This window comes from Rhinolophus sinicus, linkage group LG11 (assembly GCF_036562045.2).
Source record: "Rhinolophus sinicus isolate RSC01 linkage group LG11, ASM3656204v1, whole genome shotgun sequence".
Lineage (NCBI taxonomy): Eukaryota > Metazoa > Chordata > Mammalia > Chiroptera > Rhinolophidae > Rhinolophus > Rhinolophus sinicus.
In genome coordinates this window covers 28,259,493-29,325,467 of record NC_133760.1, presented here as the reverse complement: position 1 = coordinate 29,325,467, position 1,065,975 = coordinate 28,259,493, and the positions used below count along the sequence as shown (strand labels likewise).

Genomic DNA, 1,065,975 nt, shown 5'->3' with positions numbered 1-1,065,975 from the left:
CCAGCAGCATATGACTTTTGCTGGTTTTATTTTAGTTCTGGGGGAGGGGGGGGGGGTCAATGTCGCTGCAGATACACTCTCATACCCCTTCATGTCCGAGAGGTATTCGTAGATGGAAGATTGCGACTAGACGCCACTCTGAGCTGTGAAACAAATTTTCCTGTGTTAAACCAATAATCCTGTTTAGTCCTCTTGGTAGCAAGCCTTGAGCACTTTCTCCCTTACTCCATCTCCTGCCACCCTCTGTCTTCACTCCAGCCCACTTGCCTGGCGAAGCCCTGAACGTGCCAAGTACAGTCCCACCCCGAGGCCTTTGATTTGCTGTCCCTTCTGCCTGGAATGCTCCTTCTTCCAGTCACCACAGGTCTCATCCTCTCCCTTCTTTCCCATCTCCCGTTAAATGTCACTGTCTGGGGGGCCATTCCAGTGATACGCAAAATGCCACCCCTTCTAATCCTCACCTTGCTTTATTTTTCTTTATGGCATTGATGCCTCCTAACAAATGTTTCTTCGTTCATCGCTTTTCTTCCTCATAGGAACGTCAGTTCCATGAAGGTAGAGGTTTGGTTTGTTTCCTTCACTGCCGTATCTCCAGCACTTGGAACACAGCCTGGCTCATACATCTCTGTTCACTGAGTTCATTAATGAAACTTGGGTGCAGAACTCTTGCTGTGGGAGAACGTTAAGTGACAAGTCTCCCGGTTTGACTTGATTCAAACCTGAATCCTACTCTCTTGTCTCATTCCTTTTCATTCTCTCTCCCCTAGTTCTCCCACGGAGAGAGGTATGTACTCCTTGGCCCTCTTCTCAAACACTAGAGGCCCCATTGCGTTTCATCATTGTTTTGCCCACGGCTTTCAGAGAACTTGGTTCCCAGACTTGGGTAATTCACCGTGGTTTGGCCCCCATCAGTGGTCTTTTTCCTTCCATAGATCCCAGCACTGAATCTGGATAAAGTTTGCTGAGTTGCATCACCCCTGGCACTTATTTCCAGGCAGAATATTGAAGAGGGTGGCCTTGAGGCCTCATTGGGGAATGGCGGCTGCAAACCCTTAACCTTTGGAACATTCGATGTTTCTTGGCTGAGAGAATTCTTTAGAACTGCAAACCCATGGAAATCTATCCAGGATTTTCTGCAGCACAGAAGCCATGCTCAGCACCTGCCTTGTTGGAAGGAAGACCCTGTGTCACCCACTGAGGCACAAGGCAGGGGATGCTTACATTTGTGCTATGCCACCCGGAGATGCTCTCCTTCATGGAAAGTCCTGTCTTGTGGCTCAGAGCTCTCACTGCAGAGGGAAAATATAGGCCTGAGTAAAAAGCTAAAGGATGGGTCTCCTAAGTTCTGGGGTCCCAAAAATTCAGCTAGAGAGAGAGAGAGAGAGAGTTTGTGTAATTCATGTTAGTTCTATGATTAAATTATCCCTTTAGTTGGCCGCTCAGAGATCAGGCTTGATGGGCAGAGAATCCCTCTCTCTCTCTCTCTCTTTTTCTTTTTATATATATATTATATCTATACCTATATATCCTTCTCTTACTTACAGAACTAGTTAGACCTTTAGAAGAGACTCTGAGCTCCATTTTGGGCACCACCACTTGTGACCTCTTTCCAAGAAAGACAAGGAATAAAATGTAAGGGTTGACCAATTATGGGGCCTTGGAGGAAGCTATAAAAACCCAATTTGTTTGGCCTGGAAAAGAAAAAAATCGATGCTTTCTTGATAATCTGAATAATTCACATTCAGAAGAATGACCTGTTCTGCTACATCTGTTCTTGAAAGCGACGTGAAAAGTCCTATGTTTAAAATAGGACAGATAGAGACCCCTTTATGCAGGATGACTTCAAGCGGATGGCTTTCCAGGATTGTTACAATCCCCATCATGCAAAGGATTGTGTGATCCAGGTTAGAAGTTAGAGTGGGGTTTTTATTGCCAGACACGTTTGGTTTTGGTTAACAGGTCCCACAAGAAACAGATTGTGCATACAAACTAGGCAATTTGATGAGAGTTTAGCAAAGGAACCATATGCAAAGGTGTCCTGGCACAAAATAATTAATTTTGGATCTCTTGTAGTTGTGAGGATTGACGGGGAATAGCTGGGTGGATCTTGCTTGGGATTTCTCATGCAGTCATAGTTATTTTGGTCTGGTATGATCTGAAGGCTCAGATGGGCTGGGCATCCACGAAGGCTTCCTTACCTACCTGCCTGGCACCTCCGTACTTCCCTAGGTGTCTTCTCTCTCTAGCAGAGTAAATTGGATTTCTTCATGGAGGCTCAGGGTCCCAAGAGCAAGAAGCAGAAGCTAGTAGACCAGTTAAGGACTATGCCCAGAAATGGCACAGTGCATTTCCCCCAACTTCCATTGGTCAAAGCAATCACAGGATATGTCCAGATTCAAAAGGGTGGAGAAATAGAATCCACCTCTCCATGGAAAAATGGCAAAGCCACATTGTTGAAAAGCATGTGGAATGGGAGTATTGTTACAGTCATTTGGGGGGACTAACTTCTGCCATAAAAGGTGTGAGCAGGGATTAGAGAAACCAACAGGGGAGCTGTCCCCACTGAGGCCTGAAAGAGCAAAGGGAAAAAGTGATGACAAGAACCTAGAGAATAGCTGTGTGAAGATGGCCTCCTGATAGTAGCTATGATCTTCAGAAATGCCACCCAACCCGAGGAAGCCAGAGGATTAATTACTCAACCTTGTACGCCTTCCCCCCTGCCTCCCCAACTTCAAATTTCCTGCTAGTGACCCACAATGGCCAAAGGATCTCACTGATGGGTTCCATGCAGGTAAACCTCCTGGGGCACAGAGAAGAATGGGGAAGGGCAAAGAGTGGATCTGAAGATGCAAAGGAAAGCTATCCAGCATACCAGTGGATGAGAAAATACCTAGGATGTGTTACCTGTGGGCAAGAACAGGTTCAGGAGCAGAATTGCTCCTCATAGGACTGAAAAAAAATTGCCTAATTTTGAGCAGCTTGAAGGATTTCTAAATGCCCTGGTGCTTTGGAAACAGTTTAAGCCATCTACTGATCACCTTATCCGTAAGCACAAGCTGGCCAGACCCCTCTGTCCTTCTCTACCCTCATTGTTTCCTACCTCCCCTCTTATTCGTAGTGTCCCATTACTTTCTCTCAAGCCCCTAGCCCATCAAGGATTTTAGCATGCTCTTTTCACAGTTTGGAATCTCTCTCCCTTCCAAATCCTTATCTTTCCAACTCAACTGAAATGCAACATCTTCAGGGAAGGCTCCTTCAACCTCTATCCTCACTCGGACTATTCTTCCTGCACTTCTCTGTGGCCCTTATTCTATAGTAATTTCAATATCGATTTGTATAATGATTAGCTTTAGGTCTGTCTTTGTCACTAGACTTAAGTTCCCTGAGAGCAGGGTCTGTATCTGTCTTCTTGAACCTTATATCTGTAGAATTTCGAGGCTTATTTGTTTGGTGGCTCCCTGTGTAAGTACAAATGACACTCTTGATGAATGCTAAGAATTGGAGTTGGATTGAGGTTTTAGCCATCTACAAATGAGGGAACACTAAGTTCTGACTAAAGAATGACTGCGTTTAATAGGGCGTGGTTTCAATGGTTATGCAAAGCACAAAACAAACAGGATGGTATTATTTGCCACAGTCCGTGCAAGAAGAGGCCAGCAGGCATTTCAATCAGCAAACAGATGAAAGTTTTGTTTCTGTTTTAACCTTTAGAGCCTTGATGTGAAGCAAATGACTGTTACATTAAATAACTCAACTGGTCTTACCTTCTAACCATGAGAAAAACATCAGACGGAACACAAAGTGAGGAACGCTCTATGTCAAAACTGCCAAGGTCATGAAAAATCAGGAAAGTCTGAGAAACTGTCATAGGTCAGAGGAAACTACCTCAGATCAGATTAGCTTCAGGAGACATGACCGCTAAATGTAATGTATCCTGGAACAGAAAAAGGGTTAGTGGAAACACTGGGGACATCCAAATAAAATGTGGAATTTAGTTAATATTAATGGACCAATGTTTATTTCTTAGTCATGACTGAAAATGAACCATGGTAACATAGATGTTAAAAACAGGGGAAAACTGGGGTAGGGGTATGTGGGAACTAGCTGTACTATTTTTGCAACTTTTCTATAAATCTAAAACTATTCTAAAATAAAAAGCTTAAAAAGTTAAAATTTTAAAAGCTCAATCAGGTTCATCCCTCTGTTCTGACAGCTTTCTCTGTGTCTATCTCCTAGGTTTGTGGGGTTTTGTTTATTTGTGTAAAAATTATTTGAGATAATGAATGTGGGAACAAACCACCAAGCTCTCTCTATGAATTAAGATGGCATTATAAGTGATCAAAGTCCAATCTAGCCTCCTAATCCCTCCTAAATTCCTTACCCCACCTTCTCTACCTACTCAAAGGCTTTGGTTTTCCCTCACCTACCATGTCTTCTGCCCTTTCACTTAGGTACTATCTATTGCTAACTGGTGAGTAAGTATTAAACGTAGCTTGTATAAGGCACCGTGCCAGAGGACATGGAGAAGTACAGTACCATGTTTGCCCGAAAATAAGACCTAGCTGGACCATCAACTCTAATACGTCTTTTGGAGCAAAAATATAAGACCCAGTCTTATTTTAATATAAGACCGGGTATAATATAATATTATAATATAATATAATATAATATAATATAATATAATATAATATAATATAATATACTATAATATTGGGTCTTATATTAATTTTTGCTCCAAAAGATGCATTAGAGCTGATGGTCCGGCTAGGTCTTATTTTCGGGGAAACACAGTGTAAGGGATGCGCTCCCCCCCTTGTACATTCTCAGGGAGCTTAGAGTTCACTAGGGGAATTAAAACATCTGAACCCCATTGATGAGAGATCCTTGATAATGGTTCAGGATGAGCAGTCACAAAGTAACTAATAAGGAAATAAGCGGTAAAGGCAGGTGAATAGTCCATGCTTAATCCACATAGTTAATTCCTTATTTCCTTAAAGTTATCCCCAGCTGGCTCTCTCTTCATGTTTTTCTTTCCTCTCCTTCCTTCCTTCCTTCCTTCCTTCCTTCCTTCCTTCCTTCCTTCCTTCCTTCCTTCCTTCCTTCCTTCCTCCCTTCCTCCCTTCCTCCCTTCCTCCCTTCCTCCCTTCCTCCCTTCCTCCCTTCCTCCCTTCCTCCCTTCCCATTGAAGAAAGGACTATAGTTTTCAACTCACTTTGTCCTCTAAAGAGAGGCAGAGTTATGTAGTGGGATCTGGGACCAGATGGCGAGACCAGAACTCCAACTCACCACTCATTCCCTGTGTGACTTGTTTGCACCTGTGAGGTGGGCATGAAGGAAACAGGCCCTACTCCTAGGATGGATGTGAGGATTATGAACTGATTCAGGCAGAGTGTGTCAAACAGTGGTTGGTAGGGGATAGTGGCCCAGTGAGTGTGAGCTGTTATGCCACTTTGCGTGTGTAGAGAAAGAAAAGGTGTGGGAAACAGGTGTATAAAAATGAAGGGCCCAGGGTTTTAGGCAATTAAAAAGCGAGGCTGCAAAAGTTTTATAGTCATAGGAAAATGTTCAGAATATCATGTAAAATGAGACAGAATAGGAAATTTTGATATATAGAGCCTATGGATGTACACCTAGAAAAAAATATATTTCAGAATGTTAATTGCTGGGAAAATGATTAACAGCGGTTATCTCTGGGTGGTGGGACTATTTAAAAAATAGTTTTCTATCAGAAAGTGGAAAGGTGGTTACCAAGAGCTGGGGGAAGGGAGAGGGAGAATTAGTGTGTAACAGCTATAGAGTTTCAGTTCTTCAAGATGAAAAAGTTCTCGAGATCTGTTGCACAGCAATGTGAGTGTATTTAATACTCCTGAACTGTACACTTAAACATAGTAAATTTAATGTTATGTATTTTTTTTGCCACGATAAGAAGATACTTTTCTATGGCAACCACAATAGTTTTTTATGTAAGAAAAAATTCAATGAAAGATGTTCTTTGACTTTTAAACGAAAGTCTTAGCTTTGGCTGGTTGGTGTTGCTTTTTGTGACTATTTCTACAGTTCTTTGAGCACTGACTGCCCTGATGAGTTTAACTGGTGGCTGTAAGGCTTCTTAAGTAGAGCAGGGTCCTCTCATTTGTTCCCCATTCCACCCATCCTCAGCTCTCTGTTGAGAGAAAACACGAGCTATGGAAGAGGGGTATTACCAAACCTGTGAGCTGCGTCTATTTTTCCTTCTGACCTAGGTTCAGTTGTCGGCTGCCGAATGAGGGTGGACACAGCAGCCCCTGCCCCCTTCACACTCCCTGGGCTCTCCACATTCTGCGTCAGCTGCTCTATTTGCAGACGACCCCCCACAGTCCTGTGCTACTGGCTGTTCTTTGATCTGTAAACCTAAGTCTGAGCCAGCTGGGTTGAGACAGAGGAGGCTGGGCCGCTGATCTCAGAGCAACTGTTTTGGTGCCTGCCCTGTGGTCACTTCGTAGGCCCAGGTCTCACTTAAAAAAAAAAATAAAAAAAAAAAAAGAGTCCCCTTCAAGACAGGTGAGGGATGTGAACAAGTAATTCACAAATCATGAAGAACGAATAAATAGATGAAAAGTGAGCAGCCTCACTAAAATAAAAGGAACAGAAATAACAGCAATACTTGAATACCATTTTCTTTCCTGTCAATCAACTTGGCAAATATTTTTTTTGTTTGTTTTTTTGTTTTTTCAGAAAATCATTCCCAGCATTTGCAAACAATTACTGATAGGAGGGTAATTGGCCTTTCTGAAAGCAAACTGGCAATGCGGATCAAGATCTGTAAAAATCTTCATTCTTGAATAGAATGTTCCATAAAAGGTTCAGGAAAATTCAGGAATTTAGTCTAAGGTAATGGTGACATTTCATTTCAAGTAAACAAGGAGAGAGACTTTCATTTCTGACAATGTTGAGGTCAGGATGACCTGGAAAATCTTCAGTTGCCAAAATATTTAGAAATACTGGAGAAAACATAACAAAATGCCTCCGCTCCAAATATACAAAAGGAATGTCCCGGGATCCAAACAATAAGGAGCCAAAAACCAGAGACAAAGGTGGGCTGACCCCACTGCTGCCCTGGATTATTTGAATAAGCTGTGACGCCTGTTTTAATGTCCAGGTGGGGACAGGACTCCAAGCCTGTGTGGGTGTGTGGGAGGATTGAACTTGAGTCTCATGTGTAGCTGGGATCTTTGAAAGTCTCAACCTTGAGTGGCAGAAATCAATCACAATAGCTTCTATAAGAAAATTCCATTTTGCTTCACTAAACTCTTGCTAAGTCCAATATCAAGAAGGATCTTAACCTCTGAGATTCTGTCCGCCTAGAGAACCGCTGCGTAACACTCAGCTGATTCCTGTGTTACCCCTCAAGCTGGATATGTTATCTTGACAGGTAGTCTGAACTCCCAGAGGTTGTCAAAATCAGACATATTTGTATGTTTCTTCTTCCTTATAGCCTATACGTTGATCAATTTGGCAGGTCTGTCAGTATTTGAAATATGATTCTACTTCTAGGAAATTATCCCACAAATTACAGGATACTTATAAAAATGTCCAATCATAAATAACAATTGTGTTCAATATGCTTTATTTGTAATAGAAAAAAAAAAATTGGAAGCTGCCCATGTCCAAAGGAGAAGCATGGTTAACCAAACACTGTAGCCATGAAAAGGAATGAAGTTGAGCTTAGTGTGTAAAAATGGAAAGAATGTCCACAGAACATATTTTTAAGATTTTTTTAAAAATAAGCTATAGAACAGCATTGTCCAATAGAAACAGAATACAAACCAGAGTAATTTTAAATTTTCTAGTACAGATATTTTAAGTTCACCTATTCCATATTTCAATAGAAATAGGTGAACTTAAGTTTAATAATATACTTTATTTCACCCAATATATCCAGAATTTTATTTAAATATGTAATCAATATAAAATAATTGATAAAATGTTTTACATTATTTTTATATGTCTTCAAAACCTAATGCGTATTTTGCACCAACATATATCTCGATTGAGACAAACTACAAATTGAGACAAACAACATTTTAAGGATTCAGTAGCCACTTATGACTGTGGCTATAATAAGGGACAGTGCAGCTATAGAACAAGTGTGTGTGTGTGTGTGTGTGTGTGTGTGTGTGTGTGTGCATGCATGTGTGTTTTAAACTATATAAGACATATATATATTTGTATAGACATAGAAAAATACTTGGAAAGATACACAAGAAATGGCTAAAGTGGCTATCTCTATGGAGTGGGATTGTGAGAGAAGAAGGTATTCAGGGTTTAGTTTATAAACACCTATATTTGAATTTATTATATGAGGCTATATTATACTTTAATTACTAAAAGCCTAAAGGAAAAGAAAAATGTTTATTCTCTTCAATGCAGTAAATCAGTGTATAGAAAAAACTTAAGGAAATATTCATGGTCTAATTTTAAAATTCACAAAGCAAAACTATCCAAGTGACTTGAAATATATATTCACACAAAAACTTGTATACAAAGGTCAATAACAGCATCATTTGTAATAGCCAAAAAGTATACACCACCCAGCTGGTGAATGGGTAAGCAAATGCAGCGTCTCTCTACAGTAGAATATTAATCAGCTATAAAAAGGAATGAAGTACTGATACAAGCACAACTTGGATGAACCTTGAAAACATTTGCTAGGTGACAGAAGTCAGGTACACACGGCCATGTAGTGTATGAATCTGTTTATATGAAATGTCAGGAATAGGTAAATCCATAGAGATAGAAAGTAGATTAGTGGTGCCGGAGGCTGAGCGGGAGTGGGGAGAGCTAGTTAATGAAAATGTTTTGGAATTCGATAGTGGTGATAGCCACACAACATTGTGAGTGTACTAAAAACCACTGAATCTTCCATTTCGAAAATGGTGAATTTTTCGTTATGTGAATTTTATCTCACTTTAAAAAATACGTGTAAAGAACAAGATCCCAACTTTATGGGGGGAAAATAAGACTAACGTGTTAAGAGTGGTGGTGGGGTTATAAAAGCTTTTAATTTTTTTCTGATTTTCTCCGCACACATGTGTTATATTTAAAATGGAGGGTGGTGGAATAAAAGCATTTCGAAAAGGATGGTCCTCTCTCTTGACAAAATCTACGTGCTTTGGAAGCAATACCATGTTCTCACTCCGTTGGCTACTACACACCCTGTCCAGCCTGTAGAATATACTCCTACCTATAGAATGCTTAACTGCATTTACTAAAACAAACAAGCCACTTGCCTCCTGCCATAGGGTGCCAAATGGCAGAGTTGACTTAAGACTTTCCTTTTCTGTGTCTTTGGATGTTGTAGAGACAGGGCTGTGTATTCGCCTTTTGAAACAGAGCTGCCCTGATTATCTAGCTTAGGGCTCAGGGCTCCAGCTCAGGACTAAATTCCCTTTGCCCTGGCTGGCCTCTTGCCCTTGCCTAGTGCCTCTGCTGCTCCACTGGTAAGATGAGGTAGTAAATGCTTGACAGGAATTGGGAAGAGAACACATTATATAAATTCTTCAAAGCCCTAAGAGATGAAAGGTCCAGAAAAACAAAAGGTTATTCAATCCCATTGGAGACTCAAATCACAAAAAGTAGATGGAGAAGAAAGAATTTATGTAACAACTCTTCCTCTCCCAATAAATAAACAGATAGGATCTGTGCCACGGGTCACCAAGGTTTCTCTTAACCCTTGAATGGGTGGCATTTTTTTATAGGCTCATGGGAATGCTGAGATCTCTGCTATGCTTACTTAGCGACGTTGTTTGTTTAGATCTCACCTGATAGCTTACCAGTAACTCCATAACAGGTAAATGAAGGAAAATTAACAGTGTAAGGATAAAATTGCACAGGTTTTCGTTGCCTACAAGACCCTGTACTTTTAAGATATTTGTTGAGTGGGCCTTAATTTACTTTAGCTGCCCAGTTTGTTCTGACTGGACTAGAAATTTGTGGACTGACAGGGGAAGGAGTCCAAGATGTAGGAAGTAAATAAACATGTTGTGGAACAAGTTGTAGAGTATGATTCCATCTGTGTTTTGAAAATTTATATGTATCTATGTATGTATCTATGTAGCTATCTCCTATCTATTTATCAATCATCTATGTATCATCTATCTAGCTAACTATCTATCATATATATCAATGTACCTACCTACCTACCTACCTACCTACCTACCTACCTATCGTCTGTCTTGGTGAGTGGATGGAAAGCCCAAATTATTACCACTGCTTACCCCTGAGAGTGAGAATGGAGTATACAGACAGCAAAGTGCAAGGAAGGACTCCCACTTTTTACTTCGCACATTTCTGCACTGTTAAAATTTTAATAGGTTGTTTTGTGCCGAAAAAAATAATAAAAATTACCAACTGTAATTCTAATTACTCCTCTGACAGCCCTCTCCAACATCTCACAAAGTGCCCAGAAAGAGTTAACACAGAGAATTCCAGATGTTTGAGGTGAGGACAAATTCCTGATTTGGGCCAATGAGGGTGGGGTTAGGAGTGAGAAGAAGCAAAAAGTGAGAGGGGAGGAAAGAAGAGGGTTGGCTGCCCAATTCTAATTCCAACCAATAGCACAAAAGTTTTAGGCCCAACGCCCATTTGTGCAGACTATTTCAGGAGTCAGGAATTGCATCTGAGTTCATTGTCACTTGTCAAAGAAGAACTAAGACAGCTTTCTTGTTTGGCTACTTGGAGGTTCCTTCTCCTTTACTTGGAAGGTAAAATCTGAAGCCTCAGCTAATCTGGGGTAGGGGTTGGGATGTATGCTTTTATTCTTTGTGGTGTATTGACTTTTCTTCCCATAGGGCAGAAAGATGCTTATGGAGTAGGGCTTTATTTTTTACAAACGATAATATTAACACTAAATTTCTAACAATGTGGAATGATTTTTCCTGGTTGTTTGCAGAAGGCAATTTACAGTCTGTTGAAGTGTTAGGGACAGTCTTTCTTGGATAGGCACTGCTTGGGAAAGAGAAAACACATATGCTTTGATTGTTTAATAATTTTCATGTCATTTCCCCTCGGTTTCACTGAGAGCACGGTTAAACTTTTATGTGATTTTAGGGTTGAACATGGCCAATATCATAGTAAATAAGTATTCAACAGAATGCTTCCTACTAACATTATGGAAAGGGTTCTTGCTTCATTTTCCATCTCAGCAAAAAGTCTTAAAACTCCCCTCATTCTTAACAAAACTACTTTAAATGCGAAAGCAGCAAAACAAAGAAAAAAGTTTGGAAAGAGGCGTCCATGAAATCACTCCGATGTTTAGGTCCAAGTATAGCTATTGGGGATGGTGCTCTGTTCTTTGTGTCACAGGAACTTCCTTCTTTTCCCCACAGACTTTGCTAGTGATGGACCCGTACATGATCCAGATGAACGGCAACGGCAACCTCCCCTCCGTTCTGGATGTTCATGTTAACATTGGTGGGAAAAACTCCAAGCAGGAAAAAGTGAAAGGCAGGAAGGCCAGGTGGTCTGTGAGGCCCTCGGACATGTCCAACAAAACTTTCAATCCCATCCGGACCATCGTGGACAACATGAAGGTGAAGCCAAACCCAGACAAAACCATGATTTCTCTGTCAATTGGTGAGTTGGGGACACTGGACTGGGGGCGGTCATTGTTCCCCTCACCCACATCCTCACAGGCTGGTTGGAGAAGATGGGAGTAGAGGGTGAATCTGAGCACTGGATGTGGAAGACTAACCTCTGGATGGCTCTTTTTTTGTTTTTCTTTCCTAATTTCTCCCATGAAAAGGGGACCCTACTGTGTTTGGAAACCTGCCTACAGACCCGGAAGTTACCCAAGCAATGAAAGATGCTCTGGACTCCGGAAAGTATAATGGCTATGCTCCTTCCATTGGTAAGTGCCTCCTGAGACTGTCTGGTGGCTTCTAAATCTTGAGTGCTCTTCCAAGGGGAGTAAATTTCTAGCAATTCTCCTTGCTTTCCGGATGCGTAGTTCCTAAGGAGAGGCTAGGATAAAATGGCCATTTGGATTTGAGGAAAGGGGTCTTAGGATGCTTAAACAGAAGATTTAAGGTCCAACTTCTTTGGCATAACTGCATCTGCCCTCTAAGCTCCTATCACCTACTTATTTCTAAATTAATGCTCCTATCCTATCGTTACTAATTATCAAATGAAGGCCTTGCATTGGGCTGCCACTGCTTGTTTACTGAGCCCTCTAGGTCCTAAATTAATTTACATATTACCCTATGTGAATAGCTCTTTGTCTTTATTTATCCTTCTCTGTGTATTCAAGGGCTTATCTTAATTATGGTCCTGATCACGCTCACAGTGAAACTGTAATTGTTCCAAATTAAAGAGGTGAAAAAAACACCACCATCACCAACAAAGAATAGGCTCTTTAATTGAAGGATAGAAGGCTGTTTCTGACAGAAATTATTCTTACTTAGGTTTAACTTTCTCCATCTAGTAAACATTTCTACCCTCAACGTTTTGGTAAAATAAGTGATTCCTTGATTTTGTTTTAGTGTTGCACATTTTTCTCTTGGGCATATGTGTACATGAAAACATATTCTTAATGCAGAATAAAAATTCGGTTTCATGCTAAAATACAATTTTAAAAACACTTCAAAGAGGTTATCAGGGACATGATTTTTAGGTTGATTATTTACATTTTATAAAGTCTCATACAACAAAAATAAAAGCAGTAGGACTAAAAGTTAGGTTATAAAAAAGTTTGTGATGGCTTTTACAACCAAAGTATTAGAGAATTGATTTAACCTGAAAAACCAAAGTCAAGTCTCTTAAATATTAAAAAAATAAATAACACTCATGCCAAAACAAACACAGATAATCCACGTATATTTCGGGAAATACTCTTTCTTATTAGTAATTAAGGAAGAGCTGATTCACATAACTTCAGGAGACCCCTCTACCTATTAACAGACATTATAAAATATTGCCTCTGGCCTTGCTAACTAAAGACAATGTTTTTGAAGAGCAGTTTTGCAAACATGATCATTTGCATGAAACTATGTATCCTTCAAGTTTGTAAACCAACATTTGACTTTAAAAAGAAAAATTTGTACCAAAACACTAATAGGTATCTAATATGAAAAACTTAAAATGGACCCAATGTACTAAATTCATTGATTACAACTTTTCAAAAATATGGTTCCTGGAAGGGATTTGGGAATAATCTAAATTCTGTATTTTATGGAGAATAAACACAGAATCCCAGTAACCAAGGTGGTGCAGTGTTTTATAGTTTGGGGAGCTCTTCTTTTGTTACTATTTATACATTTGTGCTTATTATAAAATTATCAAATATAAAGTTAATCTCCTTTATTGACAGCAGCTGAGAGCTAAACTGAATAATATGTGCTCTGAGCAGGGACTAAAGGAAGCCGGAAGCCCTGTGACTCTATAGCCTAGCTGTCAGTTGTGGGATGAAAACTTCCAGCTTCCTCCTTCTGCTCCTTTCTTTCAGGTTACCTATCCAGTCGGGAAGAGATTGCTTCTTATTACCACTGTCCTGAGGCACCCCTGGAGGCTAAGGTGAGCCTTAGACAAGGTACCAGCTCAAAAGCAATATTGGGTAAACAATACCCTTTTCCTTGTTTCTGTTCTATAAGGAATAAGGGTTTCACGAAGAACAAAAGCTGAGGATAACTTCCCTTTAGCAATTTGAGGACTTCCTGTATAGTGAGGCTACTTACTCACCAGTGATTATATTTCATGTCATTATAGTAAGATAATGATGTGGGCATTCAGCTTATACGGTGTCTGTCTTAAGGAGGCTCAAAGAACTCAGAGGTCACCCTATATTTGATTCTCTGCAAAAGATCATTGGAAAACAATAATTCGTAAACACCGAATAATTAATTGTTTTTATTTTATCAATAGGGTCTTTCAAAAATTTATAGCTTCCCTCATTCACCTTGAGGTCACTCAGAGAGGAAGATAGAGGTACCGTGACATAGTGAATTGATGGCAGTGCCAAATTTAAATGCTACCTTTGCCTCTCTTGTCTGCTGTGTGGGGTCGATATTTCTTAACGTAAGAGGTGCCCTTCGTCCGTATTTCAGAGAAGAGTCAGGCTTCAAATCTCTGGGTCAAAAGTAAATAAATAACCAGGCAAAAAACCCAAGATGATAATGATCCCTCATGGAAGTTGGCTGATCACAGCTGACTTATCCTTTTTTTAAGCGATTGTTTATTTCTCTTAAGTGGCTAATATTTTCAACAACTTTTAGATATCGATATATATAAATATATTAATTTATTTTTGGCTTAGTATAGTCCCTACTACTTTAGTTAGAATCCATAAAAGTAAGTTTATTTTTGCTCCCTCTCACTCATCTGATAATCTCTTTTCTCCTATTGTTGTTGGAACTCCTAATAAAATGAACCTTTTTTTTTCCTTCACAGGATGTTATTCTGACAAGTGGCTGCAGTCAGGCTATTGAACTTTGTTTAGCTGTGTTGGCCAACCCAGGGCAAAACATCCTAGTTCCAAGACCCGGCTTTTCTCTATACAGGACTTTGGCTGAATCTATGGGGATTGAGGTCAAACTCTACAATTTATTGGTAAATGACTTTTTAATTTTAGATACAAGTGCTCAATTACTACTTCATAAAAATACCTGAGCATTATCTTAGCAGAGAAGGATTTGGAATGGGTGGGCAAGACCACAAACACATTTTATTATTTATATTACACTGTTGAATTAAGGAAGTAGTCTATCTAAATTTTTCAGAATCATCTTAGTTTCACCTTTTCTTCCTCCCCAGCCAGAGAAGTCTTGGGAAATTGACCTGAAACAATTAGAATCTCTGATTGATGAAAAGACAGCTTGTCTCATTGTCAACAATCCATCAAACCCCTGTGGATCAGTGTTTAGTAAAAATCATCTCCAGAAGATTCTGGCCGGTAAGTCCAGCAGACTTCACTTGACAGGGGAGGAGATGGGGATGGAACCCCTTAGCCGTTTTCTGGAATGAGAAGAGTCTGTCACTAAGTTCCAAACTTAGGATGGAGGTGGGGAATCTCCGCTGGGGTCTCTAGTGAATAGTGTGCCACTAGAATGGTAAGACTTGCTTCAAAGAATAAGACAAAGAGGAAACACTTCCCTCTTCACCACTCCCATCAGGCAGAAGAGAGGGTTTGAAATATCTAGTTCATTAAGGCCTTATACCCTGGAAGAGTATAATTAGAATTTAGAGGTCTTAAAGAGGAAGACAAACCCCAAAAACATGAAATGCAAAGTACAGTAAGCCCAGGTGAATGTTAAGTGCGAAGGCAATTCACGTTAAAAATGATTTCAGCATGTTTCTCTTGTTTTCAGTGGCTGCAAGGCAGTGTGTCCCCATCTTAGCTGATGAGATCTATGGAGACATGGTGAGTCTTGGGCAGGACCTCTCACTGCAATAATCTCAATTCCAAATTATTTAATGGTACCTTTAGAGGTGGCATCTAAATAATCAGAAGCAACTCCTGCTCATCTCAGGACAGCAAATCAATATCCCTGCATTCTTCACAAATGTATGGCTCTACAGTTACTCAGTAAGTGTCTGAAATCCAAAAAGCTATGAAAATCTGAAGATTTTTGGAATTGATTCAGTGGCACTACCTGACTTGGCCTGATACAAAGATCTATGTAGATTTCTATTTTTCTCACTTACGGATCTGTATGAGAGTGTAGGGGAAGGGGCAGAAACAGCAATCTGCTTGATTAGGAGTGCTGTCCCAGAGTGCTTTGGGGGTGTTATATAATATATGGTACATGTGCCACGTAACCTTTCTAAAATCCAAATAATTCTGCAACATATTCGGGCCCAGGGATTTCAGATAAGTGATTGTGGACCCATATTTTATTTTTAAATTTATAATTCCAACAGTTGTACATTCTCCATGGAAATCTTTAGTAAAAGGCAAAAGATTGATATGATTTGAAAAGAAACCAGAGTATAGTCGTACATTCTCTAGAGCTGGCTAGGGTCAGTTTCCTCATTTTAGGCTCCCTTTAATCCAGGCCAGACACCAGGTTAAATGTCTTTGGATAGTCCCCCTTGAAGCCTCTTGGGATCCCACTTATGCTTCAGTGTAGGGATGGGCCCCTAACTCTGAGGCCCTGTCCCTAGTGATAGGAGGAAAAGGGTAGGAGGCCTGGGATTTGGAAGACAGTAAGCCAGAAGACAACTACAGCAAGCTCCTCTTCTCCTCAGGTGTTTTCAGATTCCAAATTTGAGCCTCTGGCCACCCTCAGCAGCAACGTCCCCATCCTTTCCTGTGGAGGGCTGGCCAAGCGCTGGCTGGTTCCCGGCTGGAGATTGGGCTGGATCCTCATCCATGACCGAAAAGATATTTTTGGCAACGAGGTGAGAACAATGTGGTAGGTCTGCTTTGGGATAGCTATTCATTTCATGTGCACCGTGGTTAGGAGGTGTTTTCTTTTCCCATCTTTCGTCTTGGCCCTGTCATTCTGCGTGCCTAGAACGATGCTAGATAAAGATGGTGCTACTTCCTCTGAAAACTCCGTTTTCCTCCACCTGGCTCTGTGAAGAACTTCCAATTTTAGGACCATAAGAAAGGGAAACAATACCAGTAATACACATAATAGTATTTGCAGGCATACAATGTGCCAGTGCTTTATATACATTATTTCAATTTAATCCTCCCAACAACCACCTGGGGCCAGTATCATTATTATCTCCATTTTATAGCTGAGAAAACTGAGGCACAGAGAAAGCTGTATAATTTGCCGAGAGTCACACAGCAGGTGCGGAGCAGAGCTAGCCTATATGCACAGGGTCTAAGAATGCCACTAGGCACTGTCACTTTTCCAGAGATTTAAAAACTGATAGAAAGAATGGTCAGAACAACAGTTCCCAAAGCCGGGATGCTTAATGGAGGCTAAGTAATGTGTTTGCTGGGGGGCTTTTAGATCCGAGATGGACTGGTGAAGCTGAGTCAGCGGATCCTGGGACCCTGCACCATTGTCCAGGGAGCTCTGAAAAGCATCCTGCATCGCACCCCTCAAGAGTTCTACCACAACACTCTAAGCTTCCTCAAGGTAAGCGCAGCCTGCGGCCTTCCACTTGGGGATTCAGGGAATGCCACCAGTGGAATTAAGAATAATGGCTCCTCACTTCTGGAACAATGTTCCATGATGGTGCTTCCAAATCAGGAGGTGGCATTAGTGCAGTATCCACCCATACATTTCTCTAACTTCTGGCAGTTCACTTTACTCCTGGCCAAAAGCTTTATGTGGCAGGTTCATTCCTTATGCCAGTAGTGAAAACTTAGGTTCCCCACCTTTGATGTGGGCTCTCCTTTTAATAACTTTTTTTCTTTTAGTTAACTTTTAATCCTTGATGTCTCTGCCTCCTCTTGTAGTCCAATGCGGATCTGTGCTATGGGGCATTGGCTGCCATCCCTGGACTCCGGCCAGTCCGCCCGTCTGGGGCCATGTACCTCATGGTAAGAATGTGGGTGGCAGGCACTAATGATAAGGCAAAAGAAAGCCAGTCTGCAGGGCTCACAAAGAGCTAGGCTCCTGAGCCAGTCAGTTAAAGAATTACCTTGACCTTGTTCTGAATTGTTCCGCTGACATGATCTAAGCTCAGTGTTAACAAACAAACACTCTTAAAATGTATTAATTCCTTAATACAGGGACTCATTTTATATGTACACACAGGGAAGAATTAGGACACAAATAAGAGGCTTTCACCATTGTAGTTCTCAAGTGGGAATGATACTGGTTCCCTTGGGGTGTTTGTAAATGTATGGGAATTTTGTTTATTTTCAGAATAACTGGGGGGTAAAGTAGAGGGTGGGGGGGAGTGCTGTTGGCATTTTATGGGCCACGCATGCTAAGTATCTTGCAATGGGTGGGATACTTCTATGCAATCAAGGCCCAAATGCTACCATGTTACCCTGAAAATAAGACCTAGCCGGAAAATCAGCTCCAATGCGTCTTTTGGAGCAAAAATTAATATAAGACCCGGTATTATATTATATTATATTATATTATATTATATTATATTATATTATACTATATTATATTATATTATATTAAAGACCCGGTCTTATATTACAGTAAAATAAGACCAGGTCTTATATTAATTTTTGCTCCAAAAGACTCATTAGAGCTGATTGTCCGGGTAGGTCTTATTTTCGGGGAAACATGGTAATAGTGCCTTTTTTGGAAACACTGGCATTCTATTTCCAACTTTTATTTATCAGAATCCAGAAAGGAAACTTTCAATAAACTAAAATATTAATATAAATATATTCTATTTTCCCTACGAAAAATTCCGTAAGCGCTAGTACTTATTTATCAAATTAATTTTTAGTTGTAGAGTTCCAAGATAGTTTTTATAGCAGTCCTTACTTCAGTTTCTGGCATAGGGAGTTGACCTGTTTTTCTTTCTTCTGATAAGTTTGCCTCTCCCTGTTACTGGTATAGGTTGAAGTTGAGATGGAACATTTCCCAGAATTTGAGAATGATGTGGAGTTCACGGAGCGGTTAGTTGCCGAGCAATCTGTCCACTGCCTCCCGGCAACGGTGAGTTCTTACGTCCCTCTCAGGACATTCTCAACAGTTTCAAGAGTCTCAGAAGCTCTCCCAGAGCTGGTCTTTCTTTAGCCTTTTTCTCCCCCCAAAAAGTGTATTCTTATTTGATAGGATTCAAACTGACGTGTCTCATGGCCTTTAATTAAAATTTGTTTCTCATCATCATTATGCCATTCTATACCAGGCAGAAAAAGTGTGGCCGGACCTTCTAGGTGTGGGGAAATCAAGCTTGTCCCACGAGTCCCTTTTAAAATGAATTAACTCAGTTATTGCCTTAGCACCCCAGTACTGGAACTAAGAGAATTGATAGCCCTGAGTAAATGGTGTCCCTGCTTCCTGCTGAGGAGGGCCCTGGCCATTTTCGGGTGGTCCAGTACCAGATACAGTTGCTCTGAGAATAACAGGCACTTATTTTTGCAGTGCTTCGAGTACCCGAATTTCTTCCGAGTGGTCATCACAGTCCCCGAAGTGATGATGCTGGAGGCCTGTAGCCGGATCCAGGAGTTCTGTGAGAAGCACTACCACTGTGCTGAGGGGAGCCAGGAGGAGTGTGACAAGTAGGCCTGAGTCCATGTGCCAGGAGGGCTGGACTGCGCCCTGCTGCTCCTCAGGGCTTCAGGGGCCCCTCCTGGGAGAGCGGCCTCAAAAACATAGCGAGGGTTCACAATTGTCCCTGCTTTTCCCCAGCCATGTCCATAATGCTGAGCTTAGATCATGTCAGTGGAACAATTGAGAACAAGGTCAAGGTAATTCTTTGACACACTCTGAATCCTGGATTTTCCTCTCACTCTGCTCTGCGGGAGTGACTTACTAATTCATTAATTTGTACCCCTCCCATATGACTTCCTCCTTTCTGTTTTCCTGAGAGTACCAGGTGAACAAAGTTTACCAGAAAAAGAGACAGTTGAGACAAGAATATTAAGAGCTCAGGATGAGAGAAACAAAAAAATTGAGAGAACTTGTGCTCCCAACCATGTCCTCATACTGTAAGGACACACACTCTCTAGCCAGATCTGAAACCCGACTCTGCTACTGCCTCACTTCAGGTATACCTCACTGTATGCAACAAAGCTATAATGAAAGAAGTTGGGGACACATGTATTAATTATATTCTAAATGCATAGGAAAATTTGTTAATTTGAAGGATCCCTTATAGAAACCCTGTAGTTGATTTTTATTTTTTGGTGAAGAATTATTTTGTGATGCAAATAAATATCCTTTAATTGATTGTCTTTCTAAGTTTAGATATGGTGTATCAAGCTTTCTTAAAATGTAACTTAAAAAAGGAGAATTTAATTTATAGGACCTTCCAGAAACACTGCTCTGTAAGGGCCGCAAATATTCTCACTTGTCATTGTTATAGAATCATTATTACTTTTGCTGTAATGTTAATATTGATATGTATATTTTATATTATCTTTTCATATGTTTTCTAAGAAACATTTATATTGATAAGATCCTTTATTTTGCCCAAGGCATAAATTATTGTTTTTCTTTTTTAAAAAAAATAAATTTTACTAAGTATGCTCTTCTGTGATGTGTTTTTTCTCAGCTTTGGGGAATGTCTATCCCCAGGTGCTGCTCATTGCTCAATCTGATTGATTCCTTACCCCATAGGTTTCATTTACTTCTTTGTAGATGTACTGATGTTTGGAATTACTTAAGAAACACTATTCTTAAAATGTCTTATTTGGGAGCTCAACTTCTAGCTTCCTACTTACAAACAAAGCAAACTAAGAAGTAACACTATAAATGTCTGGCCTATACACTGAAAAATTTTTGGATCCCCAACTCTGGTCCCAAATTCTTACATTTGTCTAAATCTACTAACCACTCACTGTGGAACAAAGGAGAACTGGTTCAGTTGACCCAGGGAATAAGCCTAACTCTGGTCCCAAATTCTTACATTTGTCTAAATCTACTAATCACTCACTGTGGAACGAAGGTGAACTGGTTCAGTTGACCCAGGGAATAAGAGGTGTACAGGGTCTTCTTTCAGTACAAGCTTTTTATCTACAAATCGTCTTACACAGTTGCCTAGTATGTATTTTCCTTACTGCTTCCCTTAAAGGAGGGAATCTGAAGTTATCTTGCATGGCAGAAATATACCATAATCAGTCTGGAGATGCCTCACTAAGGGGAGTTTTCCTTATCTGGAAGAGGAACTTCAGGTCTCAACCCTGCCATTCACACCCCATTAATTTCCTTTACAAAAATAAACATCAAATGTCCCCTTTCAGTGAACTCACACTAAATTTACCTTTCAGCAAATCCAAAAGGGATATACAATGACTAAAAATTTGCTTTCCTGTATAGTATCACTGCTAATTTTCAAAAAATGCCTGGCTCCTCTTTTCCTGTACCATGAAAACCTTCCAACCCCAATCCCCAAAGAGCTCTGTCCAGAAGTAAACAGGAAGACTTGGTTTACACAAGACCTTTTATCTTCAAACGTACATACGAGATCAGACAATTAAGTTCGTGAACTCATCCTAGAAAAAGTGCTACATGCCTCATTGCTGAATATCACCACGGTCACCTTCGATGTACTCCCCTTGGGAAGCTATGCACTGATGCCAGTGCATAGTCCACCCTTCTAAGCAATTTTGGAACTCCTTTTCTGGAATGGCCATCACAGCTGTCATCGTATTACCCTTGAAGTCCTGAATGTCATCAAAATGTCTTCCTTTCAATATTGCCTTTATTTTTGGGTAAAGAAAGAAGTCATTGGGGGCCATATCAGGTGAGTAGGGAGGGTGTTCCAATACAGTTATTTGTTTACTGGCTAAAAACTCCCTCACAGACAGCGCCGTGTGAGCTGGTGCATTGTCATGATGCAAGAGCCGTGAATTGTTGGCAAAAAGTTCAGGGCGTCTAACTTTTTCATGCAGCCTTTTCAGCACTTCCAAATAGTAAACTTGGTTAACTGTCCAGTTGGTACAAATTCATAATGAATAATCCCTTTGATATCAAGAAAGGTTAGCAACATCCTTGCAACAAGTTTGTGAACTTAATGGTCAGACCTCATATAACTCTATCAAGCATTAATGAATTCTACGCAGAGTTCTTAAAATTCCGAATTTCCTTGGTGTCTTCACTTTGATAAAGGAGTCAAACATTCAGACACTTAAAAAATAATACACGCTAACTGGACAAATTTCAAATGATGCAACTCTCCCCCTTTGCCCCGCCCCCAAACCCACTCTTCATGGCCCATCCTTCAGGCAGCCACTCATGCTCTTCTTCCCTGAGGTAATCACAGTTAGTTACAGATTCTTCCCTTATTCTGTGAATATGTAAACGTGTGTGTGTGTGTGTGTGTGTGTGTGAATTTTCCCCCTTTTTTTTCCCTTTCTTCAAAGTATCTGTTATTCAGCTTTATAATTCAGCTTCCTATGGAAGTCGAAGGAGAAATGACATTTCTGAGATGTCCATTACATCCTGGCTGCTTCCAAACAAGCTTAAAATTCCCTGAGGGTCAACTTCCAGCTGCTTCGTGGATAACAGAGAAGACAGGACAAAGAATGGCATATGTGGGTCCCAGGATAAAAAAAAAACGCGTGAAAAGGTCGGAGACCCGTGAATTCACCTTTCTTTCTACGCTGGAGTACCGCCTACTGATTTCTGACCAATACCACACACGTGGTGCAACAAAGGGGCCCACCCTGGTCTCCAGCAGCCGTCAATTCCAAGCCCGGGGAAGAAACACGACTACGCAGACGCGAAGCCCGAGCCGGCACCGCGCTGCTCAGGGCGCAGGCGTTGTCCCAAGGCAACGAGGCGCCGCTCAGGACGCAGGCGCAGAACCTGAGGGCTGGCGAGGGTGGTTACCCTGAACCGGCTCTGGCTTTTCCCAGTGATGGGCGTAGCGTTTGTTCCCTCCTCCAGCGTCACTCGGCGACCCGCGCCCTGTTGAGAGAGTCTCTTCCTCCTTTGTGCCTCACATCCAGCGAGAGGCTCCCAGGAAGTCAACAGAAAATCCCTAGGTATTGTAAACACCTTTACCCTTTGCCCAGCTTTGGGGCCAGTCTCATTAAGTCCGATGATGTGTGAAACAAGCAGAAATTCCCAGTAGCTGTTGTCAGTTTCCAAAAAGTATGGTCCCTGGAACTTCTCCCCAAAGAATCGTATCCTTCACGGTCTCAGGTGTCTGGCATATATGTTTGGATCTCTCTCAGCCAGAAGAATCCATCGCTATGCTCCACACACTCGGCACATTACTACACAGAAGGGGCTATATTTTAAGTACCTTAACGGTTGAATTATTGAATCTGTTGGAGAAGAACTGAATTCCTGGTACAGCTTACTCATAGTCTTATTATTTATTTATTTTAAACAACTTGGGTGTATTTACAAGCAAATTTCATATGATATAATTGCACCCACAAATCTGGATGCTCCGTATGAGTCAAATTGTTGCACAGCCCCTTCCAAAGAAGCAGCCACTCTCTGACAGTCAACTGAGGAATGTTATACAGGAGGTGATGCCAACTCTGCAAAGAAAACAATCAGAAGTAGCAAATGTGTCTTAATTTTGTATTAATGTTTCAAGCATGGAAAATAATGCTTGCTCCTTGAGACATTTACTCATTGATAACAAATTCAAAGTGTATTATGAAATTCAAAATATATTGTGCCCCATTAAAAAATAAAGCCACTGGGAATTTTTGCTTTGGCAGCATATATACTAAATTTGGAACAATACACAGAAGTTGAGCATGGTACTAGCAATCCAAATTCAAGAGCATATTAAAAGGATTATACACCATGATTTTAAGTGGGATTTATTTCTGGAATGCCAGAATGGTTCAACTTATGAAACATCAATCAATGTGATACACCACAATAACAAAATGAATAACAAGAACAACATGATAAGCTCAAGGAAAAAAAGCCTTTTTTTTTGTATTTGTATGAGATGATGGATGTTAACTAAACTTATTGGGGTAATCATTTCACAATATATGTAAGTCAAGTTCTTATGCTGTACATCTTAAACTTATACAGTGCTGTATGTCAATTATATCTCAGTAAAACTGGAAAAATATTTTAAGCCATGAAAATGTAAGCTTTATGAGGGCAAGTAATTTTTCGTCTGTTTTATTTTCTTCTACATGCTCAGTGCCCAGAACAGCTTCTGGCACATAATAGGCACTCAGTCCATATTTGATGAATTAATGAATGAATGAGAAAATGCAAAGACCAATGTATTGCCATATCTTTTTACCTTCTTGGTAAGTGACCTCTAAGAGGTACTAAGATTAGCTGAAGATATTACTTGTGTAGAAGGAAGACTCAGAGACAAAGGCATTCAGAAAGTTTACTTTCAAAGAGGTGCAAGGAAGTGGTCAATAAGCACTTGAAAAGTTGTTCAACACCATTAGCCCGTTAAGAAAATGCAAATTAAAATCACAGTGGGATCACACCCATTACAATGGCTATAAAAAACAACAACAACAACAAAACCCAAAACAATAACAAGCGTTGGCCACGATGTGTAGAATCGGAATGCTCATACACTGCAGGTAGGAATGCCAAATGGGTCAGCCACCATGGAAGACAATTTGGCAGTTTCTCAAAAGGTTAAAAATATAGTTGCCATGTGACCTATCAATTCTACAACAGAAAAGGAAACAAGAAATGGAGACTTATGTCCACTTAAAATTTTTACAAGAATGTCCATAGCAACATTATTCATAATAACCAAAAGATGGAAATAACCTAAATGTCCATCAGCTGCTGAATGGATAAATAAAACATGACATAGCCTTACCATGGAATATTATTTGGCAGCAAAAAGGAATGAAGTACTGATGCATGCTACAACATGGGTGAATGTTGAAAACATTGTGCTAAGTGAAAGGAGCCAATCAAAAAGATTGTATTTTGTGTGCTTCCATGTATATTAAATGTCCAGAATAGGTAAATTCATAAAGACAGAAATAGATTAGTGCATGTGGGGTGGGAGACAGAGAATGACTGCTTACAGGTACAAGGTTTCTTTTTGGGCTGCTGAAAGTATTCTAAAAGTGATTGTGTTGATGGTTACACAACTGTGAATATATTAAAAACCATTGAATGGTACATTTAAATGGGTGAATCGTATGGTATGTGAATTCTATATTAATAATGCTGTTTTTCTTTATTTAAAGGTGCAAAAGAGTCAGACTTCAGAAAGACCAATTCAAATATTTGTTTGGCATTTAAAGGAATTTCAAATTTTTAAAAGAAAGGTAAGAAACCCATAAAATTACCAGTTTCATTCATCTGTTCATGGTGGAAAACAGTAACGTTTTCTCATATTAACCATATCCACAAAGATTGTGACATTATGTCAATATTGGCATTCTAAAAGTCAGTGATAACACCATTTTTTATTAGGAGTCCACACTTGTAGGAATTAGTTTTTAAATTTTTCTTGGGGATTAGAACTAGATAAGGTGACCTCATCATTGTTGGTTCATCGCAGGGTACAAAGTTCTTATTTTTCCTGATTCTGATATTTTATAGTGGAAGCAGGGCAAAGTATCAGTTGGGCTTCCGCACTGGGAAGAATAAGAAATTCCTATAAAAACACCTGTGCTGTTTTTATAAATAGCAGAATTAGGTTATATGCTACATTAGTGTTCTTTGAATTTTTATTTATAAAAATTATAAAATAATTTTGAATTCTGACTGAAAAATTTAAATATGTAAGAGTATAGACAGTAGTGTAATTGACACCCATATACCCATAACCGATTATCAAGATTTTGCCGTATTTCTTCTTTCCTCCTTTTCTTGTTTTCTTTGTAGAAGGATTATAAAGCAAATCCTAGGCATTCGTCATTTCCCCTCATACATCTCAGTATGCATCTTTAAAAACATAATTTCTTAATCATAATGCCACATCCATCAAATAATCAGAGCTCTTCACTTGTCTCCAAGATGTCTTTTTACAGTTGGTTCATTTGGATTAGGATTCAAGCAAGGTTCAAATATTACATTTAGTTTTATGTCTCTTAAATCTCTCTTAATCTTTTCATGCCATTGATTTGTTGCAGAAACATTTGTTATGAAATGTCCCATATTCTCGATGTGTTTGTTTGCTTCCTTGTGGTGTCATTTAATTTGTTCCTCTATATTCCAGACATCCATTAAATGGAATTTAGCTCTAGCGCATGTGTTTTCAACAGGGGAGATATTGGAAATTTCACATTATGCCTTTTCCCTCTTCATCTTGTATTTCTATTCCATTGTTATCCCCCAATTTTATGTTAATATACTCTTTTTTTATCCTTGAATGTATTTTATTGATCATATTTCTCTATTCCCCAATACCCATTCTCCCCTTCTCGTCCAGCATTAAAACTGGGCTAGGGCCTCTTTTCATGTGAATTTCTCCATGTGGGGTCCCAGACCATTTAGGTAGAATACATTTGAACACCAAACCCATGTGAAGGAATGCTTATGGTTACAAATTCTCATGGGAGAGTTTTTTTCTTCCCAGAGACCAGACCGAGGAAGATTTCTTTTTAATTCATTCTCTCATTCACCCTTTCATTTGGAGGGTTCTGATTCCATGCAGTCTTAATTTGAACTTCTTGTGTTACATGGGCCAAAGGCCTCCTCTCTTAGTAAAATCCAAACGTCTTGGTTACTGAGACAGCACCAACATAAGTACACCCTTATTATCCTAGTTTTCAGTCCCCTCTTTATTTGTGTTCCTTGGGAGATTCCCTTGCTCTCTTGCAAGTTTATCTTGAATCTGCAAATATATTTGCTAGATTTGAACCAGCATGTTTAGGTGTTTTGAAGTCCAAACAGGTTCGCGTTATCTAGTTTGTGCTATTGCTATAGAAATTCCCATGCTTTGTATAGCTTCCATACTTTCCCTCTGGAATCCTTGTTGCATGGCAGAGATAATTCCTTGCCATTCCCAAATTCTTTAGAATAGTTCCTTTAGTTCTTTGCCTTAACTGTGACTTGGCTATTCCACCAAAGACACTGCCACCCTTACAGCCAATTCAGATTGCTTTTTTCATATAGTGTAGACTCGAACTTATTGTCCTTTCAGGATTGTTACTCTCTCAGTCATGCAATAACTATCTTCCTTTAAAATATAGGCTATATTACTTCATATCCTTTCTTGTGCACTCTCCTTTGTTTACTTAAGGCCTTTACATGTGGGAAATGTCAATATTTCTGACCTGCCCAGCACCTAATGACCAATATCAAGGCCTCTTGCCTACCTCAAACGTGAAGGAAATATAAATCCTACCCTATTATGGCCACCCACTCCCACAGCCACACCTCCGTTCTTTATCATCATCCCAAATTAGACTATTTTAGGATCTTAAACCCTGTGAATTATTTACTCACCACAACCTGCTGGCCTTCAACTCTGACAAATTTACACCTTGATCCTCGACATTTATTTCGCCTACTGCTCTCTCCACACTTTCCCTCTAAATTCATTAACTCCCTTGCATTGTTGCTCATCTATTTCTTTCCAGTGTATACCCATGGTGCAATATTCACCCACGTGCTTACCAGCCACTTCAACTTCTTAGCATCCTTATCTTTCTGTAGCATCTACTATGCAAAGTCTGTGTGTAAGGTTAATCTAACCCTGAACCTTCTCCATCTCTATACTTAAAATAAAAATAAGGTAAATTGGTGCTCTGAATACACAGTCTCCAGCCTCACTGGGCCCTCAGCATTGTTTTGATAATCCTTTCACAAATGCTGGACCAGCACCTCTTTAGAAGCCTTGAGTTGAAAATGGCGGAGCCACATCAGGGAATGAGCCTGAGCACCTGCATTAGTTTGGAAAAGAGTTATTTACTGAACATGTTGGGTTTTATTTGAGCAAGAAAGGAATTTCAACTGTGTGTGAGCCATCAAACATGGAATTTGTTGTAGCAGCTACCACTACCTTAACTAATATAATGAGATACTATTTTGAAAATTTTAATTTTCTTCAATAATAAGATAAAGTTTTATTCAAAAATAGTAATATAAAACTTAATCGCTTTGTTCTAAAATACATCATCAGTGACAATTAAAAATTGCACATGCTCGAATAGACATTTCTCCAAAAAAGATATGCAATGGCCAACAAACTCATAAAAAGATGTTTGACATTGTGGGTCATTAAAGAAATGCAAATCAAAACTACAATGAGATAACACTACACATTCGTTAAGATGGCTATAATAAAAAACTAAACAAACTATAAAATACTAAGTGGCAGCAATGATATGGAGAAATAGGAACCCTCCTATATTGGTGGTGGTTGTGTAAATGGTACAGCTGCTGTGGAAAACAGTTTGTTGATCTCTTTAAGCAAAAAGATAAACATAGAATTACTAACAATTGTACTTCTAGGTTTATATCCAAAATAATTGAAAACAGTAGTCCAAACAAAAACTTGTACATGGAATTTTCTTGGAAGCACTATTTATAATAGCCAAAAGATGGAAACAACTCAAATGTCCATCAATGGATGAAATGCAATTTTTTGAATAGGTGATATATTCACAAGGTTCAGAAAATTTTAAGTATAGTCATATAGTAAAAGTCCTCCTTCCATCCTATAATTCATCTCCTCAATTCCACCTGCCTTATCACCTGTGGGGTCACTGTGTTTAGTTTGATGTATCCGTCTATGGTTTCTCGTGTAGGCATATACAAGCAAATTTAAATATAGAGTTATAGTGCCCCCTCAATACAAAAGATAGCATGAAATTACAGTTTTGTACTTTGCTTTTTCCTTTAAATATACATATATTAGGGAATTGGGGGGCTTTCCATATGTGCACACAGAGAAATTTCTCTCTGTCTCTCTCTCTCTCTCCCCCTTCTGCTACATAGTATCCCATGGTATGGTTATACCATAATTTTGCCCTTTGCTAAGGGATTGCTTAATAACAAAGTTAACTGCTTAATAAATCAATTAAAGTACAGTTTTGGGGAACACCAGGAGAGAAGCCCAGGGGTAGAGCAACTTTCCCATGAAGCAGTGGCAGCAGACGTGCAGGCTGCCAGAAGAGGCTTGCCTGGCGGGTGAGTGCTAGAGGCTGCCAGGTGGAGAAGCGCAGGAGCCATTCTCTAACCCCGGTGAGGAGGACGCCACTTCTGGCAGGAATGCAATGCAGTGCTTCTAGACTAACACTAAGGCTCTCCCCTAGCCCACCACTCGTCTCTCAGGATCCTCACTCAGTCCATCCACTGTTCCCTTCCAGTAGTCACTTCCCCTCTTGCCTTCTTTTTAAGAACCATTGAATCCCAGAGGTTTCCATTGGCTGAATCCTCCCTTTCTGAGACCATCTTATTCAAGCTCCAGTAACCATAGGTTGCTGAGTCCCATATGTACTTCTCTAGTCTAGACTTCTCTTCTGAACTTCAGACTTGCACATTCAGCTGCTTTCTCCTACCTCCACTTGGAGGTCTCAAAAGCACCACAAGTTCTTCATTTCCAAGAGCTCACTCATCTGTCTTTCCAGATCTGGCCTTCTTCCAGTGTTCCCTCTCTCAGGGAATGGCATCTCCATCCTAAAAGTCATCTTCAACATCTCCTTTTCCTCATTTCCCCATAGCCACTCCTCCAAGATACCTCTTAGGTCTGCCCTTTGCATCTCCACTGCTCACTCTAAACCAAGTTACCTTTGGCTGCCACCATCTCTTAACTGGTCTAACCACATTTATTCTGCTCAGCCATCCTCTCAGCATTGCAGCTGAACTGGTTTTTAACTTGAAACCTGATTTTGTCACCTGCTTAAACCCGTTCATAACTTTCCCTTGCTTTGAACAACGAACAAACTCTCTAGCATGGCTTTCAAGGTCCTGCATGGTCTGGTGCTACCTGCTTTCCTCCATTCTCACTGCGCCATGCGCCTGCTCGCTCCGGGGCTTCCCTACGCTAAGGTTACGCTTCCTCTTGCCATAGGCTTTTTGCTCACATTCTTTCTTTGTCTGTATCATTCACTTCTATTCATTCTCCAAAGTACAGCTTACGGAAGTCTTCTTCTGACCCTCTGCTTTGGTCACTTTCCTTTTCGTCATTGCTCATATCTCCTTTTGTTTTCATACATTACTTTGGAGTGGTTCCAACATTGATTAACATCTGTCTCCTTTACTAGGCTATGAACAACTTGAGTCCAGGGACTGTCGGTTTGGGCTTATCACTGTCACCCAGCAATTCATTTTGAATAAATGATGGACTGCTGGTGCCATGGCAACAGTGAATGGTGCCTCTTTAGCCACTACCATCCCTTGGACTCACTGTAGACCATAGTCCTATGTCTTATTTCCTGGGGCTGCTGCAGAGCAAGAAGCATCCACCAGACAAAAGTTTGTGCTCTGGAGGCAGGGAGATATGGGCCGTTTTGGCTCTGCCATTTACCAGCTGTGTGTTCTTGGGCAAGACCTTCTATGTCTCTGAACCCCAGTTTCCCATTCTCTAAAATAGGGTTACCACTTACTGCATACTGTGTTTTTTTTAAAGTCACACCCAATACATTTAATATTTTTCAAAAATATCTAGTACACTGTCCATTTTCAAAGTTTCTAATTGTCCCCACAATGTCTTTTTTCAGCCTTTCTTTTTTTTTTAAACTTGTTTCCTTTTTCTTTTCTTTTTTCAAAAAAGAGTTTTTTTGTGTGTTGGAGAACAATATGTTTCTCCAGGACCCATCAGCTCTAAGTGGTTGTCCTTCAGTCTAGTTGTGGAGGGCGCAGCTCAGCTCCAAGTCCAGTTGCTGTTTTCAATCTTTAGGTGCAGGGGGCTCAGCCCACCATCCCATGTGGGGATCGAACCGGCAACCTTGTTGTTAAGAGCACCACGCTCTAACTAACTGAGCTAACCAGCTGCCCCAGGAAATACATAAATCTTAAGTGTACAGTCACTGAGTTCTGACAAATTCATGCACTTATGCAACTCATACTCCTATCAGGATAGGAAACATTTCCATCACCCCACAAAGTTCCCTCATGTTTCCTCCAGTCCATCACCACCATACCCGTCCCCCCAGAGGCAACCGCTGTTAGGACTTTTCCCCACCATATTAGTCTTTCCTGTTGTAGAGCTGTACATAAAAGAAGCCATACCGTATAGACTCTTTCATGTACAGCTTCTTCCACTTATCCTAATGCTTTTGAGAGGCATCCATGTTGCAGGCATCAGTGTTCATTCCTTTTTATTGCTAAATAGTATTGGATGGTATGAATTTACCAGTTTGTTTATCCATTCTCTGGGCTACGTACTGGAGGAATTTAGGCAGAGAACTGACATCTAATTTACCCTTTAGATAGATCATTGTAGTTAGTAAATGGAAGACGAAGTATGAGGACAGGGCACAAAGAGACAAGAGGCCAGTTAGGAGCTCTGGCAGCAGTTCAGGGGATGTATGGGGCTGGTTTGGATGGACACTGTAGCAGCAGAGATGGTGAGAGGTGGTCTGATTTGGTATATTTTGGAAGTCAAGCAGGATTTGCTGATCAATAGGATGTGGAAGGTGAAAGAAAAGAATCAAAGATGACTCTAGTCCCCCAAGCCGTTCCTTCAACCATGCTTTGCCAATATGTTGGTGGAGAGGCAATAAAAAACAAGCCAGAAACTTTCTGCTTGGAAATTTGGCTAAAAACCAATTGGAGGGCAATCAGTGAGCAAGTATTTGCCAAATGTTTCCAGGTGGCAATCCATTAATTCCTAGGTGGTCCCCTATGAACACGTGCAACTTCTCAGAAAACCAGCATAATTTGCAGCTTCTCTTGCCACAGTAATATCACTACTAGAAATACAAGCCAATTTAATTTTGGAATCTGATTTATCCCCTACAACCTACCACCCACTTGACCCAGCACTTCTGAGCTATTGGCTTTTAAGATTCAACTTCCCTTCTTTCTCTCAAACAGGAAACTTTTAAATGTCAGTTCTTTCTTATCTGAATCTTTAAACATGTCACTGTGTTTCTCAGAATAGAAGGTTTTATGATTAGCCTTTCATTTAAGTATTACATAAAGAATGAGCCCTTTATAAATAATGCAGGTGCGGTCAAGTTTTATTCATTAAACAAATATCTGTTGAGTGCCTACTATGTGCTAGGAACTGTGCTAGGCATTGGTTAGACAGTGTCTGCCCTCAGAGAGTTCGAAGGACACATAAATTGGAGGGTGATAAATGTTATGATAGTAGAAACCCTGTACAAGTGGCACTCAGCAGAGGCTTAAGGGTAAAACCAGGAACAACTTCCAGATGAGATGTTTTAGTTGAGAACTGAGGAATTGAAAACAGAAGCCGGAGAATTTGGGGTGGGACAAAATAAGGTATTCTAGGTGGGAGGAATAGCATGACCTAAGATCCAGATGTGTACGTAGTACACTGATAAAACTATAAATTTGAGATGATGGAGGGGAAGTAGAGACTAAGAGGGAGTTCTAAGAGACGGATACAAGGGCCAGATCATGAAAGTCTTTCTAAACTATATGAAGAAATTTGGATATTCTAAATTTTTAATACAGTATTGATACTGGATTGAAGTGGGTAGCGTGGAGGCAGGAAGACCAGTCACTGGTTCAGGAAAAAGGTGATGGTGACATGGACAAATTTGGGTGGTGGTGGTGTAACTTGGAGAAAAAAGAGAAGTAGATGAACTTATTGATAAGGTTGAAATATTGATAAGGTAGAATCAACAGTTGTTGGTGATTGATTGGTAAAATAAGTCAAGGGCAAAGTCCAGGTTTTTGACTTGGCAACTGGTTGGAAAGGTGAGAAAGAGACCCAGGAAGGATGAAGATGTTGAGCATGGTCTAGAGAAGAGGAGGGGAAATCGTGAATGTGGTGTTTGAACGTGTTGAGTCTGAGGTATTTTTTGAGATGTTCAAGCTACGTCAAATCAGTGATTGGATTTATAGACCTGGAGCTCAGAGAAGTTATATATCAGAGATATATGAGATCTGACCATTAAGTTCACGAACTTGTTGCAACAATGTTGCTAACCTTTTTTGATATCAGAGGGATTATTCATTATGAATTTGTACCAACTGGACAAACAGTTAACCAAGTTTACTATTTGGAAGTGCTGAAAAGGTTGCATGAAAAAGTTAAATGACCTGAGCTTTTCGCCAACAGTTCATGGCTCTTGCAGCACGACGATGTCTGTGAGCGAGTTTTTAGCCAGTAAACAAGTGCATTGGAACACCCTCCCTACTCACCTGATCTGGTCCCCAATGACTTGTTTCTTTACCTGAAGATAAAGGAAAGATTGACAGGAAGATATTTTGATGACATTCAGGACATCAAGGGTAATACAATGACAGTTATGATGGCCATTCCAGCAAAAGGGTTCCAAAATTGCTTTGAGGGGTGGACTAGGTGCTGGCGTCGGTGTATAGCTTCCCAAGGGGAGTACTTCGAAGGTGACTGTAGTGATATTCAGCAATGAGGTATATGCAGCACTTTTTCTAGGATGAGTTTGCAAACTTAATTATCAGATCCCATACATTTGTGTACCATCTACATATAGTTAGTTTTTAAAATCATAGACATGGATGAGACAATCTAGAAAGAAAATGTACCATGGAAAAAGAGGAGGATCTGTGCCGTGCCTTAACTCCAATATTTAACAGCTGGATAGAAGAGAGTAATTTTACAAAAAACTGAGAAGCGGCCAAAGAGGTAGGAGCAAAACCAGGAAGGTTTTCAAGTATGAAGTGCTCGATAAAGTCAATTGTTGCTGAGAGTTCAGGTGAAACGATAATTGGCAAATGCCCATTGAGTGAGCAACATGAAATTTAATTTTCATTGTTAAAGCTGTTTAAAGAAGTGGGTGAAATCCAGATTGGAGTCGGTTGAGGAGGGAGTAGAAGGTGAGAAAATAAATCCAATGAATATAGGCAAATTAGAGTATTTTGGTTGTGAAGGTGAAGAGAGAGAGGCTAATAGTCAAATAAAGATATGAGAATGAGGGAGTTTTTTTCAAGAAGGAAGAGAATTAAGTTAAAAAGCTAAAGAGGAGTCCATTGAACAGAAGTTGAGTTCTGAAGAGGGAGTGAATAACAAAAATGTATAGTTTTTGAAAAAGTGAGAGGGGATGAAATCTGAAACTCTGACGGAGGAAGGACTGACCTTTAGCAGAAGCTAGAACAACGTGTATTATATATTGTAACACAGTCTAAGAAGGAAGTCAGAAAGCTAAGGGAGGTTTAGGTGCTTGCCTCGAAGAGGTGAGAAGTCTGTATCTGATGGCTTTTCTTTTGTCTGGGAAGGAAGAGAAGGCATGTGGTCAGAAGATGGGTGGGGAAAGTTCTTGTGGAGAGGGGCAAAGGGTTGCAGGTGAGTGTTGAAGCGATCGTAAATGGATGTCGGTAATCATGAATTCCTTGTGAGCGAAGCTGCCCTCGTGTGAGTTTCTCCATTCAGCATTTGCCTGCTTGGGTTTGGGAGAAGGCAAGGAGAAACCAGAGTGTTGGGGCCACCAGGGTTGTGATTGCTGAAGACAGTTCTGCATTTCTCAAAACATTCTCCTGACAGATGTTAACAGGTATATTGAGCGGGAAAAAACATCATCAACAACAAAAACTTCCTTGGTCAAAGAAGTTTGGGAGAACCACTATATACTCTCTTCTATTCTTCATATGCACGTGAACATATTTGAAATTCTGAGGGTTTTACATTTGAAAACCCAGTTAAATTTACTGTAGTCAACTTTTTCAAGCATATTTGCATCCAGAGTGTTCTGTGTATGTTTCATGTGTTGTCTCTGTTAAGTTCTCACAGTTTGGTTTATGATGGATTAGATCATTAGGAGTTCCCTCCATTCACCTTACGCCTACATAAAAGGACAGGAGCCTTTATTCATTTCATTCAACACCTCTACGTTATCTGTAGTTAGCCATTTAAATCCACATCGATTTAGGGTAGAGCAATAGCTAACCCTTTCTGCAATGTACCTCATTCTTTATGAATAGCAGCTCCAGGTGCTATCCACTTGTTATCAATTCTTGCTGTAAACTTTAAAAAACGAACAATAAACTGGCTTCCTTATTGTTCTCCTAGGACCATAAGAAGCCACCTTGAAAACTGGCAAGGAAAACAGGGCCAATGACCATGCCAGATGGTTAGGATCAGGGCTGGCGGGGAGGGTGGCAACCGGAGTTACTTGTATTTTATTTTACTACTATAGTAACCAATGTTTTCATAGGTCTTTACAGTCTACAGATTGCTCTCATGTGTGTTGTTTTACAGAATTACATTGAATTATTGTTGAGCAAGTTACAACTGTTACCGGTGAGAGGAAGGAACATAGCTTGGGAGGGGGGTGGGTAACAAATGAGTAGATACATTGAGGAAAAAAGAGAGGAGCTGGGAAGGGAGCTGAAATAATATTAGGGACAGTGGTCTAAATAATGCATTCTCAGTGGAGGTGGTAGTGCTTCCAAGGGAGTAAAAAGTCTTTCTGGGGGACAAAAAAAATCTTAGATATTACAGTGGTTTGGTGACCCTCCAAAGGGCCACAGCACAAAAACAGATATACAGTATATTTGTGGTTAAGATTTCATGGTGGGGGACAATTAGGAAAAACATGTCTGCAAAGGCTTGTTGAGGGTGAGGAGTGATAATGAAAAAGAGGTAGAGGAACACTGGTCTAAACCCTGCGGTGCCTGTAGAACTTTGTGACATCCATGAATGGTTCTTCTGTCCCCAGATGAGTCAGACAATGAATTTTTCTATCACAGCATCTGCCTGTGGCTTCATTTGTCCTGCCCATCTTCTCCAAGGCCCTCAAATGACCATGTTTTACCACGTAAATTCTTTTCTTTCCTGACACAGCTGACTGAATTAGGTAGACGTAAGCCAAGACCAGTTAAGGTGCAGACTGGCCAGTGAGTGATTGGTCCTGGGAAGCCTGGCTGCACTCACTTCCTCTCCTCAAACTCCTGTGGTTCTGCTCTGTGTTTTTATAACATCTATTCTACCAGCCCTTTGAAGTGACTTGAGTGGGGACCAAAAGAGCCCAGGTATCTCCCCAGACAGGACACTTGGCCTGGTCGTGTGCCATTTGAGTGAGGTTGAATGTGATTGAGTGAGGATGGAAGAGAAATCTATTTGAATCATCAGCTCTTCATCTTTATTTATCTTATTTATCCGACTAACATAGAATAGGGTTTCTCCCCAGCTGCAGCACTGACATTTTGGACCAGGAAATTCTTTGTGGGACAGAGAGCTTTCCTGTGCATTGTAGTAGGTTTAGCAGCATCCCAGGCCTCTCCCCCACTAAATGCCAGTCCCCACCCCAAGTTGTGACAACTGAAAATGTCCCCAGACATTGCCACATGTCCCTTGGGGGAGGGGCAAAATCGCCTCCAGTTGAGAACTACTGATGGGGAGAAACTAGATCAGAAAGTGATCCGTCTCCTAATTGTATCGGTGCAACGCCAGAAAGGGCTCGTAATCTGCTGTGAAACATCACCTTAAGGAGGCTGTTGCTAGAAATGATGGAAGACCCTCCTTGAGAGCCAAGACCTGTTGTTACCATGACCTTCACAGCTAACACTTAGTGAGTGCTCGCTTATGTGCTGGAAGCTTGCTAAGCACGGTCCGTATTGCTACTATTCTCCCCACCCTACAGCTGAGGGAACTGAGTCATGGAGATGTTACGGGACTTGCCTCAAGTCACCCAACTCCGTAGTAATAGCAGAGTCTCCTAGGCCGTGTGGTTCCGGAGCCCATGAGCACATGACCTCTTTGTCATACTGTTCTTCCTGTAACATCTGTGCTTGTTTATCTTCCAAAACACTCAGCACAGTACCAAGCACATAACAGGTTCTCACTAGACCCTATAGATTCTGTCCATATTGACACTGACGTGTCCTGGGGCACTTTGTCCCAGATCTCTGCTTCACGAGGCTGTCTGCTCAAATAGCGCTTTCTCAGTGAAGACGTCCCTTATCACCGTCTTTAGAACAGCACCCTCCTTCACTCTCTAGCTCCTTACCCTGCTTTATTCTTCCTCATAGTACTTACCATCATCTGACATGTGTATTTATAGTTTGTTCCTCCACCCCCAACAGACTACAATATGAGCTGCACATAAGGAGGGGCTTTGCCTGCTGTTTACTGCTGTATCCCCAGCACCTAGCACATTCCTTGGCGTGTAGTAGATGTCCATTAAACGTATGGAATGAATGAAGAAACCCTTTAACTGAAATGCTATATTCAAATCTCTTCACTCTGGTTATTCATAATTACTTTTTCCTCAATACTGCATTTAAAAACTAATCTTTCTTCGAATGACCAGGAACATTTATTCAGAAGAGGGGCGTAGCTCTCGACAGAAATGCCAGGGTCCTGGGATCTCCAACAAATGCCTGCCACAGATTTATTGTTACCTGGCCTTTGTCACGCACATATATTCATTTTTAATTTGGCTTTGCTAGTCTGTGAAAGTAATTTAATAGAGGTCATGATAATATGCAGTCAGTGATATTAATTTATATTTAGCTTGGGTTTAAATCACATAGTAAATTATAAACTGTTTTTGAGAAACATTTTACAGACAACACAATGGCAGACTTTTGCACAAAAGTAATCAGAAGTTGATTCTACCTTCCCATGTCTCTCTGTAACAATTATTCATAAGTTGAAAAGAATAGTTTTAATTAAAATTTATTAAAAATGTAACACTTGTTCTCATTATGTAGAAAATGAAGCCACATAGTAACACAGTTAAATTACAGTCAAAGCCCCTTTGTTTCAAAACTATCCCTTTCTCACCCTCCAAAAAATTACTTAAAATTTTGACTCATTTCTCTCCCCAAAGTGGAGGCTTAAGCCAGTTGCCCAGTATTATTATTTTTTTTGTAAAAACATCAGTTGCTGTCGTGCAATGAGGCATTTCAGGCAATTATGTTAGCTCTAGATTTGAGAGAGCTCATTCCCCAAACCTGAATACTAGCCCTGAGAAATTTAGGTCAAATTCATCCTTCATTTGTGTTTAAACATCGTCAGACCCCTTGCAGCAAAATAGGCTGAGAGGAGGCAAACAGATGCCTTTCTGTTGCTGCGGTTTGGAGATGGAACAGATGTCTCCAAATTAGAAAGGACGTTTAGCAGAACACCATCTTCCACATTCGTCGCAGGTTCCCAGCTCCCCAAACGCCCCATATCCCATAGTTGGTGTACTGCCACTCATCATTGAATTCCAGTGCCAGCGGCCTGAACGCATCAACCGGAGACTGTTCCATAGGGAGACTAACTCTCACTCAACACCAGGTCAGGTTTTTTAGAGATGTTGTATAGCATGATTTTATGCTTATGTCTTATGTTTGTAGAAGCAAGAAGCATTTGCCTGGGAGGGCGTAGGCTCTTGAGGAGTGGCTTGGGTTTGGATGTTAGAATAAATTCACTCTGTTAAAGCCACGTATAAATGAACCACAAAGATGCAGCTGGCAAAGGTAGCTACTCAAGCATCTAAGGTGGTGGCACAGCCCAAGAACTACTTGGCAGAGTCCAGTGGGAGAATTCCCATCTGACTTTGAGGGAGCTTTATGATGTGAGGGCCATGTCAGAAATGGGCGTAGGAACAAAGGGAAGATGAAATAATGGTATTTCTTAGGTTTGGACAAAGTGAAAGATTTGGAAAGTTAGGACTCAGAGGTCTGTGGGGTTCCAGACAGATATAGATCTCCTTCCTATTCCTTCCAGCCTGAGGACAGCACCAATCAATGTCAGGAGTAAGGGGTGTAGATAGTCGGCAGGCCCTGAAAAGTCACCTGTTTGGAGTAAGAAGGCCAAGAGTGTTGCTGCCCAGTGCAGGGTGTACTTACTGCCAGGCTGGCCACGGAACAGTCACCACGGTCGCTGCTGTATGTACAGAATCCCATCCCCCGTCCTGGGAGTTTCCAATTCCAGCAACTCTGAAGTAGGTCCTAGCAAAATGCATTTTTAACTAATGGTTCTGCTGTACAACATTTCTTGTTAGGAGAGGGGACCAGGAAGAGGTAAACAGCACCCGTCATACTGAAGTCCTCTGGCTGAGGGATCAGATGAAAAGAACAGTGCCCAGACCCTGGAGTAATGCATATAGTATTATTACAACTCAGGCCTCACACAAGAGACAAAGGGCCTAGTTGCTGGTTGTCTACTTTCTACAAATTCTTAAGAGGGCAAAGTTTGTCATCTGACACCAAACACATTGTCTTGGCATGTTTTCTATGTGTGGGTGATAGGTAATAGCAAAAGTGTAAAAAAAAAAAAGCATAAAAGGGGACACTTCAAACAGATTCTTATTTTGGAATTTTAATGTTAACAGATGGCAGCTTCACAGGTCAAAATCCTCTGTGTGTGAGGAAAACACTGAGGGGAAATGACATCCAAATTGGGCCCAGCCATTCCATGAACTTCAGAACGTGCTCTGTTGTACAGAGATTTGGTTTTGTATTTGTGATAATGGATAGCTGTAATGGTCAAACTCATGGGCAAACATCCAACCCTGTTCCCCATTCCCTTTTTGAATCCACTGGGAGCTCTGAGGGCTTAGAGTTTACGTCCCCGTGGAATATACTGGTGGGCTCTTTGCTGGAAGACCCATTTCCCTGGTTTTTCCTGTCTCTCCCCTTTCCCACTGGGCAAGGTGTAGAAAGAGAAGTTCATGGATTTATTCCACTGATACTGCGTGGTGCCAAACAGGGCCCCTGGCCACAGAGCCTCCATGGTGCACATAGATAAGAAGGCCGAGAAGAGAAGAGACACCATGCTCCATCTTCAGTGGTGGAATGTGCCGCTCACATAAGATTACTGAGTCTCTTTTCTAGACATGAGTGGAGACGCAAAGCGTTCTCCATTTGAGCCTGTGTGGGCACAACTTGCGCTCACGTGTATACTGACAGAGACATAATTAAGGCTCAGACGGGGCCTTCAGTTAACGTGGTGCCCTGTGGAGACAGAGCCTCCTCAACCCTCTCTGTAGAATTGCTGGAAGAGGGCCCTGGTAGACAGAAGATCCAGCGACAAGTTTCTCTGCTCTGACTCAGATGTGACGAGGCGGTAGCCCAGCAAATTCATGGTCTGGTGGCAGATTCTCTGCAGGTGAGAAACATTTTCGTAAGGCAAGGACCAGCGCCAGGCTTGAGAGACGTTGAGGGCATTCCTGGAATTTGTATGGAAGGCATGAGTACCCATGCCCTTGCCTCGAGTGATGTTGTGCACCCAGGTCTGGAGCTGGGGCAAGAATTCCAACCCTGCGTATTCATACATTCGGGCGGTCTGGGCCAGGGGGTCTCGGACCAGGTCCTCATAGCGCATGAGCAGGTAGCGCCGCCTCAGAGCTTTAGGCAAGGACTGCACAGCCTTGTAGATCTCCAGCTGGCTGCGGCAGATGACCTGCATCACGTAGTAGGCTTGCTCCTCCTTCGTGAGTTTCTGCCCCTCCGGCCCCATCACAATTCGACTGTCAATCATGAGTTCTTTCTTGGTGCGTTCTCGGGAACGGAACACCGCCCGGGGGTCCCGGACCAGGTGCACGATGTGCAGATTAAGGGAGGGGTCTGTGAGCAGCGGGTAGAGCACCTGCAGGTTGAAGAAGCGCACCTCCTTGAGCACCACGTGGCTGTAGTTGCGGCAGGCCCTTCCCACCACCTCAAAGGGCTGCCTACTGCACAGGAGATGGCAGTGAGCCTGGGATGTGATGGTACCCCGCGGGAAGACGTAGCAGGCAGGCGGGGAGCACAGGGCCCTGCTGCTGTCCCACTGGAAGAGGCTGGACAGTGTTCGGAGACCAGGTTTCATGTAGGCATCAAAGACACTCATGTCACACAGAAAGATGGCCCGGATCAGATCCCGCACTGCCATGTGCAGCCTCCAGGGGGTGCTTTGAGTGAAGGTCATCCAGACGTGCCAGGCGGGCTCCATCAGGTAGAAGACGTCTGGGTGCTGCCCGAAAAGCTGCCCCACAAAAGAAGAGCCAGAGCGCCAGGAAGACAGGACCAGCACGTGCATGGGCTTGGGCTCCTCCCTCCTACACAGGGAGTTGAGGTTGTGGCTGTACAGATGGATGACGAGAGCTAAGAGGGCCATCTGGGAAACCAGGAACAACAGCAGTGGCCTCACTTTTTTGGGCAGTGTCATCGTGCTGAAGTGTCCTTTAAGGAACAAGCACAAGGGCTGTGTTAGGCTGTTGTTTTGGTGTCTGCCTTCCATCCGCTTTCTAGCCAAAGCCACCACGTCCCTCACCCCACACCGAGGAGCAATGTCAAGTGCTGGAGCCTTCTTGTGACCAAGTGCACAAATCCCTCTTGGCAGTTCCTGTCCCTCGTAGCTGCTGTGTCAATAAGTTCTATTGATTTTAGGCTCTTGACCTCCTCCCTCCTGGTCTTTCTTGTCCATTGAACTACCAAAAAATATCTGAGGAAATATGGTACTTTATCAATGCAGGGGAACAGCTCCACCCTGGCCCCCTGGTGACATGCATGTGTTCACACAGGCAACTAGGCAAAGCTTCGCTGCCGTGTGACCCAAGTTTCAGCTGAAAGCCCTGTGGTTCCTTCTCAAACTAAGGAAGATATAAGCTGGCTTGTGAGGAACTGCCATAAGGCCATCACCCACCCACCCCCATCTTGAGATTGCTACAAGGTCGTTTCTCATTATCTTCCTTCATCTCTTTTAAGCCCTGGACTTTTAATCCCCTGAAGGTCATGGCTACAGTCAATAAAGCTGCTTGGCTTTAGTTTGGAGTTGTCTCCTCAGTATCATCTAGTCCCTTCTGATTTGGTCTCGTTGTGTGGCACTAGGAACATGAGGAGCTGCCCCAATGCTGACTTCACATATGTGCAGATAATGAATTATCTGAAACTATTTCGGTTGAATTGTTGTCTCCGTAGCAGCCAACTCTATAAAGTATGGCAAGCCCGCCTAAGACCTGCAGTAGTGGTGCTTGTGGCCTATTAGCCACTATGCCGCTGCTTGGGGTAATACTTGATACTTGACACAACCTACGCAGGACTGCCCAGTATGGTTGTGCAGGTTGTGCACTGCATAACCCTAGGGAATGCCATCTCATCAAGAATTTAAGATATTTACTATAAAAATATATTCTGGTAGGTGACAGTAAAATACGTTGTTCTAACAGAATAAGTATATTAGGATGATTTGCCAGTTGTTAATGTTAAATATCTAGAGAAATGAATTGCACTTTTTAATTCACACTAAAGCTCATATAGACTGGTGGCAACCCTGACTTACTCCCATCACAATCAGGGCACTTTGTGCAAAAAGACCATGGTTCCCAGTGCCATGCTAGGGTATTATTCCAACAGAGATGTGAACCCTCTTTAAGGGCTAAGATGACTCTGGGTCTTTTTGGGTGACCTCCTGGCATAAATAACTATTAAGAGAGAGAATAGCTAGTTCACAAAGTGTAAAATATTAATAGTAGCTAATTTGTATATCACTATATACCCCAGAAATTCTTCCTTCAAACTTTAATAAAGAAGAGAAAATATATTTCTAGGCAGTAACTGGAGCTGGATATAGGGTTTGCTGTTTTCCTGGTGATAGGTCTTATTGCCAATTTTTCAATAGGTAACAGTTACATGGTTCAAATTGTTTTTAAGAATATCATTATTATGGACATTGAATCCACAGACTCAGAATTTAAAGGAAGGTTCTGCATATAGAAAGGAAATAAGAGGAGTACTTGCCAGCCTGCAGCCTAGCCTGGCGCACTCCAGCTCTGCAACAGATGGAATGACAAGCAGTGGGGAATCCTGTGACAGTCAGTGGGGTCTGCAGAGGAGCATTGTAGTCATAAATTAGAAAACTTCTAGAGCTATTTGTAAACAGGGGCAGTGACATACTTTTTAAAGGGGTCTACATTATTGTGCTGGGGGAAAGAACACTTAAAAATTTTATCAGCTGCTGAATCAGTAACCTCTTCTCTATTTACTAACAGCTAGTATTTACTTATTAGCTGGTGTTTTTTCATCACTATCAGTGAAAAGTCTACTTCCACTACCTGTTTTCCACCCGCCCATTTCTCAGCTTGCCCCCAGATAGCAACGGGCTTCATCGTTCCTGTGTCCTGTCAGTTGCTTTACGCACACACAAGGAAATTCAAATGTACAGATAGTCTTCACTTTTTCCCCGCTTTATAATACAAACAGTAGCTATTTCTTCACACTGTGCCGCACCTTGTTTCTTTTAGCTTAGCAATATATCTTGGAGAGATTTCCGTGGCCGTACATAAAGTATTTCCTCATTCCTTTTTAGCTCTACATACATAGAATTCTATTGTGTGGATGTAGCACAGTTTGTTTAACCAGTTTTGTCATTGATGGGTTCTTGGGTTATTTTCAGTCTTTTGCCATTTCAAAAACTTTGAATAATGACCTTTACGTTCACACATCATTAAACATGTAAGATGTAAGCTAAATCCCCAGAAGTGGAATGGCTGAGTCCAAGAGTACGCATATATGTACCTTTGATAACTCTTGCTCAGAGAGCCTTCATACTGGTCCTCCAGAGAGTCTAGGGAGTGGATTTTAGAGGAGGAATTGGGCAGCCACAGAAGTGGCTTTTGGAGTTTATAGCTTGCTTCCTGAAGAGGTAGAGCATTCTGTGGGTTCATGTGCTTCCCTTGGAAGTCCCCTGAACCTTCTGGGAAGCATGTAATGACCCAAGCCAAACCTTGTGTGGCAATGGCACCGAAACCTCTCTCTCCCATTCATTACAACAATGCATTTCCTCCGTATGTGCCACAAGGATCCAGTGTGGATCATCTGTCCTTGGTGGCCAACAAATGCTTTGCTATGTGCCAGGGAAATGTCAATGAACATTAATTCCTGTCTTGGCCCTGAAGATAAGAGCAGGAACAGCTAAGTGATGCTCCTAGTTATTTTAAGCTTGAGCCCAAAAGGAAATGATGAGAAACTAGGGCATTATTGATGATGGCCCAAGAATGCCCCCACCCCAAAGACTGAAGAGGGACTTTAGCAAGAGATCTTCTCCCAAGGCAATATGAGTATGCGGAAAAGTTTGGAACAAAGATAGGAAACGATGGAGCAAAAGAGAGAGGAAACTAAAGAGAACTTGACCTGTGCACAATTATGAGGAAACTGGGATAGAATTTTATAAGTGGGCCTATGAACAACTCAAGGAAAAGCTAACATTTCTTAGGGATTAGGAAAGTAGACCTTTCAGGGTTACTGACTCCCTCCCCTATCCAGGCTTTGAGCCAACTCAGTGTCCTGAGCCCTCCTGGACTGCCAGTAGCTCCTAGCCTCATGCCTGTTCTCTCCCAGAGCTGGAATCAGGCCTTCTAATTCTGTCCCCACTTGTCCTTAGTTTTCCACGGTTCTCAGGAATTCCCATGGAAACCCTCTGACTTCTTCCTCTGCTTTTTCTTTCCATGGGCACTTCCCCTGGCTAGAAAGAAAGTATGCTTTTGTAAAGTGAGTCCCATCTCTTGTCACTGGAATCCAGACATATCCTGGATCTAGACAAGCCATGGCAGGGCTGACCAGACAGCTAAGGAACACTTTAAGGTGTGTCTTGGGCAAAGCTCATCTCTGCAGAGACTATAATCAGTGGTAGAGGAGGACACTCTTAAGACCCTGGGAGAAGCGAGGTCATGTGGCTCCCTGAAGAAAAGGAAACTGAAGCTTTTTATGGCAATCTCCTCTAATCTAATCACCACTTCTCTCCAGCTGGCCTACACTGACCTCCTCTGTAGTTCTTAGAGTTGATAAGCATTTGTGAGAAGTCTGTGACATGATCCCATCTCGGAGTCCCTCATCTACCTTCCTGAGTGTTCTTTTGTGGCTTTAGTTGCATGCTTGAATCCTACCCTCCCTGTTGCCAGAACCCCAAATCTGCTCCTCTCTAGCCTGGTTTTGATAGTACGTAGCCTCTCTTCTGTCTCTCAGCTCTTTCCATCATCCACTGCTGCCAAAAACTATCTTTTTAAAGCACAAGTCTATCATCCCCCGCCCCCTAAAATCCTCCAATAACTTTTGAGGGGAAGCAGAGTTTGCCACCCCAAAATATGCATTTGGGGATATTGATTATTTTAAGCTGGTTATTTTTAAGAAACAGAAGACTCAGAAAGAACCTTTCGCCTGTCCCCCTAACCGATTTAAAGAATTTAATAGAGGACCTGCTCCATAAAGGGAGCCTGTTGTCACTGATAACTATAGTTGATGTAAACTAAGTATAGACAAGATCCTCTCTGTGTCCCATTGTTAAAGATGGCCCAGCAAACATTTAGTTACCAAACATTTGCCTTTCATCTCCATTTGAGTTGCCTTCATGCCCTCCGAAGTCTCAGATCATAACCCCCTTCCCATTCCCATCTCCTTAGCTCAAGATGACATATGAGTCTTAACCGCCCCCATAAGTAGATATGTAATAAATTTGGTCGTTTTCTCCTGTTAATCTGTCTCATGTTAATTTGATTATTAGTCCAGCCAGAAGAATTTAAAAAGTTAGGAGGAAATATTATTTTTCCTCCCCCACACTTTCCAACACATACAAGATTAAGTTGAAATCCCCAAGTCTTGTTTTTTTCCGAAACATTTATGAAGTTTTATTGAAAACATAAAATACAGAAACACCAGATTTTAAAGTAAAACTGACAGCATTTCCCAGAACTTTCCTAATACTGCCCTATTCTTATCACTATTAAAAAACAAAACCAAATTCCCCAGATCCCCAAGTCTTATACCGAGGGTCCTTTGGGATCTAATCTTTGGTCTCCTGTCAGTCCTCTCCTTTCTGGTACCTTAGGCTCCAGGCTTTACTTTCAGTTCTTCCCAACTTGCCCTGTTATTCAGAAGCCCTGAGACGTTTGCAAGACCTCTCCTCCCTCAAGACTCTGCCCACCCGTCAGCTTTCTCCCTGAACATTATTTCCTGTCCTCCAGCATTTAGTTGTTCCCCAAACTTTCTATTATGTAGCATCCTGCTCTCTATAGTAAACAGCTGTAGGTGAATGTCTCGTCCACCGGCCACTGTAACTTAAGGGTAAAGGCTATATGTCTTGTTTATAGGTACATAAAACTTATAAGCAATTAAGGCTCATTAAATACTTGTTGACTAAATAGATAAATACTTGAATGTGCGAAGAGGCACAGCCATTGTTAGAAAGCAGGTAACTTACTGAGATCCATCAGAAACTGAAACTTGTCCTTTTCTAAAATTCATGTGGATGTCACTCTAGTACCAGTTACTAAAATTTAGGTGATTCCATTGAGTATTGAGCACAGAATCAATACTGTCTCAATTGCGAGATACTAATAAAGTCAGAGACATAGTTTTGATGCAACACGGCACACTTAACCTCACTCCAAAAAAACAAAAATAGTTTCTACACTGAGCATGTGTTAATTAAAACCAGGGGAAAAATGAACATTATTTTAAGAAACATTTATTAATAAGAAATAAAAGCCCCATTGCAGGGCAACAGACTACTTAGATGATTGCCCTTGCTCTCACCAGTTCAGTTAGAAAAAGAAAAAAAAGAAGGAAAAAGCCCTCGGAACATCCCATCATCACCACCCCCCAAAATAATTTAAAAACCTGTTGCCCCAGTGACGGGCAGGTGGTATCATCTTGGCACACAAAGGACAGTCCAGTGTTGAAGATTCATGAGAACTTTAGGATCTTGAAAAACATCACCAAAGGGGTGGCATCTGTGTCAGGCATGGGGACCGTGAGGCACCAGATGGGCAACCTCATCCAGCAGCCTGATGACAGAGGGCTGAATTATAGATGACCCCCCAATTGGAGCCTTTCAGAAACAAAATGAAGAATTCTGAGGATAAAGCCCACACAGACATCAGTTTAAGAGCCCTGGATTGCAGCCACCGATGCATTCCTAACTTAGATTCCCCAGTGTGTGCCTCCCCAACCAGGAATTATAGGTGGCAGAAGATATTTGCACAGAGAACAGAGCTGGGTTGAGAAAACCAACACACACATATAGCTGTAGGCTCCAGAAATTTGTGGAGATAAGCAGCTGGGCAAGGTGTGTGTATACGCTCATGAAAAACTAGACTGAAAGCACCAGGAGATCTGGACCTGGGTCCTTGCCATTACTGTGTCTCTAGTACCAGTGATAGCGCCTGGCACATAATAGGTGCTCATGAAACATTTGTTGAATGAATGACTGAATGAACAAATATTTGTAGGGTGTTTTTTACTCTTTGTAGTTCCCTCATTGACCTGGGTTAAGAGGTGGGACAAGATATTTTTATTTTGCACATATAAAAGTATTTCTTCCCCGCTCTTTTTCTGCCTCCCCCCTCCCCACTCCAGTTCAAGCCGTTGTTTCTCAGTCTAGTTGTGTAGGACACAGCTCCCTGGCCCAGGCTGGTATTATGAGCCTTGCGCTCCCCACAGCTGAGGCCGTCAGTCGGCTGCTCACAGCAGCTCACGCTGGCTGCCAGCCACTCACGCTGGCCACGGGCCACTCATGGCAGTGCACGTTAGCCCACGGCAGCACACAGCAGCCCATGGTAACTCACGCCGACCTCCAGGCGACCTCAGCATTAGGAGCATGTTGCTCCAACCACCTGAGCCATCTGGCCAGCCCAGAAGTATTTCAATTCCAGTTAGAAGTTCCAGACTTGTCCAAAGCTGTACAAGATAGAGGTCTCTTCTACTCTGGCCCATGTACTGGCCTTATCACTTAATCTTTACATCTGAAAGGCACTCTACAACTTTGAAAGCCCTTTTAATCATAGTCATGACAACAATCCAATTAGATATACAGGCGTACCTCATTTTATTGCACTTGGTGCTGCGTTTCTTACAAATTGAAGGCAAGACCTCCCCCAGCAAAAAGATTACAACTCACTTTATTGTGAGACTCGCCTGAGTGCTGTGATCTAGATCCGAGCCTGCAGTATCTAATACGTGACTGTATTAGGACAGTGACGATCCACACCCCCCACTTGTTTCAGAATAAGTAAACTGAACTTTAATTAATTGGCTCAGTGGTGAAAACAGCCCTGCCTGAATCAGAACCCAGGTCTTTTGGGTCCCAGGCCCCAGAGTGTTCAATGATCGCATTACGCTTATCCGGAGCTAGAGACAACGTGCAGCTCCCTGCATCTCTGGCCTGCCACGCCCAGCACCTGAGCAGAGAAGCTGCAGGACCTACAGAGATGTGAGCTCGGATGCCAGGATTTATACTTGATCTTCGCCAAAAGGCCGAGAAGCGATTCGAAGCCAGGGTTTGAACAAGTTAGATGCATCAGAGGACTGTCTACAAACTATCAGAACAGCCCCCTACTGGCATTCTAAGCTCCTTCGGATCCTTTTAGAGAAGGAGCACTGTGGGGATGGGGGACCTACTGTGAGGCAGCTCATGCTTTTTCAGGAAGATTCTCCAGGTATTCTGATTGAGCCCCCCCCTTCCCGCCCCCCCCCCCCCCCTTGCCATGGCTATTGCCATTGTCATTGAAATCCCCAACTTAGCTTCCTGAGGTTACCTGATACTCCGCTCCAGTAGCCCTGGGATAATGGCCCTGCTTTGGAGAGGTACACAGAGAAAGCCCTTCTTACCTTGTGAATGGCTTAGGCTTCCCACTGCTTGAGAGAGGTTCACTGCTGGCTGAGCGGTGCAGCTTTCTCCTCTGACTCACCAACTGCCCTCTTGGCTTCCTCCTCCTCCTCCTCACATTTTGCATAACCGCCCCTTCTCAGAGAAAATTCCACTGCCCTCTACCTTCTGCCAAAAAAAATGACCCACCTTCCAAGATGAGGTTGAGAAAGCATTCACTCCCAGGAAGCCTTGATATTAGCAGCTTCACAGAGAACACACCATTTCTTTAAGGCAGTAAGAAGAAAGAGGGACTACTATAATTCAATAATAACAACAATAATGAGTTAAAAAGTGGTAGTTATTATTGAATTATAATAATGCCTCTTTCTTCTTACTCAGCTGCTGGCGTATTTTTCAGGCCTTGAAAGAGAGAGCAGGCTGAGTTCTAGGATAATCTAGGGCGTGTCTTTGCTGGTTTCCTTCAATTGAGCCCCCGAAAGGCCTTACCAGTATCATAAATGACCAGACCTGTGGTGGTGCCTATTGATTTCAGTTGTCTGGCCCTCCCTCCTCATTTCTCCTGGACGGGGGAAGAGATATTTCTCTTTCTCAAAATGACTCCATGCAGAGATGTAAATTGAAGAGCCAGAGCTAGGCAGTTGGTGTTTCTGCTTTTATTCTTATTACAGAAGTAATACTTGTTGATTATAAAAAACTTGAGAAATACAAAATGCATAAGGAAGACAATATAAATCCCTTTGCATTTTGCTGCCCAGAGAAAACCACTGTTCATCTTTTTTCCCTCCTCATGCAGAAATCTATATAATTGCGATCACACGGAAAAATATAGGTTTGTACCTGCTTTCCCTTGGTGTTTATTTCATTTTAAAACATTTTAAATTATGAAATTAAAATTAGGGCATAGAGATACAATTTATCTAGTAATATGAAAGCACTACCACTTAAAAATAAAAAAACAGAACATTGTCAAAGCTGCTTCAGTATCCCTTCCCTCCTACAACCTCTCCCCACTGTCGTTACTCAGAGGTGACCACTTCCATGGTAAGTAGTTCCTTGCTTTTCCTTCCAGTTTATCACTTCAAGCAATACAATTATAATTTCCCCAGTTTGACCTTTATGTACGTAGAATCATACCACATGCATTCTTTAGAGCTTTGCTTTTTTTACTTCCTGTGATCCTTGTAAGATTCATCACGTTGTTGCACATTATCATAGGGTTGTTTGTTTTGTTTTTTATTACTGTGTAATATTCCACGTGTGAATATACCATGACTTGCCCATGATGTTGTTAATGGACATTTATTTGAGTTGTTGATGGACTGAACCTTCTTGATGGACTTGTCTCCTGGCACACATTTACACATTTATTTGAGTTGTTGATGGACTGAACCTTCTTGACTTGTCTCCTGGCACACATTTACCCAAGTGTCTCTAGGGATGCTGGGACATGGGGGTGTTTGGATCTGATTTTTTTCACTTTATACTGTGTCATAAGCATTTACCCATGTCAACAAATATTTTGAAAGGATTTACCATATGCCAAAATTCTAGTGCTCTATCGTCAGACATTTAGATTGTTTCCAGTTTTTCCCTATTACATATGACACTGTGATCTGAATGACTAACAAAGCACCTAACACAATTCTCGGTACAATTAGCTGCCCCACCGCCTTGCTTACATGTAATACCATAGATCTTAGCTCCTTTAGTTTGTGACTGATAAATCAGGTAGGATGAACTTTTGGAAAGGCCAGGCTGGAAGCAGCCTTTAAGAAATAGGTATTCATAGTAATCAAAACCCCAGTGTATCCAAAACAGAGGGCATTCCCAGTAAGAATTATGGAGTGGGAAGACTATGAAAGAAGACAATTATAGCTACTTTTTGTTCAGGGCTTGCTACAAGCCAGGTACTGCACTTCACACCTAGTTTGGTTATCGTATTCAGTCTTTGCCATGGCCTTCAGAGGTGAATTCCATATCATCCAGATGATAGAATAGAGGCTTGGAGAATGTATCCACAGTTACACGGCTTGTAGTGCAAAGTCTGGACTCAGCCCCATGTTTGAGATCAAGGCCCAGGCTTACTTATTAGACAATGCTACCTAGGGAGGTCTGTTCCCTTTCTCTGTGCTCCTGAGAATAGTCAACATGCAGGGCAGAAGTCTTTCAACAGTTATAGGAATAGAAATTTAACACTCATACGAGCAAATTCCCTGCCTCACCATGTAATCTCCAGCCCTTGCAGCCCTGCAGATGAAGGAGTCTAGTAACCTCATGTGAAAAGAAAAAGAGAGAAATGACATCTTTATCAGTCGCTGATGAACACTGGGCTTTAACCCAGCCCTTTCCAATGTGCTCTTCGTGCTCTTTTGAAGTCTTCCCAAATATGAGGTCACTCCAATACACCACAGATCCTAAATAATTCACATCACCTGCCATCTGCTCTGGTCACTAGCATCTGGTGATAGTTGGCAGGTTCAGAGATTGGGCTGCTCAGGTCTACAGTATTCCACAGTACTGGGAAGAAATTGGAATGCTGGTGTCCGATACCAAAGCCTTCTCGTGGAAACTTCTCAGAGAAAACATCATTTCTTTAAGGCAGCATTGGCCAAGAGAACTTTCTGTGATGAGGACCTCTTAGGTGTCACACTGTCTAATTCAGTAGCCACTATCACATGTGTCCATTGAACCCTTGAAATGTGGCTGATGCTACCGTAGTGGAAAGTGCAGATCCAGTCTCTTTCTGAGTCTCAGAAAATCTGATGAAAGATAAAGACCTTCTCTCTAGAAAAATGCATATTTGCTCATCATGCTAACACAAAATCATACCCAGTTTCAAGGGATCCCAAGATAAGAATCCCAACAAAAGTCTGCATGTACTTGAGGTGCTCCTCAAAACGTGATGTAAAGACAATTGTCTCTGATAGGCAGCTGCACCTAACTGCAGGTTGGCTTTCTCTTCTATAGGAAAGGGGGAGTCGATCAGGCAGGTTTGAGGGCTGCTATCCTTCCTGGGGTCTGGCCTGTTTAAAGACTACGTTGTCTCTGGATTTTGGACTCGGACTCGGCCATAGCAGCCTGGGACTTTTAATGCGTCACCAGTAAATACTGCATGGGAGTTGTAAATAGAATTTCCATGTCCCGACGCCTGAGGGTTAAGAAATTGCTCTTTTCAGGTTAGTATGTTGTTAATTAACAAGGGTAGCCTTGAGAAAGGGAACAAACAGTGCTTCAGTTAATCAGTGAGGGGAGAAACAAAGAGAAAACAGATGAATATCAGGATGGATCAAACTGCAAACAAAGTCTAATTACAGGTGGCTAGAAAGCAAGCTATGCAGTGAGTCAAACTGCAAACCAGCTAAGTCTTAACTGCATTATTGATTCCCTGAATTCCACCCTTACAGAAGCTGCTTCCTTGAGCTGCACCTTTAGGGATAGATACTTAGGTAGAGATCCTGGCAATAACGATGGCCGTTAACTCCACATTAGAAGCATTTGTTTCAACAGTGGGAGAATAAATTCAATTAGGATGAGGGAAAAGGTGAACATGGTTTTAAGTTTCTCCTTGATTCTTGCTTTCTTGAGGCCCCTTTACAGGGCACAGAGGGTGAGAAAAATGGGGAGTAAAGAGCCAGGACTTCCTTATAAAGCCCAATCTTGTGTGTGTTTGGTGGTTCAGGAACTTGACATTGCCTTGTCTGGATTTGGGCCAAGATGTGATCTGAGAATTCTACATCTAGGTTTTCAGAACTCTCCAGAGACTGGAGGTGACCCACGATGCAATCTGGGGAGGATAAAAGGGTGTCCTCTGATGGGCTGTAACTCCATGTGTTGCACTGATCACCAAAGTGTGTCTATTCTACCTCTACGTGCCAAATTTGCTCCCCTTCTCTTGATGTCCACACCCACTGTGTTTGTTGAGGCTCTCAATATTTCTTGCTTGAATTTCTGCCAACAACTCAACTCTGTTTTAGCTTCAATCCTACCCCCTCTAGTCTTTGCTGCACGCTGTAGCTAGAGTGATCTGCATTGTATGGCTCTGATCCCTGATACTTCTCTGATGGAAACACTGCAGTGGAGCTCATTTTAGACAAGATGAAAACTCCTTGGCATGCCAGGAAGCACCTTTTAAGAGTTGGTGTCTCTGTACCCTATCCTAATCTCCGTGCAGTAAATTCCAAAAATATTTGTTGAGTGCCTGTTACATACCAGGCTCTGCTCTGGGTGCTGACAACATCAGTTAACAAAACAAACAAAATTCTCTGCTTTTGGGGAGTTTGTGTTTCTATTGGATGGGGGACAAACATCAATAAAATGTGTGGCATATCAGATTGTGGTAAATGCAACGAAGAAAAATAAGGAAAAGGAAAAATAGAGATTGTGATTGAGGGTGGGAAAAAGGTTACTTCCCCTGAACCCTCTATTTAAAATTGTTCATAGAAGGGTCAGGGAAAATAACATTTTGGGGAGGACCTGAAGGAAGTGTGGGGGACAGAAACCAAAAAAATAGCTGAGGAAAGACCACTCCAGGCAAGGGAACAGTAGGTGCAGAGGGGATAAGCCAGGAATCACAAGGAAAGCAATGTGATTGGTCAGAGTGAGTGGAGGGGTGGGGGAATAGTAAAAAAGGAAGCTGAGAGGTAACAATAGGCAAGTTGGGACAAATTGTGTAGGAATGCGATAGTCCTTACTGGTGGGAATTTGACTCCTACTTTGGGTGAAATGGAAGCTACTAGAGGGTGTGAGTTTAGGAATGACTGGTATTCTAAAAGGATTATTTAGGATACAGTGAGGAGAATAAACCATAAGAGGGTCAAGGACAGAAGCTGGGAGATCTCACTGTGGAGGCGAGACAGGAGACCAGTGGCTTGGATCACAATAGTGGAAGTGGACGTAGTGGACTCTGAAATACTTATTAAAACATATATTTTAAAGGTAGAGTCAAATAATTCACTGATGGATCAGATGTGGGGAGGAGAGTAAGAGAGGAGTCAAGGCTGACTCAAGGGTATTGTTGTCATTTTCAAAAATATGGAAAAATTAGGTTTGGCTGAGAACACTCAAGGAATCACCAGAAAATTAGGTCTGGGAGTGGAAATCCCAAATTTGAATTTGGATGTATTAAGTTCAAGATGCCTACTGGGCCTCCAAATGGGAATGTTGAGCAGGTAGTTGGATATATAAGTCTAGAGTTCAGAGGAAAGGTCCAGGCTGGAGATACACATTTGAGAGTCATCAACATACTCGTAGAGTGGTATGTAGACATGAGGCTGGATAGAGAAGAAGACAGAGGAAACCAAGAATGAGTTACCAGCGAGTTAGGAAAATAAGGTGAATGTTGTGTCCTGGAAACCAACAGAAGAAAATGTTTCAAGGAGAATGTAATCGGTTGTGTTAAAAGTTTCAGAAAGATTACGGATAGGGATTATATATTCACCATTTGATAAAACAACATCGATGTCATTAATGACCTTGACAAGAAGACATTCTGTAGAGTTATAAGCATCTGATGGGAGGAAAGGAATTGGAGATCAGGAAGATAGCCAACTCTCACTGTTTAAAGGAGAGGAAAAATGAGATTATGTTGGAAGGAGAAGTAAGGTGAAGTGACAGGTTTTTGTTTTTTGTTTTTTAGATGGGAGAAACAACAGCTTGTTTATTTGCTGATGGAAATGATCCAGCAGATAGAGGGAATGGTTGGAGTGATGGAATCAGGTGTACACAGTGAAGGAGTTGGCCCAAATTGGGAGGACATACAATTCATTCTTATTAGGAGGAGAGAAGGCAGAGTATATGAGCACAGATGCAGGTAGGTGGGGAGATGATATTCTGGGACTTTGTAGACATTCTCTTATTGTTCTTATTCTCTGAGTGAACTAGGAGATAATGTTGTTCTCTGAGTCTGAGGATGGCGAAGGAGTTATGGAAGAGAGAGGAATTATTGAAGAGAGAGGAGAAGGTATGGAATGGCCCACTATGAGGGTGGGTTAGTGACTGCAGTGTAATGTAAGTAGGACTGATGAGTGACATGACAGCCTTTTCAAGGTGAGTGGTCATAAACCTGAAGTGAGATCAGTTAGTATAGATGTGTGAGTTCTCCAGCCACCTCTGGAGGCTGACTTGTGCTGGCATAGGTGGGGAGTTAGATTCCATTAAGGCTTGTGTTCTGTCAGAAAAGTACATTGAAGTAAGAGAGGGGAAAGGGAATGATGGGTATATTCAAAAAAGTGACTGAAATCACAGAATCACAGGCCATGGAATCTAAGTTGGCTAAGAGGTGAAACAAGGACATGAGGGGAATCACTGAGCTAAGGAGGAAGACAGGCGTTTAGGTCAAGGATTTGAGAAATCAGCGTTTTGGAAGGATCCTCAGTAGTAATATCACGTAGGAGCAGGGTTGGAGAGTGATAATGATACGACTTTAATGAGCGTAGCATAGTCTGGTTAACGTCAGAATCAAAGCTGGGCAGTTTTAGGAAGAAGGGAGGCAGAATGGTCTGGAAAGAACAGTGAGGCACCAGTGGGCTGTGGGAAACAAACAACCACCTCTTGAGAGGGCTGCCGAGGAAGCGGTGTCCTCAAAGGAGGCCCAGGTTTCCTTTAGAGCAAGAAGGTGAAAAAAGAAAATTCAGCCTTTGAAGAAAATGAGTTTTTGCCGATGCCAACAATGAGTTCCTGGGGGTTTCAGGAGGTGGGGAGGGTGGGAAATGGGGTCAGAAAATGGGATGTACAGAGCCATTGGGGATGAAATGCAAAGGATAAGGCACGACCTCGGATCCTGGGCTTCTTGTATGACTGGCATAAACCCGGATAAAGGGATTCATGATAACCGATAACAATGGTCTCAAGGCAGATAGTGGCGGCCAAACTGTGAATACTAGAGGAAGGGGATTTGTGGAGGACTTGCCGGGAGAATCCGAGGTGCCCCCTCTTTCCTCTTAGCGATGATGATGTGGAGGCCAAGGCAGAGGGTGGTCCTACCCAGATCCCTGGACACTCTAGAGATTGAGAAACTTCATCCTAGAGATAAACAGTAGCACCACCTCTGCTAATGATGGAAAGCTTTTGGAGTCAGCTTGACCGAGGGAACAAAAGTTTCGACTGAAGGAGGAAAAGGGAGGTAATGGTGAAGCCTGAACCACTGCAGGGCAGGGGATTTTACAGGCATTCCTGGGCGCTGACTCATGACAAAAAGGCTAGAGGTAGTCAGTTGGAGCTGTTGCAGTGACTCAATGGTGCTGTTAGGTGCCATCTTTCTGTAGAACCTCAATCTGTTGCCTCATGGTCATACAAAGGCTGCTGCATCTCTAGGACTCACATCGAAATTCCAGAGAGGAAAAGGGGAAAAGGTGTAGGTGAAGGGCATCTACATCCTGTGAGGCAAAGAGGCAGAAGTACTTACAATCTCCCACGTTCTTCCTAGCTCATGTGGGTTGATCTGATACAAGCACCTTCCCTCCTATATCATCTAGCTAACTATTATCCTCTCTTTCAAAGTTCAGCTCAAGTCAGCATGAGTTAGGCTGAGTTAGGTGCCCCAGGTCTGTGATAAATTGCAGTGAGTACCCGAGTTCTCTCGTGTCTGTGTCCATGCCCTGTGCCATACGTCTGATTCTGGTCTCAGCCATGGAACTTGCTTTGACCAATTGGATGTTTTTAAGCAGAGGCACAAAAATCACTTGTGCAGGTAAGCGTGCTCTTTTTCTTGTGTCTAGGCCACTGCCATGCGGATGAGAGACGCAAGAAACAGTTGAATCATCACAGTGACGCTGTCCTAGATCAGCCAACAGCAGCTAACCCCAGACACGCAGGGTATCCAACCCAAGTCAGCAACCATCCTAGATGCACAAGAAATTAACAGTTATTGTTGTTTCACATTGAAGTTACATGGTTGGTTGTTACTCAGCGTTACTGTGGCATTAGATCATTGGTACAGAGTCCCTTGGGCATGGCTCTGTCACAAGCCTTAGCCCTGTCTTTCCAACTAATGTTGGGGAGTTCCTTTATGTTGGGGAGCCACCTTTTATCTGTGTATGTCTAGCACCAAGCACAGTGCCTGGCACATAGAAGGTGCTCAGTGACAGCTTGTGAAAGGAATGAATGAACCTTTGTTCAATCTTTAAAAGGAACTTAACTGCTTTGAGCACAACAGGTGTAAAATTCCTCAAAACTAAACACTGTAATCAAATGAACACACCCACAGAAAACCTGGTTCAACAAGATATGTAAAGCTATAGTATAAAGAGTAAATTCTCATCAGAGATTAAAGAGCTTTCTATTTCAAGTACAGTGGTCATTTCTTAAACATTGGGCACTCGATTTCATATTTTACTATATCGTATAGCTCAGTTTGAAGATAATCTAAATCCTATAAGAACACTTTGAAGGGTAGAATGTAAATAAGTGGGTATGACTCAGTCTAGATATTCTTACTATTATCTTCAGTATGCAATACCAAACCATTGTTATTACCGAAATTTCCTACACAATGCCAAGAAACTTGCATTGCTTTTAAAAAATAACATTATTTGTATTAACATTAAAAAAGAGAATTTCCGCTAGGTGTCTGCAAAGGAAAATATACCCTGTAGCCTAGTCAGGTATGGGGGTGGGAACGTAAGAATATCCTTAGAAAAGGTCAGCGATCACGTGGTATGGCATGTTTTGGGGATACTGAGCAAACTGGTTTTGCCGAAGAAGAGGGTTTCTGCAGAGACATAGTAAAAAAAGGCTGGGAGTAACTAATATGTTATATGTTAATTATATCTAAAAGAAAACAAAACACAAAAAAGGCTGGGCATGGGGAGGCAGGATGGAGCCTGGTTATAGAAATCTTTGAATATAAGGTTAGGAGCATTTTTAACATTAACTTTTACTCAGTGGGAATGTTACAACTTTTGAGCAAGGGAACGACATAAGGAAATGTTAGGTCAACCTTAGCTGCTAGATTCTAGCAGTATGGTGTGGGATGGTTTTTGCAGAAACATGTTTAATAGTCGTATCAAATAATTTAATACCAAAATACTATTATGCAGATGATGTTCCCGTTTATTTTCATTTTTACATTTTTTTTAAAATGTGTTTTTCCAGGACCCATCAGCTCCAAGTCAAGTAGTTGTTTCAATCTAGTTGTGGAAGGCGCAGCTCACAATGGCCCATGTGGGGATCGAACTGGCAATCTTGGTGTTATGAGCACCGCGCTCTAACCAACTGAGTTAACCAGCCATCCCACCCCGCCATTTATTTTTAAATCATGTCTTATTAAATTCTATATTTATGCTGAATGCAAATGACCAAGGAATTATTTTGAGATTATAAGGTTTGCTATTCTCTTTCTGACAGTCATTTAACCTGTTTTCCACTGAGAGTCCATGAATTATTCCCCCTCACTCCCCACCTCCTGCTGGTACAGTTCTGTGAAGAACTAATTATAGTCAGGGGTAGAGGTCAGAAAGAAGAATGAATGAGACTCCATGTAGCCAAAACCAGAATCAACATTGGGATAAACTGTTCTAAGTGCCTTTTCTAAGAGTACGTCTCACCTGAGTTGTTGTAGCATTTACCTTCCGGATATGAGGGTATCATTTTATCCTTGAAAGGTGTTTCATAATCCACTAATTGTATTTGCTATGTGGATGTCACTATTTGTTTTTATTCAAGTGGAACTTGCAGTCAGGAAGGATAAATATCTTATCAAAATTGTATGTCATGTTAGTTATAGAAGCCAGTCTTTTCATACTCCATTTCTCTGTACCTGTTTTCTCTAGAATGTTCTCTTCACCTTATTCCCATTCCACTTTACAAACTACTATTCAACGTGCTAAACCCTGTTCAGACATGCCTTGTCTGTGCAACTTTCGTCACCCCCATGCTCAATTCTCTCTCCTACTCCCCATACCCCATAGCAAAGAGCATTCTCTGGGTTGTACAAACTTCTGTAATTGTGCACATTCCTTTACTTACCTTCTCTATTGAACTATAGGGGTCTTGAGGGTCTTCCCTTTTGTGTCCCCAGCATCAAGCATAGCGTCTAGTACAGAGCAGGTGCTCAATTAATGTTATCGAATCCAAGGGGAGAGAATTTAAAGACAAAAAGAAAAATTCTAAACTCTTCTAACAAACAGTCCAAGCAACAGATTAAGGGGCAACACCTGAGACTATCCCCACAGATTCATTTCTTTTTTCTTCTTTAAAATGGTTGGGAGAGGAGGTTTCACAGCCCCCTGTAGCCATCAAGGAAATGTGAGAGCAGCCCCTTTAATGGTGTGCACTTCAGGGGCTCCTATGTGGACTTCTGCAGTACGTGCTGAGCCGGTGACCTGAGAGCGTGGTGGCTTTTTCCTCCTTGTTGCATTTCCAGCGTAGACACTCACTCTTCTTGGTTTTGTCTTTATTTTCTCACATTTCCTCCATCCAGGAATTTTGTTTTCTTCCACCGAGGAGATCTGCCATCACTGTCACAACTCCTGCACCCTCGGTCTCCAGGTCCCCAGGAAGCAGCAGAGTGATGGTGGGGTGGGGGAGCGAAGGGGCTTTTTCCTCTGGGTCCTGGGGTTTGTTTCCTTTTACCCGTGAATGTTCCTTCCAACTTTTCAAATATGTAGTCACTCAGGTGGTGAGCACAATTTATTTAGGGGCGAGGAGGACGTCTACACTGCCAGGCTGGCTCTTCCAGTTTCTTTTAGCTCCCTGTGGACAAAACCACTGGTTCCACTGGCTTAGGGTTGAACCCAGCAGGTAGGTCTTGGGGAAACTGAGTCCTGAAGCTTCACCCACAACCGTCCTCAGAACCAGGGAGGGAGCAGGCATGATTCAGGGAGTGGGTGGGGGGGCAGTTAGGGGAGGTTGAGGGTAGACCATGGGGCACGGGTGTGCCATAGCCCCCTTGAATTCCTCAAATCAGTAACAAAGAGGGGCCCAGGTGGCCCAGCTGCTCCAGCTTTAGGCTCTCCTTCCAGACGCTTTCCCAGGTGACACAGGAAATGCCTGGTCCTGCCCTCCATCCAAAGTCCCCCCTGCATTTCATTGAGGGACCATCTCAGTTAAGTCACCCCAGGCCTCAGGCCCTAGCCTAGAAATTGGTGGAAGAGAGAGTTTTACTTGGGAGAAGAGAGTGAAACGGGTAACCAGTTGCCTGGAGCAGAGGAAGGAGCAAAAAGAGAAAAAGCATAAATGGGTTTTGCTCGTATTTTTCTCTAGCCTATCTCCACAGATAGGATTTTTTAAGCTAGGATAGGGACAGTTTTCCTAAACACGTAATATAATCACATACAACACATAATACTGGCATCTTTATGGAGCTTTGAAATTAACCACCATTTCTTTTTAAAAAAAATGCAAACTTAGACCCAAAATGTTGACAGTGGTTGTAATAATCAAGCTTCCCATAAGAAACGGAAGGCACCCTAAATTGGAATTTAGAGGGGAATTCATTTGAAAGGGACAATTTATGGGCAGTATTAAGGGACTCAACAAGAAAATGTGAGGTACCCAGGGTCTGGCAATAGCACCCCTAGGCCTGAAGGGGGAGGGGAGCTCTGTGAAAGCTGAAAGGTGTGGGACAGGGGCCTCTGGACAGGAGCTGTATTTGTGGAAGAAGCAGCCACTGCCAGAACTTAGGTGATGAGAAGAGAGGGAGTGGAGAAAGAAATACCCCAACCTCTCTCCTCCCACCCTCTGGTTTCCAATAGGTGCCTCCTGTTGGCTGAACCCGCCTGGAAGCCAGAAGGCAAAGAAGCCCATTGGTAGTGTCCTCAAGGATCAGCCTCCCAGGGCCCAGAGTAGGACAGAGAATTGATCTGGTAGGAAGGGGGGGGGTCATATAGGGAATAGCCAATCATAGTCAGGGCCAGGATTAGGGTGAGGTAAGTGAGGCTGAGTGGGGCAAGGGCAGGGTTAGATCCTGCCTTTTTAAAAATTTAGGTATTGTGTCATTCTGGGTTTTTTGCAATAGTTTTGTTTTGTTTTGTTTTGTTTTAATTTTATTAGGTAACTGTGTTTTTTCCAGGACCCATCAGCTCCAAGTCAAGTTGTGTCCTTCAGTCTAGTTGTGGAGGGCACAGCTCAGCTCCAAGTACAGTTGCTGTTTTCAATCTTTAGTTGCTGGGTGGGAGGGGAGAGCACAGCCCACCATCCCTTGTGGGAATTGAACCGGCAACTTTGTTGAGAGCTCATGCTCTAACCAACTGAGCTAACCAGCCTTCCCCCCCGCCTCTTTTTTTTTTTAATATTACATTAAAATATTACTTACCTGAGGCAAATGGCCTCACTTACCCTAATCCTGGCCTTGAATTGGTGCTCTCTGGGTAGGTGATTATGGATGGTTCCTATTTTCTCATTTTTGCTCACCTGTAGGTTCTAGTTATTTTTTTTAAGTGAGCATGCATTTCTTATGTAATAAAAACCATTAAATGCAAAAATATCTTCTTTGAAAGTAGGGATTCTTAGTTCATGCAACATGGAGCACAGTTGGCAGAAATATCAAATGTTTGTTGAGGGAGTGAATAAAAGAATGTTTGCATCAACTCTACTCCCAAATCCTACCTCTTCTCAAGTTCTAACTCACATGCCACTTTCTAATAAAACGTTTCCTTCTATCCCCAATCACATTGACCTACAAAGGTCTAGACGGTGTGTCCATGGGCCACCCAATCTCTTTGTACCGCCCCACCTTCAGCCACCCTCCCTCTCACTCACTTGGCTCCACTCCATAGGCCCTCTCCTGGCTGTTGCTCCTGGAACACAGAAGGCAATTGATTAATATTTTTTGACAGAATGAATGAATGTGACCTTTCCCTCTTTTGTATCATTCTTGACATAATCTATTTTGTTCTTTTGGTATGTATTGATCTTATCTCCCCTACTGTTAAGGAACTCAGTCTTACTCATTTTGATATGACCCTCAGGCCATCTTTCTCACTTTCATATGCCTGGCATAATGCTTGGTATGTAGTTAACAAATATTAACAACAAGAGTAGGAACAGCCATCATTTGAGGGGGCCAAGAACTGGTATTAACTATTCATAGCGATCACCTCACTATATGAGTACAAGTACTTAAATGACTGTGAGGATACATCATTTGTAGGAATCCACATAGTCATAAAAGGGACCTTCTATTATTGGTCCTATTTTACAGCTAAGGAAACTGAAGGCTAGAGAGGTTAAGTAACTTGCCAAAGGCCACATTACTAGGAAGTGGCATTACAGGAAAGTACAATCCCAGATTACAATAGCTCAATAGTTTTCAAACTATTGGTCCAGAAACCACTGGAGTCCCCAAGATCCTTCAGGAGGTCTAGATGCTCAAAACTACTCGTGTGTGTGTGTGTGTGTGTGTGTGTGTGTGTATACAGTTGTGTTCTCAAGGCTACATGCTATGTGATATCAAACACCTTGAATGCAGAAGCAGAGATGAGAATCCAACTGTCTCCTATTAAGCCAAACACCAAAGAGATTTTCAAAAATGTAAAACAACGCCAATCTCTTCATTTAATTTTTTTTGTTTTGGGAAACATATTTTTCATAAAAACATGTTATTTAAGTTAACATGTAATGTGCTTATTGCTATTTTTAAATAAGTTAATAAACATTTTTAAAATGTATCAATGTTAATTTTTAATATGGTAAATATCAACAGACAAAGCCCATATAAACAAAAACTCTTTGGGGTCCTCAATATCTTTAAGAATATTACAGGACCCTGAGACTAAATTGTTTGAGAATAGACATATTAGATAATATTTAAGTTTCTTCCCAACTCTAAAATGTAAGGGTTCTCTGCTCATAAAGCAGTTTTGTTTTTTTTTAAAAAAAGATTTTTTATTGGGGAAGGGGAACATGACTTTATTGGGGAACAGGTGTGTGCTTCCAGGACTTTTTTCCAAGTCAAGTTGTTGTCCTTTCAATCTTAGTTGTGGAGGGCGCAGCTCAGCTCCAGGTCCAGTTGCCGTTGCTAGTTGCAGGGGCACAGCCCACCATCCCTTGGGGCAGTCGAACCGGCAACCTTGTGGTTGAGAGCCCATGTGGGATTCGAACCAGCAGCCTTCAGAGTTAGGAGCATGGAGCTCCAACCGCCTGAGCCACCGGGCCGGCCAAGTAGTTTTGATCATATATAACTTGGGAGCGCAGGGGCTTAAGATCATTATTCAGTCTCTAGGTTAGTTCATAAAAGAGGTGCAGTCTCGGGGCCCAACTCTGTGCCTCAGTTCTATATTGTAGAATAGGTCTTGGTTACCTGGATGTATTCTTATATGAACTGCTCTGTGGACTTCTGGAAAATCCCATTCCTGTCTTGGACTCACACATAACTCCTAGACTCATTATTTTCATGCCTTTGTCCTTCATCATCGTTTATGCTTATGTGATGTATCATATTTTACCTTGACCCTTGAGTAGACCTTGCTTCCAACTTTCTATACTCTTTTATAACAAAGGTCTTACAATACCCAAACACTTCCTGGACTACAGATTATCCCAAAGTGTTTATTTAGTGTTGCCCCAGCAATAGGATTACAACAGATTTCATGTTTTAAATTCTTTCTCATTGATTCCCTCTGGGGAAAGGAATAGGGTGGCAGGAGAATAAGGCTGGAAGGGAACCTTAATCTGTTGTAATACCTTTTGTGTTACTCGTCAAAAAATAAACAAAAATTTTGGTTCAAATGAAGCAAAAAAAAAAAAAAAAAATCTTTCCTGAAGTGTAATTATTTTTAAGAACTTCCTTGTTTGGCTGTTCAGCTCTGTGTAGTGGGAGATGACCTTGCTGGATGGTTACAGAAGTAGGAAATATGTCACATGTCACTGGACAGTGAAGAACAAGTGAATTTTAGGATGAAAATGCCTTTGGGAGCTTCAGATTCCCCACTCCCCCTTCAGTTAATTGAGTCATAGTTTGGTGGGATAGACTATTAATTGGCCTCTTGTACTTTAATAAAATGATATTTTAAAAATCTTGTATTATAAACTTAGATATACTGTATACTGGATATATTATATATACTAGATAAACATGCTTTCTGTTCATTTGTTGGTGTTTAATTTAATTGTTGATTTCTTCATGCTCTGCTTTCACTGTTTTCTCGGTATTTTCCCATGCTGATGCATTTGGGGAAAGGTGCTATTCCCAGGTCACTTACTTGCTGTGAGATCTTTTGCAAGTCTTTCCCTTGGTCTCTGTGACTCATATTTGTCACACAAGGGTAAGACTGGATTTTGAGGGACAGTTAGGAGGGAAACACAGGACCCAGACAACAAAGTCTTTTGGAAAGTTAAAAGTCCTCTTCAAAACCTAAGTAGTATTAACTGTCCCTCATGCTTAATTCTAAAAATACCATGGGAAGGAAACAGAAAACTAAGATATCGGTTCCCCTTTCCAGATTGGAACAATAAGGCTAAAGAATGTGCCCTATGTTCCAAAGCAAGTCAGTGGTCGAGCCTTCCGTATCTCTCTTTTCCCAGTCTAAGGAAATATCCTCAAAGCCAGAGGTCAGCGGTCAGTGGTCTTTAGGTAGGAACAGTGGCATGGATAGTTCTAAAGGAATCCATTTCTAGCTCCTCAGCTTCATGTTTGGTCTCTGACAGCAGGCCTGCTTGCTCAGGTTGGTTCTCCTTCCTGAAGCCCCTTTCATAACCTCCTTTTCTCTTTCTTTACAAAGGAATGCACACTCTTCACCTGCCCTGAACTGCTCCAGGAAAGCCACTGGAGCACCAAACAAAGGGACACTTTGAATTATGGATTTCTAGAAAGCTGCTTTAATAATTAATCAAAGGGCGGGGGGGAAGAACTGCCTAGCATTTGTCTTCCATTGTTTCGTACATTTTATTATTATTATTATTATTATTATTATTATTATTATTATTATTATTAGGAGGAGGAGGAGGAATTGGCCTGCATTGGGATATTCTGAATCCAGAGATTGTGTCAGGGATAGTGAGGTAGAAATGACTTCACCTCTTCCATCTCTAGTTTATTGTTGAAGAAAGCTTTGCTCCTGGCAACAACCCCATGGAAGCAAAGCAAACATCAAATCCTCAAAATGCCTTCCACCCTCCATATTTAAGGTAAACCATTCCATTCATTATGTTCTATTCAATACTTACCCAGGACGTGTCTTTTGTGGAAAGAAAAGTAGCACCTACAAAGGGGTGCAAGTTAATTATGCTGATTCGTTTTAAGGAAACTTGAATGTGTTCTGGAACTGACAAGTTATTCAAGATATATTGCATAAACTTGCAAACAAAGTTTTATAGAATTTCTTTCAGATTTTCTGTTCATTGATCAACATGGTAATTAATTAATGTAGTTTTATCAAAACATACCATGAAATATTTATTCCAACAGCAGTCAATCTTCATCTTATTTTCTCTCATAAAATGTTTAATATTGCAAGAGCTGGACCAAATAGTGTAATACATACCTTTCTCTTTCATGGGAAAAGTTCAATCATGATGTCAAGTAAAGTTAGTAAATTCTGATTTTTATACAACATTGTATTTAATTATTTTCAAAAGCTAAACACATGATATTGATATATGCGCAAACCTAGCTGGTGTAGCCTAACTCCACACCTACGTGGTACAGCCCATGGCTCCTAGGCTACAAACCCATACAGCATGTTACTGTACCGAATACTGTAGGCAATTGTAACACAATCGTAAGTATTTATGCGTCTAAACATATCTAAACATAGAAAAGTTATAGTAAAAATATGGTATAAAGGATAAAAAATAGTACACCTGTGTAGGATACTTAACATGAATGGCGCTTGCAGGACCGGAAGTTGCTCTGGGTGAGGCAGTGAGTGAGAGTGAGTGACTGTGAAGGCCTGGGACGTGACTGCACACGGCTGTAGACGTTACAAACACTGTCCCACAAGCCCTCCCCCTGCTTCCTTCCAACAGGGTCGGAAATAGAACATCGAAGCTGCCAGTGCTGCTCCACGAACAAGGATGTGGGCTGGACTGATTGGAAATATCGAGGAGAAACTGGCTGGATCAGGCCTAGCTCGCCATAATGGTGACTGTCAGGAGGGGGCTAGAAGGGGCCTGAGGATCAGTAGGAAAGAGGGATCGAGATGGAGAGATAAAGGAACATGGGACTGTCATGGCAATGTGGTTTGGGCTGTTGTATTTGCAGCAACGGTCAGATTAAGAAACTGTGGTATTCATTTAAAAAGAGGGTGTTTAACACGCAGAGGGTGTAGAACTGAGGGCTCAGTATTTTGACTTTGGAAATTCGTTTTGGTTCCATTGACCCCGTCTGATGGTAAAGGCTTTCTCTAGCATTGAATTGATAAAAGAAATAAAACTTACCTATGCTTTACATCATTACAACCTGGAAATGTTTCCAATGTACAGAGACAGGCTGGCTCCACACTAGCACAGAAAGCTTTCACTACAGTGGCCGTGGCCCTTAATACTTGCTAAGGTCACTCCTGTGGACCTGTGTCCTTGTACAGGATCTTGGGTCCTCAACAAAGAATTTACAGCAGTGCACTCTGCAGACCATCAGGCTAGATGTGGGAGGGCCGGATCGCCCTAAGTATGCGCTGCTGGGGGGCAGGCTCCCCTGTGCTGGGACAGGCCAGTGGCTGACTGACTGGGATGTAAATAAATACCAGAATAAACAGAGAGCTAGTTGGATGTTATCATCTGGCAAGAATATTTAAGTATCTGATTTAAAAGGAGGCAATCTGGTGAATGTAGAAATTCCCTTTTGGAGCCATGGAGCCAGGGAACACCATTCACAGTCTGTTCCGTGTGAGTAGTGCCCCATGCAGCTGTGCAGCAGCAGCAGCCCTTCCTGGAGGTCCCTCAAAAGAAGAAGCTGTCACCCTCCAGAGCAGCCGCAGGGGTTCACTTGCAAAGGAGTTACTTCTCCATGTATAACTCCTAGTGGGCTGTTCCCTGGGATGTGATTGCTTAGCTGTAGTTAGTGATCCTCCTGAACTATACCAGGGAGGCCAATTCATAAGTAAGGTGCACACTAAGCAACAAAACTTAGATTTGTGGAGATGTCCATTCCAGCATGTTGTGGAAAACCGAGCGTTCCTCAAGAAGCAACTAACTCGTCCTCCTTCCAACCACCTTCAGCCTCCAAGCCAACTCACCGTCAAATGAGAAGATATGGAAAGTTTCCGGGTCAAACTCAATGGACCAGGGTTGAAAGGAATTGAGCCACACATTGAAATATTCTCCAGCAACAGGTCTCTAGCTTTCCCTCCCTCAAATGCTGCTGCATATTAGAACCACCTGGGAAGGTTTTAAAACTCCCATGCCCAGGTTGAACCTGTACCTACCATTAGAGAGTTGAATCTTGAACAGTGTTTCTCAACCTTGGTCCTATTGACATTTGGGACTAGATAATTCTTTGTTGGGGGTGGGGCGGAAGGGCTTTCCTGTGCATTGTGGGATGTTTAGCACCATCCCTGGGCTCTACCCAGTAAATGCCAGTTGCAATAACCAAAAGACATTGCCAAGTGTTTCCTGGTGGGAGGAGCAAATTACCCAACTGAGAATCACTGCTCTAGGGGGCAGAATCCAGGCATCATATTTTTAAAAAATCTTCCCAGGTGATTCCAATGTGCAGCCAAGTTTGAGAACCAGTGCTCTGATGGAGTTTCCTTTGGGAAGTGTATCCTGGCGGAAAGTCCCGGGAATTTTGGAGTGGGTTTTTTAAAACTGTGATTTACTATTGATTCAGTAAGAATGGATCTATTCGGGGCCAGATGAGCAAGCAGTTCCACTCATTCTATCTAGTAAGCATCTGTTTCTTTCTATCAAGTGGACTTTGGAAAACAAAGAGGCTGTGAACATCTTGAGAGGCTAGGCAAAGCCAGCTGAGCCTGTAACTTAGACGCTTTCCAGCAAGCTAATGAAAGGGACCTGAACTAATGAAAGGTCTAAGTAACACTCAAGGACCCACCGGGTGTATCTTACTGGTGCCAAGATAATACCTACCATGGACTGGAGGCTCCCTGTGGGCCAGGGTCTTGTGCTGGGGGATCTATTTACATGTCATCAAATAAGACGGCTAAGTTAATAATAATACTAACAATAATAAATAGGTCTGGCTTAAGAAATAGGTATATCAATACTTCTGAAACAGATTTTAAACCTAACTGGTGTACATAAGAATTTACACATTTTGAGTATGCCCCTCAGTCCCATTGTGGCAGGAACTCTAGTTTGGCTCACAGCACACCCTTTCCATCCTCTTTCTACTATGGAAGCCAGAAGGCTAAATTCTTGCCTTCCAGATTCATCTGCTGTTGGGAGTAGCCATATGATGTAATTTTGGCCACTAAGAATGCAAGCTCTAAGAGGACAGAGATTTTTATCTGTTTTGTTCTCTGCTGGTCAAAACTCACCAAATTGTACACTCAGAAAATGTCCAGTTTGGGTGGGTGGATAGGGCAGATGTTGTTTAAGGGTACAAACTTGTGTCCAGTAATAAATAAATCCTAGAGACCTATGTACAGTATAGTGAACATAGACAACAATTTTGTATTACAATCATCAAATTTGCTAAGAGACTAGAGTTTAATTATTTCAACTACTAAAAAGAAATGATAATTATGTAACATGATATAAGTGCTAATTATTTTCACAATGTCAGTCATATTACAATATATAAATGTATGAAATTAATGTGTTATATACCTTAAATTTACACAATGTTATATACTGCTATATTTCAGTTTAAAAAGTCCAGTTTATTGAACATCAATTTTATTTCAATAATGAACAATTGTTAAGAAATGTTTAAAAGACAAATTAGAAATTGGAAAAACAAAAAATTTCTTGGCCCTTCAGGAAGCTGAGGTGAGAATCCGGAGAGGAGGGGAAACACCAAGTCCCTGTTTCTCTGAATTTCAAGTCAATTGCAGAGCTAGTTGAGATTTATCCTGCTAACACTAGATGTCACCATTGTGTTGTGCAAAAGTAGCTGACGCTCAGGCGTGCTTATTTAATATTCAGGACAAAGTCTGGCTCCTCAAGTATTTGAAGATTGTTCATTCCCACCTTCCCTCCCCCCCATTCTAGAATATGATTGCTGTGGCCTTATTGAAATTCCCTAAATCTTGATTTTCTCTTGTTTATGATTCATTCTACATCCTGTGCGCCCAGTACTGCTTGGGGTCAAGCTGGAGGGAGGGCGCCGGCATCAGCTTGTCATTGGTTAGCTGAGGTGATTGGATCAATGATATTTAATAGTCCTATGATTTTATGATCCTGTTGCCTTTTCAGGAGCAATTCTTTTTTTTTTTTTTTTTAATTTATTGGGGTGACAATTGTTAGTAAAATTACATAGATTTCAGGTGTACAATTCTGTATTACATCATCTATAAATCCCATTGTGTGTTCACCACTCAGAGCTGGTTCTCCTTCCATCACCATATATTTGATCCCCCTTACCCTCATCTCCCACCCCCCACCCCCTTTACCCTCTGGTAACCACTAAACTATTGTCTGTGTCTATGAGTTTCTGTTTTTCATTTATTGTCTTGTTCTTTTGTTGTTTTTGGTTTATATACCACATATCAGTGAAATCACATGGTTCTCTGCTTTTTCTGTCTGACTTATTTCGCTCAGCATTACACTCTCAAGATCCATCCATGTTGTCACAAATGGTCCTATTTCATCTTTTCTTACCGCTGAATAGTATTCCATTGTGTATATATACCACAACTTCTTTATCCATTCATCTATCGAAGGACATTTTGGTTGTTTCCATGTCTTGGCCACCATAAACAAAGCTGCAATGAACACTGGAGCACAGGGAGCAATTCTTAAGTGCAATTTTGCTTTCCATTTCTTACTATAGATGATGTAACCAAGACTGCAAATAAATTCATAACATCAAAAGACATATCAAAGGAAGAGATTATGTATCTGGTAAACTCCAAAGAGACATTTTCCAAAGAATTACCTTTCTTTCCCCCCCCCAGTCTAGTTGTGGGGGGCACAGCTCAGCTCCAAGTCAAGTTGCCGTCTCCAATCTAGCTGTGGAGGGCACAACTCACTGGCCCATGTGCGACTCGAACTGGCAACCTTGGTGTTATGAGCACTGCACTCTAACCACTGGGCCAACTGGCCGCACAGAATTACCTTTCTAGAAGAGACAATAGGAAATATCCATGGTGGGGAGTATGAGGGGAATAAAAGTTTTTTTCCAATAGGTGTGGGGAGGATGAGACAGTCTCCATGGGAGAGATTATTTTAATCAATGTGCGAGTATCAATTTTAGAGCATTTCCACTCAAGGAAGGTCTTATGAATATAATATCTGTGGGAAAGGCCTCAGTGTTAACTCAAAACTGATTCAACATCAAAGAATACACACTGGGGTGAGACCCTTCAAATATGTAGTGTGTGAGAAAACCTTTGGATATAATTCCAACGTAAGACCAAAAAGTCCACATTAGAGATTTGAAGGTATCTCAATGTAAGGAATGTAGGAAAGCCTTTAATGTGAGTGCAAAACTAATCTGGCATTAAAGTCACACTAGCGAGAAACCCTTCAAATATAGTGTGGAAAAGATTTCAAGTATGGTTCTTACAATATTGGGCATCAAAGAATCCATAAATGTAATGAATGTGGGAAGCTTTCAATGTCAATGAAAACCTAGTCAGGTGTCAAAGAAACCATAATGGGGATAAACCTTATTTGTATGTGGAATGTGGGGGTGGTTTGGGCTGTAATTCTGACCATCTTCAGTATAAGAGCATTCACACTGGGAAGATACCCTATGAGTATAACCAGTGTGGAAGAGCCTTCTTTCTACATTGGGAGCCTGTACCATCAAAGGAGCTATGGTTTCTGCAGTAGTCATGAAGAAACTGCCTTCCAGATTACAGCTGGGGGCTTCCGAACCAGGCTGCCTCTGTGTTGAGCTTTCAAGGTTTTACAGTTTCTCATTAACTACCGTTTTACTTGTGACTTATGGTATTAACAAGTTTTAACTATAACTGAATCAAAGTTTTGGGGCTTACAATTCTTTATTTATACAAACTGACTGTGCACATGTACAAGAGTTTATTAGGTTATAGGAATATAACCTACAGGATGATAGGATAGTGCATTTTCAGTTTTATGTGATATTGCCCAGTTGCTTTTCAAAGTGTTTGTATATTCACACTCTCACAAGCAATGTATTGTTATCACTTGTTCTCATACTTCCTCTTCTCTTCCTTTGGATCGCTATTAGCCGTATATTGTATATTCTCATTTCACTCTTCATGTTTCATAGCCTCTCTTTTATATTTTCCACCTCTGTCCAACTGTGCTATAGTCTGTGTCTGTTTTATTTTACCAACTTTCTCATCAACTGGTCTTCTGAGCCTCCAAGAACATGAGGAGGTTAGGTTACCTGCCCTTCCTGTAAGCTAGAGTGCTACAATCCCTCCATGGAAGCTCTGTCCAGCCAGAAGCCCCCCAGAAGAGACCTTCTGGCTGTACCCAGAGCAATAAAGCCACGCAGAAGAAAATTCTGCCTAGAGTCTAAATCCCCTTTGTATTTCTCCTACCTACTTGAATTTGGACTGAATTACATAACAGGGCCTGTTATTTAACTGTCAATAGAAAAGCGGGACTGGAAGTGTTTGCAGAGCCCCCAGATGTGTTAAGGACCTCGGGGACTCAGATGAGGTAATGAGAACAGAGATAGAAGTCAGGGTCATAGTGCAAAGGTGGCCAACAAGTCGCCTACGTCACTGATATCTGGAGCATGTCTCAGTTTTCTAGGATTTAGTTTCCTCGTTGGAATAATGGAGTGACCTTGAAAAGAAGGCATATCTCCAAACATTTTGTTCTTTGTCAAGCTAAGAACATTGAGACAATTAACACTGGCAATTTGAGAGGCAGTTTGGATGCTAATTATTTGTAATGGGAAATTAAGACTATCTAAAGATAAATTTCTAGAGGTACCGTCCAGAAGGCTGACTATGTATATGCAGTTCGCGTAAGATGTACTTATCTATAGTTGCAGCTGTTTCTCCTTATAGAGCAGCTTGTGGCACAGTTATAGCAGTACCGCCTTGATGCAGCTCTTCATGATTGTGACTGGACCTTTTAATAGCCTCCTAATTGCTCTCTCGCCCAACTTAAATTCATTCTTCACACTGCAGTTGCAAGTGGATTGATTGATCTACAACGAAATCTGACCCGAGCCAATGAGCAGAGCCAGCCTGAGTGCAGTCAAATAGAGAATTCCCCAAATCTAGCGCTCATCCGGGTTGGCCTTTGGCTTCCTCCGCCCCCTGAGAAGTTTGAACGGCAGTGCCACCGTAGGCTCCTCGGAGAGAAAGCATCCTCCTCCTCCCAGGGGCCGGCCCAGGGGGAAGGGAAAGAGACCCGGACAAGCACCGGCGTCCCGGAGAGCGGAAGCACGGGTCCCCGCAAGCGGCGCCGGGGGTGACGCTTATCCGGAGCGCCGCCCGCCCGCCGCCCCAGGTGTGTGCGGGGTGGAGAAGCTGCGGTTCCGCGTCCCAGGCGGGCGGTGTCGTGGATTGCCAGGGCCTGTGGGAGGCCGACCTGAGAGGGAGTCGGGCGGCGGCGCGGGGCCCGGGAGAGCGAGGTGGTCTTTGGGGCAATCCCGCCCTTCTCCGGACTTTACTCTGCCGCGGCGGCCGCTTTGGGAAATTGGGGACTGAGGTTGTGGGCCGCCGGTAGAAGATGTGTCCCCGGGTGACCGACAGGCCACAGTGTATTCCGTTATCCTATCGAGCGCCTGCTAAGAGTGTCATTCCAGGTTCGGGGGATGCGACTGTGAATGAGACACAGGGAACTTGCCATAATGGGAAAGTCGATATTAGTCAAGCCGGAGCATACCTCTGCCCCTGCTCAGAACAACCCCGTTGTTTGGGGGCAGAAGACCCGCGGTTCTGAACGTTCGCAGGCCCCGCGTGGCCCGGCGTCCTGCAGCTTCTTCACCCTGGGTTTTGCAGCACACTCCCGTTGTGTGTGCGACAGGCTCCTTGGCCTTGTACTCCTAAAACTTGCTTCCTTCGGCCCCCTTTGGCCTCCTTAATGCCATTTCTTGTTTCCCGGCTAGGGCACTCCCCCTGGTTTCTGTAGCACAATTTACCTCTTCATAGATTTTCAGAGCACCACATACCTCTTTCGGAGTACTTAACACAGTTGTAACTTCACACGTATTTTAGTGCAAGTTACAGGAAAAAAAAAAAATTTCCCGTCAGTGTTTGAATCGTTAGTGCCAACCATGTGGATATATTTATATCCATTGAGTGGTTTTGTAGATATTGTCCTACACAGAGTATACGGTATCTCAATAAATATTGACTGAAAAGGCAAATATTTTTGTGATTACAGTGTGAGATACCTGTTACAAGAAAAGAATATATACAAGGCAGATCTGACTTAATTTAGACTTTCAAATTGAGATCTGAAGGGTGAAAAGGAGTTAACCAGTTAGAGAAGGGGCAAGTTGAGAAAGGCTGCCGGTATTAGAGAGGCAGGGGAATAGCAAGTGCTAGGATTCAGCCAATTAATAAATGCACTGTGACATTTATTCTAATTTGAAAAGTAGTAATATAGTATTTCTAGTGAGGAAATTAGGTAAACGATCAAAATGGCACAAAGGAAAACTAAAAATCATCAATAAGACCACCATGCAGAGATAAATACCATGTTTTTGTTTTTTTTTATAAATTTTATTGTGGAATATTGGGGAACAGTGTGTTTCTCCAGGGCCCATCAGCTCTATTGTTGTCCTTTGATCTAGTTGTGGAGGGCAAAGCTCACAATCAAGTTGTGGAGGGCCCATGCGGGAGAATTGAACTGGCAACCCTGTTGTTCAGGGCTCCCGCTGTAACCAACTGAGACATCTAGCCACTCCAATACCATGTTTTTAATTTATATCCATTGAGTGGTTTTGTAGATATAAGTACACACATAAGATTTTTTTTGTACAATCAAAAGATGAAATATAAGTAGTTTTAGAATAATTTTTCACTTGCTGCATTTAAATATTTTCCCATGTTGTGAAATATTCCATGTGATTTTTAATGGCTGCCTTATTTTTTCTTATTGTACCAAATTGTTGGCTATTTAAGTTTGTGTCTTTTTCATATTGGAAGTACAGTTGACTCTTGAACAACATGGGTTTGAACTGCATGAGTCCACTTATACATGGGTTTTTTTCAATAAATAATACCTGTACTGTCAGCCTGAGGCTTCAGAGGGCCAACGGTATATGTTTATCTATGTTTATATAGGGGACTTGAGCATCTGTGAATTTTGGTATTCGCAGGGGTCCTGGTACCAATCCTCAGTGGATACTGAACTACAACTTAAGTTTTGGGGGAAGTCAAAAGTCATACATGGATTTTTGACTGCATGCGAGTTGGTGTCCCTAACCCCCGAGTTGTTCAGTGCTCAGCTGTAATTGCAATGAATGGTAGTAAGCCGAAATCTTTGGGCACATCTCAGATGCCTCAAGTTGGAATTTTTAAAAATCTGTTTTAAAATTTAACTACTTAAACAAATTTAAACAGTACTACATGTATATGGTAAGAAAAAGAATCACCTAAGATTGTATGGTAAAAAAATAAATCTCCCTTTCCCTGTGGATCCTCAGGTTCATTCTCCAGAGGTAACCACTAGTAAGTTTTCTAAATGAGAGCAAATCATACATGACTGAACTTGGCATTTTAAACTTAACAGGATAGCTAGGAATATTTTAAAGTAGGTATTTGTCCTTAGGAAAAGATGTAACAATGTACACTCCTACCAGCAGATACTGGGAGTGTATGCTTCCCTACACTTTCTCCAGTATCAAGAATTATCCATTTTTTAAAAAACGTTCCCAATTTGATAGAAAAATTACAATTTATTGTGTTTACTGGCCATTTATTGGTGAATTACCTATTAATAACGTTTTCTCCTAGGGTGTACAGCTTTTTTCTTACTGATTTTGTAAGGATTTAGGATATTAACTATTTTTTGCACATGTTATATAGATTTAGTTTCCCGGTTTGCCTTTGAAGTTTTCCTTAATCATGTTTAAAAGTAGTTTATCATTCTAAGAGTGTTCTCCTTGCTTCTTTGTCGTCTGGCTTGTGGTCTCACCACTGTGCTGGCACTGCTCTTGCTAGATGTCTCTGGACCCTGGGATGGAGACTTATTCACCTTCATTTTCTTTAGTTTTGTTTTTCACCCTCGGAATTTCAGTGTATATGTAATTTATTTCAGTGTATGGAGACAAAGAATCTAATTATATATTTTGTCCTCAAAAAGTTAACTGAGTCATTCAATGACACAAAAATTCCCAGTGTCATTCATTGAATAATTTGTGCCTTTTCCCCCACTGATTTGGAATGCCATCTTTATCATGTACTTGATACTTGAGTCTTTCTTGAGTTTTAGATTCTGTTGTATCATTATAGTGGTCTGTTCTTGTACCAGTCTGCTTTGTTACACATTTAGCATCTGATATTACAAGTTTTTTCTTTCTTATTTTCCCTTTTTATTTAACTTTTCATGGTTATTTTGACTATTCTTCCATATCAATTTTGGAATCACTTTATCAGATTTCTAAATAAATTATTTTCGTAATTTTCCTTGAAAGTAATATTGGTTAACTGTTAATGAGTATGTTTTTGAAATCTGGCAAACTTGGCTTGAAATCCAAGTTTGACCATCTGTTCTTTATGTGAATTTGATAGTCTCTTAATCTTAGCTTCTGATTACTCATGCATATGGGAGGGGGGACCGGAAACTTAGATCTCATTTAAAGGAATGTTGTGAGGACTAAATGAGAAGATATATACAAAGCATTTAGCATAGTGCTGAGCATGTGCAAGCTCTTAATAAAATGAAGTTATTATCAAATTTGTAGGTTCATTTGGAGAAAAGTCAACATTTACAAAAAAATTAAGACTGTATTGATTATTTCCATCCAGGAACAAGTTTTGCCTTTTCATTTATCTTTCTCAGTAATATTTTATAATTTTCTTTATATAGATTTGACTTGTTTTTTATTAAGCTTATTCCTGGATGTGTTTTTTCATGTGCTTTTGTTTATATATATTATTGCCCTACTGTATTTTGCCCAGGAGACAAAGCACTACCTTGTGGTTGTGAATACAGATCTTGTGGCCTAAGATAATTAAACTTTCTAAGTCTCACATTTCCTTGTTTTGGTAAAATGAGGACAGTAATATTACGTATCTCCTAGTATTATAATGAACGTAAAGTGCTGGACTCTGAAGCTGGCACATTGCAAGCGTTCAGTGAATGTCAGCTGTTATTAGCAGCGAATACAGGTTTGTAGGTTTAAATAAAAGTCATTGACTGGGCTGGGCTCACTCTTGGTTCTGTTTGCTTCTTCCTTCAGCCCTGCTCTTCGCTGAGAGGGAGTCCAGGTGATGACAGCCATGACCCCGAAAGCCTGGTACCAGGTGAGCCATGAATCCCTCGGGTCAGCCTTCGAAAGATCTGATTTGAAGGAAATGGGGGATGAGAAGGGGTGATTCTGGCAAAAGTGTTAAAGCCAAAGCAGCAGGAAGGCCCCTGTTAATCCCACCTCACCTCCACCCCACTCCACCCCATTCCCACCCCCCACTGGTACTGGATGCTGAGGAGAGAGAGCTGATGGTGACGACTGAGCAGCCGGAGACTCCAGGGCCCAGGAAGCGATGGCTGGAGAGAGTGTCCTGGGAAGCAGGACAGCCTCCTGCGCTGTGAGCATTTCTGCTGAGCTAGTGGGTCCCCACTTTCAGTAGCTCCCTCCACAGAGGGATCTGTGAGAATGAGGGGCTTGGGCTGGTGATGTGGGCATCCAGTATTCAGTAGGGTGATCAAGATCAGCAAAGTCACAAGGTTCTTAGGCAGAGGGGGCAGAGGGACGGCAGGAGGAAGACAGGAAGAAAGGGGGCCTGTACCACTTATCCTTCAAAAAGAGTGGAATTTGGGGGCTCAGGATCAATGAGGGAAAGAGCTTGTCCTGGAAGGCACAGAAATGTCTTTCTCAAGAGTCAGTTCTTACAGTTAAGGGAGGCAGCATGTTGCAATATGAAATTTGGTACTAGATGACAGGAAATTTAATTTTAATTAGATTTTCCATCAGCCCTCAGTGGCATTGTGGCATTGAGCGAGTCACTTGTGCCTCAGTTGACTTCATCGGTCAGATGGCAGCAATACAATTCATGCCCAGGTGAGGGAGAATTTCCCTCTTATTACTGCTTTTGCAGCATCCCAATAATTTTGATAGGATGTACTTTCATTCTCATTTGTTTCTATGTATCTTTGGATCTCTCCTCTTATTTCTTCTTTGACCTAGTCGCCCTTTAAAAACATGTTTAATTTTGACCTAGTCGTACTTTAAAAACATGTTGTTTAATCTCCACTTATTTGTGGTTTTTCCTGCTTTCTTTTTGCAGTTGATATTCAATTTAAAGTCTTGTGATCAGAGAATAACATGCTTGGTATGATTTCAATCTTCTTAAATTTGCTGAGGCTAGTTTTATGTCCCAATAGATGCATCTCTTGGAGGCAGCATTTGGTTGGGTTTTATTTTTTGATCCAATCTGCTACTCTGTGCCTTTTTATTGGTGAGTTCAGTCCATTTACATTTAGGGTGATTTTGATATATGAGGATTTCCTGTCATTCTATCTTTTTTTTATTTTTTTTTATTTGATGGTATATATTAAATATTATAATATCATACATTAATGAAATACCATTCTATTTATTTTTCATTATCAAGTCTTAAATATGTCACATATACCCTCTCCAACCCAGTTAGCAAAAGAGGTGGATAATAAATTCTGACAGTCAAGTGTTTTTGTGAAATACAGTAAATAAGTGAAAAGAGACATTCGTATTTATATACAATTGTATAAATCATCTTTCCTTTGGTACCACTGTTATATATCCTCGTTTTATGAAATAAACCTGTAGGAGAGGTAAGGCTCAGAAATAACATATTTAGACATAAAACATAAAATGTTAATAAAGGAAACTAAAGCTTGCTTCTTCCCTCTGTTGGAAATGGCACACAACTCTTAAATATTTGCACTAGTTTCATTCAGAAAAACCCACCACTCCATACAGGCCACATTGGAGGAGAGCATGGTGCCTTATCCACAAGTGCTAAGTGACTTTTGACTGACAGTATAGTGCAATTTCATCTTCAGTACTAAAATGTAACAACTCAAAATGTAATTCTTGTTAGCAATGTGTCAACAATACCATTACAAATACAAAAAGTAGTATATTAGTTTTAAGTTTCTGTCATTCAAGACAAAAATTCAATAGCAAATCAGATGTTATAGTATTATGTATTTCAAAAAAGATAAGAAAGCCATGAACTTGGTCATTTAGTACAATACAGATTTTTTTCTTTCTTTTAAGAGCATTAAGACAAGTATAGATAAATTTCATTTAAATGTAATACTAATATCTTTTCTTCTTCTTACACTTTTGGAACTTTTGACTATATTCACTTCCTCTTTTGTTTTCTGTACTACTATCACTATCACTGGTTTGTTTTTGCCTCTTTCGTTTATTCATCTGATAAAGGTCAGGGTCACGTGGTTGTTGGTGAGTCCATTCATAGGAGCTGGGTCCAGCCTCTAGATTTGGAACACGATTTAGTGAAGGAGACACAGATGTGCTATTAGGAAGTGGTGCTGTCATCTCACAGTAAGGAAGCTGCAGTGCTGGGTTATACGCATGCCACATCCTTTGAAAGCAAAAGTATTCTTGAGGTAAAGCTGCATTATTAGTTGGAAAGAACTGCATGGGAAAGGAAGATCTGCCCACGACTTCTTCATTTCTGTAGCTGTGTGAATTTATCTTAACACAGCTCTCAAAACTTTGGTTAGCTGGTTCAGAAGAGCGAGAACTCCCAAATCGATACTGCACATTAATTGGTCTTCCATATAAACGAATTCCATTCAGCAAAGCTATGGCATAAGACACCGATTCTGGATGTTTAAAGCAGACAAATCCAAAAGACTTCGGCTTTCCGTCTTTGTCTTTGCATATAGTCACTTTGGTTAATGGCCCAGCCTATAAGAAACTGAAGGAACAGCTCGTAAAGGATCTCTTCGAGTACACGGGCCTCTAAATTCCCCACAAACACCGTTCTGTCGGCCTCCTCCTGAGCAAGGAACATTCCTCTAGTCTCGGCCAGAGGACGAAGATGTCGAGACCCCGCCCTCCTCCGCTTTACTGCGAGTCATTCTATCTTTTGTTTTCTGGTGGCTCAGTGTCTCCATTGTTTTTTTGCCTTTTTGTTGCTGTATTATTTTGGTGTGGTGGTATTCTATGATTTTTCCTTCTGTTTCTTCTTTTTTTATGTTATATATCTCAGTTCTGGATTTTTTTATTTTTATTTTTTTCGAGTGGTTACCATTAAGTTTATGTAAAAGAAAGTTTCATATATGCAATAGTCCTTTTTCTTCAGCAAGCTTCTTATCTCTATTCCCCTTTGCAGGTTCAGACTTTTACTCTCTCCCCTTTTATGTTTTTGTTGTCACAAGTTGTCCCTACTTATGCTGTGAGTTGATTTCTGAGTTGCAGTAGCAAGTTGTCTTTTTCTTCTTTTAAAATGTTTTTTCCTTCTTTACCCTTTATGTTACGTTTAAGTGTATACTGCCCTATTTTGTGTAGGGATTGCCATTTCCTGCTTCTATCTATCTGTTTATAATACTGCTCATGGTTTTGTATTCTTTTGATTTTTTTGTTTCAGGTCAAATAGCCTCCTTCAGTATTTCTTATAATGCAGGTCATGTGTTAGAAAATTCCCTCAGCTTCTGTATGTCTGGAAAGGTCTTTATTCCTCCTTCATATCTAAGGACATCTTTGCTGAACATATTATGCTTGGCTCATAATTTCTCTCTTTCAATAGTTTGAATATTTGATTCCACTCCCTCCTTGCTTATAGAGTTTCTGCTGAAAGATCTGATGGGCTTTCCTTTGTAGGTTACTGTCTTCTTTTCCCTGGCTGCCTTGAGAATTCTTTCTTTGTCATTAATTTTTGAAAGCTTCAGTACAATGTGCCTTGGAGAAGACCTGTTGGGATTGAGGTAATTAAGTGTTCTTTTTGCTTCTTGGATTTGAGGATCCAGTTCTTTCCACAAGTTTGGGAAGTTCTTGTCAAGTATTTGAATATACTCTCTGTTCCCTTCTCCCTTTCTTCTCCTTCTGGTATACTCCTTATTTTTATGTTGCTCTTTCTGATGGGATCAGAAAGTTTTTGTAGAGTTCTTTCATTTGTTTTAACTCTCAAGTCTCTCTCTTCCATCTGTGTCATTACTAGATTTCTATCTTCGATGTCACTAATTTTTGGCTCCATCTCGTCAGCTCTATTACCTAAGCTGGCTGTTTCATTCATTCTTCATTTCTTTTATTGAGTTTTTCATCTCCAGGGTATCTATTTGGTTCTTTTTATTAAATTTAAATCTCTTCGCTAAAATGTTCATTCTGTTCTTTGGTTGTGTTTCTGAGTTCAGTAAACTGCCTAGCTGTGTTTTCTTGCATCATGTTGAGTTTTTTCAGAACTGCACTCTTGAATTCTCTGTCATTTAATTCACATATTTCCATGTCTTTAAGTTTTTTGACATTTTCTGGAGAGTTTTCATTTTCTCTCTGAGCTGCCTTGTTACCTTGGTTATTCATGGCAATTAGTGAATTATTATTTCTCTTCCTGGGCATCTGCAGGAGTGGGTTCTGCAGCAGGTTGATATAAAGAGGTCTTTCTTTGGCTTTCCAGTAGGTGTTGCTGGAATGTTTTATTTTCTGTCCCGCTGCAGCCTTTTATTTTCTCTCACACTGTAGCGTTTTATTTTCTCTTGTACTGTTCCGGCTTCTCACGCAATGGGGGGTTCCTGGAAGGTGGGCTTCCCCTCTTTGAGCAGGTTGCCTGGGTCTCAGGGCACTCCCGCCGTGGGAGGATGTGGAAAGTGATAGAGTTCTGAGCTTCTGAAATCCCAATGCTGCCCCTGTAGCCTGATGCAGAGCCTATATGTCTCAGTGGCTCTGCTTTCCCCTGCAGGGATCCTTCCAGAAAGGGGTGGGCTGTGAGAGGTGGCTGGTGTGTTTGTGGCTCTGAGCAGTGGCGACTACCAGCCCATGGCTGTCTTGCCCATAAAGTTCCTTCCCTTCACCGGAATTAGTTTCTCCTTGTACTGAGCAGTTCATATGAGTTAGAAGGAGCCAATTTAGGGAGGGAGATGAGTTCAGAATTGGACTGGAGCTCAGACACATCAGGTACATAACTGGCATGAGTCTGTGGCTGCGGGACCGTCCCTGCAGTTCTCACAGCTGTTGGTATTCTGTTCTTTAATCTGACACTGCTATTGTTTCTTCTGGAGCCCTCTTCTAACACTGGGAGCGTGGGAGTAGGGGGAGCTCTGGGAGGGTGGGGGGAAGGCGGCCAGGCTCCGTGTCTTTGTTTTCGGCCTGGCAGTGAGAGTTTAAACCACCATTCTCACCCTTCTGTATCCAGTCTTTGCTCTGAGGTCTCTGCTTTGAGTACTGGGTTCAGCCATATTATATGCTGATCCCTCGGGCAGGACTGCGGGCCACAGAGGGTTCACCTGCAGCCTGAATTCTTCCCTTTCCCAGGACTGCAGTGAGCTCCATCCACATCCTGCGGCCTGCATCCCAGGTCTCTGCACTTCCCCTTCCCTCCTCCCCTGCTCGCCTGATTTGCCCACCTTCGGGCCATTCTAGGCACAGATCTCTGAGATGTGCTTGTGGGTTGCTCAGGGAACCTTTTGTTGAATTATAGCTGTTCAATTTGTTTTAACTTCCAGGGGAGATTTCAAGAAGCCCTCCATTTCTGTGACCTGTTTTTAGATTTCTGAGTCATTATTGAGTCTTTATTCTCCCTTGTCACCTTGTCCATTCAATCCAAGTCCTGTTGTCCCCGCGCAGTGCCCACTTGGCCCTCCTTTGATGGCTCTCCTGATTTCGTCTTCCCCCTCCTGAGACACGGTCAGTGGAGCCTCCCAGCTATTTCTGTTGTCTCCTGTCGTGGGCCTTCCTGTCATCTGACACTTGTTGCCTGTAGACCTGAGGCTCAGGATCTTGCATTTAAGTTTGTTGATGGTGAGACATCCAAGTGCGTTAACCCACAGAGTTGAAGTCACGTTGACATTTTACGCAGCTCATTCTATGTGCTGGATAGAAGATGGATTTTGATTGGATTGCCTTGAATATATAGATCAATTTGGGGAGAATTGACATCTTAACAATATTGAGTTTTTCAGTCAACCAACACAGTATCTCTTTCCATTTATTAGGTATTTTTTCATTTCTTTTGTCATTATTTTGTTGTTTTTAGCATGCATATCTTGGACATATTTTGTTAGAGTTAGACCTAAGTATTTCATGCTTTTGTAAATGGCACTATTTTTTAAATTGTGTCATAGGAAATTTTATTGTTGGAACAATAAATCCAAAAATTGATTTGTTTTTGTACCTTGACTTTAATTCTGTGACATTGCTAAACTCACTTGTTAGTTCTAAATTTTGTAGATTCTTTGGGATGTTCTATGTAGACATTCATGTCCTCTGCAAATAGTAGCAGCTTTATTCCTTCCTTTCCAACCTGTATGCCTTTTATTTCTTTTGCTGGCCTTCTTGTACTTGCTAGGACTCCCAGTATGATGTTGAGTAGTACCTGCCTTTTTCCCAATCTTGGAGGGAAGGCATTCTGTTACTATTAAGTATGTTTTCAGCTGAAGGAAATAATCCCATCAAATCCTATATCAATATAGCTACTGCAACAAAACATTTAGTTTAACTGTAAATTTTTTAGCAGCCAAGGCAAAAATGAGTTTGGGTATGAAACTTAAGTGCCATTATAACGTCAATCCATTCGTGGTAGGCTTTTCAGAGAGCTGGGAGAGAAGTGGATATTTCCCCCACCATTTTCAAGTCAGGAATAGCAGCAAATATGCTAAGATCATATGATTTTACATTACTCATAGATCATGCAAGGGTTAGAGGGTGAGCTGGATACTCAGGCCGTGAGGTAAATAGGAGAGAAGGTGGCTTCCAATGGAATCTAAGGAGTGGCCAAGGCTTTAAAATAATTATGTTTGATGGTAGAGATCATAATGGACGTGAATCTGGGTATACATTTTCTTAGACGTGGTACAATAGACCAGCACCAATTAGCTATTATTTATTAATGCTGAAGACTCACAGGGAGACTGTCTAGGCAAGTGGGTGTGGAAATTACTCACTAGCCATTGAAGCAAAAAGAGGCTATCAGGATGCCTAGGCTTTTCCCCATTCACAATGTCCTAAGGACATTGGATGATATTCTTGGTCAGGGAAACCCAGATTGCAAAATCCTAAGATGAATTTATTTCTAAATATAAAAAAAACAGAGCAATCTGTACTCCTGATTCATAAAAAATGTGACTATGCAGGACATAGGCGTTGTTATTTAGCTCCTAATGCTCCCCATGAATCACATACTACAATAATGTCCACCTGCTACAGTAATCTAGATATAATTTCTAAGTGATTTGAAGAAAAAAACATTTTCAGAAAAATCAATAAAATATGGAGAAACAGGCACTTAAATTCAACCCTTGCCAGGAGGCATCTGCTAATGCTGACTATGGCCAGGGTTGAAGGGCAGTGCAGTATGTAGTTTCTTTCACGTGCTTTAAAATACAACTCAAATCACACTGCTTCTCTGCTTGAAGTGGTATTCACCAGGGATAATTGAAACATTTCTCCTCACTGGGATAATCTGTGTTTTTTGTTGAGCGCTTGTGCAGATTAAAAGTATAGCATCACCTTCCCTCAGCAAAATACAAAAACATCAAGCTCTGCCCAAGTCTTGCTGCTAAATAAACAGATAGGTTTCCATCATTCTAAAGACTAATAAAATCACCAACAGTAAAAACTCATTTTTTTTGTTTTATATTCAGATTTAATGGACATTTATATGATGTAAACATCCAGACTAAGCAAGTCTATAGCTTCAGAAAATAAATTAGTGGTTGTCTAGGATTGGGGGAGGGCCTGAATTGGGGGAGTGAACGCATTAATTTTTTTTGTTGCTGCTGTAATAAATTGCCACAAAGAGTAGCTTAAAACAACACAAACTTATTATCTTCCAGTTCTAGAGGTTATAAGTCCAAAATGTGTTTCACTCAGCCAAATTCAAAGTGTTGGCTAAGGACAGAATCTGTTTCCTTGCCTTTTCCAGCTTCTAGAGGCCACCCACTTGCTTGGTACATGGGCTCCTTCTTCTAGCTTCAAAACCAACAATATTGGGACAAGTTTATCTCATGCTGTCATCTCTGTCGTTCTCTTCCAATTAACCTCCTCCACTTTTAAGGACGCTTCTGATTACATTGGGCCCACGTGCATAATCCAGGAAAATCTGCTATTTTAATTTCAGCTGATTAGCAACCTTAATTCTATCTGCAGCCTCAATTCCTCTTTGACATGTAACCTAAGGTACTCACAGGTTCCAGAGATTAGGACATAAACATCTTGGAGGGGAACATTATTTTGTATATCACAAGGATAATGGGGAGAGAGTGTTGATGGTTATGGGGCTTCTTTCTGGATTGATGAAAATGTTCTAAAATTGATTGTGGTGATGGTTGCACAATTCTTTGAATATACCCATAACTACTAAATTGTGCACTTTAAATAAATGTTTACATTGTATGGGATGTGAATTATATTTTAATAAAGCGTGTGTGTGTGTGTGTGTGTGTGTGTTAGTCAGTGTTTCTACAACTGAATTCTGTAATCTTCCTGCCTGAAACTGGCTCCTCTTCCTGAATTTCTCATCTTAGTTAATGACTTTCATCTATCAGGGCATCCAAGCTACTCCTATACAGCTATCATAGGTTGCTTCTTCTCATAACTCATTCATTTTTTTAATGTCCACTGTTTTCACTTCCTAAATAGTTCTTTAATGCATCCCTTCTCAGTCCTGATCTTTCTTAATGTAAATGAAACTTTACCTCCAAGGAAGACAACTGTTTTTGTCCAACGACCTCTTTTGCAGTGTAAGGATACCTGTGCACCCCTCCAAAACCAATTATATTAAAATACAAATAAATAGTTTAAAAAATAAATTTGTAGTGCATTAATATATGAGGTGTGATAAAAAAATATGGTGCATGTTTTAAATTTAAAAAATTATTATACTAAAAGACACATTGCCGTTAATCCCCCTCAAAATACTACCCCTCGCTTTGAACATACTTATTCCATCATTCTTGCCACTTTCCGAAGCAGTTCTGGAAGTCCTCTTTCGTGAGTGTCATTACTTCATCCTCTATCATGACAGTGTTTCATGTCACACATCGCTTCTGGTACGGTAACTTCTGTCAAATAAAAACATTACAGTGTGTTCTCATCCACCTTATTCACCGGATCTGGCACCGTTTGACTTCTGGCTCTTCCCCAAAGTCAAAATGATCACGAAAGGTAAATGTTGTGAATCGATTCAGGACACGGAGGCAGTCACAACAACACAACTAAACACACTCACAAAAGAGGACTTCCAGAACTGCTTCAGAAAGTGGCAAAGACAATGGGATAAGTGTGTTTGAAGCGAGGGGGAGTAGTTTGAAGGGGAATTAATGGCAATGTGTCTTTTACTGTAATTTTTTTTTTTAAAGATTTTATTGGGGAAGGGGAACAGGACTTTTTATTGGGGAACAGTGTGTACTTCCAGGACTTTTTCCAAGTCAAGTTGTTGTCCTTTCAATCTTAGCAGTGGAGGGTGCTATTCAGCTTCAAGTTGTTGTCCTTTTAGTCTTAGTTGTGGAGGGCGCAGCTCAGCTCCTGGTGCAGTTGCTGTTGCTAGTTGCCGGGGGCGGAGCCCACCATCCATTGTGGGACTCCAGGAGTCCAACCCGCAACCTTGAGAGCCCACTGGCCCATGTGGGAATCGAACTGACAGCCTTTGGAGTTAGGAGCACGGAGCTCTAACCGCCTGAGCCACCGGGCCAGCCCTGTAATATTTTTTTAATTTAAATATTTGCCATATTTTTTAATCACGTCTAATATGTGCATCTTTACCAATGTGATGAAGTGAAAATAGCTACAGGTGAGCCTAATAACGATTATAATTTTGAATTAGTGAGAATAGCCCATATTTTGAGATTATCTGCATCAACTGTATGTAATGTGACATGAAAATATCTGATTCCTGTTGGTGACAAAATTACTGCTGATACTACTGTAGTTTGTCGCCAACACATAACTAAAGGAAATGCTCAATTTCGGTTAGAGATTAGCGAAAACAATGATAAACTTTCTCTCCTATTCAAGATCTCTGAGGATCCCAGGTTAAAAAGCACCGCACTGGGGGCAAAGACTACAACCACTGAGCGGTGCGCTCCGGGGTCCTAGAGAGGAAGCACGTGAGGCTTGGGCGACGCGGCCTCTGTGACGCCCGTCCGGTCACGCCGCATTTTGCTCTTTTCGTGAGGTGAGTGTTGAGGTTTGTCGCCTCAGGGTCCTTGCTAGGAGCGTATTCTTTGTCCGTTGTCCCTGCTGCCGGGGTGGAGGGAGTTGGAGGCCATCTGCGGGCCAATCCAGCCCTCCCTCGGGTGCCTTCGTTGGCCCCATCCCGGGCGGCTTCTTTGGGGGGAAATGGAGGCGGTGGATGGAAAGGAGACGACACAGCCAAAAAGCCCTTCTGCTCGTTGGGCCAACAACTACTTATCGAGCAGCTAAATGCGGGTTCGCTGTTCTCGGCTCCCCGATGCAGCAATGAATGAGGCAGGGCGTGGGTCCCGACTTCTGAGAGCTTTCGGTTTAATGGGAAAGTTAATTAATGGGAAAGTTAATTAATCAAATCTGATCATTTCACCCCTCCTGCTCGTAACCGGGTAGCTGTGGCCTGTTGCTTTTAGGTCTAAGACCGAGGCACCATGGGCAAGGCCCTGCACGCATTGGTCTCTTGCAACTTCGGCCTCGTTTTGCACTCCCCTTGGTTCTACAGTTTTCTTGGCCTATCACTTCTAGAACATGCTCTTGCACTTGCTGTCACTTTTTTAAAGATTTTCCTTTTAATCTAGTTAATTCCTATTGATTCTTATCATTTAGAATAGATTCTCACTGGCACTAGTCACAATTGTGATCTTAAAGTTATTTATGAGAATATTGGATTAATGTGTGTCTTTAGTCTAGGCCAAGCTCAATGACAAGATGGATCACACCTTTTTTTCTCTCTCTCCTGTATTTCACACTTGGCCTGAAATAAGTATATGATAAATGTTTGTTGAATGATAAAAGCACAAATCAATATATAATCTCAAACTGGGTGACATATACAGGAAAGGGAATACTGTGCTAGTGGAAAGTGTAACATGGGGACCTGACCTGGTCTGTAGAGCATGATCTGAAGAATGAGTTGGCATTACCTAGGTGAAGAGCGTCAGGCTGCTGGAGAGTGTTTCAGGCAGAGAGTATCAATTACAAAGTTTCTAAGGTTGGGGAAGAGTGGTTCATACAGAGGCAGTAACAGGTACAAAGGTCCTGAATTAGCATAGTAAAGAAAACTGAAAAAAATGCCAGAGTGGCTAAATTAAGGAGAAGGGTGAGGGTGCTACAAGATAAGGCTAGCAGGAAATTACAGCATGCAATGAGTTGCTGTGGGGAAGATGCTGGCCTTTGGTAGCATGTGACTGCTTAAGAATACAAAGTGTCTGTAGAGGATGATATAATTAAAGTAATAACCCAGACGTTTTGGCATTTTGAGGTGGCCTTTCAGGGTCCTTTGTGGTTATCACTGGGTCCTAGAATGGAATGATTAGCAAAAAAGATGCCTGCCCCAAGGTCCAGGAAAAGGAAGACTTACTGAGATTCTTTCGGAATTTTCTTGGCTACTCTTATCTATTCTTCCATATTAACCTTAGAATCACTTTATCAGGTTCTAAGAGAAATCCTATTGAATTGTGATTGCAAGCAATTTAATGTAGTTATTGAAAGCATGGCCTTTGCAGTTGTGCAGCTGGGGGGATATAAAGTACAGCACTGGGAATATATGCTGTAAGTAAGTATTGTAATAACTATGTATGGTGTCAGAAGGGTACTAGACTTATGGGGTGATCACTTCGTAAGTTATACAGAGGTTGCCAAAAAAATGTACACACATTTTAAGAAAGGATAAAACTGTATTAAAATCATGCTGATGGTAACCACTTTGAGTACTTGTAATTGCAGAAGTCAAACGTGACATACTCATCTTTTGTTATTGGTATTATTGAGTATTACAGTTTTAATAGTTTTTTCCTTTCTTAAAATATGTATACATTTTTTTGGCCCCCTCTGCATAAATGTCTAATCACTATGTTGTACATCTAAAACTAATATATTGTATGTCGACTGTAATTTAAAAATAAAAAAAAGCATAGCCTTTGGAATCTGGCAGATTTGGCTTGGGATCCAAGTTCATCCATACACAAACTGAGTGACCTTGTTAGAGAAAATGATTCTCTTAGCCTTGTTTTTTCATTTGGGGAAAAGAAAAGGTTTACAGGCTTATTGTGGGGACTGGATGAGAGGATTTGTATTTTTCATTCAAAAACATGTTATTTCTTTCTCCTTTTTTTTAACCTTATATGTTTCCCAGTAAAATTTTATTTTTAAAAATGAATGGGTTTCCTCTTGTTAGATTTTGCTTCTAATTTGTTGGTGTCTTTTGCTTGTTTTGCTCTTTACTCATGTTCCCCCAGTACTCATGTCCTACCAAGGACAGTGGGGATTATAGGCTCTGCTGCCCGAGGGCAAGTTTCTTACTTACCCTTTCAGAATCTGTGTCCTTAGAATTCAAACTTCATGTTATGGTGTGGATTAAAAGGAAATACTCATATACCACTCACTCAGTGGGCATTTAGTAAATGATTGTTGCTATTATTATTGGCAGGTATGTTGGTTTAAAGGAGAGCCTTTGACTGAGCCAGGATTAGTCACTCTTTGCTTCTTCCCTCAGCCACTGCCCTTCACTGAGAGGAATCCCAGGTGATGGCAGCCATGGCCCTGAAAGCCTGGCACCAGGTAAGGTTTGAGGTAGAGTGAACACACATTGGGGACTGACTGAGCACTGGGGCAGTGAAGGGAGAATAAGTAGGTCCTGAGATGCCTCCTGTGAGTGCGTGTCTGGACATATTGAAGCTAATTGTCCACTTGTAGGTGTAACAGTAAAAGACAGAGTATTGACAGAAACAAAGAAATTTTGCTCTAGGAAGGTTAATTAATGAGAGACTCTCCAGGGTTTTCGATAATGTTTTTATCATGTTTTATAACAGTAAATTTTATGTTCAAATGGAAGTTCTTCTGGTAGTGAGAGAAGTTCCAGATTTTGGGTTGTAGAAATAGTCATTTAATGGTCTAACACCCAGTTCTTTCACCTTTTCTCATTAGCCATTCCTAATTGGACCCCTCCCTCATGCTGTCCCCTGTGTCCCACACTGTGGCCCCGAGTCAGAGAATTGGCTCTGGGGCAACAGGAACCTCTTGTTTTAGGAGATGGTGACCTTCGAAGATGTGGCTGTGTATTTAACCCAGGCAGAATGGGCTATCCTTTCTTCCACACAGAGGGCCCTTTACAGAAGTGTGATGCTGGAGAATTATGGGAACTTGACATCACTGGGTAAGGTCACTTTCCTCCTCGGACTCAGATCTACGCTTTCCCACTTCCTTCCTTCTTTTTTCCTTACAGGCCAGGGGTGCAGTGTGGAGAGGGAGGTGTTGTGTGTGGTATCCTTTACTGCATGGCCCCAGGGCTGAGGTCAAATGACCCACTCAGAGGTTGTTAGGTAGGGAGAGGCTTTGGGTCATTCATTTGTTCCTAATGTAGGGAATTGCTGTCCCCTAATAAGAATATATCCCATTCTCAGAGGGGCTCTGCACAGTAAGGATTAAGTAGTTTCTGTTGCCAGAGCCAAGTTCTCAGCTTGTTGCTATCCTCGCATTGTCTAGGGAAAGGTGTGACCCCTTTCCTACGTTTGTACATGTCTTGCAGGGTCTCACTAACTTACTACTCTTAAGTAGGAAGAGGTCACAAATGCTCAGATCCCCCTCCTCCTCTTCCTTTTCTTCCTCCTCCTCCTCCTTTTTTTATATTAAATATTATTTTATATTAATTTCGGGTGTGCAGCATAGTGACTAGACATTTATATAATTTACAAAGTGATCCTCCTGAGTAGTACCCACTTGGCACTATACATCTTTATTACTATGTTATTGATTATATTCCATATGCTTTACTTTATATCCCCATGACTTTTTATAACTAACAATTTGTATTTCTTAATCCTTTCACATTTGTCACCCTGCATCCAACCCCCTTTCCATCTATTACCCATCTGACACCATACATAGTTGTTATAATGTTATTGATTATATTCCTTATGCTATTTCCCTATGACTATTGTGTAACAACCAATTTGTACTTCTTAATCCCTTCCCCTTTTTTGCCCATTCCCTACCCTCCTCCCATCTGGCAACCATAAAAATGTTCTCCATAACTATGAGTTTGTTTCTGTTTCATTTGTTTATTTTGTTCTTTAGAATCCACTTATGAATACAATCATAATGACATTTGTTTTTCACTGTCTGACTTACTGCACTCAACACTATACCCCCTAGGTCCATTCATGCTGCCGCAGATGGCAAGATTTCATTCTTTTTTACGGCTGAGTAATAGTCCATTGTATGTACCATGTTTCCCCAAAAATAAGACCTAGCCAGACAATTAGCTCTAATGCATCTTTTGGAGCAAAAATTAATATAAGACCCGGTATTATATAGTATATTATAGCATATTATTATATTGTATTATACCCAGTCTTATAGTAAAATAAGACCAGTCTTATATTAATTTTTACTCCAAAAGACACATTAGAGCTGATGGTCCTGCTAGGTCTTATTTTCGGGGAAACACGGTATGTACCACCTCTTCTTTATTCATATTCAGGGACACCCAGGTTGCCTTCATAGCTTGACTTGTAAATAATGCTGCAGTGAACATATGGCTGGCTACACATATCCCCTCAAAGTAGCATTTTTAGTTTCTTTGGATAAATACTCAGAAATGAGATTACTAGGTCCTTCTTTGTTTCTTGGTATAGCCTTTGTTTTAAAGTCTGTTTTGCCTGGTATAAGTATTGCTACCCCAGCTATTTGTTTGTTTCCTTTTTCATGAAATATTAATATATTTTCCATCCCTTTACTTTCAGTCTGTGTGTGTCTTTCGGTCTGAAGTGAGTCTCTTGTAGACAGCATATGTAAGGGTCTTGTTTTCTTATCCGTTCAGCCCCCTGTCTTTTGATTGGAGCATTGAATTCATTTACATTGAAAGTAATTGTTGATAGGTATGTAGTTATTGCCATTTTATTATTCATATTTTTGATTTTTTTTTTTTTTTCAGTCCCTCTAAGATTCCTTGTAATACTGGTTTGGTGGTGATGAACTCCTTTAGCTTTTTCTTATCTGGGAAACTCTTTATCTGTCCTTTGATTCTAAATGATAGCTTTGTTGGGTAGTGTAATCTTGGTTGTAGGTCCTTGCTTTTCATCACTTTGAATATGTTCTGTCAGTCCCTTCTGGCCTGCAGAGTTCCTTTTGAGCAACCAGTTGATTGTCTTATGGGAAATACCCTGTAAGTAGCTAACTTCTTTTCTTTTGTTGCTTTTAAGATTCTCTCTTTGTCTTTAACCTTTGGTATTTTAGTTATGATGTATCTTGGTGTTGGCCTCTTTGGGTTCATCTTGTTTGTCACTCTGCATTTCCTAGGCTTTTATATCTGTTTCCTTCACCAGGTTAAGGAAGTTTTCTGTCATTATTTCTTCACATATGTTTTCAATTCCTTGCTGTCTCTCTTCTCCTTGTAGTACCCTTATGATGTGAATGTTAGTACACTTGAAGTTGTCCCATAGGCCCCTTAAACTATCCTCATTTTTTTGGATTCTTTTATCTTTTTGCTATTCTGCTTGGGTGTTTTCTGCTACCTTATCTTCTAAATTGCTGATTTAATCGTCTGCTTCATCTAATCTGTCGATTCCCTGTAATGTACTTTTCATTTCTGTTATTATATTCTTTATTTCTGACTGGTTCTTTTTTATATTTTTTATCTCCATTTTTATGTCTCCTATCTCTTTGTTGAAGTTCTCCCTGAGATCATTGAGCATCCTTATAACTATTGTTTGGAACTCTGCATCTGGCAAATTGCTTGTCTCCATTTTGTTTAGTTCTTATTCTGGAGCTTTGTTCTGTTCTTTTATTTGGGACATGATTTTTTGTCTCCCTATTTTGGCTGCTTCCCTGTATTTATTTCTATGTATTAGATAGAGCTGCTGTGTCTCCTGGTCTTAGTAGAGTGGCCTTATGTACTAGGTGTGCTGTGGGGCTCAGTGGTGCAGTCTTCCTAGACACTTGAGCCACACACTCCAGATGTGTCCCTTGTGTGGGTTGTGTGTGCCCTCCGTTTGCAGTTGAGCCTTAGTTGCTGTTTGCCCATCAATGAGAGGGATTGACCCTTGGGCTCATTGGTTATGAGGACTGGCCATGACTACAGTGGAGGAGTTGTGTAGGGGCTGACCCTACAGAGCAGGATCTGTCTCAGCAGTGTTCTGGTGCCTGCTCAATCTGCTCTTTGGGTGTGTCATCCTTGGAGGCGGCTGGGTGATGCTCTAGCTTGTTTTGAAACTGGTCACTGGGCACGCCCACCCCAAGACCACCTGGGAAGGGACTCACTGCAAGTCAAGTTAAACCACAGCCCATGCCTTACCCAGGTCCATCTGGCAGGAGCCACAAAGCCATCCGCAGATGTCTGCCACCTGCACCATACTTGGAAGTGCCTCGAGAGGCTAAGCCATGAACCAAGACTGGCTGCCGCTAGTACCGGACTTAGGGCTGCTCAGCCAGAGTTACAGGATGTGCTCAAGCCAGATGCTGCTTGTCTGGGTTCCCTGAACCTTTGAGCGACCCTAGAAAAGTCTGCGGCATGAGCCAAGGCAGGTAGTTTGTACAAAAAAACACTGGAAGTGGTTTGGGTATGCCCAAAAGTTGGATGGGGCAGGGGTATCAGAATCATCAGGGTGTGGCAAAAGAATTGTGTTAGCCAACGTGATGGAGACTCAGATATGATGGCCTCCTGTGTCTGCACAAGGGTTCAACAAAGAAACAATGGCTTCCGCCAGCTCCTCCATCAGGGAGAAAGCTGCCCTCCAGCCCTTGTCCTGAAGCCAGATAACTCACTTCCCCCATATGTCCCTGTCACTTCTCCAGCTCCTTCCCCAGTGCTGCAGCTCAGATCCAGTGATTCTGTCGGTAAGTCCTTGTGCCATTCCTTTAAGAGAAGCACCTGTGACTCCAGCCGCTCTCTGTCTCACTCCGCCACAATCTGCTGGTTTTCAGAATCAGAAATTGTGGGAACTTATCTCCCTAGTACTGGAACCCTGGGCTAGGGAACCTGGTGTGGTGCTGAGATCCCTTGCTCCTTTGGGGGCACCTCCATAGCCAAGATAACCTTCCTGATTTTTAATGGTCACATATGGATGTGAACCAGCCCTTTCCACATCTCTGCCCCTCCTACCAGTCTCGAGGTGGCTTCTTCTGTATTTCCTTAGTTGTAGGGTGTCAGTTCAGCAAGATTTCAGGCAATTCTCGATGGTTGTTTTGTAGTTTAGTGGTAATTTTGATGTGATCGTGAGAGAAGGCAAGCACAGCATTTACCTACTTTACCATCGTTGCCAGAATTCCCTCAGTTTCTTCTTGATCAAAATCTACTTGGCTTTCCAAAGTCCTGAGCCCTCTTCTGAGGATCTTATTCTTACTGAGATCTTGGGGTTTTCCTTCTTTTGACACAGCAAACACAGGGCTGAAAGGTGCCATTTTCTCACCTGCTTTCAGGATACCCAGTTCCCAGACCTGCCCTGATCTCACTTCTGGAGAGAGGGGATTTGCCTTGGGGCCTGGAGGCACAGGATGACCCACCTGCAGAGAGGACCACACTCATCTATAAAGGTTAGTGAAGCAGGTAACTGGCAACTGTAGGGCTTTACAGAGCAGTGTATTTTAAAATGAACCATGTTGGAAAGAATTTAAATAAAATAGATGATTTCTCCTAATAGGTAAAATATGAAACCTTTCCCACCAGTTTTAATTCTTACCAAGATAACATATTTCCACTTCATACATCTCATATGCAGTTCTTGAATCCATTGCTCCTTTTTGAGTTTAAGCATTACATACCTTAGTGACTATCTGTCCTTGGATAGGATCGATTTATTCAGTCAGGAGCAGTTTTCCGCACTTACTGTGTGCGAAGTTTTGTTGAAGATGCTCTGCAGGATACAAGTTATAGAGACGGATGTAAAGAGCTAAAAAAATTTTACTAAGTGCTGCTATTTGTATACAGGCACTGGGCTGTAGGTGCACAGCAGAAGCAGAGGTTAGAAGAATCCCCATTTAGAAGTCTAGGTAACAGTAATTCAGTAGTGGGTCATCTGTCCCAAATTTGACAGATTACAATGGATATCATGTGGAGAAAAAGAAGGTAGACTATCTGGCCAAAGGAAATAAATAGAGGATCCAGTAAATCATTGTGAAGAACTTTGCAGTTTAATGTGCAAGAGAATTACCTGAGGAGAATATTTAAAAATGGATGTTTCTTCTGGAGCCCACCTGCAGGTATTCTGTCTTTTCTAGTAAGCAATGCAAGAATATGAGGCTTAGGACTCAAAGCCGAAGCAAGACTTCCTAGAATCTGGAGCTGGCAGAGTCTGCGGTGTATCCTAATCCCCTTAACTAGCCAGTGGTGTAGATGAATGTAGTTGGTGTGTCTTAACCCACTGTGCATTGTGTGCGATATCTAGAATGCCAACTTTGTGGTGGACCTGAGGGCTCTATCCTGTAGAACTTACATCATGGGAACAGGAAATGAGAGAGCAGGCAAAACATAATGAGGAGCAGGAGCAGTGACCACTGCCACAGTGACCTTGCCAGTAGAGATAAAGGCCCGTAATTGCTATTTTATTTGTGATTTTATATGTGATTTGATTGGCATGAAGGAAATTGAAGACCTGAAATCCTGTTAAACTATTACTACATATCAGGCATTAACTTTTGAGTGAATGAATTGAGTAGGGGATAGTGGTAATGCAGAAATGGAAGAGGGAAAGAGTGTGTGGAGCTAGAATTGATCAAATCTTATAAAACTTGGCTATAAAAGGGGAGAATTGAGTCAGATAACATTGGGAAGTCATGACATAAGAAGAGCTTTTTTAATTCATATGAATTCAGATCTGAGCACAGAGTCTGAGGTATCTTTAGAATATGTAAGTGGATGGCTAGATCAGGCCATTGAGAAGGCAAGTATAGAGTCTGAGATAAATGTCGGACTATAGGTAGAGATGAAGTGTAGTCTACAGGGTTTTAGTTGAAATGACCCCCAGAGAGTAAAAAGGAGGGCTGAATCTTACATATTAAGGGATATTTAATTTTAGTAAGAGAGGGAAGAGAAAGTAGACGGATAGAACAGGGTCACCAGGAGGGAACAGTGAAACTGAAGCCAAGGGTAGGAGTTTCAGGGTAGATGGTTTGCAGAGAGGGAGTAAATGAGAGATCATAAAATTGAGGCAGCACGTTAGCCCCTTATTTTGATGAGTTCAGAAATGTAAGAAAATATAGTAAATAATGCAGATGTTTTTCAAACTCTTTTTTGATTATGAGCCTCAGTAGTTAATTACATTTTGCATCAAAACCCTGCATACTCATATGTACTCTGAAATTAGACTATCAGGAAACAAAATTTACCCTTAGTACTACAACGTGTGTGAATTCTCTCCTACTCTACCCTACCCTATCCTAATACAGACTAGTGTATTTCAGTTTAAAAATTACTTCACAACTAATGAATAGCCAGTTTTATAAAACATAGTATAAGAAATATTGGATGTAAAGGGATGCTCGTTAAGCCCAAGTGGATTTCAGGATCTAAAGGAGGTTGAATAAGAAGAAAAGGGACAATACAAGATGTGGTATATATACACAATAGAATACTACTCTACCATAACAAAAGATGAAATACTGCCATTTGTGACAACATGGATGGATCTTGAAATTATTATTGAAAAAAGTCAGACAGAAAAAGTTGAGAACCATATGACTTTACTCATGTGGAATATAAAACTGAAAGCAACAAAGGAACAAGACAAACAAATAAAGAAACAAGAACTCATAGACACAGACAACAGTTTAGTGGTTACCAGAGGGTAAGGGGGTTGGGGTTGTAGAAGAGGGTAAAGGGGGTCAAATACATGGTGATAGAAGGAGAACTGACTCTGGGTGGTGAGCACACAATATGATATATAGATGTGTTATAGAATTTGTACACTTGAAACCTATGTAATTTTATTAACCATTGTTACCCCAATAAATTTTAATTTAAAAAAAGAAAAGTGATGATACAGTTGACAGAGCAGTATATTGATAAGGGATACAATGGCATCAAGGATGATTTAGAAATGTGAGGGTGGCTTGGGATAAGAGGATATAGAAGAGGAAGGGAAGGAAGTTGAAGGCATTGCATCTGGGCAGCTTTGTTCTTTCAGCAGGAAGGAGGTGATCACTGGAGAACTGGGAAGGTGGAGGTTGCTTGGAAGAACTGTGGAGATCCTGATCAAGATGAATGGCATAGTATGGGGCAGCAGGGAAAATAAGAATGTTTTGGTCATTGATTGCCCAGTCCTGATTTTATAACACTGAACACCATACTAGCAAGGAAGAGGCAGGGTGTGAGAACAGTTCACCAGGTTCTAAATTGTCTTGCTCATTCTTTTTCAGACTTTTGATTACCCTGTTTACTCTAGTTTCAGATCTCCTCCTGAAGGCCCTTACTTGTGTAATTCACAATCAAAGGATGAAATCGATTAACCAGCAGATGAATCCCAGAAAACCCAAGTTAATGTTAAAGCAAAATTAGTCCAACATTTTACAAAATAGATTAACTTTAAAACTTAGGTAGGGCCACCAGTTGGCTCAGTTGGTTAGAGTGCAGTGCTCATGACACCAAGGTCTCTGCTTCAATTCCCACATGGGCCAGTGAGCTGCACCCTCCACAACTAGATTGAAAACAACGACTTGACTTGGAGCTGATGGGTCCTGGAAAAACACACTTTTCCCCAATAAAAAATTGAAAAACAAACAAACAAACAAACAAAAAAACACACAGGTAAAATGTCATCCATTCTTCAGGAACACAAATGCCATTTTACAAGTGGCTGTTTGTCTCCTTTTTGCTAATATGAAAAGGAATACTCTGTAGTCTTGGTATAGCTAAGTAAACTGGGTTCTACCCTTTCCAAATAGGCAGAGTCTAGGACAGTAGTTTCTGCATGTTTGAGATTCAGACTTTTTTGAGAGGCAGCTGATGAGACAGCAGTTGCCAACAGTTTTAGGGTGTTCACTCCATCTGTTGACCTGCAGTTAAGAAACTCTGGGGATGATGTCCTCTAAGTGCATCTGTGATTTTCTTTTCTTTCTGTCTTGTCACAGTTTAGTGCCCTCAATGCTCAGTGTCTCCAGTCTTTTAGGACATCTACAGGGTATGAATTTTTAAAAACAATTCATTCGTTGCCTTTGCAATCTGACACTTCAGGTTTACTTTCAGACTTTTAGTCTTGCCAGCCCGTGTCATCACTTGCTTTCAGAGCCTGTATTTCCTTTGGTATTTTGTAAGCCTATAAGTACCATAAGGTTCAAAAATATAGAATCTGGAAAAGCTTAGGAAGCAAGCTGATGTATGTTGTATACAGATACCCTGTTTCACCTCAACTATTCTCTGCCTGTGTGATATTTGGCACTTTCTTTTCAATAGCTTTGTCTTGCTAGTAGGCCCATGTGGTGGTTGAAGTAGAAATCTCTAAAAGCCCTATAATATTTGATGCTCCTTATTTTCTAGTATAATTCTCAGGTGGAACTTCTGTTTTCTGTTTGTTATATCAGATACTGAGGCCAACACTGACAATGGGTCCATATCAACACAGGGAGTTTCTGAAAACAGAGATGTGATGTCACATGGTCTGCAGAAGAGTGTTCTTCAGAGAACCAGCTTCCTAGAAACATATAAACTGAAGAAGCACCAGGAAATTTCCACAGTGAAAAATGTTAGAGGAAATGTTCCAGGAATCCTCTGTGATAGGAAACCCTTCAGATGTGAAGAGTGTGGGAAATGCTTCAGCTATTTTTCTTGCTATGTTATACATGAGAGAATTCACACTGGGGACAAACCCTTTGAGTGTAATGAGTGTGGAAAAGCTTTTACTGGTAATTCCTCATTAATTTGGCATCAGAGGATCCACAATGGAGAGAAACCTTATCAGTGTGTGGAGTGTGGAAGAGCCTTCAGTGATAATACAAACCTGATCAGGCATCAGAGAATCCACAGTGGGGACAGATCCTATCACTGCAAGGACTGTGGAAATGATTTCACCAGTAGTTCTGAGTTTGTTATGCATCAGAGAATACACACAGCGGAGAAGCCTTACAAGTGTAATGAGTGTGGAAAAGCTTTTGCTGTTAAGTCAACATTACGTCAGCATCAGAGGATCCACAGTGGAGAGAAATCCTATTCATGTGCAGAGTGTGGGAAATCCTTTACTGCCAATTTCTCATTAATTCGACATCAGAGGATCCACAATGGAGAGAAACCCCATCAGTGCGAGGAGTGTGGGAGAGCCTTCAGTGATAATGCACATCTAATCAGGCATCAGAGGATCCACAGTGGGGACAGACCCTATCACTGCGAGGAGTGTGGAAATGGCTTCACCAGCAATTCTGATTTGGTTAAACATCAGAGAATCCACACTGGGGAGAGACCTTACAAGTGTAATGAGTGTGGAAAAGCTTTTGCTATTAAATCAACATTACGTCAGCATCAGAGGGTCCACAATGGAGAGAAACCCTATCAGTGTGAGGTGTGTGGGAGAGCCTTCAGTGATAATGCAAATCTGATCAGGCATCAGAGGATCCACAAGGGAGAGAAACCCCATCAGTGTGAGGTGTGTGGGAGAGCCTTCAGGGATAATGCATATCTGATCAGGCATCAGAGGATCCACAATGGAGAGAAACCCCATCAGTGTGAGGAATGTGGGAGAGCCTTCAGTGATAATGCATATCTGATCAGGCATCAGAGGATCCACAATGGAGAGAAACCCCATCAGTGTGAGGTGTGTGGGAGAGCCTTCAGTGATCATGCAAATCTAATCAGGCATCAGAGGATCCACAGTGGGGACAGACCATATCACTGCGAGGAGTGTGGGAATGGCTTCACCAGTAGTTCTGATTTGGTTAAACATCAGAGAATCCACACAGGGGAGAAACCTTACAAATGTAATGAGTGTGGAAAAGCTTTTGCTGTTAAGTCAACATTACGTCAGCATCAGAGGATCCACAATGGAGAGAAACCCTATCAGTGTGTGGAGTGTGGAAGAGCCTTCAGTGATCATGCAAATCTGATCAGGCATCAGAGGATCCACAGTGGGGACAGACCCTATCACTGCAAGGAGTGTGGAAATGGCTTCACCAGTAGTTCTGATTTGGTTAAACATCAGAGAACCCACACTGGGGAGAGACCTTACAAGTGTAATGAGTGTGGAAAAGCTTTTGCTGTTAAGTCAAAATTACATCAGCATCAGAGGATCCACAATGGAGAGAAACCCTATCAGTGTGAGGTGTGTGGGAGAGCCTTCAGTGATAATGCACATCTGATGAGACATCAGAGAATCCACAATGGGGACAGACCCTATCACTGTAAGGAGTGTGGGAATGGCTTCACCAGTAGTTCTGATTTGGTTAAACATCAGAGAATCCACACAGGGGAGAAACCTTACAAGTGTAATGAGTGTGGAAAAGCTTTTGCTGTTAAGTCAACATTACATCAGCATCAGAGGATCCACAATGGAGAGAAACCCTGTCAGTGTGAGGTGTGTGGAAGAGCCTTCAGTGATTATGCAAATCTGATCAGGCATCAGATGATCCACAGTGGGGACAGACCCTATCACTGCGAGGAGTGTGGAAATGGCTTCACCAGTAGTTCTGATTTGGTTAAACATCAGAGAACCCACACTGGGGAGAGACCTTACAAGTGTAGTGAGTGTGGAAAAGATTTTGCTGTTAAGTCAAAATTACATCAGCATCAGAGACTCCACACTAGGGAGTAATCTTACAAATGTAGTGAGTGTGGAAAAACTTTTTGCTGTTAAGTCAGCATTACATCAGCATCAGAGGATCACAGTGGAGAGAAACCCTATTAGTGTGAGGTATGTGGGAGAGCCTTCAATTATAATGCATATCTGATCAGGCATCAGAGAATCCATAGTGGGGACAGACCTTATCACTGCAATGAGTGTGGAAACGGCTTCATCAGTAGTTATGAGTTGGATACATCAGAGAATCCATCTTCGGGAGAAACAAGTGTAATAAGTGTGGAAAAGCTGTTGCTGTTAAGTCAACATTACATCAGCATCAGAGGATCCACAATGGAGAAAAACACTACGAATGTAATGAATATAGCAAAAGCTTCAGTAGGACTTGCCATCTTAGCCAACACCAGTGTATTCACACTGGGGAAAAGCCTTATTCTTGTAATATATATGGACAAGCCTTCAATTTTCATACAAAACTAACTCAGCACTAGAGAGTCCACAACAAGAAGAAACACTTTGTGTAGATTGTGGGAAACCTGTTAGTGCTCAGGAACAATTAAAAAAGCATGTAAGGATCCATATTCAGGAGTCTTTCTGTGTATGTGATGAGTGTGGAAAATTCTTCACTAGCAAAAGAAATCTTCATCACCAAAGAATCCATACTGGAGAGAAATCCTGTGAGTGTGTCAACTATGAAAAAACCTTTTGGACTTCTTCCAAGCTAGGTGATCATGAGCATGTCTGCCCTGGAGAAAACTGCTGGACATTTGTTGTTTTGGCCTCTCAGAATTTTTCACCCCCTTTTCCTGGTAATACGAGGTCTGACAATTACATTTGCGAACTTGGCACCATGCGCTTACATTGGCAGCACTGTACAAACAGCTCGGTAAGGTTTCACAACCTTGGTATATCAGTGTCTCACAGCTGTATTTGTGTCGATGTATGGTGATGTCTTGCTGAGTGGCGTTCATTGTTGCATGTTTTTGTGTGCTGTCACGAGAATGTCTGAGCTTGAATTAGAGCAACGAACAAACATTAAATTTCTTGTTAAACTTGGCAAGAGTGGGACATCTTAGTCTAAGTTTGTGGGGATAATGCCATGAAGAAAATGGCAGTGTACAAATGGATTAAACGTTTTTCTGAGGGGAGAGAACACGTCACTGATGAAGAGAGGTCAAGGGGGCCAGCAACGAGCAGAACTGACGAAAACATTGCAAAAATTGAGTTGTATATCAATATTGTTGGCTGACTGTGAGAAGCATAGCAGACCAGGTAAACATCAATAGAGAAACAGTTAGGAAAATCTTAACTAAAAATCTTGACATGAGAAAAGTGCATGCAAAAATGGTCCTGAAGGAGCTCACCAATGAACAAAAGCAAAGGAGAGTCAAAGTTTGCCACGACCTTTTGGAGAGGCAAGATGATTTTTTGGGCCATGTTATCACTGGTGATGAAACATGGGTGTACCAATACCACCCTGAAATGAAGCATCAAAGTGCACAATCGAAGTCAGCCAGTTCGCCACGACCAAAAAAGTTCCATCAATCCAAATCAAATTGGAAGTACTGAAAAGGCTGCATGAAAAAGTTAGACAAAACGACCTGAACTTTTCACCAACAATTCATGGCTCTTGCATCACGACAATGCACCAGCTTACATGGTACTGTCTATGAGGGAGTTTTTAGCCAGTGAACAAATGGCTGTATTGGAACACCCTCCCTACTGACCTGATCTGGCCCCCAATGACTTCTTTCTTTACCCGAAGAGAAAGGAAATACTGAAAGGAAGACATTTTGATGACATGCAGCACATCAAGGGTAATACGATGACAGCTGTGATGGCCATTCCAGAAGAAGAGCTCCAAAATCGCTTTGAAGGGTAGACTAGGCACTGACGTCAGTCCATAGCTTCCCAAGGCGAGTACTTCAAAGGTGACCATAGTGATATTCAGCAATGAGGTATGTAGCACTTCTAGGATGAAGTCATGAACTTAATTGTCATTACACTAAATTTCCCTTTGGATTCCATCTTCTCAGGAGTGGAATATGTGACACAGGCCTGACTCCACTGCAGATTCCTTACCCCAAGCCATAGCTGTCAGATGTCAGTAGATGACCCAAGATGGTTCAGATGTCAGTAGATGACCCAGGATGGTCCAGTTAGAGTACCAGGATGTAGCCAGAGTTAACAGGCAGAAATACTCTTTTTTTTGTTCCTTAGTTTTAAAGCTCAGAGGAACTCCTGAATTCTTGTGGACGCTGAGAGTAAAGTCAACATAGCAGGAGAGAAATCAAAGTTGGAGAACAATCAACCTTGATGATTCTGTTTGAACAACTACATTAAACCATATTTGAAGCTAGAAATACATCTGAGTTTTTGAATCTCAGTAACCAATAAATTCCACTTTTTGTTTTTCTTTTTTGCTCAAGCAAGTTAGAGTTAGCTTTTCTTTCCTTGGAACAGAGCTTTATCAGTGTGACAATTATTTGAATAGTCTTCAGGGATGATAAACCTTATGAAGGAGAAATGTTTTTTGTGTTTGAAGTGTGGGAATTGTAAGGCTTGCGGCGAGATAATGAGACTGAGAGAGTCAAACGGGTTGAGCAAAGTGAGTGCTTTATTCTGCGCCCCCGGACGAGGTTCACCGGTCTGCAGACGGGGGCCAGTGAAGTCGCGCCCAGGGTAGAGGGAGGGAGGCATATATGCGATTTTTGGGGTGGGGGGTTGGCTGAGTGAAGTGGCAGATGAGCAGGCACCCCCAGCGCAGATCGGGCGTGAGCGGCTGCATCCGGAGCTGTTAATCGCACCAGGGTCTGCTGCCTTTTCTGGGAAACGCCAGGGGCCCCAGTTTTTATCATGTGAGGAGGGGTCTGACTTGGCAGAGGTATTTTTGGTTCCTGGCTGCTGTGACCATGCCCGCAGCTGACCTAACAGGAATGTCTTCATCTATAGTCCCAGCAGCCCCTGTGATTGTAGCAAGAATGGGAAACCCATTGGAACACTTGAGAGTCCAGGCTACTTCAGGACTACACCAGTGGATAGAAATTCTAACAACTTAAGCTCTGTGACAAACATTTTAATGTTCCTACAGAACTGTATGAGCAAATCCATTCTTAACAAAAGTCTGAACTGTGAAACCAAAAGCCATCACTAAATCTCAGTTTTTATTTGGAATGGATGCTATTCTAGGCATTAAACTGGTAAATACCAGGCTATTGTAGCTTTTCCAGCGCAGTGTTTACCAGTTTGTCTAGAACAACATGCCCACCCTGCCCTTTGATCTGATTAGTGGGCCAAGGAAATGTTCTAGTTCTCAGTCATAAAGAGAGTGCTGAGATGTCTCAGTAGGAAAACAAAGAGCTGGCCCTTTTCTTTGTATAATGAATTTAACATGCACCCTGTTCTCCCATGTGCTTTTCTGCTGCCAACAAATATGGCAGTTACCCTACCTAATTTCAGACTTTACCTGTGTAACGGTGACACTGTAGTTTCTACTTTCAGGGGTTAACAATTTAGTTTAATTCTATTTAACACTGTGATTTAGCTTACAACTTTTAAAAAAATGTTTTTCTCTTTTCCTTTATTCTCCCTCCCCCTCCTACCAGGTTTAATGACTGTTTACTCAAGGCTGAGTGCGTACCTTGCCATTTGCAGAACAACTGGCCTTAATGCTTCTGTTTTTCTCAAGACTGAAGGCATACCTCATAAATCTGTTTATCGCCCAGGACATTGCCTTGAAAGAAGTTATAGCTCTGGAACATCTGCTTCGTTTAGCAGGGACTGAGATAACCTTATCTCTGAAAGAAACCAGATGCTGGAAAGCTCTTTTTCTCTTCCTCAGACCCCATCACCCAGGAATTTGCCTCATCAACTCACCTTTTCCTTTGTTTTTCTCCTTGTGCCTATAAAACCTGACTGTCTTTACAACGGGGAAGGTAGGTTTTCAGACAGAAGTCCACTGCCTTCCCTGAATGCTGGCTTTTTGAATAAACCTGCTTTTCTTTCCACCACCCTTTTCTGTCAATAATTAGCTCATGAGCGACAAGCAGCCGAACCTTGGACTGCTTCCAGAAGTCTAGCATCTGGGTGGCTTCACCACCTCTCCCTTACTTGCCAGCAGTTGGCTGAACCAGCAGTTGTATTATGTACTTTGACCAATGAATAATAGGGTGGGGGATCACTTTTTAAGTAAACTTTTAAAAAAATGATGTATAATAGACAAAAACACACAAGTCATAGTTGTACAGCTTGAATTTTACAAAGAGCATAGCCTTATAATCATGAAGATCAGGAAATAGAACGTAACAGCACCCCAGAGGTCTCCCTGTACCCTATTCCAGTCATTACTTCTCTTTCATGGTAACCTCTATTCTGACTTCTGTTACCACCACGAATTTTTACATAAAGGGAATCATCGACATGGGTTCATTCTCATTGCTGTGTGGTATTCCATTACATGAATATACCGTAATTTATTGTCTACTGTTGTTAGGCATTTCTAGGGGGATCATTTTGAGGCCAGAAAATCTGAGTCACTCAAAAAAAAAAAAAAATAGAGTAAACCAGGTTCAGGGATTTAGTTTCACATGTTGTTGCATCAGTTATAACTGCCCTTTAGTAAGTAATCATCACAGCAACAGTGTTAGTGCTTGGCATCTGCCAGACACTTTCCTAACTAATCACTGCACACACTTAATACAACTTTATGAAGTAGATACTGTAATGAGCTCATTGTCACAATTGAGGAAATGGATTAATTAGGTCACCCAAAGACAGTGAGTAGCAAAGCAGGGATTGAAACACATGCAGTCTGGTTTCAGAACCCATATTCTAGCCATCATCAGTATTGCCCTCTAGAGATTGGTGGTAAGGTCTGTGACAACTGTCTCAGTAGCAAGAGTGGGATTGTTTGAAGAGACTGATTAACTCCTTAGGGGTAGCAGAGAATATCGGGGTCTCGTCATGATCAGGAGGCTGTGCCTGACTTCACTGAAGGTGAGGTAGACGGGGAATAGGCAACAGTGAGGAAAAACAGGTTGAAAGAACAGTCTCCAAATTCTGTAGTGACTTTCAGAAGTTTACCAGGATCACTCTTTAATTTCCTAGATTATGAGTTACTGGTCTAAGTAGGTAGTATTAATTTTAAACTATTCGGTGATATAGACTATAATTGTAAATTAGGGAGACATCCCACTACTACTGTAAAACCTATGCAAGGGCCATTTTTTTGTTATCTTCCTTTGGCAGTGGGAAGATTTTCTAATTTATCCTTTCATGGGTCCAAGCATTTGGGTGGATGTGTGTGTGAGAAGCCCCAGTTTCTACTTGCTTCATACAGGCTTCTTTAATATTCCTCCTCACACATCAGGTCTTCAAATTTCCAGCATCCTCATGTTGGACAAAGCATCACCTCAGCTAACCTCTGGTTTTAGTTTTTTGTTCATTTTTGTTAACTGGGTATACTTTTCTGTGAGCTAAGTATATAGAAGGATGTAAATTATATCCTAAATTTCTAGATACAAGTTTATATCAATCACTAACTACATTGCCTGAAATGGGATCCTGCCTAATATTTTTTGTCTTAAAATCATTGCTATAATATATATAGCTATGCCATTTTTCCTTTCACTTAATACTTGTATATCTTTCCATTCTTTAACTTTTAATCATTTTGCATTCTTATGTATTAGTAGTAACTTATATAACATTTTTTTCCTAGCTAAACTTTAGAATTGTTTTCACCAGTAGACCAATTCCTCCCACTTTATTCTCCTTTTAAAAAATTGTTTGAAATTCGGGGCGGCTGGTTGGCTCTGGGTTACAGTGCAGTGCCCATAACTCCAAGGTCGCTAGTTCGATTCCCATATGGGCCAGTGAGCTGTGCCCTCCACAACTAGAATGAAAACAACGACTTGACTTGGAGCTGATGGGCCCTGGAAAAACACACTGTTCCCCAATATTCCCCAATAATTTTTTTTTAATTTAAAAATAAAATTTTTGAAATTGGACTTACAGTTTAAATCAAGATGAATACTCTTCCTATTGAACAATTATCTGTGCCTTTCCATTTATAGAAGTTTTTGTTGTTGATTTTTCTTCATCTAAATGTCTTAAACATTTATTATTCATCTTATTCCTAAATATTTTTGGTTCCTTTGTTGCTTTTGTGAATAAGATCTCCCTGCCCAAGTATATATCTCCACATAAGTAGGTTGAGTGGTCTGATAATTTAATTCACAATATCAATAAGGAAGATTTTATAATATTGAAACAGTCTTTAAATTCTGGCATGAACCCCAACCAGACTTACTGTTTTCCCACAATTTTCAAGAGGAGAAGCAGGACAATTTTTACTCTTACCATCTTAAAACTGGAAACACCAGAAAAGATTTTTTAACGTGAGATCTGTCAGTTTTCCCTGGAGGACACGGAGGGAGGGTTTAAGGGAGGCCCTGGAATTGTGGGTACAGAATGTGCAGGAGAAGAAGCCTTAGAGCTGAGTGAGAGGAAATGTTGTAGACCCAGCATAGAGATGAACTTCCAAAACACTGAAGTATGAGAACTAGCCTAAATTTTTAAGTATGTTGTGTGATTTTTCTATCATCTCATTCCTAGGGGTATTAGGATATGGTTTTGGGTATTGATTTGAAGAGCCCAAATCAATATGGTTTAATTATAATGCAAGCTTATTTCTCACTCATGTATCATCTGAATGTAAGCAGTCTAGGGTTAATAGTAGCTCCGTGACTACTACTAGCTGCTCTGTCATCCCCAGGGGCCACATCATGTGGTCCAAGATGCTCACCCCCTTGTCAGCATTCCACATAGTTGATGTGGGTACTGGGTCAAGTAGGGCGTGTCCCTTCTCTTTAAGGACATGGCATCACTTTTTCCTATAGCCTATTTGCCAGAAGTTGGTCACATAGCCACACTTTGCTCTAAAGGCCGAGAAGCGTGTTACTTTTTTCTGGACTGGCTTGCTAGAGATTCTGATACTCCATAAGAAGGGAAGAACAGAGGTTGACAGATGAGTTGTCTGGGCTGCATGCCTTCCTTAGAGCTTTTGAAACTTGGTGTGTGCCTGTCCTAGCACTCATAGGAGTAGGAGCTTTGTGGTTATTTAGGAGGCCTTATTTTCTTACCTGTAAAATTAGGCAACTGGTTTATGACCCAACATTTGGGGCCAGCATTTCTGTGACACATCTCCTAACTTCCTATTTCTTTAGACTAAGTCTTCATTCATTTCTTGCGAAAGGTCTGCTTTCTGAGCCTAGGGAGAAGTGGAAACAGCACTTATTGCCAAGAGCAATGTAATCCCCAGCTATCACTCTGCCCAATCATGGGACCATTTTCCTGTCTGAATGAGAGAGGCCATATAAAGTTTTCATTTTGGGAAACAGTGATGATCAGGGTAAGGGCAAAGCAGAGAAGGGCGCCTGGCAATGGTCAGTGATCCCAGCCATAGGACATATCCTACCTCCAGTGGCACAGAAATAAAGAAGGGTTCTACTCTGGAGTTGGGGCTTGAGCCTTTGGACTATATCAATAACAAATGTTTACTGTGCTTCCTTTGTGTCAGGTCTTGTGCTTTAGCTGAGAATAATGATGTTGAACAAGATAGATACAGTTCTTGCTCCATGGGGTGACCAGAGAAGATATATTTAAACTGTCACCATTAAATAAGCACAAATGTGCCAAGTACTAAGAAGTACAGATGCTGTGGTGGCACGTAAGTGGGAGGCCTGCCTTATTCTGGGTGGTCAGGGAAGGCTTGATTTCCAAGGGAAATAGGATTTGAACTGAGACCAAGTAACAGTCAAGACACAATGGGAATGGGAAGGGAAGGGCATTTTAGGTTTAGAGAATAGCATATTCAGCAAGTGGGGCTGAAGTTGAGTGGGGTGGGAATGGGAATGCTAAGAGGCTGGAGAGGTGAGTGGGGTCCCTCCAACCACCTTCCAGTGCAGCAGCATGGGAAGAGGCAGAGCTGGAAGAGAGGCCAACACTGTTAGGGTTGAGAGGGACCCTAAGGGTGGTCCAATCCAGGGGTTTTAGTGCTGTTCACCTTCCCGCAAGGGCTCATTTTGGCATTTTATGGGAGTATTTTTGTTATAGTGTTTGGTGATGGTGGATGGGAGCCAGCAGTGCCACAAATCGTGCAATGCACAGGATGGTTCACCTATTGAAAAAGTTTTCAGACTTTCATGTCTTCCTGGACATTCAAATACACTTTATAAATTACCTGAATCTAGAACGTGTTTTCAGAAAAACACAATATATTTTTGCAGTTTTAACATGCTGAGTCTCCAGGAATATAACTACTGTATGATCAACAGAAGATTGTACTGTTTCATCTAAACTTTTACCAAAAAGGGTTCACCATTTTGGATTCCACCTTGTGATTTTTGAAACACCAATATAAGACACAGCATCGTGGCTGTGGCGTTCAGGCACATTCTATGTGAAAAAGCAAATATATGACCACTTCATTAGGTCTCTTAGAGCAGTCATGACCAAACATTTCCGTACAGAAATGTTCTTAATTACAAATTATTTTCCTTTTATTTCTTCATTACAGTTAAGGCATAGCATTAGTTTTTTAAATGTAGGCTGTTTATCTTATTTATGACCTTCTAAGTATTATCTATGAGTTTCATGACAGGAGAACAAAGTGATCACTAGGTAATGTTATAAAATAATGTGGCCTTCGGTTGGATAGCGTGCAATCCAGTCCGGAGACTCCCAAACCTGGTTGCACCTGCAGCTTTACTAAAATACAGATCCCCAGCACCAACCCTGGGTTGAATCCAGCGCTCGCCTCTGATCCTTGCTTTCCCCAGCCGATCCCGAATAACAAACGTCACCAGGATGAAGAGAGAGGCAAAGGGCGCCAAGCTCGCAGGCATTGAGGTTTGGGGCGCAGGGGGCGGGGCCAGAGCAGCACCGAGAGGGAGCGACGCTACTTGTAGAGGCTCGGCCGCGGCCTAGTGACGCACTTCCGGCTGCGCCGCGGGGCCCCGCGCTCTGAGGTGAGTGCGGGGCTGTGGGAGGCGGGGCGGTGCTCTGGCCCCGAGGCTCTGGGTCCGCTAGGGATGCTCCTCCACCCGGGCCGTAGCTCGGTCTCCCGCACTTGGTGGAGGGAGCGGGGCGGCGGCTCCCCCTCGACTCCCGCTGTGGACTTGGTGGCCCAGTACGTTCTGTCCCGTGCAAAGCGAAGCCTGTGTTAATGTCACAGCCACGAAGCCCCAAACACTTTGTTCGGGTAAGATGCCACTGGCCTTTTGGGAAGATGAGTCGGAGCAGCCAAAGGGAATGTTTGCACAGGTGAAGCGGCCTGAGGTGGCATCATTAGTCTTTTCACATGTTGAGGTCGTGCAGGGGCTTTTAACCAGGAATGCATTGTGTGCTCCTCGGCTTCTGACACAGGGTGGTGAGTCGGCCCAGTGGGAGAGCAGAAAAGGCAGAGCCCCTCCGGTTCACCCGATAGCAGAAAAGGCAGAGCCCTTCCCGTTCACCCGATAGCAGAAGCCCAGCTTTTGGAGGGCATTGTCTACTGGAGCCGTGTCAATTCCAAAAGGTAATCGGACCCTACTTCTCTCGGGCTATGGGATGACAATGACCTGGGAATTATTTCTCCAATGGAATGACTGATTTGTTCAGTCCTAGAATACACATACAATAATTCCAGAATTGCTAATTCATACCGTCATGAAAAGCAATTTTACTAATGTAAAGATCTGAGGCTGTAAAACAAGTTTATTTGGGGCCTTAAAGGATTCAGATCCAAGAGCTGCATATTCAGGTAACCCAAACTGAGCTCTGGAGAGAGCAAAGAAAGGCAGGGTTTATAAAGGCAAACACCACAACATGTACTTATTTCGTGCAATTGAGGGATTGCTGGCCTGGTTAACATGAATTTGTTAGTTCTGAAATGCAAACGAGGGAGGTGAAAACCACTGAGGAAGGACGTAGTCGGTATATATCCATATAGCAGCAGTTCTAGGATGTTTGGGTTCCAGGATGTTTATGGCTTGATCTTGAGCTGTGTTTAGCAACAGGTTTAGCAACCTAATAGCAGCTCAGAACTGAGGCACAAGATGTGCAGAGGCCCTTCTTTAATAGCCTCCTGACTCGAAGTGGCTCTCTTAACAATGTTTATTCCATTTTTTTTCTTCTAACTAAAGGACAGAATTTGGGTACAGGTCTTTATAGCCTTATAGTACTTAGTTAAAATACTGTTTTCCAAAGTTACTTAGTTCTGTCTTTCCCACCACTTCAGTGTGGTTGTGTTATTCAATTGTAGAACCGTTAGGCTCATTTGCTGTTGTTTGTATGTATTCCTTTTTGGGTCATCACCCCCATCCCATCCTGGTTGGTTGATTTTATTTATACACACGCACACACATTTGGATATGTGAAACATTACTGTGGTTATTAAAATCAGAACAAAAGGCACATTCAGAGAGGTGTCACTCCCCTCTCATCCCTTCTACCCAGTTTCCTTCCATCCTGTTTTCATTCCCGGATTCCTTTCACCCACTTCCCACCCTCACCTGAGGCAACCATTCTCCTTAGTTTCTGGTTTATCCTATTTCTTTTTGCAGAAATGACCAGATCCTCATAGATTTTCTTATATTCCCTTTTTGCTTATATTCCCCAATACAAGGATGCTTGTTAGTCTGGCCCTTCTGCATCTGACTGGTACTCTGCCTTGAAGGACGTTGGAGGAGCTCTGAAATCTCATCTGAAGGACTAAAGGGGAAAACATTTATTCATTGACTTCTGTCCCTTTTTGGTCAAGGGTGGCACCACAGGCATTAACTCTCCTGCACTTCGGGGTCCAGCAGGTGTCCACAGGTGTCTGCAGGTGTCCTATACAGGACATTAAGGAAGCCCCAGGGCAGGAGCCAGGTGTCAGGTGTCTGTGGTGTAGATCTTTGCAGAGGCATTGGTAGGTTGCCCCTGCACAGAGCTGATCAAAGCTTCTGGAGCTGGACTACGAGTGAGACAAGAGAATTGGAGTGGTGCGTAAGATGTCTTCCAGAGCTGAAGAGACAAACTAAGCTTTCAGAACTTAGTGAATTAAAAACAAATAGGAAAAAGAGCAGTGTTCTAAATAAATGAAAAAGCCAGTTCCTTGAAAATAAAACATTAAAATAGATAAACCACTGCTCAGCCTTTCTTTATTATAATAGTCTATTTGGGATGCCATAACAAAAATACCAGACTGTGGCTTCAACAACAGAAACTTATTTCTCACAGTCCTGGAGAATGGAGAGCAAGATCAAGTCCAAATTCAAGGTGCTGGCCAATTTGGTTTTTGGTGAAGGCTCCCTCCTTGGGTTGCAGATGGCTGACTTATGGTAGAGATGGAGAGCTCTGGAGCCTCTTCTTTTAGAAGTGCATTGGCCCTATGGATTAGGCCCCCACCCTTAAGACTTCATTTAACCTTATTATCTCCTCACCGGTCTTATCTCCAAATACAGTCACATTGGGGGAGCTTTAGCATATGAATTTGGGAGGAACACATCAGTCCATAACACTAACCAAGAGGAAAAGGTCTAGATAGCACATATATTCAAAAGGAGAAGTAGGACGAGCAGTGTAGCTCCAGATGTAGAGGGAACAGAGTGTTTGCCACAACTCGGTTGAAATCCTGGAAGATGTCGGTGAAATTGTAGGGAAGTATAAATTTTCAAGACTGGCTTTAGGAGCAATGAAAATCAGAAAATATCCAGTCCATGTGTTTTTGAATAGAAGGAACAAGGGGGACTGGGTAATGGGGCCCTAGAGGCCAGAGTGGTCCTTTCTCAGGTAGTTGAGGCCGTGGCTTCTTTGCTCTCAGAAGGCTGGGAAGTATGAGGAAGCAGCCTGGTACCTCACTTCCAGCCCAGCTTCTTCAGGGTAAGTCTGGTTCATGGGGAAAGCTGACCCCCCAAGATCTATAGAGAGACATTAGAACTCTTGAGGACACTCAGCTGTGTGAGAGAACAGGCAGGATGTGTGGGAGCAGCCGTCCCCGTCTCCAGATGCTGCTGCCGCTCTGGGACTGACTGAGGCCTCTGTGCTGGGGCGGCAGCCCCTCCAGCCTGTCTTCTCTTCCAATGTAATGGAGGAGGGTGCTTGCTTAGAGGAAGAGAAATCAGAGATCTTGGTAATGTTCTGTCTCGAGCTGAATCACTGAGTCTTTGTTTTACTATTATTTAGGCTGTGCATACATTTTATGGATACTCTTGTGTGTGTATATCACGTGTCAGAATGGTAAAATCCTAGGGTTTCTGGCAGTGAACATCAATGTCATGACTGGGAGGCGTCCTGGGCACTGAGCCAGTGAGCAGATCACCCCCTTCTGTGGCAGCTTCTGCTTGCACTCCTATCTGTCACAGGCTACATGCCTCTTAGATCTTCTGTGAGGGGCAGCATTGTTCCTGGGAGGGGTGGCTTGCCTCACACTTGTCTCTCTCTTTTTTTTCCCCTTTTCCCCAGCTCCTGCCCTTTTCTGGGAGGGACACCAGGCGATGGCAGCCATGCTCCTGACAGCCTGGCCCCAGGTGAGCTGTGGGTCCTTCAAGGTCTTCCTCTGAGCAGTTTCAAATCAAAGAAACTGAGAAAGGAAGCTGATGAGCCTTGCAGTGAAAGCTGGAGAGGGCCTCCATGCTTCTGCCTTCAGCCTGGAACTTGTGGGAAGAACGGTGATGTGAAGGCATGGAAGCAGCAGGAGAGCGAGTCCGAAGGCAGGAGTGTAGTCTCCGGCACACGGAGGTTCTCTGCTCCGGTGGTGCAGGAGCTTCCCCAGCAGAGGGCTCTGGGGGGTAGGAGACATGGAAACTGCCCATGTGGGATGGAGGAGGGTAGCAGACAACGAGGATTCCCAGGGACCTGGGTGTAGGTGAAGAGGAACCAGGTCAACATAAAGAATGGCTGTGGCTTTAATTCGGGAGGAGGGGAGAGGAAGATGAGGGGAATGGCATCAAGCGAGGGAAGAAGACTGGAAGTCCTGTGGGACAGGATGTCTCGTGTCCTCGAGAGGCTTTCGGGGCTTGCGGTGCAGTGGCTCAAACTTGAAGTCTCTGATAAGAGCTCTGGACCCTCTCTCCCAGAAAAACTTGCAAACCAAATTTTCCATACAGTTTCAGGGACTTCACGGACCCCCTGAAGTTCATCCTCCATGGACTATAAGTTGGGAATAATCACAGTTACAGTAACTCCAGGAAAGTCGCTTGAGGCTTCCTACGTGCAGGCACCAGCCTAAGCACCTTGCATGGATTGCTCAGTCCTGACAGCCGCCCTCTGAGATAGGTGCTGTGTTGTGCTCATTCCACAGCAAAAAACACGAAGGGAAAGGGGAATAGAGTGACTTGCCCAAGGTCACACAGAATCACATTGTGTGATTCTTGTCTAGCCTTAAGACACATGTGGAACCAGTGAAATTAACATGGTCATGTTTGTGACAGCTGTATAGGGAATAATTTTCAGGGGTGATTCAAAAGCAAGGAGACCACTTCAGAAAGAATTCCGCTGGCCCAGGTGATGTGGGTGTCGTCAAGGAAAGTAGTTGTTAAAGAGGGGCATCCAATTCAAGTAATGTTTAACATAAAAATCTTTAGGACCTAGAGTCGTAAGGAGGTAAGAGTAAGGGAGGGGGGAGTTAAGAAGGAATCCCCAGGGTTCAAGCTGAGGTTTCCTGCACAGATGGCGATGGGTGACAGCAGCTGAGGAATTCAGTGGTGGCAGCGGGCAGGGAAGGCATTTAATTTTGTGTAGAGAAGTTTACTTGACCTGTCCACGGTCACACGGCAAGTGATTTACACAAACACCTAGAGGATGGACTAGAATTGTTCCTGGGTGGCGGTCAGTAGTCAGGCAAGACAGGTCGTGGCAGAGAGGAGTTAAGGGCAGATCCCTGCTGGTGCATCCCCGAGGTTGTTAGAGAAGGCTGAGGCGGGCCGGGAAAGCAGCCAGAGGCTGCATCTGTCCACGAGGGAGGAGTTGGGCCTGAGAGCAGCATGCAGCATCAGCCCTGAGTGGCACAGCCTGTGCTGACCACATAGCATAGTGATGCAAAGGGAAGCGTCCGAAAGGGGGGCCGAGTAGCTGGCTTACAGGAAAGCTGAGCTCCCTGCTTGTCCAAACCTTCTTGGAGAAACAGTGAATTCTTGGGTGAAGCTGGAAAGAATGAGGCTTGAATAGAAAAGAATAACAGAAAATGTTGGACTTTCAGTGAGACCCATCTGGAAGCAGAATAAGCTGCTACCCCTACCCCCTGATCTCCAGTCCCAAAGCCGATCTGGGCAGCACTGAGCTTCCTTTGCCGGTGGTGCTGGAGCAGAGGCTGCACTGCCCCTTACCAGGGAGTCGGTGACAGGAATCAGGCTGCAATGGGGCTGGATGAGATGGAAGCCATAGCTGTTCTTTGGTTTGAGACTGTGGTCAAGGTTGGGAGAGGAGCACAGAGCTGAGGTTAGGCACGGGGAGCAGGGTGGAGAAGCCAAGACCTCGAGGGGTACGGTGGGAATGCTGGTCGGTTGGTCCTGAGCTGTGTGCTGAGCTGTGTCTGCCAGTGAGGGAGTGGCTTCACTGAAAGCATAGAGTTGCTTTAGGAGAAATTGGTTATGGGAATTTTTTTTTCTTTCATCTCAACTTATGTTGTCTTTTGTTAAGTGTGAAAAAATGGCATGAGGTTTCTCTGCCATGAGAGAAGTCAGATATTCCCTGCCTTACTTTCCAGATGTTTTTCTCAATCCTTTCCCCTTGTTATTAATTTCGTGGTCTTCACAAGCTCCCTCCCCAAGCCCTTATACTGCCCTCTGCCCCTCACTTAGGGCCCGAGCCATGGAATTGGCCCTAGGGCAGCAGGAACCTGTTGTTTCAGAAGTCGGTGACCTTCGAGGATGTGGCTGTGTACTTCACCCCGACGGAGTGGGATGGCCTGTCCCCTGCACAAAGGGCCCTGTACAGGGAGGTGATGCTGGAGAATTATGGGAATGTGACCTCCCTGGGTAAGGCCTCTCCCCCTGCGACCCAGACTCTGCTGATTGGGGTTTTCTGGCTTCCTTTTTCCTTGCATGGTGCAGGTGGAGTCTCTAGTTCTTTACTGAGTGGGAACCCCAGGGACTGAGATTTCTAATCCCCTAGACCGATGGGTCTGGGAAGGGCAAACCCCAAGCCCTTTTGGGGCCTGTATAGGACTCTGTTGAGACTAGTGTACACTCTTGATCCAACCTATAGAGGCTGGCTGTGTTTTGGACACAATGTGGAAAAAAGTAACTTTCTGTCCTCCCTCACCCTACCTGCATCTCAGATCTTTCCAGGATGTCAGTGTTCTCTGAATATCTCAGGCCAAGGTCAAAAAATGGCATCCCTTTGTGCAGAATGTACCTTTTGCTCGGCATGAGGTCTCCTGGGCCCACAGTCTGGGCCCTTCCCAGCTTCTCTCTCACCTTCTCAAGCCTACCCGCCATGTACCTTGGAAGCCCCACCCCCCAAAACACACATACACCTTCCAAGCGCCTACCCCCAGTCCTTATGCATGGTTATGGTGGGGCTTTTATCTTCCTTCTTCATTGCTGAGACAATCTGAGAAGAGGCTTAGGAACTCATCTGTGGGAGATTATTCACCCTTCTCTCGTATTTCCTTTCCCCCAAAACAGGATTTTCACTTCTCAAACCTGCTGTGATCTCACAACTAGAGGGAGGAGGTGAGCTGGGGTGTCCATCTCTACTGGCTGCTGGAACAGGCACAGGGCCCCCGGGCCTCTGGACTGGTAAGGGAGGCACATGTTGCCCATTTGGGTGGAAAGTTTAACTTTAGGAAGAAAGTCAACTTCAGCAACATAAGCATGCCATGTCTATTGGCCAGCTATACAGAGTAAAATAAATTTTGATTATTTGTAGAGATAGGTACAATTGAGAACTTTATGTCTATTTTCACAGTTGGCTCTTTCTAATTCCAAGGACAGATTATTTTTCAAATGCTTCATTCTGAGTCTTTTCAATCCTAATTTTGGAATTCTATCTTTCTCAGAAGAGAATGAATGGATTCAGTAATTTTGTGGTGGTTCTTGCTGTTTTTCTAAGCATCGTCCATTTAATGCAGATGATACAGAATTTACAGTCTTTTTACACAGAAAGGCAAAATAGCCTGGTGGTTAAAAGTATGGTTTTGGAGCAGACTTTCTGAGGTCCAGTCCCAGCTGTGTTACTTCCTAGCTGTGTGACTTTGGGCAGGTCAATTATTTAGTCCTCTAAGAGTCAATATTCTCACCCCTGAAAATGGAATAATAATAAAACTAGGTAACAGTGCTCATCTTATGGGTTGAAGATTAAATGAGATAACAGGTATCATGTGCTTGGCTTAATAGTGTATGTTCAGTGATATATTAGTTTTTATTATTTGGGGTTTTTCTTTTTCTTTTTTTCTTTTTTGGAGGAGACAACTTCATATAGTAAGCTGTAGGAAATAAAGCAGAAGGGCGGAAGTGCTCTCAGTTCAATGCTTCTCAAACCATGTGCAAGTGAATTAGCCAGGACTCTTGCAGATACACAGATTGTTATCCAGTAAGTCTGGTGTGGGGCCTACATTCTGCATTGCTGTTAAGTTTTCAGGTGATGACAACGCTTCTAGTTCCCTGACCACACTTGAAGTAGTGAGGTGCTGTCATTGGCTCAAGCAGAGTAGCTGCCAGATGACTTTCCACTTCCCATGAGGCCCAGCTTTACTTTCTGCATTTGGAGTCCATAAGATTCTCTTGCATTCTTTCAATGAATCCTTTTTTAAAAGATGGTGTCAGTGGGTTTTTGTTCTTTGTGATCTTTCGGCCAGATGATCCCTGACCAAGAAAGACATGTTTTGGAAGTGGAGAGTTTAAAGTGCTTGGCATACGGGGAAGGGGTGGGTAGTAATATTGTGGAGATCCTTAATCAAAGGAGTCTAGATTTCATTCTGTAGGCAACAGATAGTCCTGAAGTGTCTGAAGTTTTTGAACAACCCATCATGGTCTTAGCTGAAGATAGAAACATTAATCTAGTCAGTGTGTGTAGGTTGATTGGGTGAGGAATCAAATGGGTTTTAGGCAGGTAGAAGGGTAAGGTATAGAGTACCAGGCCCACGGCAGCAGAGTTGACTTTTCTTTAAAAAAAAACTTTCTCAGAAGCCCCACCCAATGATTTCTGTTTAAATCTCATTTGTTGGGACTATATCAAATGGCCATCTCCACTGCAAGAGAGGGTGGAAAATACAGTTTTTAGTTACAGTTTTTATTGCTACCTCATAAAAAATGGAGGATGTGCTAGTAAGGAAAAAAGGAAGAATGGATATTGGTTAAGTAACCAGTAACATCTGCCATATCATAGGGTTTGATAAATAGGTCAATAGTGTAGAAAAATTGGCAAAGAATGTAAGTGGTTGATTTACATAAGAAGTACATATATGTATTTTAATCAGTGTGAAAAATGTTCACTCTTGGTAGAAACCAATGCAATACAAATTAACACAATGAGATGTTTCACCTATCATATTGAAAACAAATAATAGGAATTGATGGCGAGAGTACAGCAAAACAGGAATAGGCTTCTAGAGGTGAATGGGAATTATAAGTTTTCTTAGAAAGTACTTTAGCAGTACATATCAAGAGCCTTTTAAAAGTTTGTACTGGATAGGGCTATATCCTAATAAAGTAATCAGAGATATAAACAAAGATGCATGTGCATAAAAGTTCATCATAATTTTTTAAAAAAATAATAATAAAATACTGAAAATAACCTGAATTTTCAGTATAGAAAGAATGGTTAAATTAAGGTACCTCTCAAAAGGTACAAACTTCCAGTTATAAGGTAAATGAGTATTAGGGATATAAAGTACAACATGATGACTATACCTGACACTGCTGTATAATATATAGTAAAGTTGTTAAAAGAGTAAATCCTGAGACTTTTCATCACAAGAAGAATTTTTTTTCCTTTTTCTCTTTTTTTAATTGTGTCTATGTGAGAAGGTGGATGTTATCTGAAACTATTGTGATAGTTATTTCACAATATGTATGTAAATCAAACCATCCTGCTGTACACCTTAAACTTACACAGTGATGTATGTCAGTTATTTGTCAATAAAACTGGGGGGAAAATTAAGGTACCTCTGCAGAATGGAGTACTATTTAGCAATTAAAAAATATTTTTATAGAATATCTAAAGACATTGGAAAACTATCATTATTAATGTGAAGAAAAAAATTCAATAATGTGAAGAAAAAATATATTTTGATAATGATTTGAAGGAAAATGATTGGGGAAGAGTTAAATCAGATCAGTAGTAGTTATTGTTGGGTGGTTGTATTTCAGGTCATTTGAATTTTCTTCTTTGTAAGTTTCTGATACTACAAATGGATATTATTTTTATAATTGGGAAAAGATCAGTAGTATTTGGTAATGCTTGCTAGGGAGATCCAGGTCATTTGAGTCCTTGAGGAAAATTATAATGATATACTACATGTGATTGGGGAGAGATGAGAGATGAAAAAATAGAGGCAACATTTTTTGCCCAATTTTGAGAAATTTAGGAACAAATGCAGAGATCAGTAGCTCTGTGGGGACTATAGAGATTATAGAAAGACTAATGAGTTTATAGAAAGAATTTTAGGGAATGACCAGTTTTAGAATTTAGGGAATAGGTAAAAGGAAAGGCAAGGAGAATACAGCAGTGTTCTGGAGGGGGTGGGAAGAGATGGGATCAAATGGATCTAATGGGCCTAAACAGACCCTCTCTGAAGTGGAGAAAAAAGAAGTTGGAAAACCTAGAGTTTAAATTCTAAAGAAAGAAATAAAATTCTTTTTGCTTCCTGGTGATACTAACACTTGCCATCCCCCCCTGTTGCCACATGTTGGATCCTGTGTCTTTTCCTTCTTAAGCAATTTCCATTTTTATTAACAAGGGATTCAGTGACATAAGGATAACAGAAGAAACTGAAGAGTGTAGTAAAGTATGGTGTGATGGAAAGAATGTTTATTTGGAAAGAATGCTTATTTGGTGGATAAGATCTAGAATTTTGTTCCACAGCTGTCTCTTTTAACCTTTATGTTATTGGTTATTGGTTTAGAGACTGGCAGTCTTTTAAAATCATTACTTTAAAATTTATAACACTGGCACATACTCAAAACAGTACAGAAGATACATATAGTGGGGGGGAAATTTACCAAACTTCCTATGCCAGTTTGTGTATTCTTCCAGAAGTTTTCTAGGCATATACAAATATATATGTATATGTCAGCCCTTTTTTAAATTTTTCTTTACACAAATGGAATCTCTGCATACCATTTCTCAACTTGTTTTTTCACTTAACATTGTATTTTGGACATCTTTTCCTGTCAGCATATATGGATTTATTTCATTTTCTTACCAGCTACATATTATTATGGATGAACCTTAGATTTTTTTTTACCTAATCTGGTGATTTTAAAGAGCCCCTTGATTACTATGATCCTTTATTTTTTTCAGCACAGTTCTTTTTTTCTAACATGGCTCTTAGATGACATTCTGTTTTTTGGTTTTTATAGTAGATATTGACATCCAGACTGACAATAATATGACAAAGTTAACTTACGAAGAAAAACATAATACATCATTTGTACTTCAGGGGGACTTTCCCCAGGAAACAGACTTTTCAGAAGCCTGTAGTCTAGAAAAACAACAGCAAGAAGTCCACTCAGTAGGACGTGTGAAGAAAGAAAACAGCAGTGTCATTGACAGAACAGTGAAAGACGACACAAGCCTCATGGAGGAGGAGTGTTTCTTTAGTCAGAGTCCAAACTTGAATCACTGTCATACCATCATCTCCACCGGAGAACAGCCCCCTGAGTGTACAGGATTGGAGAAAGCCTTTAGCTTTGACACAAAACTTATTCAACACAAAATAAGTAATTCTAGGGAAAGATCTTTTGAATGTGAAGAATTAGTGGAAACCTTTAGGTATAACGCTCAACTTAATCAGCATCAAGATAGCTACACTATGGTGAAGGCTTACCAATGTAAAGAGTGTGGCAAAGCCTTTAGCGCTAATGCAAAATTAATTTGGCATCAAAGACTTCATAGTGGGGAGAAACCCTTCAAATGTGTGGAGTGTGGGAAAAGCTTCAGTTACAGTTCCCATTACATCACACATCAGACAATACACAGTGGGGAGAAGCCCTATCAGTGTAAGGTGTGTGGGAAAGCCTTCAGTGTTAACGGGAGTCTAAGCAGGCATCAGAGAATCCATACAGGAGAGAAGCCGTATCAGTGCAAAGAATGTGGAAATGGCTTCAGCTGCAGTTCTGCATATATCACACATCAGAGAGTCCACACTGGGGAGAAACCTTATGAGTGTAATGACTGTGGGAAAGCTTTCAATGTTAATGCAAAATTAATTCAACACCAGAGAATCCACACTGGAGAGAAACCTTATGAATGTAATGAATGTGGGAAAGGCTTCAGGTGCAGCTCCCAGCTTAGGCAACATCAGAGCATCCACACTGGAGAGAAGCCCTATCAGTGTAAGGAGTGTGGAAAGGCCTTCAGTAATAATGCAAAACTTGTTCAGCATCAGAGAATCCACACAGGTGAGAAACCCTATGAATGTACTGAATGTGGAAAAGCCTTTAGTGTCAAAGGGAAGTTAATCCAGCACCAGAGAATCCACACAGGTGAGAAGCCCTATGAGTGTAACGAATGTGGGAAAGCCTTCAGGTGTAATTCCCAGCTTCGGCAGCATCTGAGAATCCACACTGGGGAGAAACCCTATGAGTGTAATGAGTGTGGAAAGGCCTTCAACGTCAATGCAAAACTAATGCAGCATCAGAGGATTCACACTGGGGAGAAACCTTTTGAATGTAATGAGTGTGGGAAATGCTTTACTTCTAAAAGAAACCTACTTGATCATCATCGAATCCACACAGGAGAAAAACCTTATCAATGTAAAGAATGTGGGAAAGCCTTCAGTATCAATGCCAAACTAACTAGACATCAGAGAATACACACCGGGGAGAAACCTTTCAAATGTATGGAATGTGAGAAAGCATTTAGCTGTAGTTCTGACTATATTGTACATCAGAGAATCCATACTGGAGAGAAACCCTTTCAGTGTAAGGAGTGTGGAAAAGCCTTCCATGTTAATGCCCACTTAATTCGGCATCAGAGAAGCCACACCGGGGAGAAACCCTTCAGATGTGTGGAGTGTGGCAAAGGCTTCAGCTATAGTTCTGACTGTATTATACACCAGACTGTCCATACTTGGAAGAAACCCTATGTGTGTACTGTGTGTGGGAAAGCCTTCAGGTTTAGCTTCCAACTCAGTCAGCATCAGAGTGTCCATAGTGAAGGAAAATCCTAACAAGAAAGATGTAGAAAACTCAAGGCTAATGCTGAACTGAATCAGGTGTCAGATTCACCCTGGAAGAAATGAATATGGCAGAGTCTTCACATGGAAACAAATCATTTTCATTTTATTCAACTATAAATCAGGAATGATGACCAATTAAAAAGTAACATTCAAAAACTAGTTTGTTTTATACCAACAACCAGTTAGAAAATATAATGAAAGAAAATATCCCATTCCCAACACCATCAAGAGAAGTAGATTTTCTAGGAATAAACTTAATTTTTATGCAGGCCCTGTATGGAGAAATTATAAATGTCCACTTGATGGCTTCAAAATGAAACTTACATAAATGGAGAGAGAGAAGAAACCTTGTTCTTGAATAGAAAACTTACAAAGATACTCCCTCTACCTAAATTTATTTCCCTTTCATTTCTGACAACCAGCATGCATCACTTTTGTAAAGAGGAAAAACAATAAAGATTTCCTTTAAAAAGGAAAAATACGAGTAATTTTTTTATTTTCATTGAATAGAGAAAACCTTCCTAAGTATCAGATGAAAGCTAGAAACCAACCATAAGGGAAAATATTGATACATTGACTTTTCAAAATTAAATATTTATGTTTTAAATAATCCCAAGTAAGGCTAAAAGATAAAGCACAAAACATGGAAATATCTTTGTAAAATTTGTGATATAAAAGTGTAACATCTAGTATGCATAGATGTCTTACTATTAATATAAAGATAAAAACTATAATAAAACCCAGCAAATGACACTAGCAGGTAGCTTTTAAAAAGATATAAAAATGACTAATAGAGGTGTTCAGTCTCGGTAGTACTGCACAGAGTGAAAATTAAAGCATGCACACAATCACACACAGGAAGTCCCCAAAACTCTCTCCCACAGACATAACACGTACACATAGACCCTCCCATACACACACACAGACCCATGTACACAGACACACAGACATAGGCCACCTCATATCTGCCCCAGACATATCTGTTCCTGTGTTCTCTGTGGGAGTGCGGTCTTGAGTCATTCAAAGGAACCCTTGCCATAGTATGGGACAAATGACATAGTATGGGACTTAAGCAGAGTGTCCGGGAGACACCATTGTATAAGTCCCTCCCCTGTCCCTAGGCTCCTGGGAGCTAAGGATGTATGGAGGCAGACCCCGGAGCCCTAGGACAGATGAGAGAGCAGGGCCCTTCTTCCCCCTGCCCCTCTGGCCCTGCTTCCCTGGGAAGTTCCAGACCACACACTGAAACCCAAAAGTGCCCCAGGCCGTGGGGTCCAAGTTCATTTACTTACAGAGAAACAGGCCCAGAAATGGATGGCACTCTCCCTGGTCACACAGCAAATCAGTGGCTGATATGGTCACTTACCCAAGCCAGAGGAGAAGTCAGAAGACCACTCCCACCCTCCGGTTTCATGAACAGCCTCTGGATGTGGAAGTCAGGGGATGTGGGGACAGGAAGTCCTGCAGTTCTGGTGCCCAGCAGGGTCCGGCAGTTTCTGCTTTGGCAAGACCTAGGCAGGGACTGTAGGAAGGTCAACAGTCACTGAGGACAGAACCTGATTTCCCAGGTCTGCCACCAATGGTCTGTGACCTTGGCCTCTCTGGATCTCAGGCTTCTGGTCAGCTGGGGGTGGAGGGGGGGATGTTGGTCCTAGGTCTCAAGGCCATTCCCATCTGGATGGTTCCTAAGGGTTTTCTCCCTCTCTATAGGTTTGTTATTGTCCAGGGCAGGTCCTTTTGTTCAGATCCCAGGGACACCAGAAGAAGGCAGACCTACCTGCAAAGCTTCATGAGGTCCCGTGGCCCCATCACCTAGAGCTTCCTGGGTCCCGTAGAGTCCTTAAAAGGACAAAAATGAGTCACAGTACTGGAGACCCCTGTCCCCTCACAAAAGTACTTCTTTTGTGAACTGGAGCCATGGGCCTGGAAGAGCCAGGATTAAATAAAGTCTTTCTCCCTAAATTTGCGTCACCGTGTTCTGTCCCTACAGCACAGAGCACCCTCCCACCCCAGCCTGTCACATTGGAGGGGCCCTCAGAGAACATCTGGACTGGCCCTGTTCACGTCAAGAGGGGAAGTTGAGGTTCATAGGAAAACATGGCTGCCGCAGGGTACCCAGCAGGAGAAGGGAGAGCCTGGTAAGACGAACCCAAGGCTCCATGGGTAGGTGGAGGGCGGGGGAGGACGAGGTGCAGCACAGCTCCGCCTGGGCTGGTGGCCCTCTCCTTCTTGCGGTGGGGCTTGGGGTTCTGAGAAGAGGCTCTGGACTCTCTTGCCCCTGAAGTCCTCGTTTTCCCCAGTCCACAATCCCACTTGGTCAGCGATCCTCTCCTGACAAGGAACTGAGAAAACCTTTCCCCGTATATACAGTCCATTCAATTCAATCGAACGTTTGTGGAAGGCAGGCCCCCTCCACAGGCCAGGACTTGCTGGGGAACCCAAGATAAGCGAGGCTTGGCCTTCGCCTCAGCGAGCTCCCCGCAGCCCCTTCCCCCAGCGCTCCCCGCCATATGCACCACAGACCACGTGGTCTCAGCAAATCCGACAGCTCCCAGGCCTCCCCGGGCTCCCGCCACAGGTCTGAGTCTGCTCTGCAGAGCTTTGGGTCCTTCGCCTGCTCTCGGGCTGCCGAGCTTTGCTTCTGCTCCAGCTTTCCCTCCCGCTGCTCGCCAGCTGCGCCCCGCGCCGGTTGTCCCTCCTTCACCCGTTACTCCGGTAATCCTGAAGTGTGGCCCCCACCCCCTCAGGGCCACTGAAATCCCACCCACGCTCAGCCCAAGCCCATCCTCCAGGAAGCCCTCGCTGGCTGCACTGCCGCGCGGCGCCTCGCCCGGCTGGTTTCCTCCAGCCCGCCACGGTAAGGGGTAGCTCCGTGTGTCTGCCGTCTGTCTTTGGCCTTAGAGCCCAGAGCCCACGTGCTCCCAGCCTGTGGACGCGAGGTTCCGGATCCCACCTGGCCTAGGCTGCGGGCGCCCGGCGAGGGGAGCGGAGGGCGGCCTTTCGCAGCCACCCTTCACTCCCCGGCGGGCCTTGGGCGCGCGCCTTCTCGCTCTGGGACTACTTTGGCCTCTGTGAGAGAAAGAGCAGGGACGTCGGGCCTGCGCGTCTGGGGCCCAGAGACCTGCAGTTGGGCTGGCGGAAGCCATTGGGAGTCACTGGCAGCCAGCGTTGGCCTCCTGCTGCCCCTGGTGGCCAGTTCGCTTACTGCAGGGTAGGAGCCTCCCCAGCCTGCTCTTCCACAGGGGCAGGAAGAAAACAACTCTAGGGCTGCCCGGAGTCCCCTCGGCCACGGGGTGAGGGGCGGCGGGGTGCCCCTGCTCTCTTCTGGAAGAGTACCTTTTGAGCAGAGTCCTAGGGCAGTCAGGTCGGAGCTCTTGGTGGAAAATCTCTCGTGGGTCCGCCGGGGGTGAGGGTGGAGGTGGATATGGTCTTAGAGACCCGGGAGGCCCGCAGGGGCCGCTGACCACGTAGAGCTGGGCTGGGGCGGGAAAGACTCTCAGAAAGGTTAGACCAGCGCATTACAAACGTTTCTGAAAAGAAGCATCTTTTTCCGCCCTAATAAAATTTTACTCAGAGGCCCATATTGTAAACTCACAGAAGTAGGGCCGCTGTGTGGAGGACTGAGGAGGGACCAGTTTCCAGCCGGGCCCTGAGAGTGAAGAGCAGGGGCCTTTGCCTGAAAGGTCCCTTGGGAGGCAAGAGGTGAGTGCAGGACAGAAGTCGGAATGCAGGATTCAGAATCCAAACATTCCATAAAGGGCGGCGGGTGTGAGGTGGATAAGAACGACAATACAAGATGGGGGAGATGGGACCTGCCACCGCGCTCTCCTGGGAAGGGCTCATGGTAAGGAATGGGGTTGGAGGCTCCCATGACAAGGAGAAGGGAAAAGAGGAAGTACAAGATGAACTGGGAGGAGGGGCCCACCCATACCACCTACGCCCATACCACCTATGGTCCCTTCTACCCGGAGGGCTCCCTCCTCCCTCTTCACACTGAGCTCAGCCTAATGCCGCCTCCCCCTTGTTGGCCTTCCGGGTCTCGATCAGTCTTGCCTGCTCTGTGTCCTCCCCCAGCTCTCTGCTCTCACCTCAATCTAATCTTCCCCACTCTCTGCCCACTCTCACTTGGAGCGGCTGGTTTGCGGGTTCTCCCCATGGACCACAAGCTCACTGCGGGGGTGGGGGGAGGCAGCTCATTGGGCCAGGCAGGACCTTGCCGGTGAATAATTTCGGTTGAATGGATGATGTCAGTGAATAGGTAAGGGAAGAAGTGTTTTGTGCCTGTGTTTATGTGGTTTTTACATTTTCATCAACAACAGGCATCCAGGTGAATTCCCAGGGGGCTCTAGTGCTGGATGGGATGGGGTGGGGGAGCAGTACCTTGGGTACAACCGTCACGTGCACCGGGCTAAGAGCACAACGCTCCTACAGGTGGTAAGAATTGGGTTCCTCTCCAATTGCCCATCAGAGAGCGCTCCATCCCCACATAAATATCTGGAGGCTGATGTTTGAGGTCCCGCCCTGATGATCCACATTCTGGCCTCCGCGTTTGCCCATCAAGTGCTGGGGTTCCTCCCCACACCAACCTTTGGCTATGGCTAGCCAGGGTCTCTGGGCAGGGGCACCTCCAGATTGCTGGCTCATCTCCTAGGGAAGCAAGGTTAAGAAAACCACCAGCTGAACTGCCTGAGGCCAATGAATGTAAAAGAAACTAGAACAGAAGAGTGCTTTCGGTGGGAGGGGTAACAGGGCAGGAGAGGATCCAGCTTCACTGCCTCTTCCCCTCCTGCCAGAGAGGGCCCACCAGATAGAGGAAGTAGTCTGTGCTTCTCAAATGGGGTCCTCAGGCCCGCTGTAGCAGCATCACCGTCACCCGGGAACTTGTTAGAAATGCAAAGTCTCAGGCCCCACCCCAGATCTACAGAATCAGAATCTCTGGAGGTGGGCCCAGGACTCTGCTTTCGCAAGCCCTCCAGGGGGTTCTGATGAGTTGAGTGCTCAAATTTAAGAACCACTGGAAGAGACAGCCGCAGAAAAGCCTCCTTGATCTTCACTTTCAGAGACATTGGTCAAAGATCACAGAGCCAGGCTTGTTCAAGCCAGACAGGGGAAAGAAAAGGAAAAGTGGCCCCTCCTTCCTCCGATATTCATCCATATTGGTGTCAGCCCAAAGCCAGCCTTCCCAAGCAAAGGGGATTCACTTGGAGACAAAAATTTGAAATGGTTCTTGTGTACACCCCAACCTAACCCGCCGTCGTTGTGTGAGCACTGCCTCTTGTGGGGCCATCCGAACCCACTCCAGACTTGTCCTTCTAAACTTTCTTATTCCATCTTGTCTCTTGCCCTGAATTTACTTGGCAGATCCCCATCTTACCCATTGTCTAAGCTCACAAGGCTTAACTGGAAATGGCAGCCCAGTGGTGGCTCTTTGGTTGGCTGTGGTCACACTTGGTAGATGAGCCACTTTTGGCCCAGACACCTGACCCAGGGCTTGATTATCAATTAGACTAAAGTTTAAAAACAGCAGCACTGCAGGGGTTGGGATGGTGCCTGGGTGTGGAAGGGAGGGTCCAGAGCTAGGGGAGGGCTGTTCCCAGCATTAACTTGGTGGGTCTCAGCTCTACAGACTTCCCATTTCCAGGGTTTGAGCTTCTGCCTTCAGAGGTGAGTTTCATGCCTGGGGGGTTGGTGAGTTTCTTACCTTGCCCCAGCTTTAGCATTTTGTGTTGAAGCCTGGGAAAGAGAGTTGTCTGTTAAGGGGAAGGGGTTTCTGTATCCTCAGCTCAGGATAGAACAGAAGCGGGATCGGTGCTATTGACTTTTCCTTTTGCTTTTTCTAGAAAGCCTTGTCTTATTCTTAGGGTGAAACCCTGGTTAAAAGACCTCGCTCCCTTTAAGCTTCATCCAACCCCCAATCGGGGACCTGGGCAGCTGGCCTGCCCTCCTCACACTGGGCTGGATATCCGTATGCTCTGTGCTTTCACCCTCATCAGGGTGCAGCCAGCTTTGGTGTCCCCATTAAAGAAGTGGGATGCACGTCCATGCAAATTTGTTACATTACTTAAACAAGTAACTAAGAATCACGAGGACCCCAAATTATCATTTGGGAGAAGATGAGAAAGAAAGAACTTGGTTGAGAAAAAAGATCCAAGTTCCAACAATTTTTAATTTAGATTCAAAAAAGCTATCCCAAGTTATACAGTTACAAATATTTCTCCCATTCTTCTTTCCTGTTTGCCAGTTTCCATCCCCAAGGCAACTACTCTTCCCAATGTCTTATGTGCATACAAACATATGCAAAGAAAGAGTCTCATTTCCACCCTTCTTTTAACCCAAAAGCTGTATATTATGCAGCTTTTTTGTTCTGAATCCACCCCTCACCCATTAACACCTTGGAATTTTTCCTGTCTATACATTAGTGTCCTTGTTATTTTTAACACTTGTGTAGTATTCCACTTAATGCATGTAACTTACTTCACCAGTTCCCCCTGTGGCCATTGGGTTTGTCCAGTCATTGGCTATCATAAACGATGCTGTAATGCCTCAGCTTGTACATATATTTTCTCACATACATTCAAGTGCGTTATTAGGGTAAACTTCTTAAAGTGGAAGTGCTAGGTCTGAGGGTAACTGCATTTGTAATTATGGGGGGTATTGCCTTCTTCCTCTGATGGGGAGATAGGAAAGGAGACTGTTTAGAACCAGCCAGGTCAGTGTTTGAACCTCTTCTGTGTGATTTCTAGCTATTTGCTCACCCGCTCTGACCTTCAGTTTTTAAAATCTGTTAAAATGTGGCCCACACAGTTGTGAGGATAAAATGGGGTCAGTTGTGTAAAGCATTTGGCTGAAAAGCAAACACATAGCAAGAGCTCCAAATGTGTCGAGAATAATGCAGGCTGGATTGCAACTTCCGCCTGCATCTTCCCAAGGAGACGCAGCTGGGGTTCTTGGGTGTCTGCTTGAGCATTCAGGGAGAGGGGGTGTCTGAGAGCTAACAACTGAGCCTGGGCAACAAGGCATTGGTTGCATCAAAGCATTTGTCCCTGAGGCTTCTGATATGCCCTGTTAATGAAATGCTGGGTCTCCCCAGGGCCTGCTGGGGCTAGCTGTTGGACAGTCTGAACAAAGGCGCCTGGTCTGCCTTAAATCCTCCAAGCTCTGGTGCCTGGCACAGCCCACAAATAAATGCTGTCTCTGCCATTTTCTGCATGTTTGCCACTAGCCTTACATCATTCTGAGTGTTCTACACGCGTGAGTCCATGCAGTTCTCAGAATTCTCCCATAGGGTAGGAAAGATGGTCACCACCAACCGGCCTCTAAATCACTGTAACCTTGCCCCATCCAAATGGAACCTCATGTCTGCATGACCTCTCCTGAGTTCTTCCATGCTGTCCTTGCTAGGCGGCGAGAAGCTCTGTGATGTGAGTGGAGCTTCCTGTTGCCTGATGTTTTATTTACACTGGGAATGAGCCTTTGACAAATATACAGCCAGAGTAAAGGGTGAGTTTGACTTATAGGACAGGAAATGCAGTCCGCATGTTCAAAAGAAAAAACATAATGCCTGGTGTTCACATCTCAAAATGTCTGTGTGAAAATTTCACCATTGCTGCCAACATTTAGTATAAAAAGTTAGTCAGCAACCGGTCTTTTGAATGCTCTCACCATGAGAGGTGTTGTAAATAGACCCCAAACAGCGCTTCTGCATATCTATTACAGATCTGTTCTCTGTCTTGCTACAGGGGGTCAGGACAAATTGGGAACCTAGGGTCTGTTTGATGGGCCCATTTATCAAACCCTAGAACCAGGTGGCTCAGGCACTTCATCGATCTAAGAACATGAGTGGAGATAAGGAAGAGGCCTCCTCATTCGGTATACTCAGAATTTATGATGACCCAGAGGAGAGGAGGAACAAGCCAGAAAGCTCTGACATTTTCTCCCAGCATGAGCCTCAAGCACAGTCCCAACGGGGCGGCGTGTATGGGACACCCCAGTGGGCCCTCCAGGGCCTAGACAGATCTGAGCGGCAGACCAGCTGGCTCTCCGAGGCTGAACCTGGAGAAGCAGCCGAGTTCAGCCCCAGGTAAGTACTGCTTGAACAGACTGGTGGGGGGCCGGGACTGACCTGGGGAGAGGGGATCCTGGCATGGAGCTCTCCATTTCATGTTCCATGTCTTTCCTTTTTCTCCATTTGTCACAGCAGCCTGCCAGGATCCAAGTTTGGTGAGTCCCAGTCAGGGAGTGTGGCAGGGAAGGTGGTAGCCCGAGGCTGGGCCTCAGATGGGAACGAGGAACAAAGCCCTGGTGTTGAGAGAGCGGCCTTGTCCCCGAATCCTGTGATTCTGTTGCTGCCAGATGCCCTCTCCTGTGAGTAGGTGGACATTGGCTATTTCCCTGCAGGCCGGCGCGGTCCTTCTCCTCCTCCCAGTGAAGAAGTCTGGTCATTCCTCAGAGCAGTTGTGAGTGTCTTGTTTTAAAATGTGGGATCTTTCCCTTCCCCGTTACCCGCCAGATAAGAAGCTCGTAGGAAGAAGGTGAGGGAGTGCAATGTGTCCACATCATTCTCTCTCCCGTACTAGGTGGTGGGTGTCCTGCGGCTCCCTGTGTCTTTTGAACTAGGCTGCCCTCCATCTCCCACCACCACTACGCAGAGCCTACAGCTCACAGAGTTACTAGAGCTGCATCCTGAAGTGCTCGGAGCCAGGCTCCGCTGTCATTACTGGTGCTCAGAATTGTCCCAAAACGCGGCCCTGTTTATCAAGGAGGAAACCTGGGCAAGTGCAGAAGGATGTGTCATGGTCTGGGGACCCCAAATGACGACACAGTTCTGCCTGAGGGTCCGAGAGGGGCTGTTGGATGAATGGTTAGGAATGTAGTCAAGGACCAGGGCAGACTGTCCCCCCTGGATGATGGCAGGCCAGGGCTATGACCCGTTCGTGGCCACCCACCTTCTCTCCCCAGCCTCCTGTTGCAGATGAAGTGGTTAGGCAGAGGACCCCACGTGCGTCCTGGAAGGTTGGCAAACTCTGCCACGGCAAGAAAGTCTATGCCACTGCCATCAGCAGCTCAACTCACCATGTGTACACGTGTGGTCACGGCTACATCAAGGTGTGGGATGAGAGTGCGCTGCATGCGTGGAACAAGGCCCCTCAGGCCCAGCTGAACTTTCAGGTGAGGGGTATTCTGGAAGGCCTTGGGGAACCCAGACATAACTGTCAGAAGACAGCGCCTGTGCTTCGACGAGGTGGTAGGAGAATGTAAACCTTTCCTACAGGACCATCAGAGCTGTGTCCTCACCTGCAAGCTGTTTCCGGACGAGCAGAGCCTGATCACTGCGGGTCTGTCCCGGACCCTGACTCTTTGGGATCTGGCACCCACGCCCCGCATCAGGGCACAGCTGGCCTCCACAGGCCCCATGTGCTACTCCCTGGCCATCTCCTCCAATGCCCAGATCTGCTTGGCTTGTTTCAAAGGATTCGTTGAGATTTGGGATTTGCGGAACCAAATCTTGATCAGGTATGACTTGGCAGAGGGGAGCTGATGGGAAGGACTTCAGGAAAGCATGTGTCTCTTTCTAGACCTCTTTCTTCCCTGTGCAGTAGGACTAGGTGAGTCAATGTGGAGAATATATCCGGGGGCTGCCTAGGGGCTTCCTGGGCCAGAAACTTCAAGGGTCCAACCAGTGCATGAACCTCTGAGTTGTTTTCCCACCAGGAAGCATGAAGTCCCAGAATATGGGTCCCGATGTGTAGACATCGCAGGCAATAAGTTCTGGACTGGAGGTGAAGACACCAACCTGTATTCCTGGGACCTGAGAAGCTACCAGAAACTGCAGCAACACAGTCTACACCATGAGGTGCCTGGCGGCCGCCACTGAGCTAACTGCAGTCTCCGTGACCAGGAGCTGTGGGTGCCCACGGGAGCGAGGTCGAAGGATGGGGTTGGCAGCTTCTTAAGCGCTGACTCCAAACTTTCCTTCCAACAGATCCTCAGCATTACCCACGACCCCAGTGAGGAATGGATCTTAGTGGGCTTGAGAACAAGTGATGTCATAATCCTACACACGCACCGGAAGGAGAAGTTTAAGGCCGTCATACAAAAATACATCCATCACCACAACCTCAAGTTTGCCTCCTGTGGTGAGTGAGAAGCCAGGTGACACCTCAGGGTGTCCTGTCACACTATAGGGGGTCGACTCACCCAAAGAGTCAGGGTCCAGCCTTATTTCAGACTCACCAGCCCCAACACCGGCCAGATGGAGATCCCGGTGTCCGCTTCACCCCTGATCTTCCCTCTGCTTCAGCCTTCCCCTGCCCCACCGGTATCTCTTCTTCTGATGGCCTGGCTACTTTTCCTCTCTTTTCTCTCCACTCACCCCCTGTCCTTTTCTGGCTCTCTGAAATGGTAGCGTCCTCCACAGAACGACAGCCTGAAGACACAGGCAGACAGCAGAGGCATGAAGTCACAGCTGACTGTCCTGTTTTTCAGTGATACTATGATCCTGTGTGTGGCTGGTGGGCTGGGGCAGATGAGTGAATGGTCCGTGTCGTGTCTCGTGATTTTTATAGATGGGGAGACTGAGGCAGAGAAAACTTTTCCCTGGTCCAATTGAGAGCAAAGCTGGGACTGCAATATCTGGCCCCTCCATCTGTCTTTCCTTCACAGGGAGCTATTTTGTGACCACAATGGATGAGTCGATCCACTGCTTAGCTGCACCTTCTCTACAAAGGTTGTTTCAGGTACTGGAAGGACGTTATGTGAAAACACAGGCATTCGGAGCTATAACCCCAGATACCAGTCAGTCAGGTCCCAGAGATAGTGCTGGAAAGTACCTCTGAGATGACGTCCAGGGCCGTTTAATAGATTGGAGGGAATGAGGACTCAAGGTCCTGTAAACTCAGGGGCTCTACTTTGAGCCCTGAACTGAGCCCTAAGTGAAGCCATCATCTCTGGCCTAAGCTTGGCCCCTGCATGTAGTCCCTTTTTTGGCTTTTCTTTCCCTCTAGGTAGAAGAGTCTACAGAAATTCTGTGTTGTGATGTGTCCTCTGACAACCAGTATCTGGTCACGGGCTCCAAAAACAGTGCCACAGTCTACCAGCTCTTGTATTGAAGGTTGTGTGCCGTGGTCCTGCTGGTGAAGACCCAAAGAAGGCCAGCAAGCTGAAAGGATGACCTCGGGCGCTGGACAGCTTCCAGTGCCTCCCACATCTTCTACCTTATCCTCAATGGCAGGTCATCTTATCCATTCCCCTCCCACCCAACACACACACCTAGCCTGTACGCCCAGGTTTTTATTGTACGGCTTAGGGATTTTTCTTTTGTTATTTTTCTACCACTGACTGCTGGATTTTGGTGGGGAAACTTGCCTTTATAATTAATAAAATAGAAAAGCAAAAATTAAAATGGCTTGGATATATGGTCAGTTCTTTCCAAGAATAAACTCATTGTGGTGGAGTGCTTATGCCACCATTCAACAAATTCTAGGGTGGGGAAGGAGTTTTAGACCAGACTTAGTTTTGTTTGTAACTTTTCTTTGGGGGAGGCGTGGTCTGGGAATTCTTGGAATCTTAAGAAGGTTCAAGAAGAAATGTATGTACATGTACAAACTTTCAGATTGTATCAGAGTTGATACAGACCAGCAATGCTTAAGTCTAGACCCAGGTTAAGACTCCATGAGCTGGTCTAACCATATCCCAAGGAATATGGTTCTCTCTCTCCTTTTAGCTCCTATTTCATCATACCTTACTTTATCTGAGTCTTTGGAGGTTCTAATCCTAATTCTGGCGTTTGGTGCCAGACAAAAGCTGCCTATCTCTGTTTCAGGGCAGCATCCTCACGTTTGAGGATGTGACGATGTAATATTTTGTCTGGCCTTCTCCAGGCTGAAGAAGCACCAGCTCCTGAAATCAAGCCACATAGGCCTGCTTTCTAGTCCTCTTCTATCCTGCCTCCTTTTTGCTTGGTGTTGGCATGGCCGAGACAGCTAGCTGCCCACTGAAGCTTGCAGCTTAAAGTTGTCACTGGGAAGAGGCTGCAAAGCCGGGGACCAACTGTGCCATCCTTTGCTTTGAGATGTTGTCGGGTACCTAGTTCTTGCTAATGGATCATGAGTGAAGGACATGTTTCATTTCTGAGCCAAGGCGAAAGGAGTAGGGGTGTCCACTCCAGGCTCTCTGTCCTCTTCTACCAGCTGAAGGCGAATGATATGGAAGCCCTAGAGGATTGCAGAACCATTAGCTGGAAACACCCTCTGTCCATGGATCAAGCATGGAGAAAAGCTGCCCACTTTGGACGGTTACATCAAAGAAAAATAAACTTACATTTGAGCTGTTAAAATTTTGGAGTCTGTTAGTATATACTATAGCCTTGGAAATAGCAAACTTTTACTTAGAGGGCCAGGTAGTAAATATTTTAGACTTTGACACATGTTTCTTTGCCCCAGTTACTCAATTCTGCTGATCACAGCACGAAAGCAGCCAGATTTGGTCTGCTGGCTGTAGTTTGCCCACCCTGCTGTAGCCAGTGTGCTTCTAAATAATATAAAGAATTAGCATCCATGTGAAAATATGACACAGAGGGTAGAGGCCAACAGTGGATCTATCCTGGGCTATAGGAACAAATAGACTTCAAAATTTATAATGTGCCCATTGGTAGATGAATGGGTAAGCAAAATGTGGTTTTATGTACATACATCCACATAACATTTCGTTCGGTGATGGAATACATATACAACAGTGGTCCATAAGATTATAATGGAGCTGAAAAATTCCTATCACCTAGTGGCAGCCATTGTGACGTCATAGCACAAAGCCTTCCATGTCCATGGTGATGCTGATATAAATGAACCTGGGCTGCCAGTGGGATAACAGTATAGCGCACAGTTATTTCCCATATAATATTGGAATCATAAGTGGTTATGTTATTGGTTTATGTATTTACTATGCTTTTTATCATTATTCTACTTACTAAAAAAGAGTTTGCCGTAAAACAGTATGCTGTGTTATGCTGGCAGCAGCCTCATATCGTATTTACCTCATCTCTTGATTGCATCATTTTCTCTTGTGCTTGACTTACTGTTGTTTTGTAGAGTAACATGCTGCACAAGCTTGTGGCCTCGGAGCAGTAGACGACCATAGAGCCTTGGTGTGTAGTCGACTAGACCATCTAGGTTTGTGTAAGTGCACCCTGTGATGTTTGCACAATGACAAAATCCCCTGACGACGACACAGTTCTCAACACATGTTCCTCTTAAGCGGCGCATGACTGTATATACAATGGAATATTCTGCCATTAAAAGGAAGGAAATTCTGACACATGCTACAATATGGATGACCTTGAAGATATGCTAAGTGATGTAAAAAGAACAAAAGAACAAATACTGTGATTCCACTTATATGAAGTACTTACAGTGGTCAAATTAATAGAGACAGACAGTAGAATGGTGGCTGCAAGAGCTGAGGGGAGAGGGAAGTGGAAGGTTATTGCTTAATGGGTAGAGTTTCAGTTTTGCAAAAGGAAAGCAGTTCTGGAGATGGATGGTGGTGATGATTGCACAACAATATGGGTGTACTTAATGCCATGGAACTGTATATTTAAAGTGGTTATGATGGTAAGTTTTATGTGTATTTTACACAATTTAAAAGAGAAAAAAGCGAGGGAATATAAAGATCAATTCAAAATAGTGGTAATCTCTGGGGATGGAGGTAGAGAAATAGGGCCATAAAGGGATGAAAAGGGAACTTCAGCTCTAACTGCAATGTTTAGTTCTTCAAAAATAAAGTTCATTGAAATTAAAAATGCATAAAGCATTCCTATAGGGATGTCCCCCACATTTGGTTCATCTGGAGATGTACAAGCAAGGGCTGGTTTTCTCTAGTTTGTTCAGATTCTACGATCTCAAAGTTAACATGGGAAATAGTGCCTCCTGGCTGACAAGCCCCATGACGGTCAGCCTCCATTTATACTAAAATGGCCGAGATGGGGATCCTTTGATATTTCTAAATAAATCTTTGCATGCACAATTAGAAAAAGTTGGCTATGAAGTTAGGCAGAACGAATGAAAAGATTATTAGAGACAGTCTCAGAACTTAAAAAGGCTTTCTCCCCTAAGCTAAAATGAAACTATATAAACAGATTTACAAAAAATAAAAAGATAAAGTATTTAGATAAATGGATCAATCTATTATATAAACCCAATTCTTTGAGGTATTAAAAATGGTTGTCCTTGTTTTAAAAGGGGATGTTCATTCGGAACTTAACTTGTCAAGGACAGATATAAATTGTAAATGCCTCCAAAACAAAATTTGGATCCAAGTGGTCTGTTTGTGTTTGTCTGAGTATTTCTATATATGTATATGTATGTTGTAAATGTGAGATAATTTTCGACCTTTGGATGGTATATTGTTAAAATTAATTTAAAGGTAAGTGCTTATAAGGATTGGGTATTCTAAATTCTCAGAAACACAGAAACTAATTTAAATGCTTTTCAAGTGCATGTTATCTAAGATTAATCTTATAAAAACTAGCTTAAAATTGTCCGTTTAAGTAAAACAGACATGTCTTTATTTTGCCTGGGTTTTACAAATATAAGTCTATGTTAATAGTTGACTTTGATGCCTATGAAATACGTTTTTAGAGTTTCTAAAATGTCTTCATACATTTGCCAAGCTAAAGAATGATAATTGCTTACTTCTTAGTGTTCATTAGAAATTGAATTTTAAGGGTTAAAATCTCAACGTATGTAGGTATAACTGCAGTGTTCCAGACGGGCCCCTGAAATACCTCAAAAGACTTGTATGTTAAATTGTGTGGGAAAATAAGGGGTAAAAAACAAAAACAAAAAACAAATAGTTGGAGATATGGGAAGCCCAAGAGGGCCTCTTGGTTCTTCCCTGCTCCCTGGCAAACCCCATTTTTTTGGTTTTTGCATTCCTTCATGCATCACCGTGCATTTAAGCTGGACTTAGCTGAAGGAATTTATGAGCTGACATTGAAAGGAGACGTCTTACACTATTGCCACGGTTTGATAGAGTCACTTCAAGAAAATGCCAGGTTGGTAACCACTTCCTTTCACAAGGAGCTCCTAGGAGACAAAGACTTTAGATATTGTTTTTTGGAAAGGACATCACATAAAAGACACTGTCTTTGGAAGGGGACTTATCAGGTGCCTAACCGTGATTAAACGTCTATCCTTGTCTCTGACACTTGACTCTGCCTACAGTGGACATCAAAGACTCCTCGAGGACAGAAGCTGCTGACGTCAGAGGTAGACAGCTATCCCAAGACATCGACAAGGCCTGTACACCTAAGGATTGGTACTGAACTCAGAATCCATTGTGTTTTGTTGTTCTTACCTGTCTGCTATGATATTAGTCATAATAATAGTTATACTTGTTCTTTGGGTTTCTCTATATAGTCCAATTGTTTAGGATTACTGAATATGTGTAAGATAACTGTTAATAATCTTTTCATGGCTTATTTAATGTTATACTAGATGTCAAATACAGAGAAATGAGACAGAAGGCAAAACTCGGATCATGGTGGCTCACAGGATAGAAATGATCCAGTGTTTTTTCTCAATGAAGGCCATAAGACCTGACCACCTTCTAGGTACCTGCCCTTCCCTTTTTTAGAAAATTCAGCCTCAATTCAGATCCAGTGGTTACGGTATTGCCTCATCCCCAGGCGTCAACAACACCATGTCGATACTAAGGCTTGAATGAGCTTTCCTGGCCTGTGAGACCACACTATCCGACCAAAAGGTTGGTCATCAGTGCATCCGTGGGATTGATTTATGACCAAAAGAGGGAACTGGGGATGAAAAGAGGGGTTCTATGGAAAGTAACCTCACAGGGTGATCTGATCATAAATTCCTAACTGGGCAGATCGTGGTGGATAGTCATACCCCAGATATATTACTTCTTTCGTAAAAGGCTTATCTTTGCCTTGAGCAAGTCCTGTCCATTGTTTCTGTGCATCTAAGTTGACACACTTTGAAATAAGGTAACCACCTTCAAGGGGGCAAATAATCTCAGCTCTCCTATAATCCAATCTCCACCTTGCTTTCTCTCACCTCATGTAATCATCCTTACTTTCCCTCCTAAGTCTCAAATGCATAAAAGAAATTGTAAAACTTACTTACCTGAACATTTGAAATCTTACTCTCCAGCAGGGATAATCTGAAATGGAATATAAAAGTAAACTGTGAACTTCACTGTATGCCACATAAATAATATAACCTCACTGAAGGGGGTGGGGAAGAAAGTCACTCAGCCATGTAATTTGGGAAAACAGTATTTCCCTCAGATAATGTAAGGCTGAAAACAAAAAGATCTGTACAAAGATGTTGCACTTTAGTTAGTAAATTTGTTTTTCACAGAGGAATGTTTTAGCATTTCTGAAAGTCTTTTATATACTATATTCTAGGACCAAGCATGTAAGTAAGTACATTGTGGAAGAGGCAAGTTTCTCGAGGAACTTGCCTCTTGAAGAAAGGAAGAAGGCCAGAATGAGAGTGTTGGAATCAAGGGAATTAGGATGAAATCGTGGTTGTTGCAATGCCAGGAAGTTGGAAGTGCTCACAAATGATGGGGCATGTCAGAAGGACACAGGAGCTAACCTGGAAGTGCTCTCAATGGCCAAATCTGGGATCCTTTGGCAACAAAATAAATATCTCTAGTAATGGATTATAACTCATAAAACAAATAACCACGATTCCATTCTGAGGGAAATAAATAACTGGCTATGTATACATATATATGTATGTAGATATTATGTATATAGTATATCTATATAAATTGAGAGAGAACAGCCATTTGGCAAACAGCACAGTAATAATTATGACCGGTAAGAATCCTTAAGGAAAAGATTTATAATTCTACAGTGTAGAAACCTGGCATATATCACCTTTCCCAAGTCAACAAAGTTATAATCAGGAATTGTTGATATACATATTGATATACAAAATACATGTTGATAAGATGTACTGAGAGTACAATATAATTTCTGTGTTATTCTTGTCCCCAGTGCATAATCTGGATTTATTCATGAGGAAATAGTAGATAAACTTACATTGAGAGACATTCTACAAAATTACTGGCAAATACTCTTCCTAAGTGTCAAGGTCAAGTGAAAGGTCATGGTAAAGACCATGGACTGTCCTAGATCGGAGCAATCTAAGAAGACCTGGCAACTAGGGACCACAGTATGAGATCCTGGGTTGGCTCCTGGAACATGGAAAATATATTAATGGGTAACTGGCTAAATCTGAATAAAGTTTGATGAGTTAATGTATCCAGGTTAATTTTCTGGTTTTGATCATTACATTACAGTTAAGTAACATTAGAGGAAGTTGGTGAAGGGTATATGGGAACTTCATGTTTTCAAACTGTTTTATAAGTCTGAAAATTAAAAGGAAAAGTTAAAAATTAAAAACAAATAAAAGTGGTGGCACTCAGGCTTTCTCCAGAGATTCTGATTCAGTAAGTCTTAGAAATGGGCTTGGGGATTGTACTTTTTAAACAAACTTCCTAGGTGTTTCCAGTTTTCCAGTGTAAATTCCCCCTGGATCATGTGATGTTTAACATCTCTTTCATTCATTCACTCAAGAAATGTTTGAATGAAAAGTCAATACACGTCAGTGGGTGGAAACAGAATAAACGAATGAATCAATAAAAGCACAGCAGGTGTGATGTCTGCAGGGCAAACGGATGGAGTGACCTGAACGGTGGGTGTGGGCAATTTTATAAGTTTCTATGTCAGGAAATACTTATCACTTCCATGTTGTTAATTTTTTTTTAATCAAATGCTCCCTGATAATCATAAACTTTTTACTTTAAATGCTTAAATTCATTTACTCAAAATATGTTTGTGATTAGTGTCATAGGGATGAAAATTCAGAAGATGGTTTCTGCCCCTGAGAATTTATGATTCATTGGACAAGATGCACATTGGGAACCTGTAACGGGGCAAAGTGTGGTCAGGACTCAAGGGGGCTTGGACTTGACCTGAGCTTGCTGGAGGGTGGGGATGAGTGGTTGGTCTGTTGGAATGTGGGGGAAGAGAACAATCTAAGAGGCAGTTGGGAGGTGGCTCTGAGCAGAGGACCGTTGAGGAAATGAGAAGGCTGTCAGAGACGCATGGTCAAGGGGAAAGTTTCAGATCTTAGAGGAGCCGAACCGTAGTGCTAGGAGCCTAAAAGCGTTGCTGGGAGGGGACATTGCTTTGTGAGCTAGGTAAGTCCTGTATTCACCATGCTCAGGTCTGTGAGAAGCATGTGAGGACAGATTCCTGCTTTCCAGAATCCCGCAGTTGGGGACAAGAGACCAGCTCAGCCATGCTGAACTACATTTCTGGATAGAATGAACTTAGTGCTATAATGGAGGTACAAGGAAGGAGCTGCCCAAGGTTCAGGCTAGAGGAAGGGGCCTAGAACTTGGGTTTCAGGGGAAGACAGATAGACATATGGATATATCCCACTGGCCTTTGGAAATGTGGGTCTTTAGAACAGAGGAGAAAAATGAAGACTCAAAACAAAGAATTGAAATTGGCCCCCACAACTGTCAGAGGGGCAGTTACAGAGGGAGAAAGTGTGGCTTGAGGGTCATGGAGGAGCCAAGGGGGGTCTTGGGTAGCCTCACCTTGGAGGCCATATGAAAGGGTAGTTAGGAGAGGGGTGCTTGATCCAATAACCCGATTTAACCCCGATTGTGTGCATGTGGGAGCTCTGTCCTTGAGTTTTCTCACCTTTAAATTGGGAAATGGATAAAATGGACTAAATGAGCTCATACAAAGTGCTTTAATATATACACAGTACTCAACAAATTCTACCATTACTTAGGGGGTAAGAAGAGATTGAAAGAGCAACTCAAGGGGCACAGAGAATACCAAGATGGACAAAGCCACTGCAGCCCTGGAAAGAGCAGGTTTTAAGAAGCAGAATGGAATCGTCATGACATGGAGCACCAGCCAGATGCCAAGTATGGAATGTGTGGTCACAGACAGTTCTCACTGTAACCTTAGGAGGGAGTTTCTATTATCATCCCCACTCTGTGATGTGACAAGCTCAAGGTCAACAGAGCATGACTTACATTTTCTGTTCTCATCTGGACCTTGAGTATTAAATGGCCCTTGGATTAAAGGCTGGCCTCCCATGGAGATGGACACCCTTCAAGGGCCAAATGCTGGTGACAGATGCATGCGCCTTGAGCCACATCCTCGTGAGCTCCCAGCATGAAGGTTCCTATAGACCCTTCCTTCATTGAACCACATTCAACATACCCCAGAAGGTCTTTGCAAGGCCAATTCTCCTCCCCTGGCTCCAGCACCTTCCATGGCTCCCTGTGGCCTCCAGCCCAGGGACTGAATCAGTTCTAGCCAGCAGTCCTCTGCTTTCAGGGCCTTTCTGTGCTGAGCTGCCATCCCAGCTTTCTCTCTCACCGCTGCCCAACCTTTACCAGGTGCCTGGTCACTCTGACCCCTTTCCTGCCCCCTTAATATCCTTTATTCATCTTCATCTTTTGGCCTGAATTGCTGCCCCTCCCTCCACCAGCACTGAAATCTAACCCTTCCACCTCACAAGCCCAGCCTGCAGGAAGTCTCTCCTGGCTACAAATCTGCACTGATCTTTCTCTTTTCTCTGTTTTCCTAGATTGAGAGATGTCCCAAGGTGAGAGGTTGTACTTGGCTGGTATTACGTATATGTCCTGAGTTGCGTATGAGGATGGAAGCACCTTGAGCCAGGGATGGTATCTTACTCATTTGTGGGGTCTGTCCACATGCTGAGAGCTATGGGGAAGTTCCCAAACCCACCAAACTCCTGCCACCATTTATTGCCATCTGGTACTCAGGCCCGTCTCTGGGCTAGAGGAGCCGGGTGCGGTGGGAGAAAGAGCACAGGACTGGGAGTCTTGAGGTCTGTGCTGTACCACCCAGTGCACGGCTAATGACCTTGAGCAAATGGATTCATCCCTCTGGGCTTCAATCTCTGCATTCTATAAACTGTAGATATGGGTTTGAACTAGAAACCCCCCAAGGGCCCTCCTGGTTACTAGGACCAGCGTTCCTCCAACTTTACTCTGCATGTGAATGCCCTGGAGAGCTTGGGAAAATGCAGATTCTGATTCCACGGGTTTGGGTGGGGCCCTGTGATTTGTAATTCTGAGGCGCTCCAGGTGACCTGGCCTGTGAACTGCTCTGAGTTACAGGGGTCTAGCCCAGTGATTCTGCACCCTAGCTGGGAAGTAGAATGGTCTGAGAAGTTGTTCCTCCTCCTTCTCCTCTACCTCTTTCAAGTTCCTCTGGGGAGACTAAAAAGCTTGGGGGTAGGATTGCTCCCCAGGCCAATTAAATCGGAATTTATGGAGTTGGGAACCTGGCATCAGTGTTATTTAAAGCTCCGCAGGTGAACCCAACGTGCAGCCAAGGCTGGGAACCACTGCTCTACCTGGTGGGCATAGAATTTAGACAAACTAGGTCTTTTCAGTTAAAGCTTTCATCTACTGCTGTCCCCTGGTGGCCGTCTTGTTCCCTCACATTCAGATTTCAAACTCAAGCTGATGGCCCAGACAGGAATATCAGGAAAAAAATAATGCTGCTCCTCAGGGTGAACAGGCTTCCCTGCGCCCCGGGTCCCACGCTGCTATGAGTGGGCTCCCCCACTGCCCTTACGGTGAAGAGAATTCCTTAAACAGAGGCCTCAGGACCAGCCGTGGGGGCAGCCTGAGAGAGGTGGAAGACGCCAGGTTGGGCTGGGAGTGGGCGGACCCAGGAGAGCAGCGAGGCTGGGACGAGCAGATGAGACAGCCACGCCTGAGGCAGGCTCCTGGGTCCCAGCGTCAGCGCCAGCTGGAGCTGGATGGGTGCTGAGGGCATGACCGGGGCCTGCCTGTGTTTCAGTTCCCAGTGATGGCTTACACGGAAGCCCACAGTGAACCACAGGGTCTCGGTGAGTTTGAGGAGCTGGGGTAGCCGTCGGAAGGCCTTTGCGGCTAAGGAGAAAGGGGCTTTCACAAGGGGGCTTAGTGGTTGAGAGGCAGATTCCGGGTGAAGACCGAGCCACCTGGGCCCACCTTGGGCTCCCTCCCAGCTCAGCTGGAGCCACGAGTTTGTCATCACTCACTTGGACAGGAGGAATTCTGCCCAGAAGAACTGAGCGCAAGGGAGGCAATGCCCCTAGCAGGGAGGGGTCCTGGGGCTGAACCCGGGGCTCACAGAGGATTGGTGGTTCCAGAGCTGCCCCCACCCTCCCCGGCTGGCATGCAGGTTGGGTTCAGCTGCTGTAGGGAGATTGGGGCAACCTTTGATAAACACACACTTTATGATGTTCGTTTCCTGCTTCCAACCTTAAGTGGCTCCTAAGTGCCTACTGAGACCTATTCCTCCATGCTGTGTCCCACAGACTTGTCCTGAGCCACCCTGTTCCAAGCCTTTGCTCTTAACTCCTGTCCATCCCACACACGCAAATCCTGCCACCGTTGCCCATGGGTTTACCTTTGTACCTTTTCCCCTTCCCTGGGATGATTTCTCGTTCTTAGGAGCAAACGATGGCTTAGACTTTGCTGAATCCCCTGCATAAGAAATAATTACCACGTATTGAATTCTCAAGTGTCCAGATTATGGACAGGTTTGTGCAGGATTCAGGAAACCAAGTGTTCATTGGCAGGGTCAAGTATGAGGGTGGGAAGAGTCACAGGAACCCCATGAGACATGAACCTGGCCAGAGAGGGGAGCTGCAGCGAGGAGAGGTGGGTAGATTCTTGGGGTGGACAGCCACTGTGACCCATGGTGAGTTAGGAGGGAGGGAGGAAGAGAGGAAGCAGCTGGGATAAAGGACAAGTGAGGAGGGATGTTGGCTATCTCTTCCCTCCCCCAGAAATGCCTTCTCTCCATGTCTGTGTCCCTCTATTTCCTCCTCAAAGCTCACCATGTCTGCCATTAGAGCCCCTCTGACACATTCCCTTGATACTTGGTTTTCTAACCTGCTGCACTCACTCAGTCAAATCTTTGCCTCACTAGGCTTCCTTGGTTGTCTCCTCGTTTAAGAAGCTCCATGGGGCCTGGAACAGTGTCTTGTCATTTCTGGTCCTCATCAATCAATGATGCCGAGTGGACACCTTTAGGGATGCAGCAAGAGAGAAAAAGTGCCTTGTACATGGTGGGCATGATTTTTCCATCCTCAGGGATCCTGGGGTTTCCCCAGGGGCGTCTAGAGCGAAAGGAGAAACTCTCCAGGGGTGGTATGCCCTGAAGCCAACCCTCAGCTTTCCTGGTCAGGGACCACAAGAAATCCAACAAGTGGACCTAAGGTTTGGCTCCTTAGCAATTAGACAGCAGGGGTTGCTCTAGCCCCACCTAGATTCCTGCCTCTCATGCTCTAGTCCTGTCTTGACCAGAAAGGCTGACCCCAGTGACAGGATGCCCATAAGTGGAATTACAGCAGCTCAGGACCTAGGGCAGCTGGCTGGCTCCTCTCTGGGCAAGCTGTGAGGGTGGGGTGAAGAGAGGGGGAGGGATGGGGAGGTTGGTAGGGAGGAGACCCCCATCTTCACAGCCTGCTTGCTGTGGGCTAAGGAGTCAGAAAGTTTTGACAATGCCACCGCCTCAAATTTATCGTGTCCCTGGACCAAGAGCACAGGTCTAGCCCCCACCTCACCAGGGACTCTGTGATCTTAAGACATTCACTTTCCCTCTCTGGACCTGTGTCTCCTCCAACCAAATGGTGGGGTTCATCCCTTCCAGCCTGTTCTAGGATGCGGAGCGTGCCCCCAATCATCCTGAGCTGTGGTGCTGTGTACAGACCCTCCATGCTTTGTGTCTCGGATGTTGCCCTCAGGGGGCTAGAGTCATGCAAATCAACCTTCTCCCGCTGAGGGAACTGCTGCTAACCTGGGCATTTCCCATCCCCTTCCCAAAAGCCACCCATGCACAACTTGGGGGATGAAACAGTCAGTTAAGGAAAGGAGATGGGCCCAAAAGGGGGCAGTATGATGCTTTTTCTGTAAGTTGTGAAAACACACCAGACAGTATGACACGTTGATTCTGGCTCCACGAGTGTCCTGTGTCAGTAAGAAATATCCAGAGAAGGGGTGTTTTGATGATGACTTAGTGCTTGTCCCAGAGAGGGGTCGGTGACAGCAAGGAATAGCAGGGTTGTGGGGCAGGAAATGAGCTTTAAAATCATGTTTCCTCACTTTTAAAAAAGAACCGGTCTGGTGCACATATGGCAAATGGGTAACATCTTAAATCTGGTTGGCTGTTTTCTGAAACAGAACTTTTAGATTTGAATTTGTGTATTTGCAAAGTATAAGAAAAATAAAGCAGCCTCCGAGACTCGCCATTCCTCATTCATTTCCAGATATTGGCTGGCGGCTGGCCTCCAAGGAGCACAGAAGGGGGCCTGGCAGGCCGGCTCAGTCGGCAGGTGGGATGCACAGGTGATGGGCCTTGGAGCTGACGTGCTCGCTCCATGAAACAGCTACTGGTGCAGCTGGTCATGTTCACAGGTGAGCGTGGCTGGAGATGAAAAGGAGCTGACGGAGGCTGTGAAGTTTCCTGCCTGGAGCCTGCCAGAGCTGGAGGGTCAGGGCAGGGTCCCTCTCCCTGCAAATGTGGGGCCCGAAGAGGCAGCGGCCTCTGCTCCATGTTAGGGGTCCACATCCACGTCCACACATCTGCCCAGAGGGCCGCTGTCGCTGGTGAGGGCACCTGATGGAGCTGGCTGGGCACGTCTGCTGACTTCATCGTCATCGCCCAGAGAGGGGAGGGCGGCCGAGGAGGAGAATGTGACCCTAATGGGAAGCCAGACGAATCAGAGCAGCCGCCAGCTGTCTCCCAACCTGGAGTGCCCCAGGTCGTGCTGCAGCTCTGCCACTCGCTGACTGTGGCATCTCGGAAAAGTTATCTGTACCCAAGTCTTCTCTGTCACATCGTGATCCTAACAGTCCCAAACTGACTGGATGGCTGTGAGGTTTCAATAAGGTAACATGTGCCAGAGGTTCTTTTGAGAGGTGTGTCTTTTATTTAGAAGGCTTAAAAAAATGGGAATATTCCCTAAAAAGAGTAACTGAACTCTATATCCTTGGGTGCCTGGGATTGGGGGGTGTTCCTGAGTGGCATCAGGATCAATGACCGTGCCCACCTCCTTGCCCCACCTGCAGAGTTGTGTGTCTGTGCATGCGTGTGTACATACTTTTTTCCCCTATGGAAGAGTCTGCAGACTAACTTAGATGCTCAGAAGGGTCGTGACTCAAGAGTGGATGCCTGGGGGTTTCAAGTGCTCTTATTGTAGATGGAGTTTCTCAGCCTCACACTGTTGACATTTGGGGCTGCATAGTCCTTTGTGGTGGGGGCTGTCCTGTGCATTGTAGGGTGATTAGCAGTGTCCCTGGCCTCTCCCCATGAGATGCCAGTAGCATCCCCTCCAAGTTGTGACAATCAAAAATGCCAAATATCCAGACAATGCCAAATGTCCTCAGGGAGGGGGACAAAATTCCCACTGCTTTGCAATGTTCCCTGATGGATTGAGCCCTCGGTATGTGGCTATTATTTGCCACACTGAAGTTTAGCAAGATTACTTTCTGAAGCATGGTGGTCTCCTCCGACTTCCGTGCATTGTTTCGGGGGCAGGGGGGGGGGTTCAAAGACATCATGGCAAAGGGTTTTTCTAAGTCGATGGACCACAGATTTTCCAAACCCCAACTCTGTTTGACTTCCATTATTGGTTCCTAACCTTTTGGGCAGCTGGATCAACGGGAACTCAGTTTTTATTGTATTTCTTTTTACTCAAAGTGAAAGGATTTTTGTGGAGCATGATGTGCACTACAGATCGCTCAGTCCTTTATTGTTAATTAAAACCTGAACTACGATTAAAATTAAACAGTGGAGAATAAGGCCAGGCCTTGAGGTAATCTTTTGTGGTGAATACATTTTTTTGTTTGTTTTAACCACGAACCTCAGAATTGGTAGTTCCTCATTCAGGGGAAAGACCAGAGGAGGGCTTTCAGGAGAAGGCCCAGCAGAAAGTACATGTAGAGAAAGAATTGGAAGCATGTGAGGTCCCCACTATTTAGGAGGTGCTCTAAAACACCGTACTTTTCATGCCCGCATACTGGATAGCATGAGGGTCTTTCATTCTGTTTTTTAAAATTATTTATTGTTTTCCATAGCTGAATTAGGATCCGGTTTGGCTCTTCTCTTGCTTAACTCCCTATACACCTGCTCTCACATCTTCCCAGTGATTGCACATGACTCCAGGATGTGTCCTTGCTCAGGAGTGAAGAAGGTTCCTCCAGACTCTGAATGCCCACAGAGTTTGCTTCTGGGCACTCTGTCTGCTGTGGGCATGCCAGCACGTTAGCCCCTCATTGTGGGACTGTGGTGCCTCGTACCAGGCAGCGGAAGCAAGCTTTGGAAATGCTGTGGGTGCAGCCAGGAGCACCCCTGGGGGCGGACTGCCTTAGCCCCAGGGAACCAGTGCCAGTTTTCGCCTTGAGCCGGTCCTGTGCTCTGTGGGATTTGGGGATATCGTCACTGACCCCGGGATAAGAATCAGTGTGGAGTCAAATTCTGGGGGATGCGTGTCAATAGCATTGAGTGTGGTCCCTTGAGGCCCCCTTGCAGTGGTGTAGACCTGGACAGTCGTCTGCAGTTCTGGTCCTTGGAGCTGGGTGACTAGGATTCCAACTAGCACCTTGTGACAGCACAGCTGTGCCACGACAAATGTAACATGTGCTGAGACTTCTAGAGGCGGGGAGGGCGTATGCAGCGTGGCAGTGTTGCTGGCTGCTTTAAAGCACCATGGTGGCTCTCTGCAGAGCAAATGTGGCTGTTATCAAGGGAATTTCTAAACAGTGCCGCTAACATGTTGAAGGCTGCATCTTACAGACCGAGTCAGTGGTGCAGGTTGGAGAGGCTGGTTTTCCACATGAGAGTGATAGCCATGGAGCTGGCAGATGAGGTCTGGAGTGAATGGCAAACGGCACCTCTGAGAATGTGTCTCTTCAAGCTGGTCAACTTGCACCAAGGATTGTGGTGCAAACTGTCATAGCTGTGGAGTCCTCTCATTTGCTGTTGTAGACAGCACAGCCGATGAGGTAGGGTGGCCAGTCTCCACAGCTGGGGCCACAGTCTGGTAATTCTCACTTGGAAGAGCCAGGGAGGGCTGCTGAGCAAGATGACACTGGAGCTGGCCCTGGATTGGTCATCTTTGTGGGAACCGAGTTGGTTCTTCTTTGACACTAGGACACAGTAGCCCTTCTGTACCTACCTGCAGAAGTGAGGGGTTTCAGCAAAGTACAGGAGAGACCGCAGATGGGCCTGGGGCCAGGGATGGGGTGTTGTTCAGCAGGCACAGACCCCAGTCTGGGCAGAGCTCGTCCAGTGAGGGACAAGGAGGACCCTACAGATTGGCTCATCACTGATGGTGGGAAGAAACAGGTTAGGCAGCGTCTTTATAGTGGTTGGATGGCTTTTTTAAACCCCAATCCTCAGATTGTTGTCTGCACATACCCTCTTGGGCAAAAGGAAATTCTTTCTTGGGGAAAGCACAGATTGTATTTTTTCGGTAGTTCTAAGGGGAACCGTAGGTAGACGGACAGGGTGGCGGACATAGGAGGCCCTCCCCGGTTGGGTGGTGGTCTCCTTGGTCGGCTGGGCATCTTCATCTGGGTGTGATCATGGAAATCATGGAAACGACAGATGGCCTGTGATGCCCAGCTCTTTACAAGAGAAAGGTTTCTTGCATCTATTTGGGGGACCTCTGCTGCACTAGCTAGGAAGCAGACACTGCACTTGAGGTTCAGATGACCCCTAGGCACTGGTGTTGGGGCTTCCTGTCCAGGCCAGGCTCCTTCAGCAAGAAGAGAAAGACCCCACGGGTTGGCTTCCTATAGGTGCTGGGAGCAAGAGTTCACTTGTTTCGGTGGTTGGGCCAGAGGACCTCTCTGGTCACTGAAGACATCCTTCAGGAAGTTTCTTGTGTCTGTTTACCTCTTGGAGCTGTTTTGAGGCACACGGTTTGTTGACAGTCTCTCCCTTTCTTGGTGTGTTTATCCTAAAACATGTCTGAAGCTGGCAGTTTGCACCATCTCCCGTGCGTGAACACGAGTTCACGGCTTTCCTGTTTAGAATGGCCACGTAAATTTTATAGGGCCCTTCTTGCTTTCTTCTAACATTCTCTCTATGTCTTGGATTTTCTGTGTGCTCGTTTTCACTTCCTCAAGCAGCTTCTGCTCTTTCTCCTTCCTCGTCGGCTGTCTGTGCATCCAGACGTGAAGGCCTGCGTGGCTTTGCCTTCATCCTGCAGGTGAGCACTGACCAGGCAGATGCGGGGAGCACGGCCTCCCTCGCTGCTTTCCTTACTCTTCCGACACTTGCCCCCTGGACGCAGCATCTCACGCAGAATTGGAAGGCTGTCTCCTTTTCAAACCACTCCTTTTCTTTCTGACGGTGTTTGCATTGCAGAACCATGATTTGCTGTTGGTGGCCTGCTGAAGGCTCGTGTGACGTCCCTCTTGAGTTTTCGATAGAGCATGGGCTGTATGCTGCCATTGTTGTCCCTACAATGGCACAGTGATAGTTCCTCTCTCTGTTTGGAAGAGGAGGAAGCTGCTTCTTTCAAACCATTGCGGGCAATATTTTGTCCTGGGCTCGTCATGATCTGACTCGTCTATTTTTTTTTCTTTCTTTCTCATCCTGGGATTCAACTGCTTTCTGACTTGTGGTTCATTGGATGCTAAAGTGAGATGGGAGCTACAGTATGTGGCACCAGGAACTTGGGGTATTTACCCACTGGCTGCGGTCTCTCCTTAGTTACGGGATGCTCTGTAGCTGTTAACTCTCCAGAACTGTGGCCTCCCTGCCTTTGGGGGCCCATTTCTTTTCCCCTTTATACTTTTGCCTATGGCTTTTCAGCTCCTCACTGATCACCCCAGCTGTGTCAGCTGCCTAGTCCTTGATGAAATACCCTGTCTCCTAAAGAGTGTCTCCTGCTCCAGTGATTTTCATGAAATTGGAGGCCAAGAAAAGTGACGCTGGCAAGTCCTGAGCAGCAGCTTCCCCTCCTTCAGGACTTAGGCTACCATTGGGGTGAGATGAGGAATCTCTCCTCTAGGCTGTGCCTCTGGGGACAGCTGACGCTTTCCCCCACTCCCCGCCACACACACCCTTGGGCCTCTCCTTTCTGCATGCTGACAATATTCCCCAGGGGACACGCTGCCCTGTGCGTACCTGCCTTGAAGCCAGGGCCTGCTGCGTCAGTTTGTGATTTCGAATGTGGTTTTATGGTCTTCAAAACTTTACTTTGGTTTTTAAAATTAACATTCAGAAATGTTGCTTTTCCTTAACCTTTAAGTTACATTTGCAGTTTTTGCTCTAACAAATTTTCGTGATCCCTCTTAAGGGGAGTTGGTGAGTTTCTGGGTCTTGTTAGGAGCAGTTAGTGATGAGAGCCCATCTCCTGTTCACAACAAGCTAACGGGTCAGAGGCTGGGTGGCGCAGACCTTGGCAGGTCTTGGCAGGGGTGGGGCTGGCTTCAAGAGTGACCTGTGCAGTCACACAGGGCCCTGTACTTTGTTTAATGCTTTGCTGTCATTGTCTTATTCTTAATAATTTTTTTGAAGAAGGAGGCCTTGCATTTTCTTTTTTTTTTTAATTTTATTGGTGAAGGGGAACAGGACTTTATTGGGGAACAGTGTGTACTTCCAGGCCTTTTTTCCAAGTCAAGTTGTTGTCCTTCCAATGTTAGTTGTGGAGGGTGCCATTCAGCTTCAAGTTGTTGTCCTTTCAGTCTTAGTTGTGGAGGGCGCAGCTCAGCTCCAGTTCCAGTTGCCGTTTTCTAGTTGCAGGGGGCACAGCCCACCATCCCTTGCAGGAGTCGAACCGGCAACCTTGTGGTTGAGAGGACGTGCTCCAACCAACTGAGCCATTCCGGAGGCAGCTCAGCTCAAGGAGCCGTGTCCAATCTTACTTGCAGGGGGCGCTCCCCACCATCCCTTGCGGGACTCGAGGAATTGAGCTGGCAACCTTGTGGTTGAGAGCCTACTGACCCATGTGGGAATCGAACCGGCAGCCTTCAGAGTTAGGAGCATGGAGCTCTAACCGCCTGAGCCACTGGGCCGCCCCCTTGCATTTTCTTTTAGCGCTGGGCCCTACAAATCATTTAGTCCTCGTTAGTCCTGATGAGGGGCTGTTACAGACTAGAGAGCATCCCTGAAATATTACTGAGGGCAGTGAGGGAAGAAGGGACAGCTCACTGGAGAAAAAGCTGTGAAAAAAGGCTGGGGTTCAGGAGAGACAGAGTGGAGGGTGGGTACAGAGGGGAAGGGAAGGGGGACGTCTTAATGAGATGAATAGGATGAGCGATGAGGCATTTTGTGTGGGACTGAGGAAGGCCAGATAATTTGTGATAATGAATGATGATTTGCCCCCTGGAATGATGTGTCGCCTCATCAGACTGGGAGCCTCATATGGGCAGGGGTGGGTATGCTTTGGTTTTTCACTATCTCACCCCCAGTGTGAGTGTAGCAAAACTTAGAGCCTGGAGTTCATGCTCCAAACAATAGTTGCCAACCAATGACGAAAAGGAAAAGCAAGGTCTGCACCACCGCTGCCACTGGGTGGAGTGACATTGGAATGCACTTTCTTTGACAACTTGCAAGCTCCCAAACAAGATACTGGTGAAGCAGTGCTGTTGATCGCGGATATTTCTATTGCTGGTTTAGCGAGATGGAGCACATGCCCGCTAGTACCTATCCCTGGGATTTGAGCCCATAGTCCTGACCAGTGGATTGCTCTGTGCCTTTTGAATAACTTTCTTTTCTCAGTTTCTGGCCCTCCAGTCTGGACTATTAGTGTCTCTGCTGGGTTCCTTCCCTCCCCACGTCACCCCGACCCCCACCCCACCACCATCATGGTGCTCCAACTCATGCACTTACCAGTATGACAGATGGCGTGGCTGGTCCTTCCAACCACTTCTGTCACTTTCTGCCTATTTCTGAATAAGGTGCGATGCTTCCCACCCGGCCAGAACTCTAACCCTTATCTCCGCAACTGAACAAACAAACCCCTTGGTCAATGTGGGTGGTCTGTACATCGTAAATATGCTTGCATTGCCTCTGTGATATCTACGCAGCCCCACCTGCCTCCCCTGTCCTGGGAGCTGCTCCCTCTAAGGCTGACTCTCCCCGGCTCCTCACCATACATGGATTTGCTGGAGAAAGTCCTTAGGATGATACATCTCCAGGAAGACGATGCTGGGAGCCCAGGAGAGGGTCTCTGTAGGGTGTAGCTCTGTCCTAGGCAGCTGTAGCTGGGCTGGGGCGCCAAGGAGTATTTTTCTTTGATGGGGAGCGGGATCCTCTGGTACAGAGGGTGAATTTAAACACACTCCTCGGTTCATTGCAGGTCATTATCAATGGTCTAGGCAAGGTCCCTCTCTTGTTTTAAGTCCCTTTGAATAAGATTGCCCACTCTCACCTTAGGCAACCATTCTGAAATGCTCAATGGGGGTCTCTTCGGTTTTTCAGTGCTCTAACAAGGTATTGTTGCTGTCTGGGTATACGCACTTTTAATTCACAGAGATGGTGTTGTTACGCCATTTCTTATTCTGTTCCTTTCTCACTCAACGCCATGTTTTAAGGTGTGATTTTCCCCCTCTACATTCTTAAAACTTATTGAGGTCACCCAAAGGGCTTTTGTTTATGTGGGTTAAAACTATCGATATTTATTTTACCACATTAGAAATCTGAATGAAGACATTTAAAGAGTACTTATTGATTCATTTGAAAATAGCAACGATGAAACAGTGCATGTTACCATAAATAACGTTAGCAATATTATGAAAATAATTTTGACCCCGCAGACTCTGTGTCCCTCAGTAAAGTGTCAGTTGATTCCAGAATGTGAAAGAGCACTATGAAGGACAAATTTTGGAAGGCGAATTTTATTTTATTATTTTATAATATCTGTGCCTGGAAAGAAACTATGAAATGTGTTATGTTTTAGGAAAGTTGGCTGAGGTTTGATGGGCTTGCCGTCTTGGTTCACTGAGTACCATTGCCTACGATATGAGAGGTTATCCTACCTGGCAGAGATTCTGTGTCTTACCAGAAAACTTTTTGGTGCTTTATGTTGAATTTGTCATGTCCTAGAATAGATTTTTTTTTTTTTTTTTTTTTTTTTTTTTTTTTATTTTCCCCAAGTCAAGTTGTTGTCCTTTCAATCTTAGTTGTGGAGGGTTCTGTTCAGCTTCAAGTTGTTGTTCTTTCAGTCTTAGTTGTGGAGGGCGCAGCTCAGCTCCAGGTCCAGTTGCCGTTGCTAGTTGCAGGGGGCACAGCCCACCATCCGTTGCGGGAGTCGAACCGGCAACCTTGTGGTTGAGAGGGTGCACTCCAACCAACTGAGCCATCCTGGAGCTCAGCGGCAGCTCAGCTCAAGGTGCCGTGTTCAATTTTTAGTTGCAGGGGGCGCTGCCCACCATCCCTTGCGGGAGTCGAGGAATTGAACTGGCAACCTTGTGGTTGAGAGCCCGTGCTCCAATCAACTGAGCCATCCGGGAGGCAGCTCAGCTCAAGGTGCCGTGTTCAATTTTTAGTTGCAGGGGGCGCTGCCCACCATCCCTTGCGGGAGTCGAGGAATTGAACTGGCAACCTTGTGGTTGAGAGCCCGTGCTCCAATCAACTGAGCCATCCGGGAGGCAGCTCAGCTCAAGGTGCCGTGTTCAATCTTAGTTGCAGGGGGCAGAGCCCACCATCCCTTGCGGGACTCGAGGGATTGAACTGGCAACCTTGTGGTTGAGAGCCCACTGGCCCATGTGGGAATCGAACCAGCAGCCTTCGGAGTTAGGAGCACGGAGCTCTAACCGCCTGAGCCACCGGGCCGGCCTCCAGAATAGATTATTTTAAAACACGAAAACAAAAATTCCTCACTTAGGTACAAGCTATGTGTATACTTCTCTGTTTACTGTACTTATTTATTTCACAATCCAAGCCCATATAGGCTTTTTAAGAGAAAATTAAGATATTATTTACCTTTCTAGAGAGTATAGGTCAATGGGTTTGAGCATGTTATTTGGTCGTGCAACCACCACCACTATCTAATTCTACCTAATTCCAGAACTTTTTCAAAATGAAACCCTGTACCCATTGAGTCACCCCCCAACCCCCAGCCCCTGGCAGCCATTAAGCTACTTTCGGTTTCAATGGTTTTGTCTATTCTGGACATTTTATGTAAACAGAATTGCATAATATGTGTTGTTTTTTTGTCTGGCTTCTTTTACTTAACATATTTCTGGGGTTCATTTGTGTTGTAGCCTGTGTCAATTTCATTTTATGAGTGATTAATATGCCATTGCAGAGATATACTGCATTTTATTTATGCATTCATCAATTGATGAACATTTGAATTATTTCTACTTTTTGGCTGTTATGAATAATGCTGCTATGAACATTTGTGTGCAAGTTTTCATGTGGACACACGTCTTCAATACTCGGGTCCTTTTACTTTTAAATATTCTCTCTTAATTAACTGGATAACCATGGATTGTTTTTGTCAGGCACCCATGAGCATGTATTAATCAAGTGTCCAAATCTCTTCTGACAGCCCTTTAGATTTTTGCTTTCCCAAATAATTTAATAAATATAGAAAAAAATAAAAGAGAACGTTTGGGATATCCTTTACACCTACAGTGATCTTTGGAATTTCCCAGAGGAGCCCTGGAAAATCACAGAGATTTGTTTTTGCACCTTTTAAAAGAGAGATGCTAGAAATAATTAGGTTTGTTTGATGTGTTGCTGTTGTAAGATTTGCATGGGAAGAGTCGTCCGATCAGAAGACATGTTCAGCCTTCCTGAGGTTAAGCTTATATGGATGAAATGTTAATGTAAGTATGTTAGAAATTGTATGTTTTATGACAAGTCCCTTAAGATTTGTCAGTCCCCCACTGTCCATATGTTTTTACCCTCAGGGAAACACTCATCTAAAGTGTTTTGAAATAGTTCTGTACTGCATCCTGCTAGAGAAGTTTACTGTCCTCCATTCTGATATTGTTGGTTAAAGTAATACACTAACCACAGCTATGAAGCCTCTGTCCTCTCATGGATATTTTTGTTTACTCTGATGCTTGCCTGAGGTCTCTGCTCTGAGATGCAGGTGGCAGTGTGTGTCTTTGGTGAAAAAGGACAGTCTTAGAGCCTCAAGGTAAATGACTGTATCAGGTATTTCAAACCATCCATACTTTAAAGAATAGACTCTTGGGTGCAGGCTTCTGAGCTGATGCCACTTCAGCAACTCTCAGACTATATCCTGGACCGAGTCACGTTTTCCAGGGCTCTTCTTAGTCCAGAAACAGATGGCTTCATGCAAGCAGACTGCTAATCCAAGATCCAGAGGAACCAGAACGCATCAAGGGAAGTAGGAATTTCCTGTGGTTATTTGTTTAAATTATTGGTACTGTCATTTTAATGCTCTGTTTTCTGGCTCTGTGAGGAAGCCCTTTCTCTTCTTCAGCTCCCTGTAACCTACAACAATTTAGTAGACGCTGCTTTTGTAAACGGAAATAAAACTTTTCAAAATTATGTTTGGTTTTCATGGGTTATAATTTGCTTTTCCATAACAGCGAATGATGTCGGTCATCTTTTATGTGTTTGCCATTCATGTACACTCTTCAGTGAAATGTCAGGAGGTAGGATTTTGAAGGACACCTGCACTCCATCTGTTCCAAGCTTCCCATTCTACAGCTGGGAAACTTGAGACCCAAAAAGGGGATGTCTGGTCAAGTTCTCCCAGTAGACTCTGAATGGAAGCAGAGGACAGGTGAAAGGAGGACAGAACACCCTCAGGATTCTGGGCAGTTTCCAGGACCCGCATCTCTCCTGCATCATCTGTGCCCTTGCTGTGGGATCCATGTGTGCAGGTCAACTCCTGGGCCACGGCAGACAGAATTGTCACCCAGGGCTATCTGCCAGGTTTGGAGGACTCACGCCCCCGAAGCAGGAGACCGTGTACCGGTGGGCGCCTTCTCTGAGGTGTGGCTGGGGTGAGTAGGCTTTCCCAGATTTGGAATAACCGAGTCCCGGTGAGTCCTGGGGCAGCTCCAGAATGCCCAGCGGGGAGTACAGGGAACACCTTGCGCTCCGGCTCTAGTAGCCACCGTAGACGTTATCCCCACAGCTGCCATTTAGTGACACTATGTGCCAAGGGCTGTGCCAAGAGTGTGTGCAGCTAGGCTTCTCTCAGGCCTCGCAAAAACGCTGAGGAAGACACGTTCTTACCCACATTTCATAACGTGACAGGAACACACATGTTAACAGGCAGGACTATGTGTTTGCCTGTGTATTCACTTCCTGTTGCTGCTGTAACCAATGACCATGAACTTGGAGGCTTAAAAAAACCCACATGTATTATCTTACAGTTCTGGAGGTGAGACGTCCAAAATGGGCTGAGATCAAGGTATCCGCAGACTCTAAGGGAGAATCTGTTTTCCTGCCTTCCCCAGTTTCTAGATGCTTCCCACTTCCATCTGGAAAAGCTGGTGGAGTCTTTCTTACATTGCATCACTCTGACTCTGACTTCTGCCTTTCTCTTTCACATCTAAGGACGCTTGTGATTATTTTGGGCCCAGCCAGATAATCCAGAATAAAGTCAGCTGATGCACAAGCTTAATTCTGCTTTGCCAGGTAAGATAATGTATTCCCTACATCCAGAGACTAGGGCTCAGACATCTTTGGGGGCCATTATTCTGGGGGGTTGCGGGGTACTAAGTGAGGAGGAGGCTGGGAGGAACAGGCACCCCAGGGGTGTGGGTTGAGCAGGTGTGGGCAGAACTGTAGGGTGGGAGCACAGCGCCCTCGGGGACGTCATTCTAGCTGGGACAGGGGCAACCTGAACACATTATAGCACCATGGAGAGAGATATGCCTGGGAAGGGCTGTGTCGTTCTGGGAGTGAGGGAAAGGGTGGTGGTGGCAGTGGGCTGCAGTTTAATCAGGGTGGCCTCACTAAGAAGGTGACACGTAAGCCAAGACTGGAAGGAGAAGAGGAAGGGAGGAGACAGAAGCAGCCTTGGAAGAGAGTGAAGTCCTAACCCCTCAGGGGGCCCCGGGCCCTCATGAGCCGGTCCTGTCCCATCCTTGTGCTTTATTTCTCACGTCTTCCTCTGAGCTTCAGTTCTCTGGAGTGATTTCCCCCATATGAGCCTGGCTACCTCTGGTTCCGGTGCCACTGTTTATGCTAATATTTTTTTCTTGCCAGGAATTCTCATCCAGGAATCCTTCCCCCGCTACCCCCTGCCCCTGCAATCTAGGTTAGGGGCCCCTTCCTATGCTTTCTTTCCTGACTCACTCCTTACCAGCTGAGTAGCGTGTTTTCTCATGTCTCAGGCTCAGGAGTCTTTAAGCTCTCAGCAGCCAGGGACTGTCATATTCCCTACAGTGTCCCCAGTGACTGGCATTCGCTTATCTCACAGATGTTTGTTGAACACCGACAAAGGGAATGATGTGCCATCTGTTTTCTGTTGGTGTCCCAACAGAGACACCAAATACCAGGCAGCGTGTTCACAATCCTAATGCCTCCCACCCGTCCTCAAACCTGCTTCTCTCCCAGGCTTCCCATCTTAGTGACTGGCACCCACTATGCAGCCAGTTGCTCAAGCTAATGGCCTTGGAGTCATCTTTGGCTCCTGCCTTTCTCCCAGATCACTTATCCAGTCCTTGGCGAGCCCTTTCAACTCAATCTTAGCAACAGGCTTTGCATTGGATACTTACTATCACCTCCCCGCCACTTCCTAGTTCCATGTCAGCAGCATTTCTCAACTGCACTAGAGCATCAGCCTCCTAACTGGTCTCTCTGCTTTCTCTCTTGCCTCCTGCCCACACCAGAGCCAGAGTGACCTTTAAAAGAAATTAAGTTGTGTCACTTCTTTGATGTTGACCCCTCCGTGGCTTCCCTTGACACAATAAGATCTGAAGTCCTTTTTTATCTTGGCCTCTAAGTCACCCCATGACCTGGCCTCACCTATTTCCCCAACCTCATTTACTGCTCACCTCCTTCCTTCTTTCTGCTCCAGCCTTCTTTCTGAGCATGCTGGGAACTTGTCCACCGCAGGGCCTTTGCACTTGCTGTTTCCTCTGTCTGAACTCTTTTTCCCAAGATGGCAGCAAGGCTTACTCCCTCACTTCATTTGTGGCTCTGCTTGAATATCATCTTTTCAGAGAACCTAAGGTAACACTTCCCCCTTTCTGTCCCTTTCTCTTGTCAAACTTTTCTTTAGAGCACATATCACTCTTTTATAAATATTTTTATCCATGTTTCTGGTCTGTTTTTTGCCTTAGAGTGTAATCTTCATGAAACTACTCAATAAGCAGTTGTTACTGAATGAAGACAATGAAGCAAAAACAAAGTGCCCGTGGGAGTGGCACCCACGCTAAATACTAAGGGAGGGATTCCTAGAAGAAGACACAGTCCCTTTGATATTGCTGCCGAGGGGGTCTGTGGACCACACATTCAAGGGTGCCAGAGGGCACCCCTCATGGCATCCTGTGTTCCCTCAGTGGTCAGGGCCAGGCCCTCTCAGTGCCACCAGACCTACCCCTCACGTCTGCCTTCTTGCTGTCTCCCATGCAACATGCGGTAGAAAGTAGTTGTCAGGAAAAGATCTTTATTATTAGCACTCTCCTTGGAAAAGGAACTACGAATGGCCCAAACCCTTTGAAGTTCTTCTCCGTGACCTTGCATCTTGTGGATTTGACCAGCCTCTTCCAGGAACATCTCATCTTGGCCTCGAGAGCAACTAGCCCAGCTTGAGTTTAGCTGGATGTCCCTGGGCATTTTCCTTTCTCTTACTAGACTGTTTCTGCTGACCTTTCTGTTAGAAACTGGGGCAGTTGATGGAGAAACTAGAGCCAAGGGAAAGGTGCTGGAGAACCTCTGTGTCCCTCACTGGGGCAGGGCCATTCTTGGGGTGGGGGGTGGGGAGAAAGACCTGGGAGACCAGGGCAGAACGCAGGTGCCCCCTCCAGATTATAGAGTCAAATGGGTTTGGTCCTGGCTTTCGGTAATCTTCCCAGAGGGGATTGTGCAAATACAGAATGTACCTGGAGGCAGTCACCTGTAAGGTTGAAATCTCTGTATCTGAATGGGGACTGCTCTATCTTTGACTGTGGTCTCAGGTCCCAAGCCTTTATTTGGAATGTGAAATTCCACTCAGGGGCATGGAGTTAGGCTGGGATCTTCCTCCTAAGAGTTGTGTTTGGAGTTCACCAGCTCCTAATGCATCTGTGAGTCAGGCCGCTACAAAGTTTGGTGTTCACGGGAAAGAAAGAAGTGGTTAAAATGAATCCCAGGTGCAACCCATGTTCCCTGTCATCTTGGCCCCGTCCACCTGGCATGGCCTCCAAACACAGGAGAGAGTTGACATCACTAATGATGGGACCATGATGGACGTGACATCTCTCTTCTGTGTTCAGGATGAACTAAACGGGCTCATTAAAGACGAATTTGAGAGCATGCGTTTCCCCTTCCACTGAGCAGAAGGCATGCCCGGGATAATGGCAAACCCAGGTCCAGGAGCTGGAACCAGGTAGAAAAGGACCCAGCTTTGCTCCCACGTGGATCCCAAACTGTGGTTTCTGCTCCACCCCTTCTTGCCTCAGACACTTTGAAGGGAAGCACAGATAGAGCACTATGTGTCTGGTAGGGCAGGTGTGAAACCACAGACTGGGTGACAGCGCCTCACGGGGCGACACTAGCCTCAGACCAGGGATGATGGGGGAGTGCATTTAGGGGAGTGCAGGGAGATCCTGGGAAATCAATACTAGGAAGTGCAGCAGGGCCTCATGGGAGCTGTTAGGTGGTTCCCCTCCCCCCTCATTCTCTCTGTTTCTGTCTCTCATTCTGTTTCTCTCTCTTCTTCTGTCTCTGTCTCCATTCTTTCTCCCTCTCTTCTTCCCTCTGTTTTTCTCTGCAGACTTCCCCGACTACTCTCTGACTGGCTCCCTCTCTCAGGATCTTGGTTTCTATTCTTCTTGATTGCCTTGGTGCCACCTCCGACCCCCTCCCCCCAAAGCTGTATTACCATTTAGCTTCAATGCCACACACTCTGCCTAACAGCTCTGGGTCTCAACCTAAGATCATAGGGACCTTTACTGGCCCAAATGGAGCCGACGTCCCCTCCTGGCCTAGTCGGCTATCGGGCAGGTTGATAGAGGTGGGAAAATGGCTCCCTGGGCTGCACCATCCAGGCTGTGAACAGGATAGCTTCTCTCAGGAAGGGGTGTGGCTGGGAAAGAAATGAGGTCATGTCTGATCCAGGTATATCTTACCCCTTGGTTGTCTATTGCCCCGGATGGGTTCCTGGTTATCAAATAGGGGGACATCATCCAAGGTGACTGGAATCAGACCAACCTGTATTTAAGTCCTAATTCTGCCCCTTAGGACGTGTATCACCTTGAACTAGTTACTTAATGTCTTTGACCTTTCATTTCTTCATCTGAAATAGTATTCATTTCATAGGGTGGTTGTGGGATTAAATGAGGAAATGTCAAAATGCGTCTTGTGGGCAGTCAATAAATAACAGCATTTAAAAAAAATCAGTTATCTCTCTATTCTAGTATCTCAAAGAGCTCTGTGGGCCCAAAGGCCAAGCTTGTCCTACACCAAGGGGCATCTGATGAGTTGTTGTGGGGTAAAGCGCACACTGAGAAGCTAAGTGCATGGTGGTCTAGAGCTCCTGGTTGGAGATCCCACCCGCTTGGGGGAGATCACTTAGTCCCACTGTTGCCACAGCCCGTTGGTATCCCTAAGGTAAAGAATGTGGATCCAGTCTGCGGGATTTATACCTTGGCTCTGGCCCCAACTGGCCATGAGACGTGGGGCTCGTTATCCTCATTTTCCTTGACTGTGCCGCACAAGACCTGGTCTTCAGTAAGCTTTCAATGAACTCAGAGATGTAGAAATAAACATGGAGTAAAGAAGCGACAGGTTGATGATGAGATAGGCAGTGAATCTGAAGCGAAAGCCCAGAGTCCTGGGGTCCTGTGCCCCTGCTTCTAGTGGTTACGCCTCAGTTGGGGGGGGCCCCAACGCCCTTCCCCACCCACCTGAGAACAGGCTCTCTCTTTGTCAAGAAGAGCTGCTACCTGCAGACAGAAGGTGACCACTCGACCAGAACGAGGTGAGCTTCCACAGCAGAACGTCTCCACTTTATTGTCTGTAAACGGTTCTTTGGTAAACAAGAAGACAAGAAACCCAAAGAGAAAAGGAGCACGCTGAGTCAAGAGGACAAGGAAAGGGCAAGCGCCCTCCACAGACAGGAGCTCTGAGAAGACAGCTATACCATTAGCAAGGTGGCACATGGAACTTGGAAGTTTGGGGTGGGGGGTGGCATGGAGGAGAGGCCGAGGGGAGCGAGAGGGCCACTCTGTTGGACATAGAAGCCTAAATCATACAGCAAATGAGCTCATGCATCACAGCGAAGAGAATCAGGGAAACTCCACCCGTGCCCTGCCCATCTTCCATGTGGTCGGTCGGTGCCCCACTGCAGGCAGAGTGGTATGCCCAGTCAGGTCAGGGTTGGGTGGGGGGGTGCCCAGGAGGCCGGTCAGCAGCCCATCCTCCATCTCTCCTTTCCTGGTCTGCAGGCGGGGGTGTGCAGTTTGCAGGGGTGGGGGGAGGAGAGCTCATAATCTCCAGGTCTGGGGAGAAGTGTCAGGGCAGCAGGGGCAGGGCTGGGGGGAAGTGGAGAAGCTGCCCCCCTTTACATGGGGGGCTCGCTGCAGAGGACAATCTCCAGGTCCTTGCGGTAGAGCTTCCCCGCCTCAGCCAAGGACATGACACTCTTTTTGTAGTTGGTGAGCTCTTGGATATTCATTTCCTAGGAGACACAGGGAGAGGGTAAGAGCAGACTCAGTGGATGACCCCAACCGAACCGGCCCACCTACTCATTCACAAACCCATGGCTGGAACCTTTCTCTTACCCCATACAAGTGCAAGTGGCTCAGAGGGATACAAGCATGCACTTTGGAGCCAGAAAGCCCTAGGTTAAAACTCTCTTTCACATCCTGGCTGTATGGCTTTGGGGAAAGTATTCGACCTCTCTGAGTCTCAGCTGACTCATCTGTAAAATGGGTACACTAATAGTGCCTGCCTCACCGAGGTGTTATGATGATTAGATGAAGGAATGAATGCAAATAACACTTAGCTGACACACAGTCCCTGACCCAGAGCCTGTTCTCCCCAAATGGGAGCTATTGTGATGACAGCCATTATCTATGCAGAATTTCTAGAAGTTTCTATACCTCATTAGGCTTCCATTTACTCAATTTGGGTTCCTGCAGGTAGAGGAAAAGAAGGCCAAGGATGCTCCCTGGTCTTGTCTCTAGGCCCCTGGACCACTCTACACTCTTCAGCCATTTAAACAAGGAATTCTAACTCCTGTCTCCTCCAGCAGCAAAGCTCACCAGCCGACTTCACTGGTTTCTTGAGGCCTTCAGTGGCCATTAAGACAGGTGACCCATGAACATATACATGCCCATAGTCTCATAATAAATGCCGGCCAACATTACACAGAACACCAGCCCTTGACATGCCTTATGTTGAATACAGGCACACCTTGTTTTCCTGCGCTTCACTTTGTTTTGTTTCACACGTGTTGAGGTTTTTACAAATTGAAGGTAAGACCCTCCACCAGCAAAAAGATTCTGACTCGCTTTATTGAGATAACACTTTATTTCAGTGGTCTGCAACCGAAACTGCAATACCTCTGAGGTATGCCTGTATATGCTTTACAATAACTGCTTCGGGTGCAAGTAGCCACTGGTTCTGAAATATAGAAACGTCATGACCAACATTGGAAAATCACTTAAAACAACTATCTTTTATTTGTTTCCTCTCTTCCTCCCTTCCTTCCTCTCTTCTCCCCCTCCTTCGTTTCTACTCTTTCCTTTGTATTGAAAATGTCAGCCGATCTGTTTGTTTGTTTGTTTGTTTGTTTGTTTGTTTTTCTAAATACTTCTTCTTCCAGGCTGATGGGTCATTGTCCCCATTCTGCTAATGAGAAAACTGACATATAAAGACTAAGTTATTCGCTAAAGGATTGGACCGACTCCCAGCCATAAATGTGCTTAGTCCCCTGAGTCCTGAAATCTCTACCTGGCTCACCTGTCCTCAGTCACCTTTTTTGCAGTGCTCAAAGGTCAGTCTTTTTATTTTTTTTGGTCTTTTTCTTTGCATTGTTTCGGGACATCCCCTCACATTACTGACTCCTGGTTTTGTGCCACCACTGGGTCCAAAGGCCCTTTGCAAGCATCTCTAGTTTTGAGAGATCTCTTCCCTAAAGTTGTGAAGTCCCTGGAAATGTCACCTAATTCATAATATTGGGGTGTGCCAGATTAGGGGCCAAGGAATGGACCTCATATATCTACCCCAAGCTTAAGAAGACACCCCTCTCCCCGGTTCATCAAGAGTCTTTAGCAGCATGGAGCGAGGGGGCTGCTTACTATCTATGTCTAGAAGTTTCGCTGGAAGATGGGGAAGATTTTAGTGAGTTGCAATTGCCTTAGGAGTGCTAACAAATATTGAAGTTTGATCCCATCAGCCTATCCCTCGGGAACCTCCAACGTTATTCTGCTCAGAAATCAGATCACAGTCCATGTACCATCCAAATGGAACGTGCATCTGCCATGTTGGGTCACCGAAAATAAACTTTCCCTTCCCAACTCAGGTGCTCATGCAGCTCTCTGTTTCCACAGATTCATTCTCTCAATCCCCAGGTGCCGGATCAAAGCTGGCTACAGGTGGAAGGCTCCCAGGTAAACAATTATTAATATCCTTGTTTTCTATCCTTCAGCACCTGATTTTTTGGTGTGTTTGTTTCCACATCTGGAGTGAACCTGTGCAGCTGTATGAGTTTTCTTTGGTGGTAATCAAAGAAAATCAAAGAGACTAGTCAGGTGATGACCAGGAAATTCTGGTCACTCCAGAGAATTAATGCATACCTTCAGGGTCGATCAACCATGGTCATAAGGCAAAGCCATATGGAGAATAATTATGCCTCATTAATACAATAGTTAAAGGTATTTTCCATTATGATGCCCAACTTTCCTTGGGCACATAAGGGTGCATAAATAATTTTCTCCTAGAATTTGGAGCCAGGAAAAATTTTGCCATGTTCAAACACTTAGTGAGTACTTTCTTCTTCCTAGGAAGTAGTTGCTTATAATTTATTTTCTGCCTCTTTCAAAAAGCAATTGTAGGCAATAAAGAAAAATAAATAAAGTTAGGATGAAAGAAATGAAAAATGATATTTCAGGATAAAGATAAAGACGTTGGAAAGCAATCCAGAAAGACAGACAGACTCAGAGGCTGCAATGATTTTTCCCCCCTGAAATTGAGTAGTAAATTTAGCTCTTGCCTGGCAGCCAAGGCAGTTAGACAATGCAAGATATTAGAACGTTCATTAAAACAGCAAAACCATTTGCTCAGAGGAAGACGTTTTCCAGGAGGTGAAGAGGGACGCTGCAAAGGCTCGCCTCCTGGTTCCTGCGTCACCTGACCCCTTCCCATCCAGGGCACAGAGCTGAGCCCACAGAGGGCCTCCTGGGGTCTGTCCAAGAGGAAACAAACCAGGCAAAGTAAAGGAGTTCAGTTCTTTGCCTTTTCTTCTAGGGGAACAAATGCTTCCGTGGCTCTTTTTAGCCCCTGGCCCAGCTCCAGAGTCTTCAGTTAATCGATTCAGAATACTCTCACCTCCCACTGGGCCCTGCTCTCCAAAAATCTTTCCTTGTGTAAAAAAGTCTTTTTTATTGGCAATATGGCTGACACTTCCATGAGCTGGGCCTGTCAAAACCGCCCTTGCCTTGTCATAGCATCATTCACAACAGCCAACAGGTGGAAACAACCCAGATGTCCATCGATGGGTGGATGGATAAACAAAATGTGTATGAGTGTTGACATAGAGTGGAAAATCATTCAGCCTTAAAAAGGAAGGAAATTCTGACACATGCTACATCATGGATGAGCCTTGAGGGTGTTTTGCTAAATGAAATAAACCAGTCACAGAAAGACAACTACTGTACGATCGCACTTAGATGAGGTAGCTACAGTTGTCAAGTTTATAGAGATGAAAAGTAGAATAGTGGCGGCCAGGGACTGGGGGGGAAGAGAGCAATGGGGAGTTGTTGTTTAATGGGTACCGAGCTTCAGTTCTGCAAACTGAAAGTTCTGGAGACGGATGGCGGTGATGGTTGCACAACACTCTAAATGTGTTTAGTAGTGTACACTTAAATATGATTAAGATGGTAAACTGTGTTGTTTGTATTTTACCACAATTAAATAAAAAAGGAACATAAACCAATCCATCAACCAGAAACAAAGAACAAAACAACGACCTATCAACTGTTATTGTCTTGTTATAGCTGATCAGAGGGGAGCAAAGTGTACTCCGTGGCGTTCCTTTGCACCCCTCCCTCAGAAGCCCCCACTCATTGCCCTGGGCCTCTGGGCTCAGTTGCTCACCTTCTTGTTTTTCTCATACAGATCCTTCAGAAGGGCATCCAGCTCATTCTCATCAATGTAGCCACTTCCATCCTAGTGGGGTACAGAGAGTCAGCACAGAGCTCTAGAGTGCACCCCATGACCCCTGACTTTGCTTCTTGCTTACCCTCACCCATTCCAGGGAGGCCTCAGAGTCTAACCTTCCCTTTGCTCTGTGCGAGAGGAGGTGTTCAGACCGTGTGGTGCCAAAATAACACGTCGCTTCTGACTTTACCAGTCAGCGCAGGAATGGGACCGTTTAGGGCAAACTTTTGGTAGCTTTCCATTCTGGTGTTTTTCATTTGCATTGAAAATGTAAGTGAGGTCCAGGAACCATTTAGCTAACTCCCTGAGTGTCCTGTCCCATAATAAAATGTCAGGATGAACACAGCGGCTATCTGAAGTTTACCCCCAACCCTTTGGTTATAAGGAAGACCACTGGAGTCACATGGGCAGGGGGCAGCTAAGGGAAGGGTGATGGGTGGTACCGTCTCACTCCCAACTTCCTAGAAAAAGAACCGGCTCTAGTGCCGAGTCATGACCTGGCACCAGGGGCGCAGAACTGAGCATCTCCTCCCTCTGGCCCCCAACAACCTAATCACACCCTCGCTTTGAGCATAACCCTCTTCCATGAACTTTTCTCTCTTGTGCTTTGAAGGAACCAAAACCACGGATTGCAATGGCACTTGTCTTCTCACACAGCAGAAGATGCTGCAGGGAATCAAAAGGGCAGGAAGAAACCACATGGCCCAGGCCGCCCTGACAGCTCGTCTCTTCCTAACGACAAGGTGCAGCTTTTCTGGCCAGGGCCTCCTCTGATGGGGCCTCCTGCGTTTCCATTCCACACTGTCCTCCCTCTTACCTTGTCATAAAATGTGAAGATGGCGTTGAACTCCTCTGAGGTCAGCTTCATGCCCTGGAAGGACCAAGATATTACAAGGTATTAAAGAGAAAAGCAAAAGCTGTGTGTGCATGTGTGTGTGCACGTGAGCATGCATGTGTTTGCGTACGTGTGTGGGCGTGTGTGTGCATGTGTGTGCACGTATGTGTGTGTGCATGCACACGTGCTCACGCTGGATTAGGGAACAAGAGGATGGAAGTGTGAAGATCACAGGGATGTAGAGGAAGGAGGAAGCCAAGAAAAGCATAGTAGCTCTTTTACCTGAAATTTAAGCAGGAAGTTTTCCTGTACAGGCAAGAGTCTGGAAAGAAAATGTTAGAGCAGAGATTAGGAGAGCAGAAGAAAGAACAACTCGCTTGGGGCGGGGGCAGGGAGGCAGGGCAGGGTGGGGGTGGAGATGTAGAAACAGAGTCTGTAGTTATGGAAACAATCTCTGAGCACTTAATAATCTGGTCTTAGTGGAAAGTTCTACAAAGGGAGACCAACACATTGAGGTGCTGACCTTCATGGTTCTGTCTAGCTTTGTTTTGAGCTTTGTGTCCCCTTTTCCGCTGATGGATCTTAGAGACACGGATGGTAGCACAGGGATGATCTGTAGGGGTCTTGTTAAAAGGGACACTGGGGGTGAGGGTAGACACGTACCGAGACATCTCCGACAGACCCAATTTGCCATCCCCGTTCAAGTCAAACATCCGTAGCTGTTGGGAACAGAAAGAGGTGCTTGGGTTATTTGCTTTGATCTTGTCTCATGTGGGACCTTGCCTGCCATCCCCTTCTACTGGAGAGGCAGGGAGATGGGTGGAGCATGCTGGTGCCTCCTCTGAGGTCACCTGGAGGCCAGGGACCAGCATAGTCTAAACTGGTCACTGGGGAGGGACTCAGCTGCGGCTCCTCTCTCCTCTCCCCAGAGAGAAGGCCACAGAGGACAGCAGGCCCGCAGCAAAGGTCCTCCATCTCTGAGTTTATCCTCTCCCAGTACTGCCAGAGGTTGTCATGGAAACAGATGCTCCTGGTCTCAGTGAGTACCTCAGAGAGAGGGTGTTGGGGGGGCCGTGACCTAGTATCCCTCTTGCCAGCTGCCGCTAGAAGTCATTTCACCTGGGCCCGAAGATTCAGCCAACAAAAGACCCTGCACACCAGAATCCCACTGGCTTGGGGCCCAAGTCCCATGCCCCTGAAGAGGGAGGGACACGTCTGCCCACTCACTATGGTTTGGGTATACTCTTGGAGCTTGGGTTCATCATACGGCCGGTTCGCCTTCTTCAGCAGGTCAGACAGGAATCCCTAGAATACAAAAGTCCTCTTCAGAGCTCCTAACTCAGTCAGTCAGGACCTCACTCACTCAGTTGTTCATGCCATTTAGATAGTTTACATCCCTCATCATTCCCTAACCCCTTCACGCTTGTGGAGTGACCTTGGAGCCCTGGAGGTGGCACCTGGTTCTATCCCACCCAATAGGAAAGGCGGTAGAAACTGGCTCTGGCTCCTCAGAGAGCCCAGGACACAGGGCTAAGCAGTGCCTTGGGGATCACTGGTTCCAGAGAAACATGGGGTACAAGCCAGATGGCCAATCTGCTGGGATTGCCTCAGGATGCATGTCCTGGGCACTGTGGGTCGAGGAGTGTGGTTTGGTTGAATTCTGTGGCCCCACAGTTCCATCTTACTAATTTCACACAGCTGCCCTGAGCCAGGCCTGTCTTGAGTCTTCCTAAACTGACCCAAAACCATGATCCTCACCCAATGTCTCCTCCCTCCCCAGGTTCCTCAAATCCACCACCACTCTGACCCCAGTCCCATTCTCCACGCCCTCTCCAAGGTCCATCCTACCTTGAGCTCATTGGCTTCAATGTAGCCACTTCTGTCTGTGTCGTACTTCCGCCAAGCCTGCAATGGGAATGCCAACCTATTTGCAAAGACCTACTGACATCTGTAAGCCTCCTCCCTCCTTTTCCCTTTAATGGACCAGACAGGTCTTGCTATTCAAGAATATTACAATGGGATGGGGACGTGGAGATGGTCCAGGGCCTTCCACATCTCAGATGAAGAAATGAAGGCAAGTATCTTGGCCAAGGTCACATAGAGAAGGAAGGAAACTGCTGGGACGAAATCTCCCGCTCTACGTGGCTGCATGTCTGGGTCTCTTTTTGGATCATCCTGTAACCACGGTTGCAGTTTCTAAGGTTAGCAGCTCCTACCAGGGCTGCCACGAGGATGTGGCAGAACTGATTTTTGCTGTGAGTTTATAGAGTGTCCTTTTACTGCTTTGGAAGCTTCTCATTCTCTGGGTGGGGGCTGGGGGCAAGGGTAAGAAGCTTCTAGAAGGGGCAGAAACAGGGTTTGGTTACTCTTTGCTGTTCTCCCTCCTCTATCTCTCTATCATGATGTATATGGCAGCCATGTCTGAAGGTGGAACAGAATTAGTAGTATAATCAGTTCGTTTTGACTATCCCAAGGTCACTCCTTCACCTTGATGATAAAAAGTGTCTCCTTTTCTTTTTTTTTTTCTCTTTCCTTCTTTCCTCATTTATTTATTTATTTTTAAGGAAATCATCCTTCTCTCATGCTCAGTCCATATGGTTCAAGGATTGACCCCACCTTCAGAGGTAGGCATGTGAACTAGGTCTGGATGTTTGGTCTATCCCTGAACCCTGTCTCATACTGGTTCTGGGCTCTGATCTGAGTCCCATTATTTGGTGCACTGCACACACGTTGGGTCCCTGTGAGGAACCAGGACACTTCCTGCTGACCATAACATCTGGGGGATCAAAGAGAAATTGAGCTCCCTCAGGTGACATGGGTGTGAACACCTTCGTCCTCTCTGTTCTGGCCATCTGAGCAGGAGCAGACTCACACCAGAGAAACAAGGAAATATAGTTGCAGTGGTTTTAAAATGTCCACACATTCTTCACTTTCCTTCTAAAGGTAGAGGCTAACTCCCCTCTCCTTGAATGTGGGCTGGACTTAGTGACCCAGTTCTAATGAATAGAATATGGTAGATATGACAGTGTATGTCTTCCAAGACTAAGCAATAAAGGCATGAGGCTTCCTTCTTGTTCTCTTTCTTGGATCACTTTGAGGGAAGCCAGCTGCCATGTTGTAAGTACACTCAAGCAGCCGTATAGAAAATCCCATGTAGTGAGGAACTGAGGGCTCTTGCCAAAAGCCACGTGAGTACACCATCTTGGTAGTGTATCCTCCAGCTCCAGTCAAGCCTTCAGATAACCATAGCCTAGCTCACATCTTGATCTCAATCTCATGAAAGACTCTGAGCCAGAACCACTTGGCTAAGCTGTTCCAAAATTCTCAACCACAGAAACAGAAAGTGAATGTCTGTTGCCTTAAGCTGCTAAATTCTGGGGGTTATTTGTTACATAGCAATAGATAACTAACACATGGTCCTGAGAAAATATGGTCCTGTATACAACTGCCCTGAAACCCTAGTCTTTTACGCAAGCCATCTAGTGGAGAAGAGGGAATACCATTCTGGGGAGGGGCTGCCTGTATCTGTGACAGAAAGGCCCAGAGAACCCTGTTTTGCAAATCTTTGGTCTATTTTTGTGCCTTATCATATTTCTGAGATTTTCTTTCCTTGATTTTTCTTCCCTTCTCCCTCAGTTCCAAACTACACACCTGGACGCCAGCAACACTTCATTTTCTGAGAGTCAGCAAGCACTAATTCTTTTTCCAAATTTGATCTCCTGCCTCCCCCTCTTCTGCAAATCATGCCCCCCATTTATTGTCAATAGTGTGAGAGTTTATAGATATTTTAGGATCTTCCTTCCATACCAGGAAACAAGGCTGTGTAATTCTCATGGTACAGTCATGGCTCAAGAAATTTGATCCTAATTTTTTAAAAAGTTACGAGACATGAGCAAGTGCCAACAAAAGGGTGGGCTTATACTACAGACAACTTGGGTAGATGGTATTTGATTAGGGGAGCATATTTTCTCCGGGGAAAAACTTCCATCAAAATATTCCTTCTCATGCCCAGAAAGCCTGCCCTTGAGAACGTACTAAGAAATATGTGCAGGTTTTCAAATATGACTTCCCCCGCCACCTGCATGCTTTTAGTGCACTAGAATTTAGTTCCTCTAGGTTGAGTGTTGACTGGGAAAAAAGGCAGACACCCCTGAAATTGCCTAAAAGAAGGATAGCCTGAAGAGACCCCAGTCCTCACACAGAGCAAAGCATCCGGCCACTTTTGGGAGCAAGCTCATCCCAGCAGGTTTTCCCTCCCTCCCTCTTCCGCCTCCCCCTCCCTCTTTGGACTGCCCCCACCCCCACGCTCCCATGCTCATTTCTCTTCCCTTCCAGCATGTTGTGCTCATTCATCAGGGGGTCATTATTCTCTTCCTGTTCGAGGAAAAGAGTTCAAGAGACCTGGGCTTTGTGAAATCTCAAAGAAATCCTGAGGTGTCACTAAAATTAGAAATTAAAATGTTGTGCTGAGCAGTGGGATGGGAGCGCTCTGATAGCACAAGCCTTTCAGGGCTACCGAGGGAACATTTCATGTTTCCAGCTGACAAAAATGGAACAAATGGACAACCCCGGGAGGGGATGGTACTGTAGGATGGTGGGGTCCCAGAAAACTTGGGCGGGGGGTTGTTGGCTCAGCAGTTAGACTGGTGATTAAAGGATAAAGGCAGGTAAGAATATGGAATCATGTCAACTACACAGAAACTGCCAATTTTTGGGGGGTAGAAAGGGGGGAGAGAGAGATAAGTGATTTTTTTTCCTCCTTTTTAAGCATCTCTGCCCCCTGCAAGCTATCATCATCCCCATTTTCCAGATCAGAGGTGGAATAGAGGGCATCTTTGGCTGTCTCCCTAGGAAAGGAGAACTTAGTCCTAACGCTCCCTTTTCTACAGTCAGAAAAATGGACTCTCACAAAAGCACTGTACTGACAATTTTTAAGCATATGCAGAATTTTCATCCTAGACAGGTAAGAGGAAGACTAAGAACAGAATCCACAATGTCAATTACCAGTTTATAGAATTTTGCCATCTTGAAAAAACTGGAGAAAATCCTTTAAAGAGCACCATAAAATTAAATCCTTATCTGATGCTCAGGCAAGCTGCCACTTAAAAAATGACTCTTCTGCCCTTAGAATAGGTTATTTCTAATCAACTTTCTATCCCTATGTGGCGAACTCACTGTCACGTGGGTTTCAGGCTAGCTCTTCACTTGTTTTAGGCAGTAACTCACGGAGAGGAGCTTACTGGTGGCTGGAAAGGGATTTAACATGATGAATGGCAAGTTGAGTCAAATTACAGGCCGGTCATTATTTATCAGAGCAGGCAGTGCGTGTAGGGTATGGGTTGAATTTCACTCTGATGGACACACACATTGAATCACTAAGGTGCAGTAGAGAGCAAGAAATAATTGGTGGTTTGCTGGCCATCAGGATTAGTAATACATTTGGTTGAACCATATGGAATTTCCAATTTTTGTAAATCAAAAGTGGTTAAATATCAGCAATTTCACATGGTTCAATCTATTGGTTGAATATTACTGAAAAGATACTTGAGTTTGGATGTCCTCTTTCACATGATTTCAAAGAATTTCTATTGCAAATATGGCAATGCCCATTTAAAAGGGGGACACCGAAGCCCCAACCACAAAGATCAAACCTGGAAGATACTGGAAACTGGAATTTTCACTGGGCTTTTCCAGCTTTAGGACAGTACATAATCTCTTTCCCAGGCATGCTCCTTGGAACTCTGAGCTTGAGAGACACGAATGGTATTGAACGAGAAGAAACTCTGGAGCCAAATCGAGTAAAACAGGTCTCCTTACTGCAGAATTTCTTGGAGTCAGTAATATGCAAATGTCTATGAAAAATCCACAAAGGGGAGCTAGTGTATACACAGCATTTCCCAAACGTACTTGACCCAGGCTAGCTTCTCACCCTATTCCCCACACTTTAATGTACACACACATCACCTGGGGATCTCGTTAAAACGTAGATTCTGATTCAGCGGGTTGGGGACTCTGCATTTCTAACCAGCACCCACGTGACGGTGATGGTGACGCTGCTGGGCCATGGACCACGGTTTGAGTCGCTGAGCTCTAAGGGGGTTAGTGTCTCCCAGGGACCATTCCAGGCTTTTGGGTGGGCCTGGCTCTGAACACGAGAGAAAGGCAGCACCTTGGCCTCACCTCCATGAACTCAGCACTGGAACCCACGTGCTGCCTAAAGCACAGAAGGAAGTTCTCCTCGGTCGGCAGGATCTGCGCCAGCTGTGGGGATCAGAGAGCAACAGTAACGTTACGCAGGGCCCTGCCAGGAAGCAGAGCGGGCTTTCCTGTAGGCTGGTGGGCCATCCCCCAGAGGCTGTGAAGGATCACCACTAATGGCTCATAGCTGCCCCTGCAGGAGAACTGCCCTCCTCCAAACGAGAGCTGCCCCAGCCACCATCCCCACCCGACCACCGCTTGGAGGGGGCAGCCTCATCCAATGACTAATTGATCACCCCACCCCTGCCTCAAAGTGGGACCAACTCTGTAGCACAATCCACACTCCAAAGCGCCTCATGAGATCAGGTCAAGACTAGGCTCCAGCTGAGACCATGCCTTTGCTTAGCTCCTTCCTCTGCCTTTTCGTGCTGCCCTCTCTTCCCTTCTCTTGAGAGTCCTCTCTCAATAAGTCCCATCCGCTCAAATCTTTGTCTCAGTCTGTGCTTCTAGGCCACTGACCTAAGGCAGCATCCCAACCAATCGCCCCGGGGAGGAGCTATGCCCTCACTCATGTGCCACCGTCATCATCCTGGACTCCTTGACCACAGGTTGCAAACAGATTGCCAGAAGTGTTTGGTTGGGCCTGAATACACAAGCATATGTACAGTGTGTGCATGAGTGTATGTGTGTGTATATAAATTGTTAAATTAAACAAGAAAGCCATTAGACTGAGGCGGCCTTAATGCCTTAGTAACCCATGTAAGCAAACCAGAACCTAAACAAACGGCCAACTAGACTTTCCCAAATAATGCAACCACTTCAGCTATAGCCAATCAGATAACTCCCTTGCTTTGTTTCTGCTTTTTCTGTATAACTCTTTCCTTTAGCTCCTGTTGGTGGAGTATTCCTAACCATTTCCTGGTTGGCACTGCCTAATTCCAATAAATATTTGCTCAGTCTTAAAATTTTTAATATGCCTCAATTAATCTTTTAATGATATATATCTACTCATATATGAATGTGTATATATAGTATATATAATATGTATCTAAATTATACATGCTATATATAATATATATTATATAAATTTTGCCTTTTTAAAAATTTTGCCTTTGGATGCCTTTTAGGTGGAGCATGAACTCTCCTGTCCCCCAGTTTTCACCCTCCCTTCTATCTTGAGCTGGGCTCACCACACATTCACAATACCTGTTGGACCCTGAGAACATTTAAGGTCTTTATCCCTGTCTTAGCCCAATGTTTGTTGCTTCCTCTTTCCTGTGGGACACAGAAAAAGGCCCCTCTGTTCTCCTTGGTCATCCTAAGTGCTGGGGATGGGATGGGGGTGCTTTAAGACCACCATCTCATTTATATCCCTTGATAGATGCTTGTGCATGGAAGAGGCCCAGGTGACGATGGCCTTTCCCATGTAGCTCTTAGCCGGGAAAATGGGACTCACCTCTGCCATCTCGATTTTCCCATCCGAGTTCTTGTCATACTTCTGCATGAACTCCTTCATCTTCTCCCCAAAGTTGTCACTCTTTGACACCTGTGGGAAGACCAAGGGGACTGATTTTGCTGCTGGGTCCCACACGAACCATGGATCTCTCACCTTTTTGGTGCAACAATGGTGGGAATCATTTTGTGCCCGAAATCTGCAGGCATGGAACCAGGTTGATCCAATGCCCTTAGTATTGGATGAACCCTTTTCCTTTACAGGATCCTTCCAGATCCAGTGGTCTCTTCTTTGAGGCTCAGCCACATCATTTTCAAGGGGGAACAGCACACGTGGGCATGTTCTGTGCCATGTAATTAAGCATGCCCCTCTGCCTCTGAGATGGAGTAAACCACAACCCTTATCAGAAGGGCGAGGACTTACTCCCACCACTCAGATGTGAGAACTGAGGCCCCAACATTTTACTGAGGCAGTTTCTAATAAAACCCAACTTAATCCAGTGGCCCCCAATAGGTTCTAAGCACTCCATCAGAGCAAGGTGCTTTGCTCAGTTTCTTTTTCAAAGATTAACTAGCAATGCCACAATATTTTTCCCTCTGATGTTATGCTAGGAGGAATGTGAGGAGAAAGTCTTCATATAGCTGAGGGGTAATTTAAATAATTCCTTAGATTACTACAACTACTAGAAAGGCAAAGAACTTCACAAATTCCTTTAGCCCATGGTTGCCTACCTAATGTAAAGCACTCTTGAAGTTCTCAAACCTTCTCTTGGTTTGGGGTGTTGCTGACTAATTATTTGCATTAATGAGCTCTTCCTCATTCCTAATCAATAATGAATCTACTTGGGGTGCCTCTTCTCCACTTATCTGAGGACTTTGGGGAGGGTTGTGGGCTTCATAGGATTGGGCCATGGAGAATTCTACCAGTTCTTAGAGTCTTGCCTGGATTCCTTCTATTGCTTTTCACCTTTGGAACTGGTTTCAATTTGCCAATATTTATTTGTTTATCAATATTTATTGCTTTACATTTACATGTGCGTAGGATGATCCTACGCCCTTATCACAAATGTGGTCATCCGATTTAATTTTTACAACAGTTCCCGTGAAGTGAGTAGCCTGTCCATTCCACACACAAATGGAGGCTGAGATGAAGTGACTTCTCCCGAGGTCGCCAGTTAGTATTGCCTGAATTTGAACTCATGGCTCCTGCTCCCAAGGCCAATATTCTTTCTATCATATAACAGCTGCTCTGAGACCCAGTCTGGGATGATATTAGATGGGATTGTACTTGACATATTTGAAAATCACCCCAGATGCCGTTTGAGGACGGCGATGACTGAGAAGGATTTCAGATTTGAAGCACTTCCTGAAAACACATTCCTCCACCTACCCCACTACCCCAGAATCAGTTGTGAAGCCTGTGTTTTCTGTGATCCTAGTAATGAGAGTGATGGGGGAACTGCTGATAAACCTATGAGTCACCTCCGTCACTTAAGCCCATTGCTTGGATCTCCTCACTGGGCTCTCTGCCAAGCTTTGAACCAGGAGCTCAATGGTGTGTTTGTGACTCATCTCCCAAACTGCTCCATGAAGACTTGTTAATAAGCAGTGAATTGGCCAACAGACACACAGCAGGGAAGGGTACAAAGACCCCTAAAGGACCCTTGAGAGCTTGGGGAGCAAGTGGGTCTGACTCCATATATTTGAGAATCAGGCATGGAAATCACAACAGACTAGCTTCGATGACCTTATCTTTTCAGTATTTCAGACGCTCATCTAAAAGGCTTTAGAAAGGATGCATCACCTGGGACAGACAATACTCCATAGTGCCAGGTTGGCACCAGGGGAAACAACATCCCTCTTATTAAGGGGCCACGACATGATTTAGAGTCACTTCAGGCAAGCTAAGAAGGGTGGTCTGACACCTCCACACATGAAGCCAGCCAGCACCACTGGTGCAGAGGCTGGTTTGGAGTAATCCTCCATTCTCCTCTAGGTCCTTGCTGAGGATGCCAGCCTTTGTTGGTCTAGGACAGGTTCTCTCGTGGGAATGATTCTGCACCCCCCACTAGGGCATTTGGCAATGTCTGGAGACAATTTTGATTGTCACAACTTGGAGGGGACGCTATTGGCATCTCATTGGGAGAGGCCAGGGACGCTGCTAATCATCCTACAATGCACAGGACAGCCCCACCACAAAGGATTATGCAGCCCCAAATGTCAACAGTGTGAGGCTTAGAAACTCTGTCTAGAATAAAAGCACTTGAAACCCTCTAGGCATCCACTCTTGAGTCATGACCCCTCTGAGTATCTTAGATAACCTGTGGACTCTTCCCTAGGAGAAAAATACTTTTAGACACACATACACAGACACAAAGCTTTACAGGTTTTGGGGGGGGTTCATTGACCCCTGGTGTCCATTCATGAACCACCCCTCAATCCCAGTCACCAAATGATATTGAGGTCAGGTACTCTTTTTAGGGAGTATTCCAATTTTTTAAAAACCTTACAAATAAAAAGTCTAAGGGTCAAGACCAGAGCTGTCAGGCCTGCTGACGGGATGCATAATCTGGGACAGACAATGCTCAAAGCCATGGTCAGGTTGACAGAAAATCCCCCACAATGGGAGAGAGGGCTGAGCTTACCATGCCAGAACCTTTTCTTGCCTTCTCCAGCTCTTGGAAAAAGTTTTCTAGTTCTTTACCTTCAATATAACCATTTCCTGCAAAGATAGCAAAGAAAGGGAAAAAAAGCAAAAGCAATGAACGTCAGAGCTAAGTAGTAAGACTGACGGGGGGGGGGTGCGATGGGAAAGTTGGGGGCTTCAGAGAACATATCCTCACTGACCAACAAACAGGTGTCTAGGCCAGCCCTGGACTGTTAGGGATGTGGGTCCTGCCCTCAGGGCATTTGCCACCTGTAGAGATGGAAGGTTAATTACCACGTGTCTTTAGGGGATACATTCAGGAGTCAGAGAACACTGGGAGGGAGCAGCACCTGGGCCAGGCCGGCAGCAGTGAGTAGGAGCTGGGAGCTGTCTGTAACCAGCTAGGCAAGCAGCGGGTGCCTGAGATCTGACAGGGACCACAGGTCATCAGCTTCCAGGTTCGTCATCAGTGTGAATGAGGTCAGAGGCAGAACTTGGGTCTCTGGAATTGGAGGGTACACTGAGTTGAAGAGTGAACCCCTCAAATCCATGTACACCTGGAACCTCAGAATGTGATTTTCTTTGGAAATAGGGTCCTTGCAGATATAGTTAAGATGAGGTTATACTAGATTGGGGAAGGGGCCTAAATCCAATGACGGGTGTCCTTATAAGAAGGCCATGTGAAGACACAGAGAGACACACAGGGAGGAAGACCACGTGTAGACAGGTAGAAATTGGAGTGAGGCGTCTGCACGCTAAGGAGTGCCGTGAATTGCTTGCAGCCACTAGAAGCTAGGAGAAAGACATGGAACACATTGCTACTCAGAGCCTGAAACCAATCCTGCCAACACCTTGATTTTGGACTTTAGGCTCCAGAACTGAGAGAATTTCTGTTGTTTTAAGCCAACCAGTTCATGGTACTTTGTTACAACAGTTCCAGGAAACTTATACAGAAGGAAAGAGTAGAAAGAGAAAAGCAGGGCATTTGCACTATGAAATGGGGACACCAGAGAGAGTAGGTCACAGGGACAAAGCATAGGGGAGACCACCTACGGCACAGCAATGAAGAGAGGGGCTCTGAGGTCTTAGGACACAGATTCAAACTCTGTTCTGCTGCACTTACCAGCTGCATGACTTTGGGAAAGTTATTTAACCTCTCTGGGTTATTTTAATTAAATGGAATTTTGGATGTAAATCCCATCACTTAACCCATTATGAGTGAACCGTAAATGTTGCTATTGTTTGAGTTCAATGACCAGAACCTGCGTATAAGTTAAGAATGAATCTGGGTGGAAAGCCGTTTTCAGGACCACGTCCCAAGGTCAACGCCTGACTTACAAGATCACATAAGTAGTGAGAAGTCCTTTAGGTTCTCAACTCTTGAACCCAGATGACTTAGAGAGCAGGGTGGCTGAGTCACGGCCAAGGTCATCGGTCTCTGCTGTGATGGGGAGGAAGCATTTGTGGGTGGGAAATCAGACAGGCCTAAAGCGGTGCTCTCCAGACTACTTTCTGCAAATGGATTCTCCTGGGATCTTTCAAAACTATAGATATCTGGCTCCTACCCCCAGACATTCTGATGTAATTGGTTTGCGGTGTGAACTAAGTAGCATGATTTTTTTTTAAAGCTCCCCAGGTGATTTTCATGTACAGCAAGGTTTGGAAACCACTGGCCTAAAGTCAAGTTCCAAATCTGATCTAAAAAATTGAGCAAGGTTCACATATATGAAATTCAACTTGAAGAAGAAAGGGGAATGGCAGCTAGCTTGCTTCAGGGACAAACGGAATTACAAACTAAACAAAAAATAAATAAAAAAGGAGTATTGCCCTGGCCTTGGTGGGGACTGGGAGGGGCGGGGTGGGGGGGTAAGGGTGGAGGGGGGCGTATGTGTTCTTTCCCGTCTTTCCCCCATCGCCCCTGAGAATACATTTCCTTAGAGGGCCCTCTAGTGGAGAAGACGCCACGATAACTGCTGCACGGTAAGAATCACGTGAGATCAATTAAGTATTTTTGTCTGCAGGGAAAAGATGTGATTGTACTTGGGGCTGAGACTTGAGTTCCCTTTCCCTCACCCCAGCATAGTGTGGTCATCTTTCGTCTACGATGTTCTGCAAAGCTTCTTGGGAGAGTTGGAATTTCATTGAGTGTGTGCCTAACAGTGAGGCCAGCAGGCGTTGGGGCGGGGAGGGAGGGGGTGGCGGAGGGGCTTTCTAGGCAAGAAGGAAGTCGTGTAGTTGATGGTAACTCTTGAGTTGGAGGAAGGACTACTTTTTCTCTGCCTGGTCACTCCCTGCAGTGATCAGGCTATTCTCCCATTTCTTAGGCAGAAAGCTGAGGTAAACGCTGGGTCCAGGTGCAGCTTCTGGAAGCCTGAGGCTGGGATTGGAGAGGCAGCCTGGGGCCTGCACTGTGAGCATGCGCTGGGGTTCCATGAAGCAGAGGTGGCGAGTCAGTGCTGGGCCGACAGGTGAGTGCTTGAGTGTGTGTCTGTTTCTTGAGTATTAGGAGGCAGATGAAATGACTGCCAGGGCTACTTGGACAGGGTGGGCTGGGAAGTTCTCGCTGAGAAGCCCCAGCTACTGGGCAGAGGGAGGAGAAACGGAGGAGTGAAATCGGAGGCAAGGAGAGGGGCCAGGAGCTGGAATAGTGCCACTGGAGAAGGAGCTGCCTCCCTGAATCCCCCCCCCCCCCGCAGGAGGTTCCCGGAAGCTGGAGGAGCCCCTCTTGCCAAGCTAGAAATTCCCCCATCATCTCTCTCTCTGTGTACCCCAACAAAGGGGCAGAAATGTGGTTCAGTTCAACAAGCCTTTGTTTTTTGAACTGAACAACAGTGCCACGTTATGTCTGGAGCTCAGGGGGCTTTAGCCAAATTTTAGACATGGGCCTATTTTCCAAGAGCATTTAATGGTCCATTGGGGTGAGGCAGCCAGACGAGAACCAGGTGAATCTACCAGCTGAAGGCAGAGGAGCAGAGATTAGATTGGCAGGCAGGAGCTGCAGGGCCCAGAGAGGGGGACAAAAGGCCTTCGCTACTTCGGCCTCCCTCGGAGCAGTCCCATCCGTCATCCAGGAGGCACCTATTATCTGAGGCTGGGCTGGAGAAGGGCTTCAACCCCGGGCAAGTGGTTTGCTTTCTCTATGACCCTCTTATGGAGGGGTGGGGTGACTGACCACCAAGCAAATCCCATGTGGATGGGTATGGATATGGATGTGGTTATCATGGCAACCATCACTCCTAACCCCCATATCAGATCTATTCTGTGAACCTTAGGGAGAGGGGGCTGAGTGGGAGCCAGGGACCCTGTCTCCTTCCTTATTCTACTCTTGCTACCATTCTTCACCACCACTGTGCCTCAGTTCCTCCAAATTTAAAGTGAGACAACACTTCTTTGCAATTAATCTGACCATGGACACTTGGAAAGCTTTGACCAAAGGACGCTCTGCCCCACGGTGCAAAGAGGCCTACTGTTTCTCACTGAGACTTGTGTGTACAGATTTTCTAAGAATTGAACAGGACAGAGGAACCTGAGTAAGAGGTGTAATTCTACCACCAGCTCCGTGACTGTCCATGTGACATTGAGCAAGTCAATCTCTTTGAGCCTCGATTTCTTGATCTCTAAAATGGGTATAACTATTTATGCTCTTTTCACTTTACAGAGCTATTATGAGAGCCATATAAGGTAATGTTGAGGAAGCATTCTGGAAAATGTAAAATCTCACTAAATGGAAAGCATCATTTTTATACTCTGCTCCTAAGGTCTTTTGAACCAATCCATGGCTATAAACCCTTTGGCCCAAAGAATTCCAGCATGACTGCTATCTTTAGAGTACTGGTTCTCAGCCCTGGCTGTGTATTAGAACCACCTGCCTGGGCCCCGTCCCCAGAGCTTAATTGAGGGGATGGGGACTTCTCGTGGGCATGCTTTCAAGCTCTCCAGTTGATTCTAATGAGCAGTCAGTTAAGAACTGTTTTAGAGCAGCATGTCTCAGATTTTAAGGTGTGCAAGCGTTACCTGGGGAATTGTATTAAAATGGAGATTCTGATTTAGTAGGTCTAGAGTGTAAGGGCTTGCTGCTCAAAGTGTGGTCACTGTTCAAAGTGTGGTCTGTGGAACAGTAGCATTGGAATTACCTGGGAGCTTGTTAGAAATGAGAATTCTAGACTCCACACCGGCCCCGCTGAACCAGAATCTGTATTTTAACAATGCAGGAATGTAAACTTTTACATTTGAGAACCACTGCTTTTTTTTGTTTTTAATTTTTATTGGGGAACAGTGTTTTTTCAGGACCCATCAGGTTCAAGTCAAGTCGTTTTCAATCTAGTTGTAGAGGGCGCAGCTCACTGGCCCGTGAGGGAATCCAACCGGCGACCTTGGTGTTATGAGCCCTGCGTTCTAACCAACTTAGCCAACCCGCCGCCCCAAGAACCACTGCTTTTAAATGTTAATGTCTTCTTAGAAAGATGGTGCCTTTGGCTTTACATTTGAAGTTGAGGTGGGGGGACTGACCTGAGCCCCGAGATGGTAGACCTGGGTCTCATATTGACAAGTGCCTCACCTTGATTGTCTTGAGGGCCCTAGACCAGTGCTACCCAAAATGTGGTCTGGGGCCTGAGAGTGTCAGCATCACCTGGGAGCTTGTTAAAAATGCAAATTCTCAGGTCCCATCCCCAGACCTACTGAATCAGAATCTTTGGGAGTGAGGACCAGAAATCTGTGTTTTAACAAGCCTTCCTGCAGGCTCAGGTTTGAGAGTCACTGGCCTAGATGCTGCATTGGTGTTCACCCGTCTCTGTTACTCTATGATGCAGAGTTAAGAGAAAATCAAGGTGGGGAGTTAGGCAGTTTCAGACTTCCTCGCTAAGTTCCACAAGAGGCCAGGCCACTTGGCTATCTGTCTGGAGTTCCAGTTTATGGAAAGGCAAATAGCCCTCTCCTCCAGCCTGAGCATCCTCTGGAGCACTCAGATCCCATCCTTGAAGGCAGGAGATTGGCTTTCTCAGGCTCTGCCCCCACATTCATATTACTTTGCATGGTGTGTATCATTTACAAAGAGCTTTCCACTCCCCGCCCCGTCTGGTCTGCAGAACTCTGCCAGGTAAGCAGATGGCATTATCGACCCCATTGTTAGAGGGGAGGAGTTGAGGGGAAAGGAGATCTCTAGTCACAGCTAAAAGCCTTGTTTCCTTCTATTCATCCCAGGGATGACCTCTGTCCATTGCTGTATTTGTCTTGGTTTTTCTCTTTGTCAGACACACACACACTTCTCCCAGGGGCTCCTGGGAGATGAGTGCGAACAGCTACTGGATGGATGTTTAGACACTTGACTTTTAATCTGTGTTTCTGGGCTGTGCTGCTTCTGGAACAGTAGCTCTGGAGCTGGGCTGAGTCCCCTGAACCTGTGGACAGCTGGCAGCCTAATGCTGGGTTGATTCCCAGGCGTGGGCGAGGCCAGAAGGATGGGGCAGATTGGGCAAGAGAGGAGGGGAGACAGCAGAGAGCCAGAGAGGAGGGGAGAGCTGAAGCCAGAGGTCCCAGATGGGATGGGCTGGGCCAAGGCGGGCACATGACGCAATGGGCCAGGAGAGGCGCCAGGCTGCACCGGAGAAGCACTGACTGCACTGCTCTTGAAGAGCCTCACGCCTGCTCTATTCTGGCCCCTGGGAACTGGACGAGGTTTCCCCAAGAGGTCTCCTTGGCCCTAGAAATCTCCCCCAAGGGCTCAGCTAGTGAAACCACTGAAGCCCAGAGGAGAATGACCAAGGTGAGCCGGCAGGGATTGGATCGCTGGGTTTGTGGCTGCCCTGTCCAGGCGTGCTGAAGCATCTTGTTTGTGAAAATGCATCCCCATGGCTGCCTCCTTGGGGAGCCCCAGCTCTTCTCAGACACAGCTGCTTCCCACAGGCTGGCGCAATCACCCTCCACCACAAAGAGGCAGGGCGCTGGGGCGTGGGATGGGAACAGAGGGCATCCCGCTCCAGGCTGACACGCTGTGGATGCCCCCCACCAAAGGGCGCTGTTAGTGAAACAAGTGGGAGTCGTGGGGTGGAAGCAGAGGCGGGGTTAGGGTGTTTATTCCTAGGGCCTACCCCGGAGGGCCCCAAATCCTGACACCATGCCTCAATGAGACACAGGCCCCACAGAGACACCTTAACGGGGGTAAAAGAAAGCCTTCCTCACATAACTTTGACCTACCTTAGCTTCCTGAACCAGAACCCTCTGACTTTAATGTGCCAAGAAGCAATCATTTTTATAAATCCTAGAATTTTCTTACGAATAGCACAGTTATATTGCATTGTAAACATCTGTAGTATTTGTGTAAATACTTAATATGTACCAGATATTTTGTAACCCTGTTTGGGCATGTTTTCCTTTTTAGTGTTCCAAGAGCCTTCGTTGAATATTCCAATATAAGTTGCCTAGGCCTCGCCCCGCCTCTGAGAGGCGCTGTTGTTTAGCTTCCCTCCTCTTCACGTTGACTGGTGCTGGGGGAGAAGCTTGCCTGGGCACTCTGGGTCTAGAAGTGTCCTCCATGGTGAGTGGGTTTGGAGGATGGTTCTGTTCTTACCACTGGGTATAGGAGGAGAGAGGAAGGAAGACAGGGCCAGGCTTTCCTAAGCCCCTTGTGGTCCTACCTGTCACTAATTTTCAAAGCTGTTGGGGCCCACACAAATAAAGAACAAGGCTTAGTCCCTGTGAAAGGTTTGGAGAGCCCCCTGTGTCACCATGGCCATCTGGAGGCAGACAACTGCCTAACAGAGTCTGGGCAGATTCTGGGCAAACCTGAAGATAGGCACATATAACATATTTCTTTTGGGGTGACAGGGAGATATCCATAAAATTATTTTCTTGTACATCTTGTTTGTTTTGCTGATTACACAAGAAACACATGCTCTTGTAAAATTTTCAAGCACTATAGAAATTAACTTAAAAACTTAGAAAATAAAAGAAAACGCCTTTTAATTTTACTTCATCCGTGCTGCAGAGAGAACCACTATTGTTATTTTATATTCTTTCAAATGTTTTCTAGCATACGTGTTTCATTAAGAATGAAACATGGTCTCATACTACAATGGTGTTCTACAATTTTTTAAACCTTCATAATACATCTTGGACATTTTTCCATGTCAGTACCAAAGCTCCACCTCATTCTCATTGGTTGGGTAACATTCCATAGTGAGGATTAGCATGGTTTATTTTTCTGTGCCCTAGTGAAGCACATTTTCTCCCAAATTTTCGGTATTCCAAAGAACTTGGTAAGAGAGCCCCTGGTTCATACAACTTTTTGCACGTGTGGGAGTGTATCTGCGTAGGATAGATTCTTAGAATGAGTGGGATTTCTACTTGGTCCTAGGAATGTCTTCTGGCCTTTGGGAGAGAACCCATCTTACCCATATGCTTTCTATTGCTTCTAAAGGGCAAAGCCAAGGCCACCACTTAGCTCCTCACAGACCTCCTACTGGTCGTCAGCAGAATAGGAGCCTGCTGACCTGTGTGGTTAGAACCACACAGAGGGCCGGTGTGAACTCTGAGCTGGGCACCCCTAAGCCGCCTGGATCTTGCTGAGTGAGAAAGTTCCTGATGAAGTAATCAGGAAACAACAATACAGTGGACGCAGACATGTAAGGCCACCTAAGTGTCACTCTTGCAGGTCACAGTGCCTGCTTGGCTGCTGTCTTCCCTACCTTTGCCTCCCAAATGCGTGATCTTGGCTGACTGCTGAGGAAGAGTCTGGGGTAACACAGGGGACTAGGAGACAGGACCCCAAGTCCCCTTATACTCTCTTTGCTGTGAGATCTTGTGAAAGAACTCTGCCTCTTTAAACCCCAGTTTTCCCCTCTCCAAACACCTGTTCCTTCCTTTCTCTACCAAAAGGCTAATGATAATTTTGAATCTCTGGGCAAAGTCACCAGGGTAATGACCCTTCCTCCTAGTTAGGAATGGACTGAGTGACGGTCAGAACCCTTGCCCCACTCCTCAGCATCCAGCATCTCCTGGTCTCTGTTTACTGTGGGGTCCAGGGGGTGGGGCAGTGGCTGTCTCTCCTGGGGCTGTGACTAATTGGGCTCCAGCAAGCTCACTGCAGGGAGGGACCTGGCGAGCTGCAAAGGGGAGTCCTCCCAGGGGGGACTCAGAGAAGAAACCCCGAGACAAAAACAGAAGCCAGTTAGTGAGAGGGAGGCCAAACGAAGGCAGGGAGTGCCTCGGGGGTGCGGTGATGAGCTCCCCAGCAGGCTTTGGTGTTTGAGAGAAGACAGGTAGGGAAGGTACAGAGCAGGTGGCCCTCAGCCTAATTCTGGGTCCTTTACTGGAATTCCAATTTGGCTGTATCCTTGTTTTCCTAAGTCACCTCTGTACCATCTCTGGCGCTTTGATTCTTTTTGCCTTCCTGCTCTGTGGGGTCCATGAGCCCTCCTTGGGACTGTCCTGAGGCGGTGATCATAGAAGGCAATGGGATGCCTGGTGCACAAGAAGCAAGCGTTTAGCTCCCCGTTTACCTTGGAGCAGGAGGGAACCACAGGTACAATGGCTTTGGGGGTCATTAAAGACCCTTGAGTCTAGTTCTAGTTTAGCTATCCTCCAGCCGGGCCAAGGACCACTTTCTGGGATTAAAGGAGCTGCCCATCACTTTTGAGGCGGAGTCAGGAGCTGTTCTCTGGGCAGTTGGGAGCGAAAGCAGGTATCCACAAAGCAGAATGGGGGGGACAGGTGCTGGCCAGGCACCAGCCCCTCCAGTACCTCGCAGTACACAACCTCACAGAAGTCACAAGGAGAATCACAAACTGCCCAGCAGGCTCACTGTGCGGAACTCGAGAAGGTGCAAGATTGGGTTTTGAAAAGTACAAAGTCTCAGATAAATGTAAGGATTTGCATGATTATTGAAAGCACTATTGGTCGTCCCCATGAGGATAGGGGGAAAGGAGAACTGTGGAGTCCTCTGTTTATAGCTGACTCATCTGGCAGGAGGCCGGAGGTATAACCTTGGCCACTTGGTAACTTTCCTTGAATCATGCAAGTCTCTGGTGCAGATAAACTGGCAGGAGCATCCTTAGGGAATGTGCTTGTCATCTGGAATACTAAGAGGCTGCAAGCTTGTTAGAGCCCTTTTCACCAAGGGAGTTTTATGGCACCAGTCAGGGATTGGAAATACAACCCCTCCTTAGCCCCATTTTACAGATTTCACCATCTACCCACCTCCTTCAATAATTCATAGGCAGATCACGGTCCTAACCCACGTATCACATGCCCAGTCCTCTGCACTCCCACCCCCCACCCCCAGTTTCCTCAGTTGGCTCCAAGGGAACAAAACTTCACTCATTCATGGCCCCAGATATTAACTCCTGCCTCTCCACAGCACTCTGGGCAGAGGACCTCTGTTTAGCCACCTTCACAGCCGCCCCGCTGAGGTGAGGAGGGAAAGGGGATGAACTGAGCGAGCCACCACCTGGTCCTCCCTTTGGTTCCCATACCCGCCCATCTCAATCCCAGGATAAACACCCTGAGCCACCACCCTGCCAGGAGTCGGAGATGCTGGAACATTTTGGATGCCCACCCTAGCCAGGACCTCAGAGAAGGAAATCAGATCACTTATTATTTATTTTTTTTGAGTGGTGGAGAAAGTCTCTAGCAAGATCATAAGCCTCTAAGGGGAGGTGGGGGGTCTCCCTTATTGCCTGAGTCAGACCATCATAGACCCTTGGAATCTCAGTACTGGAAGTCACCTCCAAAGGTCGTTTAGTTCAGGTCTCACTTTTTGGGTGAGTCAATGCCAAGACCACACAGAGCAGAAGGTTTGGTCACTGAGGCATTTAAAGTTGTGCCTCTTCCCCCACCCAGATATGGAGTCACCAAAAGCACCCAGGATTATCACCATGAGGGAACATGTCAGGCTAGACCCCAGCTCTGCCCCAGTCCTACCCACTGTTGCTGTGGGTGGGACCACATGCATGTGGGGGGTGGAAAAATGGGCAGAAGAAGCCCAGGGGATGTTCAGGGCCCCAATGCCAGTCTCTGCTCCTGTTCCTTGCTAACAGGGCTGGGGAGGCCAAAGGTTTCCCTTCAGGATCCCCCAGCTTGCCCCACCAGCCCCCAGGACGGTGACAGGGCTAACCTGGTATTCAACAAAAGGGGAACTTGAGGAAAGAAGTGAGTGGGCTTCTGAGACCTGTGGCTGCAGCAGCTGAAGGCAGGACGTTACCTTGAAGAGAAAGGCGGGAAGATAAGATGGCAGGGCACACTCATGGGGAGCTTTGCCAGCCCAGGCCTTCTCTCTGGGAAAACTGCAACTTGCCCAGAATGAGGCTGCAAAAACCGGTGGGCTCTCTGTCATTTATGTCAGGGAAGAAAAGTTACTGACAGTTGTCACCAAAGCAGCCGGATGTCTCCCAAATTCACAACCCGATATCAGCTAGCTCTGCAGCCAGAACACCCACCCCCATGGGGCAAATGTATACTTGCCAGCATCAGCAATGCCCTCATCCCCTCCACCGCAGGTCCCCTAGGGTCAAATGGGCACAGAAGTTGGGAGCTTTACTGACCGTCTGCGTCAAAGTGCTTCCAGATCTCCAGGAACTGGGACGCCGTCAGCTCGGCCAGGTGCAGGTAAGGGGGCTGCTGCTGCGGGCCAGCCATGGTGAGCGGTTCGGAGACCTCAGGCAGCAAGAGCTCTGCCTGCGCACTCCACACTCCGCCAGGTCTTGCGCGCCACGCGGCCTTTATATACAGTCCGGAGGCTGCTCCGGTGCCCGACCGCCAGCAGGGGGCGCGCGCGCTCAGAGAATCGACCTGGGTCGCAGAGGGGCGGCGGCCGCTCAGGGGCTCTGCCCGGGTTCGCGGTGGGGTGGGCGCAAGTGTGAGCTGAGAGCACTCAGCGCTGGGCTAGGGAAACAGAGGTTCTTAGGTGCAAATGGGAAAGAAGCTCCTCTTGCCTTCCTGACCATCTGGAGTGGAGCTATCACATATTATTGGTAGCAGCAGCAATAATGACAACAGTAGTAACAGCAACACCATTAATGGTAATAATGTTTGACAAGTATTTAGCACCTGGACCACGGAGTTCACTAGGTCTCTCTCGTGCCTCTCTCGTCTGATCCTTCCACAGCAGGAAGACCAGGGACCACTTTTTCATGTGGGGACTTGAGACTTCAAATGACTAAATGACTTGTCCAGCAAATAAGTGGCCAAGCTAGAATTTGAACCGTGCTTTTTCCATGCTCTCATGGCCCCTTAATGGGGCCCAGTCTTGGGGAGAAGGCAAGTGTTCTCAAGGCTTTACTTGGGGCGGGGCGGGGGGGGGAGAATGTGGGGTGGCTGGAATCGGCGCCCCCTAGGGAGCGTCCTGATTGGGAGTGGAAGAGGGGCTCCCACTGTCCCCCGGGTCTCGTATTTTCCCCTCCCTGGGGTGCCTCCCTCTACTCCATGGTACCTGCCGCACCCTGGAGAGCTCCCGGAGGCTTTTACACATTTGTCCAGGGAGTGGCAGAACTAGATTCTACCCTACCGGGTCTTAGCCACGCCCACCGAGGGATATCGTGAACAGAGAAGAGCCATCGCCGATCTAGGAATGTTTGGCACTGGTTTCAGAGAACGCAGTCCTGAGGACGGCAGACCTCCCGAGTTGGGAATTGGGACCCCCTCCCCATTCTCTCTGGTGACCTAAACTCTGGGGGCCTGTCCTGGGCTTGTGCACCCATTCCTCCCAGAGTGGCAGCTTTATGCTTTCTCCCCTCTCCTGCTGAGTGACTGAGGAATGAATTGGTGCTCATTAACATGTGCTAATGAGTGTTAGCTGAACTGCCTTCCAAAGGGAGAGCGAAAGGGAAGGTGAGAACAAAAAGGAGGTCGCTAGGGCTTAGAGGACCTGGACGCCAGGAAGAGACAGAGGGGTCAAGGTTGTCCCTCAGGAGGAGGGGTTCACCCAGGGTGAGCCCAGAAAGGCATTACAGAATGAGGTCTCCAAATCCACTTGTTTTTTGCCCAAAGCAAATGTATTACTTACAAGAACAGATTAGGAGAGAGGAGTCATAAAAAGCCAATTTGTGAGGCCTGTATACATCCCTTCCCCTTGCTGGACTGAGGAATTCACCAAAGCCACTGAATCTCTTGCTCTGCCTCTAGGGAGACAGGCTGGCCCAGTGGTTAAGATCAGGTGCTCTAGAATCAGGCCGCTTGGGTTTGAATCCCAGAATAAGCTGTGTGACCTTGCTCAAATTACATAACCTGTGCCTCAGTTTTTCTCTTCTGCAAAATCTCTTAAAATTGTTTCGAGGACTAAAAGAGTTGGTGCTCCCACTATCCTTCATGGAGCCAGGGATCAATGGTGGTTGGCTTGACAAGAAATTCTGTGGCCAGCATCCTCCTGAGGTAGTGAATGGCTCCTGGAAGGGCCAACCCCAGAGTGAGGCCAAGAGGAAAGGCTAAACACAAGCTCTTAACCTCTGTGCTACACAGCCACTCAGGGGCCAGGCTCAGCCCCTCCAGCTCTGACGCTGTCATTTGGGCTCCTCTACCTCACCTCCTGCCCCCTCCCCTGGCCCAGACCTCTGGGGCCAGAGAGCTCATCCCTAGCAATCCAAAGACCAAAGCCAGCACCCCCTTTCTGCTTTGGTTTTCCTGGTGAGAAAGGGAGACTGGAATTTCTACTTCCAACTTTCCAGAGCTGTGGAAATGGGGGAAGATGTTGGCTTGACTGCAGGGTAGCCGCTGTGACCTCCAAACTCCTTATTGACACAGCCCTGCATTGTTCATTTTCGATGCATGGTTGGAGTCTCAGGGATAGGAAGGCCTGTCCCTGACTCTCCCAGACATGGGCCCAGGGAGGGCCACAGAGCTTAAGCAAGTCCCTTGGTCCCCAAGCTGAGCCTGCAGAAGCAGTCACATTTAGGAGTTACAAGCCCTGCTCTGAGGTCAGACAGATGAGGACTGGGCAAAGTAGTTAACCTCTGAACCTTAGTAAAAATGGAGATAGTCATAACCCTGGACGTATAAAGTCCGTGAAAGGACCAAAAATAACGTGGTCATGAAGTTAGCTGGCAAGAATCCTGGCAGTGGTGAGGGCTGCATTAAAAGGTAGTTATTATTTTTAACATAAGATGTTAAGAGGACTTTTTCGTGTTGTTCTGAAATAGTAACACAAAAGGGGCTAAGTACCCCACTAGTAAAGCTTCTCCCCAGGGGCCAGGCAACTCCTGTCTGCTGCCCTCTACTTCCAACCAAGGTCATGGGCTATGAAAGGAGAAGCCTGTGTGAGGGAGACAGAGGAGACAGTCTTTGGGGAGTACAGTATTTGGGCCTTCACTGAAGCCATGTTTTGTTGGAGGTACCCTCAGAAGACGGGGAAATGCCTGCAGTAAGGGGACACTGGCAAGCCCAACTGCTCCTGGAGCAGAATTTGGGGGTCTGGGCCCCACGTGAGGACACTATTGGTGCTGTTTCTGACTTTGAGCTGCGTGAAGGCCCAAGCTGTCCTGTCCTGTGCTTAGAAGCGAGATGGGGGGTGATTGCATCCCTTTCCAGTTCTCTGTAGCCCTTGGAGGTCTCTGTGGCTCCTGGGAAAGGTGCATGACAGAGTTTAAAGGAGGAGCAGAACGCACATACCTGCTGTTCGGTCCAGGTGTTGAAGGAGGCTAGGGTAGAGCTAAAAATGGCTCCAAGAAAACCTTCATTGCGCTGTGCAGAGGCCCTCCGACTCTCCAGGCTCTAGCTCCTACACCCCACGGTGACCAACTAGGTAAGAAGATCTCCTCCCTCTCCTCCCAATGCTGTTCCCACCCAACCTACAGAGGAGATGTCTCAGGACCAGCTCACCCCTTCTCTCCAAACTTAGCCCTGGAGCCGAGGCCCTCATACAATTTGCAATGAGAGAAGAGGAGACTGAACCAGTGAAGAAACGAATTTTAAGTCGGACTGGATCAAGTTTAGATGCCTGAATATGAGAAGAAAAACATGGACTCAGATCAAGAAATCGCTGAGGAATAGGAAAGAGAGATTCAATGAGCATATTTAAAAGCAGTGACAATAAAAATGAAACTCTTTTATGTTTATATCTCAATCAACTGAGACTCTTGTAATTTTTTTTAGATGCCTGAGGTTTTGTTGCTCACCGTGATCTCTCCTCATGTTTTATGACAGTAGCGATAATGACCATGAGGACACCTTTAGATGCCTTTATAGAGGCTTTGATGTGTCCTGTTCAGTTAGGTCCTCACAACTAGCCTATCAGGTGTGCAACGCAAGGATCAGGCCCATTTTAAAGATGAGGAAACCAAAGCTCAGAGAGGCAGGGAGGGGATATTGAGAATATTCTGGCTCCTCTCATTTCTAGTCTCCAGGTTAAATCGAGTCCTTGTGGACCAGGTGCCAAGTGCCTGGATACTGTATACAAAGTTCTTCCCAGATCCTGGCCACCAGAGCCATATGGTGCCTCCCAGTGGCGAGGAGTGATGCCATGTCCATTGTTTCCATGTTGCCCATAAACTCAGGTGATAGCTTGTTCCTCCCTGCTCCAGAAGGGGCAGATTGGGTGCCTCCTCCCTTTTGCACCCTCTGCCTAGGGGTACTGGATACTGCAACCCAGTACCCCTAGGTATTGGCAAGAAGACATGCCTGACTTACCCTCTGCCTCAGACCCCAGAATTGCTCCCTCAGAGGGAAAGAGGCCTGCTGACTATGAGATGGCAAGATGCAAAGCAGATGACAGCTTTCCAGCTAGTATCCACTGGGCCCAGGTAATTGGCAGAGCTCCTCAGAGCACCTGGTGTTATTTTGGAGAACATCAAAGAAAAAATCAGAAGCCCAACCTGGTTCCTCACTCTGCCTGGAAATATTTCTTCCAGATATTGTTTCTTTGGTCTTTATAATGGCCAGGCCTGACTACTGGGGTGCCAGAGAGCTGGCCTTGCTTCCCAGAAAGGATGAAAGGGATGCAGGAGCCCAGCAGTTTCCATGGAAACAGATCAGGTGGAGGGAGAATAGAATCCAGAGGAACCCAGAGGTGGGAGCAGGACTTTTGAGTAAACCTCAATCTGAAGCCTGAGAATCTGTGGACAAAATATTTCCCTGCAAAGGATTTGGGTCATCAGAATAGCAACAGGAGGTGGAATAACAGTAGCTGGGAGCCGTCAAGTAGCACCCTCCCCCAACAGGCAAGGGCACAGGGGCTCAGAGCTCAGGTCCCTTTCAGCTTTTGGTTCTGCAATTAATCAGCAGTTCTGTCATGTGATGCCATATATGATCCTGGGCAAGGTGTGCACCCTCTCTGCGCTTTCATTTTCTCATTGGCAAAATGAGGATGATTCTAGTAACTTACTTACATGTGTTTTATGAGCATTAAGAGTAATAACCCATGAAAAATACCTGGAACATGACAAGCACTCAAATGTTATTATAAATGAGAAAACTGAAGGCAATTGATACATCTAATTCAATCAATGCAGCCCATCCATCCCCCTGGCCGAAGTGATTGGTTCAGGGACAGACAATGCGAGAGCATCAGATGGTGCAGGAGCTACTGGAAGGGATTCCCTCTTTACTTGTAGATAGTCTGGTACGAAGCTGTGAGGTCTGGCATTGCTGCAGCCATTTTGACACCATGAGTGAAGAGTCTCGAGTGGCCTGAGATGGGGAACGGCACAGAGTGGAGACAGAGGATGAAGCCCACTGTGCAAGAGACAGGGCACACAGACTATAAGTTGGATCCCATGTGACACCATTTGAACCTCTGGATCAAGCTGAGCCTGAAGTACCTTTGGACTTTTCAGTTATATGAGTTGATATATACCCATTAGTGTTTAAATCCATTTATGTAGGATTTTCTTTCATTTGTAACAAAAAAGGCCTAACTGATAATCCAAGAAGAAGACAATTCTTCTCATGGGAGCTGGACTTGGGAAACCTTTAGGAACTGAGGCTTCTCTCTCTTTACCTTAGGGTGGCAGAGCCTCTCTTTCACAGATTCTATCTCCATCTGCATGGCTCTTCCATTTTTTCCTTTCCCACCAGCAAGTGTCCTTACAACTTTGCTTTTCCTCGACTATCATTGCCACCTAGCCCAACTTGTCCTCAAGAGTCATAGCTTCTGTTTCCTCTAATGGCCTTGGCCTCTCTCGCTATTCCAAATGCCCAAGAGAAGAATCTGATTGGTCTAGTTTATCTTTTTATGTCAGGCCATTCAAAACATAGGTTGCTGCCCAGCTGTGCATGGCACCTACCCGTTGATCCAGTTGGCTGTGACAGGGGGGCAAGGGATGAGGGAAGTGGTGGGCCATGCAGAGAGGGGCTGTTTCCCTTAGAGAGTGGGCCACCGTGGTCTTGACACTTCTCATACTGGGTGCTCAATGTGGAAAACTCAAACAGGCAGAGGGAAATATTTGCTGTAAACCTGGGTCAAAAACATTCCGACCAATGAGTCCAAATGTAAAAGGGAGAGCGGAGGGGAGGGAGTGACTTCTAGAACAGCGGTTGGCAAGCTTGTTTGGTAAAGGACCATATAGTAAAATGTTTTGGCTTTGTGGGCCATAGGGTCTCTGCGTCAACTACTCAACTCTACGGTTGTAGTGCAAAAGCAGTGACAGACGATATAAAAACACACGAACATAGCTGTTTCAATTAAACTTTATTTACAAAAGCATACGGTGGGCCAGATTGGGCCTGTGGGACATACGTTGCTGACCCCTGATCTAGTACAATGGATTCTAGGCTTTCTCTAACTTCTCTAAGCCTCAGTCTCTTTTTTCATGAAAGAGGGACACTAATAAAACCTATGTAGAAGGATTGTTGTAACAATTCAGTAAAATGATGTATATAAATTACTTAGCACAATGTCACAGATTAGATAGGTATTGGCTGCTTTTATTCCTTTATCATGTAGTGGGATCTCAGAATAACTGGATTCTAGATCTTTCAATTTGCTTTATGAATCTAGAAGAATCCCTTCATCTTCTCTGAGCTGAGCTGGGAGCTGATAATCCCTCTTTCCAGAAGGTGAGATGGGATCACTAAAGAAAGGGGTTGGATGGGGGTAGAGAAAGACAAGGCCCAGGCAAGGAGGGCAAAGGGAAATATGGCTGCAAATGACTCTGAACCTGTCGGACCTTGGTGTGAGGCTGACTTGGCCTCTGCGTGGGGACCTGGCCGGGAGCCCTGGGCTCCATTTGGAAACAAACCCACTCCATTTCCTGCCAGAAGGGGACTTCCTGGTGGCTGGGAACTTGGCTCCTTTCACCAAGGGTAGGAAAAGTGTCCCCAGAGGAGCAGTGTGTCATTTCCAGGCTTCTCCAGGAGAGAGCAGGGATGTTGGAGTGAGGTGCTAAAAGATAAGGGCTGCATTCCATTCATTCATGAATTCATTTAAAATTTAATTCATTTGTGCTGTCAGAAAAAAAAATTATTAACCATCTGCTTTGTGCCAGGTACTATACTAGGCCCTGGGGATTCAACGGTTAGCAAAACAGAAGTGGCCCCTCCCCTCAGGAGTTTAAAGTCAAGTGTGGTGAAGACAGATATGGATTAAACCACACAGTTGAATGTAGACGTGCAAAGTGAGTGCGTAATGGCAGTCCTGTAAATATCTAGCATTTATGAAAAGTCATCCTGAGAGTGAATTAACCAGGAGAAGGGAAGCGAGGTGTATTCCGGAGCTTTAGACCCCAGGCCCAAAGGCTCTGCGGTGGGGGAACTAGGAAGGCCAGTGGGACCAGAGCTTCAGGTGGGTGGGGAAGTGTGGTGGGGGTGACCCTGCAGAGGCAGACGTTGGCCAGGGCCCATCTCCAGGGGTGGTGGGAACCTCCTTTGCACCAAGGACAAAACTCTGGAGAAGGGTGCAGGTGTGACAGCTTAGCAGCCAACATCAGCAGCAGTTGTGAGGTTGGGGGGAGCCCTGTCCAGTGAAAGGGATTGGGCCAGGGCCCAATAGCGGCTGCTATACCCTGGGGAGGACCAGCTGCATCGAGCAGTGCAGGTAGAGAGACAACTCCAGCCACTCTGGAGTGGTGGCCAGTGAGGAGGACCCAGTGTTCCAGCAAGTGACCTCCAGCCCCCACTACTAGCTACCTGGTTATCACTGCCCTTCCTCACACTCTGACACCATCCTGGAGATGGAGGCCGGGAGAAGATGGAAAAGCCTGAGCATTTATCCAGAAGAAACCAACGCCTCTAAAGTGTCCTTCTAAGTAAACAGCATGGTGGTACCATAAACTGGAGAGTTTAAAGTGTGTCCTCCCATTCCTGCCCCCTCCCCAGCAGGGTGGGGCACTTGAGGAAGAGTAGACCAATTATGGGAAACAAAGAAATTGTATTTTCCTTGCACATCTACCTGAGTGATTTGTGACCCTGCAACACTCAGCAATTTGTCATCCCCCCTGGAGGTAGAATGGAGGTAGGGATCCTGTCTATTTTGTTCATTCCTTTTTCCCAGCTCTCAGCACAATTTGCAGCCCATATACACTCAGTGAATAATTGTTGAATAAATGAATGACTAAATGAAGGACAGCAGATTAGATGAGAATGTTTCTGCTTAAAGAACCAGGACCCTCTGGAAGCGCTAGAAATGAGCCCTTGCTCTGACCTGGCCAGCTCAACCCCTGGCAATCAAGTGCCAGGCAGCAGGCCCACTTGGGTTGCCCTCAGGAGGGCAGCTGCTCACCTGGCTGGGGGTGCAGCACCATCTGGTGAAGAGGAGCTGCCTGGCTGTCATCCTGTCCTCTCATTCATTAATCCCCAGGCCTAGCTCATGGCTGCTTCCCTGCCCCGCCTTCCTGATCTCGTCAGGGAATCCCCTCACAGGCAGGCTACAGGATGGGGCTCAGGGTGAGCAGGCCTAAGCTGGAAGAGGCCCAACAGGGCGCTTCTTAGAATCTTCAGCTCCTGCTGTGATTGCCAGTGGTCTGATATAGGAGCCAGACGCCCAGGCCGAGCCCAGCCTAGGCCAGCTGTGTTGGAGGATGGCAGAGGAAGAGGTCCAGGAAGAAGAGAGAAGCAGAGGGAGAAGGGTAGGGGAGGAAACAGGTTGTGGTTTTCCAGGAGTATCATAGCCAGTTAATGAGGTCTGGGCCTCCAGGGTCACCTGCCCATTGTAGGTGCCAACTGTGTCCTGCCAAGATCCCCTCTAACAATGGGACATTCCGCAGTTACTGTGAGTGTTGAGGGCTCAAAGTTGCACCACTCTCTGGAGAATTGCCACCTTGCCCTGAGATGCCCCCACTGTGGGACGACCCATAGCCAGTGACTGACAGATACAGAACATCATGGCCTGGCTCCTTGCCTCAAGGTGAGAGAACAATGCGGCACCATTTATACCCCAGTGTTTCCCGTGGAATCTGGCTGTGGCCAGACGTCCACTGAACCCGCCTCTTTGCTTGGCTTCTTCCCCTGCCTCTGCCTTTCCCCTGGCTCCTCCAGCTTCCCCCTGAGTGCCCTCCCTCAATAACTCATTTGTATGAGAGTCCCATCTCCAGCTCTGCATTTAGGTCTGACCTAAGACAGGCTCTCAGACTAAAACTTTTCTCTTGCCACTCACTGGGAAGCCCACTGCTTCAGTTTCTGGGAGCATCTAGAAATGTGTGTGTTTTCACGTGAAGGCAGGGTGGCATCTAGCATCTCAGCATGCCAGGGGTGTGCCCACAAAGCGTTCTAGCATCACCATTTATCAGCTGTATGAACTTGGACCGAGACTTCAACTTCGCAGAGTTTCTATTTCTGCCTCTGAGGAATTGGGATCGTTAAACAGTCTTGCAGGGTGGCTGTGAGATAGGAAGAGCCAGGGAGCCAGCGACAAAGAAGTTTGGCTTTTGAGTCAGACAGACCACCCAGCTGAGTGACCTTGGGTGTGTGGTTAACTTCTCTAGCCTCTGTTTTCTCATCTAAAAGTTGAAGATAATAATAGTCTGGAAGCTGTAGGTTCCTGAGAACACTAAATGTGTGTGAAACATTCAACACAGAGCCTGGCCCATTTACTGAAGTAGCCATAGAAAGTTTATATGGCACCTGGCACAGACTAAGTGAGTATTGTTATTTTATTATTGTTTTTTAAATGTATAATCTGGGTTGGGAGGCCTTTATTTATTTATTTATTTATTTATTTATTTATTTATTTATTTATTTATTTGAGGAGGGCGCAGCTCACAGTGGCCCATGTGGGGTTGCTAATAGCAACCTTGGTGTTATTAGCACCATGCTCTAACCAACTGAGCTAACTGGCCACCCCAGTATTGTTATTTTTATTAATGGAGATGCTATGTCTAAAATCAGATGGTAATAATAACAAAGACCATTGGTAATCTGGGAGAGGTGCCCCAGAAGTGTGGCAGATGGAACCCTCAGGGCCTGATATGTCATGGGCTGAGGAGGGGTAGGCAGATGGAACCCACCCGGGCTTGTGCTTGCGTCTCAGTCAACTGGCATGAACCCCAAGGCCACTGTCCTGTAGCAGCCGGCCGCCAGTGGCTTGCCTGTGTGCCAGCCCATTTGTCACCCTGTCATCTCCTCCACACTTGAAAGCAGATCCCCAGGGATTGTGGACAGAGCCGGCAGAACAAGGAGTTGCTTTTATTCTCTAGGACTGGAGAAAGGGAGGCAAGGCTGGTGAATAGCAAAGAATGCCCAAGGGCTTGTCCTTGTGGGGAAGACGTTTTGATACAATGTGAAAGGTGCAAATTCTGTCTTTCAAGAAGAGCAGGGGTCAGCGAACTCTGGCTCTCAGGCAAATCCAGCCACCTCCTGTGTTTGCACAGCAGGCAAGCTGAGAATGGTTTTTCCATTTGTGAGGGGGTGAAAAGGAAAAGAGTATTTTATGAAAATTCTATGCAATTCAAATGTTAGTGCCCATAAGTAAAATTTTACCAAAACACAGCCACACCCATTCATTTACTTATTGTCTGCGGCTGCTGAGCTGAGGGCTGCAAAGGAGGCTCTGTGGCCCACAAAGCTGAAAATGTTTATTGTCTGGCCATTTTCAGAAAAGGTTGCTGACCCCTGACTTAGGGCATCAGATTGGGTAGAGAAGAAAGTTGCTTCTTCCTTGCTTATATTTGTTTTTCCTCTGCTATTCTACCCTTTTTGGGAACCTTTCCTTTCAAAATGCTTGGTACTTTTAAAATACCTGGCTCATGCAGAGGAAGAATCTGATTAATAAAATCACACCGAGGTGTTGGTGACTTAATGTATTACACCCTCCTTCTCCCAGGAGATTGGACTGAAAGAATAAATCTTTGAGTGGTGGTATTTTAGGAACTGCATAGTGTGTGTGTGTGTGTGTGAGAGAGAGAGAGAGAGAGAGAGAGAGAGAGAGAGAGAGAGAAGGACGGAGGGAGGGTGGGAGGGAGGGGGAAGGAAGGAAGGAAGGAAGGAAGGAAGGAAGGAAGGAAGGAAGGAAGAAAAGAAAGAAAGAAAGAAAGAGAAACAAAAAAAGAGAAACGAGTAGTCACAAAGGATGAAAGCTGCAGAGCCCGGCCCAAAGGAAGTAGACAAATAGATTCTTTGAGTATGAGAGTATGAGGCCACCTGAGTGGCTCCTGGGACCTCTGAGGACAGGTTAGATAAGGTGCCGCCCTTTCTGACGTGACCTCTAACCCCATATGGAACAAGGCTCCTTTGATCATTGCACAGCACTGGGAGGACATGGAATCTGTGAACAAGTCAGGACAGTGGGGGCACCACCTCAACTCCAAGGCACCGTCCGGGAGGTCAAACCCCTGTGGCTTAGTCAGAGGACAGGTGACAGCTGGCTTTATGCCTTTGTTGGCCTTGACACTTGCTCTGTGGGCCTTCGGGGCTCTGGGTATCAGCTGCTTGCCTTTATGCAGCTGCATACTTTGTCCTCTCTGCTGCCTGGATCTGAAGGGCAGTCACAGCTGGAGGGCAGGGCCAGTTCAGCTTGGCCACTGCTGCTCGGCTGTCCCACAGACTATGGCCCAGCCATCTGACTTCAGGCTCTCATTGGCGGACAACCGCAGTGGGGTTTCACCCAGCCTGCCACCTGTGGTTTCTGTTCTCCAAGTAGGGAGGGTTCCCTACTAGAACCAGGGTGAGCTTTCTGAAATGAAGCTGTTCTGGGCTGAACTGTGTCCCCCCAAATTCATATGTTGAAGTCCTAACCCCCAACACCTCGGACTGTGACTGTATTTGGGGATAGAAGCTTGAAAGAGGTAATTAAGTTAAAAGAAGGCCATTCGGGTGGGTCCTAATCCAATCTGACTGGTGTCCTCTTAAGAAGGAAATATTTGGACACAGAGACACCACGCACACCAAACTCCTTGCAGTTGCCAGTGTGACTTGTAGTTCCCCATTGCTAAGCCTTTGCATAGGCTGTATCCTGTGCAAAGCTCTTTCCCCAACCTGGCAACTCCCATCCCTTCTTCAAGACTTCTTCCCAGCACCTCCTCCACCGTCTTCCCGGGTAGGAACATCAGCTTGGGCTCTGGTGGAAGTTACATGCTGGATTTCCCAGTGTCCAGTTCAGTCGCTCCTGGAGGACAAAAGCTGTGCTTCATTTATCTGTGTGGGCCCAGAACTCAGCACACAGCCAGACCCGTGATATGTACAGCTTCCCTTTGTGAGTGTTTTCTCTGAGGTCAGTGGTGGGTGCTCAGTTCAGCGGCATGATCGCTGTTAACTCTCAGCTGTCAAGTGGGCATCATACATATCCTGCCTCCTAAGGCTGCAGCAAGGAGTAAACATTGTGATGTAGCTAAAGTGCTTGGCATGTAACAGCGTCTGTGGGCTTTGCTTCCACCAGCTTCCACCTGCTGCCTTCTTCAGGGACCACCTGAGCCACTTCACCTGCAAGGGAACCAGACGTGCTCATGTGGGGATCAGCCTGAGGCTGAGACTTTACCTGACATCATGCCCTGGCTTGGTCTCCTTCCCCTCCCGTCCTGCTCCCTCTACCCCTAACTGCTTCCTCCAGGCAGCATTTCCTTGATCAACCACTTGCCCCCAAATCCTTGTCTCAAGTTCCTCTTCTGGGAGAGTCTGACCGAATAGGAAATTGGCAACCTTTTTTCTGCAAAGGGCCAGATAATAAATATTTAATAAATATTTTAGTCTTTGCAGGCCACGTAGTCTCTGTCATAGCTACACAGCTCTGCCATCGTAGCAGGAAAGCAGCCATAGACAATACATCAATGAATGTGCTAGGCTGTGTTCCAGTAAAACTTTATTTGTAGAAACAGGAGGTGAGTTGGATTTAATCTGGGGGAGGGGGGGCATGGTTTGCTGAACTTTGACCAAAAACAACAGCCGGGAAGCTTGGTGCTCTGTCACATCCCCATTCGTTTTTAGATGAGGTTCAGAGAAGTTATGTAACCCTCCCAAAGTCACAGGCTGACGAGCACCATGTGTAGCAGGGCCTGGCTCTGAAGCCTCTCTGCGCCTCCTGCCGGGCTGCCTCCTACTGTAGGGGGTCTCGTAAGTGAATGGCTTCAGGTGTCTTCCAGGGTGAAAGAGAAAGGGGGTACAGGTGAGAAAGTTCTGGTTGGCTTAACTTCCCTCCATTTCCAGAAGGAAGAGTAGAAAATGTGTGCCTGGGGTGGGGGAGGGGGAGGCATTGCCCCTCAAGTTCTGGGTGATTTCCACCAAATTATTAATTGGTTTGTTTGCTTTCCTGAAGCACTGGGTAGACGGAGAAAGACTCCTAGAATCCTTTGTGAAACCTACATGCTGGAAAGATTTTAAAAATAGCACCAGGCCCTTTGACAAGTCGAGTGCTAATTACCCGGATGCTCTGGCATCCCAGCAGATGAGAGCCCTGCAGAGGGTTGGAGCCCTCCCCCAGCAGCCCTCCCCCAGCAGCCCTCCCCCAGCAGCCCTCCCCCAGCAGCCCACCCCCAGCAGCCCTCCCCCAGCAGCCCTCCCCCAGCAGCCCTCCCCCAGCTCTGAATCACGAAGTCTTTGTTGAGCAGTGAGGTGAGGCTGCCAATATGCCCGAGTTTCCCAGCTCAGGCCTGGTAGCTGTTTCATTCTAAGGGTCTCCAACCTGCACACGAGTGTCATGGGCACATGGCAGATCCTCGCTTCCTGCACACATCAGAGAGTGGGGTGGGGGCGAGAGGAGCCGAGGTCTGGCCCACGTGGTGGCTGGCGAACTCAGGAAGCTTTCCGGCTAATTTTGTGTGTGTGCCTGTAAACATTTTCTTAGCAAAAATAATTTATATTCATTGTAGTAAATGCTGCTCAACAAAAAGAAGAAAAACCACCCACAATCCCCCCGTCTCCCCTCTCCCTGGGTTAGCAATTTATTAACATTTTGGTTTACTTCCAGTCTTTTGCCTTTGAATATATTTACACATTATTTATTTGTTAGAAAAATGGGATCCTTCTGTGCATATGGCTTCATTTCCTGACATATTTTGATCATCTTTCCATGTCATTGCTTACTTTTCTACAGTGTCTTTTTAAATGGCCGTGCATGATACACGCTTTGCATGTGAGTATGATAACTTCTTTTTTTTACCAATTCCCTATTGTTAGGGAAAAGGTATTGCTTTCCATCATTTTGCCATTATAAACCAAGTAACTAAATCTTTGTTCAAGTCCTTGATGCTCCCTTTACATTTGTTTGGTGTGGAATTGCCGGGGCTTGGCGTAGGTTGCCTTTGGTGAGACTGAAGGCTTACGGATCTGTTCTAAGTTATCTGCAGCTTCTTGATGAGACATTCTAAAGGAGCAATGAAGTGCACATGTTCTAAAGGCTGAAAGTCTGGGTTTGAGTGCCAGCTCTGTCTAGAAAAGGTTTGGGACCCTGGGCACATTACTTAACCTCAGTTGCTATATCTATAACATTGGAACAATAGTACCTAACTTTTTTGTATTACTGGGATAATAATTCGTCTCTCTGCCACTGATCTGGCTTGGTCCCCTCCTGCTCTTGTACTTGCTCCTGCTCCCCCTGCCTTACTGAGGGAACACATCATGTCCATGACATGTCCACCACAGGACCTTTGCACTTGCTATCCCTCAGGATGATACATTCTTCCTCCAGATTTCCACATGGTTTACTTCCTTACTTTTCTCAAGTCTTGGCTCAGATTACCCCCTTTCTGACGATCTCCTCTCCACCTTTCTCCGTCCCTTTACTGGGTTGTATTTTTCTTATACTACTGTGACCTCCTGACATACGACATATCTATTTGCTTTTGTCTATTTCCCTTCCACCCCAAGAATATAAGTTCCTTAAGGGCAAGGAGTTTGTTCACATTATTTTGTTCATGCCCACGTCCCTTAGTATCTGAGTTATATTGCCTGTTACATAGAAGGTGCTCAAACATAAGTTTTAGGACAGATGAATTTTGCATGGGAAGTACTGAGCACGGTGCCAAGCCCAGGTTAGGGTGCAATAAATTGTTATTCAGAAGCTACTCAAAAAGCTGACTGCAATGATTGAGAAGTTGGCATGTTCCGGGGAATCTGAGCAGTAGTGACACTCTGAAGAGACAGAAAGTGAGAGGTAGGAGGGAGGTCCTATTCCCCTGCTTCTTCAGCTCTTGTACAGGGGTTGGGGTTGACTGGGCTGCTGGGCATTGGGGAGGTGTGGCCACGGTGTCCCTTCTGCTCCCTTTCATGTCCTTTCTCCTTGCGGGTGCTGCCCCTCCTTCCCCAAATACAGTTGCCTCCTAACTATTTGCTTCCTGGGCTATTTGATTTTAAAGGGGAGACAGGCAGCTGGAAGCCTGTGAAAACCAAGGACCTTCCCTCTCCTGCATCTCCTTTCTCCTTGAGCTGCATTTCTCCTCTGTTTCACCCGCATTCTCCATGCTGCAGGTGCATTGAATTGCTTGCTGCACCCTGAATGCTCCCTGCCATCTCTGCGCTTTTGCATATGCTGTTCTCTCTGCCTGGAGCACCTTTCCTCCGTTCTCTCCACTCCTCCACCCATCCCAGCCAACTCTTGCTCAGTCTTCAATACTCAGCTTAGGTTTCACCTGGAAAATACCTGTAACTCCCCCTCCCTAGTCTGGTACCTCCGCTGCCTCCACACTTTTTGTGCTCATTGTTTTTCTCACACTGTGTTATAATTCTCTGTTTTCTTATTGGCCTCTCCCACTACACTGCCAAGGGGAACACAGGGACTCTGCAGTGCTCGCCACTTCCTCAGTGCCTTGCCCGACAGAAAAGCTGCTCTACATTGTTGAGCGAATGCATTAATGATGATGAAATAGGTGCCGAAAATGTCTTCTGGATGGGACATCTGCTCAGGATCCCACAGTGAATTGGTGCCAGGGCCTGGATTCTCGGGGTCTGTCTCGTAGGCCAGGCACTTCCATGGTTTCTGGGTAAAGCATCCTATGTGTCTAGAGGAGCGACATTCTCTGCTCGGTGTCCCAGCCCTGTCAGATTCAATGCTTCAGCCAGTTTCTATAAATGTGAGCATTTTAATTGGGCAGCAGCTGCTATGGTAACTGGCTGACTCTTAGAGCTTGGGGACTGGGAACCGACCAGAGATCAGATAACTTTTAAGATGCTCTTTCTGAATTGTGCTGGTGTTTGGAAGCTCACCAATGAGAACTGACTTTGCTCAAGTACCCCACGATGTCAGCACTCAGTGCTTCCCTCTCTTGGGGATGGGAGCCCCAAGGCCTTTGCCTGGTCATATTTGTGGTGTTTCCAGCTTATCCTCTGGATCTCACATTGTTTGGGGCTCAGAGATTTTCCTTGGTGATAAGACTGGAGGGGCGGGGGTATGGTAGAGCAGGGAGAGGAAGGTCACACTCACCTTCAGTATTCTGTTCCAGTCAAACTTCCAAGTATCCATCCAGGCTCATGGGCACCTTCTCCTTCTGGAGCTTTCTTAAGTGGCAAGACGATGTTTTTGAAATATTCACTGATGGTATTGCCCCCTTGGCTTTTTCTCTCCCCATTGAGACTGTACGGCGATGTGGTCAACATGTGTGCAGCACACACAGCTGTGCACATGCGTACAGCTGTTCAGGTTGTGCACTGCATTAAGTCCACCCAGGCTGGCGGTGTGTGTGATAGCCCTGGGAAGGGATGTGACAGCAAAGGTGAAAGAAGTTGCTTCCAGGATTTTCCATTCAAAAGTCTTGGCACTAGAACAAGAGGAATTTGAAGTATGGACCGAAGGATGAGAGAATGCTGGGTAACTAAGAATAAGGCTTCTTCATTCCCAGCCTCAATAAAGAATTCCTTGGGGGTATCAGAAGGAGATAGGACAAGTGCATAGCAGTTAGTGGCTTAGTGGGAAGAGGACCCTGTACTGTGTTTTCTGGGCTAAGTCTGGGTTGGGCAAAAACTGGTTTGCAGAACCCAAGAGTCTGAGCAACTTGTGCCCAATTTTCCAAGTGGAGCTCCAGGAAAGAAGGCAGTGCATGGGAAATCTAGGCAGACAGGGCCTCCAAGGGCGAGGGGCAGCAGGATTCCAGTGCTGTGGATGTGGCTTTGGAGCTGGCCAGGGAGTTGCTGCAACTGAGCGATCCTGTGGCCAGGATGGGCCATGACTGAGCAGCTGTGTGGACCAGCTATGAGGATGAATGGAGTGATGGCTGAATCCTAAAAGGCCTGAGTGGATTAAGATAGCAAGAATCAGATCTCCTTCCACCTCCACCCCTCTATGCTCTTGGGAACTTAAATGCAAGGGTGTGGGGAAGTGGGGTTGGGGGTTCCTCTATTTGGCTAAGATTTAGTGTCCGTTCTGTGGTGGGATGAGAGATCAGAATAGAAATTAAGCTGCATTAAATAAAAATAAGGTAATGTTTCTTGGCTTTCAGTCCTGAGTCTTGCATACAAGTTTTATTCCCACAATAGCACGTTGCTCAGAGATTCTCAAAAAGAAGCCTGACTGGCCATCGCTGCTTATACTAGTGTTTATCCATCAGGGCTCTAAGTAGACTCACCTGCGGAGCTTGTATAAACACATGTGCTTTTAGACTCAGAGAATCATAATAACTTGGATGGGGCTGGTCTGTGTATTCCACTGGTGAGATTAGTGTGTAAAGAGTAGCCAGTAAGGATCTTTCTTAGCTGAATTTGCTGTGTGCGTTTGGGAGAATCTGTTGCTCTTTTTCCTGTTTCTTTATCCATAAAAGTGGGTAAATCTCCTCTCTTCTTGTGAGTGACTCTGAACACTCAGACATTCTCAGAGGAAAGATCTTAAATATACGGCAGGGCGGTTCATTAAAATAATTATTGTTTAAAAAGGGAGTCTTTGCCACTTAGAAATTCATCCCTTAATGTTAACAGATGAAATAATAATGATGAAGGTAAGAATGATAAAATTAGCTCCCTATAGGCGGAAGGAAGGAACAGGTAGAGGGTACAGGGTCCAACGCTGAACTTCTTAGAATGTACCTTTTCTGTAGATTTGACTTGGAACCGTGGAAATCTTTTACTGATTACAAAGTAAAATTAACTCAAAAATGGAAATAATCCCAGAACACTGAAAGAAACATGAGACTTGTGAACCTAATTGTGTATCAAGTTGGAGGCACACAAAGAGAAATTATTTCAAACGACTTTTAAAACACAGTAATTTCACTTCACATACCTAATGGAATATATACTAAGAAAAATAGATCCTAAATTGTTTTCAGTAAAACTGTCAGTAGAAATAATATTGGTATTATTCAAAACTATTTCACACAAACATATATATATAGTAAAATAAAGCAAATACGTAATGATGTCATTACAAACCAAGATTTTCAGCATCAGAGAGAAGAGATGCAAATATAAAACTAGAGACTTCACATAAAAATTCTGTAATTTAAAATTTGAATTGGAAATAGTTTAAATCTATGATGTAGTTTTCTCTTTTAAAATACACACACACACACACACACACACATACTATATACATACATGTACGCACATACCATTTGTATTTCCTACATCTGTAAACTCCAAAAGCCTAGAACACTGACCAACTCCATAGCAATGGAAGCCCAGGACGCAGTTCATAGTCTTCAAAACCATGCCGAATAAAAGTGGAACATTTCAACAAAATGTACAACCTGACTTGTTTAGATCCTGACTTGAGCAGAATAACTTTAAAGAAACATTTATGAAATGATCAGGACAATTTGAAGACTAATTTGATATTTGACGAAATTAAGGGATTATGGTCATTGTGTTTTGGCTATGTTTTTAGACAGAGATCTTTTCTTTTTAAGATATATATTGAAGTATTCAGAGATGACAACTCATAGATTTACTTCAAAATAATCCAGTAAGAATGCGGGGAAAAGTAGGTGGAGGGAGAGAAGAAAAATGATTGGACACGTACTTATCATTGGTTACTTGGGGGTTCATTGTACTATTCTTTCTACTACTGCATATGTTTGAAAATTTCCATCAAAACATTTTTTTTTAGTAGCAAGCAAAGGAGGAGGAGGAAGGAGAAAGAAGGGTAGCATTCCGTAGATCTCTCAAGTTGAAGGAATTTTAAATTGTCCTTAAAGAGAGAAATCCAGGCACCTCCTAGCAGCACCCCACTTCCTTCTGCCCCCAAAGTCATGTGCCTACAGGGCCGAGAAGCACACGATCAGTGGGTGACCTAAGCAGTGATTTGGAAATCATGGCAGTGAATTGGATAATCCGCTTAGAGGCAGCTGGCTGAACTGGCTGGTGGAAGGGCAGCCATAAACCTGGCACAAGCAGAGAGAACTGGGGAATGGGACCAGCTCTGGGCTCTGATCACTCTTTTCTGTGATCATGGCTTTGAAAGGGGACAAGTCCTAGTTTTTAAGGTGGCATAGTCCTACTTAGAAGGTATCACTGGGGAGGTATCAACTGAGGCCGGCTCTGGAGACATTTGTGTGATTCCAGGTTTAAAGGATTTTATAAAACGAATGCTTCTTTTTCAGATTATGAAAAGAATGTAATCTTAATCACACGTTATTAAGTAACATCATGAAAAAACAATGTTGCATGAAAGGAGCCAGATATAACAGAATCAGACTATATTATTTCATTTGCAAAGAATTCAAAAACAGAATTAAACTGCATTGTTAGAAACACATAATTAGGTGATGCTTTAGGAAAAACAAGGATGTGAACAACAAGACAGTGAGGAGAATGGTTATCTTTAGTGAGGAAGGTGGAGACTATGCTCAGAAAGGACGCAGGCAGGGCTTCTGGCGTCCCCGTATGGGGGGTGGTTACGTAGGTGTTTATTCTCTAATTTACTAAGTTGCACATTTATTTTATGCATGTCTTTCTGGATGTGTCATATTTCACAATATAAATATAAAACAATATACTTTGCCTGTAGAAAATTAGGAAAAGTACAAAATAGAAAAAGAAATGTCATCTATGATCACGCCACTTGCCGAGATGGTGGGCCCTTGAACAGACTTTTTAATTCAGGCTAAAGTGAGTCCTTCCTATCATCTAAAAGCTGAAAAACAAAAAGGAAGATTTAAACATGTAAGTGACTTTTTCTCACATAGAAAACGTCCAGAGGTGGGTAATTCTGCCTGTCATGGAGGCCCCACAGTGCCGTCAGACTGATCCCCACATCTCTGCGTTGTCACCTTTAGTGCACGGCCATCTATAAGTCACCTCATGGTCTAACATAGCTGCCAGTGTGCCAGCCATTAGCTCTCCACGCCAGGTTATAGAGGGGGAAAAAAGGAGGTGGGTGGATGCCTTCTTTTTTGAAGCGTATTTCCAGAAGTCCCACACAATACTTCTATTTACATTTTGTTGGCCACAACCTAGTCACTTGGCTATACCTAGATTCAAGGGAGTCTGGGAAATATTGCTGCCCAAATACAACTGGCTTCCTGTGATAAAGGAGGAAGGGGAGAATGGTTGTTGGGATAAGCATCAAACAGTCCCTACCTCAGCTGAAAGGTTCTGCCAGCGGCAGTGTTACCTACATACTCTCACCTCTAAGGGTAGCTGGCGCAGAACAGGCATTTCTGGATGTGACAGTGGGCTGAGGTAGGGAGCATCCATGCCATAACCACATAGAAATCACCCTGGGATCCTGGAAAGTCGCCTGTCCTGCATTGCAGTGGTTTCCTTGCGCCTCCTACCTCTTCTTGCTCTAATGTGTCCTTCTTTTGATCCCTCTTCCAAACCTCCAACTCTAAAATGCGGTAGAGTGATTTCCAGAAATCTTTAAAGGGTTTTATTTTGCTTTATTTTTTTTCAGCGCGCTGTGCTTTCCAAAGTGCTTTTGCACACATGGTTCTTACAAAGCCCTGTTCATAGTCATAGGAGGACCTTGCCGTTTGCCATGCGGATGCCGAGCACTTGTACGGGCCTCGTGTCACTTCATCCTCACAATGGCCTGAGCAGCTGGAACTGCTGGAAGCCCATTTTCCAGACGAAGAAAAGGCATCTCAGAGAGGTGAACTGACTTGCCTGAGGTCACAGAGGATGTAGTTAGGATTTGAACCCAGTTCTGTTTGATTCTGAAGCCCCTGCTCAATCATAAGGCAAGAGGGACTCTTGTTCCCATTTGATCGCTGAGGAAAAGAAACCCTAGAAGAGTTCAAGTGACTTGTAAAAAAGATAATAAATCAAGCGGGTGGGGATGCCAACCTCAGGATCTGGGCTCCCTGCCCTCTCACCACTGAGGTGCCCGGCCTCACTGCCCAGGACCTCAAAGCGACACCCACACCAAGCTGACTGATGTGGCTCAGATTACCCTCAGATCCCTGCCCCTCCACACTATTTCCAACCTAGAGGCATCCAGGCTAATCAAGGTCAAAGGAGAATTTGTGAGTTGTCTGGGAGAGGCTGCACACTTAGCAGGAGGGAGCAGGAAGCATCTTTTGATTTGTGAGCTAAGCCTTTTTGATCTGAAAATCAATAGGAGTAAATTGGTTAGACCCACGGAAGCTTTTCCCTGCCATGCCCTGTGTGCAGTAGCTCTTGAACTTGCCGTTGTCCTCCAGCACTGTGACTCCCTCCAGGACGGCCCCTGCGGTGCCCCTGAGGAAAAGCAGGCAGCAGATGGAGTTATCAATCTGCCGGCACCAAACAGGCGGTGTTTTTGCTGGTTTCAGCCCATGGAGTGACTTCAACATCTCTTCCCCACTGTTTGGCAGGGCAGCTGCCCCAGAGTCTTAGCTGGAGAAAGGCCTGGATTGAAGAGATCTTTATAGAAAATGCCAACAGGATTTTATTTAGCAAAGCCTCCTGGAGACCCCACAGGGAGGACCATGGGGCTCTTTTAAGACTCCCCAGCCTCATTCAAGGGGTGAGTACTGCAGCCAGCCAGGCATTTGGGAGGCATAGGCTGCTGAGCTGCAGCCCTGTGGAGCTTGTCATGTCCTGTCAATTACTTGGAAGCTTTCACTGGCCGCGTGAATAGTTTCAGCCGACCCAAAGCTGGAGGAAGGGAATGCTACGGTCATCTTGTTCACTCCGGGCTGAATCCTGGCAAACCAGACCTGCAGGGAATATCTTCCAGTTGTAAATAATTTGGCAGAGGACCTTGTACCCTACTTCAGTGCCTGGCACATCCTAGGCACTCAATGACTAAATGCTGAAAGAATGAATACATGAACAAATTGCCTCCACAACTAATGACTTTTGAACTAGGAAGTTCTGTGCAATCTCCGAGAATTCACATTTAATCATCATCAACGGTACAGGAGCGAGACAAGTGTGAGCCCAAGAAACTAGCACATGGATGTTCCTAGAACTCTCCTCACTGAGCACTGGCTGCTACTCCACCCCTTATCCCATCGCAGGCAGAGTTCCTGGACTCTGGTAGCTACCGCATGATGGCCGAGACCGTGAGTTTCAGCGTCTGACAGATCTGAGTTCAAATGCAACCTGTGATCTGTTAGCTGTATGACCTTAGGCACATCACTTCATCCCGTTCAGACTCCCTTTCTCACCAGTAGAATGAGGTAATAGTTGTACCTAACTCTGGGGCTATTTGCAGAATTACCTGAGACAATGCATGTGAAAGAATGACCAGAGAGTTCAACCAACCTAGCCAAGGTCAAACAGCTAGTTCCCGGTAGATCCCAGATTAACATCTAGGTGATTCTGACACCAACATCTGTGGTCTTAGCCAATGTATTTTTTAAAAAAGGGGGACTTTGCTCTTTTTTCCCCCTTTATTTGCTTCTTTCCTCTTTAGGAGAAATAGTCTTTAGAACAATGGGTATAATGTGGGCTGATAACCCTTTCTGTGGCTGGGCCACCATACTTCTTCTGAGCCACCTTAACAAGGCAATAGTCTCTGATGACTTTGAGGTGCTCCACCTGTTCTTCTCCAATGAGGAACACAAGATCTTTCCATCGATCGATCCACCCATCCGTCCGTCCATCCATCCCAGAAATATACTGAGCACCTGATGTATGTTAGATGTTAGGGATACAATAGAAAATAAAATGGACACAGTAAATGCCTGCCCTCATGAAACTTACTGTCTCCTTCCTGAGCACCTTTGGACAGAGGAGGCCAAGTGACCTGTTACTGTCCTCTGGTCTCAAACAGGTAATATAAGGCAGGCAGAGGGGTTGAGTGTAGTGTAACAGGGATAAGTGGGGAGCCTGGTTAACTGGAAAGTGCATGACCCCCTAAAGGGGTGGTCACTCCTCAGCTCCAGCTGGATGTGGCCCTGAGGTCCAGTGTTGTCAGATGTTTGTATTTTGTCAAAAGAAGGTGGAAATTAACATTTTTTTATGTGAGAGCTCCCAATTTTAAGATTTGGGCAATTGTCCTAATCCACCCCTGCCTGCCCCCCACCATTCCCTGTCCCCCTCTATGGGTCTGATCCAATCTATGGGCTATTGGTTTAAAAGTTTTGCTTTCTAGCAACCCAGTGGATTAGATAAGGGTGGCAGTCCCCATTTAATAGATATTATTTTATCCTTGCTACCCTTTGATCTTTTTAAAAATTCGAGATTGGGACTTTAGTCCTGTAACTATCACATGTTAAGAAGCATTTCTCTAAAATGTGCCTCTGGCTAGTAAGATTACTGAAGTATACCTAGGGAGTGCGTGCATACACATGCGTTTAGCTATGCGGGGATTGCTTTAATTTTTAAAGCGGTCTTGTTTAAGAAAAATGTCAGAAAGAAATGCATTGTAGGGAACCTTTGGTCTTCTTAGAGCCCACTGTGATGTGAACAATAAGAGCACAGGGACAGGAGAACACAACTCAAACTTAGAACTGGGGCACAGACAGTCTTTCATGTTTAGGTCACTGAACTGAATCCAGCTCAAGGCAAAACTGTCTAAACCATAAGCATCAACAGCTGCTCAGTGGACCGTGTGCAAGGGACCCAGGATATCATTTGGGTTTTCTATTCCACTTTGTGGCTGCGCTTAGGGGCCACCGTTCTTGACAGATACGTGAATACCACCAGCATTGTCGTTCCCCAGTCAGTGGATGTAGAGACTGAGGTGGAGAGAGGATGGGGCTGCTGTGTCTGGAGAACCCACCAAGAAGCCAAGAGTCAATCTTGAATGTAGGTGCTTTTCCTCCCATGTATATAATAGAGTGTGTCCTAAGCATCAGGTGTTCGTTTTATGTTGTCACGATGATTTTCACCACATCTTTGTACCACCTGTGCTCTTATTTACACAATTTAAAACAACTGACCCATACTTTTGCATAGATCATTTATTTTACAAGGAAAATTTATCTCGCTACCATTAATCCAAAACCATTATTACTTGCCATAAAGAGAAGGTAACAATAAGGTATGATAAGTTATGTAAGCAGGGCAATTTTATTCATGTTTACCCGTGTATTAATGACATTTATTGTGCATGACATTAGTGGAATGCATTGAGCCTGAATCCTTCCATGAGGAAAGGAGAATGTACCTAGGCAACAGGTCAGCTTCACCATTCTCTTATATGTTTTTCTGTTAGTCCATTACCTCATTCACTGACTTGACATTCGTTAGCTCTCTACTCTAACCCAGGAAGAAGTTCCCATCCCTGTGATCCCTCTTAAGTGAGATTATTTCTGTGGGTCATGAATACGGGGTGTTCTGCCCTGGGTTTTGTTGTGCTTCTTTGGCTGCACACGGGGCGGATCTGCAGCCCAGGACACACAACAGTCAGACTCGTTTGATGGCTCAGTGCTTCTGGTTCGGATGGGTTGGTTGTTAAATATTTTGAATATTGTTTTTAGTGTCAAGTAACAGAAACTGATTCAAAGCAATTTCAGCATAAGGGGAATTCATTGGAAGGAAGTGAGATCTCAGAGAATTTTTTGGAGCCTGGAGAACCTGGCTGAGGATTGAGTAACATCAAGGTCGATCTGGAGGGCATTGAGGCAGATGGCAGCAGCACGATTAGGACCTGGTGATGGTCAGGAATAGACCCCACAAGGGTCTGTCTCCTTGGCTCTTTGATCATGATTAAAATCCAGAGAGGGGGTATCTGACTGCTGTACACTTTGGTCAACTGGACACAACTTGAGTGGCAAAAGGCAAGGTCCAGATTAAAGAGAAGAGGGAAGTTCTTAAAAGGAAGAAGAAGTGCTTTGGGGAAAGGGAAGTAGATGCTTGGTGGTCAAAGGCAACATGTATCCAAACATATTACCTTTTCAGATTTTGGGGGAGAAAAACTTACGTAGTGGAATAACTGTGGGGTGGGAAGAAGATGAGTTTTACCATAAACAATAAAGTTGGAAAATAATCGTAATATTTCTCCTCTAGCCATTTATGAGAAAGAAGTGCCTTTTTCTCTCTCAACAATTTTATATCTTCTTATTACTTGTTTGTACTAACTAAACTTGTGCATTTAATGGGAAGGATCGTTGTACCCGGAGGGAAAGTTTCTCATTTTGCTGCTATGTTCAACTCTGAGCTTAACAAACAAACAAACAAACAAACAAACAAACAAAAATCCCCAACAGATATGGGATTTAATGAATAGGTTATTTGTCTTTGAGTCCCAGCTCTACCACTGAGTAACTTGTGAGAAGACATTTTTGGCAAGATGCTTTCTAGGAAACTTTTCTGTGGTCTGAGACCGAGACAAATTTCTCAGTATCTCTCCTGGGTTGATGGTTACCCATGTTGGTATTTTAAAGCAGATGAATCTGTAGAGGACTCCCCAATTCATAGGCACCCCTACTGATACCTAAAAACTTTTACGTAGTTGTCCCCAGTTTATCAGCCTTAGTGTAAAATAGTTCAGTTGATTATTTAGAATCAAGTATATCAAAGTCGAGATGTCTGACTAAATTTTGACTCAATATTTTTAATATTTGGAGTGCTAGCTTAAGTTTCCCAGAGGTGTAGCTGGCTGGACCATTGGGGATGCTTTATTCATTGTGGCTAGACCAGGGGAACTGGCATGTGTAACTTTAACAAAAGAGAGACACCAATAGTCAGTCAAGGCAGGAATAATTCAAGAATGGATTTTTCTATAGAAAAGTGATTTAATGGATCAGTGGTCTTCCAACTTTACACACACACACACACACACACACACACACAATCACATGGTTCAAGAAACAATACTTATCCAGACTATGTGCAAATACACTATGCATTTTTCATTCAATTTTTTCTTTTCTTTTTAAAATGCTGATCACAACCCTCTAGTGTTCATTTTGCATAGACCCACAGTTTAAAAAACAGTTATTGATGGTCCAAGTTCAAAGCCAGCACCTTCTGCCCTATTTGCTGTTGGTAGAGCTGTCCACAGTGCTGATTTCTGCACACTAAATTGACTTGATGTGTAAGAAAAAGCATCCTAAAACTTCTTGAGTTAGCCACCAGAAGACGCACTTTCAATGCTCACTTTCTCTTTTTCCTATCTTGAAAAATATTCTCGGGCTACAGGGCTGGATGTATCAATGCAGAATTGTGTGCAACAAAAACAGCCCTTGCTAGCAGTCAGCCACTGTCCTGAGCATTTTGCATATATTATCTCTTTGAATCCTTATAACAACCCATTCGTAAGAGGTAGACAACATTCTTATCTCCATTTCCAGAAAAAAAAAAAAAGTGGACTCTCAAGGATATTTTATAACTTGCTCAAGGTCACACAGTTACATAGAGGTGGAGTTGGGATTTAAATCCAGAACTTACTGACTTCAAACATTTAAAATAAAAGTTTTCCTTAAGATATGTAAGTATGGGAGCTGAGTAATTTAGACCAATTCCACAGCATAGTATTTACTTTTTCACAGAAGGTCCAAATGAGAGTACTCTCCTTGGGGCCCAGAGGTGTGGTGGATTGTCACAGTACATGTGAAGCTCAGTGTGGGTGACTGGCCAACACTGACACCTAAGCCTTGCTGATGGCCAAAACCACATTCTTCTCTGAACCCCAAGCATCCTGCCATCTGGAGAAATACTTCTCTTATGTTTTGAGGGATTTCTAAACACAGCAGGCCCTCCTGCAGCAAAACATACCTTCCACAGGCCTCTGTGTTGGCTTAGAGCAAATCCAGCCAAAGAGAACACAGCCAACTCAAGAGAGCAAGAGACCACACATGTTCTAAGAGCACCTCTATTTGCAACCCACATAAATACACTCTCTAGCTTAAATCAGAGAGTTTAATATATCTACATAAATGGCGTAAATGGCAAGCTTCCCCAAGGTCACCTGGACATTGCAGTATTTTGTAGTCCAGACATTTGACATGAACCAGATGGCTCCCTTCTTTTTTCATAATAATGTGTTTACTTCTTCTCATACTCTGTCTGACATTTATGGAGTACCTGGTCAGATGAGCAAATAAAAATAAGACAAGGCTCATCTGCTATTGAAGCTGATGCAATCGCCTCCCTTCCACAGCGCCCTGTTACAGGGCTTTGTGCATTGCCCGAGGCCTCACTTGTCTCTTTCTGTTCTTTTCTGTTTTGCAAACTCCCCTACTTTCCCCAGAGATGAGCACAAATTAATGTGTGTATTGGAGACCAGCACCTGGCGACATCAGGATTTTAAGAAAGCTAGTTTTCCCTATGTAGAAATGATAGGTTCAGCTCCCCCATGGTTTCTCCAGTTCTAAACATGTTAATTAGAAGCCTATAAACAAGCAACGACTCAGAAGAGGGTGGTTGCAGTGAGGTTAAGTGTGGATAGCTATTCTGAACTCTACTTACGTTTTGGGTTAATATTTCTTACCCTTTGTTCTTCATCAATAAGTAGTATTCTGCTTTCAGCGTGCATTCTCTTACTTACTAAACAGGATTCCTGAGAAGATTTTGCCATCATCTTTATCATAATTGACAAGTAGCACTTACATAATTTTGGTGTTTGATTGATAAGAGTAGATATTGGCATCTCTTTTGATCTCCCGTTGACTGTACATGGTAGGTGCTGAATGTTTGTTTGTTAAATCAGTTAATTAGATATCGAAAAAGCCCAGGTCCATCTATAAAGGGTTTTCATTGTTCTTGGGTGGTATAAGATAAAACATTCTCATGAAAAAAATACTTAAAAATGAGAACTCTGAGAGTCAACAAACCTCTTTGGATTAGAGGCAAAGGTCACATCAGCCAGTGTCAACCACCATCTTTTATGATAGTGCCCTTTGCTTGTTTTGGGATGTGATTATGGGGATATAGAAGATGAGAACGCTAAAACTAAGAGAAGGTCGTGAAATATTACAATGAGCGAAGTTGGGGGGGATATTGGGACAATATGTATCTTTCTGAGTTATGTGGAAGATGATTAAAGCCTTGTTTACATGATTGGGCAAACATCAATTATCAATAACAGCTTCTAGAATTTCATAATCTAGACAGACTGCTCTCTCTTTTCTGTAGTGGCTCAGTACCTGAAGCTGCCTGAAGGTTCTCAGAATTTTAGAGCTGGAAAGAACTTTTGATATCACTGCATCCAAATGACCTTGTTTCATAAATTAGTTTTGGTCTAATTGAATTCCTTCATTTATTCATTAATTCAACCTCCATGTCTTTATATGTGTGTGTGTGTGTATTTTATTTCTATCTTTTTTTTTCAACCTCTATGTCTTAAACATCTACTAGATGCCAGGCACTGAGCTTGTGTTACTACAGGGCCACAGTAGTAAACAAAACAGAAAAAATCCTCCTAACTGCACTCTTTGTTCTTAGGTAGTTTACATTTTGATGGACTGACACAGAGAGAAAACCAGTCAAATAAATACATGAGCAAGATAGTTTCAGATAATGGTGACTGCTGGGAAGAAGATGAACCAAGATGAGGAGACAATGATGACACTGGGGAGGGACAGACATGAGAATGAGGGAACATGCCTCTATAATGAGTATTTGAGTTGGGATCTGAATGACAAGAAGGAGTGAGCCTTGCAAAGTTCAAAGGGAAGAGATTTCTGGCTGCTTCTCTAGTAAATACCACAAGGTGGGAAGAAGTTGTTCTATAGAAAGAAAGCTAGTGTGACTGGATCACAGTGAGGGAATGGAAGGCTTGACATAAGGTGGGAGAGATGGGCAGAGGTCATATCATGTACAGCTTTGCGAGTTATGGCAAGTGTTTTGGATTTCATTCTTTGTGCAATGGGAAACCACTGGGAAGCTTTAAGGAGGGAAGCAAAGTGATTTGATATTATTTTTAAGGGCTACTCTACCTGTCTCAGGAAAATAGTGGCAACAGGAGCATGGAGTGTAGGAAAGCTTCTGCTGTGATCCAAATGAATGATGACTCCTCGATCATATAGTGAGTTAATGACAGAGGCAAAGAAAAATTAGCTTTCTTCTAACAACAAATGGATTCAGGACAGTTGAAAAAATATAAAAATGAAAGAATTGTTATCATTTATTACCATGCTTAGTGTTGCCGGGCTCTGTGTGATGTGTCTTATATGCATCATTTATTTAATAGTTGTCATAATTATCTCAGGTAGATTCTATTCTTTCTATTTTTCAGATGAGGAAATTAAAGCTTCGAGAATGTTAGTGTCCAACTTCACACAGACAGCAAATGACAGAGAGGCAGAGTGGGGATTAAAACCCAAGCGAACTCCCAGAACCTATAAGCCGCAAAGATCACTCTCACTATTTGTAGTGAGGAGCAGTATAGCCTAGTGGTTAAGCAGATGGGTGCTGGAGCCAGAAAGCCTGTGTTCAGATCCCAGCTCTCTTGCTTACTCACTCTGTGACCTTGGGCAAGTCACTTCATTTTTTGGTAATGTGGTTGAAATTTTTGCTATATTGCTTCCCTCTCCACCCCCAACTCGCCCCTACCCCCTCTGACCCCCCCCCCCCAATTTCCCCATGGTGACTAGTAATAAAATTCCAGAAAGAAATATGACTCTTGGGCTTTGTCTTTGCAAAGACGAGAGAAACTGGGAAGATTGGGTCCCTGTTCCAGCCATAGCTTAGACAGTGGATGGCCTGAGGGAAAGGAACAGAGCCGATTCTCTGAATCCCTGGGAAAAATGAGAAGTGGACGGGACGGCGGCAGATTCTGAATTAGGACTAATAAGCAGGCTTGAGGCTGGGTAAACAGGAAGTCCTCATAGATTTCTTGACAAGGTCTGGTGGTCTTTGAAACGCATATTCATTGTTTTCACAGGCGGCTCAGTGTCTGTGTGCTTGCACATCACAGTCAGCAGGGGGCAGTGTAGCCAACGTATTACTTGTGAGTGAGGGGGCTGCCTGCTTTTCACACAGGGGTCTGGAAAAATTTAGGCAGCCTAAAGCTGTACCTATCTGGGCAGATCTGAGTAGAGAACTCCACCTTTTCTCTTCTCTGGGACCCCATTCGTCCCTCTTTCCTCTTTTCTCCTGTTCTATTCTGCTTCTTTGCATCCTCTGCTCTGCCTCATATACCAGGTCTCACCTTTTATCTTGGTAAAGCATGCTCATACGCACTGCCTCATATTCTATGAGAGATACAGGGCCAGGTTAAATATTTGTCATATGCAAATGAAGGAACAGAGACCCAGAGAGGTGCCTAGCCCCTTGTTTTCTCCAATAGACTTATAGGACGGAAGCCAATAGCAGAGGCTTTTCTTGTTTATCCCACCAGGGTGCCACACACACTTGGGATTTAGAGGAAAAGCTGCCAAAGCAATAAACTAAGAAGGTGCTTGTTCAGAGTCTTGGACTCTGGAGTACTATAAATTTCACGAGGCCCTCCATTGGAAGGTTGAAAATCAAAGGGCTAAACCCTTGGAATATATACTTGGGACCAGGTAGGTATAGATTGCTCTTTGTGCTTTTCAAGAAAAGAAGCTACCTGAGCCTCTGGCTCAGGGCCCAGTTTGTTGGACTGAGACAGTGAAAGCTAAGACTGTGTTCTTTGTGCAGAAGAGTTGGGCCGTGAGCATGTTTCTTCATCTTTTTGCTCGTAAGTTTCAGTTTCCTCTCATATAAGAGGGAATTGTAAATAGAGCCATTGTGACAGAATACTCCGCATTCAACCAATATTACTATTGGTGTCAAAATAGGAGATTTCTTGTTTTCATAACTACTCATTGTAGAAAGTTGATTACATCGATGGCCCCATTAAGAACTCAGGTACCCATGCCCTTTGCAATGAGAACTTCCTGTCCTTTCTAACTCCAGGCTGGCCTTGGGTCTTGCTTTGGTCAATAGAATGTGGCATCTGTTAGTTTCAAGCCTGGGCCTTCAGGGACCTTGCACTCTTCTGCTGTCTCCTGCTTGCTTTTGAAACCCTGCCACTACCATCTGAAAAAGCCCCGGCTAGCCTGCTGGAGGATGGAAACCACAACGACCGCAGGTACATGAGTAAGACCAGTAAAGACCAGACGATCTGTTCAGCTGACCCAGATAGACTCACGAGGAATAAAAAGTGCTTATTGTTTAATGTCGCTTAGTTTTGAGCGCGTTTACTATGCAACAATAACTAACTGATACACTACTTCAAGTGTGACTTAGACTAACTGAAAGAGAGGGGAAATGTTGGGTGAGACTATTTGGAAGGTGATATATAACTGTATCACTGAATACTTAAGGCAGCGTGATATTTTTAGAGTCTCAACTTCAGGCACAGTCATGGTAGTTCAGAGTAAATACTGGAATAAAACAGACCTGGTTCTAACTCTCTGCTCTGCCACTTTCTGAATGTGCACCTTTGGTCAAATTTCTGAACCTCTCTATGACTCAATTTCTTCTTCTGCAAAATGAGGATGATAATAGTTATTGGGAGGGTTGTTGTATGGGTGAAATGGGACAATGTATGTGTGTTTAGGATGATGCCTGGCACACAGTGAGTGCTTAATAAATGGTAAGCATTCTTACTGAGAATGATGAATTTAATGTCCACGGGACACCTCTACATACAACCATGCGGTTGCTGCAGGTCCAACTGGTAACCCAGGAGAGGATTTTGCAATTAATTCATCTAAAGTTTGAAAAACAAAGAATTACAATTATATATATATATACTTTTTTCCCTCCTCTCTTTAATTATAAAAGTAACATATACTGTATACCTTAATCCAAAATCTCTTCTAGGGCAAAAATTCCTGATTCAAAGAAAATTTATACGGTGAGTTATGACTTATGATTATGGGTATTGAACTCAGCTCAGTGCATCGAGGTAAATGTTATTTTCTTAGCAAGGAAATATGCACAGTGTGCTCAATTGTGAGACAGGGGCATAAATCTCTCCTTGTTGCAAGTTGTAACAACTTACTTCATATTTCATTGAACAAGGAAGCAGAACGATTATCCACAATGTCTAAGGTAGACAAAAATCATCTTTTGACTATATAGCGCTCATGCAAGGGTTTAACTCCACAGGAGATCTTGAAAGGAAACCAAGTTTAGGTTTAACATTCGGGAGGAGACTTCCTTCGGTCATCAGTTTCCCACTGGCTTTCAGGTAGCACTCATTGGCATTTATTCCTAATGGAGAAGGAAAATTGTGGGGGAGACAGGGAGTCAAGAGTGGAAATTTTCCCCAGACGAGAGAGGAATGCTGTGTCAACTCCTTGTTCCTGAGTAGAATTAGGCTGTGTGAGCACTCACTGATTTTTGTGGACTCGCAATTTATTTAATTTAAAAAATAATTTTTTAAAAAAGTGACTCTTCCCCTAAACACCAGCTCTTGGCCTTTTCTGTTTTGTTTTGTCTTGGTCATGTCATTGGCGTATCTGACATCCCTGCACACCTGTGAATACCCATAACACTCTACACATACGGTGAAGGGGTTCACAGTCCCTTGAAGCATCGAGGAGTTCCATCATCCTGTGTTAGAGGAAGCGGGTAGTTCCCCAAATCCCATTACCCAGTTTTGGATCTTTCCAGCCCCTTCTCATACAGATCAGATGGAAGCTTTTCATCCCTGTATAGGTCACTTGTGTGTGTTCTTCCAGGGATCATAGAGAAAGGTACTTGACATTATCACAGAAACTCATCTGTGACTTGTCTGGCAGAGATACTGACTCCCAGTGGGTGCCAGAGGGAATCTGTGATCACTCTGATGTCTCTGTGCTAGGCTGCCGCCGGGACTCCTACTCGGTGACCCCGAGGTTCGTGAGGCAGACCTTCCCCCGCCTAACTAACTCCCTGAGGGTAGCAGTGTGGTCAAGGTGAGAGGGCATTGTGCTTTGCTTCAGAGTGGCAAACAGTTGGTGGGCACCGAGTGCCTAGCAGTGGGGCTGTACCAGATGTTTATGGTGAGTTCTCTCTGGATTTATTTAGGGAGTGGACCTTATAGGTTGTTAAATATTAATATTATGATTATCATCCCAAGTTGCAAGTAACAGAAACCTAAAGTTCTTATTTTTTTTTTTAATTGGGGAATATTGGGTAACAGTGTGTTTCTCCAGGGCCCATCAGCTCCAAGTTGTTGTCCTTCAATCTAGTGGTGGAGGGCGCAGCTCAGCTCCAAGTCCACTTTTCAATCTTTAGCTGCCGGGGGCGCAGCCCACCATCCCATGCGGGAATCGAACTGGCAATCTTGTTGTTGAGAGCTCCCGCTCTAACCAACTGAGCCATCCAGCCCCCCCCAAAGTTTTTATTGTACCTCTTCAAATCCAGGGGAGGAAGCATAGTCTCTCTCTCTCTCTCTCTCTCTCCCTCTCCTTCTCTCTCCCTCCCTTCCTCTCTCCCGCTCTTTTCCTCTCTCTCTTCTTCTCCCTCCCTCTCTCTCTCTCTCCCCCACCTGGCTCTCCCTACTTACCTTTGAGCATAGCAGAGATGGCTGCCCCATAGTTCCTGACTAATATCATTTCATTTCAAGCCTCTAGCAGAAACCAACAAGGGTCTCTGGACTGCAATTCAGAATTCCTGGGGGGAGAGAATCTAATTGGTCAGGTTTGGGCCAGGTGTCCATCTCCAGTCAGATGTGGCTACGAGATCCCAGTCATTTAGCCTGCCCCTCCAAGTGATGGGGAGGTGGGTGATTCCTGAGAAGGGCTCTGCGGTAGGCGGCTTCTGAAATGGCTCCCAGGGATCACCACTTTCTGGTATCCATACCTCTGTGTGATCCCCTTGATTGTGGATTGGATCTACTGATCTTCCCTTCTAATGAATGGACTATGCCAAAAGAAGGTTACAAAAGACTGGGACTTCCATCTTGCTCAAACTCTTTCTCTTTGGTTCTTCTTGTTTATTTCATTCCGATAAAGCAAGCTGCCATGTCGCGCCCTGTGGAAAGGTCCGTGCGTCTAGGAACAGAGGGCGGTGTCTCGTCAAGTGCCAGCAAGGAACTGAACCCTGCCAACAACCACGGGAGGGAGCTTGGAAGCATATCCTTTCCCAGTCAAGACTTGAGATGACTGCGGCCCCGGCAGTCTTGTGAGGGACCCAGGGCCAGAGGCTCAGATTCCTGACCCGCAGAAACTACAAGATAACAAGATGTTTTAAGTTGCGAAGTTTTAGTCCCACCCTTAAGCTACCACATGTGGGAGGGTAGTTCATTATGTAGTAATAGAGAACTAATAGAGGCGCATCGTGATCAGAGGGAGTCTGAGGTCCGATAACCTGTGTCTTGTCCTAACTTCACCATAGAGCAGACTGTGTGATTTTATGTAAGTTATTGAACCTGTTCAAGTCACATTCTCTTCTGTAAAATAGAGACAATAGTAATAATATGGCTGTTGTGAGGACTAAATGAGTAATCCAGTGCCAGGACTTAGTTTAGCTGTATTAATATTAATTCATGAACTAATATTAGCAATATCAATAAAGTTTAGTTACTGTTACTCAGCTTTCACAACTCAGCTAACCCTACACACTGGGTTGTCAGTGCCTCAGTTTCTTTTTCAAAGAAGTCTAGAGAATTCTGTGCCCCTTATCTGTGTTCATGATATAGAGATGAACATAAAATATACCAAAATATCTTTGAAGCAAATGGTTATTTAACTACTAAATACAGAGAACTATTTCCATGTTATTCATTTTGGTTTTATAGCAAAGAGCAATTTCATATCATGGAGAAGTCAAATAAAAACAGAGTTTGTGCTCTCAGATTCAAAATATCAAAAAAATATGAGTTGATAGACTGGAATGTGTTTTTTTGCAGTTTCCTTCACACAAAGGCATCCAACAACTTTCTGCAGCCAATTATTTTGTGCGTGGAAATGCCAGGGCACTATGCAGGTGGCAATCCATCACAAAGACGCAGCCTGAAGATGAAGAGCATGGGATAATCATTGGTGCTTGAAAGGCTTCTGCCTTCTGACGCCAAAGCCCACAGTGTCAAAAGTTTGATGGGATTTGCTCATTAATTCCAAGCTTAAATGTTCAGTTCCTCTGTTTCCATTTCTTCTGGGGGGGATGCTGTTTTTTTTCCCCACTGGGAGCTGTGGACCTTGTGCGGTGGTGGGAAATGTCGGATTTACATATCTCCCACCCACGTCACCTCCATCTTTTCACCGCTCCATCACAAGGCCATTGTCCAAGCCTGGCTTTCTTACCTGTGTCCTCTGGCAGGCTGGGTCTTTATTATGGCATCAGGGGCCAAGCCTGCCCACCTTTGTCTGCATTTACTCACACTGCTCAGCTTCCTTCCTGAGCCTGGCTGCTAAGGGGCAGCTTCCTGAGTTTCCCTTACTTTTGCTGTTCTGAAGTCAAGCACAACAAAAACCCTTTCAGCGTGAAGGGTCACACTACTCCTTGCTGAGAAAGCAAAGGGCAGCAGAAAGAGTAAATGAGAAATGTGGTCATCAGATCCCCCTCACAAGAAATACCAGGCTCCCTGAGTGGGGCCTGCCACTGCCACAAGGCTGGGATCCACTAGGGTCTGTTGGAGTCACCATATTTCATCTCCCGCACCCCCATCCCTAAAGATGCTAGAGTAAAATTGCTGGTCTCCTCGTCATTAAAAAACAACAGTACTTTTTTGATTCCAGCATCATCAGCACTCAATGACATAAACCAGTTAAAAATAATTACCAGGAACAACCAAACAAGGAAAGAGTTTATCCTCGTGCTATAAACTAGAGAGTGTCTGACAAGAAAAATGGAAGGTTTTGGTGTGACTTAGTGCAGCCCCTACATCACTCTTTTCCCCCAGAAGTGATATAAGGGAGGGAAGTGACTTGAACCTTGACAGTTCTCACCAACACCCCTGATTCTGGTAGAAGCTGATAAAACTGTCAGTGGAGAGCTTAGAGAAAAGTCAAGGAAATCTTTTCAACAGCAGTTTCCCACCTAGGATCTCAGCATCACAGCTGAGCCAGAAAAAGTCCCCATATGTCCTCATCTGCCAGGATTCCATGCTGAGTTGGGGGATTGAGTTGAAGCCTGAGGAGAGCCACCCCCATTGGAAGACGGGGTAGCCCAACCTGGACATCAACAAAATCTCAGAAGAAAGGGTTAGCCCAGTCCTATACTAAAGACTGTAGGAAGTTTGCCAGACTCTTTCCACGTTCCTGCCTTCAGGCTATAGGAGAGTGGGTGGAATGCAACCCATAGGCATCAAAGTAGAGCTGGAAGGGCAAAAAGGTCCTAGATAAGGTTAAGAAGTTGTCCATGAGAATTCATTCTCTTTCTAGCACAGCAAAAGAGAATTTATTAGAGCTGCAAATGGGGCAAAGAAAAGGAGTGGTGGTTGACTGGGATGGTGGGGGTCCAGATAATATTTTTAAATATGGGACTGGATGTGGTGAATAATGGAAAACAGGGATACATTCTAATTCTATTAAGCAATTGGCCAGCTGGCTGTAGCCTCAGTAGTGAGCTCTGGGTTGGAGAAGTAAATTTGGGAATCATCAACATATTTGATTGCCTGGGGATTAGATGAGATATTCTAGGGGTGCCTGTACTCAGAAGAGTAGAGGGTTTAGTAGAGAACTTTGATGACACCAATATTTAATAAATATGCAGAGGTCTTGGAGCCTATAAAGAAGACTGAAGAAGACATAAGAGATCATATTGTCACCAAAGTCACAGGAAGAGAATGTTTCAAGAATGAACATCACAGGGTTGAATAATGCCAGGAAATCGGTAAAAATAGAGCAAAGAATTCTGGGTTAGATATAGCAATGAAGGAGGTTATTTGAGGTCTCCAATGAGAGAGTTTCAAGGATGTAATAGAGGAGAATAAACTTTTTAATGTGTTGAAGAATTCCTTGGAGATGAATAAGTGAAAACCGTGATCACATAACTCCTTCAAAAACTTTGGCTGAGAAACAGGTGGGGGAGAGATGGGGCAATGATTGGAGGAAGACACAGGTTTGAGAGACTTATTTCAAGATGGCAGAGACATGCATATCTAAATGTTGATGGGAAGTTATAAGGAGAGAGGGGGGCAGGTGGGGAGAGGCTCCTTTGTGCCTTTGGGATGAAGAGAGAGAGAGAGAGAGAGAGAGAGAGAGAGAGAGAGAGAGAGAGAATAAATATGAGAGCAATAGATTAGATACAGGACAGAAAATTGATTGGTAGAATCAAGATCCCTGAAGGTAGAAAGACCTGGGACACAGAGAACAGAAGGAGGGATTAGTCTTAGATACCTATTCCATCATGATAGAAAGAAGAGAGTGGGTATAGATGTAGATACATTAGTGATGAGTGGCAGAATTCTGAAAGAGTTCTCTTTTGATGGCTTCTATTTCCTTTGTGAAGAAGGAGGTGAGGTTTGAAATAGTCCCTGGGAAAGAGAAAGAAACTAGTCATTTGGAAACATAGAAAGGGAGTGAGGGAATGAAAGGGAGTTATTTGCTCCATTTTTTTTGGGTCCACTGTACCCAAGAAATGGCCCTCTTTTCTTTTTAAAATCTCAAGAGTGTTCAAAATGAATGATCCAGGTGGATGTGGATAAGCTGGGCTTGAATTCCTCTTAAAAGCCATGTCAACAAATTCCTCTGGTCCCTCCTGGTTTCAGCTCTGAAACCAGTTCTTTCATGAGCCTTCCTCAACTCCGTGGCTTGGATTTATGAGAGACCACAGGGACTGTAGACCTATCGGAATTGGGATCCTGGGATTTGGGTTCAGGCAGAGAAGATGTTAAACAAAGAAACTAGACGTGTAGAAGTGTCTTTACCATCTTCTACAGCAAAGTCCACAAGTCCCAGAGGCCAAATCCAACCCACTGCTAGTTTCTGTAATAAAGTTTTATTGCAATATAGCCATATCTTTCCAGCAACAACATCAGAGTGGAGAGGTTGTGACAGAGGCCTTACGGCCCCCAAAGCTGAAAATATTTACTATCTGGCCCTTTTACAGAACATGTTTGTCAATCCAGTTCTAGAGGAAAAATGGGAAGGTTTTGGAGGAAGGATACCCTTGAGAAAAATCCCAACTTCTGAGTCTGTTTCCTTTTCTGCAAAATAAGGACACCATTCATTAAATCATTCTTTCATTTAAAAAACACTTATTGATTACTTACTGTGTGCCAAAAGTTGGGAGTGCAGAGATCAATAAGATCCAAACTTGTCCTTTCAAAGCCCACAGCAGAGATAGATGGGTAAACAAATAGTTGGAATACTTAGAGATAAATGCTCTGTGTGCGCCAAGGGGAGAAAGGGGAAGTGTCTCATCTGGGCCACATGGGGCTGGGAAGGCTTCACAGAAAAACAGAGGAGGAGGGACTCATCTGCATATAAGGAAGCGGTGGATGAGAATGAAATCAGTCGGGATTATTGCAGCATGAGTAAAGGTCAACGGTAATCAGGGAGGGGAAATTCTTGGAAACACCATGACAGAAGGGGTAAATGAAGAGAGATGGAGAAGGAGCAGTGAGAGGCAGAGGAGAATCAGGAAAGAGTCAGGAATATCAGAGGGACACACAGGGCACCATTTTACCACCCTGCCCTTGACACACCTTCCTAGCTGGTCACTGCCCTCCCTGTGGAGCTCAGAAGTGCTTTCACAACTATTTTAACTGAGCAGCCACCATCAATCCGGGCAGCTACCATCAATCAGTTGGAATTTGCCCGAGATGAAACCTATTGGTGACCTTAAGGTATCTACAAACAATCTTAAGGTATACACAAGCAATTTGTTAACTACAAAGCACACCCAAAATGTGATGTGTTATTGCTACCAGTCGTTAATAAAATGAAATAAAAACCTAATAATACGGTAATATGTGTAATTTAACACAGATATCAGAATTTGACATCTATTTTGGTAATGTAAACATAGCACAAAACATAAGCTATTTTTAATAGATTTATTATACTTTTTTCAAATTGTATCTGAGAAGCATGCTCATTCCTGAAAATCGTACATGGGATTTAACCGAACAACAGGATTTCTAAAGTATACGGGAGTTTGCAGAGATTTAAGAACGAGGCAGGCAGTCCTCCTTTCTATGTTTAAAGTTTCAAGGAAAGATTTCAAATATTCAGAAAAGAGAATAATATCATACCCGTGTGTCCATTACCTAGATTTTAAAAGTGCTAATATTTTGCCATTGCTTCAGAGCATAATAAAAATAAAAACATTCCAGATACAGTTGATGTCCCTTTTGTGCCTCGTTCCCATCCCCTCTCCCCTCCCAAAGCTTACCACTCTCCAGAAGTTAGTGGGTATCTTCCTCATTAGTATTTTTATATTTTTACCACGTTTATACCAATAAACATTACGCAGAATAGTTTTGTGTGTTTTGAAACATTTCATACATGGTAAGGCAACGTAAAACTGTTCTGCAACTTGCCTTTATCATTCCACATTATGTTTTTGAAATGCATCCATGTTGATCCATGTGTTCATTCATTTTGCAGCTGGTCTTCTTTCTGCTCTTTGGAGCCTGCCCAAATTGTAGAAGACAGAAGGCAGATACATCTGACACCTCAGTGGCAGATAGGAAATAATTTGGTCTCAACTGTCTTCTCTTTTTTCTGTTTCTTCTCCTTAGTCTCCCTCCCTCTTTCCTTCTTCTATTAAGGATTTTGAATATAAAAAGAAATAGCAAAAGAAGGACATCTCTGAAAGGAGGGTTTGAATTTAGCATGCTATCTTCCAGAAAAAAGCAGATATTTTTCAGGAGCAGCTAACATTTATCAGATACTGGCTAAGCACTTTATAATCATTCTGTAATTCTCAGCGCTACCCTTGGAGGTCTTCCTTGCCCAAGGGCACGTAGCTAGCAGGTGGAGATTTTAACCCAGGTATCCAGATGCCAGAGCTGATGTACTTAGCTATTCAAAAGAGAAGCCACATTGATCTTAAGGGGACACTATTAGGTGAGCTATTAACAGGAAGAACCCCCAGGGCCAGACTATTAGCAACTTTTGGTATTGATATCACTTCTAAATTAAGTATCATAATGACTGTTAATAATAAATAATAATCAAGTACTTACAAATTCACAGGGTTGAGTGTTACTTGTTTTTTTCACCTGAACTTCAGCCACCTATTGATTTCTAACTCCCTTCTGGATATTTCCACTTGACTATTTCACTATCATCCCTAACTCTATAATTATAAAGAACCAAAGTTGATCATTTCCTTCCCTCTTAACCACTTCCTATTGCAGCAGATTCTGGTACCTCAGTTTGGCTTCCACGTTCCTCTATACTCTGGCTCTTCACTACCTACGATGGACTGATTTGTGTCCCCACAAAATTCATATGTTGAAACCCTAAACCCCAATGCAATGCTATTTGGAGACAGAGCCTTTGGAGAGAGTTAGGTTTATAGGAGGTCAAAAGGGTGGGGTCCCCATGAAGGGATTAGTGCCCTTATGAGAAGAGACCAAAGAGCTTGCTTTCTCTCTCTCTGCCTTGTGAGAACACAGTGAGAAGGTGGCTAGCTGCAAGCCAGGAAGAGAGCTGTCTCCAGGAATCAAATCAGCCAGCACCTTGATCTTGGACTTGGCAGCCTCCAGAACAGTGAGAAATAAGTTTTTGTCATTTAAGTCACCCAGTCTATGGTAGTTTGTTATAGCAGACTAAACCAAGACACTAACTATATAGCATTTCAGTCTTATTAACTTTCTATCCCTTTTCTACAATTACCATTCCTTTTGTCTGTTTTTTTTCACCCATGTTATTTTCCTGAGCTAGGCTGCTACTCGCCCTTCCCAAATAATTTTTAAAATTAAAGTCTCTTTTCCCTACTATTTTCCCCTTTTTAGATTCCTACAACACTTAATCTATATCAAAAAACAGAGCACTTAGTTGTATAGTCTTATTTAAACATTTTGTGTCTGCAGTGAATGATGAATGCTTCATGGCTGGGACATGTCTTGTATTCTGTTCCATGTGTCTGTGTTTCCCAACCTTTTTTTTGTTTTTGTTAAACTCATGAGCCCATCTCACAGTAATACTCATTCTCTCTTAAACCCTTAAACATTTTTTAAAAAGTCATTTTGCTCATTTTTACATGGGAGAAAATAAAGAAGTGATTTAAAGTAAAAAACGTATTTTAGGTCAGCATACTACTAATGCTTATATTACCAATCTGGTTTTAAAGTTCATTTTAAATATAATCTTTAATAACATTCATAACATTTAAAAACACATTTTGACTTTTCCCCATTTAATAAGTGACTTACTCTGTTTAGTTAACTTTATGTAAGAAAAAACATGAATTGCTGGAAAATAAATTTTAAGAAAAAAATTTCATATTTTTAGTCCTGCATGTATGTTATAGGACCAAAAATAGACAAACGCTGCCTTTATGACCTGATGTTTAGAATTCTTGTATTTATACTTAAAAATTAAATGATTTGGGCTAATAATTTTTGTTTAGTTTCTAAGCAGAAAGAAAGAAGAGATTTCAGGGAACATAGTGATTGTGTTTAAAGAGATCATATATCCTTACTTACTATTTAGTCCCACAAAAGTAAAGTATCCACAGATTTTCATTTTCAGTTAATATTTATTAAGAATCAGATGTAAAAAGCCCCCAACTCCCACCAATAACTAAAATGAAAGACTCACAATACCAAAAGTTGGTGAGGATGTGAAGCAACCAGAATTCTTACGTACTGTTTCTCCATATTCTCACCAGCAGTGGCCATTATCAATCTTTTAAAATCTTTGCTAAATCTGGTGAAAAGAAAACTTATTGTTTTCATTTCCAATTCCTTTTTCATACCATTTTTCTCCTGAGATTGCCTTTTTCTTATTGGTTTATAAACATACATATGGTATAACAGAGTGTTATCTCGCAGTTTCCCCAGTTTGGCTTTTAACCTCATAACTGTGTTTTGAGCATCAGTTTTAGCTCAACCTGCACTAAGAACTAACTTTTACCGAATAGCTTTAGAAAGCCTTTGGGGTCCAGGAGCTAGGAGGGAGGAGCCAGCGTGCCCCGGACAGGTTTGCCCCGCCCCGGTTTGCCCCGCCCCGGTTTGCCCCGCCCCGGTTTGCCCCGCCCCGGTTTGCCCCGCCCCGGTTTGCCCCGCCCCGGTTTGCCCCGCCCCGGTTTGCCCCGCCCCGCCCCCTCAGGGAAGCTCCGCCTGTGCGCCCGGCTTTCGTTTCCATAGAGCTGCTTCCTACCTCCAGTACCCCGCGGAGAGGCAAAACCTGGAGAGCGGAGGACTCAGCACTGCTGGAGTCGCCGGCGTGCGTGACGTTGGCGCGTGACGTCAGCCCGGCTTCAAGGCGCGTGCGCCGTGTGTCTGTCAGCGCCCGGGGGCCGCCGTCTGCCGGCGTTCGGTGGCGGCGCGGCTTGGAGGTGGGTTTTCGCTCCCGGTGTCGGGAGGGCGGGTCCGGGCCTCCTTCCCGGTCTCCCGGCGCTCCACTGCCCCCCCTGCAGTGTAGACCCCCAGTAGCGGAAGTGGAGAATGACCCCCTCAAGTGAGGAGAGCGAGTGAAGCGGTGCCTCTTTAGACTCGGGGCCGAGGTGGGCGTGAGCGAAGGTAATCCAGGCCCGGCTTCCGAGCCAGGGTCGTCCTTCAACCTTGCAGTGGGTGAGGCAGAGGGTGGGACTGAGGTTGCTCCCGGTCAGGGACCGGGCCTCTTGAAGGGAGCTTGGGACTCATTTCCACCAGTTGAAAGGAGATCTTGGGTGCCCCGGCCCAAAGTAAAGCGCTGGATCCACTTAGCTATTATTTTCACAGTTGCCGGGAGGAGAAGTTGGCAGAAACACTTCTGAAACTCCTTTATAAGTATTAATCGGAGAGGTAACAACTGTTGATGCGGTTTTGTGGGTTTTGTGTTAGGCCCGTGAATTTTGCAGGTATTCCCTCTGTGGCTTTCGGCAGGGGCTCCTTGACTTCCTACTCGACTCTGCAAAATAACGATGGTAATACTGACCCTTGTCTCAGAATTGTGATGCCACAAAGCTCCATGGACTGCTCAGTGAAAGGGATAGAGGAACACTTACTGGGAACGTTTTCCTTATGTTCTTTAAAACACATGCCTTTTTTTTTTTTTTTTTTTGCTTTGAAGTGCTGGAATGAAGTTGAAATGCTTTATTTTGACTCATATTCAGAACCTAATAGGAGTACCTTTTATGCTAAAATGATACCCATTTTTGGCAAAATACTTGTTGAACTGCTGAAAGAACAGTACAAAGTAAATGCTAATAGAGTACAATCTGGATATTATTGTAGTTATGCTAGCTTACCTTTATTTTCCATTTTAATAATCAAATATTGGCTTTTGTGGGATGGTGGTTTAGTTGTCAATTTTTAGATTCTTTTTGAAAACTGGTGTAGAATTCACTGACTATACTAAATAAACGCAGAACTCATGAACTGAAGTATCTGTTGATTAACATTGTGCTAATAAGTACATTTGACTCTTGAACAAGCAGGGGTTAAGGGCACCGACCCTCATGCATAACTTTCAACTCCCCAAAAACTTAACTACTAATATAATAGCCTGTTGACTGGAAGCCTTACCGATAACATAAACAGTTGATTAACACATATTTTATATGTTACATATACTATATACTATATTCTTACAATAAAGTAAGCTAAAGAAATTGTTAATAAGAAAACCATAGGGGTGGCTGGTTATTTCAGTTTGTTAGAGTGTGGTGCTAATAACACCAGGGTTGCCGGTTCGATCCCCGCATGGGTCACTGTGAGCTGCGCCCTCCTTAAAAAAAAAACAAAAAGAGAAAGAAAACCATAAGAAAGAGAAAATACATTTATGGTATTTACAGAAAAAAATACGTGTGTAAGTGGACCCACGCAGTTCAAACCCATGTTGTTTAAGGGTCACCTGTACCATTGTAATACTCATTGCACTATCTGCTGGAATAACTTTTCCAGCACTATGCCATGAAACTATGCTTTTTTCTCTTATATCCCTTTCCCTCTCCAGCGGACAGATGTTTTCGATTTCTTAGGCACACAGAATGTAGGGTGACTGTAATTTGTATATTCAGTAAGGATATTTCTTCAGTTTAAAATTCTATCAAGTGTGTTAAGTTTTAGTGGCAAGAAGAAATAATAGAGTGTAAGCATGGAGCCATCTGACTGATCAGATGAGGCAGGAACCTGTAATTTAGAGACATGCAAGGGTAAACCATAGGTCAATTTAAGCATTGAGCAGAAGGAGACAAACCAGTCAAGTATACCACAGTTAACAAGCAAGCAGGATGGTAATGAGTGTTAGTTGGTAGCTTATAAAGGTGATTTGGTATTACCTTTATGTCTTAGCAAGAGAGTGAGATCTGGACAGAGGACATAGTTGGCAATTCTGGTTGGTGAATAAGTGGATAGTGGTAGAGAGGCCTGGTAGCAGGACCAGTATTGGGTTCAGGTGCAGGATCCTCTCTTGGAAGCAGGTGAGATGCTGAGGGACCTTTAAAAAAAAGCTAAAAGTCGCTTGTTAGAGCTTGACCTAATGATCAAAGGTGGTGTTCAGGGATAAATCTTAGTCTAAGAGTGTGTTTGGAGCTCTGTGGGTGGTATCTCAGCCATGGGTGGAGATCTTGGGGGAGCAACTAGAGGGGTTACTATGGTAATAAGAGCTGCCATTCACTGATGGGTAGTCTGGGCTATATACTTTTGACTCCCCAAAAACTTAACTGCTAATATAATAACCTGTTGACTGGAAGCCTTTCTGATAACATAAACACATATTTTATATGTGACTAACACATATTTTACATGTTATATATATTATATGCTAGCATGTTTTATCCTTATCTAAAGAAATGATACCTCAATTTTTTAAATAAGAAACTGAGACTCAGAGATGTAAAGTAATTTGCCCAAGGCCACTTACTAAGCTGTAAGTTGCAGAGCAGAAGTTTGAGCCCAGGCCTGTTGTATATCAAAGCCTTTACTCTTTCTTTATTCCAGATTGCCTCATTATGTAATGGAGTCTGCTGACATTAACCTTCCCATTTTATGCACTTTGTCATGAGTGTGATTTGATTTGCTGTGGATGAGATTTCACTCACTAATAAATTTGATTCATTTAATTATGTGTTTTCTTTTTCTAGATTTTAATTTAATTTGAAAATGAGTAAGTGCAGAAAGCCACCACTGGGTTCAAGTCTTGAGACATTCAGTCCAGATGTTGTTGCTGACATTTTTGAGCTCTTTGCCAAGAACTTTTCTTATGGCAAGCCACTTAATGATGAGTGGCAGTTACCAGATCCCAGTGAGATTTTCACCTGTGACCACACGGAATTTAATACGTTTCTTGATTTGAAGAACTCCCTAAATGAAGTAAAAAACCTACTGAGTGATAAGAAACTGGATGAGTGGCATGAGCACACTTCTTTCACTAATAGAGCTGGAAAAATAATTTCTCATGTGAGAAAATCCGTGAACGCTGAACTTTGTACTCAAGCATGGTGTAAGTTTCATGAAATTTTGTGCAGCTTTCCAATTATTCCTCAGGAAGCTTTTCAGAATGGAAATCTGAATACTCTCCACCTTTGTGAAGCTCCTGGAGCTTTTATAGCTAGTCTCAATCACTACCTAAAATCCCATCAATTCCCTTGTGATTGGAGTTGGGTAGCTAATACTCTGAATCCATACCATGAAGCAAATGACAATCTTATGATGATTACGGATGACCGACTTATTGCAAATACCTTGCATTGGTGGTACTTTGGTCCAGATAACACCGGTGATATCATGACCTTGAAATACCTGACTGGACTTCAGAATTTCATAAGCAGCATGACTACTGTTCACTTGATTACTGCAGATGGGAGTTTTGATTGCCAAGGGAACCCAGGTGAACAAGAAGCTTTAGTCTCCTCTTTGCATTACTGTGAAGTTGTCACTGCTCTGATGACTCTTGGAAACGGTGGCTCTTTTGTTCTGAAGATGTTTACTTTGTTTGAACATTGTTCTATAAACCTCATGTACCTGCTAAACTGTTCCTTTGACCAAGTCCATGTGTTCAAACCTGCTACTAGCAAGGCAGGAAACTCAGAAGTCTATGTGGTATGTCTCCACTATAAGGGGAGAGAGGTAATCCAGCCTCTGTTATCTAAGATGGTGCTGAATTTTGGGACTGAAATGACCAGGAAAGCTCTCTTTCCCCATCATGTGATTCCTGAATCTTTTCTTAAAAGACATGAAGAATGTTGTGTGTTCTTTCATAAGTACCAGCTAGAGACTATTTCTGAGAACATTCGTCTGTTTGAGTGCATGGAAAAAGGGGAACAAGCAAAGCTGAATAATTTAAGGGACTGTGCTGTTCAGTATTTCATGCAAAAGTTTCAATTGAAGCCTCTTTCCAGAAATAATTGGCTAGTAAAAAAATCTAATATTGGTTGTAGTACAAATACAAAATGGTTTGGGCAGAGGAACAGATATTTTAAAACCTATAATGAGAGGAAAATGCTGGAAACCCTTTCATGGAAAGATAAGGTGGCCAAAGGCTACTTTAATAGTTGGGCCGAGGAGCATGCTGCATATCATCCTGGGCAAAGTTCTCTCTTAGAAGGGACAGCTTCCACTCTTGAGTGTCACTTATGGCATATTTTAGAGGGAAAGAAACTGCCAAAAGTAAAGTGTTCTCCTTTCTGTGATGGTGAAATTTTAAAGGCTCTTAATGAAGCAATTGAAAAGTCTTTAGGAGGAGCCTTGAATTTAGATTCCAAGTTTAGGCCAAAACAGCAGTACCATTGTTCTTGTCATGTTTTTTCTGAAGAGCTGATACTTTCTGAGTTGTTTAGCCTTACCAAGTGCATTCAGGATGAACAGGTTATAGAACCCAGCAACCAAATAAAGTGCCTGCTTGTAGGTTTTCCAACTCTCTGTGATACCAAAATGCATATACCGTTGGAAGTTCAACTCTTGGAATCAACTGAACTCATGACTTTTAGCTGTTCATTGCTTCATGATGGAGACCCAACTTACCAGCAGTTATTTTTGGACTGCCTTCTCCATTCATTACAGCAGCTTCATGCAGGCGATGTTATGATTTTGCCTGTACTTTCTTGTTTTACAAGGTTTATGGCTGGTCTGATCTTTGTGCTTCACAGCTGTTTTAGATTCATCACATTTTCTTGTCCCACATCCTCTGAGCCCCTGAAAACCTGTGCAGTCCTACTATGTGTTGGTTACCAGGAACTTCCAAATCCAGTTTTCCAGTATCTGCAGAATGTGAATGAATTGTTGAGTGCTTTGCTTAACTCTGATGCACCCCAGCAAATTTTACAGTTTGTGCCGATGGAAGTACTCCTTAAGGGGGCACTACTCGATTTTTTGTGGGATTTGAATGCTGCCATTGCTAAAAGACATTTGCATTTGATTATCCGAAGAGAGAGAGAAGAAATCATCAGCAGCCTTCAGTAATGAAGTTGAACTTGTCCTTTCTGAGATTTAACATTATGACTTACAGTTTCCATTGTTATTGTGTCCCTTTGCTATTAATTTAAAACCTTTCATTTTGGGGAGAGGCCAACTTTCACATCATTTAAAGTCTCATTATTTCTGGAAAGGCATCAGCTAGTTCCCAGGATATATACATCCATAGGCATAGAATTTTCCATGTGGTGGAATCTATACAGTGATGATATTCAACCTCAAACATGACATGTATGTATGTGCCTGGGGGTAGACGCCCATGCTTACATATGCAGTTTAGTTGGTCTTAATTTATCTGCTTAAGGTTTGTACCTGTGTGCCTTCATTCAGATTTGATTTTTTTTTCCAGCTAATTTCCTCAATGGCTAATGCTGTTAATTACTAGAAGTCTCTGATGAAAGGAGTTGAGGCAATCCTGAGCAACACTGATTTCCATTAACACTGACCATGTCAGAAATGGATTTAAGGAACTCATCTTGCCAGATTTCTTGATACTATGTACCATTCATTGCCTTTAAGCCATTGACCCAATTTACTTTTATGGTTCCAGTGCAGCTCATGTGCTGTTTTATGAATATTTTACTAACCACAGCCATCCAAGTAGAAAGGATATCAGGACAGCTTCAAACCAAAGATCATGTTTAAAACAATGAACAATTATTATGTATAATATACTCCTGTATCATGAAAAGCTTAATGTAGCAATTTCTAACTTCCAGGAAATAATCTGTAAACAAAGATTTTTTTTAAATTGCAAATTAGTGTTTATAGTTTCATGTTAGGGACACGTGAATGTGATGTAGTAAATACTGAAGAAAAATTTTAACACTTCCAGAATGATGGTTCAGCATTTAACATTTTTTAATCTTTACTGATTTCTTTTTTCCGTATGGAAGTAGCACTTTACCGAAAGTTTAACCATGAGATGGTTATTTTATCAGTTATGTTTGTTTTCTTTTTAATTATATATATTTGACAGTGTAACTGAGCTTTTCTGGCAAACTATTAAGCAAGTCTTCATTACTTTGAAATTCCACAAAATGGAGATTATTATTACATTCTTACATGTGCATTTTAGACATTTTTGTTAGTTATATGAAAAATAGATGTGTTCGCTGATGTATTTGGTTGATAAATATTAATCTGAATTTTTTTCATGTTCTTTGCTATTTTGAGTTCCATTATAGATTCATGAATAAAGTCATTAGCAGAGAGATTTTGTGTTCGTCTTTTTTAAAGAGAATCATGGGGGAAGTTAAAAATATAACTTGGAAACAGATTTTTTTAAAGGAAGGTTGAATGGGAGTTAATGTTCCTTCATTTCCTCTGATTTGTATTCATTAAAATTTAGTTCTTAATATTGTAATATTTATGGAAGCTCTACTTTGGGAAAGAAATTGAAAACTTAAGGGAGGGAGTCGGATGGGGTAGATTTAGTTCTTTTCAGGGAGGGTGTGGAGGCCTGGAGGTAGATTCTGAAAGAAATGGGATTTCTTACTGGTGACTATGGAAGCAGTTCCAGTTGTATGATAAAAGTCTGATAGAAAAGTGGTTACTAAGACAGAACTATAACCACTCTTGGAAAACCAGTTTGCACTTAGTAGTCTTTATGCATTGGTTGGTTTGGTTTAATGTAATAATGCAGTTTATTTTTACTTATTTTAATGGAATGAAGTTGAAAGCCTAGGTCCAGGTTCTGGTATTAAAACTTTCTTGTAAGCCCCTCAAACAAGTATTGAATGCTTAGTTTTGTAATAATTATCTTTATTGGAATATATAATATACTGATGAATATTAGAATATACTTTTGTTATTTTTATTAAATTTATTGAGGTGACATTTGTTAGTAAAATTATATCAGTGTCAAGTGTACGTTTTTATAATACATCATCTATATACTGCACTCTGTTCCCCACCCAGAGTCAGTTATAATTCTGTCTTCCATCACCATACATTTGATCTCCTTTTTCCTCTTCTACCACCTTCCCTCCCTGCTTACCCTCTGGTAACCACTAAAGAGTTTTTGTTGTCTGTGTCTTATGTGTTTTTGTTTCTTTCTTTGTCTTTTTCCTTTGTTGCTTTCGGTTTCATATTCCTCCATATGAGTGAAGTCATATGGTTCTTGACTTTCTGTCTGACTGGTTTTGCTTGTTGCAGATGGCACTATTTCATCTTATGGCTGAGTAGTATTCCATTGTGTATATGTACCACATCTTCTTTAGCCAATTATCTATCAAAGGACACTGGTTGTTTCTGTGTCTTGGCCACCATAAATAATGATAGTGAACATGGGGGTACATACGAGTATGTCTTTATGGATAAATGTTTTCAGATTTTTGGGGTAGATACCCAGTGTAGTCTTTAATTAGTTCATATAAAATAGCAATTTTTCAAAAAGGAGTTCTTCCTCTCCCCTCCCCCGTTCTGTTATTTGTCTTCTCTTAGTTTTGACCTATACTGAAAATGAAAGTAACTTAGTTTTGGATAAGTACAACTTTATAGTGGAATATTTTGGGAAGAAATGAAGCTGCTTTAAGACCACAGATACCTGAAGATGCCAGCTGATCTTTATCAGTGAAAATACTTAGAAATTATCTGTAACTGAACATTTAATTTCACTCAACTGAAAATTTAAAAGTCTAATCTGCTGTGTTCATATACTATAGGTTACGTACTCATTTACAAATTGTACCCATAATAGGGTTTCTCTAATTTTCTTGAGATCTTGATCTTTGTGTCTTTCGAGGGTCTTAATAGATGAACTAGGTGTAATCATTTTGTTTCGTATAGCAGCATCGGTTTAGCCTGTTAGCGGACATTTAATATTATTTCATTTTGCAGCCACATTGTTGATTTGTGGCTTAAATCTGTTGGGATATAATTAAGGAAAACATTTGTAGAGATTGTTCTTTTTCTCTAAAATAGTTGTGTACATTATGCTGAAAAGATAATTGTATAAAAAGATAATTGTATAAAAAGATATTTGTGGGTAAACCTATTTTATTTACATGTGTATCTGCATCTTTTTGCTATTTAAGATTTGTGCTTCAGCACCAAATTGTTTTACTGGGCAAGACAGATGTACTTTTACTGTCTAGACTTTTGAGAGTTTCTGTTTTGTTTCCAGAGCACGCCAGGATTGACAAATTAGTCTACATACTAGATTAGCTGAAAAATTCAAAACAAGCACAAATACATCTTGGTGAATTTCTTTTTTTTTTATTAAACATCATTCCTGCAACTGTCCAATAATTCCAGTAATATTAATCTCTTGCTGGAGCTATTGCATTTACTGTCTGAGTCAATTTGACCATTAAATTAGGCAATCTTAAATTGTTTCTTTTCTTTCATTTTCTTGCCAGAATTATAAACTCAAGACCAGGGCACTAGTACAAGAATACTTATTTTGTATCCCATATTGTCAATATAGGTATCTACAGAATACTATTTGATTTTGTTTTTATTATAGAAAACTTTCAAACATACACCAAATTAAAATCATATAACAACCCACACACCATGTACCCTCACCCAGTTCCATAATTATCAACATTTTGCTGAACTTATTTTATCTTACACTTTTCTTGGAGTATTTTAAAGCAAATTCATGAAATATCTCTAATAGATAAAGACTTTATCACATCTAACAAAATTAACATCACTCAAGTCCATGTTCAAATTTCCCAGGTTGTCTCAAAAATGCCGTTTTTACAATTTATTCAAATAAGGATCCAAATAAGGTTCACACATTGCATATTCTTAACATATCTCTGAAGTCAGTCTTTTAAGAACCCCTCTCTCTACTCCCAGTTCCAACATTTTCTTTTCCATGCCGTTTTAACTGTCCTGTAGTTTTCCACATTCTGGATCTGGCTGATTATTTTATCTTTTAATTTGTATCTCTGTACCACATATTTTCTATAAATTGGTAGTTAGATCTAGAGGATTGATTACTTTTGGCAAGATTAAATGGTGGTGTGTATTTATTTCCTTTTTTATCACATCAATGAAGCACAAGATGGCTACTTGTCTCCTTTCAGTGACATTAGGTTTCATCAGAGGTTCAGATATTAATCTTGTTTATACACTCCCAAGTTTCCTATCGATCTTTCACTTCAGAGTTGCAGTGTCTACTGAATATTGATACTTGGCTCTATTAGGGGTTTCAAATTAGTGATTTTCTACCCATATTTCTTCTGTATTAGTTGGACCTTATAATATGTGCTTGAAATCATCAGTATTTTTTTTCTGAAATAGTTTGTTCAGGAAAAGCTGGAGAAATGTTTAATTTTTTGAAGCACTTTATCAATTTTCAGAAAAAAAGTTGTCTTAGCAACCTCCAAGGGTGACCAATGAGGTTTTTTTAGTGATAGTTGTTTTTATGTTTAGGAACTCATGAGTGGTTATATATTTGATGTATTTTAATCAGTTATAACTGTTATTCTCACTTGATGCTCAAATTATCCTAGTTTGGTTTGGATGGGTGGGGGAGAGCCTCTTTCAAGTTGATACCGATGTCATTGTTTTTACATAATTCCATCTTTGATAGCTTCCATACTTTCTGGCACAACATGTGCCAATTTTTTCTTGTATGTATTCTACTCAGCCCTGACATCATCCCGACTTTAGTAGGAGTGTGTGTTGTAGTGCAGTTGTTCTGACTCTTTGGTTTCAAGACCCCTTTACCCTCTTAAAAATTATTGAGGAATCCAAAGAGCTTTTGTTTATGGGAGTTATATCTGTTGATATTTTTCACATCAGAAATTAAAACAGAAAAATTTTAAGCTTTATAAATTAATTAAAAATTACAGTTATACAACCATTATGTGTTGACATAAATTTTTTTATGAAAATTAACTTTCAGAACAAGTTAGAAGCATGGCATTGTTTACATTTTTGCAATTTTTTTTTGTCTTTATAAGAGAAAACAGCTAGGTTCTCATCTGTTTTTACATTCAATCTGTTGGAATATATTGTTTTGGTTGAAGTAAAGATAATCTGGCTTCACATAGATAATGTAGTTGGAAAAGGGAGGAGTGTTTTAATAACCTTTTTAGGTGATTATGGATATACTTGGATGCTACTCTAAAACTTGACAGATTGCAATGAAAAAGCTTAAACTATGTTAATGAACTTTTTGTACTCTGTTACACTAAAATCCATTGGTCTGTCCTACACTTTGAATGGATCACTTACTCAGATGTAGTTTCGCAACACCATGAATTTGTCATTTGGAAAATATCAGTTCACTGAATTATGTAGATCTTGTAAATGATTACATGGTATAAAAAAAAGTCACTATTTTAAAACATCACCATTGATCTCATCAGAAAAATCTAAATATTGAGAAGTTGTTAGGCTTAGGGTGGTGGACAAAAATTTTCTAAAATTTTAATTTTCACTTGAATGCATGAATTTTATCATGGCAACAAATATTGAAGGTTGTTTTCCGTGAAGTGACAGCTCACTTTATTTATTTTTAAATGTATTTTTTTAAAAAAATCTTTTATTGGGGAACAGTGTGTTTTTCCAGGGTCCATCAGCTCCAAGTCGTTGTCCAGTCTAGTTGTGGAGGGCGCAGCTCAACTCCAAGTCCAGTTGCCCGTTTTCAATCTTAGTTGCAGGGGGCACAGCCCACCATCCCATGTGGGAATTTGACTGGCAACCCTGTTGTTAAGAGCTCGCGCTCTAACCAACTGAGCCATCCAGCTGCCCGATAGCTCACTTTATTAATTTTTGAAAAAGAAGTCTGTCAAATATTCATGTCTGAATAACTATAGTTTGTCTGCCAGTTGTTCTTTAAAGTAAAAATGGTATTCCATGAAAAATGCACAACTTGTTTACCACTCAGTCGCATAAATGCTTTTCCTGGAGATAGCCATCCTACGTGGGATGCAGCAGAAGTGCATTATGTGTACTTCCCATTTCTTCACTTTGGATATTAAAGACGTACCAAGTGTCAAGACTTAATAAAATTAATCATTTTATTACTTCATCAAGGATATGTTTTAATTAAAAAAATTTATTTTTCAATTTCAGTTGACATACAATATTAGTTTCAGGTGTGCAACATTGCCATCAGACATTTGTATAGCTTACAAAGTAATCACCCCATAAGTCTAGTACCCATTTAACACCATACATAGTTGTTACAATATTATTGACTATAGTCCTTATCTGTAGTTTACATCCCCATAACTGTTGTAACTGGCAATTCGTACTTCTTAATCCCTCGCTGCTTTTTCACCATCAAGGATATCCTTAAGTAGAAATGGCATCACACTATGAATACATGTGATGAAGAGTGTAACTACTAGTTCAGTTTAGTGCCACTACCTGGATTTGTGCTCAGTTTTGCCCACCACTGCTTTTTCATCATCAATGTGCCTATTAACATAGTAAAAAGGGGAAATAAACAATGTCTTGGTTTGGCCCCACACACCACATTTTGAGAACTGCTGCTCTAGTGTTTCCCCATTATATCAGCTGCTTATTTTTTATTATTTAATTGATATTAATGAGGTATTAATTCCTATTTTTGAGGATTTTAAAAAACGAATGTTTAGTTTTTCCATTTTTTAAATCTGTGGAAATGAGCATATTTTTCTCTTTAGCTCTATTAATATGATTAATTGTATTAATGAATTTCCTAATATTGAGCCCCTCTTACATTTCAGGAACAAGCACTGCTTGATCATGATGGATTATTGGATTCTGTTTGTCAGTCATTTAAAATTTTTGTATTAATAAGTGACATTGGTATAGTTTTGTTTTATTGAGCAATATTTGTCTGGTTTTAGAATCAATGTTAAATTTGCTTTATAAAAATGATTTGGACATTTTCTTTTTTTCTATGCTTTGAAATAGTTTAAGTAGCATTTGCATCATCTAATCTTTAAAGATCAGACTTCTTTTTGAAACCAGCTAAACCTGGTGTCTTCTTGGCAGGGGAGCTCTTTAATGACTTCCAGTATTTATTTTTTTCTCCCCCTTTCCCCCCTTCCCCCCAATACCGGTTCAAGCCGTTGTTTCTCAGTCTAGTTGTGTAGGGCACAGCTCCCTGGCCCAGGCTGGTATCAGGAGCCTTGCGCTGCCCCCACTGAAGCAGTTGGTCTCCAGTCGTTAGTCAGCTGCTCACAGCAGCTCATGGCCGCTCACAATGGCTGCCGGCCACTCATGCTGGCCACCGGCTTCTCACAGCAACACACGGTAGCCCACAGCAGCTCACAGCAGCCCATGGCCTATATTTCTTTTTACAAAATTTCATTTGTTCAGAGTTTTTATCTCTATTAGTATCAGTTTTGGTATATTTACCTAGGATGCTATGTATTTCATCTAGATTTTTTAAAAAAATGTTTTTCTCATAGAGTTGTACAAAGTATTATCATGATTAAAAAGACATTTCCTGTTTTGAGCTTGTTTCTTTTGTGTATTTGTGCTTTCTCCCCATCCCTTACTAATCAGATTAACTATTTCTACTTTGTTGATTAATTTTCAAAGAACAATTTTGGTTTGCTTATTTTCTGTTTGTTTTCATTTGTTTGTTTGTTTTAGATTTTATTGGGGAAGGGGAACAGGACTTTATTGGGGAACAGTGTGTACTTCCAGGACTTTTTCCAAGTCAAGTTGTCCCTTTAATCGTAGTTGTGGAGGCCGCTGTCCAGCTCTGGGTCCAGTTGCCATTGTTAGTTGCAGGGGGCGCAGCCCACCATCCCTTGCAGGAGTCCAACTGGTGGTTGAGAGCCTGTGCTCCAACCAACTGAGCCATCTGGGAGCTCAGCGGCAGGTCAGCTCAAGGTGCTGTGTTCAATCTTAGTTACAGGGGGTGGAGTCCACCATCCCTTGTGGGACTTGAGGAATCAAACCGGCAGCCTTGTGGTTGAGAACCCACTGGCCCATGTGGGAATCAAACCTGCAGCCTTCGGCATTAGGAGCATGGCGCTCCAACCTCCTGAGCCACCAGGCCAGCCCTTATTTTCTGGTTTTTAACTCAGCAATTTCTGCTTTATTAAAAAAAAAATTGAGATATAATTGACATATAACATATTAGTTTCAGGTGTACCACATGACTTGATATATGTATACAGAGGGTGCCAAAAAATGTATACACATTTTAAGAAAGGAAAAAGCTATTAAAATTGTAATATATACCAATAACAAAAAAAGAATACAAGTCATGTGTATACATTTTTTTGCCATATATATAGACATATATATCTATATATATCACATTTTCTTTATCCATTCATCCATCAATGGATACTTACATTGTTTCCATGTCTTAGCTATTGTGAATAGTGCTGCAATGAACCTGAGGGTACAGATATCTTTTTGAGTTAATGTTTTCACTTCTTCAGGACAAATACCCAGAAGTGGGATTGCCATAATATGGTAGTTCTGTTTTTAATTATTTGAGGAATGGCCATACTCTTTTGGTGGAGTAAAATGTAGTGGCTGCACCAATTTACATTCCCATTAATAGAGCAGGAGGGTTCTCTTTTCTCCACATCCTCACTAATACTTGTTATTTTTTGTCTTTTTGATAATAGCTATTCTAACAGGAGTGAAGTGATATCACCTTGTGGTTTTGATTTTCATTTCCCTGATGATTAGTGATATTGAGCACTTTTTCTGTACTTCTTCGCTCCCTGTATGCCTTTTTTGGAAAAATGTCTATTTAGATCCTCTGCTCATTTTAAATCAGATTTTTTTTTTTTTGCTGTTGAGTTGTATGACTTCCTTATATATTTTGACTATTAACCTCTTATCAGATATGATTTGCAAATACTTTGTCCCATTGAGTACATTGCCTTTTCATTTTGTTGATGGTTTCCTTTGCTGTACAGAAGCCTTTTAGTTTGATGTAGTCCTACTTGTTTATTTTTGCTTTTCTCTTTTTACTTTTGGTGTCAAATCCAAAAAATTATCACCAAGACAGATGTCAAAGAGCTTTTGGCCTATGTTTTCTTCTAGGAGTTTTATGGTTTCAGGTCTTATGTTCAAATCTTTGATCCATCCATTTTGAGTTGATTTTTTTGTATGGTGTAAGACAGTGGGCCAGTTTCAATTTGTAGATTGCTTTGGGTAGTATAGATATTTTACCAGTACTAATTCTTTCAGTCTATGAGCATGGACTATCTACATTTATTTGCATCTTCTTCAATTCTTTCATCAATGTCATATAGTTTCAGTGTACAAGTCTTTCACCTCATTGTTAAATTTATTCTCAGGTGTTTTATTCTTTTAGATGCAATTTAAAATGGGATTATTTTCTTAATTTCTCTTTCTGATAGTTGTTATCAGTGTATAGAATAACAGATTTTTGTATATTGATTTTGTATCTTGCAATTTTACTGAATTCGTTTAATAGATTTTTGGTGAAGTCTTTAGGGTTTTCTATATATAATATCATGTCATTGGCAAGCAGTGGCAGTTTTACTTCTTCCTTCCAATTTGGATGATTTTTATTTCTTTTTCTTATCTAATTACTCTGGCTAGGACTTCCAATACTGTGTTGAATAAAAGTGGTGAGAATGAGCATCTTTGTTTTGTTCCTGGTCTAAGAGAAAAGGCTTTTCACCATTAAGTAGGAGGTTAGCTGTGGGCTTGTCATATATAACGTTTATTATATTGAGGTACATTCTCTTTATACCCAGCTTGTTGAGAGTTGTTTTTTTTTAATCATAAGTGGTTGTTGAATTTTGTCAAATGCTTTTTCTGTATCTGTTGAGATGGTCATATGATTTTTATCCTTTACTTTGTTAATGTGTATCACATTGATTGATTTGCAGATGTTGAACCATCCTGCACCCCTGGAATAAATCCCACTTAGTCCTTTTAATGTATTGTTGAATTTGGTTTGCTAATATTTTATTGGCATCTGTGAGTGTGAAAACCTGTGGAGTGAAAATATCAGTGGCAAAATCTGCAGGCAGTCTGCGGTGGCTGTGCTGGCCATTGGTTTCCTCAACCGCAAAAACTTGTAGAGTCCTCTGAGCAGTCTGCTGGGGTCTGCAATGGGATTCTCAGTGATGAAAGCTGGGGATGGGGTCTACAGCATCTGCAAGGACTGTTGAGGGCCTCAGCAATGAGGTCCTCTGCTGAGCAGGGCATTGGGAACTGCAGTTGCTCATCTTGTGTGGCTGATACTAGTAGCCCCCTGCCCTTCTTCTCTGTTCCTGGCCACCTCTAGACATCTGAGCTTTGCTGGTCTCTGGGTGGGAAACTGAAGTGGGTTCTTCATGCAGTTCTCTGAAAAACTAGAGAAGCTGGTTGCTCACCCTGCTTTCCTTTTATTGGTGAGGGGAACTCTTTGGGGCTGGGGAATTCCCTCTTGGGGGATGGGATGATCCCCCAAGGCAGGCAAAGGCAAGGCAAGGCAGGCAAAATGAAACTGTTCTTTCTACACTTTTTATATGGTTACTCTCAGTTATTTTGCTCTACTGTGTTGTTAAAGCTTCTTAAGCGGATACCTGAGCAATCCCAGAGCTATTTTCATTCATGGATAGGTGTCTAATTGTTCTTTGTGGGAGGATGGGAACTGGAGTCTATTTTGCCATCTTGATGATGTCACTGTGTCATTCAGCCCTTTAAAAATTTCACTCTATTGTCTTCTAGCTGGCATGGTTTCTAACAAGATGGCTGTTATAATTCTTATGTTTATTTCTCTCTAGTAATGCCCCATTTCCACCCCCTCCCTTCTCCCACTTTGGCTGCCTTGAAGATTTTCTCTTTGTTTAGTGTTTTCAGAAGTTGAATATGATATGCCTGTCTCTGGCTTGAGCATTTATCTTGATTGGTGATTTGGATCTGTAGTTTGATGTATGCCATTAATTCTGGAAATTCTTAGCCGTTATCCCTTCAAATATTTATTCTACGCCTGTCTCTGTATTTTTTCCTTCTGGAATTTTTTGTTTTTGTTTTTAAAGATTTTATTGGGGAAGGGGAACAGGACTTTATTGGGGGAATAGTGTACTTCCAGGACTTTTCTCCAAGTCAAGTTGTCCTTGCAATCTTAGTTGTGGAGGGTGCCGTTCAGCTTCAAGTTGTTGTCCTTTCAGTCTTAGTTGTGGAGGGCGCAGCTCAGCTCCAGGTCCAGTTGCTATTGCTAGTTGCAGGGGGCACAGCCCACAATCCCTTGCAGGAGTCGAACCAGCAACCTTGTGGTTGAGAGGACGCGCTGTAACCAACTGAGCCATCCGGGAGCTCAGCGGCAGCTCAGCTCAAGGTGCCGTGTTCAATCTTAGTTGCAGGGGGCGGGGCCCACTATCCCTTGCGGGATTCAAGGAATTGAACTGGCAACTTTGTGGTTGAGAGCCCACTGGGCCATGTGGGAATCGAACTGGCAGCCTTCGGAGTCAGGAGCGTGGAGCTCTAACTGCCTGAGCCACTCGGCCGGCCCCTCCTTCTGGAATTTTAATTGTATATCTGTTAGATCATTTGGTTTTGTCCTGCAGTTCCTGGATGCTATGTTCTGACTTTGTTTTTTTACTCTTGTTGTTTTCTTTTTCTTTCAGTTTGGCTATTTCCAAGTTCACTGATTATTTCCTTAGCTCTGTTAAGTCTGCTGATGAGGCTATCAATGACAATCTTGACTTCTATTGCTATGTTTTTCATTTCTATCATTGTCATTTGATTTTTTTCTTACAGTTTCCATCTCTCTGTTGAAATTACTCATCTGACAATGAATGATGTCCAATTTTTCCATTGGAGTCTTTGACGTATTTTTTCATAGTTATTTTAAATTCCCTACCTGATAGCTCCAACATTTGTGTTATATATGAGTCTGGTTCTGTTGATTGTTTTGTCTCTTGGCATTGTGGAGAATTTTTTTTTTTTCCCTTGCTTTTTTTGTACACCACATTCCCAGTGATATTTTTTTCTTTTATAGGGAAGATAGAGAAGAAGCCTGTACCATGGGGATGCTGTCTCAGGACTCTTGCCATCATTTTTGGTGAGTACCCATTAAGATCCATAGAGAACAATGCCTGTGAATGTTGTGAACTCTTCTCATATCTGAAACCTTTAGGGTTCCATACTGTCAACAGCCAATATTCAGCTTCTACCAATTTGTTAACAATTCTAGTTGAATTCTTCTTACTGGTGTTCAAATGCCCCAGGTAAACAAATGCTTTTATTCCATGTCTCCCCATAGGCACTTGTTTCTCCTTACATTTTGGTTTAGTTGGCATTTTCTCAACTTCAACTCTTTGATGGATCCAGGAAAAGTTGTTAACTTGCAGTTTGTTCAAGTTTTTTTTTTTTTTTTTTTTAACTATAAGGGTGGGAGTGACATTCTTTCTAGCTCTTTTCCAGCTCTGTGTACCCAATTAGAAACAGGAACCCAATCTTCCTTTTTTATCTCTAATATCTCTATTGGTAGGGTGACTATTTGTTCTGGTTTACAGCAGTATTATTTTTAATAGCATCCCGTTTTCACTCAAGAGTTTCTTTGTTTGAATGATAAATTGTATGATCACCCTGTACTTGAAAATATTACATAATGAGGTATCACCAGGAACATATGTTAGGTTTAGATGGATTTGTTTATTCTAGGTAAAAATCAAATATTGAAGATCATTTTAGTGGTATTCAAAAGGACATGGGGAGAAAAGGTGTAAATGAAAGACACAACAACAAAATCCAATGTGTAGACTTTGTTTGGATCCTGTTTCAATGCAAAAGGAGTTTTTTTAGACAACCAAGGACATTTGAACATGGGCTCAGTACTAGAAGATATTATTATTGTTAAATAATTATTGTTATTTTGTTAACTATTATAATGGTATCACAGTGTTTTTTTTTAAAAATCTTATTTGTCAGGTAAATTCTGATGTTTTTGGAGGATAAATGGTTTTTGGAGTGGGAATTTATTTAAAAATGTTCAAAAAAAGATGAAGGGAGAGAGAAATGTAATAAAACAAGAATGACAAAATGTTGATACTTACTGAAGCTAGATGGTAGGTACATGGGGTTCATTATTTTATTATCTCATCTTTTTTTATAGTTTTTTTCAATTTCCATAATAAAAGCTTTTAAAGAGGGAGACAAGATATAATCAGGAACCTATTTCTTTTTTTAAAAATAAGGTAATTATCGTATAATTTAGACTAGTAGAGGTGAATTTTTCTATTGGCCGCTCTGAGGCAATGCAGCCATGTCTAAAAGTTCATTTGAAAACATGCTGTGCTTCAGTGATTATTCAGCAAACCAGATAATCTGTGATATGATAGGTACAGGAGGAAAAAACAGGTGAAATGCCATGGTTTCATTGTAGTTCAGTCCTGAAGACTCACACTGGACCAGGAGGAGGGAATGAAGCTTGCAGATGCCTTATTAATCCTGACTCAATTCAGTGTCTATTTTGTGCAGACTTAGAAGGGAGACACTCTGCTTTTCTTCGCTTTTATCCAGGTTGTCACTGTCCCTCCATTTCCCTCTCTTCGTAAAATGGAGAGACAGATGGCTTGGGAAGGCGGGTAACATGGCTGTAAACATCATGGAGGCAAGGACTGTTCACTGTTTGTGCCTAGTGGCACATAAAACACATTCAATAAATATTGGATGAAGAAATGAACAAATAAATTCATATTTGCTGCTTGTCAGATAGAAGGAATCTACTATATATTGTATTTGTTGAATTGAATTGTGAATGACAGAATTGAAAAGAGAATTTTAGAGTTTATGTCCATTTAGTGCCGGACCTCTTCAAAGTCTTTGAAAGACGTCCAGATCAGCAGAATCAGCCAGAGTGATGTCTGTGAACAGTCAAGGGAAGCCAACAGGAAGGAAGTGCAGCTTCATTTAAGCCTGAAAGAACAATGTGCAGTTACATACATGCCATCTTTCTTTCAAATATATTCACAGACATGATTAGGAGAGGACAGTAATTCTCTCTTCCCCTGTCAAACCCCTCGTGCTATAGTTCTGTAAAGAAATCAGGAGACCGTAATATCCTGTCCTCAAAAAGTTGGCGTGATAGGTACCCTTAAATAAACAGGTGTGATTAATCGCGGTGCTGCTTGTTTTGATGAGCATGCAAGAATGACAAGTTAATAATCAATCTCTAGCTCAGGAGGTACTGTGGGTTAATTTACATCTTTGGATGGCGCCGAAGATTCAATAATCTCCCTGCCTCATACATCAAACTAATACCCCTGAGGCACAAAAGCAAACCATTTTTAACTATTAATCTGAGAAGCAATAAAATCTTGTCTCAGGTCACAAATAAATTGAGTTGCTGGTGGTCTTGATGGATCCCTAGTGTATGTGGTTTATTCAGTTTCCAAAGCCACTCAGGATCCCTGGACACATTGGCTGCAAAACCAGGCAAGCTGGGAATGCCATGGGAATTGCCAATCTAATTAGAAGGTCTAGACTGAGGGCAGTGACTCATTTTACATGAGATCTACTCAGTGATTTATTTCACCTTCCATGTTGGCTACAAATAGATTATGGAATGAAAACATATATGAATTTGAGATTCAGTTCTAGATGATTCCTTTTAGTTGGGATTATAACCATCCTTTTGCTTTTTTAGTACTTGTTCTTAGAAGATCAAAAGGTGTTTTGAAGTTTTTTTACTTTCTAACTGTAGGATGTTAACCTGATTAGAGAAACTGGGATACAGGAAAGGGAACTAACCCTTCATGGCATGACGAGCCATCTGTGAAACCTAAACAATTTAGGTTTTCAGCTCTTCATTTCTTAAGCGGCTAAACTACGGGGTGTATTGAGTTTATTAATTTGGAAAACTAACCCCTTATTGATACTAATATAGAAAATATCATCTTTCTGACGTAAAGAACGGGCCATGATAGTCTTCGAGAAAGAAGAATACAGACTTATATGCATTAGCAATATATATATGTGCATTCATTGTTCTAGTTTATCATGCCATAGTTTTTATAAAGGAAATGGATTGTAAAATATGATTTCTGCTCATCTTTTTACTAATGCTGCTTATAATTTCAACTGAATCATTTGTGATGTTTAATGCACTGTTATAGGAGATGGAAAAAAGAGCCTAAGTTAGTGACATAAAAATAGCCAATTCCTGTCCTCCTCCTCTCTCTCTCCAGCCCCTGGGGGCTCTAAATCACAGCTGTAAATCAGGGTCACTTTTTGTCATGTCTTTCAAGGGCACTCTGACTGGCATAGAATGACCTTCAATCTTTGACTAGCACATTCATTCAACTTAGCAATTAGGAAAACAAATACCACCCCAGATATACCTGTGCTGCTTCCGTCCGCCTCTCTCTGAGGAAGGCTAGATTCTCCCGGTCAGCAGTTCAGGTTGGGCCAGGTGGGAGAAGCCTCAGAGGAAAATCTCTTCCTCATGCAGTAATTTACTTAGCAAATATGCATTGGCTGCCTTAGGGCCTGGGATGGAAAGGCCAGATGAGGACAGGGGCAAAGAGCACTGTATTGCTACTGTAACTAATTACCACAAACTTAGTGGTTTAAATTTATTATCTTCCTGTTCTGAAGGTCAGAAGTCTAAAGTCATGATATTGGCAGGTGTGTGTTCCTTCTGGCGGTTCTAGAGGAGAATCTGTTTCCTTGCCGTTTCCAGCTTCGAAGAGGCCTCCTGCATTCCTTGGTTCATGACGTCTTCCTCAATCACTTCAACTGTTGCTTCTGTTGTCACATCTACTACTCAATACGATCGATCTCCTGCCTCCCTCTTACAGGGATTCTTGTGGTTAATCAAACCCATCTGGATAACCCAGGATAACCTCCCTTCCTAAAAACCTTTAATTTAATAGCATCTATAAAGTGATTTGCTATATAAGGTAACATTCACAAGTTCCAAGAATTAGGATGTGGACCTCTTTGAATAGGTCATTATTCAGGACAGAATTGGCATTGGACAGCTCAGCCACTCTCTACCTTAATGTGATTATTAAGTAAGTTTCTTAATCTTTCTTAATCTCAATCTTCTTATCTGGGAAATTGAGTAAATAATAGCCATCTCATAGGTTTGTGTGAAGGTTAAATGCCTGAAAACAATTAGTACCACGTCTGACACATATTACTAGTTCAATGAATGGCAAGTTCATGAATTATTGTTCTCAGTATTCAATGACAAAAGGGCACAGTCTCACCTCTGAGGACTTCTACATCTAGGGGAGAAGATAAACAGGTAAACAAATAATTATGTCAGTGTGAGGCAGTGTGACAGTGCTGTTTGTCTCAGGCCTCGAGGATCCTTCATGCATAACTTCAATCAAACTTTTGTAGATAATTACCTAACACTTGAATTTTGAGGTGAAGGAAGGCAAAACATAAAAGATTGTCTGAAGCTATAGCTGACATGAAATGTCAGTTCCTGGAAGGTTGTATATTTTTATTTTGATGAGGTCATGTTTTTTTCTAAGAAAAACTATTTCCTGGTCTTGAAATATTTTGTTAACTTTCTTGGGCCTAGGGTATATAGCATTTAACAAGTTAGGGCCTTGGAGGGCTAAGACTGCATTGTGTGGTAAAAGGAAAGATAATAGTAGGTCTGTAAGAGAAAGGTGAAAGACTTCCTGTTCCTTCTCCTCCTCTGGCTGTTGACTTTCACACCTTCCCTTCTCCAAGGGTTGGGAATGCTGATCTGATTGGAAACATGCCAGGATTCTAGGTGGGCCAAGTTTGCTGGTGACTAGCGTCCCTGTGTGTGAAAAAGTCAGCGCTCTGGATGGGGATCTTTCATGTGTCTCACCTGTCTACGTGGCTTGAGTGGTGAAGACCAAAGTCCACTCTTCCAGAAGGAAAATGTATCAGCTGGCCTGGGCATACATGCTGTCCCTATTCTGTCTGTCTTGTTTCCTAATTCTGTCCTCATCTCACTTGACCCTTCAGCAGCATGTGACACAGACTCTTCATTTGGCTTCTAGAATACCACTTTCTTCTATTTTTTTGCTATCGCATGTCCTCTCTTACTCAGTTATCTGTCAGGTCTTTCTCATTTCCTAATACTCAAATTTGCCAGAGCTCAGTTCCAAGATCTCTTCTATTTTTTGTCTCTAATAATCCTATTCTTATGGATTTAAATGCCATCTATATATTTGATGATGCTAGCCTTAGTTTTTCATTGTTCTGTAACAAATTACCACAAACTTAATACGACACTAATTTATTATCTTACATTTCTTTAGGTTAGAAGTTTGACATGGTCTCACTCGGCTGAAATAATCTGTCAACAGGGCTGCATTCCTTTCTGGAGACTCTAAGGGAGAATCCATTTTTTTGCCTTTTCCAGCTTCTAGAGGCCTCCTACATTTCTTAGCTTATGATTCCCTTCCTCTAGCTTCAAAGCCATTAATGTCTTCTCTCTCTCACCCTTCCTCCTTCCTCATCTCTCTTTCACCACAACTAAGAAGAGCTCTCTGCTTTCAGATTAGATTAGATTCACTCATAATCCAGGATCACCGCCCCAGGATCATCTCAAAGTCCATACCCTTAATCACATCTGCAGTCTTTTTTTTTTTTTTTTGCCATGTAAGGTAACATATTCACAGGTTCTGAGGATTAGATCATGGACATGTTTGGGGGGACGTTGTTCTGTCTACCACAATGCCCAAATACACGTCTCCAGCCTAGACCATTCTTTCAAACTCCAGAACCATATATTCAGCCATTTATTTGATATCTATATTTGGATGTGTAATAGACGTCTCAAACCTAATTTTTCCAAAACTGAGCTCCTGAGCAGCTTCCCCAAAACTCATTTCTCTCACAGTCTTCATCATGTCTTGATGGAACCACCCTTTAAGTTGCTCAGGCCAGAACCCTAAGGATTATCCTTGACTCCTCCCTCTCCTTTTCACCTGCCTCCAGTCCTTCATCAAATCAAATCCTGGTGGCTCTACTTTTAAAGATATCCATACTGTGACCCCTTTCCACCTCCTTCACTGCTACCACCCTTGTCTTAATCTAGTTTCCTAACTATTAGGAAACATCTCCTCCTACATAGATTATTACAATAGCTTCCGAACTGGCTCCCCTTCATTCTGTACTCAACACAGTAGCCAGAGCGATCCCATTAAAACATGAGTTGGATAAAGTCCTTCCTCTTTCTGGAAATCACAGATGACTTCCCATATCATTCAGAGTAAAAGCCCAAGTCCTTAATTAAAATGGCCTGCAAGGTCCTAGGTGCTCTGTCCCCTCTGACCTTCACATTACTTCCTCAACCTTCTCTGGTCTCTCCACCTTGCTCATTCCTTTCCAGCCACAGTAGCCTCCTTACTATTTTACAAATATTCAAAGCACATTCGTACCTCAAGATCTTCATACAAGCCTTTTCTTCTGGAAGTCTCATCTCCCAGAAAACCACATGGCTTATTATCTCACTTCCTTCAAATGTTTGCTCAAATGTCACCTTCTCAGTGGGGCCCACCCTGAAAACCTTTATTTAAAATTGCACCTCCCTCTGCATTGCCCTTTCCTGCTTTGTTTTTCTTGTACTTTATAATTTACTTATTTATCTTATTATGGTCTATTTTTCCCCCCACTTAAAAGTAAACTCCACAGAGGCAGGAGTTTATTCCTGTATGTTCACTCTTGTACCCTCAGTACCAAGAAAAGTATTTGGCCCATTGTAGGTACTCAATAAAATTTGTTGAATGAATGTGTGAATTCCCTTTAGCATTGGTGAGTGGTTTTTGAGTTAGCCTTCTTACGTCAGAAAAGTGAACATCAAACTTGAGTGTTGAGAGACTAGAATGAAGAATAATACAACATTGGCCAGCTCTAGCTTTAGGTTGAGATACTTCTGGATGTTGACCTGCTTACTACTTATAAATGTTTCTGTTAGAGAAATAAACAAGTAGACTCATAGATCTGTGTCTCATTGCCTGGGATGAGGAGAGTTGCAATAAATTTAATCATTTGATATTGTGACTAAATTAGAAATATATATTTGATCTTCTCCCAGGTTCCTGGCACAGAACTCCTAAAACCTTTGGAATTTCCTAACTGATAGGGAGCGTCTTTTGTTATTTATAATAAGCCCCTTTCAACCATACCTGCGTTTATGATAATAAGGTGACTCTTGACGGGTGAAGTCTGGTTGCCTGAGGAACTAGCCAAATGATTGATTAGAGCATTGTAACTTTTAGTTCTGATATCGTGGGAGGGAGGAAAGGCTGAAATTGATTGAGTTCCATCACCAATGTCCAATGATTTAATCAATGGTGCCCATGTAATGAAGCCTCTGTAAAAACTCTAACTGATGGGGTTCAGAGAGCTTCTGGGTTGGTGAACACATCTACATACCTGGAGGGTGGCACACCCCAACTCCAGGGGACAGAAGCTCCAGCACTTAGGACATTCCCTATGTACCAGCTCTTCATCAGGCTGTTCATCTGTATCCTTTATTACATGTCCGTTATAATACTGGAAGTTATATGATTTCAGGCCTTGTAAGTTTTGTTATATGTGATAAAGACGTTGTGATTATGTTAAAAAAAAAAAGTTCATGTAAGTATATCTCTGAGTTCTGTAAGCTATTATAGAAAATTATCAAACCTGAGGAGGGATTTTTGATGTAAGGGAGTTAATAAAAGGATTAGAATACCTCTCGCCAACCACCTTCTTCCCACACCACCTAAGAAACTGGTACTTGTAATGCCCAGAGCGTTTGACTTCCGGTGTCCTCTTGTTGGTTTGCCATTCCTCTTGGAAGGAGTCCAAAGCTGGTCAGATATTTGAGGGACAAAAAAATGACAAACTGTAACGGGGTTGGGAAAACAAGGTGTTCTGAAAATTTTTCTAATTTTTAAAAAGAATTAAGTATGAGGGAAGGGCTTCTCTGAGGTTTTCAAGGTCCAAAAATTGATTCCAGATTTGGGGCAGGAACTGTAAATGATGAACCTGGAATGTCTTGTACAGAAAAAAAGAAAACTATTGACTACTGCAATTGTGGCAGAAGGACAGAGGGAAAACTGGAGAATCAAAAAGAATCACTACAATTGATTGAAGTACCTAAAATGTAAAAGTATCTTCGTTCATACTGATTCTTTAAAAATTGCCTTTGGAAATTGTTATGACACCAACTTATTACTCTGAAAATTAATAAAGGTACAGAACCAAGCAGTTATTCTGTCCTGTATGAACTGCGAGTATATTCAGGGAAAGATAGCTGATGAAGAAACTTATTCTTTATTGTATAATTTTTTTCTTATTTTGAGTCAATCTCAAGCTTACTGAAAATATCAAATATAGTACAGCAAACTACATTATTTCCTCAGGCCATTTGAAAGTAAGTTACCAGCCTGATGCCCTATCGCCCCTGAATACTGAATACCTGAAATAGTTTATATTTCCAATAAATGAGGACACTTTCTTAGATAATGACAATATAGTTATCCAAATTAGGAAATTAACATTGATGTCCAGTTGTCCTAATAACATTCTTTGGGTCCTAGTCAGAATCCAATGTTGCATTTAATTGTCTTTTTTTTTTAGTCCCCTTCATTCTGGAACAGTTCCTCAATATCTGACTGTTATGACCTTGACATTTTTGAAGATTACAGGGTCAGTTATTTTGTAGAGTGGCCTTCCAGTGGATTTGTTTGGTGTTTCCTTGTGATTATATTCCAGTCATGTATTGTTGTTGTTTTTTTGGAAGGAATAGCACCTAATGAAGCTGTGCTCTTTCTTTTGCATCTTTTGTCAAGTGGTATATAATTTTGATTTGTCTCTTTGCTGAGGATGTTCACTTTGATCACTTGATTAAGTTGGGGTCTATCAGGCTTCTTCACTGTGAAGTTACTCTTTTCCCTTTGTAATTAATAAGTATTTTATGAGGAGGTGCTTTGAAATATTTAAATATCCTATTCTTTATCAAATATTTTTATATCACCATACTCATGGATTCTCATTTTATTCAATGGGTTATAATCTGTTACTATAATTATTTATTTTGCTGCTCAGATTTCTCAGATTGAAAATACAGGAGACACATCAGTCTGGCCTTTGTGTCTGTTGGCATGTCCCATCATTGTTTGAGCACTTCCTTACTTTCTGGCACAAGGTGTCCCAAGCACATGTCATACTTTTCTTTCTCTAACCCTTGGGTCGGCCATTTCTCCCTGATTCCTTTTGCTGGAAAATAGTGTTTAGAGACCATGATTGGGTGTTATTACTGTTGGGTATTACTGCTCCCAGCCTCTCTCATCCTCCCAGTGAATAGAGCTGGGGTATATATATTTATATGTGTGTGTGTGTGTGTGTGTGTGTGTGTGTAATGCAACATGTGGACCTTGTTTGTATTTGGATTCAAATGAACCAATTGTAAAAAGACGTTTTGAGACAACTTGGGAAATTTTATAGGAATTAGATGCTATCAAGGACTTAGAAATTTTGGTATGTGTGATAAAGACATTGTGGTGATGTTTAAAAAAATCCTTTTCTGAAAGAGGCAACTGACATGCTTGCAAGTGAACTCTACCTTCAAGGGAGTTAAATGACATAGTAATATAAGTGGAAAGGGTTATCTAAATAATTTACTATTCCATCTATATGTATATGTATATATATACACACATATACATACACTATACATATACACATATACACATACATAGAGATATATACATACACACATACGTATATATATAACAATTTGATATTAAACTTGAGCTTGGTATATAAGTATCTGGAATCTCAGTCCTCTATATCCAATGTCTAGGGCTTATGTAATCCAAAAGCCCTCTGTTAAAATAAACTTGTATCACAAGCCTCACTTTATAAGACCATGTCCAGAGCAGAAGACTTGTCTCCTGACCTTCAGTTTGTGCATGGTATACACTTTATCCCAAAAATAGAACTGATAATTTGAGACGTTATAATATATTCTTGGCTTTGATTCAGTTTTTGTGACATTAAAAGGTTATTTAGGACCAAACGTAAAACCCATCCTTAGTAATGCTGTGTGTGAACTGTTGCTGGTGTGACAGGAGGGGTTGATACAGACCTAAGGACTCCCATCCCTCACTAGATAGGGGAGCTGGCCTCTAGCCCCCACAGCTGTTTCCTGTTGGAACCGTCACAGTTCCTGGGTGCTCTTTGACATGCTGAGCAGCTGCAACACCAAGCAGTTTAGTGCAAAATAATTCATCAATTAATCTCTTTGTTATTGGACATTTCAGACGCTGTGCCTTGATATATAAATGAGGTGGGAAGTGGCATGACTCTTGATTGTTGCAGGAATCTCCTGACATTATGGTCGTCCTGCGCACCTCACCTGTAACCCCTGGGGAGCTCCAGAGCCCAGAAAGAAGAGCGACAGTATTAGGAGGTGGTGAGACCAATAGTCTGCAGGTTATACATAACTCCCTCAACTCTGACAGGGTCTCCACCCTTTGTCTTTCACCCCGGAAGCATATCAGAATGCCAGTGAGCAAGATACTAACTTCGGGTCCTCTTTCAATATGTAAATAATGTATAAATTATTTGAAAACTTCAATACCTGGAACATTGGTAACAAACTAGTGTCAGGATATCATGGTTCGAAGCTACTGCTCTAGTGGAATACTTTTAATAAACGAAATGTAAAATGATGTCCACCTGCTTCGGCAGCAGAATTGTCCAGAAGCCCAATGCGTACTAAAACTGAAAAACCCCTTGATATCTTCAGCTTCGCCCTTCATTTACCACCTCCCTTGGCTGTTTCTCTTTTACTTCTGTTCTCTCCTCCCCCAGTGATTTTCCCTTCTTGTTGCTGAACACACTTTCTCTTCAAGATGCCATCTGTTTCAAAGTACGTTTGCATTTCCTTTTTCCTTTCCAAAGTGGCTCTTCTTTGGGGCCTGTGTTTCCCTTCAGTGAACTGCTTCAGATGTGTTACTACATGGACTGGTGGAAAGTAAAGCTATCGCTTGCCGGATTGAAATGTAACCAGAAGCCCAACAGAGACATTTTTTCTGGACTTAGAAGTGTTAAAAAACAAAATTCAACCGATTAAATTTGAAGATGTAATTGGCTTTATTAATTAAGTGATTCATGAATCAGGCAGCATCCCATCTAACAACTAGTGGGGTACTCCAAGGGCCTCTACAAAATGGAAGGTTTTTATAGGAAGAACAGTGGGACAAGGGATCTAGTAACAAAAGAAAAGAAAGGATTATTTTTAGGCCACAATATCTCCTTTTGGGGAGAAGGAAATGGCAAGGGTTTTTATCATGCAGATTGTCTCTTCTTTCTGTGGGGGACGAAGAGGGCCCATGTGACAGATTACCTTCCTGGTGTTTGACCAGACAGTTCCAGACTGGTTGATTAAGATTACATTTCTGGGAGAGGTTGAAACTGCAATTAGATCAGATATTAAATCTAGGTTTGGTATCATGGGCTTTTAGCACGAGTGATGCCATTTTAGGCCTGTGGTTTTCTCTTTAATAGAAATATGCATTATGTTCCTGGTGTACCCACCCTCTTAAGGACCTCGGGGTACAAAGATTGGTTTGTGATATGTCTTTAAAATATCTTCTGTTTACTATAAAATTTCAAAGAATTCCAAAGCATCAAAAGGAGAAAGCGAAAAGTCATTCCTCCAACACTAGTCATATTCCGCAGAGGAACGTGACCTCCTCAGCTACATACGTGACCCTAGAGACCGCTATCAACAGTGCAGTCCGAATCCTCCTCGTCTTTTTGCTATGAATGTATCAAGATGTGAAATATAAATATATAGACATATAAAACAAATTGGATCCTACTCTAGATATCGTCTGCAACTTGCCTATTATTATTTCACATAAATATCATGGGCATCTGTTCATGTCAGTACACATATGTTTTCTCATTACATTTAACAACTGGCATTCCACAGTATGAATGTACCATGGTTTATTTATCCAACCCATTGCTGATACATATTGGTTCCAGTATCATTATTATTACCAGTGCCTAACACATTTATCTTCATGCTTGTACACTATTTCTGTAGGATAGTTGGAATTGTTGCATCAAAGGGTATGTGCGTTTTAAATGTTGATAAGAGTAAAGGGTATGTTTCAGAGGGATATGCTTTTTAAATGTTGGTAGGTGCTGTCCTAAACTTTATATGGGATCACTAACAAAAGCACAGCGTTTTCTCCCTTTAATTATCAGAGATTATGAGGTAAATGATAATGATTTGTAACCAGTAAAGTGTTTTACAAAGTATTTTTATTCAACTTACTTAGCACAGATATTCTAAAGGGAGATAATGTTATCTCCAATTTACAGGCGAAGAAACAGAGACTTATCAAAAATCAAGTGATTTGTCCAAGATAATATGCTTGGAAGTGGCAGAGCTGGGTCTGAGTCCCTCTTTATCTCCAAGCTGAAATTCTTTGTTCTATGCTGCTGCTGGCCCCTCACGGAAGTACACCCCACTTTCTACTGTGATGGACTGACTGGCATAGGTGCGGGGGAGAAGGGGTGTGGAAGGAGTATTGGCCAGACAGCTTCATCCTCGTGTGGCACATCCGTGGACGTAGAGACATTTCTCTCTCTGCCATTACTCCCTTGGTGATGTCATTTGGTCACAGCTATATGTCAGTGACTCCCAAACTTACATTTGCAGTCTAGAACTCTCTCCTTAACATATCCCGTACTGAACCCTTGATCTTTCTCCCTAAATCTGCTCTACCTACAGCCATCTCTGTTGGTTACTACCTTGTCCTTTTAGTTCTTCAGGCCCAAATCCCTGATTCCTCTCTCTCTCATAACCCTCATTCACAGGGAGTATGACCAAGGCCATGTTGTGACTTCCTTCGAGGTTTGGAACTGGAATCCAGGCACGTCTTGCTCTAAAGCATACCTAGATTATACTGCTTTATTCTAATCTCATTAGCCTGAAATGTAATTCTGATCTGACTCTTGGAATTTGTACTGTAATTTAGGAGTCCATGGACTGAATTAAATGTTTAGAAATGAGGTCACATTGTTAATGTATTTCTGCTGGTTTCTGAGACTATAAAAATTGAAAGTCTGAGTTTTATGTATTGAAAACATACTAATTCAGTGGCCTCAGACTTTTGAAAACACACAAATCCTCCCTAGATCATTTCTTCCATATTGTGTGCATGCGGGTGAGGGGAAGAAAAAGGGGGATGAGAGGAGTCCCAGAAGGGAACCTCTTGCTCTGCTGCTTATTCTCTCCCTCTCAAAAGTACAGGATCGGAATGAATGTCTTCCAATGAAAAGCTTCTGATTTTGAGTGCTTAAACAGGAGCTGAGGCTAAGCTGTGGATCTTGCTCAATGCACAGAGGAATGCAACCTCTTACGTAAACCATGGTGAAAAACTTAAATTATTGATCAGAAGAGGGATTTGTCAGGAAGCATTTATTTTAATTTATCATATACTTTTGGTATTTGTGTGTCTGTGTATAAGGTTTTGTGTCGGAAGTTGTCATTATCAGAAACCAAAAGTTAAACAGTATAAATGCTATTTTAATTATAATTCAGTTGTCAACTGGGACCTTCCTGGCCCTAGGAAATTTAAATAAACTTAAATTCTCAATTTTATAGCCTGGCTAGAATTTGCCTGGGATGGAGGGTGTTCCTGGAATGCGAGCTCTCCAGTGCTAACATTGGAAAAGTCCTGCACAAACCACAAGTTGGTTACTCTAAGCTTGAATGAGTCCAGAGCCCTTGCCACAATGTTTGAAAATATCAAACTGCTTAATTTTTTTCTGCCCGCTCATTGTGACTCTTGTATTCAGGCTGTCTCAGTTCCACCCCAGGCTGACCTACAGGTAGATCTCCGTCCCTTCACGAATTTCCACAAAAGGTTCACTTAGCACTATGCATTTAATAAAGTAAGCAGCATTCCTGCAGACTTACGGGGTCACATTCTACTGAACAGCCTTTAACCATCTCTTTGACTTCTTGGCATCCCGCTCTCTTCCTCTTGCCTTCAATCTCTGTTGCAGTCAGCAAGTTTGTTCTCTAGTATTTCTGCCTCTCAAGGTCCTTGGTGGCAGGGGTTCCCACATTTTATTCCACGGGGGTATACCAAGAAATTTTTTCAGCAAAGGTGGGTCTCATGTAAGAGGAATTGTTAACTCAGCTACTTAGAGAATGAAAGAGTGTCTATTATAATATATAATGAAGAATATTTTATAGAAAAGTGGATGAAAACTTCTGACCTGGTTTGGGAATTATTAAGCTACCTTCCTTTTCTTTCTTTCCCAAGATCTTATTCGATACAGCTTTACGCCCAATTGCACAATGCCATTTTTTCCCCTTTTCTCCAGAGCTTACAAATAAGGGCTAAACTGAGAGTAGAGCTTAACTATCTTCTTGTTTTAGGGACATCATGGAATTTTCTTCAGAGATATGTGGCTTGATGTATTAACAAACCCCTCAGAATACTGGCTTTGAAAGGGGAATTTTGTGTGCATCTTAAAAACCAAGTGATGCATCTTTCCTAACGGAAAGCATTAAAGATTCAAGTCTGACTTGGACCAGAGGCTGTAATAATGAGAAAGTTGTCAAAACCATTCATCAGGAAAGAGCTAGAGAGAGGTCAGGTCAGGTGGATGAGACTGGGTGATCTACCGCCTGCTCAAGGATCCTTTCGGCTCCTCTTGCAGCTGACACATCTGAGCAAGGGTGGGATCCTGTCTGGGGTGGAGGTCAGAAGTCTCACCTGGCATTCAGTTCCTCCTCTTCAGTATGGCTGGACTCTGGGAGAGTCAAGGAATGTTATTTATAGCCAGGAGAAGAGGGAACGCATAGGAGACAGAAGGTGGGCCAAGGGAGGATGAAATGCTCAGAAGCTTCCAGAAGTCTCTGTCCATGTTTCCACTTGAAAAGATGTGCTTTTGTGACCAAAGAAGAAGAAGAATGCTAATGGCAAACATTTATTGCATGCTTACTATATGCGTGTTTAATGCACACATGACAGGGTGTTTAACGTTAGTGACCAGGGAAAGGCAAATAGCTACTGCAGTGTGATCGTGCCCCACAACCACTAGAATGGCTAAAATGAAAATGTCAGAACACACCAAGTGTCGGTGAGGATGAGAAGCAACTGACCTCTCGTACACTGCTAGTAGGGATTTAAATGGGAACAGCCACTTTGGAAAACTGGTTGGCAGTATCTGCTAAAGTTGGTACCCTCTGACCCAGAAATTCCACTTGACCCAGAAATTGTACACATATTTTCATCCAAAGATATGTACAAAAATTTTCACAGCAGCACTACTTGTAATGGCCCCCAAATGGAAACAACTGAAATCTCTATCAAGAGTAGAATGGGTAAATAAATCATAGACTATTCACAAAATGGGCCATTTATACAGCAACGAGAATGAATGAACTCCAACTACATGTAACACTATGGGTGAATCTCATTTACTCCTCACAGTAACTCTGTGAGGTAGTTCTTATCATTACTCCCATTTTGCAGATGAGGAAACTGAGCACAGAGAGGAAAAGTTATTGTCTAAGACCACAAAACTAGGAAGTGGAGAAGTTAGGATGCAAACCCTGGCAGTTGAGTTCCAACACTTAGCGACTAAGCACCACTACCCCTAGCCTCTAGCCATGTAAGTTACAGGTGTTTAGTGTGTGTGCTGCTTTGGTGTAACACACCAGACACGTAGGGGTGGCCTGCTGCAGGATGGCCCTGCAAAAGGCATCTACCCGCTAACTTTGATTACCACGTGCCAGGCTGTGTGCAAGTGTTTCACCTAGACTATAGTGTTTAATCTTCACAGGAACCCTTTGTAGTGGGTGTTATTACCGTGCCCATTTTTGCAGAGGGGGAAACAGATATGGAAAAGTAAAGTAACTGACAGTCATATCTCTAGGATGTGATGGAGCCAGGATTCAAAGCCAGGTCTGTGTGCTAGAGTCTGTGCCCTTCACCATCCCACCACGTGTCTGTCTGCAGCACCAACCAGGGCAGCAAAGCTGCGGGGCCAAATCCTAATGGGAACCACTGCTTGCCATCACAGAGCTTGAGTTCTTTCAGCCCCAACAGTTGACAAAAACAATGATAATTTGAGACCAAGCCCCTGAGGTTTCCTGAGGCCACTGGTTTCTGAGCAAAGTATCTGCCGTAGATTGTCTTCACTCACTTTCAAGGGAAGAAGCCTGCATTTCCATGACCTTGATCATGTCTTCCTGATAAAAACAGCAACTGTAATTACTGGTGGTTTTGCACTCTGTGGGAATCCCATTTATCCCTGGTATAGAATGCTTCAATCTTACACGACTCTTGATGATTCTGTGTTGCCAGCAGCAGAAATAAAGCCCATTTATTAAGGGTTTAGATGGCAAGGTATAGACATTAACAGACCGTGACAATTGGTCAGAAACAGGCAGAACACATGGACAGAACACATCGTATAATCCCACTATATCCATGTGGCCTTAGACTTTATGTCCTCATATTCTTCTTGGCTCCAAGAAATTACACACACACGCACTCACACACATACACTCACACTGTCTGCCTATGTATATGGCAGCCATGTTTCTCCACTAAGCTCACAATTTTGCCCTCCTTAATGGAATAGCTAAGAACATTTTGAAATACTGGTTTTTTTGTTCTTTTTTTTCGTGTGGTATCCATGCTATAACTACCTTATATTACTCCAGGTAGGCAATATTTGATTTAATAAACAGTTTGCAATGTTGTTACTACCCTATTTTAATTTTTATTTCTCCTTTTTCCCTCTATTCCTATAGGGGGAATCAGTTTTCTTAAATCTTTGCATAATTTTAGATTTTACCATGTGGTTCATTCCCACGAAAAGTCATTGCCCTCAGTTTTCAAAGTAATAACCATCTCCAGAGGGTCAGAAGCTGGGATCAAATCATATCAGGGTCATCCCTGCTGCCATTAACCCCTCTGATGTGTCCATCTGCTTTTTCTAATGAGGCCAGGGACCTGAAGACTCTCTGAAGCCTCAGGGTTGGTCTACTGGGGAGACGAGGGCAATGGGTTGCTTTCAAATTTGATTTTCTTGTTTCCTTGTAATATTCAGACGAGTCAGTTTATGAAAGAGTGCTAGCTCAGTGCCTGCCTACCTTCTGACCCCCTTCCCATGTCATTATTACAGAAGCTGTACCCCTTTATATTTAGTCTAGCTGGAAAATAAACAACTGAGCATTGTTTTCTGTTTGTCCCTAGTGTCTGACTCAGTTGATACAGTCTTGAATATCTAGGTGTCTGAGAAATGTGCTTAAACGAATGAATGAATGAATGAGTTCTTATGTATTCCTCTGCATTTCTCTAACAGTATATTATAATTATTGGAGCCCAATTTTTATATGGACTCAAATCAAACATTTCTTTCTTCTCTCCTAGGCATTTCACAAATCCTTCTTCATTTTGCCAGAAAGAGAAAAGAGTATCTGAAATTCATCGCACCTCCTGCCCTCTAGAGTCGAAGGCCTATCCCATCTCTATTTTCTCCTTTATGTAGTTCCTGGCTCTGTCACTCTTTAATCTTTTATTCCCAAGTATCTACGATTCAAATTTACCTCAGCTATTGTCATCTTCCCCATCTTAAGACCTGATGAGCTGTTTACAGGGATGGCGTAGCCCCCGGACATTATTGGATGTTTTTGTAGATGATTGCAGTGCTATTGATTTTGTGATGGATTGCACATTAGTATTTGCATGTCTGTGTACCTCTCCTCCCCTTGATTGCACGCTGCATCCCGGGCTACTTTTTGTGGGTTTTGAAGCTTATACAATTTTGAAAGCCCTTTATTACAAATACAAATTAGATACAAAAGTGAATTTTTAAGGGTGAATTGTAACAAATTATAACTTTTAAAAAGCTGATGAATACCACACATACCACAAAATAAAAAAATAAGATTTTTTAATTCATCACTTCCTGCCACTGTTCTATAATAATTTTCTTTTTTTAAATTTTATTTCGTTAAATTTATTGGGGTGACAATTGTTAGTAAAGTTACATAGCTTTCAGGTGTACAATTCTGTATTACATCATCTATAAATCCCATTGTGTGTTCATCACCCAGAGTCAGTTCTCCTTCCATCACCATATATTCGATCCCCCTTACATTTTCTCCTACACTTTTGCCTCCATAATACTTGATCGCCCTTTCATATAACAATGGTTTTGTAGTGTCATTTCTCTAGAGAGAATAAAAAGATAGTTCAGTTTTTTTCTTTAGCATGGTTGACATAACTTGGTATTTTTGTTATTGAAAATTGCACGTGTACCACTGTGCACTACCTCACACAGAGACGTGTTCGTTCCCTGTAGTACTGCTACACTTTGGGTCCTACAAACATAGCAGTTCTATTTTGTGAGATTTTCATCGAAGGAGAAGGAGAAAGAGAAGGAGAAGGAGAAGAAAGCACAGTGCATTTATAATTGTATATACTGCGTTATCAAGTATTTTCCTAACAGGAGACAGTTTTGGTTTTGCCTGGGTATTGACAAGAACGAAATCCTCTGCTTACAATTTTGCATGCCTGATCACTGGAAGAATTTTTCAGACGAGCTCTGATTGCACTCCTTTTAAACCATAGGTCTCTGCCCGATGCTTTTGCTTCCTGAGCCATATGACACTTTTGTATCACGAATCAGTCCTTGATCCTGGGTGTTCGTACCTACTACTATTTAAATGATGTCTCACAGCCAACAGACACAGCAAGTGTCTGGTGTCTCCTCTTGATGAGTGTTTCTCTCTGTGTCTCCTCTTGGCACTTAATCACTGGCCTTGTAGTCCTGTTGGCAGTTCTTGGATCTGTATTTTAGGAAGTCTAAATAAAATCTGGTTTTAAATTCACTTCCAACCCAGACATAGTCCATATTGACTAATCCTCTGGATGAGATAAGATATATTTCCCTGCTGCAAACAAGACAGAGGGTAATTAAACACGGTGCTGACATCTTTTGTTCCTAGGCCCTGTAAGAGACTATAATTAGTCTCTTAATTGTGGAGCTGAGCCTGACGTCCTAGCGGGAGAAGTCCAGTTCTACAAATGGAGTCAATATAAGTTAATGACAGTAGACAGGCAGGTGTAGAAGGAGTGCTGCTGAGAACGAGACGGGGACACTGGGGTTGTATCATCCTGGTTAAGGCCTTAGACTCAAGTCAGACAGACCTAAGCCCTGCCACTTACTGCCTGTGTCGTTCTGGGCAAGTCACGTAAGCGTCCTGAGCTTCAGTTCCTCAGTCGTGAAGTGGAGAGAATTCCACATGTGGTTGTGAGGATTCATGAGTGTAAAACATTCTGCGGGGAAGCATATAGTAAGTATTTCAGAGCTGTTAGGTATCATGTCTTTACATCTACCATTTCTGTTTCTTCTCGGTCTATCTAGATAGCTGATATTTTTGGTCGTTTAAACCTTTTCCCAGAATCCAATTTCTTTAGCTGTTTTTCAAAAACAGCTCTTTTTGACAGTGGTGGCCAGAGCTTAGTCATTTTCATTTTCTGCCCGTAGTGCCTAAAAGCAGCATTTGGCACATAAATATCCCTCTCATTCATTTAGCAATCTACTATTGACAGAGTGTTTCTCTGTGCTGTATTACCCAGTCTTTAAAATGACCATCCAATGGCAGTGTCACCAGAGTTCACTGCATTCCTTCGCCCATCCTTTGCCTCTTGCCAGGCTTGTGCCCAGCAAGGCCACTAAACTGCCTGGCGATTTCCCCCACCCCTCGCCAGTAGATGCCCAGCTGTCCCGGCTTGTCATTCAGATCTCACCATGGGGGGCACCTCTTCAGAGAGGCCTCTGGCTCATCCCCTGAGTCATTCTCCTTCATGGCAGCTGTTTTCCTAGTCCATAGCAATTTTCACATCTGATAGTTTACTTATTTATTTATTTGTTTATCCAATTTCTAATATTAGAATGTAGGCTTTGTGAGAGCAGAAACGTCCTTTGTTTCCTTAGGGTGTGTGGTTTCAATGGGGGTGATATCATCCCCAAGGGGCAAAATTGGTTCTTGAGGGGGAAAATCACTCTTTTTATGTATAAAGCACAGACTTATATACAGTACATAAGCAGATATACAATATATACATAGCATTAAAGTTTGGGAGGCATGGACAAACACATCTAAAAAGTCTTTTTAGGGGATCAATAATGAAAAAAAAGTTTGAGAACACTGCTTTATGGTATAGAACAGTGCTGAGCACAGAGTAGCCTCATAAATAACATTTGTTGAATGGCTGAATCATCCCCATTAATACCTGGAGAAACTAAGGTTCAGAGAGGTGAAGGAGCTAGTAGCCTCGGACATAAAGGTGATAGTAGAACTGAGTCTCCCACCTATTTCCTGGGTCTTGTGCTTTTTATTGTAAGCCACCCAGTAAATTCTCAATATATGCTTTGTGAGTTGACTTGAACATTTTAGACATTCCCACGAGAGGAAGCAAAGCGTACTTACATTTTCTAAGTGACACAACAAATAATGTCAGAAAGTCATTCTATTCAGAAGATTCCAGTGAATCTTCTCTGAGGGCATTAATGATTTGTTACACATGGCTCATCTTTGAGATGGGAATTAGTTTCATCTCCTACTCTTGGTATAAAATAAGAGTGAAAAGGTAAGCAATATTTTTAGTATCATAGTAATTGTTTCACAGCATCCCTGGGCCAAAATAAATAACTGACAATTCCATTTATTAAGTAAGTAGTTCTAAATAGCTTCATAAGTATTTATATCCCAACAATTCAGTGCCTGTTGACCACAGCACACCTTCTCAAGCCTTGGAATTGTATTAGACACCCTCACCCTCATTTCCAGTTCCACATTTATTTTCAAGTATTTACTTTCATCACAGCAATTACTGAAAACCCAACTTAGAAAAGATTGGGTCACTGGAAGTAGTATAATAATGTAGTGTTGAAACTGTGAACTATCTCAAGCTAGTCGTTTCTGACAGAATTGCTGTGATTTCCATGAAAACTTAAAACATCCTGAGACATCCTTGTGATTTCACTGGTACCCAGCACACAGTTTAGGAACTATGGCAAAAGACCAAGGCAAAATATGATGCTGGCTTGAGGTAGGGTGGTAGCAGAGGAGTTGGAAAGAAGTGGGAAAATGTGAAGATACTTAGAAGTGAAAAATTGGAGGCAAATAGAACTCATTGAAATATGTTGAACGAACAGAATGTGGAGATGGAGGAAAGAGGTTTGGAAAACGAAGTTTGGGACCTGGATGATTGGAAAACTCCCATGTAGTAGATGGTTCTTGGTGTCCCTGATCTACCCACCTTCACTTTCTTGAGAGTGACAGCCATCCTCCCTCCAGGAGTGTCCCTGGCAGCCATATTCATTCTGTGTGACTCATCTCACTGGTGATTGGACCTGGGGGATATGTTGCACTTGAGCCACCAGCCTAATCCATTCAGATTTTCTCTCCCAAGAATTTAAAATTAAGACAGAGTATTTGTTTCCCATAACTGCTGCAACAAATTAGCACTAATTGGCTGGCTTCAAACAACAGAAATCTATTCTTTGACAGTTCTTGAGGCCAGAAGTCTAGAATCAAGGCATAGGTGGGGCTGCAATCACTGTGGAGGCTTTTGGGGGAGTGCTTCCTTGCTTCTTCTAACTTTTGATGGCTCTTGATGGTCCTTGGCTTTCTTGGCCATATATATATCACTCCAATCTCTGTCTCTGTGGTCCCATTGCTGCCTCCTCCTTATGTGTCTGTATCTTCTCTTGTTCTGTCTCTTATGAGGTCAGTGGATTTAGTGTACACCTGGGTTACTCAGGATAATCTCATCTCAAGATCCTTAATTACATCTGCAAACAGCCCCCCCCTTCCCCCCTCCCCAATAAAGTAGCATTCACAGAGTCTGGGTATTAGGCTGTGAAAATATCTTTTTCAGACCCATCCTTTAACCCACTACCCTTAGAGACGTAGAGATGTGTGTGCACTGAGAGGATGTGGGGGCACAGGGATGACTGTTGTAAGACTTGGGTGGAGAAGTAGAGAAAGACAAGTCCAAGGTGAAGGAGAAAAATGACACAGATGTAGAGAAGCAGAGACAGAGGGACACTTGGGCTCAGAGAGAGATGGGCACACAGAGGGACCCGTGATGCTTTGGTTTTATCCAATGTCCCACGTCTTGGTTCCTGGCTCAGGAAGTGCAGCCGCCTTCAGGTCCTATGACTTAGTCGAATTCTTCAACAAATTCTCCCATTTGCATAAGCAGGTTTGAGTGGGTTTCTCTAATTTGTAACCAAAAGCCTTGACTACGGCAAAAAAGAAGAAGTGTGGGAAAGGGAGTCTCAATTTTGACAAACTTTCAGTCTTCTGAAGGCTTGTGGTTTATGCCACCCAGACATCAAGAGAAAATTCTGACGGTGGCTACTCACCAAATGAGGCTGATTAAAATTTATTTGCTATCTCAGAATGTGAAGAATTAATTTTTTTTTCTTCCAATAATCCCACTGTACACACTACTCAGAGCACTTGAGAGAACTGTGTTTCATTTTGAGCAATGATGAAGGGAGGGTTTTGGCCCAGTGGCATTTTTCTTGTGAAGCATGACTAGGATATAATGGGACTAGAAATCATGCCACATGAGAAATTTGAGACTTGGGTACGTTAGTTTGAAAATAGAGGACTTGAAAGGCCATGATGGATGGTTTCTAAACTGGAAGGACTGTCATGTAAAAAAGAAACTAGATATATTATTGGGAGTCACATTTTGGGTTAACTCAGGAAGAAGTTTCAAAAAATTTTAGCTGTTCAAAATTGGAGTGGCATGATGCTTGATCTTAAGTTTGAGAAGGTATGGAAAATATGCATCCTAAAAATAAAGGACTCTGAGCCCCTTGACGGCAGGGACTATATCTTATTCATCTGGATATACTCACTACTTAATGAAAGGTTTAGTGCTTAGTGGGTTCTCAGTCAAAACTTGATAAATGGAAGAATGACGAATGGGAGTTTAAACAGAGGCTGGGTATCTGGGTTCGTTTGGACTGTTATAACAAAAATACCGTAGACTGGGTGGCTTAAATGATAGATATTTCTTTCTCACAGTTCTCGAGGATGGTAAATGCAAGATCAAGATGCTAGTAGATTCAGTATCTGATGAGAGCCCACTTCCTGGTTCATAGATGCTGTGTTTTCACTGTGTCCTCACTGTGAGGGAGTTTTTTTGGGTCTCTTCTATAAGGGCACTAATCCCATTTATGGGTGCTCCACCCTTGTGACTTAATCACCTCTCAACCCCCCCCCCCTTCAATTATCATCACATTGGGGCTTAATGAATTTTGGATAATGACACAAACATTCAGTCTCTTGCACTTTGGAGGTGAGGTCAAAGAGAAGACTGAACTGAACGATGGTGATGATATTAACAAAAATTTTATTTATTAAGCCCTGGGTTTATGGTATCATCTTATTTAATCTCAGCAATCCTATGCAGTAGTTGTCCCTATTTTATAGATGTGGGAATTGCATGAAGCACAGAGAGGTTAAGTAGCAAACTCCACACAAGGAGTAAGTTTAGAACTGGAGTCATCTCATACTAGTAAGAAAAATCATTGCTTGTGTATTGAACAACTACTGTGTTCTCTACAGTGGTGAGTCTGTGATTTCTGGGTATCTGCTTCCCAATTTTGTGCCCAAGGCCCACCCTTCCATGGGTTCCATGGACCAGGATTTTCAGAGGTAGGTGGGAGCCATCAGGGTAACTGTCCTACTTACCACTCTGAAGTCTGAAGAAGGCTCCGTCTTCACAGTCGTCACTGCCCCCTGACCCAAAGATTTACTTATTCCTCGGAAGGAACAAGGCTGTGGTCTCATCTTTCTTGTCTGACCCAAGTGTGAGGTTCCTTAGGGGTCAGGCAGCTTACGAATGGAGAAGCCTTCACCCTTCCCATTAGCCTTTTTGCTTAAAGGGAAATGTAAGCTAACAAAAATGATTCCTACATTTGATCTACTTTTTAATACCATAATTAGCCGTCAGAGGTATATCCATTTCAGGAAGCTTGGCTTTTTGTTTTTGTGTTTGTTTTTCCCTGTGTTAGCCTGCCTGCCCATCTGTCTGGCACTGAGAGCAAACGAGGCTTCCATCATTGTGCAGCAGCGGCAGATGGGCCCTGAGGGAGTAGTGGCCATGGTCCCTGGCTGCAGCTCTCAGCAGCCCCAGCAAGGTCCCTGGGGATTAGACGCTAGTCTTAGGTCTGAGGTCGAGGTGCTATGTGACTTTAGATCATCTATTTTTCTCCCTGTAATAATATGCACTTTAATCTTTAGCTTTATACATCTTCTATTGTTCTGTATACTTCAAGAATAGCACATGTTTCTGCCTGTATTTATAGCCTGTCTCATATTTCTTAAGTGACCTTTAAGTCAAACAAGCATGACTCGTGGGCTGCAGTCATAAAGCAACTTAATTTTTGTCTTCCGATCTCTCTTAAAATGTCTCTGTGGGGCAAATTGGGTGAACTTAGTCAGGTGCTAAGACTTTTATAGACCCTCTTGGGTGTCTAAACACAGTTTAATATAGTTGTTAGAATGTTCTGTCCAAGGTGATAATCAAAACTTTTAACTTAAAAGTTATGGCTTCTCTCCTTTTTCAGTTTGGGCCTGCTGCAAGCAGGAAACCTGCAGTTGGAGAAGGAAAGAAAGCACAATCACCCTTTTCTTTCTTTCCTCTTGTCTTCTGCTTGGGTTCATTGCCAACCTCTACACCTGTGCCCCCAGATGGGTAACTATTTTCTGTTGCCTCTGGGATTAGACCATGAGGAGGGAAGAGAGGAAAAAATGATAAGAAAGTTGTTACATGTCTGATACTGCTGTGATTAAGCTGACACTTCCACTTGTGGGGCAATTTCAAGAGTCTTTCAGGAAGCGCAGCCTCATCACGGGGCCTCTGTACCCTGCAGTTCTCTGAATGGGGTCAGATGCATCTCTCTTTTGGCTGGTTCTTTGCTTTTCCTTGGGCCCTAGGAACCTAGCAATACCCTCAGGTTCTCTTTGCTACTGGATTTCCCTCTTAGAAAGGACCCAAAATGACCCTAAACATTTCTCTTGAGTGGCCCACATCTGCTCCATAGAAAACAGTCTTGCATTTTTTACCTGAATAAATCCTGGGGGAAGGGGGCAGGATATTCCCAACCAAGTAATTTTTCCTTTGCTTTTCTGTCTGCTGACTAGTCCTCCCATTTCTTGCCCCTTAGAACTTCTGGGTGGGTTCAGACACAAGCGCAAGGTGCCCCCAATGGCAGGGGCCATATGTTACACTGATCTCCTCTGGTGGGCTTCTCAAAGCCCCTTTCTTTTGACTGGAAGTTAGGTGGTGGGCCTTACACCTCAGCTCTCTTTGAAGAAATTCTCCCTAATCGCCTACTTCTGATCCTTTTGTACAGTCAATGTGCGAAAGGCTTAAGACGTGTCTAACACGTCTTCTTTGTAAATTCTTGGTCTGGTTTCTCTATTTGAAATTTGCTACCTATCGTGCCTCAGCTAAAAAGTCTATTTTAGCATCGTTATAAGGTTTATTGGTTTATTCACTTAGTATTAAGTTCCAACTAGACCAGTGCTGTCCAATAGAAATGTAATGCAAGCCACATATGTAAGTTAACATTTTCTAGCAATCAGGTTAAAAAAAGAAACAAGTGAAATTAAGTTTAATAATAGATCTTGTATGACTCAAAATATATTCAAAATGTTATTTCAATATGAAATCAATTATTAATAAGTATTTTACATTCTTGTTTTGCATTAAGTCTTTGAAATCCGTAGTTGACACCTGTCCCACATTCCAATTTAGACCATCCAAGTGCTCAGTGGTCACAAGTATCTATTGTCTACTGTAGGACAGCATGACAGTAGACTGAAAGCTCTACAGGCAAGATTGGCGTTCTTCTTGGTCATTATATACCTCAGTGCTTGGCATACAGTAGGTATTTGACGTTTGTGAAATTGGACTGAAATATAATAGAATGAAAAAATTATCCAGGAAATTGTTCAATGGCTTCCCACAGCACTTACAGTCTAAATCAGTCAATTCTGCGCACATTTAGTTTGTCTACATTGTTTGTAATTCACTTATCCCATGAGCATTTAAGTTCTAAGGAGACTGAGGTGTCTTTGTCTTGTTCCCACGATCTACCATCATTCCCAGTATTGTGATATGGAGATTCATGCAGTCGACAGATTTTTATTTCGTGTCCATGCCGGGTTGATTATTTGGGGTGCTGGGGATACTGTGTTGAACAACTCTGACCTGTGGAGCTCACGGACCATAAAAATAACAAGGGCTATGAAGGAAAAAATGGGGGTGACAAGATAGGATGTGATTGGGGATGAAGGAGCAAGGGAGTAGGGAGAAGTAACCAGTTCTTTGAAGAGTTAGGGGACTGTTTCTTACCACAGCCCTACAGGCTCTCTCCTTCTCAGCCACATTGGCTTTTCATTTACTGTAACACCCCAAATTCATTTCTTTTAACTTTCTGTTTCCTTTGCTTGTGTTGCTTCTTCCTTGCTCTTCTCACGTTTCAGTGCAAATGCCATCTCCTCAATGTGGACTTCTGTGACTACCCTACTACTGGGCTTATCACCTTACACACTCTTCATCATATCACCACCTTTTGTTTATTATCACAATCTGAAATGATCTTGTTTACTCATCAGTGGTCTCCTACACCATAGGGAAAACTAAGAAATTAGGGACTCTGTCTTGACAATTGCTACCTTCCAGTGGCTAGAAAAGTGCCTCTATGACAAATGTATGACCCATAATTAGTGATCAATAGATGTTTATTGAATGAATGAATGGATGAAAGCAAGACTTACTAAAAGTCTGGAAAATGTCTTAAGGCAGAATTTGAGTGAAGCCAGAATCAAAATGAAGTCTGGGAAGAACGGCATTGTTTTTATCTGTGTTCTCTGAGAAGGAAGATGGGGTTAATACATGTAGAAGTTCTCTTGGACTGTCCTGGGCGTTCCTCAATCTGGGTTCTGGTTCTGTCTCCTGTGAGAATCTACAGTTATGGACGATCCTACTGGGTAAATGGACAAACTTTTGCATATAACATAAGGGGGTTCATGGAGCTTCTGTGGAGGTAAAAGGACCCCAAGTTAAAAATTCTTGTAGAAATGAGAGCCCTCACAGCAACACGGGGAGACAAGTGTTAAATAAGATTATGCATGAAGCACCTTTAAAGAAGTAGGATAGGTGCCTTTGGGAAGAGACAGTGCCCCAGGAATTCTTGAAAACCAAATTCTTTCTCATCAAGCATCGTTGCCGGGGCGTTTCTATGGACGCTTGCCTTCTCCAATCATCGCACGGCTTGCTAGACTATGCAGGACTCTGTGGTTGCTGTGGCAACAGATGGCAACAGTTCCTGACCCTGCAGCGCGGGAAGAGAGCCAGCGGCTTGGAGCCGGGTGGGGATCCCCTTGAACTGCGGCGTCTGTGAGTTGGACGCGGGATCTTGGCGGGGAATGGGGCGTGGAATTGACTGGGGTGGGGGGGGGATGCACCGGGGTCGGAAGTCCTAGCATTGATTATGGGGTCACAGTGTGAGAAGCATGAGGACTGGCCGGGCGTCCCCTCCTTATCTCCCTGCCCTTCGTCTCGGGGGCTTTCCAGACTCCACTCCTCCCCTGGTCCCTTCTCCTCACCCCCATTAAAATAGTGGAACCTGCGATTTCGGTTCTTGGGATTCCCCAGCCAGACAGGTAGCAAGCGCCAGGTGTAGGAGGACGGCAGACCTGGGTGTTTGCCTTGCTTCTCACCTCTTACGGTATTAGCCACGAGGCCTTGGACAAATCATTTCCCGTATTTCCTCACAAAGAAAATGGGGTGCCACACCCTCTCCCTCTCTCCCTCCCCTCTTCCTTCTCAGAATGACTGTTCTCACACCCTCAGATGTAACTTCACCTGGATGGTTTCATTTCACAGCCACAGCGGTTCTGTGACGTGACTATGATGATTAACCGCCTTTACAGTTGAGCCGCCTGGGCTCAGCAAGTGCCCCATGGTCAGGGCTACTGAGTGGCTGTTGCTATGACTGTTAACCACCATCTGTGCTACAACCCGGTCCTCTATGTGCTCACCTGTTTACCTTGCTCCCTGCCTCTACTGGGTCTTGTCCTTTTCATTTAAGAATACTTCAGCAAGTATCTATTTCATCACATGCTTCTTTCCCACTCTCCTTTTCTTTACTCCTTAAAGTAATCGAGGTCCTACGTTATGTCCAGTACTAACCTAGGTGTTTAGCAGGAAAGAAACATTATTAAGACAGGATCTGTGCCCTTGATGAGCTTATGCAGTGGAGTCACGTTTTACTATATTAGGTTCAGAAGTCAGTGCTAAGGTCAGAGTTGAACACAGTCAAAAATATCCCTGGAAAATCCCTTAAGTCACCTGGGAGCAACCTAATTCAGAAATCGCACCATTGAAAACCTTTAATTCTGGGAATATTTAGACACATTTCATAAAGTTATAATTTATAAACTTTTCCTATTTGTCACCATAAATTAGTAGAAAGAAATGTATCAGTTCCATGATATCTTTGTTCTTCTAAATATTGCTGTGGCCCTCATTTCATACTTCAGTTTCTTCGAGAATGTTGAGGGAGGCTGTCATTATTTAAGTGGCTGTCTGGACATCACTGTTTGCTTGGTGGGGTGGTAAATCCTTAGAATCCTTCTTGCATACCTTCTGTGGTCTCCACAGTCCGAACTGGACTGTTTGTGCCAGCACTGATGAAAACAACACTAGCATTTTCGGGACTACCATCTCACCTCATTCTACAGCCCACTGATTGGACCGGCAAAGACAATCACCCAACTATTTCAAAGGGTTTTTTCCCCCCATCTTTTGATTTAGCTAAGTGTGAATATAGTTGAAATGCCATCATCCCAACTGATAACAACTCTTTTGGGGTCTTATTATAGAGATAATACTTGCCCTGCATAGGCATCAAACACTTGGTATTGTCGTCTTTTAAAACTTTGTCTTTCTGATGGGAAAGTAATGGTTATCACTTTGTTATAATTTACATCTGCCAGATTACTAGTGAAATCTAGCTGTTAATTAATTATTTGCTTCTGTGGATTGCCTGTCTGTATCTCTGTCCAGTTTAAATTGGACTCTTGTTTTTGTATTGATTTGTAGGGAGTACTGCACATACCCTGGATATTGCTACTTTTATGCTATATTGAGATATTATTTAAATTAATATTTTCTCTCTATGTTCTTAGCTATTTTTTTAAAGTCAGGTTTATGATGTGTAATTTAAATACTATCAAATTCATTAATTTCAGGTGTATGGTTCTGTCAGTTTTGAAAAATAATAGTCATATAACCACATAAATGTATAGAATGATTCCATTAGCTCAAAAAGTTCCCTTGTACCCATTTGGAGCTAATCCCCTGTCCCCACGTCCAGCCCCCGGCAACCAATGGTCTAATTTCTGTCTCTCTGTTTTCCAGAATACCATATAAATGGAATCTTAAAATACATAGCACTTTTTGTCTGGCTTGCTTTATTTAACCGTTACATTTGAGATTTGTTCATTGTTGCATGTAACAATATTTCATTCCTTGTTATTGCTGAGTACTATTCAATTGAGTGGCTATACCACCAATTGATGGACATTTGGGTTACTTCCAGTATTGGGTGATTATGAATAAATAAGTGCTATAAACATTCACACACAAGTCTTTGTGTTGACATATGTTTGTTTTGTTTTGTTTTCTGGATAAATACCTGGAAGTGAGATTGCTAGGTTCTGTGGTAAGTATACCATAGTATATACTTACTATGTTTAAGTGTATAAGAAAACTCCCAAACTGCTTTCCAAAGTGACTGTACCATTTTGCATTTTCACCAGCATGGTATGAGAGTTTCACTTGTTCTATAGCAAGTGACAATTTTGTTAATTTTAGTTATTCTTGTAGATGTGTAGTGGTATCTCATTCTGTTTTAAATTTGCGTTTCCCCTGATGACTAGTGATATTGAAGAGCATGTACTTAATTTGTTATCCTATCTATTCTTTGGTGAAGTTTGTGTTCATATTTTGTCCATGTCTTATTCACTTGTCTTCTTATTGAATTGTCTTTTAAAGTTAAAAGTTTTTGAATTTTGATGAAGTCAAATTTATCATTTTTTTCTTTTGTGGATTGTGCTATCTACAACTCCATTCTAGCAGCAAAAACATTTAGAACATGAAAACGCTCATCAAGTTTGAAAGAAACCTACATAGCCTGTGAGTATTGAAACCGCATTTTAACTGGTATGCTTTGGGATCTGTGTAAAGTAGCGGTTCGTGACCCTGGGTGTGTGGACCTTTAGAGTTTATGATTATGTTCATCTTTTGGGGGCCAGTGTTCATAGCTTTTATTCAATTCCCAGTGGGCCTTGGACCTCAAAGGTGAAAGATCAGTGGTTTAGGATGAGCACATTCAGAACGCAGGGGATGGTAAGATACGTGATCATTAAAAGTGAAGAAGCAGCTGGTTCCTGAGAGTAGGCTCTTCCTCTCAAGTGATTTCTTTCAAGTTCTGTTTCCTCATCAACGCTGCAGAGGCACTTAGCGTCTGGCTGCTCTTTCTATAAAACGTCTTGCGAGGGGGATGAGGGCTTGAAACAAGGCAAAAAACAATTGTAGGATCATGGCTAGAAGGACTGCGCTTGGGCGGAGAAGGATAAGTGAGGGATTGACATATCACAAAATGTCTGTATTACAATTTAATTTGAAAAACTGTGCAGTCAGCCTTTTCTTTCTTTGAGGATTTAAAGTGCTTTCATTCTCTGATTTTTTTTTTAAGGGTCGTTTTTATCCTTTGTGTAGGAGAGTGGTTTCTTAGAAAATGTTCTGTGCTCTATTGACAGGCTTGTCGGAGCGTATGGTATTGTTAAAGTGGTGTTCTTCATCTTAAAATGAACACCAAAAAAAGTCAACATGGTTGACTTTAACAAAAACTGTATGAAATGACCAAGAAGGAAATTGCTTGTAATTTCACTGGCATTTCATACGTTTCTTGCATTTTATTTTGAAATGGCATCTCCTTGCTTTCATAGGCTACCTAAAATGTCCTGAATGTAAGGTTGCTCTAATAATGTTATGATCTGACTGCACTGTGTGTGTTTTTAGTTCTTTAAACTACTATTGAGCCCAAGTTAGATAACTGAGTCTAATTCTATGTTCTCTACCACTATGTTGTTGATGCTTGCCTTTTTTTTTTTTTTTTTTTTTACTACAAACAATCCACCCACATTTGCAGCAGTGGCTTTGAAAAGTCCGTAATTAAAATAAATTTCAAGGTTAAGCTATTTTTATTCATGCCTGAAAACAATTAACAATACTTGTGTCTTTTAAAATAATAACAGTGTGGTAAACATATTTCAAAACCAGGAAGGCAGAAATTTGTGTTTATGAGAGCCAAAAAATTAGTCTTGCAATACTTTGGAATGTCCCTGGTAATTAATTATAGGTGATATGTATTATATGAAACCTCAAAGGTTTTAGCAGGAGGTGGAGAAAAAGGGACCTTTTGTATTTCATTTCTGATATAATCCCTGTCATGTCAGAGGGAATTAAAGTTTAATAAAAAGGAATAACAGAGGGAAGTAATCTAAAAATACTAATTAATAACTTTAGCTTTACCAGAGTGAGATTCTGTAATAAATGTTAGGCTGTCAGTTGCTAAATAATGAAATATTGCAGAGAGGGAAATGGTAACATACTCTTGCACAGTGTGGCTTGTTGTGTTAAAACTGTTACTGGCAGGGAAGCTTTGTACTTGTTAATCATTTGTGTTTTTACATCGCTGTTTGTAATTACAATTAAACAGATGGTTCCTAAAAAGATAGTGTGTTCTTAGCAATTAAAATCATGGCAAGCTGCTTTTCCTCTTTCCCAACATACAATTAAACTGAATAGAATCACATCCTATGGGTTCTTCAGAGGAAAGGTTCTGTGCAGATTCGAGTAGATTAGTGTTCTGTTCCCCATCCCTGTCATTTTGACCCCTGCAAACTGAGAGCTTTGCAGCTGGCAGAGGACTTCCAAGCTTGGGGTTTAGGAAGTAGTTACCCCTTTTCTGCTTTTCCCCTGAATCCTATTATTGCCATGCAATAGAATACTTTTTAAAATGTGATCTTTGGAACAGCCTCTAGCAACCATTGGATGTGTTGTGTCTAATAGGGCTTTCTAAATTCTGGGAGTACAGCTAGCCCATGAAATTCCTCAAAAGGACGGATAAATGAGTCTTTTGTTTTTCTTCCTAAGACAACTAATGTTGACATGTTTGTGAAAAAAAATTCTTTCATTTCAGAGTTTTTAATCTAAAAAATATAGAATTTATTTTGGGTTCTAGGGAAGCCAAATTTTCACCTTATTTATAATTCCTATTACAGCAAATTAACTTTAGGAGATTTTCTGACAAGGGTTTAGCACCCTATGAAATATTTCAGTGGTTGTAATATGGCTTTGTGGCCAGTGGGGCCCTGGAACCAGACCCCAGCAGAGTTAATGAGTGTCCCCTAGAGCAGTGGAGTTGGAGCCTGTGGTGATCTTCTCACAGATGAAACCTTGGACATAAGTGTTTTGTTTGCATGAGCACAAATAGGTCCAAGTACACTTTCAGTGATTTTTAGGTACAGGGTTTTTGTGCCCACAAGTAAGCAGTTATTTGCTGGTGTAATTAACCATCTGCACCTTATTATGAGGATGCAGCTGGTTAATTATGCCCAGCACCAGAGGGCAGGTTAAACTTCTCATATGCATGAGAAGTGGATTTGCAGCAAAGGACACTGACCTTTACAAATGAGTCCCTAAATTTAACCAGTTTTGTGTGAAGTCACCACTCATGGATTTTTGTTTTGTTTTGTTTAGAAGTGCGATTTATATATGGATAATGGTATTTCTATTTGTAAAGTAATTAATACAGAACCATAGGATAGACTTATATTACTATGAGTCAGGGACAAATGAGATCCCTGCTGAGTTTGATTATTTGAGTTCCTCATTTTGGGAAAGTGGTATAGCAGTATGGAGGTACATATATTCGTGAACATATACAAATGACAGCTTGGAGCATCATTGAGACTTCAAATGGGGTAAATTTGTGTATTAACCATTTCAAAATCATTTTCAGCCATAGTTGTACATTATTCTGATGACTTATTGGATGGCTTGTTTGAGAGAATAATAGTATACTGGAAAACAGAATCTTATATTTCAGTGTAGGTTAAATTCACAGTCAATGCTAATTGGTTAAGTGTGAAGAAGGTCTACTAGGGTGAATCTTCCCATATTTGTTTGTCTAAAATTGCCTTTAATTTGCCCTTACTCTTGGAAGATACATTTGCTGGTTATAGAATTAAAAGATGGCAGTTTTTTCTTCTAACACATTTGAATGCATCATTCTACCATCTTCTGGCTTCCATTATATTGAGAAATTAGTTCTCAATTTAACCATGGCTCCTTTTAAGATAATCTGTCTTTTTAATTGGCTCCTTTAGTGATTTTTCTCTTTATTTTTGGTTTTCTTCACTCTAGGATGAGTCTAGGAGTGGATCCTCCCACCATCCCATCTATCTAGCTTGGGATTTGTTGGGCTTGAATCTATATATGGTCTTTTTCAACATTTCAGTAAGATTCTCAACTATTATATTTTAGATATTGCCTCTCACTCATCTCTCTTCTGTCATTAAAGGCTCCAATGATATCACATCTATGTCCTCCATGTCTCTTAGCTTTACTTGCTGGATTTTCTTTTCTTTTTTATTTTGTCACCCCATGTTGCTGACCTGCATATTTCTTCTGATCTATTTTCTAGTTTAGTTATATTGTCTTCAGTTATTTAAAATATGCTTTTAACTTTTCCAAGAAATATCTAAATTTAGTTACTGTATCTTTCTTTGCTATATGTTCTATTTAAAATTTTAAAACATCTGCTATATAGGTATTTAGTACCTAAATACCCTTTACTTAGAATCATCAGTTGTTAACATTCTGCCACACATTTGCTTTATTTCTCTCTCTCTCTTTTTTTGTTGAACCATTTGAAAGTAAGTTTATGACTTACAGATGGGAGATATCATGACTATTTCTTTATATGCATTAGCAGGTATTTCCTAAGACTAAGAACATTCTTTTACAGAACCACAGTACTGTTATCACAATCCGTAAACTTAAAATTGATACAGTATATTCACATTTTCTCAAATTTTCAATAATGTCCCATATAATGGTTTCCAAATTTTTAATTAAACCCAGGATCTAGTTGAGGTTCATATGCTGCATTGATTTTTTTAAGCTTTTTAGTTTCCTTTAGTATTACAAGAGTTCTCTTAAGATTTGGGGGGTTTTGTTGGATTTTGTTTTTTAGGACATTGAGGTTTTTGAAGAGTCCAGTTGTTTTACAGAATTGCTGTATTATTTCCAAAAAAAAAATAGATTCCTGTGCTCTGAAGATATCTTCAAGCGTCTGTTAGTACTTCGAACACAGTAAACATAGTTGTTTTATAGTCTGTATCTAATAAGTCCCCAATATGAAGCCTTTGATGGTCTTTCTGCCATCTTTAGTTTCTGCTAATATTGCTCATTGTGTCTTGTTTCCTTGTGTGTTTGCTTATTTCTGTTCCTCTTTGTCCTTGAAATGTTATTTGTAGGCATTTTTCTTTTTTGAGGGCAGGTATGATGGTGCCTTCCTCCATAGGAGATTTATATTTGCTTCTGCCAAGCACCTCAGGATCTGTTAGTCTGGGACTACCCTAGCTCATGGTTTGACATTCTGTAGACAATTTAAGTGGTATGGACCTGGGGTACAAATTTGAGTAGAAGTGACCCCAACTTTTGGGGTATTTTTTTCCCTTCTTTTTCCTTTTTATTCTCTTCTCTGCTTTGCACTATATCAAGTTTTACTATGGCTTTCTGGGGATAGTGATGCAGTGTCCAGTTTTGATTTTGAATCCCAACCTAAAGGGAAGAAGACTCTCTCATTATACTTCCCATTTTGAGCAGACTTTAATCATTGACTTATATCTTGTTGCCCAGCAAGATCACCAAAACCATTTTTTTTAATTAGCAAATGCCCTTAAGGCAAAAGTACCTATGGATTTCTAGTGCTTTACTTACTTCTCTGGTGTTTGATTCCCTTTAGATTTTGGTAATTGCTTATTATCTTCATAGCTTGTTAATACTTTTAAGGATATTAAATTTTTTTTTCACTTAGAGCTTTTAGTTGTGCTCACAATGAATGGTTGGTTCAATTAACCTGTTACCTGCCAATATTGGAAATGGAAATCCTCTTTAATTATAGAAGAATATTTTATTGTTGTCCCTATTAGGGATGTAGGCCTGACACAGATATGTTTCATACTTTTAATGGGAATCAATCTGGTCAACCCCTGTGAAAGCAATGCACTAAGAATTCCTACTCACTATTTACCAGTGTGATAACTGAGAGAAGAAAAATGGTTCTGTTATATGCCAGACAACTCAAGTACAATGGTATAGTATGTAACCAATCTCTGTCATTGGTTTTCATTACTGAATTCTGTTATGATAGCCATCTAGTAAAAATTATAGGAATTACATTTGGCATTTTAATAATAGGTAGACATGCAGCATTTAACAAGTATCTGCCAGTGGGAACGTATGAGACAGTGATCAGTATTGAAAGCCCTCGATTGAGCCAGGGTCAAGCTAGTTTGCTGTTCACTTGCCTTTGGGAATTGCCACATCCCTAATGGCTGGAGGAGATTGATGAAAGCACTAGTTCCTTTCTTCATTGATGTCAGTTGGGGCCATGGAAGGGTCAATGAGTAAATCCAAGTTTGCTCTTATGTGTATAGATGGCTTTACTAAAGGGAGTCCAAACATTTTCTGTGAAAGGAAACCTGATTCCCAGGCATTATTTTTGTCAGAAGAATTTGGTTAACAAATAAGATCACGTTTAAATAATGTTTGTAAATAACTCTTAAGTTGTTAGTACCTGGAGAAAATACCTGTAAAATGTATGAGTTTTCTGTAAAGGATTTTCTCTGTAACCCTCTATAGACTTTCATCTTTAAAATCTGAAAAAAAATATTTCCAGTTATCTCTTCTGGACTCACACATTCCAGATGACCTGGAATTTTTGGATCCATGTGAGATTTTGCAGAGAACTTGCTATATGCGAGTTATATTTAAATGTGGGATTGGTAAGAGCAGAATAATTTGTGTATGGAATTACCTGTCCTGTGTTACCTAATCCAAAAATCCAATGAGTTTTCATGATTTCCAGATTTCTGGGCATCCTTAATGTTACATTTGATGGTACAGATGAATTAATCTATGCATTATATGTAAGTGCAAAATATATATGCTTATTCTCTCCTGTTTTAATAGAAATGGGGCATTTTCAACTTGCTTTGGAAATAGCAACTCACACCATTGCATAGTAGTTATTTGCAGATCTTCCTAATAAACTCCAGGAATAAATTTCAGGTAAATGTATGATTTCTAAAAATATAAAACAATTATCACTAGAGAGTTCTAGATTTCAAGTGACAGAAAGTTACCTCAAACTTCAATACAGCTTAATCAAAATAAGGAATTTCTTCGTCCATTTAGTTAGGACACTAGGATAGCTCATAGAATCAAAAGAAGAGCCACAGATAACAGGACCTCAAAATTTAGAATTGCTTTCAATACCACTCTAATTCACTTATATTCATCTTTCTCCTCTCCTGTCATCTATCCATCCTGCTCACATTTCTGCTTTTATCTCCTTGGCTTTGTTCTGCAGAAAGCCTTCTTCATCTGACGAGGAAGATGGCTGCTAATAAATAGCTTTAAATTTATTTTCAGCCCAGCAAGTCCAAAGGAAAAAACTTTTCTTTCTCAGTGTCCAGCTATCATTCATGGAAAGCATTCTGATTGGCATTATTAGGGTCACAGATTCCCAGAGCATAGGAGAATAAGATACTATGATTGGCCAGATCTGCCCACCCCTTCTGGACAGGGCAGCGGGTTCTTACAGGAAGGAGAATAGGAGGAGGAAATTATACTGGACAGTCAAAAGAAGTCCTTTAAAGAGTAGATTGTTAAGAAGAGTTAAAAGCTGTTAAAGAGTATTCTTAATTGAGTACACATTCTTGAATTCAAGTAAGATAAATAGATTTAAGAAAACTAATCCCATTATAGGCATATAAGAAGATCTTTTCTCATGTTAGAAAATTCTATAGATTAGAAGAATTGATACAGCATCCTGGAGGAAAGTTTGACTGAATTAAGGATTGTTGTTAAATGTTACAAAAGGATATTAATACACCCAAGATTTTTTTATTAGTTTCAGGTGTACAAAACAATGCAATAGTTAGACATTTCACTCCTCACAAAGTGATAACCCCCCATGCCCAATCTATTGCCACAAAGGAGTCACTAAGAAATGGTAGACTGCGGCTTAATTTTTTTTTTTTTTTTACATTTTAATTTTTGCTAAATTAACATTTAGCAGGAGGGGACCATTACATCTATTGTTGATATTAAATATGAATAAGCCCTCATTGATTTGATGGTTGGATCCCAATTTAGGAAGTTTAGTTATCAATGAGTAGTAATTTAAATATCTCTTCTTCCTTGTGATAATATGAATTGCCTTTCTTTCATTCATACAAAGCTTATAAAATAGATTATCTTAAGTAATGTGTGTGTGTGAATTAAAACAAATCCTCCAAATGAACATTCATCATTTGTAATAGCTGTAGTGTGTGTGTATGTATATGTGTGTATTGAAACAAATTCTCCAAATGAACATTCATCATTTGTAATAGCTGTAGAAACCAAAGGCAATTTCACAAGCCTACCAGTCTTTAGACTCTGGTGGTGATAGAATCAGTGGCATATAAATTGAAAGTTATTATATTTTAGTAAGGCAAACATGGATTTAAAATAGCTTGTCTGTCATGTTTAAATGAGCATATTTGACAAAATGAACAAGACCAAAAAGTGCTTTTGCAAGTTATGGTCTGAATGGCTCTCAAGTTATTCATGCTATCGTAATACATTACAAATAATAGATGGACTGCAATTATTTATAAGGAATTCACTTTGTCAAGAGACTGTGGCCAGCTCATATGACACTTGTGTCAAAGAACATTTATTGGCTCAGATAACTCAAGTTCCTGCCTGGATCTAAGGATTCAAATGATGTCATCGGAATTGTCTCTTGGCACTGCTTTCTTTTGTGTGTCTTCATTCGTAGACAGCCTCTCCCTTCATAAGGGCAAGAAGGATGCCATCAACTTCAAGCTCGTATCCCCCTTCTCAGAAACCTCAATGGAAAGAAAGCATGTCTTTTTTTCAGTAGTTTCAATAAAGTCAGAATTAAGCCTCATTGGCTCTGATTGCTTTGACTTGGGTCATTTGCCTTGTCACTATGCCTGGGGAGTTGTGATATTAGGGTAAACCACTCCAGGATTAGAATAAGGAGTGGGGTATTTTTCTGAGAAAAAAAGGATATTGATCCCAGAAGAAGAGTTAATGGATGTAGAGTAGTAAAAACCAATAAATATCTGACAAATGATTCTTTATTAAAATGAAGATAACTTTCAGAAGGAAAACATAATTAATGGTTTAGTGATTGAGCTGCCCATCCAATTATTCAACAAATATTTATTGACTCTGTATCAGGCACTATGTTAGGCATATATACAAAGTGTGATAAAAAAATGTGAAAGTTTAAATTTAAAAAAAATTATTACAGTAAAAGACACATTGCTGATAATCTCCCTTAAAATATTCCCCCTCACTTTGAACACAATTATCCCATCGTTATTGCCACTTTCTGAAGCAGTTCTGGAAGTCCTCTTTTGTGAGTGTCTTTAGTTGCGCTGTCATGGCTGCCTTGATGTCCTGAATCATTCTGACTTTGGGGAAGAGCCAGAAGTTGCACTGTGCCAGAGCTAGTGAATAAGGTGAATGGGATCACACCATAATGTTTTTATTTGACAAAAATTGCCATATACCAGAAGTGATGTGTGACACGGATCCTTTCCATTGTGATCACAAAATACGATGAATGCTGCTGCCGAGTGCCATCCAATGGAAAGGCAGGGAGCTTCAATATAGGAAGCGGCGCATCGAACCTTAGTAACAGTGTGTGACAAGTTTCAACTTGTTCAGTGCTGTCAGTTGGGTGTGAGCTATGGTTGAGAGAAGGTGTGTTTTAAAGTGTGTGGTAAATCATCCTCCATCACAATGCTCCATGTCACACACTGCTTCTGGTACATGACAATTTCTGGTATACGGCAAGTATGTCTACCCTATTTTGTCAGTAGTAGAAGTCTTGCCACTTTTAAACATTGATTTAGTGTATTAATGTTTTTAATTATGAAAATTTAAAAGCATGCACAAAAGTGGAGAGAATAGTATAATCCAGCTTCAATAGTTACCAACGTTCTCCCATTTTTGTTTCATCTATCCTTCCCCCTCACACACCCACACCCACACTCACCACCACTCTCCCGCATTTTTTCCTGGAGTATTTTGAAGAAATTCTCAGACATAATTTCTCTTTACCTATAAATGCTCAGTATGTATCTCTAACAGATAAGAATTTTCTTTAAAAAAAATAATCATATCCACAGTATCATCCCACAAAAAAAAGAACAATAATTATTTTATGTTATCTATTACTCATTTATTGGAATCATGATCCAAACAAAGTCCACCCTTTACACTTGATTGGTATAAGACTCTTTTAATTCATCTCTCTCTCTCCCTCTCTCTCTCCCTTCCTCCCTCCCTCCTTACTTCCCCCCCTCCTTCTCTCCCTCCCTCCTTCTTGTGCTATTTATTAGTTGAATAAACTAGGTCATTTGCTTATAACATTTCTGACCTTCAGGATTTGCCTTAATTATATTCTTACAGAATATGTATGTTCCTCCATTCCCTATATCTCCTGCAACCTGGCTGGTAGGTCTAGAGGCTTAATTAGATTTCATTTTAGATTTTTGTTAATAGTTCTGCATAGGTGGGGCTGTGCAGTGTACCGTGTCAGGCAGCACATAATATGTCTGGTTTTCATTCATTTAGTGTTAAGATTGATTTAGAGGGCTCAGGTGTTGTTAGCCTTATTGAGCTGTTATCAAGTTCTTCAGCAACACCTTTTTAATGCTTTTAGCATTTATGATCCTTCATTTCATTAGGATCTATAAAATGGTTATTATTTTCCCGTCATTTCTTCTGCATTTATAACCTGGAATTCTTATATGAAGAATAATTTTCCCTCATCAACTATTTGGTTAACTTGCAATGCAATTTGTACAGAAAAAGTACAGGATAAATGGTTGATTCTTCCCTTTTATTATTTCCAGACTAATTAGTTTGGACCCTAGCACCTTCCAAAGGTGACTAATGATTTTCTTAGTATCATTTGAACTCAGATTTTTTAGAGACTAATTTATTGCAGACTTGTTTTTTTATGCTCAACGTGTTTTATATTTGGTGAATGGGAACTCCTTCAACTTGCTCTGGGTCCTTTAGACACAACCCCAGTAGCCTTTGATAACATCCTTATTTTATAGTGTAATAGAATGTTCCAAGTTTGTCTTATACATTTTGTGCCCCGGACCTCGAGTTACCCATTTCTCCAAGGAGCTGTGGTTCCTTTTAGTGGGAAATGCTATTTTGAGACCACACTATGTCCCTGGACTGCCATTACTTACTGGGCTTTTATTGCTTCCAGGCTTTTTCGGTAGAGAGGTTATTTAAAAGGAGAAAATAATCATGAGCTCACACATATTTTCAATTTAAATTTAAGATTATAGGGTTTCTTAATTTAAGAACTTACTTGGTTTTATACTTTTTTAAATGCTGAAATACTTGGTTCCTAACAATATTGGTATAACTACTTGTTTTTAAAGTATTATTACTAATGTTATAACTAACAGACTACTATCTATTGACAATATACAGTCAAAATACTTTGTTGTAAGGTCAGTTGGAATAATTGTTTTCTCTTTGTGTTTATGACTCCAACTTGATATACAGCAAGGTTCATTTGTTTCATTTGTTACAATTTTTAAGAATTGATTGTTTAAATGTTTTAAAATGTATTTTTAACAACTTTATTGAGATATAACTCACATACACAATTCATGCATTTAAATTGTACATACAATTCAACAGTTTTTAGTATATTCACAAATACATGCAATCATCAACACAGTCAATTGTAGACTATTTTCATCACCTCAAAACGAAGTCCCATACTTTTTGGTATCGCCACATGCCATGCCTTCATCCCTCCCAGTCCTAAGCAACCACAAATTTAAATTTACTTTCTCTCTAGAGACTTCCCTGTTCTGAACACTTCAGGTGAATGGACTCATGTAATATGTGGTCTTTTGTGATTGACGTATTTTACTAAGTATAATGTTTCTGAGGTTTATCCATGTCTGTGACCCAAGGGGGTGCTTCAGATATCTTCACAAAAGTGTCCTGTCTGTGGATAGTTTCTAGTTAGTCTTTTTGTGAGGGAGACCGACGTTGTTAACTACCTATTCCACCATGTTGATGCTGTCTCTTGCCGTATTATTTTATATTGTAATAATTTTGTGTATTACATTTGCTTTGTTTTTGCTTAGTATGTCTTCTTTACTTTTTCTAAAATTTCTTTTGGCATTGAGGAAGGTTTATATTTATGTTCAGTAGTTTTCTTTGTATATAAACCTTCTACAGGGCCTATATTAGTTATCTATTGCTGTATGACAAATTACCCAAATATCAGTAGCTTAAAGCAATGAGTATTTGTTTTCTCACAGTTTCTATGGGTCAGAAATGTAGGTGTGGCTTAGCCTCCTACTCAGAATCTCTCATGCATTTCTACTCAAGCTGTTGGCCAAGACACAAACCATTTCAAGGCTCAACTGGGGCTGGCAAATCTGCCTTCAGGTTCATTCACATGGTTGTTGGCAGGCCTTAGAAGATCCACTTCCAAGCTCACTCATGTCATTGCTGGCAGGGCTTGGTTCCTCACCACATGTGCCTCTCTATAGGCGTCCCAAGTGTCCTCACAGTGTGGCAGCTGGTGATTGGAGAGAGCCAGACAGTGCCCAAGACAGAACGAAGTGTCTATAACTAATCTCAGAAGTGACATCCATCACTTGTGCTGTGTTATATTTTTAAGAAACCTAAGTACAGCCCACACTAAAGGGGAGGAGATTACACAAATACTTGAATGCTTGGGAACAAGAATCATCATAGGAACTGTCTACCATAATTCCCTAAATCCTCCTTTATTCAAATATCTGGTTAAATGGTTTGACTCCTTCCTATTTCTTATACAACTGTCAATGACCTTATTCTACTTTTGGATTTCTTTCTCTTTTTTCCTTTTATTTTAAAATTGCATTCTTTCTATTTTGTCAGAAAATACAATGTTTAAATTCTATTCTTCTCCTCATGTCCTCAATTTCACTTTAATCTTAGCCCTACAATTAAATACATGAAATGCTCATTATCAGTCCTTTTGCCGATGTTCTCCAGTCACCTTTTGGTTGGATGAAGACCATCCTCTAGTAGATTCCACAGGAAGGGAACATCTTTACAATAGTTCTTGAATTTTTGCATGTTCAAAACTCCTTTTCTGTAGTAGCCATGATAATTGAAGGATAGCTTTGCTGTGTATAAAATCCTTGGCTCACTCTTTTTAAAGTTTTTAGAAAATGTTGCTCCTCTGTTTTCCCATTTCATAGGTTGCTTTTTCAAACTCCAGTGACATCTCATTCTCTTGCCCCTGTAACTTATTTTACTTTTTTGCTTGGAGGCTATGAGGAGTTTTAAAAATTCTTTGAAGTCTAATAGTTTTTCTAAGATAATGACTCAGAGTTGATCATTCTGGGTCAATTTTCCTGGGTACATACTGGTCCCTTTTAATTATATTTCCTTTTATTTCTGAAATTTTTTCTTGAGTTATATAGTTTTTTGGGGTCCCCCCCCGTTTCTTCCACCATCCCCCCCACTCTGGTTCAAGCTGTTGTTTCTCAGTCTAGTTGTGTAGGACACAGCTCCCTGGCCCATGCTGGTATTAGGAGCCTTGCGCTCCATCTCGTCTGAGGCAGTCGGTCATCAGTCGGTTGCTCACAGCAGCTCACTGCAGCTCTTGCCAGCTGCTGGCCACTCACGCTGGCCACCGGCCGCTCATGGTGGCAGCCGCTGTGGCAGCACACAGCAGCTCACGGCAGCACTCAGCAGCCCACGGCAGCTCACGCCAACCTCTGGCTGCTCACGACAGCCCAGCTCCAGGGAGAGCTGTTGTGCACAATCTTAGCTGTAGATGGCGCAGCTCACTGGCCCATGTGGGAATCAAACTGGTGACCTTGGCGTTAGGAGCATGGTATTCCAACCATCTGAGGCACCAGGCCGGCCCCCTTGGGTTATAATTTTAAATATTAGTTCCATCCCAGTACTTTGTTTTTCTTCTTCATGGGCTCCAATTATAGCATGTTGGATCTCCTTTGTCTTCTAGTTCAATCATTTGTTCTCTGATCTTTTTTCCTTTTTTAAAATTTCATATTAATTTATTTGTTTTACTGCTTTACTTCAGTGTACTTTATTACATTTTCATTCAAATCTATTTTCCTTATGCACCTCTTTCCCCTCCATTTTGGTCTGGTAATGCCTTACTGTCTTTTGAACTTTTTAAGAACTTTAGGGTTTTTTTATTTGCCATTGTATCGAGCATTTTTTTTTTTTTTAATTATTATTTTTTTTAATTTTATTTATTTAAGTCAAGTTGTTGTCCTTTCAATCTTAGTTGTGGAGGGTGCTGTTCAGCTTCAAGTTGTTGTCCTTTCAGTCTTAGTTGTGGAGGGCGCAGCTCAGCTCCAGGTCCAGTTGCCGTCGCCAGTTGCAGGGGGCACAGCCCACCATCCCTTGCGGGAGTCGAACCAGCAACCTTGTGGTTCAGAGGACACGCTCCAACCAACTGAGCCATCCGGGAGCTCAGTGGTAGCTCAGTTCAAGGTGCCATGTTCAATTTTAGTTGCAGGGGGCGCTGCCCACCATCCCTTGCGGGACTCGAGGAATTGAACTGGCAACCCTGTGGTTGAGAGCCCGTGCTCCAACCAACAACTGAGCCATCCGGGAGGCAGCTCAGCTCAAGGTGCCGTGTTCAATCTTAGTTGCAGGGGGCAGAGCCCACCATCCCTTGCGGGACTCGAGGAATTGAACTGGCAACCTTGTGGTTGAGAGCCCACTGGCCCATGTGGGAATCGAACCGGCAGCCTTCGGAGCCAGGAGCTCCAACCGCCTGAGCCACCGGGCCGGCCCTGTATCGAGCATTTTTTAGTTAGTTTTTCTTTGGAGGGTGGGCACAGGGTTGGATAACCTAGCCTGCTATTACTGAAAACGGAAATTACTTACTTAGTCATAAATGTCCCCCCACCCCCGCCCCAGTTGCAAGTGTCCTGCTAAAAGTATAAAGAAGGATATGCAAAGAGAGATGTTATAGTTCTTTGATTTGGAGATATACAGGGTACCTGTGTAATACCTTATTAAGACGATAAACTTCAAAACTTCTTCAAAAACTTCCTGTTCCCCATCTCATCTCATGCTACCTTTTTTGATTCTCTGCCCAGCTATGAAGGCCTAAGGCCTTGTTTGTTTTTCTGTTTGAAGGATGTCATGAGAGACAATTGTCAAATAAGCAGATAAAGTAGCAAATTATGAAGTATATTTATTGAGCACTGTTTATTTGTTTATCTGGGTAAGGTAAAAGTGCCAAAATATAAGAACTGTGTGTATTTCCATGTCTTCCCTGAGCTTCATCCCCAATCACTTGGTTAGTATAAAAGGGATCCTAAATTTTGGGAGGAGGCTAAATCTAGACTAGTTACATGGAGTAGACACCTTTGGTTAAGGCATTTGTTCCAAGCATTTGATGTATTTTTGAAGATCAGTATTTTCTAAACCTCCCCATATTTGAAAAAGCTTTAAAAAAAATTGTGGCCTGGCCTGTATTCAGGAATTAACTGTATTTGTTCTAAAACTTTTTTTCACTCTTAGGTGAGCAAAGGAAATAACTAAAAATGACAAGTAGAAGACTTGAGGAATCCATGGGGGCTGTTCAGATGGGATTAGTCAAAATGCTTAAAGGATTCCAAAACAAAGTTTTGCCACCCCTGATTCCAAAGGTAGTTACAGAAGAAGAAGTAAACCGAATGGTAATGTATCAGAGAATTTCAGTGTAAAATACTTAATACAGTCTCCTCAGGAGAATGACAGCTGCTCCTTGGCATTCTCAGAATATCAAAGAGAATTACTGACTGATAATATAAATTTAGTGAGCAGGGTAGCCTGTTGCAGAGCATAGGCACCTTTTAAAGCCTGAGAAGTTTTTGAAATTATATACATCAAAGTAGAGGCTTAAGGTAGTCAGTTGGAGTAAGACTATGGAAGCAAATTATTAAGATTTTCTAAATATTTGGTTGAAACCTGTAAGACTCATTTGTGTAGTTCAAATGCAATCAAATATCAGAATTTCATAGGTTTTAACCTAAATAATCTATTATCTGTTGATTGGCAAGAGTTATTTTTGTTTGTATATTTGTAGAACATAGAATATTAAAATAGTGACTATTGTAGATAGGAAAAATACATTATTTTTTTCTTTCTTTTAAAATAAAAATACTTATATTTTTAATGAATTATAATGATTTGGTGAGAATTGAATTATAAACTACATGCTATAGAAAATATCAATAGCAATTTACAGTGTTAGATATAGTATTTACTGCAGTCTCAAGTTACATTCCAATTAGTAAAATAAAATCTATCATCATTTTCTTTTGTGGTGATTATTGTTTCTTATTTAAGGTAACTCCTGACTTTTTGCCTTTAAGAGTTTATTTTTATTTTAATTACAACACAGCTGATAGCCTCTTAACATTTTAGTATTCTAACCTGGGTTCCAATTTTTAAAAAACCCAAAAACACAAGTTAGAAGCTATATTCGTAATATGCCTTCATTTAAATGGATTCAATCACAGAAAATAATTCTGTAGTGAATTTGAAAAGCATTGATTTTTAACCCAAGATGAAATAAATCAGCTAAATTGGATGCCTCTGATTGTTTTGCAAAGTCTTGTCACATCTGAAGCATTACATTGCTGCCAATGATCGTAATCTTGTATCTAGATTAGGCCCTGGGTGCTGGTCTTGACTGTATCACTGTCCGTATCCAGCTTGTGATACTGTGCTATAGTTTTGCAAGACACTAGTATTGGGGAAACTGGGCAAATGATATGTGGTTTCTCTCTGTAGTATGTAAATTACAAGTTTAATTAAAAAAAATCCTTTCCTGATATTAAATAAATAAATAAATAAATAAACAAGTCAGCAAATAAATAAATAAATAAATAAATAAATAAATAAATAAAGTAGGCCCTGGAATAATGAGAACATTCCAGAACAATAATAATAATAGTGATTAGCCCTGGGTAACTAAGCCCTTGTTGGGTTATTCAAATGATAAATGATAGGTTACATTTTTTTTTTCCTCATAACATTAGGAAGTGTTAAAACATTTTGTGTTCTTCTTTGGGTATGTGAATATGACTAGCAGCCAGATCTGATGATTGGCTTAGAGCTCCTTTAAAACAAGGTCTAAATGTGCTCTTACGGTTTCTAAAGAGTTCCGATTAATTTCTAAGTAGTGTCATCACACTTCCCAGTTCCTTTACATTTTGTAAGATTGCTCTTTAACCTAATATAATAGTTAAACACCCCAAACTTTGCTTGCAGGTTGTAACTTCAGTTGAAAAATAGAAGTATTTCAGTCTCCGTAGCTCCAAAGCCTGAAAGTGGTTTGAGAGAGTTTTATGCTCAGATGCCTCTTCTGAGCATAAATGTTAAGCTCTTTGGACATGTTCCTGTGCAATTTCTTGATTCCCCTTTCCCCGAGGTTCCTTTGTGTGATTCCTTCCAAATCATAAGGAAATAGCAACCACATGCCATTTCAAATTACTGAGCAAAGAGCTCACAAGTGCATGGGTACTTCTCTTATATTTTTAGTTATTTTAAATATTTTATAAGGGAACTTAGTGGCATTCCAGAATTATCCTGAAAGTTGCAAACAGAAATTATTCATTACTGGTGCTTATGAAAACACTGTTTCAGTATAACCATTTATGAATCTTTGGCTCGTTGTTTTAAATTCTAGCTAACACCCTCAGAGTTCCTGAAGGAAATGTCCCTCACCACGGAGCAGATACTGGCTAATACACGGTTTATGTGCCGACCACAGATCATCGAGCTTTTAGATATGGGGGAAACAACACATCAAAAGGTAGCTACTTTCTGTCATACCTGCATATAAAGTTAGGCCCTGTAATAATGTGACCATTCTAGAACAACAGTAAGTAATAGTTATTGTTTCTGTGCTAATGAACCAATTACTGAGTTTGTTTTATACATTCTTTTTCTACCTTTGTTGACCTTGATATCTGTGATTTGATGTGGAGAGAATTACAATTAATAAGTACAAATAACTTTTGACTAGTTACATTTCTTTCTTAGGTACTTCTGGACACTATTGTTTACAGATTAGGAGTAATTCCAATAATTAAATTAGCCAAACCTAATTAAGTTATATATTTAGCACAAGAAATCCCTCTTTACCTGAGCTGTCATCAGTAGATAGGAAGAGGGCAGAATTGTTTATTAAAGTAGGCATTTGTTTTGTTTTCTGGCTCATTTCCAGCAACAAATGTATCCGTTTAGTCTCTAAAGAAGATATTTTAACATGTTTCTATGTTCTAATGTAAAGCATATATTCTAGGCTTTAGGAACACATGGTTATAAAATAAGGTCTTATTTTCTGCTTTTTAATTGCTTGAATTATATGTTTTAATTTTTATGTAGAAATTATGCTATGAGCCTCCATCAGTTGACTGCTGAAGATTCGCTCCTTAGAGGGTTCCTCAAACTATTCCTGAGCATTTTTCAGTTATTTCCCGTATGACAAATGAGACCCTGACACTCTTTTGCTTTCGCTGCAACACCATTGCCTGTCCTATCTAGGATTTGCATAAAAATTTACTTTCCTCTGAGCACTGCTAGCTTTAGTTATTATTTATCCTTTTCCCCATAACCACTCTGTAACTTTGAGGCAAGGAACATGGCTTTTCTAGTGCTAATTCATCCTAAGTAAGGGCTATTTGCTCCTTTCCCACAGCATAACTAATACCAGACTAGGCGTATTTTTCTGTGCATATTGCTTGCATGTGCGTGTGCATGTGTGTGTGAGTGGATTTAACGTATTTTGACTACTGCTATGAAGGATGAGGAAATTAGTACATTTTGCTATATCTCATCTTCTCTTTCTTCTTTCAACTCAGTTGTTTTTATTTTATTTTACTTTATTTTATTTTATTTTCAGGAGTTTCATTTGTCTTTTAGTTGGGTGACAGTCATCCTCTACTAATTTCTTCAAGAAGAGCTTATGGAAACTATATTTCCTTGATTGTATATGTTTTACAATGTTTGCCTGTTGCCTTTATACTGAAGTGCAGATTTGTTAGGTATAAAATTCCTGGGTCACACATCTTTCCAATAAGAGCTTTGCAGGCCTTTTTCTCACTACCTTCTGGCTTTAAATAATGGTATGTAAAAGTATGAAGCCAGCTTGTTTTCCCCACTACAGATACTTTAATCTTTTATCTTGTATGTCCAAAGATTGTTTATTCTAATTTAATGTCCAACAATTTCATTAGGATGTGATTAAATTTTTCCTGAGACATTGTGTACCTTGATTTTATTCCTACAAAGTTTTTCTTGAATTACCAAGTATTTGTTCATGCCATTTTTGGTTCTTTTCTTTAGGAATATCAATTATGAACGTGTTGGACCTTCTTTGTCTGCCCTTCTACATCTTGTATGTTCTCTCTAATCCATTTTTAACTTTCTGTTCATTTTCATTTTACTGTAATTACATACACCAGGCTATCTTCTGTGTCTCTTACTTTAAGTTTTGTGTGTGTGTGTGTTTCTCTTAAAATTCATTCTTAAGCTTGACCAGTTCAGCATACTTGGGTTGTCTCACAGCATTGGACACAGTTAGTGTTTCTTTTTGTATCTTTTTATTCACTTATATCTCAAATATCACATTCCTTTGGTTTTCTTCATGGTCTACTTCATGGGTTGCTTTTTTATTTTATTTATTGGATCTTTTTCCTCTTCCTGATCACTAAATGCTGGAGCTCCCTGTTCTTGGTCCTTGAACCTCTTCTTTTCCTTCTGAACTCACTCCTTAGGTGACCCCTTCTGGGAACAATGCTTTAAATCCCACTTTTTAAATTATTAATTTCATAATTATATCTCTTGCTACAGCCTATAACCTGAACTATATAGATCATACATTCAGCTCATATATTCAGTTAATTTCTGGCTAACTTCACTCAATTTTATGTTTTTGAGACTTATGTTGTGTTTAGCAGTAGTTTATTCATTTTTATTGATGTATAGTATTCCATTGTATGACTATACCACATTTATTTTTCCTTTTTATTGTTGATAAGCATTTGTTTTTTCCCCACATTTTCACTATTATTAATGATGCTATTATAAACACTCTTGTACATATCTTTTAATGAACATGTACACATTTCTATTGGGCATATACATACAAGTAGAATATTTAGGTGATAGGCTATGCATATGTTTTGCTTTGGTAGATAATTGCCAGTTTTCTAAAATGACTGTACCAGTTTATGTTTTCACTAGCTGTGTGTGAGAATTCCAGTTGCACTACATCCATGCTAATTTTTAATATTGTCAATCTCTTTAAATCATTTTATTGGTTGTGTAGAGCTGTCATGCTGTGGTTTAATTTACAATTTCTAGATTTGGGCACCTTTTCCTATTTTATTAGCCATTTGGATATTGATAACATCTTTTGTCAATTACATGTTTATTTTTTGTGTGCATTTATTACTGATTTTGTGGAAGTTCTTCAGATGTTCTGGAGACTAGTCCTCTATCAATTACACATATTGCAAATAATCTTCTATTGTTTGGCTTTCTTTTTTTATTCCCTAATGGGTATCTTTTGATGAACGTAAGTTTTAAATTTCAATATGACTTAATTTACCAATATTTTCATTTATGTTTTGTATTTTCTGTGTCCCATTAAAGAAAGTTTTGCATTCTTTAACATCATGAAGATATTCTTTTCAGTTTTCTTCTGAAAACTTTGTTGTTTTACCTTTCACATTGAGAGCTTTGATATACTTGGAATGGTGTGTGATAGGGATTAAATTAATATTTTTCGTGTGGAATATCCATTTAATAAAACACCATTTATTGAAGGAAAACTATCCCTTCCCCAGTGCTTTTTAGTGTTACCTTTGTCATAAATCAAGCATCTATATATTTAAGGATTTGTTTCTGGGCTTTCTCATCTGTTATATTTGTATTTATGATAAATACTGTGCTAGTATCTCACTGTTTTAATTACTATGATAAGTAACAGTATACGATGTTAAATAATGTAGGGAACAATTGAGATCTTGCTCCTTGGAATATGTCATCAGTTTGGCTCAAATAAACTCTTATAAAAATTTTAAAAAATATATGATTATGATAAATCCTGCTACCTGATAAAACAAGTCCTCCTATCTTGTTCTTCAAATGGATCTTGTCTATTCTTGGTCCTTTTCCTTTTCCATATAAATTTTATAATCAGCTTTTCAATTTCCCAAAAAAATTCTGGGATTTTTTTTTTCATTGGGTTTCATGAATTTTTGTATCAATCTGAGGAGTACTTGACATCTTTAAAATACTGAGTCTTTTAATTCATGAACATGGTATTATACTCCTGTATGTATGTAGGTTTTAAAAAATTCCTCGCAGTAATATATACTCTTAAAATTTTATTAAATTTATTGGGGTCATAGCTAGAACATAGAAATATAATTGATTTTTGTATGTCGATCTTGTACTTAGTGACTTTGATGAATCACTTACTAATTCTACCAGTTTATTGGGTTAGTTATTTTGAATTTTGTAAATAAACAATTTTTTCTTCTGGAGTAAAGACAACTTTGTTTCTTCTTAATCAATTTCAAATGTCAAAATAATCTTCAATTTCTAATATAAACCCAACTTGGTCATGATATGTTATCCTTCTTAGATATTGTGGATTTTCAATTTGCTAATGTTGTATTGCTTTTTGTTTTTTGAATCTACGGTTCTTGAGTAAGACTGGCCTATAATTTTCCTTTTTCCTACTGTCTTTCTTAGGTATATGAAAGTTATGCTGATATTATCAATTGAGTTAGGAGATTTAATTTTTTATTTTTCTTTCCTTTGGCAGAGTTTCCGTATTTAGAGTTTGGAAGAGTTTCCAGAATATTTGAGTTGTAGCTTCTTTAAATGTGTATTAGAATTTGCTTGTAAAGTTATTTGGGTCAGAGTTTTTGCTATGAAGGATTTTTACTTACAAGTTCAATTTCTTTAAAAGTAATAGAACTATTTGTATTTTCTATTTCTTCTTGTGCTAGTTTTGATAAATTGCATTTTTGTAGGAATTTGTACCTTTTATCTAAATTTTCACATTTATTGACATCATATACATTTATTGTCTTTTTACTTGGTTCAGATTCTGTAGTAATGTCCCTATTTTCATTCTTTTATTGGTTCTTTGTACCTTCTGTTTTATTTTCTTGATTAGACTTACTAGTTATTTTATCAATTTTATTAGTCTTTTTGAAGACTCAACTTTTGGCTTTATTATTTCTATAGTCTAGTTACTTTCTATTTCATGAATTTCTGCTATTGTTTTTGTTATGTCATTTTTTTTCATTTGTTTTGGTTTTAATCTATGTTTTCTGTTTTATCAATTTCTCTTATTGTTTTTGTTATGTCATTTTTTTTCATTTGTTTGGGTTTTAATTTGTCTTTTGTGTTTGCTCTTGTATTTCTAAATTATTGAGATGAACGCTTATATCTTCAATTTCCATACTGGGTGCCAGGGTGTCCCAGGCTGCAGCCAGGGACCTAGAGGACATCGTGGGATAGGATAAATTTTTAAGGAAAAATGGCAATACTCAAAACGTTTTGGGTAGTACACAAGCTATTAGCTTGAGATAATTTACAGTTTCAACATTAATCGTACTATCTTGTTGGCTCTTTAGTGCCTCCACGCAGGTGTTTGTTGATACTGCTTTTCTTGTTATTCTCATAGGGGAATTGGTTCAAGTTACCTTATTTACCATTACTAGAAATAAAAGGTTTGAGGTTTGGATTGGTGTTCTCATTAGACTCCGTTGTTGTTGTTTTTAAACTGAGGACCACTACAGGTTGTATTTTTTTTTTTTTTTTTTGTATTAAAGAAACTGATGACAATCACCTTACTAATTAGAACAATTATTGTTTGTAGTAGTTACTCCTTTTTGTTTCCTATGTTCTTAGTGTTAATATCCATAGGCCTATGTTACATTTTCTTATCTTCCCCAGTCATTTTGCCACTGTGTGACTATATGTTTAATTTATTCTTTCAACTGCAGTTTTCAGGAATTGACATGGATCAGGCATTATTCCAGCCTTTTCCATCAGAAATTGTATTTCAGAACTACACTCCCTGTGAAGTCTATGAAGTTCCACTGGTTCTGAGGAACAATGACAAAGTGAGTATGTTCACTGGTATGACTGTATTTTTCACGGATATGTAAGAAGGGATTAAATAAAATGGCATCATGTAGGATCTTAGATAAGTTCTTTAATTTGATAGACCTAGGAAAATAGATGAAAACATGCCCTTTGACTGTAAGCTTAATGAAGACAAGACTATGTTGGTTGGTTTGCTATATGTTCAGTCCCTGTGCAGTGCCCAAGAAACAGTACACTCCCAACTTGTGAACTAACATTTTGTTGAATAAAGGATTGGCTAGATGAATGTCATGAAGTTCTCATGTGTGACCAGTTGAGCTAGCCTTTCATTTAAGACAGGGCAATTACTATTCATGTTTACATACTTTGCATTAGAGCCTCCAATCCCTAATGGAAGATACAAACTCTACTCATATGAATTGCTGTTGTTCAGTCAATACATTTATATTCTACAAATTGTATTTAAAAAAACAACAACAAACTTCTAAAAAATGGAGATCCCTTTCCCCCCTCTTTTATCTCCTTCTTTCTATCTCAGATAGCCTTCAGATTTCCCTATGGATAGTTTTGGATGGCTTCTCCCACTGTTTATACCTTGTCTCTGTAGTTGCAACTGAGGATGTCTGCTCTATCGTTCTGCCTTTTTCTTCAGAGGTAAATTAAGATTTATTTCAAGAAAAGGTTTTAAATGCCTGAAGATTTCCTTGACATCTAACAATAATGAAAGAAAGAATAAGGTTGGAGGTCAGCATGAAGCACAGTTAAGTGTGAAAAGTAATCACAGGGAGGAAAGCAGCTGAGAGTTGCTAAACTTCAGGTGTAAAGACAAGTAGGAATAGTTACAGAAGTCTAAGAATGTGGAGACAAAGTCTCACTATAAGAACAAAGGGAAAAATAATTAAAGATTATGTAAGAATCCAAGGCAATGGGAAGACTTGCAGTTACATTTAGTACAGCTCATTAAAGGAATCAGTGATGCCTTTCGGAGATCAGTGGGGTGATTTGTGACAGCAAAGGCAGACTCTGGAGAAAAGGGTATATTTAGTTTTTTTGCTGCAGAACTGTTAGCAAGAGAAGCTCATGGGATGGATAGAAGCTAAAGGGTAGGCATAGAGAAGAAAAAGAACCCCGGTGTTCAGGGTTATGCTCCTAGCCCTCAAGAAGAGATATCCCAAAGACATTAGGACTCTCTCTTAATGTAGAGCTGCCAACCAATTCAGTTTCTTTCTTCTAGTTCTCTCTTTCCCTTTCTACATTACTTTGTGACTCTTGCTCAAGGGTTTCTTGTCTGTTTGTTTTCTGTTTTTAAGGCTTTTAAAAGCAGAGAGGAGCTAGTCTAAAGGGTACTTTGACGACTCCTCCCTGGTGCTAGACAAGAAAGGGTTGTCAGTGAGTGTATATGGGCAAGTCAAGGAGAAGGGGCGTGCGTAAGTTTTGTTTGTGAAAGGGCACTCAGTTCCAGTGGATAATCCAACACCTCTTGGTAAGCTGCTGCTGGAATGTTGAACCCCAGGAAAGGGTGGTTCTCATCTAGGGAAATCTAGTAGCAACGAGAAGACAGATTTCTCTTTGTTCTTGCTTCACAGTAGTGTTTACTTAAGACAATCCCATAGAGAGGGAAGGTGGAGTTAGATCAGGACTTGCCTCCAAACACCTTTACTTGGGGAAGCCATAGCACTTAGGGCAAGTGTCTGTTTTTTCATCTGTAGAATGGGAGTCGTAATGAAACTCAAAGTTGATTGCAAGGATTAAGTGGCACGTCATGGACAGTGATGGTCCATCGCAGGAGTGCAGTGAGGGTGATTTCTTCTCCCAGAGCACTTCTCAAATGTTGGGGAATCCAGCTTAACTCCGCTGTGTGGGTGGGGTTTTAGCAGTTAGTCTTTGAAGATAGTCACATTTAAATAATAAAAAGAACAAGGACTTGTAATAACAATAAAAATGAGTGATAATAATGTTAATAAAAATTAAAGCTAAAATGCATTGAGTGCTTACTTTGTGTAGGGCACTTGGATAAAGGTAGGTACTGTCATATCCTTTCACAGTTGATGAAACTGAAGTTTTTACCTGACTGAGGTCGCGTGGCTGGTAAATAGTAGATGGAGATTTCATGTTTAACTACAAAGCCTGTGTGTTTTCTTCTGCATTTTCACATGCACAGTGTCATCACTGTATGTTTTTCTTGCAGATTCCAAGGTTGGTGAAAATTGTTGAGGAAAGTTCACCTTACTTTAAAGTAATCAGCCCCAAAAATATTGGCCACAAAGTAGCTCCAGGAGTGCCATCCATATTCCGAATCGTCTTTATTCCAGAGGAGAACAAGGTAACAGCAGTGCTGGCAAGAAATTGGTTGAATGCTTGTCACTAGCGGTTTACAATTCTGAACGTTCATGGAGATAGTGGTGTGGGTCTATTATTGTTAGTGGTGGTGCTGGTGGTGGTAGTAGCATTGGTATTGTTGATGGTATTGGTGGTGGCAGTGTTGATGGTGTTATTGTTGGTGCTGGTGGTGATGGTGAGAGGAGTGGTGAGGGTGGGTGAGAGGAGCGGGTGCCATACCACTGGGAATGAAGAAAGAATTGTCAGAGTGCCGAAGGCTTATATGAGCGCTACGTAGCCAGGATGTAAAGAAGGGTAATCCTGGATGTTCCCCGCCCTGTTTCCTGTGGCACCTACCTCAGCATATTCATATTTGACTATATGGCTAGAAGGACACCAACAAGGAAAAGGTGTGGTTCAGATGCAATGAGCTGAGACAAAGAATAGGGACTATGCCTTTTTGGAAGTTTGGGGTCCTAGTGAGTTACATCCCTCCTCCCTACATTCTAACTAGTTTAGGAAAGATATCCAAGATCCAAATATCGATCGCATTATCAGTCTCATTAATGGCAAAGAATGTGGCCAGGACCTGAGGCCTAGACTGGGCTTCCTCCTGCTCTCCAGTGACTAGTAGATAACCAGTCCTTAGTGATGGTCTGACCTAACTGATAGGTCCACCCAAGCACAAGTGAAGATGCTAGAGCTGAGAGCAGAGACCTGCCTGCTCTGCTTACCGTGTCTGTGCACAGGCAGGCTAGAAAGAGCCTGAGTTCAGAGGCCATTTCCCTTTAGTACCACTACAGCTGTGGGGCATCTAGCCCATTGTTTAGCTTTCCTTGGTTGTAGAGATTCCAGTTCTTCACGGGAGGCAGGACCATCTAAAGGGCACTGAGGAAGGAGGCTTCCTCTCCAGCCCTTCCCCAAGAGAACGGAATTGTGGGTTTTCCTCTCTATGAGCCAAAGTGACTGGGACTTGTGAGGAGGGGGAAAGGGGTTTTACCAGCGTGATTGAAGGAGCGAGGACAGAAGACAAAGCTTAAAAAGGCATAACAAAATGTCAGGTTATCCATAACACTGATGGTGTATGTGATGTCCTGTATCGTGCCATTATGGTTGGAATCAAAACAGTGTAATGGAAACGGAGACAACTAGCCTTGAATCCCTGCTTCTCCTTCACTAATACTTATTAGCAGTTGTCAATGTCATTACCAGTATTCTTGCTACTATTGTTAATGTTCCAACTTTTTTGGACAGCAAGAATAAGGAACTTAGTGTGGTCTGCCAAGCATGTATCACTGTAGTGAGTGGTTATAAATTCCATTATAATAACAACACTGCTGTGATTATTTTTGCCACTTTGTAATATTACTATTTGTTTCTTGGGTTGTGTGTATGGACCTGTCATTTTGTTTGGGGTAATATTGAAATACATGAAAAAATCAATAGCTCCAGAAGCAGTCCTTTTTGTTATATGTTATTGAAGTCCTGGTGTTTTCTTGAGGCTCAATACCCTAATGTTAAGTGTGAGGAGAACGCTACCTGGATTTAGTTTGGGTGTCAAATTCCTACACTGACGTTTCTTCAGGAAGCTGATTATGAACCTTCATGCAGCTTGAAATATAAAGCTTGCTGGATTTGAGGAGTTGGCTTTCCTTAATTTTTTTCTGTACTGAGGAAAACATGTCTTCTGTTGGATAATTGTTGTCCTATTATTGCAAGTAGTCTGACTGGAAAGAGGATACATGGACCTTTTTGAGGAGGCAGAATGTTCTATGTTGTGATAGGTGTGTGGGTTATATGGATGAATTCATGTGTCACCATTGTACGTTTAATATTTATGCATTCCAATATATCTAAATTCCACCTTAAAAACTATAGAAATATAATATAATAATAATAGAAGTGGGCATGGATGGAAGTATAGACAAAGCCAGAATAACAGATTATTAATAATTGTTGAATCTGGGGGTGGGTACATGGGATTTGTTCTGTTTTCTTTATATGTGATTTAAATTTCCCCTAATGAAAAGCTAAAAGAACAGAGATTTTATTACTGCTTATCTATCCAGCAAGTGAATAATTGAAATGTATTTTAGGTATGTTTTTATTTACTTTGTAAATGTGAAATGCTAACATTTCCATTGAGGACTATTACTTGGTTCTATTTTGTGGCTGCTTATTTTACTCCTAGCTTTTAAATTCCCTCTTACTATTCCATTTCACCAACATTGCATGTCTGTTGGGAAACCCCTAATTAAAATGTAAATGTTGTTTTACTGTTTCTTCTGCTAAATGTTTGAAATTTATCAAAGGCTACATGCCTGTATGAGGAGTCATAGAGTGAGAATAATGGTTACCTAGGAGAAATTTAACTATCTAATTTTGGATACATTAAGACATCTTATTGGATTTGGACTCTAAACTATAATATAGTTTACAGAATTTGTTTTTCTAAGGACATAGTAATTTCTCCTTTTGCTAACTGTCTAAGACCGATGGTGTGTATTTGGGAAGCTCGTGCTGCTAATTTGACTCCTCCTTTTCTTCAAAGACCCTGTTACACTTGCACCATGAGTAGGGCCCCACTCCCAGGAGGTTTTCCAGTCTCTGGGCATCTACATTGAGTCTTCCGGTGGGACAGCCATGCACAGAACGACCAGCTAGTGTTAGCTGTGCTGTCTTTAGTGCTGTTTCAGAATGTAGCAGAGGACTGACTAGAGCCACATTTATTTTAGGAAAAATAAAAGCCCATCTTCTCACTGTGTCACTTCTTCAGTTGGCCAAATTGATAGCCAATGTACATACTTATTTTTCCTCCTTAGCCCCTGCTGATCTGAGCACTCCCCATTCTCATTTACCCTCCTCACATCTGGAGGGTGAGATATGTAAATTGCAGCATGTCACAGCTTAATAAGACAGTCTCCTTTCAATCGGATTTTCAGCACCGATTCAGCACCATTTTTTTCCTGTTATCTATTAATCTGGCTTCCTGGGGACTTAACTTGTTAAGAATGCCAAATACCCAGAAAACAGGTGCAGCAAATTGGCTTTGGCTTTTCTTCTCTCTTCATCTCACACACTTTTAAAAAAGAAGATGGGATATGTTATTAATCTAATAATCCTAGCATACATTTCATGTATGGTAAAAAATATAATAGTCAGTGTTGCCATATAACATTATAAAAGTCTGGAGCTTGGCATTTTTTTTGACCTCAAATTTGTATCTTTACCATTAAAAGGAGTATGAAAAATGTTAGGCTTTTGGAGGAAAGCAAAAGTGGGTACTTCCCTGAGCTTAAGGAAACATCTATTTATTGTAGTAGCACCAGAGGGAAATGGCTTCAGTGGATAAAATAGGAAGTGATGTAATTTTATTGCTCCATTATGTTTTAAGAAAATATCTAATGTGTTGTCCGAATAGTTTTCTCAGTTTGTTACTATGAAATTGAAAAATCGTGGCTCAAGAATAGAAAAATGTCAACATATTTTATGTTATCCAGATATACAACAATAACGAACTGTATGGTATGTATTGCCAGTATTTTTAATTAAACTGTAGATATCATAAAATTTCCCTCATGTAGAAACAATTTTTGTTGGCAAAAATGATGACAGTGATTTTGTTTTCTTCCTGCAATCAGCCATCTCTAGTTCTGTCTGGGTCACCCCTCTAAACCTGGTGCTTAGTGCAGTGCCTGACACCTGGGAAGTAGGCAGTAAATATTTGTCAAATGAGATAAGTAAAAGTTAATCTCAAGAAAATATAAAGAAGTTTACTTGAGAATGGCCTACAGATAATAAAAGCAAAAGCTTATAAAAAGGGCTCAGAGATCTTTTTGTGTCACGAGTGTATTAGACGTTAACTTTCTTGTCATTTTGACCAGGAGAAAGGTGTCTAAGAGTCTTCTCTAAGAAAAGAGTTTCTCTCCATTTTGTTTCATATTGTTAGGGAAGTCATATCACTAATTTTTAGCTTTCTGGACTTGACCAATATCATTGTATAATAAGGCTAATGATGATGTTGAGAATTCTGTTTATGAAGAGCTCTTGATAGTTTAGTACCCAAATAAAGATATGAAAAATGAATAATATTCTTTCACTTACTCTGCCAGGCCCAGTCCTATGAGCTGGGATTCTTTGGAAAACAGAACAAACTTTGGCCTTCATGGAGCTTATGTTCCACAATGAATAAACCAACAAATATATGATTTAATGTCAGATACTGATACTGACATGATAGAAAATAGAGAGTGATGGGGTTCCTGTTTCCTTCCAATAGGAGGATCAGGGAAGACTTCTTTGATGAGATAACATTTGAGCAGAGAACTCAATTAAGCCATGCAAATATCCGAGGGAAGATACTTGTCTGGGAGCGGGACCAGCAAGTACAAAGGTCCTATGACTGAACATGCTTGGCAACAGGGTCGGGGAAGGGCTACATTGAGGATGAGAGTTCTGGTTTTATATCTAATGAGATGACATAAAGAGTGACTTAATTCAGTATTTCTTTTGCATTTAGACTCAGTACTGGGGAAGATATGTGCTCAGGGCCTCGGCATTTTTATTTGGGATGGTCAGTAATAGTTTTGCACGAGAGGTAAAATTTAAACTGGATTATTATATTATCAGTTAGCTATTGTTGTACAATTACAGACCACCCCAAAATTCAATGGCTTAAAGTAGTAAACATTTATTATTGCTCACAACACTGTGGTTCAGCTGGTCTTGACGAGGCCTGCTCATGCGTTGGGTAGGCAAGTCTGCTGATCTTGGCATGGCTCTCTCACGTATTTGGGGCCAAAGGTTGGTCTGGCATGGCCCTGGCTGGGACACCTGGGCTCCATCCTGCAATAGGCTAGATCAGGCTTGTTTACCTGGCAGTGGCAGGGTTCCACGAGCAAGACCGGAAATGCCCAAAGCTTCCTGAGGCTTCAGCTTGGAACTGGCATTGCGTAACCTCTGCCACATTCCGCTGGGCAAAGCAAGGGCTGGAGAAATAGACTCCACTCTTGATGGAGGAGTGCAAAGTCATATTGTAAAGAGTGTGGGTGTAGAGAGACCCTTATTTGGAGCCATCAGTTTAATGCGTGGGCTTGAAGGGTAAATAGGGTTTAGAAAGAGGATGTGTAAACCTCCTCTGATCTAAAGAAAAATGTGCCTTCACTATCCCCCACTTCAGGATAGTGAAGTTTCTAATACCTGAGAAACACATGAAGTATAAGCTTTCCAATGGCTTGTCAGTTTTAACTCTTGAACTGTTCTTTCTCGCTCAGAACAGAGTATCTCCTTGAAAGTACATCTGCAATTGTCTTGAGAAGGTTTCACAGAATATATTGTGTTGGTAGATTCCTGGCATATGGCCATATTTCTTGTCCAGTTATCTTGATCATGTTGGTGTTTCCACAGACGATGATTTTACCCTTCTCTTGTAGGATTATGCCCATATGCTGACCTGTGTTACGGAGAGAGAAAAGTTTATCGTACCCATCAAAGCCAGAGGTGCACGAGCCATCCTAGATTTTCCTGACGAGCTGAATTTTTCCACTTGCCCTGTCAAATACAGCACTCAGAAAATTCTGCTGGTACGAAACATTGGCAATAAAGATGCTGTGTTTCACATCACAACTTGCAAGTATGTGTTCCTTTGGCTCTTGGTTTTGATTGATTATAGCTAAGTCTAGACAGCTCAAATAATTTGCTAGAATAGCAGTTGGGGTGGAACTGCTACTGCTTGTTACACCCTTTAGTTGCAAGGCTGGGAGATGTAGGGCAGACTTCCTCTTCATCCCAAGAGGAAACCAGATTTCAGGGTTACCTGTTTGGGTACGGCTGGTTTTCTGAAATGCCGGGTAAGAGTCTTTCTATTTAGCATAGAGAATGGCCCGTGGGAATCTATTAATAAACATATTTGTTTTGACTCTGAATTTTATAATTGGCTATATTAGTTTTCTACTGCTATGGTAACAAATTACCACAAACGTAGTAGCTGACGTTGCAGTAGGTCAGAAGCCCCACTGGGCTAAAATTAAAGTGTCAGCAGGGTTGTGTTCTCTTCTGGGGGATTAAGGGGAGCCTTTTCCAACTTCCAGGGGCCGCCCATATTCCTTGGCTCCTGGTACTCAGTTTTCTCACCTGAAAAACGGGGGAAAGTATAGTAGCCACTTAATAGGGATGTTGTGAGGAATAAATGAATTAATAAATGGAAACTGCTGGTACACAGCAAGTGCTATATAATAAGTGTTTGTTCTTTTATTGTTTCTTCAAATGCTCTACTGCCAGTGTGGGGGGCAGAATAATGGCTCCTCAAACACGTCCACGTCCTAATCCTCTGTCAATGTGTAATATCACATGACAGAGAGGGATTAGAGTTGCAGACGTAATTAAGTTTGCTAATCAGCTGACCTTAAAATGGGGAAGTTATACTGGATTATCTGGGTGGGTACAGTGTAATCACAAGGGCCTTTCAAAAAGAAGAGGGAGGCAGAGGAAGGGTTCAGAGTGATGAGAAGGGAGAAGAATTCAGCCTGCTATCCCTGGCTTTGAAGAGGAGAAAACTGAGCAATAGACAAGTTGTATAACTTGTTAAAGAGCACATAGCTAATAAGTGAAGGAGTTAGAGTTTCATCTGATTACTGTGTTTCCCCGGAAATAAGACCTAGCCGGACAATCAGCTCTATTCCGTCTTTTGGAGGAAAAATTAATATAGTCTTATTTTACTATAATATAAGACCAGGTCTTATATATATTAATATAATATAATATAATATAATATAATATAATATAATATAATATAAATAATATAATATAATAAATACCGGGTCTTATATTAATTTTTGCTCCAAAAGACGCATTAGAGCTGATGGTCCGGCCAGGTGTTATTTTTGGAGAAACAGGGTATTTATGGAATAGCTATAGGACAGTAGACACCAGGGGACAATAGAAATGATGATGAGACAATCCTTGCCCTCAAGAGGAAGAACGATTGTTACGGGACATGAGAATGGTGGCTAATCAGCAGGACCATCACAAGAACGATCAGCTTGGGAAGGTAGGAAACAGGGTCCCGTTCTTTTCTGTGACTAAAAAGAATAGTGTGTATATTGATCTGGATTGTGAGCTCATTTTCAGAAGGGCTTTATCTGTGGAATCATTTGCTGGTTTAAGGACACATCTCTCTAGAAAGGATTAGCATTTTCTTCTGCCTGGTTCACAAAGGTTAGACTAAGCAGATCTACTCTTTTGGTCACTTTTTGGCTGGAGGGGACTGACAGTGCGTATTCAAACCCCAAACCTACATAAGACACCTGTCCAGAGTTATGAATCCCTAGAAGACCTTTGTTTTTCCTCTCTCAAAACCAAGACAGACATTTTTCCTTGTGCTGATGGGAGAATGGTTTTGTAGCCCCTCAAGTTTCCCAGGTTTATGTGGGGATTTTGTTTCCAGTCCCCCGACTTAACCACCCCAAATGCAGAGATGTTAAAACCCAGGCTTCAAGGCTATGGGAACCCAGGGCAGACTCAGCTAATAGATTCCTCTTTATTTTTGAATCTTGTGGATTTGCCTTATTTGTTTGCATGCTCAGACACACTTTTATGTAAGTTATATTTTATCTAGTCTTTCTAGGTATTTTCTGGAAGAAGAGTTTTTGGGTTCCTCAGTCTGCCATGTTGTAGGCAGCAGGCTGCCATAATGTTGTTGAAAGCACATCCCTTGGGAGGGAATTTGTGTTTATTCTTCCATTTGCCCCAGAAGCATCACTATCACTGAAGCATTTCATGGAGATCCAAGTTTCTGTCTGGTATTTCTCCTGGTTGAAAAACTATTTTTAATATTTCTTATAGCACAGGTCTATTGGAAATTCTCTCAGTTTTTATCCAATTTTTTTTATGCAAGCATTTTGCCTTCATTTTTGAAAGATACGTTCTCTACAGTGTAGAATTCTGAGTTGACAGTAATACACACACGTGGTTTTTAGTACTTTAAAGCTATCACTTTCTGATCTTTGGCTTACGTTTTTCTCATGGGAAGTCTGTTATAACTCTTACCTTTGTTCCTCTGTATGTCTTTTTCTTGTGCTTCCTTCAAGATTTGGTCTTTATATTTGGTTTTTAGCAGTTTGAATATGATGTGTCTAGGTGTGGGTTTTGTTTTTTGTTTTAAGGAATTTATTTTGCTTTTGTTTAGTTTTGGTTTCAATCCTGCATGAAGTTCTCTGAATTTCCTGGATCTTCTTTATTTTTGGAAAATCTCAGCCATTAGTTCTTCAGATATTTCCCCTACTCCATCCTCTCTGTTTCCTCTGCTTGTAGGGAAGCTCTGTTTGCCACAGGTAAAACAATCTGCGCATGTCCAGTCTCCCGTGTGTGGTGGTGGCAATTGTCCATTTTTAGATTTCAGGCCACTTGTTATGCCTGCAACCTCAGCTCGCTGGTTGGTTGAAGAAAAGTTCTGATTTTGTTGTTTATCTGGATTTTTATTTTCATTGTTAGAGTAGAAGAGACACTTGCCAGCTTTCTTCATCCTAGGTGGAAGCAGGACTCTGAACCACTTTAGATAAATGAACCATCAAAAGCAGTGGAAAAGTTCTTTTGAAAATCAGTGTCTCCTGGTGTTGTCCCTAAGTGCTTAAGCAGCCTTTGTTTGTCATCTTATGGTGAGGCTCATGTATTTGGATTGAAGAAGAAGGAAGCAGATTGTTCAACTGGTTCACCATCATTTAGAAAAAACCCCAAAAAACACCACAATCTTTTTTGATTTAAAATAAGGCCTTGTGCTTATAAACCACCATCTTTATAATACACATTAAAAATTTCCTGTTACATTGGTATTTTTCCAATGAAAAATAGAATCTACCTAAAGTGGAAAACCAATTGCAGGCAGCATATCTTCCTGGACTGTTTGGCTAAAAGTTAAAAACTACACATAAATGGCAATGTCTTTCCATATTACCTTCCTGTAAGGTGAAACAGGAAGGTAATAGTGTGAAGTTGCAGGAAAAGATCTTAAACTTTTTTGTCCATATAACTATGAATGTGAATTATTTCCTCCTCACACAGAAACATTTCTAAGGTAAAATGGTGAGCCAATTCAAGGACTAGCCAGGAATCATAAAGACATTAAAAAAGTTAGTCCAACATTCCCATTTTACAGATGAAGGAAAGCAGCTCTGAGAAGGGAAATGATTTATCTAAATTCCCCATAAGTTAATAGCAAAACCTGGATTAAAACAAACATGGGCCAGTTCTGGGCTTGTTTACTCTCAGATCTAATCCTCGCTTTTCTCCTGCTCTGCTCAGTATCCTTATGGGGCTGTATTAGCCCCCTTGGCCTCCTGGGTCAGCTGGATTCTAACTGTATTCTACCAGTGGGTGGCACTAGAAGGAGATTGGAAGGTAGGAAGAAACCAGGGTATTTCTTCTCCCTTTCTGATTTAGGCAGAGTACCTAGCCAGTGGCTGCATTTTCTCTATGGCTCTAGCTCCTGTTAGACAGGCCTGCCATGGTTCCAACTTCTGCCAGGTACCCAGGATCTGGTGACACTTTCTCCTTTCCTTTTGTCTCCAGCGCAGGGTGGATATGGCTTACTGCTGTTACTAATCCCTGAGCTATCTCACTGTCACTGTCTTAAATTGGGCTTCTCAACTCCCATCTTCTGTGTGTCCAAGTCTGTCAATTAAATTCCCTGTTTGCAAATATTTTCGTTTTCCTGTTTAGGCTCTGCATGAAATAGTCGTTTTATGTTCTTTCCACAAAATGCTTGTTTTTCCAACCATGCTGTCAATTCTGTGAGCTACCTCAAATCCTTCCAGTAAATCCCTTTTCTGTTGAAGTTAGCCAGAGTTGGTTTGTGTTGGTACAACTGAGAACCCTGATGGCTACCAGGAGAAAGGATGCAGTTGAATTTGTGGTCACATTGTGTTGAGTCAGAATCTCTAGGGAGATCCATTGACAAGTATCCATTCTCAAAAATACAGAGGTGATTGTCTTGCCCAGACAGGGTTGGAGATCACACTTTTAGTTAATATGATTGTGACTAGACATGACAGAGCAGTGGACATAGTTTGAGAATTTGGAGTCCAAAGCCCAGCGACTACTCTTGGTCTTGGTGCTTTTAGAGTCAGTATACAGTGAGAAACAATATCTCACAAGAAATTGTTTAGAAAACAGATAATATTCTTTTCATTGAAATAATGATGTAATTAATGGTTACGTTTATAAATGGTTAGGTTCATATACATTATAAAAAAAATAAAACTTTCTTTACATGTCTATTGCTGCCATTATTAGGTTGGTGCAAAAGTAATTGCGGGTTAAAAGGTTGAAAGTAATTGTGGCTTAAAAGGTTGAAAATAATTGCAAAAACCACAATTACTTTTGCATCAACCTAATAGAATGTGAGCTTTTCAAGTGCAAGGATTGTATCTAACTCTTTTTATTTGTATGTCCCCAGAACCTAGCAAAGTGTCTAGAATAAATAAGTGCTCAATAAATGTTTATAGGATACCTAACCAATAATATATTACAAAGGCAAAGCTACAACTATAAACCTCTACAATAATTTAAAATAAACATGCTCCAAGTACTATAAAATAAGCATAGTGTTTTTTTTACACTAATAAAAGGAGCTGCAATGTCTATAAAATACACAGGGAACATAAATGATTACTCTTCAACTTTATTACAGATTTGACCTAAAATTCTGGTGGATACCAGAATAACTTTGACTATTAAAGTAGGATTAATTTCAGAAGGTGAAATAGAAGGATTAAGAAGCAATTTCAAAATCTCAAGTTAGGAATCAGTTAATAAGAAAGCCTATCTGAAGAAAAAATACTATTCAATATTTAACATAATAAAAACAATATTTAGTCTTCTGCTAAAATACTGAATCACTTTTGGATAGAATAATTTTAGTTCTTAAGAGCAGTTCATAGGGGATTGAACAAAAGCCTTTCAAAATCTTTCTCGTGGATCATGATTTTTCACAAACCCAAGTTCCCTCCCTAATCAAGTATTCGGTATTATGAGGATGTGATATCAAAACCAAACACTTTGGTAGGCAGAGCCAGCCTTATACCCTTGAGGAAGAACACCTTTTATCTCTTTGTAAGAGCATTTTCCGATACTTGATATTTTCTAGCCGGTTCAGCCTATCTGCCTTTAGTAAAATGAAGTATAAAATCAAATTGCAATATTTAAGCACAAGAACTTAACATACTTTACCCAATTAACATCTGATTTATTGAGAGAGCGTAGGCAGCTCTAAATAGCAATGGCTATTCCAGGTGATTTTCTACTTCCTGAAGAAATTTAGTGCAACATAAACCCAACCATTAGCACAACAGGAAAGTATCTGTTACCTCTGTATGGAATTCTAGAGGTCCTAGAGAAGGGTCATTTTTTCCCATAGAAAATTAGCTTAGGTTCAGCAATGTAATGCTATCTAATTCACTTCAAAATTGTTCTTTTGCTACCAAGTAATATTTGAAAAGAAAATGAAAGCAATTTCATTTCAGTGTAGGAAGAAAAATATTAGGAACTAGGGAGGCAAAGAAGAAAAAAAGAATAGATTATGTTGTTCCCAAAGCCAGGAAACTGGGCCAGTTCTCAACTCTTCAGGTTCTTACTGAGGTCATCAGGAAGGAAAGGACTTTTGAGACCATGAGACTCCACTTCATCTCCCATGAAGCAGAGATTCTTGAGACACTGAAAGTCCTTCTCTTCTGTTCCACCCAGATGTTATAAAGATTAATTAATGGTTACAGGTACTTTTATTTCCTTCTAAAAGTTTATTGTAATTCAGTTTGCCAACTTCTTCTGAGAGGCCTCTGTGAGTAAAGAACTATGCATGGTGTAGTGAGAGACAGAACAGTGAGTGTAACGGTGGCTCCCACCTTCAGGGATAGACAGAAAGAACTTGAACTTGAAGGCAGGTTTCCATCCCAGCTCCACCATGACCTGGTTGAGTAACTTTGGGACAGTCACCTGCACTTTTGGGACATCTGTTTTGTCATGTCTAAAATGCAAATAACCTTCCTCAAGTTTTTCTTTTTTCTTTTTTAAGGACTAAAGGAATTGACGTATGTATAGTGCCCAGTGTAGCACCCAGCATAGAGTATGTGCTCCTGAAATTTTGTTTGCTTTCCCTTTCCTTTCACCTCAAGAATCTCTAGCTATTGAGAGAGGCAGGCATGAAAACTAACTATAGTACAAGGTGAACTGTGAAGTAAGTGAAAAAGAAAGTGATAGCCTCTGAGAGGAAGGAGACATTATTAATGAGGGAAAATCAGGGAAGGTTGTATTTAAGGGTTGATTTTGAGTCGGGGTTGTGATAAGTGACTTTGGAAGGAGTGTGACATGTGGAAAATGGTGAATATTCCTCTGTGACCCCAGCAGTTCTGGAATGTCTATGTGGGGGGGACACAGTCTGGTTGGAAGGGAGAGGAGGTACGGTGCCCGGGGAGGTTATGGGTGAAGAGACTAAAGCCATGACATCCCATCCCATCAACCCTGACTTGGAATGTGACAGGTGTATAGGATATTTGGACAGATGTATGTGTTTACTGAGAGTGCAAAAAGTGTTCCGGAGCAGATTATGTGGGACCTCGAATGCCTTGGACTTTGACCTTTATTACATAGATTATGAAGACCGCTGCAGGTGTTTGAACAGGAGATGGCTGTGTTATGACCTGTGTGTGTGTTTTACAAAATCTCTAGAGCAGTGTGAAGGATTGAGAGGAGAATTATAAAAACTTAAACTCCTCTAAACACCCAAGATCATCCCCTGGAGCACCTTCCATCTAGGGGCTGCCAGTGAGGGGGAGGTAACAATAGCAACAGCAGAAATAATAACGAACACTTGTTTAGTACTTTCTATGTGCCAGGCGGTGTTCTAAGCACTTAACCTACTCGTATATCAGCTTCATTAGTCCTCATGACAACCTATGAGGTAGGTGCTGTCATTACCTTCATTTTACAGATAAGGAGACTGAAGTTTCAATGATTTGCCCAAGTTCATGGCTGAGCTGGGTTTTAAACTCATTCAGTTGACTCCAGACTAGTAACCACTACCCCATAATGCCTCTACAGCAATTCCTAGGGTTCATTGGAGGTTTGGTGCTGTAAGTGTTAGAAAAGAACAAAGGATAGGAAAAATAGAAGTGAAAGGAGAGGGAAATCCAAACAGAGAGCACCAGAGTAAGTAAACAATCGCCTGTGATGGGAAGCACTAGGGGTCCTGCAATAATAATCTCAGGTACCACCAAGTGCTACCTTTGCCATAAGCTCTGTACCCTCATAGAAGAAAGCTTAGGTTTCCTGAAATTAAATTCATTATCTAGGAGAAGATTTAAGGAGTGAACACTCTAAAAATGGTTGTGATATAATGAAATAATCAGAAACAGCTTAGTCTGCCAGATACGTTGTCTTTGAAAAATTAGCAATTTGAAGAAATGACGTGGACCATGAAAATAATTAAATGGGCTGGGGTTCCTATTTCAAAGGAAAACTCTGTAAATTATTTAAGACACATTCATGATCAGATTTAGCTTCTCTCTGACTACCTCCTTCCAGAGCAATTAAAGGAAACTATTTCCTGTTTCCAAATCCACCCGACCTTCCCATAGTGTCTAGATGCCCCAATTCTATTTTCAAGACACAGAACTTGTCCCCAGTTTGCTTTTCCAAATGCTTTCCACCCATCTCCATCTTACCCTCATTCAGGAGGCTGACCTGTACGGCACAGGTCCTGTGCCTTTGGCTTCCCTCTGGGTCCATTGAGTTAAGCCAATGGGAGTCCCAGCAGGCAATCAGACAGGAGAATGTGAGGTCAGGACATTTTTCTCCCTAGTGTCTTTCCTGTGAGGCCACTTGGGCTGGCTGTCTCTCTTGACTGAAGTGCCCGGCTCCTCATAAGTTAGCATTCTCTTAGAACTCTCGTGGGTTTCAAAACCACTCCTCCCTTGGCTCTAGAGGTGGTAACAGCTCTACTGTTAATACATACGCTTGAGTGTTTGAGTCTTCTCTTGTAGTTCCCCTATGCCCTCCCCCCCTCCTTTTAAACAGATACTTTGTAAAACTGCCCTCCAATTATCCTTATGTGATTGTGTGATCACTTTACTTTTGGGACTCTGATACATTTTTCCATCATGAAGCCCTCTCTTCTCTGCATGCTCACAAAACTTGATTTTCATCCCTTTGAAGGCACTGTTCTTTTGTAGATTACAGTATTTGCCTAGATATTGTAAGTCTGCCCCTTACTGGAATCAATGAATGTTAAAAGAATGGCTGATTGGCATGGACACAAACAAGAATATTATTACATCATTTAAATTTCTCTTCAACTTGCTGATATATTAATGTTATTTTAACATGACAACTGAAGTTCTTTCACATTAGGGCAAAAAGTCTGCTTTACTATTGTATCACTGAATTATAGTGTCGGGTCTGAGCTGTCTGCAGATCTAGAACTCATGCATCCTCTCCTCCACCCCTCGCACTAGTCAAGAATGTGTTCTGATGGTGTGTCTCATGTGTGTTGCAGGCCTTTCTCTGTAGAGCCGTCTGTTGGAACTCTTAGTGTGGGAGAGTCCATGCAACTGGAAGTGGATTTTGAGCCACAGACTGTGGGAAATCACAGCAAAAGGCTTATTGTGTGTTACGACACAGGTATGCATTATTCTTTGTTAAAAGTTCTACATGTTAAGAAAGGTCAGATGGAAAATATGATGAAATAAAATAGGAAGTGGTAATTTTGGCTGCCTTAGAGTAAGCTAATATCCACAAGGTAAAGAACAAAAGAATGAATGCCTCCAACAGAAGTAATGTTAAGGCAAATATAAATCCCACCTGACTGGTTTCTCCAATGCTTGAAAGCCTGAGAAATACACAGCTCAGGGAGGAACATATACCCAGATGTCACACTAGTAGATTGAGGTTATTTATAAATAAATGGAACTTGAAGGTAACTTAACACCCCATGTGTTTTCCATTTGATTTGTTGCTGCATTTGTCTAACATTTTGAAAATGTAAACCCCAGTTCACAATAGTCTTGTGTGTGCCCACTAGTCTATGAGTATGTATCATCCAGTTACTTGAATTGTTAGAATGTGCCAATATCTTACTTAACATTTTACTTAAATATAGGACTGTGACTTGCCACTAGCATTTTCTTGAAAATTATACATTTTCATGATTGCATAATCATGAAAATTATACATTGTTTTTGCAAGTATTTAATTGATGGTCATGTATACTCCATGTACATCATACAAGTCTCCAAAGTTGGTTTTCAAATTAATATTTTACCACTGTCATATTTCGTAATTTTTCTCATTTCCTTCTCACTTTTTTTTACCCATTTCATGTTGATCTACCCTGATTCTCTGCCTCAGAAGGGCATTGGAGGGAGAAAACAGAAGTGCACAGCCAGGGAAATAGCAACAAATGACAGCTCAGAGTTGCTGGTTTTGTGAATGTGTATCTGAACAGGATAATTCAAGCCTTTGCCTAAGGACACGTGGTTAAGTGATCATGGCTCCACACTGCGCTCACAGAATGACAACACATAACCAGTGGCACAATCTATATTTCTTTTCTGTTAGTGTTAGCCATATTTCACTGGCTGCAAGCAAGAGAAACTGAACCTGAACTAGCTTAAGCAAGGGGGGGAAGTTTTGACCCACGTAACCCAACAGTGGAAGGTTAAAAGCACAGCTTATAATACATCAGGGATGTCGATTTTTCCAAAGTAGTGGTGCCATTTTACACTCCCACCAACAAAGCGTGAGAGTTCCAGTTGCTGCACGTCCTCACCAACGCATAGTGTCTTTGTTTACTTTAGACATACTCATGCTATAAAGTGATGTCTTCTAGTGGTTTTAATTTTCATTTCTCTAATGATTAATGATGTTGAGCACCTTTTCGTGTGCTTACTAGCCATTCATATATCTTTTTAAATGAAGTGTCTGTTCAAGACTTGTTCATTTTTTCAGTTGTTTTTCCTTTTGTTATTAATTTGTAAGAGTACTTTATAACTCGATGTTCTCAATACTAATCATTTGTCAGATATATGTATTGTAAATATTTTCTTTCAGTCTTTAGCTTGCCTTTTCGTTTCCTTAGTGATACATTTTGACGAGCAGAAATTTTTAAATTTGATGAAAGTCACATTATCAATTTTTTTCTTATGATTAATGATTTTTGCCTTCTTGTTAAGAAATATTTGCTTTCTTCAAGATCATGAACTTATTCTCCTATATTTACTTTTAGAAGTGTAATAGTTTTAGCTTCTAGGTTAATTAACAATTGATCTTTGATTTCACTTTTGAGTATGTGTGAAGTAGGGATCCTGTTTCTTTTTTTTCCTCATATGGATTATTGGCTCTTCATTTTATTGTTGTGTTTGGAATTCCAATTACTCTATTACTCAATCTATTACTACTCTATTATTTGTTCCTTTTAACCTTTATTTTATGTATTCCATTCTTTGTCTCTATAGACTTCTCTTGATACTTTCTTCTCATTCATTCAATAATTTCCTCTTCAGTGAAGTCTCATCTGAGTTTTAATTTTTCAATTATAATTATTTTCATTTCAGAAATTTTATTTGATTCTTATTAAATCAAATTGCTCTCTACTCTTTTATTTTTCAAGTTTTCCTTTTATTTCTTAAATATATTAAACATAGTTATTTATATCTTGTCTCTGATAATTCAAATATATTAAGTCTGCTTATTTATTTAGTTTCCTGTTTATTGTTTCTGACAGTTTTCAACCATGGTATCTGTAGAGGAGGAAAAATATCTTTTTCCTATACCCTTCTAAGTTTTTGGCTGGGCCCTTGTAACAAAAGACAGACTAATAAGAGAAAAACATACACATTTATTTAATGTAACTTTTATGTGACATGGAGCCTTCATAAGGAAATGATGGCCTGAAGAAGTCATTTGGAAATTTTCTTGTTTTATTTATTTTTTTATTGATTTCTAGCTGAGTTCCACCAGTGATTGAAAACAAATTCTATATGAATTCTGTTCTTGAAATTAGTTGAGACTTACATTATGGCCCAGAATGTGTTCCATTTTGGTAAATGAGCCCTGTGCATTTGAAAAGTGAACAAGTTCCATAAAGATCAATTAAGTCAAGTCTGTTAATCATGTTGTACAGTCTACATCTCTACTGATTTTTTCCTCCTTTTATTAGTTATTGGAAGATATTATTAAAATCTACAACTATGAGTACAGATTTGTTATTTCTCTTTTGTGCTATCAATTTTCATTTTACATATTTTGAGACTACAATACTTGGTGTGTACACATTTAGAATTATTATAACTTCCTGTTGAGTTAATCATCTTATCATTATGAAATGTCTTTTAATTGTTAGTAAGATTTCTGACATTAAAATCTACTTGATCTGGTATTTGTATAGTACAGCAGCTTTCTTTTGATTGGTGTGTGGATAATATATTCTGTTCATCCTTTTCCTTTGGACTTTTCTGTGTCCTCATATGTCAAGTGTGACATTTGGAAGCATCACCAGGTTGTTGTTTTTTAATCCAGTCTGAGAACCTTCGTCTTTTAATTGTACTATTCAGTCCTTTCATGTTGAATGCAATTATTGATATATTTGGGTTTGAACCTTCTGTTAGACTGTGAAGTAATTGTTACCATTATGGGGAAATTGTTAGCTGAATTTCAACAAAATCCTTTATGGTATTTGTGCTAATAGTGGATGAAAGCAGAAAAAAAAAACGAGTGCTAATAAACTCAGTCAGTTTCTTACATTTCTTCCATCTGGTTCTCCATGTCTTTGGTATCATTTTTGTTTGTAATGTGTTGTGTTTGTTTATGTTTTATGTCAGCCCCTAAAAATAAGTATTGGAAAAAATGTGGCCTTAGAGTTACCTTTGAGTCACTGTATCACAAGGTTTTGAACCAAGAGTTTAAAAAAGAATGAAGCATGATCATTCTTTTTGCTCTCCCTAAAATAATTAATTGTTGAAAAATATATTAAATTATCTTTCAAATATTGTTTATCTTTATCTCATCCTTTTAAATATTTTAGGTTGTATTTTTAATACATTTGACATATGAGTACTCTAGTATATGTGTATAATTTACAAACAAACACATCTACATATATTGGAGGTATATTGTCAAAAATTTTTATTTGGTTGAATTTCATTAGTGGAAAACAGTAATGACTGCCTAAACACACTTAATCATGCAGCCTTTTCAAGCAGCCATGATCATTAGCTTCTCATCTCCCTAAATAAGCATCTGATTGAACTTTCTGCAGCTGTTTGAAGTATTAATTGATTTAAGGAGGGAAATTGATTTAAGTATGGGTTTTTCTTCATACTTCCTCAAACAGTGTTCTAGAAGGAGGAGCATTGCTACTCCTCTGCGGGAAATACTCAATCACATTTCTAACAGTTGTTTTTATTCCCTTCAGTTGCTAGTCCTCCCCTGGATATATTCTTGGTTACATGCAACCAGGAGATTTTGCTTTTTTCTACAGAACCAGTGTTCTACCAATTAAGGATACTGAGTGTAAATTTCACCAATATCTAATATTTTACTTGTTAACATTTTTCTGAACCAGATCTCTTCCCGTGTGTCCTTCTGTAGTGAAATCAAGTTTGTTTAGGCAATTGATTTGACCCTAGAAATGATTTAGTTACCTTTTCAGTTAATCTGAAACTGTGAAAGAACCACAGTGATTTTATACCTTTGACAAGCAAATCCCTCCAGAAGAGATTAAAAAATACAATTGCTCAAGACTACATTGGTAACAACCAAGCCAAACAAAAATCAAAATAAAACAGATAATGAATAAACTAGTTTTATCATCTCAATAAAACTGAGAAGTAAAAATATTTGACTATTAAGGCTCAAACAGATGGTTTAATTGCTTAAGTTTTGGACTTTTCAACTGGGTATTGAGAAACGTTACATAATCTAAGGGTTCAGAGAGATATTAGTATTCAGAACAGGCTTTAAAAAGATAGACTGAATTGCCCCCCACAATTCATGTGTTGAAAGTTCTAACCTTCAATATGACTGCATTTGAAGATAGTGTCTCTAAGGAGGTAATTAAAGTTAAATGAGGTCATAAGGTTGGGATCCTAATCCAATAGGACCCGTGTCTTTTTAAGAAGAGGTAGATCAGAAGTAGGCCTGCACAGAGAAAGGCCATCTGAGGTCACAGCAGGAAGGCAGCTGTCTGCAAGCCAAGCATGGAGGTCTCAGCAAAAATCAACACTGCTGGCACCTCGATCTTGGATTTCCAGCCTCCAGAACTGTGAGAAAATAAATTTCTGTTGTTTAAGCTAAAAATAAAAAAGAACAAATGAGAGAGGCATGGTTGTTGAACCGTTGGTTACTTGAATGAGCACTAGAAGTAAGAGCATAGCAGTTTTTTTCTTCAGTGCCTGGTGAGGTTGCTGTCATCTTAGAGGTGACATTAGCCACTGGCATAATCAGGCTATAGAGCTAATGCTCTTATTCAGCATTTTTAAAAGTATTGTGTCTCTAACTGAAGAGGAGATATTTCAATTCAGGAGTCAGAAGTTGGCAAGTAGTCTTTTTCCCTAAAGGTGTGGTGATGTATTATTATTAAATATACAAGCAATCATAATTTAGCACTTCAAAGGGCAGCTTCATGGTCATTTATCTATTTTGCTCTGATTAACCATAAACAAATTCTTTTCCTCCCAAAAGCCAAACAAGGAATACCAAAATATAATATAGTAAGTAATTGAGTGTGATATGATAGCTTGAAGCTGCTAAATAATACATATCTGAGTACACCTACACACACTTACCTGCATTACCTTTGTTTGAATTATGTGATTATTATTAATGTGTGTTGTTATAATTAGAAAATCTAACAAAACATAGTTATTATAAAAGAAGCAGACATTTTAACATGGCTTAGAGGCAATGTAAATATTCCTTGATCTAGTCTTCTTTTCCGTTTTTTATTCCATAGCTTAGGATAGGGAATAGCAGGAGTTAGGACACCTGAACGGTCAGGGATTGTTTAGGGAAGTGGAATGAGGTTTCCGTAAATTACACAGGAAGTAAAGACTCTCAAGTCCTTAGGTGTTAGAATTTAAAGGGACATTAGAGGACATCTCTTTAATTACCTTTATGGTAGAGATTAGTGAACTGAGGCCTAAAGACATTAAATACTAACTGTACACCTGAGTAAAGCTGGAACTTGAACCCAGGTCTTCAGCACCCTTTCTGAGGCCAGCACCCTTTTTATAATCCCACAATGCTTTTCATGCAAATTATAATACCAATTTTGGCATTGCCACTGATGTGCTGGGTGAGCTAAGTCAAGTCCCATAATTTGTTTCCTGGATCTTTCTGAAGAAGTTTGATTCACCAGTTCACTTGACTGGTGAATTTGACCCTGCTGTGACCCAGAGATGAGAAGCACTCACTCTATTCATCAACTTATTAGTTCCCCAGGGAATCTAGGGCTCCACTCATATATTTTATTTACTGTCCTCTGCTGTCTGAAAGTACTGAAACCACAGTATGAAATGTATTGTGTATATAGCTGGCTTCATATTTTTGGTAAAATTAGTTTTGTTCATATTTGTTTTTGCTAGATTGATAGTAGCAAAACTGGCAAGAGGTAATGAGACCTTCCACAAAATACATCTTTACTAGGACATAATAAATGACGGTGGCTAACCTCATCTACAGTGATTGCATCATTCAATCCCAGAAACCCCAAAGGAACTAGTGTGGGAACAGGTGCTTCAAGGACGCAGAAATGCTGAGGCCCAGCATTTTGTAGGCATAACACACCTTCCATCCTACCAGTCTTCTAAGTAGCTAGGGGCTGGAGACCCTTTTAAGGTTTTCTTCAGGAAAGTGGGTGTAAAACGCAAGTACTTCAACAACTGTAGGGACAAGACAAGAGTTATTGTTCCCTTGACTTTGCGGATATGATGACTTTTGGAAGATGGAGGAAAAAAACCAAATATTAAATAGTTCTTGAAAAGAATATAGTGGCTCTTGCTGTATTTCTGGGAAGTAACAGTTTTGCTGTAAGTAACTCAAGTTGATGATATTAATCTCTCTGATCCCTAGATTTGTGTGAAATAAGTAAGCCCTTGGATATTTTTCTCGATGAGTTTTTCAACAATGAAATGTTTCAACTAACCACAAAAGCACAGACATAATATAATCAACAACTATTATATTGAACACATCTCAACATTTTGCTATATACACTTCTTTTAGATGTTTTATTTTATGGATAACTGAACTGATTATAGATTTGAAGTCACCTTGTTACTCTTTCTTGATCTAATTCCCATGTCTTAGTCCTCAGAAGAGCAGTAATTGGGTGCATTTTTATGCTATTTGAACATATTTACTTATCCATAAGCATTGTATGCTATTGTCTCAAGTAGTTTTAAACTTCACATAAATGGTATTGTACTGTAGGTACCATTTTTCAACTTGACTTATTCGTTTAACATTATGTTTTAAAGATTTGAACATATAGATACATATAGCTCTGATTTATTTTAACTTATGCAAATATTCCAGTCTGTAAAAATACTATAATTTATCTATTCTCCTATTGAATATTAGGATATTCCTAGTTTTTTGCTATTAAAATCAATGCTATAATGAGTAGCTTTATATATGTCTTCCTGTGCAGCTGTGTGAGATATTCCCTAAGGCTAAATATCTAGAAGTACAATTGCTAAGTTATAGGGCAAATGAATCTTGAGTGTTACTGATACTAAATTGATTAGTCAAGTAGTTGTACCAATTTGTATTTCCATCAGTAGTATGTCAAATTCTTATTTTTCCACATTCTTGCCAATATACTGCTGAAGCAGTATTGTCAAACTGTTTGATTTTTGTTAATCTGATTGTTATGGAAAGGTATTTTATTTTAATTTCTCTCATTATTAGTACTATTACAAGTTTCCTGAGGCCCTATAATCCTTTTTTACATTTAAAGTATTAGATAAGTAATATATTCGTATGTTCAAAAATTAAAGCAGTATTTGAAAGTATTGAAAGGTGTTATTTCCACCCTACCTCATTCTCTTCAACTTGCTCTCATTTTACTGGTTTCTTGTATATCCTTCCAAAGTTTTTATGCAAATAGATGCAAACAGGAACACTCGTACATGTTCTTATATTCCCCCTATATACTCAAATACCATACTCTGTAATTGTTATAAACCTTGCTTTTTCTACTTAATCATATATCCTGGAGATCTTTCCATATCTCTGTATACTTTTTCATACCTGCATAGTATTCCACTTTAAGGTGTAGCACAAATTGTTTAACTGGCCTTCTGTTTGGTACATCAGCTGTTTCTACTCTATTATTATTAAGACAATATTGTAATGAATACCTTTGATCTTGTTCTGACTCATCTATAGAATGAATTCCTAGAAGTGGGCCAGATGATAATAGTTTTATAATTTTGATAGGTATTTTGATCTGTATCACCAAATTCACTCCATGGAGTGGGGAAGAATGGTACCATTTTGCATTTCCACAGTAGTGTATGAGAGTGCCTTCTCCCCAGTCTTGACAACAGATTATGTTCTCAAACTTCTATTTTGTTTTGCCCATCTAATGGGGGAAAATGGTATATAAATGTATCTTCAGTTGTATTTTTTTTATTATGAGTGAAGTTGAGCATCCATTAATGCATTGTATTATATTTCTTTTTTTGCAACTCTATCCCATGCTTCTATTGGATTGTCTTATTGATTTCCAAGAGCTATTTATATATTTGGGTATTTAATTCCTTTGCTCAGGTACAAGTTGCAAATATCTTACCCAGTTTTTCTTTATGAATTTTTGTGCCATGTGGAATTTCTTTTTTCATTTTTATGTAATCACTTTTCTTAATTTTTTTAGAGGGATCTGGATTTTGAGTCACAGAGAATTTTCCCTTTAAAGTTATGTAAAAGTTTTCCTGTCTATTGTTCTAGTTTTATGGTTTCATATTGAACATATAAATATTTAATTCATTTGGCTTTTATTCTGATGTTGTTTTTCCATATGGCTACCAAGTTGTCCCAATAGTACTTTGTTTTTTTTTAAACAAAGTTCATCATTACACCAGTGATTTGAGATGCTGCCTTGATAATATAATAAATTCTAATATGTGTTTGAGTCTGTTTTGATTTTTTATTCCATTCCACTCATTGATCTGTCTCTTTATGCTGTTTTAATTATGAGACTTTATACTATGTTTTAATTCTGTCAGTTCTTATTTTATTGTTTTTTAATAAAAAACATGTTTTGGATTTTGTTAGATTCTTTTTCAGCATCAGTGGAGAAGATCATATAATTTGTCTCCTTATATTTATACTGTATTAATAAATATTCTAATAGTGAACCAGCTTTCATTTCTGAAATAAGTTCTACTTGGTTGCAAAATATCATTCTTTTAATGTGCTGGTGAATTATGATTGCTAATATTTTATTTAGGATTTTACATTGATATTCATAAGTGTAATAAGCCTACATATTGGCCTATATGTTTTCTTTGTTAGGGTATAATAACAATGTTATACTGAAAATTCAATGTTGGAAATGAAGAACTAATTGTGTTAGTTTAACAATAGAATGGGTACTGCAGAAGACAGGATTAGTGAACCTGAAGACAGGTCAATAGAAAATACCAAACTGAAGCACAGAGAGAAGTAAAGAAGAATGGGAGGAAAAAAGAACCAAGAGCAAAAGCCATGTGAATTGTGAGACACAGTCAAAATGTCAACATATATGTAATTGGAGTCTTAGAAATAGAGGAAAGAATGGGGTAAAAAAAATATTTTAAGAGATAGTGTCTGAGAATTTTCCAAAAGTGATGAGTGATATTAATCCAGGGTTCACAAAGCTCAGCAAATCCTTGGTGGTAGAAATACTGAAAACCAAAGCAAAGAGAATATTATGAAACTGGTCAGAGAAAAAAGACACATTACCTTAAAAGGCACACTAATAATCCTGATGGCAAACTTTTCAGCTGAAATTATGGAAGCCAGAAGACATTACAATGACATTATTCAAGTGTTGGGGGAGGGGGGAGCTAATTTAGAATCTTTCACCCATTGAAAATATCCTTAAAAAGTGAGGACAAAATAAAGATATTTTTAGATTTAAAAAAAAGCTGAAACATTATAGAATTCTTTGTTGGCATTGTTTTCCCTTATAGTGAAGAAGATATTTCATTGTTTTTTAGTTTCCATTGTTTCAGTTGAAAAGTTAGCTGTAATTCTAACCATGGGTTCTTTGAAGATAATGTCTTTTTCCTTCTGGCTACTTTTAGGATTTTTTTCTTTGTCTTTGATTTTCTGCAGTTTCACTGTAATATATTTATGTATGAATTTATTTTAATTTATCTTACTTGGTATTCTTTGGGCTTTTAGAAATGTGAACTGATGCCTTTAATGAACCCTAGAAAACTCTTAATCATCATTTCTTGAAATACTGTCTTTGCTTCATTATCTGTTTCCTTTCTGAGCTTTACACTATCTCACTCCATCTGCCTAATCTTTTACCCATTCATTGTGCATTTCCCATGTATTTTTTATTTCTCCATACTGCCTTTTGTATTTTCTGAGCCATCTTTAAAATTAATAAAATTCTCTTATTAAGTATATTCTTAGAGTTTTAAAAATTTAGGTTATTTTATTTCTACAAGAGCCTCGAGTGTGGTTTTTCAAATTTTCTAGTTTTTTTTTTTTAAAGGGACAATTTTTTAATTCTATTTTATTGGGGAACAGTGTGTTTCTCCAGGGCCCATCAGCTCCAAGTTGTTGTCCTTCAATCTAGTTGTGGAGGGCACAGCTCAGCTCCAAGTCCAGTTGCCATTTTCAATCTTTAGTTGCAGGGTGCGCAGCCCACTATCCCATGTGGGAATTGAACTGGCAACCTTGTTGAGAGCTTGCGCTCTAACCAACTGAGCCATCCGGTCATCCCTCCAGGGGCTCAGCGGTAGCTCGTTGTCTTCAATCTAGTTATGAAGGGTGCAGCTCACTGACCCGTGTGGAAATCGAACCAGCAACCCTATTGTTCAGAGCTCATGCTCTAATCAATTTAGCCATCCGGCCACCCCTAGATTTTTTTTTTTTTTAATTTCCTATTCTTGAATATAGTCAAGCTCATCTTTTGTGTCTTTAAATTACATACATAGTTATTTTATAGTCTATATGTAATCTTTCTAGTATCTGATTCTTTGTGGATCTGTTTCTGTTTTTCTTGTATGTGTAGGTTCTCACTTACAGAGTTTTGTTTCCTTGCATGCCTGTTTCTGTTTGGCTATGTGCTTTTTTTGTGTTTTTTTTTTGAAAAATTTGAAACTTTGGATGCAGGTACCTTTCTCCAAAGAGAAGTGAGTTGCTTCTTCCAGACTTCTGAGGGTAAAGCTGGTCCATGATCACTAAATTCAAGGCTTGAAGTTCTCTGCAAGAGAGAGACAAATCCAGTATAATACTTAATTCTGAACTGGGGCTAGTCTACTTCTGGTTCACCCTCATCTTGAGGGTACAGTCCTTTGAGGATCAGTTTATTGTGGGGAGAGCCTCCTCCTCTTCTTCCTCCTTCTTTTTACTTAGGCTCCCCCTTATATAGGCTTGGGGCTTTGATTCCTGTCACTCCTGACCTCATAAGAATGATAGCTGAGAATGTCTAAGAGTAGCATGTCCTCAGGTCACACTTTCTTCCATGTTCATTTATCTCTTTGGGTCCTGTTCTTTCTTTAATTTTGGCCTGATAGTTTCTTACCATCATGATGGCTCTGAAGTGCCTTTAAGAAGATGTTTATTCATATTTATTTCAGATTTTTAGTTATGTTCAGCAGGAAAGTCATTTAACTTAACCTAGCTTATCATTGCTGAAAAAGGAAAATCACCCATCTTTCTTTTTAAGTAGTGCATTGAACCAGACCTACTTATGGTTGCTTTAGTTTCATTAAGGAAAAAAATCACTTTTGAAGGGAAGGTGGAAGTTGAAATGAAATGTAATTTAAAAAAAATCTAAACTTATTTTTTAAAGCTATAAAGAAAATAATTACAAGTAGACTACATAAAGACTTAAGAACATTTATTCAGAAAGAAGTCATAAATAAATTAAAAATTCTACAGAGAATAAAATTGCAACATATATGACAAAGAGTTAACTTTTTATTATTAAAAAGGTCTACAAATCAATAAGCAAAAGATGAACTCCTCAAAAGAAAAATGACCAAGACTATATAATAGGCATCTCACAGAAAAAAAAAAGTATATATATCAATTAATACATGAAAAGATGTTCAATATCATCCATAATTAAGAATGTGTAAATTATAGTAACAATGAGTTTTTACTCATCATATTGTTCAATTTAGCTCATCAGAAAATTTAAAAGTTGACAAGAGTGCATACCTTTATTTGGGATGGAAGTACATGAAAATATTAACAGCTCTTACCTCTAAAAAACAGGCCTACAATTGAGTGAGGGGGAGGAAGACATTTTATTTTCATGGTATACACTTTTATAGTACTTGAAAATTTTACTTTATGTGTACACATTTTTAAATAAAAATTTTAAATTTTAGAGTCAAATGTTATTTTTTCTTTAAATTATGGGGAAAGTTTTGCTGTTTTCAAAATTATAGCACCTAAAGAACATTTACAATGTATACTGTTGTCAATTTACTAACTAGCTGCTTGGTGCATGCAACAGGAAATGGAGCAGAAATGTTTGTTAAAAAAATAAGGTGCAAGTGATTATGCTTCGTGCTAATTAAAACTTTAGCAGCACAGATCAACAGAACATTGATGGTATTTAACTGTTTTCTTTTTCTGTGCACTTCCTGTGACATTGCAGAGATCAGATATAGTTTGTAGGTTTGTGTCTTCTTGGAAGCAGGACCCTCATTTATACACTTAGAATTAAGGCAATTGGTGCATCTTGAATGAAGTCCAGTAGTTAAATTACTATGCTAAATAAAATTATTCTTAACATTAAAAATTTTTAAATTATAAACATCACTTTTGCCTTTCTATTTTTGTAGTGTGTGTGTGTGTGTGTGTGTGTGTGTGTGTGTGTGTGCCATTTTTGTTTTGTTTTAATTACTGTTGTTTAGGAATGTGGTTTCTTTTAAATAGTCTGTTTTCTATTCATGAAGTTATTAAAGCTTTTTTCCTGATCCCCTTTGATTGGACATAGATCCTCTCATGCTGAGCAGCTCTTCCCAGTTATACTTCGTACAGCTAATTTAAGAATCAGAAATCCAGCTCTTGCTTGAAATAGAGATGAAGCATATGGTTATAATTCTAGAATTCAGGTGCCCTCATGGTCAGGCTGTAGGATTTAAAACTATTACAAAGAAGAAAAAGTCTTGGAATAGACAATTTATATATATTTTATATATATAAAAAAATATATAACTACAACAATTTATATATTTTTTACAATGACCAAGCAAGATAGTTGGATTCCCTATAATTGCACCAAACATAATATTTAAGTTTTCTGATCATGTCTGACTTCTGGATTGATAGGGGGAAAGAATTAAATGTGTAACACTTGTACAATATTCCCTAACTTAACCTTATGGAAAAAAATAGCTTAGTAGCATCATTCTACAATAAATCTCAAAGTGTGTTCCCATTGTACTTTTTAAATTTCTAGGTGAAAAAGTGTTTGTGTCGCTGTATGGAGCTGCCATAGATATGAATATAAGGCTAGACAAGAATTCTCTGATTATCGAGAAAACCTACATATCTCTCTCCAATCAGCGAACTGTAACCATTTACAACCGCAGTGACATCATTGCCCATTTCCAGTGGAAGATATTTGCTGCCCAGGGAGAAGAAGACAAAGAAAAGCACAGGTTTGTAAGACAAATCACCTATGTGCTGTCATTTGAGGGAACATAAAGCTCAGTTATTATGAAAAATCAATGACTTTTGTGGTTTTTAACCAACTCAACAATGTGAAATTTTTATAACTTGGTTCCAGTGTATGGTGTTCCTTTTTTCATTTAGAGAACTTGATTTGAGCTACATGGAGCATGATGTTGTCCATTCTCAGTTAATTCCAACCTGGTTATAATTAATTGGTAGCTAAACTACTGGATTTTAAACACCAAACATCATTCTTCACTATTCTCCCCAAAACTAATCTACTTGTCTGTAATTTATTTCATAACCCTAACCACATTGATCAGATTTCATAGGGTTTCTAAAAATAATCTTTTTTTGGTTGAGATCAGTGTGGATTTCTTTTTTTTCAGTGAAAAGCTATTTCCAGAAAATACGAAGAATGAGGAAAAAGAAGGGCTTACATATAATTGCTTTTATAGTCTCAGTTTTAGTAGCATTGCTGAATCCCTGCTAACCTTATAATTTAATAATGATTTCTTGTTGGTATCTTTAATCTTATGCTTTTTAAAGGGATACTTCAGGCAGTGGAGAAAATTAATAAAATGGAAAACCAAACTCTTTTAACTAAAATCTTTTCACTGTTACATTTTGAATATTTCTTTTTACTGAATCTACCCTTGCATCTTTTAACCTCCTTCCAACCTCCCTAAATTAGCACTTTGGCTGCTTTCATTGGAATTTCTTTTAGCCTTTTTTATTTGCCTCCCCAATTTCATTAAAGATTAGCCCTGGGAAGCTTCAAAGCTTTGTTTAAAACTAAGTTAGTATGTGATGAAAATAAAAGTCTTAGGTCCATAGAAACCAGGCAGAAATCTCCCACTGTGCTGCCCCTAATTGAATCAGAAGGAGCTGTGACAATGACAGGACACAGTGGACCAGAAGCTTCATCATTCAGACAATGAGCTTTAATCACTGGATTGCCACTGTGCCGTCTTTAAAGAGTGAGAAAAGAAAAGCCGGTCCTGCCTAAAAACTTTAGTTTGCCTCCTAGTGTAGAAATACCAGTAGTTTAAAAAGGCAAGAGGAAACGGCTCGCCCACTGCTTCATTTGTCCTCATTCTCCAGCTGACGTGTGTACCAACAATCAGAATGGTCCAAGCAGGTTTAAAGATAAAATCGGAGGTCAGGTACGAACAAAGGAGCAGCAGTAAACGTAACATTTAAATATCCTGCTTGTCCTGTAGGCGTAATATTCTGAGGAGAATGAATACACTATCGGAGGGAAAGACAGTTGTAATTTCAACTATATGTGCGTTTGTATGGATAGGATACGATCGATAACATGCCTATGTCCCAAGAGTATTTCAGGAAGTTAATTTCAACAGTGAAACTCAAGAAAAATTCAAACCAATTGCTATCAGAGATGCTAAGTTATGGAGAACATAATCTCAACCACATGTAGATGGATATTTCTTTTCTTTCCCCCCCACTCTATCTCCCCCAACCCTCACACCCTTATCCCTTTAATACTATTCTTGAATCGTATTCCGTTTCTCTTGTATTGTCTTTCTTTCACCATATCCCTTACTCTTTCTGTTAGTTCCTCTAGCAACATTTTTGTAGCAAGGGAATAATATGGGATAGCATTTTCATAACTATGATTGGAAGCCTAATTTTATTATCTAGGATCATGTCTCTCCCTTAAACAATGAACTTGAAAAGTGGTTTCAGATGGCTAAATAAGAATACCTGCATTTTCACGTTGGGTGACACATAGCAACATAACTCATGTTTCTGCAAACTGGATTGGTTCATCTAAGTGAAGAGTTTGTTGATTGTGCTACCCTTCTCCCTCTCCTCTCTCCTCTCTCCCTCTCCTTTCTCTCTCTTCTCCTTATCCTTCTCTCTCTCCCACATAGTAGTCAGCATTGGATTTATTCGCAACATTCAGGTGTAGGAAATGACATGTGTCTCTAGATAGGTCAGTTTTATTGGGCTTTGAGCCTGCCACCCAGGTAGTAATAAATTTAATCTTAGTTGTGTTTGGGGAGACCTTTCCCTTCCCTAGGGTAATCCTAGAATCTGAAGACTTGAGTGGTACTTGGTAAATGGGAGGAGAATCTCTAGGCCTCAGTGTATAGCAGTCATCACAGACTTGCTCAGTGTCCAGGGTCACATGGCCCATTTGAAGGTGGATGGCTCTGTCCTTTCCATGCCAAGGGTGGACATCTGGGTATTTTTCCCAGCTGTGAAGTCCATGGCTTTTAGATTTTACTCTCCTCGGCATCCAGTTACCGCCACTTGGGGGTGCTGCAGAGGAGCAGGGTCTCTAGTACCTGAAGATGAGGGACATCATTACTGGTTCATTGCTACCGTACCTGAGACACAAGTCTTCCCCGTGGACTGTAGTCCATAGGCTGAACTGTACTTGATGCCTGAAAGTGATGGGCGTTGGTGGCTGCCAGACCATTTGGAAAATAGGCTAAATTCCTGGTTTTACTTAGAGAGATGGCTGGTGTGTTGGTACACTCTCTGATGAGAGGTGTCCTCATCTGTAGAACAGGACTACCTCTGAAGCAGGAGACCATGATTATCAGCAGGACAAATGGCCCAACAATAGACTGAGGTAGCTAGAATCCCTTGTTGGGGTGAGCCCAGCTCAAGGTGCTGTTGCACGTTCCCTTCTTAGACTCTGAGCCACAGCTCTAGGTCTCCATCCGGTACCTGCCTCCCCACCCGCCCCTGCCCCCGTTTGCATTATACAGCTGTTACTGGTCCAAGAGTCTCAACAGTGTGGGAGAAGAGCAGCATTTGGGAATTTGTGTTTTGTTGTCTTTTGTTTCCTGGTGCAAGGATTGAGTTCATCATATTCCTCAATTCATGGAGCATTGACATCCTTGGTCCATACAAGGCATTTTATCCCGAAACCCCACTCCCGTTAACCTCCGAGATAAATGTAATGTTTATGATTCCCATCATTTGTTTAATGAATCCTTCAATCTCTTATATCAAATTTACCCACATTTTTTTTTGGTATCATTGCTAGCACTTTGATGAACATCTTTGTAGCTGTGCTTTAATTTACTTCCATGGTTGTTTCTTTAGGATTTATTCCTAAAGATAGGTATCACAAATTCCACTCATAGGAATTAATGGTTTCCTTTCTTTCTATGGACTGAGCTCTCGTTAATTTGTGCTGCTCTGCCCGGCAGTATAAAGGGATTGCTGCTCTCGTTACCTTGGACACTGCTTCCCAAATAGCAATAAAAAGGAAGCACAGAATGCTTTCTTCCTTGGAACCAGAACACACTGAATCTATTTCTTTGGCATCTTTATGCTATGTGGCCAAAGGAACCTGAATGCTGAAGTTATTAAAAAGAGTTATAAAACATTGATGAACATATGGTTTGTATGAAGTCATTTAGAAAATGTTGGGCCAGGGACAGGAATTCGGTGAGCCTAGGCTCTCACTGAGAGAGCTAAATAATTTGTCTCTCATCATTGGTAATACCGTAAAATGCTGGGTAAATGGTCATATGCCCTGGGAGGAGATAAAATTCAGTCTTCAAAATTCAGATGAAGTAACTGGTACCAGGAGTAATGTGAACACACCTTCGGTGAGGGCAGTGAGTAGAGGGGCTGGGGAAGGCTGCTTTCCTTGCTTATCACAAGGGATCTGAAGAGCTAGAAAGAGTAAAAAGGTATCATCTTTGGTTTAGTTTGAGCATTGTGTAAGCTTGACAGCTCGGTAATTGCCTATGGTTGACACAGGGAGAAAACTGGTATTTATTGAGCACCTGCTTTGTCCCAGGAATGGCACCAGGTCCTTGATCACATTTAATCCTCAATACATCTTTATGACGGAGGAGCTCCTGTTATTTCTATTTTACAGGTGAAGACACTGAGGCTTAGAGGAAACGAGTAACTCCGCAAGTCAAAGAGCTAGTAAATAGATAGTAGAATCACTATCCAAACCTAGTCCTTGCTGGTTCTAGATTCTGTTCTCCAGGTACTTTAATAGCTAAGAAAGAATTAAAGCTAAGCAAGTTTAAAGGAAATAAAATTGTCCTTGAAGTGTGAGAGGCAGGATAGATGTTAAGTATTTAAAAAGCAATCTGGAAACACAATTACCTAAAATGAAATATTGTCCAAATATCCATGAGAGCTCAGGAGCAAGCAAGGACATTGAGAAGGACAGGAAGCCCAGGAGGACTTCTTGAAGGAAGTGACCAAAGAGGAAATTGAGGCTCTTGAGATGTTAAAGTACAAGATCATTCAGCTAGTATGTTACAGACTCAGGGCAAGGAGGGACGAGCACAGGGTGATGGGGAAAGACTATTCCCAGAATGGTGGACTGCAGGGGGGCCCTTTATAATGTTTTTCAGGGGAGTACCAAATGAATCTCACATTTCCTGTTTTTCTTTAGGGTCTGTGATCATCTACTCAAAGAGGAAAAGAACGAGACTGATGAGTTTCTTGAAGAGTGTGTTACTGATCCTTCCCTCCGAGAACAGCTTTCCATTCTCTCCCGCACCTTTGAGAATCAGAGGAGGCTCATTCAGGCAAACGGCGTGCTCTTCCTGAATAACGTTTTCACAATTGAGCCCCTGGTGAGCACATATGTACAGTCTGACATACAATAAACGTAAGTGGGAGTGCAGGGTTTACTGTGATGGGAGTATTTACTCTGGGATGGACACAGTGAGTTCTGAGACCATACAGATTCCATCTGAAGAGCCTCGTCCTCATTATATGAGACAGTGAATGAGGGTTAAAGGTAAGCCTGCTCATAGGTTATGTTTATAGTCACACTTGCTATGCACCAGTCACTGTTGAACACTTTGTATGCATTCCCCAATTTATCTTATCCGTGTATATATTATCAGTTATAATCGGTCCCCCATTCTATAGATGAGGAAATTGAGATTTAGAGAAATTTGCTAACTATTCAAGGCTAAATGGTCAGTGTCAGTAGTTAGAAATTTATCCTTGATGAGCCTGTCTCTAGAGCAGGGTTTCTCAAGCTCCGCATTATTGACATTTGGGGCTGGGTAATTCTTTGTCCCGTGCCCTGTAGGATGTTTAATAGCATCCTGACCTTAGTCCAGCAGATGCTAGTTGTGACCATCAAAACTGGCTCTGCACATTGCCACATTTCCCCTGGTGGGCAAAATTGCTTGCTTGAGAACTACTTTGTCCTTAATTTACTCAGTAAATACTTATTGACTGCATGTTCTATACCAGGCACTCTGTGTGTACCAGGCCTCGGGGAACAACGCAGACATAGTCCTCGACCTCATGGGCTATCTAGTGAAAGTGGAACCAGAGTTAGAACAGGGCCTGTCTGATTCCACAGAGCAAACTCTGACCACTCTGCCCCACTGTCTCAAATGAAAGTAGCCAGCATCTTCTGTATTTACTGTGTGCGAGGCACTATGCATTAGCTCACTGAGCAAGTGTAGAGTGATGTGAGGATAAGGAAAGCAATAGGAGTTGAGAAAGCCCAGCAGCTACGAATAGTTAGAGCTGCTGGGTTGTTACCATTCAAACCAGTTGGCGAGAAGACATGGGGACAAGGACACATTGGAATACGAGGTCACTTGTGGGAAATGCCACTGACTTGTGGAGATCTGTTTTCCTTAGGTCTGCACCTCCAAATTGTTATTGAAGGATAGATAGAACATAGAAAAGGGATTCCGTGGATAAATACATTTCAGAAACACTGGGTTCAGTATTGTCTGAAATTCTCTGTAAGGCTTCTAAAAGTCTTTAGTATGATCCTGTGCCTTGCAAATCTCAGAGGGAGGCTTCGCTTGGAGATCTTCGGGACTGTTCTGTGGGAATCACTGGTGAAGACAGTCAGTACAGTGGTTCAAAGACTGAGGTGATGGTCATAGACGAAGAAGTTAGAGAAGGCTTCTTGAGAGCAGAGCCTTAACTGGGTCTGGCAGTATGGGACTTTTGGAAAACCAAGTTGGGGATGTGCACGGCATGGCCCACTCAAGGCTCCATGAGTGGATCAGTTTGTTTGAAGTAAAGGGTTCATGTAGGGAAGTTGCAGAAGTCAGCTGAGAATGAATCTTCTGTCACATCAGAAGACCGTCCAGGTCTCAGTTGAGTAAAGGGATCTTCAGATATGATGGCTTAGACCAGCAAGAGGCTAAGGCTAAAAGATGAACATGTAGTCTTAGAAGGACAGCAAAGATACCAGTTAAGCCCGAAGATGTTGAAAAGATCAGGAAGGCATTACAAGTGCAAGCAAGCAAGCAGCCGAGCGGGCGGCGGCTGGGAGGAGTAATCAGTCATGGCAGTCTTAGACGTGCCGGCGAGGTCCAGGGTGTAGACAGCAAGATGCCTCCCAGCCGGTACTGGAGATCCAGGCTGGTGACTACTGTCTTGTTTCTCATATCCTCTAGGAGTGGATGACTTAGAGATGGCAAACATTGGGGGTCAGGAGGAGGTGGGAACCCATGGCAAGTCTTGTCCATATCCAGCCCAGAAGTAGAAAGACTAGGGCATTCTCAGATATTCTTCTCCTCATGCTCTCTTCCGTAACCTGAAGCTTCTTGATAGAGATATATGTGTATTAAAGGAAAGCATTTAATATGATTGATTTTGCCTTCTAGACAGGAACTGAATTAGGCATTCTTATAAGGCATCTTTACACCATTAGGAAGAAAAGCATATTTTAAAACAGTGATACACAGAAATTGTATCTTTTACATAAATGAGACTAATTTTGTTTATATAGCGTGAAAAAAATCACAGCCATAGGAAGGGGATAGTATTCGCTTCGAGTATAAGTGATGTTTATAGTATCTGTGATGATTTTGTCTTTTCTGTACACTGTTCAGGTTTTCTTCTCATGATAGTATTCATTAGCTGGTTCTTGACAATTTTTGCAAAATGCAAATGAAGGCATGAAACTCTCCTGGTGTCTTCCTAAAGTTATTCTGGTCAAAACAGCAGAACTCAAGTGTCAATTGTAGTGAATTATTTATTGATGTTAAATCTCCTTTTTTCCCCCTACTTAAAGATCCTGATAGTTTTATAGAAATACAGTTCTTGTGAGTATAATATAATCTTACCTTGTAAATTACTTTTGAAGGTATTTTATGGGAAAAATTCTGCCATTTCATTAGTTTCTTGACCCAAATGTGAACGATGGGTGTTTTCCATTGTTGAGATTTTTGTTTTCTGGTACAGGTAAATAAATGCTCTAGTAGTTTTAAATGAGAGTTGGGAAAGGATTTATGGAAGAGATGAGAACTGAACTGTATATTAGAGGACGGGTAAGATTTAATTAAGTGGAAAGGAAGGAAAATGTTTCCACTTGGAGAAACCATGAAAATAAACAAAAAAGGGAAACTGTTAGTTTCATGGAATATTCCATAACAATAAAATTACTGGTTTTTCTGAAAGAGGCAGTCATGGAGACTGTAACAAATAAGACTGGGAAGGAGAGTAGAGGCAATCTGGGCTGCCTGGTCAACCTGTTGTGCTGTAACCTACAGGCTATTGTCTCCCACAGTGTATTTCTACAAACACTAGATCTGAGGGGAGGTAACGTGTGTTCCTTGGCAAAAGGAAGTTCTATGGTCAAATAAGTTTGGGAAATACTGGTTCAAGGGAAGATAATTCTCCAAGTGGTAGAATGCAAGCAGTATTTCTCCATGGCCAAGGGTATGCCAAGGGTATCTGAGACTCTTGACAGGCTCTAGACAGGCTCAGAGCAATAGCAGGAGCAGGAGCATGATGTGTTTAGAAATATTATCCTAGTAGCCACGTGTGGATCAAGTCAGAGGAGGGTGGATAGAAAGTGGGAAGGTGGGTTCAGGTCAGGTGGGGAAATGTGCGTGTGCAGGGAGCCTCAGGGAGACTGAACATCTCTGCAGGCAAGTTCAGGGTGATGTGTAAGGGTGACGCTGACCTGGATGGTCGGCCTGGTGATGGTTGGAAAGCAAAGGAAATGGCAGATGTGAGAGATGTTCATAAGAAAGGCAATAAAGTGCTTTTTATTGACTGGTCATTTTATTGACTAGACATGGAAAGGAATCATGTGTCTCCTCAGAATCTGAGCTAGAGTGGCTGGGAGAATTATGATGTCTTTGATAGAAATTAATGAGTCAGGAGTTCCTAGCTTTGCCAATAACAAATGTGACCTTAAACAAGCCATTTGATCTCTCTTGGCTTTGGTTGCCTTGTACACAAAATAAGGATATTTTTTTTTTTGAAGGTAGGACACTTGGATCCTTTTTGATTCATAAATTATGATTCTCCAGTTTGGGAACGGACTCCAAGCTCCTTAAGGTTAAGGAGTGCGATGACCTCATCTCTGCCCCAGGCCTACCGCAGTGCCAATTAATGGAGGAGGGGAGAAGGGAGGGAGGGAGGAAGGGAGCAAAGGAGGGAGATCAGTTCATGATGATGAATTCAGTTCTGAACATGTTGAATTTGAGATGATAATAGTTGTCCAAAAAGTTCTGGAAATGTAGTAATAAACTTGTGGGAGGGCAATTACCGTAGGACTGGAGGTAAGATATGTGAGAATCTGAATAGAGGACTTCACTGAAGGCATGAAAAGCAGATGGAAGTTCTAAGAGCAAAGCAAAGAAGGAAAATTGCAGAGCCCAAGACAGCCCCCAGGTGCTCACCGTTAGAGACCCTGAGACGCTGGGGTGAATTCCAGAGAAGGACAGCTACGCGGAGAACCAGCCAGCGCAGAGCTCATCTCCCTTTCTTCCATATCTTCCTATCCTTTATGGTGGGTTCATCACCATTTTCTACTGAAAGTCTCTTCTGAATCTTGCTCACGTATCATATCAGTTATGCCAAAGCCACTATTTAATTTCTGACAGTTGAGCTGTGCATCAGCAGTTAGGTTTTTTTTTTTTAGTGTGATTCCTTTTAATTAGCTTCTTGATATGAATTGAGTTCACAGTAGAAGCAGAGAGGATTAAAACCACACAGTGTCACCTACTGATCTAACAATCAGTTCCTAATTGATATCCTGTTCAAAAGATAAAAATAAAACGAAAGGTTGATTGAAGGCTTAGAGATCACTTTGTTTTCTGATAAGCTCTTCAGCCTCTGTGTCCACTGAGGAAGGTCATTGTCTTCAAATGAGGTAAACTTAAAAAGGAAAAAAACCCAACCTTTACCTTAGTGTCTGAAAAGAAAGAAGAAATGATGTGCTTATTTTCTCAGGCCTATGTCAAAATACCTTGGTTCTTCAAATGAGTCAGCTGAAACGAATGTTTAGCCCTTATTGTGTTCTCTGCATTTCGTGCGTTTTATGGCAATGTTATTCGTATTTCAGAGGTCCTTTCAATTTAAAGCAAGTAGATTCAAGATCAAGAGTTCAGTCACTGTCCCTAAAATGCCCAGAGGTGGTGATGGGTTTGAATTTAATCACATTTTATTTATATAATCATGTGAGAAGTAATGTGACTCAATGCTAGAAGAATGACTGACCAAAACTCTAGAACTGAAAGTTCTTACTCTGTTCTACAACCTGTTCACCACTTGGCCTCTGGTTCGTCCCATCTTCTTGGCTCACTTTTTCTCATCATGCTCATTGCATACTGTTGCCATGGGGTCTGTTTTTCAAACCTTGCAGAGTTATGCTGGGTGTCTTGACTGCCGATGTGGTTGCAGAGTGCAAAGGTGGGAGCTTGTCTTTTGAGAGATCCAAGAGGTGTTCATTCTCCATGAAAGGTGTTACACAAGGACCCAGCGTGACCACAGGGAGAAGGCAGCCCTGGGTAGATATAGGACAGTGGTCTGGAAGGATTTTTTTTTAGCTTTAATAATTTATTGATATTCTAGTAGTAACCATAACTGTTGTTCTGGTCATTAAAACGTGTGGTGTATTCCTACTATTTATGTCAAGTTCCTTGTGTCGATTCTTTTGATAACATCTTGGAGCATTAATGTAACTAGCCAAAAATTTTCCATTTATTCCTTACCTAGGGAAGGTACTGCGTTCTGTAGAATGTTGATCATTTCTCAAGCCACCTGTTTCTGTATAGTTTTTTCCCCCTTTGAAGAAGAATTGTAAAATCGAGTCTATTATGCATGTTTTGTGCCTTCCAGAAAAGCAAGTGGAATTGACTACTTTCAGAAATATAATATTCTATTTTACTAGATGGACTCTGACTATACAGAATTTTGACAGTCTCATTTTGTTATATCCTCTCCTTAGGTCTCTTGGGTACCCTGAGTGAGAGAGAGTCAAAGACAGAAAACACGGTTCTGAGAATTGAGAAGCTGAAGAATATCCCAGGGCAAAAAGAGAGAATTAAACTTTTGATTTCCATGGGCGTGTAAGAGCCCTCTGAGAAATCACAGCACAGATGTGCTGGCCTTGTTTCTGAACTCTGCTACTGCCGGCTCAGGTCACACTTTTAAGATGCAGCAATTTTCTGAATATTGAACAGTTGATATTTTCTTAAAAAGAAAGGTCTGAGAATTTAAAGATATTTGCCCGAACTAGGCCTAGCTGATTGACTGACATCGGCAAGCAGGGAAAGCATTTCTGCTTCTGTTAGCAAGTGTCTTTTCCATAAAAGAAAAATTGATCTAGGAAAGCCTCAGCTTAATTTAACTAAGCCTTAGAAAGGGAGAGAAACTTGATAATTTCTTTATTACCATGTAAGTAATAGTAAACCATGCTTTGTTGTCACCTAAGCCTGCAGAAAACATGTGGTTCAGCAATTCCGACTTTGAAAGCACAGCTCAAATTTAGTTTACTTTATTTTTCCCAAATCTGCATAGCATGTGAGCTCAGCAGAACCAGGTTGGGTGGAAGCCCAGATGGCTACCAAAGAGGAAAGATCTAGCTTTGTACTGCAAACCCCTTCCACTTCTTGCACCATTAGCCGTGAGTCACATTGCAAACATGTGGGAGCTGACTCCTTGGAAATGGACACCAGAAAGGAGAAAGGAGGACAGGGACAGGGATCTGCTGAGAGCAACTGTCCTTGACAAGTCACAGCTCTTCCATCAGTACGGTTTTCCCATTCTTCAGCCTCCCTGTATTATTGTTTGTCCTCTCAGATCTTTGTGCTCCGCCAAACCTTTTCCAATTGTACTGGCACATTCACTATTGTATTAGAGAACCAGTGTAGGTGGAGGAAGACCTAAGGAAGTCTTAGAAACAGCAAGGTTCCTCATGGCTCATTAAATGAGTTAACACCCTTCCTTGCTGGAAGAGACACAAATCTCTTCTCGCCAGAGAAAGGCATGAACCTCGCACACAACTACCTCAGCTCTGTAAAACCCCGCTGGAATTTTCACTGTATTCACCTTATATGGGTTAGAGTGCTGCACCCAAGATAGAGCACACCTTTTGTGAAACTTCCTCTGACAGGTGACCAAATCTTAGACCCCTCTCTGAGAAAATTTGCTGGTCATTATTTTGAGAATCAATGCTTTACTAAATTTAGTTTCTTGTCCGAGGAGATATAATGGAGTAGAAAAGTCTCCTTGCATGCCTGTGCCAATTGGATCTTTTCTCTCAATGATAATTAGGATAGTTTATCTTCAATTTTTTAGCTTCCACTTTTTTTTCTATTTCTCTTTGAGCTAACTTGTATTTGCTTGAGTGATGATAAAGAGAGCTATAATTTGGGTGGCCGGTTGGCTCAGTTAGTTGGAGCACGGTGTTCTTGGCAAGAGTTGCTGGTTCGATCCCTGCATGGGCCACTGTGAGCTGCGTCCTCACAACTAGATTGAAACAACTACTTGACTTGGAGCTGATGGGTCCTGGAAAGACACACTTAAAATAAAAATTAAAAACAAAGTTTAAAAAAAAAGAGCTATAATTTTTCTCATTTATCTGGAAGGTTCTAGAAGAACAGTTGTGTGAGTATTGAAACAGATTATAACTTCTAACCAGTGCTTCTTTTTTTTCTGACTGAGTGATAAAAATTTGACTTTAAGATGTTTTTATTTCCCAAGAGAAATTCTTTAAATTTTCCTTAAATATGATGATAGCTGAAAATATTTATTTATGTAGTCAAAACTATTTCCACTTTGGTAGAACACGATGGAATTCATACACATGATAGCTGCTCTTGAAGTCATTATTCACTGATCTTGTTCGGAGCTAACTGGACCTGGCCCAACCAGGATAACTTGAAAAAGATCTACGAATGCATTTCTCAAGAGCGCAAAATACTAATGTCTGTGTCATCCAAAAGAACTTCCTGTGAGTCACCTTCCAAGATACCTGAACATATGAGCATGCAAAGTGTCCTATTATGTTCGCCAGACAGGAATACCAGGTCATGCTGTCTTCATCGAAATCTGTTTATCAGTTGTAGTGTTTTTAAATTTCTTCTGGCATTTTTTTATAATTTGAGAGAGTTGAGGTCTGACCTTTTATTATAATTGCAGTGGCATTCGAGATGTTAAAGAAAAAAATATTATCAAGACCCAGCTCTGCCACTTACTATTGGTGTGGTATTGGGTGAGATATTTAACTTCTCTTTGCCTTGGTTTTCTCATCTTGAAAATGGGGATAATACTTCACCAGTTTGTAAAGATTGAACTAGATAATGTTAATGTATACCAGCCCTTAACACAGTGCTGGGAACATGAGCTCTCAGTTAATGGTTGCAAATATTATGATTTGGATTTAGATATGATTCAGACTTTTATCAGATTAGAGATATGATTGGAAAGTATAACATTTGAGTAGGCAAATGTTTGGATCACTTTCCTAGATGTAAATTGGGAGTTAAAATAACTATTTTATATGATAAACATAGGTATTGAGTCATATTGTAAACCATTTTCCAGATAAACCAAGTAGCTTAAACGTATATATAATTATGTTCTTACAGTTTGGGTTTTGATTTTGTAAAATTTGTGAGAAATAACATTTCATTGGAGGGAAGGAAAAAAGGGAAGAAGGAAGGAAGGAAAGAGAGTAGGAAGGAAAGAAAAAAGGAAGGAAGGAAGGAAGGAAGGAAGGAAGGAAGGAAGGAAGGAAGGAAGGAAGGAAGGAGATGGGTAATAGAGAAGGGGGAAGAAAGGTGATTTTTAAATTATATTTTTTCACTTAAGGATTTTTAGGGGAGATTTTTCAAAGAGCCCCTTTAATCATTGCCAATATAATTTTTTAAGGAGAACATGTTTAAAGGACACCTTTCTCATGATTGTATTAATCACCTATCATGACCAGTGGCAGTATGTTCATAGACAGCTTTCAGAAAGTCTTGGAACTCTCTATCAAGTCACTTGTTTGTTCTTGGTCTGGAGGAAACATGAAGTTCCATTTATAAAGATATTTAATATTGGGACAAAAACTGCAATATGGGAAATAGCTTTATACCTGAAAATTCAAAGTTGATTCCTTCTAGCAGGTCACTTGACTAATAAGTAAAATGCAATTATGAATCTGAGGGAAAAACAAAACATTAAGACCAAGAAGATAATTACAATATAACTGAAGGTCATTTTGACAATTATTTTCAACCAACAAGATAATAGTCACTATGGATTATATATCCTGTATACTTAATCTCTCATTTGGAGCTGGAAAAGGGACAGTGATGGGAGAGGGGCCATATATATAAAGAAAGTAGAGTAGCAGGGGGTTCTGCGTGATGAGCAGGCTGGTTTCATAGAACTGGGAGGAAAAGATATTGATATCAGAGCCAGTAGGGAAAATTCGGAATGTTTTGGTTTTCAGACTCTTTAGAACTAAGCAATAAAAAGAAAAAATTCTTTTCAGAGACATAAATGACATGGAAGTTAATTTCAGAAGTGTTAGAGAAGTAATATGAAATGTCTCAAAGATATAGAAGTGAAAGTGAGGTCATTTTAGGCTGATTGTTTCTGGGGTTTGCTCTCTCAGATTTGCTAGAAAATGCTATATTGAGTTCTTGCTATAAAGAAATAGAGGTTATTTAATATTTACTTTAATCACAACTGAAAAATAAGTGTCCTTGTACATGTTCCTAACTCCTTCAAATGATCTACTGTTGAAAGCATCCCTCTGCGAGAGGAAACTGAGTGACCACACTTCTGTTTTCACAGATCACACAGCCCTCTTATTGCACATTACCTGATACAAACCCAGGAGAGTGTTTTGGAATAGGATTGTCCTTGAATTATCTCCCAGGACTCAATAAAGGTGCAAGTGACTAGTAAATGTCACAGGCGCAATGAAACAGCTACAGCCCAGGATAAGACAGCTCTGAGCCTACAGTCCCATTTGCTCAGTTTGAACTTGTGAATTCAGATTGCCTTGCACTGTCTTCCCTTGCCAAGCAGAAGGGCTTCCAGCTGCCAGGGAGCCTCCATATCAGACAATACTCTCACGGATCACATCCAGACCTCAGCACACCCTCCTCTGGGGACATTCTGGTGCCTCTCTGGAGCGTGTCTATCCCACCATTTTCCAGCCCACCAGTTCTGATCATCAGACTTCTTTGATTGTGGGGTGTCCCAGAGTGCTTCTGGGAGAGAGCTCAAGTGGCTTAGGTGTGTTGCCTCCTTGTCTGCACGCGGACCCTGGATTCTCTGGCTGGGATAATGCTTTTGAAAGTGATCTGGCCCACCCCAAACCATAAAGCCCTTGAATTTACCTACATGTCCTGAGCTTACCTGACTTCCAGTGAATCATTTTGGGGGCCATTTCCTACCATTCTGGTGCGACTTTCCTAGCAGAGTTTTTCTAGGGATCCAAGAGGGTCCTTTTGGTCAGTCAGTTCGGATAGGAACAGGTTACCTGTATCCAGTCTATACTCCCAGAGAGAGCAGAGTCTAAACCCACCAGGAGGATACATTTGTCTCAGGAGTTAGGAGGTAGCCCAGGTCTTCAGTCCTGAGATGGATACGCTTGATACAGTGAATGGAGTGAATGGAGGAGCCACCTCTTCTGCCTGGCCTCTCTGCCCATTCTAGGCACGAGTGTTCCTAACACTTAATATCACTAAGACCCCCACTAATCAAAAGGGCCAGGTATTTGCCATTTATCAGAAGGGAACAGATACTTACTTCAAAGTTTGGAAAAGTGCCACAGTGAAATGCCTAAATAAGTGGAAGTGCTTAGGAATTCCCTGTTTCTTGCATGACCTCAAACGTCCCTGCCAGCTCCAAAACTGATTTTGTGGCTCTAGCTGAGGAGAAAATGGTGGAAATAGGCTACAAAGATGAATAGCCATCTGCTAATAACTACACATATGCAGAGTGAATGGATGTGACTGATTTGATAAATACTCTTGAGCACTTACTATGAGCCACTCTGGCTTAGGTCCTGGGGATAGAACAGTGCCTGCCCTCATGGAGCCTTCATTCTAGTGGGCGGAGCTAGGAGGTGAGCGCTCCCAGGGCCCACAGGACTGACAGCCCTCACTGCTGCTTCTTGGAGGTTCTGTACCCTTCATTTCATCATTCTGAAGTCAGGGGGTGCTGCCTGAGAACGACACTGATCAGTCTGTCACCTTCATAAGTAAATCTAAATCAGCTCTAGTTTTCTATCTGCCCCACACCCTTGTTGGATGTCAGCATTTTTTTTAAATTGGGGAATGTTGGGGAACAGTGTGTTTCTCCAGGGCCCATCAGCTCCAAGTCATTGTCCTTCAATCTAGTTGTGGAGGGTGCAGCTCACTAGCCCATGTGGGAATTGAACCAACAACCCTGCTGTTCAGAGCCAGTGCTCTAATCAAATGAGCCATCCAGCTGCCCCCTGGATGTCTGCATTTTAAACCATTTTGTTCTCCGCTTGATCTTTATTCCAGCACTATGTTTATTTCTACTCAGCCTGGAAATAGAATATGCATTGGGGACCGTCTGAAACTGGAGCCTAATTATTTATCACATTTTCTTTCCTTAGTTTTCTATTTAGCTGGTGGAATTGTTTATAGATTTTGGATGTGTTTAATCACATATGCCCTATTTGGCCCTATTTACAAAACACATAGAGAAAAAACATGCTTTTCCCGCCTAATTTTTCCCATACTTATTCTTTCTTATTCTTTCCAAGTGGCATAAATATAACATCAATCATAATAAACAGCTATTTACTAAGCTCTTACTGTATACTGAGCGTGGGGCAAAGCATTTGGCCTGCATGACCTCGTCTGACCTTAGGAAACCCTTTGAGGCAGGTGATATCAGCATCTTCTTTTACAGTCCTGAGAAGTTAATGAAGAGGCCCCAGGTTACATCGTTAGTAGAAAATATTTTTCAAAGAATACCTCAAGGGCATTTTGATATATGGCATGTGCATTACAATGTCAAAATTTAGTTTCTTATTATGACTTTTGAGTGGTTTGAATTAAATTGAGAAATATCACACTAGGTGAGAACTAGGGTTTGATCTGGCCACCGTTCTGCTTTGGGCGGTGTTTTTATAGAATAAGAGTATTTCCTCATGCTGTCACCACAAAAGCTGGGAATGTGGTCCTTCCATCAAATAAGTTAGGTACTTCTTTCTCTGTGGCCCATCTGGACCTTATTTATATAGGCACAGCATTTATCATATATATTATAAAATATTTATATACATATTTATCACCCGTCTAACATGGGAGATTTGTACACACACCCTTCTTCATCTCTGAAGTTCAGTGCTGGGCACACACTGGCATACAATGAATGTTCATTGAATATACACAGTTTTTAAATGTACTAAGCATCCTAGTTATAAAGTAACATCATAATTAGTTATGTGAACTCACTGAAATTATTTTTGAAGCTCATTTCCAACTTGTACCACCTCTTAACAAGTAGCATAAGTTAACTATCTGTTGGGTAAAATAGTGCTTTCTTTTATTTGTTGTAAACGTATTTCTTTCAAATGTTATAATAATGACATTTAAAAGCAGTACCTTCCTTTCATCGTATTGCATAAAAACATAAGACGGGAGAGAATAAAGGTCTGAACCAGCAGAGGGGAATGGAGAAAGGAAGCATGCTGAAGAAAATGGGATACTGTAAATATGAAACTTTCTTTTACATAAACTTAATGGTAAGCATCATATTGTTTTTCAAGGATTCTTTCATGTTTTTCAGGAAGGTGATGTCTGGCCCAACTCATCAGCTGAAATCACTGTGTACTTTAACCCTCCGGAAGCCAAAGTCTACCAACACACTGTTTACTGTGACATTTCAGGTAAAGACTTCCTGTATGTGGTAAACCCAGGTTACCAAGTGCCCAGAGAGTAAAGTGGGGTGCCTGAGACTATGTGTGTCTGTACATGCGTGCCCACATGTGTTCAGGCTATGGGCAGTGCACAATATCAGGAGGGGAATAATGGAGTCAAGCTATACACGACTCACTTCTTTCTAAAACAGATCAAACTTTGAAGCACGTGACAGTTGTGGTGTGGTGGGTGGGGGAGGATAGAAAAACATGGATCTGAGTTTCTCCTTGAATTCTAGAGCAGTAAGAACATTCCTTGAGACAGGTCCTCACAATTTATTTTTTGTCCTTTTTGTAGTATTTGGCTACTTATTTTTTTTTCTTTTTAAGTTTTTATCAAAGCAGTGCATGCCAAGTGGGGTGGGAAGGCAGCCTGGCAGTGGCCAGAGCCACAAGGAGGGTGTGCAAGTATGGGTGGCAACATGATGGCTTCAGAAGATTATACATAGAAGAATTAAGCAAAAAAGTAAATCTAGTGGGGATAACAAGAGCCAGTGGTTTTCACTCTTCGAGGAGGGAGATACAAATACGGAAAGGAGGAAGACCAAGATGAGCCCTTTGATAGGGAATAGAATTGGCATTATCAGTATGAACCACGGTTGTTTATATGCAGAGATATAGACATATATGTAAGTGTGTGTATATGTTTATGTACATATACATGCATGGTTCCTAGCTATGTCCATTGAGAGGTCCTGGAAGCTTTGAGACCCAAATAGCAATGAGCACACCTGGAACCCAAAGCGTGGTTTCTAAATCCCACCCTCCACTAAAAGAAACCTTAGAGAATTGACTGATTGCAGGACTGAAGCAGAGAAAGAACAAGATGAGCCTGGAACATTCTCTTGTGTTGGAAAGTAAGAGAATGCTCAAAAAATGACAGAAACATGTCAAAATGACCAGCAAAGGGATGCCCACTGACCAAGTTTAGAACAACTTGAGAATCAAAATAATGACATTAATAGTTTAGAATCCATTGAGTTAATAAGAGTCTATTCAATAAAATTTACCATTTGGCAATCATAGTAATAACCAATTCAAGGATAAAGCATCAATGGATCTTAAAACTAATGGGTGAAAGCGGGGTGTGGAATAGGATTTTATGTAGTCTCAAAATATCCTTTTTCAGAATACTTATTAATTATAAAGAGGAGAAAATGTACACTGAATAAAGGTAGTAGATATTATCTTAGTTAATACCAGCAGTAATGAGCAAATCAGCCTCTTGGACCACCTGCTAGGATGCAATGAGAATACAGCCTCTCTTCAATGATATTAGAGCCAAAAATAGCTAACTTGGGTCTAATCATGAGAAAACATCAGACTAACCCCAACAGAAGAACAAAACAAAATGACCAGCCTATAATCTTCAAGAATATCCAGGTCTTGAAAGTCAAGAAAGACTGAAGAACTGTTCCAGATTGGAGGGGACTAGTAAAACATGACATCTGGGGCAACGTGAGCCTGGATTAGATATTTTGCTATAATTCTATGCTTGCTAATTCCCTTGCTAATCCCTTGCTAATCCCTTGCTAGTTCTATGCTTATACTGCTATTTGTTATCATTTGCTCTGAGTTATCAACTTCACACATTACTTTTGAGTCCCCAATATGAAAGATGAGGATTTAGTTCACTTACATTTCCTCTACCTCTTCCTGGGCTTATTGAGTTAGAATTTACGTGCAGTGAAATCCACCCTTTTGGGGAGTGTAGTTCTGTGAACTTGGACAAAACGAAACAGTCATGTAACCACCACCAAAATCAGGTATTGAATCTCTCCATCACCACATAAAGTTCCCTCATGCCCCTTTGCAGGGAGCTCCATCCCCCACCTCAGCCCCTAGCAACCAATTACTTTAACATATTTCATTTTATGAATTTTGTTTATAGCCAAAATTAATATACATACTTAAAGCTATATTTTTATTCCATCAACTCTATAATCTCTCTTGATGTGTAAGGATTGGGACCCCCTAACTTGCTCACCACCATTCCACACTTTCTCCCTCTTCTGGGAGTTGTTCTGCTTATATTATCATGATTGATAACCATATTTAAATCTTCTATTTTGTCTACATAAATTGTATACACTAAAGTGTATTCTGGGATTGCATTTTATCCTCTGTTGGTCAAGTTCTGACTTTTAGTCACTCAAAGAATGTCCCTAAGGTCTATATCAAGTAGGTTTTTTTTTTAAATGTTCATCCGTTTCTCACAATTATGCTTTGTTTTAGCTTACTTCATACTTGACTTAACTCTTTTGTGCAGCTTTTGGGTTCCCCCCCACTGTGGTTTCTAATTCCGCATTTCTTTACTCCTATCTAATTTTAGAATTTATTCTCCTCGAAGACATTTTTCTCAGAGACTACCAGCTTCTTATTCTAATTTAGATCAGTCACCTCCTACACAGTTGTTATCCAGGAATTATGTTTTAAATTTCCATGTGTGTTCCATTACATCTTTTCACTTTCACTTTGCTTAAGTAACCTCCTCAAAAAGGGTATATAAAACAGAAACTGACCCTTGAACGTCCCATTCTGTCTCCATATTCACTTGATAGTTTAGCTGACAATAGAATTCTAGGTTTAAAATAATTTCTCCTCAGAACTTTGAAGACATTGTCCAAATTTTATTGTAAAAATCCAGATGTCTCAAGGTCACCTAATTCTCATTTCTTTATAGGTGGCCTGTTATTTCTCTCTCAATATTTTCTAGGGTTTTCTTTTTGTATTTGGGGTCTGAATTGTAATGAAGCTATGTCCAAGAGTGAGTTTTTTCTAATTCATCCTCCTCAGTTGTCTGTGGGCCATTTGAATCTGATTACTCATGTGTCACTTCAGCTCTGGGAAATTTTTATTTTTAAACTTTTATTTATTTTAAGTGGGTTTTTCCAGGACTCATCAGCTCCAAGTCAAGTAATTGTTTCAATCTAGTCGTGGAGGGCACAGCTCACAGTGGCCCATGTGGGGACCAAACTGGCAATCCTGTTGTTACGAGCACCACGTTCTAACCAACTGAGTCAACCAGCCGCCACTGGGAAATTTTATTTTATTAGTATTTTTGCATACTCTTCTCTACTTTTTAATTTTATTCTTCTGGAAATGTTAGCAGTCCAATGTTAGACCTATAGGATTTTCATCTGTTGTCAAAGAACAAACTTTTAATCATCAAACATGAGTAATAAATGACACAAAATGCCATTCAAGGCTATTAAATAAGAACACCCAGAGAAATGCTGATATTTATAAGTCAGAAAATTCCAGGGTAGTTGGTATCATGCATTCATCGCGTTTCTTCCGATGTCTTCTGGTCTATGGTTGTCCATTTGTACGTAAAAATGAAAAAAATACTACCTGCCTCTGCTGTTTCATGTGTAGGTCTCCAAGGACTATGGCTGTGATGATTATTTTAAACTTGAGGGGCGAGTAATAAGAGCGCACAATCATTAGTTTTTTCGAATGCAAAAATTCTACTGTTCTGCTGTACTCAGAATATTTCTAGTCAAATATCTACGCAGTCCCTTTTCTCTGTGTATAAAGTGGTCAGGCAGTCGAAGAACAGTGCAGAAGGATGGGCTGCCTGACCCATAACTGTGCCACCCTTCACCTCCTCCAGGTGTGTGTTCCTTTCTGATGATGCTTACTTCACCTTCCATGGTTCACCATCACGGTGATTTTTATGATAGTTGTTTTATTATTTTACTATATAATTGTATCCCCTATGTATGCATCCCTAAACAAAATAGTACAGTTTTGCCTGTTTTAAAATTTATATATTAAAATCTATTCCACGTCTTACACTGTTAGCATCAGGAAGCCTAAAGCCACTCAATAAATATTGATTAAATGAATGAGCAAATAGATGGAATAAAAACATGAATATGTGAGTGAATGAATCCTAATTTGATCTGGTCTTTCCTTGCCCATGAATGCAGGATTCTCAGGATGGCTCCAGGATGAATGCAGAACTGACTAGGACTTTCTGCATAGACATTAGTTTGTTTCTGCCCTTTCGACCAGCAGCATCTATCCCAGACTTCTTAATGGGTCTAAAGGAAATGGTACATCAGTGTTCAGATACAGCCTGGAAGTGCTCCAGGGGCCCCCATGCCACAGGTGGAAGGACCGCCCCCCTCTTTGTGGCTCCCCTCGGCCTGTGTGCTTGGCCAAATTCCAAGGGGTTGGCTGCTCTCTGGGAGGTTCCCAAACATTACATAACTAGTTGTATTTATCTATTGTTTCATTTGCAATTCTGAATTCTGTCACAGAATTCACATTCTGAGTAAACTGAATAGTATAATTTTCCATCTGCATGACATTGTTCTTTGTTTTGTGAGTGGTATTTTAAAATATACAATTGCTAGGGAAAGGCTTTGTTTACATAGTAATTCCATATTACCTTCCTTGTAAATTCCATGTAATTCTATGTGTCTTTTCAAAGGCTCGTGATGATTCCTTACTATTACCTTGGTTGTAGATCACTGAGAAATACTTCTTGGGCAGATAGAAAAACTTCTACCCTTGCTTTATTTTATTTTGCTTTGCTTTTGTTTTCTTACGTGCTTGGAGCACATAGAATCAAATACATACAGACATGCTGCTGCTTCTCACACCTTTTTACATAAATGATAGCATACTTTACACAATGGTTCTGACACAGCTTTTTAAATATTTCTTGGAGATTATTCCATAATACTAAATTTAAACGTTTTATTTTCTTTTTATGGTTGTATATGAATCCTTTTTATTTATATGCCACAGTTTAACCTTTAACCTTTGGTCACTAAGAAATAGAACATAGATTCAGAAATGAACATTATACATGCTGTGGTAATGGCCTCCCGAAGATGTCCATGTCCCTGAACCTGGGAATATGTTACTGAGGATATGTTATTAATACATTATATGGCAAAGGGGAATTAAGGCAGAAAATAGAATTTAGGTTACTAATGAGCTGACCTTAAGGTATGGAGGTTATCCTGGGTTATGTGGGTGGCTCAATATAATCACAAAGGTCCTTAAAGGGTCGAAGAGGGAAGCAGAGATTACCAGTCTCAGTGTCAGAGTGACACAATATGAGAAAGACTTGAACAGCCATTTCTGGCTTTGAAGGTGGAAGAGGCAAGGAATTCAGGCAGCCTGTAGAAACTGGAAAAGGCAAGTAAATGGGTTTTCTGCGAGAGCCTCCATGAAGGAGCCCTGTCAACACCTGATTTTAGCCTAATGAGACCCATCTTGGACTTTTGATCGCCAAAACTTACAAACATTTATTTTTTCTAATTTTTCAATTATAGTTGACATACAATGTTATATTATTAGTTTCAGGTGTACAACACCCTGAATAGACATGACCTCTAGAACTTTTAAGATAAGTTTGTATGATAAGCTACAAAGTGTGTGGTAATTTGTTGTAGCAGCAATAGGGAATTAATACACATACATACATATAAATCATAACATAATTATAAGGCAAACATATGTAATTGTCACCAAGATCAATAATAAAATATTGCCAGTCCCTGGAAGCCCCCTGGGTGTGTCCCTTCCCAATCACACTCTACTCACCCCAACCTTCCCCTGAGAAAATCACCATTCTGTCCCTTATGATCATTATTTCTTTGATTTTGTTTAGTTTTTAACCCCTATGTATGTGTTCCTAAACAATACAATCTAGTATTGCCTGTTTTTGGAATGTACGTCATTGGAATCAATCTGCATGTCTCACCCATGTGTTGCCTGTAGCTCTAATTGTATTTCATTTTCATCGTTGTATAGAGCCCTGTTACGTGAATGTGTGTTCAGAGACAGGCAGTAGCAGGGAAGGCAACTATCACTGGTCTTAAGGGAGGCCTGTCAGGATTCATGAGATTTAACTCATATCCCCACCTGCGACTTTATCTTTCAAAGTTTTATATCTAGGCTCATTGAGTACAAAGATATACAAAAGCATAGTTTCTGTGCTCAGAAAACATAGAAATGAACAGGAGAAACGGACACAGAAACCAACAGGTACATTGCAGTGCTCGACACAGGGAATCAATGAAGACTACAAGAGGATACAGGGCATGTAGCTCAGTCTTGGGGTGTTTAAGGAAGGCTCCCCAGAGAAAGCGACTCTTGATTAGTCTAGTTCAAAAAAAAAAAGGTGGGGTGTGGCTAGGCAGGTCAGACAGGGAAACACTGTGAAAATACATAGAAAAACACTACATGAGAATGTAGAGCATGAAATGGCAAAGAATCACGAGTTCTTAGGGTGTGGCTCCCAGAGAGACAGAGACGGAGACAGAGAAAGACAGAGAAATAGTGAGACTGGAGAGGGAAGTGGTAGAGGCCGGAATTGAAGCTGGAGGCTGAAGTAGTAGATGGGATGAAGTTCATAGAAGGCGGCCCTTGAATGCCAGACTGAGAGCCTTGGACTTCGTCCTGAGTGCAGTGGGGAAATGACTGAGGGACACTAACGCAGGGGAATGACCTGCTTAGATCTGATTATGGCAAATACAACGTCATGAAAATCTTTCAGTTCATCTGAAATGGAAATTTTTTTTTCATTTAAAGATTGCAGATTTTCTTGGAAGCAGTTAAAGCTGAATGTTAGATATTTATAAAGACTTGCTGATGGTTTCAACTAGGTCTTGAAACTGATCTTTTATCTATCTTGACTTTCCAATAGAATGTGGAAATTCTGAGTTTAATCATGAATGTTACCTTTAAAAAAAAACTCAAAGAGAAACTGCATATATTTGGTTTGGATCACCATATGGGAACTTCAAAGGAAGCAACACTTTCTGATTTAAACTGTGAAATGTATTGCTAGATAACATCGTTAATGGGTGCTTCAGAGTCAAATGCAGAAAAGCAGCGTGGTGGAAATGATTCCAGATGCACCTGCTTCCTTTAAAGACCCAATTAAGAGGAAACCTCAATGTCCATTTTTATTCCGTACATCGTAAGTGAGAAATATCTATGGTTTTAGCAAGTTTAGGGCTTTTTATCCTAATTAAACTAAAGAGTGCAGATTTAATTAGATTTAGGAAACAGAAGCTAAATCATTTAAAACATTTTTGGGTTTTCACAGTAATAAGTGAGTAATACTCACATATATGTAGTTTTGCTTCAGGTTGCAACCTTATAATATAAGGTTTCTTAGTCCCATGAGCAAGAAATTATTTTCTTGATCAACCACTATGTTTACTTTAAATTGTTTTCAGTTATCAAATATTTCAAACATAAAGAAAAATCCAGGCAATAACACAAATATCTAGGTATGTAGGCTCCAGATTTAAGAACACTTGAACAAATAGAAAAGTATGCCCATGTTTTTGGTCAGGAAGATCAACATGGTAACTAGGTCAGTTCTCCCTAGATAATGTAAATGTAAATGTAATGTGATTCCTACATAATGTAAATGTAATAGGATTCCAGTGATAATATCAATAAGGTGTTTTGTTTGTGTGTTTGTTTAAATTAGGTTGGTTCCAAAGTTTCAGAAGAAATAGACTAGGATTGTCTAGAACATTCTGAAAAACAAGAATAATGTGGGAGGCCTAGCCTCCCCATGTGTTAAAATTTAAACTAAAAAGCTGTAGCAAATACAAGTGTATGGTTCTGGAACATGAAAAGAAAGTAGCTATTGCATCAATATTCATTTTTTTCATCCTTACGAACAACAAAAATCAACATGCTCTAATCCCCTAACCTCTACACTCCCCTAAATCTACATTTCCCAGTGTCCTTGATATGTGAGGAAAATAAAAACCCTAATTTGTTTAAACTACTTTGTTCCATTTATCTTTTGCAGCATAATGAGCTACTCTAAATTTAGTTTGTTAAAACAGCTAGTAATCGTTTCTTTCGCTCATAGATTAGCGATTTGGTCAGGATTCAGCAAGGACAGTGCCCCTTTGCTCCACATGGAGACAGCTGGAGAAGCTTGAACGACTGATAGCATTTTAGTAGCTCATCCACCTACATGTCTGGCAGGCTGATCCTGGCTGCAAGCTGGGACCTCACTAGGTTCTGTTTGCTAGAACTCCTATCCACGTCCCCTCCACGTGGCTGCTTGTTTCCTCGTAGCATGTACAATGGACCAAGTTGTTTATATAAGAAATCTCCTGCAGTCTAATTGTCATTTTTTTAGGTGATCTATCTTTTCTACAGGTTGATATTAAGAATTACTTTATGTTTGGTGCCCTACAGTTTCATTGTGGTGGATTTGCCTTTATTTATCCTACTTGGTACTTGATATGCTTCTTCAAACCAAGAACCTTTCATCGATTCTGGAACATTCTCAGCATTTATCTCTTTTTCATTTATTCTCTCATATAGCTCAATGTTTTCATTTCATTATCTCAGTTTTCTCCTTCTGGGAATTCTTTTAAATATATGTCTTCCTATGGAATTGCCATATCTTTTAACCTATCCTTTATATTTCTGATTGTCTCTCTATGATACATTCTGGGTATTATTCTAAGATCTTTCTTCCAGTTGACTAACTATTTTCTGTAGCTATGTCTACTTTTTGGTGTATTTACCTCTTCAGTTTTTAATTTCATCAACTTGATTTTTCAGTTTTAGAAGTTCTGTATAATTTTAACATTTTCATTTTTTCTCCTTTATTATGGTTTCTAATTCTGTATTTATGTTTTTAAAGTTTTTAAGAATGCTCTATTGAGTTTCTTTAAGAGCTTTCTATTATCTCAAATTCTTGGGGTACTAATTTACATATTTATGGTAACCACTGACTTTCCTCATACTGGCTTATTTCTTCAGATGGTTTGAAATGTTTGTGTTGTGAGCTCATTTTTATTATGTGCTATGGACTAAATGTCCATTTTACCCCAAAATTCATATGTTGAAACCTAATCCTCACTGTGATGGTATTTGGAGGTGGGGCCTTTGGAGGTGATTAGATCATGAGAGTGGAGACCTCATGAATTGGGTTAGTGTCCATGTAAAAGCTCCCTCACCCTCTTCGTGAGGACGCAGTGAGAAGACAGTATCTATGAACCAGGAAGTGAGCTTTCTCCAGACACTGAATATGCCAGTGCCTTGATCTTGGACTTTCCAGCCTCGAGAACTGTGAGAAATAAATATTTAAGCCACCCAGTCTGTGGTATTTTTGTTACAGCAGCCAAAACAGACTAAGACAGCATGGGTAACTGGATCGTGGAAGTATTCCTTCAGATCAGTTTTTTGTTTCTTCTGCCAAGGACCCTACAACTTTTATTTTCTCAGCTTCTGACTCTTTCACTTATAATATAGTGTAAATTTGAATCCCATGCCTGTACATGGAACTTTGATTTCTTATAGGAGCCTTTTTCCTCTATTCAGAGTGCCAGGTAGAGGACAAGCTTCATCACTGCTTCCCTAGACCAATAGGTAGAATTTTTCTAGTTTCCCTTTTGGAAAGAATTATCCTTTCCAAGGTCCTGGATCTAAGTTCAGTTCCTCCTTTTCAAATAGGAACAAAGCCGTATGTCCTGTTTCTGCGAGGGTGTTAAAACTTGAGCTCACACTAGATCATAGGCCTGTATGTACTTTATAAATCTTCGAGTTTTCTTTTTATTTCCAGCACCTGGTATTTTCCTTTTTTTCTTTCATTTGAGTTTGGGTAAGTATTAAAAAAAATGTTTGTCGTATTTTTAGTAAGGTGTTTTTTTTTTTCATATTTAAAGTTGAAGGATGGACTGAGTCAGCTAACTCTGCCATGTTGTCAGAACTTAACATAGTTAATAAAGTCCATGTTTCTCAAGGTAGTGTCCTTAGAGAGTCTGCTTATTAAAAATTACTCTGCATATTAAAAATGCCGATTTTGGGGTTTCATCTATGTTTTATTGAATTAAAATCTGGAGATGGTGCTAGAGAATATCTGTTCTAAATGAGGACTAAAAAGTAAGTGTGTAGCAAGTTTGCTGGATACCAAATCTATATATAGAGAAATCTATTTTATTTCTATACAATAAACAATGGGAAATTGAAATTTTAAAAAGCACTATCACTTAAATAGCATTAAGAAATAGGAAATACTTAGAGATAAATTTGACAAAAGACTTGTAAGACCTACACACTGAAAACTACAAAACATTGTTGAGAGAAATTAAAGACCTAAATTATACCTTGTTAATAAGTAGGTAAATTCAATGTCATTAAGATGTAATTTCTCCCCCAAATTTATCTATAGATTCAGAGCAATCCAAATCAAAATCCCAGTTGCGTTTTTTGTTGAAATTGACAAGCTGACACTAAAATTCATATGGAAAGGCAAAGAACCTAGAAGAATGAAATTGGAAGGCCTACTACAATCTGATTTCAAGAAAAATTTTAAAGTACAGTTATCACAATAATCCAGGATAATCTCCCCATCTCAAAATTCTTAATCATCTGAGATAATGTTCTCCCTTTTTCCATATGCCATATTAATATTTACAGGTTCTAGGAATTAGGATATAGATATCTTTGGGTGCCATTATTGAGCCTACCGCAGACCCCATGTGGATGCCCAGTTGTTTTAACTCTTTATACTATGTAGTCCATCTTTCTTTATTGATAGTCAACACATGCTCTGTCATTAATCAGAGTTTCATAGATCAGAGTTTTCATGTGTGCATTTATTCAGATTCTGTATTCTGTTTCCTTAGGCATTTTTGCATTTTCTACTCCAATACCATATTATCTTAATTGCAATCGCTTGATAATAGATTTTAATATATGAAAGGCCAAGACCCCTTAATTTTTTCCTCTTTAGGAATATCTTGGTTATCACTGGCCCTTTGATTTTACATTTAAGTTTTATAATCAACCCATCAAATTTTACCAAATGCTACCTGCTGGCATTTTGTTTAGTAAAGTATTAAAATGATAGATGTAAATCAACTGGAAGAAAATAGATAACTTTATGTTATTGAGTCTTCCTTTTCAAGAACATAGTTCTAGTTCTCTATTTATTTAGATCTTTGTCAATATCTTTCAATAAAGTTTTACAATTTATTCCTTGAAGGTCGTAAGTATATTTTGTGATATTTATTTCTAGGTACTTTATATTTTTGTTGCAGTTGTAAATATTATCTGAAAAATTAATTTTTCTGACTGTTGCTGTGTATAAAAATGCAGTTGGTGTTTGTATATTGATTTGGTGACATAAATCTTTATCTTATTAATTTTAAAAGATCATTTCTAGATTCTTTAGGACTTTCGGGCAGACAGTCCTAAAATATGTGAGTAATGGCAGTTTGTTCTTCCTATTTGTACTTTCCCCTCTGTTTTCTTGTCTTACTACACAGGAATGGAGCTCAAGTATAATACTGGACATCTAAGATATCTTAGATGACAAGTTTTGAGAGCCCATGGTTACATTTTCTGGTATTTAATGCAATGTAATCTATTGCATTCAGGGGCTGTTAAAAGGGTTCTGTAGTGCATCTCTCTGCTTTTCATGTGCGAAAGCAGGATACTGTAATCATAGAAGAAAAATTGTCCTTTTTTTGTAGAAAACATTTTAATATTTTGCTCTTCTAATAAGTAATTTGTCCTTAGAGTTTACAAGTTTCTTCAGACTTTTCCCTCTTGCTGCTTTTTGCCAAGACAAGAAAAATCCCTGCTTCAAAAATCTTGTGGAAAAGTAGCATTTGTATTGTAATGCTAAAATTTAGACTAACTTATAAATGCAAAGCTGGGTGTTACTTGTACTCCCATTCTATCCTGGGTGAGGGAAAGTGCTAGCTACAAAGAAGGTAAATTCCTTAAAAGTAATTAATAACTTCCAAAGAAACATTTGGCTCACTGCTTTATTACAACACATCTCCTTTTTATTATTTTTATTATTTATTAAGGAAGGCAGTCAAGGTAACAGATGGGGAAAGCTTTAAGTCTGACAGTTATAAATAGTCTTGCAGTTTATTCTACAATATATTTGCAATTCCCTTTCTTTGCCATTCTGAAAATTGGATCTCTGTCAAAATACTTTTCTCTTGACCATAGTTTTAAACACTAAAATAATGGAGTAGAGTGGTGAGGTTTGGGCTTTCTGAAAGTTTTGCTTATGTGGTAGAATGTTGTCAACTCACATACCTGGTCCTTAGAGAAACTTCTTTTCCAGGGTCAGATGGTTTGGGGTGGGGAGGAACGCTTTGAATAAATCAGTTGTTCCAATTATTACTAGGGTTGCTTTTGTTTCTTATAATCAAATTAATATTTGCCCAATGACCACCGTGTTGCCAAGCACTACAGGAACACAGAGGAAAGTATTCCTGTCTTTAAAAGGACAGTCATGGAGAGAAGGCATTAAATATACAGAAACTAAATAGCAACAGAAGGCGGTGGAACAGAAAATGTCACAAGGCATTATAATGATGATAATAAATTAGAAATATCACTTGGTTATTCAAAGTGCATTTGCTTTAATGCTAAACATTACATCTAACAGAGAATCCAAAGTGTTTTGAATGCTCAGAATGTTACACACAGAGCCAATATATAACTTTTTCTTAAGTAACTGAAATTTAAGTGGTGCAAATTTAAGGAAAACCTGTCAAACTATCAAAAGATTTTTAAAAGTGGTGGTATCCCCCTCTCCTCCCCCTCCCCCCCCCAACAGGAGGATATGGAGAGACAGGAGCCATTAAATACTGTTGCTGTTTGTATGTAAATTGGTAGAACCTTCCTGGAGGGCAGTATGCCGGTAGCTGTCAGAATGTCAAATGTGCATCTCTTTGTTCTGGCAATTCTATTTCCAGCAATGGTGGGTTTGGTAATTTGGATCAACTCTCTCTAAGAACAGATAGAAGAGCAAGGCAAAGTATTTTTTAAAACTTGTTTTGAAGTAAAACAGAACTACTAGGACAGTGAAGAATTATGGAGCCAAGATCCAGGAGAAGAAAAAACCGACAATTAGACTTTTAGGGGGACCTCTTTATTCTTAGTGATACTGACTTTTTAAATAGATACAGCAGAGAGGCTGAAAAGTGAAGTAGAGTTAATGAAGAAAACATAGGAGCTAACGGGATACCCAAGGAGAAAGGGCCCTGGTAATCCCACAGGCTTGAGGGTGGGACCCTGTGAAGCGGCAACTGGAAGTGGACCAGCTCTCACAAGGACTGATGCTCAGCTTTGAATCAGTTTTCAAGTATTTATTTGATTAAGACCATTCTCCAAAGGGTTCTAAGAGGTAATTAATCCCTAATGTTCTAAGGCATCTATTGTATATGAGGAATTAACTTCTTTTCTTTATATCTAGGATGGTACTAGCTACATACCCTTCTTGGGAGAAGTGAGAAAATAGTCACTCAAATGATTTGCTGCAGGGCTGAATTCTCTCACAGAATCTAAGCTGTAATGGTTGGATTAGGTCATCTGGGATTGCTAATGCCCCCTAGTCACCAGCCAGAAGCTGGAGGAAGATAACATTTTAGGGCTTCAAGTTATCTCTATAGTTTATTATATACAGAGATAAGACTCAATCGAAATAACCAAGCATATAAGGAGGTAACACAAGCTGATAGAACGTCATGATAAACAATTGAAACAAACCCATGGGGGGCCAGATAATAGAATTATCAGACACAGATTTTTAAAATGTTCTTATTAAAGACAAAATTAATTGAGCAGAGGCCTGGAAACTACAAAAAAATCTAATGGAAAGTCTAGAACTGAAAAATTATAATGACAAATTAAAAATTTAGTAGATGAATTTAATAGCCTATTAGGTATAGCCAGAGATAAATTCTGTAAACTGGAAATTAAATAAATCAAAAGGAAATATCCACACTAAAGCATGGAGAGACAAAATACAGATTAGAGCATAAAAACCAAGTGGAATGTGGCAAAAAAGAGATATATAGGTTTTTTATAAAGGAAAGTAATTTCCTTAATATGTATTATGTATATTCTATTATACATATTAATAATGTAGAATATATATTATCTGTGTATATATTATAAATATATACATTATATAATATATTATAAATGTGTTTCTCGTGTTATCTATGTATAGAAGGAAAGAAGTAAGAAAATGGAGCATAAGCAATATTTGAAGAGATAATGACTAAAAAATTTCCAAACACTGATGAAAGGCATACATCCACAGACTCAAGAAGTGCCACAAACCACAAGAAGGATAAATGCAAACCATACCTGGGAACGTTATAGTAAAACTGCTGAAAACCAAAGACAAGAAGGAAATCTTAAAGGCAGAGGAAAAGACATACTACCTCAAATGAGCAGTAAGACTATAAGCTGAGTTCTCAACAGAAACGGTGGGAGATAAGAAGCAATAGAATGATATCTTCAAAGTGCTTAAAGAGAATATAGGAAAATTGTTCATAAATGTGTTCAAGGGTATTAGTTAGTTACATTATAATTTGTTATAGTGAAAAGTTGAAAACCACTTAAATATCCAATAAGAGGGACTGGTTAAAGATACTTACCTCTTCATTAGGTGATGATATGTAAAAATGTTCCCAATTGTTAAGTTAAAAAAAGCAGGTTATAAAATAATACAGCATATGCTCTCATTTTACATTAACAGTATTTAAATATGATTAAGCATGGAAACATCAGCACCAAAATGCTAGCAATAGTTATCTTTGGGTGGAGGAATTATGAGAGAATTTCCACTTTCTTTATAATATTTTTATAATGATCATGGTTACCCATTTTTAAAAAGGAAACAAGACCAGTTAGTACTTTAAAGGTTTGTGCCCTGTGTCGACCCTGGGTCCATTGTGGATGTGTAATAAAGGATATTGTTTAGTGGATTCCATTACCTGTGTGTGAAAGGAACTGCAAAGTAAGGATCAGGTAAGACTCCCAGACTCAGATCCCTTAAAACCATGCCTTTTCCTAAATCTAGGGAAGATCAATGTGAGCAACGTCCCTTGGAGCCCCACGGTGACTCATTTTACGAGGAACATCAATCAGTGGTCAGTTTTCTCTGATGTGGAGAAATTACTTTCCTTTATAAGAAACCTGAAGATACAGATAAGATTGGGTTAAAAATTTTTTTTAAATGTTTTTTTCTTCTGCTAAAATGTCAGTCTAAGTTGCAACATACTCATAAGCTATTTTCTAAGTAAGAAACAAATAGCATACCTGTATCTTAAAAATAAGCTAAATCTTCAGCATTGGTTAAATTGCAGTTCCCTCAGTTCCACGTACGGAATTGGTGCAATAATCTTGAGTGCACTGGTAACAAGTTGTGGATAATTTGGGATAATAAAGCATCACTTGGGTAGTAAAATTTGAATTGTTTTTATAGGCCGAGAAATCCGTCTTCCCCTCCGAATCAAAGGGGAAGGAATGGGACCAAAGATTCACTTCAACTTTGAATTGCTGGATATTGGAAAAGTTTTTGTTGGATCTGTACATTGTTATGAGGTAAGCACTAGAATTGTTCGCTGAGACTCAAACAGTACTTGGCTTTTTTTGGTTTTCTTTTGTGTGTGTTTTTATTGATAGAAAATTTGTGCAATTGTATCCATTGCCATTGCTCAGACTTATTCATGCACCACAGTGATCTGACTGTTTCTCTTCGCTCCTACTCTTATTGAGTGGAGCAACTTTATCCATCGTTTTCAGCCCCCTCTAACTTGACTAAAAGCACCACAGCCATAATTTAATTGGTTCTATCTTCATCTTTTTGTAGATTGTAAAGGGGAACTCCATAAATACATCTCCCCATCTGTTTAATGCTTTTTCTCTGACAACATAAACCCTATATCAGAGGATAGAGAACCTTTTACATTTTCCAGAATGTGCTAATGGGGGTAGCTGTTTTCACACCTAAGAATTTTCTCTAAATGTACTAGTCTAAAACCAATTATTTGAAAACCAGTCATTGTGCTTTCTGGAAGTGACCTCCCTGCTTTGTCTTTCCAATTAAAGAGAAAATGATCCTTTTACAAGATGTACTCATGGGTTCGTAAGGATCACAGTTACTTCAGTACCACCTCATCACTAAATTGATATCTAGGACACTTTTTCACACTTTCAAACTATAATCATTGAAACTTTATATTAGAAAGATTCCTAAATTGTAAATGGTTATGTTTTTATAGAGGTAATAATAAAAGCAGTTATTTAATGAGGGACAAATAGGTGTCAGGTTCCATGCTTTGTTATGTGTGCCCATCTATGTATATGTGTATAGTTTCTAATCCTTGCAAAACCGTGAAAGGTAGGTTTTATTGTACCTACTTTACAGAGAAGAAATATGAGGCAGGTAGGGGTTAATTCAGCCTACATCACCCATCATGCATGTTGAGCACACGTGCATTCGTTCATTTAGTCCTTACAAAACCCCTATGGAGTAGGTGCAATGACTACACCCATTTTATAGCTGAGGAAGTTGAGGCTTCAGAAGTTTTACTAGGTAAGGTAATTAATGCTCGATTGTGTAACAAACAAATAAAAATATATATTCTCTCAAACATGATAAGAGGTGATATTTTGTTGCTAATCAGCAGATGGCTCTCCTCCAGCAGAGAATGAGGAACTCTGGCTCCTTCCATCTCACGTCTCTGCCACCCCTATCACGTGACCTGCAAGATTGCAGTCTTATATGTATCACACTGGCAGAAGGAGAAAGAGCATGGAGGGTTGCACATGAGAGATTTTTATAGGAGGTAGCACTAGAAGTGGCTTGTATCACTTTCCTTTGCATCCCATTAGCTGTCCATAACTGCAAGGGTAGCTGGGAAATGTAGTTCAGCTGTAAGCACAGGAAGAAGAGGATATGGGCTCAGTTGAACAGCAAACCTGACTATGCCACATTTGTTAAGTAACGTGGCAAGGTCACACAGCTTGTAAATGTTAGGGAGCACTGGGTTAGCAGGGCTCTATGTCTTGTGGGAAGAGAAGACCCTTTGCTGGCTTTTCAGTACCTTAGGCTGTCACCATCGGCAAATCTAGCCTACCACCAACTCAGCCCTTGGCCCAGCCTAACCTGGCATGTGCAGTAAATGCCTGATTGCTGTTGAGAGCTTTCTGCAGTGTCATTTGTGCCCATCCTCACTAGAGTAACTGTAGCCGAAATGGGATGATGTGAAAGGTAAACAGAGATGTTAACGTCATGATGAGATGGCATATACATAAGAGCACAATTTAAATAGAGAAATCAGTAACATGACTGTCACAAAAAGAAAAGTGGCACAGCTATTCTGTTGCAATGTCCTGTACTGCATTTTGGGGGGAAAAATGGGCACTTAGGGAGGAAAAGCCAAAGGTACAATAGTTCTTAGCAAATTGATATTCTGTCTAATGTATCCAGTGTGAATTTCCCTTGCATCTTACAGACTGTGTCTGAAGGATGCCACATCACAAAAGGACCTTTAGTTCTGAGGCAAAATGGATAGAGTTTCCCTGAATGTAATAATTTCTTACAGATGTAATAGAAGTGTACTTTAGGTCACCACTTCTCACCCTCCCAGATTTGAACAGTAAAGCAAAGCACAGCCAGCTAAATAAGTGTTAGATGAGGTGCTGCATCAGACTGGACAGTTTTGGGAGCTGTGCCGTGGCAGAGAAGGACATGGTAAGGTGCTTCTTATGGGGATGTTTTGCACTCTCTGCATATTTAATGCTGATGCCTCATTGCATCTCTCTTTCAATTTATTACGTTACCTCTTTGAGACAAATTTGAATAACTACCTACTGCCCTTAGTCATTGCTGAGCTTAGCAGATCCATAAGGAATAAATCAGAACCCCAAGAGTATACACTGTCCCCCAATGTAATTAGAAGGAAAACAAATGACAGGGGCAAATTCTCATAAAGTTTCTTCTCTCCGAGGAGTTGGACTGCAAGGGTAAGGGTATCACCGGTAATCAAAAGGTCTCAGAATTCTGTCCCAAACAATTTAGTGGATTCTGTATACATAAGGAGGTGCTGCTTTGTCAGGGGAGAATGACATGCCCATGGAGGGGCTGGTACCTTACAGAACATCTGGGTAAAAAACACTGGTGTTAACCAAAAAATAAAAAGAATCCATCCATCTTCTCAGAGAGAAGAACAAGCATCCTTCAGGTCACCACTAACACTTTGAGTTGCCTTTGAGTTACCACTAGTGCATGTCAGTTGCTTCTTAAGCACAGGTAAATTTTAAACCCAGTCGCTTAGCATCAGGGCTATAAATAGCAATCACTGTCATTTAAGCACTCTTTGCCAGGCACTATGCTAAAAGATACATAAGTTAATAAATATCATCTTCACAACAATCTGAGAAGTTAGTAGTACGTTACTTACATTTTACAGATGGGGAAATGGGCACAGAGAAGCTAAGCAGGTTTCCCAAGGCCACACAGCTAGTAAGTTGGTGGCAAAGCTGGGATTTGAATCCATACCTTTGGCTTCTGAGTCCCCGGTCATAATCACTTTCTACATGGTCTCTTTCAAAGGAATGAAGGGTGAAGCCTGATTCCTATGATCAGGGAACTTAAAACAGAGAGAGGGAGATGGGAAATAAATGTAAAAAGATGAATAAAATATCAAGTAGCAATTAGTTATGTATCTATTTTGGTGCATTGTCCATCTTCTCTTGGCAGAAGTGGTTGTCTTTCTCTGCAAGAGCCCCTGATTCTGTTCTACATATGCTCCTGATTCCTTCTCTGCTTCTCCAGAGACAACCTGAGCTGGTGGGCCCCCCTGTATCCACCCAGCCCCATTCTCCTGGGTACCTATCCTGCTTCTTTTATTACAACAACATAAACATCTAGGCTAGGCACTGAGTATGCATTATCTCATTTAATGTAAATATATTAGGTCTCCTACCATACCTTCCCACAGCTCTGCCACCCCCATTCTCACTTTTCACTACTAATCTTCTCAAAACAGAATCTAGAATAGTCAACCACTATTTCCTCTGCACGCACTCATTTGTACTCTGGATTCTGCAATCACATTCCATCGGAATTACATTCTTCTTCAAGGGCAGGATAACCTTTAGTTAAAAATAAAAAACCGTAACATTTTCTCATTCAACCACGTTCGACCCTTTCTGGAAATTTTCCTCCCTTGGCTTCTAGGTTCTTAACATGCCCCACGTACCTTTCTGGACGTTTCTTCATGATCTCCTGGGCTCTTTCCTCCAATGCCTTGAGTGTAGGTTGAGGTCAGTTCCTACATAAAAAGAGAGGATGAGTTGTTCACCTGTTCAGGTGTAAGCATTGTCAAGGGAGAGAGATTGTGTCTCAGAAGTGCAGGAATAGAACTGTGTGGCTAGTACAGGTTCACAGAGAGGAACTGTGGGAGGTGGGAGCATGAATGGGAGCCTGAGCCAGCAGGAGAGAACGCTGAGTGCCTGGCACGAGCTTTTGACACGTACATACCTACCCAGTGTGCAGTCAAACGTGGGCAGTGGCATGGCTGCAGATCGCTAGTTTATAGGAATAAAACTTTTCTATAGTAAAACAACTGCCTGCATAGCATCCCCAAATAGTTATCTAGCCAATAGAGTTTGAGTTGAAAATATTCCAATAGGGTGAAATCTAATACCACAACTAAGAATCTGGCATCTACAATGATGTCACATTTATAGTCTTCAAGCTGCAATATAAACATAGGCTTAGGTAGTTCTTGCCCCTCTATTCTGACTTGCTTTCTATTTTTCAGTATGCCACCTAATCTCAGCCTTCTCACGCATGCGAGAGCAATACCTGCCTCCCTTGGTTACTTTGTAGAATGTGTCAAAACACCGTCTTTTAAGGCTCTTCTTCAGCAGCCGTGATTATGATTGTCAGTGTTTATAGCGTGAGTATAATATACGTGACTAACTCCATTTTAAAGAGGAGACAGAAATACAAAATGACTTTCTGGCTTGGGACTCCTGTCTTCAAACGTTCAAGAGAGAAGACTCTTCATTTCTGCCCTGGAGTTTTTCTTTGGTTCTAATTCCTGTCGCTGTGTCTGTGTTGCTATTAAACAATACAGCCACATGCTTATCTGAAAGTCAATCAGAGGCCCATTGTCTGCTTTTGATTGATACAGGCAATACTATTCAACAAAGGCAGCATTGATGCCCTCTTCAACGTGATCCCTCCAACTTCGGCTTTGGGGGCCTGCTTTGTTTTCAGTCCCAAGGAAGGCATCATTGAACCAAGCGGAGTCCAGGCTGTCCAGATTTCCTTCAGTTCCGCCATCCTGGGGCACTTCGAAGAAGAGTTCCTGGTCAGTGTCAATGGGTCACCTGAGCCTGTGAAACTGACCATTAGGTAAGATACATCTCTAACTTATGTGAGCACTAACTGAAGTTTTTACCTCCTGCTTTCTTAAACTTCATAACTAGAGCATATCTTTGGATAGTCATAACTATCTTTGTTGATATGAACACGTCAACATAACGGGGTGTTCTAAATTTCTACCAGTGTTTCCCTACTAAACATGTTTAACTCAGTGTAGCGTGGGTACAGATGCTATTTTGGGATCTAGTTTTTCTGTAAGCTATAACCTTATAAAACAAGCGCTTACTCATGAAATTACTTTCTAGGTGCTCTCTCTGTTTTAAGATGTTTAGGGAAAATAAGTTATTAATACCTGTGTAAAATCGTCTCCTTAACTATTCTCACAGTTTTGTTAAGACTTCATCTTTCATTTTTATTTTAAGGAAAATTTGTAAATGCTCTTACCTATGATGCCTGCAGGTCTTGTAAAAGAGTCTACTTAGACTGTCAGTCAGCAAAGGCTAGACACTTGCAGCTTTTGTGCTAAAAGTCTTTTGATGTCTTCTCCAGCTGCTTGTGATAATTGAATGTTATTAATAACAGAGCTTGTCCTCGGTTTTAAAAAGTTCTCTGTGACCAATCCATTGGAAAGATCTATAACTTTGGTTCCTGGTGCTTATAAAAACCACATCTTCAGAACGTACTGCAGATTCCATTTGGATTCCCACAGCAATAGGTTGTTAATTACCATGGCAGACCCTCTCATGATGGTTACTGCAAGCAGGACCTCCCTCCATCTACAACTGAGGTCTCCTTCAGAGTCTGGAGATAACATAGAAAAGAGACAGACACATATGGCCTGAAGGATTATAGGAAAACTTACTGATCTTATGATATCTACTGCAAATTTAAAATCTCAAGACCAGCTCAAGTGTCATAACTATTTCTTCTGAATTCTTTTTTTTTTTTTTCCTTCTGAATTCTTCCACCTAAGTATCCCTATTATGGGGTGAATTTCATCCTCCCAATTCATATGTTGAAGTCCTAATACCCAGTACCTAAGAATGTGACTGCATTGGAGATAGGACTTTCAAAGAAGCAATTAAGGTAAAATGAGGTCTTATGGATGGGTCCTAATCCAATATGACTTTATAACAAGAGGACATTAGGACAAACGCACAAATAGGAAAAGACCATGTGAAGACTTAGAAGGAAGATGGCCATTTACAAGCCAGGGAGGTTCTCAGAAGAAACCAATCCTGTCAACACATTGATCTTGGACTATTAGCCTGCAGAACTGGGCGGCAATGAATTTCTGTTATTGAAGCCACTTTGTCTCTGGCACTTTGTTGTGGCAGTCCTAGAAAACGAATACAACCCCTAACAAGTAAGGAGAATGAACAGGCATACGCCTCAGGGGTTCTGTGGCATGGCCACGACAGCCTGCTACAGTCATAAGCTTTAAGTCTGAAGACTTATCTGAAACATTCACAAGCCATTTATGTTCTCTTCCATAATACATCTGTGTTCGTGATAATAGAAAAAAATCAACGTTGCTTTCCAGATGTTTGAGTAACATTGACTCTTCAAGTAGATGCACCGTGGTTAACTGGCCCATCACTGACATCCTTCAGGTATGTCCTTACTATGAGAAAGACAGGAATACTTTTTCATGTTATGAATGTCAACTCACCTCTCACCTCTACAACAATTCTTATCTCATGACAAGCAGTGGAAATGGTTATCTGGATAAGCGGGAAGAACAAACCTGCAAATGCAACCTTTATCTCCCATTCAGAGATTATCTGGTCCCTCAAGGGCCCTCGATAATCTCCATCACATTAGCTATTAAAAGCCCCCAGCTGAGTCAAGGCTTTCTGACTTCTTGGCATCAGTAAGTATTGTTCAGAATCACAAGTACCCTCCACAACATCGAGCATCGTACACAGGCCTCCATACAGAAGTGGGGAAGATGAAACCTTCAAGCTCTGCTCTTGTAAACATTTAAGATAAGAAGAACAGCGGCCCTATCTGTAGGTAAGAAAGTATAGGATGTTAAAGAACCACAATTTTACTTTTCATGTGGACAAAGACAAAGCAAAATGCTGGCCAAGACAGGCTAACTGTCCTTCAAGCTGAATTAGAAAGTTCATCCCAATTAATCTGGCCATACCCCTTTTTAAATTCAGCCTAATAATTAACACTGTATCTAACTATCAATACACACACATTGCTACTCTATTTAGGAAGAAATGTGTATTTGTTTCATAAACTCTCCCAGGAACCTACTCACAAGTGAACGTGGACTAGTTACTACTCCAGGTGCTCTGTGGAGGTTGTCTCTTGCTTTATCTTCTGGACATTACCATTCACCCAAAATCCCATGCCACTTTCTTATTTTGGATGTTTATTCTTTCGAAGGGAAGGAAAACCTGACTGTGGAAAGAATGTTTATGTTCATCCCAAATCTAATCACAAATTGCTAAGAGAAATATTCTTGTCTAAATTGCATGTGTCCAAAAGTGTTCTAGCTCTTCAAACCATGAACAGTAATTTTGAAAACTTGGTAACTATCTGGTGTTATGAATAAATGCCTAATGATAAAGGGTGAAATACATGTTTAATATATTATGTATTCCCAGCTCCACACATTAATGTTGACATATGATTTCTCCAGGAACACCTTCTTGGGCCTTGTGGTCCAAGAAATCTCTGTAAAGGTGGTATTGTAGATTCTGGAGTTTTGCTTCTTATTCTTTTATTGTCAGGTACTCCTCTTTCCTCAATACTACATAATTTTGGCTAAGATGCCTTGAAAGATCAGAACAATTATCATACTTTTGCTGTTTTTATTACTCCTCCAACTACATGACACAGTCTTTTAAGTGGTTGGATAAACAACACTGTAAAATGAATGTGGTTTTAAAATTAAGCATGAGCAGTTTTCTTCCCTCCTATTTTTACATAATTTTATAAAGTTTTCACCATATAGTTTATATTTGAAATGCTTCACTTAACATATCGTAATAATTCAATCAGTCTAACTCTTAGTCTTCAAAATTATCATTTTAACAGCCCACTGCCTTGATGGAGGGTACAGAAACTGTCCTAATATTCAGAATCCCTGTTGGAATGAATGTGACTGTATCAAAGATGGTATTCAGCTGTCATTCCCTTAGTTGTATGTGCCTGTGAACAAATGTGGTTTAACTCTGGTTCTTTCCATTTCTGTACTGGTTAAGTGACTGCTTTGTGCAAATCTGTGAGCTTCTTTCTTACTTTCCTTTGCCTTTTGTACATTTCAGACACTTTTGATCTGTTTGTTACTTTGCCCCAACCCAAACTTCTTTTACCAGTTCAAGTATCTAACCTGTAGGCTTGTTTGACTTCACTCTCAGCGGGATCCTAATTCCTTGCTGAGTACCAAACACCCCTTTTGAAACCACGTTGGGTTATTAGCATGAAATAGAATAGGTGGTCCAGAGAAAGACTTTTTGAGCTGAAACTGCTGCATTGAGTCTCTGCAGTCATCGCTCCTCCCAGGCTTGCAGCAGCCTCTCACGACATCATGGTCAGATCTGTAGCGGCCAGAAGTAAAAGTGAGCAATGCGTTCAGCCTGGTGTGACACGCCTACATCACCAATATCTGGAGCTGGGTGAATAAGATGTATGCTTAGTGTGCTTTCTGGTATCAGTGGTGTCTACGACATTTAAACACTTGGCACAGCTAGAAGCTGTCAGATCTCTGTATTACAGGCATCCCTCATTTTATTCAGCTTCACTTTATTGTGCTTCACGGATGTGTGGTGGTGGTTGTTGTTTTTACAAACTGAAGGCAAGACCGTCCACCAACAAAAAGATTATGATTTGGCCGGCCCTGAGTCTCAGGTGGTTAGAGCTCCATGCTCCTAACTCCGAAGGCTGCCAGTTCGATTCCCACATGGGCCAGTGGGCTCTCAACCACAAGGTTGCCAGTTCAATTCCTCGAGTCCTGCAAAGGATGGTGGGCAGCGTCCCCTGCAATTAAGATTGAACACAGCACCTTGAGCTGAGCTGCCTCCCGGATGGCTCAGTTGGTTGGAGTGCATCTTCTCAACCACAAGGTTGCCAGTTCGACTCCCGCAAGGGATGGTGGGCTGCGCCCCCTGTAACTAGCAATGGCAACTGGACCTGGAGCTGAGCTGCACCCTCCACAACTAAGATTGAAAGGACAACTTGACTTGGAAAAAAGTCCTGGAAGTACACACTGTTCCCCAATAAAGTCCTGTTCCCCTTTCCCAATAAAAAAAATAAAATTAAAAAAAAAAAAGGTGGAGAAGAAAGAGGTCCGCTGGGGCTGTGCCAGCTGGCTCCTGGCCTGAGAGTCATCTATGCCCCACCTCGCGCTAAAAAAAAAAAAAAAAAAAAAATTACGATTTGCTTTATGGTGATACTTGCTTCATCGCCATGGTCTGGAGCCAAATCTGCAATATCTCTGAAGTTTGCCTGTATTTATTTTAAACTAGAGCATCCCTCTAAGGGATGCACTGAGAGAGAAATAGACCAACATTTAGAGTAGAGTGTTCTTAAAGGTCACCTATTCCAGTCCTCCCTTTGATACCCGAGGCCAAGAAACTAAAACCTATAGAGGTAACTTAACTGGCCAGGGTCACAGCCAGTAGGTGGTAGGAACTGGCTCACAACAGTTTTATGAGCGTGTGGGACAAGGAATGCTGGTATCATTGATGGTCTTTGATGTTTATTATATGCTTAGACGCATGTTTCTTTGTTGCCTGAGTTAACAACTTTTCGTGGTATGTGTCTCATCCACACTAACATTTTGTGCTGTTAGTTTGGTGATGGGTCTGCTGTGCCTCATCGTTGGTAAGAATGTGGTGATACGTTAACCACAGTATCATTTGCTGAAACCCAATGGTTTGAGAGCTGGAAAAGAATTTTAAGAACCACGGCGGTAGACCATCATCTCTTGCTGTTTTTCCAAGACCCAGATCTTATAATTGATTTAATGCCAAGTTACGGTTTTCAGTACTTACCCTCTCCCCAGTTCCTGATTGTTAGCCTGCGCTCACTGGATTCTCTCCCCATCTCCCTGCTTGTACTCCTATTTCCAGAGGCTGCGTCATTGGACCCACCTTCCATTTTAATGTTCCTGCTCTGCACTTTGGTGACGTTTCCTTTGGTGAGTACTTTTCCATTTTAAACTAGAAACTGAGAAGAATTATGTTTCTCTCCACATGGGAGAAGGAAAGTTTACAAAGAATATTTCTTACCATTTTTTATGGGTAATAGCTAAGAGGGTCTAGAATTTTTCTTCTTCTGCAGCAGTGGCATTTCCGTGCCATTTCCTAGTTTCCGTGTGAAAGTTGTTATTGTGTCCTGGGCACTAATAGCTGTCAGGCCCTGGCTGTCCCCCTCTCCCGGCAGGGAGACAACAGAGAGCCTTATGCTTCATTCCACTGTCTGGATATTATGAACATCCTATTTATATGCAGATTCTGGTTTACCGGTCTGGCTGCACAGCAGCCTTTCCACAGAGATGCTCTCGAATTTCAAGCGAACTCAGCGGTGGTTTGATTCAGGTGTCTTATCCCTCCAAGCGGAAGACTCTTCTGTTATAGTTTTGTGTTGTCTTCTCACTTAGTTACTTCTCTGAGTCATTTTCTCCCATCTAAGCTTCCCCAATAATAAAAATTATAACAACAGTAGCAGCAAAAGTTCCCATTTTATGCTTCTTTCTATATATTCCAATCACTGCTAGGTGAATTACATGCAGCACTACATTTAAACCTTTGAGCAATCCTATGGGGAGGCACTATTTTGGATCCCCATCTTACACTTGATCTTAGCCAAAAGGCCGAGAAGCGATTGGATCCCCATCTTAGAGATGGAAGAACTGAGCTCTGAACAGTTAAATAACTTCCTGAAGTCACACAGCGATGACAGAATTAGTATTTCAATTGCGATCTATTTAAATCATGTACTGTCAACACGAGTGATATTGCCCCTGAAGAGTTGAAAATTGGTTCTTGGAGGTTGGGGAAAAAAACACACTTAGATATGACAGTGGCTTGTGAGCCTCTGAAATTCAGTTCTACCCAACTGAATTTCATTCCTTAGTATTTAATTTTTCTCATTAGGGAGAAATCAAATCAAATTTAAATCATAATTAAATATAATTGATTTGATTGGACTGAAAATTAATTTACACAATGGTTCTTTTTAGGAGATAATAATAATAATAATAATAGTTGAAAACCACTAGTCTAAGGCCATGTTCCACAATCCTTTCTGTTTTGCACTAGTGCCTCCCATTTTGACTTTCAGTTCTTTTGCTTCAAGTAGGCCTATCTTCTTGGGGAGAAATCGTTCTTTAGGAAAAGCTGATTAATAATGCCTTTATCAGTTGCTTTAACATTTGGGGGTTATGACAGTTTTATTTATTCAGAACGTGTTTGTTTATACAATGTACCCCCATCTACGTTATATTGGGTAAGGTACATACTATAGGAAAAATCTATGTAAATGAAGTTGAACGTTTGTTACCATAGAATATAAAAATGGCTGGAGAGATTTTTGTAATTTTGTAGGGCATGTTTGAGTGATAGACTCTTGAAGGAAAATAAAAGTGACCTACAATTTGAAAATCGTCTGGTGGCCAACTAAGAGGCATACTCTTTCAAGGGTAATTGTGCCAGATGCACAATAAGAAGCAAATTAGTATACCCAGACCTACGCGGTCATCCTCCAAACAGTTCAAACTGAGTCCACAGAGAGCTCTGGGCAATTGATGCATCCCAGCAGCGCATCCTTCCACAGGCATTTAAATACAAAGTCCAGCACAAGGACACTTGGAAGATGTCCCCTATATCATATTGCCCTGCAGGGAGAAAACAGAGTACAAATAAGCACCTCTAATCAGTTCCTCCAAGAAATCTCACACTGGTTCATTGTCCAGAATCTGCTCTATTTCTCAGCTCTGCAATGTTAATGTAAATGCTATACTGATGGTAAGCCAACAGCTACCGTGTTTCCCCGAAAATAAGACCTAGCTGCACCATCAGCTCTAATGCGTCTTTTGGAGCAAAAATTAATATCAGACCTGGTATTATATTATGTTATGTTATATTATATTATATTATATTATATTATATTATATTATATTATATTATATTATATTATATTATAAATCCGGTCTTATATGATAGTAAAATAAGACCGGGTCTTATATTAAGTTTTGCTCCAAAAGACGCATTAGAGCTGGTGGTGCAGCTAGATCTTATTTTCGGGGAAACACGGTATTTCTAATAGTTGGTCCCGCTAGAAGTTTTGGTAACTAGCTTAGGTGAAAATTAGAAACAGCTTCTTTTTCCTCTCTTGGATAATATCTAATTGAACCATTTGATGACACAGCAGCTAGACAAGAGGCTGGAACACACTACAGAGCCATAACCCAAGGTTCCCCAAATCTGAGATATGAAAACTGACCTCTCCTAAGTCCATCTTCAAAACCCAAGTTGCCTTCTGTTTTAATTTGGATATGGATTCCTCAATCTTCTCTAGTGCAGCAGGAAATGTTAACAAAAACATACCTTTTTTGCTTGCCAATAGGAAGTCTAGGGCATTTTGGTTTTCAAAACCACTTGAGTCAGTTAATTCAAGCTATTTTGCTGTGCTTCTGGACTTTGCACTGTATCAGCCAAAGTTAGGGATACTTTTGTGATACTATTTCAAAATTATTTTATGATAATACTTTCAAATCTCAAAGTTGGAACTAGAGTCCACATGACTCCAACACAAAATGTCATTATTTTTCCAGGTAGATTGACCTCCCATCACAAAGAAACATGGTCCCTTGGACAGTGACTGGTTGGAAACTTCCTAATTATTACCCTACATGTGCAAGTAGGCCTTTAATGAGGCAGGTTAAAGTAAACATGTTTTTGGTTCAGGAATGAAAGACCAATAGGGGTACATGTAGTTCCAAATGCAAAAGAGAAACTAACTGTTCCAGGAGCAAGTCAGGAATTGAACGAATTTTTTTAGTCATTTTAGGATGACAGGCATATTGTGTAGAGTTAAACAAGGTTTGCAGAGACTGTTATAGAGCTTGGGAGTACATTAAGCTAACTAAAGTTGGTAATGTTGTTCCCATATTGGCATGAAGGCCCATTCCTGAAGAGGTATCTGTTACAGGTTAGTGTTGGAGACATGGCATTTATTTGCTTGGAGATGAAGATCTAGATGTGGCATCAGGGTCTGCTGGGATTGATGATGTTAGGATATTATAAATACCATAAAGTACACCTGCAACTAATATAATAAAAAAAAGATTAAAAAAATAAATAAATGAATACCATAAAGTAGGTGAGAGGTAATAGTATTCTTGGTTGGTATCTAAGATGTTTAAAGTGCGGCGATAAAGATTTTGATGGTAGGATTGGGTGTAGGATGATGTGTCTAATAATTAGGGTGACTGAAGCTACAGTAGCATGAGGGAGTCAGAGGGTAGAATCTGAGAGGCAGTTGTGTTGTCCCTGGAGGAACACTGAGGCTTTGATAAATCCTCGGATTGATAAAGAATAAAATGGGCCAAATAAAACTGATAGTCCAGGTGACAGACCAAAAGGGGCAGGGTAAGTGTCTGTAAACTCACTATTTTTCAGGAGGCAGAAAAATGTGTTGAATGAGAATAAGGAGTCTGGAAGTCTCCATGCACTCAATGGACTTGACCATTGGATAATTTGGACAAAGAAGTTAGTGTTTGTGGGTACAGATGTTGGGATTAACATAAGTGTCAAAAAATAAACACCACACAAATAAAACAAAACAAAACAAAAACTTCTGTGGCCCAGGTATGAACTGGCAGTATTTTACTCAAGGAGAGGTATTTAAATTGACTTTAGGAGGGTGTACAGTTGGGAGTCAAGGGCAAGGATTACATGTCATGTCATAAAAAGATCTTAGAAAGGTTGGCAGAAATACCATAGCAGGCATGAGCAAAGCCTACACCCAAGCAAATGATCACTAACAGTAAGGGACACGTATCAGCAGATTTCAGAATGATATAACCTTAAGGGAGTAAACAGAGAAGAATGTGGCAAAATGATAAAGAATGGGAGTAAGCAAAGGAAAGTATGAGAACCAGTAATGTCAGGCATCTAGCAAAATCTCATCCCATCAGTCTTGGGCAGATCTTTCTACTTTATGTAAAGAAGGCTTGTTCTTAGCTTAGAATAGCAATTGATTTCTGAAGGTCATCCATTTCTGGAAATTTTATTAGCAAAGTTTCATTTAAGTTCTACAGTAAGAGTGGTTTTCTACATGTCTTCAGCCAATAATTTATTTCTTTGGGCACGTTTGTACCCAAAGGTCCATTTCATAGTTAACTGCAGGGTCAGTGAAGCCTGGAAAGGAGACTGTTGGTATATTTTTTCCGAGTACTCATTTTTGAGGTTGAAAGACGGGAGAGCTTCTGAGGGTGAGTTTTTAGGGAAGGCTTCTGGGACTTGTAGATGAGTTTGTTCTTGACAATATGTGAGAATCGAACCGTCAGCCTTTGGAGTTAGGAGCACGGAGCTCCAACCACCTGAGCCACTGGACGGCCCCAGGATTTTTATTTTACCAGAAAAATTAGGAATCCATTGTCTAAAATATCCCATGTATCCCCAAGAATCTGTGAAATGTAATTTAATTTTTGGTCTTGGGTATTGCTGAAACAATTTAATACTCTCCTTAAGTAGGGTCCATTCTTTAGTAGAGAGATCATGCTCTAAATAATGTACCACCTTTTGTTAGAATTGACATTTTTCCCTTGCAGCCTAATCTTTTACTCCTAGTTTCTGTAAGTCTTCTTAGGGGCTTTCTAGGTCCTTTCAATAAATATGAAAATATATATATTGAATGAGAATCAAATATCTTGAGAATATTGTCTTTTAAATCATTATTTAAGTACTGGGAGATGTATGAAAGTGCCTTTGTAAAACTCTGAAGCATTCTGGACAAGCAGATTGTTAATTATTCCAAAAGAAAAGGTACAAAGTTGTTAGGTTTTTATACACTAGATGCTAAAGAGGGGAGAATAGAGTACTCTGCACTGTAAAGTACTTGCATTCAGAGGAAACTCTACATTGAATAGTATTAGGATTTGATGCAACCAGAAACCTAGGAGTAACATTCGTATTAATGACCCTTTAGTCTTTCACAGTATCCTTTTCCTTTAGACTTCTTGATAAGCAATATGGGATACTACAAGTAGTTGTACAAGAAGCTGTTCTATCTAGGTGGTTATAATTGGCTTTATTCCCAGAAAAACTAATAGCGTCATGGAAGTAGTCTGAGCCATGGTTTGAAAGAACCCGTCTGAATCTTTATAGGCTCTTCTTCCATTCTATGCGCACCTTACGTTAGAAGAGTGTTTATTCCATAAATGGTCTGAAAATAAGGGTAAGGAATCAATAGTTTCAAGAGTCAATATTGGGTTAGTTCAGAAAAGTCAAATGTAACAATTACATGATTATGAAACTGACTTTCTAGCAGTTCCTCTGGAATGTCCAAGAATAATCCTTCAAGTGCACTTAGTCAGACAATTCTTCTTCCATTAACAATCTCGTCCAAGTAGATTGGCAAGTGCAGTTATCACAAAGGAGACATGAACGTGTTTCCTCTACTGTCCTAATGTGTAGACAAAGGCTTCGACATGGGGAGAGAAGTAGATTGGCTCAAAATACCCCCTGCAGTACTGCAGTCGTTACTCCCAGACCAGTTGTATAATATTGCATAGGGTTCAAAGTAGAAAGAGTAGTGTTTGCATCCAGCAGAAATATGCATATTTGTTCTCCTATCGTTATAGATAATTCTTGTTCTGAAAGTGGTAGCAGATACACTGGCCACCTAGGGATTCCAAAATCAGAGCTCAGTTTGTTGCTTACCAGGCAAGGAGGATCCACATCTCTTAGGAAAGGAACGTGAGTCTCACTGAGCTGAATGTAGGAGGGCTAGATATAACATGAAAGCGCAGCTTTGTCTAAGGGAGGTAAAAAGCCAATGTGTTAGTCTCTGGCTGGCTCAGAAGCAGATCGCAGTCTCTTGGGAGAGGCTATTATTCGGTTTTATGTCATTGACCCTGAGGGCATGAGCCTCAGACAGGTCCAGGATGAGTTATTTAACCTCTTAGCAGGCTCTGGGTCACACAACGGGCAAAACTGCACAGGCTTCTCCTGTCATACATTGGCAAATAGAAAGAACAAACATGACTCTATTTGGGGGGGGAAATCTGTATTTCTGTGCAAAAATTAAATGTGAAATATACTTCTGGAAGACTACTCAGCAAACTGATAATAGAGTCTGCCTCTTGAGAGGGACCTGGATGATGATTTTATGTCTATTGTTGCTGCATAGTAAATGCATAATAAGTATTCATTGAATGAATGAATGAGTGAATGAATGAAATGTTTATTTTTTTATTGTTATTTTTAAAAATAATATGTTGTATCTTTTTTTTTTTTTTTTTTTAGTTTTTATTGGGGAATATTGGGGAACAGTGTGTTTTTCCAGGAACCATCAGCTCGAGCTCAAGTCATTGTTTTCAATCTAGTTGTGGAGGGCACAGCTCACTGGCCCATGTGGAAATTGAACCAGCAATCTTGGTGTTATGAGCACTGTGCTCTAACCAACTGAGCCAACCAGCCACCCTGAAATGTGTCTATTGATTTACAATTGAAAATAATATCAGGGAGAGTTTTTGTTAAGCAAGGAGTGCTGAATTGCATAGACAGTTAATTTAAGAGTTTTGGCAGTGTTGGGGGAGCTTGAAGTTAAAGGGAGACTATTGTGGGCCTTTTATTTCTCACCTCATATTTTGTTTTCCAGGGTTTCCTCATACCTTGATATGTTCCCTCAATAATACCTCCTTGGTTCCCATGACCTTCAAACTGCGTGTCCCTGGGGATGGCATTGGCCGTAAAAGCATTTCAAATAGTGAGCAGTATTCAGACAACAAAAGACCACCTTGGAGCAAGGATGAAGTACCCATAACAAAACCAAAGGAATTCACCATCACTCCCGACTGTGGCACCATTCGCTCCCAAGGATTTGCTGCTATCAGGGTACAGTGTACAGCCTCCCAGCACACACAGCCAAGTAGCTGACCTCTCACGTAGCTCCTGGGACCACACCGAGGGTTTGCTCTGTATGCCCAGTGTCAGTGGCAAGGAGTGCCTCTCATTCACGTGGGAAGGGGGGCCTATAAGGAAATAAACCACTGTGGCCAAAGAAACCAGATACAGATAGATTGGGCAAAAGACGTGACCCTGCTCCCGTGGATGTCCATCACTCTAGACATGTTGCCTTCTCCAGAACAGTGGAATGTAGTGATGTCTAGTGAAACCACTGCTCTGTACAGATAATACACCCATCAGTGCTAATGCAAAAGGATGTAAGGACTCAGTGATAATTAGGTCCCCCTTTCCTTCAGACTCAAATCGTTTATACAGTAAAGGTCCAGCCTTGTGCCATGGATGATACTCAGTTTATTCAGATTTTTAATCTGAATCTGGGCTTCATGGTGAATGTGGATGTGATGTTCCTAATAGCACTTATTATTTAGGTTCACAGCGTGATGCTTTGCTTATAGCTTTGCAGTGCTTCCAGAAGAATTATTTCATGGCTAACTGAGAAAGGTTTCACTATCCTCTCTCACTTTTTCTTCTCCAAACAGATCCAGCAATATTGAAGCCTGCTAAATTGACATGATTTTATCTTTTGGGGGAAAGAAAAAAGATAAGACTTAATGGATAAAGACTTTGACTTTCTCTTTAGTCATTATCTGTGAATATTTAAGTTAGTTAGAGTTTTATCCTCCAAATTGGTTTTAAACACTTCATAGTGTCTCACCATGAATGCCCTCATCCTAAGGGGTATTTATGGAGGTTTTCAGCTCTTCCAAGGGCTTCTCCACAGGTCCAGTGAGGTTTAACATCATAGATCGTTATCCTTTCTCAGGGTTGCTGTCTCTGTCCATTTGGGCTGCTCTTACATAATACCAGAGACTGGGTGGCATATAAACCACAGAAGAAATTTATTTCTTACAACCTGGCGGCAGAAAGTCCAAGGTCAGGGCGCCAGCTTGGTTGGGTTCTGGTGAAGGCCCTCTTCCAGGTTGCACACTGCTGACTTCTCCGTGTGTCCTCACATGGTAGAGGGGGTGAGGAGGCTCCTGTGGGCCCTCTTTTATAAGGGCACTAATCCTGTTCATGAGGGCTCCACCATCATGACCCCATCACCTCCCATTGGCTATGCCTCTGGATACCATCACAGTGGGTGGTAGGATTTCAACACATGAATTTGGAGGGGGGCACAACCATTCAAATCATAGCAGTTGCTTACTGAGACTTTCCCAGGGAGAAGTGCTGCTGCAATGAATTTATTTATTTTTCACTTAGTAATGCTCAGCCTACATGTTATCTACCTTTCTTTTTCTTTTTTGGGGGGGCCTCTCCTACATAGTACAGGAAGATTTTAGAAGACATAGCATCTATCTAGCAGCCATCTTCCATAACCACTTTTTCTTCTGCCTTCTAACCATAGCTCAGGACATAAACCAGGGTTAGAGTTGCTTTCAGTATCTCTGCACACTGGGGTAGCTGCTTCTCTCCAAATCTGACATGTTTTCTTTCCAAATCAATGACTTCTTCACTTTGTTTTCTCTTTATATTTGGAAAAGATTTCTCCAAGCTTGAGTTTTCCCTCATGATCTGCACTCCAACCACGTCGGTGTGGACTCAAATTTGCATCCAATAATTCCCTTTGCAACCCGAAAAAATTTTAATTAGTGCCCGATACATAATTTATAGATAGAAAAGCCTTAACCTGTGCCAGAAACTGTTTTCTAGATGTACAAGTATCTCTTCCAGTACAGATCATTTGAAAGCAATTAAAAATTGTAACAAGGCTTCAAAAGCCTAAATATAATGTTTCACAACAGTAAATAAAAACATAGCGTGAAATATACTGGCCAGATATTACCCGTGGGTAGGACTTTCTTTGGAGCTTCCTATTTTTTTGCTCTAATAATGAATATTGGTGAGTGGGGATGGGGGACAAGATTTTGGTTAAAAAAAAAAAATAGTTGGTTTCTTATGCCATTCTCTGGAATTGACATGATTATTTCATTTATTTTGCCTCAAGAGAAATTTAGCTGTAGCGTTTTATCAGTGTATTGAATTTTCATAATTTATATAGCCCAGAGGTATAGGAAACAATTTAAATTGCAATAATTAATAGTTGTTTGATATTGCTCATTCTTCAGGGTCATGTTTTCCCCGTATGCAGGTATATGGCTTCTTTGATACAACCTCCTCAGAAATGAACAGACCTATTGTACTAAACGCCATTTCGTTTTTCACCTGGTCTTTGAAAAAACTCAGCTTGCCCTGGCCCCAAAATGTGACTTGTTCAACTAAAAATGTAAACTGCCATACATCCCACAGTGACGTGCTTAGAAGCTGCAGTCATAATGTGGGGGTCCCCCTGGCTCCTTTCTCCCCTGAGCAGAGGGAGAGCTGGCCTTTCAGAAGGGCAGCCTTGCTCCTTTTTCTTTCCAGGTGACCTTATGCTCCAACACTGTGCAGAAGTACGAGCTGGCTCTGGTAGTGGACGTGGAGGGCATCGGGGAAGAAGTGCTGGCGCTCCTGATTACAGCCAGGTATGGCACTCACCTGCTTCCCTCTCCCCCAGTCTCCCCTGAGCCTCCAGGAACTGCCTCTCTAGAAGGCAGCCCGCTGCTGCAACCTGTTCACACTTTGTTCTGGTTTGTTCTGGTTTCCTAGGGAAGGAGGCTGAATCTGATAGTCAGATGACAAAGCTTTAAAACAGCAAAGCACCTTTGATGGAGATAAGAGAAGGGATGTGTTTTGCAGTGTTAAGAATAAGAATGCTCTCTATTTCTGACTTCCTGACTTTCCACATATATAACTAAAAAGATTTTAGCAGGAAGAGGCATTGCTGTTTTTTTATTTTTTACCTTTAAATACAGTCTTCCAGAGTTACGCAGCAGAAAGAGTGGTGCTCGCAGTCCTGTGAGGCGAGATCCACTTAGCAGGACACTTACTATAACTGGAATGCGGCCTGAGATGGGTTCTTTTCCAACAATATAAACTCTTCAGAACCATCACCAGCTTCTCCCTTTTTAAACAAAGGCAGCACAGGGCCCTGGGGTCAGGTTAAGATCCTGGATTTTTTTGTTGATTTGCCTCCTTGACCAAATTACAGTCTTTCCATGGATGGTGTGTCACCTCCCAATGATGACAGGGATCCTCAATAAAATCATGGGCCACACTCTTCCCAAAGCAAACAAGTGTCCCGATCTGGGACTCTGGAGTAGGTATATGGACATGCCATTGAAAGGAAATAGAGAAAATCTGATGATGTATCAATTCCTAGAATTTAGGTCTGTCATGAATCTTAGGAAGGTGCACCTTCAAAAAGGTGCAGACATGCTGCTCGATGGGGCCCTTGTAATGGCACCATTTCGTGTGTCCTGGGCTTGGAGGAAGCCGAAGAGCAGCCCTGAAAGAACTTGAAGGTCAAGGCCTTGCCATGATCTACTTAGTATTCCTTCTAAAGACCTACTGATTTTGTTTGTTTGTTTGTTTGTGTGTTTGTTTGTTTAAAAACAGCACAAAGTCTTTCATCTGGTCCTCTCTGTACCCAAGGTAGCCTTTTTGTCTAGTCTTGCATTTCTTTTCTCTGTGGGTTTATTCTGGTGCTTTCCAGCCTGTGTTCCATGCAGCTATCAATAGGAAAATCTGAATTAAAAAAATTTAAAAAAGGAAGGTCCTGAAAGGCTATGAGTTTTCTACCATGTGTGCTCTGGGTCCCCAGTCAAATACTACAAACCCTCTGAGCCACAGTGTTTCAGGTAGTAACAGATTAGCTTTATGAAAGTCACTGGGTCAACTGGCAACTTCTTTTCTCACTAAAAATGAATACTCATCCCAGGTGAAATCCCAAGCTTTGGGGTTAACAAGACTCATGTCATTACTTTGGTGTAATCTATCTGTAGAAACCACTCAAAGACTCTCAACAGAAGAGTTGCTTTTAGCACTTGCTCCCTAGAGTAATTTTCCCAGAGAGCCAGCAGTCACGGCTTGCCTTGCCGTGCCCCCTGCCACACGTCAGTTGTCTCCTACTGAGCCCTTCCCTGGCACTGTGCTATGCCCTTCATTCAGACTATCTCCTGTATTTTCCATACCACCCTAAGAAGAGTTAGCGATGCTAATGGCGCTTCCTAGAATGACCTTCATTTTACCCACAAGCAAAATGGGACTCTGGGAGGGAAAGCAGCTTGCGCAGGGTTGTACTCGGAAAGGTCCGTATTTGAACCCGGCTCTGACTGATTCAAACGCCAGTGCTGCTCGCCATTGCACTGTATAGTGACTGCAGTGCCGCAGGGCAGACGTTGAGATGCACGGATACAAAACAAGACCCAAGTCACCCAATAATAGACCAACTCTCTCACAGGGCTTCAATTCCTCCCTCTCTGGCACACAACTCTCCCCCCCACACACACACACACACCACCCCCTCCACACTGAGCACCCTTGTCACAATGCCAGTTCTGGCTCCCGCAGCTGCCTAAGCCTACTGATCCAAGACAGCTGTTCTGCATAGGAATTAGAATTATTACCATTATTTAGATGGGGTGAGCTGTTGCTAGTCCTCGGGGGACTCTGGTCCAAAGTGTCACAGTTAGTTAGGACCCCATGCTGGTGGCATTTGCCCTGTTTGCCATGGAAACAGACCCCCTCAGGAACTTGTGCTGTGCGGGTCTCTTGCCAAAGGAAAGCCAAATGTGAAAAGCAATGGAAATGTTAGTTATTACCCACCCAAAACAGCTGTTTAATGAGTCCTGCTTCTGGCCCTTTTTTTGATTAAAAAGTGGTGGCTGGGGGCTAACGGAGAGGGATGACAGCAGGAAGATCTGAAAATGATTAATGTAGTTATTAGAGAAAACTATGTGACAGTGACAAATGTGTTTAACTTGGGACTCTGTGTTCTTCATATGTAAACATACTCTCTATTCTTTTAAATGCTTTAATTGAGTTCCTTCCTTTGAGCAGGTGTGTTGTACCTGCCCTCCACGTGGTTAATACAAAGATGGACTTCGGACACTGCTTCCTGAAGTACCAATATGAGAAAATGGTCCAGCTTGTCAACGATGATGACCTCCCTGGATGCTATGAGGTCCTGCCTCAGGTGAGTTACTTTATCCTTTTTCAGTGTTGATTTTTCCGTCAGTTGGATTTCCTCATTGAAAAAGAGAAATCCTTAAGAGTCTATTCCTGAACACATGACTTTTTGTAATTCTGATTTTTAACACTGGGATAATCTGGGGATGGAGTTGTAAAGCCACAGCTGGATTGCCACCTGCATGAACGAGCAGCTGCAGGTGTAAACAGTTGTTAATTTCCCAGGAAAATTGCCTTTGATAAAGAAATAAAGAGTCAATTAAGCCAACATGCATAAGTTGCACCTGCAAATAATTGACTGAATTCACCACGCGCAGGAAATGAGGCAGAGCTAGGAGTCTTCATTTATGCCTGTCTATGGCTGTGACTTGGACAGCTTCGCTAAGATATAGTAATGCAATATTTATAAATGGAATTTTTGGACTAGAAGGCTAGAGATAATATAGGAATGAGAAAGAAGGAGTTGCCTCTCAATGTGGTATGAAACAGATCTGTCCACATGCCACCATACTTAGCTAGGTGAGGATAAGCAGTCAAATGCATGTGGATAAAAGATTTTAAAAGATATGTACAGCCTAGAGTCATGGAAGGTGCCTAATGAGATGCAATTTACCAAGAATGCATGTGGGTTTAAAACTCAGTTCTGTAAGTACAGGAATACTAATTCGTGCAAACAATCAAATGGGGGTTTTATTTGACTACAATTTCAAAAGGAGTTAAAAGACCAACTAGGGGCCACAGAACCAAGGCAGAATTAGGCTACATCCGCTAAAGAAAGGAGATGGCCACTGGTCAAAGCAGTGCCAGAATTTTGTCTTCAAATCTTGACATTGTATTTTCGTAATAGAAACTTGAAAAGAAATGAATCATGTTCAGAGTAACCAGACTGGCAATCTATGTCACCTGGAAATCCAAGTCAGATGAGGGAAAAACACAGTGTTTAATCTGGAACAGACAAGACTCATCCAGGACAAAATAGCTACCATTCACTAGTCACAGGGCTGTTATAGAAAAGAGGGAATTAGAGTTATTCTGTGTGCTTCTCTGAGACAAAACCAAAAGCCACGGGTGGGGGTGACAGGTGACGACTTTTCTGACTCTCATATGCTTAACGGCAGAACAAGCTAGCCCTGGCAGCACAGCCATCTGCAGAGCCCAGAGCAGAGCCTGCATTTGGGGTGATGGTGAAGCTATTTCTGCACAGCTGGGCTGGAGAAAGGGTGAAGCACTTGCCTCAAGCACAAAATCTAAGGGGGAGCCAAAAAACTCAGTACTCAAGATAAATAGTATTTTCATGCCACATTTTAAGAAATCAAAACTAGTGCAAAAATTCCATGATAAACAGAATATCAAAACTTTACATAAAGACAGAATCAGTATTACTGATTTTCCTTTTGCCTCAAGCTCCAGTAAGGCTGAACAGTGGGCTTATGCAGAGGGATGTCGAGTTGTATTGGGCCACGTTAGACCAGAAGGACACTGAGTTACATTAGGGCCACGTTAGACCAGACCAGGCATGGAAAGACCATGGGGTGCTCAAGCAGGTGAAACCTGTACGCTCTATCCTCTCAAGCTGCTGTGGCTCTGAGAAGTGTTTCCCAGAATAACCTAAATTTATTTGGCCATGGGGTTTTTGTTTTATTTTATTATTTATTTTTTAAAGAATTTTTGGGGTCAATTTTATTGGGGCTTCTCACAGTGGTTAGAGCCACTCTGTCTTCAGAACAATCACAGCACAGGAACTGCGTCACCGAGACTGCCCAGAAAAGTCTGACCAGCTGAATCTTATTGCTTAAAATACACACATTCCCAATAACTGACATGGTAATGTACCTCATATGAATGTGTTAGCATTTGCAAATATTCCGACTGTAGCACCCAACCATCCACCAATCCCTTCTCATTCACCTGGAAAACAAGACGCATCAAATCCCCCTGGCCCCCTAAGCACTCCTTCAACTTCCCATTTCCATCTCTCTCCATGCACGGTGGCCTCCTATAGCAAGGGCCAGACTGTGACCGCTGCAATCAAGGCCATTCCTCCGGTTCCATTTTCTCCTTCTCATATCTGTAGGGTAGGATGCTGCCCTGAACCCAACAGTTAACGCTCAGACCACTTCTCCAGTCTAATTGGGGAAGGAAACTTGAGAGGGCCAGAATTCATCCATTTGATCAATTAACTAAAGAAGGGTTTATTTTGGCAAGACTTGATCTCCTTAGAGACGCTTCAGTGAGTTGTTTGGGATTTTTTTTTTTTTTTTTTTTAAATGGTGGAAGGAAAGGCATCTGTGGTTAATGCGAGCAGAATGGCTGCCATTCAAAGTATATTCACGGGAGAACAGGGCTGGGGGCTCACACACAAAGGGCAGATACACACAGGTTATCTAAAAAATCATTTGTTCAACTTGGATTTTGGTTTTGTAGACTCCAAACACAGATACCCGTTCACCTCACAGCCTTGGATTTGTCTGCTTTCGTATACATACATATTTTTTTCCTTTCTTACCATGACCTCAATGCTTACTCTGAATATCATTGTCCAGAGTGAGGGAAGAAGCAGACTCTTCCTATGAACAGGGCTGGGCCAGGAATGTTAGTTTCAGTTGTTGGCTGGCCCCACTCCGGTGATTCCTACCAAAGCTCACCTGGTTATCTGAAGCCAGACTACAGTAAGAAGAAGCCTGTGGTCCTGGACGGCTGCCTGCACCCCCCACCCTGGACAACCTAGACTCGTTACATGGGCTACAACAACGAGTTACCCACTTACAAAGTGGGGCAGTGGGACAGGGAGAGGGCATGAAACCTCAGATAACCAGCGCGGTTTTTCCAAGTGGTCAGTTTAAAAAAACAAGAAAGAAAACTTCTTCAGAATCAAGAGCAAACCCTGTGGGCGAGCCAGGCTGTGGGGCTGCCCTCCCTCAGGACCCACCGCCTCCTCATTTGTTCAAGGAGAACAGACACAAAGGCCCGCAGACTGTGTGCTTGGGGTGGGGGAGCCCTGCTCACCTGTGGGCACAAGCCAAAGTGCAGAGATGCAGACAGCTGCACCTCTGCCCACCACCATGGCTCAGGGCCTCCTGTGCACCCACAGAAGTGCCAGAGGTAGCCCCCACCCACGCCGGTGCACAAGACACCTCCTTCTGCTTCCACTGCAGCCAGGCTTTGTAAAGGCCAACTTGGCAAAGAGCCACAAACTTCCCTTTTCCAGAACAGAATTCTTGCCTGCCCACTGGTAAAGTTCTTGTTTTTAGCTCACTTTTTTTTTTTTTTAAACAAAAACCAAAGAGAAGGCAGTATAATCTTCTGCATCTGAACCAGTCTGCAGCCAGCCAGAACCCACTGGGCAGGGCCGCTCAAGGATGCACAGGGATACATTGAGCTCGTCACCTGGAATTGGAGAGCAGCAAGCCCCTGCCAAGCTCCCACACAACTACCTGTCAGTTCTCATCCTCCCACAGGATGAGCCCGGTTCCGGCTGTGCAAATACTTGCAGCAAGAGTGACAGTCTCTGGGCCTCGGTGGCTTCCTTCTTTGGCCGTGGGAGTGTTAACGTTTTATGTGTGATTGTTGTCATTGCATAAAAGCCAGTGATGCGCTGTAGAGCAGGGTTCTGGGCCGCATACGTTGGTAGACACAGGACGACATTCATTCAACTGCCTATTTCTCCATTTAAAAAACATGTACTGAGCATCTGTTTGGGGCCAGAAAGTGGGCATGTATTGAGATGAGGCCCAGGTGGTGTCCTCAGAAGTTTACAGCCTTTATGCGGTGAAGATGAACACACAGATAGCGTGTGCTATGGAAAAGGACTGCAGGACACTCCCTGGGGACAGATGAAAAGCTCTGACTCTGGAGCACTGGGGATTCCTGAGGGGTATTCTGGATGACTGTGCAGTCAGGTCCAAGGGAGTAAACATTCCAGCGAAAGAAAACACAAGTGCAAAGAGTTGGAGGTGGGAAGCAGTAGCGTGTGTCCGGGAAATCCTGGTGGCCTCTATTGATGTGGCACAAAGGGACAAGGGGGGGGTGGGTTATGCCTGAAGGCGCGGAGGGCCAGGTTATGGAAGGTGGCCATGGGAAGCTGCTGTCCTGCACTAGTTCTCACTGTGGGTAATATCTGCATCTTGCTGGCTTGTACACTTTGGAGTTGGGGCCTTATGCACACCCCACTTAACTAAACTTCCTTTTGGCAGAATGGGGGTTGCTTATCCCCACATCCTTGCTTGAATGGTGATGCATTTCTAAAGCTCCTCCACGGACACAGGACACTTGTTTCAAAATAATCGAATGTGTTGTTAATTTTGTACTATGCGGGGGGCTTGCTTACCCCTCTGGCCTGTCTCTCCCACCAGGTAAATGAGGCCTCACCAGCTGTGTTGCTCTCTAGTCCCAGCCCCTGTGGAATCATCTCGCCCCACAGCACCGTTGACATACCTTTGACCTTGGAGACCCAGGTAACTGGGGAGCACAGGTCCACAGTTTACATCTCGATCTTCGGGAGCCAGGACCCTCCTCTGGTAAGAGCCAATTTTCAGAATTGCAGAATTGTACTTCTTACCAAGCATTTCAAGTCTCTGCATTTAAGGTGCACACTATGTTTGCGTTTCCTTCAGTTGTTTGTAGTTCTAGAGTTCTACATTTTCACTCTGCAATGGTACAAAACTAGCAGTGTGTTACTTCGGGGATATACTTGAGCATACATCCTAAAGTAGTGGTGTTTTGTAGCACTTGTTCTTAAACTCCTATCAGGAATTTCTCACACACAGCGATGTCTCTGACCCTTCTCTAGTCCTACCAATCAGCATCTCTGAGGGGAGAGCAATCTGTTTTTTTAACAACGAGCTTAGCCGTTCCTGGTGCACAGCTGGGTTTGGGCATCACTCACTTGCTGCCTGTGGGCTCTGAGATCAGTGCACTCACAGCTCACTGGATCTTTTCCTGTGTATTGACTGGTCTCATTGTCCAAATTAACCTACTGAAGCTGGTAAGAGAAGTAGTCTCTCTCCAAGTGTGGGAAGAGAGAGACATGGAAATCTTTCTGCTGCTTGAGCTGAATCGGAAAATGAATCTTGAATCTTGACAGAAGCTGCCCGACAGGCTATGAATTCCTAGACATTTGGTTTATTTGGGAGCTGGATGACCAGCATACATTTGTTTGAAGTGATTCTGATTACTTAGTGAGTAGAATAAACTAGGATTTTGCTTTTATCTCTTCTATAGAAGATGCCATAGATAAGCCACCTGACTTATAAAGCAGCATCACAAAGGCAGGTCAACCCAAAAGGTGCCACTGGTCCAGGTTCCCTGCCAGCCTACGCTGTGCCCACCTTGCAGAAATGCAGCTCCTGGGAGCGTCATTTGCTGAGTGCAGCACTTTATGAAAGAAAAAGGGCCCTTTCCTCAGGCAGACATGGTGCCTGGCTGAGGGCACAGGGCGAGGGGAGCAGAGCAGGTGGATTTCAGTCCCCAGCCTACACGGCTGTGTGCAGTGGACGGCCCTGTGTGCGACTAGTAAAGCCACAGAACAGGGCTCAATGCAGCCACTTCTGGCTCTGAAGTGCAGGTCCTTAGCCCCGTGCTAAGTATTCTGCAGGCTGGCGTGCGGGCTGCCATGTAGACGACCATTACTCTGGTTTCCCTCAGTGCACAGCTCGGACCTGACCCAGGGAAGCAAGTCATCTTTCCTGGGGAGAAATTCCAAACTGGATTCACAAGTCTGACCAGCCCGGCCAGCCCTGTCCCTCTGACCACAGAGTCCGAGGGAGAAGGGATGTCCGTTCTAATCAGCACCCTTTTGTGCCACTGCTTTTTTATTAAAGGGGTGACGAGAAGCTTGTTTCAAGGCCAGCCGTTTTCAGCCATTCTTGTATACTTTCTCTCTCTGGGAACACAGGTATGTCACATAAGGAGCATCGGAGAAGGCCCCGTTATCTACGTACATCCCATTCAAGTTGATTTTGGCACTATCTATGTCCTACAGGACTCCTCCAGGATGCTCAACCTATCTAACCAGTCCTTCATCCCCGCGTTATTTCAGGCACACATGGTGAGTAGACTGTGGGACTGTCATGGGATGAAAATACAGCTTCGCCTAAGTCTCAGAGGCAGTGGCCCTAGTTTTGCAACGTGCCTTTGAAAATGATCACCAGAAGCAGAGATTTACATGATTCAATTGCATTAAGCTATGCCATTCTCATCCCCACTTCTTCTTTATTAGAATATTTTTGTTGACTAAGAAACACAATGTGCATGTAGTTTGGTAGACAAGCATATATAGTTACTATAATCTCAGATCAGGAATATGCTAAAGACGCTCACTGAACTGTCCCTCAGCCCAGCCCCACACCTGCAGAAAATACCTTTTAAATGTCTCGGTAACTGAAAATGCTTCCATATATTTAATTTGAACCCTTTGGCCACAAATTTGTTGATATTCTCGTTCTGTTTTTATATTCTCTCTTCCTTCTAGCAATATTTTAATGTAGTTTATAAGGATGTATGAAATACAAGATAGTATTTGCCAAAAGTAGAAATTAAAGAAAATAGTGAAACAAAGATAGATACAAAGATAGATATAAAATGGTTATAGAAATGAGTCATTTGTCTTATTTCTGGATATTCTATAATGACATTTAGATTTGCTAGTCTTCTACAAGCTATTTTTTTTAACAGAGATAGTTTTTGTGTGTGCAGAATTTAGGAATTTCTAACCCAGTTATTGAAGTATTCTTGAATTTAGAAAAAGCTTTCTAAATTTAAGTATAAAATTTAAAATAGCATAGCCCTTCTCCTGTCCCCAAATTATTCACATTTGAATAAATGCTAACATTTGGTTTCAACATTTGTCAGGTATTTTTGAAAAAATCAAATATTGTTAACTATAAAAGTCACTATCAGAATGAATAGGATCATAGTTTTCTGCTGACTTGTGACAGCTCCTCAGTCATTGGTCCCAATTAGCAGCCATTTACCATGATCATTATTCCTATTTATTATCATTTGTCGTTACTCCTGGGAAAGGCAGCCATTTCCTGTACAGTCACTGCTCTCTTTAACTTTTTGGACACAATCCCACTCTTGTTCCAGTGTCTTGTGGACCTTGTGTAAAAAATAATGTGCAATAATGTTTAAAGGAAAACCCTACAAAAAAGATGCCTTTGCTAGTCTTTATCCAATTAATTGGTGGAAAGCATGGGATTTGATGGGTTTGGTGGAATCGTTTAGGAAGTGTTGCTTCCAGTCCAGTTTTGTACATACAGAGTTCACAGTGGGGGGTTGGGGGGGAAGAGTCAGCCAACCTGTCCAGGGTGATGAGAGGTGGGCACTGGAGGGTGTGAGTGGATTACAGAGGAAGGAGCTGGGCAGACACCACAACAATGCTTACTTACAAGTACAGCAACTATTCCCTTTCTCACTGCCTCCCCTTTCGTTCTTCTCAGATATCTCCAGATTTCACTTTTTATGGCAACTTTTGGTGCATTTCAAGAAACAAAAAGTACATGAAGGATCTATTGTTTTTTACTAATATAATTTATAGATTGAATAACCCAACTAGTTGTTAAAATGGAACTTTTCTTTTCCACAAAGGTTTCATGGTTCCATCTTATGATTCTTTAATATCCTCTTAAGTCAGCAAGCTCTAGTTCCAAGGAGCGAAACGTGTGCTATAAGTGATCTGCTGTAAATGTGTTTGTCTCTCAATTCTCTCTTGGAAAACTGGTGTTTATTGAGTTGGTTGCCTTTACAGTATCAAAGTTGTTCCAACTGTAATTCTCATAGGTGAAAATTAAACTCTTTTCATATTTCGACTAGGGTTTGTGATGGATTTCCTGGTAAATACTCTGTGTGTTAATATTATAGAAATTGAATTATACTTAGAAATTAACTGCAGTGGGAAGAAATAGAAATATCATTTATTAATTTCAACTTCATGTGCAGTACTGAACCTGCAAATTCTTTCTTACAGAAATTACTATGCATTAGAAGTTTCAATTAATAGTTGTTTGTTCCCTAAGCCTACAGCTCTGTACCCAGGTGAGTGAGTGGTGGTCACATATTTATTGCATTTAATTTCTAGATCACTGAGAAATAAGCAGGGTCAAGGGCACATTGTTCATTTCTTCAGTTATTGCTATGAATTCAGGTCTGGAAGTTCTTCTCTTTTCCCGTGGATGCCCTGACAGGAGGGGTCTTTCTTTCTCCTCTTTTGGCTGCCAGCCCGCCCCAGATGCGGCACCCACTGTCAGCCGACTGTCATACTCAGTCTTGTGCATGGCACACACGTCAGGGCCAGCGCTGTGGTTAGATGCTCCCTCAGCAAGAGACATCTGTTTGTTAGCAGCTGAAGGGGTGGGGAGATGGGAAGATGGAAGCCCACCTGCACCGTGATGTTGGGAAGATAAATGACACTTAGAGCAATTTTGAATTTCTTAGAAATAGATGCTATACAAAAAAAAAAAAATGATTTTTTTTAAAAAACTGAAACCTCAGTATCATATGGAGTGAAGAAACACTGAAGATTATAATTTTTTCTTTCCATTAAAGCTTATCTTATCCTGAAAGTTAAAAAAAAAAAAAAAAAAGGACTAGTAAAAGATGAGTGTTCTGTGACCCGTAAGTTCTTTGTGTTGGAATGCCTGAAATACCAGCCTCCCTAAAGGTTTCCTGAGGCTGACTTATTTGGATTAAGCTGAAGGACTTGAAACAATAGAGTGAGTCACCTCCAGTTTGGAGGGGTAAAATATATCAGAACGTGAAAGGAGAGCACAAAAGGCCCTTTTGGCAAGAATCTGTGGGCTCTGCTTGTACACACAATGCTCCTTCAGCAAGATAGATGCCCCCTTTCTGGGTGACAGCAGAAATGAGGGCAAGAATATGATAGCTTCTTCCCTGGCCCTGGGACCTCAGCCCTGGGCTGGAAGATAGAGGCCTCGTCTGCATGGGTGCCCCTTGCTGGGCAGAGCAAGCGCAGTGCACAGCACTTGTCTGGAAGCATTTGGAATCCTTTCCCTTTTACTCTTGGCTCTAATTCAGTCTCGGGTACTGTTAACTTGAGAACTTGTGTACAAATGTCAGTGACACCTTGGGATGCAGCTGGCACTAAAACATCTTCACAGCGGCCTTCTGCCTCTGATCTGCAGGACAGGCCATTGTAGTTAGATCTTTAGTTTTCAGGATGCAGGATCCAGGAATTCTGATGCCTCATTCAAGCGTGGTTCATTTTCAACATTTATCTTCTTGGTCACTTGTCACAGCCATTCTAAGTGGTGTGTCAGCAAGAGAATCACTGGGCTTTCCCATCTCCTTCAGACCCTAAGCCACTGGGTTATTTCCCTGTTTAAATGGAGACCCCCTTCCTACATTTACTTGTTTATATGTCTGTCTCCTTCAAATGGCTAGGATCTCTGCTTTGATTTCCCAGCCCGCAGCAGCAGGCTTGGCAATTATGATGGTGATATACAATGATGTTAATTATGACTAAGGTTTATTTAGTTCTGTTCGCTGCTTTATATGCAGTATTTCATTTACTACGACTCTGTGAGAGAAATACTATCATAATGCCCATTTTAATGAGGTAGAGACAGAGGTGCAGACAGGTTAAGTAAATGGCCATAACCACGAAGTGGCAGAGCCTGGTTCTGACCCCTGGTGGTCCAATTTCAGACACATGCTCTCTTCCTAACTTTGCCTCATCAGTGGTTATTAAAATGGACCTGGAAAAGGTGAAAGGATTTTGGTTTCATGTTCAGAAAAGACCCTTGAAGTTAGACACCTAGAAGAGCAGGTTTTGCTAAAAGGGCACGAGAAGAAATTAAGGAGCATTTCTGAAATAGACAAAAGGACCAGATATTCTTCATTTTATTCAGATATGTGGTGAAATGTATATATGCAAATAACCTTCATGATATCATTTTTCAACCATAATTCCTTCAATTGTATATCTGAACTAGACGAAATCTACTTCCCCCCCCTTTTTTTTATCCTTTGTAATGTAGTATGACAAAACGTTCAGCTCGCATATGTAAATGTATGCAAAAATTCTTCACTGCTATAACTCTTAAAAGAGGTTTAAATACAAAGTTATGACACATTTTAACAAAATAAATAGACAAACCCAGAAGGAGACTGGCAGACATTTTATATTCAGACTTTCGGTGCTGGACCCAGTCCATTTTAGGAGATAGTGAAATTGTAGGCATTCTGGAAAGCTTGGATTTAATTTGTAGCAGCTGGTTTGTTGAAATCTGTATCTATACTTCATACACTGCACCATTCCTACACACCTGAAGCTCACAGTATAGATCTAGAACCTAGTCCTGCCTACGGAGCACTTACTGTTCTGGGGAGTTGGTGCTAGAAAGATTTCTCACGGACGAACAATCATTCTGCAAGGCTTTTTGATCGATGATGTTATTAAGATATTACACCCCATAATGTGTGTGACGAGAAGGTAGAATGAGCTGTTTCTCATCCTTCAGTGGGTAGGTTAGCTCTGCCCTCAGAATGAACCATTATTTCAAGGGAAGGAAACAGGTAAGAAAAAAAAAAAGAAGAAGAAAAAGGAAAGAAATGGGCATAAATCAGAAACCAACTGCGGTTGTTTCACCTCTTTATGTCCTTTTTTTATTTCTGAGGGTTTTGCAAAATAGTAGCTTTGTTTACTAAAACATTTGCAATCTAATCTTTGGTTTTTAGCTCGTAGTTAAATTCACGTTGAATATGATTTATGCCATAGCACTTGCTTGTGTCCTCCATATTTCCCCACTCCATTTAGGTTTACAGTGTCCACACTTAACAGATCAGATAACTGAGGTTCTCTGGGCTGCGAGAAGTGCCCAAGGTTACACGCTAAAAGAATGGCAGCCCCTCTGCTATAACTCACATTTTCTGAATTTTAGTCAGTCCTTTCTTGTTTCATCACAGAAATATTTGATTCTAGAAGTCGGTGTATATTTAACATATTTTTTAATACAGAAAAACTCAAGAGATACACTTGACACCCAAATCTAATACATGTTAACCTTTCCTACATTTACTTCAGATCCTTTATTTTGAAAAAATCAAATATTAAAGTTCGAAGTCCTTGCAAGTCCCGTTTCGTTCTTTCCCCAGAGGCAACCTTATCATGAATTTGATGTGTTTCCAAGCCATGTTTTTTATCTTATTACAGGTATATATGTATTCATAAATGCTAGATAGTGGCATTTTGTTGCTTCAAAATGTATAGAAGTTGTATTACTGCATGTGACATCGTGCAACTTGTTTTTTAGACTCAAGATTATGTTTCCAGTATCTATTCATGTTAATACATATCAGTCTATTTAGTTCATTTTAGCTGCTGTGTGTATTCCATTTACCAGTAGTATGTGTATTTCTTTGCCTACTAGTTGACAGTTGGGTTATTGTAACAATGCTGTAGTGAACAAAATATATGTCTCCTTGTTTACATATGCAAGATACATATATATATATATATATATATATATATATTTTTTTTTTTTTTTTTTTTTTTTTTTTCTACCATTGGAATAGTTGGATCTTAAGATAGGTATATTTTCAACTTCATTAGATATTGCCAAATTACTCTGCAAAGTGATTATATCAACGTGCCCTTCCAGGAGTGTTTGCGATATCTATTTCTCTAGTGGCTAAAACTTAGTATAGTCAGACTCAAGTTCTTGCTACTCTGAAAATGAAATACAGTTTAATTTGTATTTACCTTATTACTATTGAGGTAGAGAATTTTTTTCATTAGGGTTTCCTCTTCTGTCAATTATCTACTATCAATAATCTATTTGTAGATGTTCTATATGCATTGTGGATACTAACCCTTTGTTTATAATGGGGTTTTGGATTTTTAAAAGATGTTTTCAATTTTGATGTCAACTTTATGAATCTTTTACTTTCTTGTGTCTGTTATTTTTACTTGTGGTTTAAGAAACATATCCTTGCTCTTCTATGTATGTGAGTGAAGTTTATTTTTTCCATAAAGAAAGCCAGTTGTCCTATTACCAGTTACTTAATAGTCCTTTCATTTTCCACTGATTTATAATGCTTTCTCTGTTATACTCCAGATCTAATTTGTGCCTCAGTATATTTCTGAGCTTTTTGTTATATTCCATTTATTTACCCCATTGTCAATACCCTCACTGTCGTAAATACTACAGCTTAATAACAACACTGATAGCCAACGCCAAGTACGTACCAACCTCTGTTCTAAGTCCTTTCTATTATTTTATATAATTCTCAACAACTTGATTAGGTGAGTTTTATTATTATCTCTATTTTATTGATGAGGAAAATGAGGCACAGGGATGATGAACAAGTAGTCCAAATTGACACATCTAGAAAACGGGTAGTAGAGATGCACTGCTATAATTAGTCTGAATATCTATTAGGATTCATTTTATGTCCTTTAATAACGTCTCACACATCCTTTGTCATCTCTTCTAAGTTACTTCTCATGAATGTTACCTTATTTTCATTGCATTTTCTAATTAGGTATTAATCATGTATGGGAACACTATTGAATTTTGTATAATCCATCTGTATCAGCTTTCAATCTTGCCACACTTCTCTTATTTAATTAGTTCTAATTGTTGGTAAACTCTCATCTGCAGACTTCCTTTCCAGTCTTTAAACCTTGCTGCTTATTCTTGACCCATCGTATTGGGTAGGATCTGTAATGTAGCATTGAACAGAGAGTAAGTTAGAGTGGGCATCTCTGTCTTATTTCTGACTTCAATGAATGAGCTTCAAATGTTACACTTTAAGCATAATATTGTCTACAGATTTTTGGTAAATCCTGTGTCACATTAAGTAAGTTCTCATCAAAGTAGGAACTTACTTATTTGTATGTGCTGAAACTTAATGCATTTCCCATATCTAGTCAGATGATATGATTTTTCTGCTTTAATCTGTTAATATGGTGAATGAAATTAACAGATTTATTTAGTTGTGAATCACCTTTACATTCTTGGGATAAATCCAACCAGTTACTTATTTTTATTTTTTATAAGAGAATACAAATTTATTCATTTTCTCATTTGAAACCATGAAAGCCAGAAAAAAGTGACATAATATTTCTTAAGTACTTAAAGAAAAAAAACAAAACACAACTATCGACTGAAAAGTATATATCAAGTGAAAATACCCGTTAGTAGCACAGGTGAAATAAAGGCTTTGGCATATAAAGGAAAAGTAAGAATTAGCTTCTAGCAAACCTATCATTGAAAAATGGTTAAAGTGAAGAAGTCAACAAAAATAGTGGAATAGGAAACTCCAACCAGTTATTTATTATTTGAGTACACTGCTGATAGAATTGCTATCATATTATTTAGATTTTGCATCTGTTGGTTTAAAAATTTTTTTACATTGCCCTTTTCTGGGTTTGTATCAAGAATATTTTATTCTTATACTAGGAGTTAGCTTTACCTCTTTTTCTATCATTGAAAAGATCTTTATATAATCTATATAAAGTAGGATACATTCCTTGATGATAAAGCCGTTTAAGATCTTGGTGTGTTTATTGAGAGTGGGAGGTGTACAGGAAGTGGTAAGGAAATTTTATGTAATGATTTTTTTCTATAATGATTATTCAGATTTAAATTTTTCTGGAAAATTTTTATTCTATCTAAGTTTTCAGATGTATTGGCCTAAAATTATTCCAGATATTTTTTATGATTTAAAAATGTTCATACACTAATTTCTGCTCTGAGTTTTACCTTTTATTCTCTGTCTGCTTTCTTTACAATTGCTTTGTTCTTTCTGAAACACTTTAATTTGAATGTTTCACTTACATATTTTTAAATTTTAGCTTAATAGTACATTCAAAGTTTATAAATATTCTCTTTATGCAATGCTTTAGCTGCATAGCACATATTTTTATTTGCAATACTTTTTTATTGCTATAAATATAATCTCTACTGTGATTTTTCTCTTAATATGTGAATTGTAATAGGTATGTATTTTCTTAACATTTTCCCTTTTTATAGAATTTGAGTAGATAACTTTTAACAATAATGAAGCTGGAACGCATGGGTTGTATGACGTATTGTCTTTGAATTTGTGTTTGGGGGAATGTAGCTATGGTTGGTTTTTAGAAATATTTAACATGACCTTAAAAAAGAATACAGATTCTCTAGTCTTTGAGTACCATAAACTTACCATCTGTCTGTTTGTCTGTATATTTGTATTAGATCAAACTTATTGATTGTATTATTTAAATCTCTTACAGCCTTACTAGTTGTTTGTATAACATTTTCTAATAGAATTTTATCTAAATCTCCCACTTTTCCATTTCTCCTTGTAATTATGTCAGTTTTTGCTTCATATATTTCAGAGCTGTGTTGGTAGGTGCATATAAATGCATGACTTTTATTTCTCCTTGATATATTATTATTCTTTTTCCATAATATGTTGTCCATTTTTATCCCTATTTATGCATTCTGACTTAAATTCTATTTTGTCTGATAGTAATATTGCTATATCAACTTTCTTTTAGTTAGCATTTGCCTGATATATCTTTTCATTCCTTTATTTTCAGAAGTGTGTGTGTGTGTTGATTTGTTTAAGATCTCTGTAACTAATGTATTATCTTACATTTCTGAAGGTCAGTAATGTAAAATGTGCATATCAGGCTGTGTACTTTTTTGAGACTCTGGAGGAGAACCTATTTCCTCGCCTTTTCCAGCTTTTGAAGACCACCTGCATTCCTTGGTTCATGGCCTCTTCCTTCATCTTCAAAACCATCAGCATTGTATCTTCTCTGCTCTCTGACCTCTGCTTCAATCCTTACATCTTCTCTCTCTAACTGACCCTCTTGCCTCCTTCTTATAAGGACTTTTGTGATTACACTGGGCCCATGCCAATAATCCAGGATAACCTATTCATCTCAAGACCTTAATCACATCTGAAAGTCTCTTTTGATATGTAAGGCAACATATTCACAGACATTAGGGATTATTCAACCTCCCATACCAAGACTAACACTATAAAGTTTATTGTCATTATTGATGTATATGGACTCACTTCTATGTCATTTGATACATACTATGTTGATTTCTTCCTTCTTTTATTTTTCTCCTTTTCTGCTTTGTATTGGATTGATAAGTTTTCTCCAAGCCCTCTTCCAATTACTACTACCTCACATACATTTTTCCTGTAATTGTTTGGAAGCTGTGGATTTTATTTATTTTATTTCCTTAATTTAAGTAGCTCTACTTATATTGTTAACAAATAAGTTATATATTTTCTAACAATAATGAAAAAATTGAGTACCTTGGTCCTCAAGAATAAAATAAGGACCCTATCACACACTTATTAGCTCTTGACCTTTTCCCACTCCCAACCTTTTTTTATTATTGTGTAGAATTTTGAATCATCTTCTCTTTATCACAGAATTGTTGATTTTTGTCTGTCAGTAATTAGCTGCTCACCAGTTACCAAATAGTTTGCCAATTTTTCTCCATTCTTCTCTTATTTTATACATCTTTCTGCTTCCTTCTTGATTTGGATTTCTTCTTGCTAAATTACATCTTTCTAAGTTCTAGGCTAGAGGTCTTATAGGTAATGTATGTTTGACTGTATCTTGATTTCACCTTCACTCTTGCATGATAGTTTAGCTGAGTATAACAGGTTTTTCTATTTGACAGTTTTTTTTCTTTGAAGATTGATCTCTGTATCAACTGTTGCAGATAAAATTCCACTGTTAGTCTGATTCTTATTTCTTTATAGGTAATTTGTCATCGTACTAGTTGCTATTAAGACTGTGTTTTTATTCTTGACTTTCTTAAATTTCACTTTAATGTATCAGAGGATTTAACCCTTAAATGCTGGAAAGTTTTTTGGCATTAACTCTTCAAATTTTTTCTCTGCCATCTCTTCTAGTTTCTACTTTGAGAAAAAAAATATACACACACACATCCACATATGTGTGGGTATGTGTGTATATACACATACACACATATGTTCCCGTACAATTCTATGTGTCCACTTTTATTTGTCATTCATATCTTTCATATCTTCATCTCTCTTTGCTGCGTCTTCAGTGGTATGCTCAAATTTACAAATTTTGTCATTGATTCTGAGAAATTTAAAGTTTATCTCACCTATTTACTTTTTTAGTTTAATTTCAGTGACTATGTTTTTTTCACTTCCAAGATTTATAATTGGTTATTAATATCCATGATTCTTGATTTATTTCTCTTATATGTTTTTATTTCATTATATATATAATTATTATTTATTCATTATTATATATGTATAATCCTATCCTGCATCTCTTTGAAGATCTCAGGCACATTTTCTAATTAAATTTAATTAGCTCTATTGATTACTCAAGAATGAATTTAATAACTGATTGTTTGCAGCTGTCCTTTTTAGCATTTGGAATTTTAAATGACAGATTAACCTGGTTGGGGGGAGGGGTATGTTTTTCTCTCATTCTCAGTGCTCTTACCTCCCTGTCTAGCTTTTTTAACATTTGCCCTCACCCTGAACAGATATCACTAGTCCAGAATCAAGTGTTGAGCCTTTTTTCCCTGTGGCAATGATGCAGAAATCACAGATTCGGTCATTGTACTGATCAGTGGCTTAGTGTATGTCCTGTTTACATGACAGTTTCTACTTCACCACAACTGTGCCCACCACCACTGGCACAAGTATGTGTGTAGACGATAGCCTCAGAAACATCACTGCTTTGTTTAGCCTTCTTCCAAATGCAGGGAAGTTCTCTTGGCTGGGGATCTTGGTCCTTATCCCTTACTTCCTGCGGGATATTTTTGGTTTCCATTTTTCTCCCTTGAGCTTCCTTTACTGGTTTGAGGACCTAGAGACCAAGAAGTTTGTGGCTTCAGCCTCTTCTTTCTGTTTCTGTTCCATTTCTGGTCCGTACTATGTTTATCTTGTTTTTGAGTATAACTATGCCTGGTTCTTCAAAATTTTATCTCTTTTTTTCTTCTATGTGCTAGAGTGAAAGGCATGTTTTAAAGATTAAAGTAATTGATTTATAGTCATTTCTTTTAACTACTTTTTATAGTGCTTTATATATTAACAGTGAGCACTTACATAAGGATGGTGAAATATGTCTTCGGTTGGCGTAAGAGTACAGTTTTTATGTCTTTGCCTAATTGTAAAATCTATAAAATAAAGTCACAGGAATGAAAAAATAAGAAGAGAATAATGTCCTAGTCTACCATGGTAGGCATCTTTTCTTTTACCACATAAAGTCATAGTCATTCCAAAATGGATTATGTTCTTCCTGAGTCATACCAAGTGACTCATTCAGTGACAAAAGGATACCAGTGGCAATAATATCAAGAAACTTCCAGAAATAAAGGTTTGTGCTTGATAGCAAGCTTTGAGCCTCTCACCTACACCCTCACTTGAGACCTTTTTTACTTTGGCAAAGCTAAATGTGAAACCCAGAAGACAGATTCCAGCAGGTCATATTGATTATAAACCACACTGAGAGAGAGAAAGCTATTGATTGTTAGGTAACATGGTTGGTCAGCATCTTCCCTGAATTTAGAATGATGGCTCTACTGATTGAATATGATTAGTGTGAGTATAAGCTAAAGCCAAAATGAAAGGAGAAGGTTTGGTTCCCTTGTCATTAACGAGCTATCCAGAAAATAAAAGAAAAATATATTGGCTTCCTGCATGCTTTTTAAGCCTTTTCATCTTCATTCTGCCTGTTCCAGCTTTTAATTAGCTTCAGCAAATTGTTTTTTCTAATTATTATTCAGGTATACAGTTAATACTTGTCACCACAGAGGGAGATTAAGGTAAAATTTCCTTTATATGGATCAAATGGTTGTTTTTTTTCAAATCCCACCTTCCCTCCTCTGTAAAAATTTATAACTTTTCCCCCATTACCAGCATCATAATCAACCCGACTGTTATGGACTAACTGTTTGTGTCAACCCCAAATTCATATAATGAAACCTGAACCCCCAATATGATGGTATAAGGAGGTGAGGCCTTTGAGAGGTAATTAGGTCATGAGGGAGGAGACCCCATGAGTGGGATTGATGCCCTCATAAAAGAGACCCCAGAGAGCTATCTTGCCCCTTACCCTATGTGAGGATATAATGAGAAACATGGCTGTCTGCAACCTGTAAGAGAACTCTCACCAGAACTCTACTATCTTGATACTGATTTGAGACTTGTGCCCTCCAGAACTGGGAACAATTTCTGTTGTTTACAAACCACCTAGTCTATGGTATTCTGTTATAACAACCTGAACTAAGATGCCAACTCATGTCACTTTTAAGGGATGGCTTTCATTGTCATTACCAACTAAAGAATCTATTCCACCTGTTTATGCACTGACAGTAGGCAGTCATATTCATTAACAAAATGAGAGAAAGAGGCATGGAGAGAGGGAGAGAATAAAGCTATCATTGTTTTCCATAGAAGCAATGGATAATGCTCAAACTGAAAAATTGAGAAGTAGCAGTAGATTACTAGAGCTATGGAAGCAAACACAAAAGAAAATGCTAAAAGAATTGATAATGGTTGTCTCTGTTAGTGGGCAAGGGTAGGAATAATGGGGAAGAGCAGGAAAGTAGGTTCAAGGAACTACTTTTTTTTTTTATAATATGCCTTATTAGAACCATTTGACTCTGTAAATTGTGTGTGTGTATACATTTCATAAAAATTAAATTTAAAAATTTAAATCACCCTACAGGACAGTACGTATAAGAGCGCTACCATTTATGCAAGAAAAACTATATATGCAAATATAATTTTTTGAGTCATAAGTATTTCTGGCAAGATATGCAGAGAACTGCACAGTGGCTGCCTCTGGGGATGGTAACTAGTGGCCTTGGGCAGGCATGAGAGAGAGACTCTACTCTTGAATCCATTTGAGTTTTACATTGTGTACATGTATTATTTATTTTTAAAGAAAAAATGTCTAAGAAAAGCAGAAACTGGGAATGAAACCGAAGCAGGCAAGCAAACAGAGTTAAAATTAAATGGGCTCTAAAGAGTTGAGTTAGGATGAGTCATTTATTCAATAAATATAAGTGTGTGTCTTCTTGTTATATAAAAAACATTATCTTTATAAAAACAAAAGGAAGTGAAAGATAAGGGAAAAAGTCACTCATAGTGCCACCCTGCAGATAACACTATTAAATTTTTGGTGAACACCTTTTGGAACTTTACTGTGTGTGCATGTTTGTCTGTGTTTTCCTGCCCTCTCCCATCAGATAATCTCTATTTCGTTACCAGCTATTTTCCCTCGACAATATAGTGCGGGCACTTTTGATATGAATTATTAAGGAATGTTCCTGTCCACATCATTTGCAGTGACTGACTTCATTGCATCGTTTGGCTCCACCACAGTTGATTTCACAAATCCCCTACTCATAGATTGTGTTCAGTTTTTCACCACTGTAGGCAATGCTCCTGTTATAATTGCTGCTCACATCCTTAACTAAATTTTCAGAAATGCAATTGCTATGTCAAATGATATGAACGTAACTGAAAGTCTCAGTACATCTTACGAAATTATCTCCCAGAAAATTTGTACCAATTTACATCTCACCTCCCCCACACACACCAGCAGTGTTGAAGAATGCCACCCTCTCCCAGGCTCTTGCCAACATTTTGCTTGTTTTTGCCAAGTATAGCAGATGAAACAGTGTTGTGTTGTTAGTTGAGTTTGTGTTTCTTTGGTTTGCTGGTGATGCTGAACACTTTTGTATGTTTTATTGACCAATATATACATTTTGAGCATCTTCCCCAGGCTTGGCACTAACTGGGCTCACTGTACTTACTAACTGGAGTGAGAGACATAAAAGGAAGTCGGATGGCCTCTTTCTTCAAAGAGTTTACAACCTCAAAAAAGAAATGAACACACACATAATAGAGTGTTGTAGTGCGCTGTGTTTTATGCAAGCACAGAGGAGGAAGTGGTAAATTATTCTATAACATTAAAAATGTTCGTAGGTAGGAATGTTTGAGTGGAGACTTGAGGGATAAGGAAGAAGAGGACAGGGCAATGGGTGTACACTTCCAGAGGACAGCAGAGTTAAATGTGATGATGTGCGGCACACTTGAGAAGGGTGAATGGCCTGGCATGGCTGAGGCCAAGGGTACCTGCTGGAAGTTGACAGTGCCGGGGAAATCAGCCTGGAAAAGTGCATTGGGGCCTTCTTAGGAAGAATTTGCAGTAGATCCTCCAGACCAGAGGCTCCTAGCTGGCATACCAGTCTTATTTTAAATAGAAAAGTGACAAATATCCACCAGACAGGTTCCATCAACCCCGGAAATTGCATGTAAAGTGTAGGAGATATGAGAGAGAGAGAGAGAGAGAGAGAGAGAGAGAGAGAGAGAGAGAGAGAGAGAGAGAACATTATCTATGGAGGGGCTCTATAGTTTCCTCAGAGGGAAGATTCAGCACCACTGGTTCAGACATTGGAGTGCCATCCATTATCTTCAGCAGGAGAAGAACAGATCAGGACTGTAAAAGAGAATCCTGTCAACAATGTAGACTGGGGGCGGGGCACAAGCAGGAAGGAGAACTGGATGTGAACACTGGAAAGATAATGTTAGTAGTAAGCACACTTTATTGAGTGTAGGTAAAGTGCCAGGTGCTTAGCACCCATTTTATTTCATCTCCAAGTAGCACATTTAACAGATGAAGAAACTGAAGCCTAGATTTTAACATTAGTCCAAGGTCACCTGGTTACAAATGGCAGAGTCTACAGTTGACCGAGAGATCATGTGACTCTAAAGCCTGCTCTTTTAATCATAACCCTCTCTGCCTCTCTTGTAAAGCTCTAGAACCATTTGTTTTGTACTTCATCTCCTAATTTTCAGTTAATTATTTTAAGCAGCAAAGTGACTCACTTCAGGGCAGAGAACTGTACGGCTAGAGATACCATTTAGAAGACAAATGGGAGAAGCCTCGGTGACTGTTCATTGTTCTTGTTCCACAAAGAATTGATTATCCGCTGAGATAATAGTATAAATCCAAAGACATCCCTCACTCTGCACGTTGGTTCCTGTTGTTATTTGTGTCCTCTCATTCCATGGAAGGAAATTCTTGCAGATTTCAATGGGCAAACGCATCATTTTGAAGAACAGTGCACAGTGCTATTTTCCTCAAGCTTCATAGTCATTAGTACTACAGAACAGGAGGTCTGCCTTAGTAGATTCACTCTAATTTATTGTTGAAATGACATGTGCAAACAATAGCGTTCACTTCTGTCTTTTATGGCAAATATTAAATACACACCAAGGACACTTATGAAAGCTCTGACTGTTTTACCCTAGAAGCTGAGCACTGCCTAAGAAGGGCCCTGATATCTTATTGTCAAATAAAAAGCAAATGTTATCTTTAGCCATGTGAAGCCTCAGGGAGAAGGGCTTAACACTAATCACCAGTGGGCATGGAATTCTGAATTACAAAAGATCACACTTTTTCCATCTTTTGCACAGTCTGTTATGCATATGCACGAACAAACCTTCTGTATGTGTTTTTCGTGGGCTGCTGTAATGATGCTGACTTTCTAGCCCCAGTTCACTGGGGAAAAAAAAAATAGAGGCAGCTATTGCTGAAGTTTTGGTAATAGACTTAGGAAAACTCATTTTTTTATCATCTTTAGGAAAAACATATGAAACCCTGTATTCGTTTCTTATTGCTATATAACAAATGACCACATACTTAATGGCAATTTCATTATCTGTTTCCATGGGTCAGAAGTCCAGGCATGACTTCGCTGGATCCTCTCCTTAGCATCTCAAATAGCTGAATTCAAGGTCTTAGCCGAGCTCAGCATTCCTTTGAGGCGGTTTGGCTAGGGAAGGATCCACTTCCAGCCCCCTCAGGTTGTTGGCAGAGTTTTTGTTGTTGTTGTTGTTGTTTTCTTTGCAGTTGAATGGCTGAAGCCCGCATTTTCTTGCTAGCTGTCAGCCGGGGACTGCTCCCAGCTGCTGTAGAACCACCCGCAATTTTCTACCATTTGGCTCCTTCCATAGCCCTCTCACGTTTGGAATCTGTTCACTAAGAGCTCAATCTCTTCTAAGGGCTCCCCTGATTAAGTCACGTCCACGAAGGAGAATCTCCCCACCTTATAGTCAACTGATTTAGGACCTTAACTACATTTGCAAAATCCCTTCACAGCAGCACCTTGATTAGTGTTTGATTAAATACCTGGGAGAAGATAGCTGTCTACCTGGAGAGGGAGATCTGTGGGCCATCTCAGAATTCTGCCTCCCATCAGCCCTTATGAAACGCTTCTCCTCTGGCAAGAGTACTGTATGTGCATGCTTTCTTAGCACTCACCTTTTTTTCTCAGTTTTGTCATCTTTTTTTTTTTTTTTTTAGCAAATACTACTGAGCCCATAATTATGTGTCATGTGGGGATTTCAGCTTTTGGTAAAATGATTGATAATAGCTGTCATTGATGAGGACTTACTATGTACCAGACACTATTCTGAGTTTTACGTGCATTACCTCTTTTAACCATCACCACACTCTATGTAAAAAGTGCAGTCAGTGTCATGAAATACAGATGAGAAAACTGAGGCTGGGCATGGCTAAGCGACAGGCCCGGTGTTTGACAGCTAGACACTGGCATATTTAGTACTCAAACCTGCATCTCTTTTCCTTCGGAGACCTCCTCCCTAACCCGTTTCCATTAGCTGTTGTCTTGCTGGACTGTGGTTTTGAAAAGACTCCTGAATGCCCTCTGTAGCCATTCGTCCATTCCTTCTTTAGTCCAATTTGCCATCCAGTAACAGAAAATGTCACATAGACCAAATCCTCCCTAAAAACAAAGGACATCCCTAAAAGTCAAATACCAAAGAGCCACAAGGGTGTGAAAGTGATTTAGAGCCTGACTTTTGGTAAGGATAATCTAGTATGTTAGCAGCTGGCATTTTAATGTGCCTTGTTCTTGGATTCTATGATATACTTTGCTGCCTGGTTTTATGCCAAACATTGATTAATAAGCTTCATCAAAAAGAAAATTCACCAGTTCAGCCCTGGAGAGCAACTTCAGGTCTTTTTTCCAGAGCAGCCAATCTATGTCAGCAGGAATCAGAATAGAAATGGTACGCATCCATTGAAAACTAATGTCGCCTGACTTGAAATAGCACTTATTCAGGTGACACCCTCTCTTCATTGTGAACAAAGGATTGACCTGTGCCACTGTCTAGAGGAGAAAAATAAGTGGTTAGAATGGGAAAGATGACAGTACCCTTTTCTGAAAGGCATTTGCTTTTTGATAAAAAAGGACAAAAATGGCATTGATTTATATTTTACTCGTAAGCTGAGTCTCCTAACTGAGCACAACTATATTGAGTGCTCTAAGGCCATGAAATTCGGGAGAAGGGCCAGCAGAGTGAGATGATCTTGCCTAGAACATTCTTGTTTTCTCTTCTAGATGCCCCTCAATTTGTCCTAACAGCAGATGGATATAAACTCTGGGCCTACAATTCCCATCGGAGTTGAAATACCAAGTTATCTTCCTGTTTCTCTGTTCTGATGGAGTGACCTCTTTACCTTTCAAAATCTGAGATCACGGGAGTTGAGGGAAGACCTAAAGATATGGCAATAGAGTGAGCCAACAAGGTAGCTTTTGCAGAGAGTAACTAGCAGTTCACCATACCCATCTCCCTTTACTCTTGGACCCAGAACTAGACATTTCCCAGCTTCCTTTGCAATTAGGTGTGTCTGCATGACTCAGTTCTGGCCAGTGGAAGTGGACAGAGGTGATATATACCACTTCCAGGCTTGATGCATAAAGTCTTAGCATGTGGCACCCCATTCTCTTCCTTCTTTTGTTGGCCAACTGGATGTCACTGTCCAGAGTGGCTTGGAAGCCACAAGTTAAACAAGTCAGAATCTGTTTAACTGGGGTCCTTGAATGACTGGATGGAAGAGAAGCCTATCCTCACCACTGCCACCAATTGGAATTCATGTGAACTGGAAGTGAGTTTTTGTTGTATTAAGCCATTGAGCATCAGATATTTTTGTTACAGTGACTAGCATTACTTTATATAAAATAGTAACCTAGCCTCTAAAAATTGGAAGTGAGAAAGAGAAGTAGTTCTAAGTAAGGAGAAAAGCTGGTTATCAAGCATGATAAATCTATTCCATGTATTGCTTTAATTGTGTAAGTCAGACTAAAAATGTGCCCAAAACTCCTATCTACAGTAATAAAAACTCTGATGAAATGAAGCTATAGTCATCCATTAAAAAACATCTGCAAAAAAATTATTTTGCATTTATTGCTGTTTCAGAACTCATTTTTGTGTCATTTTCTATGATTAATATGTTAGAGGATTTTCATGTTTTCACTTTGGGACTATGTCTTAGTTCAGGCTATTGTAACAAAGTACCATAGTCTGGGTGGCTTATAAATAACAGAAATTTATTGCTCACAATTCCCGTGACTGGAGTCTCAGCGCGGTGGAGTTCTGGTGAGAGCCATTTTCCAGGTTGAAGACTGTATTTGTCATATGGAAAAGACATGAATTTTGGGGAGCCGAGGTGGAATGTTATGGATAGAATGATTGTGTTCCTCAAAATTCATATGCTGAAACGCTGTCCCACAATGTATTAGGAGATGAGGCTTTTGAGAGGTAATTGGGGTTAGATGCGGTCGTGAGGGTGGAGTACTCATGAATGGGATTTTATTAATAAGAGTCCTTAGAAGAGAGCTCACTTGCTTCCTCTGTTTGGCTTTTCCCCACGCAAGAATACAATGAGAAGCTGGCAGTCCTCAAACCAGAAGAGGGTTTTTGGCAGAACTCAACCCTGCTGGCACCCTGATCTTAGACTGCCAGCCTCAGGAGCTGAGAGAAATAAACCTCTGTTGTTTATAAGCCACCCAGCCTACGGCACTTTGTTCTGAGTATAGCAGCCCAAGCTCAGGCAGAAATTGGTGCTGAGAGTGAGTGGGGTGATGCTGAAACAAATGTGTCAAAATGTGGAAGTGACTTTGGAAGTAGGTAATTGGCAGAGGCTGTAAGAGTTTGCAAGTGCATGCTAGAAAAAACATACGTTGCTGTGAATGGACTAGGACTGTTAAAAAATGTGCTTTGAATAAATTAAGAAGATATGTTAGAAATTATTTCTTTGACCTCATATGAGCCAAATATCATGATATTCAATCCTTCTAGTTTCTCTTGTCGGTAATAATGTATCTGTAATTCTTCATCTGTAAATGTAGCTATACAATGTATCTATAAATATCTGAAAATTAAATTTATGAGGATTATTTTCTATTTGTTACTAATATCTTAAGATAAAATTATAAATAAATGCAAATTAATGTTCTGGAAAGATAGGCTTTGCTTATTGTTTTCTTAATATTTTAGTACTTTACTAGGGCTAATTTACTATTATCAGAAAAGTCAGAGAGAAAATTTCAGAAAAAGAGATTGAGTTATACAAGAATCAGCTTTTTTTTTTCATGAATTTTTTTGGAGTAGAGATAATTATCATACAAATATCCTGTCTCAACTCTAGTTTATCTAGTGTGGTATTTAATGTTTATTTTCTCTTATATCTATGTCCCTAGAGATGCCCCACGTGAAAAGATCAGGAGTAATAATAGGACTCTTGACATAGAGTTAAGTCTATAATTTCCATTAATGCCAAAATTAAAATAAAATTTCATCTACATCCTCATTATAAACAATTTATTATCTTGAGAACTGTTCTCCTTTGCTTCATTTAATTTATTTCAATTTTAAAATGCAACTTATTTATTAGTTCCTCTATAGACTTTCAAACCAGCAGGAAATATAACTAGCATTCTGGTCTGTCCTCAATTGTTAGTTGGGAAATTAGCATTTTGTTTTAAATGTTGGATTCTCTTTATTAAATACCTGTGAGCCTGTTCCTAAGAGAGTGACCATTCTGGGCTAAATTCAGTTTCTGAATCTGCAGTAGGGCCAGACCTGGCTTTTAGTGACATTCCAAGGGCTGCCACCCTGTGAGATTCTGCCTGGCTGAAATTTCTAACTCTTAGCTGCAAAGTGGGTGTGCATTCTTCTTTACAGCGATCATCAGCGCAGCCCTATTCCAAACCTGACCTACGCCGTCAAAAAGTATCTGGCTCGTAGCCTTACATTGTGCATATTCACCCATAGAGCTACCTGTCTTTTACATTTCTTTCTTTTTCTTTTTGCTAGGAGAAGCACACCATAGAAAGTAAAGGGAGGAAGGAAAGTTTTGGACTGGAATGTCTTCTCCAATCCAGCCCACAGAGTATATTTTACATTTGTTGTTAAATACATCGTTTTCCTCTGTGTCCTTTTCTTCAGAGGGCTTCTTCTTAGCTCTCATCCTCAGGAGAATAGGAGATTCACGAGGGAATAATCAAACCCTTCTCCAATGAACTGGAGGCTTTAGCTTTTCTTTCAGTTATTATCCTGGAAGTTTCTAAATGATCTCCACATCTCTTCTTTTTTCAGCCTTTTCCCAATGCATTGTTGGTAATCACTAAATATTTTCTATGAACATTAATCCATATACGTATTTCTGAATAATTTCTTCTCCAAAATAAAACAGGACTATCAGAATTGATTGAAATGATATAGCAATCAAACTAGAGAGACAATGCTTTTGGTTAATTTTGAGTTAATTGTTTATATATAAAATTAGAATGGAGTAAATTTCATTTTATTAATCAATAGCATAATACAATTAGGAATCACACACTAATTGTATTATGCTATTATAAGCTCATTTTTACAATTCGAGAGTGAAAAAAAAACATGTCTGGTATATTTAGCATACAATCCAAAGGTTTCAACATTCTCTGCTCTGGAAAACATCTTGTTCTTTAGATTCTCTGAAGCACTTTCACCCATATCTCCTTCTGACTTGAAATATTGTTGTTTACATGTTGGTCTCCGTGTGTGTCATTACTGTCAGCTTCTTGGGGGCAAGGAATGTGCTTTGGACATTTTTGTGTCTCCTGTAACACTTGGACCTCAGAGCCATTGAATGTGTATTTACTATATTTAGTTGAAAAGTTCTAAAAACAATTTGCTTATCAAATTTGTACATAACTAAGAGAGATTGGAGTAGTAGCTATTAAGTCAAATATCAGGGTGTTAAAATATCTCAATAGACTGAAAATTTATAAAAATAAATATAAATAATAAGACCTGAATTCAAAAATACAAAAAACAAAATTAGGAACATCATAGGTGTGTTTAACAGTGAATCACACACAGCTGAAGAAAGAATTCATGAACTGGAAGATAGCTCAGAAGAAATTCAAAATGAAGCAGAGAGAGCAAAACATTGGAAAATGCAGATGAGAGACTAAGAGACAGAAAAAATACATTAGGAAAGTCATACACGTATATAATTGGAGTAATGAGAGGAGAAAGAGAATGAGGCAGAAACAATATTTATAAAGGCTGAGAATTTTCCAGAAATAAAAGATATCAAACCACAGATTCTAGAAAGGTAGCAAATTCCAAGCAGCATATGCAAATAAACCCATAACTAGACATGTTAAGGTGAACCTGCGCTACAATCAAAGATAAGGAGAAAAGCCTTAAAAGCAGCCTGACAAAATAGATGTATTACCATCACAGAAGCAGAATTTATATTTTTAGATTAAATAAGATTCTTATAGCATGAGTCATTTTATATGATTTGACATCTTAAGCAAATTTCCAACTTCCTTTGGAACCTATTTGTACCATGTAAGGTTTTCTTCTAAAGCTGGAACGTAGGATTTGAAGGACTGTTAAACAAAAGAGAGAGATTCAATGTATCCTATTTAGTTCCAAGGGCATGGACCAAATACTAGTATATGGAAGGTCCAAGAAACCCAAATATGTCTCTACTTAAGATAAGGAGAGATATCTAACAGTCTGAGTTATTAGCACCTGGAGAAAATTACCTTATATAAGAAATGAGTTCTCTAACCTCAAAGGACTTGATCAAAAGGCAGATACAGTAGCTCATTTATCAAATATTTAGTAAGCACCTACTATGTACCAGGCATAGTTATAGATGCTGGGGCTATATCAATCAACAAGAGCAACAAGAACAAAAACGGCAAAAATCCCTTCTATGGAGAGCTTACATTCTAGTGCAAGGGCACAGACAAGCATAATAAATAAGTCGATCATGTACAATGTTAGAAGATAATAAGTGCTGAGGGGGAAAAATAGAACAGTTAGGTAAAGGGCATCAAGAGTACTGGGGGAAGGGTTGCAATTTAAAAGGCGATGATCAGAGTAGACTTCATTGAGAAGTATTGTTTGGCCTTGAAAACGAGTGTGAGCTGTGAAGATTTAATCAGTCAAAGGGAACTGATTGGTGAGAGTTGCTTTCAACTCTATAATTTAGTTGTATCACATATTTCAGAATAAGTATAGAATTTTAGCAAATAGAAATTTATTATTATTAAATAATAGAAATCAAGACAACATCCTATATTGTGCCTATTAATGAAAGCTGTTCATCCTCACCGTAACATCATAGAAACTTTGCACTGGAAAAGCATTTCTTTTAAAAATTCCAAATTCCAGGAAGTGTGTTGTGTCTTCTATTGACACGCTCAGAATTTGGTGATTAGAGCAGATAATTAGTATCAGCTTGTTAGAGACCTGGGCTGGCATCTAGACAAAGAGATGTAAAGAATCTTCACAGAGCATTCAAAAGTAGAATTGTAGATTTGCTCTGAAGAATCAAATTGCTTTTTGAAAAATGAAAAGTCCACAAACAACCAGCTGTTTTGATTTGAAAAAATGATGTTTGTCTCTGATGTTGAGTTCTGCATTGCCCGCCATTTTAAGTATAGAAGGGCTTTGACACGTGCAGAGGGAAAAGCCAAGAATATCTTCACTGTGAACTTGTGGTCTTGTGTTGCAGGCACATAAAAAGTCCCTTTGGAGAGTTGAACCCAGTGAAGGCGTGGTTCCCCCGGAAACTGATATTCAGCTGACAGTGACGGCCAACCTGAACGATGCACTGACCTTCAAAGACGTGGTCATTTTGGAAATTGAAAATAGCAATACCTATCGGATTCCTGTCCAGGCTTCAGGAAGTGGTTCCACCATTGTTTCAGATAAGCCCTTTGCTCCAGAACTCAATTTGGGAGCGTATTTTAGGTAGGGATGAATTTTCATCGATATCACATCTGTTGCATAAGCTGAACATCACCTCTACTTTAGAAAATTACTTTCAATAGAACTAGCCGTCTCAGTCCCTCCCCTTTCCAGTCTTCACTTTCCCCCTCCAGATGGGTACAGCAGACCCAGCAAGACACTTCCTAGTCATAGCTTGGTTGCATTCTCCACGCTATGTCCCACACTCCAGAAGAGACGGTTCATAGGACATGCATTATTCTCTCAAACTCTCAGTGGCTTCTCTATGACCAATTTAGAACCTCAACCATGATTTCTCCCCTTTGATTCCTGTTAATCTTTCTCCATGGATGTTGAAAATACAGATACATCTTAGTGGTAACCTAACTAGAGTATAACTAGTAAAGTGAAAATTTATTGCAAATGTTTCTTATCAGGAATTGCAAAGCCAGTAATTTTTTTTTTTTTTTTTTGGTATTATGACCTCTGTTTGCCTCCCCATTATAGCACCAGTAATCAAGATGGTTGCAATTGCCTCCACCTGATCACTCAGGAAAAGCTACAGCATCTAAATATTTAAATAAAAGGTGGTAGAGCATAGACACCTCTGTAAAGAATGAGCCAAATGTGGCTTTAAAAATGTATGAAGTCTGAATGCTAATGGGGGAGGATATGTGTGGGGATTTATTCATGGTTTCTAGAAGAGTCGTATGACTGTCTGGGGCCAGATGAATTTGTACCTGTCATCACAATACTGTGAACAAATCTCAAAGGGGTACTCCTGCTTTCTAGTAGCAGGCCCTGAAACCAAGATGGACACACTGTGCTTAGAGAACATGAGTATGACAAAAACCACTGAGAAGCCCCCCACAAACCCATCCAAGCCTCCTTTCCTCTGTTGTATCTACAAAACATGGCACCTGATTGAAAATACCATAAGCCACTAGGAATTAAGTAATAGGCAAGTCAGATAGTTGAATTGCGTGTTTTTAGAGAAGCATCCATTACAGATTTGGATCAACGAGATATAAAAATGCACCTCTCTGCCTGTCTATTGACTGTAAGCTAGAGCATTTTGTCAATGTATTCTATACTTCTAGTTCCAAATTTCTTTGTGAAGTGCACTCACGTATAATTATAGAAAATGATATACTGTGAACCAGACTTGGTTATGTGTTCTCTTTAATCTACAAATATTGTCAAATAGCCCCAAAAGATATTCCGTCACTTGCCTGGAATTGAGAGGTTTAGTCTATAGTTTTCCTATGAATATAGAAGCAAACTGTGGCTTTTAGCTGCCAATTTCCCCTCTGCCTAAACCCTATCTTTTTTAAAGGACATAAAATCACGATGCCAGCAATCTCCAGAAGAATCATCCAAAGCAGAGGTGCATAAACTGCAACCCATTGTTTCTGTAAATAAAGCTTTATTGGAACACAGCCATACCCATTTGTGTACATATATTTTTTTATGGCTGCTTTCACACCACAGTGGACAATTGGGCCACAGTGACCATGTGGCCCCAAAAGTTTCAAATATTTATTATTCAGCCCTTTACAGAAAAGTTTGCCAGTTGGGGGCATATAGGTCTAAAAAGTTACCCATATGCCACCTCTTCTGATTACATGTTTTTGAGCAACTTCCTTAAATTTTCAGTTTCTATTATTTCTTCATCTATGGGAGTAAAATGGGAGTAAATATAGTTTTTATTACTGGGTTGCTGGGATGGTTGAAAGATACATTGTGAATAAGTGGCAGAGACCCTGCCTACTTTATATACAACGTATATTATTTATTGTTTTCCCCAAAACTACTGAGTAAAGCCTCCAGTGAGCATGCCCTGTGGACACATACCTAGAATGAAATGGTTACACCTGACAACTGGCAAATACTCCTGATTATTTATCTGATGCTTCAACTACCTTACTAGATATGATATAATTTCCTGGGGAGGAACAGATGGGATAAAATTGCAAAGCCTAATAAAATTTTAAAAACAGTTCTGAGATGAGTTTTCTCCCTGAAAGAAAAAAATGTTTTAAGTTTATGAATCAGTAAAAAAGAAATTCCAAACAAAAATACATTTGAATCACCTTCCCTTCTAGGATCTTAGAAATCCCAGTGTTTACCAAAGAGCCAGATAATCAAGAGGTCCTTGATAAATATTTGTGGCATAGATGAACGAGGGAGTGAAATAGCAGCATCTGTAAAGCAAGTTAGTCTGAGAAAAAATGATCAGTACAGCTGATATTCTGGTCCATTACAGTCCTCTTGACCTTTGGTAAGGCTTAGAGGGTATGTGTCATTTCTCTTTGAACTCCCCTTCAAATGGAGTCCATCACAAGACATTTCACTCAGTCAGTAGCAATTTACTCAATACAATTTGAAATATGCTTCTCTTCCAGTAGGCATTTTGCTTTCCTTTCACTCTTTAGAACCATTTCTCGTAAATTAGAAGTGGTTTTCACATGAGCTGTGTCTGTGTGTTCTGTGATGGGCTTGACCTGCTGCGAAAGACTGAGGCTGGGTGGGATCACTTTCCCACGGCCCCTTCCCTAGTAATGACAGCTCAGGGGCCCAACCCAGGTCCCTGACTTGAGTCTCTGGACCCCATGAGTCGGTGCTACTTTGTCCCACTGCTATGGTATCTCCTAGTAGCATCATGATGTAGCCTCCCTACATTAAAAAAAAGTAATAATAATAATAGTATCTATTTTGTTGCTCACTTTTAAAGTACTTCCCGGGGGTCAAATCCCAAGGGTGAAGAGCTAAACACAGCATCCGAAGCTGAGTTTTCTCTATACCTGCCTCCTCTTTTCCAGCCTGGACACCTGTTACTACCGCTTCAAATTGACCAACAAGGGACGTCGCATCCAACAGTTGTTCTGGATGAATGAAAATTTCTGTCCCCAGAAGAAGCTGAGCAAGAGAGGCCTAGCTAAGAAGGGACTTGCTAAGGGCCAGCACCAGCACCAGGGCTCCCAGGCACCCAGGGATCCCCACAGCCCCGTGTTTCAGCTCTACCCAGTCAGGATGGAGCTGTACCCAGGCCAGTCCATCGATGTGATACTCGAAGGCTATTCTGCTACTCCCAGAGTAAGAAGATAGCATATTTAGAAGCTGCTTTTCTCCTAAATAAATCTTTGCTCTATCTGTTTCTTGGGAGAGTTCCTTGATGTTTATCTAAAGAAAGGATGTGGCTTCTCAAGAATTGCATGCACCACTGGGTTACCATGGCAGCACCCACTGCTTTCAAGGTTCAGCTCTGCTCAGTTTTCTCTTTGTTTCTACAGCTACCATGAACCCAACCTTAATACATTAATTAAATCAGGTTCTTACCCCCAGGGTCCAGTGACCAGCCAGCAAGTCTCTAGGAGAGGGATATTCAGCATTCAGCCAAAGCTGAGTCTCCGATGAGGCTTAGCAGCGTTCATGTTTATTCAGGAAGGGTGTTTGTATAGACGCTCTGGGCTGCCTTTCCAATCCAGGCAGCATCCCTGTACCATACTGGATGCCCAGTATGGGGCATCCCTGTTTCCTTCCCTCTCAGCCTGACCTAACAGCATCACATTTGTAATTGTCTTTTTGTGTGTCAATAAAAGAGCCGCGTTTCTCTTCAGCAACTCTGAAATTCTGCTCTTACTAACATTTTCACCGTTCTGCTGAAACATTTATGCAGATCCAGGCCATGGCTCTGTTTTTTCCTGTTCCCCCACGGACACTGGAAACCGTCAGAAACCCAAGAGAAACTTCCCAAATCACTTGGGAGCCTCTCCTACCTCACAAACGCAGATTTTGTGAAGGAGGGATGATGTTTGCTTGAGCCCCTCCTACTGAACTTCCCCCCCCACACACACACCCGAAGTAGGAAACAATAAGAACTTTATCGTCCAGCAGACAAGACGGCCAAGCTGGTCCATTGCTTCACTGCGGAATATGTAATGTGGTCATTCGTGCTGGTATTCAGGGGTTCACCCAACTGTCATGTCACTGAGTAAGTACCGCGAACTCTGCCAGGCCCGCAGAATGCCAGCGTGAATAGAATGCGGTCCCTCATTGCAAGACCCTGGCAGCCTGTGGCAGGAGCGCGTTGATAATGTGACTGGAGCTGACCATAGTTTTAAAGGCATTCCATCTGCGCTGCTAGGGTTCTAAATTCAGTTTAGTCTTTACTAAAAGCTTCTCTCAATGTTCTCCCAAGTTATGCTGCCTAATTGAATTCGTTAACATCTGAAACCTGAGTGATCTTCAACACAAGCTCTTCATGGTATAAGTCCACTTGCGGTCCTTTCCACTTGATAAAAATCTGGACCCCTGGGGGCCAAAGGAATATTCGTTTCTGTAGCATGATTTTTAAATATTGTAGTATGAGAAGCAAAAGTTTTCCAGCCAACGTTTCTGACTGGGCTGATAAGCAATATTAGGTTGGTGCAAAAGTAATTGCGGTTTTTGCCATTATTTTTAACCATTTAAACCGCAATTACTTTTGCACCGACCGAATGTAACAACCACTGAACTATAAGCCCAGAAGGATTTCATCTGCCTTGTCCCTCACGGTCCAGGATGTTCAGTCCCTAACAGTCCTGATCCATAACTATGCATCTTCCATATCTATCTGTGTATATATTGGTTGAGCAGAATGTAAATTGACTGTGTCCTCAGGAGCAGTCAAAAGGAGACACAAGATCATCCAGGACTTATTTAGCCCATCGGACATTAGTTGTGTGAGAGAGCGAGCACCATCCCTGAAATGTGCTGTTCAGGAAAATGGGCTCTTGCCCAGTGCCCCCAGGCAGGGAGTTGACAATCAGTTTGCCGCTGGTTGAGAATTAAGTTTTCTGAGCTATGGGTGTTCCCACAATGCTGGTCTGTGTCGTCTGCAGGTAGTCACAGAAAAGCTGGTGTGTCACGCCACCATCGGGGCGCAGAAGGAGAAGAGCTTGGTGATGACTGTGAACATCATCTGTGAGTTTGTAGCACCGCTGATCCAGCTCTCCGCCAAGCAGCTCACATACCGACTAGAGAAGGTCAGTGGGGCTGTCCTGGGGAGGGCTGGTGCTGCAGCAGGGTGTCAGCACGGTCATGTTTTCCCTGGAGAAGCGAAAATGAATGGGAAGCCTTTGCACCCACACCCAGCCTAAGTTCCTTTCAGCTTCAGAGGCCAATGCACCTTCAACTAAAAACTCTGAATCAAAATCTTCATTCCTTTGAAAAGTAAATTGCTACGGAAATTCTGCTTCCATCATCTCTGAGGCATAAGACCAAAGTGAAGGGGTATTCCAGTGCGCTGAAAATGCACTGTAGTCGATCATTTTACTTGGTAGAATAAACATCACAGTTTAGAACGGGTCGGAGTAGAATTATTGATAATTATAATCGTGAGAAGAGCTACCACTTACTGACTGGTTTGTGCTAGTCACTGAGCCATGTTCATTAACACATTTCCCCAGTTGTTCTCACAACAGTCTCTGCTGCAGCTTCTGTTATCATTCCCGTGATACATACGAGGAAACCAAGATACAAGTCAGGCCATTATGCAGCTCACCTAACACTGCTTGAGATAATCAACTTAAACTATTTGATTCACATTCTTAAATTATATGGCTATAAATGTCCATGACTTTATATGGCCAATAAGGGCAAGCAATAAATGGGGAGGCAGAGGACGGGGAGAGATGCAAATGACTAGTGCTCAGGGCAGAGAGTCGGGCTAGTGAAGAGGTGAGGGAGGTACCACAGTAGGACTTGACCTACTCAGCAAGCTTCCATCACAGTGTTATTTACCATTCAAAACAGATGTGTATGGAATGTCTCTTCCAAGCTGGTGACTGTTGGTGCTGAAAATCTGGTGAATCCGCCAGACATGGTCAAAGCTAAAAGACTGATTGAGGTCACAGACTGTAAACAAATTATTAAAATTTAGTTGTTTCAATTACAATTCTAAACAGTCCTATGAAGAAGAGGTAGAATAAGGTGCTGTGAGAGCACGTATCAGGTGACATGGCCTTATTAGTACCTGTGATGACAGATGGCTTCCTTGAGCAAGTGCCTCAAGTTGAGACTTGAAGGAAAAATGAAGTTAGTCTGGTGAAGAGAGAGAGGGAGAGAATGCTAGGCAGAGGGAGCAGCACACATGAAGGGCCTGAGTTAGGAAAGAGCTTGGTGAGCAGAAGGACCTGAAAGGCTGCCTGAGACAGAGGATGTGCCAAGCATGACATGAGGTCCATCTAGAGACGCGGGCAAGGGCCAAAGAGTGTGGCGTGTTCTGGACTTCGGGTTGTGTTCTGGGTGGCCACTGGACAGCTTTAGGGAGGAGAGTGACATAGTCAGATTTATTCCATGAAACATTTACACTGGCTGCTGAGTGGAATATGCCAAGCACTGTGTCGGGTGCTAGGAGTACGACAGTGAGGATGGTCCCTTCCTGATGAACCTCACAGCCAACTGGGGAAACCAAGCATTAAGTAAGCCATTGGCCCATAGTGTGATCTGTGCTCTATACGAAAGGACTGGGTGTGGCAATGCCTGACCGGTCATGGGGGACCAGCCAGGGTTCCTTTCATTACCTGGAGGCTTGCAGGAGAATGGTAAAGACCCCTGATTCTGGTAGAGGATTTCATCATACTTTCTTCACATTAAATAAGTATCTTTTGAGCACCCACCATGGGTACAGTGCTCTGCTAGGAGATGAATAAAGGAGCTTATCATTGAGTAGGGGAGGTGAGATATACAAGTTCAATTCAAATCAACAAATACTTTTTTGAGCACTTACAGTGAATGAGGCAGCAAAGACAGCAAAAAGCCTGGCTTAACAGACTAGGAGGGAAAGTAGACACTGAAGAAGTAGAATAAAGGTTTCAATTACAGGATGCTAACCTAATTGTGACAAGCTCCATGGGACATATAAAAAGAAAACACTGCAAGAGTTTCTGCTACGTTATGAAGCTTTCATTGCTATTTTATAGTCTTCGTTTTTTAAGTAATCAGGAAAGATATTTATTGGCAACAACTGCATCGAATTTAGTGGTATCATATTTTCTCTAAATATTCTCAGAGAAAACTCAGTGAATATTTATTGAATAGCTATTCTGTATAAGACATTATAGTTATATTAAATACGCAGCTTAGTTTCTTATTAGACTTTCTTTTCTGAGCCCGTAAATACTCATAAAGGATGTGGATAGTGTTCCTTTTCTTCTCTTTATATCTTTAAGCCTTTTAAAAATAGTCTGTTCTTGTTTAAATGTCTATTGTTTGAATTTATTACAAGAATAAAATAGCAAATATTCTAATGTGGCAGTAACTTATTGAATTAAAAAAAGAATTGCGTCACACTCCGTTTGTTTTTTTCCCTTCTCTCCTTCCCCTCAAATATCACAAGTTTGATATCTAACTATTGTTATTTTTCATTGTTCATTTCCTGCTCACATTTAATCTGTATGAGGTACAATAAAAAAATGCAACTTCATTACCCAGTGTGTGCAAGAGGCCTGTGAGGTCTCAGTGTTCAGATTTAATTATGTAACACCCAATTATCTATTCTGTTTCCTTGTTTGCAGTTCAAGGCAGTGGATCTGATTTTGTACATTAGACTATAATGATACCAACACTGCCTACAGGAAGAATTTTTCTGTAACCGGTGCCTCAGATTTGATATACTTTATAACTATTGTACCATTCATAAGCCACAGAGATGAAACCACATCTTTGTGGAATTGAAAAGGTCAATTGAAACCAGCAGCCAGTTTGCTTCATGAAGTCTAGCAGGAAATCCTGTCTCCTGATATTTGGGGAGACAAACAATCCAGAGTGAAAGGGGTCATTTTAAAATAGAATGGGTTGTCTATGCATCGACTCCTTCTCATCACTAACCTCTAAATGGCCTCTTGCCAAAACCAACCAAGTGTGGCCTCTTCACTTCAAAGCTACCTGCAGTGACACAGCAGCCTGGGGGAAGGTCACTGCGTGGACAGTTCCCTGTATGGGCCCAAAGTGCTGCTTTATCCCTCCCCCGAACTGTAGTATGCACTGTGCAAATGCAACGTAAGTCCCACACCTGCATTACTGTGTTAGAGGGAGGGAAACGGTGGTAGGCGTCTCATGGTAAGTGCCAGACCAAACCCCTGTGCAAGGGCTAATGGAGTATACCTGAGGCAGGAGGCTCACGCCAACTGTTCTGGACTGAATGGTGTGTATCCCCCCGACCCCAATTCATATATTGGAGCCCTAATCCCTAATGTGATGGTGTGGGAGGTAGAGCCTTTGGGAGGTGATTAGGTCATGAGGGTGAGGCCTTCATGAGTGGGATTAGTGCCCTTACAAGAAGAGATGAGAGAGAATATCTCTCTCTCTCAGCCATGTGAGGGCACAGTGAGAAGACAGCCATCTACAAGCCAGGAAACGGGCCCTCACCAGACCCTGGATCTGTTGGCACCTTGATTTTGGACTTCTCAGCCTGAAGAACTGGGAGACATAAACGTCTGTTGTTTAAACCACCCACTCTATATTTGTTATAGCAGCCTGAATGAAGCTACAATGGGTGCTGGTGACCCAAGCTCCACTGGAGTCAGGGGATCCAGGAAGCACAGTGAAAGGAAGACTATACTGGACAAAGAAGTAGAGATAGAGTCAGATGAAAATGTGGAATCAGGAGGATTTATCTAAAAGCAGAACAAGGAGGAAAAAGCAAATCAAAACAGAGACCTGGGAAAAACAGGCTAGAGTTGTTGGAAGAGCCAGGGCATGATGGGAGGGAGATACTCTTTGGAGGCCATGGATTGAGGCCTCAGATCACCTCCTGCTGATATTATATGAAAGGACTGCTTTTCTAGGGCATGCAAAAAATAATGTGGACCCCCAACTTCAGAATGAGAAAAATCCAGTCTGACCAGAAACTTCTGGCTCAAGATCCATTTCTGATGCTTTCTCCAGCTGAAAAATTAAATTTGATATGTTCAACAGAGTGGAAAGATGCCTCTAAATCAACTATCCCAGTGTTATCAGGAAAAGTTTAGAAGAAACAGTTATAAGCATTTGTCAATATAATAAGTTAAGTATATTGGCAAATTGGATATTTTAAGCATGGAAAAAAATATTGTAAAAGGACAGTTCTTCCACAAGATATCACTAATGTATTAGACTTTGTTTTATGACACTGTGGAAACTGCTATAGTAATTGTTCTATCCAGAGGCATGGATTGTGTAGGTATTTTTAACCAGGCAACAAGAGAGTAAGAAATCTAATCTGCGTTTTCTGACTTCTGTAGGTTCACTTCTCAGTAGTCCACTATATATTCCACATGGTTTATCTAAATCTCTATAAGAGAAAAAAAGAGTATATATTATGAGACTTTTGTTACTAAAGGCTTAGTATGTTTACCATAACTTGGTTTGTTTCCACTTTTTCTTTTTTCTCAGAAACCTAACGCTATCTTGGAACCTGATTACCAGCCCTTGGTCATGAAGAACATTTCCACCTTGCCCGTGACTGTGTTGCTCTCAACAAGCAGACCCTTTGTTGTCTGTGAGACTGACAAATCTCCGCTGCCCTTAACTTCTGAGGTAACGTGACGAAGGACCGTCCTCACAGCTGCTGGGGCGTGGGGGGGGGGGGTGTAAGAAAGGAAGAGAGTAATGTCACTGACTTCAGTCCATAAAAATGCAAAGAATTCAGGGAACAAAGAATACAGAAACTTTTAAAGAAGTCATAAATGAATTCCAATATTGATCAGTAGGAAAACTATTAGGAATAGCGTAAGAACTTCTGGCTCTTTATGATGACCCTTTCATTCCTGCCAATTAGAATGAAGCTGATCTTTAGAAAGCAGTGACTTCACAATAATGATAGTAAAGACCTTTTAATTCCCCTCCCTCAAATCTGACCAAAAGTTCATACGCAAGGAAATGAGGAAATAGCCAAAGCCCGGTCCCTAAACCAGACCAGCCAGGCCATCTCCAGATACTGAGAAAGCTGAGCCGGTCTGAGGGAGGAGGCTTGAGCTCCCCAGGCCACCAGTCTGGGGCAGGATGCAATGTTCTCTACACATCCCTGCAAGATCATATCCGTGATCCTTTGCTGGGCATGAGGGCAGCAGTGGGAATGGCTGGGCCATGGGACAAGTGGCACGGCAGAGCTGTAAGGAAGGAGGATTGAAGGAGAAACTAGACCCACATACCGTCAGCTAGTGGAGAAGTGGTATAAGGGAAGAAAGCAGGGCAAGCAACAATTGTGAGATCTCAGAAGAGGGAGCCCGTGACTTAAGGAGAGTTGCTATGAGTCACATTCAGGGAAATGGATCTTTGGGGGAGGTGGGGACAGAGCCACTTAGTGAGAAGGTGTTGCAGATAGTATCCAACTGGCAACTGTAAACTGTACTGCTGTCTTCTCCTGACCCTCCCACCAATTCTTTAGCAGGTTTCATTCAAACATGAGCTGGGAAAAAAACAGCTAAGATCTTTAAATACAGAAATAAAAGGAGGAAATAATCATAAGGAAGAGGCAGATGAAAACCTACTGCAAGGGGACTTAGGCAAGGAAGACCAAAACTCTAAACATGTAGTTCTCTGTGTCTCAGAGAAATTGCAGATGATGTGACCTGGTCATTAAAATAAGCTCAAGGAATGAATTACAAGTGTTCAAAGAGCAGATAAAGAGTGAACTCACAGAGCAGAGGACAACAAATGGGTGAGAAAATGAAAATTCAGACACAGGCAGCTTTCTCAGTGTGAGCGGTAGATTAGACCCATTCTTGTCCCTCCTGAAATCTTAATAAGATAAACATAGGCATGTTCAAAAGGAAAGAAGCCCAGAGCAATACAATAGAAGGGAAGAGGGTGGTGTAACCAAATCATGAGAAATTTAAACAAATTCTAGAAGATAGAATGGAATGGGTTGGCAAAAAGGCACAAAAAACCTGCAGCCTAGAAAGTTCTCCATTGAGGCTGCAAAGATGTGGGAGTCATTCCGCCCAAGTAGCCTGGGCTCAAAGGCAACACGTGTGAGCAGAGTGCTGAAAATAGAGAGATTCCATGGGCACCAGACAGCTGTCCCACTCGACCCCACACAGAAAACACAAGCAGCTGGCTTGGATCCCAAGACAAGAAAGATAAATGCTCTTCCCCAGAGAAACAGAAACTGATCAAAACATTTTGGAAAAATTTAATGTTTCTAGTGTCAGTGTCGGCACCCTGAAATAATCCTGGTTATCTGGGGTGTGTCTACTGCCTGATCATCTCTTCTCTGCCCAAGGAAACTGTTCTGTAGACCAGCCCCTACTGCAAGAATTGAGAAATGGTTGCCTCTGGATTGTTGGGACTCCAGGGTGGGTCAGGAACTACTTTTTCTTATAATAACTCTTATAGTAGTTTGACCTTTTATATTATTTGCCTGTATAACTTTAATAAAAACATACATATAATTTAAAAAATAAAGAGTTTCTACAAATCAGCAAGAAAAATACCAGTAACCCAATAGAAAAATAGGCAAAGGAAATGAACAGAAAATTTCACAAAAAGAAAATTTTTTTTCCCTATCAGGTTGGAAAAGAGCAAAAAATGCATAGTGCTTTGTGTTAGGAAGGGCATGTGGAAATAGGGATTCCCCTATAGTGTTGGGAAAGTACACATTGGAAGACAATGTGGCAGTAGCTATCAAAATTTTAAATGCCCATGACCTTGACCTAGTTATTGCACTTTTAGGAATGTATCATACAAATATAAACACAATATACAAGATGACATATAAACAAGGACATTCACTACAACATTGATTTTAAAAGCAGAAGATTGCCAGCTAATATCCATCAAGAGGAGATTGGTTAAATAAATGATGGCAGAATTATGTGATGGAATAAAACGCAGCTATTAAAAAGAATGAGGTAGCTTCATATACACTGATGAGTGATCTCCCAGTAAAAAAAGAGAAGTACAAAACAATAGTGCAGAGTGTGCTATCATGTGTAAAAAACAAAAGAATATGTAAACAAATGTGATTTTATATCCGTACAGTATCTCCACAGAGCAGAGAAAATACTTGTAATCTTGGTTACCTCAGGAGAGAGGAATAGTTGGCTTGGGTAAGAGGTGGGGAGATGGGCGCAAGGGTGACTTTTCATTATCTTATTTGAAAATATAAATTAAATATTTTTTAAAATATGGCTACACCTTGTCTTGGGACAAAATGATAAAGACTACTGAGCAGTGAGACATACCTTAGTGAAATTACTGGGCTTACTGATAACCAAAGAATCCCATGGCATCTGAGCAGAAAAGAAGAGACCCCATCAGGGGAAGATTTTAGACTAACTTTGGACTTCTCCACAAAAATACTTGATGCCAGATGGCAGTGGGGCAATACTACAGAATTTTGAGAGAAAGAAAGTGGGACCCAATTTTATAAGCAGTCAAATTGTCCTTTAAATATAAATGTAACAGGTAGACACTCTCAGAATGCAAGGAAGGACTCAATGAATACAGCACTCACTGCAGCTTTGTAAAAAAAAAAATGATTTGCCATTGAAATACAAATATTCAGGAGAAGAACCTAATAAGGCACTCAGAAATGGAAAAAAAAAAAAAAAAGGAAGAAAAACAACTGAGGAAAAGACTGGCAGGAGGAATGAGTTCGTTAACTCTATAACTGAGACTAAACAACTTTGGTGGTTAGAATGTTTTATGCCTCAGCTTTTTAAAATTAACACTACAACCAATAACAACCAGGAGTTGGGGGAAGTATAAGCATGCTGGTTTCATCCCCTTTTCCAAATGGGTGTCAATGAGATATTGTCTAAAGGTGGAAGTGCTTAATACTTAACCATCTTTCTTCTTGATCATAAAGGAATAATAGTAATAACTGGCATTTATGTACCATACATTATGTGCCGGGCACTGCTCTGAAGACACCACATGTATATTAACTCATTTCAGTCTCTTAAAAAGAGGTAGATACTATTTTTGCCCCTATTTTACAGATGGAGAAACCGAGAACTAGGAAGGCCAAGCCACTTTGCCCAAATTCATAGAGCTAGTAACTGGCAGATCAGGATTTGAACCCAAGCAGTCTGGCTCCAGAGTCCATGATTTTAGGATTAATATCTCTTGTATAAGAAAATTTTTTCAGATGTTTTTTGTTTTGTTTTGTTTTTTGTTTGAGAAAAAATTCAAACATGTTTTTAAATAAATTCTTCTAATTCTATTTTTGTAAAATTTTATTTAGCCATCCATCATGTCTGGACTATTGTTTACCAAATGTGAACTCTGAAAAATAATATATGGTGAAATTTTGGATGACTTTCTAATTTCTTCTTTGTGCTTTTATATATAATGTAAAATTTTGTGGCTATGTATCATTTCTATAAAACAACAAAGTCATTCCTCTGGGAAACAAAAAGTGTTTAAGTCAATCTTCAGGGATACTTAAACACAGGATTGTGATACCAACTGCTGCAGATGCCATGGTCTGCACGAGTGGGTCCTGAATTGTGCCCAGCCAGCTGTGCCAAGTGGCCAGCCAGGCTCTCAGATGGGATTAGCCAACAGAAGAGTCGTTATCCTCTCTCTGACTCTTGAATCAGGGGAATGGCACTGTCAATTGCAACCATCTAATCATGTCACTGATGTGCACAGTTAAATACCTGAACCGTAAAACTCAGTGGAGAGGGGGGTGCTTTGTAAACAGATTCCTTCCTGTATGCATGTCTCTTGACTGCCTTGGGGCACTTTCTGCCAAACCAGGAGGTGGCTTTCATGCCGATTAAATACGGGAATTGAGCAACTCCTGAAAAAGCCAACTCATAGACAGGCTTTCTATAAAAAGGAAGGTGTTACTATGGCCTTTGCAACAAGGGACACATGGGGATTTGAATCAAAGAGAGAAAAGAACAAATGAAATCTACCCAACAACCTGTACAGCTCTGGAGTGTCATTTTAAGTTGAATAGAAAACAGCAGAAAGTAGATAACACTGTGCTTAAGAGTTAGAATCGCAGACATTAGAAAAGAAATTAAATTACCTAATCCATCCCTTTCTGGGTCATCCTCTACAGAGCCCCACCCCCAGTGCTTTAGAAAGCCTTTTTAAAAATTTCTTAAGCCTTTTAAAAAATTTCTTAAGCAAAGAACTTTTCCCATTTGTCTAGGAAGAGCATTTTACAATTTAATTTATTTTTAGTTAAGAACATTTTATAATGGCTACTCATTGTAGATTTTCCATTTTACAACTCCTCCATCATTATAACCTCACAACTTTTGTCAAAATCTCTTCCTTCAAATCACTCCTCTCCAAATTCTTCTTGCTTTCATTTTCAACTAATAAAATATATGTGCACATATGCCAGGGGTGCCAAAAAAATGTACACACATGACTTGTATTCATCTTTTGTTGTCAGTATATATTGAGTATTACAATTTTAATACAGTTTTTTCCTTTCTTAAAATGTCTACATTTTTTGGGACCCTCTGTATATATAAATATCTATAGCTATTGACAAATATGTATGAATAGCTATAGGTATGGATATCAATATAGATATACTAGTTGTTTAATTATGTGTAAGTGTGGATAAAGTGTGGATATATATGTATTTCATGCTAATCTCTGTGTATGTATCTGTATGTGTGTGTACATAAATACAGTTAAATAACTTTATTTGTCCTGTTTCATGTATCAGATTGGAAATGCATAGTACAAAGGTTGGTAATTCCCATTATCTTGTTTGCAGCCAATGAAACTGGGGATTGGTGAAGAAAAAAACCTGCTGGTCAAATTTGACCCTTCCCACCGAAATGATTTGAACAACTGGGTGGCAGAAGAAACTCTGGCAGTCAAGTATGTGGAGCATCCTCAGGTAGACATCCTGAACCTTCGTGGTGAGGTGCATTACCCCAACCTCAGCTTTGAGACCATGGAGCTGGATTTCGGCTGTATCCTGAACGATACTGAGGTGATCCGCTACGTCACCATCACCAACTGCAGCCCGTTGGTTGTGAAGTTCCGCTGGTTCTTCCTGGTAGACGACGAGGAAAATCAGATAAGGTACCGCTAGCATAACAATCCTTCAGAGGTCTTCTCTACTATTCATTTTCTTCTCCTCAGGCTTTGCATTGGTTCCTGTATTCTGTACCCTGGTCCTTTACGAATACTTCCGGTTTTGACAACTGATTATTGACATAAATAACAGAGCCTAAAATCATGGTCCCTCCTGGATTTCCAAGAAGGAATAGCAGATAAAACATCTTTGAAAGCCCCAGTCACCACCAAATTAACAAAACGATATGCATAAGCCTGCTTTAATTTTGGAGCATTAGAAATTGGTCACTAAAAATTAAAGTTTCTGTAGAATTTTCACTTTTTAATTTTATTAAAATATAGCTAACATACAGTATTATATTAGTTCAGGTGTACAGCATAGTTATGCAACACCATGGTAAGTCTAGTAACCATCTGGCACCATCCAACATTATTACAATAGCATTGACTATATTCCCGACCTGTACATTACATCCCCCCGACTATTTTATAACTACCAATTTGTACTTCTTAACCCCTTCACCTTTTTCACCCAGCCCTCCAAACCCCCTCCCATCCAGCAACCATCAATTTGTTCTCTGTTTCTTTAAGTCTATTTAGTTGTTTGTTTATTTTGTTTTGTAGATTCCCCATATAAGTGAGATCATATGGTATTTGTCTTTCTCTGTTTGACTTATTTTACTTAGCATGATACCTTCCAGGTCTATCCATGTTGTCGCAAATGGTAAGATTTCATTCTCTTTATGGCCAAGTAATATTTCATTGTATATATGTATCACATCTTCTTTACCCAGTGGCTTATCGATGGGCACTTAGGTTGCTTCCATTTGGCTATTGTAAATAATGTGGCAGTGAGCATAGGGGTGCATATGTCTTTTCAAATTAATGTGTTTTTTTAATTCAGATAAATATCCAGAAGTGGAATTGATGGGTCATTAGGTACTTCTAGTTTTAATTTTTTGAGGAACCTCCATACTGTTTTCCATAGTGGCTACACCAATTTGCAATCCTACTGTAGAGTTTTCTTAATAAGCATTTCAAACCTAAAGCATGAATTAATGCATAGCACAATACACTAAGTGTGTGCTGTACGGAGCGCTATGGTCTGCATATTTCAGTGGGTTTCATTCTGACCTGTGTATGTACACATAGGTGTACATGTACACATATGTACATGTATACATATGTATATGTACATGTACACAATAGTGGGAGGTGATGAGTGCCAAAAAAGAAAAGCTGTCTTTACAATATTTGTGTTTAAAGCAAAAACATAGACACAGACAACAGTTTAGTGGTTAGCAGAAGGTAAGGGGGCAGGAGCATAATAGAAGAGGGAAAAGGCAGTCAAATATATGGTGATGGAAGGAGAACTGACTCTAGGTGGTGAACGCAATGCAACGTATAGATGATGTATTATAGAATTGTACACTTGAAACCTATATAATTTTGCAAATCAATATCACCCCAATAAATTTAATTTTTTTTAAAAAACACCGATATTTGTGTTCAGAGGTATCTCTCTGTTCAATTAAATTTAAGTTCAATTAGAAGCTAAACCCAAGCTTAATTTGGAAAACACTCCTTTAAAAAATAAAAACAGGCTGTTTTCGTCAGGCCTCGGGAACATTTTATCTGGGTCAAGCCTCTGGTGATCAGGACAAATGGGCTTCTGAGTATGTCCTTATTGGATGTTTTGACAGCTCAGTTTTCAGCATTGACTGTTGATGGTCATTCTTAACCGAGGAAGCCTCGCGTTTCCTTGGCTTGTTGGCATTTCCTATGCACAATCGTCATCCATATGGCAGCCACCCTTCCCTTGCCAGCACTTGTACCACGGTAGTGGTGGCTTGCTCTGGATGTTTTCCGTAGACATCTGAGGATGACCCAGCATAGCACTGAAGCCAGGCCTGGGCCTGAGGGATGGAACCTGATCATTAGGTGTCAAGGACTATTCAGATTTGGAGTGAAATTCTGCAGAAGATGAACATTTAAAATCATTACGGAAAAACCGGCCAACCTGACCTAATGAGCTTCGAATACCAGATTCTGTGAAGTTATTCTGATGTAGCACAGCTAAGTGAGTTCATTTATCTGGGAGCAAAGGACGTGCTTATTTATGTTTTATTTTTGAGAGGCCATTTCCATAATTAAAATAATGACATTTTGATAATGTGCTTGGCCAGTACTGAAGATGATATGCTTAATTTTTCATTGGTTTAAGCATTCATTTAACCTTTTTTTTTTATTTTCTTCAGTATCTTCCTATGGCTTGATATTAAGCCTCTGCTTATAATTAATTTTATTCATTCATTCTTCATTCATAGAGTCATCCAGAAAACATTTGATTAGTGATTCTTTTATTTATTTATTTTTTTATTGGGGAAGGGGAACAGGACTTTATTGGGGAACAGTGTGTACTTCCAGGACTTTTTTTTTTTTTCCAAGTCAAGTTGTTGTCCTTTCAATCTTAGTTGTGGAGGGCGCCATTCAGCTTCAAGTTGTTGTCCTTTCAGTCTTAGTTGTGGAGGGTGCAGCTCAGTTCCAGGTCCAGTTGCCGTTGCTAGTTGCCGTTGCTAGTTGCCGTTGCTAGTTGCAGGGGGCGCAGCCCACCATCCCTTGTGGGAGTCGAACCAGCAACCTTGTGGTTGAGAGGACACACTCCAACCAACTGAGCCATCTGGGAGCTCAGCGGCAGCTCAGCTCAAGGTGTCGTGTTCAATTTTAGTTGCAGAGGGTGGAGCCCACTATCCCTTGTGGGACTCGAGGAATTGAACTGGTAAACTTGTAGTTGAGAGCCCACTGGCCCATGTGGGAATCGAACCAGCAGCCTTCGGAGTTAGGAGCATGGAGCCACCGGGCTGGCCCCTGATTAGTGATTCTTGTGCACCAGATAATGTGTGAGGCTTCTGGGATATAAAAGTAAATAAGACATGATTGCTGGCCTGAGGCTGTTGGGGAACCATATGTGTAAACAATGGTGGACGTGTGATAATGCCACGCTCTGAGGAGGGACAGAGTGTGGACAACTGCTCAGAGGAGCCGGAGACGGCTGCACTGAGAAGCACAGTTAAATGTTCCAGATGGAGAAGCAGGGAAACATTCTAAATAACAAGTACAGTATGTTTATATTAGGTAGGCTTCATGGATTCAATTCTATTGCAAGTGACAGGAAACGTGACCCTAAGCGAAAAGAAAAAGAAAAGGACATTCATGGGTTCCCACAACGTGAAAGTACAGGTTCATTTTGGCTTCTGGCCTGGTTTAAAGCAAGGGCTCAAACAGTGTCCCAGGCACCAGGATCTCTGCTCTCTGCTCCCTTCCCTGTGTTAGCCATGTTTTCAGATCAGCTCTTCTCCCATGGTCCCCAAATGGCTGCCTTCACTCCTGGGGCCACATCCTTGCAGATTCCCATCCTCTGGAAAGGAACATGAGCCTTTGTCCCAGAGCTTCCGTGAGATTCATTCTGATCAGACCAGCTTAATCACATTTCCTGTCCCCTCCAGCAAACTGTCAAGGGAGGGGGAAGCACTGATCAGCATTGGCCCCACACCAAGGGCTGCAACGGTAACCTCAGAACCCCTGGGCTGAAGAGGGTGGGAATGGGGCAGATCCAGGCAAATGACAGCCACCTACCAGTGTAGACAGAGGGTAGTATGTCAGTGTGGCTACAACGCAGACTTCATGGCTAGGGAGACGCGTCTGGGAGGAGATTGGCAGTAACGTGTGAGAGGCCCTGTATCCCAGGATAGGAGTTTACACTCCTTCTTGGAGACAGTGGTGCGATTTATAGACAAGAGTCAGGTTTTCTCAGAACGATAACTCTTAGCAGCGTTCAGCACAGTTGTCCACTCACTCCTTTCTGGCTTTTCCTCTCATCCCCTCAACTGACTGCTCCTTCGTCTCAGCTCTTGGCCAGCAGCAACTGCGCTGGACTGGTAGTACACAGGGCTCTCTCTGGCCCTCTGCTCCTCCTGACAATTGCACTCCCCCCACAGCTTTCCTTAGCCCCTGTTGCTGAGGCTGCCAAATGCGCATCTCCACCTAGACCCCTCTACTGAGTTCCAAGCACAGCACCTTGATGTCTTGTGGATGTCTCCTAGGGGACTCACATCCAATATGCCCCACACTAAACTCAGGCCCCCCCATTTCCTCCTTGCATCTCCTCTAGGGCCCCCTGTCCCCGTAAATGACATCACTGTCCTGGAAGCCATCCAGATGCCTTCCTCTCCCCAACCCCACCCACTTCATCAAATCTGTCACCAAGTTCTACCTATTCCACCTTCTATAAACCTCATATTCTCATTTCCACAGTCGTTACCCTCATTCAGTCACCATTGCCTCTTGCCTGGACTACGTGACAGCCCTGAATTGGGCTCTCTGCTTCCACTCAATAGGAATGTGATGAGCATGGCGCAGCCCTTTTTTTCAGCCTTTGATGACACCCGTGCTTCTTAGGATAAAGCACAAAATACTAAGTTCTGCAAGGCTCAGTACAAGCCAGTCCCCACATTTCTCTCCAGTTCCTTCTCGTTTCACTCTGCCCTCCCCACAGTGACTTCTTTGTTTACCTTCCACTCTGGCCTCTTTCCTCTCCGGTGCTGTTGGTATCTGACTGCTCTCTCTCTGCTGGAAGCTGTTCCCCACTCCTCATCTAGCTAGCCCCTGCTCCCTGATCAAGTCGCAGCTTAAACGTCCTTCCCCAGGGAAGTCATCTCTGGGACCCTGGCCTAGATCAGAGCCCGTCATAGGCACTGGTAGCCCATCTCCTTGGTGACTCATCACATTTGTAATAATGGCTCAATGTCCAACTTCACAGCTGGCTCTTAGTACCCATGAGGCCAGGGAGCACGTCTGTCCTGTTGCCTCTGGATCCCAGAGCCCAGCACAATTGTTAGCACAGAGTCGGTCCTCAGAGGGTGTTTTTTAATTAATCAGCTGCTCCCCCTGCTCCCACCACTATTTGTACTGACAGAAGAATCATTTCATAACTGGTTTAAGATTCTTTTCTGTCAGCTTCCTGGTACCTGCCAAATGGAAAGGTTCAAGGCATAAATGTCACCTTGAATAGCAAAAAAAAAAAAAAAAAGCCACTTACCTTCTAGATGGGCTCTCTCCGTGCCGGCCTTCAGAAAAACATAAAGCACTCATTGGCTAAAGGTCACTTTTATCAGCTATATCAACATTAACCTTTTCTCCAATTAGAATTCTCCTAAGCCTTACAGTTAGTAAAAGAAACAGAAAGGTAGAAGAGGCTTTTCTTCTTCTTTTATTAGGCAGGGTATGAGGCTACCTAGACACTCAACATTTCCTTCCTGTCACAACATCCATACATCTGCTGTGTGTGTGTGTGTGTGTGTGTGTGTGTGTGCGCGTGCATGCGTGTGTGGGCATGGGTGTGTGTACGTGTGTGATTTTGTAGGCAATTCTGACTCAAACATTTAAAGCATCTCTCTTGTTTGAGTGTATTTTCTCCCAATTTGGCCCTCATATCACATATAAGAACAAAAAAAGAAGTAAAATGGCCAAGCAAGCGTGCTAAATAAGCACTCCATAAGAGGAAACACCAGTTATTGGTTTAGAAACATGCTCGTTCATGTGTATGACAGGGTGACTGTGGTGGATGAGAGTCTGCGCCACTCACATGTACGCAGGTAACGAGGAAGCCGGGATGAAATATCAGGGCTGCGTGTGCGTGCAGCATAGCAGCACGTCGGAATGTGCCCTTTATCGGGTCTGTCTCTTTGGCCTGACTGCTCAGCTTGATGAGGACATGATGCTTCATGGCATCTGTGTGAAAAAGGAACACGAGGAAGCCCACACTTGAACCAGCCTTTACTTCTAAGAGGCCAGGGAGAGCCGAGGGACGCAGGCTCAGCTGGCATCCCTGCCCGGGCTTAGAGCCACAAAGCTGAGGCTCGGCTCGGAGTTAGAGCCTGTGAGCCAACAGGTCTCCAAGGACAGCTTTGCCTTTTCATTTCCAAGTCAGATTATAAGTAAATGGAATGCGAGGACCCAAGGGAGCCCAGCCCTGCGGCAAAGGAACATGTGTTGTTCTCACATTGATTTTTCTGTGATGAGCGTCAGTCATTCACTATTGTGATTGGAAGACGGGGGTGGAAGGGAGGTGGAGGAAACCTCGTTTTCTGGATGCTTCCCGTCTTTTCATCATCTCTCAATTTCTGTTGCCTTGAAAGCAAGACTTTTCTAAGACATGAGAATATTAGTGGTATTTGAGGTCCTGGGCTGTGGTTGGACATTGCTGGTTAGAATCTGGGCTCTGCCCCTCTGGCCATGTGTCCTTCTGGCCTATCCCTGTGCCTGGGTTTACTTAACTGTAAAATGGAGGTAATGTAGGAAACTAGAAGAATTGGTGTAAGGATGAAATGAGGCACGTCTGTAAAGTGCCTATGTCTCTGAGATACGAAAGAAAATCTGACATTGGTGCCTTTCAGATTCCCTTCGGGCACCTTCTTCTCCTTCATTCCTTCGTGCCGAGTGCTGCTAAGTGACATGGTCCCCAGGATCCTAAAGGGTGAGAGCTGTAGGGCCCGTAGACACCTGGATGATGGACCCAGACCCTTTTCCTTCTGACCAGTGGTAGAAAATCCTTTTTCTATACCAGGCCACATTCGGCAAAGCTGAAGCCAGGCCTTGGCAAGTGATGGCCTGTGTGTGGCTCAGGAGGGCCAGGCCTGGAGTGACCCCTGTCCTCCCTACCTCTCCTCCCTGCAGACAGCTAAGCCCAGACCTATGATCAGGGGCAGGCCCTTGCTTTGCCCAAGGGTCCAATCAAGAAAACATAAATATTTAGGGGGACACATGGTTCTTTATTTTTCTTTCAAAACAGAAATCGTTTTATTGAATTGCATGGGGCAGGCCCTGGGTGTCCTTGCACAAGGCTGTCCTAGGCTGTTCAGTGTGCAGGTTATGAGCCTGGCCTCGGAGGCAGGCCCGTGCTCAGCTGCCTGCCCCATGTGACCTTGGCAGGTGGCTAAGCAGCCCTGAGCTTCGCCTTTCTCATCTGAAATGAGGATGATGATAATGGTACCTCCTACATACAGATGTGGTGAGGATTGAACTAGCCCCTACCTGCAGAGCTCTCAGAACTGTGCCTGTCACATAATGCATGCTCAGTAAATGCCAGCTGTTATGGCCGTTCCTTTATTGGGGAAATTGAGTACATTGGCACCTCTCTAATGTTAATACTGGGCCATGCTCGAGAAGCAGCATCCCAGAGGTGGCTCTGAGACATTTTCTCCTGAAATCAGTCTGAAGCCATTTCAGGACATCAGGAGGCCTCACTGGGTCTGAGGGGCGCAGGTGCCTCTCTCTGGCCTAAGCTTTGGTCCCTTCCATAAATATCCCTCTCTCTTCCCCACAGACCCCATACCTCCCAGAACCCTTTAAGCCTCTGCACTTGTGTTTTTTCTTTTCTGCCTTCCAGAGAAGTTTCAATCAGAGACAAAAGCAAATATGGAGCCCTGGGGCTAGAAGGAAAGCAGCTCTCATAAGGGAGCAAAAGGAATCAAAAGAGGTGGCCATAGTTGACCTCGGGCAAAACACCAACCTAAGATCTCATGCGCCTCCCACCCCCTCTCTCCCCTGACTATTCCCCACTTATGTGTGAACCAGAATGCCAATTTCACAGCCCAAAGAATGAATCCAGTGTGAATATGGCCCAAGCCCCTCCCCCATATTAATTTCCTATTGCTGCTGTAATAAATCACCATAAACTGGGTGGCTGAAAACAATAGAAATTTATCCTCTTCCTGTTCTGGAGGCTTAAAAGTCTGAATCACCTTCACTGGGCCAAAACGAAGGTGTCAACAGGGCCACACCCACCTCTATTCCCTCCAGAGGCTCTAGGGAAAGGCCTTTCCTTGCCTTTCTCGACTTCGAGAGCTATATTCCCTACATTCTTTGGCTTATGGCCCCTTCCTCCATCCTCAAAGTCCGCAGCACAGCATCTCCGATCTCTCTTTCTCTTTACAGAGGTTGTCACATCCCCTTCTCTATTCTGTGGAGTAGTGTCACCCTCTGTTTCCCTCTTATAAGGACACTTGTGATTATATCATTGTGCTCACACAATCATCCAGGACAGTGTCCCCCATCTCAAGATCCTTAACCTGTTCAAATCGGTAAAGAACCTCTTGCTACAGAAGGTAACATTCACAGGTACCAGGGATTCAGACGTGGACATCTTGAGAATGTCCATCATTCAACCTACCAGACCCGCCTCCCCTCCATCCCCATCTACAGCAAGTTCTCACTCTCTCCCAATTCAGATTGGCTTTTAAAATGATCCACTATTAATGTCTATACAACGACATAAGGCATTTTTCAGTTGTAAGTGATAGCAAACCTGACTCAAACTAACTTTACAAAATAGAATTTGTTGTTTCGCTGAGAATGTCTAAGTAGAGGCCTCAGGCACAGCTTGATCCAGGGTTCAGGCAGTGTCACCTGCACCTCTCATCTCCCCCACCATTCTTTGGCTCCGCCCTCTGCTGTGTTGGCTCCATTCTCAGTCGGGTTCTGCACACTTGGTTGCAAGATGACTGAGAAGCTCCAGCAGCTCCAGCTCTTCATAGGCCAGGCTCAAGCACACAGAATGAGACAGAGGCTCTTTCTCTGAAGTCAGCACTGGCACATGTTTTGCTACATCTCACTAGCTCTGGTTGATTCCTGAGTCCATCCCTGAACTATGGCCTGGGCCAGGCTGGAAGTTAGAGATAGGCTAGTTCCCAGAGGGAAATGGAAGGCACTGGAGCAGAGAAAGGGAAGATGGATGCTGGGCAGCAAAGAGCAAAGGTGCCCACCACAATGACTGATAAGGCCCATTGCGTTTCCCTTGTTAGTCCCAAGCCAAAGAGGTGGACATCTAACCATGAACTTAGGTGCCAGCTGCCTGGAGGAGCATTTGAGGGACAAAACCCCTTACCAGTGCCCCAGAGACATGATAAGCTGGTAGACCCCTCAGACACTATTGAAAAAGCAACTCATGTGAGACCTCTCTGCCCATTCCCAGCACTGCCGCCCCATGGCTGGTGAGCCCAGAGCACCAGTTTCATAGGGACCTTCACATTCCTGGTTCTGCAGCTTTTGATCTTTCATGTGAAAGATAATGCCCATATGGTTGAAGATATCCGGTAAGACCACCCACACAGTGTGAATAAATTCACATCTTTACTAGGGGAAAAACCTCTTTTAGTAGCTTTCTGAAACAAAATATGTCTCAAGTAGGAAATGTTTCCTGTAGACAGCTGTGTAACGCCAAGTCTTCAATAAAGAGATAATTTAGGAGCATGAGAGGAAGACTCTGTCATTGTGACCAATAGCAATAACTATAATTGTGTGCCTACCATGGGTCAGGCTCAATTCGTACCCATTTATGTGTCTTAGCTCATGTCACACAACAACCCTGGAAAGTAAATATTAACATCTACCCTTGAAACTGAGGCCCCAGGTGCCTGACAATGGATCAGAACCCCGGGCCTACACTGACTGTACAGCCTTGGCCTTAGCCAGTCTTCTACTGACATATCAAAGCACACTTTTCTGTTATTATATTTTATTTTTAGATATCTTTATTTCATTTATATGAACCTTTTATGAATACTCTATCCAAATGTTGTACTAGATGCTGTGGAACTGCAAAGATAAATGAGACCAAGCCTTGTCCATGCGAATGGGTAAACCAGCAGTGGTGATGATGGTGGTGGTTTCAGTATTTGTCCAATTTGTTCTTGTGTGTTCTCATCCGCACTCACCGTCAAAGGCCCTGCATGTATGTGCAAAACATGTGCGTGCTGAGAAGTGGAGAGACAGCTGTGGGGCGCTGCCACCTCGCTGCACTTCAAAAGCGAGGGCTCTTCCTTCTTGTACTCCACAGTGGGTATCCACCATGCTAACCAGAGGACCACTGTAGGACCTCTCTTTAAAACCTTTTGTTTTGAATTTTTAAATGTTCAAAGAAAACCATGTTGACCTCTTTAAGAATCAAGTTGGCCTGAGCAAGAAGTAACTGCAGAGGCTGACAGCAAATACGTTAGAATATCTGTAGGGCTTGCTTCATGAGAAGGAATGGGAAGGAGAAATTGACAAGTAACATCCTGAAAACAAGCTAAATGTATAAGATTCTGGTCCATCAAGGACCATGCACCTCACATCTACCAGGTGGGAGGTACGAGGTGTGATCAAACACTACGGTGAATGTTTAAATAAAAATTTATTACAGTAAAAGACACATTGCCATTAATCCCCCTCAAAATACTCCCCCTCACTTTGACACACTTATCCCATCGTTCTTGCCACTTTCTGAAGCAGCCCTGGAAGTCCTCTTTCCTGTTATGTTATGGAACCATAACAGAGTTGAAATTGTAAAACAAAGGAGAAGGGATGGCCTATTCAGTAAATGATCCAGGGATAGTTAGTCATCTATAGAGGGGAAAAAAGCAAAAGTGGATCCCCAAACGCAAGCTCCACCAAAACTTAATTCCATATGGGTTAAAGATATAAATGTGAAAGTCAGTTTTTTTAATTTGAAGAAAATATAGGACAATGCTTGATGATTTGTGAAGAAGAATTTCTTAAACCAGATACAAAAAGCACAAAATCTTAAGGAAATTATTCATAATTTCTACATTAAATTTGAGAACTTTTATTCATCAACAGACACCATAAAAAATTAAAAGACAAGTCACAAACTGAAGAAGGTTTTGGCATACATATTACCTTCAAATTATGTCCTAATATATAAAGTATGCCTTTGAAGAAAACACTTTTAATTTGATTTTAAAATGGGAGAAAATGGTAGTCCTTTCATAGAAGAGGAAATATGAATGTCCAATAAAGATATAGAAAGATACTTAACCTCATTAATAATCTTGAAAATGGAAATTAAAACAAGACCTGGCGAGCACTGCATACCCACAAGATGGAGTAAAATTAAATACGACTTTACCAAGTGTAGCTGAGGCTGTGGGAAAATAGAAGCCCAAACATTGTCAATGAGAGTGTCCACTGATACAGTCACTTTGGAAAGCAATTTGTCCTTCGTTGGTAAAGATGAGCATGAACATTCCCAAGGCCAGGCCCAACCTTCTAGCCTGTCTGCTTTTGTGTCATCTTTCCTTGGTTCACCTTCTCTCCTCAGTACCCAGCTGGTCAGTACATCCCACCAGTTTTTCCTCAGAAGTGTGTCCCAGACCGATCCTTCCTTCAGCTCTCCCAGCTGTCTCCTTACCCAGCATGCCTCCCTCCACTCTGCTGGGTGGCTTTCTTCTTCCCCCTGGTTTCTCCTCGCCCACACCAGAGATTACGTTTCTTCAGGCTACACTTCTGTCATCTCATTTCCTTCCCTCTGACATCTCTTGCTTTTCAAGGCCAAACTTTCTGTCTGTGCTCCTCTGTCAGTAACCTCTCACTCTTTATATCTCCAAGCTCTCTATGCCTTTGCCCCCCGTGCAAGTGCTCCACTTGTTAGAAAGCCCTTCTCTTAGTCCTCTTGCTGCATTAAGCACCAACCCTGAATGAGGCAACGTAAGAAAGCAGTACACTGGTCTCCCCCCTTGACTCCCCAACCCTGCTGGCTTTGGGGCCCCTCACTTCACTGCAACTTCTGGAAGACCAGAAATGATTTAATTACTCTGTGTATTCCTTGACGTCCACTGTCTTTTTATTGTAAAATTACATCATATATGCAAAAGTGTATTTAACATATATAGTTTAAGAATAATAATGAAATGAACATCCATGTGGCATCAGCCCCATTATAAATGTGACATTATTGGTAAACTCAAAGCACCTTGTGAAAGAGAACAGTGTGAGGTCGACCTCAGCAGGCCTGCTTATACTCCATGCTGATGCTCCTAGAAGCCTCCCAGGTCCTCCATCACCCAGGCCTTCCCTTGTCCATCCATCTAGAATTTCCTGCTGTGATGAGTCAGCTAAGTTATCTGGTCAGGGGATCAGATTAGCCTCTGGGCCTAATAGGAGGACTGTAAGCCATCTTTCAAATCCAAGCTTCCAGAAACAAGTTCCTGCCTTTGTAGTTGGCCTGCACGTCACTCAGGCCAAGCAGAGGGAGACCTTTCACTCTCTTCATATTTCACTTGAAAGTGATCACCTTATTAGGGTCCATACAGTCTGCTTCTATTTGCAGTTCAGTGTAGTCCAATCTCCTGAGAAACCATACCCCTTACTCCATAGAGAAATGAATTGGGCTGTTTTTCATTTCAGTTTTGAGTGTTACAAAACTTTTTGTATGGCTTTTATATTATTATAGAAGAACTCTAGTTTCCTTATTGTAGATTCATTCTTTTTAAGGCATCTTCCTAATGTCTCCAATATTGGTGGAGGGCATCAGCCTTTTAGGTATTCAGCGTGAGCTAAGCTGGCTTTTAAAGAAATCAGTGGAAAGTATCAATTTATATATCTGAACCTGAGTTAGGGGTATGTCTGCTTGGTTCATTTACCGATCTGATTTTTTAAAAGAGTCCATTTGATTTATGTATGTGTTCATATTAATTAAAATCCCCCAAAGCTAGCTATAGCTACTGAAGACCAGACATGAAAAGAAATTGACTTTAAAAACCATCCTGTTTTGAAAATCTTTCTAAAGAGCTTCGAAGCTGATTATAAGGGAGATTTCACAGCATAGCAGTTTGGGAGCCTTTCTAAGAGCATGCAGCAGTGGGGACACCTTCTGGAGCTTTCATAGAAGTGGCCATTCCTCACAGAAATGCCCCTGGAGAGCTTCAAGGTAGATTCAGGGCACATTGCTCCACTACTCACCTCACAGAAAAATCTTTGTGGGAAGTCACTCAAAGGCAGGGTTAAGTGTATCTTGTTTTTCCTTATCTAGATATAGTCAGAATAGGTCCCTCTTCTTCCAAAGAAAGTTCTACAAAGTACAGTGTATCTCCTTTATGTCATGGATTCATATTACTTTTAAAACGAAGAACCCTATTTTGTGAGGCACTGCCATGAGCGTGGCATGGCCTGAAGTAACCAAGGAGGAGCCCTCACTTGTTGATCAGGTGGACTGTCCAGTAAAGTTGTTAAGAGTGTGAGCTTTGGAGCCAGGCTCACTTTAGCTCAGCCACTTGCTCTCAGCCAGTTTTGTCATCTGAAGACTGAGGACCATCATAGTACCTTACCTCATCGAGCTGTCGTGAAGATTGGATTCGGCAGTTCTTATCAAGTACTTAGTATAATACCTGGTAGAGAGTAAATGATAAGTGTTGGCTGCAGTTACTTAATTAGGGCCTGTCTTAACCTGTTCAGTGACTCGGGTGGCTTTATAAACAACACTTCTTACTGTTCTGGAGGCTGGGAAGTCCAAGATCGTGGTGCAGACAGTTCAGTGTCTTGAGGGCCCACTTCCTGGTTCATAGATGGCATCTTTTTACTGTGGGTTACATGGCAAAAGGGACCAGCTAGCTTTCTGGGGTATCTTTCATAAGGGCACTGATCCCAGTCTCAGCCCTCATGACCTAATGACCTTATGGCTTAGGATCTCAGCATAGGACGTTTGGGGGGACAAACATTCAGATCTAGTGGGGCTCTCATTTTATCACCATTCTGTGTGAGCTTCTTGCCACCATCTTCGAAGTCAGTGAGTCTCAGCCTTGAATGAACATTAGAATCATACTGGGAGCTTTTTAATATCAAGTAAATCATAACCCTTCAGTTGGGAGGCAGGCCTGAGATGTTCTCGAAGTTCCGCAGATGATTCCGATGGACAGTTGCAATGAGAATCACTGTTCTAGAAGCTCCCACTGCAACTGCTTTTGAGAACCTTTAAAACTATGTGTAAAGAAAGGTCTGAGTAACTTGAGTTTCGATCGCTCAATTATGTGCCACCAACGTCCACCTTAGCACAGTGGCCAGTAGGAAGTGTTCCGGGGTATAATAAAGTCAGAGGCTGCGGCAGGCTGCTCTCCGTAAAGGGTACATCTCTGTAGCTCACTTCCCCTTCTCGTGTGGCAGAGCTAGAACGCGCTGGTAGGGAAGGCACTGAGCCAGCCCCATCTGTTTCCATCTGTCATTTGCTTCCCATTGTGGGAGGAGCAGCAAGTGTAAGACCACAAAGCCAGGCAGTAAATATGGAAATACGGCCGGGACTTTGTGTTTATGCCCAGAGAGGCTCAGGAATTTGCCCACTTTTAACATGATTTAAAGTGATAATTATAATCTGCTCCCTTTAGCAGCAGGAATCAGGGGCCTATCTAATCGGGAGCAGGATTGTGATGTGTAGTCAAAAGAAGGAAAGAGGGAGCGAGGGAGAGAGGGAGGGGCTTAAGAAAAAGAGAGAAGCAGAAGTTAAATAGCTGAGAGGACGAATGAAAATGTAAAAAGACACCTGATAAGATCTAGCAAGTAAAGATGAAAGGTTTGCTTAACATGGCTCGCAGATTATACATTAAAAGCAGTGGAAATATGAAGTATAGCTGTAGAAGAAAATATCTCAGCAATAAAATCAGTTATGCTGAATGGCACACATTCATACCCTTGAATTCGTGAAAACTCAAACTGGACCTCTGAACCATGCTAAGAGCATTCATAAGACAACAGTGGCTGCCATGGGTCATTTTCTCATCAAAATGGCAGGGGTGGGAGGGGTGCTTAACCATGAAGGGTCCCTCAAGCTTCACTAAGGAGTCTGCTTTATCCTCAGGAAAACGGAGAGTCTTCTAAAAGGTTTAAACTGGGGAAGTGAAACGATCAGGAAGTTCACCTGGGCTGCGGAAGGTAGGATGGGTCAGAAGGACAACCCGAGAAGGACCACACTCTGAACCATATTGTGAACAGTGATGGAAAACATCACCCAATGGGATGTTTTCTGTTTTATATCATTTATACAAAAGTAGAAATCAGGAAGCCCACATAGAAAACAGTGTTAGACATCCAGACAAAAGAGAATGGCAACTTTGGCCAGAAGGTGAAAATGGAGATGCAGTGGGAAGTTCCAGTGCATAGTAGGAGATGAAATGGCAGGACCGTGGTCCTGGGCTGAGCATCCCATCCTGAGAGACCACAGCCCAAGTCTCTTCCCACTCCCACCTCCCCAGCCTGTCTGTGAGCAAGACTGAGTAGCTAGCTGAACAGAAGGGACGGAAAAAAGAAAACAGTGGAGAAAACAGTGGGGGCCACCACAATCAGAACCCTTAGTCACCTATATTCCCCCTACATTTGCCGTTTGTGCTTTGAAACCCCCTCTGCCCAACGCCAGGAGGAGGAGGTATGAAAATAAAGCGGCTATCCCCGTGGCTGCTGTGCGCACTGCTGGCCATCACTGACTCTCAACTCATGGCTTCTGTACTCTTCATTATCATCGTCATCGTCACCATCCTCCTGCTTCTCATCCTTTGTTTCCACTGGGCACGGACACACAGCCTTCTTCTACAGCAAACTTCTCGCTTGTCCCAGAAGCTGGGTCCTCTCAATCCTTTCTTCTTTACATATACTTTTCCCCCAGACTATACATCCTTTCTGCTCTTCACCTAAAAAGCACCACTCTTCCTTCCAGATGCAATTAGATGATCTCCTCCTGCAGGAAGACTTCCTCACACATCCAGGGAAAGTTGGTCTCTCCGTCTTCTGAAGTCCAATAGACTCTTCCCTCATCTAAATTCCAACAGGCTCTTCTCTCATCTGAATTCCAACACTGATGCTCATTCACCACCCCCAGCACAAGAATAGTTCATGTACATTGGACATTTACTATGACTCAGGCACCCTGCTGAGTTCATTACATGAGCTAAACCTCACAACAGTTGGATGGGGCGGGTTCTGTCACTAATAGCAGGTCACATGGTGTGTAAGTGGGGAAGTCAGAATTCAAACCCAGGCCCTCTGACCCCACAGCCGTGTTCTGAACACTGTGCTCTCTGTACATCTTCCTGCTGGAGCACTTGGACCCTGCATTATACCCATTCCTATGTCTCTGACTCTGATCCCCGGGCCGCTGAGTCCCTTGAAGCAAGAATTGGCTTTCTCTTATTTGGAATCATCCAATGCTACAGTGGATTTTTTAGAAACAGAGCCTGAGATGGGATTCTTGAGCAGGTGATTTATTGAAGAAGGGCTCTCAGGAGAAACTGTAAGAGAGCAAGAGAAACAAAACAGGGTGGAGGGGAAAACGAGAGGAAATGTGATTTCAGAAGCAGTCTCGCCCTTGCCTAAGCCCATGCGGAGCCCTGGAGTGTGAATTGCGTCAGAATTTGTCCCACTTAGAGATGAGGCTGGGCTCTTCTGGCCCTCACCCTCATCAAACAATCCTTGCCTACAGTTCATACCCTAATAGGTCTGAGGACGTAACCGCCCAGGCAGCTCTACCCAGCCAGGGCAGTGCTCCAGAGAAAGGTGCAGCCAACACCCACAGCACCCAGGGGATGGGTGCACCATTCCAGCAAAGGTGATCTAGACAGTGCATCAGCAGTATCTGCTACAGTGGTAACTGCAAAAAAAATATTAAACATCATATAAGCCAAACAAAGCACACCTGTAGGACCTTTTTTTCAGCCCATGGCTCTTTTCACCCTGTGTATGTAGTAGACACACCCAGAATCAAGGTCCAATAAATCAATGAATTAGAAGTCATTATGTCTGCTACAAGGCTGCCCCCATTTTTTGAGACCTCAGCGGCACCGCACAGACTTCAGCAGATGTCCAACATGTACCATTCCATCTCCAAATAGCGTCCGAAGTACAACACGAAATATTAACTGAAACACAAACATGTTCTTCGGGGTTTTATTTTGATGCAACACTGCTTCCAGTGAAGGGAGAACAGGAAATAAGAGTGGTGGACTTTTAAAAGTTGCAGCACAAAAGATTGTATTGATCCTAACTCACCCAAGAACAGAAAATAAACTACCGCGTTTCCCTGAAAATAAGACCTAGCTGGACAATCAGCTCTAATGTGTCTTTTGGAGCAAAAATTAATATAAGACCTGGTCTTATTTTACTATAAGACCAAGTATAATATAATATAATATAGTATAATATAATATAGTATAATATAATATAATATAATATAATATAATATAATATAATATATAATACTGGGTCTTATATTACTTTTTGCTCCAAAAGACGCATTAGAACTGATGGTCCAGCTAGGTCTTACTAATGGGGAAACAGGATATGAAGAGGGAAACTGCTGAGCCCAAACCAGTGTGGCTGATTGACAGTGTGACATTCATGCAGTTTTGTCACACCTAAAGGGAGGGTTTCTTTCCTGGCTGTCCCAGTGAGTCTGATGTGGGTAGCTCTGGAACTGGAGCAATATCGATTTTTTTTTTGTTTGCTATGCATTCTCTTTTAAAAATAACTGAATCTAATCCTGTTTGGGTCAGCATAACAGGAAAGTGGTCATCTGTTCCTGAAGGTAAAATGAAATCTGATCCAAAAAAACTCTACCAATATTCTATTTCAATTTTTTTGGAGCAGGTTTTTGATCTTAATGATAAGTGGAAGCCTTTGTTATGATAAAGGTCTCGCTGTTTCCTATGGCTCCGTCTGTTAGCAGTAGGGCTGCTTTACTTGTCTCCTTTGTTTGTTTCCAAAGATACCTCTCACTTCCCAAATGTCCAGGTAGCGTTATCAACCAAGTTATTTTTCCTCAGGTCTGCAGGTGCTCTACAGCTTTGTATTTTTCCTTTACAGATATTCCCATGTGCTTTTCTTTTTTTTTTTTTTTTTCCATTGAGCACAACATCCCAGGGGGGTGCAAATGTGGGAGGAGGGAGTGCTATTCTGTGGAGCAGCAGTCTGGCAGAGTCTCCCCAGGTGCCTCTGCTGACCTGGGGTGATTTAATAAATGCTCTGAATCATCCTCTGCTGATTGTCACTGGCCCTAGCTGGCAAGGCTGAGTGATAGCCCCATACTAATTATCGGCTCCACTCCTTGGCTGTCATGTTGCCATTCCTACCCATGGCAGGTCCGAAATCTGCTGTACATTAGGATCACCGGGATGACTGTTCAAAATCTAACTCCTGGGCCCTACCTGAGACCTGCTGAATCAGAATTTACCCAAGGATGAGGTTCAGGAATCTTCATTTTAATGGCTTCCCAGCACCCAGCCCAACATGGGTCTGCCCAGAATGGTGTGGTTTCCGCCTAAGGTAATGTCAGCTAGAGACTTCTGACCTGGAATAAGCCAAATGGAAGCTCACAGAAGAAGATGAAAAGAGCTTTTCCACTCTTGTCCAAGGCCATCACAGGCAGAGACAGAGTGGACGTGGAGATGCAGAATAGTCGAAGTATCCCGCATGCTATGTACCTGTTCTTATCCATCCATCCATCCATCCATGTAATCAGATATATACTGAGCTCATGCTCTATGTATAAAACCCTGGGCTATGGGGGCTAAAGAGGGAACACCTTGGAGCCTGCCCTCCAAGAACTCACTAAACTGATCTCGCTTCTAAAAAATAGCAAGCAGAGCTCAGCTCAGAGCCTTCACCAGGCAAGAAAATAATCACGTGGATTTTTTCCATCAGACTGATTTTTCTAAATATGGTACCTAAAACTGGTTTTTAATTTATAGTAACAATATAAAATTTTCCTTTAAAATGAGCCTGTTAATGAACACTGCAATGCACTATCACTACGTATTCATTTCAGTGGTAAAATTAAAAGGACTGAATACCAGGTGCAGGTAAAGATGTGGACCAACCGGAGCCCTCATACACTGTGGGTCTTCATCTAAAATGGTATAAAACCACTGGGGAACACTGTTTGGCAGTTTCCTATAATGTTCAATATACATATACCATCTAAGCCAGCAGTTTCCTCCCTAGGACTTTACCAAAGAAGAATGAAAACATATGTCCACATGTACCCTGAGGGGAACAGGAAGAATGGGGGAGACCCGGCTACTTTGGCCTTTGTGACATCCAAAGGCCTTTCTATTCAGTGAAACCTAGATATATGGCCTTCAGCATCAGCTGATCTCTGAGATCTTGAGTGGCAGCAGAGCGAACTGGTAGGGCCAGGACCAGGGGGAAGCAACCGGGGTCCCGAGAGCAAACATGGTAGAAGGGAGGGTCATGCAAAGGCTGAGCCACACGTACAGGACCAGAGAGTGAGTGCTTCATCCTCGTCCCGGCCTTGCTTTCTGACTGTCTGGGGGCGGGATCCCTGAGTGCCAGGCCTGAGTGCCCACTCCGTTCCAGGCACCGTATTAGACGACATAGTCGACACAGTGTCTCAAGCGAGCCCACAATCTAGCAGAAACGGGAGAAGGAAGTGTGAGGGGGGAAGCCCGGGGGCTGTGGGTACTCAGAGAGAGACACTGGACCCAGACTGGGAAGGATGGTCAGAAAACTTTTAGGAGAAAGTGAAAGCTCAGCTAAGATTTGAACAAGGGAAGTAGGGCAGTCCCTTCTCGACCTGCCTGGTCTAGGATTGAGAACTTAGCCTTAGAAACCAAGAACCCACCCAGGCACTGACTGGCCACTGCTGATGTGACTGTGTTTTCCCTATGCCTCTGTAGATTTGTGACATGGCCGAGGAAGCCCTACAGTGCCCTCCTGTCCCAGACGGAGTCCATCCCAGAAACCTCAGCATCTGCCAGCTTGCCAGCAGTGCCAGCAGTAGAGTCCCCTGAGATTGATCTAAGTGACTTCGTTAAGTAAGTGAAAATGCAAAGCCAGAATGGATTTAATAGCATTCTTCTCTCTGCACTGACATACATTGTCAAACTCATCCCTCATTTATTCATCCAACCACTCACCACCAGCCAACAGTTTAACACATATACCTTGCATGTGTTAGGCCCTGGACTAGGCATCTCAGACATGGAACTGAAAGTCATCTCTGCTCTCAGGAGGTCATAGCCTCCCGAGTCCTGGGGGACTGAGCCCTTCCTATCATGTTGTCCTCTCCATCTGCCCAAGGTCTGCAGCCAGGCTCAGTCAGGTCAAGGGTAGCAAGCAGAAAAGGATATGACAATTGATCAAACATTATAATCTCATAATAAAATGCTCCAATAAATGATCAAACTTAACATTGGACACTGGGGACACATCCAAATTGTCTGAAGAATTGCTAGAGCTTCCCAGAACTTTTTATAAGTCGGACATGAGCTTGATAGACCAGGAAAAAAGGGTTGGGACCTACAGAAAATGGACCAGTTTGATGCCCTAGACAGCTTGTGTGGGGGCAACTGACTTCTTGAAAAAGGCGTCCCTTGAGGTAGAGCTCCACTTATTCCCTGGGCTGCAGTGGGGGTGGGGGGTGGAAGACAGGGCTCTTAGGTTGAAAACTGTTGTAATGGCTGCCAAATGAGTGATTTTCCACGTTTCATTAAATTCCCAGGACTATCCTTGTGGATGAAAAATTGGGTTCCGAAGAAAATGAGCAGGAAAAAGCACAAGTGCCAATCCTGGGCATCTCAGATGTACGTTTTCCTTCCCTTGGGCAGGTTGGCAAGTTGAAATTCCTTTCCATAAAACAGAGGCACAGCCAGGAGCAGAGTGGCAAGCGCAATGCTAGGGTTTGGCTGCAATGAGGCTGAGAGTCTTCATCCGGGTCACTTTCCAACCAAATTCCCACAGAGCCGACACCTCAGTGAGAGCTCAGATAGCCCAGCAAATAGATTCTCTCTGTAATGGAAAAGCCAGTTACCGCTAAACCTTGGTGATCTCTTCCCAGCCCCTAGATGGAAGCCACGAAAGGAGAAATATTTTCCTCAATAATTTGTAAAAACAGAGGAAATCAAGAGGGTTTACAAATGCATACCTCTCGATTCTTCTAGAATGATTCCCTAAGCAAATCATGGGAGATGCCAAAGTTTATGTATAAAAATGTTTGTTACAGCCCTTTAGAAATAAAATAGCAAAAGACTGAAAAAATAAATTATTATATATTCATGATGATATATTATACATTCTTTCGAAAGGGTTTGTCTCAGTAGTGGTACAGTGGGGTAAGCAAGCATTGTGACACTTTGTAGGTAGAAGTATGAATTGGCATAGCCTCTGTGACATACAGTTTGTCAAGTGTATCAAAATTTAAAATGCATAATTCCTCTGCTAGGATATCATTCACCAGATACCCCTTTACGTTTACATAAAGACATATAACTATTCTTGTGCACTGTGACTTTGTTGGTAAGAGCAAGAAAAATTGGAAACAACTCCACCAATAAGAGACTAGTTGGATAAACTAAATTACATCTGCGCAATGCAATACTATGAAACTCTTTTGCAGAAAATGAGAAAGTTCTTTATATACTGATTTGGAGCAATCTCTGATATAGTAACTATATGTCCTAGTTTTTAAAGTATTTTAAATGATGCACGTGATGAACATTTAGTCACATGGGAAAGTGGCACGCATGTTACAATGTCAACTGAAAAATCAGAATACGAATATACATAGGGTGCCAAAACAATGTATACACATTTTAAGAAAGGAAAACTGTATTTAAATTGCAATACTAAATATATACCGATAAGAAAAGATAAATACAAGTCATGCTTGATTTCTGCAATTACAACAGGTACTCAAAGTGGTTCCCAGCAGCATCCAGAATCTTCTCATTACGGCGAACTACTGCTTGAGCAACATTGACCAAAGTGTCCACTTGTATACATTTTTTGGCACCCCCGGTATATACATACATATATACATATATCTACAGTATAATCTCATGGTTGATTTATGTTTCTTTCTTTGAATCTTATTTTCCAAATTTTTTAGAATGAGTATGTATGTATGTATAAAACACTTGTCTTTTAAATGTTCTTTTCTTTTTCTTTCTATTTTCAAAGATATTTGTCATAGAAAACTCAAGAATACAGAAAAATGAAAGCAAAAATCCTCAAATTCCAACCATTCATAGAAAAATACTACTGAACTTTAGCAATATATCTATTTGCATATGTAAATCTCTGAATGAATTGATACCTGCTCACACCTTCAGGTGTGATACATAGCCATGGATGTAATTTTACATAAATGTAACTGCTTTATCACGCAGTAATATGTTGTACACAACATTTCTAATCCATAAGTATACGTTGCATCATCCTTCATGGATAGAGTACCACATACACTTCATTTAAAGTGATACCCTATTGATAGGCATTTAGTTTGCTTCCAGAGTTTTGCTATTATAAATAACACTGCAATAAACATCCTTGTACATACATTTTGGACACTTGTCCAATTATCTCTGTAGAAAAAAAATGTACTACAGGAATACCTCAGAGGTCCTGCAGTTTGGTTCCAGACCACTGAAATAAGGCAAATATCGCAATAAAGGAATTTTTGGGGTTCCCAGTGTATGTAACAGTTATGTTCACACTATACTGTAGTTTATTAAGTATGCAATAGCATTATGTCTAAAAACATCAATGCACATGCCTTGATTGAAAAAGACTTTATTGCTAAAAAGTGTTAACCATCATCTGAGACTTCAGCAAGTTATAATCTTTTTGCTGGTGGAGGGTCTTACCTTCAATTGGTAAAAAACACAAGCAATACCTGCAAAGCACAATGAAGCAGAGCGCAATTAAACGAGGTATGCCTGCATTTTGAAAGCATATACAACCTACTTCATTTTTCTGTTAGCAGTGAGGAGGAGCTCATTGATGACCCATTATGAATGCTTGCCAGCTTTTCCTCGCACCTTTAATTTCTAGGGAGTAAAAGTGAACTCTGCTGAAACAGAAAGAATAGACCCAAACCAGAGCCAGGTGGAGTTTCAGGAATCCCTATGGTTATCTGAACAGGATGAAATGCTTTCCATTGGGATAGAAGAAGTAAGTACCACCTCATGGGCCCTAAAGGTATCTGATACTAACTCTTCTTACTGAGCACCTGCCCCAAGTTAGAAATTTAAATCTTGCCAGAGCACTGTTACCACCACAACCATTTTATTTTTCCGGGGTGCTGGGCTAGTCACTTTTCATGGAGTCAAGCCAGTTAAAGCCAGGAATTAATCTGTAAATTGAACCTTAACTTACCTTTTGCAGGCTTGGCATCCCGATAGATGCTCTCCTATAGAATGACTCTCTCTGCAGGTGTTTGATATTTTGCCCCTCTATGGAGTGCTAGAGCCCAACGGTAGCATCCAGATATCTTTCACCTTCTATGGACACTGTGACATCGTGGCCCAGGCTAAAGCTCTGTGCGAAGTGGAAGGAGGGCCCACCTACGAGATAATCCTGAGGGGACAGGCGTCCCTGATCAGCTATTCCTTTGACACCCAGGACATTAACCTTGGATTACAGGTATTGCCAACCATCCATCGGGAGGAAATGTTCTGCTTTTGCCTGAACATCAGTCATCGTCCTAGTGCCTCCTCTTCCTCGGGAGCCCCATCATCACAGTCTCACCATCACTGCATCCTGGATCCCTCATCGGCCTCCCTAACCCTGGTCATCCGCCCTCTGCCAACTGCTTGCCAGACATTTTCACTTGCTTTTCTCACTGTCTCTGAAATTCAGCGTGTTAGACACTAAAATTTGCATCTTCCCTTTCAGTCCAGAAGCCCATTCGAAACTGTCCATTTCTTTCAATAGCTCTACTACCTTCTCAGTCCCTTCTCAGCCTCCAAGGCATTTTCCACTGCACTCTCTCCTGCGCCTCCCACATCCCTACAGCATCCGTGTTTGCTGATTTATCCAGCAGGAGCCCTCTGAGTCAGTTTTTCCCTTCCTATCGCCTCTGTGATTATCACACCACAGGGTCTCATCAAGCCAGGCCCACATAATTACAGCAGTTCTTTTCAAACTGTAACGTGCATGCGAATCATCTGGGAATTTTATTCAAGTGCAGATTCTGATTCAGTGGATCCAGGGTAGAGCCTGGGAATCTGCATTTCTAACAAGCTCCCATGTGATGCCTACGTTACTGATCCACCCGACCCTATGGAAGTAAGGGATTACAGCCCACTCTTAGCTCCCGCTGCTAACCCGTTTAAACGTCCTTGCCCGGTAGATTTTCCCCAAATCACATTTTCATCCTATCAATCCATGACAGTTTTCCCCAGCAGCATTTGGGAAGGCAACACAGTACTGAGAAAAGAGCATGGTTTTGTAGTCAGAAGAACTGAGATTGTGGGGACAGAGCCCGGAGTGCAGTTTCCAGGCTCTTGGCCTCACGTGGAAAGGTGCTGGCTCAGGTAGTAAATGGCCATCAATTGTGATTGGATGGCCATCAGTTGTGGCTATTTGACCGTCAGCCGTAACCAGTGAGCCATTGGCCACTAATGTAACTGCCGTGGCTACACTAGCAGCAGATGGTGGCTAAGCCAGCAAGCGCGGATTGCAGTTAGCAAGTGGGGTTGGTTGGTTGGCAGAGAAGTGGACAGCAGGTTGCAGATCGTGTGGCTTCTGCTTCCTGTGTCTCCAACCCAGCCGCCAGCGTGAATATAGTGTTATGACTCCCCTATCTATGGCTCCGTGGGTGTTCCTTTTTGGCCTCACCATATCCTGCGTTCTTATGCGGGGAGCGGGACCAGAGACCCTGCATGACAGGGATGTTATCCTGGTTTTACTTCCTACTGTCTGTGTAACCTTGGGCACATCCCTTAACTTCTCCAAGCCTCAGTCTCCCTCATCTATCACATGGGAATAGGGTAGTAATGCCTAACTCATCAGGTGGTTGTGGTTACTTAAGTGTCTGCTCAATACAGTGTGTGGTTCAAAGAAAGCCTTCAATCAGGAGTCACTTTCTCTGTCACTCAGGGGACCCGAGCCAGGTTCCTCGACGTGGCTGAGGATACCCTAAGCTCCTCTATTGACGGGTGCTTCTTACATTAAACTTTGTCTCTCATAGTTCCCTATTATAGCCCATTCATTTGTTTGCGACCGAGATGGTTTACCCACTGGCCCTAATGCACCCAGCCCTTCCTGCCTCCACACTTCCTCTTATGTTATCCCCCTCATCCTTTATCCTGCCAACCCCAAACCTGTACATACTGTATGACCCAGCTCGGCTCCATTCCTCACTTATCTTTACATCCTCTTGGGATTTAAGTTTAGTCTTTGCCGTAATATAGTATACCTTCTAATTTTTGCTTTGGAATAATTGTCAGTTAATTCTGTGTCTATATCCTCTCTTCCCAATTAGGTTTTGTGTTATATACTCAGAGACCATAGTATATCTCGTACCAAATTTTAATGGGGATGAGATCCCCATTATATAACTACTGCAGGTATAGTTATTGAATTGTGAGTGTTAATAGGTTAAGGATTGTGCCTAAAATCAAGTTCACCTAACAGCTGTTGAGGCCTTGTTTATTGCATTGACCAAATAGAATTCTCTCTCATTCCTCATCCCCAGGGTCCTCTGGGCAATTGGATCTGGCTCAGCTCAGAGGATATTCTTTGAAGCAATTGGTCCTTGCCCTCACTTGTCCTAAGAACCCCTGAAGTAGCCTCAGGTTATTGGACCTGCTGATTAGCTGCTTAATTAAGTTAGCAAAATCTCAGGAAAAAGAACACATCTGGCCTATTATTTCCATGTCCCTGATGTATAAATAGAAAACTTCATTCTAGAAAATTCTGAACTCAAATCTTACGTTTTTTTTAAGAAAAGAACATTTTCTTGGTATAGAAAAGCTCACTTTAAGAATTTTTGTGGTAAAGAAACAGAAGTCTGGGGAGCTTAGATGCTCACCCCACAACCACACTGAAGTATATTAATTGTTAGAAGAACTAGATGGAGCCAGGTGTCCAGGGTCTAGTGTCCCTTCCGCCCTAGGGGGCACCTTTCTGTCATACTAGAATGGGGATTGGCGGCATCTACATCATGAAAACTAAAATCCATGTCCGTGAGGCACGTTTGTCCCACCACCTTTGTCAGGATGCTTGCAGCATCCCAAAGAGGGGAGGACAGACAATCACTCTTCTCCTCCTTCTCCTATCAAGCTGTTTCACCAAGTCACAGAGACTGAAATCACGCTGAGGAACACTGGGAAAGTCGGCTTTGAGTTCAAGGTTCTCACCGACCACCAGTCTGCGCCAGACAGCCTTCTGCCCGGAATGCCGCTCATCCTGCCTCTCTCGGTAAGGAGCCTTCCCGCCCGGCATGGCCATGAGATAATGATCAGGAGCCCAAATTCAAACCCACAAGCTACACTCCAGAGGTACGTCAGAGTACACCAAACATTCACTACCAGCAGTACGGGTGTCATTTTTTAATTATTATTAAAATGAAAGAGTTCACAAAGGCAAAATAAATAAATCTAAATAAGCACTTCACTCATTCATTAAACGAGTGTTTGAGTCCTTCACTAGCTGGGCACTGTTCAGCCACCAGGGATTCAATAGTGAAGAAGACAATACAACCCCATGGATTTTTGTCCCATGATTCTAAGAATAGTTGCTCTCCACGTGTGTCTTCACACTTCCCTTGTAATTCCTTGGAGCCGAGGGCCTCCTCTCCACTGACTACTACAAATAAAAGCAATTTTTCATTAGCAGGTGTGAAAACACCAGTGGCCTGCAAATCAGCTTAGAAGAAAAGGGAGGTGGTAGTTTCTTGTACATACGTTCATCTATCAGTTTTAAGGAACTGTTGTTGCGTTTTTCTCATCGTGAAAATAAATCTTGCAGGAGGAATGTGAATGATGTATAACAAGCACAATAGACCCTTGGGATTATCCAGCCCATCACACTGCCAGAAGCAGGCGTCCACTGTAAATTCTAAAGTTCTCTGTTTTTCCTGCTGTGTAGGGTTTTATCAGTTCACTTAAAGAGCAGATGTTGAAGGTTTACTACTTACCTGGAGTACCTGGGGTCTTTCAAAGGAGTTTCCAGATACGGATCGCCCACCTTGACCCAGAAAATTTCACACTGAGTGGAGAAGGCATCTTTCCCCGTATCTGCCTCGACCTCCCCAGGAACCTCAAAGGTACTACTACCCACTCATGTTTCCCCACTGGGACATCTTAGCTTTGCTTCTTTGAAGGTTGATGGTTAATTAATTGCGTTATTTGCTTGGCAGTCCTCAGTAGTTCCCTTCTGTGTTATTCATCAACAGCAAAAAAAGTCGAGTTGAAATTGACTAGGAGATCTGAGTTTAGTGAGACAAGACATGGCCGTGGGAGTCCCAAATTAAGATCCCTGGCCAGTTTTGCCATCACTGGATTTCTTATAGAGGCATCAGGAAATTGCACTTCCCAAGGCCTTTTCTTCCAGCACCCATTACTGCCGGCTATAATCTCATCTTGAGTGGTCCTTTCCCAGCAGCACACTCACAGATGGCCGTTGAGAACACAAAGACTGATTTTACTGCAAAGGGAGTACAATTCTCAAAATATAAACTATCCTGAAAGGCAACCAAGGTTCTGACCCCTTATTTTGGCATTCCAGAGTACGGAGGCTCATTTAGACTGTTATTGTCTGCCCACATGTCTAGCAAAGGCTTTCCTGATAACATATGGCCTCCAGAGCCATCCCTCTGTACCAGAGTATTTCTGTCTTGGCAGATCCCAAAACTCAACTCAGCAGCTCTTTGAGACATAGAATCTCTCTGGGTCATTCTTGCTGGACGTAAGGTCAAGAGAAACTCCTTGCTCTTCTTTTGACTCCCTCTTCAAGCTCCTTGAAATCCACATCCCCTAAACAGTGTCAGAGTAAGCCCTCACCCCTCAGCCTTTCTTCCTCCCCATTCCCCAAAGTCACTAACTCAACTGTTAATAATCATCTATTAAATCCCAATTGTCTGTTCCCTGAAAAGATGAACACAAATATTAGTAAATCTAAGGCCATGTCACACTCTAACATCTAGAGTTCCAGCTAGACAGGAGTGAGTCCACGTCCACATACTTTTATCATTGTCAGGAAGGAAAGCCTTTACCCCATGGTTAGTTGAAAACCGAGCACCCAGCTGGCCTCTCAAGGCAGTAGACATGGTTTGTCTAGACAGGGCTTTAAAGTAATTGAAATATGAATATGCTTAGTTGGGTCTTCTGTGCTCCACTTCCTCACAGTCCCAGCATTTCTTATTGTTTCTTCACAGGCACTGTAATTACTTTGCCTGTCTTGCTCCTCAAGCATTTGCGTTTGTACTGCTTACTGGTGAACTGGGGTGCCTGAAATCTCTCTACCAACTGCCCACCCTGTCTGATTCAGGGGATCGTTTTGCTTGTTCAGTTGTAATTAAAGCAACTTGACCCAAATATATTCTTGTTGTTAATTGAGATTTAATAAACATGAAGACTAATTTAAAGGTTGACCAACAGTCTGGGTTTGTCCAGCATGAGGGGTTTCCAGGTTGTGTAGCTGTCAGTGCTAGAACTGGAAATGTACCAAGAAATCTGGGATCCAGTTGGTCACCCTACGAGTGACTTCAGATGTTGCTGCCATTAATTTTTTGAGAACCACAGAGTAGCTCACTAAGGTATAATCTCATTAAGCTCAGTGAGGTCTCTGATACAAGTTCCACTCACCCACAAATTACCTCACCCTCTAAAGCAGAGAAAACATGGCAAGGGAGGTACCAAAATGTTTGCTTCCCTTCTCACTTTATTTGCCCTTAGCTAAGAGTCTGTGTTGGGGCATAATTCATATATTTCTAACCATCCCCATTTTCTTTTCCTTCCAACCCCCACAGGAAATGAAAAATATGAAACCTTCTTTAATCAGGCCAAACAAAACCTAGAAAAAGAGTACAACAAATATGAAACATTGGATCACTTAGAGATAACTGAGGAAATGGCTGAGGATGAATCTTTTGAGGTAAGGTTAGCCTCAGTCCACATAGAATGTATGTGGCAAAAGGACAATATGTGCAAAAGCCCAGGGGCAAGAAGGATGTGATATCCCTGAGAAATAGACAGGAGAAAAACGTAAAGCTAAAGCAAAGAAGTGGGGATATAAGGGAGCCAAGATGAGCCTGAAGAGGTAAGCAGCCCCCTAGTGAACCTATTAATGGTTTTAAACTTGATCCTGAGGGCAACGAGTAGACACTAAGTGTTTCAACTAGGACCATGGGTAACCTGATTTTACTTTTCTTAAAAAGTTTCCTCTGGCTGCCTTGTGGAGTTCCTAGAAGACCTGGGCTTGGGGGAGATGAGAGTAGATGTAGTGAGATCAGTTATTTAAAAAGCTTAGGGAGTACTTCTAGATGAGAGATGGTGGTCGTGTAAACAAAGATGGTGACCAAAGGACTGGGGAGAATTGGGAAGATTCAAGAAATATTTCTGAGGTGGATTGGTCAGGGATTAGGGATTGGTTGGATGTGGGGGTGAGGTGACCTCCAGGTGATTTGCTTGGATGACAAATAAGGAGGGGGCACTGATAGAAAACTCAGGGGAAGAAGCAAGTTTAGGGTGAAAGAGGAGGAAGGAAAGTGAGTTCAGATGGTCTGTTATTACTCATGAGATTTCTTGCATCATCCAAGTGGAGATGTCCAATAGGGAGTTAGAACCATTGCTATGGACCTGGGGAGAGAGAGAGGATGGAGAAAGTGAGGTAAGAGTCAGCACATGTCACTGTCATCACAGGAAAAGGTGCACTTCCCTGGGAAGTGTGTTGAGTGATCAGGGAAGAGGTCAAATTCGCAGTAGAGACCTCGTGTACCCAACAACTAAGTGGGGGAGGACAGCCAGAGCGGTTCTGGAATAACCACTGCTTTACAGCCATACCCACCCCAAACGTCCCCATCCCTTACCGCTGGCAATCACTAATCTGTTCTTCATCTCACTACTTTGGTCATTTCAAGAATGTTATATAAATGGGATCATACAGTATATAACCTTTTGGGATTGGCATTTTTCATTCACCCTGATGCCCTTGAGGTCCATCAATGTCAGTAGTTCATTCCTTCTTATTGCTGAGACTACACATGTATACATATGCTGGTTTGCTTACCTCACCACACCCCCCATAAAAATGTTAATACCACAAATAGATTGTATATCTGTTTGTGTACTGTGGCCCTTTGGAGGGCCACATACCATTGTGATAGCTAAGATTTTTTTTGCCCCCTCCAAGAATCAATTTTCACCCCCTTAGATGTGATATTGCCCACATTGAGAATGCATATTCTAGGAGAATTTGCTCACTTGCTCGTCTCTCTTGCTCAACTCTCTCTTGCTCTCAGTTAAATGCTCAACTCCAGATGGAAGTAGAGCGACTTATAGTCGAAGACTATGCCCTAGAACATCAGAAAACAGTTATCCCCAATCCCATGGACGATGGCAGCCACCGGAGTCGCCGCAGACTGGCCAAGTGAGTGCCCTTCCGTGTTGTGCTTGTTTCAGGGAGTAGCAGAGCAAGAAGTGCTGCCCCCCAGAGTGCTCCCCGAAATAATGGTTGACCGTTTAGGAATGCAATCCACTTGCCTCTGGTGTCTGTCATCCTCTAGCATCCAGCCCACCGGGGAGAGCTCTGGCTGTTCAAGTCAGAAGCCTCCAGCTTTGCCTAATGGACAGGCCCGGTTTCAGGTTCATGAGGGCCCACGCTGAATGTGTGTTGCATAATGACTGAAACAGCAGTGTGAACTTCTGGAGGCCTCGTCTCCGTTCTGGGAGCCATTAGTTGTTCTCAGTTGTTCCCAGAGTAAAGCGTGGTGCAGAGAAGACAGAAGACAGCCACACACACTCTCGTTTGGAAAAGTGAGTGGTAAGGAGAGCTCATTGCCCGTTTCAGAATCCAGCTGCCGGAGTATATCCTGGACTTCGGCTTCATCATCCTTGGCGATATCCGAACCCACATCATCAAGATCACCAACACCAGTCACTTCCCAGTGTCCTTCCATGCAGAAAAGCGCGTCCTTCACGACACAGGTAACCAGGCTACGCCTTGTCATTTGTAACACTGTCCCACCACATCTGTCATGTCTAACAAGGTCATCTGGACTGGCTTTCTGGAACAGTGTCCGTGCTGCTCCTGGGATCAGCTGAAAGAATTTGGGGGTCATTAATTGATTCCTTGAATGGTCATCCTGCCCCAGAGGGGCTCTATCTAAAGCAGTTCGTTTGCTATTTCTGTTTCCCACAAAGAAATTTTTGTTTGTCTTGGTCCAGGCTTCAGTACCGAGCTAGATCGTGTAAAGAATCTGCCTTACTGTGAAACGGAAACATTTGAAGTGAGATTTGACCCACAAGGGACCAATCTTTCTGTTGGCCACAAAGAAGTCATTCTGCCCATTAAGGTAAGGTGCACTGTTGGGCCCAGCTGACCCCCGCCCCCCAGCTTCCAATCACCCGTGGGATGACCCAGTTACTATTTCAGAGCCATGGTTCTTCTCCCAACCCTGTGCCATGTGCTAACAGCAATTTTATGTCCACTTTAGGTGGTTGGAGGCCCAGCAGTGCACATCTGTCTCCAAGCCACAGTGACCGTTCCCACTATGGCACTGTCTTGTGAAAAAGTGAACTTTGCCACAATTCAGTGTGGACAGTGCCTCATGGAAACCATTCAGCTTTCCAATCATCTCCAAGTCCCTTGTGAATGGTTTGTCCACAGCCCTAAGCCATTTAACAAGGTAAGTGAGTTAAGCCCATCAGTCCCCCTTTTCCCATCTCCATTTCAGCCAGATTTGTACTTCCAGGCATTGACTCGCCTGATCAAAGACTTTCAGTGACGACTATTACCTCTTGAATAAAATCTAATCCCTTAGGCCAGCACTCAAGGATCTATCAGACCAGGCTATCTGGTGAATGTCTTATTCATCTTTGTACGCCTGGTACCCACACATTCCCTGATACCTGGGAGGTACTCAGTAAAAGTAGGTTGAGTGAGTGGAGGATGGAAAAGTCAATTTTCCATAGACAATGATCTTATTATCTAATATCTATTAATATCTATTAACCAGCTGGAGAAACACATGCCAAAGTACTTAAGACAGAAGCTACGTGCTGAATTAAAGCCAAACACACGGATCTTTGAGGTCCAGCCTACTTCTGGGGTTTTGCATCCTGGTGAGAAGTCCAATGTGCAAGTGAAATTCATGCCCAAAGAAGAGGTAAGCTTTAATGAAACGTGGTTTCATTCAGACTCTGGATCTCTGAGCTTTACTCAAAGACCATGCTCGATTGGTCTCCAGGGAAGCGTTGAGTGGCCTGTGCCTCGCTGTTCTGACTATGACATCCCAAATGCTAGTGGTTCATGTAGGAGCTGTGTGGCCTGGTGGCTAAGAGAACCAGCTCTGGAATTAGCAGACCTACCTAACACATTGACTTTTATCAGCAGACCCAGGAGAGTAGCCTTCTGCCTCTGCACTGAGAGGCTTCATGACTTTGAGCAAATTCCTTAACCTCTCTCAACTTCTGTTTGCTCACAGATAAAATGAGAAAGAATGCTATCATGCGTCAAAAATCCCTAATTGCAATTCTGAAATCCAGTAAGCTCCAGAAACTGGAAAACATTTTCATAAGTTTCATACCCAGAAAAACCTGTCTGAACTGACATGAGGCTATTTAACCTGTATTTATCCCACTTAGTTTGCAGAGTCAAACATTGCAACTGCAGAAATATTAATGTGTTTGACTACAGGGGACCCTGCTGCTGATATTAGGTAGCATAGGGTATATGAATGTATTTACCTTTTTCAAAATCTGAATTTGACAGCATCTGGCCCGCAGGATTTCAGGTAAGACATTATCAACTGCGATAGCTACCTCCTAGGGTCATTTTGAAGATTAAATTAATTAATATGTTATAAAATACACAGCATACTGCTCTATATGTAGTAAGTGTCTCAATAACTGGTACCTGCTACCATCAGTGGTTTTAATAATAATACGTACTTCCTGGTAGACATACTCCTTGGGTCTCACAAACACTTCTTTTGTGAACACTTTCAGCACAAAGCTATTCCTGACAAAGAACATACTGTGTTTCCCCGAAAATAAGACCTAGCCAGACCATCAGCTCAATGCGTCTTTTGGAGCAAAAATTAATATTAGACCCAGTATTATATTATATTATATTATATTATACCTAGTCTTATATTAAAATAAGACTGGGTCTTATATTAATTTTTGCTCCAAAAGACACATTAGAGCTGATGGTCCAGCTAGATCTTATTTTCAGGGAAACACAGTAGTATTTAAAAATAATAAAAACCTAGAACTAGAGATAATCTCAAGAGGTTACACAGTAAAGACTCTTGCTCAAAGGTTAAGGCATTTGAGAGATGTTTTTCTCTGTTTTTCCTTTTAAAGAAAAAAATCAGTGTGAGTCTTTAGAATACCTATGGTTAACTCCCATTTTCCTGGTAATGGCTTTGAAGAAATGCTTAAGAATCTACAGTGAGAAAAAAGAAAAGTGAATGACTTCATATACGATTCTAAAGTAAAGTCCCTGTTTCTATCATTATCAAGTTCTCCCAACCCTTTTAAAATAAAATAGAATGAATATGTTTTTTGTTTTTAGAGAGTCTTAAGACTGTCAGGGGGTTTACTCAAGATTTTGGATGTTTTATTGAATGAAGGAAATACCAGTAAATGTAGTTTAAAAACAATAGATTTGTTCAGACAGTTCTATAAATGTTGAGTTGGAATTGGTCAAAGTTAATAAAATGTTTCCACCACTCCGGAGAGGATTTATTGGCTGTACACGAGGAATGCAGCCCGTACAATCCACGCATACATCTGCAACAGCATCAGCAGCACAGATAAATCAGCTAGGTCCTTTCTAACAGCTCCTAGGCCTTCTAATATGTGTTCAGAATATTCCATGTGAGAAAACAAGGGAAGGAAGAAAATGCTTTTGAAAGATTTCCCTAAAAAGCAATGAAAATATAGACGTTTGGATCATAAGATGCTAATTCCATAGAAAACCCTCTCAACCAATAATTCATTCTCTTACTGTCTCCAACAATAGATATGTTTCTGTGCATGGACGTATGTCCATGCACATTCCATCCGTCCTGATTTTCCCCCTTGAACTAAAATAGTGAGGAGCTCTTCAAATCATACAGCCAATCGTGGCCTCCAAACCTGAGCCATGAGCCCAACTGTATCAGAACAACCTGAGCGTCTGGTTAAAAAGGCAGAATGCCCAGCCTTACCCTGCCTCTCCCAAGCCAGGATCTCTAGGAATGGGGCCTGTGAATCTGCATGTTTACATAGGTTCCTCAGTGAAACCAGATTCAGATAATTGGTATCACTGTCAACTGATATTTGGGGTGTAATTGCATCAGATGAACTGAAGGCCTTAGCTGATTATTCCAGACAAGCTGCTTAACTGTATCTTCAAAAAATGGAAATATGTTCATTCAGCTTCTCCAAGAAACACACCTGGAGACATTTTTGAATGCAAACAGATTATTTGAGAAGTGCAGGGAATACCATAGAAAAGTAGAAGGTGAAAGGGTGTGTGAGTGAGCCAGCTACCGTGGAGATTGGAGCTTAATCCCACTGGAAACTCTGAGAAAAATATACAAGATGCACATTTCAGAATTGTCCCTCCCAGGAGCAAGGGCGCAGGGGTCTTTATGCAGTAATTTCTGAGAGTCACTGTTTGAGGACTGCTCCCAGAAGGTATTACTTCCCTGGCACGTCTGCCCTGCCCTGCCCTGCCCGTGGGTAGCCAGTCCATGAAATGAGAGCCCAGAGATGGAGGCCCAGAGGTAAAGATAGTAGCAGCAGGACATCTGAATGCACCGGAGGTCTGAGGGAGATGAGCGTGGCACTCAGAAGTCCTTCTGTAAGTGATGAGGCATTGGTACAGTGCCTGGCACGCTAGATATGCAGTACTGATACTGTAATAGAAATTGTTCTTGCACAATTGTTTAAGAAATGTTTTTTTCTCCTAATGTAAACAGGATCATTGGTTTTCAGTTTTACATGACATGTAACAGAAAAAAATTCAGATGTTTGTTTTGTTTTTATGATTTCCAGAAATTCTACAGTCAAACCCTGGTATTCCAGATTGTGCAGGGTGCTCAGAAGCTTACGCTGCTGGTACAGGGACAAGGTTTGGAGCCACGCCTGGAATTCAGTCCTTCAGTTCTGGAGCTGGGGCCTCTGCTGCCTTATGCACCTGGAGACGAGGCCGAGGTGGTGGTGAAGAATCCCTGCGACTTTCCCATTGAGTTTTACTCCTTAGAATTTGACCAGCAGTATCTCCTAGACGAGAAGGTGAGCAGAGGCCAAAACTAAACTACCGTTTTCCTACCCACGCTGGGCCCTGCCATGTTCTCTGGCAGGGACAACTGCCCCGTGACCTTTTCCCATCCTTCACCTTGAGCCCTACCTGGGCAATTTAAAGGTCACGCCGTAGCATCTCTTGACCTACTTGCCCTGAACAGAAGCCCATTGCTTCTTTGAGATCTCATTATACATTTTAAACAACCAAGAAAAACTAATACATGCTAATAGTTAAAATTCAAACTGAAAAACGTATGCAGCAGTCATTACATTTGAAGTGAGTTTCTTCGTAGCGTATAATTGAGTCTTTTTTAAATACATTCTGGTAGTCTGTCTTTAATTGGTATATTTAGACTATTTACAGTCAATGTGATTACGCTTGGGCTTAAATCTGCCTTTTTTTTTTTCTGTTTGTTCTGTGCTGCATATTTTCCAATTGCTACTCCATGTTCTTTTTAACTTTAGGGGTTTTTTTAGAAAAGTTTTAGGTTCACCTCAAAATTGAGGGGAAGGCACAGAGATTTCCCATCTACCTCCTGCCCCCACACATTCATAGCCTCCCTGATTATCAACATCCCTTCTAGAATGGCACCTTTGTTATATTGAGGAACCTACACTGATGCGTCATAATCACCCAAAGTCCACAGTTTTCATTAGAGTTCACTCTTGGTGGTGTATGTTCTATGGGTTTGGACACATGTATAGTGACATGGATCCATCATTATAATATCATACAGAGTATTTTCACTGCCCTAAAAATCCTCTGTGCTCAGCCTATTCATCCCTTCCTCTTCCCAACCCTTAGAAACCACTAGTCCTTTCACTGTCTCCATAGTTTGGCCTTTTCCAGGATATATATAATTGGAATCATACAGTAATTCTGTAAGCCATTCAAAATGATATTCAAAATGGTATTCTTTTACTCTAAGTCAAAATTATATCCTTTTATTCTAGTTATGCCTGCTGGGTAATCATCTCATGTACACTTCTTCCATGTTTTGCTTCTTATATTTATAGTGTCATAGCTTACACTATCATAAAGCCAATAATTTTCAGATTGGCTTCTTTCACTTAGTAATATGCATTTAAGGTTCCTCCATGTCTTTTCATGGCTTGATAGCCCATTTCTTTTTAGTGCTGAATAATTCCATTATCTGGATGTACCATAAATTAAATTTATTGGGGTAAAATTATTTAATGGTTAATAACATCATATAAGTTTCAGGTGTACAATTCTATTACAGTTCTATAATATATCATCTGTATATTGCATTGTGTGCACACCACCCAAAGTCTAGTCTCCTTCTGTCACCATATATTTGACCCTCTTTACCCTCTTCCTGCTTCCCAACCCTCCCTCCCCTCTGGTAACCATGATACTATTGTCTGTGTCTATGAATTTCTTTGTTTTGTTTGTTCAGATGTGTCTTTTGCAAATATTTTTATCTCAGTCCGTGGTTTGTCTTCTCATTCTCTTGACATTGTCTTTTGCAGAGCAGAAGTTTTTAATTTTAATGAAGTCTATCTAGCTCATCAATTATTTTTTTCATGAACCATGCCTTTGGTGTTGTATCTAAAAAGTCATCACCGCACCCTAAGCCATCTATATTTTTTTATGTTATCTTCTAGGAGTTACATAGTTTTATGTCTTTCATTTGAGTCTACACTCCATTTTGACTTCATTTTTGTGAAGGGTGTAAGATTCATCTAGATTTGTTTTATTGCATGTGGATGTCCAGTTCCAGCACCATTTTTGAAAAAAACTATCTTTGTTCCATTGTATTGAGTTTGCCTTTTTGTCACAGGTCAGTTGACTATATTTATTTGGGTCTATTTCTGGGATCTCTGTTCTGTTCCATTGATCTATCCAGGTCCATTTTTTACTATCTCCACCTTGCTCTCCTACCTTGAGGTTGAACTGTATGAACTATACCTTTATCTAATACCTTTAGTACCCCACTTCTTAGAAACTGCCTCTTTTTTCCCTACAATGAGCAATAATGAGCTATTAATCTCTTTTTCCCTCTCCTCACCACCCTCTAATTCAAAATGATATTCTTCTAGTTCCAGTTATGCCTACTGAGTAATCATCTCATACACACTTCTTTCATGTTTTGCTTCTTGTATTGTTAATGTATCTATCTATAGTGTCATAGCTTACACTATTAAGATGTCAGAATCTAATTTCCATCATTTAGTCTTAGTTCTACACTTAAACGTATTCAATACTCAGCACCAGTCCTTGTGATGAAGCTTCTCCAATCACTATTGGGTTGTCTAAAGCTCATTCTTTAGTGGATTCCTCAGGTAAAGATCATGGGAACAATATTCCCTCTGAATAACTGTTTATCTCTGGGTTTTATGCTTGAAGATCGGTTTGATTGGATACAATCTCCTTGGCTCACATTTTCTGCATTTTAATATCTTAAATGTATAGCTCCATTTTTTTCTCATAAGGTTTTGCTATTCATGAAGTCTGATGCTTAGTTATCTATTGCTTATTAGTTATCTATCTCTTAGCAACTTAAAACAATAAACATTCATTATCTCATGTTTTCTGTGGGTTAAGAATTCGGGAATGGCTTAGCTAAGGTGGCTCTACTTCCTTAGGACCTTCCCCCAACTTGGCCTTTGAATCTTCAGTCTTCTTTATACCTAATGTTTATGTGCTGCCCAATTTGGATGCTGCATCCAGAACTTTTTCTCAGAATGAGAATATGTTCCTCTGGAAGGGAGTCTTCTCATTTGGTATTTATGAAATGCTCAATGGCTTATGTTGGCTCAGCATCCTTTCTTGTGAGTCGAGTTCAATGGAAAGCAGAATCTAACACTCTGAGATTTGCATGTAGTTTTATTAGGAAGCACTCTCAGGAACAACACCTACAAAAAATAAGGAAAGTAGAATTGGGAGAAAAAGAAGATGAACTGTGACGAGATTGCAACAGAGACGTCAGCTGATCCCACAGGAAGCTCTAGAGCTGGGTTGGATGTTTAGAGTTACCCAGTTGAAGCAAGTTGGTCAGGACTTCATGTCTCTGCATCACCCCATCTTTGACACCTTCCTTCCTTTCCCCACTGATCTCTGTCCTGTATCAAAGCTCCGTATATGAATGGGTCGGTCCTAAGCTCTCTCTTCTAGTTCCTTGGTCAATTTGTCTCTCCTGACATCAGTGCCACCCTATTACTCCAGCTTTAGAAGTCCTGCTATCCAGTAAGGCAATCCTTTCTCTTTATTCTTCTTTATTCATGTTTTAACTATTCTTAGATCTTTGTTCTTCCATATATATTTTTTAGAATGAGCTTATTAACAGTAGTTTTCAAACAACTGAAAATAGTGATCCTGGAGAAGGGTCACCTAACAAAACAGATTTTTCACACCAATGGAGCCAGGTGTCCCTCCCATCACCTGCAGCAGCCATAAATTAGGTCATATAGGAAGTAATTACTTTCTAGAATGTTATTTTACAGTATTTTATAAATACACATACACACTAAGGCTGCCAGATTTAGTAGAAAGAAAAACATTTTGCACCATTAAATTTGAATTTCAGATAAGCAACATTGGACATATTTATACTAAAAATTATTCATTGCTTATCTGAAATTCAGATTTAACTGGGCATCCCATATTTTATCTGACAATCCTAATACACATTTCCTCTTCACCCACGCGCGCATTCTCTCTCTCTCTCTCTCTCTCTCTCACACACACACACACACACACACACACACACACACACACATAAACATGCTTAATACCATTTCACTTGTTTTTCCCTGGATCCTCCATTTATGAAATAACCACCTTACCTAGCATAATATTTCTAACCACAATATTTTATAAGAATGTGTCACTAAAAGTAGATAATAGAGTTCTGAAGTCTTGTCAATGGAAAAACAAAAAGAAAAACAGTGTATGTTATTTTTAAAACAAGAAGAAAATCCCTTTACGCGTGTGAAATGCCTGGGCTCAAATGGGGCAAAATAATGATTCTGTATCCCCAGGTTTAGGGCTCCACCTGACTTTTAGATCCCTCCAAAGGCTCCTGCTCTTTGTACACACCGCACCTCTGGCAGGAGCAGGGTTTGACCAGATGGGAGGGCAGACCCACCAAGGGCTGTGGGAGGAGCTTCCAGTGAGAGTTACAGCAGCTCCCATCCTCCTCGAGCAGGTCTTGCGAATGCTGAAGGGTTATGATTCCTACAACACCCTGCTGCTGCCACCCCGCGTCCCGGGAGAGAAGCTGCCCCCAGAGGTGTATGAGTACTTTAAGGAGATTAAACGGTCAAAAGAGGAGCAGATGAAGATGAAATATCTGGAGTCTCTGGCACAGGAAAATGGTGAGAACTCAGCTTGGGGGCCCAGCTCCTGCCACTGCCCTGACCCTGGTTTCTTTGACTTGTCTCTGCTGGGAAACCAACTAGTTATTGAGCACCTGCCAGGTGCAAGGCAGGTGCTAGGTGCCTTATGCATTTTGTTTCTAACCCTTACAAAATGGTACTCATTGTATGGCTGCTTAGATGGAGACACTTTCTGCTCTCACTAGAAACTAGTGGGGAGTTAAGACAAAAACAGCTAATCTAGAGCTAGATCTAGAACACTTGCTATCTACCAAGTTCTGTGCTGAGGGCTTCATACATACAGATGCGAAACCAAAGTGCTGAGAGGCCAGTTTTAAGAGGCAGAATTAGGGTTCAAGCCCAGGCCTCGGACTCCAGAGCCCATGACGGTGACCACTGTACCCCACAGCTTCCATGTGTGTGCCTAGATAATGAAAGCTAATATGCATACGTCTCATCCAATAGAGATCAGTGGCCTAAGAGAGGTAGGGGAGGGGAGTCACATGAGGAAGAGGTCGGCCCTCTATAGCCCTAAAGGCTAAACCCCAGTCATGAGGCTGGACTGTGTGCTCATACTCGGGCCCTTTCTGGCCCAGCACCCCCGAGTTACCCCATCCTCCGCCAGGGGCTCCCTGTGTGCACCTGAGCCTCAGCATCTCTTGATGACCTGTAGGATTCCGTGGCCTGTCAAGATGCACACTTCTCTTTCCTGCTTCTCTGTGCCTCTTCCCAGAAATGTGCCCTCCCTGTTCTTCCTTGCTCTCTTCTTTTGTGTAACAGCCATCACATGAGTAATTATTTTCTTCATACCTGTCTTTCCCCCAGACAAGAATCCCCTTTAAAGGCAGTGATCACGTATTCCCCACTCGTAAACCCAGTGCATGGAACAGCACCTGATACATTGTAGTGCCCAATAAGTATGTGCTGTAAGAGTGAATGAATGAGTGAATTGAGTGGAGTCCATTTCTCCTGCTCTTGGGTCTGTCTGGTTGTCTCTCAAGGAAGCTAATCAGAGAATATTAGTTTGCCCGAAAAGGAGAAGATGAGAGAAGAAAGCTGCCTGTCCACCCAATCTCCTGGTCATATAAGTCTGCTAGAAATGCCATCACAAATCCCACAGAATGGGTGGCTTAACCAACAGAAATGTATGTTCTCACAATTCTGGAGGCTGGAAGTCCAAGACCAAGATGTCAGCATGGTTCGTTCCTTCTGGACCTACCCCCTCAGCTTGTAGATGGCCGTCTTCACCCTGTGTTCACATGGTCTTTACTCTGTGTGTGTCCTAATCTCTTCTTATAAGAACACCAGTCATGTTGGATTATGGTTAGATTAGGGCACCCATATGACCTCATTTTAACTTAATTACCTCTTTAAAGGTCCTGCCTCCAACTACAGTCATATTCTGAGGTACTGTGGAGTTAGGACTTCAACATGTGAATTTTAGGGGAACCCATTAGGTCCATAACAAGCACCCACTGTTTCAAGCACTGAGCTGAAGTGCTGGGGAAAAAGATCAGTGAAACAAGCCCCTGCCTTTGAGAAGTCACAGTCAGGAAGGGGGTGGGGGAAAGACATTTAAACTCAGGACTGCCTGGTGGCCGAGGTAGAAAGCTATGAGAGGCTGCGATGTACAAAGGACTTCATGAAGTCAGAGTAAGGCCCTGTCATTCTTGTCCCCATTTTTTCATCCCCATCCTTACACACCACAGTTGTGGGCTCCTTTTTCCATTTGGCCCATTGAAAGGTCTAGAGCCTGGGCTCCAGAGAGAGCCCAGGAAGACGCACATTCTACTTCTCACTAGCACTTCTCTGAGCATCTGCTCACTCTGCTCTCTCACGCTGTAGGCCATCCTTCTCTGCTTCCCATACCATGTCCAGGAGACCTGCAACCTTTCCGGCTCAAATCCAAATTCTAAACAAAGCAGATGTCTTGGCCCTGAAATAGAGGAGGATCAATTTATACAATCACAGTCCTATGTACCCAGTGAAACTCTGGCATAGGGGCAGTGAGGAGGGTGCTGGGCAGACAAAAGGGTAGGTGTAATTAACAATGACATAGAGAAATGTTCATGATAAGAGGGAAAACGGGCTACAAATTGGTATGTACAATATGATCCCACGTTCGGTTGTGAAAAATTAAAAATGTGAGAGGTTGCTAGCTCTCCTGTACTGGTATCATAAAATTAAGCTGCAATTCCTCTGTCACCATTTCTTTATCTATATCTCTTTTGGCAGCTGAATTTTATAATGTCTTGGTCTTCTGAATTTTCCAAATTTTCTGGAGCAATGTATATATATATATATATATATATATATATATATATATATATATATATATATATTAAAATGTAAAACACTCTGGGCAGAGAAACTCACTGCAGTTCTCGTTTATTTGGGTTGTATAGTCCAGGATAATGGTAACCAATTCAATGATTCTCCTCTTTGTCTCTCTTTCCTTTTCTGCCCCCATCCCTCCCTTGTTCCCTTCCCAACTTTTCCCCATGTGTTTTCATTTTTGCTCTCTGGCAGACGATGAAGATGTGTCCTTGTCAGATCAGGGAACCTCCACCGTAGTGAAGAAGACCTCACTGAACCGAGGGATCTCTGTCATGTGTGAGCTGGGAGAGTGGCAGGAGTCCAAGATCAACCTAGATGAAGAGGAAGATGACGAAAGCCTGGAAAAAATGTTTCAAGGTAACAAAGCATTTTAATACTTTGGTGTCAGTTCTTTCTAAGCAGAAGTTGGAAGACTGTTTGATGCCTTTTTACCTTTCTCCATGAAATGTATCCTCCAAGCCTTCTAGCATGACTATTAATTCTGTGACATGAATATGCCATCATTTATTTAGCCGTTTCCCTTAATGTTGCAAATTCAGCTGGTTTCCAACATTATTTTTCAGCAGGAGAGATTCCAACAAATGAGTCAAAGAGAATCCGTATTTGTAGTCCTAGTAGCTGTGGGCAAATTATTAGCCAAAAGGGCACTCTCATGCACTATAGGGGGAGTGATGACTGTGGCAACACTTGCAGCAGATTGTTTGTCATTTTCAAACAACAGCATTTAAAAAGAAAAAGTCGTTCCCGTTTCCATTGGAACCCATGTGAATTCTGGCATGCCTGCATGCATGTACTTACGCACATGCACACATATTCCGGGGGTGCCAAAAACATGTGTACAAGTGGACACTGTGGTCAACATTGCTCAAGCAGTAGTTCGCCGTAATCAGAAGTGTCTGGATGCTGACAGTAACCACTTTGAGCACCTCTTGTCATTGCAGAAGTCAAACGTGACTTATGTTCATCTTTTGTTATCGGTATATGTTATTACAGTTTTAATACAGTTTTCCTTTCTTAAAATGTGTATGCATTTTTTTGGCATGCATTTCTAATTCACAGCTGACAAGATACAGAGCACTGACAGCCATTCCACAGAGGAAGCTGGGGAAGTGGAGAACAACCCCGTGAGCAAGGCGATTGCTCGCCACCTGGGCATTGATATTTCTGCAGAAGGCCACATGGCCAAGAACCGGAAAGGCATTGCTGTTATCATCCATGGGACACCTGTGTCAGGTAGGCCACAACCCAACTTTTTGGGTCTACAATGAAGTTTGCACGTATCATTTTTGAGGCAGTAAAAGACTCTTTTGTTTGAAATTTATATACCGAAGGATCATTCCCAAACTGTTAAATTGCCAACCTCAGAGATGCAGGGTTAGAAAAAGAGTGGGGACAACTAATTTTTAATTAATACTTGTACATCTCTGAATTGTTTGAGCTTATATGCTTTCAATAATTTAAAAACATTGAAACATTATAGAAAAATACAAGACATTACATTATTTAAAAATACAAGACATTATATTATTTTAGAATAATTAATTCTAAAACTTTATCTTAGGAAAATAATTAATGACTGTGTCTTATATTAATTTTTGCTCCAAAAGACGCATTAGAGCTGATTGTCCAACTAGGTCTTATTTTCGGGGAAAGATGGTAACAGCATGAATGTTCACCGCAGTGTTATTTACCATAATAGAAAACTGAGAGCACTTGGAGCCTTCAATACGGAAGACTAGTTAATTAAGCCACAGCACATTCATATAGTGAATTATATCACTATTAAAAACTGAGTCTTGTTCATAGCAGCATTATTTACAACAGTCAAAAGGTAGAAACAGCCCAATTGGCCACTGCCAGATGGATGGACAAGCAAAACATGGTACAATGGGATAATATTCAGCCTTAAAAAGGAAGAAAATCCTGATATATACATACTACAACATGAATGAGCCTTGAAGACATTATGCTAAGAGAAATAAGCCATACACAGAAGGACAATAATCATGGAATTTCACTTATGTGAGGAAACTGAACTAGTCAAATTCATACAGACAGAAAGTGGAGTGGTGGTCTTTTACGGGCTGGGGGCAGGACGAATGGGGACTTACTGTTTAATGGGTACAGCGTTTCCATTTAGGAAGATGAAAAAGTGCTGGAGATGGGTGGTGGTGATGGTTACACAACAATGTGAATATACTGATGGAACAGAACTGTACACTTAAAAATGGTTAAAATGGTAAGCTTTGTATGTATATTACCGCAATTTAAAGAAAACAGTGCCATAGAAGTGTACTGGATAAATAGAAAGGTGTTCATGATATATCATTTTAAGTGAGAAAAAAATGCCATACTTGTGATTTGTAATCTGTATTAATTTCTTATTGGTATTATAACAAATAACTACAAACTTAGTGGCTTAAAACAATGCAAATTTACTTTCTTACTGTTCTGGAGGGCAGAAGTCTAAAATGGGTCAACAGGGCTACATTCCATCTGGCGGCTCTAGGGGAGAATCCATTTCCTTACCTTTTCTAGCTTCTAGAAGTGTTGCCTCAGTTCCTTGGCTCATGACCCCTTCCTCCAGCTTCAAAGTCAGCATCTTGCAGTCTGTCTCTCTTTCCTTTCATCATCACATCACGTGTTCTGATGACCCGCCTGCTTCTCTCTTTTAAGGACCTTGTGATTACATTGGGCCCATCCAGGTAATTCAGGAAAATCTCCCATAGGAAGATCAAGGTAACATATTCACAAGTTCCAGGGATTAGGATTATTCAGCCTAAAATAGTTACATATGCATACTTACTAACCACATGCAAACTCATCTCTCTGGATGAGCGAATTATGGATCTTGTTTTTTCTCCTGTTCTTTCTGAATTTTCTGCTTTCTTTTCAGTATGTAGGTATTTTGAAATGAGAACAAAAAACCCACACAAGCTATTCTTTAAAACAAGAGTCTTCCTATTAGAATCAGAGATAGGAAGAGCTACAAGATTCTTAAAGACCATCTGATAGAATCACTTTTTAAACTGAGGAGAAAATGAGAGGACGTGGGTTGCCATAGCACACAGCACATCCGTGGTAGAATTAGGAGCAGAATCCATAGTCCTGACTCGTGACTCAAGTCTTCCTTCTCTTTTCTGTGGCCACCTCTGGCCACATGAGAGACGTAGAGGCAGAGCAATTAAAGAGAGCCCTTTATAGGGGCCTCTGTTCTAGAAGCTTCTTCTGTCTATGACACGGAGCAAATGAAAGCCGTGAAATTCAGTCCCCTAATCCTTTCTATAGGAAAGTCAGCCACAGCGGTCAGCATTGCCAAGTACTATAATGCAGCCTGCTTACACATCGACTCCATCGTGCTGGAAGCCATCTGCGACGGCAGCAGCATCGCGGGGCTCCGGGCCCGTGAGCTCTGCATCAGGGCTGCCATAGAGCAGTCCATGAAGGAAGGAGAGGAGTCTGGTAAGAGCCGATTCCCCTGACTCTCTGTGGTTAAGTGGCCAGCACCCCCACTGGCAACGCCCATCTTCTCTGTTTCCCCTTCCCCCCCGAGCCTTCCTCCCACAGCTCGGCTGAAGGCTGACATGTCATGCTAGCTTAGCCTGGAGAAGAACTCTCTTCACCAAGCCTCTACGGCTCTCCTGTTTGCCCAGTGCAGGCACTCATGTGGCACGGCAGGGAGCAGGACAATGAATAAGACGTGGCCCACACCTTTGGGGAGGGGGGCGGTGACACCTGGAGAGAAGCAGACATATGCTCGTTCAGAGCAGAGGAAAATAATGCAACAGAAGTACTGGCTTCTGTGAAACAGCAAGTTTGGGACGACTGAGTTCCAAACAAGCGTGATTTGGGGAAGTTTTCATGGAAATAGGCTTTGAAGGAGCAGAAGAATGTTGTTGGTAGTGGTGAAGACCAGGACATTCCAGACCAAGGAAGCAGAGAAGCCAGTAGTAAGTTACAGGTGGGAAGGCAGGCTGGGGCCAAGTGTAACTGACCTTGATGCCAAGATTAGGAAGTTGGATTTTGTTTGGAAGGCAAAGAGATGTTGGGCCATTTTCATCATATGGGAGAAATGGTCAGAAAGTGGCTCTTGCATTGTCTTTTCAAGAAAGTAAGAGTGAAGATGAAGATGAAGGGACCTGGGAAAGCTGACCTGGTAGCCACCTGCATGGCAGGGAATTGAGGGAGTGGGAGGCATTCAGGGTGCTCACACCAAGATTGCTAGTTTGGAGACCAGGAAGAGAGTGATGTCATTTACCAAGATAGGGAACGTGGGAGCAGGAGAAAGTGTGCTGGAGAGGAATATTGAGGTTTTTGAACCCCATAGTAGTGACAGAAGTCAAGAATCCTGGCTCCATCGGGTCATCTAAGGACATACAGGGCAGGAGAATGGCTGCTCGTGGGGAAAGATACTGAAGTAGAGTTGCCTGCTCAGAGCTGAGTCATTTTACATAAATACTCATAACAGCAGGGCATCGTTCCTAACAGTGGACCATGCCTGATAGTTGGTAATTGGGTTGGGCTTTCAGGCATGTTCCCTCCCCTAATACCTCTACATGGGACACTTAGTGAAATGGAAGATTCTTTGCTTGGAAGATAAGAGAAATAGCTCTTTAGTAGTGTAGGGGAGGAAAGAATAATTTTCCTTCTACCCTTCTGAGTTCTCAGCCGAGACCCCTGTAATAAAAAACAGATTAACAAGAGAAAAACACAAGGTTCTCCACAAGTGTACTTCATGTATACGTGGGAGCTAGTCAGGGAAAAACGAGTAACTCAAAGAGGTCGCTTCAGAATTCAGGATTAAATACCATCTTAATAGGGAAGGGAGAGGAGGGACGTAGACGTCTTAGGGGAGACAAATGATTTTTCGGAACGATGAATGGAGCCTTAGAAGAATAAGGAGGTCTGATAGAACGTGACAGAGTTTGTGTGGGTGTGGTGTCAACTTCTAGTCTCCTCTCCTGTGATCAGAGCCGCTCTTCCCTGGTTGATGAAACTCCCAGAAAGGAGATTTGTGGCAGTCGAGTTCCTTTTGCATGCCCGTATTTAGGCAGATAAGGGGAGTTCAGAGAAAGCCTCTCCAAGAATTTTCTGTTTTCCAAGTGCCTACAGCTCAAAATACTCAATATATCAGAGCAGCATATGTTGAGGTGGCATGTCCTGAAACTCCTATAGCCATTTTTTGGGATGGCATATTCTACTACCCTTCATTGGTAACCCCACGCTGAATCATAATTTTGGTTCTCTTAGATTTTTTTTTGTTTCCCTTTCTGTCATATAAACTACATTTTACTGAGGTGTTTAGAGCTGTGTTGATTTGTCCTGTGACAAATTATGAACTTGAGCTCCCTGTCTGAGAATATAATGTCAATCTAAAGACCTAACTGGGGGAGTCTACCTCAACAAAGTGAGAGCTGCAGCCTCTGGAGTGAAGGAAGTCAGCCCTGAAAGTTCCAGAAAGAGAGCAGTGGGATGGACAGAACAGGATGGGACCTTGGGGAACACCTACATTTTTGGAGGAGGTGGTGGAGGCGAAGCCAGGGGAGGCAGAGATGGCAGAGTGGAAGTCAGAGGGGTGGTCCATCAGGAGAGCAGGATGCAAGGTAGTCAAGGAGAGAAAGAGCTGCAGGAGGGAGAGGAGCGAGAAGGGCTTTCCCGGCGCTCCAGAGGCCTGGTGAACTCCAGGCACCCTTCCAGCGTTATTTTTCTCATAGCCCTTGTCACTAGTTAACATACTATTTATTTTACTATATTTCATTATCTGTCTGCCATCACTGTAATGTAAGCTTCTGGCTGCAGAGATTTGTGTTAGTTTTCTTCACTAATGTATTCCCAGAACCTAGAATAGTGCCTGGCACATAGCAGACACAGAATAAAGATTCACAAAAATGTATCGAATCAATAAATGAATGTAATCAGAGATTGCTGTAAGTTCAGATCGGATGAGCCCAGAAAAGGGCCGCTGTAGTTCACAGTTCAGAGGTCACTGGTGACTTTGGAGAAAATCCTTTCAACGGAGGGGTTCAGCCCAAACCCCATGTGCTGTGTGCTGTGGAGTCAGCAGGCTATACTGAAGGGGAAGCGATAAATCTAAACCTGCCTGTCCTGTATGATACCCACTGACCACATAAAACGTGGCTAGTACAAATTGAGATGTGTTGTAAGTATACAATACATGCTGGATTTTGAAGATATAGCATGAATAAAAGACTGTAAATAACAGTAATTGTTTTTATATTTTTGTAGTATTTTACATTTATATTATCTATTTTTATGTATTTAATACTTTTTGTATATTTTATATATTGGGTTAAATAAAATATACCATTAAAATCAATTTTTAGTGGCTACTAGAACATTTTAAATTACATGTGTATCTCATATTATATGTCCATTGGACAGGGCTGGTCTAGACCGCTGTTTTGAGAACTTGGGCAATGAAGGAAAGAGAGGAAGTGAAATGATTATCTTGAAAGAAATGAAAGATCAAATGAAAACTTTTGTTAGTACTGTGTCAGAAAGAACAGATTTTTTAAGAGATGGAGGAATGATGCTATGGACAGGGAAAGGTGAGTGCACAAGGAGAGCACAGAAGAGATTCCACAGCAGTCAGTGGAGGTAGAGAGGGGCCGAGGCAGAGAGGAGCTCAGCAGTGAAGTGAGCAGGTATGGGGGCGCAGGCGGCTGGAGCAGTCATTATCAGGGCAGAGCCTGGAGGGGCTGGGGGTGGTGGGACCTGAATCGGCCCCTGCAGCTCTGTAATTGGAGTAGAACTTTGGTACAACTGCTCCATTGATGGCTTCAGACTCTTTGCCTATGTCGTCCACCCCCCCATCCTCCCACGTGCAGTATGGAATCCTTGTACAATAATCAGCTCCTGGGGGAGGGGAGGAGGGACCCACATGAGAAGAGAAAGCAGAGTAAGTATAGGGACAACTCTCCAGGGAGTTCTGGGGCTTATTTGCTGAGTGGTGAACAAGGAGTAGTGAGTCTTAACAAGTCTGCCTGAGAGGTAGAGACACATGGAAGCTGCCCAGCATACAGCCCCATCACCGCGTCTTAGGGCACCAACAGCGTCTGCTAGACCCCCGTTTTCCTTCAGGGGCAGGTAGTTCATCCTTGTAGAGTTGGAGCCCCAGAGGACACAATGAGACAGGACTTGCCGTTGTGGTTGAGAGGTTAGGAGGGGCAGGAGTTTATCATAAAGGCCAAAGGCACTCTAGTAAGAATTTTCCTGAACAGATGTCATAGAAACCCTTTTAAATAATCACATCAACCACTGATTCTGAAAGGGAACTTCTCAGTGGGTGGGGGTGCAAAGGGGTGGCGAACTGATTAGAAGGAAAGGCAGAGGCGGAACAAAGAAATGAATGTTGAAGCCATATCTGCCAACAGGTTCACTGGTATTACCGGGCCTATATGTTCATTTGGGCATTTCTGCTGCAGACGCAGAGCATGCCCTACCCAAGCTACTCACTGGCATCACCACTGCCTAGAAGCACAAAAGGTCAGGTGTTAGGTTTCCAGGGCAAGGCTGCAGTGTGCCAGAAGGTTCCAAAATCATTGCCCTCTGGGCTGGAAGAGAACGTGGGGCAGATTAACATGGGATCCACTGGGCAGAGGAGCAGTGAAAAGCCCTGGACTCCACTAAGCCATCGCCATCCACTTCAGGGAGCGTGGAGCCTCTTCTGCCAGCCCCTCCCAGCCAGCCGCACAGAGAGAAGGCTTTGTCCTCCTCAAGAGAATCACACTAGGCTTCAGCATGCCACCCCCACTCTTATTTCCTTAGTATCCTCAGCTGACGTTTAATAGCAACCCACTCTCTCTGTGTAGTCCAGGAGGTCGCTCTGAGCCAAAATGCCATGGGACAAGCACGACTGAGCAGTGAGACCCTGGGCAAGTTAACCTCAGAATCCATTCTGGGAATCCCCGAGATTAAACCTGCAAAGCCTGTGCGTGGGAGCATGCCGCTCGCCAAAGGCAAGTCAGAGAGCCACAGCTCTGGGTCTCAGAAACAGCATCACCAGCACGCGTCTGAAACACCCCAGGTACAAATCAGGGCTCCCCAGAGGGGGGCGGGGATCCTTCGTCCGCGGCATCCTGCAGCCAGCCTACCACAGGCTCCTTCCTCTGGGTGCTCTCGCCTGGCACCCCTGCTGAAAAGGAGCTTTACCTGGCAGTTGTTCATTCAGCAAGTGCTTTAATGTTCTAGGCACTGGGTTGGGCGCTGGCCAAGGGAAGATAAATAAAGCAAATACCCCCGCACTCGAGCTGCAGTAAGTCTGATGAAGGAGGTGACCATACCTTCAAATATTTGCAGTAAAATGAGATTGGTGACAAATAGGTGTGTACAAAGAATTAGGTTGAACAATATGAAATTGCCAATATTCAACCGTTTGAGAACTCCATAACAGCAATTTTTTATATGGCTCGACCTAATACTGAAGGAATGCTAAAGGTGAAATCATTAATATAAGTTGTGGGAGAGCTTCAGGGGAGTCTTGGAAAGTCATAATCAAGTCAGAGAGTTTGAGCTATGTGCCAAAAGACTTTGAGAACAATCTTGGGAGAAGAGCAGTGCTGAAGCCAGAGACAGTGGATGGCACTGTGAGAGGCAGGTGGGTGATGAGTTTTCAGCGGGAAAGTGGAGTCAAGTGAGTGTAAACTTCTAAGATGTTTGAAAGAAAAGGAAAAAAAGCATGTTCAGTAGAGTAGCCAACCCAGGATCAAGAACATTCTTTCTCTTAAAGGAGGTAGAGGCACAAGCAGGTCTGTAAAGACAGGAGCTCCTGGAGAAGTATAAGGTGATGATCCACCCAAGAGGGAAAGCGATTCCAGGAGGAGACAGGAAGGGCAGGCAAGGAGATGGGAGCCAGCTTCCTCTAGAGTCAGTGATGGTGATGACAGATGCAGCTACACGTGGGGGAAGTGAGGAGGACAGCAAAGGTTGGAGAAGATTTTGCTGAATGGTTCCAGGATGTGTGCAGGACGCAAGGTCTTTGCCACTCTCCTCAAGATGCCCTGCATCCCAACAGCCTCAACAATTCTGGCAAAGAACCAGAACTTGACGGTGGACAAAGAAAAGGTAGTTGAAAATGCTGATGATCTTGCCAAGACAGGAAGCCATAATTTCACATTTGTAAGATTTCTCTAAGTGACTCCCAGCAGCCCTCATGCAGTGGCAGAGAGAGAAGTTATCATTGTAGCATCAGGGGTGTGCTCAGAACAAGGGGAAAGGCGGTTGAGAGTGACATCTATGTGGAAAGACCAGCCTAGGTAGAAAAGGAATTAAGGAGAACAATAGAATGGGGAAAACAGGAAGAGCAAAAGCGTCTGTGAGTCTTGATACAATCTGAGTGCTGCAGGGGTAGTGAGAGAGGTGGATGTTTCAGAGAAGGTTGCTGAGGTGGAAGGAGTGGAGATAAAGGTCCCTATAGGAGAGGAAGCCCACGTGTTAGATGGGGCGGGTGAATGGAGAATTAAATCGGGCAAGTGGATAATAGACCATTGAATGGGACGAGTGGATGAAGTGGAGGCGAAGGTCTTGATGTGAGAGGAGGTACGTTAATTGGATGGGACATCCCCCAGGGATGAATTTATGCCAGACGATATCTCTGATCTTCACTTTAGTCATATGTTCTTCTAACACGTTGAAAACTGAAACCATTGACTCAGTTTCTTTTAGAGCATCATCCTTTTAACCCTTTTCCAAGATCTAATATGGTGTTCTTTACAGAGATGTTTATGGATGAACTAAAACCCATATATTTGTATGAAATAAACAGGATGTCACAGGGAACCATTTGGTTTGGTTTGGTTCTGTCCATCTGAACAGTGAAGTAAGGCTTTCTAGAATATATCAAAGGCAGCAGAAAATTCCAATGCTGACTCCATCCCCTTTCAGTAAATAGGGAACCTAAAGCCTGTACAAGATGACAGTAGAAATCAGATCCCCATATGTGCTCTGTTCCCATGAGATAGATCTCACATGGTTTAGACAGCAGTCACCCTGTCAGAGTGCTTTACCCAGAGATGGCTGTTTGGTCTTCTAAAGTTCTCCTAAAGCATGAACTCTCCAATGACTGAAATTTTAGTCATTCATTGCAAATGGGAAGAAATATGTAATATGTCATATAATGAAGACATGACCTGTAATATCAGGTCATTTATTTATAAATCACCTTGGAAAGCACCAGTTCGAAATTCTGATCTCTCACTTCTCAATTCCATGGCATCCTCAGCTATTCACTACTGTGATCATATCCTAGACCTTATTCATCTTTACCCATAAACTCCAAGGTCTCATATCACACATTTTACTTTCTGACGACCATCTTCTAACTTTACAGATGACTTACTCTGGAAAGTAATTGGTTCCATCAAAACATCTATTCCCCATCTTTACGACCTACCACCCGCTTCGCTTCCTTTCTTACCCAGTTTGGATTCTGTGGTCTGTCACTGTTGGCACTCCCTTGCCCTTCCCCTTCATCATACTCTCCAAGCAGAACTCCAGCCCTGGTAAACCCAGTTCTCCACCTCCTCCATGCAGGGCAGCTGAACGTAGCTGGAGAAAATTCTCATCTCTCCTGAATGGTCTTAATTTAAATTTAAGACCACAAATCTCAAGTGGACCCTTTGGTCTGCCTTAGCAAATTGGCCCTCCATCTCTTCAAGATAACTATTTTATTGCTGTTATCACTCTCCAAACCTCTAAGACACTTTCCTCTTCCTCATTCTTAGCTAATGATCTCTCTTCTGATGTCACGGAGGGAGCAGCAATAACCAGAAGGCAACCACCAAAACTTTCCACCACCAGATCTACTAGACAGCCTTCATCCTAACCCAGCACCGTGTCTTCCCTGCAGCTGAGGAAGTGTCCCTGCTCTCATCCAAGGCCCTGCACCTGTGTACTAGATCCCACCTATTCTCTCTTACTCAAGAGCTAGTTTCCTGCAATTGTCCCATCTCGCCCATTGTTTTTCCCCCATCTGTTGGATCCTTCTCATCAGCATTTATGCATGCTGCGTTACCTCCCATCTTTAAAAATACTTTCCCGTGACCCCAGCTCCCTCTCCAGCTGTTAGATATCTTTGTGTTCAAGGCAGGAGATGATGGCAGCAGGGTCGAGGACAGTCATGGTGGAAAGGCTAAGAAGTAACTGACACAGGATGTATTTTGGAAGTAGAACCAATAGGAGTTGAGCCATTTCTCAGCTCCTCTTCAGACCAAAGGAAATCTGCACAATTGCCTCCTCATCCTCATCACCACTGTCTCTTCCACCTATTCCAATGAGGCCTTTGACCTCCTCACTTCACTGGCTACTCTTCTCAAGGTCATTGGCATTCACCTTGCCAAATCCAGTGGCCAGTTTTCTATCCTCGTCTCACGTGACCACTTGGCAGCTGATAACTCCTCCTGGAAATGCTTTCTTCACTTAGCTTTCAGAACACCGTACTCCTCCACTTCTACTTTCCCTTTCCCTCCATTCCTCCCATGTCTCCATCTCCTTTAGATTCCTAATTTTTTCGGAGTAGGCTAGGACTGAGTCACCTATTCTTTTTTTCTTTTTTTTGATATCTACCTTTTCTTTATAGGTGATCTCACCCGGTTCATTACTTAAATATTTTCTTTGTATACTTAAATATTTTATTAAACATTCAAATTAAGTATTAAAGTACTTAAGTATTTTCAGTATGCTTATCACCCTCAAATGTTATCTCCAGCCCTAATTTCTCACCAAGCTCAGGTTCATATATCCAAACTCACATTCAATATCTCTTATCAAATGGCTTAGGGACATCTCAAAATCTACATGTCAAAAAGTGATTCTATGGGCCTGCCCCGTGGCTCAGGCGGTTGGAGCTCCATGCTCCTAACTCCGAACGCTGCCGGTTCGATTCCCACATGGGCCAGTGGGCTCTAAATCACAGGTTGCCGGTTCAAAGTCCCACAAGAGAAGGTGGGCTCCGCACCCTGCAACTAAGATTGAACAGGGCACCTTGAGCTGAGCTGCCTCCTGGATGGCTCAGTTGGTTGGAGTGCGGGCTCTCAACCACAAGGTTGCCAGTTCGATTCCTCTAGTCCCGCAAAGGATGGTGGGCAGCGCCCCCTGCAACTAGCACCGGCAACTGGACTTGGAGCTGAGCTGCGCCCTCCACAACTAAGGCTGAAAGGACAACAACTTGACTTGGGAAAAAGTCCTGGAAGTACACACTGTTCCCCAATAAAGTCCTGTTCCCCTTCCCCAATAAAATCTTTTTTTTTAAAAAAAAGTGATTCTTGCTCCCCCTCCAAAAAAAAAATACAAAAAAATTGTTCTTTCCTTTCTTATTAAATAACTTCACCATTTTTCCAGCTTGCTCAGACCAAAACTCAAATAGTCATTCTTGATGCCTCTCTTTCTTTCACATCTCATTCCAAATCCTAAGTGCCTCTGCTTCCAAAATATGTCCTGTATCAGCCACTTCTCACCACTGCCACCAGGACCACCCTCATCCCCACTGCTGTCATTTCCTTCCCTGACCATGAAAATATCTAACGTTTCCTGCTTCCACTCTTGTCACCTCATGCAGCAGGTAGAGTGGTCTTTTAAAGTAAAAATCATATCATTTGTTCTATCTAAAACATGCCAACAACTTCCTATAATACTTGGAATAAAATCCAAATTACTCACTATGGCCTACAGCCCTGCATATTCTGGCCTGACTATGTCTTGACTTTAAGCCTGACCATCTTCCCCATTGCTACTCAGTTCCCATCACACTGGGGTCCTGTGTGCACTCCTGTTCAGGCAGCTTGCTCTTCCCTCTCAGAAAGACTCCTCTCCCAGGATCTTGCCTCATTCTTGCACGTTACCCACGTCATGTGACCCCCCTTTCTCATAGCCATTGAACAACCCTGTCATCTGGCCATTTTTCCCTAGCACTCATCACTATCTGAAGTTATGTTATTGGTTTGTATATTCATCTGACCTTTTTCTGCCTCCCCCGTTTGAATGTAAGGACCAGACTGGCAGCAACATGGCCACTCCTTTGTTGTCGTGTCCCCAGTACTGGAGGGGTCGCTGGTGTACGGTAGGTTCTCACTGAATATTTGGTGAGTGAATGAACAAATGTGCATTGTTCAGTGCATATACAAGGCACCTTCCACAGTGTTGTCACGTGAAACTTCCAACGGTTCTTCAGTGAAGACAGGAATCTTCCATTTTACAGGGCAGGCCCCACATTACAGATGAGGAAATGAGGCCCAGAGAGAGTCTATGCTTTCCCTGAGGTCACGTGGCTTGTATGCGTAGGAGTTGCTGGGACTCCAAGCTGGGTTCTAACTCCCGATCCTTCTCCCACTCAACAGGTTTCCTCCAGCCCTCTCCCCTCGGGGCCCGTGCAGCAGCGGCTCAGCATCAGCACCAGTATCGGAGGTGAGACTGGGCTCCTGAGCTGTGTGCTCCCTGAGGAACTGCTCATTCAGATCCTGGCCGAGCGCATACAGGTGCGTCCCTGCCCACCTGCATGGAACTGCAGGGCTCACACACGGTCCCCATGCTATGAGCTGAGACTGAGCCATCGCCCACCCATAAGAGCTTAGAAACCAGGGCCCTTGGAGAGGGAAGGTGGGTTTCTTCACCCTCAGCGGTCATTGCCTTGTCCTTTTGACAGCCCTTGTCCGTCCCTGACCCTGGCTCAGTCTGCTGCCTGAAGCCATTCTCCTTAAAGGATCAGTGATCAGAAGGTTACACATTAAAAAAAAAAAAAAAAAAAAAGTCGTGGTAAAGCCCTACAGTGATGTTTTAAAAATTATAAGGTGGAGCCATTAAAAGTTAGAATCTGGAGGTATGTTAATTGCTGTAAAAATAATGTTTTCAATATGTTATTAAGTGAGAAGAGCAGATTATGAAATAGTATACAAAACACAATTACATTTCTATTAAAAAAATTCATAAATGTGTGTCACACACATAGTAAAAGCTCAAAGTACACGTTAGCTGTGGTTATCTTTGGGTAGCAGGATCATAGATTTTTAGTCTTCACTTCTGAATTATTTGACAATGACATATTGCTTTTAAAGCCAGCAACACAATAACTGTTTCCATTTTTAATTTTTGTAAGTGTTATACAGTTAAAGAAAAGAAAATCAGCAGGATTTGGCAGGGTACCACTTAAGCCCGTTTGCTACCTGTGGTTTACAGAAAGCTAAATTGCTCACCGGGTCCCGGAGCTCTATGTTTGCTTTGGTTGTTCAGACTGAGCCACAATATTAATTGCACACTTAAATAGAACAAAATTAGACTTGAGGTTCCCAGAGGAGGAGGAATGTCATCACCGGAAATGATTCATGTTAAGATTTGGACGGCTGCTGCATTACAGACACTGTCACTCTCCACTGATTGGAGCCAGGTGGTCTAGTAAGTGTGCAGGAGTTTCTGGAAGCCAGATGAAAGGCAGAGAATCACTGGTACAGCCCAAAGAAAGCTTGTAGAGCGGCGCTACTCAAAGTACTGGTCTTCGGTGAGCTATGGAGTTGCACTGCCTCCTTCATCAACAAAGTCTTGCTACAAAGAAAAAGAAATGGCAGCCAAACTAAATAGTGTCACCCTCTGACAAAAAGCTCTCGTCTCCCCAAACACTGGCAGTAACCAGTTCCTGGCCAGTGGTGACCAGTCAGTGCACTACACTTTGGGTAACACTGCAGTGTAGCAGAGGCTGCTTGTCAGTGGTTCCTATTATCAAAACCGTTACACTCCAAGGCAGTAATACCACTAAGAAAGGTAGAAATGACCCATCTGCCACTGCTGTCCTTGCTGCCTATTTCTCTGTGCATGGGGACATCTTTCCTCTGCATCCTTCTTCCCCATATCTCACGGATCTTCCCAAACCCTCACTTTAACATTTAGTTTGTTTTCCTTATTTCTATAGAGACAGAATAAGCCCTTTTATTTTCTACAGATATGTATGATAAAGGTCTTCCATGACTGATAAAGTGTTTTTGTTTTTCTCTCGTTTTACACCAGCACCTTGAATTCAGCACGCAGTTCAATGATATTTTCATCGAGGCCCAGTAGGTCTGCAGAACCAACTGCAGCACTAGTAAAAAGCACCGACAAAAGCAACTTTGTCGAGAACAGGTGGCCTGTGGCCATGGTAACTGTCTGTGCTCTCTCTGGTTTCAGCTGAGTGACTGCTACCGAGGGGTGGTGTTTGACAGCCTCGACACGCTCTTTGCTCGGAACGCGGCTATTGGCCTCCTGTGCCTGCTGAAGGCCATCGGCAACCGGGAGCACATCTACATTCTCAACATGGCACAGGATTACGCAGCCATGAAGGCCCAGGAGAAAGCCAAAAGGGAGCAAGAAGGCAAGCCAGGCCCCGTACCCTCCTGGACTATCCTCCACTGGCCCTAGCAGGTCTTGCTGCTAAACAGAGTGATAGCCTTTTATAAAGGCTCCCCTGCCAGAATAACCCGTTGGGCTTAAGTGAAGCTATGATATTTGCCATCTCATTGGTGCCCCCACCTCTCCCTGTGAGGTGGCTGGAAGTTCTTATTTGCATGTGAGGGAACTGAGACAGAAGGGACCTGTTGAGAGATTATAGAATGAAGGGTGAACTCAGCTCTTCTGACAAGAGACGCATCCCTCTTTCCCCCATTATCACAGTATTCAGCTTCATCTCCTCGATAATTGCCACTCACCTGATGGGAACACATCACGTCCCACCTGGATTCAGATAACTGATTCACTTGTTGGTTTTGTTGAAGCCAACTCTGTGTTTCCTGTAAAACTACAGGTGCTGCTAAATTTTACGAAACAGCAACATTTGAGCCTACTGTGTACCAGGCACAGCAGCAGACCTTTCGTATACTTTATGTGTCTTTAAATGGCATGCTAGCTCCATTTTGCTGATGGGAAAATGAGGCTCAGAGATATCAAAAGTCTTGTGTAAGATCACATAGCAAGTCATTAAGGTCTCCGTAACTCTAAAGCCTTTGCTTTTTCTGTCATTACACCAGTGGCCTGGAAAACTTCACTGATTAATAAATAATACAGAGAGAAGGGGGGTCGGGGAGAGAGAGAGAGAGAGAGAAATGTTAATGCAGTAAGTTCCCAATTTAGTCAGACGCAGACCTAGAAAATTTTGACCCCAAGAGAAGAGGTGACATTGTCTCTGGGAAGCAAAATCCTGCTGTGTCTTCAGCTCCATCCACATCACTGCCCTTCCTCTCTTGGCCTGACCTCTCTCTTCTGGAAGAATCTATACAAATTATAATGCTTTTCCATTGAAGGAAATATTTATAAACACTGAGCTCTCTTAGTTCTTAAACAGAACTCAAAGACTGCTTCCTTATATTCTCATTCGGAGAAAAATAGTTAGGAAAAACGACCAGGCATCCCCCAGCAATATTTCAACCTCCAAGTTCCTAGTTTTTCAGAAAGCTCATCTCCCCATAATAATCAACTTGAAAGAAATTTTCTCAATTGTCTGTAGATTGAAGTTTTTCACAGTTGCATATGGACTCTTTGCCCCTCAATCGTCTACATTCGAAAAAGCCCTGAGTGGTAGATGAGGATAAAGGGGATCAAATATATGGTGATGGAAGGAGAACTGACTCTGGGTGGTGAACACACAATGAGATTTATAGATGGTGTAATACAGAATTGTACACCTGAAGTCTATGTAACTTTACTAATAATTGTCACCCCAATAAACTTTAATTAAAAAGAGAGAGAGAAAAAGCCCTGAGACGACACACAGTAACAATATTATTGTATTAAAATCTAATTTTTATTGAACACTTATGAATGTGCCAGGCACTGAACTAGGCATTTTACATGACTGCTTATTGGATCCCCACAATAGTCCTATGAAGGAGGAATTCGTCTTATCTATGACTATTCCTTGGTAAATGTCAGAGAAAGGAGTCAAATGCAGATCTCTGAGCCCAAAGCTAACATGAGAAGGTAGGTGAGACTGTTGTCCCCGTGAAGTGTGAAAAGTGTGGAAAAGAAGCCGAGTGCCTTTGTGCTGAGTGTGAAGCACGTTTCTGGACCTGGATTCTGCAGGGGGTGGAAGGTGACCCCTTTGGTCTGAAATGGCTCTGTCACCCTGAGCTCCTCGGTGGCATATGTTTATAATGGGTAAAGTCCATGGGTGGTGTATTCCTTTCCAGCGCTGCTGTAACAAATTACTGTGAACTTGGTGACCTAAAACAACACCGACTTACAGCTCTGGAGGTCAGAAGCCCTAAAATCAGGTGTCAGCAGGGCTACGTTCCTTTGGAGGCTCTAGTGGAGAACCCGTTTCCTTGCTTTTTCCACTTGCTAGAGGCTGCCTGCCTCCTTGGCTCATGGCCCCTACCTCACAGCTCTCTGCCCTCACGTCACCTCCACTCTGTCCTTTTGTGATGATATTGTGCCCACTTAGATAATCCAGGAAAATCTCTCCAATTCAAGGTCCTTCACTTAATCACATCTGCAAAATCCTTTCTGCCACGTAAGGTAACATAGTCACATGTTCTAGGGCTTAGGACAGGGACACATTTGGGGCCACTATTCAGGGAAACAGATGGAGGCCAATTTTGGAACTGTGTGAATGAGGGAAGTCCCAGCAGGGGTTAGAAAAACTGTTGCCACACCAGCCACCTCTCACTGTCACAGACGCTCCGAAGCCTGTTCAGGCTGAGAGCTGAGCCATGGGGGAACCTGCAGCCAAAGCTGGTGAACCACTTTTCCTCACCTTCCTGTCTCTGTTCCCCGCACAGAGCACAAACGCAGGGAAATGCTTGAGAAAGAGAAGGAGCGTCTCCAAACTATGGATGAGGAAGAATACGAGGCCTTGACAGAGGAGGAGAAAATTGCGTTCGATAGAGAGGTTCAGCAGGCCCTCCGGGAGAGGAAGAAGAGGTGGGACTCAAGGGCTGGCCTCAGCAGAAGCACCGCCCCCTGGAGACTGACTGGGGTCGTCCTCCAGGGAGGCGTCAACAGCCGCGGGAGACCCAGGCAGATGACCTGCTGAGAGCAGGAAAATATCTTGCCCACCCAGGGTGCTGGTCACTGCAGCCTGGCAGGGTTTTTCCCATTCTCCTCTTCTTCCTTCTCTCTAGGGGGGCATTTGGGACTAGGAGGAAGGCTGTGTAATATAATAGGGGGAGGGATTTGGGACCCCAGTGCTGTCCTGGGGCTTCCGCTGGCTCCCCCTGACCGCTGCTCCCTGGGTGTGTCTCATCAGCCTCTGCTCAGGTGTCCACAGCTGGTGACCCAGGGCCACTAGCTCAAAGTGGGCGTGGTGGTTGCCCCCCAGAACTCTGCCATTTCTCCTCCTTCCCTAGCCACTCTCTTGGCCTGTGGAGGTCCTGTCCATCCCCTGAGGTCTGCCTCTTTCTCCCAGGTGACCCTCGGCCTGGGCAGTCCCCCAGAGACCCTGGGCATGCTCCGAAGCCAATGCTCTCAGCCATGTCTGTGCCCCTCCCTGGGGAACACACAGGAATGACTAGATTTCCTCCACACCACCTAGGGCCCAGGGGACTCGGGCCACTAGCTCAGGCTCTCAGATACAGGTGGGAGTGGGACACATATCCCAGGCAAGGAGGGACTCCAGCAGGAGGTCTCTGAACTCAGTTTTCTCTGCCTGATTTAATGAAGGGAGATGGAGAGGTTGGCAAAGGAGATGCATGAAAAGAAGCTACAGCAGGAGCTGGAGCGGCAAAAGGAAGAAGATGAGCAAAAACGGAAGACCAGAAAAACAAAGCAAGCACCAGGAAAGGAGGAACCGTCCCTGAAGAAACCCCAGACATCAAGCCGGCAGGTACCCCTCCTCCTTACCAAGAGGCAAAAGCAGAAGGATCAGCCATTGTAACTGGCCAATCGATCCAACACATTTTCCCTCCAGAAAATGGACCTAGTACTAGAATGCTGTTTGGCTTTTATGGTGGAGCAGGAGGGAGGCAAAGCACCCACATCTGATTGCCTGCTAAGTGTCGTGCTTATTCTTTGTTATGCTGTCGTCTTCGCATCCTGCCCACCCTGCGAGGTTCAGAGTTTGTCCTTGACAGCGCAACAGTCAAGGAAAACTCTCGGCATAAGCTTGTGCTTGCAGACAAGTACCAACAGTGTATCAGCCTGCCAAGCTTAGCGGTCACATCTCTACCCACTGTGATGGGGGCAGGGAGGCAGAATGGCCAGAGCAGCACTCAGGGTGGCTGTCATGGCCCCGGGGTGTAGCTGGCTGGTGTGCCCATTGGCTGTTTCAGCACCATGAGTTCTGAGGGTGCAGCTCAAGCCAGACTCCCAGACAAGGTGCAGACTGGTCCCAGCAGGTGAGCGAGACAGTGACCACAGCATTCTGTGGCCTCTCCCACGGCATCTGAACGCAGGTGCAGAAGGGCCATCTTTGGTGATCTTTTCCTATTGATCCTGCAGAACAGTATTTCTCAACCAGGAACACACATAAAGTCACCGTGCACCTTTGTCACAATGTACCCTGCCAGGCCCTAGCCAGACCTGTAATAAGAAAGGACCACTGAATGGATATTTTGATAATGGTCCCCAAGGTGACTTTTAGATGCATCTCTGGTGCGTATAAGAGGTGCCTAGAATACTGCGAGGCCTTCTTATAAAAATAAAACATCCTCTTGCTCCTTTTTATGTGATTTGCTCTCGCTGTAAGCATATTTTATGTGTTTTGTCTTCTAGATTACTACTTTGTCCAAACTAGATGTCAAGATGGACACAACAGAAAGAAAAATCTCTGTGAAGGAGCAGGTAACGGATGAGAAGGAAGAACTAAGCAAGAAGAGGAAGACCCAACTGGAGGATAACAGCATCCTTGGGTTTCCTGTTGTGCAGGAGCAAGAGGACAGTGAAGGGGACCTCTCAAAGGACGCTGACAAGACTTTGGCCCAGAAGTTTAAGACCTATGAGTTGACTTGGAAGGATATCCGGAACATCCTCACATACTGGGACCGGAAGCAAGGAGTTCAGCTGCCTCCTGCTGGGATGGAGGACCTGCCCCACGAGCCCGAGGACCAGCGCCAGGTTCCGTCGGGGGGGCGCAGGGGCCGCAAGGACCGGGAGAGGGAACGTGCAGAGAAGGAACGAGCCGAGAAGGAGCGCCTGGAGCGGGAGAAGGCCGAGAGGGAGCGTCTGGAGAAGCTCCGGGCACTGGAGGAGCAGAGCGATGGAGGAGAGGGAGACCGGGAGGAGGACCAGGAAGGGAAGCGGGATCTGGGTGTGCCCTTCATAAACATCCAGACACCTGACTTGGAAGGCTGCAGCTGGAAGCAGGCTCTGGAGAATGACAGGCTCCCCAAAGCGGATCAGGTATAGACTCTTCTGCAGGACGGAGGTATAACAAATCAGGTAGCAGGTACTGTGCCAATCATCGCTGAAGTGTTTCTTTCTACATAACGTCCATGTCCCCTCAATTCCATTCATCTCTGATGCCCCCTTGGATAAGACAGTGGCTAAAAGGACCTCTTCTACTTGGGGAAAATCCACAGAAAGTTCCACAGATCTAAATTATTCCATCTAATTGCATAAAAGGCCACCTGTAGGGTTGATTTTTAATATTGACAGTACCAGTGGTACAGGCTGGCAAGGTGTACTTTGGGGTGAAGCAAGAGGCTCAACTTCTCTATAAACTTTTTCCCACAAGCTCCCCACAGTGACAGAAATTATATTAGGTTGGTACAAAAGTAATTGCGGTTTACAAGGTTAAAAACAATTGCAAAAACCATGATTACTTTTGAAACAACCTAATACTATTCAATAGCATTTTTGTTCCTAAAAACAAAATGTAGATATTACATATCCAAAAGCCACCTCGGGCAGTGGTTTGCAGGGGATGGTTATTATAGCCTTTTGTCCAGGGACAGACTTTTCCTATAAAACACCAGAAAGCAAATGTGTTAGGCTGCAGCTTATACAGTCTCTGTGGCAACCACCAACAGCATGTAAATGAATGGGCATGGCTCTGTATTTACAAAAACAGATAGCAGGCCAATTTTAACCAGGAGGGGGCACACTTTGCTGACTTAGTTTATCAGAAACTAGATGCAACCTTAAAAAGTAGAGAACAGAGAACAGAGCCTGAGAAGGATATATGGCAGGTAAGCATTGATGGGAGGATGGGGGAAATGCAGGAGGGCAGATTCTGACGTGATGTGGCCTCGCAGTCTTGCCATAGTGGTGCAGGGCCCAGGGGGCAGAAGGCAATTGCAGGACACACAACACCAGCTCCACTCCTTGGACAGTTCTGCGTCGGGTCAGCCTGGGAAGGAATTGTTCTTTTTTTTTTTTTTTTTCCCCAGAAATATGTTTTTTTTAAAAGAGCATCTCATCTTGTTTTGTACTCTATCTAGTACTATAGCCAAGATCTTCTTGCCTTGTTTTATAGCCTCCACATTCCAAACCATAGGTCAGATTGTGGCTAAAAGAACTCCCTGGCTCTATTAATTTAATAATCGGTACAAGTTATTCATCCCTTTCCTCACAAACATTCTAAATCCTGGGCGTTAACTCTGGTTACTCATTAGTCAGGAAATGTCTTTCGCGGCCTAACCCACAGGATGAGAAACATGGAGTTCCATGAAGATACGTACTTACCCACAGAGCCTCATAGCCCGTTTGGTCCACAGAATGAGCACTCGGATGGTCTATAACATGTACTAGTGTGATGACGACAATTAATCTAGGAATAGCATCCTTCTTCTGAGGGTTTTACAAGTGGAAAAGGAAGTTACTGCTAAGTTTTCAAGCCACCTGCTCTGGAGCCTGTTTGTGCATTACATGTCAGAGCAGAATGCAAGAATGCCATGGGAATAAATTCCCTCTCAGGTTTCCTTTCGACTTCTCTCTTCAGTCCCACCCTCTACGCTAGTCCCAGAACCTTTGCTTTTTTCCTTTGCTGGCATTGACCTGCTCCAATCCTAACTTTCTTTCACCTTTTAGGTGAGAGGAAAGAACATTTAAAGATAAAAGAAAAATTAACATGGAATCTGAAAATAGATTGAACAACTGTAGACATTAGAATCTTAAGAGCTGATCTCTTTAAACAGATTTATTGAGTGCCTACTGTATACTAGATGAGGTTTTATGTTGATTTGGTTCCTGTCCTAATGGAGTTGACAGTCCATTTGCAGAGACAGACAATGAAACAGTCACAATAAAGTGACAAAGGCTATGATGAGAGAGATAAAGGGAACACACAGCCTACAGCAAGAGCCCCAGCCAGGTCTGGGGCTGTGGGGTCTGGAAGGATCCACAGAGCTGTGTCAGAGGCCCTTTACACCCCTCCCCGGACACATGCCCACTGCAGTGGTGTCTCCCCAGAATGCCGAGGGAAAAGGCGGGAGGCCTAAACCAACCTGTGCTCACGGGCAGGCGGCTAGGGGGTAGCCCGCCCTCTGCTCAGGAAGTTAACAATGGGCTTTTCCTTTAGATCCTAGACTCCTTGGGTCTCGGTTCATCTGGACCGCCCATCCCACCTCCTGCCTTATTCTCAATCATCTCCTACCCTGTGAAGCGGCAGCCTTTGGCCACGATGGAAATCCTGAGGCATTTTGTGTTTGTAACTCCACCCCAAGATCTCTTCCTGCTGGAGGAGAAAAAAGAGGTGGAATCAGAACCAGAGTTTTCAAACACCTCCGGCTCTGTGAAGGTAAGGAGTGAGCTCACCCTGACCTTGGCAGGCCTTCAGACGGGTGCGGAGACAGTGTTGCCCTCCGCATGGCCAAAACTTGAGTGTGGTGGTTTCCCTCGCCTCACTGGGGATCCTGCCTGAGGACCCCGAGTGAGCCTCTCTTAGCTCCACATTCCCAGGGTCTGACTTTTCCTGCTTCCCAGGAGGAGACTGAAAATGACTGATTTTCATCTACCTACCTTACTGATCCCCGCTGGGACGGTTTAGGGAATTTGTCAAATTACTCTGAAGCTCACCTGCAAGAAAAACAATAAGCAAAACTAACTCTTTTAAAAAGATAGTAGAATGTATTTGTGAAGCTATTAATATTAATAAGTATTAATAAATAATTCATACAATGCCTAAGAATACAAGAATGAACAAGCACAGGTTAAGGGAACACACACCACTAGAGAAAGGAGAGACTACTGAAGAAATTGTGATGGGAAGATTGGATATTTTGGGTAAAGTCACTTTTGATCTCGCCTGACACAATACAGTAAAATTAATCCCAGCTCTATTAAAAATATAAGCAATCAAAATGAAATCATGTAAAAGTAGAAGAAAATATATAGACAATTACTAGAATAAATCACAAAAGAAAAATAGATTTCACCAATAATATGCAGAGACATATGTATTAAAAAATTATGGAGGGGCTTTTTATTTCCAGAAGAGTATGGTGGCCCAAAATTTGAATCTCTCCACCCAGCCTCCTACAAACCATGCATATCTGCAAAGAATAAATAAAACCAGCAGCAAATAAAAATCACCTGCAGGCTCTGCCTATAGCTCAAGCAGGTGACAGAGATTGCCTCAAACTTCAATTTACAACTAAGTAGGAAATCACCATCTGCAGTGAGCAGCATCAGTGGGCAGTCCTTACTAGAGCAGAGTTCAAATTTAAAAAAAAAAGATAAAGAAGGAAAAATAAAGAAGAAAAAACATCAGAGGGGGCTATTACACCAACCTCTTTTCTGAAAAGTGGCCATTGCCAGGAAAGAGTTAAGCATTCTTGAACATAATCATTTTAGGAGGAACTCTAGCTCACCTCCAGTTGATGAAGGAAAGCTCTTCAATCTAGAAGAATGACAGCTAAAATTAGAGAAAGAATGGTAGAAATAGAAAAGCACTATTCTGTTATCCCCAGTGGGGGAAAAAAATGATTAAGGAGTGCCAGAGGATAAAAAAAAAAAAAAGCAGTGGTTTGTTGAGGAACAAGACACTCTCTCGAACTAGTGTGTCATCCCACAGGTGACTGGCCGGCTGCAAAGGGAAATGTCTACTTGATCATGGCCGGATCTGAAAGGCACCCTCTGGCCCCTCAAACACACTTCACATCTGTAATCATGGGTCAATTTGACATTATCTGTCCCTTGTTGTGATGAAGGGTAATATGCACAGCATCCTCTGTGAATCTGTTTAAGTTTGTAAGCCTAATTTTCAGTTGACAGAAAATACAGGGAATAAAGGAATAAGCTAGATGACACTGAGAATAGGTTGAAAATTTCAGACTATGGAATATTCTATAAGAACATAGATCTGGACTCTCCAAATAATCAGTGTGATTGGGTGGGTAGTCGTGGGGATATAAAGTACAGGATAGGGAATATAGTCAAAAATGTGGTAGCAACTTTTTTTATACTGCCAGGTGGGTACCAGACTAATCGGGGGGAATCATTGCGTAAATTATATAAATGTCTAACCACTATGCTGTACACCTAAAATTAATATAAAATCATACTGAATATCACCTGTAACTGAAGAAAATAAATAAAAAATAAAGTAATACATGAAAAAAAAAAGATGCTAAAGAAACACAGTAACCAAATGTAATACAGGAACACACACCCTGCCAGCTTCAAGCTTTCTTTAGGGATATGGCCTCCTCCTCAGGGAATGGGATGCCAAGGAAAGCACTAGACTTCCCTTTACTTCTCTTCCACTCTAGTGTAGTAGGCTGGGCCCTGCTGTGCTCCAGGCAGCTGCCAGCACCCTGAACGTGCGGCACAGGCACCCCAGCGTGCAGACGTGTTGTAGGCATCTCTGTCTTCGGTTCGTGTGTATGTAAGATGAGTATTTAAGACCTCGTGCTCATTTTTAATTATGGCCCAGGAGGAGCAGGCCGCCTCATCTAAGGGGAACAAACAGAAACAGAAAGAAAAACCAGATCAGGCCCGCGAGACTCAGAAAGACAAACGTCGCATGGCCGTCAACAGGAAGGGCCTTTCCGGGGCCACTTCGCAAACCGTTGGCCCGCTGTCAGACCTCGACCAGAACAACTTCTCTGGGCAGCACTTCCAGGAGAAATTCATCAGGTGGGCCTCTGAGCGACCCGGGGAGGGAAATGCTGAAGCCCCACCTGGAGGGTGTGGCAGCAAGTGGGAGGGGACAAAGCTGTGCGCCCCCAGGCCTAACCCCAGCAGGACGGGGCTTCTCCCAGGCGGCATGCCCTGTCTTCGCTTGGCACGAAGGAAGCATTCTCACTTGAAAAGCCTGGATGGTCATTTGCAGGTTGAATCATTTCCGGTGGGTCGTGCCAGCCAACGGTGAGGTGACGTTGCGAGTGCACTTCTCTTCTAATGACCTCGGGAACTTTGACCAGACGTTTAACTTTGAGATCCTTGGAACTCGCCGCCAGTACCAGCTTTACTGCCGCGGTGTCTGCACTTACCCATACATTTGCCAAGACCCAAAGTAAGTGCATTTTATTTTACGAGACAGAACAGGTTGACAGACACATTCCAGGCCCCTCCTCCCCCCATGTTACTTTGAACAAGGTGGCTCTTAATACTGGTGTGGCACTGGGACAGCCTGCCAGGTCCTCTGGGCCTGGGCTCCAATGTCTTAGACATTGACTAAGCCACAGCAATGACGTGATACCATGAGGCTGAGATCAAGACGTTAATCGGGGAGAAGAGGGGGAAAGTCTTCCTATTTACTGCAGGACTTTTTGTCCTACAATATGACTGTATGGGCGGGCTTTCCTCTGATCTAGTGAACACCACTATACGTGCTATGAACCACACAAAGGCACCTGGCTGAGCAAGCTAGTGTGGCAAGCACCCCTCGCACCTCTGCGAACCTTCTATAGCTCATCCAGCAAGAGGAACTCTTTTACAATTCTGACTAAGGAGCTGCATTGTACAAGGAACTCAGAAACTGGTTAATATCCACAGGAACTAGTTTTCCAGAGGGGTTCTCAGGAGATTTTCTAGCTTGGCACAAGCGAACAGGAAATCCAACTCAACTCTATCGTCAGCCCCTCGTTAGGAAAGACACCAATGGGCATCTTTGTTCTCAAGTTCAAACTGTACTATTTTCACTCAGGACCAGAGGGGAAGGAAGGGGCAGGAATAAAGGCTCAACAAAGGTCCTCAAATTATGCATCATTCTGTCTGCAGACACCTGGACCCTTTGCTGAGTAGGGAGTGTTGGGGTCATGTAAACATCAAGTGGCATGTTGAATTTCCATTCAGGCAGCCTCTCCTCTTTTCCTTCCATGTATTCAGAGTGGTATTCTCTCAGCGGAAGATGGACATGAAGATAAATGAAGTCATCTTTAAGACATATGTTATGAGCATGGAGAGGTTTTACTTCGGGCCACTGCTTTGTGGCAAATCAAGAGATAAGTAAGTGTTCCGTTATCTCAAAGCAGATTTCAGACCCCTGCACTAGACTCCTGAATGGTACATGCAGAGTTCCTGTGTAGACATAGCTTTTACTAATGCTGCCTCGATCCCTGAACCACAAATTAGGAGAACTGGTTTTTGTAGCCCAAGTTTCTGCTAAGCACCAGATGAATGGGGGTGCAATTTACCCAAGGGAAAGCCTGGAAGAGGACCAGGTTTTGGTGGGAGAAGGATGGGATCCAGAGTTCACTTTGGGATATGCTAAGTTTGAGAGGCTTGGAAGACATAGCTGGTAGCCACATAAAGCAGGGAATAGGCTAACAGTTTTGGTTCTCAGAGAACAGAGGCCTGTCTTCAAGACAGCAAAAGCCATGGGTGTGGATGAGATTGCCTAAGAAGAGAGGACAGTAAGGAGAGGACCACAGATGGAGCCCCGAGGAGCTCCACCACTCACAAGAGTTGAAACCAGCAAAGGAAATGAGAAAGAAGGCCAGAGCGATTGGTGGAGATCAGAAAGGGGTGGTGTCACAGAGCCACGAGGAGAGGGTGTGGTCAGCTATGCTGAATGCCATAGAGAGGACAGAGGGGGACATCGGTGTCCACAGGGTTCAACGTCACTAGGGCCCTTAGCAAGATCCCTTACGTGGGAGTTCTGAGAATGAAGTCCAAGTGAAATGACGAGGGAGTCAGTGGGACGTGAGGAAATGGAGACAGGGTGCAAAGGTAGCTCTTTGGAAAAGCATGGCTGTGAAGGGAGCCAGAGGAGTTGAGAATGGGAGGGAGACATAGAATCCAGGGAAGGCTGTTCTTACAATGTTTGGATGCCAAGGGAAAGTAGGGAGGAAGAGGTTGGAATTTCAGGAGAACAGAAGGGCCATCGGCTCCCTGAGGTGACACAATGGGATGTGTAGATTGGCCTTTGCCAGGAAGAGGGACCATCACTTCATGAGAGGAGAGAGGATGGTGAGGCAGCTTCAGGTGCAGGGAGGGTTGCAGATTTGGTTGAACAGTGAGGAGGTTCCATGCAGCTGTTTCTCCAGGGTGAATGATGTAAGGACATCCCTAGCAGTGGGGGAAGTTAAAAGTGTTGAGAAAATGAAGAAGGTACGAAACAGTTTTTGTGGAAAGTGGGAGAGGGAGAATATTAGAGAAATCGATTAAGGTGATCAGACCGAATTGGAAGGCCAGTGAGGTTGACGATCAGCTATGTTTAGCGGTATTAGTTTTTTCTGTTATACACAAACTTCTTATTATATCGGCAGAGAGATGACACCAAAACTGGAACCAAGGTCTCAACATGTCTTCACTCTAGTGGATGCTGTGATGAATAGAGAGGGTTTATTTCTGTGCTTCTTTGGTAGAACTAATGAGCCATCTTTGTTCTCTGTTCCCTTAATCTCTCCACTTTGTTTTCTGAGATGCTGGACTAGAAAGTGAAGGTGAAGAGGGTTTGCTGGTGACGGAGAGGATCTTCAAGGCCCAGGAGAAGGGCTCAGCGGAGAGGAGGAGCGTGGGTCAGGTTGATGGACATGAGATACAGAGAAGCGTGGGGTGGGAGTCAGGGAAATGGCCATTCAGAGAGGCATGGGTGCAGAACAGCGCTGGAATTCACCAGGATTGAGGGCCAAACAGCACTGCTCCAGGAGGAGGACAATTACGTGGCCCAGAGACAAGGGCCGGTGCAACCAGGTGTAATTCATTTATTCGTTTCAACCTTCCTGAGCTTTAATGTCCTCATTTGCAAAATGGAAAATAGTAGCACCCACCTCACAGATTTGCGGAGACTGCACTGGATAACACACATTAAACTTTTAGCACAGTGACAGATGGTGGTGACCCCCGGTTGAAGGTGAGGGCCACCACCCCTTTGGCAGTCACACAGAGGGTGCGCTGTCTCTCTGACTGATTTGGTCTCTGCCATTCACTCTCCTTCCTTCCTCCATCATAGCCTGTCCAAAAAGCTTTTTGCACTGTTTCTGGGCACCAGTGGGTGCTGCGGTGCCCTGCTTCCCTGACCTGTGCTATGATCTCTGATGATCTGCTTCTTTACTGGCAGTTCTTGCACTTTCTATGGTTTCTTTTCTGCTCAGTATCATTAACTGAGCAGCTTCCACTGCCCGTGCTGCTCGATTCTGTGACTCTCTTCCTAAGGTACCAAGGAGCAGAAACAGCCTTGTAACTGAACAATGCAAAATCAATCCATGGCAGCATAGTGACATCCTGTGCAGGTATAGAATGTCATCTCTAAAACAGATGTGAAAGAACATGTTACTCAAATGGTCATCTGTCCTGGGAATATAAGCACTGAGAAGGATGCTTATATTTCTCAGAATTCTTTGCAATTATAAAAACTACCATTCATTGGGCATTTGATATCTGCAGTTGTCCCCAGAGCATTCGGTGCACTATTTCATTTAATATTCACAGAAATCCCAGGAGGCATCATCATCCCATCTTAGAGATGAGGAGGAAACCAAGGTTTGGGGGGTCAGGTCACGGCTGCAAGTGTTCACAAAGCTTGTGTTCTCAGCCACGTGCCACTGCCTCAGTGTAACCGCACGCTCCTTTGGAATCGCCTTGTACCTCACAATCTCCTTTTCCGCCTGAACTGTCAGTCAATCCCCACATTCCTCACTTATCCCTCTTTTTTGTCCATTTCCAGATACAAGTCATCCTTGTTCCCAGGCAACATGGAGACACTGACCATCCTGAACACTTCCCCAATGGTCGCGGACGTGTTCTTCTCCTTTCAGAACGATGTCAAAGCAAGCACCTACTTCTTGGAGCCTGTCAACATGATTCTAAAACCCAATGAGAAACAGGTACAGTCCCATGGAAACCAGTCCACCAGGGCAAGGCTTTCTTGGGAAATTGGAGGCCCTGGCATCCTCAGTGGCAATGTACTTTGTTGTAACGCTTCCATTAGATGCTGACCATATGGGCCTACCCGACTGCAGTCGGGGTCTTTGAAGACAGCGTTGTCTGCTGCATCAAGGAGAACCCCGAGCCAGTCATCTTCAAATTAAGCTGCCAGGGGATCCGCCCAGAACTGGAGCTGGAGCCCCGGCAATTACATTTTGACCGGCTCCTGCTGCACAGGTCAGAGCTCTGGATAACACCAGGACTGGGATGGAATTGAAAGAATATTTAGTTCTAGGGTGACCCACTCACCCTGATTTATTCAGGACTTGCCAGGTTTCAGCACTGAAAGCCCTGTGTAATGGGAAACTTCTGGTCCTGTGCAAATCAGGGTGTTTAGTAACCCTACTGAGTTAACTTGGGTTCAGTGGCTGGACTTCATCAGGGTCAAGCCCCCATCCTCCCACCCTCCAAGATCAACTGCCAAAGTGTGTGCATATTTGCATTTTTTCAGAAGGACTTGCTTTTTCCAGATTCGCAAAGCAGATCCTAAAAGGTTAAGAATCTTTGGTCTCGAAATTAGAGTACAAACAGAGCATATTAGCCCAATATTAGAACTTACATATTCATTCACTGGAATCGTTTTATTCTAAATAGAGAATGCATATTTCTGGGGCTGCTGGCGGAGAATATTGTTATGCTGTGGATCCTGTATTCTTTGATCAACACCATCAGGCCCCGTTCCATGATAAACACCGAGTAGTGAAGCTAAGCAATATTTGAAATAACCACAAGTACTTTTTCTGACCTGCCATAATAAATCAAAATCATTTGAAACTGCTAAAATGTCTTTTGGTCTCTGCAGAAAAGAATCCAAGGTCGTTCTTCTCCGCAATGTCACACCCCTGCCCGTAGCCTGGCGGATCTCCAGCCTGGAGCACCTGGGCGACGACTTCACCGTGTCCATGTTACAGGGCTCCATCCTCCCCAGGGCTGAGTGCAGCCTGCAGGTGCACTTCCAGCCCTCCAAAGCCGTCAACATCAAGAAGGCCATTCGGTTGGAGGTGAGGCTTCACACATCTTCAGACTCGGTCATCAAAATGTGTACACCTCGGGTTCCCTGACACACGTACCAACACACACTACCAACCTGACACCCACTACCAACACAGGTACACACACACGTACACACACTATCAGCAACAGACACTACCAACATATACAAACTACTAACACACACACACTGCCTATATACACACACTACCTACATACATACACACACTACCAACACAAACACACACACACACACACACTACCAACAACAAACACTACCAACATACACTACTAACACACACAGTACCAACACAAGTACACACACACCCACTACCAACAGACAATACCCACAGACACACTACCAACACACGTACGCACACACTCTAGGCCAGGTCTCCCTGTTACACGCTCCCTTCTGAGCCCATTTGACAACTCCCAACCCACACTACCTTGCTCTGCACACACTGTAAGCTCCGTGAAGGCAGTCTTGTTCATAGCTGATTCCCAGCGCTAAAAACAGCACTCAATCAATATTCAGTGAGGGAATGAATGAATGAATGGTGTTACTGTCCCTAGGTGAGCATTAGATTCTTGATTTCACACCCCAACCCAGGGGTGACCCTCAGATTCCTAACTCAGGAAATGTCACCTTCCATCCAGTTGCTCCCACAGACACCTAGGAACCATCCTTGATTCCCCCTTTTCCTGACAGCCTCCCTTTCAATCTAATCCTCCAACAAGTCTTGTCAATTCTGTGTCCATCCATCTACTTCTCTGTCTGTACTGGCCACCTGCAACATCTCACCTGGACGTCTGTGGAGGCTTTCTAGCTTGTTTTCCTCTTCACATTCCCCACAAATGTCCAGCGACATCGTGAAAAGGCTGGTCATTGTCCTTCTTAAAGCACTCTGCTGGCTTCCAGCTGCAGTACAAATAAAGCCCAGGGTCAGCTGCTTCTGAAGGCCCGCCTGCCTCTGTCTCTGCATCTTGCTCTACCCTTACTCGCACTCATTGGCTCCTGTCACATGGTCTCAGCTTTTTCCTGTTATCCTTAGGCCCTGTGGGGAGATGGCTCCTGCTTTTAGGGTCTGCTAACTGCTTCCACAGATGACCATTCCATCGAGGGACTCCCCTGTTTGTGCACTCACACTCACGCTGTCCTTCAGAGCACCACCCCTTTCTGGTGTTATCCCACTTCTTTCTTTACTTTCTTATGCGAACTCCACTGGGGCAAGAGCTCTCCTGAATTGTGCATTATCTTTATTGGTTTCCCAGGGCTGCTTTAACAAAGGGCCACAAAGTGAGTGGCTTCAAACAACAAACACATATTCTCTGACAGTTCTGGAGACCGGAAGTCTGAAATCAAGGTGTCTGTGGGACCAGGCTCCCTCTGAAGGCTCTAGGGGAGGATCCTCCCTTGCCTCTCAAGCTTCTGGTGTCCCTTGACTTCTGGCTGCATCCCTCCAATCTCTGCCTCCATCTTCACAGGGGCCTCCTCCTCTGTCTATTTCTTCTCCTTTTCTGCCTCTTACAAGGACACTTGTCATTGGATTTAGGGTCCACCCGGATAATACAGGATGATCTCATCTCAAGATCTTTAACTTAATTACATCTGCAAAGACTTTTTCCAGATAAAGTCATTCACAGATTCCAAGCATTCAGATAAGGACATACTTTTGGGGGGCCACCTTTCGACCCATTACCCCATCATATCCCCAGTGTTAGCACAGGTCTGAACATAGAAGGCACTCAGTAGAATCTGTCGAATGGATGAATGAAAAGATGTCACTGATTTTTGATGCTTGAATCAATTCTGCAACAATCAAGGGGTCATCCAGACTTCTCCTTGAATACCTCCAGGCACAGAAAACTTACCAACACTCCAAGCAGCCTGATCTTCCTTTGAACAGGACTGACTGTTAATGCTTCCTTAGGTTGAGTTCAGCTTTCTCTCTGTAATTTACATGAATTAATCCTGTTTCTACCTTTTGGAGCCTGTCAATGGATCTAATCTCTCTTATGACCTACCCATGACCTCAGATAGTTGAAAACATATATTGATAGATTTATTCAATCCACCAATGGGTATAAGTCTAGAGGTAATAGTCAACATTTTTAACACCAGTCTCCACACAGACACTGATGTCTGCACAGTGAACGCAGGCCATATGGCTGGTGGAGGGTCGGAAATATGCTGCCTTTATCCTTTAGTTGCTGGATCTTGCGGATTCTGGGCTTCCTATGGTTGGCATGGGGTGAGAGGCAGGCAGCAAAGGGGATACTTGGAGAGGTCATTGTGACAGCTGTTTACCACCTAGTATGGAAACCTTTCTATATTTTAGCTACTGACGTGGCATCCTGTGTGCTCCAGCAAAGCACACACAGTGGGTCTCCTCTCAGGCTCCCTGAAGTGATCTAAGACTCCTCTCCCCGCCACTATGTGCTTTCAACATCTACACGAGGAAATGCCTTGCTTTCTGGTCCCTTTGTACAGTGCTCTGGGGAACTCATTTGTTTAATTTGTGTGCCTCTTAAATTGTCCTCCCTATTTTCCTCCATTACAAAATTTAATTCTGCCTCCTGCCCCACCCATACACACTAGTGAAGAAGCAAAAGAAATAGAATGTTCTGGGTACTTGGCATCTATCAGTAGAAGAGTACTGTATACATTTGGGAGCTGATAATCCAAGTTCTTTGTCCTGTTTTTCCCTCCTACTGTCAGCCCTTCTTGTCACCTCTGTCAGAGGGTGGGCAGCAAAAGAAAGAAGGTAAAACTGAAGTTGGTCCAATTTTTCTGTGAGACACTGGGAAAATGCTTGATGAAAGAAAAGATGGTAACTCTGAGTTAAAACTTGAGTTTGGTGACAGGTACTGATTTTCCTCTTGGCACCCAAAGCACAAGTAATGGGGAGTGGTGACTTCATTTTTCAACTCGAGGCTTCAGCAGAGAAGCAGGTGGTCTCCAGGCAGAGCAGGAGAGCCATACCCACTGCCCAATGGCTCTTCACATTGACAAACAGACCCTTTATCACCCCCTCATTAGTCTCAAGACTCAACAGTTGGGTCCAGCTGACATCTGACACCAGTTCAGAGGTTCCTCAGGACAGTAAAGAATTACCGGGGATGACAGTGGAGACGGCAGTGAGCAACTGGAGGCTGAGGGCTTGCTTTTTTTTTTTTTTTTTTTTTTTACATTTCCAACTTTAATAGTACTGTTCTCGTAAATAAAACATTTGAAATTTCCAAAAGAGAAGCATCTTATTTTATATGAAAAATCTAGCATGTTTTCCACATGTTGAACCAGAAACAAAGCATAGAACAATTCAGATTTATAAAAATGAGTGGAGCAGGGATGATTAAGAATATACAAGTTTTCCGTTTCCACTGTCAGAAAAATGCTCTTCAGGTTTATTTTATTTAAAAAGTTCTAAAGAACACTTTTCTGCAATGTATATTCACAGCCCAAACTTCAGTAATGGAGCAACAATCATGCAAATCATTTAAACCCAGTAATCAGACAAGATAGAAAATGCAGTCTCTTTTCCCCATTCCTGCATTGACTGTTGACACCAGCATTCCCTAAAGGGTGTTCTGAAGAACACTGACCCTACCAGTGAAGACCAAAGCTAAATCCATTTCAGAAATATTGCACACCATATCCCCTTGTTCACGATTCCCACTGCGGGTTACCTCGGTCAGGCTCCACGCACCTCGTGGGTCTTTCTTTTACTGAGGAACTTCTCTTACCCCGACAGGTGTTAGACGTGGACAATCTTGTTGGAGTTGTTCAGGTTGAGAACATCAGCATCTTTGCAGAGTCCTACGATGTTGCCTTGGACATCACCTTTCCCAAAGGTCTGTTGACCCCATCAAGGAAAGTGTGTGTAGAAGTCACATCTTATGAGTGCAGTATATTCCGTGTGAAAAGGAAGACTAGTGGTTGTCGGGGAGGGGGTAGAATTTCGGTTAATAGTAGCGCAAGCCCCAGCGTGATACTAGCAACATTGCTGTGAATCTCCATTTCTCCAAATGGAGATGACAAGCCTGGGGGGAGAGTCCTAAATATAAAATTTGCAGAGCTCTTTTCTAAACAGTCACTTGAGAGTGAATACCTGTTTTCTGTCACCACTATTAACAAATTACCACAAGCTTTGTGGCTTAAAACAATACAAATTTATTATCCAACAGTTCCATAGGTCAGAAAATCCAACAGGAGTCTCACTAGGCTAAAATCAAAGTGCTGGCAGGACTGCATTCCTTTCTGGAAGCTCTGGGGAGGAATTCGTTTCCTTGCCTTTTCCGGCCTTAAAGGCCACCACATTCCCTGGCTCGTGGTCCCCTTCCTTCATCTTCAAAGCCAGCAAGGTTGGGTCAAGCCCTTCCCACACTGCCGTCTCAATGGTTCTCCAGTTTTTGTCCCCCTCTTCTACTTTTGAGGGTCCCTGTGACTACACTGGGTGCCTCAGAGATCCCAGGATAATCTTATATTAAGGTCAGACGATAAGCAACCTAAATTCCATCTGATACACTAATTTATCTTTGCCGTGTAAAGTAGCATAGTCACCGGTTCCAGGAATTAAAACCCATCTTTGGGGTTGGGGAGGGGGTGGCATTATTCTTCCCACCACACTGCCCTAACCCCCAGGTTAGACCCCTCCCTTTAGTGTGCACTGTTCCATTACCCGTATCTCTGCTAGGTCTCCTCCTCAACAAGATTTATAGAACATTAGAGCTACATATTTGCCTAGATTTCATTAGTCTTATGTACAAAGATAGTTATTACGGCATAATGTGTAACAGTGGAAGACAGGAAATTACCTAAATGTCTATCAGTAATGGAATATTATTATTATAGGAATAATATTGTAAATTATGGAATAGCCATATCATGATATATTATGCAACCGTTAAGATCACATTGATGAATTCAAATATTTTTTTAAAAGATCACATTGATGAGGAATTTTTAACTATGTATGGAAATACGTATGATGTAATGCTAAGTAAAGCAATATAAATTTATATGTAATATCCCAACTCTGTGTAGTATACACTTGATACAAATTTTTTTTTAATACTGGAAGTTTTAGCTAATGGGACACATAAAAGGAAGGACAGTGGTCCTAGGATGGAAGCCAGAGGGAGCTGCCCTGTTGAACTGGGTGCAAGAGCGCTATCTATTGTATGTTTACTACTAAGACTCAATTACAAAAGGTTTTTCTAACCATAGTGTTTTCAGAAAGCAAATCCACTGAGATTGTCATCGTGGATTTTCCATGTGAACTTCAGTAGGAAGTTCCACTGCGTCTCGCTCCCAGGCCCACTCACCTCTCCCCACCCCGGCCCCTGGCCTCTGCAGGAGCTGAAGGAGGCCTCGATTTTGGGACTGTGAGGGTCATGGAGGAGGTGAAGCAGCCCCTGCAACTGAAGAACCGTGGGAAATATGAGATCATGTTCAGGTAACCTGAAAGCATCGGGCATGTGGTTGTCTACATCCACTCGTGGCGAGAAGAGTGTGTCCGGGGGATTTAAAAACAAAATTCACTGAGGAAATCATAAGAGTGATCTTTGCCGTTAGCCTGCCTTGCCTTCAACACATGCAATTCCAACCGCTAAGAGAGCAGAGGTTTTCACACTGCTTTCAACTCTGTGACTTTCTAGGGACCTTAAGGGTCTTCTGAATACACCTGGAGCCACAAGGATCTGGGGGAGGGGAAGACACTGAGAGGGGGGAGGATGTGAGGAGAAGATCCTGGGGTGAGGGGAGATCCTGGGGTGGAGGGAGGGACTAGAGATGGGGGGACCTGGCCCCAAGCTGTCCTGCCCTCCTTTCCGCTCTTCTCTCTCTCCTAAGTTGGCATTTGACATAAGATTTCGTGTGAAGAAGGGATGTCCCAGTTGTCTTTTTTCCTTTTAAGAACCACTGTATTATACCTTTCAAATGGCAGCCTGCTGGAATAGAGGTCCAGCTTTTGCTCATCTCTTGAGATTAAAAATGAAACACTAAATCTGGGAGATTCCTCAGAGAGGACAGGGTGGCACTGGGTGGGGGGAGGGGGGAGGTCACCCGTGCAGGGTCGCACAACCCTCGGTGGCAGTGCCAGCACTCATGGCCAACCAGTTTCTATGAAAGATCATCCTTCCCCCAGAAGAATTTACAGTTGATAAAGGAACCCCTCACTGGCAAACTTGGAAGAAATTCAATGTATTCATGAAAGTTTCATTTCAGCTCAGAGAACGCTGAAATTAGAGAGGTCCCACCTCGATATGACTATTAGTTAGAACTGTGTATGGAAATAATTAAGTGTAAATAAAAGCTTAACAAGCCTAGAAGAAAGCCACAGGCACTTTGGAATTAGGGCTGAATGGAATGTTGCCCGTTTCTGCGTTTTGTTTCAGATTATGATAGGGCATTAGCTCTGCTGTTTTAGGCTGCATGGAGCAGAGTCACCCTGGGGTTGGAACAGGTAATGAGGGGTTTGTGCAGGCGGTGAGGAGATGGAGACACCCAGCATGCAGCAGTGGAGTGACAAGGTCTCCTGGGGCGTGGGGTTGACGTTTGGGTCCCCACGGCAACTCCAGCTGTCCCGCCTCCTCTTACATTCCTTGCTCCTTCCCCAGTCCCCCTGCCATTCTCATGAGTCAGCTTCTCTCTGTGGCTTCTCACCTCACCCCCACTGGGCCACAACCTTCCTTTCTGAGTGCATCTGTTGCATGGCTTCTGCCCCCTGCTTTCTCTTGTTTCTTAGATCCCCTGTCTTCTGCATCACTCACTGTTCCTTTTGTGTGTACTGCATTCAGTCTCTGAGACAGGAGGGAGGGAGGGAGGGAGGGAGGGAGGGAGGGAGGGAGGGAGGGAGGGAGGGAGGGAGATGAATTAATTTAGTTGATCCTTATCTAGCATCAAGTGTCCCTGTTGGACAGAAAACTCCTGCAAAGATACCTGTTGACCATAGGGTAGAGATGTCTGTCTTTGCCTCAAGCATCAATCCCTGGCCTGTCAATCCTGGCTGAAGAGGGGTGGTCACCGAGTACAATACACAGTGGACACAGCTAGGCATAGTAGTTAAACAGGGCTGGAGCCTAGAGTGTCAGGCACTTAGCAGTCTAGAGTCTCCTCTCTAGTGTCTTGGGTTCCCTGAATAATGACTTACAGTGATTTTTATGCTTATCTTCCAGCTTTTCTGTGGACTCCTTAGGGATTTCAGCGACCAATTTAAATTCTATGATCTCAGTCCAACCGAAGAAGGGCTCATTGACCACAACAGAAAAGCCCACAAATGTCCAGGTGTTCTTCCATGCGAAAAAGGAAGTGAAGGTCGACCATCAGCCAGTCCTGCGCTGTCAGGTAAAAGAGCACCAAGGGGTCACTCACCAGTGGCAGCATTGTGGGACTCATGTCAAGAAGAAGAGTACATGGTCTAACCCATGCTTCAAAGGGAAAAAGGGAGTGCTGGCCTGAGTGGCAATCAGAGAGGATACACCAGGGTTTGGTCCCCAACTAGCAGGCACAGGTAGGTCAGGTGGGAGGTATGCAAAGTCATCAGAAATTAAAAGTGCCAGAGAGGAAATGTGGACCCTGGTCTTTGGAGAGCACCTGAGACAAGGAAGCTGAGTTCACTCATCAAAAGCAAAAGAAGAGTGAAGAAGTGAAGCAGGGGGCAAAAATTGGTCTATGTTGAACCATGGCTAGTACATAGTCTTAAGTTTGATGTTCTTACTTGCTAATATTGTTGATGCAATAAATATAAAGAGAATGAAATAAAAAACTTGGCTTCATATCAGTGATGAAAATAGGGAATGAAGGAGATAGTCATGGGAATCTGGAGCTATACCTATGGCTAACATTCTCCCAATTCTTCTTCCCTTTCTAGATCATTGAACCCAATGTCGCAGAAGGAGGTGAAATCATCGCCAGCATCCCAATTAAATTTTCCGTGAATGCAGTGTTCTCCAAATACAGCATCAACCCACCCTCTATCATCAACTTTGGGGCTTTGATCTGTGGCACTCGTAAGAGCGCCACCCTCACCATAGAAAATCAAGGTGTTACTGACTTCAAGTATGGCCTTTATAGGCTGACGGGGGAGAGCCCCATTAATCAAAAGAAAATGTAAGACAAATATTTACGTAACTCATGTCATTCCCTACTGCTTTGTATCTTACAAAGGTTTTTCATTTATGTTATCTAAATTCTCCCAATGCCCTTTCGTGGGTGAGATTAGTAAAGTTAAGAATTGGCCCATCCAAAATGACGCAAGAAATCACCAGTAGATCTCAGTTCTGACTACAGATTTCACATGCTTTCTAACTGCTATCAGACATCCGATAAAGTTTAATTGAATGAATGTGAAGTCTTCTGTTTGGGATTGCGTCTGTTTTCCTGGTGCGTCTAATGTGCTACAGGACTTGCTAGTAAGTCATTGTCCCATCTATCGTTCTGTAGGATGTCAAGACACTGTTATAACAGCAAGCTAAGTCAAAAGAAATCATAGGTACACTTCATGATCGGGGGATGGCAAAGGGTACCCTGGAATTGTGAACTAGAGAAAGCATGGTGATGCCTTCCGTCTATCGGGACTGTTTTTACCTTCTCCCCATGAAGATACTTTATCACAATAGCTAACTTATTAGTGGTTCCAGCAGCAAAACATGTTTTATTTAAAAGGTTGCTCTCAATCAATTCACCAAAACAATTTACCTTATTGAATGCTTTTGGCCCTTATTTGATTGTCATATTCTTTTTTGGTAAATTTGGGATGGTTTTGCCAATTCCCAAGGCATTTTGTCTAACTTTCTAATTGCCTTTCTAATTAATGAATTATTAATTTAAATGGACTTTCCAATTAATTGTTTTAAATCATATATACAGCTTTACATTGTTTGTAACTGTTTTATATTTTTGTGGCTATCCTCTTCCATTTTGACAAAGTTTGACTGTATCAAGAAAATTTTTGTTAAATTGTCTAAAGTCTTTCTTCCAAATTTAATTTCAAACTAATTTTTTATCATTTATTTTATAATAATTTAATAATATTTATTTATCGCTACTAAGACATAAATATGCTTTGCTTTAAATTGCTTTTAATTTAGTTTTCACTTTGGCATACACAAATTTTTGCAAAACACTCAAGAGGGGGTAGAGCTTCAGTTGTTCCGGCCAGTAAGCAAATGAATGCTCAAATGTATAAAACACTCAAAAGTTTAAGATTGCACCTCAAATACATTTGAATATTTTAGGAAAATAACTTCTAGACAAACTAATTACTGGGTAAACTACCTTCAAGTGAAGTGAACAGTTACCAAAACCTGTGTTAGTGTTATTGCTCAAACTATGTCTTAATAACACCATGACTATAAATGTGAAGAAAAGGGACAGAATGTAATCTACTTGCCATTTCATTTTTTTAAGTGAGATTAGGTAAAAGATTTGATGTTTACAAATAACTTCCACACACTGCTATGCAACGAACACAAGTAAACATTTTTACATGATTCTTTTCTTGCAGTAATTTTTAATGTCCTTATGAATCATATTTAACAAGTACAATTAGTGCATATTTTTATCACAATTGTTCAATGAGTTTGACTAATGATGAATGCTAATTATGCTACCCCAATGCCCTCTTGAGCAAAGAAGGGCTCTTCCCCGTGTTCGTAGGAAAAAGGACCTGGCAAGCAGGCAGATGGGTGGTGTTTAATGTGATTACCCCAGCCTAAGTGTGTACTCCTGCTTGTTTAAGCAGAATCAGCAATATTCGGCAGGCAAGATCCCGGGAAAGCGACAGCTTCAGCAAGACTGGCCCTTCCAAAGCAACCAAGTTCTCCGAGTCTGTTCAGAAAGATGTAAATATCACTAACCAGGTGAGTGCCCTTTTCCTTGTTCACAGAAACCCTGAAAGGCCACATTCCAACTAGTTCTTGCAACAATTACCTCCCTAGGATAGCAAGATTTGAATCTACTGTAGCGGGAATATTAAACAGCTACCTTGAAATATCACTTTTCCTTTTAAGACAAGGTGTTATGACTTGATTTAGATATCCTCTTGACAGCATCTGATGACTGGTGGAAGGGCTCAGACTCTGTGCCCCACTCCACTTCCACCCCTCCCGCCCCTCCCACCATTTCCTGCAGATCCGCTTCACCCACGGCATGTTCACCGTGTACCCTGGGTTTGGCTCCGTTCCTTCCGGAGGCATGCAGACCATCACTGTGGACTGCGTGGCTGACCCCGTGGGAAGGAGTGAGGAGTTCATAGCTATCGAAATCTCTGACCGAGACCCAAGAGACCAGCCCACTGGCATTCTTTACACCCTGTTGGCTGAAGCCTGTCTACCAGGTACTGAGCACTCAGATTGGATATCACCCCTTAAAAGACCTTTCTCTGAAGCACCCCCCACCATGCAATGTCTAGCAAAAATAGCTGGGCTGCTGCCTTTGGGACTTAGAACTTCCTCTAGTGTCTCCAGCCATATTTTTCCTTAAAGACTTACAGAGCACGCACACCTAGAAAGGATGTATAGCTTTACACTCCCAGTCTTCCTGAGTTTGGTCCAGGATCCTCAGATGAACAGTGTTCCCTGGGAACCACGGTGTGATGGGATATGGCCCATGACTCAGGAACATTGAATCCTGCTCGTGACCAGGTCACGCCTTGTGGGCAACATAACACAGAGAACAATGGTCAATGACTAGCATGCTATATCTTTAACCCAGCAAGATCTCAGATGAAGCACGGAGAGAACCAAAGTGAGCCAACGCCTCCTTCTTTCCTAAGTGCACCCCAGCTCCTGGATCTTGCCCCTCTTTACCATTGGGAGGAAGGGTGGTTGGGGCCTGGCAACCAACAAGAGCAGTACAAAAGAAGGTAGACTCTGTCCCATCACCCACACCCTACCCCTCCTCTATGACTGTCCTTTGTCGGCACCCAAACCTCCAAATGGAGAATTACAGGAGGCAGGAATTGGGCTCTCAGGCCTCATCCCGGTCTTCCCTCCACTCCCCAGCCTTCGTGACGGACAACAATGCCTTGATATTTGAGGAGCACCAGGTCTGTCGCAGCACCAACATGCACAGCATCCTGCAGACCATAGAGAGCGGGGGGCTGTTTGTGGAAGATGAGAACAAGTTCATCTTCAGGAACATCCTGGTGGGCCATCAGGCCAAGGCTCGGTTCAAGATCAGCAATGTGGGAAAGATCGCGTGTGATGTGAACCTTGCAGTTAAGCCCATCTCCAGCAAGGTGAGCAGCCTCCCGTGGCCCCAGCCACCGAGGTTGGCAGACAGCAGGGGAAACCGCTCTTGGAAACCCCTGCTCTGGAGCCTCGATACATGAGTGGGGGTTATCTGGCCCTCAGGCCCTGCTGGAGGTTATGAGAGGGAACTGGGCAGTTCCCCTTGGCCAACAGCCATACATTTGTCCCAATGGATGTCTCCTCTGGGTACCTCTGTGATGAACTGGTACTCAGGAATGAACAACTCAGTCATCCATCAAACACTCACTATGTGCCTACGATAGACACAGCATTATGGGGAGAGCCAAGACGAGCACCCGCTCAGGCAGGCTGCCTCCGATTGCATATTCATCTGGTAAAGGAGATGTGGGGGATGTCAGATTGTAAGGATAAGGTGAAATGGTGAGCATTTATTGAGCCCCTGCAGTATGCTAGACACTGTGCTAAATGATTTATTGACATTTATTACCTCATTTCATCCTCACAAGTTTGTAGTATCAGACTTTGTATTATTATCCCCATTTTATAGTGAGGGAAATTGAGGCTCAGAAAGGCTAAATTCTTTCCCTGGGTCCCAGAGCCTAGGGATACAAGGGTAGGTTTAAAGCCAAGCTTCATTCACACACAAGGCAAATAATATGTACCCATCTCAGGGTCTGCCAGACTCAAAACTTCCTTCCCCTCTGAGTCAGATCATACTGAGATCCTTTTTCCTCACAGTGGAAGAGAAAATTCAGGATGCTGAGAGAGGGGGCTTAGTTAATATGTGATATGTTTCACCCACCTTTAATTTCCAATCAGGTGTGCTGCAAATACCACCTAGTGTCATCTCAGCTGCTTCAGTTCTCTGCCCAAAAGTGGAATCTTGGCCCAGGTGGTCCTCGTGCCCCAGAACTGGCATTGTTCGCATCGCTGATGGTGGTGGGGGAGTCACGGAGAGGGCTGGCCTAGCCTAGAGCCGAGAATAGAGTATGCATTCCCAAACCCCTGCAGAGGGGCAGGGTTTGAGAGTCTGATTTCTTTTCTGACTTCCCTCAGGCCCTGGTGACATGCAGTCATTACTCTCTAACTTTATTTGGTACACGAAGGGATAGCTTTCTTTCTATTCTCTACCAAAAACGTAAAAAAGTGAGCAAGCCTGATTTCTAAACAAAGATAGGTTTTTAACAGGAGGTTTGCCGACATTATATGTTTTCCTCTTCCCTAATTTTCTCCCTAATTGGCAGACTATCCGTTGGAAAAAACAAAGAAAGCTTAGTGCCCTCAGCTTGAGAAGAAGAGGAAATAGTCAGTCTTGAATCCCACCGGCCTCCCATGAGAATGAAAAATGCTTTTGACTTTTGAGGCCATGCCAGGGGTCCCTATAGCTTTCCCAAAACACTGTCACAAGATGGGAAGAGATCAAGTGCTATGGGAGGGAGATTGTTCTGGCTAAAGCTCTTAGAGTTGCAAGGAGCAGAAACCCACTCAGGATAATCCAAACAAAGCAAGGTTTGTTCCAATGCATCAGAGAGCTCAGACGAGATCAGGATGCACCACGCAGCCAGAGCTCTGTGCGACTGGAACTGCCACCTAAATCCCGCCTTCAGAAGACCAGTAGAGGCTCTGTCCATCTTTCAAGGACCATGGGTCTTTCACTTATGCTGTCTCCATCTGGCTTCCAGATCAGCTTCAGATCAGCAGCCACCAATGATCTCTGGGCGTCTTAATTTAGTTCTGAGAGACAGAGATTCATATCTGACTATCTAAGACCTAGATTCGTTCATCTATTTGAGTCACAGATCACAAGTCTAGCCATTAGTGCTGAGAGTCTCAGAGTATCTAGGCTGCTCCTTCCAGGGGCCTGACTATGCAGGCAATGCAACATGTCTATTGCAGAGTTTAAAGGAGGGCGAGTTCACAGCAGGGGCAATAGAGATAAGCAGCATGCCCCGTGTAAACACAAATAGCTAACATGCACGCCGATCCTGCCCCGCCCCCAGGTTACTGCTCGCATCATCGATATCTTTGAAGTGGAACCCAACAAGATGTGTGTTGCCAGTCATTCACACGCCTTTGCCACGGTGGCCTTCACCCCGCAGACCATGCAGACCTACCAGTGTATCTTTGAGGCCACCTTGGATGGCTTGCCCAGGTACCAGCTCCCCAACAGCCTCCCCTGAGCAGGGCTACAGGCCACACTCTCCAGAATGTCATCCCTGCCATGCCAGGCTGACAGGCCTCAATCTCCCTATTCTCTACAGCAACCTGACCAAGAACCGAAGCCTCACGTTTGATATCGTGGGAGAGGGGAACCTCCCTCGAGTGACCGTAGTGCGGCCAATTCTCCAAAATCAATACGGAAACCCCTTGCTCCTCTTTAAGAGGCTTCTTCTTGGTCATTCAGAGAAACTACCTCTCATCCTCAAGAACAACGGCGCAATCCCCACCCAGGTACTGCTGGAGGGTGAAGCGTGGGGTGGAAAGGGAAAAAAATCATTCAGAAGTTAAGACTTCTGACACTGGGGTCTCTGCCGTCCCTAATTTATGAGGACTTCTTCTTAACCTGTATAAGACATGGGACATGCAGAGGGAAATCAGGTATGGCCTCTGCCTTCCAGGAGTGTAAGAAACCAGATTACACAGTACACTAATAATTACTGTGTGAGGCAGTGTACAGTGATATACACTAAGCTTAGTGGGTAAGATTATGGGTAGTGTTAGTGTCTTCTTTATTTTTTTTACTTTTTTCCTGTAATTAACATTGCATTTGTAATGAGGGGGGAAAAATCATTGGGGTAAGAGATGTAACATCTGTAGGGACTTCTAGTTCAGCAATTAAATTATGTTTTTATTTTACAAAAATGCTAAATTGTGTAAGGGTTATTATGCAAAGGACTGTAGGACTTTTAAAAATGTTCTACTCCCATCTAGGGGATCACGAAAAATTTTGCTATGAAATGACATTTGAGCTGGGCATTGAGGATAGCTGGGTTTCACGTGGTGGGCATGGCAGTTGAGTACCTCCCAGGTAGAAAAATAAAACTCCAAAGACAAAGGCACAGAAGCAAAAAGATGTAAGGTGCAAACAGGAACCAGTAAGCAACCAACTTTGTAAGAGCATAGTGTACAGGTAGGAGAGAGGTGGGCGATAAAAATAGAAGGTAGAGTAAGCGGACAACTTGTGGAGCACTTTGGAGTCTATATATATCTTAAACCCTACAAGAAATTAGTACTGTTATTGTTGTTGTTGTTATTTGTACAGTTAAGGCTCATTTAGATCTACCCGCATAGTTATCATTTTTATTGCTTTCCATTCCTGCGATCCTTTTCCTACATATTGAAGAATACTTGTTAGTAGTTTTTTGGTGGTGAAATTTCTGTTTTTGTTTGAAAATCTCCATTTCTCCTTCATTTTTAATGTAATTTTTACTGGCTATAGAACTCTGGGTTGGCAGTTGTTTTCTTTCAGCAAATGGGAGATATAATTCCAGAGTATGCTGGTTTCCATTGTTACTGCTGAGATGTCAGCTTTAAGTCTAAAATATCTTTTAAGGTAATCTTTGCCCTCAGGCTGTGGTTAAGATTTTCACACTGTATTTGTTTTCTGCACTTTCATTATGATGTGTCTAAGTATGGATTTCTTGCATTTATCCTTCTTGAAATTCACCAGGCTTCTTGATTCTGCAATTGATGTCTTACATCAGTTTTGAAAAATTCCTAGATGTGTCTTTGACTACTGCATCTCTCCTCCTGGGAAGCCAATTAAACATGTGGAAGACCATCTCACTATATTCTTTATTATGTTTTACAGCCTCATTGTATTTTCCATCCATTTTTCTCTGGGCTTCATTCTGCATAATTTATTTTGACCTGTTTTCAGTTCATTAACTCTCCCTTTAGCTGTAGCTAACCTGCTATTAAACCTTCCATTAAATTCTTAAATTACTATATTTTTCAGTTCTAGAATTTCTATTAGATCATTTTTCAAATATATGTAATTAGTTTTTTGAAATTTCTAGCTCCATGCTGAAATTGTCAGACTTGGTTTTTATTTCTTGAACACAACAATCACAGCCGTTTTGCAGTCTATATCTGATAATCCCAAAATCTGAAGTCTCTGTAGGTCTGTTTCTGAAATCTGCTATTTCAGCTCATTTTTGCTCATGTTGTCATGTCTTCACATGCCTGGTTATCTTTGGTCATATTTTGGGTATTGTATTTGAAAAGTTTTTAGAAATAATTAGACTAAGAATGATGTTATTTTTTTATTTTTATTTTTTTTAGTTTCAGGTGTACAAAACAATGTAATAGTTAGACATTTACACCCCTCACAAAGGGATAACCTTCTTCCCCCAAGCTACTACCCCTCTGACATTGTATATAGCTGTTGATGTTTCAATCTAGTTGTGAAGGGCGCAGCTCGCAGTGGCCCATGTGGGGATTGAACCGGCAACCTTGTTGTTAAGAGCACCGCGCTCTGACCAGCTGAGCTAACCAGTGCCCTACATGTATCATTCTATCTTGCCCATGATGTTCATCACGGTGCCAACATTGCTATCTTCTAAAAATGTCTGCTGATACCTCATACCTAAAATCAGATACACAGCTGTAGTTTTTTTTAAATCAGATATACGGCTTCCAGTGGGCTAGATAACATCACTTTTCTCCAAGTAGGTCAGAGGCCCCCCTTAGTTGTCCTATTATCTTGGTAAGATACTCAACATGACACTATCGAGCAACTAATGCCCTAGTACCTAGGAGATACTGGGTTTCAGGAACCCACATTCATGCAAGTCCTCACAGAATGACAAGTGTTCATTCCATTTTATTAGTCTAGGTCAGGGGCGTCCAAACTTTTCTCAACGTTTTTTTACCAAGGGCCATATGCGATAAAATACACAAACAGCTGGGCCACTCACTCGAGGTGAAGTACGTATTGCCTCACCTGGTTTATTTAAGTAAACTATATTTTTGGAATTTGCTGCAGGCCAATTAACAATGGATTGCGAGCTACAGTTGGCTCGCGGGCCGCAGTTTTGACACCCCTGGTCTAGAGTATCGTTTTAACTGCCTTTGTCAATAGCAGAAGCCTCAACAACCCCATTTTGACACAACTTAGCTGGGTGATCTGGAAAGTACCTACACTCTTAGGCCTCTAGTTTCTCACTCGGATAACAAGAGCTGGACTAAATTTTCTTTTTTTCTCTCAAGGTCTAATATTTATTATATCTCCCTTTTACTAAGAAACAAGCAATTGGGCACTAGGCACAATGGCTTTTTTGGGGGTACTTCCCAAACAACACAGTATGTCACTCCAAACTCAAAAATCATGAGCAGCCTGTCAGTGTAACACTCAGTCCTGCTTTCCTTCTGCCAGCTGCATGTTGACCTACAGGACCACCTAGGAGTCTTCTCCCTGAAAGGGAGGCCCACTACCTCCTACATCTACATCAAAGAGGAAAACAAACCCCATGCAAAAGGTAAGTAGGGGAGAGTAGCTTCTAGAGGACAGTGGGTCCCGGTGCTGTTTTGCTAGGGAACTAATCAGGACCCAGCCAGATTAGGATGCCAGTGTCACCAATGGCCACTCTAGGCAATGCTCATTCCTCCCCTCGGGCTGCTTTCCCTTGAGTCAGGGTCTTCATGGATGCATCTTCCTTTAACGTGGTTCTAAATCATTCTTCTCTCCTCTCTTTGCAGCAAAGAAAGCTCATACAGCCTCTCTGGTTGTTCCTCCTGGAGACACAGCAGAATTTGATGTTGTTTTCCACTCCCAAAAGGTTGGGAGAATGACAGGCACCATCCACTTATCAGTGATCAACAACCAGTACGAGGACACGGTCATCCACCTGGTGGGAGAGGGCTATGAGGACGACGTCACTTTGGACAACATCCACGGGCTGATGGTTTCCGGCAGCCAGGAGGCCTCAGACATCTCCGAGGCCATCGAGGAAAACACTATGGAAGACTTGGTGGCAGGTGGGAGAAGCAGCAGTGAGGTGTTGACAGCTCTTGGCTCTTGGGTCATTTTAAATGAGAGTGAAATTTAAACAAAAAATCTACTAGCTTCCCGGGAATTGAGGACGGAACCGCCTCTTCATCACAGTATACTCCATCATGCCTGGCTCGGTCACTGTATTCATTCCTGTGCTCCCTCAAGGCACAGTTATGGAGCCTCAGTGGGCATGGGCCAGGCACTACACTGAGCCCTGGCGTTCCAAAGAATAAGAAGAGTCCCTGCCCTTAGGGCGCTTATAGTTTGAGCTCAAATTCCAGTTTAGCTAATAAGCAAAATTCAAAATCCAGATTCCAGATTACCTAAGAAAAGTGAATATCTGTCTCTCTATAGTTTTCCCTTTCTTTTTCTTTTAGCTGGCTTATGTTGGCATTGTGTGTTTCGTCTGAACCCTGTATCCTAGACGTTCTAAGCAAGTTGGTGGGCTTCTTTAACTAGAGAAGATGTAAGCTTGTGCCTCCTCTAGGACATCGTTCTCCACAGCCTCACTACTCAGGGCACTGTCTGAGAACCTACTGCGTGAGCATGAGCTGGCAGCTTCTTAGGAATGGGAATTTCAGACCCCACCCAGGCACCTCACACCAACTGAATCAGAATCTGCATTTGAACAAGATCCCTGAGTGATGTGTGTGTATATTAAAGCCTAAGATGTGCTGCCCTGCAGTATATCAAGTGCTATGGCTTCATTTGGTTGACTATACTTTGGGGTAGGAGAAAATTGACTTCATCATTATTATCAAAAAGCATTTGCTAAGCACTCTGATTATGTGGCTAATCACTGTAAAGTGAGTTATAAACACAGTCTCACAGTTTTTCTAGGAGCTTGCAGTCCTGGAATGTAGCATTGGGCAGTCTGTATAATATGGGTTAAAATCAACGCTCCTCACATGTCTGGCGTTTTCACCCCTATTCACAGCTACAGGGTGACATCTCTCTTGTCAGAGGTCAAGCAGGAGCCAGCAGTGAACCGTAGTTTAGAAACAAAATTTCATACTTAAAATAGAATTGCCAGATTTAGAAAATCGGAATATAGGAGTCCCCATTAAATCTGAACTTTAGATAAACAATGAATTATTTTTAGTTTAAGTGTGTCCCAAAATATTGCATGGGATATACTTATGCTAAAAATTACTCATTGTTTACCAGTAATTCAAATTTAACAGGGACTCCTGTATTTTATCTGGCAACCCTAACTCTTACTAGTATTGTTTCAGTAGACAAATGGAGTTGGAGATCTATGTTTTCTCTCGGAGGTGAAGGCCAAGGTGGATGGACGGACTTAATGGGTGGGTGGATGGATGGATGGATGGATGGATGGATGGATGGATGGATGGATGGATGGGGAGACTCCCCCAGGAAGGAAAGCTTACTGCTCAGGACTGCAGGTTTTTTCTAATACAACCATCCAAGGAGGGAGAAGTTCATGCCAGTGAGGCACAAGTCTTTCAGGTGCTGCCTCCTTAGGGGCGCGAGCCCCAGGAGGAGGCCAGGGAGGACTCACTGACCTTCTGCTTCTGTCCTTTAGCGGCTCTGGTGGACCACATCCAGTTTGGGGACTGCCACATAGGAAACAGCTATAACGTGAGCTTCACAATCACTAACCACAGCCAAGTGAATGTGCTACGGTTTCAATGGCCCCTTTTAGCTACAGTTACCTTTTCCCCACAGGTAAGTGAAAGCCATTTACTGTTTTCTGGGCTCTCTTAGGCCTAAGCCAACTGCAATTTGATTGTCAGTCCATTTCCAAGGATACAAGGGAAGGCATGGGATGGGTGAATCTCAAGCTGGAACCATCCCTCACTCAGAGCTGATAGCAGAGGACACTGTTCGCGTCCCCTCTGGTCTAAGAGCAGAGAATGGGGTCTGCCAAGACTGTTGCTAGGCTGACACTGTGGAATTCCATGGAAGCCAGTAGGGATGAAAACAGGTCCCAGTCTTCCTACCCCACGGTGCAGACCTATGTCCCCCTAGGTGTGTGTTCTTTAAGCATTAGTCCTGCAAAAGTGGTTCTCTGAAAGCTAAAATGGGGGTGGTGGGTTCTGTGGACAACTGAGATTTAGAAAATGGTACAAGTTGCGTCTTTCTCTTAAAGATTCCCAGTGCCCTTCAGCATAATAAAGCCTAGTTAACTGTGTTTTACCTGGAATTTTCTAACCCCTTCTGTTAGCATCTCACAGCACACATTTTATGAATTTCTGACCAAAGCTTGACATTGACCAAGGCCTACGACAACATGATAGTATATCCTAGCCTCTTGCCAGTCATTGCATTTCATAGCTAGTTCTTTTCTGAGTACCCAGGACACTGGGTAACCCACATATGCTCCTGCTCTGTTATAGCCACCAACTCCACTCAGACATAGAACTCGAGGGGGATAGATCACGGTGGGGTGGGGACCTTACTTCTAAATCCTTGAGTGCTATCAGGAAGAAGTTTTGCTTCCTGGAGGGATGTAAAGCATTAGTCAAAGTAGGCAGAGATAGCTTCTTATAGTCCATTTAAATACACCCACATACCACACACACATACACAATCATACACACAAACATAAATACACACACACACACACACACGCACACATATTTGTGGCCTTCAGAAGTACTAAGCTTTCTTCTTCACTTTCCAGAGGAGGGAGAGTTTTTTACCTATCCGAAACACAAAATAACTATCTGTGTGTGTGTGTGTGTGTGTGTGTACACATATATGGTATGGTATATATATGGGGTTTTGTATGTTTGTGTTGATGCATGATAAATGATTTTATTCTATGGACCAAATTGGATTTCCCATATATCTGATATACTTCAGTGAATTTCAGCCTTTTTGATCAGAGCTCCTTTATACTCTTAAACATGATAGAAGACCCCCCCAAAGAGCTTTTGTTTATGTGGATTATGTCTATCAATATTTACCATATTAGAAATTAAAACTGAGAATGTTTAAAAACATGCATTTATACTATGAGGCTATACTAATCAAAACAGCATGGTACTGGTATAAAAACAGACACATAGATCAAAGGAACAGAATAGAGAGCCTAGAAATAAACCCATGCCTATATGGTCAATTAATCTATGACAAAGGAGGAAAAAAAAAAAATACAGTGGTGTAAAGACAGTCTGTTCAATAAATAATGTTGGGAAAACTGGATAGATACATGCAAAAAATGAAACTAGACGACCCTCTTACAAGAATATACAAGAAGCGGGCGGCTGGATGGCTCAGTTGGTTAGAGCGTGAGCTCTGAACAACAGGGTTGCTGGTTTGATTCCCACATAGGCCAGTGAGCTGCGCCCTCCACAGCTAGACTAAAGACAATGAGCTGCTGCTGAGCTGCCAGAGGGGTGGCCAGATGGCTCAGCTGGTTAGAGCATGAGCTCTCAACAACAAAGTTGCTGGTTCGTTCGATTCCCACGTGGGATGGTGGGCTGCACTCCTGCAACTAAGATTGAAAACGGTGACTGGACTTGGAGCTGAGCTGTGCCCTCCACAACTAGATTGAAAGACAACGACTTGGAGCTGGTGGGCCCTGGAGAAACACACTGTTCTCCAATTATTCCCCAGTAAAATTAAACAAACAAACAAAAAAGAATATACACGAATAAACTCAAAATGGATAAAGACTTAAATGTAAGACCCCAAACCACAAATACTACCAGAAGAAAACATAGGCAGTAAACTCTGACATTGCTCTTAGTAGTATATTTTCTGATATATCTCCTTGGGCAAGGGAAACAAAAGAAAAAAATAAACAAATGGGACTACATCAAACTAAAACTTTTTTGCACCGCAAAGGAAACCATCAGCAAAACAGAAAGACAACCTACTGACTGGGATAAGATATTCGCTAATGATACCTCTGATAAGGGGTTAATATCCAAAATTCATAAAGAACTCACACAACTCAACATCAAAAAACTAAAAATAAAAACCCAATTAAAAAATGGGCAGAGGACCTGAACAGACATTTCTCCAAAGAAGACATACAGATGGCCAATAGACATATGAGAAGATGCTCAATGTCACTAATCATCAGAGAAATGCAAATAAAAACCACAATGAGATACCACCTCACACCTGTAAGAATGGCTATCATCAGTAAATCAATAAACAACAAGTGTTGGTGAGGATGTGGAAAAAAGGGAACCCTCGTGTCCTGTTGGTGGGATTGCAGATTGGTGCAGCCACTATGGAAAACAGCACGGAGTTTCCTCAAAAAATTAAAAATTGAACTACCTTATGACCCAGCAAATCCACTTCTGTGTATTTATCTGAAGAAATCCAAAACACTAATTTAAAAAGATATATGCACCGTTATTTACAAGATATGAAAGCAACCTAAGTGCCCATCAATAGATGACTGGTAAAAGAAGATGTGATATAGATAGATACATATACATATACATATACATATACATATACATATACATATACATATACATATACATATACATATATGTATGTGAAATATTAATTACTCGGCCATAAAAAAGAATGAGATCTTACCATTTGCAACTACATGGATGGATCTAGAGAGTATTATGGTAAGTGAGATAAGTCAGACAGAGAAAGACAAATACCATATGATCTCACTTATATGTGGAATCTAAAGAACAAAATAAACGAACAAACAAAACAGAGACAGACACACAGATGCAGAGAACAAACTGATGGTTGCCAGATGGGAGGGGGGTTGGGAGGCTGATTGAAAAAGGTGAAGGGATAAGAAATACAAACTGGTAGTTACAAAACAGTCACAGATGTAAAATAAAGCACAGGGAATATAGTCAATAATATTGTAATAACTATGTGTAGTGCCAGGTGGGTATCAGACTAATTGGGGGAATCACTTCAGAAATTATACAAGTGTTTAACCACTATGCTGTGCACCTGACACTAATGTAAAATACTATTGAATGTCAACTGTAATTGAAAAAAAAAAATGGGATGAATAAAAAACATACATTTATTCATTTTAAAATACAATAAACCCATTACATAGTAATATAAATAATGTTTTTATGAAAATGGCTATATTTTCAAAAAAAAAAAACTGTGTGAGAATAGTGGCATTATTTTACATTTTTATAAATCTCTTTAATATCTGCCCTGAAAGAAGACACCTGATTCTCATATTTGCTTCCGTACTCAGTGTAATGCTGTATCATATGTCACATAACCTCAAGAAAACTCCATTGTACATTCATGAGAAAAAGATTGAAAAAGTCAAATGGGGGGTGGCAGATGAGGGTAAAGGGGATCAAATATATGGTGATGGAAGGAGAACTGACTCTGGGTGGTGAACACACAATGGGATTTATAGATGATGTAATACAGAATTGTACACCTGAAATCTATGTAATTTTACTAACAATTGTCACCCCAATAAATTTTTTAAAAAAAGAAAAAGTCAAATAACATCTTAGTATTGTGATGAAAATAGTTTGACACCGTGGATTCCTGAAAAGGTCTTGCGGATCCTAAGGGTCGCCAGGTTACACTCTGAGAACTGCTAATATGCTGTGCACATCTGTCCATAATTTGTATAGATCATATTAATTAAGATGCACGGGTAGTTAAGAGTGTGGTATCTAAAGCCATTGCCTGGATCACAATCCAGATCTTCCAAAACTAACAGTATGACTTTGAGTGAGTTACAAGTTTCCTTGTCTATAAAATAGGGGTAATAGCTGTACATCTCATATTGTCCTCACAGGGATTGATAGAATGGTGTACAGGTTTAGAATAGTAACAGTGTGACACATATTAGCAACACTAGTTTTTATGATTGTATTTCTATATAAAAAGCTTTTGTATATATTTAAAATAATCTACATATACAGGCTTGAATGATGCATTTTTTGCCAAGTTTATTGGCTCTACCCCTTCTCTAGAAAGTCACCATCAGGTAGCAAGAGTCCTCAAGATGGAATTCACAGAAATACTAATCCCAGGCTCTTCCCCAGATTGGCCACCTTCACCCTGGTTGTGCCAAAGACACAGTGGTGACCATGAAGTCAGACATCCCCATCAACCTGAAGAAGATGGGGGTCAAGTGCAAGGTCTCCAAGATCACGTTTCAACTCCCTGCAGACCAGGTTCCCGACTGGGATGACCGCATGCGCACAGTCAAGTGGGTGGACGTGCCCAGAAACATGCCTGGGACTGTGACTATAAAACGAAAAGTGAGTAGGGACTTCCAGCACAAATCCGACCCGGACCGCTATTCCTGGATGCCTGCTGCTCTCAAGTTCAGTGTGTCATCCTTTCCTTCTTTGATGGAAAAAAGAAAAAGTTCCCATTCCACTTGACCTTGATTTCAAAAGTGACAAACTGAACTTCCAAGCATGCCATCCCCACTACAAATGTCACACAAGCTACGCTTCATTGATAGAGCTTTAGATTAAGTCTGGCTATCTAGTTGAGTAAGTCCGCCCACATTTTCTTCCTTCAGAAATGTCATGCCTAGTCTTTCAGTTGTTTTCTTTCTCCCCTGGGTGTTCAGTGTTAGATTCGTTATAATCTTTGGTTCATGACAGAATTCTCATCTTTGGTATTTCCTTTTCCTTCTGATTTACTTAATCACATTTTCTTTTTTCTAGCTTACTTTATTGTAAGAATGCAGTATAGAATGCATATAGCTGTAAAATATATGTTAATCGACTATTAATATTATCAGTGAGGCTTCCAGTCAACAGCTATTAGTAGTTAAGTTTAGGGGAGTCCAAAATTATACGCAGATTTTTTGACTGTGTGGGGGGTTGGTGCCTCTAACCGCTGCATTGTTCAAGGGCCAACTGTATTTATTAATGAAAACTCTGATGGAAACTTGATTGGACTTGGATTACATCTATAAGTCAGTTCAGGAAGAACTGACAATTTTATAATTAGTTCATCCTTTCCATTAACAAGGTATATTGCTCTATTTATTTTGATCTTAAAGGTTTTTTTTTACTACCATTTGGTTTGTTTAATAGTATTAGGACTTTTCGGGTTTTTGTTTTGTTTTGTTTTTCTGTTCTTGAATCTATTTTATTAAATTATTTTTCTAGGAGTTTGCCCTTCAACTAAGTTTTCATATGTATTTTCATAAAATTATTCATAATATTTTCCTATCATATGTTTAAATCTGGAGCACCAATGGTAATGTCCCCCATTTCATTTCTGATATTGGTTATTTGTATTTTTTCTTTTTCTTCTTGATCAAGCTCACCGAAGGTTTTTAAAATCTTTTCAAATAAACAACTTTTGGCTTCGTTGGTCCTTTCTGTTTCAGATTTATTTTCTATTTCATTAATATCTGTCTCTATCTGTATGATTTCCTTTCTTCTATCTTCTTTGGAGTCCATCTGACCCCAAAACTTATATCTGTGCCGTCCTAATGCCCTCAGTACTGTCTTGTTTCCTTTCGTTTATGAGTAATTTTGGATTTGCCTTAATCATTTGTTCTGGAACTTGAGTTTGTGAGTTGGTGTTAATTTGCATGAGTAGAATAAAATACTGTGTTATCCCCTCCACCCCCATTACCCCTATGAGAAGCTAGCGCTGCCTCACTGACAACAGGGCTACCTTTGTTACAGGTGATAGAGACGGACCCTGAGCCTGCTCACTCAGTGCTGGAAGAGCACTACCGAGAACTAATGCTTCAGATCAGTGCCAATGTGAATTTTGCTTCATACCAGTGCCAGACGAGAGACGTGCACTTTAAGGAAACTCTTGTTTACCAGACCCGAGTGTTTGAGTAAGTCGTCAGAAGCCTCCCACTCTCCTCGGAGAGGCTTTCATTCCATCATGCACTCACTGGTTCACCAAACATTTATTCCGGTCTACGACAGTGTATATCAGGCATCGTCTGTGTAGCACACACCAGAGTGTCTTCATGGGTCCAATGGAGCATTCAGACCCACGAAGCAATTGAAGTTCACACTTAAAATATAGGCCAGGAAACACAGCCCATCAGGAGGGTGGCATCAGGCGCTCAGCCTCAGTGGGAACAGTCCTTGCAGCCGTCCACACCACCACCCAGGAACTTCTTGTTGGCTCCCCAGGTGACAGCTCAGACAACATCTATACTGGTGGGGATGGGATCCATCCTGCTTAGAAGCTCCATGACCAACAGAAGCCAAATGTTTCATAATCACTCCATAGGTATCGCTTCTTGTGTCAAGACCTCATGCTTCAGAAAACCCCAAAGCTGTAGCTTCCTTCCAGAGAATCATAATTCTTCCCAGACCAGATGTGACTTACCAAGCAGGGGTCATTTTTACTATAAACAATGTTGCTTAATAAGACAGCTGACATTTCTCCTTTATTTTCTCGGGAAACAGAGCTAGAAAGTTAGTTCAAAGTCAAAATTGTCCTTGGAATGACAAAGGGTTATGTTAATCCTTCACCCACACTCAGATGCAGGGATACAAGGATGCACTGGGTCTTGCTTTCAAGAGGGGAGTGGGGGAATGGGTGAAAATAGGTGAATTGATGGTTGTTGCGACATGGTGTATATAGTAAGAGTCCCTAAAACAGACCAAGATATGGGAGAGACAGTGTCAGGGAAGGCTTCCCAGACAAATTGGTACCCCAGCTGAATTTTGGAGAACAAATAGGAGGTAGCCAGGTGAAGAAGTGAGAAATAAAAGGGCCTTTTAAAAAGGCAGAGAAAGCAACATATGCAGAGACAAAGAGAGAAGGCCTGTGACTCATCTTTGAGAATTACAAACAAAAATGTAAGCCACTGACATTTCTACTTTGTAAAACTTAGTAATTAACTGGTTCAACTCATTTTCATTTGTTGCACGTAGTGTCCTCTCAAATTATAGAACCAAAAGACAGGGGACAGAAGTGGGATTTTCTGCTGACGCCCATTTCACCTAAAGCAGGGATCAGCAAACTGTGGCCCGGGGGCCACACCCAGCCCGCCACCTATTTCTGTAACTAGAGTCTTGTTGGCACACAGCCATGCCCATTCGTTTCTATATTGTCAGTGGCTGCGTCGGTTCTGCAGAAGCAGAGTGGGTAGTTGCTGCAGGGACCCCCAAAGCCAGAAAATCTCATTATCTGGCCCTTTACGAAACAGTTTGCTGACCCCTGACCTAGAATTCTTTTTATGAAAACCATGCCACTAAGATCTCTCCACTTCATAAAACTTTTCTTTAGGGTGAAGACGAGAAGACCAGTACTCATCAATTCACACAATAAATACAAGCCCCTGAGGCCAAAGCACTTGACTTCAGGCATCCCTGTGTGGTCTGCCTGGATGGGATAATGGAGATCTAATCCCCAAGCCCCACCCTAGACCTACTCCCACCCCACCCCCCAAAACTCAACTTTTACTGCTCCCCTAAAACCAAGAAGAGCATGTGTGTTTCTTTCTCTTACACAATCATGTTCTTGTGTCAAGACCTCATGCTCCTGCTGTCACCATCTATGACCAAGTTTAATAGTGATTCCAGAAAAAAACTGCGATCTCCCAGTTCTTGTCTTAGAACAGAGAAATTTGAGGTGGGAAAAGGCTCTGCTGATTCAGAATCTGGCACTAGTCTGTGTCTTAGCCAATGCAGGCCTCTCCGGAAGGGGTCAGATGGTTTCTGATGACAGGGACGTTGTTCCTGCTGAGAAGTGATTCAGGAAGTGAGGGGCTATAGAATTTGCACCCCAGGAAGGTACTGTCAGGTGAAATAGACTTTTGTTTCCTCCTTCATGAGAATTTCTCGGATTCCAATGATACACGCTGAGAGCACACTGCATAGGGTGCCAGTGATATACAAAATGATTTTAAGTGCTAAAACTTTGGATATTTTTAACTTTTAATAGCAATGTATATATTTTATGTGTTTTACAAGAAAGTGGAGTTGGTACATCAAATGCACGTCTTCAGGTAAAATTGCTTAAAACTTGCCTTTTGCAAAAATATTTAAGAAATAAAGTGACTTGACTTAAAGAAAAAGGTTAAATAACAGTACAAATGATGTGCAGACAGGACAAAAATCATCTGCAGCATGTTTCTCAAACCCGTTCCCTGATCTGTTTGCAGGTTTGAACTGATTAATTCAGGCAACGTGCAGCTGGAATTCAACTGGATCTCAGAAGAGGCGGCAAAGGCTGTGAGCTTCGCAATGCCGGATAACCAAGGTAAATGCAATGACAGGTAAAACCCAGGGTTTGAGCTTGTCCCCAATTAGAAGAACTTTGTTCATGAAGAAGTGAGCTCTGCTTCAGCGGCCCCCAGGTAGCTAAGGAGAAGCAGAACACAGGCCTCCTGCCGTCTACAGAGCCAAATGGGCCTGAGAAACTGAAAAGCTAACGTCTGTCCTCCTGGAGCCTGACCTTGGCCCCCCTCAGGCACTCCCTCACATCCCTAGGAATATTTTCTTTTAGATTTTAACCTTCTAGGAGAGTACAGACCCTTAGAGAAAATGATGAAAGCTATGAACTGTGTCTCCCAGGAAAATACACACCATGCCCAATTTGCAGGTGACATGTGAAACACTTAGAAAGGGGCCCAGCACTTAGTTGGCAAATATTCATTACTCCTGCTTCACTTTTGGAGATTCCCAGACCTTCTTAATGGGCCTTTATCCGTGGGCCCCCCGATTGTGCACTCCTACTTTAAAAACAGTGATTCTCCAAAAATGATGTTCACAGCCCATTATTTTTGAAGCAAAAGACCCACAGACTTCTACTTGACTCACTCCCGTAAGCCATAAGGAAACAAATTTGAAAACTTGAAGAAAAAAAAAAGGAAGAAGAAAACTTGATGGAAGTAATAGAAGAATTTTTCATGAGTACCTGTGAGAGCTACTATAATTCTTACCCCTAGTGCCTGAAGTCAAGTACATTGGCTAGAAACGGGGGGCTGACAGACCCCCACAGCAGGTCCCTAAGGACCTGTGAGTGGGCTGCCTCGTCCTGTCCTCCCACTGCAAATGCAGAACATCACCGGCTCTCTGTCTGCCCACAGGTTTCTCTCATAAAGACCAGCTTAGCCAGGGCACACTGCCCACAGGCAGCACTCTGGACAGTGCCGTGGACCACTGGACCGACGTTTCCCCACTGGCCTTCTCTGTGGAGCCAGCCTCAGGCGTTGTGCAAGTGGGGAAGACTCAGAAGATCAAAGCGAAATTCTCCCCACTGGAGGTTGGAGACTTCGAGAGCAATCTTTTCTGCCAGTAAGGAGATGTGCTCCCCACAACAAAGCCCGGCAGCTCTTATCCCTCTTCTGTCCCACCACTACCACCATTCTTTCCAACCCTAGACCCCTCCACAGACTCAAATGGCCAGATTTCCCTTTGGAAAGATTCAAAGGGGCCAGCCTTTGGAGAACAAGGGGAATTTGGTCTTTTGTATTGCTCATCAGTCCGGTCCAGACTCTTCCTCTGGCCCACCTCTCCCTTCCCAGCCACATACAAAAGTCCAACTGGGGAATAAAATGGTTGGCAGCCAGGTGGGTTCCAGTCCTGCGACCAGCATGAACTTGGGAAGGCGTTGTCATACCCTTACTGAGACGAGGTCTCCTTAACTGTAAAATGCAAAGTTGTTGTGAAGACAGAATAAGGTAATTCAGTGAAGCTTAGAACAGCGCCTGGCACACAATGAACACAACAAACATTACGTGGTAGACCTGGTGCATAGTAAGCAAGGAATAGATGGGGCCCAGACCCCATTAGAAAGAAGCCAATCCAATAACCCCTGGCAACGAAAGTCCCTGATGTGGTACCCACTCACGGGAGAGCTCCATGGAGAATTCCCACCTTCCAGAGGGATTCCGTGAACCATGGCCTAGGGTGGCTGAGCCATAAGAGCCTCCTGGAAACCCTGCAGTCACACTGCAGGGACCCTTCCCACACCTGGGCCACCTAAGCTAGGAGCTGGTGCTGGAAGTCTGCTCACATCCAGTTCACATTCTCCTAGGAGCTCAGGATACTTTTTAAAGATTTCTGCATTACTTTTCATATCCCACTAGGTGCCTGTGAGAGCACTGACCCAGAGGGTAAGCCTCTGTGCTCACTTTACAGCAGGGAGGTTTTCTTACCATGGCTGGAAGAAATAACCTGAGGCCATACTTAGGTACACAGAAGGAACCAGAATTCAGGCTCCTCATACTCAGCGCATTCATGCATCCATCCACTCAACAGTTAATTAATGAACACCTACTATGTATCATGTCCTATTCAATGCACTGAGGTTATGTTGTTGACCAAGACAGACCCAGCCTCTGCTCTCACGGAGCTCACATTCTGGTGGATGTAATGTTCATTTCCAACCAACTAAGAAAGCAACAATTGATTAAAACTAAAAAATAAGTAAAAATATCCTTATCCTCTCAGGATTCCCAACCTGCGGCCTGGAGAGCAAGGCCCAGTCCTGTCAGTAAAAGGGCGGAGCTTCTTGCCCTTCTGCCATTTTGACCTGAAAGACTCGGACTACATCAGTGGTTATCGGCGCAACCCAGATCTCCGAGGGCCTGGTGGTGGGGCTCTGGATCCGGACACCCGGGTGATTGAGTTCACCAGCGTGGGCATAGGAGGGAATAATCTCCGGTGAGTTGCTTGACTTCATGTCGGTTGACCCTTCTAAAGAATTCAGAGGAAGAATTCAGAGAAACAAGCTAGATGGCTTCTCAGAAGCAGGCTCAGTATCCGGGGTTTGACTTAAGAGAACTGCTACAGTAAGGAAGCTGAATTCTGTCTCCTTAGTTTTGACATGGGGGGCAATTTAGAAGGCATAAAAATATAACGCCTAACCACCATCTGGACCACAGATGATCACTGGGACAGAAGGGTCCTTGGCATAATAAACTCCAAAGTCCAGTACTCCAGCCATACTTTGGACCCCCAAGTGAGATGCAGTTTTCATTTCTACAGTAACAAAGTATCTGGAACAGTTCTGATTCCCACTTAGGAGGATTGTGTTAGGGCAGGTCCTAAGAAAGTTTCTCTTAATCCTCAACCATCTTACTCTCTGCTATCAATTCTTCCCCCTTGGCCAGGACTTTTACAATCCTGAACCCGACCACTAGCATCTATTCCTTCTGCTGGATCTCTGAAGAAACTGAAAGTCTCCAGAACCCTCCAGCCTTCACATGCCTTACAAAGAAAGGCTTCATCCACCCTGAAAAGAAAGCTGAGGTGTGTGTGTGTGAATGAGGACCACTCGACCCAGGGCTTTAATCATTCTATCTGTCTCTGCACAGCAGGTTAGGGGTATAGAGATAGAGTTGGGGGAAGAGCCTAAGGGTGCATCTATCAACAAGTATTTCTTGAGTGGCTACTATATATGTCAGGCCATCCGTGTGCACAAGACAGACCTGAGCTCTTTTGATTGGCCATGGAGAAACAGATCTCTAGGGTTTGCAGTTTTAAAAATTGAGATGATCAAAGTAAGAAAGGGGTACGGGGCACCAATGCCTGGGGACTCTAGGAGTCTTAAAGTAACATGAGGTAAAGCGTTACTTTTGTCCAAGGGACTGACGGCAGTGAAAGGACATAGATGTGTTTTTACTTGGTCCGGACAAAGGGCAAAACCGAAAAGTGGAGTCATGTCCCGTGTCCTACTGTTTACAAAGTGATATAGGTTAGGGGGTCAGACTTAAATATGAACTTGCTGGCCAAAACAGATCTACAGGCCCATGGCCTGTAAGGCCTGCAGAGCTCTTGAAGGCAGAAACGAATCCATGAAACAGAAATGACAAATTCAGATGCTTTCGGGGAGGTCATACAAAGGAATGAAAAGGCCTAAGGGACAATGGCAGGGATTGCGGGACACCAGAGCTGGCCGGCCACGGTGCTCCGGCCGATGACCACCACACAGACAAGTGGACCCAGGGTTGCTAACTCCCAAACTTTTCGGGAACAGTTAAAATTCCGAATTTCTATCTGAATCGCTCCATTTCCACATGCCATCTAAAGTTGTAGCGTGAAATATTGTAGCCGAGCCAACAGAGGCCGTGGATGGGGTGGACCCCTTAGAAAGACCTCTGAGCAAACAGACACTGATGTTGCTGGAACAACCAAACTTACACGCCCTCCAGAGAGGGTAGAAAGGTAGTAATGATCTGGTAATGTCAGCCATCGTTAACCCCACTGCAGACAAGCCTCTAGGAGCCCACAGGGTAAGTAAACAGAAGTGCCTCTTACCACGCTATTCCAAACTGTTTTCTTAGATTGTCTTCCAGTTCACGCCTTTCCATCTGGACATCACAGAAGCATTCTGGAGTTTCTTAATCCCCGAACACAACATCACAGTCCCTTTCCTGCTGGTAGGCAGAGCCTCTGACCCCCTCATCATTCTGAACAAGTCACACCTCAACTTCAGTTGTCTCCTCATCGGTAAGGCTGGCCTGTTGGTTTATATTTAGAGTTGGCGTGACATATAGGGGAGCGGAGTGGGACCAACCAGCAATGAGCTCCAGGAACAGACTTGGGTGGGGGATTTTTCCTGGTGCCATTTAGAAGCATGTTAGAGGGCTTTTCTCATTGTTCACAAAATCATAAAATATTTACTTTCAGTCTAACTTCCATCAAGTATCTTCTGAACCACACACTAATAACCGAAGGAAATTTAGGAGCCTTACTCCAGATTCTACTTGGAAGATTCCTTCAGGGCCTGGACTGACTATCTTCACTTCCAGAGCCTCATGTCAGCCCCCTCCTACTCGTGTGTACTCCCAGATTATGGGCTGTACTTGTTTTCTTCTTGGTCTGTGCCACAACCGTCAGATTTCTCTGCCATCCTTTCACATATTTATTTGGTTCAACAAATATTACCAGGCCCCTTGGATTACCTAGGCACTCTTCCATGAGCTGGGAATGCAATGGATAAAGGCAAAGTTCCTACCCTCATGATGCTTATATCCCAGGAATAGGAAGCAGACTACCAAAACATAAAAAAGCAAACTATATATAGCATGTCAAATGTTAATAAAGTGTTCTAGAGAAGAGTTAAGCAGGTTAGAGGGGTTACAGAATGCCGGTTGGCAGTGGAAAGGTGACATTTGAGCAGAGACCTGAAAGAAATAAAAGAAGTTACTGCAAGGTTTCTTACAACCCTACGAATCTGTCACCTGGGTGGGTGTGTGTGTGTGTGAAAAACTGAATTAATTACTAAAATTTTAGTAATTCAGTTTTTATTTATAAAAGTAATACTTTATAATAAACCAGTCAGTGTGGTATTGTATAAGGAAAACTGTAATAATCTCTCCCCACCCATCCTATCTCATCTTTCTCTTTCCATCAAAGAAAACCAGTAGCAGTTTGATCTGTATTATTTCCATACATATCTTATACTGATAACATATAAGTAGACGGGGAGATTATGATGTTTAGTAAGGTTTTGAACAAATGAGAAATGTATCATAAGAGTAATAACAGCAAGACAAACAGAATGTAATCTAGGAATGCCAGGGTGGTACATTTAAGTATAATCATTATATTAGCAGATTCAAGAAGAACAAACATGTAATCATTAATACCTATTGAAGTCATTGCTAAAATTTAGCAGACATTCTCAATAAAAACTCTAATAGGAAAAGCGGAATAGAGGAAAACACTTGAATAAAGAAGATTAACCAAAATCAAGAGGCAAATGTTATCTTATAATGAGCCACTAAAACCACATCAATTAAAATCAGAAATTAGGCAAGGATGCTTGTTATCACCATTATTATCGAACACTGTCTTAGTGACGTTAGCAAATACAGTGAAACAAGAAAATTAAATAATTGGCATAAGCATTGGGGGAAAAAGAGACAAAACTATCTCATTTACCTATTGCTGATTACTTCATACATTAAAAAGTTCAAGAGGCTCTAGAGAAAAGCAAAACAAACTACTAGAATCAACAAGATAATTTAGTAAGTGTCTAGATGCAAGACAAGTATGTAAAAAACCAATAGTTACTCTTTCTTTTAGTGGTAAGTGCCTAGAAACAGAAACAAAAAATTGTGTTCACTATTGACAAAACCTATATAATATCTAAGGATAAACATAAGAAAAGCACAGGACCTATATGAAGTAAACTATAAAATCTTATTAAAATGCCCCCAAACAAAATCTGAATATTTGTCAATTCTCCCAAAAGTTCCAATTAGAATCCTAGCTAGAGTTGCCAGATAAAATACAGACACACACTTAAATTTGAATTTCAGATAACAGTGGATAATTTTCAGTGTAAGTATGTCAGCATAAGTATGTCCCATGCGATATTTGAGACATACTTCTACTAAAAAATTATTTGCTTAATCTGGTAACCTTCATCCCAAAAGGATTGAGGGGATGGGGTGAGAATTGGCTAAAAGATTCGAAAGTTTATGTGGGAAAATAAATGCTCTGTAATAGGTAAGGAAAGTAAGAAAAGTCAAAATAGCGTTAAGAGATGAATTAGTCATGGCCCTGTCAGGACACTCATGACATACCCGAGGTCTAATTTAAAGAGTTCAATGCAGGGATTCAGGCAGAGTTAAGGGGCCTACCAGGAAGGGTAAAGCTCCCCTTAACAAAAGCAGGAAGGCATCGGGTCTGAAGGAACAAGGAGGAAAAATGGTGTTGCCAGAATTCCAGGAGCGGCGACTGAGGCTGAGGAGCCACCCACCAGGAGCAGGCAATTCATGGAGTAAAGTTCCAGAAGTGAGAGGTGGAATCCCCCCCAGGAGAGGAAGGTCACTTGTAGAGCAAAGGAAGAGGGGTAGTCAAAGGCGGAGAAGCTTGGAAGAGAAAGAAGTTAGAGAATCTCTTCTAAGGCTTCCTCTTGCTTGTGGAGCAGTGTCTGCTGAGATACTTCAGGAACAGGCATGAGCTTCCACTGAGGGCTGGTGTTTCCTCCTCAGGCAGAGAAGCCAGGGAGACCGTGCAGATCATCAACAGGGAAGAGCAGGGCTTCCATTTTGCCTTCCAGGACAACTCCCGATATTCTGAAGGTTTCAGTGACAGCCTGGTCATATGTCCCATGGAAGGCTGGCTCCCACCACAGTCCAGGTAAGGACAAAGGAAGGCCCCCAGGACTGCACCCTGCCCCAGGCCTGCCAGCCAGGAGAATCACTGTCCCTCACAGTGCCACATGTCTAGTCTTCCATCTCTAAAATTTAGATATTAACCGTTCTATTTCTGTCCTACTTACTCCCTGTTTTTTATTTTCCTAATGAATTGTGGAGTATTGAGAATTTTTAGTCCTGTTTTCAATATTTTCTCTTATATTTGTATTATTTTCCTTACTATCTACTGTATTGGTGAACCAATAAAGGCAGCGTCCTACTGTGCTTTGCAAATCTTCAAAATTCATGATAATTTGGAGCTTTGATGCCTTTTCCTCATAGTGTATCTGCTAATCCATCAAGCTTATGTTATTTAGCAGGTCTTAACCGTGGGCCTATTCAGCTAATCTGCTGTCTTCTTCCCCAACCAGGTTACCAGTTGATATTTTCTTAACACCAAAGCAAGAAGGAGATCTGAACTTTAATTTGATCTGCAATGTGAAAAACAAAGCCCACCCTTTAACCTTGAATATCAAGGCCGAGGGCTACACTATGAATGCAATGGTCAAGTGCAAAGACAGGACTGGCTCAGTCACTCTCCTGACTCCCAGCCAGACCACCATTGTCAATTTCTATGAGGTAAAACTGTGAGAGAGTCTTGCTCCTTCTTGGTTTCCACACTGGCTGGGAAAAGCAATATTAGTGAATCTCTCTGTTTCAAATACCAGGAAGACCAGGAGAACAGGAACATGTCAGGAGCAGCTCCAGCCTCAGAATGTATACAGCTCTGATGTGAAAGCTTTTATTTTTCATAGGTGGAGAGATAGATGGTAGGGAAGGGGAAGAATGTTTGTTGTTAAACATACAGGCAGAATGTTTGGGTACCAAGGGAGGTATAAGAATGAAATTGCAATCTTATTCATCAGATATGAGGGGCCCCAGTACTCAGTAGCTCTTGATGGAATATGTGACCCCATTAATCTAATGATACTCAACTCACTAACATCATCTGCCATTCCTATTTCCCAAAAGATATTTTCCCCCAACATGTTACATACCCTGATCCCAGAAAAGGGAACCATGGTTTGCATTCACTCAATATACTGCTCTGTTCTCTTCCCTCAGGTGGAGTTGAATGAATGTGTCCAGTGTGAATTCACCTTTATCAACACTGGAAAGTTCAGCTTTAGCTTCCATGCAGAGTTATCCGGCCCCAAAGCCCTGCTGCAATACTTGGCATTTTCACCCATTAATGGCAGTGTGGACGTGGGACAGAGTGCACCTGCTGCCCTGTCTTTCCAACCATTGAAAAAGTGTGTCTTGAAGGGCCTGGAACTCAGAATCAAGGTGAGATCATTTAACATTGGCCAATACTGAAAGCACTCCCATTCTATCCTGAGAGATTAATTCTCCTGTGTGTTCCTGGTCTTCTCCACCCTTCCAGAAACTCCTGGAGAGTGGTTGTGTTGGAGATAGTCTCAAAATTTCTACCGTAACAGCCTCAACCATGGTTGTGGTGCCTGGTGAGTAACTGTCAATTGAAAAGCAGTTGACCATCCATGCACTGGAATATCATGCAGCCATTAAGTTTAAAATAAATAACAGAGATAGATGAGAGAGAGAGAGAGAGAGAGAGAGAGAGAGAGAGAGAGAGAGAGAGAGAATATGTACATTTTCCAAGATAAGTTATTGAATGAAAAACCAAGAAATTGTGATGTCAGCAGCGATGCCAAAGAAGGGCCTCTGAAAAGCTCTTCTTTTGTAGCAATGAGATATCTGGCAAAAACTGTCAAAATCAACTTTTTCAGAACTTTTTTTGTTTTTCAATTCCAAGAGTTTATTTAACAAAACGTTCAACAAGAAAATGTACATGACTCAATTTTTATATTGTAGTAAAACAGCAACTGTGGCAAGGGGACGTGTGGAAGCAGTTAATTTCTCTGGTGAACAGAGCCATTCTTTATACTTGTTCCAAGGCTACTAACATGATGATGCTATTTTTTCGAATTACCACCGTTCCAATATTGTTCTGTTGCCCCCTAGTTGCTATCTCCACACATTCATCTAACAAGATGCGTAAAGAAATCAAATCCCCATAATTTTCCTTTGACCTGTCTGCCACCGTTTAATTTCAACAATAACTTCTTGTCCATAAATTTTTTCAACTCGGGAAGGTGAGCTTTGCTCATGGTGCCTACTCAGCGAGCTCAAAGAAGCCTCCCCAGAACTCTTGAAACTAACCACAGGCTTGCAACAATCCTAGGAGCATTTATTCAAGAAAAATGGCTGAATATCCGTAAGAACAGCAAGCTCTGTGTTATCTTAACTTACCCTACCCCCTCTCCCAGCTCTGCAGTACCCTTGAAAACCAACAACTCTGCAATCAAAGTGAAAATCAGCATATGGTTACACTATCAGACAAAATCAACTACCAGACAGAAATTATTACTAGAGACAAAAAAGAACATTTTGTAATCGTAAGAGTCAATTCATCAAGAAGACATAGCAATTATAAACAGAGCCCCAAAGGCAAAACTGACAGAATTGAAGGGAGGAAGACTATTCAACAATCGTAGTTAGAGATTTCAGTACCCAATTTACAATCATGGATAGAACAACTAGATAGAAGATCAGCAATGAAATAGAAGACGTGAGCAACACTGTAAATGAACTATACCTAAAAGACATCGAGAGAACACTTCAACAACAGCAGAATGCACAGTCCTCTCAAGTGCACATGCAACATTCTCCAGGATAAACCACATATTAGGCCATGAAACAAACCTCAAAAAACTTAAAAAGATTTACATCATACAAAGTAGGTTCTTCAACAGTGGAATTAAGTAAGAAAATTTGGGATGCCTAGCGTAAGAGACTCTTTTTCTTTAAATGATTAATTTATTTAAAAGCTTACATTGAATTTTCAGAGATGATGCAACATTCAACTTCTTTTCATTTTTACCAAAATTGTTAAATATATGCTACCAATAAGAATTTGAAAAAGCTATTGAGTAATAATTATGTGTTCCTTAAAGCAGATACGTTAGTTATTTTACAAAATAATTCCAGAGGAAATAGTTTGTTTCTGTGTTTACATAAAATTAATCGAGCTTTTTAGAAAATATTTCTAAGACTAGTTTGGAGCTCAGATAACATATAATATAAAGTTTTACTCTTTTGTTGAAATAAACAAAATAAACAAAGAAAAACCAAGACAAAAATTTTAAAACAAAACCCCAACTGTTGAAGCTAGAGTATTTTTCATGGTGAACTGATGTTTGCTTTTGTTTTCCAGGTTCTAGATTTTCTTATTTATATTTACATTTTTATTACAGTTTGAAAATTTTTTGTGTGTGTGGTAAAAACACTTACCGTGATATCCACTCTCTTAACACATTTTTAAGTGTACAATACATTATTGTTAACTACAGGCTCAGTGCTGTACAGCAGCTCTCTAGAGCTTATTCATCTGTTTAACTGAAACTTTAATAACTTCCTCTTTCCTCCTTACTCCCATAGTCCCTGAGAACCACCATTGCACTCTTTGATTCTGTGAACTTAACTATTTTAGATACCTCACCTAAGTGGAATCATGCAGTATTAACCTGTGACTAGTTTATTTCATTTAGCATAATGTCCTCAAGATTCATCCACATATTGTAGAATTTCTTCCTTTTTCTTAAAGCTGAATAATATTGCATTGTGTGTGTGGACACACACACACCACATTTTCTTTATTCATCTTTCAATATACATTTAGATTGTCTCCACATCTTGGTTATTGTGAATAGTGCTACAATGGACATGGGAGTATTAATATTTCTTCAACATCCTGATTTCAATTCTTTTGGATACCAAAGCCAAACAAAGACACCACAATGAAGAAAACTACAGGCCAATATTCCTGATGGATATAGATGCAAAAATCCTCAACAAAAGACTAGCAAAACCAATCCCACAGCTGATTAAAGGGATCATAAACAATGACCTTTATCCCGAGGGTACAAGGATGGTTCAACATATGAAAATCAATTAATACGATACAACATATTAACAGGATAAAGGACAAACATCACATGATCATCTCAATAGATGCAGAAAAAACATTTGACAAATTTCAACACCCTTTCATGATAAAAAAAAAAACAAAAACCTCTCAACAAAGTGGGACTAGAAGGAAAGTACCTCAGCATAGTGATAATGACCATATATGAAAAGCTCACAGCTAACATCATACTCAACAGTGAAACACTGAAAGCCTTTCCTCTAGGGTCAAGAACAAGGCAAGGATACCACTCTTGCCATTTCTATTCTACATAGTACTGGAAGTCCTAGCCAGAGTAGTTAGGCAAGAAAAGAGAAGTAAAAGGCATCCAAATCTGAAAAGAAGAAGTGAAATTGTCCCTGTTTGCAGACACCATGATTTTATACATAGAAAACGCTAAAGACTCCATTTAAAAAAATATGTTAGAGCTAATAAACTAATTCAGTAAAGTGCAGAGTACAAAATCAGCACACAAAAATTAGTTGCTCTTCTATACATTAACAATGAACTATCTGAAAAGGAAGTTATGAAAACAATCCCATTTACAATAGCACTAACATAAGAATAAAATAGGAATAAACTTAAGTAAGGTGATGAAAAACTTGTATATTGGAAACAACAAAATGTTGATGACAGAAATTAAAGATACAAATGGAAAGACATCCTGTGTTCACAGATTGGAAGACTTAATATTATTAAAATGTCCATACTACTCATGTAATGCAATCCCAATCAAAATCCCAATAGCATTTTTTTATATACACGTATATAGAAAAAGCAATTCCACAACTGATATGGAAGCACGAAAGACCACAAATAGCCAATTCAATCCTAAGAAAGAAGAGCAAGACTAGAGGCATCACCTTTCCTGATTTCAAAATATATTCCAAATCTACAGTAATCAAAATAGTATGGTACTGGCATAAAAACAGATGTATAGATCAATGGAACAGAATAGAGAGACCAGAAATAAGTCCACACATATAAGTCAACTGAACTTTGACAAGGGTGCCAAGTATACACAATGGGGAAAAGATAGTCTTTTCAACAAATGGTGTCGGGAAAAATGGACATCCAGACATCCACATGCAAAAGAATGAAATTGGACTCCTTTACAATCCATACACAAAAATCAACTCAAACTGGATTAAAGATTTAAACATAAGACCTGATACTGCAAAGTTCCCAGAAGAAAACATAGGGGGAAATCTTCGTGACATTGATCTTGGCAATAATTTCATGGATTTGACACCAAAAGCACAGGCAACAAAAACAAAATAAAAAAGTGGGACTACTTCAAACTAGAAAGCTTCTGCACAACAAAAGAAACAATTAAATGAAAAGATATTATCTTTATTGAAATCCTGAAGAAGTTGATTGACAGAGAAACAGGGTAAAACAATTGAAACCCAAGCTGAGTTGCTGGCCATTCCATAATGTAGATGGAAATTAAGTCATAATAGAGTAGGGATCAAATATATGGTGATGGAAGGAGAACTGACTCTGGGTGGTGAACACACAATGTGATATATAGATGATGTATTATAGAATCGTACACCAGCAACCTATACAACTTTACTAACAATTGTCGCCCCAATAAACTTAAAAAAAAATCATAACAGAGTCTAAAAATAAGACAACACTGTAAAACTGCTAGCCTGGAAGTCAGTGTCTGAGTTGCAACCATCTTCCCTGAGAAATTCTAGGCATGTGGCCTCAAAAGAGACCCATCCCTTTTGAGACCTGTCTTTTTCAGAACTTTCATTTCTTACAGCAAAAAGAAACAATACGTCATAGATCTTTCTACTCTAATTGACAGAAAAGTTGAAGGTGATATATTTTAATCACTTTCAGAGAATCAGCCACAAAATGTAAAGATTTTTACATCTTTACAACATTATTGATTGTATTCCCCAAACTGTCTTTCATATCCTTATGGCAATATTATAGTTACCAATTTGTGCTTTCTAATCCCCTCCCCTTCCTCATCCTCACCCTCCTCTCATTCATATTATGTTTTTGAAGAGCAAATTAAGTTCATGTACCAATGGGCGTATGTATTACCTTGTGGTTGAGAGTCCAGGTGATAACCCATACTCTCTGTCCTTACATTCTTTCACCCTTGGCATAGTGACCTGTGACTTCATTCCTGTCATCTCCTGGTCACAAGATGACCCTCCCTCCTGCAGCTCTATGCCTGCATTCCAGGGGGGAAATAAAGGGAAGGGCCTGAAGGCAAAAACTTTCCCAGTAAGACTTTGACTCTTTATTTAAAATGGGACACCTTCTGTTTACATCCTGATGACCAGAGCTGTATCTGATGGCTACCCTTAGCTGCAAGGAACAATGGAAAATCATTGGGTTCTTGTCCTTTTCCACCTGACTCATTTCACTTAGCATAATATGCTCATGTCACCCATGTTGTCACAAATGGCAATATTTCATCCTTTTTATGGCTGAGTAATATTCCATTGTTCATATGTACCATATCTTCTTTATCCAACCAGCCATTGAAGGACACTTAGATGCCATATGATTTCACTCATATGTGGGATATAAAACAAAAAGCAACAAATGAACAAACATACAAATGAACAAAAAAACAGACTCATAGATACAGACAACAGAATGGTGGTTACCAGAGTGGGGAGGACCAAGAGGGTAAAGGAGGTCAAATACAAGGTGACAGAAGGAGACTAGACTTCAGATGGGGAGCACACAATAAAGTATACAGATGTATTATAAAGTTGTATGCCTGAAATTTATATCATGTTATTAACTAATGTTACCTCAATAAATTTAATTTTAAAAAATTTTAATGGGAAATCAGATAGTTTTACTTAGGCACATTGACAACCAAGCAGAGTCCGGCTAATCAGAAAGCCTTAGGAATTGGATGTTTGGTAGTAACAGTCTCTGCCACATCCATCTGCCTTCGAGCTGAATCATTGCTTAAAGGAGCAAAGCAAGAGCCCATGTAGGGTCTGATTGCAGAGTAGCCCATCTTGCTTTTCTCAAATAAACTTCTAACCTATAAATCAGAGTCTCTGCAGATGGAACCCTGGGACCTTGTGTTTTCTCCCTCCCTCACCTGAGGACTTCAGGGCCCTTTTCTTCTGCTTCTCCTAATCACACTCCAACTGCCATTCCCTCCCCACAGATCAGCCATGGTCCAACATTTACATGCAGCTTCTCAGGCTGTGCCGTGAGCCCGGCCATCCATTTCTCCTTCACCAGTTACAACTTTGGGACCTGCTTCATCTACCAAGCTGGGATGCCCCCATATAAACAAACCCTGGTCATCACCAACAAGGAAGAAATGCCTGTAAGGTAAGCAGACTTCCCAGAACTTCCAGATGGTTCTGTAGCTCCCTGTGGATCTTACAACCTTCACACAGATGAAGTCCAGCCGTGACAGAAAAAGAAGGATTATGGGAATGAGACAAACACAGGTGGGCATGAATCCTGAGTCTCCTTTCCCCATCACTAACACTGATAGTTGGATAACCACAAGCTACTTTGCTAAAAATCCTCTTCTTGAAGTGAGAAGGGCAATGCCAAATGACCTGGTGCAAGGTTTGACGGCTTCTATTTATTTTCCCCATGTAACAGATGTGGCAACTGAAGTTTGGCGAGTTACAAAGTGAATTTCTCAGGCCCGTCACCTTACAGTAAATAGTGGATCAATACTGAGCCTAAGCCTTCTGATCCAAACCAGCCTCTCTGCACCATCTCCATGTAGAATGTTCCAGTCCAGGTTTCTGGCCCCTATTACAGACCCAATAAGACAGAAGCTCCAGGGACCTGTGTTTATTAAAGCTCTCTAGATTAGTACTATGCAATGGAACTTTCTTTGATGACGAAAATGTTATGTACCTGCTCTGTTCAATATGGCAGCCTATAGCTATCTGTGGCTATGGAGCACTTGAAATGTGGCTAGTGTAACTGAGAAACTGAATTTTCATTTTATTTTATTTTAATTAATTTCAATTTTAATTTAAACCACATGAGTCTAATGGCTGCCATATTGGGTAACACAAGTCTAAGTTCAAATCCCAGCTCTTTCCTAGCTATGTGACCTTGGGCAAATTTTTTAAACTCTCTGTGCCTCTGTCTCCTTGCCTGAAGTGGGGGGTAATAATAGTACCTCCCCTATAGGGCTATTAGGAGGATTAAATTAGTTCATCTAGAGATAGTACTTAGAACAGTACCTGGAACATTGGAAATGCTCAAGTACTATTATCTGCTGCTGTGGTGATGGCGGTGGTGATTATCCTGAATATATTACAAGGTGTCATGTAATTTTAAATACTAATTAAAAATCTTATCTACCTACACTCTTTATTGCATGATTTAATTTCATCTGAGCCTTGCTTTGCTTTCGGCATTAAGCTCCATTTATTGGCCTAGCTATACTGCTCCAAGTACTGTAAGGTAGACAAGGCGAGGTCGTAATGGAGATGTCTAGGAGCCTCCTACCCACAGGGGGAGTAGGGGGACGTGATCTCTGCAGATCCCTTCTAGGTAAGCAACCAGTAAGACTAATAATAGCTCACCTTTATGCAATGTTTCCTCTGTAGACTGGTTAACAATTGCTTTAGTCACTTTATCTCATTTAATCCTCATAACAACCTCACTTCACAGATAAGGAAACCGAAACCCAAATGGGCTAAGTAACTTTTCTGAGGTCACATGGCTAGCTAGTGCTAGAACCAGGATCCAAACTCCTGTCTATCTGACTCTAGCCTCTCTGCACTGTGTTTGGCCACCCAATTACTTCGGGAAGTGCTTCCTTCTTATGAGAGATACAAACCATGAACTACATTATCAAGAAAGTGAATGAATAGAGTGAGAAGAGTACTGGGCTAGAGTCATGGGACTTTGAGTTGGAGGCCTGGTTCTGCCAGGATGTCAGGGTATGATTTAGGGTAAGTAACGACTATGCCCAGGAGAATGTGGGCTGGATTATTGCTGAGGTCCCTTTCAGCCCTTAAATTCTATGCCTCTGGGACAGCAGGGCAGGAGACCTAACAGGACCCAGCACAGAGAGGGGGACGGAATCAGGCCCTCTGGGTCAGGCTTCTCAGAGCTAACGTGCCTTCCTTCTGATTTTCTCCAGCATAGATTGTTTGTACACCAATACCAACTACCTCGAGGTGAACTTCCGTGTTGATGTGATAAAGCCAGGCAAGACACTGGAGATTCCAATTACCTTTTACCCTCGAGAAAGCATCAATTATCGAGAACTCGTCCCCTTTGAAATCAATGGGCTCTCACAACAAGTAGTTGAAATCAAAGGGAAAGGCACCGAAATGAAGGTAAGAGAAGTGTGGGAGATCCTCAGACTGTCACCCTCCTACTTGCTTTTCCCAGTCATCTTGGCCCACCTGGGCCCACACACCCTTCCTCCCCTCTCCACGTCTTCTGCCCCCATGCTGCTCTGTCAGAAGTCAGCCAATCCCATTGAGGGGTGAATTGTCAAATCAGACTCAAGGGAATCACAGCTCTTACTCAATACTAAACTTCTTTACTATATCAAAGGGTACACGTAGTACTCACAGGCACTGGAGACACATTCTTTTTCTTGGAAAATTTGAGATTAGCAGATGCAGGATCCCAAGCATGTCCTTTTTCTCCCACATTAGGGCACATTTTGTTTTCAGGTTTTGTAGGCAAGGTTTGTTTAAAGCAATGTATGCAAGTATATGCTTCAGTTAGGGAGCATCTTCTCTTAACACCAGTGATTACCGTTCTCCAGCCAGCCACAGGTCCCAGGATTATATTTGATTGAGGGTAGTCCTTCTAACCAGGTGTTCCTAATAGAAAGGGAATGGTCCAGTCCTGCTACAATCCCTTTCTTCCCAGTGTCTGGCAAACATTTAAGGTGTCTGTCTGGTGGGGGTATTTGCATTTAATGGAAGACTGAAGACCTTCCAAGAGTCTCAGGAATGCATGGGACATTTCAGCCACTAAGAGAAAAAGGGAGGGGTGTATTCCTGGCAGTCTTCCTATCAAGCCAGGGAGCAACAGGAAGATGCTATCTGGTGTGTCTGTGCTTAAGACAAGGTCTCCTCTGATGTCATTGATTCATTCATTTGTTCATTCATTCATTCACTCATTCAGCACCCATATGTATTAGGTGCTTTGGGGAAATCCAGAGATAACTTAAACATGTTCTCTGACCTCCAGGAGCTCACAGGATGGTACTGGAGACTCTCTTGCTTTTGTAGACAAAATGGAAACATGTGAGCCAGATATAAAAGTACCGTGTTTCCCCGAAAATAAGACCTAACTGGAAAATAAGCCCTAATGTGATTTTTCAGGATGAAGTCCCCTGAACATAAGCCCTAATGTGTCTTTTGGAGCAAAAATTAATATAAGACCCGGTCTTATTTTCGGGAAACACAGTAGTTGGAGGGAGAGGGTGCAGGTTAGTGACTGACTGATTGAATGACAGTGACCATGGGTGCTGCTCACTGTGGCTCATTGCCATCCTGGAGGGCAAGGCTCAGCCTTATCCAGGCCAACATTTTGTTCAGTGCTTTAGATGAGGATTTTGCAATGTATCTACTTTTCCGCCTCTACTGCCACCATTCTAGTTCAGATCACCATCATCTCTCATTCCTCCAGGCTTCCCTGCCCTCTTCCAGTCCGTCTCCACAGAGGAGTGAGTTGAGCAGTCTCACAAAATACACATTTGATTGCGTCACTCCATGCTTCACTGACTCCCCACTCCTCCCAGAAGAAAACCTGACCACCCCTCCAAACTTAATCTTCTCAAGTCTCCCCTTTGCTCTCAGCCACAGGCTTTCACTGGGCCACTCCCTTCAGCTCAGGGCCTTGCCACAGGTGTCTCCTCTGCAGGGATGTTCTCCAACCCCCACCCCCACGCACCCACCCTAACTCAAACTGACTAGCTCCTACCCTTCCTTTAGCTCTCAGTGTAAACACACCCTCCTCGGGTTAGGAGGGGAGCCTCACCAGACCCAGAATCTAGCTCAGCCCCCTGTAATACGCTCTCCAGGTACCCTGAGCTTTTCTTTCACATCTCTTAACCCTGTCGTAATTATGTAATTGTGAGATGAGTTGTTTAGTGGGCATTTTATGCACATACTTGTTTATTGAGTAAGTGAATGGCCATCCATTGTGAAGAATGCGGAACACTGAAAGAGAGGGACTACCTTAGTTCACCAGGGTGGACATGTCATATTTATTTTTCTCATTAACTAATGAACCCTCCCTCCCTGTTCTCTTTGTTGTCCCACAGATAGCAGTCCTAGATCCAGCCAACAGAATTGTGAAGTTAGGAGCTGTCCTGCCAGGACAGGTTGTGAAAAAAATGGTTTCCATCGTAAACAACAGCCACGCCCAGCTCACATTTAACCAATCAGTCCTGTTCTCCAATCCAGAGCTCCAGGAACCCAAGGTCGGTGCTCGGGCCTCCCAGTGGCCTCTCCATGGTCCCCAGTTATACTGATGACTGTGCTAGCAACACCAATAGTTCATGGTTCTCCGGCACCTGCCATGTGCCACTGCTGATCATCGTCATAGAAATGGTGTAGTCATAGAAACAGTTAGTGCTTTTATTCTCATTTCACATATATGGAAACCAAAGCTTAGAGAGGCTACACACCTGTCTAAGGGCAACAGAGTGAAAGAGAAAGAGATGGGTCTCAGTGGATCTGGAGTCTAATGATTTTACATAGATCTTCATTGCAGAAAAGTTGAAAAATATGGAAAATCAGAAAGGAAAACATTTTGCCCATAATCTTATACCCACAAATAATCACATTTTGGTCCCTAGCCAGTGTTTTTCCTACACTTTTTTTTTTTTTTTTTACAAAAATAGACTTTTACAATGTTCATATTCTTTTGAAACCTGCTTTAATCATCTAGGAATATGTTATAAACATGTTCCATGACCTTCAATGTCATATGTTCGTTTCTACCTTCTACCTCCACGATGCAGATAGACCAATTCTCTATTTCTCTCTTTTCAGGTGTTTCTAATGTTTTATATTATAAACAACATTTTAATATCCATGTAACCAAACCTTTACATCCATTCATGACTCTCTGCTTAAGACAGATTCCTACAGGTGGGCTGTTGCATCGAAAGCAAGAGTATGTTTCAGTGCACATTGCCAATCTGGCCCCTGAAAGGCGGTCTCCCCTTATGCTCCCATCAGCTGTGTGAAAGAAGCACGCTTGTTGCCAAATCCACATGCTCGAGTTCCCTGGATGGAGAAGCTACCAGTCCTGGCTGCCTGCTCCCCTCATCCGTATTTGGATGGCCCTTTGAAAATGAACCAAGTGTATTTCATTTCAAGGGTGAACTTATCCATCCCTTCATTCAATTCATTCTTACATTTACTAGTAAATATGTGTTAGGTGCTGGAAATACAAAGGTGTGTCTTAGTCAGCTTGGGCTGCCATAACAAAATACCAGAGACTGGGTGGCTTAAAGAGCAGACATTTATTTTCTCACATTTCTGGAAGCTGGAGCTCTGAGATCAGAGTGCCAGCAAGGCCAGTTTCCGGTGAGGGCTGTCCTCCTAGCTTTAGACAGCCACCTTCTCAGTGTGCGCTCACACAGCGGAGAGCAAGCAAGATCGAGCTCTTCATATAAGGCCACTAGACTCATCACGAGTGTCCCACTCTTTTTTTCTTTTAACTTTTTTTATTGGGGAACAGTATGTTTCTCCAGGGCCCATCAGCTCCAAGTCATTGTCCTTCAGTGTAGTTGTGGAGAGCACAGCTCAGCTCCAAGTCCAGTGGCTGTTTTCAGTCTTTAGTTGCAGGGGGCGCAGCCCACCATCCCATGTGGGAATTGAACCGGTTGTTCAGAGCTCAGGTGCTAACCAACTGAGCCATCTGGTTGCCCCAAGGATCTCACTCTTATGACCTCCTCTAAACCTAATTACCTCCCAAAGAATCAGGAGGGGGCTGCTCAGAAGAGGGCTGGGGGCCGTGGAAGACCTCAGAGTGGCGAGAGATCTGTACTGAGTTTTGCAAGCTGAAGAGGCATCTTCCAGGCAGACAGGCTGGGGAGGGTGTTTCTGGCAGGCAAAGCTGTATGGGCTGGAAAGGGTCAGTGCTTTTGGAAATGTAGGTGGGCTTCAGTGTGGCAGGAGAGCTGTGGATCATCTGGGAATACTGAAAACTTGGCTGTGAGAGGCCCGGCAAAGCATGAGGCCCGGTGCGTATCTCAGCCCAGGAGCCCACGTTGCCCATTTTGCCATCCAGAGTAATAGGGCAAACTTGTAGCATCCCTTTCCTCATTAATCCAAATTGAAGTCCTCGGTTCCAGTGGTCAGGGCCCCTAACAGTTTGGCTGTACCCATTCTGCTTCTTTGAGTGATCAGACTCAAGCTGCCAGAGTGACCTATGCTGACACCATCCCTCTGGGGTTGGTTTCCAGCATCACTATGGTTGAGAAATCTCTAGGATCACTTTCCTATGGCGCTTCTCAGCCCATATCTCACTTCCTGCTGCCTCAGTCCACCTATGGATGACTGCTCAGCACTCTGTACCAAAGGGAAGTCGAGGATGAAAACGGGTTTGCTGCCTTAAAGCTGATGTTGATTTGTTTTTTACCAGGACAAAGAGGGAAGAGATGACCACACAAATTCAAACAGCGATTTTCATATTTTAGAATACATGAGTCACTCAGGGCACTTTTGAAAATGCAGGTTCCAAGCTCCCCCAGGGACACTGATCCACTTGGCCTGGGGCAGAACCCAGAAATCTGCATTGTAACCAGCACACTGGAATGTGGGACACAGTGAGCCTGGGGAGCGCTCCTCAAAAACACACCGAAGCACTGAGTGTTTTCTGTTTCATCTTGCTATTTCCCCCACCAGAGAGCAGGTGTTATTTGCAAGGGGTTGGAAAAAGAGTTAACATTTATCGAATGCCTATAATGTGCCACACATTTTATATCAAGGATTGGAACCCAAGTTACATGATGTTCAAGTAACTTATCAAAGATGACACAGCTGGTACGAGCCAGCAGACGTGAGATTTGATCCCTAGGCTGTTACAGCCCCAGCATCACGACCTCCAGGATTGGAGGCCCCGGAAGCCCCCTGCCCTCAGCTGTTGAGTCTCACTGTGATTTTGTCCAGGTCATCACCTTGACACCCTTCCAAAACATCATGCTGAAGCCCCAAGAAGCCCGTAAGCTGGAAGTCATCTTTGCCCCAAAGAAGCGTATCCCTCCCTTCTCCGAGGAAGTGTTCATGGAAAGCATGGGGCTCCTACGCCCCCTCTTCATCCTCAGCGGCTGCTGTCAGGCCCTGGAGATCTCCCTGGACCAGGAGCATCTGGCCTTCGGGCCAGTCATATATCAGACGCAAGCCGCACGTCGTATCCTCATGTTGAATACGGGCGACGTGGGTGCAAGGTAGGCGCTGGAGCAGAGCGCTCAGGCCCGAGATCTGAGTTAGACATTTGTTTTACAAGTGTGGCCCCTTTTGATTTCTTTCCCCTCCTTCCCATATCCTCCCTTCCCTCAAAATGTGACAGTGGTGGCCTCTCCAGGGTGATCGCTGCTGCCTTGATTACTGAAGTTAATATAATAGACAGCATTTGCTCAGTGCCTGTTACATGCCCTTTACATGGCTCATCTCATTTAATCCCAATAACAATTCTTTGAGATGATACTATGATCCATTTTACAGATGAGGAAACTGAGGTATAAAGAGATTAAGTAACTTTGCCAAAATCCTGCATTTAGCAAGAACTTACGATGCGCAGATGCAATGCTGAGCATTCTTACATATAAGATCCCATTTGATTATCCCCAGATCTTCTAAGGTAGGTACTATATAGTCCCCATTTCACAGATGAAGTTGAGGCTCGATATGGTCAGGTGACTTGTCCAAGGTCACACAGCCAGGAAGTGAGAAAGGTGGGATTGGAACTGAGGTGTACCTATGCAGCTCTCCTTTCCAGGCTCTTCCCTTTTGCTAGCTGGTGTCCACTCCAGGCTCTACTTGGGCATATGCCCGTATCTTGCAGGCTGCACACCTACAGGGAGCACCTTCACACAGACTCAGTGTGAAGGGTGCCCGAGGGTTGGTGTGGCAGCCCTGGCACTGGAAGCACTGATCTGCACCGTCCACCCTCCTGTCTCCTGCCTGGCCAAGTGCCAGACCACAGAGGGCTGACCACACAGGGCCATCGGAGCCAAATGCCACCAAGAGCTAGTGCAACTCTCATGTGAGGGGATGGTCTCCACCCTCCTGGATCTGGCCTGAGAGGCAGTGCAGGGAGTGGTGAAGTCCGTGGTCTCAGGAGGGTTCTAGTCCTAGCTCAGCCACTTGCTAGCTGTGCGACCTTGGGTACACACGTGTAAGCACATTTGTGTACCCCGATGTGTCACTGCGGGCAATAAGATAAGATGCAGCCCCTTCCCACTCTGCTCAGCTCTGAGAGGGAGCTGCGTCAACATACCCAGGAGTGAGCTGATCCTTGCCCCTACCTGCCTCTGCTTTATGTGACCATCTTTCTCCTCCCAGGTCCCATGGAGTTCATAAGAGTGGGTGAACCTCTAAGTTAAAAACCCAGGCAAAGTATCATTCTCAGCAGCATTGCAGACACCCCCAGGGTACTAGTAAACTATATTCCTTGTCTCCTTTTGTCTTGGAAAAGGTTTAAATGGGATGTCAGAAAATTTGAGCCTCATTTCTCCATCAGCCCGAAAGAAGGCTATATCACTGCAGGCATGGAGGTTTCTTTCGAAGTGACCTACCGTCCCACCGAGGTGGGCAAGGAGAATCTCTACAAAAATTTGCTCTGCTTCATCCAGGGAGGCAGTCCTCTGAGCCTTACCCTCTCTGGAGTCTGTGTGGGACAACCTGCTGTAAAAGAGGTCAGTAAGTGCTGCCCACAGATGGGCCAGTGGCCAGAGTGGGCCTAGCACGCCCCACAAGTAAACTCAGCCAGCCTTCTAGAAGCATTTGGCTCTGTTCGAACAGTCCTCGGTGCCCCCATCAAACATTCAAACCTGGTCCCTCCCCGACAGGGCTTTTGCACATGCTATCCCCAGTGCTGGAATATTCATTTTCCCCTCTTAATTTAGTTAATTCCTGTTCATTCTTTAGCTCTCAACTCAGGCATCACCTACTCAAGGAAACCTGCATTGACATCTCTGGCTAGATCAAGTACTATTATAAGTTGTGAATGGAGTATGAGCACTTTACTATGTTTTTTATTTTTTTTACATGATTTTGGCTTAACCCTATGCCAGGTTTGTTCCTAGAAACCTAACGGTGCACTATCAGCTGTGTTTCTGACATTAGTTATGGTAAAAATGACACGTGATCTCCAACTCTATAATTTTGTTATTTCAAAAACGTTATGTAAATGGAATCATACCGTATGCTATGAACATGTATGTGCAAATCTTGGCATGAACCTCTGTTTTCATTTTCTTGGGTAAATACCTAGGAGCAGAATGGCTGGGTCATAGGGTAGGCATAAGAACCTACTCATTTCCAAAGTGGTTGTATCATTTTACATTCCCACCAGCAATGTCTGACATTTCTACTTGCATCACATCCTTACCAACACTTGATATAGTGTGTTGTTGTTTTTTAATTTCAGTCATTCTAAAAGGTTTGCAGAGATATTTCATTGTGATTTTTTCTTTTTTTCCATTTTTTTCTTTCTTTTTTGTGTGTGTTTTTTCCTCCTTCATTGTGATTTTTAATTTGCATTTTCCTAATATATTGATGGCAGCTCTAATGAGTACCTAATGACTAATGATGCTGAGAATCTTTTCAGGTACTTGTCATCCATATATATCCTTTGTTGAAGTGTCTGTTCAAATCTTCTATTTTTAATTGGGTCATTTTGTTATTACTGAGTTTTGAGAGCTCTTTATATATTCAGGACACAAGTTTTACATTTAGATCTTCAATCTGCTTAGAGTTAATTTTTGTGTGTAATGCAAAACATGGATCAAAATTCAATTTATTTATTTATTTGTTTGTTTGTTTGTTTGTTTGTGTATATGGATAGCCAATTGTTCTAGCACCATTTGTTGAAAAGATTATCCTTTCTCACTGAATGTCCTTTGCATTGTGGTCAAAAACTAATTGATCATACACATGTGAGTCTATTGCTGAACTCTACTCATGTCCACTGATCTGTGTGACTCTCTTTACACCAATACCACATTGGTCCACATTACTACGTTCAATGGCCAGTTCTCACCCCTTATCTCACTTGACCTGTTGGTAGCATCTGACACCTTGAACAAGTACTTCCTCTTTTAAACAGTTCCTTCACATGGTTTCCAGAATACTAGCCTCTCCTGATTCTCCTCCTACCTGATTATCTGCTCCTTCTCATCTCTTCTTCTGGTTCTTCTTAACTCTGAAGTATACCAGTCAGGAATTAGTCCTTAAATCCTTCTCTTTTCGCAATGCACTTACTACTTGACCATCTCACCCACTACACTGACAACTCCCAAATGTGTCTCTCCAACCTGAACCTTGCCTTGAACTCCAGATTTGTAAATTCCACTTCCTGTTTAAGGTGCCTGTTTTCTTCCAGGTGGTAAATTTCACCTGCCAGGTGCGCTCCAAGCACACACAGACCATCCTGCTTTCAAACCGCACCAACCAGACCTGGAATCTGCACCCCATCTTTGAGGGTGAGCACTGGGAGGGGCCCGAGTTCATCACTCTGGAGCCTCATCAGCAAAACAAGCCCTACGAGATTACGTACAGGCCCCGGGTCATGAACGTGGAGAACCGCAAGCATCAGGTGGGCTGAGCTCCCTTCCCCTTCATCAGTTTCCTGGCACGGCTGGAGGGAGGAGTTGCATGAGAGAGGTTCGGAGACAGTTTGGCAGTTCAGACAATGTTAGAACAAGAAGGGGCCCCAAAAATCATGTCGGAACAATGGGGGATCATGCAGATGATCAAGTCCAAAGCTTTCCTTTTTGTCCATGTGTTTTCATGTGTAGGGTATCATCTTGGAACCAGAGGCTCAGTTCTGAAACGAAGTCTTGGACTAAGCATCAAGCAATTACTATTTAACTTAATTGCAGAAATAACATCAGAGTGACTGTAATAAAAATCAAAAAAGAAGCTATAATCTTCCACCTTACCTTCTAGTATCTTCACTACGAATCCTTATTCAGATACAGCCTTGGCTGCCGTCATAGGATACTTGAGTTTTCATTCTGTTTATTTTCACTTTATATTACATCATGAGAATTTTTCTATTTAACTAGGTACTCTTCGTGATAACCATTTTTAATATTTCATTGAATGAGAGTTCCATAATTTATTTAACATTCCCCAGCTGTTGAATGTTTAAGTTATCTCCAAATTTTCATATTATACATGGTTTTAATATATATGTGTATGTACGTATGTAACTTTCTCCTGTAGAGGGAGTTTTCTTCAATACGTTCCCTTAGGTACGATTCCTGGTTCAAATACATATGAAGATTTTTATAGCTCTTCAAACACATTACCAACCTGCTTTCCAGAAACGTTATGCTTATTTGCAGAGCCTCCAGTAACCCCGTATCACTACCATGCTTGAGAGATCCCTGATAAAGGTACCTCTGTGTCACTCTGATGGCATTTCTCCCTCTCCTTAGGGCAGCCTGTTCTTCGCCCTCCCAGATGGGACCGGCTGGCTGTATGCACTACATGGGACTGCCGAGCTCCCCAAAGCTGTGGCCGTCATCTCTCGCGAGGTGCCATGTAAGACGCCTTACACTGAGCTCCTACCAATCAACAACTGGCTAAACAAGCCCCAGAGGTGAGGGAGTGGGGCACGGGGGTGGACTAGGGGAGACAGAGGGAGGACCTCCATTGTCCAGCCTGGCCTTTCCCCGGGTCAGGGTCCCTGGCGGACATTGGCTGAAAGAGTGTAAGTTTCCTGCTGTGGCCCAGCACTGCCTGAACGCTAAGCTTCCAGAGAATCTCCTTGTCAGTTCTAAGAATGGCTGATTATTTGTAAATCTCCCAAGACAGTGCCTGGCACAAAATAAGTGCTCAACAAATATTAGCTGTTATTACTACTATCCTAACAATAATCATAGTTGTTATTATTGAGTGCTCTGTCTTATCGCCTAAGCCACTGGCCAGAGAAGGCTGTCCCTTGGATCTTGTACTTGCAGTGGGAGTAGAGTAGAATGCAAGGACTAGAGGAGCTTGAGGCCAACCAGCCTAGTCCTCTTCTGTTAGGAGCCAAAGGCGGGGAGGAGAAGGCGGCCTGCTCAGCAGTGTGGATAAAGGCCCAGACCTAAGTTTGAATCCTAGTTCTTGGCCATACTTCCTCATTAGTAAAACGGAGCTGGTAATGATACAAGTATGTACCTCATATCACTACTCGGGGTTCAAAGCCTATGACACATGCAAAGTACTGACTCAGTAGCTGGCACAGAATAGGTGGTCGGTAAATGGTCGTGGCTATTATTGTTAGTGACAGAGTGAAGGCTACAACCCTGGACCCGTGTGGTTTCCATAAAATCAAGAGTAGAATAGCACCTTTCCTTCTCTCCTTTGGGCAAATGATGTAATTTTCTCTATCTGCTCTTCCTGTGCTCCTGTGCTCCCCCAGATTCCGAGTCATTGTGGAAATGCTGAAACCAGAGAAGCCAGACCTAACTGTCACCTTAAAGGGCCTTGATTACATTGATGTATTGTCTGGCTCCAAGAAAGACTACAAGCTGAACTTCTTTTCCCACAAGGAAGGACTATACAGTGCAAAGGTATCCACACATCAAAGGCACTGCCCTGGAACCCTGGAGGTTTGACCTCAGGTTGACAATCCTGGTGTTAGGGAGAGAAGCTGTCCTCCAAATCCTGGTGTTAGGGAGGGAAGCTGTCCTGCACAGCCAGCCTATCCTTATCCTGTTGGGCTGAGCTGGCAAAGGCATTCAGGATTCCCCGCCTCTTTAAGGTGAGACCAGACTGCAAGACCAGCCAGCCATCATGTAGAGCCATGCCAAGCCTCCAAGGCAACAGAATCCTGAAAATCCTTATGCAGTAGGTAACACTGGACCAGCAAATACCAGACCAAAATGATAACAAAATATCCCATTTTCCAAGTGTTTATACAGTGTCCAGCATTGTGCTGAGCACACAACACATGTAGCTAGTAAGGTCAGAGCCAGGATTCAACTCAGCCATCTACTCTAAGACGCCGCAGGAGCTAGTTAGTTCAATAAGTACCTACTGAGCATATATGCCAGATACTATGGGCTAGTAACACAGCGATGATCAAAACTAGACACAGCCCCTGTTCTCATGGAACACCCAGTCCAGTGATGGAGATGGACATTAGTCAAATAACTGCACTATGAATGTATAATTATAAAATGAGGTAAGTGCTTTGAAGGAAATGAGCATATATGGATCAGTAGCTCATAGGAAAAGTCAGAGCTGAAGACAATATGTGAGAATTACCCATTTATCAATAGTATTTAAAGCTATGATGGAGAATGGAATTGCCTAGGGAAAGATTTTAAAGTGAAAAAATAGAATCTAGAACACATTTCCCCCCTCCAGAAGAGATACTGGCAAGATCCACGCTGCAGCACGTCATCTCCTCTCCAGCAATCCCTGAGGTAGGCTGCGCCACTCAGATCACACTCACAAACGGGCTAACGGAGAACCTTAGAATCAAGGACTCACAGACCATCTGAAGGGAAAAAGCCACCATAAAACAGAAATAACCAGCTCAACAAATAAGACTCCTGAGATAAAAGAGTTATTAAAGCAAACAGAAGAGGGCTTTCAGTGAATATTATAAATATCCTCAAGAGAATAAAGGAAGGTAATCATACCCATGAAATAAGAAACAGGCTGTTGTGGAAGAGAATCCATTAGAGACCCTGGAAATGAAAAATAGAATATTTTGAATAAAAGACCATACATAGATGAAGCTTAAAGTGTAGTGGATTCTGAGGAAGACATTACTAGTAAGTTAGGAGATAGAGCTGAGTAATATATTACCAGACTTTTTTAGCACATGAGCACGAAGAAATGTCAAGAATGAAAGGAAGTAATAACAAGTGTTGGCAAGGGCATGGATGAAGCTGGATCCATTGCTGGTGGGAGTATAAATGTTACAGCTGCTTTGGAAAGCAGTCTGGCAGTTCTTCAAATGGTAAACATAGAGTTACCATATGTATGATTCACCAATTTCATTCCTAGGTATACACTCAAGATAAATGAAAACATATGTCCACACAAAAACCTGTACATAAATGTTAATGGTAACAATACTCGTAAAAATGGAAACAACCCAAATGTCCATCAACTAATGAATAGATAAATACAATGGAAGATTGCTTGGCAATACAAAGAAATGGAAATGAAGTACGATACCTGGATGAATCTTGAAAACATATGTACTAAGTGAACAAAACCAGTCACAAATGGCAACATGTGGTATAATTTCATTTACATGAAATGTCCAGAATAGGCAAGTCTAAAGAAACGAAAAATAGTGGTGCCTAGGGCTAGATGGGATGGGTTAGGAGGAAATAAGGAATGATTGTTAATACCCATTAATATGGTTTCTTTCTGGGGAGATGAAATGTTCTAAATCAAATAATTGAACTATAAATGTGTAGTTACAAAATGAGATAAGTGCCTTGTGAATACACTAAAAGCCACTGAAATGTACACTTTAAATGGGTGAATTGTATGGAATGTGAATTGTATCTCAATAAAGCCGTTTTTAAAAAAAGAAAGTAAAAATGAGACATAAACTATAAATCAAGAAGTTCTAATATCCATCTCACAGGAACTCCTGAAACAGAAAAATAAGATAATAGAAGGAAGAAAATACTCTACAAAATAATTGGATAAAAATTTCCAGGGCTATTGGAGGAAGACCGGGTCTTCTAATTGAAGGGCCCCACCAAGTTGCCAAACCAGTTGAATGAAAGAACACTCACATCTAAATATGTGAGAACAAAATTTCAGAAAACTGGGGTAAAAGAGAAAAGTCCTGAATGATTCTAGAGAAAATAAAAGGAAATAATAATCATAATAACATCTGATTTCTCGTGGAGAAATACAAAAAGAAATGGAGCAAGCTATTCAAACTATTTAAAATTATTTTCAGCCTAAAACTCTTTCTCCAGACAAAACTATTATAAGGGCAAAATAAAGACATTTTTAAACATGCAAGGACTCAAAGTAATCCACCCATATACACAATCCCTGACTGAAAGAAGTACTACAAAATTAAAACTTTTTAAATTAGCAAAATTTGAAAAACAATTAAATGAATCCAAGAGAATCTAAACTAAATTGATAGGCTGCTGCCTCCATAACTTAGTTGGTTAATGTGCCTGTCTCATAAACTAAATTGATAGGTAATTTAAAATAATTGTTGGAAGGCAATCTGAAATATTTCAGATGACCTCAAGATAGGAAGTAACACGGGGAGGAATAAAATAAGGCAATGAAAAAATTTTTCTCACTCATTTGGAAGCAAATGGGGAAATAAGAGATATTTTCTCATAGAGAAGGATAGGGAGAGAATAGAGATATTCAGAAACCATAGATGTGAACAGAAAGATATAAATAAAGATATGTGTTAAAATGTAAGTATACAGACTTCAGTAAAAAACACAATGAACCCAGATCACAGAATCTCTTTACGGTAAATGTATTAAAATTAACAATAACAACAAAAAGGGTTTTTTTTAATCAAAAACACTTGGTTATGATGGAGTAGCTAGTCCTCCCAACATAAAAAAAAAAACAACAACCATAAAACTGGACAAAATATCAGAGGCAAGTCTTCTCAGTCGTTGGACAACAGGCAACACAATACTGCAATTCATCAAAGAGAAGGAAACTTATGAGTCCTCATGATTGCCCTGGCTCTCTGCCTCGGGACAGTTTCCTGACCACAGTACAGTAATCTAGAGTCTAAGCAAAGTGCAGCAGCCCCAGTGAACTGAGAGACAGAAATCAGAGTTTGGTGTAGCTGAAACAGCTGGTCTCTACTGTGGAGATAGAGCACCAGAGAGGAGGGAGCAGGATACGGAGTGGGTGGGAGAACAAAAGTCTATGTGGGAGTTCCGCACAAAGTCCTTGGCTGAAGGTTGGGCTGCATATGCATGGGAAGAGACTACATGAGCTTTACCAGAGAGCAGCTGCTACGAGGTTGATAAATAAATAAAATATGGACTTAATGAGTGGGCAGATCAAGAATCTCAGCAGAGAAATAAAAACGATGAACAAGAACCAAATGGATAGTCTATAACTGAAAAGTACAATAAAGTGAAATGAAAAATTCATTGGATGTGCTTAGCAGCAGATTGGAGACGTGAGGAGATTCATTGAACTTGAAACAAATCAATAGAATGTTTCCAGCCTGAAGAACAGAGAGAAAAAAGATTGAAGAAAAACAACCAGAGCCTCAGGAACCTGTGAGAAAATATAAAATGGTCTAACATGTGAAAAATATGAGTCCCCGAAGAGAAGAAACTGAGAATGGGCAGAAAATTATTTGAAAAAAATAATTGCTAAAATTTCCCTGATTTGATTTAAAAGGGGAAAAAAAGTGATTTACAGATTCAAGAAACTTGGCAAAGCTCAAGCAGGAGAAATACAAAGAAAACTATGCCTGCACACCCCATAGTAAAACTGCTGAAAACCAAAGAGAAAGAGAAAAGCTTAAAACAACCAGGTTTTAAAAATCAATTACATAGCAGGGGGATGAGCAATTAGAATGACCGCTGACTTTTCTTCAGATATAATGGAAGCCGTCTGCAAAGTGCAGGAAGAAAAAGAAACTCTCAACCTAGAGTTCTTTATCCACTGAAAATATCCTATTAAAACTGACAGTGAAATAGACATTTTCAGATAAAGGGCCATGAGAGAATTCATCACAAGCAGACTTGCCTTAGAGACCGCATAGCATTATTACAGTGCTAATAGGTATTCTTCAGTCTGGAGGGAAACGATACCGGATGGAAACTTGGGTCTTCTGGAAGGAAAGAGAGCACTAAAAATGGTAAATAACAGGTAAATATTAAACTCTATGTTTTTCTTCTTATAACTTTAAAAGGCAAATGACAGTTTATAGCAATTAACCTTGTAAAGTGGATGTTCTTATGTACATAGAAATAAAAAGATATGATGTCAAAAGTACAGATGGGGTGGAGAGGTCAATGAAATTATACGTTAGTAAGGTAATTACATTTGTGAAGGGGGAAGTATGAGTAAGAAGCGTAAAGGGTCAGTTGTCAAGTGGAAAGTGACAAAATACTGACTCTAAATTTTGACAAGTTAAAACTTCAGGTTGTCAGCTCTAGAGCAACCATTAAAAACCTGTTATTTAAAAATATAGCTAAAAAGCCAGTAGAGGAAATAAAATACATTCCAAAAGATTACATATTGATCCAACAGAAGGGAGGAAAGTCGCAGCAGAGGAATGAGAAAAATGAGACAAATGGAAAAGCAATAGCATGAGGGCAGACTTCAACCCAAGTATATAAATAATTATTTTTAAATGTAAAATACTAAACACTCCAATGACAAAGCAGAGGGTTCAGAAGCACTCTAAATCTAAAGACAGGAAGAGGTTGAAGGTAAAAAGCCAGATAGGTAAAGAACTATTACTGCTTAATAACAGTAAGATAAACCACCCGAAGTATTAAAAGGGACAAGACTTGAATAGACTGCTTCATGGAAATAGGTCTGTGAATGACCAATATGCACCTGAGAAGATGCTCAACATCATCAGTCATCTGGGAAAAGAACTTAAACAGGTGAGCAGCTTGTCGATAACAAGTCAGCTGCAGAGGAGAGGGGACAATATTCTTCAGTTCCAGGTGTGAGCTCTGGAGTCAGTCCCACCTGGGTTCAAATCCTGGTTCTGACACTTTTCTGCACGTGACCCGGGGCAAGATACTCATGTTGCTAAGTCTCATTTTCTTCATCTTCAAAAAAAATGGTGGGGTCGGGTGGCCAGTTAGCTCGGTTGTTAGAGCGTGGTGCTAATAACACCAAAGTTGCTGGTTCGATCCTTGCATGGGCCACTGTGTGCTGTGCCCTCCCCCCCAAAAAAAAAAAAAAGGAAAGAAAGAAAAGGTGAGGAGAATAATAATGTCACTTACAAATTGTGTGAATTAAACGAGTTCTTCTAGTGCCTGGCATACAGTAATCATTTGGTAAGTGTTAGATGCTGTTATTATTATTATATTATTATTGACAATTCCAGAAACAGGAATAGGAGGGTAATCCACTGCAGCATGAACCTCTCTCGAGTGCTCGCTTGTTCTCCAGAGCCAGTGTGGACAGCTTCACCTGCAGCACTACACAGTGCTGCTCTGGCCTCTTCTAAATCTCACTCAGGCTATGTAATACATACTCTCACCTGGGAGGAGCCAGAGCAGAATACCTAAAGAGAAAGGCTGGTTGGCAGGAATTCAGCGAGGCTGGGAGGTACGTGTCAGCCTGGTACCCAGGCATTGCTTGCAGAGAGAAGGACCCCCAGCTAACCCCTCTACTCTGCCCGGCTTCCTCCCACTCTCCCTGTGCACTCAGGTGATCTTCCGAAACGAGGCGACCAACGAGTTCTTATACTACGTGGTGAGTTTCAGGGTCATCCCTTCAGGTGTCATCAAAACCATCGAGATGGTGAGCCCCATCCGGCAGAGTACATCGGCCTCCATCAAGGTGGAGAATCCCCTACCCTACTCGGTGACCTTCTCCACGGACTGCAGGGTGCCCGACATCAGCCTGCCCTCCCAGTTTGTGGTGCCTGCCAACTCCGAGGTATGACCCTGGCTGCCAGGGGTCCCCTGGTGGCCCCCGTGGGGACTCTCCAGCCATGTTCTGCATCCCAGAGGTCAGGCCCATCCTGGCAGTGGTCCATAGTGTGCTTCTCAAGAGGGGATCCATTTTTAGATTCAAAGAGATTCCAGACCTAGAAACACCTGGAATAGGGAAAGTTAGAAGGGGTACCGAGGAGGAAAAGTGGGCTGGTTTGGACAGAGGTTCCCAGGCTCAAGATGAGTGTGAGCATGGGCTGCTGAAGCACCATCTCTATCACCAGCCTGTCCTGAGGTCCCTGGGTAGCAGGGATGGGTGGGACTTCGGCATCACAGGAGCCTCTGTCTTCCCTTGCAGGGCACATTCTCATTTGAATTCCAGCCCCTGCGAGCTGGAGAAACCTTCGGGAGACTCATTCTGCACAACAGTGATTTGGGTTACTACCAGTATGAGCTTAATTTGAAGGCCACGCCAGCACTGCCTGAAAAGCCTGTCCACTGCCAGGCCGTTCTTGGCAGCGGCCAGAGCGTCTTTGCCAAGATCATCAATTATACCCGGCAGAAGACAGAATATTACTGCAGGGTGAGCAGCCCCTGCCCCACCCTCCGCCCCACTCTTGCCTTCACATATTTTTGAAGTCTGACCTCACAAATGATGGGAGGAGGACATAGGGGGTGCAGAAATGTGAAACTTGGGGAGTCAGGTGCTTCATCTAACCTGGAAACTCCCAGCTGAAAATAAACAGTGCAAAGCCTAGGTTCTTCTAAAAGGCTTTCTATCTTAAGCTGGGTGGGGGTGGGGGGAGTTTTGCTTCCCACTGCATGCTTAGTGGTCAACACAGGGAGACAGCAGAACTTGGTGGTCATGAGTGTAGCCTATGCAAGCCAGCAGACCTGGATTTGAATCCTGGCTTCCCCGTTTCTCTTTGTGTGAATAACGTACTAAAGCTTTCTAAGCTTATCTATAAATGGTGATAATACCCTGACCTCATAGGATTGCTGTGAGGATTTTAAAGTATGTATATAAAACCATTTCCCTAGAGCCTGGCCCATAGTAAATGCCCCATATATGTTACCTACTGTATCAGTTGGAATATAGGTTTAACTACTGAAACAGAAACCCGAACTGACAACAAAATAGAAGTTTAGTCCTCTCGCAGATAACAGCGTAGGCCTGAGCAGTGTCAGCTGGAAGAGCAGGAGCTCCATGCCGTCAGGCCCCAGACTCCTGCCCCGTGGCTCTTCCCTCTGCAGAGAGCTGTGATCTACAGAGACCACGATGGCTTACAGTGACGTCGCATTCTAGCCAGCTACAGGGGAAACACCACTTCCACTCACATTCCATTGAACAAAACTGCGTAGGACCACTCCTAGCAACAAGGGGAGCTAGGATGTGTAGCCTTTACACTGGGCGGCCACGTGCCCAGTTAACATCAGGGGTCCCATGGCTACCGTCAAGAGGCATAGGCTTTTCATCAGTCCTATCAGTCAGGAGACGCAAGGTTATGCTGTAGTAACAAAGAGCCCCGGTATCTCCATGGCTTAAAACCACAAAGGTGCATGCTGTCTATCCAGTGAGGGTCAGCAGGGTACTCTGCTCATCACAGCCACTCAAGGATGCAGGCTGAAGGGCAACCACCATCTCAAATGTTTCCAGTCATAGACCCAGAGGGGTGAAAAGACCCCGCAGGGATGTACATTGGCAATTGAATGCTCTAGTGTGGAAGTGACACCTTTCACTTCTGCTCACAACTAGTAATCCAGGACTACTCTCACCCACCCATTAGGATTCAGAATGTTTGGTCTTCCCTGTGCATGGAAGGAAAGAAGAGCCTGATATGGGGGAGCAGCACCACTGACTGCTATGCCAACATAAGCCAGCCATGTGTCCTTGGGCGAGTTACTTCACATCTCTTGGCCTCGGTTTCTTTATAATAACATAGGAATAATAATCAGTAATACCTACCCTTCAAGGGAGTCACAAGGGCACGGCTGTTTTATAACCTGCCTGGCTGAGAATGGATGGCCTGGGGATGGACCTGAGCTGCTGTAAGCCTTTCAGGATCTCGTGTGAGTTAAGTGCCTTTGTTTCCCTTTCAGACCGACTGTCCAGACTTCCACACCGAAAAGGTCATTAGCGCAGCTCCGGGGGCTCAGGGAGGCACGGAAGTCAGTGTGGAAATCTATTTTGAGCCCAGCCGCCTGGGGGAGACCAAGGGCATCCTGAGCCTGTCATCACTTACAGGCGGGGAGTATAGCATCCCCCTCTTCGGAGTGGCTCTACCTCCCAAGCCACAAGGTCCCTTCGTGATCCGAGCCGGGTACAGCATAGTCATCCCCTTCAAGAACGTCTTCTACCAAACAGTCACCTTCTCCTTCATCGTGGAGAACCCAGCCTTCTCCATTCGTGCCATTGACTCCGTGCGGCCCAAGAAGATGAACAACATCACAGTCTACTTTGAAGGAAACCTATCAGGCAGCAAAACACCCATCACGAGCAAGCTGATTGTGGCGTGCCCTCCCGGGGAAGGCCAAGAAACATGGGTTAAATGGGTTTATTATCTGAAGGGTATCACCCTTTAGTGGTAACCAGGGGCAGCGGCATCAAGAAAAAGCCATTTCCTCAGCCTTAATATTTATGTATTGTTCTAACCTGGCGAAAAATAAAGAAAATAGTCAGAATTCTTAAGACACTGTTTTAGCCTCCTCCTTCAATTATAGGGGCACTTATTTCCATATTATATGTATTCCAGATATATGTATGAAATAGATGTATTCCACATTAAATGTGGTAACTACACAAAACAGAGCAACATTTTACTTTGCAAGGGCAAGTCTCTGAACTTAGTCTCTTACCATACCCCCAAAGCTCAAGTACTATGTACTAATCCCCATTTTTGATAAGATGACGTAGGTATCACACTCATGACCTTCTACTGTACAGCACTTAGCAGGTCATGACACTGGGGCACATCGTGGATTCTTTTTAAAATCCATGATGGCTTAAAGAGCCCATAGACATGACTATTTTGATGTGGTATTTCATTCTGCTTTCACATAAAATCCAAAGAAGTCACTCTTTTCAAAGCAATGAAAATATAACGTTCGGGTAATCACTGCAGGAACAAGGGCCAGGGACGCTCCCTCCATCTCTGAATCCCATTTCTGCTCCCACAGAAAGTGCTCGCTGAAGGCTGGGTCCTGGAGAAATACTCACTGGGACCCCCGTTCCCCACTCCCACCCCAGGCCTGTGCACAGTATTCAGCTTGCAAAGCAGTGATCCTCGACCCATCTGCACATGAAAACCACCTAATTCTGGTCCAGGCCCCCCACTCCCCAAATTCTGATTTAATTGGTGTGGGGAGTGGTGATGGGGGAGGGGAAAGGTGGGCATCCTTTTTCTTTTTAACTTGTAAGCAAAGTTGAGAACCAGTGCTACAGATCAGACACCCACCTGGCCATTAATTCTGCAATGGAGTCAGGAATCTTCCTCCAGGGGACGACCATGTCCCAGTTTGATATGGTTAAACTGCAGCCATTTGTATGCACATGAAGGGTGATGTTCAAAGTCAGGTACTGTCTTCAGAGAGAAAGCACTACAGATGCTTCACCTCCCAGGAGGAATGGGGCATCTGCCTCAACCCAGACTCTTCCCCTGGGTCCTGCAGTGCTCACAGAGAGGTGGTTAAAGACTGGCCTTAAAGAGGATTTGCTTCTGCAGCACGCACCCATGCCAGAGGGTTCCTCTGCCTCCACCTCCATCATCCTTCTCATCCCCTACAGCCTCCCTGCAAGAGTGGGTGTAGGCATGAAAGAACATGGCCTTTGGGGAATGAATGCTCCAAAAAAGTGGTTCTCAAAAATGGCTCCTGAACATGTAGGTGCCTAACTTCTGTGCTATACACCTGAAGCTGAAGTTGAATAATATTGAATGTCAACTATAATTAAATACACACACACACACACACACAAACACACACACACACACGGTGCCAAAAAAACGTATACACATTTTAAGAAGGAAAACTATATTAAAATTGTAATACTCAAAATATATCTATAACAAAAGATGAATACAAGTCATGTTTGACTTCTGCAATTACAAGAGGTGCTCACAGTGGTTACCATCAGCATAATTTTAATACAATTTTTTCCTTTCTTAAAATGTGTATACATTTTCTTGGCCTCCTCTGTGTGTGTGTGTGTGTGTGTGTGTGTGTGTGTGTGTGTGTGGTCACGGGAGGTGGAGTACAACATAGAGAATATAGTCAATGGAATTGTAACAGCTATATTAGCTATCAGAAGGGTAGTAGATTGGGGGGTTATCACTTTGTGAGGGGTGTAAATGTCTAACACATTGTTTTGTACACCTGAAACTAAAAAAGAAGAAGAAGAAGACACACACAAAATGGCCCCGGACCAGCAGCATCACCTGAGATTTTATTAAAAATGGAGATTCTTGGGGCCCACCCAGTGGCTCAGGCCATTAGAGCTCCGTGCTCCTAACTCCGAAGTCTGCCAGTTCAATTCCCACATGGGCCAGTGGGCTCTCAACCACAGGTTGCCAGTTCAATTTCTCGAGTCCCACAAGGGATGGTGGGCTCCGCCCCCTGCAACTAAGATTGAACATGGCCCCTTGAGCTGAGCTGCTGCTGAGCTCTGGGATGGCTCAGTTGGTTGGACCGTGTCCTCTCAACCACAAGGTTGCCAGTTCAACTCCCACAAGGGATGGTGGGCTGTGCCCCCTGCAACTAGAAACGGCAACTGGACCTGCAGCTGAGCTGCGCCCTCCACAACTAAGACTGAAAGGAAAACAGCTTGAAGCTGAACGGCACCCTCCACAACTAAGACTGAAAGGACAACAACTTGACTTGGAAAAAAGTCCTGGAAGTACACACCGTTCCCCAATAAAGTCCTGTTCCCCTTCCCCAATAAAATCTTTTTAAAAAAAAAGAGATTCTTGGGTCACTTCAGACCTATTGAGTCAGAAACTCCAAGGATGTGTCCCAGAAACCTGGATTTTAACAAGCCTTTATACTCTTATACAGCCCAGTACACTCTACACACACCTAGGACCAAATGAAGCTTTTTCTAAAATATTTGCAGACCTACACTTAATAGTTGATTTTTGTTACCACTAAAGATGCTACTAATCGGTGTAAAAACAAAGAACTAGATGACAGATTTACCCAATGGTTAAAGGAGCAAAGAAAGCACTAAGCAACAATCTGAGCAGATGCAGAGAGCAACGAGCTTGTGGTATGACTAGCAAGTACACAATCTGAATAAACCAGTGGTTTTCAAATTTTAGTGTCTATTAGAATCACTCACAGGGCTTGCTAAACCAGACTCCAGGGGCGCCACCCTCAGAGGGCCTGATTTAGTAGGTTTGAGTGGGCTCGAAAATTTGTATCTCTGCGGAGCGTTCCCATTGATGCTGCTGCTGCTGGCCTGAGAATCCCATCATCCTCAGCACAGCTCTGAAGCCTCAGCCTTCTTGCATCAGCACCACCTGGAAATTTGTTAGAAATTCAGGATCTCGGGCCCCGCCCCAGACCTACCTACTGAATCAGAATCTGCATTGTAATGGCATCTCCAGGGGATGGTGTGCACATTGCAGTTGAGAGCCCTGCTTTAAAAGCCACTAGCAGAACTCGAGCCTTTGTTGAACCCACAGCCCTAATGCTCTTCATTAGAGCCCAAGAGAGGTGTCTCACCAACTCTGCTTATGGCCTCGTTGATTAAATTGGCCCTCCCCAAAATGTCCCTCTCCCTCCCACTCACCAGAGGCATGGCTGGGGGTGAAGGAGCAATTGTCCCATCACCACTTTCTTCAAAAGGGGCACTTTTCAACAGTTATAAACCTAGTCTGTAACTTGTTAAGACTGAGGAAAAGATGGAGGAAGCTGTATGAAAACTGGCTAAAACACCAGCGGTCAGAGCAAATGTAGGACAAAGCATTGGTTGGGGCTCAGAGTAAGAAATTGATTTCTTAGCAACCTTGTCCAGAATGATTTCAGGAGGAAAGAGTTCCTTCTGGTAAAAAGAAAAAAAAAAAACCACACTTCTTTACTGTTTCAATTATTAGAAACTGTATCACATTATGACCTTTGAGGAATTTGGTTCACCTTTAAGAAAAAGCCAAACCAAACAGCAAAAGAAACAGATGAGATACTATATTAAATATAGGTCCAGTGGAAATGAATACACACTGGAGAAATAGATCCACACCATTCCCACTGATCTGATTTTTTTCACTGTTTTTCATCAAGCATCATCTAAACCTAGATATAAACCTTGCAAGACATTTGGAAATGTCCTTATCAGTGCTACTTGGTATCAAGATAAGAAGCAGAAGAAACCATTTAGCAATACATTTTCTCTGAAGATGAGTCTATATTTAGTGTAGTTTTCAGGTTATTGGTGAACCCACCTTCATTCATCCCATTGTTCTGGCAAGTTTTAAAAGGTGTGAAAACACCAGTATAGAAAAAACATTTTTCATAGATTTTTCTAGACATGATTCTTCTGTGACTTACTGAGTTTTGGGTTAGCTTTTGTGTTTGTTTTCTATGGCTGCATAACAAATTACCACAAACCTAGCAGCTTAAAGCAACACAAATTTCTTATCTTACAGTTTCAGGAATGGACTGAACTGGCTTCCTGGTTCAGGGTCCCCCCAGGCTGAAATGAAGATGCCAGCCAGCTGCCTCCTCATCTGGAGGCTGAACTAGGGAAAGACCCACTTCAAGAGTGTTGATAACTATTTCACAAAGATGGCACCAAAAGCACAGAAGGAAGCCCTTGCCCCTCCCAAAGCTGAAGCCAAAATGAAGGCTTTGAAGGCAAAGGAAGCAGTGCTGAAAGGCGTCCACAGCCACAAAATTAAAAAAGAAGATCCGCATGTCACCCACCTTGTGAAGGCCAAAGACACTGTGGCTCTGAAGGCAGCCCAAATATCCTCGGCTACCAAGTCAGTCATGAAGAAGATAGAAGACAAAAATACACTTGTGTTCATGGTGGATGCCAAGGCCAACAAGCACCAGATCAAACAGGCTGTGAAGAAGCTCCATGACATTGACATGGCCAAGGTCAATCCTCTGATCAGGACTGATGGAGAGAAGAAGGCATATGTTCAACTGGCTCTGGCTATGATGCCAACAAAATTGGGATCATCTAAACTGAGTCCAGCTGGCTAATTCTAAATATAAAAATTTTTCACTGTAAAAAATACACACACACACACACATGCACACACACACGCACACAATCCATTTCCTTGCAGCCATATGACTTAAGTCCCCATTTTCTTGGCAACTGACAACAGAGGACCACTCCTACGTAGCTACTAGAGACCACTCTAAGGTCCTTACCACATGGCCCCTCATAGACAGTTCACTGCTGTTACTGTTTACTCTTCAAGGCCAGCAGGACAATCTCCCACTTCAAATCTTTTCTAATTTCTTTTTAAGGCCTCACCTGATTAGGTCAGACACATCCAGAATGATCTCCCTTTTAACCAACTCAGAGTCAACTTAGGGACCTTAATCATATCTGCAAAATCCCTCTGCTACATAAAACAGTAAGTTAGAGCGACAGCCCCTCATATTTACAAGTGTTGGCCACACTCAAGGAGAGGGGATTATACAGGGCATGTACCCAAAACGGTGGGAATCTTGGGGGCCATCTTAGAATTCTGCCAACCATAGCCCCTCACTTGGTATCCTCTATGGACTGAGGATAATACTCCATTATCAAGATTGTTGTAAGCGTGATGGGTGTACTTTTCACTTATTAGAGGAAAGTATCACCGCTTGTTATGTTCATATTTAATAGGCTTCACTGTGGTCTAGCTGTTGTGCTAAGTCCCTGTCCACTGTGGAAGCACACGATAAGGAACTGTGATGTATCTCCCTATTACTACATCTTTAGCTTCACTGTGTCTATAAAGTGCTTTTTAAAAATTTACCACATAGCTTCAATTTTTGTTCCATCATCTAGCGTGATACTCAAAGCACTTGGAGGGGCTGCTTTATAGTAGATCCATCTGGAGACCCAGACCCAATAGATTTGGGGCTTCTCCTGTCTGTAACCTAGCCCTTCAGGTATGGTCAATTCATCCCAAGTCCAAAATGGTGGGGGTGACAGCCACTGTTGGTACGAGATTTTAGGTGGTAGACAGGTAGTACTATTTTTGAGAATTTATGTTAATATGTTTTAGAAAAATATACAACTCTTCGAACCCATGATTTTAGGGCATAAGCAAGGATAAAGTAGAAATTGAAGATTTTAAGTGAGTTGAGAAAAATATTTTTTAAATAATAGTTCAAGTGGCGAGAATATGGTGAAAACCCACTACATTTTGGGAGCTATTGGTATATGCGAAATTGACTGGTGACTAAATAGTGAATGAACCACTGGATTCAGTAACTATTGAATAAATTATGCGAAGTGAGTCAGGCTCCAAGAGCCCCTCGCTTCTCCGGAAAGTCTGCAGAAGTCCACTACGCCCCGAGCCCACCTGGGGCAGGTATGTGAGCTCAAGTGATACACGCCCCCGCTGAGCAAAGCAGACTCAGGCAAAGGGGGACACAGGGGAGGTGGAGCCTTGGAGGGCGTGGCCAACCACAGCGGCCAGCATTGGGGCGTGGCTGGCGAGGGGTGGGTCCTCGAGGCGGAAAGCGGAAGCTGCTACGGAGTCATGTGATCCGAGTAACATGGCCGTTGCCCCTTGAGCGCTGCCGGCACCGGGCGGGAACGAGTCGCGTGAGCCGTAGGGTAGCTGGGCGCAAGTGGGCGGGGGCGGGGTCCAGGCCTTGGTTCTAAGGCGGCGCGCGGCGGCGGAGCGAGGCAGGTGGGTCCGGGGCTGCGTGGCCCATGAGCCGGTGCCGGAGGCAGCGCGGAGCCGCAGACTTCCCTGGCTCCCGGCGCGGCCCGGGCAGCCGCGGGCTGAGGAGCCGCGGAGCTCCAAGGAGCTCCCGGAGCTGTCACCATGAACCCCGAGAAGGACTTCGCGCCCCTCACGCCCAACATCGTGCGCGCCCTCAATGACAAGCTCTACGAAAAGCGGAAGGTGGCAGCGCTGGAGATCGAGAAGTAAGAGCCGCGGGCACCCGGGGTTGGGCGTGGGGAGCGGAGGCGGGACCCGGCCCTGGCTCCCTGAGGGAACAGCTCCCTTACCAGCCAAGGTTGCTTCCGCAGGTTTAGCCCTTAGCGTGGTGCTCAAGAGCAGGATATTGGGAATCCCATCTTGGCTCTTGCCTGGCTGTGTGACTTGGGCCAAGTTATTTAACCTCCTGGTGCCCAAAGGCCTGCTGCGAGAATGAAGTGACAGTAATGTATGTGCAGTGGTTGAGGCTGCAGTGAGAAGGAAGCGACATGATGCATGCTTAGGGCTTAGACCGTGCCTGGCATATGGTGCGTCCTCAGTGTGGTCTCCGTCAACACCAGCAAATCAGAGAGTGGCCTCTGTGATGGGAGGCAGGTGGGAAGCATGAGAATTTGTTAATGAGTTGACCTGCCTCATTTCTTACTCAGCTTCTGAGAAGTGGAAGGGACTGTTAGGTGACCTAGTGGAGAAGTCAGTTTCAAAATCTCAAGGCTCAGAGGGCTGTTTGTTTTATCTCTGTCATATCACCTTTCTCCGCAAGTGAAAATAGAAGTAGTTTGACCTTTATTGCTTCTGCAGTCTTATTACATGTCGGTGTAACTATGATCTAACATTGTTTTATTTCCCAGTGTACAAAACAAGGGCTTTAACTGGGAATGTTTTGTTAAGATTTTTCTGCTATTCTTTTGCATTTGTAGTTTTTCCTAGTCAGATCTTTGTGATAAAGTAAGGTGAGTGGGTCGGTGATTTTCAGAAAGGTGGGAAGAAGCAGGGTGTAAAACTGGAAGAACTGAAGTCCAGGAATCAGGAAATAGGGTGTAGTTCTGCCCTGTCCAGTAGGGGAGCCACTGGCCATGTGTGGCTATGTATATTTAAAGTATTAAAGATAAAATAAAAAATTTTAATCCAGTTCCTCAGTCACCCTACCCATATTTCAAATGTTCAATAGCCACATGCGGCTGTTAGCTACTCCAATGGACAGTGCAGATTTGAAACCATTTGCATCGCAGTAGAATGCTGTCGACGTCTGGAGTCTAGTCCATGTGTGACACTCATTCTTTGGCCTTGGCAAATGTCTTCACTCAGGGTTTCCTAACTTCAGCACTATTGAGATTTTGGGACAGATCGTTCGTTGTGGTGCTGTCGCTGTGCTTTGCAGGAATTTTAGAGCAGCCCTGGTCTCTAGATACCAGTAGCATTCCGTCAGTTGTAACAACCCAAAATGTCTCCATGCATTGCCGAATGTCCCCCGAGGGTGCAAAATTGCCCCAGTTGAGGACCACTGTCTTAACTGCTTTGAGTTTTCGTTTCCTCCTCAACTAAAGAGTTTACACTTTGCTAAGAGGACCCTCTCTTTAGGTTCTAACATTCAGTGTGTCCAAAACCACCTAGCGCCTTTTCTCATCAAACACCACTTTCTTAACTGCTCTTTTCATACTGCTGCTTGTTTATACCCTGGCTCTTGCTAATGCTGTTAGCAAGTCTTAATGATGAGTATCGCTATACCGAGTAGACCAGAGCTGATGTATGGACGTGGCGCCATGTCCATTGGGTTTTATAGTCTTTGAAGCCACATTGACACCCAGCTTTATCTGTCAACCACTGCTTCTTAAGAATGTCTGGTTTTATCGTAGCTTGAATCATCTGTTGAGCCCTTGAATAGAGAGGTATTTAGCTCAGCATTATTGTTACCTCCAGCACAACTTATGTAAGTGCTCTCACTCTGCAAGCTGTCCTATAAAGGTTTTGTTTTTAATTGGGTTTGATTTGTATTAGACATTGCCCTTGATTTGTGGAATTCAGAGAAGCCCCCTAGGCTAGGGCCTTAACTGGACTAGGAACTCCTTAAGACCAGAGACTCTGTTGTATGTATCCTCAGCACTTAGCACAGTGCCTGGTGGCATTTGATAGTCGGTGTCTAAATGAATGAATGACCACATATTTTCAGTGGGGAAATAACATTGCAGTCTCAGGACTTTGCTACTCAAAAGTGTAAGCCCACAGACCAGCATCAGGTTCACCTGGGAGCTCGTTCGAAAGAGATTCTCCAGCCTCACCACAGACCTGTGGGTCAGAAGCTGCATTTTCACAAGATCCCTGAGTGATTTGTGCGCGCGTTAAAGTTTGAGAAGCACTGTCCTAGAAGACCCTGAAGTCACTTTCTAGCCTTCTTCAGCCATATTTGGAAGGAGAAGTGTCCTGTTTGATATGTTCCTCAGAGTGTAGTGGCCCCCCCTTATCCATGGGGGATACGTTCTGACACCTTCAGTGGATGCCTGGAACCGCGGATAGTACTGAGCCCTATATATACTGTTTTTTTCTTACATCTACATACCTATAATAAAGTTTAATTTACAAATTAGGCACAGTAAGAGATTAACAATAATAATAAAATAGAACAGTTACAATAAAATACTGTACAAAGTTACTCAAATGTGGTCTCTCTCAAAATATTGTACTGCACACACTGCATGGATGCGTTGGACAGAAGGATGATTCCCATCCCAGGTGGGACAGCGCAGGGTTTCACACGCTACTCAAAACAGCACACAACTTAAAACTTACGAATTGTTTATTTCTGGAATTTTCCATTTAATAGTTTCAGACCATGGTTGAGCGTGGGTAACTGAAACTGCAGATGAGGAGACTGCTGTACTGTCAAAGGGGGGGTTTAGGACTTCAAAGTGGGGTTTATGAACTTGGGTTGGGGGACACAATTCAGTCCATAACAGTGATCATAAAAAAAAAGTCATCACGTATAAAGCACTGTTTGCCCGATTTGTGGGGAGGAGGATAGAGAAGCTTCCTTTTGTTTGGCCATTGTACACCCCTCATCTCGTTTATTTTGCATGACTGCCCTGTGAGCTTAGGTAGTGTCACCCCATTTCACAGAGGCTCCTTGAGGTTAAGTAATCTTCCTAAGGTTTCACATCTAGAACCTGGATAAAAAACCCAGTCACTCTCAGCTTTCAGCTTGGAGGAGGCCAGGGTGTACCTTTCTTCGGTCTTCCCGAATCCGGGTTCATCCAGCACCAGCCGCCTCTTCCATGCCGCCCAAGATCAACCCCAATGAGATCAAAGTCGTATACCTGAGGTGCACCCATGGGGAAGTCAGTGCCACATCTGCCCTGGCCCCCAAGACCTGTCAGACGGGGAGGGGGGTCTGCCTCCAAAAACAATTGGTGATGACATTGCTAAAGCAACCAGTGATTAGAAGGGTCTGAGGATGACAGTGAAACTGACTATTTAGAACAGACAGGCCCAGACTGAGGTGGTACCTTCTGCCTCCGCCCTGATCATCAAAGCCCTCAAAGAACCACCAAGAGACAGAAAGAAGCAAAAAAACATTAACACGTTGCGTACGGCGGGGTTTAAATCCCTCATACCCCTTTGTTCTGGCAGGTTTTTAAAAGAAAGTACTTTAAAATGCACTCTTCTCTTTAAAGCGTAAATGCTTCTATGTCATTTATTGTTTTTCTATGGAATTTTTTAGGATTTACTCACCTATGATGTTAGTAATCCCTCCTGGTGTGATACTGCAGAAAGCAGCTTCCTTTGTTATTAACGAAACACAAATAATTCAATAAAATGTGCAAAGTAAAAAGAGTCAACAGTAAAAACGAGAATTCTCGTTATCTGTCCTTAACGCATGGCTCAGAAAAAAACGAAGAGTCTCGTGATCTGTACGCAACGTGTTAAGCACAGTGGAAATAATCACTTTTGATGAGATTGTCAACATTGTCAACAGATGCAGCACCGATCTTTAGCTATAGAACTCTCTGGAACCATTAAAGAGATCTTGGGGACTCCCCAGTCTGTGGGCTGCAATGCTGATGGCCACCGACCTTGTGACAACAGCGGCGCAGTGGAATGCCCAGCTAGTTAAGAACTACTACAGAGGAAAATATTTCAGTTGCAGATCATTTGACAACAAAACAAAAACTAAAAACCCCAGGTTCATCTGTCTCAAAAGGCTTGCCCACCACAATGAGTGGTTTTCCCTACCAAAAAAAGGGGACATATATTTAATTTTTAAAAATTCACCCTTGAACATCTATCTAGATGGTTGTTTTAAGCGCCATTTTCAGTTTTCTAGAGTCCATCTGTTCAGGTGACAGTCAGTACTGCATATGGTATTCCAATGAGGGATTAAAATTCCAACAAGAGGAGGGTGTTTTACCTTGATGACTGACCTCTCAGACACTAAAAATGCAGAAAGACTGAGCCTCAGCTGAAGGACTCCTGGACTCTGGAATCTCAAGACCAGGTGTTACATGACCAGGATCTGATGGCTAAATATGCGAGCCTGTTGTGCGCAGTCCCAGAATGCTTTTATCCCCCGCAGCCTCACTTTAACAAGCCCACACGATTCCTAAAGGATAAAGCACTTAGGTTAGATTTTAGAATTGCTCTTTCAGGTCTTGTGGGCTCTCAGTTTCAGGGAATATAGTGTAAACAGTCCTGACGAAAAGTTTGCTAAGAACCCAGGCTCTGCTGTCCAGGGGAGTCTCGTGTGGGAGAGAAATGCCAGCAGGCACTCTGGTAAGTGTGGCGGTGCTGGGAGTGCTGTGCCCCACACTGATGGCAGTGCCCCCTCACTGCAGGCTAGGACAGATGATGCCCTTCATGGGAACCAGCGATGGGCTTAGTGCCAAGTCCCTAGTGTTCCTGAGCTTTGAGTTCCAAAAGCCCACAAATGTGGGTACCAGGCCGTGCCCCTTGAGAACACTGAAGCCCAAGAGGGGGCTTGTGGGATTGGAGCTCCTGAATCATGCGTCCATTCGTCTGTACCTGCTGGGGAATGGGGTGTTGGGGAGCAGGGATCCCTGGAGCTCTGGTCAGATACAGGTTGAACTTTTGAGTTTGACCTGGCTTGTTGGAACCTACCACCTCTGCGGGGAGACACTATGTGTTACCAAGTGACTGAAGGCAGTTTTTGGAGTGTGGGTTAGAATTCCAGCCAGCTCAGCCCTTTATTAGCAGTGGGACGCTCAGCACATTGCTTAATCCAGGGGTCCCAGACTGGCAGCCAGGGGCTGTGTCCTGCCACCAGAACTGTTTGGTTTGACCTGGATCACAGGCTATTTTAAATGGAGAAGTTCCTCAATGGTAGCTCTGTGGGACCCACATTCCCATATAGCAGACTAGGGGGAGTTAGGGGCCTCCCCTCTCCCCTTCCCAGCCAGGCTGCACACGCCTCAGTTTGCTTCCTGTGTGGCAAGTTCACCACAGCCTGTCTTACGGCTCTTGGCCTTCTCACTTGTATCTCCTGCCTGACCCCTGCAAGCATTTGAGTTTTTGAACTCTGGTTTAACTTCCTGTGCCTCAGTTTCCTCCTCCAAGTGCACCTTGGAAACATTACACTAAATGAAAGAAGTCAGTCACAAAAGGCAATGTATTGTATGATTCCATTTCATATCAAATGTTTAGAATAGACAAATCCACAGAGAGTAGATTAGGGGTTGCCTAGGGCTTAGGGGCGGGGTAGGGAAAATGGCGAGTGACAGCTAATGGGTGCAGGATTTCTTTTTAGGGTGATAAAAACATTCTAAAAGTGATTGTGGGGATAGTTGCACAACTTTGTGAACAAAGACTGAATTGTACAAGTTAAAAGAGTCAATGTATGGTGCCAACTATATCTCAATTTAAAAAAATAAGAATACCTGTAGTGTTTTGTTACAGTGTGAGGGAAACACTCATTAAGTGGCCAGTTATTGTCACCTGAGGTCCAAACATGCCTTCTGCTGTCTCTGACTCATTTCTCCTTTATGGTTTTTCTACTGATTATTATGTCCAGTGGATGCTGGGTGTATTTTGTCAGTTAAATCTTAGGCCTTTTCAGAAGGTCTCTGACCCTTCCTCAGAGACACATGTTCTGCTTTACTTGTTCAGTTATTTGAGACTAGTGAGCAAATGGAAACCAAATTACTTAAACACTCAGCAGATGGAGGAGATGTTTACCTAGATCCTCTTTGAGAAATTGTTGCCTGGATATGCCATCTGAATATAGCATGTTACATAGAGAACTGGGGTGGATAATTGGACTTGCCAGCGGTGGGGGGGGGGGGGGAAGCAGCAGCCCCGAATCCATGCTAAAAGTTTTATAACACAGGAATAAACACAGCTCTGGATTTATCTTTCTTTTTCTGTCCTTTTTGGAGCCAGGAGCACAGCAGGTCCTCAGTAACATTTAGAGGATGAACTGACCACGTGTGGTGTAGATAACACCACAGTTTGTCTCTGATTCTGACTTTGTTTGCACTGATACTGTTATATGGGCATGTGCAATGCAGAGCACATTGCATGCATTATCTTATTTCTCTCAAAAGAGTATAAGGTCTTTGGAATTATTAGCCCCACCTGATGGCCAAGGGTGTCTCCTGTGAAGGCATAGGAACATGAGTGCAGCGGCTAAAAGCTCTGCCACCTACCTACTAGCTGGGACATTTGGACCTCACCACATGAAATGGGATTGGGGTTAAATAAAAGAATAAACGTGAAGTGCCTGGCACCCAGTAGGCATCCGACAGTTGGTAGCTCTGCTATTTGAGTAGGCGGATAGTGTAACATAGTGGGTAAGATTTTAGACCTTGGAGACAGGAAAACCTATGTTTGATTTCTGCACCTGCCATCTATAAGTTGTGTGACCATGTGTGTTTCTAAACATAGCTGAGCCTCAGTCTCCCCATCTGTAAAATGGGTATTAGACTACTAACTCAGTGGTTTGAAGGTTTAACTTAGGTACTGCATGTAAAGCACCCAGCACATTACCTGGCATATATTAATAGCAAGTGCTCAGCAAATGGTTACCTATTTCCTGCCTTCATAGGAGAAGCCCAGCTCTACAGCTTCATTTCAAAACATCCCCTCAAGTACTCACCTCACCTGTACTCTGTGTGGTGGAGGAAGGCTTCAGGGCTATCTGAACACTGAATAGTGTGGGGAAATGTATAGGGAAGGCTGCGTTTCACTTGGGGCCTCGCTTCTACCCAAGGGAAGGGCCCTCTGTAATTGGGTGTGTTCACTGGGCTGTTGACGTGGTTTAAGAAGATGGGAGAGAGGAACTGACGTACAGCTGAAAGGGCACAGGCTTTGTAGCGTGTCAAGGTTTCAGATCCTCTGTGACCTTAGGAAAGGGACTTGGTTTCCCGGAGGCTGTGTTTAAAATCTAGAAGATGAGATGATAGTAGTTATAGTTATTCCAAGGACTAACTGAAATACTTAGTGTAGTGTGTGCTTAGCAAGTAGTGGACTCACCAGTCTTCATGTGGCCTGTAATTGTCCCTGCGCTGTGTCACCAGAGGCCAAGAGGTCCCGTGAGTTGTGGTTGTGTTGCTGAGATGGCGGCCCCAGGTTCCCCTTTGGCTGATGATGATTCCAAGTGCATCCTACCCTGTCTGGTTCCTTCCTTCAGGGAGGGGGTGCCCGGCGTGGCACTTCAAGATGTTGGCTTGGTGTCACGAGCTTGGGTTGGCCAGCATGGGGGGAATGGGTGTTTCTGCTATCCTGCGACATCTCTGACCAGTGGGAAGTGAAGGCTCTGAGCAACTGTGTGAACCGGGGTTTGTAACACTTTTTAGAGGAAGCCAGACAGAAGCAGATTCTCTCCTCTGGTGCATAGAACAGTGATGCCTGTGACCTTTATGTCGATGAAGGTCCCAGGGATTTGTGAGCGTGAGTTTCTGGGCCAAATATTAACTTCAAAACTAGTTCAGCTCCAGACCCCCCCACCTGCGGCTCACAACCTGGAGATGAACAAGGAGACAGTGTGGCCCGAGGGCTCATGGTCCTTCAGTGTTCAGAGGAGTGACCACTTCCTGGATGGTCAGGAGAAGCGGTCTTGGACTTGAGCTGGACCCCGAAGGCTAATAGGGTGCGGGGCCGAGGGCAAGTGTGTGAGGAGGACAGTGAGCCAGGCCCAGGGAGCAGGCGGGTCTCGTGGGAGTGGAAAGTTATGCTGGGCAGCTGGGCAGTGACACTGGGGAGGTCGCCCTGAGTGCCAGGTAAGGAGTGTAAGCTTGATGCGTGGGCCAGCTCTTGCTGCTGTGCCAGGGGTTGCCACAGGGCGGTGCTCTGAGCTGGTGGTACGGGTGAGAACATGTTCCCATCGTCTCCCCTCCGCAGGGAGCCATTCTTTGTCATAGTGTCTTGTTTTCTGGACGTGAAGCTTCTGCCCCTAAGTCCAAGGGTGCAGGCAGTAGAGACGTGGGGTTCTGGGGCCTCAGGGCATGAACGGGCCATCCTTTTTCTAGTGGCCTGGGGTGCCCTGAGTTGAGGCCTGGTAAGACTCGGAGTGGGGGGGCCTTCCAGCTGGTGTAGAGCAAAGGAGAAAGGTGCCGCTGGGCCTGCACGGTCCCGAGAGCTGAACATAAGACCCCCTGCCCGTCTGTCCCTTCCAGACCCTGCTGCTCTTGTGCGCGGCCCCCGACATAGAGCCCCGGTCCTCCCACCCTCACTCTCGTGTCTCTGTGAGACCGCAGTCTTCAGAGCTCCCTAAACACCATCCAGGTCCATACCACCCCCCAGTGCGGCTTCCTCGTACCTTCCGTGCCTCCTTCCTGCGGCCAGAATTCAGTGCCAGGCCCTTTGCCCAGCATATGACTGGGAGCAGCTTCCCTAGCCCGTCCCACCTCTCCTGCACTGTATCCTTCACTGCCAAACCAAGTGCCTCCCTCCGTCCTCTGAGCCTTGGTTCATGCAGCCCCCTCTGGGCAGCTTCTTCCCAAACAGCTGCAGAGCGAACACCGGCTCATCCTTCACAACCACCCTCAAACGCTGACCCTCATGAAGCCACACCCCATTCCCTCCCCACCAGAGATACTAGTCGTGCTTTCCTGCCTCCTCCCTCCTCACCTTGCACCCTTCTCACCGGAGATTTTCTTTTTCTGCTTTGCATGAAAGTCCTCATGTTTCCTCTTGTTTTCTCTCCCCCTTTCACTCCCCCAATTCCCTCCGAGAGCCCCTCACGGGCAGGGAATACATCCCGTAGCCGGCTCTAGCATGGGGAAGAGTGCCCTTTCCAGTAGCTCAGGGACCGTTTGTAACCTGAAACAAGGAGACAGGCAAGGAGGTGGTTCCAGGATGGCCTGTGCGGCGGGCAGGGCTGGGTCTTCTTTGGATCCCCCGCTGAAGCCTCCTGGATGTCCTTCCTCCCACTCGTGGTGCTGCTCTAACCTGTACTGAGCAGAAACGTGGTCTGGCTTCCCCGGGAGTGCTGTTGACAGCCAGTCGCAGGACAGGTTGTCTGGGCAGGAGTGAGAAGCACAGTTGCTTTCAGTGGCTTTGATAATACCCCCATCCTGGACTCCTCAGGAATACGGAGACACAGGTTCTAGATCCTTATGGAATTCAAGAAACTTGAGTATATTTCATCAGAGGTATTTTAAATGCAAGCTAGAAACAAGTCATCCTAAGTTCTCAGACTGTTCACAAATTCGTTAGGCAATGTGAAATCTTCATCCAATCAATCTTTCAGGATTAAAAAAGTTTCTAGCTGCTGCATTGGCCGGGAATCGAACCCGGGCCTCCCGCGTGGCAGGCGAGAATTCTACCACTGAACCACCAATGCTCCAGCTGTCAGCAGCTGTGTGAGCACCTGCCTTTAACCCCAGTCCTGAGCCTCCTTGTATATGCTGCTTTAAAATATAAGGCCAGGCTCTAAAGCTGCCACATCAGCATAATTGCAAGAACAGAAAGCTTCTGTTCCAGAGCTGGAGGGAGAAGGCAGGAGGCAGAAGAATGTGTGTGGACTTGATTGGCCTTCAGAGCTCAGGACAGAAACTAGAGCTCAAGTCCTTCTCAGTAGCAGAAAGCACTTTGAAGCTTGGGGTGCCTCTCTCCCCTCTGATGTGTGGGTCCTCCCTTTCCATGTTCATGTGTGTTGAGCTGTTTTACAGTTCTCAGATTTCACCCCAGCTTCTTGCTGGAGATTGGGCAAGGATGAGGGGCACAGCAGGAGTGCCCGCACTGGTGAAGGGCGTGAAGGCCTTGGTCCCAGCAGCCATTAATGCCTCTCTGGAGAACCCAGCTGCTGTTCCTGCGTTCATGGAGCAGGAAATCGTGGTTAGAAATTCACAGCACCCGTGGCTGCTGCAGGCCAGCAGCAGGATAGCTCCTCCAGCAGCATCTCTGTGTGAGGAGGAAGTCTGCCAGAAAAATAAAGCAAAAGACCAGCATTGCATTGGCCGGGAATCGAACCCGGGCCTCCCGCGTGGCAGGCGAGAATTCTACCACTGAACCACCAATGCGCCAGCTGTGTGCTGACACATCTGCAGGGCTTTTCTCAAGGGGCTGTATCTATCCATACTCAAAGAGGAGCCCTGGCAGATGACAGCCTCACCTAGCTGGTTTGTCCAGTTTGGGAAACTAGACTGGTTTATATAGAACCATCCTTACTTGGCCTTATTATGCTACCTTGGGAGTGGGGGCCTGTGGACCTTCCACCCAGAGGCACTTGGTTCATCCATAGCCCTCAGCCCCCTGGGGCAGGCTTGGTGGAATCTCATCCTATAAAGATCAAAGGTTAAGGCATCTTACAGGCATACAGCCCGTTCCTGAAATACCCATCTTTTCTCCTACATCTGCCAGCTCAGGAGCTGGGCCCATTTTGTTCACCTGTTTGCGCAGTGCTGGAACAGAATGGCTGCCCCATATGGCTTGCTGTATGAAATCTTTATCCTGCCTCATAGGACAGCACATTTATGTTTGAACAGCTCTAATTACTAGCAGGTTCCTGACACTGAGCTGGAACCACACAGACTGATTGATTCCTTGTGGACTTGACTGTCCTTAAAATTCTTCAAGCCCACTTGAAACCCCTATTTATGCAATAGGTAAGCAGTGTACCTGCCATCGTGGATGCAAAGCAGTTAGACAGTGAGTCTAGACAGCTGCTTTGAAAAGCCCCTCATCTCTAGACTGCCCTCAACATCCTCCACAGGTACCAGTCCCTCACTCCTGGGTGATGGCTTGGTCTCCCCCTCCTCATCCATTTCAGAGCTTCTTAAAACGCTCTTTCTGAGAGGCCGAGTGTCTCGGCCTTTGTGTCCCATGGACTCTGAAAACAGAGACTGGTCCCTGACAGAACCGGGCCGCCCTCTGCTCTCCAATCCAGGCTGGGCATGCTGTGGCAGCATCCCAAGGATGGTCCCAGACGCGGCCTCCCTCAGATGGCCGTTCTCCCCAGGTACACACCTCAGAGGTGTACCTACACTTCCTGTCCTATCCCATTTTAATGGGTTTCCAATGCTTTTCTGTTTAACAGTCGCTCCCTGCTCTTTCCCATGACCTCAGCCATACTGCAGGCCCTTCTTCCCGACTGTGAGAGCTGTGGTGTTCTCCTCTGGGGGGTTTTCAGTCTCCTTCTGTCAAATCAGCCCCCCCACCCGCAGCCCAGCCTCTCCAGGCTGCCACCAGAAGCACCTAATTAAGAAGGTCTGAGCCTGTCACCCTATTGCTGAGAAACTTTCACCGCAGTTTTTCTTTGTCTCTAGCCACTTCTTCCACACCCAGACTCCTCTCCTTCCGTAAATACACCATGGTTTTTCAGAGGTCCTGCCTTTGGCCAGGCTCGTCTCTGTGCCTGAGAGGCCGTGCCCTGCCTTCCTTTTTCTTTATCTGAAAAATGCCTGTTCTTTTTAAGCTCTGACTGAAAGGGCACTTCCCAGTCAGCCCAAGGAGATTAGCCTGTGGCATTTTTCTGGCTTCTGTGGTGTCACTTGCATCTTGTTGCTACAATTACATACTTATTGGGTGTGGATCTTGCCCATTGAACTGGGGCCTGATTCAACACCGTCCCTGGAAGTAATGACACAGACCCAGAGAACCTCTTGGGTTCCTGAATGGAAGGTTGAGCAAGTGTTGAATAAAGAAGGTTGATCAACTCATAATGCATTGTAGTTTTTGTTCCTCAACAGGACATTCGTTTGCATTCTGTTAGATTCCCAGAAGTGAGTTCCTCATTCCATTGTACACAAAGGGAAACTGAGACCCAGAATAGGGAAAGAACCGTAACCCAGCCAGCGCCTCCCCATCGGCCGCAGAACTGGGAAAGGCCTACCGTGAGATGCCTGATCCCAACTCCTCTTTCTAAACAAGTCATCTCCCTCCCTGCTCCCAGCCCCAGGCCCTGGAGCCAGCAGCAGGGGTAGTCTGATTGCACTGGTCCTGCAGCCCCTCTCCCCTCTCTCTCCAGGTTGGTGCGGGAGTTCGTGGCCCAGAACAACACCATGCAAATCAAGCATGTGATCCAGACCCTGTCTCAGGAGTTTGCCCTGTCTCAGCACCCCCACAGCCGGAAAGGGGGCCTCATCGGCCTGGCCGCCTGCTCCATCGCACTGGGCAAGGTGGGCTTTTCTCCTGCAGAGACAGCCACGCCAGCGATGGCCTTGACTCGGACCTGACACCCAGCAGAGTATTGCGTACCTGTGTTTTATTGCCGCTCTCTCCACACCTAAAGCAGCGAGGTCTTGCAGTCTTGTCCCCTGGCATGGCCCCTGTCCTGGGAGGCCAACCCCACACCAAAGCCTGCGCATCCCCAAGGGAGCTGGGATGTCAGCTGGCACGGGGCTGGGAGCTGGCCTCCTTTGAGCTGTTTTTCCTCCTGCCGCACCACAGGACTCGGGGCTCTACCTGAAGGAGTTGATCGAGCCGGTGCTGACCTGCTTCAATGACGCAGACAGCAGGCTGCGCTACTACGCCTGCGAGGCTCTCTACAACATCGTCAAGGTGGCCCGGGGCGCCGTGCTGCCCCACTTCAACGTGCTCTTTGGCGGGCTGAGCAAGGTGATGCACCTCACTCGCTGGGCGGAGCTCCCTCTACCCACCTAACTTGACCTTCCAGGACCTTGAGTGCTTGGGTCCCTCTTCCAGATGCAGGCGGAGCAGACAGATAAACAGATAGATAGATGGCTGCCAAGGACACTTTGTTTAATCTAATAATATTTTTTTAACGGGCTTGTATTTACATTTTGGTTTTTTCCATTTCTCTATTAATTTTATTGCATTTTATGGAAGTATCAGCCCTCCACAAATTGGAGGGAAAAAACTGATAGTTTGAAACATACTAACCTCCCTTCTAGAAAGGGGAGATGATAAAGCCATATAGACTATTTCCCCCGCGAGGAGAGTACTAGTCTGTAAGTGCTAGAAAAAGCTCTACTTGGAAAGGCTTTCGAGTCCCTTCTGCCCCCCTCAGCTTCGTGGATCTCCCCTCCCGGGCGCCGAGCAGCCCGAAGCTCTGCTGCCCTGCTGATTGTCAGTGCTTTCAGCCTCGCAGCTGCCTTGGGCCCCTCCTCCAGGAGTGCAGAGAGGGCCCAGCATTTTAAGATTGGAAACCCCTGAGGAAAGCCAATGGGAAGCAACTACCTGACCCAGTGGCAGCGGGTCACGGGGCCCCCAGGAAGTCCCAGAGGTCCCTGACCAGACGGAAAGTCCATCACATCTCGGTTCCTTAGCCAGGGTCCCAGTTTGTCCATCCCCACTTCCCCTGCCTTCCTTTGATTTATTCACTGAAGGAGATGCCCATTCAATGTTCCAAGCTTCACCAGGGTCTTGGCTGTGGGTTTTCAGTATTCTCATGTTCCTTGTCCTACATCTTGACCATGGCCATCTCTCTCCCTCTCTGTGTCTCATAGTTGGCTGCTGACCCAGACCCCAATGTGAAAAGTGGATCTGAGCTCCTAGACCGCCTTTTAAAGGTATTTGTACTTGGTCCCCACTTTTCTTTTTATAATCGATTTCTTGCATCTGTCTGGACAGCTTTTAAATTCTATCATCGGGGACATTCTTCCTAGTCTCTTTAAACTTTTTCATTTACATACAGTAAAATTAACCCTTTGGTGTACACTTCTATGGTAAGTGTATAGAGTTATGTCACCAGTGCAATCAAAATGCAGAACCATTCTCTAACCCATATACATCCCCTGTGCCAGCCTCACCCAGGGCAAAGGATATTGCCCGTGACCTCCCACACCACCCTGCCCCCAGTGATGGGACTGCTTATGCTAAACTCACAAGGGCATTCTATCTAGACCACAGAGATGCAGGGTTTCCCATTTCATTAGTTCCTTGATTTTTATTTCTGCTTTTAATGCATCGTTTTTATTTGTCCTTTTGCCTGGGAGACAGCGGGTGCTCTGGGTACCTCTGCTGCCTGGCCCAGGCTCTTCCATTTTCCTCTGTGGCCACCTGACTCCTGTGCCAGTACTTCGGCCAGGTCAGGCAGCCCCTGGTCTCTGGCTGTCACTCAGCAGCTTACATACCTCTGATCCACAGGACATCGTGACAGAGAGTAACAAGTTCGATCTGGTGGGCTTCATCCCCTTGTTACGGGAGAGGATTTACTCCAACAACCAGTACGCCCGGCAGTTCATCATCTCCTGGGTAAGGGCTGGCGCCACAACACTTTCTGCAGCCATGAGAGCCTCTGGTTTAGTCACATCTCTCTAGCATACCCTGGGCAAGTCTGATGGCTGCCGAGAAGCCTCATTGTTACCCTCGAATAGCCAATGACACCAAGTAATCCAAAAACACTTGTGTTCAAAGCCCATCGTCCTGATAAGGATACAATTCTTCCTTTTCCTGGGAAACCCTGATTCCCCTTTGAAGCCAGTAGTGCTACTTCGGGCAGTCACACCTCTTCTAGCCTTGTCTGTCCTTTCCCATGTACTCCCTTCTCCTCGTGACATCTGAATGTCCTTGCAGTAAAGTTACTACTTCCCTGCACTGTTAACAAAAGCTCTAGGTGCTAGCACCCTCTCCACCATGGGACACCTGCAGGGCCATGAAATGCTGCCTCAGCAGGTCCCCCTTCTCACTGCCCAGGCCCAGAGGATGGGGAGGAGATGAAGGATCTCGGGCTGGTGTAACTCTCTCTCCTGGTTTCTTTCTCTGGGTCAGATCCTGGTTCTGGAGTCCGTGCCAGACATTAATCTGCTAGATTATTTGCCGGAGATCCTGGATGGACTTTTCCAGATCCTGGGTGACAATGGCAAAGAGATTCGGAAAATGTGAGTGGAGGGGAGGGGGCAGGCAGCTGCCGCTGTCCGGGGTCCATTAGTGCACCCCCCACACACCAACAGGCAGCAGCAGGTGAACAAGAAGTTCCCCTTTTCTTCCTGCTCACGTGCTTCTCACTGTGAGCAGCTAAGAGCTCATCAACCCCCAGCCTCTGAAAAACATACATTTGACAAGTTCAAAGTGTGGCTCACTCTGGGTTGCTGCCCCGGAGAAGAAATGGGCACACTGGTGGCGGCTCCTTGAGCCCTGGCTGGCATATGCTATTTCCCCTCTCCTCCTCATTGGCAGGTGTGAGGTGGTCCTTGGAGAATTCTTGAAAGAAATTAAGAAGAACCCCTCCAGTGTTAAGTTTGCTGAGATGGCAAACATCCTGGTAATCCACTGCCAGACCACAGGTGAGTGTGTGAAGGCCCTGTGGCCACTGCCCTCTCCTCACAAGCACCTTTCTCTCTCACTATCTCCGGAAGGGGCCTGGTAGGAGTGTGAACCAGTGTGGCACTGGATCCCGGAGCAGTGGAGTGGTGGGTCCTTGTGTGAAAGAGATTCGGGTTCTTTGTTAACATGGAGGCCTGTTCACCTGGTCTGACCCTGGAGGGGGGTAAGGTCTGCAGACTCTTGGTGGCAAGCTTGGCATTAGCGCTGTGAATGAAATGCTTGGAGGTTAGAATTGTGTATCCATCAGCTTCTTTGCGTATCAAACCACCACAAAACATGGTTGCTTAACACAGTAGTCACCTGTTATTGGTCATGAGTCTGTGAGTCCACTGGGTGGTTCTGCTCCCCTGCGCCAGGCTGGGCTGGGCTTGATCATGCACCTGCAGTCAGCTAGAGGGTCCCCAGAGGCTGAGTGGTCTGGGGTGGTCTCACTCATGTCTGGCAGTTGGCTGGCTGTCACCGGGGGCATCAGAGACCATTGGTCCATGTGTCTCATCATCCCGCAGGCCAGCCCAGGTACATTCATGTGGTATCAGCGAGGTCCCAAAAGACATGGTAGGCCTCGGCTGGAACCAGACACACCATCACTTCTAGCACCTTCTGTGGGTCAAAGTGGCGAGGCCAACCCAGGGTCAAGGAGCTGGGAAATGGACTCCACCCCAGCCATATGATGAGAGGAGCTGCAGAGCCCCATTAGGGGGGCATGGATACAGGGAGGGGTAGTGAATCATGGCTGCTCTACAACCTGACATAGCTTGTTCTTCCGTTCCAACCTGGGACTGTATGTACCTTTGGTAGGCAGAAAGCAAGGGCGAGAGTATAGATGAGGCCAGAAGCAGTGCAAGCCCTCGGGCCCCTCCTCCAGTGCCTTCCTGTGGGAGGGAACATCATGCTCATGCTGACCCTCCTAGAACCCACCGCTCCTCTTGCAGACGACCTGATCCAGCTGACAGCCATGTGCTGGATGCGCGAGTTTATCCAGCTGGCCGGCCGGGTGATGCTGCCCTATTCCTCTGGGATCCTGACTGCAGTCCTGCCCTGCCTGGCCTACGATGACCGCAAGAAAAGTATCCTTCACTGGAGAAAAGAACGAGAGCAGCCCCAAGTGGGACTGTGCAGCTGGGGGACCCTGGAATGAGGATGGGGCTCCCTTAGGACCCATCACACCTCCAGATAGGCCCTGGCATCAGGGGAGCAAGAGGTGGAGCTGAACACGGACAGTGAGGATCAGGACAGCACCAGGGACACGGAGCTAATGCCGCTGTCCCCAAACCTCACCTGGTTACTTGCAGACCTGGTGCGGCTCTCCAGGGTCCCACAGTTCCAATCCCCTGAGTTCACACTGCCCCACCTTGGGTGGGGGACATCCTGTGGGTGGGAGGTCCACAAGGAAGGGGCCCTACAAGAAGGCACAGGAGCATCTTGAGGGGACACCAGTGTGGCAGGAGGACGAGGACTCGGGGACTTGGTTCAGACTGCCTGTCTGCCTGATACAAACTTGGGTAGAGGACCAGGCACCTGACCGATGCCAGTGACCTTGGGTTTAGAGAGGACCCCTGTGTGGGGCTGCTCCTTACATCAGGACGTAGGCATCAAGGAGGTGGCCAGCGTGTGCAACCAGAGCCTGATGAAGCTGGTCACCACTGAGGACGACGAACCTGACGAGCTGAAGCCAGTGGTGCAGAAGCTGGCAGAGCCTAACCCTGACGACTCTCCGGCAAAGCAGGAGGGGACAGGCAGTGGTGAGTAGGCTCTGCCTCCCGCCCGTCAGCTCTCACCTCCAGAGAGGACCCCTGGGAACCAGAGGTCATGGTTGACTTGACTTGGGACCTCACTAACCAGCCAGGACTACTTTCCACATGTTAGTTAATTTAATTCTGGTGACAACCCAATAAGATAGGAACTGCTATTGTCCCCATTCTACAGATGGGCGCAGGGAAGAGAGGTAAGCACTACCAGGCTCTGGCAACTACTAAGTGGCAGAGTTGGGATTTGAACCCTGGCAGCCTGTCTCCAGAACCTATGCTCCTAACCCTTACTGCCTCAAAGATGCTGACTCCTTAGTTTTTTTCTGGGCTCAGCTACAGGAAATAGTTGTTTCAGTATAGGAAGCTTTGGAGCGTCGCAGGAGTACAAACTGCAGCCTTCACAGGAAACTTGGCCACCGACATCCAGCCACCCAGAAGCTGGCTGCCTTTACTATGCCAGCCATTCTCAGACAGGAGGGTTAAGAAAGCTCCAGTGAGTTTATTCAGCCCTTGGGAATGCTACTGTCAGAAATTCTAGTGTCTTTACAAAATGGTTTGGCTCTGCTCTCCTTTCAGACTCCTTTAACATTATTGTCTTATGTATCTGTATACCATGAAGAAAAACACTCTTATGCCAATTGGAGTCTGGAGTTGGACTTTCTAACTGTTATCTAGAACTCTTGACTTTTTTTTAATCGCTTGGGTCTCTATCCTCACTGGGATGTCACTGATCAACTTTGGGGTGATGTTCTCCTTTGCAGAGTCAGCCAGAGAGTAAATTGATACAGAACCTGCTCAAATCTTTTAGGCTAACAGGCGTCGGTTTGAAACCTTCCCCCAAGAGTTGAAAGAATTTCTAAAGCATTTTCTCCCATTGCTGTTCTTGGGCTTCCCTTTTGAACATCTGAGCAGAATCTCAGGCACGTGTGCCTCATGGGCCCCCTCCCAAGGTTTGGCGTGCTGGATTGTTTCAGGTGTCAAGTTACAGTTGTGCCATGCCAGTGTGAGCCAGAGCAGCAAAACAGCTGGAGGCAGAGTAGCACCCAGCTGGAGCATTGGTGGTTCAGTGGTAGAATTCTCGCCTGCCACGCGGGAGGCCCGGGTTCGATTCCCGGCCAATGCAGCAGCTGGAAACTTTTTGGCAACAACTTGAAAAAGAAAAGTTGGGGAGATAAGTTAGTGGAGGCCTCCAAAGTCAGGATCTTTCTTACTGAAAGATCCTAGAAAAATCTCGGGCATAGACATATTTTGTGAACTTTCACTTATGTATAAATATTTTATTTTACTATTTTTTCATTTTTTTTTATTCTCATTTTAGAAAATTTGGAAAGTAGAGAAAAATATAAAGAAGCAAGACTATTTTCATCATGCAGCAATCAGTATTATAATTTTGGCATATTTTTTCCATTTTGCAGATCATACAACTTACATAATTCTGCATCCTTTTTTTGCTTGGGTGACAGGGTTTTTTTGGGGCCGGGGTTGTTTTGCTTTGTTTGTTTTTGGCTTGATTAGTAACAACATGCAGAAGTTTGAAATATTTTATACTGAGATGAAAAGTTAGTGCCTCTTAATCCTTAGAGTTAGAAAGTAGAATAATGGTTGCTGAGCTGAAGGGAAAGGGAAATTGGGACTGACTGCTAACAGATACCTGGGGGTGTCTTTCTTTTGGGGACGATGAAAATGTTCTGGCATTAAACAGTGGTGATGTTTGTACAACTTTGTGAATATAGGGGGGAAATCACCCAGTTGTACACTTTAAAATGGTAAGCTTTGTGTCAGGAAATTTTATGTTACATAAATTATATCTCAATTAAAACAGAAAAGAAAAGTTAATGCCTCTTCCCCCAAAGTGGAACCCAGCAGCCCCTGCCCCACTGTTTCTGCTTACGTGGCAAGTGAAGCCCTCTGGAAAGGAACCACTTCATTCTGTCAGTTGTAGCAGCTGCTAAAATTCAGCTGGAGCATTGATGGTTCAGGGGTAGAATTCTCGCCTGCTACCCAGGAGGCCCAGGTTCCATTCCTGGCCAATGCAGCATATTTATTTAACTTTTTAGGTAGTTTTCCTTAGCTTTCGTGAAACAGCTCCCGGCACAGGAGAATCTTATCCTAAACCAAGATACATGCAGGCAGCTTGGCTCCAAATTTTACTGCCTCATAAACAGCATTTCAGCAAACACAAAGCTCACTTTATAGTCGTTCCCAGACATGGCAACAGCTAATTTGGGGGCTCCACATCCACTTCAGACCTGCTCCACTTGTAACTAACCAGCACTTTACCAAGGTGCCAGGAGAAGGTGCCAGCAGGCCAAGAGTGATGATCTGGCTAGTCAGTCGACAGGTCTACCCAGCCTCTCCCGCTTACTCTTACTGTTACTCTCTTCTGCTCTTCCAGCCCGGGTCCGCCTGGCAAAGGCAGGAGCCTCCTGCCTGGTCGCCCGCACCTAGTATCCCCCTACCTGACTCAGTCTGTGTTGCTGTGTCCCACAACACAACACACCTGGGCCAGAGCCACGGGAGGCTTGTTAGCCAGGCCCTCGGTGAGCACACACTCACACACATGGGCACGTCTCCGTCACCTCTCACCTCTCACCTCTCACCTCTCACCTCTCACCATGGGGCTCCCGCATTTGTGCCCGGCTGCTCCCAGCTCTCTCCTATTCCGGCTCTCCCCAGCCCTGCTGCGTGTGGGGGCCTACAGCACAGTGTCCTTTCTCTGAGTCTGAGTTCCTGTGGTACTTGACATGTCCTGCCTATTCCCCTCCAGGACATTCCCGATTGTCTCAGGCGTCGTGGCCTAGATTCTGAGGTTAGAACCACCTGCCTGTGAGTCCTGGCTCTGCTAACTTCCTCTCTGTTGCCCGTGGCCGCTTCGCCTTTCTAAGCCTCCCATTCCTTATTTGCTCAAGAGGGTGACAATAATAATACCGAACCCTAAGATTAGCACATGGCACAGGCCACACACTCTCAATTACAGGTGCGTCAGTGTCAGGTTTTCATACATGTTTGTAATATGTCCATCTGCTTAGCAAGATTCTCGGGCAGGGTTTTTCCCCCTTTTTTAATACCAGCATTGCCTAGGTCCCCAGTGGGTCCTGAATGAGGGATCAGAGAGTGTCAGGGATAGAAGTTCATGTGGCAGGTGAGGAGCAGAGCTATAAATAGGCTTCCCAGTGGAGGGCTGGTGACCTCCGTTGGTGAACATGTGGTGGAATCCATCCAGTCCCAAGCGTTGATGGGACTGGGCGTATCAGCTCCTATGGACACTGCACATGCAAATGAATCAGACTCAGGACCTGCATGCAAGGAGCTCAGGGACAGAGCTGCAGATGAGTAATCGTGTGACACTGGGCGTGGTCACAGAGGATGGGCTCACCAGGCCAGGCTTCATGAATGAAGAGTATTTGAACTGGATCTTTTCTCTCTCTTTAGCTTCCACTTTCTGATTATAAAGGAAATACATGTTCCCTGTAGAGATTTTGGAAAAAACAGACATTCCTCCTAGGGGAAGGCAAAGAGTAAACAAGTTAAATATATTGTCTGGCAAATACATTTAGCAGCATGTATCAAAAGCCTTAAACGTTTAAGAATTTTTCCTTAGGAAATAAATGCAGATGTAGGTCAGGTTTTTCGCTTTAAGCACCTAACAAATGTTAGCTCCTTTATTGCCATAACAAGTCTGTGGTGTTGGCATTGTCGTGACCCCACTACACAGGTGAAGGAATGGAGGCGAAGTCAAGTAACCTACCCAAGGGTCACACAGCTAGTAAGTAGGGGAGTCAGGGCTCAAACCCAGGCCCAGCAGCCCTAGAATCTCTGCTCATAGCACTGTTTACCCTGTGGTTCTCTGAAGAGGGAATTAATACAAAAGGGCAACCAAAGACACTTGGCTTGACTGGGAGTCCGAGGATTGCAAAGGAAAACAATGTATGATTTTTATTCATCAACTTGGCAAACATTTAAAAGATTACTAATATCCCTGTGTGAGGTGTTGGGGGATGACTGCTCCTCCGTTCTTATACATGTTGGTAGGACCTTCCTAAAGGGCAACTGGCAATATCTATTAAAGTATCAGATGTCTGATCCTTCCGTGTAGCAGCCCCCGTGTACATGGGATCCCAGAAAGATGCTCACACTCGTGCATCAGGAAGCATGGGGGAGATGAAAGAGTGAAATTAGGAAATAATTGAAGCCAATTTCCAACATCGCACCATTTTATCTACAAATGTGTGTGTTTCTGAAAGACGAGAGGGAGGGAGGCTGCCAGGGGCATGGAGTCCCAGCTGCTGGTCCAGGCTGGCGTGCCCAGGCTTCCCCACATGTCCTCCTCCCCTTTGCCCAGGCATGTTCCAGCGAACATGGGGCTGCTCAGCAGACCCAGCTGGCACCCACAGCTCTTCCTGCACCCACTGAGCTGTGCCCATCCCCCAAAGGGCCTCTGGGACTCAAGGCAGCAGCTCAGAAATTTTTTTGTTTAACGTGGAAATAAAAGCCCCCTTACTGGGGGTTTGGCAGGGAAGCTGCTCTTAGCACTGCTCTTAGCACTGCTCTAAGACATAGTGCAAAGTGGGGGGAAAAAAAAGCAAGGCACAAAAGATATTCTCTGATCCCATTTATGCTTACAAAACAAAAAATAGGATTAGCAAAGGACGAGAGGGTACTTGCCTAACTGGTAGTTACCTGCACGTAGAATGAAGGTTAAAAAGAGAAGGGGGCTTTGCTTTGTTTTGTTTGAAACTTTTAGAATGAGAAAATGTTTCATTTGTATAATTTAAAACTTGAGACCAGCTGGTACATTCTGAACAACAATATAAATAACGATAGTTTTGTAACCCACAGAATAAAAAAAATATCTATAGATCCATAATGATATAAATGGATGGATGGATGGACGGACGGATAGCTAGATAAATGGCAGAGAAGGGACAGTTCTTCCATTTAGAAGAATTCCAGTTAATGTAGAAGGAAAGAGCAAAATAGAAAATTACCATTTGACAAACACCACAGTAATACTTGTTGTAGCAAGATCCTCCGAAGGATGCTAAAATCAGTGGAGGAAAAAACCAGTTTGAGGAAAAAACTGGATATTTGTCTGGTCTCAAATATCTTCCCCAAGATATTTATTAATTACAAAAAGGAAAGTAAGTAGTAACTTAATAGGTGGAAACCCAGCAGGCACTGCCATAATCAGGTGACACGGCTAACGTCACCAATAAAGAGACAAAAAGACATCGTGTTCTCCTGGTAACGATTCACTGAGAAGGCACAGCACTTTGGTGGTAGAGTGTCTCCAAAAATATATGACGTCAACCTAAGCATGAGAAAACATGAGACAAATCCAAATCAAGAGACATTCTGCCAAGTAACTGACCAGGGCTTTAAAAGTATGGAGTTCAGGAGAGATACAGAAAGACTGAGGAACTGTCACACACCGGAGGGGGCTAAGGAGATAGGACAACTAGATGCAGTGTGGGGACCCAGATTCAATCCTGGAACAAAGGACATGCGTGAAAAAACTAGTCAAATTCAAATTAAGTCTGTAGTTGATAGTATTGCACCAGTGCTGCTTTCCTGGTTTGATCATTGAACAATGGGTATGTATAATGTTAACATTAGGGCAACTGGGTGAGGGATATACAGAGAATTCTGGTTTTTTCGTTTGTTGTTGTTTTGCAACTTTTCTGTAAATCTAAAATTATTTCAAAATAAAAAGTTTTTTTTTTCTTTTTTAATTTAAGAAAATAGCCATCCCATCCTATTCCCCCATCTCCTCTAGCCCTCGGCAACCTCTAATCTACTTTCTGTCTCTATAGATCTGCCTATTCTGGACCTTTCATATAAATGGAATCATACAGTATGAGATCCTTTGCGACTGGCTTCTTTGATTTGGCATGATGTTTTCCAGGTTCATCTCGGTTGTAGCATGTGTTAGTACTTCATTCCTTTTTATGGCCAAGTAATAGTCCATTGTATGGCTATAACACATTTCGTTTATCCATTCATCAGTTGATAGAATATGGGTTATGTATACTTTTCATGTATTGTAAATAATGCTGCTGTGAACATGCTGTACAAGTTTTGGTGTGGACATAAATTTTCTTTTCTCTTGGGTATACATCTAGGAGTGGAATTGCTGGGTCATCTGGTAACTATGTTTAGGTTTTTCAGGAACTGACTATTTTCCAAAGCAAGTGCACCATTTTACATTCCCAGCAGCAGCATCTAAAGCTCCCATTTTCTCCACATCTTTACCACCTCTTATTATCTGTCTTTTTTATTTTAGCTGTCCTAGTGGCTGTGAAATGGTGTCTCATTGCAGATTTGATTTACAGTCCCTGATGGCTAACGATGTTAAGTTTCCCAGAAGTCATTGTTAACATCCATTGCCCTCAGATCAGCGGTCCCTTCTGAGATTCCTCCGATGTGTTCAGAACTGGTGTCCCTCTCCTTGTGACAGCACTGTGCCTAAAACCTTAAGCGTGGGTACTATTCCAGAAGCTTTGGGGAGCATGTAGGCATTGGGTCCCCAGGGCTCCAGAGCCACGTTGCTTTTCAAGGGCCGGAATCAAGGTGTGGGGGACCAGAGAGTCTTGAGTGTTTATAAAAGATCTTGTTCATTAAAAAGACCACAAGAGCCTTTAGCATGACGTGTTCTTCTTCTCACTCTCCCCAGGGGGACCTGAGGCTTCCTGCGACTCCAGCTTCAGTAGTGGCATCAGTGTCTTCTCTCCAGCCGGGTAAGTGGGTTCTTCCAGCCAGAGGTGTTTGTGGAAAGCGAGCAGCCTCGATCTTTGCTGGGTGCACGAGACTACAGCAAAGACCCGAGGCAAACTCTGCTTGGGGCCACCACTTATGGAGCACAGGAGGTGCCTGATGAAGGAGTCTGAGGGACACTGAGCGAGCCCAGTTCTGATGGACAGATGGCATTTGGAGGGCGGGTGAGGGAGGGATTAGAAGCTTCTGGAGGTCAGTAAATACAAGTAGTAAAAGTAGAAGTTATACGTGGTGGCTACAGTGAGACACTTACAGACGCCTTTACCCGGTACCTTTTGCTTGTCCAGGATAACGTGGGGTAACGGCTGACGAGGAGGAGGCTGTTTGAGCACAGCCCAGATTACAGGCAGTAATTAAGTGAGACCTGGAGTGCGTGGACGGTGGGCAGTCCACCCTCCAGGGTTTTGAAAGCAGGACTCCCTGGGAAGCGGTGGCAAGAGGGATGGAGGAGGCATGTAAGGAAAGGGTTAGGAAGAGCAGTCAGTCTCCACTTCCCCCAGGCCCCCAAGTCAGCTGTAATAGCGCCGCCTTCCACAGGGGGGCAGTGTAGGCCAAGCATGGAAGCCAGTCCCTTCCCTGCCAGCCCCCTCCACACACTGCAGGGTGATGGCATTCCCCTAGGGAGGGAATTGTCATCGTGCTGTCCTTGTCCGAGTCCCCTGCATGTGCCCCATCTCGCTTTTTCTTTGAGCGGAATCGGCACCTGTGGGGCCGGAATGGATGGCAATTCTCCTACAAGGGGTTTCTTCCCTTTGAGCTCAGCCTTGGGGAACCAGTCACTCATGAAGAGAAAATGTACATTCAACCGCAAGAGGCTCTCTTCTCCCCAGACCCTTAGGATCTTTCCTCCTTTTATATAATTTTTTAATGTATTCTTGTCTCTAGAGACCCTGTGTGTGTTTTCAAAGTAATCAAATACTGATTATAAATACGGACTAATCCTAGGACCACTTGCAAATTGTCCAAGCAAGCCAGTGAACATTCATGCGTTCGTTTTCAGTTAGTTGTCACACACTCCAGAGCACCTGCCCGTGTTCGACCCTACAGGTTCCAAGATACAGATTGGGCCCCTGAATGTGGTCCCTGACCTTGAGGTTCTCTAGCGGGGAGGCAGAGCAGTAACCAGGAAGTTACCAGAAAGGGTAGTGATTGCTCTGATCGGAGAGTCAGGGAGTGTTGGGCCTAGCGCTGGTGCCCGAGCCGAGGCAGGAATCGTGGTTGACAGTTGTGAACACACAGTAGGTGAGTGGTGAGTGCTTCCTATGCCCTTGCTGTGCCGGATACTTTGTGTCACATCATTAGATTCTGCTGATGTTTAAGTCCCATGGGGTCAGCAGTATTACCTCTATTTTATGGCTGAGAAGGGACAGGAGGTCAGGGGGATTCTGTGCAGCCAACAGATTTAGGGGGGACTCAGGTGGGTGCAGACTGGTCAGAAGGGATGAACTCCCAGACTGAAATGGTGGCAGACTAGGGAGGACGTTTGATAGATCTGAGATCTGTTTTGAAGGTAGAGTTGACAGGATTTGCTGATGAATGGAATGGAGTGAAAAGAGAAATGAAGGAAAGAATAACTTCTGGATTTTTTGGCTTGAGCCAAATCAGGCTCTCCTGGTATCATTTCCTAAGCTGGGGTGGCAGGAGGGGCACGTGTGAGTGGGCCTGTCAAGCGCTGTATTCAGGGGTCTCTGAGCATCCCCAGGAGCAGTTCAGGGGCAGGTTTGGGTAGTGGATTCTGGAACTCGGGGGTGAGGTCTGGGCAGAGATGCAGGGAGACTCGTGTGTCCTTCAGAGGAGATGCATTTTTGTTCTGAAGGCTGTGGGAGCCGGCGTTACAGGTGGGAGTGAGGGAGCAGACCTGTGATTTAGAAGAACCCCTGGCAACCCTGGAAAGGATAGAGGAGGGAGGGGGACAGAATCAGCAGTGGAAAAGCCTGTTGCAGACTTGTCACCATAATCTGGGCTACAGAGGATTGTCCTACTCCATGGGAGTGGCAGTGGAGGCGTGGGGAGGGTCAGGAAGAGGCAGAGATCCGGACATAACTGACGGGTCCTCCACCCACTGGAGATGGCAGCTGAGGACAGTGGGGTGGGGTGCCTGCTTCCTCTAGTTGGTGCTACCAGAGGGTAACCAGAGGAGCAAGATGGCATCTTCCAAGGTCACCAAGAAACGAAACCCACCCTGTGATTTTCCAGGTGTGCTGTTGCCCAGATCACCACCTGCAGTTGCCAGTTACACGCAGTTCAGGGCAGCAGAGGGTAACAGCTGGATGGGGGGCTCCTGTGATGACAGAAATGCATCCCTGCCTGGCAGAAAAGTTCCAGCAAGGGGGAGGACCCTGAGCCTCTTGTGGTCACTGACCCTTGGAGGACCTGACCAAAGTTGTGGACCCTCTTCCTAGAAAAATGCAAATACACCCAAAACTATGAATGTGCTTTCAGGGGTTTGGGGATCTCAAAGCCAATCCTTGCACCCCAGATTTCTAAAAATCGCCTCACTTTGACCTAAACACAGAGAATAACTGAGTAAACCCAAGGGCATCAGCTTTTTCTCCTTCCCTCATCCCCCTTCTTTCCCAGGATGTTCAGGGAACTCCAGGTGGCCCCAGGTTAACAGTAGCCACCGGGAAAAGCCACCTGAATAAGCAGGGGGTGACAAGGTCACTGAAGGTCTATGGTGACATCTGGGGCTCCAGTCAGAGGAGTCTGGGTTTTTTCACCCTTCAGCGTGTTGAAAGCCGGACTCCCTGGGAGGGGGTGGCAAGAGGGCTGGAGGAAGCATGCGCTCTCTGTCTCTCCCTCCCTCCCTGTCTCTTTCTTTCTGTCTCTCTGGTGCTGTTCTCCTCTCTCACAAATCCTCTGAGTGCTGGAGTCCCCTTTCTGGGCATACATCCTGACTACCACGCCTGGCTGTGTGGCCCGGGGCAAGTAGCTTAACCTCTCCCTGCCTCAGCTTCCTCATCTGTCAGCTGGGTGTGATGGTAGTACCAACTTCATAGGGGTCTGGAGCTTAAATGGACTGAACTATGTAAAGCGCCTAGAACGGGGCCCTGGTCCACAGAAAGCACTTTACACATTCTGCCTACAATTATTATTACAAGAACCCTGTTAGTCTGTCCATTTTACAAATGAAGAAACGGGCCCAGAGAGATTAACGTCTTGCCCAAAGTCATTCAGCTAATTAGTGACCAAGTTGGAATTAAAGCTTGGTCTGTCTGACTATAAAGTCCATGTTTTTAACCTTTATTAATCGTAGTTGGAGAGTTGTAAAAGCTTCATTAGCGTCCCTAACTCAGCTGACAGGAGCCCCGGACAGGCACTGCCATGCGACTAGGCTTCTATTGTGATGGAGGGCCATGGTGTCATCAGTGACATTCAGTATAGGTCTCTGGTATGGCTAGCTGTCCTATACGTAAGGCAGGCAGAAAGATCTAGAAACCAGTGCTTCCCAAATTTTAGCATCTGCTGAAGAAAAGTTGTAACAATCTTTTGTAAGAAAACAAATTTGAAGTCAGAAACTTTTTTTTTTTTTAAGATTTACCTTCCGATTTGATTAGAGATGTGACATATGAGTAATACAAAGAGTTAGAAATTATAGGAATAATATGCTGCCTCCCAGAGAGAACCATTGGAATTTATTATTATTTAATGGTAATATCAGAAGCATTATTCAATAAGTCAGTATTTTAATAGCCACAGTAGCCCCATGCACTTAGAAATTGTAGTTTATATATGTGTAACATTCATTGTGAGATGCTTTATGAGAAAATGAGGTTTTACAGACACCTTGAAATAGCTCAGAAGCCCCAAGAGTGACTAGTCTAGACTTTTTGGAATCAGAGCAGAAATGCATTTTGAAGTGTGAGTGAACTCCCTTCTGTTCTCCGGGTAAGGTAAGCCAGGGCGTAAGGTGCCCGTCTCAGGCTCCACGTCAGCAGCTCAGGAGCTGAGCACGCCACCCAGAGTCCTGACTCCCCACTGAGCCTAGCACACAGCAGCCCGCCCCACCCGTAGCAGCTGAGAGCTGCCTCCTCAAAGGCGGGTGGGATCATCAGTCCTCGCTTCCTCTGGCACTGAGCTCAGTCTTCCTGGTGCCCTGAGTGTGTCTGCTTCCCTTGACCTTTTGGTTCAGACTATTTAAATTCAAATTGCCACTCCACCACTTACTGGCTGTATAACTTGGGCAGGTTCCTTAATGTCTCTGTGCTTCAGTTCCCTCGTCTCCGGAATGGGAATAACAGTGCTTCTGGTATAGGGCCTCTGAGGGAAATCACTGAGGCTCTGCAGGTACAGAGCTCAGCACAGCGCCTGACTCAGTCTTTATCCAAGAAACGTGAGCTATCGTCATTTTCAGTACCAGCGTCATCATTATTGTTGTCAGAGCCATGTGTCCTCCCCTCGCCCCTCAGCCTGAGGTTCATACACACTACTGGGCCTGAATGGCAGGGGAGAGTTGGGGGAGCTGGGCTTGGCACTGCCTTCCTCCCCCCAGCAGCCCAGTGCAGCTCTGAGTCCCCAGGAAAGTAAAAACAAGGCCTTCCTCCCAGGGGGGTTGTTTCAGCTAAGAATGTGGCAGTGAGTAGCTGCCAGGCACGGGGTCCTCCTGCTGTAACTGGAACGCCCTGCGGCTCCTGCTGCAGAAAGGGACACGCCATGACCTGACCTCAGGCTCAGGGAGTTAGGAAAGAACAGGTGGGGGGTTGGTTTCCGTTCATTCCTCACTGCCTTCCGAGCGCCTGCTTTGGTAAGGCTTTGGGCTGTAGGTAAGTTCCTCAGGCTTCTCCAGCCCCAGGAGAAGAGCTGTAAGGGAGCTCACCGGAAGGAGCTCCGCAGGAGGCCAGCAGGATGGGGAGAAGAGGGACTTGGAGATAAGACTGAAAGTAGATCCTGGCAGGAGATGGAGTGTCTAGGAAATTGTCAGAGACGATACGAAAAGGCTCAGGCAGCCGGGGATGTACTGCCAGCCTGCCACTGTAGAGCTGTCCACGGCGGTGGCCACTGTCACACGTGGCTGCCAAGTGCATGCAGTGTGGCCAGTCTGATCTGAGCTGTGCTGTTGGCACGAAATGCACACTGGCTTTCAAAGACTCGGGGCACAAAAAGGAATATAAAGTATCTTATTGGTGATCTTCATAGTGATTTATATTGATTATATGTTGAAATGATAATATTTGGGGTATATATTAGGTTAATTAAAATATATCATTAAAATTAGTCTCCCCTGTTTCTTTTTAATTTTTAATATAAAACCAGAAAACAAAGTTCCATATATGGCTCTCATGATATTTCCTATGGACAGTGAGCATGAGGGGTTGAGTGAGAGGGTGACAGGAGCCCACGTTCGCTGCCCTCGACTCGTCTGTCTGTGCATTAGTTCCCCGTCTGTCTGAAGCTACCAAAGAACCTGGATGTTGGATATCCTTGGAAGACCCCAGAAACTTCCAGCCCCATGGCTCCCCAGGAAGTCTCTGTGGCGGCAGCCCCAGCCAGAAGTTCAGGACTGCTGGGCCGTGGCCCTCACACACCCAGCCCTTCTGGCTTCCAGAGGATAGATGTGCTCACTGCTGCCCCCGAAATGAGCACCATGGGGAATCATCAAACCTTATTAAGTAGCAGTTCCCTTCAGCACTTACAGAGCTCAGAATCATGCCCTTTAGGAATTCACATCAAATAAGCTTCAGAGAGGCTGCAGGCGAATTAGGAAAGCACAGGCATTGGGTTCCTGATGCAAATAAATAATTGAGCAGCCTGGAAATACCACGAAAGACTGTTTTGTACAGGTGGCAACTGAAGCACCTGGCCTGGTCGTCGGGAAATGCAGCCCTGGTTGGCACTTGCCGTGGCACCTTTGGGCAAACAGTGTGATGTGTCGGTAGGAAGGCAGCCCCTCCCTGACAGCCGCAGGTTCTCTGCCCATGCCATCCCCACCCCCAAAAACTCTATCTAGCCTCTGCCTGGGCCCATGCTTTGGGCAGAGAGCTGATGTCAGTGTCCCAGCAGCGCCCAACCTACTTGGGGCTGCCCAGCAAGACTTCACTCTGCCTGAGACCAACAAGGCTTCGGCCAGGAAAGCTGGGAGCCTGTGCCGCACTGGAGCAAAGCACGTTCTGTGCAGCTCCATTGCTCAGGCATAGGCTGACTCCCCCGACTGATGAGAAGGTTACCGCTTCAGAGGCAACTCAAAGTTTCTGAACCGGGCCGAGCACTGCCAAGTGCCCTGGCGTAGGACAGCTAAAAAGCCGTGATCCCTGACCCACCCGAGAGAGGCTCTTGGTGCCCGGTGAAGGCCCTGTTGGGCTTAAGGGGCATTATCAGGGCTTTCCCCTGGGCTTGCTGGGCAGGGTGGTTGGGTTTATCACAGAGGGTCTGGACATAATGTCCTGAAGATGCTCGCTGGCCTTTCAGCCCCGAGGTCTCCCGGGGCTCAGCTCGGTGACAGAGGAGAGGTTTTCTCCTGTAAAAACCAGGCTACTGCTGGGGAAAAAGGGGCAAGTGGCTGGGTGCCCAGCAGCCCAGCCTTCCATGCCCCCCCCCACCCCCCTGTGTGATTGTCACAGCTCCAGCCTTGGAAAGGATGGAGGGAGAGAAACCAGCCCTCTTTGAGCCCCACAAGGGTGCGTGTGGTCTGCCCGCTCCCAGGAGAGCAGGGCCGGGTGCTGCCTGGCTTGGTGGAGAGCGCCGCGTGGGCTTTAACTCTGCTCCTCCCTGGTCTCGCACACAGCACGGAAAGGGCCCCAGTCACCCTCCACCTCGATGGGATTGTGCAAGTCCTGAACTGCCACCTCAGTGACATGGCCATCGGGATGATGACTAGGATCGCTGTCCTGAAGTGGCTCTACCACCTCTATATCAAGACTCCCCGCAAGGTGAGCCCCCAGGCAGGCCCATTGGCCCAGGAGGCCCCTCCATGCCAGGGGCTTTTTCTGGGTCCACCTTGGTTTTCGAAGGCCTGATGATGGATGCTTGGTAGGGTTTTGGCCATTTCTGTTCTGGAGAAACCCTGATGAGCACGGTAGTGACAAGTGCTTGAGGAACCCTTGGCATCTGGGGGGGGAGGGGCGGTGGCCCATGTGGGGGGATCCTGCCCGCGCTAGGGAGAGCTCACAGGTGCCCTGCCTCTCTGCTCTCCAGATGTTCCGGCACACAGACAGCCTCTTCCCCATCCTACTGCAGACGCTGTCAGATGAGTCCGATGAGGTAGGTTCCCCATACCCCTGCCCCTGTGCCATGCTGCCCAGCCTCCCCTTGGCAATAACTGATGGGATCTCGTAGCTGAGAGGTGCTTGTTTTGTTTTCTGAAATCAACACCCCAAAATTGCCCTATTTCTCATACCGAGTAAGGTGCACCCTTTAGAGGGAAAGCTGTGTTTACTGCTCTTGGCTTTCAGAATAAGGACTCCTCTGTCAGCCCTTCTGAAGAGTGCACTGGGTCAGGGCATCTGCAAGGAAACCATTCTGTGCAGGAACTCACTGGTCCCTGGAAGGCAGTGGAGAGTGGCAGTGGGAGGCTTGGCTGTGGGTCAGGCGCCAAGTGCAAGGTTGGGCCCTGTTTCATTGCCTGAACTTGAGCAAGTCACTTCACGAGTCTGCTTCTCAGTTTCCTTCCATGTTCAGTGGGGTAGTAACAGCATATGGGGTTATAAGAATGAAATGCTCCACGGAAGATGCTAAGTGCTGTGTCGGGCACATGCTGAGCCGAGGCTCAGTAAGCACTCGTTGCATTATTCATTGCATCTGGACTCCATTTTGACCTCCAGCTTAAAATTGGACCCCTAAATTTTACTTTGTTGGGGTCACCAAGAGCTGCTGGTGCAGGCGAGAGGCTGGCCCTGATCCCAGGCAGCGGAGTAACCCCGAGTGGGAAGGCTGGCCCCGAAAGACGGGGAGAGCTGGACCCTCAGTCCTTCTGCCATCTGCAGCTCTCCGGCTGCACAACTTGTCCCTCGCCGTTCTCGGCAGCATTGTATTTGTGGAGTAGGGGTAGGAGAGTTCTTTTTCAGGGGCAGCAGTTATAGCGAGGCGTTGCCATTTGCAGGGTGACATCCCATCCCTCTACCCATGCAGCTCTAGGCTGCCCGTCGGATGTGACTGCTGCACTTTGACTCACCCTTCTCCTTCCTTCTGGGCTCTGGGCAACTGTGCGCTCCGGGCAGAGCTGTGTCCTCCATGAGGCAGTGGGTCCGTGAATCTCCCGACCTCACACACTGCCCAGTGGGAACATGGGAATGGACGAGGGCTGGAGACGGGAGGGAAAGAGGGACGTGGCTCACAACTTCCTGTGGAGGGAGGTACCTCCATCCTCCCTGGGCTGGTACCAGTCGTCCTGCACCCTGAACCTGAGTTGAAAAGAGATGCAAACAAAATGAGAAAAACAGAGATACAGACAAGCAGGTATCTGCCTCTAGGTCCTCTAAGGTGCTCTACATTTCCAGAAAAATCCAAAACAGATGGTTTGGGAATATGCCCTTGACCCCACCTGCCTGCGCGCGTCTGTACACGCGCGCGTGCGCACACGCACGCACGCACACAGCTCTCTTTCCCTTCCCCCACCACCCACTGCAGTGTGAGCCCAGGTGGACTTGGCCCAGTTCTGCCTGAGTTGAGAATGACTCACTGCACAGTCATAGCCCTCATTTCAATACAAAAAGGAAGAAAAGAACTTTGCTGATTGGTTATTTCTTTAGGACTTCACTGGAAGCAGCTGAGTTTTCAGTCCTTTAAATTGAGTTGTTTAATCCCATCCAGCTCTCTTTGCTTGCGGTTGGTTTTGTGTGCGTGTGCATTTAAAGGGAGCAGGAGGAGATGCAGTCCATTAAACAGCTCTGTGCGGTCGCGGCTGTGGAAATGCCATTTGCTGAAGCGCCAAATGTTGTCAGGGCTTTGGGGCACATCTTGTGTACGTCCCGCTGGGGAGAGGATTGCAGCTGCTCTGGGGGACAGTTGCAGGGGGAGGGGTGTTGCTGTAATAGGAGTGAAGAATCCCTGCTTTCCCATCTCTGGGGACGGATTTGGGGACCTTAATAATCAGTGGGGAGTCCTGATTCTGCCACTTCCTGCTTCTTCACCAAAATCATTCCTAAGTGTCCCCTGCCCAATCTCTTTGGTGCCCTTCAGGGCGTACTGCGTACTTGGCAGTGGACATACAGCCATGAATAAGGCAAACTCCCTCTTCCTGCCGCTTCCTTTCTAGGATCTCTAGAAAATGCTCTTTGTTGGGTTTTCCCAGTATTTCCAGACACACCCCTGATATCAAATCGGAGCTCCCTGGGGTTCAAGACCCCAAAGCCCACGCAATCAAATGGGACCATAGCCAGATTAGCGGGGAGGGGCCCTTCCTATCGATGGCCTTGTGGAGCCTCGTTCACGAATGGATACAACCCTTACGAAGGTTCTTACCTCCAAGCTGGGGGCCTCGAGGCGCAGGTTATCGCATGTCTTGGATAATTCTTAATGACAGCTTACCTGTATGAAGTTACTACTGTGCCAGGAATGGTGCTGGACCCTTCACTGTAATATCTCAGGAACCCTCAGCAATCCTGTGGGGAAATTACTGTTCCTATTTCCATTTTACGGTTCAGAAAACTAAAGCCTAGGGAGGTTAAGTAACTTGCACACAGCTAGGAAGTGGTGAGGCAAACTCAAAACTAGATCTGTTTGACTCCAAAGCCCATCGTTTTAAACATGTAACCACCATGCCTGTGTTTCATGACGTGTGACCTTGGCTGTCCCCGTCAGAACCAGCTGGGAGGTTGAGCTCGTGTCTCATTGTATCATCATCCCCATTTCAGGCCACCTTCTCATGTTCCACAAGTTCTTGAGAAGAGTTCTGGTTGGTGTGGAAAGGGGTGTGTATGCTGAAAAAGTTCTCCCTTTAGTCCCTAGACCCTTGTCCACTTTCTTATTGATTTCTAGGAGCTCTTTGTATATTGGGGACATTTGATTCTTCATCTTGTTGCAAGTGATTTGCTCTGCCAGTATGATTGTGATAAACCCACGTGTTCCTCTCCCTTGGTGAGAGCCACTGGCCTCGGGACAGTGTGTGTGCAGATATTAACGATGCAGGAGCTGGGGGGACAGGGCTTCCGGTTCGAGAACCCTGGCTCTGCCCCACCACCACGTTCCGTAGTCCCATTGGCACGTGGCTGCCCGGGGATGTTTTGTCTGCCGTTGTTCCCCTGTTCCACCTCTGTGACAGCTCCGTAGGGCACACTCTTCTGACATCCTCAGTTGTCTCTGCCTTTCCGTTATTGAGGATAAGTGGCTGTTTGCTCAGTAGCACCTGCTCCTTGCAGACTTTATCTGAAAATCCCTTTTGTCAGAAAGAATTTGTAGGTGTCAAATTGATATTCTTGGCACCAGAGTAGAAATCCTCCCATTAGCTAGAGATCCAATTACTTGTTTTTAAGTGAAAATGCACCCCTGATTCAACAGCCTGGAATGCGGGGCGCATGCTCAGAGCTTCCTGCTGGACCCTGGTGGGATGATGGGACCACTTCCTCCCCTGCCTGGAAGATGCCAGTTGTTGGCTGCCTCCTGAGCCTGCAGCTGCCCAAGTGAGCTCTGCCCATGAGCCCCAGAGGACGGGTCCTCTCCACGTTCCTGATGGTGTGGCTGGCCCGGCAGGGGCCTCGGAGTCATTTGTCACCGCCCCCCACTCCCAAGCACAACTGCCTCCCACCCTGCGATTTAAATCCTCGGTGTAATGGTGGGTACGTGTCCTTATACGCTTGTCCAAACCTGTAGAACGTACAACACCAAGAGTGACTCCTAATGTAAACCCTGGACTCTGGGTGAAAGTCATGCATCAGTGTAGTTTCATCACCCGCTCCGGCGGGGGTGTTGGTATCGCAGGAGGACGGGGGCAGGGCTGGTGGGAAATCTGCCTCCTGCTCAGTATTGCTGTGCACCTAAAACTGCTCTAAAAAATAAAGACTGTTTAAAACAAAGAAGAATGTAGAACTTAAAAAAAACAACCTCAGTCTTAGAAGAGACCCGGAAGGACCTCTAGTTCCCCTCTGACTGAACATAGAGTCCCAGACAGTCGGCCTCCAGATCTGAGCTTGAATCCCAGCTCTCACCCCTCCTCGCCATGGACCTTGGGCGGGGAGTCGAACCCCCCTGCCCTGTAAAATGGGGCTAATGACGTCTGCACTTGCCACCTAGACTCTTGTTTCAAGGGACCGTATAAAGTTCCCGCCTACATCCTGGCCCATCAGAACAACCTGTCTGTCGTTGAAGGTTCTTTGGGAGAAGTTGGCCATTTCACTGTGTTAAACTCTCCCACCCAGGAGCAAGGCTTATCTCAGTTAGGTAAGTCTTGTGAAGCTTTAGGGTCGGTTTTTGTAGGTCTTACTCATTCATGATGAAGTTTACTTATGGTACTTTATATTTTCGCTGTGATTTTGAGTGGTGTCCCTTTCCAGTAATTTTTCTCCCCGGGTGACAGTGCAGCCTGGCAGTGAAGAGCACGGGCTTGGAATCAGGCAGCCCCAGAGTCCCGTCCTGGCTCTGCCACTTAATAGTTGGCTGGCGTTGAGCCAGTGGCCTAGCCTCTCTGAGCCGAGTTTCCTTATCCAAAAACCAAGAATAACAGTGGAACCACTCTCCCAGGTTTGTTGTGAGGATCAGATGAGATCATGACTGAAATGCTCAGCACAGAACCCAAAACATGTAAACAAGTGGTAAACACCAGCTCCTCTGAGGCTGGTAATTCTGTGCAGGGCGCAATGGCAGAGACGCAGTCAAGTCGGGAAGGTGGGCTCTGTGTTGCCCAGGTCGTTCTTGCCTCAGCTTCAGCAGCAAAAGCCGGATGGCAGCTGTTCTGTCCTGGGTCCCTGCCTATCTTTGTGACTGTGTAGGTGGGCAGGGTTTTGGGGGCTCATCATCCATCTCCAGGTCTTAGAAAACCCAAGGAGAAGATAGTGGGCAGCAAGACCGGTGCCCTCTCTGTACTTTTTCCCTTCCCACCTCCTCCCCAAGGCGCCCAGCACCCCGGAGTCGGAGCTGCCCCGGGCGGGGAGCAAGGCCCCATTGTCCGCAGGTTGTGTTTGCAGCTCTGCAGGTGGAAAGGCTCCCAGCTGGGTCCGGGAAAGGAGGAGAGGTGGCATCGTTGGCAGAGGACCTGCATCAGGGCCTTTTGCTGCCGCAGACTCTTGCTCAAAAACAAAACCTTCAGATTCCACTGAGATCTGGAAGGGCATGCCCTGCTGGGGCTCTAGATGCAGCCTCCCCAGACTCTGCTCAACATCTCAGAATTGGGGTGTCTTTCGTGTTTAGAGCAGAGGTTCTCAACCTAGGAGAAGCCTCTAGTTTCAGAATAACTGTGAAGAGAAATTGCAGACAGGAGCTTATAGCTTATGTGACTATAGAAGCACAAGAAAAGAATGAGAACCCCCTTTCTAGAAAATTTAGAAGGTAGCACTGTGAGGGCATTGTTCATGGCAGTGCTAGAGTATCCAGCTCAGGAACCCATTAACTGCATGGAGAGCACGGCTCCGCCATCGAGCACACCCGCTGTGACATGCAGCCCTGACCTGGGAGGCTGGGATCGGGCAGGTCGGTCTAAGGAGGGATTTGGGGGCACCTAACAAGAGCACTTGAAGTACACCATGGGAGGAGTGTTGTGTCCCAGTCCAGGGGGACTCGGTGCCTCCCCTGACCTCAGCCCTTGGTACATCTCAGAAGGACCCAGACCCGTGGGGCAGGAGCTCAAGGGTTCTTCTCGCCTTTGCTGAGTCCTGAGAGCAGAGGGTTCATCAGCTCTTCTCTTTGGTGCAAAACTTGGCCCAACTCACTGGAGGCCTCACCAGCAGGGGGCTCACGGGAGAACAGACAGGGCTGTGTTGGAGGGATGTTTGACTCTCGGAGAAGATTTCACTTATTTTCATGGTCCAGGTCCCAGAAGAAACGGAGCTAAAGAACTGAAGAGGTTCTCAAACATCTCAAAGGAGAGAGCTCACGGGGGCCAAGCTGAGTGCGCAGAAGCTAAGACTCGTGTAAGAGACAGCAGGAGAGCTCTGGGTTGTGCTGTGACAACAGACCGGCAGCCTGAGCCCAGTGCCCAGGGCACATTGGGGTGGGCCTGCCGTTGGCTTTCTCTGTCTCGGAGCAACAGCCGTGTTGTCCTGTCGTGTCCCTCTCCTTCTCCATCCTTCATCCCCCGCAGTCCCTGTAAATGCTCCCTTGACTTTCCCTTTCCCAAGGAACCCTTGTCACTATGATCTGGCGGGTGGGTCAGCTGAGCCCAGGGGCTCATCTCTCTGCTTTAAGGGGACCTAGTTATTGACAACAGGAACTTCAGCATGGGGTCCCACCAGGGGTTGCCCCGAACCTGAGAGCTGTGCCGTGAGGAATGGTGGGGAGGACTGAGTCCCATCGGTTCCCCTTCTGACTCGAGTTCCATGGTGACAGGAGGAAGGGCCTGCTGTTGGAAAGTGGCCATACCTCAGTGTTGGCCCCAGAAATGAGGGCTTCCATCTCATTAGAGGCCCCTTCATTAGAGGGCAGCTTAGAGACTGCTGACAACCCGTCTAACACCCCCACTGCCGGCTCCCTCCCTTCACCATGGTGGGTGCTGTGTGTCGGACCCCACGTGTCTGTGTGAGGAGATAGGGAGAAGCGGAGGGCAAACACCAACGTTTATGGCATAGTTCAGAGTGCATTGCATCTGTTGTCTTAACAAGTCTGCTGGCAGTCCTAGGGTCGTTTTAATTTTCCCCAGTTTGACATAAAAGGAAATTGAGTCATGAGGAGATGTCTTGCCTAAGGTCACACCACCAGGAGCCAGAATTAGAAGTCAGGTCTGTCTGATTCCAGAACTTCTAAAACCCCACACAAGTTCTGACCTTGCCGCAGAGTGGGGCAAAGGTCCAGTGGATTGGGGTCACTGCTTTATCCAGGCCAGCCCCTCGCATTGCATTGATGGTATTCTGTCCTTGCCTGAGCTGCAGTTCTGGATGCACCTTCTCTGAGCACTTGGCTCTGATCTGCCCTGGCGGCTGCCCTGGGCCCCGTCCAGAAGGAGTGGGGCCAGTGGCTGGGTGGCTGAGGGGCAGTGTGGGAAGTGGCCCGGGTGAGGAACGGGAGGGCAGGCCTCTGGTCCACGCTGCCCCACTCTCTGTGGGACTAGCAATTCCACGGCGTGTCCTCACCTCAGTTTTCTTTCCCAAAATTCAATTGGACTGGATTGTGTTCGTCCCGACGTTGTGTGGTCCTGACTCGACTCCCCGGAATACTAATGCGGCCTGCTCAAAAGTGGACAGTCTTCTGGAAGAATGGGACTTGTTTTTCCTTCTCATATCCTTGCCTCAGTTTTTATTTCATTCCAATTTTCATTCCATCCACTCTCCGAAACAAACCAAAACAACTCTTCAATTCCAAAGATTTCTTTACAGTCAGATGGTACGATGGGGTCAGATGTCAGCCCAGAGACCCGAGGGGTAGATGTCAGAGCCCAGAACTTGGTTCCTCTTGCCAGGGGCCCACCCCAGGTGGGGAAACGAGCAGGGCCCAGGATGGATATCCCGAACCAGAGAGGCATGGACCCCTTACTCCTGCAGCTCGCCTGGGGTCAAAGACCTGGGACACTTGGCCACTCAGCTCTCCCTATGGCTGACCTGCAGCATGGTAATAGGCAGTCACAGTCCCCAGGGACAGCCAGCACAGGCACCGCAGTCACCGCTAGGGGTCCTGGGAGGACTTTGGTCTTCTGAAAAGAGCCCTTGGCAGGGAGGAGGGGGAACCAGTGGTTAACAGTCCCAGAATCGCTCCTGGCAAGAGGTCCTCTGCTCACTCTCATTCTGTCATGTTTCTGTACTTTGTGCTTTCAGTTCCCCACCTCAGCCACCCTCAAATAAATGGGGGACCCACAATAATGCTGTTGGCCTGGTGGCATCCATTCTGGGGAAGGCAGGTTTGTGTGCCGGAGTATTTATCGCTGTCTGAATTCCTCCCACTCATGCGCAAGTAAGGACCAGATGCAGCACAGTCACTAGAGTAAGTGGGTGAACTGGGGATGCGTGCTGCCTGGCCCACCGGCTCCTGATGAAGGCAGAGGAGGCCTGAGAAGGGTGGGAAGGGGGGAGGCTGGCTTTTCCCAAGTAGGGCCCATCTACATGAGGGATTCCACAGAGGGGAGCTGGACGGAAGCCCTACGACAGAGCCATCCAAACCAGGGCTGTCGTCAGGACGCTCGGGAGCTTTTGAAAACCCAGCTGCTTGGGCCTCAGTTCAGACTTCCTGATTGTTTGCTCAGGGGGGGCCTCGATGCCTGGGCACTGGTATTTTCCACAAGTTCCTAGGTCGGATTTTCATGCCCATCTCTGGTTGAGAACCGTGGGTACAGACCCGCGTAAGATCCTCTCGGAAGACGACAGGCCCTGCCCCTAGCTCTCAGCCTTACGCCCTCTCTCCGTAGGCCTCAGGGAGGTGGCCAGGCCAGGACCCCCTGTTTTCACCTTGCACCCTACTGAGTGCTCATGGCATCTTCAGAAGTCGGAAATTCTCCCAAGATGTGTGTTGATTTTTCCTCCTCTGGAGATGACCACAGCTGGAATCAGCTGAATTTCCCTGACAGCTTCCTGTTGGCAGTTGACGAGGCCCATGGTCAGGGCAGGTTGTTTTGGTGATGCTGAGGACGCCCCATCTCCCCACTGCTGACAGGAAGAGCTACCGCCTAACACTCACTTGCTCCACACCAGACCCTGTGCTGGGCGTCATTGAATGTGCATGATCTCAGTTCATCTCCAGCACAACCCCTCAAGGGGAGCTTCTGTTGTGTCCCCCACTTTACCTAAGAGGAAACCGAGACTCAGAGAAGTGAAGCAACTGGTCAAGAGCTCGGCTTAGATACTCCATGAAACCTTATTTGTCTCACTCACACACATACATACACACACACACACACACACACACTCATCCTGCACATCAAGGCTGGCCAAGTCCCCGTCTGTGTCGTTAGTCCCCTGGTCACACTCTATGGGACAGAGGCTGTGTCTAGCACATAGCAGGCACTCAAACATTTTGTGAGAAAGTGAACAAGTAGGATGGGGGGTGGATGGTGAACTGATCCCACTCGAGCCTTCCCCACGCTCCTGGGCCCTCCCCAGCAGACAGGGAACTGGGCCTGGAGAAGAGCCTGCCTGCCTCCTCAGCCAGAGCTCCGTGTAGCTTGGGATTAAGCAGAGACCTGGAGGCAAGCAGGAGACCAGGGAGCCTGTGCTGCTCTCCTGGTTGCCATGGACCCGCGCCCTGGAGACAGCTGCCCCCACCCCCCATCGCCTGGTAACCGCTGTAACGGTGTGTGTGCTGCTCCTCTGCTGCCCTCAGCACAGCAGGCTTTTCCCCATTCCCTGCCTAGCTTATGGGGGAAATTTATAACCCTGAGAGTGCACCCTCTTGGTCAGGGGTCTGGCATGATGCAAATGAGCAATGGTTGGCATCAGCAGGAAGGAGACCCTGGGGGTGGGAGGGAAGGGGACCTGGGGATTCGGACTCCCAAGTTGTCTTGTGAGGCTGGCCTTTTTTTTTCTCTACCCCCAGAGGGATGGTGACTGCAATGTTTTAAGCTGCCAGTACCCACACTGTGTTAGTGGAACTTAACAGTAAGAATTAGGTGTGAGCCTTTGGCATATTTTTGCATATATGGTGCAGAACTAGGCACTTAGGTAAGGATTTCAAAATTTATTAAAAATGGAAAAAGAAAAGCAAGAGTCCTGATCCCTAAGGACATGCCTTCAAAGTCAGTCAACACAAACCAAGATATAATCTTTTGTTTTTTAAGTTCTTTTTGCTTTACTGAGACAAACGGTTTTTAATCAAGGTGGCTTTCTCAATGGTAAATAAAATAGGTCTAAGCCTACACGATCCTTCTCTCCCAGCCCTAAATTTAAGTGTGCTTTTTGGCAGTGCTTTCCTTGCTGGTTGCAGAAGGCAGGGCTATAGGAGCCGCCCTCCAGGAGATGCTGTGCATGGCCTGCTCTGACCCTGAGAATGTTACCCCTTCCCAGGCCGTTTAGTCTGTGTCCAAGTGGGGCCTGCAACCGTCCCTGTGGCCTTCCCTCACCTCCCCCAGGAGACTCGTCCTGGGATGACAACCTGGCCTAAGAGGGTCTGTTCTCTGACCCATTCCACCAGCAACAGGAGCCATTCTGTATGTGGTTGGGGACCAAGAGCCCGATCCGCTGGGCTACAGCCCTTGTAAAGGAAGCGGAAGGCCTCCCAGCTTCTGTGGAAGCCTGGCTTCGGTCCCTCCGCACTTACTCTCAGTTCCACTTCCCAAGAGTTAGGAACAGCCCAACCTGACCCAGATCTCCGGCACATCTCCTGCACGGCCCCACTGCTCTGGGAAGAGGCATCAGGTAGCCCTTGGCAGCGGCCCCCTTGGGCCAGACTGCAGCCTCCAGGACCTTTAGCCTGAATTCACCTCTTCTGCCAGCACCTAGTGTGTCCCTTGGAAACACTTTTGCAGCTTCCTCCTGGCTGGGACTGGAGAGGGCCCAGCTTGGGGATTTCCTTTGCTTCTCTCAGGCCTGGAAGGCTGAGCCAGTGGACATCTGGAGCCCAATCAGCTGACCAGTGGCCTAGCCAAACTTTTGACAAAAGTTTCTTAGAGATAAGTGGGTAGAATGAAGGGGGCGGCCTCTCCATCCATCCCCTTGGCCGAAGCTGTTCAAAACCATCCATCTTCCATTTCCTGCCTGGCACTGTAGATCAGCAAGTATTTATTCAGTATCTGCTGATGCCTCGCCCTGGGACTTCCTGGTCAGGAGTCCTGGTGGGAGGCAAGGACGGATCTCCCAGCCTAGGGACGTGGCCTTGCACAGCTCTGGGTCTCCAGCTGTTCCCAGGTGGTGAAGGAGTGGCTGGTAGCACCTCAGGGACAGAGAAAAGGGAGTTCCTGCCACAAGGGGTTTTCCAGGACTGGTCTGTGGACCAGATGTTGGGACAGGGCGTGCCTGGATGGACCATTGAAAGCAGGAAGGGAAACAGCTGCCATCCCAGAGAGACTGTCCCTGGCTTGCTGGAATGCAGTGGCCCCGTCCATATGATTCCCCTCCCACACTGAAAGATGCCCTTTGCTGGTGTCTAGTCCCCGCCTAGAAGGAAAGGCTTTCTCAGGAATCCCCCAGCTTCCTTGTGTTTGCTCCCCAAGCCATAGAGGGTATGAAGCCCCCTCCCGCTCACTCCTGTGGCCTTCCCTTCAGAGTTGCTTTGTCAGATGTTTTCCACACCCAGTTGCCACCGACCTTTTCACTCCAAGATGGCCAGCTCACTCCGCTCCAGGATGAGGGACCAGCTGATGTGTCTTCCCCACCCCCAGCCTGTTGCCATGGTAACGGCAGGCGCTCCTGCTCCTGCAGAATATTGCTTTCTTGTAACCTTCCTCCCTCCCTCTCTTTCCCCCCTTCTTTCTCTCACACAAAAAGAAAGCACAAGTGTTTTATATTCATTTTGCAAAAAGCTGTGCAGTGCATACTAATTGGCGTGGCTTCCCCCTACTTTGAGCCTTTCCCATTCTTGGAGCCAGGATTACAGGGCAGCCTGCTCGTTGGAGGGAGGACTAGCGCTGCTTCTAGAGGCCAAGAAGCGCATCTGTAGCTCAGGGCCTTTCGTCTAGTCCTTGAGCAGGTGCCCCGTAAGCAAGGCTGCTGAGGTCGCTGTGTCCTTGTCCCAGAGCATCCTGTCCACAGACCAACAGCTATGGGTTCTTCAGGGGGTGGAGCACTAAAACCCTGGCACAGAGACACAAATCCAGGTCCAGCTGGACGGCGGCCCCTCTGTTGCCCTGTCCCAGGCCCCTGTTGACATTGCCTCCTAGGGCCTTCCCTCCCAAGGGGACTTCTCGTCGCTCCCCAGGCTGGACTGAGTGGGGTTTGCTGCTCAGCTGGACTTGATGAGCACAGGAGCCTGGATGTCAGAGCCACCTCGGAACCCCCGAGTGGCATTCCACAAGCTCCGCATTCCCCTCTTCAGGCCATTCCTTGCCCTCCATTTTGGCAGCCCCGACCCCTCCTTGCCTGTAGGAGGCTAGAGGAGATTGTGGTGCTATTCTCCCAATCCTGCTCTGAGGGACTGGAAGGCACCGTGTGCGTTCGTGTGTGTGTGTGTGTGTGTACATACAAGTACATGTGGTGTTGCCCCAGGCAGGGCTGTCTGTCTTTGGGCTTTTTGCCAGCCCCTGGGGACTGGAGACAATTCTTTTGATACGTAAGCACAGGAGGAGTGGCTGGGATTACTGCAGGAACCTGTAGACAACACTTCCAGCTTTAATTGTGCAACTGAAGTGTAATTTGCATTCATTTGCCATTTGGTGTTAAACTTTCTAAAAGAAGAATTCAGAAAGTAAAATATGCTGCTTTGCTGGCTGTGCTCTCCAATGGGGCGGGAGGAGGTGGTACAGAGATGGGCGGTGCAGCTTCTCTTCATGGGGAATGAAGTCTGAGCCCGCCATGTGGGCACCACTGCCCCTGCCCCATCCCTACTCCAGGGCCGCTGACCGTGTTCTGCTGTGGTGCCAAAGGTCTTGTAACACAAGTGATGCATCAAGTGTCAACTATAATCTTCATGACAGCCTTCCCCAGATGAGGAAACTGAGGCCCAGGTACTTCCGAAGCACCCCGTTCCCCTCAGGCCAAGTTGCTGACTGCCATGGCACTTGCGGCACATCTGTGACCTCCTCAGAGTCCTGTCCTGTTCAGCTTTGCATCTCCTCGAACCAGCACAGGTCCCTGCCCGCAGCCGGTGCTCAGTAGCTGCTGCGGAAGAGGGGTTGTGCGGCTGAAATTAACTGGTGCTCCAGTTTGGGTTTGAAATGGACTCCTGTTACCTTGAGCAGGTGACTGTAAGGTGAGACTCACAACAAGTGAAGGCATGAATTCTGGCTGGCTGGGAGCAAGGACAGGTTCCTCCTCTGGCCTCCCCCTTCTCTTGCAGCCTGGCCCTGGGGCCACTCAGAGGTTGGGGACATTTCGCAGTGGCCAGGCCTCTAAGGTGTTGCTGCTTCTTCCTAAGCGTCTTTTCTGACTGGGAAATCAACACCCATCGGCAACGTGGTGTGGGTCAGTGTAGCCCTTGTGGGGACGGGATCAAGCTGAGTGTGGCCTGGCGCCAGCTCCCTCGTACTTTCTCACTTGCTGCCTGGAGGATGAGTGCCCTTGTACACCTGCGCAGCCAGGCCTGAGAGGAAAAGCCTGCGGTTAGGGGTACAGTGGGGCTGACAAGATGTGAAGACACAGGTCGCCTCCTCGAGCCCTTCAGCTCTCCTGGGAGTCCGAACCAGGTGTGAGAGTGTGGGAGGTCAGCGAGGCCCACCACCATCACCACCACCATGGCCATGGGCAGAGCAAGAGGCAGATTGCTCTTGAGGACCACGGGATTGGGAATTAGGGTGCCAGTTGGGGGTTTTAACTTGACGTTTTTTTAGGTGCAGTTCACATATCATTCACCCTTTTAAAGTATACAAGCAACTCGGGGTTTTAGCATTTTCATGTGGTGGTGCATCCTTCACCACTGATTACAGAGCATGTTCCTCACCCCAAAAAGAAACCCTGTGGCCATTAGCAGTCACCTCCTGTGTCTCCTTCCCCCAGCCGCTGGCAACCACTAATCTACTTTCTGTCTCTATGGGTTTACTTATTCTGGACATTTCACATAGTGCATCTGGCTTCTTTCACTCTGCAGAAGTTTTTAAGGTTCATCCGTGTTGTACCCGGTATCAGACCTTCATTCCTTACTATCGCCAAGTCACTCCCTGGCGTGGATATGCCACATTCTGTTCTCCGTTTATCAATCGATAGGTGTTTGGAGTAACATCCACAGCTGCCTGTGGAGGTGCTTGTCCCTCATCATCCGCGTTTCTTCCCTAGGTTATCCTGAAGGATCTGGAGGTGTTGGCAGAAATTGCTTCCTCCCCTGCAGGCCAAACGGATGACCCAAGCCCCCTCGATGGCCCTGACTTCCGGGTCAGCCACTCCGAGCTTCAGATGCCCACCGCTGGCAGAGGTGGCCTACTGACCACTCCTGGTAAGTAATCCCCTGACGAGTCCAGCCTCACGGACCTGGGAATGCTAGTGCTCGGTCTCGTCCTGGACTGGACCATCCTTGGGGCTATCACTCATGAGCCCTGAGCTCTGCCAGAGTGTGACAGGTTAGTGGTCTGCCACTCTCCAAGAGGCACGTGGACCTCGCCATGCTGCTGCCTCCTAGCTCACACTCGAGCAGCCCCGTCACCCCAGGGAGAAACCCTCGTATCCCTTTTTCCTCATCTTCCTGCACTGGTTCATCCTTTGGAGCCATTGGCTAACTGTAAAACCGTCTGAATCAGCTGATTGTCTCTTTCCTTGGGGCAGCATCTCACCAGTCAGGAATCAAGCGGCTTTGGAGTTGAGTCTCACAGGTGGAAGACTAGGCAGCCATTTCCTTCCTCAACAAGAAGCTAAAAATAGCTCTCAACATGGCAGGCAGCCCAGGCAAAAGACAGCATAATTCAAACAGGATGTTTCCGGGCAGCCCTTGGCCATGAAGGTGGCCGTGGCGTTCCTGGTGGTCACCCTTCGGGCTCCTTCTAGACATCAGCCGGCCCTGCTCCCAGGCCAGTGCGATGTCCAGCACCTCCCTCCCAGGTAGATGCCAGTTCCCGCCAACGACACCATCCTGAAAAATGCCCAGGGATGCACGTCAATAGGAAAGTACCCAGAGAATCTTGGGTGTTTGCCTGGAGTCTCTTTGTCCCCTGAGCAGCTCTTGACATCCAGGCACAGGCCCTAGACAGCTTTTCTGATACAGAAGCCAGACATCAAATAGATTTGGGGCCTTTCGGCAGCAGCCTCCCTCCTGCAGGCCTCCCAGGCTGGTCCTAGAGAACACCTGGAAACACCTGCTCACTGGAGCCACCGGAACCCTGACTGCAGGCCTGATGCACCCCAAGACTGCGAGGTCATCACAGAAGGCCCGGTGCATTGAAGACGTCTCCCCAGTGAACTTGAAGTCCAGCCCCACCCTGGCCCTTGCCGCAGGGTATCATGTAGGACCCCAGGCTTTTGTCCACACCACTGCACGCACTCTGCTTGCAGCTGGTCCCAAGTTTCCAGCTGTTTCTGACTGAAGCAAGGGAGGAGTGAGGGGCTCTAGCAGCAGCACAGCTTCCTTCTCTTGTTTCCCCAGGATGCAGTGGTTTCCTTGCCAACAAGCCCAGTTTCCTCTGGGCAACCAGAGGCCATAGTCAGGGAGGCTCCCACATCCTGACCCGGGACCCCTGCTGAGGTTTCCACCCTCTTTCCCACAGCCCAGAACTTCATTCTCCATTCGTGTCCTCAACGCAGCCCTTGGCAGTCAACCTGAAGTCCTCCGGATGGATGGCAGGAATGCCACAGGTGGAGTGTGGGGGCCAAGCCTTCATGTGGGGGTAGGACCCTGCTGAGAAGGGTGAGAAGCAGAAGGCTCTTCCTTGGAGAAGTGGGGCAGGAACTGGGTGGCAGTGAGACCTGACTGTAAGAGGACGGCCGCAGCCAAGATGAGGCACCTGCCAGGGCACAATCTGGCCCTCAGGTGCCCTGGTTGGAGCATGTCTCCCCAGTGGGAGAAGCAAAGAGCTAAGGCAGCACAGCCCCAGGCGGGGGAGGGGAAGGACGCCTTGGTCTCCCAGGACTCTGATCTGTTCCTCTGTCTATAAAGTGGCTTTTCTCTCCTTCCTGGGCACAGAGACGTGGATGAGTGAAATGCTTACTAGCTGGTAAAGGATGGGACAGAAAAATGGCTGTGGGCAGCCCAGGTCTTCTGGACAGGGCCAAGGGCTCCCTACAGAAGCAAGTCCTTTCAGCTGATTGGGAACAAGGTCTGGGGGACACGTGGATGGTAAAGCACTCTGAACCCCAGCTCCTGGCCCCACCAAGTTGGGTGGGCCGCTAACGAGGCTGAGGCAGTGAAGACTTGCCCCAGCTCACCAAGGCTGTCAGACTGGCTCACATCAGCCAGGGACTCACCCTGAATTCATAGAAAAATAACCAAGTCTGCCAGACGGGAAGAAATTACATCCTGGAAAGAACAAAGAAATGCCTGCAGCCAGTAATGCTTCTTGATTCAAGGATTCACAGCGCTGAGCGCCACGCACTTAGCCTGAGACCCCACGTGTGTACTTCGAGGAGTGTGGGAACCACGCATGCTTGTTTGTGTCCACAGCTGGCACCAGATTTTTCAAATGAGTCTAATTTTAAAAGGTCAAGGTCAAGCTCATACCAGTAATAGAAGAGCATGGGAAGCCAGAGCTGGTCCTTAGCTGCCTTGGGGAGGGCACGTACCAGGCACCGAGGTGGTCGAGGGTGGCTGCTAGGTCAGAAAGCATGCAGGAAGTGTGCACACATTCCTCTGCGGGCTGCTCTGTCACATTACTTCTCAGGCATGCAAGCAAGGGGGTCATTCTGTGTGTTTCCATCTAGCTGTACATGTGGACAACGGCTGCAGAGCCAAACCCTCTTCCTGTTTGGATTCTGCTTTGCTCTGGCTCTCCAGGGCACAGCTCTGAGAACTTGCAGACTGCAGTGCTGTGTCTCTTTAGGGTAGATTCCCTCACCCAACCCCTGTAAAGGGATTTTCTGGAAAGCCAAGGAGGCAGGGAGTCTAGCAAAGATGAATTCGGTGGTGTGTGTAGGAAACCAAATGGCCCCACCAGTGTGTTGGGTCTGTAAACTCAGATGGTGCAGATTGCATGCAGCAGTAGGGTAGCTGCTGTGTTGACCTAACTATGCCACACACTGGGCCCCAGAGCCCACAAGGCAGAGTTGCCCACGTGGGATTTTCCTCTTGCCTGCTCGACTGTGAACATTTGACCCTTCACTGCAATCGTACGGGCAGAGGTGATGGTGTCGCTTCTCCCGCACCCTCTTCGTTCCTGACCTTTGCAGAGCTCCAGGCTGGGAAGAGGGCCACCTCTGGGAGAGTCAGGAGGGGTACCGCCTGGCTGAGTAGCCCCGAGGGAAGCCTGTGGAGGGATACCACATTACCCTGGCTCCCTAGACTGTGATTTGGTGAAACGAAATGAAACAATCGCTTGGGTCTCCTATGACTTGGCAACTTTTGTGCCTTCTCTGCCTATCTCCACTCAGGGGGATGTGAGCCTAGGCTCTGCCAGGCTCTGGGGAGAGGGGATGTTGAGCCCCCCTCGAGCAGACCCAAGGGGCCTGACCCGATACTGTGCAGAATGCTGCTTGGCAGGAGCAGGAGGCGTCTAGGACCAGCCCCTGTTAGGGACACGCCTGGCCCTCCTGGGGCTTGGACCCCCTGCTGCAGGAGTGGGAGCAGCCTTCACCCAGCCCAGCACACTGGGACAGTCTGGGCCAAAGGTCACCCAGGACTAAAACCCAGGCTTCCCTGCCCTTCCTTCCATCCACGGGGCCCATTCTTGGTTGGATAAAACTGCTCATATCAGGGCTCTCTGGTCCAAAGTGGATTTGATCCCAGTTCTCAAAACATGGGCAAAAGGGAAAAGTTCTGATTTGGTTTTGTTCCTTATGGCCCAGGCTGGTGTGCCCAAATGCAGAAAGAAGTTCTAGAAGAATGCTAGCAGGCCATCCCTGTTGAGCTCTTACTAGGACTGCTTCCCACATGTCAGCTTCCTGAGCCACACTGTGGATTAGCTCGCAACATCTCTGAGGGGAACACCACTGCCATTCCCACCTGGGAGGAGGGATCGCGACAGCATCGATGCTAACCCAGGGGCCTGGCCTGAGAGCCTGCTCTCTTCACCCCCACACTCAGAGGATGGGAACACAGGCGAACCCCAGGCTTGACCAGCACTGAAAGCTTCTGCCACCCGAAGAGAGGAGCAGAGCAGTGGTAGCCAGGCCTGTGGTCTCCTCTGGGTGCTGGGTCGTGACTCCAGTCTGGCAGTTTTGGGGGTAGCCCTCCTCTTCACAGTGACTTCAGGGACCCCATTCTGGCCTTGGGCCACCTCAGCACCTCATTTCTTTCCCTTCTGCTGGGTCTACCTCCTCCAGCCGCACCAGACCATTTCCCAGCCCCCAAAAACTTTACCTGTTGCTCTTTGAGCCTTAAAAGCCCTTCTTCCCACACACTCTTTTTAGGAAAATAGAAGAGCACAGGTGCTGAGCTTGGAAAGACCTAGACTTATAGCCCAGCTCTGCCCTGCCTGTCCTAGGACCTTGGGCACGTGTCCTGCCTCCTCTATAAATTGGGCGATGGGCGGTTGGAGGCTCTGTGAGCTCTTGCATGGAAGGGGCTAAGATAAATCCCAGTGCAGCGCTGCCTTCGTTCCGTCCTTACTATAAGGACTCACACGTGCTTCAGGACAGGGCAGACGGCGCGGATCAGACTCCTGTGCTGCTGCTGTGCCACCGCCCGTCACTGTGCAGGGTGCTGGGCTTCACATCTGTTTCCCGCCTTGGCTGTGACTTCGTAGAGCCGCGTTTCTCAAGGTGCAGGTTGTGCAGCGTCGGCGTTGCCTGGACGCTCAGAAATGGGGACACTCTGGCCCACCCCATACTCAGAATCCCGTTGTACTAGGATCACCAGGTGACTTGTGTGCCCCAGTCAGACCGCAGTGGCCTGTTGTACTCATCTCTGAATCCCATCAGGCGCCCATAACAGTGCCAGCTTTCAGAATTCATTATGATGACGGGAGGAGGGCCGCGGGGCCCAAGGCCGGGACTGAGGCTCGCCTAGCTCCGCTGCCCAGGCCTTCACTAGTCAGCAGATGGAGAGCCTGGCCCCCTCTGTCCCAGAGCCATCGCTGTTGGCCATCCTGAGGGCCCCTCCCTCCTCCAGCACCGCCCGGGGCCCCAGCACTGCTCGCTCCTGCAGCAGCCGCAGCGCCCTCCTAGTGCAGCCCCTCCACGGATGTCGGCTTCAAGTTCCTCTGGGCCCTGCTGTGGCCAGTGGTGTATCGCTTGCTCTAAGCTGGGCAGCTGGAAAGCCTCCTGGATGTGGGTGGCTGCCCTGTGCAGAGGGCTCCCCGACCTCCACTGGGCTGGTCCATAGAAAGGAAAGTGACCACCTTTTGGATTGGATCCCAAGGATGCTTTTGCTGCAACATCTTAACCACCCTTTTGTCCGTGTAGCCGTGGGTTTGGGCGCTCTGATTCAACAGACTCCACAGGCCCCCTGAGACCCTGATTTACAACAGCCCTTGGCCCCCTCTGTCCCAGTGAAGCTAGCCCCTCTCCACCTGTCCCCTTTGATTCCAAGCCAGCCTCCCAATCGTGCAACCCCCTCCTCACAGCACTTTCTGTGCCAGGAGCTGCGTGTTAAGCCCCTTAACCCTGTGACGCTCACAGACAGAAACCGCCACCCTGGAGAAGGTGTCACTTCCTCTAGACTGCCTGCCAGTTAGCAGCAGGACCTGGATCTCATCTGGGTCCTCTGGCCCTTCCTCCCATCCTCAGGGCACAGAGGGGCTGGTGGGGAGGTAGACAGGAGGATGGGAGCAGAGCAGGAACCCTGCCGGGCCTGGGCTGGGCGGCTAATGTTTTCCCATCTGGTTTTGTTGAACTGTAACTCACGTTGCATATGGAGGCCAGAGCTATTTTTATCCTGACATGTGAGGCTCCTTCACGTCATAACCACAAAACTCAATCCAAAACATCCCAGGGAAGGTTGTTTGTGAGACGTTCTGCAGATTCTCATGTCGCCACATCAGGTTTCACTTAGTAACATCTGTGGGGCTGGCTCTCTGGCCGCCCACCCCACTGATCTGGTTTTGTGTACCGAGTGCTCCCGACAGCATCTGTCTGCCCCTGAGCCAGCGGTGGTCACGTGAGCTTCCTGCCAGAGCCCGCTTGTCCAAACCAGAAATGCGAGGCAAGCAGCATTCGGCTGCAGTACTGGTCCTCAGCAGGACTGGGGAATGAAACTCCTGCTCTTCTCAGCCCCCCAAAGGGCGCCTCTCTCCTGAGACCATGGCCAGGTGGTTCTCTCCTCCCCACCCCCAGGGCCCTGGCGAGATAGCTTGCCCATCCTCCCTGGTGGGCCTGGAAGACGTGCTGTCAGTAATGTCACCTGAGTAAGAGCCTCTGAGTCCTCAGCACAGTGTGGAGGGCACACCTTACATCGGGACCCTGGGCTCCTCCTAATGACCAGCAACACCGCCAACCAGCAGGAGAGTGCGGCAGAGTTGGCTTTTATCAGCCCCGCGGAGAAAGGAGGCCAGTTCCCAGCCATGCTTGTCACGTGTGTGGACGAACAAGAGCCAGGAGTGGAGAAGTGGCTTGAGGAAGCGCCGTGAGCTCCCCACGGCGAGGCTGCAGTTGGGCAGACATTCATTCAGTCGAGAGGGGCCTGCCACTCCCTGTAGTAGCTCCTGGAGTGAGTAGAGTTTTCTTCTCCCCCGCCCCGTCTCCTCCTGAGCCTGCAGTCCTGCCTGAGAACATCTAAGATTCCATCTCAAGCCAACTGGGCCTGAGGGCCGGTAAGGTCAGACAAGTGGCTGGTGGCCCAGAGGGAGACTGAGGCCTGGGAAAGACTGGGTCCTCAGCCTGTCCATGGTGAGCACTGCGGCCCAGCTCTGACCAGTCCACCCAGGGCTTGTTGCCCTCCCCCTGCTGGGAGATGACTATCCTGACATGTTTCTCCACAGTTGGGCCAGGATCTCAAGCTTTACGAGGCTCGTGGTGCTGTCCTATGGAGGTTCCTCCTCTCGAGGGCAGTGGCCCTGACCAGAGTCCCTCTGGCATGTGGGAGCCTGGAGGCCAAAAGGCCGTTCCCAGACAGCTGCAGGCCAGGCCGGACAGCTCCCCTGAAGCTCCCAGCACACTGAGCTCCTGTCAGCCAAGTATTGGGGAAGGTGCCTGCCTCCTGCTCTTTGTAGTTTGTAAGTGGTGGGAGGGCTGAGCTGCAGCGGCTTTCCCAGCAACCACGGCACTGTGAGGACATGAGTCACTTGCCATGGCTTCTTGCAAACTTGTCTCTCCTTCCTCCTCCCTCCCACTAAGGGTGTCAGCTCCAGGGGCTGCCATGCAGACCTGGATTTTGAGAGTTGCTTGTGTGGCCCAGAGAGGGGCCTGTGGCTAAGGAGACCGGGGATGTGTCCAGAGCAGCCCTGGGCTTTCTCTTATGCCATCTTTGGCCAATCTGTCCGCTGAGAGGTGGGCAGGTCTCTCAGATGTGGGGTTGGTAGACTTACAGGTGACGCCGTCTCCTCCTTGCAGCTTCCCCTACCTCTCAGCAGAGCACTGTGAACTTTTCCCAGATCTAAAGTCTTCCCCATTCAGAGACATTCCACACTACCCCCGAGACCTCAGTCATCCATTCCAAGACTTCGAGAGGAAGAGCAGTTTGCCCCATGCAGTGGTCTGGGTTACGGCATGTTTGCTAATAATAGCAGCACAGACTATGTGGCAAGCGCAGGCCCAGAGCATGTTCTGTCTCATTTAATAGGATTCTTACTGCCCCACTCTATGGATGAGGAAACAGGCTTAGAGGGGGTAAGACTTGCCCAGAGTTGCATAGCCAGTGCCTGGCAGAGGCAGATCTGATCGGAACCCTGCTCTGATGGCCTCCCAGGCCGAGCTCTGAAATACCATGCTTGATACTTCCCATTGCCCCTGGGAGGCCAGAACCTCCCAGCACCTCCCCAATGCCTGCCCAAGACACCCAGCCCCTGGGGAATGGAGACCATGGTCCCAGGTGGCCCTCGTTGGGGAGGATTTCTTTGTGGTCATCCCCTGTGTTGGTCCCTTTGTCCTTTGGAATACTTTGGAGCCTAAGTGGCACTAGGCCTGGAAATGGGGTGGGACGGGGGTGCACATACAGAAGCAAGAAGGGGACAGGGACTTAAGGAGCCATCATGAGTAAGTACCCGGGAGAAGGCTGCAGTAAGCTGGGTTCCAGCCCACAGGCACTTCCAGTGGGGTTGCAGGGGGGCCTGTGCCCTCCAGCCAGGCCACCACGGGGAGGTGGGGATGTGAAGAGGGGCCCAGGAGGCAGCCAGCCTGCCTCAACAGCTGTGTCTGCAACCACCTCTTCAGAGATCAGCCCCAGCTGGGCCTGGGGCAACTCGATCTGTAAGAATGTGACACTTGATTCTGCAAACAGCCCCCTCTGGGCCAGGGGGTAGAGACTGTTTGCCATTCCAGAGTCACTCAGGACCTCCTGGGCCAGGCCGTCTGGGCAAGGACCCAGAAAAACGCACTGCAAACAACAGTAGTTCAGTGAGGCCCACCTTTGAACTGGGCTTCTCACTCGAGGCTTGGCCCTTGGACGGGGTCTGGGAGCAGTCTAGGAGGTTCTCAGGAGAGAGGACAGTAGTTTGAAGGTGTGGCTCCTGGTAAGGAATCCTCACAGCGTAATTTACCACTGCCTTTTCCAATTCCCACCTACTTCCCCATAAGGACTGTGCAAGGACATAAGGGAAGTCTAAATTCAGCCTAAAGATAGCTCCTGGGAGGTTTTACTGCTACTTCCTGGCCACTGGTCAGCCCACAGGGGCTCCTCTGTAGGCTCACTTATAGTACTCTGGATGGTTCTATACATTTTGTGATTTGGGCTGATGCTTCTGGAGTTATATCCCCTCGCACAGCCAAGCTTGACTCCCAGAGGCCCCACATCCTGCCTATTTCATGCTGGTGTGTGGCCATCTTCTCCCTGGTTGGGAGAGGAAGTCATGGCTACGATTACTGAGACAGAGGGGCCACCCGGAAAGTGATGGCCCCAGATACCTCCGTCAGCTACTCCGCTTCCTCCAGTGTCCTTCCTGAGTTCCAAACTTCCAGTTAGAAGTTGAATAAGTTCTAGGGATCTAACATACAGCGTGGTAATTATAGTTAATAATACTGTATTATATACTTGAAAGTAGCTAAGAGAGTAGATCTTAAATGTTCTCACAACAAAAAAGAATGGAAATTATGTGAGGCGGTAGAGATGCTAGCTAAACGCTATGGTGTTAATCATATCTAAGTGTACCAAATCAATATGTACAACTTAAACTTACAGTTGTATGTCAGTTACATCTCAACAAAGCTGAAAAAATTAAATATAAAAAATAAAGCATATACAAAAGTTTAAAAAGACATCATTCCCACATGGGAGCTGCAACCTCTTCTCCTGCCGTTAAGAAAAAAAAAGAAAAAGACATCGTGTTATACTGGGACAACGAGCTATCCATCCATGTGCAAAAAAGAAAAAAAATGACTTGGGACTCCTTCCTCACACCATATAAAAAATTTTAAATGGATCAGAGACCTAAATGTAAGAGCTTAAAAAAAAAAATCTTAGAAGAAAGCAGATCAGTAAATCTTTCTGACCTTGGATTAAGTAATAGTTTCTTAGATGTGACACCAAAAACACAAGCAACCAAAGAAAAAATAAATTGGACTTTAAAAATTGAAAATTTTGTGCTTCAAAGGACACCATGAAGACAGTAAAAAGACAACACAGAATGCGAGAAAATATTTGCAAATCAAATATCTGATAAGAGACTTGTATCCAATATAAAGAACTCTTACAACTCAACAATAAAGACAAATGACCCAATTTAAAAATGGGCACAGGATTTGAATCGAGATTTCTCCAAAGAAGATCCGCAGCTAGCCAGTCAGCTAATGAAAAGATGTGCAGCATCATTAATCATTAGGGAGGTGCAAATCACTCCACAGTGAGATACTACTTCCCATCTGCTAGAAGGGCTATAATCAAAATGAGATAATAACAAGCATTGGCAAGGATGTGGAGAAATTGGAACCTTCATACATGGCTGGTAGGAATGTAAAATGGTGCAGCCATTTTACACTGTGGAAAACAGTCGGGCAGTTCCTCAACAGTTTAAACAGGAATTCCTCTCCTGGGTATATAACCAAGAGAAATGAAAACATGTTCACACAAAACCTTGTATGTGAATGTTCATAGCAGCATTATTCTTAATAGCCAAAAAGTGGAAACAACCAAATGTCCACCAACTGATGAATGGATAAAATAAGGTCTGTCCATACAGTGGAATATTAATTCAGCCATAAAAACAAATATAGGACTGATACATACTACAGCATGGATGAACCTTGAAAATATGCTAAGCCAAAGAAGCCACATACTGTATGATTATGTGAAATGTCCAGAATAAGTAGATCCATAGAGATAATAGATTAATGGTTGCCAGTGGCTGGTGGAGGGGAGAATGGAGAATGACAACTAATGGGTACGGGGTTCTTTTGGAATCATGGAAAATGTTCTGGAATTAGTGGAAAATGTTCTGGAATTAGGCACAACTTTGTGAATATACTGAAAACCAGTGAATCGTACACTTTAAAAGGGTGAACTTTATGGTATGTGAATTATATCTCAAGCTGTTTTTCGTTGGTTTGTTTGTTTTTTAATGCCATGTTAATGTCTTGGGCAGCTGGAGTGAGGATTCCTACCATCGCTAACGCCTCTTTCCAGCAGTGCTGTTGAGGGCAGCATGTGTTAGAAAGGAACGGGGTTGGGGGGGGGGGGAATCCCATGGGGTGTGTAAATACACCACCTCACATAAAGGTAGTCCAAGCATTCCCTCAGCCCTGTCCTTGTCCCCTCCCCTCCGTGCTAAATGCCTTGCAGAGGAGAACACGTGGGGATGGGGGGTGGGGCTGCATCTGGCCCTTGGTCCTCAGTGTGGTTTCAGCTGGGACACATATCAGAGGGAGACCTCCAGTGTGATTCTGTTTCTAAAGTCGACTTGGGCTTTGAAAGTGTTTAGAGTAAACTCTGCGAGAGCATCTTTGCCTGCAGATAAGGAAGAATGTCCGATTTCAAAACATTAGGTCAAGACTGAAACACTTGGTAACATTTTGTTAGTGTGTGCCGTCTTTAATCTAGTGGGTGTGGGTAGCTTTTACTTTTTCTTGTCACGTTGGGTAAAGAGTGGCTTTTGCCTCTCAGGGTTTGTCAGTTTTGTTAACTATTGAGATTGTGTACCTGTCTTTTACTCTTTTTTCTCTTTGACTTGTCGTTTGTCAAAATAAAGCACAATTGTATTTTATTTATTGGGATAATGAGAAAAATTTGTTTTTTAAAAATGTCATAGCACCTAGCAGAGGATCCTACTCATCATAGGAGGTGTTGCTAAGTGATTGGGGCATGGCTGGGGGTGTGGACAGGTAAGTGGGTACGCTTGCAGTAAGCAAAGTGGTATTTGCTCATACATACTTATATAGTCCTTGGTTTTTGCTGTCAACCTGTTGCCGGCTCTTGATTAAAGATTTTCCCTCATCTTGTTACACACAGACACCCTCCCCTCCCCACTACCACCTTTTTGGCATTTATAATTGTTTATATTCTATGATGGGTCCTATCACCCTGTGGGCACAATAAATCCCAGCTCTGTCCCTTTCTCTACAGGTACCAAAGGCTTAGAATGTTCTCCTTCCACTCCTACCATGAACTCCTACTTTTATAAGTTCATGATCAACCTTCTCAAGAGGTTCAGCAGTGAACGGAAGCTCTTGGAGGTCAGAGGCGCTTTCATCATCAGGTTAGTCTCAGCCTACTTTCTCTTCCTCACACAGCCATGGTTTTTCATTTTCACTCCATGCAAGGTATCGAAGCAACCATTTCCTCTCGCTCCTGTTGCCTGCTTTTCCTGACCTTTGTATTTGTTCTTAAAAGAAACAAAGAGGGTTTCCCCCTTCACACCAGGTTGCTGGTGCTACAGACATGAAGCAGGTTGATGTCACCATTTTTTAAACAAATGAATTAGTGGTTCGCTTGTGAGGTAATATGTTCCTTTGAGGTTAAATGTCTGATCGTTAAATGCCCTTGTCAGAGCCTTTGGGGAGGAAAGTAGGTGAGCCCGCTAGAACGTGGAATGGGGCAGTGTGCAGTGCCCCACTGCGAGTGCAGAGTTTGGCCAGGACTGGTGACAGCAGTGGCTCTGGCGGAGCCAGGTACTTGAGTCATGTGAGCCTCTAAAACTGTCATCACCAGTAGCATGGCCAGGTGTGGCCCTTTGCCTCCCTCTCAGCTCCAAGGAGCAGGGTTACCAGAAGAGTGACCTTCAGGCCAACAAAATGTAGATGAGGCACAGATTTTTCCAGGGTCCCCAAAAAAACCAGGTGGAGGAGTTTTCCAGAATAGTCTGGCCCCAGATGCTGTAGGGCAGTGGTTCTCGGCCCTGGCTCCGTGTTAGGTCACCAAGAAGGCTTAAGAAAGAAGGTGATGGCTGGGCCTCTCCCGACCAGTGAAATCAGAACCTCTGGGGTGATGAGGGTCATTAAAGCCATCTGGGTGCTTGGGGAACAGAGTAGACTGATATGGTCCCAGGAGTCCGGGAGGCCCCTGAGGCCATTGGGGTGGAGGGGCGGTTGAAGGAGGATTCCCCACAGAGGCTTCAGCCCATGCGGAGGCTTCAAGGCTGTAAACCGGAAGGCAGGGGAGAGTTGCCTTAGCCTTGTGGGCCATCCTAAGGATTGGGACCTTTACACAGAGCTCATGGGAAGCCACTGAAAGGGCTTGAGCAGAGGAATGGTGTGACCAGATTTCTGTTTTTAAAGATTACTGTGCTGCTGGGGGAGAATGGGTGGAGGAGGGCAAGATGGACATGCGGGCGAGCAGTTAGGAGGCTGTTGTCCGAGTGAGAGATGGTGGCAGGCAGATAGAAAAAAGCAACAGGATTCAAGAATTAATTAGTAGGATCCCTGTTAGTATAATCAATTGGTGATTGATTGCATGAGGGAATAAGAGGAGAGGGAGTTGAAAGTGACACCCAGGACTCTGGTGTGACAGCGGGGTGGGTGGTGGTGGCAGTCCCTGGGATGGGAGCCCTGGAGGACGAGCGGGGAGGGGGGAAAGGCCTATGTTTCCATTTAAATTGCTTTGGGAACCTCAAAGGAGAGATGCTGGAGAAGCAGTTTGTGATACCTGTCTCTCAGAAGAGGGACCTAGGCCTGAGACACAAATCTGGAAACTGAAGGCATAGTTATTCATTCATTCAACAGATACTGACTGAATCCTGACTCCGTGCAGGCTACCGTTCCAGTGCTCTTGGGGAGTTTGCATTCATAGGGTGTAAGAACAGTCAGGGGTAAGAGGGCAGAGAGGGAAGGAAACAGACCAGAGCTGAGCCCTTAGGAGCTCCAGTGAGTAACAGTCAGGGGAAAGAGAAGCCAAGAGAGGAGGCTGAGAAGAGCCCAGCAGGTGGGAAGAAGCAGACGGAAGAGGGGAATGGCAGGAGGCAGTGATGGGAGATGGGGCCTAGAGAGTCTCCTGGGCGGCACGGGAGAGGGAACACCTGGGCCTTAGCTCGAGGGCTGAGGTAGAGTTGAGAGAACCTGGAGAACAGGCCAAAAAGTTGAGTCGAAGGGGGCGGGGCAAGCTAGCTTGACCAGGACAAATAGCAGGACACAAAATCCCTGCCCCTCGTGAGGAAGGGGCTTCTGACCGTAGACTACCAAAAGGTGTCCGGTGGTGGTGGGAAAGGATTGGCATTTGGAGCCGGAGAATTCTCTGTGGCGGGGACTGTCCCGTGTACTGTAGGATATTGAATAGCATCCCTGGCCTCTACCCACTAGATGCCAGTAGCACCCACCCCCATCCAGTTGGAATAATCAAAAATGGCTCCAGACATTCCCAAATGTCCCCTGAAAACAAAATCGCCCGGAATGAAAACCAGTTACGGAGGGACAGAAATGAATTCTTATCTTCATTGGCCAAAAGTGGAAGATTTCCATGGTTTTTCTTCGCAGTCAGTTAAAATAAAGGTTAGATATGGTACAAGAGACCCCCCGCCAGGAAAATGACAGACTATCCCCACCTGAGTGACAGTTAACTTGATATGATTTTCCAGATTGCAGAGGTGTTCGCTCTCTGATGAGCCTGCCTTGCCTGGAAGACTTTCAGGGAACCAGTGGAAAAAGAGGCCTTTGAAAAAGGCATTCATAGCTAGTTTCCTCTTTGGAGAACAGGGCTGTAATGGGTTCTTCCATCCTCTCTCAGCCTCACATGCCCCGTCAGGGCCTTGGGGAGAGGGAGCTCAGGGGAGTAAGCAACACCCCCAGACCGCACCAAGCAGAAGTTCAGCAACGTGGGCTCCATGCACCTGGTGGCCCTGACATACCCTGTTCCCATTTACAGCCTCTGGCAGGGAGGCTTCACTTGCTTTGCAGTGTCTCCCTCCTGGGTGGGCATCCAGAGCTGGTGGGAATCCTCATTTTGCAGAAGGGAAATGAGAGGAAGCCATGTACCTGCCCGGCTTAGTCGCAGCTAGGCTGCAGACCCCTGTACTTTGCTAATTCCGACATAGCTGCCACTTTATCCCTTCTGTGAGAGAGTGCCAAGCCAGACGCCTTGAGGGGCACTGCACAACCTGTGAGCCAAGGCCACCTGGGGCCCCGCTTCTCACAGGAGTTCCTCCCTCCTCGTCCACTGGGGGCTCAGTATACCAGCATACCGATGGCTCACACCCCTCGTGGACCACACCCTCCTGGCCATGGAGCCTGGCCTCACGCCCACCCCGCGTAGCCACGGAGGTCTCCTAGCCTTTGGTACTTGCACAAAGAACCAGGGCTGGGACAGAAGGAACCTTGTGGGGGCCCCTCACACATGTTGTTCCTCTTAGTCCTTTGCTTCTTTTGTGCAGCTGGCCATTTCCCCAAAGCAGCACCAGCACCTGTCAGTACGTGGTACAGCCTCCTCTGGGCCATGCTGGTTCTGTGCACCTGCTGCCTGCTAAGCCAGCATGCCGGGCCTCTGCCCAGGCCACAGCTCAGAACCCCCATTCTGGGCTGTCAGACACTGAAGAGATGTGTTTCCCCCTCCTTCCCTTCAGCAGAGGTTTGCCGGGGACGAGCCCTCGGGAGCAGCAGCCTGCCTGCCTGATTCTCGTTTCATTTCCTTATTTTCTGCTGAGGGCTATAAAGAGGAGCATAATAATGGTACATGCAGACTGCTGAGATGAAGCTGCAGGCCTGATAAGAACCACAACAAATGATTTAACCCTCTCCTTCAGGTGTTACATAAACTATAAGTTGCTCCTATCCACCTCCAAGATCAAGCATTGAAAGGAAAGAGTCTTCTGGCAAACAAGTCAAAAGCCATTATTTCTGCAGAGTGTGTTTAGCTCAGGATCCAGGGGCGGCTGCCGTCTCCAGGACAAAGGCATCTGGAGCTCCTGAAGACAAACATGGTGGGGGGTCTTGGCAGTGCAGTGAGGAAGAGGCATGATTTCCTTCAGGACCCGGAGCATTTCTTCTCACCCAGGCAGCTTTCCCAGGCTGCACCTCTGTGGGGGCACCCCAGGAGTGGGCCCCCAACCCCACCCCCCAAACTCCAACAAGGCCCTGGGCGGGTTGGACATCCTCTCTGGGTCCAAATAGCCTTGTTATCTACTGAGCGGAAGAGTGTAGATGCGTGTTGAGTTTGGGGAATCCAGTGGCTCCAAAACCTCATCTCAGCCAGACTTGTTTTGACCTGCTCCCAAGCTCACATCTGGAGGGAAGATGAGGACGGGAGTAGGGTTGCTGAAAGGGGCTGGTGCTGGGTACCCCCAACCCCTGCCCGCACCCACACCCTCTCCCCAGGACGCCACAGGCGTAGGGCAGATGGGCCTCCCATAGGCATCAGGGCAGGACTAAGCTTCTGGAGTCAAACAGACTTGCGTTCGAATCCCAGGTCCTCCAGTTTTTAACTGCATTACCTGTTTCCAAGCCTGTTTTGCTGTGACTAAAACAAAAATGATAGTGCCTGCCTGCCATTTGAAGAAAGGGTTACATAAGACCGCGCATGTTATGGCACTTAGCACAGCTTGATAAAGGGGAGCTGTTGTTCCACCTCATAATTATGGCCCCGGCCTCCCACAGCAGTCTGTGGGGAGGGGAAACCGGACTTGAGAGAGGGTGAAATAATTGAAACTTCTGTGCAGACAGCTGGCTCTGGTGTGCCAGGCCTGCTGCCCCAGCACCCAGGGCACCCACCAGCAGCCCAGCCCAGCCCCTTTAAAACAACTCTGCCCAGGGTGGGTGTTCGTGTACATTTCCCTCTTCCAGCCTCTTCCCACCCTCCATGCCAGTGCAGGCAGGACAAGTGCAGGCCTTGTTTTCCCATGAACCGTCCACTTCTACTCAGCAGAAAAGGCAGGGAGGGAGAAAATGCAGCCTCTGTGATACACTGTGATATGAACTCCAGCGTAATCCAACAGCTGGGATCTGTACAAGGCCGGCTTCTGTGCTGGGAAGGGAGCAGGAGTGAGGACGCCCTGCTCTGCCAGCCAAGACTGCCCTCTGGCCAGCCGTCCTTTGCCTGAATCAGCTGAGCCTTTCCCTTCCTCTTCCTCCCTGCCACTTTGCAGAGGACTGGCCAGAGGATGCGTTCTTTTCAGCCAGTGGCTACTGGGAACGCAAGGTCTCCAACCCCAGCCATCCCAGTGGATGGTGGGTGAGGTCCTGAACACCCCTAAAGGGAAAGGGCTGCCTGTAAGATGAAGTGGGTGTTTGAAGAGCACGGCTGGGGGCCCAAGCAGGAAAGGGGGAAGCAGTCATGAGACCCCATCCCCCCACCCCACTTGCATAGAGCCCTGTGTTGGGGGCCCGTGGAGTAAGGAATTGATTGGCTGCTGAGGTGGGTGGTGGGGCAGGGGAGCCAAGGCCTAGGAAACCACTGGAAACTGGACTTGTTCTTAATTGCAGGGGCTGGGGGGAGGGCCTGAAGAGAAGAAGCTCTTTCATCTGGTAGTTGGGAAATTCCACTTTGCTATCCTTGTGCATTCTGCTGTGAGAAAAGCCCTCGGCTGGGGCCAAATGGCCACTGTAGCTGGGGCAGCCCACACCCGCTGGTCTCACCCTCCTCACTCTTTCCATAGCCTCCCAGCCTCTGGATTGGGCGTCGCATACACCCCCTAGACCCTGTCTGTCTTTATATGTGTCACCTTACCTGCCCCAGGGGCATTGGCCAGTCCCCCAAAAACCCATCGTGCTGATGTTTATAGAAGATGAATCATAGTAAAGTGGCAAGACCCAGATCTCTGGTTCAGTGGCATTTCAGAAAAGCATGCTTTGCCTCCGGCCCCCAGCATGCAGAGAAGGCTTCTAAGAGGTCCCACTCTGATCTCTTCTCTCACCCGTCTAATGGATTGCATTCATTTGCTCAGATTAAAAATACATTGCTGTGACAGACATGTACCAGCCCAACTAAGTGTTTCTGCTATAAGAGGCCATGATCCACTACCCAAATGCAGACGGGTTTTGATCTTATGTTAGTTTGTAGCCATAGTATTGGGTCCCCAGCTGAGGGGAAGGAGACAGGACATTGAACAGGACTAGAAGAATTCTTCCGGGAAATTTCTTACATCCCTCTCAGAAGAAACTTATCTTCTTGCCAGCTTTAAGTTTGCCCAGCTCCTTTTGTGAATCTTCTGGAGCTTTCCACCATCATTCTCCCTGCTGGGGCCAGGGCTGGGGTGCTTTGTTGAGATGCAGGACAGCAAAGGAAGCATGTGGCAGAAGCTCCTTTACACAGTCAGCTCTTGGCTCTGATCTCCTAATTGGGGGCAGTGCTGAAGGAATGTGAATGGCAGGCACGATCTAACACACCAGACAAAGAGTACAGCCCTCGAAGAGAGGAAGATGTCCTCGTGAAGGGCAAACTTCAGAGCCCCACCCACTATATTTCTGTTGTCCCCTAATACCTGGCAAAGTGCCAGCATGCCAGCATCTCACAGAGCCAGCCGTGACCTAGGGGTGGCAGGAAGGGCTCGGGGCCTGGGGACAGGCCAGTGGCTCTGTTCTGCCTCCTCCAAGCAGTCCCCACACTGGCCGTAGAGCCCGCTGAGCACTTATAGAAGCAACGTGTTTTCTTCTGGAAAATGGAAACATGTGTTGGGCCTTGCTGGGCCAGGCTGGGATTAATTAGGTTTAACCAGGGGATATGGGGGAAGGAGAGGAAATGCTAGCCAGAGGGAGCCCTGCGCAGTGTGTTCTGAAAGTCTGCGGAGCTTTAGAGGGAAGTGTTCCCTTGTTTCAAGGGTCCTCCTGGATCCCTGTGATGGGGCTGGAAAGGGCCATGGGTCCGCTCGCTCTGAGGTGGGCTTGTGAGAGGTTAGAGGTCACCAGTGAACTTGGCAGGGGGAGGCCATACGACCAAAGCAGTCCTCCTCCCACGGAGCACGGAGCCAGCCATTCACCCCAGCATCCTGAAGCTCCTGTGGTTGGGCTGAGGACTCAGGAACCATTCCGTGCCCACCTTACAGGCATGGGTGCTGGCTCCTGCTGGGCCCTCTCCCGCCTCTGATTAAAATGTGTAGTCTCCACACCTGAGAAGCATCAGCTCCCAGCCCATGGCTCAGGCACGTGGTGATTGTCAGGAACTGCTGCCAAGGGCTGAGAATTTGATAAGGAATTTCTTTCTGAAGTTTGAGAGGTTGTTTCTGGATGGAATTTGCAGTACTCTGGATCTGTTTATACTTTACCTGAGAATGCCAGGAAACTAACAAAGTTTTGACCTTGGTAAGTCAAACAGCTTGGTCATTTAGCAGCAGGTAGCTGATGGGTATCATAATGGTGCATCTTAACCAAATCGTGGCAGGTTTGGAATTGGCCCCTGAAAGTCATTTCCTCCTGCCTCCTTGGGGTAGAGCTGCATCTGAGGAAGTACAGACAAAGGGGCGTCCTTAGTTTTAACAATGCTTTTAAACTCCTTCAAGAGTATATCCTGTTCATCCATTGTAGGATGCATTTCTCAGGAAACTTTCTTCTCCTCCTGTATCACTTCAGCTTAGGTATCTTCAGCCCCTTGGGGGCCCCTGTGTTCGCCCCGTTTTCCCCACAGGTGGTTTCTTTTAGCAGGTAGCCACAAAGATCACACACACACCCGCCTTTGGAAAAATACATGGAAGGGTTTCTATCACATGCAGTTTGTGAAAGGCCATCCAGCCCAGCTGCCCCTTCCATGCAGGTAGAATTCCCATCTCCACGCGCAGACCATGGTTGCAGCTTGGAGGAGCCCGGCCTGGGGCATCCTTGGCACCACCGAAAGTCTCTTGGGATCGGAGCGCGTAATGGAACGTTCTTTAAAAGTTCGCAGCTTTAACTCCCAGGAGAGTGTGGTCTTTGGGTCTATGGCTGCCATCGTCATGTGTTTTAATGCCCCTGTAGCACCAGAGCATCTGCCCCCCAACTCCCTCACCCCAGCTCTTGAGATATGATCCATGGCATTGGGAAGCGCTCCACGGGGGAGCTACGTAGCCATCCAGAGACCCAGAGCTGACGTTCTTGGTTGCCTTCCAGTCTGGGTGGTGGAGGCCATGTGGGAAAACTGCCTGATTTCCAGTCTGGACTTGCTTTTCCTCAGCCCTCACTGGAAAACAGCAGTGCTCTCTTGTGGCGTCTCCCTTTCACCCAGGGTCATTTACCCATAGAAAATCCCCACCAGGACCCATCCTGGTGTGACCTCCTCTGCCTCCTCCTCTGCCAGGGATCTCCTCCTGCTGGCTGCCACCTCTCAGGCAGAAGTGGAACTGTATATCTGCGTGCCCTTCCCTCTAGGCCCCAGCCCTCCAGCCTCCTGGCTGTCCATTAGCCTAGCCCACTTCCGGTCTGTATTTAGATGACATCATCTCACTGGAACTGCCTGGCGTTTGCACAGTGAACATCTTTCTTAGTCTAAATCTCCATTTCAACTCTTGCTCAAGAGGACGTGTCTTACCCACTCCTTCCTCCCAGATTATTTGTTTTTCCTTCTGGTTTATCACAGTCGCTCACATCATCCACGATGGCCTCTCCGTGAAGCTGAGTTGAGATGGATTTCAAGTGCACTCCAGAGTCATTGCTCCTTGTTCCCAGTCCTCTGTCCAGCGTCCTGTGCTGTCTGTTTTGAGCTTCACCTCTCACTCTTTCCTCTCAGAGGCTGCTTTTCTAAGCACTAAGTTTTGCGTCTCTCCATTTCTTCTGCACATGCCGAGTCACATGCCCCAGCTCCAGCTCTCACATGTGATGGGTTTCCCGAACGTGGGGCCCTCTGAACCTCCTTGTTGCTCCCCCAGAGAGCTGCTTCTTTAGCCCAATAATAGCGCTCGTGTCTCCATTTCCCCCTCAGCCTGTCATCAGTAAACTCATGGCCATGATGGGCCCTTCTGTGCATCCATTCCTTTCCCTGTGAAGGAAGAACCATTGTGCAGACTTGAAGACTCCCAGCCCTCCACATGGCTTCAGAAAAGAATGCGTCTCAGAAACTCTGCTGTGTCCCCAGAAGTCCTGACTTGTTTTCTGCTTGTGTTTGCCATCTCCACGTAACACTTCTGGCATCAGTGCCCCAGATCTGTCCTCTTTCCTCTTCCTGATCAGGGCAGGGTGGCAGCCTTGCCTTCCTCCATGCCTCGATGCCTTTTTTTAATATAAATTTTTCACTGAAGAACAACTTAACCTACTATTTAAAATTATACAAATCATAAGTGTGCTACAGCTCAGCCATTTAGTGGCTATCTAGCTTTTGCTAATTGTCTACACCCACGTAACGAGCACTCAGACCCAGAAGTAGGGTGCCCAGAGGTCCCTTCCACGTTGCCGCCCTCCTCCCCAAAGTAGCCACAGTCCTGCCTTCTGAGTTCATTTTACCTGCTTTTCAACTTTGTACATAAATGCAATCATACTGTTGGTGCCCTTTTACAAAGTCGGGCTTCTTTTGACTCACCTTATGTTTGTGAGACTCATCTGTGTTAGATGTAGTTCCCATTTCTGTAGAGTATTCCACTGTGTGAAGATACCACGATTCGTTTACCCATTCTGCTGTTCATGGCATTTGGGTTATTTTTAGTTCGGCACTATCATGAATAACGCTGCTATGAATATCCTTTCACATATACATGCATTTATATATACAAACATTTCTCTTAGATACAGACCTAGGAATTGCTGGATCGGAGCCCATACATATGTTTAGCTTTAATAGATGTCATCCGAAGTGGTCGTACTGACTTCCATTCCCATCATGGTGTGAGTCCAGTTGCTCACCTCCTCACCAACCCTTGCCAGTGTCAGTCTTTGATTGTAGCCATTCTGGTAGGTGTGGTGGTATCACATTATGGTTTTAATTCGCATTTCCCCAGAGACTAATGAAGTCAAAGAACCTCTCATCGCTGACTGGCCTTTTGGATCTCCTCTTGTGTGATGAGCCTGCCTGTTCGAGTCATTTTCCATTGGGTTTTCAGTGTTTTTCTTACTGATTTGTGGGAGTTCTTTCTCTTTCTGGATTTGAGTCTTCCTCAGATATATATACTGTAATTATCTTGTCTTGCTCTTAATTGCTGTCTTGGTGACCAGAAGTTCTTTGTTTTTCATGTAGCCCAGGTGATCAGTTTTTCTTTACAGTTAACATTTTTTATGTTTTGTGGGGCTTTTTCAGGGGATTCAGAGCTCATGAGAACTAACCATAAAGCTGCCTGATTCTGGTGGGTATTTGTTAAGCATTTCCAGTGAGCTGGACACTGAGTACAAGCCACCTGAAACCCAGAGTCATTATATCTTAGCTCTGGACAGTGCCTTAGAGGTCACCTAGTCCAGACGGCGTATGCTTTGGAACAACAAAGATCCCTAGCCACCCTCCACCCCACCCGACTGAATTCCAGCAGCGCTGGTGCAGCCAGGCCAGCAGTGGTCTGTGACCTGGAGCCTGGAACCACTAATCTGTGTTGGTCAGCACTCTTTGGGTGACACAAGGCAGGAACCCAAATGAACAAGGGGGCTTGACTAGCCTCTGTAGCCAGACCAAGGCCAAGGATAGCAAGATCCAGAAACTCAGCATTTCTCTGTGGCGCCGTCTCTCTTCTTGGCCCTTGTTTGAGGTCAGCCTTGTTTTGGTTTCTTCAAGTGGTAGAGACATGGCCACCATATCACACGGCCATCACGTCCCTGCAGGTTATGCTCTGAGGGGAAGCTCTGATTGGGTTCACACAGGGTCGTGTGCCCACTGTGGTGTGGTGACAGTGGCAGGGTGCTATGAGTGCCAGCCCTAAGAGAACCCCGCATGGAGTGGAGAGCAGCAGCTTTCCAGAGCAAAGGGGCTGCTGTCTCACGAGAAAGGGAAAGATGCTGAGCAGGCCATGGGGCCTGTCACGTGACTGCTTTCCTGAGCAGTTTTCTTACATGAAAAATGAAAACAGTGATCATCATGACCTCCTGCCAATCCTTGGGAGGACTAAATGACTTAACAAAAAAGTGCTTAGAAGGGTCTGGCCCTTGGTAAGTGTGCAGTAAGTACCAGTAGTGACCATGATGGTCATTATAAGGAGCAGCCACCCTATCTCTGTAAGTGTCAAGAGAAGGGAGGCCAGGGAGGTGGGCGGGTCAGTGGTCGCAGAGGTGGGCCTGGCGCCTGGTCCCCCCCCTTCCCACTGCCTAGCCCCCTCTGAGGCAACACACTGCCTCAGGTGTTCTGGGGTTGACTGTCGCTTTCTCTTGTTTTCTAGAGAATGGTAAGAAAGAAAGCCACTGAGCAAACTGAGACTGGACCCCAGACACCCTCCCGTCCTCTCTCCCCCACCTGGACCCAGACCTGTTCAGAGCGTCCCAGTCAGGACTCTTGATCATGTGTGAAAACCAGTGCTCTCCCTTTCGTTGTGTTCAGTCAGGAACAAAGATTGGCTTGTTCCCTCTGAGAGCCCTCCTTCCCAGAGCCTACCATGGGGGGCGGGGTAGGGGAGGGAATGGGGCAGCATCCCAGGAGTTAGGCCTCTAGCGGGTCCCTTCCCTATGGCTTCCTCTGTTTGCAACATTGCGCCTTGCCAGAGGCTAGAAATTGTCTGCTGTGCTGTCGGGTGTGGAGTAGGGGGTTAGACACAGGGCCACTGAGAGCCCTCCCCTCACGTGAGTGCTCCCAGGATGACAGTCCTGGGCCGTGATTACAGAGAGACCAGAAGAGTCTCAGTCTGGATTGTAGGCTCAGCTCAGCGTGGCCAGAAGAGACTGAAGGGGCAGCTGAGTTCTTTTACACAAGAAGGAAACTGAGGTTCTGATTTTTCTAGTAAATGTTTATGACGTGCTGCCTTTGTAGAGCAGCCTGGGCTAGGCAGACCCTGGCCCAGTCACCACAGTCCTCAAACAGGACAGTCAGGTGTGACAGGAGCATTGCGGAAAAGAGATTTGCTCCCCACAGGATCCATTCTGTGACTTCCTGGAGCCCTGTGATGTGCCAAGCCTCATGCCAGCCCTGTGCGCACAGGGGACTGAGAGCCGGCTCTTGCATTCAGCAAGGCGGCAGTCTAGTGGCATAGGCAGACAGAGGACAAGGTACTCAGAAATGTGTGTCCCAGTGTTGTGATTTGTTCTCTGGAGGAAATGGGTTGAGGGGGGCGGTCCTCAGGTTCGGGCCTCTGGGAAGGGGGGGTGCCCCACAGCTTCAGCGGAGCCAGAAAGCTGTGACCTGGATCCCATGTTTCTCAGCATAGAAGTGCCCTAGTTTTCCCTCTCCTCAGGCTCAGCTGAAGCTACGCCAAGAACTAGCTTTTAAAGGCTGCCTGAAATATGGTTGGGAGCCAAAAAAATCTATAGAGCTAGTACATTTGTGACCTTGGTGAAAATGCTTACTGAGGAAAATTAAGGGGGTGGGATTTGGGATTGTTTTTTCCTTTTTAAATTTTGTAATTTTTTAAATCCGTTTGGCTCTCCTCAGCTTCATTCTTTTCCCTCTTGGCACATCCCCTCCCGGGCTGCCTGAGTCCTCCAGCCCCACGATACTTGTCACTTCCACTTGTCCCCACCCCCACCCCCAATCCCTCTCCATCCCCCATGCATCAGGACTACCGGTGGGTAAAACTAAGGAGCCTGGGTACAGCCCTGGAAATTAGGCCACAGCTGGCAGGCCGCAGGCCAGGCAAGAGTCATCTCTGAGAATGGTACTGCTCGACCCTTCCCCCATGAGGATAAATAAGTCTCCCGAGTCCCTCTGGGAAGGGGCTGCTGCTATGCCGGCCTTGGGAAGGCTGGGAAATGCCATTTGTCATTAAACAGACCTATCCCAGATACCTGTCCTGGTGCCCACCAGTGGGGACACCACAGTGGGCAGAGCCAGTCCCTGCCCTTCTGGGGATAATCACAAAGGCAGTGATGCTGCCAGGTGATGATGCCCCGGGGAGCAGATGGGATGGGGGGAGTGCCAGCCTCCTCGAAGGGGTCCGGGAAAGCTTCTGGGTAGAGGCGCTGTCTGAGAAGAGCCATGAAAGGAGCATAAGTAGGAACTAGCTGGGGGTGCGGGTGGGGAGAACAAGGTGTTTGTGACTACTGTGCAGTCTGCTCAGACGCCCAGAGGCCAGGGTCCAGCTCCCCAGGGAACTGGGAGTGTGGCTGGAACCACATCGCTGGCTGCAACCACATCGCTGGCTGCCTCCCCAGCACCCCGGAGGAGCCCAGTGAACCACTGAAGGGCCTGAGCAGGTTCAAAACCTTTGTCTGCCTGCTGTGGGCGTGCGCCAGTTCCCAGGAGGAGAAACTGCTGAGCTCCTCGGCACCTTCGGGATGGCAGAGTCCCGACTTGCCCCAGCCAAGGGAGACTGGGGGTCTGTGTGAGGCCACTCCTAAGGTGGTGGAACTTAGCCCTAGAACTTCCAGTGGACAGAAAGGAAGTGGGGCCCACAGCTCACAGGGTGGGGTGTGGGGGTCTCACTCATTTGCTGTGACAGCTGTGTGCTTCTGCTCCCTCCCCTGCCATTAGCCTCATAAAACACCAAAGGTTAGTTAAGGAGCAGCTTAGGAAGCTTGCTGGACAAGAGGTCTGGCTGCTCCCTCATTCTAGAAGGTTCAGTGCTGCGGGGACCAGCAATTTGAGCAGATAATCTGATTAAGTTTAAAACCTCGACACTCAGACATCCCTGTCCTGACTTGTTTGGCTCTTCAGGGGACATTGCCTTCAGTCAGTTCATTGCAGGTGTCTGTAGTCAGCCTTATCTGTTCATTTCATTTCTGCAGGGAAGTCAGCTTTTTCCTTCCTCCCCTGAGCTGAGCCCTCCCTCCTGACGTACCTGAGCCCCTTTCCTGAAGGAGAGCCGCCCCCCACCACCCACCCACCCCTGTTAATAGCCCCTGGCCCTAACAGTTGGCCGGTCCTGGAGTTACTTCACTTCCTTCCTGTACTTGAAGCCTGAGTGGCCGCCCCAGCCCAATTCCTCCTGCTTCTTCTGGCCCCCCAGTAGCACAGTAATTGGTTTCTCAGATCTTCAGCTGTGCACCCTATGTGTGAGGCTTTCCCGGTCCCCTGACCCTCCACAGGAAGACTTGTGATCTTAGTGCCGCAGGGATCCCGACGGAAGGGGCTGCTGCTTCACTTGTTCACCCCCTCCAGTCCCTCTGCTGCAGCTCCTGAAATAGCAACCACACCACCACTTTCTGCCCCAGCCCCATCCCTACAGCCCAAGGTCACGCTTCCCCCAGGATGGAGCTCAGGGCCTGGTGTGACAGCAGCTGCCCAGTGAGATCAGTCTCCAGCTCAGCTCCCAAGATGAGTATCTGTAATTATAGCTCTTGGAAGGTCACAGCTTTCATTTCATTTTTGTGGTGTTTGGAAAAAAGTTCAACTTCTCTTCACATGTTCGGTCTTCCCGAGCCAGCTAAGGGGTTTCTAGGAGAGAAAACACAGCGATCAAAGATACACCCACAGGCCAAGGACAGTGGCACGGGAGAGTGGGGGTGCTGGGCCTGGAGAGGAGAGGCTAGAAAGGAAGGCAGGATGGATAGACCCACACAGGCATGAGTGCCCAAGGGGGCTGGGGAGGACAGAGGGTGGCACTGAGCCTCAGCACCCTCTCACCCACAGCTGTGCCGCCTCTCAAGGGCCTGGAGCCCTGACTCAGCCTCTGAGGAGGACGCCTCCGTGAGATTTCATCATCCTGAGTCCTCCCGCTGTGGTTGTCCCCACCTGCTGTCCCTGAGCTCATCCTTCTTCCTCAGCCTTGACTTGGCTCCGTCCTTCCCCTCAGAAGGGGCATCTGGAAAGGCAGACCCAAGACCTTCTGTACTGAACGTTGGAAGAAAGTGGTTGCAGGAGGCAAAGTGATGTAAATAGTAGCCGGGAAAGGCGGCCTGCCCATGCATAGCAGTGGTTGTTTGCAGACTCAGACCCCACCCTGTGTGACCCCAGCGCACCCATAATACCCAGACTGTTGGTGTGAGGCAGCTTTCCGGCTCTGATTGAAGGCAGGGACTTCTCTCCATTGATAAGACTTTCTTCACGGTGCTATTCCAGGAGAAAGTGTCCTCTAGAGTAGGCACTCCTGCCTCAGAGTGGAGCCAGGCCTCTCCTCTTGCTCGTATTATGCTAATCACTCCTTGCAAACAGGCAGACTTTGTAGGAGGTTTGCCGGGTTTTAGATGAAACCTACGCCTTTGAAGCAGAGCCACAGTAGCTAAAAATACCATTTCCCGGCTGTTGATCCTCTCATTTGTAAAATGCAAGTTTCCATTGTTAAACTGAAGATCTGCTGCAGCCCCCACTCCAAGAGGGACGGTCTGCCATCCTCTGGGGAGTGCCACCTTCCCCCCGCCCTGCTCCCCAGCTCTGCTCGGGGTCTCCATGAGTCCAAGACCATCCCGAAATGTAGAGGATTCTAAGTTTTAAAAAAATAATAGAAAATACCCTACTTATTGTTTTGAGAAAACTTAAACCATGTAAGATAAAAACTGAAATGCTGCAGAAGAATCGAGCATAAAATGTAAAAGACCCTGAATCACTCCTTCCTCCCCCAGAAGTAACCTCTGTTTTCAGTTTCATGTATTTCCTTCCAAAACTTTGTCTTTGCATTTATAAGTACACAGCTCCGTTTGGTTTGGGTTGTGATTGTGGTTTTCTAGCAGAGGATTCTAGACTCAGACTTGTTCTTGCCTTGTTTTCACTGCCTCATGCGTCATTCGGCAGAACACACCTCTGGGATCCTGAACACATTTGGACACTGCTGTCTAATCTCCAGGCCAACGCAGAGTGGCTCAGGGTCTCTGTCCCTTATCAAGGCCGCCACATCCATCACCTGTTTCTCTGAGTGGAGGGCAGTTGCCATCTGATGCTGGGAGGAGGGCAGGATGGCTGTCCTCCAGCAGGTCCCTCTCCTGGCACAGCTCTGCTGGTCTGTAAAGGGGCCCTGGGACTCCTCGGATACCTGCAGGGCACTTTTACCAGAAGGAGGGACTTCCACGGTTGCCTCTCTTCTGGGGCCCTTTCCCATTCCTGTGCATTGAATCCGGTGAAGATTTCCTGGGCCAGAAAGGAACATTTGGGTGAAAAACCCATTTCATGCATCTTTAAATAATCCCTGAAAATGATCACAAGAGGAATTTTCCAGCTTCCTGGCAAGGGGTAGACAAGGGTACGAATGAGAGAAACCCCCTTCCATTTGGCTGTGAAGAACTGAAGGAGTCCCCTCCAGGCTGTCTCTGTCCTCTCACTTCTGCTGTTGCCCCTCCACCTCCCAGCCCTTTCACTCTGCTCTTCCTACCATTTTCTAAGAGACTCAGCAGTGAGGCTTCTCTGATATCTGTTCTTTGTTACCAGCAGTGGGTATTAGTGTTCCACTTCCCATTCAGTTTTCTGGTGTTTCTCTCAGTGCCCTTTAAATGGGCACTTGTAAAGAGCTACAAAAAACAATCTCAGTTCACAAGATTTCATAAAACCCCCAGACTAAAGATTTGAAGGCCAGAAGAGCACGGATGTTCTAGCTCCCTAATCAGAGACGATTCTCTTTCTGTGGAAGCCAAAACTCTAGCCAGAACTGCAGGAGTGGCATAAGCCAAAGGCAGCAGCTAGCAGCCTGGGCTTCCTCCCCCAGGGCATACGAGACAAGCCCAGGTACGTGGCAGTAAGGAGTCCTGGGCAGGCACAGGGCTGGCCTGAGAATTGATCTCCTTTTCCCTCCGCTGAACAGAGCAAGTCGGGGCTGTGCACAGCAGGCTTGGCTCCCCTAAGGAGGAGGCCAGCAGAGCAATGGTGAAAAGGCAGGCAGAAACTTTGGGAAAACTAGAACCTAGGCTCTGGGGAAGTGAGTGTATGTATGGTCTGGGGTCGTGAGAGGGAAGCAGCTAGGTCCACGCCCAGGCTCTGGCTGTGCAGTTTTGGGGATAGTTGGTAAAATCTCCCCATTTCCTCATGGAGAGTGGCCTGGACAGGCTGGTAGCGGTAGCAGATGGGGGCAGCGGTTCTCACTCCTGACTGTGGAGCCTGTTTAGAATATAAATCGCTAACTTCCCAGAGTGGGCCTGAGCTTGGTCCTAGTGTCCCAAACGGTCTGTACGTGACTCCAACGTACAGCCAGGTTCAGGGGCCTCTTGGGGAGGGGTTGTTCCTGGCTTGGACGGCTCTCCTGGTTCTGGAGGGTAGTTGTGTGACCTTTGGGTGGGCGAGAACACTGTTGGGACAAGGAAGATGGCTCCCCACTGAGCTTTGTGGAGCTGAAGCCGTGCGTGTGGAGCCCAAGGGCAGAGCACCGAGACTGCCACCAGAAAGCAAAATGACAGCCGCTGGTTGGAACCCTTTGAAGCCCCTTAGAGGGAGGTCACCACGGTAATGTAATATAGAAGTGGCTCACTTTGATCACCCAGGCCCGCCATCACAAGGACAGCCCCTTTGGGGGAGGGACTTGGCGAGGGAGGCATTCTGGCCTCAGTGCAGTGACCATGTGAACACGGGCTGCTGTGCCCAAGTCGCGTGTGGCTTTAAGGTTGTGGGGCAGAGGTGAGGGAGAGACCTGTGAGGCTCGGCGTCTGGGTCAGCACTGACAGGTGGGAGGATGTGCTCACCATCTGTGAGTGTTTGTGGTCGTACAGGCAGCCATGGGCAGTGATCTCTTGGCCTGGAACAAGGGACAAGCTGGGAATCACGGGATGAAGCAAAGGGAAATGTGAACAGAGCAGCTCAGTAGCAGGAAGACTGTTGGGAAAGCGCCGTCCCCACGGCGTTCCCGGGTACAATGCATCATCCTGGGCCATGCTCCCCTGGCTTCTGGCACTTCTGTTACTTGCCTGCCTTATTTCTTAGGTCACCTAAGCAGTTGGAGGGAGGAGGTGGCAGAGATGCAGGGGTGCCTTTCCCTTACCTGTCCCAGGACAGAAGGACCCTGCCTGAGGTCACAGGCCATGGCGTGAAGAGGCGTTTGAGTTGCAGGGAATTGGAGCTCTCAGGTGGAAAGGGGGGCTGGGCCAGGGAGGAGAGGTCTGTCCTGCAGGTGACGCCCAGTGTGGGACTATCTGGCCAGATGGAACATGAAGTCTGGGTCAGGGCCTCAACTCCAGTATGGCCCTGCTATGTGGCCGTGGACCTGTCTTTGGCTTCAGTTTCTTCTGTCCCATGAGCACATGATCTCTGGGGGCCTCCATGAGCCTGGCTGGAAGTTTGCAGGGGTGTTGCTGGGCCAGATGCATCTGGGGCCAGAAAAGAGTTTGCCATGCTGTTTGCATGTCAGCGTTAGGGTATGTGCGGCCTCTTCACAGGCAGTGCCACCACAACAGGGAGACTGAGTACATCCTTGGAAGGAAATCCCACTTGGAATGGCAGGAGCACAGAGGGCTTCAAAAGGGAGGAGAAAGGTTCCATCTGTGGTTATCTCTAACAGTCAACCCAGGGGACTCCCAGGAATGCGGGCTCAGGGATGCTGTGACCCTGGCATGTCGACCTGGATTCACGCTACCAGCAGTTGAACTGAAATCCACCCCGTCCCCAGGACCCAAACTCAGGAGCTGAGCTCCTAGCAGAGGGTCCTGGGAACCTGAGGTTGGAGTCACCCCCATAAGATTCCCCATCCCCCAGCCCCTGGGTCTGAGTTTGGGTTCTGGCTGCAGAGCTGTGGGCTCTGTTCCCAGATTCTGCCACCCACCTGACCCCGTAGTGCCAAAACATTGCCCCAGCAGGGCAGAGCTAAGTGTGGGCACAGGTCAGCCCTGTCTGGGCCAGGTGTGTCAGTGCCTGCCAGCCACAGAGGTAGCCCCAGGGAGAGGATGGTTTGCAGATGAGCTGCCCCGGAGCCACAGGAAGGTTCTGGAGAAACTTGGGTTCCAGTCCACCAGAAGACCCAGTGATAGACATAAGCAGGGTGCCCCCAGATCATCTGCCTTCCAGAAAAAGCACCTGTGCCAGCTGAGCCCTGCACCCTGTGAGCTGGGTGTATAATGAGGTGGCAGCTGAGAGGTTGGTTGCTGGGTTGGGCCAACCAGACAGGGACCTTGGCAAGGCTCTAATCTGCTTCACTCATTCTCTGTTAAAAGGGGACCTGTCCCGTGTTAAAAGGATTTAAGGTATGTGACGTGCCTAAAGTAGGGAAAGCGCTCACAGATGCCTGTTGTGTGTGGCCATTACTGGGAAGGAAGTGGTGATTCCGGCTTGAAGGAAATCCCTGTGACAAGAGAAGGCAGGAGGCCTGACAAGGGCTTTGCGCATAGTTGCATTTCCTGGAGTTAATTGTCATGAAGATAATGGGATTTCCTTTAGTGACCCATCCCTTTGTCTTCATTTGCTCTGAGTGTTCAAAAGATGACGCATCGGAAGCCATGGGCTTCCCTACCGAGGATTTGAGGCCTGGGGAGATGGCCTCCTGCGCCTAACATGCCTCAGCCAAGTCCCCAGGTCTGCCCTGCATGTCTCCTGGTGTCCCCACAACCTGCGGCACGGAGGCCATGCCCTGCCATCTGACCTGCATCCCGCCATATTCTAGGATGTCTCCTATGGGCTAGAAGGTACAGCCTCTTTTCTGGGACACACATCCAGACCTCGTCTGTAAGTCAGACACCTGCTGAGGCCCCTCCTTGCAAATTCTGCAAGTGCTTCACCCAGAACCATGCACTTCACAGAAACCCCGATGCATGGTCAGAAGCCACCTGGCTCCCAAGGCCCCTGAGCGCACAGCTCCACATGCGAAGTGATTCCACGACTAACGTGATCCAGCCACCTTGTCTCACCTGGCGGCTAATATTCTGATCCACAAGTATCCCTCTCCCACAGGGGTCCATCCCTGGGCCAGGCCCACTGGGGTTTCCACCACATCCTGCCTTGGGGCACCTCGGTCAAGGAAGGAGACACACGGCATGTGCATGTCAGGAGGTGGAGCTCAGGAGGGTGGAGGGCCATGCAGAGCTTGGGGACACAGGCCATGGGGAGCTAGCAACAGGTGAGCAACCCTCCCAGGGATCAGGATGGGAACAACTTGAGCAAAGGCTGGAAGGAGGCTGGGCTTGGCCAGGTTGATGAGAGCACATGGAAACTGAGGCCAGGTAGGTCAGCTGGGCCATGCACAAAAGATGGCTTCTGTCCTACGGAACAGGCAGAGCCCCTCAAGTGGCAGAAAGGGCCACCTGACTACCCTGGGCGGCGGAGGAAACAGGCCACCTCTCCTGGCTTTCCCTTGGTCCCTAGAGCAAGCCCCAAACCTGGAGAGAGGCGCCAGCGTGGCGCAGAGGGCCTCAGCCCCAGCTACCTCCATGAGACCCTTTGGCTTTCTTGGCCACTCCCACCCAAGTAAGGCCTTTCCTGGAGGTCTCCGGGTGAGCCCAGGTGTCTATGGCTGCCCAGAAACTGGCCGTGCCTCTCTTGAACAGAGGGACAGAGAGCAAAGTGGACAAAAGACCCCTTTCTACCTCTTCCTCCGCCTCCTTCCATCATGCCGTGCGCCTCCCTCCTTCGCCCGTCCACCAGCTCCCAGCAAGACCCAGAAAAACAAGCCTTCGTGCCGCCTCCTCCCACCCCCACCACCCCACCCTCAAGAAACTTTTAAGTGTATCAGACACATCGACTGCATTAAACACGATGAATTTTTAAGGCATGAGTTGGCAGGGTTACCATGGCTGCCTCTGCCCTGAGGGGCACACTGCCGAGGATTGATTGAAATAAATAAAACAGATTTACAATTTTCATACTTGGGAAGCAGAGAGCTGGAAGGGAAGAGGAGCAAGGGGGAGGGCAGGGGGAGTGAAACTCTGGAGCTTTCTGAACTTCACAGGAGAGGCCACTCCTTCCTCCCCCATCCTGATGGGACACTGACCCGAAAGCTGCTTTCTCTTTCAGTCCTAAAGGATTCCAGCTGTCAGGCAGGGACAAGGCCAGGAGGGCCCTTTTCCCGTGGGAATGGCTCTGGGCCCCTGTACTTTCTCTACTTGATGTTAGGCTGCACTTCAGAGTTATAGCTGTGAGACTCCAGGCATCTCCCAGGAAAGCCTATGTCCCGTTGGCTTTGGGCCACTGAGAGGACGTGGACACCAGCTAGTGGCCAAAGGAGAGAGGAAGTGAGGGCCTCTCCCTCCATGCACAGTATTGGTCTGTTCAGGACACAAGCAGCAGGCAGCTGGGGATGGATGAAGGAAGGAGGCCAGGCTAGGAGAAGGGGAGCACTGAGCAGGAGCACCCGAGGAGGGGCAGCAGAAGCGATGTGGCCCTGCCCTCAAGAATGCCTGGGCAGGAAGTGCCTGGAGATCGGTGCCCCCGCTGGCGGACCCAGCCCTGAGGCCAGCTTGCAGAGCCATGGAGTCCACCCCACCCGGAGCGTCTGGTTGCAGCATCTGAGAAGAGGCTGGAAGCAGGACCGCCTGCCCTGTCATCCTTCAGAGCCCCTGCTTAGCAGCGTTTGCCGCCGCAGAGCCAGCAGCGGCCAGCTGGAGAGCACAGCAGACCGCCCACCTCCCCCTTCCCCACAGGCCACACCACCCACCAAAGAGCTGAACTCGTGGGCCCCATGGGGCGGGAAAGCTGGACCTGCCTGGGTGGAGCTGGGGGTGCCCGGTGTCCTGATGCTGAAGCGTGTAGGAGGAGAGGCGTCTGGGGAGTGGGGGCTTCTGTAGGTGTCTAGGGCAGTTTCGAGAGAGGGCGCACGGACCTTCCTGTGTCAGGGGAAGCCCGACTAAGGAGGCGCCAAGTGAAATCATGCACGTGCCTGCCTCGCAGGTGGACTCACAGGGTGTGACTCCTGGGGGTCTGGACTGGCCCAGGAAGGACTTGTCCCCTTGATCACAGGGGAGATGGGGGTGTTAAAGAGATGGGGCACAGCCACCCACCTTGGAACTTGGCAGATGAGGCTAATTCTGAGTTCTCTGTTCGTCACAGGACAGCGCTCAGAGGAGGGCAAGGGTTGAAGCAGGACTGAGCTGTATTAATAGCAACTAGGGGAGATAAGGGGTGGGAGGTGGACGCCCCCAGACTTTATGCCCATCCATCAACATTGACATCTCTTTCCACGCAGGTGGGTTGGAATCTAGAATCTCCTCCTACCAGGCCAGCTGTTTTGTGTCCTGTGCTGGTGGCCACCTGTTGGTGTGGTCAGATTATTACTTGGGACAGTTGAGAAGGCCGGCCTGTGAGGAAAGGATCGCGCCAGCTTTCATTTCCACTTAAACTTCTCTGTAGTCATCAGGTGCCCTTTCCACATCCCTGTCCGATAACCTTGGGCTGACTCGCCAGTGGGGCTCAGAGGGCCGCCAGGATGGAGCACATTCCTGCTATGGGTCATCCCTGCTGTGGGTCAGAGTAGCATCTGCTGCTGCCTTTTGTCTCTTAAAAAGGCCAGGCCCAAGGAGGAGGGGACAGAAGAGAGGAGGGCAGCAACTCACTTGCCCAGCCAGCCGCTGCTCTGGCTCAGTGTCAGAACAGGCGGGGGCGTGGGCATGCCCTTACTTGGTGATGGAGCAGAGGAGAGCCCCAAAAGGCCAGCACAAGCATCTTGCAAGTGGTCCAGGGACCTGGGAAGGGTCTGCTGATGGTGGGGATGGGGTGGGGGTGCGGCTGGTGACTTTGCTGGTCCTGTTTTCTGAGTATGCAGGGCAGTGGAGTTAAAGGCACATGACAGTCCAGATTCCCAAGAAGGGCACCCATGCTCGGGCCCTGGAGCCCACACCTCGTTGTGGGGCCCCTGCCTTTGCAGCTGGGCCTGACTCCTCCTGCTGGGTCTCCCTGATGTCCCCACCCTCTGCCCCTCCCCACACCTCCACCCCCACCCCCACACCAGGCTGTGCCCTTCCCCCAGGCCCCTGCATTGCATCTGTCCTGAAAGGAACTGCTCAGACTCCCCCTTTCACTACCTATTCCTCAGTGCTGACCCTCTGTCCTTCATGCCCTGCCTGGGCCCCCAGAATGAACCCCTGCGAAAACAGGCTGCCCGGGTGGGGAGAAGCAGCTGGTGGGACCCCTGGAGAGCAGTGTCTGGCAGCACTGTCTGCACACGACCTGCTTTGGGGCTCAGAGCCACTGGCGGGTCTTGTCCTCCAAACCAAGGCTCGGTCTTACCCAAGTGGGTGGCCTGTCTAGGGTCCTGGAGGAGAAGCAGTGTGTGGCCCCTTCCACACTCAGGACAGGGTGAAGGAGAGCTCCAGGCCCCCTGTTGGCTAGCGGGAATCAGCCTGTGCCCATGCCATTCTCCCAGGACATGGGCAGCAGCTGTTGCCTCCTGCCCAGTCTGGGCCACATGGCCTCAGGGCATGACTCGCCAGACTGGAGCCAGTTGATGCTTTCCTCCTCCCACCGCTCTGGCCCACATGTCACCTAAAGCAGGGGCCGTGGGTGGATGCCAGGTGGGAGCTCAGAAGAGCACCTTTCACCATGGACCAGCACAGGCTGGTGGCCTTTTGGGACTGGAGTCTGGGACACAGTGGATGCTTGGCCAGTGTTATTGTTTGAAGGGGCAGTAACACTAAGCTCGCAACGGCTTGGCAAGTGTGGTGCAGCCACTTCTAGGAGGGCATGGCTGCAGAGTGCTTCCCCAGCCCCATCATATGCCCTGGCCTTTTGCAGCTGCCCGCCCCAAAGGAGGTAGCATCATCTCAATCCATTAGGGAAAGTGGTCCTTCTCTTAGGTCCTGGGAGCTTCAGAGGAGTCTGAGGACGGGTTCCTCCCCTGAGAGCTTCTGGTATGTGACAGAGGGACCAAAGAGAACGATTCCCTCCCTGGTAAGAACCCAGATCCGGAAGTAGGGGAACAGCTGTCCAGTCAAGCAGCAGGAGACATGAGGAGATGAAGGCAGAGCCCCACCCGGGGGCTCTGGTCGGAGTGTGAGTTCAGGGCACACACATAGGACCCTGCCCTACCCCGAAGGTAGATGTGCCCTCCCAGACCCCACCCAGAATCCCTCGTGCCCTGCCTCTCTGCCTTGTCCCCAAGCATTTCCAAGCCATTGTCTCATGATGAATAGCACTTTAATATGGGTATTAAAAATATGGGCAAATGTTTAATGCTTGCAAGCTGTGTTCCATTATGGATGCTATGCTAGAGAGCTAGGCAGGGAGCTCAAGCCAGGCCGGGGCTCAACAGAGAAGTGATGACGCAGCAGCCCTGCTCGGCAGCCATCTGCCAGCCCCACTGGGTGGGGACAGCCCCCAGTGCCCGCCTATGACAGGCACAAGGAGGCAGAGCAGTAAGGAGGGGCTCAGGTTCTCGAAGGTGCCTGCTGGGTCTGGATCCTCCCTTCCTGTTCCCCTGGTCGGCGGTGACTGGTGGTGGGTCCTCTGCACAGGGGTGATAGGACCCCCTGGCCAGGGTTATGTGAGGACTTGGCAAGAAGCCCCCTGGGTCTCCCTGGGCAGGGCAGCCAGGCCCTGGGTGATAAGGGCAAAGATGTGACCTCACGGCAGCGCTCTCTGCAGACCAGGCTGTGGTGCGCACAGGGGACATGCTGAGCGTAAGAATGTCCCAGGGCCCGTCCGTGAAACTTGATAGACATGTGCCTGGTTCCACCACACAGTAACGCTCAACAGGAATTTCTGAGCAGCTCCTGAGTGCCAGGCCCTAAGCAGAGCTTTCCAGGCCAGGAGGAAGTACAGGAGACCAGCGCGTCGTGAGTAAGGGAGGAATCATAAGAGCTGAGATGGAAGAGGAACTGACCAGAGTGTGAGATCCTGGAGCTGGTTGTATTTGGATCTTGTGTGAAGCCACTGGGGAGTGCCGTGCTCTGATTAGAACTGTTTAAGGAGTGTCCCATTTGGTGAGTAGAAGGTGAATTCTGGGGGTCAGAGAAGAGGCAGGGAAACCTATTAGAAACCAGCCTGGAGTTGACCAGGCAAGAAATGGCAGATGCTTGCCCCAGGGTGGGCCAGGAGGAGGCAGGATGTACCCTGAGTGGCCCTGACACACGGCCCAGGTGATCAAGGATGGCTTCCTCGTTGGGCCTGGAGCAGCTGGGTGGGCAGTGACACCATTTCCTGAGATGGGAAAAGCTGGGGAACCCACGTCTAGGGAGAAACCAAGAGTTGTGCTGTGGCCCTGCCAAGTTTGAAATGCTGGTTGGGCAGCCATGCAGGGCTACCCACCGGGCAGGTGGCTGTGCCATCCAGAGCTCAGTGGGGGCTCCAGAGGCACATGTGGGGCTCATGGATTTAGACACAGCTTTGAAAATATTCTTGGGACCAGATGTGGACACCAGGAAACACAGACTAGGGAGAGCAGAAGAGCTCTGGCAGCACTAGTGGAAAAGGAGCAGTCGATGAGGAGAGTGTCGTCGCTCGGGGCCAGGAGAAGAGCACGTCCAGAACACTGCCGTCCCTGACCTGTGTTCCCCGGACACCTCGCGCCCTCCTCTCCTGACTGCCAGTCCCTCCACACCCTCCCCAGCCTTCCTCATGTGACAGCCCCACCCCTGCCCCCCAGCTGCTTGTAGGTCCCCACCGGCCTGTGTCCCAGGAGAGTGCTGCCTGGCAGCTGCCTCAGCTGTTGGCCTCTGTCATGGAGACGGCGGCAGCTGCAGGCGACGGGCATTTGTGGCCATTTGTCAGAATGCTCCCCTTCCTCCCTGGCCTGCCCTTCTGGAACATTTCTCTTCCACAGCCCTGGAGACAGGGCTCATCTAGGGATGGGAGGACCAGCAGGGGACAGGAAGTGCTCTCTGCACTCCACCTAAGGGCAAGGCTTCCTCCTGTGAGCTGGCTGTCATTCCCATCCATGGTACCACTGGGGTACCCAACCAGGGGTCCCATTCGCCATATACAGTGCATCCCATGCAATTTGTCCCCAGTCTTGGCAACAGCCATCTCAGTAGCCCCATTGTATTACCCCAACTGGGGTAAAGATATTATTGCATAAACATTGGGTCACACAGCTGGTCAGGAGTACCAGGCTCTGGGCCCCCCACTCTCCTCCCCACCCCCCACCCACACCAGGTGAGCAGGGGAGCCCCCCAGGCAATGGCAAAGCCCTGGTACCCGCGCTCTCTCCCCACACACACCCCATCCCCTAACAGCCTTGTTTCGATTTCTCTGGCGGTTTCTTGCCCGGAGTCTGCTGGTTCCAGCTGGGCCTAGGCTGGAGCCTGCCTGCCCACTGTTTGCACTTCGTGGTTTGGCCTCGCTGTTACCAAATGCTCTCGGATTTTTCCGGGCCTGGGGTGGGGAGGAATCTTGTCCAGCCTGGCCCCAAGGCATGGCTGGTATTCAGAGGGAAGCAGGAAACCAGTCCCTGATAATGCTGAGTTTACTGCGAGTTCAGTGACCTGGGATGGACATGTTTCTGGCATGTTGGCTCCAAATGTGGTTCATGTTCAGCACACAAGACCTTAAGGCCTCAGACACTTGTCCCCTCCAGCCCCAGGTCTGGCCTGTGGCGCCTCCCTGGAGCAGAGACTTGGAGTCAGGCGGACAGGCGGGAGACAGGAGGGAGCACCGTGCTGGCACCAGCCCCGCAGCCAGGAGCTCAGGGACCACCCCACCCTCCGCACCAACCACTTGCCCTCTCGGGCACAGCCCGTGCCTGCTTCTTCTTTGGTGGCCGGAGCCTCAGGAAACCTGGACTCCTAACAGGGGGGCCTACTCACCCCTTCAAGGCCAGGCCTCCGTGGGCACAGGGGCAAACTCAGGAGGTCGACAGCCTTCCTCCAAGCCTGACCTTAAGACTGACCTGTTACTATTAATGTCACCTCGGCCCAGGGACCCTGGAAAAACTGTTTTTCTTCATTCTCTGGGTTCGCTGTTTTCCTGTTTATAAAATGGGGGCTCCTTTCCAGCACGCCCAAGACGTACCCCACCCTCCCCGAGACTCACTAATCCCATGACTTTGGTCAAGTCTTTGCCTCCCTGCACCAGAGCTTCATCGTCTGAACAGCAAAGATAAAACTCAGGGTTGTCATAAGGTTTGTTCTCCTCACAAAAGTCCTCCTGAGCCCCCGCTCCAGGCTAGGGTGGGGGTGCAGCCATGAACAGCACAAACAAGTTCCTGACCAAGAGGGCTCTCATGACTAGCCTGAGGAGGATTTGTCAGATGAAGATAAGGTCTCCAGAAAAGTAAAGCCGGGAAGGGGACAGGGAGTGCAGTGGTGTGTGGGAAATCAGGAAGGTAGCGCGGGGTCCTCTGGCAATATTGACAGCCAGAGGCCCAGCTGTGTCTCTCAGAACTCTGCTTCCTGGCCTGGGGCAGAGCAGGGTAATACATGCAGTCGGTGGGGCTCGGGAGTTGCTGGGCCAAGGTGAGTGATTTGGGGAGGCTTGGAGCCAGGCCCGCTGTGAGCAACGCCCTAATGTCCCCCCACAAACCTTAGAACCAGGGCCTCACACCAGCCCCAGGAAAAAGCCGGTTTCCTCAGGATGCTGAAAGACCAAGGAGAGGGTCCTCAGGTGGGCCCAGAGGTTTCCATAACTTCTGCTTTGCCTACTTTCCAGGCAGCTGTGCCTCCTGCTAAACGCAGAGAACATCTTTCACTCAATGGCAGACATCCTACTCCGAGAGGAAGACCTCAAGTTTGCCTCGACCATGGTCCACACCCTCAACACTATCCTGCTCACCTCCACAGAGCTCTTCCAGCTGAGAAACCAGCTCAAGGACCTGAAGACTCTGGTACTTGTGTCCATGGGCCCTGGCCCTGGATTTAATCCTGCATGCACGTGTGTACTCAGCCGTGCCAGCCCACGCCTCAGTCCCCGGGGATTGTCGGGGAGCAGACAGGATGAAATTGGAGAGTTCCCTGGTCCATTGTAAAATACAGATGCCCCTGTGTTGGCTACACATAAGCACCAGCCATGGGTGTGAGTCACAGCTGGTTTCCATGGAGCCAGAGCTGCAAAGGTCTCTGCCCACAGAAGGCTCTGTGCTCTTCTGTAGGCTCCACATGCCCTCCCTGACCCATCAAAGGCTGTGCCTTTTCCACTCATGACACCCCACTCCCACCCTGGAACTGCCCCCTTCCACACAGAGTGGGTTCAGTTCTGGGCCCTTGTGGTGGGACCCAGTAGGGTCATGGCCACTGGGCGATGCCATCCTGTCAGGGTCAGGCCTCGAGGTTGTCACTCCGGGTATCAAGTACACTGCTCTCCTCCTTGGCCCTGTCCCCCCACCCCCCACAGTCAGACACAGCTGTCTCACAAGGCGCCTTGTCGGAAGCCAGAGTGTCACAGCACTGCCTGTCCCAGGCTTTGGGTGAGGACCCAGCAGGGCTGCTCAGAGAGCAGGGAGGTGCTCAGCATCCTGCCATCCTGCTCTGGGGGATATGGTCAGCCCGGGGCCAGGGGCTGAGCTGCAGAGAGCCTCCAGGGATGGCCACCATCCTGGATATGCCAGGGGCTCCAGGGCTTTCGTTCCCAAATCGGGGCTGTGGCCACCACCCCCAGCTCAGACCCTGCCTCCGCCCCCACTCAGGGAGTCTCAGGGACATCAAGCCTGGTCTGAGGGCATCTGGGGCCAAGCTGCTCAGAACGATCCAGACCACACCCCTGCCTGCTTCCTGTGGTTCCTTTCAGACATTCGCAGAGGCTTTAAGAATTTTCCTCAGGGCAGGGGCTCCCCCAAATGTGGGCTCAGCTCCTGGGCTTGTTCCCAAGTGCAAGGTGGGCCACAAAGGAGGGAGGAGATATGGTATTTGAGGATGAGAGGAGGCGCTGCAGGGAGAGCCTGGGCCCTGAGGAAACATTTTCTTCACCCGTACTCTGCACCTCCTGTTACACCCCCTTCCAGCCCAGCAGGGTCCTGGAGAGGACAGTTACTATTATTTGCCGAGGGCAGAAATGCCAGCACAAGGGACAGGCTCACTCCCCACCAGGCCCTGCAGCCACCACCACGTGGCTCTGTGGGACCACGAGTAATCACAGGGTCTGAGGAAGAACTGTCAGCGTTTCCTTTGTGACAGCTTGTTCCCAACTGGACTGCCAAACAGCTCAGGGAGCTGATCTGGCTCCTGGCGTTCCGAAAGGAGCCTGGGTCTCAGGCTGTGGCCCTTCCCTCTCAGGTCCCTACATGGACCACGGGTGGGGAGGAGCTGGTGGGGAGGAGCTGGTGGGGAGGAGCTGGTGGGGAGGAGCGGGGTCTCTGTTAACTGCTCACACGTCTCCCCCTTAGGAGAGCCAGAACCTGTTCTGCTGCCTGTACCGCTCCTGGTGCCACAACCCGGTCACCACCGTGTCCCTCTGCTTCCTCACCCAGAACTATCGGCATGCCTACGACCTCATCCAGAAGTTGTATCCTTCACTCACTGAGCGTGTCCCCTTCCCACCCACCATGGCTGATACCCATACTCCTGCCCTCAGGCTGGTGGTATCAGAACCCACATGGGCAGGGGGAGGGGTCATCTGCGGCCTCATTGAGGGGCGCTGGCCCTGGAGAAACCTTCTGAGTTGGGGATAGAGGCTGAGCAGACTGTGTAGGTGCAGGTGCTCGGGGGGACAGGCAGGAGTGCGCTCTGCTCACGATGGCTCGGTCTTGGCCGGGGGTGGGGCAAGAGAGGAGGCCTGGGAGCAAGGAAGGCTGTTGGGCTGCAGCAGGCAGGTGCAGGGGAGGCCTGTGGGCTTGAGCTGAATGACGGCAGTGCTGCTGGTGAGTAGCCCAGAGACGTTCGGGGGCCACAGAGCCAGAGCCCAGCAGGTTCAGCAGATGACACAGTAGGGAGAAGCGGGCTGAACAGGAGGCCTCAGGAAGAGGGAAGACCCCAGCGTGCCTCAGAACCTGCCTCAGCGAAAGGCATCCGTGATCAAGCAAACCAGCCTCTTTTGTGAATGCCTGGCTTGTGGGCCTGGATAAGAGCGCTTCTTAGGGTGCCAGATTGCCCTCCTTCCGTGATGGGCCAGGAGCTGGAGGCTAAGGAAAGAGGCCCTGAGATGTCTGCACTGAGGATGAGCTGTGGCCTTGCCTGGCTCCCCAGGTGCCTGCTCGCCTTCCACAACTTAGATTTGCTCCTGTCAGCCACTGCTGTGAGCCAGGCATCACGGGCCATATGCCTGCCGCAGCCCTGCTCTTGGCCTTGCTAACGGGCGTCCACTCAGGCAGGAGCAGGGGCCTTTCCTGCCCAGCCCTCCCCCACAGGCTGCAGCGCCGTGATCAGAGCCTTTCAGAGCCCAGAAGGCACTGGGAGAGAGCTGCCAGAGCAGAACCGGAGTGCTCGTGCAAGGGGGACAGCTGTGCCACTTTTCACTTAGAGGGACACAAAGGCAAAAAGAATAGACTAACATCCTTCGTGTGCTGAACGCTGTAACTTGGGCAGAAGCAGGTTCTGTGCTCGGAACCCGGGCCTGGTGGCAGGAGAGGTGTTCTGAGCTGCTGGGTCAAGCGCCAGCTCTTCAGTTGCCCCCACCCCCAGCTGAGGCCCCTCACAAAGATAGGTTGTCATGGCCCAGTGGGCAGACGTTCCTTGACTGCCCACCCAGCGGGGACCTGGAGGTCACTGTGGATTTCCTCACGGAGGTGGACAAGCTGGTACAGCTGATCGAGTGCCCCATCTTCACATGTAAGGGCCCTGCCTCTGGCCTTGGGCTGGCTTGGCATGAGGCAGGGGTGAAGCCGCCCTCGGAGAGGAGGGAAGGAGGAGGGAGGGAGTGCAGTCACCCCAGGGATGCTCTAGAATGTCAGGAATGTAAGGCTGGGGATGGCAGAGCTGAGACCAGATGGAGCAGGGCTGGGACACATATGGCTCCTGCCCGTGTGCCTCCCGGTGGGGCTCCTGGACACACCAGCGCTGACAGCAAAACCCACCTGAAAGTTAGTACCATCCCTGCCAGGGAGAACTAGAGCAGTGCTGTCGGGACAAGTGGGCAGCCCACCCCACCCCTGCAAGCATGGCGCCCTCTGCCCTGGCTCTTAGGAGCCGTGGGGACCCTGGGCCCACCTGCTGGTGCTCCTGTGTACCCAGGAGCCACACACTCATCTCTGCAAAGCAGAGCTGGCATTGGCGGGGAGCTAATGGGCGGGAGCTGCCTGATTGTAACACCCAGGCTAAATGTGCAAAAGTGGCAGCTGGCTGGGGCGAGCACAGCTCTTGGCGCCTCAACACATGCAACGCCTTCACCCAGAGCAGGCGGCTCTGAATGAAACTCGCGTGCTTACGGGGCGGTGGGGAAGCAAGCCGGGAGGCAGTGCTGCCGGTGGCCACCTTCTTGCGGAGCAAGCCACCCAGGCCTCCTACTCTCTGGCAGCACCTCTGACCTATTCAGGCTGAGCCTATCGGCCTTCACCCTGGAGCCCAAAGGCAGATGCAGAGGCCCCTCCCCCTTGCTCCCATCCAAAGAGAAGGCAGCTTCTCCAAACAGCCAGGCACCACTCTGGTAGATGCCCGGGAGACACAGTTGTGGAGGGAGACCCTTTTCCCAGCAGAGAACACCAAAGCCTGTCCCAAGTGGTCCCCTGACCTGACATCTCACTTCCCCAAGGGCATCCAGGCACAACACCCTAGGTCCAGCCTGACCCTAGAAAAGCCACAAACATCTTCTCTCTAGGCCCAGGGCTTTGTTGGGTGACCACAACAGATGCAGCCTGGTCCTGCCCAGCACCCATTCCAACGCCAGGTTGCCTGGACCCCACTGATAGCTGGCTTGGTCCGAAAGCCCCAGCTTCCCCAGGGCCCAGGGGAGAGACTGGACTCAAAATAGGCCCACACTTCTGCTGGAGTTGCTACGGGCAACTGGGGGTGACTGCTCAGGTCCACACTGGTGGCTCCTGCCTCCTAGGGCAAGGGGAGGGGCTGCAGGAAGCCCCCTGCTTCTCCCTGGCCCCAAGGCCTGGTGGCATCCTCTTCCAGGGTGACCCCAGCCCCTGCACAGCTGCTGCTGGGTCACATGGCCTCTCCAGAAGAGGGGTCTCATCCTCCAGAAAGGGTACCCCGCACTGGGCCTAGACACACAGGAGGGAGAAGCCGGTGACTCTCCTGGAGGGGTTCAGAGGAGAGAAGCATGGCCCTGTTTAGTTGGGATGGGTGCTGGGCAGGACCCAGGGTGCATCTCCTCCCGTCAGGTGGGGGTGCTGGGCAGGGCTGGTATCTGAGGTGGGTTTCCCAAAGCCCCTACCAGAGACACTCCTGGCTTGGTTTGTGTTTAAGCCACACACAAAAGCATTTTTCCATCCTGCCCTCCCTCAAAGCTGTCCTAATCCAGTCTTTCTCTCCAGCTCACCCTATTTATAACTCTCTTGTGCTGGCACGTGTGGAGCAGACCAGGGAATCTGGTACACTGCAGGCCCCAAGCCCCCTCGTTACCAGGGAGGCAGTGAGTGTGGGGGCAGGGTCTAGGCCCAGCAGCAGGTTGGGAGTCGCCAGGCTGAGGTGACTGTTGGGAAGATCAGACAGATGGGCAGGTGGGTAGGTGGGAAGAAAGAACAGTGAGATCATGGGGACAGCTAAGTGCTGCTGGAGGAAGGGCAGGCATCTGGCTGTTGAGGAGTGCCCCTTGCTCGAACCACAGCCACCTGGCTGGCCCTCTCCTAGTCAGCCTAAGGGGTAGGGTAGGGCCGTGCCAGGCCCTGACCCCTGACCTCTGCACTCCCGTAGATCTGCGCCTGCAGCTGCTGGATGTGAAGAACAACCCATACCTGATCAAGGCCCTGTACGGCCTGCTCATGCTGCTGCCCCAGAGCAGCGCCTTCCAGCTGCTCTCCCACCGGCTCCAGTGCGTGCCTAACCCTGAGCTGCTGCAGACCGAGTAAGTGCTGGGCGGGACTGCTGCCCTCTGCCTCCATGGGGGTCTCCCTTACCTCAGCGTCACACCCCTGTGTCACTGTGGACCCTGTCCACCCCACAGCCACCTGGCCCTTGGGCCTCTCATTTCCATATCAGAACTCCAGGCTGGGGAATTCTGGGAGTAAGTGGTAAGTGGTAGTGATACCCTCTAAGCAACCAGGGTTGAGTTAATCTAAAAAATCAGAAGGCGTGTTGCAGTCACTTAGAGGCCCCTAGAGAGAAACTCCCCTCCGTCTGTGGGAGAGGCTCAGACCTGGGCTCCTGAAGACCCCGGCATTGCTGGGACCTGCCCAGTCCCTCCTGGGTGGGTGGGAGGTAGGAGTGTACCCGTGGCTTCACTGCTTGGGTCCTGCCCCCGAGAACAGGTCCTAGACACCTCCACCGAGGGGCCCAGCATGGCAGCTCTGGCAGGGGCTGCAGCCCCAGTGGTGGGGGCGGTCCAGGCTCCCACCCGAATCCACTACTGGCCCGGCCCCCAGAGCCTGTTGGGCCGTGTCTATATTTGGTAACCCTTGGAGGCTTTGCCTCATCCACAGGCATTTGGCATCCGAGATGGAAAATTTCACTTGTCAGGTCGCCATGGAAACAAGCAGAGCCACTGAGAAGATTTACGCTGAATGGAGCGCACCCAGCTTGCATCAGATGCCCTGTGTGTCTAGAATTCCCTCCCAGGCTGTTGGAGCCACTCGGCAGGCCTGGCGCCTCGCTCCCTCGCAGGGCCTTCGGCCTTTGCCCTTGGGATGCATGCAGGCAGCCTTGAGATGGGCCTGCCTGGCACTTGGGGTCCCGAATGCGATCCGAGCCCTTGTGCCCTCCGTACCACCCCTCCCACCCAGCCTGGCCTCTCCAGAGCCTGGGTGTGGGCACCTCACTAGTTGTCTGCCCCAGGCCAGCTGGAGGGGCTTGAGCCCTTAGCAAGTGAGGTCCCTGGGCCAAGGCCCAGCTCCTGCCTCCCCGACCCTCTCCCCAAACTGCAGCTCTTCAGGGTGGCAGTGCTAGGCACTGTCCCAGCTGCTCATGGTGTCAGCGGGTAATCCCCAGGGGAGCAGGGAGTAGCCATGGAGTTGGGTTTGCATTTGGAGAGAGGCCCTGAAGCCACACCAGGCCTTGCCTCTACACTGGCCTTTCTAATACCCAATGGGCATTAGGGTCGCCCTGGCAGGCACTTAGGAAGGAAGGTGCAGCTGGAGGGGACAAGGGGGCAGGAAGGACTGCTTCCCTGTGACCTCTGGTTTCCCCCTGGGAACCAGCCTGCCTTCCTAGAGGAGGCCGCTGGGCCGGGCCACGGACCCTACACTACAATGCTAAGGGCAAGTCTCCTCTCCAAGTTCTGCCCGTTACATCTCCTTTTCTTAGAGTAGTCAGACCCTCTCTGCGTACCCCAAGCCCGGGTAGAGCAAATTGGCAGAGGGAAGCTAGGAAAATGAGAATTCCCTCAGAATATCCCATGGTCAGTCAGCGAAGTCTCGGAACAAGGGATTGAGGCCTCTGGGTAGAGAAGCCTACAGGTCAGTGGACGGTTCACAGGCCTGGATTAGGATCTGATCCGAGCTCTGCCGGGGATTTGCTATGTGACATCAGGCAGGCCCCACACTCTGTCCGGGCTCTTGGTTTCTGTGTCCATAAATGAGCATTTGGACTAAATGGTTGCTCGAGGCTCTGACTGGTCTTCACGGCCCTAGGTTCCCAGCCTTTCTTAGCAAGGCCCTAGGCAGAGCTGTCCCAGATGCAAGCAGGCAACAGTGGGCGAGGAAGGGGCTTCATGAACAGCTGGGGGAGGGGTCAGATTGCAAAGTTGGGCACAGAGGGACAGCTCACACTCTGGAGAGGGGGCTGAGGACAGTCTCAGCCCTGAGAGGGACAGGCAGCTGGAGGGCAGCCTCAGGTTGCCTGACAGGCCTGCAAGCTGGAACAGCTGGGGCAGTTGCTGCGGTCCTTGCCCCTCCCTCTGTGTGCTCAAGGCGCCGGCAGGGCTAGGGGACCCTGGCTTCCCTCAGGCTTGCGGGCCACTCCCCAAAGACCATCTCCTCAGTGAGGCAGGAGGGATCCTCTGAAAGAAAAGCTGGTGACACCAGCATTAGCCTGGTGACAGGTGTGTGGGTGGGGTGGCAGGAGAGAGGGTCAGCTTTGAGTCCTGGAATCCAGCTCTGTGCTGCTAGCTGGGTATCCCCCAGTCATTCACTGTCTGAGGTTTATTGTGAACACGGAGAGAACGTGAAGGCCTGAGCAGTGGCCGTGTCCACTATGAGAGGCAGGGAGAGGAGCCCTGTCCTTCATGCTCAGAGGAGACCCCCACCCGGCCCCATAGGACACACCCCTTCCTGCTCCCAAGACTTCAGGCCAGGAAAACTCCGTCCAAAGAGAGACTGACTCACTGCAGACAGGACTTGCTACCATAAGGGCCCAGAGCGCAAGGTGCAGCCCACTCCTTCCCCACCCCCACCCTCACCGTGGCCACATCTGCATATCACCTTAGGTTTGCCATCCATTGCTGGCATCTCCACAGACACCCCTCATCTCAGTCCTTACTCTGGACCTAATGCTTTGGCTTGCCAGGAGTGTGAGGGAGAAGCATACACACCCGTGGACGCCCAGCATCAAATGACTACTTGAAATAGCTGTGTGGCCTCATGTTTTCAGGCCTGGGTTAGGGTAGCATCTGGCCACCCCCTAGAGTTAGAGTTCCAAGTTCCAGGGTGTCCCTCAGCCTCCTCAGAAGCACAGGTTGCTCTCTTGGGGCAGTGGCACCTGGGCCACAGAGTTACTGACAGGGAGGCCCCTCCCCTGTTCCCAGGAGTTGAAAGCAGCAGCCAGAGTCCAGAATGCTGCACCCCTAGAGCAGGCCCCACTCATCTCCTTTTGATCTTTGTTGAACTAATGTTGCCTGAGCCCCAGCTCAGGAGGCAAGGCCTGAGGCCCAGGAAAGAAACAGCCACAGCCACCAGCCAAGGTGTTTTCAGGTGGTACTTTCAACAGGAAGGCAGGAAGGAAACAGGCTGGTAGGGTTGCAGGGGGCCACCTCCAGACTCCAGAGGCATCCCAACCATGGAAAGGATTCCCACTGCCCCTGGTCCTGCCCCAGCAGCCTGGTGGGTGGTCAGCGATGCCTGTCAGGTTATGACCATTGGTTGGTTGCCTGTACCTCACCAGGGGCCAAGCTCAGTACTGACAGTTCCATTTGGGTAAAGCCCCAAAATTGTGTTTCCCCCAAAATGAACTGAGTAACGGATGTGCCCCAGGCCTCAAGCTGCTGGGCCCTGGCTGGCCTCACCTCAGGGCAGAGCTGTAGCCACACTGTCCGTCGATCAGGTACCTAGGTCTGGAGGAATCCCCACAACCCCATGGCATGGCTCCTGTGGCCACCCCGTTTTACAGGTGAGGAGGCTGAGTCACATGTCCAAGGTCAAATGGCTAGGAAGTGGCATTGTTACTATTGAGCTGTGTCTGTCTATGCCCTGTGCTTAGCTGCTGCCTGGACACCCCCCACCCCGACCCCATATTGGGGTCTGTTCATGAATTTAGAAGGTCCAAGGATGAACAGCTCACAGCCTTCATGAGACCCCTCACTTAGAGCTCCAAAGGCCACCAGGCCTCAGGGGCTGGAGGAAGATACTTGCCAGCCCACACAGATCTGCTTCCCTAAGCCAGTGAGGTTATATGAGGGAGGAGCAGTCTACCATGTGACTCTGCGGGGGGCATGGTTAGGAATGGGCCAGGGGCCTAAGGAGAGCTAGTCCCAGGGGCAAGCTAAACACTGGGCTTGAAGGGGGCAGCAGAGCAACTACATTGCACGACAAGGGAGCATCAGGCACATTGGAGTTGTGCAGTGTACAACCTGTGCTGCTGTACAGAGCAGCTGGGGAAGATGGTAGCAATAGAAGTTGTAGGAGCCATCAGCATGCTCAGTGTTGACACTAGCTTTCCTTCCCCGGGGGCAGGGAATGACTGCAGGCCTCTGGGCCCCAACACTCAAAAACAGTTGACCGGCCAAGTTGAGGGTCCAGTAGAGACTCTAGCCATCCTTGTTGTCCCTGGCGCTAGCCTGGGCCCCAGAGAAAGGGCCAGGCTGCCTCCTCCCCTTTATCCCTGGATCCTCTTCCAGGCCCCAGCTGGCTTCCTGGCTGGCTGTTAGCCCTGGCTTTCACCCCAAAGGGAGCCACTCGTAAACAGGAAATGCTTCTCAATGCAATGCCTACTCTGGGCTCCGTTGCCAGCCCACAGGCTGAAGGCCATATCCAAGCAGCAGTGTTGACTGACTCACCAACTGTGGGGGAGGGGATGCTCATCGGGCTCCCCAACTCCTTGGGGCTGTTGGGGAAGGGATGCTGGACCTGAGGCAGACAGACTCCCTGAGGGTGAGTTCCACCAGCCTGTGGCCCTGCCCTCCTGTGCCAGGTGCTGCCTGCCCCCCAGCAGCCCCCACAAGTGCTGAGACACTGATGCTGGCCCCTTCTGCTTCCTCTCCCCAGAGATAGTCTGAAGGCAGTCCCCAAGTCGCAGAAAGCAGATTCCCCCAGTATCGACTACGCAGAGCTGCTGCAGCACTTTGAGAAGGTCCAGAAGAAGCATCTGGAAGTGAGGCACCAGCGGAGTGGGCGTGGGGATCACCTGGACCGAAGGGTTGTCCTCTGACAGGCCTGGCATGGAGAAGCGTCCACGGAGTGGTCCCATGGAGCCTTTCCCAACAGTCCGAGGACCTAACTCAAGGGTAGGGCTGGCTCTGGCCACCCGCCCAGGGCAGGGTAGGGGGACAGAGGCTGCTCTGTCCACCCAAGCTCCTCTCACAGCCCAGCCCCCCGGGCTTCCAGCATTCTCAGCTGCACCCCGGCATTCGGACAGAGCTGGCTTCTCACCAGGGTGGGGCCACAGCCTCAGACACCACCTATCCTCTGGAATCGGTCTCTTTCTAATACCCTCTTGTAAAGAGCTTTACCTCCCCAGCCCACCAGAGTTCTGGCCTCGTGTGATGTGTGTATACATCATACCTGTGTGCACATAGAGACCAGCACAGAGGTCCGTATGAATGATGCACCCCCGCCCCAATAAAGAAATGACAGAAAACCCTTGACCTGTGCCCGCCTGTTCTTTCTCACTGGCGCCTGCCCCTGAACCTTGCCAGCTGTCCTGAAGACCTGGTCTCAGGGTGGCCCCGAGGAGTGCTGGCTACACTGGGAGAGGCTGGTCACTGCATACTGACCTGCCTGGAACCCTGAACCCTTCCTGGGCACCTAATCTGACTTTTCCATTAGGATTCCCCTGGGGACAATGGGACATGTCCCCATTGGACAGATGACCATTTCTGAATGAATGGTCATTGCACACTGCAGATCCCTGGATGAAAGAGAAGGCCCAGACTAGTGCGAGGAGGAAGAGGGCTTCCCAGGTGCCCACCCCTGGGCTAAATGGTTTGGCTAAATGAGCCTCACCTTTCAGCACCTGGGACCTCCTGACCCAGCGTAGGGAAGCCTTGGACTGATCTAAGGAGCTCCTAAGTGGCCCTCACAGCCCCAAGGATGGGGGAGAAGGTGCTTTTCTCTAGAGCCCCAGCCGCCCCAGGAGTATGGGTTTCCCTGCTGGAGTCTCCAGGATGTCAGGCTGCACTGGCCCTGGCCCACGTGCACACAGTACGTTCCCACACACGTGTACCCAGGCATCAGGGACTGGGGACACAGCCCACTTCTGCCCTGCTGGTCCAAAATGGACCCCACCCCCCCAAGGAAGGAAGTTGCCTGAGGACCAAGACACCTCCACCCCAAATCCTGGTCACCCCGCTTGTTAAAGGAGCCAAAGAACTCTGGAGGAGGGTCCGAGCTCGTCAGTGTCTGGGATGAAACCTCTCAAGGCGGGTGGCCCCTGGAACACCCTGTGCCCCTGCTGTGTGTGCTGTATGTGTCCTGCGGGATGCCCCCGAAGGACCCCAGCCCGCCGCCCGTCTGCTGAAAGCGCGGGAAGCCCCCGACCGGAGACCAGAGGCTGGGAGGCGGCGGTGAGCCCCTAGCCGGGGGCGGGTCCCACTCCCGCGAGAGAGCCGGCGTGCTCCGCCCCAGCGCCGCCCCCGACCCGCGGTGGCGCCCTTGCCTGCCGCCCGGCTCGCCGGACCAGTCTGGCCGCGCCGGGTTCGGATTTCAAAGCTGTGGTGCCTGGCGGCAAATGGGCCTGCGCCCTCCCGGCAGTTCCCACAGCCCCTCCCGCCGCCACTCCCCCTCTGCGTCCCCCTCGCCGCGCCCACGTGACGCCCGCGCCGCGGCGGCTCCGGTTACCGCCGCCTCAGTCCCCGCGCCGAGGCTGCGCCGCCAGCTGCCCGCGCCGCGCCGCGCCCCCCGCGCCGCCGCCAGTCCCGCCGTGACATGGCCCGCGCCGCCCTGCGGCGGCCCGCGACCCCGGAGCGTGGCGCGGCCTGCCGCTAAGCGCGGCCCCGAGGCGGCTGGCCCGGCCCGGCCCCGGAGCGAGCGCCCGCCGCGGCCCGGCTCCCCCGGGTCGCTTCCCTGCGCCCCGCCTGAGCCCCGCTGCCGCCCGGCCGGAGCATGGAGACGGCGGAGAAGGAGTGCGGCGCCCTGGGCGGGCTCTTCCAGGCCATCGTCAACGACATGAAGGTAACGGGGCGCGCGGCGCGAGCGCGGATCCTCTCGGGGGACGCGTGGCGGCGGGCAGCACTGCCCCGCTGTGTCCCTGCGCCGCGGGGTCCGTGTGTCCTTGTCTGAGTGTGTCCGGCCTGTGTCTGCTGTTCCTCTGCGTCTCCGGGAGCGCGTCGGGAGGGTGTGGGTGCCCGTGTGTCAGGGTGTCCGTACGGTCCCCGGGGTCTATGCCCGGGGTCGTCCGGTTGCGACTCCCCCGTGGGGTCCTGACCCGACCCTACACACACCCGGGCTCCCTGCACTCCAGACCCCCAAACCATGAATGGGGTTTGGCTCGGGGCGATTCTACCACCCGTTAACTGGTCCGGTCTCTCCGGCCTCCGCCCCCTACACCACCATGGCCTCCCCACCTCCCTCCCCTCCCGCCCCCCCCAAGGCTGGCCTTGGAGCCCAGACAATGCTGTCACCACCAAAGCAGGGAAAGCCGTTAACTCCTTCCCCACCGGCCTTGGCCACTGCACCCGACCCCCCGACTGCCTCCCCAGGTCCCGACCTCCGCCACAAGCCCCAGGAAGCTTCAGGACTCCAAGGTCTCCAGGACTGTCCCTGCCTCCCAAGGCCTCTGTCCTCACCTTGGAAGAAGGAGAGGAGAAGGTTGGGGTTGGTGGAGCAACACCAGGGGAGGGCCTTCCCTACCTTACTTCCACGCCAGGCCCTCAGCTGCAGACCCCTCCCCAGGATTGCCCAAGGTCAGGCTGGAGCAGGTCACCCGTTCCTGACCCACCACTGGCTCACCAGGTGGGGAAACTGAGGCCTGGGACTGGCTCAAGGTCATTAAGAGACTGTGGGATGCTGTCCCTCACCTCACCCCTCATTGTTGATCTAGGAGATGAGGGGCATCCTGTCCCCCAAAGAGGCCAGGGTTTGGCCAGGCTGACTCAGGCTAATGAGGCGAAGAGAAGGTCTAGCTCCATTGACAGGATAGGGGGTCAGGAACCAGCATTCCTACCCTTTTTGGGGGGTGGGGGGTGGAGAAAGAACAAGGGAGAGAACTGGGTTCCCCGTGGGAGCTCCTGAGATCCCCCACCCTCCCGACCTATCACATACTTCCAAGTACACAGCATGCAATCCCACGGTGATATCACAGGCCCAGGGGGAAACACCACTCACTCAGGTGCAACCTGCCCCCCCAGTGCCTAGGCAGGCCCTTCCGGGGAAGGGGATTGCAGGCAGGCCAGGGACTCCTGGTGCTGCCAGGAGAACAGCCCCAGGGGCAGCTGCCAGATAGACTGCCCCCCCCAGAAGCGGACTGAAGCTACCTTGGCCAGGGACTGCAGAGCTGGCAGCATGCAGGTGCCCCCACGCCTGTGTGGGGTGCTTCCCTTGAGACCCCCATCCCTTACAACTCCACCTCCAGGCTCTTCTGCCAGCCCTCAGAAATCCTGGCCTCTCTGTGCCCTCAGCAGCCCCTCCTGCCATGTGGACATCATAGCCTTGGCACTGGGATCCCCTCCTGGGACCCAGCGGTCCAGACCACGCTCCCCCAGCCACTCCCAAGGCAGGCTGAGGGTGGGACCTTCCCGCACCGTCTCCCACTGACAGTCTCTCCAAAAACACTGCAAAGAGCAGCAACTTTTGCTTAGAGAAGAGGCAGGACTGCCTCCCTCCCTCTCTAGCCCATTTGCAAAGAAATTTGGGATGAGACAGAGGGAAACAGGCTCAGATGGTAGCAAGAGTTCAGGGAGGATTTTCTGATATGTGGAGGCAAAATGGGAGAAGTTTCACCTGGCGTGATGCCAAGTACCAGTATTCCCCTACCTAGGCCACATGCACGTGCGCTGGCCTGAGACAGGCAGGGGACTGGGCCACCTGGAGGCCCATCACCTGGATTTAGGGAGCAGCTGCTGGCTCTTTCCCTCTGTGTCCTGAGCCACAGAAGCAGCCAGGCTCCCCCAGAGGAAGGTGGCAGGTTGAGAAGACCGAGCTTGCCTTGTGAGGTCTCTCCACAGTGTGTCCACACGTCCCACAACAGCCCACCCCGGCCCATCTGGAGGCCCAGACACTGGCCTGTGGGTCAGGGGAGAAGGCTCCTCAAGCCGCACCTGGAACCTGGGGGCAACACTCAGGGATGGGGAGGGGTCTCTCAAGAGCATTTCCTGCCAGCTGTGCCTCATTTAACTCAGCTTAGATGCCTACTGGGTGCCAGGCTGCTCATTGAAGCCCATAGAGGGGCAGGGGCTTGCCCAAGATGACAGGAGTAGCGAGGCACCTGCAGCAGGTGAAGGAGGCCTCCACCCAGCACGGGCCCATCCAGAAAATGGGCTCCTAATTTTTGCCTACTCTCAAGGGTGGGGAGTGTCACCCAGACACAGAGGCAGGAATCCTGCTAGGGTTAAATGAGCACTTACTAGGTGCTGGCACAGTGCTAAGTGTCTCTACACTGACTTAACAACAGAGGTGCAGTTCCCATCCCGATCTTCCAGGTGAGGAGACAGGCTCAGAGGGGGCCCTGGCTCAGGGTCACCCAGGAAGCCCCCTCTCAGGGACTGTAGCCTGGGTCATTTACCTGCACGACCCACGTCTGGACCACGAGCACCGCCTGGCAGTCTCCAAGCACCAGGGGCCCCAGCAGCCTCCTCATGGGTCTCATCCCATTCCGTACACACCTCTAGCGACAAGCACGTCACCTGTCCCCTCCAGAGCAGCTCACTGCACTGGGGGAAGGAAGAGCTGGGTGTTTCTCCCATCCCTGTGGACCCTGCCACCTCCGCACCCTTGATGTCCAGATACTCATCTCCCCTGGAAGTGAACAGTCAGGGGATCAGATCCTGACTGTGTCACTCGGAGGCCTTGGGCAAGTCTAACCTTAAGCTCTAGCCTTAGTTTCCTCACCTGTAGAATGGGGGTGATAACAGTATTCATTTTACAGGGCTGTTGGAAGAATTCAGTGCCATCACAGTGACAGGGCTCAGCACAGAGCCTGGCCCGCCACAAGCACTTGATGAACAGTAGCAATCACTGTCCCTAGTAGAACAACCCAGGGTCTTAGAGCCAGACGCCAGGCCATGGCCAGGGTCAGGACACTCCCCTGGGGCACTGGCTGCTCCGGCCCCTCAAAGCCTTGTCTCGGGTCTTTTATGAATAACCAGTGGAGACCCCAGTCCTTAGTGACCAAGGTTCTTGGTTCATCTGCTGAGGAGGAACAGCCTGGCCTCCCCGTGCCCTCTCTTGTCCCCTCCCCACGGGAAAGCGAGGCTGTGAAGTCTGGCTGAGTCGCTCTCCGCATGGGCCCCAGCCCAGCAGGGAGTAGGGACCTATCTCATCCCGCTTAGCCTACTCGCTTGCTCTGTCAGACTGCCTAGAGGCTGCTTCAGGGGCTAAGAAGGTTTCCTGAGGTCCAGCACAGCTGCCTCTGTACCCCTGTACCCCCAGCATCGTCTCTCCTCCCTGGAGGTCTCAGCAAGGCTTCGGGCTGGAGGGCTTGAGGTGGTGGGAGGGTGCCACCTTTCAGAAGACCACTGGGAGTGCCAAGGTGAGGGTCAGCTCCTCGGGCCTGCCAGGGATGACCTCCCAGGCCCCTTTCCCCTGAGCTGTGCCTGCATGGAGACAGCCCACCCGCAGCCTCCCCCTCCAGTTCCAGCCTGTGTGAACTTCTCAAATATTTGCTTTCCCTGGGCACTGTTTGGGCGGCTGGGACGGGAGGGAGTTTCTGAGGCTCCCAGAAGCGGCCCCTGTCTCCTTTCCACCCCTGCAAGCTGTCCTCAGCTGAAGAGGCCATCTCGAACCTGCCCCGGGGTTCCAGCCCAGCAGAGCCTCCCTCTGAAGCCAGGGGGCTGGGGTTTCCATCTTGCCCCTTTCGTCAGAAATAGCCCCACCCCCAGCACCCCATCCCACATGGAAGGGAGGGTTGGAAGTCCCTTGGGCCTGGGGTTTTGTTAGCCCAGGACCCCCTTCAAGGATCGAGGCCTCCAAATGGGCCCTTGGGCCGGGGCTGAGGTTCCTCCAGGACCCTGCAGCTGTGGGAGGGCACGTTAGACGGAAAAGCCCCTTGATCAGACTGGACAACGCGGTCGCCAAGAGCTGGCCTCCCTACTGGGAAACCCCCTCCCAATTTGGAGCTTTGGGCCAGGCTGGGATAAAGGCCACACTGTGTCCCCAGGAGGGGAAGGGAGCCGGGGGTGGAGAAAGGTGGCTCTGTTGGTCGCACAAGGCCCCATTCAGCCTGGGGCCTGGCTGTCCTGGGCAGGCTGGCTGGGCCCTGCAGCAGCCACATCCTCCCCAGGCCTGGGAGCCACTGCTGCTGGCCTGCAATGGACGGATGGCCGGGCTGGCAGAGCTTCCGGGGCACATAGTGGGGGCCCCCAGAGGCCCCAGTGTAGACCTGGTGTGCCTTGAGCCCTGCCATTGTACACAGTGCCATATGGAACACCCCAGCCTGTGTCCTGGAGAACGTGCTGTTCATCCGAGATCCCCTGCTAGGCCCCTGGGGAGGCCCGAGGAGACAAGACCTACCTGCCATTTACTATTTGCGTCTCTCTTGACGGAGGATGCAGACCGTAACAGTCCCCACTGTAGACAGGAGGCCGAACTTCCTGTCAGGTAGGAGGGATGAGCAAAGGCGCCTGTTCCCAGGACCAGGGCTTTCTCATGCTCCATGGCTCTGTCCCTGGTCCTCTGTCCTCCCAGAGGGCCCAGGAGCCTCCACAGGGGCAGGGCTGCTCTCCCAGAAATTGCCCAGGGTCTGAATGGAGCCCTGCAGCCCCATGTCTCACTTCCTCTCCCATCTCCTCGGCAGAGCTCCTACCCCATCTGGGAGGACTTCAACTCCAAGGCCACGAAGCTGCATTCCCAGCTGAGGTGAGGCTGCTGGGGGTGCCCCAACTGGGGGGGAGGGCGGAAGGGAGCGCACCTCACCACAGACCATCCCACTGTCCATCTCCCCAGGACCACTGTGCTGGCTGCTGTGGCCTTCTTGGATGCCTTCCAGAAAGTGGCCGACATGGCCACCAACACCCGAGGTGGGGAGGGGGCGTGGCTGGAGGTTGGGGCAGCTCCAGGTCAGGCTTGGAGGCTGGAAAGGCTGAGTGCAGTATGAGCTGAGCCAGACCCAGTCTGCACCTTGAGTTCTGCTCCCTAATGGAAGGAGCTGGTTGTAGAGAGAGTGAGGCTCTTGTCACTAGAGGCATGCAAGCAGAAGTGGGTGAACCATGACAGGAATGTTACAGGGGGGTTCTGTTCTGGCTGTGGGTGGGCCTTTGACCCCTCAGCCCCAGTACTTCATTTCCTGTCAGTGAGTCTGATTATGGCTTCGTCTCAGCCACCCCCATCTGCCCTTCTGAGAGCACAGGGGCAGGTGAGCCTTCCCTGTAGGCCAGGCCATCTCTTCTTTCTGGTCCGAGTAGCACGGACCTGGGCTCCTGTTCCTTGGGGCGGTGAGAACTAAGGCAATGTGTGTGTGCCGGGCCTCTTACTCCTGTGTCTGGGCACCTGGAGGGGGTTTCTGATGGGGTGGGAGGGGATTTTGCCCAGTCTTTGGTTCTGGCCTCTCGCAGCCGGGTGAAGGGAGGCTCCTGGCCTTGACCACCAGAGCACCCGCAGCTGCAGGAGGCTGGCATAACCTGCGTGGGCAGGGCCTTGGTCCCACACGGAGGAGAGGCTCAGTAACTACTGGGAAATGATCAAATCCCCCTCTGGGGCCGGCAGGATTGCAGAATGCTGGGGGCAGGGAGCGGGCTGCAAGTGGGGCCTTTGCTGGCCAGCTCGCCCCCTCGTGGCCGAGACCGGGACTGCAGAGGCCCAGGCGGGCCCCTACCCACGCCGTGCGCTTGCCTCGCCAGGGGCCACGCGGGACATCGGCTCAGCGCTCACGCGTATGTGCATGCGCCACCGCAGCATCGAGACCAAGCTGCGGCAGTTCACTAAGTGAGTGGCCGCTGCGGGCGGGCAGGGTTGTCGCAGGGAGACTCTTCCGGTGGCCCTGACCTATACAACCCCTGTCCACAGCGCGCTGCTGGAAAGCCTCATCAACCCACTGCAGGAGCGCATCGAGGACTGGAAGAAGTCAGTCAACCAGCTGGACAAAGACCACGCGAAAGGTGGGGCGGGTGCTTGGGATGGCGCTTCCCGCCACCACCTCGCAGAGACACTAGTCATAGTGCTCCTCTCTCATCCCCTGCACAGAGTACAAACGAGCCCGGCACGAAATCAAGAAGAAGTCTTCAGACACGCTGAAGCTGCAGAAGAAAGCGCGCAAAGGTAGAGCCCAGAGCAGCCCACGGAGGCACAGTCCCACCAGCCCACTCCACATTCCCCGCCACCCTCTGAGGCGCCCCAGGGCATCATCCTGGCCGGAGGGGCCCTATGCTGGACACAGGACCCTCTAGTCTGTTGGGTGGGACAGAGGGAGCCTCCCTGCATCCCAGACCTGGCCCCAGACCTCCCCTCTCAGGGAGGCGGCAGGAGGCCCCACAGGCCCAGGCACCCCACCCCACCCCAGGAGTGGCTCTGTCCATCCGGCTGTCTTTCACACATTCTTTCTTTCTCTGTCTCTCCTCCCACATCTTTCCTGTAGAGCTACTTGGTAAGTCAACTGTCCGTCCCTCCAGCTGCTCCTCCCGTCCTTGTCGCATTTGTCTGTCTCCCCCAGCTCAGGGCCATTGGAAGGAGCCTCTCCAGGACAAGGAAGAGCGAGGAAGGCAGTTGGTCCAGCGAGGGAGGGGCCTGGGGCACAGTCCCCCTGGGGTCCCCAGTCCCCCTGGCCAGGGATGAGTCCGGGGCCACCGCTGGGTCAGTCTGCCAGGCCATGCGGGCTTGGACGGGGCCAGGTGGGGGCACAGGCCCTGGCTGCCCTATCCCGGCCCAGCCTAGAGCCCTTACCTGTCGCTTTCCCACTTCTTGTCGCACCACTCCTTCACATCACCCTCTTGCCTCTCTCTGTCTCTCTCACTGCTTCTTGGTGTTGCTGTTGCTGTCCTTGTGCAGAGCTCAACGGGGGCCCACACTAAAACACCCCCTTCCCTGCCCTCCAGGATGCAGCCCCACATCTCCTGACCATGGCCTGCCCAGCAGCTGAGCCCCACGCTCCACTCTGTCCTGCTTCCACACTGCTTTCCTGTATCCTGGGAAGCAAGGGGGCGCTGTTCAGTGGGAGTGAGGGTGTCCTGGGGGGTGGAAGACTCAGCTGTTGTGGAGGTTGCCGCTGGGCTTCCCCTGAGCACAGCTGTTCCAAGGGCAGCCCTGAGTCTGCCCAGGACGCTGCTGACCCCAGGTCCTGGGTGGCTTGGCAGCTTTGGTGTCTTTCCCATGTGCATGTCTGTCTGTCCTCTTTGCCTGCTCTGGGGACCAGCCCCTCCACAAGCCTTGGAGTCCTGACTGCCCTCCCCGTCCCCAGGCCCCCATGGCAGTGCCCAGCCCCATGGCCAGGGACACCATCCCGGGGCCTGAGCCCCAGATGCAGCGAGCCTCTCCTCCCTACCCCTCCAGGGAAAGGAGACCTGCAGCCCCAGCTGGACAGCGCCCTGCAGGACGTCAACGATATGTACCTGCTGCTGGAGGAGACAGAGAAGCAGGCGGTGCGCCGGGCCCTGATTGAAGAGCGCGGCCGCTTCTGCACCTTCATCACCTTCCTGCAGCCTGTGGTGGTGGGTCCTTGGGGTGCGAGCGGCGCGCAGAGCACCCCACAGTCAGGCTCGTTGAGCAGTCCCCTCGGCATGCCACCACCCCCACATTCCAGGAAGGAGGATTTGGGCCCAGCTTGGCTTGAGCTCTTCTTGGTGACTTGATGGTCCCGGCAGGTTAGGCGGAGCCCAGAGTTGACCCTTTGACCGCAGAGAAAGGCCACTTCTCAGGGATCCCTGGCTGGGTGCATTTGGGGCCACATGGTCCTCGCCCAAAGGCAGGTCTCCTAGCTCATCATCACTGATGTGCTCTGGACACGTGTTCTCACCAGCCCCAAGCTGGGCACGCCCCGCCGGCAGCAGCCCCAGCAGCCCCGGCTGGCAGGGAACGGGGAGGACAGGCCAGGGGAGGCCTGTTCCTGCAGGCTGGCGGGCAGCGCCGGGCTCACACTCCTGACACACTGCTTCCTCAGAACGGGGAGCTGACCATGCTGGGGGAGATCACCCACCTGCAGGGCATCATCGACGACCTGGTGGTGCTGACCGCAGAGCCCCACAAGCTGCCCCCCGCCAGCGAGCAGGTAGTTAGCCCTGGGGACGGGGCGGGGCGTGGGGAGGGGATGGCCTGCCCTTGGTCAGGGGCAGTAGATGAGGAAAGGAGACAGCATTTGGGGGAAGCAGCTGGGGACAGAGGACCAGACATGTCCTGACACCCACTGTGAGGTATCCAGGCGCACCTGCCCGGGTGAGGGGTGGTGTGCCCAGACCCAGGGGGTCCTCAGACTGAAAGCAGATGGGCAGAAGTTCTGCGTGTGTGGGCTTGGCCCTGAGTTTGCCCCCGGCTCCACCTGAACAAGCCGGACAGAGCTGGTGCTGCCTGCCCACGCCACCCCCACTGTGCTCCCCTGGTCCAGCCCTGTGGCACTGCTCTTCCTGGGCACTGACTGAATGTCCAACACTCTGCCATGCACTTTCCACACCTCATCTCATTGACTTACCTCCACAGTCCTCTTAAGACAGCAATGATTGGCTGCGTTTCACAGGAGAAAACAGGCTCAGAAAGGTTTAGGAACTTGCCCGAGGGGCACAGCAGAGCGAGGATTTGACCCCCATGGTGTCCTTCGTGGTCACTCTCGCCTGGCTCCTCTGTCAGGAGCACCTACTTCTCCCATGTCCCCTGTCTGGCCCAGGCTGGGCTCAAAATTTACTCAGTGTGTGTGAGCCGAGGGCCTGGCCCAGGTGCAGCAGTGTCTCTGGGAATCAGAGAGGGTAGGGTCTCCCCCAGCCCTCTGGCAGCCCTGCTTTCCGCCCCCAAGTAAGGAGCTGCATTAGGAAGGGGCTGGGGTGGGGGTGCTTCAACTTCTGGGGGGTCTCCTGCTGGGGCCTGGTTCTTAACTGGGAAGAGAGTGGGGGGCCTCTGGCCCTATCAGCCCTCTGGGGGCCCCAGGAAAATGATAAGGCTCTCTGAAGGACAGGGCTGCCTCCAGTGACCCCCACCCATGTGCCTGTCCAGGTGATCAAAGACCTGAAGGGCTCAGACTACAGTTGGTCCTACCAGACTCCGCCCTCATCACCCAGCAGCTCCAGCTCGCGGAAGTCCAGCATGTGCAGGTCAGTGGGGGGTGAATGGGGGGTCAGGAGGGTGCAGGGATACCCTGGGAGGGAATGGGGACGTTCCCACAAAGACCGCACTAAGAACTACTTCAGGGGCCCAGAATTCACACAACTTCTGCATCATCCAGGACTTTGCAAGTGCAGAGGGAAAATACACCCCCAGCACAAGACTGCTGCTGGCACGGGCATGTGTTAGCAAGAGTGGGGGTGCAGGAGCAGCTTCGTTTATGGAGCCATAACTGTACCAGGTGCCATGCTCGATGCTTTATGCATTTTCTGCATTGAATCCTAACTCCACCATATCGGGTATGGTGTTGTGTCCATTTCACAGAAGGGGAAACAGACACAGTCCCCATATTTAAGCACTGGGCTCTGCCAGTCCCAGCACAATCTGGAGGAATAGTAAGAATCTAAGATCGGGGAGGGCGTGGGGGCTTCGGACAGCATGTGCTGAGGCCACAAGCATGCCTTCCGGACTCTCCAGCCTGGTTGCTTCCTGAGTACTGGTTCCCGGGCAGCTGCCACAGGCCCGAACCCTAGCCCAAGCTGGCCCCCCAGGTCTCACTTAATCACTGGGCAGGCTTAGGGTCAGGGGCACGTCCTGAGCTGACACCAGGTGGGATTTGGAGAAGACATTTAAGAGTCAAGGCTCCTTGGGTGAGAGGGCAGTGAGCACAGAATGAGTTACTCCTGAGGGAGCCCCCTCTGCCCGGGCACCCCTTCTCCAGAACCACCTCTGGCTGGGCACACCTTCTGCAGAGAGAGGAGGGCCTGGGTCTGCTGGACCCGGGGTGGGTGGCCGGCAGAGGAGGGAGGGTTGATCACAAAGGACACCGAGACCGAGAACCGGGGGACTTCAGTGTCACACTCAGGAGGAAAGCAGCCTTCGTTGCCAGGAAAATTGCCCGAGAGTGAAATGGGTGCAGAGAGGACATGAGCTACGGGGACAGGACGCGCACGGTGCTGGGGATGAGGACAGTGATGGGTCCAGGACCCACACAGACCGTCACTACACACTGACGTCCCATTGGGGTTTGATGGCAAATATCCGACTTCGAGAAGGCAGTCTAGAAAGAATCAGACACGTCTGGTTCTAGCACAACTAGGAAGCATACTTGGTGACTCAGTTTCCCCATCATTAACCTGAGGTCCACTGTTCTTACTGGCAGAATAGAAGGCTGAGAGACTGGGCATGTCCTGACAGTGACTCCCAGGGCACTGGAGCACTCCAGGGGCAGGCGCTGGGCCAGCTTTTGGGCGCTGTCCCCTTGGGGCCTACCCTGTCCCACAGCCCCAGAAGCCAGCTCCTCTGTGGCACGTGGGTCTCAGGATCTTGTAGTCTGACGTTGTCTTTTCCTTCCTTTGCCCCTCACCTGTCTCCCCCACCCTCTTATGTCACCCCTCCACACACACCTCTGTGTCTCCCTGTCTGGCTGCTGTGCCCCCTTTCTTCACTCCCCCAGCGCCCCCAGCAGCAGTAGCAGTGCCAAGGGTGGCGGAGCCCCGTGGCCTGGGGGTGCCCAAACATACTCACCCAGTTCCACCTGTCGCTACCGCAGCCTGGCGCAGCCAGCCACCGCCACCGCCCGCCTCTCCAGCATTTCCTCCCACGACTCTGGCTTCGTCTCCCAGGATGCCACCTACTCCAAGCCTCCCTCACCCATGCCTTCAGACATCACCAGCCAGGTGAGGGGGTGTCAGCAGGCCCAGCCGGGTGGGGTGCAGTAGCCTCATGACAGCCTCAGGCGATCCACATGTGCGGCCACCTATAGCTATTGACACTGGCCAGAAGGTCTCCAGGGCCACCACTTTGGGGACCAGCCTGAGTTCCCTGCCTCAAGGCCAAGGTGAAGTGGGAAGGTGTTGGAGCAGCCAGGATCACCACAGCAGTGTCAGCAGGGGGTTTTGGGGACCCCATTTCCTCCCCATGTCTCCATCCTTGCCTATTGCCTTCTTCAGTCATAGGAGCTGGGAGCCGGCAGCTTGCCACTCACTCTGGCTCCCTGGGACCCTCCCCCTTCTCCACACTTGAACCACCTCTCTCTAAACCCAGAGATTGGCCTAAGATTCTCCTCAGATGCAGGCTCTCTCAGTTCCTGCAGCCTCAGTGAGGTGGACAAACTGGGAAAACAGCAGAAGACAAAAGGAGGTCGGGCCTCCTGCCCAGGGGGCTGTCTGCAGGGTGATGGGAGTGACCCAGCCTGCATTTCCATCCAGCCTGCTGTCCCTCCCATCTGCTAGTGCTTCCCTTTGGGCTCAGCATTCCATACTCTCCTGTGCTCTCGCCCCAGGATGTCTCCATCATCCTGACGCTCTCCCTGTGCCAGCTCATTCATATAGTATCATCCATCGGAAAAGCCCTCCCTCCCCGCACATTCTCCTCCAGCCACCTAGTCTCCTCCACAGCAGAACTTCTCAAAAGAGTTGTCTACACTGACCGTCTCACTCATCTCCCATTCATCCCTGTGTGCTTCACATGTCAATAATTGCAAAATATGGATTTCTTATTTTCTCCCATATAGTTTCTACTCGTGTTTGCTTTATTTATTTGCTTTTATTAGGTGCATGCACGTTTAAAATGTTAACTCTTCATAGTGAATTGAAGCTTCTAATGGCATAGTTGATCCTCTGTTCCTTATCCATCGTAAAGGCCATTTTGCTTTGTATTACTGCAGCTACATCAGCTTTATTCTGTCAGTATTTGTTATCACAGTGTCTTTGCTTTTAAACTCACTGTATCTTTATGCTTTAGATGAGTCTCTTATAAACAGCATATGTCTAGATTTTCTTTTTTTTATCCAATCTGACATTCCCTATCTTTTAATTGGCATTTTTAGTCCACTTATATTTATGACTGTTGACGTTTTTTGGACTTCCATCTTACTTTTTTCTTTCTCTTCGTTGTTTTTTTTCTGTGCTGCTTTTGTCTCTTCCCTTGCCTTTTGTTTTTCCTTTTCCCATTATTTCCTCTCTACTGGATTGTGAGTTTTACTCTATTCCTTTTCTTTTGCAGGTTACCTTGACATTTTACCGCATATCCTTAGCAGTCACAAACCCACCTCATGAATAATTCAAGGACCTTAATATATATTTAACTTCAGTCACCCACTCCCTCCCAACTTGCAAGCTACCGTGTTTCCCTGAAAATAAGACCGGATCTTACATTAATTTTTGCTCCAAAAGATGTATTAGGGATTGTGTTCAGGGGATGTCATCCTGTAAAATCATGCTAGGGCTTATTTTCCGGTTAGGTCTTGTTTTCGGGGGAAACATGGTATTACATGTTATTCTCTCCTTTTTTGTAACATCCACAAATGACATTTTTCTTCTTAATGTCATCATTATTTTCTACACAGCAGTATTTTTTTATATATGCATATGTTCACACATTTCTTTGTTCATTTTTTTCTTGAATCTCATATCTTCCTCACTTACTTCTTTCTGCAGTAAAGTACGTCCTTTAGAAGTTCTTTTAGAATATGTCTATAGTAGTAAACTCTGGTTTTTTTATGTGTAAATATGCTTTGTTTTGTCCACTTTCTTGAAAGTTTTCCCAGGGACACAGTTTTGAGATGACAGTTGTTCTCTCACCGTACTTGGAAGGTACCTTTCCGCTGTATTCTGGCTTCCATTGTTGGTTGAGAGATTTGTTATCAGTCACATTGTTGGTCCCTTGTGAGTGCTCTGACCTCTCTCTCTGTGTCAAACCTTCCCATTCTGTCTTTCTGTCTCCTAACTCTCCTACTGCCATCTCCTGTTTTCTCTGTACTACATTATGAATACTTTCCTCAGGTCTGCCAATTTGCTTCTTCTCTATAGCCTCGCCTATCCATTGAGGTTTTTCTTTTAACGTTTTCTTTGATTTTCTTTTTTATCATTACAATAGGTCTAGTGAACATCCGATTAACTTTTTATTTTGAAATAATTTCAGTCTTGTAGAAAAGTTGTAAAACGAATACTGAGTCCCCACGTCCCTTTCCCACAGGCTTCCTTAATGTTAACATCTGACGTAACTACCAGACAATTTTCAAAACCAATACATTTAACACTGGCACAGGGCTATTAACTAACCTACAGTCCTTTTCCAGATTTTGCCAGTGTTCTCACTAATGTCTTTTTTCTGACCCAGGAGTCCCAGATCCATGCCGGGGTCTGCATTGCATTTAGTTGTGATTCTTTAGGCTTTTCCAACCTGTAACAGTTCTTCAGTCCATCTTCCTTTTTCATGACTTTGATACTTTTGCAAAATACTGGTCAGATATTTTGTAGACTACCTCTCACTTTGAGTCTGTCTGATGTCTTCCCGTAATTAGAGGGAGGTCATAGACTTGTGGCAAGAAGAGCACAGCAGTGGCTTTTTGCCGTTCCTCATTCTCACCAGCCCTGGCGTTTTACATTTTGTTCCATTTAGCCGTTCTGCTGGGTGTACAGTGCCCTGTGTTTCTCATTGGCATTTCCCTAATAACTAATGAGGTTGGACACCTTTCCATACTTTTAAAGTCCATTTGGATGTCCTCTTTGGTGAAGGACCTGTTCAAACTTTTTGCTTATTTTTCTACCAGGTTGTTTGTCTTTTTCTTATTGATTTCATAGAATTTACATATTATGGATACAAGCCTTCATCTGATATCTTCTCTGATGTTGTGGGTTCCCTTTTTACCCTCTTATTGAAGTCTTTTCATGAGCTCAAGTTCTTCACTTTAACATATGTCCAGTTTATCCATTTTTTAAAAATCATGCGTGCTTTTTGTGTCCTGAGATATTTTTGTGTATTCCGAGGTCACAATGTTTTCTCTAAAAGCCTTTTTCTGTTGTGTTACCTTTTTCATTTAGATCTACAGCTCATCTGGAATTGATTGTGTGTGTGTGTGTGTGTGTGTGTGTGTGTGTGTGTGGTATGGGGTCATTTCTATACAGATATTTGACAAGTTATTGAAAAGCCCATTTTTCCCCCCACTGCACAGCAGTGCTGCCTTTGTCATCAGTCAGGTGTCTGGGTGTGTGGTTGTTTCTGGAGTTTGTATTCAGTTCCACAGGTTGATTTGTCTTTTCTTGTACCAATACGACACCATCTTAATTACTGTAACTTGATAAAATAATCTTGATACTTGGTAGTGAAAGTCTTCCAGCCTGTATTCTTCAGTATCACATTGTCTAATTTTGGCCCTTTGCATTTCCTGATAAATTTTAATATCAACTTGTCAGTTTCTACCAAAAACAGCAACAGTGATCCTGGGATCTTGCCTGGGATTGTATATCTCTCCCCATTTATTTTGGCTTTACCCTCTTTCAATGTTTTGTAGTCTTCATGTAAAGATTTTGCACATCTATCATTGGATTTCTTTTCCCTGGGTACTTGATGTTTATTGATGCCATTTTAAATTATATTGGCTTTTTTAGGGTTTTTTGTTTATTTTTCAGTAGCTGATATTTAAAATTTGATTTTTTTTGTATATTGATTATATATCCAATAACCTTGTTAAAATCACTTATCAGTTCTGATAATTGTAGATTCTTTCGCATGTTCTACCTGTGCAATCATGTATTTTACAAATAATGACTGCTTTATTTCTTCCTTTCCAATCCTTTTGCTTTTTCCCTCTTTTTCTTGCATATTGCATCACTAGGACTTCCAGTGCTGAATAGAACTGGTGATAGCGGCATCCTTATCTTGTTCATCCTTATCTTGTTCGCAACTCAGAGAAAAAAGTATCGCTATTTGTATAGATTATACTAAGGAAGTTCCATTCTATTCCTAGTTTTAAGGTATTTTTTTTTTTTTGTTTTGGGGGAGTTTTTTTTGGGGGGGCGGATTTTTTCATGCCTAAGTGTTTAATGTTTTCCATTCAGTTTTCCAAATACTTTTTTCCATCGGTTTTTTTGTTTTGTTTTGTTTTGTTTTACCAATTGCATTGGTAAAAATTTAAGTTTCTTTATTGTTTCCTTTGAATCCTCACCCTCTGGTGCTTTGTTTCCTTTTATTTTGGTGATCATGTTTCATTACAAACTGTAAAAAACCCAGAGGTCTAACTTAAGGATGATTTAGAGAATTTGACAGGATCTGGGGTGAGGCATGCTACTGATCGGTCCCCTTCCAGGTTCCCTGGCTGAATTTGGGTCACCCTGCCACGTGCCCAAACTGCCCACCACTGTGTGGAAGCCGGCATCTGCCCTGGGGAACCCGCATGGTCCTGTTTCTGCTCTTGCTTCTTTTTTCTTCACTTTTCTTGTTGTTGTTTTGAGTTGGGGGGCCTCCCAGGGTACCTCATCCCCTCTGACTGCCCAGGGAGGAGTCTCTGGGCACACTCAGTCCACTCTTCAATGGACTTCTGCCCCCACCATTCCTCTGAAACAGTTGTTGAGGTCTCCACAGATGCCCCTTTGCCCTCATCTGATGGACCCCGTGCAGCATCAGCACAGCTGACCCTCCTTCATACATCAGGTTCTTCCACTGATTTCTGTGATGTCACCTGCTCATGGTTTTCCTCCCACTTCACCAGCAGCCCCCTGTCACTCGCCTTAGCTGGCCCTCCTCTTCTTCCCAAACACTAAATGTTGGCATGCATCAGGTCCTTGAACCTTTTCTCTTAACTACCCTCAGTGCCAAGGTGACCTTATTCTGTCTTATGGCTGCTGGATTTGTGGCTCCAACCCTAATGTCTCCCTAAACTCCAGACTTGTAAATACAGTTGCCTACATTGCATCCGTGTGTCGATATCAGTAGGCAGCGCTGTCTAACATGTGCAGGATGGAGCTCTGGACTCCACACTTCCCCCTGGCCTGCCCTTCTGAGGAAACCGTGACGCCATCAACCCAGCTCCTCAAGCCAGTTGCCCGCCGCCATCCTTAGTATCTCTCTTTCCCTTGCCCACCACATCCAGCAGCAGCGACTCCTGTCATTCTCAAAACGTGTGGTCCGTGGGCCAGGCTATAGGATAGGTCAGTGCCAGACGTGTGCTGTCTGGGTGCTGCCTTCTGCTGCAGACGCTCACAGCCATGGCCCTGGAGGGGGCGGGGGCTGCAGAATCAGAGCACCCCCCTGCATGCCGGCCCTGTGACCAGCTCTGTTCTCTCCTCTCCTCCGGCCTCCCCGCCCTGCCTGCTGGCCTCTTCATGGCAGAAGTCCTCCAGCTCTGCATCCTCTGAGGCCTCGGAAACCTGCCAGTCCGTTAGCGAGTGCAGCTCCCCCACCTCGGTCAGTGCTCCCCACCTGCTGAGGGTTACAGGGAGGGCCAAAGTCCAGCTAGAGGGTGTGCACACAGCACCTGTTCCCTGAAAGAAAAGCTCCCTGGGCAGCACTGCAGCCACTCCGCACACACGCACATCTTTTCCTCCCGCGCCTGGTGGGACCAAGGGGTCACAGTGCCTTCCAGACTCTGTCCTTGACCTGGATTGTGAGCCCACATAGGCCTGGAAGCCCTGACCTTTCACTACAGTGAGGTGCTCCTGGGCCGGGGACAGCAGGACCGCGGGTCCCCCTGACCCGCCTGCCATGTCCTACAGGACTGGGCCAAAGCTGGCCCCCACGAGCCACCCTCAGGCACCACCCTGCAGCGGAGGAAGGACCGAGTGGAGCTGCTCCGAGACCCGGAGCCAGGCCCGGCCAGTGGGGGCACCGTGGGCCCCAGTGGAGAGGAAGCTCCACGCCCCCGCATGTCTCCTGCCACGATTGCCGCCAAGGTAGGCAGTAGCTCCCTGGCAGCCCAGCCAGGCCCCACCTTCACCCCCAGGTCAGTGCCAGGAGACCTGGCGAGCTCTGCCCCCTGGTGGGAGCCCCCTGGAGTCCGGGCTGAGGGGGAAAGATGGGGAGCGAGGTTTCAGCCTCCAGTCTTCCCACCCCCAGCACGGTGAGGAGGTGTCCCCTGCGGCCAGTGAGCTGGCCATGGTGCTGACCCGCGGCCTGAGCCTGGAGCACCAGAAGAGCAGCCGGGACTCGCTGCAATACTCCAGCGGCTACAGCACGCAGACCACCACACCCTCGTGCTCCGAGGACACCATCCCCTCCCAAGGTAGGCCCCGGGGCTGGGGCGGGGTCCTGGGCCTGCAGCCCAGCGGCCCTGGCCCACTGCCTCCCGTGCCCCCAGGCTCTGACTACGACTGCTACTCTGTGAACGGCGACGCAGACAGCGAGGGCCCACCCGAGTTCGACAAGTCCTCCACCATCCCTCGCAACAGCAACATTGCCCAGAACTACCGCCGCCTGATCCAGACCAAGCGCCCGGCCTCCACGGCGGGGCTGCCCACCGCCGGGCTGCCCACTGCCTCAGGCGCACCCCCCGGTGTGGCCACCATCCGCCGCACGCCCTCCACCAAGCCCACCGTGCGCCGGGCCCTCTCCAGTGCCGGACCCATCCCTATCCGGCCGCCCATCGTCCCCGTGAAGACACCCACTGTGCCCGACTCCCCTGGCTATGTGGGGCCCACACGGGCGGGCAGCGAGGAGTGCGTCTTTTACAGTGATGAGGCCGCGTCGCCCCTGGCACCGGACCTGGTGAAGGCCTCCCCAAAGAGGCTGAGCCTGCCCAACACAGCCTGGGCCAGCCCGGCCTCCGAGCCCGCCGGCTACCCTGGGCCAGGGGCCGAGGATGAGGAGCAGCAGCAGCAGCTGGCCGCCAACCGGCACAGCCTGGTGGAGAAGCTCGGGGAGCTGGTGGCGGGCGCCCATGCCCTGGGCGAGGGCCAGTTCCCCTTCCCCACCGCGCTGTCAGCCACCCCCTCCGAGGAGACGCCCACCTTGCCCCCAGCTGCCACTGGGGACCCCCCAGCTGAAGATATGCTGGTGGCCATCCGGCGAGGGGTGCGGCTCCGCAGGACCGTCACCAACGACAGGTCAGCGCCGCGCATCTTGTGATGGCGCCACCCTCCCACCCTCTGGCTGAGTGTGAGGCTGGTGGCCTGTTGAGCAGCGAGGGCTCTGAGCAGAGGCATAGCCAGGAGAGAGCAGAGCCAGGCAAGTTTGGTTTTTTTTTAAATCACACAAGGCAAAGCCACTTTATGAAAAGACACACACAGCTTGGATTTCGACGTTTAAGCAGGAAGTGACTTCTTTAACAGACCTCACTGCGACAGGAGCCTGCAGGCCTTGAACTGGATTTGGAGCCTGTTTTATACTCTCCCTACCTATTGTGTTCCTCCTCTTTCTCCCTGCAGGCTCTGCCTTTCCCACATCTCAGTGAGCCCGAGTCCACTCCCCTGCCCACGGCGGAGGGGCCAGGACAGCCTCTCGCCATCCCACCCACCCGGCCTGGGCCCACAGTGCCACAGCTTAGCTTACCTGGCCCCGGCTTCTCCCCAGGGTTGGTGGTGCCTCGGGCCTTTCCGGAATGCTGGCTGCTCCGCCTCTGACTGAGCCCCTGTCCCTGCCTCTCACTTCTCTGCCTCTCCCGTGCTCCTCTCCATCAGGGAGGCAGGGTGGCTGTGGAGGGGGTGCCCAGTCAGCTAAGGTAGTGGCTTTGACTGAAAAGGTGTGCAGAGTAGCTGGTGGTTGTAGGGGCAGGTGAAGTTGGGAGGCCAGCCCACCATGAGGGAAGGGTCTTGGGTAGGAAATGCAGGGGCCCTGCCTGGAGGAGGCAGGGGACCCTCAGGCAGTTTCCGTGTCCTGCCTTTCCCTTCCCTGTGAGCTGTGGCTGGGGTTGCTGAGCAGGGTGCGGCAGCAGGGAAGAGTCCAGAGGCTTCAGGAGCTGCTTTCAGATGTCCAGTCCGCATCTAGGCATGTCAAAACTAATTCTGGTGGCACTTTGCTCACAGTTTCAGCCACCTTTAGGGGTGGGAGCTGGAGCCGCAGAGGGGATGTGGGGTTATGACTGTAAAATGGAGCTGACTGGACAAGGACCGTATGTGGGGACAGGGTGGACGATACAGGGTGTGTCCAAGAGTGCCTGACGGACGGGGGGCCCCCACAGTGGCCTGATGTACCATGGCAGGACGAGGAGGGCTGAATTGGCTCCCCAAAAGCCAGGGAGCAGCTGTTCTCTCCAGCGTCTGGAGCAAAGCCAAATTAAGGTTGGGATGGCCAGGGGAGGCGGATCTTCCAACCCAGGCCAGGCCGGGTCAGGGGCACGTCCCGGGAGATTGGCTTTGACTCTCTGTTGCCAGAGGAGATGCCATCCCAGGACGCACTCCCCACCCCAGCCCTGCAGTCCTGGCCTGTTCTGGCAGCAAAGCAGGGGTGGGGCGAGCTGGGGGTGTCTTTCCCCTTCCTTGCACCAAGTTGTGCCAACTCTAAGCAGGTAAAAGTAGGTGCACCTCCAGCGAGTGGAGGACTTCGTGAGGTCCTGCAGGCCAGCAGAGAGCTGAGCTCAAAGGGTGGCAGGGCCACAGGGTGGGCGCCGCCCGGACAGGATTGCTGAGTCTCCCAGCACCAGCTAGAGATCCTGGTAGTGCTTGTGCCGGGAACTGGGACCCAGGCAGCATGGCCAGGTGGGGCTGGGGAACCAAGGGTGCCCCCAAGTGGATGGAGCCCCCAGCTCCCCCAGGGCACGTAGAACAGTACCTGTAAGTCACTAGGTCTGAAAACCACCTTGCTGAGCACTGCGGCCAACCTCAGAGCCCAGGTTTGAGCACCTGGACGGGGCCCAGGCCAAGGAGGCCTGAAGAGGCTGCAAGAGCAGAGGGGCCGGTGCGGGCTGCCCTGCGGTGGAGTCTCCACGGCCCCTTCCTCAGGGCTGCACAGGACTCCGCCCAGGTGGGCGTGCGGAGTAGGATGCAGGAAGTGTGAGGGGAGCAGGGTGAGGAGCAGTGGGTTGGAGGGAGGCTGGGTCCTTGGCTTCCAGAGAGGAAGAGCTTGCCTCCTGGGGAGTGGGGGTGGCTTTGGAGGGGGGTAGGGGGGACACAGCCATCCCACCGATCCCCACTTGCCCCTCCCCTCCAAGCCACCCAGGGCTGTACATAACCCCCCGTCCCTTTGACCACCTCTCATCGTCTAGTGACCACCTGTAGGCCCACTCCCCGGGATCCGAGCCAGCCATCCCGCATCAGACTTTGGTTTGGGGGACTTCCTTACATTCGTTTTATTTTTCATTTTGTACAGAGAAATATTCTTTTCAAACTCTTTTGACTGAAGTAACTTTTCTGGTGCTGTTGTTAACTTGTTCCTTCTTTTAATTTATTTTCCCGCCCCAGGCCTCCCCTCATGGTTCCCACTCAGTCTTTCTTCCCTTCACCTCCCCCCTGCACCCCCTCTCCCCCCATCCCATCAGAACCATTTTGTTTCTTTTCTTTCTGTCAGTTTTTGGATAAATTCTCCTCTCCCCTCCTCCCCCTCCACCCCATCCTGCCCTTGATTTAAATAGTCACTGCTACAAGTAACAAATGCACTGTGAAGACCCCAGTATTAATAAAGTTGTACTGTAACACCCATGCCTCCGCCTGCTTCCTCTGCTGCTGCTCACCTGCCGTCTGCAGCACCCCCTTTCCCATCCAGATTCCACACTGAGGGGGTGAGGGGCTCCCTGGCAGCCCAGGCCTTTGTGTAGCAGGACTGAGTCTTGTGCCAGGACGCATACCTTTGAAGGCCTGCCGCAGCTCTGCCCCTGATGGGACCTGTCTTGAGGCAGCCAGATGGAGGAGGAAGGTGGCCAGGAGGCACCGCTGGGGTCAGTCTGACGGCACCTCCGGCCGTGCTGTATCAGCCTCACTGAGGCCCTATGTGCTAAGGTGGGGCTGGGAGGAACTCAGCCCCTCACATGGCCACCATTCCAGCCCCCTGGCCAGGCTCCATTCCAAGTCGGAACCCTCAGACCCAGGCCTGGAGCCGACCAGCTGCCCATTGCACTTGGCCAGCTGGAGCTGGAGCACGAGGTGGCGGAGAGGCTCGCAGCCTTTCCAGGTTCACCCTCGCAAATGCAAACCCAAACAAAAAACAAAACAAAGCGGGTGTTTAATAGAAAACAAAAGGAACTGGAAGAGCACCCACTGTGGCAAGATATGGCATTTGGCTCTGCCCTCTCCTTGGCCTTGCTGAGTTCTGTCCCCTCCACGCCCACCAGCCCACCTGGCACAGCTCTCCCTTCTGCGGCCCAGGAGACAGCACTGCCTTGAGCAAGGCAGCCGGGCGGTGCACGAGGGGCCATGAGCGCTGTCCTGCTCACCTTCAGGTGCCCCCAGGCCCCCCCATTCCTGGTGAGACGATGTGACGTATGGGGGGTGGAAAGCTGAGCCCTCCTTGGGCACAGGATCCTCCTGAAAGGAAAAATACCCTCTCCCAAGGGGGGCTCAGCACCACCACCCAGGGACACCTGAGGCCCAGTCGAACTGTGGGAGCTGCTCCATACAGGCTACTTGGGGCAGGAGGCCTCCTCCTGTGCCCTCAGCAGTTTCACTGAGCTGGGGGACCAGCCTGGGATCCCAGGGAGGGGGGCAGGGAGGTGGGGGGCTCCTGGCGTAGAGGGTATAGCTGGGCGGCCACACACTGTGACGAGGGCTCTGGACTGTGAGGCGGAGGGCTTAGCACCTCACACTTCTGCCAGTTTAGGACGAGGCTTTGTTTACCTGCAGGGGAGAGAGCAAAACAGACTGCAGGAGGGGTCAACACCCCCCTTGGCGCAGACCAAGTCACATTGTTCTTGTCCCCATATGCAGGGCCCATCTCAGCTTCAGAAATAGCCTGCCACCCTGGATATCGGAGAGCATTCCCAGGAGGGTGCCAGCTCTGCCACTGACCCCAGCACAGTTGCCTAGCCTCCTACCCCCAGCCCCATCCACTCAAAGCTCCTTACAGCAAGAGCAGTACAGCAGCTCCATGACCCGGAAGCAGTTGTCCAGCAGGGCTTTGGGCCGCACCAGCTTCAGGCTCAGCCCTGGGGCACTCAGGAGAGACAAAACTGCTTCCACCTTGGGGCCCACCTCCACATCCTAGAAGGGAGAAAACCATTAGGACCACGGGCCAGTGAAGAGACAGGCCACACCCCAAGAGGGCTGTGGTGGGGCTGTCCCACCTAGAGCTGTGCAAACCACAGAAGAAGGACAAGACTTCCTGTGATCAGGAGGCCTGTGAGCAATTTCTCTCCTTCTTGCTGCAGGTGCTAAGTTTCCGGGAGGGAGGGGGTCCCCCTCAATGGCCCTCCCCCAAGCACAACACAGAGCCTTCTCTTTTGTCATCATTTGAAAAATGACTACAGGGGGCAGGCCAGACAGGGCAGACGTCTGGGCATCCTTGCTGTTCTAGCCAGAAATGTGGCGCCTAAGCTGGGAAAGGACCTTCCTGAAGGGAAAATGTGCTGGGTTAAATTGTGTGTCCCTCTGCTATACCCCTAAATAAGCTATGTCTAAGTTCAAACTCCTGGTACCTATGAATGTGACCTATTGGGAAATAGGGTCTTTGCAAAAATAATTATGTTAAGGATCTCAGGATGACATCATCCTGGATTTAGGGTAGGCCCTAAATCTAACGACGAGTGTCCTTCTAAGAGAAAGGACATGAGGACAGAGGGAAAGGCCCTGTGAAGACGGAGGCAGAAGTTGGATGCTGCCACAAGCCAAGGAGCACCAGCAGCCACCAGAAGCTGGAGGAGGCAGAAAGAAAGGTAGGGCTTTCAGAGGGAGCATGGCCCTGCCCACACCTTGATTTCAAATTCCTGGTCTCCAGAACTGTGACAGAATAATTTCTGTTGTTTTAAAGTCACCAGTTAGTGGTACTTTATTACAGCAGCCCTTAAAAAAAGACCTAGCGCGCAAGCTCAGAGAGACAAGTGAGGCTGGTGGGAGGGAAAATGGGGCCCATCCCATGGCCCATCCCCACGGCCTGACAGGTGCCGCGCATAGTCAGAGCAGGTCCTAGACCGCTAACATCGTTAGAACAGATGGAAAAGCTGGTTAAATCTGAACAGCCCAGGTGGGTAGGGCCCTAGCCCACCCCACGATCTCCTTCCTCGCTCCCAAACTAGCTCCCTAGACCTCTCAGAGCCAGAGACACTCTCAAGGAAAATCGAGAATGGAAAACTGTCTTCCCCAAGTCAGCGCCACCACCCACCCTGCCCCAAGGCACAAAAGAGCCACCAAGGAAATCGCTGGGGCACCCAGCCTCTGCCAGAATTTCGAAAGCCTCCTCAAAGTTCAAGGTAGCTGCAAAAGCAGCTGCTAGTCCCTAAGCCAGGGATCCTCAGAAGCTCACATTTGCGGTTGGGTGTTCTGGCTGGGGAGCTGGTGGGGGTCCCCACAGCAGGTGTGTGCCAGGGTCCTGAGGAGGGCTGGGTGGGGTAGGGAGCAGGGCAACACGGTGTAGAGAGGGTCCCACAGCACACATGTGGCCTGCATGGGCACACACTCGTCTGGTCGCCTCACTCCCCAGGCTTTTTGGAGGACATACCCCAAGGCCTCAGATTAACCCTGAGCAGGCAGTTATCAGGAACCCCTTTTGTATTATTATTATTATTCGTTGAAGGCCACAGTTTACATTAAGGTTCACTCTTTATGTTGTACATTCTATGAACTTTGATAAATGCGTAATGTCACATAGCCGACATTACAGTATCACCTCCTGTGTTCCACCTATTCATCCCTCCTCCCCTCTCCCGCAAAGGAACCTTGTTTCGTAGATGCAGAAACAGAGCCCAGGACCGCAGAGTGAGAGACAGAACCTGGAACAGGATCTCAGGCACATCCCAGCCTCCCCTAGGTCATCACTGGCCGTCTCCTCTCCCCCATTTTTCCCACACCCCTCAGGACGCGCCGTAACTTTCCATGTGTTCTCATCCTCCCTCGACAGCCCTGGGCCACCACACGCATGCAGGCCCACACGCACACATGCGATGCACACACGTGCACACGCCCTGCCCGCCCACACCTCCGCCTGGCTCACCAGAAGGCGCTGCTGGACGTCCACCAGCAGCCTGTGTATCTCCTCCAGGTACTGCTTGGACGGGTGGCCCTCCAGGAGCACCTCCTGCACTGCCTCAGTGGCACTGAGACTCACCCAGACCCACAAATACCGCAGCTCCTGCTGGCTCACCCGAGCCCTCTGCTGAGGGATAGAAGAAATCATTGAAACCCTCCAAACATGGCCCTCTGGGCCCTCCTCCCACCCACTTGCCCCTGCATAGGGAGCCAATCACAGGCGCCCACTGTGGACAGCGGGCAGCTTCGGGCCTGGACCGAGGGTGGGCTTGCTTGAAAGGCCGAGAAAGGCCATTGGCAACAGGACAGGACCTGCCAAACCAACATGGCTCTCAGGAGAGGCCCATGGGATGTGTGTGGAGCAGGGGACTCCCCAGCCCAGGAGGGGATTCTCACCAGCCTGGTGACATTGGCCACTCTGAGCACCCCCTCATAAGGCACAGGGACCTTGTAGTTGATGGGGAAGTAGTGTTTCTGTGGAGGTAAAGAACAAACTGTCAGAAACAGCTCAGACAGACGCCACCTAAGCCCCAGATGATTTGCTGTAGGAGGAGGGGACCCGAGAGCAGCCTTGTGATGGCAGAGGTGGCCTCGCCAGAGAAAATGCACTTGGCTTGCCATCAGGATAAGACAGGTCTTTCCTCTGGGACACAGGGGAGCCTGAGACGAAACACTCAGTTGCTGTTAAGGCAGAAGTTTCAGCCAAGAAATAGTATGAGGGACATACTACCCTGAGAGAAGCAGATTCTTTGGGGGTGAGGAAGATTAAAAGTTTACTCTAAAACTTATGACGGTGATGGTTGCCCAACTCTGCAAGAGCACTAAAAGCCATGGAGTGTACACTGAAATGAGTGAATTGTGTAGTATGTGAATCATATCTCAATAAAGCTGTTAAAAAGAAAGACAGAGAGAGCCATGTGCCACGTGGGCGTCTCCACCCTACAAAAAGAATCTGCATTCCAATTTCTAGGTCCTTAGCTCCCCTGCTAATATTAAGTGTTTGGGGCTCCCCTAAAGTTTCCTGGAGTCCATTCCTGAGTCACAGGGTGAGCGTCACCTGGAGGTGGGATCAAAGGTCAGACCTAGTGGGAGGGATGGAGGCCTCCCGGGATGGCTGGCAGAAGGAAGAAGGGACAGTACGTGCAGACCAGGCGCGTCGGGGTGTATGGTGGAGAAAGGGCCAGGTGGTCTCAGGACTGACACAGGTCCAAAGAGAGAGCCTGAATTTCCCAAACCTGTGGGCTTGGGAAGAGGGACATAGCAGGTGCCCACGTGGTTACCATGTACTGAAGGCGGTTCCTGAATTGCAGCTTGTCTCGCAGAGACCCGGTGATGGCGCACTCTTCGCTCTGGGTCAAGGTCCACACCTCCAAACCCAAGGCCATGCCAAGGAGGATCCCGAGATCTGTGGACCGTGCCCAACAGGAATACATGAGCAATCCGCACCACTTCCACACTGCCCAGTGTGCAAAGCTGTACACAACTGTCTTCCCTTTTCTTGGCCACAAGTCCTCATGGGAGAGGCGGGAGCGGTGGGGCACAGAGCCCTAGGGAGGCCTTCCCACAACCAGGAATGCCTTCCCTGCAGCCTGGGCTCCAGGACAGCAAGGCCCGGCAAGTGTGAGCCATCCAACCTGTCCCCTCCTGGCCAGCAGAGACCCCTAGAAGCTGCTGCCAGAGTTTGTTTTGTGAGGAAGGGACAAGCTCCCTTCCAGGGCAACCTCAGCCCCTCGTCCAAGGCTAACATGTTTTCAAAGCCTGTTGCTGAATTTCCTCTCTTGGGGATTCAGGAGATATGGATTCTAGTTCCAACTCTACAAATGACTCTTGGGTGACTAAGCCATTTTCTCCCTGCTCTGTCTGACCTTGGCAGTTAGATGTACCAGAGGGTTGCAGTGGTCCTTCCAGGGCTCATTCTGGGATGCCAACTAAGCAAATCTCACGCATCCTAGTTCTCTCTGCCAACAAATGAGCAGCCGCCTTTTGAATGTTACCAGCCTTTACCACTGGGGGTCGCTGTGACTCCAAAAATAGCCTGTGTGATTTCCCTTAGGCTTAACAAAAAAGTCAGAAAATTTGCAACAAATATGAACAAGAGTTAAGCTGATCAGAGCAGAAAGAACAAAATATAAATGGGCAAGAGATGTATCAAAAAACCAACGTCAAGGGTGACCGGTTTGCTCAGTTGGTTAGAGCGTGGGGCTTATAACACCAAGGTTGCAGGTTCCATCCCTGCATGGGCCACTGTGGACTGCACCCTCCTTAAAACAAACAAAACAAAACAAAACAACCAACTTCACTAATGAAAATGAAGAAATTTACATTAAAACCATCAGATGCTGTGTTTTCACCTATCAAACTGGAAAGTGGGGGGATTTTTTGTTTTGTTTTATTTTAATAACATTTAGTGCTAGCAACGTAGTAAGGCAGGTGCTCTCATCCTGGAAAGCAATTTGGCAATTTTTGTTATTTATGGGCTTACTAACAGCCACGCCCTTTGACCCACTAAGCCTTCAAAATGTCCACACCCTTTGACCCATTAAACTCATTTCTAGGAATGAACCTAAAGGAAAACAAAAAAGAGAGGCATTAATCAAAAGATTTATGGACAAAGGCTTCCATTGCAGCATTATTTCATAATAGTGAAAATCTGTAAATGGCCTAAATGTTCAATAACAATGAATGTAGCCAATAAAAATTGCATTGTCAAAGAATGTTTTATGACATGCTTCTGTGATAAGAAAAATACTGATGATATGCCTAGGGAAGTTTTTAAAAAGCATGACTCAACACTCCATATCTGGGTGTGGGGGCAGAGCCCCAGAAAGTAGTTTCCAGGCTCTCGGCTTCACATAGACAGATACTGGCTCAGGTAGTAAATGGCCATCAACTGTGATTGGATGGCCATCAGCTGTGGCTAGTTGGCCGTCAGCTGTAACCAGTGAGCCATTGGCCACTAATATAACTGCTGTGGCTACGCTAGCAGAAAAATGGGGGCTAGCAAGAAGATGGCGGCTGGGCTGGCAAGCGTGGATGGCGGTTTGCGGACAGTGTGGATCCAGCCTCCAGTGAGAGTATAGTGCCGCCAGAGAGAATATAGTGGAATGACTCCCCTACCTATGGCTCCGTGGGTGTTCCTTTTTGGCCTCACCATGTCCTGCGTTCTTGTGTGGGGAGCGGGAGCAGAGACCCCGCAGGCCTCCCCGCACGACACTGGGTATATAGCATGACTTCAATTTTGTTAATGATACGTGTGTGCACAGGAAATGTGGTAGAAGGAACTGTACCAAATCTCTATGGGAGAGTTTTATGTTCTTTATATTTTGTAGGACGTATTTAATATTCTATAATCAATAGCTATTGTTATAGTCAAAAGCAATCATATTTTTTCTTTTCTTCTTTCTTTTCTTCTTTCTTCCCCCAACCCCACCCCCCCAAAAAAAAACGCAAAACAAAACAAAAAATCAGTTAGACAGGCTGAGTCACCTCCCTTATCCACCGTTGGTTATGAGGAGGAATTACTGACTGGACTTTCCCCACCCACCTCCCTGGTTCTTAGGAAACCTTCTGTTCTTAAACCCTCACTCACCTCACTTGCCCACATCCTCTCAGTCCTGCTGCCATGACTTTACTCCCACTGGGCCCCTCAACAGGAGCACCCCCAGGCCCACTCGAGCCCTATGCCCCATAAGGGCAGCAGTCCTTCCTCTCACAGAGCTCTGCCCACAGTTTTTGCAAGGTTGCATATTTGCCGCCCATCTTGCACTTCCCACCTCTCTTTCTTTCCATGTACTTGACCCAGTATTTGGACAAAGGAACAGAGAAATACAAACTGAACCCGCTTGCTTTCTGTCTTGTGTCTAGGTCATTCACCCTTTCAGCTTGGCACGCCGACAGGTCAAGATCATCTTTGCCTCAGGTTTTTGCTCACACTTTGCCCCTTCCCTGAGTATTCTCTCACACTGCAGACCTCTTTCAAGGTCTCACCAAGACTCCTTCCCTCCCCAGGGTCTTCTCTGCCTACACCAGACCCTGTCAATCTCTGTTTCTAGCACCATCTGTCCAATTCACTCATTATCTTGACGGGACAGCTTAGCCCCTAGTATGTGGGTATACGATGTGGTAACCACCACCCAGGCTTGATTACTGAGCACTGTGGGGTTCACCTCAAATAGAGGAATGGCAGCATGCATCTCAATCTCCTGGAGAGCTGCCTGGGCCCCACTCCAGAGTGTCTGATTCAGGAAGTCTGCGGTGGGGCCAGAGAATTTGCATTTCTAACCAGCACCCAGGTGGTACTGCTGGTCTGGGAACCACACTTTGAGAGCACTTGACCTAAAGCAACAGCTGCAAACTGGTAGTCCAAGGGCCACATCCAGTTCACAGAGGTTTCACATAAATATCCGAATTTATATCTTGTCTTTAAAAATCAGTATCTCTGTCCACATTGGGTCTTCTTTCTCACGTGACAGTCACCGTTAGCTGCCCATCCCACCCCTCAAGTCCTGCTCCAGCTGCCCCTCTCTCGTCCTGGTCCAGAGACTTCAGGGTCTGGCAATTGTGGGCTTGTAGCAGGGAACGAGCCTTACAGAGCCACCATGCCTGCCAGCCTGGCACACGTGGGCTGCACCAGAAACCCTGTCCATAGATGATCTGCCTTCCCCCAGACAGACTTCCTCCAAGTCTGTTGCCCCTTTCCAATTTTAAGCTCTTTTTCTGCTGTCTCCACCCTGAGAAACAGGTCAGCAAACAGGTGACGAAGTAGGGACATGACTATAGCCTCACGGCCACTCTGCATCCCCACAGCCAGTGCAAACCTGACCTTGGTTGGGAGGCTCACCTGTCCCCCCACCCTCTCCAGAAGTAGGAAGCCTGCAAGACAGAAGAGGAGGCTGAAGAAAGAGTGACGTGAGGAAGGAGATCCCATCCTGGTTCTCTGGCGTGGGGGATCTGCGCCCCTCCCCGAGACAGCCCTTTGTGTAGTGATAAATGGGGTTTGCCCCCCCCCAGCTTGTGTAGGGGGTTGAATAACACCCCAAAAATATTCTTGTTCACTCAGAACCTCAGATGAGACCTCATTTGGAAATTGTGTCTTTGCATATGCAATTCAAGCCCACCCTTAATCCATTGACTGGTGTCTTTACAAGAGGAGAGAGAGAGAGAGAGAGAGAGAGAGAGAGAGAGACAGAGACAGAGACAGAGACAATGGGAAAGGCCATGTGAAGACGGAGGCAGAGGTTGGAGTGACACTGTCACAAGCCAGGGAACACCAGCAGCCACCAGAAACTGGAGGAGGCAGTCAGGCTCCTCCCCTAGAGCCTTCAGACGGAGCATGGCCCTGCCCACACCTTGACTTCAGACTTCTGGCCTCCAGCGCTGGGACAGAATAAATTCCTGCTGTTTTAAGCCACCACATTTATGGTCATTTGTTACAGCAACCAGCCCTTCTCCAGCTCCCCAGCCCCTCTGCAAGCCCCTGTCTCTCACCCCACAGCCAGTCCTCGCCAGGTGCTGTGATCTGCCAGCTTTGTCCCCTCTACCACTTCCATCTCCAGAACTGGCCCTTATGACTGCCTGTCCAGAAGGTTGCAGCTCCTGCAAGCACCACAAAAGTGAACTTCGCCAAAGCAGAGGAGCTCCCAATCACGGCCCTACCCTCAAATCAGATCACAAACCTTCCAGGGCCCCCTGTTAGCTCATGAATTGGGTGCTCTTCATCCTGGCTCCCAAGGCCTCAGTCATTGGTGCCCAACCAGCTTTCCAGCTTGGCCCCCCACCGCTGTGTGAGCGCTGCCCACCTTCAAGACCACTTCAAGTGGCACCTCACCCAAGCTGCTCTCCTGCTCCTCATGACTTAGAAGCCTTCAGGATATTGGGTCTGTGTCCTTCCGCGCATTCCGAATGCCCTGACCCTTTGCAGGATCCCTCCGCAAGGGCCAGGCTGGACCCAACTCCTCTGCAAAATCCTCACAGGATAAAGCCCCGACCTCATCCGTTCGGCACAGAGTTCCCAGCACCTAACTCGGTGTCGCGCATTGAAGAGCAAAGCCCAGGACAGCGCAGGTCCTTGGCACCATGACAGTAACTCTCCAGCGGGCACGTGGGAGGCACCAGAAACATGTGTTGAATTTAAGTCAGTTAAATTGAATCTCAGAGCCTGAAGGGATCTTGGTCTGGCCTCCCACCAGCAGGCTTGAGAGGCTTCTGGGTCCTTTTGTTTTCAGTCCTCATTTCAACTTATTTTTCTTTTTATCAACAATACTGTTCTCCTTTTGCCTTTTAATTTTATTCTTTATGGACGGAAGGGCAGAGGGAACAGGTTGCCTTCTCCAGGCACCTGGCTGCACTTCTTCCATGTGTCTTGGGGCCCAGACACTTTTTCACAAGCCCTCACCGCAGGTTGGCCACACCCAGGGAGGCCAGACATCCTCTCTCTGCCACCTCTGCCCCCAGCCTACTCCCCAGCACTGATGAGTCTGAGAAGGTAGCACTACCACCGACCCCCAGTGCCTGCCCCGTCCCCATGACTGCACCTACCCAACCTAAGGCTTGTACCTACCATGCCCGCCTGAGCTGGGGTCAGCTGGAGACAGGGCAGAGGGTGGGCGTGGGAATTCCTGAAGGCTCCTGCACTAAGCAGGGAAACATCTCAACTTCTCACCAGCAAGAATGGCCCAGTTGCCATGGTTACGGCAGAGCGCGGCTCTGGGCCCAGGCCTCCCCGGGGCGGTCCCCACAGACCCCCCAGTACTCACAGTGGAGCCAGGCGAGTCCCCGGGGCATCGTGGTGCGCTGGGTCCCCCAGAGAGCAGAGGCGGTGTCCCCGGCCGTGCGTCTATCCAGAGGCCGGAGTGGGGCCTACATGGCCTCGGGTCAGCACAGGTGGCCCAAAGTAGGGGAAGGGCTGGCCACAGAGGACGGTCAGGCAGGGGGCAGCAGGTGTTCCTGGGGCAGCGCCACCCTTATCTGCCTGGCAGTGATGAGGGCAGCCGGGAGGCAGCAGATGTAAGTCCCATAGCAGCCAGGACCCAGCCTGAGACAGCGGCCTCGGGGGTCTTCCCTCCCAAGCAGAAGGAGAGAGTCCCCAGCAGGCCCCTCGGAATCTGGGGCTGGGTTGTGCTTTCTCTGATTTCTCCGTCTGCAGCTGCTCAGTGTGAAATCTGGCTCTGGAAAGAGAAAGGAGGAGAGAAACCAATTATGTAAGAGCAGCGCTGCCACTCAGCCCTCAGCTGCAGGCACCGAGAGCCTACTGTGCTGTACCCACTGCCCGGCCGGGACCCCTGGGAAAGGCCGGCGGCGCACAGCCCTGGCAGCTGGCTACTCAGGGACACAGGCTCGCACACAAGAAATGACTTCAGAGCACCCAAAGTGTGGCACCAGCCCAGGACCGAGTTACGATGACACCGGCTAGCAGCCTGAACAAAAGCAGGACCAAGGAATGAAGGGGCCATGTGGGTTACATCAAGGGAGCTTCCTGAAGGAGGTGAGATTGCAGGTAAAGTACGTGAATGATCGGGCTACAGGGAGGTTTAAAAAGCAGGCGATTCACCCTTCTACTCACCTTGAGGCTTAGCCTCATGCTCCTATTACCCCATATTTGCGTCCCCTCTTAATAGGGTTGCCAGGTGAAATACCAGGTACCCAGTTAAATTTGAATTTCAGAAAAACAACACATATTTTTTAATATAATTATGGCATGAATATGTTTTAGTATAAGTATGGCGCAAACTTTGCATGGGACATACCTATGTTAAGAAAAAATTTCATTCTTTATCAGCAATTCCAAATTAAGTGCGAGTCCTGTATTTTTATTTGCTAAATTTAGCAACCCTATGATAATAATGGTATAGCTCTTCCTGAGTCTTTACTATGTGCTAGGCCCAGGGTTAAGGCCTTTATAGTCACTGAATCCTCACAACAGTCTTATGGGACCCTAAAAATATCATTGTATCAATGAAGAAATCGGGACCCAGAAAGGTTAAGACACATATCCAAGGTCACACAGCTTGTAAGAAGTGCAACAAGAATTCAAACCCAGACTGCTGGTGGCCACTCCTGCACAGCAACACCCACAGGTGTTAGGAGTCTCTTACTAGCGGGGCACAAAGCTCGGTGCTCTCATACAGTTGTCTCATCTATCCCTCACTGGACTCCGTGTGGTATAGGCTGTTGTCCCCATTTTGCAGGTGAGGAAGCTGAGGCTCTGAGAGGCTGAGTTGGCCGGCAACAGAGCCAGCTCTGAAATTCAGTCTCTGACTTGGTTCTGTTCCATGCCCTTGTTCTCCCTGTTTCCCTCTGGTTAGGGAAATGGCCACAGGTGGACGGCACGAGGGGAAAGGAGGTATGATTTGGGGATCTTCTCCCTTGTGGCATCCATCCCTACAGGATATACTAGAAATGCTGGTCCTTGCCCTCGGAGGTTCCCAGCAGGCAGGCAGGGACTCACAAAGAACAGAACTGTTCCCATTCACCCCCTGCGTGAGGTCACCCCTGGATCTCACCTACTCCTCCCACCCACCCTGGCAATTTCCTATTACAATATCACCACCAACACTAACCTAACTGAAACTTCTTGTTGTCGTTAGTTTTTTTCCTCAGGTTTATAATTTACATACAGTAAACTTCACCTTTTTAGTGTACAAGTCCACGAGTTTCGACAAATTCATAGAGTTGTATAACCACTACAATAATCAAGATATAAAACATTTCCATCCACCCAGAAAATTCCCTCCGGCCACTCTGCAGTCAGCGCCTCCTTCCACCCCAGCCCCAGGCAACAACTCAGCTGTGTCTTCTGTCCAGCCGTTTTGCCTGTTCCGGAATGCCACACAGCTGCAGTCCCCATGTGAGCAGCCTTTTGTGTCAGGCTCCTTTCACTCAGCATGCTGCATTTGGGATTCAGCCAGGGTTTGCGTGTATTTGCTCCTTTTCCTGGCTGAGTAGTATCCCATTGTGCAGCCGAACCACATTGTTTGTCCATCTACCAGTTGAAAGGCGTCTGAGATGTTCCCAGTTTTTGTCAATGACAGATGAAGCCCCGACATGCTTCTGCGTACAGGTTTCTGTGTAGATGGAAGTTTCCCTTTCTCTCGGACCGATCTGTCACTTGGAGGTGCCGTGCTCCAGAGTCCTTCAGAACACCCGAGCTCTGTGTGACCACAGGGGTGTGGGCAGTGCTGCCCTGTCCTGCTCTCACCAGCTAGAGTCTCTCAGCCTCCCCCACCACATGCACCCACCAGAATCAGGCTCTGAGACCTCTCCAGGCCCCACAAAACTCTCTTGGCCACCTCCTCACTCAGAAATCTCCCGGAAAGGACCCAGCACTGAGCCCTACCCTGGACCACGCATCCTGGACCGTTAGACCCTGATGGAGAAGCTGAGAAAGTGAAAAGTGGGCTCGTGGTCACCTTCATGCACACCACATAGCCCTGCACCTGGGCTCTATCTGTGGTCACACCCATCCCTGGAGCCCCACCGAAATGGGGGGAATGTGTAAAAACCAAGGAGGACACAAAGTGGAAGCTGCCTGATGACACAGGAACCAGAGCCCAAGGGAAAACGACACAGAGAAAACCGAGCTGCTCACGGAGGCCCCGAAACAGAGGGCCCCTTCAGGCCTGAGAGTAACCCACCTAAAAGAGTGGCCTTGCCTCATGCTGGGAGAGCCCAGGGCGTGTGTACCTCTCTCTCTCTCTCTCTCTCTCTCTCTCTCTCTCTGATGAGGGAGGGTGAAGAATATGAAAATATATGCTACTTCCACCCCACTCCCACGCCACCCCTGGGACATGGAACATTAGGAAGCCCACGCAGGGAAAAGTTGTGCAAGAAAATAAAAGTTGGAGTATTATTCGGCATAGGTCATTTGCAAATCGCATTTTCAAAGTCACAGTAACAAGTAAAGAGTGAACATTCATTTAACAGAATCACGACTTAAGGCTCCTGGGAGGACAGGAGTTGGGGAGGGTGCAGGTGTGTGAGGAGAGAAGCGGGTGACGAGGTGTTAAATCTCCCACGGTGGGAAGTCTACAGAGAATGCCTCAAATAAAAAAGCAGCAGTATGAGCATGCTGTCCAGAAGGCTAAAAAATATATCTTGCTTTTAAAAAACATTGACAGTCCTGTATCTGGGGAACAGGAAATAGGGAGAAGGAGCAGAGAGAAACCTGCTGTGGTTCATTAACAATGAGACCTTCACGGCTCCCTCCTTGCCAAAGCCACCTGCCTGAGAACCAACATGGCTCCACCTTCGTGGGGAGGGAGCCAGGAACTCGAGTTGGAATCTGGCAGTGAAACTCTGGAGCCTGTGTCTCAGCCTGAAGAGGAGATGCAGGTGTCTGTTCAGGACACACACAGCCCAAGTGCCCACTTTACCAGCTGTGTAACAAACCACCCCAACTTATACTGACCAAACACAACAATCACCTCTTATTTTTCACGAAACTACAGGTTGGCTGGGACTCGGCTGACCGAGGCTGGGCTGGGCTAATCTAAGCTGGGCTTGCTCACGCTGGTGGGTTGGTGGGGTGCTGGATGGTCTCGGTTGGCCTCAGCTGTAATGACTCACCCCCAGGAGGCCAGCCTAGCTTTGATCTCATGACAGAGGCAGGATTCCAAGAAAGGGAGCCAATGAGTCCGAACCCCTTAAAGCCAAGGCAAGGAAATCACATCATCACTTCTAACACACCCTATAGGCCAAACCAGAAGGAGGCGGGGCACAGCATAGACTCCACTTCTTGATGGAAGGGGCTGCACGACATCACTGCAAAAGGCATGGATGGGAGGGTGTGAAGAATGAGGGGCGACTTTTGCAACCAATCTATTACACCCACACAGAGCATTCTTCTCCCCAAAATAGCCAGGCCTGACCTGAGGCCCAGGGGACACAGCATTGGACCACGTCCTCCAACCTGACCACTTCCCTATAAGCAGGGCTGGGCCACAAGGGCCTCAGAGACATTCCATGCAACCCTCACATCCTAGAGATGAGGAAACAGGGGTTCGTGGGGGAGGAAGCTGGCCCCAGGCCACACGCCCAACTCCATCCTCCTCCTGTGAGTCAAGCCACTCGGTCCTTTGAGAATACGAGGAAGGACAACAACGGGCAGCCATGAGGAGTGAGTCACAGATGCTCTATTCAAGGGGAGATGGAAGAAAAGCAAGGCTGAATTTAAGCCACAGAAAAAGGGAGATAAACAAAAGGAGAAGCAGGAATGATTTATTCTGGTTAATTCCACTCTGTTCTACCCGTGGAAAGAGGATTCTAGACTTGGGGTACATGAGTAACAGAGGGCCTACATCTATGAAGTCAGTCTCATTCAGAGAGGTGGGCTGGGTCAGAATAGCTGGGAACCTTGGCTCCCATTCAGTGCAAGTCCGGACTGCAAAGGAATCTCTATTTCTCCACCCTTTAACCCTGGGCGTGGCCATGTGACTCGCTCTGACCTATGGAATGTGCTTGTGCCTTGGGCCTGGTCCTCTCTTCACATCAGGTAAACAATTCCAGGCGAGCCTCCTACAGGCCTAGAGTGAGGCCATCCTAGACCATCTGGTCCCAGTGAAGTCAGCCCAGAATCCCAGCCACAGCATCAGGAGAAATAAGCAATGTTTGTTTTAAACCACTAGGTTTGGGGGTTGTTTGTTACACAGCAAAAGCTAATTGATACAGCATGGAAGTGCATCACCTCTGCAAATGCTCTGTAAAGAGCCAGATCAAGTCTAACCCCAAACCTCTTCTGGAAGTGGTTCGGGTGACTTCTCAGAATGAAGCTCAGTTCCCAGTCAGGAGGCCGTTGGGGGCAAAAGTGTGCTGTCATTGCCCCTAGGGCCCAGCTCAAAATCTTCTGTTGAAAGAAGAACTTTCTGGAATTCAGTACAAATCAAGACTTTTTTTTTTTCCTCCACCATACTTGACTTATGTTTTGAAACTTTTTACTATAGAAATTGTTAAACAAACCCAAACAAGGTAGAATAGTATAATGGACCCCCATATGGCCATTATTCAGCTTCAAAAATGATCAATACTCTGTCATTCCTGTTTCACCCATCCCCTAATTTTTTCCCTGGAGTATTTTAAAGCAAATTTCAGACAAGCCATTTTACCAGTATATAAGGATTTAAAAAAAAAATCTAATCATACTATTATTGCACATTCCCAAATCAATAATTCCTTATATCATTTAATCGTATATATCATATTTTTAAAATGTTTTTGCTTGTTTTTAAAATGTTCTTCTTTAAGATGCTTTGTTTGAGTTGTGAACGAAAAAGGGGCCACATACTAAACCGGACAAGGTCACAGGAGGCCTGCATGGTGGGCCTTACAAATCCAGAGGCTGAAAATAAACACATAGAATACTCTGAACATAAAAGCCCATCAAGGTGGGTAGTCACATCCTAGGCCTGTAGCTTCTTTGACAAAGGTCCATCTTTACCTTAAGTGAGCCTGTCTATCGTCTTTCTGCACCTACGATAACGTATCTTTGAAATGTCAGACTAATCTCCTCTGCCAGATCCTTGGGGCACAACCCCCAACAGAAGACCACAGAACCCCTCGTTGTTATCTCGTTCTTCAAAACCATCTCTACTCATATGTGCCGCAAATGTTATTAACTATCCTGTACCCACCAATGTAAAAGAACTATGCATTTCTCTATTTTGTCTTTTTATCTAATTCCAGAGATTTCCCCACTTTGCTTTCTCCCACCTCCTTAATCTACTACCAATGGATTTCATGTCATTCTCCTGCCATCTCCTCCTTTTATTCTAAGGTATAAAATAAAAATAAAAAACTGCCATTCTCTGGAGCATTTTCTCGTTCCATTGAGATTTTGCTGCCCAGCAATGGTCATCAGTTGGACTCAAATACTCATAAAAAATCCTCTCCAGGTTTGGACATTTCTTATGTTGACAGAATCAAGAGCCTGACAAGGTGGTCAACATTGTGCCCTGGATTAATGTCTCTTTTACGTCTTTTTCCCCTTTTTTAAAAAATTAAGGCATAATTCCATGTCATAAAACTCACCATTTTAAAGTATGCAATTTAGTGGGTTGTTTTTTTCTTTTTAGTATATTCACAAAATTGTGCAACCATCACCACAATCTAATTCCAGAACATTTTCATCACCCCCAAAAATAAACTCTGTATTCATTAGCAGTTACTGTTTATTTTTTCTTCCCCCAGCCCCCAACAACCACTAATCTGTTTTCTATCTCTGTGGATTTGCCTATTCTGATATTTCATATAAATGCAATCATATAATATGTGATCCTTTACAACTGACTGCTTCATTTAGCGTCATGTTTTCAGGGTTCATTCATCTTGAAGCGCATTATACACTGAATGTTTGTGCCCCTCCCCCAAATTCATATGTCAAAGCACTAACCCCTAATGTGGTGGTATTTGGAAATGGGACCTGTGGGAGGTAATTAGCATTAGATGAGATCATGAGGATGGGGCCCTCATCATGGGATTAGTGCCCTTATAAGAAGAGACACCAGAGAGCTTGCTCTCTCTTCCTGCTCCCACGGAGAGGTCATGTGAGCACACAGCAAGAAGGCAGCCATCCGCGACCCAAGGGAAGAGTCCACATTAGAAACTGACCTTGCTGGCACGCTCATCTTGGACGTGTAGTCTCCAGAGCTGTGAGAAAATAAATGTCTATTGTTTAAGTCACCCAGTCTATTTTATTATGTCTACCTAAGCAGACTAAGACACAGCATCTATCAGTACTTCAGTCTTTTTTGTAAGGGTCAAAACATTTTGTTCCCTTAATATTTTTTTCTTTTTTAATGAAGTTAAATAGTAAAACACAAATTCAAAAGCCGCCTCCCTATCTACACCCCAAGCCCCTTCTCCACACACAGTCTTTGGCGCTGGTTCCCTTTCCTTCATCCCACTCACAGACACAGAGTATACACTGAGAAAACAGCACTGCTCTAAGTACGTGGAGACACGATGACAGGAGGTGAACTGTGTTCACGAGGTTAAATTGAGCAAATCTGCATTTCCTGGATTGTGGATGGTTTCCTTTCATCAGCCAAATTGAAAAAAGAAATTCCCTGGATTAGATGCTTCAAAGCTGAAGCTCCCAGGACCACCTTGAAGATGTTATTTGCATCAAAATCACCCATATTCATGCCTTCTTCATCCAGGTCCTGTGCACTGTCAGTCATAGTGTGTCTTTTTCTTGGGATCAGAGAGGATCCAACTTCCTTCCGAACTTCGCACTGGCTCTGTGCCCATCCAGATGGTGCAACAAAGTCTGCTTCCGATGAGCTTTCCTGACCTCGTCCTCAGAGGCTTTCATGTCCACTCCCAGAATCTTGTAGGAATCTTTCCTCTTACTCTTCTTCAGTTCTAGCTGTGCATTTTTAAAAGCTGTTTATGTTCTTATCCATCAAGTACGCTTTTTCATAGTCCTCTACTGCTTCTTCACACTGTTCTGTGTCCATGGAACACTCAGCTCTTCTCAAGAAGGTTTTTACACATGTATCATCGAGCCTCGCTGGGTTTGTGCCGTCTTCCATTGCATCATTTAGTTTCCTACGTTTGGAATTAACTGTACCCGGATTACAGTAGAGTTCAGCATTTGTTTTTATACTGTTGTGGTTTATCCCCAGGACTTCCGTGTACAGTTCATAGGCTGGCTCTTGATTTCCTTCTTTAAAGGCTTTATTCCCACCTTCTTTTGTTGCTTTAAGTGCTTTGACATTTCTGCAAGCAACGCAGGCCTTCTCGTGGCCAGGAGCCACCCTGAGAGCCTGCACAAAAAATGAACAGCCTTCTCAATACAATCTTCATAATAAAAGCAAAGACCTCGGACATACAGAACATCCACGTTGGTGGAATCCATTTGTAAAATGTCACTGGCCACAGACTGTACTTCTGAATAATCATCCTGCATTGCTAAATATTCTGCTTTGGGGATTTTGAAGCAATGACAGGCAGGAGCAAATTCTAGGGCATGGTCCATGCAGAAAACAATCTTCCAAAAGTCCCACTTCTCAAAATCCATTTCTGCTACTTTCTCATATTCTGCATTAGCATTCTTGCATTCTGTTGTACCCAGGCATTTCTGTGATTCAGTTCTGGGGTTCTCTGGAAACAGTGAGATTCTGCCATTGGCACTCCTTAGAGTTAGGTATCACTCATGATGTCCACTCATGATGCCCCCAAAGGAAACTGTCATCCAACCTCACTGCGTACCTTCAAGAGTCTCCCAGAACCTTCGAGCATCATCAAGGTGGCTGCTCAATTTCCATAATAGCTAGCACTTTTTCAGTTGACCGTAGAAGCATAGACAGGTATGGATTTATTTCTGGACACTCAATTCTATTCCATTGATCTATATGTCTACCCTATGCCAATACCACACTGTCCTGATTTCTGTAGCTTTGTAGTAAGTTTTGAATTCTTAAGACTTTTTAATATATAATAATTCACTTTCCATTTTTGTCGTTGAAGAAACTGGGTCATTTGTCCTGCAGACTGGCCACATTCTGGATTTGGCTGATTACATCTTTGGAATGTCATTTAACATATTTATCTCTGTATTTCTAATATTCAGATTGGGAAGCTTCATTAGGCTCAGGTATAATTTTCCTAGGAGGTATTGCATTACGTCAGGAGGCACAGAATGTCTGCTTGTCCCAATTTAGTGAGATAACATCATGTTCTTTCTCTTGGATCCATCCATTATAAAGTTCTCCATCAACTTTCACCTTTTATCAGACACAGATGATTATAGCTTGATTCAGTATTTCATTAGGTGGTGACTTTCTAACTCGATCTTTCCTTCTACATTTATTACTGCAATTCTTCTATAAAGTAGAACTTTCCTTCCTCATCTATTTAGTTATCTTAAAGTTTGGTCTGTGTAGAAAAAGCAGGCTAAAAGTTTGATTCTTGGGGCTGGCCGGGTGGCTCAGGCGGTTAGAGCTCCCTGCTCCCTGCTCCTAACTCCAAAGGCTGCCGATTCGATTCCCACATGGGCCAGTGGGCTCTCAACCACAAGGTTGCCAGTTCAATTCCTTGAGTGCCGCAAGGGATGGTGGGCAGCGCCCCCTGCAACTAAGATTGAACACTGCACCTTGAGCTGAGCTGCCACTGAGCTCCCGGATGCCTCAGTTGGTTGGAATGTGTCCTATCAACCACAAGGTTGCCAGTTCGACTCCCGCAAGGGATGGTGGGCTGCGCCCCCTGCAACTAGCAACGGCAACTGGACCTGGAGCTGAGCTGCGCCCTCCACAACTAAGACTGAAAGGACAACAACTTGAAGCTGAACGGCATCCTCCATAACTAAGATTGAAAGGACAACAACTTGACTTGGAAAAAAAAAAAAGTCCTGGAAGTACACACTGTTCCCCAATAAAGTCCTGTACCCCTTAAAAAAAAAAAGTTTGATTTTTTCCCTTTACCTTACCAGCTTTCAAAATGAGTTGTTCCCTCTAAAGGTAATTATTTTTTTTAGTATCATTTTGAATTCATTAATTTTTTAATTTTTATATTTCAATTCATTGAAGTTACTTATAAGTCAGGCTTATTAAGATATAATTGATATATATTAAGGTTCACCCTCTTGAAGTGTACAATTTTATGAGTTTTAACAAATATACACACTAACACCTTATTCAAGATATAGAACATTTCTATCACCCCCAAAAGTTCCCTTGTGTCCCTTTGCAGTCAATCCCCTTTCCCCACTCCACACTTCTGGCAATCACTTATCTAATTTATTTTCCCAGACTTTTTTTCCTCCCCAGAATATTATGTAAACGGAATCATACAGTACATTGCCATTTCTGTCCTGTCTTCTCTCAACTTAGCAAATGCTTGCGATCCATCCATGTTGCTGAGTGTATCAGTAGTCTGTTCCTTTTATTACTGAGTAGTATTCCATTGTACCAGGTTTTGGCAACTCTGAATAAAGCTGCCACAAACACTTGCACACAGATCTTTCTGGGGACATATGTTTTTATTTCTCTTAGGTAAATAAATACCTAGCAGTTAAGCCCCTGGGTCATATGATAGCTGGAGATTTAATAAGAAGAAATTGCCAAGCTGTTTTCCAAAGTAGCTGTTTGTTATTCTTTTTGATATTCAAATTATTTCATCATTTGTCTAGTGAGTGGTCCTTCCAGCAGGTTCCTGTCCTATTGACATGACTCCAGTCGTCTTCAGTAGCTTCCTTGCTTTCTGGCCTCACTGGAGGTTCCAGGTTCATCTTGCACATTTTCTGCCTCAGACTCGAAATCAACTGCTTTTCCAGAACCCTTTTAGTGAGAAACGGTACTTGGAAACCAAAGCCTGATACTGAAGGTGCTCATTACTACTCAGTTGTCAGTGTTTATAGGCCTTTTCAGGTGGACAGATCTAGGAAGGTCATATTTTTTTTTTAGAAATAGAAATCACTAGTTTGTAGGTAAATCATTAGAATTATAAGGGTTTTTAACTTCTTTAGATTGTCATTTTCATCTCTTTTGTGCTGAAAATCTTGTTTCCTAATGACACTTAATTATTTTTTTTCTTTATTCTTCTATATATGTAGTAGTTTCAAAATAGTAACACGATATTATTACTTAACCATAAGACAAGTCTGTACAGTTTAAGATTTTCTTGTGCCTTTTTCTATCTTAGGTTATATCCCCACTAGGAATGTACAGTCAAAAGTCATGTATTTCCATTTGTCTCTTATGGATTTTTAATTTTTGTGTACGTGTTTTAACTATGAAAAACACATCATTCCAAAGCAAAAACTTTTAATAAAAGGTATGTTCAGAAAGGTCTAGCTTCCAGTTCCTATCTTTCTCCCTCTTCATTTTTCCCTCCATGATAAATAAACATTTTTATTAGTTTTTGGTTTATCCTTCCATTGTTTATATTTCAAAATAGAAGCATAATTTTTATATTTCCTCTCTTTTTGCCTATAAAAGGTAGCATATTACACATATTCTTTTGCACTTTGCTTTTTAAAAAATAAAACATGAATACATAACAGAAAACAAATACATGGTTTAATGAATTATTATGACACTCACACCTTATAACTACCACCTAATCAAGAAACAGAACCTGGCCAACCACCGCAGAAGACCCCCCACAAGCACCACCCCAATCACAGCCCCCCATAAAAGTAAGCACAATCCTGATAGCAATCACCTTGCTGAGTCTCTTTCTTTTTTATCAACTAAGTGAGCACCTCTAGACACTACAGTTTACTTTTTAGCTTTGTCCATTTTTAAAACTTCACATTCAAGTCTCTTTTAATCTACGGGATGTCCCCCCTCCATCCCATTCTTTCCCCTACAATTCATCTATTGAAGAAACCAGGATATTTGCCCCACACCGTGTTCCCAGTCTAGGCTTTGCTGATTGCACGCTCATGGTGCAATTCAACATGTTCCCCCATCCTCTCTATTTTTGCACATTGGCACTGGATCAGACTCAAGTTCAAGCCCTTTGCCCCAATTATAGGTGGTGTTGGGTTCTTTCAACAGGAGGCATGTCATGTCTGGTTTTCACTCTTTCCTGATGTTGGCAGCCACTGATGCTTAATGCCCAGACCCTTAATTCATCAAAGCTTGCCGAGTGGGATAGTCCCACTCACCTTGCTTTCTGATCAAGCCTTTCCCATGACGCAAGCAGAGGCAGTAGGACACCAGTAGCTTTGCCAAGATGTCTGATATGAATTAAATATTGTGCTTTCCTCCCACATCTGACTTCTCTATGAGATGAGAAAGGTCCCAGGCCTATGTAATTTGTATGCAAATGCCTGCTTCTCAGAAAAGGGTTGACTGGGTTCCAGCCACCTACCACTGTCTTATACTTTCTTCTCCTTATAGTAACTGTGAGAATTAACCCTCCCATTCTCTGAGAAAAGCCAGACTCAAAGCCACCTGAACAATTTTATCATGTGAGGCCCACGCCTGGGTCCACAGCCCAAATGCTTACAGCAGGCAATACACTTCTGACAGATGCCCCATGTATGCGATCAATGTCGCCATGTCTGGAAGGCTTGGCGCCCATATCAGATGCCTGGAGTGTTGTCTTGGGTGAAACAAAACATGAAAACCTGCCCAATGCTATCAGTGAGAGAAGCATCAAACAGGCCGATGCCTTACTCAGCGTTTCCTAACAGAGCCAGGTGTGTAGCACAATTATTCAGGCCATATCTATATATACTGAGATACATTTCTCTATATTTGCTCAACTTTTTACTTAAATGTACTTGTGAAGAAAACTTTTTAACACTTTCACTAAGCAACAAACAGTTCTCACTTGCCAAAGTGGGAAGGTAACATCAAGGAAAGCTAAATAACATAATTAAATTCTAGTGAGAAAGCTTTGCCTGCTGAAGGCTCTGACCTGGGGAATCTGCTCTCTTTTTAGAAAAGGAAGATTAGCAAGGGTTAAAGAGGTGTTCAAATATATTAGCACCAGACTGTCTTTCTCCTAGAGCAGTTCTCAACCGGGAGGTGGATTTTGTTCTCTGGGTGACATTTGGCAGTGTCTAGACATACTTTTGTCTGTCACAACTGGGGGTGGAGGTGCTACTGGCATTTAGTGGGTGGAGGCCAGAGATGCTGTAAACATTCTACCATGCGTGGGGCAGCCCCCCACAACAAAGTTTTCTGGCCCCAAATGTCAATAGTGCTGAGGCTGAGAAACTATGTTTTAGAGAAGTAAGAAGGGTTGAAAAAGAACCGAAAAGAAATTTCCCTCATTCTGGGATTCAATGTTATTTAATGCAGGATCCAGGTACCATGTAACAGCATCCAACATTAACCAGGGGTACATGACTCATACTTAAGAGAAAACTGTCTAAATAACAAGATGTCATGGAGCCAAGGGTGACACCAGCTACTGGTGCTGAAAGAATGTCATTATCTGAACGCTAATCTCAGAGAAGTCCATAGATCGAGTGGCAGAACTGGTCATGCTACACTAGATGCTGTGTTGACAGTTAACATTTATTAAGTACCTACCGAGTCCAGGTACTGTGCTGGGAACTAGTACGTGGTGATTCCGGTGAGAGGCACACAGGCCAGTGGGGGAGACAAGGAGACATTATAAATGAGTAGAAAACAGTACCATGGGAAATTGTGTGCAGCTAAAAGGAAGAGGCGAAACCACCAACCGGGGTCCAGGGGGGAAGTAAGAGGGGTCAGAAGGCAGAAAAGGTTTCCCAGGGACGGCTATGATTCCAGGGTCTAACCCTCCCAAGGAGCTCCCTCTGATTGGAAGCAGGGCTAATTCAAAAGCAGTGTGTGGCTTCTGGCAGAGTACATGGATCTAAAGTCCTTTAAAACTAATTTGTACTATTGGTAAAGATCCAAAAGTATACCCAAAAATAATTTAAAAAAGAAAAGCTATACACCTGATGTATCCATATATTACTGTTTACACTTGAAGAAAGAAAAACTGGAAACAACCTAAGTGCCAAACCACAGGAAAGCAGTTAGCATAATCTGAGAACTAATTGCTATTTATTAAGTGCTGCCCATGTGCCAATCAGTTTACAATCAGTGTAGCAAAATGATTATACCTTTTCTCCTTGCAGCAACTGTGAGAATCAACCCTCCCATTCTCTGAGAAAAGCCAGACTCAGAGAAGATAGGAGAAAGGAATCTTTCAACCAATACTATGGAAAATATTGACTAGCTTTATACAAAAAAATAAATAAATAAAACAATTGTCACTCCAATAAATTTAAAAAATAAATTTAAAAATAAATAAAGAAATAAATAAAAATTTAAGCATAATCCTCACCTCACACCATGCATAAAAGTAACTTGAAATGGATCATAACTTAATTGTAAAACTGAAACTATAAAAATTCTAGGAGAAAATCTTTGTGGCTTTGAGTTGGGCAAAATGCTCTTAGATATGACACCAAAAGCACAAACCATTAAAAAAAAAATGAGGTTGGGGAAGCAGAAACAGGAACAAGTTAGAATAGCATTATGCTGTTATCAGAGTATTCCTTTTATGGTTATCATCTATTTTTGATTAAATGATGTGGATATCCCATTTATGGTGGCAACATAAAGTTTCCTTTTTAAATAAATGTGGCTATGTTTCTAAAATGTGAATGGCCCTTAGGGTTGGGGGGTGGGGGTGGAAATATGCTGATAGAATACAGACTCTGAAGTCAGAATGTCTGGTTCAAATTCTGGCTCCACCTCGCCATGGGCGAGGTAAGGATTCTCTGGCCTTGGGTTCCTCATCTGTAAAATGGTTTCACACGAAATTCTGATCTCAAAGAGTTATGCCAGGATTTCCCAAGTTTCTATATACAGAAAGCTTAGAACCTGATCTGGCATATATGGTGCATAGTAGAAGCTCAGTACAGTAAGTCCTCATTTAACATCAATGGGCTCTTGGAAACTGCAACTTTAGGTGAAATGACGTATAACGAAGCCAATTTTACCATAGGCTGATTGATACCCTATAAACAGGAGTTATGTTCCTATGGCATATTTCTGGTCACAGAAAATCATTAAACTTCTAAATAAAGACCCAAAACACTTCTAATATTAAACATTGAAATAAATATGAGCTCTACATATATTTAAGAAAGGTTAATAAAAGTACGAGAATTATTTTCCAACCTGCTTATTCCAGTTCAGAGTCCCGGGTGGCCAGAGCCTCTCCCAGCAGCTCAGGGTTCAAGGAGGGAATCAACTCTGGACAAGAGGGGTACACTCTCACACACACCCACACTCACTTTTAATTTTGAATGATTTCCTTTATTGCTGTTGCTTTTGCACCATCAATAGAGATTTGTGAGGAAAATACTCATTTGATTGTGAAAGAAAGAAACCCAATGTGCAACTAGTCACATGGGACCCTTGAATGCTCTAAACAGCTTTTGCTTCAAGACAGAGACTCATGCCCTTCAGAAGGATCTAACCTCCGACCTCTGACCTCCAACAAGCAAGGAGACCACAAGAGTGGAAAAACAGAGTGTCCACCCTAGTGCCACTCTCAGAAAAAAGGGACAGTGGACAAAGGGACTCCCGTAGACTGTTGTGCCTGAAAGCGTCCTTGGAAGACAGGAGAAAAAAGAAAACAAAGCAAAAAGGAGTGAGGTAGAAGTCAGTAGCTGGAAGGTCTTTAGTTTGACAGCTCCATGGACAGAAACCTCTGCAGAGGGTTACCCTCTCTATGCATCAAAGAAAATAACTGTCACCAAGAAAGAAAACCAAGTTCACAGGGATGTGGAACAACTGGAAGTCTCCACATATTCCTTGAGAGTATAAATGGGTACAATCATTTTGGAAAGCTGACAGTTCTCATAAAATTAAACACACCCCTGTCCTGTGACGCAGCAATTCCACTCCTAGTATTTAACCTAGAAAAATCAAAATATGTTTCCACATATGGGTGAAGGAGTTCAAAAGTTACAAACTTCCATTTATAAAATACGTAAGTCCTGCGAATGTCATATATAGTATGGTGACTAATAGTGTAGTCACTAATTTACTAATAGGTAGTGTATATTTGAAAGTTGCTAAGAGAACAGATCTTAAAAGTCCTTATCACAAGGAAAAAACATGTTGTAACTATGTATGGTGATGGATGCTAACTAGACTTATTATGGTGATCATTTTGCAATACATACACATATCGAATCATTATATTGTATACTTAAAACTAACATGATTTTATGTCAATTATACTGCAATAAAAAAATTTAAGTACATATCTACATCCACAAAAAGAATGAACAGGAACGTGTATTGCTGCTATATTCATACAATGAATAACATGCAGTTCCAAAAACTGAAAACAATCCAAATGTCCATCAACAGAAGAATGGATATAGAGACCGGTTTGATTGCACAATGGAATACCACTCAGCAAAAAAGAAAGAAAAACAAAAGGAAAGGAACAAATTACTAATCCATGTAATAAAATAACATGGATAATCTCATAAACCTTATTATGAGCAAGAGGCCAGACACAAAGAATACACACTATATAACTCCATTTATTTGAATGTAAGAACAGGCAAAAAACTAATCTACAGTGGTTGTCGGATGTGGGTGGTGGTGGTAGGAATTAACTGGAAAGGGGTATGAGGGAAGTTTCTAGGGTGATGAAAATGTCCTAGCTCTTGGGTGGGATGGTTTTTCACATGGGTATACACCATTGTCAAAAACCGTCTGTACTGGGATGAATAGTGTCCCCCCAAAGTTCATGTCCACCATGAATCTCAGAACATGACCTTATTTGGAAATAGGGTCTTTGCAGATGTAGTTAGTTAAATTAGCATGAGGTCATACCAGATTAGGGTAGGCCCTAATCCAATGACTGGTGGCCTTATGAGAAGAGAAAATAGAGACACACAGGGAGAATGCCATGTGACGACGGAGACAGAGTGGAATGATATGTCCACAAGCAGGGAATGCTAGGAACTGCATGCAACCACCAGAAGCCAGGAAGAGGCAATGAAAGATCCTCCCTTAGAGACTTCCAAGAGATCATGGACCTACTGACTACTTGAGTTTGGATTTCTAGCCTCCAGACCTGTGAAAGAATAAATTCTATTCCTTTGAGAGCCCAAATTTGTGGTCTTTTGTTCTGTAGTCCTGGGAAATTAAAATACCATCAAATGGAATGTTTAACGTCTGTGCAATTTATTTTAAGTAAATTATACTCTGATATTAAAAAATTTAAAATAGCTAATTGGAAACAGCAAGCTGGTGACAAAGGCTCCAACCTGACTCCCATTTCACCAAATCAGAACACCAGAAGGAGGGCCAACCCAATACTGTTCAGAATTCACATCTAGTGGGAGGACCCAGGCACTGCCAGTGAGACCCTACCCGGTGGCTCGCCCTTCACACTCATCCACCTTGCAAAGCTGTTCCCTCTGCAAAAAATGCCCCCTACACCATCTGAAACATAAATACTATAGGACTATAGGCAGAACTACCCGAGAACCACTTTGCAGATGCCCCATTCAAAAGCGAACCAGCTCACTTTTGAGGGAGCTCCAAACCTCAGAATTAAAGACCACAGAAAAGCTTGGTTAGGCGCCAAGAGCTTCGGCCCAACTCTTCTTCCCACTCACTCACAAATTTATTATCTGACATGTCAACCTTAAGGAATCTTCAGCCTGTTCCGTAGTCTAGATACTTACAAAAGCAGGTTTTTAATTTCATTATTTTGCTTTATCTGAGAAGCCCCTGGCCCTGAGAACTTGCCGGTCACTCGTCTAAGCACACTGTACAGTTATGTCCACGAGGTTTAGGGTCCATGAAGGTCAGGAAGGTTAATGAATGTAGAGACCAACTGGCCCAATCCCCATTGGATGTTTTAATCCCCGTTCAGGTCCCCCACCTTTATGGGGTACTTACTATATGCCAAGGAACTTGCCATGCATTAACTTATTGAATCCTCACAGTGAGGCTAGAGGTAGGACCTATTATTATTATCTTCATTTGTTGATGAGGAAACTGAGGACCAGAGGGCTGAAGGAATGCGTCAGAGGTTACCCAAGTAGTAAACCATAAAGAAGGGATCGGAGCCCAAACAACTGGCTTAGAGCTATTGTCTTAACCACTGGAATGCTCTGCCAAGTGGATGCCTCTTCTGTGGACTGGGCACTGCATTCCCCGTGACAGAGAACCCAAAGGTTTTTCTCTGTGAAAAGACCCAGACTCTTGGGGGCGGATGGGTGGCTCAGTTGGTTAGAGCACGAGCTCTGGGCAACGGAGCTGCCTTGCCGGTTGGATTCCCACATGGGCCAACGTGCTGCGCCCTCCACAACTAGAATGAAGTCAATGAGCTGCTGCTCAGCTCCCACGTGGCCAGATGGCTCAGTTGGTTGAAGTGTGGGCTGAGCCAGTTCGACTCCCTCAAGGGGTGGTGGGCAGTGGCCCCTGCAACTGACAACGGCAGCTGGACCTGGAGCTGAGCTGCGCCCTCCACAACTAAGATTGAAACAACAACACCTTGACTTGGAAAAGTCCTGGAAGTACATACTGTTCCCCAATAAAGTCCTGTTCCCCTTCCCCAATAAAAATCTTTAAAAAAAAAAGACCCAGACTCTTTTAACTTCTTCCCCCCACCCCCCCTTCTTCAGAAACAGGGCAGTGAGTCCCAAGTTTAGTTTCATAATAGCCCAGAGACTCTAAAAGCTTATTGGGACATCTCCAAAGCATTATATAAACAAAATCAAGTGTAACAGGATAAAGGCTGTTTAGTTTTGTTTTTGGGGTTTTGGTATGCTGTGGTTTGAAAGTTAACCAAAAACTGAAAAAGGCTGAAATCAGAACCATGCAGATTTTTTTCTAACTCAGTGAAAAACCCCAATATCTATTGTCCATTACACCAGGAAGGAATTTGGACCTGGGTTTCCTAGAAGAACATCAAACCAATGGTTCTTTACTTCAGGAAAGGAAACTTCAGCCCATATATGCAGACTGTGTCCATGTCCACAGTCCTTTTCCAGAGGAGCCCACAGAACTGTTGGCTTAAAGAAGATTCTCCAGGATCGTGGCACAGCACATAAAAAGTAAAGGGAATTTATTCCAGGAGTGCAAGAATGGTTCAGTATTAGGAATCTTCTTAATATAACATAATAATAGATCCTAGGAGATCCATAAATGTTAAATAAGCATTTGACGAATTCAACACCTTTTCCTGAAGAAAACGTCATTAAAGAAGGTATCAATGGATAATTCTTTAACATGATAAAATATACAAATTTCAGATAAAAGCCAGAATTTTGCTTAACTGGAAAACATCAGAAACACTCCCACTGAAGTTAGGAACAATACACACATGCCCACTAACTCTGTATGAGAGGTATCAGCCAATTCAATTAGATAAGCTAAAGAAATTAGAGATGTAAGAATTGGATGGGGGATATACTGTACAGCATGGTGACTATAGTTAACAATATTGTATTGTATGTTTGAAAGTTGCTAAGAGACTAAATCTTAAAAGTTCTTATCACAAGAAAATAATTTGTAACTATGTGTGGTGATGGATAGTTACCAAACTTATTGTGGTGATAATTTCACAATACATACATACGCATACATCAAATCATTATGTTGTATACCTAAAACCAATGTAATATTATATGTCAATTATATCTCAATAAAAATAAAAATGAAAATAAAGAATTGGATGGGAGGAGGTAAATTATTTTTATTTATAGATGCTATGATTATAAGCCTTGAACATCCAAGAGAATCAACTAAGAAATGACTACAAACAATAGCCAGTTAGAAAAGACTCCACAAAAAAGATAAAATATCTACGAATAAAATTATCAAAAAATATACAAGTTATGTACTAAAAACACTGTGAACAATATTTAAGGACACACAAGACTTAAAAAAATGGAAAGACATACTACGTTCTTCCATAGGCAGATTCAAATCATAAAAATGTCCCTTCTCTGAAGTTAATGTGTAAATTTAAAGCAATCCCAATACATTTGACAAAAGGGGATATTTAATTGGCCAATAGATATTTTTTAAAGTGCTAAACCTCACTAGTCATTAGAGAAGTGAAAACCAAAACCACAATTAATTACCACTACAGAGAACAGAATGAATTAAATTTAAAAGACCCACAAAACCAAATGTTACAATACTGGGAATAACTGGAATTCTCAGATACTACTGGAAGGAGGGCAAATTGTTACACATCTATTTTGGAAAGCAGTTTGGCAGTATTTTCTAAAGTTGAACATATGCATGTCCCATGGCCCAGAAATTCCTCTCATAAGTAAACATCCAACAGAAATGCATATATATGGGCACCAAAAGCCATGTGTCATAGCCAAAAACTGAGAACAACTTGAAAGTCCATCAACAGGAGAACGGATTGAAAAAACCCTCACAAATATAACGCTGAGCAAAAGAAGCCATATGCAAAAGCATCCATGTATATAAAGTTAAAAACAAAAACAGCAAAACCAATCTAGAACATGGGAAACAAGGATGATGATTACCTTTTGGAAGAGACTAGGAGAGTAACTGTTTAGGGGCCTGGGGAGTGGGGTGCCGGGGGTGGGTGGGTGGGGGGTGGCTCCTGTTCCAGATCTGGGTTCACTTTACTCTGGGTTCACTTTGTGATAACTCATCAAGCTGTCTACCTACAATTTATACACTTTTCTGTATGTGTGTTATACTTCAGTTTTTATTAAAGCAATTCCAATAAAAACACAACATATGTGTGCATAATTAGATACCAGATTTTAAAGTTCAAATAGAGAAAACAAAGAAACAAGAATAGCCTGAAAAATAAGAAAGCAGGGCTTCCATATAATTAAAAAATATTTTTAAATATTGTAAAGCTTAGTAAGCAAAACAGTGGGAACAATACTGAACACGAATAGAAAGAGGAACCAATGGAAAAGAGTAACAAGTTCTGAAATAGACCCACATATGTATGAGAAAAGACCTGTGATAACCAGCTTATAATAAAGCAGTTCCTCGATTCAGTGGGAGAAAGATAACGATCGGGGTTTTAAAAAAAAAAAAAAGGTTGGATCTATATACCTCACAGCATCAGGATGAATTCCAAATGGATCAAAATTTGAACGTAAAAAATAGAAGGAAAAAAAGGACATGTCCTATTATCTTGAAGTGAGGAAGACCTTTGTAACTTGATTCAACATTCAGAAGCCATAAAAGAAATGACTGATAAATTTGACTGGGCTGCATAACAATAAAAACTCGTGCATACAAAACAAACCATCAACAAAATAAAAGGGAAACACTAAAGTGGATGCAACTTATATCAGAGGCAAAAGGCTAATCTCCCTAATAGATAAACAGCTACCAGAAGTAAAAAAAAAAAAAAAAGCAACAATCCAATTTTTAAAATAAGCAAAGAACATGAGTAAGACAGTCATGGAACAAGAAAGAGAAATGGTCCTTTTAAAATAAAAGTTTAAAACTTCTCATAAAAAATTTAAAGTAAGACTCAGTTGAGTCACTGTTTTTCACCTATCAGATTGGTAAAAATCCAGTAATGTGGTAATTTTAATGTGTTGGAAAACATGTGGGAGAATAGTAACTTCTCATCCAAAACTGGTGAAGGTGTAAATTGGTACTAACCTTAGGAAAGTTGGCACTATCTCTCAAAATTACACATGCAGATCTCTAGCAATCCCATTTCTGGGAATTTATCATAGATATATAACATGCACCTGCAAAATGCCAAAGGTGCAAAGAGTGTCTGTGACAGCAGATTGAAAACAACCTGAGTTCATCACACAATAAAATAGCATTATATTTTCAGTGAAACAAGCCAGGCACAGAACAGTGTGTATTCAATTTGTGTATATTTATTTGTATGTGCAAAAAGAGATCCTATATTAGAATTATTCACACTAAAATACGGAAGAGTGGCAGCTTCGAACCTCCCAGAAATGGTGCATCCTTAAAAGAAGATGCGGGCCGGCCCGGTGGCTCAGGCGGTAGGAACTCCATGCTCCTAACTCCAAAAGCTGCTGGTTCGATTCCCACATGGGCCAGTGGGCTCTCAACCACAGGGTTGCTGGTTCAACTCCTCGAGTCCCGCAAGGGATGGTGGGCTCCACCCCCTGCAACTAAGATTGAACATGGCACCTTGAGCTGAGCTGCCGCTGAGCTCCCTGGCTCAGTTGGTTGGAGTGCATCCTCTCAACCACAAGGTTGCCGGTTCGACTCCCACCAAGGGATGGTGGGCTGTGCCCCCTGCAACTAGAAACGGGAACTGGACCTGGAGCTGAGCTACACCCTCCACAACTAAAATTGAAAGGACAAATTGACTTGGAAAAAAGGCCTGGAAGTGCACACTGTTCCCCAATAAAGTCCTGTTCCCCTTCCCCAATAAAATCTTTAAAAACAAGAAAGAAAAAAAAGAAGATACTTGTTAAGCCAAATAAATCTGTAATTTCATAGATTTTTTTTGTCAGGGTGATAAAGTGAATTGGAAAAATATATACATATACTGCAAATCCAGAGATTTGGGGGGTCATGAGGAGAACCATATATCAGGAGATACCTCAGCTGTCCCAAAGATCAACTTTAATTAAATTAGACCCAGTAAACTAAAAACAGTTGCCTGGGGACGGGGGTAGTGGGTGGTTATGAACTAGGAGTGAAAGAAAAACTTTCACTCTGGTCCTTTTTTGCATGACAGTCAAACCATATGAATGTATCATCTATACAAGACATTAAACAGTAAAAGAGAAGAGCTGAAGTTCAAGAGCTCCTAAGCCTTGATCAAGAACCACAACATCTACCCCAGCTCTTGTTTCAAGAGCTTCAAACAGGTAACGTTGAATATTTAGAGTTTTATTACCCTATAACAGCTCCCTGCCTTTGCCAAAAACATCTTATGCCAATATTGCTATGCATGATATTGTAGAAAGACTTTGGGCAACTGACTTGAACTCCTTTAAATATCAGTGTTCTCTCTGGCAGAGCAAAGATAAGGGCAAAACAACATCACAGGATTGTTGTGAAGTGCTGGTCTCTGAGCGTTTCAGGAAGCCACAAAGCAGCACAGAACAAGCTCTTCATACAACAGCCGCTCGACAGCCAAGCCTGGGCTAGAATTGACATCAGACCTGAATTTCAGTGCTTCTCAAGGTCAGTCAGTGTTGCTTAAGAGTCACCTGAAGAGGCTGTTAAAGCACAGGCTCCCAGGCCCTGCCCTTAGCTATGTGATTCAATAGGTCTGGGGCCGTGAACTTACATTTTAAACAAGCTTCTCCTGGATGATGCTGATATGCTGGTTTAAGGATCACGTTTGAGTAGTCTGGTGCAGAGCAGGGTTCCTCACACTGTGATGTGCATACAAATGGCCTGGAAATCTTGTTAAAATACAGAGTCTGGCTCAGTGGGGTCTGGGGTGGGACCTAGGACTCTGCATTTCCAACAAGCTCCCAAGTGTTACAAATGCTACTGGTCTGCAGACCACACTTTGAGTAACAAGATTCTGGAATATTCAGTTCCATTCATTTTACAGATAAAGAAACTATGCTTGAGAAAAAGTACATGACTTGTCCAAGGCTTCTTGGGCGGTAAGGGCAGAGACAGGACTTGAGGCCTCTTTCGGAGTGGCTGCCATTCCTCAGAACTGCCGCTCCCTGCTGTCCCCAGACCTACGCTACAAACCTTCCTGAGCCAATAAGTGATGCCAACCCATTAGAAAATGGCATGGAAATTTACTAAATCATACACAGTCCTCTACTCTTCCGAGAAATAAGCCACTTACCAGGAAGCTTAGCTCAATCCACCAATCTGTTCTCTTTAAAAAATGCACTTTTGGCGAACTTATTTTTTAGCTGAGTCACCTTCCCCTCCAGTGACTCATACCTTTGACAGGCCTGCTGTGGGAACCTGAGGAAGACTCGGAGTATTTCTCAACACATATGGTCTGATTACGGGGAGAGGAGGGTGAGGCTAAGCAGAAATGGGGGTGGGGAAGTTAATCCCTGGGAAAGCTGAGGAGTCCCTTGATATGACCTCAAAAACAGAATTGCACTGTATGCATTTTTCTAACTCACTTTATCATCCTGACAAAAAGTCCATCGAATTAAAATTGTATTTGGGGGGCCGGCCTGGTGGCTCAGGCGATTAGAGCTCCATGCTCCTAACTCCAAAGGCTGCCAGTTCAATTCCCACATGGGCCAGTGGTCTCTCAACCATAAGGCTGCCAGTTCGATTCCTCAACTCCCGCAAGGGATGGTGGGCTTCGCCCCCTGCAACTAAAAACTGAACACGGCACCTTGAGCTGAGCTGCCTCCCGAATGGTTGGAGTGCGGGCTCTCAACCACAAGGTTGCCAAGTTCGATTCCTGGACTCCCGCAGGGATGGTGGGCAGTGCTCCCTGCAACTGAAAATTGAACACGGCACCTTGTGCCGAGCTGCCGCGGAGCTCCAGGATGGCTCAATTGGTTGGAGTGCGTCCTCTCAACCACAAGGTTGCCGGTTCGACTCCCGCAAGGGATGGTGGGCTGTGCTCCCTGCAACTAGAAAACAGCAACTGGACCTGGAGCTGAGCTGTGCCCTCCACAACTAAGACTCAAAGGACAACAACCTGAAGCTGAATGGCACCCTCCACAACTAAGATCGAAAGGACAAAAACTTGACTTGGAAAAAAGGCCTGGAAGTACACACGGTTCCCCAATAAAGTTCTGTTCCCTTTAAAAAAAAAAAAAAATTGTGTTTGGATTGACAAGCAACTTCTTTACAGGATGCATTGTCTCTGAGCTGCCAATCTTTTACACTTCACTGTGAATTATTCCAGAACAGAGGGAAGGGGGTGGAGTTCGGACTCAGGTCTCTGGAGTCATACAGGCAGAGGGGGGCCTTACCTAAGATGAAGCTTGATCTGGGAGTCCAGAGGCTGGCAAACCACAGCTGCAATCCTGGATCTTGGCACCTTGGACCTTGGCGTCTGCACCATATTTATCAGCAGGCCCCACCCCTACCCCTGGTGTCTTCAGGTTGTGAGTGGTTTGTGGGCCTGGCTCTGCCACTAATTTGCTGTGTGACTGAGTAAATCACACAATTTTAGAGACTTTCAGAGCTGGAAGGAATAACCCTCTGATCCCAGAACCCCAATTTCTAAATCAGAGAACACATGGCTCCTTAATGGCCTGAGCGTGGCTTCCCCAAAGCAAAGCTGGAGACAGCGGTTCAGTTTTGCATGCTCTCAGGAGACACCTGTGAAGGACGCAGGGGAGCAGGATAGGGAAGGACAAGTCTCAGAGGCTCTGAAGCATATTTAAATAACAGCACAGAGTCTTCCCAAGGAGGCTGGGCTTTCGCAGGTCCCCCTCCGGGCCTCCCACCCCCACTCAGTCCCTCACCCCTCTGGGTGGGGGATGAAGTAGTATAACCTCCCAAGTGTCTCTGGCAAGGCTCTGCTGTTGGTGGCAGAAGCTCTCACCCCACAGCGGTCGGGAAATAGGTACAACAGTGGGTAACAGGAATCTAACATAGTGGGCGTTAACCCTTCCTCCTTCCAGTTCTGAGAGCCCCCTCAAATGTATTTCTAAAAAAAAAGGAGTCCTCCAAAATACAAAAGACAGAAGGTGAGGAAAGAATACAATTCCATTCATTTGCAGAAGAATCTTGGAATCTACACTTGGAATAAATCCTAACTTCTCCCCCTGACTTCCTGGCAGGCTGCAAGGTGATCCCTCCACAAGCTCCACCCACTGTCCGAGCACTGACCGCAGGGCCACACATCACACTGACTCCTCCTTAAGGACTTTGCTTGTTCCCTCTGCCTTAGAATGTTCCACCCTAGATTTTTGCCCAGCTGGCTCCTTCTTGTCAATTCAAACATCACCTGCATGGAGAGGCCTTCTCTGGCTATCCCAGGTCACCCCGTTGCACCCCCTGCGGCACTTCTGCATAAGCCCTGGCCACTCTGACCGGATCTTGACGGTGTTCATTTGTGTGTTTTCTCCCCACGAGAATGATCTCCAGGAGAGTCATGTTCTGGCCTCACCAGCGACCCTGGTGCTGTCTCAGCACACGGGACACGATACCATCGGGTGAACAGTATCTGAATGAAGGAGTTGGACATTTGGGCCCGATAATGAAGTGCCCACAGAGAAGGAGAACTGGGTCCGCTAAACACTCCACAGTCTGAGAAGTTGGAGGAAAACCAGGCAGAAGGCTAGGATGAGGAAGGGGAGAATCCACCAAGTTCCCTTGGCTACCTTGATTCCTTCCTCCTCTCTCAGCTTCTACCCTCAATGTGGAACCAGAGTTAGCATCAATCCTGGGGACGTCCGTCACCTTTTGGAAGTTTGCACACCTCTCCAAACGACCAGGGGCCTCTGGGCTCCAATTCTAGCTCTAGCTCTGAGCCTCTCTTCCCCACTGGTACCTGAGTGGGGCATAGAGACGATGCCCTCTTTGGAGGCAGCGGCACCGAAAGGCACACCACTGCGAACTTCCTGCAGAGCAGGGTAAATGCCCTCTCCTGCTGCTGCATTTCTGCCACTGGCCGCCTCTGTGGCTCCTCCAGCTCCAGGACAAGCCTTCACCGCAGCCGCACCAGCTCTGGGCACCGGTGAGATGTTTACCCAGCATTTCCCATGTGCCCCGCCGCACTGTGCCAGGCGTTTGCCAGTGCACTTGCTCGCTCATCTGCGTAATGACACCGATTTCTCATCAGTATCTTACATCTCGCGGTCTCGTTAGCTCTACTCTCCAAGTGAGGAGACAAGACGGAGAGACTGAAACACAAGGCTGAGCCAAGGCATCCGGGTTGGAACCCGGGCCGTCGGGTGCTTTCATCTCCTCTTAGTGGTTTGTCACCACGCGCTCATGGTGGGTACAGCAGTCCGGGGAGAAAGGATCATTACTTTCATTTCTCAGAAGAGCACCCCTCGTGGGGTGCACAGATGGGCGGCAGTCCGCGGCCCAGCCACCACCAGCTCCGTTTCGCGGGTGCGGAAACTGAGACTCCAGGTGATGCAAGGGCTGCGCCCTCAGCTCAGGCATCTCCCCGGCAAGACAGCGCGAGAGCAGAGGTCGCGTCACAGTCACGTCACGTTGTTGGTCGGAGGCTCACCTGGGACGGTCACCTGGGGCTTCACCTGGGCAGGCCCAAGCCACTGTGTCAGGCGGCAGGGCGCGCTCTCCCTAACCTAGCCCTTTGCCCCCTCCCTCCCTCTACCTGGATGACTGAGCACCCAAAGCCCAGTCTTCAAATGGGGATAAGACCCAGGACGCTCTGGAGGAAGCTGGATCCCCAGGAGGAAGCTGGATCCCCAGGTCCTAAGCTAATCACATGCAGTACCAGGAATGAAGGGCTGGCTTTATTTGAAAAAAAAACAAAACAAAAAAAACATGTTAGCAAACTGAAAAAGATGCAGAGGACTATGTCCCTTTGACAAAATTCAACATCCACTTCCAACAGAAACTCTCAGCAAACTATGATGGAAGGGAATTTACTCAGCCTGGAAAAGGGCATCTATGAGAAACTTACATCTAACTGGTGAAGGACTGAATGCTTTTCCCCTAAAATTGGCAACAAGTTGAGCCAATAAACAAGAACAGCAAGGTAGCAGGACACAAGGTCACTGTACAAAAACCCACGGTATTTCTCCGTACTCGCACCAAAAGCTGAAACAACCTAAATGTCGATCAACAGGTGAACAGATTTTTAAAAAATATGGTAGATCAATACAATGGAACACTTCACAATGCAAAGAATGAACTATTAATACACATAACAACATGAACGAAGCCCAGAATACTTACGCAGAGTGAGAAAAACCAAACCTCCCCAAAGAAAGAGCACATACTGTGTAATTCCACTGATTTAAAACTCTAGAAAATACAAACTAAGCTATACAAGCAGAAAGCAGACCAGTGGATGTGTGGGGAGGAAGGATGGGGGGGAAGGAATTTCAAGGGGCATCAGGAAACTTTTGGCCGTGATTAATACAGTCGTTATCTAGGTTATGGTATTTATATTCAAAATTTAGCAAATTGTATACTTTTGTGCAGTTTATATTACATGTCAATTTTACCTCAATAAGCTGTTCTTTAAAAATTGCACATATGAGGTCGGATAATTAAGTTCGCGAACTCATCCTAGCAAAAGTGCCACATACCTCATTGCTGAATATCACTCTGGTCACCTTCGAAGTACTCCCCTTGGGAAGTGATGCACCGACGCCAGCGCCTAGTCCACCCTTCAAAGCAATTTTTCAGTATTTTCTTTATCTTCAAAGCAAAATTTCAGTATTTTCTTTATCTTCGGGTAAAGAAAGAAGTCATTGGGGGCCAGATCAGGTGAGTAGGGAGGGTGTCCCAATAGTTATTTGTTTACTGGCTAAAAACTCCCTCACAGACAGTGCCGTGTGAGCTGGTGCATTTCTGTGATGCGAGAGCGATGAATTGTTGGCTAAAAGTTCAGGGTTGCCTAACTTTTTCACGCAGCCTTTTCAGCACTTCCAAATAGTAAACATGATTAACAGTTTGTCCAATTGGTACAAATTCATAATGAAGAATCCCTCTGATATCAAAAAAAGTTAGCAACATCGTTGCAAGAAGTTCTCGAACTTAATTGTCAGACGTTGTATATTGAAGTATCCAGAACAGGCAAATTCTAGAGACAGAAAGTACAACAGAGGTTGCCAGGGGCTGGGGAGAGGGGAAGGGGAGTTGTTTAATGAGTACAGAGTTTCTGCTTGAGACAATGAAAAAGTTCTGGAAATAGTGTTGGTAGTCACACAACATTGTGAATGTGCTTAATGTCACTTAATTGTACACTTAAAACATTTAAAACAGTAATTTTGGGGGCAGCCTGATGGCTCAGTTGGTTAGAGCATGAGCTGTGAACAACAGGGTTGCTGGTTCGATTCCCACATGAGCCAGTGAGCTGCACCCTCCACAACTAGATTGACGACAACGAGCTGCCACTGAGCGCGAGCTCTCAACAACAAGGTTGCTGGTTCAATTCCCGCATGGGATGGTGGGCTGCATCCTTTGCGACTAAAGATTGAAAACAGCAACTGGACTTGGAGCTGAGCTGTGTCCTCCACAACTAGATTGAAGGACAATTACTGGGAAGTGATGGGCCTTGGACAAACATACTATTCCCCAATAAAATTTATTTTAGAAAATAAAATGGTAATTTTTATGTTACATATATTTTACCACAATAAAAAAGTAAAAATAACTCAAAAATATAGTACATAAGCGGACATTTGCATTTGAGGGGAAAGAGGAGGGTTTTCTGCTTTTCTCAGCATCCTCAGTGGTGTTGATCCTCAAAGAGGTAAGGCCCCCACCCATGCAGCCCGCCCGTCATAATGGCTGACTGGTCTCAATCCCTTTGCACCCGCTGTGCCCTGAGTGGAATGCTTTTCCCCCTTCATCTGCCCACCCAATTCTGCGTCCCCCTATCTCTCCTTCCTCCATGTCCCACACCCCCCCTCACTCTCCCACAAGCCGTCCTCAATGCAGAAAAAGCTGCCAGTCCTGTTTGCTCCAGCTGCCGCCTCTCCAAGGGGGCGCTCCCTCTGTGCCCCCAGGCCCCTGCCCTGGTGTCCCGCTTCCTTTGACCTGATCACAGTGTCCTGAGCATCTGCTTTCTGTCTCAGCTCAGGCTGGGCGCTCCTTAAAGTGTCAGACTTATCCTCATTCTCTCTGTCTCCCAACTTCCACAGCTGATCAACTGCCAGGACTTGGGCTGAACCAGTCCCTTTTTTACCAATTCAGGAATGTCCCTAGTGGAGAACAATGGGGAAAATGGAATTCTTGGTAAACAGAGCAGCTTTGTTTCTAATTTTTTTGGCTCACAGAGGATGGACTGTGGGGACGTGGGCAGGCCCACGCGGGGGCTGGGAAACCTGGCTTTGGCTTTTCCTTACTGACTGGAGACCTAAAGAGCAAATAGGCCTCACTTTACCCATCTGAAAAATGGAGCTTGAGAAACTCCTCTTCAAACTGGGTGCTGAGGGAGTGGTGGAAAGGGAATGGGTGTGTTTATAGATGTTCCCACCGTGGGGAGCACCTTGGTCACACAAGGCCCATTTTCCTACAGAGACCCAGCTTCATGCTTGTTGAATCTGGGTTCAGGGTTTGCTGTTCCAACGGTGCTGGTGTGGACGCCGGCCCTGGCACACAGGCTCTCTGTGCTGGCTCCCCATTAGATTTGCTCTGTCACACCTTATGAAAGCAGTAGGGACCTGTACTGCATAACTGTAATAAACTTTAGATCATTCATTAGTAGTTTCACACTCTCTCTCTTGCTGGAACCATACGCCCCATTAACTCCTAGCTAGCGCCTATCATGAGGACAATTTCATCCTTGTGTTAACTGATTAACAGGAAGGCTGGGGTGACTCTTCAGCTAATAGGCGTTAGTATTGCAGCTAAGGAGGAATGAGACGCAGCCCCCTGTCCCTGAAAATGGAAGGTCTGGGGCCAGGGGGGAGTCACCAGCCTCCTTGCCAGGCCACGTCCCCTCCTCCCTACTCACACACACCCAGTCTGACTCAGGCCCAGCCCTGGCTCCACCATGACGCCAACTCCTGCCCATGCCACCTGTATAACATCATGACACTTCTTGAACAGGTCACGAACTCTCCACATCAGAGTTAAATTCTGTTCTCTGTGCGTTGGTAACCCAACCTTGGGATGAAAAGGTGTGAGCCCAGCCTGGAACAGCTGACACTGGGGGAGGCCGGGTCACAGAGCAGGTGCTGAGGGGAAAAGGAGATGCCTCCAAGAGTGGCACAGAAAGGCCAGGAGACTGGGAAGGGGCAGAGGGTTTCCCAGAAGGGGCAGGAAGCTAAAAAGGGCTTCACCACCCTTCTATCAGCTCAATATCCCTCGTGAGGGGATCCAGCCTGAGCAAGGAGGATTGATCCAGAACCTCCGGGAATATTTACCAGTGTCAATGCTCCATAGGCATGCAGTTGGGCCCATCTCCCCTCAACAGGAAGGCACAGAGGGTAGACAACCTCAGGTTCTACCAGCACCCCAACCTCCTTCCTCCTCACCCAGCCCCCCCACCCAGCCTCTCCCAGAGCAGGCTTCAAACCCAAACACAGGCTGAAGGAACCCGGCTGAAATTACAATATTATTGACTATCTTCCTTGTGCTATACATTACATCCTCGTGACTTTCTTATTTTATAACTAGAAGTTTGTCCTTCTGCATCCCGTTCACCTTTTCCACTCTTCTACCTGCTTCCCTTCTCTCTAGAAGCCATCAGTTTGTTCTCTGTGTCTATGAGTCTGTTTCTGTTTTGGTTTGTTTGTTTTGTTTTTCAGCTTCCACATACAAGTGAAATCGTACAATATTTGTCTTTCTCAGACTGGTTTCACTTAGCGTAATACCCTCTAGGTCCATCCATGTTGTCATAAATGGCAAGATTTCGTTTTTATGGCTGAGTAATACTCCACTGTACATAGGTACCACATCTCTTTGTTTATCAGTGGATACCTTGGTCGCTTCCATATATTGGTTATTGTAAATAATGCTGCAATGAACATAGGGGTGCATATATCTTTTCAAATTAGTCTTCGCATCCTCTTTGGATAAATGCCCAGAAGTGGTGGAATTGCTGGGTCAGAAGGTAGGTCTGTTTATAATTTTTTGAGGAACTTCCATCCAGTTTTTCAGTGGCTGCCCTAATTGGCAATCCCACCAACAGTGCACAGGAGTTCCCTTTTCTCCATATTCTCACCAACACTGGTTGTTTGTCTTTTTTTGTACTAGCCATTCTGACAGATGTAAGGTGATAATCTCATTGTAGTTTTGATTTGCATTTCCCTGATGATTAGTGTCTTTTCTAGTGTTGCCATCTGTATTTCCTCTGCCCTTTTCTTAATTGGATTTTTTTTTTTTTTGTAATTTGAATTGCACAAGCTCTTTATATATTTTGGACATTAACCCCTTGTTGGATACATTGTTTGCAGATATCTTCTCCCATTCGGTAGGTTGCCCTTTCATGTCATTGGTGGTTTCCTTCGCTGTGAAAATGTCTGTTGTTTTAAGTCACTCATGGCAGTCGGAGGAGACTAACAATTGCTGTGCTGCATCTTGCTCTTCTCACGCTATCTAGAAAACTGTGACACTCTCTCCGTCTCTTTTTTTTATCAGCTGCTAAGTATTCCCTGTGTATGAACCATAATTAATTTGATCTGTCTACCGCTGATGAATATTTACATTTCCAATCTTTAACCTCTACAAATAATATTGCAATGATTGTCTTTGTACAGATAACTTGGTGCGCCCTGAGAAGTTCATATGTAGAAACAGAATTACTGGGTCTGGAGGAATAGGCACATTGGGTACATTTATATTTTTGAAAGCAATTGCAAAAGGGCTCTCCAAGGAGATCAGACGCTTTACGTTCTTAGAAGCAGCGTATGAGAGCTTTTCATTGGATCACTTGTTTGTTTTTTAATTGTCTTCGTTTGCTATTTTTCCTGTTCAAATCAATGCAAGTTTGTTGTCATAAGTGAAACAATACAATACCAAGATTTGTGTCTCACTGTCTCTCCTCTTATAAGGACACCAGCAGCTGCCATCTCCTGGTCCCACTTCCTTCCCCTCTATTCTCTCCTTTATGGTATTACTAGTGCCAACACCTGTCTTTCCACACCTTCCTCCTTGCTCACACTAATACGTGAGGGTGCACACACATAAAGAGGAAATTTACTTGTTGGTCTGAATAAAATTGAATCACCAGATCCATATAACTTGCTTCCTCCACTCCCACTTCACAATGGGCGTATCTGTATGTCAGTATTCTAATATTTTTAATCCTACACACACACACACACACACACACACACCCTTCTCCATAAATGGCAGCATAGCAGGCATGCTGAGGGTTAAGTGTCGTAGATCTTTTCAGTGCAATCCTATTGCATTCAAATCTCTATTTTTTTCTTCTCCTCTTCCTTCTCCCTTCTCCCTTCCTTCACCTGTAGCCCTACACAAGTAACCCTGATGGGCAGCCTTCACTACCTTTTCTCATATATCTATAGAAATACACACATATATGCAAGTGTGGGGTTTGGGGTCAAGTTTTGCTTTCTTTCCATTGCTTTATGAAAATGAGATATTAGCACCCATCTCTGTTTCTTACTTTTCTCACTCAGTTATAAAATCCCTCAGGAAAACCCCTCCAAGTCTTTTAATGGCTACATAATATTCCCTGGCTGAGGGACTTTTACTTTGTTTCCATTTGTTGTGGTAGGGGGGGTTTATTTGTTTTTGTTTTGTTTGACATTATGAGCAATGCTACAGTAAACATCTGGGGCCATTTATCCTCTTGCTGCTGACTCCCTCATGGTGGCTGGTTTCCTCGTGCATTTTGTAATTTGGATTGTCTGTTCAAGTTTGTCAGGTATCCTGAGGGCTGTCTAAGCCGGCTGGGTTAAAGGTATGTCCCTCCAAAGAGGTTTTACTTTTGCTTCTGCCAGGTGTCCCAAGGAGTTACCAGTCAGGAGTAGCATTTTTTTTTTTTTAATTGTGGTAAAGTATACATAACATTTACCATCTTAACCATTTTTAGTGCTTTCATGTTGTAATGCGACCGATTTCCAGAACTCTTTCATCTTGGAAAACGGAAACTCTATACCCATGGTACAACTTCCCATTTCCCCTGCCTCTCTGGCAACCACCATTCTACTTTCTGTCTCTGAATTTTCCAGCCAGGAATAGCTTTTGTGTTTATTTCCTGGCCTGGAAATGCTAAGATAATATGAATAGCGTAAATTTAATTGCAAATTCAAAACAAGGCAGGTGTGTGGTTACAAATTCTTCAGAAGAGGATTTCCTCTTCCCCAGCCAGACTTGGCCAGGTTAGAAAAGCTTGCTGCTCTTCTGCTTTTGCTGGTGGTTGAATTTTTTTTCCAGCCTAACTTTCACTGGAGGTTTAAGCCCTCAAGGGTCCCAACTGTATGTGCGGGTCTCAGTTCTACCTCTCTGCTTCACTAGACTCAAAACTTTGTCCCTTGTCCCTGAGGCTATTCAAACCCAAGTCCCTTGGTTATCCAGACCAGGGAAGGGCTGACAAAGCAGCTGGGCTCCCTCCCTAGACAGGCTCTCAACTTCCTTTACGTCTCTTGCCCAGGGGCTTTTCAAGCAGCTCAGCTATGCGTAAAAAGTATGCTGATTATTTTATACCCCATGTTTCTAGATGTTTTATAGTTTTCCCCCAAAACTATCAAATCTTCCATCTTGCTATAAAGGAATGTCCCTCACATTTCTTTTTCCTTGTATTGGTTTTTAGCCTTAACTTTTCATGGGCTCCTGCCTTATTTTGCCAATGGAACCAGCGCTCTGGTGTTCACTGGGCACAGTCCCCGTGGACATACAGGAGATGCTCAGTGGAAACTAGTAGAATGAGGGAAAAACAGCCAGAGTTCCCAGGAAGGGCTGGGGAATGGCCATGAAAACGGTGCTGCCTCTGTTTCAGGGATATCTGGGGCCCATAAAACTTGGGTTGCTAACACTGGCAGTGGTCCATCAGACAGAGCTGGGCCTACCTCGGCTGGGATAAAAGGACTAATGGGACAATGATGATGATAATAATCGTAATAGCTAATGTTAGTCACTTTATGTCATTTAAGCCACCACCACCCCCATTTAATACACACACACGCGCACACACACACACAAACATTTCAACAACAGTTTGAAATTCTCACCCTCATTTTACAGATGAGGGAACTGAAGGTCAGAAAATCCTGCAACTTGCCCTAGGTCACACAGCTGGCAAGTGGGAAAGTGAGCATTCAATCTAAGTGCGTCTGACCCCAAAGCCCTTGCTGGTAACTCTATGTTAGAGGCTGGTCTGAAAGCAAAAGGAAAAAGCCACATTCCCCCACTCAGCAGCCAGAAGAGCCTAAGGCCAAGGGAGGCCTGGCCTAGGGGATGGGGCCCACGGTTTCTGGAGCTGGAGGCGTAACTTCAGAGTCAGAACCCAGAGGCTACATGCCCAGATCTGAGCTGCTCAGGGAGGCCACTTTGGCCAGAGTTCATGGTCAGAGGGAAGCCATTCCTTTTCACGTGAATGTGTGTGCCCTCTGCACTTCCTCAGAGGCTAGAAAGTCTGGCTCTTACCCTTCAGTCTCCTCTGGGCTCAGGAGGTCTTTTGTCTGGAGCAGAGTCGTGTGTCGGGGTGTCATAGGAATTTACTTTGGACAGGCAGGACCTGGCCAGTCTACACAGGGCTTTGAAAGCCAAGCAGTTCCGGTTATTAGACACAGGGACTGAAGAACACACTGCTTACATTACATTTATACAGAGTATAAGCCATCACGTAAGTGAATCCTTTCTGCCTTTAGGAATGAAAGAGATGTATTTGCTAAGAGACACATATGTCTAATACATGATCATTGATAAAATACTCCAGTCTTCCTGGATGGGTCCTACCTAGCAGTTTGTAACAACAACCATAAAACTGTCTGAACCGTGTGAGGGGGTAACTCCACTTTAAGACGTGAGCCCCTAGCAAATAATCAAGTCAGAAATGGCCCAAAGCAGTGCCACCTGGAGATGTGGGAGCCAGAGAACGACCCAAGAGCTAAAGAGAAGGGAAGAGACTTGGCTTACCAAGGAGGGATGGAATCAGGCACCCACCTGAGCTGCTTGAGTGAGGCACTTACAAACATGTCAAGCTGGGGAGAAGGGCCTCTTGCATGTGCGCCTCTACCCTGGGCATTGGGACCCAGCGGAGGCAATGTAGTGTTTTGGGCACGAGCATAAGTTTGGCTTCAGAGCCCATTTTCTCATCTGTACAATGGGAATGAAATTCACAGTCATTGGCCTTGGGCCTGGTCCGTGGTGACCTAGTATTACTACCTGTATGATACACACAGATAATAACAGCTCCACTGTCATTGCAATTGGACGTATATTTTTAGCAGGGCTGGGAGATGGATGGAGAACAGCATACATGCAGCTGCGGGGAGCGTCTGAGACAGAGGTGGGGAATGGGATGCCAGAGAGCCCAGTGCTATGTTTAGGAGACTCGTCTCCAGCCTGGGAGGGAGACCCAGGAGGGGAAACCAACTTGGCACAGATTTGCCACTCAGATACCCGGTTCCCTGCAGCTCAGTACATTTCCCTGGCTGTTCATCGCAGCCTATCATGACTACGGTCTCCTCCGTGCCCCTGGGGACACCCTGGCCACCCCTCTGATGACGTTGGTCTCAGTGCATAAATCCTGTGTTTCCTGGGGTCAGCCAAACAAGGTGAGACTTATTCCCAGAAGAATGGGTCTAAGAAACTGAGAGGAAACAAAACGAAGAAATTAAAATGCAGCTACCTGCAAACAGGAGGACTTCCAAGTCATTATTCTGACAGGAATCTGCCCCAGGCTGGGCTGGCAGCTTCAAGTTGCTTCCTCTCCTCATCTCCAACCATTTGCTTGGCAAGAAGTCTTCCCTTCCAAAACATGCTTCCTCTGGCCTTAAGCAGCACCAGCCCTTCCCCTAGCTTTTGGCAGGACCAGCCTCTCTGTTGAGCTCTTAGAAAAGTCAATTGCTCCAGAGAGCCTTCCTTCGGTCCTCAGTCCTCTCACAGGGATAATAATACCTGCCATGCAGGAATCTTGTGAGCACTAGAGATACAGTTGGTGATAACAACTGCAACAAATGTAAGCTCTGTGAGAACAGGACTCCCTTTTGTTCTCTGGCCCATAGTAAATGCTCATGGATGTTTGTTGAATGAATAATAAATATGAATGTGAGCTTAAGTATGTACATACCATCTCTAGAAAGAACTACAAGAACCTACCATTAATGATCATCTTTGGATAGATGAGAATAGAGGCCTGAGGAATGCGATATGGAGAGAAAGCTACTTTTCACTATAAACTAATCTGTATCTTTTGATTTGATTTTTTTTTTTTTACTGTGCACACATATTATCTACTTGAAATAAAAAACACAATACCATTTACATTAGCATCAAAAAATTGAAATACTTTACTATAAATCTAATAAAATATGTAGGTCTATATAAGGAAAACTATAAAACTCTGATGAAAGAAATCAAGGGAGACCGAAATAAATGGAGAGCTATTCCATGTTCATGGATAGGAAGACTCAATATTAAGATGTTTGTTCTCCCCAACTTGAACTATAGATTCAATGTCGTCTCAGTCAAACTCCCAGAAAGTTATGCTTTGGTATCTATAAACTGATTCTAAAGTTTATATGGAGGGGTAAAAGAACTGGAATAGTCAACACAACCAAAGAAGAATAAAATTGGAGGACTGACACTATCCAACTTCAAAACTTAGTATAAAGCTGCAGTAATCAGGCAGTGTGGTATTGGCAAAAGAACAGACTAACAGATCAATAGAACAGAATAAAGAGCCCACAAATAGACCCACATAAATATAGGCAACTGATATTTGACAAAGGAGCAAAGGCGATTCAATAGAGAAAGTACAGTCTTTTCAATAAATGGTACTGGAACAAAATGGACATCTACTCCACATGCCAAAAAAAAAAAAAAAAAAAAAAGGAATTCGGACACAGACCTTATACCATTCACAAAAATTAATTCAAAATGGATCTTACACTTAAATGTTAAATGCAAACAATAAAACTTATAGAATATAACATAGGAGAAAATCTAGGTGACCTTGCATTTGGTGATGAAAAGAACAATCCATGAAAGAAAACACTAAGTTAGACCTTAGTAAAATTCAAAACTTCTGCTTTGCAAAAGGCACAGCTAAGAAAATGAAGAGAAAATATTTGCAAAAGGCATATCTAATAAAGAACTTCTATCCAAAATATATTTTAAAAACCTCTTCAAACTCAACATTAAGAAAACAAACAGCCCAATTAAAAAATGGACAACAAATCGAACAGACATCCTGCCAAAAAGGTAAATGGATGGCAAATAAACACATGCAAAGAGATTCAATATCGTATGTCATTAGGGAATTGCACAATAAAACAAGATCGCACTACACACCTATTACTTTTTGGTTAAAATTCAAAACAACTGACAATTGAATTGCTAATAAGAATGCAGGGCAACAGGAACTCTCATTGATGGCTGGTGACAATACAAAATGGTACAGTCACTTTGGAAGATGATTTGGCAGTTTCTTACAAGCTATATGTAGTCTTATCATATGATCCAGCAATCACGCTCTTTGTTATTTACCCAACTGAGTTGAAAACTTATGTCCACATGAAAACCTGCACACACGTTTATTCACAATCACCAAAAACCGCAAGCAACCAAGATAGCTCTCAATAAGTAAATGAATAAAAAATATATAGTACATCCATACAATGGGACATTATTCGGTGCTGAAAAGAAATGAGCTCTCAAACCACAAGAAGACATGAAGGAACCATAAATGTTTCTAAGTAAAACAAACCAATCTGGAAAGGCTATATACTATATGATTCCAACTATATTTCATCTTGGAAAAGGCAAAACTGCACAGATGGTATAAAGATCAATGGTTGTCAGGGATTGTGGGGACAGAGGAATAATAGGTGAAGCACAGATGATTTGTAGGGCAGTGAAACTCTTCTATATAATGCTGTAATTGTAGATATCACATTGTCACAATGTCATTATATATTTGTCAAAACCTATAATATGTACAATACCAAGAGTGAACCCTAATGTAAACTATGAACTTTAGTTAATAATAATTTATTGGGGACCGGCCCAGTGGCTTAGGCGGTTGGAGCTCTGTGCTCCTAACGCCGAAGGCTGCCGTTCGATTCCCACATGGGCCAGTGCCAGATGGCTCAGTTGGTTGGAGCGCGGGCTCTCAACCACGAGGTTGCCAGTTCGACTCCCGCAAGGGATGGTGGGCTGTGCCCCCTGCAACTAACAATGACAACTGGACATGGAGCTGAGCTGCACCCTCCACGATTGAAAGGACAAAACTTGACTTTGAAAAAAGTCCTGGAAGTACACACTGTTCGCTAATAAAATCCTGTTCCTCTTACCCCCCCAAAAAAAGACTGAAAAATTGAATTATAATAATAATAATTGTATCAAGATTGAATCATCAATTTTAACACACTAGTAACATGTTAATAACAAGGGATATTGTGTGTCCTGGGCAGGGTGGCTACATGGAACTCTCTGTACTTTCTGTTCAATTTTTCTATAAACCTCAACTGTCCTGAAAAACAGTCTATTATTTTTTTAAAGCAAGCTTACAACATATAAAATAAAAATTATTCAGCCGATGTCATGGGCTTTGCAGGCAGACAGCCCAGAGTATAAGTCCCAGATCCTGAACCAGCCTCAGCTTCGTCCTATGGGTTAACAATCACGCCTCATAGGGTTGGGTTAAGGATTTCAGAACTGTCACAGCAGACAAAAATTATGTTGCCTACATGATTTCCAAGCCAGGAGGGAACCGGGGAGGGCAGGACCAGGAGGCACCTGTGCAGACACAGCACCCAACAAAGGTTACCCAGCTGTGAGAAGACACTGGAAAGCACCTGGCCCCAGTCCAGCCTCCATCAGGCCAGCTGGTCTGCTGGCCTATGTGCATCGCAGCTTCACGGGGGCCTGTGACAGCCCCTCCAAGGAGGCAAGTAGGAGGGCTATGTAACCTGTGACCTAGTACAGTGAAGGTAAGAAAAGGTCTTCAGAGCAAGGGGGGGCCAGAAGGACCACCACCCTGCCTTGGTGTGCCTCTTCCACTGTGGGACACTGGGGAGCCCCTAATCACCTTCACCTATGAAATAGTGCTATCAAGGCCCATTCCTAGGGTGGAAGTGAGGGTACCAGAAGGCAGTGGGAGAGAGAGCTGAAATGTGCATTATTCCACCAAGCAGCGAGTGGCACTAATATTACTGCTGTCAGACCAGCAACCAACACAGAGCCCCAAAGGCAGCACAGGGAAAAATCCAGGCTTCGGAACACATGACTTAACCTCTCCAAGCCTCAGTCTACTCATCTGTAATATGGGAATATTACAGTTCTTCACCTCCCAGGCTCTGTATAAATGAATGCAGTGAGACTGTTCCTGCGTGGGGCTGAGACCCTGCCTGGCACTGGTGTGCCTTCATAAATTGTGAATGCCACCCCAGCTAACCAGGTCATTCTGGATAAATCGCCATCCCTGCCAGGGCTTTGCTCCGATCTGGACAAAGGAGGCCACCGTATTGTTACCATTAGACAGAGCTTTGATCGCCTTGTGGGTGCTTGACTGGGAGTTTGGACAAACTGAATCACGTGGACAAGGTTTTGGCACCCAGAGAGCTGAGTTGGAAAACACATGGTTGCAAAAAAGGCAAGATGAATTCAACAGCTATGGGAAAGACTCTGAGCCCAGGAAGAGAGTTGTTAAAGAGGGTCCCATTTAATGAAAGGACATGGGGAGTGTTGAGTGACAGGGAGCCTGGCTCTCAATCAAGGCCAGTTTTTTTTTGTTTTGTTTTGTTTTATTTTTCTACAATGTTGTCCTTGAACCTTGGAGACCCAAGCAGGCAAGGCGTGGCTCACAGAGAAGCCAGCCAGAAGGAGGCAGGGGAGACAGCAGCAACGAAATCCTTACCTGGGAGAGTTTCAGGGCTTGGGAACTGTTGGTCAGGGGCAGTGTGGGAGGCAGTGGCCAGCTTGGGGGAGGTGGGGTTGGGAGATTTCCACCCCGCATAGAGGGCTGGAGCCAGACTGTCTGGGTTCAAATTTCAGCTCCACCAGCTACTGGCTGGCCTTGGGCAGATGACTTAACCCCCGGGCTTTGGTTCCCAGCTGTAAAATGGGGATGGTAGTAGCACCTACCGTATAAGGTTGTGGGGAGGATTTGAGATCACGTCTGTTCAGCATTTAACACAGTGCTTGCCCAGAGTCCAAAGCATCAGCTCCTATGCACTACTGTTACTCAGGGCAGGGCTGGCAGCATGCCTTCCCACCTGCCTGCCCCCTCCTCTGACTTGGGTCCCACCTTTCCACAGGCCTGTTTTATATAACTTTGCATCACATCAGAGAGGCGCAGTGCTGAGGAGACCCTCTGGCTCCACCCCGTCATGCAGGAGTCTCCTCTGCACCTTTCCCAGCCTCTCCTTGCATGCCTCCACTAACAAGGAGCTCATCACCCCACAAGACAGCCTGTTCCACATTCAGACAGCTCTGATCACAAGTTCTCTAGATGGAGCCAAAATCTCCTCCCTTCAAACTGCCCCTTAGTGGAAATGATTTTTCTGCCAGGGACTTTCCAATGTCTGGAATCCCACAAACACTAGGAACCCCTTAAAAAGGGCTCCAGTTACTCCTCTAGGAAGGCTCCCCTAAACCCCACCCTGAGCATCCATGCAGAATGGTGCAATTGCTCCCCACAGGGATACACATACCCCTTCCAACGTCTGGGTCCCTGAGGCAGAAAGTCTTGGATGTCCCCCAGACCTGACACTAATAATGGTTCACATACACTGTGTCACTCAACTCTTACAAAACCCCTGTGAATCATGTAATATTTCTTTGCCCAGTTTTTAAAATTGTGGTGAAATACACACAACATAAAAATCAACCATTTCTAAGTGTTGAGTTCAGTGGTGTTTAGCAGTCACATTGTTATGCAACCATCATTAACATCCATCTCCAGAACTCTTTTCATCTTGCAAAACTGAAACTCTACACCTACTAAATAATTCCCCCAATCCTCTCTCCCTCCAGTCCCTGGCAACCACCACTTTACTTTCTGTTTCTATACATCTGACAGCTCTAGGGACCTCATGTAAGTGGAATCATATAGTGGAATCATATTGTCTTTCTGTGTCTGGCTTATTTCACTGAGCCTCATGTCCTCAAGGTTCATCCATGGTGCAGCGTGTGTCAGAATTTCCTTCCTTTTTAAGGCCAAACAATACTCCATTGTACGTGTACACCACATTTTGTTTTATCCATTCACCTGTCAATGCACATTTGAGTTACTTCTACTTTTTGGCTATTGCAAATAATGCTGCTATGAATATGGAGGTACTAATATCTCTTCCAGACCCCACTTTGAATTCTTCTGGACATATACCCAGAAATGGGGTTGCTAGATTGTGTGGTAGTTCTGTTTAATTTTTTGAGGAACTGCCAAACTGTTTTCCACGGTGTACCATTTTATAATCCCACCAGCACTGCGCAGGGGCCCCGATTTCTCCCCGTCCGGCCAGCACCTGTGATTGTCTTGGTTTTCTTATAGTACTCATCTTAATGAGTGTGAGCCAGCGTAGGGAGATCCCCTTTTAATCCCTCCTTTACCAGGGAGGAGAGTGGGGCTGGAGAGATGCTGTGACTTGCCCAAGGTCCCACAGGCAGCATGTGGCAGAGATAAGATTCAAGCTCAGGGCTGTCAGCAGCTGTCTGGTGCTCTCAACAGCCCCCAACCGGGAGCAAATCTCTGCTGTCCAACTGGTCAGTGACGGCCCTGGGGCCTCCAACATCCTTTGAGCTCCCGCAGAGAGGAGGCAGTGACCCAGAAAGAGACACATCCCCACCCCTCCACCCCCCCCACCCCCGCCCAGAGTACAAGAACCACCCCAGCCTCCTAGATTGTTCTGAAACTAGCGTTTCAGCAAAGGCCTTACCCTGCGCGCCCTGCGGAGCTGTTGGCCTGGAGGCCTCTTCGGGCTGGGCCTCCCTCTCCGCAGGCAGCCGGGCTGGAGCGAGCAGTGAGGTCCGGGGCGGGAGTGGGGCCCGGGGCTCACTCCACAGCCGCCAGATGGGCCGGTGGCGCCTTGGATTATCTTGCGCTAGAGTAGGGGCGGCGCCGGTTGGCGCACAGATTGTGGAATCCTGTGGGGCCCGGCCCGGGGCGCCTGGAGAGTTTGAAGTGTGGGGTAGGGCCACGCAGAAGAGCCAGGCCCAGCACGTGAAGTGATGGCATCTAGGAGCAAGGGACGCAGGGCCAGGCGCATTCCCTGCGCTGCCACATGCCGCCTGCCTGACAGGGGGCAAGTTAAGTGTTCCCGGCACTTCAGTTTCTTTACCTGTAACATGGGGGAGACTAAATCAAACCTTGCAGGGAGCTGTGGGCATTGAAGGAGCCCCAGACACAGTGCCATGGTGAAGAGTGGATGCCAGCAGTGTCCTCCCACTCCCAGGCACAGCCTCCACCTATCCCACACCCGGCCCACACCCCTCCCTCACCTGTCACACCTCTGTCCCATGCCCATCCCACTTCTTTCCCACACTGCTTTGCCCTCCCCCATTGGATGGCTGGCAGAGCCTTGACCTTATGGGTCCAGCTCCCCAGGTGACTCTAGGGAGTAACACATTTGAAAGGATTAGTTCTGTCTGCTTCTTAGAAAAACAAACACAGTAACAATAATTCCTTCAGGTAAAGAAAGCCATAGTCACAAAGACGTTTGCCACTGCATTACAACCGTGACAACTTGGTAGCAGCCTGAATTTCATTTATAGGGACTAGCTGAATTACCATCCTCCCAAGCAATGGGCTAGCATGTGGCCACTATAAAGGATTTATGGCATTTATTGGCATTTCCACGACATACACTTAAATGGGGGAGAGGGGAGGGAACAGGTTACAAGAGTCATGTATAGATAATTCCACAGGGCATAGAGGGGTGTGTGTGTGTGTGTGTGTGTGTGTGTGTGTGTGCATACAGAACCTCACTGCTCCAAGTATGGTTTCTTGGTCAGTAGCAATAGTATCACCTAAGAGCTTGGTAGAAATACAGTGTTGGGCCCACCCCAGGCTTTTGTAATCAGAATTTAACAAAATCCCCAGGTGATTCCCAGGCAAGTTATAGTTTGAAAAGCAATGAAGTAAGGCCTAGACTGGAGAGTTGCCCGGTAAAATAGTATTACCTCTGTGGGGCGGGGGTGGGGTGGGGGGGAGGAGCAGGAGGATTGGGATTTTCTTTTTTTCTTGTGCTTTTCAGAATTGTTGGTATTTTTTAAAACGCACATATCATAAAAACAAAAAAGCTATTACAATGCTTGCAAAGGCCTAAGATCCAAAACTTTACTCCTAGAAGAAAACACAAGTAAAAACACAAGTAACAAAAGAAATAATAGACAAGTGGGACTACATCAAAATTGAAAACTTTTGTGTATCAAAGGGTATATCAACAGACTGAAAAGGCAACCTCTGAAATGGAAGAAAGTATTTGCAAATATAAGAATTTCTTGTAGAGGCGTAGAATTTATATAGATCCAGAATATATAAAGAAGTCCTACAACTCAACAACAACAAAAAATCAAATAACCTGACTAAAAAATGGGCAAAGGACTTGAATCGACCTTTCTCCAAAGATGAGATACAGATGGCTGACAGGTATAAGAAAAGGTGCTCAACATTGCATCACTAAGCAGAGAAACATAAATCAAAACCATAATGAGCTATCACCTCACACATGGTAAGATGACTACTACCATGTACACCTAAAACTAATATAAAATAATATTGAATGTCAACTGTAACTGAAAATAAATAAAAGACGGCTACTATCAAAAACACAGACAATAACAAGTGTTGACGAAGATGTGGAGAAATTGGAGCCCTTGTGACCTGTTGGTAGGATTGTAAAATGCAGCAACTGCTATGAAAAACAGTATGGAGGCTCCTCAGAAAGTTTAAAACAGAACTACCATATGATCCTGCGATTCCACTTCTGGGTATATACCCAAAATAATTGAAAGCAGGGTCTTGAAGTGATGTTTGTATATCCATAAATAATAATGTTTATAGCAGCATTATTCACAATGGCTGAAACATGGAAACAACCCAAGTGCCCATCAACAGATGAGTAGAGTAACAAAATATGGTGCACATACAATGAAATATTATTCAGCCTTAAAAAGGAAGGAAATTCTGACACATGCTACAACATGGATGAATCTGGAGGACACTGCGTTAAGTGAAATAAGCCAGACATGGAAAGACAAATACTATATGATTCTTGTGTGAGGTACCCAGGAGTAGTCAAATTCATAGAAACGTAATGTTGGTTGGTAGTTGTCAGTAGCTGGGGGAAAGAAGAAAGTGGGGGGGGGAAACGGGGGAGATTATTGTTTAATGGGTACAGAGTTTCAGTTTTGCAAGATGAAAAACTTCTGGAGAGCTGTTTCATAACAATGTAAATGTACTTAACACCACTGAACTGCTCACTTAAAAATGATTCCGATCGTTTTTTTTAAAATGCTGACGAAGAGGTTTTCAAATCTGAGAAAATAGGAAGGCAAGGAAGCCAGGAAGTTCTGGCTCTTGGGAAAGAGGGAAGGGCAGGTGTGGCTACAGGGAAGGGAGTGTTGAGGAGATGTGGGTGATAAAGCCAGCAGTGGGGGCTTGAATGTGCTGGGAGAGCCCTGAGCCAGAATGTGAACGTTCTCATGCTGTGACAGGCAATAGGCACCCGGAAAACTTCAGAGCAGGGCCTTACCTTTCCAAATAACTGCAAGAGCCTTTCAAACTCCTCACCTTGACCTCAACCTTGCTTACGATAGACACATGGGCCCACCATAACCTGAGATGGCCCCTGGGTGGGGGAGGCCTGACCGGGTATAGGGCCCTTCCTGGCCAGGATGCACAGACAGAAGTCTGCCGGCAGCCCTGGGAAGCTCAGGAGGTCGGTTCCCAGAATGACGGCAACCCTGTCCCCAGCGGACACCACCCCCCAATTGTAGGACATGGCCCTCATGCACAAGTGTGCAGGATAGCTGGAGCCCAGAAACCTCCTGGGATTGTCACAGGCGTGCAGGCCATGGTTCTCAGGGCTCCATGGAGTCTCTCGGGGTCAAAGGATCAGACTGCCCATTTCAGAGATGACGTCCTTCCAAGGCTGAGTCATGGACGCCCACTGGACAGCATTCCCCTGGGGGCCGGGGAGGGGGTGGGAGTGGCAGGGTGCTGCAGCCTCCAGAGACATTTTGGACTCCCAGGAGAGAACCGTAAACCTAACTGCCCTGAACCCTCACCTGAGGCAGGAAGACCCATCTATTCTACTCTGGTGGTGGAGGAGCTGGGACCAGAACTCCAGAAGCCCAGGCCCCAACTCCCAGGCCAGGCTCCCTCCCACTCAGCCTATCCTGAGAATCCCACTTTCTGTATGTATTTATTTATTTATTTTGGTTCCATCAAAGCCCGAGATGGGGTAGAAGGCTGGGGACATTCCAGGCCTCCGACACCATCCCTCAACCCCCAAAGCTGCCAGAACAGGCATCCCCAAACCCACTTAAATCTCCATATCCTTGAGATGAAGTTTAAATTCTCATTTGACCTTCAAGTTCTTTAATAAAACTTGGTCTCCACTGATTGCTCTCAATTCATCTCCCACTCTCCCTTTCCCTTCGCCCAGCCCTGCAACCCTCCTGAACTTTCCCAACTGCCTTTCCCAAACTCGACTCAGCTTTCCCACTTGCTCTTCCTGCTTCCTTCTCCTCTCTAATTGTTCTTCCTTCTTAAGCAGGGAGCTGTCCCAGATTGACCAGGTAGCCTCAATTACAGCCTATTCTGCTCCCACAGGATGGGCTGTATCAAAAGCAGGGAGCCTGACTTATGTGTCTCTCCAGCACCATGGCCAGCCAGCCTGATAAATGTTTGAGAAAATGAACACGAGTTTTCTGCCTGTCTTTTACAGCTAATTCTGTTATCTTCCCTAAAGCTCTGGAACATGGCCTTGACCTTCCACAGTAATAATAGGTTCCTACGCGCCAGGGTTTACCTATGTAGTCTCATGTAATCCTATGGCACAGGTATTAACATTTCCATTTTACAGATGAGGAAACTGAGAATGAGAGCTCCAGTGACTGCCCACTGCTGGGAATTGGTGCGGCCAGGATTAGAACCCAGCCTGACCAGCCTGTGCTCATTCCACTGTGGATGAGCCTCCCAATAACCTACCAGAGTGGGGAACAAAGGGTGTGCCCACAGACTTCTGGGAACTCTCCCCTCTATCCAGGAATCCCTTCAACCTGTGTATTGAGAAAGGGCTGAGAGATGGAAAGGGTGGCATCTAGATCTGATGGCAGTAGGAGCCAAGGATCTGGAGGACCTCCTAAAAGACGCAAACCTGATCTCCTGCTGCCCAGCCTTCCAACCTTAGCACAGAGAGGGGCTTTGCACATAGTCAAAAAATCTTCAACAGGTGGCTGGACAAGAAGAGTGGAAGTAGTCAAGGTGCCCTTGAGATAAACCCTCAATTATGCCCAGCTTATAAAATGACCCAGAGAAAGCCCCAGGCTTGAAAGAACCTTACAGCAATGCTTAGTAAGTGCCAGACATTGTGCTAAGTGCTGCACAAACATTCTGCCTTTCCTGTACCCCTATGAAGTTTTCTCATTTGTATTCTACACTGCACTAATCAATTCTGTGGGTTTTCAAGGTCAGGCATCCTGCCTTCAAAGGTCAGGTCTTAACCATGTTAAATGGCCTCCATCCCCCTTCCTAAAGAATCCCCAGATGAAACAAGTTCCCCACCCACATCCTCATGCCATCAGAGTCCTAGAAATTAGGAAATTAGACTAATAATTCTTATGAGTAAACTGACCTCATGTGTATAACATGAGCTGAACTACAGAAATGTTCTTGCCCTTTGCCCAAGTATTCATTCTGGATGGGAAATAAGACCCGAGGGGGAAAAAAATCTAAAAGACTAAAATAATTTTCACAAAGTTGTCCATAAAAGTGGAATTATTAATTGCAAAACACCTGGAAGCAATCCAACTTCACAATCGAGGGACAAAGGCACATCCTGGGATAGGACTATTAAAGTGGCAAATACCACATAGACTTTAAAAATAACACAGTTGGTTTATTATGAGCATTTAAAATAAATGCAAAGTGTAAAAGCAGAACATTTTAATTTCAGAATACTGTCTGACTGAAAGGCTCACCTATGCCATTTTTTTTCTTTCCTTTAAAGAATTTTAAATCACTTAATTTTGATGAGGTAATTCATACATGTGACAGATAATTCACGCACATAGTATACAGTAAGGTCTAAAGACCTAAAGCAATATACGGTGGAGCAACACCCAGTAACCATGACAACCATTTAAACACGTGGCTTTGCTGATTTACAAACCTCAGAAGGCAACAGAGAGAAGTAACTTGCTTTATTACTTCTCAGATTTGGATGTTCTTTTCCTGCAAGGCTGATGAAAGCAAAGGTTTAAAAATGAAACCCGAAACACAGAATTCATACCATTTCTCTAAGACATAGCTCAGAGCTTCTTGGCTGGGACTGTCTTTTTCATGTCTAGCTCAAATCTCTCTTGCTGTGATCTGTGAAGGAAGCAGCTAAATTGGGGTGGAGAAATCAGGCAAAGTAAACCATGTGAGAGAAAACCGACTGTTTTCTTACCTGTTCCCGTACCAGGATGTAATCTTCTAGAGATTTGCTGGCGATTTTAAGGGGCTCCAGAACCTGAAGCAGGTGTCTAGGGGCTGGGGGCTGGGGGCAGTGGGTTAACAGGTGGGAGAGGCTGCGGTTTCCCCCAGCCCACAATCCAGGCTTCCCGACGGATGGAAAGGGCGGGGAAAGCAAGCCACTGCAACTCTGATTCAGAAACTGAAGCCAGCAAGGGCGGGGCAGGGCCACGTGTCCCCAGCCTGCCTTAGAGTGTGGAGTAGGAGGATCAATTGGGAACTATTCTGACAGATGGCATTGGCTCGTTAATGGTGAGGGTCTCCCGAATCATGTCCTGCCTGGCTACCAGAAAGGTTGGGTCGTTAAGGAGCTACCCCAGCTCTTCTCCAGAACACAATTCCTTTGACCAAAAAGTCTTACAAAACTGGGTGATGTGGTAGTGACCAGAGTGCACGTAGGGGGACAAATATTAGACAAAAGGCCTTTGATAAATATCATGTCGAGGACTGATCAATTAGCCAGTCTATAGGTGGAGACATGAGCTCAGATAAAGTATCGAACCCAAAATCACACAGCCAGGGCTTTGCCACGTGACTCAGGGCCTGTCCTGGTGTAACATGGTCTGGCACACAGTACTCCCAGAGCTTCTGAGGACACAGAAAAGGGGCCCTGTGCTCAGTCCCATCTCCCCAGGACAAGGGCACTCACTTTGCCTGGGTTGGCAAGAGTGCTGAGAAAGGCTCTGCCCAGCAGAGTTCTGTGGGCACCAAAAGGGCAGCTCCATCTCTACCTAGTTTTCATAGCAAGCTCCCCGATTTACTCGACTATATTTGGAGTTGGGAAGGGCCAACCCCTCAAGGGACATTACGAGTGTGGAGCAGAGGGCAGGGGGTAGGGGAAGGGCTGTGTTCAAAGCATCAAACTATCCAAGACAGTTTGCAGGGTTTCCCTGAGTATGAGCACAGAATCCTTTAAGGGGGGCCCCTTAACATCTAGGAGTTCACAGCACCTACTTGGGGAAATGCTGGCCTAGAAGATGTTGGCATTATCTTACTATGAATGTCAATGCCTGGCTCAAGTAGTTGTTCAAGAAATGGCTTCTCAATTGGATGGATAAAACTGGATTCCTGGTTTGGCCCTGAACTTCCAACAGGACAATAATGCCCACACTGGAATGCACTAGGGCTAACTCCCCACGCCCGTTCCCAAGGCAGTGGCTATACTGGCTACACCCTCTGCACGGCCTTCCTGGAGAGCTCTGCCAAGTTGATTCATACCAGTCAGGCAGCCCAGGGGAGGGTAGGAGGGGGTGGAGGTAATGGGGGAACAGCCACAGAATCTCACTGGGGCCTCACAGGAGCCTGAACCTGCTTCACTGTGCCTTCTCTGGGGCCTCTTGGCTTGGAATGATGCCCCTTTATTTCAAATCATTGCACACGGGATAGCAGTTCAAGATGGAGGTGGCTCCAGGTCTCCCCAGGCTTCTGTACCCAAGTTCTGTGGCAGGGCCTTCTCAGAACCCCACCCTCCACACAGCCCCAGAAGCCCAGGGAAAGCACTTTGCTGTTACTGTGACCCAGGAGGTTGGTCATCTTCTCTGTTTTACAGACAGGAAACTGAGACCTTGCTTAGAGATCAGTGAACCCAGGTCACCTGTCCAGTGCTTTCTATGGCCTTCACTCCTACCTGGCATTTGACAAGATACCTTGTTTCTGACTGCCCTTTCTCCAGTTGCAGCATCAGCTTCTTAAAGACAAGAGATTCACTGGCACGCCCTGTGAACAGCGTCAGGCCCTAATAACCCACGGTAAATGTGCATACTTATTACTTGTCACTAGCTTATACACATTTAATTCATGGTCCAAATTAACTGGTGAAAACTCTCCCCAAGTGACCAAATCAAAGGCAACTCTCTTTCCCTGAGATTTTGAGTCCGAGAAGGGAGCAAGTTCTGCTGAGTGGGCCTGTGCATTGAAAATCAGAGGTCCAGGCTCTAGAAGACAAGAGTTAGAGGTGGGGAACTGAGAAAGGTTTGCCTCAGGGATTACAGTCAAACCTGACTGAGTACTGACAGAGCTGCTGGATTGGGGTGACGGGGTGGGTGGGGTGGTGGTGCTGACAGGGGCCTTTAGCTGCTTCCAGTTGAGTCTCCAGCCTTTTGTCCCCAAACTGGAAATTCCAAACTTGATTTTTTGGGGGCTTCATTTTGAATAAGAAGCAGTGGTCCCTCATTCCTGGTGATCTCCAGGTCTGATCATTATCACCAGATTGTGAAATATACAGACATCACCAACCGATTCTTAAGTAATCTGGGGCAGAACCCAGGACTCTGACAATCTCAGATGATCCTCCTGTCCAGCTAGGGTTAAGACACTCTGCAAGTGTTTCTGAAGTTTCCTGAACTGAAAAAACTTTGGCTATCCACCCTCCACTTTATTTTTGAATTTGGACCTTCTGATTTTTCCTGCAAGTCTCGAGGCTGTGCCTGTTTTATCTGAGGAAACCAGACACGGGCCCTAGGCTCTCCTGAACTTACCATCTCTCTGGCAGAATCACTTCACCGTCAGCCTCAAAGGGACTGAGACTAGGTTATAAGAACTCTCCACCTTCTGGGTGCAGAGCAGACTTGTAAGGAAGTGGCATACAGTAGGTGTTCAGTAAATACTGGTGGAATAAACGAATTTAGCAGCATCTTCTAGCAGGTTAGGCCTATCTTCTGATGTTGGCTTTCAAAGCTTTGTTGTGCTGGTGCAGACTAGTAAATAGCTTTGTTGTGCTGGTGCAGACTAGTAAAGGGGATTCTTCTGACTGCTGTGTAGTATCTGTTGATTCTACACAGCAGATAGCTTTGTTGTGCTGGTGCAGACTAGTAAAGGGGATTCTTCTGACTGCTGTGTAGTATCTGTTGATTTCCCTTCAGTTCACTCCAATTTCACACAAGCTCCATCTATTGGGCTATCAGACCCCCAAATGTAAATAAGTCAGCCACCAACCATGGAGCTGTTCACTGAGTCTGTAGCATGTACCCCGAGTAAGCCTCTGTCCTCCTACATTGATTTCAGCAGCAGAGATGGTTCTTCTGAGCTCTAGATATAGATCTCGAATATATTTTAAGGGTGCAATACACTTAAAATATTCACATACAATATTCCATATGAAAATGAGCAAGTGGATGATTCATGCAAACACATGTTGTTTCTATTTTGAAGATAAACAGAATTTAGGAATTAAAAAAAAATTTGAAAGCCAGGTCGATCCCATTTGAAGACTGCTCCCAACATTTCTGGCTTCCCACTAATGAGAAACTCAAGAGGTCAGTCATGGGAGCAGCACACACTCTGGAGACCTGCGCTCTCCCAGGGAGACAAGTGAACCAGCAGCTGTCTTGCTAGCAATACATTAAAAAAAAAAAAAAAAAAAAAGCAACATTCCATCTACAGTCCAACTTGAACCCCCCTCCCCCAAAGGAATGCTATTCTTGGCAAGAGATCTTCCAAAGGAAACAACATCTGTGCAACCTCCACGCCAGAGGTCAGGGGAATGCTGAGGCAGCTAAAACCTTTTCAGCCCCTTCTTAGACCCAAGTTGCAGGGACTCATCAGGGAGCAGGATGGGAACGATCCTAAGAACCTAGCACAAATGCCTCGGTGTCTTGACATCATCCCTTCTGAGTTCCATGGCAGCTTCTGAAGTGTTCTGCAAGGCTGGACAGAGTTCCTCATTTACCTGGTTGCTCAACTAAACCAAAGGAATTGAGCAGATCCCCTTAATACCAACACAGACAGGATTTGTAATTTAGCCTCCATCCAATCACTAAATATTTATCAAACACCTTTGGTAGGTCCTGGGGCAACAACTCTGAACTAGACAAAATTCCTGCTCTCAACACATTCAAGCCTAATTCCTTGTGCCTATGCTCCATAAATTCCACTTGCCAGAGCCCTCTCTCTTGCAGAATACAACCTAACTCATGAAAAGATATGCAGAGGGAGCTCAATGGTGTCAATTCCTGAATATGCTATCTAAAGCACACGTTACAAAATAAAAAATAAACAAGTGGGACTACAAACTAAAAAGTGTCTGCACAGCAAAAGAAACAATCGACAAAATAAAAAGACAACCTCCAGAATGGAAAAAATTACTTGCAAACCATGTATCTGATAAGGGGTTAACATCCAAAATATACCAAGAACCCATATAATTCAACCGCAAAAAAAAAAAAAAAAAAAAATCCAAGTAAAAATGGGCAAAGGATCTGAACGAATATTTTTCCACAGAAGATATACCAATGGTCAACAGATATGTGAGAAGATGCTCAACATCATTATTAGGAAAATGCAAATCAAAACCACAATGTACGATCACCTCGTGCCTGTGAGAACGGCCATCAATAAAGAGGTAAATGCTGGTGAGGATGTGGAGAAAAAGGAATCCTTTACTGATGGTAGGACTGTAAACTGGTAATCACTATGGAAAACAGTATAGAGGATCCTTAAAAATTAAAAATGGAACATATGATCCAGCAATTCGACTTCTGGGAATACACCCAATGGAAACACTAACTTGAAAAAGATATCTGTACCCAACGTTCATAGTAGCCTTATTTATAATAGCCATACTTGGAAACAATCTGAGTGTCCACTGACAGATAAATGGATACAGAATTTATTATATATGTGCAATGGAGTATTATTAAGCGATAAAAAACAAAAACAAAACAAAAATGACAGAAATCCTGCCATTTGCAACAATATGGATGGACCCTGAAGGCATTATGCTAAGTGAAATAGGTCAGAAGGCATGATCTCATTTATATGTGGAATCTAAAAAAACAAAACAAAAAAACCAAACTCACAGAAAATGCGATCAGGTTTGCAGTTATCAGAGGCAGGGGTGGGGGTGGATGGAGAGTATAGGGACTGAAATAAGGTACTCAGAGGAACAAACTTCCAGTTATAAGTACTAATGATGTAATGTACAACATGACGACTAAACACTGCTGTAACATATTAGTTACTAAGAGATATCCCAAAAGTTCTCATCACAAGAAAAAATTTTTTTTCAGTATATGAGATGGATATAATTATTTCACAATATATGCAAGTCAAACCATTATGCTGTACACCTTAAACTTATACAGTGATGTATGTCAATTACATGTTCCCCATTCCAGGCTTAGTTGTTTCAGTCTTTAGCGGAAGGTGCCTCAGAAGCTGTATTTTTATTGAGTGGTATAAGGGATGGTTTTCACTATTAGGAAAATTTGAGGAAATAAGCAAACATACAAACAAAATTTGTACTCCCGAGACACAGGGTCACTTGGACTTTTTGATAAATGTTGGGATTCTTAGGAACCAAGATGCTGTTTCAAGGTTGGGAAACATATTTAGGGATTTCTGTACAGTTGATGTCACATATCTCCCTTTATGTTCTATAGACAGGGGACCCAAGGCTCACACGTTTTAAATGGCTTGTTCAAATTCACCCAGCTATTATTTGGCCAAGCCAAGATCAAATGTGATTCTAGTTCTCTTTCTACTATAAATACATCTTGGCTGATTGTTTTACATGTATAAGCTTCCTCTCCCCTATTAGAATGTTCAGCTGAGCAGGCCATGTGAATTTCTCTGTGCTTATTATTAGCACAATGCTTGGAATACTAGTTCACGATCTGCTGTCATCTATCAACCTTTCACAATATGCACCCATTGTTCTGTGACAATCCCACTGAGTTTCTATCACTTTCACTGGGCTTTGGGCTGTTGAGAAATAGAAAAGAATCTTGTAATAACTGGAAGTACAAGACAATCCAACATAAAACCCACTCTTGCCTGGCCTACCTGTAGCTCTCCAGTGGGCAATAATCAGGTGACCACACATTCCCAGTAGTGGTGTAAGATCGAGAATTAAGATTCAGTATTATATGCTGTAAAACCAGAAGGGCTTCAAACGGCCTAACCATGTTTCCCTTCCCACTCTGCTCTTGCTAAACAAACCTCCTTATCAAACGACCAGGCATAGTTCCCGCTCATCTCAGGTCCCTGCCAGTAAATGACTTACTCAAAGCCAATCACATCCTCCCATAGAACCAGGAGGCACCCACCCTTTTGATACTACAAAGCCTGCTACCCACAGGCCCTACTTGTTTCCTAGGTTCCTGAGTGCAACCCCCATGTGGCCTTGTATGGCAGTGTCCTCCTTCCCTAGGCAGTGATTACGTACTTAATAAACTGCTGTATTACTCAAAAACAATGGCAACAATTCCTGATTCTATACAGAGATCAAGTTTTCCTTCCTTACACCGCCTCCCACTACTGTAGGAAGTATTTCAGAAAAGATGCTAGGAACAAGTTGCGCTGCTCAAACATCTTTGCTGAGTTTCTCTGACTACTGCATGTCAACTTCATATAATCTGACAGACTAAATGGAAGTGGGTTTAGATGGGGGCCACAGGAAAAATGAGCCCCTGCATTAGCCTGTGCAAATGTCATTCAATAGTACTGTATACTATGCAAATTCATGAGCTTAAGAGCTTAAATAACAAAGAAGTGTTATTTAGGGATTCGATTCCTAGCAAAATCTGAGTCTCTACTGACTGATCTAAAATCAAGTCATGATTAAAGAGATACATAGTTCCAGGGCATAGCATCAGGAACCCTCTTCTGCACTGGTTTGTGGGCTCTTCGGGGTCAGATTGTGTCTAATCACCTCCATTACTGATTCTAACCCAGCGCCAGCCACAGAGAATCTACAAAATGAAGTGGCTGAGCACACGAACATGAAAGAATGTTTTACTTTCTGAAGTACTGAGAATAGCAGTGAGCTCAGGTCTCTCCAGGTTCAAGGAAGCTAAGGGGACTACCTGGACATTTAAGGCTTCCCAGCCAGCTGGGCAGAAAAAAGGCTGAATTCCCAGGTATGGGCTAGAACATTTCTGAGACTGGGTCACTTCCAACTGACAGGCTCCCGTGCTGCCGCCTCATACCCAAAGGCCCTCCCGAGCCCACCTAGGATGCCTGCTGCAGACAGTACCCCAGTTACCCATGTGCCTTTAAACAGGTACCACATATACTGACTTTACTGCCAAGGGAAGGTTAGTATCTGGTACTTCCGTACTTACTGATCCTTTCTAGTAGTCAAATGCAAAAGATCATTCATTTCAGGAGCTGTAGAAGTAAAGGGAGCATCTGTTAAGAGACCACCCAGCTAGAATTCATGCCAAATTCTTCACTTTAAGACCTCAAAGTAGAAGGAAGCTAAAACGGGGGAGGAGAAATCAATCACCCTTACTCAATATCCAATGGGAAGAGGTGTGAATGACCACATGGTTATTACTGAGCCCAAGTTTCATCTACATAACAGAAAGGACTAGAGAAAGCCAAAAAACCATTAATGCTAGAAGTGGGAGGCCAGAGGGTGCCAGAAATCCATGTAGGTATCGTGGAATGATACTCAGTTCTTCCTGCTCCACCCAGGCTCAATTCTCCCACCCTAATTCTCACCCCTAGAAAAGACACATGGACACCAGTTACCTTAAAAACTAGGTTTGTATTTCTGGTTAGATTCCAGAGTGGCAGAACGCAGGAGTTATACTATATCCAGCCTGGTCGCCACCTCAGCTTGCCTCCCTCCCTCCCTCTCGCCCACAAAGATAACATGGTACAAAACTATATTTACAGGAAAACCAGTTAAAAATGAAGGGTGTGTACAAAAGTAGACATGAGAGCCAGAATATCAATGCAGGGAAAGCTCTGAGGTCTAAGGGGCATTGTATTCCACACGGGAACCTGGGGCAATGTATTATGTACCAGGCAGGGAGAAGCGTAGCAATTCTCAACGCCAATATTTGGGGAAACCAGTCATTCCAGGAAAAAAGTGGATGGGAAAGAGCTGTTAGCTTTAATATTGCAGTCTTAATTAACGAGCCACCGTTCTTCTGCCATATGGGTTCTGAGCCAGGTAGTGAGGGAAAACAAAACACAGAGTCTCTGACAAGCCCCACGGGAAAATAGGCTCAGAAGGCATAGCGAGTCCGGATGTCCTCAAGCTTCTTGGACACCTCAGGTGGGGTTCGGTCCAGTTCTTCAGAGACATTCTTTTGTTTGTTGGGCTCCATGGAATTGAACTGCTCACAGAGGTCTCCATCAATCACATTCTAAGATGTGGAAAAATGAGAAGAAAAAGCTTAGATGCCCAATGAGTATGTCACATGCTAGAGCAGAAGCTGCAAGGAAAGCTTTTTATTCTCCTACAAATACTTGAACTCCACTCACAGAGCCAGGAACACTACTGTAAGCTGATCCTTAGTAGCCAGAGTTCAGACTAGCAAAATTGGGTGAAAGCTTTCCTCTGGCTGTGGTCTGCCCAGAGATGACCCTCTCTACCGTTACTGTCTCCATCAATCCCTGAATGCTCCTGAATTCCAGACCGTTCAGATTTTTAAGGGAGGGAGTGAAAAGACGAGATAAATGAGCTAAGGGTGACCCTTTCACTCCAGATTTCCAACAAAGACCTACCTTAACAGGGAAATAATAGGAACGAAAGCTGAGGTGGTCTCGCCCACAAAGAGGAGGATGCTCAGACCGCAGGTGCATTTCCACATGCTGAAAGAAGTCATGGTCCTGGCAGAAAAAACAAAGAATTTGCCACTAAAAGAAAAAACGTGACTGCAGCTACTATCCTATGATTTCCAGAAGCACAATGAACAGAGAAGCCATTGATTTTTACCATGTAAACAGATGTTAAGTATCTAAATCACTCCGCTGATGACCATAGGTTTTCCCGCTACATGATAGCTAAAATCTGAAAGAAAATCTCCCTGTATTTGCAGAACATGTGAAGGCAAATACCTGATCCCAGCTTCCTTGGCTGGACTACCAGAAACCAAATTTAGCCAATCCTACAGTTGGCTCTAGGAGGCAGTGAGTGCCCCAGTCCTCATCAGCACACCATTCCTAGTCTGTGGGATTTGGTTCTGGGGTTTTGGACTCTAACCCTATACCCACATCACAACCAAACCCTGGTCCAATATAAAAACAAATGGCTTTCTGGTGGGGGGTGGGGGTGGGGGTCAGGATTCCTATCTCCCCAGGCACTTGTCACCTTATAAAATTCCCAGAACAAATGGATTTGCCCTCTTAGGCAGATCTGGCACAAAGAAACCATGTTGAAAAGGCAAAGGCCAGTAGAGCGCGGGAGAGTTCACCTCGTGAGATGTGAATGGGACGAGGATGCCAATCCCTCCTGACAGGGTGGTATAGACAAGTGATTCTGAGCCTCCAGGGATCAGCGTGGTCTTCTGCAGTGACAGCACCGTCTCCCCCACGTGATAGTTCATGATCACCTCTGCCTGCAAGTCAAAAACAGACCAGTTAACTGTGTGGGCCCTCGGGAGCCTGTTCTAGATTCCCAAGAGCAAGCAGGGCCCCCCCCAAAGGGCAGATTTCACCATTTTTAAAATCCAAAAATTACTAAAACTTAAAAATACTTAAAAATGTTCTTAACGTTTACTTAGAGCTTAATGCCCTCACAAACATGATGACATTAGATCATTTCTGATAAACAATTAAAACTAAAATTTCTTTGTTAAATTATCAAGTTTACAATTTAAAAAAAGGAAATCACAGAAAATGCTAAAAACAAGAGCAAACACCAGGCTAGCCCTCTAAAAGGAATCTATTTTTCACAAATCCAGAGGTGCTCTACTATAGACGTACATCCGTACAGAAAGAGGACGGCCCAGGACACACCTCAAAGAGCTGGTATCAGGAATGAACTGTGCAACCATCTTCTTCAAGGAACTCACTATGTTCTGAGATTTTTACACTGCTAAAATGTCTGAAACATTTCTATTCTACAGGGTCACAAAAACGGGATAGTAACTTCATCACCTTACGTCAAACTTGCGTCCATTCATCACAGGCTACATACACAGTCAACTTAGGGACTTTCATGCATGGAGCGCACTCAGCATAGTTATGTGCACTGTGGATAATTCATGTTTCCTCAGTGAGGGTCACAGGAAATGTACTACACAGACTGGTCCTTTGGGTCCGGTTTTGAATCTTACCTTCTGAGAGGCACCATTGAGCAAGCCCCGGTCCCACAGGGCTTTGTTTCCTGTGGGATCCTCGTCCACTTCGTCGTTGGTATTAGGTGGGAGCCTCACCTACAAGTAAGTGACACAAATCACAGGGCTGGGTCCTGCACGTACTCACTACATCGCCAAGCAACATAAATGCCCCAGGTCCTTGCAAGCAAGCCTATGGGCAACTGCCTTTGGCAGAGGGCTGGGCCCAAGTCTCTTCCCTGTCTGCTTTCTGAGGAGTGAGAAACTCAAGAGAATCAGCCCATGAGCAAGGGTCTGACATAGCAAGAGCAAAAACAAAGACCACAGAACATAAACAAGAGAAGTTAGATAGGGCTTAAAAAGATAAGCCAAAATTCAGGCAAAAAGTGAAAATAAATATGACATGAACTCAAACTAAAGCTATCATTAAATCATGTTCCATGGGGAAGAGGGGGGTGAAACAGGCTAAAATTTAAAAAACTGATAAGAAGGCTTAGAAAATGCAAAGTTTTCTTTTTAGAGTGAGCCTCAGGACAGAATTTTATACCAATCTCACTTTGCACATTAGAGATCCATAGTCCTGGGTCCTTGGCTTTACCACAAACGGAGCCAGCTTTCCTACACATCACTGCAAGGCCAGTTCACATCAACTCACCACACAAATGTTGCCAAACTTGTCTGCCCCAGCCACAGTGTCATAGTCGAGGAGGCTAGCCGTAGTGACCCATCGGGGGTAGGTATCATCGGCAAAGATGATGAGCTGGTTCTCATTACGCTTGTAGCGAACCCAGATGAAACTTTCTTGGACATCAGACACAATTACCCTGTGCCCAATAGTCTGGATTCCAGAGATGTAATTGGCGATATGCTGGGGAAAATAAAGACAGCAATGGGTGTAACCTTGAGGTTCAGAACCCACAGAAAGTCCAGCTTTCTCTGACTGCAACATATATAAGGTCTGCAGAATGGCACACAGCAAAGAACAGTAGTCAGCAATAAATTCCTTGAAGATGGGCGGAAGAGTTAGTTTTAATGTACTTATCACAACAAAGTTGGGTCACACGAATTTTGGTTTCCCAGTGCATATAAGTTATATTTACACTATATTGTAGTCTAGTAAATGTGAATAACAGTATGTCTAAAAAAACTATATACCTTAATTTTAAAATATTTTATTGCTAAAAACTGCTAACCATCATCTGAGCCTTCAGTGAGTCACAATCTATTTGCTGGTGGTGGTGGAGGGCCTTGCCTCGATGTTGATGACTGCTGACTGATCAGTAGTGGCTGCTGAAGGTTGGAGTGGCTGTGACAATTTCTTAATAAGACAAAGGAAGTTTACCACAACAGCTGCCTCTTTCTTTCTTAGAAAGAACAATTTCTCTGCAGCATGCAATGCTATTTGATGGCATTTTACCCATGGTAGAACTTTCAAAATTGGAGTCAATCCTCTTAAAACATGCCACTGCTGCAGCAGTTAAGTTGATGTAATCTTCTAAATCCTGTGCTGTCATTTCAACAGTCTTCCCAGCATCATCACCAGCAGATTCCATCTCAAAAAACACTTTCTTCGCTCATTCATAAGAAGCATCTCCTTATCCGTTAAAAGTTTTATCAGGAAGTTGCAGCAATTCAGTCACATCTTCAGGCTCCACTTCTAATTCTAGTTCTCTTGCTATTTTTCCCTATCTGCAGTTACTTCCTCCACTGAAGTCTTACACCCCTCAAAGTCATCCACGAGAGCTGGAATAACATCTCCTACACCGTTAATGCTGATATTTTGATCTCTTCCCACAAATAACAAATGTTCTTAATGGCATCTAGAATGATCCATGGGCTGCAGAATGGAGTCGTGTCAGCAAGCATGAAAACGACATTAATTTTTGTTTATCTCCATCAGGGTTCTTGGGTGACCAGGTGCAGTGTCAATGAACAGTAATATTTTGAAAGGAATCTTTTTTTGAGCAGGTCTCAATGGTGAGCTTCAAATATTCAGTAAACCATGCTGTAAACAGATGTGCTATCACCCAGGCCTTTTTGTTCCATTTAGAGACATAGCAGATTTAGTATAATTCTTAAGGGTCCTAGGATTTTGGGAACGGTAAAAGACTGGCTTCAATTCCCAGCTGCATCAGCCTATACCAAGATTCAGGCTGTCCTTTGAAGCCAGGCACTGACTTCCCCCCTCTAGCTATGAAAAGCCTTAGATGGCATCTTCTTGCAATAGGCTGTTTTATCTACACTGAAAATCTGTTGTGGCCACCTTAATTATCCTAGCTAGATCTTCTGGATAACTTGCTGCAGCTTCTACAGTAATACTTGCCACTTCATCTTGCATTTTTATGGAGGCGGCTGCTTTCCTTAAACCTCATAAACCAGCCTGTGCTAGCTTCAAATTTTTTCTTCTGAAGTTTTCTCACCTCTCATAGCCTTCACTGAATTAAAGGGTTAGGGTCTTGCTCTGGATCAGGCTTGGCTTAAGGGAATGTTGTGACTGGTTTGATCTTCTATCCAGACCACTAAAACTTTCCCTATATTAGCATAAGGCTGTTGCACATTCTTATCATTTGTTCAGTGGAGTAGTATTTTTAATTTCCTTCAAGAACTTTTACTTTGCATTCACAACTTGGCTGTTTGGTGTTAAGAGGCCTAACTTTCAGCCTATCTCGGTTTTCAACATGCCTTCATTACTAAGCTTAATCATTTCTAGCATCTGAGTCAAATCGAGAGATGCAACTCTTCCTTTCACTTGAACATTTAAGCAGCCATTGTAGGGTTATTAACTGGCCTAATTTCAACATCGTCGTGTCTCATGGACTAGAGGCCTGAGGAGAGGGATAGAGACGGGGTAATGGCCAATAGGTGGAGTAATAAGAACACACACAATGTTTATCAATTAAGTTAGCTGTCTTATACGGGCATGGTGCGTGGGGTCCCAAAACAATGACAATAGTAACATCAAGATCACTGGTCACAGATTACCATAACAATAATGAAAAAGTTAAAATATTGCAAGAATTAACAAAACATGACAGAGACATAAAAATGTTCAAATGCTGTTAGAAAAATGGATTGGATAGATTTCTTCCACACAGGGTTGCTACAAACCTTCAATTTGTGAAAACAGCAGTATCTGCAAAGTGCAACAAAATAAGGTATGCCTATGGAGCAAATATATGCCTAATTCTCACAAGTAAATTACGTATAGAATCAGGTAGGACAGAACTCTGGTTCTTAGATTGAAGAAGTCAAGAAACTCATCTCCTCCTGCCCTTCTCAAGTCTCAAGGGCCTAGCTCAGAGCCTGGAATTCAGTGACTACAACAAGGTCCTAATAAAGACCTGATTTTAATAATTAACTGCCCACAACCCTACCAATGTTTCCTCTTTCCTCACTAGCTAGAGCTTGGGTCTTCTACCATATTTACCTTGTTCTCACATTTTCGGAGTAACTTCTTCTTTCCCAGGTCATAGACACGCAGAAGCTTCCCCACACCAATCAACACCCTACCCTGGAATGGAGCAATGGCAGCAGGGACCTCTTCCACTGGAGTCTGAGAGGAAAAGCAGATAATGCAGCTATAGAACATACAGCCATATGCTAGCCCCACCTCCTCGACCCCAAATGCCTTCGACAGGCATCTGTCAGGAAGACAGATAACAAGTAATCATCTTCTGCTCATCAGAGAAATAAACCACACATACAACAAGTTTCTATGAAACAGTGTGTTTGGGTGAACAGTTCCCACATGCTGCATTTATTTCACCCAGCAAGTGGATCAATGCCGCAAGTTAAAAGAAGTCCTGGTGCCCGATGAACACTCAGAGCCCATGAAAATTCAACTGGCGCCATTATTAGTGAAGCCTCAGTATCTGAGAAGTGACTAGTTTGTGGAGGAATGTGAAAGGAGTACTACTGACAGTGACATCTTAATTGTAAGGGAGACACAATGAGTTTAGCACAAAGAAGGGTCTGTGAAATAATTATTTCCTAAAAAACATTCCACTTGTGGGGAGGCTGGAGAAGCCACATTCATGTACTATCTGTGTAGAGGAGAGAACAAGAATATTTTCTTTATAGTTTTAAAACTGTGGTAAAATATACACAACATAAAACTTACCATTTAACCATTTTTAAGTATACAATTCAGCAGCATTAAGTATATTCACATTGTTGTGCAACCATCACCATCATCCAACCCCAGAACTTTTCCCCTTTCCAAAAGGAAACTCTGTAACCAATAAACAATAGTAACTACCCAAAGAATACTAGTACTTTAAACTGTTGAATTTTGATCACAAATTTTTGCCATCAAAAAAGTTAGTAAAACCAACAACCAAGGGGCCAATTCAGTGTGCACCTATTCCTCCATTGTGGGTGGTCAGCACAGGCTTCCTGTGGGGCTCACTAGCCAGTTTCACTGAAGCATGAAAGCGCCAGTAGCATGGTCCATGTGCCACCAAAAGATGGATCAGAATCAACGAGTTGGTTCCCAAAATGGTCACCAAAAGACCTGAACCCCTAACTTAAGCAAATGTCAGAGAGTCTAGTAGGACAACCTAAATTCCAGTAGAACCACTGGCTAATTCCTACCTTGTGCAAATACTCCAGTTTTTCCCCATTGTTCACAAGCTTGTAGGTATAGACAAAGCCCCCTGCTACGGATCGGGGGTTCAGTATCAGGTCTTTGGCCACACCCACCAGCACATACCAATCATCACCAGTGTTGGAGAACCTGCAAACGGCCACACTGCAGAGAAAAAAAGCAGGAGTCAGACGTTAGTCACAGCCCAAAGAATTCCCATTGCAGTTTCCAAAAACCCTGAATGTCCTGGACTCCTTACCTAAAAGCAGCCTCATTCTGTTCCAGCTGAACAAGGTCCAGTGTGTTACCCTGAATAGGATTCATCACTCGGATCACAGAGGCCCACTGCCCATTGCCAGCCTTAGGAGCTCCAAAAATGGACTCAGGGAGGTTTTCGTTGAGGAATGCTGCTGCCATCTCTGCAGCTAGCTCCCGCTCATCCTCCCCTGCTGCTTCCACCATTTCCTAAAGCCAAAAAACCAAGTCAGAGTTGGTGTGTTCAGAAGTGGGTGCCGGGTAAGATGTGGGTAACTAGCAAGAACATCTCTGGGGCAGCTCATAATATATTAAAGTAGCAAAGTCTGTTGACCAAAACCAGAATTTCCAAAAATGAAGACTAAAAGGAGAGGTACACAGACAAGGGGAAAAGGGAAGACGACTAAAGGGGAAAACAGGTACTTTTTTTAATGCAAAAAGGAACTAATACCAGCTGACTGGTCATGAGAAATAAAAATGAAAACACCATTCTTCTGCCTAGGCTGTCTGATTTACCTTGCTAAGACTATTTGTCTCCTCTCTTCCAGACCAGATACAGCTTTACATGGTTGGGGCTACCTGGTTTTTTTTTTGCTAGGAAATGATTTCTGGAAGTAACTATTGTTGTGGGGAACATGAAAGCTATCTCGTTTGGGCCCAAATCCAGGAATCATGTAACAGACTGTTTTGGAAGCTCCAGGACTGAAGAAATGTTCCAGACAGGGAGCTACATACTGAATAAACCCAGGCCAGTGGATAAGTTCTGAATCATAAGAAAGCCTCTAAAACCATGGACTTTGGCAAAAGGCTCTGCCTGAAGGACCTGAAAAGGACCTGGATCTTTAAATATTAACAAAGAATAACTCACAATTACAGGGTTTTTAAGCTTTCCAACACAATTTCACACAAACACCCTATACTTGAGCCCCAAAGGTCAGTGTCATTACCTCTGCCATCTGTTGCTTCCTTTGAGCTTTTGTAGCCTCAGTGTAGGCATTGTGGTCAGTCTCAATGATGATAAGGTTGTTACTTTCAGGGTGGATGACGAATTTCCTGGGCGTGTACTGCAGTGGGAAGGCCACTTGATTAAAAACGGCACCCAGCTTCTCTAACGCCAAAATCCTATAAAAAGGAAGGGAGTTAATAGATCACTCACTCAGAACCTAGAAACTGGTGTTGAAATGGTCCATTAACAGTCATAGCAAACACATCAATCCTAAAAGCTTTAATATTTGCATTGGGCAACATGAAACAACAGACTTCTGATACAGAAGATTCTGCACAGGAGACAAGGAGATTGGGAAGGGCCCTCCTACTTCAGCAACAGCCCACCAACGTTCATGACAATTCCAGTTTTCACCAGTGAAACCCACATTGAAATGCTCAAAGGAATTTTTTTATCACTCCAGTGATAATGTGATAATGCAAAGTTAAAACTTCCTCTTTATTACTGACAAACCCTGAAATAGAGAGCACCAATTCCTAATTTATTGTGAGGAACTGCAATTCCTGAACATATGTGGTATCAGTGCTGATGGTGGTGTGCCCTCCTGAATGAAAATCACCTAAGTTTCATGAAATCCATGAATCCATTGTGAAAAGCCAATAGTTATGACCAGGACATCAACAACACGGGTGGCATTAAAATACTTAAGAAGAAAAACAACAAAAACTTGAGAAAGTCAACCTGAATAGGTTATTTCCCAGCTTGTAATATGTATTGCTCACTTCAATATTATCAGTATAAACTATATTCTGTCAACCTGCAAAAGGCCTCCATAACTTATATTGAGGTTAAAATTTAAGATGCAACACTGCAAATGACAAGACAGTGTAAGAAAAGGTTATGCATGATCCTGCTCTAAAACTAAGCACTGCCCTGGAAAACAAGAACCTTAAAATCTCAAAAGACGATTGAACTATACTGCTAAGTATTAAAAGATGGCCCTGAAAGTCTAAACAGAAGCTAAAATTCGGAACACCAAAACTTGGCTACCAGGTAGTTAAATCCTGAGCCAAATGAAGGTTTCAATTGCAACACCCTAGCCCCATGATAAAGAGTCGGCTCTTTGCCAGTCCAAGCCTTTGTCAAAAAGGCTTCCAGCTGGGCTTCAACTGTGGGACTCTCACCTCAGGGTATTGGTGGAGATGGCCACAATGCCCTCAGGACACTGTTCAGAGGCAAAGCCAGATGCAAATTCCAGGGTCTCATAAGACAGGGGGGTGAGATGGAAACGAGACTGGTAAGAATAGCTCAACCATGAGCGGCTTGACATGGCCAACACCTGAGGGAAGAAAAAAACACCTCCAATAAGCTTGGGAAAAACTCAAACACAGTATGCTGAGCAAATACCCTACCAATCCCCAAACTTAAGACTGCAGAATATCCCAGTGAATTTTAGAAACCTAAAAACCTTTTACCTTAAGAAAATGGCCTAGAGAAGAGACAGTTTGACTTACTATTTGCTTAAAGTATGGGCTACCAGCCATATGACCTAGACTAATCATTCAATCTCTCTGAGCCTGTTTCCACATGTGCAAAATGGGAATCCTGTCACAAAGCTGGATAGTTGCAAGGATTAAATGCAGTAAAAAGTAAAGTAGCACAGTACCCAGAAACACTAATTTTCTTAGCTATAAAGGACCTCTTTCACATTACATAGTAAACCATGATACTGATACAAGGTTGTTGAAGGGTAAGTGGTACCCTAGATGAGAGGTATCCCACTAACTCTCAGTCTGCTCCATTTGCCCAGCCTGAGGGCAGATGGAATCAATATCCCAACTTACCTATAACCATATCATGGCACAATGCCACGGAACACAAGTGAAGAAGCTCTGGATTAAGGAACACAAGACTTCCCACATGGAGAAAACAAAATAACCAAGGTAGAGCTAATGTAAAGCTAACTACATACTGGTGAATTAACAAAAATAAAGCATATACCAAGGGGATTTATCTCAGCTGATGCCACTAACATCCAAACATGCTGACTGTCCCCTTTCATTACTTACTGCTTCCTGGCCTTGCATCCGGACACGAAAGAGTTTCACAGGACGGGACCCCAGGTACCTAGTGCGGGTGTCAGACAGATCCCCAGTGACAGGGTCCAGGACAGTTCTGAGCAGCACACCATTCTAATAAAAAGGAGAGGAGTGGATTAAGCCTACCTATAATGGAAATTGCCTAGGCCATTTTATATAGTTAAGTTCAGAGCAGATGGAAGGAAATGACTTGGTTTAAAGAATATCCTAATAATCAGCCAGACATTCATTCATCCTCTCACTAAATCACTAACTCAAATAGTTACTGAACATTTACTAAGTGAAAAGCACTCATTTTTCACTGTATATCCTAAAAAAATTTTTTTACTATGTATGTTAAATTCTTTGTAATTTTAAATTTTAAAACATATGCACAGTTAAAAACAACCAGTCCTACTGTTGTCTCTAAATACCATTTCCCCTAAAAATAACAAGACTCCTAAGGAAACAGCTACTGTGTTTTCCCGAAAATAAGACCTAACCGAAAATAAGCCCTAGCATGATTTTTCAGGATGACTTACTTCCCCTGAACATAAGCCCTAGTGCGTCTTTTGGAGCAAAAATTAATATAAGACCCGGTCGTATTTTCGAGGAAACACAGTAATTCAGGTCTGGAGCAAAAATGTTCCAGATGTGTGTGGGGCACTTTGTTGTGCCAGAGGGAAGAAAGCCTCCCAATGATAGCGAAGTCATGTTCAAAGAACAAAAGAGCCAATTTCAAAAGGGAACTCTCACTCATTGAAAATGAAGCAATTTAGCATCCAGTGGGGTAGTAGGGAGATGGGGGGAAGACCGCAGTAGTTCGACGCACAAACATGTAAAAATCTGCAAGTTCATGTTACTTAAAAAAAACCCACTTCATCGGTCCTCAGTGGATATTGCTATGGCACCAACTCCTTACTCTGAAAATAAGTGAGCAAAGGGGGGAAAAATGAAGTATTTATCCTTTCCCTATATGAACTATATTTCAGGGTGAACAAATATATGAAGCAAATTTTGTCTTTAGAGGAAAGTTCCAGCTAATGAAATGAAGTACGAAATAGAAAATCATTTCCCAACTCCTAATGACATAATGAATCTAGGCAATGTGTATCAACGGCTGTTGATGCGGAGCTTTAACACAGATAATTTAGATAGAAACATTTGAACGTCACCGAAATTGGGTCAACCAGATATTATACGCCTCCTGATGTGATGTTAATAGTACAACCTATGAAATATTCTTGTCCCCCACGCACACACACAAAATATTAAATCCAAATCTAATCAACTGCTAAGTCTGTGCTATCCAATACTATATAGTCAGCAAGCTACATGTGGCTCATCAGAGGAGAGGTGTTACACATAAAATACAAAATACCAGATTTCAAAGAATCCAAAAGAAAAAAAAAAATCTTACTAATTTTTAAACTGATTACAAATTAAAATGACATTTTTAATACTGGATTAAATAAAACACTAAAATTAACTTCATCTGTACCTTTTTTGTAGCTGTTGGAAATTTCAATTACATATGTGGCTTGCGTTGCATTTTTAATGAACAGCATGGTCTAGATCTACCCACTAGTCTGCAGAAAATAGAGGCTAGAGGAACATTAAACACACAAAAGAAATGACTGCCAAATCCAGAAGGTGGAAAATTCTACAAGACAAATGATCTGGTTTCTTAAAAAATAAAAAAAGGGATGGGACAGTTATTAAAAGAAACACAAAAAGGCCAAGCAGATGCAAACTGCACAGCTTTATGTAGATCCTGAGTAGAACCAAATGTAAAATCATTTTTGGGGGGAAAAAAGGAAAATTGGAACATGGACAAGGCAGCAGATATTAAGGGAAGTATTGTTAAAAGTTTACTGGGCACAATATTAAAGCCTTTAAAAAAGTCCACATACCAGAGGAAAGCAATTCTCAAGTATTTATAGATGAAATGATTTAACATTGTTGATTTGCTTTAAAATACTCTAGGAAAAAGAGGGGGAATAGATCAAACGAGAATAGCCAAAGTCGGTACTGTTCAAACTGGTGACAGGTACACGAAGGTTCGTTGTATTAGTCTAACTTCCAGGCATGTTTGAGAATTTCTACATTAGGAAGTAAAATTAAAAAGCAAAAAGCACTTGAGCTAGATTATGGACCTATCTGAGTACATAATCATTAAGGAAAATGAAAAGTATGTGGTCAAAAACCCTGGCACCATCTGATCCTTAAGTCTTGCAGGCTCCAAAGAGCTCAGCAGCTTTGACAACAGGGAACACCTAGGGGTCCTTTACTGCTAATGGAGCCCATTATGAACTGGGACATGTTAGTTTCAAAAACAGCATATCGTGAGAACTACATGTGACTCATGAAGACCCCACGAGTTCTGACCCAGAGCAGTAACAAAGCATTTTTATCACTCTTTAAGAAAATACTTTTTCTAGGCCTTATTTGTTCTAATTCAAGCTGAGAAAAGGGGAACATAGAACAGTGTGTCCAATGAATGGTATCTGAAACCATGGGCACAGAAAATGCCCAGATTGAACAAAGGAGTGCATGAAACCTATAGAGGGCCCGACACCAACAATATGCGCCTCAATTTCTTACCTGTAGCCCAATATTCAGGTACAGGAAGCCAATAGAGCCCCTCTCACCCAGCTCATCCTGCTTCTCAGTCCCACCCATCTCCACAATACACAAGGACTCAGGCTGGGCTGGGAGAGCCTGCATGCTCAGAGGTTGCAGACAGTCCTAAAGGGGAAAGAGAAAAGAATAAAACACGGGAAGTGACCAATTCTGGGAAAAAATCCTACCCAGAGAAATCAAATTCTAGGAGTGAAGAACAGCTTTCTGTGCACAGGGAAAACCTGAGGAGTTCTAAATGGGTATTGGGTTACTAGTCAAATCAAACTTAAAATAAGCTCGGTAGATCATGCTTCCCTCTTTTTGTCAAAGTGGATAGCAGGATAAAAGTACATAAGCAAACGGCACCTCCACTAAAAGTCATCTAAGGCCCTGGAGCCAGTCCAAGTCCTTTCCTGTAAAAATAGTCTTGGGGTTTTTTTATTTTAAACTATAAGAGAGTCAAGGCTTAAGCCAAGGAAGTGTTTAGTCTCCAATCAGCATCTTTAAAGCGCTGCAGAAGACTCCTGAAATGTGCTGCTACGATATCCAAACGCAGCAGGTATTGATTTCAGGGTCCAGCCCAGCTGATCTCAGAGACAGACAAGAATGTGCCAGGTGCTCAGATTCCAACTGGAAGACCCTTGAAGTGGAGGGTGACACTCACTGAAGGGTCCAGGGAGATGATTCTGACAGTGTTGTCCACCAGCCCCACAGCCAGGAAGCGAGACCGCTGCTCTCCAGGAGGCACGTTGGCCAGACTCATGCATACCACATCTGCTGACATCTCCTTCCGCTCTGTGTACTCATTCAGCTGGCCTGACTGCAGGAGAGAAAACAAGAGAGATTACAAACCACACCAACTCACCCCCAAACCCTGGGGCGGGGAAGGAACGGAGACTGTTAAGTTTCTTTTTGCTTCCTCTCACTCCCCTTACTACAATCAATGATAAAGAATTTCTCTACTTGAGGAGACAAGACTGAACTTTACAGGCTAACAGCAAGCAAAATTACTCACAAGAGAATCAAAAGACCTTGGCCAAGTACAATGCACCACGTATGTTCTAAGCCAACCTAGCTGTCAGGAAATGGGAATATATAAAACCGTTCATGTGATCATGAGAGTACTTTGGGTAAAAGAGAATTCAAACATGGAAGTTAAGGACAAAGTAATCTCACCATAGGCAGAGTTAGACTATGTAAGTTGGCCACACCCACAGGCTGCCTAAGAACATGATAATTAGGCATACTCAATATCCCTCCATACAGAAAAGCAAAAAAAATTTCTGAAATGGATTCAGATTTCAGAAATTAAACCTATGGCAACTACTTAGTGGAAAAGTAGAGTGTGAAGGGCAGAAGAAGCTCCAGTTAGAACTGACATGAACTTACCGACCCCCTACTCCCCAGTAAAGGGCCAAATTGGCTTACGGACACTTACCCTCCCCAATTCTCTTTCTTGTGAATATACTCTAGATACCTGGACTACAACTCCCATCTCTACCTCTGGACCCTACAGTAAGTCCCACAGTGAATGATAAAATAACATACGGGATCCATCTCAAAATAGACCAGCTCTCCTCCTGTCAGGGCAATCACCACTTGTCGCTGGTTCACTGCACACTTCACGATTGTCTTCTTTCCGGGGGTCTTCCACTCATTGACTCTCTTGTCTGCTCTTATGTGCCGAATGCCATCAGGATACACCTGGAATAACACAAGGAAACCTGACTTTAGCAATCAGACTCATCACTCACCACTGACCCCCACACCTATCAAATCTGTCTTGTCAGATCTGGAGCCACTGTATTTGAAGCACCAGTCGTGTCAATGACAAAAGTTAATAGGCCCCAGGTAAAGTCAACTTAAAGAAAAGTTCATGACTTGCAACATCTACTTCAAAGAAGTTCAAAGCTTATTAACATCAACATAGCAGCCTCCACCACAAAAAGAAGAAAGAATAAAGTACGGTGAGCAGGTAAGCGACTCTGCGACTCCTCACCTGCACCAAGGCGTCATCTCCTAACAGGGAGCAGGACAAGGTTGGGGTGGTGCCCAGGAACCCAGAGTCAGTCACTTCTTCCACGGTCTCTCCAATAGACAACACAAGTGTGGCATTCACGAAAGACACAATGATGTAGGCATCAAACTCATCTGTAAGAGGAAAGAGGAGAAAGGAGTGGGTTAGCTAAGAACTCATTAGTTACAAATGAGATACTACGTTTTCTCTTCAGAAACCTTCCAAGGTACTTGTATGTGTAGTCATCTCACATAGTCATGTAACAAACAGCACAGGATGATCCGAAAGATAACTGAGGGTCCTAAGAGCCTACAGATACTTTGCTTCCTTAAATGCCTAAATACATTGAGTAGATATGCCCACCTCTAATAACTGAAAATGAGTATTTTGAGACATTTGCTGAAAAATGCAAAAGGACAAAGCAAGGGAATCAGAGGCATGAGAAAATTTTGAAAGACATTTATATACAGAGGGTGCCAAAAACATGTATACATATTTTAAGGAAAAAATTATTATAATTTTAATACTCAATATACACCGATAACAAAAGATGAATATATGTCACGTTTGACTTCTGCAATTACAAGAGGTGCTCAGAGTGGTTACCATCAGCATGCAAACACTTCTGATTATGGCGAACTGTTGAGCAACGTTGACCAAGTGTCCACTTGTATACATTTCTTTGGCAGCCCCGGCATATACTGAAGCTAAACTTACTTGTCCCAGATGCCAATCACAGGCTATTGTTAAAAGAAATTCCTTATAACTAGGAAAGGTCCCCAGCTTCTTCCGAATGGAGCTTATGTGGGAACACAAGACCTAATGAATAAAACAGATTACTTAAGCCTCCATGAGACTAAGTCACTCTAGGGTTGGAAACTGAAAATCCTAGAATGTCCCAATAGGAACGACAGAAGAACACTAGATAACCAGGAAGTGGGGAGGGCGGACTGTTTATATTGTCAGTCCTTGACCTCTCCCGTTTTTCATTATTTAAAAATACAACTATTCAGTGATCATAAGCAATCGTATCAGGATTTGCTTTTCGTTTAATGAAATGTAGTTGGATAAACAAACACTAAGGAGTTTCTCAAGGTCAGAGGACTGGAGATATACAGGCCACCTCAAAAGTTTCTCAGGTTCTCATGCAGATCCCAGTTACACTCCACCCCACAACATAAAACAGCTTTTCTGCGTGTATCCCACATCCTGCAATGTTAGGCATAAAGCTTGATATATGCTGAATAAAAGCATGTTTTTTTAAAGAGTTGAGATATTCCTACTTTGCATTTGAATTGTCGCTGTCAATTCCCCCCGTCCTTCTCACACAGAAATCAGGTAACCGAGGGACAGAATGACAGGTGGACAAGCCACTAAGTTGGCAGTGGCTACCTCACTCTTAGGAGAAGCAGCTGCAGAATCCTGTGTGTCTGAGCCTTTGTCAGAGATCAGTGCCATAGCTGACCCCCCCAAGCCTTAATCAAGGACAGTTTAAGTTTTGAATGCTCCAAAGGTGGTTCGGCTGAATTAAGATGACCAGATTAGTTCTGGAGAATCAGTGTTCTTCATAAAAAGAGGGGAGGAAAACCCCAGTGAAGATGTATTATTGCTGTGGTCTACCGTAGTGTTCTGACCCATTAGCAGGACATAAAATCAATTTGGTTGCAATCAACATTTTAAAACAGAAATATAAGGAAATAAATGTGATGTATGAAACTGCTTCACACACAAGGTAAATACTGTTTTGCAAAACTTTTGCTTCAGTTAACAATAGGTGTGTCTACTGACCGGGTGGCTGAAAGGTAAGGATCAAAGATCTTCCCCAATGGGTGTAATCTAATAGCTACACCAGGAATCCAGAGTAAGGGTTCAATTTCCAAATCCTAAGGAGTAACCCTGGACAAGCATATAGTTGGTTTCAGATTATTTTAACAGTCAACATGTATCAAATGCTTTGGTGATACCTTATAAAATCACATTGTTCACATTCATAAAATATGAGTAAGGACATAGTTGTCCCTGAAATGGGTTGTTTTAAATTAAATCTATTGAGGTGATAGGTTAATAAAATTATAAGATTTCAACTGTACAATTCTATAATACATCATCCATATATTGCTGAAATGGGTATCTTAATAGCATACAACAAAACCAGTCAGTCTGCACACAACACCAAACTCAGAAGCTTCAGGCCAGCTCTCTGTTTTTGAACTGGAAAATTCCTGGTATGTAAAAACAACAGGAATTATTTAATTTTAGCATTACATGAATATTGTGTCCTTTCCCATGTTCTCATTACTGAAACCTAATACCTTAAAAGCTGTGCCAGAGGCAAATTAAAGCCAAACAACGAAGGGCTCTAACTGGCCAGGACTTTCAGACTCTTCCTTCAGTCAGGAGGAAAAGGGCACTTCCAGAAGACATCATACAACTCTTAACTTACATGCAAGAGAGAGAATGGGGGAAGGGAGGAAGGAGAGCTTCCTGGGTCCTTCTCTTCCCTTTGACCCAAGGCCCCAGGCTGCTTATTAGATAAAAAATAAACAGTTGCTCAGTGGACTTAAATAGGGCGATTCAACATTTGCTGGGCAATTGAACAAGCAGTAGAGCAATGACTGGTACCTGAAAGCAGCTTAACATCACAGATTTCCTCAAAATATCCATTACCTTATGAGTACTAAGCACACCCTTTTCAATTTTATATCAAGGAGAACCTGCAGCAGATGAGTTGTTCTTGTGTCTTAAGGTTAAAAGTTGGCATTCAGAACAAAACCAAGCTTCAGTCCAGGTAAATGGCTACGAACATTACCTATGCTGCCCTTTGCCAGGGGGTAAGTTTCATATAAAAGGAACACTAGTTCATACTTCAGTGAATTGATTAGGGTACCAGAGTGCATTTTTGTCTCAGTTAATAGGACTTCTGTCTGAGCACTGCTGGAGCACCGCAGAGGGGATGCTGTATTCTTCTTTTCTCTACCTTGGTATCTGAGGCTCAACAAGCAGCCCACTCCCACGGATAAAGTAAGTGATCATCCAGATGGGTTCAGCCCCCAATATCTCATTCTCATTTTATAGTCAAACCACTCAGTGCTTGTCTTGCCTCAGATTATACTCAAAAGGCAGGGAGGGGCTTTCTCCAGGGCCTGATCTCTGAATAAGTACACCTGGAACATACAACTCCAAGGGAGATATGAAGCTAAGGTTTTGTAGCTACAGGTTCTTTCAGCTTAGCAAAAAACAAATCAGTCATATTTTCCACATTCTGTGGGAGAAAATAAGACAAGCTGATTCCTGCCTCAGACCATTTACTACACAGGCAGGTGGGCGTGCGTCATTATGCACATGGAGATTCAACTATAAAGTTACCCCTGATGCCCTCAGGGCAGCCTCAACATTTTGTGAGTCCCTCTCCCTGGGTACACTCTGAGACCCCATGGAAGACCCTAGCAGTAGGTACACACCTGTGGTGATCAGCACCTTCACCAGCCACCTGTGGAAGAGAAAAAAAGGCTTGGTATTGGTAGTGTGCATCACCACGTACCAGCCAAGGTTAGTAATTGCCTGGCAGACTGCAGCATGTGTGGTGTGTGCCATGTTCACGCAACAGTATTATGGAGTATCCAGAAAGAGAATGAACAGAGAGAATCTGACCTGTTTTCATGGGTGACAGCCCAAATTATGGTTCCTAGAGAGTAAATTTTATCGACATGTAGTCTTTTCCTTGATTTTGGTATTTAGAGGAGAAACATTTTCAGCTACACGTTCCATTATGCACCATTACTGCTTATCACTAACTTATCACACTGCCCAAACAAAAGGCCTCCTGTGATTTTCAAACATATGCCCATTCCCTCTCCTCTAACCCCCTCCTTGACAACATGCTGTGCCTTTCATCACATCAGAACACACAATAGTTTGGTATACTTGTCATCTTTAGATGGCAAGTGCTCTGAAATTACTCTGAGCACATGGTGGGCGCTCGAAAGACTGCAGGATGAGTACAGAACTTATCCTAGCAAACCAGCAAGAACCACAGACTCCCACTGCAGGGTTAGTCAGATGAGCACTGGGATTCAAGACAGAGATTTCAATCGCCATTACCTTGGTGAGCTATCTTGGGAGCCCACCTGTGATTTCCTGCCTTTATTATAAAAATAAGGGTAACGTTTTTATAAATCCATTTTAAAACAAAGTTTAAGAAGTAAAACAAACGGGGTGGCACACTAGGTTTCCTCTCTAGGGATCTTTCTAATTCAAACAGTCGAGGCAATGTTTTCAAGAACCATAATGTGAATCAGCAACCAAGCTAACGATGACCATCGACACCGACCAGCGTATTTATGACTACATTACACACAATGGGGAAATCTTTCAAAACCGATGATCTGATAATTATCTTCTCAGCTAAAACGAACCTACTAATTTCCTATTCACTTTTTTATTTCTTCTCAACTCAGACTCGACTCCCATGCCTACATGAAAACAAAATCCCCAAAATGTGTATCGTAACAGAAAGAGGTTTTCCTCCTACACATTTCCCAGCTCCCTTAAATTTGTTCCACACAACCACAACATCTAAATACCAGGAAGAAGTCCAGCTGTTTTCTTAGAAAAGCTCTGTATGCTGGCCAGGGTGATCTTACTCACCAGTCCCACATTCCTGAGAGAACAAGAGGAAAAGGAGGTCCAGGAATAGAAATGGCCTACACCCAAAAAGCAAATCAAAGGGAAAATGAGAATTGAGTTTTATTTCTACAGGACTGAAATTCAATTGTCACAAGACTTTCCTACTGTTGAGCTACTATGCATTTTCATACAGCTTTCAAAATTTGAGGATGAGGTGATCGTTTTTATCTAAGAGCTCAGACTCCCTCTTTCCTCCACCCTTTCTTTTCCACTCACTCTAAAACTCCAGTTCCATTCAATCAATCCCTGCTTTCCTTAAGCACAACTACACCCATTGAGCAGGACTAATTAACAAGCATTACCAACTCTCTTACTAGCTGGAGTAACATGGTCAATTTCACTGTAGTTTCAGCACAGGAGAGAAGTGGTTAAAGAAAAACAAAGCAAAAACTTTCCCTCACACCATACCTTGTACACAGATGGAACCAGTGTCTTAAAGGTGAATGAATATAGTCAGAGAACACCACACATGACAGCTCCATGATATCAAAGTGTGTATGTACTGAATATTAACAGCCACCCTCTATACCTCTAAGTAGTAAGTGAAGGCATCCTAATTGGAAGAGTCTCAAAAACATGGTATCAGGCCAGTAAAAAGTTTCTAGTATACGGTGCTAGATAAAGCGATATAGAAATATTATGAATGCTGCCTTTTAAGCCTTCTATTGTCAATAGCACCCAGACCCTCATTTTGACTGTTAGGAAAGGGCTGCTTACCTTCAATGTGCCGGCGCACTGTCCAGACAGCATTGGGGTTACCGGGTAGTTCAGAGACAGCCATTTCCGATACCTGACAGAAGAGGAGATAAACCACAGACCCAGTGAGCATGAACTCAGCTCCCTGCTAATTTCCTATTAGCTCACATTAGACGCTGGATTAAAAGAATGTAACCATCTAGTCAAAGATCATAAAAACCAAAATGGCTGGAGGTACTGGCAACACTCATGACAGACTTTAGTAAAAAATGATGAAACATCTGAGAAGGTAGTTGTTGCAGCCAAAATCGTTTCCTTTAGGTATGACAAATCTGCATCTTCCTCAAAAACAGAGCACGTGAAAATGAATCAGGCCATCTCAGTTAGCATTCCATTTCTTTCCCTAGGTCCCATAAAGCCAAATCCCATCTCTCTTCATGTACCAATTCAAGTGCCATATTTAGGAAACATCTTCCCTTATCCTCTTGGCTGGCAGTTCTCTCTCCCACCTACAAGCTCTCACAAAAACCACAACCATCACCTCTTAGAACACTTTTTCTAAAAAGTGATTGGAGGAATTGTCCTTCTTATTAAATTTTTAAGCTCCTTGAGGTCAGAGTCAAGAATCCTATGAATGCCCCACAGGTCCTCAAACAGAGTAAATGAGTATCTAAGATAATGGTCTAGAAAGAGAAACTGGGTGTGGGTTATACATGAACTCTACGTACTATCCTTACAATTTTTCTATAAATCAAAAACCATTCCAAACTAAAAATTTTATTAAATTTTTTTTAAAGATTTTATTGGGGAAGGGGAACAGGACTTTATTGGGGAACAGTGTGTACTTCCAGGCCTTTTTTCCAAGTCAAGTTGTTGTCCTTTCAATCTTAGTTGTGGAGGGTGCCGTTCAGCTTCAAGTTATTGTCCTTTCAGTCTTAGTTGTGGAGGGCGCAGCTCAGCTCCAGGTCCAGTTGCCGTTGCTAGTTGCAGGGGGCACAGCCCACCAACCCTTGAGGGAGTCAAACTCCCGGCAACCTTGTGGTTGAGAGGACACGCTCCAACCAACTGAGCCATCCGGGAGCTCAGCGGCAGCTCAGCTCAAGGTGCCATGTTCAATCTTAGTTGCAGGGGGCGCTGCCCACCATCCCTTGCGGGAGTCGAGGAGTTGAACTGGCAACCTTGTGGGTGAGAGCCCACTAGCCCATGTGGGAATCGAACCGGCAGCCTTCGGAGTTAGGAGCATGGAGCTCCAACTGTCTGAGCCACCAGGCTGGCCCCTATTAAATATTTTTTAAATGACCTAGAGACAATAAATTAGCTTAATATATTGTACAGTGTAACTATTTTGTAGGAACTCAAGTATATTCATGAATTGCATTATCCTTTTCTTAGTCTACTAATAGCAGAAATACCTGATCATGGTACAGGAGAATCCTGGGAAACACCATCATCAATAAAATGTAAATGTCAGGTATGCTACACTCTCTACCAAACGTAATATCTGACAATGACCCTGTTCAGCTGAGACCATAATCTAGCTAGACAACAAGGTTCAAATACACATACAGGAACAAAGCAATGTTCAACAATTTAAAAATGTTTTTATATATAATAAAGATTTTTTTTTGTAGAATTAGAAAAAAGTGGTAGGGGCAGGGGACTCAAAAACAATTCTTAATTGGATCCTTTATTTCTTAAACCCTACACAAATTTTTCTGTTAATCCACATATGCATTTTTGGAGGCTTGCTAGCTTTTCTGAGATGCTTGATAGAATCCAATGAATAGTAAGCAACTAATCAAGAAATACTGGTCTAAACTGGGTTTGGGTCATTGAAAATTTGGTGAATTGATGAATATTTCTGACAGTCAAAAATTTGTCAAATTCCTAGAATAGCAATATTAATAGTTATATTTATTGAATAGCTATTGTGTGCCAGACCTTGAGCTAAGTGCTTCATGTACATTATCTTATCTAATTCACACAACAATCCTTTCAAGCAGGTGTCATAACTAAGCCCATTTTACAGAAGAAGAAACAAAAACTTGTAATAACTATTAAGTGGTAGAGCCAGATTTCAAAACCAAGGTCATCTTGGCTGTATTCCAATAAAAACCTACAAAAACAGGCACTGGGTCTCTGAGAGTCTACAGTTTGCCAACCCTAAGCTTTGAAAGCAAATTATCATAAAGATTTATTTTACTACTAACAAAATCAAGTCCAGGATATTTGCTAAAAGGCGTCAACACTAGAACCAAGATGATAAGATGTGGGATTTGAGAAGATAATTTTGAGTGTCCACATCACCTAAAAGGTCCAACAATAAAGGATTCATTAAATTCTGATCTATCCACTTTGGTGCAAAAGTACAGAGACATTAAAAAAATGTGACTTAAGGGGCGGCCGGATGGCTCAGTTGGTTAGAGCGCAAACTCTTAACAAGTTTGCCAGTTTAATTCCCACATGGGACGGTGGGCTGTGCCCCCTGCAACTAAGATTGAAAACAGTGACTGGACTTGGAACTGAGCTGCGCCCTCCACAACTAGATTGAAGGACGACTTGGAGCTGATGGGCCCTGGAAAGACACACTGTCCCCCAATATTCCCCAGTGGGGGGAAAAATGTGACTTAAGAATATATAGTAATAACTTTAGTAAGATATAAAAATATGCATTATTAATAACAGTATTAACATAGTTAAATATGTTAAGCATCTGAAAAGTTTGAATAAAGACCAAGACTAGAAGGAAACAGAGTTAAATCTCCAATGCAGATTTCCAAACTTCCACGTTATAGTTAGCAAGCCTGGAACTAGTAGAGATCTTTTTTCCCCCCTTTTTTCTCCATCTGCCAATTTTTTAAAGTGTCTATCATGCTAACATGTTAAGAAATAGGAAATTTCAACTAGACTGAAAAACGACGACTTGACATCCTGGAAAAACACACAGTTCCCCAATATTCCCCAATTTAAAAAAAAAGTTTAAATATTGTTAAAAAAAATAGGAAATTTAAACTCTAAACTTTATGGAAATAGGGGAGGAAGAAAACATTTTTTTATTTCATAAAAACATTAAATTTATCTTAGATCTCATCAGAGTAAAGCCAGAGGCTGCTTTATCAATGCTTCCCTCCAGATGATCTAGAAATTCCAATCTTACCTCAAGTCCATGCCTTAAGACTCTCAAAGATGACCGGGGTCCCCTGCCACAGGCTACATACAACTGTGGGGTGTCTTCATTTGCCAGATCAGCTATCTGCAAAGAAAAAAAGTGCTTATTTGTGCTGTTTTCACACTGATCCCTGATTACTGTCAGGGAACAAACTACCTTTTTTTTAAATTAAACTTATATATTGGCTATATAAGTTTCCTGGGGGGAAATGAAGGAAAATGCCCAAATGTTCCAAAAAGCAAACCATTTGGAAGATGGGTTTTACCAACCAACAAAAGGCATGTATCAGTTAAGTTAACAAAGGATTTTTTAGTTAGTGAAATGAAGTTATAACCTCCAATTGAAAATTTAGTATTTCCTTCCGAATAAAATTATAAACTATAATTTTATCAGTAGTATCTGTGACTTTGTCACCAATTAAAGTCACTTATTCATACAACATTAAAGATTATAGACACCACCAATTTTCATTTCCTTCATCATTACTTTAAAAATCGTCTTTATTAGGTGTGCTGTTAAGATTGCACAGGATCACATCTCCTATCCTCACACGCTGCTATGATGTAGCTGACCAACTAATGGGTAACTCTGGTACCTGCTTGTTCAGCCACCAAATGGGGAAGCCATGTGTTCTCATATTGGCACCCCAGACATCCAACTGCTGGTTTCCAGTACAAGTATTTGTTCATCAATATGTGAAAAGAGGTCAGTCATTTATACTGCAGTTCTGTCAGACTGGACAGTTCAAATGAAAACTTGTGACCATAAGGCAGTACACCCTATTTTAACAAGGATGAGCACGTGGGTTTTGAGTGTATACAACCTTCACACCTATCTCTTTAAAAAGAAAAAATTAGCTCGCTTATTTTAAATGTTCCATCTTATTTAAAGTCTTAATAAAGCAGATTACTTTTTCACAACTTAAGAAGTATTTTGCGATCTTGGCTGTCATGTTTATTACTATGTGCATTTAAAGTTATTCGGGGAGCAGATCCAGATGCCTCACCAGGCTAGTCAAGAGATCTGCCTCAAAAAATGCTTACAGCCCTGCCACTGATACCCAACTTTCTGTTAATTTTATTCTCCATCTACAAACTATTTAAACTATTTCCTCAAATTACAATGAAAGGGGAAGAAAACTCAAATTAGGAAATAATACTTATTTTCTATTGCCAAGAACTAACCCTTCCTCAAAAAGCAGTAACAGAAGAAGTTAACTTCAGAACGATTCATTTTACCAGGAAGAGTACCTGAATGCTGACTGTTTCCCCAGCACAGTGAGCAAACCTCTCTCCCACTTGAGGTGTGATCAACTAGACAGGGTAGGTGATCCCTAATGGTCATTCAACCCCAGCAATCCTTGACAAAGAGGCATCGTAAAATTCCTGCTGCCAGTAGTAGGGGGTGCAATCCCCATCCCAGGCCACTTTAGGCTTCTCCCTGAGGATGTCACTAAAAACGTTCCTGTTACTGACTGATCCCAGTGTCTCTGGAGAATTTTAAGGAGAAAATGAGTGTTAAAATAAGATAAGCATAGGTATTCATAGATTGCTAAGTGATAAAACGTCAATTTCAGAATACTGTGAAGTATATGACCCATTTACATGAAAAAGAAAAATATAACACATCTCTTTGTGGTGTGTGTGTGTGTGTGTGTGTGTGTGTGTGTGGTGTGTGTGTGTGGGCGCTTATAGATGCAGAGAAAATGCCCGGAAGCAATCATAACAAGCTGTTAATAGCAGCAGCCTCAGTGAGGTGGGGGGTTAAAAAGATTGGGGTAAGAGTTTTACTTTTAACTTTTTCTATGGTTTCAATTTTTACATTGAATAGATGTTTTATAATTTAAAAAAAAAAAAAACTCAAAGATTTATATAATGGTATTTAATTCCCCAACTTCTACCTGTTTCACTTTTACAACTCTGAGGATCCCAGAGATGCTGACAAGCCTGACTCTTAGACCAGACCTTAATTTAACGGAGTTAAGACTTTAAACTCATTCAGATTCAAAAACAACTGGCTGGCACTGCTCACTGTGGAGGTGAATGGAAAGACCCATACCTGGCAAAACAAAATGGGAGAGAGGCTGTCCAACTCATCAACCAGCACAAGGTTTTTGAGTGGTCTGGGCTGAAAGAAGAAGGTGTCTCCTTCTTCCAGAGGCATGGCAGATGAAAACTCAGGTTCTTCATCATCATCTCCTAGATGCGCAATCTGATATAAATAACTGGAGAGAAGCAAAAAAGACTTCAGTTAAAAACATTGTCTGAAGATATTTGACATCAACATTAATGCTCATAAAGCACTTTGTAAATATTTAATCAAAATTATAACATATTGAATCAATGCGTTATTGAATTCAAAATCTCTGCTTATCTGAGAGGGGTTTTCTCTTTTTTAAGAATAGAAAAGGGATGAAAAAATTGACTACTGAATTTAAACTGGTACAAAGAAAGAAACTTAGCATCAGTGGTTAAAAGCCCTGGGCTTCCATTACACTGCTTGGGTTTGAATCTCAGCTCTGCCCTTTAATTCGCCATGTAACCTTAGGCTTATCAGTCTCTCTGCTTAGTGTACCAATTCAAAGGCACACCATAAAAGAGGGAAAGCGATTTGAGAGGAGATAATCTGTAACAACATACCATCAAAAGCTGAGCGTGCAATGAGCTTTAAGGAGCAGCTCAATTAAAACAAAACACCAATCTACTGGTCACGTTTATTCTTTAAGTAATATACCAAACCTTCAATACAAAGCAGTATGAATAATATCCAGTATAGCTTTTTAGAAGCAGAATGACTACGTATATCAGTGTCTGAAATACTCGTACATAAGGTACTCAATAAATGTTAGCCAAATAAACTTCAGCATTTAACACTTTTGGTAAACACATCAGATTCTACACTAAATTACAAAAAAGTAAATAAGATTATCCTTGAATGACTTACAAAAGCATTAAGACAGGATACAAGATATCTATATGCAGATGATAAAGACCACCTGTCAGATACCTTCAGTGTCTTCTAACTGAAGGATGTAGGGCTCACTATCTCCATCGTAGGAAAGGTTGCTTTGACTGAATCTCAGTAAAACAGTTTCTAAGACTACAGTGTTGTGCTTAAGAGCGGGGACTTTGGAACCATGTTGTCCGAGTTAGTTAACTGTGTGAATCAAATTTCTTAAATTATCTGTGATCCAGCTTCCCTAAACTGTAAATGGGAACATGGCACTGTTTCATAGGGAACGTTATGCATTAATATTTGTAAAGTGCTTGCAACAGTGCTTGGAACTTACCAAATGCTAAATTAGTATTTGACTGATAATCACCACTCTTAGGTCTTCCAAACCTCAGCTGCAGCATCAATGAATAATTTCTCACAAGAACAAACCCACCTCACTCTGACAGCAACCTGCCTGTAGACTGCAGTCTTTCTAGTCTCTGCCCTAAAAACTTCTATCCTGGGGGAGGTTGCTGGAGCCACAGGATGTACAGCAGAGTTCATGCCACCAGGGGTAACTTTCAACCCAGGAGGGAGGAACTGGCGCTATTAACCTTCAGAGAGGCAATTCTGAGATGCACACTACGCTTGCTTGCTTCAAGCTCACAGGTCTTCATGGAAGTGAGTTCCCATTGCCCACAGCAGGAGCCTCAACACACCCTTATACTGGCTTTTTTTTTCCTCTTTAGATTTGTAAAAGCAAAGGGCTTGTTGGACATCTGTTTAATACTAAGTAGTTCAATACATATTTATTCAATAAAATGTCCAGCAAAAAGCTCAGGAGATCACTTCTAAAGGTATGCAGCCACCCATAGGTATAGATCAAAGCCATTGAAGTAGAGGAAAATAACCAAGAGAAACAATGTAAAACAGAAAGGAAGGCAAACCTTTTGTTTTGAAGAAACTAAAACATTCTTGTGAAAAGCTCTGTGGCCTTGGAGCCACATTTCCCTCCTGCAATTATGATAGTAACCAGGGTGAACTAGGGTAATAAGAGGATTACTCACTGGTTTCCGAATTCCGATGCCACAAAAAGGAAGCCTGTTTTAAGCACACACATGGCAGCAGCAACAGGCACAGTATCAAAATACTTGAGCCGGATCTCAGTAACCTGGAGTGAGAAGAACAAGAGTCTAGTATGTAGCCAAGTGAAGGTAGGTCATGGAAGGGAGGCTAGTATTATACGACAGCATAAGCAGAGTAGCAAATAAAATACTGTACTAGTCTTTCCCCCAGCCCCAACCACGGTCTGCTTACCATATCTTCATCTGTCTCCAAAGTGATCTTGAAGATATCGCCCTGCTCAGTTTGGGCCAAAAAAAAGAACATCGATTTGGTCTTATGGGTGGCAGAGCAGACAAAAATCATTCCTCTTTCAGGGTCATCCAGGTCATTCTAGCAAAATCAAATATACAACCAGCATGTTAGAAATGAGTACTGATGTTGGAATTCAGCACACAAAGGGATTACGCAGGTTCTCCAAGGCCTAGAGGCACCTGGAGCATCCCTATACAAGCTCCGACCCAGAGCAGCCTGCAAGCCATGGCCATAAAACAATACCTAAAAATTCTTCTCTGCTATAAACACACAGCAAAGCCTGGGTACAAAAAAAAATAGCCACAATTCCACTCTATAGCTTAATCAGGTCAGTAAGGCAAGAACTATCTCCAGAGAAAAATGTTAGAAAAGAGACATGAACTTTAAAGAAGCATCATTTCAGGCTGTGAACAAAACTCTTCTGTGTCCACAATACCACCCCCAACAGCCCTGTTATACATCAACTTCCTTGATTTCTAAGAGGCGTCCCCTTGGCTATGATTCTGGATTTTTTTTTTTTTTTAAATATGCAAGCAGGGTTCATTAGTGATACATTCTCAGGGAAGAGAATGGGCCTAGCTGAGGTGGGGGGGGGGGAGAAATAGAGGGGGAGAGAGCCAGGGCCAGAGAACATGAGGGCCAGAGAGCATGAGGGCCAGAGAGAGAGGGGTGGATTTTTTTTAAACATTTCCAACATTTTGTATTACTCTCACTGAACAAGCTGTTCAAAGGCAAAACACATTTTATACTTTTTTGTATCCCAAAAGCCAAGTACAGTGCCTGGCAGTTAGATGCTCAATAAATGTCTGACCAAACTGAATTAATTCCCACCCCTTACCAAGAAAAACTTGACTTGCTAAATTTCTTCTCAGGTTTTCTAAAATTGATGGACTCTCACTCAGATACTATGTACTAGAGAAAGTAACTTCTAAAAGGTTTAATTCCAGGATCTATACATTAATATTAAAAAGACAACTAATCCAGGGCTGAGATTACAGAAGCAGAGACGAAACAAGATTAGTTATGTGTTGATAACTACTGAAGATGGGTACACAGTTCATTATGTTCTACTTTTGTATATGCTTAATAATTTCCAGAGTAAAGTGTTAAAATTAAAATAAAACATCATTTCCAACTACCAAAGTAGTTAAATGATTAAGGGGAAAACCAATGTGTGCAAAGATGTTAGGGAAAACTATATTTAAACAAGTAAAAAGCTCAAAGCTCACCACTAGATTCCACACCAATTACCCAAAAAAAGGTATCTTGACAATGAAGAGAGCAGAAACACACCAACTTAACAAAGTGATCAATTTAGTATCACCAATTGTGAGACAAACCAACATTGTGTGCCCCAACGCAATCTTCTGGGAAATATACACACACACATCATGATCTATGTAATAGTTCTATCAAAAATATTAACCTGGATGTGATCATGAGGGAAAGATTACAGAACAAACTATAAGGAAATTAGTCCAGACTCTTAAAAATGTCAGTATCATAAAAGACCAAAAAACACAAAAGTGAGAAGAAAATATTCTAATTAAAGGAGACTAAAGGTAGACATAGGGAACTTTAGGGGACAAGAGAAAATGAAATATGAAATATACTTAAAATTGTATTACATAAAATGGTAAATTTCTTAGACATGATACTAGTAATGCAGTTATGTACAAAAATGTCCTCATTCAACACACAATGGGATTTATAGATGATGTAATACAGAATTGTACACCTGAAATCTATGTAATTTTACTAACAATTGTCACCCCAATAAATTTGAAAAATAAATTAAAAAAAAAAAATGTCCTCATTCTTAGGAACCACATCTTACAAGATTCTTGTACTAAAGTATCATGATACCTGCAACTTATTTTCAAATGATTTAGCCTAAGTCTACGTGTAGGTATACACGTACACATGCACATATGCACAATCTTAAGAGGAAAATGCAGGAAACAAAAACCGGCGAACCTAAGTGAAAGGCATCCAGAAATTCAGTCTTAATTCTTTTCAAATTTTCTGTATGTTGGAATGCAGGAAAACATGACAAATGGAAAGACAATTTATTGCCCACAAATATGCCTGGCTTCTTCAAACAGACATTTTCAGGAATTTCAATTGATAACATCCATAGGTTCCTCTGAAATGGAAATGTTAGTATTTAATTCCCTTTCTCAGAAAATGTTTTGCTTTTTACTAAAATATTTACCACCTTTATTAAAAATTACATTTACTACAAGAAACTAAAACTTGGTAACAGATAAACTAAGAGACTACACTGTAATTACAAAAATTATGTTCATTTCACAAATATCTCTTATGGCAAACAAAGGCCTTACCCGTCTCCTGGGAATTGGACAGCGGATATCTGGTTGGTCACCGAAGTTCTTGTAGGTGATATAGTTTTCAGAGCAGATCAGCACTCCACTTGGACCATCTGAACCTCCCGGAACTTCAAGAGAAAATAAATACAATATAACTTTCAATTCTTTTTCTCCTTTAGCACAAACTAATAAAGGTACAAAGTGCCTAAAACTGAGAAACATTCTAAGTGTTGCTTTCCCCTGTCATGCTAAACAAGGATGGAGCAGTTTGGGTGATAAAGTTTGTCCAGATATCTGATAATGCATCCAAATTTTTAGTTCCAAGTACAGAACTCAGTTCTCAGCTTCAGACCTATAATCCAACCATCTACTGGACACACACATGGATATTCCACTGGCACCTTCAAAACACTATGTGTTCACAAACTCAAGTTCCTTTCCAAACTTATTCTGCCTCCTGTGTTCTGTACCTTAGAGAATACCATCATCAACAAAAAGACCAAAGCAGAAACCTGGGTGTCACCCTTCAATTCTCTCTCCTCCCACAACCCTGATTCTACCTCCTTAGCCGCTCTCGTGCTACCAATCTCTTGGTTTAGAGAAACAATTTCTTCACCAATTTCCTGCTTAGTCATAGTACCTTCCATTCCATCAGCTAAAATGTAAGCAAGTACAGGCATACCTCATTTTATTGTGCTTTGCAAAAACCGGGTTTTCATCAAGGCAAGACATTCCACCAGCAAAAAAATTACAACTTGCTGAAGGCTCAAATGATGGTTAACACTTTTTAGCAATAATGTATTTTTAAATCAAGGTATGTACATTATTTTTTTAAACATGCTAGCGCTCATGTAATAGACTACTATATAGTATAAACATAACTTTTATACGCACTGGGAAACAAATTCGTGTGACTCACTTTACTGTGATACTTGCTTTACTATGGTGGTCTGGAACGAAACCACTGTATCTCCAAGGTATGCTTGTAATCTTCAGGTCATTATTTCCCTGCTTAGAATCCTTCAGTAGCTACTCCACCACGACCGCTACCCGAGCCCTTTGGCCTGAATGATCCAATCCCAATGAGCTTTCAGTTCTCTGAATAAACCACGTTCTTTCTTGCCCTTGCGCCTTTAGGTATGCTGTTCCCTCTTTCCACCACAGAAAACTCCTCCTCCTCCCTCACTGTAGCTAGCTAACTCCTGCTAACTCCTAAGTAGTCCTCAGGTCTCAGTTTAAAGAGCACTTCTCCAAAAAGCTTTCTCTAACATATTCCCTTCCTTTCCCTGGATCAGAGATTCCTTCTCTACACTGTCATGGCACTTAGCACACTTTTTCTGTTATTTTTACATAATCACCACTAGACTCAATATTGCATAAAAGGAGACAACACATCTTATTTTTCACAACTTCAATCCCAGGATCCAGTAGATTGACTTTGAACACATTGATGGTAAAGACTGGACAAGATGGTAAAAACACATGTTGAAAAAATGAAGCCCTCACAAATGAAAGATATGGCAATGTTACAGCAAGTAATGAAATATATTCTCTATTTCCAAAGGTTCTTCCACTTGACAGTCTCTTCCTAAGATTTAATGCTCAAAGACGTGCTGTCTTGTGTAATTCTCCAAAATCCTCCACCAACAGACATATTTCATTTTAGACATCAATCCAAGCACAAGTGACTCAGGACAGAAAGGACTGAATGAATCACTGTCTCCCCCAAGCCTGCTGAAATTTAGATGACCACATAGTTGTCCTCATTTGGTCTTTTCATTTAACGAATTAAACTGATACTGATTTTCTAATGGTGAACATCTTTGAGTGCCTACAAAAATCTTACTTTGCTATGATGCATTTAAAACGGTTGAATTTGATTTGCTAAACTTTTAGACTTTTGCACCTATAATCATAACTGACCTGTAAGTTTTTCTTGTTACTGTCCTGATTTTTAAAAATCACTACTGTCCTCCCCCAGTTTTGGCACTGAAGTTACATTAGGTTCATAATGTGATACAGTAGTTTTAATTTTTTCTAGGTTCTGGAAACTTACGGTGCCTGAAAATTCTAGACCTTAAGTCTTTGGGGTAAAAGAGATTTTTAACTACTGTTGCAACTTATTTAATGGATATTGGTCTATTTGGGTTCTTAATTTGTTCTTGGATCAGTTTGGTAACAGTTTTCCAAATTCGTCTAAGTTTTCAAATTCATGGACACAGTTTTATCTTGCTGGGTTTGTCCATTGCATTTGCCTTTTCAAAGACTGGCTTCCAATTTTCTTAACGAGGAAAAGATTGACTACAGTCAAAACAGCACACTGACCAACAGCAATCAATATTCCAAGCTGACTGCTCTTCTCATCCCTTCTTCCCTGAGCCCACTGGAGGATAAGAGTTAACCACCACATGAACTTCTAACGTTGCCAAAACATAGACTAGACACTCAGTTTTACTACAAATAAATTAGCTTCCAAACCCTAATTAAGTAAACCCTCCCAAGTATGGGCATAAGATGGACCATGCAAAATAGTACAGACTAGCTCTGAAAACAAAGTACCTGTGATGAGGAAGTTGCCATGTTCCTCCAAAGGTTCACTGTATTTTCGGACCACATGATTTAAACCAAGGTCTAACTCATAGAAAGTTAGTGTCTGCTGGGTATTAGCTGCTGCTTCCCCTGTTGGATCATTGTCTGCTTCCTACAGAGAAGTACAATGGCACAAAGACTAATCAATACCATAAAATCAAACTTTCAGAGCTGAAAAAGACATCCAGATTCTTCCATTTTACAAACAAGGAAGCAGCGGTCCATAGATGCCAAATAGTTTGCCAAAATATACACTATTAAGTAATGGTAAAGGTAGAAGAACCCAGGTCTCCTAATTCTGGGACCAGGGTTCCCTCTACTAGAGGATATTGCCTTCCACTCAAGGGAAGAATGGTATGCTCCACTTCTTACTACCTGCCTATGAAAAAAATATTCCAAATAGCTTCACCTCCCTTTTCAAGCAGCTTTTCCCAATCAATACCCTGTTTCCACAGGGAGAGTGTTCAAATCAGAGCAAAGTGTTATTATATACTGTGTTTCCACGAAAATAAGACCTAGCCGGACAATCAGCCGTAATGCGTCTTTTGGAGCAAAAATTAGTAAGAGGGACGGCCGGATGGCTCAGTGGGTAAGAGCACAAGCTGTGAACAACAGGGTTGCCGGTTCGATTCTCACATGGGCCAGTGAGCTATGCCCTCCACAACTAGATTGAAAACGAGCTGCCACTCAGCTTCCAGAGGGGCAGCCAGATGGCTCAGCTGGTTATAGCGCGAGCTCTCAACAAGGTTGCCAGTTCAATTCCCGCATGGAATGGTGGCTGTGCCCCCAGCAACTGAAGATTGAAAACGGCGACTGGACTTAGCTGAGCTGCGTCCTCCACAACTAGACTGAAGGACAACTAGTTGGAGCTGATGGGCCCTGGAGAAACATACTGTCCCCCAATATTCCCCAATAAAATTTATATAAAAAAATTAATATAAGATCCGGTCTTACATTAATTTTTGCTCCAAAAGACGCATTAGAGCTAATTGTCTGGTAGGTCTTATTTTCGGGGAAACACAGTAGTCAGGTAAGCTCTGAAACATTCCAAAGAATTTCAGTAAGGCATTTGGAATACGAAAAAGACCAGTTAGCAGGACAGACAGAAGATTTGAACAATGAAAAAAACAGGAAAGATTATTTTTTAAGAGGTGACTAGGAAAAAAAACAACAAAAACAAAGGCGAGAAAGGGACACACACAGAGATATGATCCCCAATACCTCATAATCCATTTCCAGACAAGCAAACATTGGATTTTCAAATCCGACATCTACTCCGACAACATGATATACTAAAGTGTTTGCTTTGTGGGCCTCCAGGGGAGATGAGATGGTAAGCCGGGCTGCTGCATCTCTGTTCAAGATATACACCAATTTTTGTTTCTCAATGGCACCTGTAGGAGACAAAACACAAGATTTCCAAATAGTGAATAGAGAGGTTTAAAGAACAGCTATTCTCATCACAATTACTTTTTAAAAAATCACTAACAGCTAGCGTGAACTCTAAAAATGTATTCACGTAGGATTTGCTACCATTACAATAGACAACATCATTTTACCCACCTAATAGGGATTGTAATACCCCACTAATTTCAAAATTTTTTAGTGTGTTCTAGATTTGATACTGGGAACCTAAACAACGATTCATAAAACTGCCAGCTTTATTCTTTCAATTAGATCTCTTGATTTGGTCACTGGTCAGAGAGGGCTGCCCTCTAGAGGCCTGATCAGATACACAGAATTTCCTTCAAGACATTTGTCAGAGAAGAGACATGAAAGTGAATCATCACCTCAGGCTGATGAAAGCAACCATATTCATTGTCTGATAACATAAAATCATTTCGTTGTAGTCTCTTTGCTACAGGTAAATAGAAAAACACCTATTTCCAACTAGATAGGAAGTAGAAAAGGTGTGTTAATATTTTCCCCATTGTTTTAAAAGGAAAAGCAACTTTAAACCATGAAATTAATCCACATATGATCGAAACTTTACCCAGTTGTGATTTACTGGCGTACTGCAAGACCATAGCATTGTTATCCTTAAATGAGCATCTGTAACAGTAAGAGATAAATTCAATAGAGCAAGTCACTCACTAATCATAACAGCTCGCCCTTTGGGATCCACAGCTAAGAACTGGCCAGGAACAATGCGGCGGCATCCACTCTTGCCAAAAGTTTCTTGGTGAATTTTCTCAAACATATTCTTAGACGGCTGGTATTCCAGGATAACAATCCGACCCGAGTCACTGCCAACCACAATGTAGTCTTTGGTGCCACCCGTCAGCCTAAAGGCCATAAGTGACCGGATAACACCAAATACTTCCACAGTTAGTAGGGTGTGTACTTTGCCAGTGTTGGGATCAGGGCGAAGCAGCTCCAAGATCTTCCCACGGGAAACAACAATTTCCTGTTGTTTTGTTCCTAGATTGCCAAAAAATAAAAGATATGAAAACTCAGAACTAATCCAAAAAGTAACCTGGATGAATCATAATGCCACCAAAGATACATATAATTTAATGAGTTGGGGGCTCAGTATTTGAAGCTAATTTACTTTATTTGTAAAGGTACTTTTTCTAGAACTGAAATGATCTAACAAAAGTGGTGTCAAATAAAAGCTTTTAAAAAGTGGTTATACAAGTTACTTCCTTAAAAACTTGTTTTTATTTTTCTAACATTTACCATCAATCTGCGTTACTGAGCAAGGGCCATCCATGGTATTAACGTTTAGCTTCGCAAGATTAAAATTCTCCAATGGCTCTTTCCAGTACATTTTTAACGCTATTGTTCTATGAAATCACATGAACATTTTGTGCAGTTTGATGTAGTGTCTCAAAGAACTTTTAAAGCTGCCATCTAAAATACATTTCACTCATTCCTAAAAAAGTTCACTTGCTTTCATTAACTGCAATCAACACCTCCAAATGCATAATGCAACTTGTCCCCATCTACCAAATTCCACCTGTATGACTTGTCATCAACTTTAAACTAAATGTTTAAAATAACTAAGTTCCTCCTTCCCCACACTCCTTCTCTGGTCTCAACTAATCTGCTATCAATATTACTATCATTTTCTCCGCCACCCAAGCTGGAAACTCATATCCTTCACTTTCATTCTATCCCCACTGTCAGGTCTTTACTATCTTAATGGCTTCCTAACCTATCTTATATCCTACTCTTACCCATCCCAATCCATTCTCATTTGCTCAATGTCTCCACTTACCAGGCCACCTTACTTGCCAAAGGCCGTTTGGGTATCAGATAAGATGAAATACTCAAGTGCTTTGGAAACTATAAGGCATTATATAAATTAGTGTTTTCTAATGATTAAATTTTTGTTAATTCTTAAAAAAATGTTTGAATTTGAAAAAAATATGAAGCATAAAACTAGTAATATTAAAAATGTTATTTATATTCAAAAGATAGTAACTAGAGACCTTACCGGAGAAGTTGCCATGAATGGCAAAGCTGATGCCAGTGGCTCGCTGCAAGGTCAAGTTATACAGGAACATGGTGGCAGCAACACGGAGCCACCCACCACTCCACAATCCAGGTGTGGGTTATATGAAGTCAAAGCAAACTAAGAGCACATGAAAGAAAAAAAAATATCAGCTGGGAACTTCTGGCTGATGGCGGAAGAAATATAGAGTAAGGCCTGTGGAGGAACAACATATTTATAATTAGAGTGTCTTCTACATGCCAGGCATCTGCTACATACTTTGCCTCTAGCCTCACAAGAAAGCTATAAAGTAATGTTAATATTCATTTTATAGATGAAGAAATTAAAGCTAAAAAATTAAATCACCTATCTGAGGTCATATAACAAGTGGTAAAAATGTTGGGAGCTAGGATCTGTACCATTAATGCAACAATGTATCTGCTATTTTTGTCACAGAAACTAAGTAGGTCTACCTATACTTGTATTTGAATAGGCTGTATGTTCACAAATTTCAGAGTTCAAAATCACAGCAAAAACCTCCCTCCACCCATTGTCCTCACTGGGAAATCAATTTCACCAAGTTACATCCACCGTGTCCCTCCAGATACTTTCTGTATAGATAAGCAAGAATGTACATTAATACTGTAACTTACCACTTTTAACTAAAGGTTGGGTACTACATATCATACACTCACATTATACTGCAATTAATGTTTTATTTTATCTATCTTGGCGATAGCAATAAACAAAGGGCTTTCTTTTTATTTTACAGCTGGAGTTTTCCTCTGAATGAGTATTTTGGAATTTGTTTAGGCAATACTCTACAGATGAACACTTAGGGTGTCCCCAATCTCTTATTATGAACATTGCTGCATATAAACTCACTCATATATAGGTCATTTATGTGTGCATGAATATTATTTCTACAATTCATAAAAGTGAAATTGCTGGGTTAAGGGATTCATACATCTGAAATTTTGATAGATATTGCCAAATTTCTTTCAAAGAAAATCTGCTTTTCAAAGAAACTCACCAATTTACATCTCCAGCAATGTATGAGTTCCTATTTCCCCAGACCTCTGCTAATCTAATATAAAAGTTGATAATTTGGTGGTTTTCATATGCATCTCTTAATATAGTTGTATATTTGAGTGATTAGAATTTGAAATTTAAACCTACTCACAATCAAAAACTAAAACGAAACTGAATTCCTGCCACTTCAGGAGGACTCCTTAAAGGAGTAATCACTGAAAAGGTTCTTCCCATCAGACAGGACCAAAGACTGCAAATGTATATACCTCTACCACAAAATAATTACCCGAAACTATACCTATACACAGTTGCTGCTGGAAAATAAACTGAGTTAATTTTACCTCAATCACATAGAGACAAAAGCGAGGGAAGTTGAGAAATCCAAGTAATTACCGTGTAATTAATATACAAGTTTGGTTTTGTTAAGAGAGAAAAAGTAAATGTCTTTATACATAATAATCATTCCAGTGCTGGGCAAAAGCAGGGCGACTAACAGAGGAAAAGATCAATCCTCCAGGCTGGAAATGGATATAAATTTTCCTACTTGAAACTAAGGAACATCTTTAATGCTTTTCTAGGATCACAGGGAAAGAAGGAAAAGAAAGGTCTGGAGTCAAATAAAAAGGGAGTGGGGGGATAACCTATAAGAAAAACAGGAAACACATGCCAGAGACAAAGACACATGAACATGGTCAAACAAGGACACACACGCAAAAGGGCATAGACATTGGGAGAAGTTCCAGGGAAAGTTGTGCTCCGCTTAAAGTCGGGAAAAATAGGCAGCAAATATGTTGCAACTGCTCTTAATTGAAAAGTAGCTGGGGGGTGGGAGATGAAGGTAAGGGGGATCAAAGATACGGTGATGGGAGGAGAACTGACTCTGGGTGGTGAACACACAATGGGATTTATAGATGATGTAATACAGAATTGTACACCTGAATTGTACTATGTACTATGTAATCTATGTAATTTTACTAACAATTGTCACCCCAATAAATTTAAAAAAAAAAGTAGCAAACGTAATTCTTAAACATACTTAAGTATCTGTACTCTGGCATCTTGCTCTAGCCATAAAATTTCAAACGTAATTTCAAAGTTGCTGGTATTAACAAACAAATTCATAATGAAACCCCTACTGGGTTATTAACGTGGTCCATGTCGTAGGATGAACTATATTAAAGGTAAAGGATTGTTTTGCTTTGTTTAAAAAGGCAGAGGAAACCACGGGCCACTTCTGAAGCCCTGAAAAGTCACCGATGAAAAGCTCCCTCCAGGCTACATTTCATTCTTTATAGCTGAAGAACTCAGCCTACTACTTGCCAGTTCCTTTGTAACTAAAGGCATCCATTCCGATCCTTGGAATTCATTTTCCCCAAATCTTGTTTGATCCAAGTTCCCCAGCTATTCTTTTATCTTCGGTAACAGAAGGTGCATTTTGGAAGATCAGCCTAAAACTGCGACAGCTATGCACCAGGAGCCACCTGCAGCCAAAACCTGGTAAATTTTGTGACTTCCCCCACTTCTCTCTCCTGTCTGTGATTACTAGAAAAAGACTGCGATTTGCTCACTCCATCTCTTCTCAAGCGCCAAATGAACATCATCGCATTTAAACTCCAAAAGTCTTCAAGATAGGATCACTGCCCCCCATTTTGCAAATAAAACTGATCAGAGGAGGAAACATGTTGACCAAGTACCAAAATGCAAACTCAAAACTGGGTCTTGGCTCCAAACCTGTTGCCGTTATTTACGCTTTAACACGCTGGGTTTTTTTCACCTTCCCGTCCATGTGTCGTTCACTCTATCCAAGAGACACCCCTCCCACAGGTACAAAGAGGCCTCAGCGCCAGGCCTCCTTTCCCCCTTGTAGACAGAAACAGGAGACAATTCCTGGTAGCCGTTTTTATGCCTCAAGCTTTCCCCTCGACCTCCTCTTCTACCCGGACCTCTCAGGCCTAGGCTGCCTCAGAGACTTCTACCAAAAACAGCCTACCCTCTTGTATGGCCGCTCTACGCCTCTGTGGGCCCAGAGAAGCCGGGAAGCCGCTTCTTTACCCGGCAGCGGGGAGGATGGCGGAGATATCCAACGGATGCAGGGTTCCTTCAAGGCCTAAGCCACCTCCAACGACAACCCGCCCGCGTCCGCCATTAGCTCTCAAGACAAGGACCTACCGATTGGCGCGCGGCGGAAAGAGGTTCCCAACTGGCGCCTAAATAACATATACGTAGTTTTTTAGTGCATTGGTCTTGCATCCTCGCCGCATTGAAAATTATTTGAATATATGACAGTCACTTTTTCCAGGAGAATAGAAAATGAATAGACTTTTTGAAGACTTTTTAAAAATAAGTTCATTGGGCACTTCCGTGGGCAGCCTCCAGAGCCCACGTGCCAACGATGTGGGGGCCTTGCGGGGCCGGAAGCACGGAATGGGAACCAAGATGGCGGACCTCGAGTCCCCTCTGAAGCTGTTAGGCGTTCCTCCGCCGCCGGGTGGGGTAACCGGAGGCCGCTGCTCCGAAATCTCCACCGAACTCATTCGCTCCCTGACGGAGCTGCAGGAGCTGGAGGCTGTGTACGAACGGCTCTGCGGCGAGGAGGTGGGATGGCTGAACCTCTTTTTCCAGGAGCATCCACGGGCAGTGGGCGTAGGAGCTGTCAGTCGGGAAATCCGGGCTGTGGGAAGCCCTGTCCTTGCCAAGAGAAACAAAAAAGCATCCATTTGAGGAGTGTGGTTAAGTGTATCTCTTCGGACTTGTCATCTCTCTTCACTCAAACTGATGCCCCCAAGTTTTCCGTCTTATGTGGGCGATCAGCCCCACCCCCTTTTGACTTCCTTGGCTCTTGTGTCTCCGCGAGAGTCAAGTTGGATTGAGAGTATACGCCAACTCGCTTGGTTCTCAAAACAACTACAAAGGCTCTCTTGCATTGGCTTAGCAATTTAAAAGTTATGAAACGCTTTCACCCCGTTATCTCATGTAAGCGGGTAGTCTGCAAATAAAGGTGAAGCGTTTATCACTTCCTCTTGCAGGGAATGATTTGGGGGTGTAGTTTTAGTGTTTCGGTTAAATGCAGAGCTTTGTAGAAGCTTGAGGTGTAAAGACACAGGCACAACTGTCTAATCTTGGGCGGGTAACGTCATCTTTAGTACCCCTGACATTGTGTCAGATGAGGAGTGTGGACTAGATTCTCGGAAGGATTCCTTTCAGCTCATAACATTTTGTCTCCTTTCTGCCTCCTTCACTTTTACGTGGCAATCTGATGCTGTTAATACATTTTGAATGTCAGTTGGGTTCCTTGCCGGTCAGAAGAAAGAAATCTAAGCCCTGAGCTAAAAGTTTAGTATCTCTTCCCTAAAACCAAGTATTTAAATAAGGTTGAGCACAGAAGACAGTTTCAGCCTGGAGAAGGGGAAATCATTGACATCGTTGAATGTTTTCAAATATTAACTTTAACCAGCTCTAGCAATTTCTGATACGTTTTTCAGTAAGATGTGCTTTATGAAATTCAGTACTCTTTTTTCTTTTTTTCCAAGTCAAGTTGTTGTTTCAATCTTAGTTGTGGAGGGCGCAGCCCAGCTCCAGGTCCAGTTGCCGTTGCTAGATGCGGGGGGCACAGCCCACCATCCCTTGCGGGAGTCAAACCGGCAACCTTGTGGTTGAGAGGACGCGCTCCAACCAACTGAGCCGTCCAGGAGCTCAGTGGCAGCTCAGCTCAGGTGCCATGTTCAATCTTAGTTGCAGGGGGCGAAGCCCCCGAGGACTTGAACCGGCAACCTTGTGGTTGAGAGCCCACTGGCCCATGTGGGAATCGAACCGGCAGCCTTTGGAGTTAGGAGCATGGAGCTCCGACTGCCTGAGTCACCACGCTGGCCCCTGAAATTCAGTACTCTTGACTTAACATACCTAAGCTTGCATTCAGTGAGTCAGTTGATACTCGGGGGAAAATTAAGTCGATCTTACAGACAGAACAATATTAGTTCTGTATTTGCATCTGACGACTATCAAGGTGAAGTTTTCCTCTGGATCCTTCTGGACTATTTTAAGATAAATGTATAGCTACTATTAATGACTGTTATTTGAACTATAAGCCACCCACTATGTTAAGCACTTGATGTTTGTTGTCTTGTTTGACTCACACAACAGTCCTTATAGGGTATGTATTACTATCCCTATTTTACAGATGAAGAAACTCAAGCATAAGAAATTTACATTAATTGAGGTAATGCAGTAAGTGGCTCCATTGAGATAGATACACTATAAAGAGACTTTTTATAACTGCCACTTTGGAAATTTCATTTGTTTAGCCATTATATTTTAAGTGCATTTCTGTATTAGGCATTGTGCTAATGATATTGAGTAAAGGTTTATTTCTTCTCTTTGTGGTGTTCATCTGCTAGATGAAGCTATACATAAGGAAACAATCATGCAATGTGATAAGTGCAAAAATTAAGTATTGTTTGTTAATGTCTTAGTGGAAGGAAAGAAGACATTTGAAATGGGATTCACCCCTCAGCCAAGTGGTTGGGTTAGATAACTCTTCTGACCATTCTGATGATAGGATGTTTCTCTGTTTCAGAAAGTGGTGGAAAGAGAGTTGGATGCTCTTTTGGAACAGCAAAACACTATTGAAAGTAAAATGGTCAGTCTCCACCGAATGGGGTGAGTCTGTTCATCTCAGCAAAGCTATTGTAAATTCCAACAGCATCCACTGGATAAGTTACTATTTTCCCTAACTTACTGTGATAAAATGCCAGTTGAGTTTGAAACAAGGTAACGGTGCGTTACCTCATGTTAAGGTATAGTTAAGTGGTTTTCGGAGTGTTCTGGACCACTTTGAAACTTGTTGGAAATGCAAATTCTAGGGCCCCACCCCAAACCTGCTGAATCAGAAACGGAATGGGAGTTCAGGAATCTGTATTTTAATAACATGCCAAGTAGTTCGGGTGCATGGCTCAAGTTTGAGAACTACTGTTTTTATAGATTTTGTGTATTTGCTAGTCATAAAAATTGCTCTTTCATCTCATCATTCTCTCAGATTATCTATGAGTACATTTTATGCTCACTTAGCAATTGAAAGAATCTGTTCTCTAATTCTTTGACAGTACCTATTTAGGGGTATCTTTAGTAGTTATAGAAATTACTTTTTATTAAATATAGGCCTGCGTTTACAGTAAAACACTCTTGAAAAAAAACTGTTAATAGGGTGACCCAAGCTAAGAATTGTGGGGAGATACAAAAGAATTAAAAGACATAGTCTCCATCTGCAAAAAAAACTTTTCCATCTCTTACTCCTACCCCAATGGATATATGTGTGCTGACAATGTGTATCTTTAGTCCCAACTTGCAGTTGATTGAAGGAGATGCAAAGCAGCTAGCTGGAATGATCACCTTTACCTGCAACCTAGCTGAGAATGTGTCCAGTAAAGTCCGTCAGCTTGACCTAGCCAAGGTAATCCCATTATGCTGTTGATGTTTGAGTCACTAGAGGGCAGTAGAAAAGCCACCATATTAGAAATTAGAGTAGCACCATCTAATAGAAATCTAACGCAAGATTCCAAAACTAGACAAATATATCACAAGAAAAGAAAACTCTAGGCCAAGAGCTCTTATGAATATAGACATAAAAGTTTTCAACAACACTAGCAAACTGAATCCAGCAACATATAAAAAGACTATACTATGAGTAAATGGGATTTATCCCAGGAATGCAAGATTGGTTTCACATCTGAAAAATAAATTACTATGATAAACCATATCAGTAGAATAAAGGACAAAAACCACATGATTATCTCATAGACTCAAGAAAAATATTTGACAAAATTTAACACCCTTTATAAAGACACTCAACAAACTTGGAATAGAAAGGAACTTCCTCAAACTGATAAAGGGCATCTATGAAAAACCCATAGCTAACATACTTATTGGTGAAAAGACTGCTTGCTTTCCCCTGAGATCAGACCAAAACAAAGATGTCAGCTCTTGCCACTTCAACATTGTACTCGAGATTCTAACCAGGGCAATTAGGAAAGAAAATGAAATAAAAATCAGTCAGATTGGAAAAGAAGACATTTAATACCAACCAACCACATATGTAATTTAAAAATTTTTGGTAGCCATTTTTAAAAAGTAAGGTGAAAATAATTTTTGAAATATGCTGTTGAACTCATTGTATCCAAGATACAATTTAAACATGTAATTACTATAAAATGGTATTGAGATATTTTATCTTCTTTGTTTTTGTACTAAATCTTTGAAATCCAGTGTGTGTTTTATACATAAACAACTTAATTTGGACAAGCCACATTTCAAGTTCTCAGTAGCCATAGGTGGCTAGTGGCAACTATACTGAGCAAAGTAGCACAGAGTCTAGGCTCTTGGACAAGTCAGTCCCAACCTTGGTTTGTCCTGTGAAAAATCATAACTTTTCCCAATCAATTTGTTCAAATTCTGCAAAACAACTTATCCACAAAACACTAAGCTACACAGCCACCAACGCACATATTAAAGGATTTTTTAAATGTTCTTGCTTATTTTAAAAGAAAAATACTTTCCACATATTTCAATTACTTTATAACTTGGTTTACAATGTCACACTTCCAAAATGTCAAATACATTCTGATGCTGTTATAAATTTTACAATATAAGCCAAATACAAATATGGATTATCCTTGTTCTTGCTTCCATGAAAATGAATGACCTGGTCACATAAATAAAATTGCTTGATACCTACCTGTCAGAGGTATTGATCATCATCAAAACAGTTTTGTGAGTGGTAGTGGTGCTGTTGTTGAGTTCACTAGTGAGAGCTGAAAAGGCCCTATGGTTAACCAGATTCAGTCCCTGAATCTCCCTACCTTCTGGAGAGATGTTTGTGAAAGAATAGGACATGCTTTCTGAGCACCAAGTGTTTTTGCAGAACCGCCTCTATCAAGCCATTCAGAGAGCCGACGACATCTTGGACCTGAAGTTCTGTATGGATGGAGTTCAGACAGCCTTGAGAAATGAAGATTATGAGCAGGCCGCAGCCCACATTCATCGCTACTTGTGCCTGGACAAGTCAGTCATTGAGCTCAGCCGACAGGGCAAAGAAGGTCGACATCCCAAACTGTTGATTTCTAGTTTAGTTACAAGCATCTATAATCTGAACTAGGCACACTCAACCAGGAAAAGGGATCTGTTATTAGGAATATCCTTGTCTGACAATAGATCCTATATAGGTCCTAGAGCATCCTGGGCCAGTGTTGTTATTTCCATTTTATAGAAAAGGAAACAATCTAGATTTGCTGTTCTCTGGCCAGTGGGTTCTTTCTACCTGACTATATTGCCTACTTCAAAACTTAAATTCTTAGCCTGGTATTCTGGGCCTTCCATGATCTCAACTCACCCTTTCTAGCCTTATTTCTTTCTAGCCTTATTTCATGCTATTCACTGATGCATTATTCATTGTGCAAATTAGTTCATCTATATGCCAGGGGATATACAGTTGACCCTTAAACAACATGGGGGTTGGGGCGCTGATCTCCTGCACAGCATGTAACTGTGCTACTATTTAAAATACTCTGCAAATAACTCTTTTTATCTTTCGGTTTCTATCCCTTTGTTCATTTCATCCCCTTTGCCTGGAATGTATGTTCTTCCTATTCAAGTATCAGAATCCTGCCCATCTTTGAGAGCTGGGATGTCATATTCTCTAGGAAGTCTTTTCTGATTACTTCAACCACAAATGAGACTTGTGGGCACTTTTATTATGACACTTATACACTGAATTTTATTATAGTTATTTGTGCACAGAGCTTATCTCTTTCCCTTGATTATAACTTCTGTGACAGTAGTGATCACAGCTGATGGATCGTTTAATCATCCATATTGCTAGTACAGTATCTTGCACACAGTAAATGCTTAATACATATCTTATGAAATAAAAGTGGTACACAGACTAAGTGGCATAAATCTGACATTAATTTTCACTTTTTCCCCTTTGCACAGGGAGCATGATTGATGCCAACCTGAAATTGCTGCAGGAAGCTGAACAGCGTCTCAAAGCCATTGTAACGGAGAAGTTTGCTGTGGCCACTAAGGAAGAGGATCTGCCCCAAGTAGAGCGTTTCTTCAAGATCTTCCCACTGCTGGGTTTGCATGAGGAGGGATTAAGCAAATTCTCAGAATACCTGTGCAAGCAGGTATGGCCCCTGATTGCTTGGCAAGATAATGGTGTGGTTTTCTGCCTGCAGGTTAGAGCATTGAATAGATGCAATGTCTTTGAATACTTTCTCACCTCTGGATTTGACTCCCCTTTCCTGTTCTTGCTATAGCCTGGCAGGACTGAATACATGCATTCAGTCATCATTTATCTATTTATTGCCAGTCTACTGTGTACCAGGCTTGGCCTAGACATGTGCTGGTGCACGTTTATTTTCAACAGACCAAGTGAAAGTATAGGAAAAACTAAAATGTAAATTCTCTGACAAGTTGACTTACCCTGTTCAAACTGTCAGTCAGGAACTGGCTTCTTTTAAGAGCTTTCAAAGTCGTTGGTGAGTAGTTCTAAGACTTTATCACCAGGTAGGTAGCGGTCCTAGGGGGGACAATCAGATGGCATCCTGCAGCAGAGGGGCCCAGTGGGGCCGGGGTTATGGGACTGGGGTCTTTCCGTGGAAGCTGAACCAGGTCCTGGGCGAGAAGAACACAGCGGCTGACCCAAGATGCAGGTTTTCACCTTGTCTTGGGAGGTAGCTGTCTTCAACCAGGCAGGAGCCTGTGAAGTGGGGAAATGGCACCTTGCAAGGAAAAGGAAAAGAAGGAAGAACAGGTTATCAGCCTCGGACCTCAGGTGGCTGAAGGAGAAAGTATATTTGGTGTCTGCCACATCTTTGCATCCTTCAGTGACACTTTTGTCCATGTCACCGATGGTTCTGGCAAGGAAACCACCTGCCATGTAACTAGTAGGATGGAGGTAAAGGATGACTGAGATGAGTCCTCTCCATATACTGCCATGTTGACTGCCGAGGATGTGGTCCAGAGGTGCAAGGAACTGGGCATCACTGCCCTCCACATCAAACTCCAGGCCACAGGAGGAAATAGGACCAAGACCCCGGGACCAGGGGTCCAGTCAGCTCTTAGAGCCCTTGCCCACTCGGGAATGAAGATCAGATGGATTGAGGATGTCACCCCCCCCCCCATCCCCTCCCACAGCACCCGCAGGAAGGGGGATTGCCATCTCTGAACAGGACTCTTCAAATTATTGCTTTCTGTTAATAAATTGCCTTTGTGTGCACTTAAAAAAAAAAAAAAGGGCTTCATAACCAGGTTTGAGTCTCAAAATAAGCTACAATGAGAAGAAGCAGACAAGATCACTTAAGGTTAAATCTTGAAAAAGAAACAGGCTCCAGTTAAAGTCTCAGCCCTCTTCCCCTACCTCAAATGAAGAGAAGCAAATCCCAGCAGGCATGTGTGCAGAAAGTTGTTGTTTTTTTAACTATATGTCAGAGTGCATCCTGCCCCCCCATCCCACAAATTCTCTATAATGGAACACTATTCTGCCATTAAGAAAAATGAGAGTTTCATGTGTGCTGACATATTTCAATCTCAAACGTGGTTTAAGTTAAACAACAGTATGCTACCGTTCCTGTTTGAGAGACATGGCAGCACACATGTATGCTTGTACAGGCACAGGATATTTTTAGAAGGGTTAACAGTGATCACTCTGAAGAGGGGGATTAGGAGATAAAGAGAGATAAGAACCGCTTTTCACCACTCCTTTGTTCCTTTGGAACGTTTGAGACTTTGTCTAAAAAATTAAATTTAAAATAATATTCAACTGTTTTATGGTACTTTTTTTTAATCAGTGCTTTGTCTTCTGGGACCTTGAAATGGCTTCTACTTTTAATCCCTTGAAAGTCCCTTCAGCGGTGCCCAGATTCCTTGTCCTTCTCAATAAGACACCACTAATGCTCCCCCTTTGAATTACACTTTGAGACGGTTATTGAAATTGGGGATTCTCCCTGGGCTAATGGCAGTACATATTTTCACAGAAAAGAAAAACATTATTTATAACTCTAAATAGAACAAGAGCTTCCACTGCGTTCAAGTTCCTTGTCCTGCCTGCAGCTCACACAACCCAGAGCCCCCAGGGGAGAGTCCTCTGTGCTGCCTAGGCTTTCAAACATCAAGGCAAACATGGGAAAAAGAAAGCCAATGGGAAATCTTTCTGGAAAACTGAGGCTGGCCTTTGATCTGAGAAATGTATCTGGATTTTCTCTTTTTTTCTTTTTTTAGGTGGCCAGTAAAGCTGAGGAGAATCTGCTATTGGTACTAGAGACAGACATGAGTGATCGAAGAGCTGCAGTCATCTTTGCAGATACACTCACTCTCCTGTTTGAAGGCAAGCCTCTTTCTCCACTCTAGGGAGACTGGAGGCGTTATCCTACCTAACACCTGCATCCTAGTTTGTCTTCTCTCTCCGCTAGTCTGGTGCCTTTAATCCTCTAGTTTACTGTATACTGATGTTTTGGAGAATTAACTTCTCAATTCAGTATCTGATTAGCAAAGATTTGTTTGATCCTCCCTAACCCTTAAGACCAAACTCTTAAGAGTAAATTTAACCCTAAAATAAATTGCTGGAAGACAATGATGCTGATTTTTAAAGATGCTCCTCTAGAAATTATCAATATAACTTATGAAATGCCAGTATATCAAACACTGTTCATATTTAACAGACAAATTTGCTTAGCAACTTCCAGCACTGACAAGAACCATTTGTACTCGTTTTGGGAGGTGAAACAATAAAAAAGGGTTGAATTAGGCCTTGGGTCAGTCCTGGCTGGAAGAAAGAAATTTATTTTGTGGGAAGAATATTTGGAATCCAACTCTCTCATTTTCTCCTTTCTAGGTATAGCCCGCATTGTGGAAACCCACCAGCCAATAGTGGAGACCTATTATGGTCTAGGGAGACTTTATACCCTCATAAAATATCTGCAGGTGGAATGTGACAGACAGGTGGAGAAAATAGTAGACAAGTTCATCAAGCAGAGGAACTACCACCAGCAGGTGAGCAGAGGAAGCTACAAGTAGTTTGGGAGCAGCATTAGCCAGGGACACTGAAGAATAAACCGGGGAAAGAAAAAGAAAAAAGCTGAAGACAGGAGAAAAATAAATGCCAGCTGCAGACTGGCCTGCATCTTGGCCCATCGTCAGCTTACTTTGGACTTGAGGTGTTGTCAGGATGATGATGGTCTCAGTGCAAGATTGAGAAGGAACTGGCCAGGGCTTCCGGAAAGGAGCACGACAGAAATGTTCAACTAGTGCTCTATCACAGGATGTGCGCCTGTGCCTTCTGGTGATATAGTGAGCATTTTATTTGTGAAGATCCTGTTAAGTGTTGAGTTATATGTTTCACATTTCTTAGTTCCTTAAGTGCTAAAGGTAATGTTTGCTTTTTTAGAACTTTATTTCTCCATTCTTTTGAGTAGAGAAAGTAAGAACAGGACTTAGAAATAGAAGTAACCCTACAGTAACTAGGGGACTACACAGGAGTCCCTTGGAAGACCATGAGCAACCCTTTTTGGTTGTTTCCCCTCCCAATAATAGAGGTGAGCCTTAGCATATAAAGCAAAAGTGAGTCTGGCTCATCATCCTGAAAACCTACTTTTGGCTTGCCTGTTAAGCAAACTAAACCTAAACATTCACGTGTGCCAGAAATGTGGAGTGTCCAGCAAGAGACAGATAGAAAGAGGGTGGGGACGAGCATTCTCACTTCTGTGGTGTATTGCAGTTCCGGCACGTCCAGAACAACTTGATGAGAAATTCTGCAACAGAAAAAATAGAACCAAGGTAATCCTCTTTTCTTCAGCCCTTAGTAGTTTGAATTGGCAATACATATCATTCTAATATTTGTTACAATGTGGTCTATGTTTTTAAAACATTTTTATCTATAACTCTTGTTTTTTTCTAATGGAATGTGGTTTGTAAAGAATGATTACCAATACTTTTAAAGCTGCCAAAGTGACTTTCCTCCTCTCCGTCTCCCAAAGGTGAAATCCCAAAATTTTAAGCTTTTACTTTTTCTAGTAAAAATAATATGTGCTTGTTAAAAGAAAACCCAAACGTTATAAAAATGTATTCATTCAATCAGCAAATTTTTACTGAGTACATATTGCATGTCAGGCACTGGTCCCTGGCGCTGGGAATGTAGCAGCAAGCAAAGTGAGCAGAACAGACCTAATTCTTTGTGACATCTCTGGTCTATAAAATAGATGATAATATCTAACACATACATAGGATTTACTATATGCCAGACATTGTTCTAAGCACTTAACAAATATTAAATCATTTCATCCAGGATTTTTGGGCCTCTGTACTATTGGCATTTTGGCTGGATAATTCTTTGTTATGGAGGACATCCTGTGCACTGTAGGATGTTTAGCAGCATCCCGGCCTCTACCCACTAGGTGCTGGTAACACCCTCCAGTTGTGACAACGAAAAACGTCTCCAGACATTGCCAAATGTTCCCTGGAGGGTAAAATCACCCTCAGTGGAGGATCACTGATTTAATCCATAAACATTTTTTACAGATGAGGAAACTGAAGCCTAGACAGATTAGGTGACTTGCCCAAGGTCACACAGCTAGAAAGCGGCAGAGCCAAGAAAAGAATCCAAGCAGACTGACTCTAGAGTTCATGCTGTTAACCACTATGATATGCAGAATGTAGGGTACAGAAGAACATGTAATAGAGGGATATAGCATAAGCTAATGAAGTTCAAGGAAAAATTTCTGAGGAAATGACCATAGATTTGAGACCTTAAGAGTAAGAACAGGTGAAGGGTGTTCCAGGTAGAGTGGGAAAAGCAGGTGCAAAGGCCCTGTTTGAACAACAGAGAAAAGGCCAGCGTGGTTGAAGTGCAAAGAGTTGGGGAGAGCCTGATATGAGTCTGAACAGGTTGTTACAGTCAGGCCCTGTCGGGTCTTATATCCTAAAAGCTATGGAAATCTTGATTATGATATGACCAGATTTATGTTTTGAAAAGATCTCTTGGACTTCACTGTGGAAAATTAGTTAATTTGTGTATATAAACTGAAATAGGGGTTCAACTTCACTTTTTTAATGTGGATATCAGTTATCCTAGCACAATTTGTTGAAAAGACTGTTCTTTGCCTATTCAGTTGTCTTAGTACTCTTCACAGAAATCAGTTGACCATAAGTGTGAAGATTTCTGGACTCTCAATTAATCGATAGGTCTATCTTTATACCAGTACACACTGTTTTGATTGCTGTGGTAAGTTTTAAAATTGGAAACTATGAGTCCTCCAACTTGTTTTTTTTAAAGATTGTTTTGGCTATTCATCTGGATAGATGAATGGGTGTAGGACAGTTTAATGGTGTATCCCAAAAATCCCACCACAGCTAAATAAGAGGTTGGGGAGGTGTGTTTTCTTTCACATAAAGCATCAATAATTTTTACTCAAACTGCTAACAAAAACACACCTCCCAATCTCTTATTTAGCCCTGGCAGGATTGTAGGAGGTGAATGATTCGGGTGAAACATGTAAATGAAGTATTTGGTTGACTGCTGTCTCTGATTACAATTGGGTCAGCAGAACCAGGGTGACCATCTGAGAGAGACCTTCCGGATCCAGTGGAGAGGGGGAGTTTGGGATTGTACCTCTTACATCTGAGGGAATCCATTGTCCTCCTGCTTATTTCTTCTGCTCCATGTGTCTCAGGGAACTGGACCCCATCTTGACTGAGGTCACCCTGATGAATGCCCGCAGTGAGTTGTACTTACGCTTCCTCAGGAAGAGGATCAGCTCTGATTTTGAGGTGGGGGACTCTATGGCCTCAGAAGAAGTAAAGCAAGGTAAAAGGAGTTTCCCATATTGTCTAGCAGGGCTGGGCTGTAGTTGGCACTGTTAGTTCATAGTAAAGCCACAGAACTCTTAATAAGGAAATAACGGGGGCTTATTAGCATCTGGGGGTCTATGGTCAAATTGACTCCCAGGGGGAAATCTAGACTTAACCGAATTTGAGGATTGGACGGAGGCTTTGAGGCCATCTAATCATTTTACAGACAAGGAAGGCTAATGCCTAAAATGATTAAATTGTTTTCCTCTGCTCTTTTTGGCATACCATGCTTCCTTACCACCTGTAGATTAGGGACTGGTGTTTAAGTAAGTTATATGTGCACATGATGGATGGATGGATGGATGGATGGATGGATGGATGGATGGATGGATGGAAAGATAGAGAGGGAATGAGAGAGAGAGGGAAAGGAAGGGAGGGAGAGAGAGAGAAAATATACATAACTTCCAGGGAACTTTTCAGAGTGATGGGAATATTCTAAGCTCAATTGTAGCAATTATTGCAAAACTATAAAGTTACTAAAGAAATCGAATTAAATGGGTTAATTTTATGGTCCATAAATTACACTTCAATATAGTGAGAAAAGAATATACAGTATAAAGAAACAGTATACAGAAAGTATATAGTGTAAAGAAAGTCTTTCACCCCCTCTCTCAGTCTCCAAGTTCTTTCAGTCACAATTTTTGAAGGGATAAATACATTGGAATAAGTACCACAGTCCTATTTCATTTACAGACTTACTCTCCAAGTTTTTAAGGGGACCATTTAATTCCTGCTGAGCAAGTATTGCAGAATTCTCTGAACTGGAGACTTAAGACCAATCCAGCATCAGTGTCATTCTGCATGGCTTGTGCCAATAATACATGGCAGGGGAATTGGTTATAGGGCCCAGATGGCATTGCTTTGAGTTGGTATTTAAAGGAGGATGTATGTTTATTTGGAGTTTGACGCTCGTTGCTATTAATAACTGTTACTGTCCAATACAGTAGCCACCAGCCACATGTAACTATTTAAATGTAATTAAAATTTAATTAAATAAAATTAAAAATTCAGTTCCTCATTCACATTAGCCACATTTTAATTGCTCAGTAGTAGCTGTTAGACAACACATGTTAGACAACACAAATATAAAACACTTCCATCATCACAGAAAATTCTGTTGGACAGCACTGATTTAGAGAATGAAATGTATTATACCTAATACATTTCAATCTTTGCTCTGGAAACTTACATCTTTTGAGTCTTACTAATTAATTCTAAGGAAATAATGGAAAAGTAAAAAGTTATTTGTACTATAATCTCCAATTACTGTGATCTCCAGTTAGCTCTAATAATGGCAAAACATTTGGAAAGAACCCAGGTGTATAAAAATAGGAGAGTAGTTTTAAAAAATATAGACTGCCTGCCAGATAAAATGTCATACAGACATTAAAAAGAAATGAGCTAAAAAGAAGAAAAAAGAGGCTATATGGAAACACTGGAAATATTTATGATATAATTTTTTAAAGCACGATACAAAATTGTGTCTATACTGTGATTATAACCATGTAAATTATGCACAGATTTGAAATAAACACTAGAAAGAACCCTGAAAAAATGAAACAGGTTGATCTGTTTCTCTTGAGGCAGAAAAGTGAGTCTTCTTTCTTGGCTGTCCCCTAGAGCACCAGAAGTGTCTCGACAAACTCCTCAATAACTGCCTATTGAGCTGCACCATGCAGGAGCTGATTGGCTTGTACATTACCATGGAGGAGTATTTCATGAGGGAGACTGTCAATAAGGTAGGACAAAGCATGCTTCCCTTGGAAATGGGCTTCCTGTCCAAGAAACAGGCTGAAGCAAATGGCCGAGACATGTCGTGTTTCTTGGTCCTGCTTTGCGAATACCCTTGCATGCAGACTGAGTGGCACCACTTTGTATGGTTAGTTGCTACGCTTTGGAGTTGTCAGGCTCTTTATAGACATAGCTGGGACTTCTTTCCCAAGGATCAAAAAAGAACACCTCAGCTCCTCAGGGAGCCTTGCTTGTTCCCTGCCTCTTGGAGGTATGTGGGTGAGGAGTCTTGGGGAAGAAGTTCCTCTCCTGATGTCTTACATCCCAGGTAACAGTTGTCCTCACGGCAAAGACCCCCTATACTTACTTTTCTAATATAGTGATTGGTAGGAAAGTGAGCTATTTGAACAAGGAGGATCCATACCAAGCTGTGACCAAAATAAGCCATGTGGGGAAAAATATGGACAAGGTATAGAAAAGGAAGCAGAGGCAGGGCTTGTTCCAGAACCATCTCGAATATGCAGAACTGGGGCCCTCACTGGGTGCTTTGCCTTTTGGGTAGGCGGTGGCTATGGACACCTGTGAGAAGGGCCAGTTGACATCCAGCATGGTGGATGATGTCTTCTACATTGTTAAGAAGTGCATTGGGCGGGCTCTGTCCAGCTCCAGCATTGACTGTCTCTGTGCCATGATCAACCTCGCCACCACAGAGCTGGAGTCTGACTTCAGGTATGGTTGTCTCCCTTTCTCCTTTTTAGGAGGCAGAAAGGTCCTAATTGTGATTGATTCCTGAGGCCCGTTTGTTTCTTTTTGTCCTATGATAGAAGGTTCAGTTCTATACAGGATATAAGCTCTTATCCATAGCACAACATCCTTGGCTCCAGGCAGCTGTATGTACCACAGCCAGGTATCTTATGGGCCAAGTCTCTATTATCTGGACTGGATTAGAGGGATCATTGGCCCTCAGACCTAGGAAAGAGAACAAGCAGTTGAGATGAAGGCAGTAGTTGTAATACTAACAATCATAGTTACCATCGCTACAGGCCAGGCACTATGCTGATCTCCTGCTCTTACTCAGTCCTAGTAACAACCCTGTGATGTAGGAAATATTAGCTCTGGTTTGTGGATGAGGAAATTCCATCCCTTGTCAAAGATCCCACACCTCGTAAGTGGTGGGTATGGAATAGAGTCCCAAACTGACATCTCAAAACCCATTCTCTCAACTCTTACACAGCGCTGCCTTTCACTAAGCAGCACTGCTGTTTGTTGGAGTTCAGTGGTGATAACTGAAAGCATCAGAGGAGGTAGAGAACTAGCCAGTCTCCTCTGTGTGTTCTTGTCACAGCAGTACCCTTGAGGGGCCTAGCTGCCCAAGGTCTCCTCCAGTGGTCTCAAGGATTGGTGATTCCCCCAAAAGTGCTGCGGGGCAGGGTAGTGGGCCCCCTGGTCCCGCTGTCCTGACATCAGGTTGAGCACTGAGTCCCCATCAATCCCTGTATGCCGTTCTGCCCCCCAGGGACGTTCTGTGTAACAAGCTGCGGATGGGCTTCCCAGCCACCACCTTTCAGGACATCCAGCGGGGAGTGACAAGTGCCGTGAACATCATGCACAGCAGCCTTCAGCAGGGCAAATTTGACACAAAAGGCATTGAGAGCACTGACGAGGCCAAGCTGTCCTTCCTGGTACGTAGCCCCACCAGCTGGGAGCTGGGTGGGTTTATCTTGAGGGGTTAAATTATGATCTCTAAGCCACAGTATATAATCAGCCGTAAACTGGAGACTTTTTCTCCAGTGTCTATGTAGAAGGAAAACTCCTTTGAGGAAATCTCCTCCTCGGTGGTTCTGAGACCATTGCTTCCCCAGGGACCTACTTCTGAGGAGCCTGGGCCAGGACATGCACTGTTCCCTGCCTGGCAGTCTGGGCGTCTCATTTCCCCCCAGTACTTATTCCCAAGAGCACGACCCAGCTGCTCAGGAGCTCCACTGAGGATCAGCCTTGGCTTGCATCTGCCATGGAACCAACTGGAATATCCGCAGACTGCTCCTCTGAGGACAGTCCCCCAGCAGGGTGGGTGCTGATCCTTTCAACCTGCCAGGACTGCTTTTCTAGCACACTTCTTAGGGTTTCCACGTCCTCAGAAAGGTTACCTTATCAAAGCCCTTAGCTACCCAGAATGACAGATGTGATGAAGCAGTGAGTCTCCCCAGTTGTGTGACAACTGGCAAAGGAGAAGCACGGAAGGATGAAAGGATTTATACAAGGTAATGGGCAGTTTGTGATGAGCCAAAAAGGACACTGGTGAGTCCTGAGCTCGCAGTCAGGCCTCTGGCACTTGCTGTCGGCATGAGTGGGAACAGCACTGTCAGAGGTCATTCAGTTCCACACTTACATCGACCAGACTCAGTCTTGGCTCCTGAGGATCAGAGGCTGCAGGAAACATCCAGCAACAGAGCTCTCAACAAGCCACAGATGGGGTCTCTGAACACTCTGGCGTTGGGTGCAAAAAATATGTACATGTATTTTTTTCTGGAAGCGGTGCCCTTCGCTTTTCAGATTCTTAACTCCCAAAGAGCGCAGATCTGTCACTTTCTGAGACAGAAGCCTAAACACGCTAATATCTACCTTGTCCCGGTGCAGTAACTAGTCCTCAGACAGATCTGGCATGGAGGCTATTAGGCAGCCCTGCGCTCTTCTTGTCATAGGAAGTATTTTCCCTGGGCATGGTTTCTGTTGATCTGGGATGTCATGGTTGTTGCCAAAACAGGATCAGCTCCCGGTAACTGTTGCCTCTGAGTATGGAGCCTTTGGAGAACTTTGCTAGAATGTCCGGCAACCATGAGCATAGACTGACCTAAATTTTTCATTTTGTTTACATTCCATTTTATTTTGTGCAGAACTTATTTCATGCTTTCATTTCTCTGCTCAGAAACAACTCCTTGTTACTACCTACCACAGCAAAGCTAGACATCTTTTCCTGGTGGTTTGTTGAGGCCTTCTGACTCTGACCCATACTCTAGTCCTGTGTTCCACCATTTGGCTCCACAAGTCCCCATTAGGCTGACCACTGTGCATTCGTGCATTTGCCGCTCCCATTCAGGCAGTTTCATTGTGTGAGGGCCCAGAAGATAAGGCCAATAAGAAAGGTAACACTAAATGCTTGGTGACAGGTTTCTAGTTTTTCTGATGCCAAGTACTTATAATGTTATTGCTCCCATCATAGGGCCTATTTCCTATGTTACCTACATTCGTTGGTCTGTCAAGGTGAATTCCCCACAGGTGCCGGCCTATCACTGACCAGGAGCTGGGATAAGCCCAGTGAGTCCTTGCTTACAAGGCTGTCAATACAAGGAAACTTTGAAATCAATGCCATTTGAACCCAAATGCATTTTCCCCTCATGACAGATAATTCTTGGTGCCCTTAAATGCCTGGAAACATTTATGTCGTGGTCTTCATTCTTGAGCTGTCATGATAGTGTAGTTTTTTCCCTGGAAGCTTGTGATGCTGTGGCATGCTAATGAAAGGCGTTACGTCATCCATCCACAGTGGAAGCGGCCTTAGCACTGTCAGTAGCATGACCTTTTAGTATTGGCCGTAGGACACCAATGAGAGAAGCATTCTTGGGAAGGCAAGAGGGACATCCTAAGCTCAGTACCTGGGGTTCTGGGATTCTTCTTTTACCCTGAAATCCTGAAGCTCCTGACTCATCTCTTGAAAAGTGGTTCCTCCTTACCTCACCCCTGCCTCCTGGTCATGCCATCAGCACACCAGTTCGGAGGCCGTGTGATCCTTTCAAACTCCAGTTCCTCCCCCCCCCAGCCTCTCGGTTAGTATTCCCACATCCCAGCTGTGTACATGTGGCATTCCCCTGCTTTCAATAAGCTCAGTGCCACCCCATTGTCCACAGGACAGCTTAGCACCCAAGTCCTAGTCTGACGTCACCCACCTCTGCAGGTCCACCCCTTGTATATCCCTGCACTTGTCTGCACTGATTCTGCTGATCCCCAGATACATTTTGGGGTTTTCTGCCACGCTGCATTTGCTTATGTGATTTCTTTTCCATAAGACATTCATTCACTCATTCAACAAATATTTATTGACAAACTTCTATATATCAGGCACTGTTCTAGGTTCTAGAGCTGTACTGCTTAATATGTCGCTACTAGCCACAAGTGGCTATTTAAATTTAAATTTTAAAATCCAGTTCCTGAGTTGCACTAGCCACATTTCAGGTGCTCAATACCCATGCACAGCTAGAGTTCAGATTTAGAATATTGCCATCATGAAGAAAGTTCTGTTGGAGAGTGTTCTATAAGAGACACAACGGTGAAGAAGAAAGACTAGATCCCTGCCTTCATGGAATTGTCATTCTAGTGGGAGAGGCAGGCAAGGAACAAATAATACGTACGTACCATTAAGAAAAGATCAAACAGGACAGTGGGCTAGAGAGAGGCTAGGGGAATGGAAAAATGTACTCAACCTCATTGCCTGTCAGAGTTATATTCCAGCCTTTTAAGTTCAGCTCACTTAACAACTCTGCCATGGAACTTTCCTTGAATACCTCAGACTAAAACGTTTTTTCATTCCTCTAAATGGCCATCACTTAAGTCACATACTGCTTTTTATGATTGTTATTTCTGCACCTCACTTAAAAGTCAATTGAGTTATAAGAGAAGGAGCCCTTGGCCTACTACAGTGGGGAGGCCCGAATTCTAATCCTGGCTCTAGTTCTGTGGCCTGTCACTTTCTGAGTTTCTGTCCCTTTATCATGCTTTATTTTTCTTCATGGTATTTATCGTTACCTGATATTATATAGTATACATATTTATTATCTGACCTCTCTTCTGGAATGTGAACTCTATGAGGGGATGAATTTTGTCTGTTTTGTTAACTGCTTTCTCCCTGGTACCTAGAACAGTGCCTGACACGTAGCAGGCACTGGGTGAATATTTGCTGAATCCATTCCTGACTGACCTTGGTGAATCACTTCCCCCTCTGAGGAATTTCATTCCCACCTATGAGCAGCTGGCTTAATAATACTTGTTTTGCCGAGGATATTTGGCAGAGCAGGGAGATAATGGATGAGAAATGCCTCTGGGTGGCAGGCTCTGGGGAAGGACTTCTTTAATGAATGTCAGCCTTTGCATGACTGACCTGAACTTGGAGGTTTGAAGCCCCAGGACTTCTCCCAGAACTTTGTGCCTACACGTGGACAAAAAGACCTGAAACCTTGGGTCACTACTTCTGAGGCCAGGCTGGCTTTGCTGCCTTGTGTCAGGCACAGGACAAAGGGCAAGCCTGGGTCACTGTTCTGCACAGTCCGAGACCTGAGCGCCTTGCCTGGTGACAGTGCTGTGGGCGTTAGCCCTCATCTGAGCCTCAGGAGCGCAACAGTCAGACAGGTGGTGCTGGACAGAGTACACAGCACTGAGCAGGAAGTCACATTCTTCTTTCCTCATCTCCCAGGTGACTCTGAACAACGTGGAAATCTGCAGTGAAAACATCTCTACTCTGAAGAAGACGCTGGAGGTACAGAGGATTTTGCCTCTCAGTTGTCGGCCGCTGCTGTCCCCCTCCCCAGGCCTCAGTCTGAGAGGGAGCCCTGTATACGCATGCTGGTGGGGACTGTGGCATTCCCTGGCGTCGAGCTAGCTCTCTTTCAGAGTACTTGAAGGGATTGACTAGTGAAGCAAGCGGTATCTCTGCTCCAAGGCATCTCTGGACCAGAGTGACGAGCTCTAGCCCACGACTTGGAAGATCAGAATTCGAATTAGATTGTCTAGTACATACTTAGCATGTGACCTTAGACAAGTCCCTTAACTCTCAAAGCCTTAGTTCTCTCATCTATTGAACCCTACTTTGGGTTTCGTTGGGTGGCGTAATTAAAAAAAGAAAAGTTGAAAGCACTATAAAAATGATAAAGCCCTCTATAAATGTAAGACATTGAGATGAAATAGGGTCACCAAAGCCTGTACAAAGCCAGTTGCTATTACCACGTTTAGAGGAAGGCTGCATAGTATACTGAAATTGTTTGGACTTGGAAGTCAGATATCCCTGCGTTCAAATTTCCACTTGACCATTGACCAGTTGTGTGGCCTGAGGCACGTTCTGTACCTCCCTGAACCTCAGTTTCCTCATTTGTAAAACAGGAAGAATGGTATCTGCCCCATAGGGCGGTTGTGAGAATTGAACAAGGTAGTATAAAGCACCTGGTACGTGAGAGAGGCATGCAGTAGTAGTTAATCATTGTATTAACACTTACTAGTAACAGCATGGAGCGATCACTTTCTTAAGTGTTTAAAAATGAGGAGCGCAACTCTTTCCCACTCCCAAACTCTGCCTCTCAGAAAGGAGGCGGCCAGGGTCCTGCCTCCCTAGTGGGCACTTATGCCAAGGAGGCTGCTTTGGTGCAGAGGCACAGTGCTCAACATGCAGGCTGGTGGTGTCAGCTTTAGGGCTGGGCAGATGGAGGGGCCTGGGGAGCAGCACACAGGGAAGAGGGCCCAGCAGCTGATGGGGTTCCTGGGGATGGGGGTGTCAGAGCAGTAAAGGTAGGAGTTGACAGTAGTACTGTAAACTGGATTAGATTAGGAATTTAACCCCAAAAGGCCTTAGAATAGACTAAGAGTGATACCCCCAAAGTATTATACCAATAGCATAGTGTCTGTCGCATTGTATGTATTCAACAAGGTGACTGTCATTATTGTTTTTAAGGCATGGCATCTTTAATTCTATTCCTGACATTAATTCTATTCTTAACATTAGCCTATTGGAATTTGAAGTAAAATTTTGGGAAATGTTAGGAATTCAGAACTGAGCTGCTAGAATTAGCTAAAGGAAAGAAAAGAGGGATAGCAAAGAGCTAAAAACAATTCCCATAAATCCTACCCGCTTTAGATTTGCATTTCACGTGTGTTCTTCCTCAGCCCATCAGCAACCATCTGACATAGGCAGGTCATGTCCATTTTACAGATGAGGTTAAATGACTAAAGATAGTAAAGATTGGAGCTGCTGTAGGAACAGAGGACCTCTGCCTGCTAGATTAGTCCCTTTGCAACTCGCCCACACTGCTACTCCTGCTGTAGCCAGAACAGCACCGATTTTCTAAGGAGGCTCCCAGAAATGTGGGCAACAGGCAACCCAAACATGGTGAGCTTCAAGTGGCTCCCCCTGTGGAGTTCTCTTTCTCTACACCTGCGCTGTAGTGTGGGGATTAGGAACAGGCGCTCTAGAGCCAGAATACCCAGCTTGAATCCCAGCTCACACTTACTGCTGTGAGTCTCTACATAAGTTATTAATTTCTTTGTGCCCCAGTTTCCTCATCTGTACAATGGGGATAATAATAGTACCTACTTCAGAAGATAGGTACTTTAATAAAAAGAAAATACTTAAAACAAGGCCTGGCACATGGTAAGCACTTAAATCTTAGCTGTGATCATGACAATCTCCCTTGGGCTGCCAGGCCACAATATTTAAAAAGCAGAAACTATAACAATAGCTACTCTCCTTAGCACCGCCACATGCCAGGCACTGGGCCAAGCACTTGGTTCATCATCTCCCCCAACTCTCACACCTACCAGGGGAGCAGGGATTTGTGTTCCCATTTCATAGACAGGGAAATTAAAGTTCAGAAACTAAATCACTTGACAAGGTCACTCAGGATTGGAACCGAGGAATGTCTGACTCTAAAGGTAGGACAAAATGTCTGGCATTTGTGTTTCTTATTCACATCCCGACACTGGTACCCCCAGATTACAAAGGGGAAATGGGAGCCAAGTGGCTAGCCACCAGGACAGAATCCAGGTTTTCTGGGACCTAGCCAGGGCTCTTGCCTAGGGTCAGCCGTAGCTGCTCCCGGAGAAGGCTAGAGTAGGAGAAATGGCTAGTTGCATGTTGCCCTCCTCACTCTCCCATGGCCCATGCTCAGAAGCCTGAAAACTGGGTGTTCTCCCCTAGAGTGACTGCACCAAGCTGTTCAGCCAAGGCTTTGGAGGGGAGCAAGCCCAAGCCAAGTTTGACAGCTGTCTTTCTGACTTGGCTGCGGTGTCCAACAAATTCCGAGACCTCTTGCAGGTAAGCCCCAGGTTCAATGGCTGAATCCTGTGCCTGTGTGTTGCTCTGAAAAGATTGTTATTGATTTATCTTGGGCTCCATGTGTAAAGAAATAGGGAGGGGTGAGGGAGTAGCATAGCATGCAAGCCACTGAAGTGGTGCAAGTTCCTTGAGACGAAAGGCCCCATTGGTTTTGCAGGGGGCCTTGTCACGTTGGTTTTGCAGTCAGTTGTCACGTTGACAAGCTGGCCTTCTCGTCCTCTAAAATCTCCACTTGGTCCGCACAGTGCCAAGAGCCCTCAGAAAGGTGCTCCAAGGAAATGGAACCACGTGGTTACTCAGCCCTGTTACTTGGCCTTAGCCACAGGTACCAGGCACTCAGAAATCTCTTTGGACAGTTTACACACCAACCTCAAGACCTTATCTTTGGCCTGGACCTGACTCTGCACAGATCTAGAAAGGAACCAGTTGTTCCTGGCTTCTTTTATCAGCATGATCTGTTACACTTCAGACAGGGCCAGCAAATCGCCTCAGAGCTGGAAGAATGCCCTCTCAGTCGAGGGATGGATGGAGTGGGAGAAAGAGAAGGGATTGGGGGGGGTGCCTTTTGGGTCTGATGCGTCTCTGCCTTGTCCTTCCCAGGAAGGGCTGACAGAGCTGAACAACACAGCAGTCAAGCCGCAGGTGCAGCCTTGGATCAACAGCTTTCTGTCTGTCTCCCACAACATCGAGGAGGTCAGCCTGACCACAGTCAGCCATCAAGCCCAGGATTCACCTCCTTGTTCCCCCAGCGGAAAGGCAGTGGAGCCACCTGAAGACTAGACCATACACACTTCTCAGGCCCACTACCCTCACTCTCAAAGCCTAGCTTCCTCCCAGGAAACGGGTTGTTCCTGCAGTCACAGGGCTCAGAAAAACATCTAAAGGGAGTTTTGCCTTGACCTGATGGCGTCCTCCTTTATTGAGGCTCTTTTTGCCATATCTGTCATAGACTAAGCCTTTTTTCCCCCTAACTTAAGGATTCAATTCCTGTAGAACAGGAAATGCAAGCGGGAGTAAAATGTCAGGAGCTTTACCATATTGTTTGAGCCACTGCTACAGCAGCCCAGGCCCGTTTGCCAGTGGAAAGTGATGCAGAAGCAGTAGCAGAAGCACTGCCAGCAGCGTGTCCAAGCTGGTTTTAAGGGGGATGAGTCAGAAGCTACAGGGGGAAAAGGAGCTTTTCTCCTGTTTTCTTAGAGGGGTGGAAGTGGGATGGGGGTGAGTGGTACTTCTTGAAGAAGCCCCCAGTGACCCTAACAATAACCTTGCTTCCTAACAACAGGAAGAATTCAACGACTATGAGGCCAATGACCCCTGGGTACAACAGTTCATCCTTAACCTGGAGCAGCAAATGGCGGAGTTCAAGGTGAGCAGGAGCTCTAGGGACCAGCTCATGAAACCCACCTCTGCCCAAACCAGCAGCCTGCAGCTCATCACACTCTTGTGGGATCCCTAAAAGCCCTTCCAAGTCCCAGCCTGTAGAAACACTCCCCAATGGCCTCATGTAACTGTCCCTTCCCCGCGAAGACTCCATCACTGATGTCCAGCCTCTGTGTGCAGGCCGCCCTATCTCCAGTCATCTATGACAGTCTGACCAGCCTCATGACCAGCTTTGTTGCAGTCGAGTTGGAGAGAGTGGTGCTGAAATCCACCTTCAACCGGGTAAGGTGAAGGGAGCACGGGTCCCCAGCTCTGCTGTTTCTCGTCGGAGGAAGACAAGTCCCACCAACCCAGGGCTTGCATTCCCTCTGTCTGTTACCCCCAGGCCCAGTCCTGCCCTGGCTTCTGCAGCCTTGGAGCTGACTGGAGCCTCGGTACCATCTGAAACGCACATGGCCTTGCAGCGCAACACTGAAGAGAATTGGGGGCCAGTTCTGCTTGGCCAGAGGCCGGGCAATGAACAGTAACTGGGCTTGTGTTCCCTGCAGCTGGGAGGTCTGCAATTTGACAAGGAGCTGAGGTCACTCATTGCCTACCTTACCACGGTGACCACCTGGACCATCCGAGACAAGTTTGCCCGGCTCTCCCAGATGGCTACGATCCTCAATCTGGAGCGGGTATGCGGGGCTCCCTCAGCCTAGCCAGAGAAAGGTGTCTGGGAAGAGGCAGAGACAAAATGTGGATCCATGCCGCTGCTACAAAACCATGTCCCCGCCGGCAGCCCAGGCCTGCAGGCACCTTCTCCTTCCCGGGCACCGCTGCTCTACCTGGTGGAGCCCAAGGCCATCCCTCAGGATAGCCCCCTCCTTGCTGACTTGTCTCTGCTCTTCCCACAGGTGACTGAGATCCTAGACTACTGGGGCGCCAACTCTGGCCCGCTGACGTGGCGCCTCACGCCTGTTGAAGTACGCCAGGTGCTAGCTCTGCGCGTAGACTTCCGCAGTGAGGACATCAAGAGGCTGCGCCTGTAGCTGCCAGGGTGAGCCCATCCAGCCCATCACACACCATTCCCTGAGTGGCCACAGCCATGGACCTAGCAAGGCTGTCTGGTTTGGGGGCAGTTCTGACAGCGCAGACCATTCCACCATTGGCAGCAAGGAAACAAGGCCGCAACTAACTCCACTCTCTGCGCTCAGACCTAGCTGGGTGGTGTTTTGGGAGCAGCCTCTTCCCACCAAGAAAGATGGGTCCCCGGGGCTCCTAACTAGGTGGGGCAGTCAAGCCAGGCCAGCCTTCTGCATGGAGGTCATGCTCTTGTCCCCAGACACTGCAGCAAACAGACTGCTTCCTGGCCAGCCCTAAAGGACTTGGCTGCATCTGGGGACCTAGGGAATTAGGTTTACTCCAAGGAGAGGATGTGATGTTTATGTTCACCCTGATTAAATTACTCCTGGGAGAGATGTCAGTGTGTTGTTTCCAGGTCAGGGAGGGCTGGATGCTACAGGGCAAGACAGGTCCACTGGTGGCACTGAACTGTGAAGGCAAAATCTGAAGCCTGAAGCCTCAGCCGCCTCCCACACCCAGAATGATGCGCAGCTACTACCGGGATCCACATGATAGACAGCCCCTTATTCGATCCTGAGTCCTCATCCCCCCCTCCCCCCCGGCCCTCAGCACCAGAGGCTGGATCATCCCCAGGGCAGTTGGCCACAGTGCCAGGGGAAGTGGGAATTGCTGCCAGCAGGAACAAGAGAGTTTTATGAGGACAACCTTGAAGGGCAAAGTGATTTTATTCCAAAAAGGTCGCAGTCCTGGGAACCCACTGCTCACAGGCACACAGGTCATGTGGCACAAATCAGTGTTACCAGTTAAGGCCTGGGTGGGCAATGACTTGCTGCAGGACCACACTGGCTCACTGCCATAGACGGAGAGGTGGACCCCCACCCTGCTCCCACTCCCCCAACAAGTCAGCCTGAAGGGAGTATTAGCATGAAGTTTCTACTCAGGCAAAATCCTGGCCTCTAAGGAAGGACACGGGAAATGCCTCAAAGGGCCTCTTCAGGGACCCCAGCCACCCACTAAGGCTGGTTGTCATCACCTTCTTCCGGGCCGCTCGTGGAGCATGAGAAGGTTATGGCCCAAACGGGGCCATGGGATTTGTAAAGGCCACAAGGGTCACGGAGCTTAGGACCTTCCTATATCTAGATGGAGCAGACGCCAAGCCTGAGCCACAGTCAACCAAGAGGTCAGAGTCCCATTCCCAAGCATGGTCTCTGCTTCACCAAGCTCCCAAAAGGGCTGGGCTCAAGCTCAGGCCAGCTGCTTCTGGGAACAGATTCACAAAGAGGTGGGTGGGGAGCTGGAGGCTAAGTGCTCCCAACGGACAGGGCTGCTGTAGCTCCAGGTCTCCTCTTGCGGAGGGACGAGCTTCGTGGGAAAGGGCATCAGGTTGAGGTCCCACTCCCCAGCAGGCGCAGGCTCAGGCCCTGAGTATCCACTTCTACCAGGTGGACGCTGTAGTTCCCGAGGCCCTGCGAGCACAGGGCAGGAGGTGTTTAGAGGGCTCAGCAAATGTCAGGCCTTCTGGAGGCTGGACTGAGGGTGCAGGGCCAAGGGGACTTGCGATAGTAGCCCCTGGTTAGCCCGTGGGTCACAGCAAACGCTCCCCCACCAACTACTGTGCCCAACACCATCAGCTACCTCAGTCTTGGCCAGCACGGCCTCCACAGCCTCCTTCTGCCGCGGCTTCTTGGTCAGCACATAGAGAAAGCCCCCTCCGCCTGCCCCGGCCAGGCTCTGGCCGTGCACGTGGGGGGCCAGGACATCCATCATACGCCGCACAGCCAGGGGCTCACAGCCAGGAGCCATGAGCTTCTTCTGCTTCCAGTACACGGTCAGGCACTGGCCCAGCAGCGGCAGGCTTCCTGGGGTGGGGGCAGAAGGGAGCGGTGTGCCTGAGCCAGGACATTCACTCAGTGCCCATGTGTGGACTGAATCAAGTGCCAAGAGGCGCTGCTTAACCAGTGGCTGGAAACAGGAGTGATGAAGCCCACCTCACAGGGTTGTTTGAGGGCTGATGTACACAGAGCAGCTGGCACCGTGTTCAGTGAAAATGAGCTGTGTAACCACTCACTTGGAACCCTGCTCAGCCCTGACTCCCTGGCACTCAGCTATGAGGCTAAGCCTCCTCCCCATCTGCTTCCTGGTAGGTGGGGCTGGAGACCTTCCCATGATGCATTATCCTGAGATAACGGCTCTCACCTAAGTCTGAGACCCTGCGCAAGACAGTAGGCTTCTGTCCCCGGGGGCCTAATACCTGCAGCCTGTGCCAAGTCTGCAAAGGCCCCTGGCTCAGAACTGCGGGCAACAAGGCACTGACTCCTGGTGCCCTACCCGTGGGGAAGCAGCGCCTCACCTTGGCGGAAAGCCTCTGCACAGGCGTCGGTGTGCTTCAGCAGGCTGTGGGCATTCTGCACGACAGCAGGCAGCCGGGCATACCAGCTCCTCAGTACATCCTGCAGACGGGGCCGGAGGGGTGCAGTGAGAACCAGGCCCAGCTGGGCCTAGTGCCGCCTTCCCTGCCGGGCTGGGGCTCACCTGCAGCAGATTGCGAGCCAGGCGGGTCTTGCCAGTGTACACCAGAAGCAGGTGGTCATTGAGTGTCTGGACAAAGCCCTCAGGTACCATGATCTCTTCCACCTCCACCTTCAGTGGCAGCTGAGCCCGGGAGCGCCCCACCTTGATGCCAGGCATGAGACCACCCACTTGGTCCTGCCAGCCACCTCCTGGGAGCCCAGCGTCCGTCACTGTTAGAGCCTATCTGGCCCAACTTCCCTCCCCAGCCCAGGCTCCCAGTCCTGTACCCCTGGGAAGAGGGCTTCCCCCAACTCCATCTGGGCCAAGTGAGCTGTGCAGCTTCTGCCCCCAACCCTGGGAGTCGGATGAGCCTAGCAAGGGAAAGGGTTTCATTCTAGAGCCAAGCTTGGAATGCACAAGGCCCAACTTTTGTTGCAGACCTGATGTGTAGTTGGAATTGGGGTAAACCACATCGAAGGGTATGACCCTGCACTAACCTCTCCCCCAAGAAGAGATGATATGACTTTTCCTGCAGCCTAACTCCCCTGCACCCTGTCTTCTGACAAAAGGTGCTGATGTTGGAAATAAACATTCAGTATCCCTTATCAAACTTGAAAGAGCCTGTTCACATCTTGCTTTAGTAATGAAAGGTATGGATCTCTTTTCCTGTTGCAGCTCTAAAAATGACAAAACTTGAAATGGTCCGAGGATAGGCCCTTGATATTTGGGGAAGAGCCTACAAGGATTTAAAGTATAAAATGCAAGTGGCCGGGCAGCTGGTTTGCTCAGTGGTTAGAGCGCGAGCTCTTAACACCAAGGTCGCCAGTTCAATCACGCATGGGTCAGTGAGCTGCGCCTTCCACAACTAGATTGAAAATGACCTGGAGCCGATGGGTCCTGGAAAAACACACTGTTCCCCAATATTCCACAATTAAAATTTTTTTTTAATAAAACGCAAATGGCAGGAGGCATCAGGAACTTTACAGCCGAAACGTGGTTAGTGTCGGGCCCCAAATGTCAAAAACTCCTTAATTGTGCCCCTCTCTTTCAGAGCACCTAGTGCAGCTTCTAACCACTCACTTGAGGCTACTGATGAATGTCTGTCTCTGATAGACCATATGACTTTTGAGGGCAAGGGCCCTGTTTTTGCTTATTTTATCCCTAGGGCCCAACACAGTGGATACTCTAGTCAATGGACCAAATGAAGGATTTGAATGGTACACCTCAGAGGAAAACTGAAAAGGGCTCTCCATCTGCCTCTCCTGCTAATGACTACCTGTTATGGGATGTGAGTCATTACAATGAAAGGAGGCTAGGCTGCAAAGTGACCAGAAAAGATAGCATAATTGGCCTCTACACATCTTTGTGACAGTTTCCTTCCCAGAGTCATTATAGGCATGAGGCCTGACATCCTGGGATGAGCAGAGCACCCTAGGATCAGGCCAGACAAACTTGACTGCTCCCCATTGTGCATGCATTCCAAGGGGCCACAGTGGTGAGAGGAGAGAGCAGCCCGGTGCTAGTAACATTCCACGCCCTCCGGATGACCGGTATGGGATGGGGGGAAGTGGGACAAATGACCGTAAGCCAAGGGAGGGGCAAGTTGGTTGGATGGACAAGCTGAAGTTCTTGTCCCCAGTTCTGCCCAGCCCCGCCCTGAGGGACAGCCCTGGATGGCAACAAAGTCATGAAGAATAAACATACACCTAACACATGAAAGATGTAGTACAGAATCTGACGCTTACTAGGTGCTCCTGACATCAGCTCCTTCGAGGTAGAAACATATCAAGTTGAAAACCACCAGAGAAGATCAGTGATAAGAAGGAAGCCCTAACCTTGTGCAGGAGCAGTACAGTACGGGGCTGTCTGCAAGCCTGGGGGAGCCCCCAGAGGCCCTTGGGGAAGTGCCAGTGACCCCCCTCCCTCCAGGGGCAGTCCCAGACCTGTGGTGAGCACCTGCTCCAGGTGCAGCACTGCGTGGATCAAGGCCTCCGTGTCCATCATGCGGCCTGCAGCCCGCTGCAAGGCAGCCAGGGCAGTGCCCGCCAGGATGCTGCTGGTGCCTGAGAGCAGGGAGGAGGGCGCCAGGCATGAAACGGCTCTTCCCGGCCTAGTCCTGCCCCACCTACTCCCTTTGCTGGGCAGAGGTGGGGAGAAAGATCAAAGGTGAGGCTGGAGGGATAGGGTGGAGTGATTGGCAGCAGGGGAACACAGCCCACTCACCAAGGCCAGAGCCATGGGGCAGCTCGGACCAGGTGTGCAGCTCAAAGCCACAGCCAAAGGTGCGCAGCAGCTGCTCACTCAGTGGGAGCTTGGAGTGGACACTCACGATCCCCGCACAAATGAAGGCCGCCTTCAGTAGGGCCCCTGCAGAGGGACCGGCATAGGCAAGTAACTTGGTCCCCGAGGGCAGAAGCAGACATACCAGCCCACCTCCACTATTTCCCAGCCCACCATGGGGCTCATGTGGGGGACAACAGCCCAGCAGTAGTACAGGCCCCATCACAAGCCACAGAAAGGACGCAGCTCCCCAACATGAGCATATGTGCCAGCTCTACCTCCTGCACCTGGACAGGGTGACTTGAGGGGTCCTCAAACAGAAAGACTTGCCTTCAGGCTAGGCTCCCATGGCCAGCAGGGTCCCCAGGGTTCTGCCCCCACCCCCCAGCCGGTGTGTGCCATCCCCGCCGGCAGGTGTCCTGGATGCCCTGACCTGGTGCATGCGGCTGGCAGTAGTCCTGCAGATCGTCCATGCTCTGGCACACTATCTTCATGGCCATCTCGTCCTGCCGGGGCCCCGCCGCCAGCCACAGACCAGGCTCCCAGATGCGGCGTGCCCGGGCCCCAATGGGCCGGCGGCCATCCACTCGCACAGCCAAGCCCACCACTGCCCCACCAAGCTCATAGGCAAGGGGTGGCGTGTCGCTCCAGCCCCCTGCAGCAGTTGAACAAGCAAGACCAAGCTGGTCACAGGGGTTGCCAACCTAGTTCAGGGGTAGCACCCTCACCCCCACCCCCCACAAGGAGCTCACCAGAAAAATCCACGCGAGCCGGGCACTCAGCCACCACCCACTGCCCAGGTGCTGGAAGCTCCACTGGCTCCGTGGAGACAAAGTGCTGGGCTGACATCACAGCCTGGCGGACCAGGATCTGCCCAGCCCCCTCGTAGTGGCGGGCAGCTCGCACTAGCAAGGCTGGCCTGTCAAGAGGGAAGAGACAGATGGTGGCATAGAGCCCCAAGCTGAGGGTGGACTGCCTGGGTTTGGGGACCTGACTGCCCTGGGTGACCCAAGGGCACCCCACCCCACCTCTCTGGGTTTCCACCTTCAAGGATGGCCAAGGGCTTTCCCAAGGGTTCTGACATCATTGGTGCCCACCTGCTTAGCCACTTGTCCCGCTCCTGGGCAAGCGCCTCCACACCTCGCGCCAAGTCTCCACTCTCCAGGTATGAGAAGGGCCGCAGCCACTCAGGGTTGGCAGCTGGCCCACTCCGCAAACCGCCTCGGCCCTCTGCCCAGCAGCCCAGTACATCTGCCACACAGGCCAGTGCCCGGGCTGCCACACCAGGGTCTCCTGTGCCAGCTGCAACTGAGGGACCCAGAGTCAGGGATGGCTGGGGAGGGGACCCCCAATGCCATCTGCCCCAGAGAATATTCAACAGTCCCCAAACACTCCAGATCCCGCACACTTCTTCACTTTTGCCCAAGATGTATCCTTGCCTATGAACGCACGCCCCACTCTTCTGCTTGGCAAAGTTCTTTTCATCCTGCCAGCCCCAGCCCCAGACCAGGTGTGCCTTCGCACCCTCCATCCAGAATGCCTAGAGTGGCTAGCAGCCCAAACTCGGGGGGTCAAACCACTTGGGTTCAGTCTCAGCCTCAACCCAAACCAGCTATGTGGCTGTAGGTGAAAAGTTAAATGGGGATCATTTGTTACAGTTACTGGGACCATTAATGAGGTGCTGTCTGAGCCCCCAGGTAGAGCCAGCCACATCCCCCTGGGGCTCTGGGGCTCTTCGCATATGTCTTGGTACCCAGTACAGAACATGTAGGGTTTGCAGATGCTCCTAGGACCCAGAGACTCAGCCCCAGGCCTCAGCCTCTCACCAAACTCCCTTACTGACAAGTACCCAGGTCATCAACCTAGAGGGTAGGTAAGGCAGGTGACTCGGTCTGGCTTCCCAGCGTGGCTGCCAGCACACTCACCCTGGTCCAGCGTGGCCAGCAGGGGCCCGGGACAGCCCTCACGGACAGCGGCCCAGATCAGTGGGCGCAGGCTGAGGTCCTGCTGGGCCTCCAGCACGCGCCGAGCCTTATGCAGGGCCTGGCGGAAGAATAGGTCCCGGCGGGATGCCAGTGTGGCAGCCCGGTCCAGACACGGCTGTAGCTGCTCCCAGGACAGACGCCAAGAGGCCCGCCAGGCCCACAGAGCCTCACCCGCCTCCTCCTGGGGGTCTAGCATCCACAGCATGTCCTGGGGCCCCAGCGCCCTCGAGGGGTGAAGCATAGGAAAGAGGCGGGCACTGAGAAGGCAACGCTCTGCGGGAGGTGTGTCTGGATCCCACAGGTCCCAGTTTCTGATGTGGGGAGAAAGCACATCAGAGGGAGAGAAGTAAGGGTTCCCGCTTCCTCACCAACCCCTGACCACCTGTCAGCTGAGGGCTGGCTAATTCACAGGGGCAGGACTAACTCTTCCAGAGCAACACAAGCAGGCAACTCAGGGAAAAGAGGTGAACTGCCCTGCCTCCTTTCCCAGGCCTCTGAACAAAACTCCCAAAGCCTGAGCACAGCCAGGGATTAGGAGTTGCCCAGGGGCAAGGTGCTGGGGAGATCAGGCTGCCCTAACTACCCCAGGCCCTGTGAGTTGCTGGGAGGGCAGGTGCTGCTCCAGGGCAGCGTCAAAGAATCGGCTGCCCTGGCTGCCGAGGCCCATCGCAGCCATCCACCTTACCGAATACCTGTCTTCTGGAAGAATTCACTCCAGGACATGTTGAGATACGTTCCAGTACCCTGTCTCTGGGAGAAGAGAAGGAAGCAGTCAGGGTGCAGGAGCCACAGGAATCGGTTAGGGATACTAAGGCCAGAGGGCCATGAGCTGCTCAAGAACAGACAGAAAGAGAGATTTGCACATATGCGAGCAACTTCTGAAACACTCCGTCAAGCCCTAGAGCGCAGCGCCCCTGCCCAAGTGCCTGCAACTTGACACAGAATCCCCATTGTAGGCTCAGTCTCCCATAACAGGCTCTGCAGCCCAAGGCAAGTCACCTCCCTCTCTAAACCTCAGTCTCTGGCCTGTAAAATGGTGATAAAAATCCCCACCCAGCCTGCCCATCAGGGCAGATAAGGAGGCAGGTAAAGGGATAATGAGACTCTATTGGCCTCACAGCCTATCCCTCTGTCCAACGCTCCCAGAGTCCTGCAGTGGAGTGAGATCTGGGCTGAGGCCCCTGGGTCCCCAAAGCCTGAAGGTGGGGATGAAGGAAGGCAGGGCAGGCACCTACTTCCCAGCTGTCCAGACGGCCAACAAGGGTGAAGGCATGGATAGGGGTGCCGTGCAGCCGCACATGGTGTCCCTGAAGGACGACGTCATGCAGCTCCAAGCCGTGTAGTGCCTTCGACTGGGCTATGTCCAGGCCACTCACGAAGCAGCCAGGACCGATGTGAATGGGCCCCTGGCAGGGAAGAGGCGAGGCATTCCGAGTGGGCAGCATAGCCCCAGGCACCTCCCAACCACACACACAGGACCTGGCCCTGCAAACCTGGCCTCCCTTCCCCTGCTCGTCCGTCAGCCTCACCTGAAGGTGACAGTGCTGTAGCACACTCCCGGAATCCAGCCGGACAGGGCCCTGCAGCAGGCAGCTGACCACAGAGCTCCCAGCGCCCAGGAGCTGTGGCTCCTACGAAGCCAGGGAGAAGGTGGTGAGGGCCAGGTCGGGGCGTCCTGATCCTCCTCCACAGCCGAGCCCCGCCCGTGCCCATCACCAGCCAGTTCTCTCTCTGCACCTGCCCTGGCCCCAGCCTCACGCTGACTCCCATCCGGCCCTGTTCATGCTGCTCCCCCAGGGTACACTCTCCTTGCATTTTCCTCCAAAGCAAATCAGAACTCAGTAACGGAGGTCCCACCAGAGGACAGCTCCCCCAGAAAACCTCTCCTACCAGTCTAGGTACCCCAACCCCACTCCCCGAGGGCCACCTCTGAACTCTATTTGCCCCCTTCCTCAGCACCATGGCACTGATCCAGGCCCATCACCTCAAATGTGTCTGTCTCCCCAAGCAGACCCCAAGGAAAGGATGGGGGGGGTTGTTCTTCTCTAGCTTCTCAATCCAGCGGATCTGGATGCAGAACCCTGACTTGGCCACTTACTGCCTCTATGGCCTTAGGTGAGTTACTTAACTTCTCTGAGCCTCCAGAGCCTCATGTGTGAAATGGGGATAATAACACCTACACTCAGAGGCAATCTGTTCCAAGCATGGGCTGTTCCTCCCCTTCCCAGGAGCCCCTATCCCACCTGTCCTCAGGCACCCACCCAGCAGGCTCCTCTGCTGGCCTTACCTCCAGGAATGTCTTACCTCCACCTGGGAATGCACAACCTGGGCCCCAGGAGCCCCAGGGAACGTGAGGCTGTGCAGAAATTCACTGGCCGAACTGGTCATGTAGCTGTAGCTGCCGTCGGGGACATATGCTGTAAAGACACAAGCACCGACCCAAACCCAATGCCTACTGCAGCTCTGATGCCAGGCCAGGCCTCCCGCCAGAGGACACATCTTCATCAGGCCGTGAGAGGCCAAGCATGGCAATGAGCCCACTGTGCCAATGGGAAAGCTGAGATCCAGAGAGGCTCAGCAACCTGCCCAAAGCAACACAGCTAGAAAGTGGAAAGACTCAAAGTGGAGCCCAGGAATGAGACAAAAGGAAATAAGGAAGAGTTATTTGGAGGGAAGGGAAAGCAAGGCCCTGAGCTGGGAAAGAGTAATAATTGTCTGGTAGATGCACTAGGCCTGTCTGATCCAGGAGCCTGGGGGCCAGGCAGGCAGCAGCCTCATTCTGGGGGTCCTCACCCCCCATGGTCTCCCCACTCCAGAGAGCCAAGAGGCAGTACCCACCCATGGTGAGGGGCTGGTCATGAAGCTCCCTCCACAGCTGGGCCCGGGCGCCCTGAAGATAACCCGCGACGTCCGCGTCACCTTGCCCCACTTCTGGGGGGCGCCCCACCAAGTAGTCCTCCCTGCTCACGTTCCTGGCCATGCACAGCAGGATGTCGAAAAATAGAGACAGCTGGAGCAAGGGTAGGAAGCACAGCTATTGGGGGGTTCCTAGGCCAAACTAGGGCAGTCCCATCCCCGGAGATGCTGACCCAGAGAGGGGAAGGGGCTAGCCTGAAGTCACACAGCCCGGTCACCAGTGTCAGGGTCTCTCCCTCAGGCCAAGACCTCCCAGCTCCCACGCCGAGTCACCTGGACAGGCCGGGCTCCAGAATCCAAGCCCATGTAGGTACAGGCGTCCAGGGGCGGGCTCACATGGGTGGCCAGGAGGTGCTCAGCAGTCTCCACAGAGAAGAAGGCAACCCCGGAGACCTGAAGGAGCCCTCATGAGGGTCATGTGGGGGGACCCTGCAGCCAGGCTTGGGGTCTGAGTTGGAGAGGACACATGCACATGGGCCGACAAAGGCTGGCTGCCCTACCAGGCAGGTCCTTCATGTTCTGGGCCACTCCAGCACCCAGACTCCAGGCTTACTGGGGGCAACTCCCACCAGGGGACCCTTCAACAGGCACCTTCTGGGACACACCTCAATTTTCAGGCCTCCTTTCAAACCTAGTTCCCCATCCCCATGGTATGGACCCAGACCCTTACCCACCACTCCTATCCTTGCCCTTCATTCTAGAAGGATCCCCCGAGTTGGGTACTAGACTTCCTCCCAACTGCATTCTCAACTTGCTCACATTTTGGTTCCAGCCTGTCTGGTTCAGGGCAACACCCCTTCCTCAGATTCTGGCACACCTGCTCTTCTGAATGCCAGTTCCAGACCACCTCAGATTCTGGTCCTGTCCTGCCCCAAAATCTTCTAGAAGGAGTGGGGCTCTGCCCTAGGCAAAGGGCAAACCCTCCCTCTTTTCCCATGAGGTCCCCAAAGCCCCCCAACCATGCCACAGCCATACCAGTGGTACCCGCCCATCAGGCCTGGCACACTGTTGTATCTCTGCCTCGGTGCCCTGGTAGTAAATATCCAAAACAAAGCCCTGTGTATGGGGAGAAAACAGAGTTAGGGGAGGGAGCAAGGAAGAATCAGGAAGCGGGGTAAAACAGCAAGGAGGTTCTCCAAATGAAAACCTAGGATGCATGTCTGACAGGTACCAGCATGCTCCCGGGAAGCACTGTCCCACATCCGACAGTAGAGGGCGGGCTTTGAAGGTCTTCACAGCCCCAGTCCCAGCACAGAGGCTGGCACAGGGTCCATGTGCAATTCAAGTTTGGCAAAAGACTGAGTGAGCAAAAGCGCTGTTGCCATGGGGGAAACTCCTCTGAATTCAGGCCATGCCAGAAAGTCCAGGACCAGAGGCTGCCCCGAGTCAGGACCAGGATGCCATCCCAGGCTGGCTCAACTGCCCGTGCCACCGCCCCAGGGGCCCTACCTGGGAGTCGGTGAGGTAGACACCATGGTGCCGGGCGTAGGCCATGCTCCCTGGAAAGGCAATCACTCTGGCTCCCTGGAAGCCATCCCAGCTGATCCCTGTGGGTGGGACAGTTAGGAGGCTCCCTGAGGGCCCCAATCCAAGACAGGGAGTCCCCAGCCAGGTAAAGCAGGAGCTCAAGGCACCTCTAAAAGGGAAATATGGTTTCCAAGCCAAATGGATATTCCTCTGAGATAATGACAATGCCTCTCCTCCCAAAGTTCTTCCACAGCCGTCCATTCTATAGACTGGCAGACTGAGGCCCAGCAAGGGAAGCCCTATCCTGGAGTCTGGACTTCATCCTCCATGTCCTATAGCTTCCCTCCTGAATAGGGCAGCGGGCCACGCTCAGAGGTGGTGGGTGAGGAAAGGCAGAGCCCACCTCTGGCTATGAAAACAGAAGGCAGTCCCAAACCTTCTCAGGCTCACCTGGGTCGGGAGGAACAGTCAGCAGCATGTCGGTGCTACAGACCCACACACCTGGTGGGGAACCTGGGCCTAGCTGCAGGAGGGAGAATGGAGCTGGTAGCCTGACCCAGCCCTTCCTCTGTTCCCACACAGCCCAGTCTCTGCCTGTCCCCGTGCTCCCAGAGATTCTGGCTGCCCAGGTAACAGGGGCCTCCCCAGACCCCGCCTGCCAATCTCCCAGGGCCACACCTCCCCCCAGTGTGGCCAACACTAATTTCCTGAAGCTCTAATTAACTCTGAGAACCCCCAAGCCATTCTTCCTGGTATCTGCTGTCAGAGCCAGCACAGACTACAGCTGATGGTGCAGTGAGAGAGGGACAAATGCCCATGGCAACCGCCAGCCTCACCCGGTAGCTCATGATGTCCAGCAAGCAGTCCAGGTTGCAGACCATGGCCTCCACGGGGGCTTGGGGGTTCTCCACGGGAAGGCAGGTGAAGGCCCGGCCACAGTCATCGAAGGGGAAATCTCGGCCCTGGGGTGGAAGCAAGGACAGGACAAAAAGCCCTTGGGGCAAAAAGCCTGGGGACAGCCAATTGGCGTGCAAGGACAGAAAGCCATAAAGCTAGAGGATTTTTTAAGGTTTTCTCATAAAATTTTTTCAATTATGTGATTATGGCAAAAAGTTGGAAAATGTAGATATGCAAAAAGAAAAACAGTCCCTCAGGAATAATAACCATTGCCTTCATTTTGAGGTATATCCTTTTAGACTTGTATTCACATAGTCTTTATTTTATTTTACAAAATGAGATTCTGAAAAGGTAGAGACCACACGCACACACACATAAAACTGGGGAAATAAGATTGGAAACTATACAAAGCCAGACCCTGCTTTAAGTATTGAATAGATCATCTCAGCATATCCACCTGAAGCAGGAACTGTTGCCATCCTCATTTTACAGATATGGAAACTGCGGCCTAGAAAGAATCAAGTGACTTGCCCAAGGTAACGGAGGTAGTAAGTCTCTTTCCAGTCAAGGCAGAGAGCTAGATGGACCTTTTATTCACGCTACTATCCCACCAGGAGGAGATGCTCTTTATATTTAGCCAGTTCCCTATTTTTGGACCCTTAGATCGAGTCTGATTCTGATTTTTCTGGATTTGCACAACGAGCCTTGCACACACACAAAGGTACAACATCCTTCAAGTCCCGTCCAACCCTGAAGACCGATGGTTCCAGCCTTCTGCATGGCACCCTGCCTGGCATTCTACTAACCATGTGCAGGACAAGGATCCAGGCCGAGTGTAGGACGTCAGCTGTGATCACCTGTCAAGAGTGGAAGAGCCCTGTTGACAGAGGCCTGGGCAGAAGGCACCCGAGGATGGCATCCTCTTGTCCAGGGAGAGATCCCAGAACAACTCGACTCAGGCATGAGCACTCACAGTGAAGCCCGCCTGGGCACTCAGGTGTTCAGCAGCCACCAGAAGGGCATTGAGAGTGGCTCCTCCACTGCCCACACGAGTCTCAGGGTCCTCCACAGCCAGTAACAGCGTCCCAGCAGGGATCTGCTCTCGCTTCTGCCGCATTTCCAGCTCTGTAACCAGAACAGAGCTAAGATCTGCCCCCTCCCCCCATACCTCCCAGTCCTGATCCTAAAGATCTAAAACAAACCTACTGATAATCATTATTTGATCTTCTTTCATTCAGTAGCTTTTCATGTAGTAGCTCATTAAATCTCTACCCAACTCTGTGAGGTAAGTACAATTATTCCCATTTTACAGATGAGAAAACTGAGTGTCAATGAAATGACATGACGTGTCTAAGGTTACATGGCTAGGAAAAAGCAGAACCTGGGTTTGAACCCAGATCTGCCTGGTGCCCAGGGCTGTAGGGGTATGGTGGGGGTTCTACATTAGGGCAGAGTGGGGAGGAAGGGTCCCCTACCTCTCTGGAAGACCTCGACGCTGTCCTTGTACTGGCATGTCAGGATGATAACCGTCCAATCAACCCCCTTGGGCTGCTCCATTCTGGCCAAAGTTGAGGGGCTTCCTGAGGCAGAGATAGGGGTATATATGATTTTTTTTAAATTATCATACCCTAAAATTGATTTTTTGGTGTATAGTTTTATGAATTTTAACATACATATAGATTCTTGTGGCCATCACAATCTGCACCCAAAGATACTCTCACATGCTACCCCTTTACAGTCATACCCTCCTCCATCCTCACCTGACAACCATCAATCAGTTCTCCATAGCTAGAGTTAGAATGCAATCTTTTGAGATTGGCTTCTTTCACTCAACATAATGCTTCTGAGATCCATCCAAATCGGCTGTGCATATAAGTAGCCCTTTCTCTTTTGACGGACATTTGGGCTGTTTCCAGGTTTTGGCAGTCATGAATAGAAAGAGCTGCTATAAACCTTCATGCGCAGGTTTAGCATGAACATAAGACTTCATCTCTCCAGGTAGATACCCTGGTGTGGGATTGCTGGGTCATGTGATAAGTATATCTTTGAATTTCTCCATCTGGGTGCATGTGATTTCCTCAGGAAAGGAAGTAAGGGGAGTATGTGGGGTAGACAGTGGGCCCCATCTTAAAGCAAGGGGCTGCCCTTTCTATACCACCAGCCCCTCATCATTCAGTCATTGGCTGTGAGCTAGGGGGAGGGAAGGTCTAAGCTCCCTGGCTCCTGAGGGTGAGGACAATTTCCTGGAGAAGGAGGCAGGTGTGGAGGGATGCAGCAGCTTGCTCAAGGGGATCTGGGCAGGGAGTCAACAGTGCCCACTACAGGGACCTCAGCGGGGACCTCCCCTCCCAGAGGCTCCAAACCTGAAGGAGGCTGCCACCCCACCTATCAGTCATCTTCCTCCAGGACACTCTGAGCAAGCGAGAGCAAGGTGAGCACAAAGCTTCACCCCTTCCTCACCCCCACCCCCAACATCCTCTCCTACCAGATGGGAAACCAATCTGACTCCAGAGCCTCTGGCCTTCCCAAGACCTCTGCAGACAAGTCCCCAGGAGTGAGTGCCCTGGAATCTACCTGTGGCAGGGTCCTGGCTGCTGTCCCATGAAGAAGCCCACCCCACATCTTCCCTCCAGCCCCCAAAGCTCAGTGTCAGAAGAGATGGTGGAGCTAGCTGCATGCTGTCCCAGAGGTGACCAGAACGCACATCCAGTGGTCAGCCCATGCACCAGCCAGAGAAGGCAGGAACCTCAGCAAGTTTTTTCTTATGCCACTCTGCTGCCACCAAGCCTATGGTTAAGGTTGACAGACACCACCACCTAGCAACAACCATGCTCCCACAAGCTTTCAGGGAAAGCCTCCACCATTAACAGAAACTGCTCTGCTCCCTGCTCAGCCCAGGAGGGAAATCCAGAGGGGAAATCTAAGCTAGAGATCTTGGCCAGGCACCTGAGGGCAAAGGCATTGCCCAGGATGCCCAGACAGCTTCCCAGTAAAGGGGTTAGCGAGGGATTCCAACTCACTGTGTGACCTTTGGCACCCCTAACCCTCTCAGGCCTCCTGAGGCAGGGAGTATAATTGACAGTTGCCCCAGCTGGTTCTTATGGAGGCCATGCTTCCCCACCAACTGCTCCCAATCAATGACTCAGTGCAACAGGAACACGATTCCTGCAAGACGGGGAGTACTAGAGGCAATTTTGGCTCCAGGACTCCCCACCAACCCAACAGAAACTGTCTTAGAATGGCACTGCAAAGGTGATGAAAGACAGCAAAAAAGAAATTCCCCAAGGAGAGTCCAAAGGTCTGACCCCAGTCTTGGTCTCTGCACAGTGACTGGGAGACATAGACAGGTGACAGGTCATGGCCAGAGGTAGGAAGACAGTCCTATCTGGACTGTGCCTACTAGAGACTGGACCAGAGGAGCAGTTCTTGGCTGGGAATCAACCCCAAGGCTCTGTACCCATCTCTGCCTCTTCCTGTGTGATTTTCAATAGGTTACTTAACCTCTCTGAGCCTCAGTTTCCTAATCTGAAAATGAGAGTCAATGATACCAACCTCCTAGGACTGTTGTCAACATGAAATAAAACATAAACTATGTGGCACAAAGCAGGAGCTCAATGAATGGCAGTTCTCTCCAGCAGGGAAAGGAAACGACAGAGTTTAACTTGGACCTGAAGCCAGTGGGAATCAGGCTCTGAAATATTCTCTTGGTCAAAGATATGCCTGAAGACGAAAAAATCAGGGAAAGCCTAGGGAAATCAAGCCAGGCTGATTAGCATGCCTTGCCAAATCAATCCAAAGGATATTTTATGATAACACAAAAGGCGGACTGATACTCGTAGCTAACCCTTAGAGCAGGGATGTCCAAACTGCAGCCCGCGGGCCAACTGCGGCCCATGATCCATTGTTAATTGGCCCGCAGCAAATTCCAAAAATATATTTAGTTTACTTAAATAAACCAGGTGAGGTAATACGTACTTCACCTCGAATGAGTGGCCTGGCTGTTTGTGTATTTTACCGCATATGGCCCTTGGTGAAAACCGTTGAAAAAAGTTTGGACACCCCTGCCTTAGAAAGTGCTTTTTCAGGCATCACAACAAAAGCATTGTAGTATCAATAGCCCTCCCTATGAGTTGGATCTTACTACAATCATGGTGTAGGTAAGGAAACTAGCTTGAAGAGATGAACTCATCTCCCCAAGGTCATACACAGCTAGTACAGGCAGGCCAGGTGTTTCCCAGTCTAAGGTTCATGTGCTTAACCACCCTGTAGGAACAAGACATCTCTCCTAGAGCCTCTGCCCTCTGTCACACCTTACGTCTGTACAGAAAAGTTAGAACCTCTATTCCAATATTCTGCCCACTTGCAATACTGAGGCCAAGTTGAAATATTATTTAATGTCCTCAACCACTTGCTGCCCAAAACTGGGATAGGGAAGGGGAGACAGGGACAAAATAAAATAATAAGGCCTCTTCAGATATGTTTTTTGAAGAGATAGGGCAGAGACTTTGCGTTTTAGAGTTTTAAAGAGAAAAAACAGGTACATGGAGGGACCTGATTTGCCTCTGAGAAAAAAAATAGTGGAAGAAAGTTGATTGGGAGTAAAATCACATTGTAAATTATATAAAAGGCAAGTGCAGTATCCCCCCCACACACCTTATCCATGGGGGATACATTCCAAGACCCCCAGTGGATGCCTGAAACCACGGGTTGTACAGAACCTTATATATACTATGCTTTTTCCTATACATATATAAATACCTAGAAAGACTTCCTTTGAATGGCATCCTTTGTCCCTAACCAACTTCAATTCTGCCAGAAACGTGGCAGCAGCTTCTTCATCAGCTGATACAGCCTTTCCAGTAATTTTTATCTTTTTCAGGCCAAACCTGTTCCTGAATCTGTGTAACCACCCCTTATTTGCAATAAATGGCTTGGTGTCACTCGTTTCAGGGGGTCCCTCGCTGAAGACTTCATGTAGGCTCAATGCTTTCTGAGCCACACATTGCCATCAATCAGAACATGTTTTCTGCTCATGTCTTCAACCCAAATTTAATGCCTTTTCCATCTTAGCTAAGCACTTAGCACGCATGGTGGCTGTAACTTTTGCAGCTTGAGATGCAACAGCAAAACTAGCACGAGTTTCTTTTTCCTTCTTTAGTTTCACGGATAGAAGATTCGTTCCTACATAGATCTTAGCAACCTCAGCACATGATTTTTTTCTTTCCTTATTAAGTCGAGAACTTTCACCTTTTCACTCAAAGGAAGCACTTTACAGCTTCTCTTTGCATACCTGAATCGCCAGCATCACTACTCTTGAGCTTTGTGGCCATTATTCAAATAAAGATTACTAAAACACAAGCACTGCAATACCTGACAGTGATCTGAAAACCAAGAAGGCTACTCAGTGACTGACTAGCTGGTAGCATATACCACCTGGATAAGGGAGACAAAGTGATGATTTAGGCCCCAGATAGAAGGGAGCAGGTCCTGGTTGATTTCATCAGGCTACTCAGAACTCACAATTTAAAACATACATTGTTTATTTCTGGAATTTTCATTTAATATTTCCAAACAGCTAACCTCAGGAATTCAAACTGTGGATAAAAGGGGGCCTACTGTAGTTGAGACTTGTGCATAATGATGAGATACCACGGGCCAAACTGAGGCAGGAGAAGCGGACTCAAAGCAAAATCAGCAGCACCGGCATCCAGCGCCCCACCTGCGGGTGGGGTGAGAAGCCCCTGGGACTCTATCCCCTCCCTGTCCCCAGCGTTCCCGGAACTGCCCCTGAGAGACCCAGGCAAAGGGGTAACGACCTGCAGACGCCCCCTACCGCCAGTGGGCGCCCGTGGACGCCAAGAGAGTTCACGTTGACTCTGCCTCAGTCATGCCCCTCGGAGAGGAAGGGCCAGGAAAGGGCGAGGGGAACTGAGGTGTGCGAAACTGGACTCTCGCGGACCCTCGTACCTGTCTCCGCCGGATACTAGCCTCAGCGGGCTCTTTAGCGCGGTGCTGCACGTCCCTTTCCCGCGCACCCTGGGAAATGTAGTTTCACTCCTCCGCCAGCCGTGGCTTGTCTTCTCCAAAAAACCAGCTTCCCGCTATCGCGGGCAAGCGGATATAGTGAAGGCAGGAAGCGCTTTCCGAAATGGCAGTGAGTCTCCGGATCGAGAAGGAAGGGGACGCGAGAAGGCGGTTCAGTTGGCCGACAAAACTACAACTCCCAAGAGAACCAATGCGTCTTAAAGACACAGGCTCGTTTTCTGGGACTAGAGATTTCAAGGTTTTCGGTTTTCTTAACCCCCAGCCTGGGACCTGGGGCAGCTGCTTTTCTCCCAGAGGAAAGAAAGAAAAAAAAAAATCCCTTGCGGCGGGGTGAGGAGGTAGCATAGACCTTGCCTGAGTGCGTAAGCGGCTACGGTTGGATTGGCAATTGGTAGTGCTTTCCGGGGTAGTGCTTTTCGGGGGTAGTGCTTTCGGAAGGACATGAGTCCTTCCGGAAGACACTTTCCAACTCTGCAGTGGGAAGAGAATCTGCGGAGTTTTTGGAAAAGTTGTGAATAGCAGCATTGTTTGTAATAGAGGAAAATTAGAAACACTCTCTTCCCAGGGTACTGGAGAAATGAACTCGGCACATCCATGCAATGGAGTGCTGTTCAGTAGTTAGAACAAGGTAGAAATGTATGTACAGTAGGAAACAGTGTGCAATCATTTTGTTAAGAGAAAAGAAGCAAATTGCAGAACGTATGTACGGACAGCCACTCCTGTCAAAAATAACGTTTATGGACACACAGTATGCGTAGGAATAGGATTGGAAGGGAGCACACCCTGAGGTGAAGACTGCTAGGAATGGGGAGAGGCAAGGAGAACAGAAGCTTTATCTCTATTGGCAGAGTTTTTCCGACAAGAACGTACTTTCCAAAACCACTGTCCTTAATAGGGAGTCTGAGAGTCCCTGCCTTCAGTCTCAAAGGAGGTGGGGAACCCTACTCTACTTCTGTGTCCTTGGCCAGTCACTTAGTTACTGTGTCTCCTTGTCACCATCTGTAAAAATGGGTTAGTAATAGTATCAAATGCCTGAGATTGTTGTGAGGATAAGATAAAATGCTTGACTCCATCGTAAATGCTCAAAATATATTAACCATTTGACAAGAGGAAAATTCTGAGATGTCCTAAATTAAATTATGACGGGCCAGAGGGTGGGGGGAAGAAGTAAGAGGTTCATATGTTAACAGACCCACAGGCCAAAACCAACAAAAGACTGCTCACATTCCTGAATGTATGTTAAAACTTTCAACTTCCTGGTGACTATCTAAAAAAAATAGCAAACCACCAGACTCTACTTCATCCTGCTTATGCATGAGTTTTCTGGCTTGTTGCCCACAACCCAGCCAGAAATAGGAAATATTTCTTCCTTACTGGCTATGCACCAGTAAGTAATATTTCTTACTTACTGGCCATCCTAGGACTGCCCTCGCTTCACCCTCCACCCCCATCTATAGCCAATGTAATTCTCTCAAAACAATGTGCATCTTTCTTCCCCAAACCCATTGTATAAAAGAGTCCCCCAGCCCCTCCAGGACTGTGGGCATGCTTTTCTCCAGCTAGCCCTGCTTCTGGTGGTTCGGACTGTGTTCTAGGATGTAGTCCTCTTTTCTGGTTAGCATATGGCTCATTAAACCCTTTCTTTCAGAAAACTTTTGGGCTGCAAAGGTTTTGTTTAGCCTATCGTTATGATTACTTTTTATTGTCATTCCCATGCTGCCCCATTAAAGCAGGGTCTTCGATTTGTTCACTATTGTATCCTCAGTTTCTAGAACAGTGCCTAGGACATTGTAGGTGGTTAAAACAATTTGTTGAATGAATGAATGAATAGCAGTTCCCCGCTCAGCTCTCCACCTCCTCCCCCAAATCTCTCTCCTTCCCTCAGTCTTCTCCCACTAAAGTTATTCCCCCCTCTTCACTGGGCCCAGGTCTCATCCTCCTTCCCACATTTCAGTGCCTGCTCTTTCTTCTGTGAACCCAGAAGGCCTCCAGGGAAGTGAGGAGCAGCCTCCCACTGCTGCTGTTCTCACCAATGCAGATCCCGCTCTGCAGTGAAGTGGGAGGCAGGGATGCCTGCAGCTACAGCTTTGACAGGAGCTCAAGGAAAACAACATGCCCCAGGGAGCTCAGAGGCTTCACCCAAACTCCTAAGGCAGGCACGCTGGTCACTCACACTTCTCAGCCTGAGAAACAAAGATACTCAAAGAGGGGTTTTAATAAGATGAAGCCCTCAGTGCAATCTGTCAGCAGCAGACACAAAAACACGTAGCTCTCTGCTTTGTATATGGTCCCACTGTCTGGGGTTGACAGAGCCATAAAAAAATGTTCTGATGTTGTATTATAGGTTAGAATCTAGTGGTTAAATACAAGGATGTGAAATTATACTAATCCTCCCCAGTTCCCATCACTCTCTTACTGTGTAAGCAAGCCATTTGACCCTCAGTTTCTTCATCTGTAAGAATACAATAGTATTTACCTCATCTATGTTGGGAGGATTCAATGAGCTAATGCACATAAGGAGGTTAGCACAGTGCCTGGCCAGAGTAGGCATCCAACTTCCTTATTATTAAACAAACTAATATGCCGCCAGTGAATGAGAGTTTAGGTCTGGGAAGCCTTTTTGGAGGAGGTGCCATCTGCAGGGCCCTGGATGAGATGTGTGGCTGCTGGTGGTAGCAGGAAGTCTCTCTGAGATTCAGGACTGCCCACAGGGATATTTTAAGTTGGGTTCCCCAGATGCAGAGCCTGAGACAGGGATTCTTGTGCGAATGATTTATTAGGGCAATGAGGGAAGCAGAATAGGGCAGATGAAGAAACCAAGCAAAGATGTGGGTTCAGCTAAGTCTAGCCTCAGTCTGCTCCTACAGGGAACTCTGGAACATAAAATGTACCACAAGGTGTGTCCCTCTCAGAAGCAAGAGAGCTGGATTTTGTCTCTCACTTCAGTCACTTATGGGCTGGGGGGCCATTGGGAGGTCAGGAGGGACGAGCATAATTTCCCAGGCATCTCTGAGAGAAGCAGCTTACATGGACTGAGGACAATTCTCTGGAGAAGGGTGACGCTGTGAGCCATTAGCAGCCAATACAACAGCTGGAAAATGGTTGTACCATCCCTGTAAAGGGATGTCACCAACAGCATTGACTACAGGGGGACTGGTGAAGAGATGGGAACTGGATGAAGGAGATGGATGAAGAGAGGATATTGAACCCTCCTGCTGGGTCTTCCAAGGAGAAAATGAAACAGCTATTATGGTTTTTAAAAATTAAAACACAGACTTACCAAAGAATAACCAAACAGCAAACACTTCCGGGAGAGCTATTAAGTATACTTTACCATTAAATGGCCCCTCTTCACTTAAGCCTGACCATTGCCATTGGCAAATATCTTGTGCAGTATTTTCCAAAGAGTGCTTCTAAAGGATGTTAACAAGTGTTGCTTGAATCATTAAACAAAGGTAGACAGGTTTATTTTCTTCTTACAACTTTTAAAAATCAATATACTAAATAAACAAAATGTAGCCTATCCATACAATGGAATATTACTGAGCTATAAAAAGAAATACTAATACATCACAGATGAACCTTGAAAACATGCTAAGTGAAAGAAGTCAGACACAAATAACCATACATTATATGATTCCATTTATATAAAATAATCCAGAATAGGTAAATCCATAGAGACCAAAAACATACCAGTTTTGGTGGTTGCCAGGATGATGAAAATGTTTTGGAACTAGAGGTATTGGTTACAAAATATTGTGAATGTACTAAATACATTGAACTGTATGCTTTGAAATGTTAATTTTATAATATGTGAATTTCACCTCAATTGTGTGTTTTTTATAGCTCAGTGTGCTAATGGACTGTCACTGCCGTCAAGACTTCTCAGTGGACAAAGCTAGGAAAACAAAATACCTATATGCACGGGCACCTGCAGACTAATACATAAAGCATTTCACAAACATGTTAGATTAGGGAATCCTTTTCTAGAGGAGCATTTCACAGGACCTGTAATGTAGCACACCTTGGAGAAGGCTGATCTAGCATATGGGACATTGGAGGGAGGTGGGTCCCTTGAAATGAGTTTCTTAGGGCACTAAGGATGGGGCACAAATGGAAGTGTAACTTCTGCTTTAATCAGCACCTTCCTTCTGCCATTTTGTATGTCCCTTGAGAAATTGCTTCTCTGATCTGTGCCTCAATTTATCCACCAGAATTTATCCTCCATTGATATCATTGAAAGGACAATTTTAAAAGCTTGGTATTTTCAATGTCTGCAAGAGTGCTTTACTAGATCCCAAACTTTTAGAAGGTAGGTCCAATTCTTTAATTTCAGTATATTTCACAGTGCCTACTACTGTGCTTTGCACATAAGGAATAGGTAGTATATATTATATGAATGACCTTGGACAAGCCAAGCAAGCCACTTAACCTCCTTGAGTTGCCTGCCAATTCCCCGTTCAATAGGGGTTCCTACCAGGGGCTAAGAAGTAATTTTATTAATTTAATCAATATTTCTTGAAGGTCCATTTGGACTTACAAAGGCCAGTCTCCTGCTTTCAAATAGTTTATTATCCAGTCAAGTAATGATAACAAAAGACACCACCAGTTGAAGCTTCTTTCCATTTCATTCATTTAATCTTTAATTTAGATCATCAACATTTAGATTGTTTTTAATCTTTGCTCTTACAATGGTGTAACAACTATCTCTGTAGGTAACTAAGAACATGGGCAAATAGGATACTTTCTTAGAAATTGCTAGGTCAAAAATACCATATGATTTCACTTATATGTGAAATCTAAAAAATAAAATAAACAAACAAACAAAACAGAAACAAACTTAGATACAGAAAACAAACTGATGGTTGCCAGATGGGAGAGTAGTGAAAGGCTGGGTGAAAAAAGTGAAGCGATTCAGAAGTGCAAATTGGCAGTTAGAAAATAGTCATGGGGATGTAAAGTACAGCATAGGTAATATAGTTAATAATATTGGAATAACTATGTATAGTGTCAGGTGAGTACTAGGCTAATCTGGGGGATCACCTCATAAATGATATAAATGTCTAACCACTATGCTGTACACCTGAAACTAATATAATATTAAATGTCAACTGTAATTGAAAAAATGTTTTAAATTAAAATTATTTTTTATTGCTAGGTCAAATGGTGTGTGTATGTGTAATTGGAAGATATTACCAAGTTGCTCTTTATAGAGGCTGTATGGATTTCAGGCACACTGGCAGTGTACAAAAATCCTTGTTCCCCACACTCTTGCCAAGATAGTTATCAAGCTTTTTGATCTTTGCCAATCTGATAGGTGAAAAATGATATCACAGTGTGGTTTAAATTTGCATTTCTTTTATTAACAGTAAAGCTCTGAGAAAATAAGTGTTGGCAGGGATGTGGAGAAATTGGACTCCCTGTACACTGTTGGTGGGAATGTAAAATGGTACAGCCACTATGGAAAACATTATGGTGGTTCCTCAAAGAATTAAAAACAGAATTATCTTATGATCCAGAAATTTCATTTCTGGGTGTATAACTAAAAGAATTGAAAATGGGACTTGAAGAGATGTTTGTACACCCATGTTCATAGCAGCATTACTCACAATAGCTGAAAGATGAAAGCAATCCAAGTGTCCATAAACAGATGAATGGATAAAATGTGGTATATACATACAGTGGAAAATTATTCAGCCTAAAAAAGGAAGGAAATCCTGACACATGCTTCAGTATGGATGAACATTGAGGGCATTATAATAAGTGAAATGAGCCAGACACGAAAGGACAAAGACTGTCTTCATATATATATGACATCATAGTCAAATTCATAGACAGAAGTAGAATGGTGGTTGTCAAGAACTGGGGAAGGAAAGAATGTGAGGAGTTATTGTTTAAGGGGTTCAGAATTTCAGTTTTGTAAGATGCAAAGAGTTCTGTGGATGGATGGTGGTGATGGTGGCACAATAATATGAATGTACTTACTGAATTGTGCACTTAAAATTGGTTAAGATGGTAAATTTCATATGTGTATTTTACCAAAAAAAAAAAAAAATGAAGCTCTGCATCTTTCATGTAAGAACCATTGTGGTTTGTTTTCTGTGACCTGACTATTTATATCCTTTTCACATGTCCTATTGGTTTCTTGGTCTGATTTGCAAAAGCACTTTGTATTAGCCTTTTACTTCTGATATAAATTGTAAAAGTTTCTTCCATTTTCCCATTGACTTGGATTTTGCTGGTTGTTGTTGTTGGTTTGGGGTTTTTAGCTAGGTATGAAGTAGAACTCTGACTGAAATTTTTTTAAACTATTTTATTATGGAAAACTTCAGTACATGCAAAAATAGAAAAAATGTTATGATGAACCCCAAGTAACCATCATCGCCCAGCCCCAACAATAATCAATTTAGCCAACCTTGTTGTATCTATATCTTCACCCAGCCCTGGGTTATTTTGAGCAAATCCCAGACAGCTTATCATTCCATAAATATGATGTCAGAATATATCACTATATAAGGTCTTTAAAAAAAAAAACTAACCACAACACCATTAGCATACTTAAAATTAATAATAATTACTTAGTATCCAATGGTCAGTGTTCAAATTTCCTGTATTCTCATACAATTTTTTCAGTTTGTTTAAATCAGAATTCAAATAAAGTCTATACATTGCAATTGGTTGATACAGCTGTTTAAAATTTACAGGTTCTCCTCTATGTCTTTTTTTTTATTACAATGTATTCATTGAAGAAACCAGATCATTTATCCTATACAGTTTCTCTCTGAATTTTGTTGATTTCATCCCCATGGTTTCAAATAGCATGTTCCTCTGACACCTGTATTTTCTGTACACTGGTATTGTCAGATTTCTTTTTTTGACTCTCAGAGTATCATACTTCCATGGGGGTCAGCTATCTTTTTGTCTTCAGATGACTCCAGTTGTCTTCATTTTTCATGATATTGGTAGCCATTGGTGATTTTTGCCTAGATTCACTAATTTATTCAGAGTTGGATTAATTTTTTAGCAGATGGTTCCCCAATTGTCCCTGCACATGTATAGAATAATTCATTTTTCCCTTTACTTATTTGAAATGTATCTTTACTATATGCCAAATTTCCATGGGTATATGAGTTTATTTCTAGACTTGTAGATGTAGGTCATGGATCTATCACACTATTTTAACTGTACTTTTATAATATGTTTAATCTCTGCGAGGGCTAATACCCTTCACTATTGTTTGTTTTTCAAAAATTTCCTGACTAGTCCTGCTTGTTATTTTTCCAAATGAATTTTAAAAATCAATTGATCTACTTCTCTCTCCCATCTCAAAAAAACCCCAAAACAACCACAACCACAACAAAAAACCTGCTGGTATTTGTACTGGGACCATATTAACTGTATAGACTAACTTGATTTCTTTTTGACAGTCATCCTATCCAAGATCTTTTTTTTTCTTCCTCATTTAATTTTTACAACAATAAGAGGTAGGGTGTATCATTCTTATTCCCATTTTACAGATGAAAGAACTGTGTAACTTGCTCTGGGTTACATTTACTGTTAGGTGTGAAAGTTGCCAGATTGGTCTGACTTGAAGCTTTTGTCCCCAAACAGAAACCCAGGGAGGAGGGAGCCAGATCCTCTTTGCTCCTTTCTACTTAGTAGCCATCTCCTTCCAAAGCCTTGTGCTCTCCTCCACCGTGTTCCTGCCTGTTTTACTGCCTCTCTTGCAAAGTTCACCAGCAAAGCTAGGCTTTTAGTATATGTGCTGCCGAAGCGAGCACAAAGCTAGGCTTTTAAATGAATGATGCAAATTCAAGTGCTGCACAAGGGGTGAGGTTCACATGGGGTTGAGACAACTGGGGAGAACGTTCTGGAGGAAGGAAAACTCAAGGTAGACTTTGGACAGTCAGGTCGAATTTGGATGGGTGGAGAAGATGAGAAAGCACAACCCGCAAAGGAAAATGGGTAAACCAACGTAATATCTAATTTGGAAGTAGTGAGGGTGATGATGGGGGTTCCTATTGGAGCTGAAGGATAGAAAGGGTCTCTCTGTTCGGCCCATGAAAGGGTATCTTAATTCTCCCTGAATAATCTGTTAACAGATATTTGGGAGTGGACGTAAATTCAAAAATGTTCATTTACCTTCTACCTGTGAAGGAATGTTGCCATTGCACGAGACTCAGGTGCAGAGGCAAAGGCCTTGCAGGAAGGGCCTGGCAGCTGGTTTTGTTAGCAGACCGTATGGTGGCATGTGGATCACTTAGCCTCCCACAGCCTGTGACAGGGACAAAAATCTAAGGAAGTAGAAAAGTATTCTAGAGTCAACCTTAGGGTTCAATGCCTCTGGTGGCCATTTGACTACTTGCCCAAGGACCTAGGGATAACTTAACCATCCTTTTGGCCCTTGGTGCATAGGGAGCAAGGCTACAGCCTGGGCCCCCAGGACTCAGAGCTGATATCCTATTTGTCAAAGATAAACAAAGCCAGGTACTATTTAAAGTGGTAAGGACAGATTTTAACCAGTAATAACTATTGCAATAAGGAAGAGGGTCCAGAGTGAACTGAACTCAACTTGGACTTGTCCATAGGTAACCGGGCATTTTAAAGGGAGAATGAGAGAGTACAGAGAGAGGTGAGCAGGGGCTTGGTAGAGTCAGGGAGGTGAAAAATGACAAAGGGTTGGTCAGTGTAACTGCCGACTAGGCCAGCTGTGTCTGTTAGCTGGCAATTACTGAAGTTAGGACTCTATCCTCCCACAGAGGCTGGGAGACAGAGGCCCTATCCTTCCTGGTAGGAACGGCTCTCAGGTCCTTGGGAAAGACACTCCTGGGTTGTAGGAGACACATATATATCTCAAAGGGACAGTGGAAGGAGTCACAATTGTTAGCCCTTTCTAATAAATGCTCTAAGAAGGGGTGGTTAGGGGCTGTCACCAGGTGTTGGCTAGAACAAACAGTAAATATTTTTGGCAGCCTTGAGGTTTATCAGGCAGGCTCTTTAAAGAGGTCTAGGGTCATCCTAGGGATGTCACCTTGAGCTGTTAGAAACTATGTTACTGTGTTTAAGTCTTTTAATGTAGAGGGAGGAGGGTGGTGAAATCACTTGTGTTGAGAGTGTAGTTTTTAGAAGCCAAGGTTGAGGCCTATGGGAGAAGAGATCTCAGAGGAGCTGGTCAAGCAAAAAATCTTTGTCACCTCACAGCTGAAGAGTCTGAGATCATGGTTGAGGGTGATAGTCACCAAGTTTCCTCTTCAGAGGTCTGTAGCTCCCAGAATATCAGGACAGCCGGTGGTAAGGAGGGTCTACTGGGTAGATGAGAGCCTCACCCTCAGATACCTGACAAATCAGGATTCCATCTCCCCACCTTGCACTCCCCTGCCTGTTTTAGGTCAGAGCTCACCCAGAGGCAGCAGATTCTACTGAGCTGACCCTGTCAGAACTCTACCTAATAGTTGACATCAAATAGGACTTTGATACCAAATACCAGTTCCTGGGGGGGGGGGGGGGGGGAGTGGGGAGAGCGACTCTACCTAACAAACACCAACAGAAGCAGTTCTCAAAATGGTTCCCCAGACCAGCAGTTGTCAGCTGTACCTGGGAACTTGCTAGAAATGCAAATTATCAGGCCCACTCTAGAGCTGATGAAACAGAAACTGAGGGTGGGGGCAGCGATTTACGTTTGAACTAGCTCTCCAGTAGAACTACATGCCAGTTTGAGAACCACTGACTTACAGGCCTCTCCTGCCAGAGGGCATGAAGCTTAGAGGGTGAAACTACGGTCGACATGGAGCTTCGTAGAGCATTTGAGCTAGGTTTGGAAGTGGGGAAAGAAGACATGGAAAATGTGTGCTCTTTACTCTAAACAGTAGGAAGCTAAGGGCATCTAACAGAAGAGTGAGACTGGAAAGAGAAGGTGCCCCAGCGTGTGAGCGCACCAGGAAACTCAGAGACATTCGCTTCCTTTTCTCGGGTAGGGAAAACCCCACACCCACGCAGCTCCCGGAGCTGTCTCTCCTCTGGCCTGGATGGAGCAACCCCGCCACAGCTCGGCTTGCAAAGTCCGGGCATGAAGCCAAGCTGGCCTCAGGTCATGGCTCTTCGCGGGAGCGAGTGAAAACGGTACCCGGGGTGCGGTTCGCTGGGCGGAGGCTTCTCCTCCCTCCGGCTCGGCTGCAGCTGGCCACAGCTGCGTCTGAGAGGCATCCTGGATTAGTTTGCACTTTCCTGGGAATTCAGGTATTCGACCTGGGCCCGGGGCACCGCACAGCTCACATCCATGTTTCATACGCGGGGAACCCGGCCTCCTGGGAACGGAGATTTCCCATTTCCCCCCCAACTACCACCACCATCCCCTCCTGCGTTGTAGACCCCCTGAGCCCTGGATGAACTACAAAGACCACAATCCCTAGGGCGTGCGCGCTGTCTTTTGGATGTGGTAGTCCTGGATGCGGGGTAGCCCTACTGATTCAGCGCAGGCTGGACTCCACATCCCAGCATGCCCACGAGCGTGCGGAAAGGGGAGGTAGGGGAGAGCCCCGGAGGATGTGAGTGGGGAGGGGGCAGTCGCCCCCCTTTCCCCCACCCTTCCCTTCTAGCTGGGCTGGGGTGGGGGGAGGGGCCGGGCTGAGGCGGTGGCGGCTCGCTCCGGTAGGGCAGGGCCGGCAAGGGCGGGACTGGCCTGCTGCGGGCGGACGAGGGAGACGCGGAGCTAACGGGTCCGGACGTCGGCGGCAGCGGCGGCGGCTGCGGCGGCTTTCTGCACGGGCGGAGGCGGCGGCAGGATCGGCGAGCATGGCCCGCGCGGCGCCCAGGGCTGACTGAGGTGCGCGGGCGGGATGAGGGCGGGCGAAATGCGAGGCGCCCCGGGCCCCTAGTTATTCCGAACCCCCTCTGCGCGGGCAACTGGCTCGGCCCAATGGCCCAGACTGGCCCTGTCCACCCGGACAACTTCCCCCGGGTCGGGGCACTGAGCTCCCCCCATGCGGCGGAGGTCCGCTTGCATTGGCCTCAATCCCCGTCCCCGCCTTCTGCTTCTGCACATTATGTTGCTCCCAGCCCTCCAGACGCGACCGCTTGGTGGCAGACCCCCAGTTCCAGCCCTGGGAAGCACTCCCTGCCCCAGTCCCGGCTTCCAGTCCACTACCTAGTTCGTACCCCCAACCCCGCGCTCTCCCGGCCTCTGCACTATCTGGAGACCCCTGACTCGCTCCTCTTGGCCAGAGGTTGTCTTTGCACCATCAGCACCTCTCCTCTTTCCCCCACCTGGCACTGCCTCCTAGCCATCCCCAGTGGCCCAGTTCTCTCTGCTAAGACCTAACAGCTTGACCTCCTTACCTTTGGAGAAACTGAGGCACCGCACAAGCCAGGAACTTGGCCAAGGCCATACCCCAGGCCTGTGGGGGCTGGTCTGAGCCCATGCCTTGGAATGGAATAGTCATTTCTTTTCTCCAGTCATTTGTCTGTGACTGGACCAAACTTCCCAGCCCCCTGCTGCAGCTCTGGGCTGAGCTCACTTTAGTCTCCCCTTTCTTTAGCTTTCTACCACTTCTGTTTCCCCTTCCCCCTTCCAATATCCCACCTCTGGCTCTCCCTACCTGTAGAGAGTCACCCACCCATTTCTTGTTTGCTCAAGTTAACCTTCCGATTTGTATTTCTTGCAGACCGCATCCATCTCCCATCTTGCTTCTTGCTTTACAGCTGTGTAAAGCACTGTAGAACAGTCTAAGGTGGTATAGGAGGAAGGGGAGAGAGAGGTGCTGGTGGCAGAAAGGGACTGGCAGCCTCTTTCAGCCAAAGCTGCCAGTAACTCACACTCCCATCTTGTCTTTGGGACAGTTGCCTAGAAGCTGGTTGGTTGGCCCTTCCTCTGGTGGTCTCTGAAGTCCCTCTGAGATGGAGGGAACCTCCTACCTTGGTGGAGATGGTAGCATAAGAGTAGGCTGGGAGACCACACCCCTAAGCTTCATCTTGCTTCTGCTGCTAGAGTTGGAGGGGGTTCCCGGTTCAGGGAAGGCTGCCTGCCAGGTGCCCTGAGCTCTGGAGGAAGGCACAGTGTCTGTAGGCGGTGATCTCAAGTTTAGCCCTTATGTTCAGGATTTGAAGGGAAAAGGGAACCAGGGCTCAAAGAGATGGCACAGACTTGCCTGTAATTCATTTTTTTGTTTTCTTGTCTTCCTTCGACAGATTTGCCTTTGGGTTGTCCCTGTCTAGCCCAATCCTCAGTTTCCCAGTGGGAAGTCAGGGGGAGGGAGGGAAGGAAATCTGAGCCATCAAGAGGGCGGGGAAGGCTCTGGGAGTTCTTGGGGTCCTGAATGAGCAATCTTGATCTGAACCAGATGGTTCCCTGCTTCAGCACCCCTTTTTTCATCCCGCCCCTTTGGCTGTGAATAGGATGCCTTTAACCTTGTAACTTGAGAATGGAGGAAGGGAGGCCAGGGGGCCAACTGTCTGTGTGTGTGTGTGTTTATGTCTGCATGTGCACACTCGCGTGCAAGCTTGAGGGAGTGACCCTGCCTGGGAATGCATTGCTGTGATGTGCTGTGGCATGCTCACAGCCCTCTGAACTTTCTGAGCCCGAACCCCAGATAGGGCCAATTTCCAAGCCCCTAGGAATAAGTGGGTGTGGCCTCATGGGAGCCTTTCCCCACCTGCCAAGCCTCTGGACCCAAGACATGCCTCAGGGCAAGAATCACTCTTAAGAAAACTACCTGTGATTGAGGAGTCCAAAAGAGCAGCAGGGGTGGGTTTTTCCCAGAACTGTGTTCTCTTTTCCCTAGTCACGGCAAGAATAGATCCGAGGTGTAGGGGATTGGGGAAAGGCCTGGGAAACTGATTCCTTTGCCTTGTTCTATACCACATCCTGCCTTGTGTATTTGTGTTCTTGACTTTGGCTCCCAGTAGACTGTGGAAGTTCTTCAAATGTATCCTTATTTGTGAAATGACACAACCCAGTTTGGTCCTTAGCACATAGTAGGTGTTCAGTAAATAGTTGAGGGTCTTATGGTTAAAGATTTAGGGTAGGATTCCTCATACTTGACCAGATATCAGAATCCTCTGGAGAGCTGTTTTAAGGCAGATTGCTGGGCCCCACTCAGCAGAGTTTTCTGATTCAGCTGGTGTGGGTGGGGCCTAAAATTTGCTTTTCTGCCCAGTACTTTGGAGATAGCACTTTGAGAACCCCTGGTTTGGAGCCATCCGTCGTTGCTTGGGAGATTAATCCAGGCAGATGTAAAGTCTTATGAGAGACTTCCTTCCACCTCGCGTCCCCACCCAGTCTTACTCTGGCAGCTGCACTGTATTTGCCTTTTTCTTTTCAATCTCATGCTGCCCAGTTTTGGCTAGGTTAATGGTAGGGGTGACTTGTGGTCCCTGAATTCCGAGTCCCGCTGTAACCACATAGCAGACACTGCCCCATGGTTATTTGAAGGAAGGTCCCACAAAAGCAGAACATTTAGGAACCAGGGCTTTGGAAAAGGGATGGTTGCGTGGTATTGAAGCAGACACTGGACCAGGCCCTCACCTGCCGTGTCCCTGTCTCAGACCCAGCAGGTTGGGACGCCTGCAAAGTGAAGTCCTGCCATGGCCACACACTGGACAGGATGCCTGGGAAGCTCTGAAATTTAGAAAAGTGGGCGGACCCCCTTACATTGTGCTTTTACTTTCCAAAGCATTTTCCACCTGTTGGTTTTCAGGCTTATAAGGCAGGTATAGACCCACGTAAGGTTTACTGGGGAACCGAGAGATGCACATATGGGTCGCACAGCAAGCCCCAGGACTCCTGATTCCAACCTTCTCACAGAGCTTGTGCTAAACCAGTAGCTACTAACAGCTAGAATAATGGCTGCTTTTTACTGAGTGCTTACTGCTAGCCAGGCAGCATGCTTGATGCTCTCACATATTAGCTCGTCAAATCCTCATAGCAACGTTGTGAGGTTGGCACTGTTGTTCTGAGACTTACAGAACTTTTGAGACTTGCCCAAACTCAGAGAGCTAGTTATTGGAGAACCAGGAATTCAAACTCAGGTCTTTCTGATGTCACACCCATGCTCTTTGTCACTCACTGTCTGCCTTGCCCCGCAAACCTGTAATTGTCCTTTGGGTTGTCTGTCCCCAGAGCCGGGTGAATTTGACTGAGCTTGGAATTATGCTGGGTGATATGGAGGAGATAGTCACTGTCCTCTGGGGGGGAGATAAGACAAGTACACAGAAGGGACAGCCAGAGGCTTGTAGGTTTGAAGGACGTAGAAGTTATCCCTGTAGAGGGTTCAGAAGAAGCCTTGGGTTGGGCCCTGAGGGGGCAGGTAGAGTTCCAGCAGTGCCCGTGGGCTGGAGGGGTGTGCAGGCTAACATGTGCAGACAGCGGCCATCCTGGCACTTTTAGGGAGTTTTCCCTTTTGGGTAGAGCTTAGGAGAGATATTTCAAAAAGCAATGAGGAGATCCTGTTTGGTTACAAGCAACAGCATAGCTGACTTTGGCAGGAGAGGATTTCCTTGGAAGGCTGTGGGTCAGAGAGATGACTCAGGAGCCAGGTCCCCTCAGGGTCTTGGAGTGGGTATGACAAAAACCAAAGGCCAGTCTCTTCAGCGTACCACTGTCGCCAGGATAAATCTGCTCCAGCTGTGTTTGGTAATTTTGTCATCACAGCTTGGAATGCACTTCCCAGGGAGGAAATGCCTGATTGGCTCAGCCTGGACCATGACCCCTCTCTTGGTCAGGAAAGGGCTGGTGGCATAGCAGGCAGCCCCGTTCAAACTGTATCTGAAAACTAAAGTTCCCAGAAAAAGAGGAAATGGGTACTGCAAGAGACCAGTCCAGAAAGGTGCTAGGCAAGGACTTGAATTGGCTGGTGGCAAAGGGCGTACTTAGTTCTGACAAGTTTCTGAGCAGACAGAGGGCAGATTGACAGCAGGGTTTGGCCGGATCAGAGGGGACAAACAAAGAAGGGAGGGAGGAATGGAAAACTAGGGTCCAGGTGAGACCTAATGAAGGCTGCAACTTGGCACTAGGAATGGAAAAGAAGGGACTGATTCTAGAGAGATTGTGAAAGTAGATACCATCTTCTGGAACCAACACTTGATGAGGTTTGACATTTCAGTGTCTGGGTGATGGGGTTGCTTCCTTTAGCTGAAATGGGCCAGTCTGGGGGAGGAAGAGTTTGCAGGAGAAGATGATGCATCCGTACTTTGGAGGAGCTGCGTACAGGACGCTGACAGCGCAATCCTGATGAGCTCATTCCTCCTGACTCCGAGCTGCCTGAGGTTTGAGGCCTCAGCCTAGTGGAGGTGGGGCCCCAAAGCCCCAGGAGCTCTGTACATCCCCAAAGCAGCTGCAGCTTTGTGGGCCAGGCTCAGCATGCCTGCTCCTCACTCTTCTGTCTCCTCACACTTCTGCCTGGGGTGGGCTTCTTTCCTGCTTTCAGTTCCCATGTCCCAATGTCCCCCACGGATATATGTTCCACTTCTTGAAGCCCTTGCCAACTAAAAGACCTTGGCCCAGCTCTCTGGAAACTTAGGTTTTCCGCCCTTTGAGTTCAGAAGGCTTGTTGACAATAAGTCTTTGCTAACTATTGGGGCAAACATCTCCAAGTGACATTTCCTAAGTAAGGAGAGGGTGTGAACTTTGCTTGCTATCTGGGGAAAACATGCTTTTCCCCCAGTTATGCCATGCTCATCAGGGACACGTGTGTGTGTGTCCCTAACCAGCCATTCTAGAGTACTTTGTGGTGCTCATTTATAACTCATTATTGTAATTACAACATATTGTCAATCGAGCTTTCGTGTTGCCATTGCAGATCTCTCCTAAGGCTGAGGGCATGGGCTGGACTTTGGGCTACCCCAGCTTTCTAGCTGAGAACCAGGGAAGTTTCCTCTCACAGGAATGGGAGGAAGGGCGCAGGGTCCTCGCTGGGGTGGGCACAGGGGGAGCTTTGCTGAAGGCCCTTGATCCCCACAGATTCTCAGACAGAAGGTCATCTTCCTGGGGTGGAAAGGACTGTTCCCCTCAATTCCAGCTGTTGGCATTCAAATGTACTTGATATTTTGCCATCTATGAATGCAGTGCATACTACCATGTACAATAAGGTGAGCCAGGAACAAGGGAAATATAGAGAAAAATGTAATTTTTCTTTATTTTGCTATCAATGCTAAATTTTTATTTGTATAATAGTAATAGTAAAACACAACAAATAGTTCTTGCATGGATGTTGAAAAACATTCAGCTCCGTTTCTTCCTTCAGGGGCATGTGACTTCTTTGTAAATGAGGAAGCCCTGAAAGGGTACGGATTTACTGACCTCACCCCGCTGGCTGCTGAGGTGGGAGGGGAGCTAGCAGCAGTGGGCCTCCTGCCTTGATGGGCTTTGTTCTCTGTCCTCTTCTCCTCTTTTTCTCATTTCTTCTTGGGTTATGATCTTTGTTCATGAGCAGCATCCTTTTCCCTTTTCTGTCCTCTTCTTCTCTAGGATCAGGATGGGAACACAAAAAGCAGTGCCAGCTCTGTGTGGTCAGGGTGTGAGGCCCCTTCTACTCCCAAATGGGCCGCCTTTCAGGGCAAAGGCAAAGGGCCCTGAGGTGGCAGGGCATGACCCAGGGACCCCAGAGAGCAGTCCTCACCCTGCTGTGCTCTTTCTGTCCTGGAGTCCTTCAGCTGTAAAGTCTGAACGCTGCAGGCAGGCAACAACCTCCAGCCTGAGTAGATCTGCAGCCTTCTGAGGAAGAAAATCAGCAACAGACACAAATAGCTAATTGGTCTAGAGGGAACTGCTCTGGTGAGGAAAAATCAACAAGTTATTTATTTGTGTGGCCAAAGGGAATTTGGAGAGGTAGTGAAAAGGGGAAGCTGAGAGGTGATTGCAGGAAGAGGCATAGGTGAAGAAACTGGGGAATGGGGTGGGGATTCCCCCTCCTGCTCTTGCCAGCCCCCACAACTCCCCCTCCTCCACTCCTACTCCCTCCTTCCTTCTTTGCAGGGTTCCTTTGGGTTTGAAAGGGACATTTCTTTATTTTGGTACCAATGCTAAATTTTTATTTGTATAATAGTAATATTAAAACAAAACAAATAGTTCTGGTATAGGATGTTGAAAACCATCCTCAGGCCAGCTTTTCCTTCGGGGGCATGTGACTGTCTTTGTAAAGGTGGAAGCCCTGAATGGGTAAGGTGGAACTTTGAATCTCCCCTCACCATAAGTGGAGTTCCCCCGTGACCTTCATTCCCACCCAAGTTCAGTTACAGACAAAATACCAATCATCTGGTGCTGATGGTGAATTGGAACCAGCGTTAGGAGGAAATGAAAGCCTCTGCAGGCCTGTGCTGAGCCCGTTGGCTGGGCACGTAGAAGAAACAGCAGCCAAAGAGGAGGCTGTGTGGACCAGGCAGGGGAGGGGTAGGAGCCTCCGAACTCCTCCTGGCGCCTGTCTCTCTTGGGTTCTTTGGGGAGACCTGTGAGTGTGGGGTTGCCAGGCCACCAGGGAGTTTCCAGGGGTTGGCCTTTTCTCTGTTCCGTCCAGTCCCAGAGGACTTGGTATTTCCCTGGACCCACGCCTGTCAAGCTTCTGCCCGGTACTACATGTAGGGAGAGACAGGAAAGCCCAAAGGGACGAAGGGAGGAATGAGGACCCCGTTCAGGCTCTCCCAGTGTTGGGAGCTAATGTTGATACTTCCTTAGAGAAGAAGATGCTGTGACATGGGGAGCAGGGTAAACAGTTTACATCAGGGAGGTGCACCTAAGACCAAAGTGGCAGCTCTTTGATGAAGGAATTTCCTCAGTGCCTCAAAAGCAATTGACACTTGACCCTAAAGCAGCAGTGAGCAAACTTCTAGGATGAATGTGAGTTTAAATCTCAAGTGGCATTTCCTGTGCTGAACACAGAAGATACCTCATCTCCCTTCAAACCTGGGTGAGGTATTTTGGAGGGTATCTTCTTTCACTCAGGCTGTCCATCCTAGCGATTCCTGCCCATCCTGGACCGGATCTGTGGGCCTGCCCTGCTATTCATCCTGTGCAAAACAGGGAGAGAAGCCAGCAGGCCCTCCCTTGGCAGCCAGCGAGACCGGGGTAAGGCCTGCACTGGCCAAGGGCCCACAAGCCTCAGGGGCAGCACTGTTTGGCTCTTGCAAACTGAAACAGCTTGTTTGGTCAGGGGACCCCTCCATTTCACAGTCCAGGGCCCAGTCTGCTTGGATGCATACAGGGTTCTTGCTGCCTTAGCTACCCACAGGGGGATGGATGCTGTGTGACCCAGGGCAAGTCACTGCCCTTCTCTGGGCCTCATAGTCCTCATCTGTGAATATAGAATTTGAAAACCTGTTCAGGGATCCACTCTCAAACCACTGATAGACCCAGAGGAATGCCATATCCTGGGAGGAGAGGTGGTGCTGGGGCACAGGATGCCACCATGCAGTCCATACGCCCATGGGAATCAGTTTCAGCTTTCTCCTAACCTTCTTGGAAGCACTGAACAGCAGCCAGCCTGCTCTGGTCTCTCTGGAGAACTTGGGTTCCTGCAGTCAAGGGAGCTGTCCCCGGGCCTCCTGTTGTCCTAATCCCCTCAGCCCTTATGCTGACTCTGTCCTGGGTTCAGGCAGAAAAACCCATCTGGTCTCTCATCACATTCCTCCCTTCCTCCACTGACCAATGGTTAGGCCCTGGAGTGACTGTTTGTAGGGTTCCCATTTCTGCTCCCAGAGCCTCCATCCCCATATACCCTGGGCTCTGCTCTAGCCAGGTTTTTTCCCAAAGCCAAGGGTGGGAGGTGGGATTACAGGCTGATCACAGGACAGGCCAGGTCAGTAGCACAGACACTGGCAGTTCGGCTAGAAATTGAGAACACGCCTGGAAAGGGGTGAGGGTAGCGGGGTTTCATAGTAGAGGAGAGAAAGAAGGCCATGGAAAAAGGCAGCACAGACCGGGGTGTAAAGGCCTGAACTGAAAGGGCAGAAGACGACTGGGGACCTTGAGGAGACCAGTTTGGGCAGAGCATAAGGTTTCTTGGATCATTGCCCAGTAAGGAGGGGCAGGATGGGAAGGGGGTTCTGACCCAGGGAGGGGCTCAAAGATGCCCCCTGGCAGGCAGGAAGGTGCAGGCTTTCCGCCATGGGCAGGGCTGGTCACAGGATTGTGCTTGCAGGAAGTGTGAGAGGGGTTGTTAATGACTGTTCTCCACAGGCTGCAGGCTGCCAAGGGTCAGTCTGATAAGAGGGAGGAGACAGACTCCTTGAGTTTTATCCTCCCGACAGCTGCCTTCTCTCAGCCGGCCCCACAGACACTGACAGTCTATTGTGTCACTACTCTCGCTCTATCTTCTCTCCTTCCTGAAATACAGGCCCTGGCTTCAGCCCAGCTGGATTTCCCCTGCTTGGCCACCAGCTCCCTTCCTATGTGGTCAGATGAGGTCTGCACTGGGGGAGGGTCAGTTCTGGCAAGACCGAGCCAATTCTGAACCTAACCTTGAGGTGGGAAGCCACTAGGGTGGGGCCAGGGCTCTGGGCTGAGCAGCAACTCCCAGGACTGCCTGGTATATTTTGGTCTCAGGGTCACCCTGCAGCTCAGCCAGCCAGACCTGGGTTCATGGAGCATTTGGGGAGTCCCACCTTTGCCCCAGAGCATTGGGAGGTCCGCTGTTTCACTGGGAGGAGGGACGGTGGGGTCTGATGGGATTTGTGCAGGTCGCTTTGGCCTTGCTGTGGAAGATGAATCAGAGAGGTCTCTTTAGTAGATCTGGGACTTTAGCAGCTAGGGGGCTAACCCAGGTGAAGGATGACAGTTCCTTGGATAGCGTGATGGTGGTAGACATGGAGAGAAATAGGAAGATGAGTGAGTTAAGTGGTAAAAATCAGGGAGGCCGAAGGAAGGAGGGGGCATAGATGACTCCCAGGTTTCAGGGTTGGATAGATGATGTCTTTTCCCAGAAACTGGGAATACAGAAAGAGGACTGGTTTTGGGGGTGCTTAGAGCATGCATGAGTTTGGTTTGGGGTAGGTTAGAGGTACCCAGTATTTTGGGGTACCTCTAAAATACATCATCTAGGGCCGGCCCGGTGGCTCAGGCAGTTAGAGCGCCATGCTCCTAACTCCGAAGGCTGCCGGTTCGATTCCCACATGGGCCAGTGGGCTTTCAGCCACAAGGTTGCCAGTTCAATTCCTCGAGTCCCGCAAGGGATGGTGGCTCTGCCCCCTGCAACTAAGATTGAATGGCACCTTGAGCTGAGCTGCCGCTGAGCTCCCAGATGGCTCAGTTGGTTGCAGCGCGTCCTCTCAACCACAAGGTTGCCGGTTTGACTCCCCCAAGGGATGGTGGGCTGTGCCCCCTGCAACTAGAAAAACGGCAACTGGACCTGGAGCTGAGCTGCACCCTCCACAATTAAGACTGAAGGGACAGCAACTTGAAGCTGAATGACACCCTCCACAACTAAGATTGAAGGGACAACAACTTGACTTGGAAAAAAGTCCTGGAAGTACACACTGTTCCCCAATAAAGTCCTGTTCCCCTTCCCCAATAAAATCTTTAAAAAAAAAAAGCCTTTAAAAAATAAATAAATAAATAAAGTAAAATACATCATCTAGGGGTAGCATCCAGAAATGAGTGGGATAGATGGGTCTGGAGTTCTGGAGAATGTCTGGCATCATTTGCAAAGCCAGGTATGACTTTTGACAGGTTGAGAGACAGGTTTAAAAAGGGTTCCCCCCAAATCCATTGCCAGACGAGGAATGGAACTAGGGTCCTGACTTCCCATGGCATGCCATGTCCAGGGGCATCTTCTCTTTCCCTGACCTCTTCAGCCGGTTCAGGGCCAGGCTGGGGAGCAAACGGCATGGTGCCCTTCCTTGCTGAGCCTGCCCCGTGGCTAGGGGACTCTGATGGTACGCAGTGTTGACGCCAGGCCACCCAGGAAGGCTGTGCACGTTGGCGCTTCCCTCACTATCTGCACGTTGGGCAGTGTCCCTGGGGGGAGATGGACTTGGGTCCTGGCCAGAACTGAACCACTGCTGGGAAGTCCAGAACCACTTCTGTTTCTTTTGGCTCGGTGGGCCTCTGAGCTGGGTTGACCTATCAAGAACAGGGTTTTAGGGACAAGTTTAGGGCAGCCTTTCTACATCAGATAACAAGCGATACCATAAGTAGCTTTTAAAAATTCTTTTAAATGAAATAGAAACTGGTATACACGTGTGCAAGTTTGTATTAGTTGAACTTCTTCAATTACGAAGGCCAAAAATCCAACTCAGGGTGCCCTTTGATAAAAGGGAACCCATTGATTCACACCTGAGGGTGTGACTGGCCTCATGCAGGGAAAGTAAGGGGCTCAAACCACATCCAGCTCACTCTGCCCTTCTCTATGGTGACGACACTCAGTTCCTACCGTGTTTCCCCCAAAATAAGACCTAGCCGGACCATCAGCTCTAATGCGTCTTTTGGAACAAAAATTAATATAAGACTCGGTCTTATATTATGTAAGACCCTGTCTTACATTAAAATAAAACCGGGTATTATATTATATTATATTATATTATATTATATTATATTATATTATATTATCGACTTGGTCTTATATTAAAATAAGACCGGGTCTTATATTAATTTTTGCTCCAAAAGACGTGTTAGAGCTGATGATCCAGCTAGGTCTTATTTTCGGGGAAACACGATACGTGGTAGAAGTTGCCTGCCCCCAGTGCAGGCCTCCGTCCTCCCAGTATCCCTTCCCAGGATTCCCACAGGAGTCTGGGTGCACTTGGATTTGGCGTCCATGCCCAACCTCAGACCAGGTACTGTGGCTGAGTGCATTTAGTGCTCTGGTTGTTCAGGCCTGGACTTCATGGCATAGAGATTGTTCCCCAAAGGAAAACGGGATATTGTCCAATCTAAACACGTCATGTATTGAGGCAGCAGGCAGTGCTAGGTGTGCATTTGGACCCTTAGAAACCTTTCATAGCTCCTGGCCAGACCCATATGTCAGAAACATCCGTGTAGAAAAACTAATAAGGATCTATTGCCATTTATTAATTTACCTTGTTAAAAACTAAACGCTAGAATGTAGAACGGAACTTGGATTCATTGAGTCAGTCCATCTACAGATCAGGAAGTGGAGGTTAAGAAATTTGCCTGATATTCTCAAACCAGTAGATAGAAGAATGGAGACCAAAACCCAGGTCATCTGACTTGCAGGATAGGGGCTTTTTCCAGAATGAAGTGGCATCTGTTAGGGAGGAGCCCCCTCAGCACCCCAGCTGCCATCCACAAGAAGTCGTTCATCTGCTGGGCTGCAAGACAAAGAGCTGACACGGGCAGGTGATGGCAAATGGTTTGTTCCTCGTGGTGGCCCAACTGCATGGTGGTTGGTGTTAGGCAGGGGTCTGCCTGAGGTGGGGGAGACACTCACTGTGACTTCAGCCAGTCCCAGGAAACTGGAGGCAGTGGCCCTGTGCGGCTGGCTTCTGCAAGATGCTGCCTCTGTCCCCTCTCCATTTCTCCTATCATCTTGGCTTCCTGAATGCTCACCCTCCTCTGTGTGTTTCCTGCTGGGGCCTGGATAAGGATGTAGCTCCAGGGCAGCTGAGCTTTCTGGATTATGTTGGAGTGTTTCCTGCTAGGGAGATTTGTGCCCCTCTGTCTTTTCCCTTGGGAGAGAATGCCCAGGACAGTCGTGCCAGTTTCAGGTACAGGTCAACAAATAGCATGATTTTGGCCTCAGTTCTCATCACCTCCAATTTGTGAGGGTCCAGATATTTGATCCAGGATGGCAGAGCTAGGAATGGGGTGTTCTAGAAAGAGCTCTAGGCTTCGAACCTCCAACTTAGCAAGAGGAGACCTTAAGTTCAGTCTGACACACACTTCTTGCCTTGGGTGGGCCTCTGGTCCAGAAAGAGAAAGTTGTCCCTGTGAGGGTCCTTGGGCTACTTGAGAGTGTGAATTATATCTTAACAAGATGCTGGAGGTCCTGGAAGCTTGTGGGCAGTCCTCACCAGCTCCTCAGTACCCAGGAAGTGAGGTAGGGCTCTTCCAAGTTTGGGACTGAATTCCTTTTTCATTTTGACCATCTCCTCAGCCATCTTTCCCCCTGCCCTTCAGATATTTGCTGACAGCCAGTTCTTCTCTCCTGAGCTGTCTGCCAGCTCAAACTGACCAGTATGCTCTGTCTGCCCCTCCTGCTCGGCTCCCAGAAGCCCCCTGGTCTGCCTGTTTCTGGCTGGGGCCGTGTTCTAAGTGATTCGTCAGCCTGGACCAGACCGCCCTGTTCCTTTAAGCTTAGCCACAGCATTTGCTCGTGGCCCTCCTTCTTTCTTCTCTGTGAGGCTGCAACTTGATGGGACCTCGGATACATGGTGTTTTGCAGTTCACAGTCATCGCTTATTTCATCTGGCAGAGACTGAGAGAAGTAGGGCAGGCATTCGCACACTCGTTTTAAAGGTGGAGGACCTGCGGTCCAGGGAGGTATGATTTCCCCAGAGACACAACTGTCACATCATAGAGCCAGTTCTGGAATTGACGTCCTGTGGGTTTAGTCCAGAGTTCACTATAAAATGTTAGCTCATACGGTAGGCAAGTGTGGGGTGGGGATGCCCCAGTCTCACCAGGAAGGCCAAGGGCTTGAAAGCAGGCCCTGGGCCCCACCTCTTAAAGTCCCCAGGCCACCCCTGCACAGCCCCAACAAGCACCATCATGTTGGCCATCCCCGTGTAACCCCAAGATACATAATAAAGCCAGACAACAGAGACCACTCCCTAGGGACTTCCATAATGGACCCTGGTCTGTGTATTTCTTCCCTCCACGTCCCCCCATGCATGTCACGATGGACATCATCTTAGCAGGGAATGTATAACGTAGGCCAGCTCCAGGAGGATGAATCACTCTTTGAGAAGGGTACTGGGAGGGTTCCTTGCTGCCCCCCATCCTCCCCTAGCTCCCTTCACCTGGGGGTGAGGGTCAGAGGCAGTGCAAGAGGAAGGCTCCCTTTGTGCCTACTCACAGTAACTGATATTGCCACTTTTCAGAGGTGGTGAAGTGGGTTACTTAGCAACCTTGGGGATATGTGTTCCTCTCAGGGGCCCTGCTTGAGTCAGTCATGGCATGTTATCAGCTCCTCCATGAAGAGGAGGATTGCTCAGCCAGAAATGAAAGCAGGTGTGTGCTGGGCATGGCCCATCCGGGCTGCTGGCCTCTCCAGTTCACCTGCTCTCTGCCTCCTGGAGCTGAACACTAGAAAAGCGAGGGAACAGGGCAGGAGTGCTTCCCAAAGCCACTTTCGGGGTTGGTGCTGGAAGTTACCCAATGGCACCAGACTGGGCACAGGCTTAGGGCTTCCAACTGGAACTTCCAAGGTCTCTGTTGGAAAAACGATACCAGGGAACACAGCAACTGAGCAAGATGCTGACTCTGGGCTTCTCCATCCTTTTACTTCACTTCTCTCTACCTCCACTCCTGGGGGAGAGAGAGGAGACATTGCTTCCCTTTAATCTACTGGTCCAAGCACGGATGCAGACACCTTTGGGTTTCCATTAGCATCGCTGCCACAGGCTGATGTTTCCAAAATACTTAGTTTCCAAATGACTAAGTATAAAAGAACAAAAGAAAGCTAAAGATAGGGTGTATGAAAAATAGAAACTGTCTGGCTCACAAAGCACAGGCTAACTGGTTTGTTTCCAGGGTTTTCAGAGTACTCCCTCCACTGGAGACACTACCTCTAGGGCCAGCATGCCTCTGTATGCCCTTCTGCCAGAGTCATACTACCATGAATTCTCTCCATGACAGCCGGTCCACCTCCTGGTCACGTACCTGTGCTACCCTCCTCTCTACCCACGTGTGGGAGGGGGTACGGCCCCTTCCCTAGGCCCTCTGGAGGATTGGTACCTACATGACTGTCCCTTACAGGAATTCTCTTAATCTAAGTAAGCCTTGTAATAGGACCCATCTCTTGCTGCAGTGCTCAGACCGCAGCTTAGCCCACAAGCTGCCCTAGGAGGGCTGATGCTTCTCCAACATCTGATCTTGGCAGGAACTGTACAAGTCTCCCCACTTGGCTCCTTCCTCCCACTGAGCCACAAGAATAGAAACTGATAAGAAGTTGGCCTGGTTGATGGAAGTTTTTGGATGGGTTGGGGGAAAGATTGTTCTGTGTTTTTTGTTTTGTTTTGCTTTGGTTTTTAAAAAGAACACTTTGAAGTCATCTAATGTTAATAAAGGAAGCAGATAAGAGCCTGACCATAAAACTTAGTTTCCAGCCAGCAGCCCGCCTCTGCGTCCTGTCTGGCATGTAAGTGGTGCCCAGGAGCCAAATAGGTCTCCATGCTCCAAACCACTGCCTGCCAGCACACACGATGCTGCCTTTTCATACCAACTGTTCAGATAAAGCCACAAAATACCAAAAGCACCACTGCCTCACAAGGAAATGTGGGCCGCATGGATAGAAAAAGGGAGGTTGTCGTCCGTTGCATCCCTCTGTCCCTACCCTACTAAGGTTGGAGTCCTTTAGAGAAATTTGCCCCCTGCAGAATAAGCCTCCATGCCGGCAGCCCAGGCTGTCACCTTCGTGGTCCCAGAGGCTTTGGCAGACATTCCACCTGGGTGGCTTGGCTGGGGCATGAGGACTGAAAAGTTACAGCCAGGGGTCTTACTAGCCCAGTGGAAGTGTGGTGCATTACTGGAGCGGATGGCAGGGAGCCTCGTTCTCACCTGCACATGCAAGTGAGATTCTAGCCCTAGCTGAGTGAATGTGCTGCTCTTGACCTCCCGTCGCTGGGCTGGGAGAGGGGAGAATCCCAGAACCTGGGCTGCTGCTTTCCGAGAGTGGGGCATTTCTGGACCTTCACATTCCAGAAGCTCCGTCAGCTTTCTCAGGGCGGTAGCTTATCCTGTGGGCCAAGCCCATCCTAGTGTATCACCCAGGACTAAGTGGCGTCTGCTGTCTGGTTTGCTGAGGGCCTGGAATCCTGTTGGGTTGAGCGTGTGCAGTGACTGCACAGACCCAGTTTTGCAGCCCTCCTGGTCCCCTTTCATGCAGGTTCCCAGTGCTGGCGGTTGGTTTGTGACCTCTTCCCTGGCATTCTCTCCCCTTGTCCTCCCATTCCTCAGAGCATGTGGGGGTAGATACTAGAGTTTTAAGTTGAGTCCCTCAACTCTGGACCTGGGCCAAGGCTTGATTGGATTTTGAGCCACAGAGACTGTGGTCTGGAAGCTTCTAGAAGTATAGCTTCTCCCTTTCCTAGGTGTGTTTTGGCAGGACTTGTATGTACCTTAGCTCAGCCCTTGTCTGTCAGCCCCTGCTGGATTCTAGCAGGCCTGAGCCTTCTTCAGGACGGCCATCCTTTCAGTACTTGCAGCTGGAGGGAGGGGAGAACCCAGTGCAGACCCCTTGCCCAGGTCCAGGCTTGGGAAGGCTCAGAGAGGGCAATGGTGGAAAGCAGAAGCACCAGTCCTGTTCCTTTCCCCCAGATGAGGTCGAGAGTGATCATATTCAGGAATTCCTGCTTTTGCTTTCCAAGGGTTGGGAGAAAGAGGGCTGGTTGGAAGTTAGAGAGGGAAAGCCCTGCTCTTCTCTGCCATTTTGTAAGAGCCACAGCTCCTTTAGGAGAGCATTGTCCTTTGCCCCAGGCCCTGGAGCTTCCTGCTCAGTCTGTGCGCCCTTGTGCAGGAGTGTGCCAGGGAGCTAGCTGGGTGTAGTTGGCTGTTTTCACTGGCCAATTCCCTGCCAGTGGGCGCATGTGTTGGGAAGAGAGGGTTGAAGGTTACCTGGAAAAACCATTTACTCTTCCCTCTCACCCCGCTTCCTGTGAGGGTGATGCAGTGCAATGAGACTCTTCTAAATCTTCTCTTCCACCCACGCTGGTCCTCCCACCCCAATGGGGAGGGGATGTATATGTTTGGGGCTCGGAGCCTACGTCGAGGAGAATTGGATTAACCTGTGTTTCTGAGGAGAGCAAGGAGAGTTTCCTTTGATAAGAGTGAGTTTGATGGGGAGCATGGTCCTTTTCCCCAAGGGGGGCTGTAAATTGAGGATTGGCTCACCTTTTCTTGAAGCCCTCGGCTCTGCCCTTCACCAGTGTTCTGGCTGGTTATGCCCCTCTGAAGGCCTCTGGGATAGGCCATGGAGTCACATCACCAGCTCCCATCTCTTTAGAGGGAAAGGCCTACAGTTAGGATCTGGGATGCCAGTCTCTGAGGTCAGGGGCCCCTTGGCATACCCTTAAAAGAGCAGCCCTCCTCAGGGAGCCCTGGGGGTGGGCAGACTGGAGGGGCTAGGGGCAGTCCTCAAAACAGATACACCCATTGCCGTGCTCCTTGGCAGAGCTGGAGCTGCGAGGCACTTGAAAGCGGCTGTGCTAAGGGGCAGTGAGCAGCTATACAAGGAGGGACAGGCCTGGGGCCCTCATGCTGTCTGCCACTCCCTGGTGGCAATAAATATTTGTTGAATGAGCACATCCTCTGCTTTTCTCTTGAGATTCAAACATAGCCCAGACATGCAGACAAGCGCAGAAGGAAAAGGAGGGCCCTGCAGCTTCTCTGCAGCTCTGTGGTATGACTGAGGTCAGAATCATACAGGATGAGGGATAGCCAAGCCGCCTGCTGCTCTAACCTTAGCTTTGAAGGAAATCAGAGCAGACCACTAGGGCCGAAGCCCCTGACCCTGGGAGGCAGAGCTGGGGATAAGGTCTGAACACCCAGCTCTCCAGACTCCCCTCTGGCTTGCCTTGGGCCACCGTTCATTCATCCCACTCTCTGCTTCCTCTAAAAGACCCCAAAGAAATTTAGATTTATTTACCATTCTCCTACCTTCAGGGTCTCCCACCTGTATCCTGTCTCTCTTAATGTCTGAGGCTTTCAGGCCTACGGAGAAACCCCTTATTAACTTTGTCCTTTCTAGAGTCTTGCTGCCTAACTGTGGCTATAGAGCCACTGTGGGATGGGTCTTGGCGAGCTGTTTAGAACCAGCTCAGGCAAGGCCTCTGTTCTGTGTGATTTGGTGAAGTGGCAGCCGGGGAAGAGGTGACAGGCTCCACGACCCACAAGCTCTGCCACAGGATGGGCATAGCACTCCCCTCTGTGCAGCCTGGGGGTTAAAGGTCAACCGAGCAGAGCTGACTCTGAGAGGTCAGGTCAGGTTGTGCTGTCTACCTCTCCTCCCTGGAAGTGGCTGCCTGCCCCTAGAGGGAGGGAGGAGGCAGTGCCTGTGGTTAGCCAGGAAAGGAGGCTCTGGAGCAAGACCTGGCAGTGCTGGCCGAGGGGAGGCCAGAGGGCTTGGGGCTGCTGAGGAGCCATGAGGCCTATCCAGTGTCACTGGGCTCCAGCCCAGAAGAGCTGCCCCTGCTGGGGCTGGACAAACAGAATTCTGGTTCTTAGTCAGCCCAACCCTGGAAGCGTAGCACTAATCTAGGAGCTTATGCCCCTTATTCTTACAGAAACCCTCCAAGATGGGTGATAGTCCCTTTACATATAAAAACACAGATCAGAGAGGTTAAATGGTTAATAGCTGGCAAGTGGCAGTGCCAGAATGTGAATCCAAGTTTTTCTAGGCACTTTCTTCTTTTGGGACGCTTGACTGGAAAGGTGCCTTGAGCTGAGGTGAACAGATGAGAGCTCTGAAAAGCCCTAGTTAGGGAGGGTTGCAGCCAGTAGCCTGCGGTGTTTAGGGAAGTAACCAGGGAGAGTGCTGTTTTAGCAGCCCAGAGGCATCTCTGTTGACAGAAAATTAAGAGCGGGATCCTTTGACCATTCCTGTGGTCCAGGCAGCTTCTGTGACTTTTTCACACGCCTTTCCCTTTGCCTCCGATTTGTTAAATCTGGTTTGCACCTGAGGTCTCGTGTTTCTTGGTGATCCACAAGAAGGTGGAGAAAGTTTTCACTTCTAGAATGTCAGAGCTGGAAGAGTAGGGGCAAGATGTAATGATCCCTTTCATCTGCATGCTTACACAACGATTTATAAAAATGGCTTCAAAGCATTGTTTCATCACCATCATTTCTTCTGATTCTTGTAACCCTGGGGTTATGTACAGAGATGATCCTCAGTTGGACAAATATTTTTCGATGCCTACTATATGGAGGCCAATGCGAGGTCCTACAATGATGATACAGAAATGAAGAATAATAAGTATTTTCTGTACTTATTATTTACACTTAGAGTTTATATTTCAAGTGAAGGAGATAGACATGCACATGTATTTTTAGGTTCTGTGTAGGAGCTTGATAAATATGGGCCAGATTTGGCTTATGGTCCAAATTAGTTCATAACCCCGAGAGGATCAAATATGGTGAGAGATGAGGCTTCGGAGAGTGGCCTGGTTTGGGGCTCTCTAGATGCTGTATTAAGGAGCCCGACTTTGGCCCAATGAATAAGGGGACCCCATCTCGTATGCAGGAAGATAATGAGTTTATTCAGTCTGAAGTGTCATTTGTAGATGCTAAAGAGGTAGTTGAGAATGTAGGTCTAGAACCCAGGGTAGAAGAGCAAGCTCGTAGGTGCGGAGGGGGATGGTGCACAGTGGAGAGGCGAAGGAGCAAAAAGGGCGGAGGGCAGACCCTTCAGGATGCCTTAGCAGCTCAAAGAAATAAGGAAGGTCTGGGTCCAGAGAGTGGATTTGGAGACTTGGAAGTCAAACTAGTGGTCAACAGGAGTACACGGGAGATAATCAGAGGGTGGAGGGAGGATTTCCTTCTAATTGTTAAAGAATCTTGGCCTGGAAAGAAAAATGGCTTGCTGCCTGGTGACAGCCTAGACTAGAATTTGGCTCCTGAATCCACTGTTCTTCTGATGTGATTGAAACTAAAGGCTGGGCCTGCTGCAGGCAGGCTGGGGACTTGAAGAGGGGCAGATGGGCCTTTCATCTAGAGTGTCCATATGGACAGTGTGCGTGTTTCCCTGGCCAGGTAAGAGACTGAAATAGTCCAGTGATGTGGAAGAGGGGCTGAAAGGGGGGGCTGCTCAGACCGCATCTGAAAGATGCTGTTTGCATGTCTGCTCACCGCTGCCCTTACCGCTGTGTGCACTGGAATGAAGAGAAGGGTGGGGATGGGAGAGCAGTTTTAATTGGGACTTTTGATCAGCTTACCCCAGGCTATATCAGGCTGCTTTCTTCAGTGTGCTGGCTGTGATTCCATGAATCTCATTAGAGATGGTTTGATATGCTTTCCCAGGAGACGTCGGTATTGGCAGGGATCCCTAGTTCCCTGGTACAAACAGTTTAATCCAACTCATCCAGTCAAGATGGCACCGTAAATTTATACTCTAAACACATAGCAGTAATACATAAAAAGATAAAATTCTAAAAACAGTCATGCACTCCTCCTCCCTACCCCCACACACAATGATAAACAACCTTGTGATGAGGAATGGGATAGGAACACAAGGAAGAAAGCAGGGCTGAAGCTGCAGGCCCGCTGGTCTCTGAGTCTGAAAGCAGGTGGAAGCAGCTGGAAATCTGGGGTAACAGCTATAAAGTGCTCCACATGAAGCATGGAATTAGAGCTAGTACACTGCTTTAACCCGGGGGCTGGAAAAGTAGGTTGAAAAAAGGTTGCTTCCAACCCTTCCCTGGGGGTATGGCTTATAAAGATGTTTACCTTGGATGACAGAACCTCTTGGCCTGGACCCACGCTGAGGTGCTGCTGCAAGATTAGACTCTAGACTGGGAGACCCAAAGGACCTAAGAAGGCAAAGGTAAAAACCCCTAGACAGGGAGGGAAAAGTAAAATATAAGAGATAAGATGAGCTTACACACTGAAGTTCAGAAACACGTGAGGAAAACAAATGCAAAAAAAAAAGAACAAAATCAAAGAAAATTTTACCCCAGAAGAAATGAAAATAACAGAGTAATCACTCATAAAAATAAATAAATAAATAATAACAGAGTAATCAGAAAAGTCTTTACTGAGTATGTTTAGGGCCCTGAGAGAGAGAAGGAAACATGAAATCCATAAAAGAAAATAAAGGGAAGTGATGAAAGAAAAAGAAACAGGAATATGTGGTTCTAAAAATTTAACATTAAAAATTCTAGCAGTGAAAAACAGTGTCATTAGAATTTGATACAGTAGACAGAACTCTAGCCTGAACACAGAGAATTCATAAATTGGAAGCTAGTACTGAGGAATTCCTCTAGAATGCAGGAAGGACACAGAGGACAGATTGACAAGCTTTAGCATGTGTCTAGTAGGAATTTCAGGTATGAGTCAAGAAAATGGCAAAGAAATAATATTTGAAGAGACAATGGCTAAGAATTCCAGGATTGAAGAAACAGCATGAATACCTAACAGAATAGATCCCTAGGCATAATGTAGTGAAACTGCAGGCAAGAATAACGAGAAAATATTAAAAACAAGCGAAAGAAAGAATTCAGAAGGTTGACAATTAGACTGACAGACAACATCTCAACAGTAGATGCCGAAAGATGATAGAAGAGTATCTTTGGGAAGCTAGAGTTCTATATCCAGCTATCATTCAAGAATGATGTAAAACAAAGATACTTCTGGACATCGTAAGACAGCTTTGTCTCTCACAGACCCTTGCTCAAAGAACCTCTAACAGTGTACTTCAGTAAGAAGAATAGTAAACCTGGGAGAAGGAGCAGGTTGCTAGCACCAACATTGGGCAAATTTAATTAACTATAGACAGTATATCGGGATGCTTTCTGCTACAAGTAATAGAATAACCCACAGTGACTTACACTCAAAAAAATATTTAACGAGCTTATAATAAGTACAGCGGTAGGGAGTTGCAGGGCTGGGGCAGTGGTCCAGTATTGACATGAAGGACACTGAATCATGCTGTCATTCTGCTCTGCCAACCTCAGGTGTAAGGACTCCCTCCTCATGGTTGTGAAGTAGCTGCTGTAGCTCCAGGCATCATGTCATCCCTGTATAGCATCCCAAGTGGGAGGCAGGGAGATGCTGGGAGAAAGGAAGCTTTCTAATGTGCCTCTTTTTCTGAAAGGAGAATCTTTCCAAGAAGGTCCCAGCCGACATCTCCTTATGTCTCATTGGCCCAAGCTGGCCCATCCTTAGAGTAATTCCTGGTAAAAGGGAACAGATGTACTACGGTTGGCTTTAACCAGGCTTGCCTCATCTCCTGGGACTGGGTCCTTTGCTCCCTGGACAAAACCAGGATTCTATTGGCAGGAATGAAGGGGGAGTGGCCGCTGGTAGGCATCCAATAGCGTCTGCCACAGATAGCAAAACACACGAACAAAAATTCAGTGTCTAATTTGTGTTTTAATTCACAAAAATAATAAAATTGTTGACCACATTATCAAGGAAGAATAAGGTACAATAAAGTATGGAATTTCATTGTTAAGCCACACCAACTTTCTGCCTTGTTCAAGAGAATAACACTGCTGAAAACAGTAGACTTTATTAGAAGAATGTATACATGCTAACAATTTAAGATAACTAACAATTTAAGATAACCACTAAAAGAGGAATATAATTTCCAAGCCAGAAGGAAAAAGAAAATGTGGTCTGAGTTGGGATAGTGTGTCAATCCAATAGAAGCTGGAAAAGAAAAAAGAACTGAAGGAAAATTGGTGAAGAGAAAACAGTATGATAATAACATAAGTCCAAATATGTAATAAGTATAATGCATTACACACATGTGTTTAAAAATACTATCAGATTGGATAAAAAGCAAGAAATGGTCTGGAGCCTGGAGAGACCTGGTCAGCAGGACGCGGGGACTTAACAGGAATCGCCCTGGCCTTCATCACAGGTGGTTCTGTTCTTTAACTGACTTTGTATTCCTTGCCCCATCTTTCCCTGTCTCTCCCCAACTGTTTCTGTCAGCCTTATCTGCATAGCTGTTGATATAACCTTGTTTTTCTAGACTTTGCTTCCTGCCCTAGAGTAGATACACATAACACATTCCTGGACTTTCCCCCACTAAGACACAAACCACACTGGGACTCCTGGAGGGGCAGTTGTGGAGCAGAGCAGGGACCCCACATCTCAGTTCTTCCCTGCTCCACCTCCTCCCCATGCCTCAGAGCCCAGCATTCCTCCCCTTACGACCTGTTTCTTAGGGTGCAACATTGATCCTGTCTCAGTGAAGAACGATCGCTTATTTCTCTAGGACTTAATTGATAGTTAGCCAGAGTGACGATCATAGGTTTTGAGAACTTTGTTAGCTCTTACTTTCTGGTTTCCTGGCTGCTAACTTTGTGCAGCCTCAGAAGTACCAGAGCTGAGATCTCAGATAGGATGTCAAGTCACGGCAAGATGTTCTGCGAGAAGGCAGGGGCTCGAGAGGGTAGACACTACCTGAGGGGTTGTAATAGGGGAGTGGGGAGGCCTGAGTTACTAGGATAATTACTGTGTTTCCCCGAAAATAAGACCTAGCTGGACAATCAGCTCTAATGCATCTTTTGGAGCAAAAATTAATATAAGACCCAGTCTTACTTTACTATAAGACCATGTCTTTAATATAATATGATACAATATACTGGGTCTTATATTAATTCTTGCTCCAAAAGATGCATTAGAGCTGATTTTCCGGCTAGGTCTTATTTTCGGGGAAACACAGTATGAGGGTCTGTCAGGGCTGGTGCCGGGATGTTGCAATGTGATGACTTCAGTTAGCCAAGTATGTGGAGGTGAAGCAACCAGTTCTCAGCCACTTCAAGGGCATGTATGCCTCACTGGGTTTGAGATGTGTGTGAGGGAGAGGCTGTCAGGTTTCTTCCTCAAGACACACACACACACACACACACACACACACACACGGCACCTCCTGCCATTTGCAGGAGGCAGGAAGTTTGCTGGAGTTGTTAGGTTGGCAGGGATCTAAGGCACTGGGAACACTTCAATGGTTGTAACTCAGTGAGAAAAGCCTCTCTGGAAGGCAGTGGGCATTCATGGAAGGTAGCAGTGGCCTCGGAGCCATCAGACCTGGAGTGGCATTAAAGCTCCGTCACTTACCGCCTGGCTGACCTCATTCAGCTAGTCATGGGGCTTCTGGGAATATCAAATGAGAGGCTCTGCCTGAAAATGCTCAGAAACTCATAAAGCATCATGTGTGTGAGTAATAATCTGTGGTTTGATGTCTCTACATTGTGGCTCTGGGACACATACTCAGGTTGTGTCAGTGGGTGGAAAGAGGGTGCTTTATTAGCATATTGAGCTAGAATTGTTTTCCTTCTCCCCATCCCTTCCAGATTTAAGAGCCCACCCCGCCTACTCCCATCCTCTGCGCCTTATTTTGACATTTCATTTCTCTGTCTGCCAAGAAGATTGTGTTCAGCTGCTCTGGTCTGCGGCTGTGCTATCCTGTGCTTCATTAGGTTAATTAGATGGCTTATCTCCTGGGAACTGACTGGAAAATGGCTCTAAAACCGCCCTAGCCTCCCAAACCCAGTCCATGCTGTTCTTTTGGGGCCGCCTTTGCTGCTCAATCTCATATGCCTGCTTCACCTCTCCTTTACCTGTGAGCTGGTGAGGGCCATCTTTATCTTCCATTGGTTCCTTGTATCTGCTCAAGGGAGCATCCCCTGATAGATAGAAGGCTGTCCCAGGAGGAAAATCATCCATTCTTCAAGGGCCTTGCTGCCATTGACCTTTGTTTTTTTCTTTTAAAGATTTTATTGGGCAGTACTGGGGAACAGTGTGTTTCTTCAGGGCTTGCGTTGTCCTTCAATCTAGTTGTGGAGGGCGCAGCTCAGCTCCAAGTCCAGTCGCCGTTTTCAATCTTTAGTTGCAGGGGGCACAGCCCACCATCCCGTGTGGGAATTGAACCGGCAACCTTGTTGTTGAGAGCTCGCGCTCTCAACAACTGAGCCATCCGGCTCCCCCTGCCCTTGACCTTCTTGATTCTGGTTGCCACTTCCTCTGTTCACTCTCAGTATCTCAAGCTCATCCAGCCATTCAGGAGACGTTTATTGTTAAATGGTCTCACCAAATTTGCTTAAGCTGGGACCACAAACCTCATGGAAAACCATAGCATTGCCTCGCCACCCACTAAATTTTCTTCATTACTCCCCTTCTCTTAGAGGACTGTTTCACATCAGCTCTCTCTAAATCTCCAAGCCCAACAATTAAGAAGACCCTCTTCATTTTCCTACCACCAAAGGTATCACTCCTTGTGTCTGTGCCCCGTGCTCTGCGCTGCTTCCTGTTTCACAGGTAGACCCTCCATGTAGGCACTGACTCCGACCCCTTCTTGCTACTCAAGGAGTTTGCTTCTCAGTTATCCTTTCTTTTTCCCGCAGCATTGACTTTTCCCTCTACTGAATCATTCCCACTAGTATGTAAACATTGTTTAATATCTGCCAACTTAACCTCCATTCCACTTCATCCCAATCCCCTTTTCTTTGGTAACATCTTTATTGAGATACAATTCCCATATCATACAGTTCACCCATTTCAAGTGTACAGCTCAGTGGTTTTTCAAGTGTACAGCTCAGTGCTTATTCACATGGTTATGCAACCAACCATCACCACAAACAATGTTAGAACATTTCATCACCCCAGAAGGAAACTCTCTGCCTATTAGCAATCGCGTCCATCTCCCCCAACCCCCAGCCCTAGGCAACCCCTAATCTACTTTATGGATTTGCCTCTTCTGGACATTTCACATAAATGGAATCATATCATATGTAGTCTTTGGCTTCTTTCATGTAGCACAATGGTTTTGGAGGTTCATTCATGTTGTAGCACGTATCAGACCTTCATTCCTTTTTATGGCTGAATAAGATTCCATTGTATGGCTAGATCACATTTTGTTTGTTCATGGGTTGATTGAACTTTTAGTTGTTTCCACATTAGAGCTAATATGAATAATGCTACTTATAACCATTTATGTACAACTTTTTGTGTAGACATATGTTTTCTTTTGTTTTAGGTATATACCTAGGAGTAGAATTGCTGAGTCATATGGTGACTATGTTTTTTTGTGTGTGTTTTTTTAAGATTTTATTGGGGACGGGGAGCAGGACTTTATTGGGGAACAGTGTGTACTTCCAGGCCTTTTTTTCAAGTCAAGTTGTTGTCCTTTCAGTCTTAGTTGTGGAGGGCGCAGCTCAGCTCCAGGTCTAGTTGCCGTTTCTAGTTGCAGGGTGCGCAGCCCACCATCCCTTGCGGGAGTCGAACTGGCAACCTTGTGGTTGAGAGGACGTGCTCCAACCAACTGAGCCATCCAGGAGCGCAGCAGCAGCTCAGCTCAAGGTGCTGTGTTCAATCTTAGTTGCAGGGGGCGGAGCCCAGCATCCATCCCTTGCGGGACTTGAGGAGTTGAACCAGCAACCTTGTGGTTGAGAGCCCACGAGCCCATGTGGGAATCGAACCGGCAGCCTTCGAAGTTAGGAGCATGGAGCTCTAACTGCCTGAGCCACCTGGCTGGCCTGGTGACTCTATGTTTAACCTTTTGAGGAACGGCCAGACTGTTTTCCAAAGTGGTTGCACCATTTTACAATCCCACTAGTAATATATGAATGAGGGTTCTTCATGTTTTTTATTATTGCCATTCTAGTGGGTGGAAAATGATATCTGATTGTGGTCCTGATTTGTATTTCCCTGATAGCTGATGTTGAGCATGTTTTCATTTTCTTTTTTAGCCATTTCTCACCCAGTCAGGTTTTCACCTCCACCATACCTATGGCTATACAATTGTCTTACTTACTTTTTCAGAAAAAAAATTGACACAGTGAATTCTCCTTCATGGTTGAAACACATTTTTCTCTTGGCTTCCCAGACATAGGGCTGGTTTTCACCCTGCTTCACTGGCTATTTCTTTCCTGTCTCTTTACTGGCTTCTCCTCTTCTAGACATTGGAGTGCCCCAAGGCTCTCACCTGGGTCACCTTCTCTTAACTATGTCAGGCTCTCCCTAGATAATTTCTTCTGATCCTGTAGTTTAAAAAAATAAACTGTACTCTGATGACTCTCAAACATATCCCTCCAGTTCTGGCCTCATCCATGAGCTTCTAACATGTGTGTCCAACTTCCTCTTGTCCACATGGATGTCTGAAGGACATCTCAAATGTAATCTGCCACAAACAGAACTGCTTGTTTTTTGTTTTTTTTTAATTGGGGGACAGTGTATTTTTCCAGGACCCATCATCTCCAAGTTAAGTTGTTGTTTTCAATCTAGTTGTGGAGGATGCAGCTCACTGGCCCATGTGGGAATCGAACCAGCAATGCTGTTGTTCAGAGCTTGCGCTCTAGCCAACTGAGCCATCCGGCTGCTCCCTGTCATGAGCATTCCTGTATGTCTCTTGGTACACATGTTCATATGTACCTAGTAGTAGACACACTAGAGTTTACTATACACCCACCAGGATGCCTAAAATTAAAAAGATAGCAAATATTGAGGACATGCAACAAATGGAACTCTCATACATTACTGGTGGAAAAGTAAAATGCTACAACTACTTTGAAAAACTATTTCGTAATTTCTAGTAAAGTTAAACATATGCCTAACTTATGACCCAGTAATTTCACTCCCAGCTATTTACCCAAGAGAAATGAGAAAGTGTGTGTGTATGTGTCCACAAAAAGACTTAAACAAGAAATTAATGGCAATTTTATTTTTAACAACGAAAAACTAGAAACAATTCAAATGTCCAGGCATGGAAAAGGACAAACAACTTGGATGACTCTCCAAAGCTTTGCACTGAGCAAAAGAAGCCAGACCCAAGGGTACATGTGTGTTTATATGAATTTCAAATGCAAGTAAATTTACTCTATGGTGACAGAACTCAGAAAAGTGGTGGAGCAGTAGAACAAAGGAGGAAACTTTCTGGGGAGATGGAAATGCTCTGTATTATACACATAGGTAAAAACTCATCAAACTTTACATTGAAAGATTTCTGTGCTTTATTATATATGAATTAAACCTTATTGAAAAAAAGAGATTGTCCCAAGTTGGGGTGAGGTGTTGGGGGGAAATGAAACAGTATATTCAACCTGTTGTCAGGGTTCAACTTGAGCTTTAAATCTGTTTAGTATGACAAGCAGGCAAAACGCATGGTCTTTCTTAGAATCGTAGTTCAGGGAGTATAAATATTCAGCCTTTGGGTGAGAAACCATTTGTTCCCTCCCAGACCTGAGGAAGATTACAATCTGAGGATATTTATACACATGGGAAGTCTTAAAATAAATTATCAGGACGACTGGGAGAACTTTCTATTCTCTCATTCTCTTCCCAAGACACATTTTCTGTGAGAAAGGTGATTTTTAATTTCTCTTTAAAAACAAAGAAACCACTACTGGCCTATCGTCAGGTCCATCTTTATTAAGTAATTAAAAAAGGCTCTTCCAAAGCATTGTATTAATTATTTTCCCACCAGAGGTGAGTGCATGAGTGTTCTTTATACTCTACATCCTTTCAAAACTGTTGGCACTGTTAGTTTTAAAACATTTGCTCCAAGGATTCATTTTAAAATATAAATCAGGCCATGACACGTCTCTGCTCAAGACTGTCCCTTCAGATTCCTAATAAATCCTAATCCCTTCAAAGCCTTCTGTGGCCAGGCTTCTGTGCTTTCCTCTTGGACACGCTCTCCTGCTTTGCTGACCTTCTTGCTGTCTGTAATAGGCCAGGCTTGTTCCTCTCAGCCCTTTGTGCTCCTGTTCCCGCTCATGGCTCCTTGTAATTTCCCTCCCATAGCACTTTGTAATCACCTGTGCCTTTGTATTTGCCACAAAACTGGAAGCTCCATGAAGACAGGATGGGTATGTTCTGTCCCACACCATCACCCTAGCCCAGCTCTGGCCCTTAAAGTATCTATTGAATGAATAAACGAGCTTCACCAGCCAGATAACCCTGGAAGTCTGGCCTGCTTCCCTTTGTGGGTACAAGGTGTGTGTGTGGGGGGGAGGCGAATGCCACAGTGTGCACCCTACCCCCCGACTTTTTATATGGGGGTATGCATGGGCTTAAAATGAATGGTCAGAGCAGCTGTGAAGGGGAAAAATCTGAATTAGGCCGTGGGCACCTGGAGGGCACAGGGAGTTCACAGGAGAAGACAAGACACGTGAAAGCGCTTTGTAGGGGTCCACAGTGGATGACTTCCGGGGTTTTTAATGCATGTCGAGAGGCTTCTGATCTTTTTTAGTCCCAATTAGCAACAACGCTTCCCTGTGCCTCCATTTGCCCTCAATGCAAGTTGGGCAGCTCAAGCTCCCAGGAACAGCCATCCATGGGGTTCCCAAAGCTTGGACTTTTGCCAGCTACTCTACTTCTGTGCTCTTCCCAAACACATCGTCGAAACTAGGGCTTTTCCTCTCCCCAGCAAAGTAGTCAGTTACCTTACATGCCCCTTCATTGAGTTCAGGTCCCAAGGAGTTCCTCACATCCCTGATCGGGGAGATGCTTCCTTTGGAGCCTACTGTGCCAGCCAGCTCCTGCCCAGCCCCTGCCTTCAGTGGCCACAGGAGGCTGCCCACCAGAAACCAGGTCTCCCCAGCAAGGCCCCTTGCTCAGCCTAGGAAGTCACCACCTCCCAGGGCCACTTGTTTCACACCTAGCCCTCCTCAGAACACAGGACGGTGGGAGCCAGACCCTGCAAAACCAAGTTCTCTTCTTAGATATTGGGCATGGAAATGGGCAAAGAGAGAACTGGAAGAGACAATGACCAGGCTTCCTGTTTACAGACCAGTCAAATGCCACGCCTGGAGTCTGGCCTGCCACATAGCCGTAGAGAATTGGAAGGAGCACACTGGAGCCAGTGCTGCTGGGGCCCCTATGGATGAGAGCCAGGAGTGCTGCGTGAGGCGTGTGGGTGACCCTGGGAAGCCAGCTTCTGTGTCTCCTTGTCTCTCACCCGAGTCCCTGGGTAGTTCAGCGCTCTTGGCCTTTTCCTGTGCCTTGGCCAGTCAAAGGGTTTGGAACCAGATAAACCTGAACTCAGATCTCACCTCCATTCTTGAGGTCATGACCTTATGCAAATTCCTTCACTTCTGTGAGCATTGTCCCCCTTTCTCCCAAATAATGCCATCCTTATTGGAACATGCTAGTTCCGTTCCCTGATGGCTTTGTGGTTTGGCTTGGCCCCAGAAATTTGAACTGCCATGAAAGGGCAGCTGAGGTTCTTGAACATAGAGCTGGAGAGGCCTTCTCTGCAGCTGCTGGCAGCAGCCAGAGGACCCTGAAAGGGCTGGCTGGAGCTTGAGCTTTCAGTTAGGAGCTGTAAGGCCCAGGGGCCAGGCAGAATTGGGCTCGCCAGATTCAGACAGGCACTGGCAAGGGAGAGGCAGGCATCCAAAATTAAGTAATCCTTGTGGTGTGGGGCCAGGGCCTGGAGCCTCCACTCTCACCTTGGTCTGACTCCTTTGTGTGTGGCATGGATTCAGGCTCCTTTCCTTAGCGTCCAGCCCCAAACCATGATCAGGCGGCCTTTTCTCCTTGCTCTGCCAGCCAGGGCAGCACTGGGCCTTAGGCTGTCAGCGCCCCCAGGGACCCTGGCATTCGTTTCGTCCATAACCTGCAGATGAATGCAACAGCCCAGAGGGCCGAGTGCCTGGTACCCCTGTGTCCAGACACAGTCAGGTTCTCTCCCTGACACCAGAGCTGGAAGGATTGTTAATGGTTCACCAAGCTAACCCAGGAGAGAAGGGGGCAAATTTCAGGGCCCAGGCCCAGCCCCGTCTTACATAGAGGGCCTTCTCACAGCATCAGAGGGCACAAGAGCACTAGGATGGGGAGTCATATCCTTAGTCCTCTGAGATCTGTGGGCTATTTTTTAATTAAATTTCACCTGAAATTAATGTCACGTGCTTGGACTAGGAACTTCCTAAACCTTGTTGTTTCAGTGACTCGCCATGTGGCTCTAGGGAAATAACTGTCATTGTCTACCTTCTGGCTAATAAGTGAGGAGGTGGGCTCATCTCATCCTCTGCGGCCCTACTTGCTAAAGCAATGCTCTAACTATCTGTGGCTAGTTAGAGGCGAGAGCCGTTTCTTTTATCCTGTGCTTAAGGGGGTGTTACCTCTACTGCCAGCTTTGTCCCCTCAGGGACTTGGAGGTGGGGCTTGGGGAGAACATGTGCGCACGTGCACAATTTATCTGCTCATTATTTTTCTTCTCTGCAATTTCAGGGTCATGCTACAGCAGCCCCGCACCTGAGAAGTGAGGGGGAAACTGAGGGGGGCTTGCTGCTAGCAGGAGCTAACAGCAAGACGGCAGGACTGCTGGATGGCTTGGCGTCAGAGGAGTGGGGATGGGAAGAGCAGCCTCTGAGCTCGGGCCAGCAATACCAGGAAAGAGGCCTGGGCCCTGGCAGGGAGATCGACACACGCTCCGCTGACCCAGACTGCATTCGAAGCAGCACCTCGTTGAGCAGCAGCTGCGCCCAGGCCCCAGAGGACCCCATTGCTGGAGCAGGAGGTCTGTAACCCCTTACACAGCTGCAGTTGGGGCTGTGACCATTAGGAGAAAGGACCTACACCTCGGACGGGAAGTGGAAGGGCAGAACCTAACAAAAGGAGGATCTTGGTCTCTGCAGCAGAGTTTTCTGACACCCACAGAGCTTCCTGGGTTTCTTCTCTCAGGGTTGGGGCCTGGTTCCCCTCCCTTGGTGGAGGGGTGGACACCTCTTGCATGGAATCAAGGCTGCTTGAAGCCCACATTTTCTCTGTTGTGATTGAGGTTTAAGGGCTTCCCCGCTGCAGGGGACGGGGGGCTGCCTCGGCGTCTGCTCATGAGCCACAAGGACCCCGAATGCTCCAGACTGGACCGTTTCAAGCCGCCAAAAAGGGGGGCCCCCAGAGTTGGCAGCCAGCAACTCCAAGGGACTAGAAGGCTGGAATGGACTGACCTTCCCCTCCTCAGGGCGGCGGGAGAGGCAGAGCATCTGTGGCCCAGCTAGTGACGGAGAGACCCAATGAAGCCATAAGCAGGAGCCCAAGTGTCTCAGGGAGAGGGGAGCCACGCTTGCCTCTGCGCTTTCTCCTTCCACTGAAAGAGGGTGTGGCCTGGGACTCCTGCGCTGTCTCCTCTTTGGCACACGCCCTTATGCCCTTTGTACCCCGTGTTAGAACAAGCAGGCTACGCTGTGGCTGGCCCACTGGTGGACTGGGAAAGGAGTGGCCTCAGTGACACCCGGCCACCCGCCGGGCTGGTGGTCCGGACCTCTTGGCGCTTCACACCATGAAGTGCTCCCTGCGGGTGTGGTTCCTTTCTGTGGCCTTCTTGCTGGTGTTCATCATGTCACTGCTCGTCACCTACTCCCATCACAGCATGGCCACCCTGCCCTACCTGGACTTGGGGGTCCTGGGGGGGACCCACCGGGTGAAGCTTCTGCCCGGCTACGCTGGCCTGCAGCGCCTCAGCAAGGAAGGGCTTGCCGGCAAGAGCTGTACCTGCCGCCATTGCATGGGTGATGCCGGCGCCTCCGACTGGTTTGACAGCCACTTTGACAGCAACATTTCCCCTGTCTGGACCCGTGAGAACATGGATCTGCCCCCGGATGTCCAGAGGTGGTGGATGGTGAGAGAGCCGTAGCCCCTCCTGCCTCCTTTTGCGGCCCCTCTCAGGGTCTGTGCCCCCTGTTTGGGAGTTACTCTTAGAGCCCCCTCTTGGATTTGGGCTGCCTCCTGGCCCCCAGAGCCTTGACAAAGTGAGAGGCCCATTTGACCAGAGCCATCTGCTAGGATCACAGATTCCAAAGGGCAGAGTGAGCTTTGGCCTAGAAGGAGAGAGAACAATACTGTCTAGAAGGTCTTCCCGTTAGAAGAGGCGGCCACTCAGCTCCAGGGATTGTTGTTATGCCTGGGTGCAACTCGTCACTGCTGGATCTTCTGACCCTTTGAGAAAACCTGGAAGTCTTGATTTTTTTTTTTGCTCAGTGTCCTAATTTATAAATGTTGGCCCTAAATTTTAAAAACCGTGCGGTCCACTCACTTGGTTCTTCTGGGCTGGGATAAGAAAGCATTGTCAACTCCCCTCGGGACTAAGGGAGGTAAAGGGGAAGAGATGAGAGGACAGGTGTGCCCAAGCCTCCCGCTCTTCCGGGTCCCATCCCCTTTCTGCTGCTTTTACTCATAACTCCCTTTACCTCGTCCCCGTCTTCCCTGAAGCGTCACTCCCAGACTCTGCCAGGGCCATGTGGTTGCCACACGTGTCAAGGGCAGAGCAGCATCAGTACTTAACCCCGGGGCCCACAGACTGCCAGCATTCCGCACTGGGGGACTTGGGGGGCAACTCATGGTCCCTGGTCTCCCCAGCTGGCAAAGGGGAGGATGGTGACTCCCCACCTTTCTCACATTCAGGGAAGCTGTGAGGATGAGCTCATGTGAGCAGGCTAATCAGAACAACTCTCAGATCCTGCTTTCTGGCCCAGAATGTCAGAGTTCCTAAGGTCAGGGAGGTCTACACGGGCCAGCAGGAGCCCCACAGGCGCTTCCCAGGACAGCCCAGGGCTCTTGAAGGGTCCTGCCTGCCGCTCATAGTCACAGCTTTCAACCTTCATTTTATGGGGAAAATCAAACTTCAGAGAGTGCACAGGGCCTGCCCAAGGTCTCAGGTCCCATCTAGGGCCAGAACAGGACTCTGGGCAGGGGTAGACTGTGGGTAGGCCAGGCCTCCTGCCTGCCGGGATGGAGCTCAGGGCTCGTTAAGCACCAGCCATGTTCCTCAGCTGAGACACAGCAGAAACCGCTTCTCCCTGGTCCCCCACAGCCACCGTCTTTTACCATGATCTTAGGAGTTCTCATCTCAGAGCTAAGCTCCCCCTCCACACAGAGTTTGTGTTCTTGTTCTCAGGGGGTCCTTCCTGTACTCAGAAGAGGCAGAGAGGCCAGCCTATCCCATCCCTTTCATGTATTCTGTCACCTGAGCAGCTCCTGCCCAGCCATAATCCCGTGGCGTGGCGTTCCGGCTCACACCACAGAGCATTGTAAAGCCTTAGTTTTGACTTTACCAACTGGTGGCCCTGGACCAAGGCCAGCCCACTCAGTGTTCTTAAAATATTTGCATCAGTTACCAACATTTATGAATTAGGATATTTCACATGAAATCCATATAATAAGCTTCTCTTGAAAAATTAGAAATTTTGGTCCTTGTGGGCTCACAATCCCACGTGGCAACCATTGACTGAATTTGCCCCTTATTGGTGGGGCCTCCTGTTTGCTATAGGCCCCACCTTCCATTTCATTCCTGTGTGTCACCTGCCTGGCCCATTAGGCAATTGAGTGCTGCCCCGGCCTCCTTTTGTGGTCTTTCACCGTCACATGCAGGGGACCAGTTTCATTCTGGCTATTTTGGCTTTGAAGGAATTTCTGTGCCTTTCTCCCCCTTCCAAGGAGGGCTCATGGAGTGGGCCCAGGTAGCCTGTGAATTTTGCTGACAGGGCTTCTGTCACCTCCATCCTAAAAAAGAGGCACCCTCTGTAGACTGATAGGGAACGAGCTCAGCAGGGCTTTCCGCATGGCCCGTACCTCAAAATCACCTTTTTATGTGACTCAGCTGCCCTGAGGGGATGGCAGAGCAAAGGTTTCTTCATGCATGACGAGCCCACCCAGGAGGTTTCTCTGCTTCATGGTGTAGGCCTGCAGCTCCCTGGAGAGTGTGCCTTGACCCCTGATCCCCCACTCCCAGTCCACCCCCACGTGCATCAGAACACCTCAAAGAGAGACTTCAGGATTGTAGAGGGGACGGGAGGGGCCTCACTGCTCTGCGAACCCCTGCTCCCTGACAGAGCCTGGTTAGGAGTCCTGTGTGGCTTGGACCCTGGAGGGTGAGGGTGGGGAGGGGAGGCACGCAGGAGTCCCTCCCTGCTCATACCTGCTCTCCTCCCTGCTTGTCCTTTTTTCTCCCTGCTCTCTGCAGATGTTACAGCCCCAGTTCAAGTCACACAACACCAATGAGGTGCTGGAGAAGCTGTTCCAGATTGTACCAGGCGAGAACCCCTACCGTTTCCGGGACCCCCAGCAGTGCCGGCGTTGTGCTGTGGTTGGGAACTCTGGCAACTTGCGAGGCTCCGGCTATGGGCCAGATGTGGACGGGCACAACTTCATCATGAGGTGAGCCGTGGAAGCCTGAGGTTAGGCCCAGGACAAGCCTCCTTGGCCTTGGCTGGCGGTATAGGAGTTGCCAACTGCTAGGGTTACTCTGGGCCTCTGACACCCAGAACCTTCTTGCCAGGCTCTTACCTCTGTTTGTTTGGTGGGTGGAGAGGTAGAATTCCCATTCTAGACTTTGTCTGAGGCCTGCACTCAGCTTCCAACTCTGAATTACTCTGAAAAGAGCTGAAACTGGACTCCTGGCTGACAGCTGGTGAAAACTCCCATCAGAGGCCCTTCCTTCTGCCTGGTCCCCTCAGTAGTTGGGCCAGGAGTGAGGGCCCCAAACCAAACTAGCATCTTGTTTAAGCGCCACAGGTAATTCCTTCTGGCAGACTCATAGAAGACAGATGTCATGGGTGGAAAAGGTGATATGCCATGTTTGCTCTGGGCTGCTGTCCCTTACCTTTATTTCACGAGGTTTAGATTATGTGGGGGCTCATTCATTCAACACACATTGGTGCCCAGCCTTGAGGACAGAAGGGTTGGGAGAACATTCATTCCAGACAGAGACACAGAGCAAGGAGCCTGGGGGTGAACAGGGACTAAGGGCGGACTTGTAACCTGAGCATGGGCTGCTGCTTTGCTCTGAACCTGTTTTCTGACTTCTCTAGACTTCGGGACAGGAAATGCTGCCCCACTCCTTGGTGGAAGAAGAGCCTTAAGAGTAAAGATACTGAAAATGCCCAGTTTTCACAAAGCATCTCTTAGATGAGCATTGCAGATAGACCAGGTTTCCCAGGAGGCAGAAGGAAGGGCTTTGTCTTAGAAACTGTTGCTGTCTCCATAGCAACACCAAGGCAGCAATACGTCTCAGGCTTTCCACATTCCTTGCAAAACCTTTCTCATGTTGAGAATGGTAGGAGATGGAGGAGGGAGGGGAATGCTAGGCCCCATCCAGGAACCCAGAACCACCTGAGATTCTCCCCATCCTCCAATTGCTGGCACCCAGAATGCAAGGGAGGCAAGCTAGGAGCTGGAGAGGGGCTTCTCTCCACCCAGATAGTGGCTGAGACTGGGGAGTGAAGCGTCCATCACTCCAGTGCAGCCCTGGAACACTTGAGAAGTCCAGGGAAATGCTCTAGATTGCCTGAAGCCCCTGCCTCCCTTGCCCTGCCACCTGCACCTCAGTGATGGCTGGAAGCTCCAGGGTAGAAGCACAACAGACAAAAAGGCTTGGCTGTTATGACACCTGGGCAGCACCTGGTCAGTCCACGCTTCAGACAGGAATTCACATGTGTTCCCTCACAGGGACCAGCCTAGGAGTTGTGGTATTTTAGAGTGGACCCCAGAATCGCTATGTGGAAGGGGTGACTCAGATGGTAATTGGCTGTCTGCTGACTTATAAGGCGTCTCATGGCGGTGGAGGTGACTCTTTGCTTATAGGCATCTCTTGGTTTGAAATCAGTGTGGGACTTCCCTTCCTGGAAGCAGGACTAATAATGTTAAGACCCCACTGGGAGGGCCAAGCCGAGTTACAGTGAAATGATGGCTCTCCCCACCTACCCCCATCCCCAGCTGCCTCCTCCTCCTATATGTTCTGAGCCAAATGGAGTTGAACTGGTCCATCCTTAGCTGGCCAACAGATACATCCGGAACTCCTAGAGCAGGGCCTGGCAGATCGTAGGCTTACCATAAAGGCATGAATGAATGAAAAGGACTAGGCAGCCAGACACCAAATTCTAAGCATGAATGCATGTCCACCCTGCCTGTGTCCTGGCCCCACGTGCTGCTTTGGTGGCTGGAGGCAACCAGGGACAGATAGAATTCTAGAATACTTTGCCCTTGAGACACAGGGACCCAGCTCATCCTCTATCCTGTTCTGCCCCTCTCGAGGGCTTGACTTCTCCAGAATTAATCAGAACCTCAAAGCAAAATCCTGTCTCCCAAAGCATGCCATGTTTCTTCCCTTTGTCTTAGAGCTCTGAAACATCTTTTTGGACCTCTTACTCCATTCATTCCCAATCTTTTGAAAATTGGTGCCTGCCCAGCAAGTGGGGGGACCTGAGGGAGGTAGAGACTCTGCAGCAGGGCTGACTGAAGGGCAGGAAACAGAGTGATGCTGGCTGATGGGTCTCAGAAGGGATGTTAGGAACGCTCTGGCTGCCCCGTCAGTGGCTGTCTGCAGAAGCCAACCTGGGGCAGCTACAGCTCTTCGATCTGCAGAACCAGCCTGGCCTCTTCATCTCGAGTGAGGTGAGGTTTAACTCGACGGTCCTCACAAGAGTGAACCTTGACCTCAGCACCTGCCCAGCCCAAGCCCCAAATGGCTTGAGTGTTACCAAACAAGTATTCCACTGCCTGCTACTTCCTTCTGTACTCCAGCAGCTGGAAAACACCGTCCCTCTTAAGCCTTTCTCCCCAGCCTGCTGTGTTCCTCACAGAGGTGAGGTGTTATTGAAGGAAAAAAAATAACCAAACAAATGTATACAATAAAAAAATTACCCTTTCCCAATCCCCAAGAGTAACTATTGTCAACAATTTTAATACTAGTACAGATTTTTTTCTATTTATATACTAAAGTATTTTTTATTTTATTTTTTACAAAAAATGGTATCACACTCTGTAGTTTTTTGGGGTTTTTTTCAGTGTTGATCTAACTTGAATTACACACTATGTAGTTTTAAGTTTTCCTTTTCTGTGTTGTAATTCCCTCCTGTTGCACACAATAGGTATTCAAGGAATATGTATTATAAGGAAAAGGTGGGTTACCGCACACGACTTGGTTTTTTTCACTGAATAGCTCTTGGACGTGTTTCTTACAGCACATGTAAATCTCCTGCATTCATTCTGATGGCTACATCGTTTTCCATTATTTGAATGGGCCAAACTGTATTAACTCCGTAGTTCTTTGTTTGATTCATTCTACTTTTCACTATTGTGATATTGCAGTGAATATCCGTGTACACGGTTTTGTACACTTACACAACCATTTTTATAGGCTGGATGTTTGGAAATGGAATTGCTGGGTCAAAGTGTACACCCATTTCTATTTTTGATGGCTAACACCAAATTGTCCTCTAAAAATCTTGTACCAGTTTCTGCGGCAATCTCTTCTCATGTCACCTTCTTGTCTCTGCAGGATGAATCAGGCGCCAACTGTGGGCTTTGAGCAGGATGTTGGCAGCCGAACCACCCACCATTTCATGTACCCAGAGAGTGCCAAGAACCTGCCCGCCAATGTCAGCTTTGTGTTGGTGCCTTTCAAGGCTCTGGACCTGCTGTGGATCGCCAGCGCCCTGTCCACAGGGCAGATCCGATTGTGAGCCACTCTGCTGACTGGGAGTGCAATATGGGTGACAGGACCACCTTGGGAGGAGTCTGCCTGGGGACTGGACCTTAAAATTCCTTTAATGAGTATTTTGGCCAAGAGGGGCTGGTAAGGAGGGAGACGGTAAGGAGGGCCCCAAATAGTATACTACCTGAGTCGGCCAGAGTGTGTTCTGTGTCACTTCCTGAATGGTGACAGCCAACATACTGGTTGGTGGTGGAAAGATAAGAAAAGGACAATCTGGTTTTGGTCTCCTTTCCAGGAGGTGGCTCCTGACTATGGGAGCGCTTCCTTCTGAGAACTTTCTTTGAGCAAAGTTGCCAGAGACGTCACAACTGGGAACCTCAGGAACCAAGTGTTTTATTAACAGCTTTATTGAGATGTAACTCGTATAACCATACAATTCACACATTTAAAGTGTACAATTCAGTGGCTTTTAGTCTATTCACAGAGTTGTGGAACCATCACCACAATCAATTTTAGAACACTTTCATGTTCTAAAGATGAAAATCTTTAAAGATAAAGATCTAAAGATACCCTTGCACACCTTAGCCATCACCCCACCTTCCAATCATAGGCAATCACTAATCAGCTGTCTCACCATGGTTTTTGTGTGTGTGGCAAAATGTATGTAACTTAAAATTTACCATTTTAATCATACAATTCAGTAGCATTAAGTACAGTCAGTCACATTGTTGTGCAGACATCACCACTACCCATAGTCAAAACATCATCTCAAATGGAAACTCTGTAGCCATTAAATAACAACTCCCCATTCCTTCCTTCTCTCAGCCCGATAACCACTATTCTGTCTCTGTGATTTGACTATTCTAGGTACTTCATGTAAGTGGAATCATACAGTTTGTCCTTTTACATCTGGCTTATTTCACTTAGCAAGTGTTTCAAGGTTCATCTATGTTGTAGCATGTGTCAGGATTTCATTCATTTTAAAGACTGAATGCTAAGTATTCCCCTGAATGGATACAGCACATTTTGTTTATTCATTCATCCATCAATGGACAACTGAGTTATTTCCACCTTTTGCCTGTTGTCCTCATGCATTTTTAAACACAGAAGTACAAGGTAGTTTCCTGACTTTATCTTATGTTGGGGAGACATAAAATTAGTGCTACAGAGTTTAAGTCCCACAGCTTCCCAGAAAAGGAAGTATAGATCATGAGTACCATGGCTAGCTAATAGGGAAGGAGGCATCTATGCTAAATGTGAGTAGTAGTGAGAGTCATTATGGACACAGGTAAGAGCACACACATGGTGGATTTGAGATGATCGGCTAACTCAAGCGGAGAGTTCATAGCAGAGAACTGTGGGAAGAAAAGTTGGCGCTGGCTTATGAAAGGCGCCAATGCTTGTCTAAAACATCCTTATTTTATCCTGAAGGACCTGGGGAGCCATTGAAGTTTTCTGAGTGAGATACTACAGGGATGTGGTATGGGTGAGCAGTCTGGAAGCAGACCTGAGTGGGAGGAAAGGCATCCCTGGGTTCCACGGAGCCATCTAAATGTTATTGTTTTGTTTGCTTGTAGCACCTATGCCCCAGTGAAGTCCTTTCTTCGAGTGGACAAAGAAAAGGTAAGCTTCCTCCTCCTCTCAACTTCAGCCCCACGTCAGTGGAAACAGTGGAGACCTGACTCCTGGTGTGCCGGGTCCAGTGGCTCAATTGTGCCCTAGTGCCCTTCCAGAACCTTCAGACTCCCCATCTGCTGATATGCCTGACCTCCACAGAGGCTGCAGGAACCAGGGAACACGATGAACAGGCCCACTAGTAAGCATGGTGGAGCTGGCAGAAGCTGCTCAGAGCCTCGCCTGTCTCAGCCCCAAAAGCCCCTCATGTGCCTGTTAAATTTTCTCCTCCTAGGTCCAGATCTATAACCCAGCCTTCTTCAAGTACATCCATGACAGATGGACAGAGCATCACGGGCGGTACCCTTCCACAGGGATGCTGGTGCTCTTCTTTGCCCTGCACGTGTGTGATGAGGTAGGTAGCCAAATCGGGGGGTAAAATAGTGGGACCCATGGGACAGAGGGAAAGCAACCCTTCTTTGGGCTTAGCACTGCCTGAAGAGGAATGTGCTTTTGTAGGCAGCAACCAAGTGGCTTTGATTCCCCCCATTTCTAGGCCATAAAGTATAGATCTACATTTCCCAAACTTACTACTTTTATGATTTACCAAATCGAAAATCACTTCATTGAAGTTATTTATTTAAAAAGGAAGTAGAATACTACTACCATTAATTGATATTACTTACCATAAAGAAAAAATAACCAAAAGCAAACAGAATGGAAACAAGTTTCAGCAGGATGGTTGTCTCCCACCAGGCCTACCCTTGTGTATTAAAAATGGAGGTTAGCCATTCAAGGAGCCGCATCGGGCTAGCCAGCAGTTACTGTGCTGTATGCACTTCAGTGCTCACGCCCACCACACCCACTTTTGCCAGTAAATTCTTCAGCGTATGGTATTGACCAGCTTTCAAATGAAACTACTCCATTTAAAAAAAAAGAAAGTTTTTTAGTAGAGGTAGGACTAGCCCTAAACTGGGACGTTTTTCTCGATGCAATCAAACGGATGGAAAGAAAACTGAAAGGGAGCAGCAGCCTCCCTCTGTGAGCCAGTGTCCTTAGCATCAGGCCTGGGTGTCCCCTGCCTTCCTGTGCCGCCCGCGCTCTGGGAATGGATTAGCTGCCGGCCTCCCGGGCTGTGGTCAGGTCGCTGCGGCTCCTTTCTCCTCCCACACCACGACCCGAGGCTCCCCCGCGATCTGTTTTCCACTGTCCCCGACGTGGGGTGACCTGTGCCGCCCTCCCCTGCAGGTGAACGTGTACGGGTTCGGGGCCGACAGCCGGGGCAACTGGCACCACTACTGGGAGAATAACCGGTACGCGGGTGAGTTCCGGAAGACCGGCGTGCACGACGCCGACTTCGAGGCCCACATCATCGACATGCTGGCCAAGGCCAGCAAGATCGAGGTCTATCGAGGCAACTGAGCCAGGTGTGGCGAAGACTCTTCCGCCTTGCCGCGCGGCGCCAGCGCAAGGTCCCGGCCGGGACTCGAGGCCAGCCCCAGCGCGGTGGCCTAGGCGTGGGCGGGGTGCCAGGAATGGGGCGTCTCCACGCGATTCCGAGCGACGCCGGGCGGTGGACTGGACCAATCATGCTGCAGCCCAGCGAGCGCCGGCTCCTCCCTGCCAATCACAAGATTCTGGGTGCCTGGCACCAATCAACGCTGCAGTCGGGCGGAGCCTCTTTTTATCAACCTATTATGCGACTCAGCTCCTGAGGCAACGTCTGGCGCTGGGCCCCGTCTCCTCCAATCAATGGCCTTCAGAGGCGGGCCAGCGAGCGCTCAATCCCCTGACCCCTATGCTTTTGGGTAGGATTTTATTTCATGCTTTTTAAGTAGAGGTTGCTTCTGTCCTGAAAGAAGTACTTTCCTCAGGCTCGGTCGGAGCTGTCGCAGTCGCTTGCGGACCTGACCCTGCCGGGGGCGCCGAAAAACAGGGGAGGGCCGGGGCAGCGGCAGTTTGGCTTCCCTTCCCCGGGCGTCCGTCGTGACCTCCGAGTGGTCGAGGGACGACCCAGGTGGTTTCCAGGGAGCGCGCTTTCAACCTGTAGGAAAGGCCGGAGCCCTCCCAGACCGCTCCATGCCTCCGAGGGAATTCTAGACCCCACATTTCCTTTATCGGTCAGGCCCAGATGGGTGTCAACCCACCAAAGAAATGCAGTGAGAATCCAGAGGGCGCGTGGGTCCCTTCCTCCTTACCCACTTTGGGCCACCCTATGGAATGGCCTTTCTGACCAGGGCATTTAGTGTCTCACCAGAAAACGAATTATGTTACCCCTTGCTTGGGGGTGAAATTCGCCTAGGGCCTAACTCTGGAACATAGACAGGTGTAAGGAACGGGGCAAGGGACAAGGAAGCCCCGTCACATCAAATGTAAGGTGCTTTTCGCTCACGTGTTCACTTGGCCCCTATTGTTTGCCACACTTGTTTCAGTCTGTCCTTAGGCCCTGGGCCTCCTCACCAGCGTACTTGTTGCTCTGGAAAATAATCAAAACTTGCCCTGGGATTGATTGGGGCAGTGCTGCTTTCTCTCTCTCTCTCTCTCTCTCTCTCTCTCTCTCTCTCTCTCTCTCACACACACACACACACACACACACACACACACACACACGACTGGCTGGCTGGCTCTAGGGAGAGGGAGCAACACGTGGGCAGGAAGGCTGGAGATGGGAAGTCCAGCTGCCTGGTGCGTGCATCTTTTTCCTTCACCCATCACCCCAAGGAAGAGTCGGAAACCTCTTGCTTGGGGCTAGGATTTGCTTTGGGCTCATAATTTAGTTAACCTGACGTTACCAGGTTTGGCTGACCAACAAAGATTCTTTTAAAATTCTAAGCTGGCCATGGAAATAGCGGCGAACCTGGCTAGGGAGGAGTAGACTTGCCCCCTGCATGCCTCCTCCGCTGCCCCATGCTCACCTCCCTCCTTGCTCTAACTCACTTTCTATTCCCAGCTCTGGAAAAGGCTGGGAAGCTAACAACCAGAGGTTACCAACTGGAAGCTACTTGCATGACTGAACCCAGCTTATCCCTAGAGGAAGCTGCTGATGGTATTCTCACCCTTCAAGGTTAGGGAAGTTTAGGAGAGGGGAAAGGGCTTCTGTGAAGCTTCCAAACCACTAAAAAGACCCCCCTACCCAACAGTGACGAACACAAATGCCACCTTTTTTCTTAGTGAGTTGATACCACCAAGCAGCCCCCCGGCCACTGGTGTAGTTCCTGCAGCTGGCTGGGGAAACAGTAACCAGGACGATTATAGAGGAGGGTCAAGACAAGGCAGTGGGCACCCCAAAAGTTAATTTATTGAGAACTTAGCTTGAGTCTGTTCCTAATTACAAAAGTAGGCAGAGTAAAGAATGGGGGTGGATTTGGGGGGCCTTTAGTGGAATGCTTCTCTCAGGGTCCCCCACACACCCTTTTCGAGAGCCAAGGCACCAGCCATTCATGCCGGTCTCATCTCATTGCTTCCTGAAAAGCTGTTTTGAGTGTTTAGAAGATGAAAAAACAATGCAATTATGCCAAACAGTATTGAGCAGAATAATTTATTTCTTTTTTGTTCCTTTTGTTTAAAACATTAATAAATCGCCAGTCTGGAAGAGGGGGGTCCCAGCATCCAGCCCAGATCTCCTTTTCTGCAATAGTTATTTAAACAAACGTTTTTTATTTTCTTCCCTTTCTTTCTGAATTAAAAAGAACAAAAAAACTGTATAATCCTTTGTCTGTTTTGAAATGTATCAATGGGAAGCCGTCAATAAGCAATCGCTGAGAATGTTGGGGAATGTATGAAGGGGGGAGGGAATGACTCCAGACACCCTCCCCTTACACATGAGGCTTCCCAACCCTGGACCACCAGCTGTGCCCTCCAGAAGGGTGATCCTTCACCTCTATCCTTCAGAACACCCAACTGGATCAGCAGGGCAGGGACTGTCTACTGCTGCGGCCAGCATAGCATGTAGATCCAGAGGGCACCAGGATGGGGATTTTCCCCTTCTATTTCCAGGTTCTGTGGAAATCATGATGCCATAGGTGTGGGTGGCAGGAAATCGACAGCATGATAGGAGCAGGTGCGATGGGTGTCTGAGGCATCTACCCATGCTGTTTCATTGGGCCATCTGGACCCACTTGAGCCTACGTACATTATTCAGTGGAACACCACTGAATTGATTTTAGTTCGGCAATTGGGTAATATGGATCTTACATTGGACCACTTGCAGTCCAGTCACTCGGTGTCCCACGATTCAGTTTCTGCCAATGCCCAAGAGTTGCTTTTCAAATGGAGACTACTTTTTGGTGGAGAACATTGGTCTTTATCTAAACCTTAGAACTCTGGGCTGTAATTCTCCTAACTTGGAGTTGTCAGAGATTCCATATGTCTCTCTCTGCCAGACACTCCAATAGCATTTGGTTGGCTGAGTCATAAGGCCCAGTGGCAGGCAAACACATCCTGGACTGCTAAGAACCATTTATTGTTCAGGTCCCCTATTCAAAGTGGGCTGCCTTACATGCCATCATAATTGGTTGCATCAGCATTCCCGAATGTACCTGTTGCCCCCAGAATCAAGAGTTCCACCAAATAGTGTGTCTTTTTTTCTTTTCCATGTTGGCCAAGGACTGTGTTGCTTTGATCCAGCAAAGATGCCACATCTGGAACCACAGGTTGGCATTAACACTTGATCACATTTGCAATAAACTGTCATTCTCCATGACTCAGATGGTGAGTAAATGGGATGAGAAAGTTTGCACAACTCAAGTTTGATGGCAGCACCATCTGCAAATCCAGTGGGGATGTGGTATTGACTTGACTTACTATCTTATAGAGAGTCCCAGGGACTTCTATTTGGCCCATCCCCTCATAATCACCTTCACCCCATGGGTTAGTTTGCCAATATGGGGATTTTGCCACATAATAAAATCTCTCTTCCCTTTGGGACTGAGGAAGTTACCTTAAAATGGGTCTGTGGTGTCATTAGACCTCCCATTAAATGGACTTTGACTAGAGCTCCAGCTATCATTTGACATAATAAGCTCACTCTAACGAATGGACCACACTGGCATTTGGGTCTCAGAGCCAGTATCTGGTAACTCCTGAAGGTCTTGGTATTTCCTCTTCCCCAGTGCACTGTCACTCCGGGAAGTAGGTCCCTCTGGAACAGCTTGGGGGAAGAGTCACATCTGAGCTATATCAGAAGGTTGCTCCTGACAGATCCTGGAATTCTCTTGAAACAGAAGCTTCAGGTGTGTGACCTGAATTACATCTGGGAACTGGATAAGAAGCTGTGAATCCCCATCACTGTGACTCAGGTTTCTTCTCAGCACTCCTAGAATTTTCCCTCCAATATACATCAAGTAATTTAGTAGGCTGCCCAGCACCTATTTCATTTATAGGGACCCTACTGGTCAATTAATTATTGTCCCAAGTCGTCATAGGTCAAAGCTCTTACTTACCATACTGTGTTTTGTTGTGGTAAATGTGCCTACCTATCTCAGGTAGTTCGGCACGTCTTTCTGGCCTTTATCATACTGGAATCCCATTCTCTGACTTTCAGATGACAGACACCAGAATTCTTCAAAGATGTTGGTTTCCCAATCAGTAATGCATTTTTTAAATTAATTTTTTAAACCATTTTTGTTGTGATATATAATACATATACAGAAAAGAGCATAAAAATAAATGTACAAAAATATATAACTTAATGAATTACTATTTTTTAAAGGCTCCATAATAGAAATTTACTTGGCAAGGCAAAGATAGAATATTATATATAACCGATATAGACAGGATTATATATATATATATATATATATATATATATATATATATATATATATATATATAATTACTGTGGTAAAGGAAAACAATTTCCACTGCCATTTGGATACCAAAAGGAATTGAAGAAAAGGAGAAGAGGCGGTTGAACATGTTATGTGAAAGAATTAGAAAAGCTGGAATTTTATTTTTCCAGCTTTACTGAGACATAATTGACATAACATTGCGTAAGTATATAAGATGTACAATGTAGTGATTTTATATGTGTATATATTGCAAGAGAATTATCATAATAAGGTTAGTTAACATATCCATAACCTCATATAGTTAAATTTCTGTGTGTGTGGTGAGAACTTCCTAAAATCTACTGTCTTGGCAACTTTCAAATATATGATAAAATATTAAGTATAGTCACCATGCTATAGATTATGTCCCCAGGACTTATTTATTAGGTTGCTGCAAAAGTAATTGTGGCTTAAAAGGTTAAAAATAATTGCAAAGTCCACAATTACTTTTGCACTAACTTAATATGTATTTTACAACAGGAGGTTTGTACCTTTTGACCACCTTCACCCATTTCCCCACCCCTCCAATCCCCCTGCCCCTGGCAGCCACCAATCTGCTCTGTTTCTATGGATTTGTTTTTTTTTAAGATTCCACATATAAGTGAGATCATACAGCATTTGTCTTTCTCTGACTTATTTCATTAGCATAATACCCTTAAGTTCCATCCATGTTGTCCCAAATGGCAGGATTTCTTTTTTTCATGGCCGAATAATATTCGTGTGTGTGTGTGTGTGTGACATTTTCTTTATTCACTCACTCACTCATGGACACTTTGGTTGTTTCCATGTCTTCGCTATTATAAATAATGCTACAGTAAACATGGGCATGCAGATCTCTTTGAGACAGTGATTTCTTTTCCTTCAGATATGTACCCAGAAATAGAATTGTTGGATCATATGGTAGTTCTTTATTCACATGCAAAAGAATGAAACTGCACCGCTATTTTACATTACTCATAAAAATTAACTCCAAATTGATTAAAGATGTAAATGTAAGACCTGAAACCACAAAACTCCTAGAAGAAAACACAGGGAAAAAGCCCCTTGGCATTAGTCTGGCAATGATTTTATGGCTATGATACCTAAAGCACAAGCAACAAAAGCAAAATAAACAAGTGGGATTACATCAAACTAAAAAGCTGCACAGCAAAAGAAACAATCAACAAAATGAAAAGGCAACTTATGGAATGAGAGAAAATATTTGCAATACACATATCTGATAAGGGGTTAATATCCAAAATATATAAGGAACTCCTACAACTCAATTGCAAAAAAAAAAAAAATCCAATTTTAAAATGGGCAGAGGATCCAAATAGACATTTTTCCAAAGAAGATATTCAGATGGCCAACAAGTACATTAAAAAGTGCTCAACATCACTAATCATCAAGGAAATGCAAATCAAAACCACAATACTACCTCACACTTGTTAGGATGGCTATTATCAAAAAGACCAGAACTAACAAGTGCAGGTGAGAATGTGGAGGAATGCAAATTGGTACTACCCTATAGAAAACAGTATAGAGTTTCCTTAATGAATTATTTTAAGATGAGCATTCATGTAACCACCACTCAGGTTGTGCAAAAAGCCCAGTAGCCTCCCCCCTCCGTCTTTCTTGCCTAACCCTTCTTCCCCTGAAGGTAACCTCTATCCTGATTTTTCATATTCACTTGAGCCTATTTCTGGATACTCTATTCTGTTTCAATAGTCTGATTGCGTAGACCCAAGTTCATTTAGAAATTGAGTTTATAATAAAGACCTCTCGAATCGCTTAGGAAAAGATGGATGTTTAAATAAGTTTTATGGGATAATTAGATAACAATTTGGAAAAGGATAAAATTAGATGCATTCGTTAAACCATTCACCAAAATGCCAAATGAATCATGAATCAGAACTAAATGTAAAAAATCCTAAAAGTGGTAGCTCTTTGATATAGTCAAACAAATCAAGTATATCAGCTTTGCAGTTGGTTTTTGGACTTGAACTTTTTTCATCTATAGTTGCCCATGTTGCTAAAATGTGAGTTTTTTTCACCCATTTTTTTGTGTGTGTTCCAAATATTTTGTTAAATTCTTCTACTGATGTAATTGCTCCCATTTTATTTGTGTGAATTTATACCTCTTTCATTCCTTCCTTATAACTTTGGTGAGGTCATGGAAAGTTAGGTAAGTGTGATGTTTAATCATTGCTTAGAATAATTTTCTTCTTTGATTTCTGTCTCCAGAGTTGGTTTTTTTGTGGTTGCTTACTTAACCTTTCTCTATCATGATGAAGGCTTTTTAAATAACTGGTAGTTGAACAGTTCTCTCTTCTAAAATAGTGAATCAAGAAACTGCTTGAGAATTTTGTGTACATGGATGGGATGGGGCTTACCTACCACCTGCATTGGCATTAGGGTGGCTGGACAGCATTCCATGGCGGGTGGGGTGGGGAGTAACAAAAAGCTAGGTTATATTGCAGTAATAAAAAAGCTCCCAGTGGCTTAAAACAACAAAGTTTATTTCTCACTCAAGCCACATTTCCATCATGGGGCTCTAAGCATCATGGTCCCTCAGGGACTCAGGTGGACCGTGGCGCCTTCTGTGGTGGGTCTGTGCTCTCAAGAGCAGGAAAAGAGAATCTGGTGAGCCACGCGCTGGCTCTTACAGCTTCTGTCAAGAAATTCACATTTCTTGATGCCAAAGAAATCCCGTGGCTATGCCTCAGTCTGGCAGGGATGTGTAAACCTCCTCTGGGAGAGGCACCATATTGGGGTGAGCAGTAACAGTCTACAATACAGAGGGTTCTTTGGAGAGAAATGCTTGGATTTATAGCCTGGACAGGCGTGAGTGCATACACACCTGGCTGGCATACTGGATAGATGCCAGCGGAAGGGAAGGAAGTGATGAAATATTGTACCCATCACAGGAACAGCTATGGATTACCATTCAGCAGGCAAGGAACTGCTTCCTGCGACGTGTTTGGCAAGGTAAGAAAACATCCTTCCTAGCTAGGTGGAGGGAAGGGTAAAATACTAAAACTATATTTTGAAAAAATCAAATTATTGCTTCCTGAGTGTGAATTAGGAATCAATGCTGCTATTCACTACCCTTCCAGAAAAACCTTAGCTTCTGCAGCAAGTCTATGCCTGGGTGACAACCTACACAAATGCAAGAAAATTTCCCTTCCCCCCATGCTTGCTATACTGTGGGTATCAGGACCAGCCTGTTCTTCTGAGAATATAGAGTTCCCACCTTTCATCTAACCACTGTTTCTGCTCCTGAGAATAATACAGGCTCTTTCTGGCAGCAGGACTTCTCTCTAGGGAGAAGGCTTGGTGAAGTAGAAAGAACATACGGTGTCTGCACTCAGAGGGATCTGCGTTCAATCCTTCCTTTACTATAAAATAATGTCTTAAAATTAAGTAATACATAATCATTACAAAAATAATTCAAACAATTCATAAGAATATAAAGTAAATCATGGAAGGCCTTCCTGCAATATTTCTTTTGTATCTATGATTTGTCATGAAACGTATAAAGGGACCCATTAAAAGGAAAGAGATCCCAGTGCACTCCCCCGCCCCCGGACTGATGTTCAGTGTCCCGGGCTGCATCTCCACCGCTCTCACTGTGAATCCCTGTCTCCATGAAACACTAAAGACCACTCAAGGAAAGGGTCTGGAATCTAAGCCTTCTTTGCTATAAATGAAATAACTCAACTATAGGATTTTTTTACTTAAAAGATTTTTTAAAATATCAGTCACCTTAACCAAATGATCAAGGTTTTAACATCACCAGTCTAGACATATATAAATACATGATTGAATAAATTAATACATGGGAAGTGACAAATTTCCCACGCAGAAGAATTCCAAATAACTTACGTAGCTACTCTGCCCTCCAGGAGGGAGAGCACAGATCTCCACTCCTTAGATGTGCACTGTGCATAGTAACCTCCTTCCAAAGAGCAGAGTAGTGTGAAGGGGCGGGGGAGAGTAACTTTACAGTGGAGAAACCTGACAAACACCCCTCAGCCAGGCTTTTAAGGTTGACATCAGTGACCTTGATAACACTGATGTCATGTTGGTAGTATGTGCCTTTGACTTGTGATGAAAATGAAAGTTTACTCCTGTGGTTTTCCTGCCAAAACCCTATAATCTCAGTCTAATCATGAGAAAAACATCAGACAAATTCCAGTAGAGAATCCCACAAAAAACCCAAACCTGGCTCCTCAAAACTGTCAATGTCATCAATGACCAGGAAAGTCTGAAAACTGTCACAGCTAAGAGGAACCTAAGGAGCTATGACGACTACATGTAATATGGTGTCCTGGATGCGACCCTGGAACAGAAAGACACTAGGGGAAAACGGAGGAAATCTGAATAATTAATATGGCTCATTAATTATAATAAATACATCACACTAATAATAGGGGAAACTGGGTGTGGGAGTGGGGGCATATATAGGACCCCTCTGCACTATCTTCTCAATTTTTCTGTACATTTAAAACTCTTCTAAAAAATAAAGTCTATAAAATATGTTTTAAATGGAGGGAGTCAGGGAGGAGTGTCCAGTAGAGCCAGCCTATCACGAACATCCATTTTCGACTTCATTAGAGCAAGAAAGTTTGATTATCTGAATCTACTGAAACTTAGGTTGTTTTTATTCTTGTTCTTAAATCAAGAGTATAATTAGGATTTAAATCTAGAATTCCTATTTATTTTTATTTCAATGACCTTTCTCATTTCTAAAATTTCTAATCTTGTTTTATTTCTGCTCAATGATATGCTGGTAAACTGTCTCTCTGAAAACAAAAAACTAATTTGTAGTTCATTTCTGTGGTGTAAATACTCCCAGCATGGCCAGCTTCAAGCTACCCACGATTTAACTCTTGTGAGTTTCAGCACGCCACTACTTTTGTCTAAAAATTTCTTTTTTAGTGAAATGTAATTATTTTTCTCTTTGAGCATCCAAACATACATAAAGTCTCTTAACAGGCCATTCCATAAAACTAATTTTATCTGAGGTAAATTTGTTTTGATAATTTGCAGTCTTTCTTACTGTTAAGAGTTCTTCTCCCCACAATCCACATATGGGTTTAGCAGTTGGCTCCATCCAGCTCCCCGCCCCTTTGGCCCTTATTCTAGAACGAGGGCTGCTGACATTTTGTGATTCCGGGGGTATCGCAGATCAGGCAGGCAAAAGCAACAGAACTGTGTCAGTTACTGGCGGTGGTGGTAGGGTTTCCAAGTCCCCCCACTGCCTTTGCCTTTCTGGGCATGAGTCTTAACAAAAGTCTCATGTCCAGTCAGGGTGCAGGCAAAAGTTCAGTCTAACTCCGCCCCAGCAGCAAGCCGGGCTTTGGTTTGGTCTTGTGTACAGCATTTCCAGTCCCCTCTACTCCACAGGCCCTAACAGCCTGTAGCTACTCCATTTCTGGACTGGAGGCCAATAAGCTTTTGGCTTCAGACGAGCTTTACCACTTTGTATTTTTGACCCATTGCTAGTTCATAGAAATATTCGTCTTGTTTTTGGGTCAGGCGGTGTGTTTTTTGTTTTATAGTTTTGTTTTCCATATCGCTGTTGTTTTCAGGTCCGAGTGGGCATCACTTAATGGAGTGCTGGCTCTCTACTGCATCTACTCCATCTACTGCGCCTCCTCCGTCTCCCCTCCACCTCTTCCCATGCCCTGCCTTTCTCCTTTAGGGACATCCACCTCACACTGCCTCCCTCTTCCCCCACTTCACCCAGTCCCCTGCCTTTCTGGAACCTTGCTCCCCTCTCAGCCCCAGCCTTTCTTCTCAGAACCCCTTCCCCCACATCCAGCTGTGGGTTGCACCTGCCCTCACACATACACCTGCACAGCCCCTCTCTCCTGTACCTGGCTTCACCCTCACAGACACTCAGTCTTGCACTTTCACTCCCATCTGCTCCCATCTTGACCCTTTGTATCTTCCCATTCACTCACCATGGCTCAGGCCCAAATACCCACAGGCCTGCCACCACTCACCTTCTCAGGTAACCATAATCACTCATAGCCAATAGACAGGACAAAATATTTTAAGACCTACAAGAATTTAGAAAATTTACAGTCCAAGATCTGCCATTACAGGAAACAGGACTAAATATTTTATAATACTGGGATAAGGAAAGCTTTTCTAGCCATGACATAAAATCCAGATTTCTTATGAAATGTGAGTAACATTAAACTTTTGTGTCGTATTACGAAAAAATGAGTTTGTAAAGACAAACTAGGCAAACATCTACCACTCAAGACAAAGTTTAATTTCCCTACAATAAAAAGGTGCCTAAAAATCATTAAAGATTGACAATCAAACAGTAAAATGGTGAGACAAACATGGGTAGCACCCCAAGAGAAAATACAAATACCCAATAAACTGAAAAGTTGCCAGACTTCACTGAATACAAAACAAAACAGCAATGATGTAATCTATTTTGCTACTCTGACTCACGAAGTTTTAAAAATTCATAATGTAGAGGGTTGGCAAGCAGATAAGAAAATAGTATTTTTGTGTCACTGCAATAACATAAATCAGTCAAAACATTTGGGCAGGCAACTAGGCGATGTATTATACCTTTAAATGTCCCCACTCTTTGACCCAACAACTCTACTTCAGGAATACAGCTTCGTGTGAGTCTTAGCACGGCCCAGAGATGAGCAAGGACATTCCTGTGGCGCTGTGGCAACACCACAGTGGAAAACACCATACGCCTGTCACTAGAGGAGTTGTGACATGAACGCTGGGCAGCTACGTGCTGGAATGATGCCACTGTCGAGAGCGACTATGTGTGCTGGTAGTAAAAAGGCAGGTTGCACAAGAGTGTGAGGAGAGTGTTGACATTTTTGTAAAACAGTGGGCTGGCGGACGCAAACAGAAGGCAGCATGTTGAACGTCACCAAGCTGCTCGTGACGGGGACCCCCAGAGGTGGGGATAGAGGGCAGTTGGACTTCACGTACACACCCGAACCTATTTTTAATGAGCATATTTAGTCTAAACCCAGAGAAACACAAATAAAAACAAATCATGATTAGTAAAATGTTTCCTAATTATTTAAAAATTCCTTAACATAATGAATGATGGGTATAGGTCTAATTTATCAGTCCTTACTCATACAAACAATGTATGAATTAAAGTAACCACTATTATGGATAAACAGCATAATCAGAGTTTTCATTTGGTCATCACTTCCTTTCCAAACTCTGGTCTCACCTCCAGGCACAGTGTGACAACCAAGGACAAGAACCAACTCACTCTACCAAGTCTGTGTCAGAAAACCGCCCTGTGTCTCCTGGCGGCCACAACTGACTAGCAGGTGCCTGAGCAGACAGAGCAACTATAGGACTGGCCAGATCCCAGAAGGATTCCTCTACCCTTGCCAGGAGAATTCCTCTGAAGAGTCAATGACTTCAGTGTTTCTCCCCCAATCAGGTTTACAAAAGGAGCCAAGATGCTCATCCAGGGGAAAACAGGGATATCCTCTGGTACAGAGAACAGAAGGAAAAGGGATCAGGTGGAACGTCTCTGGATTTTAGAAGGAAGATGTTTGCAAGGGCACGAGACATTTGTAACAGGTCTCAGTCAGGGTCAGATGAGGGGGGCAGCTCACAGACCTCTTTGCTAGCCCTCCCCACGTTCCATCTATGCAGTGGGCCTCTCCAACACGCTACCTCTATCATTTCTTTAGGGGCTGGAGGCTGGTCCCAACAGCTGTAGCCAGGAAACAGGGACAGGATCCTGGAGCAAGCAATTACCAATAGCAACCAGATTATTATAAAGGGGGGGGGAAACAGTGGCTTTAAAAAACGGGGGGAAAAGGACTGAATTTTCCAAAATGAGAAATTTTCCTTCTACCTTTCTCGATCATTTGCATAATTTTTGTCAAGTCCAAATGTAATTTAAAGTGAGGTAGGTAGTTTCTCTCTACTCCTGCCTTCATCTTTTGGTGAATGTCCAGGCCTGTGCCATGAAAGCACTAGTGTCCCATCCAGGGATTGGTGGAGCTTCTCAGTTGGCTATTTTCTCAATCTCGTCCAAATCATCCGTGTCCAATCTTTCTATTTTCTTATCTGGGAGAAAAAATAATTCAAAGAGAGGTCAACATGTGGTTACTGTGGAGACACACACCTAGAGAAGGGACAGCACAGCAAGGAGAGGAAACACACAGGTCTCTGCCCTACCTAGGAACAAGCTCTGCCTCTGACTACATCCATCCTTCATTTAACCGCAAAGGCTTCTGGGGACTGAGAAGGGTGCACTGACAGCAACATTCAGCCCTAGGGCCCCTCAGCCTGACCAACGGGAAGTGTCATTTCAGTCCCTGACCCTGAAACTCTCCAGGTGTGCTCTTTAAGAACTTCCATATTGTACGGAAGGAGGGCAATGTGACAAGGACAAGCCTCTCTCCAAAGCCTTTCTCGGGGCCACAGGAAAACCTACCATGCCCCGCAGCCCCCGGACTTGCCCTGTGAGGAAAGGGCCCTAGCAGAGGACACTCCCGGGACTCACTAAAATGCTCCTGGATTCTGTTCAGGATGTTCATGCTGTGTTTGCTGTCAACCATGTTCACTGCCAGGCCCCTCTTGCCAAAGCGGCCAGTGCGTCCGATCCGGTGCAGGTAGGTCTCATTGTCTGGGTTCCCGTCCTTGTCCACGGGAAGGTCAAAGTTGATGACGACAGACACCTGTTCAACATCAATACCTGCACGAACGAGGGTTGGAGAAGAGTAAGGACGGGAGACAAAACTCACTGTCGCCCAGTCAGGCCACGTACATCAACTCTGGGGGAAAGGAAGAGTCTAGGTGGGCCACTCTGGGATTCAGGGACAAGTGGGATGTAGCAGAACCCATAGGAAAACCACAGAACTTTGGCGGGCGCTAACAAAATAATGAAGTCAGTGAGAGAGCCTCTGCTAAATACTAGTATCTGGAGGTGCAGCTGAAACCTCAGTGGGTACCCCAAGAAGAGCAGGCGCCATTCTAAATAAACCAGCCTACATGTTTCCTTCCAGCAAGTCAGGACTCGGGGCTCCTCTGAAAGTGCTTACCTGCTGAGAGAATCCAGTCTCCCCTAGAAAAGAATGTCACCATCAACCCCACCTGATCTCCCCCAAACCATCTGAGTTTTTCATATGTGTGTATTTCTCTTGCTATCCCAAGCCTGGCAGACCAGGACACATTCTCTGCTCACCACGGGCACACACGTTGGTGGTCACCAGAACCTTCTCTTTGCCCTCTCGGAAGCGCTCAATCACTGCAGCCCTCTGCTCCACCACCATTTCACCACTCAGCAAAGCCACCTGATGGCCTTCTTTTGAGAGCTCTGCTGCCAACCAACTAGCTGTTTTGCGGGTCTGGAAGGAAGAAAACATTTGAGAAATTAAGGTACTGTATTTCCCCGAAAATAAGACCTAGCCGGACCATCAGCTCTAATGCGTCTTTTGGAGCAAAAATTAATACAAGGCCAGGTATTATGTTATATTACATTATTATATCTTGTATATTATATTATAGTATAGTATAGTATAGTATAGTATAGTATAGTATAGTATAGTATACTATATTATAGTATATTATAGTATACTATAGTATATTATAGTATATTATACCGGGTGTTATAGTAAAATAAGACAGGATCTTACATTAATTTTAGCTCCAAAAGACGCATTAGATCTGATTGTCTGGCTAGGTCTTATTTTCGGGGAAACACGGTACCTGAAGAGAATATTTTTGGTCTGAAAGACTCTACCTGAACCTTAGCAGCTAAGGGTCAAATTTCCTGAAATTGTTAACATGATGATGTAACAGGAAGTAACAATGTCATCTGTAGAATAATCTTACAAAAATATTTAACCTATATCACGGGGGGTTGGGGGAGGGCGGAAATCAGGAATTCTACTTACTCACCTGGACTCTTTAAGATGTCCATGTCATGAAAGGTGGGGAAACTGTTCTAGATTAAGGGAGTTTCAAGAGACTTACAACTAAATGCAACAATATTGATTGGCTCTTAGGTTTAACAACAGCAACCAAAAGCAATAAAGAACCTTTGTGATACAAGTGGGAAAGGTGGAATATGGATGAATTGTATAGGGGATAACATAGTTGTATCATGGTTAAAGGTGAGATAACGGTAGTGTGGTTATGTAGGAGCCTGTCTCATTCTTAGAAAATACTTAGGTGTGCATTGCCATGATGTCTACAACTACCTTTGAAATGACTCAGCAAAAAGAAAAAGTACAGATATGTCACACAAGCATAAGGATACAGCAAATGTGGTTAAATGTTGATAACAGGTGAAGGGCATAAAGTGTTCATTTTATTTTTTCCTTTTCTGAAAGTCTCAATCTGAAGTTGGGGGAGGGATGCCATGCTAAAACTACAAGTCTTCCAACAACAGAGTAAGAGCGGTCTTATTTTCACATCTGTTAACAGCATTTTGAAGTTTTCTTCAGTGATCTTAGTATTTTTTGCTATTATAAATAGAATCTATCTTTCCATTTTCTAAGTATTTACTATTTGAGAGTGGGAACTAGTTATTTTATATTAATTTTATAACCAACCATCTTGTTTAGTTTATTTTTCTTACAAATGCCAGCTGCTTCTCTTGGGTTTTCTAATAATATACCTCCGACAAATAATATAAAGTTTAGGGGCTCTATGCTAGGTTGCATATACCTCAGGACACTAAGAAGAAATTGCTTTACATCTTCACAAACTGTTTTCCCCTCTGGCCACACTGATGGAACCTGATCCTCTTCAGCACTAAGGTGGGGCTGCCTGAGGGAGGGGGGACAGGACAACACCCTGCAGTGGCGCTCCTCCCCCAGGAGACCTGCTGCACCTGCTGCTACTCACATGGCAGAAGATCATGGCTTGAGCAATGGTGATGGCCCCGTAGAGGTTACACAAGGCCTGGAACTTCTCATCTCTGTTATTGCACAGGACGTAATACTGCTTGATGGTGTCCAATGTCTCCTCCTCGCGCTTCAGTTTGATAATGTTTGGGTCTGGGACCACTTTCTGGGCAAATTTCCATACAGAGTCTTCAAAGGTGGCAGAGAAAAGCAGCATCTGGCAGTTCCTGGGCAGCATCCTGCAAGGGAAGACCCAGGTATTTGGCATGAGCCTGAGTTTTTCACTGGAACAAACAGAAGCACAGCCTCCCCAGGCTTGGATGGTCTCCATCCCCAGCAAGGTGGCAGAGGGGCAGGAGCACTTCGGAGAGGAGACAGAAGCAGACATGGGGCAGGGACAGTGTGCTCTTAGACTCCCTGAGTCTCCTTCCTCCACCCAGGCTGACGTGGCCCATCAAATAAATGCTTTGGAAGGTTCTGAAGCAAAGAACCCAGCAGGAGAGAGAACAGGAGTTGGATCCAGCAAGAGGAGACACAGAGAAGAGGAAGACTTTTTTCCTTGCTGATCAGAAGGCTGAGAAGAGCCTCCTGGCTCCAGATTCCTACCTTTGGATGCGGATGCTCTGATCTTGGTGGCCCTGAGTAGCTATCATCACGTCAGCCTCATCCAGAACAAACACCTTGATCTTCTTCGGGTCAATGAACTTGAGCTTGGCGCACCAGTCTAAGACAGTCCCAGGGGTGCCAATGACAATGTGCTCACTGATCTTCTGACCTCTTTCCACTGTGGAGACAAGATGTGTTCTGGGGGTATTTCCACTTTCTTGAAAATTAACAAAGAATGCCTATCTCTTTAATGAACACAATTGCCTGTATTTGCTGCCATGATAATATTTAAACTTTCAAGAGAAAATTAGAATTTTGGAAAACTTTTATGTCCCACTATAAGTTTGAAAGTTTCTGGATGTGTATAAATGCCTCTGATGAGTTTGGTGGTGATATTAATGCATGCAATTAAAGTATTTTGTATAATAAAATGTGTCAACATTTGGAAGATCGGCTTAACTTACTAAAACAGTATTTTCCAAATGACCAAGGTATGATATTAGAAAATCATTTTTGGGGCAAATGATGCATTGGAAGTGCAAGAGAAACAGAGGAATTTTAATGTAACAGTATGAACAGTTCATTAACATGATTTCAGATACCACATTGCAACTAAGTTTTAAGTAATTACCACTTGTTAAGTTTTGGTATAGCACCCCAAAAAAGACTATCTAAAATTTCCTGAAAGGCCATGTTTTTTTAATATTCTTCAAAAGTAAGTACCTTAAAATTTTTTCAATTTTACCTTCTATATGCAAATATCAGTAGATGTAACCTGTGTAAACAAAAATGCTTTGGGGTCCTCAATAATGTTTAAGAGTGGAAGAGACCTGAAAGTTTGAGAACCACTGCTCTAGGTAATTATAAACTGCTGGGCCAAAGGGTTATCTCTCTCCAATTTTTCTAGGTAACACCAAACTGTTTCCTAAGGTGATTGTACCAGTGTATACTCCCCACCAGGAGCCTTCCAGTTCTACATCTTCATCGAAACTTGTAATTGTCAGACTTCATTTTTGCCCATCTGAGAGCCATAGAGTGGTTTCAATTTATATTTTCCTGGTGACTAATGAGGCTCACCATTTTGTCATGTTTACTGGCTCTCTGAATTCCTTCTTTTGTGAAGTGTCTGTTCAACTGGGCCTAATTTGCCCATTTTCCTATTGGACTACTTCCTTTTTTCTTAATGATTTGTTTTATGTATTCCAATAACCTCTAATGACCCACTTCTCACCTGCTTCTCCTCCCCCATTTTAATCCATATTCTTTACATTACATTCTGCAAAACACATGGAAGAAAGAACTGCTGGAAGGAAGGATTTCTGAATTTGGTAAGACCAAGTGAGCTATACATGCTCTTAGTTTACTCTTGCTAAAGCTGCACTTCCTTTTAAAGAAAGGGATCTGACCTCAACCTACCATCCTCAGTGCTGCTAATCCCTCTCTAGTAAGCAGCTTCCAGAACGCTGGATGCCCAATTCAAAACCCTGTCTTCTCAGTGAAGAACTCCAGGACCCATGCAGGGATTTTCTAACAATGCAAAATGTTATTTTAAGAATGGAGAGAACTGTTCATTAAATTAGCAAGTATTTAAATAGATTTGCTAAAAGCAATACAGTTGGGCTTCAAGGTCAGACTGAAGCCAAAGTTGAGTATCGTCATCACATCTTCAAAATTCAAACACCCAACCACCCTACCCTGTTCACTGGTTAGTTCTCACCCCTTTATACTCACATTTATTGCCTCGAACAGCATAAGCAAGCTTTAGTTCCGGATGAAATCTACCCATCTGCTCAATCACTTTTCCTGTTTGAAGCGCCAGCTCATATGTTGGGGAGAGGCACAAACACTGTGACCAGGAGATCATAAAGGATGAGTTTAGGAGACCCTTTTAGTAACAGACAACAGGCTCTAACACAACGAGGATGCTGATGTTATTACACCTGAACAATGCAGGGAACCACATCCTCTTCAACCAGGCCATCCTTTTCAGCTTGGTTGGGTGGATGCCCCCGGAAGCTACTATTCAAGGCTGCTTCCAAATGAATTATACCCAGGTCCAGGCCTGGTGCATGAACCTGCTCTGCCTGAGCCACAGTCTGAGGCTTAGGAAACGTTCAGACCCCTCCAGGCCCACCCTCGTTAATCCCCTATCAGATGGCGCTGCCCTTTCCAGGACAGGCAAGCCAAGGTCCCCAGGATTCCCTAGCCCTCACCTGGGGGTATCTCTCTGCTGGTTCCACTCGGCTGAGCATGGCCAGGACAAAGGCAGCTGTTTTACCAGTACCAGACTGAGACTGGGCAATCAGGTTCTGAGGGCTGGATCAAGAAAGAAGAGATGAAAAGAATATTGGTTAAACACCAAAATGTATCAAAATGTTCTTTCTGGGTGATAGGAATATGGATTTTCCCCTTTTAATTCAGGTTTTCTTCACCGAGCACAGTAACAATTTTTTATATGTTGTTTTAAAAAACTGCTTAAATATTATGGGAAATGATTGTTTAAGATGGGTTCACACCAAGAAATTCTCATTCTAGACTCTAGCACAGCTGGAGTGCCCTAGTTTTGTATCCTAATGGCCTCATAGAAATTAAGGCTGCAGAGTAAGATCTGTGCCAAGACAAAGCCCCAAGGACATTTTCTGCTGAGCTATACTGTGTCTCTAGGACCTAGTTCCTTCTTTGTTCTCTTTTTCCATCTTTATGGAAAATGTAAGATACCAAGTCACAAATATATGGTGATGGAAGGAGAACTGACTCTGGGTGGTGAACACACAATGGGATTTATAGATGATGTAATACAGAATTGTACACCTGAAATCTATGTAACTTTACTAACAATTGTCACCCCAATAAACTTTAATTTAAAAAAAAAATGATACCAAGTCAGATGCTTTAGAGGGATCTTTCTTTCACATTTCACTTCAGGTAACCCATTGCCATGGAAATAGGTGGCATTTTTGTCATTCAAAAAGAAAAATAATACAATTGAACAAAAGAATTGCTACATAAAGTATACCATTTATATAAGATTTAAGAATATGTAAACTCTTCTTTAGATTCCTAGGGACACATAGACATGTAGTAAAAGTATAAAGAAACGTGAAAGAATGATGACCCGTTTTAGGAAGACGCTTACTTTGGTGGCGGAGGGGGATATAAACAGAGAAGGGTACACAGGGGTCAACTAGATTAATGATGTTTTATTTCTTGGCAGGATAGAGTTACAGATGTTTTTGGTATTGCTCTTGACACCTTTTTGCAGGTCTCACAAATGCCAAAACAATCTGGAAAAACCCAACTTTTAAAATCACATAGAATAGCATTTTTCTATCAGTTTTTATTGTTAAAAGGGAAAAGCAGAAACTGTGTTGAATTCCATCTGACTGACTCTGCATTTGCCCAAACTGTTTCCCTAAAGAAACATGTTGCCCCAAACATCCCGTCTTGTTCTCAAGAACAGTAACAGCTGTTGGTGGATGATGTTAAACCAAATTCTTAAGAGGTGCGCCCGGGGTCTGCATACTCACGGCTCAGCAAGCATCATGGGTAACGCGTTCTCTTGTATCTTGGATGGTCGGTTGAAGCCCATGGCATAGACTCCCTGGAGAAGCTGTGGTTTCCTAGAAGGACAGGGAGAGAGAAGATGGATTCCTAGTTTTTGAGATTGTTTTAAAGGCCTCACATTTTATCTTTCCCTATATCTAGCAAAGAATGATGCTTCCTATCTCTGTCAGACATATTTTCCTATGCCTTAAAAAACGCCACCTAAAGCAAAACAAAACTACTATTTTTTTCCCACTAAATCTTAATCTGCAACTAGTATGCAATTCATAAAATACATACTAGTTTCCTTTCTCTGAGAAATTCATACTTTCAGCAGACCCACAAATATGGTTGGCCTTGGATGACAAGTATTTCCTGGATACTGCAAGAGTGGTATTTATCCATTCATGGTATAAAATAATTATAAAAGACATACCTAAAAATAAACACTGCTTACTATATTAAGATATAGAAGTCTCTTTAGAGAAAGGGATATAAGTTTTAATTTCTCAGTGCGGATGTTAAATTGAACTATTTTATGTTCTATGGTCCTTCCAAAGCCAGCTGTGCAAATACTTGGGAAAATCAAGAGCTAAGAAAATTGATTCAGCCAGTTTCTAGCAGCTGATTTATGTAGTACATAGGTAAAAAAGGTTCAATTATCATACTGAACTTCACAAATGCTCAGATTTACTTAGGTCTAGTCAAAATCAAGAACAGAAAAGCAACAACTTCTTATAAAGCTACACAACAAATATCAATTAAAGTCGCTCTTACATCACATTTACAATAAGCTCTCTGCTACCTCTAAATTGACAGGGTGTTTAACAAAAATCACACTAGATTATTTCTAAAGAAAAGTCAAACCAAGTCAAGACTTCTAGTTCTCTAAGCCTTCCTTGGAGTCTAAAAGGCAAATTCTTCTGACATATGTTGGTTCTCAGACACAAAGAACTTGGAAAACATAACCTTTGGTGCCTTTCATTTGGAAGAAAAGGCTGTAAGATCAGCAGATTCTGCTTTGATCGCCAAGGAAACAAAGTCACTACCAAATGAAGATATTCAAGTGATCGAAGAGTTTCCAATGGCTCATTATTTTTCTTTTATTTTGCAGATTAATTCAAATCTTTTAAGTACAAAACAGACCAAGTATATTAGGCAACCTAGGTTTCCTTCTGGCTACCAGCAACTACATCAGAAAGAGCTTGCCTTTTCAAAGAGGACAATTCATCACTGGTTGAACTGAGAGTTCCAGTCCTTTAAATGAAAGGAACTTAAAAAAACTATTGGTACTTGGAAAAGCAAACTGTCAGTTCAGGAAACAACAGAACACATCTAGCTGCCCTAATATAGTTTATGAACAGAAGCAGAGACGACAGATTTGCTCAATGAAGCCCTTGAGAGAGGAAATAATATAGAAAAGTATAATTTCCTGAAAACATTAAAAAAAAAAAATAGGCCACACTTTAAAAAACTTATTCTTAGCTATTACTTCTTTAACAACTTGATTTGGTCTAGTTGGCTCTAGTATTTTAAGTGTCTATTATTCTAAAGCAGTGGTAACAGTCGACAGGAATGTGGCCCCTATTTGCCCATAGTGGGCATATTATAGATTTTGCTGAATAAAGGCAAGAAATCCATTTATCCCACCACTTTTTTATTCACCAGCTATTTTCTGTCTATGATTTGAGTCCTGGCGGGCAGCAAGAATGATAGTGTGTCTTGTGTTACTCATAACACCCAGCACAGTGGGTGTACAAAAACCAATGTTCATAAACACCTCTTTACTAACTTACTGAAGAAAGCATAATTCTCTCTTTAAAATAGCAACATGTTAGAAGTCATTCTTAGCACAACGCCATACGTGTGTTCCCTTAAGACTTAATTCTGGGTTCTGGATTTTTAAAAAATTTCAGAATGTTGAAGGCTGCTTTCCACACTGTAGGTACTGGGACTCCTGCACAGGCTCTTTTGACAGATTTTATAAAAGCAGATAAACTGTTCTTAAGACCGTAAACCCTATAGTCTAACAAAAGGGCTTACCTAATAAGAAATGTTCCTGATATCCAGAAATCACCTGTCAGCCAATATTTTATTGAAAGTTCTAAGAGCATAAAAGAAAAAAGACTTTCAGCTATGATGAATAAATCTGTGGCATTGAAAAATCCCTACCAAGAAGAGGAACTAGGAAGCCAAGATACAAGGCTGGGTGGGAGGGAGACCATCACTGTAAACTTTTTCATACATTTTAACTTTTGAATTATGTGAATTATTAACTAGTCAAAGAAGTAAATGCATTAAGACTTTTAAAAATAAAAAGTAAAAAACAGAATTCCCACAAGAATCTCTGAGAGGCTAAGTTCTAGAAAGGAGGGACTGGCAAGGAACAGCTTAAAGAAACAAATACTCACAGCCGAAGCTCCTCAAAGGACTTTACTGAGTAGAGGGGGGACTTTGGATCCCGCTGTAGGACTTCCACTTGGTTTGTATTGTCAACCAGGTTGTTTCTGATCAGCTTGTTCAGTAAGGACTGGGCAGCTCTGTCCTCTGTCAGGAAGAAACCAGTAGATTTTCTTCATATTCACAGGGCAAACCCCATCCCTGTGAAACACCCCATCCTGTCCCCTTTATGGAACGTTCCCTACAAAGGCTGCCTATATTTACCTCTACGTCCTCTCCTCCCCTTCTGTTGAATAGATGTTTTTATTTAACCTCCTCACTTGATCTCCACAGCCCCGTCAAGCTCACCAATGACGTCTACACTGCTAAATCAATCCAACAGTCAATTTTTAGTTCTTCTCTTAATCAACTTTTTATCTATATTTGACTCCCTACTTTGGAAACACTTCCTTCTTCTGGTTTCTGAGACATCACTTTCCTTTGGTCCTTCTATCTCACTGGCTGCATCTCCTCAATCTCCTTTGCAGATTCCTCCTCTTCTCCTTTATCTTGTAATTCAGAGTGCCCCTGGTTCCAGAAAGGCAAGTCCTGGGTCATACTCTGTCTCTTGCTACAGAGTTTCAAAGAATAGTTACCTTTCTCTTCTTCATCTGTTTTCTCTGCAGTAGCATTGGTTTTGATAACACCTACACAAGAAATCAGATATCATAATCAGAAAGGCAAATATCAAACCGACCCAAAAGGTGGGACAATGAAAACACTAAAACTTATTTAAGAGATCAAAATGTAAATAGTTGACATTTCTTTATGTTTAATGGATTTTTATTCCCAGGATATTTTTAAGTGCATAAGAAAATTTCAAATTCCTAGAAATTTGGCTGACTTCCAACTGATCAAAATGTCACCCCTGACTTACTTATCCTAATATAAAATATAGCATTATATTAGCAAATATAATTAGACACTGAGAAAGAAAATATAGATATTAAAAATTAAAAGGGAGAGGTAAAATGACCACTTTTTATAGAACGTGATTATAAACTTGCAGGACTAAGTATTTGCAGAAACTTTGGAAGAATATTAAAAATCAGTGGTTAATTATGGGATAAGGTAGTGTTATGGGTTGAATTGTGAATTGTGTACCCCCAAAATTCATATGTTGAAGTTCTAAACTTCAGTAACTTGGAATGCGACCTTATTTTGAGCCATGGTCATTGCAGATGTAATTAGTTAAGATGAGGTCATTAGGGTGAGCCCTAATCCAATATGACCGATGTTCTTATAAAAGGGAAATCTGGACATGGACATGCACACAGGGAGGACACCATGTGAGGATGAAGACAGAGATCAGGGTGACGCTTCTACAAGCCAAGCAACATTAAAGATTGCCAGCAAACCACCAAGAGCTAGGCAGAGGTGGTTTAGATCCTTCCTCACAGCCCTCAGAAGGAACCAACCCTGCTAACACCTTGATCCAAGACTTCTGGCTTCCAGAACTGTGAGACAATACATTTCTGTTGCTTAAACCACCCCATCTGTGATACTTTGTTACGGCAGCCCTAGCAAACTAATATAGGTAAGGAGTGGGAACTGGGTAAATGCTGGTCTATGATGGGAAGGAGGTCTTTCATTATACTTTCTGAGTTCTAACCCAGATTAAACTTTAAAAACTAAATTTAAAAATTTTAAAGAAACATGAAGTGAACAGTGACAGTACAATCCAATAATGACGCTTGACTTTAAAGAGTCACAAGCTAGATAAAATCTGGAAAAATATATCCCTTTCAGTGTGAAACTGACTTTACTAGCTGTCAAATCCAATGCTGACATTTGCCAAACATGCTAAATGAAAGCTCCTTTCCGCAATGCAGCTAAGAGTGCAAAACTGAAGCAAACTTGTAGCTTGTATCCAGTTTACAATTACTAGTAACTCACCATTAGTATCGGGTTTGACTTTCTCTTCCTTGATCTGCAAATTACTGATCTGAAAGAAAATTTAAAAACACTTGAGAGCAAGCCACAGGCTAACATAATACCATGAATTATTTATTAAGTTAATGTACACAAGTCTATGTGGTAAAATAAAATGGGGGTGGGGGAGGGTTTTCTCCAACTGTTAAGAAGCAGTGTTTTAAAACATTTAATTACACCACCCTTCTGATAAGCAGATTGGTTAGAACCAGGTACCAAGTATGTTAAGGCCTATGTTTGTGACATATCACAGCTAGATTCGATCATAGGTTTAAAAAGATTTGAAACCAATTCTCGGTAACTATCTTTTAGGGAAGATCTGATGCTAAACACTAGATTGTAAACTCTAGAGTGCCAGAACCACATACTAGATAATACCTTTTGATTTCTTTGTGGATAATTGCCAGTTTTATACATCTGCCCTGATTTCTTCTCCAGAACTCCAGTGCCACATTTCCAAATGTCTAATGGGTGCTGTGCAGAAAAGAGTTAACAGAGCAAGGCAGACTACTATCCTTAGGAAAGTCAGCTTGCAAGGTTGGCCCTTGGCTGGCATTTGGGAATATGGATTTTGAGAGGGTTCCCACCATTCTCAGAAATTCTGAGGGGTTCCCTATGCTTGTAAAAACATGTGGTTTATGTTAAGACCTGCTTTCCTTTTGGGAGTCTGGAATTTGGGTATAGGCTCAGCCGAGGATGACTATGTAACAGGCCCCTCAACAAAAACTCTGAGCACTGAGTGTCTAATGAGCTTTCCTGACAATACTTGACGTGTTGTTACAATTTGTTGTAGGAGGAATTAAGCACCCATTAAGTGGAGCATGTGACTTCATTGGAAGAGGATTTAGAAGCTTGTGCCTGGTTTCCTCAGGACTTTGCTCCATAAGCCTTTGTCTTTTGTTAATTTTGCTTTGTATTTTTTCATTGTAATAAATCATAGCTGTGAGTACCATTATAAGCTGAGTCTGTGAGTTCTCCTAGGAAATTATCAAACTTGGAAAACTCTTGGGAACTCCCAACACAAGTATTTACCAAGATGTCCTCTTTACCTCAAATTCGGAACGGTCAAAAGTAAACTCACCATTCTCCATATCAGATCTGCCCTTCTTCCCACTCCCCTATTCTGTTATTAGGATCCAGTTGAAAACAGTATCTTTGCCTTCCTCTCCCTTCTCTTCTATTTTCTAAATCCTTTCTGTTATACTTCCACAATTATCTCTTGAATCTAATCTTCACTTTTACTGCCCAACATATGACTTCTATCTGGGCTACTGGCATCATTTCCACACTGATCTCCTTTCCTTTGGATACTATTCATTCCTTCTAATATATTATGTTCTCTGTAGTCCAACAAATCTTGCCAGCACTCCATCTAATTTTGTCAATATCCTTAAAAATCCCCAAACCAACCAAATAAAGCCTCTCCTCTTAAAGTTTTTAGTTAAGATCCAAAAATATATTCCCTACAATATTTTCTATACTACTTCTACTACAACCCAATAACTCAGCAAAAATTAGTTATGATTCCTGTACTCTAAGCAAGTGCAGCACTTTTGTGCATCCTATTTTCCTAAAATGCCTTTCACCTCCATCTCTACCTTAAATGACTCATTCTCTAATATCCAGTTGAAATGTAAATTACTTGAAAAGGAATTTCCTTACTCATTAATGTGTTCTCCCTTGTCAGAGTTCACTTATCACATTCTTCTTACCATTTTCACAGCACTTTCCACTTTCTAGCCTTCCTAACTAGACTGTAAAGTTTCTTCCTATTCTCCAAGGAATTAAGCCCATTTCAAATATCTGCTGACAAACTGACAATTCTCCCAAAGCAATAAAGGGTGACTGGAGAAGAATGTAATTTAGGTATTAAAAAGTTATTTAAGATTTCAGACTACAAAAACGAAACAACCAAAAAAAAAAAAACCCACCAAAACAGCAAACTATATTCCTAAAATCAAGTCCATTATCACTAAACAAATCTAAACTTAGACATAAGAACAGAAAGTTGCAGTTTAATTATAATTATATTCCAGTTGAATGGATCTTCATTTATCAAAGAACCAGTATACGAAACTAAATGTTACTTTAAACATCAATGAAACAATTTGTCGTGCCTCCCGCCAATATTTGCAATAGACTGAAATATATATAAACCTGAATCTGTTATTCTGCAAAGAGCTACAAACTGCCAACCACTTTAAGCATGGATCTAAAAAAATGTTAAAATAAGCACAGAATCGTTCAGAAAACAGATGAGAAAGGGAATCAGCATCTAAACGCCTTTCCTTACAAGCCCCACAGAAATGGAGATGCAATACAGGAAAAGACAGCCTATATAACGGGGTCAGATTTGCCACAGGACAAAAGTCTCTAACAGGCCCAGATGAAGAAAAAGGCTCGATATTGGTCTCTCTAGGCGCAAATCAGGGCTGATTCCCCGCTGGGCCCCGGGCCTGCCCCACCTGTGGGGATCCCTGGATTCGAAAGAGGGTCCACTTGGCCCGCCCCCGCCCCTTCTCCCCGCCCGGAGCTGATGCCACTGACCGACTTGACAGCCGCTTCCTGTTCGTCCACTGCCAGGGCCCACGAGTCGGTGGCCATGGTCCCAAGGGAGGGAGGCCGACTCGCGAAAAAAAGTACCGCACCGCACGCCAACACTTGCCCTAGTTCCCCTGCTTGCGCGAGACCGACACTCACGCGGCCCGGAAGCGGCGGTGAGAAAAGTGACGTCAGCTCCTGCCTGGCGCGAGACGTCACCATCCCGCGCCGCGCCGGCCTCCCGGTCTGGCCGCCTCTCGTCAGGCGCGCGCCCGAAGCGGCTGTGGCTTGCCCGAGGCGCAGCCTCTTCGTTCCTCAAAATCTCTAAGCCGTACGAAGTGAAGCTCTTAGCTCTCACTGTGCCGTGCTTCACACTGAAGTTTTATTCTTAAACCTGCCTCGTCTCAAATGTGTCTCTGAACTCTAAAGCCTTACACAAAAGAAAGTCCCGTGAGAATACTAGGTGGTGCCAGTTTCTACTCTTAACGTGACAACAGGTAAGACGACAAGAAACAAAACGAAACCGAAAGCCCTTAAGCCCGCTTCCCCATGATTCCACCAGTCCAAAAAATACAACAGCGTTTCTTGTTTTTCTTCCGGTCATTGTCCATACACATCATAGCTCGGGTATTTTACATAGTCCTAAACAAAAGTCCTAAACAAGAGATACACAATTTAACGTTTGACCTTATTATATGGCTAAGTTTTTTTAATGTAATAATTATCAATTTAATAACATTATAATAGTCCAAGCTCATATCACATAAATTGCCTAACTCCCCAACTCTATCCCTTGGGGATAGCAGTTGTTTCTGATGTTTTATCATCAATTGATAACACTTCGGTGAGCATCTTCACACCACCAAAAATCATCTTATTTGTCGCCAGTTTGCTTTTTGTCTCCCCACTACAATATGAACTCGAAACAAAAGCAAAGACCTTAAATATCTTGGTTACACAGCTGGTTAGTGAACCTAGAAAAGTTCATGGCACATAGTAGACTCAATAAATATCTTTTAATGTATATATGTATGAATAGACTAACAGATTTTAGTTCAAAATGTATCCCTCTAGGATACATTTCTAATCATTGCAACATTTATGTCAAAATGTATGACTGACTTGAATACTTGACAAAAGAGGATAGTCAGCACGTGGAAGGAGCTCGAAATCATTAAGAAAATGCAGCCAAAGTCACAATGAGATATCACAGTACACCCGTTTGAATGGCTAAAATTAAAAATTGACCCACCATGTGTTAATAAGGATATGGACTGTTAAAAAAAATATTCAATCATATTTGTTAAAGATGGTAGGGCTGACTACTCAGGACCATTGCAATAGGTATAGGGATCATTGCAATGGGATGTTTGCAGAGGGGGAAAGAGATTGGGCTCACTTTAAACATCAATGGGCAAGTGGGAATTTATAGCCAAGGAGGCAGGAGGTGGTATGAGTGGATGAACAGTTACTAAGAGGAAACATTAGAGGAGTTCTGGTTAAACCAGCCTAATACAGTTCTTGCTGAAGACAACCCACAGTGATCAGACATCAAAGGTAGGGGATGGTGGAAGATGAAGAACCTGATCAGATACTAAGGGTGATCAGATATCAAGGGTTCTTGCTAAAACATTATATACAAGGAAGTGCACAGATTGGCCTAGCAGAAGGCTCAAGAGCCTGACTAAAGTTCGGCCAAGCAAAGAAACTTTGTCTGGAGCAACTGGAACTCATAGGCTTCTGGAAAGAATGTAAAATGGCACAGTGGTTTTATATAACTTTTTGGCAGTTTCTCAAGTTAAGCATGCACCTTCTCTTTGATCCAACATTTCTACTACTACTTATTATCCAAGAGAAATGAAATATATGTCCACAAAAAGACTTTTATACAAATATTCATAGTAGATTTACTCATAATAGCCCCAAATTGGAAACAACACAAGTGTCCATCAACAGGAGAATGGATAAACAAATTATGGCGTATTTATTCTACGGAATACTACTGAGCAATAAAATGGAACAGACTACTGATACACGAGATGAAATAGAGTAATCTTACAAATATGTTGAAGGAAGAAGCCAGACACAAGAGATACATACTGTATGAGCCATTTATATGAGATTCAAGAATAGAAAAAACGAAATTGATAATGATAAAAATTAACCGTGGTTGCCTCTGGAGGGGGGAAGTTTGGGCAGGAGACAAGGGAAATTCCTGGGGTGATAGAAATGTTCTCTATACTTGATTGAAGTCCTGTTACATAGATGTATAAATTTGTTAAAACTGTATACCTCGTGGGCCGGCCCGGTGGCTCAGGCGGTTAGAGCTCCATGCTCCTAACTCCGAAGGCTGCCGGTTCGATTCCCACATGGGCCAGTGGGCTCTCAACCACAAGGTTGCCAGTTCAACTCCTCGAGTCCCGCAAGGGATGGTGGGCTCTGCCCCCTGCAACTAAGGTTGAACACGGCACCTTGAGCTGAGCTGCCTCCCGGATGGCTCAGTTGGTTGGAGCATGGGCTCTCAACCACAAGGTTGCCGGTTCGACTCCCGCAAGGGATGGTGGGCTGTGCCCCCTGCAACTAGAAAACGGCAACTGGACCTGGAGCTGAGCTGTGCCCTCCACAACTAAGACTGAAAGGACAACAACTTGAAGCTGAACAGTACCCTCCACAACTAAGATTGAAACTTGACTTGGAAAAAAAAGGCCTGGAAGTACACAGTGTTCCCCAGTAAAGTCCTGTTCCCCTTAAAAAAATAAAAAAAAATAAATAAAAAAAATAAAAACCACATCCTTGCCTTTAAAAAAAAAAAACAAAAACAAAAAAACTGTGTACCTCGTTATACTAGGTTTCACTTTATTGTGCTTCACAGGTGTTGCGTTTTTTACAAACTGAAGGCAAGACACTCGATTAGCAAAAAGATGACTACTTGCTTTGTTGCAATACTTGCTTTATCACAGTGGTCGGGAACTGAACCTGCAGTATCTCTGAAGTATTCCTGTATTTGCTTTACTGTGGTGGTCTGGAACCGAAACCACAATATCGCCAAGGTATGTCTGTATTTTAAACGTCATTTTATTTTATATAAATTACCCCTCTCAATAACATTGATTTAAAGAGCAAAAGAAAAGGAATGAACTACTGATACATGCAACAACACAAATGAGAGCTTTGCCATAGCAGGCATTATGTTGAGTGTAAGATTCCAGACACAAAAAAAATATATGGTACATGATTCCATTTACATAAGTTAAAAAGAGATATTTATAGTGATAGAAATCAGAACAGTGGTTGCCTGGGGATGGGCTGGGGTGAGCAGGATTGATTGGAAGGGCACAAAGGAACTTTAAGGGCTGATGAATGTTCTGTATCTTAGAGTGGTAGTTACACGTGTGTATACAATTGTCAAAGCTCATGGAATTGTACACCTAGTATCTGTGCATTGCACTCTACATATATGTCAGTTAAAAATGAAACAGACAATGCAATGTAATTTTAAAAATCGAAGTTTAAAAAATACAGGTAGTAATAAATTTATTTGTAATGTATAAAAAGGGAGGAAGGGTAAGAATATTTTCTTAAAACAGGGCACGCACACACTATGTGACAGAAGTGAGAATGCCAAACACCATACTGTCTTTCCAAAGGACTAGTCTAATTCCCAGCATCCTCAGCACCAATGAGCTACTGCTTGGAGACTACATTGTTTATTGGGAGATAGCACCATGGCCTAACTCCTTGTTGGGCTGCAACCCTAGGGGACACTGCAAATTGGTTTTCTGAGGAATAATGCTCCTTCTGTCTTACTTTTGTAGCAATCCCTTTTTTAAAAAAGATAAAAACTAGATTTTGAGGCACCTCACCCTCTTACTCTTTAACTCAACCATCTACACAGCAAAGCTTTTCATCAAAATCAAAAGCAGCAACACTAAAAGACTCAATTGTAAGTCCTTTGTGGTAGAGGTCATTAGAGCAAAAATTGAAGTCTGGGTGCCCACTGGGTGCCCTCTTTCAATTGCTATTTCATTACAAAGTGCAGCTGCTCTAGCACTGATAGGATGATGCCTACATTGCTTCCACTGAAACACAATTCCTAGAGCTAAACATGGTCACCTGGGGAACTTAGGATAGGATTTTTGCTTGCATTGGATTTGTAGGGCATTTGCTGAAATTTCTTTTTATTTATTTCACTGCCTGCACCTATTGGAAGACTCATTGGAATTTATTTAATCTAGGTGAGTGCTTTCAGGGAGGTCCAGGCTGAGGCTCCAACTAGAACAGTGAAACCAGCCCCTCTGTTTGGGGCAGCTCGGGGCAATAGGGCACACTCTACTAGGGCTACCACTCCCTCCCCCTCAGCTAGCGTTTCTATTCCAAAAGGCGGGTATCCAGCCAGAAGTCAGTGAGAATCGCACTCCTCTCCAGACCAAGACTTGGGAAGGGCACATTCTCCTGAAGCTGCGGACTAGATAAACACCCTCCTGCCCTGATTCGTATTCAGTTGGACTGAAAAGATAAAAAAGACTTAACATTTTTTTAATGCATCCTACACGATTTACTTGAATCACCCCCCATTTAATTCTCACAACTTTCCTATTTTATCTCCATTGTACAAATAAGGAAATTGAGGTTCAGAGAAGTTAACTTTCGCAAGATCAAATGGCCTAATAAGTGGCAAATCTAGTATTTGCATTCAGGGCAACCCAATTCCAGAAACTAATGGGTGACAAACCCAAAACCAAGGGCAGATAAACGGCTTTCCTGTGACCTGGGACTTGACTTTTAACTTTTGGTTAAAAGCCCAGCTGGTCTCTGATTGGCTGAGGCCAGGGGGCCAACCAATCATCAGAGTGCAATAGCTTTTCCCAGGGTACTTTGTACCTGGCTGTTTTGGCCTGAATCTCTGCTGCGATGCTGATTGGATGAACTTGAAATGCGACTTGTTGCCTTGTAACAGGATGATTTCGTCATCTTCACTCAACTGTGAGTCCGGCGAGCAAAGGCCTTACCTGTTTTGCTCACCATTGGCTCCCCATCACCTCATCCATTATAAAGGCACATTAAACATCTGTTGAATTCGGGAGTGATGAATCAATAAATGAATTAGAGATTGGCAAAAAAAAAACATCTCTCATGGTCATTCTCTGGCATCATCATTCGTTCAGAGCAAATGAGTGCAGGGACTCGCACTGCTTGTGTTTGCAGTGGGGACGGGCATGATAGGATGGCGGCTCTGCTCTGGGAGCTACCGCTTCTCCCTCGAGATGTTTCTATGTACCAGAAGCAACAGGAGGGGAAGGGAAAGAGGCATGGTGTAAGGACTCAAAGTAATCTAGGAATAATGACAGGAGCCAGAAAAACTTTGTATTTGGCCCACAGAAGTCTAAGGACTAATTTATAGTGATAAAACAATTTTTTAAATTGTATGAAAAAGTGATTGGGGATACTTTTTAAAGAAAATATGTAAAAATATTCCATGTTTTCATTCAACAAACATTAACAGCAGATTTCTCTGCAACACACCCTGCTGACAGCTAGAAATTCAGTGATAATTGAGTTAGACATACTTTGTACCCTTCCTGGACTTAACTATAAGAGCAGATAGGAGCTAAACAAACAGTCCCAAACATGTACATATTTGTGTGAGGCAAATGAAGCTTAGTGGTTAAGAATGTGGGCCCTGGAGCCAGTCCCCAGGTGTGAAACCTGGCTTACTACTTCCGAGCTGTATGTTGTAGGGCACATTACTTAACCTCTCTGTGCCTGTTTCCTTATCTGTAAAATAGGAATCATAACATATTTATTGGGAGGAGTAAATAAGCTATGTAGGCCTTTAGAAGGTTGCCTGACACAATAATGTCGCTCAGGGAAGTACAGGGCGCTATGGGAGATTGTGTCAGGGGAGGCACACCTTCCTGAAGACATGATTTTACCACTGAAATAGGATTAGGAAGAGACAAAAGAAAGGGAAGGACTGGGAGAAGAGTTCGAAGTAGAGATATAACCATGGCAGCAGATGCACATGGTCACAGGCTATTTGGGGGCAACTTGGTGGAGGGGTAAGGTTCCCTCTTCAGGCTCCTCTCCCCACACATTCAAGTCTCTGTGCTCTGTTGAGGAGAGGGGGACTTTGAGAGATAAGGACTGTTGAACAGCAGATTGGACACAGGTGATGCCGGGAGTGGCGTGAAGGGACTAGCTTCTGACTCCTTCTGCTCCGCTCCCTGGCTGCCTGCAACACCAGAGGACTCCCACTTTTCGTTCTGTGTTTCCGCATGCCCATCTTAGCTAGAATCTGAGAGGCAAATACTTCACCTCACCCTTGAGTTCTGTCGGTTTCTTTGAATTTCTGTTTCTGCTTCAAAGTGGGCCGGGGGAGATTACATGGTCTCAAGATGAGAAATTGGAGAGGAAAATGCACAGGATCACCAACTTCTCTGAGACATAGTCCAGCATAAGAGTAATTTCAGCGAGAGTGGAGTTAGAGCAGAGACTACGAGGGGGAAAGTAGAGCAAGAGAAGCTGGAGAGTTAAGTGGGTGCCTGATCTGGAGATTGTATATGTACATTTGCATTTACCTTAAGGAAAATAGCAAGTCAGTAGGAGAGTGGGATAATCAGACTCACATGTTACAAAGGTCACACTGGCTGCTGTAGACAAATGAGCTGGAGGAAAACCTAACTGGAGGCAGGAGCACCTGTTAGGAAGCTAGTGTAGTAGACCAGATGACAGTGGTGATCTACACCATTGTGAATTCAAGAAATATTAGATTGAACCATATAAAAGTGCCATTTTTGAAGTTCCACGGTGGTCAAATTGTGGCAATTGCATTAGGCTCAACCCAACAAAAAGTAGAATTGATAAGTGAGGTGGATTAAAAATGGCCACAGATACTTCATAGCTCCTCCCATCAGGAGTTGAAGTTTATTTCCCCACCCGTGGAATCCAGGCTGGTCTTGCTATGACCAAAAGAATGTGACAGAAGAGCACTGGGGGAGTTCTGAGCCAAGGCTTCAGGAGAACTTGCACCTTCTGCTCTCTTCTCTTGGAAACTGGAGACCATCTACCATGCGGTGAAGAAAGACCAGGTGGAGGGACTCCGCTGTCTCTGCTGAACCCAGACACCAGTGAGGGGAATGTAGCTGCATGAGTGAGCCTGGGAGAGATTAGCCGAGCCGCCCAGACAATCATCAGAATTGTGAAAAAGACTAAGTCATTTTAAGCCATTGTTTTGGGGGTGATTTGTTATACAGCAATGGATAATAGAAACGAAAGGACTTGGTGATTACTGATTGGGAGGAAGGAAGAGTCACAATAAATCCAGGTTTCAGGGTTGAGCAACAAGCAGTTGTAGTGCCAGTGAGATAAAGGGAAGAGCCAACAGCAGAACATGGGGTTTTTGGAGTGGCGGTTTTAATAGATGGATTCGGTTTTGGACATATTGAGTGCAAGACATCCCAAGTGCAGATTTCATGTGGGCACTGTTTCTACGATGTTGGAGCTCAAGGATTGGGTCTTGGTATAGATTCAGGAGTTGCCAGCGAAAGAAAGAAAGCCACAGGAATGAAAAGATTGTCCTCAGTAGAGAAAGAAGAAATGGCCCAAAACAGAGCTGTAAGGAACAGTCACATTTAAGAGGTGAATAGAGAAGGAGCCTGCCCAGGAAACTGAGAAGTGGCCAGAGAGAAGGAAGACCAGGAGGTGTGGTATGTCACTTTAGTCTCCAGAAGAGTGGGCAGAAGGGATGTCCAAGTGTTCAATGCTGCTGAGGAGTCAAATATGATAAAAAGTGTTTTCTTGGGTTAGTAACATGAAGGTTATTGGTGTCCTTGGTGAAGGCTATTTCTCAGGAGTGGTGGGGCAGAAGTCAGACTGCAGAGGGGTAATGAGTCGGACTCAGTGTGCAGAAGCAACTATTATAAAATTTTTTGGCCATCGAGGAGAAATGTAAGGCTGGAGAAGGATGAGGAATAGAGGGAGGGTTGCATTTTAAATAGCAGATAGATAGTATAAATGTTAAAATGTCACTGAGAAAGTGGGTGAACCTTGAGGAAATTAGGTTAAGTGAAATAAGACAGTCACAAAAAAACAAATACTATATGATCCCACTTATATGAAGTACTTAGGAATAGTCAAGATCCTAGAGACAGAAAGTAGAATTATGGTTGTTAGGAGCTTGGGAGAGATTGCAGGGAATTATATTATTTATTGGGTATAGTTTCCATTTTACAAGATGAAGAGTTGTGGAGATGGACTGTGGTGATGGTTGCACAATATTCTGAATGTATTTAATACCAATGAACTGTACACTTACAAGTGGTTAAGATGGTAAATCTTGTAATGTGTATTTTACCACAATAGAAAAAAAAAGCACTGGAAAAGTAGGGGGCGGGAGAACCTGCTAATAGGGTAGGAAAGGTTGATGGAGCAAGGCCTTAAAAAGCCACAGGAGGGACTTTGTTGCACTGATAATGAAATTTAGACAATAGGGATACTTCTGCCATTGTAACAGGAAGGGGGAGGGAGAGGTGTGCTCGAAGGTAGGTCTGGTGGCAAAGGTTGAGGACATCTCCTTGTTAGCTGTTTGCTTAGATTATGGAGATCATGTGCTGACAGCTGAGGGGGATAATGGAGTTGAAAGTTAGAGGTGAATGACTCTTGAAATGGTCGCTGAACAGAAAAGCTGGGAGTTCACCAGAAAGGATTAATGACCCATGAGGCTAGAGGCACTGCAGCTTTTTCTGAAGTTATCCCCTCCATTGAGGTAAAATATGAAATCAGACAAACAGAACAATATTTAATTGCCCCTCGAGCATAACCCTACTTGTTTTAGAAATTAACAAAGCAATACTGGGACCTGTTTTGTTGTTAAACCCGGACTCAAATGACATTGGTTTATCAGGATGATTTCTGTGCAAGTCACCCAAGCTGTTGGCGTCTGAAAGGAACAAAGACCAGATAACAACAATATACCTAGCACACTTGACCACACTACCTGACTGTGGCTAACTCATGTCCTTTCAAGTCTAAGTGTGGGGACATTTGCTCTCAGGGATAAGCTAAGAACCTAAGACCATTTGGCTTTTCTTCAAGTGGAGAATTCCAAGGATGCTGGAAGCATATAGATGAGAATATAACAGAACAGTTGTAAAGACTCACAAAATGTGTGCTAGTACTTCCAGAGTTCCATCTAAACAACCCCACCCCCTCTTTCCTTTGGAGAAGCTGACTATTGTCCTGGGCTATAGAGCTACGCAAAAGAAGGGTCTGCCATCCAACCACCTCAGCCTATTATTGATAAAGCAGAGGCGTTAAGTACCTCATCTGAGCCACTGACATACCAAACAGCCACCACTGCCAGGCTTCATCTAATATTCTTTGCTTCCACCTACTCCAATCCCCCATTTTACTTTTAGAGCTATTATGTAATGAGAACTACTATGCACGAGACCCTTGCTCTGATGAAGTTTCTAAGCGAAGGCAGGAGCACCCAACAACGGGGCTGGAGAAAGAGGGCATAAGGTAGGAGTGTGACAAACATCCTCCAAGCAGATCCCCACCTGGCCTCTCACCACTAGGTGTTTGAAGCTATTCTGAGGAAGTCCTGTGCCAGATTCAGGGTACTGGAGCCTGCTAGCAGTAACCCCTCAGGCCCCCTCACCTCCGTTGTGTCGTTTTTGGAAGATACTGCAATCTGAGTCAGTCAACAGAATAAGGAACGTTTATTCTCAAGTAGAAAAGCAAAGTCAGGTAAAACTGCAGGGGGTTCCTAAGAACCTGATATCTATGTCAAGGACCAAGAGAAACCTCAAGAGGGCCCCTGAAATGGACAGCAGTTTGGGTGGTGTTGGTGAAGGCAAGGAGCCAGACCCTTCTTGCAAAGGTGATGGGCCTGGTATTATACATGCTGTGTAGGAAACTCAACCCTGATGCCATCTGTTCTTTCCAAACCTCCACTTTGGTTTTCCCAGGGTTATGTTGTATAGTACATCTAATTACTAAGAGTCACAAATCCTCTTTGAAATAACAGTAAGCATAAAAGCCCATCATCCTTTCTCTGTAATATTCCTCCAGTCTATTTATTCTTGTTTTCTCAATACAACCAACAACATCCTGGCACTTGCTGTGATGGGACTGGTAATCTTCTAACTGGTTTCTCAAAATGTAAGCTTTTTCCAACTCCAATATATCCTGTATACCTCTGCTAGACCAATTCCCCACCCCACCCCCAAAATTTCATCACTTCCTTTTGTGATTTAAGAATCTATGACAATTTACTACTAAATCCAAATCCTGTCCAAACAATCAGATCTTCATTTTATACCTAATGAGACTTTTCCCTGCCCACATGGACCGGCCATTCGCCTCAATATTCTTCCTATATACTGTTTATCCTGGTGAAGTTGCTTTCGTCTTCATATAGCCAGTCTGCCTGGGGCACTCTTCTTGTCACTTGAAATCTCACTTTTTTCTCATAAGCAAATTCGACTTCTTCATGAAATCTCTAACCTTAGAAATCCTTACCGCTGAATACCAATGGCACTTTGAATGAAATAGCCTTCCAGATAAATAAGAAACAAGAGATGAAAACAACAAAGGCAGAAGACATCTTTTCAAGTCCTATTTTTATTCCTTTTCCAGGACTAGAAAAATAGAATGTAAGGACTTTGCATTTGCTGGCATCTACCTACTTTCTGATTAGCTCGCCAGTGTCCTCTGGTTTCCCAGCAGGGAAAAAAGGAGTGTGAGTAGCCCTTTGGCAACTGAGTAGGGCTCTTGGCTTATGGAGACATCCCGACTGTTCATGTTAGAGCAATGTCAACTCTGAAATGGAATAGTCATATCAGGCGCTGACTGGCTTATGGAACAATGTGAGTCTTCACTTATATGATAACTAATAGCAGCAACCCAAACATGCTGTTTTCTTCTTAGTCATAAATGAGGTCTTAGTAACATGAACGCGTCACTTAACTTCAGTTAACATCAATAAAGAATACCTCAACAATTGATTAGTTCTTATGCAGATAGCCAATGAATGACACTAAAAAACAAACAAACAAAAACAATAAAATCCATTGTTTATGGATAATGAACATATCCAGAATCTTCCTTTGGATCAAAATCTCCTTTTTTCAAGTGAGCTTCTCTGTTCTAGGACACAGTTTATCATTCCATATATAGAAACTTACTAAAAACAGTAAAAGAAACTCTAGGAACTGGAGCTCATACTAAGGGCTCAATGCATTTTTACATCACTGATGCCTCAGACCTGCACAAGGTCGCAGCCACAGCAGCTGTGGTGCATTGAGCCCTTGGCGCCAAGCACTGACAGGAATGTATCTGGTCTGTGAGGGAACATGGATGCAGTGATACTGGGATGACAGTCCAGAGCCCTCCAGAACAGTGAGTCTTGCCTTTTTAAAAGACATACTCCTTTAAGGAGGAAGTCTCTCCCCCCGGAAAATGCATTTAAATTCAAAATACTGCATATACTTCATGAGACCCACCCAGTGAATTCTTAGGGGTCCAACCCCCCAGATTAAAAGCTGTTGGCCTAGATTTTTACCAGATACCCATTTACTCCCCCTACTGGAGCATACTTCTTTCCATTTTCCCGCTCAGATTTAGGGCTACTCAGTAGATGGGTTATACATGTTGTGGTGGGGTGTGCTTGGCCTGCAGCCTCATGAAGAGTCTATAGTCCTTTAATTATTGCCTTTGTTTGTAGTTATTTCAGAGTTGGTCCACAGGACTTTGCGGGTGGGGCATAAAATTTCTTCTCTTCTTATAAGATTCCCAACAGTTGTCCAGAAGCATAGAGAAGACTCTACACAGTCAAGTGCCCACTGGGGTAATGAGGCAAGATTGCAGTCTGTCAGTCTCTCTGCATTATCTGTAATGTCAGATTAAGGAAACCACCCGGAGGCTGGTAGTGGCCCCTTCCCTTCCCAGGAGACAAATCTGGCCCTAAAACACAAAAATGTCTACAAGAAAGGTGTGGAATTAGATAGTTCTCATCACTGAAAAATCCCTCTTCCAGGCCTGGTCCTAGGTTAAGTGGCCATTCTGTATCAAAGTCAAAGTGCTGAAGAGGACTCCTTTGGCTGGCGTTTCATATTTCTCTTGCAACTCAGTTTCATCTCATCTTTGCTCTGTCACTTTGTGGGTACTCATAGCGTTGGCCAGGTATGAGGAAATGTCCATTACTTTTATTTGCTCTGACTATTCTGCACAAAGATGCCAGGTCAGGATGGAGCAAAGGCCTTGGCAATCACTCTTGACTTGCACAGATGAATGGCTGTAGTCCACCTAGTCCCTTAGTTGCACCTGTTTGTATTCTAAGCACTGTGAACACAGACGTTCAGAATCCCTTTACAATGAAGATGCCAAATATCTGAAATCATTCCCCAGCTCTGACAAAATCTGCCTTCTGGGATCTGAAGATAAAGCAAGGATTTGTGACTACTGGGGATCACTTCTGGAGCTGTCTTGAGGCTGACCATTAGCAACTTGAAACCACAACTTTTACTGAGTATTATTTGCTTGGGGCTACTAAGGGATCAAGATGGTGTTAGGGATGTAAAAAAGATGCTGCAAGTTAGATCCACCACTAAATCTCCACAATGACTTCTTTACAGGACTTGCTCAAGCTCAAGCAAGGGACCTACCAGTTAACAGATGTGCATACACACAGACTGCACCTGCTGAGAATAGGTCACGGTCCTGCAACACAAACTTGCATACACTAAAGATCCCAGGCTATCATTTTGGTCCATGCTTAGCAAATCCCTTCTTGCTGTGGGTATCAGGACAGAGTGGGCTGACAACACTCAGATGTGCTGTCCCATCCCAAATCCAAAGCAGCAGCTCGCAGGTCTCCTCATGCCATAATCCAAACACAATGAGTGGTTTACATTCCTATCCTACTTGGGGCCTCTCTCTCTCCCTCTGTGTTTCCCTCTTCACCTCTATTCTGTCACTTCCACCAGGGCTCAGGTTGGCCAGAACACTTCAAGCCAGAGAATAGGCAGGGGCCGCCACAAAGATCCTGAAGTAGTGATTAGCCACAGCATCTAGATTAGTGTAACAATGGGGAAAACGCTGGCCAAAAAAAGGGACGGAATTCCCAAAAGGTAAATTTCTGTGTATTCACGCCTAATCTTCAAAAGTTGTGTAAACAATTTTTTTCTACCTTCCTCCATCATTTGCAAATTTTCGTCAAGTCCAAACATAATTTAAAATGAGGTAGGTAGTTTATCTCTACTCATGCCTTCGTGTTGGTGGTGACTATCGAGGCCTGGACAGGAGAGCACTCGTCTCCCGTGCAGGGGGAGCGCCAAGGGCGGGCACCATTTGACCAGTGGAGTTTCTCAGTTGGCTATTTTCTCAATCTCGTCCAAATCATCCGTGTCCAATCTTTCTATTTTCTTATCTGGGAGAAAAAACAGTTCAAACAGACGTCAACATGAAGTTACCGTGGAAAGACACATCTAGGGAAAGGACAGCACAGTAGGGAGAGAGGAGACACACAGGTCTCTGCCGTACCTAGGAACAAGCTCTGCCTCTGACTACATCCATCCTTCATTTAACCGCAAAGGCTTCTGGGGACTGAGAAGGGAGCACTGACAGCAACAGTCAGCCCCAGGCCCCCTCAGCCTGACCAACGGGGAAGTGTCATTTCAGTCCCTGACCCTGAAACTCTCCAGGTGTGCTCTTTAAGAACTTCCATATTGTACGGAAGGAGGGCAATGTGACAAGGACAAGCCTCTCTCCAAAGCCTTTCTCGGGGCCACAGGAAAACCTACCATGCCCCGCAGCCCCCGGACTTGCCCTGTGAGGAAAGGGCCCTGGCAGAGGACACTCCCGGGACTCACTAAAATGCTCCTGGATTCTGTTCAGGATGTTCATGCTGTGTTTGCTGTCAACCATGTTCACTGCCAGGCCCCTCTTGCCGAAGCGGCCAGTGCGTCCGATCCGGTGCAGGTAGGTCTCATTGTCTGGGTTCCCGTCCTTGTCCACGGGAAGGTCAAAGTTGATGACGACAGACACCTGTTCAACATCAATACCTGCACGAACGAGGGTTGGAGAAGAGTAAGGACGGGAGACAAAACTCACTGTCGCCCAGTCAGGCCACGTACATCAACTCTGGGGGAAAGGAAGAGTCTAGGTGGGCCACTCTGGGATTCAGGGACAAGTGGGATGTAGCAGAACCCATAGGAAAACCACAGAACTTTGGCGGGCGCTAACGAAATAATGAAGTCAGTGAGAGAGCCTCTGCTAAATACTAGTATCTGGAGATGCAGCTGAAACCTCAGTGGGTACCCCAAGAAGAGCAGGCGCCATTCTAAATAAACCAGCCTATATGTTTCCTTCCAGCAAGTCAGGACTCGGGGCTCCTCTGAAAGTGCTTACCTGCTGAGAGAATCCAGTCTCCCCTAGAAAAGAATGTCACCACCAACCCCACCTGATCTCCCCCAAACCATCTGAGTTTTTCATATGTGTGGATTTCTCTTGCTATCCCAAGCCTGGCAGACCAGGACACATTCTCTGCTCACCACGGGCACACACGTTGGTGGTCACCAGAACCTTCTCTTTGCCCTCTCGGAAGCGCTCAATCACTGCAGCCCTCTGCTCCACCACCATTTCACCACTCAGCAGAGCCACCTGGTGGCCTTCTTTTGAGAGCTCTGCTGCCAACCAACTAGCTGTTTTGCGGGTCTGGAGTGAAAAGAATTGTTTTAAATGAAGATACCTGTAAGAAAAAAATGAAGACACCTGCAGAAAAGTGGCTTGTTGCCAATAATGTACATGAAGTCTCTCCTGAGTTCAGCCACAGGGGTAGGCTTAAAATTTCTCAAATATTTTAGCCACATGATTTTGGGGGGGATGAATTACTTAAATCTCTTAGTGTTCATCTAGGAAGTATGGTTTTAACCAAAGGTTTTCATTCCTAAACAGTCTATATTCTTAATGTTTTAACATTATTTCATTGGATTTTATTTGGAGTTTTTCCACGTTATCTCTAAGAAGTGGGATCAGAGAAAGTTCAGAAGTCTTCCCCTTATAACTCACTATGAGGAGAATATGCCCTGGGGCAGGTAGAGGTGACACAACTTCTTTCTAGTCCCACAGAGGGAATCTGGTCCTTCCCAGAGGAAGGAGAGGGAGGGGGGGCAGGACAACACCCTCCAGTGGCGCTCCTCCCCCAGGAGACCTGCTGCTCCTGCTGCTACTCACATGGCAGAAGATCATGGCTTGAGCAATGGTGATGGCCCCATAGAGGTTACACAAGGCCTGGAACTTCTCGTCTCTGTTATTGCACAGGACGTAATACTGCTTGATGGTGTCCAATGTCTCCTCCTCGCGCTTCAGTTTGATAATGTTTGGGTCTGGGACCACTTTCTGGGCAAATTTCCATACAGAGTCTTCAAAGGTGGCAGAGAAAAGCAGCATCTGGCAGTTCCTGGGCAGCATCCTGCAAGGGAAGACCCAGGTATTTGGCATGAGCCTGAGTTTTTCACTGGAACAAACAGAAGCACAGCCTCCCCAGGCTTGGATGGTCTCCATCCCCAGCAAGGTGGCAGAGGGGCAGGAGCATTTCGGAGAGGAGACAGAAGCAGACATGGGGCAGGGACAGTGTGCTCTTAGACTCCCTGAGTCTCCTTCCTCCACCCAGGCTGACGTGGCCCATCAAATAAATGTTTTGGAAGGTTCTGAAGCAAAGAACCCAGCAGGAGAGAGAACAGGAGTTGGATCCAGCAAGAGGAGACACAGAGAAGAGGAAGACTGTTTTTCTTGCTGATCAGAAGGCTGAGAAGAGCCTCCTGGCTCCAGATTCCTACCTTTGGATGCGGATGCTCTGATCTTGGTGGCCCTGAGTAGCTATCATCACGTCAGCCTCATCCAGAACAAACACCTTGATCTTCTTCGGGTCAATGAACTTGAGCTTGGCGCACCAGTCTAAGACAGTCCCAGGGGTGCCAATGACAATGTGCTCACTGATCTTCTGACCTCTTTCCACTGTGGAGACAAGATGTGTTCTGGGGGTATTTCCATGGCAACGCCAATTCTCTTCTCTCAGAAATTCTAAAGTTATGAGATGTATTTTTTTTATGATGCATTTTAATGCAAATATTTTGAGGTTTGCATTAATTTATGGAAAGGTTAGGATATCACTACAGTATTTAATGGACACGCACAAAAAAATAGACAATAATGCTGAAAAGATATAGTAAGGATATAAATAACGAGAAAATGAAGAACTCTTAGTGGTATTCTTTTTTATTTGCATTTCCTCACAAGTAGACTTTTTCAAAGTTCTCACTCCAGTGCACTCTGCCCTCAGCTCTCCCGTCTGAGTCAAACAAGTCAGGGCCTTTACATGCCCTATGCCCCCCGGGGTCAGTAAATAGGATTCATTATGAAAGGCTTTGTCTTTTCAAAGAAACACAAACTATTTCTCTTAGATAAAGTGCTTCCCGGACTAGGCCCGCCAGACCATGGCATGTTCTTGGCCCTGCACAGTCTGAAATTGAAAATTTAGTTCTTCATTTTCAATTAGATGGTACTTATTGATTCAAATTTTAGTCCTTTAATTGGAATCTTGACCAGACATATACAAGGTCCCTCTAGTTACAGCCAAAATTTTGCCCAAATGTGAATGTTGAGTCACTTCAAAGCTAACAAATGCTGCTTCTTACTTCAGTTAACAATTACTGCCCCAAACAAAAAATAAAAAATTATTCAGAATCCTCTGCCATTCTAACTCAAATCCAAACTGCAGTATTTTAAATGTCTTATGATAATTTTTCACTAAGTTTTAGTGTCTTACTTTTCTTTTCAGAAATGATTTCAAGTTGGCATTAGGACATTGAACGCAGAGTAGATTTCTGTGAGTCATAAAGTCACAGGTTTGTGTTAAAGATCCATAGGACTCAACCAGACTTCCAACAAAATATAAATTACTTAAATATTGTCAGTTTGTTGTAAAACAAACAAAAGTAGAAAAGATGAATTTAAAAAAATAAAAATAAGCTCCCAGAGTTATTATAATTGCCATGAATATTCTAGAACATTTTTGTTCTAATGGTATTAAAAAGAAATAAGGCAATTAAACAAATCCAGAATTTGGAACATTGTGTAATCACCTGGTCTGGTGCGTTCAAAAAGTCAAATGTAATGGTGTGGGGGAGGGAAACGTGAGGAGGGGGCTATTCTAGCTTGAAAGAAAACAGATATAATAACCAAATGCAATGCATATACACTGACTCCATCTTGGTTCTAAAACAGCCATAAAGAAACACTTCTGGGAAAAATTAAAATGGACTAGGTGTTAGTTATTAGAGAACCTGTTCCTTTTCTTGGTTGTGACGGTACTGTGGGTATGCTGAAGAATGTCCTCATCATGAGATGCATAGTAAAGTATTTAGGAATAAAGAGCTACAATGTCTGCAATTTACTTTCAAATGGTTCACCAAAAATATATACATACATATACAAATGCAAGTGTTTTGATGTTTGCATTAATATTTTATAGAAAGGTTAGGATATCACTACAGTATTTAATGAACACGCACAAAAAAACAGACAATAGTTTGTTTATGTAAAGCAAATATGGCAAAATGTGAAGTTTTCAAATCTAGGTGGACGGCACATGTGTTCATTGTATTATTTCAACTACTACGTATGTATTACATTTTTCAAAATAAAAATAAGTTATTACATTAATGAATTAGAATCACATTTTCATACTCACATTTATTGCCCCGAACAGCATAAGCTAGTTTCAGTTCAGGGTAAAATTTGCCCATCTGCTCAATCACTTTTCCCGTTTGAAGGGCGAGCTCATACGTTGGGGAGAGGCACAAACACTGATAGAAAAAGAGTGCAGAATGAGACTTCAAGACAATACCTCTTTTGCAATGGGGAATTATAATACCATTAGGATTTATTTATTCCTCCAACTAAGGCTGAAGGAAAGAATATATAAAGTGCACACCATTGGATTCTTTAACCTGCAAAAGTCGTAACTTAGAATTCTTGGGGGGTTAGAACTCTGGCTAGGTAAAGACACTTGAAACATCTATTGACCACTGGAGTACCAAAACCTACATGTAAGGATCTGAAATTCCATTTGGAGATTGGCTTCCTTTTCACTTTTTTAGAAAGTTCTCAACCTTCTAATGGCTAATAGTTGTAGATGAAGGAGGTTTTTCCTGCTAAAGGAGCCAAGCCTATCAGCAGTATCCCAGAACTGGCCAACCATGGAAGGGGAAACAGGATTTTTATTGTTACTAGAAGATCAATTGTGTTGTTTGTGCTCAACTTAAGGGGTCCTAGTTTATGTAAAAAGTAATACAAAACATAGCTTTTAATCCATCCAATAGCATTTCCCTGCCAGCTATACGTTAGCAGAAAACCCAAATTCACAAGCCCTTACCTGGGGGTATCTGTTTGCAGGTTCTACTTGGCTGAGCATGGCCAACACAAAGGCAGCTGTTTTACCAGTACCCGACTGAGACTGGGCAATTAAGTTCTGTGGGCTGTACAAGAAAACAAACTGTTTAGGAGCTTAAATCTCAATTATCCTTTCAGTTAATAAAAATGAAAAGTAAAGCTTAAAGAGTATTCAGAATTTACAGGAGGTCCTAGATTCTGTAGCAGAGTTACATGTGCTAGCTATATGTACAGAGCACTACAGAGAGATTTTTATGGTAGGATTTAAAGCACTCCTTATCTTTAATCTAGCCTTGACACAGCAGCCAGGGATTCTTATAAAATGTGAGTCTGCTCATATTACTTCTCTGCTCAAAAACCTCCCAATTACTCCTGATTTCATTCAGAGTAAAAGTTAAAAACCTTATAATGCCCTTGTGGGGGTGCAAAAAATAACTTTCCTCCCACCTTCTAAGTTCTTCTAGCTGGGATAATAATCAACATGAGACAAATTGACAAGAGCAAATGCCCCAAATTTTTTACAGATGTACATTCAGAGGTGCCAAAAAATATGAAACCTGAACACACATTGGGCAGTTGAGTTTTATATGCCATTTTGGACAAAGCAGAAGAGTGGCAGAGGTCTGGGCTTTCAAAGGAAAGGTAGGCAACTCACAGGTAGACAGAAAGTGTAAACATGTGGCAAACAAATTCTTGCTGGGCCACCCAGAAACAATGGGACACAGAAGGAAGTTCAACAAACAAGCTTTGCTAGATTTCTCCGTCTGCAACATTTAGTTTATATTATGATGCTAAGGTGAGGTTCCCTTCCTTTAAGCAGGTTTTTCTACCTGAATTCCTTTAGGCAGGTAAGGGGGGAAGGTCAAAGGTTCTTTCTCAGTCTTTTGTTTCTTAATAACCAGCTTAAAATCAATATCCCGAGAGGCAAAATCCCCCTCACATTACAAGGTCATACCCTGATCTGGCTCCCCATTACCTCTCTGCTCTCATCTCCTACTACCTTCTTCCTTACTTACTTCACCCCACCACAGTAGCCCCAATACTGCTATGAAAACATGCTAGCCATGCTCCCCTCTTAGGTCTTCTGCATCTGCTGTAAGCTGCTTGGGACACTTGTCCCCAGATGACATGTCAACTCTCTCCTTCAAGCCTTTGCTCAGATATCACCTACTTGATTAGATTCCTTTCCTAACCACTTGATTTAAAATTGCAACCTACGTTGAAGTGCCTGAAAAAACAAGATGTATTGGTAGATGAATATGTGATAAAGTATAGTAAAATATGTGATAAAGTATAGTAAAATGTTAGTGGTAGAATCTAGGTGGTGGGTATTTGGGTGTTCACTGTAAAATCCCTTCAACTTTGTTGTATGTTTGAAAATTTTTACAATAAAATGTTGGGGATAAAATTGCATTCAGGTCTTTAGTATTCCCAATCTCGCCCATCATGCTCTCCTTATTTTTCTCCTTAGTACTTCTCACCTTTTAAAAAAACTTTATTGAGATAGAAATCAGATACCATATGATTCACCAATTTAACATGTACAATTCAGTGGTTTTTGATATATTAATTTTTTAAAATTATAAAATATAACATAAAACTTTCCATTTTTAAGTGTACAATTCAGTGGTATATATTTACAGTCTATCACCTTTGAACATATTACATATTTTATTTATTTTTAAGAATACTCCAATACTCCAAACTAGAATGTAAGCTCCTTGTGGGCAGGAATTTTGATCTGCTTTGTTCACTAATGTATCCAAGTGCCTAGAATAGTATCTGTTACAAACCAGGCACTTAATAAATATTTGTTAATGAAAGAGTACTAGATAATTCTCTCAGGTCTTTTGTTACATTGGCATCTAAAAATGAACATCTATGAAAGCATCAAGATCCATAAATACAAATGACTTATGAGAAACAATCTCATCAATATTCCATTTATTCATCTTAAGAATGCTCAAAGTTTCAAGTTAAAGGTTAAATGCAATGCAATTTTACATAATCATATATAATGTAGGGATAGATTTTTATTAAAAGTTTGTTACGCTTTAGAACCTTGTTACTTTACTCTAAATAGTGGTCTGACAGCAGCTGCAGCAGCAGCATATGGAAGTTTACTAGAAATGGTGAACCTCAGTCCCCACCCTCAAATATACTAAAATCAGAACTTGCATTTTATTAAATTCCTGAGATTCATATACTATGAAACTGTGAGAAGCACTGCACCAGAAAGCAGCCTTAGTTATTGTACTGTTCTGGTTTCCTAGAACCTTGTTTGGTTTTTGCCTGCCATATTCAACACAATCAATTTTGTATATCCATATAAAGAAATCATGGTGTATGTGAATGATATAAATGTATATTTACCAACATAGAAAGAGGGTCATATAATTTTAAAAAAGCATTTAAACATTTTATATTATTTTATATTATATTATTCTATTTTATATTATTCCATTTTTTAAGAAAGTATATATATATATATATATATATGTATGTATATATATACGTTTATATAGAAAAAAGCCTAGAAGTCTCTACTCCAAATATTAATAGTGTGTGGGGGAGGGAGATTACAAATGACTTATTTTTTCTCATTTTTCATTGTTTCCTAACTTTTCTAAAATGAGCATATAATACTAGTATAGTTTTTTAAAATAATAAAGGTTTTTAAAAAGTAGAAAATTAAAAATGGGACAGAGTCCTGTCAGGGCACATACGGCTCAGCAAGCATCATGGGTAACGCGTTCTCTTGTATCTTGGATGGTCGGTTGAAGCCCATGGCATAGACTCCCTGGAGAAGCTGTGGTTTCCTAGAAAAAGAGTTAACAATGAAAGTGAATCTCTTTGGTTGAGGAAAGAAACCAAATATCTGGGAGATTTTTTTCTCTCTTTTTAACTGCTGTTGCATACAGTTTATAACTGATAATACTTGAAGTGTGCTAAGCACAATGTGTAAGTGCAGAGAAAATTTTTATAGATTACCTGGAAATTTTAATTAATGGCCCAAAGCAGCTAATTTTTATTTTATTAAACTTGTGTTAGCTAAAAATGTTCCGCTGTGATGAAAAAAAGATAATAGGCTACATCGCTATCTAAACACAAAGGGGAGAGTCAGAAAGCAAACCAATACTCACAGCCGAAGCTCCTCAAAGGACTTCACTGAGTAGAGGGGAGAGTTCGGATCCCGTTGCAGGACTTCTACTTGGTTTGTATTATCGACCAGGTTGTTTCTGATCATCTTGTTGAGTAACGACTGAGCAGCTCTGTCCTCTGTCCAAAAAAAGAAAGCAAAGAATTTTAAAAGTCCATGAAATCCATCATGAGCTCATTTGAATTCAAATGCCATTGGTGTTTTAAGCAAAAACATTTGTACTGGGACTTCTAATTCAAGGTATATCATAGTTTTGATTTATAAATATAATTAAAATCGTTTGTATTAAAGACAAAGGTTATGATGTTCGTATCATCCACTTGGGCCTCATATTCTTCTTCAGAACTATTCCTAACAACCCTCCTTTCCTGAGGTTATCTATTCTTCCTATCTAGAACCAAATATCTACTCCCCAATTTGCACTCAATATAAACTTAAAATGATTAGCTTAACAAACATATCACAATGTAAAAAAAACAAAGTCTATATCTTGACATCATATAAGCTATTCGCATCTTGTTATTCATGTTAAATGTGTCAAAATATCATTAGGTTTAATTTTATTAGACAATGGGGATACAATTTAAATTTATTTTATAATGCCTTGTACAAGATACTCATAAGGAATATTTCCGGCTGCTGCTGAAGTTCATCAGTGTTCAAAGTAAAATTTCTCTAAAATGTAAACAATTAGAATTCCTCACCAATGACTATGTTGAACTTCTATTAGCACTGTGACTCCCATTAAAGTCAAGCCAAGTTGGGTGTGAAAAATGAAGCCTCTTAACAATCCATTCTCTTAGACTGTAGAACCTTACGTATATAGCTCTCAGGCTGTGTTACCTTTCTCTTCTTCATCTGACTTCTCTGCATTAGCATTGGTCTTGACAACAGCACCTTTATCAGACACAAAGTGGCTGTCATTCAAAATCACATCCTATACCCAACAGCTGAGACAATTCAATTCTATGAGACAAAAACAATGAGGAAACCAAGCCACGATAAAAACATGTTATTGTTCCTAAATAAACAAAGGTATGAACACTGTTGCTTATATTTTAATCCTTTCCTATTTGGAGTCCTCTCACCGTACCTCAAAAATTAATGTTGATTTCCCTCACAGCATCAATACTTATAAAATATTATAGAAAGATGATTATAGAAGTCAATGATCAGAAGTCACCTTGATGCTCAATAGAGGAATATCTATGCAAATCCAATCTCATCAATATATATGAATTCAATGCCATTAAGATTCTACGTATATAAATTGATTAATAGAAATGTATATTCAAACAATGTTGTAGTTATGAAAAAATATACAGAAAACAGATTTTAGGTGAATTCAGAGTGAGGTGAATGTTACAGTTCCACCCCCACCCCCATCCATAAAATTAAGTACATCAACAAAAACTGAAAATCTTAGATTTTTGATACATGCTTTCAGAATAATTACAATAGGTTAACTCTCAGGTTGCTCATACTTTGTCTATCTCATCTCAAATTGAGAAATATTTTTAAAAACAACAAATAATCTTTGGCAGTATAGTCTCATAGTTAGTAATAAATATAATAACTTATAATCCAATTAGGCGTCCTCATGTTTACATTAAGCACAATATAAAATACAACAATTCAGTTTGTTGATTTCCAAATCTAATTACTGCCAGTATGTGCCAGCCTCATGTCTGGTACATATATAATATTTTTCAAGATAGTTATGTCAAAACAGAAATACTGAAATAAATCACATTTGTTTTCAAACTAGCTTTTAGTTACTCACCATTGGCATCTGGTTTGATTTTCTCTTCCTTAAGATGCAAGTTGCTCAACTAAATGGAGAATTATGGGGGGGGGGAGAAAAAGTGTTAGGAAAATTACTTAGGAGATTTTGAATCAACAGAGCCACCCCAATGAAGCTGGGGAGAAATGAGCCACTCTCAAGACCTATTCATTAGGTTGTTCTGCTGGGCTTCTTTTGTTTACTAAATGAGTGAGAATAAACAAACTTTCCCATAAATACAGTAGAAAAAAGTGGGTTACACAATAGCTAAAAATCCTAATCATAATACCTAAATTCCTAATTACAATCCCTAGAGAGAATTATAATTTGTGAGTTTGCTTAATGCTCTGATTATAAAGACTCAGTAGAATATCATTTGAGTTGTCATTCTCTCATATTCCAAACAAGAGGAAATTTAAAGAGATATTGGAAAATGCATCAGTTATGTCGCAGGATATGTTTGAGCTACAGGACCACAGTATACCGATATATGCAGCCTCACATTCAGGTTGCCTTGTGCTGGACATCTGGTATTTTAAATTGGGAACAGCCTGGAGCATTGTGGCACACTGTAATCAAAATATCCAGCAGGCTGAAGTAGGAACAGAGAGGAAGGCAGAGAGCAAAGAGACATTTCAAAGAAAGAATTACCAGGACTTTGATCAAACACTGTAAATTAGAGATATCCTGGCAGGAATTATCTCTACTATTAGAATGAAGACACCTTTTTAGGTAAAATACCATCTGTCAATTATACCTCAATAAAGCTGGGGGGAAAAGGGAAATACCTTAAAGACTGGAGATATTTTTATTTTTAATTAATCTTTGTGGGGCCTAAGACATTACCTAATACAGGGTAAAAGAATGAAAATCACCAATCAAATGGCTATTTCTTTTTTTCTCTTAAATTAAAGTTTATTGGGGTGACAATTATTAGTAAAGTTACATAGATTTCAGGTGTACAATTCTGTATTACATCATCTAAAAATCACATTTTGTGTTCACCACCCAGAGTCAGTTCTCCTTCCATCACCATATATTTGAACAAATGGCTATTTCTTAAAATACCACCCACACAGGTACTTTTTTTATTTTATTTTAATTTTATTGGGGAATATTGGGGAACAGTGTGTTTCTCCAGGGCCCATCAGCTGCAAGTCGTTATCCTTCAATCTAGTTGTGGAGGGCGCAGCTCAGCTCCAAGTCCAGTCGTTGTTTTCAATCTTAGTTCCAGGGGGCGCAGCCCACCATCCCATGCGGGAATTGAACCGGTAACCTTGTTAAGAGCTCATGCTCTAACCAACTGAGCCATCCGGCCAACTGAGCCATTCAGCCGCCCCACCAGGGGCTCAGCAGCAGCTCGTTGTCTTCCATCTAGTTGTGGAGGGCACAGCTCACTGGCCCATGTGGGAATCGAACTGGCAACCCTCTTGTTCAGAGCTCACACTCTTCTCTAACCAACTGAGCCATCCGGCCGACCCAACACACAGGTTCTTGAGGTTCATTTCTGTCTTTCCTCTTAAGTCCAAGAAGGGGGAAAGAGAAGGGAGCAATTAAAAAATTATTGTTTTAATGGGTGGTTAGTTAGGGATGGAGAAACCTCACTTCTACTGATGGAAACTGAAAAGGGGAGTTTCCAATGTCTGCTTGCTTTGGTGTTGGGGGAAGCAGCTGGAGAAATTGGCAAGATAGGAAATCTGCAAAAAAGGAAGTCATCATAGAGCAGTAAAAATTCTTCATTAATTCTGAAGGATAGAACTAACTGGTACTGAGCATGAAGCAACCAGCACAGTGCATGATATATACTAGTTTTGTTCAATATATTTCGTTCTTCACTAAAGCATTCCTCCTCCACATCCTGCCAATGAATCTAGTTTAAATCTAGTAGTACTCAGGGCTGTTAAAAAAAAGAGAAACAGACTGACTGATTCATTGGCAGTATTTACAAGAGTGATGTTAATAGTACTCACTCCTGGGGTGATAAATACTACCTAAAGTAAACGATAAGGCTGAGGTATAAATGAGTTATAAGGTATAAATGAGTTAGAAATATCCATTCTGTACAGCATTTTAATATTCAGTGGTAAAAAGACAAACCGTTCTTTTGTTGATACATTGTTCAAATGGAAGTTAACAGAGTAAATAAAGTAATAGTTAAATTAACTAAAATGCAATGTGTAGTAAAAGTTGATAGCAACAATATAAATGAAACAAATAGGTATTTTGATTATAATGTATCATAATTCTGGAGAGGTTCCAGCAGAATCTAAAAATATACTCAGCCCTCCCTTGACTTATAAGGATTTCAAAGCCCATAAGGCAAAAGCATCAGAACAGTGAAGTTTGTATTACCCCACGCAGGGTGTGTGAGTGAGCTGAACACTGAAACTTAGGTTGAAAGCACAGTTAGTTCAGGTTACCTTCCTTTGCTCTGTTTATTTGGACCGAAAATGAGAAACCAATTTCTCTTGCAACTTCATCAGAAATTATTTTGAAATTCGGAAAATTAACCAAAAGGCAAAAAAGCAAAAACATCCACTTTATAATACCCACATTTTTTCAGTGTCCTTAATTAATATTTCAGTTTTTAAGATATGTTAAAATAATTGAAAATTATAGAGTTAACACATTGCATTTTATTCAAAAGCAACTTGAAAAAGGATCTTGAGACAGAAGTAAGATTTGATGTTAAGTGAACTATACTGAATAGGGATTGCCTTAGGCAAAATGATGAAGTAGGAGTCTTACTCCATTAGTTTTCTAATCCGTTTACTAGCCTCTAAATTGAAATCTCCAATGGAACAAAGGGGAACAAAGCAGAGCCACTGGGGAATGAGGAAATAAATAGACTCTAATAATTTTCTTATCTAAAATGAATAAGAAATGAAGCTTAATGAATATTTAAAATTCAGTCACTTTGCTCGGTACACGTCATAGTCACCTGTCATGCAATGCCTGTGGGGATCCTCAGCAGGAGTTCTATAAAGGTAGAGGGTAACAGAGGTGTCTTTACTTATTTGTCCAGTTTTAGAATATTGTGATCTATTATGACTTACCTGTGCATGGTTAAGTAGATTCACAGATTTTATGCAAGTTCAATTAATCCGTACAATACGGATAAGTATTTAAAAGATTCCTGCAAAGAAACTGTGAATTATGGATAATAACAACAATAATAGCTATCACTTACATAGCACTTGTCTATAACTCAGTGAGGTAGGTACTATAATTATCCCAATTTTACAGATGTGGAAACTGAGGCGCAGAAAAGTTAAGCAATAATGAGGGATCCAGAATACAAATCCAACTCTGGCTACAAAGTCTGAGGTCTTAACCTCTACACAATAGTTCCTCTCAAGAGACAATCTCAAAGAAAATAATAATCTAAGGATGGTATAATGGTGTGGCTGCTTTGAAAAACAGAAATTAAACGCAGAGTTACTATCTAAAATCCAGCAATGTCACTTCTAGATATATACCCAAGAGAACTGAAAATATATGTCTACAGAAAAAAAACTTGTACATGAAATGATCGTAGCAATATTATTCATAATAGCCAAAAAGTAGAAATAATCCAAATGATGAACATCAGTGGACATGATGAATGGATAAATAAAATGTGGGACATCTATGCACTGGCATATTATTTGACAATAAAAAGGAATGAATACTGACACCTGCTGCAACATGGATGAACCTTTAAAACATTTGCTAAGTGAAAGAAGCCAGACACAAAAGACCGCATATTATATGATTCCATTTATATGAACTGTCCTGAAGAGGCAAATCTAAAGAGACAAAGTAGACTAGTGGTTGTCTAGGGCTGGAAGGTTGCAGGGAAATGGGGAGCAACAGCATACAGGGTCTCTTTCTGAGGTGATCAAAAGGCTCTAAAACTGTGGTCGTGGCTGCACAACTCTGAATATACCAAAACCCAGAGAACTGTAAGTTTTAAATGAATAAATTGTGTGGTACGTAATTATCTCAATAAAGCTGTTATGTAGAAAAAGATAATAGGGCAAAACCCCATCATAATGCTCTAAAAATAGGGTGCCAAGATTCAGTTTTGTAAAATACATGGGTTTTTTGTTGTAAGGTAAATAAAATGGTTAGTATAGACCTGCTGAAAATGACAAGAGCTAATCATATTATACCTGAATTTTCATTAGACAGGATGATATTATGAGTTCCTGTTCTGTCCTTTTTTTTTTTTTTTTACCCTGGGTTTTATTGATTAGTAGTTACAGTAGTGTTCTTGAGCTGGTTCACATCCATATGGTCAGCTGGGGCCTACGGTGGGATTCTATTCTATCTTAAAGATAATTCTAACAATGCTAATGCAAGCAAAAAAGAAAATGACAAAACTACCTACTCCTAACAAACTCTTAGATAATTAATAGGTTAAGAGAATGACAGTCTAATCTGATTTGACAAGAAGTTAATCAAAAAAATTCAAAACTATTAAAACTACTTGAAATATATATTCATACAGTGGCTAATGATATGTTTTTTTTCTAAGTATATATTGTGCCTTGAGATATTAGCTAATGAAAGTGTAAAGCCAGCACAAGGAAGCACAATAAAACATTGTTTATTTTATCTTTATCTCAGCTTTTATTTTGTGTATGTTTTATAATGTACGTAATATAGTTAACAAAATAGTACAGTATGCAATTTCTAAATAATGTGTATATTGAGAGTATATGTCCAAAAGTTTCTTTCCAACAGCCATGTAATGGAAAAACAGACTATCACTCATTTACTCAATTAAGCTAAAGGCCACAGTAGAGGGAAGGGATGCCATAATGAAAATGGCAGCATTAAAAGTGGAAACATGTCTACTGAGTGCTGAGGCCTCCACCTTCCCCTTCCACTCAGTTCAGGGAGCTACCTACTCTCCAAGCACATACCTACTCTCCAAGCAGGAAATTTGAGGATCCCTCTCTGCAAAATCTGGCCAGTCAGGAGAACGTTCTCAGGACACTAACGAGATACAGTTAACCTTTTCACTGTGTTAATTGATTTCAAGTTTGTTCTCCAAAATGTGTCAAAAATCCACAGAAAATAATTACAGTATTTATATTTTTAAGTAAATATAGTTAAGGTGCTATATTTTATTAAATGATTACTTTAAAGTATAACATTTCATATTGTTATTCATTCTTGAAAAACACAAAAATAGGGAAAAATGTAAATCTACTTTCCTAAACTTCCCTTCTGGAACACTGAGCTCGTGGGGTAAAGTCAAACGCCGCAGTCAGCAGCATGGAAATATCATTCCACTAGAGATGAACATCGCAGTGAAAGTGTTAAGGTCAAAATTGGCAAGCCCCATTCATGTGTTTAGAGCTTCCACTTACCTTTTTAATCACCTACTCTTAAATATGAGTAGACAATTAAGAATTAAACATATAAAAAAAGACAAAAGAAGTCTTCATCATGAAAAAATAGATATGAAATAGATAAAAGCACCTTATAGAAAACAGACTGTGCAGAGAGAAAGAGAAAAAAACACTAATATTTATATCCTCAAAATGATGAGAGGATATTATAGCCATGAAAGCAACACGGTATTGTTTGTAAAAAAAAAAAGAAGAACAGTTTTCTTTTCTTTCAACAAAAGAAAATCGTTAGCTCTTGAAATTAAAGACATGATAGAAATGAAACATGAAATAGGTTATAAAGCAGTTGAGACAATCTCATTGTGATGGTGGTTACACAACTGGATACCTTTGTCAAAATTCACAGAACAGGGGTAAATTTTACTATATATTATACCTCAATAAGTTTGACTTAAAAAAATTAGAGAGCCAGCCCATGAGATCCAACATTCAACTAATAAGAATTCTTGAAAAAGGGAATGAAGAAAAAACAATGGGGGAAAAAATCAACAATGAAATTTTGAAGACTATTTCCCATAACAGAGGCCAAGAATTTGCCTGATTGAAAGGGACCCACTCAGTGCCCAGTAAAATGGATAAAAATAGACCCCTACCAAGACACATCATCATGAATTTTCTGAATACTGGAAATAAACAGAAAATTCTCCAAGCTTAGAAAGGGAAAAACAGGTCACAACAGGAATCAAAATGGTCTCAGACATCTCAACATCAAATACAGAAATCTAAAAGGCAATGGAAAAATGCCTTTAAAATTTGGCAGGAAAATGGCTTCCAACCTACAATTCTACACCCAGCCATACTATTAACCAAATGACAGGGCAAAATAAGATGTTTTTGGAAATGCAACAAAAAAGTTTACTTCCGATACACCTCCAGAAAGCTGATGAATGGCTCCACCAAATCAAGAAAGATGAAGAGAGGGGATAGAGAAAGGAGGGACTACAATACAACAGAAGAGGAGAGAATCCCCAGAATGAAGGCAAAGGGAAATCTGCCCTGTTCCCCTCCATCCCCCAAAATCATTGTGCTTTGAACAAAGGGGGAACTAGTTCAATATGAAGCAGGCTAAAAGACCTGGGAAAAGTGGAATTGATAAAATACTTGCTGTGTCTGTATATCCTAAGATAGAGAACTACCGTGTTTCCCCAAAAATAAGACTGGGTCTTATATAAATTTTTGCTCCAAAAGACGCATTAAGGGCTTATGTTCAGGGGATGTCATCCTGAAAAATCATGCTAGGGCTTATTTTCTAGGAAACACGGTAGTGAAACCAGAGGCTAAACAAGTCTGCGGCTTGTGCGGCGTGCACCGCTCAGACAATAGACCGCTCAGCCAATAGACCAACACAGGAATTGGGTCATAGAATAAGCGTTTATTATCAGAGCACCTGTGGTCTGAGAAGGAAGCAGGTTAACACCTCCAAAAACTACCTTAACATTCTCAGTCCGGCTGTGGGTATTTGAAGGAAAATCTGGGTGTTCTTCCAGAGGCTATTGTGATATTCTCCGGTGGAGTCAGGAACCCAGGACCAATGATGGGACTAGCCTGGAAAGAATACTAGACAATTGAGATTGTGATCAATAAGCCTAAGGGTCAGGGTAATTTAAAACAGGGAACTGGATGGGACAGGGGACATTCTGGGCTCCAGCCACAGGGGGTTGATCTATTGTTAGTAAGCTATAGGTAGGTCAAGGAAAGGTGAGGCCAAGGTCGGGAGAGGCCCTTACTATGGGGGTGCCAGTCGGGCCCTGTTTCACTAGCAAAGAGCTTGGGGTTGAATTTGGTGATAAGTACAGAGAACACAAAGCAAAAACACATGGCAATTATAAATTCCAAGGAAAAACAAAAAGTTTTACAGGAAAGTGAAAATATTCATAAATTACTAATATAAACCTGAAATACTGATGTAACTAAAATATAATATAATGAAAAGATAAGGAATGGGAAGGTGTGCTTGTGTGGTGGGATGGAGGAAAGAGTCAAAAATCAATAAATAACTAGAGCTACAAATTCAAGAAGTAGCAAAACAAGCATGTTATTTAGGGAACAAGAAGGTCAATATTGTAAATCAGTTTCAAGAGAAACAGCAGTTGTCTCTGGGAAGGAAAAAAAATTGGTGGTGTTGGTGGGAACCAGTTTTTAAAAGTTTTGACTCTTTGAACTATGTGCCTATTACTTGTTAGGCCATATTTAGGCCAGGAGCAGAAACCTTCTTATCCTAAAAGCCATCTGTCTTGCTTTGTCTTTTGTACCTGCTGGCTCCTGTTTGTCTCCTAGGGGCTTAGGATCAGCAGGCCTGGGGGCTAGAATGTGGAACCTGAGGGCTTGATCCTACCCTGAAACCCCCCTGAAGCACTGAAGGGTGAATAGCCTCGTTTACCCCCTCCTGTAAAACTCCACACCCCTTTTTGCTCAGGAAGTTTATGGTCTTTTCTAGCCTGACCTCCCGCAGCTCAGACATGCCAAATAAATTCTGATAGACCAATTTTGGTCTCCCGCAACTCATTCCAACTCATTCCTCCAGCCGTGCCTAGCACTTATTTTTTATCAGTTATAGAAAATAAGACAAAGTCCCTATTCTCCAGGAATTCACAGAAATAAGTGCTAACAGAAGTTCAAAGCACTATCAGAACTGAGAATGCCTACGTGGGAGAAATTAACTCTAGATAGTAACGTTTAACACGTATCTTGCTTACTGGGTGTCAGGCCCAGAACAAAGTTAAGCAGATCAAGAGAGGATTTACTGACTGCCAGACCTACTGAGTGGTTCATTCATCATCACTAAGTAAGCTGAGGAAGCACACAGATCTGAATAGCCCATGGTCCCTAAACCCAAGAAGCTCAGAATCGGGAGGTGGAAACTGACACCTACAAAATGGATTACAATCCAGGTCGTTGAGTGCAATCAACCTTCGACCAATCGGGATTACAGGAAGACAGGCAGGCGGCTGGGCTCTTTATCCATGGGAGCACTTACCCGCGCTTACGTAACCTGGGAAGCGGATGGGTAAACAAAGCGAGCTCAGAGTCCAGGCTCCATCCCCACCCGCACCCCGCCCCGGCCCTGACCAGCCCAGGCAGCGTCCTTTCCCAGAGATCTGATCCCCAGCCAAAACTGGCCCTCTGACCCTTTTGCAGCTGAAGCCAACTCACCGACTCGGCCGCCGCTTCCTGCTCGTCCACCGCCAGGGCCCACGAATCGGTGGCCATGGTCCCAGGCGCAGGTGGGACGCTGGTGCTGGCGGACTCGCCGGTTGGCACTGCGCGATCGTGGGCTCCCGGGGGTCGCAGCAAGCCCGGCTTCGGCGCCACCGAGGGGGAAGTCATTCGCTTCGGCGCTGGGGACCGGAAACGGCGCGCCGCAGTGACGTCGGAGGCCGCGCGGGCCCTGACCCCCTTGGGGCTGTCGCTTCTGTCGCCTTCTGACCCCCACCCTCACCCCTGCCTGGCTCACGCTTTCTTATCCAACATCCAGAACCGCAGGCTGAGGTAGTTATCTGAAAGTGCCTAAGCTCTTGTAAACTGGCTCTCCAACCGAAGAGTACAACCCCATTCCCGGAGCCCAGCACAGTGGCACAGAAGCAGCTCACATAGATTGAATATATGTCACCAAATCGCACACTGAAACGAGATCTTTTTTTTCTCACTTTTCAGGTTGGTAATTTCAAATGTCCTGGTGTTGGCCAGGGTGTTGGGAGTCAGTCGTCTCAGACACTGGTTAAAAGTTTGTCCCACAGAGTATGTGGCCACACGACTTACAGGAATTTCACCTTGAGAAATACTCCAGGAAGGTACTTGGGAAATGTGTTCCAGGTAGAGGATCGGTGACAAAAAAGAGCAGGGATGTTTGTGGAGCTGAACAGACAACTGAATTTCTATAGGGATTGACAAGAGCCAGGGATGACGAAGTCGGTAGGTCAATGAAGCTTAACGAGCAGAGTTCACTCCAGGGAACCCCTCCCAATCGGGCATGACTTTTGACGTTAACCGTGCCTAGGTTAGAATCCCAGCTCTCCTGTGTAAGGGTTGTGTGACTGGGAGGATTTTTAAAAAGGCAAAAATACCTTATGCTTTTAGAAGAGGTGAAAATAGGATTAAGTATGACAGATGCTTTTCTCTAACATTAATCATACAAGCTTCTCTCCCTTTGTTATTTCACTAGAAAGAAGCTGTGCATTTTCATGCAACTTGAAAAATTAATCCCCACATCTCTCACTTTGCCAATATTCCACTATGATAAATTAATTTCAAGCAGTAGTGAGCTCTATGTGGAATTTTACCTGGAGATTATTAGCAAAAATGTTTGGGAAAGGATAAAGCAGTTACCGTCAATCCTTTACTTGCCGTGATTCTTATTCTCCTGCACCCTCTAGGGGTTAATTTAGGGAAGATTTATTTAGAACCTATAGGTAAGGATTTGCAAAAAGAAAAAGGCAAACGCACAGCTGGGGAAGCCGTGACCTACATCTCGTCATGTCAGAAGCAACCCCGGGAATATTTTTCCAGAGAAATTATACTGATCACAGGGCTAAAGGAAATTAATGAATTTTTTCAAGTTTAATGAGGTTAAAAAATAAATCAGCCAAGGCGCTAGAATGTATATAATAGGATCCACTTGTGCAAAAACAAAACAAAACAAACTCACGTATATGCTTGTACCTACTATACAAAATGTTTAGGTTACACACAAAACTGATAACAGTGGCTGCTGCTTCTAGTGAGGGGCTTCAGAAAATCTGGGATGAGAGAGACTTCCTTTTTGTTGTGTACACTTTATACTCTGAAATTTATTTTCCATGTGCATGTGAGTATTTCAGACAAATAAGAAAGGTAATAATATAACAAACATCTAGGTTCTCCCCTCAGGGTTTAAGAAATAAAATAAGACTCAAATGAAGTCGCCTGCATAGCTATCCCAAGAGACAGCAGCTCTCCTTCCCATAAATGCCTTTAGCATGTGTTGCTTTTTCTATTTTAAAAAAAGCTTAAAAATAAACATCAGGATTCTAGACCCTCCTATGCCACCCCCCACACCTGCACAATGTGAAAGTCCTGTTAAGGAGGAATCTGGTCTCCAAAGTGGAGTGCGGGAAGAGGACTGAGGAATAAGAGCATCTTGGATATCAAGTCAGCCTCCAGCATTTATTCCCACATGACCTTAGGCAACCTCCACCTCCTCTGAAACCACTAACTACCTGTCTCACAGTTCGAGGATTCAGTGAGGTCACAAGGTTAAGGCCGTTGGTACAGTGCCTGGTCTATAGCGAAGACTCAATAAATATTAGCTGTTATTATTAACAGTTAATGGGGTGGGGGCAAGGACCATAACTAAATGTAGAAAAAAGGATCTCATGTCCACCCTCTACGATACTCACATCTCCCACCGGTAGGGCAAACGGAAAGCGCTCCGGGGCACGATCGCGGACGTGGCCAGCATCCCCAGCCATCGCCCTATTGCATGGCGGTTACCTCCACTAACAGCCGCCCGAGCCTCATTGGCTGAAGCCTGGAAGCCAGTGCCGCCAGCCAATCAACGCACCCAGGTACCTTGAGGCAAATGGATAATTCTAGGCTCCAGCAGGGGGGTGCCTTTGTGTGAGTTCTGTCATTTTTCACTAAATGTAGCTCTCACTGGTTAGGCTGGGAACTCCATGAGGGCAGGGCAGTGTCTGCTTTCTTTAATGTTTATCTTCAGGGACTAACGCATAACAGACACTCATTTGGTGAATAAATAGATGGGGAACGAACCCCTCCGCACCCCTTCCCCCATCAAACCTTTTAATCTTTGTCTTTGAACAAACAGATGAAAAACTTCATGCTCCAGTTTCAGCCCTGCTACTCCAAGTGTGATCCCCCAGCAGCATAGATAACATATCTTGGGAGCCTATTACAAATGTAGAATCTCAGGCCCCACTTCAGACCTACTAAATCAGGATCCCAGCTAATTCCTATAGCACCTTATGATCTGAAAACAATTATTCGGTCAACCCCACTTGATCTGATAGCAAATAAATGAACATTCTAAGTCCATTTTATAGATGCTAAAAGTAGCTTAGGTGCCATGGGAGAGTTAGAACTAGGACTACATCTTTCCAAAACGAAGTATTTTAATTGTACCATCTTGAACCCCTGTTATCTTGCTCGTGCCCCAAGGTGAGGTTCTACCAATGTTCTATTGCCAAGCAAGCCATATGTGTAGCACTCACTCTTACCAACAGGCCCATTTGCTTAGTCCAGAATAAGAAGTTTCCTAAAATATGCAATTTGCATGATGCATTAAGACAGCTTTCGATTATCAATTATATGGCGATGGAAGGAGAATTGACTTTGGGTGGTGAACACAAAATGTGATTTATAGATGATGTAATACAGAATTGTACACCTGAAATCTATGTAACTTTACTAACGATCGTCACCCCAATAAACTTTCATTTTAAAAAAATTAAGTATAAACCAGAAAAAAAAGGTAGCTTTCTATTACATAGCTGACGTTATTTATGAGAGAAAAATATCATGGAGAACTGGATAATTATCTGAATAATTCCTGTAGAAAATTCATGTTTGGAAGAATGTGACTTTGGGTCCTCAATTATAGTTTCTCCTCATATGCCACTGAGTGAATGAAAAAAAGCTATTTTTAATTTGTTTCAAATTCTTTCATTAGTGAAGGTGCTATGCTAACAGCAACAACTCTGGTAACACAGCAAAGTTATTGAGACTACAATCTATATTCTTTTCTTTTACTTTGAAATCACAATTGGTACAATTTTGGCTTTCCATTTTAATTGTGGTGGCACATAAATCTGACCCATTTCTCAGATTGTTTAGGCTAAATATGCCTAACATTTTTGGGCCCATTTGGATCAGAACAAACACTTGTCTCTCTTGGTTTTTGCCTTTAGCTGTCTTAACCTTATTGCCTCAGTTTCCTCAGTGTTAAAAACAATAATAACAGTAACTCATTATAAGGTTGTTATGAGGATCAAAAGCTAAGATCAGTGCCTGCTGCATATGAAGTGCTCAACAAATGTTAGGTGTAATAATAATTATTAATGAGTTGCTGTGAATTGGGAAGTTAATTCAGGTGATTTATTTTTCATTGGCTTTTGAGCTTGATTTTCTATTTGAGTAGGATGCTGTTATATTTTACATAAGGAAAGTCAATATTTTTCTGCAATATCTTTAACCCTGTTATGACCAGTAGCGCAATTTTATACCCATGTGTTTTGACATGTAAGATGATGTAGGTAATAGTGGAATGGGTAAGAGTATGGGGTTTGGAGTTGTTGCTGGAGAGGGGGCCGGCCCTTCTTGGTGAGATGCTTGGGCTTGGTTTCCACACTGGGGGTCGAACCTGGCAGTGTCTGGGCTTGTCTCTCACACCGAGGGTCTAACCTGGGCCTTGGGGAGGAAAACTGGGAATCCTAGCTGCTACGTTACCAGAGGGTGGGCCCTCCTCAGCATGGTGTCCAGGTTCTTGGCATCTCAAGAAAAGAATTGAATGAGACACAGACGTAAAGTGGTGAAATAAGTTTATTAGAAGAGATAGTACACTCCAAAGAATTAGGAGTGGGCTGAGCACAAAGAAAAGCGGCTCAAAGCCCATTGTTAGAAGCAGAAGTACACTCCAAAGGGTACAAAACAAGCTGCTCAAAAGGCTCAAAGGGCTCAAGGGCGGTGGCTCATGGGAGCGTAGGGGTTTTGTCTTTTTTTTCTCCAGGATGGGTTGTTCCTCTCCAGGTGTGGGACCACTTGATTGACACCTGTGATTGATAAGGAGCCATTACCTCATCTTCTTAGACTGTGCATGTCCCTTCATAGAGTTCAGTCTGTTATAATGATATTAATGAACTACTGGGCATAGGTGTGGCATTACAATGATGGTATAATGAGGGTAGGGTGAGATGGAAGTGGTGGCCTTCTACCATGCAGGTGTGAGCGACTGGTCCAATTTAGTTACATCCTCACAGTGGCTAATGGCTAGAGCAGATAAGAAAAAATTCAGGAGGTCTCCAGCCTGTGCTCCCCATAGATTATGTTTGATGTGCAGGAATGCAGAGACCCAATTACCTGTCTCTAACTGCCTGTCTTATTTTTCCTGAGAGAGGTAATCTCCATAAATTTCTGTGGGGAGTTGAGGGATGGGAGGTCTCTTCTTCTGTATCTGCTTCAAGCTGAGAAGGGGGTAGAGCTGTCCCTACCTAATGAGAATTCACGAAACTCTCACCCTATCTGATCTTAAATGAAAAAAGGGGTCTCAGGGCCGGCCCGGTGGCTCAAGCGGTTAGAGCTCCATGCTCCTAACTCTGAAGGCTGCCGGTTCAATTCCCACATGGGCCAGTGGGCTCTCAACCACAAGGTTGCCGGTTCAACTCCTCGACCACAAGGTTGCCGGTTCGACTCCCGCAAGGGATGGTGGGCTGTGCCCCCTGCAACTGAAAACGGCAACTGGACCTGGAGCTGAGCTGCACCCTCCACAACTAAGATTAAAAGGACAACAACTTGACTTGGAAAAAAGGCCTGGAAGTACACATTGTTCCCCAATAACGCCCTGTTCCCCTTCCCCAATAAAAAAATCTTAAAAAAAAAGGGGTCTCATATCTGCCTTGGGGTGCACTGGAAGCCTTACTGGGACACAACTCGTATCCTGACAGCCCCTAGATGAGGAGAGACAGATGTTAGTTAATAAATTAAAAGCACTGACTCCAGGAATAGGACTCGAAACCCAATTATATTAATTTCACCCAGGGGTTAGGTATGGACTAACCCAGGTCTGGACGAGTGTTAAAATCTGTTTACCGTGTTTCCCTGAAAATAAGACCTAGCTGGACCATCAGCTCTAATGTGTCTTTTGGAGCAAAAAATAATATAAGACCCGGTATTATATATATTATATTATACCTGGTATTTATATTATATTATATTATATTATATTATATTATATTATATTATATTATATTATATTATATTCTGTACTATATTATATTATATCCGGTCTTATAGTAAAATAAGACCGGGTCTTATATTAATTTTTGCTCCAAAAGATGCATTAGAGCTGATGGCCCGGCTAGGTCTTATTTTCCGGGAAACAGGGTAGTCTATGGGATGGTGTTTATTTATCCAAGACATAGGTCTGGAATGGCTTGGGGGAATGTTGGGCCACAATGATTATAGCTCATAGGCTTTTAAGTAATTATTAAGCAGGAATAAGAGACATTCTGTGATTAAGGTTAGGAGCAATCTTTAGGATTAAGAAACTGATTAGAAAAGTGATTAAGACCAGGGGCTAAGGAGCTAAGAAACTAGGGAAAAGGAGACTTAAAATTTCTATAGTGAGGGGGCTCTCCCGTATCAGAGAGACGTAGGTTTGGATCCTGGCTCTGCAACTTACTCTTCAGTTTGAAAGGGCGTGCCAGTTGACCAGCCTCATACAGTTTAAAAATTGAATGAAGTCATCTATGTGAAATGTTTACAATACAATGACTCGCATATAAATATTAACTATTATTTTTCAAAGGCAAATCGAGGGCCAGATGCCAAATCAATTGTCCCTCAACGATTATGTCACTTCCACACTAAAACCAAGATCTGATAAGGACAAGTGTATCCATAGACACAATATATCTGAATCTTCAGGTTTGCATACCATTCTGCAACTAAAATGAACAAAACTATACCAAGAGCTGTGGCCTCTACCACATACATGTTACCCTTATTAACCATGTCAACTATTAGGAGTTTGCACATGGAAACCAAAATGTCAGTCTCCGGAGTCCGGGTCCTACCCTGTCACGTGACACACCCCATCCCTTCTTTCCCCGCCATTGCATCAGCCAATTTAGATCTGCCTTCCCAGAACTCAACTAAGAAGCTTGGATTGATTGGCTTGTTTCTTGACCAATAATATCTCATAGAGGTAATGTGCGGCGGGGCACTTTCCATCGACTCCCTGTGATTGGACGGGGCGGGGCGGGGCGAGTTGCGGCCGCTGTGTCTTGGTGCTGGTGCATCTGCGTGTCTGCGGGAACAGGTAATCCCGGGCTACTGGCGGTGGGCTCAGAGGGAGGATTGAAGGACTGCGACCCTCGGGAAAAGCAGGAGGGCTTCAGAAAGCTCTGCGGTGCCGCCAAAGTGGCTGGGCCCGGGGTCTGAAAGTGCCGCGGCCACTTTGGGTCCTTGGGCTAGGCCTCGCGAGGAACCGGACTCTGGGCTGGAGCCCAGGGCCAGAGCAACCGCCTGGCGACACGGCAGCCGGAGCGCTGAAGACCAAGACCTTGGGAGGATCAAGGTTGCCACTGACTACCCACCCAAAACTGAGGTTTTATTTCCCCTGGTTTTAACCTCCTAGGGGCAAGCGGAAGTGGGGGAGGGTGGTGAAGATGGGTGGAATCCCTCCGTGAGCCATTCCTTAAATTCTTAAAATTAGATAAATAACTGATACTGGTCCAGAACCACCTGGAAGCACTTTCCATTACCCATCATGTTTAACTGTTACTTTTTCATACAGTCTGTACTTCCTGGTGTGCTTTTTCATTCAGAGTTTGCTCTTAGAGGATTAATATCTAATCGTGAAATTATTGTTAGCAACCAGTGTACCAGATACTGAAGCTATACCTATAATGGTGAGCAAAAAGAACAGTCGTGATTCCCACTGGGATGGAACTTAAAGCCTGATGGGAAGATGGACATTAAACAAGCCATCGAATGCATGAAATTAGGAAGGAAGACACCTGGGGCTTTCAGCATAAAATAGGAAGAATCTGATCAAGAAGAAGAATGCTTCCTTAAATATGTCTTTTTGAAATTGAGATAGCAAAAGTGAGAAATTAACTAGGAAAAGGGAAAGAGTGGGGGTAGAGTAGACAGACTACCTGGCAAATGAAGAGCATGTTGAAAGGTCCTTAAACCCAAAGGCCAGTGTGACGTAAGCTCAAGACTTTTACAGCTCCTGCTGGGAAGTGGAATCTGAGGTCCCTCCTTTGTGCTACCTCTGTATCCCATACAGCTTGCCAGTTTGTTTATACTGAATAGATGAATGAGTGGTGGTAGTAACACAGCTTTTAATAGTCCCAGCGTGCATTGGGCTTCTTATTGTCAATATACTGGATTCCTTTACATCGTACAGTTATTTCTCTATATGACTGTCTCCTCATTAAGGACGTAGACTCCTTCACCTTGGTTCCTAGCACCGGAGTATGCATTCAATAAGTTGATGAATAAGCAAAAATGGAAAATTCACATGTCTCAGAATTTAACTGCTTATTTGCCTCAACTAGCCCATTTAAAGGAGGAACAGTGAACATTCTGAAATAGCTATAATGGTGCTGCTTAGAATTACCACTGTAAATTTATTTTTGCCACCATTATTGAGATTCACTGAGAGCCATGATGAGAAGGGATGAGGAAGAAGACAGTGTGACAAAGTTTCCAAAAACCCTTGCCTCTTTAGCATGGACGCAGAGTCCTCATCTGTGGGAATTTTAGTCAGCCAGTTTCACCATCTTTTCTCCCAAAGGGTTTTTGTTTGAATAAGTTCATTGAGCTGTGAATAAATCAATTGAAATTGTGTTTAAACATAAATCTGAGAATCAGAGTCTCATGACTGTATACATCTTTATTGTATCTTTTTTATGTTAAAATTTTAACATTCTTGGCTGAAAAATATTTTTAAAAGAAAGGGTTTATTGGGCCATTGCTAGCAAGAAAAAAAAGACCAGGTCCTGGGGCATGAAGTCTAAACCACCAGCAGCAGTGCCAGGTGGAAAAGGCAACATGTCCACCGTCCTGGAGTTGGCAAGCGTTTTCATACATCAGGTGGGGGGTGAGGGAGAAAGATGTACGTTGTTTCGAAAGAATTTACATTGACTGTAGATAAAGGAGGTGGGAGAAGGTGAAGTGGGACTAGGTCTGGGATAGGTGCAGAGTCCGTAAGAAAGAAGTGTTTGCTCCTTTGGGTTGGTGGTGGGCAACAGTCTGGAAAATTCATGAGTAAACAAGAAGCAAACGCCTGCTGGGGTTTTGATGGTGAATGGCATTTCTGTTTTTGAGATAATTTCAGAAGTAGCTACCCAAAAGTTAATGTGAAGTTCCAACATACACTCAGGAATGTGAGCAGTCTTCGCTGGCCCCCAGCTAGGTATTAATAGTCTGACTGCTCGTTCACTCTCTGGCCTGCTATAATTTAGTTTAGAACAACTCAGACTTTTTTTTTCTTGTTACTCATAAGAAGGAAGAAAACTTTGACCTAAGTGACTGAAAGTAATAGTAATTCATTCTGTTTCTTTGGGGCTTTCCAGTTTACAAATTGCTTCCTAATACAGGATGGTTTTTGAGCCTCACAACGGCCCCTTCCTTCCCAATGGAGTAGGCAGAGGAGATATTACTTTTTTACCAAAAAGGAAACAAATGACAAAGTGACTTATTTAAAGTTTAGAGTTGGTTCAAGAATTCTAGAGACTTAGATAATGTTGTGAATGAGATGGTTCCCATTTTTCTGGATGCCCAGTGCTGTGTGGCACTACAGCACATGCCATTAATTGATACCGTCCACCAAGGCCTGTCACTTCTTCCCAACCTGCCTCTCAGAAACTTTAACATATGTGAAAGAGCTTTGAAATTGTCAAGTTGTGATATTTCCTAATTTTCCTCTCTTCTGATTCCCTTTCTCTTTCACTGACCTCCTCAGTGTGGCTATGACATCCTGACTCCCTACTAATCTAATTGCTGGGAAGTCAACAGTTTACCAGTTGTGGTTCTGGGGGTGCTGAGGCTAGGTGGAGGTATGTAAATTCCTGCAACTTGCAGGCAGTCCCTTGTATAGATAGGCCCATCCCCATGTCCACTGCTGTTGACAGCACCTCTCCAAGATGTCAGGCCAAACCTAGAGACCCTGGCTTTGGGGATAAGGAAACTTTTCACATTTCTAGGCATGTAGACAGAACTAGAAGCATCCTTAGAGTTCATCTACTCTGAGCACTTCCTTTGTTGAAGTGAAGTAACTCTCTTAAGGACTTGGAGGTAGGACTGGAACCAGGTCTCCTGGGCCTGCCCCCATCCTCAGTGGGCTTCTCTGCTAGACTATAAATTGTGAGTGTTTTTATTCCCATTTCCTAACTCCTGGCCTAGGGCCTGGCACAGAATGGATGCTCCATACAATTTGTGTTCATGAATAAACACATGAAGAAACTACCTCCTGCTCTACTTGGTGTGATGGTGTATTGTCTCACATGGGAAGGAAGAACAAATGCGGCTGCTGTCTGCTGGTGCAACAAGTTTTGCTTTGATGATGACTTTAGCCTTGGACATTAGGACATAGGTTTTAGGATCAAACTGTTCATCCGTGTCCTTTGACTTGGCCTGAAAAGCCAGGAGTGTTGTGTAATGCCTACTTACTTCTTAGTTTCAATTTCCCTAATTTTCTGTCAATTTTTTTTTTCCTTTGGTTAGTTCTGTAGAGTTGCTTTCAAGATGGACTCAACCCTCACAGCCAGTGAAATCCGGCAGCGATTTATAGATTTCTTTAAGAGAAATGAGCACACCTATGTTCACTCATCTGCTACCATCCCACTGGATGATCCCACTTTGCTCTTTGCCAACGCAGGCATGAACCAGGTAAGGATCTGTCCCTTCCTCTTGGCTCTTTGTTCACAGAAGCAGCAGTGGAACAGTGGTGAAAGCAAAGCTCCTAGAGTCAGACAGATCCTGGCTCTGTCACTCGCTGTGTGACATTACAGAACTTCGTAGGTTTGTGCAAAAGTAATTGCAGTTCTTGCAAATGTTTTTAACCTTTTAAACCATAATTACTTTTGCACCAACCTAATACTTTATGTGGTTGAACCTCTGTTTCTTGGAGAATTGAGGAATAATAATAATAGTGTTTGCCTTTAGGTTGCAGTGAAGAGTAAATAAAGTAATGCATTAAAAAAGTTTAGCTCGTTATTTGAGTAGGTACTCAAACATTAGCTATTACTATTTTTAATTGTGATGAAAGACCCTGATACCCACAGCTAAAACTTGTATGCCTCTCAAGAAAAATACAGCCTGCGTCTAGTCTGTAAAGTTTTGCCTTCTTTTTGTTCCTAAGGAAAAACCTATGTTTTATTAGCATCAGAAGCTGAGTTAATCTTGCTGAGCCCTGAAGAGATTTCTTAACTTGGCTATTGCAATTCTCCTTCATCTCGTCGTTATCTTTTCTTTATAAAACAAGTCAATTTTTTTAGGGTTCTTTCAGAGCTTTGCTTTCATTCCCATTCAAGGCCATGCACAGTTTTATTGTTTGTTTTTGTTTTTCCCCCCCCTTTCTTCCGCCTGTGCCTGTGATGTTGAAAACTATTTACCAGGCTGGTCCTGGACTGGAAATGGATTCAGGTTCGCTGGTGCCCTCAGGGCCTTCCTTTGGCTGTTCTCTAGGAGCCCTACTTAGCCCAGTGTACATACCAGCCCTCAGGATGCACCTTATTCTGGGATAACTTGACATCTTTTCTCTCAGGTCTCTTTTCTGGCATAGAAAATTAAAGGCAATGGAACATTTCTCATCTTGTATAACATTAACTATGGCATTATAAAAATGTTTTCAGTTTTATGTATGAGTCCTATGCATATACCTGGAATTGGGGGCACTAATTTTAGGTGAACTCTTTCAAGGTGATGGTTTTTCTAGAATACTGGAAAGGTTCTGTTCTGTTCAGATATACCTACATACTTGTTTGTCTTCTCCCATATGTCCTGACTATACTTGTTAGAAGAACCATGGGAGTCCAATGTTTATAAACATTCTCTGAATAACGGTAACTATTACCCTACATATAGCACTTACTATGTGCTAGGCACTGTTCTATGGCTTTTACGTATATTAACTCATTTAATCCTCACTTTATACCATCCTACTGAGACACTGAAAGCTCAAGAAAATTGCCCAAGTTCACATAGCTGATAAATGCTGGAGTGTGGATTTGAACCCAGGCAGTCATTTGTTTAATTTTTGTGCTATATTGCCTCTTAATCTAAATACCTAGATTTAAATACCTAGACTTTTTTGTTTGCTTTTTTTTTTTTTTTCAATAGTATTTGTTAGGCATCTGCTCTTTTTCAGGTACTATGGTAGGTGCTGGATATATACAGAGATATAAGTAAGATAGTTTTTGCTTTTAAGGAATTCATGGTCTAGCACAGGATTGTCCAACTTTCTACAGTGATAGAAATGCTCTATATCTGTGCTGCCCACTATGGCTAATAATTACCAGCCATGTGTAATTATTTAGCTGATGTGAATGAGGAATAGTATTTTTCATTTAAACAAATTTTTAATTACTAATTATTTAATTAATTTAATTTTACGTATTCACAAGTTGCTAGCAGTTACCAAATTAGATAGGTCTAGTGGGAAAAATAAGGTAAAGTTACACAAATAACAATGATACATCAAAGTATAAGTTGATAACTCCTCAGAGCAAGGTAATACTATTTCCCTAGTGCATCCAATCATTCGTTAAGTTATACTGATTTTACTCCTTTAATAGATCTCAAACGTTTTTCTTCCTTATCACCTTTACTATCAAGCCAGCACATCAGTTTTAGATTAAGTTCTTCCAGAAAGATGGCATAAGCCCTCACTGTCAAGAGACTTGCAAGGAAGCACAGGTTTCACTGCATCCAATCTTTGGCTATTCTCTCAGATCTGGCAGACCTGTCCCCTGTGCAAGTGGTGTCACTGGCAGTGGTGGGGACCTTTGGAGAACTAGGACCAGGGAGAAGTTGCTCCAAGATAGGCTGCCTGTGCTGCAGCCCTGTAGGGCCACCTGCCTCTGATAAGCTTCGGTATTCCAGGCTAAATCACAAACTGTACAGTTTGTGTGTGGTCTTTTTCCTGCCAGTGTGTGACCACCTGATACACCTGCAGCTCTTTAAAAGTTGAAATGTTCCCTTTCTTTTTTTCAGTTCAAACCCATCTTCCTGAACACTATTGACCCGTCTCACCCTATGGCAAAGCTGAGCAGAGCTGCCAATACCCAGAAATGCATCCGGGCTGGAGGCAAACACAACGACCTGGACGACGTGGGCAAGGATGTCTATCATCACACCTTCTTTGAGATGCTGGGCTCCTGGTCTTTTGGAGATTACTTTAAGGTAAGCTCAAAGCAGATCTGTTGGGGTTTTGTGCAAAATAGTCCTTACCACTGAGAGAAGTGGGTTCTAATTTGGCTTGTTTTAAAGTATGAAATATCGTTTAGGAGATTCAGGAGTGAAGAGCATTTATTGACTCTGTGACTTCCTGGAAGCAGTACCTATAATTTGCTGAGTTCAGTTCACATTTGGATTTCTTGCATAAATTGATCCTGAATTCAGCTGAGTTTATAGTGAAGATATTGTAATTTTATATCCATGTTCCCAGGATCTGGACTTCTTGTACTCATACTAAATAGTGTAATAAACCAAATACTGGTTTGGCCATGCTCCACATCTTTTCTTTTTGTTCTTTTGTAGGAATTGGCATGTAAAATGGCTCTGGAACTTCTCACACAAGAGTTTGGCATTCCCGTTGAAAGACTTTATGTTACCTACTTTGGTGGGGATGAAGCAGCTGGCTTAGAACCAGACCTGGAGTGCAAACAGATCTGGCAAGACTTGGGGTAAGAACACAGGTTACACGTGCAAAGTATGGGGGAACAAAATGATTCCTAAACTTAGTGCCAGAGTGGGCTCTGCCATTTCCCAATTTGGGATGTACATTTTGAGATGGAGGAGGGGGTGACTGGGAGTACTTACCCTTTGGTACATTCATTGCATAATCATTCTGGTTTTGAAAGCCAACAAGTCTCTTGTCTTTTTTTTTTCTTTCTTTTTATATATTTTTAGAAATTGCACATATAAGGCACATGTTATAAAAATTCAAACAATATAGAAATGTGAAAATAAGAAGTAGAAGATCTCTAAGATTAATTATTGTTGGTAGTTTGATACCCCATATATAGTCTTCCAGGCCTTTTTCATATTTGTATGTCCCTGTGTGGTATGTGTGTGTCTTTTTCAACAGAATAGTATTCTTTATATGAAATGGTTTATTTTTTATGGAAATGTAATGGCATCAAACAGGTCTAGGACAAGGGAAGTTTTTTTCTTTTATGTAATATACTTCTAAAGTAAAATCCTGTAGCAGAAAAGGTAACAATGATAGATGAGCTGTATGAGTTCTGTGCTTTGAGTTGAATAGAATTCATGAAATGGTACATCAAAAGGAATCTGACTGTGGGATGATATACCCTATAGACAGCTGGGATAGTCAATGTCGTCTCATTTTCTCATTCTTTTTACTTATTCTTGTCCTTTAATGCATAGCTTTTTAGTATATTTAAGCAGTGCTGCTTCTCTGCTTTTTTTTTTTATGATTTTTTTTTTTTTTTAACAGGACTTTATTGGGGAACAATGTGTATTTCCAGGCCTTTTTTCCAAGTCAAGTTGTTGTCCTTTCAGTCTTAGTTGTGGAGGGCGCAGCTCAGCTCCAGGTCCAGTTGCCATTTCTAGTTGCAGGGGGCACAGCCCACCATCCCTTGCAGAAGTTGAACCGGCAACCTTGTGGTTGAGAGCCCACTGGCCCATGTGGGAATCGAACCGGCAGCCTTTGGAGTTAGGAGCATGGAGCTCTAACCACCTGAGCCACCGGGCCGGCCCCTCTGTTTGCTTTTTATTACTTTTACTTTAAGTATATTACTCCAGTCCAGCTTTCCCTTGTATAATACTTGGTCTGAACCCCCTGCTTGGTTACACTCTATAGTCTAAATGTACTTGGACATTTTGGGTGGTAACTGCAAAACTTAAATACTAACCTTGACTTTTTGAACCTGTTTTACTTGGCTTCATGTATGTTTATCAAGTAAGCACAATCTTTTTTGAGTGCTTTGTTATCTAGCAACTTTCAGCAGAGTCAGCTATTTTGTAAATGTTTTAATCTTATGGAATTCTTTTTGGTATCATTGTAAGGTAGAAGACACGACTAAGTTGCAGTATTGAGGTGAATTTTAAATAATCAGCAGCTTTTTTTTAACACTTACACTGCCATATAATGTAGAAACACTTGCAAAACAATATTTGCTTAAATTCTGGTGATATTCAGCATAAACTTTTTCATGTGTTTCTAGGCTTTATGTGTATCTTTCCCTATTGATTTATTTATTTATGATTGGAGCATATGTATATTTTATATTTTGTTGTCACTCTTGTTCTGCCTCTTTAGCAGGATTTGTATACAGGCCTAGCATTACTAATTGCCAAAGAGTGTGTCATCATTCTACAAATTCATAAGGATCTCCTTTTGAATTTCCAGGCTGGACTCTTAGCAGTGCTGTCAAAGATAATAACCTGGTGCTTATCTTTGGTAGATGCAGAATCCTTGTCAGTAGCTCTAACTCTACTTATCTTCCCTGCTGTTTACAGGCTGGATGAGACCAAAATCCTCCCTGGCAACATGAAGGATAACTTCTGGGAGATGGGTGACACAGGCCCATGTGGTCCCTGCAGTGAGATCCACTATGACCGGATTGGTGGTCGGGATGCTGCACATCTTGTCAACCAGGATGACCCCAATGTGCTGGAGATCTGGAACCTCGTGTTCATCCAGTACAACAGGTGGCCTTGGGGTCCTGCACCCTTCCTGCTAACCGTAGCAGCACCTTCCCTCGAGCTGAGTGGAGAAAGAGGCCCTCAGAGCGCATGGCTGTCTTCTCATTCTTGTCTGTGGAGACAGTGGAGCAGTGCTAAAGCAGGCATTTGAAGGCATCATGGGATCTTGTGGCACATTTTAAGAATTTTATTTAAGTTTTCCCTCTGATCTCTGGATTAGGGCTAGGCCTGTTCTTTTATAAACTAGTTTTATTCCCTGTGATACCTGCTTAAGGCCTATTCCTGTAACATCATTTTTGCTGTAATTTGGACTGCCATTCTAAAGCTCATTTCCTTGAAGCTTGACCTCACTCCTCAATGGACCTCAGAGTACTTCTTCCCTTTCTCCCTCCACTCCCCTCCTTCCACCAAACCAACAGAGGCCAATGGCGAATAGTCACAGCCTGCTAACTGCTCCTTCAGTGAGTTATAACCAGCAGGGACACATGGCAGCCTGAGTCCTTGTTTCAATTTCCTCTTTCTCTGGATCATGTAGGGAAACCGATGGAATTCTGAAACCTCTTCCTAAGAAAAGCATTGACACAGGGATGGGCCTGGAGCGACTGGTGTCTGTGCTGCAGAATAAGATGTCGAACTATGACACTGACCTTTTTGTCCCTTACTTTGAAGCCATTCAGAAGGTACTGGTCCTTTTGCAAACATTGCAAATTTCTGTGGAAGTCTCCAGGCTGGACTCTTAGCAGTGCTGTCAAAGATAGTAACCAGGTGCTTTGCCAGCTGAGGGTACATGTGACCATCTGCCAACTTTACTGTTAATTATACGAGGCTCTAGGCACAAGGCACTGTGATTTGTTGAGTGTAAGGGGCTGACTGGAGGCTCTTTACTCCCACTACTCTCACCTTTCTTGGGGTTCTAAGATCTGGCAAGAGGGTTGTCCTTTCTCCTAATGCCCCGCCACCCCCATGCCTCTCAGAACCTCCTAGGGCACGGCAGTGCCAGAAAGGCTGCTTCCTGATGAGAGGCCTCCTGGATTTTATCTGCAGGGCACAGGTGCTCGGCCATACAGTGGGAAAGTTGGTGCTGATGATGCTGATGGGATCGATATGGCCTACCGGGTGCTGGCTGACCATGCTCGGACCATCACTGTGGCTCTGGCTGATGGCGGCCGGCCTGACAACACAGGGCGGGGGTAAGTGTGCTATACATGGGGCAGAGTTAGGACTGACACAGTGAGTTTTATGATGATGGAACTTAAAACTGCACTTCAGTATTGTTTTCTCTGTCTTTTAAATAGTTGGAGGGAGCCCTTGTTTCTTTAGGGATGAAGGGAGTTTCAGGTCACACTAAAGAGTTGTCACTATGTTAAATCTTTGCTGTGAAGTACAGGATGATAAGGACTGATAGACGGTTGGCAGGGGCGGGGTAGGGGTAGGTATTGACTAGCCCCGGGCAACTTCATTACTGACAGGCAGGGTCTGGGATCATGGCATCAAGTCCATCTGGTCTGTACCTTCTTGCCTTCATCTCTGGATTAGGAAAACAAACTGGGGTTACCCCAGGTCATCCCTTGATGAGTATTCGTAGGTATGTTACTGAGTTTTATGCTGGAATTCATCTTAATGACCTTGGGAAATACAAAAAGAAGCAATCATAGGATAAGAGAAAGTCTCTGGAAGAGAAAGACAAAAAGTTGACCATGTTGCTTTGGGTCAAATTCCAAAGAACTGCTACAAAACGCTTACCTGGGAATGCTGTCTAGCAGGAGACTGGGTTCTGCCTCTTACAGGTATGTGTTGAGACGGATACTCCGCCGGGCTGTTCGATACTCCCATGAGAAACTCAACGCCAGCAAGGGTTTCTTTGCTACACTAGTAGATGTTGTCGTCCAGTCCCTGGTAGGTCTATTTCCCTGCTTGCTTCTTCTGCACTGACGTGCATACCGTAAGAGGGCTAGGGTGGGAGATAGCATACTGTTAATGAGAATTTTTAGGTGGGTCATGGAATAGTCCCTGGTTTCATCGGGCCCACATCTCTGTTTCCCTTTTGCCAGGGAGATGCATTTCCTGAGTTAAAGAAGGACCCAGATATGGTGAAGGACATTATTAATGAAGAGGAAGTGCAATTTCTCAAGACTCTCAGCAGAGGGCGTCGCATCCTGGACAGGAAAATTCAGAGCCTGGGAGATAGCAAGACCATTCCCGGTAGGAACTAGTTTTTTCCTTTCTCCATCCAGGCTGTTTGATCTTTCTGGAAGAGGCAGGCCCTTTTTTTCACAAACTGAGAGTGGACTCCCATGTCTCCAAAGGCAGAACATAGCTTAGTTAAACTACTTTTGGTGTAAAATGGGGTTTATATTAAAATTATAAATTACATTGTTATGGTAAAGTATTCAGACAGCGTAGAAGTAAAAGTGAAAAGTGTCTTTCCCAAACACATTTCTCAGAGGTAATAGCTCTTAAGAGCTCGGAGTATTCAGGACTTTGTTGGTGTGTGGGTGTTTTCAAGCAAAAATGGGAACATATGGTATATACTGGTTTTTGCAATTTGCTTTATTTTTTACCAGACAGGAAAATTAAATTTGAAAGCTTTTTTCCTTTTATCAAAATATAATATAATGTACATGGAAAAAGCCTGGTGAATTTTCACAAACTGAACACACTTGTTTAAGAAACACAGTTTTACTAAGAGACCTCTTGTGCTTTCTCCAAGTCATCTCCAAAAGATTTGATGGATTTTCTGACCAGGGCACAGAACTAATACTGACTTGTCTTGTCTCTTTAATCCCTTCTGTCACTGTCAGTGTCCTTCTGGGAAAGGTTTGGGGTGGAAAAGAATGGGGTCGTCCATGTTACTTGACACAATTCCTTTGTGCTGTAGGGGATACTGCTTGGCTCCTCTATGACACCTATGGTTTTCCAGTGGATCTCACTGGACTGATTGCTGAAGAGAAGGGCCTGGTGGTAGATATGGATGGCTTTGAAGAAGAGAGGAAAATGGCCCAGGTAAAGAATTTGGGGAGTGAGCAGGAAACCCAACACTTACCAAGGCAGGACTTGGTTGCAAAGCAAGCAAGAGTTTCCTTCCATTAAAGTCTCTGAAATTCTGTTTTTCGCTAGACCAGTGGGTCTCAATAGGGGCATTTTAGCCCCCCCAGGAGACATTTGGCAACAATGTCTGAAGACATTTTTGGTTTCCAAAGTGGGGGCAGGATGCTGCTGGCAGCTAGTGGGTAACATCTGGTGGGTAGAGGCCAGGGCTGCTGCCAATATCCTACAATGCGCAGGGCAGCCTCCCCCAACAAGGAGTTATCTGGCCCTAAATGTCAGTAGTGCCCAGATTGATAAACCCTGTTCGGGAGCTTTACATTAGGCATAGTTTAGCAGTTTTGAAATACGTCAGAGTTCTTTTTCTTCTACATGAGGATAACTATGCTTATTTCTCTTACTGGCAGCTGAAATCACAGGGCAAGGGAGCTGGTGGGGAAGACCACATTATGCTGGACATTTATGCTATTGAAGAGCTCCGGGAAAAGAGTCTGAAGGCAACAGACGATTCCCCCAAGTACAACTACCATTCAGACTCCAGTGGGAGCTATAGTATGTTACTGTCCTCAGGTGGGGGTTTTCTGAGACAGGCCTCACGATTAGGTACCTGGGCTATCTGTGGTAGCCTCTCCTGTAGTGTTGTACAGTCATGCTGTGTAATTTTATACTCATAGAGACCCTTGGCGATTGATTTCCTTAACTCTTTATTTTGACATAATTATAGATTCACAGGAAGTTTTTTTTTTGTTTGTTTGTTTTTTAAACAGAAGTTTACGGGGCAATTCTTTGTACTCTTTACCCAGTTTTCCCTCGTAACATCTTGTAGGAAACCAGGAAATTGGAAATTGACATTGATAGAATCCGCAAGGCAGTTGAATTTTACATTGGCAATAGTAGCATTCTAAAGCTAAGCAGAATTGAAAGAAACAGGCAATACATATCTTTATTTTACTCTTTTGCTCCAGCAGAGATACCAAGCCAGCTCAGTACATTCTTTGTGAATTGACCTTGAAGTAGGGAATTTGTTACTACTCTTAAAGACCTCCTAATCAGATTTACCACAAAGTTTCTGCTGGGTATCTCAGAGTTAGGGTGACCAACTGTCCCAGTTTTCCCAGAACTGTCCCAGTGTTGACACTGAAAGTCTCGCATCCCAGCAAACCCCTTGGTCCCAAGCAAACTGGGACAGTTTGGACACCCTACCAAGTGTTGCATTCTCTGGTGGAGCCCTTTCATGGAGTCTAGTGGGTTTGTTTCCAAAACAAAATTAGATACTTAGGCCCTAAAGAGAATTTGAGAAATACAATCCATCAAAAGCCAGCTAAGCATGTGAATGAAGTCATTGACCCTGTTTTCCCCCTTTCTATGCAGGCTTTGAGAGTGCAGTGGCTACAGTGCTGGCTCTGCGCAGGGATAAGATGTTCGTGGGAGAGGTGTCCACGGGCCAGGAGTGTGGAGTCGTGCTGGACAAGACCTGTTTCTATGCTGAGCAAGGAGGGCAGATCTATGACGAAGGCTACCTTGTGAAGGTTGATGACAGCAGTGAAGACGTGAGCCCATACTTCTTTGTTAGCCAGAGAGGGGGGTCCAACAAAGGGCTAGGCCTGGACCAGGGTAACTTTTCTGGCTTCTCAACAATCCAGGCCTTGGGGAGCAGACGCGACTGACCTTTGGGTTGTGTTCCATGGTCAGTGTTTCTGAAGCCAAGGGAGCTGCTTATTGCACCGTGTTGCCTTCACAGCCACTGGGGCCCCTCGTAGCAGGATCCTTGCAGCCGGGCTGCATAGGTTGATCCTCAGTTCCTCCATGCTTCCCTCGTAAATGAGGAGAGGGAGCTCTCCGAAGGGCAGACATCCTTGTTGAAAACTCGGCTGCTAGCTTTGGCATTGCGGACTCTGTGGTCTGAGATGAGTGACCTAGTCCAATATATGTGTACATGTGTAAAGTAGTGTGTATATATAATGGTAAATACGTATATATAATGGTGCATGTGATATATGCATAATGGTATTAATGGTATATATGTACCGGGGCTGCCAACAAAATATATACACATGACTTGTACTCATCTTTTGTTGTTGGTATATATTGAGCATTACAATTTTAATACAGTTTTTTCCTTTCTTAAAATGTGTATACATTTTTTTGGCACCCTCTGTATATTTACATACCTATGGGTTTATTTATGTATTGGTCTCCTCCTTGACTCCACTTAGAAAACCGAGTTTACAGTGAAGAATACTCAGGTGCGAGGCGGGTATGTGCTCCACATAGGAACAATCTATGGCAACCTGAAAGTGGGGGATCAGGTCCGGCTGTTTATTGATGAGGTGAGTTGCATTTTGTTGGTTAGCATTTTTTTCTTTTTCATTTCAGCTTTACTGGGGTACAATTGACATATAGAAGATATTTAAAGTATAGTCATGTGCCACCTAACGATAAATGCATTGTTCGGCGATTTCGTCACTGTGTGAACATCATGGAGCGCACTTACGCAGCCTCGATGGTCTAGCCTGCGACACACCTGGGCTGTATGGGTACTGTCGTATGTGCAGTCTGTCACTGACGGAAAAATCGTTGTGTAGCACATGACTGTATGTACCTCATGGTGATTTGATATACTTACTATACATTGTAAAAAGAATTCATGTCCTCCTTGGCTTTAAAATCATATTGTCACTCCCAAGTAAAATTATAAGTAGACTTTTATAAGTAGAGTGCAGGAGTAAATTTTATGAGGGATGTAACTGAGAGTTAAATCTGTATGTTCCCCTATTAGACCACAATGATTGGTTGAGATCCTATAGACTTGTGTTCATGACAGGTCTCCGTCGGGGCTGTACAGGGCAGAACCTGGAGATTGCCTTTCTCTAGGTTAACCTCAACTACTTCTTCAGGAGCCAGCCTGTATTAATTAAGAAATAGATTCTGTTGTGTGTGACACAGTAGCTTAAAACAAGATAGAAATGTGTTTCTCACTTAAAAGTCCAAACTAATACAGAGGCTCTGCCACACAAAGTCAGTGAGCCCAGTCTTTCCTTGCTTATTGCTCTGCCATCATTCCTGGGGTGATGCCCTTGATTTCATGGTCCAAGAAGGTAGTCAGATCCATTTTCTAGGCCAGGGGTTGTCACTTTTTTCATAAAAGACTAGACAGTAAATATTTTTAGAATTTTGGACCATATAGCCTCTATCACAACTACCCAACCCTGCCATTGTGGCACAAAAGCACCATAGACAATATGTACACACGTGGGTGTGGGTGTGTTCTAATAAACCTATTTACAAAAATGGATGACAGGCCTGATTTGACCAATGGGCCATAGTTTGCCAACTCCTGTTCTAGGCAGGGGGAAAGAGGAAGGGAGGGCATGCCCCTTCCCTTTAGGATATACTTCTGCTCACAAACCATTGACCAGAACTTACTTAGTCACATGGCCACACTTAGCTGCAAAGGAAGTTGGGAAATGTAGTCTTTATTCTAGGAAGCCATGTGTCCATCTAAAAATTCTAGTACCTGGGAAGAAGGTGAGAGCAGGTATTGGGAAACAACTAGTAGTCTGTTGCAAACCTCTCCACCAGTCGGCTCTGCCCTTTACAGCCCCGACGGAGACCTGTCATGAGCAACCACACAGCTACTCACATTCTGAACTTTGCCCTGCGCTCTGTGCTTGGGGAAGCTGACCAGAGAGGTTCCCTAGTGGCTCCTGACCGCCTTCGGTTTGACTTCACTGCCAAGGGAGCCATGTCCAGCCAACAGATCAAGAAGGCCGAGGAGCTTGCTAACGAGATGATTGAAGCAGCCAAGGTAGGTTGGGTTATGTATAAGCTCTTGGGTCATGAACTTCACACGTCACCCCTTCCCACACCATCACTTTCTGTCCACAGAGCTTTAGCGGCCCAAGTGCTCTCAGTCTGTTGTACCATATTCTGTCCTGCACACAGATTTCCTTAAAACAATGGTTCTCAAACTGCACTGGGTAGGGGGCAGTGATGGTGTTCAGTGGAGGGGCCTGAGGGCTTCTGGGGAGGAGCGGAGAGAGGTCTTTGCTCCACCCCCTGCTTAGGACAGCCAGAGCTCTTCTAGTTAGGTCTGTTTTACATTTAGCGCAGCCACGTAAGATTTGGTTCACAGTTTAACAAAATATTTGGTGGACATTCTTATTTCATTGCCTTCTTTCAGGAGGCTCAGGGCACACGACAGACAGAGCTGGGATTAGAAACGCAGAGTCCTGCCTCAAGACCACACTCTGCCTGGTGCTTCCTGCTGCACCTCCAGAGAAGACCTTTTCCCAGTTTTATTTTCTGTCTTCTTTCCATGCAGCCCGTCTACACCCAGGATTGTCCCCTGGCAGCAGCTAAAGCCATCCAGGGCCTGCGGGCTGTGTTTGATGAAACTTATCCTGACCCTGTGCGAGTCGTCTCCATTGGGGTCCCAGTGTCTGAGCTGTTGGATGACCCCTCCGGTCCTGCTGGCTCACTCACTTCTGTTGAGTTCTGTGGGGGAACGTGAGTACCTCAGGGGGAGCATTAAAGGGGGTCATCGGCATTACCCTTGGAGGATGTGGGTACTAGACCAACTCTTGTTTATTTAAGGTTGGAATGAAGTCCTCGGAAGTACAGTTGGCAAACAGTATTCCCAAGAATCTTAGCATCCAAGTGCTTGTGTCTGACTTGAACATTCTCTGGCTTTGTGATGAAATGTTCTTCCTAGGAAAAGGAAGCACTTATCACATCATTGTTTGCTCTTGTTCCCTGGGCTGGTCCCAACAGGAATCAGGATTCTTGGCCTGTGAATTCAGGATTCAGCAAGGCCTAGGAGTGCTCACCATCTCCTGATCTGACCCAGCCCCTTTCCATTCCTGGGACCTCATTTAGCTCCCTTTGTCAGTTTGAATGGCATCTGGGGACTTAACCCCGTTGTCTCAGAGCCTTTGAGGCAGGCCCCAAGTAGGCCTAGCTCAGTTTTGCGTGGCATAGCCAATTATTTCTGCCAACTTAGATTCCTCCATAGCACTTGGAACCTCCATAGGGTCTTTTTGGGATGGTCATAGTGGCCTGGGAAATTCCTGCTTCTGAAGGAAGCCTGGTGAAAACATTCTTAAGACCAGAGTCCACCCAGGACCTACTGCCAGCCTCATGCAGGCAGGGAGCAGGAGGGCCTGTGGAGGTGGGGTATGTAATTTGAGGGACCAGGTTCCAGGCCTCCCTCTGTCCAGCTAAATTAGGCCTTCAGATGAGTCCCACTTCTGCCTTAACTCTTTGCATGACACTCTTCAGGCACAAGAAAACAGCTTTCAACAACTTCATGCCACTCTCACAAAATGATTGAGGTAATGAGCATTTGAGGTTCTCTGAGCAACTGGGGAATAAAAACCTATTTGTTTAAGGAGTTGTGGTAAGATTTTAAAGGCAACCTCCAGTGAGCTGGGCTAGAAGAATATAGTTGATGTTGCACCAGAGAGAATCAAAAACATGCATGAAGGTAGAGCCCAGCAGCAGTAACGTTGTATTGGGTGTTAGGGACTGCAAAGCACGTTCATGGATCTTGGCAACAGCCCTGTGAGGGAGCATTACCCCCATTTTATACATGATGAAACTGAAGCTCAGAAAGCTGGTGTCTTGCTTAGTGTCACAGGGCTCTCAGCCCCAAGCCTTCTCTTCCTCTTCCTGGCCAGAGCTGGATTCTGAAATTACCCTAAAACATGAAGGGCCTTTTTCTACCATCCCTTGAGGGAGCTTCTGTAGGAGCGACTTACCCCAGAGGGCTCAGGGCTGGGGAGCCAGGGGTCTTGGGAGGCAGTGGGGGGACCCGCGTGCCTGGACTTCCTCATCCCCACGGACTTTGTGTTCTGCCATCAGGCACCTACAGAATTCAAGTCATGCGGGAGCTTTTGTGATTGTGAGTGAAGAAGCTATTGCCAAGGGCATCCGGAGGATTGTGGCTGTCACAGGTGCTGAAGCCCAGAAGGTGAGCAGATCACACTAATTTGTGGCTTATTTGAACAAGACAAGAGGAGTCCAATCTGCAAATCCATAGTGCAGATGGTAATGTGGCCGCTGTAGTCAGAAGCGGAAGTACAGGGCTACCCACAAATGTCGTATAGTTACCTTGCCTGGCAGAAGAAAGCCACCAACGCACAAAATTTCATAGCTATCTTATGTTTAATGTCTAAAAGTGTGTGTAAATCCTGCCTTCTACCTGGTAATATACCTGTGTCTAGAAGGATAAGCCAGAGTTTTGCTGTGCCCTCAGGGCTTACCTACCTCTCCCTGGGGTACATGCCTTGTGTGAAATGCATGGAGTATGGGGACAGCTGCTCTGGGGGTGGGGACTGTAAGCTTGCGCCTGACGTGTGCTGAAGCCTGAGGGGTGATCATTTCATTGGGTAAGAAGGACTCCTGATTCATGAGTTCCTGTTTACGCCCTGAAGCTGAGTTAGTGCAGCCTTTTTACCAGCCAGGCGTGTGAGGAAGGTGCTCCTTTCTGGGGTGTGAGGCTGCAAACACTTGCCTCCCTGAAGGAAGAGAAACTGGTGTCCTAGGGATGTGTTTGTTTCATAGCCTGCCATCCGTGTTTGCCACAGTTGTGTATAGACAGACTAGTGAAGCTGAAAGTTACCTGTAGTTTGCAACGCTGATTATCCCCCTCCCAGGCCCTCAGGAAAGCGGAAAGCTTGAAGAAATCTCTCTCTGTCATGGAGGCCAAAGTGAAGGCCCAGACTGCGCCAAACAAGGACGTGCAAAGGGAGATTGCTGACCTCGGTGAGGTAGGAGCAGCCAGCCTCCTTCCTGTCTCGGCCTGCTCAGTGCTGGATCCTGGGCCTGAGGAATCAAACACTACCTGTTCTTGAAGAACACTCAAGTGCTGGTTCTCAGTGCAATGGGCCTTTGGATTGACTTGTATTGTCCTGCAGTCTTGCAAAGGGGACTCAATGGATCCTGGCCGATGGAGCCCTGGAACCTGCCTACTGCCCCCATTGCCCAATGGCAGGGGAGCGCATTCCAAGCATGAGTGGGCACTGGTGTTGAGGGAGTTGGGGAGGTACCATGGGATGGGTGCCCACAGTTTCCAGGCTTTCTGGTGTTTGTTAATATTTGGGGGCTTCCCATAAGCCCTTCACGGGCTGTATTCACTGCCTGGTAGGGGCCAGATTTTACAAGAGTCCAAGCTCTTTTTTCTGTCTCTTTCTCTCCAGCCCTGAGCATTACAACTGCTGTAGTTACTTGCATAGTGACTGATCTCCAGGACAGGGATACCTTTTTGTTTTTTGTTTTCTCTCCTGGACACTGGTCAGGGATGACTTTAGTGTTCAAAGCCAGAGGGTGGGGTGGGCTGGAGCCTCACATCCCAGCTCCTTGTGGTTCAGATCTGAATGGTTTTCTGGTTCTGGTTCCAGGCCCTGGCCACAGCAGTCATCCCCCAGTGGCAGAAGGATGAATTCCGGGAGAATCTCAAATCCCTGAAGAAGATCATGGATGACCTAGACCGGGCTAGCAAAGCCGATGTCCAGAAGCGAGTGAGTATTGGCAGTGCTGCTGGCTGGAAGGGAATCAAGAGCATTGACCCAGCAAAGGCAGTGCAGCCTGCTCTGTTTCAGTCTGGGCCTTTGACCTGAGACCTCTCTCCTGGACTTCCTTCCTTGCAGGTGTTGGAGAAGACAAAGCAGCTCATTGACAGCAATCCCAACCAGCCCCTTGTCATCCTGGAGATGGAGAGCGGCGCCTCAGCCAAGGCAATCCAGGGGATGGGGCTCCAGACCCTGCTCTATGCCTGTTCTGCTGTTTGTCTTTTTCTCTCGGGGGCTCATCAGTCCTCTCGTGGCTGAAGTGTGAGCTCTGTGGCTCTAAGTGGAGTGGTCACCTGAGGTCCCACTCTCTGGGATTGAGGTTAAGCTGAGTGAGGGAGAGATCTGGTGACTGGAGAGCTACGGCTCCTGGAGGTGGAAGGCAAAGCCTAGAGTCACGAGTGCGGGCCAGGCCCTGTGCTTGGGTCCTTCACTACGTAGGCTCCTAGGACCAGCACCTGCTCTTGGGAGGGGCTTGGGGATGGGGGCCCGGGAGTGCTCTGAGAACTGAGCTCTGCAAACTCGCTGGAGAGCATGGCCCCTTCCCCCAGGAACATGGCCTGACACCAGATTCCCCCACAGGCCCTGAACGAAGCCTTGAAGCTCTTCAAGACACATTCTCCTCAGACGTCTGCCATGCTCTTCACAGTGGATAATGAGGCTGGCAAGATCACGTGCTTGTGTCAAGTTCCCCAGGTCAGAATATGCTGCATCCCTGTGCCAGTAGAAAGTGGTGTGGTGTCTGTAGCCTTTCTGAGGGAGCTCGGTTCTTACAGTTGTTTTCACAATCCCCATGTGTGTTTGTGCAACCCGTTAGCAATGCCCTTCTCCTGCCCACCTGTTGGTCACTTCCGGCACCTCTTCCCCTGTGGCCCTCTTCATGGTAGATATATTTAACTGTGCTGGCTGATACCTGGCTTTGCCACTTGGTATGCCTTGCCCTGGCTGTGAAACCAGTACGGTCTGCCTCAGCCTCCAACAGTACCACCCAGGGCAAGAGTGGGTGTCCGTGCTTCCCTTATCCTTTTCCTTTCCTTAACTCCATGCCTCCCTCGGTCCTATCCTCTGTCCTGACTCCCACTTCACCATCTCTCTTCCAGAATGCAGCCAACCGGGGCCTGAAAGCCAGTGAGTGGGTGCAGCAGGTGTCAGGTCTGATGGATGGCAAAGGTGGTGGCAAAGATGTGTCCGCTCAGGCCACAGGCAAGAACGTGGGCTGCCTACAGGAGGCGCTGCAGCTGGCCACTTCCTTTGCCCAGCTCCGCCTGGGAGATGTGAAGAATTGAGGGGAGGGGCAGCTTCCATCGGGAAGTATCTCCCCCACACCTGGAAGCATCCGCCCAGCTAGGAGCTCTCCACCCACTACAGGGACATTTGAATTTTGGGACCTTTAAATAGCCCCATCTGTCCTCCTAACCCAGTAGTAACTGGAACTCATTTGGGTGCGGCCTGTGACTCGATGCCTACGTTACACTTCCGCCTGGAGCCCTACATGTCAGCGCCATCTGTCTAGAACCACTATCCTTGGATTGCTATTTATCATTGTCATGCTCGTGTCTATAGATAATTATCTGCAGACCCGATGCTGTGGGTCTGCAGGAAGGAATCATTTTTGCTGCAGAGAATAAAAGGACCACGTGCAATATTTGATGATACATGAATTCTCTACCCTCCCCTCCAAACCTCCATAAGTGCCTGTGGCTCCCTGGCTGTAGAATAAATGCTGTGGCTTCTGGTTGCAGTCCTGGCCTAGTCCAGACCCAGACCCCTGAGTTTTGGGAATGGCTCCTAGGATTGCCTCAAGACATTTGTGGAGAGAGGCCACATTGGCAGTGTGAGATGGAGAGAGGCATTAATCACTCAGTAGAAGATGAGCCACAGGGTTGTCGAAGCAGAGAGAGACGCTCCTTTCTTGGACTCTAAGGCCCATGTCCCTCTTCCCCTCTCTTTTGAGGCATTCTGATGCAGGAGGTATTCAGTTACCTCCCCCGACACCTTTGCCCGTCATTCCTGATTCCTTGACCCCAAGGAATCATCATTCCAGATTTGGGCCTGAGACACGTTCACCCAAATCTGAAGACAGTTGGGTGTGGAAACAGTGGTGTGCGGGGAGGTTAAAAGTACTGCTAACTTGTACAAGCTCCAACTGATTCCTTGTCCCCTGGGTATAGCAGGCTGGCTCTGGGGTCCAGGGTCACAGCCCTGCTGAAGTAGAGGGAGGAGGAAAAACAGGTCTATGCTGGGAGAAGCAGCAGAGGCTAGCTGTCACAGAAGGAGGGTGCTGAGGTCCTGGCTTCGACAAGCGCATGCCAGGTGAGTGTTAGGGATACAAAGCGCTTACACAATCCTGCGCAGGAGAGAGATCATTCCAATCATTCAACAAGCATTTATGCCAGTCAGGGCACTAAGGGTACAGGAGTGACCAAGACAAAAGGACAATGCCCTCTTGGGCAAGACAGTGGGGAACATATAAAATCATCACACAAATAAGTGTCAAATTAAAATAATTACAACCTTTATAAGTGAAAGGAAGAAGACATTTGCCCTGGTTCGGGAGGCTGGAGCTCAGGTCCCACTTATAGGCCTGCCCGGTGCATCCATCAATCCATGTATCACCCTGGACATCCGTCACTGCTGTTCCGTGGGCTCTACAACGCTCGCCCTTTTCCCTCCAAAGCGGTGGGGGGCGGGGCGGCGCTGCCGCCGCTATCCCGGCAGCCCTCACGAGGGCTCAGCGGAAGCGGCTCGCACGCCAGGAGACGCCATGCCCGGGGACCATCGCCGAATCCGCGGGCCCGAGGAGTCGCAGCCGCCGCAGCTCTACGCAGCGGACAAAGAGGAAGAGCCCGCCGCCCGCGACCCGACGCGGCTGCGGCCCGTGTACGCGCGCGCCGGGCTGCTGAGCCAGGCCAAGGGCTCGGCCTACCTGGAGGCGGGAGGCACCAAGGTGCTGTGCGCCGTGTCCGGACCGCGCCAGGCCGAGGGCGGCGAGCGCGGCGGCGGCCCGGCGGGAGCGGGCGGCGAAGCCCCTGCCGCGCTGCGGGGCCGCCTGGTCTGTGACTTTCGCCGCGCGCCCTTTGCGGGCCGCCGGCGCCGCGCGCCCCCGGGCGGCGGCGAAGAACGTGAGCTGGCGCTGGCCCTGCAGGAGGCGCTCGAGCCGGCGGTGCGCCTGGGCCGCTACCCGCGCGCGCAGCTCGAGGTGTCGGCGCTCCTGCTGGAGGATGGAGGTTCGGCGCTGGCCGCCGCGCTCACGGCCGCCGCGCTCGCTCTGGCGGACGCGGGAGTCGAGATGTACGACCTGGTGGTGGGCTGCGGCCTAAGCCGCGTGCTGGGGTCCCCGTCCACCTGGTTGCTGGACCCCACGCGGCTTGAGGAGGAGCGCGCCGCCGCCGGCCTCACCGTGGCGCTCATGCCGGTTCTCAACCAGGTGGCCGGACTGCTGGGCAGCGGGGAGGGCAGCTCCACCGAGAGCTGGGCCGATGCCGTGCGCATGGGCATCGAAGGCTGCCAGCGCCTCTACCCCGTACTGCAGCAGTGCCTGGTGAGGGCTGCCCGCCGGAGGGGCACCCCCGCCCCGCCCTGAACCATAAGTCTGAGCCACGACAGACACCTAGGACCGTGCCGTCCCCCCGCCCCGGAAGGACCTGCACCGTAGGCTTCCAGACTGCGCTGCACTGAGATCTCAGAGCACGGGAGAGCCTCTGAGAGGCGCTCACAGAACTGCTGCACTGGACAGCTGTGTTGGAATGATTTCTTACAAACTGTTCCGTTAAAGATATTTTTCTACTTGACCTGGTTCCCAGCTCCGACCCAGGTGAAGAAACCTGCGAATGAATGCACCCAAGTTGGAAAGGACTTCAGCTGGACTCACTTGTTAAGTCTAGGAGCTACTCCTGTCTTGTAAGGGATGGACCCTATGCAGGCCAGCCAATGACTCCCTCCTATGTAATCGGGCTGCTTTTGAGAGAATGGGGGCCTGGGCCTTCTCACATATCTGAGCTTAAACAAAAGTATTTTTATATCTGAAAAAGCCTTCCGTTGTGGTTCTTGGTACAGGATTTAAAAGAGCAAGGCTTTTCTGAGCTGGGTAATGTGTTTTTGGACTCCTGGTATCAAGGGCTAGGGACAGCATTGTCTTAAATGTGTCCTGTGCCTTAGCGTAACATGAGCAGAAGACACAGGCTGAAACGGAAGGAGCTGCAGGGGTGATAATAGGGAAAGGTGCTTTGGAGGAGAAGCTGCCCCTCATACACCAGAGTGAGGGCCAGTGCTGAGGTGTGAAGAGAGTAGGGAGGGTTGTGTGGCCCCAGAAGCATCTAGGTTGGTACTGAGCAAGACCACAGCTCAAGATTGGGAAGCTGGAAAGGGTTTGACTTGGTGAAAGCTAGATCTCATCCTTGGCCATGGGCAGAGCAGCACAGCCAGTGGCCTCCTGTACTGAAGTGGGAGTCGTGGCTGGTTGCATTACCTGGTGTCTCTTATCCAGTCTCGGCTTCTGGGAGAGGGCAGATGAACTGCCAGGAGGAAGAGCTTCTGGATGTTGGTAACCCAGCACCCTAGCTATTCTGTAGGGCAGAGCCGGCCTGGCTGATTGACCGTCAGGGTGGGATTGTCCTTGTGTGGCTCCTGAACCCCACGGGTTTGTGCTCAGGTCTGGGTTGGAGGAAGGCAGGGCAGCCTGGTCCCTTCTGTGTCCCACTTTGATAGGAGCTTCTGGATTTGAGTGTCTTGGGCATGCTTACTTCTCTAGGAAGGGCTAGCCTGGCGCAGTCCAAGGACCAGAATGAGGCTCAGACCACACCAAGCATCCCTGACCAGGGAAAATACAAATTGTATTTTTCCCCTTCTGGCATAATACATATTTCCAGAGCTGATCTGAAATACAACGTATCACCAGCAAGAGACAAGATAGAAGCAGGATGTAGAAATGATACCCCTATCCTGAAAGATGGTTTTGCAGGGTAGTTGGGGCATCTGGAACCAAAAGGGTTATGTGGGGCACAAGCTGAGGACCTTAAAGCTTAGTTTCAGACAAAGGGCCAGTAGGATATTTCCTGTACACACTGCTGTGGCTGGAAAAAGCTGCCTGGACGTGCTGCTGTGCTCTGCTCCACACCCAGACAGGACTGGTGGGGCCTCGTGAGGGGAGAAGAGCAGTCAGGGTTCCTGGGGGCCCTGTCTAGCTGCTCCTTGCAAGACGGGGCCCCAACTTCATGAGGATGGTGAGCTGGTCCTGGGTGAGCTTGCCCGCCTCCTCTTCTCACCCCTGCCAGCCCCAGGACTACCATCTGGAAACACGAGCTGCAAAGCTAAAGCCACTGTTAGCAGGGAGGCTTCCTGGCTGGTCTGGCCGAGTGGTGCCTCTACTTCCATTGCCCTCACTCCAGAATGGGTGTCTCTGGTTGCACAGGTGCCCCTAGGAGGCCTTCAAAAAGCCACACAAGGCAATAAAGGGAGCCACCCAGGTAGGTGCCTAGAGCAGAGAAGCCTGAAGGGGTTCCAACCTTCTACTGGCTGCCCTCCTGGTCTGCTGCATGATTCTTCACCTGTAGGAAAAACAGAAGCAGGACTCTGGCCAGGAGGGCTGAGAGGCATTGTATGGCTAGGAAAGGGAGGGCCATCTGCTAACACCCCAGTCTCCACCCACCTCCCTTGGCAGGTTTAGAAGATCAATGCTATTCTAGATTCTTCCTGAGACCTGGGAACCTAGAATCACCAGACAAAAGAAAGCATTCTCTTCCTCTAGCCCAGTCTTCCCCGATGTGACTCGGGCCTGGGCAGCAGCAAAGGGCCCTCTGGGGCTCAGCAGACCAAGGGGCAGGGCTGGCAGGTCAAGGAAGGGAAGCACATCACTGGCAACTCCCCAGCAGCCCCAGCCTTGCTGAGATGGCCCAAACAGTAGTGGGGGCTTGGCCCACCTCAGAGACCACCAACGAGAGGAGGAAGATGTGGTAGGGCAGGGAATATTCAGGCTCTTTAATGCTGCACAAAGGCCTATTATCAGATCCAGATTTGGATATTCTCCATCCAGGAAGGTATGTTGTCCAGTTTTCCTGGGGAGCATGGTACGTGGACAGCTTAAAGACAGGCAGCAAGTAGGATCAGAAAAAGGGCAGAAATAAAGAGTTTTAACAAGCTTACCAGGTGCTTCTTAGGCAAGGGGTCTGGGACCATGAGGCATACCTGTGACATTCCCTCAACAATACTCAAGGCACCCCCACCCCCTTCCAGGAGGAGATAGCATTTCAGCCCAGGACTGTCCAGCTGAGCCGACCAACCCTGAGTTAAGAGGATATGAAAAGCAGGGCATAGTCCATCTTCTGGGTATTGCCTGTGATGGATGTCATGCCTCCCCCAACCACCACTGTGGCCTCCCGCACAAATCCAAGGCTCTCCCTTGTTCACAAAGAGGCATCAGGACCCAAACACGGTGAGAATGGGGGGAAACGCCAGGCCACTCACTGCTTCCTCCTGGTCTGTGCCCTCCTTGGAGCTGTCTGCTTCTGGATGGGCCCTCTGGCCCCTGGGCTCCTGCTGGGGTTCAGTGGTTCTGCGTGAGGAACCCTCACTTCCAGGGACCCTGTTTTCTTCATTGCTCTCTGTCCCTGTGCATGGAGAGTCACCAGTTAATCGCTGGGTTTGGAGGCCCCAGCTGACCCCAGAAAGGCCACTTGAAACCTGTCACTGATCTAGGGCTTAAGAGGACAAGATGGCTTTGGGCTGGACGCTCCTCTGGCTCCAGATAACTACTGAGTGGGTGGGAGTCACAGAACAACCTAGAAGCCACAAAGATCCTCACGCCACAGGAATAGCCAGCTACAGGGACTCTGGGGCTGGGGGCTGGGGGTGGGGAACCCTGCAGACACGAAAGCCCAAAGCAGGACTCCAGGTGCCCCTGGTACCTTCAAGAGTGGGAAAAGCCGGAGCCCACTAACTGGGGTGCCCAACCTGGAAGCTGGTCCCTCTGCTGGTCCATGCGTTCTAGACTCTCCAACAGGCGGTCCACCTGGGCTTTGATCTGGCTCAGCTCTCCCCTAATGGAGTGCAGCTCCTCCGTCTGGACTGTTGAGAGAGGGCCCAGAGTTGGTGTCCCACCAGGCCCAGGAGGCAGAGGGCAGTGGCGCCAGGGCTCCCAGGCCTGCCCTCACTGCTAAGGACCACCCAGCTCCTCCCTTGCCCTGCAGGTGAGGGCTGTACACTTTCACTCACACTTTATCTGCCCTGGGGCCGCGTGGCTATTCCTGGGGGCCTTGTGGGGACTGAAACTGCTCTTGACCCCCATGCCCACATGGTTCTTCCGGATCTTGACAGGCACGTGGTTGATGAGTGGAGGGATGCTCTGGTATTCATACACCCTATGGGACAGGACAGAGAGGGTCAAGCCAACCAGCCCCACCTGTTTGCTCAGAGGAAGGAGGCAGGACCCACTCACCTGTAGGGGACATTGTTCCTGTACAGCTTGTAGTCCAGGTCATAATTACTGCTGCTGTGGCAGAGACAAATAGGGAAGGGGTCACCGTCCACAGCCAGAGTCCTTGCCCAGACTGCAGTTTAACTTGGGGAAACAGGTATGCAGCTTTTCCTTAGAATCCCAGGAATCTCCACTGGAGGAGCCCCTAGGGACTTGACCAAGGTCACTTTGGGAGACCATAGTAAACCAGCTTCCCTAAGATTGGCCTCTGATAAGAGGCACCTTCCAGGTGGCTCCAGGTGGCAGGAGGGGGACAATTGCCCGCAGGTTTCTGACCAGCCAGAGTAGGGTCCTCCAAAGGCTCCTCTGCCTGACCCAGGCACTGCTGATGTTCTGGATCTTAGTCTGGCACAGGATGAAAGGGAAGAGCTAAGTCAGGGCCCAAACCCCTGTGGGTGTGTGAGAGCCTCTAAGCCTTGCGTGGGAATCGCCAGGATGCAGGGCCCAGCACTGGCAGGGCCAGCCAGGCAGGGTTAGGGCTGTGGCCAGGCCAATTTGCCCTTTGCTCCAGGCTGGGAGGGAGAGGACGAGCCTGGAAGGTTCCAGGCTCTCAGTGTGGGGTCTCACCCCCTTCTCTCATGCACCATCACCTCCAGGGAACTGATACCCAGGAGGCATGGGGAGATCGGTGGAGAGGGACAACTGGGTCCAGAAAGGCCCTGCAGGGACACAGCCAAGGGAGCTTCAGGTGCTGCCTGCGGCGGGCGGGCGGGCGTGGGGGAGGGGTGTCTGTGGCGGGTTATGAATTGAGGGGGAAGAGTGGTAATATGCTAGGGACGGCAGTTTCTGGAACAACTTTCTGGTACTGTGTGCCCACAATCCAGCTCAGGCCCAGCCCATGAGGGGCAAAGACTGAGGCGGAATGGAGGACATTTGGGGGTCCTCTGCCCCTTCATCTCGCGGGGTCCCCAGGCTTGCTGGTGACATTTCCGGCTACCCTCACCCCCGCTTTCTGGCTTCATGCGGTCTGGGTGGGCGGCCCGGGAACCGCAGGGATGCTGATTCCGGCGGTGGGCGGCCCATACTTGGAGAAAGGAAAGGAAGCCTGCGGAGCGCAGGGAGGGTGGGTACCCACCCCCAGGCGCTTCGGGGTCTGGGTCCCGGGCGCCATGCAGGAAACAGGCAGCGCCCTGACGCCCAGGAATGGACCAGCAAGGACAGAAATCAAAGTGACAAGTCTCAGCTGAACACCATTGCTGAGGGAAATTTTTCGCTTCTTTCAGCCCCCTCAGGCTGGCCGGGGGCTGCCTCCTACCCACTGGGTTAAGACTGGATTAGAAACCAGTCACCAGGAGGGTGGGGAGGGTGGTGGTGGTGGTGGTGGTGGTGGCGGCGGCGGCGCTGAGGCTGACCACCTGAGTTGCCATGGCGACCTTCATCTTACCGAAGCATTGGTGGTTCAGTGGTAGAATTCTCGCCTGCCACGCGGGAGGCCCGGGTTCGATTCCCGGCCAATGCACAGGTGTAACTTTTGTCCTCTCTTAATTTTTTCTTAAAATGGCGTTTTAAAGTAGCCAAAAATGAATGATAAATGATATTTCACTGATCGCTGAGCACAGACTTGGGAGCTGCTCAAATTGAGACAGGCAGGATGAGAGGGGCTAGGGTTTCCACAGCATGCACAGGTACAGCAGCACATGCAATAGACGGGGGTGGGGGGGGTGGGGGGGTCCTTCGGGTCTGGGGGCTTCCCTGCTGTCGGGTGAATGCCTGTGCTCCAGGCTTAAGGCATTGCCCCTTTGTCCCTAAAGGGCAGTGGGCTGGTCACAGGTACGCAGCCGCCTCAGTCCCCTGGTCTGGGCTAATGGTTACCGTCTGCTAGCCGGGACTTACTACAAAAAGAGAAATAAAATGCACCTTCGGCATGGAGCTGTGGGCAAAGGTCAGGCCACCTCCTCAAGTGTCCTCAGGGCCAGGGGCAAAGGTGGGGTGGGAGGGCAGGGGAAGGGGACCTGGGGCAATCCTTCCACCACAAATCCTTTCCTCCAGGTTGACACATTCCGTTTTGAGGCTCAAATCACGCTGCCTGGAATTGACCAGTTTTCATGAAAAGGTCATCCAACAGCTCAGCAGCCACCAAACCCATCACCAACCTGTCCCTCCTAGCTGCCCACCCACTGCTGCCCGCAGACCCACGCTGCCTGAGACCGGGGAAGCACTTCATTCTCCCCACTGGAGTCCCCTGGGGACAAACGGGTATTAAGGTCACCCCTACCCCAGGCCTTGAATGCTGGAGCCCCTCTAAATGATGACAGCTGTCATCACTCCCCATTGCTTCCCTGTTCCCACACTTGCACCCCTCAGAGGGCCAAAGAGGACTGGGTCTGAGCCTGCTGGGCAAGGCGGTGCTGGTGAAGGAATATGAAATCTGAAGAACGTTACCAGAACTAAGAACTGAACTCAGCCTCCAAAGTGGCTGTGTTAAAAAAACACATGTGAAAACCGCTTATCTCCCGTCAGATAATTATAAAACTGTCAACAGATACCCGTAGGTAAGAGTCTCACACATTGGACAGCCAACCAACATGCCACATATACAGTTTTACATCACTGAAGAAATGCAAGTTTAAAAAAGTATGAGTTACCCACTAGTAAACATCTACTTAGCCCAAAACAAAGGCAGTGAAAAGGCCACTCACGCTGGCACTCACAAGGTGCCACAGACCCTCGGGCTGCCTCTGGCAGGGAGAGATTTGGCCTGATGTCTCTGGAGGTCATCCTGGAGATGCAGAGACTTGTCAGAGCAGCCCCCACCCCCCTGCCCTGCCCTGCCATCCCAACTTCCAGGGACATGAGCTGAGGCGAAATCCAAAAGAAACCGGAACCTTCGGCACCAGGGTGTTTACACGGGTGTTGTTCCTAAGAGCAACCACCTGCCTGCTGCTTCCCCACCTCCCCCACAGGCAAAACGGAAACCACCCAAATGTCCACAGAAGGACCCCAGAGCTGAGCTCTGTTGTCATAAATGCCCAGCTGAGGGACAAAAGGGCTACCATGTTCACACACACCGTCACGACATCTGTGAAAATGGTACGTTGGCTGGCAGAGGTTGGTGAGCTCCTTTCTGAAAATGTTTTAAGGTTTCTTGAAAATTTCTTTAAGCGTCCCAGGTTAGGGCCAAGATTTCATCCAGAAAGGTTTCCATTTGTTACTTCTCAAGCATCTATACCTAGAAAAAGCCCCCAAGTGCCCCACAGGCGAGGCTCCCTTGGGAGGACCCATGCCCCTTGGCTCCAGGGGGAGGTGAGGGCACCCTCCTCTGCCAGGATGGTGGCTGGGTTACATCAGTGAGAAGGGGACTTGGAATGAGCTAGGTCGACTCCCTCAGTTTACAGACAAAACCTGAGTCCAAGGGAGACGTGACCTCCTCCGGTGCCACAGTGAGTAGGATGAACAGCCTGAGCTGGGGTCCATGTTCCGTCCCGGGGCACCCGGAGCCCCAAAGAAGATGGGGAGCAGCCTCCCTCCCCAGCAGACTCACCAGGAGATGGCTTTGCCCCACGGCCTCTTCTGTCCTGTCTGGGCAGGGCTGAGCTTGGTCTCTCTAGCCATGTCTAAGTCTGGAGAGAGCAAGAGAGCAGGCAGAGAGTGAGAGGAGGGAGGAAAGGAGAGAGGGTGGATACAGGAGGAAGGGCCAAGCTCACATGGGCCCACTTGCTTCCTGGCTGGCTCTTCCCTACGCCTCAGCTCTGAGAAAGGCAGTGCCCCCTGAGAGGCAGTAATGGGCAGCCCGGCCTGGCCTCCTACAGACCCTGGGCCCCCTATACAGGGCTGGGCTCAGCCTCCAGAGGGGCTGTCTGCATCCCCAGGGGAGCGTGAGGTTGAGACGAAATCCCCAAAGTGTGAGGAGGGTGCTCTACTGTTTCCTTCAGACCCCACACATGCCCAGGCCCTGGAATTTGGGGATGGTACCTTCAAAAGACAGGAAGGGGGATGTCTGTGATCGTTGTGTCCTCTGAGGAGACACCCAGCCCTGGTCCGGGTTAATTCTCAAGTGTTCCCCTGCTGCCTGTCTGCCCACCCACTTGCCTGCCCACTGCCAGGCCCACGCCCCACACCTGCCTCTGGGCTAAGTCCCTGGGCTGGCTGCATCTGAAGTGGCCAGAGTGCTCTGAGTGAGAAACCAAGTGGGCAGCAGGCCTGGGCTGGGGAGTGGATACCCTGCTGCCCTCTCTCGGTGGCGTAGTCAAGAGTCAGCTGAACCCAACTCAGAGGAGAGCTGAGAAGTCAAACAATGCAGCCATCTGAGCACCAGTCACAGGCATATTGTTTTCTTTCTGGGCTCCTTCAGCATTTACTACTCGAGAGAACAGCTCTATACCCGTGGAAGATGGAGGGGAATCCTGCTCACTGCTGTATTCCTACCACCCTCTCAGGGCCTGCCACTTAGAAGGTGCTCAGCTAATGTCTGCTGAATACACGAAAGGAGCTCCTTAAATCAATTCTGGTTTTTGTTTGTGGGTTTGGCTCAGACCCCAGAGTTTCACCTGTGACTTCGATGCCCCTCCTGGAGCCCACCCCCTTCTCCCTAAATCTTAGTATATGTGCTGCCGAAGCGAGCACCCCTTTTCCCTAAATCTATGGTTATCATCCATGGCTCATCTTGGCTGTGAAGACAGTAATAAATGTGAGCCTTCTTTTTCTGTTCTCAAGACTTCCTGCAACACAATCACCAAGGGCACCGTCTTGCTGTGGTTAGGAGACTTGCAACAATGTCCCTGAGGTGCTGACAATCCAGATCGAGTGTTTAATTCTGCATCCCCAGACGGGAGATTCTGCATCCCCACCCTTGGCCCTACTCTTCCATTCATGACTCGGAATCATCCATTCAAGAACGTGTTAAAAAAACGCCCATGCACCAAGGTAAACAACTGCACTTCCCTGCTGTCTGTCCCTTTAGCATATTCATACTTGTGGTCACCTGCACATTTGCAGTGTCCAGAGGGGACTGAAATCTATACCCACATCCACCATACCAGGCAACAGTGCATGGGCACTTAGAAAAGCCTGCTATGCCCAAGGTAGAAGGCTCAGCATTAAAATAAGCTTGCCATTTCCTTTGGTCTATATATCATCACTGTCCCCTAAAACTAGAAATACTCAAGAGGCTTTAATCATGAGACCAATCTTTGGGTTGTGTGGGAAAAACCATTCAATGGCCACCAGGTTGCCAATCAGGGCCAGTTATCACGAGGGGCTGGTGGAGTGTCTAGGAAGTTCACCATCAATGGCAAACCATGGTCAAGTGTATGGTGGGATCTTCCTGGGCACCTGCCATCTGCAACCCAGAGCAGGCAAGCATGGGGTCATGGCTGGGCCCCACCCCCATTCAGGGGCTATATTAGTCATGGTTCTTTTCCAGAGAAACAGAACCAATAGGATGCATATACAGATAGAAAGACATTTATTATAAGGAATTGACTTACATGATTATGGAGGCTGACAAATCCTAAAGAACTGCAGTTGGCAAGCTGGAGACTTAGGAGAGCCAATGATATAGTTCCAGCCTGAAGACCAGCAGGAGCCACACTCAAAAAGAATAGAAGTTTCAGTTCAAAATTGAAGGCAGGAAATAGCTGATGTCCCCGCTCAAGGCAGTCAGGCAGGAAGTGTTCCCTCTTATTCATGGGAAAGTCAATCTTTTTTCTATTCAGGCCTTTAACTGATTGGATGAGGCCCACCCACATGAGGGAGGGCAATCTGCTTTACTCAGCCAATCCATTCAAACGTTAGTCTCGTCCACAAACACCATAACAGACTCACCAAGAATAATGTTTGGCCAAAGATCTGGGCACCCCATGGAAGCATTCTCTGTCAAGTTGACATATAAAATTAACCATCGCAGGGGCCAAGTGCCAGGATGTGGGGTGGAGGTCTTTGCTCCATATTCATCTCTCACAAAGACCCCCACGCAGATTTCCTGAGGAACATTCCCCCAGGCTGTGAGTGCTTGACTGCATGGAACACAGGTAGGATAGTTAATGAATGGGAGTCATAAAGAGTGAGAGCAGATGATGTAAAAAGAGAGATCGGCAATCAGGTGGGAAGAAAGCAGAAAACTGAAACAGAGAGGCCAAATGGATGGAAGAACAAGAATAGGAAAAAGGAGAGAAGCAAAAAGGTGGACATATTAAACAACAGGTCCCCAGAGTTCCCGAGCTGACACCCAGACACATCCACCCTGAATTCATCAGATGGACACAATGCAGTTCATTTATGTTTATAAGAGCTCCCAGGAAAAAAGGAAAGGGTCACTGTATCATCCCCAATATTGATGGTGGCATTGGCAGCAGCTACATCCAGGTTTCAAGGGTGGTGGCACCTCCAGCCCATGTTGGTAGTGCCAACTGTGACGTCTGTGCCCAGCAGAAGCTGTGGGTCTCTTCCAGATCTGATCCTCCAACCTTCTGGATCTCCTGGGAAATAACCAGTACTTTCAACAAATTCCCTTTCTGCTTAGAGTTGCCAGAATCAGTTTCTATTGCTTAAAGCTAAGAACCTTGATTGATACAAAAATAGGACTAGGAGTGGACGGAGCAAGAAATCCTGAGAGAAAAGGGGTGGGGTGTTGGGTGGTGTGATGTAAGGCTGGCAACAGGTCAGAGGACAGTGAAAATCCAGCTAGTATTAAGGGACAGGACACCCGCAGCCCTTGGCATGCTATGGTGAGGCAGTTAATCCTGTGGTTCCCCCAGAACAAAGTTTCCATCAAAGGCAAGGCTTTGGGGACCTGGCGGCCCCTGCCATAAAAGAGTATAAAGATGACCCTGAAGTCAAGCTCTGTTGGGCAGGGCGCTGGGCTAATGGCACCACACAGCTTAAATGAAAGAAAGACAAGCTCAAAGTCTAAATTCTCCCTCAACGCATGGTTAGAACACCAGGGAATTTTTATATCTTGCAGCTACAAGGCTGAGCGAGAGTAAATCAAATTGAAAGCTTGATCAATGGTTATAAAATGACACCATCCGATGGCTTTACACCCTCACTAGTTCTCTGGGAAAGAGTGGAGAATGGAGAGCAGAGGTCGTCACAATGGGGCTGTGTGTAGATGTGGAGACCATAGGTGTCCTACCCCATACAGCCTCCCTTGCTGGCCAAAGTGATGCCTCTTGGTCATTCTGAAGGTCCTGGTGGCAGAAACTCACTAGCTCTTTGCCAAATCCATATCCCTTTCTTCCTGGGCACCCATCTAGGTGGAGTTTCCCAACCTGCCTTGTAGGTAATGTGCTACGTGTCTGAAGGGTGGCAATGATGATGGGTGGGCGGAATGTGTGCCACTCCACGCCCATAGCATCTTCTGAGTGACTGTCCACTGTCCTGCTTCCTTAGTTGGCTACCTGAGTGCTAACACCTTGGGTGAGCTGGGAAGCTGGGAGCATGGGCTGCAGGTGGCAGGGATTCTCTCAGCCTGAGCTCTCCCTTCCCCCCTTGCACATGTGCAAACATGGCCAGCAGCTAGCATTTCCTTGTGTAATGCACCCTGCAATGACCTGGCCCTGAAGCAGTCCCTTTGTGTGCCCTACCCCACCACCCTTCATTTTCTCCAGACTGAAATAATGAGTCAGGTCGCTGCAGGCCCCAGGGGGCCAATGACTTCAAATTTGGGAGGAGGATTGAATCACCAAAAGAACTGTGAGATTTTGCTAATTTATATGGGCAAAAACTTGGCAAAGTGATCTGGGAGTGCATTCTGAGTACGGAGAATGGGACAGGAAGAAAATAACGTTAGATGGGGTTGAATGTATTAGTAATATTTAGGAGTCTGTGGGGCTAGCTTGAGTATCTGAGGTGGTTCTAATGGTTTGCTCTGATGGTTGCTTGAAACCTGGACTCAGTTGTGGCCAAATGATATTAGCTAATAGCTAATAATAAGAATGAGAATAACTAAGACTTACTGAGCATTTACTATCCACCAGGCACAGTTTTAAGCACTGTGCTTATTTAAAATTCATTTAGTTAACAAATGAGGTTTAGATGGTATAATGTTGATGAAGGAATAAAAATATTAAGGCACAAGCTCAGGTGAGCGAACATTCATCAGTGTTTACCAGTCTCACCTGGCACGTTCCAAACACTTTAATGTACTAACTCATTTTATTATCCCTATTTTACAGAAGATGAAGCAGAGAGATGTTTTTAGGGTGACCAACTGTTATAGTTTGCCTGGGACGGAAGGGTTTCCCAGCACATGGGACTCTGATTGTTAAAACTGGGACAGTTCCAGACAAACTGGGACAACTGGTCCCCCTTGGTGTTAAGTAACTTCCCCAAAGTCACTCAGTTATTAAGTGGCAGAGCATGGCCTCACAAGACTGAAACTCTGCTAGTGGTTCTCGAACCTGAGAGCCTGCATTTGAAGTTGCTGGAGGTCTTGTTAAAACCCAGAGAGCCTGCCTCCTCTACAGAGTTCCCCAGGGACAAAAGTAGATTTGGGGCAGCTGAGCATTTGCTTTTCTACCACGTTCCTAGGTAATGCCAAGGCTGCCAGCCCGCGGACTGGCATGGAGAACCACAGCATTGCGCTGCTTGCCTCCAGATGAGAAGGTCGCAATGGACTTTTCAGGTAGGACCTGCTTACTGCCACCTCCCCCCACGAACACTGAGCTGTCCCTAAAGGCGTGTCCTTTGCCGCAGAACTGAGAAATATACTGGTGAGGGATATGCAATAACACTAGGAGTGCTGCCCAGAGAGGCTGCGTCTGAATGGGAATCTGGGGTTGGGTGGGTTTCAGGCTCAGAAGGGCACTGGACTGCCAGCCTTAGCTGCCACAGCAGAGGTGGGGTTGTCACAAAGATGGCTCCAGGGTTGCTGCTGCCGGAATATGCCCTGCAGTTCCCATCCTGGCAGCAGTGACACAGGAGTCTACCCACAGTGTCTTTGCAGAAGAATTTGGACCACTATTTTTGGCCGTTTTGGCCTCCAACCTGGCTCTCTGACTCTCCCCAAGATACTGGGACCAGCCATCATTCTTTTTTTTTTTCTAATTAAGGTGAACTTTTCATAACGTGAAATCTGTCAGTACGGTGGCATTTAATATATTTATAATGTTGTGATTTATCTAAGTTCCACCTTTATCTAAGTCCTATGGCATTTTTATCATTCCAAAATAAAACATACCCATTAAGTAGTTACTCCTCTTTCTCTTGTCACCCTGGTAACCACCAATCTGTTTTGTTTCTATGGATTGACCTATTCTGAATATTTCATATGAATGGCAGACTAGCTTCTTTTGCTTAAAACAGTGTTTGCAAGGTTGATCCACCTTGTAGTACGTATCAGTCCTTCGTTCCTTTTAATGGCTGGATAATATTTCATTGTATGTACACACCACAATTATTTATGTGTTCATCCACTGGTGGGCATTTGGGTTGTTTCTACCTTTTGGCTACTGTGAATAATGCTGAAATGAACTTTATGTATAAGGATTTGTTTGAGGACTTGTTTTCAATTCTCTTGGTTACATACCTAGGAAAGGAATTGCTGGGTCATGTGGTAGTTGTGTTTAACTTTTTGAGGAATCGCCAAACTGTTTCTCACGGTGGCTGCACCATTTTACACTCCCAGCAGTCGGGTGTGAGGGTTCCAGCCGGTCCACATCCTCACCAACCCTTGTTTTCTGTTTCTTTGATAACAGCCATCCGAATGGGTGAGGTGGTATCTTGTGGTTTTGGTTTGGATTTCCTAATGACTAGTGATGTTGAATATCTTTTCATGCGCTTGTTGGTCATTTGTATATCTTCTTTGGAGAACTGTCTGTTCAAGCCTTTGGCCCATTTTAAAATCATTGTCCTTTTGATAAATGTCTTTTCTGTCATGATTAGCCAGAGCTGTTTCTATTGGTTGCAACTAAGAATTGTGACTGATACGCTTCTCCCCATTCCACGGTCCCAGGCTATACTTCTACCTCCAATGAGCAAAGCAACTCGACGTGGGCACACAGCAGTGTACAGGTGGGCCAAGGTGTATTCTGGACACCAATGAGAGCACCTCCCAGTCTTTTACCTGCCCGGGTCCACCCTCTCACTGTGGGAAAGAAGGGGGATGGGGCCACAACAGAGCAGTTTAGATGATCATAAAGAGAGAAGACACACGTGGAGCAGGCGTAATGAATAAAGGGAACGAGTGTGAACAGAAACACAAAGCCAACAGAGGCAGTGGTGAGAGGAGCTGGAGCAGGAAATTGGGGATGCAAACGAGGCTTCTAAATCTATGCATTATTCAGGGACTAGGGGCCTGAAAATTCCCAGAGGGTGTCCTCGGTTACCTGGGTGATGAGGGAGGGGCCTGGGGTAGGCAGGAGGCAATGGCAGTGGGGCTGCAGGCACACTCTCGTCTTCCAGGGTCATCCTGGCTCATCTGAATTCTTCTTCAAAATGAGCACTCACACGTTTGGCTGAGTCATAACTTAGTTTAATCTTTTGTGGGGTGCATTCTGACTAGCGAGGAACCTGCATGTGCCCCGGCTCACATGGAGGGGGGCTCTTCTAATCACTGGCCCCGGCCCCTGTTTCAGCAACTAAATGAGGCCCATCTTCCAATCCAAAGCCAGCTGAGGGGGCCCTAGGCTCCCCTCCCCCTATGCAAGGCTCCCTATCGGCCTCACTTGAACCCCCTGCACCATTTCCTGCAAGGTCTGTGACCTCTTTGGATATTGTGCTTGCGGTCCTGGGCAGGCCCTTGTTTCAGACGGTAGGCAGACAGGCAAGCAGGGCTGGTACCCCTAGGCTGACAGGGCAGAGGCATGGCCGAGCCTCAGGGCCCTGGGTCCCACCGGGAAATGTGCTCCTGAGCTGGAAGGAAGCAGAACAGAGTGAGGGTTGATGGCAGTCCCGGCAGTCCTGGAATAGGGACTCTGCCGCACTTGGTACAGAAGTACCCATGGCCATGGTCCCACGTGGACCCGTCCAGCAGGAGCTGCTGGGAGCCGGTTCTCAGCCAGCTTTCACCTCTGCTCCCACCAGAGTTTACTGGGCTCTAGGGAGTCAGGTAACACTGAGGAACTCAACAGTTCTCCAAATAGCAGCGTTAGTGACAGGAGGAAAGAGACCTTGGAGAAAGCCCCAGCCGGGCTACACTTCCTGTCCTGCCACTGTATGGACATGCTACGTGAAACTGGGCCCATCTTCCCCCTCTGGGCCTCTCAGGTACCCTTCTTGAGCAGGATGTCCTTGACGGCCCTGGGCGCTCAGACACTCTAGGCCTATGATCTGGATATCCTGACAGCCTGGGTTGGGCCAGCAGTTACCCCAGGGGACAGGGAACACAGAAGCGGAGCCATGGGAGGACCCTCACCAAACTGACAGATATAACGGTTCCGGGTTTTACAGCGTTGGTCATTCCAGTTGAAGGCAGCTGATGCCTGCAGCTCCACGCAGTTGCCAAACCTGCTGGGACAGGATGTCAGGTGTTCAGAGTAGAGGAATGAAATTAAGAGTCTGGGAGAGGCTTAAACCCTCCACCTCAGCAGGCCACCTGCACCTAAGAGACCTCAGTGCACACATCAGTATATGGAGCTTCTGCGAGACAGACCCAACCCCGAGCTCCCATTCCTGCTCCCCAGGCCACTTTCCAGAGAAGCCCGGAGGTCTCCGCACACCCCTTAGCAGGGGTAGCCACTCCACCTACCCACTCCTAGCACTCAGCCATGCCAGCCAATGGGGGGCTGGGGAGGGGACCTGGAGCAGACAGGCCCACGTCCTCCCTCCCAGCAGGGAGAAGGTGTGCCTGGGAGCCAAATCAGGCCGACTTCCTCTAGGTGATGGGCCAGGGGTATATGCCTGGCTGCCATCAAGAAGGTCGAGGGAGGGCTGGGTGAGATATTTGGAGCCCTTAGTGGCCATATATCCTGACCACCTCCACCCAGGCCACCCCTGCCTGGGCATTCCCAGGCTTTGAAGACCAGGGCAGAGCCACATAACCAAAAGGTCCTCAGTACAGGCTGGCTGGTGGCTGGATGCTGTGTGAACAAATACAGGTGGGTGGATAGCTAAAGAATTCCGGACTGAGTGTGTTGATACAGGCAGAGGGGTGTGGTAGGGGAAGGCGGAAGATGGATCGTGGATGGAGGGGACCACGGGGATGGGTAGATAGACGGAACCTTCTTGGGTTCTCTCTCTTTTATGTGAGCTGCTGGAGGCCTGGGGTGCGTTGCCTCAGTACGTGCCCACACCAGCTGTGCCCTGACTTCCTGAGCACCTGGGTATTAGGTGAGGCTCAGACCCTCAAAGGTCTTGGCCAGGCCACAGTCTGGGTGGAGTTTCTTCAGTGGTGTCTGAAAGCTCAGTGAGCAGGAGGGCCCAGGGGAGGGAGGGCATCCCAGACTCACCCCTGGTTGTCAGGCTGCCCGAAGGCAAAACTGGTGAAGGACTGGTCCTCTCCGGTGGTCCAGCGGAAGGAGTCCTTAGTGGTCTTATAGGTGAGCCCTGGGCCGCAGAAGCCTAGGTTGGCTTCATGACCCGAGAAAGTCCCGAGCCCCGAGCCTGCTGCCTAATGTGTGTCCTGCCCCAGCCCTTAGACCCCTTCCCAGCTCTTCCAGTGCCCCTGGTGGCGCTCCCTCCCTTCAGCTCTCTCCCCAGGGAAGGGGGCTGCCAGCCTGACTACTGGCCCCATTCTGGGCTCCAAACCCTTGTTAGCGGGGACTCTGGGTTCCCAGGGCCCAGGTTCCTGGAGCGTTGTGGGATATCCCAGCCCTGTCACTCACCGATCCAGAAATTCCTCGTCTCAAAGTCACTGTCAGTCACCTCGTTGGTGGACTCCAGGCGGCCCAGGTAGAAGGCAAGGATGTCCTGTACTTTCTGGCTCTCGATCTGGGCGAGGACGCCTCCTTTTCCCTGTAACCCCCCACCCTCTGGGTCATGCAGGCAGGGCCCCAGATCTCAGGCCAGCCCTTCCTGCCACCCCACTATGGCCATAGATGGCAAATGTGTGTGCTGGCTGGGCTGTCATCACCACCCCACCACAGCCTCCTGCCTGTTAGAGTAGGGGTCCCCCTTCCTCTTCCTTGTCTGCACCTCCTTTCTGTGTACACAGGGGCCCAGACTGGCAGGGTCCCGCTCTTGGAAAGATTTTGTTTCACCTGCTCAGTGTCTTAAATACATTTGAATTGGTTGCCAACATTGATAAATCTAGAGATGCCAATGAAAATCTGGATTTCTGGTTCTCCTGAAAAATCCTGAGTTCTGGCCTCCCTGCATTTGTATTCCTGCCATCAGCCAGCAGCTGGAGCTGAGTCAGGATGGCTCCTTAGATGGGGGTTGGGAGGGGCCTCGTCCTTGGGCCCACAGCTCATTAAGTGACCTCTTGGCTTCCATGGGCCTCTGAGTGGACCCCTACTTTATGCTAATGATGAGAATGAGGTCCAGTGGCATTGAAGGAACCATCACTAAGAATCTTGCTTGAGAACCTAGAGGGGTCCCTGGGAAGGCAAGGGTCAACTGTCACCTGGCATTTCCTCTTGGCTCCGTAATATGTGTCTGCCTCTGAAGACACCATGAAGCAGTCTCCATCGATCCTGAGGTCACAGGTGTGGAAGGGAAAGTGCACCTTGGCTAGGGAGAGGCAAGCCTGAGTTTGAGTGTGGGGATCTCAGAATCATGACCCCTCCTGCCCTGCCAGGGAGCTGAGCTCAAGGTGCTACCCGCCCCAAGCTGGAGAGTGGTTGGGATCAGTGGTGTGCTAGTAAATGTGTAACAACCAGCTTTCCCTCTCCCAAAAGGAGGTCTGTGATTTGTAGCATTTGCCAATTTCTGTGGTGTAAATACCCCCATGTGGCCCATTTCAAGCTATCAATGAGATGTTACTGAATAGGGAATTGGGAAGAGATGTGTATAGTGGGCAACTGCGAGCTGGTCCCAACCCGATCCAGTACTCCATCGCAGGGGTCCTGGGAGGGGCCTGACCCCAGGGCTTAGGGTCAGGACTCACTGGCACACTGAGCTCCCCCGTAGCCGACATCACAGACACAGGAGCACTCCTCTTCCCGGAAACGGCCATGTACACACTGCACACTGCACCGCACTGCCAGGACGGGGCCAGAGGGGACAGGGATCAGCTGGCAGATCCCGGACCCCCTTCTGCCCCTCACAGGCTGCAGACATGCGAGGATTGGCCACCCTCAGGGATGGAAACCCCAGGGCTCCCAACCTATGGCACACTCCGAGTCTTTGGTTTGATCTCATTGTAGAGAGAAGCAAATTGGGGTTTGGTCACAGAGCTGGGGAGGGAGGACAGTGGGAAAAGAATCTACTTCTGGATCCTATGGTGTTTCTCCGAAAATAAGACTGGGTCCTATATTAAGTTTTGCTCCAAAAAACGCATTAGGGTGTATGTTTAGGGAATGTCATCCTGAAAAATCATGCTAGGGCTTAATTTCCGGTTAGGCCTTATTTTCAGGGAAACATGGTAATTCTGTCTTCCTCCTACCACTCCAGAGCCTACAGGGCCACATCTGATTCCACTTTGAATCCCCTGCACAGCCCAGGGTCTGGCAGACAGTCGGTGCTCAATGAATACTTGTTGAATGATTACATGCTACGTGCAGATCAGCAAGTACACAGTCAGCACCCCTAGCACCTATGGCACTTCCTCAAAACTCACTCAGTGAGTGCAACACGGCCCCTGGACACACCACACAAGTGTGTGTATGTGTGTGTGTACATCTGGGCTCAGTCCCTCTCATCCCCTGGAGGCTGCCTGCATGTAAGCTGGGCCTAGACTCCACTTGCTGGGTCCCCCGGGGCTGTCATGATCTGGAACTCCAGGTGCCCCTCACCTTGGCAGTATCTGCCCGTGTAGCCAGGGGGACAGTGGCAGTGGCAGGTGCTGACATTGAGATGTCCATGGTTCCGGCAGCTCATGCGACATGGGTTCCTGGGGACCTCTGATTGGATAGGGAGGGAACTGGAGCAGAGTGCCTCCTCTAGGCAGTGCCTTCCAGCAGCAGCCTCTCAGGATGCTGCCCTCCTCCTCTAGGGTCACCAGAGCAAGCTGTCATATACCCACTGCCCCAGCACTTACCACAGAGCCCCCCTGCGTGGTCCCAGGCTTTGAAGCAGCCTGAGACACTGGCCGTGCAGAGTGAACACCAGGCGCCCTTCTTATATGGGACAATTGTCTTCCCGTTGACCTCCCAGTTGCCTCTGTGAGAGCAAGCACCAGAGGGCTGGAATGACCTGGCCTTGGGCATGGCAGCGGCAGGCCTTGCTGCCTGCCCCACCGGCCCCTTCAGCTCCTTAAAGCCCAGCCAGGGAGTCAGGGAGCTGGTGGAGATTGAGAGATTTCCTAGGAAAGAAAAGACCCCCAAAGGAATACTGGACAAATTCCCTGAAAGCTGGTAGTGCTTCCAGGAAGGAGCATCTGAGAAGACGCCACATTTCACATGGCCAGAATTGTGGGTGCTGCCCACCTCTGCACCTTCTCCCTATCCCCCTTCTTCTCTCTCCCACCAAGGGTGCAGACAAAGAGGTCTTTTGGGTGGGTGGGTGGACGGGCGTCACACCCTGGGTGAAAGCATCCCCCCCAACCCCTACAGCCCAGCAGTGGTGGGAACTTACCCAGGAGAGTAGGCACAGACCAAGGCTTCCATCTCAGCCTGGCCCCCAGAGCAGTGATGTCGCCCACAGCCCAGCTGGCTTGAGGTGGCCCACACGAGCTGTGGGAGACACAGTGGCTCAGAAATCCTATTGGGCCACCCCCATTCCCCATCTGGGGGCGCAGCACAGGTGATGCTTGCCTGGGGAGGGAGGACATAGCTTGGCCCCAAACCAGGCAGGCAGGCAGCTCCCTTACCTCCCTAGGGTCTCAGGAGCAACAGCTGTACTAGGCAGAGCTATGAGGATGGGTGGGAATAGTTTAGAAAGGTTTTCTGGGTGGGAGGGAGTGGTGGGGGAAGGGTCAGCAGGTACCTGAAGGGAGGGGAGATTGTGCATGGGTGGTGGAGAACAGCAAAAGAAAGACTTGACATGAAAGGCCTTGTGACAGATTGCAAAAATGGCCACACTTCTCTCTATAGCCTCCTTTTAAATGTGGCTTTGCAGCCGTTTGCATCACTAGAAGGACTCTCTTTCCCACATCTTGAATCTGGCCGGCCCTGTGGCTTGCATTGGCCGACAGACTGCAGCAGAGGTGAAATTGAGCCAGTTTTGAACCTAGGCCTCTGGAGGCCCTTGCAATTTCTACTCCCTCTCATAAAACCATACTCAAGCCACCATATGAACAAGCCTGCTGAAAGTTGAAAGACCTTCTAGGGCAGAGATGAACCATTTAAGGCCACTCTGGAGAGCAAGCTTCCAGCCAACCCAGCAGCTGATTGCAGTTGCTAAGACCAGAAGAACCTCCCAGCTGATCCCAACCCAAATTGCTGACCTGCAGAATTGTAAGATGCTAAATTTGGGGGTAGTGTGTCTTGTAGCAAAAAGTAATGGATACAAGTCTTTAACCATATTCAAAACTTAGATTTAATGTTTTAGAATCAGTGTCAACTTGAAATGGTCAAAACACAGGAAGAGCTAAGCAAACTCTGGTAGCCACTAAAAATGACAAGTATGAGGCAGGGAGAGATGAACATGTGGTCATATATATGTATCCAATAATTAAAGAATATACATTCTTTTTAGGAATGCACGGAATGCTTGCAAACATCGGCCCCTCACTAAGCCACAAAGCAAGGTTCATCAAATATCAAAGAACCAGTATCCTACAGGCCACATTCTATAAATTCAATGTAATAAAATCTAGAGTAAGTAATTTAGAAGTAGGTGAAGAAGAAAGCTTAGTTTGGAAATTTAAGTATACACTTCAAATTCAAAGACAATGTCATGATAGAAAATAGAAAACACTTAGACCTAAATGACAAGGAAAACACTAATGGGATGCAGCTAATAAAGTTTAAAGGGAAATCTGTAGCTTTAAATGCATATAGGAAAATGAAAAAAGACTTAAAAATTAATGAGCTAAGAACCCATATCAAGAATACAGAAAGAGGTTATCACTTTGTGAGGGGTCAACTGTCTAACTATTGTATTGTTTTGTACACCCGAAACTAATAAATAAAAAAAAGAATATAAAAAGAATAACAGAGTAAAACAAATAAAACAGAAGAAAGAAAATAAAAATAAGAGCAGAAATTAATAAAAAGAAAAAAGAATGAAAACAAACAAAAAAACTGATTTGTTAAAATAGACAAACCTCTGGGAAAATTGGTAAAGCATTAAAAAGAGAAGGCACAAATAAAGTTGGGAATTTTAAAAGGACATTAACTATAGACACAGTAAATACTTTTTAAATCTCTGTTTAATTCTAGTTTTAAATCTCTGTTAAATAATGAACAATTTTGAAGTTTGACTTTAATTTTTCTCCCTGTCACAATCTGTCTGCCATTTTATTGTATGGAATCAAGGAGCTTGTATTACATTTGAAACTAAATGTTAACGAAAAGCGAGCCACCAACTCATTTTTTTTCCATTACCAATTTATTTTTTTAGAATCTGAAAGACTAAGAGTTCTAAAAGTCAAGATAATGAATTGCACTATTGTATTTACAACTAACTCATAAACTAAACGTTGCAACAAATTTTCAAAAAAGAACAATTATGATCAATAAATTAGAAAACATAAAATGGACAATTTCCTAGAAAATAGAATTTGGCTAAACTCTCTCAAGAAGAAACAGAAAATCTGAAATGATTTCAACCATTTCTAGAAGTTGAATCAGTAGTTAAAAATCCACGCATACACACACACACACACACACACACACACACACACACATACAAAACAACCAAAAAATAGAACAAGATCCAAATAGTTTTACGGGACAGTTATAGCAAATATTATAGAAACTATTCCAGGAAACAGAGAATGAGGCAAAGCTTCCTAGTCGTCTTATGAGGTCAGGACAGCATTGCTATAACACAGGTAAGGGCAGTGTGAGGAGGAAACTCAGAGGACAATTTTACTATCAAATATTTAGCAAACCAAATCCAGCAATGAATTAAAAACGAAATACAACACACACACACACACACACACACACACACACACACACACACCATCACATTTTACATCACATGACATGCCAAGTAGGCAGATACTCAAAGTATTTAATAGCCAGTAGGCATAGGTACTTGCCAATTGGAAGAGATGTGGACTCGAGCAAGATCCTAGAGATCCACTACTGTGCCTGGCATTCCCTGTTTGGCTCTAGATTATAGGAGAAATCCTAGGAGTCCCAGGGAAGAGGCTAGGCCAGGTGCATTCTGGGAACTTGGGGTAGTGATTGTTCACAAATAAGTGTGTTAGCATTTGAATAGCTATTATAACATATGGTGCACAGATAAATTACAGCCCTGTAAGTAGGAAGGCAAGGAAGAGTTAACATTTAAAAATATTTAGATGAATGTTGGTATTGTGATTTTTTTTCTTTAAAAAGAACCGTCTTTTAGAGAGATCTACTTATTTATGGATAAATATATGTGACGTCTGAAATTTGCTTAAAAATAATATAAGAGGAGAGGGAAATAGGTAAGGATATAAATGAAACAAGATGAGCCATGAAACCATGAGTTGATAATTGTTGAAGCTGGATGATGGTTACATGGGGGTTCATTATATTATTCTGACCACTTTGTATATGTTCAAAATTTTCTATAATAAAACTTAAAATATATGTGACCAGGGAGATCAAGTGTCATATACCAGCTTTGTACACACACAAAAAATTATTCATGTATTTCATCATTTTAATGGTTAAGGAAAAACCATATGATTATTTCAATAGGTGCAGTAAAAGCATTTGATAAAATGCAAGACCTAGTCATGATTTTTAAAATCGTTAACAAACTTAGATTAGAAAGAAATGTAACCTGATAAAGGGTATTTATTAAATTTATAGAAAGAATCAGGAGCCAAGAATAGCCAAAATTTTTTTGAATAATAATAATATGGGGGATTTTCCTGGCAAAACTTTTTATAACGCCGTAATTAAAACATTATTTATGCAGGGTAAACAAAAAGACCAACAGAATAACACAGAGAACTCAGCAACAGAATTGTGATGATCTGTGAGCTTAGTATATGACTGATGCGGCATTACAAGTCAGTGGGGGAAAGATTCAGTACTCAGTAAAAATTGTCTATGTAGAAAAATTAAATCCAATGTCATACCATGCACAAAAAATTCCAGGTGACTTAATGACTTCAATACGAAACAGAAAAACATTTAAACTTTGGAAGAAAATGACACCTTTCTGATGTCAGAGTAGAAAGGATTTCTTTACACATGATACAACAAATGGATGAACTATAAAGCGAAAAACTGAGAAAATGGGTTACATTAATATTAAAATCTTCTATCCACAAAAGGTAATATAAACAAAGGAAAAATACAGGCCATTTGCTAGAAAAGGTATTTGCAACCCAGATGACCAACAATATGTATTAATAAATATAGAAAGGATGCTTACAAATTAAGAAGGAAAAGAGGCAGCATATTATATACATGGGTAAGGGTTATGAACAGGCAATTAACAGAACATAAATATGCTCGGTCTCCCAGGTAATCAGAGAAATGCAAATTAAAAATAGAGTGAGGTGGCATTTCCTAGCCTTCAGTTGGCCAAGATGAAGGAGGCTGACAATACCGAGTAAGCAGCAACTGGTTTGCAGGTGGGAATACCATTGGCATGATTGCTTTGGCCATACCTAGCAAGGTTATCGATGCATGCCCTCTATGACCCAGCAAGTCCCCTTCCAAGTGTGTCCTAGTGAAACTCTGGGTACATACGTACAAGAAGATCCCAAACAAGATATGTGCATCGAGGTATGACTTTTAATAGTAAAAAAGTAAAAATAACCTAGATGCCTGTAAATTGTGGCTTGTTCATAGTGAATCACCCATTGAGATCTGGATGGATGGAGGTAAATCTTGTAAGTGTGGTCTGGAGCGAAAACACAAATGCAAAAGGAGACAAACGGAGCACTTATGTAGGATTTAATAACACACAACCCACCTGCACAGGGAGGGAGGGTATAAAAACACTTCCCCGTGTAGTAAAGGTGTGAAAACATGCTTGGGATTTTGCCTGTGCTTTTCAGCGCTGTCCCCTAGCACCTAAACAATGCCAGGTATATAGGAGAAAAACAAAGGAAACATGCTTGGGAGTGATCCACCTGCACTTCAGGAAGGTCACCTCTGGGGAGGGACAGAGGAAAGGGCAGGAGTAGGGCTATGGTTTAGTTGAGATGTTTTTTTAAAGAGATGAGTAACGAATACTGTTAACATTTTCTAAATCTAAGTCGTGGGTAAGAGGGAGTCCATTATTTGATTTATGTTTGAAATATTTCATATTTAAAGCTGAAAAAAGTAAAACTACACAAATTGGAACAAAAGCAGCCACTGATTTTAGGACAAACTGTAGCCCTTCTGAGCCGACCCAGGCAGCACAGGGGCGTCAGAGCTGGTACCCTGGCCTCACCTGAGTATAGTGGGTGCAGGTGGCGTTGTGGGCACACTCGGCTGCCGCATGGTTGTACCACTGGCCCTCTGCAAACCACAGGCCCACCACGTGGAGGAAGGATGCTGAGCCCGTGGGCAGCAGCTGCACATTCCAGCCCACTTGTGGAGTGGCCCGGCCGGTGGACGCCAGGCTAGGGGCTGGGGCACCACAGAGGGCTGCCCTGGCCTGAGCCTGTCGGGCCAGGCTCTCACTCCAGTCCTGGGAGTAGCACAAACAAACATCAGCAAGGGTCCCTCCATTGCCTGTCTCCCACACATCCCGGGGTGCCCAGTCCTGCAGGGAAGAGACACTGGCCCAGAGGTCCTGCGTGGCTGCCTGACTGCTCTGAGTGGGTTTTACCCACTTAATTGGGGCCAGGGTAGGTCAGACCAGCTCTGCCCAGAGCTCTAGGTTGGACCCCTGACCCCGAGCCCACCTCCACCCAGGACTGTGAGTCTCCATCCTCCTGACTCCTGTGTGGGTACCCTCAGGCCCTGACCATGGCACCACTACCCTGTGAGGGACAGTGTTCCCGAGGGAGAGGTGCCAGCCCAGGCAATGGGATGGGCTTCTGCAGTCGTTTTTCCCACCTGGCAATGTCAGCCCTGGGCAGTGCCCAAGCCTTGTACACTGGCTCTGTGTTTGCCGTTAGGCACACCTGCCTCTGGCCATTATCATGTCGGCTGCTCCCACTTGGTTTCCCTTCTGCGATGCCAAAAGCCCCAGCAGCCATGCCACTATGTCCTATTCTCCCACCCTGGCTTTGGAGTGTGTAGGGCCTCTACAGGGAAACAGGATCAGAGAGGGTGTTAGAGGTTTCCTGAGTCTCAATGCTTTGGTCCCAGTGAGCACAGTCCTCTGGCGCACGTCTAATCTGCTCTTCCCACCCAGGCACCAGCTGACCTCCCCTTACCACCCCCACTCGACAGTCCCCCTCCTCTGAAATGAGGGGCACAGCAGTCAGGATAATGGTGTGTCACCCCATCTCCTTGCCCTAGTCCAGCCTAGCCACTTCATTCTCGTTGTGTGAGCTCCAGTATTCCCCTAATTTCCACTACACTCATCTGTCCTCATCTGTAAAATGGGGACAGTAAGGTATTTATAGGCTAAAATTCTTGTGAGGATTAAATCGATAGGATTAAATGGATGCAGGGAGTAGAGTGCTCTGCTCAGGGCCTGACCCACTGCAGGCCCTGGCAGGGGTTGGGGGTGGGGTGTGGGGTCACAGTGATTTTTCTGCTAATGAGGGCTGAAGCTGAGAGCAGCTAGGCTGCTAGCAGCCCCACAAGCCCCCACCAGGGCCTCAGCCTCCACTGGGTAAAAGCCCTTGAGGCCCACAGCGGTGCTTAGGGCCAAAGCCAGAGGTGAGGGAGACTGATTGGGGACTCCACTTGCACCTTTTATGAAAGGCTGTTTTCTATGACTGCCAAAAGGGGCCATGAAAGGTGTAGAAACTGCTGACCAGTTGATCAGGAGTACCCCCACACCAGGCGCTAAGGCTTGGAGTGTGGGAAGTGGGGAGTGGGAGCCAGGACCTGGGCCTGGAGGAAGGGCAGAGCAACTACAAAGCAGGGGAAGGGGAAGAGTGACCCGCTCCTGTCTGCCCGCCCCACCCCCACCTCCTGGGAAACTGACCCGGGAGCTCTCAAGGTCACTACTGCTTAGCCAGCCTAGGAGGAGTTTGTGGGAGGCAGCCATGGGGAACTCTGCCAGCTCCCATCCTGTGCCGCCCTCACTCCCTGGCCTGTTAACATAGGCTGTGGCAGCTGGGGTCCCTCACTATGGGGGTGGCGTTTCTGGGCCTCAGGATGACACCTCCAACCTTTCAGCCCAATCAGGGGTGATGCCCCCCTCCAAGTGAATGAACAGGAACATGGAGGGGTGGAACTTGGAGGGGCCCCTCCTATTTCCCCAGATAAACCCATGAAGAACTGGATTCTGGTCCCACACAACCACCCCGGTCCCCCCCACACACACACACACTCAGCAGGATGCTTCTCCCTCCTGGTCCCCAGCCCCTCCATCCTGCTGGGACTCCTTTGTGAAGTTCCTCTTTCCTTCCCAGCTTCTTCCATGCCTCCTGGTCTCCAGGGCAACGGCATGGGCTGTGAGGAAAGGCCAAAGGACTGCCCTTCTGGGGAGCAGGAAGCTGCAGAGCTGCCAGCAACCAGGCCCAGTCCCAGCTGTGAGCAAGTTGACTGGCTGCCCCTTCTGCCCAGCCCAGGTGGAAGGGCGTCTGGTACTAGCATGGCCTCCTGAGCCCTCTTCAGGGCTGTCCTCCAGCTGCCCCTTCCATGAGCCCAGGCTGGGGGCACTCACCATTCTCTGCATGTTGGCTGCAGGGGGCTGTACCTGGCTCCGCAGGCGGTTGTGCAGGGAGAGGAGCAGGAAACTCTCCTTCCTGCTCAGAGCTGGAAGACAAGGTCAGGCCCACCTGAGCAGTGGGACCTGGGCCTGTGCCCTGGGTGATGGGGTGGGGGTCACCATGGCAAGATGAGAATGCGACCCTGACCTTAGGAAATGAGACTTAAGTGGGCTGGAATTGGGCAAGACCCTAGGGTGGGCCAGGAGGATGGTGGGTGTGTGGGAGCGGAGAGACGGGGAGACTAAGAGAGGTGGAGAAGATGGGGGTTGAGAGAGACTGAGGTGTAAAGGAGCCCTTGGGCTTAGAGCTGGGGGTGGGCGTCATAGCCGGGAATGGGGGCTGGGTTGGGTGTGAGGAGGAGGCCAGCCGGGCTTTCAGAAGCCCCCTGGCTGGGGCTCCTCTCGGCTACTGAGTCTCTCCTAGGGCCCCGGCTGCAGGTTCCTGGTATTCCTCCTTAACCCCCAAGCCTGGGCCCACTCCCCTTCATTCTTCTTCCTCCCCAGCCCAGCCTCCCCCATCCGTCTCTGCCCTGGACTGTCCAAGGGTTACTCTTTAAACCACACCAGCATGCCCAGGGCTCAGACCTCAAACTCACTCCAGTAGCCCCCTAGACCGCCTCTGCAGAGCTCGTAACTCCTCCATCAGTGTCCTCACACAGAGCCCCTTACCTCCGGGCATTGGAGCCTGCTCTTCCTGCAGCTGGAGCGGCTGCATCTCTGCCCAGGCCATGCCAAGGACAGCCAGGAGCACGGGCAGGAGGCCAGGCCTGTGGCCCCCCAGCCCAGAGGAGGGCTCCAGCCGGAGCATGGGCCTGTTGGGCGATCCAGGAGCAGCCTGGGGCAGCCGTCCAGCTCACTTCCCAGGCTGGATGGAGCTATTCACAATGTCAAGGAGTCAGGCTGGGCTGGCAGACAAAAGGGGGAGGCTGGTGAGTAATTGGTGTGTCCCAACAGCCTCCCATCTGGGCTGGCATGAAAAGAGACAGACAGCTTCAATCCCAGCCACCCCTTCGACAACCGACTGACCTACCGACCAAGTGGTGTGCACTGACCCCGTGGCCCCTGCTAATCATTGCAGGATTATTAGAGCCCTTCAGGAGCCCTTGGAGACCCTGCTGATTGGCCCGCAGACATTCCAGGGCTGTGGATTAACGAATGATGGCTATGCCCTGGCTGGAACAGTGCCCTTCAGGCCCATCAGCGGCTTCCACTCCCAGCCCCAGGCCTGAGCAGGAGGCTACAGCCTCAGCTGTGTGCCCTGCGGGCGGGCTGGAACTGGGCAAGACCCCAGGGGAGTTCTTTCATTTCTTGGGAAGCTGGTCCCAACCCCCAGCCATGAATTAAACATGGGCAGGTGGTAACTGCACACCAGACAGGTGCCACCAGTGGGTGGGGGTGCTAGGGCTGTGGGCTTCTAGGGGAGTGAGCTGGGGCTGTACCTGTGGTAGGAAATGGCTGCTGTAGGACAGTCTGCCTAGGCAGTGTGGGGGGCTGGGCCCCAGCCCTGGTAGCCCCCACCTTCAGCCACGTGACTGTGGACCAGGAAAGCGCCAGGCAAGCGGGAGGAGAGCACGTGATGCCTTGGCGGACTTGAGTCCTGCTGGGAACAAGTTGGCCTCTAGACAAACTGGCGGTGCAGATAGGGGGGCAGCGAAATGCATGATGCTCAGGGCCTGGCCACAGCCTACACAAGCCCACTAGAATAAGTTGAAGTAGATCTGCACCACAGCTCACAGCCTTTTAGAAAATAAAAGGCTATCCTGCAGGCCACAGGCAAATGCCTACATACCTCTCAGGGCAGATCAAAGGTTATTCAGCCATGCCAAAGGACAGCCTTGCAAGCCAACTCCTTCCTCCTTCTAGAGTTTGTGTGACTGCTGACCCCTAGGCTGGCATCCTGTCAGAGCCAGGTGTCAGCTCCCTGGGAGCTTTGCTGAGATGCAAGTGGGCTTTGTTTTCTGGGGGAAACACTGATAGAACATGGATATCATCTAGGGCACTGGGGAGTGGAGACGGGGCCAGCCATAAGGACCCCTAAGCCAGCCTGGGGTTGCCAGTCTCCCCATAATACCCAGGGACTCAGGAGTTTCTTCTCCCTCAAACGTATGACCAGACAACCTTTAACTTATCCCGTCTGGATCCCGGCAATGCTTAATAATAACGAGATTTTTCTGTAGAGCTTACAAATCACGTTCACGTATGTGAGTTCATTTAATTGTTGCAACAACCCTGTACAGTAGCAGATGTGGTACCCATGTTGTAGATGAGGAAGCGTGGCTCAGTGTGCATAAGGGACTTGCCCAGGCTCACCCAGAGAGCACGTGGTTCATGCCAGCTAATCCAGGGTCTTCACATTCCCAGACACTGGTGCATAACTGCTATAAGTCGCATCATGGCCTTTTGAGTTCAATTTCCACAGCCCAGCTCTATTCTGTTAACAAAAGACCCATTTCCTGCTTCTGGGCTTCGAAGATAAACATGGCTAGTTTTCCCATATAGCACAGTGCCAGGTACTTGGGATAGGTGGGAGGAAAATACATTTGGGGGCCTGGGGTAGAACAACTTTTGAGGGGCCCTGGTTCACTATAAGAGGAGGTCAGGGTGAGCCCAGCTTCAGGAGCCAGAAGAGCAGCTGAGTAGATAAATCACAAACCAGATATCTGAGGGCTTAGGGTCTCACCCAGATGCTCTGTATGTCCCTAGGATTGTCACTTCCGCCCTGGGCCTCAGTGTAAAGCAGGGATGACAACCTATGCTGGACTCCTTCACCAGGGCATTGCACCTTGGTTTACATGGTATTTCCTCCTGGTCCAGACGTTTTATAGGACCCTGCTGAGTGGTCGGGGTTGGTTTGGAGAATGGGTATCCCCTTTCTTGCAAGGCAAATTTCCCCAATAAGCAACATTATTCTGATTTCTGTCAGAATATTAGTCAGATATTAGTTTTATTTGTTTCAAATTTCATATAAATAGATTCATAGACTATGCACACTTTGGGGCCTGGATTCCTTTGCTTCACATAATGTCTGTGAGATTCATGCATGTTGTCTATATCAGTGGGTTATTTTTGTTGTTCTTGTTTTTTACTGCTGGTAGTGTTTCATTATATGTTCATTCTCCTATTGATGGACATTTGGGTTGTTTTAAGCTTTTGTGTATTATCAATAAAGTTGCTATAACCATGATTGTACAATTTAAAATTTTCTTTTAGGGCGGCCAGATGGCTCAGTTGGTTAGAGTGCCAGCTCTGAGCAACAGCATTGCCGGTTCTATTCCCACATGGGCCAGTGAGCTGCGCCCTTCACAACTAGATTGAAGACAACAAGCTACTGCTGAGGTTCTGGAGAGGCGGCCAGATGGCTCAGTTGGTTAGAGCGAGAGCTCTTAATAACAAGGTTGCCGGTTTGATTCCTACGTGGGATAGTGGGCTGCGCCCCTGCAACTAAAGATTGAAAACGGCGACTGGACTTGGGCTGAGCTGCGCCCTCCACAACTAGATTGAAGGACTACGACTTGGAGCTGATGGGCCCTGGAGAAACACGCTGTTCTCCAATATTCCCCAATAAAAAACAAACAAACAAAATTTAAAAAACAAACACAATCAAACATAGGAAACACTAACCAACTCATTTTATGAGTCCAGCAGTACACTGATACCAACACCAAAGCTACTATAAGTGTTTAGGGTGAAATATACTGATGTCTACAATATACTTTGAAATGTACCAAAACCAAGACAGATTAATGAATGGATATAAGGATGAATAGATGAATAAAGATGTGATAAAGATGTTCAGTAAAATGGTAGAATCTAGCATTAGGTATTTGGGTGTTCACTGTAAAATTCTTGTAACTTGGCAGTATATTGGAAATCTTTAAAAATAGGAAAAAGGAAATATGATTATAATGCATGACATGGTTCAACTGAGAATAATTTTTATAAATTCAAACAATGTAAGTAATAGTGATTTAATCCAAAAAGGAAGATAAAAAGCAAGTTAAAAAAATAGGTGGCACGTAGGGGAAATGATGTGTGTGATGTGAGAACCAAATCATCTTCCAAGTCAGCAGAGAATACGTGAACACTTGAATGCTGGTGTTTAGTGCAGGCCAGGTCAGCTCCAAAGTCATGCTCTTGGCCAACTGTGACAAACCCTTTCCTCTCAGACTCTGAGGGGCTTGAGTCCAAATATGCCCCGGATCCAAGTGTCTGAGGGTCCCTAACTCCACAGAGCCTTTACACTTGGTACCATAGCGGGAGGGAAAGGGCACATCCCTCTTTTCAAGGTTGCACCAAAGGAGCCTCTTCTTAGACCTTTTTGTGCCACAGGGGCCACACTGGGTTATCACCTCTCAAGGATAAATTTTATTAGTCTAATGTAGGTTTCTATTTAATCCTTTCATAGTGCACTCCTCATGAGGGGCCCTGGGCACCCAGTAACCTCAATTCATGTGCAACAGCGCCACCTACTGGTTACTTAATATGACCAAAGGCAGTAAATGAATCACATCTGATCACCGAGATCACTACAGCATCAGCCCTATTTCACAGATGGGCAAACAGAGGTTTGCTCTTCATTTTCTCCAATTCATTTGATAATCTAAAAATAAAAAGGCCTTTCAAACTGAGAGGCAACAAGCGCTTATTTGATAACAATAAGAATTTGGGACACATTCATTCAGGCAGAACCTTAAATAGCGTTTCAATTAGGAGACAAAGGCAATGGGTGTTTATGAGAAGGGGAAGGGGAACAATTACATCAATAGAAGAAAGACATTTCTATTGGTGCAGATAACATAACATAGTGATGTTAACTCTAAACAATGTTTTAAATTTTCCAGTAGTTGTAATAATTGCTTTCTTATTATCTTTGCAAATAGTTCTTTGGGAAAACAGGGTTGCTTCAGGCCCAGTCCAAAGGTTATTTTGCCCAGTTTTAATATTCCAAAAGTTTGAGACATAAGACATGCAAGGCTGTTCCTCTGGCATGGCAGGATGTCAAATTCAATGACAGCGATAGTAACTTCAGAAGGAGGAACGGAGGCTTTCTCACTCCAGCCAGGCCACCCTGCATAATGCCTGTACATGCTTTATCTCAGTTTCCAAATTCTGTTTTACACTTGGCAGCACAGCAATAAACAGGTTTACGTATCATGTTTCTCTTTTGTGATGGCAAATACATACACCGACTTATACAGGTATTAAGAATATTCACAAGCAGACCGGCAAGAGTAATTCAAATGTCTGTTTATTCATTGACAAACCTAGTAACATGAACAGAAAATCTGAATTGAAATCTGCCTTGATAGAAACACAGTGCACATTATTAGTACCGTGTTCATGGCGGGCAGAAAGGCTTTAGGCTGTGTGCCTAAAGGCAGCAGGGATCTTGAGAAAAGATCCCATTTACCTCAGTGCCTGAACACCTTCAGGACCACATGCTAACTCGATACAGAAAAAGGAAAGGGCTGAACAGAACTGCACATTTACAAATGCAGACAACGAGTTACAATTACTGTGGCTCTACGATACATCCCAAGAGTTGACCAGAGTAAAGTGGGAACTGTGCTGCTAGAAGCCCTTCATTGAAACGAGCTGTGGGAGCTTTCTACCCCACACCCATTTGTTCTGGGGAAGGAGGAGGTATACGGGGTGATGGAACCCTCACACTGAAATGGAGTTACTTTCTTTTTCGTCCTTCCTCTCTCCACCCACCATGTGACATTCTGGAGTGTAAGGCACGAAACCTGGCGTGGAGAAAAGAGGTGCTCTGAGCTCCAGTGTGCAAAGGAATTCCTGGCTCACATCTTTTGAAACAGATGCTAAAAATATCCTCCCCACCTCTTGTAATTACTGTCCTTGAGAGACAGAAAAAGGAGATGGCAGAAGAAGGTTTGCAAAGGATAAAAATAGCTGCATCTAAATATCATGAGAAAAATGGATCATGAAAACTGTGTAATTTTTCAAAGGATGCCCTGAGAAATCTAGAATCTCACAAAGAATAACTGACATTTTATGGAAAAAAAGTCAAATGCATAAGCATACTAAATCCTCTTAAAATAGTGCATTGGTCATTATGAGAACATACAAAGTACAAATCAACATTGACAATGAAAGAAGCATTAATACTTAGCATTTTAAAGTGGAGGCCAAAAATAGTGATGAGTGAGGAAGCAGGCAGAAATCTATATAAAGCTATATACTTACTTCACTACTTACTGCGTGTACACAGAATGTAATTAATGTATTAAATATCACTTTATTTCACCTACCATTTCATACACACAACTAGGTTTCTCCCGAATTCATGGCTGGTAATGGTATGAGGCAGATGGCTCATCAAAAAAATGTTGTGAAGGGAGCCTGCCCAGTGGCTCAGGTGTTTGGAGTTCCGTGCTCCTAATGCCGAAGGCCGCCGGTTCGATTCCCACATGGGCCAGTGGGCTCTCAACCACAAGGTTGCTGGCCCACAAGGGATGGTGGACTCCGCCCCCTGCAACTAACAATGACAACTGGACCTGGAGCTGAACTGTGCCCTCCAACTAAGATTGAAAGGACAACTTGACATAGAAAAAATCCTGGAAGTACACACTGTTCCCCAACAAAGTCCTGTTCCCCTTCCCCAATAAAATCTTTTAAAAAAAAAGTGAAGTTTTTCTCCTGAAATTGCCACATCTGGGAGATAGCCGCATCAGGAAAAGTTTCCCCAAGAATATACCGCAGATGCGTTTATCTAGTCCTTCTTGTTTGGCAGGTAGGTGACCCCAGGCTTTAAGCCTTTAGTTGAAATATTACAGCATTTATCTAGGACAGAAACCCAGCATGGCTTGAACTTTCATGAAGCACAGTGGCAGGAGGCAGAGGTTTTGTTCTCAGGCAGCCAGACCTCATGGTCGGCTGCTTTGCGGAGTTAATTGGTAACTGTGTGGTATATAAAGTATGCAGGCTGTGCCCTGGCACGGTGACAGGGGTCCCTGGCGTTATATTGCCGCTCCCTAAAGGCAGAAGGCCATTCTTTTGCACTGCTGAATCCCATCACCTAACAGAGAGCCTGGCCACAAGAGGCCATCAATAAAAAGAGATTGGCTTGTGGGGTGAGATGGGCTTCAATCCAAAGGATGGGAACTGGAAAGTGTGGCCCGACACGCAGGGGCGGCTGTACCATTAGATTGCTATCCATTTAAAGGAAGATTTACTGGACGATGTGCCAGTGTCCTAAGTGCTGAGAATACAGCCCTATGTTAGATTGAGGTTCGGCAGTGAGAGGGCAGGGCTTGCAACCAGCGGGGAAGGCACTCAACAAGCAAATACTCTACATAGTGTGCGTTCTATACAGGAAAGGAAACAGGGCGATGTGATAGAAACGGAGCGGTGCATGATGGACTTCTCAGATGAGGGAGTGAATGATTCCTCTTCCCCTGGTCCAGAAACGCTAAAAAGGTGCAGAGTAAGATCTGGTCCGGAACTCAGGTCCTCTAACCCTGCCTCCCAGGTCGAGGCAGGACAGCAGACCAGATTCCAATCCGCTCTGCTAGAGCCTCGCCCAGGAAGATCCCAATGGTTTCCAAGAAACAAAGCGACTGTCAGTCCAAGAAGCCTTTTAACCCTCTGGACTAGAGTAGGTTAGGGCTGCGGACACACAGGGGGCCAGCCCTGGAAACGCGCCTTGTGGGGACAGAGCCCCAGAAAGTAGTTTCCAGGCTCTCGGCCTCACATACAAAGGTGTTGGCTCAGGTAGTAAATGGCCATCAACTGTGATTGGATGGCCATCAGCTGTGGCTAGTTGGCCGTCAGCTGTAACCAGTGAGCCATTAGCCACTAATATAAGTGCTGTGGCTACGCTAGCAGAAAATGAGGGCTAGCAAGAAGATGGTGGCTGAGCTTGCAAGCAGCGCAATGAGGTTTGAAAATTGTGTGGCTCCTGTTTCCTGTCTCTAACCCAGCCGCCAGCGAGAATATAGTGGTATGACTCCCCTATCTATGGCTCCATGGGTGTTCCTTTTTGGCCTCACCATATCCTGCGTTCTTATGTGGGGAGCGGGAACAGAGACCCCGCAGGCCCTCCCTCGCCACACGCCTTATGGGTAGACAGAACCTCAGTGCTCCCCACATTTCAGCGGGGATGCCGCCCATCTCGGAAGACCCGTCTGTACTTGCAGAAATGAGCAGGGTCCAAAGGTTCGGGCTCTAAAGAGGCCTTGAGAGGCCAAGCCTCCAAATCGCCTTCACCTTGGCAGAGGTAAAGGAGGGACACAGCGAGAAGACCCAAACAAGCCTCACGTGCGGGGGCGGGGCTGCAGCGCTGACGTCACGGCGCGCGCGTGCGTGAAGGAGACCAGCGGCCGACGTACGCTCGCTCGGTGGCCGTAAAGCGCGGAAGGTCGCGGTCCCCGCTTACCCGGAACTCTTTAGTCTCTCCGCCCCGCCCCCTGCCATTCCCTGTGGGGGGCCCCCCTTTCCGGCCCCCGGCAACCCTGGCAACTGCTGTGGCGGCCGCCGGGCTTGTACCCGCTAGCGCGGAGCGCGCAGCCGGTGGGGGCCCATGAGGTAAGGCGACAGCTGCGGGGCCGCTCTGGCCTCCGGTCCGCGCGGGCCTCAGCGCCTCGGGACCCTCAGCTTTCCCTCTTTCCACTTTGGTCTCGCTCAGGGGTGGACCCGGCGGTCCTTCGTTCCCGTCGGTTCTGCCTGGTTCCCTCGGGACGGCGCGTCCTGGCGCCAGGACTCCGGCGACCCGGGCCGAGGGGGGTCCGCTTGGTCTCCCTCAGCCTCTGCGGCTGTGTCCTGTCCGGCGGAGGTTGTCCGGGCCTCGGGAATCCTCGCGCCGGGCCGCCGCGCACCGGGCCGGGTCTTCCAGGCGTCCGCCGCTCAGCTCGGAAGCCCAGGCGGCCGGGTGACCTAGCTTCTGGCTCCCCACCGCGGCTGGCACTGCCCCGCAGTACAGGCGAGGCTCGTCTAGCCCGGTCCTCCTCTGCAGGTGCAGTTGTTCTCCCGCGTCGAGACGTGCTTTTCTAACCAGTAAGACTGCTGCAGAGTGAAGTTACCTGGAAGAATCTAGGCTGGGCCAGTGCGCTTTCTTCTTAATGTTTGTCCCGTTCGGTCTGATGTGAATGACACTCAGATTTGATTCAGGAATCTTCAAGTCCGCTTTGGACTTGCGTGTCAGCACGACATCATGCGGCGATGCTTTTGTGTGTGTTTGGGGGGGCGGGGGGAGCCCGGCCCAAGGGCACTCTGTTCCAGTGCTAGGGATTTATAATAATTTTTTAAACTTTCCTGATCACCTGGTGCACTTGTTGAAAAATCCAGCAGGATCAGAATCTCCAGACAGGGAGCCTGGGAATGTTGCATTTCAAGAGAGGTGTCCCAGGGGGCCTTATGCCCCGGCAGGTGCGGGAAGGGTTCTCTTACTCCATCTGTACTCGCCCTGTCTTCCTGGGTCCAGCTGCCCTGTTGTACACGGCGCTGTACGATACAGAGGAACAACTGGGAGCGTGTTAGCGCCGCCCTGGCGGTGGCGGTGGTGTAAGCAGATCTGAGCGTAACCCGCCCAGTATTGAGCTTGTTCAGCAGAACTTACTCAGGTAGCAGAAAATATTATACAATCGTCTTATTTTTTAGAAATGTAATTTTTTATGTGTGGTCTTTGTCTTTGAAATCTTCAGTTTCTTCTCTACTGGCTTGGTTTTGCTGCCGAAGCTACTAGAATAGACTCTGGTTCCTTCCTTTCCTTCGTTGTTTGCCTCCACTTTGATTTTTTCTTTTCTTTTTCCTCACTCTTCCCTGACTGTTTGAATGTCATGATGAACACAAGGTCAAAAATCCTCTTCTTGGTTCTTAACATCTTGGGCATTTAACATCTTGAACTTCACCTGGTACTATGTTTCTTCTGTCACCTTTGCAATTCCCTTTTTCCTGCTAGGGGATGTACCCTGTGGTTCTGTCCTCACAGCTACCCTGTCTTTACTCATCCGGTTTTATTTCTATTTTAATTAAAAATCTTTTTTCAACTACAGTTGACATTATTGTATTAGTTTCGGATGCACAACATAGTGATTAGACATTTATATAATTTATGAATAACTTTAGTACCCATCTGACACCATACATAGTTATTATATTATTGATTATATTCCCTATGCTGTACTTTACATCCCTGTGACTTTTTTTTTATTTTAATTTTTTATTGGGGAACAGCGTGTTTCTCCAGGGCCCATCAGCTCCAAGTCGTTGTCCTTCAATCTAGTTGTGGAGGATGTAGCTCAGCTCCAAGTCCAGTTGCTGTTTTCAATCTTAGTTGCACCTTGTTATTGAAAGCTGGTGCTCTAACCCACTGAGCCATGCGGCCGCCCCTCTGGAATCTCAGCAGCAGCTCGTTGTCTTCAATCTAGTTGTGGAGGGCGCAGCTCACTGGCCCATGTGGGAATTGAACCGGCAACGCTGTTGCTCAGAGCTCACGCTCTAACCAACTGAGCCATCTGGCCACCCCTGTGACTGTTTTCATAACTGGAAATTTGACTTATTAATCTCTTCACCTTTTCCACCCATTCCCCCCAAGTTTCCTCCCCTCTGGCAACCGTTACTTTGTTCTCTGTATCTATGAATTTGTTTTGTTTGTTCATTTTGATTTTTGATACCACATATAAATGAAATCATATGGTATTTGTGTTCTCTATCTGACTTATGTTAATTAGCATAATATCCTCTAGGTCCGTCGATGTTGTCACAAATGGCAAGATTTCATTCTTTTTTATGGCTGAGTGATATTCCATTGTATCTATGTACCAATGTGTCCTCTTTATCCATTCATATATCGATTGGTACTTAGGTGGCTTCCATATGTTGGCTGTTGTAAATAATGCTGCAGTGAACATAGAGGGGCATATATCTTTTCAAATCAGTGTTTTGAATTTCTTCGAATAAATACCCAGAAGTGGAATTGCTGGGTCATACAGTAGTCCTGTTTGTAATTTTTTGAGGAACCTTCGTTTTGTTTTCCGTAATGGCTGCACCAATTTGCAATCCCACCAACAACACATGAGAGTTCTCTTTTCACCACATCCTCACCAAGACATTGTTTGTTGATTTATTGATGATAGTCATTCTGACAGGTGTGAGGTGATATTTCATTGTCATTTTAATTTTCATTTCCATGATGGTTAGTGATGTTGAGCATTTTTTCATGTGTCTATTGGCCATCTGTATGTCTTCTTTGGAGAAATGTCTGTTCAGGTTTCTGCCCATTTTTGAATGAGATTGCTTGGTTTTTTTTTGGTGTTAAGTTCTGTGAGTTCCTTGTATATGTTGCATATTAACCCCTTATTGGATGTATCATTGGCTAATATCTTCTCCCATTCAGTAGGTTATTTTTTAGTGGTTGATGGTTCCTTTGCTATGCAAAAACTCTTTAGTTCGATGAAGTCCCATTTGTTTATTTTTTCTTTCATTTCCCTTGCCTGAGGAGACATATCCAAAAACACATTAAGAGCAATGTCAAAGAGTTGACTGCCTATGTTTTCTTCTAGGAATTTTATGCTTTCAGGCATTACCTTGAAGTCTTTAATCCATTTTGAGTTTATTTTTGTATAGAAAATGATCCAGTTTCATTATTTTGTATGTGTTTGCCCAGTTTTCTCAATACCATTTATTATTTTTTAAAAGATTTTATTGGGGAAGGGGAACAGGACTTTATTGGGGAACAGTGTGTACTTCCAGGACTTTTTTCCAAGTTGAGTTGTTGTCCTTTCAGTCTTAGTTGTGGAGGCGCACGCAGCTCAGCTCCAGGTCCAGTTGCCCTTGCTAGTTGGAGGGAGCGCAGCCCACCATCCCTTGCGGGAGTTGAACCTGCAACCTTGTGGTTGAGAGGACGTGCTCCAACCAACTGAGCCATCCAGGAACTCAGTGGCAGCTCAGCTCAAGGTGCCATGTTCAATCTCAGTTGCAGGGGGTGGAGCCCACCATCCCTTGCGGGACTCGAGGAATTGGCAAACCTTGTGGTTGAGAGCCCACTGGCCCATGTGGGAGTTGAACCGGCAGCCTTCGGAGTTAGGAGCATGGAGCTCTAACCGCCTGAGCCACCGGGCCGGCCCTCAATACCATTTATTTTAGGACTGTCTTTACCCCACTTATATTCTTGCCTTCTTTGTCATAGATTGACGACACAGGGTTTATTTTTCTTTTCTGTTGCATTGGACTACGTTATGTGTCTGTTTTAATGCCAGTAGCATGCTGTTGTGATTAATACAGCCTTGGATAGTTTCATATGTGGTATTGTGATACCTCCAACTTTGTTCTTCTTTCTCAAGATTGCTATGGCTATTCGGGGTCTTTTGTAGTTCCATATAAGTTTTAGGATTCTTTGTTCTAGTTGTGTGAAAAATGCTGTTGGTTTCAATAAGGATTGCATTGACTTTATAGATTACTTTGGGAAGTATGGACACTTAAATGATATTAATTCTGCCTATCCATGAACACAGTATATGCTTCCATATGTTTGTATCTTCTTCAGTTTCTTTCTACATTGTTATAGCTTTCTGAGTACAGGTCTTTTACCTCATTGGTTAAATTTATTCCTAGGAATTTTATTATTTTGATGTAATTATAAATGGATTGTTTTCATAATTTCTCTTTTTGATAGTTCGTTATTGGTGTATAAAATTGCAACTGATTTCTGAATATTAGTTTTGTATCCTGCTGCTTTACAGAATTCATTTATTAGTTCTAATAGTTTTTTGGTGGAATCTTTAGGGTTCTCTATAAATCGTATTATGTCATCTGCAAATAATGACAGTTTTACTTCTTCCTTTCCAATTTGGGTGCCTTTTATTTCTTGTCTGTTTGCTTTGGCTAGAAATTCCAACAGTGTTGATTAAAAATGGTAACATGGACACCCTTATCTTGTTCCTGATCTTAAAGAAAAAGTGTTCAGTTTTTCACCTTTTGAGTGTGAGGTAGGCTGTGGGTTTTTCATATATAGCCTTTATGATATTGAGATGTTCCTTCTGTCACCACTCTGCTAAGAGATTTTTTTTTTTTTTTAATCATAAATGGATGTTGCTTTTCTACATCTTCTTCTCCTTCAATGACTCCTAGTCTGCCGGCATGTCTTTCTCCCCTTTCTTGTAACTTGAACAGTCCTCTGTTTTGCTGTTAGATTAATTTTGTACAAACCTTGCCTTTGTCAGATTCAGCCTGTCACAATTTATTACGGTATAACGGACCAAGTCAGACCAAGTGCCCAGAGTCTTCCGTGGTCTGAATCCACCTTACTTCAGCTCCTGCTACTAACACTCATAGAGATTGAAGCCTCCAAGCCAGGTCCCTTACTGTCATCCACAAGCACACAGGGTCTCCCACTTGTGTGTGCTTCCTGTCTCTCTTTGTCCAAATTTTACCCCTGCAAAGCTCAGCGTAAGTCCTACTTTCTGTGTGATATCTCTGCACTGGCTGTGGCCTATACTCTTCCTGCTCTAACGTACAATATTAATTGTCCTGCAGAAACGTGTGCTTGGTTATAGCATGTGACTTGTGTGTGTACGCGATCAGCCTAGCATGATCAGTCATCCTCTGCTTTCGAGAAGATACGTCTTGTGCCTTAAACCTCCAGCGCCTCACCTATGGAAGGCCACCCATCCTTCCCTTAGGACTGCGAACCCAGGTCTCGTTCCTTCCCCAGGACTGGACTTGGTTACTACCTCCTTCTCACCCATCTCCTTGCCTTTACTGGGTCATCCCACAGTGCGAAATTTTCTCAACAGCTCCCGTCTTTAAAAACAAACAGCTAACCTTGCTCTACCCAAGCCCTCCCTTGCTTCTGCTCCATGTTTCTGCTCCCTGCCAGGACAGACTGTAGGGGGCTGTCCACACGTCCACATCTCACTTACCTCTCAGTTTGCTCTCTTCTGTGCTTTATCCCTACAATTCCCCTGAAAACGTTCTTGAGCACACGAAGGACTGTCTGTTGTCAAATCCCGGTGGACACTTGGCCACTTGCTCCCCCCCGCCCCCCATCAGCACCTTCTGGAGTTTGCCTCCTCTTGAAACTTTCCTGTCTAGGCTTCTGTGACACCTGTCTGGTTTTCTTTCCATCTTACAACCACTCCTTATTCGTCTCTTTAGCCACTTGTCTTTATCTGTACACTCTGATTCTGCCATAGTATCCTATCCTGTCCTGTCTCTAGTCTTTTCTTTCTCTTCCCAACCTGTAATGGCTGGGGCGCCTCAGAGTTCTTGTTCCCAAAGTACTAGGGCTTTAAATACTGTGTATCTGCTGAGGACTCCCAAAGCCCCTTCCCAAGCTTCAGGTGTGTGTATCCAGCTGCTGCTTGGTGTTTCCGCGTGGGTGCCTGATGCGGGTCTTGCACTTACATCTAAGAGTTGAACATTTGAGTGCGCGCGCGCGCACACACACACACACACATTCCCAGCCTCCCTCCCCTTTCCTGTCCTTACACTGTAGTGAGTGGCCCCCATTGCTTAACCCAGAAACATAGCCAACGTCCTTACTATTCCCTTGTTCCCATCTTAGCATCCAGTTTGTTGGCAAGTGAGTTCTGTCATTTCTGCTTCCCAGAAAATGCAGTCATGCTCTGACTCCACTGCCACAACACCCTTGTCTAAGCCACCACCGTGTCCCCCGGGACTAGTGCAGTAGCTTCCTAACCCATCTCTGTTCTTCTTCTCATTCTACAATCCACTCGCCACCATGGAGCTATTCTGATCTTCGGAAAACATATCAGGTCATTTCGTTCTCTGCTTTAGTATTTTCCTTGGCAGTAGAATAAAATCCCCGTTTCTGGTGATGGCATCCAAAGATAGTGTGTAATTCTTTCCTATGCCTCTCGGGCTTTTTCTTAGATCGTCTCCCCTTTGTTCCTCGTGCTGGGGACACATGGGCCTCCTTTCTGTGCTTGGGTTCATCAAGGCCTGTCTCACCTCAGGCCTTTGATGTGCCCATCCCTCTGTCTGGAACACTCATGCAGCTGGTTGCATTCCATCCATTAGGTTTCTTCAAATGTCACCTTCTTTTCTGACCTTGGTATTAAGGATGTTCCTAGTTACTCCTGTTACTTGTTTTATTTGTGTATTGCTGCCCCCGTTCCCCTCCTCCTCCCCTAAATGTAAGTTGCTAAAGGCAGCGACCTCCTCATTCTTGGCTTCAGCTGTATCGACACCTAGCACAGTGCCTGGGACTCAGTAGGTCCTGACATATTTGCTGAATGAATGATGATTGTGTTTTGTTGCGTTCTTTTCTCATGAATCCTATGCACTGAACTCAGTGGAATGAAATATGTTTGGTTTCTCTGTCTAGTTCGAATTCTTGGGATCTCCTTAGCTGAGTGAGAGAACATCTCCCATTGCTGACAGACGTGATGTTTTACCGGTTGCTGTCGGTGGTCCAAAGACAAAGAACCAGCCAAGGATGGCAGAACTGGTCCCCAGCCAGAAGCGGTGCGTCAGCTGCCGAGGCGCATTCTGTCGCCCTGCCTGCCCAGACACAGGTGGTCATCTGTGGTGGGGGAATCATGGGCACATCTGTGGCCTATCACCTCTCCAAGATGGGGTGGAAGGATATTGTCCTTTTGGAGCAGGGCAGGTAAGGACCAAACTGGACGTGACGTGGGTCTACACCTCACTCATTGTATGGGATCCCTCATTCCCTCTCCTTTGGGTAATTTTGTCCCACCACTAGCGAATCAGTGTTGCTAAGTAGCACGAGAAGAATCACAGGTGAAAATTCTGTACTTTGCTTTGTATGGTGAAGCCTAATACTCTTGTTTTCTGGTTTTTAGAGAGTTGGCAGATTCCAAACAAACCAAGTCTCTGAGAGATGTATTTATTTCAGCTGCACAGCACGTCTTACCATCGTGTTCTCTTTTTTGTAGTCATTGAGCAACAGAAATCCTTAGGGCAAGAGCTTCCTCTTGGAGCCGAAATGAAATTGGCTACCTTCTGCCCTATTCTATTCCTTTTTTTCACGTAACTTATTTTGGAACAGTTTTATGTTGACAGAACAATTGAGAAGATAGTAGGAGTTCCCATCTACTTCAGCCCCAGTTTCACTTATAATAACACATTAGTGTTACTGTTTCATTAACAAAATAATATTGATACATTATTATTAACTAAACGTCATACTTTATTGAGTTTTCTTCACTTTTCCCCGTGTCCTTTTTCTGTTTCAGGCATTTTACGTTCTATTGTCCACCACAAATTGGACAGCATTTTAAAGATTTAATATTTATTTCTGAGTAGGTAGTACATGTGCACGAATTGAGAATGGAAAATTGTAGAACAGTGTAGAGGGAAAGCGTCCCTCTGTCCCTGACCTCCAGCCTCAAGTTTCCCTCGCTGGAGGCAAGTTAAGTTCCTCGTGTACCATCCAGATGGTCTACGTATATGAGGAAATGTGTATTGGTCAGTATGCATATGTTTATGTAGGTGTTCATTAATCTTTTTCTTGTTTTATATAAGTGATAGCATTCCTTAAAACACTGTTCCTTACCTTCTTTTCTCATTAAGATTGTTGTATAAAAACTTTCTCATTCCTTTTTTATGGCTGCGTAGTATCCCATTGTACAGGCAAACGCCAACATTTGAGATAAGAGTGTCGATAGACATATAGATTGTTTCCATCTTTTGATACTACAAACAAAGCTGTAGTGAGGAACCTTGAATTTGGTGCATTCACAGCTCTGTGAGTCCACCTAATAGCCTTTTGGATTCGTCCTGCAGGCTGGCGGCTGGCTCTACGAGGTTTTGTGCCGGCATCCTAAGCACCGCCAGGCACTTGACCATAGAGCAGAAGATGGCAGACTATTCAAACAAGCTCTACCATCAGTTAGAGCAGGAAACAGGGATCCACACAGGTAAGCAGGCCACCGGCCACTCTTACTCGGTCCTGTACCTGGTCCCACATGAGTTTACCTGGTGCTTGGTAATTCAGACTTGACCTGCAGTCCGGGCTCTGCCACTAGTCAGGCAGGTCTTACCGTGGGCAAGGCATTTCGCTTTTGAGCTGGCTTCAATTTTTCTATTTTTAAATGGGGATTCAGTCAGTATCCCAGATCCTTTTCAGAAGCCGTAATTCTTTTTATTTATTTATTTATTTTATTTTATTAGTTTCAGGTGCACAAGACAAAGCAAAACTTAGACGTTTATCATTTTTATCCCTCACACTTGAATATGAAAGTTTTCCTGAGCCATTTCCTATCTGTTTCACTTACTGGAGTACAGTAAGTGCAGTGAGTACAGTAAGTGCAGTGAGTACAGTAAGTGCAGTGAGTACAGTAAGTGCAGTGAGTACAGTAAGTGCAGTGAGTACAGTAAGTGCAGTGAGCACAGTAAGTGCAGTGAGCACAGTAAGTGCAGTGAGCACAGTAAGTGCAGTGAGCACAGTAAGTGCAGTGAGCACAGTAAAGTGCAGTGAGCACAGTAAGTGCAGTGAGCACAGTAAGTGCAGTGAGCACAGTAAGTGCAGTGAGCACAGTAAAGTGCAGTGAGCACAGTAAAGTGCAGTGAGCACAGTAAGTGCAGTGAGCACAGTAAGTGCAGTGAGTACAGTAAGTGCAGTGAGCACAGTAAGTGCAGTGAGCACAGTAAGTGCAGTGAGTACAGTAAGTGTAGGACTTGGCTGCTAAGTGAAGAGAAGGAGGAGGAAGAACTTCAGTTTAGGGGCTTGATAGTGAAATTATAGTTTGACCCACTGAACTTCACCAGTTGCTATTAAGGATATTTCTGACTCTAAAGCATAACTGTATTTCTCCATATCTGTGTCATTAGGGGGAAAAGGACACAGGGAGTTGTAAGCTAACTAGCACTGGAATAAGTAGGAACTGTTCCAAGAAGAGGAAGACTAATCTACACTATGGTCCCCTACGATCACAAGGTAGAGAGAATGGCTGTCAGTTTGTTGTAAGGTGATGGATTAGCCAGAAGCCCAGAGTCAAGCGTGCTCTCATGGCTGATAGAAACCATTTGGTGAGTACACTAATTATCATAGGGGGTAGCGAAGCCCAGCGATGAAATACCAGACACTTCCATATGTGAGGGTTGCTCTTTTGAAGACCTTGCATAATTCAAATCACACATAATTCAAGACTAATCATGACAAAGGATGGTAGCTTCTTCTGTTTGCCAACTACAGTGGCTCTGCTTTGTGATCAGAGTGTAAGGACAGTGTATGGTTTACCTAGCCAGCCAATTTACAAATTAAATGACAAATGACAACATTTTAAATTGGAAGGTGAGATTTGAATTATTTGAAATTTTGATCACAATGTAAGGTTTTATAACATTTCCATTTCTACTTTGCTGAGCCTCCCGTCGCTCAGCTGGCTGGATTCCCGAGGAATCAGGTCAGGCTTCTTTACGTTTTCTGTAAGGTAAGTTAGCTTAGCTTTCACTCTAGGTCACCGTCTGGAACACTTCTTGGGCCTGACTTCTCCTTGATGCTTGTGGGGCCAGGCCAAGGAGAGTAAGGGGATCACCCTCAACCAGTCCCATTGTCGCCAACCAGAGGTGCTGTGAAAGGGACGTCTGGGCCTCCGTGATGGAGAAGTCTCGTGTAGCAGTGTGCCCTCCCTCCCACGGCCACTTCATTCAGTGGACTGCTACTGAGTCACTAAATAAAGATGAAGTGACATATGTATACCTAGATTTCATGAGATATTACACGCTCATCTTCTCCTCTGCAAACAGTTCATTTACTTGAGGTGTATGTTCACCACTATTCAATCAGACTTACTGAAAGACGCCAAGAGTCCTCATTCCACAAGTGTGTGAAGACTGGTGTCTGCAGTGCTTCAGTTTGCATGTGACATAACTCTTGTCAAGTGACTGAAATAGTAATCTAAAAGTTTCAGTAATTTTGAAAGTATTCCACATATTATTTGATGTCATAATGAGGAAGGGTCATTCTTTTTACAGATGTAGAAACCCAGGTGCAGCAATATTGAGCCTTTTTTTCAAGTCAGTGACAACTCAGTTACAAAAAATTCTGTAGTGGATTCAGAGGAACATAAACAGTGGTACTCTCCTGTATCTAATCTTTGGTAGTGAGTAGAAAATAACTGCCAAAGCCTTCGTTTGAATTTCAGAGTGTGATTAGTCCACAAATCACTGGCCTAGATCAGCTGTACCCGTCTAAACTCCTACCACTTTTTTATTTTTTTTAAAGATTTTTTTATTGGGGAAGGGGAACAAGACTTTATTGGGGAACAGTGTGTACTTCCAGGCCTTTTATCCAAGTTAAGTTGTTGTCCTTTCAATCTTAGTTGTGGAGGGTGCTGTTCAGCTTTGAGTTGTTGTCCTTTCAGTCTTCGTTGTGGAGGGCGCAGCTCAGCTCTAGGTCCAGTTGCTGTTTTCTAGTTGCAGGGGCACAGCCCACCATCCCTTGCGGGAGTCGAACCGGCAACCTTGTGGTTGGGTGCTGCCCACCATCCCTTGCGAGAGTCGAGGAATCGAACTGGCAACCTTGTGGTTGAGAGCCTGCGCTCCAATCAACTGAGCCATTCGGGAGGCAGCTCAGTTCAAGGTGCTGTGTTCAATCTTAGTTGCAGGGGGCAGAGCCCACCATCCCTTGCGGGACTCGAGGAATTGGCAACCTTGTGGTTGAGAGCCCACTGGCCCATGTGGGAATCGAACCGGCAGCCTTCGGAGTTAGGAGCTTGGAGCTCTAACCGCCTGAGCCACCAGGCCAGCCCCCTCCTACCACTTTTAAAAGCCGGTCTCTGCAGCTGGGACATTCTTGTCATGTCAGCGAAGAGCAGATTTATCTGATGATTGCAAAAGAAATTGAGAAAATAAATTATTCTCACTGTACTTTCCTTTGGAAAAGATGCTTGATTGATTCAACTCTTTCTTCATAAGACCTAGCTGGACCATCAGCTCTAATGCGTCTTTTGGAGCAAAAATTAACATAAGACCCAGTCTTACTTTAATATAAGATGGGTTTTTATAATATAAGTCTGGGTCTTATATTAATTTTTGCTCCAAAAGACGCATTAGAGCTGATGGTCCAGCTAGGTCTTATTTCGGGGAAACACGGTAAGAACTTGGAGTCATTGCATTTTAGGAGGATTGTCATTGACCCAAGTGTAATCATTGCTGTGTCAGGTATGTTGATTGCATACAACAGAAAATGAGACTCTGGTTACCTTGGGTAAAAAGGAGTTTGCTGGAAGGCCACTGGGGGCCTTATAGAGTTGGCAAGAGATTGACAGCTGTAGGCAGCGTGGAGGCCAGGACCTGGGAACCTCACAGCAGGCAGTCTCTCAGCTGGAACAGGAACCGTCTGGCCTGGATGCTGCTGCTCCTAAGATGAGTGACGTCCAGCCATTCACCTACTTGCTCAACACCAAGTGTTCCGGGGGGGTCTGATTGGCTGAGCTTAGGTCATATGCCCACTGGCTGTACTGGGGAAGGAGAGGGAGGGTCCTGCCCCCTGGAGGCTGGTGTAGTGAGTGGTCCTCACCAAAACTAGAAAGGTTACAGTCCCACCAAAAATAGAGGGACAAAGTCTAAAAAGAGTGAAGGATAGAGATGGATTCTGGGTTACGTTTCCCTCCAAGAGATTTTTTTGGCAATGGTGTCTTTTATTTTTAAGAAGGATTTTATGTGCATTAAAATCTCATTTGCTCCTCATCAAACTGAGCTGCGCATGTTAGGATGGTGGCAGTCCCAGGACTCACCACAGGTCCTGCAGCATATAGTCTAGTGTGCTTGCCACCCTACGTTTGGTCTGGTGTGTCTGAGTCAGGGCTGGTCTTTCTTACAGGTTACATAAGGACGGGCTCAATCTTTCTGGCCCAGAATCAGGACCGGCTGATCTCCCTGAAGCGCGTCAACTCAAGGCTGAAGTACGTATGAGGCTAGAAGCCTGTCCTGGCTTTGCGGTTACACTGACCTCTGCCGGAGGGCCAGTGAATGTCATTGTCCCCTTGTGTTCTGTGGCAGTGTTATAGGCATCCCTTCTGAGATCATCTCCCTCAAGAGAGTGGCCGAACTTCACCCTCTCCTCAATGTGCACGACCTGGTGGGGGCCATGCACGTCCCGGAGGATGCGGTGGTGTCCTCTGCCGACGTGGCTCTTGCCCTGGCCAGTGCTGCCTCCCAGAACGGTAAGCAGGTGTGGGGAAGAAGGAAGAGGTTGTCTGAGACAGAGTCTGATAACAGGCAGGGACACCAGCTCAGCTTCTGGTTTTGAACACGGGCTCTTACCATTTTTGTTTTAATTCAGTATCTGTTAATAAATATTTTCCCTCAAGACCACGTTAGTTTTATTAACGTTCTAAGGAGCTGCTTTTAGTACTGATGAGTGCACTTCAGACTGAAGGGAGTCCTCTCCCGCACTGGACTTGAGAAGCTCCAAGATTAGCAAGCACCTTGGAGATTTAATCCACAGCTTGGATCACGTCCTGGTGTTGGAATGAGAGAGGGGAGGACACGTCAGTGTCCACGGTGCTGTGCACTTTGGACGAACTGTCGTGTTGTGGGTAGATTAGGATTGAAGGTGCCTTGTTTGAACCTCTCTCCCCCTTACCCCTTTCATGATTCCTGGAATTTGTGCACTGAAGTCGGTGTTTAAATTACTTTGGCGTTTCCCATCTTGGGAAAGTCCCATTCACAGTCTCAGCATGTGGTTCCTAGGAGTTGTTTGTTTTCTTAAAGCAGCGACCAGGCCTTTTCAGTGTTTCTTACGAGTTGAGGATCGGGCGCAGATGCCTTGGTTCTGGCCCCTCAGGGGACGGATGCAGCAACTCCTTCATTACCTTGGAACAGGTGTTCAGATCTATGACCGGACCAGCGTTATTCATGTGATGGTCAAAAAAGGGCAAGTCACCGGCGTGGAGACAGATAAAGGACAGATCGAATGCCAGTATTTTGTCAACTGTGCTGGTCAGGTAGGGTAGCAACAACAGTGGGTCACTGGGTTTCTCGTCTAACTTTTAACTCGGGGGTTTTTGGTATAGAGACTTAAAGATTATATAGTGACAGGCAAACAGACGTCAAGGACCACACTGTTCCTCGTGTGGACTGGTAGACCCCGAGTTCCTGTATTCCCAGTCAGACACTGGACTCCTCCTCAGATAGAGCCGCGGTGACCCTCTCCTTCGTCCACCCTGGGGACGTGGTGCTCTCCTGTCAGGCGGGCATTGACACAGATCCCTGGCATTGGATCTCTCGGTGGTGTTTCATTGCATCCTACAGCCTAGCAAAGTAGTAGGGTATTTCATTGTCTCAGTACGTGGATTCATTTTCCAGAACACTGAGCTGTTTCTACTCTTAAGGCAAATTGGTCCCTTCCATCCACTCTACAGTCTTAAGGTGTCCTAAGAATACTTCGTGTCGTGGGAAGTTCATTTATGATTGAGGGGTATTTGGGGTTGGTAGTTGAACCAGGCATTTTGTTAAGAGGCCTCATTGGCTCCGCATGAGCTCCTTTGACTGGCTAGTGAATCTGTCTTCCTTTGACCTGAAATGAAGTTTAATGGTTCAAAGAGTACAGTGCTGCTGCCCGTCCAAATAATTAAACTAAAACAGGCTGAAACTTGGCTTCCCATACCCAGCACTGTAGCAAGAGCAACACAACCCACTTGAAATCAAACTTTTTCAAGCGGCTGCACTTGCTCATTTGTCTCTCTGTTCCTCTTCCACCCCCAAATCCATCTGTCCATCCGCAGTGGGCATACGAGCTGGGTCTGTCCAACGAGGAGCCGATCAGTATCCCGTTACATGCCTGCGAACACTTCTACCTTCTGACTCGCCTTGAGACCCCTCTGCAGAGCAACACACCAAGTGAGGGCCTGCGCTTTGTTTGTAATCTTGTGTCCTTGCCACTGTTCTGTCCTCTGACAAGGAAGGCTTTCTGCTAAGGACGGACTGTTCCCGGGAGTCTTTTCTAGGGCATGTTACAGGGAGGTGGACCCAATTCTAACTGTTCTAACCCAGTTCGTCCTTTCTTGTGAAAGGATGGCCACAACGGGTGTTTCACTGAAGCAATTATTTGTGTTTGTGTTGCTTTGCAAGCTATTTTAGTCCCAAGCAGAGGTCTAAATTGAGAATATTTAGAATATAACCTGGAGTCTTTGACTGGAACGCTATACATTATGGAAACGTCATAAGTAAGCTTTAAACTCAGGGTATTCAGTGACCCCAAGTGCGGTAGGAGACGGTTTGGTAGCACTTTGCAGGAGGTCGTAATCCCTGCAATGGGCTCGGCAATCCCGCCTTTTCTTAGGCTCTGCGTGGCTCAGTGGCAGTTACCGTAGTTTGGTTGTGAGGCCTAGTCAAAGCTTCTAGGTAACTGATGGGTTAGGGACGATCAGAGAAACAGTCTGCCCTGTAAGGCTGCGAGGAGGAGCCTGCCCCGTGACCTGGAAAGCTGTGCTCCCGGGATGCTGTTTCGTTACTAAAGCCAGCAGTGGGTGTTTCCCTTTGCTTTTTTCTGTCCACTTAGAAAGCTGGCATACCTCGAAACCCCGTTTTTCTCTTCTACTCCCTACTCCCTACTCCCTTGTCATTTCTCTTCTCAGCTATTGTGGATGCTGATGGAAGAATTTATATTCGGAACTGGCAGGGTGGCATCTTGTCTGGAGGCTTTGAGAAGACCCCAAAACCAATTTTCACTGAGGGCAAGAACCAGCTGGAGATTCAGAACCTGCAGGAAGACTGGGATCACTTTGGTGAGTGAACTAGATAATAATAGTGATGCTCTTATTTGTCTAAGCTGTTGTTGCCTTTTCCAAAGCATTTTCAAGAATAGCAGCTTATTGGCTCTTTGTAACAGCCGCATGTGGAGGTTCCAGAGGGCCGGCTACCGAGTTTGCCTGGTCTCAGGACATGTTACTGGGTGGCTAATTCCGGGGATTAGGTCTTGGTTAACGGACTTTTGGCTTAATACGGACTTTTGGCTTAATACTTGTTCACCTAAAATCACTGCTGCAAATTAGGCCGGGAGGAAACCTCTTCCTTGATTTCATACAGGACTGAAGAAATTTTTAGAAAGCAGTCTTGTTTTGTTAGTATGGTCTTTCACTCAAATTTAAAATAATTTTATTTATTGAATAGTTAATATAGTCACACGCTTCTAAATTCAAAAGATATGGAAAGGTCTGTAATGACGAGTTTCATTCCCGCCCTTAATGGACTTTTAAAAAATAAACGTTTTGTTATGGAAAATTTCACACTTTCCAAAGTGGAGAAAATAGCATAACGAAAGCCCATGTGCCCGGCAGCCAGCTTCAGTCTGGCGTCTTGTTACCACTGCGCCCGGATTCCTCCCAGGTGAAGGATTTCCTTTACTGCAGGCTGAGCGCCTGTCTTCTGCAGCTATTCCAGCCTAAGAGACCTGCCCTCCCCCTGCATCGCTCTGGGGTGCCATGTAAGGGCTTTTGCCCGAGTGCTGAGCCCTTCCCGATTCAGATCTGTAGCCACTTGTGTTTGCTCTTCCATAGCTCCTTTCCTTGCTAAAGAGTGTCTTCTTTCTCATCTTCGTGCCAAGCGCTCCATAGGCATGCCCATAATTCCACCAGGGTTTCCGCTTTCTCATAAATAGCCCAGCTGGCTCTTCTTAGGAAACCTCTTCCAAGAGATTTTATGAAAAGAGAGGGAATCGAAAAGTATGAGGAGTTGAAAGTGTTTTAATTCCCTGAAGCTGAGAACTCCATTTGGGTTCGTTTCCATTGCTCAGAGCCCCTGTTGAGTTCCCTCCTGCGCAGGATGCCAGAATTGGAGACTCTGGAGATCATGAAGTTGGTGAATTGCCCCGAGACCTTCACACCAGACATGAGGTGCATCATGGGCGAGTCTCCTCTGGTACAGGGCTACTTCGTCCTGGCAGGAATGAACTCTGCTGGCCTTTCGTTTGGTGGAGGAGCTGGAAAGTAAGTCTTTCTCACTCAGACTCAGCTTGCTGGGCTTCTTCCTTTCTAGAGTTACTTATTAATATGGTATGTAGTACACTTAATCGGCTAATAAGAAGTTACGAGTACATGTAATTTGAGAGTGTCCCCTTCAAAGTAATCACTGAGGGCGGCTCTCCCTATACTCCTGAAAAGTCATTGTGCAAAATGGTTTGGAACTTGTCTTTTAGAGTTAGGCACTGATCCTGTAGGATGAATGGATGTTCTGTGTACTCTTTCAGTTGTAACAAAAATGGGTCCTTTTTGTGTACTTGAATTTGGAAACTTCCAAGTGTTGTGAGTGAGATAGGTGATCATGCTGAGTATTGCCAGTTTTTATTGAAAAATAGGTGGTAATAAAAAATAAGTCAGTCGTGAAAGGACAAATACTGTGTGATTCCATTTATATGCAATACTTAAGAGTAGTCCAGTTTTTGCAGACAGACAGTAGAAGGGTGTTTGTCCAGGGCTGGGGATAGGAAATGGAGAGTGACTGCTTAATGGATAAAGAGTTGCATTTTGGGAAGTTGAAAAAAAGAGTTCTGGAGATGGATAGTGGTGGTGGTCACACAGCAATGTGAATTACTTAATGACACTGAACTTTGCACTTAAAAAGGCTTAAGATGGTCAATTTATGTTATGTGTATTTCCACAATTAGAAAACTTTACTTGGTCAGAGCGTGGTGCTCTTAATAACAAGGTTGCCGGTTCGATCCCCACATGGGCCACTGTGAGCTGCACCCTCCACAACTAGATTGAAGACAACTACTTGATTTGGAGCTGGGTCCTAGAAAAACACACCTAAATAAATAAAAGTTAAAAAAAATTTTTTTTAAATTAAGGAGGGCATTTTTCTTGAGTGACTTGTAGAATGGCTCTGAAAACAGTTATGTAAGTGGAGTTACCAGAAACATTTGGAGCAGAGATGTGATCGGATAACTGTGTAACCTCCTGAGGTGACTGTTCTACAGGAAAAACAAAAACAAGACCCATTGGATGAATAAATTAGAGTACATTTGTATATATATTTTAGTTTTATTTCTTCAGATATGTGCCCACGTCTTAAACAGTTTCTAGGAATTCTTGTTATTAGAGCTAAAATCCTCTTAGTGGTCTTGTGAGAGCAGTAGATGGGTGCATGTTTGTTTCTTCCAGAAAAGTTAAGGAAATTGGTCAGAATTGCTCCACCACTCCCTTGATTTGGTTCTTGATTTGTGGTATAACGCTGAGAGTATCACATCTGAGGCCCAACATCTTCCTTTATCTAAACAGGTACCTCGCTGAATGGATGGTGCATGGCTATCCCTCAGAAAATGTCTGGGAGTTGGACTTGAAGCGTTTCGGAGCCCTCCAGAGCAGCCGCACCTTTCTGCGCCATCGCGTCATGGAAGTCATGCGTCAGTGCAGCTTTATCCCAGTTGTACCTCATTGCGGTGTCTTACTAGCATTCTGATGGGCAGGTTTTTCCTCAGTTCTTTAGTAACTGCTTCCACTTGGGCTTCTGATGTTTGACTGTTTCAGGCCTGTGTTGGGAGCATTGCCCCATGTGATATTTATGGAATGTTTTCCTTCGTATATCGTACTTTGTTTACTTCACAGGACAGGAAAGGAGAACAGGACTTACAGGTGGTAATTCCTGTCAGACTCCATCTAGCAGTTTACGTTCCGAGCATTGCCTGCTTTCCACTGTGCCTGGAAAACCCTATGTCAAAATGAATGTTCTCGTTTCCCACTTGGTCTTTGAGATCATGATTTGCTTTCCAAGGCAGAGAATTTGCCAAGTTTTTCTTAAAGCTTCAGGCTTCTCCGAGTGATTTTTGTCATTAACCCATTATACATTGGCAAGCTAGGAAACCACTTCTCATGTAAATACAAAACATACATTCCTACTCTTTGTTCTTGTTCTTGCTTCCCTCCAACTTTGAAGGATTGGCCTCTTCATTTTAATGGAATTTGTTACCCTACCTTGTCTCTGATTTATTTTCTAGTTAACCTTTTGGGACAGCTTTTGTATCAGGAATTGAACCAAATGAGATTGTAATTGCATTTTTCCTATACTGAGGAAGTACTCTCAAATTTTGCCAAAATATATCTAAATATTTTGGGCATATTTATGCTCAGGAGTAAAGTTTCTACATTGGCTGTGACCACCACTCTTAAGAATGAACTGCTGGTTTAGTCATTGGAGGTTCCATTCATGATGAGCGTTTGGATGACCTTTGACACCTGTGTGCTCACTTTTGGCTTGTGACAGAGAACTCATATCTGTGGGAGATATAGGACCTGGCAGCAGTATGTGTAACTGCTAAGCTTCTTTATTTTTAGCATATATTTTGGTTAAAATGTTGAACTACCATTAAGTCTAGATTTCCCCATCCATAGTTACTCTAGAACCTATATAAATCATAATTGAGCTTGAATTTCTCCTTGATGATATGACATGTTTGGTGGCCTTCTCTGATTTTCATAAAATAGAAATTGCAGACATGACAGAAAATGGGAAAGGGGAAGTAGAACTTAAAATACCAGAGATTGACAACTTGTCACAGTATAAGGAAACCAGTGTGGCTTCCTTTTCTTTAGTTTTCCAGCCTCCCTCACTACAATGTCCTCTTGTCTTGAATGGTGTCAGGTCTTCTCTCTGGAAGGGACTAGAGATGATCACACTCTTTCTGGCTTTTACTCATTGCTGTTGCAGATTGGACATTAGGAGAATTGAATTCTGACTCTAGCTTTGTTATGTAAATAATGTCACTGGGATAGTACTATGCAACCTGTCAGATTGCAGAGCCAATTAAATCAAGGTATGCTGTGTGCCCTTTCACTTCAGAAATGGGCTAAATATTAGAGAGGAAATGTCTATACAGGTCCGAGATCCCATCAACACAGGCACTTTAAAGAATCAAGTGCCATTTTTTCACTTTGTAACTAACTTCTTTTTCACTTTGTAACTTCTTGTGATCATCTTAAATATAACTTCATCTCTGCTATGGAGCTTAGCAAAGTTTAGAACTCTGCACTTTCTCCTATTTCTCCCTACTAATTTGGAATAATTGTGAACAGAGACCTACAGCTATTATGTGACTCATAGCTGTATAACTATGGAGGGATGAAAACAGCTCTTGCAGTATTATTCTTTCTTTTGGAGCATGCCTGTTATACTGGGTACTGTTTGGCAAATTAGGCTACCTGAGCCTGGAAAGGATGTTCTTTTGAATAGGAGCAGCTCCAGAGTCTAGTGGATATTGGGTACTCAGCTCTGTGGCTTGGGCTTTCATAGACTGTTATTATCTGTTCTAGCTCTGCTGTATGATCTGAAGGTTCCCCGGTGGGACTTCCAGACAGGGAGGCAGTTACGCACATCTCCTCTCTATGACCGGCTGGATGCACAGGGAGCCAGATGGATGGAGAAACATGGATTTGAGAGGCCAAAGTACTTTGTGCCACCAGACAAGGGTAAAAAGGCACATTCTGATTTTTCTTTTTTGCCGAGAATAAAACTTATTTTTCAATGTATGTAGCTAGAATGTGTTCCTGGAAGAATAAATAATAAAAGTCTCTTATACTGCATTGAACTATACAGGGAGACTGCTCTGTAGAAATCCCCTCCTTTCCTCTCTCGTGTTTTCTGTTCCACAGACCTCCTGGCATTGGAGCAGAGCAAGACGTTCTACAAGCCAGACTGGTTTGATATTGTGGAGTCGGAAGTCAAGTGCTGTAAGGAAGCTGTGTGTGTCATTGACATGTCTTCTTTCACGAAGTTTGAAATAACTGTAAGTATTTGGGAACCAGTAAAACAGACTAAGAAACTTTGTGTATTTGTTGAATGTCTCCTTTTTTCATGTCTCTTCAAAACTGATTATTTAAGAAACCTGGTATATTTTAATGTCATCTTTATTACAACATTTTTCTGAATTTTTAGCTCTGTTTCTGGTTTTTAATCTGCTTGCAGAGGTCCATTTATCATTAGAATCAATAGCTAGCTTTCTCTGGCGCTTCTTGCAGTGGCATAAATCTGCAAAAATTGTTGCACGAGTGCTAGCTGACTGAATTTTCTCAGCAAGTCGTACTGCTCATCAGGCCGTGGTACCTAGCCAAATGCTCTTGTGTTCCTTAACCCTACAGTCCACCGGAGATCAGGCGTTAGAGATTCTACAGTACCTCTTCTCCAATGACCTGGACGTGCCCGTGGGCCACATCGTGCACACTGGCATGCTCAACGAGGCTGGAGGGTATGAAAACGACTGCAGCATAGCGCGCCTGAACAAGCGCAGGTGAGGGCAGCGCCGTCCGCTCTGCTCCCGCCAGCACACTGCTTCCTAAGAGTACTGTGGCAGCACAGCACCCAGCTCACTTTTCCAGGAAACCATAATTATACCAAGGACAAAACCATTTCGTTCACGTATGGCCAGCTTATTAGCAGCCCAGTACAAGAAGAAATCACCAGAAAAAAAGACTAAAACTCACCAGACGGTGTAAAATTCGATGTGGAAAAATTAGTTACCCTACTGGGAGAAGACACCTTCTCTTATGTTTGTAGGTCTGTGTAATTTCTTGGCAGTACCAGGAAGCCAGAATCTTCTGTTTGTCCTTATGTGGCATATCCTAGAATTATGTGCTACTGGCCCTCCCTGAATGCTAAGAGCTCGTTTGCCAGTATTCTACTTATTGCTTTGAAACTAGCTGAGAACTTAATTGCTTCCGGATCCTTTTTCTACTGCCTGGTTTTGATTACTTTTGCGTCTTTCTTCCAGTTTCTTCATGATTTCTCCAACTGACCAGCAGGTCCACTGTTGGGCCTGGCTTAAGAAACACATGCCGAAAGACTCTAACCTGGTTCTGGAGGATGTCACCTGGAAATACACTGGTAAGGTGACCTCTGGGGTCAGCTGAACCAGAAAGGCCAGCCAGTGCAGATGTCTTCCCCATTTGCCTTTGTTATATTTGACATTCAAAAATGAGTGTCAGAATTAGAAGCGTGGGAGAGGCTCTCTGGTCATAGAAGATTGATCTCGAATATGTCGTGTTTTCAGTGAAGCATGGAACGAGTTAGTGCTTCAGTTTGTTTTGTTCACTGCTATGTCCCCTACGGCCAGCAGGTAGGAGCGCAGATACTTGTTGAATGAATGAGTAAATCATTTAAAAAAAATATTTTTATATTTATTACCCAAGTATTTATTTTCTTCAAGATTCTCCCGCCCCCCTTTTTTGAAATGAGTAATTTTTAAGGATACTTAAATTTCCTGATTATCTCAGCAGTTCTGTCAGGGGAGCAGCGCTCTTCTTTTGCCTCCATTCCAGGTCTAACCCCTCTCCAGCACTTAACTGATTCCTGCCCCTCGCCCCACCAGGCCCTCGTTCTCAATTCATCATAGCAGCAAGTACAATGAACTTTTCGCTACTAGATTGGCAAACTACAGAATCTTATTGAATCAAAGTTGTTGTCCAGCCCATATGAGGGTAGTTGATGTGTCATTAGCACACACTGCTGTCACAAACATGACAGAATCCAGGGTGGCTGGGTAGCTCTCCCTCAGGGCTTTCCTCCTGGTCCTGATTTGGGCTTTTCCCATCATGTAGCTACACCGGGAAGAGGGGACTAGGAATTGTGCTGGGGGATTGTGACTGGCCCTGGAAGTGGGCTCTGTCCCATAAGCCAGGACTTGGTCTCTTGATCCTGTGTAACTACGAAGGAGGCTATGGAATGTTGCCTTCCTGTGTGCCCAGGGAGAGGAAACACAGTCTCCAGGCTCTCTGATAACAGTAGTCAGTAGCTGCACTGAGCAGGCCTGTCGGGAGAGGAGTGTTTTCCAGAATTGGGGTGCTCTGTCCATCCCTAAGCAAAGGGATGCTTTAATGGTCTTGCCGCCCAGGCCTGGCCATAGGTGAGCAAGTCCACAACAGACCTTTCCTACTGGTTCAGCTGTTCACCTGGAGTGGCCAGACATCTCTTGTTCTTTTCCATTTAGCCCTCAATCTGATTGGTCCTCGAGCTGTGGATGTGCTGTCCGAGTTGTCCTATGCCCCTATGACTTCAGACCACTTCCCAAGTCTCTTTTGCAAGGTGGGTGAGAGTAAAGTTCTAGTTTTTAGGTGGGCAGGAATGTTTCTTTTATAGAGATGGCAATTACATGTTCTTATGATGGCATTAACACACACACAGCATGTTCCGATTTTTATTAAGCAGACAAATGACAAAATAAATTCATTATTTTTCACCCTTCAAGGTCTCTTTATTTAATAAGCATTAGGATATCTTTGAAGTGGATTTAACTTCTTTGAATATCAGTTCTATATATTTATTTTCTATAGCAGATTAAAATCATAAGTTATAGGATTATGACACTGATGCCCCCAAAATGCCAGTCAGAGCCCCCCTTTCCATGCAGCATTTCCTGTTTTTCCCTACACGGAGTAACCACTGTGTATGTGGCATCTTCAGGTTAAGAAATGGTTTAGATTAAACAACTTACATTATTTTCTTTCTTATGTTGGCAACGATAGCTGAGTAAAACACATTGTAACTGAACAAAAGAGATGGTAACTGAATACTCTCTAGTAAGAGGTCGATTAGAGATCCTAACAGACATTTTGTCAACCTGTGACAAGCAGCTTGGGGACCGTTACTGATATTCAAACCAAAGTTGGGATCTACCAACTAACTGATTGTAGTTTTCCTTTTTCTCCACGGCAGAGTGAGGGCGAGAGAAAACTCACTGGGCCATTAGCAGGTTCCTTCACAGCACTTTCTATGCTTCCCGAAGGAGTGATCCATATATGTGTCTAGAGAGGACCACGTGGTGTTGGGCTTCCTGTGGAACTGTGCTTTAGTGCCACTTGGGACCTAGCCCTTTATAAGCACAGTGATTGAATCAGAGCCCATTAGTTAACTGAGTTGCTCTGAACGTGTTTTGAACTTTAGAAGCCTGGTCTCTGAGCCCAGGGTAGCAGGTGAACTGCGTTCTGTGAGTCTCAGGCATCTTTTGTGGGCAGGTGCCCAGGACTTCCCTGCCGAGTCCCCCAGAGAAGACAGTTGTCTGGTCTTCATTGCTCCCAATGCCCTTGACTAAAACAAATCTTCAGCAGGACTTTGCAAAAGAAATATTTCACGCTTGTCAAAGACTGCCTCTACTTCCCACCAGTAGCTTGGCTAGCACGCCTGAGATGGATATTCACGAGAGGAGATATTGTAAAGGCTGTGCTGCGTCCCTAAGCACCTCAAAACCTGGAAACAGACCATTTTGAGGATGAAATTGTTTCATTCACGTGTCTTTCCTTTAGGGTCACAGGGTGCAGAGCTAATGAGGGGTTTGCCTCGGGCATCCATTCCTTTAACAAACACTGAGTGCCCACTTCCCTTGAGGAGTTTCGGTGCTGACTGTCTCCCTTTGTTTCCACAGGAGATGAGTGTGGGCTATGCCAACGGGATCCGGGTGATGAGCATGACTCACACGGGAGAGCCGGGCTTCATGCTGTACATCCCCATAGAGGTGAGCAGCCAGACAGCTGTGCCAGGGGTGCGGGCTGTCCCCCACCTGCTCAGCACCTCTGATTGGGCCTGAAAGAGATTTTCACATTTTAAACTAAGTGATTTTTTTTTAATAGGTAACACATTCACATGATTTAAAGATAAATCCCAAAGTATTCAGTGCCACCCAACCAGTTCCTACCAACCACCATCAGTGTTAGTTTTTTATGTCGTGCCAGGCATTTTTGTGCATATGGAAGCAGTTCAAAGATATATTCTTAACCCCATTTTTAGAAACACGTAGAGAAGCATATTGCTATTCTTCATCTTGATTTTTTTTTTTTTTTTTTAACAATTTAGAGGTCTTTCTCTGTGAGTACGTAAAAAGAGCTTTCTCTTTTTTTCCTTTCTTTTTTAACAGTGGTGTACTATTCCATCATACAGTTGATTCATAATTTATTTAACCAGTCTGGTACTAATAGACATTTGTGCTGTTCCCAGTCCTTTGCAACGATAAAAAACTGCAGTGTGCAAGTGTCTTTTTCCTTATTGCACGTACCAACACAGGGAGTTGTCAGACTTTAGTCTGAGAGGTTCAAAATAGTTTGTCAGTGCAGTTTTAATTTCCCTTGTGTTTGAGACTGAGCTACTTTCAAAACCCATCGCCCTCCAAGTGAAATCCCATGTACAGGGCCTGCAGTTCTGCCTACCCGATCTCCACTTGTTCTCTTCTGATCACATCCGAATGTCTTCTCTGCCTCTCGCACCCCTTGCTAGTCTTTGAACATGCTAGACTGCTTCTGCCTCAGGCTTTACGCTTGCTCTTCCGCTTCCCTTGGCATGTCCTCCCAGATGGATGCTCCCAAGTTCACAGCCATAGCTGCTTCAGGTCTTGTTCACACGTCACCTTCTTGATGAGCCCCACCCCCAGTTCTGCCTATCCTCCTTCCCTGTTTTTTCCTCCATAGTGCTTACCCAGTCTAATAAAATAGTTTCTTTACTTTGTTCTACAGATTACCCGTTTCAATGTAAGTTTCCTGAGGGCAGGGATATTAGTCTGTTTTAACTTTTATGTCCCCAGCACCTAGAGAAGAACTTGGCACACAGTAAATACTTAATACATATTGCATGAATGAATGTTCTGGTCCTTTGTCCATTTTTGCATTGAGTAATTGGTCTTTTTGCCAATTTGTAGATATTCTCTGAATCAGACAGTCCTTGCTGTTGAGTTCTAAATTTTTTTCCAGTTTGCCATTTGTGTTTTGATTTGTTGTGTTTTTTGCCATGTAGAAGGATTTTTAAATTTTACTTTTTATTATGGAAAATGTTTCCTATGTTGCAGAAATTTAAAAAAAAAATTATGTAGTTGAATTAGTCACTTTTGTGGCTTCTAGAGTTTGTTACATAGAAGGGGGCTTCCCCACTCCAGGGGTATAAAATTTTTCCAGTTTTCTTCTGATGCTTTTATAGTTTGTGTTGTTGCTGTTTATAGGTTTATGGGGTTTTTTGTTTGTTTTTTTAGTATTTAAATGCTCCATCCTTTTACAGTTCCTCTTGGTGTACTTTATGAGATACGGATCAAATTATTTTTTTCCACATGGATAATCAATTGATTTGAGATTCTACTTTTATCAGATACTAAATTCCTATATGTGTTTGGATTTATTTCTTGACTTTTACTCTGTTCTGTTGGCCTATCTATTCATAGTCTAGGATCACAATTATTAAATCTTTATTATAGATTTTAACATTTGGAAGTGTTAGCTTCCTCATAGCTTGGAAAACTAGAAAAGAAAAACAATTCCTGTTTCCTTATTTTCCCTTGTAAACTCTATAATCATGTAGTTAAAACAACACCCTATTTTTGGGATTGTGTTATATTTATAAATTAGGGAGAATTGACATTCTTTTAATAAGTGTCTAATCTCACAAAGTATGCATTTTTTATTCAAGTTTTTCTGGTGACCTTCAGAGGTCTGTTGAAGTTTTCTTCATATAGATGTTCTACATTTCTTAAGTTTATTTGAATAATATTTTGTTATTGCTGTTATGAATGGGAAGGGTGTCTTTGTTCCATTATCTTCAGGTGACTGTGATTTATGAAAGCTTTTTTCTGTATATTAATTATTTAACCTAATTCCTTACAAAATTATTTTATTGTATTTTTAGGTGATTCTCTGGAATTTCCAGGGTTCAATCTTACCATATACAAATAGTAAATTTTTCTTCTTAACATTTTTATTCCTACAGATTCCCTGCCCAGTTGCGACAGGTAGCAGCGATTGTAGGCGTTAGTCACATTACTTATAGTCTTAGGTTTTTAATTGTTGAATAAAGCACGAATTTATCAGCCCATGAAATTCTATCTGCCTTTCCACACGGAAATATTATAACAGTATTAAGATGGAGCATGATGTGTTTTGCCTGTACAGACAGACTAATTCTGGAGTGCCATACGGTCATGCAGGTGTTATCACCTGGGTGACCATGTCATTGATTGGCCAGACTCCATCCTGAGGGGAGGCTCTGTGGCTCCAGCAGCTTCACTACTCGGAAGCCCTGGTTTCTGCCTTCTGATTTTCCATGAGTCCAAGACGTAATCTGTGCCATGCCTGGGTTCTTTTCAAGCTGGCTTTTGTCTTCAAGAAGCTTATACTTGTCTCTGAGATGTCTTCCAAAACATAGTGGCAGATGGCAGGTTTTTGTTTTGTTCACATTAAATCCCCAGCATTTAGTGAGAAAATTAGTAAATGTTAGGGACCCACTTTTCCCTTTGTTCTTCTCTTCTGGCCTAAGACTAGTCACCTGCTTTAAGTTTTTCCTCCTTTGCCTACCTCAAGTACAGAGTATTCAGCTTGAGACAGAAAAGTACCAAACCCACCAGAGATACTGGCTCTTACCAGTCTCCTTCCCTGCCAGTTTCCATTGGTCTCCTGTCCCCACCTTTGCTAATCCAGGTGTTTCACACCTACAACACAGGCAGTGTTATATTCAATAGCTTTGATTCTCCTTTTCCACATTTAAAGTTTTCTTGACCGCAGTGGTCTGTTCAGTAGATGCCTGATCAGCTGCAGTAGTGTAATTTATAGAGCAACATACATTGCCAGGATAAAGAATTATAATACCAGTGAAGCTCAAATAACACCACCACTTTTTCTGCTTGTTTTTTCGTTGTATTGAGATATAATTGACATACATCACTGCATAAGTTTAAAGTATACAAAATAATGGATTGACTTACATTGTGAAATGATTACTGCCGTTAGCGTCTATCTCATATAGATACAAAAACAAAGAGCAAATTTTTTTTTTTTTTTGCCTTGTGATGAGAACTCAGGATTTATTTACTCTGTTAACTTTCGTATGTACCATACAGCAGTGTTAGCTATACATTGTTAGTACTTACTTATAACTGGAAGTTTGTATTTTTTGACCACTTTCCTCCAATCTACCCTACCTCCTACTCTGGTAATCACAAATCTTTTTTACGAGTTTGTTGTTTTTCTTTTTTGGTTCCACTTATAAGAGAGATAATACAGTATTTTGTCTTTCTCTGACTTACTTCTGTTTTTTGTTATTCAGTTTTTAAAGCAAACAGTGTAGTTTGTTGCTGGGCTTTAGACTTAACAGTATGTTTAGATAGGGACTGCATCTTTTGCTTTCAATTTGGAAAACTTTCTGTTCATTTATTTGATACATGTTTTTGGAACCAAGAAAAGAACAATATGAGAGGCCAGATATCGTGGGACGTCAGTAGGACAGCGCTGCTTTCTGGCTCTTCTGTGACTCGTTCTGGGTCTCGTAAGATGTGTTATAATCTGTGTGAAAAATGAGATGTGGTACACTCACATCTGGAATTACGTGTAACACGTTTCATAGCACGGGCCAGCGCATAAGAGAAGGACAAGGTTGGGGCTTTGGGGCAAGAGAACAAAGCCAGAGCTAGAACAAAGCTGGTAGAGGATGAGTGGGCTATTTAGGAAGCATTTCTGAGATTGGTCATTTACTGGGTGGTAAGAGTGCTTTTCTGAGTGATTATTCAGTCATTGCCATATTCAGTACTTAGGTCACTCTCCTAGACATTTGGAGATGGATGCTGCTCTCATGGTGCCAAAGTCTGGAGTAAGGGTGATTCCCCCGTTCATTCCTCCTGGGCTGCAGCAGTTTGGTTTGTTGAGGCTGAGATATCCTGAGAATTTCATGCAGTCCCATCCAGGTTAACAGTGGCAGCCATCAGGCACTCCAGACACAGTCCATGTTGAAATTTGAAGGTCTGCTGCTTACCGATCTTTTGTCTCTCCTAGTATGCCCTGCATGTATACAATGAAGTGATGAGTGTTGGGCAGAAGTACGGAATCCGGAATGCTGGCTATTATGCTCTTCGTAGTCTCCGAATTGAGAAGTTTTTTGCTTTTTGGGGTCAGGATTTAAATACCCTCACCACGCCCCTGGAATGTGGACGCGAATCTCGGGTGAAATTAGAGAAGGTATGTGTCCGTCACTCAGCTTCCCAAGCAGGAAATCTGCATTAGAACAGGAAGAAGAGCTGATGTGGAAGCAAAAGTGTAAACATACTGAGGCCTCAGCGATAGCATCAGGTGAACAGCGACAATTAGGATGTCCTTAGAATGAAAAGCATCTATGGGGTAAAACATCTTAATATGACACAACACTTGTTTTGAGCATCCTGTTCTCTTTTAGACTGAGTGCTTTCTGGGGAGTTTTTCTGAATTGATTATGGTGATACGTTAGCATGCCACGATTATTTGTACAAATTAGTCACCTTACACTCAACTGCCTAATTTTTTGTTTCTTTTCAAAGTACTATATAAACACGATTTTTAAAAAATCGTAGTTCAAGAGATGTTCAGTGAAGTCTTTTTTTCATCTCTGAACCCACCCATCTCACTGCCACCTTTAGCGAGCATCAGTGTGTTGCAAACAGATGAGTATGTAGTTCCCCTTGCCAGTTTTTTTAACCTAGATGGTTGGATATCACACACTTGCTATATTGCTCCTTGCTTTTTCCACTTAGTATCAGTACAGTAAATCTACAGTATTCTTCAGCAATTACAAAAGTAATAAATACTCATTTTGGAAAATATGGAAAAATATAAAAAAGAAAATTGAAATCATAATGTATCTATTCAGATAATTACTGTTTACTTTATCATGCTCTTGTTTTATACATATGCATATATAAACATGCACTGAATACAGATATATATATATATATGCATTGACTTTTTGTGGGGATTATATAGAAACGTTTTTCTAAAAATTCTAGCAAATATTTTTTAGTAATTTTTCATCCTAAATATTTTTGTTTTGTGTGGTCTTGTGATGAAAATCTGTGTTTATAGAACAAAAAAGAAAAATGAGTACCTGTGTTGTTAGTCTCTGAAGTTGTCACTTTCCCCAAAGCCTGCAGGGCTGTGGGGGAAAAGCGTTGCACTCACTGTAGTGACACCAGGGGACCCTTCCCATTGTGCTGCTCATAGTGCTGAGAGCCAGAGAGTAGATGCCGTCTGAGTGTTGCCTTTCTTTCCTAGGGGATGGATTTCATTGGTCGAGATGCCCTGCTGCAGCAGAAGCAGAACGGGGTGTATAAACGCCTCACTATGTTCATCCTGGACGACCACGACACAGACCTGGATCTCTGGCCGTGGTGGGGAGAACCCATTTACCGAAACGGGCAGTACGTTGGCAAGACCACCAGCAGTGCCTATAGCTACACCATGGAGCGCCACGTTTGCCTGGGCTTCGTGCACAATTTCTCTGAGGACACTGGGGAAGAGCAAGTGGTGACCCCAGATTTCATCAACCGGGGAGAGTATGAGATTGACATCGCAGGACACCGGTTCCAAGCCAAGGCCAAGCTCTACCCGGTCACCTCCCTCTACACCCATAAGCGCCGAAAGGATGACGTGGAGCTAAGTGACTTGCATGGGAAGTAATGCCAGGCAGTCCCTTCCTCCCCATCTTATCCTCTAAGAGCTTCTCTCCTGCTGATCCCGTCCCTAACCGTTGCCTCCCATCTCGTATCTCCTGGATGTAATTTTAAACTTTGCCTTCTTTTAAACTTCTTGCTTTGCAACCTCTCTTGTCCTTCCATCTTCTCCTCGTCCCCTTTGCAGTTCCCCTTCCATTGATACTCACTCTGGGCTGTTCATCTTGTCCTTCCACCACTCTGATTCTCATGGTGACAAACATGATCCTCTTGTGGAAGTGGCTTATGGTGACAGTCTGATTATAAATGTTAGTCTCGAGGTAAGGGAAGCTGGTGGTGTGCGGGCCTCAGGGCAAGAGCGGGTCTCCGTGGGGCTCAGTCTTCTCGGAGAAACCTGTTAATTTCGGTGGGTTGCTGTATGTTTGCTGCGGCGCTGTGGAACAGTCTGTGCCTTTCAGCCAGGCAGCCCATTCTCCTGTGCTGTGGTTGGCACCCTGATACCTCTAGCAAAAACGATGACCATCTACCTCACTGATGGGAGGCATCACGTGGACATTGTCTGTAGCAGAGATAAATCGTTAACCTGGCACCACCCCCAGCCTCCCTGCCAAGCCGGGTCCCAGTTATCAGACCATAGGGCCAGGGCCACCTGCCTCTATTCTTCATCTCTTTTTAATCTCTATAATGAGGGGTTTTGTTGGTTTAGCTGAGTAAACCATGTTGCCTTTTGTGTTGCTTTTCCCAACTGAAAGGGTCCGACCTGAGAAAGTACCACCACCAAACAATGCAGGGCTTTCTGTTAAAACAGTGCTGCTTTTCTTCCAGCTAGTCAAAGTTCCATCATCCTACCTTGATTTTCCTCATCAGTTCAGCCTCACCTATCCCTTCAGCAGGAGGCCCACTAGCTCAGCAAACGTCTCTCCCCCTTCAGAAAAAGGGGGGGTAGGGTAGGGCATGCCATCTTGAGCGAGTGACCCATGCGGCTGCTTCTGGCACAGAACAGACAGACCCAGAGAATTCAGTGTGGAGGGCGTATGTTACGTGAGCCTAGCAGACTGCTTTCCTTCCTTTCTTTCCCCATTGAGCCATCTCTCCATATCCTCTGGAATAGAAACCTTGGGGTGCCCCATAAGGGCTCTGCACAATTATGTAGTGTCTCTGTTTTCCAAGGGAGAAATTCAGATATCCCAGGCTGTGCTTGCCAACTTAGCATTTACTTTTTCCTTGACATAAGCTGCCCTAACCTGCTGTTAGAGGTTTTAACTACTTAAACTGTAGCCTTTGTCTTGGTATCTTAGAAGCAGTAGCTCTGATAGATCTATAAATATATTAAAGATCCTCTTACTTCATTAGAGCAGCTTAAAATTCTCAGGTGTCTGCCTGGTCTGGCATCTCCGTTTACCCACTAAATCTGACGGGCTTGTTTTGTTCCAGACATTTCTTGCTATTTTCCCAGCCAGACCACACCTCCTTGATTCCTGACTTCAGTGTCCACCTTTTTAGGAGGTTTTAGTTTATTAAGGGAGCAAGTGACTAGAACTGCTTGGGGCCTTGCTGTTTTGGTGCAGACATACACTTAACTAGCTGACAGCACTTGCTCTCAGGCGGAGGAGGAAGGAGACGGGTGCCCAGCCCCGTGAAGGGCTCAGGGGAGCGGAGAGTAGGCCCTTGGCCAAGGCAGGTGTCAGAAGGAAACAGGATTTAGAGCTAAGGGTATCCGTGCTCTGCACAATTCCAAAGTCCTCTGTGTACGTGAAAATCTACTTGGGTTTGAATCCAAAAGAAACTGTAGAGTTATAAATGTCACCTTGTCCATAGGTAGAGGTCATACCCAAGACTGGCAAGCTGGTACTCTTCTGAGGCTTCACTTTTTTATTGGGTGCTCTGAAGCACACATACTTATCATTTGGCACCTTAAAATCCATCCTGAAGTCTCTTGGCTCATTTGGATATAGGTAGTGTGAAATCTAGTAGTTTTCTGTTTGGTCTTAAATCTGAAGGGGTGACTTTACCTCTAGCAAAATTGACAATCAAACATCTGTGTGTCATTTCCGTCCCTTGGGCAGTGGGGTCACATGCTTGCCTTGTGTGACAACTCACCTCTCCCTGGTTCTGGGCTCTTCGAACTGGGTGGCTGGACTTTAGTTTTATTTAGGTGGTTGGTACCTTTCTCTCTGAAATGATCTGTTGTCACCTCTTGTGTTCTCTTGGGAGAGGGGCTCTGCACACTTCTGTCATGTCAGCACATTCGACTGAAGCATCTCGACCCTAGAAGCAAAAAGTCCAAGTATGTTAGCCTCAAAGAGATGAAGGCCAGGGCTGCAGGCCTCCTGGGGGCCTTGGCCTCCCTGAAGATGCCGCCTGAGCCCCGTCACTCATGCCACATGTAAGTCCTGTTTCCTGGCACTGCCATGCTCATCGGACTGCCACCGCAGCTTGCATCGGAAAGATGTCCTGTCCACAATAATGTCACAGAAGTCAGAGGCTCTAATCCAGAAAGTGTGAAGAGCAAACAGGGACAAAAACTACCTGCTTGGATAGTCTGTGTGATGCACATTCACTGCATGGGCCAGACATGCTCCAGCAGAGAAGTGAACACTACATATCCACAGAGTTCTTCTGGGGAGTCCCTGTACCCCCAAATGTGGGATGCCATTCAGGCTAAGGACCCAAAGACCATTCGGCCCAGTGATGAACCCAGTTTCACTTTGGCCCAAAGATCCCATTTCTGCACGAGGAGAGCACAGTCACTTTGATTCCCTTCAGGAGGAGGCATGAGGTCCCTGGACTCTAGCTCCTTGTACAGAACAAGCATTTTACCTGCTTCCCTTCTCTCTTGGGCTGTTGTGTCCAAGAAAGTGACTAAAATGTAAAACATGCTTCAGTCTTCTCCATCACCTACCTGCCTTTGCAGTGTTAACCTGCCCCCTGCCCCCCACCTATGTGGCAGGAATGATCGCAGCTTTCTAAAGTGGTTTTGTTTCACTGAAGAGATGACGCACCGCCTGGATTTGGGGCTCTGGCTTATGGACACATCCTTCACCATCCTTTCAGAACCTGAGGCAGACGAAAGGCAATGTTCTCTGACCTGCGGTCTTGGCTCTGGCCCTAGAAGAAGAATTGCACTGGCTTGCTGTCAGGGTAAGCTACAGGTTCATGTTTAGATTTCTTCGTTGCTTTTTGACCAGTACTCAGCAAGGATCCTCTTTAGTATCTAAGGGAGATGTTTTGGTCAACAGTGCTTAATACTGAAAAGTACCTTTTGTTCATTTACTTTTTGCACCCTCATCCTGCCCCCATACCTCATCAGTTTTGATAAAAGCAGCATTTTATCAACATGAGTTAGGGGAAATTTTCATGTGAGTAAAGCATTTTCATCTCACACACGTCATTTGCAGATTCATGGATTCAGGAGAAGCACAGCTGAGAGGAAGACATGGTAGATGAAGTATAAGATGTTTGGCATTAACCACGTTGGCCAGCAGTGAGCTGTGAACGACTGAGGGTTGTCTGCCTGTCGGCGCCTCCCGTCTGCCTCCACACTAAGGTGCTCAGTTGTACGGCTCCTTCACTGTCAGGAGGGGGCTCACATTTGCAGTCCTGCATCACTATAAATGCACTATTTTTCAAGAGGACTGAGTATTTTTATATATCTTTGCCTTTGTCCATTAAACACTAGAGTTGTTCCTTGTATAATATGATTCTTGACTTCTCTCAGCAGAGTGTCGGCACTCCTTGGAGAATTACACATTTCTCATGGGCTGTTTTTCTCATGATATTTTTATCCTTTGCAAACCTTCTTCTGCCATCTCCTTTTTCTGTCTCTCAAGGACAGTAATTACAAGAGGTGGGGAGGATATTTTTAGCATCTGTTTCAAAAGATGTGAGCCAGGAATTCCTTTGCACACTGGAGCTCAGAGCACCTCTTTTCTCCACGCCAGGTTTCGTGCCTTACACTCCAGAATGTCACATCGTGGGTGGAGAGAGGAAGGACGAAAAAGAAAGTAACTCCATTTCAGTGTGAGGGTTCCATCACCCCGTATACCTTCTCCTTCCCCAGAACAAATGGGTGTGGGGTAGAAAGCTCCCACAGCTCGTTTCAATGAAGGGCTTCTAGCAGCACAGTTCCCACTTTACTCTGGTCAACTCTTGGGATGTATCGTAGAGCCACAGTAATTGTAACTCATTATCTGCATTTGTAAATGTGCAGTTCTGTTCAGCCCCTTCCTTTTTCTGTATCGAGTTAGCATGTGGTCCTGAAGGTGTTCAGGCACTGAGGTAAATGGGATCTTTTCTCAAGACCCCTGCTGCCTTTAGGCACACAGCCTAAAGCCTTTCTGCCCGCCATGAACACGGTACTAATATTGTGCACTGTGTTTCTATCAAGGCAGATTTCAATTCAGATTTTCTGTTCATGTTACTAGGTTTGTCAATGAATAAACAGACATTTGAATTACTCCTGTCGGTCTGCTTGTGAATATTCTTAATACCTGTATAAGTCGGTGTATGTATTTGCCATCACAAAAGAGAAACATGATACGTAAACCTGTTTATTGCTGTGCTACCAAGTGTAAAACAGAATTTGGAAACTGAGATAAAGCATGTGCAGGCATTATGCAGGGTGGCCTGGCTGGAGAGAGAAAGCCTCCCTTCGTCCTTCTGAAGTTACTATCTCTGTCATTGAATTTGACATCCTGCCTTACAACTGACTTCATTGTAAGAACCTGGGGCTTGACTTATCACTGACTACCTGTGAGCCCATGTGCATTCTGGGTCACACCTGTGGGAGAGAAGGACGTTATCTGAGAGAAGCAGTCTCAGATATTTTACTACACTGAGCTTCCATTCACAAACTTACTCACTGGGCTTTACTCGGTTTTATCCAGTTGTTTTTGAGCACTACATCTGGGAACCTAGACAGGCTAATGTGTCTATAACAATCTCGCCCTTGGTTCTAAACCTACTCCTTTTTTTTCCAATTTCATCATTGACTGACATTTGTTACAACTGAAAGACTACACAACATCACCCTAGTTTTTCCATAGCTAACACCAAGAGGAGTTCCAAACCATTTTGCACAATGACTTTTCAGGAGTATAGGGAGAGCCGCCCTCAGTGATTACTTTGAAGGGGACACTCAAATTACATGTACTCGTAACTTCTTATTAGCCGATTAAGTGAACTACATACCATATTAATAAGTAACTCTAGAAAGGAAGAAGCCCAGCAAGCTGAGTCTGAGTGAGAAAGACTTACTTTCCAGCTCCTCCACCAAACGAAAGGCCAGCAGAGTTCATTCCTGCCAGGACGAAGTAGCCCTGTACCAGAGGAGACTCGCCCATGATGCACCTCATGTCTGGTGTGAAGGTCTCGGGGCAATTCACCAACTTCATGATCTCCAGAGTCTCCAATTCTGGCATCCTGCGCAGGAGGGAACTCAACAGGGGCTCTGAGCAATGGAAACGAACCCAAACGGAGTTCTCAGCTTCAGGGAATTAAAACACTTTCAACTCATACTTTTCGATTCCCTCTCTTTTCATAAAATCTCTTGGAAGAGGTTTCCTAAGAAGAGCCAGCTGGGCTATTTATGAGAAAGCGGAAACCCTGGTGGAATTATGGGCATGCCTATGGAGCGCTTGGCACGAAGATGAGAAAGAAGACACTCTTTAACAAGGAAAGGAGCTATGGAAGAGCAAACACACGTGGCTACAGATCTGAATCGGGAAGGGCTCAGCACTCGGGCAAAAGCCCTTACATGGCACCCCAGAGCGATGCAGGGGGAGGGCAGGTCTCTTAGGCTGGAATAGCTGCAGAAGACAGGCGCTCAGCCTGCGGTAAAGGAAATCCTTCACCTGGGAGGAATCCGGGCGCAGTGGTAACAAGACGCCAGACTGAAGCTGGCTGCCGGGCACATGGGCTTTCGTTATGCTATTTTCTCCACTTTGGAAAGTGTGAAATTTTCCATAACAAAACATTTATATTTTAAAAGCCCATTAAGGGCGGGAATGAAACTCGTCATTACAGACCTTTCCATATCTTTTGAATTTAGAAGCGTGTGACTATATTAACTATTCAATAAATAAAGTTATTTTAAAATTGAGTGAAAGACCATACTAACAAAACAAGACTGCTTTCTAAAAATTTCTTCAGTCCTGTATGAAATCCTAGGAAGAGGTTTCCTCCCAGCCTAATTTGCAGCAGTGATTTTAGGTGAACAAGTATTAAGCCAAAAGTCCATAGTAAGCCAAAAGTCCGTTAACCAAGACCTAATCCCCGGAATTAGCCACCCAGTAACATGTCCTGAGACCAGGCAAACTCGGTAGCCGGCCCTCTGGAACCTCCACATGCGGCTGCTACAAAGAGCCAATAAGCTGCTATTCTTGAAAATGCTTTGGAAAAGGCAACAACAGCTTAGACAAATAAGAGCATCACTATTATTATCTAGTTCACTCACCAAAGTGATCCCAGTCTTCCTGCAGGTTCTGAATCTCCAGCTGGTTCTTGCCCTCAGTGAAAATTGGTTTTGGGGTCTTCTCAAAGCCTCCAGACAAGATGCCACCCTGCCAGTTCCGAATATAAATTCTTCCATCAGCATCCACAATAGCTGAGAAGAGAAATGACAAGGGAGTGGGGAGTAGAAGAGAAAAACGGGGTTTCGAGGTATGCCAGCTTTCTAAGTGGACAGAAAAAAGCAAAGGGAAACACCCACTGCTGGCTTTAGTAACGAAACAGCATCCCGGGAGCACAGCTTTCCAGGTCACGGGGCAGGCTCCTCCTCGCAGCCTTACAGGGCAGACTGTTTCTCTGATCGTCCCTAACCCATCAGTTACCTAGAAGCTTTGACTAGGCCTCACAACCAAACTACGGTAACTGCCACTGAGCCACGCAGAGCCTAAGAAAAGGCGGGATTGCCGAGCCCATTGCAGGGATTACGACCTCCTGCAAAGTGCTACCAAACCGTCTCCTACCGCACTCGGGGTCACTGAATACCCTGAATTTAATTTAAAGCTTACTTATGACGTTTCCATAATGTATAGTGTTCCAGTCAAAGACTCCAGGTTACATTCTAAATATTCTCAATTTAGACCTCTGCCTGGGACTAAAATAGCTTGCAAAGCAACACAAACACAAATAATTGCTTCAGTGAAACACCCGTTGTGGCCATCCTTTCACAAGAAAGGACGAACTGGGTTAGAACAGTTAGAATTGGGTCCACCTCCCTGTAACATGCCCTAGAAAAGACTCCCGGGAACAGTCCGTCCTTAGCAGAAAGCCTTCCTTGTCAGAGGACAGAACAGTGGCAAGGACACAAGATTACAAACAAAGCGCAGGCCCTCACTTGGTGTGTTGCTCTGCAGAGGGGTCTCCAAGGGGCGAGTCAGAAGGTAGAAGTGTTCGCAGGCATGTAACGGGATACTGATCGGCTCCTCGTTGGACAGACCCAGCTCGTATGCCCACTGCGGATGGACAGATGGATTTGGGGGTGGAAGAGGAACAGAGAGACAAATGAGCAAGTGCAGCCGCTTGAAAAAGTTTGATTTCAAGTGGGTTGTGTTGCTCTTGCTACAGTGCTGGGTATGGGAAGCCAAGTTTCAGCCTGTTTTAGTTTAATTATTTGGACGGGCAGCAGCACTGTACTCTTTGAACCATTAAACTTCATTTCAGGTCAAAGGAAGACAGATTCACTAGCCAGTCAAAGGAGCTCATGCGGAGCCAATGAGGCCTCTTAACAAAATGCCTGGCTCAACTACCAACCCCAAATACCCCTCAATCATAAATGAACTTCCCACGACACGAAGTATTCTTAGGACACCTTAAGACTGTAGAGTGGATGGAAGGGACCAATTTGCCTTAAGAGTAGAAACAGCTCAGTGTTCTGGAAAGTGAATCCACGTACTGAGACAATGAAATACCCTACTACTTTGCTAGGCTGTAGGATGCAATGAAACACCACCGAGAGTTCCAATGCCAGGGATCTGTGTCAATGCCCGCCTGACAGGAGAGCACCATGTCCCCAGGGTGGATGAAGGAGAGGGTCACCGTGGCTCTATCTGAGGAGGAGTCCAGTGTCTGACTGGGAATACAGGAACTCGGGGTCTACCAGTCCACACGAGGAACAGTGTGGTCCTTGACGTCTGTTTGCCTGTCACTATATAATCTTTAAGTCTCTATACCAAAAACCCCCGAGTTAAAAGTTAGATGAGAAACCCAGTGTCCCCCAAGTGACACCATATGCTAGAATCTCAGGTATGATCCGATTCCTCCCTTTCTCTCATCTCCTCTCTCCAGTCAATCATCAGGGCCTAACAGTGCTACACTCGAAATTCCCATTAGGCCTATACACGCCTCCATCCCCACTGCCATGACCTGAGCACCGGCCCCCATCCCTTCCCACTCAGATGACTGCAGAAGCTTCCTGACAGGGCTCCAGCCTCGACTCTGCACAGCATTCTCCTTCCCCCCTCCCCCCTCCACTCTTTACACAGCCGTCTGAGCAAGTCTTCTAAAATGAAGATCCTGTTTCAAGTGCCAGCTTAAAACCTTTCAATGACCTTCTGATGCCTTCAGGAAAAAGTCAAACTCCTTAATACGATCTGCAAGATCCTTCACTATCTGGCTCATTTCTTATCTCTGGGCTCATTTCTCTTCTCTCACACTCTAATCAAGCCAGATCGAACCACGTGTAATTCCTCGAACATGTCAGGCATGAACTGTCTCTTTCACCTCCAGGATTTGTGCAGACTGTTCCTCCTGACATAGTTCCTGCCAGCATTACCCTGATACCAAAACCAGACAAAGACACCACAGAAAAAGAAAATTAAAGGCCAATATCCCTGATAAACATAGATGAAAATTTCATGAACAAAATATTAGCAAGTCGAATTCAGCAATACATTAAAAAGATTCTACACCATGATCAAGTGGGATTTATTTCTGGGATGCAAGGCTGGTTCTATGTCCACAAATCAGTTAATGTAACACATAAACAAAATGAAGGATTAAAATCATATGATCATATCAACAGATGCAGAAAAGTATTTGACACAATCCAACATCCATTTATGATATAAACTCTCAGCAGAGTGGGGATAGAGGGAACATATCTCAACATCATAAAGGCCATATATGACAAACCCACAGCTTACATCATACTCAAGGGTGAAAAGCTGAAAGCTTTTCCTTTAAAATCAGGAACAAGAAAAGGGTGTCCACATAATCAACACTGTTGGAATTTCTAGCTAAAGCAATCAGGCAAGAAATAAAAGGCATCCAAACTGGAAAGGAAGAAGTAAAACCGTCATTATTTGCAGATGACATGATACAATTTATAGAGAACACTAAAAATTCCACCAAAAAAACTATTAGAATAAATGAATTCATTAAAGCAGGATACAAAATTAATATTCAGAAATCAGCTGCAATTTTATACATGAATAATGAACTATCAGAAAGAAAAATTAAGAAAACAATCCCATTTACAATTACATCAAAATATTAAGATTCCTAGGAATAAATTTAACCAAGGAAGTAAAAGACCTGTACTCAGAAAACTGTAAGACAATGAAGAAAGAAACTAAAGAAGACAGAAATATATGGAAGCATACACGTGTTCATGGAAAGTAAGAATTAACATTGTTAAAGTGTCCATACTTCCCAAAGTAATCTATAAACTCAATGGAATCCCTATTAAAATACCAAAAGCATTTTTCACAGAACTAGAACAAAGAATCCTAAAATTTACATGGAACCACAAAAGACCCCGAATAGCCACAGCAATCTTGAGAAAGAAGAACAAAGTTGGAGGTATCACGATACGTGATATGAAACTGTCCAAGGCTGTATTAATCAAAAGAGCATGCTACTGGCATTAAAACAGACACATAGTCCAATGGAACAAAATAGAAAGCACAGAAATAAACCCTGTATGGCTAATTAATCTATGACAATGGAGGCAAGACTACACAGTGGGGTAAAGACAGTCTCTTCAATAAATGGTATTGGGAAAACTGGGCAGACACATGCGAAAGAATGAAACTGGATCACTTTCTTACACCATATACAAAAATAAATGCAAAATGGATTAAAGACTTGAATGTAATGCCCGAAACCATAAAATTCCTAGAAGAAAATATAGGCAGTCAACTCTTTGGACATCGCTCTTAGTAATATGTTTTTGGATATTTCCTCAGACAAGTGAAACAAGTAAACAAATGGGACTACATAAAACTCAAAAGTTTTTGCACAGCAAAGGAACCATCAACCACACTAAAAAATAACCTACTGAATGGGAGAAGATATTAGCCAATGATACATCTGATAAGGGGTTAATATGCAACATATATAAGGAATGCATAGAACTTAACACCAAAAAAACTGAAACAATCTCAAAAAATAGGCAGAAACCCAAACAGACATTTCTCCAGAGGACACAGAGATGGCCAATAGACATATGAAAAAATGCTCAACATCGCGGAAATGCAAATTGAAACCACAATAAGATATCACCTCATACCTGTCAGAATGGCTATCATCAATAAATCAACAAAAACCAAGTACTGGCGAGGATGTGGAGAAAACTCTTGTGCATTGTTGATGGGATTGTAAATTGGTGTAGCCACTATGGAAAACAGTACGGAGGTTCCTCCAAAATCCAAATCACTAACTCAAAAAGACATATGCTCCCCTATGTTCACTACAACATTGTTTATAATAGCCAATATATAGAAGCCACCTAAGTGTCCACTGAGACATGAATGGATAAAGAGGATGTGGTACATAGATATAATAGAATATCACGCAGCCATAAAAAATAATGAAATCTTGCCATTTGTGACAACATGGATGGACCTTGAGGATATTATGCTAATTCACGTAAGTCAGACAGAGAAACACAAATACCACATGATTTCATTTATATGTGGTATCTAAAAATCAAAATGAATGAACAAAACAGACACTCATATACAGAGAACTGACAGTTGCCAGATGGAAAGTTTGGGGGGAATAGATGAAAAAGGTGAAGAGATTAAGAAGTATGTACAAATATCCACTTATGAAAACAGTGACAGAGGGGCGGCCGGATGGCTCAGTTGGTTAGAGCACAAGATCTGAACAACAGGGTTGCTGGTTTGATTCCCATATGGGCCAGGGAGCTGTGCCCTCCACAACTAGATTGAAGACAACAAGCTGCAGCTGAGCTGCGGGAGGGGTGGCCGGATGGCTCAGTTGGTTAGAGCACAGAGCACAGCTCTCAACAAGGTTGCCAGTTCAATTCCCACATGGGATGGTGGGCTGTGCCCCCTGCAACTAAGATAGAAAAACAGCTATTGGACTTGGAGCTGAGCTGCACCCTCCACAACTAGATTGAAGGGCAATGACTTGTAGCTGATGGGCCCTGGAGAAACACACTGCTCCCCAATACAAAATATAAAAACAAACAAAAACAGTCACAGGGATGTAAAGTACAGCATAGGGAATATAATCAATAATATAATAACTATGTATGGTGTCAGATGGGTACTAAACTTATTCATAAGTTATATAAATGTCTAATCACTATGTTGTGCATCCGAAACTAATACAATAATGTCAACTGTAGTTGAAAAAAGATTTTTAATTAAAATAGAAATAAAACCGGATGAGTAAAGACAGGGTAGCTGTGAGGCCAGAACCACAGGGTACATCCCCTAGCAGGAAAAAGGGAATTGCAAAGGTGACAGAAGAAACATAGTACCAGGTGAAGTTCAAGACGTTAAATGCCCAAGATGTTAAGAACCAAGAAGAGGATTTTTGACCTTGTGTTCATCATGACATTCAAACAATCAGGGAAGAGTGAGGAAAAAGAAAAAAGAAAATTCAAAGTGGAGGCAAACAATGAAGGAAGGGAAGGAACCAGAGTCTATTCTAGTAGCTTCAGCAGCAAAACCAAGCCAGTAGAGAAGAAACTGAAGATTTCAAAGACAAATCCCACACATAACCTGGTTCAAAAAAATTACATTTCTGAAAAATAAGACGATTGTATAATATTTTCTGCTACCTGAGTAAGTTCTGCTGAACAAGCTCAATACTGGGCGGGTTACGCTCAGAGCTGCTTACACCACCGCCACCGCCAGGGCGGCGCTAACACGCTCCCAGTTGTTCCTCTGTATCGTACAGCGCCGTGTACAACAGGGCAGCTGGACCCAGGAAGACAGGGCGAGTACAGATGGAGTAAGAGAATCCTTCCCGCACCTGCCGGGGCATAAGACCCCCCCCGGGACACCTCTCTTGAAATGCAACATTCCCAGGCTCCCTGTCTGGAGATTCTGATCCTGCTGGATTTTTCAACAAGTGCACCAGGTGATCAGGAAAGTTTAAAAAATTATTATAAATCCCTAGCACTGGAACAGAGTGCCCTTGGGCCCCCGCGCCCCCCCAAACACACACAAAAGCATCGCCGCATGATGTCATGCTGACACGCAAGTCCAAAGCGGACTTGAAGATTCCTGAATCAAATCTGAGTGTCATTCACATCAGACCGAACGGGACAAACATTAAGAAGAAAGCGCACTGGCCCAGCCTAGATTCTTCCAGGTAACTTCACTCTGCAGCAGTCTTACTGGTTAGAAAAGCACGTCTCGACGCGGGAGAACAACTGCACCTGCAGAGGAGGACCGGGCTAGACGAGCCTCGCCTGTACTGCGGGGCAGTGCCAGCCGCGGTGGGGAGCCAGAAGCTAGGTCACCCGGCCGCCTGGGCTTCCGAGCTGAGCGGCGGACGCCTGGAAGACCCGGCCCGGTGCGCGGCAGCCCGGCGCGAGGATTCCCGAGGCCCGGACAACCTCCGCCGGACAGGACACAGCCGCAGAGGCTGAGGGAGACCAAGCGGACCGCCCTCGGCCCGGGTCGCCGGAGTCCTGGCGCCAGGACGCGCCGTCCCGAGGGAACCAGGCAGAACCGACGGGAACGGAGGACCGCCGGGTCCACCCCTGAGCGAGACCGAAGTGGAAAGAGGGAAAGCTGCGGGTCCCGAGGCGCTAAGGCCCGCGCGGACCGGAGGCCAGAGCGGCCCCGCAGCTGTCGCCTTACCTCATGGGCCCCCACCGGCTGCGCGCTCCGCGCTAGCGGGTACAAGCCCGGCGGCCGCCACAGCAGTTGCCAGGGTTGCGGGGGCCGGAAAAGGGGGGCCCCCACAGGGAATGGCAGGGGGCGGGGCGGAGAGACTAAAGAGTTCCGGGTAAGCGGGGACCGCGACCTTCCGCGCTTTACGGCCACCGAGCGAGCGTACGTCGGCCGCTGGTCTCCTTCGCGCACGCGCGCGCCGTGACGTCAGCGCTGTGACTGCTATGTTGTATAGAATCTAAATTCTGTGATATTGCTCCAAAGAGTGTTGATGTGTTGCTTTCAGCCGGTAATGAGTTCTGTTACCCCCAAGTTGCAGATTTTCATGCCCGTGATCAGTAGTGACTCCTATTTTAATTCAGTTCTTTAAATCTTAGTTACAAGCTGCTTCTAGTGTGCATAGCCCATGCACATTTCCAGAGTCGCCCAGAGACTTGGGTGAGTTTACATGTGAAATCGGGAGTTCATTTTCTGAGACTGTCTTTTTTCTGAGTCTCTCCCCGCCCACTCAGTAGCAGCCTGGGGTCCTATAAGGCTCATTACCTGGTCTCCAGAAACATGGTGGGTTTTACTGTTGGAGTTTTAGCTGCCAAATGCCTCAGGCTGCTTGCTCCAAGTTTTGACTTCCCTCCCCAAACTGCCTGCTCATGTTCAGTCTCCAGAGCTCTCAGGTTGTTATTTTCTGTATTTTGTCCAAAGTGTCTAATTGTCGTTTGTGGGATGATCTTTTAGGCGCTTTCTCCTCCATAATAGAAGTTGATGCCGGCCCCGCTCCCGCCTCAAATACTTAGGCTTTCATATCATTAACTAGAGTTCAATGTTTAGCTTTTTCTTTTTTGTAGAATTTACTTATAATGAAAAGCATGTGCTATTTCCTTTTTAATACAATTTTTGGGACATAATGATATATATGTATGCTTTATTCTTTAAAGCAATACTTATTTTAAAATTTGCCTATTTACAATGTGAAATCTCTTGCGTTTCTTTCTCCCAAAGCTTTCCCTTCCCGTGGGGTTAGGCTTTAAGCTCTCTAATGGCAGCCTACTATCAAGGTGTTTACACTAAGCCAAGAGGCTTTATCTGCTGATGGATCCGTTAGAACAGTTCTACTTTGGCGGTGGTTTCCTGTGTCACACCTGTGTCAATTCTCAGAATCTTCTTTTCCCTTCAAAGTGTTACTCAATCCGTTTCACTGCTGCCCCTGTGAACACTTTGGGACATTGACAGTTATGTTGATGGTGCGTCATTGAGCAAAATCTGTTTTGCCTCCACTTTGAAGATGCCTACCCTCGCCAGCCAACAGGATGCCTCACATTGAGAAGCACCTACTAAGTCAGAGGTCGAGGGGAATTCTTTCTTCAGTTGTTTCCTGTGTCTCTCACCCTGCTGGCTAAGTGACTACACCTAACCTTTTCAGGAAGACTCAAATACCACCGTAATGTCTTACCTTCCCTCACTACAGGCTCACCAATGCCCATCCTTGAGCTGGCTCTTCATCCTCCCTGAGTCCCAAGGAAAGTCCGCTTGTCCTGGCTCAGTTTCTGCTTAGAGACTTGTTCTTCAGTTAGGATCTCTGATGCATGTTTTCTTTCCTCTAAGTTGCAACTATAGCTGAGTGAAACAAATTGTAACTGAATAAAAGAAAGGATAATTGAATACTGTCTAGAAAGCAGATGAACCTTTAGTGAGCAACTAGGAGACAGCTACTGATGGAGGGAGGTTCAAACCAACATTGGAATCCACTTACAAACGGTTTTCACCCTCTTCCTTTTCTCCACAGCAGAGTGATAGCAGTAGAAAATTCTCCAGTGTTAGCCTCCAGCAGCCCCCTCCACAGCACTCTGCTGCTCAGAAGGACGGATCCATGCTCTCAAACCTAGAGATGCCCCACTAGGTCAGGCTTCTTCTGGAAGCAGGTGGCTTCAGTCACAGATGGAATATGCAGTAGAAACTAATGAGGGGCGTTGAGCAATGGAGATTTGAGGACTTGCTTTGAAGCTGTTTCACTATTTTGGGGGAAGATGTTGATGGAGATTATGGGCCTTCTAAGGCCCTCCCAAACTTCCCCCCACCCCAGGGGTGTCACCACTCGGGCTCTGGGAATTGGACTGTTGCCCATATGAGACTATGAGTTAGTGGGCCTGAGAGAGGGGGTCCGCAGGCAGTTGTCTGCACCTCTGAAGGGACCTATTCAATTCTAAACACAGCTGTCAAAGAGGTGGGAACCCTGTGGAGCCAATGTGGGAGGGCTAGGAAGCTGGGACACCTTGCTAGAAGATTTCCAGAGGAGACCCCCATCTTCAGAAGTCTAAGGAGGATCGGGCATGGGCCAGCTACTCACTGGGAAGCCAGTTTCAGGAAGCTACTCCCATCCATTATGCTGCCTGACCACCAAAGTGCTGCTTACCCAGAGACCAGACAGTGAGTTCTGGAAAAGGCCACAGTGTTACATTCAGACAAACCTGGGTTCTCATTCTGGCTCCGGCTCTGGCCGGCTGCTTGATCCCAGGCACGTTATTCCACTCTTTGCGACTTGGTTTCTTTGTCTATAAAATGGGGTAAAAATAGTTATCGGGTATATAGTATAGTATATTGTATTTACATTTTTCCTGATATTCATAATTTTTGAATTTATAAAAATTTATTAAAATTGGACTTAATTTTAAAAACAATATAGATAATACAAAAATTTAAAAAGCTCCAAAAAAATATGCATTAAAAGTCATCCCCCACTCTTGTTCTTCTTCCTGAGTAACCTAACCTGTTGCCTTTTGCCCTATGGGGTAAAAGCTACTATTAGTGTGAAGAGCTACTATTGATCAGGGGTTTACTTTGAGTCAGGATGGTTTCTTATAACATCACTACATTCACCCCCGTTTGGTAGACAGTGTCACCCCTGTTCTGCCGGCAGGAAGCAGGCTCAGAGAGGTAGAACATTTTGCCTGGCAATACACAACGTGTAAAGGAGAGAAGCCAGAATTAAAAAACCCAAGTGATTACATGTTTGTGAATCTCCTAGAACAACTGATATTAACCCCTCCCACCCATAGACTTGATGCCTTTCCATCACAAACTGGGCAAACCAGCTCCCCAGGAGAGAGCGAGAGAGGGTGTTTTTATACAACACTGTAGTAAAATTAACAGTGGCAGGTGCCAAACTAACTCTGCTAAGTTCTTGGACCCTCACATAAGCCTCATAACCATCCTCTGAGGTAGGCGCTACTGTTCCTATTTTATAGAAGACAAAATTGAAGCTCAGAGAGGTTAAAGAATTTGGTCAACTTCTTAGAAGTAGCAGAGACAAGATTCAGATCCAGGCAGTCCAGCAGGAGAGCCTAAGCTCTTTGATACTCGCCTCTGTCCCCTGGGGAAGTGGCTAAGAGAACGTGAAGGGTTGGAAGCTGGGCAAGCAAGAGGGAGCTGATGTAATACACACGGAGAATGAGCTGGGACTGGGGAGGGAGGTGTCCATATGGAGGGGGCAGGTGGTAAGACCCGAAAGGATAAGACATGAGAGCCACAAGCAAGGTTCTGGGGCTAGGACTCCAGAAATGAAAGAGATGACGTGTATCTCCTGAGCATTTGAGGACAAATAGAAACCACACGGATCAACAGAACTAGGTCAGTAGTAATGACATCACAGCTACCAGACTTGCGGTTCCAGTTACCCACTGCTGCACAAAACCAACCCAGACGTAGTGGTTTAAAACACCAATCGTCTATTTTGCCTACGAATCTGCAGTTTGGGCAGGGACTGGTGGGCTCAGCTTGTTTCTGTTCAATGTGGCATCAGCAGGGGAGGCTGGGGGGTTGGGGATTGAAATCAGCTAAGAGTCTGCTCACTCACGTCTGGCGGTTGAAGCTGGTGGTCAGCCGAACACTAGATGCTGGATCTTTCCGCAGCTGCTTGGCTTCCTGCTAGGACAGCGACTGGGTGGCATCATTAATCATTAGGGATGCAAATTAAAACCACAATGAGATACCACTACATACCTAGTAGAATGTCTAAAATAAAAAAGACTGACCACACCCAGTGTTGTCGAGGATACTCATACAAGCACTTTGGACAATGGCTTGGCAGTTTCTTAGGAAGTTAAACACGCATTGACCATACGACTCAGCCATGCAACTCCCAGGTACTTACCCAAGAGAAATGAAAGGACATGTCCGTTACAAAGACTTACACATGAATATTCATAGCAGCTTTATTTGAACTAGCCCCAAATGAAAAACAACCCAAATGTCCATCAACAGGTAAATGGTTTAGTCAATTATGGTAAAGCTATACAATGAAATACAATTCAGCAACAAAAGTGAATTAACTATTGATACTACATGCAACAACATGAATGGCTCTCAAAATTATTATGCTGAGTGAAGGAAGCCAGACAAAAGTGTATGTGCAGTATTATTCAATTTATGTATGTCTAGACAATGCAAAGTAACCTATAGTGGCAGAAAGCACACCAGTGGTTGTCTAGAGATGCTAAGAATGGGGCTGAGGGAAGAATGACCAAGGAGCATGGGGACACTTTGGGGGTTGATGGATATGTTCAATCTCTTGAGAGCGGTGACGGTTTCACAGGTGTATACATGTCAAAATTTACCAAATTGTACACTTTCAATATGTGCAGTTTACTGTGCATTAATTATATTTCAATTTTAAAAATCACCATTACTAGGGTGGAAAAGAAAGAAGGGCATGTAGGAGGGATGTGTTGTGGCAGCCATCTTGGAAAATACAACCTATCTCATTCACCAAGTGTTTCCAACATGCCAGGCACCGTGTGTGCAGCTGCTTTTACAGTACTGTCACTGAGTCGCCCAATAACCCCACCTGAGGTGGTGATGAGCAGATGGCCAATTATTTATTATTATTACTATTATTATTATTTTGATTATTATTGAGCCATGAGGTTTTGGTCCTTGGGAGGGAAGAGTGTCTCGGCTCTGGTGACCAGGACCTTGGGGCTTTTCCACCTGAGCTGTAAGAGAAACTGCTACCCACTTCTTAGAATCCATAAGGAAACAGAGGCGCCCTTTAGGGAGCAACATGGAGAGGCAGTGAGGTGGAGACTGCCTCTTTGGCAGGTGGTCTCCTCTTCTGTTGCTCTATTAGTCCCTTTGGACAGGTAGACGCCTGCCATCATCCTTTGGTAATTGAATCCTTCCCTCTGGGAATCACCATGTTGCAACTTGAAGTCCTCAAAGATTAGCTGACATTGCCCTCCTTTTACCCCTCCCTCTTAGCTTCTAGAGGGGCACAAGGGACCCAGGCCTGGGCAGTTTCCTGCCCACAGTGAGTGCGCCAATGATTGGTTTGGGCAAAGACATTATCCAGGTTAGGTCAACCAGCATCAGCCTTGGACCTGTGCTCCAGGGAACAGGAAGGACACTTTCCTTTTCCCCTGGGGTGGCTAACCTGGCAGACTTGAGTCTTGGGTACCTGGTGGACATCTATCCACCACGTGTAGACAGCATGCTTGAGGATCAAACTGAAACAGGGAGGCAGAGTAAAAAGAAGGAAAGAGATGTGTTTCTGACATCACAGTTGAAGTCCAAGGATCCAGCCATGCCTGAAGCTGGGACGTCCCCAGGACTTCTGTTTTATAGGCCAATAAACCGCCTCCTTTGCTTAAGTGAATTGCAGTTGGGTTTGTGTTCTTTGCAAACAAAGTCATGCTCTGCGCTTCACCCCAGCACTAAGATGTCCCATTCCTTCCCCTCCAGAGCCCAGACTAGGGGCTGAGAGACCCAGATATTGGGTTGGCCCACAATTGTACTACACCTGTGTCTGCCCCCCCCCCCATGCCTAAGGAGGAAGCACATACCAAGTCCCCGGTTCTGGGGCCACAAGAAGGGCTTAGTTTGAGAAGTGCCGCACCCTCTGTTCCAGGGTTGATATGGAGATGGTAACCCAACCAAGGCTTCAGAGAGGAGCCATGATGTTCGGGCCTGGCTGGGTGGGCTCTGCGGCTCTGGCTGCTGCTCTCCCTCAGGTGAGTCCTCCCTTCTCCTTCCCCCAGGTCCTGAGCCTCTTCTCTCCCTTTTTTAATATGGGTGGGGGCTGCCCAACAGATATATGTGGTTAGGAGCCCATGAAGGAGGGGCCTCTTAGGCTGGGGAGAGCATTGGAGGCCAGGGGCCAGAGCACCTGACACACAGTCCTGTGGACCCCTCACCCCCACCCTGTGAAGAATACAGGCCTGAGTGATGGGAGGGCACCAAGAAGGGGAGAGGTCGCTGGGGAAAGCATCATCCGCCAGGCGCTTGGGCTAGACCTGGAATGATAGGGGAGTGGGGTAGCGGTGGGGGGTGGGGGAGGTTTTGAAGGGCAGCTGAGGGATGGGAGGAAGGGCACTAGGCAGAGAGGTAGTACTTTGGCAGGTGGGGTCACCTGTACAATGTTGTCCAACTAAGCTCAACCTAAGGAGTAGAAATAGGCGACACTGATTAAGCAGTTGCTGTGCTAGACTTGATCTCATTGAATCCTTACAATTCTGTGAGGTAAGTTCTATGACTTCCACTTGACAGGTGAAACTGGGGCTTCCACGATGTATCCAGTCACACAGCTAGGGCCAGCAGGGCCGCCCTGCAAGGAGGAGGATGGGCGGGAGGACTCCTGCGCTAGAGGAAAGTGCAAGACTGGGAGACGGACAAACTGTTCTGCAGGCGGGTGAAGCCCCTCCGATGGGGAATGGGGTGGGGTCTTGCTCCTCGCTCCAAGTCTGGAAATGAGACCAGAGGGACACTGAGGAGTCCGCAGCAGAGCTGCTAGGTGCACTTGTACCGGACAGGAGAGGGGCGAGGGAGACAGATGCCCAGGACGAAGACCGAAGGGGCTAGAGGAGCTGATGGGACAAGAGGGAGGGGGAGAAGCCCAAGGTGGTGAGGACAGACGTGGCTTGGAGACGGACGTGGTCAGGGATGAAGTGCTGCAGAGAGGTCAGGAGATGAAGGTGAGGAGACACCATTAGCACTGGGGCTTGGTGTTCACGTGTGGGGTGGGAGAGAGGGGCTTTCTCCCTTTCCCCTTACATTTCTCAAAACATAAAACTTTTTGTCTGATTGTAATAGTAAAACATGAAAAAATACAATTGAACAGGAGTAGGAATATTTAAAGGTATAAGACCTCCCATAATCTTAAACCCACACACTGCTGCTATTAATGGTTTCAAGTATTTCCTTCAGATTTTGGAATATGAACAAAAACAGATAAATCTGTATGTATGAGAATTCCAATTGCTCCACGTCTTTGACAAATATTACCTGTCTTTTTCATTTTAGCCATTCAGGTGCGTGGACAGCTGATCTCACTGTATTCTTAATTTCAGTTTCCCTGATGACTAGTGAGATTGAACACCTTTCATATATTCATTGACCTTTTGGATGTCCTGTTCAGTCAAGGGCCTGTTCAAGCCTTTTGCCCATTTTCTATTGGTTTGACCTTTTCTTTTTGTAGGAGGTCTTCACATAGACTAAATATAACTCCTCTGTTCGTTGTATGTGTTGTGAATTATCTTCCATTCCATGGCTCTTTTCACTGTTATTAACAGTGTCTTTTGAGAAACAGAAGCTCTGATTTTAATGTTCAATTTATAGTTTTTCTATTATAACTTTTAAAAAAAATTTTGGTATTGTATTTAAAATCATTGCCTATTAAGATTTCTAAGATCCTTTCCTATGATTCTAAGATTTATGCTCGTAAAGATATTCTCCTAGGTTTTCTTCTAAAAGTTTTATTGTTTTACCTCCTAAATTTCAATGTATAATCCAGCTGAAACTGATTTTTGGTTGCAGTCTGCTCAGAGTAGATGTTAAAATTCATTTCCAGTGGATATCAAGTTGACCCAGCACCATTTATTGAAAGACCTGTCCGTTCCCCACAGCCTTGAGTATCCTCGTGTCATAAAACTTGACACAGCTTCTGGATTCTGACTTTCGTTCCACGGTCCGTTGTCTATCCTTGCGCCAGCACCACACTGTTTCCTTTACATCAGCCTTTTAATGTCTCGGTTCCTGGTAGTATAAATGCTCCAGGTTTGCTGTTCCACAAGATTGCCCTGAGCATTCTCGGTCCTTTACGTTTCCATAAGCTTTTTAGAATTAGCTTATTATTTTCCACAAAAAAAGACCTGCTGGGATGTGAGTGGGAGCGATTTGACACTGTGTATCAGTGTAGCGAGAACTGAAAGCTTTATAATACTGAGGTTGCAAGGCATGCATATAGTATAACCCTCTATTTATTTACATTTTCTTTCATTTATTTCATGAGGTTTTATTATGTTGTGTAGATTTCAGTATGGAGGATTTGCATTCATTTTGTGAGATTGATTTCTAGATATTTAACATTTTTTGCTACTATTATAAATGGTATTGTTTTGTTTTCATTGTATATTTGTAGCCATTATGTAGAAACACAAGTTATTTACAATAGTCACCTTATATCCAGTGACCTTGCTAAGCTCATTTATTAATCCTAATAGTTGATGCATTTTAAAATTTACTATGCATACCATAAGGCTGTCTACAAATAATGAAAGTTTTATTTCTTCCTTTCCCGTATTATGTGTTTTTAAAAACAACTTTTTAAAAGTATAAATGTCATAAAATTCACGAATTTTAAATGTACAATCTGTTTTTAGTAAATTTACCAAGTTGGGCAACTATAACCATAATCTAGTTTTAGGACATTTTAGCACCTGAATACGATCCCTCATGTCTGTCTATCGTCACTGCTTCAGCAGCATCCCACACATTTTTTGACATGCTGTGTTCTTATATTCATTCAGGTCAAAATACTAATACACTTCCTGATTTATTCTGTGACCCATGATATTTAGAAGCATGTTATTTACTTTCCAAATATCTTATTTACCTTCCACATATTTGTGTGACTTGAATCCTTTTCAATGTATTGCGACTTTTTTTTTTTTTTTTAAGGCTTAGAGTATTGTCTAAGTTGATAAATGTTCCAAGGGTACTTGAAAAGCAAAGTGTATTTGACAGTTGTTGGGTGTTGTCTGAAGACCATTTAGTACAGATTGGTTGATAGTATCATTAAGCCATCTTCATCCTCAGTGATTTTCTGTCTACTTGTTCTATCAAATAGTGAAAGATGGATGTTGAAATCTCGGGCTATTACTGTGGATTAGTCTTTTGTTTCCACCTGGTTCTATTATTTTTGCTTATTTTAAAATTCTGTTATATGTGCATAAATGTTTAGGATTATTACATTTTCTTGATGAACTCTTTAACATTATGAAATAAACCTTTTTACTGTCAGTAATGTTCTTTGCCCTGGAAACTACTTTATCTGATTTTGATACTGACACTTCAATTTTTAAAAAAATTCACAGCAGCATGGTATATAGATTTTCATCCTTTTTCTCTTAAACTATTTTTGTTTTTAAGTGGGTTTCTTGTGGGTGAAATACAGTTGGGTCCTTTTTTTTTTTTTTTTTTTAATTCAATCAGACTTTTGAGGCTTTTAGACCACTTACCTTTAATGTGATTATTGATATGGTTGGGTTTATGTCTTCCTTGTAGATTGACACTTTTTTTGGTTGATTTTCTTTAATTTCTTTTCTTTCTTCCTTTTTTTTTTTTTTTTTTTTTTAATTTTATTGGGTAACAGTGTGTTTTTTCCAGGACCCATCAGCTCCAAGTCAAGTCATCGTCCTTCAATCTAGCTGTGGAGGGCACAGCTCAGCTCCAAGTCCAGTCACCGTTTTCAGCCTAGTTGCAGGGGGCACAACCCACCATCCCATGCGGGAATCAAACCGGCAACCTTGTTATTAAGAGCACATGCTCCAACCAACTGAGCCATCTGGCTGCCCACAGGCAGCTCAGCTCAAGTAGTTGTCTTCAATCTAGTTGTGGAGGGCGCAGCTCACTGACCCATGTGGGAATCGAACCGGCAACTTTGTTGTTAAGAGCATGTGCTCTAACCAACTGAGCTAAACTGCCGGCCAAGATTGACTCTTTTACATCATTAGGTGTACACCTTTATCTCTAATGTTTCTTGCCTTAAAGTCTACTTGGTCTGATATTAGTTATCTACACCAGTTATACTAATGTTTTTACTTTTAATCTTTTGATGTCCTAATATTTAAGGTGTATCTTTTGTTAGCAGCATATAGTTGTTTTTTAATCCATTCTGGCTTTCTTAGTCTTTTAATTGCAGAATTTAGTCCATTGATATTTATTTAGGTTTATATCTACTATATTATTTGTTTATTTTTCTCTTCTTGTTTTTGGGTTATTTTAAACAATGTTATTTCCTCCTCTAATAACTTGCTATTTATACATTTTAAATTATCCTTTTAGTGGTTATTCCCACAGATTAAAATATGCATTTCTGATTTAGTAGTCTAACACAGTGTTACTTCGATCACTTCTCCAGTAAGTCTAGAACTTTAGAGCACTTTAACTTCACTTGCCGCCTCCCTACTTTTGAGTTGTTTTTATAGACATTTTACCCTGTTTTCCTGAAAATAAGACCTAGCTGGACAATCAGCTCTAATGCATCTTTTGGAGCAAAAATTAATATAAGACCGGGTATTATATTATATCATATTATATTAGACCCGGTCTTATATTATAGTAAAATAAGACCGGGTCTTATATTAATTTTTGCTCCAAAAGACGCATAAGAGCTGATTGGCTGGCTAGGTCTTATTTTCGGGGAAACAGGGTAAGTCCATATATATTTTAAAAACATTTCTATTGCTTTGTACAGACAATATTTATTTATATTTAATCACATATTTACCCTTTCTAGTACTCTTCATTCCTTCATGCATTTCCATATTTCCACCTAGGATCATTTATTTCTCTTTTGTCTGAAGATTTTAAGATTCCTTTTGTGCAAGTCTGATGGTGAAAAATTCTCTCAGCTTTTCTTTATCTGAAAACATCTTTATTTTAAAGGCTATATTCATTAGGTATAAAATTTCTATGTTGGCAGTTTTTCTCACACTAGAACTTTAAATATGTCTTTTCACTGTCTTCTGGCTTCCATCATTTCTGATGACAAGCCAACAATCAGTCTTAGTACAACACAGTACAATGATCAAAATGAGGAAATTGACAACAAAATATTATTTAACTTACAAGTCTTATTCAAATCTCACCAATTCTCCCATCAATATTCTTTAGAGCAAAATAAAAAAATAACCTGGTCCAGGATCCAATCCAGGATCACACACTGCATTTCGTTTTCATGTCTCTTTAGTCTCCTTTAATCTGGAACAGTTCCATACTCTTTTTATCTTTCACGAGAGCAAGCTGGCCAGTTATTAATATTTTGTAGGATGTCCCTCAGTTTGGGTTTGTCTGATGTTTCCTCATGACTAGATTCAGGCTATGCATTTTTGACGGGAATACCACAAAAAGGCAGTTGTGTCCTCAATGCATTACATCAGGAGGCATGTGATGTCCATTTGTCCCATTCCATGTGATTAAGCTGTGTCTGCCAGGTTTCTCCTTGGTAAATTCCATTTTTTCTCTCTCTGTGTGGTTAGCAAGTAATTTGCGGGGAGGTACTTTGAGAATATGTAAGTACCTTGTTCTCAAAACACACACACACACACACACACGCACACACACACGCACACACACGCACACACAAACCAAAATCCCAAAATGTTCAGACTAGTTTTATCACCTATTGATGTTCCTTTCCTGAGGAATTATTACTACGGCTGTTGTCAAATGATTTTTGAATTCCATAATTCCTTTTACAATTACTAGTTGGAAGTCCATCAAAGGCCATTTTGACAGAATTCCATCTACTTCTCATTTATCTCTGTTCTTAAAGCCTTGCCCTTTAGGGCTTCCCACTGACGTCCTGGTAGTTCACTGGGGTCTCTTCTTTTGAGATCTTGAACTCTCATCTTTATCTTCTCAGCACTGTGATTCTGCAGAAGCTCTGCCCTGCTTTAAGAGGTTTGGGTTTAGCTTTTTAGGTTCCCATCTTGTAAAACTTCAGACTTCAGTAAATGGTGTGAAACCCTAACATATTTTTGAGGTCCCTCAAACCTTCAATTTTGTCACTCTAGGCTGTGAGACTATTAACAAAAAAAACCAAAAAAACAAAAACCCCTGCTAATTTCTCTTGTCCCACCTGAAGTCTTCTGCCTGGGGAAAACCTGCATCCTCAGCCTCGTGCCAGAGCTGGCAGATGAAAATGGCTGCAGACTGTCAGTTTGGCTCTTCTTGGTTCTCCCTTCTTCACAATCTTAACTCCCCTGGTTACTGGTGCTTCTACAACTCTTAAACCACAAAAATCATCCGTTTCACTGGTTTTACTGGTTGTTATCACTGGGAACATTAATCAGCTACAACCTACTCTATCCTACCCAGAAGTGGAAGGTCTACATTTTTCTTTTTGAGGACTGCATAATATTGCAACATATGGGTGTCTCATCTTAAAATTTAACCTCTGCTCTAATTATAGTTTAGTTTCTCATCACTATAAAGACTGTTATAATAATCATCCTTGTAGGTATACCAATATACATGAATTAAATTATTTTTATAGGATAAATTTATGGAAATAGATCAGAGGGTATGATGAACAATTTTCATAGGTATTGCCAAATAGCTCTCTAGAAAGACCTCACACTAGTCTGAGCTGAGCGTAAATGCCTAATAAATGGCCACAACAAAGGTATTCTGACTCTATCCTTCTCAGAGGTCTTCCAGCCCTCTCTGTTCCAGCCTCAGCCTTCTCTGGTGAGTGGACCAGGAAACCCACACATCTGGTTTGTGGAACGGGGCAGCCCTGCCAGGGCCCTTGTCTTGTCTCGGTACCAGCAGCTGATGGGGGATGGCCCCACCTTCCTGTTGAGTAAGCAAGAAGGGGCTCCCCCAACCTATGGTTTGAGGTGAACACCTGCTTCCTGGCAGAGATAGACCCCGCCCAGAATGCCGAACGCCTTACCGTGGGCAATGCCAGCCCTGATGAGGGCACTTCCTACGGCGCCATGTGGTTTTCAGGCCACTATATCTTTGAGGAAGATACCTGTCTGCTCTATCAGCGTGAGTCTGAGGGTGTAGGGTGCTGGGGCCCTTGGTGTGTAGGACTGCAATGAGGCGAGTGACAGTGGGCTTGGGAAGAAAGGTGTAGATGGTGAAGCCCCTTTGGAGGAAGCTTCGGTTGATGGGGGAAGGAGAGAAGGAAGGCTCAAAAGAGTGGACGCTCAAGCTTCTTGATGCGGGAACTGACCAGGAGTATTTGACGATGGACACATCCACCTTAAACCCAGATTTTTATGCCCTGGAAGGAAAGCCCAATCAAGAACACGAAATCGATTCCCTTCCTTTGCTCTGTAGGAAGGTGCATGTGGTAAACTCAGAGCTCATGTTCTGCGGAATAAGCTAAAAGGCTAGCTGTGGGGCAAAGTAGATTCTGGGAGAGGCAAGGGAAGGCCACCGAGGGAGGGAAGAAGAGAGTCTCCAGAGGCCCTGGGAAAGAAGGGGATGCAGCAGGACTATGGGTGGGTCTGAAAGAGGCTGCTGGTGGTGGATGACACCCTGCTTCCCTTCCCTGCCCACCGATGAGATGCAATGTCCAGCTCTCTGGCCACCCCAGCTGAGCCTCTCATCCCAGCCTCTGGCCCTCCCTTCCGTGAATTGTGTGGCCCCAGGACACAAGCCTGACCCTCTGAGGGGCTCCTGGGTCATGAGAGGCCAACATCAGGAAGAGGCGTTCACTGGGGGACCTGGGCATCCCATGGCCAGCTGGCTGCAGCTGCCTCGGGACATGGCAGGGATGTCTGTGACCTGCCAAGGCCTGCACCAGAGCGGGGCCTCGGGTGTTGGCTGCCCCTGCCCTGGGCCAAGGTGAGTACCGAGGACCCAGGGGCTACGCTGCAGTCTTCCTGATGCATCCATCCGGCACTTGGACATTCAGATCACCCCCTGGCTACCCGGAAGGTCAAGACAGGCACTGCTGTGTGTGGCCAAGCACTCCGGCTCTGCCCCTGCCTCCAGGTGAAGCCTGAAGAACATGGTGGGACCAGCTACTCGTGAGGTCCTAACACCCACTTGGTCACTCTTGGCTTCTGTGCTGTCTTGTGCTGAATGCCTGTTTACTTCCTTTGGGGGATACAGCAGAGGAAAGTTACTGGAAGGGTATCTGCTCTTTGTAGGGTGCAGAAGGCTGGACTCGGAGAATCGGACTGAGATGCATAACACGGGAGACATTCTCCTTGGTACAGATCCCCAGACATTGACCTAGAACCTAGGACCCCCTAGGTGGCGAAGACATGACTTTTCCCTGTCAAACTGACCCATTCAACAAATATTTATCGAAGACTAAGTATTTGCCAGGGCAGAGATGGCTGAACATAGTCCAAACACGAGGGAGTCTAGAAGGCTAGGTCAGACACTGAACCAAGGTTTAGAGCGAAAGGATGACTGTGCTAAGGCTCGAAGGACAGGAACACAAACTGCGTGCCGCTCCGAGAGGAGAGGAGCCCTCCCACTGGAGCGTCTGGGAAGTGAGCAGACCAGTCAAGAGCACCTGGGGCTAGTCCTAGCTGTGCCCCCAACTCTCTGTGCCCAGCGGATGAGTCCTCGTCTTGGTCTCAGACCCACCCACCTACTTACCACACCCGTCCAATCCATCTTTGCCCTTATAGAACTGAAGTTGAACTTTTCCATCTGTGAACGGGGCATAACTCAACCTCTAGAAGGATAAAGTGAGCGAGAAAAAGCTCTTAGGAAGGAGGCAGAGTGGTGGGGATAAGCCCATGAAAATGCAGTGTCAGAGGGCTGGGTGGGCCCACCTTTCACCCTGTGCCTCTCTCTCGTGGAGCTGGGACAGACCCTCACTGCGTCACCTACTGCTATGTGGGGCTGCTGTGTGCGCCTCTGCTCTGTGGCCTGGCCCTGGCTGCTCTCTGAGGGAATCGCTGCCCACCGTTCCGAGCCCCTCACCCTAGAGGTTCAGGGAGCAGCCCCCGGTTCCAGGATGCAGGCAGGTGGAAGATGCCAGTGCCCTGCAGTGCAAGGGGCAGAGCCCCAGCAGCTTTCACATCCTCCTAAGAACTGCCCCTGCCCTGGCCTCTCCCTCCTGCCTCCAGCCTTCTTCCTCCGAGTCTGTACCTTTTGTTCTCTCCCAGACTTTTGAGTTTCTCCACAAATACAGGGAATCTGGGAAGACACTGCTGTGCTATGGGTTGTTTGGGGCAAGGAGGTGGGAAGCCAGGACCAAGGCCAACAGCTCCCACGGGAGGCTTGTCCAGTCTGCAGACTGGGGGTCAGGTGAGCCGTCCCCACCTGGAGCCTGGGCTGGGGTTTTAGTTTGGTCACACAATTGCCAAAGTCAGTCTGGCTGGACAGAGGGGAAAGAGTACGACCTTTTGCTGCTAGTTAGCTGTGAAAGCGAGGTCCCTCCCCTTCTCTACACCTCACTCTTCATCCAAGTGGGAGAGTTGGATGGTCTAAGGTTCTCCCCCTTTTGGCTAAACCCCTTTTATTCTTAGTCCCTTTTGAGAACTAATGCCAAATGCCTGAGGATTGAAGTTGGTCAAGGATCTTTTACCAGAAAAATCACAAACACAAATTTGGGGTGTGGCGATTCATTCTGAGATTGCTGATGCTTCTGCAGGGCGGCGTGTTCCCCATTGCTGCTGAGCTCCCCTTGAGGGGCTGAGTGCAGCTGGGCTAGGGAGTCACTTCTCCCTTGTGGGGTCCTGGGAACGGAAACCTGAACCTTGAACCTCACTTCCCACACTTACACCAAAGAGGCAGCTTCTCCAGGACACTCAAAAACACCTGGTGCCAGACTCTTCCCATTCAGGGCTGATAGCTGCCCAGGGCTCCCTATGTAGAGGGGGACCCTAAAGGCCCCCAGACCCTCTGCCCCCTTCCTTGCACTTGTCACTTTCTCCCGGCCTCCACTCTATACCCAGGCCCACCACCTCTTAAGCGACAGCTGCTGAAATGGGTTTGAGGAGTGTGAGAAGAAACCCTGGGTCCCAGGTTACTCTTCTTTCCTCACTGAACATCCATTACTCAAATCCTAGTATGAACATTAGGATTTTAAGAAATCTTTGCTACCGTGCAAATTCATTAAGTTATTACTTTTTTAAACACCCAGATGCAAATTAGCTTTGCTGAGAGGGGAGGAGGTAGAAGAAAAGTCTCAGCAAGGGTGTCACAGCCGTCACTGACCCGAGGACTGGCCAGGCAAGGACTGACTAAAAGGGGACATGGCAGGGCACAGAAAATAAATGCTGTCTAGCTTTGGGCCTAAATGGGAAGGCGGCCACTAGACCAGGCACCATCCATGTGTCGTGTCAATAGGAAGGTTTTAGGTAGGGGGTCTCCCCAGGAAGGAGCCTCAGAACACGGGTTAAACACATTAGTAGGATTCATCATTCTGGACATACCAGCCTGAGAGTCAGAAAACCCCCGATCTGACTTCCATTTCTCCTCTAAAAGTTCCATGATCCTACTCTGCTTGACCTACTTAGCCAAGAATACTAAAAACCTAACAGAAAGCTGTGAGCGCCAGTGAGAAGCTCAGTCAGTGCTCACAGCTTGACATCTACTAGCGGAGCAGGTGGTTGGAGAATCCTCCCAGTCACCACAGAGAAGATTTAACAAGTAAAAACCTGCAAACTCTTTATTAAATTCTCCCGTTTCATCTGTACAGAAAAAAAAATGCACATTATGTTCAGAATCTCAGTAACATCTCAAAATTACACAGCATGAACATGTAAAAACAAGGAACTGCCGGGACTTTTTACATAGAAAGGAAAACCATTTACAAAAGAGGCTTGTTAATTTTAATTTTTTCTTTCTTAAAAAAAAGGGAAAGGCCTAAGATCTCACACAGCGTCTGCTGCGCAGTCTGTTTTCCTTCTCGGACTGACCTGGGAACACTGTGCTGGGAGAAGCTGCTCCATCCAGCGCCCTGCCATCTGACCAGGGGACCTGTTCCAACCACCCTGGCCTAGCATGTCTGGCATAGGGCCTGCTGGACTCTGGGTCCACATGTCAATTCCCCATTAGCGGAAGGCAAAAACAGAACATAGAGGCACTCTCTGAGGTTTCTCCACTGCACGTATGCCAACGTCCCTGCCTGTGTACTGTGGTGGAACGTGGGAAGGGGGAAGGAGGGGAAAGCACTGTCAGGATCCTGTCACCACCAGCCCGAGCAGACTGTCCCACACCGGTGCTCCCAGTGTAAACACTGGGTCTCCACAGTGATCTCACCAGATGGCTTGGGGGGAACTTGTCACTCTGAAGAGTGGGTCTGGGTTTGCTAATGACTTATCTGCTGTCTGAAATCTGGGCAGGAAGGGGGATTCGGCTTTACATCTGATGGCCCTAACATGGGACTCTGGTCCTAGTGGAGAGGAGGACCAAGAGGAGTGGAGAGAGGCGACCAGCCAAAGACAAACGAGAGAGCGAAGCAGGCCAGAACAGCAACTCTGGGCCTTTGGAATCAAAGACCAGTGTGGAGGAGGTGACCAGGGTGAGGCGTGTCCCTAAAGGCCTGGGAGAAACCCAGGGCACGGGAGTGCTGCATTTTACAGAACCACTTAGGTGCTGTCCAAACGGTGAGAAACAAAAGGGATTTTT

General features: G+C 44.6%; 22 protein-coding genes, 2 long non-coding RNA genes, 6 other non-coding genes and 6 pseudogenes across 84 annotated transcripts; 19 read left to right on the top strand and 17 right to left on the bottom strand.

Moving 5' to 3' along the window:
• Positions 1-10,603: 10,603 nt before the first annotated feature.
• TAT (tyrosine aminotransferase) lies at positions 10,604-20,095 on the top strand. The gene is made up of 12 exons (XM_019757422.2): positions 10,604-10,742; positions 11,367-11,613; positions 11,783-11,887; positions 13,481-13,548; positions 14,422-14,580; positions 14,785-14,923; positions 15,339-15,391; positions 16,219-16,371; positions 16,938-17,066; positions 17,390-17,473; positions 18,462-18,560; positions 18,990-20,095. The coding sequence occupies exons 2-12, from the start codon at positions 11,379-11,381 to the stop codon at positions 19,128-19,130; spliced, it is 1,365 nt and encodes a 454-aa protein (XP_019612981.1). The 5' UTR covers positions 10,604-10,742; positions 11,367-11,378; the 3' UTR covers positions 19,131-20,095.
• On the bottom strand, positions 15,871-15,962 carry LOC141567748 (U5 spliceosomal RNA; annotated as a pseudogene).
• Positions 20,096-21,975: 1,880 nt separating the features above from the next.
• Positions 21,976-103,301, top strand: LOC109461305 (uncharacterized). Of its 8 annotated transcripts, XM_074314612.1 has the most exons (9): positions 21,976-22,555; positions 24,722-24,802; positions 75,470-75,533; positions 85,406-85,565; positions 88,074-88,138; positions 88,607-88,733; positions 92,996-93,109; positions 97,091-101,249; positions 102,897-103,030. In XM_074314612.1, exons 5-8 carry the CDS (start codon positions 88,106-88,108, stop codon positions 99,304-99,306), a joined length of 2,490 nt encoding a protein of 829 aa, XP_074170713.1. In that variant the 5' UTR covers positions 21,976-22,555; positions 24,722-24,802; positions 75,470-75,533; positions 85,406-85,565; positions 88,074-88,105; the 3' UTR covers positions 99,307-101,249; positions 102,897-103,030. The 8 variants fall into 8 exon arrangements, with proteins under 8 accessions (XP_074170713.1, XP_074170717.1, XP_074170711.1 ...); XM_074314616.1 differs by lacking the exons at positions 21,976-22,555; positions 24,722-24,802 and adding an exon at positions 71,168-71,565 and having other exon boundaries at positions 97,091-100,177; positions 102,897-103,301; XM_074314610.1 differs by lacking the exons at positions 21,976-22,555; positions 24,722-24,802 and adding an exon at positions 71,169-71,565.
• CHST4 (carbohydrate sulfotransferase 4) lies at positions 38,835-48,487 on the bottom strand. 2 transcript variants are annotated; one of them, XM_074314607.1, is made up of 2 exons: positions 48,298-48,487; positions 38,835-40,691 (listed from the first exon to the last, which is right to left on the bottom strand). In XM_074314607.1, the coding sequence occupies exon 2, from the start codon at positions 40,675-40,677 to the stop codon at positions 39,505-39,507; it is 1,173 nt and encodes a 390-aa protein (XP_074170708.1). In that variant the 5' UTR covers positions 40,678-40,691; positions 48,298-48,487; the 3' UTR covers positions 38,835-39,504. The 2 variants fall into 2 exon arrangements, with proteins under 2 accessions (XP_074170708.1, XP_019609354.2); XM_019753795.2 differs by lacking the exon at positions 48,298-48,487 and adding an exon at positions 48,111-48,262.
• On the top strand, positions 64,000-65,439 carry LOC141567682 (uncharacterized). The gene is made up of 2 exons (XR_012490505.1): positions 64,000-64,173; positions 65,014-65,439. It is a non-coding gene; the product is annotated as an uncharacterized LOC141567682 (long non-coding RNA).
• Positions 76,780-78,269, bottom strand: LOC141567681 (splicing regulator RBM11 pseudogene; annotated as a pseudogene).
• Positions 103,302-108,285: 4,984 nt separating the features above from the next.
• On the top strand, positions 108,286-121,137 carry ZNF23 (zinc finger protein 23). 14 transcript variants are annotated; one of them, XM_074314620.1, is made up of 7 exons: positions 108,294-108,320; positions 108,718-108,751; positions 108,787-108,868; positions 111,778-111,842; positions 114,164-114,290; positions 114,942-115,055; positions 118,839-121,136. In XM_074314620.1, the coding sequence occupies exons 4-7, from the start codon at positions 111,810-111,812 to the stop codon at positions 120,647-120,649; spliced, it is 2,085 nt and encodes a 694-aa protein (XP_074170721.1). In that variant the 5' UTR covers positions 108,294-108,320; positions 108,718-108,751; positions 108,787-108,868; positions 111,778-111,809; the 3' UTR covers positions 120,650-121,136. The 14 variants fall into 14 exon arrangements, with proteins under 14 accessions (XP_019613065.2, XP_074170725.1, XP_019613055.2 ...); XM_074314621.1 differs by lacking the exon at positions 108,294-108,320 and adding an exon at positions 108,327-108,553; XM_074314619.1 differs by lacking the exon at positions 108,294-108,320 and adding an exon at positions 108,327-108,615.
• On the top strand, positions 114,941-132,072 carry TLE7 (TLE family member 7). Its single transcript, XM_019757550.2, has 10 exons — positions 114,941-115,055; positions 128,398-128,738; positions 128,856-128,878; positions 129,056-129,114; positions 129,617-129,826; positions 129,930-130,171; positions 130,370-130,511; positions 130,641-130,794; positions 131,321-131,394; positions 131,662-132,072. The coding sequence occupies exons 2-10, from the start codon at positions 128,494-128,496 to the stop codon at positions 131,764-131,766; spliced, it is 1,254 nt and encodes a 417-aa protein (XP_019613109.2). The 5' UTR covers positions 114,941-115,055; positions 128,398-128,493; the 3' UTR covers positions 131,767-132,072.
• A 27,748-nt stretch (positions 132,073-159,820) lies between these two features.
• Positions 159,821-186,064, bottom strand: CALB2 (calbindin 2). Its single transcript, XM_019757572.2, has 11 exons — positions 185,893-186,064; positions 175,353-175,429; positions 172,712-172,801; positions 171,238-171,318; positions 166,906-166,962; positions 166,285-166,362; positions 165,721-165,776; positions 165,340-165,379; positions 165,040-165,093; positions 164,160-164,231; positions 159,821-160,518 (listed from the first exon to the last, which is right to left on the bottom strand). The coding sequence occupies exons 1-11, from the start codon at positions 185,984-185,986 to the stop codon at positions 160,402-160,404; spliced, it is 816 nt and encodes a 271-aa protein (XP_019613131.1). The 5' UTR covers positions 185,987-186,064; the 3' UTR covers positions 159,821-160,401.
• A 42,044-nt stretch (positions 186,065-228,108) lies between these two features.
• Positions 228,109-234,508, top strand: CMTR2 (cap methyltransferase 2). Of its 2 annotated transcripts, none has more exons than XM_019757589.2 (2): positions 228,109-228,235; positions 230,966-234,508. In XM_019757589.2, the coding sequence occupies exon 2, from the start codon at positions 230,985-230,987 to the stop codon at positions 233,280-233,282; it is 2,298 nt and encodes a 765-aa protein (XP_019613148.2). In that variant the 5' UTR covers positions 228,109-228,235; positions 230,966-230,984; the 3' UTR covers positions 233,283-234,508. The 2 variants fall into 2 exon arrangements, with proteins under 2 accessions (XP_019613148.2, XP_019613142.2); XM_019757583.2 differs by lacking the exon at positions 228,109-228,235 and adding an exon at positions 228,283-228,419.
• Positions 234,509-272,589: 38,081 nt separating this feature from the next.
• On the top strand, positions 272,590-561,380 carry HYDIN (HYDIN axonemal central pair apparatus protein). 8 transcript variants are annotated; one of them, XM_074314602.1, is made up of 87 exons: positions 272,590-272,665; positions 290,264-290,421; positions 292,419-292,544; positions 297,763-297,882; positions 300,054-300,188; positions 305,617-305,816; positions 314,727-314,851; positions 327,870-328,071; positions 332,490-332,673; positions 345,092-345,191; positions 360,475-360,593; positions 365,198-365,421; positions 370,482-370,549; positions 377,239-377,474; positions 379,971-380,071; positions 382,488-382,623; positions 386,969-387,133; positions 388,510-388,662; positions 411,481-411,719; positions 414,518-414,791; positions 416,579-416,722; positions 421,113-421,256; positions 426,412-426,725; positions 446,228-446,365; positions 447,052-447,133; positions 449,382-449,501; positions 449,763-449,972; positions 452,616-452,753; positions 453,423-453,600; positions 455,305-455,429; positions 456,796-456,923; positions 457,344-457,480; positions 457,721-457,848; positions 457,990-458,181; positions 458,512-458,661; positions 461,543-461,782; positions 465,964-466,132; positions 468,662-468,826; positions 469,529-469,702; positions 471,758-471,931; positions 476,302-476,516; positions 481,822-481,959; positions 483,638-483,821; positions 486,223-486,364; positions 487,103-487,265; positions 488,153-488,221; positions 488,306-488,779; positions 490,899-491,117; positions 493,254-493,456; positions 493,653-493,835; positions 494,651-494,770; positions 497,433-497,592; positions 497,697-497,869; positions 498,495-498,693; positions 502,438-502,537; positions 504,042-504,141; positions 505,862-506,030; positions 506,557-506,795; positions 508,426-508,546; positions 508,818-509,022; positions 509,690-509,925; positions 511,900-512,051; positions 512,161-512,350; positions 515,277-515,379; positions 515,600-515,878; positions 517,441-517,583; positions 521,882-522,100; positions 523,496-523,656; positions 525,946-526,043; positions 526,873-527,080; positions 528,239-528,451; positions 528,901-529,039; positions 530,074-530,239; positions 532,735-532,882; positions 533,310-533,517; positions 534,004-534,225; positions 540,084-540,253; positions 542,043-542,241; positions 544,191-544,349; positions 547,051-547,328; positions 548,579-548,798; positions 550,487-550,699; positions 551,547-551,710; positions 552,515-552,665; positions 558,472-558,702; positions 559,057-559,281; positions 560,799-561,380. In XM_074314602.1, exons 2-87 carry the CDS (start codon positions 290,287-290,289, stop codon positions 561,279-561,281), a joined length of 15,246 nt encoding a protein of 5,081 aa, XP_074170703.1. In that variant the 5' UTR covers positions 272,590-272,665; positions 290,264-290,286; the 3' UTR covers positions 561,282-561,380. The 8 variants fall into 8 exon arrangements, 6 of the variants coding, with proteins under 6 accessions (XP_074170703.1, XP_019613161.2, XP_074170702.1 ...); XM_019757602.2 differs by having other exon boundaries at positions 488,153-488,779; positions 508,429-508,546; XM_074314601.1 differs by having other exon boundaries at positions 488,153-488,779.
• LOC109461419 (small nuclear ribonucleoprotein G) lies at positions 534,839-535,067 on the bottom strand (annotated as a pseudogene).
• A 6,009-nt stretch (positions 561,381-567,389) lies between the features above and the next one.
• On the top strand, positions 567,390-661,603 carry VAC14 (VAC14 component of PIKFYVE complex). Of its 2 annotated transcripts, none has more exons than XM_019757655.2 (19): positions 567,390-567,795; positions 580,002-580,152; positions 580,424-580,591; positions 581,443-581,505; positions 582,083-582,190; positions 582,707-582,816; positions 583,115-583,221; positions 584,194-584,328; positions 584,851-585,003; positions 591,683-591,746; positions 598,505-598,649; positions 598,915-598,980; positions 612,648-612,804; positions 624,097-624,229; positions 651,268-651,442; positions 652,937-653,055; positions 654,238-654,317; positions 656,349-656,499; positions 661,007-661,603. In XM_019757655.2, exons 1-19 carry the CDS (start codon positions 567,692-567,694, stop codon positions 661,167-661,169), a joined length of 2,352 nt encoding a protein of 783 aa, XP_019613214.1. In that variant the 5' UTR covers positions 567,390-567,691; the 3' UTR covers positions 661,170-661,603. The 2 variants fall into 2 exon arrangements, with proteins under 2 accessions (XP_019613214.1, XP_074170701.1); XM_074314600.1 differs by having other exon boundaries at positions 567,615-567,795; positions 579,980-580,152.
• On the top strand, positions 570,745-571,721 carry LOC109461434 (large ribosomal subunit protein uL11; annotated as a pseudogene).
• TRNAG-GCC (transfer RNA glycine (anticodon GCC)) lies at positions 577,306-577,376 on the bottom strand. The gene has a single exon. It is a non-coding gene; the product is annotated as a tRNA-Gly (tRNA).
• On the bottom strand, positions 577,985-578,055 carry TRNAG-GCC (transfer RNA glycine (anticodon GCC)). The gene has a single exon. It is a non-coding gene; the product is annotated as a tRNA-Gly (tRNA).
• Positions 586,062-586,132, top strand: TRNAG-GCC (transfer RNA glycine (anticodon GCC)). The gene has a single exon. It is a non-coding gene; the product is annotated as a tRNA-Gly (tRNA).
• Positions 661,604-662,625: 1,022 nt separating the features above from the next.
• MTSS2 (MTSS I-BAR domain containing 2) lies at positions 662,626-683,696 on the top strand. 6 transcript variants are annotated; one of them, XM_074314595.1, is made up of 14 exons: positions 662,626-663,130; positions 667,908-667,969; positions 668,057-668,130; positions 668,950-669,034; positions 669,116-669,207; positions 669,293-669,367; positions 670,595-670,752; positions 671,202-671,309; positions 672,242-672,339; positions 673,806-674,028; positions 679,463-679,537; positions 679,846-680,022; positions 680,186-680,351; positions 680,466-683,696. In XM_074314595.1, the coding sequence occupies exons 1-14, from the start codon at positions 663,062-663,064 to the stop codon at positions 681,191-681,193; spliced, it is 2,190 nt and encodes a 729-aa protein (XP_074170696.1). In that variant the 5' UTR covers positions 662,626-663,061; the 3' UTR covers positions 681,194-683,696. The 6 variants fall into 6 exon arrangements, with proteins under 6 accessions (XP_074170696.1, XP_019613255.1, XP_019613244.1 ...); XM_019757696.2 differs by having other exon boundaries at positions 662,629-663,130; positions 673,902-674,028; positions 680,427-683,696; XM_019757685.2 differs by having other exon boundaries at positions 662,631-663,130; positions 680,427-683,696.
• Positions 683,697-684,201: 505 nt separating this feature from the next.
• On the bottom strand, positions 684,202-742,140 carry IL34 (interleukin 34). Of its 4 annotated transcripts, none has more exons than XM_019710150.2 (7): positions 741,953-742,140; positions 693,930-694,340; positions 688,455-688,579; positions 687,571-687,648; positions 687,140-687,298; positions 685,059-685,194; positions 684,202-684,831 (listed from the first exon to the last, which is right to left on the bottom strand). In XM_019710150.2, the coding sequence occupies exons 2-7, from the start codon at positions 693,955-693,957 to the stop codon at positions 684,659-684,661; spliced, it is 699 nt and encodes a 232-aa protein (XP_019565709.2). In that variant the 5' UTR covers positions 693,958-694,340; positions 741,953-742,140; the 3' UTR covers positions 684,202-684,658. The 4 variants fall into 4 exon arrangements, with proteins under 4 accessions (XP_019565709.2, XP_019613277.2, XP_019565692.2 ...); XM_019757718.2 differs by having other exon boundaries at positions 687,140-687,301; positions 741,953-742,138; XM_019710133.2 differs by lacking the exon at positions 741,953-742,140 and adding an exon at positions 736,214-736,360 and having other exon boundaries at positions 687,140-687,301.
• On the bottom strand, positions 701,171-702,453 carry LOC109459241 (dnaJ homolog subfamily C member 7; annotated as a pseudogene).
• Positions 742,141-749,486: 7,346 nt separating the features above from the next.
• On the bottom strand, positions 749,487-788,947 carry SF3B3 (splicing factor 3b subunit 3). 2 transcript variants are annotated; one of them, XM_019710172.2, is made up of 26 exons: positions 788,832-788,947; positions 785,751-785,888; positions 784,406-784,732; positions 783,533-783,705; positions 782,282-782,423; positions 779,738-779,850; positions 777,333-777,470; positions 777,083-777,186; positions 775,140-775,305; positions 773,070-773,165; positions 769,934-770,006; positions 764,513-764,664; positions 764,062-764,217; positions 763,178-763,333; positions 762,496-762,639; positions 759,883-760,005; positions 758,998-759,152; positions 757,815-757,989; positions 756,872-757,077; positions 756,621-756,777; positions 755,455-755,580; positions 752,683-752,895; positions 752,028-752,126; positions 751,164-751,307; positions 750,475-750,579; positions 749,487-750,113 (listed from the first exon to the last, which is right to left on the bottom strand). In XM_019710172.2, the coding sequence occupies exons 2-26, from the start codon at positions 785,818-785,820 to the stop codon at positions 749,973-749,975; spliced, it is 3,654 nt and encodes a 1,217-aa protein (XP_019565731.1). In that variant the 5' UTR covers positions 785,821-785,888; positions 788,832-788,947; the 3' UTR covers positions 749,487-749,972. The 2 variants fall into 2 exon arrangements, with proteins under 2 accessions (XP_019565731.1, XP_019565723.1); XM_019710164.2 differs by having other exon boundaries at positions 788,770-788,946.
• On the bottom strand, positions 777,709-777,799 carry LOC141567734 (small nucleolar RNA SNORD111). The gene has a single exon (XR_012490570.1). It is a non-coding gene; the product is annotated as a small nucleolar RNA SNORD111 (small nucleolar RNA).
• Positions 784,031-784,110, bottom strand: LOC141567735 (small nucleolar RNA SNORD111). The gene has a single exon (XR_012490571.1). It is a non-coding gene; the product is annotated as a small nucleolar RNA SNORD111 (small nucleolar RNA).
• A 256-nt stretch (positions 788,948-789,203) lies between the features above and the next one.
• COG4 (component of oligomeric golgi complex 4) lies at positions 789,204-813,338 on the top strand. The gene is made up of 19 exons (XM_019710185.2): positions 789,204-789,374; positions 791,353-791,435; positions 792,111-792,225; positions 793,693-793,867; positions 794,763-794,956; positions 797,052-797,157; positions 797,665-797,822; positions 798,547-798,605; positions 800,498-800,631; positions 802,296-802,414; positions 802,969-803,135; positions 803,923-804,088; positions 807,871-807,933; positions 810,361-810,477; positions 811,099-811,191; positions 811,781-811,864; positions 812,059-812,160; positions 812,427-812,555; positions 812,775-813,338. Exons 1-19 carry the CDS (start codon positions 789,204-789,206, stop codon positions 812,907-812,909), a joined length of 2,370 nt encoding a protein of 789 aa, XP_019565744.2. The 3' UTR covers positions 812,910-813,338.
• LOC109433721 (small ribosomal subunit protein uS11) lies at positions 795,418-796,116 on the top strand (annotated as a pseudogene).
• A 311-nt stretch (positions 813,339-813,649) lies between the features above and the next one.
• Positions 813,650-831,193, bottom strand: FCSK (fucose kinase). Of its 4 annotated transcripts, none has more exons than XM_019710208.2 (24): positions 830,967-831,193; positions 826,475-826,579; positions 825,973-826,124; positions 825,806-825,856; positions 824,939-825,064; positions 824,553-824,625; positions 824,085-824,182; positions 823,611-823,691; positions 822,909-823,028; positions 822,558-822,729; positions 822,024-822,136; positions 821,249-821,350; positions 820,955-821,125; positions 820,405-820,469; positions 819,660-820,030; positions 818,832-819,042; positions 818,487-818,653; positions 818,168-818,389; positions 817,678-817,821; positions 817,398-817,517; positions 815,476-815,663; positions 815,294-815,393; positions 814,579-814,802; positions 813,650-814,409 (listed from the first exon to the last, which is right to left on the bottom strand). In XM_019710208.2, exons 2-24 carry the CDS (start codon positions 826,554-826,556, stop codon positions 814,323-814,325), a joined length of 3,240 nt encoding a protein of 1,079 aa, XP_019565767.2. In that variant the 5' UTR covers positions 826,557-826,579; positions 830,967-831,193; the 3' UTR covers positions 813,650-814,322. The 4 variants fall into 4 exon arrangements, 3 of the variants coding, with proteins under 3 accessions (XP_019565767.2, XP_019565776.2, XP_074170694.1); XM_019710217.2 differs by having other exon boundaries at positions 830,833-830,984; XR_002135717.2 differs by lacking the exons at positions 813,650-814,409; positions 814,579-814,802 and having other exon boundaries at positions 815,476-815,616; positions 830,967-831,104.
• Positions 831,194-841,624: 10,431 nt separating this feature from the next.
• ST3GAL2 (ST3 beta-galactoside alpha-2,3-sialyltransferase 2) lies at positions 841,625-884,562 on the top strand. The gene is made up of 7 exons (XM_019710237.2): positions 841,625-841,866; positions 872,041-873,430; positions 875,771-875,964; positions 879,086-879,265; positions 880,819-880,864; positions 881,151-881,270; positions 882,104-884,562. The coding sequence occupies exons 2-7, from the start codon at positions 873,092-873,094 to the stop codon at positions 882,275-882,277; spliced, it is 1,053 nt and encodes a 350-aa protein (XP_019565796.1). The 5' UTR covers positions 841,625-841,866; positions 872,041-873,091; the 3' UTR covers positions 882,278-884,562.
• An 8,365-nt stretch (positions 884,563-892,927) lies between these two features.
• Positions 892,928-908,778, bottom strand: LOC109459251 (ATP-dependent RNA helicase DDX19A). 2 transcript variants are annotated; one of them, XM_074314583.1, is made up of 12 exons: positions 908,607-908,778; positions 906,024-906,072; positions 904,724-904,774; positions 904,100-904,235; positions 901,673-901,765; positions 900,359-900,461; positions 899,877-899,991; positions 898,146-898,323; positions 897,541-897,778; positions 895,874-896,036; positions 895,193-895,384; positions 892,928-894,753 (listed from the first exon to the last, which is right to left on the bottom strand). In XM_074314583.1, the coding sequence occupies exons 1-12, from the start codon at positions 908,661-908,663 to the stop codon at positions 894,692-894,694; spliced, it is 1,437 nt and encodes a 478-aa protein (XP_074170684.1). In that variant the 5' UTR covers positions 908,664-908,778; the 3' UTR covers positions 892,928-894,691. The 2 variants fall into 2 exon arrangements, with proteins under 2 accessions (XP_074170684.1, XP_074170685.1); XM_074314584.1 differs by lacking the exons at positions 904,100-904,235; positions 904,724-904,774; positions 906,024-906,072; positions 908,607-908,778 and adding an exon at positions 903,732-903,787.
• A 58-nt stretch (positions 908,779-908,836) lies between these two features.
• Positions 908,837-968,274, top strand: AARS1 (alanyl-tRNA synthetase 1). 4 transcript variants are annotated; one of them, XM_074314578.1, is made up of 22 exons: positions 908,837-909,097; positions 911,473-911,650; positions 950,848-951,012; positions 953,338-953,526; positions 953,884-954,029; positions 955,831-956,022; positions 956,552-956,696; positions 957,061-957,206; positions 957,804-957,912; positions 958,068-958,218; positions 958,895-959,019; positions 959,469-959,613; positions 960,433-960,611; positions 961,278-961,391; positions 962,663-962,869; positions 963,386-963,570; positions 964,924-965,032; positions 965,718-965,831; positions 966,462-966,581; positions 966,711-966,797; positions 967,212-967,325; positions 967,730-968,274. In XM_074314578.1, exons 2-22 carry the CDS (start codon positions 911,522-911,524, stop codon positions 967,913-967,915), a joined length of 3,057 nt encoding a protein of 1,018 aa, XP_074170679.1. In that variant the 5' UTR covers positions 908,837-909,097; positions 911,473-911,521; the 3' UTR covers positions 967,916-968,274. The 4 variants fall into 4 exon arrangements, with proteins under 4 accessions (XP_074170679.1, XP_019565839.1, XP_019565847.1 ...); XM_019710280.2 differs by lacking the exons at positions 908,837-909,097; positions 911,473-911,650 and adding an exon at positions 947,359-947,431; XM_019710288.2 differs by lacking the exons at positions 908,837-909,097; positions 911,473-911,650 and adding an exon at positions 947,422-947,689.
• LOC109433760 (ATP-dependent RNA helicase DDX19B) lies at positions 918,306-940,770 on the bottom strand. Of its 2 annotated transcripts, none has more exons than XM_074314585.1 (12): positions 940,555-940,770; positions 932,000-932,048; positions 931,060-931,113; positions 930,200-930,335; positions 929,783-929,875; positions 927,040-927,142; positions 926,356-926,470; positions 924,443-924,620; positions 923,838-924,075; positions 923,156-923,318; positions 922,475-922,666; positions 918,306-922,032 (listed from the first exon to the last, which is right to left on the bottom strand). In XM_074314585.1, exons 1-12 carry the CDS (start codon positions 940,726-940,728, stop codon positions 921,971-921,973), a joined length of 1,557 nt encoding a protein of 518 aa, XP_074170686.1. In that variant the 5' UTR covers positions 940,729-940,770; the 3' UTR covers positions 918,306-921,970. The 2 variants fall into 2 exon arrangements, with proteins under 2 accessions (XP_074170686.1, XP_074170688.1); XM_074314587.1 differs by having other exon boundaries at positions 930,921-931,113; positions 940,555-940,741.
• On the top strand, positions 940,764-943,847 carry LOC141567488 (uncharacterized). Its single transcript, XR_012490130.1, has 2 exons — positions 940,764-941,055; positions 942,792-943,847. It is a non-coding gene; the product is annotated as an uncharacterized LOC141567488 (long non-coding RNA).
• Positions 968,275-969,207: 933 nt separating the features above from the next.
• On the top strand, positions 969,208-970,659 carry EXOSC6 (exosome component 6). Its single transcript, XM_019710295.2, has one exon. The coding sequence runs from the start codon at positions 969,394-969,396 to the stop codon at positions 970,210-970,212; it is 819 nt and encodes a 272-aa protein (XP_019565854.2). The 5' UTR covers positions 969,208-969,393; the 3' UTR covers positions 970,213-970,659.
• A 119-nt stretch (positions 970,660-970,778) lies between these two features.
• On the bottom strand, positions 970,779-984,353 carry LOC109459256 (uncharacterized). 2 transcript variants are annotated; one of them, XM_074314590.1, is made up of 6 exons: positions 983,567-984,353; positions 979,527-980,516; positions 977,582-977,660; positions 973,839-973,984; positions 973,578-973,691; positions 970,779-973,234 (listed from the first exon to the last, which is right to left on the bottom strand). In XM_074314590.1, the coding sequence occupies exons 3-6, from the start codon at positions 977,650-977,652 to the stop codon at positions 973,044-973,046; spliced, it is 522 nt and encodes a 173-aa protein (XP_074170691.1). In that variant the 5' UTR covers positions 977,653-977,660; positions 979,527-980,516; positions 983,567-984,353; the 3' UTR covers positions 970,779-973,043. The 2 variants fall into 2 exon arrangements, with proteins under 2 accessions (XP_074170691.1, XP_074170692.1); XM_074314591.1 differs by lacking the exons at positions 979,527-980,516; positions 983,567-984,353 and having other exon boundaries at positions 977,582-978,159.
• On the top strand, positions 975,489-975,559 carry TRNAG-GCC (transfer RNA glycine (anticodon GCC)). The gene has a single exon. It is a non-coding gene; the product is annotated as a tRNA-Gly (tRNA).
• Positions 984,354-984,495: 142 nt separating the features above from the next.
• LOC109433791 (C-type lectin domain family 18 member A) lies at positions 984,496-998,006 on the bottom strand. 3 transcript variants are annotated; one of them, XM_074314588.1, is made up of 13 exons: positions 997,988-998,006; positions 997,627-997,862; positions 996,913-997,004; positions 994,573-994,812; positions 989,653-989,750; positions 989,117-989,238; positions 988,872-988,979; positions 988,025-988,117; positions 987,542-987,648; positions 986,802-986,931; positions 986,427-986,523; positions 985,394-985,485; positions 984,496-984,891 (listed from the first exon to the last, which is right to left on the bottom strand). In XM_074314588.1, exons 2-13 carry the CDS (start codon positions 997,763-997,765, stop codon positions 984,854-984,856), a joined length of 1,356 nt encoding a protein of 451 aa, XP_074170689.1. In that variant the 5' UTR covers positions 997,766-997,862; positions 997,988-998,006; the 3' UTR covers positions 984,496-984,853. The 3 variants fall into 3 exon arrangements, with proteins under 3 accessions (XP_074170689.1, XP_019565867.2, XP_074170690.1); XM_019710308.2 differs by lacking the exon at positions 997,988-998,006 and having other exon boundaries at positions 997,627-997,972; XM_074314589.1 differs by lacking the exons at positions 988,872-988,979; positions 997,988-998,006 and having other exon boundaries at positions 997,627-997,973.
• A 7,295-nt stretch (positions 998,007-1,005,301) lies between these two features.
• Positions 1,005,302-1,039,731, top strand: PDPR (pyruvate dehydrogenase phosphatase regulatory subunit). 5 transcript variants are annotated; one of them, XR_012490129.1, is made up of 19 exons: positions 1,005,302-1,005,504; positions 1,012,265-1,012,549; positions 1,013,689-1,013,822; positions 1,017,731-1,017,812; positions 1,017,910-1,018,073; positions 1,018,735-1,018,856; positions 1,019,637-1,019,751; positions 1,020,489-1,020,638; positions 1,021,646-1,021,838; positions 1,023,129-1,023,253; positions 1,025,157-1,025,312; positions 1,025,496-1,025,629; positions 1,025,982-1,026,130; positions 1,026,611-1,026,723; positions 1,027,826-1,027,920; positions 1,029,257-1,029,346; positions 1,033,629-1,033,811; positions 1,034,877-1,038,415; positions 1,038,673-1,039,731. XR_012490129.1 is itself a non-coding variant. In XM_074314579.1 (18 exons), the coding sequence occupies exons 2-18, from the start codon at positions 1,012,326-1,012,328 to the stop codon at positions 1,035,279-1,035,281; spliced, it is 2,634 nt and encodes an 877-aa protein (XP_074170680.1). In that variant the 5' UTR covers positions 1,005,302-1,005,504; positions 1,012,265-1,012,325; the 3' UTR covers positions 1,035,282-1,039,731. The 5 variants fall into 5 exon arrangements, 4 of the variants coding, with proteins under 4 accessions (XP_074170680.1, XP_074170682.1, XP_074170683.1 ...); XM_074314579.1 differs by having other exon boundaries at positions 1,034,877-1,039,731; XM_074314580.1 differs by having other exon boundaries at positions 1,005,492-1,005,931; positions 1,034,877-1,039,731.
• Positions 1,039,732-1,065,975: the final 26,244 nt, after the last annotated feature.

What these genes read in the sequence shown, in the direction of transcription:
- AARS1 (XM_074314578.1), top strand. Translation starts at nt 911,522, where the DNA reads ATGACTACTTGCTTTGTTGCAATACTTGCTTTATCACAGTGGTCGGGA. An exon ending in ACTTTGAAGCCATTCAGAAG is followed by an intron (nt 956,697 to 957,060) that starts GTACTGGTCCTT and finishes TTTTATCTGCAG; the next exon opens with GGCACAGGTGCTCGGCCATA. An exon ending in GCTTGTGTCAAGTTCCCCAG is followed by an intron (nt 967,326 to 967,729) that starts GTCAGAATATGC and finishes TCTCTCTTCCAG; the next exon opens with AATGCAGCCAACCGGGGCCT.
- IL34 (XM_019757718.2), bottom strand. Translation starts at nt 693,957, where the DNA reads ATGCCCCGGGGACTCGCCTGGCTCCACT. An exon ending in GGGACTCGCCTGGCTCCACT is followed by an intron (nt 688,580 to 693,929) that starts GTGAGTACTGGG and finishes CACGGTCCACAG; the next exon opens with ATCTCGGGATCCTCCTTGGC. An exon ending in TGGCCAATGTCACCAGGCTG is followed by an intron (nt 687,302 to 687,570) that starts GTGAGAATCCCC and finishes TCTATCCCTCAG; the next exon opens with CAGAGGGCTCGGGTGAGCCA.
- SF3B3 (XM_019710172.2), bottom strand. Translation starts at nt 785,820, where the DNA reads ATGTTCCTGTATAACTTGACCTTGCAGCGAGCCACTGGCATCAGCTTT. An exon ending in TGGCAACTTCCTCATCACAG is followed by an intron (nt 779,851 to 782,281) that starts GTACTTTGTTTT and finishes TTTCTCTTGAAG; the next exon opens with TTCCGGGAGGTTCAGATGGT. An exon ending in TGGAGACAGATGAAGATATG is followed by an intron (nt 777,187 to 777,332) that starts GTAAGCAGACCG and finishes TTCTCACTCCAG; the next exon opens with GTTACTGAGATCCGGCTCAA.
- LOC109459256 (XM_074314590.1), bottom strand. Translation starts at nt 977,652, where the DNA reads ATGGCTAGAGAGACCAAGCTCAGCCCTGCCCAGACAGGACAGAAGAGG. An exon ending in TGGGGCAAAGCCATCTCCTG is followed by an intron (nt 973,985 to 977,581) that starts GTGAGTCTGCTG and finishes CCTGTCCCATAG; the next exon opens with GGTGTATGAATACCAGAGCA. An exon ending in GCAGAGGGACCAGCTTCCAG is followed by an intron (nt 973,235 to 973,577) that starts GTTGGGCACCCC and finishes CTCCATGCACAG; the next exon opens with GGACAGAGAGCAATGAAGAA.
- MTSS2 (XM_019757685.2), top strand. Translation starts at nt 663,062, where the DNA reads ATGGAGACGGCGGAGAAGGAGTGCGGCGCCCTGGGCGGGCTCTTCCAG. An exon ending in CATGGCCACCAACACCCGAG is followed by an intron (nt 668,131 to 668,949) that starts GTGGGGAGGGGG and finishes TTGCCTCGCCAG; the next exon opens with GGGCCACGCGGGACATCGGC. An exon ending in AAGCTGCGGCAGTTCACTAA is followed by an intron (nt 669,035 to 669,115) that starts GTGAGTGGCCGC and finishes CCCTGTCCACAG; the next exon opens with CGCGCTGCTGGAAAGCCTCA.
- PDPR (XM_074314579.1), top strand. Translation starts at nt 1,012,326, where the DNA reads ATGTTTTACCGGTTGCTGTCGGTGGTCCAAAGACAAAGAACCAGCCAA. An exon ending in CAGTGCTGCCTCCCAGAACG is followed by an intron (nt 1,018,074 to 1,018,734) that starts GTAAGCAGGTGT and finishes ACCTTGGAACAG; the next exon opens with GTGTTCAGATCTATGACCGG. An exon ending in TCTGCAGAGCAACACACCAA is followed by an intron (nt 1,019,752 to 1,020,488) that starts GTGAGGGCCTGC and finishes TTCTCTTCTCAG; the next exon opens with CTATTGTGGATGCTGATGGA.
- HYDIN (XM_074314601.1), top strand. Translation starts at nt 290,287, where the DNA reads ATGACAAGTAGAAGACTTGAGGAATCCATGGGGGCTGTTCAGATGGGA. An exon ending in ACCCTGAAAAGAAAGCTGAG is followed by an intron (nt 529,040 to 530,073) that starts GTGTGTGTGTGT and finishes CTGTTTTCTTAG; the next exon opens with ATTGTCTTCCAGTTCACGCC. An exon ending in ACGGGCGACGTGGGTGCAAG is followed by an intron (nt 547,329 to 548,578) that starts GTAGGCGCTGGA and finishes GTCTTGGAAAAG; the next exon opens with GTTTAAATGGGATGTCAGAA.
- LOC109461305 (XM_074314616.1), top strand. Translation starts at nt 88,106, where the DNA reads ATGGCAGCCATGGCCCTGAAAGCCTGGCACCAG. An exon ending in CCCTGAAAGCCTGGCACCAG is followed by an intron (nt 88,139 to 88,606) that starts GTAAGGTTTGAG and finishes CTCTTGTTTTAG; the next exon opens with GAGATGGTGACCTTCGAAGA. An exon ending in GACCACACTCATCTATAAAG is followed by an intron (nt 93,110 to 97,090) that starts GTTAGTGAAGCA and finishes TTGTTATATCAG; the next exon opens with ATACTGAGGCCAACACTGAC.
- LOC109433791 (XM_074314588.1), bottom strand. Translation starts at nt 997,765, where the DNA reads ATGCTCCGGCTGGAGCCCTCCTCTGGGCTGGGGGGCCACAGGCCTGGC. An exon ending in GCAGGCTCCAATGCCCGGAG is followed by an intron (nt 997,005 to 997,626) that starts GTAAGGGGCTCT and finishes CTTGTCTTCCAG; the next exon opens with CTCTGAGCAGGAAGGAGAGT. An exon ending in GACGAGGAATTTCTGGATCG is followed by an intron (nt 986,524 to 986,801) that starts GTGAGTGACAGG and finishes TCTGCGGCCCAG; the next exon opens with GGCTCACCTATAAGACCACT.
- CALB2 (XM_019757572.2), bottom strand. Translation starts at nt 185,986, where the DNA reads ATGGCTGGCCCGCAGCAGCAGCCCCCTTACCTGCACCTGGCCGAGCTG. An exon ending in AAGAGTATACCCAAACCATA is followed by an intron (nt 165,777 to 166,284) that starts GTGAGTGGGCAG and finishes TGTTCCCAACAG; the next exon opens with CTACGGATGTTTGACTTGAA. An exon ending in TGTATGAGAAAAACAAGAAG is followed by an intron (nt 160,519 to 164,159) that starts GTGAGCAACTGA and finishes TGTGTCTCCTAG; the next exon opens with GAAATGAATATCCAAGAGCT.
- EXOSC6 (XM_019710295.2), top strand. Translation starts at nt 969,394, where the DNA reads ATGCCCGGGGACCATCGCCGAATCCGCGGGCCCGAGGAGTCGCAGCCG.
- ZNF23 (XM_019757467.2), top strand. Translation starts at nt 111,810, where the DNA reads ATGGCAGCCATGCTCCTGACAGCCTGGCCCCAG. An exon ending in TGGGAATGTGACCTCCCTGG is followed by an intron (nt 114,291 to 114,941) that starts GTAAGGCCTCTC and finishes CCCCCAAAACAG; the next exon opens with GATTTTCACTTCTCAAACCT. An exon ending in GCCCCCGGGCCTCTGGACTG is followed by an intron (nt 115,056 to 118,838) that starts GTAAGGGAGGCA and finishes TGGTTTTTATAG; the next exon opens with TAGATATTGACATCCAGACT.
- LOC109459251 (XM_074314583.1), bottom strand. Translation starts at nt 908,663, where the DNA reads ATGGCCACCGACTCGTGGGCCCTGGCAGTGGACGAACAGGAAGCGGCT. An exon ending in AGGAAGCGGCTGTCAAGTCG is followed by an intron (nt 906,073 to 908,606) that starts GTCAGTGGCATC and finishes ATTTTCTTTCAG; the next exon opens with ATCAGTAATTTGCAGATCAA. An exon ending in AAGCCATGATCTTCTGCCAT is followed by an intron (nt 896,037 to 897,540) that starts GTGAGTAGCAGC and finishes TCTTCCTTCCAG; the next exon opens with ACCCGCAAAACAGCTAGTTG.
- TAT (XM_019757422.2), top strand. Translation starts at nt 11,379, where the DNA reads ATGGACCCGTACATGATCCAGATGAACGGCAACGGCAACCTCCCCTCC. An exon ending in CATGATTTCTCTGTCAATTG is followed by an intron (nt 11,614 to 11,782) that starts GTGAGTTGGGGA and finishes TCCCATGAAAAG; the next exon opens with GGGACCCTACTGTGTTTGGA. An exon ending in TCAAACTCTACAATTTATTG is followed by an intron (nt 14,581 to 14,784) that starts GTAAATGACTTT and finishes CTTCCTCCCCAG; the next exon opens with CCAGAGAAGTCTTGGGAAAT.
- ST3GAL2 (XM_019710237.2), top strand. Translation starts at nt 873,092, where the DNA reads ATGAAGTGCTCCCTGCGGGTGTGGTTCCTTTCTGTGGCCTTCTTGCTG. An exon ending in GGGCACAACTTCATCATGAG is followed by an intron (nt 875,965 to 879,085) that starts GTGAGCCGTGGA and finishes TTGTCTCTGCAG; the next exon opens with GATGAATCAGGCGCCAACTG. An exon ending in TTCGAGTGGACAAAGAAAAG is followed by an intron (nt 880,865 to 881,150) that starts GTAAGCTTCCTC and finishes TTCTCCTCCTAG; the next exon opens with GTCCAGATCTATAACCCAGC.
- VAC14 (XM_019757655.2), top strand. Translation starts at nt 567,692, where the DNA reads ATGAACCCCGAGAAGGACTTCGCGCCCCTCACGCCCAACATCGTGCGC. An exon ending in TCTTTGGCGGGCTGAGCAAG is followed by an intron (nt 580,592 to 581,442) that starts GTGATGCACCTC and finishes TGTGTCTCATAG; the next exon opens with TTGGCTGCTGACCCAGACCC. An exon ending in AATCCACTGCCAGACCACAG is followed by an intron (nt 583,222 to 584,193) that starts GTGAGTGTGTGA and finishes CTCCTCTTGCAG; the next exon opens with ACGACCTGATCCAGCTGACA.
- TLE7 (XM_019757550.2), top strand. Translation starts at nt 128,494, where the DNA reads ATGAGTGGAGATAAGGAAGAGGCCTCCTCATTCGGTATACTCAGAATT. An exon ending in AACACAGTCTACACCATGAG is followed by an intron (nt 130,512 to 130,640) that starts GTGCCTGGCGGC and finishes TCCTTCCAACAG; the next exon opens with ATCCTCAGCATTACCCACGA. An exon ending in CCTCAAGTTTGCCTCCTGTG is followed by an intron (nt 130,795 to 131,320) that starts GTGAGTGAGAAG and finishes TTTCCTTCACAG; the next exon opens with GGAGCTATTTTGTGACCACA.
- LOC109433760 (XM_074314585.1), bottom strand. Translation starts at nt 940,728, where the DNA reads ATGACTTCCCCCTCGGTGGCGCCGAAGCCGGGCTTGCTGCGACCCCCG. An exon ending in CTGCAAACAGATACCCCCAG is followed by an intron (nt 926,471 to 927,039) that starts GTAAGGGCTTGT and finishes TTTTTCTATCAG; the next exon opens with TGTTTGTGCCTCTCCCCAAC. An exon ending in CAGAGCATCCGCATCCAAAG is followed by an intron (nt 924,076 to 924,442) that starts GTAGGAATCTGG and finishes CTTCCCTTGCAG; the next exon opens with GATGCTGCCCAGGAACTGCC.
- FCSK (XM_019710208.2), bottom strand. Translation starts at nt 826,556, where the DNA reads ATGGAGCAGCCCAAGGGGGTTGATTGGACGGTTATCATCCTGACATGC. An exon ending in GCCCCATGGCTCTGGCCTTG is followed by an intron (nt 817,518 to 817,677) that starts GTGAGTGGGCTG and finishes CCCTGCTCTCAG; the next exon opens with GCACCAGCAGCATCCTGGCG. An exon ending in TGCAGAGGCTTTCCGCCAAG is followed by an intron (nt 814,803 to 815,293) that starts GTGAGGCGCTGC and finishes CCCCCACCCCAG; the next exon opens with GAAGCCTGCCGCTGCTGGGC.
- COG4 (XM_019710185.2), top strand. Translation starts at nt 789,204, where the DNA reads ATGGGAACCAAGATGGCGGACCTCGAGTCCCCTCTGAAGCTGTTAGGC. An exon ending in CTCAGAAGAAGTAAAGCAAG is followed by an intron (nt 800,632 to 802,295) that starts GTAAAAGGAGTT and finishes GCTGTCCCCTAG; the next exon opens with AGCACCAGAAGTGTCTCGAC. An exon ending in GAGCTGGAGTCTGACTTCAG is followed by an intron (nt 803,136 to 803,922) that starts GTATGGTTGTCT and finishes TCTGCCCCCCAG; the next exon opens with GGACGTTCTGTGTAACAAGC.
- CMTR2 (XM_019757589.2), top strand. Translation starts at nt 230,985, where the DNA reads ATGAGTAAGTGCAGAAAGCCACCACTGGGTTCAAGTCTTGAGACATTC.
- CHST4 (XM_074314607.1), bottom strand. Translation starts at nt 40,677, where the DNA reads ATGACACTGCCCAAAAAAGTGAGGCCACTGCTGTTGTTCCTGGTTTCC.